This window comes from Apis laboriosa, unplaced genomic scaffold (assembly GCF_014066325.1).
Source record: "Apis laboriosa isolate Shangri-la unplaced genomic scaffold, ASM1406632v1 scaffold35_cov144, whole genome shotgun sequence".
NCBI classification, from domain to species: Eukaryota; Metazoa; Arthropoda; class Insecta; order Hymenoptera; family Apidae; genus Apis; species Apis laboriosa.
The window spans coordinates 1-1,060,628 of record NW_025222966.1 but is presented as its reverse complement, the minus strand read 5'-3'; the positions used below and the strand labels follow the sequence as shown (position 1 = coordinate 1,060,628).

General features: G+C 28.5%; 31 protein-coding genes and 3 long non-coding RNA genes across 61 annotated transcripts in view; 20 read left to right on the top strand and 14 right to left on the bottom strand.

Annotated features, from left to right (window-relative positions):
• The window catches only part of LOC122715433 (troponin T, skeletal muscle), a 17,198-nt gene extending 7,157 nt beyond the window's left edge, over positions 1-10,041 (top strand). For 3 of the 6 annotated variants that reach the window (XM_043937630.1, XM_043937624.1, XM_043937626.1), the window contains 11 exons: positions 2,225-2,242; positions 5,707-5,737; positions 5,814-5,918; positions 6,082-6,178; positions 6,269-6,305; positions 6,402-6,507; positions 6,589-6,807; positions 6,941-7,033; positions 7,121-7,201; positions 8,481-8,559; positions 9,217-10,041. In XM_043937630.1, coding sequence (XP_043793565.1) covers positions 2,225-2,242; positions 5,707-5,737; positions 5,814-5,918; positions 6,082-6,178; positions 6,269-6,305; positions 6,402-6,507; positions 6,589-6,807; positions 6,941-7,033; positions 7,121-7,201; positions 8,481-8,559; positions 9,217-9,500 — 1,150 coding nt within the window. In that variant the 3' untranslated portion in view covers positions 9,501-10,041. Of the gene's footprint in view, positions 1-2,224; positions 2,243-5,706; positions 5,738-5,813; positions 5,919-6,081; positions 6,179-6,268; positions 6,306-6,401; positions 6,508-6,588; positions 6,808-6,940; positions 7,034-7,120; positions 7,202-7,540; positions 7,620-8,480; positions 8,560-9,216 lie in introns of all 6 variants that reach the window. The other 3 variants (XM_043937628.1, XM_043937627.1, XM_043937625.1) reach the window with 2 other exon arrangements.
• A 1,499-nt stretch (positions 10,042-11,540) lies between these two features.
• Positions 11,541-12,332, bottom strand: LOC122715436. The gene is made up of 2 exons (XR_006346837.1): positions 12,254-12,332; positions 11,541-12,156 (listed from the first exon to the last, which is right to left on the bottom strand). It is a non-coding gene; the product is annotated as an uncharacterized LOC122715436 (long non-coding RNA).
• Positions 12,333-18,691: 6,359 nt separating this feature from the next.
• LOC122715435 lies at positions 18,692-58,408 on the top strand. 2 transcript variants are annotated; one of them, XM_043937631.1, is made up of 3 exons: positions 18,692-18,955; positions 34,771-34,830; positions 57,895-58,408. In XM_043937631.1, exons 1-3 carry the CDS (start codon positions 18,903-18,905, stop codon positions 58,082-58,084), a joined length of 303 nt encoding a protein of 100 aa, XP_043793566.1. In that variant the 5' UTR covers positions 18,692-18,902; the 3' UTR covers positions 58,085-58,408. The 2 variants fall into 2 exon arrangements, 1 of the variants encoding a protein (XP_043793566.1); XR_006346836.1 differs by lacking the exon at positions 34,771-34,830 and having other exon boundaries at positions 57,895-58,019.
• A 15,860-nt stretch (positions 58,409-74,268) lies between these two features.
• Positions 74,269-139,210, top strand: LOC122715432 (eye-specific diacylglycerol kinase). 2 transcript variants are annotated; one of them, XM_043937622.1, is made up of 11 exons: positions 74,270-75,927; positions 95,965-96,106; positions 122,542-123,212; positions 126,167-126,561; positions 128,132-128,514; positions 129,890-130,202; positions 130,829-131,003; positions 132,367-132,738; positions 133,372-133,644; positions 134,062-134,225; positions 135,248-139,210. In XM_043937622.1, the coding sequence occupies exons 1-11, from the start codon at positions 74,819-74,821 to the stop codon at positions 135,295-135,297; spliced, it is 4,047 nt and encodes a 1,348-aa protein (XP_043793557.1). In that variant the 5' UTR covers positions 74,270-74,818; the 3' UTR covers positions 135,298-139,210. The 2 variants fall into 2 exon arrangements, with proteins under 2 accessions (XP_043793558.1, XP_043793557.1); XM_043937623.1 differs by lacking the exons at positions 133,372-133,644; positions 134,062-134,225; positions 135,248-139,210 and having other exon boundaries at positions 74,269-75,927; positions 132,341-132,526.
• A 15,926-nt stretch (positions 139,211-155,136) lies between these two features.
• On the bottom strand, positions 155,137-156,681 carry LOC122715454. The gene is made up of 2 exons (XM_043937668.1): positions 156,121-156,681; positions 155,137-155,426 (listed from the first exon to the last, which is right to left on the bottom strand). The coding sequence occupies exons 1-2, from the start codon at positions 156,398-156,400 to the stop codon at positions 155,137-155,139; spliced, it is 570 nt and encodes a 189-aa protein (XP_043793603.1). The 5' UTR covers positions 156,401-156,681.
• Positions 156,682-162,051: 5,370 nt separating this feature from the next.
• On the bottom strand, positions 162,052-199,478 carry LOC122715437 (cytoplasmic dynein 2 heavy chain 1). The gene is made up of 39 exons (XM_043937632.1): positions 199,242-199,478; positions 197,297-197,625; positions 196,933-197,095; positions 196,427-196,608; positions 196,251-196,363; positions 195,842-196,087; positions 195,259-195,479; positions 194,164-194,562; positions 193,470-193,711; positions 192,278-192,601; positions 190,814-190,880; positions 190,385-190,721; positions 187,832-188,568; positions 187,120-187,282; positions 186,741-186,960; positions 186,511-186,637; positions 185,982-186,305; positions 185,453-185,734; positions 184,095-184,338; positions 182,261-182,768; positions 180,743-181,135; positions 179,859-180,038; positions 178,810-179,175; positions 178,514-178,632; positions 177,485-177,795; positions 177,274-177,422; positions 176,715-176,993; positions 175,396-175,625; positions 174,718-174,846; positions 173,983-174,231; positions 171,894-172,327; positions 170,976-171,110; positions 170,153-170,382; positions 169,328-169,537; positions 167,350-167,638; positions 165,751-166,260; positions 164,146-164,405; positions 163,327-163,521; positions 162,052-162,295 (listed from the first exon to the last, which is right to left on the bottom strand). Exons 1-39 carry the CDS (start codon positions 199,476-199,478, stop codon positions 162,052-162,054), a joined length of 10,377 nt encoding a protein of 3,458 aa, XP_043793567.1.
• A 6,611-nt stretch (positions 199,479-206,089) lies between these two features.
• Positions 206,090-217,787, top strand: LOC122715412. The gene is made up of 3 exons (XM_043937583.1): positions 206,090-206,222; positions 213,542-213,717; positions 216,496-217,787. Exons 2-3 carry the CDS (start codon positions 213,559-213,561, stop codon positions 217,048-217,050), a joined length of 714 nt encoding a protein of 237 aa, XP_043793518.1. The 5' UTR covers positions 206,090-206,222; positions 213,542-213,558; the 3' UTR covers positions 217,051-217,787.
• A 7,314-nt stretch (positions 217,788-225,101) lies between these two features.
• On the bottom strand, positions 225,102-249,314 carry LOC122715411 (sodium- and chloride-dependent glycine transporter 1-like). 4 transcript variants are annotated; one of them, XM_043937582.1, is made up of 12 exons: positions 248,705-249,314; positions 245,572-245,854; positions 240,549-240,605; positions 238,019-238,274; positions 234,155-234,313; positions 232,754-232,961; positions 232,315-232,486; positions 231,508-231,864; positions 230,861-231,070; positions 229,773-230,114; positions 228,939-229,173; positions 225,102-227,071 (listed from the first exon to the last, which is right to left on the bottom strand). In XM_043937582.1, exons 3-12 carry the CDS (start codon positions 240,564-240,566, stop codon positions 226,905-226,907), a joined length of 2,124 nt encoding a protein of 707 aa, XP_043793517.1. In that variant the 5' UTR covers positions 240,567-240,605; positions 245,572-245,854; positions 248,705-249,314; the 3' UTR covers positions 225,102-226,904. The 4 variants fall into 4 exon arrangements, with proteins under 4 accessions (XP_043793517.1, XP_043793516.1, XP_043793514.1 ...); XM_043937581.1 differs by lacking the exon at positions 240,549-240,605 and having other exon boundaries at positions 238,019-238,271; XM_043937579.1 differs by lacking the exon at positions 240,549-240,605 and having other exon boundaries at positions 248,705-249,130.
• Positions 249,315-262,289: 12,975 nt separating this feature from the next.
• Positions 262,290-268,994, top strand: LOC122715451 (ubiquitin-protein ligase E3A). 3 transcript variants are annotated; one of them, XM_043937661.1, is made up of 12 exons: positions 262,290-262,863; positions 263,600-263,735; positions 263,819-263,999; positions 264,820-265,185; positions 265,261-265,571; positions 265,669-265,866; positions 265,989-266,288; positions 266,344-266,544; positions 266,644-266,921; positions 267,002-267,218; positions 267,293-267,528; positions 267,643-268,994. In XM_043937661.1, exons 1-12 carry the CDS (start codon positions 262,817-262,819, stop codon positions 267,761-267,763), a joined length of 2,592 nt encoding a protein of 863 aa, XP_043793596.1. In that variant the 5' UTR covers positions 262,290-262,816; the 3' UTR covers positions 267,764-268,994. The 3 variants fall into 3 exon arrangements, with proteins under 3 accessions (XP_043793596.1, XP_043793597.1, XP_043793599.1); XM_043937662.1 differs by having other exon boundaries at positions 263,545-263,735; XM_043937664.1 differs by lacking the exon at positions 262,290-262,863 and adding an exon at positions 263,265-263,395 and having other exon boundaries at positions 263,545-263,735.
• A 291-nt stretch (positions 268,995-269,285) lies between these two features.
• LOC122715452 lies at positions 269,286-271,164 on the top strand. The gene is made up of 4 exons (XM_043937665.1): positions 269,286-269,441; positions 269,643-269,904; positions 269,991-270,244; positions 270,739-271,164. The coding sequence occupies exons 1-4, from the start codon at positions 269,286-269,288 to the stop codon at positions 270,946-270,948; spliced, it is 882 nt and encodes a 293-aa protein (XP_043793600.1). The 3' UTR covers positions 270,949-271,164.
• A 1,139-nt stretch (positions 271,165-272,303) lies between these two features.
• LOC122715478 (chaoptin-like) lies at positions 272,304-282,097 on the bottom strand. Its single transcript, XM_043937704.1, has 16 exons — positions 281,975-282,097; positions 279,822-280,110; positions 279,352-279,522; positions 277,963-278,438; positions 277,579-277,798; positions 277,104-277,414; positions 276,402-276,626; positions 276,085-276,306; positions 275,837-276,005; positions 275,082-275,614; positions 274,274-274,468; positions 273,869-274,153; positions 273,626-273,751; positions 273,406-273,519; positions 272,976-273,211; positions 272,304-272,763 (listed from the first exon to the last, which is right to left on the bottom strand). The coding sequence occupies exons 1-16, from the start codon at positions 281,975-281,977 to the stop codon at positions 272,475-272,477; spliced, it is 3,864 nt and encodes a 1,287-aa protein (XP_043793639.1). The 5' UTR covers positions 281,978-282,097; the 3' UTR covers positions 272,304-272,474.
• On the top strand, positions 275,577-277,097 carry LOC122715482. The gene is made up of 3 exons (XR_006346840.1): positions 275,577-275,665; positions 275,817-275,998; positions 276,572-277,097. It is a non-coding gene; the product is annotated as an uncharacterized LOC122715482 (long non-coding RNA).
• LOC122715479 (lysophospholipid acyltransferase 2) lies at positions 281,439-306,254 on the bottom strand. 2 transcript variants are annotated; one of them, XM_043937705.1, is made up of 11 exons: positions 305,921-306,250; positions 288,132-288,277; positions 287,375-287,452; positions 286,003-286,094; positions 284,938-285,049; positions 284,587-284,722; positions 284,339-284,486; positions 284,056-284,261; positions 283,702-283,899; positions 283,460-283,611; positions 281,439-283,384 (listed from the first exon to the last, which is right to left on the bottom strand). In XM_043937705.1, the coding sequence occupies exons 1-11, from the start codon at positions 306,002-306,004 to the stop codon at positions 283,237-283,239; spliced, it is 1,500 nt and encodes a 499-aa protein (XP_043793640.1). In that variant the 5' UTR covers positions 306,005-306,250; the 3' UTR covers positions 281,439-283,236. The 2 variants fall into 2 exon arrangements, with proteins under 2 accessions (XP_043793640.1, XP_043793641.1); XM_043937706.1 differs by lacking the exon at positions 288,132-288,277 and having other exon boundaries at positions 305,921-306,254.
• LOC122715480 (hymenoptaecin) lies at positions 290,547-291,789 on the top strand. The gene is made up of 2 exons (XM_043937707.1): positions 290,547-290,707; positions 291,432-291,789. The coding sequence occupies exons 1-2, from the start codon at positions 290,621-290,623 to the stop codon at positions 291,741-291,743; spliced, it is 399 nt and encodes a 132-aa protein (XP_043793642.1). The 5' UTR covers positions 290,547-290,620; the 3' UTR covers positions 291,744-291,789.
• A 1,287-nt stretch (positions 306,255-307,541) lies between the features above and the next one.
• On the top strand, positions 307,542-308,230 carry LOC122715481 (mitochondrial import inner membrane translocase subunit Tim8). Its single transcript, XM_043937708.1, has 2 exons — positions 307,542-307,755; positions 307,986-308,230. The coding sequence occupies exons 1-2, from the start codon at positions 307,660-307,662 to the stop codon at positions 308,148-308,150; spliced, it is 261 nt and encodes an 86-aa protein (XP_043793643.1). The 5' UTR covers positions 307,542-307,659; the 3' UTR covers positions 308,151-308,230.
• Positions 308,231-309,493: 1,263 nt separating this feature from the next.
• On the bottom strand, positions 309,494-312,241 carry LOC122715450 (ufm1-specific protease 2). Of its 4 annotated transcripts, XR_006346839.1 has the most exons (11): positions 312,101-312,241; positions 311,808-312,023; positions 311,505-311,732; positions 311,266-311,433; positions 311,095-311,188; positions 310,731-310,991; positions 310,508-310,654; positions 310,283-310,418; positions 310,088-310,208; positions 309,955-310,026; positions 309,744-309,885 (listed from the first exon to the last, which is right to left on the bottom strand). XR_006346839.1 is itself a non-coding variant. In XM_043937658.1 (10 exons), exons 1-10 carry the CDS (start codon positions 312,137-312,139, stop codon positions 309,674-309,676), a joined length of 1,755 nt encoding a protein of 584 aa, XP_043793593.1. In that variant the 5' UTR covers positions 312,140-312,241; the 3' UTR covers positions 309,494-309,673. The 4 variants fall into 4 exon arrangements, 3 of the variants coding, with proteins under 3 accessions (XP_043793593.1, XP_043793595.1, XP_043793594.1); XM_043937658.1 differs by having other exon boundaries at positions 309,494-309,885; positions 309,955-310,208; XM_043937660.1 differs by having other exon boundaries at positions 309,494-309,792; positions 309,955-310,208.
• A 283-nt stretch (positions 312,242-312,524) lies between these two features.
• Positions 312,525-335,834, top strand: LOC122715446 (tyrosine-protein kinase CSK-like). 2 transcript variants are annotated; one of them, XM_043937651.1, is made up of 9 exons: positions 312,525-312,731; positions 315,364-315,406; positions 329,525-329,701; positions 332,811-333,195; positions 333,995-334,648; positions 335,066-335,261; positions 335,367-335,453; positions 335,536-335,628; positions 335,708-335,834. In XM_043937651.1, the coding sequence occupies exons 4-9, from the start codon at positions 332,840-332,842 to the stop codon at positions 335,801-335,803; spliced, it is 1,482 nt and encodes a 493-aa protein (XP_043793586.1). In that variant the 5' UTR covers positions 312,525-312,731; positions 315,364-315,406; positions 329,525-329,701; positions 332,811-332,839; the 3' UTR covers positions 335,804-335,834. The 2 variants fall into 2 exon arrangements, with proteins under 2 accessions (XP_043793586.1, XP_043793585.1); XM_043937650.1 differs by lacking the exon at positions 329,525-329,701 and having other exon boundaries at positions 312,527-312,731.
• Positions 335,817-345,119, bottom strand: LOC122715445 (titin-like). The gene is made up of 3 exons (XM_043937649.1): positions 344,158-345,119; positions 340,222-343,609; positions 335,817-339,987 (listed from the first exon to the last, which is right to left on the bottom strand). The coding sequence occupies exons 1-3, from the start codon at positions 345,028-345,030 to the stop codon at positions 339,032-339,034; spliced, it is 5,217 nt and encodes a 1,738-aa protein (XP_043793584.1). The 5' UTR covers positions 345,031-345,119; the 3' UTR covers positions 335,817-339,031.
• A 6,078-nt stretch (positions 345,120-351,197) lies between these two features.
• On the top strand, positions 351,198-355,736 carry LOC122715443. The gene is made up of 2 exons (XM_043937640.1): positions 351,198-352,512; positions 354,821-355,736. Exons 1-2 carry the CDS (start codon positions 351,830-351,832, stop codon positions 355,305-355,307), a joined length of 1,170 nt encoding a protein of 389 aa, XP_043793575.1. The 5' UTR covers positions 351,198-351,829; the 3' UTR covers positions 355,308-355,736.
• Positions 355,737-364,557: 8,821 nt separating this feature from the next.
• LOC122715406 lies at positions 364,558-395,603 on the top strand. Of its 3 annotated transcripts, none has more exons than XR_006346835.1 (4): positions 364,558-364,687; positions 365,846-366,021; positions 373,308-373,441; positions 394,007-395,603. It is a non-coding gene; the product is annotated as an uncharacterized LOC122715406 (long non-coding RNA). The 3 variants fall into 3 exon arrangements; XR_006346833.1 differs by having other exon boundaries at positions 364,568-364,693; positions 365,849-366,021; XR_006346834.1 differs by having other exon boundaries at positions 364,576-364,693.
• Positions 395,604-401,315: 5,712 nt separating this feature from the next.
• On the bottom strand, positions 401,316-882,107 carry LOC122715420 (lachesin-like). 4 transcript variants are annotated; one of them, XM_043937600.1, is made up of 7 exons: positions 880,887-882,107; positions 874,190-874,316; positions 595,978-596,165; positions 526,669-526,891; positions 418,429-418,556; positions 403,920-404,088; positions 401,316-402,700 (listed from the first exon to the last, which is right to left on the bottom strand). In XM_043937600.1, the coding sequence occupies exons 2-7, from the start codon at positions 874,251-874,253 to the stop codon at positions 402,609-402,611; spliced, it is 864 nt and encodes a 287-aa protein (XP_043793535.1). In that variant the 5' UTR covers positions 874,254-874,316; positions 880,887-882,107; the 3' UTR covers positions 401,316-402,608. The 4 variants fall into 4 exon arrangements, with proteins under 4 accessions (XP_043793535.1, XP_043793536.1, XP_043793537.1 ...); XM_043937601.1 differs by having other exon boundaries at positions 401,316-402,697; XM_043937602.1 differs by having other exon boundaries at positions 526,669-526,879.
• On the top strand, positions 617,893-620,045 carry LOC122715419. The gene has a single exon (XM_043937599.1). It carries the CDS (start codon positions 617,959-617,961, stop codon positions 619,159-619,161), a length of 1,203 nt encoding a protein of 400 aa, XP_043793534.1. The 5' UTR covers positions 617,893-617,958; the 3' UTR covers positions 619,162-620,045.
• A 47,495-nt stretch (positions 882,108-929,602) lies between the features above and the next one.
• On the top strand, positions 929,603-932,255 carry LOC122715408 (eukaryotic translation initiation factor 3 subunit M). 2 transcript variants are annotated; one of them, XM_043937575.1, is made up of 7 exons: positions 929,603-929,691; positions 929,935-930,114; positions 930,228-930,322; positions 930,392-930,610; positions 930,677-930,945; positions 931,481-931,564; positions 931,905-932,255. In XM_043937575.1, the coding sequence occupies exons 1-7, from the start codon at positions 929,647-929,649 to the stop codon at positions 932,126-932,128; spliced, it is 1,116 nt and encodes a 371-aa protein (XP_043793510.1). In that variant the 5' UTR covers positions 929,603-929,646; the 3' UTR covers positions 932,129-932,255. The 2 variants fall into 2 exon arrangements, with proteins under 2 accessions (XP_043793510.1, XP_043793509.1); XM_043937574.1 differs by having other exon boundaries at positions 931,421-931,564.
• Positions 932,256-933,764: 1,509 nt separating this feature from the next.
• LOC122715449 lies at positions 933,765-937,582 on the bottom strand. Its single transcript, XM_043937657.1, has 8 exons — positions 936,736-937,582; positions 936,317-936,490; positions 936,003-936,126; positions 935,655-935,835; positions 935,349-935,556; positions 935,118-935,268; positions 934,854-934,993; positions 933,765-934,677 (listed from the first exon to the last, which is right to left on the bottom strand). The coding sequence occupies exons 1-8, from the start codon at positions 936,856-936,858 to the stop codon at positions 934,555-934,557; spliced, it is 1,224 nt and encodes a 407-aa protein (XP_043793592.1). The 5' UTR covers positions 936,859-937,582; the 3' UTR covers positions 933,765-934,554.
• Positions 937,583-940,633: 3,051 nt separating this feature from the next.
• Positions 940,634-944,358, bottom strand: LOC122715462 (ethanolamine kinase 1). Its single transcript, XM_043937678.1, has 7 exons — positions 944,229-944,358; positions 943,973-944,111; positions 943,080-943,217; positions 942,735-943,000; positions 942,441-942,667; positions 940,808-941,030; positions 940,634-940,700 (listed from the first exon to the last, which is right to left on the bottom strand). The coding sequence occupies exons 2-7, from the start codon at positions 944,096-944,098 to the stop codon at positions 940,634-940,636; spliced, it is 1,047 nt and encodes a 348-aa protein (XP_043793613.1). The 5' UTR covers positions 944,099-944,111; positions 944,229-944,358.
• A 1,330-nt stretch (positions 944,359-945,688) lies between these two features.
• LOC122715427 (Bloom syndrome protein homolog) lies at positions 945,689-951,331 on the top strand. Of its 2 annotated transcripts, none has more exons than XM_043937614.1 (15): positions 945,689-945,916; positions 946,078-946,198; positions 946,259-946,864; positions 946,963-947,791; positions 947,853-947,960; positions 948,047-948,207; positions 948,314-948,535; positions 948,593-948,954; positions 949,033-949,291; positions 949,359-949,742; positions 949,837-949,990; positions 950,058-950,245; positions 950,335-950,656; positions 950,771-950,936; positions 951,025-951,331. In XM_043937614.1, the coding sequence occupies exons 1-15, from the start codon at positions 945,822-945,824 to the stop codon at positions 951,116-951,118; spliced, it is 4,071 nt and encodes a 1,356-aa protein (XP_043793549.1). In that variant the 5' UTR covers positions 945,689-945,821; the 3' UTR covers positions 951,119-951,331. The 2 variants fall into 2 exon arrangements, with proteins under 2 accessions (XP_043793549.1, XP_043793550.1); XM_043937615.1 differs by having other exon boundaries at positions 945,691-945,916; positions 946,264-946,864.
• A 146-nt stretch (positions 951,332-951,477) lies between these two features.
• Positions 951,478-952,301, bottom strand: LOC122715430 (succinate dehydrogenase assembly factor 2, mitochondrial-like). Its single transcript, XM_043937618.1, has 3 exons — positions 952,170-952,301; positions 951,915-952,063; positions 951,478-951,834 (listed from the first exon to the last, which is right to left on the bottom strand). The coding sequence occupies exons 1-3, from the start codon at positions 952,200-952,202 to the stop codon at positions 951,564-951,566; spliced, it is 453 nt and encodes a 150-aa protein (XP_043793553.1). The 5' UTR covers positions 952,203-952,301; the 3' UTR covers positions 951,478-951,563.
• Positions 952,302-953,862: 1,561 nt separating this feature from the next.
• Positions 953,863-958,713, top strand: LOC122715429 (helicase POLQ-like). 2 transcript variants are annotated; one of them, XM_043937616.1, is made up of 16 exons: positions 953,863-954,215; positions 954,319-954,598; positions 954,689-954,867; positions 954,990-955,166; positions 955,237-955,336; positions 955,533-955,729; positions 955,814-955,959; positions 956,047-956,281; positions 956,363-956,503; positions 956,590-957,007; positions 957,091-957,248; positions 957,362-957,457; positions 957,528-957,701; positions 957,792-957,905; positions 957,996-958,130; positions 958,219-958,713. In XM_043937616.1, the coding sequence occupies exons 1-16, from the start codon at positions 953,892-953,894 to the stop codon at positions 958,306-958,308; spliced, it is 2,964 nt and encodes a 987-aa protein (XP_043793551.1). In that variant the 5' UTR covers positions 953,863-953,891; the 3' UTR covers positions 958,309-958,713. The 2 variants fall into 2 exon arrangements, with proteins under 2 accessions (XP_043793551.1, XP_043793552.1); XM_043937617.1 differs by having other exon boundaries at positions 957,996-958,137; positions 958,219-958,391.
• A 48-nt stretch (positions 958,714-958,761) lies between these two features.
• Positions 958,762-960,445, bottom strand: LOC122715465 (ribosomal RNA-processing protein 8). Its single transcript, XM_043937685.1, has 4 exons — positions 960,435-960,445; positions 959,393-959,720; positions 959,068-959,304; positions 958,762-958,986 (listed from the first exon to the last, which is right to left on the bottom strand). The coding sequence occupies exons 1-4, from the start codon at positions 960,439-960,441 to the stop codon at positions 958,776-958,778; spliced, it is 783 nt and encodes a 260-aa protein (XP_043793620.1). The 5' UTR covers positions 960,442-960,445; the 3' UTR covers positions 958,762-958,775.
• Positions 960,446-961,844: 1,399 nt separating this feature from the next.
• On the top strand, positions 961,845-973,816 carry LOC122715477. The gene is made up of 7 exons (XM_043937703.1): positions 961,845-961,956; positions 962,382-962,548; positions 963,009-963,231; positions 964,894-965,276; positions 969,885-969,974; positions 973,209-973,274; positions 973,586-973,816. Exons 1-7 carry the CDS (start codon positions 961,845-961,847, stop codon positions 973,814-973,816), a joined length of 1,272 nt encoding a protein of 423 aa, XP_043793638.1.
• Positions 973,817-976,594: 2,778 nt separating this feature from the next.
• Positions 976,595-1,004,291, top strand: LOC122715438 (beta-1,4-glucuronyltransferase 1). Its single transcript, XM_043937633.1, has 4 exons — positions 976,595-976,758; positions 989,897-990,882; positions 990,996-991,176; positions 1,001,709-1,004,291. The coding sequence occupies exons 1-4, from the start codon at positions 976,648-976,650 to the stop codon at positions 1,001,913-1,001,915; spliced, it is 1,485 nt and encodes a 494-aa protein (XP_043793568.1). The 5' UTR covers positions 976,595-976,647; the 3' UTR covers positions 1,001,916-1,004,291.
• A 31,470-nt stretch (positions 1,004,292-1,035,761) lies between these two features.
• Positions 1,035,762-1,039,913, top strand: LOC122715410 (trypsin alpha-3-like). The gene is made up of 5 exons (XM_043937578.1): positions 1,035,762-1,035,919; positions 1,036,753-1,036,906; positions 1,037,858-1,037,993; positions 1,039,120-1,039,227; positions 1,039,590-1,039,913. The coding sequence occupies exons 1-5, from the start codon at positions 1,035,844-1,035,846 to the stop codon at positions 1,039,884-1,039,886; spliced, it is 771 nt and encodes a 256-aa protein (XP_043793513.1). The 5' UTR covers positions 1,035,762-1,035,843; the 3' UTR covers positions 1,039,887-1,039,913.
• A 1,115-nt stretch (positions 1,039,914-1,041,028) lies between these two features.
• On the top strand, positions 1,041,029-1,051,363 carry LOC122715402 (trypsin-1-like). 3 transcript variants are annotated; one of them, XM_043937562.1, is made up of 8 exons: positions 1,041,029-1,041,343; positions 1,041,539-1,041,666; positions 1,041,757-1,041,809; positions 1,042,596-1,042,684; positions 1,042,777-1,042,915; positions 1,043,841-1,043,957; positions 1,046,288-1,046,434; positions 1,050,674-1,051,363. In XM_043937562.1, the coding sequence occupies exons 2-8, from the start codon at positions 1,041,609-1,041,611 to the stop codon at positions 1,050,827-1,050,829; spliced, it is 759 nt and encodes a 252-aa protein (XP_043793497.1). In that variant the 5' UTR covers positions 1,041,029-1,041,343; positions 1,041,539-1,041,608; the 3' UTR covers positions 1,050,830-1,051,363. The 3 variants fall into 3 exon arrangements, with proteins under 3 accessions (XP_043793497.1, XP_043793496.1, XP_043793495.1); XM_043937561.1 differs by having other exon boundaries at positions 1,041,463-1,041,666; positions 1,050,674-1,051,361; XM_043937560.1 differs by having other exon boundaries at positions 1,041,438-1,041,666; positions 1,050,674-1,051,361.
• A 1,324-nt stretch (positions 1,051,364-1,052,687) lies between these two features.
• Positions 1,052,688-1,056,055, bottom strand: LOC122715486 (trypsin-7-like; the record flags this gene model as incomplete). The annotated part of the gene is made up of 5 exons (XM_043937714.1): positions 1,052,688-1,052,843; positions 1,054,144-1,054,407; positions 1,054,974-1,055,115; positions 1,055,211-1,055,299; positions 1,055,997-1,056,055. Coding segments are annotated over 5 exons (701 nt in total), but the record flags the coding sequence as incomplete, so codon positions are not given.
• Positions 1,056,056-1,060,628: the final 4,573 nt, after the last annotated feature.

The window sequence follows — 1,060,628 nt, the reverse complement described above, 5'->3', positions numbered from 1 at the left end:
AATGAGATAAAACTTTTTTTCGTCGAATTCTTTTTTTTTTTTTCCCGCTTTGTCGTCGATGCAACAACTGACGATCCTTTCTGCAAGAAACAACATATTCTTTTTTCAAGAATATTCGTCGTAATTGTTACCTCTTCTCTTTCTCTTTATACTTTCTCCTTCTTAAACAGAGAATATTTTTTACACGGACGCGATCGATTTTCGAAAATTCTCCGCGAGAAAAAGTTGATTTTTTTTTCCCACCGATAATTGTAACAACGAGTGAGTCTTCCTCGCGAGTGAGGATCAATTTTATTCGATTTTTATCGCCCAATTCTCGACGGTTCTCTTTTTTCTCTTCTTTCTTTTATTTTCTTTTTTTCTCTCCTTTTCGATCGCATAAAATTTCGCGCCTCCGACAATTCTCTTTCTTTTCTTTCTTTCTTTTTTTTTTTTTTTTTAATTCCGCCAGAGAAATGTCACACGAAGAGTTTCCCTGGTCGGATTAGATGGAATTTTCGAGTTAAACGTTGAGAAGTAGAATCGGTTATCGTTGCTCGAATAAAAGCAATCAGTGGAAATGGAAATGATATCGATCCTGCGTTTTTCATTCACTGTTGCATTGAAAATTATTCGTGGATGATAGCCGAAGACGCGAAGATTTTATCCCGAGATAGTCGAAAAATATTTTTTTCGCGCGTTTCGTCTTGCATGTTATTTTATTTCTTCTTTTTTTCCCCCCCTTCCCCCTCATTTTTCTCGTTTTCTTAATTCAATATATAATTTTTTTTTCTCAAGAAGTTATCATGGATATCGTGTCGAATTCGTTATTTTCAAAAAGCTTAGGGGATAGAAGAAAGTACTTGATTTTTTAAAATTTCTTTTTGTATCTTTTCTTTTTTTTTTTTTNNTTTTTTTTTTTTTGTTTGACGTCACTTTTCTCTGTTGTCTTTGATCTTCGTCCTATATTGTCTTTGATGCTGTGTCGCTGTTGTTGTGTCGATGGTTGAACGAGTATGTCTATCTCACCTTGTGTATAATACCATTGTTGCATTATATCTCTCAAATATATATATACAGTAATTTTTTGGTCGTTTTGAATGAAATAAACATTTTTCATACACGCATTTACACAACATACTTGAAATACTTGAAAAGTGAACGATTTCAATCATTTTCTTTTTTAAATTAATAATAATAATATAACAATATAATAATAATAACGATAAAAAAAAAAGAAACGAATGTTTTGAAATATATGCAATGCAATTTCGAAGACAAAGAAACTTTCTATTCTTTCTATTCAATTTCATTTCAAATACATTTTTAAACTAAAAAAATTTTTAGTCTTCATCATAGCCCTCTCGTTAACGCGTTAAAGTTGATCGAAGAGTTTCACTTTTCAAGCATCGAAATCGAAATAAACAAATAAAAAAATTATCCTGAAAATTGTCCTCCACAAACACGGTAACCGTTTCTTATTTCCCCCCACTGCATTATCTCTGTCGCATAATTATCGTTTCGTTCTCGCATTCCTGGTCAATAAAGGTTCAGGTTCTCTCTTTCCCTCGCGAGAAACCAATATTCACGTACGCGCACGTAGTACTTGAACGTAAAAACGTACAGACGCTACCGACAAGACCGTTCGGATGAATAACGACGATGAAAGACGATAAAGAACTGCGCAAACGTGTACTTAAAAACAACAGATATATACACGGGAGGATCGTTCGTATAAAAGAGAGACGGTGGGCTGCCTGTTCTCTTCTCTTTTACGTTCCATATGGAAAGGAAAAAAAAAAAAAAAGAAAAAAAAAAAAAAAAACGAAAAAGAATAAAAATGCTCGTAAAATATTCTCTCATGGATTCATATATCTACCATCTTGTTTAAGCGCGGAACTTTCTTACGATTCGATCGTAAAGGGGGAGGAAAGAAGGGGGTATATAAAAGCGGATGGAATGCGGCAGGCTGTCGTCAATTTTAATGACGTCGTTCTTTTCCTGATCGGGTCTCGGTGTTTAATCGGAGATGGGATAAAAAAAAAAAAAAAAAAATGAAAAAAATGAAAAATGAGAAAAGAGAAAAAGGCTGAAAAGGAAAAAAGAAAAGGAAAAAAAGATAAGAGAAAGAACCGATAAGCCAAGCGAAACGTAGTTTGCGCGGCTTCCCGCTACTCCCACCGTGAATGAAATCCCCGAACAATTGTGATTGTTATTAATCTACCTTTCCTTTCTTTTTTTGTAGGGGTAGGGCGTCCCAAAAGTAAGTTGAATATCTCTCGAAGGTTGTTTATTACACGTCAATAATACTTTCTTTGTTCTTCGGCCGCTCTCACAACACCCCCAAGCCCAATCAAGACCGCGCTTTACTTTCGAATTTTTGGCGGGAACGAGACTCGCGATGAGACGATTTGAATTTCCCTCTATACGATAATTCTGGAAAAATTTAAACATTTTTTTTAGTAAAAATTCTGTTGAATTCGTAATCTAATCTATATTAATAATCTCTGGTCGAAAATTTACAAATGAACGAACGAAGGTGTTGCGTTGAATCTAATAATTTTTCGAGGAAATATAGTACGATTTAATTTAATTCGTTTCGAGATCGTTCGAATCATCGCGTTCGCGCGAATATTTATGAATTTTTAGGTTTGTTTAATCGGAAAATTCTAAGGGTTTTGACCGTGTTATACGGTTACAGTTGCATAAGAAGAGCGCGAAAACTAATATAACTTGTGTCGGCTGGACGATTGCCAAACGTTTCATAAATATGTGTACGATAACGTAATGCGGTTTATTCTTATACCAAAGCTGTGGTATTTCGTTCGAAATGTACCACGTTGCAAAGTGATGTAATTTAATTAACGGACAAACAATTCGGTGGAAAGATCCATTGTCAGTTGTTTATCCAAACGCCAAGTCTTGATTATTAATAATTCTTTCACGCAGATTTTTCTTGTTTCCAAAATATAAACGAAGATAGCAAAGTAAAATTCGAAACTCCTTTCGTTTTTAAACGAATCCTCGTGTCACGCGACTCGATATATATTATGCAACAATTTGTTTGCAATCAAACAAACAATCACGTGGAATTCAATAAATTTATCAATTGTATCTATATATACTTGACAAGTCTCGATCCCGTCAAGAACAGATATGGTCTAATAATTCGTGGTCTAATGCTCGAAGCAAAACACCCCCGCCCCCAAGCTCATGTTTCTCTCTGTCTATCTATCTCTCTGTCTCTGTCTCTCTCTCTCTCTCTCTCTCTCTCTCACCCCTCTCTCGTGTTTTTTTCTTTTTGTCTCTCTCTCTCTCTCTATATATATATTCTTGATTAACGGCATTGTACATAATATCCGTGTGTCAATACATCCGTACAACCTATGTATATGCATATATACGAATATGTGTCCACACGAATCTGCTAAAAATTTTTATCTCCCGTTTATCTCTCTTTCTCTCTCTCTCTCTATATATATATATATACATTATAAAAAATGTCAATATTACTTTTGATGTCGTGTCTCGTTTTTTTTGTCTCCTGCCGTTTTCAAGGAATCATATTTTTTTGATTTCTCTCTCATTTTGGCGAATCCCCCGTCTTCCTCTCTTTTTGTCACATTCTATGTTAATTATGTTCGCAATAATTTTGCGCCATAATCGATCGATTATTGCAGCAATTTTGTCGCAGAAAGATCGGCCAAATTGTTCGGAGGTTCGCTGAATTTTCGTTGGATCGTTTAATTTCCCTTCGATTCGATGGATAGTTTCATTGATTCGTTTAATAACGGTTTTAAAACGATTGTTTATAATAATTGTCAGGTATTCCAGATGTATAAAACTGACCAGATGCAACGTTTGGAAACGTTCCCACTTGGTCATTTTCGTTTTTCAAATTTATCACATTGTGCTCGAATCGTGTTCGTGTTGTCACTGTTTTGATTACTCGCGATTAGAATTTCGATTAATGATACAACTGATTAATTGGATCGTATATTATATCATCTCACGAAGATTCAGCAACCTTTCAAGGATGACACGATCAGTCGAGACTTCATTATTCATGTCAATTGGCCAGCTCCTCGGCTTTCAACTGTGGCTTTTCTTTTTTTCCAAGGCGTTGTGGTTAATAATATAATTGATAATAAGAATGACGACAGCGGTGACGCTGATAACGGCGGCGACTGTGTGTGTTGCTTGCATTCGTGTTGGGAAAGAAGAAGAAAATGTCTGACGAGAAGAAGAGTGAGTGGTAGATTTTTGTGTGCCCCACAATTCTCTCCCCCAATTATCCTAATCATCGTCTACGAAAAATTATTTATATATCATTGTATTGTTCAAATTATTTTAGAAAATTATCTACAATTCTTTTTTATCGTTATTTCATATTCTTCTCTTCTATTCCTCTTTTTGTCAAACAAATTGAAATCATACGAGTTTATTATCGTGTATTATCAGTGAAGATCAGAGAAATTGATTTTCTAAATAATTTTAAATGAAATAATTGTACGCTGTTCAGATCTGTCGAAATTTTCTCTTCGAACCTAAGCTGAATCGCTTTCTGTAAAATTGCTTAATCGCTTCTTCTCGAGCGGCTTTAAATCACTTTTTTTTCCTTTTTTTTTTTTTTTTTTTTTTTTTACCAAAAGCTAAAAGAACTAAACGAACTGTAATATCCCTAATATATCCCGTCCCTCTCCCATTGCCGAGATTCAAAAGTCTAGCCGTTTATTTTCCGTCACGGCGGAATCATCTTTAAAATTAGAGATCTCTTATTTTAAAGTTATCCTGGATTCGATCCACGTGATGTAATTTGATGGATGGTATCGTGTCTTCATATTCGAGAATACTTTGAATTTTGAAATGTCTCCAAATTATTTGATAAAATCCTTTGTATTTCTTATTTCTATTTTTTGATAAGTAAATTCTTAATTTAATCAAATATATATATATATATATATATATCACTTATATATATTTTATAATTTTATCCTAATTTTATTGAAGAGAACGATTTTTAGAGAATATTATCCGACTTTTTGCGAACACATCGTTTCAAAGTCGTGGCAGAATTTCGATTCAAGCACAGTTCTCGGTAATAACCTTCCATCAATTTTCCAATATCCTTGTCCACGAGAGTCTAATGGATTCTCTCCCCCTCGGCCACAAAACCCTTCAGTTTTCCTCAACCTTTGTAAACTCATTAACGCCCTCTTTCTCCCTGAATTCCTCGAGATACACTTCCTCCCTTCTCTTCTCTTCTCCCTCCACACGCTTAATACAAACTTTTCAAATTTCTCTTGTCTGTCCGTCCGTTCGTCCGTCCGTGCGTTCTGTCCGTTTGCGCGTGCGCGTGTGCAAGCGTGCGTGTGTATCTGTGTCTGTTTGTCTGGTTGTTACGTTATGCGTGCGATGAGGGAATAACTAAAAAAAAAAAAAAAGGGAAGGAGGGAGGGGGGAAAGAAAAAGGAAGAAAAGCAAAAAAAGAAAAACGAAAGAAAAAAAAAAGAGAAAAATGAACAAAAATAAAGAAAAAAAAAAAAAAGAAAAACGAAAAGAAAGACAAGAATTATTCGCCACGAGAGAGAATGATGAGGATGAAATGTAATAAATAAATAATGGAACGTGAGAGTGGCGTAAGGAGTTCTGGAAGATCTTACGAGATCTCTCAGAGGGCGAGCGACTAAAGAGAGTTACTTTTGTTTTCGTTCCGGCCTACATCAGGGAGTCTGGGGAGAATATCGAGTTTATGAAGGTGAGGAGACGAATGTGGAATCTCTTAGATACAGTAGATACGGCACGTATTTACATTTCTTCTCCCGTTCGCACAGAGGCAGGAACAGAAGAGGAGCGACCTAGACGAACAGCTCAAGGAATACATTGCAGAATGGCGGAAGCAGAGGGCAAAGGAGGAGGAGGAATTGAAGAGATTGAAGGTTCGTGTTCGTGTAAACCTTTCTCTCGTTGCGTCATTTTCCGTTCTTTTTTTTTTTTCTTTTTCTAATATCTTTTAATATTCTATCGTATCGGCACGGATCCATCCGATTTCGATTTTATTCCAATATTCCCCCGATCTCTCCTTCTCACGTACGTTCGCAGGAGAAGCAAGCGAAGCGCAAGATCACTCGCGCGGACGAGGAGAAAAGATTGGCTCAGAAAAAGAAGGAGGAGGAAGAGCGTCGCCAGCGTGAAATCGGTAAGTTCGTTTCATCTGCTTGCTTCTCTTTTTTTTTTTTATCGATTTTCGAGAGAGGCCGCCTCCTGATGTTTCTCTTTCCGCTTGCAGAGGAGAAGAAGCAACGTGATATGGAGGAAAAGAGAAAGTACGTTTGCCATAGGCAACCTTATCTATCTCGGATATATAAATAAGATAAGCAACATTTGAAATATAAAAAAAAAAAACCGATCTTTTTATCCAGGCGTCTCGAAGAATCAGAAAAGAAACGCCAGGCAATGATGCAGGCGATGAAAGAACAAGCGAGCAAGAAGGGCCCTAACTTTACCATCACTAGGAAAGATTTAGCGGTTCGTATCCATAACACGGATTGAACACGGATCCTGTGCACTGGCCAACCGTTATTAATGCGTTTATCCCGTTGGATATAGGGTAACCTTACGTCGGCGCAACTGGAGCGCAACAAGACGAAAGAGCAGCTCGAGGAGGAGAAGAAAATCTCGCTGAGTATTCGCATCAAACCGTTGGAAATCGATGGTTTCTCAATCGAGAAGCTCCGGTCCAAGGCTAACGAGCTCTGGGACACCATAGTCAAGCTGGAGACCGAGAAGTACGATCTTGAAGAGCGGCAAAAGCGCCAGGACTATGACGTGAGTAAGAGAAAAAAAGAAATAAAAGAAAAAAAAAAGGCGTAGAGACACTCGTAGAGAGATTCGTAGATTTTAGAGTAAGGATATTGTAAGAATTGGGATATTGTAATTGGACACGTTCTCTCAAACGTAGCTTAAAGAATTAAAGGAACGTCAGAAGCAACAATTGAGGCACAAGGCTTTGAAGAAAGGTCTTGATCCCGAAGCTCTCACCGGCAAGTATCCTGTAAGTAAGGATGGATAAATAAAAAAGACGTTGAAGTGGGGAATCTATCTAAAGTTAAGCGATACAATTTTTATTCTCTTTATGCAGCCCAAGATCCAAGTCGCCTCCAAATACGAACGTCGAGTGGATACCAGGTCTTATGACGATAAGAAGAAGCTCTTCGAGGGTGTAAGTATATTTTCCATAGATTCGATAGTCGCTGATTCTTCGAATATATAAATTGCCCCGATTAAATATATATCCGTGAAATGATTCTGATTGGAAATCTCAATGATTGAAAAAAAAGTGGGGACTACTATTAGTATTATTCAAAAAAATGTAAAATTAAACAATTTGCTACGACGAACAATTTTTGTTGATAACAAGATGATTAATCGGAAAGAGGGATATTAAAGAGGACAAAGAAAAAGCGACACGTTTGAGAGAAATAATCGTAGAAATATAATAAACGAAAAAAAAAAAAAAAGAAAAAAAAGTGATCAGTGAAAAATGTCGATTGAATCGCAGGGCTATGACACGCTCCTAGCGGAAATCAACGAGAAACTGTGGAAACAGAAAACAGAACAGTTCATGAAGCGTACCAAAAGTGAGTCCTATCGAGCTCTCTCTCTCTCTCTCTCTCTGTGTAAATCATCCCCTTTTGCTTGCGTTGTTGGTTGAACCCCTTTAGCCCCCCCCCCTGTGCTCTAGGATCGTTTTTCTAATTCATGTTGGAATTTAATAGTAGATAGATAGAGCACAGAGATCGTTGGAAATGTTGTTATTGCTCGTTGTTGTTTCATTTCATAAAGTAAAATGTTCCCATATCCCCCTACATCGATCGTAATTCATCGCATCCCCCCCATAATTTATTGTTGAATCAAGCATGAACACGGTGGTCACGAAGTTTATGTCACAAATTGTAAACGGATTTGTTACGAATTTTAAGACAAGTGTAAATCGATACACAAACTTCATTCGTATGATTTTATGCCCTTATTTTATTACTATATAAGAATTTTTAAACTTATAAACTTTTTTATTCGGGAACAAAGTACACGAGAATTTAACATTTTATTTTATTATTTATTTTTTGTCTCTGCAACATAAAATACATACATAAAAATTGAATATATGCATCAATAATAAGTAAAAAGTACTTCTTACACCGATATATTCTCTATCATAGAGAGAACATATTTTGACATTTCACAGCTAAATGTCTAATCTGATGTGTGCAATGTAAAGGAATGTGTAAGCCGATGGCTGGTTATTATCTTTTAGCATTAGGAACAAATTTGTTTAACCTAGGTAACGTTACTAAAGGTTAATTTGTTCTGCAACTTGTCAAGCCCCGAATTCAAGCTAAGGAGAGACTTATACATCAATATTTTGAAAACTAAGGAGAACAAGTGCCCCCCGTGTGACGATGTATCCTAGCATGCCATTTTGTCCGTTAATGTTTCAGGGTCTGACCGAACAGCAGAAGGAGTTCATAGAGAAGCAATGGGCTCAACAGAAGGAGCAATTCCTTGGTCGCCAGAAGAGTATGTATGGTGGCTTCACTTTCGAGCAAACGTGACACGTTGTTTCTTATAAATATTTCACGTTTTTTTTTTTTTTAAAAAATCTTAAGAATAAAATACAACGAAGGAAAAATTATTGATTCATAATAATTGAAAGAGGAAAAGATATTGCATGTGGTTTTGAAAATGTGTGTAGATCGTTCAAAATATATAAAAAGTATTATGACTTGTATTGAATGCAAGGGATGAAAAATGTAAAAGCATTTTATTTTTTCTCATCCGTTTATTATTTTACGTATCATCGTGTGCATTTGCTCGAACAATAGCTCTTAAAAGCTAATTAGCATTTTGTAAAAACTAGGACAATCTGCAATGGTCACAAAGTGAAGTATGTTTTGTTAAAGTCGAAGAATCTTGTTCGATGAAAAGCGAAAAAAACCTTTTAGAAAATACACGTTTGTATTTAATTTAATTTTCCGTTTATTTATTTATTTTTTTTCGTAAAAATATCTTTATTTTATTGCTTTTCGTTCTTTATCTTACATGTCTTACATGTAATATCTTGATAAATATATTAATTTCTAACGAATTTTCGCTATCATCGTTCGAGATATTTTCATTATACAAATTGAGCATTATCGATTATTTAAAATATATTTCGTTTTTTCCCCTAAATAGCGAAATTGCCGAAGTGGTTCGGCGAGAGGCCAGGCAAGAAGCCAGGAGACCCCGAATCACCCGAAGGCGAAGAAGACGTGAAGGCTGCGGCTGAAGACGAAGAGCTGGAAGAGCCACAATTCGAGGAAGAAGAAGAGGAGGAAGAGGAGGAGGAGGAGGAAGAGGAAGAGGAAGGCGAGAAGAAGGAGGGAGAGGGCGAAGGTGAAGAGGAGGAGGAGGAGGAAGAGGAAGAAGAGGAGGAGGAAGAAGAGGAGGAGGAAGAGGAGGAAGAAGAGGAAGAATAAAAAATCTCTTCTAAAAAATCCTAAAAACCACAAATCGAATCGATCGATCATTGAGAAATATCGAAACATCCTATGAAGAACCATCGAATTCATATATAGTCGTGGCGGCAGTAGAGGCGAACAATGGCGGACCATTTTTCCAGAATCTTGTTATTATAGATGGCTTTTATGAGACAGAGGGAAAAAAGGGACAAGAAGGTGAACGTCTGTAACGTTATATTTTTCCACGAAGAAATCCATTCTATAATGGTGAGAATTCCGGCGAGATAAAACATGCCATTATTATTTCTCAACTGTTCTACCACTTCTACTTCTATTATTATTATTCTACTACTTCTATTGCGCTATTACAATTATTATTATATTGTACAAAAATACACGCACACACATTATTAAAATAAAAAAAAAAAAAGATTTATCGTATAAGACTTCCGTAAGGAATCTTTCCCCTATCCCACGAAGAGATTTGTTACGCATACTTGTAATCAAGATTGTAAATTAAAAAGGCTATGGAAAAAAATATTCCGAATCTAAACTTCAATAATGTTTTTATTATTTAATTCGAAATTAACAAAGCTGATCTTTTTAGTTTTATTGGCATAAATTTTATTATGAGCAATAAATTCGGAAATCACGAGAAAATAGGAGAATATACAATCTGATTAATGGAAGGAAAAGAATTTCCTCTCTAAAGTTCCTACTTTATCGTAAGAGTTATAAAATAGTTATAAAACTTTCGGCAATGCCTTTGTATTATACTAACATCACCTTATCTATCTCGTAATAAAAAGATATGGATGAAATTATTCATGACAATTATTATAGTAACACTTTTCTTTCATCTCGATATTTTTTCAACGTCTATATCTGTCCTTTTCTTCTTTAAATATTTATCTATTACGAGTACAATGCACTTAGTAAACATAAATGATATCTATACACTGCCGATCACGTTATTTCTATATGACAATGCTCCTAACGTATTGTTTTACTAATTAAAAACATATCGATATAGTCAAATTTATTAATAACGAAATAAAAATACTTTAATCGATTTATAATCCTTTCGTAAATATCCGGCGATTGCCATGACATTTCGGATTCGCGCCAAAACTTATGTATAAACAGGTACGAAACGTTGAAGTGTTGCCAACAAACACTCCTCCTTAAAATAAGCAATACGGAATCTGCGTGTAATGATAGTTGTCGTGAGAATTTTAGTACCTCAGAAAGTTTGATTTTCAAAACAAATTTTTTAATATGTGAGAACTTAATTCGATAAAAATACTATATAATTGCTTATATAAAATTATTTATATTTAACAGTGTCGATATAATTATACGTATATAATTTCTTATAATATATAATTGATACAAGATTTAAAAACATTCTAAAAATGGATTGTTTCGGATACTTATTTTAAGGTAATTTCCTGTTTTGTTTTATATAGTTGTATAAAAAATATTTTTATTTGTAAATGAATTTTTCAAAACTAATAATTGTAATAATCCTTTTGATATGATTAAATGAATATAAATTATAGAGTTTAAAAACAATACTTTTATAAATATATATTCATTGAAATATGTTTTTGTTAATATTATTTATAATTAATAAATTTATTGATTTCATTGCATGGATATTATTATGCATGTATTTATTTATTCAAAAAATATTATATACATATAATAGAACAATGCAATTATTAAGCTGTAAAATTAAAAAATTTCATTAATCGAAAAGAAATCATGCAAATTTACATGTTAGGGCTATAGTTCATTAAAATTCAAGGCAGACTTTAGTGACGGAACAATGACGCAAAAATAAGAACGAACGAGAAGCTGTTTTCTGTTTCTGTTCTTCTCACATGCATACTTCCGTTTGTATTTTCTATCTTTCTTTTTCACTCTCATTCATCCTTTTCTGGTTAGCTAAACCGGTAGTGATGGGAATAACATAACTTTATACATTTTCAAACAAATCATTGTTATATTACAAGATTGATACTTTAAATTGTTTATTATATACTCACAATTTTATATATTTTTATATTTATTATAATTTTAAAATCATCATTATATATTAACAAAATCACAATCTTAATAATCTACAACTGTTCCACCTGGTGGACGGGAGAGTATTACTTCTGTCGCTATTGGTCGCAACTATTTATAATGGTAACCGTTGGCTCCAGTCTCATTTCTTCTTTCCTTTACGCTCATTCTTTCTCTGTGTCTGACCGTCGTTTCTCTTTCTCTCTGTCTCTTCTTCTCTGTCTTTTTCAGTCTGCAGAGTGGACGTTCTTAAGCGTCGTTAATAGTGTCTCCAAGCATTCGTCCGAGCCAGACTGCGCTGTCCCTCCTCTCCTACCTGAGAAGACCAAAATAGAGCAACGATACGATCGACACTACCGACGCCGCAACCGTGTTGTGATCGAACAATAAACAATAACACAACGACGCGTGTTACGGGATAGCGACTACCGCGACCTGTTGCCGGCTGCCAAAAAGATCCCGCTGGATGTCGCGCGTGTGTCGGTGAGATCGTGAAATGTTCGTTTCGAAGTCTTCCACGGCGGGAACGAGGAATTGTGTGTCATGGCGGTGATCGTTGTACAGAACGGTCACGTTCGTATACACATGGCTACGATGTTGGCTATCAAGGAGAAAAAGAGAGGAAGAATGAGAAGCTGACTACGAAGCAGCTTGACCACGAGGGAATTACTCTCGATGAGGTAAGAATAAAACAATACTTATTGCGCGAACTCGATTTTTTTCGATGAACAAATGACAGTTATTTGACGTTGAACACAATTTTTATCTTTGTTGTTGTCTGCACCACGTTCGACGAGTGTTTGAAGATTCGTTTCCTAAACTCAGAAACCGACGCCTCGTGCGAGACTCGGAACTCGACGGAAATTGACGATTCCTGTCGAGTAACTACCGAGGCCGGCTTCGTCGTGGTTCGTGTTAATTCGCGATTTCCCGATAACGAGAACACGCGATAAGAACGATTATGAAATCGGGCATACTGAAACGTGAGAATAATTGGTAGCGTGATGTGGATAGTACAAAAGAATAAGTAGTATAAAAGAATAATATATCTAAGATTTTTTTATTTCTATTGTAATATGAACTTTAATTTGAATGTTCAGAGCGTGAAAATTATAATGCACGTTGTTGATTGATGACTTTTTATCATTTTTAAAAATGTAAAGATTTCTTTAATATAATGTTTTTTGATGATAAATATCACAAACAGGTTTAAAACTTAATACATTATAAATATGAAGTAAAGTGAAGTTAGGCATTATGACCCTGACTTTATCTTTACATTCACTTTTCACTTTTATAATGTCAAGCGAACACGTGTATAGAAATAGTTATCATATAAACAATTATTTTTTTTTTTATTCAATATTTTTTAGCATTTGATACATATAAAAAGAAATAATATTATTTCTAAATTTTCTATAACAATATTGTTGATTTAATAATTGAATATCATGGAATTTATTTATGTTATGAATTAATTAGATTAATTAAAATATAGAGATTTGTTTTTTTTCATATATATAATTTTATATATATAATTTATTTTTAATAAATAGAAAATGAATTAATGTTATAAAATAAATTATAAATAGAATCAGTTTTAGATATTTAGATATTTATTGCGTTTTAATTTATTATATAATTTTATAGAAAATTTTTATCGAAATTAATAATTATTACCGAGATTTTAGTTAATTTTAGTTTTAAAATTATCATGATACATATATAATTTTTTTACAAATAACATATTTGTCAAATATATATTACTTCATATATTTATTAAAGAAGTTAACAATAATAACAGAAACCATTATTATTGTCACATTTTTATTTTAAGCAATTATTTTAACTTCAAAATCATTTAAATAAATCAATTTCATTATCAGTAATTAGTATAAATTTTATTATCTGTAATCGGAAGTTAACATCAAAATAAATTATTTTGACTAATAAAATATATGATAATAATATTGATTTTAAAATAGTACGTTAAATAGAAATTTTAATTTTATATCAAAGAAATTATTATTTATATTACATTAAATTAAAAAATTAAATTTTTTTTTTTATTTATGAAAACTTTATTTATGAAATATAATTTTAATTAATTTTTACATATGCTATTCCTAAATAAAATTTTTTTGATATTTCTTTTCTGGATTTCATTTTGTTTCTTCTCTGAACGTTTTTATTCGTATTATATTTTTTTCTTTGCTAAATATTTCTTCTGCGAACTACATGAATTTGTATCAAAGCTTGTGTTATTCTGCCTTTTCAATTGAGGTTGAGATGGAAGCTTTTATCATAGATTATTCTTTACAATACTCTTATATTCTCAATTTTCGTATTCGGTCTCTTTGTACTCTTCGTTCCTTCATATTATTTCATTCTCAAAACTTTTTAATCTCTAAAAAAGCATAATAAAAATTGATAGAGCTTTTTAAATAAAATTTCGCAATCAATTTTTAATATAGTGCATATTTTTGATTTTTCTTGATTTATCTTATTTTTCTTATTAATTATTTCTTATATTTTATAATAAAATTAATTCTTCGATTCCAGTAAAAATTTACATCTGATCATTATATACCTATAAATATATATATTAATTCTATTAGAATATTAAAAGAAATATTATACATAATTCATGTAACTATTTTTTAGATTAAAATATTATAGATAAGATCATATTATAAATATTAAATATTAATATTTTATTAAATTTAGAGAATAAAATTGAAACAAAAAATAAGAGATTAGTATAATCACAGCATAAAGAAATTAAATTTAATAAGAATTTATAAATAACTTATGATGAAACGATTGATTTATCATCATGGTGTGCGGAAATATGTGTGTAACTAGCACTTACGTTGACAAGCGGGGGATTAAACGCTCGTAGTGCGTTGTACCATTACACAATTGCAATAATTCGAGATTACCCACGATGGTCCATATAGGTTGCAGATTGTTGCGTAATAATGCATAAGAGCCGTGAATACGTATTTCCTGTTACTGCGCGTTTGTGCGTTAACAAAGGATGGCTAGTATCTAGAATGCAACTGATCTGTTCCAACAGTGAGCCAGTTAATACATATATCGGGTGTTTCAGAAACGAACGATTCTATGTATAAACAAAATAATTTAATTTTAAAATATATTCATTAATAAAATTAAATAAATAATTTTGAAAGCATTAAATGTTTGTAAATACATTCAAAATAATATTATTAAATAATTCACTTTCTGCTTTCGGGAAGAAAATTTTGTTAGAGATAGATAAATATAAATCAATTAAATTTTGGAACAGGATTATTTTAATGGAATATTTTAATAATTCCTAAATTGGTAAGATTCGGTAGATAATATTTTGCATAATTTTCTTTTATATTTATTTTTAATGAGAATATAAGGCTCTATATATATATATGGAAAATAATATCTGATACTACGATTTACACAATTTTATTATTACTGTATTTCGTTCGAAATCAAAATTACGAACACATACATATAAATAAATAGATATATATTTATTCGTACATATCATTACAATTTACACGAAAATCTGTTCTTATCACAATCAATTAATCGCTGTTAATCCATCGTTCTCGCTCGTTATCTACGGTTAAAATACGATTTTATCTGTCTCATATGAATATCCGGTGAAATACGATACTTTTCACGCTATTGATTATAGAAAATGAGACTGATGGGATTAGATGACTGTTGTTTTCTACGCAGGAAATTAAACAAGAATGCGTCAGTTGAAACATCTGAAGCCGCTTAAGCGATGCTTCGTTACGTCTTTACAATAGCTATGATTCAGACTGTGTCAGAGGAATGTATGAAAGCCAAAGTCAGCGAGGTGAATCCGTGTAAGCAACATATGCGTGTCATATATCATATGCGTTAATAGTAAAATGAATAGCGTTCTTATAATTAGATTTTTATTTCTTTATACACATGTATATGTTCAACACGAAATTAGCTTTTCTTCTAAATAAAAAATAAGAAGAAAAAAGAAAAAAGAATTTGATTTCTATTCTTTTCTTCTTCATTTACGATATTTCATCGATTATCACATAATATTAGCGAAATAAATACAATTATGAGGATTTATAAATTTTTATATAAATTAATTTAAATCAATTTAATGTATTATAAATTCTTTGAAAATCTCATCGATTTGCTTAATTGGATTAACATTTAGATTATAGTTAATATCTTGTATAATCCGTATAAAAAGATCCATATAATTTGTACAAATATTGTATTGATAATCGATTCAATTATCTGTTTATCTATGCCTTATTAATTAAATTGAAAAATTTAAATTTTCATTCTTAATTGAGAGTGTTTAAAATTATTTTATGGAATTATAGAATTATGTTTTATTCATCAATATTTACTATTTAAATGATATTTAAATATTTAGATATAAGAGATTTTTAGATACTATTAGACATACTATTATTATATTAATTATTATTTAGATGTTTAAATTATAAATATTAGATATCATATCATCTATGAATCGTATTATAATTTCATTAAGATTTATTAAAATTACTTTTTAATCGACGAACCATCTAACAAGAAATTATACTAACTTTTCTATTATATAAAATTATTTTAATTTTTTAAAGCTTTTTGTTAACGTCGTTGTCAGTCATATATATATATTGAGAGTGATATATATCAAATCAATCAATACTGTTCGATCGGTCTATTTCTCGTTGCAAATTAACTTTTAAATCCGAAAATTAGCATCTAGGTGAATCTATGGAACTTCAAAGCAAATCAGAATTAATCTTGATTGATTTTACTCAACTTTTAACGAGTTTATGTTGTTTTAATTGAAATTAGTGAAATTATATATTCTATTTCGTTTTATTCCATTTGCTATTTGTTTTTTTATTAATTAAAAGTAATCAGTTTCGAGTAGATTATTAGGGATCATTTTTGATAAATTGGCATCGTTTCAATTTTTTCAAATAACTAAATTAACATATCTTTGAGGAGAAATATAGTTTTAAAAAATTTGACAAATATTGAATTATTTATAATTTTACATAACTCATTTATAGGATTTAAAAATTTGATCGTTAATCTAATTTGATTATCAAAATTATTTTATCATTTTATATTATTTTACTATTTAAAAATATAAATTACAATACAATCCAAAGATTTTATTGAAAGAACATATATTTCATGTTAATTATCATTATTAGATCAATAATACAGGATTTGGTTGAATAATATTCAAAAAGGCATTCTTTATGGGAAGAAAAGAAATAGAATAAAATTTTTTCGTTTTCTAGAAAATCGAGTTTGAATATTTTTTGATTACAAATAAAATTGACTGATTCTTAATTGCACAAATGAATTATCGATAGAAGATATTTTAGACAAACAATAAATGTAGAATTAATTTTATTTCGTTTAAAAATTAATTTTCGAAAATTCGAATTTTTCTACATTTTTTATTTATTTTCACGTAGAATAACCTCTTATCAATAATTCATTCATATCTAATCGAAAATTAGGCAATTTCATTTGTAGACTAAACATTTTTAAAACATTTTTGATTTTTTCAAAAGTCTTTTAAAAACGAACAAATTTTATTCTATTTCTTTTTTAGTTTTTTTTTATAAATAATCATTCTGTGTCCAGTTGTATATTATTTTTGAATTTATTAGGTTCTATTCTACTACTATATTTTCTGAATAAATTTGTACTATTTAGCCATTGATTAATTATGCAAACGATCGATCGAAGATGCAAAAATTCCTTATATATCACGTACATCGGTGAAAGCAATCCAATATTTTTGTTTATTATTATATAATATTAGCCAAATATATAAGTTTCTATATCATTTTCAAACAATTATTCGTTTTTACTAGCAGCAATTTTCAATGTGGTGCATCGTGTGATAAGATAAAGACTCGAGCCTTCTCTATTCGTGGTAGTGAAATGCAATTGCGATAACGATACCGGCTCTTTTATGTATAACGTGCCACTTTTGCAGCTAGACGTAATCATTTAGAAATACACAAGCTTTAACGGTTTACGGACGGAAATGAAAGCGAGATTACGCAGTTGTTGCTGTGCTATTTCTGCAAAATTACCTTTCGTAACTGTGTCCCGTAGTCTTTTGTTATTACTAACTTTTCGTATGTTAAGTGTCGACATTTTCTTCATCAACATTGGTACTGATTTGATATATGAAAGCTGTTAAGGTTCAAGCAGATACGTAAAAAAAGATTTAACTTATATTATTATTCGAATTCGAAATTATGTAGTCTCATTATATTGTATAAGTCTAAAAAAGGAATTTGGAATTCCTTGTTTGTCATACGAAAAAAAAAAAAAAAGAAAAATCGTATCAATTATCGATCTTTTTAAACTATAACACGAGTGAATTATTCGATTTTAATCTTCTTCCATGTAGTAAATGCCTAACATACAGATATCCGTTTAACGTTCCCGTATATGAGCAGGATTAAAATGTCAGTTCGTTTTGAAGGAAGCTCATCTTTCTTAACTAAATCCTCTTCATTTTTCTATTCAATTCTTCTTTTTCTCAATTTCTTCTTTTTCTTGAATCCTCCTCTTGAATCGGTAATCATACCGTATTCTTCTCGAGACGAAAATTTATTGGTAATTAATTTGATAAATTCTTCGATTCGTCATGCTTATTTTATAAATAAAATAACGTGTTGAATTTGAACGATGTTGAAAATACCATATTTTAAATTATCAATAAGAAGATTAACGATTTAAATAAGGAGAAATAATTTCTACGAACACGTGATTCAAACTTCTGTTTCTTTTAAGATTAAAAATGGCGGACGGTTATTCTTATTATATGCTTCATTCGATTCCCGCGCTTTCCCTCAACTCGGTCGCGTTTCGCTTTTTGTTGTTTCGTCGCTTGTTTCCGTTTTTAACACGTTACCAGGCAGAAAATATGGCGATCTAGAATACTCTTAATGGCATTATAGCATTATACAAAATAGAATTGGGTGCTTGAGGGATTTCAGAAGCCGTAACAGTTAACGATGCCTTGGGCTACTTCGAGTGAGCCAGTCGAGCAAAATTTGATGGTGAGTCCGGATTGGCAACAGCATACACGCCCGTTGGATATATTTTTCTCTGTTCTCGTTCCATCATTGTGGTTCACAGTCGGTTCAAGTTATTGCATACGAACGGATTGGTCTTGTCATCGTGATATGTTCGCTTTCTTGTACGAATAATTTCTTCGATCGCTCTCGTTATAGAAGAAGAAGAAGAAGAAGAAGAAGAAGAAGAAAAAAATAAATTAATTAAACGGCGGATATGGCGGACGAGGAGAATAAGGAAGAAACTGATCGAGAGGAGGATAAGGAAGGGTGAGAATAAACGATTTTCTGTTCAACGATCAGAACGCGATTTTGCTTTTTCTTCTTTTCTTTTTTTCTTTCTTCTCAGAGAATTCTCAGAGATTAGCTACTATACGAGAGTATCTTCCCTGTCTCGAGAAAAGAGTTGTCAATCTCTCATCTGGTATATATATATATGGAATATAATACTTCAAATTTTCAAGAGTAAAAAAGTTATTAGAGAATAATTTTTTTTCAGATTTATCGTGTCATATTTGAAAATGAAACGATTCGTATCGAATAGCGCAACAAGTCTTCTTCTGTTTTCTCTCCTCTTTTCTTGATAAGTCACATCTTTTATTCCCTTTTTTTTTTTTCTCTCTCTCTCTCTTTCTTTTTCTTATTTTCCACTTTTCAAGGAAGTCGTTAAAAAGATCAAAGAACAATTGCAACGGTTGAGACGGTCGATTATTGTTGGATGTTGAATATTTAGAGCCGGTAATTAAATTTCACCTGGCCAATGTTTCTGAATTTGAATCGAGGGGCGGAGTTTCAGCGATATTCTATTCTTTCACGCCATTTTTAACTTTCTTTTTTTCCTTTTCTTTTCACCAATTCTTTGTACAGATTTTGTATCAAGATATCAAACGCTATTCGACGATTCCATCGCAATTGCATTCGGCCAAGTTTCACACTGTTCTCTCGCTTCGTTGTTCCTTTTCGTTTACCTCACTTTTTTCTTGAAACCCTTTCATTTATCCTTTTCACATTCTCTTTAACGAACTTCTTCTCCCCAATAGAATTAAAATATGACTCCTTCAAAAGTGTTTAAACGAACTTGAATACGATGCTCCTCGACCGGGGTGCACTGTTGGGGAGCATTACGTATTTATAATTTAATTCGTTGCCGGTGAAGTTCGCTTTCTCGCTCGTTACGTGTTCGCAAAAGGGATCGTTTAAAAACAAAAATAGTTTGTAATACGATTCCGAGAGAAGCTGAAAAGTTTCTTTTCCAAAAGGAGGAAACCTTTCTATGAAAGGTAAATTATTCGATAGGATCTATTGTTTTTAAGGTAATTAGTTTATTACTGTTGATTAACTTTACGATAACTGGGAAAACAAGTTTTAACAAGTCAGGTTTGTTCTCACAGGTTATTCAATCCTTTCACAATAGAGGAAAAGAATTAATGGGATATAATACGGAAAAATATTTATTATTTATTTTTTTTTATATTTATAATATATAAAGTGAAATGAAACTTGGAATATGATATATTGTTTAATATAATTATATACTTTATTTTAAATTTAAAATTATATATATATATATATTTTATACAAATATACAAATATGAATTGAATATATATTTTTATATTAATCTTATTTGTATAATAATTGTTATGTAATTGTAAATAAAATTTTTGCCTACGATATAATGTAATTATGTAATATCAAAAGTTGGAAAAATTTGAAGAAATTTAGAAGAAGAAGAAAGGCAATATATTAAATGGCAATATCTTATAAAAAGATTTTTTCTTTAACGGAATTTTTTTTAGATAAACAATTTATCAAAAAATCGTGAGAAAATTTTTATATCGCGTTATAAATAAATAGATAATTTTACATGAAATAAAATTATTATTTTTGCAAATATCACATCCGACATATATTTTTAATAACACATTTTTTTTTTACATATTAATTGAATATCTGAATTTGCAGTTGCATAAAAATCTGCAGTCTATTTATTGAATTGAATTTTTGAGACACTAAGAAAATGTCATTCGTTTGCATCATAAGAGAAAATAGACGTTCGAAATAATTGCCTGTTTATAACCAGATTATAAATCGTCTGCGAAACAATGCAATGTAAATCAGGATTTATTCAAAATAAATTTATATTGACAGACGAAAAATTTACATTAAAAATTTATATATTTATTTATAAAAATTTATAAAAATATGAAACATATTTTACGATATTTTATCTTAATTCATCACTTTCGATATTCATTTTATCCACATTGATAAAATGCTTTTTCATATTTTATTTCTTGTTGTACAAAAATTTAAATTATGATATATATTTCAAAATAAAAAAATATGTATATAATATGAATATATATTTTTTGGGGGAGTGAGAATTATCGAAATCATGTATTTTAAAAATTTAAAAAATTTTTTAAAAATTTATAAATTAATATTTAACGATTAAAATCGAAAGATTAATATATTTTTATATTCTTTAGTTTTAGTATTATCATTAATTAGTTATATATTAAAATACAGTAGAATTTCCATTATCTTAATACTAATTATAGAATACAAGATTAATAGAATACAAGATTATTGTAAAATAAAATCGCAATTTTCAGATAATGAAACACTTGACTTTTTGAATTGATAAATTATTAAATTTTGAGGAAAATAATATACTTATTTACAATAAAATTGAATCAATGGCATAAAGAATTTTTATCATAAAATTTATCTTTTATCAAAAAGTTTTTAATATATAAAGAAATGTATACTTTGCAATTAATTTCCCATTTTAATCTTCTATTTTTTAATGCCAATGATTTTATTATATATATTTGCCAATTTTCACACAGCTTTCATTTCTTTATTAATTTAATTTAATTTCTGATTTCAACGAGTATGTTATGTGCCCAATGTTTAATTTCAAATTAAATATTATTTTTATTAATATGGAAATACGTATGTTTATATTGTTGTGAGAGATTTGTGTAGAGATAATGTACAATTCGGATAGTAGAATGTTCAGTTAGTAAAATATTCCAGATAATGGAACTTACAATACGGAAATTGTATTACAGCTTACATATAGGATTAAATAAAACAACATGAAATTATAGCATTCTATTATCGATTGGGTCACTGTAATTCTCAATTTTCCATATACAGGAAAATTCCGACTGAATAATATACACAAATGGACAAAAAGTGTTAAAAAAATAGAAAAAAAAGAAATTAGAATTAGAAAAGTTTTTCGTTCAAAATTTCGAGAAAATTAAATTTGAAAACTTTTTAAGCAATAAATGAAATTAACTAATTTTCTATTGGATACGAGAAAACTATCGAGATTATTTTACACGTGAAAAATAAACAAAAAAATAGAATAAAATTTTATTATTCAAATTCTTGTTTTTGATATATTGAATATGCGTTGTCAAGAAATTCGTGAATACGATTTCTAAAAATTCGCATTTTCGAAATTATTTTTTAAATGAAATAAAATTAATTTTGCTCATAATTGGGAATTAACCAATTTCACTTACGGTAGAAAAATCTTCAAACTCGATTTTTTCAAAAACGAAACTTCCAACGAAAATATTTTGGCCTATTTTTTTCCCTTATTTTTTTTTTCATAAGCAATCACTCTCTATGCTCGCTTGTACATGTCATCCTAATCTAAAATTACCTAATATTTACACAAAAATATTAATAAGAAATAATCAATGCTTTTCACTCTCTCATTAGTACTTTTTTTTTTTATAAAAAAATAAAAACCAATATTTACTGCTACTGGACTATCTTTGATCTTTCTAATCAAATATCCTCTTCTTCGATCTATGTTTCTTCCTCGAGAATTAATTCGAATTCCTCGAAGGAGAATTCTTCGAAATAGCCGGTCAAAAGAATCGTTCGATGGGAAGGCCATCGGAACAAACGTCTTTTTCGCGTTTTTATAAGCAGCAGTTTCGATTCTCCCAATCGGCGAATGTGTTCCCTTCATTCGCCCCGTGGTGATATCAGCAAGTCCTTGAACGTGTCAAATCGTGCTGACATTGTAAAATGCAAAAATTTCTGGTAGCTCGGGGCGGTGGTGAAAGGAATACGTGGAAATTTATCGCTTCGCTGTAGAGAGAAACGATCTGCGCTTTTCTATGCACATCCTTTGATCGTCCAACATTTTTTATTCATACGTTAAAGCTTAATCGTTCTTCTTCTCGTTCGTTTCCTCGTGTCCCTTTATCCCCGATTTTTTGTTCGAAGAACGTAGTGTGTGTATACTATGTGTGTGTGTGTATGTGTGTTTACGTGTGTACACTCGACGATTATGTTAACCTCCTTTGCGTTAGATCGCTCGTCGATCTCCTCTTATATATATTATATATATATATGTATTTCGTTTCTCTTATCTGTGAACGCGTGAAGTGCAAAAACAAGGATTAATATAATAGAATTTCTGGTATTGTTTCGTGGTAATAATACCCGTGCATTTACGAATGGTTATGAAGGTGTTTCAGATGGATTACGTTGATTAGTTATTCGTCTAACTACACGTCAAGGTTGTTATAATACGGGAAATTGTGATTAAAAATAGTTTAATAGGGTACGATACCGTGACATTTATTAATCGTCTTGAAATACGTTCGTATTGTTTTCTAATCACAATGTAGAATTGATTTTGCTAAAAATATAATAGTGGTTGTTACACAATTGAAAGTTTTATTAAATTGTAACGATCGTGTGATTATTTTACACATGATTTTTTATTAAAAAAACTTAGTAGGTTGTGTGCAGCGTATTATTCTTGTAAGTGTTATTACGTTAACATTTGTAAATAAAGGAATAATTAATTTTATACCATCTATATCTCTAATGTGATTTATATTATGTTCGTCAAATATAGGATCTCCTGTATCATTAAATTTAGTAAGGGAGGTGATGTTAATAATTGGGTTAATTTTTTGATTAAAATATTTATTTATTATTTTAATGATATATTGTTTATTTAGATTTATTTATTCAGTTTATTTATTTATAGTTATTAATCATGGAAAAAATTATATTAATTTTAAAATTAATAATAGAATAATAATTGATTATTATATTTTATTAATGCATTGAATTCCATTGAATTTAATATTTTTAAAGTTATATTTTATTTATTTAAATAGTTTAATTGAAAATATTGATTTGTGAAATCAATGATATAAATTTATTTATTTTAAATTATTATAAAAATATTAATTTGTAATATATAAATGGATAGAATTTTTTAATCAACTTTTTGAAATTTTTATATATCTATATAGAAAGCAAAAGTTGATCATAACATTTCGTATTGATTCGATTCAGAATATTGGTTATCATGAATATTGGTTTCAGTAATTAAAAAGATATTTTAGCAAATAAATTTTTATTAATTTTCAATGAATCTAACAAAAGAATTAAGTATCAATCTATGTACATATTCATATGCTTGACGATATTCAATATATTCTTTTAACGCCAATTTAAAGTAGTTGATTTATCATTTGAATACCATTTGAAAATGATTAAGATAATAGAAATTCGATGTTGTTATGGAAATTATGTTAATCAATATCTATCTTATTAATTATTTCGATTTATAGGAAATCTTGATAATTTTATTATTTTTTTTTTTAATAATCATTACGTTATATTCATTAAAAATTCTAAACTCTAAATTTTAATTTTCAATCGTTTGATTTAAATGCGAAAAAATTAATGACAACGAAATGGTTTCTTGTTTCCATGAATATAGTTTTACATCATACGTTGTATATACGTTGTGTACACTTATTTAAATATCATATACATAAACAAGATACCATTTTATATATTTTTTAAATCAAGAATTATCTTTCAGAATTTTTCTTCTTATTTTTTTTATTTTTTTTCCTTCTAAAACTCCTTATTTCATGGAATATTTTAAGATTACCTTGTTCTTGGAACAGCCTTGAATAATACTGGTAAGGCAATTAGTGTACACTTATCGGCAAATACTTTCTGAGCATTCTTGGCAATAAGGACTACTACTTCTCTGGTTACGTTATTTAAAAAAGAATTTCATAAGATTTATATGTATTTATATGTTACTTTTTTTTTTTTTTTTTTACAAAATTGAAACGTGTAATCAGAATTGAGCAAAATAAAATAAAATAACAAATTGAATAAATATATTAATTAAATAAAAATTTCATAATTTGTATGATGTATGATGAAAAAAGAAGAATCATTACTTTTTTATAGATACGTAAGTAAAAAAGTGGCCAAAATAAAATAACAAATCGAAAATAAATATTTTTATTTCGACGATAATTTAACTAAATATTTATTCTTTCTTTATACCAATATTTCGTATTCGTTTTTTCGTGAAGATAGAAAATAAAAATTCGTTATGTATTTTAAATATGTTTTTTTATAATAAAAAAGGAGATATTAAAGTTTTCATGAAATATTTTTGAATAACTTTTCTATAATTAGGATCAGGACATGTAGATAAATATGACATTTATATTTGAATAATGATTATGCCTGAAAAGTACTTTATTGCTTTACTAAATTTGTTTTGCACTTCTAACTTAAGATTAGAATTGTAAAACAGTTATACGAATAGAAAAATAGTAATAAAATAAAATTCTTAACGTGTTTTATTGTTCGTATTCCTTTTATTTATGTTTCTCTTTTGAAAATTATAAAATATTACATGTAAAATTATAAAATTTGAAATATAAATTAATGTTTATAGCATATAATTTTGAAAAAAAAAAGATACTTGCAATTTAAATTATTTGTTCGAAAGTCGAACTACGATTATGACAAATCGTCAGCGGGATTCGATCATCAGTTTCTTACTTCAGTTATTATTGTTAGAATTTACATTATGTCTTCCATTATACACTTATTTTTATATATCCCCGATCAAAATAGAATACTTATGGTAAAAATTAATTCACAAAAGATCAAAAAAAAATTTACAATCTTCAACACATAATTTAATTTCATTTTTATAATTTATTTCGTGTTATCTATATTTCTGAGATGTAAACAAATATTGGAAACAGGATGAATCACAATTAAAGACACCTAGAATCTTTCTAACTTGTACAATGTATAAGTAAGTAAATTTTAAATGATAGCAAAATAATAACAATAGATATTAGCATAACAATTAATACACACACACACACACACACACATACATATATATACACATATATAACTTCGCTTTTTATCCATTTTACGTATTCAAACTTGTTTCGTTTTGACGTTTCTTAATGCGTCTTAGATCAAAATAACATTTCGAAGTGCATTAATAATTTGAGTACATAATGTTAATGTATTGTATATTTGATTATTTCTTTTTTCTCTGATATTAAAATGATAATTGATGATTAGTTAAATGAAAAAAAAGATGGAAAATTTCATACATTTTCATATTAATAAAATATATATTTTATACATATATAAATTTCTATACATCCAATTAAATATTCTTTTTTCACGTTAAAATTAAATTATCGATATAGATAACTTTTTATGTATAGATATATCATTAAGATATCGTAACGAATGAAAAAAGTGACTTTTCTTATTAAAAGATATTATTAAGGCACATAATTATTTAGACTTTATTGAGAAACTATGTTTTAATTAACTTCAGCCATTTTCTATTCATATTATTGATATCTTAACGATATTTTAAATATGTCAAAATATCAATTGTTTATAAACAATTACTGCTATTCTTAATATTGTCAACTATTATTATTATTATCAATAATAAATTTAAATAAGAAAAAGTAAGAATTATATTTATTTTCAATTGTTGACAATATTTTAACATTATTTATCCTATAACCAATATCGATAATCAATTCTACTTCACGCAGGATGATCAAAAAATGCCACGATATCCTAAATATTCTACTCTCAAGAATTCTTTTCATACGATGTATATATATATATTTTTTTATCATTATTAATTTTTTTAAAAAAAAAAATTCATTTACACGAACAAGAATTACTAACGATATTTTAAATATATCAAAATATCAATTATTCATAAACATTTACTGCTATTCTTAATATTGTCAACTATTTTTATTATTATCAATAATAAATAAGAAAAAGTAAGAATTATATTTATTTTCAATTGTTAACGGTATTTTAACGATATTATTTATCCTATAATCAATATCGATAATCAATTCTTCACACGAACAATTAGAATTATTAATGTTTAATCAAAATTAAAATTAATTCCACATTGTCTCTCATAATTAAAACTAAATTACTAAACGAATATTAAAATCCCGGATTGATTAATTTTCCTTAGAGATTCATAACAATTGGCGATACATATACGTCCATAACGAATCCCTCTATTCCATACCGGTTTCCACTGTTTATATAGTCTTGTCGAAGGAGAGGGAGAACCAACCGGTGAGAGACGACGACGACGACAAGGGAAAGAAAGACGAAGACACGTCCATTATAGTGTTCCTCCTGAAGGCTCGAGGCGCAGTATGGCTCGCGGTATCGATTCGTGGACCTCCGGTTAATCGATTCTCTATGCCTCCTTCGACTATCGATCGAAACTTGTGATTCCGGCCAGGGGAAACATAAAAAACATTTATTTTCTGAAACGGTGCGCCCGCGCTATGTATTATATATTGGTGATCGGGAGTGAAAAGTATCGGTCGAACGAGTTATCAACGGGTCCTTTGACTCATTGGAATTTGGTATCCGAGGCGGGAATATTAACGTCGAATCGAGCGTTGAAATGTGTATAGATTGGAATTCTCGAGATTCCCCGAATACCCTAGGAAAATATTGATATTGCCATCCTAAACTCGACCGACTTCATCGATCCCCAGATCTCGTTGGAATTCGATTCTTATTCCTGTTACCTGTCAGGTAATTCGAACGCCTCAAAACTCGAATTCTCAATTTGGTGGTCAGAAAATTTTTCAATTAGTTTATTCTAGAAAATTCGAAAGCGTAATATTTATTTGAATATATCGAAAGGGAATGGATATGGATCATTTTCTAATAAGAGATCTTTTTCTAACGAGAGATGTTAAAATAAATTTGTTTTGGTTCTTGTGATCGTAATGATGCGTTGAAACAGTGAAACAATGAAAATCTAGTAGAGTTGTGATTATTGATTATCGATATTTTATTGATAGTTTTCGATATAATGGATATCGATTGAAGTTGTTCTTATTGAAAATTATTATTAAAGTATGTAAAAAATTGCAAAAAATATAAATAAATTAAAAATTATAATTTATTTACTTATTAAGCTATTTCTATTTATTGATATTTTAATGATATTTTGAATAAATAGAAATTTTAGTTATCGATATTATTTATTGGTATATCGAATTTCGATGTTATTTATCGATTCAGTCAATTTTAACTTTTGAGTTATTGGATTATTATATGATAAAAAGTATTTGAAAGAGATCGGGAGATATTGTTTTCTAAACAAATTTCAACGATTCGACGTTAATATTCCCGCCTCGGATACCAAATTCCAATAAATAATACGGTTTCAAGATAGATTTATTTTTCTTTATACTTTGTAATGTAGATTTGATGTATCTCCCGGTTTTGCATTTTATTCTCTTTCTAGATGATATTTCCATAATTTTAACGAAACACAGAGGATTGTGTGATATCTCTTCTTCCGCGGATTTCTAAAATTTAGATGAAATTCTGCGGGGAACTTGTAACTAGTATTTACGGTTGTTAAAATTTAAAAAAAAAAGTTAGAGAAATTAAATTGGAGTAGAAACGAATTCTATCTTTTTCCATTATTTTAATAAGTGAAAAAAGCTTCGTTTTGGAAATAAGTAGAATTAAAATTAATAATCAATCGATTGGATTATAAATTTATATTCATATATAATCAACTGTCAATAATTGTTTTCAGATATCCAGATAGAGATTTGCAATCTAATGTCGAATAAATTAATTTCACGTTAAATAATATGCAATAATACTACTCCAATTATCTCTTAGAAAATCTCTTAGAATTTTCAGAATTTATGCTTAATCGTGTTTTCATCATTTTTTCAATATACATATACGTATACAGAATGCATACACATATATATATATTCGAAAGTCTTTTGTCACATTTTTTGAATATATTTGAAATACAATCCTTGTTGTAATCGAACAATTGTTATCATTTTGTTATCATTTTAACCATATTCACGTAATTTTTTCAATTTTTAAGATAGACGTATTCGTTATTAGAGGGATAATTTATGGAAAGAGATACTTTTTTTTTTTCCTTCGACGCATAAAAAAAATATCCTTTCTGCGATCTCGATCGAATCGTTTTATTCAAATTCATACGCGCCTCGATTTCGAAAAAAATAATCGGAACGAAATTTCGCAAGATTTAACGAGAGATTTCCTAATGGAAGGGCAAATTGACGTTATAGTGTCATATGAATTGTAACGCACTATTACATATATCATTGCACTGTAACTGTCGCATACGTTTAGCGTGCAATCTGTTCAATTCAAGCGTAACGAATACGAGTTTACGAATATACTTGCCTATTTGATAAATACTTATCACGATCGTCAATATTTTTTCACTTCTTTTCATTTTGATGGTAATTTGATCCAATGTTAATAATACAATACAAATGAATGAATTTTTTTATATCTTTATACACGATATTTATTTTCACTTTGATGAAACGTAATAATTTTTTTTCAACGATTAAATTAATCATGCTACAAATTAGTTTATTATTATTATTATTATTATTTTTTATTTAAAGTTATGAATGTTAATTATATTCCAATTTAGACATTGTTTCAAAGAAGTAGAAGTAACTGGAAACTAATAGTGATTGAATATATATATATTTTCAAAAGAAAAATCAATAGCCAATCTCAATTTTAATAAATCGTGTTCAAACTTTCTGCATTCAAGCTGTAGGTGACGAGTGTGTTTGTATAATGGAATTTTCGATAATGGAATGATCGAAATTTTCTGACGTTGAATTTTATATTTAAATATACCGATGGAATAAAAAATATAAAATTTATTTTCAATCGAAATTACGGAACAATAAAAATCATTAGAATTAATTTAATATCCGAGATGTTTCTTACCTATACAATGTATTTGGATTTGGATATAACGCAAATTGTACGTAACAATTCTTTTTATAGCTCGATACTTGTACAATCCAATTTCAATACGAATTTTAAATCCTTAAAATGGCGGTGTCGTAATATCTGTTATGTCCAAAATTTATTATATAACAGAAATGACGAATATATAATTCACATTGTGTGAATTTATTCGAGATGTATATATATATATATAGATACATCTTAAAATAATACAAGAATAATGTAATATAATGCAATAAAGGGATGATTGATTGATATAATATCTCTTTCATGCACATGTAAATTCGGTTAAAATTGTAAATTGTAGAATTTGAGTAGAATATGGCTCACGAAAGTAGTTCGAACACCTTTTTATTTTCTTAATGGAATGAAATTCATGAGAAATCTTTTATCTTTAATGAAAACTAACGATAGCGTCGAGTAGCGAACGGAGCAATTTCTTTTTTACCGTGTTTTTAAAAGAATTATTAAGGAGAAACTTAGAAGGATTTTTTACTTTCAATCAAAAAGTTAAGTTTCAATAACCAAATATACAATAATTTATAGCTTCCTAAGGCTTTCCAGGGCCTCAATTTAAACAGAAATGTTTGAACAACTTCACAAGTCACGCCTTGCGATGGAAGCAAAGCTCATGACTCAAAGCTCCCCACGCGATCCCGCGAAGGCCCATCCTTCGAAACCGCCTCCGAACGCGACGATTGGTCCCTCTAATCTCCTCTCAGTGTGCATTTTCATGAAAAAAGTAAGGATTGGAGGAGGAAAAGCCAAGGCTCGCGATCGCAATCTTTTGATTCGATTAGATTAGAAATACAATATAAATCGGATAGAATTCAAAGACAGAGATACAGTTACAATCATTTCAATTAGCCGCAAAGAAGCTAAATACCACCATTTTGTTCGCTCAAAGTTTACGTAATAATACAAAAACGTTCAGCTTTAACATTTAAATCCAACCGGATATAGAATCCAGAATCGAAGAGTAAATATTCAAAAGTGAACCGAATTCCGGTAACCGGTGATCTCTAGTGATCAAGAATCGATCAAGAATCCTTAAGAAACGATTCACCCCAGTCTTAATCCAACCCAATTCCTGTCCCCACGATTGATTAACAGAGATGGAAGCTCAAATAAGAAACGACGATGCACAAGAGAGCATCGTAAATTTGCAAGAGAACATAGAACGCCCTGTCCCAAATATTCAATCAGGATCATCGAGGGCGGCCGAGGTTGAAAATTTCAACGTGGCGAGACTGGTAAAAACTTTCATAGAAGACGCACTCGCGTATCAAGAGAGGGAAGAGGATGTTTGCTCGTTAGAATCGGCCGAGACACCTCCCTCGCACGTCCAACAACAATATCCGGTAATTTTCTCCAAGGCGAACCTGTCCATTTTTCTGTCTCTGAAGCGGTTCACGAAGAAATCTCTGAAGAATTTCAACGGCGCGAAAGAATATCTATACAAGCTGAACCAATTGGGCGAACTCTCGTCGGACGCCGTGAAGATTCTTACAGAAAAATTAAACGCGATAGCGTTGGACAAATGGCAAGAGCGAGCATTGGATTTAGCTCTCGCCCCAATATTTTCCACGAAAGATTTCCACAAGTTGTTAGAAGAGCGGGCTGATTATCTGAGGAATTTCGCAATAACGTCGGACGATAGCTCTCAGGCAGGGGGCGAGACATCGCTCGATGCATCGAGCATCGACGACGCGTTTCTATTCTCTTTAATAACGTACTCGTGCCTGACTAAACGAATCATAGCGTCCTATAAAGGATTCATCACGGACTCGAAAGGATTGGCGGAACCGGTAACCCTCCGGGCAAAGCTGTTTTTCCAAGATGTGTGCAGGGTCTGTAAAAAGTGGGACGAGCCGATCCCTCCGAAAATGTATCCGAATTGGATGTTGTTTCGATTAGATTTAAAGAACTTGACAGTTTTCAAATTTCCACGCTTCGGGGAAATAACGAACGAGAAGAACATAGAATTGCACGGCTTTTTCGAGATCTCCAAGAAAGCTTACGGGGCGTGTGTCTATTTGCGCTCGCCTATAGAAGAAGAGGATAAATGGGAGGCACGTCTATACTACGCGAAATCCAGAGTGATCCCTTTCAAAATGTTTAATGTCGCTCATAATTCGATTGAAATTCAATTGAAATTTTACGCTGCACAGTTATTGTCTGAAATGATGTTAAAAAGCAAAAGTGAGGTAAAAGTGAATACTCGCAATTGTTATTACTGGTCGAGTTACACCGATGTGCTTGCGCAGATAAAAGACTTGTCCAACAAGGAGAAAGAAATTAAGAAAATACGAAATATATCCCATCCTCAGGCATGGCGTCTGATAAGTTCAACCGATAATCCGGCCAATATTGTATGTCGCGGCGCGAATACCCAATCCCTGGAAACTAATTCCCTCTGGTGGTCGGGGCCCGATTGGTTGGCGCTGAATGCCAATGAGTGGCCTGTTTTAAATGAATCGACTTGCAAGAACGAAGACTAGAGTTGTACTCTAAAAGTCTGCTTCACATTAGTCACATTAGCCACTCCTCAATCGAGATCTTTTTATTAATTGTTTGCGACAGATTCAGAGGATATTTCAAACAATGGAACAAATTTCGGCGACATTCGAAGAGTTATTCACTTTGCTAACGCAAATAGAATCTTGTGTAAACTCCTGATCTATCCAGACGACTTAAATTTTTTTCCGGGTCATTTCCTGATGGCCGATGCATTGACAACGATTCAAAGTGAATTCGGCCGATAATCAGCTAATTCAGCAAATGTTCCAGCAATTTGAAGAATATTTAGAGCAGAGGAAGAAATGGGTCAGCGAATCATCATTGGATCCAAGCAACGATCAAGGAGAAGCGATCAAGGATTAGCATATTTGGATTCATCTGGATGACAGGGAGATGTGGACGTTATAGAAATACATTTTGCAGAGTTAATGTTGGTAATATATTGCAGTGTTGAAGTCGCCGGCGATTTCATGGTGTTAAGGACAGAGCTAGGACTTGTGAAGCGGTTGGAAAGCCTGGCTTTTCAATAGCTAGAGTACGACCGTATTCGTAGAGTGTATTCGTTTACTCAAAGCTTATATAAGTATAATAATATAAATGATTATAGTTCTATGACAGTAGGTGATTCTTTGAACAGTTTAGCATCAGTTTAGGTATCTAAATATTTGTGCAATATCCAAAGTCGTTCAGCTTTCGACTTTAGCGAGGATGGAACTAATAGATAAAGTATTAATAAATTTTCGTTTCTTTTAATTTTATCATAAATATAATTTTATAGTGTCAAATAGAGAAATATTTTAAATTACAAAATGTTCAGAATGTAATGCTCTATTATCTGTGAAAAAATTCAAAAAGATGAAATTGTATTAAAAATTGATAGAAAAATTGATCTAAAATTCGAATTGAATTTTTCTGTAAAATAATGTTCAAATACTTTCATGAGCCACTGCAAGATAAATATTATTTCCTTATATTTAATTTCAATTCACAATTAAGTTTGGATATTATTAAAATAAATTATTTGAAAAATAATCATTAAAATAATATATTATTTTATATAGTTACGTGTTATAAATAATTTTTATTTAAATTTTCAAAAATCTTAAATATTCTTTAATTCTATTATTCCATGCTTCTGAAGTACAGATTTTTTATATAAATTGAGAATATATATATTTATATATGAAGGATATGTATATGTATATATGAAGAAATAATGTCAAATTATTTATTATTTTATTTAAGTTGAATATTTGAAATAAAATATAAAATGATATTTGTAAAATAAAAATAATAAAATACATATCTGAAATAATACATTACGTTTCAAATGATTATTTATTAATTATCTTAAATAAATAAACTATTTAAGATAAGATAATTAATAGATAATTAATGGATAATAAATGACTAATCCTATATACAATTATAAAACAATATTTTATAGTTAAATTTAACTCTGAAGTAAATACAATCTCAAAAATATTGAATTTTTTGATAAAGAATTGTTTTTTTATATTTTATATTTAAAGCATAAACTTTCATAAATTAGCGTATTACCTTTGACATAATAATACAACAATGGATTATAATAATAATGAAAATAGCTTGGAATGAAATGTTTCTTCATTGATGAATCATAATACTTGAGGAATTAGTTTACATTCACTTTATGCTTTTCTTGATAAAGATTTCTTGATTCAGTAACATATATATTTGTTAAAATATGAAAACAGTAATAAATGTGCAATTTAATCAAAATTAATACACATTATGAATAATATCACAATTTCAAAGAAATACAAAATAAAATATAACAATGCATAGAAATTCATAACTTTGAATCTCTTGTATAATAATCTTGCCACCACACAACTGTTTAACATAAAATTAAATTAAATTAATTGAACAACATTAAATGTTGCTTACAATTGCTTTTTTTTCTTTCGCCCTGTAGAATTTCTGCAGAATGCTTATTTTCATCACGATTCGTCGACGTTAATATTCCATCATAATAAATGTTTCTCCATAATATACGTTCCACGTTTTATATGGGAATATAATTATAATTAAGAAAATTTATGGGAAATTAGATTCTCGATTAAATTTCGAAAGTGATTGAACGAATAGTATGTTGTTCGTACGAAATTAAAAGTACACGTAAGTACGTCATCACGGTAACACAATACGTGGATAAGTACACGAATGACGTTGTTACAAGCTTGTAAACAACGGTGAAACAGTGGCTCTGGTGGAGAAAAGAAAGAAAAGTGCATGAGTGCATCTCTGGCCATAATAATCTCATATTGTGTCATCTGACAGTGGTTTATTCTCCTGTATATATCTGGAAAATGTTCATCGATTGTATACCTTGGTTCAGTTGCTTCAAATGCGGTTCAACCTCCCCGGAAACTCCCAAGGTCTATGGATTAAGCTTCAAGTGAGTGTCTCATTTTTGAAAATTATTAAAAGAACAGAAACATATTTATTTTACGATAATTAAATTTTTAATTAATTCCTATGCTTATGTTATTAATTATTATTCAATGTTTTCATTTTCATGTTTGACGGTGGTAATGTATACGTATATGATAATTAATAGATATAATTATCTAATAATCTTCGAAAAAAGTAATTTTTTATTAAAAAGTAATAAATATTCTATATCTTATATATCTTTATACCTTTAATTTAATTTTAATTTTTAATTTTTACATATTTGTTTGGTATTATTAATATTATTAATAAAAAATAAATTTCAAGGAACGAACAAAATTAGAGTGAACTGCTGTTTCGTTGGAGAAAAATATTTTTCGTTTTTATATAATAATTATTTTTTTATAAAAAAAAAAAAATAATGTTTCTTCATTAGAAAGTAATATTAGATTCTATGAGATGTAATGTTTATATATTTGCTTCGAGTTATTAATAAGAAATAATTTTTTGAAAAAGATAGATAGAGATGTTTCATTAGAAAAAAAAAAAAAATTTTCGCTTGTATTTAAAAAATTTCAAAGCATTATAACTTGATAGAATATAATAGAATAATGTTTATCACGTTTAACTGCATCGTTGATTTCATTTAAAAATTTTAAAAATTTACATTGACATTAACAGCTATGCACACTGTGAGTAAACTGAAATAAATTTACATGAATCGTGTAGAGTCAATTTACAAAGTTCGCCGTTTATTTCATTTGAATATCACGAGTATCTTATATGAACTGAAAATTTTACGCAGTTCTCTCTTTCATAAAAATAGAAAAAAATTGAAGTAATGAAAATTAATTTTACGTCTCATATAACAAGGAAAAAAAAAAAAAAAAAAGAATTACATTTTAATTCAAGCATTCAAGTACTTTTTTCTGCATATTTTCTTTATAAAATTTATTCAGACCTTTCTAAATTAAAATTTATTTAAATTCATTCAAAATTATTCTTCCTTTTTTTTTTACTTTTTTAATACATTTTTCTTTATCTCAGTTTACTAAAATATCAATTGTCTCCAAAAGCAGAAAATTGAGAAATGTGCAAAAATACATTTCAATTTACCAAATTATATTGAAATGTATTACAATCAGCGTGGCTAATAATTCATTTTATTTTCTCTTTATATAAATAATGATTAAAATGTGGTATATTCCAATTTATAATCGATAACGTTTCAATCATAATATTTGCAAAAAATCTATATATATAACAGAAGATTTATCTTTTTTTCCTTTTTCTTCTATTGTTGAATTAAACATCTTTTTCTCATCATTTTAATTAACTTTTTGAAGATAAAAATTTATTTATCATTTGATTAAAACACGTTGAGATCAAAGAAATATTGCTCATGGAATTTTGGATCGTTAACATTTTTTTATTTATGAAAATCTTAATTTAGATTTATAGCTTTCTATTTATTTACAATTTATACATACGTATTTATATTAGATATATTTTCACAACAATTTCTTCTTATTCATGAATACTCGAGTACAAAATTTTCTTAAATAAGATCTTCTATAAAATTATTTTCGTATAAGGGAGATTTTTAGAGGCTTATTCCAATTTTATGAGAAAAGAAAATTTTGATTGGTCCTTATTTATATATATATATATATAAGGTTCATGTTTATATTAACAAAAGGTGGATTGCATGTTTAGAGCCTTTTCAATATTGTCCTTTTCGCCATCCGATTGAATGAATATACAATTTATAATCGATTATCGATTATCGTTCGGTTTTCCACGCCGCCGTGCCGATTAATAGAGTGACATTAAAAATACATAGTAAAAATAAAGATTAAATAATAATAAACGACATAATAACGAAATAAAATAATAGAAAACGAGCATTATATCTCGATCGATAATTGACCGACATTCATTTTTTAATCGAAGAATCAAAACAATGTAAAAAACACTTTTATCGACACGTTGTTAAGAATGCATTTTTATAAATAAAATTCTATGTAATAATAATAATCTTATTATTTTTTTACTTAAAAAATATATTTTTCTATATAAAATACTTTTTCTTCCAATATCAGATTTCTATTCTGTGATGTTTCAGTTGATAAAATAAAGATAAAGTTTATCTTACTTTCATCACATCGTAATTAAAGTGATGTCATGAAACTAAGTAGGTATTTGTAATTACATTTTCTATTTCGATATTAATTTTGTCAAAAATATTTTCTATCATTGTAAAACAAAAAATATGAAATTTTGAATTTGTTATTTTTTACGAGTTTCTAAAATGTAATAAATAAGAATATATACATATGTATATATATATATATAGAGAGAGAGAGAGAGAGAGAAAGAGAGAGAGAGAGAGATCATTTATACTTAAAATGGATATTTAAGTATAATTGTTATCTATTGTTAAACAAATCTATCGGTTATCTTCAAAGATTCGGCCATTTGGATAGCGCGTGTACTTATCATAACCGAGCCTGGCTCGTGAGTTATTTTATCTTGCTTATTTTCAGAATGATATAACGATGAAAAGCCTCGTTCAAATTTATGACAAGATGTTCGTTGTGATAGTATATATCTCGTGTGACCAGTATAATATGTCGATAGAACAGCGTTTGAAGTTTGCTTTATTCTCCCTGGTTCGAAAATTATGCACGCTAGAATATAACATGCTCGAATTTATAACTGGAATTATGTAAAACATATGATAATTTGGTGGGAAGCTTGCGGTGTTTGTTGAAACTTTCTCGCGATAAAATTAGGATAAAGTTACTGTTTTCTCTGCCCGAAAATTTAGCAAGTTGCTCCGCAATCGAAATCTGATAGGATGAAAACCAATGTCCGTAAACGATAAAAATCAATTTTGCAAATGTGATTTTTGTAAATATAATGTTACAAATGAATAAAAAAAATGAATGTTACGTATAAAATTTATTTATTAATAAAAATATATATTTGTTTATTTTCCATCAAATCCAAAATATGATTAAGAAGAACATTGATAAATATTTGTCGAAAAGATAAATCAAATATAATTAAGAAGAATATTGATAAATATTTATTAAAGAGATAAATCTTTTGATCTCGATTATTTTTTAATATTTTGTCAAAACCATTACTGAATAGTGAAGATAAATTTATTTGGTAGTTATTCTTAATAAAAATGTATTAATTTAATCTAATTTAACTCAAATCATAAATTAAATAAATTTTTGTTTAACACTAATTAATTTATATTAATTCTAGTTTAAATTTCACCTCAAATCAAAATTAAATAAACTTTAACTTAACTAACTCATTTAAGTTAGGTTAACTTAGGTTAGCTAATTTAATATTTTATGTATTGAATTTGAACTAGTTTTTAATTATCCGTAATAAATCTGAAAAAATTTAAGCTAACTTAATCTAAACTATTTCAAAGAAACAAGTTTTTGTTAATAATTTTTTAAATTATCGCCAAATAAAATTTTCAAAACATAATTAAGTAATGACTTTGACCATTATATTGAAAAATAATTAAGATTGAAAAGTGATATTTTTTTGTAAATAATCATCTTAATTATCTTATTATCATTTGTAATAATGGTAGATATTTTATTTAAAAGATATTTTTTTTCAAAACGATTTGAATTCTTTGTGTTTGATTAAGAATTTTAAATTTTTAAAGAAAATAATAAGATTTATTTTTTAAAGTTATATGAAAATAGATTTTTATTGAAATAGTTTCAAACATTTCATATTAAATTATAGATTTTTATAAATGTTTTAGAATTATTCAAATTTATTCAAGGATCAAATTATAACAATTATTGTACATCTCTTATTTTATCCTTTTGTATAATGTTCCTATTTTATGATTGATTCTATTTTTTCACAATGGAATATAGAACATAGATTTATTTTGACGACGTATTTTCCGCACACATTTATCGTTATGAGTCTTAAAAGTTTAATAATAATTGATTTCCTATATTTTTTTTCTATACAAGTTGTATTCTTATGATTCATGAAAGGATTATTGAATATTAAGTAATATTGACATGAATAAATGATATTTGAAATTGGTTGTATAGTCAGGACATGATTGTAAATTTAGAAAAATTATTGGATTTAGAATATTAACTATTATTAATGGAATTTTTTTTTTTCATAAAAATTGACCCATGAACATAATGGTGGATTATTTGTTCCTGAATTTGATTTTTTATTGAATTTGATCTAAGTTTTGAATAAATTTAAAAAAATTTTTAAATATTTATGTATTCTAAAATTTAATGTATTTAATTTAATATTTATGAAATGCTTGAAACTTTTTTCAACGAAAATAAAATTTTGTTTCAGAAAAATTTAATCAAAATTTTTTCCCCTTGAAATAAAAAATCTCAATCTTAAGATATTTTTTAAATAATATAGAAATAATAAAATATTATCTTTTGCAATAGAAGTGAATTTTATATAAAATATTTTTTTGAAGTAATATATATGTATATAATATAATATAATAAAATATAAAAGATTTAAATATTATTCTAAATTATTCTCATAATAAAAAATTATGGCACAATTATGTCATGTAATTTTTAAATTACATGATTTAAAAAATAGTTAAACATTATGAATAAACTTTGTTTAATTAAATATAAGTATAAAAAAAACATTAATATAAAAAAAATATGAATAAATTAATTTCTGAAATTATTTAAAAGTTAATATGATATAAAAAGTTTTATAAATACCATTATTACCAGCTATTACTCGTTTCATTTTCATTTATAAATATTTATTTTAATATTAATTTTATGTACATTACATAAAATTTAGTGAAGATTGATGTAAAACGATATATCATTTTTTATTGAAATGTTTTTTATAATAAATAATGGTTTATATAATTTTTATATATTTATTTGATCAATTTCATTATAATCACTCGATGTAATTATCGAATAAATATCGTATATTAAAGCGTTATTATGATAATCAACTTTTTATCTACAATACATGTAATTCATTCATTTCATAAACACATAGAAAATTATGATTTAAATCGAACATTTATATCTACTTATATTTGATAAATTATTTATTAATCTTTATTTTAAATTTTTTGAATATATAATAATTTTATCGAAATTTCTTTTTAAAATATATTTCGTCCAGTTTTTTTAAAGAACTTTTTTAAGAAATTTGAAATTAATATAATTAATCTAATGATAAATATTAATTTCAAAATTGGATATGTTATAAAATTACGAAGTTTTATTCAATCATATGCTGTAACCTGGTTTTAGAAGTCTCATATTTTCTCATTTTCCTATCGGAAATTAACATGTATACATATTTAATCTTCGTTCGATACGTTTCGAAACGAACATTAAAACTATTCACGTAATCAACCTTGATTATAATGATCTTGCAAAATACGAACGGAATAAACAAATTAATAACAGTTATGTATAGAATTATTGTAGTTAATAAGAATCTCCTACGCAGATATATAATCATTCGTTTCACAAGCCTCACCTGCATATTACATATATAGGGTGTCTCACGAATCTGGACTAATTTAATGATTCCATTAGAAAAAAAAAATTTCAAGCTTTGTTTTCGAGTAAATCAAATTTAAAAATTTTTCGAGTAATTAATTTTCAATTTGACTACGAATAAAATGAAGATAAATAAATTTTGTTTATTTAAAAAATCGATTATATATCGACTATTTATTTTTCGTTTCGATTTTTTTTAAAAAATAAAAATTTAAACGATAAAATTTTTTCTTATATTTTTTGCTTATTTTCGCGTATAGCTTTCTATGGATATTTTATTTTCGTATCTAATTGGCAAATCAGTCAATTTTATTTGTATTCAAAAAATTTTCGAATTTATTTACTCAAAAAACAAAGCTTCAAAAAAATTCGAAAAAATTTTATCCTTTCATTTTAATTTATTATTATTGAATGTAGAATCAGTGCATTTAGTTGTCCATTCCATCCAGTTCACTAGAGTACTGTATACATATCTATAAATTTTCGTTATCGAGCAACTTTGAGAATTACATCGATACGAGAATAATGGCACTGATTGAGGACCACCTATTTTTCAATTTCATGTTTATCTTATTGCCAGAATTACCTCTCTCGTAAAGTTTTATCGTTACAAATATTCATCAATGTGCGAAATGGAATGGTGTGACTGATACAAATAAAATTTTCGAAATTTCTATACTTATCGAATAAGAGAAATAAATGAATTAAAAATTTGATTTTCAGGATAATTCAGTTCCAAAAAGTGAAATATTATTAATAAGTGAATTGATATTCTACGAAATAAACATAAACTAGACATGCAAATTATACAATTTATATATAAATGTATTTTGATTTCGAAGAAATAAGAATATTAAAGATCATTGAATATGCATGTATAGCAAATTTTGAAAATTCTATTTATTTCTATGTATAGAAAAACGTGATAATTTATTCATTAAACGTGATATGTATACTAATGTAATATAACAATAACAAATAATGAATCTGAATATATTATTTTCATTTAAAGTCATTGAATCATTTAATGATTGATTTGAATCATTATTCTTTAATAAAATTATAGATATTTATTAATAGTTAAACAATAATAATTTCAATATTATTTATTATTATTATACAATAATAATATAATTAATGAAATTTATTATAATAACTTATTAAAATAAAACTTATTAAAATTATTAAAAATCAAAAATTTGATTTTATACATGAAATTTTGTTTGAATAATCAAATTTTGTTGTCAACTTCTTTAGGCAAAGTTAAATTAAAAAATTCCAAAGTTTCAAAAGAATTTCAAAAATTAATAAATATAATAATAAACGTAGGTGTATGAAATTAAAATACTTGTTTTCATGCTTAAAAGTTTTTCAGTTCCATGTAATTTAAAACTTTTTGAAACTATATATAAAATTGATATAAAATTTATTAAACAAAGAAGATTTTTTATTTAAATTGATTGAAAGATTATAATAATTAATTCAAAGAGTAATTATATTATCGAATGGATATTTTTCTCTCAATAAACGGTTTAACTAAATTGAATATTCTATATTAAACTTATTTGTTCTATGAATATAGAATATAAAATATTGAAAAAAGTGATTCATTCTTCAACCATATACGTGATCAAAGGATTAACTGTTTGCAACTTTATAAATATTATCAAGTTTAGTTAACAACAAACTTTTGTTTTGTTGTAAAATATGTGAACATATTATTAACACATTATATAGATTTTTTTCAATCGACATTTTTTTATTTAAGTCCTTTTTTATGAAGAAATTAAAATATGAATATATTCAAACAAGAATTAATCACAGTTAATTCAAAAGAATTGTATTCCATTTTTATCTTATTTTTGCATATAAAATAATTTGATATTTAAATAAAAATTAACCAAGTTCACATGTATTTATCAAATTTTCAAACTTCATTTTCTTAATAACGAGGTTTCAAACGAATAAATAGAATTCATATTTCTAACTTATTTTTGCATTTTTATCAATCTTTTGCATTTTTGTCTTAATCTTTTTTTCTACATAACCAACATACTTGACGCGTATATAACGATTCAACGATCCAAACATTTCAATTAAATATTTATAAATTTATATTTATCTAATTATAACACAAAATTTTCAAAAACTTTATCAAAACTGTTATATCACGTTAATAAATAAAATTATGCGTATTTGGACACGATTTAAGTCGATCAAAGTGAGCATCAATTATTTCGCGACCCATTAAAAAATTATATCGAGTCGTGACCTACAAGTTGAAAAACTACTCTATACACATCTTTCGTCGCAACATTCATTCATTGATTGATCCAAGCTTTTATTTACCAGCAGACACAAAGAATTTTTTTTTTTTTTTTTTCTCTCTCTCCTGATGATGACTTCGCGCCAGCAGGGTTGACTTTGTTTCACAGAGAATCTGTTAACTGAAAGTCCGGCACAAAGACGACGAACCGTATACAAAAGCACTGTTGGGAATTTCTAAATGGGTCGCAGCTTTTCTGATTGAGCTTTCCTTCAACGGCCGGCACACGGTTTGCTCACCTTTCATACCTTCTTTCACGCGTTCTCATTGTGATCACTCCGAGTGAAAATGATTTCTTAGCCGGGACCTTTGCAATACGAGGCGTAAAACGAAGCTTTCCTTATCTCTCTTTCATCATTCGTGCTGTCGTCGCAAAAGATATCGTCGAAGAAATATAACAACTCTAGTCGATTTAATCTTTTCTTTTTTCCAATTGTTTCGCATCTTTTACTTCAATAACGATTTCAAGCTTTGGTTTTTTTATTTGATAGGTTTAAACGGAATGTAGATTTTATAGGTTAGGAATAATTACTTTCAAGTTGATTTTTTTTTTTTAATATAAAAAACCATTAAAATGAAATATATTTTTCCGTGCTAAATTTATGATTCTTAATTGGAATGTTATAATTTATAATACAATAAGAATATGTTATTAGCTCTTTGCATTATAGTACAATATATTGTAACGCATCATAGTTTAATTATAATAAATAAACAATAATATTTGTATTATATTGTATATAAGAAATTATTAAATTTTAAATCTGCTTTTGAATTACTCTGTAAACATCTGTAAAGGATACATTGATTATAAATTAAATATATCATTTTTAAATAACTTTCTAATCAAGTTAATTCAAAAAAAGATTATTTCATGAATTACATTCGAATGATAAAATAATTGGAAGAAAAATCATTTGTTCGTTTAAATAAATTAAAATATAATCATTTGTTTGAAGGTAACATTTAATCAAATAAAATATATCAAAAATGTATCATTCAGATCATCCAATGCTCAAATATTCTACTTAAATAATATTCATGATCTTTGTTCACGTATTTATCTTTAAATGAATATTTCTTATCAGCCAATGTTCTTCACAATTATAATATCTCAATAATCGAACTCAGAAACGAGCAAGGAATACTGCAATCTTTCGTTGCGTTAAAATTTAAAAATGGCAACGAACTGTATACATTTGTTTTCGAAGTAAATTAATTTCTGTGAAAGACAAGAAGAAGGATCCATCAGAATCGTTTCTTTGTGAATATAATATATCATTAGGATATTTCTTTTCCCTAGAAATTGAGTTTAAGAAGGAACGAAGGAAGAGAGTTTTCTTATAATTTCCGGTTGGACACGTCACCCTTCCCATTTTTTGTCTTTCTCCTCTCCTCGTTTGATTTTCTTTTTTTCCACAGAATTAAATTTCATTAATAATAAGTAACTTTTACTTCTATCGCATTGTTTTCCTTTCCTTCTCCTTTTCTTTCTTTTTTTTTTTTTTTTTTCTTTACCAACGAATCTTCCTTGACCTCCTCCATTCATAATGAAATTAATGCAGCTCTTTTCGCGATTCGTGGATACATTTTGCCTCGCGAAAGGTCAAGGATCAAAATACCGAGAATTTTCGTTCTCATGTTAACTCGTTCGTACGGTAATATCTTAATTGCGAATACTTTGCGAATTAATTAGCGGTTAATTGGAGAAAATTATATACCAAGATGTGAAGGTTTTTTTAAATTAGATTTTGGAGGATGTATCGTGAATTCGTATCGTGCCAATTCTTCTGTCCAACATTAGGAAAGCAATTTTGATATCGAATAGTTTTCCAATTAGTTTTCCAATTAATTTTTGTGATTTAAACTTGTAGAAATTAGTCATAATTAGTTCAAACGATGCTGTTTTTTGTTTGATTTTTAAAACGAATCGAATTGGAAAATTTAATTTCATATCTTCGTCGAAAATTCAATTTTTTATATACATATGCAGAGTGTGCCATTTAAATTTCTTTGGTTAGTTTAAATTTTTGGACAGAAATGTTAGAAAGGGTTGATAGATTATTTAGAAATAAGGTATATCCCTGTGTCCAGATTAAATGTATTTTGATCAATTTTTTGATCGATTTTATCATCGATCATTTCTATTAATTAATTCTTATTAATTATTAATTAATTATTATAAAAGTTAAAACCAATTACTAAAAATGAAAAATGAAACAAATAACGTATACGTTTATTAATATTTTCACAACAACAACAAGATGATTTTACACGATGCAACACAAATAATAAAATCAATAAAAATGTTAAATTGTAATTGTCTCTCTAACGGAATACCCTTTGATCATTTTTATCAATGATATAAATTAGCTGTTTCGAGTTTATTGTTACAAATGTTTTCCATACATGATTCAACTATTTTCTCTTATTAATAAATCAAATTGTAAACACACAACAATAATATAATCAAAATAATTATGAATATTTTTCAAGTCACGACAGAATTGCATTAATTTGACCAAATTTTCCTATCGATATTTTCGATACTGTTTTATTAAACAGTGTTCTCGACAACATGCAGATAGTATATATGCAAATTGCATGAATTCGTTTCACTCGGCATACGAGAAAGCATATTTCATTTACATTTCGTATTAAATTATGTTATTTTGAAAAGTAATCTGAAAAATTATTTTAAATCACATTATGCATGTATCTTACAGGATATTCTAAAAGTCAAATAATATAGTTTAACTTAGAATTGGTTATGCAATCTTCTTATATTATATGTTCAACTGGTTTGTCTTTTAATGATGTATATCAGATGTCAATAAATTTTTAAAGCTATTTATCGTAAATTTTATTATATCTTATAAAAATATCTACGAAAATTTTGAATATATTTTTTTACAATTTTATTTTTGGAAATTAAATTATAAAATAAGGAATTGATAAATTTGGACAATTCTCACATAATACGAATGTTTTTATTATATTATTTTCGTTAATATTTCCAACATATTCGCTTGATTTTTATTAATCCTAAATTTTTAAATATCTTAAATCACTTAACACGATTTCGATGCAACATGAAACTGTATTATGAAAGGATTGTTTGCACTCAACTCTTTCATAGAGTAAATGCAATATCATTATCGATTTACACAGGGGAGCAAAGAAACTGATTTTTATCTTGAAATCTTGATGATATCTCTGATTTTCAAGATATTCAAATATGTTTTAAAAAATATGTTTCCAATTCAAATTTTATAATTTTATTTCTATCTTTTCAATATAAATAATAATCGATAAAAAAAAATATGTGTCCATTAATCTTTTCGTATGTGGTTCGTATTATCTTATCATTATCTTATTGTATTAACTGTATCACTTTAGAGAATAAAATCAGTAAATTTTCAATTATCAATAATAATTTAATTCATTTTATGACACTTCTTTTTCTTTTTTTTTTTATAAATTTCACGCTATTTATTCGAAATTATTCTATTCCTCATCTCTTAATTCCTTGTGGACAATCGTGGATTCGAGTCGAAAGTCCATTCGATCGAATAAAGCTTTCGAGAACCCGGAAACCTTTTATCCCAATGAGGGCGTGCATTTTTTTTTTTTTTTTTTTTAGACGTTTATTGAATAACAAAGGAGAGAGAATGGTTGCCGGCCGTGTGAACGTTAATTCGAATGAATATTCACGAGGTGAAATGTAGAGTTAGGGAAGTCGAGGTATTCTGGGGTCGTTCGAATCCCACATCGACCGTTATCGGTTAATGAAACTCCTTCCTGCTGCTTTTTCGACATGGAGATTGCCAGAGGATTTTATTGCATGCACATGAATTCGAATCAATTTCTGGAATGGAACGGTGCGCGAGTGTGTACAATTGATATTCACGATCATCAGCCCTCTTGAATAATAGCATTGGTTTACAAAATTTTTTTTTTTTTGTTAAATAATGTACGACTCAATTTTAATAGCATCTCGTCGTAATTATGTCGAATTCGAATACGTAACGTTGATACAGAATTTTAACTCTTAAATGAATAATTTGGTAAAACGTTTGTTTTATAATTAGATTGCTAAAAAGACTGCTTTTCAATATTTTTTTGTGTTTTTAATGAAATTTTTGAAAGGAATTTGAATTGCAAATTTTAATAATTAATTATATATGATAGATTTATAATTTTAATATCTTTTATTGTAGAACTATGAATGAGTTATGAAATTACTATGCATGATAAACGATTCAAGATCGAATGATATCATAAATAATAAAACATAAAAAATAAAAGAAAATAAAACAAGAAAGAATATGGGCTGTAATTAAAATAAAATAGGAGAAAATTATTAATATGCATGCACGTGTACTTTAATAATTAATAAAAAAGTAAATTAATAAAACATAGTAATTAATAAAAATTATTATTAATAAAAATTATTATTGTTTAAACTATTAGATTTTACTAAAAATATGAAAGATTGCGAATAGTTCGAATTTTTTGAATACCTATGATCATTTTTGGCCATGAATGAACATTAACAAGATTGAATTTTATGTTTGAGATTATTATATTACTAATAATTATACATAATTTAATTAATTTTATATTGAAAAGTCATGAGAATTTGCAGAAAATGTAATTTTTTAAAAAAAAATATTATTGTTAAACGATAAAAACAGTTTTTATTGAATTTTTCAAAATTTTTCTTCGTGGTTTTAAATTAATACTTGCATATTATTTGTTACTTTTATTATTATAATTATCTATTGGAATCACATTAAATATTATGCTCGTGTGTATCTCCAACAGTTTCTATGACTGTTTATACGAAACATCTGATATTTTCTAGTCAATATTATATTATTTTTGTGAAAAATATATCTGGTTTTTCTCTTAATAAACAATTTATTCTTAATTTATTCTAATTTATTATGATGATTAAAGATATTAAAAAGAGAAAATTATTCATAATTGATTTTCATAATGTTTTATAAATTTCTTCATATATGAGAGATATCATATAGTATCATTATAGAGAATAGCATACATTTTTACTCGAATATGTTTAGTCGAAAATATATAGAAAAATTGTCCTTTATATTTTTAATTTTATTTTAAGTTACGCTTGATCAATAAAATATTTTATAGATATTATATTGGAAATATATTATATTATATTTGGAAATATCATACATTTAATCCACTAATCCTGGCAATATCTAAGAAGTATATTAAAAAAAATTTATTTACCATTTCTATAATTATAAATTTTGCATTAGTATAATTTTTTTAATATTATAATCATATTATAATCATTAATAATATTTAATTGACGTAATTAGATATTTTTAGATTTGAGATTATTTTTGCATTCCAGATATAATTTGTAAAATTTTCATGTAAAATTTCATTTGTATTATATTATTAAACTCGTTGCAATAATTATATGATAATTATGTAATCGTGTGGAAATACGTTGATATTTTTAGTTGGAATTTTCGTAATGATATTATCAATGTCATTAGTCAACACAGCCATATATATTTTTCGTCGCTGCCTCATTGTATTTTTTTTAATTATCTTTTATTTTTCGTCTTTTCGTTAAAATTTGTATTGATGTTTTTTTTTTTTTAACGATGTATCCTTAAATAGCTTGATTTTTGTTGCTTTCATAGTATTTCATTTATGACTAAGAACGCTTATTAATTCAACGATGTCGTTTAAACTACTGATCTTTCGTTTCTGAATCATTGCTGGAAATGAAAGAAGCTGAGATTTTTTTTTTCATTTTTTTTTTTTGAATATGAAAAGTCAAAATGTTTACACTCGGTAATTTTGATCGATAATGTAAATTTGGAAGTTATTTTTGTATTTTGTAATTTTTATTAAATTTTTAAATTTTGATAATTTATTTCTTTTTTTTTTTTTTTTTCGTTATATTTTGCAGAATAAACGAAACTTTTAATGAGAGTACGACAAATTATATTTTTTTTCATATGTAAAACACAATTATTATAATTTTTTGCTGAATCAGAAACGAGGGGAACGTTTCAGCATATTTTTCAGACATTCAAGGGAAAACATTTATATGTATTTTTGTATAATGTAATATAGTGAGTAATAAAAATGAAAAATAATTTGAATGGAAAATATGTTAAACATTTACAATAGATTGTGATTTATTAAAACAAATTGCATTTATATATATTTATATATTTATTATATATATTTATTTATATTTATTAAATGTTTTAACAATATAACAATATAAATTGTAAATTAGATTAATGTAATAGATTAATTTAGATTTTTTTTTTATAAAAAATAAAATGTGTCGGCTAATACTTGTGAAGGTATACTCTACGATTTAAGAATATAAATATGGTTTTTTATTTTCAATATTAAAGTTTATAAGTACATTAAGCCACATTATATGAAATTTTTTGATTTTTCTGAAAAACAAATTTTTTTCTATCATTTCAAAGTTAATATCTAACATCTAATATTTATGGCAGATATTTTATATCTTTTTATATAGTAGTATAAATACAATTTATCTCAATAAATCATAATATTTTCATTACTCACATTTGGGAAATACATAAATAAAAAAATAAATGAATAAGTACACAAATGATAATAGAATGAAAATAAATTATATAATAAATAAATATGCATAAATATAAATAAATAAATAAATCTAAAAATAAATGGAAAAATAGATAAATAAATCAATAAAAAAAACTTGAACTAAATAAATATGTAAATAAATAAGTAAATATAATGATAAATAAATATTAATTAAAAAATAAAATAAATAATAATATATAAATAAATAGTAATATAATATATTTAAATATAAATAATATTTATTTATAATATTATTATAATATTATAATATAAAATAAATAATATTACATGATAACAATATTAAATGTTAACTATGGAATAAATTTTATAAATATATGTGATCAAAAATTATTTATAAAGTATTTATTATATTATAAAAATTTAATGAAAATATAATATCGATGTTTTAAAGAGATTAGTTCGATAAGAAATGATTGCTCGATCGCGATTTGCCTCGTATTTAGTATCAATCGTTCGTCGCGAAATTTGAAGAAATTCGTAATTTATCAGTTGTGTCAAAATCGATTTTAGGAATATAGTAATTAATATTTTAACAATTTTTAGATTCTTATTATCAATTTTTAGATTATTGTTTTTATCCTGTTATTGTAATTTATCCTGATAATAATTACTTACGGTAAATATAATAATTAAAATAAATTTTTATTAATTAAAGTAAAATTTATTGTTTCATAGTATTAATTTTTGATTTATAACTATTATGTGAAAATATTTTAATGCAATCTTATGCAAAAAATAAATAATATAAAATATAAAGTAAATAAGATTTATCAGTGATCAATATAATAATTTTTAGATTTTTATTGTTAATTTATGCACATAACAATTTGATAGTAAATATATTAGTATTAATATATATTTTTACAAACTAAAATTAGACTTTATGATATTAATTCTTAATTTAAAATATTTTAAGTATCATTTTATGCGAAAAATAACTATATTTTTTAGCCACAAATATATTTATAATTGCTAGTGATTTAGCAATTTTTGGATTTTTATTTTTAATACATTTTTCTTTTTCTTTTTAATGCATATAATAATTTTTCTTTACAATAATAAAAATTTAATATTATTACATAAAATTTAAATATTATTACATAATTAAATTTGAAATAGATATAATTTTCACGAATAAAAAATGATTTTTATATTATATTTATTTTATTGAATATTAATTTATAATTAATATAATATTACACAGTTCGATAATCATTGCTTTTTAGTCTTTATATTTGATCTTTTTCTAAGACTATCTGTATTTCAATCAATATCTTTATTAAAAATTATAATAAATAAATAAATTTTTAAAACTTGTTTTAAGATTGGAAAAATAAATCTTTTCATATTATAAAATTTTGTATAATATTACAATTTTATAGAATAACAATTATAATAATAGCCTATGTGAATACAGAAATAAATTAATAAATTAAATTGAATAGAAAGTTAAAAATAAAATTTAATTAAAAAATTAAAACAAATTAAAGATTTAAAGTAAATTAAAAGAATAAACAAATGAATGAATAAATGAAGGAAGATTTAAATTAATAAGTAAATTGAAAATAGATGTTTAAAGAAATGAAACAATAAGCAAAATATTATAAATATATAAATATATTAATTATAAATGTATTAATTAAAAAATAAAATTAATAAATAATGTATATAATAATATACTAAATATATATTATATATATAATATATACTAAAATATATTAAATATATAATAATATATAATATTTTTAGTATTTATTTTATTTTTTTAATTAATACATTTTTAATTAATGTTAATATATAAATGTTAATTTCGAATTTTTAATGAACTCTTATGAACAATTAAAAATTTTTGCTATGTTATAAAAATTAGTTGTAAAGTATTATATTTCTATTTTATTTATCAGGTAAAAAGTATATAAGACATTTTGTATTTTTCTTATTTTTCTTTGTCCTTTCTATTTTTTTGTTTTAAAGAATCTTCGAGGAAGGGGGCACACAATCTACGATTGACTATCGAGACATACATATTATAGTATAAAATTACGAAAAGTTATTTTTTTTCACGTCTATCTATATTTTTATTCCTTAAATTCCATCAAATATTTGCATTTAATTAAACAATATCCCTTGATGTAGGATATTCATTTAACTTCTACAAATATATATCTATTTTTTATTTCTCTATTTCGTTTCTACATGTGACGTTTACATTATTTGTATTTCATTTCCTATCATTGGTCGAATATAATATAGTCAACCCTTTTATAACATCTTAAAAGTATAATTTTGATAAAAACATTTTTGCGAAAATTGCGATAATTCTATTTGATATGATATTTTTATAATATAATTTCTATATATATAATCTTTGATAGATAGTATTCGATCACTCTTTCTATAAAATCTATAAATTTTTACATTTTTCGATATCTGTTTCGTTTCTGCATCAACTGAAATAAATATACAAAATATATTCTTTAACTTTTCATTGCGGATTTAGTTGTAAAAACTATTCTAACTTTTTAAAAAAATTTAATATTCCAACTAAAAAACTATTTTAAAAGACAAATATTTTTAATTGTATTATTTAATTCTTTGGTTTATAATAATGTATTGAAGTTATAGATTTTCAATATACAGATGTTTTAAAAATTTTGAAAACTATTAATTATTAATTTTATTATATTTTATAAAAATATCGACGATTTAGATATTTTTTTTATAATTTTATTTTAATATAATGCATATGGAGTTTTGAACAAAATCAAATAATATTTCTTGATTTTTTGATTAAATCGTAAAGCAAAGAATTAATAAACATGGATAATCTTCATATAATATAAATATTTCTATTACATTATTTTTAATATTTCTAATATATTCGCCTATATTTTGTATTTTAAATTTTGTTTAATTTCTCAAGTTTTTTTCTATTTATGATTATTAAAATAATTACATTTAGAAAATGGATAATCTATAATTATAGTGTGGCATTATTTATTTGCTATTTTATTTATTTCTTATACATATTCGTTTAAATATTTCATTTATAAGAATACAAAATATAAATAAAATAAATTTGTTAAAATAAAAATGCAAAAATAAAAAAGAAAGCTGAAAAAAATGAGACAATATTTGTTAAAGCAGATAAAATATAATTTACATTATTTTCTAATATAACATAATTTTACAAAACTACATAATTTTACACTCCTTTATTTTGTATACATTTTAAAAGTATCATGATCAATTATATCATCACATCCAATAAAGTAGGTTTTTTTCTTTCTATATGACGAAATATTTTGTTGTATATCCACTTAAGAAATTACTTAATACGGTTTCGATACAACGTAGAATAAATTAATTTTGCGTTATAAGAGGATTGACTGTATTTCTTTTCATCTCTCTCATCAGCCATTTTTATATAAAATATTTGATGTCGATATATCTGTGTTATATTTTTGTGAAAAGTGTATTTTACGTTTAGTAAAGCCATGTTTGGAATTTGATAATTTTACATTGATAAAATTAATTGAAAACTTTTAGAATTAATTTAATGGTTCGTTTTACGTGACATTTGTTACAGTCACGATATAATCGAATAATAGTGTAATACTGATAATCTCACAATCAGTACTACTTCTAAAATAGTATATTACTTATATTGTAAATCAATCCCAATCATTCGGCTTAACAGTGAACATATATCATTTCATATTAAATAATTAACCTGTTAATTGGAAAAAATAATTTAATTCAAGTACTATAGACAAAATAATTTGTTTATCTAAGAATTTTTTTCATTTTTCAATTGCTTTATATTTAATTCTCTATAATCAGAATTTTTTCCAAATATTAACAAACATTGGCATAAAAGTGATTAAAAAATAACTAGATATTAGTTACGATTTTTATCTGTTATTCTTAAATTTAATTTAATAACAATCAAATAGAATATCAATTGGTTGTGATTATGCCAAACATAATTAAAATAACATAGTAGAATTAATTTTTCAACAATTTTTTCTTTTGTTAATTTTTATTATATTATACAGTAATACTTATTTAAAAATTTGTATACTAATCTCGTTTTCTTTCCAAATTTAATCCCATAATTTTATTTACTTATAATAAGATATAATAAGAAACTTAAAAAAGTTTCAACATCAAAATTAAAATATAAAAAAAAGAAATATTAGATGCATATTAACTATTATTACCTTTATTATTTTTATTATTATTACCTTTATTATTTTATTATTTATATTTATTATTATTTTTAAACCTGAAAAATAAACAACAACATCACAATTATAATTGGTACAAACGATTCAAAGAATGTAATAAAATTAATTTTTCATCAAGAATAATTCAATCAAATCAATAAGATCAAGATTAACTCCTCGAAACGTTAATAATATTTCCTACATTTTTTCTTAATTTCCATGGTATCGTCACAAAATCATTTATTTTAAAAATACTCGATCGTTAAGCAATCGTTAAACAATCCGGTCTTGCAGATTTCGTGACGGGCGTAAAAACAGCCAATTGAAATAACGAATGACTAAGCGTATATATCCTTGCGTTATAATCGGATCGGATTTGCCACGAGCCACGGTTTTCGTGCGGTTTTCCATCGATATAGTGTCCGATTAAATTTTCACCGTATCTTCCTGTTGCTCCAGATCCTCGCATCTATATGGTCGAAATAGATTGCCAGTAACCGACCTCGTCGTTTTATTTTCTCCTCGCATTTTCACTTCGCGTTACCGCGAAAATTCCCGGTTTTTATCGGTTCTATCTTTTTTTATTTTTATTATTACTTTTGTTTTGTTTTTTTTGTTTTTTTGTTTTCTTTTTTTTTTTTTTTTTTAGTTTCGAGAAATAAACTGTGGTACGTTTTGATCGATTATCCGTTTCTTCGATGGATGAAATACGTTTCGAGGATAATTTGAGAGCAGCGAGACGTATTGGAATTCGAGCTTCGGTCACTCTGTGTTGAGATTAAAATGTTATGTTTCGTATATATTTCGAATTTCGTAATTCGAAGATGTAACATGCGATGTGACGATGTATTAGGATATAATCTGCGATTAATTACAGTTTTATGATAAAATTGCGTATATTTATTTAAAATATAAAAATTATTTTATTATATTTTTGTAGTTTTCATTATTGAAAAAAATTTTGATTTCTTATAAATTGTTCAACTTTTTTAGGGATACTATATTTTCAAAACGGTGATTAGCAAATAAAATAAAATATCAGTGCTTTTTTTTTTATTTATTATAAAAGATTCTGTGAAAAAGAAGAGAAAAAGAAAATTCAAAAAATTTTAATTCCCTCTTTTTTTTTTTACTTAGAATAATTTTAATTTAAAAAAAAACTAAATGTATATATATATATTAATATCCTTAAGAAGAAATTTCGGATTTGGAAAAAATTATTATTAAAATTTTTTTTATTAAAAATAAACGAAATAGAAATCTGCAATTTTCGATATTTATTAATATATTTTTTCAATGTATAAAAATCGTATAATTTTTAAATGTATCTAAATAATATGCGTTATATTTCGTAATTTTCTCTGTAAATGATGGGATGTCTAGATTTTTTGGTTTTAAATTTAAATGAAAAAATGAACATATTTTTATTACATTTTCGTGGAGTGAATTTGAAAAAATTTTTTTAAAATTTTCATATTCTTTTTCTGATGCTTTAAATTTAAATTTAAACAACATTTTAATTAAATATTTTAATTAAATATTGCTTAATTGAATAATATTTTTCTTTTTTTTCACTTTCAATTCTATATTTTAAATTAATAAATTTAGACAAATTTAAAATTCATTGCCCGCAAAAAAATATTTTATTTAATTTGAAAATTCACTCAAATTTATAGTTTTAACAGTTATAGTTTTAGATTAATTAGTTTTTGACATATTTATTCTATCAATTTGAAAAATCTATTTCGATTTTAATATAATTAGATTAGTAAAATTTTTAATAATTAGATTAATATAATTAGTAATATAATTAGAGATTTAATATAATTTTGTGAATTTTTAAAATTTCGAAAATTTAAAAAATTTTCTTTAATTACGTATTTTTTAAAAGTAAAAAAAAAAACGAAAATATAAAAAAGAAAAAATCAATCTTTTGAAAGTTCTAGAATGAAATTTTTTTTTAAAAGCATCGTTATCGCGAAAAATTTTCTCTTGCAAAATTTTGATCAAAGGATTTACGTTTTTTACAAAATACGATTTATATCTGATTAATTGTTCTAGTATATTAAAAAATTATATGACTTTCTTTTTCTATTAGTACTTCAGACAGATTAAATTAATAATTGAACAAATATATAGAAAACAAATATACTGTTATAAATATACATTTGAAAATAATGTATTAAATAATAAATATAAAATCTAAATTTATAATATAGATTATTATATTTATAATTCTACAAAGTTCTGAAATGTGAAATTATTAAAAATTACAATTTATTTATGGATAATTTAATATTATTTTTCGATTAAAATGAAAATATATGTTACAATACAAATTTTATATTATTCATTTATTATAAAAAAATAGTACATTTTGTTTGAATTATTTCTAAATAAAAATTTCTATTACAGATACTATTCCAAATTTTCGAGAAAAGCTTTTATTTGAATGAGCTTTATGTCTTAATGATATTAAATGATTTGTATACGATTCATGCTACATTAAAAATCATATGTAATGGGAAAAGAATTTTTCAGAATTTACATTGATCAGATTTATGAGAAACATTATTATTAATTAATCATCAATTATATAATTTATCATTAAATTGATCAATTAATAATTCTTATATCCTCCTGATTTTAATAATTTTCTTTTATCATAAAAATAAAAAATCTGTATAGATTTAAAAATCTTCTAACAAGAGGATAATCTTAAATTGTAAATTTTACCTCGAATAAAAAGACGCGTATTAAGGATTAAACAGGATCGAAGTTATTATTCACACTGTGCATTATTATAACGTCTCATTGGAGAAAATTCTTCACTGAATTCCACCTCGTCTAACAACAATTTCAAGCGATTAAACTTAAGGTGCACTAATTACACTGAGCCTCGAAATTCACTGGAATCACCTATAAGAACGGTCTTTATGCACGAAAGTGTTCAACCCATTAACGACTCCAATCTCTTAGCCACGAAGCCCTCTAAGAACTTGATTCGCACAGAGACACTTCATCCATTTTCAGATTATCCTTATAGCATTAATTCACCACCGAATTTCGCCTCACAGATACCCTTAATCGTCTCTTTATCCTCGTCGATGTGTCAGAAATGTCAATACGATTACATCGAATGATCATCGAATAAATCGAACAAGTTTGAGAGGTTTGATAATAAAATCTGGAAACTCGTAGTGATAAAATTGTTGTGTATTTAATTACTGAATTTCACTTTTTGCGATTATCTTTTTGATATCTTCTTTAAGAATATGTCAATAATTTTGAAAATGGCTTTCTGTAAAATGGTCTTCGAATTTGTCGTCATATATAGTTAATCAAATTGTCTTTTCAAGGAAGTTTTTACTCATCTTTCATCTTTCATCTAGTTCTCCAATAATCTGTTCCCTAAAAGAGCTAAAAGAAATATTGAAAGGAAAGCATTTTCACGACCTTAACTTTATTTTATAATAAATTCTAAAAGTTATATAAAATAAGTTTCATATATTAAATATGTAATTGATAAAATTTATTGGTCATTAACAAGTTGCAGAATTTCCAAAAATTTTGATGATAAAAGAATTATTTTCTAAATGATTATTTTCTCTATTTCTTTCAAAGAATTAATGACAAGAAAGAATAATGTTATATACCTACTTTGAATTCAGCAATGAAATGTACAGCATAAAACCTCCATTATCCAAATTGCATCTTATCTCTACTCACAACGAAACAAACATATTACAGAGAAAATAAAATATTGACGTTGGAAACTTTCATATAATATACTCGTATATTATATGAAACAGGATCGAAAATAATTAACAAATTAAAAAAAAAAAAAAAAAAAAAACGATCAAACACACATCGCCATCAAAGAGCAGAAAAGAAGAGAAACTTTACATTTCATGATGAAAAACTATCCTTTATCCGATTATCTCAATTCCATTACAAATAAGAATATTATTTTTCACGAAATAGATATAGAATAATACATCTAAGAAAATTATCCTCTCCTGTTTACCTGTCAGTTCAAAACAATGGAGGTCCCTTTCTTACATTTAATAATAGCACACGAGTTCACCAACTTTATTATCAGCTTTCGTGTATATATATGTATATATATATATATACGGATCTCCATATATATCGATACAGATTAATCGTGTGGGAAGGGTGTGTGCTCCTTGCCTCGAGGGCAGCCAACGCTTTCAGCGATCGTACAATATCACAGCATCTGTGTGTGTTTCTCGTGTGCATAGGTTACTCGGATTGTCACCGGAACTGGGACAACGGGTGCACTTCGCGGAGGGCACGAACTTACGGTGCCGCGAAGATAAGAAATCGCCGACCAATGATGATGAGGAAAGGTTGGCAACAATGGATGGCTCTCTTCCGCCGATTCTCATCTCTGACGATGATACTCGTGCGGAGGGGTTGCGAATGGTGTGAAAATAACGAATATATTGTATAAAGTGGTGGAAGAAAAATGTTTAGAGAGAGTGGGACGAAAGGGATGAAAGATGCTTGAAAGTAGGAAAAAAATTTGTGTATGAATATTCGTGGTAGTAAATGGTTAGAGATTGGTTAGAAAAAGGATGAAAGATGCTTATGTAGGGTGCTTATCTAGATAATTAAATACAGCTTTCTTCCGAATAATGTGAATGAAAGATAGTTGGATTTTATTTTTAATAATTAAATTAATGTGTATGTTAATATATAAATTATATATATATATATATATATATATTATATTTAGAGTTGAATAATATGAAGTAATATTTATCAGAAAATATATAATCGGTTAAAGAAATATTTTTCATTTTCATATATTGGTTTATTTAAATTATTGGTCAGATTAAATTATATTTTATTTAAATTATATTTTATTTTATTGTATAATTTAATTCAAATTGACTAAGAGAACAACATTTTTGTAGAAAATATTATATTTTTTACATATATTATTTGTAGATTATAATTTGAAAATTTGAAAATCTTTATAAAAGTAAATCTCTTGTAGAGATATGAGAATAATTTTTTTTCAATTTTGTATCGAACGTTAATTTATTGTATAGAAAGTGGTGGAAAAAATAAATTTAAATAAAATTTGAAATAAATTTTGAAACGACATTAGTTTTTTTCAATGCTAATTAAAAATTTGTATTTATAGTACGTATATCAATGATGCAATCTATAAGATATAATAAAAGAGTTTATATCAGTTCCATGTAAGTATCAATAACTCATAGATAATAAGATTTCAAGATAAAAAAAATAATAGAAAGTGAGATAATGTTAACAATAGAAAATATATTATAGCTATTATTCTAAGAAAGTGCTTTCTCTTTCTTTTGATTTTTTTTTTTTTTGAACGCAGATACTTAATGTTTTTAATACTTTTAATACTTTCAAACGTTTTATTAATTTGCGATTAAAGTTTAAAAATATGATTGAGTGATCCATAAAGGTATTAATAAATATAATAAGCAATATTATCATTTGTTTTACTTGTAAATGAAAAATTGCATTGTGTAATGCATTGTATATCAGTTTAAAGCACATAAAAAATGTATTAGAAAATGATTTATATGTTTATCATAATTATGATATAAAATAATTCTTAATTTAGTGTAATTTTTTAGTATTTTTTTTTTACATATTACAAGATTATTTTTGTTTAATTTTATTTATCATTACAATTTTCAATAAATACTTTAATTTTATAACTTTGCCAGAATACGGATAACTTCAATTTGTTTCCTCTACTTTTTAACAATAATTACTCGTCATAAAGGTATAACTCAATCGTATCAAATAATCGCATAAAATTATAAAAAATTTTAATTGCACAATCATCCATTCATCCAATCAATGAAAGGATTAATCATAATTTCTTTCCCTTTTTACCCTTTTTACTCAACATCGAAAAAGAAGGGAATTTAATTATTTTTTTTTCAAACATCCTGTATATCTACGCGCACGCGCGTTGACAATTTTATCCCACGTCACGTAGACCGCAAATAGCGAGCAGAATCGCTTAGATATTCGATTAAGTGCAATTACGAAAGAGGCAGAGGGAAATGATTCACATGGGGTGGAAACGTTTCACGCTTCTGCAATTTCACCGGTTGCAACGTCATCATGATTGGAACGTTCAGATAAATATCGTGATCGTTGTTTTATCGGGGCAAAATGAGAGAAAAAAAAAAAAAAAATCGCATTTGCGAACAAGGGGTTGGAATTATCGATTGGGGACGAGCCGTTGAAAGATTTTCGACCGCGATACAAGCGCGGTCAACGAGTGCAGGTTAATTGCATGGGATTACTAATAGAGATAAAAACGTTTTGAGTTGATCTGAACTGTTTGTACTTAAGTGAATCGTTTTCGTTTATATATGTATCGAATTAGTGGTATGAAAGAAATTGGTTTTGAATGAAAAGATAAATTGAAAATGCAAATTTTTTTATCTTTTTTTTTTAGGAAAAGAATGTTTTTTTTAATACTGGAATTGTCATTTATTGAATTGTATTTAAAAAAAATTTCATGAAATATATATATATGTAATATTAATTTTCAAAAATATTTTCATAATCGTTTTCAATAATCGTAAAACAAAAAAATATGAATGCATCATTTTAATTGTTCAAGGAAAAAATAACTTAATTTCAAAATAAATTAATTTAAGAAATTTCTAATAAATTTCTAATAAATTTATTAATACAGTACATGGACTATATCAAAATATCTATTTAATAAAATATACAATATACAAATATACAACATCTATTTAATAAAATATACAAGATTAAAGTAATATTTAAATTACTGGATATCTATAGAAATCTAGAATTAAAAAAAAATTATATAATGGATTAAAAAATTTCATGTTTATATCAAAGGACCAAATTTAATTTTAACAGGGCAACATAAAATCTGATGTAAAATATTTTTCATATTTAATGAAAATTTCTCTTCTTAAATATATTTTTTTTTTCTTTCATGCAACATTTAAACTAATCATGCATGCATGAAAATATTGTGTACAAACCTTATGTGTAATAGTTTACTATAATGTTTCATGACGATTGAAAATAAAATAAGATATCAGTGATTACAATGATTTAATCATGAAACTATTTGCAACTGTAATAATATTTATGATTAAATTATTCTGAGTATGTTAACAATACTAGTAGGAAAGCTTATGTAGCTTTGCCTTTCTTCTCTTTCAATACAATATATGGATATCGTTCCTTATTCTTCATCTATGTTTAAATAGATATGAATAAAATATACGTAGATGGTCTCAGTGGGCTATCAAGAATTTCTTTGATAAATCTAGCTTCTATTCTTAATGATCCTTGTTCTTTTAAGATCCTCTTATATCTATCGTTCCTTTTAAAACTGCATGAAAAAATAATGAAAACATTCTTCTAACTATACAGGATTATTTATTATAACATTTCTTTTTTCTTTAAAAGAATCTATATTTTTTTTTACATAATAACATGATAATGATAAATATTTTTTGAAATGGTTTTAATTGTGTAGTTATATATATTATTTATATAATAATATAGAATAAATTAAATCTAATAGTTTTTCTAAAGTTTAAATGTCAAATTTTTAATTTTTGTCAAAGATTTTATTAATCAAATTTATCTTGATTAATTAAAAATTATCAACCAATTTTAAATTTCTTGGAAATTTTTAAATTGTACAAAATATTTTCTTATATAATAATAAAAAAATTTCAAACATTCAAGTCTGTTAAAATATCCTACTAATTGTACTAATTAAAAATATTCATAATCATTTTCATGTAATTAATTTTAAAAAATTCTTTATTATTGATCATGATTTTGAAAAAAAAAATTTTTTTCCTATGTTGTCTTTTGACTTGAATTTTTCTCGGATTCAAACGAACTTAGTTAGTTACCTAGTACAATCGAGTTTGTAACATCCACGTTTACAGAACCATCTGAATGAATGATAGAGAATGGTTGAAAACTATAGGTATTTCTCTCTTTTTTTGCAAGAGAATGGAAGATCAAAATTCAATTCTTCAATTTGTTCTCATTTGTATTTATACTACGAGAATCAAATAGAAACAAAGAATTTCCAAAGTCATTAAATTCAGTCAAACATTCAACAAAGAGGCAAAAATTAAATTATTTCGATCGATAAATTTAATATGTAATTATACTCTTAATTTAATTAATCTATTATTGATCAAGTAAATTATTCGAAGTAGAAAAAATTTAAAATATCATTTATCGATTTTACAAGTGTTAAAAATCGTGTTCTTGTTTCGAGTTAATGTAACTGTACATTGAAATGTGTAAAATAAAAATTTTTTAAAATATTATAAATAACTGTAATTATTTTCTATCAGTCTCAATAATAAAGATAATAAAGATTAAAAAGATTGAAAATTTAAAAAAATTTTTAATATAAAATAAGAAATTAATATTATATATTTTTATTAAAAATTTTGTCAATAAATATCTTTGAAAAAAATGAAAATCACTTTCTCAGTTATAAATACTTATTTATATTGAATCTTTGACTAATTTTATTAATTCGAAATTATATTTTAATATTCTTAATATATTTCTTAATAATTTAATTCTTTCTTTATTATTCGAGATATATCGGAATCGAAACTTTAATCGCTTTGAATTAAACACCTATTATCGATTATAGAATTTGATTACTGCGATCGAAAATGGTTGATGATTAACATTTCATTTGATAGGGTAAGAATTGATTCGATTATTCAGGATGACAGAGGATTCGCATTATTGTAAATGCGAGTATTAATTTCTCATTAAATTATGTCAAGACACTCGCTCGAGAATGGAGCTTGTTGAAATTTCAGATTTCAACATTCGAACTGTGCATTTATCACGATACTGTCGAATCGACAATGTCAGATCGGGATTAATTATTAGAACAGACATAATAGAAGTCATCGCGTTCATTACAGATGGTTGGTACGCTTAATTAAATTTTAATCTTAATTATGAATAATTGAATAAATTTTTTATGTTGCTATATATTTTTTATGTTTGCTATACATATTCACGTTTATGTATAACATTTACTAGAATTTATTAATGATTAATGAATAATTAATAATTAAATATATTTTCTCTGTTTATTATATAGTACCTACTTGATATATAAGATGTCCTTGAATTCATGATATAAATGATTGATGGTAATGCAAAAATAATTTTAAAAAAAAATACATTCTTTTAAAGATTTTGTTTTCAAATAAATCAAATTGACAAGTGAAATTGGCTGATTTTTGATTGAATACAAATGAATTATCGATGGATGATTATTCTATATATAGAAATAAGTAAAAAATATAAAATAAAATTTTATCTTATGTCTTTTTTTTTTATGAAAATTGAAATTGAATATTTACTGTCAAAAAATTAAACAATGAATTTTCAAAAAGTAATTGAAAAAAATTTATTCCAATTCTTTTTTTCATGTAAAATTACTTTTTACACTTTGATAATTTATTTATATTTAATTGAAAATTTCATTTGTATTTGAAAAATTTTATAAACTATGAAAGTTTATAAATTGTGAAACTATAAATTATATGAAGCATTGAATAATAAATTTACTTATTATTTGTAATAATAAAAGATGATCAATTTTGAATTTTATTATTATTTAAAAATTTTGGAATTATTTAACACACCTTTATTCTTATTTATGTCGACAATTCTAATTATATAATTCTAATTATATCGTTTACATCATAAATACATTTTCAAATTTATAGATCATGCTCAAGATCAATTGATTATGTTAAAAAATACAAATATTCAATTTTATTTATTTTATTTGCTGGAAAGAAGAATGAGAGATTAGATATTTTTACCTTCAAAATTGATTATAGTGTAATAATCAATCAGAACTTATAATAAATCCTATGAACGAATAAGTTAATACTCAATAATTCTTTTTATCTTAATCTCTTGTCTTAAAACGATATCTGCAAAGTATTTGATTGATTTTCAAAAGCATTGATTTTCAACGCAAGATAGAATAATCCCACTTATCACAAATTTTATTCTGTATAACAAAACTATTAACAATTCTAAATATTTTTACTACTTCATTTTTTATTAAAATTAAATATTATTTCTTGATCTGCACTTAATTAATATCACGGAATAAATCAAAATTTATATATTACTTATTGCCATAAAATTCCATGATTATTCCAATATTCGAATTTGAAGATATATTCAGTTATTACGCAGGATACAATTCAAATAAGAATGTTGATTCTTCAGTCACGCCACCGCAAATGATGCAACATGTTTCGATTTCCGTATAAATTTTATATGCATTAACATATTTTACGCGTAGAATTGATTGCTCGCGTTCCAGGATAACAACAATTGAATTCCATGATTTAAATGGATCCGCGAGTTCACAAAGTTGCTTCGTTAATTTAAATTTATGTTCCGCCATTGGATAAATGAAAATCGAATTATTCTTGCGGTTACTGTTTTTATTCAAAACACTACGCTCTTTATTACCGTAATATGTACCGTGTACGTGATTGTTATTCATTATTTTATCTCGTAAAAATTCGTTGTGTGTATAAGTTACGAAAATATTTTCGAAGTTTTTGCTTCGTTCCACTTGTTATCTCATTTTAATTGAGATATGTTCGCACAATCGACATCGTTGACTGTGGTATAAGGAAATTCTTCGAATACGAGAAAAGAATTTTTTTTGAAATTTTGCTAAATTGCATTTTGCGCATTTATGTGCAGATTTTATATAAGAGATAAAAGAATTTTAAATATTCATTTCTTACTATTTCTTATGAAATATAAATGTTTTAAAATCTGTTTATAAAAGAATATAATAAGAAAAAAATTTTAAGTAAAAATTATAATTTTAATGTAAATGAGTAATGTAAATATAACCGTGTTGAATGACTCTGCATCTTGTATCGATGCTATTGATTTTATGTAAATATCAAATTATAATAGGAATAATAGAATTTCACGTGTATGCATATATTTCAATGGAAAAGAAAAAAGTTAAATTAATTTACATATATTAATTTAAATAAAAATACGAATCTCCATTTCATTTATTATTTAATCAGATATTATTATTAGAAGTAACAGAATCTTTATTACTGGAGCTATATATTTATATAAATTGATCTACATGTATTTTTTATCATATTTTAAATATTATAAATTTAATATAAATATGTCTGGTATTAATTATTTTGTATGGTTCTGTGTTATTGATTTTTAAAATAGATTGTTCATACGTTTTCTAAAACTATATGCTACACAAAATTTTTATCCATTCTTATCAATATTTTCATTATTCAAATTTCCAATTGAAATAATTTAACATTGATTTAATCTACTTGTCAATTGAAAATTTAAACAGATTCTCGAACAGTTGAAATCACTTTCAGAAAATACGTTTTACTTCGATTCCTTCCTTTTATATACATTTTTCCGTAAGAAAATTTAAATTGACAAAAAAAAAAAAAAAATTACGAATCAGAACCAACCACTCCAATCTTATCATATTATCATATTCGATTCGAATTACTTATTCCCTACCTGGAAAATCTAGTAAAGAAATTTTTTCCGATATTAACCCGCGATATTAACTCACCGTGCACGTTTCGATAGAACGAAATTCGCCATCACAGACTTTCCTCTAGACTTTCCTTCTCTATAAGAGTGAGAGAAAGAGAGAGAGAGCAAAATTTCATCCGTTCACTCATCCCCGAAAACGAACTTTTGCAGAAAAATCAAGCGTGATGGACTACCAGGCTATAGGCTTAATTGGAGGCCATCCCTTCAAAGCCATATTGTACAACCTCTCTTCAAAGCTGTTGCACACGAAGGTCTAATTTTGATTAACATTCTCCACGGTGGCACAAGTGACGATATCGATTTCATCTCCCCCCTCGCGTGCCTCTCGCGAAATTCAAACCAAATACCATTTCCCATCCCGCTCCTGTGTAATGTATTATGTATAAATTGCACGTATTTACATCGAAGAGGGTTGCCGAGCGCCCTCTCTCTCTCTCTCTCTCTCTCTCTCTCTCTCTCTCTCTTTCTCTCTTTCTCTCTCTTGTGCGTAATGTAGGAAGGTGCGTGAGACGATTAAAAGTGGGGTGGCGTGTGAAGTGAAGTGGGAAGAGGGGGTGTATTCGCGGGAATAAAGAATCGTGTGAATGTAAGTTTCCACGTATTTACGTATGCGCATAACTTAACGGCCTAAGTAAGGGCCTCGACATTTTTGCAAATATTAAATCCTCGGGAGTGTGATCGCGTGCCGCGTGATTTGTGGATCCGTCATAGTCAAGTGTGACGCGGCAATTGTTGATTCATTCTGCAGGGGGAAATGTTGAAAATGTTAAAAATATCGGGAAGAGAGGATGAGAAAGGACAAGGGATTTGTCAATTGGATAGAATTGAAGATAACCAAGGTTGAAATGGAGAAATTATTCCTTAGTGGATAATAAAGAATAATAGAAATTGATGAAAAATCATGAGAAATCATAAGGGAAATGGTAATAAGGAATAATAAAAATTGAGGAAAAGTTAGGAAAATANGTTGATTCATTCTGCAGGGGGAAATGTTGAAAATGTTAAAAATATCGGGAAGAGAGGATGAGAAAGGACAAGGGATTTGTCAATTGGATAGAATTGAAGATAACCAAGGTTGAAATGGAGAAATTATTCCTTAGTGGATAATAAAGAATAATAGAAATTGATGAAAAATCATGAGAAATCATAAGGGAAATGGTAATAAGGAATAATAAAAATTGAGGAAAAATTAGGAAAATATGGTTTGTTAGAACTGTAATTTTGAATAATAATAATTATAGTTTATATATATATAGTTTAGAAATCATAAGAGTAATTGGATGATGACTTGGAATGTTTCTTTCTTTTTTTTTAAAAATATAATGTTAGAAGTAATTGATTTATCATCAATTAGAAAAAGATAATATAAATAATGAGAGAGAAATTACAAAATGTATATAAAAATTTACAAAAATTATGCACATAAAAATATCATAAAATATTCAAAATATAATATTATGATATTTGATGATATTTGATTGATAAATAATTAGAAATGAAAAAGGATTATAAGCCAATAATGGTTTAGATAGTTTTTTAAAGAATAATTTTTTATTAGCGAGAATATGTTGTACAATTTTTTCGTTTGATTTATCGAACTCTGTCGATGACATTTGAGGTAAGCTTTCAATCGTTTTCACGGAAAATAGAAAAGAACAATTTTTTGGTTATTTCAACGATGGTGTAAAACGTTGACTGATATTATGTCATCCTGTAATTTGTTGTTGCATATTTCTCTTGTGTTCTGTTAGAATATCCTCGTATATAACATATAAATAAAACAATAATAATGAAGCTAAGATTAAAATTAAATTTAATCGGATCTAAATTTGTGATTTTTTTTTTTTTTGACGATAGTGATATTTTTGGAAAAGAAATTACGTTATATATCGAGCAAAATACATATGTATGTTGTATTAAAGCAATTTTCAACATGCGATTCGTTAGTGTCATAAAATTATATTTTGAAAATGATTTAAATATTAAATAGCAGTATATAAATATATATGTATAATATAACGATCTTGACTACTTAATTGCTATAATTGCTACTTTAATTTTTTACGATTGAAAGATCAAACAACTTAGTTTTGAAATATAAAATTTTTCGTATTGCATGTATATGTTTAAAATACATAAGTACCTATTAATTTGTTCAAATTTTATTTTTCTTATTTTATTTGTTTATCCATTTATATTTTCATTTATGGGATAATTAACATTATCTTAAAAAAGGATTATGCTTTATTAAACACAAATATATTTATGTAGTTTTAAATTAATTTTGCAAATATTTTGAAAATCAAAATAATCTATTCATATCTTTTTTGTATAGTATATATATATAAAAAAGTAGTTCAGAACGATAATCTTGACAGTATGTATCAAAGTCATTGAAATCGAAAATGGTTTTTGTTATTCATAATTATCTAAGCTTTTCTCACTTATGTTTAATTTTTATATTTCTTTTAGCAAAAAATTAATTTGTCGTAATTCGAATTAGAATATTAAATTAAATTAGAATATTAAACGTTGTAATTTATCATAATTCTAATACAAACAAACAAAAATGATAAGAAGTCATCAAAAATATTATCAAAAATTAAACGAAATATGAATAGAATTCCAATAATTTTTCCCTCTGAGCAACATATGTGATATCGAACGCAATAATTGCATATTAATCGACGATAACAAAAATTTAAAAGGGAAAATATAAGGACATAGAATTCTCCATTAATCCACATATCACAAATTACATAATATTCAAAATGAATAGAAAATTAGATTAATTTTTTAAATATTATTATTTCATTACCAACATATATAGAATGTTCATGGAATGAGATAATACAAATAAAGTTAGAAATTCTATGGCTCGAAATAAAACGAAAATGAAGAATAACAAAATTGCATGAGAGATTTCGTTTTCGTTTTAAATCAAATTTAAAAAAATTTTCAAATATAAGAGAAATTTTTCAAATATAAGAGAAACTAATTTCATACATATATGTATATGAATGAACTGTTAATAGAAGATTATTTTAAATATAGAATATATTTCTTTTTCTTCATTTAAACATTTTAGTTTTGAAGAAAATCGAATTTGAAAATTCATCGATTATACTTAATTTGTTTTTGATTTTTTCAAAACCAAAAATTTAACTCAATAATAATAAAATTCTACATTTTTTCCTTATTTTTGTGCATCGATTAACCACTTATTTGACAGTTCATTCTTATCATTTTTATCATTATTTGTATTTATGAAACATCTTCAAACGTGATTTCCTCTTATTTCGAACCATAAAATTTTTTTCGCCTCTGTATCATAAATTACTATCTGTATAAAATCAAAAAAATTCTCTTCCAAGAATGATTCTTACGTGTTTACACAGATGTATCATCTTCTCTATCACATTTTTTACAAAAAATCTTTGAATCGAGCAATAAATTTCTGAAAAAAGAAGTAAAACTCGTGTTTTCGATCGCGAATCATCATCATTGAGAAATGGACAAGGATCGTAAATTTTTTGACTATTTTGTAAATTCTGCACAAGGTGACGAGAGAGAAATCCAGTCCAGAAAGGATAAATCGTGTTGTCCTCTTGGAACGTGTAAATTTTCTTCTCTCTCTCTCTCTCTCTCTCTCTCTCTCTCTCTCTCTCTCTCTCTCTCTCCTCCTCTCTCCTACTTTTGAATTTTCATCAAGAGAAAGAAAACACGCCACATCGTTTCGAGACAAGGCGCCAGCTCGTTTTTTCCCCTCCCCTCCCCTCCCGAGTCTACTAAAAATGTCTTTCGCGACGCTAATCTGTCATATCGATTATTCCGCATAGAAATGAGGCTACAATGTACAGCTTTGAATAATGCAAGTGAATGAAAACAAAAAAGAAAAAAAAAAAAAAAAAAAAAAAAGCAAGACTAATCTCTCTTGTAAATGCCACAGTAAATATAAATCGATCGACCGATTATCATTTCAACGTTCGTGAAATAAATTCGCTCGCCCATTTTGCATTCGTAACAATTGATTTCGTGATCCCCCCGTGATGGGAAGGTATTAAATCATATTCGAAAATAATAAAAATTCCGCTTCGTCAATTTCATATTTTTTTTCCATAAAGAAACGTTTCCATTGAAATTTTTTTTTTTTTTTTTTTTTTTATTCGAAAGAATTCGAATTTATCGGGAAATTACAATGACTGGTGGTGTCATAAATGTCATAAACTGATGGAACAATGGCTAAGTAACATCGAAGAATGGAAGAGTTATATTATTACGAGTTTTAATTTTAAATTAAGAGGACGTGTAAGATGATTATTTTTATTTTAAAACTTTTTACAAGAACGCGCAAGCTTACGTAACTTAATGATCAATCGTCTTGTTTCTTTTCAATACATATTAATTCGTTCGAAAAATAAATTTATTCTAATGATGGAATAAAGATATGATAAAAAGTGCATGAAATAATATTATCTTAAATAATTAACTATACATTAAAAAAAAAAATAGACGATTGATAATTTTGTATAAAATATAATATCGTATAAAATATAAACAATTTTTATCTTTTTGTTGTGTAAAATTTTTTAAAACTCGTGAATTTAGGATCTTAAACGGTTTCTTTTCAACCATTTCCATATGAGTCAACGTCGTTAACTATTAACTCGTTATCGACGTCAAGTGACACGTAATCGCGGAAATGTTCATTTAATAAATTAACCAATGTTTTCATACTCGATTTTTATTTTTTTTTTTCTTTTCCCCACGATAGTTTATTTCTAGTACTTGGAATAATTAACAATCCGCGACACGTAAATGCGCCGCCCACGGGGTTGGTTGCAACCCTAACTTCTTCGTGTCGAAAGGTTACACTTAAATAAATCGAGCACGTGCTCGAGGAAGATTCTATGTTTGAAAAGTTCACGTCATGGTGGAATTTACAGGAAGTGGAAGAGTTGTGTTGGATGTTTGTACACGTTTGCCCTTTCTTTTCAATTCTTCCTGCGTTAGATTATACTGCAATGACACATAATCCATCTTAGGATCGATGAAGTATGATTTCCATGGAAAAATAACAAATTTGAAGATACATTTGAACTTTTTCTAATCGTTTCTCCGTCAATAATAATTATATTCGATGGAAGAATAATAAAATTTCAGAAGATTCATGAATATTGAATATTTGATTTTTTTTTTTTTTTCTAATCATTTCTGCGTTAAATGATGCTCGGATAATCCTATAATTCATCGTGCAATGGATCGTATTCGAAGGAAGAACAACAAATTTGAAGATTCACGATGAATATTCATATCCATTTCGATTTTTTTTCTAATCATTTCTGCTCCAACAAATGATGTCACGATGATCTTGTAATCAAATCAATCAAGAAGAAGAATCGTTGAGATTCATTTTGATATTTATATCCGTTTGAATTTTTTCTAATAATTTTACAATCCATGTTGAATCGATAAAATGGGAGAATAATAAATTTGAAGATTCATGGATATCTATTTGTCTTTCTAATCATATTTCTATTATACTTTGCTATATCACCGGTGTAATTCAATGGATATTCGATGGAAAAGTAACAGATTTGAAGATTGAAAGATTTGGTTATGCACCGTGAATCGGAAACTCGAGAAGATTTTATTCAATCTCGATAGAACAAAGAGAGAATAAAGCGAACGATCTTATTGGGACAAAGAATCGTAGAATTAAGGAATCAAGCATGAATTTTAATAGGAATCTTCGAGAAATCGACATGTCTTATTTGATTGCAAGATAATTTTATCGTACATTTAAAAAATTTTGATATCTTATCTAACAAATATCAGTAAATAACGTCGTACAGTAAATAACGTCAGCCAAATATTTGCTGATTCAGGTAAGAAAATAGAACTACAATTACTAATTGTAGAATGAAATCTATAAATTATAAAGTTTCGTATCAAAAGCGATCTTTGTTCAATTTCTATTATATGCGCTTCATAATTTGATTATATGAAAATAAACTACTTGTATTTAGAATTTCTTATATGTTCATATATAATATATAATAAGACGATAAAAAGATTTAAAAAATTAAAGACAATAAAACATCTTTTTGTCTGAAGATTCTTTTTCGTTATGAATCCTTGTATCAATAAATTAGCAAAGTTCAATTACTTTTGAAATATAATAATTATATCGAATATTCATAAATTTTAACAAAATTTTTTAATTGTGCATTTAAATTCATACGCATTTCCATTCTCACTAAATCTAAATATCTCGACTCGAACAATTAGAACGATACTACAAATATAAACAAATCCCACGTTATTTTTAGCAATCAAAAAAAAAAAAAAAAAAAAGCGTCATTCCAATTCGATCTATCCTTTTATCCTTAAATCCCATCCCATTCCATCCCAATCTCATCCATCGTTCAAAAATTATAATTCTCGAAATTCGAAACCGTTCCACGTGACGCTGGAAGCGTGCACATCTCAAAAAATTCATCTCTCTCTCGAGGAGGAGGAGGAGGAGAAGGAGGAAATAAAAAGAAAGAAGAAAGCCTCGAAACGACGAAGAAGACGACTGAATATCTCTGGAGGCTCTACTCTCCTCCAACTCTGGAGGAGAGGAGAGCCGAGCCTCCACACGTGTCTGCCCTTCCTGCGTTCACACACGCTTCCCCGTAGTAGTCGCGGCCACGTAGCCACGATCCCCAATTCGCTCGTTCCATCGGTGCTCCTCACTCGTCCGCGTGTCCGTGTACACGGGCACAGGCGGAATCTGTCGGAGGGCGCATGTCTGACCGACGACGAACGCTTGGAGAACGCGCGAGCAAGAGGGTTGCACGAGGGTTAGAGGGAGACGGGAACCCCCGCCGTTAACCCCCACCCGTTGCCACCCGTCGGCATCCGCCACCGCCGAGCCCTGGTCACTAGTCCGACCAGTCTACCCTGTCACGCCACGTTACGCGTACACGTCGCTCGTCTCGTTCTTCGTTTTTTAAAAATATCCTCCTCCCCTCCTCCCCCTCCCCCTCGCCGTTTCGACCGTTCTCTTCCCCCTTCTCTCGGCCAGAGAGAGAGAAACAGAGAGAGAGAGAGAGAGAGAGATAACTTCGCAACCGGTTCGAAAAAAAAAAACGAACGAAATAATATCGGCTCGACGATATCGGCCTCCTTTTCCTCGAGAGAGAGAGAGAGAGAGAGAGAGAGAGAGAGAGAGCGGAGAGCGAGACACGTTGGAGCCGCGGGCAGCGTGACCGCGTGCACGCTTCTCCTCTCGGCCCGCAACCGGATTCGACATCGTTGGATGAGTTCGAAATATCGAGTTGGAAATACACCGCCTTCTTCTGGATCTTCTTCGATGTTTACGCGGTTGTATACGAAGAGATCGAGCAATTCGAGGAGAGAGATGTTTCGAAACTGTTTATTTTTTATGAACTAATTTATGTGGAAACGGGAGGATCGTTGAACCCCCCCGACGGAGGAGTATTCACCTTTTTTTTTTTTCCTCTCTCTCTCTCTCATTTCTGATACGTTCAGACTACGTATAGAAGAAAAGAGACGCGTCTTTCTCGAATTCGTTGAACGACGCGCGGCGAGATGGCGAAAAAATCTTGGCAGCCGGTGAAACGGAGATAACTGAACATCCAGTGATTGCCAGTAAGAGTAAAATCCAATCGGCAAGATCGCCGCAACGTCACCGAGAAATTAAGTTTTACCGGGGCTGGAAAGCCTACCGATCGATGCTGCCAGTCACTCGAGAGGAGTGTGTCTCGACGAGCGAGGGAGAGAGGCAGTGATAAAGCGAGGCACCCGTTCTCACGAAGCTGTTTGACGACCTCACGTGCGTCGGGGTTCGCCGGGGTCGTCCACGGTTCCTGACGCGGACGGTGACGCGTGACCTTCGACTACGGTTCACGCGTCGGTGGTGATCGTCGGTCCAACAACCCTGGAACGCTCTCTCTCCGCGGGGGAGATCGAGAAGATCGGGCCCGAGATCCCCGTGAAATTTTAATCCGAAGTTTCTCGCGACGAACTCGATCGAGATGTCCGATTTCTTCGCCGTGACGTTGTTACGTCTCTTCGGTATGTGTTTAGTTGAGATGATTTGAGAAAAGGTGGTGAGAAGAGAGGTTTAACAGTGAGAAAATTATTGGCAAGTATCGCTTTGTTACGGGAAAAGTACGAATGGAACGATATTCTTTCACGTCTCTGAGCAAAAAACTGTCTGTTCGAAACGCGGAATGCTTGAAAAGTTTGGTCGAGATTGAATAACGAGACGAGAGTTTGAAACTGTTTAAGTGCGAAACTGGTGGGAAAGAAAGTAAGAAGAGAGGAAACTTTCTTCGCGTTTCCACGTGTTTAAGCTTCTAAGGGCGGGGATGGTTTAGCTTAGGATGACAAAGTGAGCTCGGCGATTAAGGGGAACAACCTTGAATAAAGTTCATTTTACCCTCACGTGGGTGGTTTAATTTGAGATAATATGATCGGCGGAAGCGGTGATGAGGAAATTCCGTTGTCCAGGGAAAGGAGCTTGAATTGCAAATGCTGATGGATCGAGGACACCGTCTATCCACGTGGCGTCGGATCTGTTCCGGATCGGAATGTAATTTTATCAAGTAGATCCATGCCATCGTCGAACGAGGTTCAGGCAAAACATCTTTCGACTGCGTCGAGTTCTCGAATACCATTCGCGCTAATTAATCGAACGTTGAGTGAACATTTAAACGACTTATCATCCAAACAATTTTCTTTTCCTTTTTCTTCTTCTTTTTTTTCTTTTTTTTTTTTTGACGGAACATTTGACGACACTTGGAAGCCAAGCGGAATAATTTGAACGGAACTTTCTGCATCGACGTTTTTAAAAATAGAATCCTTATCGATTATCAAGTCGAGTTACGACGAAAAAAAAAGGGAATCGACACCGTGGATTATTAAAACGAGTCTTTAATTGCCAAAAAAGAAAAACGAGATAGACAATCGTCTCTCCCTTATTAATTGTACATCGCACGATTACACAATTTGTTATTCTCAAGAATCTCCTCGGGAGCAGTAGACAATCAAGAAAACGTATAATCCTTCACACCGGCGGATTCAACATCGAAGTTGAACAATCTCTCGATCGTAGACGTATTAAACTAAAAAAAAAAAAAAGAAAAAACACGAGAAGAATTCAGCCAAGTCGAAGAAGGCGCGAACACAGCCGAGCACGAACACGTCGAGGTGACTTATGATGGGCTGCAGACCGGCAGCTAAGTCGAAGGTGGTGGAAGGGTGCGGTCGCGGGCAGCTCGAGGCGGCTTTCGCGTCGCCGAGGTGTAACGAGGTGACGATCATCGAGCTTCCCACCGAGATCGTTCAGAAGCGAGAGGATCGTTCAGGTCCGAGCGGCGCAGCCGGGGCGGAGGAGGAAGAGGAGGAAGAGGAGGTTGGCAAGGAGCGTGATTATAGCTCAGATTGGGCGAGGTCGAGGCTCGAGTCGAGTTTCAACAGATAGCTGCCTGCCAAGTGAGGATGCAGAGGCTGCGCTCGACCTTCAAGAGGTCGCGCACCCCGACGGGAGCGGAAATGAAGTCGCAGTCGAGCCTCGAGGTGCCGAAGCAGGTGAGGTCTGCCTCCTTCGACGAGATCCAATTGGAGGCTAAGCGGCACGACGACGGGAGGGACGCCAGGTCGACCAGGACCACGTCCTCCTCTTCTTCCTCCTGCTCACCCGCCAGGTCCCAAGACTCGTCCAGGGGTAGGCGATCCGCGACCCTAAGAGTGCCCCAACTGCAGAGCGGCCAACGATCCAAAAGCTTCGACGTGAGCGAGAGAAGTTATGGATCCTCCTCCAGCCAACAATCGTCCCTGGGAAGGGACGTTCGCCGCCCCGAGACGCCCACTATTCAAGTCTCGGGCTGTTACCACTGTGCCTGCGTGGAGGAGTACAAGAGTCTTAACCTGAGCAGGGATGAGGACGATCCTTCGTCGAGGGAGGAGCTCGACGACGAGGTGGACGAGGGCGACGACACCTCGGGCGAGGACGACGAGGACTCCGAGTTGGTGGACAGGAGCGAGGGTAGCCCTGAGATCAGGGTCACTTTGGCCACGTTCACCGATAAGGAGCAGCCCGGTGATCCGGTGATCGAAACGACACCGCCGCCATCGCCCACCGTGGTCCCGGAGATCGTTCCCGAGATGGTGCAAGAGGACACGTCGGATATCAAAGGCGGTCTATTTCCGTCTAGAGAACGAAGAAGGTCGATCTCCTCGCCTAAACTGGCCCGACAAGAGGCTCTTACCTCGTACCCTGTCGAGCTGCCTACCGTGGTCAGCTCGACGGAGGACGAAGAGAGGGCGGAAGAGGAGGAGGATGAGGAGGAGTTGGGCCACGTCGGATCGGGCAAATGCAAGTTCGTCGTCAGAGATATCTTTCTCACCGTTCCTGAGCTGAAAAGGGATAGGGCCGCGTCCGTCGACTCCTGCTTCAACAATAAAAATGGGCACAGCGAGGACACCGACACGTTGACTGTCCCTCAACAAAGTATACGGTCGAAGAGCGTCGATATCGTTCTGCCTACCGAGGCGCAGACGAGATACACGGCATTGCTGCCCGGCACCGAGGCTCGACCTCCAAGAGGGTGGGTACGTCTGGTGAATGGAACAAGATTCCTTGTTCCCAATACTTTCAATTTTCTGAATGTTCCTTCCATTTCAATTCCTGCTCGTATTCTGTATCATGTTCTGTATCCTTTTTATTTCTCTCTCTTTTTTCTTCGTATATATGTTGTTTATTGTTCGTGCTTCTTGTTCCAGCCCTCTTATGTATGTATGTATGTCTGTGTGTTTAATTGTTTTTCGTTGATTCGGTTGGATGATGCTGCAATCATTGAAACTTTAATACGAGAACGATCCAATACGTTTCGTCGAATGGCATCGAATGTATTTGTAACTTTGTAATAGCGATTGTTGTTGTTTTCAAGCTTTGAGGAAAGGAATGACCCTCTCTAACGAGCCTGTATTAATTACTTCGATGAGATGAGATCAATTTGCACGCGTTTGCTTGAACGTGTTGTGATTAATTGTAACCCATCCCGGTGATAAAAATACTTCTTCGTATGATATGATAATCGTTTTCAATTCTAAAAAAAGAAGAAAATAATCACTTTCGCCCGCGCATTATTTTTTATTATGGCCAATTTGCCAACAACTTTCAATCCTTGAACACACTCCACACGATTATTCGCCGGCAAAGTTGGAGAAGAAACGTGGGATTACGAGAACAATTTCCAAGCCACTTTTAAGGGCCGTTTCACTGGGCTCATAGTTACATCATTTAAAGTTTTATTTTCTTTTCGAAAGTTTTATTGAATTTAGCGATAACGGGAGAAATAAATCTTGATAGAACGCCGCGTTTGTGGAAACAAGGCTAGGCTATTTTTATGCTACTTACGAAAATATAGAAATAAAAGGAAGTAATGGAAGCGTGGAACGAAAGAATTGGTTCATAAAATTCTTTCGTTTCCGCAGCTTTCCCTCGTGCAGTTTACGCGCACGGTTCAATCGAAGGCAATTTAATTTTACCGCTGCCACGTTTACGAGTCCGATATCGGCGTCTTTTGTTGCTCTTCGAGCTAGCATTTTCTATTTCGGGAAGATTAAGACGTCAACGATTCGAGGGAGAGAGAAGTTGATTAGAACTCCAACGCGTTTAATTGAACTGTACAGACGTATAGCTCTCATTGTGGCCGCTGTAACTCGATAGATTGTTGAGCTTCTGAGATCGAAGTTGAAGTCTTTTGGAACCCGTTCGAAAATGGATAACGAGATTTTTAGTAGATTATCGTACAAATGCAAGTGGCATATACGTGAAAAAATTAAACGGATCGAATAATTTACATTGAATCGAACGATTTAAATATCGCGAATAATAATATTTTTAGCGAATTATGTTTATATTTGAGTAGCGTTGTCGTGATATTGTTTAATTCACTTTAATCTTTTTTTTTAAAATTGCACACGATATTGTCGATACTAATCGATAATTTTGACGCTGTGTTATTTTCGTTTGTGAATTTAACCGTTCCCGCATTCGATTATTATTTCCAATTAAATTAAGCGTTCTTTGAAATTTCTTTGTCGCTCAAAATTTTCTTATATTCGAAGATAATACGAAAGAATTATTATTAACATTAGATATATCGAGATTATTATATATCTGTTTCTATCAATTGTATATGTGATTAAATCGGGCCATATATGTGTTTCTCGTTAAAAACAAGAAGAAGAATAAAAATTGAAAAATTGATTTTATTGCTATAAATGCAATAATAATAATAATAATAATAATATAGAAGAATATAACAATGAAAAATTTTTGAAACTGGTTATTTCAATAGGAATAATATATTTAGTGTGTTACACACAATTAATATTATGAAAAGAAGAAAAATAAATTGAAAATTGATTTTCTAATATTCAATTAATATTTTATTGGCTTCTTTCATAATTTTTTACATCTTAAATCATATTATATAACTGTTCATCTGATTGTTTCTAGAATTAAACACCGACTTTCACGATAGATCAATTACTTTTTTTAATATTTCAATGACGTCGTTATTATAATAAGCAAGAAAGATGAAATTTTTACCGATTATCTTACCATCTTTTTGTTTCGTTAGCACGCAATGTCCACTCTCTCTTTGCAAAAAGTACATTCAAATTTATTTTTAGGCAGAGTGGTGAGAAACGCGGAAAATCAATCGTATCTCAATGTAAATTCTTTCTTACAGAGATGTATCATAAGATTTTATTTGCAAATTTCAAATATTTGATACTCCAATTTTTTGTGATTCGATTTTCTTCGATTCTTCGATTATTGAAATACGGATATTTATGCGAGTTCATGATTTTTCATGAATATTATTAAAGAAAAGGGATATAAACAGAGATTTGCCTTTATTAGAATATCTATTGTTCTTTGTATAAATTATGACATTTATCGAATATTTTTATTTCCCAATCGAAATTTTTCACATCGAATAGTAAATTATTTATTGCATAATTTTTGACCAAAAAATTAGAATCATTCATAATTTTCAATATTTTTGGTGCTTTTAGTAAAATTTAATAATTCGAACGATATTTAATAACAACTTTATTAACTATAATTTTTAATTGATAATTTATTTTCCCTTTACTTTGATTAACACTGTACTGTTATTTTTTATTTTTGGATGATTTTTCACAAATATTCAGTTTTTTTTTGAATTAATAATTTCCAAATATTTTCAACTGGTATAATACATTTTTAATTGCCTGGTATAATGTATCATAATATACAAACTATTAATATTTGTGAAATATATTAACAGTTAATAAAATTTGCAATTTAAATTTTTTTGATCTCTAAATTTTATTAAAAATGTTGCAAATTAATTTTTTGTTCAAATTATTTAATAAAAATTGTATTAATATTAAGAATTAAAATATCGCATTGTGTCGAGGTTATAAATACATATAAAAAAAAAGAATTTAACTTTTCGAATTTCCAATTTTGCAGTGTTACTTATCTTTTAAATCGATCTAGATATTTAAAGAATAATCGAAACTTAACTTAAAATCGTTGATTTTCTCAAAGAGAATCGAGGATTGTATCTCATAAAACTATTGCTATCGTGTCGAAAAACGCGATATGGAAATTACGTATAGTCGTAATTTGGGCAAAGTGGTGTTGTTTATGGATCGATCACGTTTTTGGGATCACGTTTTTCCCCAATATCCTCCTTTTTTTCCTCTCATTCATCTTTCGCCCTCGTTACTCAATCCGTTTTCGCAACAAGAATATTAATTAAATTTTACGATTCAACAACGATGGATATCGTTGGCCAATTTTACGAACCATTGAATACATCTGACCTATCTCTTTCGCATAAAATGTACGTATTTTTTTTTTTTTTTTTTTTAAATAGAACAACAATTTTATGCGTATTGCAAAACTTTTTGTTCGTAAACGTAAACGTAATAAAAATCATCGAGATAATATTTCACGTCTCGTAAACTCATTTAAAATGAATAATTATACAGTTTAATCTGATTTTTTGAGATTTGAGAATGAAAATAAAGTTGGATAATTATTATCGCTATTCTTATCAAGCATCCATATTCCCTTGGTACATTTACTCACAACTATAAATCCCTTAACCCCTTCATTATGCACGATTTAAATACATAAATAGACGACCTCTTTGCATTGTTGCGAAAAATCATTGTTAGACCTTGTTATTTCAATGCTATAATAGAGATATTAGTGAAAGTATTATGTTTCTTTTTAAAATAGTTCTTTTTGAAACTTTGTTAAATTGCATATAGCGACTCTTTTTTTTTTATGATAAAGCAGTAATAAAAATAGATATATTATAATTTTTTTCTTCTTTAATTTTTAAAATTTATAAATTTTAATCAATTAAATGAAGATAGAAATGTACAGATAATATATAATCACAAAAATTTTCACATTATTTATCTTACAAGGAAATCATATTTTTTATAAGAAAATTCTATTCTATTTCGAATAATCTGATTTCAATGAAAATATATATATATATATGGTGAATAATGGATCATAGATAGAGTAATTTATTTTTTGATGCAAAAAACTTCTTTCAATAGGAGAAATCAATCCTCGAATTTTTATCATTTGTTCATGTTTCACGTGCAATTTAGTTTGGAAATATTTTTTATAATAAAATAATAGAATATTAAAAAACATGAATATTTTATAGTTCAAAATTTTATCCTATTTCATATATATTACAAAGTTATAAAAAATATTTAAAAAAAAATGAAAATAAAAATTGAAATTTTATACATTGATTTCAATTCTTCGAAGTGATGTTTCAATAATGAAAAAATTATTTCGTATAATATAATGTAATCAATTACGATTCGTATTTACAATATTTCATATAAAACAGAATTATTGTTCGTTTTGACAATTTCTTAATTAAATTCAAGATACAAATGAACATATCTCTGATTGGCTATTTATTAATTATTTGTAACAAAAACATATTCTTTTATGATTCTTTTTAAAAAATAATAAAAATAGTCAACAAGATCAAAAATTGCATCCTTTAATCTAATTGCATCAATTTCATAAATAACAATCATTTCTCTCTCGTCACAAGATTTTCCTAATTAGATAATAAATTTTTTCCCACCATTCCTGGAAATTAAATATAACGTACAAATTTATCTTAGTATGCAATTTTATTGATTTTTCTTATCAAACAATTTATTTCCACTCGTTAGATCTATTATTAACAAATTTTCAATGGCTCGATAAGAAGCGGATGATTCTTTCGTAGTTTAATCAATTTAATCAGAGTCAATCGTATCGGAAGTTATCCTCTCATCTTGTTTCTGGAAGCAGAGATTAAATTTCATCGAGCTTCCTTCCACGGAACTTTATCGTTTCACCGATTTTAATTCAAACGAGATAGCCAACTTTTCAAAAGTTGAAGGAACTATCTCTCGGGATCGAAAGTCGTATCGTATTGAGAGAAAAAGAGAGAGAGAGAAAGAGAGAGGGAAAGTGTTTCGTTGTATAGAAATTCGAGTAGATTTTTCACTATCAACTATCGTTGATGGACGAAATCAGCCGCTTCGTTTCGATGAGCTTCGCCGAGTGAATGAATTACGGAACGAATAAATATTTACACGAATGATTTATGTTGTTTAATTTCTAGCGTTTAAACGTTCTCTCGCTCGTTTAACATCGAGTAGAATCTAACTTATACGATACTTTTCTAATATCTCTCAATATTTAAAAGAGGAAAGAATACTCACTTAGAAAGGAAAAAAAAAAAAATGACTAAAAATGGTAATATTTTTAGAAAATCGATTTTCTATTTTTCTAAACAAAAAATTATCTGATGATAGAAGGAATTTTTTTCTCTTATAAAATAATTAATAATTTGTTTGATAATAGTTTTATGAAATCTCTAATAGAATATTATACATGAGAATCATAATGATGTAAATCGCATGGAAATTATTTTGAGAAATTCATATTTAAATCTGTATTCTTTTAAAAAGAAATTCTTTTAAAAAAAGAATAACTTTCTTTTTATATTTTCACATTCTCCGTTTTTAATGTTTGGTTTGTTTTAATTTAATTGTATGTGTATAAAATATAAAATTAATTTAATTTTTTATCAGCATTATATATATATAGTTTTCAACTCTTCGTATATTGCTCAATAAAAAAATTAGAAATGGCTTATTTTTAATCTATCTCTTTTTTTTATTAAACGAGAAATATTAAAATATAATAAAATATAACAAACCATTAAAAAAATGTTGGAGTATAACAAAAAATGGGGATATAAAATTTTATCTCTACTTATACCAAACTTTAACAGCATCATTGACGATTCTTTACAAAAATTGTCACGTTTCCAAAAAGCCATAGCCGTTACAAGTTTTAATCAAGATCTAAAACAACATTCAGTCAATGCTGTTAACGTTACAATCCCACCATTATCACAAAGTACACATCATCATGGTTAAATACATATTTTATCACGTTGGCAAATAAACGTCTATATTTCCCAAATAATCGAACACTGCAAGTAACCAATAACACCGCGGGCATTAATATCTCCCAACTTTTGATTTACGATTTCCTCTTCGTTATTTATCGATCGCGAAAACCTCGTTTTCGACTCTCTTCATTTCGCCCGATCGAGGAACGTACGTTCGATCGATCGAGAAACGAAACAGGCTACGATTGAAACGAAACAGGCTACGATTGAAACGAAATACTTTTCTTCAATGGTCTGAGTGAGGGATATAGAGGGAAAATGCAACGGCAGCTTCACACCCCCGATCCACCTATTTCTGGCTCCTCCTCGGATAACGAACGTTCCCAATCGAATTACGGATGGAGGGAATTAGCCGGATACGCGATACTCCTGCACGAAAAGTGCCGTTCTACCTTGAAAAGACGGTCGTCCTTGTAATTAGAAAGGCGTCCAACCGTTCGAGGAAGTTTAAACCTTGTTCACACAGATAGGGATTCGTTAATCTTAACTCTTTGCATTCTTTAATTTTTTTTTTTTTTTTTTTTACTTAATAACTTCTTGATTCTTTTTTTAAAAAAAGGATCTAAAAAGAAGGTTTCAATATAATATATAAATATTGTGTAAGACAGTGCAGAGTGTGTAACAAATATTTTTTTCATTTATTTATATTAATTAAATAGTATGCTAGTAAATAAATAAACTATATATATATTTAATTAATTTATTTACCTGAATTATTTATATAATTTTATATTATTTTAAAGTATGAAATTTTTTAAAACATTCTTCTTGATGAAGACCGGGCTTCCTATCACAAGTATCACAATAGAATGTTGTTTCTTTCCTTTTTCTTTTGATCTTCCGATTGTACATCGTACAATTCTTGTATTTTTTACAAGGAAAAATAAAATGAGTCTTCCCTAAACGTTGGATAGTTAATCATTTGACAATAGATCGGGTTTTTGTATAGGAGCATAAAAGTCTTTGACTTAGACTTATCAAATAATTTTTCTCTAAATTGTCTTTCAATAAATCCAAGTTCATTGTCTATTCGAGTCATATACTCGTTATTACTTTCATATTCATTGGTTATTGTTTGTTTTCTTTTTATTCGAGGCATCTTTATTTTTATATTATTTAGCATAAAAAAATGTAACGGTTTAATTATTATTACGATAACAATTTTAATTAATAACACTGATACGCTTTTATAAACAAAATCACAAAAAAAACACGTAACAAATTCATTGAAGGCAGCTTTAAAAATAACTATTTTGATTCTATAATAATAATAATAATAACAATTTAAAATTGTGTAAAAATAACGAAATATGATAAATTAGTCTTTATTTAAGTATTACAAAGTATTTGAAAAAAAAAATATTTTAAATTATTTTAGAAACTACCGAATATAGCTTGACATTGGAGTTGATATAAGAAATAAGAGATAAGTGTCCTATGGCTTAACGTTAATCTTAAAAACTGAAAATACGATATTATAGAATGTATGTTTAACTTTATCAGGGATCGTATTGTATATTTCTATTTCTGTCAGATGACTAATGATAGTTAATAAATCAGATATACCATGTAGACTTCTCATTAAGAAGAGAGAAAGATAAAAATTGAAAAGTTGATTAAGCGGATAATATATATGTGAATTATGTGTTATAAAGTTATATGTAGAATAAGAACGAGTGAAGAATTTTGAAAAAAAGTTGTTAAACGAAATCAAACTTTTTTGTTTCTTTAATATTTATTATTTGTGATTATGATATTAAAAATTGAATGAAATCACAATTGTTTTTTACATTACAAAAATATTGATATATATTTTAAAAATGTAAAAAAATTCAATTTACGCTTTGCTATTATTTATCAAGAAATTCGTTTTCTGTATTCGTTTATTCCTTTTAGATTTTTTTTAATCCGAATTTCTGAATGGAAAGATTGAAAACACGTTAAAAATAAGAAGAAACGTATTGATGAATGAGAAAATTGATTTTGAAAGTTTCTCGAAATTTTTCTTGGTAACTGGGGAAAAAGATTGCTTGAATTGTTTTAAAGTTCATGATTTATTCCTGAAGTGGCGATGAAATCACTGACAATCTTCGTAAAATACATCATGTTTAAATTTCTGAAAAATATTGAAAAATCGTGAAATTTTCGCTGATCGATTTTTAAATTATTCATAGAACTGTTCATTAATTACTGAGATAATTAAGTGAAAATGATATCTTATACGAAAAATATCTTAATGATCCTATTATTACTTGAATAATGTTTCAACAGATTAATACGTTTTCGACAAATAAGATTTTAAAAGTTATCAAAATTAAAATTTTCTTTTTAATGCTTTATAATTATTACATCTGTAAGAATTAATATACGTTTATTTAATTTATTATACAAAATGAAAAATAATATTAAAAAATATATAAATTCATTGATAAAAGTTAAGATACAAATTAATTAATTTAATAATAATAAATAAATTGCATTATATTTCTTAGCTTTATTTGTTGTTAATTTGCAAGCATATTTGAAAAGCAAAAATTATTCATTATATAACATTGGACTTATTTTCCTATGTTATTTTTATTTCCAATCTATTCATCTTAGATGAATTGAAATATAACTAAATTTGTATAATTAGTTTGTTTTTTAACTTGTCAGTAAGAGTACTTATAAATTTTATGACTTTCAAATTTTATTTTGATACTTACAGTATTACAATGTTACAATGTTGCTCACAATGTTATTTTGATATTATTTTGCTACTTATATAGTTACTTATTTGTTAGAATTTCTACTGTATTTTATTATCAAAAACAAAAATTATTCATTATATAACGTTGGACTTATCTTCCTATGTTATTTTTATTTCCAACCTATTGATCTTAGAAGATAAGAAATATAAATAAATTTGCATAATTAGTTTGTTTTTTAACAAAGATGTCAGTAAGAATACTTATAAATTTTATGACTTTCAAATTTTATTTTGATACTTACAGTATTACAATGTTACAATGTTACTCACAATGTTATTTTGATATTATTTTGCTACTTATATAGTTTACTTATTTGTTAGAATTGCTACTGTATTTTATTATCATAAATTATATTCATCCTATCGTTAGTTATCATTATTATCGTATCATTAATATATATATATATGTACTATCATATTACAATGATATCAAAAACTTATTGCACTTATTAATTATTATTTATTAAATTAATGAAGGAGATTGCATATCATTTTTTTTACTCTTATAAATAAATAAAATTTTGAAATCGAAACATAAAAGAATCGAGTGAATACTTTTATATTACTTTTTATTTAATTCTCATAATTATCGAAAAAGAAAAAAAAAAGAAAAATTATCGAAAAATCTTGCTTCAATGTAAAATTGTGTCGTATAACGTTGTTACAGCAAAGCTTTTCTCAATTCTCTAATCGAATTAAAGCGAGTATTAAATCGTGTTGCGGAACCATCGTGTTATATTGGCTGTATTTTATCCAATAATTTATCTCATTGATCATTATTTATCATTTTTATTTATTTATTAACAATTGATCTCTTTCAACAGAAGGAATATTCTTTGAATTCGAAAGTCAATTACGAATGCAATTATTAGTTTACAGAAGCTTTTGTAGAATTATCTTTCTCTTTTGCACATGGTTTAATTTACGATTCGTATATGGATTAATTAGCCAGAGGTAATAATTTATTATTCTATTATTTTTATCTACGATGCTGAGTGTAATGAAAAAAATATTTGTCTTCTAAATATCAATTGAAATAGTGTATCAATGATCCAATTATCTTTCACATTCGTCCTACTTTAAACATGTTACGAATTTCTCGTTATTTTACTCGATATTTTTCTGATGTAAATTCTGATAAAAGAAAGATATGAAGTTAAGAATTGTAAACGAATTGAAAATATTGAATTTATCTCGAAATTTTGAAAATTTATTTGTAAAATACGAATGATATTTATCATTCGTAAATATTAAATATTAAATATTAAATGTAAATATTAAATATCAAATTCGAATAAACGTATTTTTCATCGTCGAATAGGATAAAGAAAAATTAATTAAGTGAATACAAGATTAAAGATCATATAATTTTATAGGGAAAGAAGAATTTAAAGTGAAAATTTCCATTTCGACGACACAAATTTTATTACACAATATTCATTAATTTTAATGTTCTACGCGTGCATAGAATCCCATTTAAATCTTTCGACGCAATTATCCCACGAATTATTCGTTATTCCAGTCTCTCAAATAAAATTGATTTTGTCTCGAGAGAATGATTATTCGATAAATTTTTGCATTAATTTAATATTCGCTATATAATTTTTTAATCCATTCTGTGCTCTCGATGTGTATACCAAAACGGAATATATCATCCCTTCACCCGCGCTCTCGAAAAATGGCGGAACGATATTTCGATTCGAAATGATAAATTGCAAAGAAAGATATATCATATTCTTCGTTCGAAATATCTCGAGTAAAACCTGTTGATAAAGATCGATGTTTCGCCTCGATCTGGACGATAGATTTGATAAATGGGAACGGAATTTTTCTTCCAGCCAAGGATCGACTTTTGAATATTGAGAGGTCTCTAAAGGAGACCTGTGTAGGCATGGGCATACAGGGGTCTATTGGTAAATGAAATTTTCAGGCTCGGTATTACGGTCGCGTATCCTCGAGGGGATGCTTGTGAATCTTTAATGACCGCAAAGCGTTCATTATTAAAGGACTAATTCTACACAGCGCATCGTCCCGCAGCCGAGTCTCGTTATATTTAGAATTTATGCCGTACAACTATGCGCTCTTCTTTGTCTTCTTTGTTTTTGGTTTTTCTTTTTTTTTTTTTTTTTTTGGTGGGTTCATCATTCTCGCGCCACAACGAAAATCTAATCAAATTTATCGTGACCGAGAGTGTATTAATTATTGCCATATTTATAAATTTATCTAATTCTGTTTTGTGCTATTTGAAAGAAGAAGAAATATTAGAAGAAAAAATTCCAGCTTTTTAAAAATACGTTTTAACGTTAAGGGGAAAGAAAACTAAGAAAATAATTTATTGTAATAGAAATTCGTTATATCTCTGAAAGTATGATATATAACAAATTAAATAGTTTTCATCTGATGAGCTTATTCGAATGCAAATAAATTTTACTTGACATTTTAGATAATTATTGATTCAATCTCTGCATTGTGCACATATTCATATAATAAAAATGAATTATCAAAAAAGAAATTCCAGATCTGTAAATTTTTTTGATATAACGTTTGTTTAAGTAAATTGAATGATAATGGAAAGAAGATGAATAAAGGTATTTTATAAATAATTACAAAAACTTGGAAAAGAATTGAAATAGAATAATTATATGCAATTGTAATAGATAACTTTTAATTATTATATTTGATATAGCTTGTTATATTGATATCATGTTTGATATAGCTGATAAATTTGATACATGTATTTTGGTATAATAGGTTATATACTGTAGATTCATAACAGATAGATAATAGTTCCTGAACTTAGCGTGTAGAATAGTGATTACTGAATTAATAATTCCTTCTTTGATTGCATAGATGCTTGTAGAATAGATATACGTATACTATACTCTACCTACTTATAATCAATCTTCAATCAAGATTGAGATTATCCTAGAGATTGAGATATCGATTATTAGAAATTAATAATTCCAATTTATTTAATGGTTTCACAAATGAAGCAGAAAAACTGATTTTTCTGTGGAAATCAAATTAAGATTGAACTTATTTGTGATTATTTTATTTTTTGATTTTTATGAGAAAATGAGCAGAAACATATTTCGTAGATAATAATTTTGCATTTTGATAAAATACAAGCGTTTAATTAATACATTGCAGAAACTGAAGTCGATAATAGAGCAATTGTTGAGATGATATTTACTCATATTACCAGTCATAATTTATTTTTAAATTAAATTCTTTATATATGCAAAGGATTTTCTACTATATGTATTATGATATATTATTTTATTGGAAAAAATTTCTAGAATCAACGAAATTTAGCGTTTCAATTTTTTTTTTTTTTTTAATCAATAATATCTCTTTCTGAATATATATTTGTTCCAGCAAAATTTCTATTGCTCGATGCAGTAGTGGAAATCTCGTGAAACTTTCTTTTGTTCGTTTCGTCTGTTTTATGGTTTCAACGTCCAGATGTCTTTTTCATCCATTTGTAAATGGTTGCAACAATTTGTAACAATTCTTTCTTATGAATTTCACAACAAATTTCGTATTAATGGATTAATCTTTAAAAAGATAAAAAAAAATATTTTTAAAAAATGAAAAGTGATCAAAAAAAACTCATCGTAGATTTGCAAAATGTTTATACATGAGACTGTAAACTTCATTCCTCGCAGGATTGGTTCGTCACAACTAAGATGGCGCAAAAAGAATCATTCTACGACCTTTTTGAATAGAATAATAATTCCATTTCGAAACGAAAGCTCTCTTTTGCATAAAAATTACTCGTAACAGCATTTCAAATATTCATAATTGTTAAATATCTTTTCTCTATTGCAATTCATTGAAAATAATTAAATCAATAGACGTTTATTAAGCTAATTATGATAAATTATTTCATAACAATTGTTCTGATTTTCGTATAAAACGTAATAATCATAATATAACAATTTTGAAAATTGTTCGTTTCATTCATAAACAGCTTAATTAAAACTGTTCCCATGTTTTCGTTACTAATTGCTATCGTTCTGATAATAATTATGCCGCACTCCTCAATCATTTTCAAACTCGACCAGTTATAAATTCATCGTGGATTCGATTAACGATCGTATTAATCGAGATTAATATTTAATTGGTTTAAATTCTCGTTGATAAATTTTTTTCAATTTTCTTTAATCCTTTAAATTAGAATGGGCTAAAAATCAATCGTGAAATCGCATAAAATATATCGTGATTTTAATACTTCAAAATTCAAATTGCAAATTATTTTTATCTCTCGATTAATGTGAAGTGGTTTGATTATGGGATTACGAAATGATCTTCTATTGAAATAAATTCACATCTTAATAATAATAATTCTTCAATCTTAATAATTTTACAAGAAAATTTTAATTTTACATTTATTTTGAAAAATATGAAATTTTTTGTATAAAGTAGAATAATTTATTTTTATGGAAAATTTCGTTGAAAGTTAAATAAACTCTTAAATTTTTACCATTTTTTTCATACTCTGTATACAATTTCAATTAGAAATATTTTTTACAACAGGTTAATATTAGACATTAAAATTTGATTATTTTATAATTTAATATTTTCTTCTATCTCTTGTGAATATTATATTTAAGAAACAAAAATAATTTCTAAAAACTTTAAAGATTGATTTTATCTTCTATTAATATTCTATTGATAAAAAGATTATACGATTCATTAAAATTAATTAAGCTGTTTATGAATGAAACGAACAATTTTCAAAATTGTTATATTATGATTATTACGTTTTACACGAAAATCAGAACAATTGATATGAAATAATTTATCATAATTAGCTTAATAAACGTCTATTGATTTAATTTATATTCGATTTTTTATATTATAAAAAGAAATTATCAATCTTCATAACACTTATTAATTATTTTTGTGACTGATTGTAATATATTGTATACATTATATTGATCAAAAATTTAGAATCTAAATATGCTTCGAATTCAAAAATTTAAAAATGAAATCATTTTAATCATTTTTCTAGTATAGAGAATTGCTAGTATAAAAATAAAAAAAATATATTTGTGTAAAATCTGTGAAAATAATTATAATTATTTTCGATATATATGGCATTATTTTTTTTTAAATTAATAGTAAAATTATAAAAATAATAAAATTATAAAAAATAGTAAAATTATAAAAATAATAAAAAATTTAATATAAATTTTTGATACAAAATTTGATTAAATAAAAATTTGATAAAAATTATAATTGGAAAAATGATTCCAAACTTTTGGTTGATAGTGTACATTTAATAATGACGAAATAAATATGAAATAATAATAAATAATAGGATAAGACAATAAATAAACGAATGTTTTTGGTATATTTTCATGAGAAAAACAAATATGAATTATTTATAAAATTTCCATACAGAATGCTTAATAACTGAAGAAAACAGAAAGAACGAAAGAACAATGGATGAACTGTTATTATTGGAACAATTCCCTCAATTTTTCATCGCAAAATCGCCAACATTGGTCACATTTCCAACAATATTTTTATCAAATAAAAAATTCAATATGTATTAAGGAAATACAATTATGAGAAAAAACTATTGTTTTATGAAAATTGTAATTATATATAATTTATATATAATTTTAATCATTTAATCATAACAATTGAATTATTACACAAGCTGAATAATTTAGTAATAATAAAATGTAATATTTTTCCTTTATATTAACAATATACAAAAAATTTAATATGAAAAATTTAATATGAAAAAAAATTTGATATGAATGTTTTACAATTTTACATATATTATTAGAAGTATAAAGAACAAATGATAATGAAAGAATAAAACAATTAATCATTATGTAAAAATAAGATATTTTTAATATATAATTCTATTATATTTTCTTCAATCTTTCAAATTTGAAATGTAAAACTCAATATAAAACTCTACAACAAGCAGAAAAATAAAGTTATCATTTGTTTATGATTATCACAAGTGCATGAAATTATAAATAATGTGAGTCAGATAATAATGGCTAAGATAAGAAAGAAATATGCTTTTGCTTTAGACAAATAATAAACTATTAATTATTTCTAATAGGAATGTACGTAACATTTTGTGATATATTCGTTCAAAAATATTCAAAAACAACGATTTAAGAAATAAAAATAAAAGCTAGTGAATAGATAATTTATTTTTTTTTTAAATATTTGTTCAAAACTATAAAAAACAAACGTGTTCGTTTTGATAAAAATATAAAATTAGGAAAAGATATTAATATTAATATTTATAAAAAATGAATTGTGAATAATTACAACTATGATAATCTGATGAGACAAACATAATTTAAAATTTAAATTAAATGGAAAATTCTCTAGTAGATCTTATTAATAGTAGTAGATCATAAGTAAAACAAATCATGAAATTTGAAGACAGATCATTACATATTAGAATTGTCGTACAAATTAATCATACAAATGTCTTGATACTTCAATAAAAACTGAATAAATTATGTAAAAGGAATAACATTTAGATATCTTAAAAAATAATTTTAAATTACTCATTATATATAATGAAGTTTTAATTTTTCAGCAAGATGGAAACGCAAAACAGTGAAAATAGTAAAAAAATTAGCTTTACAATTAAAATTTTTCGATAATAAAATATAATCCAATATAAAAATATAAAATATAAAAATGTAATATTGGTATTAATTTAGTTGAATATTTATGAATAATAATTAAAAAAAATTATATAAAAATATATAGAAATAATACAATATAGATAACATTTATCGAAAATTTCTCGAGAAATTGTAATGTTTTTTGAAAAATTTAAATCTAGAAAAATTTTTATGATTCTCATTTATTTAGTGTACAATCAATCCATCTATTCAAAACAAAATTTTTCTATAACTAGAGATTTTTAAAAAAGAAAATAAATTAGTCTGATTTTATATTTTAATATTTGTGCCTTTTAAAAAATTTTATATTTTAAAATAAAAAAAATAATGATTTATTTATAGAAGTTTTGTATTACATAAATAAATTTATTATTCAATATCTTTTTTTATATTTAATGTTCTTATTCATTTTAACAAAATTTAAATAAATTAGATACAAATAAGTGTTGAATTAAAGTTTTCTTGCATTCTTAATAAATATTATCAATATTATTTTAAATTAATAAATACAAATCTAAAAATTTTCAAAAATTCTCGAGAAATATAATCTAATTTTTGAAAAAATTAGGAATATCAAATATAGAATAACGAATTATACATAATTTAATACCAAGTATATCTTCTAGAGCTTTATCCTTTATAAGCTTTGAGAAAAAATAAAGAAAAATAAAATAATTATATAATTTATTTTTGAAATATTTTGTAGATTAGCAATATAAATGAAAATAAAACGTTATATTTTATTTATTAAATTAAGCTTGTAATTATAATAATCCAATCTTTATAAAATAATAAAAATTATTACTTATTATCATATTTTTTTTTTAAAGATAAGTGTTGAATGATTTCATTCTAGGTAACATGTGACTAAACTGATATATTCTATTGTTCTTAAAGATGAAAGTACAAAAGAACTCTTCCGTTCCAAGATATAGATACTTTTTCCTTACATCGAAAATTTAACTAAGATAATTATGAGGCGTATAATTCAAGTATTATTGCCATTTCTAGAGAATTTTTATTTTTACATATCTTAAAAATACAATTTATAAAAATTACTGATAGTATGAAAAAACTTGATCTTTAATCACGAAAACTGAATATTTAAATATCAATACAATTTCTTTAAGTTAAGTTTTAAACTTTCCTACAAAATCTCATCGTTATCTATATGAAAAAAAAGAAAAATTTTTAAATCTATGTTTAGCCACCTTGACACTCTATATTCGTATCTTTGTAGATAGACATACGTCTATGTTACGTTTTTCATGGAAGAGCCGTTCCATTTTTTATTAACTTCGTTTAATAAATATTAAATTATAAAGTCGGTTGTCGTTCCTTCTCGAAAGAAGTATCGTTAATATTCATTCTTATTCTATTATAACAAGAAAGAAAGATAAAAGTACACTTTGATCCGTTTCTCGTAGAACAAAAATTCACCACATCTGTGTTCAAGGATTAATCCTTCCATGCGAATCAAACGACAGCAAAACTCTCGACGAAAACGAACAAGAAAAACGTCATTGCACCCTCCTCTCTCTCTTTCTCTCTCTCTTTGATCCCACAAAGAGATGCAAATACCAAAGGATACGGTGGAGTATATCAATCGGACACGATCGAACGAGTAATTTCCTCTCGTGTGACGTATAAACGAGACCTCCACATTTCTCGAAAACATTTCGATTTTTCACATTCAAAAGGATTCGATACGCAGCAGATATCTATACCTACAATTCACGAAAGAGGAGGAGGAGAGGAAGGGAAGGGGGAGAAGGGGGTGAAACTACGTCATTTCGCGCTCCCATCTTTCTGTCCCGTTCTGTTTGACCCAGATATCCGGCAATTTCCGCGGACTAATTATGCAGAAAGCAACTCTGCACGAGAGACGGCTTTGCGCGAACACGGCCTAAAATTTTTACACATAATCGTTTCCAAAAAAAAAAAAAAAAGGAAACGCGGAATCCGAGGGTGACTTTTAATCATTAAAGTTGCACGCTGTGACGCGCATTATGCTAAGGGTCGTGCCTCTGAAACATTAAACTGTCCTTCAATTTTTCACCACTGCCAACGACACGGTATTAACCGCTTCTTTTTTTTTTTTTTTTTTTTTTTTTTTTTTTTGATGTATCGTTTCATGTCGAACATGTCGTACGTCGAAGACGCGTCGTATCGTCGAGCAAGGAAGAGTTAATATCGGTTGATTTCGAAATTCGCTTCTGTTGTTTATAGAACGTTCAATATTCGAACCAACAGAGAGAGAGAGAGAGAGAGAGAGAGAGAGAGAGAGAGAGAGAGAAGATAAGTTAGGTTAGGTTAGGTTATGTCTTGTCGAGCAAGAAAAAATATATAGGTTAATTTCGAAATTCGCTCTTGTTGTTTATACAGTAGACCGTCCATTATCTGAACTAATAAAGAAACAAAATCTTTCGGATAAGGTTAGGTTAAGTTATTTCGGATAATGGGATTCTTGATATAAGAATTCGGATGTGAAGGACAGTTTGTATTATGAAATTAGGTTATTTATTTAACAAATATTTTTAATAATATATATATGCAATGATTTATGATACAAATGAAAGCAGAGAAAGGTTCGAAATTAATAATGGAGGAAAATCAATAATGAAATTGATCGAGAAATTTCGTTTTCGAGTAAATTAAAAAATTTGAAAATTGTATAAATGAAATTAGTTAATTTTTATAGGATAGGAATTTGTTTTTTTTTTTTCTTTAAAAATTGGAAAATTCATCTTTGATTTAATATTTTTTTTAAACCAGGATTTAAACACATGTTCGCATGTAGAATAATCACTTGTTACATTTATATTAAATAGTACATTTATATTAAAAAATTAATTAATTTCACTTGTATTTGAAAAATCTTCAAACTTAGTCGAAATAATAATCTAAAATCGAAAATAAAGCTTATGAAAAAATTATATTCTATATTTTTATGTTATTATTATATCAAAGCATAGAATCTCTCTAATCTCACTTGCATCATTTATTATGGAGCACTTTGTATAAAGGAATGTGCATCTTATGATTAATTTTTTATTTTTCTTTCTTTTAATGCCAATAATTTAATTGATTTTCCAATATTATTTTTATCAATTTTATAAAAGATCCATCGCTTTCTAATTTCTTCAATATTTTCGATTTCCTTCAATAATTTTTCAATAATTTCAATATATTGTTTACAAGTGAATACTATGTGAATATGTCTAACGTCAATTTCAAATTAAATTTTATTTACTGTTACATGTTTGTATTTGTTATGAGTAAAGATAGTGTGCAATTTAAAGTATTCGAATAATGGAAATTCTATCGTACAAACGGATTGTAAATTTAAAAAAAGTGTGTGAAGAAAATGGCGAATCGAATTTGGAATTTTTATTTATTTCCTATCAGGTTTCTATTGTCATATTTATAACATTTATTTATTATAATATAATTACATTATGTTATACATCATATTTGGATGATCATTTGGTTATGTTTTCAAATTTAATCATTTTACCACGAAGAAAAAAAATTTTGTTTACTTTAGATATGAACGATGTAAAGAATGGGCAGTTATTTAAATATTTTATAAAGGTATGGGATAATTGAAAAAATTATGTAAAAATAAATCATAGAATATTTGTTTTTTGAATGTTAAATTAAGTTATTTTAAATATAAGTAGAAATAAAGTTTTCGCTTTTGAAGGATTGGAAATCAATTGATAAATGAGAAAAGAAATAATGAGACTATATAATGTTATTTTATTTTATAAAGGAAGATACGTGATGGATTCGAAAAAATTTCATTCAAATTTATCGTTCTTCATCAAACAAATTTCATGTTAAAATGCTTTTTCACTCGACACATATACAATTAATATTCATATAATTTAATTTCCAACCAGATCTCAAAAAAAGTTAAAAAATAGAAAGTTGCCATTTTTATTAAATATTCGAAAGATATTAAAGTATATCATATAAAATAAAATATTTTATATTCGTTACAAATTTTTAATATTTTATTTCTCTAAGTCTTTAATTCAGAAAGCAAAATGTATATTATACTCATTTATTATATATTAATTAAAAAAAAGCATTTTTACGTGTGATAAGGATCGCTCGCGTGTATTTAATTAATTACAAAAAAGGAAATCGTGTCTCAAAAAAAAAAAAAAAAAAAAAGTTGGAAAAATAAAGCCAAATACACACGTATATATATTTTAATTAGAAAAGCAATATTAATCGCAATCATAAGCCTAATAAGACAGAATCGTCGCTCTGTATGATAAGCATGATGAAATCGATAAAAACCCGCTTACTTCAGTGTCGTCTAACCGTTGTGACTCGAATCGATGTGTTATGACAGGTCAACTGTGCAGTTTGTTACGTTAATTCCTCCGTAGAACGATGAACAAATCTTATCCCAAAATACGATGCAATTCCGCGTATCCGTATCTTTCATCGATGTAAATTCGAGGTTCCTACGAGAATCGCTATTATCTTTTTTTATCCAAATCCATTCTTAACGTACACTCATTGTCCGCGTCATAATGGAATTTCTGTAGAGGAATTAACGTCAACTGCAACAGCACACCGAGGCATATCGAAGTGTCACTTCGTAATCGAGTGTCTTGCACGTTTCAGAGGGAGAGAGGAGGGTGGAACGAGTGGTGGTCACCGTGAACCCCGATCAACGCCCGATTGGGGTACTGGTGCGCTTAATGGAGAACATCTTTGGGTACCGACGTCAGCTTCCGGCGACTTCTGTTACGTCAACGACTGTTCGGTGAGTGTCACGATAGCAAATATAAAATTGTAATTTCGAAGATCTGGGGGTGGGCAGAAAAGATTGGGGTTATGTTCAGAAATGTGGATCGAGAATATTCGGTTAATATTCGGTTTTGAAAAAATAATTTTTTATCGAAAAATCTTCTCTCCGTTTCTTTTCGATTAAGAAGTTTTGAACCTTACGAAGATTTGACTTTTATCGTGCAAAATGTGTAATGATTAAAATTGCCAAGTTTTTTTTCGTTGTTGATAATTCTTTGAATATTGAATCACGTTAATGTTATTTTGTGCATACGATGGAACGTGTGCGTCTTTGATGTGAAATTGAACGTGGTGTTTCCGTATAGTTATCCGAGTTGTAACACGTCAAAAGATTTCAAAGAAGTATGAAATTTCATCTGGGTTCTATGAATATTTAATTCATAACAGTATTTTAATGTAAGTTGTATTAAGAATAATAATTGGTCAGATTATGAAGAATTAAAGTAACTTTAAATTGAAATATATATACATAAAAATTTTTGTATTTTTTGTATAAAAAACAAGTACATATATATATATAGTTTTTTATTAGATACATATATTGAATCTTTTAATTTTTATTTATATCAAACGTTTGTCGAACAATGATTGTTGAAAATATTTTTTAAAAAATCTAGTAAATCGAATCTTCTAATATACGATACATATAACGATGAAAAAATCTGTATTAATTAAATAAAATATTTATAACTCAATTTAAGGATCAATTAGTCGATAAATGAACAAATTGGATTTGAAGTCCTGACAATTTAATCATATTACATATTTCTCTACATGGATATGTTATTTCATTTTTAAATCGTGATATGAATTGTTTTTACTTCGAAATTGAAATTGTGCATATATATATATGTTCATATAAACAAATATAGAATTAAAAATTATTAATATATAAATGACATATAACAAAATTATTAATACAGAAATAAAATTAATCAAACTGTGACAAAACGTTCAATTGCAAACGTTTCTGTTACGAATTATTTCATTAAACGAAAATTATGTGCTGTCGACGAAAATAGGATAGATGGATCATGACCCATTATTGATAAATAGATTCCCTCGTGATATTCATACAGGCGTGTAATAATAATAATAAATAGTATCATCAAACTAAACTGATCAATTCCAGAAGATTAATTATAATAATATTTAATTTGATTAATTCTTCAAAAAATAAAGTTTGATTTTCAAGTGATTCGTTTAGCAAATTCAATACCAATATAATTCCATTTAAGAATCTTTCTTATAATTATATTAATAGAAGAAATTCATACAAAGCAATTTAAAATATAAAATTATAAATGTAATCTATATTTTAAGAACAAGTGTAAAAATATAATTTTTTTTTTGTCTCTTTATATTAAAATATTTAAATATTTAGATAAAAATTAATTTATGAGATTGTAATAATAACGAACGAGAGAAAGAAGATAATAAAGAAAATGAGAGTGTGTTTTATCTGATTATAGACTCGTTAGTAAGACTACCTAGAATGTTCATCGCCGAGGCAATCCTCGATATTATGCGCGAAAATTAGTTTTTAGTGCTTGTAAGGTCTTCTCTTAATCATTCTTAAGTCCCAGAATACCGTGTCTAATTCTGTTTTTAGAAAGTTCAGCAGAGAACTTTACTTCCACTATTTTAACAAAATGAAGTTATTTTTGATGGAAGAAAAACGAATAGTTTCATCAGTTGATATTTAGTTCTTTCCAAGAAGAAAATACATTATTCTAGAAATTTTCTATAATTAAAGAATTTTATTTCATTAATATATAACGATTCGTGTCGAATATATATATTATAATACTAATAGTAATTTCGTATTTGGTGATCCCTAAGATTCTCTAGAGTCCCTAGGATCTTTATCAGAAATATATTTTTTGGTATAACGTTCAATATTTTAATAGAATTGTTTTTTAAAATATTATTATAACAATATTTTCATTAATAATTTAATTAATTTCATTAATAATTTTCATTAATAATTAAATTTTCATTAATAACTAATAATTGGTAGCAAATATAAAAACAATGTAATATAATTCTGGTTAGTAAAAACGAAGAAATAAATCCAATGATCTCTAGGATCACTTTGTCAAAATGGATCCTGTGATCTCGTATTGCTTTAGATTTTCGTTTTTTTTTTTTTTTAATATTGGAACAATTGGATATTAAAGAACGTATTTTTATAAAAATATAAAATTATTGTCACCGTACAAAAAATAGAGAACACGTTAGAGGTTGTACACGCATCCCTTTCGCAATGAGTGTAAGAAAGCGCATAATTAACGTTACATCACGATTATTCGTGACATGGATCTACATAGTTTTCATTTATGCGATGTCTTCCATTTGCGAGTTATTACGATGATATTAAGAGAGAGAGAAAAAAGAGGAGGCTTACGTAACGAGAACCAAGGTCACTTTGTCCACACACCTTCTATTCCGTTCTAAAACGGAATGAATCGTTCGTATTTGAAGAGAAAATTAGCTATCAATGGATGATTAATATGTAATATTCTAATATTGGCAATTCAAGTGACGAATCAACATATTTATTTTTCAACATGAATTAATAATTATTTCGTTTCTTTAAAATAAATATTCATCGAATTAATGTAATATTAATAAGATTAAATTTCGCGATTATAATCATGTAATAATCAAGTTTCTTCTCTCAAAGGATGTGTGTTAAATATCTTTTCCTTCATAAAAAATGATAGGCACTAGCTAATTAAAAGAAAGAATCTTAAGATTGAATTTATTATTATTATTGTTATGTATTATTTATTTATATATATTAATTTATCGTTACATTTCAATCATAAATATTTCAAAAAAGAACTTGTCAAGAATAAATTATATTGAAACGCAACACAATTAAAAAAAACTTATATAATTTAGTAGCTGTCTTTGATTCTTCGTTATTGATTTCCTTCTTTAATTATAATGTGATTAAGATAAAATGCAATAAATTGAAATATCGCAATTTTAATTTTATAATAATAAAGAATCATAAATATTTATGTATGTACAAGAAGAAACATTTTTTTAACTTTCATAATAAATTGTTTTTTTTTTACAAACAAACATCCTTTATGAGATTCGCAAAAACTTTTAGTGATAAATCTTTTTGAAAAAAATTTCTAAAATTTTTGTTAAAACTTTTATACCGTAATCAGAATTGTTACTTCATTCCAGGACTTTTCGAGAAAGTTTTTTATGAATCATTTCATTCTCGTACACAATGTTCTTGACTTGATTCTCAGTTTTTGTTTAGATAATATACACAATGTTATTACGCAATAATTAGGAATAGTAAATTGCAAAAATAATTAAATTAACTTTTAGTTAAATCCTTTTTTTAATATTAATATTAAATTAATATTAATATTTTTTTTAATATTAGTTTATTTAGTGATATTAGAATTTAGTTTAGTGATATTTCCTGAAAAATATCTCCAATTAAAACTGAAAGTAAAAAAGAAAAGTTTATATGCTTAAAAACTGAAATTTTTAAAAATAAAATATGGCATTTCTAACAAAATGAAATTCAAGAAATGCTCACTACTACTTGCTATAATGATATATTTAATGTACATTTAATTCAATTACATTTAATTAAACAAAATTAAAATAAATAAATTATTCATTTTGCAAAACGTAATCAATATTATCCCAATAATAATAATTAAACATTGATTATCAGATTCTCAAATATAATATGGAAATTTTTACAAATCCATTGTCAATAGTTGTCACTATTAAAATCCTGTAGCTAATAAAAGCAAGTTGAAAGTGATAATGAAAAAATAATAATTCTAATATTCAATAATTATTTTCATCCATCCAACGTTTACCTTACAATTGCATCATTAATGCAAATAAATTCTGGACCACGCGCCTTCACCTCGTAAGGGTCAAATCGATAAAAGTCGAATCAAGGATCAAGTCAATAGGGTCGAATCGATAGAAATCGAATCAATAATAATGAGATCGACAGGAATCGAACCAATAGAAATGGAATCGACAAGAAATCGATCATCGTTAAGAAACCATCATAGATCATATAGAAACTCGAGAACTAAGTCGGATGAAACAAATCATCGACAAATTCGAACTTTTTCTATTATTAATGTCCGTTCAACCGAATCCCAACGAGAGTGTATTCCGCCGTGTGTTGCTTAATTTAATTTTAATGATTTCGAAGCAATCATAAATTCCATCCAGTGAAACGAATATCGATATAGAAATGGCGTTGAAACACATGCCCACTAAAAGTCCATTTAGTTTCACGATTTATGCTCCTTTCACGCGAAACACTCTCGCGAAGGTGCACGAGATTTTAATGGGAATCGAAATCGAATGGCGTTCCATCGAAACAGGAAATTAATATGTGAATGGACTTGCGTCGGGATATTCTGTCTGTTTATTTCTTTTTTTTTTTTTTTTTTTTTTTGTAGTAGTTTCTCGATTATTCGGTTTACATTCGTGGATGAGAGTAAAAAAAGGAAACGAAGTGGGTATTTACGTTGATCCTTTGGTTGGCTGTTTAGTTCGCTTAAATGTTTGAATAATTTGTTAATAAAAGAACGTTTAGAACTTCATGCTCGGTATTTAGCTGTTTGTATTTTGTCAAAAGTATATAAAATTGTAGATAATCGATTATACATTTGAATATCTGTTATTGGTAACAGGAAAAAATATGTCTGATTAAATTTTGAAAAATAATTTACGTGTAGAGTTTGTATAAATTTTTTAGAACGTTATCTAGTAAAAATAATTGTTGAATACAATTCAAGATTATCAAAGATCAACTGCAAGGAGGAATAATTTATTTTACATAAAATTCTTAACATTCCATTTAAAAATGAGGTTGACTTTTCGTATGATTTTTATCCATGTCAAAAGAATTATTTATATCAAATTATATGTCACTTGATATTATGCAAGTTTGATATGACATGTAGATTTTTCGAAATTACTCTTCAAAATTGAATTTTCTTATAATTTCCTTTCATATTAAATTGTTAATATTATATTTTGAATGCATTTAGAATGATGTTCTCGTTTGAATATAGAATTTTTGGAACTTGAAATTCTATCGTAGATAACCTAAAAATTAATGAAATGGCTGTTTATTATTGAATTCGATAGAAAAATGAAATTGGAGTAAAGTATATCAGAAAGTAAAAGTAAAATATTCAAAAAATATTATAATAGTTATAATATTATAATAGTTATATAATATTATAATAGTTATAATATAACTATGAATCTATCTATTATATAAATTATATAAAAAGATCGAAGAAAATATATCAAAAGAAGATTGAGTTACGTCAAGTTACGTGCCCTTTCACATCGCACGAAACATTCTTTTCTTTACGTCAAATAATTTATGTACTAATTATTCAAAGTGGCCACGTTGAGAAATCCATCTTGTATTATACTCCATAACATTAAATCATATAGCAATACGAATGATTAAAATTGAAACAAGCGATAGTCTGTTTAATTGAAAAACACGCACGAACGTGTGGTAGAAAATGATTCATCATATCGGTCCATTTATACTATACTGCGCAAGGGTGGGTAGAATAATCTCGTGCAATTGTTATCTCAAATACGATTTCGCGCGTTAAATCATGATGCAAATCGATCAAATGTTGTACTGTAATCGTTTTTGTCGTTATTGCGTTGAATAATCATCGGTTCAATAATGGGTAAATAATTACCGCTTAGCAATTGCCTGATAACATATTCGCTTTTCGTATCTGAACATTTATGATTTCTCGTTGCCATGCTTTCTTCGATCATAATATGTAGAGTGAATCATCAAAATATTTGAATTGTCGCGGTAAATAATATTATGTAACAATGAAAAGTTAGATTTAAAAATATTCTAAAAATATATTCTTGTATTATAAAAGATATTCTTGTATTATAAGATGTAGAGATATTGGAATTATATGGGTGAGTTGAAAATTAATGATATAAGTATAATCAATAGAAAATGAAACTTATAATTTTAGAATATTTGAAGTCATTTGAAGCGTATATTTCAACAAATATGTTTTATAATTTTTAATTATTTAATTGTTTAAATCATTTTCCAATCTAAAATTTATGAATGTATGAGTTGTTCAAAATATTTTGTATTTGATTTATATCATGATTTTCAATTCGTCATAAATGTGAATTTTTTTTTAAATAAATAGTATGAGATAAAATAAATATTCAAAATTTATTCCATTACTTACTTCAAAAAATATTCCCAAATAAATTATATTTTATATTCGAAATTATATTCAAAACATGAAAGAACACTGAAACTTTGAAGATGAATTTTCTTAAAAGAAATAAAATTTTCACTGAAAAAAAAAAATTACTTGATATATATATATATAAAATCATGTATCATTATGCTCTAACACAAACTTTTATCAAAATAAATATTCTCAAGTTAAATAAATTTTCTTATAAAATATTGTTCAAATATTTTTGTAAATTACTATACATACATTTATTTAAAAAGCATTAAAATAAATACAACCACAAAAAGAAAAGGAAAAAGAAAAAAATGTAACGATATTCCCTTTTTAGGTTTTTAATACATTCGTACATCCTATTTTACGGCAATTCGTTCGCAGCTCGGAAACTCGGCCGCGGGAAGAAAAAAGGAAGGCGTTAAAACAGTTTTTAATTACTTTTCCAACGCTCTATTTTTAGCAGACCGAACATTCCTTTATGTACGTGAACGACGCATTTTATCAGAATTTCCAGCCACCCGTTATCTCCCTACGATTCTTTCATATTTGTTCAACTTTTAATTACTGTTTAATTCAGAGGCAAGGGAAATGCAGCTTGAGACCCTGTTGCTAATTACGCTTCCTACTTTACCATCATCCCCCGTCTTTTATCTTCGGTCTTGTTGCACGTGCTATTACACTTCTTCCTGGTCTTCTTTGGCCGTGTGAAATAATCTAACATTATCGCGCTTCGCATCATTTTTCACAAAGATGCGGTTTCTGGGTGCCACAACGTATCTTTCCAACATATCTTTCTTTCCGTATTTCCATCATGTCTATTGTTATATTATGTTTCGTTGGATTGGAAAGCGAATATCTTGGGAAATGATTAAGGTGATTGATGTTATTCTCTTGATTGTAATAAATTGACATGTTTCACGCGAAACTAGGATGATCGCTAGTTAAATCAAAGATAGTGCTGTCAATCATTATTGTGTATAAACGATAATTCTGTGTACACAGGGTGTCTCAGGATAAATGAAATAAATAAAAAAAAGTATTTTTGTACTGCTAATTGTTATTGATATATAAATGATAATATGATATATTAATAATATGATAAATGATATATAAATGATATATAGGGGATTTCAGAAACAAATGCAACAAATAGAAAAGTTATGATTTTTATATTATCATATAGTTATTATATTATTATATATATGATAATCTATGAATATATATTTATAGAGTTTCAAGATGAATGGAATAAGTAGAAAGGATGATCTTTATACTAATTCTAATAATATGAAAATAAATCGAAAAAAGAGAATATTTTTTTATTTGAAATTTCCTTTTCAAGAAAATCAAATTTGAAAAATTTGCCATAAATTTGATTAATAAATGAATGATTAATAAATGAAAAATGTAGAATATTTATTCATTTAAAAATTATTTTTTGAGAAAATTAAAGTTGAAAATGTTCAATTTCCATTTTCTCAAAAATTAAGATTTAAAAAACACACAATTTTTATTGTACATTTTTTATTTGTTTTCATATATAAAAGAAACTTTTATCAATATTTATCCAATTTTAACTAAATTCATTTATAAATACTTAAAAAGTTTCCAGATTGATTTACTCGAAAACAAAATTTCGAGAGAATATAATTCAAATAATAGTAATAATGAAATGATTTTTTGTTTCATTAATAAACAAAGGAAAAAAATTTTTACAAAAGTGAAACGAAAATTCTCAAAATAATTGCTAGCTTTGAATATTTTCATTTCATTTCAATTTAAAATTAAATTTCAAGGATTTCATGAATGTTTTATATATATGCTATTAAAAGATTTTTTGAAAATTTTTTTCTTTAAATTTACTTCATCTAATTTCGATTAATTCTTCGGAATAAATTCTTTACTGTGTTTTAAACAATCTCTCTTTCTTTTTTTACATATATATAAAAAGATATATATATAAAGATTTTTATAAGAATAATTATGAACATAGAAATGAAATAAAAATCTATTTCACTCTTTGAATATCATAATAAATTTTATTAGATACTTTATTTCTTTTTTCTGCATATCATGTGAATGATATATATATATCATATAGATTTTTCTACATTTAAATTGTCCATAAATGCATAAATTTCTACAGTTTACACATAAGTAATAAATAAAAACTATTTACTTGATGTCTAAAATTAAAGGATCACAGAATTTTGATCGAAAAATTGCCGACTTTTTAATTACTGCTGTAATTTTAGAGAAAAATATTATTAAGAAAATTCGATTCGGATAAAAAAGAGTTAAAATAAGCTTAGATTAATTATTAAATATTAGATTTCTTCCAAAGTTACAATAGTGCAAAGATTAATTTTTGCTAAAAATTTGATGATTCTTTATTTGATATATTTCAACAGAATGAAAAATGTTTTGTATAATTTAGAAACATACGATATTGATATTGACACAATATTATTTAATAATGTTCGAACATTAAGAAATGGATTTTTTGTAAATTCTGTAATAGTTGAAATTCAACTAGAAAAAATACTTTTTTGATCCATGATAAATAACGTAAATATGAATAGGGATGTAGTGTGTAGATGAGTGAAAACAAAGTATTTGAAATAAATTCTCAAGCGAAGATAAAGCTTAAGTAAAACAACGTATTAGAGATACATGTAAAATACATAATGTTCTCTAACGTGACTGATTGTAGAACCAAGGAAGTTAGTTTACTGGAAAAGCAGTGTTGGATGTGTACAGTGTTTCCTGAGAACATTGATCAATTAGAACATTAGGATTACTTTTGAAAATAAATGATGTCGAGTAGTTTATGGTTCTGACATGAAATTTATGATTCAACGTGAAATTGAAATTAATATTTCTAGTTTCAAGTTTGAAAATTCATTGTAACATTTTCTTGAAAATGAAACTTTTTATGTACAAATTTTTCATTTCATTCTTTCTACAGATACAATTATTTATTAAATTTTGTAAATCAGAATATTAGAGAGAAACTAAATGATAAATTGTATTAAAGGTAAATTTAGATTTTATGCTTGTGTGATATATAAATAATTCACTTATCGTGAACGGTGTAAACGTTATTTTCATTTACATTTCATTCAAAATGATTGAAATGAAGGAAATAGAATCAATTTCTACTTTTGATCAATCGCATGGATGATTTATTCCTAATGAAGCGAGAATAATATGACTAACCGTATTCAAGAACAATTAAACAGCTGCATTTAACAGATTTAACTCGTCGATATTTTGAAAACTAGTGAAACGAATTTACCATTGAACGAATATAAATATACTCTAGCGTTTATTTTTCACTGTACAGATAGATCATTTATTCAAAACATAAAAGTTTAAATTTGCTTTTAAATAATAATATATATATAAATCCTCAAAATTTTTGAAAGCAATATTCATTAATTGACTCATCAATTTCATAATAAATTTCATAAATTATAAAAAAATATATATTATATATGATAAAAAAGTATAATGATATTACAAATATTTTTTTGAAATGATTATGATTGTTACATAGCTTGCCACAAATTAACTTATTATTAAATTTTTCTTTCTTTCTTGAGAAATTGAACACTAATCACGTATCCAATCATAATAACAAAATTAAAAAATATCAATTTCTGAGAGGCCTAACTATTGACAAAATTTCTCAACTCAGTCACCTATCTTTGTATCTTATTCCTTCTCACCGTCGTAAAATCCGCCAATTCAAGGATGTGGCCACGCATTGTACTCGAATAACCGTAAAAAACAAGAGCGTAAAAAGTGTAGGTAGAAAATGCTCAGTATATATATATATATGTATATATATGCAGGATATCGTAAACCGTGTTTCCCAAAGATACGACTATTCGAGGCACAATATAAAAAAAGCGCGACGTTCCTTCGACATGAAAAATAGCGTGACGACGATACCGATGATGTACAGTTGAAAACAGTTGGACGGATGAATGTGAAAGAAAAGGAAAAGAATACCGGTGTGCTGTGTGAAAATATTTTCGCGAAAAACCTAACCTAACTTAGCTTAACTTAAGCATTCGATGCTGTGCATTTTTTATTCGAGATGAGATTATTCCCAGGCCAGGTTTGTTGCACGGCAATTCGCCACTCGTGTTCCACAGCCGTCCGTTTCCAATTGAACGGTTATTTCGGAAGTTTTGAACGATTCGGTGGAGTGTTTGGGGAAGGAGAGAAGAGCAGCGGGCGAGTGAAACATTGATGGGTACAGGTTTCATTGGGAGGTAGAAGGAGACAGAGGATTATAGCTGCGAGAGAAAGAGAGAGAGATTTCACGTTTATTCGTGAGTTCACGTTTATTTCGTGAGCGCGTTTCCTTCGCTTTTACGAGCACCATTGCTCTTGTTAGTATCTGAAGCGCATGTCGTGTTATCATGTAGAACTTGTTCTCTTTTTTTTTGTTTCTTTTTTTTTTTTTTTAGTTTAAATATAATATATATATGGAGAGAGAAGTTTAATGAAAGAAATAAAATCTTCTTTTTTCTTCGTTATTTATCTTTTTTGCAAGTATATTCGAGAATGAAAGTTAGTTGTGAAGAATATTTTCAAATGAGAAGAGTTTTATTCCCAAAGTTATTCATATTCTTAATCATGATTTATGACGATAAGTAAGATAAAAAAATCATAATTCTTATTCCTCTGATAAAAATTTAATTAAAATGTGATTTAATTTTGATAATTAAGTTTATTAATATATTATAACTAATAATAAGAGTTAAATAGTAAAAATCATCATCTTACTCAATTATTATTGTCAATCAATATGTAATTAATTAATATATTCATGAAATACTTTTAAAACAAATATAAAAATTATTTATTAAATTATGAGCAATTTAAGTTTTTATCAATTTTTACATTTATGATATTCCAAATGTATCTGTTTCTCAAAATTAATTTTCAAAATATTCTATAAATATAAGAATAATATAATATAAGAATAATATAATATATTCTGTACACGTATAAATTTCAAATTTAAAAATTTAAAAACGTAAAAAGAAAGTAAGAAAGATTTTGATTTTTTAAAATCAATCATCGAAATCTACATATAAACATAAATAAAATATTATGCAAATATGTTTTGTGTTCATTGTTCTAATTGTTTTTAATGTATAATATTTATTTTTTATTTTATGGTATTTTAGAAATTGTCAAAGATATAAAAAAAGTATCATGTATCTATCTACTATTATGATATTCGTGATATAAATTAATGTCATTTGGTCGAAACCAATAAATAAATTAAGTCGAAAGTGTCGCAATTAAGAATGTTTAATTAACAATAAATATCGCAGTTTGGTTTCGATGAAATGGAAAATGAATAGATTTAACATGTAAATATATACATGTTTTAATGCGTATATACACGTTTTAATGCAGTACTAATACAGTTTATTTTCAGAATTAGTTAGTAATACAGTTTGTTTTGAAGTGTTTAAGTACAGATAGTGGATATACAGAGTCTTAATGTATTCGTGGATTTTTGAATTTCAAAGATCAAAATAAACACGAAAATTTCACTTGAGATTATTGATAATTTCACATTTTTGTTCTTTAGAATCGAATATATATATTCAAATAAATATATTGACATCTTGTATATTGAAATATGATAACATATAATTAGATGTAAATTTAATTAAAATTACAGTTGATGTTTCTCGTGGATTTAAATATTTTCTTTTCGTTTTTTCTTCTTTTTTTTTCTTTCTTTTATATAATGTAAATTATTATGTATAGAAAATTATTTTAACATTGTAATAATTTTTTATAAAATATTTTATTTACTTATTATAAAAAAGGAATGTTTTTATTTTAAAAAGAAAAGTTTCCAGTCCTATGTTTACACACGATTCTTAATCTTTTTTCTCCTGCATATACTATTCAATCAATATATGATCAAGTTACGTAGCACTAGATAGTGTCTATTTGTACATACTATAAAACAATTTTGAATTAGGAAATGTATTCTATAATGGATGCTATAACAAACTAAGTTTTAAAATAAATTAATTGTATATTTCATTGTATATGATTTTTAATAATGAAAATAATAATAATTTTTGATTGTACACAATTTTTAAACTTGATATAATTTGGCTCAAGTTTAAGAAGAAAGAATATGGTAACAAAATTTTCTGAAATTCATTTTATGGATATAATGCATAATAAAAAATTGAGTACAAATATGCACTTTTTCGATTGAATATGTATTTTTATGATTGTATTTGTATTTTATAGATCTACAGATAATGAATAATCGATAGGATTTAAAGTTTAATAAATTGTATCGTTACGATACAATGGATCGAAACATTTCCGAGTACTTTGACTCTTCGTTTTCATTGAAACGTGTTATCTCATTAACGTAATGCGACTCATTGATTTTACGCCTCTATTAAATCAATTATAAGGTATTAATTGACTTCTGAGAATATACGTAATATCTATTTTAGTATCCATACGATGAACGAAAATAAACATTTGAGCTTTTAAACAGTATGTATCGTTATAAAAATATTATTTTAAGATCTCCATTTTAGATATAATAATAAATAAATGATACAACACACAATTTATGTAATATTTGTTTTTTTAATATTAAATTATACACATCCATGCAACAAACAATCCTCAAATCAAAAGATAAAGCGAATAAAAGTTAATCTTAATGCTCCTTTTGTTTTTATCCTTTATCATATTATTTATTCAAAAATTAAAAGAAAATTAGGTAATCATCAGTAATTGAAATATGTTTTTTGTTTTTCTTTTTATTTTATATCTATCAATGTATCTTATGATTCATTATGTTTATTTTGTAAAAGAATTAAAATTCTGATGATATCTTAACAATCATTCCTCACAACATAATCCTTATTTTAAATATTTTAAATTCATCAGTTAATTTAAGTTAATTTTAATTAATTTTTTTATACTCGACAACAAAGGGATTATTAAGCTTTTTCACTTGAAAAGTTTAAAATATATAACGTTCTAACAGCTACACTAGATGAAAGAGTTACCAGACAAACAAAATTTGTTTTCTCAATTTTCCCACGGTTTCGCAAATAACCCGATAATTCTTATTTTATCCCCCATTTAATACGCTATTTAATAAAAATTACAGATTTTACGCATAAATAAATTTAAATAAATTTAACCAACATTGGAAAGTGAACATTCGAATTATTATGTGCGCGTTGATGTTGCAAGGAGAAACGAGATAGATACCGATTCTGTGTGTATATGTGTGTTAATAACGGAAATTGGCAATTTACGAAAACGTTTTGTCCGGGTATAAAAAGAAAATTATCGGGCGAGCCTCGGTTACAAGGCGGGAACGAGGGAAGAGGGATGATAAGGGTAGTAATTTTCCGCGCGGCGTCTACCATGATAGATATTTTTACAGCTAGTTTGCATGATACGAAATTAGAAATTACATTACAACTGGAAATTTCGCGTGTCACCTGTATTCGACGTACATATTCAATAATTTCCACGTGTACATCGCGCGGAAATGAAATTTTCACGAGGGTTGCGCCTCATTGTAACTCGAAGGACAAAGAAATTTATTAGAATCGCTTGAAAGAAGAGATTAATTTTAATCCCCGATAAATTCTTTCTGTGCGGATTTTTTTTTTTTTTTTTCGTAAATGACGAAAGTAAATGAATGTACAATGTTATCGATCCGGAGGAATAAATTGGATATTGCAAAATTGCGAGATTTTAAAATTGAAATGAAATATTTTGTCGTATGATTCGTGATTTTTTGAACAGGTGAAATTTGAATTTGATCAAAAAATTATTCGAGATGTCACAAATTGTTCAAAAATTATTTTTCAAAATTTTATGAATTTTTTTATTCAAAGTAATTTTCGTTTTCAAAATAATATCTCTCATTTAATTAATAATTTAAATAATTAATAATTTTAATGAAATGGATTTAAAAGTGAATTGATCCAGAATCTATCATTTCACAAGGATTCTTTATGTCTTTATCTCGTTCAAATCGTTTTAAAATCATATTATCAATAATATGAAAAGTTTACTGTATCTGAAAAAATTTGACAGAAATATCTATATGTTTAATCTAAAACCAGAGGCAAGTTTCTTTTAAAATTAAAAAATACTTACAACTTCTTTTTTTTTTCAATGAAAATTCTTTAAAGAAATATTTGAAACAAAAAAATATTGTAACCTAATAAATTAAACGAAAAAATGTGGAAAATGTAATGTTTAAACTTTACCTCAAAAAATTTATTTTGAGAAAATATCTGTACGCTTAATCTAAAACCAGAACCAAACTTTTTTCAAAATTGAAAAATACTCATAATTCCTTTTCTTTATTTTTTTATTTTACTGAAAATTCTTTAAAAAAATATCCGAAACAAACAACGATACAACAAACGAGATAAACAAGAAAATATAGTGTTTCTATAATCACGTTAAAATTCTATAATCATATTAAAATTCAATAATCACGTTAAATATTGGTGCACATAATTTTCGCTAATCGTATTTAGTGGGTTTACTCTGACAAGATAAGTTTCGTAATGGAAAGAAGATCCTGTTCTCTGTCTCTGTCGAGAAAGGAATCGAACGTAAGAACCGCCGTTACGTAACGGAATTTTATAGAGAAAGGCGACGAAATAACGTTTCTTTCTTCGTTTCTTTCGTATCGTGAAATATAACCGCGCAAATAAAATTGTGCTTCGAAACCGTGAATATCTATTGGAAAAAAAGGGGGGTTGAAAAACAAGCGAGACGCTCAGGTGCACTCTTGACCTGAGCGTCGTTTAAATTCAAGTTTGCATAAAATATGAATATCCCGTGTGGCGTAATTTTCGATGCTGCCCGCCGGAAATAAACGCGTATCGATTTATACGCGACAGGAAAGAACCTAGTTCTCGGCACAACAACACCATACGGTGTAAAAATTATTCAGGATCGACGAGAAACGTAGCGTTCGACAAGCAATATGCTTCATTGTCGGATCTAATAATTTAGAATTCGTCTTCGATGAAATTGAATCGTAGAAATCGAGGTTTTTTGAAATTCGAGACAGACGTGTGTACAGAGACTTACACTTGTTTCAGAAAAATTGATATCGATAGAAAAATTTTAACTGGAAAAAATATTTCAGATTTGAATTTTGAAATTCGAACGTTTGCTTGTAATATAGATAATTAATAATTAATTAGGAAAATTGGTATTGATGGAAAATTGTTTGTAAAAAATTGATAATTTGTTCGGATCGTTATAAAATTTTCAGCTGGAAAAGATATATAAGATTATCATTAATATTAATACGAGCGATAAAGTTTTTCGAAAAGATAAGAATTAATTATAAAATTCTTCTTCTTGATTCTTCTTCCTCCACAAATATTTTGTGGACTACGTTATATTACGTTCAACATTCTTTTCAAAAAATTCTCTTTTTCTTACTTCTGTAGTTCCATGTTTACTTATATAATTACGAAAACTTTGGAGAAAAGTTTTATGGAAAAATTTTCAAGGAGTATTTATTAATTTTTGTTATAAGAAACACGGTAAAATAATTCTACTTTTATAATATACTTTTATAATAGGATCGGAAATATCATAAATCAGAATTTCAAAACGTCTTCATAAATATTAAAATATAGAGAGTCAAAATTGGAAGAAAGCGTTCGTGTCTCGAAGAGGGAAGATTTTTCTGATTTGTTGTCGATCTTTCGTGCCAGCGTTATTCTTAAACGCGTTCATAAAATATGTAACTTTCTGATTTATCCCTCGTTATTCTTATTTCCATACTTCGTGTCCTTCTTTCTCGATTTCATCAAGCTTCTAGAAGGCAAATTTTATTGCCTCTTGTCGTTTTTTTTTTTTTTTCATTTTCCATTTATTAAATCGAATACAACAGTGAAATATAATATCTGTCGAAAGTGCATCTCTCGCTTTATCATTATTTTTATAAGAGCCATCGTGATAAGATTAAAGGTTCAGATTTTCAAATACAACACCAATTTATATATATTTTCTTACCAAACCGTTCTCAATGATTTTTTATTGAATTTTTAATAGCTTGTAATAAAAATTGGGATTTAAAACATTGAATTTTACTTTAATTGATTTTAATTTTAATATTATATTTTGATTAAAATTTAATATTCTATAGGTTTTTTAAAAACGTTCATTTTTGATTGAATTTTCATCATTCGAATTTTATCATTTGTTTTATTAATTAACAGATAATTTTTATATGAAATATTTTTGTAAAATTTTATTGTAAAAATTTTTTGAACGATTTTTATGTGTCGCACAGATTGTGATATCGATGTGCATAAAATATGATCCGATTGCTATAACTTGGGAAAAAGTATATCGGAAATTCAATTTCGATTTATGAAGATTCCTTTTGAAATAAATGTTTCTTCCAAGTTATGGTTCGAAGATCGATAATTTTAAATTTATTAAAATTTATTGATTAAAATTTAATGATATTTATAATTTTAACATTGAATATATTTTTCAGCAGAATGAAAAATATTTTATATAATTTTCTTTGATATTGACATAATATTGAATATTATATAGTGTTTGCATTTACAAAAAAAATTAATTTTTTTTTTATAGATTCTGTAATAATAGAATTAAGATTTAGCAAAATTACAAGTGTGTAAATATATTTTTAAGATTCTTAAATTTTTTGAATTATTTTTTATTACATATACTTTATGTTTTTATATATTTTTTATAAATTTTTATAAAAAAGATTGTAAATATTTTTATAATATTTTTGAATAATATTTTTGTAATGTATATTTTTGAATAACGAGGAAAAATGCTCATTAAGTAAAGCTCCACCATTATTATGATATTATGAAAAATATATGATATACATTTACATTTTTTTTAATTTTTAAATGCAGCAAAATTAGAATAATAAATAGATTGTACATGATTCAATAGAATAATCTTTGAATAATCTAATTTTGAAAGTCAAATGTAAAAAATATTCCAGTTTTAAAAGGCAAAATTAATTAAATTAAAATTGTCATTGCAAAAAATATTATTGGAATTTTCATTGTATAATCAAAAAGAGTAATATTTCTCATTTTATTTTTTAACTAAACACATTCTTATCATTGTGCAGATATGTTAGAATAATAATGAAGAGAAAATAAAGCAGAATATTTGAATAAATATTTAATGCAATTTTTAAAATATGATAACATAATAGTACTTGGTTAAAGAAACATAATGGTTAATATTTTTCTTTCTTATACGAAGAATTTGAATATTTACTACAATATTTTTGTTTAAAATTATTTTTAAAAGTCAAAAATTTTTATGTTCTTCTATTTTTCCACAAGAGAAATAAAAAAAATTTTAAATAAATGAGAGAATATTTAATTTAATTTTCATCGTTACATATTTCGATTGGCTCTTTTTATAAAAATTAAAAAAAATTAATAAATAATAAATTACACTTTAAAATCATAAAGATTTTTCAAAAAAGAAGTCGAACAAAATTCTTTTCGCATGTATCTCTCGTTTAAGCATTATTTCTTACATAATAAGAAGAATTTAAAATAATTATTTTATATTCTATTTTGGAACAAAAAAAATTCCTTTTCATATTTTCTTGTAAATTGTAAAAAAAATATTCATTTGTCAGATATACTTTTACCAGAGAAGTTATAATATATTTCTTGTTGTTATAGAATTTTATTAATTGACTTGTATCTATCGTAAAATTAAAAAAAAGAAAAACTTGAAAATCGTCTACATCATCGCATTATTTCGGCGATTCTAAACAACTTGCACGACTCCATGTGCTCATCATGTTGGACAGAATTCAAAATCAATTTATATGGTGAGGATATGCGTAACATGGTGAATAAAAGTTCCTTCCTTAACTACGTAAACAAGCGCTATTTGTATTAAATTAGGTATAAATCGCTCGAAAATACATTTAAACTTGTCGCGAAGCGTATTTGTCGTTGTCATAGATTCCTATGATCGATATATATTATGTGCCAGCAAACTTCCGGCGAGCAAACAGTGATTTTCTTCTTTCTTTTATCGAAATCAATTTTTTAAATGTTCTTCTGTTTTTATTCATAAAGATAAGCGTTATTCATTTTTTTTATCTATCTTTCTAGATTGTAAAATTGTTATTTTAAAATAAAAATTGTAGAAATGTTTTGGATTATAGATTCTTATTCATATTATATATTTGTAAAATATCTGAATATTTATATCAATATTTAAAAAATTTTGGGACCCACTTCTTTTTTGTTATTCCGATTTATTTTAAGAAATTTAAAAAAAGATTTATTTTAAAATTGATTCTTGAAGATTCGATTATTTTGTAATGTACAATTTTTTGTGAAAAAGAAATATGTTTTAGTCGAACAGAGAAAGAAAAAGGAAAGAGGAAAACATTTTAAAGAAAAAGAAATTATTTTTAATAAATAATAAAAATTATTTCTTTTAATTAAATTTGTCAATTACTTAGATAATTGAATAAATTAAAAAGAAATTATAAATGAAAAGGATAATAATTTGTTGTTTCAAATGAAATCTTAATTGATAATTAATTTTAATAAAAACTTCTTAAAGTAAGTGAGTACAATAAAAAAATTTTAACTATAATTATATGAAGCAAAATTTCATACATAAGAAATATGTTCTATGTTAATACAGATTTTAGAATTAAGTAAGAAGTTTTTTAATGTATCAGAAAATAATATGCATTTTATTCTATTTTGAAATAATAAAAATATACATATTAATTAATAATATAAATCCTCTGTTCAACTTATTTTTTAGTAGAAATGTTTAAAGTCATAGTTGAAAAATATATATTTAATATTTCTGACATTAATATTAAAAATAATAAAAAAAAATCGTATTACTTAAATAACTTCAATTAATTAAAAGATTAATATATATATTCTAAAATAGTATAACTAATTTCATATAAAAATAACTCACTTATAAAAATAAATGATACTACAATAAACACTTTAAATTTTTTTATTGCAACAATTAATGCAGAACTATAATCAATTCAATTCATTCATTTTCATATTACAAATGAATTTTTTCAGCAATTTTTTAATCACATTACACAAGGACAAAAATATTTACAATTATTAATTCATATTATAATATTTACTAATTATCGTAGCTTCTTCATTATGTGAACTATTATCTCTATATTCTATTAATCGAACATTCTGTTATTCGAACTGCACATTATTTCTATTCGTAACGATGTAAACAGATTCCTCACCACAATAGTGGAAATAGAGTTTAATTTGAAATTAACATTGGACACATATTCACACAATATATACGAAGAGAGTAAAATTATATCGATACTAACATTTAATCTATTTTTCATATTAATTTTGGAATTGATTTTGTGGAATACTCTTCAGAACTGCAATCATAGAAAAGACTAGGACTAATTGCTTATAGAATAGATTAACCTATTAATCAATATTGCATGTTGTACCTGTACAATATGTTTTATTGTACAAAAACATATACAATAAAAAGAAATGATTTCTAAATATTTTAGAATTAGAATTATTTATTATTTGGAATTATTTAGAATCATTTAGAATTATTTATTATTATTAATTATTTTTCATGCCATGATTGTACATAATTAGTGTTTAATAGAAAGTTATAAGTAAATATATTTTTTTTTTATGATTTTATGTTCGTATAGCGAAAAATGGAGATTGCTCTGTCTTTATTTATCTGTTCTTGATTCATTTTATTTTTGTATATTAACTTTTGTATTTCGTATTTGTTTTAGCCACGAAAAATTATGACCCAATTTCAATCCTCTTTCCACAAATATATTATACTTTATATATATATTCCACTTATTTTAAAAGTCATAATTTTCTGAATTTTTCTAAGTTGAATAGAAAAATATGTATATTAAATTTGAAAGATTATATATTCACCTAGTCTGTTTTCAAGAGGTCTTTCATTTTAGCTCGATAAAGTCCTTCTCTTTCGCGAAATATTTTTTAATTTCTTCAGTTTAATTGCTAATTGTGAGCATTTCGAATTTCCTCTCAAAAAGAATTTTAAATCAAACGTATTCCAAATTTTTGCTAATGAATAAAAATTATTCGATGATAACGGTTTCGATAAACGTTTACGAAATCTATAGTCTGTTTACTTATGCTGTTATTGGAAAATGAACTGTTTAATTCAGTAACGAAGCCGATTCGAATATTATGTGATTAATGGAAACGTATCGTTTTATTATTTACACGATTTTGCCGATATCTGGTTTATTAAATTTATTATTATTGATGATCGTTTAATATAAATAATGAAATGTTCGTAAATTTCTAGAATTTCCCTTTTCTCGATGAAAATTCAGTTTTCTGGATAGAATTCTGGGGGGGATCCAGTGTCACGATATGGAAATTTAAATTCTGAAAGTATACATATGTGAGATTTAATAAATGGAAATTTGGGAAAAAAATAGATCGACTATTGCATCGATAGAATAAAATATTTTATGAATCTCGTTTCGTAATTTCAAAGAGAAAAGCTTGCTTTTTGTATGCATTAAAACGATCGGAATAGTATATACCGAAAAAGAAATTGAGCAGAATATATATTTTTTTTTCGTTTTTATACGCACAGTATTCATACTTTGGTTTCAAAATCGTCACGATAGTTGCAAACGGGGTTTAATTTTCGTTTTAATAGACCTCGAGGGAAATATGTTGCATCGGATCTGGAACATTTTCGAAATTGTCTGAATTTTCAAAAAATACTCGTATAAAGCGATATTCTTTATATGAATTTTCAAAATCGAAATTTCTCCATTTCATATTGATTGGAATTTATATTGAATATAGGGATATATAAAATGCAAGAAAATGTTTATTTTATCTATTTTATACGTTTATTACTTTTAATGCAATTTTTTTAAAATTTAAAATATATAATATTTTAAAATATATAAAAATTATAAAAATATATAAAAATATATAAAAATTTTTCTAATTTATTAATATTAAAATTATTACAAATAAAGATATGATACTGATTAATAAATAATAAAATTAAAAAAACAATTAATAAAAAATAATTGTAACATTTTTGATTGGAGCTGTATTCTTCTTAATCAAACCAGTGAATGACATGAACCATAAAATATTAATAAAAGAAATTAATACAAACATTCTAGATTTACCTAAAAATAAAAACCTAATATATCTCGTTTTCTAGAAGAATAGAGACGCAAGAAGATATTTTTTTTACACATAAATTTCTATTTTACTTGTTTCAATCTCAAAAAAAGAAAAAAAAAAAAAACGATCCTCTAAAAGTGCTCTCACAAATCACATCAACAATATATACAGAACTTGACGGTATTTCAAATCGATACGTAAAATCGACGATAGCGTTCCCTCGTTTAACCGCGATTTTTTCGATCGACCCGTCGCCGTCGCAATTTCCACGCGATAAATAAATCTCACGGGCCGTCAGCGATGGGCTCGTTTTCCACAGGAATTCGAGTATCGGTCCCGAAACGAGCGAAAGAAGATTGATTCCGTCGGCGGACCTGAGACTTTGATGAATCGGCGCCTGTTCATCCGTCGAGTTTTCCATTTAAGTTCATCGTTGATCGCGCCATTCCCCCACTCCCTCGCCTCCTTTTACGCGCGATCTTCGACGCTATTAAGATGATTGATCGCCGCGACGCGGCGCTAGTGTCGAGCAGCGTTTTTCGTTCATTTCGTTCGTTTTCGAACGCGGGTAAATTTGCAAAGTGATTCTCATATTTTTTTCTTTTTCTTTCTTTTTTTTTTTTTTTTCGATGAAGTTACTCGTGTTTCATGGTGATTTTCCTACTTTTATAACACGGGTTTCGTGGATTGGATTGGGTGGAAAAAATGTGTGGAGCGGAGTAAGGAAATTCATAAAGTTGCTCTGTTCGATGCGTAATTCTGGGCTCGCGCAATTAAAGCTTTATTGATTTAGTGATTAGTGGGATTATCGACTGGTATTGTCTTGCTGTGCACCATCTGCATCAAAGGAAATGCATATATCTGGTTGGATTCTGTTAGATTTATGCACGGAATAGTCTAATAATTTTGTCTATCTTGAATATATATCTATTGTTATTTGTGAGAAAATTTTACATGATTTTTTTTTTTTTTTGTTTAACGCAATATGATCAGTAAATATTTTTTGAGGACATTTTCATGATTACATTTTTTTGAGAGCAATTTAACAAGCTATTATTGTTACAAATATTAACAGTATTCAAAATGGACAAAGTTATTGAATCACTCTCACATATTTAGAAAGATTCTTTTTTACATTTTAATAGAGATATGAGGTAATATTTTTTAAAAAGTTAATGGTAGCTTTATATAAAAGTTTATAAAATCTGTGAGAATCGGTGAAAATTTGTGAAAATTGGATATATTGTTTGTGTTCTTTTATTTCATTTTATCAATTTATTTTTTAATTCATGTTATAATATTGCGACATGTTATTTGATCATTCTTTTGAAAATGATATGAAAAAATAATATCCTTTCAATCGTTTCTATTAATTTAAAGTTCGAGTTAAATTGATCGTTTATAAAGATAAATTTTTACTTATTACTATTTAATTTTTTATTATTATTATTTTTTTTGAGTTAAAAATTACACGATTTAAAAGATTTCATGCGTGTTAAGAAATATTATTCAAAAAAAAAAAAAAATTTTACATATTATTCAATATATAAAAAAAAATATTTATTTTCATAATTCATCGATCAAAATTCTCCAATAAACAAATTCGATCTAAATAATACGAACAATAAATTTCCTCTTTACATTTTTACAAATCAATCAAGAAAATGGGAAGATGATCGAGCACAGAGAATAATAAAGTCACGAAAACGATAGATATTCAATATTTACTCTCGATCGATCGATCGATCCAATTTGACCGAATAAAAGTTTCGAAAGAAGAAAAGCTTTCCATCTCTTTCGCGATAAAATTACATCTTTGGAAGAGCGAATTAACCAATTACTTCCCTTAATAAAAAGAAAAAGTACATTCTTCTCCCGCAATCGTCGAGAAGGATCTCGTACATTCTTCTTCATTTTTTATCCTCCCTATCTCGGACAAATTGCTCGATTCGACTGTAATGGATCGAGGCATGTTTCGGGTGACTCATGTAGGCCAATATAAACCGCGGTGACTGGGCAATATCGGAAGAGGAAAAAAAAAAAAAAGAAAAAGCTTTTCTTCTTTGAGAAGTGGAAGCAAGAAACGACCAAGAGGATCTGTCGACCAGCCTTGACCCTCTACAAATCCACCACTCTCTATACTCGACCGCGTTTCTCAATCCGCGAGAATCGTCACAATTTTGCAGAGAGCGCCCTCCCTCTATCATCGTAGTTTATGCAGCTATACGATAAAGCTCGCTTCAGTTTGTTTTGAGCTTGGTGATCATCGTTTGTCGCTTTGATCATCGAGTAGACAATAGGGACCGATGAAGCTTTTAAATCGTTTGATACGTGGCCAACAAGAACAACCAGGTCTACGTTTACACACGCCACTATCAATTTCGAGACTCTTCCTCTCTCTTCTCTCGTGGGGAGTGTGAAATATTTTTCCGTTCTTTTGCGTTTTTTCTTTTCTCTTTTTTTTTTCCTTCTTTTAATTTTTTTTTTCCCCCCTTCTTTTTTAATATCCACGTAAATCAGTAAAATAGCCCGTCAGTGATTTTCCAATAGGGGACAAATTTTTGTACGTAAATACGAAAATAGTTCGATACCCGGCATTCATTACATCGATCTTACGTTTTTTGCAATCAACGGACAAACGTTTTCGTTACGTTCCAAAGGATGGAGATACGCTATGCTGGTAGCGTGTTGCAATCGACGAAAGCGTTTTTGTTACGTTTTTTTAGGAGATGGAGATACGCTAGATAGATAGTTGGAGAAAGAATGGAAGTTTTTACCGGTCTCTGCTTTATGTTTTTACTATTTATCGTAAGTTTTCTCTCGGGGCAGAGATTGAAACGGTTACTTGTAACACATTGTAGCTTGATTTTCAAAATGAAAACAAAAAGAAAAAGAGAGAGAGAGAGAAAAGAAAAAGAGAAAAGTAAATAATATAACGAATAGTTTGGGAATGGTTAGATTACAGTATTCTTGGCCGCAATTTTTATCGATTATGCCATTAAAGAACTGCTAACGAGGCCCCTGCAGTTTTCGAACGTCATTAAACTAATGTCGCATACGTTGCGGTTTCTTTCTTCTCCATTGTGGCTAAAAGCATTCTATAATATTCCCTGAATCTTACTTTTTCTTTTTTTTCTTTTCTTTTTTTCCCAGAAATACTTGATTAATATTTGCTCATTTCGTTTTCATTTTCTTCGTTTTTTTTTTTTAAATTTAATTGTTTCAATTTCCTCTGATGTGTGTGGTATCTAAATAACGTTTAATTAAAATTATTAACGAAAAAAACTTAAGAATCAACAAAATTTTTCGCTTCAAAAATCACTTGTTAATTATCACGAATTATACGGAATTTGAAATTTTATTATCGTAGCAATTTTTTCTTTCAATTCTTGAATTGACAATAATGTATAAAATTAGTTTGTGCGATTAATTTCGCGATTTTATAATATTCAAATAATATTCTATTGTATCGTTTTAGAGATTAGTTTAGAGATTAAAAAATATGGGATTAGAAAATAATAATAACACATTTGTAACATCTAAATCTCTAATTGTAACTGCAAACATTTCCAAATTTTTTCGAATCTCGAATTTGAAAACGAAGTTAAGCCAAGATAATAAGAACATTGTCGTATCTCTAAAATCTAATCTAAGAGTAAGTTCAAGACACGAACAAGTCACGGTCGCAATAATCATAGTTATTTATCAAAAAAAAAAAACAATTAATGCATTAGAAATTAAAAATTGAAGAATGATTGAGTTATTGATTTTCAATAAATACAAAAGAGTTCGAAAGAAAAATTGTCTCTTATTTTTTATTTCTTAGAAAAATTTGTATGCCTCAAACCGACATAGAATAGAAAATTCCCATAAAATCTCAAATATGTTAACGCATTGACTTGCAATTTAATCGAGAGATACTCGAGAAATCGATATTTAATTTTGTTTAAAATTTCATGAATAATTGAAATTTTAAATAGAGATATTATTCAGTAAATTCAGATATATTTTCGTAAAAGTAATGAAATAAAATTTGCGATAAATAACTATCAAAATTGTATGACATTTTCCAATTTCGAAGCTTATGACAAGGTTGTTACAAGACAAAAGATTAAAACAAATGCAACAGCACAAATCAATTTATATTTTTATCCTAAATCTGAATTCAAAGATATTGTAATATATATTGTAATATTATTACAATATATTATTACAAGTAATACAATTATATATTATTAAAGTGTAATATGAACTCGTTCATATAATAAAATAAAAATCCATTACACTTTTCGTTTAAATAATTAAATTCAATCCTATGCTTATAATTAAGATTTTAAATCGCTTGGAAATAAAATTACAAAATTATAAATAAATTAATTCTTTATTTTATACCAAACTATAAATTTTATTATAAACAAATTCAGAAATAAAAATAAGTATAACGATTCAAAATAACAGAAGATTATAAAAATTCAGGAAGAATATTAAAATAGTTAAAACAAGATAATACAATTAAAAATTAATCATTCTCATTTTTTTTCTCTTCCCAAATTTCCTCTTCCATTCATATCTTCCATATCATTTCCATTTTAATGCTATTATCATATTTCATCTTATATATTTATGCTTGATGTCAGAAAAGAGCGATGCGCAACAATACGAGTCGAGGTAATCGGGCTAAAATTTCCTTCCCATAAATCGAACGCTGTACAATACTATATAATATCCTCCAACGATAGATAACGACCTGTGTTATCCCGAATTCGGGAGATTCGTGGGTCGACCCCGAATTACCATTACCGCTTAACCAAAAACCTAATTCGAAATTCCAGAAACATGGGCCCCGGATGAAATGCGCCGCCTGCCGAGTAGTTGCCCACGCGGTGTGTGCGGTGAGCCTAAATTTCGCCTGTAAATCGAGTTTCCGGGACGTTGGGGTCCGCCAATACCGGGAACAGACAAACACTCTACACCACTGGGTACACCGCCGCTCGCAGAAGGGAAAATGCGCGAATTGCGGCAAATCGTTCCAATCGAAGCTTAGCTTCACATCGAAGGAGATCGTCGCTGTGAGTTGCAGCTGGTGCAAACTCGCCTACCACAACAAGGAGGCGTGCTTCAACGTTCAGAAGATCGGCGAGAATTGCGAGTTGGGCGTTCATTCGTCCATCATAGTGCCGCCATCTTGGATCGTGAAGCTGCCCAGGAAGGGCAGTTTCAAGAGCAGTTTGAGAAAGTCGCCTAGGAAGAAGAAGTCTGGGGGTAGCAGTGGCAGCACGTCGAGCAGAAAGAAGTCGAAGGATAAGGACAAGGAGCAAGATAACAAGGATCAGGGGAAGTTGTGGGTGGTGAAACCCATACCCACGCCCACCGTGAAACCCGTGTTGGTCTTCATTAACCCGAAATCGGGCGGGAATCAAGGTGCAAAGTTATTGCAGAAGTTTCAGTGGCTGTTGAATCCTAGGCAGGTGTTCGATCTGACTCAAGGCGGACCCAAAATGGGGTAAGTGAGTTTATATAATAATAAATTTATAGAGAATGTTACTTAACGTTATTTAACGTTTTTTTTTTTTTTTTTAGAGGTCACAGAAATATTTTGTATTAGGAAGGAATTATATTACGTAGAAATTTGAATTTTATTGAAAGTTTGTTGTATGTATAATAGGTTATATATGAAGCAATTTTTTTGTCGATAGGAAATCTCTTTGAGGGAGTTTGAAAAATTTTAGCATTTTTGGAAATATTTTTCACAACATGGTGATTGAATATTAAAAAGTAAATATTTTGCAATTTAAAATTTTACTTTATCTCGTGTCACTACAATGTTATATTTAAAAGAAAAAAAAATGAAACTTTGATTTTAAACGTTAATTTTATCTACTCATATTTTGATATTTTACTAAAAAATTACCATACGTGTAATTTATTATGTTTTATACAAAATTTTAAAATAAATTTAAAAATAAAAAACGATTGATTGTATATTGAAATATTTTAACACATTGCGAACTGAAGTTTGATGAATCACTCTTACACTTATTATATTAAATTATTATTAATTAAAATTTTATATTAATAAATTTTTGATATTATTTAAGTTGTATTTATTATTTTTTCAATATATTAAGTTACATGTCTTTTAAATGAATCATAAGTAAAAATAAATTTTATATGTTTTCTAACATATAATAATAATATAATATAACATATAATAATCAAGTTTGATGTATTTGTTTTAACAAGGATGTTATATTTCAATTTTATATGTCTTAAATTAATAGAATAGAATAGATAGAGTTAGTTTTAATTAAAGAGGAAAGAATAGAAAATTGGAGATGGGGAATGTATTGATTTGATACAGCATTTATTGAAATGGCAAAATGTTATTATTCAAGAATGAAACTGCAAATAATATGTGGAATTGTAATATTACGTAGATAATTGCAAATTGATTTTTTGAATTTTTGTGAAGAAGATAATAAATTAATTAATAAATTAGTTAATAAGTTGATTAACGAAATTTTTATGATTTTCTTTCATAAGTCATATATCACATTTGCATTTTTTTTCTTTATTACTTTAATATTATATTACGATATTTATGACAATTTAATTTTCTTTAACTAATTTATAGAATATTGTCATATGCTAACTTTTACAATTTTACATTTCAAAAACTATTTTGTCAGATATATACACGTTATTAGATATATATTAACAAAAGTTAAGAAACAAATTAATTATTTTGCGAATTTTATTATATTTTTTTACTTGGTCTTTATGAAATTTGAAAGAAACTTATTATTCATTGATATATGAAATGTTATTTTTGTATATTTTTATTAATAACTATAATTTATAGAATGAATGTAATTAATTTCATGTTCTTTAACTAACTCATAGAATACTTTTTCAAGAATCAATATCTCAAAAGAGAGTCAAATCCTTTGCTTTTTCCATCTTTGAATTGATCTGAATTTTGGCAAGAGATTAAGTTGATTGAATGAAAATTGAATTGAGTTCATTAGATTAGTTGAAAAGAGTACGATTTAGTGGAAAATATGATAAATGAATGAGAAATTTAATTAAAGTTTTGTGGACATGGCAGGCAGCCAGGAAATGGTTGAATAAAAGTGAACTTTTCAGTATAGAGCTTCTCGCTATTATCGAAATTTCCTCGAAAACTTTATTCAAAATTTGAAGCATTTCGGTTTGATTGTATTCTAACGATATGTTAAATAATTATCTGTGAATTTTTTATTATTATAATTGAATTGAATATAGTGAATACAGTGATAAAAATTTCTTTAAAATTTACTTGTTAATGAATGTTTTTGTATGTCCTTTTTTTTAAATAAACTTCATCTTTTTGTTAAATGTTTACAATTTTTTAATTATGTGAATTATTAAATGAAAAATTATTTATATTTATTTATTATAAAATTTGTTTAATATTATGATAAAATTTTTATTTTAATCATTAACGATATTTTAATCATAACAATATTTTTGTTAAAAATTCATTTTACGAAATATATACGTTCGTTTCTGATTTTTAAATATGTAAATTCATTAAAACACGAACATCATTTATATTAATGTTATAAGATATTTATTTATAAAATGTTTAATTATAAAACATATAAATGTTTTTGTATTATTTCTGATGCTACAGAAATTAAATAAAGAATATTAAATAAAAATCACATTGTACATTGTAGAAATATTGAACATTTCATTTATATTTATCATATAAATATACAATATATTACATTTAATAACTTCAATATTAAATATTCATAAATAAAAGTAAAAAATTTCAATAATTTAATTTTTCTTTTCTTTATATTAAATATAATTTTACAATTTAGCTCTCATATGATAATATTGAATAATAAATAATTCATAACAGTTTGGTTTACAATTAATTGTATTATTTAATTCTAGAAAATAAAAAAAATAAATTTTAGTCAATGGAGATAACTATTATATTTTTTATTCTAACATTTTTTATTAATTTATTTATTATTATAATATGTAAAATTATACTTTAAAGTAATTTTTCTATCCTAATCTTCATCAAAAATCATTTTTAATCAACTTTTAATTATCTTTTCTCTCATTCTCCAATACTCATTCTCAATTAAACTATTATAATCTTTTCAACTCAATCTAACCTGTATATATATATATATATCTTTTTCCAATACTATCTTCCTAATCGTTCAAAACTTCTTTATAACTCGAACGATAAAAACAAAAACAAAAATCAATTTCTTCTCGTAATCATTATTTCCTAATCTTCGAATTCTCGCGTGAAATTCATTTGATACAGTTTCTCATTTTACCATCAATACCATCTTCAAATACCATCCAAATCTTCTTTACTTATCAACCCAAACAATGACGAAATAAACTAAAAATAAAAATCGGAAATATTTCTTCTTCATTTTTCAGGTTGGAATTATTCAAAAAAGTTCCTAATCTTCGAGTTCTCGCGTGCGGTGGCGACGGTACCGTCGGTTGGGTATTGTCCATCCTTGATCAAATCGGCGCATCCCCACCCCCAGCGGTAGGCGTGCTTCCCCTAGGAACCGGAAACGATCTGGCCAGGGCTCTAGGATGGGGTGGTGGTTACACGGACGAGCCGATCGGGAAAATTTTAACAAACATAGGAGAGAGCGAGACGGTGTTGCTGGACAGGTGGCAGTTGGTCGTCGAGAGGAATCCTGACGCGCAGGGCGACGACGATAACGGAAAGGGCAAAGAGAATCTACCTCTAAACGTCGTTAATAATTATTTCTCCCTCGGTGTGGATGCTCATATCGCTCTTGAATTTCACGAAGCTCGAGGTTAGTCCCTGTCCTCCCCTTAGAAAAGGGGTTTTTACCCCGTAATGGTGCGCAACAGTTTATTTAAATTATTTAGAAACGGTATCGTTTAACGCGTCGAGGAACAAGTATTATGTACTTGCCGAGGGAAGAACCTGTTGCCGAGTTATTCATATCTCATGCAAATGTCTTTTACTGGAGGGTGATATTACGAACGTTAACATTAAGTGCGATGGGTTTTACATGCGAATTTATGTGACTTTAGGTGAATACGTGGGATAAGAATAGTATGAGAAGGGTGAAAGATAGATGTGGATTAATTTTATTGAAGTATATTATTTATTATTTTTTATTATTATATAATAGAAAAATAGCAATATGTTTTATTTGATTGGAAATATTTAAATATCTGGAAAAATGATAGAATATTATGAAAAAATGTTTTAGACAAAAGTTGGTATAAAAGATGTATCATAGAGTTTTAATATTTTTTTTATAAATTGATGGATAAAAATCATAAAATCAATTTTAATTTTTGAATAAAATTATAATTGTAGTTTTTAATAAATAATAATAAATAATTTGATTTTTCTAAAACTTATCATATAAAAGAGAAGAAACACAAGTAGCAATACTCTACTTATATTCTTTTTGTCTTTTATAAGTTTCTAATTAATTTAAATTTTAAATTAAAATATCTTCTGAAATAAAGATTTTTCAACATTTTGTTTTTCGACAAAATTGTTTTCTTGTAGAAAATAACGAGCTGCATTGATTAATACAATAAAAATTATATAATTTCAATTAAAATGATTTTCATACAAATTTTCCAATCTATAGAAAATTATTAATACTACATAATATATCTTTTTATAAATATTTTTTAATATTGTTCATATTTTATCAGATATTTGAACGTTTCTGATTAACAGACATATTGTATATTAAAGAAATTATTATGAAATTTAAAAATGTAAGTTTTTTGCATATTTTTATTATTTCTTTTGATTATAATAGTTTTTTTTTTATTATCTATATACAATCTAAATTTTATTAACTTTGTTTTCATGAATATTCATTTTCATAAATAAATCTTTTTCTACATTTCTCATATTTTTATTATATTAAAAAAAAATTTTATTAGTTACCTAATAATACAGTTTTATAATGAAATATATTAAAATATTGTGAAAAGAATTTTTTGAAAATTCATAACATAATTTATAATATAATTATAAGAAAAATTAATTTTCATATTAAATAATATCGCAATTTTTCTCTTATTTTTATTTTAAATTTTTTTTAAAGAAACCACATTACTTATCAAACAATAATATTTTACTTATGAATTTCAAGATGTAAGAATAAATTCGAGATGTAAGAATAAATTTACCTAATTATTTGTATATAATACTTAATACTAATATCTATTAAATATTTAAATATAAATAAATAATTTACTAACTAAAATTTATTAATTAAAAATAACAGTAGCGAAATATTTATACTATTTTTAATTGCCAATTGTAAACAATAAAATAATTATAACGCAGAGCAAAACTAAGAATAAAAAAATTCGATTGTGTTATAGAGGCGCATCCAGAGAGGTTTAATTCACGGTTACGGAATAAAATGTTTTACGGTCAAATGGGCGGTAAGGATCTCGTGCGACGGAAGTGGAAAGATTTGTCGGAATTTGTGATGTTGGACTGCGACGGTCAAGATTTGACACCGAAACTGAAGGAGCATCGTGTTCACGCCATAGTTTTCTTGAACATCGCCTCGTACGGTGGTGGAACTCATCCTTGGGGCAGCGCGAGCGGAACCAAAGAACCATCGACGGAAGATGGACTGATCGAGGTCGTCGGTTTGACCACGTACCAGCTTCCGCTTCTTCAAGCAGGTGGCCATGGTACGTGCATTGCTCAATGCAGCACAGCTAAGCTAGTTACCACGAGGACCATTCCAATGCAGGTAAATTTCCTTTTATTTTATATGTATCGTACTTTTATTTTATGTATGAATGAATATTTTATATAATTATTTTACTTTTTTTTTGTCTTGATTTTATTAAAAATGTAAACATTATGGAAATTAATTTAAATTTATAGAAATATATTGAATGTGTTACACATGATAATTTTGTTATTATAAAAAAACGTAAATGGATATCACTATCTAATATATAGAATGTAAGTAATATTGAAGAATATTGTATAATAATATAAAATAATATAAAATTTGTGCTACTGAATATGGAATATAATTTTAATGATAAATAAATAATAATATTCAAGAGATCTATTTTGTCTAAATAATAATATTCTATAAAATTGTTCGTGTTTAACAATATACAAGATATTAATATGTATTTATGAAATATCTTTAGAGTTAATTTTAGAGACTAGAAATAAAAACAAAATTTGGCATACAAAAATATCGGTTAAGACTTATATATATTATATTATATATAATAAGTAATATAATTAATATAATAGTTAGATGTATTATATAAATATTAATTATTAAATTAACTATTAGATTAATTAAATAGATTATAGATTTTTTTGCAAAATCAAATTTTTATGGACAATGAAATATAATTTAAATAGAAATTTATTTTATTTCTTAAATATCGTAATCATAGTTCTATTTCATGTTTTTTTGAGTGTTATATATATTTTGTATATTTTTGTACATTCTAATTTTGCATAAATATATAAATATCGGCAATCTAATTATAAACAATGCAAGTTTTCGTCAGATGAAGCGAGATAAAAATAGAATGATTTCACAGAGAGATCTCACTATTTCTGTCTTGTTTCATCTGAATTAATTATAACTTAATAAATAAGTTTTTAACCGATATTTTTATAGTGATTTTTGTATTTGTTTTGATCTTTATATTCTAAAAATATCCCATGTATATATTAACATATATACATAAATTACAACATAGACAGTTTTTAAATAATTACATAGTGTGATACAAAAAAGAATGGCGAAATAAATTAGAAGTAATTATAATTATAATTATAATAATAGATTGAATATTATTATTTATTATTTATTATGTAATTAACTACTTACTTGGGTTATAAAAATTAATAAAAGAAAATAGAAAAAATTAATTATTATTAAGTTAATCTGACTTACAACATAATAAAATATGGTTACAGAAAATACTAATTATTTATTAAAACTATAATTAAAATTATCTCAATAAATACAAGGATATCGCGAGATATTTTATATACGATAATAAAATTGTTTTATAATTTAATGATTCAATTGTATGTTCGATTACGATTTATACAATCAAAGAAAAAAATTATTATTCTTATTTTAGGTCGATGGCGAGGCTTGTCGACTGTTACCATCTATCATAAATCTAAAATTACTAAATAAGGCAACAATGTTAGCGAAACGAAGAAGTTCGAGCAAACCGCAACAAGACGTCAAACTGGAAAGATTAAAATTGCCGGTGATGAAGATCAAGATGTCAGATTACGAGAGATATCATCATGATAAGGATATGTTAAAAAAATCCGCTATCACGTGGATTATGGAACCTCTTGATCTTGACGCTACCACAGACTTAGAATCTTTAAGAAAGATCCTGGCGAAAGACTATAACATGGACACTTGTTGCTTCCTCGATTGTAAGTATCGCTGTACAGAATTTCCGTTCCAGCCATTTACAGGATTCTTTAGCCGCTTGTGACAACTGTTACAAAGAAAGTTTCTTAAAATGATTTATCTGAGTAGTAATAATGTAATTGTTAAATGTTTTTCAACTTCTTTTTAAAATGAACTATCTAAGTAGTAATAATGTAATTGTTAAACGTTTTTCAAGTTCTTTTTCTTTTTTAAATTAAAATATTTTTAAAGCGTAATATATGATATTTTTATATCATAAATAAATGTATCTAAATTATGAATCCAATTGCCAATAGATTCTTATAAAATAAATATTATAGATAGTTGTAATTATAATAATCATTTTTACATATTTATAAATTTTCTTTATATATTCTGTGTTAATCAAATTTATTTTATTTGTTTTCTTAGAACAATTTAGAAAAATTTGATGTCAATTAAAAAATTCATTCATATTTTGTTAGAGAAAACAATTTTAGAATTTATATTTTTTATAACTTTATGTTGCTTACGTAGTCCAAATTCAATTAATAATTATTTAAGGTATAATAACTAACGATTAAAAATTCATATTAGAATGAATATGGCTTGAAATTATATTATCAATATTATTCGAATAATTTTTCAGCATGCACTGCGGAACGATTCTTCAGAATCGATAAAGCTCAAGAACAACTCCATTACGTGACCGATGTAGCTGTCGAAACGGTGTACGTTCTCGAAGAGAACGCAAATCAATCGAACGAATCCGAAGAATCGAAGATATCTGTGACTCAAAAATCGGAAACTAACGTATCATCAAGGTACTTCTTTTTATTTATCGAATTAAACTTTTTTTTCACGTTTACAGTAGATTACTCATTATAATTCTGTTCTCGTAGATAGTCCTTTTCTTAATACTGTATGTTTCATATTTGTTTATAGTAAAGCAATGTATTAATTGTTGATTAAAATTTGTAATCAGCGTCGTATAATTTGAAAGATTTTAATATTTGATTTTTTTTTTTTTGTTATTTTATGACTTTTAAAAGATGAAAGAATTAATCCTTTGCTTTCCAATGGTGACTCTCGGTTTTTACCACTGGATTGTTGCGGCAACTTGAACGGCGATATTTATTTATGTTTGATTTTTTTAGAATATCGCTTCATAAATAGGTTTCTAAGCTCTTTACGTATAATCTTATGAGGTGTAATCTTATCTTATGAGTAATTATCTTATGGTAATCTTATAAGGCCATCGAACGCACCAAACGCGCGGGTCTAAGTCTGGAGTTGCTGGTGGACCAAGCGAAACAGGCCTGGAGTGCAAGGGATTAATTTGCATGTCATAAGTAATGATAGATATAATAAATAATATTATAAGTTACTAAATTTAGTCTTAATATTTTTAAATAAAATATGCAAAACTATCTTCTTTAACATATATTGAACAAAAATTTAAACTTGATAATATTGAATTTTTTTTTTTTTGAAATTTCTGAAATCCTATAATACTGTTCATATAACAAAAGTGGAAACGACGTCAGTTACAAATTAATTTTATTCTTTGTTTAACATAGATTGACTGTTTAGAGCCATTGAACAATATCATAGCATTTCGATAATTTTATTATCTTATTTTTGTTTCTAATCTTTATTTGTATTATTGCTCTTTATATTCTGTTGCATGGAAACATTAATTATTATAATAATTATTATAATAATTATTAATAATTATATATTAATTATTTCATATTCTTAGTACATTTTACATAAATTGGATTGCACTGTGGTTAATATTTGTCTTTGTTAATTAAATTAATAAATAGAATTAAATAAATTCTTATACTCTAATATATGCATGAACATAATTGAAACATTTAAAATAAATAAAATTACAGAAGTGGTTTTAAACGGTCAATTTTCTTTAAACAGAGAACAATATTTAATCTATATAACATAGTAGTTCACCTATTTATTTTTTATGTATATTGTTCACAGAGAAATTATTGAATAGTTCCGTATACAGTGATCTAAACAATGATTCGAAGTTACATAATTATGACTCGTAACTTCAAAATAATACCTTGTTTGAACCTTTTATCGCCACTTCACACTTTCGTCCGTGATATCTGTAATGGTAATGGAATCGTATCATTAGATTAATAGAAAGAACGTGTAATATAGCGAAGAACAAACAAAGAAAAGTGCAGCCATGACAAAAGAGCAGCCCAAAGAAGAGCAAAAAGAGCAGCCCAACGAAGAGCAAAAGGTGCCTAAAGAAGAACCAAAGGCGCAACCTAAAGAAGAACCAAAAGCACAGGCAGATACGGAACCGCAGAATGCACCACCTGAAACATCAACTGAAACAAAGACAGAGGTCGTGACTCCGAAATCTCATGAACCGATGAGTAATAACACGTCTAAGGATGTATCTCCAAATATGAAAAAGGAGGGGAACATATCTGGAGACGCGACCAAACAAAGCAGTTCCTCAAAATCGATCTCTGCGACGGTTGCCTCTCAGTCGCAACATCAAGCACCACCCACCTTCATTAGGTAAAGTATTCTTCTTATTTTTTTATGTTAATTAACTAAATTTTATGTAAGTAATATTGCAACAAATATGTAGTTTTTAAAATTGATGAATGTTGTGATATAAATTGAATCATATAATGAAATATTTATTTTCACTTCAATATATTTTTTATTTTGAGAATTTTTTTTTAAAAGGAGTAAGGAAATGCTTCGTTTAAATCAAATTTGAAATCTCTATTTCATATAATGTTATATTGCTGGCCATTTATTATTCCTTATTTCTTTTAAGAAAGAAATCTATTTTAAAAGGAATGTCTTAATATACTATACTTTAATCTTCTCCACAGAATAATTCGATTTTTAGAATGATTTTTATTATTTATTATAAAGGAATGTTAGTTATGATATCTATTAGTGTACTTTCAAGTTTTTTTCTCTAATTTTTCTATTTAAATATTTGAAGAAACCATTTTTTTTTGAGGAAACATCTATTTCTATCATCTCTTTTATCTCATTTGTTAATTACTACAACAAGTAACTTTTTAAATATCTTTTTCTTTTAGAATATTGTACATTTATAATAATTTTAAATAAAACTCATAGTCATAGAATAACAAGAAAATTATTTCTTTGAGTGGCTAATTTATGTTACAGTCCACGAGATAGACTTTTTGGTTTGAGTTCTGAGGTTCACACCTTTAACACGGGATTATTGGAGAAAACCAGTGATGGTATTTTGAAAGCAGCAAAAATAGGCGATCTACAAGCTTTGAAGGAACTTCACGAGAAAGGATATTCCCTTTTGTCAATTGACTCCACTGGACAAACTGCTCTACACTTAGCCTCGAGATATGGTCATAAAAATATTGTCAGATATCTCATCGCTTGTGCACCACCGACTATTCTGAATATGATCGACAATGACAAGTAAGCCTATGCTAATACACTATACCAACTGTTTGCTCAATTAAAAAAAAAAAAAGGAAAAGAAAAATAGAAAAGATAAGAAGAAATATAAGCATCATAAATGGCTCTCTAACTTACTTTAAAGTTTTAATATTTAACTTGATATTTAATATAAATGACTCAGCTTAAATTAAAAAATTTTCTGTATTTTTCGATAAATCTGTTTAGAACGTGCTATAATGAATTAAAGAGAAAATTTATTTTTGGCGCGTAAAAAGGAAACGAGGGAAAAAAAAAGAAAACTTTGTACCTTCTAATTACAGAGGTCAGACCGCTCTACACAAAGCGGCTCAATATAAGCGTCGTTCCATTTGCTGCATGTTGGTAGCTGGTGGTGCTACTTTAATCATCAAGGATNTTTGTACCTTCTAATTACAGAGGTCAGACCGCTCTGCACAAAGCGGCTCAATATAAGCGTCGTTCCATTTGCTGCATGTTGGTAGCTGGTGGTGCTACTTTAATCATCAAGGATCGACACGGCAACTCACCTCGCGATCTAGCCCTACAAGCAGAGGACCGTGACCTCGCAGCGTATTTAAGCAGTGAGTGTTTTGATCTTTTTCTAGATGCTCGTGTGAAAAAATATACGATGCAGCTAAGCGAAGACTGTAATAGCACAAGAAATGAAGAATACTAAAGGATAAGGATCAATTAGAGAAAATAAGATTCTGAATTAATAATTTAATCAGATAATGCTTAAGCAATTTTTTTTCTATTCCTCTATTCTTTTCTACATAATATTTTATAGAATGAAATATTTTTATTCCAAAGATTGTAATTTATTAATCTTATCTTTATCTTTTTCTTAAGTAAGATATTTTATTTTTTATCTCAAAAAATTATTATTTTAGATTATATATATATATATGTTATATGTATGAATTAAAAAAAAATTTTATACTTTGAGTTTAAAGTTAGTTTCAGATTTATAATGCAAAACTTTTTATTGTTTCTTGATATAACTTTTTGCAAACAAGTAATAAATATATTCTCAAATAATTTTACAAGTATTTTTAAAAGCGGTTTTCAAGGAGTAAAGTATTATATCAATTTCTCGTGGCTGCATATTTCCTTTACAATTTTTTTCCATTAGAAACTCAAATAAATTACTACACCACTTTTCATAAGTATAAGGATATCTCCTTTGATCTCGTAAAGAAAAAACAAGATATTTTCATTAAAATAATGATTCAAAGAGCAAAATAAAAATTTGAAAAAAATTTTTTTAAAAATTAAAAGAGAAGATAATGAATTAAGAATTGAATTTGCACATTAAAATTAAATAATATATCTAACGATCTATATCTCGTGATCTTTTGATACATAAAAAGCTCTCGCTATTTGAACACTTATAATAAGAATACATAAAATTCTTTAAGGACCTATTTGTCATTCGTTCTCCATTCGAGAGAAAGAATTTTTCATCCATAATATTATATACGACTTTCATTAGCCATTCGATCAAACATCCTATCAAACTGAAATCCTTTCCACTGCCCGAACGGTTCCGACGAACGGTTAAATCGGTTTTATTCATATGTATATCGGTTTTATTGATATATAGGTCAAGAGCAGTTCCAGCTGACAACGGAAGAAATGGAGAACTCCCTCTGACCTCCGCCCTTAATTAGTAGGGCTTGAATTGATCCAGTGTGTAGGAACATCAAGAGAAATGATCCAGGTGTGAACGAACAACGATCGTCACCAACAACGGTCATCATATGATACACGTTCGTTTTCTCTGTTTTTTGCGTAAGTCGCATGTGATAACTCGATTATTCCTTTTATCGGCAAATTAGCGATGTCGACGTATATTTATTAAGGTGCTCTCCATTTCCTTTCTCGTCGAAGCTTCGAGATCCCTTTCCACGAGCATGTAAATTAATTACATTCTGTATAGATAAATTAGATATACACATAACACGTATATACGCGTGTCGTGAGATTAGAAATTTTTCGATCGATTAAGAACCTCTATACATATATACATATATATATATTTTTAAATCGTACTCCAATTAGACGAGAAAATTATTTATTATTGTCTTTTGAGTCTCGTCTTACCAACGAAGAAATCACGTAAATGTTTATATTCACCGATTTTTTTTGAATTGAAATTAATTGTAACAATAAGAATGCCGAGAAATAACACGCGTGCAGATGAAACAGGAATTATCGGCAAAAGAATTTTGCTCATTCGGGATATTGCTGTTATAAAAAATCGTATTCGTATCGTATGAATTTTAAAAATATGAAAATTTTCTTAGAGATGACCCAAGAAGAGAAACCGAATTAGTGAGAGATTAGGATTAAAGGAAAATGATTTAATCGGAAATTTAATTATAGTTAAACATCATAAAGACTAATCTTCACTGTATTCTCGTTTATATGATTTTTATTTTATATTTTTCTACGTTTCCATTTCTAAATATTACGACAGATTATAAATATTTGACAGATTATTAAGTAAATTATCTCTATTGTATTGAATTTGTAGCGTTGTTGTTCCATAATAACGTAGACACAGATTTTTACATTTTTCGCGACTAGTGGCGCCATCATCTTCCTTAAATGCAAAGGATGCATAAGTATATAAGGTTAGTGTTCACAGAGTTGGGCAGAATTTTTTCGTTCCAGTTATTTAGATCTATATTGAGACTATTAGAGGATCGTTGATTCACGTAAGAAATTTGTTTTTATGCACGTTGTGCGCATTGTTACGATCGTTGTTCGGATAAGATTTTTTCATTTTCGATTCGAAGAGGTTATTCGTAAGAGGTGTATTCGAAAAATTTTGTTATAATCGCGTGATAATCGGAGGATGAAGATGAAATATATTTATCGGTTATTTGTTGAATTTTATCGAAGAGAAAGAAGTTCTATCCGACTCTGCTGGTATCCCCAAGCGTTCACTTTAATATCTCGTTATATTGTTCTCTCCGCTTGTTCTAGGATACCTCGTTGCATTGGATATACATATCTTTTTCTATAAAAAAAAAAGTCTCGCGTTAATATACATATATATTATACATATACATATATTTTCTACGTACATTAAATACTGATATAATATTTATTGTTCTTAAGATAAAAAGATTTCTTCACGATGCTGTTTTATTCTTGTCCGTGAACATTCGTTGCACTTCTTGCCACTGCTTGGATATACATGGAAAAACGCGTATATACACGTGATTTTATATTGGATATACAAGCTAAAGAAAAATGGAAAATGAAATGGACAGTTATGTAAAAAATTGGATAGTTGGAAAATACTTTCGAATTTTCATATATGGGATCGGTGTGATATAATTTAATGTGTTTGTATAATCTGAAATATAATTGTTAGATATATTGTTTTCGTGAATCATTTATAATATCTAAATAAAATTATAGAATTTTGATAAAAAAAAAAGAATAACGTCGATTTAAAGAAAAAATGTGCCAATCAGTCGATGAATCGGTGGAAACTTAAATCACGTTTGCATTGCTTTTTGATTCAAAATGATATTGCATATTTTTATAATGATATAAATTAATAAAAAAACATATTCAATCTGTAATATTTCAAACCAAGAATCTTGAATTCAAGATACATTTTTACGTAAGTAATTTATTTTCTTTCATTTATATTTGAAAATCATTTATATTTCTATATTTCTATATTTTTCGATTCGAAAGTAATTCATAATAATTTTTAAATCATAAAAAAATGATATTTCCTAAGAATTTTATTTGGGAATTCGTGCATTGTAAACATGTAAACACGACTTAAAGTTTCCATTATCCATTGCTATACACCGATCGCGTTAAAAATTCGAAAGAAACAAAATCTCTGATGTACCAAGCAGTGATGTTCACCTATTTAAGCGATATTAATCGATTGAGAAATGAAAAGAAGCAGAGATCGGATGAAGAATCGGCGATCAATAGTATAAAAAAGGATAAGAGATCGGGAAGAAGAATTATCATAACTCGGTACCAAAATGAAAAAGGGGATCAACGTACGAACACCAATTAGCTCTTAAAAAAAAGACGGTCTATCGTCGCTTATTATTATACTATTACTAGACTATTCTAATTTTATTGTCGAATTATATCGTATAACGTATATATAGTTACTTCTTCGAGCATTATTCGTCCTATGGACATGATGAGATCGTTGAACAAAGTGGAGCCACAATGATATATATATATATATATATGTACATATATATGTACATATGTATATATATACATATATATATGTACATATATATACATGTAGATATATACGAGGTAAGTTATCCATGTTGGACACTCGCGAATCCATGTTCACGAATGTTTAATATCAAATACTCTCGACTAGATTCGCGTTAACGTTCAAGTATTTAAATAACCACCTCGACAAATTTATTATGGAGAATAATAGTTTCTTATTTCATCAAGCGTGTCGCGTATATATATCTCTTTTCTCGCGCTTTTCTCAAGGGATCTTTAATCCCTCGTTTTCAATTATATAACGATCTACATATTTTTATTATAATTAATGAAAGAGGAAAAAAGTTCACACGATCCAAAGGATTCGTGTGAAACGATTCAACGATTTCACGATCTAGTTGTATATATCATTCATAATTCTCGTATGGAGAAAACTTAACTCTTATCAATTAACCGACGTACGATCGATGTTCAACGTATAAAAGAAAAAGAAGAAAAAAAAAAAAAGATTTTCTACGAATCTAAAAAGTTTTCGACTTGAATCCTAGCTTCGAATTTTAGCTAATTTTGAACGTTGAAAGTAATAGGGGGGAGAAAGAAGAAAGGAGGAAGGGGGGAACAAGGAGAGAAAAATAGGAAATCGAATTCGAACGGATCGAGAGATATCGATATTCGCGCGTGTCCACTCCTCGTTGTGTCTCTTATCCTCTGTAATTAAAACTGATATTTTTAAGCGATCGAGTTATAGATCGAGTTTAGAGAAGTTTCGCGGCAAGGAGATCGCGCATGCGCATACCTGCCGTGTATCAAGTAAACTAGATTGTAAGTATACCAGTAGAGAGAATTGAAGGTATCCAATAACGATGGTGAATCGATTCTAGAAATGCCTTCGTGCGTAAGATACTGTTGTTCTGATTATTTTTTATATGTAGTGTAATCACGATGCCTTTGTAATTTTATCCCGAGAAAATGAGCCACGTACATCGAGCGAATGATATCGATATTTCCACTGTATTTAATGTCCCTATTATACTTAACGAGAGCGAGCGTGGTCCTTCGCGCGATGAACGTCGGCCACGTCGATTTAAAAGAAGCATGAGAAAGCGGAAGCTAGAATTAAATCACGCTGAGCAGCTTTAATGTATTAGTTGAAAATTTTTATTTAATTTATATAAAGCCTTAGTCTCGATTGTTTAAGTTAAGCTGAGAGGACGAAATTTTTTTTTCTTAATTAAAGTGAATTTTAAATTTACCAAGTATTAAATTGAAAATCTGTTGACTTTGTTATTTGAATTTTATTAAATTTAAATTAAATTGACGTTTCAAATAAATTATTTTCCTTCTTTGTAATTCTTTATTTTCTGTTTTTATTCCCATGTTTATTTTTTCTTTCTTTCTCTCTCTCTCTCTCTCTCTCTCTCTCTCTCTCTCTCTTTCTCTTCTATCTGCAATTTAATAATCGTAAATTATTTCTTCAAGTTGTTGACTCAAACATTACTGCGAAAACTATCGAATCCATCGCCATCTTTGTTATCGTCCATCGTGATTATATAATCTGATTTAAAAATTTCCATTCAATGACCAAAAATTTTTGGTTTCTTTTTTTAGGAATCGGTCCGCGATGAAAAAAGAGTTCTTGCGATTGTTTCTCGTTTCACGGAGATTTTTCTTCGTTTGCGCGAAATAAAAATCGTTAAATCGAACGAAAAGAGATTAAAATACTTTGAAATCGTGTTGAATCGTCGTGAATACGTATTAACTACAATAATACCGTAATTTCTTATCTTATCTATCATCTCAATAGAATCGAGATGTATTTCGAATCGTTCCAATTGTTCGGAGATTTCGATGCGTGTTTGTGTAACTTCCTTACCGATCGAGTTGCCGATTATAATATACGAATTTTGCACTTTTCAAAATCACAAGTCATATTCGTATCGGCGTGTAAATGTTTCTAAGAAATATTTTACTAGATTTTAAGTAAAAGATCTGAAAATAGAAAATATACATAACGAAATAATAATTTCTCAATAATAATTTTCTCGATATTTCTAAATCGTAATAAATAAATACTCGATATTGAAATGATTGATCAATGAAGGGAAGAAATTAACGAAGAACGAATGAACATAAATGTCATAATTCGATTTCATCGATAACTACAGAAAAGTTCCGCATTTATTTTAAGATAGTTATTGTATAGAACATGTTCCTTAACGTGAAAGTTTTTCAAATTTCTTAAAGATAAATGTTTATTCGAATTGCGAAACAATACGATATTATTCTTAACTATGAAACTATATTAACTTATAAAATAATATTATTCTTAATCAAAATCGAAAGGGATTTTAGATATTGATTTTTAATAATCACGAAATATGAAAACGAAAAATCCAAAATGATGATGATGAACATATTGAACTGATGACAACGTTTATATTGAACACGTATGCCAAAAAAGGATATGAAAGAAAACTTTATCATCTTTCATATTTTTTGGAAAAATTTATAATGCGACTGTACGCGTCAATCGCCATGAAATAGGAAATCTCCATTACGCGCAGTCTCGAATGTGTTAACTATTAACAGATAAAACAGAGATACGTGGGAAAATATTTAAATTATCACTTATATACTATATTGATCGTTATTCTCTATACGATTACTCGTTACGATTTATAATAATTATCTTGATAAAAATTTAATTCTCTTCGAAGATGTTCTTGTTATAATTGAGCGAGAAAAATTCTATTTCACACGTTAATCCAACTATTTTCTCGTTGATTCGTGTACATACCAAAGAATAACATAAAATATTTAAACGTGAATCGATTGAAAAAATAAAAGAAGTAAGAGGAACGAAAACGATCGAAATCTTTGAAAATGATATTTTATTCTGATGAACGCAAATTTGTTCGTATATGCGTTTAATAAATGTATTTTTACCGGTGTAATTAAAAATTAAAATCAAGTATCGATTATAAAGTAAACGTATTTCAATTTTTCAAGAATGAGCTTAAATTTTCTAATCTCTTTTGCGTATGAGATCGTACACGTGACATTTTTAGATATTGCTTCCCTTTTCCGGACGACATCACTTTGAATGGAACGGGGCAATTCAAGATTCCCTTTGAACTTTTTTCAGTTTAATTTTAGCCTTTAATCTTCGTCGACATTCAATAATGCAACTCCTGTTCTTCCTTTTCTTTTTTTTTGTGCTTCTTCTTTTTTCCTTTTTGTTCAAATCAATTGATCAATAAGAAATCGTTCTATCGTAAATTTAACGCGTTACAATGTTTCTTAAAGATTCTAAGGTATTGCAGTAAATTTCAGAACAAGTTAGAACAAGTTACATCGATGATACGATCGCTAACGATGATTAATCTTAAAAATTTTTTAAAAATTAGAAAGAAAATTGTATGGTATTTATGAAAAGTGGAAATTCAATAGATGTCGATGTTTGCATTTCAATGAATTTTGATACGAAAAATTTGAGAATAATAACGTGTTACGCATCAATGTCAATCAACAGTGACTGATAGCAAGTTTTGTATTCAAATTATATTCCATGAATGTGTGATTCACCTAAAGATTTGAATTGTTGATGTTGTAGTAATAGATATATGTACAACATATCGATCGAATACATAAAAATTTAATTTTCTCTTTTAAAAATATAAAAGTATTTATGATAATAAATTATTGTACATTGTATCTTTGAAATTGAAGATAAATTAATGGAGAAATTTTAAGAGGAATTAAATTTTCTAAATTAGAATAGAATAAAGAATTTTAGATTTAATAATTATTACATTATTATGAAAATTAATCATGGAAATATCACGTTTATTTCTCGTAGAATTTATTGATATTCTAAATTCGAGTGAAGTATTAATGATGAGTATTCGTCAGATGAGTCACTGGTGACCCACGATAAAAACCAAAAATAAAACTTTTATCGAACAAATAAAAATATTCTTCTATTAATTTTTTTAGCAAGTTACATATAAAGAAAGATCAAAATGTCAGGATTCAAATATAATTCTGGTTTTTAATTTATGATTTAAGTTTTTTACACTCAAAAATTGTCAAAATTTGTTAATATAAATTTTCTCATATCACAGAACGTATTATATGATTCCAATGATTATAATCTTTGGAAACATTGTAACGTAATGATTAAATAAACTTTATAATTCCTCTAGTATATTCCTACGATGTAAAAATAACAAAAAATTATAATATATCTTATCTCAATATGTACATAATATTATACATGGTTTGTTTCAAAAGTAATGAAACCATTTTCTCTCTAACTCGAATCAATAGTTTTGGCAAGAAAATTATTAAATAAGATTAATTTATTAAATCTTATTATTTAAATCAGTACATCATTAATTTTACACAATGTTTTTTTAAATAAAATATAATTCTTGAAATTTATAAAATATTTTATTGAAATATTTTATATTAAAAAAATTCATTGATATACTTTCACATTGTCGGTTTAAAGCTATAAAATATAATGTTCAAAAAAAGTCAGAAATTTTATATTTGTAATTCTTTTCAACTATAATAGTGAAAATAAATATTCTATTAAAACGAAAAATCATTTGATATAATAATGATATTGAAATAATATCATTGTAAAGTTGGATATAACTTTATTAAATATAAAATTAAAAATTGAAAATAATACAAAGGATTGTTACTTTTTTTTATAACTGAAAATATTCTAAAAGATAAAGATAACCAATATTGTACGAAAAAAAAAAAAAAATAACAATGTTTTCATATATAACTTCTTATAAGAATATTTTTAAAAACTATTACTTTCAAAATATTTCTATAAGAATAATCCACTTACTTTTAAAACAAACTGTGTAAAAGATACATATTTTCAAACCAATTCACAAATAATGCGAGTATTATAAAATTATAATATTGAATATAAATTAAAGAACAAAAAAGATATAGAAAACTTTGTAAATGAATGGAGAACTGTCCGAAAAAATAAAATTTTAAGAAATATAAATAATTAATATTATAAAATAATTTAATTTATATAAAAATATTCATAATAAAAATACTCGAAACAAAAAATACTCGTATTATTTATGAGATGAATCTGATATATTTATCGAATTTTTCGAGTACTTAACGAAAAGAAGAGAAGAAAAGTCAATGTCTTTTCGGGTCTCGTTAATATGTAACGAGCTAACGGAGAACTGAAACCACGAACATGAGAAATATTCCCGAAATTTCAAAAATTTTCTCCGGATCAGATCGATTTATCGACAGTCGATAAATAATTTTCATTTAAATATTTGGTTTCCCTCAAAAAGTAATTTCCTCTTCGTCGTTGATCATAAAATCGTGTGGTTATCGCGTAGTTTTAGTATTAATCGTTAGGAAATAATCAATGATTAGAGTTAAACTTTGAGGGATCGAATGGAGGGCATCCGATTGATCGGTAAAATCTCTCGATTCCAAATATTAGATCCAATGATAATAAGTATTGCGCTAGAAAATATGAAAATTGTAAACGAGAATTATTTGTATGATTAACATTTAAAACGTGATATCAATTTTCCAGGAAAGAAATTTTTTATATTTCTTTTATATTCTTAATTTTCCTATTCCTTGTGAAATTTTAAAAAATATATATTGAGAGTATAAAATCTTACTTTCAACGAAAATTGATTTTTAGATACTATTTAATCTTTTCTATTTAAACTTATAGACGAGACCATGTTATGTGACGTTATATACTGAATAAATATTAAAAATTGAAATTTAATTATTAAATAATATGATATAAATAATTTTATTCTTGAAAAAAAAAAGAATATTAATTCAAGAAACCAATATTTTGAAAAATATCAAAAATATCGTTTTAATAAGTAATAAATTATTGATATTATGACTTGAATATTAATAGTTCAAACTGTTTAGACGGAAGTTTTGCCTGTTTCGATTTCAAAACTAATAATCGAATTATTATTAAATTTAGCTTCTAATTACCTAATGAGATATATCTGCAATTCAATAAATAATTTTTTAAATTTTTCTTAAATATAATTTTATAATCTTAATTCTTCTTGATTTAACATTAATTTTCGAATAATATAAGCAGAGAAAGTTTAAATTTATATTTAAAGTTATAGTTTATTTTAGTTTCAACAGTACAATAGTATGCACGTAATGCGCAATAATGTTACATATTAAATTGAATCATAGGCAAAGCTTTCACATGAAAAGCTCTTTTCACGAGATCGGTCACGTTTGAACGATGTGACATTGAACAATTTAATTCCGGGTAACAAATGAATCGCGAACGAGCACGAATAAAACAACAAGAGGAACAACATAAAATAAACGAAAAGACGAAGAAGAAGAAAAAGAGAAAAGAACAAATACAGAATGTAAGAGGTAACTGGAGAGAGAGAGAGAGAGAGAGAGAGAGAAAGAGAGAGAGAGAAAATGTGTGTGCGAAAGACGATGAGAAAGCGTGTAAAAATGGCGCAGTTTTCCAGAGAGGAAAAGAAACACAGTATTGCCTTTCTCAGGGACGTGGCCTCGGCCCGTGTGTTTTCATCTTAAGTTCTTAGAGCAATAAATCGGCGACAATCACGGCATTTCGGGTCGAGTCCGCGTCGCTGAAACACTTTTCGTCTGTCCGTGTGCGCGTTCCAATATTATTTTCCCCTCTATGCTTAGAACGTCGACGACAAAATCACGCGATTGTTGATGTCAGCAGGGTCCATTTAACTGTCAAGAGATTGAGGAAGTATTTTTTTTGAAGGATTAAGTATTTTTTTTTTTTTAAATTGGCGATTTTTAATGATTTTTATTAAAATAAGAAATCCCTGTTATAAAAAATTTTTAATGAATCTGAGTAGTATTTTTACTTATTAAGTATAATTTTTATTTGTATTTAATTCGTGTAATAAAATATATTCTGTATACTTCGTGTATTCTGTTATTAATCTAATATCTACAGATAAGTCAAAATGCATAAATATGATGGAATATTAAGTGAAAATATTATGTGAAAAAATGAATCAAAAATATGCAATAAAATTAAAAAAAATATATAAAATAAATTTTGTACTTTTGTTTTAGAAATTAGTTTTTGAAAAAATTAAATTTGAAAATTCATTAATTATTATGATTCTTTAATTGTATACATTCAATTTGTTTTTTTTTTAAAAATAAAGATTTTAACGATAAAATTTTATTTTCATTTTTTATTAGAGTAATCAATCAATAATTCATTTGTATTCAATCAAAAATTAATTAATTTCATTTTGAAAAATTCTTAAATTTGATATATTCGAAAACAAAGCTTCAAATAAAAAAATTTTATTTTATATTTTCAATTTATTTTTTCATCAATAAAAATTATTATTCTATTTCTGATGTATTTTCTTCTATATATATATATATATATATATATATATTATTTATTTCGATGCTTAATTAATTACTCGTTTATGATACAATAAAAAATATATTATGATTGTATTATTTTATATTATTATATTCATATTAATATTTATTATTACTTATATTCCATCTCTGATATTATTATAAAACATAGGTAGAATAAGATTTTTGCAGGTTATGCACAGATTCCATCATTCTTATCGAAAACATCTTATTAATTCAATTAAAACAATCCTAAATTTATCAAATATTAAATTATTATTAGTAAGTAGACCGAGTAGTAAAATTTCCAACGTGTATATTATTATTAAAAATAATTTTAATTAAAATACGATTCATGAATGTTTTATCTTTTCGACAGTTAAATATCGCCACTGTACTTTCAATTCATGCTCGTAATGCTTCACGAACGAGCATTAGGATCAATTAAGATAAGCGGATTTTTCGCGTAAGTATTTTTCTCTCGCGTTAAAAATCTTCTTTTTGCTTCGCAACTGCAAAAGCAAAAAGCATGTGATACGAGAGAGCGCAACTCGAGTTAATTTTCACCCGTAGTGAGTTTCTTTCGCGTATCGCTAAAACATTCGCGAGCTTTGTGACATTTAACTGACAGAAATAATAATGGTGAAAAATAACTGTGCGACAAAATCCGCTGCTCCGCATCGAGCCTTAACATTTGCGGTGTTTACTTCTTCGTTACTAACCCTTTCGTTACTAGAGGTGACTATAATGGCCTGATGTTGAGTGCTGTTTATATATTAGTGACAAAGTTGTGCAAATCGATTAAAATTTGCGATTGAATTACGATTAAAAAATTAATCGTTAAAAAAAATTGCGATTGATTTGATCGATTCGTGATTAATCGTCGAAAAAGTCACGATTGATTTTATCAATCGGTTGCCGATTAATGGTTAAGCCGCGATTAAAAAAATTCATCATAATCGTAATCGTTAATCAATTTTGCACGATATTGACTAATGGTGACTCTGGTCACCCATATAAATTTTACATAATAGTTAACAATGGAAATAGTTGACTATAATTAATATTTAATATGTAGTCATAAGTAATATTTAATATTTTATATATATATATAAATAATATATATATATATATATAAGGGTGACTATAGTCACCTATGAAAATTTCTTATTATAATTAACAGCTAGTAGTAGCTAATTATAATTATTAATATTTAATGTATTTATAATTAATATTTAATATATTGATGACGAAAGGTAATTATAGTCACTCATGAAAATTTCATGTTAGTTATTATAGCAACTATGAATACATAAATTTATATCTTTAGGCTAAATAACATTATTTTGTTTCATTATTTTGATATATAATGTAATATCAATTTACAAAACAATTTTTTTATTAAAATTAAAAAAATATAATTTATTAAAATTATAAATATTTCAAAATAACCTAATAAATTTTAATAATTACTACATGTATAATAATATTTAAAATATAACGTTTTTAATGCCATCCTTGTCTCGAATCGTCTTCGAATTAAACTGTGGAAGAGTTAAATTTGTAACTTATATATTTTTTTTATCATAAGTCACTAAAACACTTGTTAAAATAAAGCTCGGAATATGTTACTTATTAAACCAGATTTATAATAAAATTTTTAAAAAACATAATATAATTTAGTTCTTACGACAAATTTATTTAATAAGTATTATTTGTAATTACAATATTCATTTTTATCTCAATCCTAAATATATAAAGTATTCGGTGACCTGGAATATATGGAGACTGTATGAAAATAATAGTATTAAACAATTTATAGAATTTTATTAATTAGATACATGTTTGTTTATGATTCATATGTATATGTATTATACATTGACACGTTAATTGCCGAATTTTATAGTACTGAATGTATTAGAATATTATCCTATATTTTGTCACGATAAAAAGATTGTAATATTCATATGTATAATATACATACTTATATATGTATAATAATATCTATTATTTAAGCAAAATATGGCTGCTTTTTTAATACTTTACATTACTATGACATTAGAGATATCAAAAAATATAAATAATTTATTGAAAAGAAATTTTTAATTAGCATTCAAGTTTATATGTTAATTTGAATAAAAGACTAGCAATTCGTATATTGTTATATTCTAACAAAGTGTAGCGAAAGGGTTAAAGCGTATTATTTGTTAACAATGATATAATATTCTTCGTAATCCCTTAACTAGCGCATTTAAAACGATTATAGCGATAAATTGCGTGAACGAATGTTCTTTTACCGTTGGATATATTAATTTTATTATATTTCATGAAATGAATGCATCTTTTTTTTTTTTGAAAAGAAATTAAACAACTGTAAAATAAAAATTGATGATATTTATTTATTTATCACCTTTCTTGTTTCTTATTGTAGAATTGGTATTATATTATAAATTTTTTTGCAAAGAAAGATTCTCAACTCAAAAAATTTGAAATTTTAGAGATTTAGTATATATATATAGATCCAAATTTATTTCTATAGATAAGTAAAATTGATTTCTGAAAATTCGAATTTTCGATATTTAATTTACAAATTATAAGAGATAGAAAAAAGTCTTTAGATAAAAATTAAATATGTATTCTATGATTGAATTTTAACTTATTTTATAATGCCATTTTCTTAAATAAAACTGTACTTAGAAATAGAAATTTCTATGTTTAATCTAATCTAACCTAAAGTTTTAAAAACCTTTAATTTTATCTTATTAGTTATATTTATAAACATTGTTTGATTTAAAATTCAACAAATTTTTGAATGTATTTTTCCAATAAATATAAATCGTTTTAAAAAATAATTATAAATATATAACCTTATATAATTATATAGCCTTTTTTAAATATTTTCAAAAATTTTTATGGCATTATTTTCAAATTTATTCTAATCAATCATGATAATTAGATTTTGATATTCTTATAAATTTAAATAATATTAAATTTCATTATATAGATTTTAAAAATTTTCATTTCGAAACATGAATTTAAAAAAGTACTTTCTCTATCCTTTCATTTTTATTATATCCAATAAATAACTAAGTATTAAATCAAAATATTCTAATTCTCTACGATCACAATTTTTATTGCATATAAAAAAAAATCATTTAAAATATTTTCATTCAAAATGTAAAAAAAAAAATTAACAATTGTTATAGGAAAAAAAAAAAAAAGAAAAGAAAAAAATATTTTTAGAACGATGTTATATCAATAAAATAAAACGATAAAATATATAATAAAAATATATAATATAATATGATATATAAAAACGATGATCGAATAAAATAAAATCTAAATATATATATGTAGAAGAAGTTAAAACAATTTTAATCAAACTTTTTCTCACTATTTTCTTTGAAACTTCCAACAAAAAAAATCCTCGAAGAAGAATTAATGAAACGAAATCCTACGTTTCTCTTTTGCAATCTCTTCAAGTTTAATAGTAACTTCGATGCGATATTACTTTCTTTGGAATATTTTTATAAATACAGCAAAAATTAATATTTTTTACCTATATTCCCTAAATTAGAAATAATAGATAACTTTTTACAGTCAATAAAATTCTTTTATATTATTAGTTATTTATACTATTATTCTAGTTCACATATTATAAATTTATGAAATTTATAGAAAAAAAATATGCATTATGGATGAACTGCTACAATTTGTGGTTGAACTTAAAGAAGAGATATTTTATGCATGTTTTAATATATATTCGTGGAATATTTTTGAAGAATCGATTCGAAAGTCTAAAATACAAAAATTGATATATAAAATTTTCAGTTAGATTTATTTATTAATTTTATTAAAATTACAAACAATTAAATTTTGTTTTAAATGTAGCAAAATAGAAATAAAATGAAATCTATTTCCATTAATTTGCTTTAATTGCTTCTAACTTAATAAATAATTCTTGTGTATCAATTTTTATATGTATTTTGATCTCTATCAATTTTTCAAATATGTCCATAAACTTATATAACACTCTACACATTGCATTAAACTTCAGAAATATTGAGAATCATAAAATGTATCATTTTGTCCAGGAATACAAAAATGTATAAAATATGCATTTTATTTTTTGATGTAGAAATAATAATAAATAAAAAAATAATAAATAAAATATAATAATAATAATCATAATAATAATAAATAAAGAAAATCAAATGAAAAAGTTTGAGGAATTTTTATGTATAAAAATATTATATAAAAATAATATTATGAACATATAAAATTTTTTTATTTTTCCTAAATGAAATCAAAATCAAACTACTACATACTGGAATAATAATACGAGACATAATATGTTATTTTGAAGAAAAATAAATTATAAACTGTATCTTACTAGAAAGGTTTCAAAGATTTCGATATATATAAGTATAATGTCAAGTATAATTTCAAATATAATAAAATAATCATAATTATATGAACAATTTATTGTTATTATTTTACGATATACAATTTCTGTGTAATAAGCTCATAATTATTATGATAGATAACATATCTTTATAATTTATTTTTAAAATCTTTGAAAAATTTTAATTATATTATTATCGAGAATCTTATATATTTCTACCAATTTATTCTTTCACTTTCTCTTATTATAATAAAAAACACGAATATTTCAAATTTTCATTAATACGCTGAAATGTACGATTACTATAATATAATTTACTTTTCTATTTTTTAAAACTCATAAAATAAATTGAAATAAACACTGGCTTTAATAGACTCGCGTGTAGTAAACTACTTTATTATACGATCGAAATATAAAACGTTCATAAAACAGAAAATAAATTAAATTAAATAAAGAAGTATTTTTTAAACAAAATTATCAATAATATATCAATAAAGACTGTTTCAAGTGTCATAATATTTCAACCTGATATTTCAATCATTGTCAAAATTATCCGTATTATGTATAGATCGAAACCTTGGTGTATCAAGTTTCCATTCTGTCTCGTATTCGTAGCCTTCCCTCCTCCATAGGTTACGGATCATAAACCAATTCGAAATGGAGCCGGAGGGATGTTTAATCGATTCGCATGACGATTTTAGCCGGTAGGGTTAACTGTGCGCCACTAATTTAGACTGCAACTAGGTCTGTTTTGACTGCAGAACGGGAAACAAAGAGGCCACTGTTAAGTACGCCATGCATTGTGAACGTCGACCTAAATACTCCGATTTTCCCCCTCGGTAACGAGCCAAGGCTTAGTCCCGTTCGTATTTCGTTTTCACGAAAGTTAGGTGGTTTGTTCTCTGTGCTCTGTCCTCGTGGGCTGAGTTGCGAAAATTGTTTCTGCTGAATTGATCCGAAAAATTGCGGTGTAAGGCTAAGCTCGAGCCTTAATTAACTCTCCATCGTTGGTCGCAATGGTGGTTAATTGATGGATGAATAATTAAGCGGTTTCTGAGAAATGCATTGAAGACTTGCCCTGTTCCTTGAAGTTTTAAGAGAAATTATTTTAATTTAATGAAAACTTGAAATTTAATTTAATAATTAGTAATTTTAATGAATAATCCCTAAAGTGAATTTTTTTTTTTTTTAGAAGTGAGTACAATATTACGATAATTTAAGAAAAAATAAGTTGTATTCAATTTTCAAACTGATATATGTATTTTTATTCCATAAAAATTATAATTATAACAATCTTATTATAATTGTATAAATGTAAAAATTATTTTGTTTTATTATTAGTATTATATGAAAAATGAAAAAAATCAAAAAAATGACTTATCTTGTTTTCTTGGTATGGTTTTTACATTTTTCTATTACTATGCTTTTTTTAACTTTTTTTAATTAAATAATAATAGAATATTCAATTTCTAATATATATTTTTCTTTATTTCCAATATTCAAATTTCTAATTTATAATTTCGTTTTATGTAGAAATATATATCCTTGGCTTCAAAAAAAAAGTTTATTAATTAACGTTATATCATCTAATATTAATTTAATATTTCTGTGAAAAGAAGTAATTTATTAATAAATTAATAGAAACTAAATTACGCTTAAATTATATAATATATCACGATAATAATAAGAAAATAATAGAAAATTTAAATTTCAGGAATGAACTAATTTACTATGATAATTTATTATGATAGCATTATTGTAGTGCCTCATCTATAAACCAAGATAATCTTTCTGATTTAATCAACGATTCATTAATGATAATGTAAATTCAGTAAACTATCTCATCCTAATACATATTTAATATAAATAGATTTCATGGAGTTGATTAAGCACTTTATTATTATAAACTATTCAGAATCCGAAATTTGATGTTATTTATCATATAAATTGATTATTCATAACTCTAATAATTTGCATTCATTAGTTAATCGAACAGCTTATTACACTTGAAATTTAAGGTAGATAAAAGTCTAAGTTCCGGAATATTTGATTGGTTTAAGCGGATACGGATCCTTTTGGTCCAAGAAGTTGCTAAAGTCATTCGATTTTCTGGGTCAGAGTTTCCAAACTACTTTTCAAAATGAACTTTACATCGTACTTTTAGTTTGACCTATACCATCTCCATGAAGATTTATAGACGAACTTCTCCAACTACAATCAAATCATTGATATTGCTTTCGTGAAGTTCCGTTCAATCTCGTGTACGATTTTCTCTTTTAGCGATGAGATAATATTATTTACTTTTATGAATGGAAATCATTTAAAAAAAAATATTAATTATGTGCAATCATATTTCTCGTTTTTTATAAAAGAGCAAAAATTCAAATATTCAAAATTAAAATTGCATTTTTGGAGATGTTTTTCATAAATTTGATAAATTAAAAAGAAAAATTATTTTCTTTTATTTTATTTTATTTTCTTATTTTATTTTTTTTTTATTATTTTCTTAAATTATAAGATTTAGTTTTATATGAAATGATTAATCGACTTATTAGATTTTTTTATTATTATTATTTTTTTATTATTTCATTTGTAATCGAAAAAAGAGTGTATAATTTTATGAAATTCTTTTTAATAATCATTTTTAATTAGTTTCTAATAATTATTATTATCCATTTTATTTCATTATGTTTAAATAATTGAAACTGAAATTTCCAATTGTTATTAGATAAAGAATATTTATTTTTTAATAATTTTGATTCATTGTTATTTAAAATTTTGTAATAATGAATAACAATTGTTCAATTATTTTGAAAAAAGAAACCCTTTTGTTTATCCTAGTAATAAAGATGATGTTTTATTTATTATTCTCTTTCTCTTATTTAAATTAAATGCAACAAGTTGTATCCGCAGGGAAGACAAGAACATTCTTTAATTAAGCTTTGTTTCTTTTTTCTTCTCTTTTTTAGCAAGCTCCTGTTTTTTTTCATGCAAATAACTTTCGGTTTCGCTATTTTGCTATTATAATGCGAACCAAGCTCCTGAATAGTTAGAATTTATTATCTAGTTAAATAGCTGTATATTTTTATTTTGTAAAAATAAATATTTCCTTATGAAGAATAAAATTTTTAATAGTTAAACGTTTGTTTATTAATTTATTTGTCAATATATCTTCTATCTGTTTCATTTTTGTTATTCATTATATAAAAAATATTTAAATAACGATTACGTATATTAGTATTATTTATATTGCATTATTCGAATATTCTGCTTTCGCGAATTAAATTAATAAAATATAAATTTATTTTCAAATTATTTTTTAAAACTCGATGTGATATGATATAAAGAGTGTTTATAACAATATATCCTATTTATTTTATGTGCACATATTTCTATCTTTCTGATACACACATGCATTGAAAAATTCCTTGTATCATTAATAAAAATAAGTTTACGTTTCTTTTATTGGTTTTAGATTCAGATTTAAAATAGAAAAGAATCTAATATTCTCGAAACTAATAATTTTTAGATCCATGTTTATTAAGATTTTTTTGTCTGAAGTCCAATAATAACTTTTATAAATGCTTTATATAAAATAAATTTAAATCTCTTTCTTAAGTAAATTATATGTATGCATATATGCAATATAATTAATTGTAATAATCAATATTACAAGTAACTAATACAAACCATAATCACAATACACAATTTTTAAAATAATCGATCGAACATCATTCATTTATTATATAGAAAATAGTTGAATTGAAATTTATAAATAATAATATTAAATTATTTAATTTTTCTTTTATTGAAAAAATTTCGAAAAAGTTTAATAACAAAACGGATAAGATTTGAGGATATGACGTAACCGAAAGGATTAAAAATTTATGTTTCGATAAAATTTATTGATAAAATAACAGTTTTCCTGTACGAATTACACATGAATTTCTTAGTTGCGAATTTAATGGAAAAAAAGTCATCGAGAAGCGTGGAACGATCAAGTGACGTATTGTTTCGTAAACTCGTAACTTGTATACATTTTTATGCACAAGGTGTAATGTGTATTTTTCAGAAAACTCGGAGTGAATTATAACTTTATATCGTAAAAGCGCTCGAGAGTTTTAAAGGGAATACGTGTAAGCTTAAAAGAGCAATTGAAAATATTCCGTTGCATAACAAGTATGTATAAATATGTCAACGTAAATTGTGGAAGAAAATAAGAATAAAACTACAAATAGACATGGACTTGTAACTTTTTATAACTAAAGTTTCAAGAATATATATTTACGTTGGATTATTCACGATTTTTTTTATTTTTAACTATGTTTTTCGTTTGGAAATTTTCTTGAAAATTTAAGTGAAAATAGATATTTGTTAGTCTGTACGCGTATTTTATTTAATATTTATTTAATAAAATATATCATAGAATTTAAAGGATGAAAATTGGACAGTTTCTTTATGAATAAATGATGAGTTTATTTTAAAACTACATCAAATAAATCTTTATATCTGTTATAATATTTTGATTTATGTTCTATAAATTATTGATTTGTTCATAAATCAGATATATTCAGAACAAAAGAAATAATAAAGTAATGAAATAATTTACGTTTATATTCTGCATTAAATTATTCCAAAAATTCTTTTTATTTGCATATATAATGATCATGATTTGAGAAATATATTGTCTTCTGAAATCATAATATTAATATAATTAGAAAATTAATAAGTTATATATTGATTAGATTATAGATTCCTATTAAATAGAATAATCAGATAATTTAATGATTCTCCATAAAAAGATTCTTTCAATTAAATTAAAAGCTTTTTCAAATACCTAATTCAAAATTATTTTAAAAAAGAAGAATGGATATTTTAGGGAAATGGAATTCTGATACTAAAATATTTTGAACATAAGATATATAAAATTTTATAAATTTTATAATAAAATATCACAATACGTAAGTGAGATTCGTTATTTTAGAAAAATATATCTATATAGTATAGTATAATAAGAAAGAAAAAATGAAAAAACTTTTAACAACCAAATATTTCTATTGAATTAAATTATAATTATAATATATATACAGTTTCGTTATATTAACAAAGAAATATATATTTTATTTGTAAATAATTATATATTATTTTATATATATTATTTGAATATATATTTTATTTGTAAAAAAAAATTAAAAATAATCAAAGAATATTGTGTTCAATTCGACAAACAAGGCAATAAACAAGATAATCATGTACAAACCAATATATTAATTAGTACAATTTTATACATTAATGCAATACAGTAACAATAATAGTAATATAGAATAAATTATGTTCAGTTATAACACAACTGTAATATACATTTTGCATAAATTCTACTTAATGATCTATTTGCATTGAATACAAGCAAGATTCAGAAACTAAGTCAATTTTAGATGAAAAGCAACACCTCGACGTAACCAATTATCGTGTTCCTCTCTAAGACATCCAACCGGAAGCGAGCAAATTAATGCATCCCTTTGCGAATTCGCGTAAACTGGAATATTAACGATATCTTTTACGTCGTTTCCTAAATGATAATCTATTTTATCTCTTGCTTTATCCTCGGTGTAATTTTCAGGTAAGAAGGCAATTTGGCAAGTCGGCGCAGTTGCAATGGAAGCTGCGTTTGCGTCTAAATCCTTCAAAGTGCCATCTTCTATTACAGCTCCTGAATATAAAATATTTTCTCTTTTATTAAGTAAGTCTCGTATCATTGAATTTATTTTTGCTTAATCTCAATGTCTACACGTAATATTATAAATTATTTAAATATTATATATTATTATAAATTATTTAAATTAATATATATTTTAGAAAATGTATATTTTATTTTTGAATTATACGTATTATTATTGATGGAATATTAACGATAAATAAATATGTTAACAATGAGAATTATAATAGTAAATTGTGTGATATAAGCAAACTTTTTTATTGTAAAAAAAAGGGGAATTCTTTAAAAATATTCAAAAGGACAAAGATGGATATAGAAAAGAAAGAAACAGAATATGGAAAAAAAGAGAAACAGATGTATTGAGAAAATTTGACACAAGCTGGTCAGCAATTAATAATCAGATCAAAGTGAAATTTTACAAGAAATGAAAACAAAATTAGTGAAAATGAATATAAAATAAAAATTATTGAAATAGAGTTAAAGAAAATTCGTGCTTAATTATGAAATATATCCCGAATTACAAGAAATCCTCGAAGATATTTATTAAGAAATATAACGTAATATCAATTCTATAATTCTATAGCCGATATACTATGTATTTGATTATTTAATTTTCCTTTAATTTAATTTGACAGATCTCTCTGGAATATTTAGATTATTTTTTTTTAAATTAATCGAATGAAATTACCAGATATTAAAAGTCCCTCGATGACCAACGATATCTTCCAATCGTTGTTCCTGTCATTTTCGAACCAGTTCACGCAAAGACGAAGATTCTCCATAGGCTGTCGCGTTTCACGTGCAGTGTGTTGTTTAAGAACAGTCAAAAATGCCCGCGGCCTTGCTAATCGCGACATATCGACGACAGGTAAAAATTCGGACAAGAATCCTTCCAAAGCTTGATGCCTAAGTAACAAGCCTTTAACGAAAGGCAAAATCTCGTTTGGACCATACTTCCAGTTTTCCATCCAATGTTTGGGAGTCTGGAAATTGAAGATGCTAACTGGCGCTTGATTCTCTAACTTTAACCCAGTTATAAAGTAAGGGTTACTGTAAACGAGGATAGTTTCAAAGTTGATACTAAGAATGGATTATAAGCGACACACGTTTATATAGTTAACTTACAGCAAAATTAAGTTTTGAATCTACGAACCTGATTTAAAGTAAATTATAATAATAATTAATATAAAATCTAAAAAATAAATGATCAAAGTATTTTTGATTATTTTGTTATTGGATTTATAATAATTTTCAGGTGAAGATAATATATTTATGTATGAAAAAATATTTTAAATAATTGTTAGAAAGGATGATTAAGTTTGTAATTTTACCTTGGTATCCTCGAAACGTGCGGATTCCACGTCAACACGAATAAGATTCAATGTTTTCTTGGTCAAATTCATTTCATCGATAAAAAAATTTTTCAATGGATTTTTATTCTTCTTTTCTTGTTCCACTTTCGATGACCCAAATATCGAACCATTGCGATCAATCAATTCTTTCAAATCTCTTTGAATTTTCATTTCCATTTTCTTGCTATTCTTCTCGTCGTTACCAGACACTTTGATTAAAACACCTATCGATAATTTTATGAAAATTTATCTGAATTCTCTGATCCTTTGATCTTTCATTATAGGGTTTAATACAAAAGAGAGTAATGCTATGATGACAGTGATAATTAAACGATATTAAAGCTTTTATGAAAAATAATGTTTCAAAGAAATTAGAATTAATTAATATAATTAGAATTTTTAAACTTATTACTATAAAGATAATGTATTTCCAAAAAATGTTTTTTTATTTTATTTTCTTTTTTCTTTGTTTAATTTTAAAAATTGAATTAAAAAAGAAGCTTTAATAAAAATTGTTTTTATTGCAAGATATTTCATGTAATTATTTTACTTGACAAAACACACATTTTTTATACATTTTATTACATGTATATTTTATAAATAATTTGAAAATGATAAATTGTAAATTTTATTTATAGTATATATATAATCTACTAATCAAATAAATAATAGATAACATAGAAGTTATATCTTTCAATTTTATCATTGTTCACGAAACGACTGTGTTTATGTGCAGCAATTATTATAATAATATTAGACAAGAATTTCATGATGTAACTCTCTCTTGCACAGAAATTAAAATAAGGAAAAACAATCATTTATATGTGTAATTGTAATAGAATTTTCGCAACGTAGTTATAAATGAAGAAATAACAAGAGATGTTGAGATTAATAAAAATCTTATTTTTTACATTTTGTATCATAATAGCCTTTTTCCTCTTTCAATTATCAATCATATATCTTGCACATGTGTTCGAAACCACATCAAAAATCAAAAGAAGTTCCTGATGGTGGATATTGATTTTCGATAGATGGAAAAAACAATAGCAAAAAGATGAAAAATGTAATAAAATCCAAAACATATTGGTTGAACAATACTTTTATCAAACGCATATGCAAAAGGAAATCTATTTTTCATTTTTCTGGAAAAAATTCATGACGTGAATAAGAAATTCCCATAATATTGCGTCTCGAAGATATGTGTTTTGATTACCGATATTTTATTGACATCTTATTAATAATTTTCGATATATCGATAATATCGTTAAAATATCATTAACGGATAAAAGATTAGAATTTCTACTTTTTTTAATTAAAAATTATTGTTAAGACACGTGAAAATGTTACCTATGTAATAAATTGCAACAAAAATAAATAAATATTTGATTGAAAAAATTATATTATTATATATTATTATATAAATTATATTACAGTAACTTAAATCACTTTTATTAGTGTCATTAATACTTCGAATGTATTCAAAAAATCAATGAACTATTATTCACGCATAAACAATAATAAATTAACAATAACAAATTTATAATATTGTTATAATATTGTTAATAAAATTTATAATATTGTTAATAAGTTAACAATAATAAATTTTAATAAAATAGAAATTATATTTATTTTCATCCATTATCGATTCATTTCAATGATTATTATCAATATTTATCAAATATTAAATTAAACGAACCTTTTAAATGCAGCAATGCCGCCTCAGCCGCGGTCCTCTCCCAAGCTCTGTGCGCATTCGCGGGTAATCCAAAGCGCTCCTTAGGCGAGTCGTTATCCGAAACGTGTTCCAAAGCTTTGACCACGTCCTCGAACGAATCGTTAGCCACTCTGAGAACACCTGCCAACTTCCTACGTCCTTCAAACACCTCGGACGACCAGACATCTCGAACGATCGAGCACAGCGCCCCCATATCGTAATCGTCCTGAAGACGGCCCCCATAAATGGCCACGTCCAACAATCCTCTCCCAGTCTGCCAATTTCCATCCTTGTCTTTCTCACTCCTCTTGCCCTCCATTTTCCTCACAACCAATTCGTAAGCAGCTTCGAGGTCCGACTCGTTCCACTCGTACGATCTGATCCAACCCTGGGGTACGAACTTTCGCCGTTCCTGAAGAGTGGCGTGCAACCAGGACAGCAAAAGGCTGCCAGGTACGTTCATGGCGTTCTCGTGCTTTTGATGGAGTTGGTGGAGGGAACGTTTCACGTTCCTTTTCACACCCTCGGGTGGTTCGTAAGCGAGCTTCAAGCAGAGACCAGCGAGACTTGGGTAGAATCCCATGCATTCCTCGGTGGTTAACCAGATCCTCGTTGCGGGATTCTTGTTGGCCGTGCACATGGGCGATCTAAGGAGACTTTCCAATCGGGGAAGCCAGTTGAGGGCGAGATGCAGATTGCTGAGGAGGATCCAGTTCCCGTTTCTGTTTGGTAAACAATGTTGATTCGTTTTTTATTTTTTTTATTTGATTCATATTTATCGTGAAAAATAATTTTCATTCCGTTTCTTTCCGTTAAATTTTCAAAAAATCTAATCTTAAAATTCAAATAGGGCCTATAAATTTTTTAAATTAATATTGAATAATCTTATATACTTTCCAAATTATCCAACAATTTAATGTTAAATTATTTATTATAAAAAAAAATACTTTTCAAATATTTCATATTTATGAGAAAGAGTCTAAGTAAGAATTCTTCTAATCTTTTTTCTTATACTTTTCTTTGATTATTAAGTGTTTAAATAAGCATGACTATTTTAATATTAATGCAATTCTGTATACAAAATATGAAAATATTAGAAGAGAAATTGTTATAAAACAAAATCAAAATAATATAAAAAACAAGGAAAGAAAATATAAAAAAATATAGTAACAAAGAATATAATAAAGAAATATAATAAATATAATAAATATAATAAAGAAAAAAATTAAATGTAATAGACAAGAAAAATAAACTTGTGAAGCTTGATAATTTTTTCATAATGCATACATCATTAGAGAATTATTCTTCTTATCTAAATATTATTAAAATATATAATAAAACAAAGATTATAATTAATTTAATACGATATGATGCACCATTGAAAAGATCCTTCAAGTCAGGATTCACCTTATACCTCTGGTACGGTATTCGTGAGAATAATGAGACTAGTACTGTACATTTACATAGAAATTTCTTATGCTCTATTAAGACTCAAAGGCATTGTTCCACGTTTGTTGATGAAAATTGGATCCGACGGTTATAAGCTGAGTAGGATCTTCTGACTAGGATTATGACATAAATTTATTATACATAATTATGAATTAAAGTGGAAAATTTGCAGAACTGTTAGAATACTACTATAAACGTTTGATCATAATATTTAAATTAAAAATAAAAGTTTAATCTAATAAGATATAATTAAAATCTTAAGAAAATACAGAAAGTTTGTAAAAAAAAAAACAAAAATAATTTTTTAGACAATTAATTTTTAATTTAGAATGGCCATCAATTTATATTGAGATATATTATTATAAATATATCTACATTATTCTCATATATAAGTAATCATTTAAAAAAGTCTGATTAAAAGATTTATGTTATGTTATTGTTATTTGAATATTTTTAAATATTTAATAGCAATGAATATCAATTTATATCATTAATATTTTGAAATAATAAAATAAATTATATGTTAAGCAATAAAAAGATTGTTAAAAATTTTGTATCTATACAATTTATCTCACGAAAGTGAAATATTAATATTAAAAAAATATCAGTTTATTTATAAATTTTTAATTCATTATCGATTGTTATAAATTATATTAACTTTTCGGCATACTTTCTATATTTATGCACAACAACAAGGCTTTAAATATTAAATAGAAATTTTTATTATAAATATAATTTAAAATATGATTAATCAATCAATATTTTAAACATTTTAAATTATTGATATAAAATAACTACAGAATTGGTGGTTATTAATTATCACTGTTAAACATAGAATTAATTCATAGAAATAAATTTAAATAATATTTCCATAATAATATTTTAAATAATATTTCCAAAATGATATATTACCGACAAGCATTCTCCAATGCAAGTTCAGCTTGGACAACTTGACCCTGTCCCAGGGACACCTCGACAAATCCTGTGGTGGATGCGACACGATTATTCGCTAATGCCCTCAACTCAGAACCAGGATCAGCTCCTGGTGACAGAAGTAGCAACACAGGATATGTGGTTTCGTGTTCGGCTACTTTCCTCAGTGACCAATGTGGTGGCGCTAAATCCTTCACCCCTTAACAAACAATAGTGTAAAAAGAAAACAAAAAAAAATGGGTTAGTATTTTTAACAGCATGAGCAATAATCGACATATACGTTTTATAACAACGAGAAAGGAACAATTGATATTTTTTATCAAAATAAATCGAAATTTGTTTTTTTTTGTTTTTTAAAAAGAATAGTTTAAAATTCAATTTTTATTGATAATTTTGATACTTGTACATGCTTGATCATTTCGATGAATCGATTATATTAATATTAATATTAATCTAAATTAAATTACCTAATACTTCCGCAGCCAATTTCGATAACGCTGTATGCAAATAATCCGGGCGAAGGGTTTTGATAATTAAAATCTTTTGGAACGTGGTTAAATTTCTTTCAGCGTAGATATTACTGACGTCCTTTAACCACGATGGCGTCATTCTCGCCGTTATCTATAAAAGATAAGACGTGAAATTATTCTTTTATAAAAACTGAAAATAATATAAAAGTAAAATATTCATTACGCGAACTATAAATTTTTCGAACATAGATTTTTCTTAGATGAATATGATTTATATTTTTTTTTTTAAAATAATTACATCGAAATTGAGATAACAGTAAAGAACAGTTTTTATTATAAAATTAGCTTCCAAGTTAAAATATTTTTTAATATAAAAGACTGGGATTAATTTTCCATCTTATCCTTTTGTTTTTTTAATATCGATGATTATAAATTTCTCAATATTATATTACTTTAGCCAATTTCATAATTCCATACTTTAACTGTTTCATTATTAATTTTTTAAGTATTTTCTAACTTTAATAATTAATACATTATATATATACGAGTGTACGAACGTATGTGAACGTATGATCAAAGATCAAGTTAAACTTTATTTCCATTGCTAGAGATAATGCATGATTAGAATAACAGAATGTTCGGATATTAGGATATTCGGATAATAGAGGTTCTTACTATACTATAGTTCAAAAGTGGATTCATTAGAAACTTACTTGCGGAAATGCTAAAGCTAAAGTTCGAACCGATAGACGACGTTCCTCGGGTACCCAATCAGGTACTTTGTAATCGGAATCTTCATCGCCGTTTAATGGAATTTCTCCTAACAAGAAATTTCTCTCAACGTCTGGTACGGAATTTAATGAAAGCGCCAATTGTAATGCGACTGGCAATCGATGTTCCCTATACACGGCTTTGGAGCAATAATGAAGGGACAATTGTATTAACCTGTAATGAAAATTCTTATATTATGTAATTAAATAATAATTAAATAATCATTGTATAATTATAATTATTTTATATTTTATATTTTATATTATATTTATTAATTATATATTATATTATTATATATTTTTTATTTTATATTTTATATATATATAATTTTATTAATTTTGTGAAGAATCCATACGTGTATTTAGCTTTTTTTTTTTTAATTAAAAAAGCGCAATGAATATTAATATAAATAAATTAATAATTAGTTACGATAATATTAATGTCACGATAAATATTAATGTAAGTAAATTAATTATTGATCATATAAAATATATGATATGAAACTATTGCGATCAGCAATTCAAAATAACAAATTAAATTTATTTTTTCGTATAAAAAAACGTGAAAAGAAATTAAATTTCGTTTCCTCATCAAAACTTTCATTTAAAAAATAGAGGAAACGATTTTATTAAATTTTTATCTCGTTTCAATATCTCAATTGATTATTAAGAGGAAGCCTATTATGCTTATCAATGAATGTGATTTAGTGACCTGTATATTTTTCTGATTTGATTAATAAGATCATATAAGAATAAAAAGTCGAAGAATAAATGACGAAGATAATAAGTGAATTAAAAATTATTCTTTTTTTACATGATGATATCTAGAAAAAAAAAATAGAAAAAATAATAAATCGATATAAGTAAAAAAGAATTTTTTGTTAAGGGATATAATTTTATATTTTTAATAACTTTTCATTCATTAATCGAATATTACTATTTTTGGAATTGTAGTGATTTAAATTTTCCTTAATTTTATTAAGGTTTGATCAAATTTTAAAATAATTTATGAAATTTTAATATTTAATATCGCTCATAACAATCTTATAGTAATAGTATAGAACTTTAAATTGATTTAAAAATTATTTAAATTAAACATTATTATTTAAATATTTATTTAATCAGTTCAATTGCAAATGAACTTACTTACTTGATCTAAATTTAAAAAAAAATATCATGTAAATAATTTTTTAAACGTTTACTAACCGTTTTTCGACCAATTTTTCTTGTTCTTTTTTATCTTGAGAGAGTATCGTTTTTCTGTAATCCTCCGCTTCCAAATAAATATCAGTGAAAGCTTCTGCAGAGAATACGTACAATGGATTCAATGCAGTTAGGCCTCTCACAGTTTTATACAAGTTTGCTGCGAATTTAGCCAATCTCTCATGCTCGTTGGCTCTTCTGTAAACAAGTTTATAAAACAAAAACTGAAATGAAAATTAAATTCATTACAAGCATCCTCTCGTAAATTTTTTTTTCCAGACCTTGTTTTGCGACCAGTGAACATTTATAAAGAGAAATTACTTCATGAATTCAGAGATTTGAGAATTAAAAAAACTTTCACGTGAAATATGCTATGCATAAAGTATTCCACAATGAAACCAGAAATTTCAAATTATTTGAAAAATGAATTATTTTTAATAAAAACTTACGAATGATAACTTCAAAAATATTTTACGCGAAATTTAATAGCGAAAATATTTAGCCAGAAAAAAAAATAATTTAAATATAAAACATACTTATATATATACGATTAACTAACAAGTGCAACAATTTTTTATCTCAAATTGATATTCAAAAATATTTTATGCTTGTAAATTTTCGTTATAAAATGTTTCATTATAAATAATTGCAAATAATTATTGACTGTAAAACTATTTTGTGACGTCTTTAAGAATCAAGACACAATTTAACGATCATATCGTTTGTTTCATTGAAATTTTTTTTTAATCATTTTACAAATATAATTTTTTCATGACTTTTAAAATATATATTATACATATTTCTTAACGAAGTTCCACCGACCTGGTAACGTCTTCCAAGCTTCGTCGACTTTCCTCAAGGGCCAGAGCTATTTCTTTAGCTTTCGATTGAGTGGCTTCCAAAGACGACAAAAGCCCTCCCTGGGATCCTTCAGACTCCTGAAGGAGGTCTTGACCTCTGGCGGTGGCCAGCTGCGCCAACAGATCCAATCTTGCTGTGTCTCGTTCCCCTGATAATTTTTCCTCGCGTTCCAACGCTTCCCTCCGTTGCGACGCAAGCTTCGGTGTCTCCTTCAACAGAACCTACCCCCTCCCCAAGGTTATAAAGTAATTAATCTTCAATTTCAATATTTTACTTTTCAACGAACTTTGAACGATCACCGTAAAATTTTCCAATCTTAATCTTTTTTCCAAGCATCATTCTCTCTCTCTCTTTCTCTCTCTCTCTCTCTCTCTCTCTCTCTCTCTCTCTCTCTCTCTCTGTTTTGTTATTCTAACTAATTTTTCTTTTATTTTTAATACGATATAAAGAGAAATCCATCACGAGGATGTGGTAAGGGTAGAGAATATTAAATTTGTATATGATTTATAAATGGAAATATTCTATAAATAGAATGATTTTTAGGTTATGTAGTAAAATATATTTTACAAATATAATTATTATTTAGATAATTAAGACATACTTTACAAATATAGTTATTTTTTTTGTTTCGTATAATTTTATACATAATAATACGAAATATATTATTGAGAAAAGAATATAGAAAAAATCTAAAAGAAAATGTAATTTATATTGCCATTTTTAAAATGTTATCAAGAATAATTGAATATGTTAAGAATTCGATTGATGTATGTTTCATAACTATTATTTCCCTTTGAAATATATATTTTTCTTCTTACAATTAATTAATAAATGTCCCTAAAATATATTATTTTTTTTATTCTTCGAGATATATTGAAATATTTAATTGTTTTCTTTGAAATAAAGTTATAACATTCATTTAAATCGATTCTATCAATTTTTCTTTTATTTTTAAAATTGACATTTTATATGCATTAAAGGAAAGAGTACGAATATGAGTTATGAATATGAGACACTTTTATACAGTATTAATAATTTTGATGATGATTGTAGTTAAAACATTATAAACACTATAATATCGTTTTATAATATGATATTATATATTAATATACTAGTTTTAGAATATTAATAAAGATTTGAAATAGAGAAGATAAAATAGAAGATAAAAAATTGATTGATAGGAACATAATTAAAATTTTTCAAAGATTTTAAAACAAATTATAGAAATATATTGTCTAATTATGGATTTATCATGATTCAAATACAATTCCAGAAAGTAAAATTTACATATGCAATTATTGTAAAATAAAATAAATTGTTCATCTAATTGTGATTATTTATTATATTTTATATTTATCTATTATGTTTATACAAAAAAAAACTTTTTATCAATACTTATGTAATACATTCTATATAAAAATTATTTTTATTTATTTATTATTTTTATATGTAATAACATATGTAATAATATATAACATTTATTTATTTTTATATGTAATACATTCTATATAAAAATATTATTAAATGTTTAATATACATTAATCTACAAATTAAAATTTTCCTCACCTTCTCGACGAATCTTTCTGCCAGGCTCTTGCTACCAGCTCCAAGAACGATTTTAAACAAAACTGCATCTACTTCTTTAGGGAAGCCATCCAATTTATCTCGTCTGGTGGCCAAGAAAAGTTTGAAACCCTGAGGGGCTGGCAAAGTTCTTTCCCCGAGTTTCAAAGGACGTCTACGTAGCAACGGCAATAAGATCGATGGAAATTCAACTATTTCCTCGACCAGTAACGGTTTTCCAAATCGTACAGCCAATTCTAACGTTGTTAAGAATTTTCCATCTTCTGGCTTCGTGATCTCGATTCTCGAACCGATGTTATTCTTCAACCACGAAACCGCAACACCTGATGGATCCACGAATATTGGAACGAGGGGGCCTCTGAGTGCGCAGGAAGCGCCAACCAGACTTCCGGTATCGACTGGTAAACCTTGAGCTCGCCACAAGAGTCTTTCTCTCTCGGTGATCAGGAGATCGATGGCTGATTTCTTCCATTTGTCATCTTTTCCAGTATCCTGCATTTGAATATTATTTGCATTAGATATCATGTAAAATTTTACTTACATTATAAAAAAATTATAATTAATAGTATATAAAAATTTACAGTCTAATAATTTGTTATTTTGCAACTGAAAAAAATGATAAGTTATTGCTATTATCTATATGTTATCTATATCCTATATTTCATATAAATTTTGAATAAATTCTTTTTTTAAAAAAGATACTTTTTTAATAGTAATATTTTATACAGCATACTTTATATGTTGTTTATATATAACATAATATAGAATTAGTTTAATAATTTATCTATAGAAATTTATTTGCATTCTGAATGTTAAAATGATGACAATAAAGTGGATTGAAATGAAAAAATGAAATATAATGGAAGAAAGTCAAATTGAATAATGAAGAACAAAATCAAATTGAATAATGATGTTTATTTTTTTCTTCTTTTCTCTTGTATTATTCTTCAACGCTATAAATTTTAAATTTCGCATGGATAATAATTTCATATACTTGTAATTCAGTCAATTAATTCGATGTCAGAAACAAGACTGGAAATGAAGTTTGGCTTTAAACTTCCTGTGATGCGAATCAGTGTGGCATCCGTTTCCCTGATGAAGCTAGCAGTAATGTCGACGAAACGTTGGATTACTTCATCATAATGACTTATACTTGAATGTTTCAAAATAGAAACTCAATTAACCCAAATTTTTAGATCTTTTAGAATTGAATTCAGAATTTTATGAAAATATGTATTTAATGAATAGAAAAATGTGATATGATATAAACACTATGTGCAAAACTAATATTTAATATTAATATTAATATTTAAGATAATAATAATATCTCTTTGCCAATAAATATTCTTTCAATTCTGATTTTCTTCACGTAGATGATATTTTCTATATAAAGGAAGAATATGAATATTAAAAACTTAAATATTAGGGATACAGAAGAATATGCATTGTTTTATGAAAATTTTATTACTAATAACTAGACATCTATACATTTGAACTTATTAATTTAATTTCATGTGATTGTAACTTTGATTAATATTAATATTTTTGTTTTATATTATAGGATAAATTTACTAGATTTACCTCATAAACCAATAAGGATGCAACTTTAGCAGCTTCGACATCCAATCTCTGTTTCCTGCTGTTCAATTCCTCCAATTGTTCCTGCCAATTACGATGCTCCGTATCCAGTTTTTGCAACAGAGCTCTAGCAGTAGCTAATCTCGCTTCCGTTGTCTCGGCACGTAGCTGAAGAGCAGCAGCACCCCTCGAGTGCTCCGCGAGTTCCTCTTGAAGCTGTGCCACGCGACTTTCTACGGTGTTGAGTCCAGCAGCAAGCTTTCCAATCTGAGCTTCAGCCGCTGACAGACGTCTGAAGTGTGATGCATAATTTATATTCATCGTAAAGTCAAGTATTGAAAGTCAAAAAATATTTAGTTGAAATAAAATGATGAAATAACAAAGTAATCTTTTTTTTTTTCAGAAATTGTCAACTGTAAAATAATTTTAAAGTTTTTATAATTTAATGAGGTACGTTAATTTGAATATATTAGTGAATTATCGAATTTGCCTGAAATTAATAATATCTTCATCAAATCTGTGTTAATGACTTTAATTGGTAGGATAATTGATATAGTATGATTGTAAAAAGATAATAATGTAATTTTTTTATGTTAATTGCCACATGATATTATTTTAATCTAATATAAAATGTAATATAATAATATAATAATATATATATAATATATAATAATAATATAAAATGTGGTAAGCATTATGTTTCTTCAACAAAGTAGTTAAGTAGAGTTATTTAATCATTATGAAACAAAATCAAGCATTAAATACATTGTAAACAAGATGTTATATTTTTTAATATAATAAATGTTATTATACATGGTATTATTTATGGTATTTTGAATCAAATGAATCTCCTTCTTGAAAGTATAAATAAGAAAGAAAATTCTTTCATCATTGATTAATTAGATTTTAATTACAATTTTTATAAATATAAAATTTATATTTAAAAAGTTATATTTAATAATTTTTTAAAATTTATACTGTTGCTATATAAATAATAATTCATATAATAAATATTGATAAAAGATATTATTATAAGAATTATCATTCATATAATCCAATTTTATTCTGATTAAATTCTTAATTAACTATAAAGTGTATCTTTTACTTTATAATTTAATAAAAATCATTGGATCAAGAAATATTATTTAATTTCGTTTAAAAGATATATAAATCAGTCAAAATAAAATTGTAAAGAAATGAAAATAAAAGAAAATATTCAGAATCATTGATATTTTCGAAATATACAAATTCGCATAAACAAATTTACGATAAATTGCTTTCAAAATTATATAATATTCCCATTACATTCTTCTAGGATGATTTATAACAAACATCGTTATAAGGAGATTAAATAACCACGAAGGTAATCTAACTTATGATGTTAAAAGAAAACTATTCAATATCTATATAGCACATTATAGGATTACATAATTGAATAAAAAAACCTCAGTAAAATAAAGTAAACATAGATCTCATAATCATTCACTTACTACTGATTTTTACATATCACATGCGATATTTTCCTCAGTATTTACAAATCATTTTCTGAATGTCCTCATTCAATTTCCATGCATATTTCATAAGAGAAGCGTGCCAATTCTCCATCGTTGACTTAACGAATCCAACATATTTGACAAATAATTCGACATAAATCTTTAATTTTCTTTAAAAGAGTTTGTAAAAAAAAAATAATAATAATAAGCATAAAAATAGTAGAAAACATATGAAACATATATAAATTTCAAGAAATCAATATTAATCTTGATGTTAACGTAAAACAAAACGATTACATTCCAAAAATAATTGAGTTTTCGATTAACGTTTAGAGTTCTTTTACTCAGTATGATATCCTCTATGTGCCATATGAATCTCTATATGAATCTTACTTGCAGCTATATGCATTAAAGAAAAAATTGATTATCAATCATCTCCTATTATTATTAAACTTAAAAATTAATATGTTTGAAAATCGATAGCATACTCGGCCAATTGTCGCTGTTCCCTCTCGAGAGGCGCGACTTGCTGAAGAACCTGGCCGTATTGAAGATTAGCGAGGACCCAGGCCGCCAAAGGGGCCGCGGCTACCGAGGCTCGTTTCGCGGTTTTCTCCTCGAAGCTCTCCGGTCGCTCCTTGACCAACTTGGCAACAGCCTCCAGACTCGACGGTGTGCTTCTTCTCGCGTCCCACGTTCTAAATCGAACAAAGAGACTTAATTTTTGGAAACTTGGTTGAATGGTTTCTGATGAAACCATACGTTGAGAGACGAGTTTTATTTAAGAATCGAGTACGATCGAGTTTGATTCTATTTACATGGCCTTGATGAATACTGAGGGAAAGAATGTTGTTTCGAGTGTAAATTTTAAAAATTAATTGGTATTAATACATTTAAAAAAAATAATTTCAAAAGAAAAGAATATTTACAGATGAAAGGAAATAAAGTTCTAGTTTTCATTAAAATAATATGGAACATATTATTTGATTAACTTAACTAAGAATATCTTTAATAAATTAATATTATTGAAATGAATTTCTATTATTAATGGAATATAAGTGATAATAATATAACAAATTAAATTTCCAGAATTAAATTAGTCATGATAGTTTTTAAAAAAGATTATAGAAGAAAATTGTAATAATTTATAATTACAATTTGTAATTTGTCAATTCATTAATATTATTGATTGATAAATTATTGTATTGTAAAAAACTATATGAATTTAATATGATAAATATATCTTGTAAAAAAAATAAAGAAATAAAATGAAACTGTAAAAGAATTAACAATTTTATTGTCAAATTGTTTACCTTATCTCGTCCTTAATACCACGTTTCGCCAAAAAAGTTTTCATGCTATTCCAAGACGTGTCTTTTATGCCCATTAATCGAAGGACACCCTCGAGAACGTCTCTCACAGGTGCTGGAGGTGCTCTCAAAGAACGAACTTCCGCTAATGCGTCAGCGCTGATGCCAGCTACTGCTTGTGCCGCTTGTTCTACTAAGGGCTCAACCTTTCCTAATTCTTCCTCGATATCGGCCTGTATAAGACAAATTCGATTTATTTAATATAGCGAGTATCATAGTGAGGGATAAAAAACATTCTTACATCTAATATGAATTTAATTATAATAAATCTATAATTTTTAACATCTTTCAATGCTTTTGTAATTTTTTTATGCATTAATCGATTTTGATGAAATTTTATGTATGTTTTAAATCTTCGTTATAAATATAGATAAAAAACTTTAGAAAACGTAACTTTTATTTTTATCTTTAAAAAAAATTCCAATCAATAGTAATTTTAAAGAAACATTTCATACATTATCTAGAAAATTAATATTTTAAAAGAATTTGTTTGATTCATTTTCAAAAAATAGATATATGAATATTTTTGTACCTATTATATATGTTATATAATTTGAAATATTTAGATCGAAATATTTAGAAGCAAATATAAATTTCATAATATAAAAATTATTATCACTGAAAAATATTTTATTTTGATTACAAAGAAAATGGAATATTGATATTATTCTTTGAAAAAATGTAAATATGTATGAATAATATATAATGTATATGTATATGATATATATATATATATATATAAATACCAACTGTGTGGTTTATTCACCTTTCTACGAGCTAGTTCCGCACTTTCTAGTTCAGTTTCAGCTTTTAAATTAGCCATTTCTCCCCTTTGTCCCGTAGCACCTCTCATCGTAGCTGTGATTTGTTCCAAAGCTGCATTGGCACGACCTTGTTCTGCCTAAGAAATCGAGAATTATTATTGTATATTTGATACAAGACATTTTAAAACACGATGTTATAATTTAACAAAAGACTACAACAATAAATACTTAAAAACTTTATACAAATCAAATTCAAACATAAATTAATCGATTTAAACAATAAATTTTACATGATAAATAATATTCTTTGAAAAAAAAATTTAGAATTTTGTAAAAATAATGTGCAATTTTATTATATAAAACTTAATTATTTAATTTTCTTTTAATAACTATTTATAAAAATATAAATATTATTCTCTGTTTATAATGATTTTTTAATCTGTATCAAGGTTAATCATCAATTAGTGATCAATTAGTGTTATATTCAATTTAGATCAGGTTAATTTTGAACCATTAAATTGGCTAACAGTTAAACGAATTTTTATTTAATTTTGATTTGTTGAAATTTAGAATTAACAAAAATTTATTCATTTTCTGATTTCATGGTTATATTGGATATTGAATTAAATCAAATTTTTAATAAACAACAATTTAAATTGATCCAATCTAAACTATTTTTAATAATAACTTTTTAATGAAAAGTGATACCTTTTTGTAAATATTTATCAAACATTTAATAAAATTGTTTTTCAAAATATATAACATCTATATTTCTTACACGCCTACAATATTTGAAATTTTAATAAAAATATCCATGAAGAATCTCAATAACTCTAATTGAAAAAAATCAATACTCCAAACATCGTTTATACCCTAAAATAATACTACCACAAAAAATACTTGCAAGCGTTAACATATACCTCCAACTCCTGACGCTGTTTCGAGACTTCATCCTCTAGTTTAGCCACTTGCTCTCCAGCTTCCTTCAATTTCCCTACGCCAGCTTCGAGGCTGTTTAATTTTTGCTCCACTTCCTCGCTCCAAGTCACGTGCAGGTGCTTCCACGTGTATAGAAGGGCGAAGAATCGGGCCGGTGCTCGTTGCTGCCTTGGCGCTTGAAGATGAGCCTTGACCAATTCTTTGATACCGGCCAACGTCTCCTCGGAGTCTTCGATATCGAGACCGTTTTGCTGACAGGCTATTTCGGTTAAAAGACCTTCCCAAGACCACCATTCGCTGCCGAGACCTGGTCCTATCGTCACGCAGTGTCTATGAAGACCTGAACGCGATAACCAAGGTGAACGAAGCTCTCCTGTGTCCACCATTATGGCCACTCGAAGATACTTTCTCAGACCTATGGAATTGTATAGAATCGTTGATAATGGGGAAAAATATTCGAGAGAATAAAATATTATCACATTTAAAGAGGCACAATATGATGGTGAACAAGAAATTTTTGATAAGTCATATTTCTCCATATTTCGAAATTATTATTGATGCTTGTTTAAATGAGATATGTACAATGTGACCCATTTAAATCAAACTATTCAAATATCTTGGAAATTATCGATTGGTACCAAAAGATTTTTCAGATAATGCTTGAATTATTTAAGTAGACACGTAAAGAATATGGAGATCAATTTCGTTTTCTTGAATATATTGTAATAATATTTTGTAATAAAATAATTGGTACATTTGTTATTTTCTATAAAGTAATATGTTACTTATGCTGAAAAATTATTAGTTTAACAATTTTATTTCATAAAGATAATATTTGTACTTTCCTTATTTCTTAAATAATGAATTTTATATATTTAATTATTGAATAAAATAAAATTAAATACTTTCTATGTCCAATCAGGAGAAAAGTTATTTCATAAATATTTGCCTTTTGAAATATTTTCTAATATTATTAATAGTTTCGAAGATATTCGAGATCCAGTATAATTATTATAACTAATGAATTTAATGATATATAATATTTCCATCTGATCTTAATTATTAAAAATTTTTTAATTCAAATTCTACGTAGTATGAGAATGATTGAAATTTTGTTGAAATAAACAAGATTGTTCGATTTGTAGTGATAGAAATTGTATTATGAATCAAAAATAATTCCAAAGATTTATAAAACTGTATTTTCTAGAATATTATAATTACCATGTATCAATTTGAACGAGTCAATGTTTGAACCAGAGTGATAAATATTGACATTTTGAAGGAAGAGTTTCATAATTACCTAAAGTTTTAGATAGAAATAGAAGGAATATTGATGTAGTCCTCAAACATGAATAATGAATGCATAATGTTTAAAGAGTTTCGAATGCAATAACCAAGTTTGAGGTACTTCAATATTCAAATTATAATCATTATAATACATTTGCACATTTATAATCATATTTCTTTTGATATATCAAATATAATTTTCATTATGTCTTCATTGTATTTTTATTATGAATACAATTTTTTGCCATTCGAATTAATATTATAAAAATTCTTTTTACAAATTAATGTTTCCTTGAAATAATAGAAATTATGATATGACAGAACTTTAATTATTTACTATATAATATTTCATATTCATATATATATGATAAATCTTTAAAAATGAATTATAATGATATATATGATAGATATTAAAATTATGATGCGAACAAAAGATGCATGACTATCCAATATTTTATTTGAAAATGAAATATTGATGTAATATTCTGAGACAAGGATAATGGACTCTCGAAATTGAAATATTCATATTGCGCTGCAATAACGAATGGTATAATCAGCAACTCATTTCTTCATGCAGATTTCGCTTCTGCAAATAATTTTATGTTAATTGCCGCAAGGCAATTCCCCTAATTTGTGATCTATTGTTGTGATGATTGAAATCTCGAAACGAAATATGTATGTAAGAATAGCAATAATAATGAAAGAAAATTAATAAGAGTTGATAAAATAGAGATATAATTGTCACTTGTCGTTTTCTCGTTAAAAACTCTGTGTATTACGTACGATAATAGAGGTATTGTTCCAACATGCCAGAAAAATCTTCCTTTCTTGCCACGTCAGCCAATGGCGCTATTAACCCGTCGAGTTCCTCCACTGTAAATAATCCAGGAAGTTCACCTCTCGACACTATTGCACTGGCCAGAACAGCCAATCCAGCTTCCCTCATATGATGTTCTTCCAACAAAAGTAAAGTCGGCTCACCATCGATTCCAGCAGCCTGAACTGCAGTTTTCACCGACATTCGACCACGACCTGAAAGAATCATTTCATGTTCAATTTCGAAGAAATTAAACGTGGTATACGGTATTCTAGTACTATATTCTAGTATTCTAGTTGAACGTGAAAAAATTGCTGAGCACATATTAATATTTGTGAAATAAAATAATTCGAGATATTGTAATAGAATTAATAGATTGATTTATTAAACCCTTAGCAGTCAAATTAGCAATTGAATTCATCTTTAAAACTGATTTAATTCAATTTTAAATGAAAAATTTATTGGATGTTAAATATGTTGTAATATATATATCCCATTTATAGTTTGATATTACTTTTAAATTAATTATTTTATTAATTATTAATTTCATAAAAATGATTATTAATAATGTAACGCATCATATGAATAATATATTAACAATTTAAATATTATATGAATATGCAATACCGCATATAAATTTTAAATCAATTTTATCGCTTAATAGAATTTAATACAGAGATTTCAAAATACATATGCAATACCAGGTCCCGAATCAATCAAACGAAGCGAAGAATACGTGGCAGCGAGTCTCACTGCCGATTTTCTTCCAGCACCGGGCCGTCCAATCAGAATCACACCTCGTAGATTCGTTCCAAAGGTCCAACTTAAACCTTATCAAATATTTAAAAAAATTCACAATTACATATATAAATAATTGTGCATTGCACACAAGGAACAAATATTTTAATAAAAATCATTAAAAAAATTATTTCCTCAATTATTATAAAAAATAATAATCCTTCTAGAAAAATTTACATAAAATAAAATAAAATAATTATTCTAAATTTACAAAAATTTTAGGATTATTAATCTCTTGTCATAAAATAATCATTTGCAATTGAAAGTTACTTATTGTATTATATTCTATTAATAAAACTGTATAATAAGTCTAGAATTATTTTCAACTTATCAATTTATTTTTTATTCGTTTTAATGTTCAGACAAAAATGAATGCCTTTCAAATTAAATTGTAAGATTGAAATCAAATTTAGCAATAATCATAAACCGATAATTATACGATGAAAGATATAGCTAGCAACGATAAATTTCACGAATATAATCGTTAAGCAATGTACAATATAGATCAAGATGAAATAATCAGTAGATTAAACCCCTTTGGAAATAAGGTTAATGTTAAGTTAATTTTGAAAGGTGCTTACTAGCCACCATGTGCAACAGGTGAAACGAAATCGATGCATGCACTGGATCGCCTTCCCTTGCGCATCTCGCTGCAGCGTTAATTATCTCGTTCCGCCATTGATCCTGGTCTAAAGGCAGTAGTCCATTGTTCCCTCGTTTCCATATGTATACGTCGCTTCCGGTCACTATAGAATTTGTAGACTTCGAGAGGATTATGGATTCCCAACGAGACTGATCTTTTGATGTTAGTCTTGTGAGAAATTTAAAAATAATTAATAATTTATATGGAAAATTTTCAATGGAATTAAATTTAATGAATTCTAAATATTTTTTGCTTCATTATTGTTTATTTATTACTTATTGTTTTTTAGATTAAAATCTTTTCTCAATTTTACGATTATGCAATAAAAGAGAATATTTTTAATCTCAATATTGATAATATTTTAGATTAAAGTAGTAAAATTTATTATAATATTAGTAAAAAATCATTTATGTAGAATATTTTGCAATGTTTTCTATAAAGACACTCTTAAATTCTCGTTATTTGAAAAATGCTAAAAATTAATATTATTTTCTTTTTCTTTTATAAAGTCTTCATGTATCAAAAAAAAAAAAAGAAATATAGATTAGTATTGGTTATTCTATAGAATATTAATATATTCTTTGGAATATTTTTGAACGGTTTATTTTTTTTAAAGAATGTTTAATGGAATTATTATTTTAAAGAATGGGAACAAATACAAAATTGATATAAAAAATATTAATTGAGACTTATTTATTTATTAAGTTAATTGAACTTTGAGTTAAATAAAGCGAGATGGAATGTATTTAATGCAAATTTAAACTGCTTGTAACTTAATTGATATTTATATAATAATTTTTTAAATTATTATCCTCTTTCTATTTAATTAATTTGCAACTCTTCTATTATATATATATAATATATAAAAAAAATAAAAAAATTAACATCGACCAATTTTTAGAGAACATAAAACAATTAAAAACTATTTGTTGCATTTAAAAAATTGATATACGATACTTATAAGCGTTAAGCCATTGATATTTATTTGAGTTTTAATATTTAAATAATATAATAATATATAATAATATATAATAAATAAATAATAATAATAAATAATAATAATACTAAATAATAATAAATAAATATTGTATAATAAATAATAAAAATTTATTATAATATTAGGCAATAGAAATTTGAATCTTAAAAATTTGTCTTGTAGATTTATGGAATAAAAAAATATCTAAACTCGTAAGCTTAAAATCGAATATTTTTCACGTTGAAATTTCAAAGCTTTCTCTGTTGAGAAGGAACACCTACCTAGGATGGAACATTCGTCTTCCAGCATCTAATAAATGACGCGTGATATTCGACTCATCTTCTGGAGAAGGATAATACTTCAAGCTGTCCGCCCATAAGATCAAATCTTTAGGAGTCCAATCGACGGACGTGCCGTGAGAAGACTTGATCGAACGAAAAGCGTCCAACATGACGGGTACCATCTGTGTGATCCAAGATTCAATCATAACATGATCCCCTTTCAAAGAGTCTCTTAAGTGTAATTCTAAAATGGCTGCTATGTCTCTCGAATTTGGATATCTATAAAATGAAAAATTCTTTTTCAACATTAGAATATATTTTGGAGAAATTAGTATGTATACATGTGCATCGAATGTAAACAAATATAAAAATAAAAATAATAAAAATTCAAATATAACTGATTGGAAATATTTTCTTGAACGAATAGTTTTACATTTTAAAGTCTCAATTTTAATAATTGTATATCATTAAAAGCATCGAGTTTTTGAAAATTAAATCCAATTGATAAAAATATATGAAACTTGATACAAACTTGATATTAAATTTAATAATTACTTACGGAAGATAATGAGTGGATAGGAGAGCTTCTAATCTGGGATGCAATCTGGTCATTGCATCAGCTGTGCATATAATGGTTAGAGAAACTCTAGCAAATTCTAAATCTTCTTCGTGAAATCCTCCTTCTTGGATCAATTCACGAACTAATTCCTATAAATAGATTTTTTGTTTAATTCTTCTATTAATTTTTACTTATTAATCTCATTTAATACCTGCAGATCCTTGGATGCAAGATGCAGATCTTCCAAAATTAATATAATTCTAGATCCATTTCTAGGTTTATACGTTCTTCCGTGAGAAGATGAATTTAATTGTACGCAATTTCTTTTTAGTTTGGTCACCAAATCTTGGGGGCCATAGAGAGATGAACCTTTTATCAATGTCAATTGCTCGATATTTCGTATCGAGGAAAGTATGACGGATATCAGAGAGCTTTTTCCACAACTCTCCGGTCCCCTTATCATTATCGATTGGTTGCTGTTGATCCATGGCAAAACAGACGACAATGCTCCTTTCATATCACCTGAATTACAGATAGTATAAAACTATGAAGTGAAATAAAAGTTTTTATTCTGTTATATTTATTTTTTTTTTTTATTCAAGTTATCATTGATGATGCATCACTAATTTTATTACATTATATATGTTTTTTTATAATTAAAATTGTTATTTGTAAAATGTTTAATAAATTATTAATAAATAATTTTTTATTCAAGTTATCATTAAATATCATTTTCATTATTTTATTTGATTAAAATATATTAAAATATAAATAAAAATATGATTTTTAAAAAGATTACGTAAAATTATCCAGCTTAAGTTAATTAATGAAAAAACTCTGTATTATAATACATTTTTTAGCATCATTTTTATAAAAGTATTCTGTAAATGATTTTATAAAATATTGTATAAATGAAATTTTAACTCTTAAAAATCTCTCCTTTTTTAACAAAATTAAATATAATGGAAAATTTGCGGATAAAAGTTTCACAAAGGAATTTTACATACCGTAATTCACACCATTTCTAGATTAAAATTTTATCAATAAATAATGTAACAAGTTGAAAATGATAAATTTAATTGAAAAAACAAGTCGAAAATATAAAATGTTAAATTTTTTATGCATATTCATCATGGTTATGTAACAAGTTAAATTATCAATATAAAATTGAATTAAAAATGAATTAAAAAAAATTGTGTAAGATTTTTTCAAAAATAAAAAAAAAATTATTTCAAAATACCCGATAGTGAAACAGGACCGTCATCGGTATCCATAAATTCATCGGCATCCCGGACAGTTTCCAATCTATCCGTATTCTGATTATATAATACAGAACATGGTTTTTGCTGATTTGGACACCTGTAATTCCAAATAATAATAATACTCATTTTCTGAAAATTTCACTTGATTTATATTTTTTTTATATAATTTAATAACTTTTTATTTATTTTATTGATTTAAAAAAAGAATATATACAATAGATTTCGAAGCAAAATTAACAACAAATATCGATTAATTTAATTTAAATTTTCTTACCAACAATCAGTGAGCTGGTAAATTAACCGTGCCAATTCATTTCTAGAGCTTTCGTTCCTTATTTGGCTGCATAAAGACGCGAGTAGAGCGTAAGAAGCGGAAATACTGGTACGAGAATTCTTCAAGTGGCAAAATGCCGAGTCCATTAAGCCAGACGCTGAGGAAACGTCTGCGTTGATCTTCAAACACTCCTCGACGCAGGAACAAAGATGGGAATTCGCGAGTTCCTTCGCCGCCTCCGGAAGTGCATTTAATCGTGAAGTTAGCAGCAAAGAGTTGGAACTCGTTGAACCCAAATGAACTACCCCCAATCGCGATACCGTAGCGGGACTGGCGCTGGCTAATTTATGAGTCTCGAAGATGAATCTGTTTGGAAAATATGATTTCTTTTTTTTTTTCTTTGAATAAATTTTTTCTCTTCAAAATAATAAATAATAAATTGAAAATAAATTTTCTTTTGTTCGTTTTATTATGTTATTAATTGATTCGTCGTTTTATTTAATATATTTTGCCTTTTTTATGTAATATTCTTAATATTTAACGCGGAAAACTACTGGAAAATTGATATAAATAAAATACAAATATAATTTATATTTCGTAATAGAAATAAAAATTTTCTTTTGTTCATAAGTTAAAGTTTTTTAATATTCTACAATATGTAATATTATTCCCGTTTCAAATTGAAGTCAAAAAGTAATTCGTTTGATTTATATTTATTTAAAAGTTTCAGATAAAATTTGAATTTGAATTTTCTTTTTTTAAATATAACTTTGTATTTTGAAATTTTACTATAAATTTTTAATCAAGATATATTTAAATGTTAGAATACGAAAAAAAAAGAATTTTTTTATATTAAAAATTCAATGGATAACTTTGTTTTTCATTTTATAAATCCATAAATCACAAATTTTTACAAAATTAAATATTTCAAATTAACACTTTCAGAAGATGTTCAATCAAGTTGATCGATTAGTTTATTCTATTCTAAAATGCTTGCAATTTATGTGGATAGAATACAAATTGATAATTATGGAAGAAGAGAAGTTTACTTTGTCCCGTATCCAAGTTTCACGCCCACACCATTGGGTAAAGTTAATAATCGATTGTCATCTAAAGCAGAGTTGAGAGCTTCGGCCCAATCTGGTTCCACATCACCATTCAAAATGATCCAAGTTGTTGAATCTCCGGCTGTTGCAACAGCATTGGATAACAAACCTTCCTTCCATTCTCTGATAGAGTGAAAAAAATGCTCAATTTTTTATAAATATATATATTTCATATTTTATTTCATTTTGATGAATTTGATGTTAATAAAAAAGGATAATTAATTTATTTTGAAGAAGATATGAATAATTATAGATAACTTCGATATTTCATGTAACTTTTAAGTAATTCTTAATGATATTAAAACTTTTTGAACGTTAAAATTCAAATCTTAATATCGAGCATAATTATGAACCGTTACATTAAATCTTTTTATTTTTGATTATAATAAAAATTTTCTTGCGTTATTAATTAATTAAAAAAATTCTGCTATTCTTTTATAATAAAAATAATAAAATAAAGAACCATTTATTTATGTTAAATTAGTATTCTATAAGACAATTGCAAATAACTTTTGAAACTCAAAATTGAATATATGATGAATTAAAATTATTATACATTTCTTCAATTGTGAAAATTTTTAAACAATAATCTCTAAAATATATATAGAATGTTAAAAAAGAATAAGTTATTTTCTGAAATCCTTATTTTGATAAATAATTTGATAATTATTTTTCACATTTTTTGCTTCCAAAAAAGACACAAAAAACATTCTTTGGTTAACATATGATTTTATATCAAAAAGATTTCATATCGTAAATTATAAATATTAATTTGAAAGAAACTTCTTAATTACATCTTAAAAAACGTTTTATCATTTTCGAAATACCTTGTTTGTGGATCGACACGGCCCAAAAGTCTAGATTTCGGCATAGCGCCAGGAAACACGTGAAATTGAACAACCGTTTCACCGATTTTCGTCAAGGCTTCGAACAGTAATTTTCTGATGGTCGTTTTACCACATCCTGGCGGGCCGACAATCGCCACACCGGTTCTACTTTTTAATTGATCGTTCAGTTGAATGCATCTGTTCGCCATTTCCTTGTCTAACTCTTGCTCGGCGCAAAGCTCGAATAAAGCATTTTGCAAATCTTTTCTCTCAATGAACGTGGAAGATGATGGATCCGCTGTTGGGAAAACATCCTCTAGAAGTGAGAGGAATCGAGAAGTGTCTTCTTCTGTCAATTTTGGCAACGTTGAAGACCGAATCGCAGCTACTAATCTGCAATAAAAAAATATATTAAAAATATATTAAATTATAATAATATATATTAAATATATTAAAAAAATATATTAAATATTTATATTAAAAAGTTTTGCTTGCTAGATTTTCAATTTTTAACAAAAATTGCATTCTTCAGGTTTCATACTATTGGTTGATTAGTATTTTTAATTGGAATTGACATATTCAGAGCGTTTCATTTTATCCATTTAATTATCTCTTAAATTATATGTTATTCAAAAAAATATTTTTGCATGAAACTTATTGTTTTAAAGGGGATGAGTACCAGATTTGTTTAAATTGAATCATTTTCAAAGTTTGTGAAAATTGTCTTTTTTTTAAATTTTTTAAATTGATTTTATATGTTTTTATTCAATTAGAATTGGATTTTTAGATGATTCCGAAAATCAGAATTTATTAATAATATATTTTAAATGATAATGAGTTTCAATGAATTTTAAAAATTAACATAACATGAAGTCAATTAAATTAACTTATTTTGAATCATTTTAAAAAATTAAGTCAATTAAGTCAATAATTAAGTTAATTCATTAATGATGCGTTTAATTTTAAATGGCAATGAATGATCTTTAAATATCGATATAAATGAACTAATGAATTCGTCTCGAAGTAGACTATCAAAATCAAATTGAAAAACATATTCCAATTAAAAAAACAAAGATTACATTGAAATCTAAAAAATACCTTCATAGGCAATCTGATAATCATCATAAGATATTTCTCTTACAAACATTTTTTCAAATAGCATAATTGCATAATTTAAAAAAATAATTACATAGATTAAAATAAGATATTATAATATCTTCTAACTAACAATATTTTATAAATGATAAATATATGATAAATATAATAATGATAATAAATAATGATAAATATAATAAATAACTATAAATATTTTATAATGATCAAATGTATCACTTGATCTTCACGTGTCATCTAAGATATAAAATTTACAAGATAATTTCCTTAAAAATGATTCAATATCTATCCAAAAAATTATTTGCTACGAATAATAAAAACAACATAAATCTAAATGATAAAATTAGATATTTCACATTATATAATTATTATAATTAATCCTTAAATTATCCAAAGACACCAAACCTGCTAGTTTCATCCAAATCGGTTTTCGTAGAAATGGCGTCGAGCACGGACCTAAGGGCCCTAAGGCCCCAATCGTAATGCGGCTGATTCGAAAGCAGTATCTCCGCAATGTCGAGCGTCTCCACGAGCTGTTTCGCGAGCGTCGATGCATCCAGGAATCCGGCACACTCCAGCAACGCTTTCACGATATCAGATCTGTCCGGATGCGCCATACCGATCGGCCTGAACAACCGCGCCAAAGAATCTGGTAACTTTCGTCGACCTCCATACTCAGAACCAGCAGGGTTCATCGTGATGAACACGCAACAATGTGGATCCAGATTCACTTTTTGATCGCCTAACAGGACTTGGGATGAGCCATCGCGAACCGCTTCTTGCAGAGGCCTGACCAACATGGCCACCGCGCTAAGCGTTTCCTCTTCGAGGCGATTGAACTCGTCGAAGCAACCCCATGCACCGGCCTGGGCAAGGCCGCCGAGTATACGCCGCATACTTCCGGCGTCCATTCCTGATGCGTTCGAATATACGATTATAAATTATTAACATTCTTCCTTCTGTGAAACTTTATGTTTATTGGATGTAATAGGATAAATTTCTGAAACACCTTCGTGACTGATTGATATTGAAATTTGAAAGAAGGATAGTATTTGTTAGTTTTCATGAATATTGATAAAAAATTTTCACTATTATTTTATATATTATATTATTGAATTTTGTATATATAGACATGATTAAATGTAGTAATTATTATTATAAAAATCGTCGTGTTTATATGTCTAAATGGTAAATTTGATATTTATAATCTTATAATTTTATCTTATGTAAAATTTTTAATCGTTTCTATGAAAAATTGTAAATATTGGTTTAAATTCTAACCAATATTTAAGAAATCGAATTCTATTCGAAGCGTGTCTAAAATAACAGCAATTGCATCATCTGTACGCCAAATGTTTTTATTTACAAATTCGTTTTATTCTATTCTCGCTTTGATATTGGTATTTGGTGAATCAAATATGCTACGATAATTTCTATGAAGAGAATAATAAATTTTTAATAACATTTGGATAGACAGTATTTGGTTCATTAATAATATCTATTGGATTTATAACCAATAATTTATAAATAAGATGAAAAAGATCAAGAATATATAATTATTTTTTAATGATAAAAAAATTTTCCAAATTTAATATTTAAAAAATAATTTCTAAAATTATGTAACGAGAGCTTTGAAATTTTAATTTTTTTATTTTTTAAGCATTTTTTAAACATATTTTTTTCTAATTTTTATTTTTATCATAGTTATAATATTTTTTCCTTAAGTTTATTATATTGTAAATTTATTGATATTTTAAAATAAATATATAAAATGGGATTATAAAAATAAGAATATAACAAATTAACGAACAAATTAATTTTTATAATTTTTTTTATCTTAAATCTACTCCGAATTCCTTTATTCAAAATTATTTTCATATGTATGAAACATTATTAATCTGAAAAAATGATTTACAGTGCTTCAAAAAATTTCTTAATCAAATAAGAGATAAAGAAAAAGCTTTAAAATAAAAATCACATTTTTTTAATTCCTTCAAATTAAAAATATTCCTATAATATCAAATATTAATGAAATAAATAATAAAACAATGAGTAATGTAATAAAAATAATTTATATTAAAAATTATATTGAACTGTTAAATTAATATAAAAGCTAATTTTCCAAAAGAAATTTAACGAAAACACGAATTGTGGTAGATAATTTAAAACGCAGTCGTAAAGACGGAAATCGAACCACGCAAAAACAATTTGGAACTCGTAAATGTCGATATATTATTACCTTCATCACAATTGAAAACTAAAACGAGCCTGCCAAGAATAGCGCCAAGTGCCTTCACGCTCTCGGTTTTTCCAGTTCCAGCTGGCCCGGTGGGGCTGCCGCCTAAACCGAGTTTCATTGCCTGAGTAAGAGCCAAGAAACACCTTTCGGTTAATGGTGTTTGAACTAATCCCACCGCCGCTCCTTGATACTCGAAACGGTATAAAAATTCAGCACCAGCGCACCGTATCACCGTTTCTTTGTCCTACAATTAATAGATACGGATAGTATTACGACTAAGGATCCAATCTTCTTAATCAATAATAATAAACAAATTTCATCGGTTAATAGGCTTCGAAAAATCTATTCTAACGTCAAATAAAGAATATCTCTTTTAATTACTTAATTTCTTTATAATATTGTTTTCTTAATTTGTTTTTGGGGCAACATTAATTTATTTTATTATGAAATGATAGTGACGTTAGAGATGATTTTTAAGGAAAAATAAGAAATTCGCCAGAAATTATTTTATATGGGGAAAAGAATTAAAATTTGTAAATTTATTATTTATGTAAGATTAAAAAATTTAAATTTCAACTTATATTAATTATTAATATATATTTAGAAAAATTGATTCTAAAGATAAAAATATAAAAGTTGTATAAATGGTATATAAAAGTATTGATGAGATGCTTATTTATTAGACAATTAATATTATAATGTTAATATTATAATGTATTATTAATATAAATTAAGTTTGAGATGAAGCAAAATAGTGCGAAATTATTTTGTTTTTATCTCTTTCCATCTAATGAAGACTTAAATTATTTATAACTTAATAAATAAAATTCATCTAATATTTTTGAATATAATTATGTATATAATTTTTAAAATTTGGTTTGATTATTAAGATAGACTTTCTATATTTATTTTTAATCTTTAATTGGAAAATAAAAAAGTTAAAAGTTATAATAGTACAAATTATGGAAATTTGAATTAATTATATTTTCCTTTAAAATATCATCTGTTTAATTTTATAATTTAATACAACTCATTTTTTTGCATAGAAACTGCAAAGAAAAGCTTATCAAAATATATTATAACTTCTTTGTTAAAATATATTTCCATGTTTCCGTGATGTGAAAAAAGTTTTTCACAATAACAAATATGAAATACCATTTAACGAAAGAATAAATTTGCAATGAATTAAGTTTAACTATTGCAACTTTCAGTTCTCATTTAACAAACGAATAATATTTGTAAAAACATCAACTTTATAAAATTATTAAAAAGAAATAAGAAAAATGTCAGAAAAATAAAAGTATGGAAAGTAATTAACAATTTTTCGAAATAAAATGATAAAATATATACGAGCTTACTGTTCTGTAACTTCTTAATTGTCTCTGCCAAGTCCAAACAGTGCTTTCTTCCCGTTGTACAACATTTAAAAGATTCCTAGCTATCTCCAAATGGTGTACAGTATCAAGCAAAAGCCCGCGTGCCTTCAATGCTGTTAATTTATCACCAGCATCCTCTAAACCTCTGTATCGAGTTCTTTGCGTTTCCAGATATTCGACGAGCTTCTTTAAAGCTGTACTACCTTCCTTCAAAGCTACCTCACATCTCTCCGTAAAGCGAATCCTCTCCGACAGCAGAAGAATCTTAACAAATATCGAAAATGATTATTAATAACATCGAGAGAGTAATTCAAAACTATTTATCATATTTTTTAATTTACTATATTTTACTATTACAATGTACAGATCTCAAAACTTTTTTGTATTATTCTTCATCTTTTTGAAATTGCATACACACGTATCGATAACATTTTCAATATTGTGGCGAGATTCTTTTATCATTGCAATATAAGAATTTTATTTTGTTTTATTTTATTTTATTTTATTTTACTTGAGTTGGGTAAGATGACGGATCGGGTGTAGAATCAACCAGGCATTTTTCTAAGCTCTGTCGAAGAGAATTTTTCATTCCCTCCTCGAGGTTACTCAACCATTGCGGTAATGGATCTCGAAGATCGACAGGGTTGGATAATCGCAATACTTCGCCTTCTGGGGATACAACAGCCGTCAGTCCATTATCGTTTTTTATTATCGAACCAACACCTTGATATAATTTCGATAAATGAGCTTCCAGGCCTCGTCCGCTGGCTGACACTAATTCGAGAAGGTCCTCGTCGCTTAGGAAATACAGACGTGGATAAGACGATCGTTTTTCCTTTAAATCGTGAGAAATTATGAATCTTAATTTGATTAATATTTTCTATAATATATCATATTACGTAAATTATTCTTTTAAATAAACGATACTGAAATAATTTAAAAAAAAATAATAATAAAAAGAACTATTATTGTGAGTTATAATAATTATTATATTAATCATTAAATTATTTAATTATGAAAAGACAACATTTTTTTAATACCTCCAAATATTCGTCAAGGCTCTTTTGACATCTGTCGAGCAAATCTTTCAGACTCGTAAAAGACGAAAGAGGAAGTCTCCTTAAAGATGACACCCTTGGATCACGAGACACTTCGCCCATAAGATATCTAAATATTGACTTTATATATAAATTCTTAAAAAATATTATTATAATAATTCTTATAATTTTTATATGTATTCATTTTTTAAATTGAATTTGAAATAAATCACCTAAATTCTTTGTTAGCACGTGACCATCGACCAGTATCATTGGGAGCAGCGCCACCTTCGTAAACTGGTTCCAAATAGACCCATTTCCTCTGTATGGTACTCAAGACCTTTATTCGTTCCTCCACTTCGGACAATCCAGCTTCGCATCGTGCAACTCTGGCTGCAAATCTTTCGTATCCTGTCGCCCCTTTCGCACCCTCCAATAAGAGTCTTAATTCACCTTCACGATAACAAATTAATTATATTTATATTTGCACTATTATGCAAACTTTAAAATTATAATTATTTTAAAATTTTACGAGTAAAATTTTTTTATAAAAGTGATATACGTAATTGAGAAGAAAACTCAAATCAATTGTTTTCAACAAACAAAATTCACCTGCTCTTGCTAACAAACTGCCATACTCCTCGACGAGAAGAATACCAGTATTTTTACTGTCCTTCGATTGTTGTAGTTGAAGATGAGCCGACGCTTCCCAAGATTCCAGTTCCATTAACCCTTGTCGAATGCCACTTTCTGCCGCTGCTTTCTTCGTTATTTCCTAAAAAAAAATATTATTATTATATTATTTATTTCAATTATTCTATTATTTTATTCTTCATTTTTTGATTTTTTCTTTTTTTTTTTTTGATTATTCAAAAAGAAATTTTTTCTTTTTTCTGTGTATAAATTATATCATTATTAATTATAATATAATTATAATAATTAAAGAACTCAAAATTTAAAGTTTTTGTTAAATTTTTCAAATAAAAATATATTTTAGTAATCATAATTTAATTCTACAAAAATTGTAAAGTTGTGAAAAATTATATTATTCTTGAAAAGAAAATTTTCTTCTTCTTGTCTTTTTTTTTAAAACACATTGTAAACAAATATTATTTTTTACAAATTAAAAGATATCTCAATTTCAACAAGAAAGGATATATCAAATTTTACCATCTGATAACAGAATGCGAATTCTGAAAATTTTTCCCTTTCCCTTTATTAAATTATAATAACTTTTATTAAATAATTATAAATATATTAATATCTTTAATAATTAGAATAAATAACTGGATATTTATAAAATAAAATATTTTAGACTTATCACCTTTATTTTATCAACATTCTCTTCGATCTTCTTTGCAGAACGAAGCAAATGACCTAACGTAATATCTCTCGCGTTTTTGACATCCCTTAGACCCAAAAGTGGCATCAGTTCACCCCAATGTTCCTCCGCAATCTCGTCGCCCCGAAGAAGCTGCAGCCATTCGATGGTTCCTCTCACCTCGCCTACCTTCTTACCAACGAACGTGTCCACCTCGAAACTATCTTTTCCATCCATCAATTGTTCCTTCAATTGATCTTTCAATTGAACGCGTATTCTATTTTCCCAGGAATCGAGCCAATCGTGGAGTCTAGGTAATCTTCTTCTAGCCACTGTCCATTCCTCGTCCTCCTGATTCTTCAATTCTTCCATAAACTCAACTTGGAAACGGCAATTCGATTCCTCTATCTCGAGCTGCACCTCCAATCTATTTATATTATCCTCGTTGTTCTCCAAAACATCATCTATTTTCAAATCGATCTTTCGACAATCGTTTCTCAGAACGTCCAGTTGCTCCTTCAAATATGTCCATCTCTCCTTCATCGAAATAATCCAATCCAGGATAAGGATCTCCGGTTTCGAGGACCATTTCGCTTGCCATCTTTCGATCTCGTCTCGAAGGGCTATTGCCCTGTGTCGAAGATTCACTTTCGCGTCCTCGAGCTCGCGATCTATCACGGATTTGTAACGTTCCAAGCGGCCGGTTAAGTCTTGCCAAGCTGTATAAGCTGCACTGATACCTGAATTTCATCATCAAATTTTAATTATAATTTAATTATAAAATTAATATATAATTAATAATTTATAATTTAATATATAATTAAATTTTAAAATTTAATTATAATTAATAATGCCTAATTGATTTAAATTTAATTTTAATTTTAATTTTGAATTTTCACGATGAACTATGTTTATTTTTATCAATGTACAAGATGTTCATGCTATTAATTCCCTCTATTTTTCTTGTAATTACATTTTCCAAAAAAAGTGGAAGAGAAAATTTTTAAAATTTACAATAGTAATCATTACAATTTTTTTAAATTGATGTCTATATTTTATTTTATAATTTATAATAAAAATTTATTACATGATAAATTTTAATGGATTAAAAAATCAGCAGTTTATAATTTGTGAAAATTTTTTTTTCACGTTCGATTCGCATCAATTTTACAGAAAATATCTTCGGGTCAAAATCGTTTTTAAAAATTCGCGAAGAATTCTTAGGACATTCATCATTAAAAATTTATAGATGAAAGAATCGCGAAACATGCAATCTTTTAGCTTCCCTTCTGCTATCACTTATTCATTAAATGTTATAGCGTAATAAATCGTTAAATTTTCAAGTAGCTATTATCATAAATCATAAAATAAATTTAGAAAAAATTGTGACATGAATATTATAAATTTTAAAAATTTGTTCTGATCATTTTATTGTATGTATTGTTGTAAAACTAATGTTGTAAGTTTTCTTCCATTTTTTTTTTTTTTTGAAATCACGAACGAAAAGAACATTAGGAAATAATATATAAAAACTTAAATTATAAAAAGTATAATTTGAAGTATGTAATTCAAAAATTTTATAACATCAAAAAAAAGAATTTATGTTCACTAGTAATTTAAATTTTGTGGTAAAAATATTTAACAGAATTCTATCTTGCACATAAAAACACCAAATACTTGCACAAACAAATCGTTTTTAATCTTTTTCAATATCTGTTTTCATGAAGAAAATCGCTCGCTACTACTTTATCTCGGTTTTCTCAGTAAATGGAATATTACATTCTGTAAAATTACGTACATATATGATCAATACTAACACACATGTATGAAATACAATTCGTGGAATGAAAAGCGATAAAACCATTCGGAGAATTCCTATATTTTTAAAATTGTTTCGTATTGTATATGAGTCGTATGTTGATGCTCGATAAGAGATAACCAGAAATAACAAAGAATTATTCTCTGACGTTAAATATTACATTTTGTAACTTTTATTCAAAAGTAATATTTTAACTAAATTTTTAATAAACAAGTTTCAAATAAACATTTCATTTAGTATAAATATAAAAATATCTACTTTTCTTTATTCATCAAAATAGATTTAAAATTCCATGAATATTAAAGAAGAAAGCAATTAAAAATCTTTTAACAATATTATATATTATAATATTTATATTATTTTATTTTACAGTGATTCTAAAGATTTAAAAATAAAATATTTATTATATAATTTTATATTGAGACAATCGATTATTTTTATTAATTTTTTCATGGAAAATATTCAAGTATTTTTTATAAATCATCTTATGTAACATCATTTATAAGTATATTTATAATGTGCGAAATAAATTGAATGCAAGAACAACCTCAGAATATATCCTTTTTGAATTTATAAATTTATAATTTTGATTGTTGCAAAACTGATAAAGTTACAACATATTTTGTAACTCAATATTGCCAAATTCTTATTTTTTTAAAAATATAGAAATTGACGATTGTCTAATGAGGTCCTTCTTTCATTCCAACAATCATTCAACAATTGCACAATTGTTCTACCTTCAAGTTTTTCGCTAGTCCATGCAGCCAGCACTTTGGAAAGACCCGCAATGGCTTCCATCTCTTCGGCCATACCGGAAGATTGCGCTTCGATTCTTGCGTGAGCTTCGTAGGCCAAACCAACTTCCTCTACGTTTCGTGGTCTACGTTCGAGTTCCTTCGAGGCGGATGAAAGGAACTCTACGATGGCGACTAATCTCGAAGAAGCTTCCACCCTTAAGTCGGAACACAAACGTTCCCAGTAACGACGGGAAGCCGATTCCAAGTCGTTTCTGGTTGTCGATGTGTCCACGTTAATGCACCAGATTTTCACCTCGCTGCCACGCAATCTTCCAACCTTGTTTTATTATCGAATTTCATTGTGTAAATTGATCATTAAATTGGAAATGAATTCTATATTTAATTGATAGCAAAGTTACGATGTCTAACCTCTTGAGCCCATTGTTTGGCATCTTTGAAAGCCCTTGTCCATTCTTGCGGCGATTTTCCTTTCAATCTTTTAGATTAAAAACATTTTGAAATATGTGATTATTAAATTTGATGCACAATAAAAAATATAGTTGCTTAACAAAAATATTTAAACGCTATTTTAAAAATCTTTTTATTCGAATGAAAATTTGTGTGTATGAAAAGTATAATAAGTTATATATGGAGTAATTTTCTTATTGATAGAGACGAATTCTTTTTAATCTATTTTCTATTTTATCATTTGGAAATTTTGTTTATAACAGAATGATAAAAAAATTAAAGTTTGAATATTGTATACTCTAAAATCTTATTGCATTAATTATTTTAAATTAAATTAAATTATATAAATGTTTAAAAGAGCGAAATTTTAAGCATTGATTTCTTCTTAAAACAATATTTGATTAGAAAAAATTGTTGAAAAAATATTTCTAAATGAAATTATTAATAAAGGCTGAAAAATTGCTGCAAACTTTGAGATTGATTACACTTTCTTAAAGAATCATCTCATCAACAAAAAATGTAATTATTATGTATATTAAAATCCATGTGTATCCACATATAAAATCCACATATTATATTCTATTATATTCATTCAAATTTTCATTTGAATAAAAATTTTCGAGTTAAATAAATTTTTCTTTAAGATCACGTTCAAGTAATTTCATGCAGCAATTGTATGTGACATAATTTAAGAGAAAAATGTTGACCTTCATATCATCCCCATCCTCATATGCACATTCTTTTTTTGAATAAATAATATTTGGAATCAGACTACATTTATAAAATAATATTGATAATTTCAATAACTCAGTATTTTATTATATTTTACTTTTAAAATATAAGCATTCATAACTTGATGAATGAAACATTTATATCTCTCTTATCATATCAGAATACATGAGCAATATGTCCTCCTTTATTTAAAAAAATCATTTACAGATTTTTTAAAATAACTGGAAATAATTTGGAAACAAATAATTTAGAAAATAATTCTATATAGATTCAAATATTGTGAAAGAAATTATAATATTGTTATGATTTGATGTAGTTTACAAAGAGTATAAAACATAAAAAAGCAACCAAAAGAAAATTAATTATAATATTGATTTTAAATATAAAGAAAAACGATTTTTATTATTACCAAACACATTATGCAGAAGAAAAGCCGAATCAATAGAAAACTCTTTTTCAATTTGTTATATTTCTTAAAAAAATTTAAACTCTATAAAATAGGAAATCTACGATGCACACGTTTGTCATATTACATTAAAAAGAGAACAAAATTCCCTTTATTTTTATTCCTAAGCATAGAAGGAAGAGAATTTCTGAAGCGTTTCGATGCCTTTGAATAATACGACGAGATAATGCAAAAGAATAAATTCTGCAGAAACGGTGCATCACACGGTCATTAAATTTTTAAATTACCGTTCAGCGGCGTCGAATTTGGCAGGGGCAGCTAAGTACAACCATTTTGTTCGAAGAGTTTCCAGAGCGGAAAGCGCGATTTCAGCCTGTTTGTACACACTGCCGAACAAATAACAACTCCTTTGGATCAGTCCACCGAAATGCGCCTCGGCCGCGTCACCAACGCCCCTGAAATTCATGGGGATCGAGAGGGATCGACGAATCGACAAGTACAATTTGGCACGAATCTCCTCGAGGGATGGCCGCCATTGCAACGAGCCGTCTCGAAATGTCAGCTCCACTTTAACTTCCGGCAATTTCTTCAGCAACGATGGCAACGCTCCTCTGACATGGAAAAAAAGAAAATTTTGTTATGAATATGAAAATCGGCCATGTGAAACGATTTGAATCTTTATTTGGTATTCAACAGAGAGAATTTTTTAAAAGGAAGCTCTCTTTTAAAGATATGAGAGAAGTGAAGGATGTGAAGTTTATTCCATTGGAGATCTCTTTGCTCTTGTTTATTTTCCTTTTTTTTTTATTAATGTTGAGTTATTATTTGAATAATAAACATTGACTTCATTTAATATGATATAATTGAGAAATAAATAAAAATTAATTCATTAAAGTATAAGATAATTTTTATTAGATTATGAATATTTGTGCATTTAAGCAAAATTTGAATATAGAGAAATGTATGGAATGTATATGATAAGTAAAAGGACACAATATGTAAAATGTAATATATGTGATAGTTGAGGAATAAAGTAAATATATATTTTTAAACTCCATTTATTATATTATATTCTATTATAGTTATATTATTAAAATCTTTTTAAATTTATAATATTTAATATATTATATTAAATATATATTATTATATATTTTAGAAAGAATATTGCATGAAATCTTTTTATATAAAATGGATGAAAAATCATAGCTAATTGAAGAATTAAATATGAACGTGATTATTTCTTGGCAGATTTATATAAATAAAGTTTCCAGTGTAGTATATATAATTCTAATTCTTTACAAATAGTCATATAAAAATTTCTGATATTCTAATTTTTAAATTTTATCTACAATTAATATTAATTTTTATTAAATATTAATTCGATCATTTCTTTCAATATTATTAAAATAAATATTAATAATAAAATATTATTAAAGTATTACATCCATGATAAAAAAGAATTCAAAAGTTTGTAATTACCTATAAGCCACGCCCAATGCTTTAAGCAATTGTCTGTCCCAATGTAATTTCCAAGCTTTCGTGTTTCCATATTCAACTTCGACAGTATCGACGATCGTTCTCATGTTCATCAATGCATCTTTCCAAGCATTCTGATTCCCAATCATATTTACAGTCTCACCTCTCAATAAACTGGATACCAAATCCCTTAACGAACTGTGTTTTGCAGCTAATTCTGAATTCTGTTGTGCGAACTTCCTTACCTGTTTCAATTTTAATTAAAAATTAAATGTGTATCATTTATAATTCATTCATTATCTGTTTTTTACATTATTATTTCGTAAATAATATCTAACAAGATTTATCAAAACTCTTCATCTAAATTATCTGCATACAACTTTATCTAAATTGAATATATACAGAAATATTAATATTAATTTAATTTGATATTTTAATATTTAATTATATTAATCGATTTATTGAATAAGCATATGCACTTAAATTAAAAATCAAAAATAAAATTGAATTAAATTTAAACTATCTTTCTTTTCCTAAAAATTAAACAAACTATACCACATCTATTATATGATAATTATGTTTCAGGAATGAATTTTCAGGAATCAAATTATATATATATTTAATATATAATTATATATATATTTGCATTCTGTATGTGAAAAATTTTCAATTTTAATATCGATCTCGAAAAAATTACCAATTCTTTCAATCTGGCTGTATAAGCATCGACAGCTTGAGGATCGGACCAAGCAACGCCAGATTGTTCTTGCACAGCTCGAGCCAATTCAAGAGCGGTCGTGAGCATTAATGGTCTTTGAGATGGTACCATACGATCGCCAATCGTGTTATGAAAGGTGGCGACCTGTTGAAGAGCTCTAGCGCGTCCAGCCAGAGTTCCAGCTCTTTCGATCAGATCCCTCACTTCTCGTGGAAGTTCGACCCCTTGACTCGAAAGTGCCCTCGCCTCTCTGATCAGAGTCATCAATCTTGGATCGTACGTGACCCTCATCATACTGGTACCGGTTAATTCAACCACCGCAGAATCGGTGCCTAATGTCAATTCCTTCCTGGTTACAGCGTCTTTTGTTTCTTCAGTCTGACAAATAAATTATGCTTTGCAACATTTCCTTTTTAAAAAACGTTTAAAAGTATTTATTAATGGGAAATTGGTAAGTTTATTTAAAACAAAGATAATTTACAAAATAATTCTTTTTATTCATCGATTTCGATCATCTTATAAATATGTTCAGAAACATGAATATGAATTTTTAAATGTTTTTGCTATAATATGTTTTTGATTTTCCTTTATTGTTCCAAGTTTTAGTTATAAGCAAAAATAGAATACATAATATTTTTAATATTTTTAATATTTGTGATACATTTGTTGTTTGTATAAAGGATATGTATCAATTCTTTTTTATAGACTATAAAAAAGTGAGGTTAGGTTTAAGTTAATTTATTTGATCGTCATGAAACTACTAAGTATTATATTAATATTTAATTAAGGTATATAATTATAGATAGATATTAAAAAATTTATTATAAAACAATAGAATTTGTTTAAATATCTTGATGAGAAACTGTCAAGCTGTTATATGGAAATATTGTTATAATTAGAATGACTTGACAATATATATTTCGAAGTCATTGAAATTAGAAAAGAAGATTCTTTTACTGAAGATATTATTTTAATATTTATTAGAATTCTTTTTGAATTCTACATCTAATTTTATAATGTGATTATGAAATTTGTTATAGGAAAAACGTATTAATTGTAAAATTATAAAATTACCCAAGTATCAACGAAGCTTTGTCTTTTCCTTTCAACATCTTTCAAAGCTGTTATCAATCTCTCTGAAATTTCTCCATATCCAGGAAGATCCGCTAGCAGTTCCTTTCCTAATTTATTTAAACTTTCTAATCTTAATTCTGCCGATCTAGCAGCTTGAACCTCTTGAAGTATTCTTGGACTGTCTAACAAATCACTCGTGTCCGGTCCAACCAAGCAATTTTCTTCAGAGATGCAGAAAGTAAAAGTAATGAATAAAATATTTTATATATAGAAGATTTTTATTATTTTATTACCATTAATTAAAGATTCGAGATTTTCAAGATCCGATATTACAGAATTATTAAAATTTATCTATATTAATCCTCAATTTTATCTAATTTTAATTTAATAAAAGTAAAAATCAATACAAAAGAATTTTTTTCATAAATTTTTCTATCAATCATTATTTTATATACGTATTATAATAAGTTTGCTAATGTTGAAAATATATAAACCTCTTTGCTAATATTTAGTTTTTTTTAAAATTTAATTTTCTTAAATTAAAAATTTTATACTAAGTCGCTTGATTAAATTTTATAATCACCTATAAGATCTCCGTAAGCTGAAAGCAAAGTCTCTCGTTCTCCACGCAAGACCCTTTTCAAGCCGTCTCTTTTTAGCAGCTCGAAGTAGCGCCGAAATTCAGCGAGCAAAAAATTTGGAGTGGTGGCATCGGCAATTTGTGACTTCAATTTTAGCGCGACTCGTTCCTCGGCGGGTGCCAAACCCTCTTCGACCCTTCTCTTGAGTCGATTCCATTCGATGCCCTTGTCATCGTCATCAAACACCACTAATATGATTAATTAAATAAAAAATATAACAAGTATAAAATAATTTCGTTTGGATATATAAAACCAATGATATATTGAAATATTATTTATAGAAACAGATGTAAAATTATTTAATTTAGATAAATAAAAAATATATCGTAATATTAAAAATCCTAGATATACCTCTGATATCGTCAAGGCATTGTATCAAGTTGTCCGTGCCAAGTCCAGATCTCTCATTCGATGTTAGCAATCTGGTTAATTGTCTATATTGAGCACGTAACTCGCCAATTTGCCTAAAACATCACGATGATAGCATTGAATCTTGCTTCGAACAGAAAAAGACACAACGAAGATACCTTAATCGTTTGCCAATCCTTGAACATCTTTCAGGAATATAATTGGTACTCTTCCACGAATGAAGCGAATGATGAGGCCAAAATAGCGTGGTGAATTTTTCCACCATGTCCGTCCATTTCTCACATATTGCGGCACCATTTGATATTGCCTCGATTTTCACTCGATCATCGGTAGTTCGAATCTGTTTGAAGATAAATTATAAATATATTTATAATAAACTAGACTACAAATATTTATGTATTTAAAAAAAAAATCTACAGAACGCACATGATATGTAAAAAAAGTTAAAATATTCAAAATATAATATTGAAATATTGTATTATTTTAAAAAGGATTCTATTAATTTAATTTTATGGTTTATTTATTTATAATTATCTTTTGACAAAAGTAAAAATTAATAACTCATAAAACAAGAAATATTAGAAATATTACAGAAATAGTAGAAATATTACATAGAATTCTGACAAAATTTGATGTTGATATTTATAAATCTCGATCTTTTTACCTCTTCAATTGAATTCTTCACAAGAGACACCACTTCGTCTCCGATAACATCCAAAAAAGATTTCATACGTTCCTCGGTATACACCAGATCCCCTAACTTCCACAAATCGTCGACATAGCCGGATACAACTTCAACAGCGTCGTCCACGCTAATCAATCCATCGCTATGTAAAAATAAATAGAGAAGGGAATATACTTATCGCCATGCTTAAATCTTTCATATTTTATGTACCAATTATAACGAAAAAGTGTTATCCTCGAAACATTTATATTGCACAAACTTGAAGGGGAGGATTAATGTACGGGGATAAAATGTCTCACGGCCCAATTATAAAATTCGAAACGACTTCTTTTTTTTATAGCACCTCGCAACAGCCGCCCGCTCCAACTCGGCCCTGATGCTCCTCAAGATTTTTACACCCTCTCCATAGATCATTTTGTCGTGCGATCGTTTCGCGTTCTCCCATATTTTCCTCCAATAATTCTCCTCCTCGTGCACAGAGCTCGCCGCTGACGAGCCGAGAAGATTCTCCTCCAGTTTTTTCAAGTAGGACGAATCCAGGCCGGAAGATCGAAGCGTTGGCGCCCATACTTGACGGAGAGCCTCGATCAGTGTCGATCCTTTTCCACAACCGGTAGTCATGATGTGAACGAGGTCGTGGAAATTCTTTTCCGTCACTGATGCCTCTGTTAACTGTATTAAATGTGGCCCACTATTTGTTTCGATTTTGTATTAGAATTAAAGATATTTATTTTGAAATTTAATAAAAATGAAAGTGACGATTTATAATTCGATCCATTAGATAGTTAATATCAATATGAGAATAAGTATATATTTATAATTACTTTTTTAACTGTATATATTATCAATGTTACTTTTGCTAAAAATTATCCGCACAGTTTTAATTTTGAGAAATTATTTATTCGAAAAAGAACAATTTCAAATTTACTGAAAATTTTTAAACAAAATTTCAGAATTAAATTTCTATTTTTTTATTTTGTTGTATATTTCAATATATCATTTCAATTATCAAGAATTATTTGTTCATGAAAATTCATATGTTTATAACAAAAATTTGTTATGAAGACATGTATTAATACATTTATTTTACTTTATAACCATTTTTATTACTTTATAAACATTTTTTTATTTTATTTATTACATATATAATAATATTTTAGTTTTTGCATATAATGGTAATTTTCATAATAACGAGATATTATGGATACATAATTTGCATTCAATAATTTTCTGTTTGAAAAAATTGAAACTGAAACTTCCAAACTTCATTATGAATTCAATTTAATTCTCTTCAAATAGAATTTTCTGTAAACTTTATTATAAAATCAAACTATCTTTTGAATTGAATTAAAGCTATAATTCTTGACATGAATATAGCGAAAATTTGATAAAACCAAGATAAGAATATATTAATTTGAACCGTAGCAGAACAAGATATAAAATATTTACATACTTTTACAATTATTTCACATACTTTCAAAAAATAAAATCTAATTATAAGATAATATATTACTTGAATAATAATTTTTCGATTATTTTGCAACATTATTATAAAAGTATTATGAAAGTCTTGAGAAATTCATAAATTTTCACGAAACAAATATTTATATTGTGCAAAACATATGTGACTTAAAATCATATTAATCCTACACACATGAAGTCTGATAGACTTATTATTCTCCTCGATTTAATTATTATTTTATTAATTTTCATTGAGAAAATAATTATTAATTTTTAAAATATTATATTCTTTTTTAGAATATATTTTTTTTAAGAATATATATTTTATAATATAAAATATAATAGCATAGGTCTTTCAGGTCAACATGTGTTCTCAAAGCTAATTCTATAATTAATTTTTCCAAGTTAATTAAATGAATCTATTAAGTTTTATGTAGTTTTTGCACATTTGAACCATGAAGAAAATTGTAAAAAAATTTATTAATATATATATTATACTCGAATATCTACTTTAAAATTATAAAACTAAAAAAAGTAATGATATTTTTATATATTTGCAATTTATATATTTGCAATTTATATTTTCTCAATGAATATATTCGAATATAAAAAATTCCAACGTGTTATTGAAAAATTACATAAATATGGAATAATATTTACATTTTAAGGTTATATTAATAATTGCATTTCTACGAAAATAAGAAACAAATTAATCAACATATAAAATAAAATAAACATCTAAAATAAATATCATAAATTCATCACTTTTAATAAATATCTTTACAATGCGTTACAGAAACAGATTTTATCTCCAATTATTTTCTTACCTTAAAAAAAACCAATGTGTTCTTGCCAATAGGCAATTCATTGCTCAACTTCAATTGCATTTTCTTCTCCTCTTCGTCAGCCGGTTGTGCACATAAAATTCTGCACGAGGCTCTGTCCAAAAAATTGTCCAACACTTCCTCTTCGTCCCTAATTGTATCATTGTCTTTTAGAGGAACGCCGAAAAAATGGCCTGCGGTGGACACTATCAACGATCTCCGTTTGTCAAGCACCACCATTTTTGTAAATAGTGGAAATATTCTTTTAAAACCCGCGGAATTTCGTAAAGCGAACGTTCTCGTTACGCTTCCATTACGAAGTTTCCACGAAACGTCGACCAAATGATCGTCCTTGTCGCGTGGTGATCGTTCAAGTTGTCATGACGACTCTTGGCCAACACAAACTGCTGTCAGCCGGTTCCACGTGCCACGTCCATAAAGGATCGTACCTTTGTGTACTAAGCAGTGGTTGAAAAAATAAGAGTGCCATTTTTTGTGATGAGCAAACTTGTGAATTTGGAATTTTAAAGTGTTGAATTTTGTGAATAATGTACTAAACAGTGACTAAAAAGTATCATTTATATCTTATAAATAATTATAAAATTTAAAATAAAGAGGTAAAAGGATTCTTGTGAATATTACACTAAAAAATAATTAAAAGAAATAAGATTGTTATTTTTGTTATAAATAATTATAAACTTGAAATTTTAAAGTGTTGAATGGATTTTGTGGATAGTGTATTATATAGCAATGATTAAAGCAGAGATGTTATTTTTATTATAAATAATTATAAAGTTGGAATTTTAAAAAATTCAAAAGATTTTTATAATGTATTAAGCAATTAAAGTAATAAAAATGTCATTTTTGTTATAAATAATAAAACTTTAAACAAATCTAAACAAATTGAAAAAACTTTTATGAATAATTTATATAAGTATTTGTTCAATATTTTAGAAATTTTTATTATCTATGATAAAATTATTTCGTGTAATAATGATATTATTATAGTTGTTATATTTGAGCATTGATTAATTAATATTTTTAATTTGATTTATTGAATCTACTGAATTTATTGACTGAATTAATTTGATATAAAAATTCATCAATAAATAATTTTAATATAAATATTTATTGTTACTTGTTGATCATTGATTAAAAATAATCATCGATTAATTGTTTTTTCTTAATAGAAATTTAATTAAAATTATATATAATGTAAATATTGATTATATATTGATATTAGATCTGAAGTTAGATTAAAAAATTAATATTTTGTTAAAGAGAATTCTCAGAAAATAATTAATAAAATTAATTTAATATATAATATTCCTAACAATAATAGAATCATAAAATGAAAGTTTAAAGTAAAAAAATCTTAATTAATTAATAAGGAATTAATTATAATTAATACAAAAAGAAAAAAATTTATCAAGATAATAAAAAAATTTATTGTATAATGATAAATTATAAGATAAATTATACTTACAATAGTTTACGAAAATATATATGTATAATCCATTATGCTCTACATATTCACAGTTTTATTTAAACAAAATACTCGTTTAAAGAATTAAAAAATTAAATTTATATATTTTTAATGAAATTTTATAAATATATAATTTTTTTAATCAACATTCAAAGTTTTATTATTTTTTTCAGAATTCTATAATAGATAAAATGTCAAATTATAAAATGTTCAAAATTTATCTCAAAAATTTTATCATTTTGTTATAAAAAATATTAGATAAAATTGTATTTAAAACTTGATTAAAATTTTAGGGATTTCATTCCAACTTTCAAAAGATATTCCGTCAATTAATTAAAAAAATTGTTTCATGTATAACTTATTAAGCTCTACATACACATAAACTTTTATTAAAATCGGAATTTTTGAGTTACATAAATTGATCAATCTGAATTGATAATCTGTAATATAATGTTTTAATGTATGTATGTATGAGCACATTTTCATACATACATACTGTACATACATATTGTAGATAGAAACTTCGAAAATAACAATATTTGCTTTTCTTTATTGATGTAAATTATCATGTAACGAATTTGACTATTACGTATGTACAAAAGTATGCATCGACAATTTTCAATTAAGCATTGATTAATATCAATTACAAGATATATAATGCAAATAGACAAAATTACGTCAGTAAGAAAATATGTGAGAGAAAAGGGAAGATAGATCATTGCTCGTGATTCGACTCAGATTCTTGCTTTGTATTTCTGACACTGTTGATATTAATTTATAATTATCATCCTAAATCCTATGATAATATGATTATCACAACATCTCTACTTCTTATTTTTATAAATTACACAATAGAATATTACACATGGACAAATTCAAAGTAATAAAAATAAAAGTAAAAAAAAAATAATAAAAATTTATTTGGAACAAGCTATTTAAACTTTCTTCAATATATCAATACTATAATTATTAAACCAATCAAATATATTTGTTTAAGATTATTTGTTTCTGCAATTATTAAAAATTTGCAAAATTAAAAATATACATAAAATATAATAAATATAACATTAATATTATATATCTTATTATAAATATTTTACAAATATCTTTTCCATAAGCCAAATGATCTCATTCTCTAAAGATTAAAATAATACTTTTTTCAAATTATTTCCACAATTTTTCTAAAATAAAATAAATACTTGAAAAAATACAACAAAATTTTCTATACTTAAATAAATACGTATTCATAATTTTCATAAAACACATTCTATTCCTAAACGGCAAATGAATATTTCAAAATGGCAAATGAAAAATCTTTCAATCAATAGCCGTGTACTCCAACGAAAATAAATAAATAAGATTCACGGATGCGCGAAGATCCCGACTATTGTTAACCGCTATTACCGCCTAATATTTGCATAATCAGATTATAACTGGCATCCATGCCTCGAATAAGCAATCAGAATACATTCCGATGAGGTGAATTTATGCGCTTACATGCATACGTATTAACTGTCCATGTATATTTCCGCCCATAGCAAATGGCGTGTGCTATTGAAGAAGAAAGGAGTCGTGGTCGTTACCATTTATCGGAAATATAAGTGATGGAATGACGTGGTCAACGTAGATGTATCTGTTTATACGTCGTTTAATAGAATTTCATGCGTTTCTGATTATAACATTATTGTTCGAAGAATAATTTATTACTGTAATTAATTAAATAAATGATTCGAAATCATTGAATAAAAATAGAGCATAATTGTCATTCGATATTCCATTAACGTTATAATGTAAACATTAAATTGATGATTTTTGTATAAATGATTTTGATGCAGAAGTTTATTAAGAATTTATATAAGAAGAAATATGAAAATTATTAATCGTTATGTTGAAATTATTTATTAATAGAGCATTGAATAGAAAATGACGTAAATTATGTGACGTTTTCGTGTCTTATATATTAATCAATTACGTTTGACATTTAATAATTTTCGATATTAATATGCGTAATTACATGTTGCATATAAATACTTTCATTATCGTTGTACACTTTATATATATTTTTCTGTGTACAGGATCTTGATCGTGCAACATGATTGATTATATCGAATGTTGTCTTTACACGTAATCTTTCTCTTGTTATAATAATAAAATTTTTTTGAAAAGAAATTATCGATACGATACAATTTCAAAAATTGTGATTCTTATATATTATTATCGTAACAATTAAATTCTTCCATAAGAGAAATTGTCGAGTTTTAAAAAATCAGTTTTATTACATAAAACATATTTCGCACTTTGAAAATATTTAAAAGTAATTAAAAATTAAAATCTATAATTTGCATTTTTAATATGAAGAGAAAAAATAAAAAATTTTAATCGAATTAGGATTTACCGATAAATAGATATGATACACGTAGTTAAAATTACATTTTTTTCATATGGGTTCAAATGCCATAGCAATTTTTTTACAATGAGTTAAAATTAAAGATACCTAGAGCATCCAAAAAGAAATCTCATCCAATGGGAAATCACTCGTCGTTGCATGAGAAAGTCGTGTTTCTGTGTATAGCCATTGAATGTCGAGGGACCTTGCTTTTATCTCATTCACAGTTAAATTTATCAAACCAGCAAAAAGAAAAACTTCGTTATGTGGAATAATTGCTCTAACGTTACGATTATACGTAGTTAAACCATATCGTCGTGTAATCGGTAGCCATTCACATTAAAATGCTGTTATAAAGTTTATCACAGTTTTAAAAAAAGATATGAATATAAAATTTATATGAATTACCTAAAATATATTGTATGAGAAATATTTTACAAAAGAAATTATGTATTTCGTAATTGCAATATTTGATATATATTTAAAAAATTATATGATAACATTTATTAACTTGAAAATAATAATAGGTAATACAACTGTACAATTTCAGAAATTAACTTAAATAATATTATACAATATTATAATTATAGAAATTTATTTTTTGTTAGAAATTTATAGTAATGATATCCTAATAAATATTATTTAAATAATATATTTTATTAAATACATATTTGAAAACTAAAGTAATTCAAATATATATTTTTTTAATTTATATCGAAATAAATACTATATATTAATAATGTACAGGGTTAATAAAACATAGATACACTAATCGACAATGAATATATTAAATATATAAAATGTATTAATAATAATAATATATGAATATATTAATTAATGTCTTAATTATTATATTAAATTAATAGTAATATAATAGCAATATAATAATAATAATTAATATTGTATATGAATATATTAATATGAATATATTAAAAAAAAACAACCACAAAAGATATTTGATTATCATCTCTTCTATTTTCAGAAAGAAAAATATTATTAAAAGTGAATTTTTTTATCTTATTTTCAAAACATTAAAAAATTAGAAATTATATATATTATTAATACATTTGAAATTAGCAGATAGATGCGAAAGTAGTTATTTCAAAGATCTTTAGAAAACATATATAATAAATGAATAATGAATAATAAATGATATCCTGAGTAAGTAATAGGTTAATGAGTCGTAAGCTTATGTAAAACTTTTTTATTATAAATAATTTAAATATTTATAATAATGTGTAATTTTATTTAAAACCTGTCGAATCGATCAAAACATATTACAATAAGTATGTTATTTCCAATTTCAATTTTATAGAAATATATATTCATATAAATCATCATATTTAACGAATATAAAATTCGAATATATATTTGAATTATAAATTCAAATATATGATAATAAATCATATATCCAAATATATTTCCTAAGGGAATTATCATCCTAAGGGAATTACAATATACATATACACATACATATACACACACATATACAAAATAAATTTTCTTATATTACGTAATCAATAACATTCTCCGCTTAATCCTAAATCATGTCACTTAGAGTTTATATATCTACGTGTCTACCTTTTTATTTCATTCATTTCATTTTATTTCTTTCTCATCTATTCTATTTTATTATTCTATTTTATTACTATCTTTACTACCATATAACTATATGACTATATATATTATATAATTTCAAAAGGATAAACTAACTTTGAAATCGCTATTTACTATTATTTGCAATTATGTAAAAAATTTTGTAATAAGAATCCTTATTTATTTACTATACCAACATATAAAGAAATAATTTATGATCTATTGTATCCAAACAATGTTATATTCATTCTATAACAATTTTTTGATATCTTTTTTCATTTTTTTATTTCATTTTTTAGACTTTCTATATAATATATTTCTAGAAATAGAATATTATATTTATCTAATTCTAAAATGAATTGAATTGAATTTTAAATTTTTCATTGTGAAAAAAATAGGATAACAAATTATTTGAAACGATATTATAGAAAAAAAATCATATCTCAAAAAAATACTTTAAACTTTATTACTAATTCAAATATTTAAATTATTGATACATATCAGCCTTTAATAAATCCAAAAAATCTAAATAAACAGATCTAAATATAAAAATCTAAATAATCCAAATAAGAGCAACGAATTTATTAGATTTAAAAATAATTATTTCCAATCTTATAGTGAATTTAAGCATAATTGAATGGATTCTTAATACAAAAATAAAATTAAAAACAACTTTTGACAGGAAAAATTATAATGATTGAAATTTGAATTGAAATACAATAGCTATTAAATATGATATTTATATTATTATTACTATAACTTTGGTTATTGTAATTTCAATCATTCAAGGGTTGTTTTAAATTTGCTCATATTCAGCAGATGTAAAAGAACTCTTTAAAGATAAATATTATTAAATAAATCACATTAGTTCACTCGTTACACATTTTAGTTACCAATCACCATAATATGCTTATACAAATAATATATAAATTGTAATTATACATTGACATGTCACATACACTGCCATGGATGTATACATATATACGAAATTAAAATCAATTTAAATTCAACTAATAATAGCAATCATCTTTTGCGAATATCTTGAAAACCAAACACAAGCGGCGATTATATACATACATATATAGAGAAAAATTATTCAAAATCTTGTTTTCCGTATAATATATTTAAAAATCATTGAAATCCATGAAAATTTCATAAAACATGTTTAGAAAAAAGCAGATGCTACTAATACACGATATTGGACCATGAAAAAACGAACAATGAGTCCGTTTCTACGAGTCCGTTTTATATATGAGAGATTAGATGCGGCCAAGGTCACATTTACTCCACAATTTTCCTCGTTGTTCGTAAGGAATTGGCAACGTAGCGATAGATCGTTGCAACCATAGTAGAATGCGCGCCTCAGTCGAAGCGCGGACGCTGTTCCGTGCTCTTCCTTTTTTCGTTTGTTTTCATTCGAATTTATTTCCATTTTTACAGGAAATCGGTTCATATTGAATCCTAGTGAATCCTTTTTCTTCAAACACTCAATTTAACGAGTCTACGATTTTCCGAGGTAAGCCGAATGATATATTTGCATCGTGAAAATGCAATGAGAAAAATGTTTCCTCATTTGTGAATTAAAATTAATGAAAAATATAGATTTTTTATTTTAAGATTTTATTGAGAGATGTTTATAAAATATTTATGAAAAATTATATTTTTATGAGCATACATAAAGCAATGAAATTTATAGATATAGAGGTATCTATATAGGTATGGGGTAAATATTATAATTATAATATTTTGAATATTTTTTTTGTTTTTATGTATATTATTGTATATTTATATATTAAGAATGTTTATATTTTTCAATATTTTTTTGTAAATTCTGAAATATATATATAATTTAATAATTATGTTTTTGGATTTATAATTGAATCAATTTTAAGATTTATAATAAAAATAGTTTATTGTTTTCTTATTATTTGTTTAGAAAAAATTTTTCATTTTTGTGCATTGAAAATAAAATGGAAAATTATTAGAATGAATCTCATTCATGAAATGTACTTAATAGATTTTAAAAAATAATACCGAAAAATCAATTATAAAATAAATTCCAAAAACTTTAACATGTTTAATATTATTTTTCATGTTTCAATCATTTTATTATTGATTATTTGATTTTTCTCGTCATTCATCAAAGTTTTCAAATCTATTTTAAAATTCAATGAAAACTTTTTCATTATATTTCAATATTTCTGTATATCAAAAGATAAAAATCTTTACTATAACTACACAAAATAAAATATGAATTTTTTTAGTTCATGAACATTGTGTTCAAGAAATTATACCGAATTGAATCACTAGCTGATTTAAACATGTTTACTATCTTACAAAAATTAATATTCTTTTTCATATTTTTATTAGTTATTTTTACATCATCGCTTATAATTTTTTCTTATACAAAATTAAGTTTCACAATATGTTCCATTTTTAATATTTTTTATACAAAAATTAAGTTCCACAATATACTCCATTTTTAATACATAAATGTGAGATTCGCGTGATACTCTAATGTATTTCGCATGAATGGAGAAAGTAGAGCATATCTGAAAGAATGCTAATGTGCATCATATACAAAGGGCGTAATGATATTATGATAAATAATCTCGCATAATTAATAGGATATTATTATTCATCAACTTGATATTATTCATCAACTCCCATGTTTTTCATTTCACCATAAATAAATAATGAATCATTAATAAAGGAATCTTCAACTTGCTTGATATGTCATAGTTTTTAACGATTTTTTTTTTCACGTTTCAATCGTTATTTGATTTTTTTCTTAAGTTGTTCTAAATAATTTTTTTAATTTAATTAAAAAATTTTATTTCCTTTTAATTTTTTACTTTTTCTTAAATTCATCGCAAATATGAATTATTAACATAGAAATTGTTAAAATATTTTCGTTCTATGATGGTTTTTTAATAATTTTATTACTTTTATATTTCAATCATTATAACTTTTCTTTTTTTTATTTTTAAACGTTATTGGATTTTTGTACTTTCTATAAGAAAAGAATTTAATATTTTTATTATTAATAATTGTATTAATAATAATTTTTATGTTTTTTTTAATTTTATTATTGATTATATATATATATATATATATATATATATAGATTATATATATATATAAATATGGATTATTAATGCAGGAATTGTTAATTTGTTTGAAACAATTTTTTTTCTTCTTTTTATTTTTTTAATATTATAACATATACTTAAAATTTTATATTTTTATTATTATATTTTATTGTTTTTATACTATATCTCTTTATAATTATCTTAAATAATATAATCTTAAATAATATAATTAAAGGAAAAATATAAATCATTCTGATAATGTTTATTTTGTCTAATTCATTGATCACTTTTTTAGATTTTAGAAATTTTTTTAATTAAATTGATATTAAATGATTTCAATATTTATTCTATTTAAAATACTTCTATAAAATCTATAATATTCAAACAAACGGTTCTATTTTTCTTCTTCTTCTTCTTCTTCTAGAATAAAATTTTTTTTAATTGTTGAAGCTTCATTTTCGAGTAAATCAAATTTAAAAATTTTTCAAATACAAGTATTCTTTATTGATACAAATGATACAAATAAATTATCGATGGATCTCTATACTTAAAAATAAGCGAAAAATGTAAGAATGAACTTTTATTGCTTAAATTCTTATTTTTGTGAAATTCGAGATTGAATATGTATAATCAAAATATAATTGACGAAATTTTCAAATTTAATTTTCTTGAAAATTAATTTTTATATGAAAAAAATTTATTATATATTTTTTGCTTATTTTCACATATATAAATACTCGATTGTATATATTTGCAAAATAGTCATTTTTATTTGTATTTGAAAATTTTTTCAAATCAAAAAATTTTATTTTATATTTTTATATTTTATATTATATTTTATTTTATATTTTTTATATTTTATATTTTCAATTTAATTTTTTGTGTGGAATCATATATATGTAGAATCATGAAACATATAACTATTCAAGCAATTATCATATACTTATATTTTTCTATTCAAATTAATAATTTGTTTTATTTCTTTACTTAATTTCTCTCGATTTTCCTCAAATCAAGTCATCGACATATTTATTCGATTTATTTCTATTTATAATAGAACATTTGTAAATTTAATAAATCGAATTTATAATAGAAAATTTGTAAATTTAATAAAGATAACTTCATTTCATTAAAAATTTATTTTTTTTTGTTTTCTAATTTTTTTCGAAAAACATATACTTAACAAATGTTAAGAAATAACTTAATCATTTGACAATTTATTTATATTTTCTATTTTTACTTAATCTCTATACAATATTCGAAAAGAAAAATTATTGCTTATTAATATATATTATTTTCTTATATTAATTTTAATTCTAACATCTCAGAATAAAAAGAATAAAATTATATTATATTTTTTAATTTTTGTAAATAAATGTATGTTATATTTACTTACAAAAGTATTATTAATATATATCACAATGATATATATTCTACAATAATCAAATTTGCAATTTTTAAAATACGTTCTAATAAATGTTTCTTCAAATAAACTTAATTCTATGAATTATTATTTTTCTCTATTTATTCATATATAAATCTATTCATGTAAATATTCATCAACAATCTTCACAGACGAATTTTATTTTCTTTACATTTATTATTTTTTTTTTCCTTTTTTTTTCGTTCCTAAAAATATATAACGCAAAGAATAAGTTCTTGTATACAGAATATATAAACATATATAAATTTCACATTAGCTAAAAAATGTAAAAGATTTAATTTGTTCAATTATTGATTATAGAAAAAATGGTTATTTTTATATTGTAATTTTTATATATTGTAATTTTTATTAGAATTCTAGTGAATTCTAAGTGAATTTCCAAATCATAAATTTGGAAAATGATTTTAATATGATAATATGTTTTTATAACGATTTGAATTATTCAAAATCAATTTTCTTTAAAATTATAATTTTTAAATTATTATATTTTTCTAAATACAATATGTATTACATAAAATTGAATTATTTGATTAGTTACAAAAAAAGAAAATCTTTTTATTTATAGAAACTGTACATTGTTTTCCCAATATTGAAATATTTGATAAAAATCTCTTTCGATGAATCTGAGCATTTTTTTTCTTTAAAAGACAAGTTTACCTTTATTGATAACTCTATTATCGATAACGGATCTGATATTAATTGTACAGACAAATTTTATTGACATCAATATACAATCTGTGATACGATTGAGTTGAAAAAAATGCAGAAATTAACGAAATTAATATATACGAGTATTTCATTTATTAATATAAAGTTATTAATCTCTAATCACATTACAAGATTATAAAAATCTTTATTTGCAATTTTATTTGCAAATCTTTATTTGTTATTGAAATTCTTATTCATAAAAATAGTATTATTATGATATTTCTATGTAAGATTTATAATACTATTATCTAAATATTATTTATATTTTTTTACAATTTATAGATTTTTTTCTTATTACATTATATAAAAAATAATTAAAGCTTTTAATCAAAGTTGTACAATTTCTTTTAATCTTTAACTCTGAATAAAATTATCATAAATGAATTTTAATATTTATTAATTTATTAATACAGATTTTTATATTAATAATAATTATATTAATAATATTAATAATAATTACTCATACTATTATATCATGATATCGACATCAATTTTGACTTCTTTTTCTCAAAATTAAATAAAATTTATATTTTTTTTTTAATTTTTTTAATTTTCTTACATAAATTTTATATCTTTTTAGAATCTATATATATTTTTATATATTTTTAGAATCTATTTTTAAAATCATTTCAATTCGATTCTCTTATGAAGAAAAGTTTCCTTGAATCTAATTTAATTATTATATGTAATAAGTGTATTTTACAGAAATTTCACAAAAACTTTCATAAGAAAAAAAGAGAGAAAACAATTTGAAAGGTTATTTGGTAAAGTCGAAACGATATTCGACTTGCAATTAAAATCAGTATTTCAATTGAACTTTCTCGATCAATATCCACACACAATTTTCATGGAACAGCGAACTTGCAGTAGACGATTCAGAAAATTTAAATGGGACGTGGGAAAACAAGGAAATTGTGTTCTCTCCAGCAAATCGTTGCCAGCCATCCGAAACCTTACCGAGGGCGGTCGTATGTTCATTCTATTCAAGGAAATGAACACTGAAAATGAACTGAGAATTCGCAGTCTTTAACACTTGACTCTCGTCATTTCTTTGACTTAATTAATATCTATGACGTTATAACGGTATAACGAAGAAAGAAAAAAATAAAAACTCAATTGCCAATGATTTATTATATTAATAATAATAATACAATTAAATAATTAAATAAAAGATAATTATTTTTTTGCATAATGTCGGAATATTTACAATTTGTTAACAATATATTATTGATCGAATATTATTGATAATTTGATAATCGAATATTATTCATAGTTTGATAATTATTGATAATTCAAAAATTCGATAAATATTCTTTTTAGGAAAAAAAATTAGTTTTTTGATTTCTAATCATATTTGCAATCTCTTCTTTCAATGAATTAGATATCAAATTCTTTAATGAGTGTTTTACTGCTAATTCTGAATTCTGTTGAATAAACTTATTGTTTCAATTTAAATGAAAATTAAGTATATAATTCATTTATAATTCATCCGTCTGCTTTTTATTTTATCATTATATTTTCTAAGTAATTTTTTAAAAATGACAAGATCAGTGTTTGAATTCAAATATGAAACCAATCAATTTTCAACCCATCAATTTTACTTTTCAAAGATTTTTACAATTTGAACAGAACCATTATCCAAATGTTTTATTCAGCAATCACATTTTGTTATTCAAACTACACTATCTCTATTCACAATACAAACATATGTTTTTTACTACACAGAGGAAATAAAGTTTAATTTAAAATTTGACAATGAGTATATATTTGCATAATATATATTATATTATTGAAACAAAATTGAAAATACTTAAGAAATTAGAAAGCAATGAGATTATTATAAAATTAATATATGTATAATATGTATAATATATATGTATAATATATGTATAATATATGTATAAAATTAATATATATATAATATATGTATAATGAGAAATCCATCAAATTATTGATATTAAAAAAGAAAGGTCCAAATTCCTTTATAAATTTATTCCGTTGTAAATAAGCATATTATTTTTCTCAAAATATAGAATAATTCATCTCAGAAAAGTCTATGTTCGAATTATTATCTAATTCTTGATTAAGCTTTTGATTAACTAAGTAAGTGATTCAGAATACGATTATTCTTCAAGCAAGAATAAATCGAAAAGGAGGGTATAAAATTTCTATTTAGAAGAGTTTCTATTTAGCTTTCAAAACAAAGTTATATTCATCACAATATTTCTCTTTCAAGAGAAGCTTGAAAACAATGATTTGAATGCAATCGTTGTTCTTTCGTCTTATTTTAAGCCATAGAATCTGCCTGATCCCGTTTGTATTATAAATTAGTTATTATTATGAATTCACTACTATTATTAATATTTTATTATTAAAAAATATTTAATTCAAGATTATATTTTCGAACAAAATTTTCAATAAAAAGTATTATATTAATATTAAATTAAAAATGTATGTAACAAGTTAAATTTTTCATTTTTTTAATAAATAAAATAAAAATTGAGTTAATTTCCATTAACATTCTTTAGAAAATATAATAGCTATTTATACAAAGCTCGATTAATTTGATGTAAAGTTATTTGAATAGCAACATAGTAGAAGTGAAGCAATAAAACTGATTCTTCGATCTTAACCAGTTTGCTTAATCAGTAGTTTTATTTATCGAGCTCGTATTGTTGTAAAAAAAAAAACGATTTTCCGCGTGTTCGACCAAATAGATGCTGAAAGAAACATGGAATTATGTCGCGCAATTAGCAGTGAATCACATGTCGCGCATCTAAACGATCGTAGGAGAAGTTGCGTCAGGAGACCAACTGAGGTCGCATAGAATTTATTGTTTTTCTTGCAAATAGAAGAACAGAAAAATTTGTCTCAGATTTTTAAGAAGGGTTTGCAACGAGTCTAGGAAGTAAATTTTTTTTTGTTGAAATTATAGATCCCAATATTAATATAAAGATCTAAACAAATTTTTCTTAAATTTAGGAAATTTATTCTAGGTTATAAATATGTAAAATTATATATTAAGGTCGATGAAAATTTTATTAAATACTTTCCAATATTAATGCTTTGAAACAACAAACTTTTAATTAAAATTAAATTATATTAAATTAATTGTTATTAGTATATTCAATTATTAGATTATTAAAATTTTTGTAAAACAATATATATTCGTATCTTCAATATTTAGATTTTTAATATTCATAATTTAATTTCATATAGAAAATATCAAAATATCTCAATTTATTGAGAATCAAAGTTGAAAGAGTTAGAGTCAAAATGTTGAAGCTATTTAAACAATTTATCATAAAAAGAAATTTCTCGAAAACAAACTTATTGCAAAATATTTATTTGTTGAATTGTCTGATATTTGTTGAAATCAATCTCTTCTCTTTGTAATGATAATGATTACAAAATTGTTTGAAAAATTCATGAAATTCATATATTTTTTATTAAAAAACCATCAATGTTTAAATCATTTAAGTATATAAAAATAAACTAATTAAAATTGCAAAATATTTGTTATAAGCTCGTAAAATTATTCATGCTTATTCTTTTTCCATTGTTATTGCTACTTAACAATCAATTTTTCAGGTAACACCGTTCTAAAAATGAATGACGAAGTGGCCAAAACACGACCAAGCATCATTATGCTGGCATTCTCAACTATTACACATATCCTCTTATTAGCACCAGTAATATATATAGTGGTTCTGTCCCTTCAACCTTTCATCTTTTTCTCCTGGCATGTTATTTGCTCAACCTTGGGTGTAAGTAGTTATCTTAGCCAATACTAATTGCACAATGGATAATGCACTAATGGAAACAGGTGAATCAGAAATCTAGGTGGTTGACTCCTACATTTGTAATGGTAACCCATTCTTGAAAAGTTTATTGAACGAATAATTAAATACTGGATGAAGCAACGCTTCTTGATTCTTGAGAAAAATCGATAAAACTGCCTTGTTTAAAATTGAAAATGAAAATTCTCAGTAATGATTTTTCTTTTATTACTATCTGAATTTTTCTTTATTACCATCTGAAATATAATAGATCTTTGTTTTATAATAATTTTTCATTTAATCGAAAAATTACGTAAATTGATTTTTTTTTCAATTTCGAATCGAATGTTGAAAAAGAATAATAATATATAACTTTGCAAAAAGGAAATGAGAACGTTTGTTGATATCAACAATGTTTCAATTGAAATTAATCCTCTTTTGATTGATAAATTTCTTTTTTATTTGAAATAGAGTTAATTAAAAAGATGATTCGTGGAAAGTTTCTAATATGAAATATCATCTATTAGAAAATAGAAAAGTTAGAACGCGGAAGATCGTTTATGTGGATAACCACAACTTTTTTCGTTTTTATGAAAGGGTGATCTATGTTTCATACTGGATAAGAAGAACGTAATATTAGATTGATTGGAAGTTGTTAAATTTTTCTTATAAAAGAAATCCAGTATTTTTATAATAATTTATAATTAGAGTTATGAATTTTTATATAAAATATATTTTATGAAAAAATATACAATAAAAGTAACTTTATTAGATAAATTGATAATTTAAATCTCTATAAAATGTTTGATCAGAAAAATATTTGATTAAAGTAATATATTAAATATTGAAAAATATTGAAATAAGATTTTATATATATAATGAAATCACTTTTTTACATATATGTAAATAGTATTAGGTATATTTTCGTAAATTTATTATTATAAATTTATTATATATATATTATTATATATATATTTATTATATATATTATTATTTAAATTTATTATATATAAAATCTTAAAAATAATTCACTAAATCTCTTAAAGTATCTCTAATTATTTTTTTTCTAGTTATTATGTTTGAGTTTAAAAATATCTTGATGGTATGATCTAATACAGTGCATTTAATGCATCCATAAAATATTATGCATTATTACGTTAAATGCATAACAAGATACTAAATATTTCTTTATATTTTTAAGATAACATATAATAAGATTGCAAGATTGATATCAAATTAGAGAACTGAGATTACATTATTATTTGTATCGTTTAAAAAAGATTTTAATATTTTTTAAGAATATTGCATGTAAAAGACTATAAAATGTAGTAATGATTCAAAAACTTCATTTAATCATCTCAACTCTTAGATCATCGTTGTAGTTGGAAGAATGCTGGCTTCTATTTATTGAGAAACGCATTGAATAATGTTCCTTAAATAAATCAAATATAGCAATCAAATATATCAAGAATACACAGTATATAAAATTAAACAAAAAATAAATTTTCAATAAAGCAAAAGAAAATCACTTGGTATAATAATAATATGGAAATTGGCATTAATCATTAAAATATTCCCCTATATTTTCCTTAGAAAATAGAAAAGAATAGGCAATATCATGTCAATTCATTACTTTCTTAAAACATTGTAAGCGTTCATACGTACACACCGAATTAAACGGAGAACGAATTCATCGTTGACCTAGATCGACAAATTGATTGCAACATTCCGTGAGTAAATTAAAACGATCACCATTGTTTCCAATTGCTCTGTCCATCAAAAATCCTCGAATAACAAACAACAAACATTCAAAAAAATGATTAATAATTCTTACGAATTCTAAGCATATTGTTATTGCTTAGAATTTTTATAATTTTATCCCAATATTTCATTAATTTTTAAAGGATCAAACGATTAAATTAAAGTTCATGTATATAGTCAATTCTAATGAATTTATCATTATTCAGAGTTCAGTCATAAACTTTTCCAAAAAATCCTTAAAGAAAACATTCCAACAACATCAATGTGAAATACGCTCCTTTCAATGTTTTAATTGTTTAACATTATGCAATAATGATCAATATTGATCATTGTTAATTCTGATCATTGATTATTAATTCTGTAACACGAATACGATTAATATATGCACAAATAAACAATACAATAAAAATACTGACATTATTAAAATATCATAATATCAATAATCTATCTATCAAATATGCTATCTAATTTCTAATGAAATTAGGCAATGTTATCAATCTAACTAATGTAATTATCTTTTTAAAGAATGAAATGACTAAATTAAAATTTATTTATAACATATAAATTCATTAATCAAGATTCAGCCACCAATTTTCCTAAAAAATCTCAATAATATCAAGAATGAAGAATTCTTCTTAATTTTTTAATAGAAAATTCTTAAAAAAATATCAATATCAAAAGAAATATGGAATTTTTTAATAGAAAATCTCTAGAGAAAATATTCCAATAATATCGACAGAGAATATAAAATTCTTTTTAATTTTTTAATTATGCAATAGTCAACTGATCCAATTAATAATGTAAACATGATTAATATATAAAAACATCAAAATATAAGCCAAAATAAAATTAACTACAATGTTAACGAAACGTTGGGATAAAATTGCTCATACACTAAACAACTGAACAATTTTAAACAATAATAATTTCATAAACAATGAAATGCCATGAAAATCTATTTTTCTTTTTCGAATTTTTACAAATAACAATTTCTCATTGACACAGGTCGGACTTTTGACAATGGAGGGAATGTTCTGCGTTTCTGGCGACGCTTACATGAAATGGAAGGTATCCAGGATGAACAGAGCATTGATTCATTTGATTCTTCATCTAATAGGATTGCTGCTGATATTGATCGGTATGATCATCATCATACTCGGCAAGATAGAATACAAGAAATCTCACTTCGTCTCGTTTCACGGGATTATCAGCTTGATCAGCATCATCTTTGCGATTCTGATAGCCGCGTCTGGCTTCGTCGTTATCTTTGACAAATGTCTGTATCACGGTTGTATCAGACCAATAATTCTGAAAATCATGCATTCGTTCGGTGGTATTTTGGCCACGATACTCCTGTTAGCCGGCCTGATCACAGGGATTTACACAGAATGGTGGTCTGGCACTTGCCTTGGAAGAAGTCTGACGGTCGCGTCATTCCTCATTGCCGCTTGCTATATCTTTTTAAAGCCGATTTTGGGTATCATTTCTAGGTGCAAAGTGCTTTTTGGAGAAGTACCTAATGACATGAACAATGAAGAAGAATTGAACAATGAGTATTGATTGTGATTTTGGAAATGATTGTTTTATTGTTTGATGTTAGTGATGGATTAGATTGAATATTGAAGCTACAATATTTTATATTGTAGCTAATTTTATATTGTATTGCTGATATACGGACTGTCTTATTTAAAATAAGATATTTAATTTTATCCTTTTGTTGTGATAGTTCTGAAAGATATAGTATATATATATTTTTTTCTTTTTTTTTTTTTTTTTTTGTTTTTCATGCAATTTGAATTGTATGAAATGATGAATATATTGTAAAAAATATTTTTGTACCATGTTCTTTTTGTCAGATTTTAAAATCATCGTTATAATGGTATTATGTAATTTGTACGCTTTAATATAATATTGGTATATTATGCTATGTCAATACTATACAGCATAGATAATACTATAGATAATACTAATGCACTATAATAATAATATCGTGTGCTATATTATACAGAATAATATAAGGCTAATAATACAATATATTGTACAATATTACACTGCATAATAGCAGTAATAACATACATCGTGGTATAATTGTATAATTCAGTATATAATAGTAGTATTTTGTACTGTATTATTATATAATTATTCAATATAATACTCTAACATTGTATTATCTAATGCAGTATAGTATGTGGTTATGCTATATTATAAAATCTTTGTATATATGCATAATATTTTTAATTTAATTTAAAACAGAAGGAAAAATTTTTAAATTTTTATATGAAATTAAAAGGCTTAAAGAAGAACATGAAATTCCAATATTTAAATAATAATGTTGTTGAAAATTTATAAAGTACATATAGTTAGTTGCAAAAATATTCATATATTATTTTATTAGGAAATTTTAAAATGTATTTTGAAAAATCTGACTTTGAAAATGAAAATTTTTGTGTATATAGAACATAGATTATGTAACAATTTATTTTTCTTAAAAATTCGAAATTAATCTTCAAATTTTTATTATTTCTTGTTTGTATATAATTTCAATACTAGAAATATTTTTTTTATAACAATGTTGTAGAGCATTAAAGCTTGAAAACTTTATTTGTAATAATAATTTAATATTTTATATTTTACGAAATTATTTTTAAAAAAATAATATTAAAACTTTTCATTTCTTTCAAGTAATATTCTATTTAATAAAAAAATTGCTACATATATATATATATATATGTAGTTTACTGTTATAGTGTACATATTTTAGTTTACAACATTTTGTATTAAACAGAATTATTATTTGTTTTGATGACTTTTCATGATAATTTATTAATTAAATTCATATATAAGGCGTATGAATACTTTTACGATTGGCTATATAAATTTTCACTTATTGACAAAAAGAATTTTATATTTTTTAAATATACATATATATTTACAATATCAAAATTTAAAGTATATATTCAAAAACGTAATTGTATTCAGAATCTATTTAGAATCCGTTCAATGGACGAAATTACAATACTTTTCGATCAGAACTGCGATAATGAAATCGATACGAAATGCCATTTTTATCAGACTATTTCACGTCATTTTGTCATGTAATTAAATAAGATCTGATCGAGTTAATCGAAACATTACTATCACTCATCGAACATGTAATCAAAATTTTTTTAAGAGAATTGAAAATATTTTCACAAAGTTCATACTTTTTAAAAAAAAAAAATTTTAAAAACACATTCCGTCCTTCAATGATTGCACATTTTTTAACGATCATTGACAAATATTGTAATTCCTTAGATAATCATTGTAATACTTAAGAGATATTTAAATAATTCAATTAATTCGTATTAAAATAAAATTCAATTCAAATTTTGATTTATGAAGTTTAAGAATTATGTTGCAAAGAATTATATTGATTGTAAAATTTCATCAAAATACAAAAGAATACAAGTTTAAATTATTCATGACAATTTGAATAAGCGATATTTATTCCTCTTTAGACAAATTGAATCTATTACGTCCAAGTTTAATTTCATTATTATTCTAAGTTTTTCAAAAATAAAAATAAAAAATTTTAAAATTCCTAAAAATAGCATTTATCAAATTTTTAAAAATATTTTAATAAAAAAAGAAATTCAAAAATAAAATTTCACTTAAGTCATGGCGCTCAAGTCAACAAACCAATTTACCTACGACGAATCAATCAATAAATAAGATATTTGAAATTAAATATTGCAATGTTAAATTCGCGATGAAAACGATATTTATTTCACCATTGCTGTGTTCATCGAATTGTTACATCTAAAAAGGAAAAAATGAGATGTCAATACAAATGCACGAAAAAATGCTTGTATACTCGTCGATAAAACAGATACATGTTTAAAATGTATAAATAAGTATTATTAAAGAATGTTTAACTGAAAAAAGAGATGCAGATTTTAATATTAAACTTTAATTCGTTTAAACGTTTAATATAAGTTAGTTTAAATGAACGAACAGAGACAATAGAGCTGGTGGCGTTATCGTCAACCATATATATCAACACTTTATTAATTACACACGCATCATATACATATACATAGAATTTACATAATGTATATATCTTTCGCAATGCAATGTACATGTATATTAATACAATTTCTTATTCTCAATATAATTTCATCGCCTCTTAAATATCTTTTTTCTACCTCCCTCGTCTTGGACATTTTCTTAATTCTTTCTAATCAACGTACGATAAATACTTCGAATCGAATTGATCATTCGTGAAACTTTCCTCTCTCATTTTTTTTTTTTTTTTTTGTTAAAATATGAAACATCATTTTATGCAATATGTTTTACATCGTTACATTTATATTATTTGCTTTGTATACGTATATACACAATTCGACCAAAAATTTGAAATCAATACATAAATGCATAAAACTGGAGAATCAAAAAAAAAAAAAAGGAAATTTATTTTAATATTCTGTCATTTCAAAATTGTATAAACGTAAAAAGGAATTTCAATAAAAAAGAATATTTCAATAAAAATACGATTAAAAAATTGGTATTGGATATTATATATAGGAAAATAATTCTAAATTTTTGGCCTGTAGTGTATATATGTATGTATATTTATATATGCATATGTAAATAAGTACACGTTTTGGTTTAAATTTCTCTTTTTTATGATGCTCTTTTTATAACTTGACCGTCTTAATTAAAATTATATGCACTCTTTTTCTACTTCTGTTTGACATTCGCTACACGCCTATATACGTATCTCATATGTATCTCTCGGTTTTGATTGAAAATCAAATTGAGGCATAAGTTTATTTTTATATATATAACGATTTAACAATTTTAACAAACAATACATTAATTTTTATAAATACTTTATAATTCAATGTAATATATTCAATAATTAATTCTAGAAACAAATTTGTTTATGAACGTTATAACATTAAGAAATCGAGAGACACAATGGTGTACCAAAATTACAACTTTTTAATATAATTTCTCCAATAGATTCCAATTTAATTCTATTTTTCTATAATCCAACAACGATTTTTCATAAAATCATGCTCGCCAACGTACAAAAATCTGTTTTTATTAACGAACAAATATTAACCCTATCGTTTCCACGAAATATAACACATCTTTTATCACCTACGCTATCCTCGCTCTCGAACGCTTTTCTCTTTCTCGATTAGCTCTAGGACACGTTACTTTGTACTGTTCGCTCTACTGGTTGCTCTTGGTGACGTAAAATCCGCAACGTTGTTCGATAACCGTAAATTCCTAATGATAATAATATATCAAACAAATTAAAACAATCTGTTTTGTTTAATTTCCTTTTTATTTTAAATGATTTTTTAAAATAATTTTCATAATAATAACAAATCAAATTATATAAGAAATAATTTATTTAAATATTTTTGAAATTTTTTTAACAAATAATAGCTGAAATTATTAAAATTATTAAAATGCAAATCGATGAAAATGATACAAAAAGCTTTGAATAGACAAATAATCGAACTTATTTACTAAATTTTTAATTGTACATCATGTATAATCGCTATCGGATAAAATCTATTTATTTTACGAAGAGAAGATTAAAATTAATATTTATAAATAACGCTTGAAATAAATATTCGCATCAACAAGATTTAAAAAAAAAAAATTCAACAAAAATCATCAAGTCACGTTTTTAAATAAAATTACATATTTGAAGTACGATCTTCTAATACTTTTTTTTTTCATTTTAATATCGTATTACCGTATTTGTTACTGATAATTCTACGTCACCTAATCTTAACCCTACCTAGGACAGTCGACCACGTGGCCTGACCGGTTTAAACCGGTAGCTAATGCTATTATTAATAATTATTATTTAATTATTATTATTACTCATTATTTTGTATAACATAACTTTTTTTTCATAATAATAAATATTGTTATTGTTGTTGTTAATGACGCGCTAAATCTTTTTTTGCTTAAATTCCTTTTTAAACCTGCATTAGATTTGCCTATCTAGCCTAAGGACATTAAATTTTCTCTCGAATGCTTATCTATCAGTCACCCTTTCCCACCGAATCCCAAGTATTTTTTACTTTTATCTTTATCTTTTGTCTTTTATATATATATATCTATATATTATATAATATATATTTCTCTTAATCGTATTTCTTTTGAACTGACGAAATCTGTTCAAATCGATCGAACGTGTCATTCATCAAGATTTCCTTATCGAAGAATTTCATTTTCCTTGATTATGTCTCGGATATGGCTAGTTGGAATATATTTGTCCCGCATTTTTTCGGTACACAGTTTCGTTTCTCTTTCTAATTTGAATATCAGTAATGCACATGCACATGGTTAATCTAATGTCTCTTTTCGTGTGTGAACAACGAACAACAACAGAAGAATTGAAAGAAATTCCGTCCAAGAAAGATGATACAAACGATAGATCTTTAAAGTGTATAATGCTTGATGATTATATACGTTGGTTTTTGATCGTTTGTTATTTTGTACGTACTCGTATGATTGTAAATGGAGAATCGATTAGGGCACTCGATTAATTGAAACAATTAATTGGAATTATAAATTTTCAAGGTGTTCAATATGGATCGATTCGATAAACTTTCATTGTCTTCAATACGAGGCTAATGGGCCCCGATATTGGATACGAATTCCGATCTTGGGATTCGAATATCGTTCTATTTAGTGTTTTTTGTTTTTGTGTTTTTTTTTTCCTCTTTTTGCCTATTTTTTTTTTCTGAAGCTCTGAGTATTAACAACGACTAGGTTTCTAAAATATTAATTAGGTCAACAAGGATCCACCTCGTACGCGGATAATGAGGATCCTTCTCCACTTATTCGTCCCTTTGAGCAAAGGATCGATGGCAAAGGACGATTAATTACTCTTAACGTCCACTTCAATCTTTTGCATATCGTATGATTACGATAGAAATGATAATATTTTAATGAAAGTATTAAAAATTGCACAAAGTTTTAACTGATCGAAATTTGCAAAACAGTGTAACCATAAAAATCTCTAGAAATTATTTTAAAACGTTGCAATTGAATTACTTAAAATTACTTAAAATTACTTGAAATTACTTAAAATTAAGTATCACTACGCAAAAAAAATTTTTTGAGAAAAAAATTTTCGCGAAAACTATTTTTTTTTTTTTTTATCTAATGCAAACGTAAGGATCGAAAGGAATATAAAACAAATTTCTAATTTTAACTATAAATTGAATCTATATATATACGAATGAAAATTATTTATAAAAAAAATAATGTAGAAAGGGAAAGATATGATTAAGTTAGATGTGTAATGAATATGAATATTAGTGGACTGTTAAGAGGACAGAAAGTGGAGTTAGGCCTTTGTTATTCTAGAAAAATTACACGTACACACGTACTTTTTTCACTTTCTTCTCGCGCTCTTTCACTCACTCATCAATAAAACATATTGCAAAATTCGCACAAAACGTTCACGCATACGGATAAGTTAACATATTTGGTATCTCTCTCTCTCTCTCTCTCTCTCTCTCTCTCTCTCTCTCTCTCTCTCTCTTTTAATTCTTTTAAATTTGAACGCAGCGGGTTTTTCGGTAATGTTTAATTGTTTTTCCGCCTCCCTTGAACTCCTCTTACAATATTATCAAACGACGATCGTGTATCGCATTTTTTTTTTTTTTTTAATTTTCTTATTCTCGTCTTTTGTACACGTAAATATAATAAACTATGCGACGCGTACACCAGTGTACAAGCGTCTATAAATATAATGTAATGTAAATATATATATATATATATATGTATAATATATTATATATGTATATCTATAACATGTGTATATATGTGTATATACATACATATATATATATATATATATATACATATATACGTAAGTATACGATAAACGTTATATGATACAGCTAGCAACACTTTACAAACGGGGTCACATAAAAAATAAAGAATCACGATTTCTCACGTTTATTGACTGTGTACGTACGCGCGAAAATTGTCCACAGTGTTTGCTCACGAGACACTGCTCGGATCACTGACTTATCGTTTATTTTATAATTCCTATTTTTGGGGTCTCAAGCGACCCGAAACGTTCTCCTCGCTGACCCGTGAAACGACACGAACCTTTCCCTTCCTTCCTTCCTCCCCTCTCCTCTCCCCTCCTCTCCTCCGCTCCCTTCGTGAAAAAAATACCCTCCTCGTGTATTATTCAAACTCTCTTTCTTCTTTTGATTCTCCTTCTTCATTCGTCTTCTTTTTTCTTCTTTTCCTTTTTTCCTGCGAGCAAGCAAGCTCGTTTCGCAAAAAAGTATAATACATATACAGCTAATATAGTCTAGGAGAGTCCCTGAAATGTTACGCGGGTGGAAAATAGATATTATTATACGGAGGCGTTGCATTTGGAATAGCTCTACGAGAAAATAGAGATACTTCTTTTTTCTTCTTTTCACGTGTAACGAGGACAGTATATTAAGTGTTCGTCGTCCTCCAATTGCGGATTTGATCTAATTGCGCTTTTAAACGGACGAAATATATTGGGTTTAACGGATTTTTGTTTTCTTTCTTTTCTGGAGTAAAAATAATAATGAAGGAAAATTTGAAAGGATTTGCAATGAACAATAAGAAAATAATAATAATGAATTGGATAAAAATATAAATTTATACTGTTTTTAACCTTATGTCACCTGCAATTTTTTATTTTCTATCAATTTACTTATTGTTATTCAATATTTTTAAAAGGCAAAGTGTGATATACATATATATTTTTATTATTTTATATCATGCATGAGCTTGATAACTTTTTAATTAACTTATTTAGACAGTTCCCCTTCGTAAATATGGTTATCATTTTATATTAATAGAGAAAATGAAAATGGAACCCTTCTATACATCATAGCTTAATTTATATTAAATACCACAGAATTAAACTATTTCAAACCATTTCATCCCCTTGATTCTTGTGCCTAAAATAGCCTCTGCCCACATTAATTGAAAAATAATATACGTTTAATACAATATGTATATTATCAAATATTATTTATTATTATTTTTAGCATAATTAATTCGATATCGATATCTACCTACATTCTACAGAATCTACATTATCGTAGAGTAAAAATTGATCTGTAATATTGTTACTTACAGCGTTGAAATAATATGGAATAATATAATTTGTATCATGTTATTAAGATCTTTGCACATCGTAATTATATTTCGTCCATTTAAATTCGCTCTTTGATCTTCCATAAATTCTTTCGATACTCCATTCTATCGCTGAACATATATATATATATATATTCTTCTGACACTCAACAATTTAATCCTTTAAGCGTTGAAACACATTTTTATTGATTTGTCGTAAAAAGTTTCTCAATCTATATTAGTTTCATTGTTAATAACAACAACTTACGAATTAATAAATAGTTTAAAATTATTAGGAGATCATATTTACACAATATAAATAAAACTAATAACAATAAAATTTCCAAAAAATTTCACTTTATAATGAATTTTAAATTGTTTTTCTGTTATTTTTTACAAAATTAATATTGTACTTTCTTAAGTTAACATAATTAAATAGATACAAATTATAATTCAATAATTTCAATATTAATTAATTACTGGCTGAAAAAAATTAATAAAAAAAATTTCTCTCGCACAAAATTTAAATTTCCAAAGATCGTTTCAATTCCATCCGATCTCCATTTCTCCATATTACTTCGATGTCAACGCTGAAAGGATTAAAAAACGATAAAAATATACTACATCGCTATAATCGTCTTAACAAAAATATTTTTACAATCCCTAAAGATTATTACAACCACTCGTTTGGAGGACATCGACGAGTGAACGCAGAAAGAAGAATAGCGCTAATCATCCCCCATTTTAAGAAGATTCACGCCTGTCTTCAAGATCGCATTTCCACATCCCTCCTCTTCCCACTCTAATTTCCTCCTTTAATTTCCCCTTTCACTCTTTTAGAATCTTTCAATTGCTGGACAATTTTTCCTTATTCACTCGATATACCTAGTATAGAAACATTTCGCGAGTCAACATCGAAAAAAGTACCAAACACTCGCCTTAACTAGAAACGTGCTTTACAAAAGAAACGAAATATGGCGATTAACAACGAGTATATGTACATATTCCATTATGTATATGTATATAATATATATATATATATCTGACGACAAAAATTGTCCAGCGGTTTATATCCAATGAAAAATTCAGCCTGAACGATACGAGAGTTGCATACATGTAAAATCGCGACGAGGAGGAGGGATTCGAACGCGAATCCCACGATTACGATGACCGCTAAATCGAACACGCCTAAATCTCACGGAACGTCTAAATTGATCCGCTATGCAAGTTAACGTTATCTTAGATAAGATTATCTTACACAGAAGCAATGTAATCGTTCGGTGATCGATCGACCCAAATAGTTAAGGGAAAATCGTTCGTTTCGCATCTAATTTATCTTTAATTGAATTGTATATTCGCTTCGGCGTGGATAGCAATAAATAACTTTCTTCGTTAGAATACGATTAAATTAAATTTCCCTCTTAGCTTTACGCTCACTTCACTTTTCTCTGTCTCCTTGTGAGTCTCCCCCTTCCTATCCATTCTATTCTTATGTATACAATCGAAAGCAGTGGAGTAGCGTTTAATTTTTCCTATATGATTTTTATATCGCAGCGCGTTTTCTTATTCTTTTGGAGCGTCTTATTCACGATTTTCTCTTCAATCGATAGTTTTGATTTCTTTTTCTTTTCTTTTTTTTTTTTTTTTTTTTTTTTTTTTTTTTTTTTTTTTTCAATCCATCCATTTACGTTTCACGCGAATCGCTGGCGCCTAATGATCTATCTATCTACTATTTTATAATAACGAAACAATATTATTTTGCTAATATCAAAGAATAACAACAATTTTAATTTATCCTTAAATATTCTTACCAGTCTATGTATCGTAACTACAAAAGAAGAACAAGGATATCAAATATATTTATATAATGAAAGAATATACGCATTTGTAAAAATTTAAATTAACAAATAAAAACGTAACGATACGAGACATTTAAAATTGTTACGTGTAATAACTAATATGGTAAGTTTTGTTGGAATTCAAAATTACAATATAACACGACAGTGAGAGATTCGATTATATCAAAAAATACACTAACTATTCCCATCTTAAAAAAATAAATTCATAGGAATCTTTTTTTTTTTTTCTTCTTCTCCTATATGGAACATTCAATGTCATTCAGTGTCGTTTGACTGCCACTCGATCGATCCATCGATTGTGTTATCCTATCCGCGATATGCAACTACCTGTTATTGGCGTGTTGTGTCTTTGGCAATAGAGGTCTGGGCAGACTCGTCTTTAGAGATAAAATGAACATCGTGTCAGACTTGTTGGGATGTGATCAAGTCGGTTTTACTAGAATTCTTGAGAATCGACGGCCCAGGAAGTTTCTGAGCGGTGCCGGATGTGCTCGAGGGTTGCACCATCATTGGTTGACCGTTCACCAGTACTATGGTGTCTCTGACGGAATTGTATCCTCCTGGTGGACCTGTATTAAATTTAAATTAGCATTTTTTTAATATGTCTAATGAAAATCTATTAATCGATTCTTTTTTGTAATTTAGTTTTAATTCAAAATTTATTGAAAAGGATATTCCAAGAAAATTTTGAGTTCAATTAAAACTTAGAATAATTATTTTAATGTAGATATTTTATATTCGTGTAAAAAAAGGATGAAAGTTTTTAATAATTAAAATATTTAATTAAATATAAATCGATTCTTCATCGATGAAATTGTAACTCGTTGTTTACAATATCGTTAATAAATTTACTTTCTATCTGCATATTTTGCAACAACTTGTTTAACATGAAATGTCATATATTGTTACCGATAATTAAGCAATAAATTTTATTATAGTTAAATATATCAAAATAATATTCAATCGATGCTAAATTATTATAACATATTAGATTATTAAAATAAATCAGAGAAATTTTAGAAATAGAATGAAAATGTTCAAGAATAATTCAATCAATCAACTTCCTATCCAAAAATATTACTGGAACCAAACTTAAGACCTTGACATCTAACAATTCTGTAAATACTCGATTAAGACGTATTTCGCTATCGATTATGCGTAGGAGGTGACCCTTGCATGGAATAATTCTTGATCAACTTAATAATCTTGTTGTTTGATAGACACAGAAATTATTCAAATAGTATTCGAGAGAAATTTATTTAATTGTAATATTCGAAAATTTTAATTTTAATTTTCGAAGTTATAGAATAATAAAGAATATTAAAAAAAACTCTGGATATTTTATATATTTAAAATTTCTATCATTAGAAATTCGAATACATTTTACAAAAGAAAAAAATATTGTAATTTTAATTGTTCATTCATCATCTTTTTAATAAAAAACCTTCGTTAAAAAAAAATCCTCTGATTTGTTAATATATTTGTAAGAATATCTTGAAGAATCTTGAAGAATACAAGCTATTATACAAGCTAAAATAAATACATAAAATCGTATATAAAAATGTTGTTTGAAGTTTGTTTAAATTATAGGTTTAATATTCCTTTAAATGAAACGAGACAGAGATAGAATGGCCTCGTTTACTTTGCTTCATCAAACTTCAATTGCTTATAACTTATAATTAATAAATAAGTCTCAATCAATATTATATATAATATATTTTTATATAGTTATTATATTATAGGTATTATATTTTGATTTCTAGAATCTATCCAAAAGTGCATTACGAATGTATTAACTCTCATATATAATCTCACTACTTATATCTTATAATATCTCTATTATCTGAACGTTTATATTTTGATATTTTACAATTATATTATTTTAATTTACTAATTTTAAATTTTAAATATTTTAAATTCTATACTTTATCCTTTGAAACATTTATAGCATTAGAAAAAGAATTGAGATGATTTGAAAAAGAAATAGAATATAATCAATATATTAAAAAGTTTATGTGATTTAGCAGTAAATAATCTGGATTCATAATTAAAAGAACATTGCATCACATTGCTTTGCAATTATTCCATTAATCTTTTTGAAATATAATATGACAATTATGAAAAAAAGGAAATGTTATATATGAAAATTTCTTTAAACAATTTCATACTACTATGAATTTAAAATCATTTCACACCAAAATACTTTCAAAAAAATTCAAGTATAATATTATTACACTTTATTTTACACTTTTATTTACAATAAATTTCCTAATATTTTTGCAAAATATTATCATTTAGCTTATTATATCCGGATTAATTCGTTACCAGTCTTATTTAAATCCGATTAAAATTATTCTGTTGAAAATCACGATCCCTACACGTATACCGCATATAATAGTTATACACAAGATTAACGCTTAATTAAATCTGGATTACCTGGTGACGGCGTGTGAGTGAGTGTTCTCGACGGAGTGGAAGGATTTCTGTTCGCTGGACCCCAATCGGAAGTAGGCTGTAAAAGCATCTTGGCGCGCCACCACACGTTCTTCCCGTTGCTCTTCTTCGTTTTACCTTTGCCAGGCCTCTGGTACGATGGCCTATTGTCCAGGTCGTCGTCGTCATCGTCGTCGTCGTCGTAGGCGGAACGTCGACGACGATCCCTCAATTGGTTCTGTGATAAATTTATTAATAAATATTGGATACGGAAATTTCCATAAAATATTTTGAGAATATTAACGGGGTGGATGATAAAAGAAATATGCGAAATAGAAAAGTGTACGAGACTGTTCATCCTTCTGAGATATATTTCATTATATTTGACTATTATATTTGATATAGTCTTGTCTGAATTTTTCTTTTATATATACTTTAAAATTTGAATATTATTAGAAAATTTTTTACACATTACAAATATGATGTTTGTTTTGCTTTTAAGATGATATAATTTATTATCAGATTATTAATCGTGATACATTTACTTCATGTTACATTAATAAAACTATTTCCACGTTGCAATTATAGATGACAAAACACTGGATAAGTAAAAGAAATTCTGTTTATGCAATTAAGTACTCTTATAATTGACGTTTCAATAATCGATATTCCAATAATAATCGACATTCCATTGTATACACCAATCCTGTAAACTTCCACTTCAACTTCTTCAATTTCAAGAGAGCAAATACTTTAAAACGTAACGTTGCGATATCATTTTTTTTTAACGATGATCGAAAAATTTTTTTTTTTTTTTAATTTTATTTGAACACTTACGAGGGCCAAGCCAACGATGACCAAAACTGGTATCATACCAACGACCCATCCGACAATGTCCGCCCATTTTGGATAAACGTAGACACCGTATTTGAGAGGCTCGTATTCGACCCAGTTGAAGAAGAGGATAAAGAAAAGAGTGGCTGGTGTAATCACTTTCCACATCCAAGTCCAGAAAAATCTCCAGAGGCGGCTACGAGGTCCGATCATTTGCTGTACATCGTCGAGAAATCGATCCGCGCCGTAAATCCAGGCGACCAAGATGCACTCACCGATGGCTATTAATAAAACCGACCAATTCGCTGCGTATTTGTCCATCAATTGCAACCAATACATGCCAGCCTGAAAGTATGAAAATATGACATATAATATTTATATGATATTTAATCACAATCATCTTTTAATTGATTATTATGTTTTTATAATAGAAAAATATATATATAATAATTAAGATACTCTTATTTTAATCCATAAATGCATTTTTCTAATTTATATTCAAAAAATGTGTCAGAAAGAATTTTGTTTTGAGAGGAAAAGGAATTTAGCTAGGAATGTAGTTAGCTTTTTTAAATGGACGCAATGGAATACAAAGGACACACGAAATATTGGTATTTTTTTATATAAAATCATATAATGCATCTCGATATTTTCTATAAAAAAAAAGTATCTATTTATATTGAGAAAATTTATATCGAATCTTAGTTGGCTTAGAAGATATTTTAACTTGAAATTCATACAATTTATATATGAAAGAAAAACAAGAAAAATGAAACGCGATACTCTATTGTTTTTGCTCTTTTTATTTTAAAGAATATCGGGATTAATTTGAAAATAATTGAAAATAATTCCATGAAAAAAAAATAATTTAAAAATACCTTTATATGTTGTTCCATGCATTTATAAAAATCTAATTAATTTGACACATTTTTTTGAATAACGAATAATTCGAGAAATATATGATAAAAGAAGAAGAGAATCTTTTTATAAAATCTTTTCTACGCTATTCTACAAACAATTGTAAAAAACATATATAATAATACATTGCTCAAGAAAAGAATATAAAGTAGAATTTTTTTTTGTAAACTTACATTAGTAGTAAAAATAATTCCACCAGCATAACCAAACACGGCTGCCGCCAAGACAACCCATAATTTGTAGTTTCTTAATGCTGGAAAGGCATCGAGAATTGCTGTGGTGACGGTTTCCATCAAAGCGAATTGAGAATCAAGACCCAAGGTGAGGAGCATCACGAAAAAGAGCAGCGACCAAACTGGTGCGACTGGTAAACGTGCTACTACCTATTTTTATTATTTTTATATTTATTTTTTTTGTCATCATGCATATATCAATATATATTACAAATATTATTTATTTATAAAGATAAATAAAAAATATTAATAGATGCTAAATACAAAATGTATGTCATTTTTCCAAATTTTCACAAAATATAACAAATAAAAAATTTCTTTAAAAACAGATCTATAAATATATTATCTATATTTATTATAAAAATAATAGAAAATCATTAAAGTTGATAAAATACGTGTATTATCTCAGAAACTTATATCAGAAACAGAAATCATGGAAAGGAAATTTGAAAAATGAGATACAATGAAAATAATTATTGATTAAGATTTGTAAAAGTATTAATATTTATTACAAAAAATTATTATCCAAAAATAATTTTAAGTAAAAAAAAATTTAAAGTAAAAGAAGACATATTAAATTCACGTACCTCGGGATACACTATAAATGCTAATCCAGCACCCTGGTCGACCACAGACGCCACCGGAACCGCAAGCTCGTGAGCGAGGAAACCGATCACAGAGAAAATTACGAAGCCAGCGAAAAAGGACGTGCCGATGTTGCTGACGGCGACGATTAACGAATCCTTGTAGCAATTGTTGGTGAATTTGTTGTAGGAGCTGAGCGTTATCAGACCGCCCCAAGCAGGACTCAAGGCGAAGAATATCTGCACAGCGGCATCGCCCCACACTTTCGCGGACATTAGCCTTTTCCAATCGGGTGTTAAGTAAAAGAGAATGCCCTCGTTGGCGCCAGGAAGCAAAATTCCACGAATGAAAAGAGCGATCTGCGAACAAAACGTCGAATCGAAACGTTCCACCTATTTTAAAATCCTTTTCTTGCTATCCAATGCTTTTGGGATTGATGGAAGAATCTGTATTGAGAGGTTGATTCGAAGGAAGGAAAGAAAAAGTAAGCGTTCCGATTTCTAATAGGATTCTAAAGAAGAAAGAATTTAGTTTTAAAAAAATAATTTAACTGAAGAAAAGATTGATAGAAGAATTAAAAGGAAGTATTATGATAAGTATTTTAATTAATAAGTGATGAAAAATCGTGCTCAGAAATTAAAGAAGATTTTTAGATTGAGAAAAGCGTTAGTAAAAATTAAGAAAATTTGTTTAATCGATGTGATAAAGAGTAGAGAAGTGCAGTAGAAAGTTATATAGCAGGGACAAATACAATATTTTCCCATGAGAAAATAAGAAAAAATATAGAATAGAATTTTTCCAAAGTTTACCAGAACAACGTATGGGAAGAGAGCAGTGAAATAGACAACCTTTCCCGAGCTTTGAACACCTTTGCTCAGGCAAAGGAAGACAATGATCCAAGCTAGTAAAAGATTCACCGCCATCGAGGGTCGAATGGCTCCTGTCTCCTCTATACCGCTACTCATCCCCAACACGTGATTGCTGCACAACACATTTCAATTGATATACCATCAAATTATTTAATTCATAATTAATCGATCGAATTTTCGATTCAACTTTTATTGCTTATTAACATCGATCGATCGAAATAACACGAAACTGATGACATTTTTTTTTTTTTTCAAAATCATAAGACATCGACAAAAGGTTGTTCATCTTTATTTTTTATTGAGGATGCAGATGTTTTAGATTATAAGAGATTATAATAAGAGAAATGTATAAGATAGTATTTATTTATACGATTCTTACTTAAAATATTCCTCAGCCGGTGGTCTTCTAATGGCACTAGTGATATTTTCGAGAGTCAGGCCCATGGAGGCCATCTGGGTGGAATTTAAGCATTTCCTTTTGAAATAACTCATGTTTTGAGACACGCACGCCTCGGCAGCTTCTGGCATGAAGCAGTCTTCGGTACTCCATGCTGGTTCGCACTTGCTCCATGGCAGTTTACCAGCTCCTATATAATTTTATATTATAATATAAAATAATATAAAATTTTATAACAAATGCACAAAAAAATACTTTAACACGTAAAATAGACATTATCTTTATCGATCTTGTTGAAAGAATATATCTAATACAACAAATGTACAAAAACAACATTATATTTATTCATATAATTTTAATTTCTATTTAATCTGATCCTGAATTCATGATATAAATAAAGAAAATTTTATGATTCGAAATAAAACGAAAATTAAGATATAGGAATAATTAGAAATTGCGTAGGAAGCTTTGTTTTATAAATTAAGTAAATAAAATTTAAATATTTTCCAAATATAAATTAATTAATTCTCTAACATATAATAATCTATTCATTCATATCTAACTAAGAATTAACCACTTGTATTTAAAAAGTACTCAAATTTGATTTGAGTTGAATTTTTTTGAAAAAATTTTATTCTGTTTTCTTATATTTTTATTTCGAACTTGAATTTATTTTATACATACAGATGTGTGAATTAAATAGAAATTAAAATTATATGAAAATTCGTATGTTACAGAATATGAATTATAGATTTGTATATATATATTCTGTATATATATAAATTCTTAATCTATTTTATTTTTCTGTGATCACACATTTTCCAATAAAAAAAAAAAAAAAAAAAAGGAACGAAATTCGTAAGAAACCTAGATATTCGTCGACACATTCGAAAAACTAGTAACATAGATTCAGTGAGATCAATAATTCACGCTTCACGTCTTCGCATTCACAAAACATTTCAAACAAAGAATCGTTTTCCTTTTCTAAAAAAAAAAAGAAGAATATATCGAATGATATACAGATGATATAAAATATTAATACATCTTTTCATCACTGTTATTATAAAAAACAATGTTTTACATGGAGTAGAATGATTTCAGGAAGGACACATGATATTAGTTTCTTTTTTTTTCTTTTTTTTGTAGAAGATATGTGAAGATCATTAATGTTTTTTTTTTAATGGGATCATATATTTTACTCGTATAAAAGATAAAGAACATGCAAAACGATCTATCTACTGTTCATGTTCCCCTTGTCTTTCATACTTGATAAATTTTATAAATTTTATCCAACTCTATACGAAACAATTTTTAGTATCAATATATAAATATATAACAATAAACAAGCATTCTGTGCGTACACGTTTAAAAGAGAAAACTCACCGGCCACGGAGACGAATATGTAATAAAGAGTCCAGGCGATGATCAAGTTGTAATAGAGCATCACCACAGAACTGACCAACACCATTCCGTATCCCAAGCCGCGCAGGAGGGGGCAGAAGCGTTTGTAAGCTGCCACTGGGCCAAGGCTCGCGTACTGCCCTGGGGGAGAGAATATTGCAAAAGAGAAAGAAAAAAAGGAAAAAGGGAAGAGAATAGACGAAGAAACCGATCGATAAACCATCTGTGCCAGGCCGGCTACCCAGTGCACACCTGCAATTTACACGGAATATCGAATCGCGAGAGAGAGAGAGAAAGAGAGAGAGAAAGAGAGAGAGAGGTCGATATCACAACGGTTCACCGGTTCGCCTAAAAATAACGTTACGTAAGCTCTGGTAACGAGGAACGATCGTTCATTGATCGTTCTATTTCGGTCGATAAACAAGCGTGGCTTGACCTTGGACAAGCATGACCATAAGAGTAAGGTTTGTATGTTCTTACGACATGTGTATCTTGGTGTCTATTTCCGTGTTATTTCAACCTATTCGCAACCGAGATATCTCGTGACGCAATTTCGTTCATGCGAATATCTATTCAGAGTGTCCTAGTCTGTCACGAAATGGAATAGGACAGAAGGTAAAATTGTGTCGAAAGAAAGAATAACATTGATTAATTAAATACAATGAAACTTTTGTGTTTGTTCCTTTGTTCGATAAATCTAAAATCTTTTTGACAAGAAAATGCTTCGTTATCCGTTCAAAAATTCAATATTCGTCGTCAAAAATTACTGCATGATTCACTTTCTGTCATAATGGCTTTTCGATAAATTATTAAATATTAAATTTTTGGTTGAAATTGTATTTATTTAAACTCTCATTCGAAGGAGAAATTAATTTTTATTATTAATTTTTTCGTTTATTTTTTTGTTACTTTTTATTGAAAAGATTGATTTTATGTTCCTTTATTCTTAAAAAAAACGAATTAATGATGAATGTAGAATTCATTTTATATAATATATACATATATATAAAACTGACTAATTCTCGATTACTTATTCATTATTCTATGAAAATATATATCGTTTGATAAAAATGTAATATAATATTTAAAAAAATAAAAACAAATTCTTCAAAAAATAAATTTTATGTTTTTATAGATAGAAATTAATTTAACTGATTAAAAATTTTGTTTCTTTTATAATTTTGCTAATAATCTTTAAAATTTAAGTATTCTATAAATTGTTATTTCATATATATTTTTCATTATATTATATTTTTTATAATATTCATATTTTGAAATATTTTTTGTATTTCATTTTTATTAGATAAAATAAAATCTACTCCAAAAAATATAATATTTTTACTTTAATAATTTAGAAATAAACTTATAAACTATCTTATAAATATTATAAGATATATGTACTTTGGTAGATATATATTTATTATAGATCACAAAATTGATGATTTGTTAGATATATCAGTTCTTCAAAGTGATAATAAATGGATGAAGATATCGCGCTTGTTAATGGAAGACCACGCAAAGTATTTCTCCCCCATATATCAATCATATTTTATCACGAAACATCTTGTTTATAATAAATGAAGAATTAAATAATTATATTTTTTTCATCTTTCTTTTTTCTTTTTTCTTTTTCTTTATTCTTCCAACATAAATTGAAAACAATTAATTTCTTGCAAAGTTTGATTATAAGTTCTATCAATTTAAAATTAATTAATTATTATTTTAAGAAATAAAATAAATTTTTTAAAAGGCACAATTTATTTGCAAGAATCTCGAATAACTGAATTATACGATATAAATGATTTAAAATAGAACCACTTTGCAAGACCAAAATAACTTTATTCTTGTTCTGAGCACGAAGCATGAAAGATATTGCATGTTCTTGGAAATCGACATTTATTTGTTCTGATCAAATAGAAATAACATCACTTCCTCCCATTTCCCGTTTTGTCAAATTGTTATATTACTGTCATTTATTTGATTTGTTTCCGATCTGATATTCTAATATTTATTCTTTATTCATTTATTCACGTGATGTGATGTGATAATACATTTACGAGTTTAATAATTTTTCGAATTATTTTGATGTCTTATTATGATTAAACATGAACATTGTAAAATTTTTTTATATAAGCATATTGCTTTTAAAACACAATATTTTATACACAATTGAAAATATAAGTTAGTTAATATAATAATATGATATTATGTGTGCAATAGAGATTATTATAGTTATCAATCTTTATTACGTCCATTTTCAATCATCAATATAGTAACGAGAAAAAAGAAGAAGATTGATATAAAAACATTCATTTCGTTCTTTGTTTTTATTTTTCAATTATTTTTCGATGAAAATTTGAAATTTGTATTTATCAATTCTTACTCTTTGTTTTATATTAAATGTTTATTACTACTTTTAATAAAGCTGCTTATAATAGATGCTCTTTAGATTTCCATTAATAAGCCAAACGTGAAGTATAAATCGATAGGAAACATACGTACATATTAAATAATATCTAGTTAAATTCAAAAATATCTTGATAATAAAATGAAAAATTGTGATCTTGATAATAAATGAATACATAACATATATAGATTTAAGTACAAGTTAAATAATTATTATAAAATAAAAATAATTAATCACATTTTATTTCTTTTTTACAACTTTGAATTCAAGTAAATTACTACAAAAATTATTTTAATGCTAATTTGTGTATCAATGAAATAGATTATATTTTTTACTCTAAAACATTATAAAAATAAAATAATTAACACTAGAACTACCAAACAAAAATAATAAATGATAATAAACTTTAGATTTTTTATTTTAAAAATACAGATTTGTTTAGGAAAATTAATATTTCATTTTATTAAAATTGAAATATAATTATACAGAATATTATTATCAATATTCGTTCAAGTATTCTTAGAATACTTTTAAGAGTAAATTAACATAAAATTATAATTGATATAAAAAATTTCTGTTAAAGCTTATTTATTAAATTATAAGTAATAGATGTTTGTGTTAAATGAAACGAAATAAATATACAAGGATTTATAGATAAAAATCTCATAAAATACTTTTTTTTTTGCAATCAAAAACATTGCAGTCTTTTTTTTTTTTATTAAAAAGCCATATGTAATAATATTCTTTATTATCATATTAAATTTTATGATTTACAATTATGCAACAACAACAGTTTTAATAAGTAACTACTTATTTTTAGCTGTTATTATCAATGAAACAAAATGTTTCACAATTTTTTGAAAAAAAAAATTAAATTAATATGAATTGAAATAAATAATTTGAAAATCATTGAAATGCAAAAATATTATCTCAATATTTTCCAGTTTTTTTAATTTGTTATTTTTTCAAAAGATTCTGAAACATTTTATAAATATTTGTTTGACTATAAACAAATATAAACAATTCATTGCAAATTATAAATCATAAAATCTTCAAATTGAAACTGATGATAACTAATGGTAGAGAACACTATAACAGAATCTAATAGAAAAAATAGCTGCAATATGAGAAAATGAAAAATATTCCATGAATTTTTTATCCATAGCATGCAGACTATCCATCTTCATCACACAGCTCTCCTTTTATTTTCACCTCATCTTTATTTTCGCTTCATTTAATACGAACTAAAATTACTTATAGCTTAATAAATTATAATTACTTAATATTTCCATTTTACATATCCACGTACAAAACACACAAAGTTATTAGACAGTTCTAACGTTATTCCTAATTTTTCCTTTTCTATATTAAGCAAATTATTATTAGCATTATTTTTCATACTTTTCGCATCGATGAAACAAATTATGTACTTTGCTTACCTAAGGAAAGCTCCATGAACATTAGAGGCAGTCCCGCGATAATGAGCATCACTGTGAACGGTATTAGAAAAGCGCCCCCTCCATTTGAGTAGCAGAGATACGGGAACCGCCACACATTGCCAAGGCCGACGCTGTATCCCAAAAGAGACAACAGGAAGTCGAATTTCCCTGTCCATGTACCACGTTCCGGATGTTCGTCCTCGCCGGCCTGCAACGGTGCTTGGCTGTTCGCCACCGAGTACTTGTCTTCGTTCTGCTACAAACGGTACATGCTTTTATTTCACTCTGACTCGTTTATTGTTATATAAATCGTCGTTACTTTTTTTTAGTAAGTTCGATCGTTTGAAAAAGGATTAAATAGAATTTACACATTTTTGGATATTTGTGAAGATTCATATCAGTGGTTCTCAACTTTCGAAACTTTTTAAAATTACAATCTTATATTTTTTACTCAATATTTAGGCAATTTTATTACATTTGAATATTGGAAAATAGTTTGTTTTTGAATATTAGAAAAAATGTCTCTATAAATTTTGAATTTATAAAGCAAATAATATAAAAATCTTTGTACAATGTATGAAATAATGAAGTTTAAAAAATTGAGTATTAAATTACAGATATTTATTCTCTAGTTGATATTATTCTTTAAATGATTAAATTTTATGTTACATCAAACCAATTACATTCAAATCAAACCAATTACATCACAAATTTTAATAATAAACCTTACATGCATATTCAATCGAAATTATACCTTCGAAATTATAAATAATTAGGGAAAATTAGGCGTGACAGGATAAACTTACCTTCGTTTATGGCGGATGAGAAATTGTAACATCGTTAAGCATCGAATTAGGTCAGATCGTGAAACGTTCTATATATTTTTCCTTAACTCTCGTATTAACTTTGAAAATCCTCTGTACGGAGCATTCCCATCTCTCTTTCCCAGTTATCTTAATTATATATTCTTGGTTTGACTTTGCTCTTCGCATTATCGATCACTGAATTATTACCCTCGAGATTTAGAATCGAGATAACAAACTTAAAGTCGAAAATGGTTGAGAACCACTGTGCATTACGTGTTAAAATGAAAGATTACGAATTTTCGTTATTTTATTTTTTTTTTCTTTTTTTCCTTTTGGAATTGGTAATTCCCCAATGATCTATGACTCGCCATTGTGCAACTGTGTCACGTAAATGAAGTTGGAAAAACTAAAGTTATAATTTATTTACAAGAGAATCTCAAAAATAGCGAGAATAGTAATAACTATTGGAAAATCACTAACAAATTCCCTCGACGTCTCGATCCTTTGTGTATCTTAATTTTTTGTCATTTTTTGATCCGATACATTCCGCTACATTCCGATACATTCAGCAACTTAATTTAGTTAACATTGTTTTGGGACACGCATGTCAAGTGCAATGTGGGCTTGATTTACGTACATACATTCTGTATGCGTGTAATGCGTGAAAGCATGAACGGTGATGTGACATTAATAATATTTTTTACGAAAACAAAATGTGATTAGCTATTGGCATTTTAATTTATTTTTGTACACTAAATTTTATTCACAGAAAAATATTTCTTATTCGTGAAATATGTCAATAATATGACAATATAATATTTCTTTTTTAAAATTATACTTTTTATATCTTCATTTAATAATAATAATATAATATAATAACAACAACAAAAACATACACGATATTCAAATATTTAAATAAATAATATCTTCTTGCATAAATTTCAAAAAGCAAATTTCAAAATAAAATAACAAATATCTTAACAGATGATACAAAAACTTACCTCGAAATTTTTCATATCGTTAGTTTTAATAGATTTTAATCAGTTTACTTTTTATTTGAAGTGAAATTTTAAAATAATTAAGAGTAATAATTATAAGAATGTTTTTATATTGATATTGTAAATTAATATTTCATAATGTCATTAATGATTTATATAATTTTAAAATAATTATAAAATACCAATCGTATCGTTCGAAAATTATTATTATGAGGAAATTACAATTTGTTGATATGATGTACAAATAATAATTTCTTTTTTATTTAATCACACAAATACCTTTGAAAATCGATATAATGAGCCTGTTCGAAATTGATTTTCCAGAAAAATGACGCGTATTTCTAATCGAGATGATCCGCGTTCCGGAAAAATTACATTAAAAGTTCGATGAGATATTTTAAAATTGTTAGGTTAGGTTATACTAGCTCAAAAATTTGTGACGTTTATATTAAATTTTATACGATATTAAAAACGATTGGATATTTATATTGGAAATACTTAGATATTTTATATAATTTTTTTAATATATCAATATATATCGAAAGAAAAATAACATCATTGAATAAATATTTTCTTTTTTTCCTTTGTATTATTCGACGGTCGTAAAAGAATCGAATTTATTAAATCGAAAAAGACATTGAAAGCGATCGAAAGCAAATGCTTCTACGCATTACTAATACATCAACTAGCAGTGTGTATGCATTTTAATTATTTTCTATCGCATACCTTGCTTTTAAATTCCATTTAACAGGATCTCTTGGACATTCTCTCTTTCCTACGTCTCTGTGTAATTCATTTAATGAATTAGTAGTATACTTCTTACAACTCGCGTTTTTTTAGAAATTATCTATTCTTTTAAAAATATGGAATTTCTTCCTTGATATCAAAAAATTAATACAAGATCATGAATATTTTTTTTTTCAACAATTCATCTTGGTTATAGAAATAGAGAATTTATCTTATGAAACTTTATTTTTTAAATTTTATTCTATTTATTCGTTATTTTATAAATATATAATATGTGTTAACATTAAACAATCCAGATATATTAATTATAAAAAATTAATAAAAAAAAATGAAAAATGTGTTAACATTAAACAATCCAGATATATTAATTATAAAAAATTAATAAAAAAAAATGAAAAATGATATGTAATATGCATTCATCAAGAAGAAAACTGATTCGATATTTTATTATTTGAGAAAACATAAATTCTCTTTATCAGAGGGTAACTTTATCCATAATTTCTTCCAATTAAAAATTTTATCACTTGTAGCACTTTGCTTCTAAATTTTTAAGAATTATATTCCTCAACTTTAGATTAAAATGAAAAATTGTATTCGATTAATTTTCTTTTACACAAGCAAATGAGATTCGGTTTATGGTTATGGTAATAAATAATCTAAACTTTTATACGTTTTATACTTTTATCGAGGCAAATTAATTATTAGATTACTACGCTGGTCTAATTAACGATTAAATATCAAGAATTTCGTAACATAACAATTTTAATTAGTTTCTATTAATTAAGCTAATTAGTTAGCTTTTATTTTATTTTATTTATATTAAAGCAAAGAAATAAATAATTGTGTTATTAAAATTTTCTTTCTTCTTCAAATAATTTTTTTAAGCATTTATGTTTGCTTGTTTTTTGATTCCAATTTTTATTACCATTATTCATGAATAATTGATCCATTATTCATGATTAATTTACTCTACTCCAATATCCTTGCATCGTCACATTAATAACGTGACCACTATCTTGTTTTTCAAACATAAACCGATTTACTTTCAACATTACTCTTATTACATCACATCCAATTTTCCACGAAAAAGAAGCTATTCCATTAAACTTTGCTTTAATGATTACCTATTTAACGAAAAAATAAAAAAAAAAAGAAAAAAAAAGAAGAAAAAAGAAAAGAACAATAGTAATAAATCGCCACTCCAATTTAAACAGATTTTAATCAATTCAAGCGCAAAAGAGAAATTCTCCGCGTTAAGGGACTCTTGCAAAATCTTCTCGTTAATCTTCCTTTTACTTAAGCCCGTTACGAGAAGGAGTTAACAATTTGCAGGGAGGACTATTTTCGAAGAAAGATTTTCATTCAACGACTATTTTCGTTTATCCGTAATTGACGTTCGCATTAAGACCATCTGTATTCCACGTGACATGAAAATGGTGATGGAGAACATTTTTACCTCAAGAACATTTGGTTTTCGCGAATCGATTAAAAGCCGAGGAGCCCATTCAAGGAAATTTCATTTTCGAGATGGATTCCAGACTCCCCTGCCCGACTCTGGCCTATCGATTTATCCTCGAGCACAGTTCCCTCTCGAGAACATCAAACTCGATATTCCACGCGGATTCGAATGAAAATCCTAAATCTGAGGCCTCGACGAAATGTCAAGTATCGGGGATTGGACGTCGCGACCGAATTCCTCGAGTTTCGCGCTTCGATGGTTCAAATCGAATGACTTTCCTTGCAATTTTTCAGAATATTTCTTTTTTATCTTTGGAATGCCATTTCGATGAAAAACTAGTTCTACGAGTATTTATACGTAGGCCTTTATCATGGAATGCGTTACGGTGGAATTAGTTTTGTGAATAGTTTTGCATAATTTTATTGGGAAATTTGTTACGAATTATTTACGAGGAATTTGTTTGGAAATAGTTTCATGAGCTATTCCGTGGGCTTTTACTATCGAATGTATTACGGTGGAATTGGGTTTGCATATATTACATGGATATTGAGTAAGAAGTTTCAGTTTCTTTCTGGTGATAAAATATTTTTTTTTCTCCATATCTTTCTGGTGATAAAATAATGATAAAATATTCTAATAGTCAATATGGAAAAAGGTAATGGTTATAAACAGAAATATATAAATATTGTAATGAAAAATTATAATAAAACTTATTTGAAATATAAAGGAAATTTATTTTTAATTCAGATCGTTATTGTTAGTTTCATTTTGAAAGGAAACTACTAATTTTTGTACATAGTACATAAGCTGAAATAATTTAGAATTTAAAATTTATTACACTATGAATTTTTTATTAATGTTTTTCTAATTCAGTACAAGTTGTTTATATTAATCTCCAATTTGTATTATTATTAAATCGATTTTTAAATAAAATACAATTCTCAAAAATAACAATTATTTTCATCGTTTGTAAAACGAATTTCATCATGTGATGCACTTAATTGCTTCTGATGTATTAGAATAATTTTCGAATTAGGAATACTGTAAAATTTTGCTTTTCTAATTAGAAATCGTATTCGAGAAAATTAACACCTAATAGTTAATGACTCTTGCAATTAGTAAGATATCTAGTAACACAAATTGCCAATTTAATTACAAGCAGTTAATAACAATGCAATAACGAATGCTAAAAGAAATATATATATCGATTCAATGTTAATGCGAGATTGCTGAAAATTTTCCTCTTATATTTTTAATGCAAAAAACAAAATGCAATTGAAGAAAAAATAGGAAATGTTACTACTTAAAAAAATTAAAAAATGATAAAAAATAGAAAACTTATAAAAATGTCAAATTTAATATAAATAAATCCAAAATCGATAGTTTGTTTCATTATAGAAAAAAATATATAATCAAAAATAACTAATTCATTTTATTATTTAAAATATCTCTCATTTTTGATTAAAAAATATTTCAAATAAAAAATCAATATTTTCGAGACATTCATATTCTATATTTAATTAATTTTTTTTACATATCAATGCATATCAGAGATCATATGAAAGTGACTTTTGATTTTTAAATAGAATTATATATTTAATGCACTATTCTATATATATATATATATATATATATATTAAATGCATTATAAGCGATGCATTTCTATTCGATGCAACAATTTATTTTTTATTATGTCGAATAATATTTTAATTTAAATTTCGTAAAAAAAATTGATGTTAATTAAAAAATTGGGAAAACATGAATGAATATGTCTTTTATATAATACAATATAATTCAAGTTAAAACATTTCCTCCACTAATGATTTATTTTTTACGTTTTGATATAAATTATTTAACTTTTTTATAGAAAACAAAACTATCGTTCCATCAGTGCTTTCAAAAATATCAAAAAAATTAATAATATCAAAATATACGCTTCTCGAAATTCACCACTCAATTTTTATTTGAAACATTTTTTGATATTAAATTTTTTTAATTAAAAATAGATAAAAATACTATATAATTGTATAATTTTTTTAATAAAACAACATTCTAATACATTCTCCACCTACTACTCTTCCATGTTATATCCATCATGTTGATAAATCGCGTACGAAACAAATAATTAAAAATTATCCTTTTTTTCTCCTCGAAAAACTATGCATATTTGACGCGTTTTGAACGAAGACGATGCTCACAGATTCACGAGAGGACAAATAGAAGAGCAATCCAACGGTAAACTTTCAGGTGTCTGCAAAACGATGCAAATTCAAAGCGACGAACCGAGAGAACAATGGTTTTTTGCGAGATTGTGTAAGTGTCATGTAGAAGAAGGGTTTAGCCCAAAGCATCCTGAACGATTCGTAGAAAGCTTCGTAGTTTCTCAGTGTGCGCGCGCAATTTCCATAATTCGAGTTTAAATCGGGGAAAAAAGTCTCTACAACTGCATTCCTCGCCGAATATTTGGATCCATCGCTTTTTCTCTCTTTTATTTCTTGGTCGTCATTTAACCTTCACTACTTTTCCTACCTATTTGTCCAAATATGTATTTCGGTTATTTCTATGTAGGGCAGTGATTCTCAACCTGTAGATCAGAGATTATGAAGGAAATTAAAAAATATTTTCCGAGTAAAAGTAGTGATTGGTTATTTTTTGTAAAATCTTTTACTGTTTATTTATTCTTATTTATATTAATTTAATTACTATATTCTATATCAAAATGATATTCTTGATTTTTTTCACTTTAAGTAGGAGATAGAATAAATTATTACAAATTGTTTGAATATTAGAAAGAATAAAAGAAAAATCGCGTTTTTTCCATAGACTAGCTATTATTTTTATAACTTTTTTTAAACGATTTTTAATATTTATTTATTTCAATATAATATATTGTTATATACATTGTTATATTCTATAAAAATATTAAAGTGATATTTTTGATTTTCTTTACATTAAAGAGAGAGAATTGTAAATTATTTGAAAAACGAAGAATTTTATAAAAATTTTATTTATTTTAATATAACTAAATGATCATGTTTTTAAAGGAGGATATAAGAATCTTCGATTTTTTTTTTATTTTATACGAGCAAAGTTATTTATCGTAAGTTATTTAAATATTATACAAAAAAAAAAGAACCTAAGAATGAAAATTATTTAAAGAGTGAAAGTTATTTAAATATTATACAAAAAAAAAGAACCTAAGAGTGAAAATTGAACAATGCGAATTGAATTGGTGATAAGTGCACAAAGATCTTATCTGATAATGAGAATCATCGTGTTTCTGTGTATTCTGGAATAATTTTAATAATTAACAATAATGCAAAAAGTTTATAAATATTGATTTATCCGAAAATGAAGCATGAACATGATATTTGAAATTTATTTTCTGAATGAATTTTTAATGCAGAAGAAAAGAAGAAAAAAAATGATGCGAATGAAGGAAAATAAAAAAAAATTCAAATGATCTTTTTAATCATTCCATTTAATCGCGTGTGATTGTATTAGTTTTTTGAATTAAATAACAATTTAAATAAATTTACTTACGTCCCAGCAATCCAGATAGGGACGAATCCTTGGTGAGGACTCCTCCATTCTCCAAACTGGCACCGAACGTATCTAAGAAGTCAGACGAATCTTCTCCTCTTCATGCTCTGAGAATGTCTGACAATTCGTGTTGGCGCATCTGTTCTCGATATATCGATGTCCATTGTTAATATACGACTTCGTTCGACCGGCAAGCCTTTGTGGCTCCCGTTTCTACCAATTTTCTGCTCGAATTTTTCTCCTCGATGCTCATTCTCCGTATCTTCGTCCCTTTGTCTCTCTTCTAAAACAATAGACAAAGAGACTCGATCAAAATTCGATTTCGATTTAATCGTTCGATCACAGATCACGTGATCGAAACGATTAAAAGAGTGAAAGTCATATACTCAAGTGACAAAATCAATCATCTAAGAAACTGACGCTACATAATTGATAAATATTAATATAAATCCCGAATTAACAATAAATTCTGAAAAGAAATTAATAGAAGTTTATAATAAAATTCTTTGCTTTTTTTCTCATCTCAATAGCGATCTCTCTCAAATCGCGAGTTTATTCTACATTTAAAATAATTTACTAATATTTTTTTTATTTTTTATTACTTTTTATTTTAATTTGTCGCGTTTCTTCGAATGGATTCATCTCCAAAAAAATCGGTACCGGAATCGGAGAGATAGAAAAGTGAACTGAAACTCCTTACGAGGAACGGCCAGGCCGCTAAACAACAACTATTAACGTTCTAATTGCTGTTATCGAGCACACAGATACATTGTCGTGCAATAACGTAGTTACTCCTTCCAACTGGTTCGCCGCTTTGTAGCTGACAGTTCGGGTCACGCCGTATTTCTACACCGCCCACTATTTCCATCATTCCCTTTTCTCCCCGTTAATTGCGGAATTCCGACCAACGATAACTTCAATCTCTCGTGGAAATATCCTTTATATACACATCGATAAATAGCACCTGAATTAACGTCCTTTCCGAACCATTTGCAATTTTCGGAAAAGTGTAGCTAGTTTTCGAGGATGAATTATAGTCGCGAAAATATTTCACTATCTCTCTCCAACTAGAATAGAATATCTTGTTAAAATTAATGCGCATTCCATGACAAACCTTCGTTTCGTTAATCGATATTTATGAAAATAGAAATTATATAATTTATGTTAATATAGATGAAATCATTGTATATCATTGATCATTTGTGTCATTGATACATTGAAATAAATTTAATGTCGGATATTGTAATCGATTAGCTAATAGGAGGAGCGTGTATTATGTAAGGATGAAATTTTCGTTGGAAATTTTATATCGCGATTAAATTAAATTAATATTGTCTGAATATAAGATGATATAATAATTTCACAGGACGTATAAATTGCAGGAAATTGATTGAAACAATCGGATATTCGAATTACTTGATTGATAGAAAATATTCAATCTCTCTTCAATTACCTAAATCTATTAATTATTTCGTAACATTAATTGCTCTATTAATTTGTGTTTACGACTATTATTCTCACTACAAAAGCACCAGTTCGAATCCTCGAGTTACCACCATTAGCATTTTAAATCTAAACAACGACGTTCTCCATCAGTCTTTAAAAAAAAAAAAAATAATCCATCCCACGGATCGATTACCTTAACCAACCTTCATTTCCGTAATCTATTTTATAATAATATCGTTCTGAATGATCGTCACATTTTCAACAAAATGCACAATTTCCGCTGGAAAACAACGGATCCCTCAAAGCAACTTGGAACATTCCACTGGGGTGGTTTCCATCGAAAAACTTGTTCGCGGCGCAGAACAACCCGGAGGGGGGATGAAAACGTGGCGTGAATCACTTATACCGGATGACAACGCAATTAGAATTAACCGAAGGTCCGAGCGAAGGCCTCGATTGGTCGGTTTCGATCTTTCGAAAGAATTATTCGAGAAGAGATTATTCGATAAATCGAATAATGGAAAACGCGGAATAAGAAGATCGCGGTTATGGTATTATACGATTCGAGGAAATCTTTTAACGTCTGCTGTTGACCTTGTCCGTGGCAGACTTTCGTCTTTAACCTCTTCATCGATGGAGAGGTGCGACTCGAGTGCACTCTTGCTGCGCGAAATTTCGTTTCTTCATCGGCATGCCGTGAGACGATCTTCGTAATCGATACACGAATCATTTTTAATTTTGCGAATTCGAGGAAAATTTTCCAATAATTTTGGAAATGCATATAATTCATTTAATTCGAAGATAGAAAATAATTCGTAAGTAAAATAGACTCAATGATTCAATTTGGAAGAATTAACGTCCATTTGATAATATTTATTATAATATTTATGATAATTTTTAGGAGGAAGGGATTATTTTCGAATAATCTCAATAAAATTTAATAATGAAGGGAATGGAAAAGCGGCGTGATAATTTTCGAAGTATTTTCTATTTCAAAAGGGATGAAAATAAAATGTAAGGATGAATTAATGAAAAATTCTTGCATCCCCAAGCGATGGTAACTCGAGCGCGTTTAATGCACGACGTCACCAAAGCCACGCTTAAATGTCACTCGGCTGGTGGCCATGGTGGCAGTTCAGTACGCTACACACGTACCTTGCCTCACGGTCTTACGTAAACTCGACAGTGCATTCTGCCTTCACGAAATCTGTGTCAGTGGAACTTATTCCAAACTTGCACGCGAAACTTCACGTAATCGCACATCATCGCGATCGAACTACTCGATATATCTAACTCGAGATCGAATTTACACGATAAACACGCATACAATATATCATTCCTGTTCCAAATAACGAAGGAAGGAAAGGAACTCGTCGAAAGAAATATCCGCACAAATTCACCGCGTGAACAATTTTTAATAAACCGTAAAATCGGTTTCTTTATACCAATCTTGGATCGAAACAAACACAAACGAGATAGATACCCTACCCCTATATAATTATGCTATCGAACTCGATGCAACTCGTCTGAAATCACGGAACTCTCCCCAATTCTAACCCGCGATCCGAGGTTACGTAACCGAGTGGCGTTCACGTTCACGAGTGTCATGAACGGGTTCGTTTCGATCCCGGACAAGAATCAACCCTCCCCTCCCTCCCCCTCGAAGAGAATCGCAGGTCGCACGCACCTGATTATGCACGGTGACGCAACCCGATTCGTGGACATCTTCCACTGGGGATCCACTTGGCCGGTGGTCGATCAGCTGTCGTCGCGTCTGGCAGCTGTGCTCGCGCTGCCATCGGAGAACTTGGCGGAGCCAAGGTCAGAGACACGCACTGTCACTGGTTCTCAAGGTCACAGCTACGAAGCGTACCAGGCGTACGTCCACGGCACACGAGACAACACACTCGGATCGGTGGATGGATTACCGTTGAGCCGTTTCTTATCCCTCCTTTATCCCTTGTCGCACCAATTATTATTCATCATTTTGCTACATCGTGTTGCGCCGGAACCGGAGACACCGAGACGAGCGGAAAAACCACGGGAAGACGCGAGATACACGAGGAATCATGCGGTGCACGGAGAGTGGAAAAGAAAAGGGAGAGGGGAGGGGGAGGGAGGAGGAGGAGGAGGAGGAGGAGGAGGAAAGAAAAGAAAAAGAAAAAGAAACGAGAGAAGATGTGAAGAGGAAAAGGAATGTATAACGCGAAGAGAGGCGAAAGGTGGATAAGAGACTAGACTAGAGACGCGGCGAGACGTGACGAGGCGAGGCGAAATGAGACGAGACAAGACGGACGGACAGACAGACAGACAGACAGACAGACAGTGGAAACGGTCCGTGCCCGGGCAGCCAGCCAGCCAGCCAGCCTGCCTGCTTATGGGAGAGCTTTTCTACTTGCAGCACCCCCAGTCGACCCTGTCGAGCCACGAACTCGACATCGATCGATATTACTGCTCCTGCGAGCTGCGTCCTACCCTTGCATTTTCTCTTGCCACCTACTCTCTCTCCACCTTCTGTGCCCACCTTCCCCTATCGTAGCTATCGTTTACACCGAAACTCTTTAACTCTTCGGAATACTCGACTACTCGACCTTGCGTCGCCACTGTCTCTCTCTCTCTGTGCGCTTTTTCTTTTCTTTTCTTTTCTTCTCTTTCTTTTCCTTTCTTCTTCCCTCCGCTCTTTCGCTTTCAATTTTTCTCCTCCCCTCCCCTTCGACATTCGTCTCTCCCTCCATACATGGATGGTTCGTTTATTGTGCGTGCACGTGTACCGTTGGTGATCTTGCTGTTGATGATGTAATTAGCGGTGTTTGCTCTTTTGATTTAGATAAGAGGGACTCGTGTCTTCTCCCTGTTTCTTCTCGACTCTTGTCGCGGCGCTCCACTCGTAATTGCCCGATGCTTAAGAGGATCGTTTTCCGTGAAGATTCTTCTTGTTTTTTTTTTTTTTTTTCAAATTTCCTTTGTTCTTTTGTTATGTCTTTCTCTTGTTTTTTTTTTCTTTCTTCCTTTCTTTCTTTAGATACCTTTCTTTATTGACAATACCTTCCAACGTGTGCAACGTGTTTTAACTTTCGATTGTTATGTTCACGTTCCCTTTTGAATGGAATTAATTATGCATGTATACGTTAATATATCGATTTAATATATCGATTTAATAATACGTGATGTTTCGTATTATTAAACCTTATTGGTAAAACGTGATTAAAAAGTGATTTTTGGATGTGAGAATAAATTGGAAATTAAATGGGATTAGATTTTTTCAACGTTCAACGTTTAACGTTTTTTTGAATAAAACGTTAACGTCGAAAATAATGTTTCGTGCGCATGCACTCAACCGCGTGTCGAGTGCACGTAACTCAGTTTTGTGTGTACTTTGCATTTGTTTCGACGGGCGGTTAAGTACATGCGTACCGGACAAACATTCAAAACCAATTTCAGAAATTAAATGTTGAATGAAAAAAATTTGTACTCTTTATTTTGCATGTAGAATTCTCTCCCTCTCTCTCTAAATTTGATTTAACATTAATTTGATTAAACATATATTTATGAACAAAGAAATGATGAAAAGATATATTCAATATAATAAACGCTTAGACGTTGAATATTAGAAAATTTGAATAATTACATTCAACTTTTTCTCGTGTCTCGACGATTTCTTTCGAAATCGTTTCGTATAATTATGAGCGATGATAAAAAACAATTAAAAGTCCTTTTCAATTCAAAACAAGTTTCCGATATCTTTCGTGAAAAGATGAAAACACAACGCATTCAAACAATTGAAAGACGTTTATTAATCGCTTTTCAGACGAAAAGAAAAGAGTTATTGTTCCGTTTCTCCGTTTCCTACGTCACCGTTCATACACACGCAAGCACATTTCCTATGCCCCGCTTCTTACGCTTCCTTTTCATATTTTATGCCGGTGTCTACCCGACCTATCTATCTGCTCATCGATCACGCGCTTCTCTCTCTTTTTTCTTTCTCTTTCTCTCTCTTCATAATCCTATCTTTCTCTTTTTTCCTCACTTTGTCGCGGTGCATGCAAAGTATCACGCGTAATGAAAGTATCACCGTCGACATGACGCAGGGAATGAAATCTTTTGTTCCGTGTGCGCATCCGAAAAAGGAAAAATTGCGGGCAACGCGATTCAAAGCAATAACATCGGCATTGATACGAATCAAACAGTGTGTTACGGTGCCTTGTCATGCCGTATCATTTGAACGTGATGCAAAAAATGAAAAGGAAAAATACTGATAAGTTTGAAAAATATTTCTGAGTGAGAGGAGTTTCAAAATTATCACGTTTCGATTACATTTGATAAACTTGAATTTTAAAATTAGATAGATTTTTATAAATATAATTATTAAAATTCAAATCAAAATGGATGTTGGATGTAAGACAATATTGTATATTATAAAAGAATTGTTACGTTCAAATTGTGGTATTAGATAATTAAAAATAATATTTGCCATTTTCAATGATTAGAGAAACTTCGTACACGTTCTCTTTAAACCGTTCCTCTTCTCTCGCTTTAATTGCAATTACGGAAGAGGCCACTCTGTACACGATACTTCCAACAATATTTTTTAAAATATTCCAGATGGAAAGAAAGATAATTAAAGTTCGATAAAATATACCGCATAATGGAACTCGAAAGGCATCGTTATTCCAGAATTATATTTTACATTTTATTAAATTGCGTATGAACCTTGATACTCGTATTTAACAACTTATATCTTATAACGAGCATCTTTACTGGGTCATGTACCACGATTAAAATTTCAATCTATGAATAGCGGATTTCAAGTTTGATTAGGCGATCGATTCGAAACTCCGTATAGAAAATTATTCGAGCACCGTCGAATTACCGAAAGTAATTTACATGGCCTAGATAACACTCGCTGTTATACGCTCGACATGAATGGAAACAGTCACGCAAGTATTAAATTGGGGGATGAACAGGGGCGGACAAGAGTCCACGTTCTTGCAGTGAGGAGGTTGCATTGTTTCGAGTCGATGTCATTCAATATTATATATCACGTGTTCTCTCTACGAAAAATCTAAAAGTATTTCGTGATAATATTTTAAATATTGTTTGATATTCGTGAAAAAGAAAATAACATAGAAAATATATGTGACATCAACATCGTTGATACATCTTTAAAAATTCAGATCTTCCAAAATCTTTTTTAAAAATTAAATGTTAAAAGAGGTTACATATAATGCATAAAAAATAATATATTTGATATATTTTTATCGACAAATAATATTCTAATAATAGATTAGAAATAATATATTCTAATAATAGACTCCCTCTGGAATTAGCTATATTTGATTTTGACAAGTTTCCAAATTGAACTTTTTTGAAACGATTAACTCCAACGCGATATTTTATTATTTTTATTTTCGTTTTAATTTGAGTCGTTTGGCTTTCTTTGATCTTAATTATAATTTTTCAGGTTTACCTTTTAAAATATAATATATATTGTTAAAATTAACACAAATATCACCATGGAGCTATTTTAAAAATTCTTTTTTCACGTCTCTAAATTGAATTTTTTTTTTGAAAGTCATTTTGTATTAAAAATTGGAAAGAAAAGCAGATTGTTTTTTTTTTTTTGAAAAAGAATTCAAATATTTAAAAAACCTAAAATTATGAAAGATCGATATTTTTTTTAGTTGCTATTATTTTTGGCTATTTCTTTTTATTTTTTACCTCATTTTGAATAAAGAGGTGTCAATATTATTAACAAAATACCTACAATGAATATAACATTTAAAATTAAAAATATTCAAATAGTATAAAATGATTTTCGAAAGAATTCAGCTTAAGTGAAAATAAAGATTTTAAAGTAATTCTATGAAGATTATTGTATATTGACTATATTTGTCAGCAATTCAAAGATTGAGATTTCAAAGTTTTTTTAATGATTTAACTTATGATTGGCAGTGTACGTATATATATTTTAATATAATTGTAGAACTATTTTTAAAATATATTTCTTCAACATAATAGATAAAGTTTGAATTATTATTAAATGACATTGATAATTTAATAATTATCTTCAGTGAAAAATAAAAAATATATCCTCTTCTAATATTTCTTCACTTTTATTTAATTGAAAATTATATAGAAACCGTCATGTTAATTTTCCAGTAATTATCTTCAACGAAAATAGAAAATATTTTCCTGTTTAATTTTCTTTACTTTTAGAAAAAATACAAAGTTTATAAAGTTACAAGAAGGTATATGTACATCAAACTATAAATTTTACATCGATGAAAGGAGGTTGTACAAGAATCTTCTTTGACCATGTCATATTATAGTTTAACGGACATGTACTTTTGCAATTTTATTACACGCGGTTGCTCATCCATGAAAACCGCTTTTGCTGCCTACGCATTTTCCTTAATATAGAAAACTTAAAAAATAGAATACATGATGATACATTGATGATAAAATACACTTTACACGTACAGAAGTCATCAAGAATATACAAGTGTCATATTTTAAAATTCAATTTGATCATTTCCACTTTCCATATTCGTCATTATATTCAATATTAATTAATCAAAATACAAAGATAATTATTTGATAAAATTTAATAGAAAAAATTATCTATCAAAAATTTAATACTTATGATTGGTTAATTTTAATAACGATATCTAATAAAAAATATTAAGACTTAAAACATGTTAAAAAGTTTTTCTTTTTTTTTTTTTTTTTTTTTTTTTAGAAGATTAAAAGCCTATAGAAATTGGACAATCGCTGGAAACAATGTGTTCCAACAGTCGATCGACTGTAGAGACACAATTGTCCGAGTTTTAGAAATCGATTTGAGTTTGCCGACAGTCGCCTATAAAGTTTTGTGTCTATGCGCCACAGTAACACACAATAACACGTTAAAAGTTTTATTCCATTTAAATATATTTTTATAATTGCAACGATCTTGAAAAGTTCTGGTAAGAATATAATTAAATTGTTCAATGGAAACCTGTATTTTGTGTTACAAACTTTTATGATTGACATTGAAATGTTTACAAAGCATCACTTATTTATTATTTTTCTTTTTTTATAGTCTTCTTCTTTAGATACTTATTTCTAAAGTTAAATTTTCAATTAAAACTTAATAATGTAAAATTTGTGAACAATTATAACAATATTGAGTACAACATTACAATAATATATTAAGTTTTTACATTCTTTTCCATTTTTATATAATGAATAATTTGAAATCTTACATGAATGAAAGTATGTTTTAAATATAACAAAATTTAAAAATATTAAGGCTAAATCTTTAAATTCACTAAATCTTATTAATATTATAATATTATAGAAAGTATTATGTATCTCATAGGAGGAATAATAATAATAATCTTCTTTGGATCTATTGATCTTTATAGAAACATGACAAACATGATTTCGAATTCTTTGAACTTATCAATTCTGATGCAGGTGATTCTTAATTCATGAAACTCGTATATTTCCTTTTTGGAATTGATGTTTTTTTTAAAGGTATCATAGCAAAAGAGAAAAATATTTCTCTGTATTTCGAATTCAAAGATTTTTATTGGAAAGTTCATGAAACGTCATTTCTTCGAATCTAAACCAATAAAAATTCTTTGAATAAACAAGTAAAAAAAACTATTTTAAGTAAAATTCTAATATTAAATTAATTAAAAAATTATTTTAAAATTATTATAAAACTATGAAAAATATTAAAATTTTTTACAAGATTCTCTTTCAAAAGTAGAAAAATTCTTAAAAACTCAAATTTCATTGAATTTTTTAATCTCTTAAATAGTCTTTTCAATTTTAAAATTTGTAGTCTCTTCTGAATACATTCTATAAAAAATTCTATAAATTTTCAATTTTTTTAAATTTATAGAATCTTTAAGATCTATAATAAATCTACAATAAATTTCTAATTGAACTTTTAACTCTTAAAGTTGTTTTATGAATTTTAAAAATTTCATAAAATTGTTTAGAGCAAATTCTAAAATTTACAACTAATACTAACTCAATATTTTCCAATTTCTTCAGAAAATCAAAGGAAGATTTATAGCAAAATCTAATTATAAGAATTTTTAACTATCTTTAATCTTGTAATCTCTACTCTAAAGTTATAATTAAATTCTAAAACTTTAACTTCTTTAAACTTACTCTATCAATTCTAAAAATTTCTATCTCTAAAAATTTAATCTTCCAGTATTGAATTATATAATATCAATATTTTTTATTTTTTTTATAAAATGAATGCCATTATTGAATTTTATTGTAAATCAATTATTTGGTCTCAAATAAAACATAAAAATTATAAATTGTAAGAAATATATTTCATAGTTTACATTATATTATCAATAGTATATAATCAAACTATAACTAAGAAATTTTGTAATAATTTCCATTTTATTATTTTCCAATGGGATTGTTAATCATAAATAGATACTAACTGTTATGTCCCGAATCAGAATAGATTTTCCATTATAATTATAACAGTGTATGGAATGGCAAGAATTTACTGTCCATCTATCCAAGATGACGAAAACATTGACGTAATAATTCCGATAATAATGCACCTTGTGGTCGGTTTTATATTTAAAAAATTTTAAAAAATGAAATAAAAATAATCTTATTCGAAGTGTAAATGAGATTCAGAAAATTAAAAGTCGACATACAATTTTTTATTAAAAAAAAAATCAATATAATTTGAATAAAATATTCCATTCGAATCTATGTAAATTTTAAAATAAATTATTGCAGAAGTTTAATAACGATTAAAAATTAACTTATATAATTAAATATTATAGTTTGACTTGGAACTAGCTTATTCATGAAATATTTATTAAATGTTTAATTCAAAGTAATGGTTAAATATTACAAATAATCATATCATTTTGGCGAAAAAGTTTACATGAAAAGATAAAAAAAAAATTGAACAAATGCAATTTTGCAATTGAAATTTCATTCCGCTATAAATTAAATCGAAACATGCAAATTTCTAAGAAAAAGAAAAAATATCGTCAAGAAGAATCTTGAACATTATAAATCCTCCCAAAAACATTTCACCCAATTCACTTTTAACGTTCTTCTCTCCCGACATCCTTAATCCCTTCTTGACCTTCGGGCATTCTCATATCGAGGTCCCTTTAAAGTTGGTCGTTCGAGAAGAGTCACCTGCGGGCGACGAGAAGATTCGGTAACAAGGCTCGGTCCACCGAATACAATATCGATCGCCGATTGGTATCAGTAGTTTAGAATGGGAACGAATTTCAGAAGATCGAATCAGCCCTTTCACGCCAACGGAAGAAATTTTTCTTCCCCCATCATGATTCCTATTAAAGCAGAAAGAGGGTGTCACGGATGAAACGAGATCGTTATAACATCAAATAATAGTTTGTGAATTTCGATTCCGATTTCGATCAACTGTGACGGTTTCAATAATAATAATTTATTAATAAATTTTTAATGGATATAATATCGATATTATTACGTGGAGCAAGAATAAAATTGAAACTTATTGAAATTGAATTTTAAAATATTTTTTTTTAATTTTTTTTGTATATGTTAGAAATTATTTTATTACGAATCTCAAAGTCAATGTAAAATTTTTATATATGAATGTAAATAGGTAGAGAAGAAGAGAAAAGAAGAGAGTATCATGGCTTCATCAATAAAGTTATCTAATAAATGCTTCGATGTTGCAATGCAAGTTAGGTCAAAGGAAGTATTTGTTAGTATGGATAATTAGGCAAGTGCTTGCGAAAATTGGGTTTAGCTTGCGATCCCCTCTGGCGGTAAACACACGAAAGCTACCACATGAACTATCAACTATGCACTCACTAACTGCAGTTAATATTTAGTAAAGATATTATCTAATTTAGAATGAACATATTATATGAACATATTAAAATCCATTATGAAATCTTCAATCCAAAAAAAAGAATATTTTTAATATTTGATAATGATTAATCCTTTGACAATGAGATAACATGTATATAATTAAAGAAAAATTAGTTTTCTTTCATATTTTATATTTTTTGTTTATAAAACCAATAATATTTTATACAATAATATTTAATATAAAGTATTTAACTTGTTCAAAAATTATATACAATATATTTATTCGTAATTCAATACTATGTAGTATACATTGAATAATATTATCTATATAAGATGTTTGTATATTCAAAGAACACTTTTGGATAATTGATTCTAAAAGCAAGAATAAATACAATAGTGATATATCGATTGAGATTTATTAAATTATTTATATATAAGAATTAAAATTTGCGTTAGACGAGATAAGATGGAAATAGAGTGACCAATTTATCTTTGTTATTCTGCTATATATATATTTTTATATATATAGATAACATATCCAAATTAAAACATACTTGACAGATAATATATTCGAATTTAACAATACAAGTAAAGATCAAGGTTTACATTCAAAATTATTTCAATTTAAATTTGAAATTTAAAAATGAAATAATATACAATCAATCACAAAAATCTCTATTTATTTTTTTTATAAAGAAAATTCACCTAATCTGAAAATTATAATTTTAATAAAAGTTTGTGTTTATGTAGAAGAAAAATCTCATTGTGCACACATTGTTATTATGCTAGACAAAATAATGAATACATTAATCTCGTTAATTAAACGTGACAATTTTTTATAAGAATGAAAATAATCAAGCTAACTAATTGTAAAAGAATCATATTTAAATCTTCAAAAGCCATAATGTTTATCTAAGATTTGTTAATAAGTTAATATAATCGGTAATTAAATTTGGTTATAAATTTATTAATAACCTATTGAATATAGTTTATAACATTATATGATAATATATGAATGTGCATTGCGAATAATTCGAAGATTGTACAAAATATCGCATTCAAATGAGATGAACTGTGCATCTTTAAATTAACTGCAACATCTTTAAATTAGTTAGAAATAATATGTTAGTTACAATCAAGAAAATTAAAAAGTTTCTATCATGTATTTATATGTTAAATGGAGACAAGATAATTTTGTCTAAAGCACAATTATCAATATCAAAATTCAAATATTAATTTGAAAGTATCCAAAAAGTATCCATAAATTATATCAATGGAACCATAAATAATCAAACCTCAGCTCAAATTCAAATCTTGAAATTTCAAACTTTACCAAGGAAATCATATGAGTATCATCTATCAAATCTTAACTCTAAGATAATTATGCAAGATCACATGATCATAAACAAAATTTCTCATATTTCAGAAACTTATTTCTCAAATCTAATATCAAAGTTTCGAGATTACAAATTCCCAGACACTCTCAATCCCATAATTTGAGACCTTGGACTCCATATCTTGGGCTCATCCTGATCTTGCAAAAGATTGTATCCTGCAAGGATTCAACTATAAGATTGCTCTTTGAAGATTTCTCGCATTCAAAATCATCATAGATAGTAAATAATTATATTGAACGAATATCTTATTATTATAAAATTTTGAATATTTGAATATTTGATCGAATAACTTAAAAAAAATTTCAATTCACTATCTTGTGCAGTGAAAAATATACTATACTTGTTGACATTGACATGTCCTTGATTCACAATATATTCATAAATAAAAATAATACACATAGATATAAATATAAAAATAATAAAAATGTATTAATATATTCGTGAGAGAGTTTTGAATGATCGATTCTAGTTTTCAAAACAAACACAAACAAAATATTAATTGAAGTTTATTTATTAAGTTACAAACAATTTAAGTTTGTTTCAGATGAAGGAGAGGCAGAGATTAAGCAAAACGATGTGAGAGAGAGACCTGTCTCATTCTATCTCCATCTTATTTCGTTTAATGCAAATTTAAATTGCTTATAATTTCATAAATAAGTCTCATTTGACATTTTTGTATATCAAGTTTTGTATTCCTTTTGATCTCTAGAATCTCGAACTTTCCATAGAATATTAATATTCTATTTCGATTATTATTCATTTCGATAACTTAATACATTTTTTTCATGAAAGAAAAAAATATTTTTACGAGTATTACAATGGAATAAGAACGATTTCGTAGAGATGGAAAAACGAAAGAAGGATAATCAGAATAAACAGAAGCAATGACACTGAGGAAGAATGATGAAAAAAGTGTGAAAAGTATCACAAAAAGAGGTGAATAAAAGATGAGAATAAAAATAGAGCGACAAAGAGAGGTAAATGCAAAGAAACGAAAAGGCAGAGATACATATAGGTACAAGTAGTGAAGGATAACAAACGAATGGCAAAGTTGGCCTTGATCAAAACTCAGCCGCATCCAAGCGGAAGCTTCATCCCCTATCAAGCGATCCCTCGTCTCTCTATAAATCTGTGTACTTTTCTGTTTCTCGATCTCTATCTCGTACCCGTCATTCCAATTCTAGCTTTTCGACCGTGAAAGAAAAAAGGCCTATTTACTTTATTCTCTCGTCCAAGTTTTGCTTTCGTCCATGATAACGACAGCAATTGTCTCATCGAAACTCTATTGGCTTGAAAGAAGAAATAAAAGATCGATAGTGAACACTTTTCATCCAGTTTGATTAAATTCGTACGGACAAATCGATCGCATATTTTCTTCTGTGTCGATGCGTCTTTGATTCGAAGATTGAATAAAGAGTTTAATCATTCCCTCTTGTGATTCCAGTGAAGCGTGGTCTTGCTTCACTGGTCTACACAACTTTCGATATCTGCTGTGCATTTTTAATGTTCGATAAGAACGTTTAAGAATTGTAAAATCGAGAAAAAATTAAATTAGAATGAATATTTGTAACATTATGAATTAGAAAAAGATTAATGATGTATGATTTAAATTAAAAATATTATTTAAAATTTAGAAACTTGAAATCTTTAAAAATTCACTTATAAACAAATTACTAATTGCTAACTTTGATGCAATAGACAATTTTTATAAATAAAATTTTTCGATATAATTCAAAATAATATGATAATGATGGAATGAATAAATGGATAAAATATTTTTGCGTGATTAATGTCTAATAATAATTAAAGTTTCGTAAAAAAAAATTATTATCTTTATTGACTTTATGAATTTCTTTTTCAATAATTCACAATAATTTATTATTGTTATTATTGTAATTTATTATTGTTATTATTTACATTTTTTTCTAACAAATTGTTCTACTTTTTATAATAACTTTTTGAATTTACGTTAAATAATTAACAGAAAAATGTTTATCGATAAAAGAAAAATCGAAGATCAATTTTTTGCTAATTATTAAAAAATTTCGAGGATACATCAAATCAACTGATGTCCTTCTTACTTCGTTTTCAAGTAAAAGACACTGTTACAAAGCTTTGACATATTTTGAAGATGGATATAGATATGTATCATTGAAAAATCTCGAGTAGTTGGCTTGGTATCAAATTACTGATGACACTACTTGTATGAGCACCAATTTTTGTCTAATCAGCGACTCTTGATCATCCAGCAAAATGGTTTCAGTTATCTACCACGAAAGCAATCTCAAAAACTTTAAATTACATTGTCGACTTATAACTTGGTAACTCGTCGTTTGGCACAAATCCTGCTCATTTACTGTGCGCGTAATTAAAAAAATTATGGTATTTAAAAGAATGATTATGGATGTATATACAAATTAATTTTAGGTATGTGTATAATTATTATTTAATAATTTGTTTATTATAGAAATTAATAATTATTTATTATAGAAATATTATTAATTAATTTTACGATTTGTTTTACATTTTTATTAACTTTCTATATTTTTCTGTTCTATCGTAAATTAACAATGTATAATTTATATATTAAATAAAATAAATTGTTTTTACACGATATAATTGATTTGCGAAATTAAAATTATGAAACGTTTAATTTAAATTTGAAATACTGAAAAAATATGCATATATCTTATCTGAGAATAAATATCACAGAAATACTCGCAATTAAAATAAAATAAATTTCAGAACATAATTTATCAAAAAAATGTATATCTTATATATGGAATAATTAAAGTTTTGATAAAATTATTTTCTGAAAATACAGTTCTTCTCTCAAAAATTCGAAATAAATTCAAATATAAGAGTAATTGTATGCGATCATTAAGCAAAAACATCTACTTTCCATCTTTTTTCTTTTTCTCTTCGTTACGTTTTTCAAAAGTTACAAATCGACGTTAAAAATGTGATTCTAGAAAAATTCTCGCTCGACGCGTATGTTTAACGTTGTAATTAACGAGAAAGTGGCGAGAACATGTATTCGAATGAAATATAGCCAGCGTACATATAGGAAGGTGCGACCGTAGGAGCGGCTTTATTCACATGTCTGACTAAATGGCATTGCTTAGCACCGATAATTTCAAATTCTTTTTCCCGTAAATTAATGATTTCGCCTCTGTCTTTCATTTTAAAAATTTAATTTTCCTTTTTATTTATTTCGAACTTGATAGAAATTATCGAAAGATACCGCTAACTTATCACCATTCTTTATTATTTTTAAATTTGTTCCTCGTTTACTCATTATCAGATTCGTAAAAGAATTACACTTAGTGCCATTTGTTATGATAACGCATATTAGATTAAAATCGATATTGATATTTCTATCGAAAAATTGTTATAGAATTTTTTTTAATCTTATTTTTATTTTCCTGTTTGTTAATAATTAGAATTTTAATAATATATCGGTAAATATCAATGCATCAAAAATCAATAGAATTTATAAAATAATTTAAATCCAGCGTTAAATAAAATAATAAAAATAAATATATTTATATATTATTATATATAAATATAAATATATTATATATTATTATATTATAGATAAATTCCATTTTATTTGAAAAATAAATTATTTCATATGATTTACTTGATTAAAAAAATAAATCAATAGAAAGAATATTATCTTTTATTTATTTTTAAAATAAATTTTTTCAAACAAGTAAATATATACATTTAGAACATATGAAAAAAATATTTATATATCCCGCTTTTATGCATATACCAATCAAATAAAATCGAATATTATTAAAAAATATTAAAATTAATATTAATTTTAAAATGAATCATTTAATTAAACAGAATTTTATCAATAATATTAATATGAATTGATTTATAAAAATCAATATTAATTAAAAATTAATATTAAAAATATTAAAAAAACAGTTTTGCTTGGCATACGATCTAGACTAGATATCACCGACTCATCGATAAATCGAAAAATATTACTATGCTCGATTAATCGAAAATCTCGAATCACAGCTGGTCGTGGCCGTGTTGAATAGTAGACAGCAGCTAAAAAAGTGCCACAAAATAATTATTTTTCTTTCTTTCTCAGTGTCTTAAAATTGACTTAAAAATCGTATATCAATAGGATCAACAAATCATACGATTGACGAACATTATATGTTATATTTTCGTGTATACGGTGTTTACCTAACCTCGATCAAGCATTCGTTTCAAATTACAGACAAATATATTTCAAGCACATCATATATTTTCTCTCTTTCTTTTCTTCTACTTCTCTCTTTCTAATACTTTTCTATCTATTCACTCTATCTTTTTTTTCTTATTCTATTTCAAAGTATATACAGTAGTGCGTAATAAGTAATAAAACGTAACACGAATATTGTATTGTGGATCTGTCGATAAAAAAGTCTTACTAAATTTAGTGATAGTGTATAAGTAGTTAACGAAATAGTAGAATAAGTAGAAGCGATCACGGTGAGATTTCTTATTGCGACAAACGAAAAGAAAGACAAAATTTCGAAAATTCACGGTCTATGAACGCCAAGGGCCAAGGGGACCCTGGAGAAGATCACGCTTCCAGGTACATATCGATATTCTGTAGCGCTTATCGTCTAGAACTTTCTCATTATTGTTTCTCACTATTTTCTTTTATTACTAACTTCTTGAGAACAAGGACTTATTTATATATACCGCGAAACATAATATCGAACGAATTTAAGCTTTGAATATTTTTAACTTTTTGTTTTGATATGACTATTCATTCAAATTTACTTCAAAAAACTTTATTTTCTAAACTGTCATTTTTACTTAAACTGACAACATCGCGAATCATTATTAATATGTCACAATCATGTATTCCTAATTGAATAAAATTACAAGTATTGAAAACCACTTCTAATTTAATTAAATTCACTTCTTTTGTTTACTCTTTGACATCGTGATTTAACAGTATCCAAATTAGTATCTATTTTTATAACAAAATTTTTATTTTTTCGTTCTCAATATAAAAGAGAACTTTTGCGCATTTCAAGTGCAAAACATAAAACTTTAATTCTTTTTAAATATATACAAATTATTATAAAAGGATTTCATATCACAAACAAATTTCATAGGTTATGATTGTTCAAATATTAATAAATATTAATTAAAATCTGTAATTACTTTTAATATATTATAATAATTTTTCAATATTATAAAAAATTTCATAATATTTAATATATATTTATTACATAATAATAATTTTTCCTTTATTTTGTTTTAGAATATCTATTACAATACAATATTGTAATCCCTACATTCTGTTATTAAATTATTAGGGGAGGAGCAAAGAGCCCTTGCAGCGACATGAAGCGTGCAGTTGCCAAAAAATTGATTGAACGATATTTTTATCAATTAACTGATGGATGTGGCAATCCTGATTGTGATAATCAAAATTGTGCATCTAGTGGCAAAGTATGTAATTAACAACTATGTGAAAATTTTTTATCCATTGAAAAGTTTTATTATTAATAGACCTTATATTTTAAATATAACAGGTAACAAATCTTACACCAAATCAAGCTGCAGCACAAGCTATTCAATTATTTTCTCAAGAAGCAAGACTTTGTGATGGTACACAACCTAGTAAAGTAGCTCGAACAACTTTAGAACCTGGCCCAGCATCATTAGCTAAGAGTTTACCAGTTAAAAGTGTGAATCCGACATGTTCGGATGAAGGTATTGCATCAAATTCCAACATAAAACTTGTTCCTTCAACTATTGACATTTTAACATTCCCAGTAAAAATGGATATTTCTGTTGATACAAATGATTTGATGCATTATACATCTCAAACTTTAAAAAATAACAGTGTTCAAATTTCTCCCAAAAATGAATTACGAGATATAAAAATTTGTAAAAAATTAACTTTAAACAAAAACTCAAATAATTTATCTTTCAATCAAATGAATAATCACTTATATCAATTTTTCAATACAAATTATACCAATTCTATTTTACATAAATCAGATGAAAAAGCTTTTCTAAATATATTAAATAAATATAAAATTCGCATTCCAAATTATAACAACAATTCAATTACTAAACAAAAAAAACGTAAGAAAGTAAAAAAGTCATTTACACATAGAATGAATAAAAAACGTAAAAATAAATATTCTTCAAAAAAATTATCTTCTAGAAAACAATCTAAATCTTGTACAAAATATTGTTCTCGTTTTGTTACAAAATTATTAATACTCAATTTATATCTCAAATATTTAGAAAAGGAAAGATACACAAAATATATTTCAAAAATTTAAAATATTTTTTAATAGAACTATATTTTACACAAAAAATTTAATAATAGTTGTTTATCAAATTCTTGTGTGGTTGCTATGTATATTTTAATAAATGTATTTAATTCTCATTTCTTGTTATTTATTTCTAATTTAATGTAATAAAAATAATTAAATAAATTTGCATAATGATGTGTACAGTAGTTCTGTATTATTTTTAAATATTTTGATGAAAATATACAACATTGTTCTATTGTCGACAGGAAAACAGGATCCATATCTTACAGAAGCAAAACTATTGGATATAATAGAAAGATGTAAATCAGAGGGATCTTATTCACTATTAATTCGTACATTGGGAGAGGTATTTTCATGTGCAAAGGCTTTGAGTCTTAGTTTCCAAAAAACAGTAAAAAATGACTCTCCCTTGGCTGCACTTCTTGATAGAGCTTCGGATAGTTTATTGAGGCCACCTGGTGACATGGATAAAGAAGCAATCCGATCTATACAAGGAGAAGATAAAGAAGAAGATAGCAGTGAACCATCACCTACAGTTCCTAACAATGATGATACTAGTATTGATTTACCAGCTGTACGAAGAGCTTTTGCTGCTCTTTGGTCCTTACCAGGTAAGAAAATATCTTATCTAATAAAAATATTGAATACTTATTATGAATATGTAATTTCTTTTTTTTTATATTTAGGAGAAGTATTTAAGTCTGCTTTGGTTAATGCACTAGTCACTTTGGCAGACAATATTGAATTAGACTTGAGAGTATTTCGTATTATGCCAGGAGATAATATGGATAGTTTATTAAACGTATTTTTAATTGTATTTGAAATTCCTATGCTTGGAAACAGTGAATATTTAGAACTTGCTCTTCATATGCTTTGTAAAGCACTGAGCTGTTTTCCTATTGTGGCACAAGCTAAATTAGCACGTGTATGGGCTAAACATTGTAAATCTCGACTTCCAAGTATTTTACAAGCTTTACAGGAATTAATAACTGTTAAGGTATTGTTATTTAATATAATTGAAAAGTTTTACACTAAATTATTTTTCGAATTATTAAATTTTACAGTAAAATAAACAAATATTGTTATTTATTTAGGTAATAGGAGGTTCTTTTACACGAGATTATTGCGTTCAAGATGCAGACACTATTACTGCACCCACAAAAGTTATGAAAATTTTATATTATGCAAGTATGTTAGCTGGTGAGCTAGATGAACCTGATTTAAATATAGATGATGATGGTGAATCTACAAGTAATGATAAATCTGGAAGATCTTTATCACAAATTCCTCAGGTAAAATTACAAGTATTATTACAAATTATTAATTAAAATATTATTAAAATTAATTTATATATATAATTATACAATTGTATTTAACAATAATAGTATGTTTTATATTTATATTTTATATACAGGATCCATTAGCTAAAGAATTAGGAATTACTGCACTAGATGCACGGAAACCATTTATACCTTTCACTGATTTTTATAATGAACCACTTAGTGATGCAATAGAAATGGACAAAGACTTTGCATACTATAAAAGTGAAGAACCTATGAAATTTAGTTTTATGAATTATGCTTTTATCCTCACTCCTGCTACAAAAACACTCGGTTTATATTATGATAATCGCATCAGAATGTATAGTGAACGTCGAATGAGTTTTCTACAAACAGTTGTTGGACAACCGACTAATCCTTATTTAAGATTAAAGGTTTGTACATCTTTCTATTTTTATTATAACTTGTATTAACAATTGTCTAAAATAGGTGAGAAGGGATCGTTTAATAGATGATGCATTAGTCGAATTGGAAATGATTGCTGTAGAAAATCCATCTGATCTTAAGAAGCAATTAGTTGTTGAATTTGAAGGTGAACAAGGAGTTGATGAAGGCGGAGTTTCCAAAGAATTCTTTCAATTGATTGTAGAAGAAATATTCAATCCTGACTATGGCATGTTCACAACTCAGGTAATTTTTTAATTTTTAATTTTTATTGATTATAAATTAAGAAAAAATAATTTAAAAATAAAAAAATTATTTTATATAAAATATTGTAAATATTTATAGGAAGATACACAAATGACATGGTTTAATCCAACATCATTTGAAAGTGATGCACATTTTACATTAATAGGCGTTGTTCTTGGTCTTGCAATATATAATAATGTAATATTAGATGTACGTTTCTCTATGGTGGTTTATCGAAAATTGCTTGGTAGAAAAGGATGTTTTGCTGATTTAGAAGATTGGAGTCCTACGCTGTATCGAACATTGAAGGAATTGATGGATTATACCGGAGATGATATGCCAGACACATTTATGCAAACTTTCAGAGTAGCTTACAAGTAACTTATTAACTAGATCAATAATTATTGAATAAACCCTATTTAATTAATATTATAATATATAATATTCTTTTCTATAGAGATGTTTTTGGTTCAATATCTTTTCATGATCTAAAACAAAATGGTGATGAACTATTTGTGACACAAGAAAACAAAAAAGAATTCGTAGATCTCTATGCAGATTTTTTACTTAATAAATCAGTAGAAAGACAATTTAAAGCATTCAGACGTGGATTTCAAATGGTTACAGATGAAAGTCCGCTTGCATTACTTTTCAGACCTGAAGAAATCGAACAAGTATGTTTATATTATTTACAATTTGTGTATTGCATTTTATTAAGAATTATTTTTAATTAATGTTCCACTTACAGCTTGTTTGTGGTAGCAAAGTTTTCGATTTCGCGGAATTAGAAGCCGCTACAGAATATGAAGGTGGTTATACTGTTGATAGCAAAGCAGTACGTAACTTCTGGCGCGTAGCACATTCACTACCACCGGAAAGTCAACGAAGACTTCTTCAATTTACTACTGGAAGTGATAGAGTGCCAGTTGGTGGTTTATCAAGGTTAAAAATGGTTATTGCTAGACATGGTCCAGATTCTGACAGGTAAATTTTTTTAAATAAATTTAAATTCATATTTAATTATGTAATAGCTAAAATTTATAATTTTATATTTATTTTAATTGAATTGTATAACAAATATCACATATTATATTTTAGATTACCAATAGCCCACACATGCTACAATGTATTATTGTTACCAGATTACAGTACAATAGAAAAATTACAAGATCGTCTGTTAAAAGCAATCAATTATTCGAAAGGTTTTGGCATGTTATAAGTGTGTATAAAAGCTTTGATATCTTTCCCCAGTCTTTCAGAGTATATTGAATTCTAATTAAGAGTTCGAAATTCTATCCTTTTGCCCTGCTATAAAGATGTATTTATTCGAAATTTATGCAAACGCGTGGAAATATTCTGCTTTCGTAAAATAATTTGAAAAAAAAAATGAAAAAAATTATTCTCTAATAATACCTCGCAATCATTGTCCTCCAATGTTTATTTTGCAAGTTAAAAAACTAGAATTATTCTACAAAAAAATAATACAAAATTTTTGCGATAATATGCTTTGAAATTTTCTTGCACCTCTGTTATTAAGGCGCCAAAGCAAATTAACGCATTTCAACAAGTCTTGCCAAGTTGTTTCATAACTTGCACTTTTTCTGCACTTTATTATCAATATGAGAAAAGAATATTTCATTTCATTTCCAAATTAGCTTTTACAAATTGGCTGCTACAATTTATCTCATTAATTTTAATCGTAAAAACAGAAAGAGATGCAGCATAATGAAATGCATACAGCTTAAAAATAATAGTGAGATGCGCGACTGTGATGAGTGTGAAAATGGACCGAGAATAATCGGTCAGAATTTGTAGAGATATACGTATCATAGATTTAGTGAATCCTATAGTTGGTACTCGATGCTGCAAGGAAAAGCCGAGAAACACCCCTTTTGACGTTTATCGTCATTGTACACAAGACATTTTATATATTGCAAAAAAAAAAAGCAGAATCAGGATTGCTAAATCTTTTTTCTTTCATGTTTGTATGTAACTCTTTGTTTTTACATCACGTTTTATCTTGATACATAAGTATCAAATATATATGTGTAGTGTATTGAAAGTCGTGGTATAAGTCATAATGAGGTTGTTTATTGTATAAAAGTATATCCAATATGTAGAATAACAATTTCTTATACAACTAAGTTTTCGAAAAAATCAAGTTTATTTAACAAAAGTACTTGACAAGATATTCCAAACTTGATTTTCTCAAAAACGAAGTCTTTAAAAATTTTTTCACATAAAATCATCCTTTTTTGACTTTTATCATGATTTTCGATACACCTTATATATATGAATATATATAGATACGTATACATATAACACTTGGGAATGAATTTGTATAAACGTTTGTAATCAGCGGCTTTCTTAAAAAACTACTCTATGTTGTCGGTTGTCTTATTGTTAGTCACATGACAATATATAAAATAAAGTTCTAACGAGTATGTAAATTTGTGCGCTATTTATTTTAATAATGTGTAGGAACATAAGAAATCTGTATGTACGAAACCAAAAATAATCGAATTTAAATGAATCTCGTATATATACTATGTTGTCAAGTGATATTAGGTGCAATTGATAATTTCATCGTATTTTCATTTTCAAAGCAAACATCTCCTCTCAGGATGAATAGAAATGAAAATTAATTAATATTTACGCCGCTATTACGATCAAGAAGAACAAATTATAACTGGTGTTACATTGTACATGTATTGTGCCGTATTAAAAGAAAAATCAGGATTATGTGTACTGAAAGTGATCAATCTACGATCAATCGTGTATCCTGCTTCTTGAATATGAACGATTCACAGAACCAGAACAATTTCGATTTTGTACCAAAGTCTGATTATAATGAGAAATTGCATCTGGAAAATAAATGTCTTTTTCATAATCAACAAGTAAATGAAAAATAATATAATCCAGATAGATATCCTTTTATTTATATATATATATTTTTTTTATCTTTTTTATCTTTTTTTCAATTGTATTTCTCGTTTATCTTAATTACTTAAAAATAAAAAAAATTATAAATTATATATATATGTATATATATATAATTATATATATATATTTGTTTTTTTTTTTGTACGTTTAAATAGTTTCTTGAAGGAGAAAAATGTGGAATAAGAAAACGATGCACGATAAATTCGTTGACATGTGATCATTGTTCATCTTTTGGGGAAAAATTGAAGTCAAAAACAGATGGAAATTTAGATGAAAAATCAGGCGATTGGAAATATGATGAAAAATTTATAAAAGATTCTATAGAAAATATACAAGAACCTACTGAATGGAAATGGAAAAATCCTTATAGTATTTCCGATTTTGATAGGTCGAAGTATTGTCGACACAACTTTGCAGGTAAATGTTATAAAATTTAATCACAACTTTTATTAAAAAAACAAATATGTCAATGTATTAAATATTAAATTTATTTTTTTTTAAAGAAAATGATTTTACTACGAATTTATTACGTGATTTATGTGACAAAGACAGTCGTTTCAAAGTTCCTTCAAAAATTGATAACAACAAAAATATTTTGTATAATTTTCGTGAATATTTGGTCAATTATCAAGCATCTTGTGGTATTCCACGAACAGAATATTCTTTTCTGGCTCTTATTAGTATGATGGGTCGAGCAACAGGTCGATCTCTTCTTGCATTATTGTACGTCATGTTGAACATTATACCTGTTATGGAGGTATTATCTAATAATTGAATTATTATAAATTTTTTTATATTGAATTTGATTAATTGCACTGCTCAAAATAATTAAAAATATGTTTTCTCAAACATTTTTCCTAGTATTAAATAATATATTGTACTTATATTTTTTTTCATAAACTATTTTATACTTTTATTTTATTTTATCTTAATTATTTTGAGTGGTATATGATAAATCTTAATTCATAATTTATTAATAGTTTTTCATGAATTTTTCATTTCAATAAATGGTTATATCATAACTAATGAGTTATGTACATATGTATATTCTAAATTATAAAATTAAATACTTTTTAATTTCAAAAATAATAAAAAAAAATCCAATATTTAAAAAAAAAAGTATTCAAAAATTTGTAATGCTTTTTTTACAATTATTTGTAAATTTTTAATATATATTTAAATATTTATAAAATATTTAATACTTAAATATATATGTATAAATGATAAAAACGATAAAATCACATTTTCTAGGTATTCCTATATTTATTGCGATTTGTTCTGGACAAAGTTATTAGCATAAACAACTGTAAGGACTTCCGGCAAATGATGACTCAATGTGTAATATTTATAACAGAATTATTCAGTGTTTACATATGTCTATTATTTATATTCGGTTTTATTATCTTACCGATTGTACACATAGTATTTGATATAGTAGCAAAGATTATGTTTTATTATTAAAGGCAAATAATATTTACGTATAATTGAATGATTACAAACTATAATTATTGAGAATTGTTTATACATGTATAATTAAAAAATTTTCATTATATTATCTTTAGATCAAGCTTAGTTTTATTTTCTAACTTATTGTTATCAAAATCTTGTAAAGAATATCATATGTATGTATTCTTTGAAATTTTTATATTCATATATAATTTTCTTTTAATTAAATCATTTTTTTTGCATATTATTATAATATTTTTGAGGATAGAATATTATAAATAATAAAAGCATATATTATAGTATTCGGTGTAATTTTATTAAAAAATGCATCAACAGCATATATTTTAAAGGAAATATTTCTGTTTTTTAAACAGATAATAAAACAATTTCTGCTATCGAATTAATTTTTAAAATTAATAATATTACTTTTTGAAATCTTAATAATCATGCATAGATATTCAGTTTTTTAAACATTCGATATTTTTTGTTTTTAATTATTTATGAAAGATATTAAATATTTTCACTGTCAAACTAAGATTTTTTGGAAAATCATAAAAGAGAAATATAAATAAATAAATAGATATGTTTAAAATTTCGAAAATATTTTTTGTTTAATCTTCACTTTTTTAAAGATATTATAGCCTAATTTTTTTTTCTTTTACAAGTTCTTAGTTTGACAATGATAAAATATGAAAAAAAAATCCTGTTATTACATGATATTTATATATTGTATTAACAATTGTAGTAACAATTGCAACAAATGCGCTAATAATTATAAACAAAGAATAAAACTTCAATTCCTATTAATGCAACGGATTCGTATATATCAAAAGAAAAAACATATCAAATGTTTTTTTAGTACGATCGATCCGTAATCAGTCACTTTGTACGAGTATCTGAACAATTGATCCAACAGTCTCATTGATTTGAAGCGTGCTGCTTTAAACGGAAGGATGTGCAAAAATTTGTATTTCCTCTAATATATTTAATTAAAGTGCAAATTCAATTTAAAACTATTTCATTATGTTAAAAAAATGTTCATAATAAATGTTTGATGTTCAATATAAAATAATTCTATTGAAAGAGAATATATTAAATATAAACAATCGTGAATATAATCATATTAATATTAATCACTAAATCATATACACTTCATCAATAAAAAATTATTATTAACGGTGATAAATAAATAAGGAATTAAAACGATATACTTAACCTATCAGTTAATTAAATATGTCATAAATATTAATATTTACTAATAATATTTCAATAATACTTTAATATATGTAATAATATAACTTCATGATCATTTATATTCACAAAATATAACTGCAATTAATATCTATTGACAAATTTAATTTAATTAAATTTGATCATATTCACGATATATTATTTTTTTCTGGAATAAAATAGAATAGAGGTTAACTTTACATTAATAAATGATAAATCACATATTTGCACTTTAAATTATTATGCATTTCGAGGAAAGGAATGTTGAATGATTGTAATAACATAAAATACAAATACGTAAAAAGTAAGATCTAATAAATAATCATTGCAAAAATAACGAAAAGAAAGACGAGATAATGAGATGTATGAATATAAGTCGCAGTTCCCCATCCACACTCAATATCTGTTTTCAATGCTTCTAATACCGACATATTATTCTTATTTAAGCAAAATGATTCGCGTAAATCATCATCCCAACCATTGTCCCAGCAATCGAATTCATCATCTTCTTCATCTCGTTCAATATTTTTAAATTCACTATAGGTAGTGCAACGATCCTCTTGATATTGTCTATGTTTTCTTTGCCAGGTTTCCATCCATCTATAAAAAATATTTTTTCTCGAAAACTTAAAAGTAGTATTAGAAATATTAAAAATAAGTAATTAGAACGAAGAAAAGTTTATTTTATTAATTGATATTATAATATTGATAATTATGTATATATAATAATTATTAAGAAATAATATATATATATATATTACATACATATACATAATTATATACATAAATTAATAACAGAGTTAATGACTTACCCAATGTCGCAGTCACAAGTAAAGTAGCTTCCTCTCACCGTGAGTTTTAACAGAAATCGTTTTCCTGGCACGCCTGGCTTGTATCCATTAGATGGATTGTGAAGCGTTCGCACGTCATTGTGGCGAAGATGAATTGTCACATTCCTCACCCATTCTGCATTATCAAACATTTGTTTGGGCACGGTGTTCACACTTGTATTGTACATTCCAAAATGCAAGTGTGGATTTCTTATACCCTAGGATAGATATGAAAATCAATTTTTTTAATTAATTGATTATAATTCTTAACTTAATAATTATATTGAGTTAATAATTAATAATTTATTACAGTATTACAATATTTTTAAATTTGTCTTTTGTCTTTTTGTTCAGTAAAGAATATATTTAATAATAAAGAATATATTTAATAAAAAATCAGTTAGATACATACTCGCAATATATCCGAGTCTACATTTTTTAATGCTCGACCTGTCAACGTAATATTAAATAATTTATTAGGAAACTTCCCTTTCATTTCTTTTTCCAAATTCGTGTCATTTTGTACCTATAATAATATATAAAAAATTTTAATCGATGCTAATATTTAATACTTTTTAAAAAGATTTTAAAATAGCAAAAAATAGCTTCTTATTATAATATTTCACACGTACGTCGATGACTAAATGCCTTAAACCGTGATTGTATTCAAGAATGTTGGGAAAATTGAAATTTTTTACACCATTGTAAGCAGTTATATATAACTTACGAAGTTTTGTAGCTTTACAAAGTGCTCCGCTCTGTTTGAAAAAAAAATTTGATTTCAATAGAAAAAAATATAATATATTTTAATTTTATAATTTAACTTTATCATTCTATCATTTTAAATTTAAATTTTTTCGATGTAAAAAACTTACTTCGAATGTCAATAAAGATAATCGTCGTATATCCAATTCCTCAAGGCTATCTGCGATACCTAAGAAACTAGTATTAGTAACAGCTGTGATTGGATTATCGGCCAAATTAAAAGTTTTTAATTCAGGTAGGGTATGCGTGATCAATGGCACCACTGTTAGATCGTTGGCACTCAGATCTAAATAGTGAAGAGATGTTAAGTTCGATGCCATTTCCGGTGGTATCGATGCCAACTCATTGTGTGCCAAGTACAACGTTTGCAATCGTCTTAATGGCAATTCTGGCACCTTTAAAAAATATAGATATTCTTTTCAATTACGATTCTTTTTAAATTCAAATTATTTTCAGTGAATATGAATATAATATATAATAAAGATATAATAAATATATATTTAAATAATACATACACTTAAAAGCGAAATGTTGCTTAAATCAAGATATAAAAGCGAGTCCTCTAAACCATGAAATGTTCTTCCACGTGATTCCAAAAGTAATTGTTTATTATGACTCAAGTCTAGATGAGTTAAATATGATAAATCAGAGAATATCCCATCGTCGAGCCTGACCAATCGATTATAAGACAAATCTAACCATGTCAAACTCTGAAATGAACAGAAATTCGAATTGCTTTTTTATGTTTTGACACGTGAAGAATTAATTTTAAAGAAATGCAAATATCACTTTTATACATTTATAACAATGACTTATTTCTTTTTAAGAAAATATAAAGTTTAACGATTAAATTTTTCTAAGTTATACATATAGAGGATACTAATATATTCATAAGATTCTTCAGAGAATCGACTCTAAGTTCTAGAAGTTAAAACGAATACAAAAGTTGTTACAAAAATATTTATTTATTAAGTTATAAGCAAATTTAAGTTTGCATTGGATGGAAACCAGACAAAGATAAAGCAAAATATCTGTATGACGTAGAGCTATCTCATTCTATTTTCGTTTTCATCTAACTTCAATAGTTAATAAATAAGTCTCTCGTTTGTATCAATTTTTTTGTTTACTTTAACTTTTAGAATCAATTCTTCGAAGATATTCCACAAATATATTAACACTTTATACTTTTCAAGAAAACAAATACAAGATAATAAAATTATTTAAAAGTTAATTTATAGTGAATTTATAAGTATGAAATCGAATTTATTCATTTGACTTTTTGCTCATGAATTAAATTTTATTTCTAGAATATATCAAACTGACTCGTAATCTAAATATGGCGTCAGTAGTATGGATTCCCGAGAGAGTGTTCCAAGACAAATCCAACATAGATAAACTGGCAGCCGCTGAGATAGACATGGTTTTTGTGGGTAATCTCATAAATTGATTATGAGACAGATCCAAACTCTCGATATTAGCTTCGGAAAACATATTATCCGGCAATGTTCTCAGCTTATTATGAGAAAGATCAATAATCCTTAGCTTCTTCAACGGTCTAAATGCCTCTGCTGGAATGTCCATGATATTGTTCCAAGAAAGAAAGAGCACTTGGATATTTTTCGTGTTTCTGAAGCAATCGAAGTCGATCTCCATCAGCTCGTTGTGACTAACGTCGAGCCATTGCAAGTGTGGCATATTTCCGAAGACACCTTGAGTTATGTTGGTCAATTGGTTATGAGCCAAATAGAGATGTGTTAACGAGAATTCCACTGGCTTGAAATAATACTTCATTATATCGGATATATTGTTGTAGCTGAGGTCGAGAACTTTGATGTTCGATTGAATTGTTCCGCCGACTGCAAAGGAAATTAGCTGAATTACGTACTTACTTAAAATTCTAACTGTATGTAAGTCTTGAGTTCTAATCCATGCGTATGTTTGATATTTGCGTGTACTATTGATTCGATGCAAGATTTATAATTAAAAAACAACATTCGTGCCGATTTCTAACATTTATAAAATTTACAAAAAATTCGTTTAAACATGATTTGTTCAAAGAAATTCCACGATAAACTTACTGGTGGTCGGTGGCGTGAATGTGGTACTGTTAATCCATAATTTTGGAATTTCGTTATGGCTGGCGTTCACTTTGAACGACGACAACGTTCCTACTTGATCGAACGAAGCGAAATCGAACTCGGTCAGATCGTTATACGCGAGATCGAGATACTCCAGATCAGGTAAATTCTTCAATTTAAATAATTACAATTTTAATTCGATATTACTGTAAAACGTTACATAAAGTAAGTTCAATGAATAATATTACCTGAAAGGCTTCATCCGTGATATCCTTTATTTTGTTGCCTCGCAAATTAATATATTTCAACAGTTTCATGTTCATAAATGCTCGCCTTTCGATTTTATCTATAGCGTTGTCCTCTAAATTTATCATAGTTAATTTTGGCAGGTCGACGAACGTATGAGTTTGGATCGTTTTAATCATATTAAACGAGAAATTCACTTCTTCCAGATAGGAATGTATATCACCCTGAATTAATTTTTACCAACATTAGTAAACGTAATATTAATAATTTTGATCGAATCGAACAACAAATTAAAAAAAAAAAATCACATAATCTGTACCTGAAAAGTTCCTTTTCTGATACTGTCGATTTCGTTGTCCTGCAATTCCATTCGTTTAATCCTCTTCAGAAAATGAAAAGACGTGTCCGGTAGTGATTTAATTTTATTGTTGCTAAAATCAAAATGTTGTAGATTCGTCAGGAATTTAAATGGCGCTTTCGGTATTTCAGAAACGGAAGGAGATAGAGCGTGAGACATTCTCAATGTTAGAAGCGAATGGCCGACCTGAGGAAATTTGAATCAGATGAAACTGACGAGAAATGAAAGTTTATTCTTTTTTTTTTCTTTTCTACTATAATTTTTCGTTTAAGTGATATATTAAGTGATATAATAATAAACAAAATCTTATTTAATTAATTCGTTATAATAAAAATTCCAATAATATGAAGTTCCACTATATGTATATGTTTATTATATTTTTTTCTATACAATTTTTTATAATAGAAGCCTTTTATTAGAATTATCCATGGATCTTTAACTTGGGAATACGATTCGAATCTAGTTCAATTAAATATTAAGCTAAATTAACTAAACCTTGGATTAAGATTTTGTATGGTTGCTCGGTTAGCAAGTTGGTAGTTTGAGAGCGCAAAAAAAGAATAAACAATTATATATAGTATATATAATACTCAATAATATCATTTTATATACTTGAATTTCAAACCCTTTGGAAAGAAAATATTGCAAAGCAAATGGAATTACCTCGGAGAAAGCTTCGTCTTCTATTGTGGATATCGAATTTTCGGAGAAATCCAGATATTTGATCCCGCGTACATGCATGAAAGCATGACTTTTGATGGTGTTCAGATTACTTTTCACAATACGAAGCTCTTTGATATCCATCCCGTATTCCATAAAATTATCTGGAGATAACGTCGACTCTGGTATTCGTGAGATAGAAAGGAATCGCATGTTCCTCATTTGTCGTAGATCTTGAAGTGACACCACGCTGTTTTCTTTCCCGCTTAGATCCAGATTATACAAAGAATATTGGAAACCATTAAATACCTCGGCTAATAACAAATATAGAATCGACATATATAAATATACAAAGATTAAAATTTATATTAATTTTAAAGATATCAAGCAAATCATCAAACATTTTGAAAATTTTATAATAGAATTGAAAGAAGTAAATTATTTGCAGAATTATATAAATAATTTTAAATTATTTTACCCGGTGAAAAGGTTTGAATCTTGTTTTCACGGAAGATTAAAGTGCGTAGAAAATCGTATTCTTGGAAAATAGGACTTGGAAGTAACGTAATATTATTTCCCGAGAGATCCAACAACTCGAGAGACGATTCCAAACCAACGAAATTAGATGAATCGACCTCCAACAGATCGCAATCACTCAAATAAAGTTCCCGTATTCTCGAATCCCTAAACGTACCCTCCTAAAATATACGATTCAAATTTCTAATAAGATTCGTGTTTTCTAGAATAAGCAAACAAAGACAACAAATTTCTAAAATTTTTAAAATACAAAAATTTAATCAAAAATTTTTTAAAAATTATCTACTCGAACAAACTTAAAATTATAATATTTCGGAAATCCTACCTCGATCATCGTTAAAGGATTACCATCCAAATAAGTCTTGTTGACTTTTAAAAAGTGCTGAAAATCACCAGACATCAGAGTCTCGATTTGATTGTAATCCAGACGCAATATATCGAGAGACATTTGAAGTCCCTTGATTTCTGACTCCAATTGGGGGTTCAACATTTTCGATATCCTGTTATAACTAAGATCTAACACTTTCATACGCTTCAATGACGATAATTGCGCGTAAGGTATGTGTGTCAATTGATTTCCGTTCAGATACAGATGTATCAGATGCGCCATGCCATCTCTGAATACAGAAGGATCGATTTCCTTCAAGTTATTGTCACGTAGATCGAGCATATCCAAGTAAGTGAGACCCGCGAACGCGTCTGCTGGAAGTTTGTCAATTGCATTACGTCCCAATCGCAATTTTTGCAAGGAATTCTCGAGACCACGCCAGTTGTCTGAGGCGATCTTTGATATTTTGTTTCCTATACAAAGGAAATTGAAATCATTCGTGTTTTTTCTCTCCTTTTACATTTTTAATCACTTATTTGCTGCTATATATATGCTGATATATATAATTAAAAAAAAATTGTAATTCTTGTATTTGCAGTCTCTGGTCAAAAAGAGTAGAATTACTCGCAGTTTTCAATATTGCTTCGCTTCAATATTGCTTGGATTATTTTTAAATTGTGAAATAAAATTTTTTAAATAAAATTTAATAGTCTGAACGGAATTTAATTACAAATTTTAATAATTTGTATTATATTAATGTTATCATTTATAATATTTTATCTTTTTTTTTTTATAATGGAGTGTATATTGTATGAACGATAAAATTTCTGTATATGATAAAAATATCACTTATAATTTGTATGATAACTGATTGAACCAATGCAACATTTGGATCTCGAATCTCGAACAATGAATAATTGAATTGGATTAATCTTTCTTGATTTGTTAAGAGATTAAGACAGAATTAAGTGAGAGTGTTTAAAAAAAGAACTAAATTTTAAAATTTAAAATTTTTGCAATAAATTAATATAAATTGGACAATATCAAAAGAGTTATATTGCTACATGATAATTAATTATTATCAAATATCGTTCAGAAATTTAAAAAATTTTAAATTTTACTAAAAATTACAAGAAATGTTGAAAATTGTAAATAGTTCTAATTTTTTGAGCAGTAGACACATATTCATTGATTGAATTTAATAAATGATTCTTTCATTTTGTCATCTAATGATATTTTTATATATTTTTTTCGATATGTACAAAGGTTTCATATTATTCCATTATCGATCAAATAATGTTTCTTATTATTTTCTATCATGAATTTTTCGAAGATTATATATAAAAATATTAAAAAAAAAAAAAAGAAGAAAAGAAAAGAAGATACCTGTTAGATCAAGAAGTTGTAATTTCTGCAAATGTCTGAATGACTTGCTAGGAATTTTCTCCAGCCGATTGTAGGGTAATTCGAGCTCCCATAATGATCTCTCAAGCCCTAGGAAAGCTTCGTCAGGGATGTCAGCCAAGGGATTATGCTTGATTCGTAGTTTGTACAGACCTGAGAGATAGGAGAATGACGTAAACGTAAGAATTGCATCCTACCCTAAGAATACAATAACATAATCGGCGATACACGGTCACTGCTCTTTAATCCCTATACGTATTATTCTTTTCTTTGATCGATGATCTTTTCCAAAATTCTAGTATAAGATAATATAATGAAACGAGATCATGAATAATTTACATTTTGGATTATTTTTAAATTGTGAAAAAAATTAATTAATTTTGATACGAAAAAAAAATTCTTTTAAAATTTTATTTCGCGCGTTGTTAATTAATTTTTCTCGATTTATATACCTGTATTCATGAGAAACTGTGGTTGCAAAAACATCAATCCATTGTTCTCCAATTGTAGCATAAACACTTTGGAAGAATTTATTGGCAGGGGTATTCGCGGCATTGGTACATTGTAACAGGTCACTATACCCAAATCAGGAATGGCTTTCGAGCAAGTGCAAAGGGGGTTGAAGAAACACGGTGGATATTGCACTGGAAGCTCGTGCATCCGAGCCAAGGATGCCCACATCATCAATAATAGAGTAAAAATGACCAGCACGTAACCCATTTTTATTATTATTTTCAAATTCTGTAATGGTATAATAATTAAAATAATAATAAATATTTTTTCTGCTTAAATCTTAATATTTCGAATTTTCAACTCGTTAACTTTTTTTTCTTATAGTAATATTATGTATATAGTAATATTAATATACACTTACTTAAAATTATTCGAATATTCAGTCGTAAATTACAAATAAATTTCAATAATATCTATATATATATTTCTATGTATATAAATGATCATTTTCATTTATAAATATCAAATATTCATTTTTAAATATCAAAATGTTTAAATAAATTATTTAATTGTACAACTATTAATTATTATTGAGTTTAAATAATTTATCTTATAAAAGAAATTTAATTTTATAAAATATATTATCTCATTAAATGTAATAATTTAATTCCACAATGACGTCAATTATTTTTTTTGATTGAAGGAAAACCATATACATTCGTCATATATAATCATTTTTTCACAAACAAGCCAATTATTAGTTATAGTCTAATCTTTTTAATATTATTATAATATTGACGCATGTGGTTTACATATATATATATATATATATATATATATATATATATATATCCATAGTATATTATTAATATGGTAATAAAAAAATTGTTTAGATAATTTATTAGATTTTTTTTATTAATTTTAAAAACGATATTATAACATTTATATCAATAGAAAAATACGCTTGATATTTGTTTCTTATGAGCAAATAAATTTAAAAAAATAATAACACAATCTATGATAATTTTCAGCATTTCTCAAAATTAATGTAAATGTATTCCAATTTTGCATATATATCCATGTAAAGTATTTCCTTCTTAATCAATCATTATGAATTTTTTTTCTAAAAATATAACTAATTTATATGGAAAATAGATAAAGAAAATGATAATATACGTATAAAAAAATCAAAGAAATTGAAGTTGTTTGAAAATTTGAATAGAAAGATTTTTTTATATTTTCGTAAAAATAGCTATTACGTTGAATTTAGAAAATGCAAAAAAAATATTACGATATAATTTAATTAATAAAAAAATCATTTTTTATTTCTATTTTAAGGATAAAAATATTGCTAATTGCTATGTTAGATTCAAAATTATTTTTAATATCTTAAACTTATAATATAGTAGCAAAAAATTTTGGAAAACATTTTTTTTTTATACATTTATACTATTTTTTTATTTCTTTGAAATTTTATTTTTTAATGACACAAAACTAAAACTACAGAACTAAAACTATTTCTAATTAACAAATATTAATAAATTAAAAGGAAACTTATGGATGCTTGTTTACAAATGCTAAAAAAAAAAAAAAAAATAAAATAAAGAAAACTGTGATATTTTTCAGAAATTACTATTTATATAATTATTTATACAATAAAATTTATATCAGATTTTAATAAAGATTTACAAAAATCAACATATCTTAAGAAATTGGATTTGTATCATATTATTGTACTTTCTTTCGAAAACGTCGATTCTGTTGCATTATATATACGCTAAACAAAATTTTTCTTCAACTGACAATTAAAAATTGAATCCAAAAATTTAGTATAAACATACAATTTAGAAATATTTTATATCTTATCATCCAACAAACTAATTATCAACTAAACACTATATTCCTGGTTGTGCAAAGGTCAAATATTTTTTTAGGAAAAAAAAAAAAAAATAAAGAAAAAAAACACTTAACGTGATATCACTATTTCATTCAATTTTTATTTATATTCAATATCTCTTTTATTATGAACACATTAGATTCTTGATGCCACACAAATTTTTTATTTTTCTCTTTTTCATAATTTAAATAATACTCCGTAATGTTTCACTGCCCTTTGCACATCCACGATTTAAACAATAAATAGAAGATTTACCATATTTCCTTGGACCAAGAGAACACTATCAGTTCATCAATCGTAGCTCGCGATGATTGCACTGAAAATTTTACTAGCTAAGTGGCCGCTGCCACCCTATGTACTAGGGCTTCGGGAGTGCCGTCAGTTTCAGTGCTTCTCTTTACCCGATTATAAGGACAATATTCCATTAGGCAGCGAATGAAAATAGTCATGCAAAACTTTAGTAAACGTTCAAATTATGCCTATATATAATTATATAGGAATATAGAGGCACGTGAGGCATAATAATAATTTTATTTATCGAATTTTACTCAGCTATAAATGTATTTTCATATCTTTCGTATAAAAGTTATAGTTAACCGGTGGAATTTTATTATCACATCAATTTGAATATAGATAATAAAAATTATCCTTATAGTTGTATTGCAATTTTAGTCAATTTCATAAAATTTAGAATTTACCTACAGTTGTTGATAATTGTACAATTAATTGGAAGTTATTATAAAAGAATTCAAAGGTTGGATTTATCTTATAACATAGGATACAATTTTAAAGGAAGAAAAGTTTGATAATAACAAAATGATTTGGAAAACTATTTCTAAATTTGATTTCTAAATTTTTACTAAATCACTAATTTGTATTTGATACTTACGTATTCATATCCTAAGGGCCGAGCATCGTATCATTATTTTGTAATTATATTTTAAACGAATATTTGTATTAACATTAATAAAATGCTCGGAATAACGTTTCATGAATAAACATTGCAATTTATTTTGAATTAGTTATGATATTATTAGATATACTAAACGTATAAAACTGCAAAAATTACTTGCAAACGCTTAGAATAAAAATTATGTGACGTTCAACTAGAATGTCATCATCTATTAAATATTCTAATGATAAATGTTATAAAAGTAAAAGAACAAAAAAAAAGCATGACAACATTAAAAAAGACTATCCATTAAATTATAATATTTAGTATATCGTCTCCGTTTGTTCTTTTTTTGTTAGCGATATTGTAAAACAGCTAAGTGTCGATTTCTCAATGTACGCACGAGACACTCATATAAATATACGATCACTCACTTATATAAAACAAATATACTTTTTACACTCTCGACATAGAATTTGTACCAGTAACACGTCGCAACAATAAATATTGTACGTATATATGTGCGTCTATATAATATATATACATAATATTTATATGCATATTAAAACATTCATAAAAAATATTTATCTCTTATGATCACTTTTTGGCCACATCGAAATAGAGTTCACATTGATTTGCGCGCAGTTCCGTTGATTAATTCCTGAGAAGATTTCGATTCCACTTCGATTACTTTCGTGTGTGAGATTTTCGGAAGACGTGGTGCAATAATTAATATAATTAAACCGATTACATGTCCAAATAGATATAAATGCCTATAAAAAAATTATATAATTATATAGTTATATCATAATTATATTTTAAAATTAGAAAATATTATTATTACTCACAGGTACATTCTGACACTTGGCATAAATTCCAAGATTAAAAAGCTCAATGTCAGGTAGGCCATTGTTAATCGCGTTGAAATGAACGTAAGCGCATCATAGAGGAACTTTAATTTCTTGGACCCTAAGAAATATGGTCGTATGTTACGACGAGCCTATTTAAAAAAAAACATAAATAAAACTTTATTAATAATCACTTAATAATTTAAAATATTAAATTTGATATTATTGTAAACTTTAATTACAGTGCGTGCCACGATGGTGAAAAATGCTCCATTGGCGAATGTTATGTAATAACCAGGATAAAAACCGTGCCATAAGGCAGAAAGGGAGTATGTGAACACAAGTTTATTGTATTTTGCCCTTTCGTACACAATCGATCTAAGCCATCTATTGGTTCCTTTATTCCAATGTTCAATACTGTCTCTTAAAGTAAGAGCCATCTAAAAAATAAAATTATTTTATAAACTTATATTCATTTAAATCTGCGAAAATGTTTAACAAAATCAATAATGTCGTCGAACTTTATGGTATTTTTATTTATGATTTATTTCTAAAATATTTATATTTTATATTGTTATGATCTTTGTTAAACTTACCTCGAAACCTCTAACATCAACATTAGAATATAAATCCCATTTAGCTTCACCATTCTTATCATATTCACTAAAACCAAGTCCAGAGTTATTGCAAATCGCATCTGCGAAAATCCATGCATGATAATATTTGAAACGAGCTAGCATAGCAGTTATTAATAAAAACCACATCTTATAAAACAATGTTGTGTTTTCTAAGAAATTTTCCTCTGCAAATAGAACAATGTTTTGTTAGAATAGGCAATATGATGCGATAATAAATATTAAAAAAATATATGAGTTGAACCTTTTAGCTTTTGTATCGAGTATGATGGAATGAAAGTCACAAATAGAGCTGCGAACAATAAGCTTATTATGACCTTTTTTACTACAACCGGTGTTGGAGATGGCTCTAGAACTATTTCGTCATAGTGAGTGGAATTTTTATCATAACCCTTAAAAGAAAAAAAATAAAATTCAATTTGTTTTCTTTTCTTTTTCTTTTTTTTTAAATAGAAAATATACAGATAATAATAATTAAAAAAAAAAACTAACTGTCAGAGCTTTCGTTCCACCTATATTACGTCCATGAATGAAATCGATGTAATCGCGATAAAATATCACTGGTCCAGCCATCAACGCTTGAAAATGGAAAACATAGCTGAAATATTCTAACATCGTTGGAATCTTTCTGAAAAAAAAAAAATCAAGCATATAGCAAGTTGATCCCAAACAATAAGAAAATAAAAAAGATATGAGCAATAGATATGTGTGATCAGATCATCCTTGAATACAAATGAAAATCATGCATGTAGAGATAATGTTTTTTCCCCATAATGTTTGTTTTCTGTATTAAATAATTAATATCATAGAATAAACGACCGGTTAAAAAAGATGTCAACTCACTTCACGGCTTGATGACGTTGCGTTGGCGTAAGTTCCTCTTCACGTCGCGTTAATCCATCGTGTATGCTGAACGCGAGACTGGTTACTTTCTGCGTTATCACCATAAGTGGTCCTGGAATGAACACGATGTAACGAGATCTTTATTTAGAAAAATAATTTTATTATAAGGTTACGTCTTTGTTTTTATGCTGTGCAATATTACAGCATTTTTATACAGTATTTTATACAACATTTTTATTAATATAAATTCTTTTTATATTATATTATATTATATTATATAATATTTTTATATCATATAAAGTATAATATCAGTTAACGTTTCATTACAAATTTAAAAAAATATTCTACTGTAAATATTTAAATAAATTATTTTTTTTCTTTTTATTCATTTTTTTTATATATTTTACCAACAATTATTTATTACAATCGATTACATCAATTAATGAATTACTGTTATTTAAAAATCTAATTCAATTATTTAACAGAATTATTAATCGAAAATGAAAATTTATAGGATTTATGTGTAAGTGTCCCATTTGAATAGATTAGAAAAAATCGTGATATATTTTGAAAATAGTTTTTAGTAAATATTTTTAATAAGTAGTTAATAATTTATAATTTATTTATTCTAATATAATTACAATACTATTTATAGCAATATTAAAATGATTCTTATTCAAAGACAATGACTACTTATTCCGCATGTTAATTTTTTCCTTGTATTATATGGAAATAAATCGAAAATTATTTAAATGAGGATCGCAAATAAGATTAGAAGACACTGGAATATATCATTTTAAATCATTAAGAATTGTCAAAGGAAGAAATTAATTTAAATGAAATATGAAACAAAGAATTAACAAAATCGAATGATAAATACATTGTAAACAACTTTATGCAATTAATGTAACATCCCTTTTAATTACAAATATAAATCATTTTTTAAATTACATGTTGAGAATCTTTGATATTTAAAACGATAAAAAAAAATATATAAATATTATAAAATCTCGTATGATGAAATCGCATATTGATTTTAAAAAATTATACGAGTCGATGACTTACCAGTGATATCAAGAGTGTATGAACCATAATTATAGATTTGTCGATGAAAGTGCACACAAGATAGATAAAGAAGTGCCGCCGTCAGCACTACCCTGAAACGTATTACTAAGATAAATTGTTGAGTTCAAGGAATATTTTATTATTAATAATTTATGTGAAAATAAATGTGAAAAGAATTCAACATTTAACACCTATTGATGTTTAATGGTAAATAATAAAATTTTTTGTCAAAATGACTACAGGAGTGTTTCTTTAGTTTTTATTTATTGCATAAAACGAGAGTAAAAAAAGAAAGAAATTATTTGAAATTCTGTAACAACTATTTATTAACCAATAAAATCATAATTAAATCCATTTAATTTTATTTATTTTAATTATAGAGTGTAATCATTATTACTAAAGTAGAATTTATATAAATAATAATAATAATACTAGTAAAAAATTGAAATACCAAAGATTTTTATTATATAGACAAAAAATATGTTTTTATTATGTAGACAAAAATATGTTTTTTATTATTTAAGAGTATCAAATTATTTAAACACAATCATGTTTACGAATAGTACTGTTAGATATTCCAAAAACTTTAAATATACTTATGCAATTTCAATTATGCAAGTTCATAATTTTAAAATTATGTAATTAAGGGAAAATCTATTATATTTAATATTACTTTGAAATCTTATAGAACAATTTGTTAAATGTTCAGTTTTACATATTATAATAAAATTATAGAATTATAAAAAGAAAAAAAGGAACAAATTTGTAAATTAAATATAAATTGTAAATGATAGAAAAATATATAAATTTTTATATATTTTTAAATGTGTGCATATTTTCAAATATTATTAATTTAAATTGCATAAAGATATAATTTTTTTCATATTTTTATCATATTTGTTTTATATATTAATCTTATTATTTCATTGTATAAAATAATATTTTTCAATAAAAGAATAAAGAATATTATTATCGTTATCTCAAGAAAGAAATACAATATATACAAATATTTACATGTACTGGATTGATAATATGAAAAGCGAGACGCAGTGATCAAGTATAAGATTTGTCAAGCGAATATTTGCAATAATTATAAAACTCTTATATTTTTATTATTTTAATAATTAATTGTGTAATTCGCCTATGTTTATTTATAAAATTTCAGCGATGTAAATAATTACATATTTATAATAAATATTTATAATTATAATATAATTTACATATCTATATAATCTACATATCTATATTAATGAGTTCTTTTTATTAACAGAAGAATATTACAATCTAATTGTAAAAAATTTCTATAGCATGTAAAGTCTATGATAACTAATATAAAAAATAAATCATAATGAATAAATTGTTATAAACTTGCCTCTGCATATTATGAGGATTTTGTGTACGCATTACAACGTAACATATGGCGGGGAGGCCTGCAAGATGTATCGCCTGCCTGAAAATGAATTTTTTTTTAACAAAACAAATTTATTGTAAATTATACATTATTTATTATAAATTAAGTTAACATAAAAACAAATTGAAAAATAAAAACAATTTGAAATTTTATAATATATTTTTTATTTTAATTCTCTACATTGATAAAAATAATTTTAATCGTATATTGTAAATGAATTTTTACAATATTTGCTGAATAATATACAAATAAATCAGATATATTTCTTCAAAATATATGCTTTATATATGCTTTATAGTTAAATATTATGTAAATTAATATACAGTTACAATGTTATATTTAAATAAATAAAATAAATTAAATGAAAACAGTTAATAATATTTTGAATTTTTATATATTTTTTTATAATAATAATCTTTTGTTTTTAAACAATAGAATTTCAATAATTGATGAAATTTTGATTATTTTTAATAATTGTCTGAATTTTTTATTATAAATTTAATATGCAATTATTTAATATATAGTTACACTACAACAAAAATGTTATATTATTTGTATAATATTTATTCTTAAAAATAAAATATTTAATACAATAATAAATCATAAATATTTTGTGCATAACATGAACGTAAAACAATGATTTTGTATCCAATCATTACTTATTAAAGTTTTTTTTGAAGACTAATTGATCTGTTTTTATTCACGTAGGATTGTTTACCTGCCGAAGCAAAAATATCCAAGCATGAGGCCGATGATGAGACCAAATACATGTCTGGTTGTTGCTGTTACGGCAACAGGACTAAGAAACGTTCTTAAAATTCCAGCCAATATCAGTGCTGTGATTTGAGATAATAGAAAATTCACCTGCACACAACGGGAAAAATATATTCATTATCATACTTAATCAATGTAACAATGAATTTGATCAATTGTAATGAAAAATATGAGATTATAAAATATCAAATTTTTATATAATTTTCAAATCGATTTTATTTTTTAATCCATTAATGCATACATTAAGAACTTTAAATATTAAATATTAAATTATATTAAATATTTTTCGCGTAAGGAAAATATTTCATATAATATAAATTTTATAATTTTATTTATAATTAAATTGAATTTTTCTTATTTTCAGATCGATTATTCTAATTTCAATTACAAATTTGTTATTTAATAATAATTAGATTTAAAAAAAAGTTTATTATAATAATTATTTTTTCAAGGAATCGATAATTGAAAAAATATCATTATAGCATATATAATATATATAATATTATTTCTCTCATAGCACGAACATGCAATTCAATAACTTATAAAAATTTATATCTTAAATAAAATATTAATTAAGATGAACATTTCTGAGATTTAATAATTACTTTAGAGTTCAATTTCATAAAACATTATAATTTGAAAAAAGATATTATATAAATATCACATTTTTATTCAATAGATTTATACATACGTGTCTGTGGCAATAGAAAAAATATTTAAATTTTTATTATACAAATCGTTAATGAAATATCAAATATAATATTATATATAATATTATTAATAATTCATTTTAGAAATTTGTAAAAAATAAAATAAAATAATCGATATTAAAAAAATGATTAAATGATTAAATGATTAAAAAATGATAATAATGATTAATGAATTAATAAACTTATTGATAAACAAAAAAAAAACAAAAGTATTTGTTATCTTATCATTTCCTTAATTAGATTTCGCGGGGAAGAACTAAATTAATCTCTTGCAGATGACAAATATACTTTTCGCAAGAATTATGCTCGGTTCAAGACCATTATCACGATATTGTGAACAATTTTTTTACACGCATAGATTAAAGACTGTAATCGGGGAATATGGAAATTCTAAGTAATCATATTTTCCACGGGCTTCCCCAGTTCTCAAAGAACAACAGAATGCGTATTGTATGAATTGTGAAGGCCGTGCATGAAAGAAAACACGCTAGCTTATATTATTTCTATTGTTCCTCGATGCCTATAATGCTTCGTATCCATAAACTAAAGCATGTTTAAAAAACAAAACAAAAAAAAAAAAAATAAATAAAAGAAAAAAATGCCATAAATTGCATTGATAGGAACATTTTACGTAAAAAAACTATGTAATACATATATTATCATAATAAATATTGCTGCAGAAAAAGAGAGGGAAAAGATTTATTTCAATTTTTTAAGAGATGGAATTGAATGAAATATGTTAAAATATGTTAAAAATGTTAAAAATTATTATAAATAATTGAAAAAATTTGTTTTCTATATACAGAAAAGATTTTCATTAGTATTCCATCGCTTAAAAATCAAATCAATAATTGATATCATTTGTAAATAAATAAATAAAGTATTATAAACAATATATAAATAATATATAATCCTGAATAGATAAATTATTTCTTAAAACTATTTTTATTTTAATTTTAAAACAATAAAATATATTAAAATTAAAATATTAGAAGAGATTGAAAAAATTTTTATGTATAAAATTATTCTTGTTTTTTATAAATAAATAAATATATACTATCATAAATATTTGATTAAAATTACATAATAAAAAATTATTGTAACATAAATATCTCCAAATAAATTGATTATCAATTTATATTATTAATTTGTAAAAATATCAAATATAATATTAATACATTAAATATTAAAAATCTTAGAAAGAAAAAAATCTTTGTAATTTTAATAATGCTAAATTTAAAATTAAAATTAATAATTTTATATTATATTATATTATATTATATTATATTATTATATTATATTATAACGTAATCAAACGTAAATGAATAAATAAATAAAAAAAATAAATAAAAGATTGAAAAAATATAAATTATAAGGTCATTTATATTTTATAACAATAATGCGATAAATCTTGAACAAAAATAAAAATTGAATATATAGTTTTATATGTAAGTTCATATTATTGACCCCTAATGACCCGTACAGAGGAATTCCCCGAGTGCAGATATGCAGAGACAAAGATAGAACCGGATAAGAAACCGACGGTAATTTCCCGTTTAAAATATCGCAAAGAAAACAGGGAAAAAGATGTCAACGTGAAATTTGTATATAAATCGAAGCTTTTGTCGAATGTGACATCAGAAATCATTCAGCTCTACAGACAAGATCATTACAAATCTTGTGCTTAAGAATTCGAAGTGAACAAAAAAAAACAATTTCCAAGATGAAATTCATCGTGTTAGTTCTTTTTTGCGCTATTGCATACGTTTCTGCTCAAGAAGAATTGGAACCTGAGGATACAATGGATTATGTGAGTATACATTATTTCATTCTATTGAATTAATTTTGAAATTTTTATGTAAAACATAGTATTTTAAATTTAATAACGAAAATAGTGGAACAATTAGATATATATAATATAATAAGAGATTAAAGAAAAAAAAAAAAATTCTTTAATTTGATAATAAAGTTTTAAAATTTGGAAAAGAATAATAATTTTTTGACTAAAAAAATATATATCTTACATAGAAAAAATTGTTAGAAACAAAAATTTCTTATAAAATATTATAAATATAAATATATTACGCTAATAATATTTCAAAATCTTTTAATTTGAAACATAAAACAATTATATGCATTTATATGCAATTATATGCAAATATTGCATTATTATAAACTATTGATTATATAAATAATTTTTTAAACATAAAGAAAAGGAAAATATATATTATCAAGTTTACTAAATCGAAAAATGTATGGATATCAACAACGATTTTTTCATATTCTTCTCAAGTATAAGAAATATTATTATTATTAAAAAAAATAAAAAATTATTTAAGAATCTTAAAATTTTCATAGCAGCGAATATCCTTTAAATCTTTCTACTTTTAACTATCTTTTGATTTCTTCTTTCTACCAATCCTAAATGATCCTCAACACACCATCTCTTCATTTCAAATTCCTTTTATTAATCCTAAATTTAATCGAGTTTTTTTTTCCTCATTAATCGTTAAAATTTTCCTTTTTTTCCTCAGATTCCAACTCGTTTCCGACGACAGAATGATCCTCACAGAGGATCCATCGTTATTCAAGGAACTAAAGAGGGAAGAAGTCGTCCATCCTTGGATATTGACTACAAACATCGTGTCTACGATAAGAATGGAATGACAGGGGACGCCTATGGTGGAGTAAACATTCGTCCTGGACAGCCTAGTCGACAACATGCCGGATTCGAGTTTGGGAAAGAATATAAGAATGGTTTCATCAGAGGACAAAGTGAAGTTCAACGTGGTCCTGGTGGCAGACTTTCACCATACTTTGGAGTAAATGGTGGATTTAGATTTTAAAATATTTTCAAATAACAATTGACAATAAATTAGCGATTCATAGCGATTTACGTAGCATTTAATAATTATTTATTCCAGTATAATGCATTTATTTCATTTTGATCTTAATAATTTATAAAAATTAATATTGATTGGTATGATATTAAATATTGGCAGATTGTAATTCGGATTGTAATTCAATTATATTAATTGTAATATAAGAGATTTGAATAAACATAATTTTATAATTATAAACTGTGTGGTTTTTTCTATCAAGGATAAATGAACTCGTCGACAAGTGCGAATGAACTTTTGCCGTTCAAGTAGAACTGAGTGCAAGTAATAAGCGTTTCGAATGAAGCTAAATCTTTTGATAACGTGTAATGAAATTACAGTTACTCGAATATGCGTATAATATGCAATAATAGATGTTATGTGATAATAAAGCAGCATTGTTCACTTATTTGGTTATTGTTGAGTACAATTTTAGAACATTTTATGCGAAATATTTTTACAAAAATTATATATTTTATGATCTAACTTAAGTTTAACGAAGTAAAAGATATTACTTATAGAATACATGAAAATATATATGATATATTTAATGTATAGATATATAATAGATAGATATATTTTTATGAGTATAAATAAAAGATAATTCAAAAAAAAAAAATATGATATAAATTTTTATGAAGAAAACGAAAAACGATAAAGAATATTTCTATTATTTTATCTTCACTTATTTTCTTATATTCAAATTTCCAGTTAATAAAATATATGTATAATATATAATAAATCCAATATCAATGCAGTTTAATTTTATGATGCAATTGAAAAGCGAATAAATTTATTAATCAAAATCACACAAATAGAAGAATAATGAAAAATATCACGACGAAATTAATAAAAATAAAATTTGTAAAATTCACAAATCAATTAATTTATAAAAATTTTAAAATAATTTGTTCAAACACATGATATTTTTAAATACAATTCATAAGAATAATACATATATAATTGTCATGTTACAAGAATAATAGAATAATTTTTAGATTCTAAAAATTAAAATATATTTATTTTGTTTAAATTTAACAATTGTTAAAAACACATCGAAATCGTTATTTTTTTTCTTAAATAAACATATTAAGTATAAATATAATTAATTTAGGGAACATAAAAAACAATTTTTTTTTCTTATATATTTTTATTTGTAAAAAATTATAACTGTAATTACAATATTTTAAAAGAAATACATAAAACGCAGATTATTTATTGTAAAAATGTAATATATTATTTATTTTATTATATAATATAATTTTTAAGATATTTATGAGAATATTATAATATTAAATTCTTTTTGTACGTATGATAGCAATTTAGTAGATACATTTACTGATATTAAGACATTCAATTTTTCTTAAATATCTTAAATCTTTTTGTAAAAGTTGCAACTTAACAAGATATAACTTTTTTACAATTGCACATCAAATGGAATCAATTAATTTGATGATTTTCCATAAAAAAATTTGGTTCTTTCAATGAATTAAAAACTATTTTAGATTTTTTCAGATAGCTAACTTAAAACGATTTTAAAAAAGTATAACATTACAAGAAGATGAAACTCTTTATATATTACGTATAAAATTTTATAAATGATAAGATATCATTGAAATATCAAATAAATATAATCCATCTCAATCATTATTCTAAAAAATGAAATCATGAAGATTTTAAAAAAATAGATAAGCAATATACAAAATATAAGCAATCTAGAAGAAAAAGAAAAAGAATATTCGTACTATGAACTTCTAGTGTACATCTGGACTTTGATAATATCTAATAAAACTTAAAATAGTTTATCTAAACAACTTATCTATTTGCTTATGTCAATGTTTTATAACTTATTAATATGAATACATTTGAAAACGTAAAAGAGAAATATAAGAAAGTATACGTCATTATATCATTAGTAACATTATGCTATTTAATTAATAGTTAAAAATAATGTTCTAAAAACAAATTATTATAAAATATTGCTGTAAAACGCTTGAAACTCATCAGCTTGTAAGAGAATAATAAACTGGGTCTCTGATATACCAGGTACGAAGAAAAAAAATTTTCCAAGCCAATAGTTTATATATAAACCTGCTATCATAGTGCTCGTCAAGCAAAGAGTGCCATAACAAAAAGGATTGACCTACACGATCCCTATATATTATCACATAGTATCGTAACATCGTAAACGCCATTTTGTATTCGGGCATCGTTTGATATGAATCGTTCGATGTAGAATGACCAATTGAGAGCATTAATACACACGTGACTGTATTTCATCGCGTCATTGCGATAAACTCTACAACGTATAATTGAAATTCACGATATGTATACATATTTAACATATTAACGTTAATATGTTAACGTATTTTTTGAAGAATAGATTCTAGAGACAAAAATATATAAAAAATATTTATTGGCATTTCTTTGTTATAAGTTATAAGCAATTGAAGTTTACGTTAGATGAAATGGGACGAAAAAAAGAATGAGACCATTCTGTTTCCGTTCTACCTCGCCATTATATTCTATTTTTATCTCATTTCCAATCCTATTACTTCAATTGCTTATAACTTAATAAATAGCCTTAATCAACAATTTAATAACAATTATATCAATTTTGTATATTTGTTTAATTTATACTCTTCAAAATTCTCACAGATTTTATTAATATCCTGTAATATATTAACTCCTTATCTTAATGTTGTTTAGAAATAATTTAATTTTATTAAGTTAATAATGGTAAAATAATATTAATTCAAGATTGATAAATCTCGAATAATCAATACAATTAAAAATTGCTATTTGGATTATTTTATGATAATATATACTGATATATAATATATATGTATACGTATATTAATTACTTATCGTATCATTTTAATAAGAATTATCTAATTGAATAGTTAATTTGGTGATAAAACACGAATGAATGCAAATTATAATAAAAATAAATATAGTATATTTAAAATTTTAAGAAAAAAAAATCTTATGGAATATGGAATTATGGAAATTTGATCGTTTGATCAAAATTCTTGAATAATAATAGAATAAATGAAAATTTAACGTAAAGAGATATTATACAGAAATTAATATATCTTCAATTGTAAAAACTCAAAGAAAAAAAATATTCCGATATTCAATATAAAATGTGTTTTCTCATTCAAAAGTAATTTTTGATTAATTTTTATTTTTTCGCATTCGTATATTTATTCTTTTATATAAAATATTATATTATCATAATACAAATTTCATGTGTCCAGAAATATCTTTCTGGCACTTATTCATTAAACAACATTTGCTCGTTTTATCTATTCAAAATTTATTTTGCACGATCGCGTATAAAATACTCGTAAAAAAAATCACGACAATATTTAGTTTTAAATTTCATTAAAAACAAAAATGACAATATTAAAGAATCGTCTTATGAAATCATAGAAATTCATTCGTTTTTTTAACGAGAAGAACAAAAAATAAATAAACTATGAAACATAATTAACGTTTATATATTAACACAAAAAGTTTCTCCGATATCACGAATAATTTTATTGCCATTTAACGCGATAAAAACATAATATCAAATGAAGTCCGACTTTGCTCAACTTTAAGACCATAGATTAGAAATGATTCGTAATCGTTACGTGAATTATTATCTCATAAACTCTGTATTTCCTTATCTTTATTGAGTGACATTTGATTCTTTTCTAATTTGTCTTTCTCGTTTTTCTCGTATCAAAGACTGTTCAATTTGTAAAATTCTAATTTCCGTCAAAAAAATATTTTGTTTCCTCATTTCTTCCTAATATTTTTTTAATTTATTAGTTTAATAATTGATTTATTAACATTATACTTATATACATAAATGATTGTAAATAAATTTGCACTTTGAAAGAGTTTAATATTAATATTTTTGATTATTAAAGATATTTTTCTACATCTATTTAAAAAAAGATTCAAAAATGTATAATATTTATATATTAGAAACTCAATCAAATATAAAAAATTAATATTTATAGAAAATTTGAATATTTGTTATCAAATCATATGATTTATAAATATTAAATACAATTCATATAATTTAAATAGATATTTCTATATATTTCCTATATGTATCTAGACAAAATATAATTTGTAAAAAATAAAAAATCTAAAAATAATATCTCTTATACAACAAATTATACAACAAATTATATATATTATAAATTGTAAAATTAAAAAATGACACATCAAGTTTTGTCATTTTCATCACAAAAACGTATATTTTATAGTTTTTGATTTACAATGATACGTAAATATAAAATATATAAATATAACTTTATTATAGTAAATATAATTTCCCAAACATAATAATAAAAATATATTGTTTATATAACAAGAAAAATCATAAGATCATATAAATAGTTCTATCCATCTTCAATTGTCCTAATTATTCCTAACGGATCTTTGAACTATCTCTTTAAATCAAAACAAATTAACATTCGTATGATTACACTTCCTCTAAATTCGTAACACTTGGTCGTTTCTCAATCTCTTACGAAGAAAAAGGATATCATTTCTCATTTAATTTGTCATTATATTCCTATGGTTTATATATCAGCAGGAAGCCGGTTCATCAAAGCTAATGACAAATAAGATTTGTCCGACAAAATGCGATAACGGGATCAGCTGAGAGATTACACTACATGATTGATTTTATGATCGCGTGCAAAGTATTTTCGTTAAATTTCATTTTCGCGATTAATCAATTATAAAAATATTAAATAATCAGTTGATCTTTGGTTGATCAGTGATCTTTAATATTTTCTCTAATGATGAAAAAAAGATCATACAATAATGAATATATAAATAAATTCTTATTTTATATCTATTAACTAACTATACTAATGTTAAGAATATATTTTTTTGAATAATTTGAATTTTGATGATAAAGTATTGTTATCTCATCCTTCCTTTTTTATTTAACTTTTTTTTATTTAATAATTTATATTGTCATTTATATTACAATTGATATTATAACATTCAAAATATTAAAAATTTTATGAGTACAATTATTTACTTAATTGAAGTAAATGTTTATAATGTTCATCAATGACAAAAATTGATTTTATGTCAATGAAAGACTTGATTGATATATTGAATATTTTTTTGTTTCTTTTGATGTAAGCTCTTAAAATCTTTTTTTTTTTTATCTTATATAACTTAAACTTTAATCATAATGATACTAAACACAACTCTATTCATATATATAAATTCTTATAGCTTTTGAATTTGGCGGAAATGAACTAACATTATTACAAATATACACATATATGTTATACATTATATCACATAACAAAACATGTTCTATTCTGTTTCGAAAAAATTATTTCACATAATGATATAAATCGAATTTTTTAATGTAATGATAGTAATATTTTTATTTACAAATCCAACTGAGATCTAGTAATGCTAAAATTTAAAATATTTCTGAATCATATTTCTGAAACATATATACATATATATTTCTATACTATACTATTCTTTTAATTAATTTTAATATAAATTAGATAACATTATTTATACATAATATCATTTTTATTGTAAATAATAAAATTTAATAATAAAGTAATAAAATTTAGGTTAGGATAAAATAGGTTAGAATAGAATCAGCGGTCACCGTTACACGACCGTCTGTGCTAGAAAGTTTTTACAAATATCTTCTGGAAACTAAGACTGAGCAATGGTAACAATTACAGAAAAAAGTTATCTAAAGTACGACTTTAGAAATATATTTAAAATGACGAGCAAAATTATTCTGAATAATTATTACTCAAAGAAATTTTGTATAATTATTATAAGAAATTTTTTATATTTCTATATATTTAAATAATTCTCACAAAAATTTATGGATTATTCTAATGCATTATATATTAAATAATTTATTACATTAAAATAATTTATTACATTAAAATAAAAATAATTTAAAATAAATAAAAATAATTTAAAATCTAAAAATAATTTATTACATTACCATAAAATTTCCAATTTATAATTGAAAATTATATTTTTGAAGATAAATGAAATCATAGATACCTGTTAATACGAAACATGGCATGGAACAGTTCATCAGTTTCCCGAATGATTTAATTGATCCTCCAAAACCTAATTAGACTTTAGAGTATACTATTCACAAATGATTAAATTGAAGTATTCTAGAACAAAAGAGCTCGCGAATTTCAACATCTCAGAAATAACTAAGAGGCGCGAATGTAGTTCATGTTCTTAAAAAACAATGACATCCTCTTAAACAATAAAACTAATTTTCTTTTAGTCTTATATAAGAATCTATTTATATACTATTTATATTTTTTTATTTTTTTTTGTTTTTATTATTTCATAGATATTATAATAGATATTCACAGATATTATAATGTATTATAATATATAATTTAACTCTTCAATTATATTTCATATATGCAAATACTCGAATTATGTAACATAAATCTTGTTATAAAAAAATGAACAAGCAAAACATGATTTTTTCTTGTTCTAAAAATATAACAATATCAAAAAAATCAGAATTTCCAAGTAATTGAATGTTTGTTTTTAAAGAAGAAATATGTATGTATATTTTTAAAAAGACTCATAATTAGTCTCTCAATTTAATTTATAATTGTAAAAAAAATCTGGAGTTTCGAATATTAATAATCTTTTCGATAATAATTTACTTTTAATTGTGATTAGAAAATGTTATATATTTCTTTAAAATTACGATTAGAAAATCGTGTCTTCTTTCATATAAGTAAAATATTAATTTTGAAATATGAAAGGAATAAGTAGAATAAAGATATAAATGAAATGCAAACTAATTCTAGCAGTTCATAATTATAAGTGAAAATTAATTTGTTTCTAATTTTACATATGTTAATCTTAATGAAAAAATAAATATTGATTATTCATTGAAATATGATTACAGAAATGTATAATCTTTCCTTATGCAAATCCAAAACATCCAATTTTGCAATATTTTTTATTTTATTTTAAGAAAGACTGCAAAAATGTCTATTTATTCGATTTTAAATTTATATATTCATTTATATTGTATAAATTTTTATTCATTTTATTAAAAAATTTTTTATATGCTCGTTTGATATTTATAAATAAATATTATTAATTTTGATTGTATTATACTATTTATATTATATATATTTTGATTATATTTCACAATGTATATATGTGAATATTTTTGTATGCATTATTATATGTATTATAAATTCTATAATTTTATTAATTCAGATCCAAAATTTTTAATTAAAAATTAAAAATTTTATTCTATTGCTCTTAACACGAAATAATTCTATAGATTTTTCTGAATAAAATGATATAAGTAATTATTAGATTACATATTAAATATATTAAACATTTAAATATATAAAAATCAAAATTAAAAGAATGTCAAAAACATATTCATTTTAACTGATATTTTTCAAAAGCTAAGAAAAAAATATAATCATCAGAAAATCTACAAAATCACTTTTGTAGAAAAGTGAAATAATTTGGCAAAATATACAATAACAGCAGTAGTATTCAATAATAATAAACACTTCTATTTCGGAAAATTAGACAACTGCTATTATTGAGTACCACTGCTATGCGTTTTGCCAAACTATTTCGCTTCTATATTGATAACAGAAATAATTTTATATCTTCTTTTAATGTTTTCATTAGCAGAAAGATCTTTTCAAAAATAGGTTTTTAGAAAAAAAAACAGCAAATTTGTATTATCAACACATTAAAATATATAAAGAATATTGAAAAACATAAAAACAAATATGCATTGAATAATGTAATTTATCTAAAGAAAAAGTATGAAGTTTTATAATATAAAATAAATTTGAAAATATTAATATAATACTTATTTTTCAATGATATATATGAATCATATAGTATATATGAATCAACCAGAGATCAACCAATTAAGATTAATTGAAGTGAAGTGTTAATAAATATATATGAAATAAAAAAAGAAAATAAAGAAATTCTAATTTAAAAAATAGTTGTCCATGAAATTATCAAATCAATAATAATGGAAATAAAAGAAAGTATGAAATTGCGAATTAAATATAAATAATCGAAATTCAGAGTACTGAAGATACTTGGATCTCGAGATTTCATTATTGTAAGATTATATTTTTCTTATTAAAAAAGTTTTTTCTTAAAAAAGAATTATTTATTTATTCAAGATTAATAAATAGTAATTAATCATATATATTAAAAAAAAAACACGATCTTGATTAACTATTTCCGTACACGCGCAACTCCCAAACTAATTTACTTAGTATCAATGGCGATTTATCTCGCCACAAGTGTACAAGATGAACAAATCACGCTGAACATGATACTCGATCCGTCAAAGGCCAATGATCTCTGCATGTTTATTCATAGTTATATGATATGCGTGTAGTATATTTTCACATATATTTGGCAATCTTACGTATCTTTTGGCAAACTTAATTCCTTTTTCCATTTTAAATTATAATTTGATTAAATGAATGCAATTTTTTTCTTTAAATAATTCCATTTAATAATTTTTCTCATTAATATATATACGTATAATGTATATAAATGTGTATTGTGATAATACGATGAAAATAAATATATAAATCTAATAAGATAAAAAATATATTTCTATCAATATCAAAGGTTATATTGCATATTAAAATATTTAAATAAATCTAAAATAAACAAGATTCAGATTCAATTTTTTTTATATTTAAAAAATTAGATATGATAAATTATATATGACGTGTTAATAAATATTTTTCACAAATGAAAAAAACAAAAAATTTATAAATTTTAAATTATATAAAATAATAAATTTACAAATTAATAAAAAAATTAATTATATTTTAATTAATGCATTTAAATTAAAATTAATTAAATAAAAGCAATAAAAAAAAGATATTTAATATTTTAAATTCATAGTCATTAATATTTATTAATAGTCATTTATATTTATATAAAAAAATTTTTTTTAAATTATGAATGTATATGTGTATATATATTCTATTTATAATCGCTATTTAATCCTTTAAATCGATCAAATACGAATCAATAAATTCTTTATTCATATATATAACAAGCATCTTGATAATATTTTCATTAATAATCTTCAATTTAACTATTTTCATATAATTGATAATTAATTTTACTTATTACGTTTTAGGATAAACGAATTATTTTTTTACAATTGTATTATTTTTAAAAATTAAAAATTTCAAACACAAAAACGTTATTTTTATCTTCATGTAACAAAAAAGTCGTGCATTTATCGTTATTTTAAGATCTGACATGTGACAATGAACTATATGAAACTGAAATAAGAATAAATATATTCAAGTACATATTAATGTGATGTTAGTTGACAGAGTTCACACTACATGACATAATCATTATAAAAATTGTGTCAACGAAAAAAAATTAATTAATCAAATTATTAAATATTCTAATTTGTAATTAAATTTTTCGTTTATTATTTTATTGAATATATACAAACGAAATTTTTAATAAAAGTGTAAATATGTTATTAAAAATCTATGTTATATAATAATATTATATAATATTAATTATTAATTTTCAAATAATTATATGATATAATAAATAAAGTTAAGAACACATTAGAATTATAATAAATTATATTATTATATAATTCAACACTAAAACAAAAAAAAATATATTTTAATTTTAGACATTTAGTTTCAATATATAATTTTAAGTAATTATATTTGAATATGATAAAAACAGAGAATATTCTTTTTTTTTTATGTTCTGGATGTTATAAAAAAAAAGCGATGTTAAATGATATGATTCTTGATAATTCATGAATTCATTAAAAACTTTTGATTTAATATATATTTAGATAAAAATTTAGTAGAAAAAGAAAAATTTTAATTTATATTAAATAAAAAATTTTAGATAAAAGACATTAATTAAAATTATAAAATTTGCATTGATTTAATAAAAAAAATTAAAAGAAATTCTATTTAGAAAAATACAATTGATATTCAAAATAATCATCATCAAATGTCATCAAAATCTGAAATCAATATTTTGAATTTGAGGAATTATTCAAAGATCAAATTACGAATGTTTAAAATATCTAATAATTAAATACTTGGTGTTTGATTTATATCTTACACCGAAGAACAATTAACTCTCGCGATCCGATGTCCGAATCATTTTTAATCCAATCGATTTAGTAATGGACGATATGGTTCATTAAATTACAAAAATTATATATACATGTATTAGTATGAGCTATTTTTACCTCAATCATCGAACCGTTTTTATTCGAAAATTATATATGATATTTTTAATACTAAAAAAAGCATTACATTACAACGATATATTGTACATTATACATATATATTTCCTACATTCATAATATTGAATATATAGCTATTAAAATTGAGATTATATTATATATAACAAAAGTAAACATGTTTTTCTGTACATTATTCGTGACTCCGTTCAAAATAACGGAACATTAATGCAATTCCTACTAGTGACTAAAAGTCCTTCGATACAAAACGGTAACTTACTCCCGCCACTTCTCAAAAATAAAAGACAGTCATATTCTGTTACGCATTCTTCAAGCTGCATTACAATTTTAGCCTTCGATGTATTCTTTGCTGAGAATCATTTATAAATCATATACTATACATACTTTATATATAGTATAATCATTTCTCGATTACACCTTGCATAGACGTTCGAGAGTTAAACTTGACTGCTTCCTTGCTATATTGAAAATGAATCAGTAAAATTGATAACTAGGGAATAGAGAATCATGTTGTGCTCAAGCGATACTGAATGAATCATATGCAATTATTATCACATCTTTTCTTTTTTTCTCTATTTTTTTTTCTTTTCTGTTTTTCTGTAATTAATTTTGGCTATATGATTTCTTCTTTATGATATAAAAGTAATTTTTTATCATTAACATTAAAAATAATTCTTATTCTATATATGAGTGTGCATATTATTCATGATTAATAATTAATAGTTAATATTATAAAGTAATATTATAATCGGTGATAATGGAATTAATTGAGAATACAATTGAACGATAGAATTGCGAGCAAAGTGTACAATAAATTCAAACGATCTTGCATCGAATTGCATTCCTTCCAATCGATGACGTTAAAGTATCTTATGCAATTCTAAAATTAAACAACAGACTACGATAGGTTATACGGTTACAAATTTTAATAGTGCATTCAATTTTTTTTTTATTATGAAATTGAATCATTTTATTTGCATACATATAATAATCACTTTTATAGATATTTCTACATAAATATTATTTACATAAATTCAATTTATTGGAGTGCGAATAAACAAATCAATAAACAAATAAAATTTACAAATTCATTCTTTATATTAGATATTAACTATATTTTGTATGAAAAATAGTTATAATAGTTAATAAAAATATAAAATATTTTAAATAAAAATTATTAAATGAAATAAAAAGCGTATACAAATATTATGAAAGTAATATTAATCGAAAGAATAAATTAAAAAAAAATAAAGTATTTAAAAAAATTACAATAATTTTATATTTATGGAATAATACGGATAATTTTGGATTTAATTAACGATATCATCATGATATTGCATATAATAATTAAAAATTCACGTATTATAACTAATTCTTAATATGCACTATAAATGAAAATAATGGAAAAACGAATTCTATTAAAAATAATACCATGTTTGAAACAAGCGAAAACACCCGCTGCTTTGCTGTATTGCACAGCAATTTTCAGGATACAATTACTACCGTCCAATTGGCAAAAAGAGATAACTGGATTAACCCTAAAATATATATAATAAAATACATAATGCATAAGCTGTTTTTTTCGAAATTATTATAGATAAAATTGATTTGAAATTTAGATACTTTAAATAGCTAAAAAGCAAAAAAGCTACCAACATTTTAGAGATTACGATGAAATATATAGAGATGAAATGGATGTAATTTCACATTTTTTTTAAATTATATTATATAAATTTAATTTTTTTTATAATTTTTCATTATTCTTATAACCATTGTTAAGTCTAACAAATTTTATTTGAAATATTTTTTTTATTTTATATAATATTAATTTTATTTTATATTAATATTATATTTTTATCAAATTTATTTTATTTTATTATTTTTATATAATTAAAATGTTATAATTATCTATAATCTTATATATAAAAAATAATTTTTTTAAGAATAAATTTGGAAAATGATTAAAATATTGAAAATATATTGAATTTATGAATATTAATTATATTTTATAAATATATTTTATATGATTGAATTAGTTTATATAGTTTATGAATTGCCAGTATAATATCGCCTTATTCCCGTATCTTAAAAAAATATAATATAAGCCTTATCGATGAAAAGACCAAGTGTTTCTTTATATTTTATATTTTATGAGAATGAGATGATATGATATTCTCAACTTAATAATCAAAAATTAATAAAATAATTCAATTCATTTTTATTAAATTTAAGTAATGTTCATAAATCTAATATTTTTTAATTTTTATCATCTTTGAAACTTAACTTACTTTTAAAAAAATTATTCTTTATTTTAACTATTATTCTATATTTTAACTATTCAGAATAAAAAAAATATATTTCAGATAATAGTTATCAGAATAATGAAAAAATAATTTCTCACGCTTTATGTGCTTTACTTTATGTCTCTGATTTATTTGCATCAATTTTACGAAATACTTCTAAATGAATACAATTAAATCTTAAATTGTTATAAATGATTCAGTATTGGAAAAATATTCAACTTACTAACAACATTTTTTAAATCTTAAATTCAGTACAATATATTCATCAAAATATTATTAAAATTTTGAATGTATTAATATTATTAATAATATCTATTTTATTAATTATTATCTTATTATTATCCTATTTTCTTCATTTAATTTTATTTTTCTTCATTTTAATTTTATAAATATTAATCAATTATATTTTTAAATGAATATTTGTATGTATAATAAATAATAAATAATATTTTTATTAAAATTTTACTTACTTTTCTACTTTTATTTTTTGCTTTTTACTAAAAGAATAATATTTATTTTTTAAATAACTAATTCATGATAAATATTTGTTACAGTCGGCTTTTCCCAACTGTTGCATTTGATGCTCAAACCATCTTCGAATATATATATATTCACCGGTCATTCTATTTACAGAATATACATATTCTTCGCTGTATATCTTTCTTTAATAAATGTGTTACATTTTTCTATCTTTTAATAATAATGATATTATATCAAAAGATTTTTAATATTATCAATATTTGCAATCTGAAATATACATGAATATCCTGATTCTTGATTTATCAAGAAAAACAAAAAACAAGACACATAAAAATCTTATGTTCACATTCTAATTAAATTAAACTTCAAAATAAAATCAAAAAACTTCCACAAATCGTACGTATATTAGTATTTTTAATTTCTCTGTCACACCATAGTTTATATATCTTTCAACAATAAATATATAATATACATATCGCGTATTTGAAACGTTAAAAATTAATTTCTTTTTTATTTTATAATTAAAACTTGATAAATTATATAGAACAGCTAAATAAAGATAAAAACTAACTACTTACTACATCAGAATTATGTATAAACTAATATATTAATGAATTCACAATATTGCGTATCAATTTTGCAAAAGGAACTTCAATGATGATATTTATATTAATCCCTTGTATTTATATCATATGAATTGTAACATAAAGAACTTATTAACAGATACTTCGAATCCTTCGAATTATTGAATCAGAAATTGCAATATTGTTTTTTCTTATATTTTATTGAAACCACTTTATTTATGTGAAAGATAATTAATAACAGTTTATTAATTTCAAACATGACAATTTTTAAACTTAAAAGAAAAAATCTGACAATCTTAATATCAAACGTAACATATCAATCATTTTTTAATAAAAATGACATACATATATCGAACATAATGTAAACTTCGATTGATGCGCCCTCATTTTGAGCGGTAGAAAGATAAATAAGAGAGATAATATCTATGTAAAAAAAATAAAAAGGGATAAATTTCTCACCTGGTCCACTGGTACATCGATAAAATCAGCGAGCCAGGAAAAAGTTCGGAAACCGTCGTAATAGTCCTCTACGGCTGCGGTCATTGTCAATGATTATACAATAAAGTTAATACACGCACATACACCACCGTAACGTTGATATATCTCAAACGATACTAACGTATTTAGAAGACATGATTTCACTCTGTTTGGTTTTTTTTCTTTCAAAAAAGTATTCGTTTCAAAACAACGACTCTACCACGATAATAATGACGCCTCGGCGACAGTTCCTGAAATGCAGCGCCGCTTCGTTCCGCGCCGGCTAACAATCTTACCGGCATTCAGGGCCGTATCCACAAGTGGTGTGATCAATTGCACGTGATGCATATTTGCATATATATATATGCATATATATATATATATATAACAGTACAATATACGAATGAAATCATGAGATAGCATGATTCAAATACAATGATTAATTAAATATTAATGACCATGACGAAATAAAAATTTTAAATTATACAATTTTTATTCACATCACAATTATTAATAATATATTAATAATATATTACGATTATTAATTATAAAATTTTATTATATTTATGATTTTGTAAAATAATTTTATTCAAATAAATCTTTTGATGTTAATCGTGTTTATATGTAAATCATTGTTCACGAGAATCTAGATTTATTTTTTTCATCATCAAAATTATAAAGGTTAGATTTATCTGTTATAATAAATAATAAAATTCAATCAATTAGAGCATTATATCAATAAATTATTATAAAATTATATTGTATAAATATTTATGATAAATTAAATTTGAAAATTTATAAAACAAATAAAATGTAGAAAAATATTTTACCAAATATTTTACCAAAGAAATTAAAGAATAAATATATTTTGAATAAAATCATTGTTAAATAAAATTATTAAGATTTTAGTAAATATAAAATTAATATATTATTTTTTATAATTATTAAATAGAAGTATATTCTCAAATGTTTAATATTATAAGTTATGCCTTAATATTTTAGTAACATCATCAAAATTGTTATATAATTTTTTTAAATATAAAAACATAATTTAAAAATAATAATTCTTTTTTTTTTTAACGAATTTTTTTATACATCATACACACACACACACACACACATGTATGTATATAAATGTGAAAGTAAAATATAACCTTATTAATATAACCTTATTAATAACATATAATACAAATTTATAGAAAAATTATAATATGTATAAAAATATATAATAAATGTTCTTTTATCATTAAAATATACTTCATATTATTTTTTCGTACACCTTATATTTTATACAAAAATTATATTTAGTTATTCAAATAATAAATTTTTTATTTTTTTTTTTAAGTTATATAAAAAGAAATTTTAAATTGATTCTATTGGACATTTATATTATTATTAAAATATATAATATATTATTATTAAAATATATTTTTTTAATATTGTGTTTAATATTTTCTTATAATAAATTAAAATAATAATAGAATAATAATTAAATTTTTTATACAATTCAGTAACTATATAGTAACATTTTGTAAGAACTTATAGAACTAGTTCATAACATACATGAAATATATAAAATACTAGATTATCATTGATAAACAATTTTAGTAATTATCAATTATTAAACCACGTGTGTGCCGGAAATAAAGTAAAATATAAAATTTTGGAAATTTTAAATAAATTATTTAGTAAAAATAAGAGAAATAAGATATATCCAAAAAATGAGTGATGATATTATGGAAGATAATAAGATTGGAAGTGGAGAATTACAAGAATTTGTTATAGCTGAAAAACAGAAAGCGTTAATTCAAGCTCAGGTAATAGTTTTTATAAAATAATTTAAAGCTAAAAGTATTTATAAATATTTTTAAACAATTTGAAATTTGTTCTAAAAACGTCGAAGAGGTTAATTATTCGGCATATATTAGTATTTATACATGTAACATTCAATTTAGATTTCGTAATAAAATATTTGATAAATGCAAATTTTATGTCATTATATAATTTTGTTATTATGTTATTATATAATATATTAATATAATTTTAGATTCATGAGTTCAACGATATTTGTTGGGATAAATGTATTGATAAACCAGGAGTCAAATTGGACAGCCGAACAGAAACATGTTTAACTAATTGCGTTGATAGATTTATAGATGTTTCACTTTTAATTACAAATCGTTTTGCACAACTTTTACAAAAATCTGTATAAAAATATGTAATATTAAATAAATTATGCATATAATAGTTTCGTGTTATAAAGTGTAGGAAATAAAATTATTTTTTATTTCATTTTTAATAAAAAAATTATTTAATATTGAACAAATAACAATTAATTATATATTTTTTTCAACAAAAATTCTTTAAAATATATTTATACAAAAAATTCAATATATATATATAAAATGTACATTTAAATTTACAAAATTATAAAATTCTTCAGTTCTATAGAGAATCATAAAAATATAGCATATAATAACTTTAATATTATAATATTTGTTTCTTTTAAATACTATATAATATTACATTATATATATTATTATATATTAAATAACTTCTAAATATAATAGTTATTTTGAACATAAAGATATTTGATACTATAAAAATTAGATTTATAGAAATCAATTTCTGTTTTTGCAAAAAATATCAACACAAATTCTTTCAATGGCAGGCATAATATTTTTAATATCATTTTAATATTTTTAATTTTAATTATTTTAATTTTTAATATTAATTTATAAATTAATTATATAATTTTCAATATATCAGAGATTTCAAATATCAGAGATATTCTTATTGATAAAAAGTTTTGAAAAAAAATCTCTCTGATAAAAGTTTTTTTGAAAAAAAATCTAATAAAAATTTTTTGTGCTATTTTTTTAAAAGAACTTGTATCTTTTTTTCTTTTTTTTGCTCCAATAACATGTGTATGATTTTTCAAAAAATCGCAAGTTACATTTGTTTTCATAAATAGCTTAGAGAAATTAAAAATATATCTAAATACAAATACTTACATTTATATTTAATAAGTTTTTTTTAGATTTAATAAATTAAAACGATATTTTCATAAAATATAATTTCATCAAAGATAATCATTTAAATGAAAATAAATTACTAGAAAATGTTTAATAATTCATCAACTTAGGAATTTCTTTTAAAATATGTAATAGTAGATATAATAGAATAAATTTGTTTCTAATAAGAAAAGAGTTTATAAAAATTAATCACAAAAGAATATAATTTTGCAACAATATTAATTTCAAGAAATTATATCTCGAAATTTTTACAAGAATAGAATAAAACAATATCAATGTAAGAAATTGGAATGATTACTTGAAGCATTAAATATTGTTATTCATAGAATTAATTTATAGAATTATTTTGAAAATGCATTTAATATACAATTAATTTTAACTATAAAAAATAACTATGAAAAGAAATACAAATAACAATGTTTTTTTTAGTATTATATACTTTTTGATATCAACTGTCAAATGCAAATATTTGTATAATAAAATATAATTTGCATTCTTTTTTACGTATATGTCTATTTTATAATGAAATGTGTATGTAGATATTATATATATAACATATATTATATATATAATATATAACATTATCTATAGCATTCAAACATATACTACATTGTTTATTCACTATTTGATCTTAAATAATTTTGAACACTGTCAATATTATTATTATGTATAACTTTTTTTGAATTTTTAATTTTTATAATCAAATACATACTGGCCTCTGAGGAAGACACATATTATAAAATGCATCTTTTTTCCAAAAATCTTTTGATTTCCATCCACACCATCCTTTATTTATTATAGTTGGCAAATGTTCAGGGCCTACATAATGAGGATCTAAGATTAAAAATTTAACATCTCCAGTAATTTGATCATAACTAATTCCTAAAATTGTATGTGCTAATACTCCTCCACCTACAATTTATTTATATAGGAAACAATGGACAATTATTTTTATTAACAAATATAAAAAAAGTTAATTACCAATCATTATTGGTGTACCCTGTGTTTGAAAATGATGTAGTAGATTTGGAGCTAATGATGATACTTCTTCACCTGTAGACGCACAGAGTACTTTAACACTGATATCCAAAAGACTTTCTAATACAAAACCTACTTCCGTAGAACCAATCCATTGTTTACTATTAATAAAATTTGAAGGTTTGTCGCCTATATCAACTAAACATTTTTGTATTACACGATGTGATGGTATTGGTATTTCAGTATAACCTTGTAATCTGTAATAATTAATTTAGAATTAAATAAAATTAAATAAAATTTATATATTTATTTTATTATATATTAAAATTACCTAAACCATGAAATAATAGTTTGTAGAGATCTATATGCACATCCCCACCCATTATCATCAAAATTATCTTGCATATAATGATAATATATATATAAACCTTGTACAATTTGTACTTTCCAATTGCTGTTTATTATATCTAATAAAGAAATTTATAAAAAATATTTAAAAATAGAAATTGAAATAAAAATAAAAATAGAAATGTACTTATTATTAAATTAAACATACCATCCTTTACCACAATTGCTTCATGAGGATTTATAAGTATACTTTCTGTTTTTGAATCATTACAAAATTTTACAGCATTTCCGCAACGGAAATAAGGTCTTGTCATATCTAATCCCAAAATTTTATGTAAATTTTCACGATATTCTACTGAAATTTAATAATATGTAAATTATATTATATAAATATGACAAAGTTCATATCATAATGAAATAGAAAAATTTACTTGTTTCTTTATCACTATAACCATTTGGATAGACTACTGTGATCAAATGTCCAAAACCTTGAGGTTTAAAATGTATAGGTATTGGAAGTTTTATGGGTGTTTCTGATCTTTGAAGTTGATTTTCAAAACATTTTTCTACCAATTTAATATTTCGACACATAGATTCTACCAATATTCCATATAAATCTGCTGAACTTACATTAATATTGACCAAAGATAATGTATCAATAAATAAATTGCATTCCAAACTATTAAATGATCCTATATTATAAATATTTTCTTTAAATTAATTAATAAAATATTTAAATATTTAAGTATAATATCTAATATTATAAAATATAAATAAAACATATGATATTCTTACGTTTTATATATTGAAGTACTGGTGCATATTTAATATTATCTTCAGAATGTTTATCTCCAGACATTTTTAAAAGTATATAAGCATTTACAGCATTCTGTTAGTTTAGTAAAATTGATATAATTTTTCTAAAAATGTCAGAGAAATAACAAATACAACGATAAAAAAACATACCACTATTCCCATAGGTTTCATAATGTCTTTTTTTATATTTCTAGTTCCTTCATAATTACCAGATATGTTTAGAATCTCTTTTAAAGATATATCTTTTATAATATTTTCATTATTGAAAAGAAAAGCATTTTTTGATGGAAAATGAATTCCTATTTTTCCTGACACAATCTATTAGAAGAAGATTAATTTATATTTAATAATAAATAGAATTTTAATAAAATATAAGATATGAAGCTTACATTTTTTCTTGATTCTTTTAACACTTCCATTATATTATCATCCTGTGCAATTAATGGTAAGCTTCCTCTTAATCGAATGTAAATAAATTCTTGACAAATATCACTTTCATTAATGATTTTTATATCATTAATAGATTCAAGTTTTAAATGAATATAAAAATATGCCTGTATCTTTAAATTATCATGTGTATATTTTAAAAATAATGGATTATCTGTGATATCAATATCCTAAATAAAAATATAAAAAAGATAAAACAAATAAATATATTTTCATATATTTATAACTATATTTAATATTTTTACCTGAAATGCATCAATAAATTTTTCTTCACATTCACCAACATGTAAAATACCACAAAGATATACTTCTGCAGACATATGTAATTGTAACATTGTATGATTTATGTTAACTTCAATATTATTCATTATATTTACGCTAAATGTTAATACTGTTAATGTATTATCATACATTACACCATATAAATGACCTGTTACACCATTTTTTATGTTTTTTAAACGCTAAAAAATTACATTACTCTTAAAATTAATTCATATGACATCAAAAGACATAAAAATTAAAAATATGTACATATTACCTCTATAACATTAGATAAAATTCGCAATTGCGGCGCCATTTCAGAAATCTAATTATAACTAGATCTTTTATATAAATTAATTCGCATTAAATGTACACTATTGCCATATGGCAAAGGTTTCAAAAAACACATTAGAATATAATCATCCAATCAAAATTACATATATATATATATATATATATATAGAAACGCAACTATCATTTAAATATATATATATATATTTATATATATAAATATATATTAATATAATTGACAAAATATGATTAAATATCACTCATAATTTAGTACGAAAAAAGTAAATAATATTATTTAATGATACCAGTTAATTTTTGAACATGTCAGATTTATTTACTAAATCACAAATATTATTGAATAATGTTGGTATCCTGAAAGTTACTAGCATATTGTAGTTGATTAACTTCAAGCTCTTGTCTTTCGTAGATCAAAATGTTCTTCACTCAGATTGTGTGTAGCAAAATGGCCGCCCGACCAAAGTGAGTGTGACGTTTCGTGAGGTGATTGCATCGTTGTTTTAAGTGGTTTTTACGAATATTCGTTCATGTGACATAGTGTTATTGTGTTTCCTGTGATTATCCGCAGGTCTGTGAAGAAAATTCGAATATTCGATAAGGTAAGTAGCATAATTTATACATATTCGCGCGCAGGATAAAATTCTTACGATACTATTATACGTTAAAATTTTGTTAATTTTACGATTTTGTAACGATTTTTTATCAAATATGTAATGAAATAACAATTATTTTTTTTTCTTTTACATAGATATGATAATGTCTCTAATTACATAAATGATTAACGTCGATTGAAAATTGTATTTCGAATTGTTACTCTCTCTTCGAGTTAAAAGTGGGCGTTATTTAAATGACATACGTTCTTGCATTCTAAATGTACCAAATGACAGAGAAATAATGTATTTCGTTATATTTTCTAATATTTCGTATTAATTTGATAACAATATTGCTACTTACTTTTCGATACATTCATCTTCATAAAAAATATCACATGTATGCATAGAACATATCCTTTCAGTATATCATGAATTTTGCGAGGTTATTTAATATCCATAATTATTTCTTAACTTTCTTTTTACAATTTCAACTAATTATAATTTAATAAAAAATTAATATAAAAGAGATTGTTTTTAATATTTTGTTTTAATTTCATTTATGTTCATATATTCATATTTAAATTATCTTTTGTGCGATAACACATTATGTAATGTGTACATACACATTTATCGATACCACAAAAAAAAAATTTATATCTTAAATGTAGTATGAATTAAATCAAATGTATATAGCAATTATTATTATATAGTAAATTATATTAACATATAGTTAATAAAGTTACCAATTAAATTTGAAGTTTAAATATAAATATAAATATATATATATATATTATAAGTAAATATTATATTAGAAACTGTACAAATAAACTGAACTAGTGCAACAAATTATTTACTTTCAATGAAACGGAAACGAATCAATTACTAAGGTGCTTATAAAAACCATGCGCCATAATCGAAAATCGAGAATCATGATTATTATTTCATAAATCGATTTTCAAATCATATAGCAAAAAACATTTATATTATCATTGACTTATTGCTTATTAATTAACAAAAACGGTAGTACATCAATATGTACACATATTCTTTGTTTTCATTCCAATTTTCCCGCCATGATTTTTTTATTCTTGATTTTATATTTTTTACAAAGTTTTTGTTACATTGTTTTTTATATTCTGAGGAATTGAAAAAGAAGAAATATAAAAGTATCGTAATAAGGATTAATACACTTTCAAGGCGAGTGAACAAGCTCATGCGAACTCGGGCAATTAGCAATTGACTAATTACATGATTAACGAACGGTATACGGTATTCTTGTCGAATAATTCAGTCACAATGCTTAATTGTACACTATAAATGGACCGCTCTTCCTCCCGGAATTATTACGTTATATTTTTCCACGTGCGCCGTGTATCCATACATTGAATTCGCATGGATGTTCCTTGCCTACAAGAAAAAATGTGCTTCCCGCTGCGTGAATTCGCAATGGAAACATTACTGATTCTCTCATGCGCGTTTCTTACCTAATTAATTCAACCTTAAACAGAACTCAGAAGCGGAGTGAGAGGAAACGACCGCAACCTTGTGCTGAATGTTACGAGATGCTTGCGCTGAATGATCAAATGTTATCGGTCGAATATTGCTCCCATTACAAAAATTGCTATTGAAATTGATTGTTTCATGAAAGTTGTATCTATTATTAATTTTATGGACAAAATTTTGTTTCCAAAACGATATTGTTTGTTGATATATGATTTAGATTAAGATGACGTTTAATTAATATTTATTATTTCAATTATAGAATTATTCTTATAACATTGTTTAAAGATTATGTTTGATATGCGTTATTGACGTTATTTGACGTATACGTTTTATTATTGTGAAGTAGCAATGAAATTGTTATTATAATTAACAACGTTATTTACTTACGTCGTGTAAATATGTAGATAGTATTCATTATATGTCTTTTTTTACATGTGTATATTTAGTTTTGATGAATATTGAATTTAATTTAAATAGGAATTTAATCCAAATTGATTGCACATTGTAATTGTATTTTTAATTATTTTGCATTTAATTTCATTTTTTCTTTTACGTTATAAATGTGAAAATGTCAATTATCAATTAAATAAGTTATAAACAAATTGTATAATGATTTAATTAAAAAATTCATTTAAATTCAAGTATGAGAATTTTTTACTATCTTACATAAAATTGTTTACAAAGCAATATATATATATATATATATCAATAGTTATGAAATTTGTTTATGTTAAATTTTAAATTTCAAATATTGCATCTTTTAATTCGCACAGATTCAAAAAACTTCTGTTTATTATTTGCTCTAAATTTTTTTCACTCTATTCGCTTTATTCATTTTAATTAACAATTGAGCGTCTTAGTGAAACACAATTAGTTTCATTAAATTTGTTACGACATTCTTATTTTCAATTATCTTCCTTATTATTTAAAATTGTATCTGTGATCGTTTTTTTTTTCTTTGAAAGTTCTAATAAGAAATTTCGCTATATTTAATCCATAGTAAACAAAACATAATAATTTTTTTATGAAGTGTAATAAATTTGTTTTAGATTCTTAAAATTCTTTTTGTAAAATTCTTTTATTATTTGATTATCAATATAATTAAAAATGAAATTTTATTTTATTACTGTTTCAGAGGAGAAAATATCCGAAGGATGGACAATCAATCTGAAATATAGGTAAGATTTCCATATTTTTTATGAATTATAAGATATTAAACCACATCAAATTAAAAATTTTTGTAATAAAAATGTTAAAAATAATGTTAAAATATGTTATATTTGAGTATTTTAATTGATTAACCATTATTTCAATTCAATATTATTTTCGAATAAATTTTGTATTTTTTATATACAATATTAATTAACCAAAAAAAATTATAAGAAGTGATTAAATTATATAAATATTAAATTATATAAGTGATTAAATTTATATAAATACTTTTTCTTACCTAATTATAATGAATATTTCGCGTATAAGTATATTTCAAATATAAGTTTCGCATTCGTTGAAGATCATACATTGCGCATTTCTTTTCTATTTTTATTAAAAAAAAAAAAAAAAATTGCAAATTAACCATATTGAAATGTTACATTACTTTTAAAATGTAGTGAAAATGGCATATGATTTTTTTGATCATTTTATTATTCTATGAAATATTCTATGAATCGATATTTTTTATTTTAATCGATTTTCTTTTAGTTTTAACTTTTTATAAAATATATCTTTAGTTCTAACATATAAATCATATTTCATTTAATACTAAAAATTTTTTTTATATAATATAATTTAATATTATTTTTGTTGTGTTTTAAATTAAAGAAATATATATAATAATATGTATAATATAGAAGAAGAAACTTATAATAAAAGAAATTATAAGTTTTGTATGTCAGATTATTAAAATTTATAATGCTGAGATTTATCGTGTAATATTGTAGAAAAATCAATTAAATTTGGTAACTGTTATAACGCATATAAAATCAAGATCTCGTTACCGTGGAGTTTCTCTGCATATTTTAATATCGAGCCTCTTCTCATTAGTAAGATTTTCAAGGGTGATGCTTGCAATTGTAGCATGAATCATTTCAACCAGGCTTCCTCGTCTTCTGGAAAGAAATCTCAGAATAGCGGTTCTGAATCCTTCGTGATTTCTTATATCCGTGCATTCTTTCACAAAGAAAAGAAGATTCAAATTATAAAAAATCTCAATTATATTAACTTTGTAGAATTTGATAATGATTTATCACGACCAAAATATATTCATCTATCTATTCTATTTATGTATATTACACATACTAACTTTTAATAATAATTTCTTATTATTAATTTTTTCTTTAAATTTCATATTTACATATTTCACTATAAAAATAATAAAAATGATTGAATAATATTTTTCTTTATATAGTAATTATTAATATATTTTTATATTAAATCGTAATAATTTTTGTAACTAATCGATTTAATTACCAAAATAATAAATAATTAATAATAATGATTTTATAATTTTTTTTTTTTTCATAAAATTCACAACAATTTTCTCTTTTTTAAATTTCTGCTTAAGTAATTATATATCAGCGAATGAAAAATTCCTAATGAAAAGATGTATGAGATATCTCGTTCATGTATATGAAGAGATTAGATAATCTCAATATTTTCAAGATCAATCAATGCAGCAATCTGGAAAAGCAATACGTCTTCCCGAAGTGCTAGATTCATATATCAGTGAACGTTTTAAATCGCATTTAGGTCGGATATCATCTACGGTTTTAGTGGTATTTCATCTCCATTCGTAGCAATTCGATTGAACTTAACCACACGTCTACATTTTCCTGAAATGCGTTTTAAAACGTAACTTTTTCATTTTTTACCTCGTTCTACGAGTAATTTAAACGATACCTTGTAGATCATAGATTCTAACAGTATTATAGCAAATTGCAGCAAATTTTTCAATGCAGTGATTAGAAATGTAATTAATTATTTATGTAATTGAAAATTCATAGTATAATTTATATTATTCCCTAAAAATTTAATCACCTTTGTTACAATTTAATCATCATTGTAATTTCTTTTGTTATATATAGTTATAATAAATTTTTTTCACACTTTTTTTTACATTGTGTAAAACATTAAATCTAGATTATAACATGCTATTATGTTTAGATTAAAATTCTTGAATACATATGTTTTTAAAAAAATTGGTTCAGAAAAGAAACACCATATTTTTTGTAAGTCAATTTAATCAATAAATTTGGACATTCCTATAAAAAAGTATTAATTAAAATAATTCATATTGAGAAATTATTAATTTAAGATAGATATTATTTCACTTTGTAAAATAAAAGATTTATTAAGATTTATTGTAAAATTTATTTTGTAAAATATAAAGACAAAAAAATTACGAACAATAGAATATCGTATTCTTATTCCACTAAGTAGAAATGTTTTAAATAGGTTAATGCTCAGATAAATCGATTAATGTATTCAAAATTTTTCAACAATTTTGAAAAAAAATGAAGTTGATATATTCAATCTATAAAAAAAAATTTTTGTGTACATAGTATGATGATCTTTTAAATTAAACAATTTTTATTAAGACTTTTTTTTATTAAAAATTTAACCCCTCATAAAATATTCGACCGTATCCAATTAAACGAAATAACCTATATGTATATGTATATCATATGCCTGCAGCGTTTAATAATTTACTTTATATATTACATACTTATTTATGTATTACTTTATTTTGTGCATATACAATACGATGTAATTAAAACATCTTACAAGATTCATGCTGTATGAAATTATTCGACGGCTATTATTTTTCGAGAAATCAATATTTGCATTCTTATTTAAAGACTCATACGAAAAAAGATTCTCGCATGGTATCTTGTTAAGATATATATGTAAGTTTCTGATAATTTATTTATCAGTAACTGTTATTTATATAATTGATTTCTTTTGTTTCTGAATATCGATAAAATTGTTTACAGTTGGATAATTTGAAGTGGCTGATATATTTTTAATGCAATATCATAATAAATATAGTTTTTATTCAAATGGACAGATAGAAGCAAAATAAAACAAGAAATTTTTTACAAATTTAAAAAAATATTCAATTAGGTATATTTTATAATATTTTTATTATAAACAATGGTGTATTCCATTAATTTTTTGGATGATATTTTTCATTTGCATATTGTTTTGCATATTTTTTTTACATTTTATTTTTTTTAATGTCTTATATGTAAATGCAAAATAATTTTAGAATTTATCGAAAATTTTCAAACATCTTTATGTTATTAATTTTGCGAATCGAGTTTCGATGAAATATAAATAACGTAATAATAATCATTGCATTTAATTTAAATTATAAAGTAAATTATTTCATATATTTGACTATGAATTTTTTTTAATAAACAAATTAGTTTCCGATAAAGAATATTCCATTTCTAATTCTATTCTATAATGTATTCTATTCATTTCTAATTTTTATTTTGTATTCTGATTTTATCACTCACTTCGATTTAGGTTCGTACTTCTTATTCTAATCTTAACTACCTAGGTGGCTATTAGAACGCATCAAGAATTTTTAATTCGATCTTCTGTCAATACAAACCGTTCACGAGGATTAATTATTGCATCCATCGTTAAATTATGCAAGCTTAATCTCGTGCCTAACTGCAATTTTGCTCGATCTCCACGGTTATTAAGAAACATGTTTCGAAATCATTAGGAAATACTTCCCATATTAACGACTTCCTGCGGCAGCTTGTCGACGGATTTCCAGAAAATGCTCTCTTAAAATATAATTACTCCGTGGAACAAGAAGCGCCTTTGTAAAATATGCATCGTGATATCATGTGCCTCAACGAAGCTGTTGATCTTCGTCTTGATCTTCGAACGCCCATAAACATAATATACAAGGTCTTCTTCATCTTTGGATTCTCGAGAGTAGGGGAAAACAGTGCAAGTGTATGTATAAGTATATAAAGAAAAATGATTTCGTTTCATTAATATTATATAGATAATATGCTTATTATAAGATTATTGAAATAAATTTTTAATATAAATGTGAAAAATAATTTTGAATATAATGACATCAGTTTATCTTGTTACAGGTAAATTAGTAAAGTATAAGTAATTACTTATAAACGTATAAGTAATAATTTTATTAGTTTTCATTTTTTTTTTATGCATGTGATTTTGACATTCTAATTCATTCTTCTCTACAATTAAAGTATAAATGAATAAGAAATTCATGTCATTTTGTTTTCTTTTTTATTATTATTATTTATTTATTTTCATTTGAAAGGCTGAAAATTATAATGATGTAAATCCAATCAATAAAAAATGGAATTATGCTATAATATATAATTTTACATTATTTTAAATTAATTAGTATAAATTATTTCAATATTCCACAAATTAAAGTCAATCCAATATTGAAATCAAAGATTATAAAAGATATACAAAGAAAGTTATCTTTTTTTTTCTAAATATTAATTTCTAAATGAAATTCTTAATAATTTCCATGTAATTTATACCACTATAATACTGTTAAAACATATTCAAATATGTATTCACATGCAACAAATTATTAATTATAAATAATTAATTTTAATTATATATAAAAGGAATAAATAAATGTTCAAAATTCTAAAGAAATAGTAGTTTGAAGAGATTCAAAAATAAAGGAAGTAAATCTTTAATTTAAAGTTTTAATGATTAAATACATTGTGAATAGATCTAAATCTTTCTTTGACTTTTTTCCCTTTCTTTTTATCCATTTTGATTAATCTTTAAATTTTTGTTCGTCACATTGCGACAGATTTATATTTTTCTGGGTCATGTCATACTTTCTTCACCTCTGTTTGAACTCTGAGCAAGTTCGATACCTTCCGATTCACTATAAAGTTTCTCTGTCTCGTGTGAATCGTGTTACGTTACAATGGCAGAGATAGTTAGAAAGTTGTAAACGTAGAGCTGATTAGAATCCGTATCTTAACCGGTGTGGAGAACTGTCCTCTTTTTATGTGCTCGTTGTTCGTTGCGCTGTACGCTTCATTATCCTGTTTTGTTTACTTATGTTATGGGAAATTTGATTTCGTGTAAATATAGTTAAGATAAAGAAATTGTATAGTTTGAGTTGTATAAAATGTTATATCGAGATGATTAGCATATGATTTTTTTTACATTTTTGATAGAGATTGTTTTATTGGTATTGAATTTGTTCAAATTATGAACCTCGTTAAAAATTAAATAATGTTATATTGTAATTTCTTGATTCTTTTTAGACATCGCATGAAAAGATTGAAAAAATATACTTTTTTTCAATTTTTTCATCTTTCAAACTCTGGTATTAGTCTATCATTTTAAAACAAATTTGAACTTTCATTTTATTCACACCTAAGTCTAATATTTATTAATTCATTCTGCAGAAATAAAATAATAGAGAAAATCTAAAATTATTAACATATTTGTAGCCAGTAATTTTAAAGATTACTGTTTGAATATTTCAAAAAATTTTATAAAAGTATTAGAGTTAAGGGTTCCAGAATTTTGCTATTTAAATGAATATAAATATACAAAATGATGTAGGATTATATTATAGATTGCAAATATTTTAATAGCTAATATAGATATATTAATATCTAATGTAATTATATTATATAAAATATCCAATTTTTTTCAAACTTTGACAGTGTATTTTATAGATCAAAATAACAAAGAAATGTCTCATACATAGTATTGGAAGCATTAAAAAGTTATAACAATAAAACAAAATGAAATGAAAGATAAATAATATGCAATAATTTACAAAGTATAATTAGACCAGCAATGTCTAGTAATCGTCAGAAAATATCATAATACTTCTACAACTCCAATTTTCTTTCAAAATGTTACTTATTATATAACTTTTCTTTTTCTTTTTGATCTATAAAATATATTCATCCAACTTCATCCAATTCAAATAATTTCATTTACTTGTAACTTAATAAATAAATCTTAATCAATATTTTCATATACTATCTTTTATATTTGTTTTTCTTTACAATCGTCTCTTCAAAAATATTCCAAATATATATATATATATATATAAACATATACTTACACACAACTAAAAGATAAAAGATAATAATTAAGTATTCCCGTTCTAATAAATTCGTTTCTCAAAGGAGTAAATTTTTTCCTCATTTCTTCGTTCGGTTCCCTCGTTTTTCACGCGGTATCGCTACACTTCCTGGGGAAAAAGTGTGACCGTTTCTCAGAGCAAGAAATCGTAAACGTGTGCAGCTTGCCGCGGGGTAATGCAGTAACGCCAGATGGAAAACGGTGGGTCACGGTACAGTAACGTGTACTGTTAAAGAGAAACACACCGAGCAAATCTGTCGAGCGTGCTCTTTGCTCCCTTCTTTTCTCCCCTTTCTTTCTTCTTCTTTCTTCTTCTTCTTCTTCTTCTTCTCTTCTTCTTCTTCTTCTTTCTCTTCTTTTTCTTTCTCTTCTTTTTCTTCGTTTTCTTTCTCCTCCTCTTTCTTTCAAGCTTCTTTTTTTCTCTTCCCGGTTTTGCTTCTGTCCTCGCGTGCCAGGGATATTAATAGTGTTCAGTTACGAGACATCGGTACGAATAAACTTTGCATAAATTACGCGAAAAAAAGGGGAACACGCAAGTTCGACGATCGAATATTCTTCGACTATTTTATTTAGTTATGATCTATCTCTTTCTATTTAATGTTAATCTCATTGTATCATTGAAGATGAATAATTCGTCGCTGAGGTTAACTCTTGCGGAAATCACGCGACTCCTTTGAACCATCTGATTTTCCAATCGGCTACCCCGTTTCTCGCAGAATCGATTTACTTCGCTGTATCGCTTGAAACACGTTACGTGAATAATTATCAAGGGTTGTTCACTGCTCTCTATATTATCGCTTCGATAGTAGCAAGTTTGTTGCGAATATTTAAGGATTTTGAAAATTGAAGCGAGAAATTTAAGAATTAATGAAAATTGAGAAAAGTTTGAGAGATAAGTTTTAAGTTTATGAAAGATGAGATCTTTGAAATATTCTAATTTAAAACTATATAATTAATTAAATAAATAAAGATAAATATTAGATTAAAGCGTTAATCAAAATGTTTGTTATATTTTTATATTTTTATTACAACTTTTTAATATGTAATATTTAATATGTAATTTTAATATGTAATATTCATAAAATATTTTTAAAAAATATATTTAATTAATGAAAAATTAAGATATACAGAATGTTGATATTTTGAACGTTTCTATCTCTGTTGCAAATCATTGATTTATTCTGTTTTTGTCTCGTTTCATCTAATGTAAACTCAAATCATATTATAATTTAATATATTAACTTTAATATATATAATACATTTTTGTATATTAGCTTTTGTTTATTTTAGTTTTTTAATTGGTTCTTCAGAAGATCCTATATCTTATATAATAGCTAATTTCATAGGAATTTGAATTTTCATATATGACTTTTTTTTTGTGTCATTCAGGAAATTTCTTCAATCGATAATTTAAATTTATTTTTAAATCAGGATTAATATTGTTTATCATTTTGATTGCAAAATAATATTTATAACTATTTATTTATTGCATTTTCAAACATAATCAATTTCTAAAATTAAACATTTCAAACATATCAATTTCTAAAATTAAACTTTGATCAGTATTTATAATTATTAATTTAATTACAAGAAAAATAAAAAATAAAACTATTATTCCTAATAAATACAAATATATCATTATCTGTATAAATTTTATATTACATAAATGTCAATAGAATTCCATTTATAGAAACTTTATTAATCGAAACGAAACCTCTTTCATCGAGGATAAGTAAATTCTTATTATATACATAAATTACTTGTCCCTCCATACATTAAAACAAACGAATCAATTTCTATAAATAGAAAATTTCCTTTCAACGACCTAATTCTCTAAAACAAACTAATTTTTCAATAAGAATTCGCTCCATGAAATCGACAGTGACAAATAAAAATTCCATAAATTTACACATTATCCTATAACAAATGATAAACGTAAAAGAAGAGTAGTTTCATTCGCCAAGATTTAGAATTCTCTTTGGCGTATAATAAACTATCTGGCCGGTCACAGTAATCTTGATTACTATAATTAACGCGAGCATCCTCTCGAGAGATCGGTGTACCACCGCCGATATAATAAGTTTTAATTAACTTCGGTTACAAATTGGAAAGAAAGCATCAGTCGCGTTTTACGGTACAACCGTTTCACGCCTTGCGTTTGTCACTTCGTCCTGGTTGCCTGGCTTGGCTGGCTTGGAGCAAAGTCACGAGCATTATACTCTTTTTTTCTGTCGTTCTCGTTAAGCTGATATCTTTAGACGCGTGGAACGGGGCGAGGCACCTTGCGGTTTTCCTTGGCGGGACGGAGAACGAGCGTCGAACCTCTCTTGGGATACGGCCTACGTGTGCAACATTTATTGTTGATGACGAGAACGACACTTGGTTTCTTTGGTGACTAGCTGCTTTTTCGCTCCTCCAATATTAGGTTAATTCTTCTTCGAGGATATTTATCGTCGGAAAATATAGCGTACTAATTGTACTTGTAGTTTTCCATCCAAACTTTTCCATTGATGTAACACTCATGAAATTTGAAATTTGTTCACGAGTTTCACAAATCTAAAAATTAAATTTCGATTTATTTCTAATAGGAATCATTGTAATATTTGTATATATACATAGAATAAAGCTGTGGAATACTCAACTCTCGACAAATAAATATAAGTTTCAATGTAGTAGTAACAATCATTTTTTGCAAATATTTTAAAAATTAAAGTTTACTGCTGATCACGTATATAAAAAATTGTTCAAGATCTTTTTCTTTATAACGTATTTAAAAATTATCTGAGGGTTTCAGATCATCGATTGATAGTTCTTTGATTGTTTTGATGAATTCTTAAAAAATCTAGTTCGTTAAAAAATGCAATTTCTTCTTTTCTGTAATTGCATCTTTAAGTATTCGACATAATCATTTCGATTAATTTTACCGCAATGAAAGTTGTTTCAAATAAAAATTGTATGCAGTTTTGAAAGCAGCACTTTTGAGAAAGTAGGAACAAATGAGAGACATTTAGTGAACATTCACATTCAGATATGTTAACTAAAGAATTAATCTTTTCAGTACATTATTTATTCATTTTACATAATGAAAAAAATCTTCGCCTATTAAAATTTTAATTAGTTAGAATTTTAATTATAGAAATAATTTACTGTCCAAGATTGTCTACGTGATCAAATTTAAACGAAGAACTTTGTCTTATTTATTCTTGTCGTAAGATAGGATAATATGAACAAAACATGAAATAGAATAGATTATACATATATGATATTAAATAAGAAATTTTGTTACATTTATTAATAATTTTGAGAAATTAATTAATTTCAAATATAATAGAGAAATTAATAATCATCTCATGTTTTACAAGAATTGATAAATTTTCTGATATTATTAATATAAGTTTATTAAGATACATAAGATTCCATTAAAAATTGAATTGGATATTCTTTGCCCTTTCTATTGCTTTACATCTTGTCTTTTTTTCATTAATTTATTATAGTTCATGATATTCCAATATTACACTCATTAAATGAAAATTAGCGTTTGTTAAATAAAAAGTTAATTTCGGGTAATAAACGTAATATATCGTATTCCTTTATATATCATTTATACTACAAAAAATCTACAAAAAAATTCTACAAAAAATTATTTACGTTATGTAAATTTTAAATACGTTATTTACGTTACGTAGTTACGTTATGCATCAAGTTACATTCAAATTGTGCCATTCAAATTCTACATTGAAACATTTTTTAACATTAACAATTTCGAAAAATTACATAAAATCGATTTAAATATAATTATATATTCTTTTTGTTATTCAAATTTTATTTGAAACATTTTTCAATATTATTAACAATTTCAAAGATATTCGTGAGAAACGATTTAAATAGAATACCATATACGAACTGTCTTAAATATCGGATTAGCAGTCTATTTCGAATCAACTTTCTCAAAGCATAAACGATGAATTTAGCGAGGCTTCTCAATTAAGCCATTCGATAACACGTTCGATCGTTAACCATTGCTTAACTTTAAAACGAGTTGATTCGCGCCACGAATATCGCGTAGTCGCGTTTGCCTTTGCTATCAAACGATGCTACTCCATGATTTATTGGTCGTAATCAAGGACTACAGGCTACTATTTTGTGTAAACGCGAGTAATATCGTGCTACATCGTCTCTCGAACACGCGATACATGATATCGCGTCATTTTCCTCTCCGATCATGAAAATCTCGTGAGATAAACTCGTTTACCCTCTGTTTTAACTATACTTCCGGTCGATAGTACTCGTTGCTTGTACTTAAGTTTTATGATAGGATAATGGGTTCTTTGAAACTTTATTAAGAGTGATGTGATATCTACTCGATTTTGATATATTCGATTGTCTAGGATTGTATATATTTTTAATAATATTAATAATTAATTTTCTCTATTGAAATAAATATATATTATATAATATATTGAATAAACTTTTGATCAAAAAATTAGAACTATTCGCACTTTGTAATATTTTTTTGTGTTTTTAATAAAGTTTAAATATCTGAATGGAATTTAATTGTCAATTTTAATGATTAATCGTATATTTTATATTAATAATTTGTATATTATGATATATAATATCTTATTTTTTACTATAGAGTGTTTACATATTATGTTAACGATGAAATTCGACGAGCCGAAATTGAGAATCGAATGTTTATGTTAGCATATCAATTACACATCATAAGTAATTGAAAAAAAAATTAAACAATGCATAAGAAGAATGCAGAAAGAATTATAATTAGAAAAATAGAAATAAAATATAATAATTAATAAAAATTATTATCAAGTACTTTTAAATTTTATTAAAAATACGAAAAATGTTGAGAACTGCAATCTTAATTTTTTGAACTCTATATTCATTATTAAAATTAATTCTTGAAAAACAGACGAATATAGAATTAATTTTTTCTAAAAGAATTAATAAAAAATAGTCAATAAATAAATAAAAGTTTGAAAAAAAAATCTTTATTGAGAAACTATGGCAGTAGAAACATTTTCTTGTCGAAAAAATATTGAATAAAAATTCCACTATATCATAAATTATAAAATTATAAAATTTATAATTAATATAATTAAGAAATTAAAATTATAATTAAAAATATTTAATTTTATAGTTAGTGGAACATACAATTTTTTTAAGTCAAATTATATTCGAATTATTAATAAAATGATGGAACAACGATGAAGTACATTTAATCAATACCGAAAATTGTTCATCTTTACCAATAGCTGTACTTCGTGTGCAATTGAATTGCATATTATTCCATCTGGTCACGTTATATCTTTCCTTTGGTCTCGACGTTAGTTGAGTTGCTGATGCGTGCGATCCACGTCGCCGAATTTCCGTTCGCTCCCGCTAATTGCCATGACTAACAAGAAACAAGTTAAGAGGATGGCTTCCCTTACGAACCGTTCGTGAGAAATTCGTCGGGCTTTTGGTAGTTTTGCATAGATAAAACTTGTCTGTTCCCACGAGATGTTTTCAATTGTAAGAATTGGTGAACTTCCAAACAACGCATCAAAACATTCACTTATCGTATACCAAAAGAAAGTTTAAACTTTTAGCTGCTATTCATGGCAGACGTTGACGTGGCCGAAAACAAGAATGTATTATTTCAACAATATGAAATAAAAATACAAATATATGAATTTTTATTATGGGATGAGAAAATAAATTTAAACAATAAATTTCAAAAATATCCAATATTTTGAAAAATAATTTTTTTTCTTCGATTATTTTTTATTTTCTTTGTGAGTATTCTTTGTATACTTCAATTTTATTTACATCATTATTAATAATAAAGTAATCATTTTTTTTTATATAATAAAATTTGTAAAAATTTTTCGAAATTATTTTATATAATAAAATATTTTTATCGACAAAATTTTTGTTATCATTGTGTATAAAGTTAAAAAACTTATGTTATTTTATTAAAATATTTTAATTTATTCATAGATTATAAAGTTTATTTGTCAATCTCTAAGATTGTTTGTCAATTTGTTAATTAATATTCAAATGCTTACAATTAGTTATACTCAAAATAATATTATTGAAAGTTAATTTTACAGCTTCGATTACTGTCAACAAATTGTTAGAATTGTCAATTGACAATAGTTTCAAGTTTAATACATGATTGCATTCCATATTTCAATTGTTTTTGTTTTAGCTTGCATAATGAATGTTAGCTTTATAAGCAGAAGTCGCTGATATATTTCTTCAAATCTATTTATCAATGAGGATTAGTTTATATTTCTTTTTCTTTCCTTTTGCATTATTCAATAATGAAATCATCGCTTATAAAACAAATGTTTTGATCATTAATTGATTCTTTTAAAATTAATGAAGATTTAAAATTTCATAATAAATTAATTAATCGTCAATTTGCTGGAGAAAGATAGATAAATAGATTTTTCTATTTTAATCAAATTTGGTCAAGGTTTTCTGAATCATTGCAATCTATTTTTTCGGTTGGCTGATGATTGAATTATATAAAATGCTTGTTCACTTTATTATATATTAAATGAAACATTGCATTTATATAAATGCAAATAAATATATAATTCGATTAATTTTTGAGTAAATATTTTTTTTTATAAAAAAAAATATATCACAAAAAATTACTAATCGTTTCGTAATTAATAAATCTTGAATTTATAATAATAATGAAAATATGAATACAAAAAATTAAATAAAAAAAAAAAGTATAGATTTAAAACATCAAAGATTGAAATTGCAAAAATATATGGTAATTCGATAATGTAATGTGATGAAGTGATGATTAAAAGTACTTGTTGAATTCAGTTTGAGAGGACACTCACGTGAAAGTTTGATTCAACAATGGACACGTGACACGTTTTATTCGAAATTCGTAAAGCAGACAATAAAACGTTCATACTTATGTAATGACGATTCTCGTATTAGTATGTTCGCCCGGCGCAATATATATTTTCACGTGACAGTGTACTCGTCATAGACACTGCAACCAAGGATAAACTCCAAATGAATTATTCAATGTTTTCTCGTGCAACAAATTTATTTCGATTCTGATTATGCTACAGAAACCGATAGAATTTTGTCGAATGAACTTTTTATAGAAAAATTTCTTTGATGATTTTTTTTCGTGATATACAAATAAAGATATCTATAAATTGAGAAATGCTTACTTCAATTATTATGCAATATAAAATTAAAATACAAAAATGAAAACGGATAAATAATAAATTTAGATTAATTTAGATTATTTCATAAATATATAAATATAAATATATATATATATATATATATATATATATATATATAAATCGATATAATTTAAATTTATTTATAATTAATAATTTATTTTTAAGTTTTACCCTATTTACAAAAGTTCGAAAGTAATTAGTTTATACTACTTATAACATATATAAAATAGATTTTCAATCTCTGTGTCTTGATTTCTATTGTTTTATCCACGAATCCGCAGCATAACCGCTGAACTAACGTTTCAATATTTCTCTGTGTCACGAAGTGTCTCAGTTACAAAACGCTGCAAAGTTTATAGGAAATGGTAATCTAAACCCTGACTTGCTTTGCAAGCATACTGGCGACCACAATGGCTGATATTCGTTATGTTTAAGTGGCATATTTGAACCACGAAATATTTCGATAAAAAATTTTAATTATTTAACTTTTTATTTTTATTATAATATTATGCGATTTTTTCAAATCGAAATTTGTTGAGAAAAATGCTTAATAATGATAATAATTTTTTTAGAAAGAAAATATATATAGATAATGAATCACAATATTTATAATGCAAGCAAAATTTTTTGCAACAGAATCTTCGCAGTTACGTTTTTACATTTTATGTAAAACAAGAATATTTAATAATTATATTTATTCTAATCATTCAAATTTAAATATTTTTTATTTCTTGTTTTATTTTATATAATTATTTAAATTATTATTATTATTTCTTTTTTTAAATTATAATTTTATATTACAAAAAAATAGCATTAATATTAAATTTTTCATAAATTAACTTAATAATTGAAAATTATTTTTTTATATTCGTTTTTTTTATATATCATATACTTTATATATCATATAATATTTTATTAGATATTAATTTTCTGTTATAGGAAATATACATGTATCTATTCATAGAGCTTGAAAACATTGAGATCTCAAATGAAATACGTAGTGGATTTTTTGCGGCGTAAAATGTTTCTCTACAAACCAGATACAATCGTAAACGCATTATAATGGTCGTAAATCACTTTAAATAACCTTGAAAGATCTCGAGAAACCAACATATTGTAAGTAAATGAATTTATTTCGAAATGGAATATTTATTTAAATGAAAATATACAGTTTGGAAAAAAATAAAGATCATTTTATTCTACTCCTTTCGAATTTTTATATTTTAATCTTGTCTTTATTTCAACAAATACAAAGATTTTTAATGTTTTAAGAAAAATTAAATAACAGATTTTATATATTGTTCATAATTTTTTTCAAGTTTAACTTATTAGTTCGTATATAAACTTTTGAAACATAAATATATTATGTAGATTAATCCCTGATTCTCAAAATAATATATCATTTATCATGATATATATACAGATATATATAGAAAAACATGGAATATAGATTATATAATATATAATCATTCACATTTCTTTTTATATTAATAAAATATCAATAAGTAAACAACTTTTATAAAATTATAATTTTATAATAAATAATAAATCAGAGTAATTATCTGTCTATTTTGCAAAATTTGATTTAAAGCATAATGCGTATATTTTGGATACACATATCTTAAGTATATTTTTATATATCATTTATCACAAAATGTTTTCATTTTTATGTCCTTTCTTTTGAGTAAATTGTGTATCTTGATTTTATCGTAAATTATATTTTCATAAATTTTAATAAATTTACAAATTTCTATTGATTCAAAAAATTGAAAAAAATTCAAGAAATATTAAATATTTAATAATCTATTAATTTAAATATTATACAATAATGTTAAAAAAAAATAATGCCCAATGATAAGATTTTTCAAGGATTTATTAGATTTCCATACATTGCATTGGCGGATTAAATGTTATGCTTTATCACTGAAGGGATATTTTACATTGTAGAATCTACAATATCTAAAATTTATATTATTATATTATTTTTTATTTAATATTATTTCATATGATCACGATTTGAATATAAGACAAATAAAAAATTGAAAAAAATGAAAAAAAGAAAAATATATTAATTTAATAAGACATGCAAATTTTTATAATATATATACAGATATAATATGAAAATAATTTATTTACATACATTATTGTAGAATATGAAAATTTAATCTTCAATCTTCAGTTAACGTGTTATGAGGTTAAGGACGTTGCGCGAATCCACGTGAATAGAGGAAACCGGACGAGAGGTTGGCTTGAGTGGCGATGCTTGTAATGGACATGAATGTACATTCGCGTTGGTTTGCCGGCCGTTTCGAAAATACACGCGGAATGATTCACCTCTCACGCATGTCCAATGTCTATCGTTGAGTCTAGCGCATTATAATGCGGACGGAACGAGTGGATAGTGCGCGCGTTGGAACAATGGCCACTTAAACTAACTAGCTGATTAAATGCTCACCTCAGTCACCACGGATGCACGATTAAATATGGTGCGCATTGTATATATCGTGCTCGTTTTTCTCGACCAGTTGCGACAGGATAGCGTTTTTCGTCTTTAATTTCTGACAAAATATTAATGGATTTAACGTAAATGTATAATTAACACGTTGAGAAAAAGAGAATTTCATTAATTTAATTTAATTTAATTTTGTATTTCGAATAACTGTAACAGGTTATCGAGTTTCCATTAAATAATGTTATTCTTATAATGAAAAAAATATAAGATTATTTAAAAAAATTATTAACTTAACTGATTATTACTAATTATTGAAATTTTTTCTTTGTTATTTCTGTAGAAAAATTATTTACATATATAAGAGCTTTTTTTATATTAAATAATTTTTATGAAAATATTCTTATAATAATTTTAATTATTTCTAAATCTATCTTTCAACTAAAAGAATTATTTCTAACCTAAAATAATTTTCTTTTATCGATAATGATTACCAATATTAAAAAAATATTATTATCAATAATAGTTATTCTAATCTAAAATTATTTCGTAATTAAAAAATATTTTCATCATCGATAAATATTATTTCTAATCAAAAACAATTTCGATCAGTTGTTAGTTTCATTATCGATAAATATTGTTTCTAATTTAAAACAATTTCATTCTATTATAATATAATATATTATATATATTATCATATGAACATTATAATATAATGATATAATATAATGGCGTAAACGAAATAAATTTTCATTATTTTCAATGAAAAAAAATGAATTTATTAAAATATTTAATAAAAATTAATATTTTTCAATCATTATTCTTTTTTTTTTAATTTTTTTAACATCTAATGATTATTATTTTTTTTGAATATTAATTTTAATGAATATTAACTTTTTTCAATTTTTTCGTAATAATGTTTAAAGTAATTATTATTTTTGATTTCTATTTATCAAGAAATGTCTTAGCATTCAGTATGTCACATTTACCAGAAAACAAGCTTTAGCTATCTGATTTCTCAAGTAACGATCATAAAGATTTGTCTCATCGTGGGGGATTTGGTTCGAGAACATGTGGTTTAACTGTTGATTTTGTTTTTGAGAGATACACGATAGCCCTGCTCTTTTCTTATCTTTTTCTTTTGCATTCACGTATTGGTTAACGATATATACCGTCCCATGTTAACATACGAAGATCACACGCAAACGCGCCTTATACGACGTACAGTGTCACGTTTGATTAATGTTTGCTGCGAGAGCAAGTGTATTTATGAATGTTTAAGCAAATTATCATACTAATAATATCAAAGAAATTCTGATTTTGCTATGATTTTTCATTGATGACTAAATATTTTGAAGATGATTAATGATTTAAATTTTACAATTTTTATTTTTAAATATATCAACAATTCTATGATTACAATTTTTCTTATTTTATTATTTATATTTCATTTATTAACGCTTCTTCCAAATATTATGATAAATATGAAAATAACATTAAGTTAAATTTTATTTGTCTCATTAAAGTTAAATATCTAATTAAGAAGAAAAAATTGAAATGATGATGTTACGAAGAAAAGAGAAATTAATTGGAAATTATATATCAAACTTTTTTTTCTCATTTGCAATATGCAGTAGTAAATATTGCCTGCAAAATGTTAAAAAGAAATGAAATGCTTGCGAAATACAGTCTATATTTATCATAATCAAGAAATGAAAAAAATGCATACATTTTGGCAATGAAAGTGAGGTTAAAATGATTTTGCGTCGTTTGCAGGATTCGCATAAGCCACTGCGGGAGTTGCGATGCCAACGTATCACAATGCGGGTGGTGGATACCCGAATGTGTCAGCGCCAGCGCGGCAAGCGAAGCTCGATGGCAATCAAAATCACCATACGATCCCCTCAAACGTAACGTCCCATCCCCTTATACAAAATAGCACGCAACACAACGTTCCTTCCAACTTATCTGCAAGTAACATTCCGTCCCATCCAGTATCACCGACGATGACTACGCATTCGAACGTCACCACTCCTAATATAACCAGTCACATGAATACCGGATCAACGCCGGTAATCCTCACTTCGAATGTCACGAATCCTAGCAATCCTGCTGCGTTATCGGTGAATCCGAGGCACGAGGTCAAACTGAACGCTATGCCGTACGTATTTGTTGTTCCTTGCACACGCGAGATGACACCACTGTTTGAGCAAACGATTGGAGAATCAATCAATTCTATATTTTTCTATTTTCTCTAAGAAGATTTATTATAAGATTTATTATATTATTTTATAAATACATACTATATATACTTATAAAAATATCATTGAATTGATAAAATTATGATAAATTATATAATTGATATTAATATAAATTAAGAGAAAATAAAGAGAATTAAAATATAGTATGAAAAATATTTAAACAATAATTTAATTTTTCCAAAATTTATTTTTGAATTTCTTGAAAAAACTCTATTTGAACAAAATTTTTTTTTAATTCAAATATGAAACATGATCCTTTAATCGTTTTGATTAATGTTTTGTTTATTATCTGCTTCTCTACATTTTTCATCGAACTAATTGTAAGAAAAACTGTACAAAATTATATATTTAAAGTCTTACATCTTCATTTCTTTATGTAATTTTATTTACTGATTAGTAATATATCTTTTTAATTAATTAAAAATAACTTTGAAAATAAAACTTCAATATGATGAAGATTAATTGCTAAATGTAACTTGATTTTTTGAATTAGATATATTCTGTTTTATCCTAATACATAATTTTATATGTATAGGTTTTTCTTATTTTAAAAATGAATATAATTAAATCTACGATTTGAAAAAATTTCATCGAAATAATGTTTGATTATATAAATAATGAGTATATAAGTAATGAGTAATAAGTAAGATTATATAAGTAATGATCATCGAATTATATAAGTAATGATCATCGTTTCAGATGGTTCCACGGGAAGATATCAAGGGAAACTGCCGAACGATTGTTGCGGCCGCGCGAGGACGGCCTGTTCCTAGTCCGGGAGTCGACGAATTTCCCCGGCGACTATACGCTGTGCGTGTGTTATCAGGGTCGTGTACAACATTACAGAGTGAAATATAAGAACAATCAATTGACTATCGACGACGAGGAGTTTTTCGAAAATTTGGCCTTGCTGGTCGAGCATTATGAACAGGATGCGGATGGATTGTGTACGCAATTGACAAAATCCTTACCGAAAGAAGGCAAACAGGATTTCTGTGTGGATTTAAAAGCTTTCGTAAAGGCTGGTTGGGTAATACAGACCCACGAGTTAGAATTGAGGGAATGTATCGGGAAAGGAGAGTTCGGTGACGTGTTATTGGGCGTTTATCGAGGCGAAAGGGTCGCCGTGAAAATGCTAAAAGACAACAGTGAGGCGGCACAGAGGTTTCTGGCTGAAGCAAGTTTGATGACTTCGTTGATCCACGATAATCTAGTCAAACTGCTCGGCCTTGTTTTCAATAATCAACACATGTACCTGGTTACGGAATATATGAGCAAAGGATCCCTGGTGGATTACTTGAGATCAAGAGGAAGATTGCATGTTTCTAAGAAAGATCAGATCAACTTCGCGTAGTACGTAGAATTGGATTTATATTTCACTGGAGAAATATGCTAAGTATCATGTGCTGATTTCTATGAAAACTTTGATACAGATGAATGATTAGCATATATAGTTTGCCTGCGTTTCTTATGAAAATAATAATAAAATTTTATTCATTATGAATAATCGTTATGAATAGTAATTTCATAATTTCAAGATAAAAGAATGTATATATGTATAAAGTTTATACTATCTAATATCAATCATTTCATCACACGATTCCTATAACAATCAATTTCAAAAGATAAATTTAACTAAAAAAATTATTGTACACAATTTAATTATTTTCTGTTTATTTGTTTAGTTTCATTAAAATCAGTACATTACATTTTAAATGTTTTGTTAAAAAGAATTGAATGATTTTAAATATATATTTTATTCTTTTTCAGCGACACGTGCGCAGGTATGGCATATTTAGAATCTAGACACGTAGTACATAGAGATCTGGCCGCGAGAAACGTTCTCGTCGCGGAGGATAATTCGGCAAAAGTGTCAGATTTTGGTTTAGCACGGGATGAAAATTTTTCTCTCGAAGGAGGAAAACTTCCCATCAAATGGACTGCACCAGAGGCTTTAAAGCAAAATGTAAATCGTTTTTTAAAAAACGATCGCTCAGTATCAAAATTTTACGATATTTATACAATTTTACAACTTATACTCAATTTGCTATTTCTATTTCTGTGTTTTTAGAAGTTTTCAAATAAGTCTGATATGTGGAGTTTTGGAATACTTTTATGGGAAATTTATTCCTTTGGACGTGTACCATATCCACGAATTGTTAGTATAATTTTTTATCTATTTTCTTGTTATATTTACATTAGTTATTTTAATCGATTTTTTTTTTTTTTTTTGATTTCAGCCATTAGCGGATGTTGTAAAATGTGTAGAAAAGGGATATAAAATGGAGCCACCAGATGGTTGTCCGCATGAAGTTTATGATATTATGAGACAAGTATGTATCAAAATTTTCAAAATGATTTTATAAAAAATTGTTTTACATATTGATATTGCATAAATATTATTTTTATTAGGCATGGGACTTACAACCTGAAAAACGACCTACTTTTTACGATATAAAACTTGTATTGGGTCAACTAAAAGCTGAATACACCAAAGGTGTAAATTAAAAAAAAAAAAAAAAAAAAAAAAAAAAAAAAAGAAAGAAAAAAAAGAAAAAAAATGCTACTTATCATCATAGATTAATGTAGAAAAGATAGAGAAAAAAATGGAATTAGCGTTTTTGGAACTTTTTTTAAATCTGGGGCAAAAGTAGTGGCTCTAAATACTTTTTGCTAGAAAAAACAATTTTCTATTGTACATTTTTATTGTACAAAAGTAGCATCTACATTGCTTGTATTTATTGTTATTATTATTGCTATTATTATTATTATTATTATTATTATTATTATTATTATTATTAATATTATTATCATTAATATTATTTTTAAAGATATATATTTTTAGTTTTTTCTTGTATGAAAATAATTTGCATACATAAATTAACATACATCAATCGTGCCTTTGGCCAAGTTGTAATTCTTGAATAAAAGAAGTTCAACTTGTACATCCGAAATTCAGGTAGTATTTGAAAAGATATTCAGAATTTAAATATTTTATTTTTTTTCTTTTTTTTATCTTTTTTAAATATTTTCTTTTACAGTCACATTATTATAAAGTCGAGAACGGCAGTTTTTATAAAACTGTTTAATCTCGTGATTTTTGAATAATTTTGTCATTTTTATGACTCGAAATATATTTCCAAGTGTAAGAAGCGCCTTACATTGAACTGAATTTAAAGATGAAGAATTATTCACTACAAATATCTATTATAAAATAATCTTTTGGACTTAACTTATATAAGGGTGGATATTCGAATTTTTTCACTTATATGTAACGATAGAAGAGAAAAAGATAACTAGATTTTTATTATCAACTATTTGTCACAGAGATCTTTGTATCGTATTATAGCAAATGTAGATTACAAGTACTTGTTAGTTATATAAGTTTTTTTTAATCAAAGATTTATCATAGGAAGTATTAATTTTTGACTAAATTATTGAAACCATTATATACAATTATTTAAGTTATCTCGTGAGATATTTGAATATATATTAGCGATGTAAATGTATTTGTAAATACTTTTGTACATATCCGATTGTCAGAAAAGGAAAATAAGAATTAATATTTCAAGTACAGATTGATATTGGTTAGAAGATTTAACACGGATTGTGCATATTGTTTGTTTTAAATTTTTAAGGTGGTTATTTTATACGAATGTCCATATTTTAATTGCACCATGCAATGATATAGAAAGATCGGATAATTATATATTTAAAATAATTAAATCATAGACCTTTCGTGTTATTCTATATCTTCCTTTGTAATATAAGAGCCACGACTTATTTAATACTTTTTCCAATGGTTATAACGGACTAATGATATTTATTCGTAGATGATAGAAAGCTTCAAGCGAAATAGAAAAAAATATAACAATATTGAATCATTGAATAAATAATTTGTTAAAAAAACTGTGAACAATTGGTATGCAATGCTTTTTATTTTGAGCAAATAATATTCCTTTTAATAATATTTCGTTTTTTAATATCTAATTATATTTATATACATAATTTCTATCAGGATACAGAAATCAGAAAATCAAAGCTAATATACTCAGTTCCTCGCATTCTTTCATTACTTGCAATATTCGAAATAAAAACTGTCTTAACTAAACGGAGCTTTGTAAGAAATAATTTTATAAGGATATACTAGATCTGTTTCGCAAATGTACGTGTCTAGTTTGAAAGTAGTGAATAGCTGTAATAAATATATAGCGTATTTATAAGCTGTCAGTCCGTTTATAACTTCTATAGTATGTAATATAATGTATATGGCTCTAATCCAGTACCTAAAATTTTTTTAATGGCGTTATATTTTTGACCTGTTTTTTTTTTTTTTTTTTTGCATAACAATATATTTTGCAATTATAAAAACCAACATTTGTGGATATGTCACGACATATATATATATATTTCACATCCAATATAATCCGTATAGAATATCAGTTTTCACTGCTTTGATATTTTTCATATTCTTACGTTGAATACTGAAACTGCAGTTTGTCATATTATATTTTTTAAACAGCATCGTATTTATAGTGTGGTGTGAAAGACATTATTTCATAATTATCCTGTGTAATTTAATATATAAGCGAGACTTTATTACAAAACAGCGTTAAACTTTTATGAATGCGACCAGTGTGTTAGATTCTTTTATTTTTTACTTATTATAAATTTGATGATAAATTTGTTAGCTTATAAGAAATTTAATATGTATATATATGTATGTGTGTATATGTATATACATATTGAATAACAAGTTTACGATACGATATTCATAAATTGAATGAATTCGCTAAAGTTTGTTCAAAATTTATTGATTATTCAATATCATTTTTTTGAGATAAACTAAAGCATATTTTCTTTTTCAAACTTATGAAATGTATCAATTATTTTCATATATATTTACGACAAAGCTTAAGTTTACATTATGTCTTTATATTTATGTTTTTCATTTTCAAAATAAACAATATAGTGGAATAAATATTACGTGCTATAATAAAGGATTTTTTTCTTCAATTTGATTTTGATCAATTAATTGATCTTGGACAAACTATAGCTTATAATACACGAATGTATCTGAATTTGAAAAATTGAATGCCTTTGCATTGATGCGGATGAATATGACAATAGCACATGATATGAATTATATTAAGAGTTTTCATTCTGGCCTCCAAAAAACTGAACTGTACGATATCGTGGGTGTTCATGCGTTCTACCTGTGTGGTCGCATTGTTACTACAGATTCTAAAGATTCTCAATAGACAGCTAACAATAGAAATAAATTGTGGTTCATTAACCAGAAGAACAAGCATCAAATGAAGCATTAACAATTAATAAAAATATGGAAGAAGGTATACTGCATTCGTTCATCGGTTTTAATTATTTCCAACTATGAAATGTATATGTTCATGTTTTCTTTTATCGAGAGGATAAATCATATATTATGTATATACAAATAAAAATTTGCATTTTCATTGATATAGTTGGGTCTTCCAAAGACATCCAGCGATTAGAGAGCCATTCGTATGATGTTTCAGAAAAGTACAACTATTACAACGGGAGGTATAGTTCGAAGAGAATTTTTTATTTCGCACAAAAAGAAAATTTGTAAAAGATTCGTTTGTCTTATATCATTATTTTTTTCTTCTTTATTTAATCTCCAATGTTATACTTTACTGCCAAACGCTAATAAAATCGTGATATTCGTTCAAATTTACATCTCTGTATTTATTTCTACTAAAATTTCTCACTAAAATTCTTCATTACCTCATTTTCAGTTGATGAATAATCATTAGAAACATTAGAGTAGTTAATAGTAGTATCAGAATTACTGTTTCGTTGCATTATTTCGTTTTTAAATATTGCTACAAATTCATCTCTATGTTCACTATTAGATAGAGATTGTATATCTTCCGGTATTCTAGGTAAGACTAACAATTTTTCTCTAGTTTCTAAGTGATGTTCGATGCACGACGATGCCTGAGACATGTCAATTTTATTTTTTTTAATTCGCTTAAATATCGTAAAAGGATGGACATGTTCCTGTTTCGAATTTTTGGAATTTTTCAATCGACTTCTTATCACTATACTTCTACGAGTATAATAAGGTTGTTCGAAACCGTTTTTCAACAATTGTCGAAATTGATTATTAACGGAACCCGTAATAAGCAAATAATTCTTCTTTTCTTCATCCACAATTATAGAATGTTTCACTAAACGCACATTATTACACTGTTCACCGACCGAAATGCGATTTCCGTCGGAAGTGTCGCATTTGTGATCGCTATAAGCATTCGAGGGAAGTAAAATCCAATCATCTTTCTGAGATTTTTTATTTTTATTTCTGGTAATTTGTCGATTCGAATGCTGTATATTTTTATCGTGAGTGTTACTTGACAATTTGTGGAAATGAAAATTCGATAGAATGTCGTAGAAATTTGGTATATTTCTTAACAACGAATTGAATGATGCGAATCGATTCTCAATCCTAGAGAATATCACAGAAATAATATTATTTTCCATTCTTGAAATACTATGATAAGAACTACTTCTATCGCAAACGATCTTGGAGGAATTCGATTCTTTTTCATGGACTGTATTGTCTGAGATATTAGTTTCTGTTGTTTCTGCTATCTTTTGATGTGCATACTTCAATGGTGGAAATTGCTTGAGTCCATTTGCCGTTTTCTCATCTACAAATCGTAATGATTTCTTGTATTTAATAATTTTTTATACTATTTAAAATATAAAAAATGTAATAAAATTAATTCGAATATAAAATTACTATATTTAAAATCAATATAATATAAACTTTTAAATATTTTATATTATTAACTTTTTATATCTATATATTATTTTAACATCCTATTTTAATAAATATAATACGTTCTAGAATGCAGAAGATATTTATCGTAATATTTACTTACCATTTATTCGACAATTCTTTGGAAACATTTTTTCAACAATTGTACATTTTTCAATTTTATTGCTCATTTCGATACTCGAAACTGTTGGGACTATTGATTCACATTTTTGATTACCAGATACAATCGAGCAATTTTCTTTCTTTGAAAGAAAATATACATCATCGTCTTCAGTTTCATTTTCTTTACTAACATTCTTCAATGAATCACATTCAACGTTTTCTTTGCATTGATTTTCAGTCGTTTGAACCGAATAATCTTTAATATCCCATCCGTAAAAATCGCCAAAATTTTTATCATATTTTATGTGGGTCATTGTAGAAACGAACTGTACATTTTTTTTCTTTGCATTTTTCTTTGTTTTTTCGAATTCGTTATGTTCATCTTTTTCAACTTCATCATCTTTTGCAACTTCATCATCTTTTGCAATTTCATCATCTTTTGCAACTTCATCATTTTTTGCGTTTTCTTTGTCTGGAGCGTACGTAGAAAACGAAATTGATTTTTTTAATTTTTCCAGTTTTTTGAAAGGAAAATAAGCAAATTTTATCTTTTCAACTGATTCATCTTTAATTGAAACATCTGTATCATCTTTTCCTAAATTTTCTAATTCTACTTTTGTATGATCTGATGTAAATTCTTTTTTTTTTTTACTTTCTTTTTTTCTTTCCTTGATTACATGAAATATCTTCTTTTTATTATGCTCGTCATTTTCTTCTGGTTCCATAATGTATGTATAATCAAGTACTTTCTTCTTTAACACATCAGTTTTACTGGTTTCTTTGATTGGTTCATCTTTAATTGAAACATCTGTATCATCTTTTTCTATGCTTTCTAATTCTAATTTTGGTTCCGATGTATCTTTTTTCGTTTTTTGACTCTTTTTTGTTCTTTCCTTAATTATATGAAATATCTTCTTTTTATCGTGCTCCTCACTTTCTTCTGGTTCCTTAATAAAAATGTATTTGTAATCAAGCACCATCTTCTTTAACACATCAGTCTCACTGGCTTTACTTGTTTTTTCGATTGATTCATCTTTAATTGAAACATCTGCATCATCTTTTTCTGTACTTTCTAATTCTAATTTTGGTTCCGATGTAACTTTTTTCGTTTTTTGACTCTCTTTTCTTCTTTCCTTGATTACATGAAATATCTTCTTTTTATCGTGCTCCTCACTTTCTTCTGGTTCCTTAATAAAAATGTATTTGTAATCAAGCACCATCTTCTTTAGCACATCAGTTTCACTGGCTTTAGTTGTTTTTTCGACTGATTCATTTTTAATTGAAACATCTGCATCATTTTTTTCTGTGCTTTCTAATTCTAATTTTGGTTCCGATGTAACTTTTTTCGTTTTTTGACTCTCTTTTCTTCTTTCCTTGATTACATGAAATATCTTCTTTTTATCGTGCTCCTCACTTTCTTCTGGTTCTTTAATAGAAATGTATTTACAATCAAGCACTTGCTTCTTTGAAACTTCAATCTCATTCGCTTTACTGGTTTTTTCGATTGGTTCATCCTTAATTGAAATATCTGCATTATTTTTTTCTATGCTTTCTAATTCTAATTTTGGTTCCGATGTAACTTTTTTCGTTTTTTGACTTTCTTTTTTTCTTTCTTTGATTGCATGAAATATCTTCTTTTTATCATGCTCCTCACTTTGTTCTGGTTCCTTAATAGAAATGTATTTACAATCAACTTGTTTCTTTGACATTTCAATCTCATTGGCTTTATTGGTTTTTGCGATTGGTTCATCCTTAATTGAAATATCTGCATTATTTTTTTCTATGCTTTCTAATTCTAATTTTGGTTCCGATGTAACTTTTTTCGTTTTTTGACTTTCTTTTTTTCTTTCTTTGATTAAATGAAATATCTTCTTTTTATCGTGCTCCTCACTTTCTTCTGGTTCCTTAATAGAAATATATTTACAATCAAGCACCTGCTTCTTTGACACTTCAATCTCACTGGCTTTAGTCATTTTTTCGACTGGTTCATTCTTAATTAAAACATCTGTACCATCTTTTTCTATACTTTCTAATTCTAATTTTGGTTCCGATGTAATTTTTTTCGCTTTTTGACTCTTTTTTCTTCTTTCTTTGATTGCATGAAATATCTTTTTTTTATCATGTTCCTCACTTTCTTCTGGTCCCTTAATAAAAATGTATTTATAATCAAGCACCATCTTTTTTAACACATCAGTTTCACTGGCTTTAGTTGTTTTTTCTATTGGTTTATCCTTTATTGAAACATCTTTTTCTATGCTTTCTAATTCTAAATTTGGTTCCGATGTAACTTTTTTCGTTTTTTGGCTCTCTTTTCTTCTTTCCTTGATTACATGAAATATCTTCTTTTTATCATGCTCCTCACTTTCTTCTGGTTCCTTAATAGAAATATATTTACAATCAAACACCTTCTTCTTTGACACATCAGCCTTACTGGTTTTACACGTTCTCACACTTTCCCTACTTTTAATCTTTATCTGAATCGGCCCAATAATTTCAGACTTCTTTTCAATTCTTAACATTTTAACCTCATTCTCAATTTTAGTCGTTTCACTGCTACGAGCAATCTTCGTATCTATCGGTTTTACTTCACAAACCTTCTCGTTTTCATCATCTTTCGCACTCTCATCCGTTTCTTCTCTTTCTTTCCTCATCTTTTTCAACTCTCCAGCCTTGCAAACCTCAACTCTCGTAACGATGTGGGGCGGCAGTTTCAATAACGATGCACATTTCACATTATACGCGTTTCCTTTTTGGTCGATATTTAATTGGAGTTTTTTTTTATCCTCATCAATGCTCTCCTCGGACGAAGTCGTCTCACAGGTGCAGATCTCCACGCTCGACTTCGATTCAACCCCTTTCTCCTTTGTACTCTTCGCACCACTCTCCCCAGTCCCCGTGTCTTTATGCATCGCGGTTCCAGTATCAGACGTATCCCTTATTTTAACATTTCGCCTTATGCATACTGAATCCTGGAAATATTCACGCGGTTGCAGGCAAAGCTTCTTATGGCTGCGTGGGCAGTGTGAAAACGGATCGGGCGACTCGAATATCTTGCCCTGCACGTAAGGCTCGAACAGATGCGCGTCCGCGATACCGAACATGCATCTGGATTCGGAGAATTGTTGGATGGCTCTCGAGGTGAGGGTGGGCAGAGGCAGGGGTATCGCGACACTTCTCCTTCTATCGAATTCCATCTCCACTTGCCGGATTTTCGCTCGGACGGTGATTAAACGGCTCTCGGCGATCACTCTTTGCGAGCTATAAGGCGAGTAGTTCACGTTAAGTTGCTCGTCGGTTTCCTTTTGCCTCAAGACGGCGAGCAGGTGTCGCAACTCCTCGTTCGTCTTGGTGCAGAGCACGGCTGGATCTATGGGGCCGGCGGTTTCCACCTGGAAACATCGATAGACGAGGTGGTGAACGGAATGGGAACGAAGGAAGGGATGCTCGTGAAGAAAGAATATATTTTTATTATTATTCGCAGCTTCTCTTCGTTAAAAATTACGTGAACGGGGATGATTCGGCATATAATTTGATTGAGTTTTGCACGTGTAATTAGATACGATGATATTTTGTGAAACGAATTTGAACGATGTTGATGTCTCATTGGGATTATCAGGAGCGAAGAAAGATAGATGGTAAGGGTGAAGAAGGCATGAATTCTTATTGAAAATGATTTTTACGAGTAAAATGAAATCAAATTAAATGAGAGATGGAGTAAAATATATTTATACAGATATATATGTATATAATTTAATTCTCGAACAGATACAATGCAATAGATAAATACAAAAACACAGGACATTTCTTATATTACAACTTAAACCTAAATTTAATTTTCTTGAACCAGAAGAAATAATTTCTAATTTAATCTGAAGGTCCGTCTTTGTAAAACCCAACAAGGCCCCTTATACAAATCGCTTAACAAAACGAAACCCACCTCATACCCATATCCCTGACACTCCATCACCTTCTTGTTGATCAAACTCTCGACCTGCGCCTTCAGCACGTTCACCTTCACCTGCACCAGCGTGAGCAACGGAATAATATTCGCCGGTGGATTCGTGGTCATATGGAGATTGATCAAAGCGTTCAACTGCTGCGCGCTCCTCGCTTCGGACAGCAACTGTTCCTTGTTAAGGGTATTTAGACACATTTGGGCCTTCTCCATCGTCTCCTCCATGGTGGTCGTTATATTAGAGCCAGGTATTCTCCTCAGGATCAAACGTGTAGCGCAACAAGATATAATCCCTGGAAGTGTCAAAAATTGCGATGCCAATGCTTGAAGACTTATGGAAGCTGGACAGTTCCGTTTCGAGCAAATAGTGTCATCGTCTGTAGGTGTGCAATGATGCTCCTCCTCTACCTTGAGCATGTGGCAGCAGCATCCGTGGGGATAGCCCTTGCCGGTTGCTTGTCTGTTTTGCCAACAATGCGAGCAATGAACGCGAGGTTGTCCAAACGAGTTGTAGATAGGCATAGGGATAGGATAGGGATAGAAGGAGGGTGGATAGGAGATTGGTTGTGATGGATTGACATTCGTCAATTGTGCTGTTGTCTGCTGGTGTATTGGGTTTCCTTGAGCGGTTTGACTGGCTTGTTGGTGACAGGTGGCCGGCAGAATAAATATGGAACTCGCCCCATTCACGCAGTTGCGTATCTGGTCAAGAACATTTTGTGGGAGGATAGTGTAATTTGGTTGTGTTTGTACGTTTGTAGATGTAGGTATATTGGGATATGTTTGTTGAAATATTGGCAGGTAAGAGCTTTTCGGGTTTTGCATGGGGTTTGGTTGGTACTGGTGATTCGCCATGTATACATCCTCTTGATGGAATTGGTAGCATGGTTGCTTGAACGGATCTGTATCGATAATTTGTTGAGATTAGAAAGTTTGGAATATTTATTTGGAATAATTATTTACAGTCGTAATCCTTCTCGTCGATTTCGATGATCTCGAAATAGATGGCATGATTTTGAACTTTTTTTTATACATGTTTATCATTCGATTTTAATCATAAGGAAAAATATTAAAACATATATAGCTAGAATTGTAGAATTTGTCATAAAGGTGTTGATAATATTTTGTGAATATTTTGAAAATTGTTCAGAATGTTGAGCTTGATAATGTATTTTAAGATCAAAATCGAAGAAAAGAATATTTTTGCAAATAATTATATATATTTTAAATATAATATAATAGCTTTGAATTTTTTATCTATTAATTATCTATTATTATATTTGGTATAATCTATATTTTATAATATAAATGATGCAAAGGAATTGTTTCTGAGATCTGAATTATTGATAAAGTAAAAATGTATTAAAAGAGATTAAAATTTTCACAATATTTTGTTTAAAAAATTATTAAGATAACTATATTCTTTTATGAAAACAGAATATTTATACAAAGCGGTTTAAAAATTGTATCGTAATTGTAAATAAAAATTCTTTTGACGTATTAAAAATAACATTCTTTTATAAGGCATTCTTTTAGAAACAATTGATTACGAAAGTAAATAGAATTGTATCTAGAAAAAAACCAAACGTACTTAAAAAAATTCTAATTGATTTTTCTTTAAATTTGAAATTCCGAATACATCTTTTATTGAAATATTTAATTTTCAATCGATATTATACGCATAGATTAAAATTAATTTTTTCAACAAAAGAATTATTCAAAATATAATGTAAAATACAATTTAAATTTACATGATTCAATCAAAATGACACAAAATCTATGTTTACAATATTTTTTGCAAAATTTTTCAAAGTATATTTTTTATATATTTTTATATATTTTATATTAGCAAATTTGTAGAGAGATAATTCTATATAAAAACGAAAATCGAAAATAAAAATAAAAATTTTTTAATTTATAGCTTGTATGAAAAATTATACCGTGTTTAACCATATATTATATTACTCAATTAAATTTTTTAAAGATAAATCCTTTTAATCCAATATTTTTCAAATTAAAAAACAAAAAACTAATTAACTGCTGGTTTCTAACAATGGCAATATGTTAAAAAATTACAAAATTCGTATCAGCGTACCGCAATGAAAAACCTTCATTAGTTTCTCAAAGGATTTCATTAAATCCAATCTGGTCGACCGTGATTTACGGTCTCAAAAGCGATATTTGCCATCGAAATCCCATCTCTTTCGATAATCAGATAGATATCCTATACAAGATGTTAATATATTCGTAGGATATCTTTTGGAATTTGATTCTAAAAGCCAAAAACAAAGCAAAAATCGAATAGAAAATTCTTGAATAGAAAATTTGAAATATTGTTGATAATTTAGAATATCAAAGTTTCTAAAAAACTATTAATGTTATCAAATTTAATATATCGTAATATCGTAAATAATAAAAGCGAATGATGTTTGTGCAAAAATTTGCAATTTTAATATTCCGATTTAATCTGCAGAAGAATAAAATGTGAATTTCCAAAAATTTTTCAGTTTTTAAATATTTGATCGTTGAAATTATAGTTAAAATATAATCAAAATTTTGAAGTAAATTATTTAATTTATTCATTTGTATTTTAATTTTATTTTTCAATTTTATGAATTCTGGAAATATTCCAAGAATATAAAATATGACACGAAATTTTAAATTTTAATATCATGTTGTTAATTTGGAATATTGAAAATGAAGATAATTTGGAATATTATATATTTTAAAGATTATATTTTCATTTACTATTTAGATAATAGTAAATGATGAGAAGATAAGTTATGAATAACTTAAAAAAAAATGATTATAAATTTATACAAATAATTATATTTTACAAAGATTTTGAAAAACAATTGATTATAATATAATAATAAAAAATATGGAGATTAAAATTGAAAAATCAATATTTATTTAAAATTATAGTTTCTATATTTTTACATTTGATTAGATTGCAATATTTTTTTTTATTTTTTAAATTTTAAATAGAAGATAATTTGGAATTTCGTTTTTCCAAATTAATTTGTATCTTAATGAAATCTTTGTTTTACGTCAATTTTTAAGTTAAATCAAAATTTGAGATACTTTATTTTTTTTAAATATTATATCATATTTTTATACTTTAAAATATTTCTAATAATTTATTAATTTCATTTAATTTTATTTATTCTCAATTTCTAGAATAATTTTTTATTTTAAATATACTGCATTATTTATTGATTATTTCAATTAATTTATTAATATTATTAACAACTTAAATTTAATAATAATAATATATATATATATATATATATATATATATATATACTAAATTTTATATTTTATATACCAAATTTTGTATTTGTTTCGATTCCTATAATTGATATCAAGATCAATTATAAAAAATCAAAGATCTCCCACGAATACATCAACACCTTATGTTACACACATGTACGAGCTGTTAATAACTTTTGTTAACACGAATACCTTGCGGATTTGTCGAATAAATACAAGGGGCAGTTTGCATTTGTTGCGTGACCATTCGGGGTTGTTGGAATACCCTGCTTTGTTCAGGCACGTTGGGCACGCCTGTTGACATTTGTATATTGTAAGGTATATTCATCATCGAGGAGGTTATATCAGTTGGATCTGTATTTTTCTGTGGATTTCGCACCACAAACCCGTGCGGTTATTTTGAAGTATTAAATTTAGTGTTGCCTCACGGGTTTCGTGGCGATCCTGTCACATGGAATTTTGAATTACGGAAACCTGAAGGGATTGTTGGATTTGGTGTTGGTTTACGGGTGACGGTTGGGCTATTGATAAATTCCACTTTATCAGTGCATGAAGTTGCGTATAAATATTATTTTATACAATGTGTCTTGAATTTAAGTGTTAATTTTGAGAGGGGATATATAAAATAAAGTTCTAATTTTTTTTTTTTGTTTTTTGCTTCATTCTCAAAAAAATCACAAAAAAAGAAATAAAATAGTTTCCATTTTTCCATTTATTTATCACTTGTGTATTTATGATATTTCTATTTATTTAAGATAAATGGTGACTTGAACATTACATGATAGCATTACATCTATTAATCGTTCTAAGTACAATTAAACATTGATATTATTTGATACATTGCAGCTATAATTGCATCTTTCATTTAATTGCTTTCTTAAACTAATTATTATTAAAAACTTTCTTCTTTAAAGTTCTCTGCAAAAAACTCGAGAAGTATGACGTTTGATTGGAGTTGTCGTAGTTTTTCTCTATTTCCAATTTGTGAATAATTTCTGTTCAATCAGATTCGAATTATTATGAATTTTAAACTGAACAATTGTCCATATTTCAGATCATGTAAGAACAAGATGAAGTATTTGTAAAAAATTACGAAATAGAATCATTCATGTAAATAGAAATACTATGAACGCATAAGTATTGATAAAAAAGTAATTAAGAAAAACAATTTTAAAAAAATATGTTGTATTATTTTATGTTAATAATTATTATTTATTAATTTATATTATTTATGTGTTGTATACTTCTTTGAAGGACTTGATTCTTGTTTATAGAATGTTAAAGCATTTTTCTCGAGATGGTTAATAATTAAAATATTGCAATAATTCACTTATGTAATATCTAGGACATTTGAACATTTGAATAGAAGAAATTAGAGAGATAATTCTATAATTAAATTTTATTAATTTTTTATTATTAAAAATACACATGATCAGAATTATTGTTATATATAAAATTTTACGACCAAATGAAAAGAACTTCAATATTAAATGAAGGAATTTTAATATTTTCAATTATATTTCAACAGAATTGATTTCTACTTAAAACTAAAAAATTATATCCAAATTATTTCAATTTTTAAACTTATTAAAATTTTCACTTTATTTATAATAAGAAAAAGAAGTGAAAGATTAAGAAAGATTATAAAGATACACAATTTTTTAATTAAAATTTTATAAAATTATTGAACTTAATATTCCGTTACATTTAATGTTTGAGAATTAAAATTCTTTTAATGAAAGAACAAGAATAAGAATAATAAAGAAAAAAGAAAGAGAGAGAAGAAAATTAGAAATTAAAATTAAAAATCTTTGATACTTGAAATTAATTTTCAAATATTTTAAATTTTTCATATGAAGTTTTATGCATTTTTCTATATTCTATGAAATGAATTCACTTTAAATTTGCAATAATTTCAATTACCAATAAGAATCAGCACGTGAATCGCAGTAAAGTTCAAATAGTTTCATCTGGTATTAAAATGAGGCAAAGTAAAACTTTTAAAAGACAAAGGACGAGCTCCGTTTAGTTCAGGATTTACCAAAGTAATCACGTTAGAATTAAAATCACTTGTTGGAGCTTTTTCAGATTGCTATGTCGTTGCGCTGCAAAGACCCTATGAAATTCAATGAATCGTCCCCTAGAAAATTTTTTTTATTTTATAATTGTCGTATCCATGATTCTATTTATTCTAATTTTCTTGCTTGCAATTCATTGATATCGATCTCGCCAATCTCTACGAATTAATTAAACATTGAATTAATAAAATGCTATATATTAATTCTCTATTTTGAACTAGCTTTAACAAATGATACATTATATCATTAAAAATATATGCAAAAAACGTGATAATTTATATTCACTATTCATAAATAAACATACATTGAGAAATAAAAAGAATATTCAATTTTTTAAACTTTAATTTGCAATTTTATTACATTGTTAAATATTTGGGAAATATTCTAAATATACATGTGTAAATATTATCAAGGATATATGTATATATAAAAAATATGTTATATTCAAAAATATAATAAAATAAAAGTATAAAATTTGAATTCTAATTTATAATTTTATTAAATAATAAAATCAAACATTCAGATAAAATATTTTTAAAACAAAAATGTATATATATATATATATTATATTATTAAAAAAAATACGTGTATAAAGAATATGCTCTTTATATTTATTATTATAGATAAAAATAAAATATAAAAAATAAAAAAATAACATCAATGTAATATCCTCATTGATTTTAGATATATAATCTATTTTTAAGCATACAATATATATAATATATACATATAATATATGAATAATAGATATAAATAATATATGTATATAAAATTATTTTCTCTATATATAACTATCTTCTTTTTCGAGATATTTGCAAAAAATAATTTCCATTATTACATTGAATTTTCTCTACACGTGGTAACATATATGTGTAAGATGCTTTATTTATTATACATATGGTAGCCAGCACTAAAATATGCAGCACATTTTTGGTATTCAGTATATCATTGTAATTTCGATCGTCCAATTACATTTTATATTTTATTTTATTTTCAAATCCAATAAAAGTTTCAATGTAGTATCATCATTTTTACACATGGTTTGAAAATTAAGACCAATTACACACACACACACACACACACACACACATAGATATATTATTGAATTTTCTAAAGATTATTAAAAACTGAAAATGTTTTTAACAAAATTAATACTGTAATTTATTGAGATAAAATTATATATATTTATTTATAATTACACTATAATTATACTATAATTACACTATAATTATTTATATATAAAATAAATATTTAACTCGATTGTTCTTAAGAATCATTATCATTTATGAGGTAATCACACATTATAAATTCACTCAGTATAGAATTTTTTAACACTATAATTCGTAATAACAATGTTCTGTTAAATAAGTTCTATTATTCAACACAAACACATATTCCGATTATTCACACAATTGAATAACTTATTTCGTATTTTGTAAAAAATTTATTTATTAATAAATTATCAAACAAACTTTTAAACTGATTAAAATCGATCAAAAATATCGTAAGTTCACTCTCGCGTCAGCCATTCGCGAACTGTTCGTCAAGTCGTAAACCGTCTGCGGCCGTGTCGCATCATGGAATAAGCTTGTTTGTGACGTCATTAGAAGATAAGAGCCTTCATTATCTTGGCAGCGAGGGGGGCCGGCACGCGTAACGATTCTCCTACGATATTTCCAGCTGGCCACTTGCGACCAACTCGTCGCGACGCGTACATCGATGTTAACCGATATACGATTTATCACGACCGATTTGACACGTATCCATAACACTACGAGAATCAATCTCGCGTCAATCGGAGTTAACATAGAAAATAAGATCGAAAATAATCGATATCGGTAAGAAAGTATTCGAAAATATCGATCCAGTGTATTTAATTCGCAAGTATTCACCAAAAAGTGAATTATCGATGTGAAACCAAGGAAGTGTATACATGTAAAATATATAGATTTTAGTTTGTACACGTGTTCCAGTTATTTTCGTTATCGTTATCGTTACAAGGAAAGTTATCAAATCGTCCCAATTTCATCGACGCAGTCACCAGATATAGTATAGATACCGGCTTCGATCCTCGAGCTCAGCATTGCGCTCTTTTCCTTACATTAAAAAGCATTATCTCTTACAATTACAAGAAAACGCCGGCGCCATTATTGTTGACTCGCGCAATCAATCAACGCGACGTTTGAACTTTAAACGTCCAATAAAATTTGATACCCTCGTTGTTCTCGTGTTCGGACGTTGTGTTGCATTAATAAGCTTTTCGATAAGCGTAAGGAAAACATTACCGCCATTATTGTTGACTCATGTATAATCATCAGTCACTCGACTCGTGCAGAGATCGTTGTTTTAGAAATCTAGATCTCGAAGAACGTTCCATAACTATGAAGTCTCACGAGATTTGGGAGCGGAGCATCACCTTCATCGAGCACGAATTGCTTCCGGAAATGGTGCACGATCGGTACTTCTGCGAGCCAAATTCCAGGGAATTCGTCGAGTTCGACTCGGCCACGATTCGTCTCGATGAGCTGAGCCGAAGTAGCGAGATTTATCGCGTCACGGTTGTGGTCAAGTTCTCCGGCGAGCCACGTAGCTTCCCACTAGTTTTGAAATTGCTTCCAGAGGAGGGGGCAGAGCACACGGGCCGAACGGCGTTCGACGCGTTCCAGAACGAGGAAATGTTCTACTCGAAGATGGCCCCTAAATACGGGCCTGATTTGGTTCCAAAGTGTTACCTGTCCGATCTGGGTCGTTATGGAAGGACAGTGATCGTGTTGGAGGATCTGGAGAAGGATGATTACAAGCAGGTTGACGGTGAACTGGACGAGAATCATTTGAAATTATGCGTGCAAGTTTTGGCCAAGTTTCACGCGAGAGGGTTGAGGCTGAAGGATACCGAGCCAGGGATCTTCAGGGAGTTCGAGGCGAAACTTCTTGAAATTTCCCTCACCGAGGAGGCTATGCTCCATTATGAGAAGAGATCGACTAGGTAATTGATCCTTTCTTGGAAATGGTTGGAATGCTTGTGCTAATATTGTAAAGCAGAGATTTTGTTGGTATCTGTATATACATGATATTGTTTAAATGTTGGAAGGAGAGTAAGTAATATTTGAGTAGGGTTTGTCTTATCGAATAAAAAGTATATGGCACTTTTAGTAATATAATAGTTTTTAATATAATAGCTAGAATTTTAGAATTAATTCTTGAAGATGTTAGACATTATGTCTATTATATATTCTTCGATAATATATGATGTAATACATAATATATTTATTGATAATATTTTAGACATATTTTTAAATCTATAATAATTTAAATCTATAATAATTTTTATAATCTTGTTTTTTGAAAAGTTTATCTTGATTAAATAATATTTTAAATCACAAACTTTTAAATTAATTAATTCACATTCTAAGAAAAAACAAAAAGCTGTAGAAATATTATGTGATCATTAAATTTATAAATGTATGGTGATTGATAATCTCCAAAGTAGAAATATTTATTTATGCTTGCAAAAGAAATATTTTACTCATCGAATCTTTCTCATGATCAAAAATGTACTTTATCATAAAATGAAAAATATAAATCATGTGTCTAAAAAAATCCAAGAGAAAGATATTGTAACAGTATAATTTTTCTTCTCAATAATATATTGCTATAAACGATGACCAAACATCTTACAGCATCCGTTCTTTTCTTCTAATCATCAATCAAAATCTTTCTTTCATGTAATGAGGAAATTAATAAGGAACATAAATAATTATGAATCTTTGTAATTTTAATTAAGTCTTATTAATATTACTTAATAATTCCAATTAAATAAACAACATTTCATTTTTTCTTGCCGAAGAATATATAGTAACAGAGTAAGAATAGTTACAAGGATTATAAATTTTATTATGAGTTTTAATCAAACAATGTAAATTTAAAATTGTAATTTTAAAAAATCTTATTGTTATCATTGCTATCAATACTTATAATCAATGGGGTTTAATAAATATATTATTAAGATCTTAATATCTTATTAGAATTTTTATATCTTAAATTTTCTTTTAAACTTTATCTTTTAGTTTTTTTAATAAATAATTTTTAATAGATTTATGATAAAAGTTGCAAAAAAAAAATATCGATAAGAATTACGATTTTAAATAAAAAAATATTATAAAATATTATATTGATTTGAAAAGTTATTGGATTATATCAATTGTATATTTTTTCTTTGCATCAATAACTTAAAAATTATAAATTTTAAATTTGCAACTTTATTATTATAGTAAATATCTACATAATATAAAAGAATTTGCATTTCATCTAATAAAAAAGAGAAGATAAATCTGATGTGAAATTTATAAATTTATAAATTGTTCATTATAAATTTTTATTAGATTATAAAATATGTATATACATTTTTTATGTCTCTAATTATTATTAAAAAAATTATATTGTATTGCATACGTTATAATCTCATCGTTGATCGATTTAATATCACAGACTGGTAATATTAACATTATCGATGTCAGTACCAATGGTATAGCAATTTCTGTATTAGTGTAATAATCCAAGCGCAATTGAGCTGGACAGAATCCAAAATTGATCGAATTTGAAATCATCAACAAATTGATGTCAATCAATTAATAATTAATTTATTAGAAAATCTGAAGTTATGTCAAATATCATAATCTCGTGATTTCATTAATAATGATTTTAATTTTTTATATCTTGTAAGAATATTTCTTGAAATTTTAATTCATTTTCTCAATTTCGATTTATTATGAAGAAAAATTAAATAACAATAATAAATCTTAATAAATCTCATAAGACAAATCATTAAAAATATTTTATTTCATTTGAACTTTGATTAAAATTTTTTTATTACTCAGAATTCTCATGTACACTTACATATTGTAGATCAGTATATCTTTCGAACATATATATACATCTTACGTTGTTAGATCATGCAGTTCTTGGAATCGAATAATTAATTATAAATTTAAATTTTAAAATATAATATAATACTGCAAAGATATAATGTATTATATAAATTTTTATTCTTAATTTTATTTTATTTTCGAATTATTCCTTCGAAAATATACAATAAATATTGCAAGATACATACATACAGATTACAATAAATTTTTAATATATTATTATACGCAGAATCTCCTCTCTTCCTAATTATATATCATCAATTGTGAAAATCATGTTTCAAATTTACTTACCTTTCAAACTCTCTTCAAAAAATTATATAATCATTATGTAATAATAATTACGCAACACAACATATTATGTAATTGCAGAATGTTGGACATCCTTGAATCCTTATCGAACTCAGCCTTTGCCGAGAAGATGAAACGGAGATTAAACAAGAATCCAATGGAAATCGTGAAAGGTATCGTGACGGAGGTGAACGACGTTTCCACAATATGTCACGGCCATTTTTCACACGATAATCTGCTGTTCAAATATCAGAACGGGAAACCGATCGGCGCGAAGGTGATCGACTGGCAAACAATGAGATATTGTTCGCCGGCTGTCGATCTTGGGCCCATTCTACTGTATAACGTGACGCATGAGGATGGCTCGTCGAAGGTGCAGGAAATTTTGACGCTGTACATCGACACCGTCAGATCTGAATATCCTGAAGTGGACGGTCAACGACTCAGGGAAGATATCGTGGACAAATTCTTCTTTGCCGGCGTCGTTCTATCATTCCTAGATCACATTACTGACGAAGAACTTAATCGCGTTTTGTTACTTTTGGAACAATTAGACGATTTTAACTGAACTGTTTAATTTATTCCGATTTTAATCAATGATTTATATATTTCAGTGTTTTGTCTCTTTTTTTCTTTTTTTTTTTTTATTACTAGTTAATGGATTATTTTTGCAAAAGAAATAAAATATTTTAATGATATTTTAGATTACGAGTACGGTTGGTAAAAGTAATTTTCTTTTTGTTTTGTATGTCAATGAATTTAAAGTCATCAATGAAATTGATTCATAAAATATGATAATGATGTGTAAAATACGTGCAATGACTAATATTTTTAAAATTTATGAATTATAATGTTCGTTATAATGTTTGCAACGATCTTTGATAACGATTTTTTTAATCCATTAATTTTCATTGATCTCATAATTTATGATGATTTAATAGAATTAATTACGTTTTTTGTATGAAGATAAAAATGTGAAAAATATAATCTTAAATATAAGTCGTCTCCCTCATTATTATTGATTTCATAGGAAAATATTATAATATATTTTCTAATCTAAATAACTTTTCTAGAATCTTTTTATATTCTTTTCTTATATTCGATCGATCAATTATAAATTTATATTTTTATTTTCCAAATGTATTCGCTTTATTCTAAACACTGTAATAACAATTATAATAATAATATATATTTATTACATTTGTTTACATTTGCACGACAAAAGATTACCAGACTATATATATATATATAAATTTTATAAAAGATTTGATACTAATAAAATTATTATATCATTTTTTCCCTCCTCCCTTTCGTGAGCAACACTCATAAAGTAGCAGAACCATGAATTTTACTCGCGCAAGAATCAAGGCCAAGCGTTGGTTATGGCGATAGCGTTTACCTTTTGTACAAACGCATTCGAACCATTGAATTTGATTTTTCAGCGCGTATACGATACGCTTTGATCGGTGCGGAAAAATCGAAATATGGATCACAGGATCTCGCCTCTTTCTGCTACTCTCATCCCTCCTCTCTATGCGCACTCCATATGTCCGCAGCTGTTACGATACACAGAATACGTATCGGCGTTGTTCCGTGAAATGTAATATTACTTTCGCCCCGAATAATGTTGCAGATGAAAAATGTACTTCAACCTCGCTCTGTTTCGGACACGGATTTATGTACACGCAAGTTATATACACAACGCATCATACTTCTCACATTCATTATCCAGGATCAAACGATTCCCCTCTTCTTTTTTCTTTCAAATTTATACGCATGCGTCCAAATTTTGCGACTCGTCCTTCGATCGTTCACGTAAATCCACGTGGAATTTGTATTTATTCTGATGAAGATATTAAATTGATCGAATTAATTAATGATTTCAAAGAATATCAAATGTGCATTCGAAATAAAAAAAAAGTAAAAGTATTGTTAAAATATTTACCTGTTAAAATATTTACCTAGAATAGTATAGTATAGAATAACCTCTTCTCTTAGAAATCTTGTTCCATAAAGTATTTAAAATATTGATTCTTGTTCTTATTTATGTTAATCGTCCTTATCGGGATATAAACTTTAAAATACTTTCGATACTTTATAAAACTGTATTGTTCGAATATGATAACGAGATAAAATATATATATTACAATACAAATTTCGTTTATGTGATACTATTGACGAAATATCTTCCATCTAAACATCCATTTTCTAATATTTACCATTGAATGTTGTTTTATATAAAATAAAATAATAAGAATTATTTACGAACATATCGGAATTATCGATATTCCTAACCTCTTCGTATATATATCGAAATGTCATGAACCGATCTCTACTTAAATCTATAAACAAGAGAGAAATTTCGAATTTTAATAAAAAGAAAGATTCACGATTCAAATGACATTTCGTCGCAAAATATTTCGTCTAAAATGTCATTCTCATTCTCATAGATAATAAAAATAAAATACTCACATTTATTTTAATTCTAATACGTTTCTTCGAATTCTTCAGAATTCTCTGTTAGTCTTTTGATATTTTTTAACTCAATCCCTTATATCTACGTCTAATTCTGGCTCTGGTGGAGGTGGCGCTGGCTCTGGCGCTGGCTCTGGCGCTGGCTCTGGCTCTGGCTCTGGCTCTGACCTTCCCTCTGACTCTGGCTCTGGCTCCGATCTAGGAATCTCTATTGTTCGAAATTGTAATATTCTAGGTAGCGGTTCGTGAATTCGAGCTTGAATTTGGCTTCTTAAATTTCTACCGATATTTTGTATGTGTTGTCCAGAGATTGTCAAACAATATATAATAGCCAGGATTATGATTATTATGAGAGTAGAAATTATCATGCGACGAAAAGTGCATCTTGTCTTCATTGTGGCCTTTATGAGTGGTTTGCATGATGGTAGGAGATCCTTCGTTGCGATGTAACATTTTAAGGTCTGAGACGATGTGCTGCTTTCATTGCAATCGCACACCGCCTCCACTATAGAGAGACCCATTCACGTTTTTGGAATTTTGACGATTCGGGTGCCAAACGTTTAATTGTACACGCTGGATTTCGATTGCGGAAGTCGATAGTCTGATTTTATGCGCTCGTTGGTTTCTGTTCTGTGTGTGTGGCTTAACGGGTGTTCCTCGAGTAATCACGAATTATGCGAATATATATGTTCTATTGATTAAACGAAAGGCGAAATTTCTTTTTTTATTGTTATTTATGATTTTTAAAATATAAGAATAAAAGTTATCTTTTATAGTAACTTAATATTTAATCTTATTCATGACAAGTAGTAATTGCTTTCTAATATATTTAAACTGATGAACAAATTTTGTAACAAAATTTGTCTTGCAGATTATTATTTTCGTTGATTTTTGATTCGATAATTTACAACTTAAAAAATTTAATTGATTAAATAATTTAATAATTTTTCATTAATTGTAATTTTCATTTTTATGATTAAAAGCTTTTTCGCATAATTGGATTGTTAATATTAAATATGATAAATTTTCAAGAAATATAAAGTACTTTTATAATAAATAAATCAATTATGTGGCTGTTTTAAATCTACAATAAATTAAATAAAGTAAAATATATGATGGATGGTAGAAAAGCGTAGGTATAGTTCATTAATTATTTCATGAAAATATTTTAAGCCAGTCTTCCTTGAACTGATCAAAATATAATTAATGATATAATTTCCAGATATCATTAAAGTAACTGTATTCTACGTTACAATTCTACTAATTAATTATTTTATTTCTATTTTCACATCCCATATTCTTTTATTTTTACATAAATTCAATTTGGAAATTTCAATTAAACGTTTAACAAGACATAGAAATGATGTATCTATTTCAGTTATTACATTATAAAACAATATACTTAAGATATATGATATATCTATATTAATGTCACTGAAAGTGATACAAAAAGTGACAGTTACCAATTAATAATAGATATATTCAATGTAAATAAAAATAGTTTTTTAAATATACGATGAAAATATTTTAAAAATTCTATTTTGTAGTAACTTAACGTTAAATATAAAGTGTACAATTATATTTTTATCTTTTATTCATATATTTATCTTATCATTAAAAATTTGAATTTATGTATTCATTTTAGGTTACGAATTTTTACTATTAACATTTTTTTTCTCTTTTATATCGATGTATGTCTTCTTTGTTTTTGTATTGTATTTTATGTTGATTCAATCAGTATAAAAAATTTTTAATAAAATTACACATAATAATTACACATATATATGTTTATCTTAATAAATAATTTTTGTACAAAATCTATTTACAATACACAAACATAATTTATATTAAATTATTTATAAATTATAAAAATTATGTATTATTTATAAAAGTTCTTTTTGAGGTTTTGGTGATTTAAAATTTTTTTCATAAATCTTATTTAATATTACATGTACATTGTAAAAATTGCATAATGATTTGAATTTGAATTAGTGAAGCGAATGGAATAACGCAATATTTGTTCTTTTATTATATTCTTCACATTATACTTTCAAAATGAATTTATTAAATATTAAATTCTATAAATTCATAAAAAGAACAAATTAATTAAAAATTATGATATTTATGCTACATGTATAATTAAAAATATATAATTAAATAAATTTATTATATTAATTCTGTTTTAGGTCACAGATTCTAAAAAGAGCATACGATATATAACTGACAAATATTAATTTTAATTTATTTTATTTAAATAAAATTAGTTAAACATTGTATAATAATAATGTACTTCGTAATAAAGTAAAAATTATATTTATTATAACAATATCTTTTTTAAAAAACCTATGAGAAATACAATATTACATTATTGAATTTGAAATATTGTAACATTATACTACTAAACAGGCAAATAAAACGAAGAGAAAAAAAGTTAATTCATTAATTCATTTTTCAAAAAAATACTTACATGTAGGATAATTTTAGAATACTCCATATTTCAAAAAACATCTAAAATTTAAATATTTAAAAACTATTAAATTAGAAATTATTTATTCTAAAAAACATATAATAATCAATAGAAATATAAAATTTATTTTATGAGAATATTAATAAATATGAAACAATAAAATAATAATTTTTACAAATGATACTGTATTCTTAATACATTATGATATAACTACAATTTTAAATTGGATCAATATCGATTTTAGTTAAGATTTTATGGAAATAAATATAAAATTCATAAAATATAAATATAAATTCATGTTCAATTGCAAACATATATATGGAATTATTTAGATTTGATATATCATTTCTTATATGCCAGAGACACGAATGTGTAAATTGTCTGTTTAAACGTAAGACATAAAATAAACATTGTTTTTTTACATTTAATATTAGTTGACAATGATAGAACAATGTTTTATATTCAGTTTTGATTCTGAACTAAAATACTAATATCAAAAATAGTAATTATCTTCTTACATTTTACATTTAAAATATAAGCTTCCATTCTATATTTAAATTCAAAATCTAATTCTAAAATGATAATGTAATTAATAATTACTTTTATAGATTGATACAAACTAAAAAAAAAAAAAAAAATCATTATCATAAAACATTAACATACAATATGTCATATTTAATTAGTTTAATGAATACATATTTATCAAAAATTCTGAAAATCATTATATTAAACTTTTATTATTTATTTTAAAACAATTTACTTGTTTTGATGATAGTAGCAGTGTAGTTGTGTTAAACGATTAAATTTACGAAATGCAATCATCACATGGAACAGTTTCTTCCATTCAATATGGCGCAAATCTACTTATTATTAAGACATTTGCGATAGAATTTGGTAACGTCTTGACATTAATTAATTGTTTACGATACTTTATAAATTAATTATAATTTTGATATAGCTTTTCTCTTTATTGGAACTTTAAGCAAAATTTAATAATCTTGAAATTTACATCAACTGGTCATATGGATAATGACTTTATAAATAAAACGTAAATATTCTATAATTATGTTATATTATTTATAAGTGTAATGATAAATTATGGCTATTAAGAAATTTTATCGAATATTTTATTATATTTTTATGAGCATAATAATGAATTTCGCGAATATTAAGAAAGCAAATTATTTCAGGTTGAATTCAACAAGAAATATTATCTTTACGAGATGAAGTTTCATAGAATAAATATTAATTTAGTATTGGTATTTCAAATGTAGTAGATATCTATTTGTATATAATCTGATTATTTTAAAATATCAACTGAATCCTGATTTAAATATCTGATATTTCTATTCGAGACTTTGTTTAAAATCTTTAAACATATTTAGAAATGAATTAAGATTGATTTGACATTTTTCAATTGAGAGCAGAGAAATTTTTAAAAAAAACGAGAAGAATGTTGATAATGAATTTAAGACATTTATAATTAAAAATATAATACTAAAATATCCTATAGCTTGTCACAATAATATTTGAAACAAGATACATTAAAAGTTTAATGCGATTATCTGTATCACCTCGTTTCAGTACTTTTTCTAGATTAAGACTTTCTAGAAAAGACTTTTTCTAGAAAAAGACTTAGTTCATATGAAGTCAATAAAGGAAGAAATAGAAAAAGACATAAGAAATAGAAAAGAAAGAATAAAAATGACATACATACGTACTAAAAAATATTTTCCTTAATCTCAGAAAATACATTAATTATATATTTGTTCAATTTGTTTTTTAAAATTTTATTTTCTATTATTATTCATATAAAATATATTCATATAAAAATTCATTTTATATAATTTATATAAAATTGTGAAAAAAAATATTATAATTAATTAAAAACAAGAGAAAAAAAATAGTGAGGAAACAAACAGAAAGAAAAAAAAGATGGAGGAAATTAACTGAACAGAAAGAGGAAAAAACTGTGACAGAGCGAATGGCTAGGACATTCCATATGAAAAAAAGTACGAATGTTATTAACACTATGCATCATGTACCTATACTAGATAGAAATATAAAAACTTTTTATAGTTTTAAAGATAAATCAACAGAATACTGAAACTTAATTTTTCATCATAACTTTTGATCTTTCTTAAATTTTGTGCAACAATCTTATGAATAATAATATTGATGACAATTCTTATATTGAAAATCGCAAAAATTGCTTTTTTTTTTCACATTAATAATTATCGATATCTTTAAATTTTGGAAATATTTTAGTTAATTAAAATAATTTTATAATATAAAAAGACATATAATGATTTTTTAATTAAAAGAAACAAATCTCATTAGACAAATAATATAGATATATATTATAGGTATATATTACATAGGTAAATGTATCATAGATAGATAAATAATAGACAAATTATGATATTTAAATACAAGTGTAGTAAATGAAATTGAACTTCAATCTAATGTAATTTCTAATATATATTTTTGTACTTTTAAATATATTTTATATTTGTGTATATATTTAATCATTAATATTTTTATCTTCTTTTTTCCATTTCTTTCCAAGAAATTTCTTTTTTATGGACTTCTTAACTAACATTTTCATTTTGTAAATTTCACATTTCGAACGATTTATATTAAAGATATTTTCAAAATCTATACGATATTTTCTAACAGTAAGATTGCTATTATATGTTCTTTTAAACTATTGACGATTGTACAATTTATCGATAAATTAGATAATAATAAATTCAACAAATTTTTGGAATCAACGCCATGCGTGAAAATTCTAACTCGTTAATAGAAACACGGAATGTGCAAGAAGATATTTGTAACATCACAAACAAAGAAAGCAACATCAAGAAAGTAATATTGAAAATTAATTGACTAAAAATGTTTTACTAAAAATTTTATAGTTGCATTTCGACATTTGAAAATATTTAAATCAAAGATGATTATTAATAACTCTAACTCTAGATCCAATGATGATCAGCACATCATTTAGAATATATTTTTCAAAAAGATCTCCAAATCACTTGAAATAAAAAAATGTAAGAAAAATTGTTTGCCTGAGCCTCAAAGAGGTTTGTTAAACACATAAAAAAAATCATATTTAGAAAGGATGATTTTTTGAAATATTCAATTAATTACTTGAATTTAGATAACAATTTAGTTTCACATACCTCTCATTAATTTGTCTGAGTATTTATCTTGAAATACACTAAGTTAATCATTAAAAAATCATAGTAACTTGAGCAAAGTATCCAAGAGAATTCAGTAACAAAAAAAAAAAAAAACAGAGAACACAAAAGATGAAATATAAAACACATAATACATCATATAATATATATACATCAAAAAATTTACAGTTCAAAAAATAAATAAATTTAATTGAATATCTATGAAACTAATGGTTTTTTGCTACAAGTGGTCCCATACATTTTTATAGACAATGCCAAGGTGCATGGATTGGTGTATTAAAATATATACGAAGCAGTTTAAAAAAATATAGTTGAGCCTGATAATTTTTTTATGCGTTCATCTACAAAAAAATTGAGAACAGCATGGTACAGCCCTTTCGAAACCATACAACTTTTATTCGAAGAATTTTTTGATATTATGAAGAATAAACGTGGTATTTAATAAAAAAGATCGCGATCGAAATTCCCCCAGCGATTGAAAAATTTTTGTCCAGAAATTCGATTTTGTATCAGGAGAACATGATATGAGAGGAGGTCGATCGAAAAATTTTTCCAAGAAATGACGTCAAATTCTCGGAATCTCTAAAATTCGTAGAAATGACGTCAAGTTCTGGGAATTTCTAAAATTCTTGGAACTGATGTCAAATTCTTGGAAATTTCCAAATGTTCGAACAATGAAACGAAACTTTTGGCCGAAAATTCGATTTTGTATTAGGAGAATATAATTTAAAAGGAGTTTTTACGCATTTATCACACACTCACCGTTCTGATACTTACTTTTTTACCATTTCTCAGATTATTGCCATTTTTTTAGAGCTTCAAACTTTTTTCTTTTCACAATTTATAGAAATTTAGATATTTACTCCTGGCTTACTAATCTGATACAATGAATGCTGTAATTTTTAGTGTGTTTTTTAACATTTTTAAAGTTTTTAAAGCTCTCTATTTTTATTCTTTGAGATATCTCGGTTCTTTTTGATAACCGATTACATAATAAATTATACCGGGTGTCCGAATAGAATTCTCTGACGTATCTCGCTTGTTTTTGGAAATATTAAAAAATATTTCAAATAAAAGTTACTTGATTTGTAGGGACGCACATCCTGTAATAATTCATTTTTTTATACATAGAAACGTAAACGGTATATATTTATATATATATTTATAGAAAGACACTTTTTTCTTTTGAATAGAATTATATATTTTTTAATAGCTCAATTGATGTATCTTAACATTCTCTGTAAAAAGGAATGAATCTGTATATATATTCTTTGTTTTATATTAAATAATTATTAAATAAGTTTTAACTTATTTATGTTTAGGAGAACTAGAATAGAAAACAGAGAGAGAATATGTAACTGTATTAATCTACTATAATACTAATCTACTGTAATTCTTATCTAAAGTAGATTAAGACAAGCACGATTGGAAAAAATAAAACCTTTAATATAAGTAGACTTGATTAATATTATTTTTTTTATTATATTTTAATTATTTTTAGTTGTATCTATTTATTTTCAATAAGTTATATCTATGTTTATGAATTTTATTATCTTTATATAATCTATATCTGCCTAACGTATAAGTGTCATCAATGATTATATAGATATAACGTTGCTATTGCAGTTAGTTATATTTTACTCCCGATTCAATAATATAGCGTGTTAATACATTTTATTAGTACCTTTTTATCTATATATACAGTTCTAGTATCTATTTATACAGTTTTTCGGATTTCGTTTTTAATAATAGCTAACATTCTCTAATTTATATTTGAAATAAAACGAATATAAGGACTTAATGGTAGTGGTAATGTATAAATTTTCTAAACTCAAAATGGAATGTTCGAGTTCATCGAAGAAAATATAATTGAACCGAATGACACGAGAAAGATTTCAAGTTTAAGCACTTTGCACTTGGAGGAGAAATTCGATTCATGACAAATTCAAATCTTTCGTATCTTCTCATGTGTAATTCATAGCGCGTTCCTGAATTATAAACTTCTGTTACGAATTCTCGCGATCTAGTTGAAAATGTATTTAATTCTATTTTTGAGGGAAGACATTAATTGTTAGCACGCGAGCTGAAATATTAATTTGATTTAAAACGAAAATTGCTTTTTTATCTTATTTCAGATGCATCCACTTATTTTATATTTTAAGAAAGATTAAAATAAACGATGCATCTAAAAGCATTTTTTTATATTATAGTTTTCATCGTCCGATTGAAAATGAACGATCAATCTATGATCGATCGGTGTAATGTTTCGTTTCTCATGCTGCTAAGTAATTTAGTATTATTAAAAAAAAATTTATAGTAAAAAAAAAAATTTTGTTTATAAAACTAAGAATATTATCATCAATTTTTATTAATTATTATGTTACGTTACATTACAGCATGAAATTTAATCTGAAAATATGTTTATCTTATTTTAATATGTAATTTTATTAGATATAATATTTTTTATTAATTAAATTTATTGTTTATATCCAATATATAATGTCTTTTAAGATGATCTGATCTATTAATAAGATTGCTAAGATAAAGGATTAATTGCTTATTGAATTTTGAAATTTTTCCTTTGATATATTTTTAAATCTTTATGTATTATCGTTTCATTGATTATATATCAAGAAATTCGATAAAGCCTTAATGCTTTAGACTGAACTGGTTATAAAATTTCAATGTTAGAATTCTTGGCTATATCTCACAATTGAATCCATATTGGTTTTATGATAATATTATATAAAAAATAATTAAGTAAAAAAATAAAATAATATGACGTATAAATAAAGTAAGCATTATACCGATCGATAATTGATTGATATTCGTTTTCAATCTGATAACGAGAATCGGACAATGTAAAAAAAAAAATATTAATAAGTTATAACATTAATAAGTTATAAATATTTATTGTACTTTTTAATTTCTGATTGAAAAATTTTAATCATTATTATTTAGCAGAGAAATAAATATTATAAAGAAGAAAGAAAATTGGAAAAAATGATGATTTGAAATAATGAAAAATGATGCACTTGTACGTCAGTTTGAATTAGTTAAGATGCTGGTTGATAGGAATTATCTGGAACATCGTTGACAAGCTGGGACAGATGATCTTCCATTGGTTTCTCTACGAGGTAAATGTAAATTTAGATAAGTCACTTTGGAAGTTGGTATACGGGGTGTACGTGGGGTATGGCAGCTTACGCGACCGCAGTAGTGCAACGTAGAACAAAACGGCTCAGTTCTGATATCTAGCTCTCGACTGTGTTGCGCTATCCACTTCGAAAGTTAGCTAATTTCGCTTTAGACCGTGTTCCATGTTTGTGTCTACCCGGTCACGCTAAAAGTTTCTTACTTAGTTCTTTAAAGGTCAATGTAGTCGTGTATCTATCTGAATGTAGATTGATAAGTACATATTAATATACTGTGATATTTACTCGTATGTTTCATATTTATTTGTATCATGAATATAAAAATCACTTATAAAATGTATAAAAAAAAAAAAATTTATTATACTTTTATGAAAAATATAATTTTTTGAATTTTAAGTGTTAATAAATAAAATGAATTGAAAAAGATTCATTCATTTATGCGTGAAGTATTTGTTCATCTTTTTAATGATTTTAATACAAAGAAAAGAAGATTTTGATTTCAAATATGATTCAAAAGATTCTGAAAATGCTATATAGTAGAATTTTACTTATATAAATCTATCAAAGCAGGAATAGAACTCTATCTAATTCCACTTATGATTTTTCAATTGATAGTTTATACTGATATAAAAAGATTTGAATGAGATAATTTTATATCTGTTTATAAATATAATATATATATTTTTAATTATATTTCATTATAAAGGGATTTATACAAGTGATGATGCTTAGCACTTTAAATAATAGGAGCTCAGTTTATGCAATTAGGCATTATGTAAAATTTTATTCATATTAAATAAAGTTTTATTGTATCTTAAAATTTCATTGTATTCTTAATCTTTAAATAATTATAAAATTTAATTCTCGATTATTTATCTCTTTAAAAATTTTATGCTTATACGTTCACTACCAAATATTACAGGGATATATTTTAATTCATCCTCTACTTTAGATAACAAGCACGTACTTACTGAACAAGTTATTTCGACTTTGGTAATACTTAAAACTTTCTTATCTTATCATTTTCATTACTGATAGTACCAGTATGAATTCCTTGTAAGATAATGTTTGGTTATTTTTTAATTAATATCTAATTTTAATGAAATATACATATTTATATTCATATATTATTTTATAAGTGTTTTAATTTAAATTCATTTTCTATCTTCAAAGTCATTTCAAGGTTATAGTTTCATAAGTTGAACTTATCTTGACATTGACTAAAACGTCGTAATAAAATGGTAGACAGAGAAGGCGATAAATAATCTTAAATAATTTTTACAATGATCTCGAAACAAACTTTTTTTATTGAAAATATATATTTTTCTCTGTTATTTTTTTTATTTGCAATGTAATGAAAAAAATACGTAAATAATATTTATACATGTACGTTTTGCAAATTAATCAAATGTCTTAATTGAAAAATGTCATCAAGAAAATTCTTAACTTTCATAATATTATATGTCAATTCTATGTAACTTATCATAAATATATGATGAAGTTTTTTCAAAATTTATATTTAAACTTTATGTTAATTAATTTTACATGTATAAAATCCTGATATTAGCACCACATAGATAATAATACCGTGAACCAGTGAAACAGAGTAATCTCCTCGATATCTCCAGTTAATACCGAATCGCCCACATTGAGTTAGCTAATTTTGCCTTAGGTATTGCAATATTTACAGCATTGGTCCAAATTATTTCAATTCTCTAAGGTATTATGAATATATTGTATATTGTATATTGTACCAATAAACGAGATAAAATATTAATATAATACGAATATATTCCTTTTATGAATTTTTAATTAATTAATATCTCTACTTACATAAAATATTTTGTATTGTTAAAAGAGTTAATGAACTCTACATTCTTGGATGATTTCTACAAAATCATCATAATTTTTGTAAATTTTGAAATCGATAAATTTTGATTTGACTCAAAAGACAATAATATTGCATTTCATCACTGACATAATTAAAAAAATATATAACGTGTAATATAATTAATTAAATTTGAAGCTAATCAAAAACAATTTTATCTATATTTCTTTTCTATTTGAAATAATATATCACATTCATGTTATATTATTTCAAAACTTGTATTAATTGATTATTGCGATAAATGTCGAAGATTAATCCCTTTTCACTTAAATTAAATCCACGTATTTAGATGTTACAAAATAAAATATTGGATATCTTATTATTTTTTAACCAAATTATTGCTTACGATTACTTAAAAATTACAATTCGTAAATTAACAACTGACTTGATACTGCAATCAATAAATTTAAAAGAAACATCAAAAAATCTTTGAAAGAAAAAATGTTTCGAAAATCTTATTTTAAAAAATAACTCAAGAAAAATTAACATATGGATGATTTAATATCTCGAACAAGATCGAACAAAATTTCGTGTTCATCGTTGAAAGCAGACTATAAAACGTTAAACCAGTTAAACTCGTAAAATTCTAGACTTAACACGGATTACCCATACGGCGTATCTATTATATCCGTATTTGTACCACGATAAATGACGTCGATAATGGTGAAAGCTTGTCCAGGCTTTGATATTTATTACACGCCGTGATGTTAGTTGTCTTGCTGCAAATCCTGAGAACCGATGGGCAAATATATACGTATATTTTAGTTGGCTTTTTGCTCTCGGACGATCGTCCTGGGACGCATGTTGTCAAATATTCCGGGTAGCGCCCCTCGAGGCCTGTTTCTCTTCGAGACTTGACTTTGGATTCATCTCTCGACCGCCTTGTTTTCTTCCATCCCCGAAGAACAACTTTCGCGACAGCCATCCTCAAATATGGCGACAGCTCTTTTGACCAGGCGAGACTGGATATTTGAAATATAAACCGTGCTATGTCGAATAATTCGCTATAAGATTCAACGTGTTAAATAACACGGTAAGTATTGTTCATGGGATAAATGGACTTGATGGAGAGGTCGGATGGTGTTTAATATGCATAGGATAGATAATTAGATGCGATATGATTTCATCCGTGAAGGTATGAAAGGAAATTGTTACAAAAGAGAAAATGGAAAAAGAATAGTGATTTTTTTTCTTTTTATTAATTTATTAATTTTATTTGGAATTGGGGGAAAAAGATTTGCGAGAAGAAAGATAGAAAGATGATTATTTACAAGAATAAAACCCTCTTTCAATCGATTTTAATGATTTTTTTCATATGGAATTTTTTTTCAATTATCAAAGTTTGTGTAATGTTGTGAAGATTTTATTTGACAATCATTTCTTATTAAAAAGTTATTAGCTTATTTTTATAATCAATCTCGAAAAATATAAAAATATCTAGAAATTAAATAAATTTTTGTTTGGCATCAATTAATTTATGTTGATTTTAAATTTAATTTCATCTCAAGTGGTATTTTTTTTAAAAATATTTATCAAAAAATATAATATATTGCGCAAATTGCGATGGAAATTAGTTTTAATTTGTGTCGACGTATTTTTGATAGTTTAAATATTCATATAATTTAAATGTATTAAGTTAAATCAATTTTTTTAAATATTATGACTCAAAATTATTACGTAATTTTTTTTTGGATAAGAAATATGGATTATTTTTTGATTTTGATCACATTAAAAAAGTTAATTAAAATAGTTGAAATTTATAATGAAATATTTTAAATATCAACTTCATCAATTTTATATGTTTCTTTTTCTTCCTCTTTCAGAATTTCCTCTTTCATTAACTATAATATTTTTTATTATCACTTTTTTATTATCTTAATTATATAAAATATTATATTTTGTATGCAATATTACATCAAATTTAAGATTACATTAAATTAAAGATATCAAAATTTGAAAGATGAATTTATGAAGATTTTAAAGTATCGTTTTATTTTCTCAATTGACATTTTTTTTTTAATAGATATATATTTATTATATTATATATTATATTATATATATATTATATTATACTATATATATTATAAAATATATTATATTATATTATATATTATATATATATTTATTATATTTATTATTATAAAATTATTCGTTTTTCTTGAGTCTGAAATGAAAGCTGAAAATTAAAAATAGTGACAAAAAACCTAATAAAATACCAATCAAATTATTAAAAAATTATAAATAATGTAATTTGTTTTTCACCAATATGATCAAACGTGTAACAAAACAGTTTAAATATCTTTATAACAAAGGCTATAATTTCATGTTTTACGAAATAAATTTGTTATTAAATTGATTTCTCCACAACAAAGGACAATAATGATAATTCATTGTCCTTTATTGCATATAATCAACTTCATTGTCATTAATTTGTCACTGAAGATGTGACTATGTAACGTTACGAACACAAAGATCCATCGTATACGTGTATTTAATTGAATTCAACCAAGTCACAAAGATCCATCGTATACGTGTATTTAATTGAATTCAACCAAGTCAATTTTCACTTGTGTCAACTGTACAGACATGTTTAGTCAAGATGCCAATAAGTCGTTTTGTCTTTGTGGTTTCATCCGTCACGTATCGTGCAACTGGTAAACGACCGGAACATCGGCTTTGTGATCATTGAACACAAAACTGATAGATCTTTCTCACAATGTATGAAATGATCAAATGTGCCGTAGTTTTTTTAAACTAATATATTTTTAAGCTCTGAATTCGATAGAATTTGAATAAATATTGATAAAATGATATAATCTTTCGATCACGATGATTTTTTTTTTATATTATTAAGATGATATATATTAAATGAAATGTTGTGAAGGTTTTACTTAATGATCGTTTATTAAGAAGTTATTAATTTGTATCTAATATAATCTAAATTTATATCAAGATTTTGTAAATAATTATATCATATTTTGATTTGTAATATAGTGTTTGTTTTTTTCGACAACTTTTCTTTTTATTTTCGAATAAGAGGAATTATTGAATGAAAGTTGAAATTATAAGAACTATTCATGATGTGAGATTCATGTTATGTTGTTTTAAGTTTTATGATTTTCAAAAATAAGATCGAAAATAAATAAATAAAAAACAAATTAAAAAAATTGTTTAAATGAAATTTTTATTTTATTTTATTTTTTTGTTTCTTTTTTCGTTTTAAACGATACTGTTTGAATAATAATGTATTTGTAAAATAAATTAAATTTTAATATTTATTATTTTATTTCGTATCTATTATTTATTTCCCTTTATTGATTATTTGAAATAAAGCATTTGATAAATTAATCACTTGAAAATAATTTATTTGTTAAATAATATTTTACAATTTATTTGGGATAAATTTATTATTTTCAAATTTTTATTCCAAATAAAACGATTTTATCAAAAAATCTTTTAATAAAGATAGAAATGTCACAAAATTTTTTTATTATCATAATACTTGAATATTTCTTCTTGATTTTCAAATAGTTGATTATCGCGATCTTATAAATATTTAATCACAATTGCTATAGGATTGGTAATTTTCATAGTTTTAATAATGGTGAAAAGACTTTTCGAACTCGAAAATTGAAGTTATATGGCATAAGACGTAGCGAAGTTTGAAATTTAAATCGGCTTGAAATTACAAGAGCTACTTATGGTAAAGATAAAATAAAAATAATCCTTTGGCAAGAGTTTAGAATTTGTAAATGTAGATGTAAATGTAAATGTAGATTTTGTGCTGGAATCTATATGGTTGGAAAAGATGAATGTCATAACGAATAATATTAATAAAGTTTGAAATAGAAGAGAATTATATTATACAATGTATACATCATATAATTACATAAGACGAACGATATATTATATTTAGGATTAATAGAAACTTCATCCTTATATATTTTTATATTTTCTTGAAAAATAACAGAAGAATAATTAAACGAGCCAATTTTGTAAAAATATTTGTCAAATACGTGCTCATAACGAATAAGGATCGTGATAATAAATGAAAGATATAAGAATTATGTAAGTTAATCGACTACAAATGGTTTTAAAAATACAGGGATACAGAGAAGTATCTCGATGTGAAAATTAAGTTCACGTTTTGTTACATTATAAGTTTGTAAAATATATCATCATCTACAACGTGCTGAAACATAATTTTCCATGGTTTAAGACCATGGATAATCTTCGTCGAAAGCACAAAGAAGAAAAAGTTGGGGAAGGGGATGAAGCTAACAGCTTAATGCAAAATATCGCGGATAGAGACTATAGAAATATTTTCATAAAAGATTTTCTTCAACATTCCCTTTATTATTCCCCCTTTTTTTTTATTTTGACCCTTTTGCATGCACAAGAATATAAAAGCTTTTAACGTGCTGCATTTCACGTAGGTGTTCTTAATTCTCCAGGAGAGAATGTTTTCTTGAAACGTTGAATTTTCATGGCGACATGTTTTTGCATACATATACGAGGCTCCCCCCCCTCTTCCCGGGGAAGAGGAGTTTAAGATATGTTTATCATCGTATCATTTTTATTATTATACTTTCGTGTTTCTTTTTTTCGTCAGCTGCGTTCCTCCACATTGACCACGTTTGGTTCCGTTACATTGCCTTCACATTTTATTACAGTTCCTCCACTTTTCGCCATTCCATTTTATGCTAGTCATACATTACAGTAATGTTGCAAACGCAGGGGCGCAATATGCGAATTGGATGTATCTCAACTCGATATAAACGTCATTCCATATCATTTGAATCGAGCCTTCCACTCATGATTGACATCTCTTCATCAAATATTTCAGATCATTCGTCGTTAATCACATCAAATAGTGATGAAATATTGATTTATGATTAATCAGCTTACATCATAATTAATTCATATTCCCATATATATGTATGTTTCCATTAACTGTCATATATAAAAATCAAAGCTCTATTTAAAAATATGAATATTTGTTAAAATCATAATATTTATTTTATCTTTATTTTATTTATTTTTTTCATGCTTTTATATTATTTGTAATATCGATGACATTAATGTAATCATGAAATTTTTTTTTATTACATACAAAATGTGAATATATTCATGAGACATTTTTGGAAAGTCAATTCTAGAGGCCAAAAGAAAATTAATATACAAAAATGTTGATTTTTTATTGAAGATTTGTGTTAGATAAAGAGAGATGATGAACGAGATTGCTCTATTTTCCACCATCATACACTGTTCCCTCTTCATCTAATGTAAACTTAAATTGTTCATAATTTAATAAATAAATCTCAAGTTATATTTTAGTATATCATACTACATAATAGATATTTTATATCATTTTTTACAGAGTTGTTATCATATATACGTTATGATGATCATTTTCGTGAAGGGTCAATTCGTATGAGGATAGGATGATCTTTGGAACGTGTTGAGGCGAGAATCGAGCTGCTAGTAAAGCTGCAAACGAAGACGATAGAATAGGTAAATGATAAATATTTTAAGATATACTCGGCGAAATGAACTCGTAAGTTAGATATAAGTCAGGTTTCAGGTTACTCAATGATCGCTAAAACTAATCACGTAAAATATACAATATTACTTAATTATTAAAAACTTGTTATTTAAAATATACAAAATTCAACTTTCTCTACTCTTTCCTCTCTTTCGTTGTTTAAGGATTTATTTTGAGATCTCTGAGATCTGTATGGAGCAGGAATTTCGCGATTATTTACATGTTTGTAGTAATTATATTAATATTAATAATATTAATATTATATTATAATTATATTAATATTAATAACAATAGTAGTAATTATATTAATATTAATAACAATGATACTTGTAATTTTTCAAATGTGTATATATATATATATATAATAGATAATATAAGTTCGATAAAAAAATAATGGTTTCTACAATGGAATGGAATAAAAATGTCGAATAAATTATATTTGGAATTTTTTTTAAATAGAATATACAAAGAATTCCTATGAAAGCAGAAAAATAAATCTGAATTCGAATAAAATTTGGACCTATAATTATTTTTGAAAAGACATAAAATGTTTTTTTTATCAATCACAAATCTATTCTGTGTAAGTAATTATAATTATTTTGATTTTTTAAAGGATAAATTGAGTATAATAAAAATTAGAATGCTAAAAGCTTTTTAGAGAAAAATTCATTTTCTCGGTTAAAATAGGTATATTATTTTTAGATTTGTGAAACTATCATTCGACATGCAAACAAAGTATAAAGTTTTTTAAAATGTGTTGAAATATTTTAATCATGGATAATACGGATAAATATTTCATATAAAATATAATTTGTTTTTGTCACTTATTTTTTAATTTACAGTTTCAATAAAAAATATTAAATATAATAATAGATATATTTGTAATTATCATTATTATTTAATTATTAATCATAAAACATGTAATTTTGATTGCATTCGTAGAAATTTTAATTAAATAAATTTTTTATGTGAAATAATATTTTCTTTTTGATTTGTATCTGAAAATTTTTTAGATAAAATAAAGTAAAATAAACGAAATAATAATAATAATAAAAAATAATAATTTCAATAGATAAAAATATGATAGAAAGTTAAAGTTGAAAATTTTAAAGTTAAAAATTGAGAAAATTTTGAACAAAAACATAAATTTATTATTTACAAGAATTTCAAATGTAAATTACAAAAAGACAATAGATAAAAATGAAATTTAAACTGTGTTATTTTCAATTACTTATTTATAAAATTATTTATTAGCATTTTCAAAATTTTGCTATATACTTTAGTGCAAATAAAATATTTACATATACAAAAAATACAATAAAAAATAAAACATTTTTCCAGATATACTATCTTTATATTAGTAAATTTTATTATTTAAAAATTGCATTTTTAATTATGCAATTTTTATTGAAACACTATTTTTCATAAAAGTCTTTAATATCATAATACCATCCTGTGGCTCCCTCTTGCATTAAATCCTTAAATTATTACAGAGAAAGAGAGAGAGAGAGAGAGAAAGAGAGAGAGAGAGAAAGAGAGAGAGAGAGATAAAATGATTCAAAAGTTCAAACGAGAAATTGATTAAAAAGCACGATTTAAAAGCTCGATTCATATTTCATACAACAAGAGAATTTGTTAAAATATATTCTTGTTGTGCTTTTCATTCACTTGCCATCAACAAACATGCTTTTATGATCACGCGATTTTAGATGTAATTTTTTTCAAGAGGAGGCGTCCGGTATCTGCGTGACTTGGTTTCAACTATGTTATTCCAATAAAAATTGCAATCACGTACCTTCACTTGTATGGGCTTTCGTGACTTTTTATTTTTGAAGAAGCGAGATCGTAGATACAGTTAAATTGTTGCTTCATTAAATATAGTGATGAATTTAATAATATTAATTCAACACTGTAAGAACTAACACAACTGTAGAAAAATAATTTTTCAGAAGATAAAAAAAGCTTATTTTTTTATGATTCAATTATTATATTGGAAGAATTTAAATATTTCTAAAATTAATAAAAATTTTAATTAAAAAATTAATCATTTTGTATTTATGTCGTTTGTTTTAAACCATAAATATTTTTTTTAATAATAATGATCTAATAATTAATTAAATCTTATTAATGAAATCTTTTTATTTAAATTTCTTGTGATCTATATTTATAATTAATTTAATGAAAATAAAAAGATAGAATAATTCAAAATATAATGTTATTTTTCAAATGTTCTTTTGCATTTTAATTTTATTATTTAAATTTTCTCTTGTATCAACTTTTTGTATTTAGATTGAATTAGCATCAAATAATTGAATAATAAACGCATTTTAAAATATACATTTTATATATTATTTATATATATATGTAAAAGATAAAACGAGAAAAGAATAGAATGAGATGGCAGTGTGATGAAGACAGAACGGTCTCACTCTCTTTTCATTTCACTTTATCTAATTACTTTTAACTTTCTATCTCTCAAGTATTTTATAAATATATTAAGATCATAGTTGTAAAGGTAAGCAAATTTTTCAAGATCGACTTTCACTAAAAATCGAAAATATTCATCGCTTTTGATTTATTTTCACACAGGAGAAATCATTTTTCTCCCTGGTTTATATTATCCATTCCCCGGCATCCTGTAAATTCGAAATCTTTTTTAGCAAGCAATTTCCATGTTCATTCAATCGTAAAGCAAAACCTTCCCCTCGAATACCGATTCCACTCTTTTCCCATCAAATATCGTGCGGCGAAAAATCTCACGAAATTCGCGACGCACCGAACGAATAAGGAATATATGTATAGATATTCGTGATGAAAACGTGAAAGTACACGCAAGTTCTCGGTATGTAATTTGTGGATGAAAGCAAGAATATATCCCGTCTGCGACTATACATTACCATATCTATATCATTTTCTGACGCGACGCCCAACTATTCTGTTTCACTTATTTTCCTCTTTCTTTTTTTTTTTTTGTTTTTCTTTCTTTCTTTTTTTTTTTTTTTCGTTATAATTTGACGAGGAGAATTCTGGTTCGTTCGACATGGATTCCTATTGTGCCCCCGGCTGCACCGTTATTTTTTCTCCCGTCCTTTTTTTATCTCGAGCTCTTAATTTATCGAGGGCATTGACGTGGGAGTCGGAGGAGTGTAAAATCACTCAACGTGATGCGATGCTATTACCTGAGGGGCCGCCGCCTTTCCAAGAGTGGAAGCGGAAAAGTAGTGATGCATACACAACGGTGTTATATCCATGGCATGTATATGTATATAGGATGCAGCCTTCGTCGTGGTCGATTTCTTGGTCGATGCCGAAAGACAAGGGATTCCACCCTCGTGTAATCTTAGACGATGAGAAACTGAATAATTAACGTTGTCGAGCCGTGATGAGGGAAAGTGGCGATGGATAGTTTAATGGTTTATAGTTTGTCGAGTATAGAAAACGTTGGTTAAATTTCTTTTAGATAAAAGAAAAATATTGATATATGCATATATTTTTACTTATATATTTTCTTTTGGAATTATTATTAATTGATTAATTAATGATAATGAAAAGAATTATTTAATATTATAATAAAATTATTGTATATTTATTTATATTGTTAAATTGTACATATTATATAAATTATAATAATTATCTTGTTATTATAAATTGAAAATCTCAATTCTGTCTCACATTTAATTTTTTCTTCTTCTTCTTTTTTTTTCTTCTTTTTTTAAATATATCAAGTAATAATTAATTTTTTTATTATTATAATATAGTCTTAGTAATAATTTTTATTGTTTGCATCGTTTATTTTGCCATTTCAAGTAATATTGTCTTTTAAATGATTGATATTTATAGTGTCATATTCTAAGGAAAATTTTATGGCTTTATAGAATAACAATAAACGTTGATTTTTCTCCTTTTCTTATTTTTTTCTTGTCTTGCAACGGCAAGAAAATTCTCAAAATTCATAGGAAGAGAAAGCAAAGGATTCGTTTGCACGTACACCGTGTGTAATTAAACTCTCTTGTGTCTCTACAGTCTGAAACTTCACTGAAAAGGTACATGTTTCTGAAAGTTTCATTTCATCTCCAAGTTGTTTCATATCTGATCTTTTCTTTTTAACGAAACAGACTTATCTTATGCTTTTGCATATTTCTTTTCCTGATTTGATTTTTTCTTGGGTTAAATTTCGAATTAAATAATACATCCGGAAAAATGATAATACAATTGTAATTTTTTAAAGAAAATCAAGAATAAAAAATTGATCATACATATAATTATATATTAACGCACAAAATTATCTATTAAATTTTTTTATTAACATAAGAAATTGTATTTACAACGCTTGATCAAAAAATAGAAGTCATTTAGAAGACATTTAACATTTTTCTTATTTTTACTGAAATTTAATATTAATGAATTGAACTATATATTATAATTATATAACGATATGTAATTTGTATTTTAATTATATTTTTGGATTGATATATTCTGATTTTTCCAAATATTCAGAATTTTTTTTCTAAATCAGCAAATGTCATAATTTATATTAGAAGAGTTACTTGCCTGATATATAATAAAAAATAATAAAACAATAAGTTATTAATATATTATATAATTATACATATAATAAAATACATTAATAATTAATAAAATTTTAAATTAAATTTTGTTCAAATGAAAATTTAAATTTTATTAAAAATACAAAAAAATAACGAAATCAATTATAAAGAATTCATATCACAAAGTGATAACTATCACGTAAGAAACGAATGTATAAACATAATATAGACATAATAATGGAGGAATTGGATGTATCTAGGATTACTTGATTGCCAGATCCCTTTAATCCCAAGAATTTCAGAGTCTAAATGGTCTCAGATGATCGTTTGACGTCAATGATATTACAATCTCTAAGATGCAGATCAAATTCCTCCCTTGTTTCTAAATCTTTGAATAACTATAGTGCCTACGTGATCACATGTCCCAGGAAATAGCATTATCTTCGGGATTGCAGGATACAAATATCTTTAGGGACTTGGTGTCTTTGGACCCCAGAGAATCCTGATATTTCTGGATCATAACTGATTTTATCTTCTAATTGAACTTGGACCATTATACCATTGACCAAGGGATATTAGTAAATATAGCATGAAACATGTTTGTTATATCCTATTCTTTTTTCTTATCGCATTTCAATGATCCATGTACGATTGTATCATGAAACTATGATTTTTTGAAACTCATAGATATCTGCATCGTTTTTCAGTGTGATGTTTGATTTTCATTAAATCCTATCCAATGTAGAATTTTCGATTCTATATTATTTACAATATAAATAATTTAATTTAATATCTCTAATAGAGATCGCTTGAGTTTCTGTAACAAAAATGAGATTTATTTTATGAAAGACACATAAATTACTATTTGATTTTATTTTATCCTAGTGCAATTGTACGTAAAATGATAAAACACAATTTATGAAAAAAGATATACATATATTTTCATTTAAAGATTTTACGTTGTTATAATATAACGCGTGAAAAAAAATATGGGTATGGAAATGTACTATGACTTTGATTTATTAATTTTTATTCTTTGGAATTTTTCTCTAATTATAATTACAAAGTTTACATACACGAGTTTTTCCGCAACATGACTCATCTCATAAATATCAAACGCGATAAACAAATTTCCTTTTCATTATTTCAACACGTTCCACGTGCACTCGATATTTCATTTTGACATTTAACAAGCAATTCACCATTAAATCCAAACGTTACATCCTAATAAAAATTCTAAACGTGTTTTTTTTGCGCACTTATTATATATCATTTACGATGCTTAAAAATGGTAAGGTGCTCACGTTTCACGAGCATCTTAACCATGCCTTATCTCCAATAGGGATTTCCGTAATGCGGAAAATAGAACCCAAGAGGCCCGTAACCGTTCCCCTTTCGAAAATGATTTTATTGATCATTTGCGATCCGTTTTTATTTACATCTTGAACACGTTTCTTCACGCTTTTATCAATGAATTGAATAAAATACCTCATCTTTTCGATATACGTACTTTTTCAATCTTAAAAAATTACAATTACAAAATTTACACAAATTACCGATAATTTACACATATATTTAATCCTATTTCGTAATAATTGTACTCGCTTCAACTCTATTCTCATTGTCTTTTATCAAAATAAAATTTCTACATAATTTCTACACTATTTTTATTCGAAAAATTTGTGTTTCAAAGAGTTAAACCGCTTTTCATGCATTATCCTTTGCCCCACATGTGTTAAATCGCGGCCGCCGGCGCATAAATTGATTTGCACCACTTGCGGCAAATAATAGCTGCGCGAACGAGGCAAGAAGGCGAGCTATATTCGTCGAATTGTAAAAAGAAATTATGCCACGGCGTATTAATGGCGATGATCTATGAAAGAACGGCACGAATTTGCCCAAGGCACGAAAGTCTCGAGTTCAAAATTGTAATACGGACATCGATATTGGGCGTGCTTCGCAGCACAATGTTATTATCGATTATCTGTATGTTTATAATACGCGAACACGATTTGTAATATTACCTACATTTCGTTATTACGTATATGGTTATGGTATACGATTTGATGTAAGCTCTTTATTGGTTGTTAACGCGCTTTGTTTGTTTAATTTCTACGAAATAATACTATTCGCTATTGATTTATGATAAATGATTTATTTCAAATGTTGAAATGTAAATAACTTGTATTTGCTTGTTCGAATCAGATTAATCATTTTTTTTTTTAAATTGTTTGTCAAATATGTAACGTGTGCTGCTTATGTAAATAATTAAAGTGATCAAACGTGTTGTTTATACAGTAATTGAACATGCATCTTTACGAATTTTATATATCAACAAAGTTTTAAAAAGAATAAAATTTTGGAAAACTAATACTTCTTTATATACATAATTCTTCGTGAATAGAAACGAAAATTTATTCGATTTGGTATAAAAAGTTATTATTACCAAGTATTTCATTTTTCCATTGTGTTAATCCATCAGAGGGATGGGACACGATTTGTCAGTGGTTTCTCTCGTTTCAATTGTACGAGGTAGTCCGATGTGTCAAGTCGAAGGCGCTGATCGATTCCATGGGGATTCAAGTGAATTCGCAAATGGAACGAGGACGAATCGATTGACTCGACCTTGTCTGTTCGCCTGACTAACGGCTTCGAAAACGAGTCAACCGATGGACCGGATGCACATGTATCTTCGTTCGTCTCCCCCTACAAGAATTTATTCGGATAAAAATAACCACGATATACCTGCAATTAGAAAACTGGACTAGAATTTTCTCTCTCCCCCCCTCTTCTCTTTTAAAATATTTTCCCTATTTTTCATTCCCTCCTTTTCCCCACTTTCTCGATTTATCTCGTTCGATCACAATAAACAGAATCACGCTCTTAAAGCGACGATCCGTCTTATTAAAGCAGTTGTCGCTGGTGAAAAAAAAAAAAAAAAAAAGAAAAGAAGAAAGAACTCTCCAAATAATTCGAACGAGCCGCAACTTCTTCCCTTCCAAAACTACGTTTCTCGTTTCACTGGCGGAATCACGAGGAACGATATGTTAATGTGATTGTTCCCCAGTTATTCTGCTTGGCTCACAGGTGAGCCAGCTTGCGGGGAAAGAAATATGCCAGCAGGAAGTGACGGTGATGGGGGGAGTGGGGAGAGAAGCGAAACGGGGCAGAAGGGTGGAAAGGAGAAAAAAAATAGGAGGGTAGAAATGAGATAGAGGGTGGAAGCGGGGAGGGGATCGTTGGATGGGAAAGAGGAGATGGGAAAGGGAGGAAGGAGGGTGGAGGCGGGGAGAGGGGTAGATTTGACCCTGCTTGTGCACCTGGATAGGAGGCTGTAATCAATACCACAGAAAGCGCGCGCTGCGCCAGGCTCACCCCTTATCCGTCCTCCTACCGATACCTGAATAACAGCCAGTGTACAGGTTCTTTGACGAGCACCCCTCTCTCTCTCTCTCTCTCTCTCTCGAAATCTCTTTCTCACCCCTTTTCAAACGATAGATGCCACCAACTTAACCTCGGCGAGAATTATATGTTGAGCGCCTTGACAAATTCTTATGAAAATATCTGCGTAGAGAGTTATGTAAAGCTCGTCACATTCGTTACATTACACAGACACTTTAACATTTTTTTTTTTGTATTTGGAATTTCATCGTTCTGTTTTATTTGTAAGAGCGATCTTACTTTTCCTTTCTCTTGGCGAAGAAAGATTCGAAAGGGATTTTGTTGTTTGGTATACGGATTCTGAAAATCTTTCCGTGCAATAATACCTCGTCCATGGGGCGTTGGTCTCTAAGCTGTGATTATTTATAATATTTTCACCCTCGTTGACTTATCTTTTGTTCCGTTTTACGCGTGTGGATTTTGTCGTAATTTGCGAAGAAGAAGAAGGATTGTTATCTATTTGAAAGGTTATTTTGGAATAATCTAAGAGTGGGATATAAATCAAATAATGATTAAAAATGATTAATATTCTGATTGAATGTGATCATGTGCTATTATTTATTTTGTCACTGATCAGTCGTTAATCATAATAAATAATTAATCATTCGTCTATCCTGGATTTACGTCGAACTTTTACATGTAAATTGGAATAATAATTCATCCTTTACTTTATTCGATGTGATATTGTGAAATTTCGAATACTTATTTTAATTTATACAGTCATTTTTAGTCATCGTATTTAAATTTCCGATTACGTATTTAATCATTAGTTATGATTACCGGTAGTCATTAATCATATCATTACAACTAATCATTAGTCAGTATTCATTATTCATCCTTAATAAAAATTTCAATTATTAGTCATTAATCATGGTCACGCTATTTATTTATAATCATTAATCATTAGTTAATTTTATATATAATTTATAAAGTCATTAATCACTAATCACAATTATTGATTACAATTTGTCCAACTCTATCGCCGATGACTAATGTTTAATAATTTTGCTAATGACACGTTTTGACTGACAATTCATTTTGTCCATGTAAATAGTTATTATTGTATCGTATAAATTGAATAGCAATAATCTTAATAATCATGAATATGATTATTTCTTCTATAATTATTCGTATGAATGTCATCCTCGAATGCCTTATCCTTAACTGTTTTCTAGGAAATTCGAGCAAGATAAACGAGGTGATAACAAATTTTCCACAGAGATTCGTCGCAGAAGTTTCCGTTCTATGACGCAGCTCTTCTTTCGCCTGCGGCTCAGAGACAACTGCCGTTTCTTCATTGTCTTCCAAGATTTCTCTACGTTTCTTTGAGTCCCTTTGTTCTATCAACGAAGAAAACTGGACAAATGATTTTTTTTTCTTCCCATTTTGCAAATTTAGAAGGTTCTTAAAACACTTGTGGTATTATTTCTTCAAGAATACATGAGCCTGAGAAATACAATTTTTATGTAATTTACGTAATCACGCCAATGTTTTTCGAATATGAATAGCAATACTAAAAATTTTGTAGAAAATTTTTAATCGTTGCAATTCCAATTTTATTCATGAAATGTTAATAAGATGTGTAATAAAAAAATATCAGAATCTAATTACTTTAACGAATAATTAAAATATTCATCACGAAATTTTGTCACATATGATAATAATAACAATTTAATTATTAGTTTATATGTTAATACTCCTTTTTATGTTAACTCCTTTATATGTTAATTACATTTTATTTACTAGATCACATAAATTGATAATATAATATTATTTTTTTATTATTCAATGATAATAACTTGATAATTTGATAATATTAAAAAATTAAATTATTATTTTATGAATTCACATATACCTGGAATGTTTTAAGATTTTCGATAATTATTGAACAATATAACTAAGATTATAACAATGTATAGTGTAAAAAAACATACATATTGTTATAAATATAACATTTATATATATGTAATAAATTTAAAGTATTTCTATACCATCTCTATTATAAACAAAATATATATTTTACATATTGAAATTAAAACATTCCTAACAAACTTAATTTAAACAAACTTGAAACATTTCTATAATGCTCTAATAATGATAAATAAATTAATATAATACTCTACATAAAACGAACCCGAAGAAAAAATATTTGATTGATCAAAAGTTTGGCCATTTATTTCTGAACCACGCTCCGTACTTCCAACATGAACCTATTCTCATGATTTCTTCGCAATAACATATACTTACTTTATGCCTTGCACCATGTTACGAATGAACTCGAAATCACCACTTGAAGACAAATTGAAAGTTTTAGGGGTGCTCGATGGGGTAGAGGAGATAATCGCGAAGATCAGCTGAGGCCAAACCGCAGGTGGTCTAATTGCGACCAGGCTTGGCTTCGGTAATCGAGGGGTGGGAATGTCGCGTTACACGTGTAGATAATGCATCGTCCATGCAAATTCGTATGTCGCGTGTTTAACGTTTATCCTTCAACCGGCCAGAACCGTTCTGACCGTTTGCCCACCTATCAAGCTTTGTAGTTCTGTCAACTTTAATTAGGCCTATAGCCTTTAGAACATTCCGTTTTTCCATAATTTACGTATACATCCTGCGTAACGAAACATTAAATGATTTAAAACTTTTTGGGTAATTTTCATTACAGATATTTGTGTACTTGAAGATATTAGCATATGGAGGAGAGTATTCAACAATAGAATTATGTGTCATTTATAGAAATGTTGGAATATATTGGAAAAAGTTGAGTTTCTTTGTTTTTAAACATTTTAAGAGTGTTTTTATTTTTTTTATATCTGTGAATGTTTTTCGTTTCAATGGAAACTTTTAAATAAAAAAAAAAGAGTTTCCGAAGAATAAAATCAATTGTAGAAATTTCACCGGTTGGATATTTTCAATATTGTGTACAACAATGGAATTCAAAATAGTTCTATAGATGGATAAAAATATAAAGAGGTGTATTCAAATACTATGTGATGGCACAAAACAGATAGATTTTTTTCTATCCTTTTATTTTTTATATCCTTTCATTCGATTCAAGTAAAAATATACAAAATTTTTCAGCAAGTATTATTTAATTTTCTATATCTAATATATCTTTTTTTCAATTTTAACGTTCGAAATTTTTCATTTCTATTCATATTACACTGATTTAATAGTACAGTAGAGTAAGAGTAGATAAATTTAATTTATTCTTTAACATATCAATATTTGCATATAGATCTAAGAGATATGAATCTTCAAATCTTTAAAAAAAATTTCGATTTTATTATATAACACTATGCCTGTATCGCAATTTTTATGATAGAAAAATATTTATATCGCAGAGAAATAGTTTAATTTACCTTTAAACTTTCTCCTGTAATAGACACTTACCTACTACAATTTATTAAAGTCAACATTGTTTCGATATTCACCTTCTTACCTTTGTCTCGTGAATAATGACATTTTATCCCGTACAAGCTCGAGGAAGGGATCGCTGAAAATTTCAATATCGCTTAACATGCTGTCGCGTGAAAATTTATTAAATCCGACGAAACATCGAGAATGCGATGCAACTTTACGATCGATAATTTATTTCTGATTATAGATACAATATACATCGTAGGCTAGACGAAACACTTAATAAGTATATTTTTAGCCTATCTATGAGTGGTACGGCGCGTTTGAAAACGCAAAAGGAGTTTTTTTTTTTCCCCGTTAGATGTAAAACAGATTCGTCCTTTTTTTCTTTTTTCTTTTCTTTTCTTCTTTTTTTTTTTCCCCCTCCCATGTTAATCGCCATATTCCTAGGTTGGCAGTCAAAATGGTGTCAACTTAAAAATATAAATGTAGATATACAAATGAATCGATCATCTTTTATATCCTCTTTCTTTCTCTCTCTCCCTTTCTCTATCTCTTTAAATATAATAACTCGCACTCGTTTTCTCTTTCGTTACAATTTCAAGCGAACGCTCGTTTCGATCGAATAAATTGAACTTGATTCGACGGTATTTACATTCTCGCATTCGCACATGCTCTCTTTCTCTCTTCGTCCTCCGCTTTCACCACTCTCTCTCTCTCTCTCTCTGTCTCTCTCATACACGCTCGAATACGAATCACATGGAATGAACTGGCGCAGCCGGACGAAATTCATACACACGCGGTCGCTCTTTATTCGATTTATTGGTTTATTCAAGGTATACATATACACGGGTCGAACAGTCGGTGTTGTCGCACCGCTGAACGAAACTTCGAATGCACGGTTTCAAAGGCGGTACGTGTTTCGATATTCCACCGATATCGAGTTGTATTGCGCTTCGTAAATCCCTGCTTTGCTAATCAAAATGATTTTCGAAAGGAGGAGGGGCGCCGATTTGGGCTGACGAGCGTACAAAGGAGCGTAGCACCGCACACACCGAACGTCAGGTCAATGAAATGTGATGATAAAGGGGACGCGAGAAAGGATTGTGACAAACGATACGCGAAAATCGGTATTACGGTGAATTTAAAGCGAACAGTGAACGAGATCGATATCTCTCTCTCTCTCTCTGGTATCTACGAATGAACAATGTTTTTCCCTATGGCCAGGCGAAAGCGTTTCAATGTCGAGACACGCGACGTCGAGGATGGATAATTGCGAGTGAAATTGATGTTAATATCGTTGGTCGTTGGAGAACAGAATTATACGAATCGTTTCGATGAATGTATCGTCTGATTCTTATTATTATAATAGATCGAGTAATCGAGTTAAATTTTATTTTTATTATAAATCAACGTAAAAATTAATGTAATGATCATACATCGATGAAAATTATATTAATCACTTGCGATTCGTATTATGTTTATTTGTACGACTTTTATTGAACTCTGAATTTTTTATAACAAAAAATTTTAAAACAAGATTCTATTATAAAAAAGAACAAAAGAATATATATAGATTCCTACAAAAATAAATACAAATATTTACTTAATGCTATTTTAAAATTTAAAACTCGAACGAAATTATTTCTCGATTTAACGAAATAATTTCACGTTCACTTATTGTTTCAAATAACGATAATTTGGACAATCAAAACTTATTTTTTTCGATTGCAAGAAAACGCAGCGATCTTGAGAAATCTTGAGCATAACGCTAAATTAAAAGGAATCATTAAAAAAGTTTTTGCAAAGCCAATTTCGCACGAATCATATCGAAGTGCAAAATACATGTTTTCCTTTCTATCTTTTGCTCCCCCTCTTATTCCATTCGTTTCTTTACTCTTTCCTATTATCTCCTTCCTCAATTTCTCTCCCATTTTTCCTATTTAACGAATCAAGCCACGATTTTCTTTATCTTTATAATCTAGCCCAATCAAGCCCCTTAATTTCTCGAATAAACTTCACTTTTATCCAATCAGCTTTCCTCCACTTGGATATTCACAATTATAAATCCATTCTAAGGAGGGGAGCATCGCGGAGAAAACTTTACGATTTAATTCCCGTTTTCATCGCGCGATTATTCATCGTCATTCCCACGAAAACCGAGGAAACTTTTTCCCTCCCCCCTCTCGATCTTGGACGCAATCCTTTCCCTCCTTCGATACAAACGTTCCCGCTCCCGCGTCACATTTTATCTTTCCTTCGTGTCGCTCGTCTCGACGAGAAAAAAAAAAGAAAAAAAAAGAAAAAAACGTCAGCTCTAACGACTATTTACACGCGACCGTTCTCGCTCGAAGCGCGCGTCGTTCTCTCGTCCTCTTCTATCTCGCTCGACGCGCTCGTTTGTTTTCCCTCGTAGAAAAAAAAGAAAGAGAGAGAGAGAGAAAAAAAGAAGAAAGCAGAAAACGTCGCGACACCAATCTCTGGTAATCCAGAAATTGTACAACAATTTAATGGAGAGCATGGGAAGCGTTCGACGGCGAGAAACATTCGAATTTAATTTTCCTCTAAACAGAATGAAATGCTTCCGTTCCGTTTTAAATTAGAGGGAAAACAATTTTTTTTCTTTTTCTTTTTTCGTGCATCGACGCGAGAAAATGATGTATACGCGCGCTTGGAAGCGCGTGGAACGAAAGGAAACGAGTGAGAGAATCGTGAACATTTTTCTTTCGTATACGTGAGTGGGAAACACAAGCGAGGATATTTTTGGTTTTGGATATTTTTGGTTTTACGCTCCTCTCTACTCCTCTTTGATACAAAGCTTAGCGAAGGATTTACGAAATCCACGATCACAGATATTCGCCTTCCTCAACATCATTTTTTGTCCTCTCTGTTTCCTTCGTTTCCCCTCGGAGGAGAATGAATTATGCACATACTCACACGCACGCATACACACACATGTACATACACGCGTGATATAAAAAAGATATCACTTCCCGATGTCGATGACTTTTTAATATGCTGTAAAATCATCACATTGAATAGTATTGCGAAGGTTTTACTTGGCAGTCATTTTTTTTTATTCAAAATATTATTAACAAAAACGGAGAAGTTAGGTTAGGTTGGGTTAGATCATTGTTTGTTAAAAGGTTATTAATCCAATCTAAATCTATATTATATTAAACAATGAAATAAATATTTGTTCGATATCAATTAATTTATGTTAATTTCATTGATTGTTTGATTTCATTTCAAATCAAAATTAAATAAAAATTCGTTTAATCGTTAAGCAATTTAATGATTTGCTAAACTTTACCTGATATAACCTTCGAAGAAATTTTTTGTTTATAACTTTTTAACGAACAACGATAGTTAAAATCGTGAGAACACGGCTCAGAGTGATGATCTTGACAATACAAAAAATCATCAAGATTTGAGGGTGGTACCTTTTTGTAAAATAATTATCGAAACGATATTGATATACAGGTAAATATACATATTTTTATATGTATATATATCTTATATATGTATATATATACATTCACAATTCTCCCTCACTTCTCGACACGATTTCCAATTAAATGTTTTTCACTTTTTTGTTTTCCTTTTTTCCCCGTTTTGATTTTTTTTTACACTGACTAGGCGATAACGTTACAACGACAGTAATGTTATGTTTTATAATTAATTTACGGGTGTACAGTTTTACGCATATCGATATAATACGTGTAGATTCTTTTACACTCGATTTATCAAACTACCAGAGCTCTTATGTTACATGTGTATCGTGATTATATTACGAGATGACGCAACCATTAATCTTTTTTCGACGTTGATAGGCGTTTTCTTTCATTTTTACTTTTTTTTTTTTTTTTTTTTTTTTTTTTTTTTTTTTTTTTTTTTTTTTTTTTTTTTTTTTTTTAAGCTTTACGCCGGATTCTCTTATATATTATCCTTCCGTTCGATTAGTACAATAACAACTGTCGTCGGTTGGTCAAAATATACATTGTACAGTGTATCATACAAAACGAATTGTAATTGCCATGCAGCATGTTGTCCTCGTTAGAATATTGTCCAAGCCAACTAAACGATTAAACGGTATTTTCATACATATTTACATATTCGAGGTACATTGATCGTTAATTATCGTCGAATTAGTAAGACTAGTTTGAAAACTCGTCGATATAAATCGGCCAAAATTGGCGAATTGTCTTGTCACGAAACAAAGTTTTCTTAATTACAATATTTCTCGTTTAAGAGACGCATTTCTATATATTTTCCATTCTGATGATGATGATATTTTATTTACAAAATAAATCATCAGAATGCAAAAAATAAAATTTATATTTTATTCTTATTGGATTATCAATCTTAAATAAATTTTAATTATAGTAATGCTATGGTGTCCGCTTTTCATTCAAAAATTTATGGGATGATTCTTCGAATCAAAATATGAAATCGAAAAAAATAATAATTGTATTTTTATATTTGTTTCTTAATTATTGACGATTAATGAATGATACACGATTAAATCAGTAAGATTAGCAATATTTATCATTATATTTTATTTTAAAACTAGAATTAAATTGTTATTAAAATTAGAAAAAATTCAAATTGCTATAACCTTAAAACTGATAATTTTCAATTATTGAATAAAAGCACGAAATCTTGGTTTTTAAAATTCTTTTTATTCCGATATTTCTAATTTTTAAGACATCGTTGTATAAAAGAAATCACTGTTATAATTTTCAATTATCTTTGTCTCTTATGTATCTTCTTGTTCGTGCTTTGTCTCGCTGATCTATCACAAATTCCAGATAAGAGACAAACGTAATTTCTGGAAAAAAGCGTAGCAGTATTTACAGGAAAAAATAGATTAGCGACTTAGGTTACTGGGTCGCAGTCCATTCATAATTTCTGCATTGTGTTAACACTATAGACATTTTAAATTTTCTTTCTTTCTGAGAAAAAAAAACTTTAACGACATGGTTTTCTTTATTTTCTGAAAATTGTTAGTTTCTTCTTATTATTCTATACATAATTTCGAAGCTTCACTTTGCGTGATTGTAAATATTTTGCATAATTTAGCATGTTTTACGTAACATGTCATTGCGAATATGGTAAGTATCTTATACAATTTAACACACGTTTTGCATAATATATCATATATTAATTGAATATTCGAGCACGTGTTTTAACAGTATAATCTGTTATAAATATAAGAGCTCGTTCTTCTATTTTCCAAAAATTGATAGAAATAATAAAACCAGATGTACAATATCACTGAATTAAGAAAACAATTAAGAAAAAAAAATATCAATCTTTCTATTTTATTGATATCCAATATTTCTTCTATTTACTCGTTCCCCATTATTATACACATTTAAAAAAATAATTTTTAATTATCTTCTAGAATGAAATCTTCCACGAAATATGCATCTATTAAACGAAGAATATTATATACCTAACATATACAAAAAAAATTCCTTTCATCTTTAATATCATTTTCCCAAATAACGGATTTCACATAAATTTATCAAAATCTCTGTATACGTTTTTATCTTCGATAGCCTGATTTCATTCCCTGATGCACTTGTTTTTTCAAACCAGTGGAAAAGTTCATACTTCGATGCACAGCATACCCACAACGATTAGCGAAATTATGAAAAGAATTACATCGGCCGTTGATACATTACGTACATCATCTCTCTCACTATTCAATTTTCGCGCAACGTAAATTGTTTCGAATTATTATTTTTTTTCTCTTTTTCGTGTACAGTCGTTCGCTGCGTTACCGCTGCGTCAGAAACGCTTTCTTGACTCTCGTTTCGTGAACGTTTATTCTCGCCACGATCGCTTCATCGATTTACACATTATTAAATATAGGATACAAGTTTTCGTACAAAAATGTTAATAACGAGCCAGTAAAAACATATAGTAGAATAGGATATCATTCACGAAACACGAGGAAATTGGACGTTTGAATCATCACGTGAGAATATATTCGATTTGGAGAACGGGTCTCAAAACGCCAAACGCCATTGTAAATTCACGAAATGAAAAGGCTAATCGCTCTCGACGCTCGGCTCGGTAAACTCGATACGACGATGTTTGACGAATCTCCACGATTGTTTTCTCTATTCGATCCACGATATGCCAACCTTATAAAACGGCATGTAGATTTCTCTTGGTCGGTCGCGTGTCGCGGTGAATATCTAATTCAGCTTGCAACGACACATTTGGCACACTGCTCCCTCTTATTTATTCTTATTGGAATTGCAAAACCAAAATGTATGTATAGGAAAAATACATCCACCATCTACATTATAAGGATGATAAATGCGTTTCTGAGTATAATTTATTTCTTTTCAAACAAGATTCGATTGTCTTTGGTGTCTTTCTTTTGTTAAGAGGATTTATATAAAACTTTTTTTGATTCATGTATTTGCGAGATGATTATAGGGATTATTATAGGGATGGTGTAGTATTACATGTAAGAAAGAAGAAGTATTGTAATGATAAAATTTTTGAAGTTGAAACGATCGAGAGTAGTTAAAGACGTTTATGATCAGACATTTAAAATACTTCTGTTGTTGGAGTATATTTTGTGGTATTTCTTTACGTAGATTTTTAATAAATAATAAAAGTATTTCATTCGAAAAACGGTAAATTAAAAATGATAAATAATTCGAAAATATTTTACGGTGTTAAATAATCATGATGTATCAAAGTATTTTTTTTTGAATCCTTAAGAATATTCTCCGCAATATTTTTCGTAAATTTCGGAGAAAATTCATCGTGTATTATACTATGCAAATGACAGCTCCAATTTAATTACTTTTGTTACGAAAATCGAAGCTACAAATTATAATCAAGTCAGTTCATAAATAGCCATCCATTTCAAACAAATATATGCATCAAAAATATGAAAATTAGATTGCTATATGCTTTACAGAAAATTTTCATATCGAATTTTCTTTCTTAATTGCTCTCATTTTATTTACGGTTCTTTTCATAATGACTTTTTTTCCATGTATTTCATAAAATAAATTATCATTTCATTAAATAAAATGTGTTTAAAATAGAAATGTGTAAAGGAATAGGAAATGCATTTTTCGTATTAATCTATCGATTGAAGTTTTTATTTGGAAGAGAAAAATCAATAATCACGATAAATAGAGCTATTTGCAATGATATAAAATATAATAACCATATTATTTAAAAGAAAATTAATATTGTTTAATCATCTATCTAAAATTCATATTTTTTAGAGATTCATAGTTGAAAATTGTATTTTAATTGATTTAACGAGTAATAGGAATTTTTGTCGAATAAAAAAAAAAATTCATCGATTTTATACACATATTCTATTATGGAACAGATCTTCGAATTATTCGAAATTACAAATTTGAAATTAATTGCCAATTAATACGCAATGAAATTGCATACATCCATCGGAATTAAGGCATTATCGATATGAAGCGTGGCATCATCTGATACATATCGTTCTTTATGTCAGATACGTGTAACAAGATTAAATCTGTAATTATTAGTTACCGCTTATAATGAAAGTGACAATTTAATACCCGTTTTACGATGATGGTATACTGTTACGCTGTCATTTATGATTTCATCATGGAATATGATCTTTTTATTGGAATTATATTTCGTAACAGCGTGTCTCATTGTTTATAACATTTCTTTGTTACATTTTGTATATTAATCTTTATGGAAACTTGATATAAAATTAACGATTGAAAAACATTTAACGATCTGAGGCATATATAAATCATGATTTGCTTAACATAAATAATTTCTTCAAAAACAATAGAATATTATAAAATAATAGACAATCATGGTTAATGTAACTTTCTTATAGATCTCTGTGATTCGTCAACAATTATTCGTGATTATTTTCCAGATTTTAACAAAAGATAAATATGTAGTATATACTATATATTATATGCATACTTTTCTTTAATGGTGACTTCATTTCTCGACGAATAAATGAATATGATGTAGATATGATCGTTAAGCAAGACGAATGATATATTTCTTTGGACCAGACGTCTTCTCATTTTCCTATATATTTCTTTTTTCTTCATCTTTATCTACGCTTTCTTTGTACGTTGTAAAACATTTTCGAATCTTTTTGATTTTCAGTTCACTTTTAATCTGGGTCGCTTACTCTTCGTTTTAATTTTCTAAAAAATTAAAAAAAAATAAAAAATAAAAATACAAGGAAGAAGAAAGAAAATAAATAAAAAAATGGAAAAGTAAACGATAAAAAACGAAATATTTCAATATGGAATGAAATATTTTATACGTGGTTCGAATCATCAAAAAAATTGTTCTTTTTAGTGATCGATATTTTTGTTTCAATTTACGCGAAATGAATTCTAATGCGTGAAAAATTAAAATAATATTCGTATTTTAATATTTTATCTTTTATATTTATTTTATAATGTAACTTGATTTTTTTAATCATCTTTTTCGAGAAGTTATCTCAGAAGAATTGGTTTTTACATTATGATCAATTTAAAAATTTTGATTTCTTTTTTTCGAGCAAAAAATAGAAACAAAAAATCGAAACACATTTGATTACAGAATAATCTAATTTTTAATTTATCATAAAACATTAACTTTTCATCATTAATAACAATATACCAATTTATGTGATTTTATATCTACATATCTGCAATTTTTATTTCCTGCTCTGTTCTTTTTTTTTTTTTTTAGTTTTTAAGAGATCTGAAAAAATTCTTATAATCTTATTATAATCTTATTATAATCTAATCTCTTCAATTTATTATACAAGTATTACTTTAATCAAATGCTTAAAATTTTATGAGGGTTAAATCAATAAATATTATATTTCCTCCATTTCATGAACTATAATTATTCAATAATTATTATTAAATGTATATTGAAGAGACAAAAAAGAAAAAACAAAAGATCATCAACTACTAACACAAGAGATAAAAATGGTGTCGTTCTTTTATCTTCAACCCTCGTAAGTAATGTATCCAGTTAATATCACGTTAATGAGAGACGGTCAATAAAGTCGGTCTCACATTATCTTATTTATCCAGCTGTCCTTTCGTATTTTTTTTCCTTTTTTCCCTTTCTCCAGTTTTCCATTTAGGTTTTTTCCTCGGTATTTATTCGTTGGTAGGAATAAATGTTATTTTTTAGTGTTACAGGCACGACCATGGAAACAACAATACCCGCTGCTTTCAATATAATCTACACCTGCTGCTGCATCCCGTGCAACCTAGAGATTACACGAGCACGAAACTTTAAATGCGTTCGTGTGATACACAGATTTATCGTGATCGTGGTGTGATACTATTTTCTTTTTTTTTTTTTTTTGGTATCCAGGAAGCGGGGATGATTAAAACGTTGGTATTCATAATTCAAACTCGGGAGAAAATTCTATGAATTTTTATTACGACGCTCGTGAATCGAGGCGAATATCGCGTACTGACCGTTGTTAAATGAAGAAAGCAGAAATGTATCGCTCTTTGGACGTCTTGAATGTCTTTTCATGGTCACACGCTTGTCCCCGATTTTTCATTTTTTTTTTCACAGTTTCTTTTTTTCTGTACGCGTTACATGTACAGGGTGTCTCAAAAATGCGTTGTGAAAAAATTTTCGTTTTTAAATTATTAACAAGAAACAGTGGCTCGACATATTCAACGTTATCGACACGTTCGATAAATTTATGTGATTATGTTTTTTTTATTAATAACTTGTCAAGAAAGTTGAAACGAAAGTTTCTGAAAGGAAAATGTTGCTTAAAATTATCTCAGAGGTCTCCAATTAATCAATGTTACGACATTTTTGAAACATTCTATCTATACGTAAACATTCTATCTTACATTCGTTAGGGAATCGAATACCAAATATTTTTCATTGTATTTTTGGCTAAAATAAATCTAATTCTAAATATATTAGAGCGAGTTTTGAAACAACGAAGAAGTGAGGAATGACGGGATGAACGTTTATGATAGATATTCGCGATATAAAAAGAAAAAGAAAATGATATATATTTCTTCTGTTTCGCATGTTTCGAATCGTTTTATTTCTCTGTCATTCTGTTATTCATTTATTTCTTTCTATTTTGCCGTGTTACAAACAGAAAGAATTCTTATAGTTATTTTGTTCTTCTAATTGATATAAAATATGAAAGTTATTTTTTATTTTTTACAACATTTTTCAGGATATCTTTATTGGAAAAATATTACTGAATAATATTGTGATAATGATAATTGTTTATTAATTTATGCCAAGTTGATGCAAAATTATATTTAGCGCAATGAGACGAAAATAATGCTTCCTTATCGTAACGTAATATTTTATAATGGCTTTTGTATATTGTAGCACGTTGCACTTTATCGCGTCGTCCTTTTAACCATCGTAACAAAGATATAATTTTGTGGGACATAAATTTTCATAGTCATAAATTATCTCTAAACGCGGTTAACAAGTACCAAGAGGTAACGAGTTTATCCGAAAGTGAAGTACGACTGCATCGGGTGGAATGGAATAGCGGTATTAGTGAATTATGGTCATTTAACATTTAGTAATTTCATAAATCTTATCCTGTAGTTGGATATTAATTAGCAATGGAATTAATTCGAGATAGAATAAACCGCGATATCAATTTAAAGTATCGTTAACGTGTAATGTATGAAAACATATTAAATTTTAATTTTACAGTCCTTTTGCATTTATCAAGATTCATCTTTAATTTATGTATTTTCAACTTTATTATATATATGTTTCACTTTTTATTTTTAACAATCTTCCAAGAAATCGAAGAAATTTTTTTATCTTACGATTCGTTTAATGATATTGCAACTTACATGATTTGTCAATAATTATAAAATCTTCAATTTTTAAAATTATAATAACTTAGAATTATGATAAAATGATCAATATAATGTCGTAGATTTAAAAAAATAATGACATAATTATAAAAAGGAAATTTTTAAAAAGATTATTGCAATTGAAAAAATACCATAAAAATATTTAAGATATCAAGATATAAAAAACACTATATCAAAGCACTAATCTAATCTAACTTTGCCATTTTTATTAACACAATTATAATTCAGTATCAAAAAAATAAAAATTCGTTTTCTATTCTACGCTTCAAATTAAGAAAAAGAAAACCAAAGTCTAAGATAAATTCAAGATTAATTTAAGCCTAAGATATAAAGAATATTCACGTTGCATGCATCTAAACAAATCCTATTTAACTTTGCTATACTATAATATGCTATACTATAATATAATGATAGATTAATTTCAAATATAAAAATTCAAAAAAATTAATTCATTTTCCGTTCTAATTCCATATCAAATTAAGAAAAAGAAAATCGAAAAATTTAAACTTAATATACGACCAAGATATAAAGTACATTCATGTTAGCATGCGTCGAAGCACTAACCTAACCTCGTTATATTAACGCAACGATGAACGATCGATATTTTTCAAAATAAAAATTTAAAAAATCATTCATTTTCCATACTACATCAGTCAGATAAAGAAAGAGAAAACCAACCAAATTTAATTCAAGATATAAAGTACATTCACGTTGCATGCATCATCAACCACACTTAATTTTACATTTCTTAAATCCTTAAATCCTCGAATTTTTGAAAACGCAAAAATTCCAAAAATTTCATCCATTCTACATGTCAAATAAAAAAAATGAGAATCAACAAATTTCGCATGCATCTAAACACACTAAACCCCACTTAACTTCTCTATACGACGATCGGATGACCGATCGCGAAAGGAGAGAGGAAGCGATTCGGTCAGCGTTTAATTCGTCCGTAATTCGAGAATTTCTCAGAGAACATGCTCGCACGTTCACGCGTGTAAGCGCGAATTTCTGTGGCAATACACGGACACAGTATGCAATGCAGACGCCTCCACTCAAGGGCCGAGGGTGGAGAACCTCGGCGTGAACATTATGCGGCGCACCTCGCGTTTAGCTTGATAAATGGCGGCGGAGCAGGGGTGAATACCGGCGTTGTTGCACTCGCCGTCACGTCTTTGCTCTTCTTTTCTCTATTTTTTTCTCTTCTCTCCTCTCTTTCTCTCTCTTTCTCTTTGTCACGTTATTTTTTTTCATCTGCCTCATTTTTCTCTTCTACCTTCCCTTTCGAGAAAGGGAAATCGTCTTGATTTCTTCCAGGATGGAAAGAATCCAATTTTTGAAAGAATCGTTTTAACCAATTGGTATTACTTGGTACGAAAGAATAAATGAAAATCGAAAACTGGAAACAGTTTAATTATAATTTTTCTCGAGATCGAGTCATGGCTATGGAAAACGAGATTATACTCACACGACTAGGGAGGAAGTGTTTTTACGTGTAATCGGGGTTGTTGCAGCCCGGGAAAAGTTTTTTAATCACGTTTGCCCGATAGTAGATATTACTCCGGTTACTGTTAGCCAGGATTAAAGCATTTGCTTCCTGTTCATTTGTTATTCATAGCTTTCTTGATCCCTCCCTCTTTCGTTTTCATATCTCGTTTTTCTTAAATTTTTTATTAATCATATATCTATTTATTAGATATACGATTAATAATACTAAGAATACTAATATCAAGAATATTGGATATTATATAGATACAATTTAAATTCATTCTTGACCAAACTTCAAATAATAAGTAATCTCGAAGTGTTCATATTAATTTGATCATTAATTTTGTTTCGAGATTATAATCTCTCTTAATCTTTACTTAAATTTGTATTAAAAAGATTGTATCAAAAAAATTTAAGTTTTCGTAACGCATACTTTGGTAGAAAACCGACTAAACGTTCCCCTCAATTTTGACGGTAAAAAGAATCGATCGTTTTATTGAGGCTTCTTCACCTATTAAACCGTCATTAAATTTAATGTATTCGTTTAAAGAGATATTTGCATCCAATTTATTATTCCACGCTCATGTTACAAACGATCTCCACGAGCGTACTAAAGGAACGTTATCCCAATTTATTTTGCATTTTTATGAAATTTACGGTTAATCGTTCGTTTCTGCCATTGCAATAAGAAAGTGCTTACTAAATATTAATACAAAGCCCGCAGTGTATAAATGTAAAAGTATTCGAGATTTATTATCGGCTCGGATTCTATATATGAGATTGTTGTTACACATTATTGCTTATTTTCTGTAACAATAATAATATTAATACAAAAATTAAAATGTGTAAAATATATTTAAACGTGTTTTCAATCTTTATAGGAATGCAACTGAAAACTCAATTTTAAAAATTTTCATATGGTAAAAGTGTACTAGTACAAAATTAAACAAAACAAATTAAACAAAAAAAAATTTTCCATATTAATAATCAAAATATTATAATTGTATTGTATTGTAAATTTTTAATTTATTGTTGCAATAAATAAGCGATATTTATATTTGATTGTTTATCATTGATGATGATGATAATCAAATTTTAATATCTATGTATATCTTTAAAAATCAATTAAAATTATTGATTTAACCGAAGAAATCTCTTCAATTTCTCAAATATTTAATGTTATTCCATATTATTATTGATATGTATGGATAAGGAATCTTACAATCTTTGTAAAAATGATGATATTATAGAAATATGATTGCAACAATAGTTATATTGTATATTCTATATACAGATAAATATATTTTATTTCAAATATTGTTTATTATTGTTGGCAGTGAATTTGATTGAATTTATGAGTATATTGTAGAATATATTGTAGTTACAAAAATTTAATCTTTTTGAATTTTTATTTTTAAAAAAATTGTTTTTATTATATTTATTTAATATAATTTTATGATAAAGCAAAATTTTAAATTATAAAAAGATTTTAATACTCAATCTATCTATTGTAAAAAATAGAAATTGTTTTCAAAATTAAAAAAAATATTAAAACTTTTGGAAATTAATTTCATTTTCTCAAAAAAATTTTCTGTTCCACAAACAGATGCTTCATATATAATCTATTTATACTTTCTATATACACACAATTTTTAAAATCAAAATTTTCGATAAAACGAATTTCCTTGTAATATAGAATACGAATATTTCTGTCATCGATTGTGAATTTATTAGGATTTAAAAATTATTAAAACAGATTTTTATGATCGTATTTATTTTTATTTACACGAAAAAATGATCAATCGTTTAAAGCGTTACACATTTTAGAAACCCCAAAAAATTGTTTTAATTCGATATCGATATTTAATTTGAAACAAATTTTGTTTTCAATTTTTAACAAAAATTTAATTTTTACATAAAATTTTAAAATAAAATTCTAAATTTTTCACTTTTATTTCAACCAAATTGTCGTTTTCGAAAATGAATTCCATTTAAAAATTGAATAAAAATCCATGGTTAGTTAAACATTTCATCAGTTGACAAAATCGATAAAATTTTTTGATATAAATTTTACTATGTGAAGATTTAAACAAATTTTTTATTATTAGAAATTACATCCCATGAATGGCGTGAATTATGACGGATGCTATTATACCGAATTCTATTTCGAAGTAGAACTTTTGCCAGGCGATGATGAATAGCCTCGTGAAAAGAGCAAATTACGAAAGTTAATTCGACCGCGTTGCATCCTGTTCGTTTTGCCAATCGATTAGACAAATAGTTCACAGTAGTTTTTAAATGCCTCTTATATCTTCCATCGATTCCATTTCATTTTCTTTCCACCTTTTATCTCCTTGATTGCTTTATTTTCTTTTTTTCCTTTTTCAATTTTTAAAAAATATTATTTTTCATTTCATGCGATGATAAGCGACTTTTGCGACACAATCAACGATTTTTCTTTTTTTAAAATAGGAACGAGGAAAATTCGCTTTTTCATTTTCGATTAGTTTGTAATTCGTTATTTCTAGATGCGCGTTGCAATCGAATTTTAAAATAGATTATTTGGAAACCATCGTTGGGGTTGATTATGAAAAATAAAAAAAATGAAAAAACAAAAAAAGAAAAAGATAGGGGAAAAAAGTAATCGTGATATCGATCTGCGTTTTATATATTCACGAGGAGAATAAAATTCGTACTCTCGTTTAAAGTTTCATGAATATTCCACATTATATTTGATATTCTACACAATACCTCAAATTTATTCTGGTGAAATTATTACGACATAAATTATAACATTTCGTAGAGAACTTCCAGTAAATGACAGTATTAAAACAAGAAAAATAAAAAAAAAAAAAGGGAAATTCAAATCAATTCAATAAATTTACAAAATTATACATTCTCTTTCATGAATACCGGTTAAAATAATTCATCCATCATGTGCATTTAATTAACGAGGTAAAATTTCGATATATATTTAAAGATATATGGCAAAACCATAATATAAAAATAAAATTATATCTATATAATTTTATCTAAATATCAAAGTAATAAAAAAAAAAATCAAGTATGCAATAAAATTACTCCATATATGAAAATAAAAGAAAAAAATTTCAAAAACACAATTATAGAATAATCGATATGAAATAAATTATCACTTAACAATTATTAAATAACTTGTTATTTATTTCGGGAGCATGGCAGCCACGTTTCGTAATAAGAAAACGAAAAACATTTCATTTACACGTGTTTAATTCCATCCTATATACACCATTCATTGATTTGTGTGAAACAACAGTTCGCTATATCGTGGAACTTTGCTCGTATCGGTAATCAAAGTAAATACTATGATCGGAGTGGTGATAAGTGACAAATTAATTGTTCGGCCGCAGTCGAGTTTCGTTTAGCTTGCGTTCAGCCCATGAAATTTATTCATTACGATTAACCCCTTGAGCAATTATATATATATATCGTATATATTTGTACATATGATAGAAATTATTGCACAGGAATGATGAATATATTATTTTATTCAACGCATATAAAATACATTGTCTAAAATATCTTAATATAAATAATATTAATAACAATATAAATATATGCCTTTCTATGAACAATGAAAATAAGATTTAATTTGAAATTGACATTAGGCACGTAATATACTCCTATATAACTATTGAAACGAAATATTTAAAAAATTACAAAAGCGATGAGAATGTTATAATTGATAAAAGTATATAATATTGAAAAATTCGCAATAGTATTAAAAAATAGAAGCAGTGAAATGGAAAATTAATCACAAAGTGTATATATCTTTATATATTAGAAAAATTCTGCTTCAAATTAAAATAATTAATTTTATAATAATTATATATTCTATATATTTTTTATATTATTTCAATAATTTATAATTATTTTTCTCAAAACATAGAATAATTCGTTAACGAAAAATCTGTGTTCCAAAAAATCCCTTTGAATGATTATCTTTCTTAATTAATTCGGATAATGGAGATTCTACTATAATATAATATAATAAAGAGTTAAAATAATATAATGTAATAGGATGATAACATTGATAACATAATAATTATATGATATAATAACAGTAATGAAATATTCGTGGAATGCGATCTTCGATCTCGTAATGTTCGAGGGGTCAATCGTATACTGATTTCCGTTCTGTATGTACACGTGAATCATGCTCCTGTTTCGTAATTTAGTACCTCTTTCGTGTGACTAGATGGCGTTGAAAGCAACCGAGCGAGAAAGAGGATGTAAATAGATGAAGGAAAAACGATCATGTTGGCAAAACGAATGAAAAAGCGGAATAGATTTATCCGTTAGAAAAAATGTTGTGTGTGAGAAATCGATTCTTACATGACTAGAATTCTTATCTCGAGAGAGATCCTTTCATCTTTTTTTTTTTCTAATTTTTTTTATTATTCGAGAGATATGTCATGGAACTTATATCGTCTTCATCGAAAAGCAGTGCATCGTGTACATCGATGTGACGAGGATTAGAGTTCCGAAAGTAAGAGTGTGGTCCGCGAATTCGGCATGGAGGCCTGATTTCGCGAGCGCTGCGTATCGAAACGCTCGTTCTTTTCCATTATTAAATCTTTAACAATCGCCAATTGGCCAACGAGAATATTACACATCGACGATAATACACGATAAAAATTACAATTTTTACCCTATCGATCCTTTCCTCATTAGTTTTCTCTTTCTCGCTCGTTTTTGCTCTCTGTCTTTCTTCTTTCGTACACATCCTGTCAGCGTGGGTGAATAATTGCGGAGGAAAGGCGATCCTTTGTACTCTGATCTTGGCCTTTGTCCCGATGCTTGTTCCGTTCTCCGTCTTCTTTCTTCCATTTCATTTCTCGTTCTTCTCTTCGTCTCGATTTCCCGCAACCGCATCGAGCTCAATCGTTTTTCTATTCGCTGTTATTCTCGCATCGAATGTGTCGCGTATTCATTCGCGATTACTATCAGTCATTTTGTTTTACATATATCGAAACGTGTTGTCGCATCGTCTCTTTCTCATTGCAGTCCCTTTCACGCGTTTGCGACATTGCGTTTCTAAATAATCGTGTAGCATTTTCACAGAGATGTTACACGATGTGATTTTCATTAGTTCGTTTCGAGCATTCGAAACTTCGATCGTCGTGGCCGCGTATCGACCACTCGAACGACACATACACTATTTTTTTTTTTATTCGTCCACGCTATTATTATCGATTTATACCGGCATTGTGGTCTGATGTGTTCGCTATGAGTCACTGCACCACCATACCCGGTTGCACGTATACACTCTACGTCAAAGGCGTATCCCCGAACGGCCGGATTTCGAACGATGAAAGTCTCTCGTTCACCGTTTCTCCACACGAGGGGGAAGGAAGAGCAGCGTTTTCACGAAACGGTTAGTAAAGTAGCAGACACAGGCAGAGGAGGAGAGAGTAGAGCCTTGGTTGCTTAGCTTGACCGCCATGCTGCATTGCCGCGGGATACTCTCCTGAAACAGAGGACAACACTTAAATTTTCTGAAAGTACCGGTTGTGTTTGCAAAGGTAACAAGTCATGACTATTAGAGATGCGCGGGATCTTAACATGCCTCGAGATTTTAAACTTTGAGATAGGTTGGAAAATATTTTGAAACAAAGATATTGATAATTATTGAAGAATGGCGATTATTTATTTTAAATTATTATGTTTTTTTGCTTCTTTTTAAAAAATATCTATCAAAATTCAATATTATGTAGTAAATTCGTAGATTAAAGATTTTTTCGTAAAAATATAAAAATAATACGTAAAAACTATGGATATCAATTTTTTTTTGATTTTGATAGTCATTCATAACTTTTCTAATTAAAATTAAAAAAAAGATTTCTTCTGTCGTTTAAAATTGATAACATCTTATTTTTATCAAAATTTTTCTAAAACTTTGATAAAATAATTTGAACTCTATAAATATTACTGTAGTCATTAAATAGTGCAAAATAGAAAATAAATTTTTTTATTGTAATGCAATCGATTTTTATGTAATCGATTTTTATGTAATCGATATATCAATAATTGATATAATTGATCAAAAAATTTAAAATTTAATTTGAAATTAATTTGGTATTATCTTGATCGCGAGAAATGATACGATTAAAATAATTTTTAAAAAATAAAATAATATAAAAAAGACATCTTGCTTATTTCTTATCTAAAATATAAAAACATACATATCGTTCAAATCACTTGAATTACAAAACATGAGAATATATTTCAATTTTATCTAAAGCTAATATCTTTTATGTATATACACGAATCTATATATAGAATCATTTCAATGCGTCACATCGAAATATATAAACATTGACTTTGAATCGTATTTACATGGAAATTCCGACACATCGAAAAGGAATCCATTAATTAAACGCGTGTGTCGAAAGCAGATCTTTCTCCTTTTCTCTCTTTAGCTTTCTTTTCCTGGTTTGACGTTCGTCTATTTAAAATTAATATTCAAGAGTCTCGTCTGGTCCACGTTCCTTTCTTATTAATTCCCTTGATATAGAAGAAGAAAGAAGAAGAAGAAAAAAAGATTCCATTCCTTTCGAGCAAACAGGAACGTTTATTAATTTCCTTCCACTTCGAGAAATCGATCCGCTAATGAAACAGCCTTCCCTGGCCACCGCCACCATTTAATAACGAAGCGGAAACTATTTAATTAAGTCGAAGTCACTCACCATTCAATACGTGAACGGTGATTGATTTTGGTTGAGCGTTGCTTGGATTACAAGTGTATCGGCCAGAATCCGATGGTTTCGCCTCCTGCACGAGCAGGAAACTCCTGGTGATGTCTCCTTTCTCCGTGACCACGGATACACCGCCTCTGGTCGGGTCGTAGGTGATTATCTGCGACAAAGATCGGAAAGGAAGCTTTGAGTCGAGATCAACACGAACGGTTGAATCGTATCCTGGAACGAAGATACGGACGAGAAAACGAAGGAAAGAGAGAGAGAGAGAGAGAGAGAGAGAGAGAGAGAGAGAGAGAGAGAGAGAGAGAGAGAGGAGGAGGGCAACCTACGTGGCAACTTCCTCCCTTTTATTCGATGGTTGAAAGTTGGAATTGTTAGTCGAGGAACGTGGGAGATAAGCTTTCTGGGAATGTATCGAGACATCGTGAGCTATTGAAAGAACGTTTACGGAGGAGGGAGATGGGGGAAAATTTTTTCCCTGTCTCTCCTGTGCGATTTATTTCTACATGCTATTTCGAAACTTCTTAATCGAGAAGGGATAAGTAAAGTTTAAACAGGGATCTGTCGCTATTTTCCAACGGTGAAACTTGAGGCTTTATGAGAATAGCGTTGAATTTATATTTGTTCAGTTTCTTTTTTTGTCTGTTTGCTTTTTGCATGAAAAATAGGATTATTTTTCAATGATTTATGATATACGTACTTTTTTGAATATTTTGATTTATTTCTTAGATAAATAGAGAGAAGTAAATTGTAACGAATGAAACATTCTTGTTTACTGATCAATCTGTTATATATCAATTTCAGGATTTCAATAAAATTTCAATTATATAGTATCATTGAATTTCATTTACATTTCACTGTAAAATAAAAATTATAAAATATACATGTTTATTTGCATGTATATTTATATGCCAAAATCGTGATTGAGATTGAGGTTTTTCTTCATAATATAGTTAGTAATTTTGGATAAAATTCTAAAAAGTTTGATCGAATTTTAACAGAAATATTAATGAAAAATTTTCAGTTCTATACATTGAATTCTATTTATGAAGACATAATTAAATCGTCTTCATTATAAAAATCGTCAAATGATTAATAATCGATCTTCTCTATTTAAATTATTTAAAATCTTTTATTATTCTCATAATAAATCGCAAATATTGGCAACCTCTTTATATTAATGTTTTTAAATTCTAATTTAATTAAATCCATTAAAATATTTTTATTCGAAACGTGCCCAAAATACAGCGAATATTTTTACCCGCAAATTAATTAATTTGATATTGTAGTTGGAATTTGATAAGATTTAATTTCTTAAGAACTAACTAATCTAATTCTTACTAGGTTATAAATGGGATATCTTATAAATATGAGGTTGAAATAGACGTCGTAAACATTGGCCATTCGACATTATGACTATTATAATGAAGCTATTGTTTAATAATATCTGGATAGATACATTATTATTAATTATTATTAATAATGTTTGTACATATAGCTTTCAATAGAATCGAAATTTTTTTATTAATATCTCAGAAACTAATAATTTAAAATTTTAAATCCACTTTCTTATCTAAATTTCATATCGAAGACCAAAATCGTGATTTCCTTTAATAATCTCGACTCATGGTCATTTTTTAAATTTCTATTATAGCAGTTTTATTTCGATCGTTATGATTTCGCTTAGATTTCTACGTTTTTCTGCGCACATAGATTCAGAAAGACAAACACAAATGCTCAAACGTGCTCTGGTAGTGTTGGGACTCTGTAAATGTTCTGTTTATCCTGCGCCTGTTCCATTTGGCGTTCCTCGCTAGTGTCTCTTTAACAGAAGTCGCGAGAGTCGACAAGTTGACGAGTCGACGTTCGCTACTGAGAGAGCCGAAAGCGATGTCATCAGATCCAAGACGAATTTCTAAATTAATGATCTACTGCAGCTTCGATGCACCTTTCTTAAGGGTCATCTTAAAGACAATCTTAAGAAAGAACATCTTTTCGTGAAATTCTTTTCTCAGATTTCTTTTTTCCTTGAGAATAAATATGAAAGCATGTATTTGTCACAATCCGTGACAAAAAGATTGATTTTTCAATCTTCTTCGAGAGAATGTATGTTTTCATACTAATGTGTTTCTATAAAGTACTATTTATTCTTTTTTTAATGATATAGAAATATTTTGTATTTTTATTCTTGTATTTTGTATTTTATTCTTCTTCTAATAGGATGAAAATGTTTACGTATAATATTTTTCAATTATTGATATTTTTTTAATCTTTTAATCTTTATTTGTGTATTTTAAAAATGAAATAATTTCAAAAAAATAGTGTAGAAAGGAATTCTGGAAAGGATAATAAATCAAATCTAATTTTACAGGAGAATAATATTAAATTATACATTTGAAAAAAAATATTTTCTCTGAAAAAAGATCGAATAAATGTAAAAAAAAATTTGATATTTATTATCCATTTATCTTTTAAATCTAACGTGATAGACAATTTTTATCAGGATTCAAATTCACATTCAGCACACCATTCCATTCTCAAACAATAAAATTTCGATGATATATTTTATCGGATCTATTTTATAGTTTTATCATGATAATTTTTCACACGAGCAATTCAAATTTGCAGAAAAAAAATGTATACCTGCGATTGATTTTCTTTTATTTTAATAAAGAAAAAAGAGTTTGTATAAGTATAAAGTGTATTTAAAGATATTGTAATCGTTCGAGAAATACTAAAAATCATAATCTTGTAATTTTGTCACAAAGTATACGAATGCGTTAATGCATAGAGTATGAAAATGAATGTAGAAAATTATTGAAGTTTTAAAACAGAATGAGAAATGTTCATTATTAAATATTAAAGGCTCATGATGCTTTCGTTTGAAGATTAAATTAATTTTAAATTTATTAAAATGTATTAAAGTTGTTAAAAGAAATTAAAAATTGAGAAATTTGAATAGAGATATGAAATTTGATTAAACGTTTTAATTTAAAATGCTTTTAACTCGCTTTTCTCCTATATTCTTTAACATTATTGCTACACTATACTAATAAATAAAAATTTCAAATATTATTTTTTATTAGAAAATATTTTTTTTGACAATTCTAATTTATTTTATTTTATTATTATTAAAAATAAGAATATTTAAAATATTAATTATAAAAAAAAAATTAATTATAAATCTAAGAATTACAATAGTGTGAATGATAGAAAATAGAGCTATTCTATAATATCATATTATTTTAAATTAATTGATACAAGTTATTTGAACATACTAGTTACAAATCAAAATAAATCCAATAGAAATAGAAGAATTTATTTTTTTGTAAAATATTAATTTACAAGTATAAATTTCTCAAAATAATTTCCTTGATGTGACTTACCACTATGATTCTCAATCTTCCATACAATAATCAATATATTTATCAATATATTTATAATAACCAAAATTATTTATAGTTTAAATCAAATTTAAACAATTTCAAATAATATTTTATTTCTTAATAATTTAATTTCTTTCGAGAAATATATCAAAAATAAATTACAAGCATAACTGAATCCTAACTTTTTCCTATTTCGAATTTGAGAACAGGGTGCTACCTGGATTGTTCAAAATATGATTAATCGGACGCGAAAGTTGTAATCCACGAGCTCGATAAGCCGCGCTCTCTTCCTGCCATTCTGTTATCTAGTCCACGATATAACGCAGAATAATATGAGAAACTTTCACTGGAAAGTGCATGGTTAATCCGAATCTCGTGCACGAAGGGTTAATAACGGACGCACATCTCTTCGTTCCTGTTCAACTATGACCCAGCACATACACGTGACAGAACTTTTGAAATTTCGACTCAGATTAATATTGACGCCGCGCGAAAATTCTTCGTTACAACGCATCGATTATTTTCAATTGCATTATTATTATGTCAATCGTTTGATGTTATATTTTCATTGAACGATTTAATTTTTTTGACAATATATAATTGCATATAGTTGCGTGTAATATAAATATAATATATATAAAATATAGATTCGAATATGAATATCTATATTAAATATAATAAATTATTATCTTTATAAAATTTTTAGTCCTTTAGATAGAGGGCTAAAATATATACTAGTACCCTTTTAAAAATGTTTAATAATCCTCTTAGCGACAATATAAGCTACGTGTATTAACGACACGGACGTTAAGCAGTTAATTAGAAGGGTCCCCTTTCGTGGTGGGTTAAAATATAGCTATAAAATTCACTTACTAATTTTTTACACAATGGGAGATCCTATACTCCAATTACATCCCTTAAAATAAAAAGCTCTCGCCTTTCGTGTTTTCCTTCGTTTTCTTTATTTTCTTTAGAGGTTATTTTGTAGTTATTTCAGTAATCTTAAATTTTATTTTACTCTCTACAAATTACTACAAATTACTTCATTGTTTTCTTGGTTCAGTTTCTATAAGAATATATGCGAATAATATAAACATTTTCATATATTTTACGAGAGTTATTAATAAATTATATTATAAAAATCATATAAATGGAATATCATTTCAAAAGAATGAAATCAATCTTTTCAATATTATTTAAATATAATTTCATAATAATACAAGATAGAACAAAATTTTAGAAAATATTCATTAGATTATTATATTAGATTTTAATGCTTTACTATCTTGTTATAAAAAATATTTTTAAGTGAAATTGTATACAAAATGATAAAAGAATTATTTTATCGAAAAATAATTTTTCTCTACAAATTTTCATTAAAATCAGATTTTTCTTAAATAAATTTCCTTGTAAGATAGCGTATGAAGATTTTTTCATTGTATAAAAATACAAAATCATAAAATTATCATTCTAGTATCTGAAAATACTTTTTCTATTAGTTTAAATATAAGATCTCTATAATTTTTGAAATATATAAAAAAATGGATATAAGTTATTTTTTGATGTAGCCTTAAAATAATAATAAATAAAAAAGTTTAACAAATTACAAGTTTAACAAATAATATAAATAATGTAATAATATAAGACACTGTTAGTTATTTTTGAGAGAAATAAATTATGAAACTATGTGAAAGTATTAGTAAAAAGATTTTATTAATGTATAATAAACATAATAAATAATGTCAAATATAAAATGATCACAAATAACCAAATAATTTATTTTATTTTGTAATAATCACATGTATAAATTATGCTTTCTAGATCCAAACAATCAATAATAAATATGTATACTATATAATGTATCTCTATAATTTGCCTTTAAAATCTTTGAATATTTTTAATTATATATTAAATTTTTAATAACTATCAGACAAGTATCTCTAATCAAAAATACGAATACTGAAATTACTATAATATAATTAATCTTTTTTTAGTTTTTTAAAAATCATAAAATCAACAATTGCTACGTTTTAATTATAATAATAATAATATTTAAAGTACTATTATTTATCAAAATTTATCAAAATAATTTATCAAAATTATCAATACTTTGATAATTTTATTTTATTTTTATATATATTTATATATATATCCTTTATATATATATATATATATATATATCCTTTATATATATATATATATATAAATCTCAAGAATTCAAACAATGTCTCTTTTCTCAACAACGCGTGGAATGTTCCTTACTTTTTGCCGCGAAATATCTATATCAACATTTTCTCTTCCAACCATCAAGAAATAAACGATTCTAATTCGGTTTTATCAAAAATAGAACGAATAATAAAATAAAATAGATAGAAATTAAAAAAAAAAATTCTTCGTAAAAAAAAATTTTTTCTCGAAACGAAAAATAAAAATAATGCCGAAAGTTGAAGAGAAAAAACGAACGAATCACGATTTTTTTACTTTTTTTACCAAAATCGTCGGATGATCAAGATTTTTGAGATCTTTACTCGATGTCGGGGAACAGAACGAATGCAGTTCAACGAACTAGATAATTTCACTGCATCGTGGAGCTCGTAATTTGAAGAAGTTTTAAGCGTGAGCCGAGAAGAGACTGTTGCCCTCGGAAAAGAGGAAATGGAAATGGTAGGAAACGAGGGGAGAGAATTTCGTCAGCCTCATTACGCGTTCATAGAGAGAAATCGGTGTCCCATGGGAATCTTCAGGGTGAAACTCGATGGAACATCTTGGACTCGATGGTCCATCGGAATCGTTTCTATCCAGCACGTTACTACTTTTGTCTTATCAGTCTTTTCGCGTCTCGATAACGACTCCCTTGTCCCTCCACGATTGCCCCTCTTTGTCCCACCTATATATATTCTTTCCTCGAATTTTACGTTCCCTTCCTCGATCCCCCTTCCTTTTTCTCCCCTTCTCCCCGATCCGATCTTAATTCATCTACTTCATTTAAATCGATAGCCTTTTAGCTTTGATTGAATCCTTCGAACGATTCACTTTATTACGTGAAATCGCTTTAGACTAGTTGGAGATTGTATCATCCCAGTTACGGTTTATTGTGATCGATATTATCCATGGAATTAAAATTATTCTGAACAGTTTCTATATTTCTTTTCTTACGTTTTTTTTTATCTTATTTCGTGGTATTATAATTAGATAAAGTATTTGTATTAAATTTATTTAAATTTCTATTTATATATATGTATGTATTCGATTGTTAAAGTTTATTTTATTGTAACATCTTTTTTCATGTTTGCTTTTTAATGCTAATTTTTGTAGTTAATTATTTGCTAATACTTTTTTGAACTTTATTAATATTTATTATATTCTTGTACATTACTTTTGCATTATTTTAATAAAATATATATAATGTATAAATATATAATTTAGTAAAATATATAATGTATTACTTTGTAATATATTTTAATTATATACAGATATAGATAGGAATCTATTAAAATTTTATAGAATTACAAATTATAAATTATACGTATATTTAAACTATATAAAAATAAATTAAAAAAAAAATCATCAAGAAAGAAAAATTTATGGTAATCCATGCTTTTGTTTTCATAAATAGTATAATTGGATGAAATATATTACGAGGATGCAAAAACATTCGAGTAAGAGTCTAAATATATCACTAGATGTCATAAACAGAAGAATTATCTATCTACCACGAGTAGCTTTTAGATTCACCACAGAAAGCTTGTGATATATTCGCTGTAAACGTATAAATGACAAAAACAAACTGGTCACGTCACGGCCAGTATTCCCCATAAACTCGTCTCATTTTCTACAAAATATATTTTTCAATTCGAGATATTCTTGTTTCGCCGTCCAATTATTTTCTTATTTGTTGAATTCGAACACAGATAGCTAGCCATTCGCCATTGTTGTCGCAATATTGTTTTTTATTTTCCGATTGCTCGCCTTTGATCAATTCATTTGAAGGAATACAATGAACGAAAATACAATTTTTCTGAAAATATTGTATTTTTATAATCTTGTTTATAAACTTATTATTGTTAGATTGCGAATTTTTATATAAATATATATTTTAGATGTTACAATATACAGTTACAGGAATTTATATAAGTTTAAGGAGTAATTTTCTTATTAAGACATATTTTTGAGATTTTTTTTAAACTATTGTAAATTAAAAATCGATTAAACTTTACTAAAATATTCTTTTTAACTTTATTAATACCTAGTAGTGTAATAATAATAAACATATTAAAAATCATATTAAAAGAGGAAATTATTAAAAATCGCTATACATAAAAAACAGTGATTTCCAACGTTAATGAATAAATCATTAGAATTATAGAATTTTATCTTTAACCTTTAAAATATCTTTAACTTTTAAACGCTTTGGATTTATCCTAATACGATTTCTGATTTCCATGTAAAAAAAGAAGTAATTTTTAACTATTTATTGTCTTCATTTTTATCACTTATTTAGTCTTCTCACTTACACTTAATCTATGATTTATCCTATACTAAGATCCAAGTAAATGATAGACCGGATCCCTTGAGAAATATACGCATTTCCAGAAAAGAATTTAGGTCACTGGTGAATGTAGGTCAATGGGCTCATCGCAACTCCATTTAAAATATTATTCATAATCTCTGCACTTAAGCATTTTGAATCTTTATATCTGGGTAATCAATTGAGATATGAAATAGAAAGAAACTTCAATGATATGATTTTTCCTATTTTCTGAGTTTTAATAATATGTACATATTAATGTATTTTCTAGTAGTATTAGTAGTTGAATATTTTGAATGTTTTACTATATTATATTATTATTATACTGGTATTCTAAAATATTTTAAAAATAAAAATCATATCATTTAAAAATATGTTAAAATCAAATATTGCATAAGTAATAATGGAATTAAATTCAATATGTATTCAAGAAAAATCAAATAAAATATAAATGACATTGTGTTGTGATATTTTATGCTTTAGAAAAAACATTATTTAACATCTCTTTTTTTAATATTTATAACTTTTTATATTATTTCATGAAATTATTTTTCTTATCTCTGATCAACTATTATTTCTTAGTTTCATTATACAGAGTGATTTAATAACTTTATTCATTTTCAATATTTTTTACTTGTAATAATATAAAAAAAAAATTTATATACTCAATTTTATTTGATAAGAAGAGAAGTGTAATATGACATTTTTTATATAAATGGACGCGTTGATAACATTTCAAAATTCTCCATATTTTTTTATCGAAATTTTTTTTTTTTACATCTATGTAACAGACTATGTTTGAGACCGTCTCTGTTATAAAACCACAATCAATTTTCTGTTTCAATATTAATTTACAACTCGATATCGTTTGAATTTTTTGTGATTTTTCGAGTGAAGTAGCCATTGTCGTGCTATTTGGCGGGAACATGTGTATGTATCATGATTTGTCGCAGTATTTTTTTCAAGAGTGAAGTTCGCATTACATCGTGAGCGAGAACAAAGGCGATGAAATGTGTCCACCTTTATTTGTCACGGTCGATGGCGGGAAACAGTGCGTTTTTTCGTGTCAAGTCACGCATGAAGGTAACGCGAACATTCGACCTCCTCCCCCTCGAGGACTGAGTTTCGAGCTTTTTGTAGATATCCGAGCCTGAAATTGTATCCGACAGGTAAACAGTTGTAAATAAAACGAGACCGTGGTATGTTCCGCAGGGGAGACTATTTTCGTTCGTGTTGGCGCGTGTGAGGTGCAAATAACGTTGCTTTGAAAGTGTATGCTGTCGCAGAACAAACATTTCCCTTTCTTTCTCTTTCTTTTTACTTTTTTTTTTCATTCTCTAGTGTTGTGTAAATAAGTGTTGACGTTGAGTAGAGAAGGAAGAGCGGGAGGAAGCAAGATAAGTTGCTACACTTGTCGACGCTTCTTTCTACGCATGCTCGAACAGAACTTCACATCACGGCGTATCGTGTGCTCATCCGCAAAAAATAAAAATGGGTAAAGGGTTTTTGTTAAAATTTTGTAGCGGGTGTTACATATGTATAATGGCGCTTATAAATATTTACATCGTTCGAATAATTTTTTGAAACAAGTGTTGGTATATTTTTAAATGCAAATAAGGCTTGTTTTAAAAAGATCCGAAAAAGTTTCGAACAAAAAAGAACCGATAAAAGTTACAAGTCGAAATCGAAGGGAGTATAGAACTTCTATCGATATAAGTTTTTCAAAGTTTTGCATTGCAAGAAATGGAACTTAAAACGATTAATAAAAATCGATTACAATGAGCGGAAAGTTTGTATATTGTTATATGAATCGTTTATACTTGTGATTGGCGAAATTTTTTGGTGTTTGTTAAAACGATCTTGTTTGTGGAACACCTTTCACGATTTTACAAGATACAAAGGAACAAGTTGATTCTGATGAAATTTAAATCAAATTTATATGGGAAATAATTCTTGAAAGAATGTATATTTTTTTTTATCAGCAATTATTCATAACAAAAATATGAAAACAATTCTCAAATAGGAATAATAATTGAAATGTAAGAATAATAATATAATAAATTTTTCTTTAATTGAAATTTTTATGGAATTCAAAGATGCTAAAGATTAAATTAAGTTTATATCCATTATTATGAGGATTACAAATCCATGGGATGCGTTTTTATTTCATTGTAACTATAAGAATCGATTTGGCAACCTTTAAGGTCTTTACCTTTTTGGCAATCTTCCATTATCACCACGTAAAGAAGATTTTGATATTATATCTCGTAACCATTCCTTAATAGGATTTCTTTCAGATAAATCAATTGGAACGATCAAATTAATCACATCTAAATAATAAAAGTTAAAAATAATAAAATAATAAAAGTTAACACGAATGCTCAAACTATAAATTTTATTTTATTATTGATTATATCGTTATATTTATTTAAAAATGAAATAACGAATTAAAAATTGTATAATGTTCCTCGATCAATTTTCTTCTTTTTTTTTTATAAAATAAAATTATATGTACAAGAAACTTAACTTTAAAAGATATAGAGAAATATTTCGAATATTTGAAGTTATTTTCCTTATGATCAAAATGAAAGTTCAATAATAATTTTCTGTTATTCTTTTTGATATTTGCAGAAAGAAAATTGACATAGAAAGTCAGTTAATGAAATGTAATCAGATAAATAAATATCGTTCCATTTATATAGAATATTTGCAAACGTGAGATTCAAAATGAAATATTTGACTTTGTTTGATCATTAAAATTTTCTTTAATTTCATCATTGATTGTAGAAATAAATTTTGAATTAAAAATAAACAAAATTATATATACTATTGATTTTATAGTAATGCAATTTCGTTGGAAATACAAAAAATGTAAAAATCTTTGATCTTTTTGATTTTGATCTTTTTTTTTTTTGTTATCATTTGTTATAATTTTATTTGAAACACGAATTAATGAAAATACGATTTATTTTAATTATTTTTTATTATAATTTTTGCGAAATATATTTGTGTGTGTACAGATGATGCATAAAATGCATAAAATTCAAATATATTTATTATTATTTTCAATATAACGATATTTATCATTATTTTCAATGTATCTGAGAAAAGATACATGTAACAATTAATAAATAACAATAAGTTAACTAAATTAATTACAATTTAATTACAATTAAATAAAATAAAAATAAACAGAAGATGTATTTGTTTATGTTTTCACTTTGAATATTTCTAACATATTGTCGACACCTACATATTAATTAGATAAATTATATATCAACAAAAAAAATTATATCAACAAAACTTTATTGCTAAAAAAAATTTTAATTTATGACAAGATAATCAATCAATCATAAAAACTTTATTTTCTTTACTACTATAATACAATTTACTTAATTTATCACCGATCTATAACTCTTTTCCTCACTGTTATCAATCCAATTCCATTTCATAATTTCTTTTCAAACTGACGAAAACATAATACTTATTCAAATTAATGAATACATAGCGTTCGTTAGGGGAAAAAAAGCAGAAAAAAAAAAAGAAACTACTCACCGACAATACCATAGATACCGATCGGTGGCTAGAGAGAAAATAAACGTTAGAATTAGACCTACACTCGAAAGATACATGAGACACGTCTGCTCTCGTGCTCGAGTGAAAAGGCAACTGACAAATTGTTAAGTCAATTTAATTGCAACCAGCTCGGTCTTCTCTATTTACAAACGCAGATGTTCACACACAGAGAAATCGAATAAGAGAGGGCAATACAGGAAGAGAGAGAGAGAAAGAGAGAGAGAGAGAGAGAAATGAATACATCGGCGTACGTGTATACCGGATCCTCGATGTAAAGAGGACAAATCCGCAAGTACACGGTACAACCCAGTAGAAAACACACCGTGACACGTGGATGAAACAGGGAGACGGTATCTCGAAATTCAATCGAAATCAAAGAGAGAACCGTAGAGAGAACATTTATTGAACTGTAAGGGGAAACTGCCAGCGAGTTTGGATGATTTGGAAAATGTTTCGCGGCATGAATCGATCGATCCCGTTGACTTTATTATCCATGAATTGCATTTTAGCCAGCCTCACCTCTAGGGACATTTCGTGTTCTTCTCTTTATCGGTTTGCACCCCTTCCAACGACGCGTGTTACGAAACATTTCTCGAAACGTTTCCCCACGCGAAACTCTTTTTCATAGAATGCCATTACAGTCGAGGTATAAGCCGCGACTTTGACGTGTATCGTTTTCCTTTTTTTCCAGTTTTGTCACAGCCTTGGTAAGATTTATGGTCTCTGTATCGAAGGATCGAGAGCTCTATTGAAGGTGATTCGAAAAAGTTGAGGTAATTTTCTCGATTTATACAGAATGTCTGTCGTCATTCATGATATAATCGAGCAGGAGGTGATTTTTCGTGGAAAAGTAAATCGAAAAGGAAGAATAAAATTTTTTTATTTGAGCCTTCGTTTTTAAATAAATCAAAATCGAACATTTTTCAAATACGACTGAAATTGGTCAATTCCCAATTGAAAACTCTCGATAGATGGTTACTCTACTTGTGATAATAAGCCAAAAATATAAAATAAAATTTTTTTGATTAAATTCTTGTTTTTGAGATTGAACATTTACTTAAGGAATAATCAGGGAATTTTGAAATTTTTTGAAAACTAATTTTTCTAAATGAAAGAAATTTATTCTATATTTTTTTATTTATTTTTACATATAGAATTTATTGTTAGAGATTTGAACTGATTTATAAATAATATAGAGATATTAGAGATATAATGAATTCCATATAATGAAAAGTTTTTATAATATTTTACATATAATTTGGGTTTTTTTAGTTTTGAAAATACTGTGGCTAAATTTATAATAATTGACATGAGCAGCAAATGTTTGTATTTCTGTGCTTTTTATTCTATAATAAAGAATTGAAATATTTTTAAAAGATATAGTTGCAATAAATAGTATAATCTTAGAAATAAACCAAAAGATTCTAGATATTATTAGTTAGTAGTTAAAGTTATCTTAATCTAATTCTTCATTTTTTTAAAATTAAAAAAAAACATAAAATAAAAGAAATAAGAACAAATTAAAACATACAAATTAAAATAAATTTATACATTATTTAAATTATTTAAAATTTATTTATTAAGTATCTGAGAGTATAGATCAGCGACATTTTGGAACTAGCATGAAGTTTCGCAAATTACTTTAGTCCCGGTTGTCTCGTGAAAAGTTTCAGACTGCTACGACGATAAGCTTAGCAGAATAGAATTCATCTTGAGGCTTGCTAAATATGTTCATAGTCGCGCTAGGGAATTCCAAGGCTGTTGGTCAGACTTAATGTTTCTAATGGTGTCTCGCATGCGCTATATTATTAGTCGCATCGCTAGTGACAATTTACTAGATACTAACGTCACGAGTATCAAAATTTATAGATGTTTCGTTCGCTGAGGTGTTGCAGTTTATAGGTATAGTCTGTACTCTTTCGTATGAGGATAGTTGAATAAAAAAACGATAATTCTTGCAAGCACTGAAAGTTTAAGTAAAATCTTAATTGTGATCAATGTTTATGGAAGCAGGATATGATTTACGATAATTGTTTTGTCGGGAAAAAAGCATCTGCAAAAATTTTCACCTTGCTGAAGATTATGATGAAGGAAAAGTGTGAAAGTGCAAAGAATACTTTGGTGAAATTTGCGTAAGTATATTTAGATTCTGAGGACATGGATGGAAGTTGAATATGTGCACTTTAAAATATATAAAATAAATAAATATATAAAATATATAAATATATAAAATAAATATATAAAATGGTTCAAGAATTCATTATCTTGATAAATGTAAAATTTAATAGTTAGAAAAAAAGAATTAGAATATTTAGAATATTTAGAATATTTAGAATATTTAAAAATGTAGTAAATTTATCAATTAATGAAGTTGTATGTTTAAGTTTTTTTATTTTTAATTTTATAATTACAAATCAAATAAGAGAATAATCAGAAGATTTGTAAATTTTATTAGTAAATATTAATCTATTTATATATAAGAAGGAACGAGGATATAATATTAAATTTAAAATATTCTTTTAAAAATTATTATAACTTAAATTATAAGTTAATAAAGTAGTAAATAAATAAAATTTTTTTGCTTCTCGAAACTTCTGAAACTATCAATTGTTCATTTTTTGCATTCTATGTAAGTCAATAGGAATTAACAGAAGCGGAAAAAATCGTTCGAAATTAAAATGAGGGATGGATGATTTCGAAGTAACTCTATTCAAGCGGAAATTGAATATTCACTTAATGTTTTTAAAAAGCGGCGAATGTAAATTTCGAGATTTTAGATAGCAGTGATAATTTTAACAAATATTTTTATCAATTATCATATAAAGTTAATATGATATATTGATATAAATTGATATCTATATAGAAAGTCTCCGTTACTTTCTATTTTTACTTCACTATCATTTGTATCTATTTATGCTTATATAAATATTTTAATATTAAATATATTTTCTTTATCGTAACGAATAAAACGCATATTTATTTTTTTAAATATATCATCCATACTTACGGCATCGTTATGATTCCAAAATATAAAGGCTGGTGGTTCTGGACTTAGAAGAACTACACAAGTCAAATTGATCGTGCTGCCTCGATTGATGTATAAATCTGGTGCACCCAAAATTTCAGTTTTTGGTTCTGAAAAATATGAAGGAATAGATTGTTTGTTACTTAATATTACAAAATTCGTTCGACATTCGTTGTTTAACTATTATTACATAATTTTTATATGTTTTTTTACGAATGTAATTCATTCTTTAATTTTATTTGTTGTTTCATGAATCTCTTCAAAATGAGGTAAGTGGGATACGAAATAAGTAGAATATATTACAAATTTGACTATTAGAAGATAAAAAATATTGTATATAATATTGGAGAATAAGTTAAACAAAAAGTAATCAATTAATTATAGAAAATAAGTTGTTATATGTATATATATATCATAAAATAAATTAATTTAAATAATAAAATAATCATGTAAATAGTATATTAGTTTTAAGTAAAATAAATGTATGATTGTCGAAATTATTAAGATTTGATCATAATTTTTGTCCAACCTCCCCTTATTGAAATTGAACTAATAGATAATAGTAATAAACTGAGTTCAATCTTCTACTACTAAATAAAAACGAGCCTTGTGTCCATATTATAAAATTATGCTTATAAATGTCATATAAAATTAATAAAATCAATATTCTTCTCAATTCTTAGTAAATCTAACAAATAAATTTTTAAAAAATCTTTTGTTTTATATCCGCACTTATTTTTCTCATTCCTATTGTGAAATTTCATAATACTATTATGAAAATAGAATACAAGACACAAGGATCATGAAAGACAAAAGAATAAAGAGTAAAAAAGTTCTAATATAAAAAGCATACAATGATTCTTTTAGAAAAATAAAAAATTAAATTGATAAATAAAAATTAAATATCCTTTCGTAATGAAAGAATATTTTCTCATTATATCTATTGAAAATAAATGAAATAAATCACCCATTGTTTCAGCGATTTTTCTATTTTAAAACAAAGTATTCCTTTGACAAATAAAATAAAAGATTTTTAATAAAATAAATACTTAAGCTTTTGTCTATCAAAATTAGTGTTTTACACTCCAATTAGAGAACATTTGGTATGAAATAACACAATATAAAAATAATTTTTCTGATTGCAAAAATTGTATTCTTATCTTTTTCGGAAAAATATTTTTGGAAAAAATTCATTTTATACTTCTTTATAAATATCTATATTCCATTTGTATCATACTATAGTTATAATTAATTCTGTTTGCCGATATATTTTGTATTCCTTTTGCTTATCGATTACCATTGATTTGGTTCTTATGCACGATTTGAAAGAGCACTTTGAACCGATTTATACAAAATATTCGTTTTTGACTGTGCTTTGAAAGAGAAAAGGAGATATGGAAGGAATTGTCTCGTGTGATTGAAGGAAGCGTGACGACGATAATACAGGATAGAGAATGTATAGGGTAAGAGAAAGATTGAGGAAAAAGAGAAAGAAAGCTAAACCGATGAAAGGTTGGATATTAGAGAAAAAAGGAGAGAAGAAAGAGAGAGAGCAGGGTCAACAAAGATGTAGGATGGAGAAAGAATTTTGGCCGAAGTGAATCTGTACGGTTATGTAAAAGGCAACATGCGTGTATACATACGCTACAGTATGTTGTAGGAGAAAGAGATAGGAAGCTAAAGAGAGGTCACTGAGTATAGATCGATGTGAATATTTTCCGGACGGCCTCTTCGTCGAGGATTGACCGAAATAACCGAGCACCGTACTTTACGGCTTTGTGCAGCAGATGATACCAAAGACGACGGTTATATCCCTAACGATAACCTTTCGCTCTGCTTTCTTTTCTCGATCGTTTGATATCATGTTCCAGCAATTCTTTTTTGAATAATTCGTTCTTCACCTTTGTTTTTCATCTTTTTATTCCTTTGATGATGAAAATTTCATCATGATTTTAAATTATTATATATTTTATTGTTGAATAGAATTTTATTATGATCATCTATAAAATATTTTTTTTGAAAAAATTAAGTATCTTGTTTATTCTTTAAAATTTATTGATTTTATGAAATAATGTTCAGAGTTGTTGTGTTATTCTTGATATCATTAATATTATTAATATGTCTTCCTTTAGAAAGAAGTTTTATAGATAATAAAGAACTAATTGTTTTAGAATATTCTTATTATTAACTTAATTTTTAATGACGTCTTTCTGTTTTTAGAAATATTGAAAGGAAGAAGAAAGATGGGTAATAATGATAATGATTCAATGGAAATTTTTGTGCAATACTTATCTTATATGTTTTTCTGAAATGTTTTAAAAATGTCCTTTTTGAAACACATCTGACATTTTTGGTCCATTATTTTTGCTATTCTGAAGAGATTCTGGCATCGTTCTTCAAACATGTCTCCTAGGTCTCGTGTACGTGACTTGGTAATTTCCTCTTTCTTAAATAGACCCTCCATCCGGATGTGCTGCTTCGTTGAATTATCCTCCAGGGCAAAGGATCGCTTGGGATTCAGTAGTAATTGCAATCGCTTTGTTTGTCGGAACATTTTCATATTAAATGTTAGACCTTTTGAATATTGTTTTGTTATGTTATTTTCTTAAAAAAATAAGCGAAGTACAACAAAATTTCATTTATTGTGATTACAATTGTGACATATATTGCCCGTCTCTAATAATTGAATATGAACAATTGAATCCTGTTTTTTTACAAAAAAAAAAAAAAAAATTAGAAATCGAAACCATTGAATAAGAATTTCACAATTTTTTTTAATTTCTGTCCTCGTTTTCCAATCTTCTTTAACTATTATCTGATCGATTCCTTTTAATATTTTTATATTTCACCAAACATATTTTTTATTTAAATTTTAAAACCGTTTATATGAATACATTTATTATGAATACTGTATTTTAAAATAAATTGTTTTTTTGCTCTTTGTGTATAAAAATTTTTTTTTCCTTTTATTCTATGACTTCATATTTTAAGCAGAAATGTTCAAACTTTTGTTCGATGTATGTGATCGAATAAAATCTGGGTTATAGCAAAGGTTGAACAAATTCATCGTGATTTAAGGGTATGCTTTTGAATTGAACATTGTTCGGAATTGCACGTCGTTTTTATTATCAAGAGATTCGTTCGTTTCTCCAATCTGCTTTGTCATCATTTAAACTCTCGTATTGTAAAAGGGAATCGAGAATACCCGCTTAGATCGAAACGCATGGAAGTTATTCGTATTTCGAAATGGAACGAGTGAAAATATGGAATATTATATTTTTGCTATAATGGTCTGTTGTTTCATTAAAATGATTTAATAATTACTTACTTGGCTCGATATTTATACGAATTATATCAAAATCAGGAAATTTCATTTAAAATATGCTTAAATACGATGGTAAATTAATCTTTATAACACATTATTATTAAAACGTTTAATTTTACTTTGTTATAAACAATTATTTATAATAAAAATAAAGTATTTATGCTGTTATAGCAATAATCAATAATCATCTAAAAACTTTAAATTTTTAATATATAAATTTAAAAATGGTTTTTTAGATCTACATAATTAATTTTAATTCTTTTTATAAAAGATTTAATTACAAAGATACTCATCATTTATTCAATGTTATGATATTATATAATAGTATTCCATCAATCCTAACATTGATATTTATTTGACAACGAGAAGAAGATTGCCGAAGGAGGGCCAAAAATTAATTTAAACAAATATAAAAAAAAAAAAACACGAACAATCTTAGTTATTTAGCTCGATTCCCAGAAAATCGATTCCGCCCTTCTCCAAAATCCTCTCGACCGTGTACAATTATTATTCCATTCCATCCTCGTAGAATTTCTCAATTATTCTTCATTATCGAGCCTCGAGTTTGGATTCGAGAAAGAATAAAAAAATTAAAAAAAAAGAGGAAAGCAAAAAGGAAAAAATTAAAAAAAGCAAAAAGAAAGGTTTTTTTCTAACTCGTTCTTGCCCTCCACCTATTTCTCCCTGGATTCTCTCACTCTCTCGTCCGGCCCGCTTGATTCGCGTCCCATTTCGGTTACAGATTCCCCCCCTCTTTCTCATTTTTGCCGGGCATTTCCTCTACGAGATCGCTCATCGAGGGCATAGCGGAAGCCGGCCACAGGCGCCTATGGCTCGATCGATATCAGGAATATACGCGAACCGCTTTAACCTGGGTTAACCGCAGATGAAAGCTGAACCGGGGTGGACGGCGACGCCGTGCCGGGCCGTCCGCGTGGACTGAAATCACGTATTGGCTCTCGAATACGGTTCGAGCCTCGTACTTTCCCCAAAAGGTGTACTCATCCCCTTCAGATTCTAATTAGTGGTCCCGAGTGCTTTTAGCGGAGGGGCGAACTTCACGACTATAAATGACTCTGATCTGTCCCTTAACTCGTTAGAGAAAACAGAAACGTGGAGGAGCTTATTAGATACCGGCGAGTTTCCGATATCAAAGGATTTTTGGCAAGGAGTTATTATTTGTCTCTCTCTCTTTCTCTCTCTTTTAATTAATATGTTAATATGTCCTTGTTTTTTCTTAACAAACATGACGAAGAGTATAGAAAGATATTTAATGATTTTAATAACAATTTCAATGACGTTTGTCGATATTTATTTATAAATTTAAATTTTGAAGAGTATAGTGTGCGGTTGAATTGAATTATTGTTTGTGCTTCATCGATGCGTTTCTCGATGATATATTAATCTTTTTCGCGAATAACTGAATAATCTGGTATAATATAGTGGCGTTGAATTGTATGTCGATATTGGCACGAACGAAATATGGAATTGCTCCTTTCGTGAAGGATTGTGGTTACAAAATTTTCAATGATGGTTTCAGGCCACTGTGTGTGTGTAAATTTTCAAATTTGAAATGGTATTTGATATAATGATAATATGGAGGAAATGTATTCAAATGATTTCAGTAATTATAGATTGGGAAATGTTTAACGAAACAGGTTAATATTTTCGGTATATTCTGCAACAAAAACACTGATGACTATAATGATACGTTCATTAAAAACGAAATTTTGATCTATAAAGAAGACGTGTAACCTCTAATACCTCAATTGTGACGATCATACAATTATGTCTTTCGAATATTATATTTAAAAGTGTCAAATTAAAGATCGAATTAAACATTTATTTTTAAAATTTCAATAGCCTCGAATTTTAATCGGATAATCTTGCATAATTGGCATAATAACCGTATAATATCAATCACACTATGATATATATTAACGACATTAACATTACACATTAAAGATAATTAAAATCCATTCGATATAAAAATTAAAGATCTTACGATATCTCTCTCTCTCTCTCTCTCTCTCACTCTCTCTCTTTTTTTTAACGAATCTTTTAAATATCAATTAAACTTAACAAGCGACAAAATGAATAAAATTTTAATCACAACATCGTATCTCTAAAACGAGAATATAATTGTTACCTACGCGCAAACAGCAATTGCCCGTTAATGGATCGGTCGTTTCCGGATTAATTTCGTCGAGTAAACGGAATTAAAGGAGAGATGGTCGATCATAGAATTCGATGCTCGGCCGATCTCCCTCGTCCGCTCTGTATCGGCTCGTCCCCGAGTATCGCACGCTTTTGTACTTACGGATGCTATTTGTCGAGGAGTCCACAAAGCGTACTTGCACGCTTCGTTGTTGACACTCGACCTAAATAAAGCACCGTCCACAACCGACGCGAAACCTATACCTGTATCCCCCGTTCCGTGTGAACACGCTTTCTACGGGATAGTCCACGTAGATGGGTATGGAGAGGGATAGGGCGATAAGCGTGGAAGAAGGGGGAAAGAGGGATGGCATCGAATCGTAGCAATTGACGATTGTCCCATGGAACCGGACGGTAAATTGCGTTAGACGATTCTCCAACGATGTACATGCCCGCCTCGAATACGGCCATTCGTTCAGAATAGTAGGTAATTTCGAACGAAATAGAAACTCGAGGTGGATGTGTGTATATAGGTGTATATATATATATATATCGTAGATAGGGTAGATAGGAAATATGGCGTTCATCCGCCAAATAAGGGATGCAATCATTGGCGAAAGAAGGTTTTTGGTGGGATCCAATCGTCGTGGGATACTTGCGTCGAGTATTTGTAAACCTGATCGGTCAATCTTTTTTGAGATGTCGTTGTTTTCATATGGTTGGAATAATCGAAACGAAATATTTTTTTATCGTCGAATTAATGGTTCACAATTCTCGATTTTTATTTCTTATTTTTGTCATGGGTAAAGTCTTTGAATGTATCACAATCCGATCAAGGTTTTAATTGGCGATTAAAATGTTATTAATAATAACGATTTAAGTAGTATTATAAAAAGTTATTAATTTAACTTAACCTAAATTCGATATAAATCACGAAACTGGAAATTAAATAAATCTTTGTTCGAATTAATTTTAAATTTAATTACATCTCAAATCAAAATTAAATAAAAATTCATCTAATTGTTAATGGTTTGGCCATCAATTGTCTGTTGTAAAAAACTTGATTAAAATTAATATAAACTGTTTCGAAGAAATGTTTTGTCAATAACTTTTTAACAAATGATTGCTAAATAAAATGTTTACGATTTATTGGCTGATGACTTTGATATCGTATTAAAAAAAAATCAAGTTTGAAAGGAGAAATTTTCTAAGTAATTATCAATTTTTGTTCGATAAATTTTTCATCATTTTTGTTCTTAATGATAAATGTTTGCAACGATCTTGAAATTTTTTCTTTTTATTTTAGCTTTTTGTTTTAATTAATAATTATTGTGTGATACGTTAATAATTCATATTTTTTTCTCATGATTTAATTATACCATACAAAAGAGATGTACAGTAAAATATTAAATTTAAATATTAATTTTGTACAAAGGCACACGGTGTCTTCGTTTAATCGTTAACATTAAATTAATTTCATATGATAAATTAATATCGAATCCATCCGAATCGAGCATGTTACATTTGTAAATAATCATGTAAATAATTTACCATATAATTAATTGAACTAATTAATTTCGCAATATCCTACTTTTATCTTGTTTTCCGCATGTTTTCGTTGACTATCTGTTTAGCGCAATTATTTTGATTTATTATTTCGAATTATCTTATTATTAACGTTATTATAATGAAGGCGATCTCCCTCGGTCAATTTATTTTTCCAAAAGTGTTTCAACTGCTGATATTACACCGCGATAAACTTTATTTCGCAACAAAAATGGCAAAATAATATTGAATCAAAATAATATCAATACACAATAAATATTCCCAGATATTAATTCCTGTACTTTATCGCGACATCCATTTATTAAACTGAATTGCTTCATTTTCGCTCTTATTTTATAATTGTTTTCGTATCGAAAAATACTCCAATCGTCCAATCATCAATTTAAATCTATTTAAATTACCTATCTATTTAAAATCTATTTAAATAAATCTATCCCCCTTCTCTCCCCCCATCTATCCCAAAAATTCTTGTAAAACGAAAAAANAAAAAAAAAAAAAGAAGAAGAAAGATATCTACAGCGAAACTCTAACAATTGGAAGGAGAAATTTACAGTACGAGTCACGAGTTCCCGAAACAAGATTCGAAACCCTATCGAACTCGATTGTTAGAAGAACAAGGGGGTGGTGCTCGTTCGGCTACGTCTAACACGAAAACTTCCCTCACGACTCGATTCATTGGGAGAAATCACTTTAAAATACTTTCCACGGCGGTGTAGTATCCACGGGAGAAGGAACGCAAAGGAAGAAACACTCACGACGACTCGAATAAAATTTATTACACTCGGGGAAGAATATATATTCGGCGCATGACTGTGGAGGATCTTATCTCCTCCCGTGCACAACTCAGCTTCGATAAAAGTGGGTCAGTGAGATTTCCCTTCTACCTCTGCTCCTTCCATCTTCCAGCCAGAGATCGCGGGGTGGAAAAACGGGACAAAAAACGGGCGGATGCAAATCGCTCCTACTCCTCCTCCTCCTCCTCTTCCTCTTCCTCCGCTTCCGTTCGAGTGGCATCGCTAAACTGACAAATCAGTTCACGTAGCCGTCAGTTTACATTCGAGAATTGTGGGAGCACGGTTGGTAGGGCGCGTTGCGCGTGAGTGGGCGGAAACAGCATCGAAAAGAATGATTTCTCGTCGGTTGGCCGGCCTGTCGCGCGAACCGAATGTAAACCGGATGGCTTCCGGTTTCTCTCTTCCACTTCGTTTACATTTGCGGCCTCGTGGGCGAAAAATTCCCGCTAGTTTCCCACCGGCTGAACCTTTTCTCTGCCATTTATCTCTCTTGCTGTGGATAATATATAGACTTTAAATTTATCGATCAATTGATTTTGATCAATGGCTCCACGCAAATTTTTATCGTAGATTTTAGAATTTCTTCGTATATCTGATTCAATGCAATGATCATATTGTCGATTTAGAATTTATTCGATTATAAATTCACGATTATATTAAATTATTATTGAACATTTCGAAATTTTTAATTATTTGAAGATTGGTCAAGAATGGTAAAAATTATTATTTATATGATAACGGTATAAATATTAAGAAATTATTACATTTAAAATAGAATATATTTTACTTGAAAAAGGATAATCTCAATATTTAAAATTTAATGTTTGACGATGGAGAAATTACATTATTATATGTTATTATCATTTTTACAATTAATTTATTATAAAAATTTACTTTAAATTTTAAAATATTGAATTGGTCCTTGATTAATTCATTATTATATGGCAAATATTGACATATATTTTCCTGTATTGTAAAAACTTTATAATCATTGTGATTTGTTCATAATAAAATGGAAAAAAATATCATTTAGAATACATATTTATATACATATATTCCATTCTTGATTAAAATTTAAATAAATAGTAATTTCGAAGTATTCATAGTAATTCGATTATCCATTGTGCATATTAAATATTAGTAAGTTTTATCAATGTGGATAAAATTGAGATTATTTATTGTAACAAGAAGTCAAATGATAATAACAGAAAAAATCAAATGTCATCATCATAAAAACTTTGTGAAATAAAATTTGCGACAAATGAAAATATTTCAACCGATCCAGTAATAATGAAAACATTTGAGATAGTCTTATATCATAATAAGATTCCGTTTATACGTAAACATCATATTTTCATCAGATATATATATATTTCATGAAAAAATCATAGAATCACGATAAAAATACGTTTTAATGAAAAATGTATAATTATTTTCGAATTGCTTATCATATTATTCCTCTTTCATTTTCAAGATATCGCGTTCTATGATTCAATAGTTTCAATTTTTCATACGCGCTTTGCCATCCAAGGCTATAACACGAAGGTTTCACGGGAAAACATTGAATTTCATTTGGCGAAAAGTATTTCGAAGCCAAAGATGTTTGACTCCGATAAATATTATGATTGCAAACTCGACAAACTTTCCAGCTCGCTTTGGATCGGATAAGACCCCTTAAAAGAAGAATACTACAGAAACAGATTTCGTACTGGTATTGGTTCTTTTGCGAATCGAATATGAGAAGGGGAGGGTTTCATCGGGAGAGGGGGAAAGCGGTTAAAGAACTTTCCTAACTTTTTTATACGCCAGCTTTTTCCGTTTATGCGTGTCATTTGCACCGGTCCGCTCTTCTTTTTTTTTTTTTTTTTTTTTTTTTTTGTTCCCTTCCCCGTTCGTTATCAAAAACAGCGACTGCAGCGACGACAAAGAAAACAAATTTCGTTTTTTCGTAGAAAAATCGAGGCCAGAGATGGAATGGCTCGATACGGGTTCCCGATCAACCGCTGGAAAGTATCGATTTTACGATTGGACATTGGTCGATACCTCGAATGTGTAAACGTGAATTAGTTCTATAAAGTTTGATTTACATCGTAATTCTTCGGCGGTAAACTTTTTTTTTTTTCCTCTATATACTATCTTTTCTTCGGTGATATTGGAAAATTTTTAATTAAACTAATTCGTATTAAAGTTTCGAACGAAGAAGCTTGGTTTTCATTTTTTTTATTTTTTTGTTCTAGAGAAAGGTGCAGTAAGATGTACAGGTCGTTTCAAAATGTGAGGTGAATCAATACATAAGGATTTAAATATACAATAGTGAGAAATAAGATGTCGTTATTGTAAATTGCTTTTAATATTTACTTTTTAAAAATTTATAATAAATTTTTTTTATTTCCTGTTTCTTGATAAATAAAATGTATTTGTGAAGTTTTTTTGATTTAAATAAGATCAAACATACTATTTGAATTATATTTATTTAACGGATAAAAGAAAATCTTATTATTAAATACACAAATGTTTTATAATTGTCTCATTATAATTAGAGAAATTTTTAATTTTTAATTAAAGAAATAAGTGAATAAAAATTTCATAAAAAAAAAAAATAAAAAATACAAAAATTTTATTACTACATTTTCTGTACTACAAATTTACTATAAATTTAATCATATTAATAAATTAATTCTTATAATTAATAATAATTAATAAATTATTTCTTATATTTTAAATCGTTTGTACCAAATTTCGTACCACCATTCTGAACAATGAAAAGATTTTAAAAATATAAAATCACGAACGAAAATAAATGCTAATCATTTTTTCCCCGAAGAGCAAGATAACAACTATTCATCATCCATTAAGAGTTTTTTTTTAAGGGTGCGTGTCTTGTCATTTTGGAGTACATTTGGTAACCAGATCCACGAGAGCTTGTTATTTCCACGTTTATTCCTATTTTTTTTAACTTTATCTTCATTTCCCTTCAATATATCTTTACAAAGTTGAAGTTCGTCGAATACTTTCGTTTTTTAATAATTTTTTTTTTCTCTCTTTCCCTATCATTATCCCTTTCGATGTTTTTAAAAAGATTTATATTTTTTGAAAGAAGAAGAATTCGAAGATTCGATTTCAATCTGTTAAGACAAAACGGATTATTTTCATCTTCCGTTTTAAAATACTAATTACATCCCCATCACACCAATAAAAATTCTAAAGTCTTCAGAAAATGCAATCAATCAGATTAGCTTTCCAATAATAATTTACATCACCTCTACCGATCCAGCTGACCTATTAATAGACAAGATATATTTAATTAATTTTCTTCTGTCTTAAAGTATTTACTAATCACATCTCTGTTTATACCGCGAAAATTCTAAAAAGTTCTTCGAGAAAGTGAAGTTAACCAGATTGGCTTCCGAGTGAGGCTGCTCGGATGTCCCAAGCTCGATCTAAGTCGTTGTGCAAGTTGGGGCGCACGCGGTTTTTATCACGAGGAGGCCGACCCTTCACGATTTATCCCACATTGCTGCGCGCCCATTTATATCTCGTCCAACTTCTTATTAGTTTCCCGATGAAATTTATCACGTCGGTGTTCCTCCTCGGGCTACCAACAATCTCCTTCCCCCTTCCTCCTCTTGTTCGATTTTCGAAAACACGAAAACAAGAGGAAGAAATTCCGACACCAACTTTTGATCTTTGATATTAACTTTATTCATATATATATCGTAAAAACGTTTCTCGCCCGAGAAAATATTTGCTCGAGCTTTTTTTCGACTTTTGCCGCAGGACAAAAAAGGGAGAGGAGGGGAAGGCCTCCCTTTTCTCGACGTCGTTGGAACACGCCGCATGTAAAATTTACACGTGGCCGACGCTTTGCGCGTGCAACGTGGTCCAACGTTCCACTTCCTTCAAAACTATGATTTTTAAGTTGAAAAGTACACGGGGTACATGAATAATTGACACATTGTGTCGAGAAAATGTTGTGTGTCGTATACGATATGATATTAGTTCGTCGTTTCTTTCGTCGATTAATCAGGTGTTAAGTGATTATTTGGATCGGTGGATATCGATGTACGAGAATCTGATATCGGTTTTCAAGTGTTATTTTCTTTGGTTGTTCGGTTGGATGTGAAATTATTATTTCGATTGGTGGAACATCAATGGTGAATTTTATATATTAGAGGTATTATAGCAATTGTTCGTACGTTGTGTTAAAAGGAAATTTATTTAAATTGATGATTTTGATTTGAATGAAAATTTATGTGAAAGAGTATAAATTATAAATTTAATTGTAAATTTTTTTTAATTAATGAGAAATGTTTTAATTAATGAGAAAAAACTTTGAAATCAATCTTCAAAATTCCAGCATTTTTTCTTATTTTGAACGCAATTTTTTCTGAGAATTATTTTTACAATGGAGTGATAGAATGTATAAAAATTAAAATTATTTGTTATATAAGAAACATTCGGATATATTTATATTTTTAAGTGATATGGTTTGATAATTGTATATCATTGCTATAACAAAAACAATAATATATTATGGGAAAACTTCAAACCTTCTATTGTTTGTATTTGTGTAAATGAAAACAAGAAATATTTCATATTTATATTATTACATCGTGAATCTATTGTTGAAAAGTTTGGTGAATAAATATACAATAATTTCCAAATATACAATGAAATGTTGATTATTATATATGTATGTTTCGATAACTGACTTTTCGAATAATGGATTTGAAAGAACTAAATTTGCGAAAACATCAGAGAACGTCAAATCTCGATGTTTATTACGTGAAAATGCATTCATGAAAGTATTTTTACATATTGTCAAATTTCTGAATTTAAAATTTTTGAATTTGAAGCAAATATTTTTATCGTATTTATTTCTCTTGAATAGAATAAATTGTAACAATTTCAATTTAAGAATTCTAGTTCCAGTAATCGTAAATTTTCTAATTTTATTTTGTAATATAAAATTTGATGATTATTTTTTATTAACAATATACTAAAAAAGCAGTATTTGGAATATAATTATCTTACAGTTAGATGAAAAATAGTTAAATATGAAATGCTATTTTATTTTTATAATACTATTCCTACAAATCAATCGCAATAAATAAAAAATTTTTATGGATATTGAATAACAATATTTTCAATTTAGAACAGTTTTAAATTTCTAATAAATATTTGAATTGAATAATTTTCAATATTAAAATAACATTAAAAAGAGATAAATTGCATCAAATATAGAATATTGATAATAGCTAGAATATTTGTATAAAAAAGAAACAATAAATTGTTTTACTTTATTTATTGCAATACTTTGATTATATCACATTTGATATAAAATTAAATTAAAAAATATTTGCAATAGTCACATATCTATATATCAAAACTTTGCACCAACATTCACTGTGTTCAGAATTTACATGTTTCTTTGAGTTATTTTTATGACTTCAGCCATTTTTTCTTCATCATATTGAAAGAAGATTCTAATAATAAATAAACTATAAGGAAAAAGTCTAAGTGGTTCACTATTGATTGTCTATATTTCACAAAGTTAGAAATACAATATCTTCTTTTTAAAATAAACATAAGTATTAACAAATATTACAGGTAATAATAAAAATGAAACAAATAAAGCATAATAAAATGACAGATTGCCATTTATTCGATTGACACAATTTATTACTGAATTTATAATCGTCCTATCAATACTACAAATTTCCTCTAATAACAAATATACAATTCGAGACAAGCCATATAATAATAAATCCCTCTGATCAACATTTTCATTCTATCAACATAGCATCTTACATCCTATTTGTCCGTATCTATCACCATAAAATTCAATTTTTCTGATAGATTCTTGAGCCTCCTTTCTCACAACTGTCGTACTTTATTATAAAATTCTTCCCATGAAAAGTTTTCAAATAAGAGGTGCGAATCTCTTTCGACGCCATTAGAAAAAGAGGTTTCGCTTAGAAACACATACACACTCGCGCTATCCGGTCGTTTCACGTTCGAAAGACGATTTGCTTCTCACCGTTTCGAGGTTGAATACGAGCATCCAACGCGCTTTCAAGGCGATGTATCCCCACGGTCGACAGTTTTTCGCTCGGATGACCAGAATTTTCAGCGCAGAGGGACACATCCCAGACGCTCCGCGGAGCGCGAACGATCGCGATGAAACGAAATTATACTATATGGTCGATATTCTCGACCGTGTACCATCGAAGCGCGAGACCTCATGAGTAAAAATAAAAATTTTTTCCTCCTACCTTTCCCGTTCAATGCCTATAATTGTGCCAAAAATAATGATTAAAGTTTATTTTGCTAAAAACAAAATTTGAAACCAATTTCGTGATAGATTATTTATATTGGTGTATATGGTATACTTTTGAAATCACTTTTGAAGTATGTTTTTATTAAAAAATATATTTATTCATTTTTCTTTCCATTTTCTTTTGCTTTACATATTCAAATTATGATTTAATGTTTTTTTATTAGGAGAAATTTTTGCAAATGAAATATTTATAAAATCTTGGTTTGAAAAGTTTAGATTGTGAAATATTAATTCGTATTTTATATTTTTATGTGTTAATATAATAGTTAATTATAATTATAATTGTAATCCTTTTATTATTCTGATCTTTATCTTTTATTATCTTGTCAAAAATGAAAAAAGTATTCCAGTATTTATTTTTCTGTGTAAATAAAAATTCTTTTCTAAAATAAGATTTTTGCTTATATTACTTCTGCTAATTGCATCATAAAATTATAAAAAGAGAAAGTACGTGAAATAACTTGTTATTGATCTCTTATAAATCCATTTATAAGAAAAGAATATTTAACAAATTTTCTATCACATTTTCTAAAATAAACGTATTATAATCAATTTTGAAGTGGTAAAACTTATCGACATTTGAATTCGTGAAATATACTTTTTCAAGAATGTATACAATTTTTTCACTTTTTAAAGATTTACAATAGTGAATACTAAGAACTATGTTAAATTTTTTCAAAGCGTGTTGATTATCCAGGAAGTCAAATTCGAATGAACGATTTTAAAAATTAATTTTCATCGGCCGTCATTTGAGAAATATTTCAAAATGCGATTGTTCTAAATAGTAATGTTTTTTTTTTGGAAATAAAACATGCATCCATTTGTTAAAAGCATCATCATTTTTTTCTGTCTCATCTCTTCAACTCTTTCTTTTCACACGTTTTCTGCATTCGTTCTCTTATGCTTATGCTTCCTTCTTCAACGCCCTCTGGTGGTCTAACATTGTATATTTTGCCTCTCGAAGGAAGGTATGACGCAAAGTTTATCGTAAAAGTTTTCCGTAAGTTTCTCGTCGAATGAACCCTCGTTCACCAAGCTTCGAAACCCAAAGCATCTTTTGATCTCCGACCAGTGTTGAGCGTTTTAGACACTATAATATACTGAACCGATTTTTTGCAAGTTGCCAAGTTTAGTCGCTACGATTTTTATGGCAAGATTGTTCCAAAAATTCCAATAAATCATCAGTTCTCTAACCTTTCATAAGAATTTTCGGGGAAAATATTCTTTGGGAAGAGTGGAAGAAAATATAGTTGGTAAAGGAACGATGTCATGATTTATTTTGTCAGCCAAATGAAAATAGGGAAAGTTGTTCTATTAATCTAATTTAATGTACTTTTTTCCAATCATTTTACACAAAGAATTTTTTTCTCTGCTTTTTGTATACATTTTATGAATGAATTATGGAGTTAAATTTTTATAATATAAAAATTTTATTTCATTTAATTATATTAATATAGCAAAATAATGAATTCATAACTGAATATTTTCATTATATCAATGGATATATAAGAATTAAAATTTCTGCAAATTGGATTTGATTGAATTCGGTCTAAAGAATTATTTTGAAGTTAAATATCAAGGAATCTTATTTTGCAATTTTATTTTCCAATCTTATTTTCCATGATGATCAAATAAAATGAGAATATGTAATAAGATATATTGTATTTTATTTTATTTTTTTTAATTAATATTTTAGTTAAGAAATTTAATTTAAAATTTCCTTAACAAGAATAAAAAATTTGAAGCAACTTGTTTCTTTACCATATTGCAGTAGTGGAAAAGTTTAGTAGTGGTATTTTTCTTTTAATTTTCACAATTTCATTTTTAATTATCTACTTTCCTAATTTAATATATGTAAATACTATATATATGTAAATACTATGTATATACTATTTTCCATTTTATTAAGATTTTATTTTCTTTTTTTTACATTTCTATTATTTAAACACTTTGGATGTTTTATTTTTATACAGTAAAATAAAGTAGGAAGGCAATAATATTTTAATAATAATTTTAGTTATATGTTATAATAGTACTTTATTATATTGATAACAGCATCGTTTCTTTGTGAGATTTATTATTACTACAATTTAAAACTATTTAATTAAATGCAAAAAGTTTTTTTTTTACACCATAAAATATTTTATTCATTATTAAAAAAAAATTAATTAAAAAGAATATTTATGCTTTAACTAACATAAGAATCATATATCTTACTACTTGATACTACGATCGATATTATTATCAATTATCGAGCAGCAAGACTCATTCTTACAAACAAAAAAATTTAAAAAACAAAAAAAAGAGAGAGAAATAAATATGAAAGAAAACTCAATCTTCGATAAAATTCGACGAAAATTCGACAAAAACAATCCATTTCAATGGAACCGTAATAAGGAAGAAATATATCCACTTCCAAGTGTCCGATATTTTCCCTAAAATCGTATCGTAAGAGGCCACGATAAAAAGTAACAGAGGATCACGTTCCAGAGATAGGCTTTCTCTTGAGTCAAAAGCCCTCGGCGTCGCATATGGAAATAGAAGGATCCCCTATATACCGAGGGCAGTTATATTTCAGGAAATTGAAATTTGCTCGTCCTGCTTTTATCGAATCAGGAGATTGAACGTAGCCTCGATTTTGAACGGGCAGATATGTAATCTTTGCAGAAAAATATACTTGAAGACTTGGTGTTAGAAATTCCCTTTGTAAAATGATAAATATTTTTTATACAAACAATTTTCACGATTTCCTTTTTTCCATCCAAGTATCTGAGTATCTGTATTCGTTTGTTAGGATATCAGCAAAATGGATATATTCTTTGACTACGATATGTTGAGAACTGGATTTAATCAAGTCAATAAAGTACGATTCAACTTGAATTTTTCATCTTGTTGAAAGTTTTACAAGTCCCAAATTATTCGATCAACACGAAGAACAAATATTTTATCTATTTTTCTTCAATTTTTTTTCTCTATCGAGAAATCGGATGATGATTTTATCGATCTTCAATCTCTTCTTTGAGATAATATCGAGATGGCAATCTCAGTTTGAGATTGGAACCAATTAGAAGCGATTTATTAAAATTATTGTGATCTTGGATAAAGTTCTACGAGTGGCTACAAACGGCGTGTTTACTTTAAGCAGTTTTTATAATAATAACTTTTATTGGAATTTTCTTCTCTTGAAAATCATGAATATAATATAAGCTAATTCGCGTAATTTCCATATCTTAAATAAGTTTTAGGTTATGAATTTAAAATTGTTGCATGAAAAATTTATTAAATAGAAATATTGTATGATTTCAAGGAATCAAATAGTGTATTAGTTTTATATATAAATAGGTTTAAATAGAATCATATATTTTTCTCATCATAAATTAAAAGAATATTTTTTAAGTAAAAAAGTTTTAAAATAATGATTATTATTTAATGAAATATTTTATGATAAATTGTCTCAAAAATATGATTGAATAGTATCATAAAAAAATACTAATTAGTAAATAATAACTAAATAATAAAATATCATGTTAAATTTAGGATATAAATTCAAAATACACTTACTGACAAAAATTAAGAAACTTACTGACAAAAATCATTTGTTCAAATTTATATTTCCTGTTTAACAGGCATCCCTTTATGCAGGCATATTGGAGAAGAAAAATTATTTACGCTTAATTAAAAATTATTATTTTCTTACATTAATTCCAACATATTCATCTGATATCAAAAAAATTCACAAACGTTAGTAAGTTTATTTCCTAATTTTTGCCAATAAATATAGATCAATGTTTATTTCGCTTGAAATTTAATAACAATTTGTTTTTCTATAATGAAAAAGAAGAGGAAGAAAACAAGTAAAGAAAGTTTTGAAATTTCTCTACATACAAGAAAAGATAATATATTTCATTTGTCCTTTTGAAACTATATGTTGCCCTTTTCTATTTAACAATTTTTCATTAGACATAGCATAATTTAAAAGCTATTTGAACACGAGTCACGTGAATCATCCTACGTACAGAATTATTTATCTATATTAGAGAGAGAGAGAGAGAGAGACGAGAGGCACATCTTTTCGCCAATTTCTCTCTCGAACAATGTTGTCCCGATGCATAAAGCAAACAAAAGGATAAATAGAAAGATGGAGAGGGAAAGAGAAAAGGAAAGAATTAGACATTTACCTTTTCCTCTGCAATACAAACAGAAGTTCAATCAAAAGTAAACGAAAAGGAAAAGGGTATATTGTTGGCTTGCTCTGCACAGCCTTTTTCCAGTTTTAAAACGACGTACTCTTTGAGCCTCGTATACGACACGTATAGAGAGACGTTCCTGTCGTAAAATCCCCGAAGGGCAGTTACGTGGGTGCATACCTAATCAGAGAGACGTCCTGCGGAATACTTGAAAGCATGGAACCACGTGATTCTTCCCATCTCGTGCCAAGATATTCGCGTACTTTTGTTAGGAACGCTCCTAAAGGACAGCGCAAACTGTCATTCCATGCTGCGGACTCCCCCCGCAATTCGCTACGAGAGGAAATGGGAAAGCTCTCTTCTGTTGCTCCAAAGTATTAATTTTCCATGCACAAGAGCATTCGTCTGTATCGATTCAAAGCTTGCGCTTTGTTTGTTTGAAAACGGCTTATTTCTCGATGGAAAATTAATTCTCGCAAAGGAAACGATCGTATACACTTGGTTCAGTGTGGATAGATGGCGTGATCGATCGACAGTTCGTTGAACTTTTGATACAGATTTTAATTATTCCAAGATGTTGGAAGTGTTAATATCAAAGCACGAGTTAGGTTTCGTGCGTGAAACGTATATATTGTGAAAAGGAATTGTTACAAAGAATTTTTATAGTTTATTCAATTAATATTGATGTATAGAGTTTTATCTATCGTTCAAAAAAATAAAATATTTTGTATTTTCAAAATTTTATAGTTGGCAAATTTTTTACTAAATATTTAGTTATTCATGGATATTGATGCCATATATTTCACACTTCGTATTTTTTTTTATAGTTTTCATATAAATAAACTAATATTTGAACTTGTGATATTTTGGATTTTGATTTTTTAAAATACAAAATGTTTCATTTATCTTGCTTTTTTTAACCCTTTAACCGGAAAGAGCGAATATATCCGCTTTTGATAATTCAATCGTTGGTCTAGCGGATATATTTGCTGCTACGGATTGATAGCATATGTATTTTAAAAGTGATAAAATTTAAAAAAATATATATTTTCTTTAATGAAAAATAAAAAATTGTTTCAGTTTATGAATGAATTATTGAAAAATAAAGAATATTTAATGAAGAGATGATGATAAAAAAATTTTTCTTAGCTTATATTTTATTAATTTTTATTAATTAAATTTTTATTAATTAAATTTTTGAAGGAGAAAGTTATTTAATTTTGTATTTTATTTGAAAAACTTTTTGATGTCTTATAATATAAAGAAATTATGATATAAGTAGCTGAATAATGCTTCTACATATAAAAAATAAACCAAAAAAAAGTATAACATTTTTAAAACTTTGTTTTCAAGTAAATTAAAGTTTGATAATTTTTTAAATATATTCTACGTATATCGAATTAAAATTTTGAATAAAATTTTTTCAATCATACAAAATCTTTTATCTAGATTAATTTTTATTCTACCTTAAGTTTAAAAGAAGTATTATATTTAATCATCAATTTATGCTTTGCTAAATTTGATTAAAAACCAAGTTTATTAAAAAGACAAAATTATTTATTGTTAACAATTTATTGTTAAATCACATTTTTCACGAGTACAATATATGGGGTAGAAAGAATATAAGATCCTGAATTTACTTGGATCATAAGGAGACAGAGGTAAAAGGAGCTAGCAGGTTACAGAAGAATGCCTAACGACTAGAAGATGAGCATGCCCGCTGATAAGACAAGCCTTTATAAACTCAGCTGGCTAAAAGACGCTGACAACAAAGCTGACGAGAAAGAGAAAAGCAACATTTCACCGTTATGGAAAACGAACCATCCCTTTATCAGTCATTTGTGATTCTCACTTAGACTTTCTTCCTCCTCTCGAACTAATAAACTAGTCGTCTATTATTCCTCGTTTTAGAAACGTTTTACGTCATTCTAATTTCTCCGCAATTGTCAAATAGAAACAAATTTTGTAAAGTTTCTAGCTGATGTTCTTAATTATATTTATTAGCTAATTAAATACTTCCTCTAATGAAGAAACTTTCTTAATCACAACGACAGACATTAAATTCATTTTATATTAACAAATATAAGAGAATATACTATTAAGAATTATAAGAAGATGGTTTTAATAATTAACTAGATATATTTTTTCGAAATTATGGAAAAGATTTTAAGGAAAAATCTAAATTCTGAGATAAGAGAACATAGAGAAAAATCATATGCATCACGAAAATATAATTATTATTAAAATATTACGAAAAATATAACTTGTTATTGAAATTTTTAATATAAGAGTTTTGACATTTATTTAGTTTTATTGAAAATAATATTAATTAAATTCAATAAATCTTGATCATCGAAAAACATTAAATATTATTACAATTGATTTCATTGTTATTGATAATTGCTTCATTCATTTTTTATAATTATATTTAATCATAAATTTTTATATGAATGGAAAATTATTTGTTTTGAAGTGCAATTTTCGAAAGTCCTATTAATGTTATCAGTAATTCTTGTTTTATTATTTTGAATTTTATACAAGAAAAGAATCGTATATTGATATTGAAGTACAATTCATTGCAATTTATTTTTTCATAATATGATAGTTGATAAAATAATAAATTGTATTTATCTAGATCTAAGTTTTAAATTGACGTGCAATAAATATTTATCAACGGCATATTTAATCATTTATGTTTGAAAAATATTATTATTAATGAAATTGGCCATTTTAACAATCATTTAATATATTTCTTTTTTATAAATGTGCATCATTCTGTTTATTTTAATCGTTTATGAGTAATACATTTTACAATGAAAATTGATAAGTACGTTATATCATTAATTGATTGTGCACACAATTTTGCATGCAATTTTTAATGCTCTAAATAATTTATTTCTTTAAATTACGTTGGAAAATAAGTATACAATCATACAAACAATCAATAAGCATAAAATCAATAAATTGCATTTTTATTCCTATTTTAATTTAAATAATTTTTTATATATTAAACTTTTCAATCAATCTATGTATATTAAGATTTTTATTAGATATTTTTTGAATCTATGTTTCGAAATTACTAAAGATATATCGTATTTTTCTTTCATAACAAGTCTTCCATAACATTATCGAACGATAAATTGACTTTCAAATAGCAGAAAATAATTTAATATTTTCTTCAATAATGAACAACAATAAAGTTTTAATATTCCCAGTTTTAATATATTCTTGAATAATTTAACTCGCACCATTAATTCGTAACAACAGAGTAATTACGCGCCAATGGATCTTATAATATAAACAAATTTTCAAACGGAAAAATGACTGAATAATTCCTTAAAAATTATATTTATATCACTATAACCATTTGAACAATATCATAATTTAAAAAAAAATGAAGAACGAAGCATAAAAATCTGTCAAATGTCCTCCCAATGCAAATCCCAAACATCCCCTTATAAACAAAATCTCTCCCAAACATCTTTCCTTATTTCATATATATATATATATATATATACACAGAATATATCAGAGAAAAGGATCTTTTAAGTTCAATCACCGCACGATTTCGAGCCACTTCTCGCGGTCTTTCGAACACTTTGAGAACCGATGTTTCCGCGTTATTGTTCGTTCATGGAACTTGGATATGGTTCGGTGATAAAATATGGCTTCACGCTTCACGGTGGAAATTCTGAGTTAAGTTCGAATAAAAATCCGGCCGGATGAAAGGGAGGCAAGGGGGAGAAAGAATCCGATCTATGAGTACATTGCACCAATCTCTGAGAAAGTTTCAAAGACAATGATTGCTCTGTCACCGGAAACAGGTGGGAAGGATACGCGGCGCCGCGCTAATTGGAGGTGAATTGGTGGGCGTGAGTTCGATTAATCGTGCGAAGATGGAGATGTTTTACAAGCTCTTCAACCATTTTTGTGCGATTCTTGCGTTCCTTTGCGAAATCGGCCGATCTAACTAGAGTTCCTTCTTGTTTTCTGCTCGGCCAGCTTTGCTATAGATTTAATTACAGAACAATGGTCCCGACATTCATTCGAGAAAATTGAACTGCCACTTTGAAAGTTACGACGATTCGATCGCTTCTATCTTTGTAACTTTTCTGCGTTCTTTTTTTTTTTTTTGGAAGGAAAGGTAATTATAATTTTTAAAGACAAAGACATTTTGAAAATGTATTTTAAAGTATTGTCGAATAGATTTAAATTTGATCTATATAATAGAGATTTTATGAAAAACAAGTTGTATAACATATATATATTTACAATTATTAATAAAAAATATATGATCATCAGTGTGTCACAAGGCACAATTTTTTTTCAGTTTATTAATAAAAATAGATATATTTTAGAATAGTGATATTTTATTAAAGTTTTTAAAAATGTTATTTAAGAATTCGATTTCATTATTTAATTATTGAACAAGCATCTTTTTCTAATGATAATTTTAAAATGCTTAAGTTGTTAATTTTTATAAAGTTAAATTTTATTCTAATCTTAGTATGTTATACTAAAGTTCAAAAATGATATTTTGAACATAAATATTTTAAAAATTTAGATTAAAATAGAAATACATTATATCTTAGATTGGAATATTAAATTAGAATATCTTAGATTAGATTAGATTGGAATAAATACACAGATAAAATATATCTTGGAGTGATATAGTTTTGTAAATATGTTGAATATAATTTTATATAGCGAAAATAACATTATATTGAATAGGAATAACACCGTTTGAAATGAATATCCGCTTTAACGTAACTTAACGAAACATGGTTGCAATTTAACTGTCGTTCAACAATCGTGATTCCCAAATTGTTTTGGTAAAAGCATTAAACAACTACAATTCCAAGTTTTCGTTTGCACGAAATTCACTGTTTAACTGTCTTTTATCCATCCCAGCAAACTTCACCTGTCACTCGAAAGTAGAACAAGTTGTCATTCGTCACAGGAAATCTAATTACAAAGTCGTGCAACGAATGCCAACAGAATAGATTGACAATTCGGTATAATAGAAACTAGTTCCCTCGCAATTCTTTTTTCCCATTCAATATCTATGTGATCGGTAGCGAAGCTATTAAAACTGACAGAATTTCATATCCATGATCGCTTTGTAAAAATTTTCGTTTCAAGTGACTCGATATGCTTGACACAAAACATAACAAATAAACATGTTATATAAAAATATATATATACTTTCTTTAAAAAAAATTAATTTAATTAAGATTTCTCAATCGTGCATTATGAATTCAGAATTTGTGATGTAACATGTTTCATTTAAAAGATTTACGTGTAAAATCTCTATTATCTCAAATAAAAAGCATTTACAAAATTTGAATTGTTATCAATTTCAAAAAATATCCACAATATAAAAGAATTATAAAATTTCTCTTAATCCTTTCGAGATTAGTATATTAGTATATAATATTACGTTTCAAAGTAGTTTTTAACATTATATTAATGTAATTATACTCAATTTGAATAACAAATCGAATTGAAAGATAGGCATTGATTCTAAATTCTTCTTGTGAATTGTATTTATCAATGGTTTATCTTTGACTATATGTTAACATGTTGTGAATTGTGTTATCTGATCATAAACTATCCGAATTTTAAATGAATTCCATCCGTCCAAAAAAGCACATTTTATGTATTTTTAGTCCTTAAAATCGGGAAACAGCCAAGATCGATCATCGATCGAATGTTTTATGACGACATTATTTATGAAAATTGCGGGAAAGCACCAAAGTGTTGAAAAAATCGAGCTCTAATCCATCAATAATATATTATAATAACGTATGCAATCATATTTTGAAAGCCTTGATCAAGAGCATCGACGTGATGGCGTGCATCTTTTACGTGATGCTCGCGATGCATAATTCGTATAAAAATATTCTTTATACTTAAAATACAAGATAGGATCGTCGAACAATAGGCGAGTATAATTCATTTCATTTGAAAATTAAAACGTTCGTTAGAATATTCACAAAAGTAAGAATTTCTTTTCCTGATCTATTGTATCAATTGTGTGCGACTATATTGTATATGTTTCCTCACATGGAAAATGACTTGTCGAGACACGAAACATTGCAAGGTTGTAATTGGTTATTCTGAATCAAGCACGCGAACTATGACGAAATTGATTCGTCGGTGATTATCTTCATGTTTATTGCATCTGACAGCTATCGTCTCGTTGAAATACGCAGGTAAAACCAGCAGTCTAATTGCGTCCCTCGATACACTCCAAGTTCGATAAGACAAGGCAGTACGTTCCTAATTGTGGATCTTGTCATACACAATTATCTTTATCTCGATTGAACAGAAACTCATTGCAATATACATATATTGTATCAGAGGAATATTTCAGGATATTAGTGTGATTCTAGTTGAATAGATTTTATAGATAGATAGTTTGAAGATCGTGAAATGACTTTTAAAGTACTGAAAATACGTGCTGATTGTGAATTTCTTTTTTTATATTTTTTTGTGATGGTATAACTTTTAATATTAATGATATAAATTTATTATTTATTTACTCATGTAGTATAAATTAATACTTATTTAATAAATTCGTTCATGTTTCTTTATAAAAATATTAAATATTGATAATTTTATATAGAATTTGTATGTAATAAATGATGTGTATGATATTGTCTTTTTTGTCATTTTTTTGGACAAATAAAATATCATATTTCTTTAAAATTTTTATCAAATTTCTATCAAATTTTTGAATTGTAATTAAAAATATGTAGATTTCAATAATTCTAAGTTATCCATATGTAATGCAAATAATTTCTTTTTGTTTGAATAATTAAAATGTAAAACTATCTTTGAATTGATGACAATTTAAATTTTTTCAAATTAAAATTTAGGTATTTAAAATTAGGTAAATTTTGTACAATACAAAATTCCATAAACTTTGAAAGATGATTATTTTCGTTAAAATATAATAGTGAAAAAAATTATATGAAAATTGATAATTGAAAAAAAAAGAATCGAATTTTGGATTTTATGAGAATTTATTCAGCTTAAAAAAAATATAGTTCGAAAGAACGAAAAAAATCAATTGAAAGAACAAAAATTTAAATTACAAAATTGAAACTACTTTTTTAGTTGCGTTAGATTGTATGCATCGAATTTCAATTGTATTGTTCGAATTTTAGTTTATTTAAAATATTTTTTCAAAATATATTGTACAAAATATATTTGTACTTATTGTACAATAATTATTTAAAGAAAATTATAATATTCTTTCTAAAAAATGTCTCTCTTATTTTTGCTTTAAAGTTATTCCTATTGTAATATTATTTTCTTTGATCTTTGAAATTGCAAAATGATTTTTCAAAAAAAGTGGACGTGAAAACAATTTTAGAAAAATTGGATTTTTAAATGGACCGATCTAATTTAAAGAAAATTAAAAATATACAAAAATCTATGTATATATTAAATAAAAAAGCATATTAAAATCCCATTTAATTTATAGAGCCGATTATATAGTAAATAATAAACAATTTTGTATAAGTCCAAAAATTCAATTCAGAATTGCACAAAATCCAATACAAAGTTCTTATTCTTATTTTTTTACTTATTGTAATTTTAGCGTTCTTTTATAAATATTTTAATATCAAATCAATCGAATCAAAACTTTTACTGTTAATCAAGTGGAGAGAGAATTATATTCAATCATGAGAATTAAAAATTTCGAGGACGTATTTATTTCTTCAATCCATGACAGTATGGTCTGTGGCTTGTTATGTAAAAATTCCACTTTATTAATCAATTTTATTATTTTATATTTATTGTGCTTATTATTATATTTATATTCTTTAATCATAAAATAAGATATGTCTATTATTCTATATTATTCTACACTTTATACTTTTGAACTATTATTATGTTTACATTTTGCGATAATCCTAAAAGTGAAGATATATCTATCGCATTTTATTAAGCAAAAATTGGCAATTAATTACAAGTATTAAAATAATCTAAGAAAATATAATAAAATATAATAAAATAATCTTAAAAAAATAAATCTCAAAAAGAATTTTTATCGTAACATAAAGTGAGATAGAATATGTGACAATAATCGAGTTGAAATGATTTTTTTAGAAACATATATTCATTATTTGTTGTTATTAATTCGTAATAATTTATAGTTATACGATGGGATAAAGTTGGCGCAAACTTTGATGGATTCATCGACGTTGCAAATATTAGCGTAGTTTGTGAAGATACGACGCACATAAGTGGCGTGCTAATGAGAGAAACAAACCGTATTGTTCACGACACAGTTGTCGACGAAATTGCTAATTAGCAGAGACGTGGAAACTCGGGGTTTCGTTCATTCATTCGACGAATTAATTTATCATTTCGGTGTTCAAGATTGTGAATTAATCACGACGAAAAATTCGCGATCTCTTCTGAAAATTCTGAAAATTCTACTGAAAAAACAGAATGAATTTTTCGCTTCTTCATCTTCCAAATGGCAAGACGACTCTTGGAGATTGACAATCGATAGTTTCTACTTCGTGGACAATATTCTGTACAGATTTCTGTAGAATTTATTCTTCCTTGTTTTAACTCCTAAGAGAAAAGAAATGAAAATACGTCCTAAAATTCCTTTTCATTCGCTTCTATTTTCTTTTCTCGTACAATTGGAAAGCTTTTTGAACTTGGAAATAATGCTTCTTTTTCAAAAAACATCTATGATCTTGAATCTTCATTGAATTTAGAAGGAAAATTATTTTAATAAAATATAAACATCTTTAATAACTTTAGTAATATATTTATAATTTTTTATTGATACGCATAACATTTCAAATTATTATTTATTAAACTTTATTAATATAATTCTAAATTTAACGTTTTCTTATGTTAAAATAATATATTTATTCAATTTCATTGATATGCATATTATATTCTTTTGTTATTAGGAGAAATCGTAGCAAAATTTAAAATAAATATATATAAATAACATACATTTAAATAAAATATTCTATAATTTTAAATCCAAATACAAAATGTCTGATTTAACTTAAACATCTCGAATATCTTATTAATTTTTTTGAAAAGTTCAATATCATGATAATTTTTTCCATATCTTAGACATTTCAAGAATTGATGTGATTTTATATTTAGTTCAATTCAATAATGTATCTTCAATCTATGGATCTTTGAGCATTCGATCTTTATTAAATCAGTGATCCATAAGACTTTCGAATTGAATTTGTTTACTTATATTATTACATAATCTTCAATTCAATTATTGTACTCGTGTTTCCATATAAAACAAAATCATTATAACTCAATTTGTTAATAATAAAAACACGTAGTCTTTAAAAATTGATTATATTTAAAAAAAAACACTATATATATATTCTTCGTTATACAATTATAACGTTATTTCACGGTAAAGCAAACAGTGTATCGACCATTTACATCAGAAACACGTTCTCTTCCGTTTCTCCCTTTCTCGTCTCGAAATATAATTTTATCAGTGTTAAAGGAAGTTGTAATGAACAACCTTATTATATACGCGAGAAATGGAAACGAATGGAAAAGCTGGTTACCTAGAAAGATATGAGTATGGAGGAATAAAAGAGAGAGAGAGAGAGAGAGAGAGAGAGAGAGAGAGAGAGAGAGAGAGAGAAAGAGAGAGAGGGGGGGGAATATAACGTCGTAAGCACTCGGTGCAGTGTAAATTTGATAACAGTCGGACCGTTACGTGCCGTCTCTCATCGTTTCGTTTAAAGTCGCTTTAATTCCACCGAGAATTTAATTGTAATATTAGTGGCATTTCAACGGCTGGTTGAGAACAAGAAGTTCGCGCGCGTTTGAATTTCCAAAACGTACAATTCTCAAACTAACGGATCTGAAGGAAGGCGGCGAGGATCTACGGCGAATGATTTATGATAATGGAACAATGTCTGGCCTCGAATCACGGCTTCGTGCACCTTTCCACGCGATTCAAGCTTAACGTAATGTAACTCACAACTTTACAGCGAATTTGGGCTTCGATTATTTTGAATACGCATTCGCGGATAAAAACGTGGGGATAAAAACATTATTTTCATCATTTATTCAAAACGAATATATAAATGTCTATGTAAGTGATAAGTGATCGATCATTATGTGGATTAGGTCTTTGTTAAATTTTAAACAATTATCTTGTATCTCTCGTTGATATGTACTTTCTATTCTTTTTTGTTATCGATTGTAGGAGAAATTCATTGCGAAACTTAAAATATGTTTAAGTTTTTATGTAAATGTGTGAAGGAATGATATTAACGAACAATTTACATAAAAATTATAAAGCTAGTTTTTAGTTTTAATTATTAGCATAGATGATTCATTCTAGTGAAGAATCGATAAATATATTAAAGATTTTTATAATATATAAATACATATTATTGATATTTTCTAATTTCCTAAAATGAATTTTATTTTTATGATAATTATAATATAATAATGTTATAAATAAAATTAATCATATTTTAAATAAAACTTCTGGTTATAATATGATTTTGAAAGTCTTGATCTTCTAATAAGATATAATATTGGAACAATGTATGTTTTGTAAAACAATTTTATTCTCAGTTCAATTTTTCAAAAAAATAATAGATAATTCAAAAAATCGTGAGAAAATTTTTATATAATAATTTCATAACTTCACTATAAATAAATCTATGTAATAAAGTTACTAATACTTTGGAAATACTACGTAGTTTTATATATTTGAATACAATATGTTTTTTTACATATCAATTGAACATTTGATTTTATTTTAACTGTATAAAAATGTATTTTATATAAGTATAAAAATATATAGTTCAGTAATAAATCGAAATGTATTAAAAAACAAACGATCAAAATCAAACACTAACTACTTTCAATATTATTGAATCGGAATATAAATAAATAATTTTCATTCCATTGAAAATTTACTTTCAAATCTAATTAAAAAAAAGAAAAAAAATAAACATGATATCTAATTTCCTCGTTTACCTGTATTATCAAATACAATTATTTTTTCCACACAAAAGATAATTGGTATCTATACAAATCTCTTTTTGAAAAATAATTATATTATTTTATACTCCATGAAAATATTTTTCCTCGGCATTTTAAGTTGAACAACACTTGGATATAAAAACGGGAACGGATATGAAACATATTCCATTGATTTCGCACATAGTAGAAGAGCCGTTGGAATTTCAGCGGTGGTAGGTTTGTCGTAAAGCCTCGACGTCACGTACATCGACGTTTATGCCCTCATGTACGGTTTGTTTCGCGTGGCACGAACACGCTCGACGAACACGCTATACGGTCAAACTATAAAAAAATAAATAAAAGCGAAACAAATACAAGATGTAAAAAGGAAGCTATATACACGTGATTCGAGCTACTTGTTCCTCGGTTTAAAAAAAAGAAAAAAAAAAAATATATATTTTCCATTTCGTTTCTAATATTAGAATAAAATTTTGCATCTCGATATGAAAAGATTACGATAATAATATACGTGAGATGAAGATAATTTTTTGTATTAAATAAAAGAAACTCGGATATTGTATTTAAAAAAATATTTTAAAATATTTATAATAATAAAGTGTATCTGTTTATATTCTAAAATACAGAATGTTAATATATTTATGAGATATGGAATCCATTTGTTGGAATCCATTGTAGAGGTTAAATTAAATATAAGAATTGGTGTACAAAAATATCAATTAAACGTTTATTGAATTATAAGTATATTTGATTTAAATGAAACGAGATGAAGATACAGCGAAATAGAATTATTTCACTTAATTTAATAAATCAATCGATATTATGTATATCTTTTATGCTTGTTTTGGTTTATAAAATAGATACCTTAAAATTATTCCAATATTAATACCATGTATTTACAAATTTATAAAAATTTAAGCAAAATTATATTTAAAATCAGATTTAACCATAAAATTATTTGGAAAATCAATTATTAAGTAAAATAATTTTTCAAATTTGATAGGAATGCATTTTGGCGAATAATTATAACACCTTTATTAATATTTTTAATATTTTCGAAATAAAAATAATTTAAAGAAATCCATACACAATGAAGGAAAAACCATTGTAAATTTCAAGTGTTATTATCTTTATTATATTTAAATACATAATAAAAATTTTATATAATTCTAATAATTATTATATAATTCAACATTATAATATCACATTATAATTTTCTATTATTATATTTCAAAAAATTTTGTTCGTGACACACGTAATTCATAAAAGTTAACTATTTCTTCATATACCGAGAATCATTTCTTTGTGCGATAAACTATCCTTTGATACAACATATTTCTCATTGTACTTTTCATTGTACACATCGTCAAGCTAAACGCGTGTCACGTCTCTGTTCAAACGACTTTGACTCGCAAACATACTTGGCTTATGTTTTATACCGTAACTTTACAAATACGTTCCCCGGCTGTTTACCAGGAAATAGAGCAACGAATATCATTACGGCGTCTTTCATCGTTGTCGAGCAAGTTCAGAAAAATGGGACGAGGCATCGGATAAATCGTACGACCTACATATTTCAGTAGCACCGTTTCTTTGCCTCTTCTATATCACCGAATGTTAGTCGCCCTATTTACAAGCATAAATAGAGACTAGAGTGGAGAATTTTTTTGTACACTCGTAATATTTTGTACATAAGCGTTGATTATCAAGCTCTTTTTAACCTTGGCACTTCTTGAATTCAAGTTTCAAGTTTTCTTTGGCAATGTTGGCAAAGAAAAAGAAGAAATGATTTTCTAATAACGAAAAAGACAAATAATAAATGAATAAAATTATACACGAATATGAATAAAATTTCATTCTTTTAATCAGATGGACTTTTGATTATATTGATCGATATGTAGAAAATTATAATATTTTAAAAATATATTTTATATTTTGATCCGAGTAAGAGAAAAGTGACTACCTTTTAAATAGGTAGTTAAAATAAGTGTAATAAATATAATATGTAAAATCACAATTTGCATTTTATAATTTAAAAAAGCATTTTAAGTTAAAAAATTGATTTTATCCAACTGATATGATAAAGTTAAAAGCATAATATCGAGTATAAATTTAATTATATCGTTTTTTAAAGTACCATAATGAATCAATTCATCATGCACTTTCAGAGAAGTTTTTCCAATAATGATTTCAATTCGTCATCTCCGATTAAAAGATTAAAGAATAATGTTAATGGTGATCTTCATATTATACTAATATTAAGACTTTATGAAGAAGAGGAAGAAGTATTTTGTCTATAAAGTTTGTGAAAGAGAAAGTGTTTAACACTTCGTAAAACATAAACAAATTTTTAATATCAATTTAAACTTAGATCGCTGAATTTACTTATTCTTCTCTTTTCCAGTGACTTTTCCATTGAATTAACAGGGGGGACACAGAGTTTCGTTTTCTTTTTTTTATATATATTCAAAATAACCACTATTTCCCTTCTCAGACTGTGCCACTGTTATTTACAAAGAAACTTTACCACGTTGTAAATTTCATTCCCGTAAATTTCGTCGAAATTTTCCTGCATACGAATGGTTTGCTTCCTCCATTTTCTTAAAAGGTTGCATCAAGAAATCGGAGAAAGGCGATCTCGCTACGAAGCCATGGCCTCGTATCAAACTGATATTGTCAACGGTAAAAATCTTCGTGATGATCTCCGATCTAAAGCATCAACAATCATCCTTCTACTTTATGTTTCACAATTGCGAGATATCGAATATATCCGTGGAATGCTTCGTCGCGCTCAAAATTGCTTTGCTATATCGTTTCAAGCGATTCTCAGCCATGGCTGACGCTCCGTTTAACACGTTTAATCAAAATGAAAATCAAAATTCCTGACCGAGAGAGAGAGAGAGAGAGAGAGAGAGAGAGAGAAAGAGAGAGATAAAGAATANNNNGAGAGAGAGAGAGAGAGAGAGAGAGAGAGAGAGAGAGAGAGATAAAGAATATACAATAGCTGAAGGGTTATGAAATTTCCACAGAGACGATTATATGGATATTTCACGAACGAGTGTGATCCTATCTTTTTAAACTTCTAGAGTAAATATTCGAGCTCGACGATTGGTCTAAAAAGTATAATAAAATATAATAAAATTTTATTTAATTCTCTTGAAATGAAATTTCCTTTTAACGTATTCACTGCAATGAAGAGGTGTCACGTATGACGTGCCTTTGTGCTATACACGTGAATCGTTTTTAGAGTACACTACAATCAAAGGATTAAAGACGAATGTATAATGGTATAATATACAGTTGGTGAATGCAATTTGTTTCGTAGAATTTCCTCAGAGGACTAAGTATTTAAGATCACACCAGAACAATGCGATATAAGTTCCTTGAATGCTTGGATTCATTCATTCATTCTCTACGAATATCTTCGTTTAAATCTTCACAAAATCTCGAACTAAGTTTCATCATCTCGTGAACTGACGAATCTCTAATCGAAACGAATTAATTTTCACAGAAATCCTTTGGCTAATTGTAAGACGGACGTGGATAAAGATAAGAAAAATTCCACAGAACGAAAGTTTATAATAAGATTATTGTTCAAATATTTGAATTCTCATTTCTTTCTGTAGAATCTATTATCTCGTAAAGCCACAGATCTCTAATTAAAAAAAAAGAAAAAATTAATCTTCAAAGAAACGAAATTTTCTAGTTCATTTTTAATTATTCTTTAATCTCAGATTATTATTCAAACACTTGAATTCTCATTCTTATTCCCTATTTAGCCAAATTTTCACGTCTCATGCAAAAACTTTATTGTCTCGTAAATCCACAAAGCTTTACTTAAAACAAAAAAAAAAAATTAATTTTCGAAACAAAATTCTTTAAGAGCAGTAAGATTTTCATTAATAACAAATAAAGAAAATTCCATACAACAATAAAACTAATATAATTAAATTTAAATATAATTGGACTCTCATTCTTTACGAATCTCCTTCATATTTTCATGTCTCGCGAATCCAGATTTTTCGAGTCGAAATAAATTAATTTTCTATTTATTAATTCAAAAGAACGGAAACAATAACGGTTACAATAAGATTACCGTTCGATACTTCTCTTCATAATCTTCTCACGAACGATCTTCTGGCCTTTCAGGATCAGCGTATGCGCGTTCCACGATTTCCCCCGCTTACACGGATCCGCGCATCTAACGTTCTAGATGCGGCTGTAACTCGGAAGTGAGACACGGTTGACCGAGTGGAACGAGACAGGATTTAGTCAGACAATTTCTCATCGTGAGCTTCTTAGCGCTGAAGGTTCGCGCCACGCCGCTCGTGAAAACGGAACCGCTCGTGAGACAAGGAGCGTGGGACGAGAATGGCAAGAGGAATCGAGAGAGAGAGAGAGAGAGGAGGAACGCTGGCAATGTAATAGCGACCTCTCAGTCCAGTGATGATAAAACACTTTAAACCGACCTTTCCAAGAGCTTCTTGGAGTAATATAAAGCACGATTACCTATATTCCGCGTCGAAAAGATAAAAGATGAAGGACAGTTACGTGTACGAGCGAACGCTCTTTCAGCTCGTTTTTGGTAGATATTTGCCTCTTTTGTTGTTCACTCTCGAAAGTGAGAGAATTTTTTAACATGATTTGTAAATTTTTTTTTTTACTATGGCTTTGATTATTGAATTTTTTGTATGAAAAAATATGGTCAATTAAACTAATGTGAGAATATTTTTTTCTCTGTGTGAATGCTATGTATTTTGTTATTTGTTATATGAAAAAATAAATAAATGAAGATAGAAATATGTAGTAGAATATTTTCGAAGAATTGATTTTCGAAACGAAAGCAAAGAAAAATTGATGTAAATGTCGGTTAAGGCTTATTGATTAAGTTACAATTAATTTAAGTTTGATGTGATGGAATGAGTTATATTACATTTCATGCAAATTTAAATTATTTTCTATTTTAATAAATAATTCTAAATCAGCATTTTTGTATATCTTTATTATAATTTGTTTTGATCTCGAGGGATCTAAAACTTCTAAAGTTTCATTTTTCATATTGAAAAATTACACAATAAACTATATTCGTTTAATCATCAATAATATGATCAAATAAAGAAAATTCAAATATATAATATATATTATATATAATATATAAAGAAAAAGAAAATTAAAGAAAATATTTCTTCTGTGTATTACAATAATTTTTATAATTGAATACATAATTCAGGCATCACAATTTAATAAAATAATAAATTCAATAATCTCTACGAATGATTTCATATCTATGAACAATCAACTAATGGATGACAGGAAGATAATGATCAAACCATATACCTACATTTGAATATATACATTTTATAATTAGCCTTTCAATATTTAAATTCTTAGCAATTATTCTTTCTCACGCGATAACCAATTGCAACTTAATCAAATATTCCGTTCATCACGCGAAATAAATGTAAATCATCGGTTTCATCGAAGAAAGTGCATCTTGATAGAGACAGCCCAGCTTATCGATCGTTGGAAAATGCTTCATTAGAAATATTGGTACCCATATGGGTTTAACAACTATCATAAATTTTATTCACGTTTATGTTTTTTCGATACATTTTTATATTTTCATTTCAAAGAAATGTATTTACATCTTCGACGACTATAAAAACTGGAACGTTCATATTCGAAGGAAGGAAAGTTTATTCGATTTATTAAAAGCAAGATATTTTTTATATTTTTTCAAAAATAGGTATTTTTCATCGATTCTGAAAGAATCGAAGAATTTTTTTTTTAAAGTGGACCACAGAATTTCGAAGAACAATAACATCGATAAAAATTGAACAAATATCAACGAGAGAATTTTCTTTCGAAAGAAAAGCTATTCGCCAATTATCACAAATTCCACACGCTTTATCCACGCTTCATTAATCGATTCTTTATGAACGTTCGATATTTCCAATTTCCTCGAATGCAATGGTTGGAAATGATGGCTACGAAAAGCGTTGAAAGCAAATATATTTTTCGTCGGGATTTAGCTACGATGAGCGCGCAATTGGTTCGAAAAAATATTCTCTAAAATGGAATAGTTATTTTATAGAATCTTCTCGAATGCAGATTTTCTTGTAAGTAGACGGCAATTTAGATGACATTACTGACAATCTATATGGCATATGTTTTACTGCTTCAGCAGATACCAAGAAGAATATTTTCAAATATTCTTCAAGATTGTACTATTATTTTTCTTTATATTCGTTGATTTTCTTCCCCTAGAACATTTAGAAAGAGATTTTTTTTATGATAATATTATAGGAAAAATATATGAATATTATATTATAAATATATAACATTATACATAAATTATTTTTTAAAATATTCAAGAAAATAACTTTTTGAATCTTAAATATATATATTTGAAAAATATATAATAGTTTCTTTTCATAATTTTTTGTTTTCATATATTATAATATAATAATAACTTAATTATGATTACTTAGAATAATATTATTATTATTACATATTATTATTATAATTGTAGAATTTTCTTTTTTTTCTAGTCTAATAATATGAAACATTTTCAGGCAAATTATTTTTATTTATAATTTCATCTCTATTTTTTATCATATAAATTCATTTCAATTCATTTTTTGTTTTATATATTATTCTAGAAAACTTTATACTGAAATTTCATAATTTTTACTTTAATATTTTAGTTCTCACTATTTAATTATTATTTTTATCAATAACAATTTTTCATTCTCATATAACCATCATATATATAAGCTAAAATTTGTATTAAATATTCTTATTTGGTACGTTTTTATTTTTCATTATCAAAATTAATCTTAAAAGTAATTTTTCAATTCAAAAACTTTACGAGCATTTTTTAATATTTCAAGATTTATTCCTAAAAAAATTTGCAGAAAACAGTTGCGTCTTCATACGAAAGTAATTTCGAACGAGACAATTTTTTTTTCCCGGAACGCTACATCTTTTCCAGCATATGTACAAACACGCTAGTATGAAACATGGAAGAGATACAGTATTTTTACGAAAATTCAGTGGATCTTAGTTATAAGAAAAAAATTCAGAATATTAATCTGCTAGATGCGGTCATATTTGTAGAAGAAAAAAATTTTTAAATCGCATCACCTTCGTCTCTCTTCTAATTTCTTTTCTAAATATAAAATATTTACATGTGTACCATCATCCCTTTCCATGTTTATATTTAATTAAGTCAAAATATAAAATGTAATTAAATTAACATTCTATGCCACAAATTTTACACAAATTAGAATATTGTATAAAGTTTCATTGAGATAAATTATAAACAAATTTTTTTATATTTTATATTTTGTGAATATATTACTGTTTCTTCAAAAACAGTTTGGTAATTATGAATGTATCTGATATTGACATGTTTATTATGGCCTTTGTTTGACAAATTTTCCTCATTTTAATGTTTTTTTTCAACAAAACAAGATGCAATTAACGATTGTTATCAATTGTTAACAAAGTGTCATAGAGCTATTACATAATCAATAAAGTACAGTTGTTCTCTTATAAATAGAAAAGAAATTTTAGAGTAATTGAAAGCTGAATATAAATGAATTTGTACGTGTCATATTCTGTATGATAGATTTTTATCTTTTTTTAATAATATAAAATTCTCCATTTTATTCATTAATTATACAGAGACAAAATATTCTTGATTTATCTAATATAAATTAATGAGTTAAAATATAATAAAAGTTTTGAATATATAGAGTATTCACTCATCCATAGAGGTTTGGTTCTAAGATCTTCTATGAATATTGAAATCTGCGGATGATAAGCGTATTATGTATATATTATATATATTAATATTATATTCATGTACATACATTATATACATATATGTATATTCATGTTATATGTATTATACTATCTATAACAATATTTTATTCAATAAATAAAATATAAACTTTTAAATAGACTTTCAATTAATTTGATTATTAATTTCATTATAACTTGTATCAAATTTGTGAGAATTGTGTAGAATTATTATTAAACTGTGAATCTTTATGCTTCAATAAAATTTAAATGTACAAAAATCAAATAATAAAATAGAAAAAAACATAAATTATTTAAAATATAGTATGCATTATGATATTTGAAAAATGAGATAAAATCCTTACTTAAATTCCATTTCTTCAGCCACATTCAACAAAATTTTATTATATATATTCATCTGTAGATTATTTATTCAATTGCGGACAAGTGAAATTGCAGATATTAAATCCGCGAATTCATACACGTATGTTTATCACAGAAAAAATATTTCTTTTACATTTTTATAATTTACATTATTTTATTAATATTGAAATGATATGAAACACCTTCTAAATACTAACATAAGTTTCACTTTAAAAAAAAATTCCAATCTCCTGATACTATGATCAATTATTCAAAAATTAATGAAGAAAACGCTCCAGATAATTAGCAGAATAATTTTTTCGTGGAATATTGCATCGAAGAAAATTTTAAAACTGGACGAAACACAGTTATTTTGTAATTATATAATGGACACCAGTTAATTAAATTTTATTGATTTTGATGTTGGAGAATATTACATTTTCTTTCTGTTTCTCCATGCCATTTTTATTAATAAATTATAATAAATTTATGTTCTGATACTAGTACAAAAAAACTATTTATTTTGAATTTGAAATTTCTATTTAAATTTGGCTAAAGAAGAATCATTATGTATAAAAAAAAAAAAATTATATTTAAAGGAAACAAAAAAACGATCATATGTGGAAAATAAATAAAAAAGAAAATATACATTTTTCGTTAAAAAAAGATAAAATTTTGACAAATACATGGTTGTCGCATTATTTTTCTCTTATATAAGTTATTAATGTTATCGTCATAACTGTTTTTCTTTCCAAATTTTGAAAACATTTTTTGAAAAATAATCGTTTGGATTAAAAAAACTTTCATAACGGAGAAACACGTTAAATCCTTCTTTCTTTATTGCACTGCAGGATAAAAATTTTGTATCGTGCGAAACGATAACGCGTATGCAAAATAATTAAAATATGAAAATTATTAATATATTCCAAATCACGCATAATAGTAATATTAATATTAATTATTGCGAGTAATTAATATTACTGTTCATTGCGATGCGCATATAAATCATGCACAATATGAAGTAGTGCTTGTAATCCAAATTTCAAGCAGATCCATTTATCGAATCAATCAGTCAAAATCTTCCCACGAACATCTCTCTCGCAGTTAGAAATTCCATTGTCCAATGCATACAGAGTTCCATTACTTTGACCCTCGGCTTTGTATCCCGCAGCGATTCAACGGCTTTGTTTGTTTAGCTGTTTCGTCGAATTAGCCTTTCCCTCGTTCGAACGGATTATCATGCAATCGCAATGCACTACCGCATACCAAATAATTGCAACTATCCCTCTAAAACTTCACGATTATTACGCGAGATTTGCTGTCGTTGCATTCTTCTTCTTCCGCTGATTCGGAACGAGGTTACAATTTTCTTTAACGTTGTCGTGTGTGGATAAAAGAGATATACAGGCGAAATAACGACCGAGCCGTAAAAGGAACAAACCTCTCTCACCATCGTTTTCTTCCGTCGTTGCTCCCCCCCTATAACTGCATAAAACGTGCCACGCTCGAATCTCAACAAAGTAATAATTAATCTTAGTTAGTTCAACACGCTTGGCTCGTTCTTGGATTTGCAAAGACGTTCACTGGGCATAAAAGGGGAAGAGGATTATGGATATACGTAACCACCAGCGAAACTTGCGTTATTAAATCCAACTACGCGCGCACAAAATGGAGTCGAGAACATAACCTCGATACTATGATGACGCGGTAAAGTTGACTTGGCGGTAGGCGGGAATGCGAAGATATCGTCTCGCCTGCTTAGGACTTGACTTTCCCTGTACCTTCTCTATCTGTCTTTCGTGTTCTCGGTGATTCTTGGTTTGTCCTGATTCTCTTGGAACAAATATTACACTCGTACATCTTACACTTGGACATTGAGGACAAGCATATTTTAAAATATCGTATGTTGATTAATAAGATTGTTATTAACAATATATATATTAACGATACATATATAATTATATAACAATTATTAACAATATATTTTTTCCAGAAATTAATATAATTAATTTATCAAAAAAATTTCGTCACAATTTTGATTTTTGATTAATCGAACGAAGATGATTAGTTAGACTTTTAAAATATTTTTTAATTGATTTTGATATGATTGTCGAAATATATTTTCGTGTAAAGAAAGAAATAATTTTTAATCATTTACTATTCTATTTTTGTCGCTTATTTGAACCTATTAACTCGCAGCTTGTATTACCGACCAACTCTAGATAGAAGTGACAAACGTGATTTCTGAAAGATATACACATTTCCATGAAAGATGTAGGTCACTAGGTCGTAGTATATTACAATTTCTGCACTGCTTGCGCGCAATAAAATGACCAATTGAAACATTGGAACGAAACAAAAGTGATTTCTTTTTGTTCTGAATGAATTTTGATAATAAAATTATTTTTTTTTTCACGAAAATTCGTTTAGAGTATTTAAGTATACTTTAATTGTAATTTAGTTCTATATCATATTTTCTATATATTAATTAAATATTAAATATCTATAATCTATCATCATTTTTTTATTCATCTTCTACAATCTTTTGAGAGTTTGAACTTTAAAAATTATCAAGTATTTATAAAAAAAAAACTTATTGAAACTTATTGAATATAAAATGCAAAAGCTAAATTGAAATGCCAATAATTAATGAGATCGCGATAGAGTTAACGAATATCAAATATATCCGGGATCAACAAATATTTAGCTCATTAGCAACTAGCATCATATTGTTCAATCAATTCCAAAAGCCATTAACCATGAAACCGTGAATGCAATATACAAATTACCAAATCCGTTGAAATTGACCAAATTCTAACCAATAATGCACAAATTTCCAATGATTCGAATGCGAATATCCTTCAAGCGCATTTCGAAGTCGCTAGAAATTTAACCTCCTCCCCTGCCTGTCCCACAATTTAGTTTCAACATTTCAACCAGATGTAAATTCGAATAAGTAGCCTAACGTTGCATCCGAATTGATCTGCCCGATAGAGATTCGAAACTGGAACAAGATTTTCATCTAAAGACCGAACAATTTAACCTTAAATTACATGGCTTACATTGAACACGTTCCATTTTACGTGCTAACAACAATGTATACTTTGTTGAACATCAATGGAGACAAATAATGACAGAGAGAGAGAGAGAGAAAGAGAGAGAATATCTAACGTCATTGATCGCGCGCGATGGAAACGTTTTTATCCATCGGTTCACTAAACAAAGAGGAAGCAATCGGTGTGTCATGAACAAAGCGGTGCACGTTCCGCAATTTTTCGTGCTACCGATTGCGAAAGGTGATGTTGTATTGAAAAAAAAAACAAAAAGAGAGAGAGAGAGAGAGAGAGAGAGAAGGAACGAGAAACAGAAAAGGGGAAAAAATAAAAACCATGTAACTGTTTGAAACATCCATACTCGCTTTGCCTCCAATGAAGTACTATTTAGTCTGACTGCACGTTCCATTATAAGCCCTTGTTCACTTTTATATATAAATGCAACGATATTTTCTGAACGTTGCCCGCCAAATGAACGCCGATTGTTCCTGCAATCCACATTTTCAGATTCCTTTTGTCTCTTTTTCGTTCCTTTTTTCCTTGTTGTTTCCCCCCTCTCCTCTATTCTTTCACGTATTTTCCTTTCGAACGTGATTATTGGATCGCGTATACATGCACGACGCCAAGACCAAGGAGTGGCGGCTATAAGACGATTAAGGTTCGTGTCGGTAATGATTCGACGATGTAGTCACGCGATACTTCTAAGGTGCATACACACACGTCCTTAATTATTTTTACCAGGCCTTTCGTCCAGGCCAATCGCTACAAATCCTAAGATAATTTCCCACTTGGCGAATTAGCTTGTTCGCGGCTCGTGCTTAACGTCCATTGAGAATCGTTTCTCGTTAAATAGCAATCCAATTGCGTTATTATCCGTAAAATGGGATTGCCTTTCGAAAGATCGCCGAGGCTTTTCATCGATCGTTTTTTCGTTCACTTGAGATCGTTCAGTTGTGGAAAGTGAGGTTAGTCAAAATGATGAATTATTTAAGTTAAGTTAAGAGTGATTATTTATCATTCTATTAATAATGTAAATAGTATTTACACAATTATATTTTGTTTAAGAGCAAAGTAGCGATCTGAATGATCGAACAGAACAAATTTATCTATTATTTATGTTGCACAGATTAATCTTTCATATAAGTATTTATAATTCTTTTGAACTTGAAATAATTAAATATATAATATTTCGATTTGATCGTTCTTCGAAAAGCATAAGAAGAAAGTTATTGGATGTGTATTTATTTAAAGAAAGTTAATTTTATTGAAATTTGAATGAATGTAATGCAAGAGTAAATGATTTAACAATTGTATGTATTTAATATCGCAATATCAGATTAAATAGTTTTATTAAAATGAAGTTTTTCTTCGTACAAAATGATCATTCGACTTTTATTTCCAAATTCACGCGCATCGATGTTTTTAAATTTTAATATTAATTTGCAATCTCAATCATATATATGCATTAATTAATTTCTTATTTGTTTTTTAATACTTATAATTTTAATGATGTTTTATATAATATATATAAATTAAAATAAAACAAATTATTGTATAAAATAAATTATCTACCTTTTTCACTTCAAATTAAATACTAAGTAAATAGTTCATTATCAAGAGAAAATGTATCAATGTAGAAATATCCAATATATTATTCTCCCATTATTTTGTTTTCTTTTAATATTCAATATTTGATTTTGTAATTTTTGAAAGAATCTTAATTTTTCATTAAAATTATTAAAGTATCTAAATATGCCAGTAATTCTTCAATAAACATTTCTAAATAAAAATTTTATACAAAGTTTATATCTTCAAGTTTAGAATTTATTCTTTTTACAAATACAAATAATATTTCTTTAGTAAATAAAAGATTAATTAAACATTAATAAAAAATTCTTTAAATTTAAAACATAAATAATCTTAAGTCAACCATGCGCTCTGCTTTACGTTTCTGTTATAAATAAATTCAACCAAAAGCCTACTCTTACCTCGCGTGATTATCTTGTTAAAATCTTGTTGTTTCGATCGGTTAAAGAAACGATGTACATTTATCAGGATCGATGAATGCAAATTTGTGCAGTATCGCTTAATTAATGCTGGGGAAACGTTCAATTGGTCATAAGAAATGGTTAAAGTTGATGGCGCACGCCATTTTCCCATCTTTTGGGACTCGTAAATAGAATTCATGAATTCGTTGTGAAGTTTTGCTTCACACCGTTAGTTTACCTCCCTTGTTGAAATGTTTCCACTACATATGCGGAAGTCTGTACCAAGTTTGCTGTGAAACGACCAATGTTTGTATCGTATACAATATGTACAGTTTGAATATTTGAATCTTATGAGAGGATGAAGAAATTGCACAAGAAAGGGTCGCGTCGTTGTGAACTTAAAAATTTTTTTCGAAGTTTATAAGTTTAGTTCTATCTATATTCACCATTATAAAAATATAGGGAATACGTTTGTCATGTAATCGATTGATAGAAATTTGATTTTGTGTGCAATACAAATCACGAAATCGAATGAAATATCAATATGTTTACTGTAATATGATATAAATTCGTTTGTTTCATTTCAATTTTGATTAATTTGCATGTTGCAATCAGTATCATCCAATTTAATAAATTGGTAACACTTATACCCTATTCAATTTCAAAAGGAAGAAGTATCGATTGGATTGCCGGACTAGATTCGAACTTTGATCTGTCCTTTGCTGAGCAACTGCTGTAATCAATTGAAGTATGTAGGTCATCCACGAATTCATTCTTTTTAAGTTCGATCTCTTGAAATGGATGCAATCTGCACTCTACCAGAACTCGTAAGTTCTTTTTCACGTTATATGATTCTTTTCTTCTCTTCTTCTGAATCTATTGTGAATATTATTAGATTGTAGTTATTGTTAAACAGAGATATAGAGGACTCTATTGTAAATATATTATATAATATATTGAATCATAGAATGTTATATTCATGAAATATGGAGTTGATTCCAAGCACCAAAACAAAGTTTTATACAAAAATGTCAATCGAGACTTATTTATTAAATTATAAATAATTAAATTGAACGAAAAGAGATTCTATCTCTATCTCTTTTTATCTAAAATTGTAAAATAATTATCTAAAATTATAATTATAATAAATAAGTCTTAACTAATATTTTTAGATATTTTTTTTATATTTTTCAGATTGTTTTAATCTCTAGAATCGATTTTCCAAAAATATCTCATAAATATATTAATATTATTAATATTGTATATCGTAAATATATATAATTTGACTGAAAAATGGAAAAGAATGAATAAAGATTAAATAAAATAAGATTGTTTAATTTAATAATCGTTAATCATGCAATGATTCAACTTTTCCATTATTTTTATTATAATAAAAATAATATAATATTACAATAAACACGTTTGTAGAAGAAAGTTTATACTTTAAATACTTTAAACAAACAAAACTGCCCGTATATCGATAAAACAAACAACTAGAATTTAACTTTCGAGGTTAATAAACGAGAATTCCGAATTAAACGCGTGACATTTCACGTGTACAATCATGTAAATCATTTCAAAATCTGTTTCGCTGTTAGATTATCATCGAAATCGATCGATTATCCATACAGTGGTGCTGCTTGATTATAATCTAGTTCCTCGACGTTACTACCCGAGATATTATGGGAATTTAACTGGAGACCCGGCTACGTTCGAGATAGGGTTATGACAGCATGACAGAGATCACTCTAGTTGGATTGCTAATTGCTAATACAATTACGAATGAATAATGAAGCAAAGACATTGTCCTATATGTTATGACATTGTATATTCTTATTATGATATATATACAATATTGATTTAAATAAATTAATAATAAAATTTTTCAAGTTTCTATTTTAAAAATATTATTAGATATATAATCAGAAAAGTTTCGTACATATTATGTAAATTCAATTAATAAATTCTATTATCAAAAACACGATTTTGATTAATTCTGTTTTATACACATTGTGAATATAGATCATAATGAATTATATATGAAATGAAGTATCATTTTAAAGAACTGAAAAAAAAAACTCTTAAAGTTTTATTAAGTACTAGTTTTTTTTTTTTAAATATAACTTTGGAATGGTATGGAATAGAGAAAAATTTTAAACTGTAAAATATTTAGATTTTAGTGCTTTGTTATTGTGAAAAAAATTCCAGAAATATTTTTTCCATACAAAATTTTTCATCGAAAAATAAATAAATTTTAAAGATCTAAACGATATTTAATTACAAATTTTATTAATCAATTATATATTTCATATATGCAGTTTGTATATTATGATACATAATCGAATTTATGTTAAGATTTTAGTTACAATTATACAATAAATGATTGAATAAATATAATCTTTCAATTTTGAACGATTGAATTGGATTATATTGGATTAAGGAATAAAAGCAAGGAGAGTGTTTAAAAAGAGAAATAAGCCTAAATTTTGTAATAAAAGAACTAATATTGCTAATTTAAATAGTTAATAAAAACTATTATCAAATATCATTCGTACTTTTAACTTTTACTAAAAAAAACAATTAAAAAATTGTTTAGACAATATGCACAAATTTTCATTAAAATCAAATTTTCCACAATAAGTAAATCTCCTTATAAAATAGTATATAATATACATTTTTGTAATTGACTGTACCTTGTATTTTATACAAAATAATACAATTAACGGACACTGTTTAGAACTTAATTGTGAAAAAGTGATTTGAATCTCGTATCATCGTGCTCTGAATAGAATCCAACACCTTTATATAGATACAAAAATCATTGGCGCATGATGATCCCTCTATCGTAAAAATTGTTAAATAAGTTAAACAGGGTCTGTGTTTCCCGCCACGTTAAACTCGCGCACGGCACGAAGATCAAAGAACGGTCTGGTGTGCAATTTACAAGCATCATAATTTCCCTTTACCAACGGCTCGTATCCTGCCTCATATTCAGACTCAACGTGTCAAAGACTCTAATCCATTGCCGGGGCTCGGAGTAAGCTCGTGCGTATACAATATCTCGTTACACGGAATAAATCGAGCAAAAGGAATGCCAAAGATGTCTAGGGCGTGGGGTGTGGTGCACGGTTAATTAGCCACGACGAACGTCGTTCTGACGTCATGTGGCACGCCACGTAACCCAATTTACTTTGGCGAAAATATAGAAAAAAAAAAAAAAAAAAAAAAAGAAAGAAAGAAAGAAGAGAAAAGAGCGCTTCGGGACAGGCTTGGCCGCGCGACAATGAGAACGATGGGCAGAGAGGAAGAGGGGAAAAGGAAGAAAAATGAAAAATAAATGCGCCCAGGGCAACACGCTGCACCACCGAGCTTGCAATGCTTTTAACTTTCCCCATAAATTTATTTGCCCTTCCTCTCTCTTTCTCTCTCTTTCTCTCTCTCTCTCTTTCTCTTTCGCGTTTTTCTCCCCTTTCACTCCTTCTCAGACAGGATGCAGACAAACTTTCGTCAAGAAACACTGTTTCTTACCCTTTCAACTATCCCCTTCATTCTGTTTATCTCTTGGCCATCTGTCTCAACCCTTACGTCCCTCGTATCCCACAGTTTGTAACACTTTCTATCGACTTTCTTCTTTCGCCTTTTTTCTTCTGGAATTCGAATTAACCTGTGATTCCTCGAGTTGTTAGACACTTGATTAAAAAGTTTTAAGCGCGATTGTAAAGATAAATATTGAGGATTGGGTAATAATTGGCGAGAACATTGAATTCTCTTTATGTTGATCCAGTTAAAATATTTTCCAACGGCTTATTATAGTATTTAGTACAGTTTTGCGAGGAAAGAGATAATTTATTAAAAAAGAATAATATCGTTTTATATAGAAGAGATAAATTAATTTTAAATTTGATTTTGATAGTATATTTGAAAACAGAAAAGAATTGAGTGATTTTATATGATACTGGATGTATAATTATACACTTATGTCTTAACAATTTGATTAAAAATATCATTGAAATTTCTATCTATGATAAGTGATAAGTTAAAATTCGTTATGGTTACGAAATAATACAAGAACTTGAGATTATTGGGTTAAAAGGTTTGCGTAGAATTCGGTTAGGTGTTGAAAATTCGTCGGTTCAGGAAATCTCATAGGATTTATTGAATTTTTATCGCATTGCGGATTTCCTAGAATTCGATCATATTCATCAGAGTTTGATAGTAGAATTTCCATATACTTCATCACATGTGTATTAGAATACCATTGAGATTTGGCCATTTTCTAAGAGAAGAGGATACACTTGCGCGCAAAAATCGTTTCATCCATAATTAAAAATTTTTAAACGATGTTGTATATTTGATTGATGGGATTAATGTAGCTTTTAGTTTTCCCGTTAATCTTTCTACGAAATTTTACAAAAAAAAATTTTGTTAGCGATTTCTCGCACCGGCAGTGAGGTCCCTTGGTTTTGCTGAGTCCAATGGATTTTCACGGCATCTTGTAGAATCCGGTCAATTTGCTATCGAATCGAGAATCCGGCATGGTCTGCTGAATTTGTGGCTACCTTTGGAGAATCTGCAGAGTGTGGATGAGTTCCTGTGAATTCGACGAGCTTCGAAACTGCTTTAATGTGATTGGGTTCCGCGGACTTTCTGCCTCATTTAGCAGATTTCACCTGCTTCCCTGAATGGTGCCACGCTTTTTCGCAATTGTCTCCTCATGCATTCGTTTACAGACTAAGTTACTGTAACTACTTCCAGGTTCGAATAAATCTAATTCGCCTTTCTTTTCTTTTAAATGAATTGAGAATAAATTTAAAAAAAAACTGACTTTTTCTAACTTTGTGATTTGTGTGAAACTTTTGATATTATTTTTTCTGATAATAATAATTAAACTTAAATTAATCATTTTGTGATAAGAATATTATGATATTTGTTTATTTTTATTATTTTTACAAATACGTATAATAGAAGTTGATAAAATTTTAATATCCACTATAAGATTGATAAAACTGTAATTTATTCGTACAATAATTTTTCATTTTTCTAAATTTGAAAAATTCTGATGTTCGAGTATGTATTCGCAATGATGTTCGCCAGAATCTTCAACATCTTGCGTCGGATTATAAAAAGAAATTTTTCCCTTGTGGCCCATGCAGAGTGATAAAAGTCAACTAAATGGTTCATTCTAACCAAAGTGTTCATCTTGTATGTTTTATGACTTGCGAACACGTGAGATTGTCATCGTTACTTAGGATATACAGGATACTGTGCTGGACATATATATAAAATTAAAAATAAAAGTTTGCGCACAAAATATTTATCTTTTAAGAAAAAACTTAATATTTTTCACATGTTAAAAAAGAAAAAAGTAAAAAAAAATTAATGTTATTTTGTTGAAATGAATTTCAAAATATCTCAGCAACTTTTTTATTTTTAAGTATAAAACTATAATTTTATCTAATTTATAAATTAAATATTAATAAATCTTTTATATTTATTATTATAAAATCAATTTTAAAAGAATTTCAATTTTGCAGAAAAATGGAAAAAAGTGATACAAATAGATTACAATTATCATATTGTATTATTGCACAAAGTAATTATTAATTTATAATTCATGATATGAATGGAATTAGAAAGATTTTCGAAAATAAAATGAAACAAAACAAGAATAACGAAATTACGCTTCATTAATAAAAGATTAAATAATTAAATATGAAAATAAGCAAAAAATATAGAATACATTTTTTTCATTTCAAAATTAGTTTTCAAGAAAATTAAAATTTGAAAATCCATCGATTATAATCATGTATAAATTATTTGAACTTGAAATATTTTCAAACTCGATATTTTACCCAAAAACGAATTAAAAAATTACTTTATAGAATAAAATAAAATATAAAATTTAACGAAATAAATAATTTAATTAAAAATAATTTTATTCTATTCTCTATATTTTTATTTTGAATTTTAATATATATTTCATTTATGAATTATTATGAATTATCATTCTGCACATTCATCCATACAATATTTTCTATCACAATGCATCAACCCTTCTCAACTATAACATATCATTTTTATACTCGCGCAACATCACACATCTTCATTTTCTTCATTCCAACTTCGTTCAACGAACCACTCACATTCGAACAGAGAAAATATGGTTACATCAGGATTGAAAAGTTCGAAGTATCCGCACTATCCCTCTTTACACTCTTCCGCGTAATTTCTAACACGAATCTTGCCGCGGTACTTCTTACACGACTTTTCACTTAGTCCGAAAACTGGCCGAGTTTAAAAAGGGTAGCGAGGTTCTTTCAAGTCGTTTCCTGCATTCCCCCTCATTTTTTTCTTTGCATTTCCGGCGAGTAAAACGGTGAGCATACACGAGGACAGAGGTAAACCCTCGCTGGATTACCTGAGATCCCGTCCCGTTTCCGGTTGCGCCCTCCGTGACTCGAGAGCGATCGCATCGCCCTCTGCCTCCTTTTCAACCAGGTCACGTGCTTCCCCTTCGACGCTTGTACGTACCTCTAAAGGAATAAATGTGCGTTTCCACGTGACGATAGAAGTCACGACTTTCGTCGTCGTGATATTTCTTTTTTCTCGGATGTGCTTTGATGTCTAGTTTGATATCGTGATATCTTATAACTTCTAGGTATATCTCATAAATGCAATTCTATAACAATGCGTTTTCACGTGATATTAAAAATCGTGACTTTTGCCGTCGTCATATTGCGATATCTTTTCTAATCTCTTGAGCTTGAGAAAGATTTTTCTCTGTTTACGTTGAAATAACGTGATACGTTGCATTTGGAATGGATAGTTCTATTATTATGATGAAATATATCATCACACTCATAATGTATGCTTAATGTGTTATTATTTACTTGCTACTATTTACTTATACTATTTGCTTCTTATATATTATTCGTGCATTCCATTTATAAATAAAATAAAAATAAAATAAATTTGTGTATGCTGTTCTCAAAAATAATATAATTTTACATTAGTTATGCAATTTTCGTTTACCTTGTACTTTTTAATACAAAATATGGTTTAAAAGTATTATGAATTGTGTTCTTATATCCAATAGAGTTGGTTTGTTTATAAGATAGAAATATATCCACTTAAAGGATTAAATGTTTTATGCAGTTTAATATTGTATATGTAATACTATTTATAGATAAAAATAACTTTATATCTATAGTTTTATAAGAATAAAGATATTTTCACATTAAAGATTATGATTTTTGTTTTTATTATACTATAAATTTTTAATTTTATTATTTATAGCGTATTTAAGTGTACTCTATAATATAGATCTATAAGTATTTATTTTCTAGGAATAAAAGTTACATATAAGATAGGATTAAATCAATTTTAATCATTTTAAACATTTTGGAATACATTTAAAATCAACCAATTAAAAAAAAAATCCAATCTTCTTTGTAATATCTTAAAACAATCGATAAAAAGAGACTCATTATATATATTATTCAACCTTACTGTTTCAAATTCACTTTCATAAATCGTTCTCACGCATCACACAAAATGCAAACAAGGAAATAAATATTGTAAAAGCGTTGATAGTTTAACAAGGCGATAAAAACAACGATGAAAATCATTGTAACTTGGCGTGAAATACGAACAGGCGTAAATAAATAACGACAACAGGTTTGAATACAACGACGAAACACAGGATTTAACACGTGATTTTTTCATACGGCTGATGCACCGGATACATGCTGTTCGGATACACGATAGCTATGCGCAGTAATTCCAGTGGTGCAAATGCGACTGTTCGCGCCAGGATGTATCATCCCTCGTAAATAATAAAGTGGCTGGCAACTTTTAAAAAGCTTAAACGTAAGTACCAAACGAGGGATTAAACGTACTCTCTCGGCCGTCAATATAGGAACTTTTTCGATCTTTCCCCGTAAAACGTACGTACTTCAAAGGCGTGTTGAACTGAAAGAAGAATTGAAAATGTTTCGGATTATATAGTACGCGAGAGTCGAACAAAGTCGAACAACTTGCAACAATTAATCGATAAACTCGGTTAAGACGTGACAGAATAATTATAATCGACATCTGTCCTAGCGAGTATGCTTTCGAGGTGTTATAGTTGTCTACACGTAGTTAGATTAACGTAGTTAAACGTAATATGTGTTATATACGTGACGTAAACTAATATCGCTCGTCGACAGACACTTTCACAAGATTCTGCTTATAGGAAAGCGATAATTGTAATAGATTGAAGTGCCTTTTGCATACCGAACTAACTCGTTGATAGGATACGATATATATATGTGTGTATATCGATAGTAGATTAGATTTTAACTTTAAAGTTTCAAACTCGCCAGGAAAATGAAAAATGGCCGAATAAAGCCATTTATCTTGATCAATTTTTCGATTGCGAATTAATTAATAATTATGGTAATTAAAAGTCTTGAAATTTTTTCAGGTACAACAATTGTTTTGATTAACTTTAGATCAAAACACTGTTCAAATGTTTACCAATTATTTAAATTGTTTGTATTTATAACAATATATATCTTGTATTTTTGCGAGGTGTAGCAATTCTATCTCCCATCAATTTTAATATACTACCCTGTCACTGATTGCACAGTGCAAGTGTAATGAGCACGTTGTTGCGCTAATTAAAGGTTTCATATATCTAATCGCATGAAACAGGGGTTGATCTAAAGAGTGAACGAGTCACGAAAGCCTCGACACATCAAAAATCACTTTATTTTCCAACAATAAAGATTTTTTTAAAATTATATTTCGTTTCGTTTAATCTTTTTAATAAATAATAATTTATTATTTATAATGAAATCAATTACTTTGTTCAACTGTGAAGATTTTATTTAATGAAAATTTTTGAAACAGATTTGATTGGATCAAATTAATTTTGATCAAATTTATTGCTACAGACAATTGATGGACAAGAAAATTAACTTAAATCTAATGTAAACCATTAAACGGTTAAATGAGTTTTTGTTTAATTTTAATTTGAGATGAAATTAAATTCAGAATTGACATTAATTGATATCAAACAAAAATTTATTTAATTTCTGATCTTTCATGATTTATACTGAATCTAGGTTAAGATTATATCTTTAAATTTGTTGAAAGTAAATGATAATACAAATATTTTTCTAATTATTTATTAACTTCATTACTAGTTATTTAATTTTTCTCAATATTTGAAGAAAGAAATTTACTTAATTAAATTTATTTTTTATAATAATTAATCAAGGCATAAGCGTTTTTAATGTATCATATTTGAGAATATCTATTTTATATTAAATAAACATAATTATTATTTGATTGTTGCAAATGGAACTGAATTCTTAATAAGATTATTGAAATTATTTATAGCTTTATTGAAAACAATATTAATCAAAGTTTGATTATAATAAATTCAATTTATCTTGTCATCAATAAGCAAAGTTAAAATTATTATAATTAATTTGATTAATTTAATTGATTCTATTCAATAATTCTTTCGTTCATTATTTATACCAATTATCAATTTTTTCCAATTATCAATTTTTTACATTAATAAAAGATTATTTTTTTCTTTAATGCAATCTTTATTTTATTAATGTTAACAGCAATTTTTTACATATTATATTGAATTTTAAATTTATATAAAAAAAATTATAATTTAATGTTGAAGTATAATTCATTTTAATACACTTCTTTACATAACACAGTTGATAAAATAATATCTTAAATTGTTCATTTAATCAACTTGAAACTTTAAATTAATATATAACAAATATTCAACTATTTCCATCTATTTATGAAATCGGCCATTTCATTTGCAACCTAACACAAGTTATACTATTCTATACCAGTATAAAATTTCTAGAAAAAAAAAAAAAGAAAATAATCCCCTTTCGTTTACATTTCCATTTTATCTCATTCGTTTCTCCACCAACGAATTAAGAAACCTGCGAAATTTTTCCAACTCTAATAACAATGCTATCCCCTTACGCTGGTTATACCATCGCCATTGTTTCCATCCATCCCTTCCTCCCTCCCTAAGAGCAAGAAAATGCGGTGAAATTAACTCAGCCTCCATTACACGCGAAACTTGCGCCGATAATGGCGATCCAGTTTCACCCGTGGCCAATTCTGTTCGATGAGCTAATTAAATGCCATCGTTTAATTTTAATTGTTCATCGTTCCTTCGCTTCTAGATAGGCATGCTAATGACGAACGTTTTGCTTATTGAACATTGACTCGGGCAACCGGCCAATTATATTGTATCGAACGTTCGTTTCTACGTTACGTTGATTGGCCCGTATTACGATCGGTCGAAATCGAAGGGAGCAACAGTAATCGAAATCGGTTGCACGCACGCGTTCAAAGGAAATGTACCACGTATACACCATTTGCATTCCAAAACAATGCGCGTGGATTGGGCTTGTTCGAAGAATCTTCTTTTTTTGGGGGGAAAAGGGAATGGATTCTGAGAATGGTCAACGGTTAGTCCGGATGTTATTAATAGATAGATGGTGCACGGTGTAACGCGATCAAGCGACCCAATTTCCGGCGAAAAATCAATAACGCCAATTCGGCTCAGTTTCGGCGTTGTCATTCGGGAAATTTATCGCATACGCGATTACGTTTATGCTCAATAATTTTATCGTCTCAGTCTTCGTCTCTCTCTCTCTCTCTCTCTCTTTTTCTTTTTCTTTCTCTCTCCCTCTTGAGCGGCTGCTAACGAGGGATTTAATTGGTTTTACGGTTGTAAGGTAGAAGAATCGTTTTTCCTTTTCCTTTCCTTTCCTTTTTTTTTATTCCATTTTTTTTTTCACTTCCCCTTCCGGCGGACGTTTTTGTTGTTTTGTTGTTCGGTTTTTTGTTGGTTTTTTTTTAATCCCGCCGCGAATTAAATTCCTCTGAAAATTTATTCCACCGCTTCCTTTGATACGTTGTTCAACGCGACGAGCGTGTAATTTTCGCGAAGCACATATTTCGTCGGCGCGGATATTAGCGGCGGTTTCGCACGCCAGTCATCGTACTGTATCTCGTAACGGGTTTTTGTTTTTTCGAGGAGGGCGGGGAGACGTGAAATCCTGCTCTCGTGATATTCGATGAATTTTTTTTTTTTTTCATAAATTTTTGATTCCCCCAAATATTGAAGTTTCGACGTACGAGGGATTAATTGTGGTTAAACAATATTTCGTTCGTTTCGTGATTATTTTTCGTCGAAAAATTTCATTATTACACGAGCATATTGAAATTTTGTTGTTTTTGTTGTTTTAATTAGTGATATTTGTTATATATATGTTTATATATGTTTAATTAACGAGAATTCATAATTTCATTTGTGACATTATATTTGTATATTATGCAGGAGTTGAAGAAGAGGAAAGAGGAATTATGGCATTCCATTTAAAAAATTAAAAGTTCACTTTCATTTCTCTTGCAAATATAAATATATATCATTAAAATTCTTTTCAGAAGCTTGTCATTTCCGAAAAGAAATAGCGTTAGTCCAATGTATATTGCTAATATATCCTGTATACACATTTATTAGATTTATATTAATATCTATTATTGTATTCAGATATTTACAGTAACAGGCCGTGTTAATATTGCTCTCTATTACTTACCTCATTCTACCCTACTCGTTTCCCATTCTCATTTCCATTTCCGTTCTACAACGGATATAAAACAACAGGTTCTATATTCCTTTGAAATATAGAACAAGAGGGCAAAAACAAAATAAAGCCAGTACAAGGGAATGTAGTAAAGACAATGACCGAGGCGAGGCATGCGTTCTAATGGTACCACGTGAGTAATGTCGCTCGGTGGCCTTATTACGAGGCAGTCGTGAGCGAAAGTAGGCGGTTAAATAAATTACGTTCGCCAAGTTGGCAAACCCGCGACGTGGTTAACGTGGAACGAGATTACAGGGGACAGTGATATTGGCCGAGGAATTAGATTCGCTGTTGGATTCGAAGATTTTACGTTCTTGCAAAAAAAAAAAAAAAAAAAGAAAAAAAAAGCGAATCTGCTGAATGGCTACTACGTGATAGAAATTTTCGATATCCACGCATTTATAAATTTCCTTGTCACTATTCGAATGAAACTTTGCGAATGTTTCTATCGAATGTTGAATTGTTTATCTGAAACGAAATAAAGCGTTCACGTGGAAAACAATGGTTAATGTATGTATGTTTAATACAAAAACTTGACTGTTATGTAAATTTTGGTATTTATATTTAAGTGTTAATATTCAAAGAAGAATTTCAGTTAAGTCATTCTGAAATCTTTGTTCTAATTTTGTGTCCAATGTAATTTCCATTAATTATATAATTTGTCATTTCTTTTTTTAAATCGTTTGAGGACATTACAATAATATTTTTAACAACAATATTTTATAAAGGAAAAATAATTCAAAGAAACGTAATGGCCTTGATGGCCATTTTATAAATACGCAAAATATATGTTAAGAATCTGTTTAATATCGAGACACGAGACAAATTTGTGAACATCCTATATACATAATTGTATAAATTCAAATGTTATCGAATTCTTACGTAAAATTGTATTTTCCAATTTTGTATTATTTTCTCAAACAGATCTTCAATCAGGAGAGTAACATTGAAATTTCTACCTCACGGAAATACATTTAGCTTTAGAGTTTATTCAAGTGTGAGCTACGTTACATAGTTTGTTTGTTGAGTTGGAAAATGTAGATGTCAGGTAGAATGGGTCAGCATGTTAAACGAAACAAAAACACCTAACCAGAAGTTGTAAAACAGAAAACGCGTACAAATACAAATTTATTCGTGTAGCATGCTCGTGACGCTTGACTGATTTCTCGTATAATTTATAATTTAAACTCAACTTCAACCACACATCGAATCACATTTCCTTCACATATGTAACAATTATTCGTTGAAAGTTTTAAACATATTTTTCGCTATATTCACTGTTTCCTTATTTGAATTGTGTTTTTTATTATTTCTTTGTATTGATAAATGAAAACTATTACACATGAAACTGATATATAATAGATGATAAAATATTTTTCTTAAAATTTCGTTCAAAATTCTCTACGTATAAATAAAAGTTAAAGTTTTTGAAAAGAGAATAATGCATATAATGAATTATTTTCTAAATTTCAAGATCATTTTCATTTCAATTTTTCTCAAGTACATGATATAATCATATCTAACATAAATGGATCATTATTTTTGTGATATAATAAAAATTATAAATATATAAAATATATAATAAAAGAAAAACTATTACGTTAAATTATTTATCATTATTTATTACCATTATGCTATATAATTATTACATTTATTACTCAAAACTATACTACTATCTAAAATATTTCTCATTAAAAATTTTTTTTACAATCAGAATAATATTAATTATATTCTCCATCCTGTACAATCTCTCTATATATTTTATACATTTTCCAAGGAAGAAAATACGTACATCGTTCCCTTTTTTCGCTTTCATTAACTCTAAATCGAATTCCACTCAAGATATCCGAAGTGAAAGAAGATAAGACGTTATACCCAAGAGGAAACGAACTTTTTTCCCGGAATGCTCGAGAAGGAAATGCTCTTTTTTTCCTTCCCCTCCCCCCTCCCCCCATTATACAATCGTTCATCTTCTGTAACTCCGTATCGTCGAAATTAATTCGGTATTTGAATTTAGTTACAAAGCGTGATAGGCAGGTGAAGCCGGCATCAAATATCATTTCGTTGTTCAAACGAAGTGCTCCGCCGATCCAATAAAAATAACTTGGTCGCGCATGGAAAAGCTTTTAGCTCGAAGAGCTTTTTGCTTCCACAATGTGATATAGATTTCTTTGTGCAGTGGTCAGCCGCTGTGATTCGTCTCGAAGCCAGGGCATAAAGCTTTTCACGTTCAACTTGGTTGAAACTTCGCGCTATATCGCCTTTGCACACCTTTTTTCCTTTTTTTTTTTTTTTATTCGAACCGCCACCTTTCGCACCCGGAAACAATCTTTTTTTTTTTTTTTTTCTATTCCTTTTTCCAAAAAAAGATCGATCAAATTTTTCGAAGAAGAGATTAAAAATATCGAACGATTCGATGGAATGAATCTCTCGCTCTGATCGAAATGTCGAATATTTTTTGAGATTTTCAACACAGAAATTTTAAATGATATTATTTATCGCGGTGTCTAAACGTCGTGAAGCGAGGATTCATTAATTTATGGCTGGATTAACGTCTTCAAGAGGCTCCAATGAGAAATGCTTTTATAAGCTATGCAAGTCCTGTGGGATCCATACGTTCTCGAGGAAGTAATTGGTGGAAAGTTAGTATGTCATAAACTGTTATAACATGCATATAGATGTATTGCAAGTTCTATTCAATTTTTACGTAATTTACGGCTCTCAAATATTATGAAGTTTAAATTTTGTTGAATGAAATGTACGAACAATAAATAAAATTATGTAGTTTTTGATTCTTCGTGTTTTATAGTGATTTCATTTGTCTATATTGCAAAATTTTATGCATATAGAGTCGAAACTTTTTATTTTTTTTGTGTTATATATATTTCATAATAGAGAAAATTGTGTACGAAATATGTGAATATTTTTCACAAGATTCAGTTATCTGACAATATTCTAATATAATATAATATCGAACACTTGCTAGAAAAATGACGTAACTCAAAATTTATATTTGAATTATTGGTATAGAAAAAAATCATTGCTGTATTTTTTATTTATATAACCGTAAATTTTCAATTTGGCAGTTTGATATAATATTTTTATACTTTTTTATAGCGATTGATTTAAAATTATTTTATTTAAAATCATAATTTTTTGTTACTTTTTGTGTAGCAAATTTGTTTGTATATGTAATTGTTTAATAAAGTATTTTTTGCAATGGTACAATTATAATGTATTAAAGTGAAAATGATTATATGATATTTCTTCGAATTTATTATATTTATAAAATTTTGATTGTAATAGCATATTTTTTGAAACAATGATTGTTACATAAAATATAGAAAATTTAAAAAATTCTAGATTTTTTTTTCCAATTTTAATTTCTAATATAAAACTATTATTCAAACTTCTTTTGAAGTCGATAAAAATCTTATTCAAAGCATTTTTCAGGCAGTTAATCGATAAACGATTATATCAAAATACTTTTATTGCGATGTTTAATCAATTTTTAAATAAAAAACAAATAAACTTTCCATTAATTCTATACATTATAACAACATTCTATATTAAGAATTTCAGATCTATTAAAAGATATAATTTTCATTGCTCATTGCATTCAATTCTTCTGTAATCAAAAGGAATAAACGTCATATTATGAAGTTTTAATTGGATATCACGTATAATAACATTATATTGCGGAAACTGCTGTAATTTGTTCAGGAAGATTTCTTCCATTGTCGCAACCTTTTTTAATTGCACTTTTTTTCTACGCCACTATATAATACTCAGGATAGCTTTGGACGAAAGAACATTTTGATGAAAAAGTAGAAAACCGGTAGTACAAAAACTATCGTTTATTCTCCCAATTTACATATAGTTTCAATTGTTGCAGATATTGTATTTTGGTATAAATTTCATCGTTCCTCAGCTTTTTGTTTACAATTGTTTTTCGATATCGAATTAAAAATACTTTTTTTTTTCATTCCAACAAAGAAGCATCGAATGATTTATTTGATTTACAAAATTTTGACCTCGAAATCTTAAAACAACTTTGATATTCATATTTTTAATATTCTTTTGTTCAAACCTAAATATGTAATATTTCCAAAGTTAGAATATAATTTGAAGTTTAAATAATAATCTTAAAGTAAAAAAATTTGAAATATTCTACTAATATATAAAAACAATTAAACAATTATTGATCTTATTAAATAAAATCTTTAACTACATCGACTCACGAGTTAACTTATTGAATTTGATCGTATTATATTGAAATTCACATATTTTTAATATTCTTTTCTACAAAATTCAAACGTGCAGATCAATAATCTTAAAACTCAAATTTAGAAATCAAATAATGTCTAATCCTACATCGAGTTAATAAATTCTCTACCATACACTAAATGAAAATTGACTACATCTTCTTACACACAAAATATTGTACCTTGTATATGAAACCAATTCATAACCACCTTGGATAATCTTCAACTCGATTACCATTGATTTATTAAATCAATTTATTAATATAATTAATATAATTAATAAATAAAATATAATTAAAAAATTTGGCCGTGACTTTGGCCGATTGATTTATTCTTTTCGAGTCAACATGATGCGTCACAATCGACATAATTTCATTGGATCGGAGAATACTGTGGAAACACTCGACGACGAGACGAGAATAGACGAAGCGGAAAGGGAAAGAGAGGGACTTGGAACCCGGTTATACGAGGAGGTTTTCACTTAGTAGATTGAACTCAGGAAAGTTGTCGTCTCTAAAACCGCTATCCCAGAACTGGGAAGACTGTTTTGTAAGGGCAATAGGATACATTTCGCATTCGGACACACCCATACAAACAGGTATGCGCATAATCAGACCGACACAAACGCGGGATCTTTGGAGAAAAGAATGGAGGGGGAGGGGAGAGGGCAGGGGAGGAGGCGAGTTTCACGAGAATGTCCAAATTATTTTATATCCGGGGGAGGTGGAACCGGTTGGTGATGCGTGTCTTTGAATCCCGGATCAAAAGTATTTCGTTACGAGATGGAGCTGCATAATTCATTGTCTGAATGTTTCATCAACCGGGATTACTCTTATCTTTCACCACAATGCGGCCGTGTGTACGCTTGCTACGTCCCGGCAAATCATTAATTATTCATTTAACTGCAAGAATTTTTGATCGACCCGCCCTCTTGCCTCATTTTTACGTTACTTACTCGTTACTTTTATCTCGTAATTCGAGATTGTTAACTTGTATTTTATAATATCGAATCATATTACATCATGATTAATTAAGAAACGATGTTAATCACATTGTAATTATGTAACAAACTTCTTTGTTCTTTTCTTTAGTTTTTTAGAGTTTAATGTGCTGAATTTGCAAACGCTTTTTGCTTGAATCTGTAATTTTTGAAAAAATCAATTTAAAAAGAAACCTAAAATTTTGCTTTAAATTTTGGAAGCGTTTCTTAGTTTGAAAAATGTTAAAAGTTTTGGCATATTTTTAAATTTGATTATCATTATTTAAACATGTTTTATGCTCTATGTATATCATTTTATTTGAAAGAATGTATAGAATCGTTTCATACCAAGAATAATTGAATAATTATTTTTACTGTTGTAAAAACAAAAAATTTTATTGCATTTTTTAAAAATTGATTTTTTAAAAATTGTGAGTTTTACAGATTCATATTCAGCAAGTTAAAATTTATGAAAAGCATCTATTAAAAATTATAAAATCGAAAGAAATATATAATAATAGTTTTATATTCAAAAGGGAATTTTATTTTAAATTCAAATTTTGTCTCAATTCAATCCATTTCAAAATAAATTTGAGGGCACAAAATATATGAATTTGAAACATAACATTCCTATGTATTATATTTTCCTATATCATGTTATAAATTATATAACCCTATTTTATTTTAAGCTAGAGAAAAATAAATTATTATTTATAATGTAAAATTTTATTAGTATAGTTATTCTTAAAAGCCATTCTGAAAGTTATATTCTAAAAGTAATATTTATATTTTTCAGATATCCGAGAATCAAATATATATTCATCAAAGAATTCGTAAGAATTTTAATTAAAATTAATCGTATTAACATTTAAACAAAATTTGCTATGAATTGTTATAAATATATTCATTATATATTTTTTCAAATAAACGTAAAATCCTATTTTTAAGTTATGATAAAAAGAATAACATTGCGACATTTTCTTTAAATTTTTCTTTAAATTTAGACATAAATGGATCAAAGGAAGACGCATCACTAAATCGTCTCCCGTATGTTCAATTCACACGATTTATTTCTTCACAGTAGAAACAAACGACAATTTATAACACCCGTCACTGAATGATACGGTTCATTGATAGCAGCAGGTGTACCGTAAACTTTTCAAAAGAACATGAATGATGCGCATCAGTTTTTTGGGACAGTCTTTGTACACTCGTTTGTGTACAAAAATCTGCTTGCACGACATTGTTATTTTGAAAATAAAATTTAATAGGAATTGTTGAATCCTAATGTGAACATTTTACCAACAGGCTAGATACAAGAGAAACAAAATAATTTATTTTGATCCATTAATGAACGAATCATTAATTGCTTGTAATCATTGATTCGAATAAATTAAAAATTTAATGATTTTAGAAGCTAAAATAAAAAATCGGTATGCAAAAATATCAGAACTTATTTTACGTCAAAAGCAATTTTATTTCGCACTAAATAAAGTAAGAGAATAGTTCCATTTTGTTTCATTAAGTACAAAACTTAATTACTTCCAACTTGGACAACAAAAATAAGTTTAAAAAATAATGGACGTTTTTGCATATTTTTTATTTTAAAATCATTATCACCTTTAAAATCATCTCTTAAATTCATTCGAACATGCCATATAAAATATAAACACGAAGATACAAATATCTATGTTAATCTAAAAAATCTTATTCTTTCATTTTAACAATTATCAATATTTAGAGGAAAAAGAATATTATTTAATCTATTGTTCACTTTTCTTAATCTCTCATTTCGACTAAAATTCATTTTATTTAAACCAGAAGTTTATGAAGGATTTTTAAAATTTAGACGAAGAGATTCTCATACGTTGCTTTGATATTTTGCCGTTAGATATCGCTAGCTATCGACGATTAATTAAGATCCAAAAATGAATAATTTTCGTAGCAATAATATATGATTTAAAAATGGCGGTTATCAATATGCACTTTCTCGAAATCTTTGCGGGGCGATTGATCGTCATTGCTCTGAAAGAAGAACACTTGGATTTATCTCGAGTGAATTTATCCGTGTCTCCTGACTTTTAATCATGTCGATGAATTTCTACCGACTTCTAACCGGAACTTCCGTTTCGTTGTGGAATGAATAGTTCGTGCAATTTAAACTCTTTTTTCTTTTTAATTAACTTCTCTCTTTTTTTCATTTGGAAATGGCACGAAATAAACTAAAAGTTTTAAACTAAATAACTGTATCAATATAATTCAATTGTCTGTCTTGTCTATTAGAATTATTTGTTATATTTTCGAGAAAAATTCAGATCGCGTTATTTTCCTTCAACTTCTTCAATTTGTTATTTAGATTTAGCGTGTTTAAAACTTAATAAGCTTTAAAATGAAATTGAAGTTGAAGTTCAAATATATTTATATTGTAAAAGTTGTAAATTTTTATACAATTTTCAATAAAGTTGAAATTTTCTACTTTTGAAATAATTTTAAATCGCCATTTTATGCGATCAAAATTATTCGATGGAAAATATTTGTTTGAAATAATTATTTATATGATATCTAGAATATAAATTAGAATATAATAGAATAAAAATAGAATATAATATTATAAAAATTTTCAGATACAATTTTTATTATCAAATCCGATCGAAAATATTTGTTTGAAATAATTATTTATATGATCTAGAATATATTATAAAAATTTTCAGATACAATTTTTATTATCAAATCCAATTTCAAATATATTCCCAATTTTATTTTATTTTAAATTTATTAAGTAGAATCTATTTTGTTTCAAGATATTTTCAAAGAAGAATTGTTTCTTTTAAATCCACCACATCCTCCTTTGCACTTTAAAAAATTTCTATAAAATAGAAATTACTTTTTGAAATTGTGTTTCTCTTAAATAAAATTACTATATATTATCATTAAGATAAACGTGTAATTTAATCATCCATTTGATCATAATAATATCATATCATCGACAAAAAGATCATGATAATATATTTTGCTCAGGATCAGGGTAATTCCAAAGATAATAACTATGAGAAGCATTGGTGCGTGAAGGTAGAAGCCGCGATGCATTTATCTCAAAATTGGATTGATTATAAGTTCGTCGTGCAAGCAGCCTTCGGTTCACCCTCTACAGGAGTCCAATACGGCCAGAAACTGGTTATTTCGAGGCTCATAGAGCACGAGCACCTAGAAGGAGGGAATATGTTACGAGGCCAACTTTATCGTCGACGTGTACCACTGTGTGCTATGATGTTACGTAGCTGCTCGAAAACGGCTCATAACCGAGCTACCAATGTTTTTATGGACATCGACTTTTTCCACTCTTTCATTACTTTCTTCTATTTTCTCCTCTTCATTTCATTTTTTTTTTTACTTTTTTTACTTCCTCCTTTTTTTCGTATCGAATTCTTTTTTTTTTTTTTATCAAATCTAGTTTCAACTTCGTTTCATTAATTACTTTACGTATGAATTAGTTTGTCGATGAATCTCTATTAATTCGCTGCACAGAGAAATTGAAATATCGATTGAATCTTCCATTGCATTTTAAATGAATCACGAAAAATGTGACTGTGCAAATTGATTAAATATATATATATATAATAAAATTTATATTGAAATAAATAAGTAAATAATTTATATGTATCCTATTTTCGTTTTGGTTGAGGAATTAATTAGTATATCTATATTTTATATTCTAAACTTATACTATTATATTGACAAATCCTTATTAATTTATAATTCGATATAATTTTTGTTATTCAATATTAGAATATTTATTTTATAATTTGTATCATAACTGAATAACATATGTATATCAAAATATACAATATATGTATATACATATATATTGAGAAACTCTTTGGAATATAGAAATAAAACTTTAACAAAACACTGTTAATAATTTACAATAAAATAACAATAAAAGGAATTATTTCGTCTTAATTAAAAAATTATATTTAAATTAGACTATATTAAAAAGATGAAAAAAAAAATATTTCGAATAATATTGAATAAACTTACAAATAAATATTAAATTAAATATTATAAATACAATATTGTTATAAATATATCTTCAAAGAAATTCATTGATTAAATCTTAGAAAAAAAATTCTTAACAAACAAATCACTGAAAAGAACTTATTGAATTCGTTCAAAGAAAATATTTCAATTTTCCGTTTTATCTATATGACGATCCATGGATACAAAGAGATAGTGCAAGAGCTGAAAAAAAAAAGAGAGAAACGAGAAAGAGGGGCACAGTTGTACTGCACCAATGATTCTGACAGCCGTCAAACGAAATTCCGCTTTACTCACCTGTCGCCGCATACGAATACTTCCGGTTTCAACCTGAGGGAGAGAGAGAGAGAGAGAGAGAGAGAGGAAAAGAAAGAAAGAAAAAAAAACAAAGAGAAACTTTATCGCCATCCATCCAATTCTCGAACTTTCTTTTCGAAACATGTAGGTCCGGTTGTATCGCATTTAACAAATTGAAGCTCGAAGATATTTCACCTGAGAATCCGTTCTGCGCGTAATTTATCATGAATACGAAACGAAGTTCACTTACACAAGAAGGATCGAAAGAATCGAAGATCCACGACTTTCGAATTTTCCGACTTTTATCGATATCTCCTCTTCCAAGAATTGTAAACAAGTATTAGATAGTAATAGATAGTTTCAAAGTATTAGATTCTAAGTTTTCGAAATAAAAATCTTAATTTTTGACTCTCAAACTGTGCAAATCTGTGTAAATAGTTGAACAAAATTATCAGAAAATTCTTCATAAACTTTTCTAACAAGAAAGATTCCTCAAGTTTTGATGAAAACTGATTTTGATAAAATTTATAGAGAATATAGTTTTAAAAAAAAATATTTTTTTTTTTATCAGCAATCAATTATATTTAGACGATGAAAACAATACTCGAAATTAAGGATAAAAATTTTTATTTTTCTAAATATTTTAAAAATTCTTCGTGGAATAAAATTTATTTATTCATTAATGACAAAGTTGATAAGTGTAAATTGTTTTTTAAAATATCTATTTATATAAAAATTATAATAAGTGTACTTAAAATAATATTTAAAATTAACAATAAGATCAATTAAACAGGTACTTTTTTATATTATTATATTTTTATATTATTATTACATTTTATATATAATTTAAGGTACTTTTTATTACTTTACAATTTTTAACATTAAGACAATTAAACAATATTTAAACTCAATATGATAAAAATTTTTTAAGAAATTGTATATAAAAACATTCAATTATAAACATTTTAAGTAAGCTTGAGATATATTAAAATTAATCGTATTAATATTAATTAACCACTGATTAAATCAATTTCTTTCTTTTTTTTCTTTTTAATGAAAAGGAATCAATAGTTTCGATCAAACAAGTAATTACATGTGGACAACGCAACCACAAGAATACAACGAAAGATTACGATTAACTGAATACCAAATCGATATAATTCCATTCTCGGCTCATTTACATGAACCGTGTCTCGCACAAATCTTGCATCTCGCAAGCAATAGTCGGCCAGATGGATCTTATTGTATCCAACATTCAATTAGCAACTGTCAATACGCAATTTATCTGAGACGCAAACTGACAATCCCACTGATCGTCACTTCTTCAAGCTAAATTGGTGTAACCATAGACGAGGAAAACGGAGATAACTAATCGAGTACATTGGATACCCTGTCAGCTCGATAATTAAACGACGACTACGTTGTTTATGAAGCTGACCATCGTGATGCATCGTTCAGCCACGTCCATCGACATGATGATTATCGACGACGAAGAAAAATCGAATCGATCCGTTCCTCCTTCCTATCCCCTTTCTGTTTTTATTTTTCCATATTCTTTTTTTCCCTTTGTAGTTTCCAGCTTGATGGATGAGATCGAGTCTGGGGGATGAATGGGTTCGGGACACGGTTAAGAGATATCGTGATGTATCGAGGCGATAACCAACCTGTCGTAATCTTGTCAGTTTTCAGTTCGAAGCGGGATTATGTTCTGCTGTAGATATTAGGAGGCAAGAGATTAGACAATTTGTCTCCTTTTTTTTCTTTTCACGTGGATGTCAAAAGATTTTGTCTATGTGTAACGTTCCTATTTTTGTATCAATCAATGTTACTTTTTTACACTGTAAAAGATATCTGTTATCTGTTCTGCATGATAGACAATTGTTTTTTGATTTATGAATCGTCTTTTCGTATTATGTGTATTTGTGTTTTTATCGTTTTAGGTGCAAAGAAGACGAGCAACTTTTGTAATTGTGATCTTGCAATTGTATCGTGCATAGTTTCAAGGCTACTCTATTGATGGGTTATTTTTTTCAAAATATTTTATTTTCTTTTTTAAGTTTTCGTCGAATATTCCCTTGACTGATTCCGATAAGAGAAGATGTAATGGATTTAGCAATTCTTATTTTTTTTATATTAACTTGAAGAGAAATATCTGTTAACGAAGAAATGATTTCTTAGAATTGATTTTTAATCTTTTATCTAAAGTCGAAATCAAAAAAGCTGAAAATAGATCGTTGCTGTAATTTATAAGCAATTTGATCAAATTTTCCATCCAGTATTTCGTGAATGATTTACATGTGTCATGTTGATTAAGAAGTCGTTCAATGCTTATTGAATTTATAATATGCACGAGTGAAATCGTTGATGGTTTATGGCAAATTGAAATTTGCATACAACGATTGCGCACGATGTGACGATATGATGAATTTATATAATCGTGTATCGAGTTTAAATTCGAGTTTATTTTCAATGATATTCAATTTGGAACTAAAAAGCGTATTTATTTTCTGATATTATTATATTTATTTATTTTCAGAAATGAAAGCTATCGTGTAAAAGTTGATTGATTTAAATTATTTTGGTGTTTAGAAAATTGTAATTTAAGAAATATGTATATTCTTCATAAATGTGATATAAAGATCTTTAAAGATGGATTTTAGAATAACAGAATATATTGGATAATAAAATAATTCAAATTTCTACTTTATTAAATGAAACCATTATTATTGTTTTACTCTTATACAATTTGCAATATCAATAAAATGTATTACATATTATATTCAATTATATTCAAAATTATAAATAAAATATAATATAAAATTATAAATAAAAATTCTTTTAATCATTTTTTTTTTGTAATCAAATATTCTATGCGCAATAAATATTTTTAAAATCATTGTTGGAGCAGATAATGTAGATTTTAAATTCTTATATACAAAGTATCTTCTCACTTACTAGCAATTAATCATGATTTAAAATATTTTATTACAATTATTTATTCAATAAATTCTTCTACGAAAATCGAAAATTTTTTAAACGAACTATCACTATCTAAAAATATCCGTTTATCCATAATAAATTTAAAGAGAGAGAAAAAAAAGAAAAAAGAAAAAGAAAGACACGATAATCTATTCATGTAATCGATAACGTGTTGCTTCGTTGATTTTCAGAAACATGAACAAACGCTGCCGAGCGTCGAGGAATTAATTTGACGGATAGAGGGAAGCAAATCACTCTGGACTCACGGTAATGCATATAGGACGTCGACTGGTCATCGTTAATCGCGATGGAGGATCGACATTGGCCGTTAATCATCTGTTCGAGCGACGACCTTTGCTTAACCACGTGGCTACTCTTCCCTAACCAAAGCTATTCGTCTCTTTATTCATTAGTATCCACGCATGTTTGTGGTGGTGATTTGATATAGTTTTCCTTGTCTCGCTTACGAATGTCGATTTCTGATAACAGTTTACTATTTATCCTTGTATTTTTTTTTTTTTTTTGATAATTGTGTTTTTAGTTGATAATTATATAAAACTGCTATCATATAATCATTTTCTAGAGAATTTTCTATTTCTATTTCAATAGTTTTTTTTGTTCTATATTAATTTTCTTCAAGTTTGTCTTTATTTTTTGTTAAAAAAATTTTTATTTGCGTCTAGTTATTAAGCAGATATAAGTGAATTTTTTTCTCTCTTCCTTTTTACATTAGTCTTCCAACTTTTCCTACATGTTTTTCCTTTTCTTTTTATATTTTTTCTATTTGAGAATTAGTTTTTGTTTTTTTAGTCATTTTTTGAAGATATTTTTCATCATAGTCTATTGATTTCCATGTGATTAATTATAATCTTCATTTTTTTATTTAATATTATTATTGTTAATGTCTTGGTTGGTGTAAATATATTTATTTAATTATATTATTTATTTAATTTATATCAAAGTACTTTTAATACTTCTTATCTGCTTCTCACATATTAATTTTCCATGTCATTTTAATCTTTATTCGAGAATATAAAAAAGAGAATATAAAAAATTTTTGACTTTAAACAATTTTTAAATTTAGAAATTTTTTGATAATAAAGAAATGAAATCATCGAGTAAAGAGTAAATATCAAATATAAAAAATATCAAATCAAATTAAATTTTTTGATGAAGAAAGATAAGAAATATAACTTTTATAGCTAACATAAGTTTAATTTATTAACACGAAGGTTAACTTAGTCTCTTTGCCTATGAAACGAAGAGGGATGGAACGAATTGATGAGTGCATCAAAATGAGAATCCAGTGGAAGGGGATGATGTTGGTGATTAATTTCTCTTTGACATCGAGCACTTTGGAAAAGTGCTTTGATCACATTGGTCTGGTGATAATGTAAGCAAAAAATTTATTTATGGTTACTTTGTGGTAAATTTGTGTTAATTAGATTGTGAATTTTAAAAAATGTTAAATTTAATTATAAATTTGACAAATTTGACAATTTGCTTTAATTAATTCTCCATTTCTTTTTTTGGAAAAAGACATAGATATCAATTTTTTTCAATAAGAATTAAAGAATAAAAAGAAAGAATAATCGAATAATTTCTTAATCTCGAATCTGGACTCAAATGAATAAAATTTTAAGCAGAAATTTAATTTTTATTGAAAAAAAAATCATGTGATAACTTTTAGCGATATTGGATTTTTAGGTGAATATCAAAGCATTTTCTTGTTAAAAAAAAATATGAGAAATATGGATATGAGGAGATTTGACAGAATAAATATAAAAATATAATAAAGGTCTTACTACATTTAGATTTTTTCATTTCAAATTATTCATAATCCAATAATCTATCAAGAACAAAACAATGTCATATTAAAAAACTCAAATTTTTCACCAAGAATTAAACGAATAATTTAGAACAAAGACTCGACAAAGACTTTCAAAACAATTTTAAACCACCATCTTAGATAGAATAACGAACTATCTAAAAATTCTCTCATTAACTTAACTCCTAATTTTTTATTTTCGATACGTAACAATCCAAGAATTTCTGAAACGTCTGTAAAAAGATATGTAAAATTTATTTCCATACCAATCTGAAACGGTCACGTTTAAATAGAGACGAAATACGCTCGCAATGTGGCAAATTATTCGACGCGGGAAGAAAAGAAAGAGAAACAAGGATTCCCTTCGTCGAGATAAAGAAAATCTATGGCTGTGTTTACACAGTTCTCCGAGAGATTGCTACTCGTTCGACCATCTCTCTTCACTTTTAAATAAAACTTCATCCTCCCCTCCCCTTCCTCAGTTCATCGTCCCAATTCTATGCCACGTTCTTTCGTCTGGCGTATCTTTTTCGTTCTCGAAAATGATCTTGTACAAAATCTCATTGAGCTTGCATGAAAACATTCGTGAAATTGCGCCAAGTTCGGAGGAGAGGAGGGTGTCAGGCCGCAAAGACAGAAATTTCGAGCGTAAATCACGAAAAAGGGGGGGGGGGGGAGGAAAGAAGAAGATTCGATTCGAAAGGGAGGGGAGAAATCTAAATCGCAATTTTTTGATCGTCACGGGAGAGTTTGGAATCTCGCGAGTTATCTTGCGCGGTTTAGATCAGAACTTTTTTCTATTTGGTTATTTTTAACCTGTCTGTCGAAATAAACTGTACAATGATATATTGTTTGAAACAGTTTCCCAGTGCGAATTACGAACGTGTATTTGTTCATTCGTTTTTTCATTCCCATTGTTCGTTAGATTTTTGGTATTGTGTAGATTTTCGAATATACGGTGAGCTTATCGTGAATGTATTCGAATACTATTTTTCAGGGAAATTTCATCTGACCCAAAAAATTCTAAATTTGAATGGATTATATTTGGAATAATTCTTTTTCGATAATATCTTTCGGTAATATCTTTGAAAATATCTTTCCTAAAAATTTTTGTTGTTTTCGATACAATTTTGCTTGGGAATATTTTTTTTTTACAACAAGATAATAAAGCGTTAAAATTTGAATGTTATACATTATAAATTTTTTGGAATATTTATATTTTAAATATCTTAGAAATTATTAAAGAATATCAATAAAAGTATAATAAATCGTGTAATTGAAATTCTTGATAAATAGAACAAGATTACAATATGTAACGAAAATATAAGAAAATATTTTAGTTTTATGGAATATAATCAAAAAGTTAAATAATACAAATAAATTTTCCTATTCTGCTATGTAACATTCTTGACAATTTTGAAAAAAGTGTAAATAAATATTAGTAACAGAATGTTGATCTATGATGTAATATAAAAAAGAGCGAAAACACACGGCGAAACAATTCACAGAGGGATAAAATATTTTTCGACAATCGACACGAAAGAGTCGACGTCTATCTTTTTCAAAACATTTTTGAACGACCCAGTTTTGTACATATATACAACCGTGCCGAATAATAATTTCGATATGACAATCAATTTCTGATTAATCAATTTTCGTATCCTTTTCTAATTAAAAGATTACAGAATCCAAAATTTGAATTAATATGTTTAATTGTTAGAATGTAATTTGGTATCTTTTAATTTCTAATAAGAATTAAAACTATTATTCTAATATTATTCGTTCATGGAAATTATAAATATTCTGCTATTTTATATTTTTTGATTAAATTAAAATAATTATTTTTGAAAATATAGGAAAGCCATATTATTCATTAAAGAAAATCGTCCATAAATATTATTAAAAAAAATTAATATTTCATATAATTCAAACTTATCGAAATCCATTTCATTTCTTTTAATTTTCAATAATAATTTATAATAATTTCTTATATTCTTATACTTTACATTATTTCTTATACTTTTCGATTAACTTATGATACTTTTGAAAAAAAAGGCAAATTTAGCCTCTTCATATATAGGACACTATAAATCACCAAAAGCACCGTTTCATTACTTTCAAGTAAAATAAAATATCATCAGTGCTTCGTATTTCTTGTTTTTATCATTAAAAAAAAATTCTATAGTGAAGAGATTTTCCTTCCACAGATTTTAATTCCCTCTTCTTTTACTTGAAATAATTTTAATTTCGAAAAGAAAAAATAAAATTATACGTACAATATTCTTGAATAGTTTAATTAAATAATTAAATATCGTTAAAGAAAAAAATCAATATTTCATACAACTAAAAATTCTAATAACTAATTACGAATACATCGACGAGCATCTCCCAGTTTCCAGAGATTTTTCAAATGAAAAATTCCGAAAGTTTCAGCCGACGTCCAACCGAGCGGAAAAACGAGGGAATCGTATCTGATAGAAGGCTTGTTAGCCTAATTGTACCTCCTTCCATCCGCGTTATCCTTCACACGGATGAAGAGCAAGTGGAGAGTTTTAATTGTGATCCACCGGCTCGATACTTTTCCTGGACGTGTTCGTGCCCCGTTCCAAACAGTTTTAGGCGAGGAGCCGTATTCACGAAAAGTAAATTAACTAATGGAAATACAATCCTGGTTTTCGCCATCGCCTCTCCCTTTTCCTCTTAACGATATATCTCTTGAGCGAGGCGGTTCGCCTTGCTTGCCTTACTGCCTTCGTTAGGAGGAGAGAATAACTAATTATACGACGCTGTTGTAGTATGATATATGATGTTTCATGCTTACCAATTTATGCACGATGGAACGATCGTTGATTCGAATCAATGAAAATTAATTAATTATCGTATTCTTCTATTCGTTAATAATAATGAATTTTATAATGAGAATGTTCGTGAAAGGATATATTTATATTTTTCAAGGGACGAGGAAAATAAAATTTAATCAAATAAATATAACGCTTCTTATTACTTTTCAGTTATTTTCAAGTTGCATTATTGCATTAAACAGATATATATTTATTAATAGATATTATTATCAAATTAATAAGGAACAAGTATTGTGGATATATAAATATATATTATTATTATTATATTATTATATTTTTTATTATTTTTATTATTATATTATTATTATATTATTATATTATTATTATATTATATTATATTAGATATTTATACATTAAATATATAAAAATTTGCAAAATGCACATTATATTATGAAACATTATATTCACTTTCCATCATTAATTAATTCACTTTCTGAAGATTCACTTCCATTCCTGTTTACAAATTTTCCTTTGTACAAAGTTTCCTGACATTATTTAATTGAAAATTTATAACTTTGCACTTGCATTACATTTTTTCCAAATCAAGAAATATCACTTTTCTTCTATCTTCCTTACTATTCTTATTAAATCCGATAAAAACAATCTACAATAAATATTAAAAAAAAAAAAAAAGGAAACAGAAATTTTGTCGTAATTTCCTCTCGCACAAGCGATCGATTCGAAAGTAATTGTTGGCTTCAAGATAATCTCGTAAAAGTGATTAAGAATGGTCCCGTATCGGAAATTGAATTAAACCGGCACATTGAAATCGTGGACGGCTCTATTCGTAGTTTTATGGTCCCCTCCGTTTTCTCCTTTTGTCCTTCCTTGTCTTGTTTCTTTCTTTTCCTCCTCCTCCTTCTTCTTTTTTTTTTTTCGTCACCATCCGAGAAAGAATTCCTTTATTCGCCGCCTTTTATTATATCGAAACCACGCTCGAAGAAACGCACGTTCACGCCAACGAGACCAATGAAACGAGCAACGGTGTTAGAGAGAAAAATATACGCGCGACAGGGATTGAAATCTAGACCAGTTTCTCCACCAACTCTCAGAAATCTAATTTCCCGAAAGGCAACGCGACCGAAATTCATTGCCTCTAATTATTTCGCTCGCTCCTCTTCCTTTCGCGACTCCTCGTTAATTGAAGGCTATTCACAGGAAAAAAAAAAAACAGTGGCACGCTGCGCTCGGTTCCCGTTGACGTCGCCACTTGCGAGCTCATTACTCTGATGAATGTCGAGTGTGAACATAGTGTATAAAACTCGAGCCACGATTTAAGACCATACTACGTGCTCTCTATCCTCGTATGCCCGTATCGGCAGTTTATAAATTTTAGGTTATATATTTCTCGAAACGAGAGGCGAGGCGTTTTCGCGCGCTTCCATTTTCTTCCTCGTGATAGAATTTTTTGATTTATCCCTCCTCTGTAAATACAGTATTTTGGATAATTCGAAGATTAAACGAAAAACGAGAGAATAAATGAATTTATAATATTTAAAATTCCATTATCGATGTAATCGATATGGATGAAAAAATTGTAAAGTAAGGTAAAATGAAATTTAATATTGATTAAATTTGTTATATTATGGCGTATTATTTAAATGTATATTCTTTTTATATTTTGAACTTTTTCATTCAATGGAAGATTCAGTAGAATTTTCTGATTTATTTCTTTCTTTGAGTATTTTGGTATATCTGAAATTCAAGTTTAAATAAAAGAAGAATTAATTTATATTTTTTATTGATGAAATCAATACGAACGAAAGAGTTTTTGTAAATAAAGAGAAGTAAAATGAAATTTAAAATTCAAGTATGTTATTGTTAAATTGTATGAGTTTTGAAATTTTCAAAATTGAATATCTTAGATTCTTTCGTAAAATTAATCAATTAATAAATATTAGAGAATGAATAACTTACGGATGGACTAAATCATCGCAAAATACAATTAAATAGAATAGACAATGATTTTCCATAAGAAAATCAAAAACAACTTTGAATATTTTGTAAATTTTATAAAATCAAAATAATATTAGGAAATAATTTAATGGAAGTTCCAAAGAAGATAGAAGTTTAATATTAAAACATTCTAAGAATATAAGATATAATAATAAGGAGGAAAGAATTATATATTTAATATTATATAGGATATTAAAACTTTTCTATTCATCTTCCTGTTATAAATATTATTTGCTACTTTTTTTTAAAGCGTTATTAAAAACATTTCATGTAAATATATTTCATAAAACATTAATAGTCGGTGAAAAAATATTAAGATAAAAATCGCGTAACATGTACCGTAATATCGTAAAGTATAGATTTTCATCTGGCAAACGGTGTGCAGGAAATTTCTTTCCTCGTTTCACGGATTAATAACACACGATGAGGTATATTACAGCAACAAATACTCGTTTGTGTTAACATTGTTCACGTTCTGCAACTTTATCAGGAGTTCAGATACGTGCTGGACCACGAAGGACGTATAATATGTCTGAGAATGAAACGTATAGAAATGATCTTGACTGGTCAAAGAGTATATACCCTCCATTCGAAAATCATGACCGCTCCATTATAAACCGATTGACCCTTGAACCTTCGCGTCGTCGAATCGATTATAAATCCAAAATATTATCGAGTATATTCGTTTCGAGCATTATATTTTATCAGATATCATTTTTAAAAGTCTTTTTTATATTACTTTCAAGTTATTCGTACATCAAAGTCTTTATCTTATCTCTGGATCACTTTGCATTTTTACTTTCAGATAAAATTCTCCTACGATGCCATTCGACTTTGAAAGTTCCTTACGAGTCCATATCCATTTTATGGTGGTGCAAAGGTCGATAGGATCGAAGTAACAAGGAAAAGAGCCGGAACAATCCTCTAACTTTCTAGCTACATTACCAGTTCAGACATTGATATCATTTTGGTAAAAGTAGATTTTCAATACTTGATTTTTAATCATTCCAATATATTTAAAGTTAAACAGTGATTTGTAAAACACTGTCGTGATTAGACAAGTAAATCATTATTTCACTAGATTAGATTAAATTTTATCTCGTCATAATTATCTTATTTAATTTTTCAAATCATAATTGTCTTATTCCACTTATCCATCTGTCCACGAATATATTGTTCTATAAAACTTGTCTAACCATGATTGTTTTAATCTACTTATTTAATCATGGATGCCTTATTCCACTTATCTGTAACTTATTCTGGACATGTTTGATCACGACTGTTTTAATTTATTTGTTTGCTCGTATCTACTTTAATCTACTTGTACGTGTAATCATGACTATTATTTATCATGGTGAAACAAACTATCATTCATAATACATATATTGTTTGATGAAACTTTACGATGACGTTTTATCGTCGTTTCGCTATATTTCCGATCAAGCAACGAGGCATTTCCTAGGCATGATTTACGAAGGGCACTTTTCCCCTCCATAAAATTTGTAGCACCGAGGACTAAAAAACGAATTCGCATTCGAGATGGGTGTTAGGGTGTGAGGCTATTATTTATCTACGCTCGTGTGCGCTATTAGTTCGGAAAATATCCGGGAACAATGATCTCTCTTCCTGATCCATCCACCTCTGGAATTTTTTTTTTTTTTTTTTTTTCAATGCTACGTTCACTGTGGCACGAAATCGAAAGAGGGAGAAAGAAGAGAGAGACAGAGAGAGAGAGAAAAAGAAAAATGTCAATGGCGATAAACGGCGGCTCATTGTTGCATCGATCGGTGTGCTCGTCCCGTCGTGAAATCGCTTCGACGTTTGTTCTGTTAGTAACGAGCGATGTAAACGCGATTTTAATCTCCGTGGCGTTGCCTTGAAACGATTGATGGCAATTGTAATGATCATTGTCACAGGATCCAATCGCGATTTGTGCGCGAGAAGCGAGGAAAAATAAAAAAAAAAAGAGTGGAAAATGTTGAAAGTAATTTTCAAATGTTGATACGAATTAGGGGGAGGCAATAATTCGATTAATTATTGTTGACCTGTGAATGTAACATTTGATTATCGCGGTCGATAAATTTCCGCTATATACGCGTATATAGCGATTTATGAGCTGTACATTGCGATCTATGAGGCGTGATAATTTATAGGATGTTAGTTGTTAGATAAGTGATTAAACTTGTAATGAAATTTTTATTGTATATTGTGATTTGATAAAAAAATATTCTAAAATGGATATATTTTGATTTATCTATGTTTCTCTTAATTATTATTAGGCTATAAGTAATTTTAAAATATAATATTACATGATTATATTTTCAATAGAATTAATTTTTTATTTGTGAAAAATCGTTTCTTATTGAGACAATTGTTCAATTCAAACAAATTTCTTGTCTTTTCGATTAAAAAATTTGTTTAATGTTTGTTGTTTGCTATCCAAAAAATTTTGTAGCAAAAGTAATAAATAATACTTTAACATTGATTTAGAAGAATATGTTGTATGTAGTGTATTAATTTTAGTTCAATTTTTGCTATTATTGCTTTTTCTATGCATGTTCAAACATTCATAATAGAATTTCTAATAATTTTCACTTTTTTAAAAATTATAATTGTGTTTTTATTTTATTTTTAAAACTTATTATAAATTGTTCTTTTTCAATTATACTTTAAAACATTATTTATGAGATGACTTAATACTTAAAGTAACATAAACATATTAAAAATAACATAAAAATATTGAAAGCAGAATTACAAATTTTTGTCCATTTTATTTATAAAGAATATAACTATAAAATTATTGTAAAATACGACGATGTTGTTATGAAAATTATTCGAGATATAAGATATTTAATTCGATTAAACATTTTGGTTGTTTCTTTCGTGTCCATTAATGTTTTAATTACACGTGTTTTACATTTATTACATTACGTACTCGAACAAAATTTGTCCAAATTCTGTCAATTCTTTTTTTTTTTTTTTTGTTTCCCTATGAAAGAACGTTAACAAAACAATCCAATGGATTTCGTATTTAAATTCTGATTTTTATCCGATGCACAGAAAGCTTTTACCGAAATGATATTTACAAAGTCGAGTGAAATTGACAGTTGCCAGTTGCTCTGTTTGCACTTGTCGTTTATAAATACGCATTACAGTCGATATTTCCAATAACTAAATAGGATCGGAATATTTATCGCGATTATGCGTCGAAACCTGTTTAAATTGCAATCAAATTTCGAGCTGAAATGGAATGAAAAATGCGACTTGCAACAGGAAATCGATTAATATAAATTTGATCCTTAAAAGCGATTACTCAAGAGATTAATTTTAAATTATTAAATTATTAATAATTATATATATCTGTTAAGAAATTTTGTATATAATTACTGATTTATCTCTGTCATTTGCTCTATTAATGATTATATTTAATAATGAATTACAGAAAATTATTATAAAATGCTCGATTCCAATTTTAATTTTAATATATCGGCAGCGAGTAAAAAAATCCAATATGGCAGTACTAGTCCTGTATTGCCACCTATATTTAATCGCGAGAACTTATCTATATCTAACATTTTTAATTTTTTTTTTATAGATCTTCGAAACAAAAATAATAATTATATATTTATAATATATATAATATAATTTTTATAATTATATAATTATAATGCTTAAATAATTGTTTTAATATTTATTTTATTGTTTTAATATTGTTTTAATATTTAATGATACCTTTTTATCGTCGAATTTATTTATTCATTGACTGATATAGAGAAATAAAAGAAGGAAAGAAGAAAATTTTAATTTAAGATATTTTAACATTTTCCTATGTTTTTCCATTATAAATATTGATTATTAATTTTCGTGAAATTTTGTCGTATCCAATAAATATAATTCTGCATGTTACAAAGAGTGATTAATTAAGAAGCATTATATTATGCCAAAAAACTAAAAACTAAAATTATAATTCCACAAATTAATAAAACTAACTTTGCCACTTTGTTAAAGAATAAAAACAACTAACAAATAACATTATTCTCTAACGAGAATAAATAAGAAATGGTGAACGAACGAAATCTCATTTCTTACTTTTCACATTCAACAAAAATTTATCCAAATATCCTAATCCACGGAATAGAATAATCCTCGTTCCTTTTTATACCTGCGCAATTCCACCGTATAATAAACTTCCATTATCGTAATCTTCATTGTGGTAAACGACTAATTGGACTCGTAACTTGGTGTTCCATTAAAACGCGAGTTAAACAAAGAAAATATCGCAGTTCAAAAAGAAATCACGGTGTAACGAATCGCTTGTTCTCGTTCCTATTTTCCGGCCGAACTGTTTCTCCCCCTCCCCTCCTGTATTCCCTTTCATTACACACACCGAGTTTGCGTAGCCGACGACAGTAAAAAAGTCGCAGCTATTTCATTCCTTCTGACGCGATACTTTTTATGCATCCATTTACCACACACACACACACACACACACACACACACACACACACACGCGAATAGAAACGACAACGAAGATTCCGTGCTCATTTCCCTCCCTCAAGATCTGACCCGTATAATCGAAATTTAGTCGGTTGGATTCGTTTTAATCCGTGCCGTATTCAGACTTTCAGTACTGGCCAAGAGGATGAATAATTATTACGGATCAAACGAAATAGTGTTTCAAACGTGAAAGAAGAAACAGTCGCGGGTTATAACGGGAGATGGTTGTGCGACAGGATGCTTTGTGCAAGTAGGCCGTAGCTATAAATGCGAATTCATAATTCAATGTGAACTTGCAAATTCGTTTTTGAGAGATTCCATTCCATAAAACTATTTATCATCATTAACAATTTATCGATCGATTATTTATTTCGAGTTACAGTTACGATAATTAGAATTAGAGAGAATAGTAATAAAATTTCCAAACCCAATTTATTTTAAACGAAATTCAATATAATTCGATATATACGAATACGCAATAATTAATCAACATTTTACATTAATAAATAATTTAATTGTATCTGAAAATCGCAAGAATAAAAAAAAAAATAAAAATAAAGAAAGAACAAAATTTACAAAGAAAATCCACCACTGAGAATCCACACCAAAGGCGAAATCCACACCACTATGCACGATAGAACCCATTTCTCAACTCACTGCCTCAAAACGCTCACAACTGACCGTGTCGCGGATCCAACCATCCGTGCTCCATAATAGCATTCCCTTCTGTGCCGTTCCTTCGCCCAAGCGGGACGAAGATTACTTTGCTACACGGTTAGAACAGAGATACGCCGTTTGAATGGATTTACCAGCGGTAAAGCGATTTACCGGGCGTGATTCGATGAACGTGCGTATACACAGGTGGACCCGTGGACGCGCGCAACGGGTGAATATGTAACGAAAATGTGAATCACGGGGGAAGGAAGGAGAAGGAAGGAAAGGTGGCGAGAGGGTCAGAGCGTTTTTCAACCGCGAATAATGCGACAAAAATTAATTGTATCGTGGATGTTATATATATATATATAGTTTGTCGTACCATTTATCACCGGGTGTAATGGATACGCCCGGTTTATCATGGCACGGATAAAAAACGATCTTGAAAGTGTCGCGCGTATCTGACCCCCAACTCCACGCTTTTCATTCACGGCCGAACATATTCGCCGCCATTTAATTGTGATATATCGTTATCGGCCGCTTTTATATGCGCAAATTGCGCGCTGGGATACGTAATACGCCCTCCAACCACCGATTTCACGCTGTTTTTCCTCGCTTTCTCCCTTCCCCCGCTTCTTTTTCTCGTCCCTTCACTCGGTCGATGTTAATCCTCGATGAAATTGATGATAAATTCGCAGATGTGATTCGAGAGTTGTATTATCACGTTTCATTCATTATTCATTTTTGTATTATATTGTTGTTTGCATTTTACTCTCAATCTTTTTTTTGTTTTAATTGTATTAAAAAGAAACGAAAAGATCCGTCTAGTTTTTCTTATGGAACAGTCAATTTCCTCTATTCCAAAATACAAAGTTATTTCCAAATACAAAGTTCTCTTCTATGTCGAACAACAATTTTACTTGTTATGATATAGGGTATGCTATAATATCTCGTTATAGTCGAACTTCAGTTAACTAACTTTCGGTATTTTCTTGTGTCAATCAATATTTATCCCAACTGGTTAAACTTTGTGTTAATTCTAGAATATAACGATATTATTCGATATTCTTTAAAATACACGGTGAAATGTATAAATAGATATGAAATAATTATTAAAACAATTGAAATACACGATTATAAATATATTTTATTTTTCATATTAAATTTCTAAATTCATTATTAAATATCTTTATTTTTAAAACTGATGTTCTTTTTTTGCATGCATACCATTTACAAAGCAATCAAATATAAAATCTGTATTTAAACCAATGCAAAAAAACAATTTAAAATATAAAAACACGCAACAAAGACATTTTCTTTAATGAACAAACAAAAGAAAAACAAACATGAAAAAGATATGAAAAAAAATACCATTTTAAAATCTGAAATATGTTGGTAACAGTAACAAATAAAACCGTGTGCAAATAATACCATGCAAATAAGTAAATAAAAATCGCAAACAAGATCAAGTAAAAAAATCATGTAACTATCGTATAAAAAAAAAAAAAAAACTAGAAACAAGAAACTAATCATTCAAACATTCTAAATTCCACATTTTCGTTCGTTCTTCAAAGTCTGTTCAATCCAATCCGATATATACGGAAAAACAACAGGAAACACAAAACATTCCCACGTTCTAATAATCGCGCCGGATCGAGAATGGAGATTAAACGAATATAAATAAATATAATCGCGGGGGAAATTGGACTGCGGGTAATCATTCTGGAACAACGCCTGTCCAAATGTGATTTTCAGTGCATTGCCCGGAATTAACCCGTTTTATCGAAGGGAAAGGGAGAAGGGGGTCGATTCGATAGATGAACTTGAACAGATGAGAAAACCGGTCGAACGACGATCGAAAGGATAAAATATACACGATCGTGGTGGCGAAGGATAGACGACGCTCGCGACCGCAAATAACGTGAAATATTTGAAATAATTGTCGGCGGATATTAATTAAAATACCGCAGTACCCGAAACGCATTAATCGTTTTCCACGAAACAAAAGCGGCATATACCTCCATATCCCGCCCCACTTCCCGCCCCCGTTTTGTGACAGTTTGCATCTTTCCGTTCGCCAAGTGGAATTAAAAAGTGCGGTTGACAACGAAGCAGGCAGGAGGGAGGGGGGAGGTTGGTTTATAAATATCGCGTTTCTCGGTCGGGCGATATTGAAATACGTTATTGCGGATAAAGGATTGGGACGGTTGGTATACACTGTGCCGGGAATAATGAGAGATATTTCAGGTGCATTGTTTTTTAATCGGATTGAGATGTGTTATGAGGGTAGTCAGTGATATTAATATCGGGGATTTTTTATATGAGAGAATTGTACGTAGATATGTTTGCTGGTCTTAAATATAAAATTTGTTCTTTTAACGTTGTATGAATTTTTATATTAAAAATCTTGTTTTTTATTTTCATTTAATAATTATCAATTTTATAAAATTTTGAAGAGATACAAGTTTTTATATTAATATGATAAATTACATTCTTCTGTTATTAAATTATAATATGTTCAAAACATCACATTCTGAAACAAAAATTACCTTAAATATACAGGATGAGTTAAAGTTTCGTCTATGGATGTAAATGAGCAAGAAATGTCATATAAATATGAAACTATAAAAAAGTTGTAAATAAAAATAATTCGAAAAGAATATATAACAGATATGGTTATTGTAATAATATATAATGGTGAAATATTTAGTGTTAAAGTTAGTGTCGGTATTTAATATTAAATAAAAATTAGTATTATTTTCATGATTGCAGGTAATAAACACAGCTCGCAAGATTTTAATAAAATTTTTAATTGGAAATTAATTTTATAATCGTTATTAATTATCGTTATTGTCAAACTCGTCAAATATCATTTCTATCGAATGAATCCAAATATACATTTAAATGAGTCTAAAATTATCAGATACAAATCCAAAGTCTGCACGAAAATTCTTCATATTTTCAATTTATCCCGGCAACGCTTGTTAATTATCGCTCGAATAAATCATCTCTGTCGGATTTTATCCCTCGATATGGAACAAGGCCGCGCGATTGATGCGATTATTGATATCGCTCGACCATGATCGAAAAGATCAGAAAAAAAATAAAATAAATGAATCGTGAACAAAATTGATTTCAGGTAGAATCACAGATACGTCGAATAATAATAATAATAATTCTAAGGATTATGGAAAATAGCAATTATAAAATCACGATGTTCGTTTATTCCCTTGAATAAAATATATAAATAAAATATATTGAAACTATACTATGATATATCAGTTTACAATGCTATTATATTTTGAGATATCTTTATTTAATACTATTTAATATATAATTAATATATATTAGAATTGTCAAAAATTTTTATAAATTTAATTTCAAAAAATATAAATAAAAGAAATTATATATTTGTTCTGGTTTCTAAAATTCCACTAATATATTGACATTCTCTAATGTAATTTCTGGTTCATAAATTATAGTCATCCTTAAAAGTAACTGAAATATAACTTCATTTATATAAATCTTTAATAGAATCTGATTATCCTAACTCTAATTGAATTTCCATTATCTGAACTACAGATGAGAATTACAGACAATAATTCCATTTATATGAACGTCTTTATCATATTAAATTAAAAATATATCCGCGAAATAAATAAAAAATTAATTTATTAAGCATCAGATATTTATTGTGCTTGAAAAATTATTTCCAAATTTATAATAATTGATATATTTAGGAGAAAATGTTTCCTGAACTCCTATAAATTGTATGAAAAATAGCTAATATGAATAGCTAATTATGCGTTTGCTCACATGAATGAATTCTATTATATCCGTATTTCCTCCAAATTTATTAACGAAAGGATCATCCTGCGAACATCGTTATATAGACAATGTTTACATCGATATTTTAAATTCGAGTGACTTGGTTTGTCCACTTTTATTCAGAGAGCGTACACGAATCTTCTATTCTCGAAAACGATTTAACGATTTTTCGATCGATCGAAACTCATTGTATATGGAGAGAGAGGAGCGAGAATGGCGGGGACGAAAATTTCGTTCCGCTGTGACGATTGTAAATTAACCGATTGCGATGAAAGTTAATCAACGCCGGATGCTTCCGGGTTGATCGTGGATTCCGGGACAGATCGGCAGAAAGTGGGAAGAGGGAGGGGGAGAAGGGAGGCGTGGGTATCTGGATCGCAAACAATTCGACTGCAATTAATCGAAAATACCGCGAGATTACATATGAAGCCGGGGCCCATCGAGCGTATTCTACTGTAAAGATTTTACGGTCGATCGGGATGTGTGCCCGCGCGAATTCATTACGCGTTCATTACGAGTATTTATGCAAATTTGGAAATGCCTCTAATTGAGTTCCATCGATCGGTTACTGACAAAGCTCCAATTCGAAATACATTCCATGCTAAGGGCGTAAAGGGACGGGAGGATACTCAGGAGGATAGGGTATTGTACGGAAATGGCAAATGGTTTACTTAGAATATAGTATCTTTGTATTCAAAAATTACCTTAAATATACAGGATGAGTTAAAGTTTCGTCTATGGATGTAAATGAGCAAGAAATGTCATATAAATATGAAACTATAAAAAAGTTGTAAATAAAAATAATTCGAAAAGAATATATAACAGATATGGTTATTGTAATAATATATAATGGTGAAATATTTAGTGTTAAAGTTAGTGTCAGTATTTAATATTAAATAAAAATTAGTATTATTTTCATGATTGCAGGTAATAAACACAGCTCGAAATAAAATTCTAAATATTGCTTTTTATAGTTCTTTTCAAATTTTATATTTTTGTTTACAACTTTTTAATAAAGCATTAAGCAATCTGTATTTATAATAAATATTATATAATTATATTTATATAAAATTTTTTCTATTTAAATAAATAGAATATATTGATAAAATTTAACATTTTAAATAACGAATGCTTGAGATACTCTGTATATTCATATATCTTTATCAGAATTCTTTTATTTCTTGATGTATTTTTAGTAATCAATCAGAACTATATATTTATATATATATATATAAAAAGTTAGAAAATATCTAAAATAAATAGTATGTATATTATAATATTTGAAGAATGAAACAAATATATTATATTTAAACTCCATTTCTATAACAGATTCATAAAAATTTACACAAACATCTATATTCTAATAATAAGAAACGATATTACAGATTAAGAAAATTTATCTGTGCAAAATATTTTCGGTTTTTTTTGTTTCATTTTTTAATCTCAATTAAATTCGCAATCTATTAATTCATCATTTCAAAAAAAAAAATAGTTCAAAAAATACCTATCCTTTTTTTTCTCTATCAGATGATTAGAGAATTCTAATTAAAAAAAAGAAAAAAAAGAAAAATTCGAAATTTTGGTAATTTAAATTTTCCCTGAAATTCCTTGTTTCTAGAATTCATATCCATTTCCTCGTATTCAAAATTACGAAACAGATTGAAACAAAATCTTCCTGTTCAAGCTGAAAGGCATCCATTTCCTACCCCAAACTTGAGGCTTCCCTTGTCCATGAAGCCTTCGGCATCCAACGTTGCGGAATCCTTAGGGCTGCATTGTCGAGCCGAGGAGAGTAACCTTTGCTCTTTTGTCGAACCTTTTGTAGGGCTGCAGGGAAGGCGCATTTATTGTTATCAAGTCTCAAGGTGAAATGAATTCAGATTGTTTTCGTCATTTAAGAATCCACGATTTTTATACAGCCACAATTTTGAATATTGTGTCAATATGTTGTACATTAATAATGTATTTTTAGCATTTTATCGTGATTTTGTATTCATATTCATCGATGGATGATTGATCATGATTTTATCATAATATATGGCTTTACGAATTTAATTGATATTTGATAAATTAATGATTTTTAAATATATGGATTAATATCTTTTTTTATAGTAAATATCGAGTTGCATGGATTTATGTATTAAAAAATATATAATTTCATTTAAGAAAAAACCGAGTCAAGTTTCATATTTACTCACAAAAGAATAAATTTAATAAATTTTTATCTGAAGCATTCTTTGATAGAAGTAATAATATTGATAAAACCAAAATGTCAAAATGAGACTCTTAATAATTATCAATCAAAGCTGATTATATTAAATATTTATGATGTTATATATGAAATAATTATAACCATAAAATATAAAAATAAAAAATTAAGCAACATACTTAATCTATTTTCCAGGAAAATAAACGATTATTCAGAATTGAATTGACAGCAATTATAGGTTTTCGATTGTGAATTTTATTGTTCTTTTCAAGAATAAAATAATCTAAAGTGCTGATATTTATGTAAACAAAATATAAAAAAAAAATTCACGGAATAGAATAGGCTATAATTCATAACGATAGGGTAAAAATAGTTTCATTGAACAAAGGATCAAAAGTCATTCACAAGCTTTCAATACGATATCGTTTAAAACTATTCCAACAGGATACAAGTGATATTCTGAAACAAACAATCAACAAGCATGATTGTTTCCTTCCAAAACACGAACGCGTTTCACTCTTACCCAAATTTCGCATACATACATGCGAATGATATAAAATATCCGGAGAATAAATTGAAAGCCCGATTGAAAAATCGAAAAAGCTCTCCGCAATATCATTCAGTTTAGAATTTGAAAACAATGGATCGAATGTTTCTTTCTACCATCAATCAAAGTGAAATACAGGAATGTTAAAACAACACGGGCTCACGTGTCAAGAAATAAATGATGTCTAGTCGACGAAATATTTTTTCAATCGAAATAATCATTATCCTCTAATAATACGAAACATATATATATATATATACATGCACAATAATATAAAAAATAATATAGACTCAATTGAAACTCGTATATAGTTCGATTCAAACAATATCGTCGTTGGAAAGTGAATAGAAGCTAGTTACTTTTCATTTGGAAACGCTATTATAATTCATTCCCTTTTCGAAGTTTCGTCGGTTTATTCCGTTCCAACGGACGATCGACGCGCTCTCGAAACTTTTCCACTCTGCTGCTTGCTTCCTTTCCGACTTACATCCGTTTTGAATGTTCGTTTTCTTCGAGGCCGCACCAAGTTCTATTAAGGACGTGCAAAAATCGTGTTGGAACGCCTCTATTTTTGCGTAAGATTTTTCTTTCCTTGTGTTTGAGATACCTGATAATTGAAGCAATTAAAAAGAAATCAAAACTCTGCTTCGTTTAACTTTATTTTAAATTTTGGATTAAAATGTATGATTAATACTTGAGCTTTTGGAGGAATAATTAAATTCGATAAAATTGATCGATTTGACTTCTAAATAGTTGAATTAACGTAGTGATTTAGATTTTAGAAAAGTATTCTATATAAGAATTAAATGGTATAAAATGAATATAAAAATCGATTAGGAAATATTTTGATTTAAATATTGCTAAACGAGATATTATACATCAACAATTTGAATCTTGGTAGCAATTAACAAAGTTGAGTATCATAGAGAAAGAATGTAAATGAAAAATTAAGCAAAGCAAGTCAAATCGTTAAAATATCATTCAATACGAATAACCATAATTGTATAGTTAATTACAAATGCTGTGCAATTATTTTAAATCATCTTTCTGGAAATAATTTAATGATCTTGTTATTTGTAAGATTCATTGATTTCTATTATTATGGACTAAAGTTAAATTGCATCGAACATATTTAGCATTATTTCGTGTACTGTTTATTAACAACAAAATTTCTAAAAAAAATATGGATCTGATTTATTGATTTTTACAAATTCACAAAAATAAATATATTAATCGAAAACTGAAAGAAGGAAATATCTATATGAGACTTTTTTCATATTGTACGTACTGTGTAAGTGATTTTTAAATACTTTACAATTAATTAATTATCTTACAATTTAATTTTTTAATTAATAATTAACAATAATTATTAATAATGATAAACAATAATTATTAACTTAATAAAATTAATGTATACGTATATGTATAGTTACACAAAAGATCACAAGCGGCAGCACTGTCTCTATTTCTATAATTATCGTTAGTTGCACTATCTATTCATCCATAATATAACTTTTTTCTCTGTTGATCATTCATTATATATCAAATGTTCGTAAATATATCTCAAGTACAATATAAAATCAATATTTTGAAATTATTATACTTTGTTCATCTCTCAATCAAACACCGAAATATGAAATAATATAGAACTTTAATAATTTATATTTTAATAGTTTTAATAATTTATATTTTAATAATTAATATTTCATCGTTATTAAATTGTTCTGTCGACGTAGATTATCCGTTTGCTATCCAAAAAGCCAATTTTTCTACTAAACTATGCTAACTTCTGCTCAGGTTATTATGCAGTTTCTTCGGATTAAACTGGCGCCACGTTTTTTCTTCCATCATTCATACACCGCCATCCAGAATTTTCCACCCTCTGGACAACTTAGTTGAAACGTTTCGTTATTCAATTCAGGGATTCGAGTGGATGAAACTGTTCCACCGTATGGAAAGTATTTTATCTCGCACGATAAAGCCGTGGCCGCGAGTCGAGAATAAAAAAAAGAAAAAAAAAAAAAAAAAAAAAGAAAGAAGGGAAGAATGAATTATCGTTGTGTCTCCTCCGTTTCTTTTTCTTTCCTTTTTTCCCTTCTTTTTTACGCAAATACGCGAGATTTCCACGGATTTTATGATAATATTTGTTAAGCCGGTTTTATCGCTGAAGGAGTGTGTGTGCGTTATCGATTCAAATGGTTACCATCATCAACGATATCTTTGTCTTTGTGCCTGTTCCCTTTCCCTTTTTTTATTCGTTTGTTTTATAGCATTGGCGAGGCACGCTTCGAGGACTGAGAGTGAAAAGGATGAATCGCTATGGGATCGAAATGTAAATTTGGACACACCTTTATCATCGAGTTATTGTCTCTCATGATGAAATTGTGATGAAGTGAAATAGATCATGTTAATATTGGATTAAAAAATAATCAAATTGATATTTAATCGAAATGTAATTGGAATATGTTAAGATTAGTAATATAATTTTTTTAATGAACAGTTTTTTAGAAAAGTTTCGCGCAGAATCGAACGAAATCCATGATATTAAGAATTTTATGTTAATTTCTTAGTGCTTTGAGAACACGTTTCAAGAAACAATAGACGATAATATAAATAGAGAAGTTTCCAATGCATAGTTTTGTAATAAAAAATGTTTTTCGAGTTACAAGTTGTTCTATTTTCAGAAATATACTTTAAATTATGCATTAAAAAGAAGGAATATCAAACAGAGATATCTTGTTACTTACGTTTTAATTAGAGTTTCTGCAAATATAAAATATCAACAATAAAAAACATTATCATAATACATTTTTGTAAAATGACATGTAAAATGATATGAAGAATAAAATTTGCTTCATTGTTCTTACAAAGATATACTATACATATATACATTAAAAAATAACAATATAAATAAATTAAAATGGAAATTTTTTTTAAAATAGATCTTTTCAAATATAAATTCAATATTCTATTCTTAGATTTCAATATTTCATATCTTCATAAAAAACATGTATATTTATAAATCCTTGTGAGAATAATATTATTTACAATCTTTCTCAAATAAAATTTTATTTGAGATATTATTTAAGATAATTATTTACATAATTCTCAAATAAGATAATTTAAACAAATACACAGAAACAGAAAGAATAAATTTTGAAATCATCATTCGAATGAAACTTGTACATTATATTCTGATACAGAAATTCATCTCTCCTAATAGAACACGAATTTCGATTTCCTTCCATCGAATCGGTTTTACTTTCGAGCCTAGCTGAGTGAAACTAACGGACAATAGAATCACCGGTAATGGCATTAGTGTACAATTATGACGACCAATCCATGAGTCATCAAGTTTCGAAGTGCAAGAGTGAATTAACCGCATGGTTTGCCCTTGCTGGCACGCTTCCGAACTTGCCTGCACACATCGTTCCCCGAAACTCCGATAATTTCTGATCAGCTCATTGATAACAATACACTATCAGCCATTATTTAATCTATAATCGATATAATCAGTTATTATGTTGTATGGCTAATTTTCATTTTCAAACTATTAACGAGATTGTTGGAGAATCGAAATCAAAGATACTTGTACAAGATCACTTTGAATGCAAACAATTATACTGAAATTAATTTCTGCTCTTTATCATATCATAGTGGTTATTTGAACGAGAAAGAAAATTAGACAGTATTGATTGTGCAATATTTAAAATTCGTTGATATTAATAGAAATTATTTTTTTGCTCTTCTTGAAAATTAAGGAATAAATAGACTGTTTTGTTTGGTGATAAGCTATGACATTTCCTCGTTTATTGAAAACAAAAAGCTTTATTAAAAAGAAAGTGAATTTTAATAATGAACTAATAAAATAATCCAAATTTCCTATTCTTTAAATATCTATAATAATTGCACAAAAGCGACACTATGGAGTTGAAATTTAATTCTGTGTGATTCATTCAGAGTATAGAATTTCCTTTAGTTTCCATTTTTTTTAGTTTGTCAAACAGAAAAGAATAAGCCAAAAGAAGAATCGTAAACAGTAAAAATAATATTCATTTTGTTCACATATTAAAAAGAATCCCTCCTCATTGTTGGATCAGCACTGATTGATTTTCTGAAAATAATTACCATTAAAGATGATCACTTATGCCAAAGATCACATAATTATCCATCTTCTCCTATAGTGTCTCACCAATGCCTCAATTTACATCCACAATTCCTCAAATGCTTATCCAAAAATAAATAAAACGAAAGAAACAAGTTCGAGTAAGAAAAAAGAATTGTTATCGATCATTTTTTTTTTTTCTTCCAAAACTTCATCTCAGCACACTTGAACAACATCCCAAAATCTCATTTCCAAGTATTAATGAGATGCTAAAACGAATAAGAGACACTGTAAAGGTACGCGCAATTAAATCGGGCGCTGTCGTATTACGATACCCATACGTAAGCCATAAATTATTACACATTTCATGCATTCACGCACAATGCTTCGCTGTTGGGAAATCTGTCTATACGAATAAATATTCGACTTGATCGATAAGCTTTATTTCGCGTGGAACGAGCAGGTTTTTACGATCAAAGCAGGTCACACGCGACGTGTTCTACGCGCGTGGGACGAGCATTATATCAAGTTGAATAGCGTTTTCGTCAGTGGCTCGATAGGGCAGCGTGAAAAGCAGTGTCAACGACAATCGAGCGAAAGCGCGTTTTCGATTGACCGGAAATAACGGGCGAAGAATCGCTGACTCTCTCTCTTTCTCTCTCCTACCTTCCCACGCAAATCCTTTTCCCCTCCCCTATATCTCTCCATCCTTTTTGCGCCACTATTCACTGTTCCATTCTGAAAATTCCACGGTCACTGGGTCTGGCATCCCGGTTTTGTAGTTCGTAGCACCAAGCGCTGAATTGTCGAGCTGTATGATTCTTAGGGTAAAAACCACGAAGATGAAATCTGCTGACAATGGTGGATCGTATGATGGATTTATAGTGGAAGGATTTTATTGGGAGGTTTGAAAATTTTATGGATGGATCTACAGATTCGCGAGAGAAGTGTCGAGGTATTAAAATTTGAGAATTTCTAGCAAAAAAAAAAAAAAAAAAAAAAGGAAAAAAAAAATAAGAGAAACAAACATTTTCGGAATTTCTACTTGTGTGGATTTTATATAATTTTTTCTCCAAATTTAATTTCTCAAATCAAGGATTTTTTGAAACAGAAATATAATTATATTTTTTAGAAATTTTAAAGTTGTATGGTCTTGAAATATCACAATTGAGAGAAAATTTTGTTTATATCCTTTTAGTTTTGAAACTTTGTGGCTTATTATTATTGCTTAATTGCAGAAGGCAAGTTCTGTTTTTTTTTTTTAATAAATTCATTATTGATAGAAATTCTATATGATATCCTAAATTTTTTTTTTCTTTTTTTTTAACATGGATCATTTTGTTTTAATTTTTTTTCTCAGATGAATGAAGTGACAAGATCATGGATTGATATCTTCTCCATTTTCATCCAAAGCCACTTATCCATCCTTTTGTTGTCCATGTAATCCTTGTTGACGATGTAATCCTTGACGAGTTGTATAGAATATTATTATTATTATATATTTGCCACTGTTATTAACCACTGTTTACATTCTGTGTAATTCTCTTGGTATATATAATTTCTTAATTTATTTTTATTTGCTGAAATTCTTAGCGTTGATTGCATTAGAATCCATATATAGTAGATTACTATAAATTATATAATATTTCTTATTTATCTTGAAAACTTATTCTTTGAATTATTACATTGCTAATACAAGTCTTATCCAAATTTTATAGAGTTAATTGCATTCATAGAATCCATATGTAATAGATTACTATTATTATATAGTAATATATTATAATTATAATATTATTATATAGTAATAGATTACTATTATATAATATATAATATATAAGTTAGTTTTATATATAGTTTTATATATATATTATAGTTTTCTTATTTATCTTAAAAATTTATTTTTTGGGAATTATTAAATTATTATAAGCCAGTGTAAGGCTTATTCAAATAGAGAGAGAGAGAGAGAGAGAGAGAGAGAGAGAGAGAGAAAGAGAGAAAGCAGAGACAAATGCCTCTAATTAGAAAAGTGGACGGAGAGTTGACGTTTCATACGAAGAGTTGTAAAAACCAAGTTTGCTTATTAGCAATCGAAACGGTCATGAGAATATAAAGTACGAGCCGAGTTCTCGAGTTACGCAGTAAATTAATTATATACCCCCGTGAAGTTTATTATTCTTTCTAGTGATATCTCTTATCGCGTTCAACTTTACGAAACGAATAAACAAGGATCGTTTTCCATATCGGACTTCTCTCTTCTCGGTACTTTTACATTTCATGTGTTTGAATGTTATCGCGGGAAACAATGTTAATTCGATACTCGTCGTTGTAATTTATGCATCTCGTTGAAAACTACTTTCAACGAATTGTTATTAATTTACGTGACATCGTTCACTAACAATTACAATTTCATTAGCAAGCGCTTTAATTACGATTGCATTTTACTAATAATAAATTGCAGTTTCTTAAATGGTACTTTGCTATTGCATTTTTGTACAGGCAATATTTTTAATAATAAGCAATCTAATTTTGTTAATTTATGTAATTAGGGATATTTGTCGTTGTGTACAAATATTATTGTTATAATTCATATATATTAAAATTAATTAAGCGTATCGATGATGCGTTTAATTAATATATTTTACCAATAATAAATTTACCATGCGTTAAATGTAATAATAATTGCATGTATCATGTATTCAATTTTGTACAAATGATCTTGTTTATATATCAATTACGCTAATAATTCAGAAAAAGATTCACACAATATGTAAATCTAAAAGAATAAACTAAAAGAATTTATATATCATTGTATTTATTATAGAATTAACATTGATCCAATTTTTCGTATAATTTAATAGTATCTTTACATAATTATAAAAACGTAAAATATAAAATAAAAGAAAAAAGAAATATTGATCGATAATAAAAATATATATTTATGAATATTTTATAATTATAGTTCATTAGATTTTCAAAACTAACTAGGTTTTTAATAAATTTAGAAACCTAACCATGAATTCTTTAACACATATCTCTAACAGAAAATAATCGATCATTCTTTAAAATTATCTATCGAATCTAACCTAACCTAAATTCAAGTTATTCAATTCAATTTTTAAAAAGTCATCCTGATTTAAAGAACAGTTGACTATTTTTTTACCAAACTTTTGCTACTTGACAAACATAAATCAAACGAAGAATGAAGATTTTAATTAATTCCAACAAAATCGTCATAGCGTCATGTAGAAAATATGGCCGCTTGATTAGAATTTACATCGAGCGATCGATCGTGATTCCTTTGAGACGAACGAAACAGTAATACATCGTGACCAATTCCGCAATTGCGGTTACGGTGAATCGAGGTTCTAGAACAGAGTTAAAATTTCAATTCGCACATCGATCGCTACGCGTTGCGGTAATTTCAACGTACTCGAACAAAGGACACCGGAAACGATACTGGATCGCTCCAGTTTCGATTCATGCGTTATATATTTTTCATGTTGAAAACTTGAATTGGCTATAGCACGTTCATTTATTGAAAAATAAATTTCGAACGAATATAAAATTTTTACAAATCAGATCACTTCTATAACATATGTTAGATTATGAATATTTAAGCATTTATAGAAAATTTAAATGTACAAAAAATGCATATGATATGCAAAAAAAAAAAAAGGTTAAAATATTCAAAGTGTTTTCAAAGACTAATATCAGCTCATATCTATGAATCAAAGTCTATGTAATAATTTATTAGAAATCGATCTAATTTCCTTTTAACGTATCGACACAGAGATAAAAATCCTCTATTTCTATTCACATAAGACCTATATTCATTATCCATGCATTTTAACATTGCCACACTCGAAACCATATTTAAACCGGATTACTCGAGTATCATAAAAAAATCTTCCTATCCCCGTTTAATCCTAATTCTAAGCTCTCAAGAAAATTCTGAAGCTGAAATTTCATCCAACAGATTTAAATATGTAACTCCTGAGTTCAAAGAAGCGGAAACCCCCTTCCTTAATTAGCCTGGCCTTGCGTCACCACTCGGGGAAGAAGGTTGCAAAAATCGTTTCTTTTTTTTCCAGAATCACTCCAGAAAGAAGAATTTGTACCGGGGGAAAGACAACGGTAAATTTCATTGGTTGGATCTATTCCCCAGGATTTAAATCTCCTCGGTAGGAAACAATTTTAGGGATTTTCATTAGATCGCGCGCCGGGCACAATCTGCTCTAAAACTGGAAGAAGCATCCCACGGCTTTTAAGGCTCGCTATCCATTATATAATCCTGCTGGTAGCGGTATTACTTCCGTGCTTTTAATATCGTTGTCCCCCTCCCCCGCCTGACCTCGAGCCGATTCGAGTATTTTCACCGGCGTGCTTTTGGTTAAAATTAAAATCCGCTTTGTGCGAGTAATTTCGCGTGTACGGTTTCCTGGGGGGGGGGGATCTTGGGGATAGCTTGACTTCGCGGATAATAGGGTGGAAAACTTTGAAGAAATTCATTCCTTTTCCCTCCCCTCCCCTTCCCCATCGTTTCACTATAGCCTCGTCTCTTGATCGAATCATCTCACTTGGTTAAATCGGCTTTTAGGTTCTTCCACGTATTATCGAATGAAGCTCTGATTGACCCTCAAGATATCAAGTTTTGAAAATTTGTATAATGATTCAAAGGATTTTTCACAGAATTTTTTGTATTCATATTCAAGGTATTATCGAACGATTAACTTGAAATCTCAAGTTTTCAGGAATTTATATAATGATTTTCTTAGTATTTAGATTTTCTAAGATTGAATATTTCTATGTTCAAAGCATTTGTTGAGAATTATATCATGAGTTTTGCTGGATCAAATTTATAACTTTTGATACAGTTTTATTTTTTCAGAGTTCCTTATGATAATTTCTGATAATTAATTTCATTAAGCTGACAAATCATGTATTTTTGCAAATCACTTTTCTAAACTAAGATTGTAATATAGATTTGGCAAAACGTGTTGTTAGTAATTCAACAGGGCTTATACGTGCCAAAAATATCATTCTGAGAAAATTTCAGGGAAAGATATGCTCAAACTGTCAACTCTCACGTACCTCTGTTCTTTTTTTGTAAACTCAGCACACTAAGAATAGGACGAATAGAAGGTAAAAGATTATTTTCTTTTTTTTAAAAAATATATATACAATCACAAATCTCTGCATTCAGAGATCTGTGATTGTCACACTTATTCTAGATTTTAAATAAATAAATAGTCACCAAAAACTAGAAGATATCAGAATAGTTATTATGCATATTCAATCAAGAATACCAACAAAATTCAGTATTTTAATGCTACATTAAAAAATTAATATTAAATTAAATAATATTCAACAATAAATTAATATAATATTAAATAATATTCAACATTTTGAAAATTAATTTTGAAGCTTCAAACAGCACCATAGGATTTTTTTTTAAAACTTTATTAAAAAACTTTATTAAAAAATATTGAACAATTTTGATTTTTAGAATTCCAATTATCAAATTTATGTCTACTAAATTCATTAAATCTCTTATAGATTACTAAAATTGTAAATGTAAATAAAATGTTTAAAGATACATTAAAATCGATATTGGAAAATTTTGGATATCAAGATATAAATAATAAATTTATGAAAATTTTTTCACACAGAGTATAATCTATCTTTGTCTCTTACAGAGAAAGATAATTTTGATGTAGATGGCAGAATTTAGATACCAGAGGACTATGAAATTTGTATGCTCTCACATATTGGTTATATAATTTTCCTTTGATCACCCGTTGCATAATTTCAGATGCATAGAATCGTGAAAGAGACGTTTCCTCGTGATACGCGGTTACTGTGGTTTTGGAGTAGATTGGATTCGTATAGATAGTTTCAAATCGATTATAATTATAGTAAAATTGGATCGATAATAATCTCATCATTTTTGAATGATTGAATTAAGAATTATTTTTTAACATATATATTTCATTTCTAGAAATCTTATTAATTAATAAATAAACTAGTAATTTTACATTGTAAAAAAAAAATATGAGAATATATGATACAGTTTATGATTACATTTACAATATTTCTATGATTTTTAAATCAAAGAAATTTTAATTATATTTAAAAATTAAACATGTATTCATATACATCCTGATTAGTGATAAGTTTTACAAGATTAGAATCTTTTAGAATATTATCAAACACTTTTATGATATGATTGTTGATAATGTCAATTTTGAAAATGGATTTCTCAAAGAAATGGATTCTTGGAAGAAATTCCTCAATTGCATGCAAAGCTTTTGTGTGAGTGAGTGAACCGTGAAAAAGGACTGCATCAATCATAAAAAGTCCTACTTTAGAACTGATTGCGAATATTCAGAGTAAGAGTCGGCGCGGTTAGGTGCTCACCAATAGTTCTAGACTGGAAAATTTTAATATTTCAAGTTTCCTACTGGAAGAATACTGTTAGAATACGGGGGGAGAATATCGTAGAAAGAAAAAAAAAATAGTATTTCAGTAACTATTTCTCACATTAAATCGAAAATAAAATCGAAAATAAAAGTTTTCAAAGAAACAATTTGCTTAAAAGAAATATGGATTTAAAATATCTATATTATTTAAATTCAAACATCGAATTTTAAAGGATTTTCAAAAATAATACAAATCAATTGATCTTGATATTAATCCTTTTACGTTCATTGAATCAACTTCAAGTTTTTCTTAAGTTGATTAAATGATACAAAAGAATTGCACTTAATACATTCCAGCAAAGTTCTTGTTGGAACATTAGAAGTTTGTTTATCAATATGAAATAAAAAATCAGATATAAAAATTTGAAAATCGCGAGAGGATTAATAAAAAGATCAAATGAATTCTTGTGAAATAATACCAGGATGTAATATATACTTTATCGTTAAAAAATTCGAAAGATTATGAAAAAAATTAAAGTCATCGACGAGAATCAAAGAGCAGAAATCATTTTTCGAAACGAAGGAAAATTATATCGTTACGTTAGTGGAAAAAGAGGGATTCTTAATTTAGCAACCTCGCCACGAAAATCCGCAGAAATAGAACGACGTGACATAGAATGCTTAATCTCCATCGAGAATAGCAAAGACTTAGGGAACTGTTTTCATTGTAAACTTTTCGGGGATTGAACGTCTCACACTTGCCAGATTTTACTTTCAAACTGATTCTATGTTAATATCTTGAATATAAAGATAGAAATATCTCGAATAATTATCTCGAAAGGCGAATAACTTGGAATGGAAATGATTTTTTTAGAGAGAGATTCGAATTGAACAATTTTTGATAAAAATATAAATTTGCAAATACTTGAAATACTTACACAATGGAAAATACGATAGTAATTCATCATGATCATCAATGATGAGTTAGAAAATTAGATAAAATTTTAATATAAAATATGTTATATATGTCATTCCATTTGAAATTTTGGATTGTAAGGAATAATATATAATGAAATAATATAATGATAAAAATACTCTTTTAATTAAATTTATTAAATTAATATAATTTATATAAAGATTGTTAATTTATTCGTAGAATAAAATCAAAATTTTAGAAGTTATATAAAATTCGATATAACCAAAATGATTGATTAAAGCTTGAAACAAATCTCGTCTCGTTTCTCTCTCTAACTCAATTTGTTTATAAGTTAATAGTTAAATTTCATTATATATTTTTATATACTTTTATATTTGTTTTGATTCTTAGAAATACTCCATGAATGCATAAATAATAATTCATAAATTACAATGTATTCAAACAAACAAATTAATTTATAAAAATATAAATTCAATTAAAAATTTGCAATCTACTTAACAATTCAATTTCTAAAAAGAAAAGATTAAAATATATATAAACAAGTAACAAATCAATTAATAATTAACGTGACCAACAACCTTAAAAATAATCAACAATTATTTATAATAAACAAAATTATCAAAAATCAACAACTTCATCAATCTCCTCCTCCGTTTCATCGTTTTACAAATCCTCAATCCAATCTCAATACCCTGCACAATACCCTGCGAACAAATCAGCAAATCTATCGTGGCGAGCATTCAGTTCGTCGAAATTCGTCTCTAAACAAGTCGCGAGTAACCAAGTTGCATCGGCTCTCATCAGCTCAGCTTCCCCGTTTATCAAAGCATTTCATTAATCTTCGATGCTCCTTCGAAACGTGCAACGGATATATATTGTACGACCAGAGCTCGATTACGCGATGTCCCTTCGAAAGGGCGGGCATAAATAGAATCCAAAGGAGCCTTTAACAATTCACGGGCGGGCTTTATCGAAGGCATGGCGATGCCCGTGCCTTAGAAATCGGTGATAGGTAACAGTGCAGTGATAATTACCGTTGCACCGTGACACAAAAGCGAAGGCGTTCTACGAAACCCAGTCACGAGGAAAGCTGGAGGAGGGGAGAGGGAGAGGAGGAGGAGGAGGAGAAGGAGGAGGAGGAGGATCGAGTTAGGAAGGTGCATCTTGCTAATTCATTTACGTAACGGGTTTGGAAATCAAACTCAACGATGTTGCAACAAGAGAAATTCGATAAGGATTCCACGACGTTGGCGAAACCTTTGATAACCGAGTTGGATCGCATGCTTGCACGGTGCTTGTGCGATTATTAATTTCCCGGTGAAACTTTTCGATCTTATCTTATGGAATAACGAGAGCGTGTTGTAGATAATTGTGTTGAATTTTTTTTTAAGAAGAGAAAACTATTGATTTTGAATGTAACGTGTAAAATAATAATACATGTTGAATGTACGTTAAGATTGTTCTTTTCTTTTTTAAATTATATTGTTGTTATAAATTAGATTATCAATAATTTAATTATATTAGGTGATTTATATGAATGATTTATTATCGATTGTATGACAATATATATATAAAATAAATTTTTTTATAGATTGAATCATAATTATTTATTAATTATAGATAGATTAGTAGAAGAAAATAGAAATAAAAATTATCTATTTTATTTTTAAATTTACAAAATTGTTGATTTATAAAAAAAATATATAGAATTCAAAAAAAAGTTTTTTATAAAATAGTAAATTGTTCAAAATAATCTGAATCTTCTAAAAATTACGAAATTTTCGAAATTAATAATGAATATTATTATTTGATGTATATATTTCAAAGAAAAATGACTTTTGCAACTTTTACAATAATCATTACGATTATTATTACAGATAAAATATAAAACTGAAAAGAAAATCTTTTATTATGATTCATTAAAAATATATATATTATAATTAATATTTAAATTATAAAAATTGTTAATTTTTCAAATTAAAAGTTATGTATTTCAAACTGTCAAAAACATAATAACATTATTTCGATAATATACGAAATGTTGATCCAATTTTAAACAAATTCCTTTCATCTTATAGTTCGACTCGGTTCGTTCATAACACAATAGACGTTATCGACTTTCGTAGAAGAGGATTTCTCTGTTCGCATTCGTCTCGTACAGGTTTCGAGAACAAAACAGAGAATATAGAAGTGAGAAGCAAGTTTCGACGAAGTGTGGCGCAAGTAGATCAAGTCAACTAACAACGCGCCGGTGTAGAAACTAGTCAGTGGAACAAGTCGACCTAATGTCCGACCATGAAGGCGTCTTGTCCTCGCGCAGATGTTGCACTTTGTCACCATCTCGTAGATACCTGGTATTTACAAGTTGTTAACGACCGACGATCAAACAAAATTTGTCTGTTACTCAGGATCGAGACGATACGAAGTTGTAGAAGTGGTGAGGAAGGTGAATACCCAACTGAGAATTGAGGAAGATTGAAAATACGTAGGTTTGATAAATAACGGGTATCGAAACGAACTTGACGAGCGAATCTTTGTTAAAGAAGAAAATCTTGGGAATAACTTGATTGAAATTGGAATTGTAATTGAATTACAATCTATTTACTGTTGCGTTCTTATTTTATTTTATTTAATTTTTTTATGAAAATTTATTTTATATACATAAAATAAATTCGAATCTTTATAATTTTTTTGTAATTTTATATTGAAGGATTTAGAAACTGATTAATAAATATTGATAAATATTTTTATTATTTAAAAGTTTCAGTTAATAAATTATTTAAGTATTTATTTCACTAGCAATGTTTATTTGTCATTTGAATAATAAATAAATTCTTGAGTTATAAATTATCTTTAAAGAATATGAATTTTATTAATTGACTTTTGAATTTTCCATACTTATTTAAAAAAAAAAACTTTATCTATAAAACTGTATTTATAATAAATCTTAATTTTTTAGTTAAGATATTTTTTAGGTATAAAATATTATAATTAATATATCTTTTTGAAAGAATTTAATTCCAATCAAAAACATTTTCTCATATAAATCTTCGTTAGATTTTAGATTCCAATTTTATTATTAGATTCACAATTATCTTTATATAATCAACATCAGCTCATAAGAAGGCACGACATAGCGTAAAAGTAGATTCATTCTCGTTCAGACTCTTGAGGATTATAAAGTCAATGGTGGAATGACAGAGATGAAGTTGGTTCAGAAAAGGAAGGAATTACTGAAAATTTGCAGAGCATGCAGGAGAGGTTGAAGCATTTATAGGTTTCAGGATGTGAAAGATGAAATTATATTATTAAAAACTATATTATTACTATTTTTTATCAGATTTTATTTTCATTTTGATAGAAATAAAGTTTTGCATAACTAGTAATAAAATAGTTTGAAAGTATTATTTTAAATGAAAAATAATATATTGTATTTTTTATAGTATCTTCTAGTCATGTGAAAGTATGTCTACATTACAATTGAATCTTGATAACTCGAATCTCTATAATTCGAAAACTTCTAGAAGATAATAACTTTGTCCATTATTTTCCGCGAAAATCTCTATAAATTGAAATAAAACTTTAACTGAAATTATTTACCACGTATCTAGATGCATTATTTTACCTCTGTAACTCGAGTTTAGAATAGTTACACTTTGCAAAAAGTTGTCAAAGTTTAACTCTACAAGTAGAACTTTTATCGCTGCGCCATCTGCAATTCGAAGTTCATAATTATGTGGTCATCGGATATCAGAAACCAATCATTCGATATTATCTTATTTATTTCAATGAATACATTTAAGAATATTCTTGAGAATTATTTTTGCTATAACATTTTGTTGAGAATGACATTTAATTAATTAAACCAATCGCTTTTCATTAATCTCATGATTATACGTTATATTTATACAATAAATAATTTACATTTAAAAATTGAATTTTTCTTTAAAACGTTATAACTGGAAAATTATTAAATTTTGTAGAAGGTTTCGAATTTTGATTTCGAATCTCTTTTACTTAAAAATTTCGATAAATTGAAATCTATAATTAAATCTATAATTAAATATTATATATTTTTAGTTCTTCTTTTAGTTCTTGAAATTTAAGTCATGGAGTTTCAAATGTATTAATCGATACAGAACTTAATATACTTATTTAGTATTTTACATTATTTGTGATCATTGTTTTATCTTTTTGTGAGAAATCATTTTTTCATAAGATTTATAGCATCCTATATAAAGTACTTAAAATATAATATGTTTCACACTAAACTAGTGTGAAACAAGGTTATAAAACAACGATAAGTCAGCTGTATCTTGACCTTATTTGGTATTAACCACGAGATGTATTTAATGGAGCGTTCAAACGATCTCATTTTATAAATATTCAATATATATATCGATTTCTATTACGTATGATAAAATTGACAACTTTGAAATATAATATAGATTAAATAATAACATGTACATGATAAATAAAAAGTAAGAAAAAAGAAAAAGATAGATAAAACTTTTTCGTTTGAACCTTTTAAGGAAATCAAATTTGAAAATGTTTTAAATAGAAGTGAAATTTTCTTAAAAAACAAGAACTTAAACAATACAATTTTATTCTACATTTTTTGCTTATTTTCATATAATAATCTTCTATCGATATTTTATTTATACTCAATCAAAAATTAACCAATTGCATCTCATAAAAAATTTTATTTAATTTTTTTTTCTTACTTTTTCATAAAGAATCATCTATGCTTATTTGTTATTCGGAGCTTGTATATTTATCGTCTGAATGCTTCTTAAGAAGTTGTTCGACGAGTTGCATTTAAGATTATTAAAAATAGTTGAAATTAGGTCACAGGTAATAAGTTCGATTGATTGAAAAATCTCAGTGGTTAAATATGCATCTTAGACATTGTATATACCTAATTAAATTGAACTTTTAATTAAAGTATTAAACGTTTTCCTTAAAAATAGCTAGTAATTATAGGAAAAGCACAAACTCTGATTACCTTGACTATGATTAATTTTTCTTATAATAACTTGTAATTTCATGTCTTACAGTTAATCGAGATAACAATGGCCAAAAGATAAATTTAAGCATTTAACTGATATTTTATCATTTCGATTATTCTAATCAAATTATTTATTTTCCAAGGAAAGCCAACCTATTAATTTTTATTCATTTTAAATATCAATACAAATAATTGATAAGTAACAATCTCTTTTTGCAAATATCAGTATGACTATCATCATAAGAAAGAAATACTCAAAAATGATACATTTTAACAACACATATCAAAATCAAAGACTTTATAGATTCTCCTATAACCGAATATCATTATACGATATATCCATATCAAAAAAATCTCTATCTCTGTATTTTCCATCTCTTTGTTTCTTTCTCCTCCTTAAAGTTGCATTACCAAATCTAGAGAACGGCTCGTCCCCGGCGATGCTAAAAGAAACTCGTTATAAGAAAAATCGAAGAAGCGTTCAAGAATATCGTCGGATTGAGCCGATAAAGGCAGCGAGCGAGGGAGGGCGAGGAAAATTAAAATCACAAAGGAAACAATTAGAGGGGGAGGGGGAGAGGTGTATCCGGGACAACACTGGATGGAAACAATTTCAGGAAACGGGAATAAAGTGGGATGCGGGAAATCGGTTGTGCTTGAGTGCCAATCGGAATTATCTTTTTCCTATTCGAACTCGCAAAACCACTTGGCTCGGAAGGGGAGGAGGGGGGAAGTGGTTGGAGAAGGTTTTCGAGGTTTCGAACGGTCGTTAAGTTCGAGAAGATAATTACAACGGTTGAATCGACGATATTGGTTTAAAGAAGACAATTTGGTACGGATTGAAACGGGATATTTGGTGAAACTTTGTGGCATTCGAAAATACTTTGACGAATTATGTTATTATCCGTTCCTTGAAAAATATGCTTTTGAAGATTGACGATTTCGAAGAGGCTTATCGACACTGTGTTTCTTCTTTTCTTTTAATTTTATATTTTTTTTATATTAGTATATTTCTTTTACTATCGAAAGGAAACGATTATTGTTCAAGTATGAAAAGTACAAGTCATTTTGTTTACAAGTGTTGCAACAATTTTAAAATATGGTTTGTGTTAGAAAGAGTTTACTAAAAGCGAGATTATTAATCTTATTTTAAAATTTTGGACTCGATCTATTCTTAATTAATTTATTTTATGCTATTATAATATATTCTATTCAATTCGAAGAAAAATTTATTTTAAGAGTAAATATATTCAATCACAATTATTATATAAAAAATGCTCGTATATGAAAATGGAATATAAAATTCCTTATATAAAAATTGTATATGGATACGAATGTTTCTTAATTGATTATATTAAACAAATAAATATTGCAAATTTATAATAATCACGTTTCAATAAATAAAAAATTGAATCACATTGATAAATGCCCCGCCTGATTTGTAACAGTTTATACTACTTACGTATCCTTTCTTGATACACATATGAAATTTGTGTATATATTTTATAAATGATATCTTGAAATGTTTAAATAAAAAGAGTTTTTAAATGATATTTCACGTGTCTCTTCTTTGTTTAAACAAACTTTATCGATACAATAACATTATAAGAATTTTTCTTTAAAGTACATCATAGAAATTATTTTCTATCGAAGAACTCGCATTCCTTAAATTTCAATATTTTCACGTTTCCACGAAATATTCGTCAGAAGAAAATCGTCGTGCTTTAAAGTTTAAAACCGCGAAGACACCGCGAAGATGGCGAGGCGCAGCAATAATAGTGTGCAAACGGGAGCCCGATTTCCTGTATAAGCATCGAACTCGGGGCGAGGAAGTGGCAATATTTGCGAACTGCCTTCGCTACCGAAAGTTTGGAATCCATCTACTTGAAGATAGTACCGAGCAATATTTACCCACCTGCAATCAATTTACTGATTTCCTTGCGAATTAGACCCAAATCTCGCGGGCAAACCTGAGCCAATAAAATAGTTTTCGTTCTCGTCGCAATCGTCGATTTTATGTAATCTCTCATTTTGATGGGGGAAGGGGTGAGGGGCATCAATGTTCGCAAGTAACATGATACAACTCAAGCAATTGCTTTTCTATTTATAATATTTGATTAGACAGATGAACGATATTTTTAATGATTTTTAATGCGCATGATTGTCCGATTACATATAAGAATAGTGACTATTTTGAAAAAATATTTATCTTCTCTTTTTGGAAATTTGTTGCAAAGATTCTCTTAAATAATAAGAAGTATAACTTTCGTTCAAACCATTTTTTTGATATCTTTGCGTTTCTTATGATTTATAAGGAATTAAACAAGTTTTCGGATAAAAAAGGCGATTACTTTCTTAAAGTTAAAAAAAAATAAATTTGAGATCACTGATTTTCTTTTGTTGTAATATTAATAACATATCTGACATATTAAAAATTGAAAAAATGGCGGATATTAATTTTTGATAAATATGAAAAATTAATAAGTAAAATGGCGAAAAATGTAACGAACAAATATGCAAAAGAAAATATATAGAAAATAATTATGTTTCGTCGTATTTAAATTTCATTCAAAAAAATTATGATAATTGATATTGTCAATCAAATGTTCTTATTTCATGATTTTTATTGAATTTGAATTAAATTAGATTAGGTTAATAATTTTTTGACAAACAATGATCTAACGTAACCTAATCTAATCTAAATTATTTTTATTAACAAATTTTTAACGAACAACCATCAAAATCTTTACAATTTCATGATCTTGATGAATTTTTAATACATTGTCATTTACAATTATCAAAATTGTAATGTATCGAATATTTTAATTGTAACATAAAAAATAACAATCAACACAAAATTTTATTTTATCAAGCTTCTTCGCTTTCCTCCAACATGCAATAATTTTACAACGTGAACATAACACCGGGTTACAAGTTATTCTTTTGTTCATATTTTTACCTTAATACGGTCACGTAAGGGGAGAACGTCGGCTCGTAACCTTGCCGCCTCTATAATAATAAAGGTTAATGAAAACACTAATAAGGATCTTAGACATTATTTTTCATTAACGCGACGTTTCATCGTCGTTACTCTATCCATTTCTGTCCAGCTTCTTATCGGCTAGAATTCATCGTATTTCCTTCCGTTTTCTCGAGTAAATTTGCCGGTCTTAGAGGTGACAGAAACGATGTTATTAAAGGTTGCCAGAGAGCTACTTGCCCTTCGTCTTGGGGCAAAATGGTTATAAAGGTGCAATACAAGAAAGAGAAATGAGAATAGACGTTGAAGATCTTAACGCGACTGTTTCGTTTTCATCGTGGCTGTTTACATCGAGACTGAACAACCTTTGACGCGCGAAACAAATGCACAAATTGGAGTGTAAATTCCCTTGGAATAATTGTCGTATCGCGAAACTTATTAGCAATACCCTTTCATTGGCTGACGATGAGATTATTTTGATTGCATTAGCATGGAGAAAAACAGCAAATGAAATATAAAATGTGATTAATTTTAATTAATTTCCATTATGTTCTGTAAATAGTTGTATTACATTTTGTATTTTGTTTAACAATAAAATATAACATTTAGATGGAAATTAATAAAATATGGACCGTCTTTAGACAAACAGTAATAGTATTGTTTCTTAAAATATTAATGATTGAAGCCATTAAAGTTTCAATCTTATTACAGCTAATTCTTTCCTCCATTGGACGATGTAAGAAAATTGTATGAATTTAAAAAATTTTTTATTTTTTATATTTTTTTCTCAGGTCATTTTCTAATTAAAAGTATTTCAATATCTCAAAATTGAATAAAATAAGAAACTCGAGAGATTTTTAAATGTAATTATTTTAATCATAGAAAGTTGAAAATATCTTGATTAATAATAATTTCTATATTTTAATGATCTCTTGCAATTGCATGTTTCACAAAAATAAGATGATTGTTGCAGATTCAATTGAATATAAAGCTTTCTTTTAATGTAAAAAATTTGAATTTTTATTTCTTGAACAAATTGTGAATGTATGAATTTCCTTAAAAATTTTTCACAAAAATTATATAAATAAAAATTTTTATTCCAATTTGCTGTAATTTCGTAACAGATAACGTAATACTACGTACTTTGCACAGAATGTAAGTTGTTTCGTAAGTAGGGGCTAAAAGTTTTTGACACAGTATCACGTTCCTTGCTATAAGTAATACTTAGAAAGGTAAAACCAGGAGAACAAAGAACGTTTAACGTGTGAATGGCTAAACAACGTCGCCATTCTTTTCCTGTTCTTTCTCTTTCGTTCGTTCTTTTTTTCTTTTTTTTTTTTCGAGCACTCAGGTTCTAGTTGCATAAATGCTGGCTAAACGGACTCGTTTCTAAAAAAATTGTTTCCCTTCAAAACGCAAGCAATTTTTTATATTATATTTAATATGCTATTATCTTTTTCTGATTTATAGATTTTATAATTGGATTAGTTTTTATATGGAAATAGTTTCCTTCTATACAAATAAAGAATGGTAATTGAAACTAGAATTTTAGGTTAAAGAAAATGGTAGATATCAAATTTCACGTAAGACATTCGTTGGGTAAGCACTAACACTTTCTCTTGTAGATTGTAGAACATAAATTCTATAACGGGATAAGTTTGCAAGCTTTATGGGGTTGGTGGAATGGTCAGAGAATAGTGAAATCGAAAGATCATAAACATAAAGTTCGCTAATTTTTTAGAAAATTGAAAATCAAATTCATTTTCGTGTATAAATATTATTTAATAAAAATATATACTTTAATTCGATTAATTATATTAAAAAAAAACTCAAAATGTTTATAAATTCTAAAATTTTTAAGAAGAAACGTTTACAAAATTGAGATTTAATAAATGTACAAGTCGTTTTTGTCGATTTATAACGAGTTACATTATTCACATCGTTTTTTTCACATTTTCTAAATTAAACTGTAAAATCTTTCAAATTTTCCGGAACAAACTTTCAAAATACATTATACTACTTACACTAACCTTATCTTTCTACATCACGCATGAAACATTACATTTTCTCATAACACTGTCATTTCTAATAAAATAACGAAACAACGCTCGTTACTTTTTAACGCAAAATATAAACGAAATAAAATAGAAAATAGGACCTGAATTTATTTTTCGTTTCACATATATTCCTGTAACATATAGCATTTTTAGAATCGCGAAAATGTAAAACGTTCCAACCAATAATGGACGCGCATCCAATGAGCGAGTACTCGGAAGTGATTAACATTTGGCAGAGAAATTAATTGTAGCAGGTAATCCATTGTAACGACCTATAAAGGATCGTCCCACGAGTATAAATACCGATTAAGAAGATAGTGGGAGTAACGATTGCCGTGTTTCGTGTGCACTCGTATCAGTTTCGCGAGGAATAGAAAACAGAGCTTAACCAGTCGGAATTCAAGTTGGGGAAGTAATCTCGCGTAATCAAACCCTTGTTCGATGTCGTGGCTTAGCTCGAAATCGGTATCAACCAATTCCAGGTGTTCAATTGGCACTGTGCCAGGATTTAAGCTTGGCTTAAATTTCGCGCAATGGCCAAGTAACTGGGGCAGATTCAGATTAGAATTAACTAATTGTTGCGTATGCGATCAGCCCACCTTGCTAACGTTTAATTAAAAATCATACGGTGACGATGATGGGCTGCTTTCAATCACTCCTCTGACCAAGTTATGCAAAAATCTTGCCTTACTTTTAGATGTCACAGATACAAAATTCATCTCGTTAGACGAAATATATGCTCGAGAAACTTGGAGTTTTCGATCAGTGATCAAGTACGTATCATAGTTTTGAATTAAACTTTGAGTTGGAAATTTTCGAGTTGGACCTCTTAACCTTATCTTCGAGATTTTCTAATGTCATTGATATACAATTAAATTTCGGAAATATATAGGATATACACATAAAAAAAAATTTTTTAACTTTGTTATGAAGAGTGTTATGAAATGATGATTGAAATAATTATTTTTAACACAAATTGTTTGATTTAAGAATTTTTAGAATAATTTCATTTTTTTAAATGAAACTATAATAATTTTGAATATATATTATGAGAAAAATGTAATGTGATGTTAGTATCATGCTCTCCTTGTCTTTCATATGGTAAACTTTAAGTATCAAATTAAACTATCTCTTATATAATTTCATTAAAAAGAATAAAATTTTAAAATCTCTTCCATTATTCAAAAAATCATTTTTGATAACTTTTTCATCCTTCCTGAAGTATCCAGTCAACTGTGTAATAAATAAATTTTTTATGATACATGCCTATCGAAATCCATTATACAAAAATGTTATTATTCGATTCTTGTTACACTATTGTTTCTCACAATTTATATTTATAACTACGATAAGTTTTTTTTTCAAAATTCATTCCTTAATAAAAATATGTAACATTTACATCAACACAAACTCTGCATTAAATGAAAAATCTCGTTTCGAACGATCTTTCGAATCTACTAAATGCCACGAGAAAATGTTACTCTTTAAGAAAAACTCACCGATCACATCCAGATATACGATATGACTCATGTGCGGCGTCGTGGATACTTGACACTCGTAATAACCGCTGTCCCGAAGCTGCGGATATTTGATTTCTAATGTCCAGTCGTCCGTCTGCGCATTGTGGATCGGCCTGAATCGTTGGTCGTTCGTGTACGTGTAACGGCCGATGGTGAGCAGATGGACGTCCCTGTGCCGGACCCAGGAAACCTGCAACGTCATCTGTAAAGTAGAAAAACGTGTCTTCAGTCGGTTGATCGAATAATTTGTAGCTGTCTCTTTGGCAATTATTCGTGAATTTATCATTAGATAGATACGTTTCTTTTTTTTTTTTTTCGATTCGAAAAATTCGAAAATGTTTAATTAAACCATATAATCGATTAATTTTACGAATTTACATGCGATACGATCTTTATTTAGATCGTGGATATGTAAGTTATGTGTTGTAATGTTTAATTCGGTTGCTACAAATTATACGTAGAGCCTCGTTAATTGAACACGTCCCATGGCTGGTGTCGAATTAAGGAGATCTCAATAAATTTTTCTTTCGAAAATCGCTCGAATCAATTTCAATAATTGATAAAATGAGTTTTGTTTAATATAATTTTCGTGATGAATTTTATGAAAGAATAGATGAATATATATTATTTTTCAAATGTTAAATTATACAAAATTAAAGAATAAACACTTTCTAAATTAATTATTTTTTAATAGAATATGTGAAGAAGTATATATGAAGAAAAATTAACTTTGGTATGATTCCTTAACGTTTTTAGATATATAATAAGATATTAAATGCAATTATACTTATGGAAATCAAGTAATTACAGTTTGATAATATTCACTATTCAATTTGCAAATAGTAAATTCAATAAAAGAATTAAATAAATATAGTTTGTTTCATATAAAATTTTTGTTGTTCAAATCGAACATTTAAATGTATTTAAAATATTATTTTCTACAATTATTTGTATTTATATATCTCATAAGTAAATAGATGTAAACAAATAGATAAATAATGATAAACTTTATTGTTAATTCTTACATGCAGTTTTATAATTTATATTCTATCCAGAGTTTTATTTATTTCAGTAAGTTAATAATAATAATGCTTATAACATCTGTTATAATAAAAACTAATTTCAAAAATAACTAGGCAAATAGATTAATAGAATGCTACGAATAATTCTTGAAAATAGCATGTTCTTTTTTCCACATGTATAAAAAACTTGGAAAATTTTAAGATTAATCAAAACTGTTAAACGAACATTCGACTCTCTGCTCTTATATTTCCTAAAAAAAAAAAAAAAAGAAAAAATCGTAAAGGTTCGATTCGAATGGAAAATAAACAGAAATAAGAGTAACGCGATAACACGGGTGAATTTACATGGTTTTACGGTCGGAGAAAACCGCGTATAGTCAGCGAAATTTGCACGTCGAATCTTTTGTCGCTCGTTAAGAGTTTCCTATTAAACGGAACCACGTAATTAGAAGTAGCTCGTGTGTTGCGCTGGTAATTAACGAATCACCAGGGACGACGTTTAACTGGATATTCGCGATATCGTTTCGAGCAAAGTTTCGAATTTCGCGCCATTTTCTCTCGTTTCTTTTTTACCATCGGTCGAGAACGATGCATTATTTTTATTATTACTATTTTATTTATTTTTCTATTTGAATTTAAATTTTTTCGAAAAGCGTGTGATTCTTCTGAAAGAATCTCTCGTTTGTTGACTGAGCTCGTCGAGATTAACGGAATGTTTGGATGGTTGAACCACCAACGTACCAACGATGCTGTTTCTCGAGCTCTTAATTATTAGAACCGAGATAATTTGAATCGTGTCAACAAATTTACGGATCGTCGCGTCTTGTGGATTGCTTTTTGTTACAAAATCGTTGCACAAATGTTATGAAGGAAATAGCGCATAATAATTGTGTATAGCAATGATGTTTCATTGACACAATGAGTAATTGTTACGGTAAAATTTGTGAAAATGATTTTCTGCAATAATGATTCTTATAATAATGCATATTAATAATAATAACATTTTATAATATTATAATAGTATTATAATATTAATTATAAAATTAATAATAATAACAATTCTTCCTAATCGACAGATTAAGAAACTTTCAAAAATAAATTTTGTTAATTTCTATTCACAATAAATGAATAAAAGTATGCTTTATTAGTATATATTATTATAGTTTATATCATTATAGTATATATTATTATAGTTTATAGTGATGGATATAAAATTCCAAATTACCAATCACAAGTTCTACTTTAAAAAAAAAGAAAAATACGTTTTCTCTCACTTCTTTCAACAACGATAACAGCAAAAATCAGTGAAATTTTCTTATACAGTATGCTACAGCAGTTTAATTTAGACAATTTCAAAATTATACCAGAAATATAAATCCGCGCAAAAAAATCCTCTTATATACCTCACGATGCATTGTTTTAACCCGCGGAGCAACGATCCAACCATCCGGATAAAAGTTAATATAACCCCCGTCTGTTTATGCTAACAGCGAAGGCACGAATTTCAAAGCGAATACGCTCCCTTCTCCCCTCCCTTCCCGCCCCCTTTGGCAGATGTCGGCTCGCCTCTTGTAGCCCCCTCCCCTCCCCCCTCCCATTAAAAATTAATAGAGACGCGTTCCATAATGCAAGAGATTTGAATTTTCATCCGGGTAGGCCGAGGCCTCGTTGCAAATTTCAAGGATACACGGAGATACAGACAGTTCTCCCCGTGTATTTGTTGCCTCGCGTTTCCCCGACGCGGTGGTGGAAAATTAATAGAGCCGCTTTGCATATCGTTGGGAAAGTTAGCGCGGCAAGGATAAAACGCCCCGGGACGCGATAATTGGACATCCCGGAGTCGGCGACGTGTAAATATTTGCTTTCCTTTGTAACAGCTGACACGCATATCCTGGTGGAAAATATCTCACCACTTGCGGCTGTCTATTCTATGGAATATAACCGAGAGAATTGCAAGGAACAGGTAATCCTCCTCGGCTTTACCTCCGCTTTTTCTTCGTCCCTTTGCCGCCCCCCTCTTCCTCCCCCTCGCCACCTCCTTTTCGAGTGAGAGAGGGAGAGAAAGAGAGAATGACTTTCTTAGTAGAGAGAGAGAGAGAGAGAGAGAGAGAGAGATTTACAAATCCTATCAGATTAATCGAAGAGCTGATAAACTAGGGAGGGTTGTGAGAGTCCATTCGACACCTGTGACAACCTGGAAACGAGTAACCAGATTAAAGTTAGCAGGATATTCTGTATTTTCTCTATCTGCTTTTCTTTCTTTCTTCTTCTTTTGGAAAGGTTGGCGTTGAATTTGTTAGAATGGCGATTTTTAAGATAGTTGGAAGTTTAGATTATTGAAAAGCAATAATTAGAATAAAAAAAGAATAGTTAGATGGTGAAAATTTTCGAGATTCTATATTAGGAATGGATGTCATTGGAAATGTTAGATGTACAAGGAGTAGAATCGTTTTTTAAATTTTGAAATTTGGTTTTTTAAATTTACTTATTTTCTTCTTTTTATTTCTTTAAAGGATTTAATAATATAATAATAAGTTAAACATAATCTTTTTTCTGAATATAAGTAATAAATGTATATGATTTACAAATCATATATATATATATCAATCTTATCATATTAAGAAATAAAATAAATATTATTTTTAACAGTTAAAATTACAAAATAAATATTCAAATTCAATTTTAATTATATATTCAGTTTAATTTTAATAATTATGAATATTTGTCCAGAAGATTAAATTTTATATATTTACAATTTTAAAAATGATATGATTATTATTGATTAATATTGATTCAAGATGAAAATATTTAATTATAAGGCTAATATAATTATAAGGTTAATATAATTTCCATAATAAAATAAATATTATAATAACATAATCGTAATAAAATAATTCAATTATTTACAGTGATTTATTTGAAATTATTATATACATTATTATTATATATATTAACAAAGTTTTATCAAAAAAATAAATAAATAAAGAAATTAAAACATGCAGATAAATTTTCATAAAAATCAAAATTATCAGATTAAATAATATCTTTATAACACTGATCAATTTAATCGTTATACGTCATTTTGTACATTGTATAATTTTGTTGAATTTCTTTCTTGTATTTTCAGCGATTCATTAAAAATTTTTACATACCATTATTAAACCAACAATTGCGAGAATGTTAAAACGCAACCCTTAAAAAATACAGAGAATCATAGAATGAGAATCATAATTTGATAAAATTCAATTTTTCGTCTTCAATATATATTTTTATTCCTTTCATTTTTTTCTCTCTTGCCTTTTTCCTCTTTTTTTCCTTTTTTTTTTTTTTTTTTTTTTTTTTTTTTTTTTTTTTTTTTTTAATACTGTCCGCAGTGGTGGTTGTAAATCAAATGAATATTCACGAATAAAAAAATGAAGAAACAAGCGTTCAATGGCCTTCGGAAAAATGGCTGCACTGTGGGACACGAGAGAATATAGAATTTCGTTAATTCCACGTATCCATTACAATTTTATTATCACCGCAGGCGAAATAGAGATAGCAGGATTGGTTAGTGTAACATGCATGTCACCCTTTACGATCATCGATATTCATTTCATTCTGCACTTAATAACATTCATACAAATATCTATAAAAAAAAAAAAAGAACAAAAGAAAATGTTGACAAAAGTCGAATTGCACTGTATCGATTAACGATATTAATAAAAATTGAAAGAATAGAAACGTTCATGCGAAATTGCGGGTTAATTTTCGGATTGCTCGTTTTCCACGTTTTATTCGTGTATTGAATAAATGTTTACTTGTTTTTTTTTTTTTTATTCGTATTTCGATATGTAATCCGCTGTAACTCGATTAATTGCATAGATTCCACAATGGGAGCGTAAATTCGATGTAAAAATTGGCTATTTCCAGGGATGGTAATGTTTTATTTTATCGAAAGTATGCAAATTAATAAAACTTGTAAACATATGTATATAGGAATTGTGAATTTATACCAATATACATTTTCGAGCAATGAAATTGAATTAATTATAAGAAGGTACATATTATCGAATAAATGCTGCGTTATAAATTAATATTACGTGCATGGAAGCAATCGACATATTTTTTTTTAAAAAATAATCATCGGTTATCGAGAAATGTAAATAAATAAATAATTATTTAAATTTTTCATGGAATCGATAAAAGATATATCAAACAATGAGTTAATAGATTTGAAATATACGTAATATATATTTGATTTTTATTTTATTTATTATCTTTTCTTCTTTATTTTCAGCAACATTAAAATATCCATCAAAATCCTTTGCAATAAGAATCTTTTATAATAATCTTTTTTAAAATTATATTTAAAAATTATATTTTATAATAAATATTATATAGTATAATTTTTTAATAATCGAATAAAATATAATATCAAAATAATGTACAATGTATCAACGTGAGAATTAACTAAAACTTAAAACGTTCATCGACGTTCCTCTCGTCTCTAAACTTTCGCTTTACGTCTCGAAACTCATCCCAAAACCTGTCTCTCGAAGCTGGCAACGTGACAACGACTCACTCCAGTCGAAAAGTAACCGATCTTCCATTTTTCCTGCGCCATCGTCTCAAAGCAGCCACCAGAACCAGAATCAGATCATCTTCAAGAGAAATCGTTAGAGAGAGAGAGAGAGAAAGAGAGAGAGAGTCTCGTTTATCTGCCTACGTGTCAGCGATCCTTATCGTGCTCTCTTCGAAATTTTTCGGGGTAACTTTCTCCTTCAAACGCGAATTGTCGGAATTCGACCCATTCCTTGAAGAAGACGTTTGCCAAGGAGACGAGATATTCGAGAAGATAAAGTTACGAGGGAATGGTCAACAGAGGGTTGCATAAAAGGCATCCCCTTCGAGAAGGAAGTAAATGGAGGCGATGGAGATTAACGATAGATCCTGAGGTACTAAAGTTTCATTGTCTTTTTCTTTATTATTATTATTATTATTATTACTTTCTTTTTTTAATAATTGTTGTTGAAATACAATATGACGAGGAGCGACCAAAATTCAACTTTTTTTTAATCGATAATATTTCTTTGAATTTTCTTTTGAATCATCGAATTGTCAATATTTTTATAACTTTTTGTTTATTAATTAAAGTTATTTTTTAAATTCTTTTTTTTTTATTTTCATATAATCATCGTAACGAGACAAGCAAGCAAAGCTTATCTTTTTAAAATTGATATTATTTTTCTGAATTTTTCAATTGAAACGTTAAATCATCAATATTTTCGTTATGTTTCGTTTGATTATTTGTTCTACATATCGTCTCTTTTATGGAAAATAAATATACAATGCGATAATGTTATGTTTTAAATGTAAAATATAAGAAAACAATTATTAAAATCAACAATTATAAAATGCCAATATTTACTTTCAGGTTCAATCTGAATAAATAAAATATTGCTTCATTATTATCAACTTATGTTAAATATAAAAAAAAAGAAACAATAAAGAATTTATACATTAACATAAAGAATTATACATTAACATAAAGATATAATTAATAATAAACATTAAAATAAATAATATAATATAATATATAAATTTAATGTAATAGATTGTTAACAAATTTCTTGTAAATGGTTATTTTGTTATTCAGATATTATTGATCTATTTAGATATTGTTTTATCTATTTGAAACATCTATGTATAAAACACGTTTGAAATATTTCTGGCTACTCTTATATTTCAAAATCGATATATATATATATATAAAAAATGTGTAAAACAATACGATTAAAGTATGCGATATATAATATCATAAGAGATACTAAAATTCTAAGCAAGTGTGAACTATGAAGAACGATATACAACATTTTTTCGCGAAACTTTTCTCCTCGTGAAACGCTCTCTTTGCTTGCGAGAGATTAAAAAAGGTTGCTTGATGCAGCTCCAAGAAGAGCTTTCTACTTCATACTTTTGGTATGCACACTATTTTTGTAAACACATTTGCACACAAGAAATTTAAAATAAAATAGAATTTGCTCCTTAAGTTTATTCTATAACTCAATAAACAATTCTTCCACATCTATCTTCCGATAATTCTTCATTAATCATGCTTGATAATTTTTTTTCTTTTCATCTTTTTCTTTATTTTATTCCATTGTTCATTTTCTTTCTTGGATATTTGCAAACACGGAAAAGAAACAAATCGGTATTCAAAGAAAAGTCAACAAAATATTATATCGTTCAGGATTGTCAAGGATCTCTCTCCACTGAAGGAAAGCATTTCAAGAAGCTTGCACGTGAAATCTTTCAACCTGTACTCACACACCCGTACCATCCTTCACCTTAGAGGAATTAAATTTTTTTCTAGTTCCCAGAGATGCACGAAGAATGATTTTGCACACGTTTCGTTCCTTTTATGCCCCTCCTATGCATTTGCACATATCCGAGCGAATGCACTATTGCTCGTACATTACTGCGTACTAATGGTGTCTCGGAACGGTGTCACAAGTCGCAGACAATTTTCCCTTTTCTCTTCGACCGCCTCTCTTTATTCCACGCTACTTCCTTTTTCACTCTCTCTCTCTCTCTCCTTCATCCATCATTCCATCTCCGTCTCACTTTCTACAATGTTGCCAAGGTATTTTTACCTGTTTCAACTCGCTCCTTTTCTCACGCCGATCTTTCTCTCTGGGGGTGTTTCTTTTCCTTTTTACTTCCACTACTTCTTACTCTCTCTATCTGATTTTCTTCCTTCTCTCCGGCGCGAAAGAAATTCCACCCTTAATGGTAATGGTGTTATTTCTAGAATTACGCTGCCTTCTGTAATTACACCGACGTTTCTACGTTAAGTATCGGTCGTTATTCATGTGTATATTATTATATTTATATCGCGATATTAAATATTTTCGTAGTTATTCAAATTCTTATGGGTTTTTTTTTAAGAATGTATTAAAAAAGTTAAAAATGTATTACAATTTTTATTTTGATACGTGAAAATTAGCAATTTCCATAACAAAGAAAATAATTAACATATTGGTATTTTATGAAGAAAAAATAAGCATTGAATATAGAATCAATTTTTTGTACAAGAATTGAGGAAAAAATTGACGAAAGAAAGAAGAATAATTGATTTTTAATTTCGAATTGATGAGATAAATAAAATTTTAAATAGAAATTTAATTTTTTTAAATTTAACTAACTATTAGATTTTTTGGGACGAATATCAATTTCTTTTTTGAAAAAAATATGATGAATATTGAATTTGCACGAATACATAATTAAATTCTTTAATCAAAATTCTAATACAAAAATATCAAAGTACGTATTTTTCTTTTCTAAATTTACCAATAAAATAAGATTAAAGTTTAAATTTCGAAACAATAATCAACGATGAATTCTTTCCTCGAAAATCCGTACAGCTGACACAATGTATTCCAATACACATACATCTCTTTACACGTTCCATTGTGTGTGCACATGTCGTATAATTTATGATACATAGTCAACGTAAGCCTCCATAGTTGACCATCTATGGGGTTCCGGTGTTGTGGAACACCTCGTATCCGCCAACATCACCAACACCCTTGGTTTGTGACGCCACTCTACGCCATTCTAGAGTTGCTCTTTGCATACCAATATTGTTGTCATATGCAAACGATTTACGCATGAGCGTTAAGCCCATGGTCGTTTTGTCTGTGAACGAAACACGATTGAACTTGATATCGCAGATAACATTTCATCCTTTCACGTGTTGAACGAATTTTGCAGAATCCAGAACTGTATTAATGGAACATTCTATATTGAATTTATATTTAATTTTTGATTTAATATAATAAATGGAACGAAAATGGCGAATTAAGTAAATGTTAGAAGTTTTAGTTTTATTATTTTTTTTTTTTTTTTGAATATATTGCTATGCTTCAATTGTTGATCACTTGCGGCTTTTAAAAAATATCAATAAAATATTCATAAAATAGATATTCATAAATTTACTTATTTATGTATTATTAAAAATAATACTATTTTGAAAATGAATTAATTTAACTTAACAATCGTATGAGTCTTTCTTCCATGAATTGAGGAAGAATAAATAATTCAACATGCTAAAATAATTCAAGTATGCTAAATATATGTTAAAATATGTACGAAAGAAATATATTTGTACTACGTATTTACATGAAACGAAAATTTTATGGTAATCGAACAAATTCATTAGAAGAAGAAAAATTGAATAGATTTCATTATTATTTCGACACAGACAAACAAAGTACTTATTTTTTTTTCAATTTTGTTAAAACAAACAAAATTCATATAATTTTTTAAAAAATAATGTGTAATAATTTTTGTAAATATGTATACAAAAATCGATATAACAAAATCTTTTGATTTTTTTGAAAAAATTCTAAAAAAGATCAAAAAAATAATTTTAAAAAAGCCATTCTAAAGAACCATTTTATTACTTGGAAAAAATAAATTAAGAAATTGCTGCAAGAATTCGTGATCATATAAAAATTTTGATTTATATGAATTTTTATACAGTTTTACAAATTTTTATTTTTATATTAATATAAAAATAATACATTGAATTATGTGCATTGAATTTTAAACGAATTCATAGACGATTTGTGAAATACAGCATTTAAGAAATTTCTAGTGGATTATTGTATGCGATTTATTCAATTTATTCGAATAGAACTTTCTCTGATATAGAGAAGGAATCAGAGATTTTTGCAAATCGATAGGAGGAAGAGAATTTAGTTTTAGTAGAAATTGAACGATCAATTTTCCCTACAAATCCCGAGCGATTCTATTTCGTGGTTTTTATTTTTATTGTATGCCCGATGGGATCGTTGGAAATTTTAAACGTGTGTACTTGCTGCTCCAATCTCGAGTTTAGAATTTTATTTTTTACTACATGTTTTTTTTTTGTTGCACTTACGTTTCAATTAATAATTTTTATTTATTTTTGCATGTATCCTCCAAAAAATTGTGTTTTTAGTAAAATTTAATAATATTTAATAATAATACTATTATTATTAATTATTAATATACTATATTAATAATTTGTGTCTTTCCTGATTTTTTTTTAATTATAGTATGCAATCTTTTTGCCATCGTATCATATTCTTTATTTTTAGATGATTTCGATAAATATACAGAATTATTTTAAATTAATTAATATGATAACATTATAAGTATTTTAAAATTTCAAATACTTTCAATTGAATTTTTATCAGGAGATTTGCTTGATCATGAGATCATACTAAAAAATAATAAAATATCAAGTAATATATATATATATGAAATGCATTAACAATAAAATTTATGATAAAATTTTGTTTCAGATTTTAAATTTTATTACAAACACAAAAAATATTGAAAATTATGAATAGTTTTAATTTTTTGATCAAAGAATTTAGAACTGAAATTAAAGTTATTAAAAAATTAAAGTAATTTAAAAAATGTCTATACATTTTTCTTTTATCTAAATTATATAAATAGTATAAATTATATATTAAATATTTTATTTAAATTGGAGATAATTATTATATATTTAGGTGAATATTATATACTTAGAAAATTATATAAATGGAATTAAAAATGTATAAAAAGAATAAAAAATAAGCATAAAAGAAAAAAGATAATTTCTAAATAAAGTATTACATTCAACAATTATATTCGAAGAAATCGATTTAAATTATTATATCGATTATATTCCATATGTTCTAAGATATATTATATCATAATTACATATTTTAAATAATTTCGAAATTAGAAATGAATTTTCTGAAGAAATAATTGATTAAATGCAAAAAAGGTTTAATTATGTTTCACTGTTTAAATGCAACAGGGATAATAGTAGTTTAATTGGGTTCTCATCACTACGATAATTGAAAAAGAAAAGAAGAAAAAATTAAATTCTTGCAAACTGGTTTAACACGTAATAAGCAACTGACCTAATTCTTTTATTAAGTTTGTGTATTAGGAAAATACTGAAATTGATGTCTTAATTTACATTTTAATTATATATAGTACAATCTTTTAAATTTTCAAACAAAAATTCTGCACGAATATCGAGCAAATTCAAAACCACGATAAATAGTAAATTATTGCACAATTATGGATATAAACAAGATACCAGATAAAGAGAATTTAATATAATTTTGAATTCGAAATGAATTTAACAAAATAATAAATAAAATTATTTTATGGAAATAAGATAAACTAAAAATCTGGTTGCATAAGAAAAAGAGAAAAATAAAAGAAAAAATAAAACATTTTTTGTATTTTGAAAAAAAATAGATATTCACTATTTATAAAGTTTTTTACATTAATTACTTTTCAAATTCAAATAGTATTTACCACATTATAATATATATTCTTATATAAATAACTTTTGTAAAAACATTTTTTTTATAACATTATTTTCTTAAAAAATATTTCGCCATATTTAGATGAAATAGATATTATATACATTTCCAAATAATATTCCATATTAATCCAATCTCAATCTTTAAAATGTCTCCATCAAAATTCGACAGATTATTTATCTTCGATTCAATTAGTGTCATTTTGATATCTTCGTAGCGAATTAAAAATTAATACGAGACGAAGTATGTCGAAAACACTTTGCTTCTGCGACATGAAACATTCCGACAAAACTGTAATCAAAAGTTTATGATTAAACTCGTGGCGCCCCCTTACGCGAAACGAAATAATTACCAGCCGAGACAAGGTTATAAACCTCCGCAACGTTTCTCACCCTCCCCCTATATTACGATTGTAAATTCTAAAGCGCGCGATTAAACACGTCGTGTCCATTATTTTCATTTCGATGCGCCCGCAATCTGTCGCTGTGAATTTAATCTTGCCGCGTGAAAGAACCGAAAACGATCGTGGAAATGAATCGTGTCTGCAATCGTTCCGCTGCAATACGACACGGTTGAAATTATTTCGCGCCATCACGATCAGTGGATCGTTCAATTAGAATCGTTCATTACTCAAACGTCTCCTCTTTTTCGCGACAACTGGCTTGCTATTTTTCAAATTGCTTCCTATGATATTGTCATTAGAAAATGCATGCTCGCTACGATGCACGCACAAAAAAGAAACGAATGGGAGGAGGGGGAGGAAGGAGGGAGTTATCAATCTTTGCCGTGGAAATTTCGCAAAGAGGCGGAAGGTGGAGAGTGAAATAATTTAGAACAATGGCGAAATGATGGACAAGTTTTTGCAATTCAACGATAAAACGTTAAAAACGAATTTCCTTCGAAAGATATCCAACGTTTCGCATCGTTCGTCGATTTTCAGTCGATTTATCTCGCTAGGTCGTAACTACGCCGAAAGATCAGCGGGTGTAGCGTGTCTATTTATCCCATGGGATTGTGCCTTTTCCCCCGTGCAATTTCGTTCTCGCAATCTCCATCCACCTACGCTGGAATCGTCCACCGATGTACCTTTTTCTCGCTGCTCCTACGCCGGTTTTCGCGTTGTTCGAACATGTATATACGTTTCTCCGATGAAATTGGATACCCCGTTGTCTCGTTCCAATGATGTTCGATTAATCTTGGTTGAATCTCTGACGAAATGTTATTGGAATAAAAATCTGGTTACGAGAAATTTTATTAATTTCAAGCATTTGTATGATTTGGATCAAACTAGTTGTTTTAAAGAATCTTTAAATATTATTTTTAAATTATTTTTTAAAATTATATTTCACAAAAATTTGCAATTGAGATGTTTATTTAATATTTCACGAAATTAATTATTTTGTCATTTGATTTCAATAAAAATAATATGTAAAATAATAATTTTAATATATATATATAGTATTAAATGTTTATATTATTGCTTTTGACTAATATTATTACATGCTTACTATGAGTATTACATTTATTGTTTAATATATGTTCTCAAAGCTATTTCAGAAATTAATTTTTCAATAGAAAATTAATTTGAGTTACCTCTCAATCAAAATAAAAAATTAATAAATATATTCATTAACAATGATACAATGAATTCATAGTTTTCGATAAATTAAAATAAAATTCAAAAGTTAATATAGATGCAATCATGAATATAATCAATCATGGTTAACTTGCATTACATTTTAGCCAGAAAATATCAAATCAAAAACATTATTTAACTTAAACTTTTGTATCAATTAAAATAAAATTCTAAAAAAGTTAAAAATATTTAAACTTTACGATACAAAGTTTTAAAATTTTATGTCATCTCAATTATATACTATAACCTATAACATTATTATAAGGCAATGGATTAAGTAGAAATTTTATTGAAAAAAAGCAAATTTTTTATTTTTTCAAACAACTTTATCGTAAAATTTTTCTTTCTCGATAATAACAATCGATTCAACATCGAAATATATCAATACATATTAAACGCATGAATTACAGGTAGACAAAACAATTCAACGTATTTCAAAAAATGTTTTATATTCTAAATCGAAATGTTTGTCGAGTATCCACAGTGTCAACAGCGGAATTAGCGTTCTTTTTTCCTTTTTTTTTTTTTAAATGTGCTTCAGTCGACTAGTGTGTTGCACTAGACGTGTTAAGTGCGTTTGTTATCTCACTTTAGAACGATGACGCGTTGCGTCGACGAGAATGTGCGTAGAGGACGCAAGTGTGGTCGTTGCAGCGTGTTGTCCTGTCCGATAAGCTTCTTATGAGGATTACAATGTTCGTAAACACATTGTATTAGGGCTCTTTTTCACTTGTATTGTTTTTTTACTTACTCGTACATTAATGATGAATTTACTTACCATGATGAATGTATTTTTTATTCTTATTTATTTTTATTGCTTATAAAAATTAAGTTTTTTTAGTAGTAGTATGTAGTTTTTGTTATGTAGTATTTTTAGTTATTTACTACTATTTTTGAGAATTTTTATCGTAACTGTAATTATTATTATAATTAATTTTAATAAATTGTAATTATTATTTTACATTTTTATTATTGTTTCAATTAGAAATTAATTAGAAATTAATTCAATTAGAAATTAAGATCAGATGAGATAGCTTAACATTCGTTTTTGAAAATTTAATAATAATAGTATTTTATAAATAAATTATAAATACGATATAAATATTATTGATTATATAAGATTACACTTTAATCATATAATTTTTATTTTAACGATTTCTGGTATTTATTTTATTTATGAATTTTATTCTTATTGAATATTCTATTGAATATTCTCTGTGTTTCTAATATTCCAATATCCGCAATATTTCGATATTATAAGATAATTTCCAATATATGCTCTTTATACATAGTAATCTCCCAATATAGTTACATTAAAATTTCACTAGTTTGATTATCATTTATGCCTTGAAAATGGCTAATATATCAGCTAATGTCAAGTTAATTCTACGTTATAATATTATATTATTAAATTAATTCTTCTATTATTATATTTTTTCTACATCAAATGTATCTTTTAATCAAAAACAATTGTATTTGTCATTTTCTCTGAACTTCTCCTATCATAGAAATCTTACTATCTAAATTTCTAGATGCAATTTCCTCTTTGCTTCAATAAATTTTGGGAATTATATATAAAATCAATTAATATGCTTTATTGGTATAATATAGTAGACGATAGAGAATTTTCGATGAGGATTCTTAAGTATATTTCCGTTTTCCGTTTAAATATATAAGGCTACATTCAGTGCTTCTTTTAATTAGATTCATGGGATTAAGTTTAGAATCAATCATTAACCGTGATTCGCTTAATTCTTCAACAAAGAAATCATCTTGGTTTATACCTGATCGAGAATAAGTTTAATTTAAATTTATAATAAACTTTTGGGATTCAAACAATTCGGGATTATATATACACTCATACTCAAGACATTCTCTTGTTTATTACTTATCACTTTATTTTTAGATCATTTATAAATCTTATTCTAAACGATTTACTTGGTCATTTGATAACAATTATATATCCCTTCCACACAATTAACGAGAAGAAACAATTTATTGATTGATTCATTTTATTAACCAATCCATCATGTATTATTAATAATTGTTGTTCTTATAATGAAACATTTGTGATTAACACATCCAATTTGCTTGTAGCAATCAATAAATACAATGCACAAAACAATATACTTTGCTAATAAATATTACAACCTGATTATTTCCTTTATTACAATTTTTTCTTTTTACTAAATACTTATACATTTTTCCTTATATATTCATAAAAATAACTGTCCAAAAGCATTGTATTGATTAAAAGTATCACGTCTATTACCTCACTATTGATATTTGTCTTCAATTTGTGCAGATCTTTTAAGGGTTCTTAAACGAAACTCGAGTTCATGATCGCGTCCGGTTGCCTAGCGCAGGGGTTGCACGCGAAATCATGGCGGTGCTCAACGTAAACGTGTAAACGTCCCGAACGAGATTACGTTAATTTCGTCTCACGCGCATTCGAACAAACAATCGGAGGCAATCGACGAAATCCCAACGCGTGGATCAAAAAAAAAAAAAACACAAAAAAACCGCTCTCGATTTTACGGTTGAACGAAGAGAGAAAAGGGAGGATAGGAGAGATCGTGAAATTGTTAAAAGCAAGATAATTAATTGCTTGCCAGAATTTCGCTGATTAATTCCCGCGGTGAAATATTCTCGTGCGCGGACGATACGTGATACGAGGAGGGGAAAATAAAGAAGAAAAAAATAAAAAAGAGAGAGAGAGAAAGAGGGATGAAAAAGTGAACACGCATGCAGCGTTTCAACGGTTGATTTTTCCACGATCCACGGAAAATAAACGGAAAGCACAAGGGATTCACAAGTGAATATTCGATGTTTCGCCACTTGAAAAATCTGTGTCCGCGGATCATACTGGATCATCGAGGGGAGGAAGGGATGAAGGATGAGATATTGGGGCGAAGCCAAAGTGCTATTAAAATATAATGAACGTTGCTATAAATTATAATTTACAGCCCTACGTGTGCGTGTCTCGCACAACGAGATTCCGCCCGAATATATTCCGTGCGAGTTTTAATATACGAGTATTAATAAAGAGACGCCTGTGACGTAACACTCAGCCGACACGTTAAGGACAGACTTATTAGGTTTTGTCCCCCTCCCTGTATTAGGAGGACGTTTTAGGAGGATTACCGGTGCAAACTTAATTGGTTGGTAAAGCTCGTGAAGATGGATGGGGAAAAGGTCTTCTTAAATCTTTCTTAATGCGTATTCGATAATGATTTATGCAAGAAACGTGAAATATTGCGTGGATATTTCTTATATAGGAAGGTAGTAGTTTATAGAAGAAATATAGTTTGAGTTTATCCAGTAAGCGAAAATTGAATTTTTGATCATTTGCTTAGAATGCTTTCAACTTACGAATTTGTTTCTTTTTAGGTATTATTTATTCAAATCGAATTAATTCACAAGAAATATATGTATTATTTATGGCAGTTCGTTTTATATACTTTTGCTTTAAATTAATTACCATTCTCACACAAAAATGTTTCTCACATAAATATAATACAAAATATAAACTTTGAATATTTATATTACAAAATGGTAATTATACTAAAAAATAATCTTACTTTTTAAAATTAGAATATAAATGTTGATTGAATGAAATAATAATACGTTTAAAAACTTTTATCATATAGATCATTTTCTTATCATGAAATTATTAAAATTATTAAAATTTCAATATTTTTTTGTAAAAATATCTATTTTTAATTTAGAATATAATATTTTTACAAATATCCAAAGCATTTTATGTTTTATATTATAAAAGTAACCCGTTCAAGTATTCAAAGTAACCTTGTCATTCGTTTTTCACGGATGCTACAACGAATTTGGAAACCCGGAGGAATTGATTTCATCAAAAAAAAAAAAAAAGAAAAAAAAATGAAAGGTTTCGAGTTGTTAATCCATGTCAATGAAAAATGTCACAATGCAAAAAAGAAAATCATATCGTTGCAATTCGACGAGTTTGTCTCGATACAATGCAACGCTTGATTGTTGTTCAAGTGTCATAGAGAAACAGTTAAACATGATAGACTTATTAATAATTTTTTTACTTATTATTTTCAATATATAATATTTATAACATGACGTATAAATGGTAAAAGAATTCTATTCTTCTTAACATGTCAAAAATAATTCTTGAAATTAATTATTTAAAAATAGATTTATATATCTCGTATCGTACGTTTATTAATTATATCCAAAATAAAATTTTAAACAATTTTAATCTTTTCACTGCAATTATTAAAATTAATAAAACATTGAAAGCATATAGATTTAGTATTCACATTAAAACTTTACAAAATTTTTGATAAAAGAATAATTATTTTGGTGCAAATGAATTGCTTGCAGATTTATTACACATGTCAAAGGATTAACAATAGGGTGTTAATATATTCGTGAGGGCTGCTTTAGAGGGTGATTTCTAGGAGCCAAAAGTTGGTATACAAAACTGTCAGTTGAGATTTATTTATTAAGTTATAAGCAATTGAAGTTAGACAAAGCAAGATGGAGATAGAGCTTTGATATATCGTGGCAAAGTTTTGGAAACTCGATTTTAGAGGCCAAAACAAACACAAAAGTTCAAGCTTATTTATAATTAATTTACAAGCATGTAAAATTTGCGTGAGACGAAGCAAGATAGAGATAGAGCGAGACAGTAATGTGACGGAGATAGACACATTTTTTATCAACTTCTGTATCTCAAAAATCGATCGAAGATAAGTTTATTGAACATATTAATATAGATCGTTATAAGTTGTCACTCAAGGATGTAAATGCGAGTTGAAAATAAAAAACGGATAAAATTAAGAGCGTTAAGCACAGGCGTAAAATTCTAAATTTCACAATTTTTAACCGCGATAATATTACGTCATAATTGCAAGCCAGATGAACTTTATACTTTTTAGTTAGAGAATAATTTCCACCACTTCGTGAAATTGTTTGAAACTGGAAAATGAAAGTTGAAAGAAGGTAAAGGGCGAGATAAAAAATTTCATATGTTCGCCAGTATAAAAAGAGAAAGGAACGAGATTAAGACAAAATGAAATTCATAAAAGGATACAGAGAAATTAAATTCCGTATGCGCAAAAAACGAGCAGAGCTATTGTATGTAAAGCACGATTAAAGTCTGTAGTTGAATTGCAATTTAATTCCAAGTCACTTACATTTCACGTTTATATTACGAATACATACACGTATCAACATAAATAATCTGTTTTACCAATTCTCATTTTCAATGTATATATATATATACACATATATCAATTCTCGTTTGTTTGTTTGTTTCGAAACAAAGTATTTTCGATCCTATCCACGTTAAAAACATATTATTTAACAATACTCTTGAACGCTCGAATCGTGAAACATTCACCTCTTGGATCCATTTTGGCCCCATGACGATAATCTCTGGTTAATCGTGATGCTTAATTAATTACACGATTCGTGGAACAGGATACACGCCGAGTTAGATCGATATGGATCGTATATCGATGATGATCGAGATTTATTTAATAATCGTACAGATAAATCGATCAATTAAAATCATCCGATTTCAACAATAATAGTTCATCAAAATTTTGTTAAAACCGAGATAAAATTTTTAATTCTATTCCTTTTTCATTTTATTTATTTTTTATTATTGCTCTTATTAAATTCTCTCTTTTTATAAAAATCGTCGATGAAATTCAAATGGGTATCATCAAATGTGCGGAATCGTTGATTATACGGAGAATTTATGATCGTAGTAGCAAGATTAACGTGGATATTTGAATTGTTAATAGATAATGTGATAATCGAATTGACTTTCGGCAAATTAGTTATATATAGGTTTAGCGTCGCTTTTGTTCATCGTATAATGATGGACTTAATTGCGTTTCGATTAATTTACGACGCTTGGTATTTTTCATAATTTATATTTGAATTCTATTTATATTCAGATGGAAATGTTATATCGAATGTTCGCAATAAACGCGAGATATTTTACACGCATTTTACATGTCTCGTAATATTATAAATTTTATTAACAGGAAAATTTCTAAATTTTGAATAATAAAAGAATAATTAAGAAAAGATAATTTTGAAAATTTTCTTAATTTTTATTTTTTTTTATTATCTCGTTATCTCTTCAATTCCTGTTTATTCCGCCTGTAAATGGTTTAAATAATTTACGGAGCAAATATCTCATATATCCAAGCAACCATTGCATTCAATTAAAATGTAATGATGTTATGCTCTGCGTATATCACGCTCGTTACAAGACAAATTACAAATTGTTAAATCATTAAATCGGGATTGTTAAAACGGCCACTCGAAAGCGTGCACGTCACGATCGTTCCATGTTTCAACACACAAATGCATGGTAATTAACCACCGAAATCAACCGTTAATTTCATAATCAGAAACGTGACATTAGAATTATACACCGTTTCGTTATTTAATAACGTTCCACGTGAATCGTTTATCGGTTATCCCAGCTTTTAACGGAATTAATGACGAAATATTCTCTTTCACCTTATCCATGAAACATTCCCCTTTCCCCCATATCCCGTATGTCGTTAAAAAGCTGTTCGTTATTCTTTCATAAGCCCCGGATAATTGTCCCTTGCCCGCGCTCGATTAAACTTCTATGTCTTTTCACAGGTTTATTTTACACGGGATACGAGAAAATCGATATTTAACCGATTTCGTCCTCACAAAGGGATACACACAATCGTGGGCCAAACTCGTTCCCCCTCCTCGTCCCCCCCACACAGGTGGATGGAAAGCGTGGAGAGAGAGTTGAATCGATGAGCACGAGTGCTCGAAACGATTTTGTCTTTCGTGTAGTAGCTCGCGAGTCGAGTGACGTTAATTTCGCCCAAGTAACAATTAATTATCGGCTGAAATTTAATTAAGTATTCACACAGCGAACACGGATGATGGAGCATCGCATCGTGTTTCCACGCGCACTCCATTCAATACAATGTCGCGTCTGGACGAACACTTCCATTATCAGTAATTGTCGAACTGATAAGCTGTAAGCAGTTTACAGTTGGTTGCTTTTAGAATTCACCGAGCGTGATATCGATTACGTTTTACCAATCGTTTATAAAGCGAGCACCGCCTGTTGGCTTCTTTCAAACCCCTTTCTTCGATTCTATATCCTCTTCGTAATTGTTTTCTGAATTTCTTCGCATTCGCAAAGAAATAAAAAAATAAATTTGCATTCATATACTCGGCGACAAAGTGATAGGCACATATTTATAATTCTCAGTATTTTTTAGAGATTAATGCAATATAACAATATAAACAAATTTTATATAAAATATCCTTCTTCTTAATAATATAAAAGAAAAACAATTGGAGTTTATACTTTTTTATCTACGAATTTAATTTGTTTATGTGAAAAATGGATATAGTATTGAGATATTGTTTCTTTAAATATATTTTTGTATGTTTCGAATCTGTAAGAATTATTTGTTAAATTTAGAAAATAAATGGATATAAAATATCGATTTTTGCGAATTTTGAGTATATTTATGGAATGTAGCTAAAGAAAGTAATTTTTTTCCCAATATTTTTATCTGTTCTTTATCGTACTATAATACTATTCCTTATAAAATCGAATTTGATTTATCATCATAGGATATTTTTTCTTTCTTTTGCTAAGATAAATCGTTTTGATATTCTTTTATATTTTTTAACATGAATAAAATCTTGCTATCATATCACTGTGCTATCATTTCGTTACATTTATTTCTTATACAAAGAAATAAAATTTAGTAGATAAAAATATATAGACTGCAATTTTTCTATATTATTTAAAAAAAAACGCATTTTATATATTTATATTGCATTGATTTCGAGAAAATTATAGATGTTATTTATTTTATTGTGGAATATAAATTATTTTCATTTTCAAGGAATTATCTCGTTATATTTGACGAGAATTTTGAAATGTAAGACATGCTTTAACATGATTATAATTGATAATCGTGATTCCATCAAGAAATGTGATAATGGTGTCGATTAATATTGTCTGGAAGTTGTAAGACACGTTTATAGCGATTCTCTGGTTGTTAAACACGAGAATTGACCTCGTGAAACAATTAAATGGCGATGGAGCAACAATCGCATCGTCTAACAGTTAAATTCTCAAACTAATGGAGAACAATATAGATAATATTATGCTGAATCAAATTAATATAGTTTCCAATTATAAATAAGATATCATAACAAATGGAGATAGTTCAGCATTGATATAATTATAAATACAAAGTATACATTAGAAATATCGAATCTCAAAATATCAATAGTATACTCTTATTGAAAAAAGACAAATTTGAATTCGTTTCATTTATATTTATCAAAAAATTATAGAAAAAGTTATTGTTCGAATATTTTTGTATCTATATTTTGAATAAGAGAAAAAGATAGAAATAATGAGAATCGAGATTCAAACCATCTTTGTGGCGCCAACTTATAAATATCACCAACGATATCCGATATTTTTTTATATGGATCCAATGATATAAATTATTAATGGAATAAATATATATATATATAGACGAGTGATCTCTGGCTTTTAATCGTCGACACGCGTTGTTTGATTTAAGAGTCATTAGTATCGACGTCTAGGACTAGAGGATCATTATTGTCAACAACCCGATTCCGAGGATCGCCAATATGAGCGTGCGTAAATTTGAGATAGTCAACGTCATGTCGTATAAACCGCATCACGTCAACATGATACCCTGAGGCCCTGATACGTCGATATTGATTTGTTTGATTTGCGGGATATTAGCGGTCATTTCTACTAGGAAGGTTTGCATTGTTAACTCTCATAACTGGGATATTATTGGCTTAGATTTGTACGGATCCCGCGTCGTAAATATTGCATTGATTACAAATGGTTAATATAATCTCACGTTGTTTGATGTTGTTAACACCTTGCAAATTTTGATACGTCGAAAATCTCCCTCTACTCGTCGATTCGACCGTATAATAATATTGATTTCAATCTCATTTTATTGAAATATTTTAATAAATTTCGTTCGAGATATTTTTATTTTTAACCATCAATTTTTATCTAATTTAATCAGCACAGATGTGTGTTATAATTTAAATAATATCTTGCAATTCATTTTATGTGTATCATCAATAATTCCGATCCCGATATTGATTGAAGAATTTTTTGCTTGATTTAATCGTGTATATTTTACCATTTAATTTTTTTCTTTATGAACACAATTTTCACTGATTATAATTCCAAGTTTTTAAATTGAAGCTTCAATATCACTGGTTATTATTCCTGCTATGTAAATATAAAAACCATGAAATTAAATAAATTTGAATTTCTATATATTTCACGTTATTACAATTATGCTAAGATAAAATTTTGTTTCTTCTTTTTTTTTATGTAAAAATTAGAAATTCATTAAAGAATTAGATACAATTATATATACAAAAAAATCATTTGTTTCATATTGTTCATTCCAATATTCCAAATATTCATAAACTGAAAATATATTTAAAAATAAAATTCTCAGAAGTTGTTTTTCGTTCGAGTGCTGCATTAAGAATATAATAATTATTATTTTTAACGTAGTAAAAGACAAACTTCCGCTTTTAATGATTCATCGTTTGAAAGTTAAAATCAGTTTAAAATTTGATTTTAATAAAATATAATCGAGCTTTAAGATAATGAAAATATCTTTATTTCTGGAAAGATATTGCTCACGATTTTACAAATAATCTAAAGTAATTTACAATTTATCTTAAATTTTTCACTTGAAAAAGAAATTGAATTTGAAAAAAAGAAATCTTTCTTCATTTATTTCACGTTTCATATCTTTTCGATTTTTTCTACGATTTTTAAAAATTTCTCGACTTTTATTTTTCAGATTTATATCAATTCTCACTTCTAATAACGTAATTATACGCTATCGAATTAGATTAATTTTCAGAAATGGGAGAAAATCAAAGCGAAAATAGCATTGGTTGCTCTCAAGGACGAGAGATTCCCCATTTTGAATACTGCATGACGTACAGAAACAACCGAAGTATCCTTCGGGGATTTTAAAAGTGGTCGAAGAAAAAGAGGAGAGGGAAGGACAAAGGAGAAAAGTTCGAAAGAGGGAAAGCTTGCGTGTCGCGGTCTATTTTGTCTACACACGTACTATCGGTTAACCATTCGTCTTGTCTGCTCGCAGTCCACTGTAGCCCCACTGTAATACGTTGTCTTACCCTCGAAGAAATTCTCTTCGCTTGTTTCCTATGGAGAATACTAGTATTCCCATATCTCCTTCACGATATATAGTTCTATCTTATCCCAAAATTTGGAAATTCGATTTTCAACAAATATTTCCATGTTAAATGTCTCCTATCTTGTTACGAATTTTTGGATATTGTACTAATCTGTGAGAATCTGTGATTGCAAGGTGTTACATAGTATGACGAGCAGTTGATTTTTAATTATTATTTGATTCTTGTGACTGGAAATGTTTATGCAAAATAAAATTTTTATGAACAAGAAAAAATATAGAGTTATTAGAGGTATTAGAAAATTTAAATAGAATTTTATTTTACTTTTCAAATATTACAATGCTATTTTGAACTTTTCGTATTCTGTAGATTTTTATTATTTTGCGTAAATGTTAATATATTGTTAATATTGTTAATATTGTTAATATTGTTAATATTTACGTATACTTATGATATTGTAGTGATAAAATTAGTGATAAAATTTACTTGATATTTGGTATATTTATTATATTATATTGATATCAAAGGAGGAAGCAATAAACTCTATTTTGAATAAATATTAATTATTTTATTGTTATCTTCTCGGTTATATTTTTAGAGATGTAGTATATGTTAAATCATATATTATATTATTAATTTTATTTTAAGTGCAGCTTTATTCGGATTCAATTAATATTTCATTTCTCGCACGTTAAAAAGCATCAATCATATTCAATATATGATAACTTCAGTAATAATAAATGTGATTGTAAACCAATCAGAATTAAAATCATGTATATTCTTTAGATAATCAGAGATATTATCTTATCTCAGTTAATCTGAAATATGATTAATTTCAAAACAAATTTTCCAAAATGATTCGTACATTCATTTCAAACAATTCCTTTTTGGTAAATGGTATTCATGATTATGTTATATCTTTAATCTCTTTGCATTAAATTAACAACAGAATATATGTTTATCTTTAGAAATGTTACAAACCATTAATTTTTAATCATTATTTAAATTAATTATCCAAGTATTTAGTAATATTCCATCAATGGAATATTATCTTAGGAAATTAAGATAAATTATATATTTATGTATTTATAATTATTTTTAACATTATTTTTAATTCATTTCCTTTAATTTCACTGTCATTGATATTTAAATTTTCTTTATTAAATAGCGTTGAAAAATATATAATAATATTTAATAAATAAATATATTAATACATTACATTAAATTACAAGTCATACAATCTTGTATAAATTTTTATCTTAATTAATTAATTATTTAGTAATATTTATAAATCAATAACTATAAAAGATAATTATATTTACGTAGTACCGATTATTTAACTTTTGATCAATTAATTAAGTGAATATAAGATAATTATATTTACTTAATAATAACTATTAATTTTCACTTAACTCGTGTATTAAGGATGAGTCATTACGACCTATTATGTTTTCCATTATACACGAAATTTAATTCTTCTTAATTTTTGTTATCTAATAATGTTTACAACGTAACAGAGAAATAGAGAATATATTAGAAAAAAGTGCAAATATTTTGTAAGTATACTATTTATGTACAATTTTATTTATAGTATAATGATCTTTCATTTCTTTTTCCAAGTGATATACATATTATCAAGAGAGCAACATATAACTTCAACTTAAAATGAATTTTAAAAATGTCATAATACAAATAATTATCATGATAAATTCGAAAACATCTTAAAAGTGACAATATAACGATAATTAAATTTAAATAACACGTAATAGACTTTTATTTAATCCCATTAAAATATACCAAGAATATTAATAATTCCATTTTTTAAAAACATACAATTTTCATTTATTTCATTAAACCGTTAATTATTGTTATTAAACCACAACAGGTATATATAATTATTCTTATCTTTATCAACGTTTATAAAATATTAAAAAAAAAAAAAAAAGAAATCATTGCAGAAACTTCGAAATCACAACGAAAAACCCACTCTAATCTCATATTCATCTTTGTCACATGTAATTAATTAAGAAAATAGCGTGAACGCGATTAACGACAAAGGTGTAAAACTAATTGACCACGTTTGTTATAAACGTTTCAAAGGTGGGATGGGTTCACGATTAAAACCGTGGCCGCGGTTTATGTCGCGCAGTGACCGTGAAAGGAGAGCTGCGAATACTTTGCGGTAGCACAGGGGCTATCGATCAATCCGCGTTTCTATTCGGGCTTAACGCAGGAGAACGAACAGCTGAATACGAGGGGTCGAAAAGGCGCTGCACTGTGAATACCAAATAGGTTTTTGGTTACACTTGGCGGCCTGGTATACTGACCTTTTCTCTTTCCTTTTCGATAGACCCGTTCTCTATCACGGAACGCCCGTTCCGCTGCAGATTTTGTCCAACAAAAAACGTGATGTATGAACCACGGCTGCTTTGTGCCGGGCGAAATTTGAAAATTTTTATTCTTTTCTTTTATACGTTCGACGTAATATAACGGAACGCAATTTTTCTTTAACATTTTGTTTAAAATTTAATTCCGTGTCTCTGGCAATTTTTCTTGAAAACTTGTTCGATATGATTTTCTTTTTTTTTTTTTTTTTTTTTTTCTATTTCAATTTAATGTCAACGATGTGGCCTTTGTGCGTGAAAGATGAAACTACAAAGGGATTTTGTTTGATAATTTCGATACAAAGTATATTCACTGAAAATGATAAATGGAATTTCAATTATTTTTTTTATAAAAATACTCTTAGTCCAAGGAGAAAACGTAAGCAAAAAGATTAAGATATGCATTTTATATATTTATTTACAAAAAGACACTATAATTGGTAACGTTAAAAAATATCGTTGAAGAGAAAAGTTAATTAATTTCTTCATTTCAAAATTTCACGCTTATAATAAAAAATATTAATATTATTATTTATTTTAATTCTATTAAAAATTTTGACAGCGTCCATTTCAAAATTTATTCATCGTTTTTATCCTAAAACTAAAATGCTGTTAATTTATACGCAAAATAAGGATGTCATATAAATTCTCTTTTCGTCTCTCGTTAGTCCAGAAAATAAATTAAACTTTTAACAAACTTCTTATCCTTTGGTTATAGCCGAGCACTCTTCTCTTTTGCCTCCAAAATTCTAAAAAAGCTCCATTTTAAATAACTATAAATATACCGGATGTTCAAAAAAAAACATTCAAAATTCATATAAAGCAAATCATACTGAATAAAAAAGTTACTTACAATAGATAAACATAAGACAACAACTCATCCAATTTCCATTTTTTATAAAAAATATACCAATTCTTTAATATCGATAAATGATATGACAAAATTGAATATAACATGCTTATTAAAAAAAAAAGATCTGGAATTTTTAAAAAAATGGGGCATGAGAAATATCTTCTAATATGGACAAGGCAGTCATGCTAACATAAAACAAAAAATAATTGTAAATGAGAATTTGAAATCTTAAATTCATATTTATTAAATCTTTATTTTATTCTTTATTTAATATATATGTATGTGCCATACATGAATCTTAAATCTTTTCTTTTTTTTTTTCTTTCCTTGAACATCCAATATATACGAGAACCAGAAAAGTATATACGTCGAACGTATTCGTACGATAATAGTGACACGAAAAATATAGTCGTAAATGGTGGGAGGGTTATGGCGCCACATGCAAGAAGCATCGACGTCCCTAAAATGTCTATCGTCCTTCGTAAATCTTGGCTGCTTTGTCGGTCGCGTGGTTATCACCGTCCCTATCACTTTCTTTCGCAAATTTTAATACATAAAGCACCGTGACGATGCCGCATGAAAAATGTGCATTGTTGGGCGCTTTACGGTGCTTCCCCTTATGCGCTACATATCGATCACGATTTTAAAGGAAACAGGAACAAATGACGGTGTACGAGGATAATAAATGAATATTGAATAAAATATCAGATGTAAGGTGAATTATCAGATCGATGTAAATGGAAATACGAATTTAATAATTTATTTCAAGAAATAACAATTACGATTTTATTATTTCTTTGGCAATTATTAAAATATAAATAATAATATTTAGATAAACAAGTAATTTCTTTTACGTATTGTTATTATTGTGATGAAAATTACTTTTATCTTCGTTGTTTGTAATGTTTTCAAATCATAATATTTACCATTTGCTTTATTGTTACATTAATGGAAAGTGAAAATCTTGTTCAATTGTAATGTTGTGTGAGAGTTATAGTGGTTATACTTTAACAGGCCACGCCTGTGCGTCATAATTTTTATCATCAAGGGTTTCGTGCGTCTTGCAATTTGGAAGCACATTTGATGATTAGATCAATATCTTTCTATTTCTTATTTCTATTTCGATAGTTTTTTGTTCCATTGCTATTTCTTTCAACTTTCAACTTGTCTTCATTTTTTATCTGTTTTAAAGTTTCTTTTGAATCTGGTTGACAATTACTATTAGACCACAAATTCGTTTTCCCTTTTTTATGATCTTTTTTTACTGAATCCAATTTTCCTCACTATCAGATTGTTATAAACAAATCTATGTTATAGTTTGCTATAATATTATTATAAATAATAGTATTAGTATAAAGTAAATTATATTAAAGTGTTATTAAGGTATTAAAGTATTATTAAAGTAATATTAGTATTAAAACATTATTATAAATTTACACGTGAAATTACTATTAATAGTATTTTTATTGTTAATAATTTTCTTATTAATAGTTTATTTATTAATAGTTTTTTTTATATTAAATATTAATTTAATTGATAGAATAGATTGGATTACCTTATCACAATCTAGCACTAATTTGAGCGAATGAATTTTTAAAAATTTTCTTTCTATTCGATTTTCCAAAAATCCTAAATTATTTTACGTCTTTTCCTCGTAAATTATTTCATCAATTTATCATTTACAATTTTCAAAAAAAAAAAACATCGACGCAACACTTTTATTTCTATCTCTAGAAAATTATCGATCACTCTCTGCAAACGATATTCGAAACGCTACAAAAACAGCACAACACATGATACAAGCGAGCGTAAAGGAAAGAAGCACGAGGGGAAATTGGTCCGTCAGGATTCGTTTCTTCCGGAAAATTTCTTCCATCCAAGTGTATCCTGGTTGCTTCGAAGGGAGCAACACACAGCCAAAGAAATCTCGACAGTTTTGAAAATCTACTTTTTCAAACGTTACGAGCTTTACTACTTATCCTCGTGGCGAGGATCCTCCCTTTAACGGGGGTTTAAAATCGAATCTCCAAGGTGGGACGAGGCTCGAGCCAGCTGGCTGAGAAATAAGATCTCCGCGTGAAATAAGCTCTCGCCCATTCCTTGATTATGCGAGCGACATAGTTGCAACGGCCAAATTAAAACCGACACCGGTGCATAGTTTAACAATGGAACGAGCTTTAATCGACCGACAAAAGAAGTCACTGGCCGAGATTAACACGATTTGCACGGATGTGTGTTAACGCGCATCCTCTCCTTTGTGCTCTCGCTTTTCCCTCATCTCTCCACTCTGTTACGCCACTTTTCACTTCCTTATGCACCTTTTCCTCTTGCTTTCGTGTTTTTCATTATTCATGCAGTCCATGCGATTTCGCGTTAAATTAGTCAGTCTTTCATTCTTGTTTACTCCATTTTGCATCCACTATCTATCGAGTGGATTCTTTGACACGATTGTTTCGCCAATTAATTGGCGAATCGATTAGTTGTAGATTTTTTTTTATAATTTTACGATTTTGTTTTTTTCAGGATGTATGAAATAAGATATAATCAGAGGAATTTATAATTTTGAAATTTTAATACGTAGCTCGTTATTATATCGTGAAAGAGAATTTATTCGTACTGTGGTTTCATGTTTCAAGTTTTGAATTGTGAATGATACGTTAATGATATTAATTTAATTATACAGAAGAATATTAACGTTTATTAAAATTTTCTTACACAATTTGATTTAGCAGCTTTAATCATGATAAAAGTAATAGTTAAATTTAATCTGCTATGATTAATCCTTACACTTCGATGGTTAGATTATTTTTGAGTCAATTTAGTAACCAATTTGAAAATTATTATAGAATGTTGGAATATTCATGAGACGCTTTTGGAAGATCGATAGACCGAAACTTAACGTACAAAAATAGTTTATTTATTAAATTATAAGCATATGAAGTTTGCATTAGAAGAAGCAAGATGGAGACGGTTCTATCTTCATCTCGCTTCATTCGATTAAATTTCAAATCTTTATAATTTATCGTATAATAACATCGTGTATAATTAAAATCGAATTATTTTTTATTTACTAGCATAAATTCTTTTACCTAAATCATCTTACTTGAAGAGTTAACAGTTTCTTAAACTAAAAGAATCTAATAAAAAAGTGTTAAGTTTTAAAACTTCGAGAAAATTTAAGAATAAAGATCGTGGAAATCTTTACAAAAAGTTTTCAAGATTTTAAGAGTATATAAAATGAAAATCTATTTGATTTTTAATTCAGGATGTAGCAATATTCTCACACACATCGCAATTAGAGAACAAGAAAACGCAAAGTAAATCAAATTTTCAAAATTCGTTTCACCACTGTGGTGAAACCGCTGACCGGAATTAAAAGCGCCGGATATCAGCCTTCAACGGATGAAAGCGCGCGATATAATCTTCTTATTGCCGCGAAATTGTTCACCTCTGTTGTTCCACGCGTATAAACCGATGAATCGTGAAACGCACGATTCATCAAGCGAAGCGAAATTTATTCTTTGTGTACATATATCTCCTTGGTAAATTCTTGGTAAGGAAATATGAAGTACAGTTGTTTGGGTGTTGAACAGCGTTACTTGTCTCACTCGATATCGAGGAAATCAAGGGTTGGACAATGATAGAATCACATAGAGGAATTTGCTTCACGAGATGGCGCGCCTGATGCATTTGAAATGGAGCTGCAAGCTGATGGTTTTCGAGAAAAAATATATTCTTTGCGATATTAGTAAGGAAGATAGTCTGGTGCATTAATAATTTACGTCCAAGAATCGAGAATAAAGATTTAGAAACATTCTGATTTGATCAAAGTAATTTGATCGAAATATTTCTGCCAAAATTGGAAATCATGTTAGAATTTCATGCTTTAAAGATTAGAAAGATTAGATTCTCGCTAGAATCTCTCATAAGTTTAATATTCTATAATCGAGAAGGTTTATTAACCACTTTTCAATATTAAAACAATTTGATTTAATTCGATGGAAGAAGAAAAAATGCAAATTGAATTATATATAGGGAATTAAATTATCTTCCCTTATGTTTCTAAAGATTAATGAATATATCGTACAGATTTTAGTAGTTCTACAAATAAATTTTAATAAAAAATAAATTTAATATCTTATAAATTTAATATTTTAAATATATCTAATAAATTTAATATTTTATAAATTTATATTGATTTAAATTTAATAATAAATTTAGATCAAATCAATCATTTCTACGAACCAACATCTCTCATGATATTTTGTTAATCTCTAAAGATAAATGAAAAAGAAAATGGGATAATTTCTGCATTATTGGCAATATCGGCTGATATTTTGATCGCGATCCATTTCCATAAACTCAGAACCGGTTGTTTGAAACAGCAGCTTCCGTTCAATAAATCGGCACCGGTTGTAGACGCGATGCTTCCTGTGTTCTATGAGCAATGATTAATGCACGCGGAGGTTTACCAATAAATACACGATCGTATTTAACGCGGTATTCATCGAATCGTATTGTCTGCCATCCGGAAGCGTTAGAGATATTATCACAAATTTCGAATAGCATTAACGCTATTCTCAAGCTAAAGATTCTTGTCCATATCTAATTTATATGGATTTATCACTCGTCAATATAATATTTGGATGTATGTTCGAATCTTTCTACGTAATCACTGCTTTTTTTTGCAAAAAAAAAAAAAATGAAACTTATTTTATTTTAAAGATATAATTGAGTGCAAGTGGTTTCTTTTTTTTTTTTTTTTTTTTAATTGGTGAAAGTATAAACGATGTAGGAAGATTGATTATTTTAATTAATTCCTGAGCGAATATTTTGAAAGATAGTTGCGCTCGAATAGAATATCTTATGTGTGTATCTGATCTAATTTTCCATTTAATAACGTGATTAATTAAATTAATAATCGACAGAAATTTTCTATATTAATAGTAGATATCAATAAAGTTGTACAAATCATTTTCTTCCAAACCACTGACGCGATTCAATTATATTCCATTGAATGAGCATGATTTATATATAAAATAATAATAAATCAATCGAATATATATGGCCTTTCGATATAATTTTTTTAAAAGAAAATTAGAACAATAATGAATTATTCAATTGTGATAAATGACCATTTATATTCGCGGAACGGGAATATTATTTTCTAAATTATTTTATTCAAGATGTTCAGCAATTTTTTAGAAAGCCTTATAAAAACTTTGATTGAATTTTTTAAGAGAAAGAGTAGAGAGTTAAAATGGATGAAAATGGTAATTTTATGCATCATAATTTGATTCATTTCAATGATAATTTCTTTATTAACTAATTGATATAAAGATATCTTCATTTGAATAAAGAATTCAGAAACAGCGGTAAAAAAAATTAATATAACTGTTTAATTGTAAAAATATACAAATAATTATTCTTTTTTAACGATTTAATAATTTCAAGCTTTATCAATTTAATCACGATATCATATCAATTTAATGAATAATATTTAAAACTTTCTAAAAAATAAATTGCTTTGTTTACTATTCATATTTCATTCATCCATTATTTATATAAATAAATTTTATCTCCTGCAAAATATTCCAACTGTTTTATAACTGTTTTATATAATTATTTTTCCAAACTGTTTACATACATTTCTCAAAACACATGACAATATTGCCTTTATTAACTCGTCGCCATTCTTCAATCAAACTACCATTGATCTATACTGAATTATTCAATTTCCTGTTTGAAGAAGAATCGTTTCCAATGTTTTCAATTTGAGATTTAATCATTCGTTTAATCGACGTTATCTGACGAGATTCTCGTGAAAAATTTTTAAGGATTGAAAGGCTTCGTATAAAAATTGCAGGGGCATGCATCTATAAATCATCAACGCCGAAATTTGTTAGAATATTGACTTTTGCATTATTGGTTTTTACAAGAAGAATACTCGACCAACGTTTGCATCCATACTCTATCATCTTCATCCTTTCCACCCTTGCGAATTCTTTTACGTACCAACTACTCTCTCTCTCTCTCTCTCTTTCTGTTTTCATATCGTTACTGTTCGCCTCGTTCAATTTCTTTTTACACTTTGTTTCTCTTCCATCCGTTTTTCAACATTCATGTTTTGCCTCCTCTTTTTATCTTCTTTCTCCCGTTTCATGTAGAGTTATATTTTTTTTAGATTTTTTTTCCTCTTCCTCTTTCATCTCATGATAAATGAAACTTTAATAAATACCGCTGATGTCATTTGCTATTTCACGAGATGGTCTATTAAAAGTACATTAGGAATTCGTTTTTAATGTCGAAATTACGGATTCAACTCTCCTGAAATACCTCATTTCTTTTTTTTTATATAATTTAATATCAATTTTGGCCCTATTCAATTTTCTTTTAAATTTTTTCAGATTTTCAAAAAATTTTTTGGAACAATTCAAGATTACTTTATTAATATTTTATCATTCAATTTGTTCTTAAATCAATTAATAATATTTTCCTTGAATATTAATCAATTTCCTTGAAGTAAGAAATCAAGATATTCAATAGTAAAATCAAATAGATTCGAGGATATCAAGACAGATGAAAATTAATGGAAATTACAATTAAAAAGAGTTGACATTAAGCTTTTGATGCATCATTTCATACGTTTGTAACGCTATCCATTCTCTAATCGTCAATAAATGGAGTATACAATTGATCATATCATTGCAAATAAGATTTATAGCCTGCAAGATCAATCGACGTGTTTGAGAGATAGATCAAGGATTCTCGTGTCACAGACAATAGCAATGTACTTGAGTATGTGTGAGTTGCACGCAAACGAGGGTACATGCTCTTATGACTTAATAATGTGTGACATACACTTTGAAATATCGAAGGGGTGAATGTGTACAGAGAGACTATAAACAGAGCAATCAAGATAAGGAAGAAAGAATATCATTTGTAACATTTTCTCAGTTGTGATTAATTGAAGAGAAATAAAAACATCAAATTATAATGTAGTTTAATCATTGAATCATAGTTTAATCACAAAGATGGTACAGAAAAGAATTAATATTTGATTTATTTTTTATTTCCAGTTATTTTATTATTTTTTATTATTGATTATTATATTAATAATGTAATAATAGGATTGTAATATGGATTGCAAGTGGTTAAAATTATTAAATTTTAATGTAGATTCATGAATAAAATATAAGGTATAAGAGTATCTTATAATTTCATATAATTCTTTTTTCTTAATATCTAATATTTTTTTTGATTAAAATATCAATCAAAGATAAACTAAAAAACATTCTATCATAAAAATGTGGAAATGAAATTATATGACATAAAATATTTATAAATTATTAAATAGAAATATTTGACATATACATTCATCACATTTTGACATTCACTCATAATTTTTGAAATTGAAAGAAATATTTCACATATTCTATAAAATTTATAATAAGTTTATAATAAAATATCAAAGAATTTGTAAATTAATACACATTGAAGTAATACAAATTTCTTTTATTTTTCAACAATTCTATATATTGACTCTGCTCACATATGTATCATAAAGATTTCCTATTCTATGCAAATTGAAATTATGTCATAAATTTTTCCAAAAAAGATGAAAAAACGTTTTCCATATAATCGGTTTTTCTTTTCCTATGCATATACGTTCAATACAAATATTGTTATTACTTTGCATAATCATTTTCGTTGCATTCTCCTCCACTTCATATTATTTCTATTTTTATTTTCATTCTCTTTTGTACTTATATGAAAATCAATATCCATTATCATGAACTCGCTTCGATTTTTGCTGTGATCAATAAATATTATTAATCGCATTACACAAAATCCTACATCTCTTCAGAAATAATTTCCCGAATTTATTTTCTTCTATGTGACTGTGTATAACGCAGTCATACAGAAAAAAATAAGAAAAAAAAAAAAAAAGAAGAAATGGCGAGAAACATTAAAACGCTCAATTCTAAGCATCGCGTCACGATTACGTGGATCGACATTCAAGGCGAAAACGCGCCTTTTACTATCCAGCAATTAAGTGTGGTGAAACTAACGAGAGTCGAAGGCCGGATTTCAGCCGCATTAAGTCGAGTGTCACTAATAATTCCAACGGTGTGGCCGTTAACTCGTTAAAGGCCGTTAACTCGTAAAGAAAAAGAGAGAAAGAGAGAGAGAGAAAAAAAAGAGAGAAAAAAGTTGCAGACGCTTTTTGCTAGGTAGATTTAAAACGCGGCCAAAGCGTAATGCGATCCACCGCATCTTGTGGATGTCTCCTGTCGGCGCGCATCGATCGACTTCCGCCCGAGACACATTTCCGTCTCTTTCCATCGAACCGTTAATTAATGACCGCGATAAATTGTAGGTATCGGGTGGAAAAGCCGTGCACCGCAAGAAAAACTAATTAAACGGGCCACTTGCATTACGACCAAGTGGTTGCGACCGACGGCATTAGCGGAAAGGAAAAAATCTCTTCTCGAATCGTTTTTTTCTTTTTTTTCTTTTTTTTTTTTTTTTTTTTTTTGCTCTTTTCAATAAGACGGTGAAGTTTATGTCTCTGCGTATTGTGGAAGTGAGATATTCGATTGCACGTCGACAATTATGAAACGTTGTAAATCCATGAAGATTCCATGAAGATTCGAAACGAGCTTTCAATAATAGATTGTTTGTGAATGTTTGAGAAAAACAATTGTTGAAGAATTGTAATTTCTGGCCTCTTAAGCTTGGAAAATTTATAGAGAAGATATATCATTAATATTTTCCATGGATTTTTCTAAAATTTACCATACCATTTGTATTTAAAATAATCAATTATGACAAAAATTGAAGAGAGTTCCTCGTGGTAGATATTGATTTTCGATAAGAGAGAGAAAGAAAAAAAACAATTGTAAAAAGGACGAAAAATATAACGAAATCCAAAATGGTTGTACATACTGAGAATAACATTTGTACTTGAATGTGTATGCAAGAGAAAATTCGCATATGTAGAAGACTTTTTTTTACATTTTTCAGAAAAATTTAATGCAACTGTACTCGTCAACCCTCGTAATCCCTACGCGTATGTTGAATGTATTAAAACTGCACTAATGTAAGATCAATATTGAACAGTTTCAATCCTTGGAACTTGGGAAATCTATGTAATGATTCAAAATTAGTAAAAATTCACGGATTTTTTTTCCAAAATTTGGAATTACACAAAATATTTAAAATTAATATATTGATCAATTTCAAAATAACCATAATTAAACAATTTTAACGTGAAAAAAACTAATTCACAGAGAAAAAGAAGTAATAGTGACATATTTAATAAAATAAAAAATTATTAAATTCCCGGATTTTCCGAGAAAAATTCTTATTACATAGCATTAAATATTTCTCAAAATCTATTAAGAAAAAATTACATAAAAAAAAACCAAAACTTATCAAAAGAATATCTAGAATAACTAACTATAACTAATAGAACTAAATATTTCAAATCAAGCGAAATCGAATCACGATGCACGACGCTTAAAATTATATTAAGAAAAAAAAAAAATTGATCGACAACTAATCGATGATCGATTTTAAAATTTTCAATAAATTCTATAAAATTCATTTCGAGGACGATGTTCTCCCTTTTAACGCGCGAATCGTTCAACCGTTCCGCAAAGTGATTTTTCATCGAAACGAGCCAGCTCGTGCGCGTAACTCGATTCATCGGCTCGTGTTTTCCTCCGGTATACATAAACATGGCAGTTTTATCATAAGTTATGTTGCGCTGCGCATGCGCATCAAATATCGCGTTTTCCAGTGGAACGAATCAATAATATCGCGTACGATTCGCGCACAAATCGTACTCGGGCCCGATTATCCGCCGTTTTTACACCTTCATGAGTCGCGAGGACCATCCACGGAAATGGAATATAGAAAAACGTCCCACCGACGATCGTATAAATTCTTCATGAAGGGAGTAGTACATCATCCCCGTGGATTACGTGGAAAATTCGTGTAAAGCCGGTGGAAAAGCAACTCGGTGAAAGGTAAAGGTGAGTTTTTAGTCTCGAGCATTGGTGTAACAGTGGATTTATTACGTGGAATTTTCGATAAGGGAAAGTTGGAGAGGTTTGGTTGATTTCGAGAACAGAGAATAGCGAGTTGGAGCGCGCTAGTCGAGTTGCCGCGGAACTTGGGAACTGGGGGATTCGGAATATGAAATTGGGGAAGACAATAGGAAGTAATTTATGATTTAGAGACAAATGAATATTTTAGAATTTGAAAAGACTGGGCTTTCGAAGGATGAGAAATTGATTATTAGATTTAATTTGTTAATTTTTAGGATTCCAATGGGAGAAGAAATTGCAATGAAAAGGGTGGATTTATTCTTTTTAAAATCACGTGGATTTGAATAATTGATTATTGGAAAACTAGGAAAAAATTACGAGTTATAATTATTATATTTATCAACTATTCAGATTTCAAAAAATTAAAACGGAAAATAAAAAGTTGCATTAGATTTTAGGATCTCATTAAAAAATTAAAAAATGTCGAGAAGTTGAGTAATTATAAATTTTAAGATTGAATTATAAAATATTCAAGATAATTCAAACGCGTTATTTTTATTATTTGCGAATATTAAAATTTGAAAATTGAAACAATTGAGACTTGTATGAATTGCTATATATACTATAAATAAAAAAATCTCCTAAAATCTTCTTATTTTGCAAAATACAACTAATTTAATCTCGAGATTAATAAAGATTTATCCTTTATCACAGTATAATGAGTTATATATAAAGCAATTTTTCAATATCATTTAAAAAAAAAGAAAATCAACGCTACAAGTTTCAATACTTTTTTCATTTTATAAGATATAACGTTATAATAATACAAAAAAAGCAAAACCTCTTTGTATAAAAAAATATTTTAGAATTTGAAAAGACTGGGCTTTGAAAGGATGAGAAATTGATTATTGTTTAATCTTTAATACCATACCAAATTGCATTGAAAATATAAACAGATGCAGAAACATTAAAAATTATTTTCATCTCAAAGAAATTTCACAAGAAATTCCTCTATGTGTGAAAACATTACACTCTGTTTAAAGACATAAAAACACTATCATTAAAATCAAAATATTCTTGTGAGATAGATACGAGGAAATTTTTTCAACCGACTGTACGTATCTTGAATCTTGTTAAAGTCGGCACACGTACGATTCAATTCATTTCTCGCAGGATAGACGTGACTTCTAATAAATCATGGCTTCCAGAAGATCCGGTTAATCGCGGTCTTCACGCTCCAGCTGTGACGATGCACGCAGCTGTTTACCCATTCAAAGATACCGTTCGTCGGACTACTACTCTTCAAACGCGTTCCAAAGGTTCACTGATCTCTGCATCGCGTGAATCTCCTCTTTATACGAGACACGCGACCGTTTCACGAAAGTGTTTAATGCTCACAGTTGTAAGACACATTTGAGCCTCGTTGAAATTTGCATGTATAATATGCCGACTAATAAGGGGGACCATTACGTTGGAATGTCCTATCTCGTTATAAAAATGGGAATTATGATTGTAGGATTGATTCTGATCTTTTTCTTCGATTGCTCTATATATATATATCTATATTCTAGAATTGCTATATATTTGTTTATTATTTTCAGTTTGATTACATATGCATCCTTTATTTTTGAATTTTTTAATTTTATCATTAAATATTCAGAATTTTTTTAAATCAGTTAATATACTAATTTTATGTAAATATTTTATGTAAATTTTTGACACTTTAGATTAAATTCATATCGGAAAAATCATAGGAATAAATAAAAATATGGAACATATAATATGGGCCAGCAAGTGTTAAAGATAAGCAAACGATGATTTTCATTATCGTAATTTTATCGATGCAAACGTAAGAAGTTGTATATTTGAACAGATCATATGATTGGTTGCACACAAATTTCAATATTTGCACGCATTTTCAACGTCGTTTCCCGCAGTAATTAAAAAAATAAAAATGGAATTCCTGGTTGAAAATTCGGATTGTTCAGCAATTTTCAATATTTTTAGTACAGTAGTTAATAATAACGTATATTAATTAATATTTTTATTAAAATATATACGTATACATATTAATAATTTGTTTATTATTTTCAGTTTGATTACATATGCATCCTTTATTTTTGAATTTTTTAATTTTATCATTAAATATTCAGAATTTTTTTAAATCAGTTAATATACTAATTTTATGTAAATATTTTATGTAAATTTTTGACACTTTAGATTAAATTCATATCGGAAAAATCATAGGAATAAATAAAAAATAATAAATATGTATCATTATATACCATTATATAATGATTAATAAAATTTAAATTTCACTAGAAACACTAAAAAAAATATTGAAAATTATAAGCAATCTTAAGTTCTTGATCAAAGATTGCAACTGCTTCATAAACAAGAAATGCTAAACCGAGAGATAAAGCAGAGACGTCGTGAAATTTTAGAAATTTGTCATCAAGAAACAAACAGTGAAGAGATAAAAAAAAAGCATACAGAGAGAAACTTCTACTTTCAGCAAGCTCCATTTTAAGTAATTCGAACGATTCGATGCCGGTGACCCCGCTACCGATCTGGAAAAGCTGATTACCTTTCATTCCGCTTCGAACCTGGTCATTTGCCAGACGAAAGTTTTTCGAGCTTAGCGTCATCCTATATTCTCACCAGTAATCGGTCCTTCTCCCCTTCTCTTTTCTCTCTCTCTCTCTCTCTTCTTATTTTCTCTTCTGCTCCATAAACTTAATTTCGAATAGTGGCAAATCGGATTCGTTCGATTAAAATCTGGATGAACTGGCTCTTGATATGAGCGGAATAAAGATTCTCTCTTATTCTTTATCTATTTTTAATAATTTGTCGAAGAGAAAGATGAATAGAATCAAATGTAAATGTAATGGAAACTCGAGTAATATTTGAAAAATGAGCAATTTTTTTGATCGATTTGATAGAATAAGCAATAAGCAATAATTAATTATACAGCAATAATTAAAAATTACAAGTTGTTCTTAATATAGAAAAAGAAGATTGCAGTTTCACAAATATGCTTTGTGTCGAATTGTTGTTGTGAAAATATTGGAAAAAGAAATTTTTATAATAATATATTTTTAGAACTATTTATACGATGATTTTGAACGATGAATTATCAATTCCAAGAATGATAATCATTTCAATATTTCTCTTCTTTTTCTTATTACTCATATTGCATCGCGTGACCACAAGGAAACCAGTAATGTACTCCTCTTACATTGCCAGAGGATTTCTTCCAGTAACTAGCATACTAGGTGCGGTTAGATCAATCAATGTCTTTACTTAACGTTTTAATTTACGATCTCGTTATATCTCTTCCACCAACTATGCCCATCGTATCCCCATACCCATAAAATCCTCTTCTGCAAATCTTCCAACGATTTTACAGCCAATTCATCTTTCAATTCTCTCAAATCAAATTAGAGCAGGACGCAAATCAATTAAATTAATACAAATTAGTAAAAAATTATTAATAGATTTATTGAATGTTAATCGTTGTTATTCTTTGATTAAAAATTTTTATAATTATTTAGTCATTATTTATTCAAATTAATTCAAATATTCAAATTAATCGATGACAATCATTTACAAGTGTAAACTAAAAATATAACCATTATCAAACATTCTGAATAAATAAATAAAATAAGTATTTTACTTTATCTGATCCGAATTATTAAGTATTGGCATCATTTTAATTTATAACCATTTTTAATCATCAATTATATCATTACACTTAATCATTGGTTATCATTCATTATTCATGCTTAATAGTCATTAATCAATTTTTATGTAGTTCAAATATTAATTATTACAATTGATCAAATTTCTGAATCTAATATTCCTTCAACAACTCTTCTCCTTTCCTATCCGATTCTTTTTCAAAGACATAAAATCAGTTCGAGAAATTACACTTAATGGTATTAATTGTCGATGAAGAATTCCATGTTTTCTCTGTTTTCGAACGTTCTTTATGAACGTTTCGTTTCAACTCGCGGTTTCCTTACTTTCCTCCACGGGAGGAGGAGGGAGCGGCTGTTGGGGATGTTTTTTCTTCTTTCCATCCATGCCCCTTTCGCCCCATGCGACGATTCTCGATGCAGCCATTAAGAAGTACACACGGCCACCCCGTTTTTTCCGCCTCTTTTTCAAAGCTCTTTAAATGCCACCTTCGAGCGGCTACCGTGCCACGCTTTAGTGCATTTCCCGAGCTTTTAACGAGGTCCTCGTAAAAGTGCTGCTATACGGCCCCTTATTCTTGCTATTTAACGGTGGCTAACATTCCCCGTGACACGAGCCAACGAATCAATGCGAGCACACAACCTCGTGCACAGTTGATCAACTATTTTGGATGATTCTCATAATGATTGAGTCGTCGAATATGTATATATGGAAAAGGTGTCTTCGTGAAATCATCAGAATAACGATTCTACGAAAATAAAAAAAGGAAAAAAAGAAAAAAGAATTTTAACGTTCCACTTTTAAAGAAATCAAGTTTGAAAATTTTTGTCAAATGAAAGTAATATTGATTAATTGATTGGATACAAATGAATTATCGATAAATGGATTTTAAGGTTTATTCTAAAAAATTTTAAAATTGTCTCGCTTACTTTTAAGAAAATTGAAAAGATTGAAATGAGTCAAGAAGTTGCAAACGATAAATTTTTAAATTCAATTTTCAGTTTTTAGTTTTTAAATTAATCATTAACAGTTTATTTCATATCTAATTAACAAATTTCTCTTGTACTTGGAAGTTTTTCAAATTTGATTTATTTAAAAACGAAGCTGTCAATAAAGATGTCATTCCTTTTTTTAATTTTTTATTTTTGCATTAAAATTATCATCAAATCAAACACTATTGTGTCATGATTTTAAGAATCTTGTAAGTATATTTTTTTCAATTTTTTCAAATGTTTTTTTTATTGGATTATTGGAATTTAAATATTTGTTATTTTCAATTTCATTTAATTATTCATTTAATTTTAATTTATATATGAAGATATAATATTATTTAGAATTAAATAATTTATTTTAAATTGTTTTATTTGTGTAATGTTTTGCAATGTTATTTGTAAACATTTTTAAAACGTTCATAAAATGTTCGTAAAAATTTTGGATTGTTACGCAAGAAAAAAATATATGGCTCTACTCATTCGAACGGTTTTCTACTTGTCAGCTCAAGCACCGACATGTTCTACTTGTCTGACTAGCACTATCGTATTTATTCGTCTACCTAGACACGTTTTTATTCTACTTTTAAAGGCATTGATATTCGCTTTTTGAAATTCCTATTGTTTCCTATTTTTTACCACAAATAATAAATATATTTAATAAATAATATATATATATAAAATTCTAAATTTTTATCAAGGATACAAACCAAATTTATAATAAATTTTTCGTTTATCCTAACTCTAAATACTGTTCACATTTAGTTAATATATTTTAAATATTTATCTTAGATCTCTTTTCTTTTCATTATTTTGTCAAATCAAAAGTTTTGATAAATATTATCAATTATCAAAGAAAAATGAATAATAATTAAGAAATATAAATTATCAAGTACCTCTACCTTTTTTGAAAAATCATTCGATAAAAAACTAAAAGAACATAAAACTACAATAAAAAAAAACTGTACCAAAAACTAGAAAGATGAAAGTGCTTAATTGCCATTGAAAAAACCTTCTGAATTCTCACACGTATCATACTTTTTTCCTGTCTTTTATCCCATTTGTCTCGATGACACTCTTTCTTTCTTCTCTTCGATCGATTCAATCATTTATTCCCGCAATTTCCTAATAAATTCTAATTTTTTCCTTTTTTCTTTCCCAGTTCCTTATACAAATGAAAAGTAAAAATGTTAAGTAATTTAGATAATTTGCTATATTTAATTTTAATTAAAAATGGAAAAAAATCATAATACTTTGAGAGAAGTTGCAACAAAAAACATTTTTATAATTTTAAAAGATAGATTAGATTTTAGAAGATAAATTGATATGTTTTATAAAAAACGATGAATATTTTTTTTTTTTTTTTTATTTTAAAATATCTCTCGATACTCGAGAAATATGTGAAAAAAGAGGTTGTCAAACATTCTCACGAAGACTAAAAATGAATTGATAATTCATTTTTCAATTCAATTTGATAATTCATTTATCAAGATATACATTAAAACATTGAGCTCAATTTGATTCTCATAAATTCTCGTCAATTTAAACAAAAATACACTTAACTTTAAATTTTCCTATTTCTTATCCACTTAAACGATGTACACTATAAAATGTTCACTTAGACATGCAAGAAAAATTTATTAATAAATTCTCTGATCAAAAAAATTATAAATTTCAGATTTTATTGCAAATTCTAATTTCATTCGCAAACACGTAAATTTTCACAATCAACGAACTTAATATATATTTCTCCGAGCAAAAAATCTTTCAATTACGCGCAACGATTCACCAACAATGGCCACCATAACGGGATATACCATCGATCATACCGAGAAAGAAACAATCATCCTTCTCGATCCACGCTTCCATTCCCTACTTCGAAACCACGATAAAACGAAACCCAGCCAAGGATTAACAGCCAACTAATTGCCAACCGCAAAACCTCTCCGAAAAGGAGCTTATCCTTTCTGTTCTCACTTTCCTCGCTTCGTTCCATCATCCCTCCGCCCTCTTTTCACCTTTTCGAACCGGAATCGACGCTTTTTTCCTCTCACAATCGTGTCCGTCCCATTCACCCGATCGTCTCATCCTGTGATACCCCGAGTTCTTCACCGCGAGTTCTTCCATCTTTTCTATACGAAACCTGGCGAACATCGAGGATCTTCCAGATATCTTGAATCTGATTCCAAAGTGGCGCCGCGAGCCGGAAGCCAGCCTGAGAGATTATCCGAAGATCCTCCTCGGTTACAAGACACTGTTCCCAAGATCCAATTTCTGGCAAAGTGTGCAACGTAGCTAAGTACTAAGGGCGGCAGCCACTTCGCTTTGACGGAATCGGAAACGCTCGTGGAATCCTTTGCCGGATGAACACTGAGACTGCGAGTGGAGTTCGGTTGCCGGTTTACGTCTTCGCGTATCCGTGTGTTCCACGTACGTCCTGTGTGTCGACAGCGTGTTTGCAAATAGCTTAGGATCGAAACGCATCTGAATCTCGATTAACGGAACAGGTAAATGGAAAGGTCGTAAAGGTTTGTTTGGTTTATTTAAGTAAAAATATTAGTTGAAATTTTCTAATCCTGTTTTTCAGTTATGGAATACATATAGTGTATATTTATGTTTGATATATATTGAAATTTACGATTCGATATATTCGTAATGTAAACATTGCGAAGATAAAATATTGTATTTATTTGTAAGATGACATTTATGCATGATATTTGAGTTTACGTTTTATCTTCGATTGTTTTATTAAATTTTAGTTACTTAAGTTATAGTTTTGAATATCGAAGAGTATATATGGATTATTGAAACTAATATTATATGTATAAAATTTCGTTGAATTAATTATACAAAATAATATGAATAATTAAAAATTTAGAAAGTTAGAAGATAAATTCATTATATCAAATATGATGATTCCTTTGTTACTATCTATTTTTTTCTTATTAAAAAGAAAAAAAACAAAATCGACAATAAAAAGCGTATTGACTTACTTAGATTTTCTTATTATCACAACAGAAATAAACAAAATCCAATAATCAAAAAAGGAAAAAACTCGAGATGAAACATTATTAAAAAGAAAAAAAACAAAATCGACAAAAATAAAAAGCGTATTGACTTACTTAGATTTTCTTATTATCACAACAGAAATAGACAAAATCCAATAATCAAAAAAGGAAAAAACTCGAGATGAAATATTCCGTTAACTTCCGGTTTTAAGGTAAAATAAAATAACTTCGAGTGAATGGAGCTATTAAATTACCCTAATAACGAAAACAAAATTTACCGCGCCACCACCATCGACAGAGAATACTCTTGAATCGATCTCGCTCTTATTACGCTCTGATCCTTCGTTCCGCCGTTTCGAGACGTGACGTCTTCCAGTAATCGCGTCGATTCAAACGAGATCTCGATATCTAACGTTCGAGAGGGTTAGAGGTCTAACGAAATTTGCCGGATTCCAATCCAACACTTTCAGGAACGCAGGAACCACGAGCAGCTTTCACCAGTCGATTGCACTTCCCTCGAACGCCTTTATTTTTCTCCAACATCGGTGCTACTTTCGTTACCAAGGACTTTCGATCGTCTCTTTTTTTCGACACTACTTCTTTTTCTCCCTTTCTCTCGTTAAATCCCTACCTTATCGACGCCATCGTTCTCGCGCACATCTTTCGATATTAGCCGAACCGATTTCCTTCACGGCTTCAGAGACATCCTGTCTCGCCAATTTCCGCGATGAATTTTCAAACGCCTCGGATATTGCTATTCCTTCTTCGGTGTTCCTCCACTTTTGAAGAAGATTCTTTTTTGATAGTAATGCTGTCAGGGGGGGCGGGTGCGATGATCGATTTTCTAAATATATTTTAAAGTATCGATAATACATCAATATGTCAATATTAAATTCAAGCGTTCATATTTAAATAGGTATTTTGATTTCTTTGATTTTTTTTTTTTTAGATTCGAAATATATTTTTTGGAAAGAAAAAAGGATAATTGTTAAAATTAAATGAACAGAAATTGTACGAATAAATAATATATTAAAATAAAAGTTTGGTTATGAAAAATCATTTATTGTAAGCTTTTGAAATGAACAAAATGAATCATCATTATAGTTTATAATGAAAAATTAAATACATAATACATAGCTTTAATTATTATTGGAATTATTATGCATTAATTATTGTTGGAAAATGTTAAATAGTTTTTTTAAAAGTAATAAAAGCAAAAATTAAAGAATGCATTAATATACTAAATTTATAATATTCATTTAAATCAACACCAAAGAATTATCATCTATTATTTTTATTACAAAATTTTTTAAATTTAATTTAATAAATTATATAAAAATAACATTAAACAAGTTCGGAAAAACAAGAAATTTGCTTGGAATTAATTAATTAATTGTCTTAATCACAAGAAATGTATGATTTAAATTACAATTAATAAATTAAGAGTAGATAAGATAAATTTGTGATGATATTGATGTTATCATACTTCAAATAACATCATTTTAAAAATGATTAGTTCTTTCTCTGATTTATGATCTATTTTATCAGTTTTGCATTTATTCTTGCTAGATGGCGTTGAATTTATTCTAAGATAAAACACTCTCTTTCTTTGTTTTCTTTCTTTTACATACGTAATGTTTTACTACAAAACTATAAAAGATATTTGAACAATCGATTTTAGAGGCCAAAACGAATACGAAAAATTGATATACAAAAATATCTGTTGAAGCTTATTTATTAAATTATTTATATCGAATAAAGCGAGAATAACTTTATCTCGTTCCATTAAACGCAAACTAAAATTATTTATAACTCAATAAATAAATCTCGATACTTTTATATACCAAATTTTTGTGTTTATTATTTCATCATCTAAAATCGATCCTTCAAATAAAAAAAAAATCTATTCTACAAATACAGAAAGTATATCGTGTAAAAGTTTTTCGTGAACGGAAGCAGAAAAGAATTTCGAACGATCGTTAGAAGAACAAAAAAACGAAAGGCGACCGTTGCCGGAACGTGAAGTGAAATTCGCCTCGTTAGTCCCAATGGATCGAAAATGTGTATCTCTATGTGGATCGACACAAAAATCAAACGGACGATCGTTTCTGTTCCGAGTCGAGGAGATCGGCCGACATTTTCAGAGGACGTAGCTGGATTTATCGGCCCCTCCTGCCAACGGAATTTTCAATCTCCCAGCAATTATACGTCCTTTCTATTCCCGCCCGCTTTTTTCAACGTTCCTCCTTCGCACGAAGATGGGGATGGGGAAGGGATACGACGGCCATTCCTTCTCGATGGATCCGTTAAGGAGGACTGGTGAAATGCCGCGCCGCAAAAAAAAAAAAAAAAAGAAAAAAAATACTGGCGAAATTCCTTCGATGCCATCCCTGTCTGCGGATTTATGGGAAGTCATTAAAATTCTTCGCCGATATCACGCAGTCGGCACGCACGGATATGCGAGGAAAGGGTGGAAAATCGTTTTTTGAAATTCACCGGATGATTGGATGGGATGAAGATGAAGGGGACAATTGAAGTTGGCGATGCTTGGGGGAGAATCGTGATGGTAGTCCTTATTGATAGTTTGATTCCAGATTTCGTGGAAGTATCGTAGTGATATCGTGGAATATGTAGTTTTTTTTTTTATGATTTTTGATAAATTTATGTAAGAATAGAAATATAATGTGGATATCTCGTATTCAATAAAAACAAATTTATTGAATTATTAAATTTTTTTAGTTTGTTATATCTTATGTATATAAATTATTCTATTATTAATTAGAAAATTATGTTATGTTATGTTATTTATATTGACAAAATATAAAGCATATAATGTATAATGATAATATAAAAATTATGTGAACTAAAGTATTTTAAGAAATAATTTTTTGACTATGAAAATATTATTTGTGTACTTTCTGGTTTCTTATATCTTATGTACATTAATTATTGTATTATTAATTAGGAAATTATGTTATGTTACTTATATTGACAAGATATAACGCATATATTTATAATGTAAAAATTATGTGAACTAAAATATTTTAAAAAATAATTTTTTGACTATGGAAATATTATTTGTGTATTTGTGAATATATATTTTTATAATAACGATATAAATTTATAAAATATAGTGTTTTCGAAATTAATGCAATTTAAAAGAAGGTAATTTGTGTTAAAAACTGATTTTTTACAATTATTTTTATAATAGTTCTTTTCGATATATAATGACCAATAAAAAAATCTGCTGATAAAAGTTAGAAAGCGACGAAATTTAGCACTTTCGAGATAAGCAGCAGTAAAAAATTTGTAGAGTCAACGGAAAGTGATCTATGAAAGAGAAGTTCTAAAACAAACTCGTCGATCCACCGACGCTTAAAGATAAGAATTCCAAGTAATATTTCTCCGCATGATCCATAACTCGCGGGTTCAACACTCCTCGTTTGCCTCACTTCGAAACGTGCAATTGATATTCTCCACAGTAACGATCCCCTAAAATTTATGTTAGCATCGTTATCATTGTTTGCGCTGTTAAAACGAAAAGTGTGTTCCCGGCTGGCAGTTCTCCAGTAGACACCTATTTCCCTATATGAACACTTATAAATCAACTTATTTGCGACAATTTCGATGAATGACTTATCGTCGATCACATTTTACGAAAAATTTCGTCGCGAAAATTAATTGAACGTTACTTTAAAATTGAAATGAGATTGAATCCTGTTAATCTAATATTTCCAACTGTTTGAACATAAATATTTGTCTTCTAATAGATTTAGATAAATAAAGTATTTTTTTTTTTTTGTAATTTCTTCTTTTTCATATCATATATGAGAATATGTGTGAATATATGAAAAAGATAGAATAGATTTTGTTCTAAGAGAGCGAAGAATTTCTTTTTTTTTTTATATTGTATTTTTATGCAGACTTTTATGCACATTTTTATCATTAATATTATTTTTTTGAATAAGTCATTTTCTTTATTGCATTGCAGATTTCTTTGGTGCGTTTCTAAAATCTATTCTAAAATATTAAATAAACAGAATTAAAAATATACTTTTTCTGTTTAATAAATATATTTAAATAAAATTCTATTTAATAAATTTCCATATATAAAAAATTTTTTTATAAAATGATTTTAATGAAAACAAAAATGAAATTTTTACAAGAGAACAGAAAGAATAATTATTCTTGGTAATATCATTTTGCACTAATCTAATTTACATAATTTTTTATTCCATGACTTGACTTTTTATTGTTTTGAACTTTGAAAAATGTTGAAAAAAATTCTCACGTATTTACCATAGTATTCTTAATTTACTATACAAATAATATTTTAATAAATATTTAAATAAAAGTAAATAAAATGCAATAGAAATAAAAATTCTTTGATGCAAAATCGAAGATAACGAAAATTATCGCCTGAAATTCGAAACGAAGAAAGATTAAATCTTATTTAATATTTTCCATACAATTCAGTTTAATATACTTTTAAAAGTTTACACGATCTCTTTTTTTTTAGCGGAAACAATCGAAAAATTTGCCTAAAGTTCGTGAATCGATCGTAATCCGATGAATCACGGACAAACATAAATTTCGTGGAAATAATCGAATATCGGGGTCTGTTTGGGCGAAATTACCGTGAACTGTACGTGGTGTCTGAAGCGCAATGTCTCATAGTTTAGAGGCCTTTTCGACCGGAGCCAATTTCAAAGTTTCACCTTGTCTATATTCGCCGGGTTCGGCCTGCGCATGTTGGAAAATAAACAAGATTATCGAGAAAGCTCGACGTGCTGCAAGTTGCTCGCGCGTCCACCTGACGGATATATACCAATCCTGCGGCCTGTGACCACACATATCACAAATATATGTGTGTGTGAGCGCGCGCGCGATTATGTGTTGATGTAAACACATCGCGCAAGTACACATATTTGCACTTATGGTTAACCGTGTAGATACATCGTGGGATGGAAGTGTCCAAGTGTGAAACTCGAATTTCAGTTAAAAGTCCATCAAAATTTCATTGATATTGATCAGATTAATTTTTTCCGTAATATAGTTACTTTTGCGTACGTATGAATATTTTATCTAAGGAAATTTAATTTTAAATAAATTGAAAAAAGAAAAAGTGAAAATTTTTATATATAAGTTTATTATTAAAAATTTTTTATCAAACGTTAGTATGCATATATGCATTAAATTGATATGATATAACGTAATAAAATTTTTAATCGATATGATATAATGATCGTTTCTAATTTAAATTTTCATATTTATGGCAGTTTGATTAAAAAAATTAATGAAACGTTATTTGTAAAGTATAAGTAATTCATTATTGAAAAAAATTATATAATAGATTCATTAAAATACAATTGAATTTATATTAACATATATACATTCGTTATATCTATATGAACTCGAAGAAGAACTCAACAACAACTATTAAACAACATTCATCGCTAAGATTAGAAGAACATCGAATGAATTGATGTGAACAGATTGATTATATCAGATGAAATATAATATAGTGGGGGTTAAATCGGGGTTATAGTATATTGTACGAAACATTTGACAGTATTGGATGGTAATGGATCGATAACCGAAGATGATAAGGAAAGTTTCGTTTTGTTTGTCGAGTGAAAAGAAAACGGAGGGTCGAACGAAGTTCAGACTGGATGAAGGAAGAGAAATTACGTTGGCAATATCGAATCTGATAATATCGGGAGTGTTCTTTAATAAAGGAAGATGGAATTGAATTTTTCGTAGTATTAAGATAAACCGTTTTAATTAGATTCTTAGAGGAAATATCTGGAAAAGATCTTAATTGTTTGTATAATTAATATCGAGGCAGGTTTGCCTTTTTTTATCTTCTTTCTTTCCTTTTATTCCTTCGCATTGAGCATCCCTTTCTTTTTTTTTCCTCCCCACTCTTCTCCCCTTCTCGCTTTAATTTATCTCGGAATTTCTTTCGTTCAACTTCCCCGCGAGTTCCTTTCTCATCCTGTCTTCCATCTCTTTCCTCGTAAAAATTGTTCGATGCTACAAACGGCTACTGTGATCAGAAAGACTCAACTTTGAAATCCAATTCTATTGTTCTGGTACTAAAGTTTCATTATTTTCTTTTTTCTCTCTTGTTTCCAGATGTTTTCCTTTTCATTAATGGGTTCTCTTTCTCCCTTATTGATTTTTTTCAACGGTAAAAATTTTCGCCCAACGTCAATTATTAGAAATTAATCGGTTCTTTTCTATCTGAAAAATTAAATTAACAATAGACAAAGCATATTTATTTGTTAATAATTCAACGAAATCGTAAATAGCTTGAATTCTTCGCGTAAATAACGTAAGGAGAAACTAAAAATTGTATCATTAAGACATAAATCATCAGAAAATAAAAGGAATCATACATCTTTTTGTTTTAGCCGAATATCATAATCGATTGCTGTCCAGTTTAAAAATGTAGAAATTATAAATAAATTTGCGACCCAATGACCTATATCTTTTTCTAGAAATAGCAAATAAGACTTCGAAGCGTCTTCATCACTTATCTGAAGTTTGAGCTTAGTCCAGTGAAATAAAGTATAAATGAAAATCTGAGTAAGCAACAAAAATGGAAATAGTAAATCATTAAATATTACTCCTTATTTCATTCATTTCTATTGAAAGTTATTATCTTTGTTAATTTAGAATTTAATCAAGTTTTAAGATAAATTATATAATATGTATAATTGCTAATAACCATTTTACTTACATATTTACTAATGGCAGTAAGTATCCATAACTTATAGTATATAATTTAGTATATAACTTAGTATATAACTTAAGAAGTGCTATTTCAATTAAATTCTATAGCAAATTCTTCAATGCTTAATTAATCTACTCATTGCCAATTTATATCTAAATATCACTTGAACCATCCATAAAAAATATAGAAAATTTTAATTTTAATAGATAAATGATATGTATAATTGCTAATAACTATTTTACTAATAGCAGTAAGTGTTCATAACTTAAAAAGTGATATTTCAGTCAAATTCTATGGCAAATTCTTCAATGTCTAATTATCTATTTATTGCCAATTTATATCTAGATATCACTAGAACCATCCATAGAAAATATAGAAAATTTTAATTTTAATAGCTTAAGAAATGCTACTTTACTCAAATTCTGTAGCAAATTCTTCTAATTCTTCTAATGCTCAATTATCTATTCATTATCAATTTATATCTAGATATCACTTGAACCATCCTTAGAAAATATAAAAAATTTTTAGTTTTAATAGAAAAATGATTTGTATAATTGCTAATTACTAATAACCATTTTACTATGGCAGTAAGTGTTCATAGCTTAAGAAGTGTTACTTCAATCAAATTTTATTAATTCTTCAATGCCCAATTATCTATTCCATCCATAGAAAATATAAAAAACAACAATAACATAGAAAATAAATAATAATAGAAAAACTAACAGAGATCTAAATACATACACGAGTGAATTGGTAATGCGGTATCTACAATTCGCGCCTAACTTCATAACACGTCTGTACTGGGGTAGTCGTTTGAACGTAGGGGGGTGCAACCGGTTGGACGATAGTTGGAAAAGCTGGCTTCCGAAGGATGTGCACCCAGAATTAATGAAGCCACGAGCATTCGGCTGTGTGACTGGTAATCCTCTTTTGGTATTTCCTGAAGCACCGGTCTGGATTGCACGTACGATAAATAGAGATAATCCAAGTGGATGTGTGTACGGCCCGCCACGAAATATGAGAGCACGTATTCGGTAATCGTTGCGGAATCATCCGTAGACGCCGGGCCGAATGAGCTACGCCATTCGTGCAATTGTCCCGTTGCAAGAATACGTTGGATCGTTTCGCGGATTAATGCGCTTTTGGTATTCGGCTGTGGTATAACTTGCGGGAATGGAAACAGGTAATTGAAAAAGGATAAAGTATAATTTCGTGAGAAAATTGAAATTTTAAGTTGCTAGTGTTGTTAAAAGCGATTGGATTTCCAATGTTTTTTCTTGTTTGTTGTTTCTTGGTGTAATTGAAATTGTAGAACGTGACGAGTGTGGATATTTATGGAAATTTAAATATAACACAAAAATATAGAAAATGCATGTGATATGTAAAAAAGGCATAAAATAAAATACATAAAATGACAGTTAGAGGATGAGATTGATTTAAGTTCTATTTGTTCTATGCGTTCATACTATTTAAACTCATTTAAATTTAACATAAAATCAATTATATCGTACGATTGCAAAAATCAATTCACGAGAATTTAATTAATAATCATGCATACAATAATAATATATATTGTGTTATCAAAATCAATAATAATTTTATTTGTGGATGTATATATGATATGCATTGAGCATTTTTTTATTAATGAAATATTATTTCAAAAAAGCAAAATACTTTAACTTTCAATATTATTTTCATTTTTCAAATATATCTTTATATGATGCAAGATAAAACAAAATACTTAAACTGTAAAATATTAATATATAATAATATATTAATATAATAAGTTTTAATGCTCTATCATCCTGCTATAAAAAATATTTTCAAATTTGTGTAAAAGCATGAAAAAATTACCATTAAAAGATACATGCTCTACAAAAGACAAAAATTTGTATTAAAATTTTCGAATATAATTAAATTTCATTACAAGAAAATATAATATTTTTATTTATATATATTATAATTTATATTTTATTTATATTTTAATAACATAACATATGTAATTTAATATTTTCCTTCTCGGCTGTGTTAAATTCATATTTAATATAATTAAGTGTCTAAAATTAAGTTTCACATTACACATATTAAAAAATAAAAAAAAAAAAATTACACCTTTCACCTGTAATTAATTCATCGTGAGAATATCATCCTGACTGACACGATTTTAAAAAAGTTTCCGTAAACCGTTTACGCATCGCGACATCATCCATCTTTCAAAATCGATCGCGAAATTTACTGCCAAGCGATGATAAGCGTGTTCATCGACCAGTGAAGCTTGTTAAAAAAAAAAAAAAAAAAAAAAAAGAGAGAGAGAAAGAAGGAGAAAAGAGAAGAAAAAAAAAAGAAGCAGAAAAAGTAGAGATTCATGCGGATCGACAAAACGTGCGAGGACGTCCGTGACGCGTTGTTCTCGCGCGAGGCCGGCCTTAATTGAAAAAGCGTTGTCATTGCGGTCATTGTTCTCGTCACCGTCATCGCGCTCACGCGATGGATCGGCGTCGTATAACACTGGCTTCCTCAGCCTGTCGCCACACACATTGTTTGCGCGCGCGCGCATACGCTTCATTCTCCTCTGTTTCAGGGTCTATTTAGACCGCAGCTTGTTACGAAGGCATATTTTTTCCCCTATTTTGTGTGTGTGTGTGTGTGTGTGTGTGTGTGTGTGTGTGTGTGTGTGTGTGATCAAGACGAGGTTTGTGGCCCAAGGACATTTGATGAAAAGGAAGAAATGTAGATTGATGAAAAGCATGTTTCAATAAAAATTTAAGTGTGTGTGTGTGTGTGTGTATAGTATACTTGTGTAATATACGAAGAGGTTATAGGTACTTATGGAAGCTTTTTTTTTTGTGATTGAGATGAAGTTTGTGGTCCAAGGACATTTGATAAAAAGGAAGAAATGTAGATTGATGAAAGGCATGTTTCAATAAAAATTTGAGTATCTGCATCATAAGTGAAGGTATATTATATATGTATATAGATGATTATAGAAGTAAACTGGTATACGTACTGTTCTATTATGGATGGAATAGTATTTTTGTTATTCAAATAAAAATCAAATAAAAAGTAGAATTGGTATATTAATATTGTTACAGTCTTTATAATGATGTTTATAATTCGTTTATTGCAAGAAAAATCAAGATAAAAAGAAAATTAATAATAATGTTATTTTATTGTTATTAAAATTATTGTTATTTAACTTTTGAATAAAATTATCTATCTACAATTCAATATTCTTATTAATTCAGTTTGTTTAAAGATGGAACAATTAATTAATATTTCATATGATACGATATAATCATTTTTCTATGCCAATATATCTCTTGTAAAATCAAAAATCTTGTATTTATCAATCAACAATTATCACATAACTTTCGTAATTTTATCTGTAAAAAAAATTATCATATATTATACAAAATTAAAAAGTTTATCATTATGCTTTGCAAGATTATAAAAACTTTCAAAAGTTTTAGTCATCAATGTAATATAATAATTTAAATAAGAATCAAAATAACATCATATTTTTTTGTACAATTATGAGAACACTATTATAAATCTCATTCATGTCCTTTTCTTTTCTAATTCTTGAAATTTTCTCTCTATAATTTACATTAATTTATGTGATGATATATGTATAGTTAACTATAATACGGTTAATTCGATCGAAATCGAAGAAAGAAAACCTAAAATAAGAGTGTAGATCAAAAGAATGTCAATAAAAATAATGTGATAAAAATATTCATACTAAATGAGAATTATCTAAGTTTATTAAATCGTGTTATATGAATTATCACAATCTTTCTTGTACCATGTTCTATCGAAACTGAATTTTCACTGTATCGGAGGATAAAAGAATTGAGTATGCTACATTTAACAAAAACAATGGAAACGATTTCTAGTTTAGAGAACAATCTCGTGATCAAGAAGCGAAAAACGAAATATTGTGTATAAAAAAATAATCAGGCAATTGGAGCGAAAAATTAACCCATCAATCTTATTAAAATAACCGAATTGTGTGAATTTTCGAAAAAAAAAGAGGACACAGGAAATTGGAGGGCCGCCATTACATCGATTTTCCCTTTTGTGCAAGATCTTTTTTCGAGATACATTACAAGGTTATTAGAGCGCCAACTAATCTTTCCAAGGGAAAATTGTTCACGAAGCCCTCGTTCTCTTGCCAGGATCGCTTAATAAACTTTCCCGTGCACTTTGCAGTAATTTCTTTAAGGCGTTGCCCATTACGCGTTGACGAGTCCCTTCCTTTCTTTCGTTTTTCTCTCTTTTTTGCTCTCTCTCTTCTTAAATCAGTCGGTACTTGTTCCTACGTGTCTAACGATCACCGTTGATACCGCGGGAAATCCGTCCGATCGATCCGACTCGGATCGTAAAGGCGAAGAAATTTGATGGAGGATCCGTGAGACCACAGAGATCTCCTGACCGGAAATGCTCGTGGGACGATAACGATGCGCGGAACGATTGTTTCTCTCGTTTCGTGGATAGATGTTTGCCTGAGAAACGTGTATTATGATTCACGTTAGATTTCATTTTCCCAGAATTTGTGTTATGTTATGTAAATGCATGATAAACGATCGATGATGATATAGAAAGATGGATGACTGCATGTGATTAATAGTTATGCAATTGTTATTATTTATTAAGTATTGTCAGATGTTAATTTAAGTGTTTAATGTTAAATGTTAAATATTCCATGTAATTATTTATTTATGTAATCTACAAGTTGTCTAATTTATTAGAAGTTATTTTTGTTAATCTCGTAGATTATATAACTATGTAGTATTGTTTTAATTATATGAATAATTATTTAGTAATTATTTTATTATAATATAATTATATTATTTTAATTTGAATTTATTAAGAACTATTTATTTATTATTTAAATTATTTAGATTTTTGTATGTTATATATAATTATATAAATTATTATTTACTTAATATACATATAGGAATATATTTGATAAAAATTGAATATTCCATTTCGACTATAAAAGGGATGAAACGAGGAAATTCATAAGAGAGTTTATATAATTGACAAAAGTTGCTGAATAAATGTTCTCTTTTTAGAAAAACATAATATCATTTGTTATTACATGTTTTATTTTTTTTTGTTTAATTAATTTCATAATTATTAAAATTGTAAGACTCCTATAATCCTTGCAATTCTTGATACATTAATTTCAGAAAGGTTAAAAAGACGAAAATATAATATAAATTACCATTATACATCACAAATTATCTGAGATTTTTGTAAGTACGGTGTAATTAGTACAAATTATAGAACCACAAATTATCTAGGATTTTTGCATGGTGTCGTAAACTTTACAATTTTAACTGATCCGATTAAACCGGCTAATTAACACAGGCCGTTTGCATTAAAGGGAACGTGACGAACAACCGATCGATAAACACGATGAGAGAATGTTGAATAATCTGGAGATAAATACACGCAAGATAGATCGCCCTCCACGACTGTTATAACAGTTATTAAGACAGCATCTGATAAGACATCACATGCGAAAACATGCGATCATAGAATAGCTAATTACGATAAATTGCTTGATCGTTCATTTATCATTGGCTGATATTAAAAGTAGATGCAAACTTGATGCAATTGTTCCAGCAATTGCAAATCAAATTATGAAAATACGTTGGAATTAATCATTTTTCGAGTGATAAATATTTTCATCGCGTTATCGAATTTCAGTACAGCTATTTATTAAAATACAGATTTTTTTTATTAATTTTATTTTGTTTTATATTTATAAAAATTATTAATACTGTAATAATTTTTTTCTAAAAAATATTAACATTTGATCGGTTCCTTGAAATATTTTAATTTTTATAGAAAATTATCCAATTCGTTGGAAATTTTGATCGATATATAATCAATTATTAATTGTATAATAAAATATAATACAATTTTTGTATTTTATTTTCATTCTGCTTCTAAAATTCACTCTTCAAATATTTCTTATCGAATATATTAATTCTTTATCGATAGTTTAGAAAAATAATAACACAAATGCAAATTTTTATTATAGTTAAATTTATTATTGATCTCAGATATATTGAATTAATTTTAGAAATTTAAAACTTAAATCCAATGATACAATTTGGAAAATTTTATAATCTGAAAATTGTGTATGTAAAATTTTTGTTGTTTGAAATTTAAACTAAATCGTATTCCAAACAATCCAGAAAGCAAAACAAAAGGGGAATACAGAATGGTCTCGAGATCTAGTTGTGTTATCGAGAATCAAAGATAAAGGAAGAAGGAAAATGGGAAATCTCGGGAACTTACGACAACTTTATACGTAATAGTGCCGAGTTTCTGTGGTACATCGGACTATTTCACGAGAACCAACGTCACAAACGTTCACTTCTGTCTGTCTCTCTCTCTCTCTCTCTCTCTTTCTCTTTCACTCTCTGCGTAAACCAACCCCTTGGAAATGTCTTTTCAACATTCCGACTAACTCGACCCAATTTACCCGGACGCAGTGAATTACCAGTTGTCCATACCATGTTAAATGGAAAGAACAATAACACGAAGAGGAGAAAATTTACGCGACACATTCTTAACAAGAATCGTTAGCATTAATAAATAATCAATTGTTGAAAAATGGAAAATGATTTATTATTAGAGTAGTGTATATGATGATTATAATTTATGAACGAGACGGTGATTAAAATTTAAAAGTTTAAAATTGAATACGTTGAATTTTTAATTAGTTTTGTGTTTCAATCGAAGGATCGTTAGAAATTTTTTTGATAGATATTGGTGATAAAATGCATTTGAAACGAATGTATAATTTGGTAGAATAAGTTGTCGTGTGATTGGATAATATTACAATTGTGTCATACGAGGAATTTTGCAATGTTTTATTTTGAAAGATATTTTGAATTTAATTAAAAAAAAAAGAAATAAAGCACAATTTGTCGTTATGTACATTATAAATTCTAAAAAAGTTTGTGCATTTTTTAATGAAATAAATATAACATGATTATAAGATGATGAATTAACAATAAGAATAATTAAAAAGAAAAATAATAACAGAAAAATATATCATACAGATATAATATTAACGTTAACATAATAATTGTTAAATAATATTCATATTCAATAAATTGAAATTAACAAAATAAAAATAATAACATGATAAATAATAATACAAATATACTACATAATTATTTAAGAATTAATGTTATCAATATCAAGTGTAGAATTGGTATTACCATAATTCATAATTAAGAATAACGAACCCAGAATTATTTCATAATGATAAATGATTTATAACTCACATTTATCAAAATAATTTCTGTGTTTGATTTAAAGAATTCGCTTTTAATAATAATAAAACGATATTCTTTCCCATATTGACTTTTAAAAATCTATTAAAGGATCAGGTTAATAAGATTAAAACGATCGTAGCGCCACCATATTTAACTATTCGAGTGCCACAGTTAATAGAGAGAACTTTCGTGTCTAGAGCATATTTAAAACGTTCTCCACAGAATAAAAGCGAGTCAATAAGTGAATAGAGTTAGTTAAGAGAGTATTATCAAAGAGAACAGTTGAAAGCTTTTTGCGAACAAAAGAATATCAACGTTGCTATCAATGAATTTATTTCAAACGAGTCGCAATTGGCCAACCTTTATAACCGGGAATTAAATTGGAATCGTTTGTTCGGTTTATTTTCCTCGCGTTATGACGCAACAATTGAAATTTGCGTAATTCACTATCTTATGTTTGGGTCTCGTAATAATTTATGTCGAGAATTGCAAAAGGGACACAGGGCTTTGAAGACTTTTTTAAACTAATATTCCAGTAGCAACAATGAATGCAATATTCCCGACAATCAACAAATCATTATGCAGATAATTTCACTCGTTTCATAATAACTTCGTGTAAGTTGACATATATTTTTGCGCACTATATATTATATTTTGTCTCTAATTTCCATCAAAATATATTGTATATCTCTGCACGAATTGCAATACACGTTCAACGTGAATTAATAACATTGTAGCGTATTTAGTTCTAACAAGAGGTTGTGCGGAATCCAATAACCATCCAACCTTGAAAATAATAATCTCTCGCATATTGCAAGGAAAAATACAGGAAGATAACAAAATATTGTCTTGTGATAAAAGAATCAACTGTCTTGTGATAAAAGAATCAACTGACGCAAAGGAATTTTATCTCGAGTTTCTGTAGAATTATAATAAAGACATGATAGACACTATGTAAATAGATACGTAGTTTACAATTTTTAGCTACAATAAGATATTGGAGAAAGAAGAAAATATTTAAATTATTACAAAATCACAACTTGTTCAATATTCAAGATTTTTAGAACAGTACTCTTGAACAATTACCGATAATAAATCAATTGTTTGATCTTTGAAAATTATAATTCAATACGAAAAAAATAGTTTTATGATAGATTATTATATTTCAATTTGATTAATTATAAATATTATGTTTTAATGAAAAAATTCTTTTATGTACTATATTCACTTTTATATACGTATTTTTCTCACAAATTGGAAGTTAGACAATTCTCATACACATAGTAACCAAGTTTTGCTAGCTATTTCTTTATTCCGTTTCAGTTTCTTTCAACTTCTCCTACTCTTAATCTTTTTTCCAGCTCTTAATCTTTCTTTCAAGATTTCGCTTGAGCCTGGTTAATCCACGCTGACCTGATCTTCGCTTTCATTTTCACTTTTCGTTACTTTCCACCTTACGGATTTTCTCCTCTATTTTCTTTCTGTCTGATTTCTTCTTTCCTATGCTCTTTCCTTTTTCATTTTCTTTGTTAAAATGTTACATATCTATCATTAGCCTTGTGAACAACTTTACCTTAAAAATAGCAAAAGAATTAAACTAAAATAATACAAGTTAAATTATATTCTAATCATTATTGAAACAGATTAAATTCCATATTTCAATTTTTTCGTCCCTTGATTTTTCTTCAACTTCAGAATCTTATTTATTTTCTATTCTTTATTTACCAATTTGTCTCATCTCGTAAAATTTCCTTAAAGCTGCTCAATTTTAAAAACGTTTACTTAAACTGTGTATCATAAAAATGAAGATATATAACGAGATATATATTCGTCTCAAAGCACAAAAAATTTCTTCATGAACGAATATACATACAATACCCGTTACATACAAGGTGATAGTGCAATTTTTAATTCCCTTTATATACCCTTTATATACTTCGTCTATTCCGCTGTACTTTAATAATCATAATAATCCTTCACCAAACCGATCAAAATTCAGCTCTCACCTAACCTCCATTTCGCCACAATTTACCCACAATTTAGGGCACACCGACAGACACGAAGCTACATCCAGATCCAGACCACGATCGGGTCGACGTTAATATCAACCAGGAGAATCGAGTTGTCTGCGTGAGGAAGCCCTCCGCGACGTTAAGAAGGGCAACGCTGAGAATGCAATAGACTCTCTCTCTCTCTCTCTCTCTCTCTCTCTCTTTCTCCGAGCATTCAGGCAAAGCTCGCTTTCCCTCTTTCGCCTGATCGAGCGCCCGTTCCGGGAATCAGCTTTCGCATCACGTTGACGTCGAAGTCGCGTGTTTCGCCTGACAATGCCGCGAAAGCATCGTCAGGGAGAGACATCGTTCGACCGTGTGGATAAATAGAAACGTTGGCCCGATCGAATACAATGGAAAATTAATAGCGGATCGGCCGGAATACCGATGACCGGAAGAGAGGAGAGAAGAGGAGGGGAGGGGGAATGACTCGAGCACTTTTGTTTTTTCACATCGCTTTCGCCTCGAGTGGCTCCGCGCGGATCCGCGAAACTGATACCGAAGGTGTCCGATTACACGGCCGTTGCTAAGAGGAGAATTGTTTTTCGGGTGAAATTGTAGATCTGTGAAATTGTAGGCATAGAATTGCGATGTTGGATCGATTCGAGTGTCGCAAAACGTGGAGGAAAATGGTTGGTTGGTTGGTATTGTGAAAGGGTGAAATGGAACGGTCGAGTGATGTGTTTATTTTGGTGCAGAATTTGGAATGGAAGTTGGAAATGAATATATTTATTATGATGTTGAGATTATATTGAGTTATTTCTCTTCATGAAGAAAATAAATAAATAAAATTACTACCTATGTAATTTTTTTTAAATAGTTTTGCTTCTTATTAAGTTTAAGGTTTAATGTATATGCACACAATTGTGTATAATTTTCGCTTTTTCATTAAAATCGTGTCGTCGATTCGAGCAATTGTATCGATTGGAATATATCGAAAGAACAATATGGAGTCAAAGATGAATTGGAGAAAGTGAAACGTGAAAAGTCGAGGAAAATCAGAGCTACTTCGATCCTCGCAAGTGGTTTGTTGTCATCTATATTTGAAGAAATTCTTAAGATCTTCTTGAAGCGAAATTCACGAATTTTTTAAAAATCAATTTCTTTGTTCTAGAATCTAGAATAATAGAGATGTCTCATTATACTGAATATATTCATGAGAGATGGATTCTAGAGACTAAAATAAATAGAAAAATTGATATACAATAACAATTAAGATTTATTTATTAAAGTTAAGCAATTGAAGAATTAGAGAAAGTGAGATAGAAGTAAAGTGAGTCTGCTCTATCTTTATTATCTTTTCATTTGATACAAAAATAAGTAGAAATTTAAAGATTTTCATTTAAGAATGTATTTTAAATTCTTTTTAAATTCAATTGTTTCGATATGTATATAATTTTCTAAAAAATTAATTTTTAAATGAAAAGAAACTTATTCTATATTTCTTGATTATTTTCTCTTAATTTAAAATTATTTTTTATCCATAATCTCATTCGTAGTTTATCGGAAATTTCACATATAAAAATTTTTCGATTTACTCGAAAACAAAATCTTAAATAAAAGAATTATATTCATTCCCTTTTCAATTTATTTTTTTCACACTCTATTTCATTACACCACAAATAATAAAATAGTTAACCTAATCCATAATATTTCCAACTGAATATATCCCTAATCTCATTCCAATCATTCCAATAAATTAAAATTATACATATATGTGTACAGATAAACATTTAATTTATCACTCAAACTATTTCTTCTCAATTTATCGCATGATATCATAATTTTCAATATCACATAATAATCATTTTAACTTTCTTTGAAATTAATCCATTGTACAATCATTCGATATATATTATATACATATGCATATATAGATAATCTATCACCATTTCCTCGCCATTCCTTTATTGTCCAACTCGATATTTTCAGGACCAATTCCGATTAATAACAGAGAGAAATAGATTCGTCGCGGCCATTATTATGGCGTGTAACGTTCTAACGATTCAAAATCCATTCGGATCGTTGCGCAATTCAGCTGTTCATATTGTGAAATCAAAGGGACAAACGGTTGATTTTCAAACAGCTGGAGGACCCTCTTCGCATGCACCGATTCTCCCTTGATGCAATTGCGGCTTCGAAAATCACGTTAACGGAAATTTGCCGGATTAACGAAGATGGAAGAGGTGGCGCTGTTACCAATACTCGTGGATGACCGCTGTAAATCGCAAACCGATGAAATTTCATTCGAAACCCTTGTAACTCTCCCGTGTTCATTAAGGGTTTCCATAGCGTTACAAAGGATTTCACCTTCTTATGTAACGCCATTTTCTAACAACTGAAACTATTATCCTCTCTGTTCGTGCTGAATTATCTCTCTTACTCGTAGTATTCCTGTAGAAGATGTTTTGCTCGTCGAAAGCTTTGATGTTGATTAATGTGAGTCCATTTAACGTTCGTATCTTGGATTGATGATCGATTGTTAGAGATTGTTAGAGATTGATTTTTGATTTTATATTTGTACAAAGAAAATACGTAAACGAGAAGATTCTTTTGATAAATCGAGGTAGAAAGTTTCTCTGAAAGTTATTCGACATAATTTATGGAACGATTTAGATTTATTTATGGACGTATAAGAAATTATTTTATATGACAAATAATTAATATGAAAGAATAAATTTTTGAGAAGAAGATATTGACTCTAGCTTAAAAATTACTCTATAAGATTTTATCAAATATATTTTTCTAACAATATGTATCAGTATAAGTATAATTTTTAAAATAGTTAATATAGAAAAATTTATTTCAAACATTTTGTTATGAAACTATACACTACAATGATTTATTTTTTATTTTTAATTAAATATTTTCGCTAAATAAATAAGCAGTATACTGTATTATAAATATAAAGAAATATAACAATTTAGATTAGAAATTGGAACATATTATTATTAAATAAATATATACAATGTATAAATAAATTATTATTTATGTATATGAATATTATCAATAATAAAATATAATCAATAATATGAAAAATATGCAAATTGTAAGATAAATGAAAAATCTTTCCAAAATTAGAATTATATATTTTCAAATTCCCAATAAATTTTTATTTTTTAACTGTACTTCCGGTTAATTCGTCCGACATATATAGGATCAAATTTCAACTCTTTTAAAGTTTTAATGGATGATCGTGTAAACATAATCTCGAAATCAAATATCTACTCGAACTCAGTTGTAATTACTGGAGTGTACTTTACGAAATAAACTTGGTTGCGCTGTTGGTGAGCATCGATGAACTCTAGTTGGGACCGCAGAAATTTTACACTGAGAGTCAAGTTTACGGCTAATTTCGTCTCGAACAAAATTGTTTTCTCGTTTCGTTATCGATTTCGAAAGCTGAAATACTAGTTAACATTATCATCAAAATCTTTATTGCAAAAGACATGTATAGTAATTCTAATAATTAATTAATATATCAAATTATTCTTATACAAATTCTTATACAAATTTGATAAATTTAATTTATCAATAGCGATAATAAATACTATTGTTAATACTATTGTATGTAATATATATTATTTGAGTCAATCCAGAATATCTTAGAATATCCATAATTAATTACATGTTATGAGTTTATCAAATTGTTCATCTAATTCCTACTTTTACCATGTTAATATTCACCAGAATTTTAATATTTTATTTCATCTCTCAAGCACTAGATCGAAATCCAAAAAGTTAATAAATAACATATATCAATAATAAATAAGATATATTATAATTCTTATGTTCAAAATTTATCATATTTTTTAATCTTTTTTAAATTATGACAATATTCACATAATATGATCTTTCTAAAAATTAAACTATTATTTAATTAATTTTAATGATTTTTTATTCATTTTTCAATTAATGAGCATGCAACATAAAATATAACAACATAACTAGAATAAATTAATTTACTACTAAAATAAATAAACACTAAAAAATTATCCATTAAACCAGCTATACTCAATTAGTTACAACTTACAACATTTACATTTAAAATATATCCTGTTACCAATTTACGAAACGAAAAGTATTATTAACAAGAATTGACCAATTCTCGTTCGACATTACCAACTATCTCATTCAAAAAAGTTTGTCACGCTCGCTTCCAAATACTCTCTATCATTATACACATTCACGAAGCTTTTAGTTGGTCGTTAATCATAGAATGAAAGAAAAGTTAGAAACGATGCTTCGACTGTTAGTGGCGCGTGTCGAGTTGCAAGAGGGCGCTCACGCGCGTATAATTACTCGAGTCAATTTCCAAGCTTGGCACCGTGTTGGCTGATCGTACACGGCATAGTTAAAATTTCGGGAATAACCCATCGTGGTTGAGAACTTGTTGTATCTCTGATGCGAATTTCAGGGAAGCACGTGTCTCTCGCAGAACGCGAATCGAAACTAGGTTATGTTATATGTATGTACATATGAATAACAAACTATTTTTTTCTTATAACAATCTTTGCTTTGTTTCTTTTTTTATAGTACGTGAAGTAGTTGAAATTATTATCATCAATGCGTTCGTTTTCTCTTGCAATTGTACGCATTTCGTTATTAGAAGCATTTGATTGTATTTAATATTACGAAGAATGTATATGTGTGTGTATTTTTTATTATTATGAGTTTAAAATCGCATCTTAGGATATTGGCGATATTATTCTATGAAATATTGTGAAATTTTTTTTAAATTAGACATGGAATGTAAATCAATGATTGTTGGTATTAAATGTTTTCTATCACTGAGGATTTGTTTTTATTCTGATGGAATTTAGAATTTTTGCAATTCAACATTGGAGGATATGATTTCTTGTTAAAACCATATTGCAATCATAAAAACATGCAATCATGATTTATTTAGAATTTCGTCGATTAAAATGTTAAGAAATTATTGCCAATTTATTATTTAATCTTTCATAAGAAAAGATGTGTTAGAATCGTTTATAATTTATAATTTATCCTTATTTATTCCTTTTAAATATTTTGTATCTAGTTCAAAGTTAATTATTTTTTTTTTTGCTTTTTGTTTAATGAAAGTTGAATTATTAATCTTCGATATTTTTAATATTTATGAATCGCGCGCAATGGATCGTGAATAATTCAGATAATGTAATCTTTTCCGAAACACTCGCAAAAAAAATCTCATAAAATACGGCTACCTGACGATCGTGGTTTTTTCCTGTGCTTTTACGACACGTATAAATTTGTTTCAAAATATACGAATTTAAATAAAACGAATTATTCATTGAATTATTCATCTTTATGTTGACATTTCTTCCTCGAAGAAAATTAAAAAAGCCTTTATTTTTTTTGATAAATCTCTCTTCAATAATAACCTAGGTTTTATCTCATAAGCTTTTTCAAATAAGCTTCTCGGTATCATTCTCGATCATTTTATTCTCAATAAAAATATATTTAAATAAAATCCCATTATCTTTTAAAAAATTAGAATAGAAATTTAACTTTTCGTATCGTAACAATTTGACAAATCTTCATAACAAGGAAGAACGAATATTAATCCAAAAAGTATTCACTGACGTCATACAACTTCCAATAAACTTTATCAGTGAATTCATTTTAATTGAAATGCTCAATATATTTCTTATATTTCGAGCGTATAAACATTGAATATATATATAGATCGGGTAAAGCAGTTGCACTTCGTACAATGGCAGTGTGCAAAGATCGCCGGCGGCCAAGTGCACTTCCGATGCATCCTTTGCAGTTTGCTACAGACAGGTGACGATCCATTGTGCCGGTAAAATATTGACACTCGATATTTTCCTGCACTCAACATTGGGGAAGGAAAAACGTTTACACGTAAGCCCATCTTCGTGATGGGGATCCATGCTTTTTGCTTAACCGCCTCCTACGCTTTCTCGTCGATTTAATTTCTCCTCTTATCAATTTAAACGCTGAACGTTTACGGTAATTATTTTCATTTTCGCACACTCTTTTCACTTTTCATTTCATCCAGTGTTCTTAAACTCTTATTTATCGGCAAAATGTCATTCAAATTTTTTTTAAATTTTCTTGATAATTACACGTTAAATGAATTTTTAATTTGATTCAAAGTGGAAGAATATAAAATTGAAGTTTGATATATGCATTTTTTATTAAAGTTTAATTACGCGAATAATTTTAGCTATTATATTTATTGTAAGTTTATTTAAGTTTTATTTTTATTTATTGTTTAAAATTTCATCACGTTATCTTTATAGTCATAGTGTCTGGTAAGCGCTTGTATAATGTCAACATAACCTAAATTTATTATGGTACTGATTAACTCTTTAATGTGTGTTCCAAAGAATATTGAATATTAAATATTCATATAATAAGGATAGTTTTGAATACGGAATAACAAAATTTACCGTAGTAAAATTTATAGTAGTCAAAGTTGCAATTTAATCTGTGATAAAAGTTTTGTAATCTTCTTGTTAGTGAAAATAATTAAAGTTACGGTTAAGTGCCATAATAAACTGTATTGTAGTGAACTACTTTCATCTTATATTTAAGTTTATCAATATAGTGTAGCTAATCAAAATAGAAGTTTAGATTAAAACAAGAAGAAGATTTTTACAAAGATTAGAATATAATATATATTAAAAAATATATATAAAATAAAGTTTAACTTATAAGTATTACTTCAATCGAAAAATTATTTTCCTAAAAATAATTTTAATCCTAATTCAATTATCGCAAAGGAAAGGGAACGAAAAGGAAAACGTTTGATTTCACTTTTAAATATTCTTATAGAGAAAATAAAAAAAGTCTCATAAAAATTTCTAAATAAATATAAAATTTTATGGATCACTTGTAGCTACAAGTTTATTTATAAATTTTTATACCATCCAGATCTCACTTATGCTTATTGCCGTCAATAGAGATTTTATGTTCGAAAATCGATGCAAAAGTAAAAAGATTAATATCGTTTTATACCATCGACGTTCTAAAACCTGACTTCCCTTTCAGAAAGAATTTACAGTATCGATCACTCTATTCAAGTTATACTATCTATACGTATACAAACCAATGTCAATTATATTGAAATTGCAAATGGAATTCGTTCTACTTTTTATTCGAATATTGAACACGAAATTGATATCGCGTTATCCTTGACTCAACTTTTTCGCTTTTTTTTCTTCGATATGACGAGTAAATAGAGAACGTTGCAGGGAGGATGGCCTTTTTCGAACGGTCTGGCTGGTTATCAGGGTAATGCCGTAAATGTCGAGCATAGAGGGTTAACTCTGAATAATTAATACAAGGCGTAGCAAGTTTCATTGGATTGTGAATCAAGGGTCCTTAATCTTTTCCAACGTTGACCCAGATTAAACTCAAAGCGTCTCGTGATCCTGTCGTTTCGCTCGAGCTCTAGATATATATATTTACAAATATTTAATGCTTGGCGATAATTTTTCTCGCGAGAAACATCGCACGTGATGCTTTCGTGATCTCCTCGTTTCAATAAAGCTTTAAATATACATGTTTACGAGTATTTAATTTCTTATTGTAATTTTTCTCGCGAGCGAACGTTGTACGTGATGTTTTAAGAATAAAAAATTTAGAATTAGAATTACAATGTTTGAATAATTTGTAACAAATGATTAAATAATATTATTCATTTCAAAATATGGAAATAAATTGTTTTAAATTTTTAAAATGATATAAAATATTATTATTTTTCGAAGAAATTGATTAGAATCATGATGAAAATATGTTGTAAGGAAATTGTAGTATAATATGCGAAAAATTTTATATCGTTTTCGAGAAAGTGCTAAGATATGTTCTGTCGATATTGGTATAAATATGTTCCAATAGTATTGTCGGGATAAATTTAATAAAATAAAATAATAAAGTAAATAAATTATAAAATAAATTATATGCAAGTGATACATACTTATTCAATTTAAGAAGATAGTGATAGTAGCAAAGTATAAAACAATTAAAATATAAATTTAGTGACGATTTTAGTGATCAATATGAATAAAAATATTAAACAAGAAATAATGGAAAAATACTTTAAAACAACATGTATCGCATAAAAGATTTTTGGATCAAAATTTTATGGAACATATACATATGAAGCATTGAAAGGATTAAACTAATAGTTTTTTACATATTATTAAATGTATATCTTTTTTTAAAAAAGAAACTAATATTTAATATTTGATTAATTTTAATTCCAATAATGCATCAGCATTACATCCTTTTTGGTATCAAATTAATATATATAGTCGATCATCTAATCTTTTTCTCATTTTCAAGCAAATATTTTATAATTATTAATAAGGATATTAATATTAATAAATATTAATATTATAATTAAATATTAATATTTTATAATTATTAATATAAATAAAGCAGATATTTTATAATTAAATGAACATATAAATAGAGAAACATAATTTGATATCCTTTTCTGACAAATGGATATACAAAGATCAACTTTTTCTTTTTAAATGGAATCACATAATTTTAAAATAATAATAGATCCTCCATCCTCCTTGAAATAAATTAATATTCGCGCAATTTTTCATTTTTCTCATTTTCAAGTAAATAGATATTTTATAATTAAATGAACATATAAATAGAGAAACATAATTTGATATCCTTTTCTGATAAATGGATATACAAAGATCAACTTTTTCTTTTTAAATGACATCATATAATTTTGAAATATAATAATAGATCCTTCATCCTCCTTTGAATAAATTAATATTCACACAATCTTTCATATCTTTCTTATAAAACGTTATTTCGTAAAAATCTTTCGTTCCTCGAAAATTTTAAAATCGATCTCTATCATCCTTCGGGTTTCAAGATTGGAAGAAACACGAATTCACGCGACATATATCCCGAGTCGTATTCGATCGTTCACTTACCGTCTTGTTCCCTAAGTTCTTCACGCGGCAATTCAAGTACGTAGTTTTGCCCAGGATGGTGGTCACGTTCTTCGAATTCGACATGTCGAAGTACGGACCGTATTGCGTACTGCTGTCATCCAGACTGTTCTGATGAACGTTGTTATTCTTTCCGCCGCTTCCGTGCAGCATGCTGTAGCACTGCGCCCCTGTAAATCAATGCAACGACCGATTAAATCTCATTCAAACTGCCAACTTGCTCGTTATCGCTTTTCTGGCTAACTGCAAGGGAACACTGGACTCTCTGTTCGTTAACATTTGAGAACAATGGAGAGATTCATCTTCGTTGTTTCTATACGTGGAAACGAGGCTGCAGTGTGATGAAAACGGATTTTAATTCGTCAATTATAATTTCGTGTATATGTCTAATTTATTAAGAAAATAAATTGAAACAATCGCTTAAAAATTAAAATCGTACATGCTAATTTGTAAAGTTGGTAAAAATTGAACATAAAATAATGATTCGTCATTTATATTTATATTTTAATTGGCTAGATTTTCTATAGATCATGATCCATAAGAAATTGTTATTAAATAAATAACTAATAAAATATTAAATATTATTAATTATTAAATATTAATATTATTAAATAAATAACTATTCTTTTGCGTATATGCAAATATTACATTATACAATTCTTTGATTATTGATTTAATAAAAGAAAATATTCGATGTATTTGTTTAGTTATAAATTTAAGTTCAGAGGATGCAAGATTGAATTTATTCGATATAAATACGGAGTATTAATATATTTGTGGAATATCTTTAAAGGGTTGATTTTAAAGATCAAAGAAACGTAAAAGTAAGCATAAATTTATTATTGATATACAGAAAAAATGTTTGTCGAGGATTATTTATTAAATTATAAGCAATTTAAGTTTGCGTTAGATGAAACGAGGCGTAGACAGATTGAAATGGCAACGGAGAGAGAGATGTCTTACTTTATTTATTTCGTTTCATGTTGTACAAACTTAAATTAAATTGCTTATAACTTCAATCGATACTTTTACAACTTACGCTCTTTAAAAATCGATCTTCTAAAGACGTTCTACGATTTTATTAATATCCTACATACAGCCAAAGTTAATTCGAATATCGATCTTTAAGATTAAATCATTTCATAAATAATATCATTCTAAAAATTTAATTTTTATTTTTTATTTTTATTTTTTATTTCTCTTTTCAAAAGATATTGCACTTCTTCTCAATTAAAAATATTATTTTAAATGTTTATTTCATAACCTCCATTTTCAAAAACTTTGTCATATAAATAAATGATAATTCAATGTTTGAATGGAAGAATACAATTTACTTTTGTTTATCATTGTTTTTAATATATAATAAAACATTGTATCAAAAAATTCTTACGTATTTTTCTAATCATTATTAATTTCATAATTATATAATAATTCTTTTTCATACTCAAATTGGATTTATAAAACATTATTCAATAATAACAGAATAACTTAATATATATTTGAGATTAGAATTGACAACTTTCAAAAATAGTTTATAATTTTTAACATTTTAATCATTATTAATTTCATAATTATATAATAATTCTTTTTCATACTCAAATTGGATTTATAAAACATTATTCACAGAATAACCTAATATATACTTGGGATTAGAATTGACAACTTTCAAAAATAGTTCATAATTTTTAACATTTCGTCTAGAAAAATTTCGATTCTTTCTCTAATAATAAATTACGTTTTTTTTACATATCATCTCTTTACAGAATAATAACAATCAAAATTTAATATAAAAAAATCCAAGCGATATCGTGTGTTTCGTAAGTACATGAGAACGATCTTGTCTCGCGTATACGTTTTTAAACGTCAGTCAAGCACCCGCGGCAATTCAGGTGATAAATGTCCATGTTTTTATCTGTGTATCGCTCCATAGTTACGGCGTTTGAACTTTCCGAGTGAATCTGTTCAACTGGTCGTTTGTGCAGGGCTGACAAAGCCATTTGCACGCTTGATACTTGGCCACAATCGGTTGCATCCCCTATTGTTTCGTCACTGGGGTGGAACTATCGCGGTGCGCGCACTCGATTCGACCGTCCTCTTTATCGAACGAGTTCGTCGTCGATGAAATTTCTTAATATACACCGATGTAAAGATAAATTGTACAGATAACGGGACGGGGCTGGCGCGTTATTGAATCGCGAACGTCACCGTAAATTTCATTCCGGTTGATATCGGTGTATAGCCGCTTTGCAATCGGTTGCACGATTCTCTGTTCAGACGTCCCGACAAGTGGTTGACAGCGTCATAAAAGGAGGGAATGTTCGTTTTGAAAATTTATATGGAAGCCGTTGACGAATCCCGCATTTGCCCCAATCCAAGATATCCTTTCTTGGCGTATTTTTATCCGAATTAAAGAATGAAAGTAGAAAGTTCGAATTTTGACGCAATTGATTTGCCTGTAAACAATAGACAACTCTATTTTTGGATGACTTGAGCAATGAATAGAAAATTAATATTTAATAAATTTCTGTATTGTAAACATATCTTTTTTTATTATCTCCTTTTTGTTCAAAAAAAAAATATAAATATCCTATATTAAATAAATGAAGTGGAAGAATACAATTTATTCTATCATTATAATTTTCTATCATTATAATTCTATCATTATAATTTTTTCTATCATTTTTAGTATGTAATAGAAAAATTCTGTACTTTGCTAAATAATTTTACATTAAGATTTCATAATTAATAATTTCGTAAATAATAAAACGAAAAATAAAAATATCCATTTTGAAAAAAGATTTCAAAGAAAGCAAGTATTATTAATATTTTAACGATAAAATTATATTTATAGAATGAAATAGTCTTCATCAATTGTAATATAATGTTTTATAATTTATTAAGTATATTGAAACTACAATTAATACTATTAATTCCGACATTCAAATAATCGATCATTTATTTAAAAATTTCTTAATTACAATCGTGTTCTATATATATATTTCTTTTATCTATCGCGTGAGATAGAAACGAGCGATTGATCGTTTCTTTGCTTTTACGATTTTTAATCTCGAAACGTTAGAGAAAGATTCGGGGTAAAACGGTCCGTAAGTGTTTCCGAGTTCGTCCAGGGGGGATACAGTTTCAAACTGTTCGCCACTTTTGGCGAGTTGCAGAGCAAACTTGCGGAGAATGAACTTTAATGCAGTATACCGAACTTTTTCGATGGAAGAAGGAGGAGCCGTTGATTTCACCGCTGCCTCGAACAATTATCGAACTTGTTTATTATTTTAACGCGAGAAATCCTTACCTCCGTTTTTCGATCATTTAGAGAATCGAATCGAACGATAACGAAATTTTATCGAGGATGGAATATATATCCTTTCGCGCGGAAGGAGAGATATTCCTTTGATTATTCGAATGCTTGAATATTAAATTTATACGACGTTGATGTTTGATCTTGATTGCTTCGATCCATTTGTTAAGTTTTAATTAGGACATATTTTATTTATATTTTGTTTATTGCATGTTCGAGAGACGAATAGTTTATCTTCATTCGTTCAACATTTTTTTTTATATCATGCTTTTATATGTTGCATTGAATTTATTAATTCCATCAAAAGATTATTTATCTCGATTTATCAATGATCAATCGAGAGAGAATATTTTTGGAGAAATTTTATTTCGCGATAAAAATGAAAGAATAAAATTCATTATTCCCGTCTCATATCACGTTACTTTTGTATTTTATTAAGTGTAAACAAGTATTAAATATTGTTCAAATAAATTTGTGCTTGCGTGCGACAACAGATAAAAAGAATTGCGCACAAAATTCGGAATAAAATTAGACTATCATCCAACATTAATTAAACATTCTTAACAAGACAATAAGATAAAAAGAATTAAATGATAATTAAAATTCCAGAAGCAATGAAGAAACGTAAACTTTCTGGTCGTAAATATTGATAAAAATCGTGGAATTTTACAACAGTATAATTTAAAAACCATAAAAACCAATTCATCATCTGCCTAATTGCTTACATAAACATAGATATTTTTAGTAAATTGATATAAGTAACTTTCTATTTTGCACACGATGTGAATGTTGCAAGAAAAAAAAACAATTTTCAAGTGTTACTCCCTTTTGCAAATTGTCTTCACCGGTGCAAATAGCACACAAAATCGTCAAAAAGGGGGAAACACAAGAGTAATTGGCTTGTTATCACTTTGGCAGACGTTCTAACCGCAACGATTCGTTTTCTACGGATTTCGACGGTAATTAGAGCGTACTGTCGAGAACTGGCGAGTACATAATCGAATTTTGTTGCTCTTAATTGCGACACGATTACACGCGCGGCCGACTCGCGTAAATATTGAATTTAACCGTGTGCTCGTCTAATCCTATTCACCTCGATTTCTTCTTCGGATAATATCTTAATAAATCAAAGATAAAATTATCAATTAAAAGGGATTCTTATACGAATGAAATATTAATTAACAGCTTCGAAGTCGCAAAGGAATGTTTTCCTATTTCGTAATAAAATATTTAATGATAAATTCAAAAATATTAGATTTATTCATACATAATTTCTTCTAATCTATCAATGTATTTATTAATTTAATAATATCTTTAAGTACATTCTGTTATAGAGGAAATTTACTAGTTTTCACCTTTTTTATTGGATATTAACAATTTTTCTTTTAATATAATAATATTACATTTGTTATATTCATTTGTTATAAAAAGAAAGTATTAATATCCGATGAAAGAAAATCAATATTGATCGATATTGTAAGTCGATACTGGACAATTCTCCGTTAAAGATACAGAATCTTGTTTTAATCCTCGGACAACCAACTGACTTATGGCGACACGAATGGCCAACTGTGAGTTATACGAAGGGGAGACTGGAAAGGCCTGATACAGCTTTATATTTCCTATCTAATAGAGAATCGTATACCACAATTTAAGTTATAATATATAAATTATGATTGTTACAAATTTATTGATCAAAAATTTTTTCATCAAAAAAGAAAGAAAATTTTTTTGTCATAAAGTATCAATTATTTTACATGAATGAAACGTTTAATTGATTATGTATATGGTTTATTTTGATGCTTTTTAGTTTAAAGTTAGCTGTTTTGTTAGAATTATTGTTTTAAAATTTTATCTTTGGAGAGGTTTTGAGACATTTAAGGAAGACAATTTTTATTATATTTTTTTAAAATGATTTAATCCTTTGTAATCTATAATAATAAAATTATGATGAAAATTTATATCTAGTAGATAAGAAGGGAGACATTTTACATATTTTTTTAACATGTTAACTGTTTAAAATTTTAATTTTGTTTCTGTTCAAGAATGCTATAATACTAAATTTAAATATGCAAAAAAATTATTAAAATATTATTTAGTAATATTATGTATCTTCTTAGTCTTCCCTTCTATACGTAATCCATATTACAAATATATTTTAAAAATAATTTTTCCAGCAAAATTATGCATTAAAAATATTTGCACAACATAAAAATAAATTGGAAAATATAATTAATTGAAACTAATGAATTATCCAAAATTCATAATAAAATTATCATTAATAAAATTCTATTCATCATTAATAAAATTCTAAATAGAAATTGAATCTTATATAATAAGTTTTCTCCTTTCTAAAAGATTATGTTATATTCTATTACATAACAAAGTCTAATAATTCCTACAACATTTTCATCTTTCATCAGTATCAATAATCAAATATGTGATTACATTCTATATAAATATATAAAAAGTATAAGCTATATATCATTAAAAAAGTTATTAAAGAGAAAAGAAAATTAAAAAGATTATATTATATTACATAACAAAGTCTAATTCCTAACATTTTCATTTTTCATCACTGTTAATAATCAAATATATGGTTACATTCTATATAAATATATGAAAAGTATAAGCTATATATCATTAAAAGTTATTAAAAAGAAAAGGAAAGAAAAAAATGATAGAACAATGAGAAGAATTTTCAATATGTGCCATTGTATTTAAACTAACAGAGCAATCAAAGTCGTAAATCATCCCTTTTGCTAGAAGAGAATATCGATTCTTTAAAAGAGCATGTAGTTTTCGTTCCTTTATACAACTGTGTCTTCATATATCGCAAAAGTTTTTTGAGAGAAATTGTTTTGAGAGAAACGCGTTCACGTCTTTTTAATGATGCTCCATTCTTGACGATTTCTCGCATTTCGATATCCTGAAAATAATACGATTTCGATTTTTGTGTTCGATATGAATTGCACACAAAAGGACAATCACAAAGATTTGATCTTTCTGAACGAAAAAAATAAATAAATGTACGATGAAATTTTTAAAATAAAATCTTCAATGCATATATAAAAGTTGATGATATTTTCTTTTCGTCATATGTCAGATTTGCAGAATTTTTATTTCCCATTAACGTGAATTTTTTTAATGTCATCTTTGAATTTTGTTCAGGTAATTAAAAAAAATTGTAAATCTTACAATAGTGAAAAATAAATAATTATAATAATTTATATTATCTTATTAATGTTAAAAATTACAATATAGCGTGGCATGATACCATATTAATAAGAAAAATTGAATATTTATTTAAATATTTCATTGATTTTAATACTTGAAATTAATTAAAAATAATTGAATTAATTGTTAAATTCCTCCTACATAATTTATTTATCAAAATACCATGATTTTATTCACTCACTTCCAGCTGTGCTATTTCGAAAAGTTCCATGCATTAATTGCAAATCTTGGCCATTGAAACTTTGGTGGTCGTAAGAGATAGGGCACATAAAATAATTCTTCCAAAACAATTGTCTTCTCTGCCATTAAAGATACCAACTAACATTGAGGAGAAAAGTTGAATTGTTTCATAGACGAATGAGGTGTAAGGATCTTTTCGCAAACAATCAAATTTTTTTTCATATCTTTCAGATAAATTTAGAAATCTTCAAGCAATAAAATATACATTTTTGCTATTTGTATTTCAAGAATTCATTATAACAAAATATATTAACACATATTAACATTTTATTTTGTCATAATCGTATTATAATCATTTTAAAACAAGAACACAAACCCAATGTGTGAGAAAATAAATTAACAAATAAATATACAATCGTAGCAATTATTATATTGATATTCATGTTCCATAAATTCCTTCGAAAATTCTTTAAAAGAAAAAATAAAAATTTATATTAAATATATACTCGAATAATCACAATAAATTAAAATATCATAAAATATCAATTAAAATAAATTGATAAATTGACAAATTATTATTTTGATTTTACTTTTTCATTTCTTTTTGTACATATTTCGAAAATAAACTCAAACTTTATTTCTTTAATTTTTGAAATCATCGATATCACATTTTTAACACATTTCCAAATATCTAATATGCCCCAAATGTCTAATACAATTAGAAACGAAATGGAAACGAAATGAAAGGTAATCCTATATCAATTCATTTCCACATTAAATTCCGTCAAATCGTTATTTGGTACCAAAGAATTCGCGGTGATCGGTCAAACGATTGAAGTCAAAATGGCCGACCAGACCGGTTGATGGACAGTCGCAACGGGCTTGGATTAATTTAATTATGGATTAACCCTATTGAATACGTTCCATTCCTATGCAACCAGCCTTTTATCCGTGGAAAGCTTTCCCGACCTTTTCCCATTGAACGTCGTTCAGAATGCTTTGTTCTTCGTCATACGATGTTTCCTTTGACAGACATAGCCGCGGAGAAACGAAATTATAATTCAAAGATCCGGGGACAAAAGAGAATAAATGAACCACGTTCGAACGGGGCTCGTGAAAACACGATTTCTCGTGGATTCGATATGGATTCGAAATATTTTCGAATGGAATATGGAACATTCGAAATATGTCGTGTATTATACACAAGGACGTTAAAAATCGTTGTTTGAATAATGATCCTCCTCGCTTTCTGAGGATTATCGATGAAACGAGTTTTTTTTTTTTTTTTAATCTTACACAGCGAAATGAAAGTATAAAGGGATAAGAATTTGTAACTAAGAGGGATAATGGTAAACCTTTTAATTTAAAGAAATGATAAACCAACTTTCACGACATAGAAATTTTCGTATACTATCTTAAAGATCAAGAATCAAAGATCATCAAAGAAATTTATTTATTTTACTTTTATAAAAATTTGATTTTAACGAAAACTCGTGTATATAGATTATAACTTGTATTTAAAGCAATTTTTGAAAAATCTCTTTACGTGAAATCAATCTTCATACTTTTATCTTTTATCTTCATATTTCGTGTATAATTTTGAAACTATTTTTCACAACAAAGCTATCCGCATTTACATAGTTTTAATCAATTTTAATTAAATTATTAACTATTCGTAAATAAAATATCAATTTTACATAAAACGTCACAGAATTTTTTTTCTTACATAAAATTTATAACCGTTACAAATATCTCTCCGTCACCATGTCAACCATGAGAAAGAAAAAAATGATCATTAAATGATGGAAACGATTTGCCAAACACTGGAGGCCGCTTCAACGATTTCGCCACGAGCGAACAAATTGACAATACGCTCGAGCAGGAAAAGTACACAGATTGAATTCCCAAGGAACCGAAAAGTCGCAACCAAAGTTGACTTCGTTGGACGTTCGCTCGAAATGTAAAACTCGTTTCTTCCTCCCACACTTTCTCGCCTCGAGACGGGATTTCCTTGCGAGGAACGACGTCCGTTACTCATCTCGAATCGCGAGTTTTTACGCGCGTATTGGAACGAAACACTGGAGGGGGAGGGCGATATGCAGGATCCGTTCGGTGCATCCCATCTTCTGAACGTGAGTGCAATACGAGTTTAATCGCGATACTAGGGCCACGTTTATCTACGTCAACGGTCCATTAAACCCGACTAAGCGCGGATAATGTCGTTTCATAACGGATCAGCCCCGAATTGGGTCTGTCAGCGATTTTTACGAAATTTCGAATCCCTTCTTCTTGCGACCCGAATACCTTTCTTTCATCTTTGCATTATTACATTTGACAAATTATTTTTATTGATCGCTAAAAATTTTCCAAATCCAACGTTTAAAAAAATAAAACATTGAAATTATTTTTCGATTATATCTGAATCGGTTGAGACGTAGAGAAATGAAATACGTGTTCCAGGAATCTGTTGTTTGTTTGGAGTTTGGGATTTTTGAGAGGAAAGCTCTGAGAAAAGGATATAGGGAAGATGGAGAATTGTTAAAAATTATCGTTTTTCTTTTACACGACGATATCGAAGGTGAATGAAAAAGAGTTTTAAAGGGTAAACTTCCGCGCTTCTGTGATCCTATATTTATTAACCGGAAATTGCTATCTTCGGAGTTGAAGCGGTTTAAACTTTTCCTAATTTTAATATAGTTTAATCGAGTTTTAAAATATATTACGTGATAGGTGTGTTTATTTCTGGAAAAAAAATATAATATATATATATATACATATATTGTTACTAATAGTATGTTGAAAACTCTAAATCGATTTTAAAGCTACTTCGAGTTCATTGTTTAAAGTAAATTGGATTTTTATAGGGAAAAAAAAGTATTACGCGAATATTAATCAACTTTTACGTAAATTGTTCTTTTATACGAATAAACTAAAAATAACAAGTAATCAAAAACCTCCAAACTACTAAATGAAGATTAATAAAAACAACATAGGAAGAAAAAAATTAACAATAATTAATCTTTCTTTCTTTGCTTGCATTGCAAAGACAAAGATACAAAGATATAAATATAAATTCGCAAACGTTTATCAATTCCTTTCCTAACTTTTCACCAATAAATGCATCAAAATCTCGACTTGTACAAACAGATACACGGATCAACACCGTACTTTCGCTGATAGATAAAAAAATTCCAGTGTTATCACGCGCTCGAACGCAACAGATTCCCCTCCCTTAATTGTCTTATTTCACGGGTCGAAGACGGCCCGTAAAAAAACGTCCAAGAACTGGCGAGAAGCGTGAAGGGACGGATGAACTCTGGCAAGAGGATCTTTCAATCTACGGCGGTCGTAGAAAGAGGCAAGAGTAGGAAGTCGAGTTGCCCCTCGGTCCGCTTTAAAATTCAAATTTACAACTTCTGCTTAAACGTCTCTTAGATAACCGAGATGGCTTCGTCGTCTTCCCTTGAAACTCGCCGGTTTCCTCCCCCTAAGGATGAATCTCGTCCGACGCGTAGAAAAACGATCCTCGAGTTTCTGTGGAGGGTTGGGGCGGCGAGGAAGAGTTCGAGGAAGAATACCATGAATCCATATACGTAGACCCGAGTGTAGAAGTTCGAATCGTGACGTACGATAAATAAGCGAATTAAGTAAAGGGGGATTATTAGGGGATTCTGAATGCGAGGCAATTTTCGACGTTCGAAATTGCGTTACGATCGAGATTCAACTTTATTGGTGGACTCAAGATTGCTAGACTAACGAGGAGCATCGATTACCGGCAAGAAATTGAGCGTATGTCGAGCTGGAGAACTCGCGGTGAGAAGGTTCAAGGGTTAATTCGTGCGCTCGAGTGTGAAAACGATCGCCTAGAATACCGATCGATTCTAATTATATCGTCGACTATTCCAAATCGATTCCACTTCTCAGGAGTTAAACTTTCATCTCTTAAATTGAAGGAAATATTTCGTCGTGTCTATTGGATATATAAAGGTGTGCTGAAAGATACAAGGGAAAGGGATACAGGATTTTGTGAAATTATTTGTTTTGAGAATATATAAATTATATTATTTGTGTACGTTATTTTTTACTTGCTATTATATATTCGTAGATTTTTCAGTAGTATAATTTAAATTTTGATAACATCAAGATTTGTTTATTACTATTTCTATAATGGATTTATTATCAGTATATAATTTGACGCAATAATATTGTATAACGGAGATCAATGTATAACATTTTATGAAAAATTCCTTTTCTTTCCTATTTTCGATGCTTACAATCTTATAGTCAATACAAGAGAGAGGGATCTACTACTACTTTTTCAGTACTTTTACAGTAGTATAATTAAATCTTGAGAATATCTAGGATTTATTATTATTTCTATAATGGATTTTTTGTATAATTTGATGCAATAATATTGTATAACGGAGATTAATGTATAACATTTTATGAAAAATTCCCACATTTCTTATTTTCAATGCTTACAATCTTATAGTCAATACAAGAGAGAGGGATCTACTATTACTTTTTCAATAGTATAATTTAAATCTTGACAACATCTAGGATTTATTTATTTTATATATTACTATTTCTATAATGGATTTTTTATTAGTATATAATTTGACGCAATAATATTACAATTTTATAATCAATACAAGAGAGAGAGATCTACTACTACTTTTTCAGTAGTATTTAAATCTTTCAGTAGTAATTTAAATCTTGACAACATATAAGATTTATTTATTTATTACTATTCTATAATGAATTTTTTATTAGTATATAACTTGATATATACTAATTTGATGCAATAATATTGTATAACGGAGATTAATGTATAACATTTTATGAAAAATTCCCACATTTCTTATTTTCAATGCTTACAATCTTATAGTCAATACAAGAGAGAGGGATCTACTACTACTTTTTCAGTAGTATAATTTAAATCTTGACAACATCTAAGATTTATTTATTTATTATTATTTCTATAATGGATTTTTTATATAATTTGACACAATAATATTGTATAACAAGAGATCAATGTATAACATTTTATGAAAAACTTTTACATCTTTCCTATTTTCCTTATAATCTTATAATCAATACATATATATAATCAATACAAGAGAAAAGAATACAGAAGAACTTTGTGAAATTATTTGTTTCGAGAACACAAATATTTATATTTATATATGTTATTTTTTACTCGTTATTATGTAATTGTAAATTTTTCAAGAGTATAATTTAATCTTGATAACATCTAAGATTTATTTATTTATTACTATTTCTATAATGAATTTTTTATATAACTTGACAATAATATTGTATAACGGATATCAATGAAAAATTCCTACATCTTTCCTATTTTCGATGCTTATAATCTTTGCCATAAAAAAACAAAATATCTATTTACAAACAACAATAAACCGCATCAAACTTACCACGACGCAACAACAAGTAGCCTATAAAATATCATCGAACAAAATCGTGGGACGAAAGACAAAGGCGAAATCCTCGAGTGCGGGGCGAATCTGCATATCGAGCCCATAACCTTTATCCCGCCGGTCAATAAATTATCAGGAGCGAACAGGAGGCGAGGAGTACGAGAGGAGCGATTCAACAGGCAGCCTTGTTGCCTGAAACGAAAGAAGCGAGGAGAAAGGAAGCGACGAAGCTTGGACCGGTAGAGAAAATTAATCCAATCGGGGAGGGGGCGTGGAAAAATCAATTCCTATGATAAATCTTGCATCGAATCGTAAATAACGGGGTGGGCCTTTTGCAACTGGTCCAGGCGACAAAGAAATATGACGGTTAACCTGGTGCTTATTTATCGAGAGGGACGGTTGGTTTCCTTGCCCATCGTTCCCTGGAAATTCATCGACTCCTTTTTACATTTCCACCCGCTCAACCGTCCACCCCTTTCCCCTGTTCATCCATCTATCTCGAGCGGAACCGGTAGGAGTACGAATCGGCTCCGCTTCCGCCCGTTTTCACGTCGTCCGCTCGTAAACTTTTTACTGCGATTCGCCGGGATATAATATGCCCGGAACAATCTGGAGACGAGACACTCCACTCTTCCTTTTTATATCTCGATCGTTTGTTTCCCTTTTCTCCGCCCAACGACGACGACGACGACGACGACGACGACGGCTTCTTTATTCCTCTCCTCCTCCTCGCCGAAATTTCGAATTACGAGACATCCGCGGATCGCACTACGACGACCGTGTGTATGGAAAGTGTGGTTGGAGTATTGATTTCGGGGAACGTCCAGGTGCGTGGGAGGGGCAACGAGGCGAACCACCGATAGCGTTATTTATGATTCCGTGGCGGCGCTGTATTTATCACTTTTCAACGGGCCATCGATCCTTCGATTTTTCGTACGTACCCGCGATTCTATTCACGCCCGGATTCGCGCACTCAATCTTGTGTTTCTGACATTCTGCTTTCTCCCGTTTACCAGGGGATCGGCTGTTCCGACTGTTTCTCGTATAGACTGAGAACTCTGAAGAAATTTTACTGGTAAGCAGCAGTAAAGCAGGTCGGGGGGAAATCTGGATAGAATCCTAGGTTTGGGTTGGGACGTGTTTCTCGATCAGTTTCTATTTTCGATTCCGGGAACGTATCGAAGGAGAGGTAAAGGAGACGGGTGGTGGAAATGAAGTAATCGATGAAGTTTTATCTTTTATTTTCATCCTATATATATATATTTGTAATGTATAGATCGTGGACGAAAAGTGAGTGAGATGATTCAAAATTTTATTACAATTACTGTCTCTTTTGTTTTTTATTAAGCTTTATGTGTATCCTCTTTTTGGAGATTTTTAAATGCTCATATTAAATTGTAAAAAATGCTTTATTTTTTTCGTAAAATCTAGTGAAAATTTGGTATTCAAATTCTAAAAAAAGAAATTTTAAAAAAAGATTCAAATGCGAGACTTTTTAGTCTTGTTAAATAATTCAGAATTAATTAATTTAATTTACAAATAATTTATATACGATAAAGATACATAAAAAATAAAATTTAAATGATAATGATATGACTTTAATTAAATTTAATCGATAATTATTATTTACTGCTAATAATAATAACATGCTAGTAGTAATAATTATAATTAGTAAATGTTTAATCTTCAGTTATACATGTGATATTTAATACAAAATAAAATGCTATAAAATGATATGAATATATAAAAATAATATTATTCATTCTTTTATATAATTAAACAAAAATTTAATGAAAATCAAATTTATGAATTATAATATTTAATATTTTATGACATAATATATTCTGTAATATTAATTTCTTTTAAATTATACAAAACAGGTAATAGTTCAATTTACAGCAAACAAAAAAAGAAATAATGAAAATTTCTATTCAATTCAATAGAACTCCATTCACTTGAATTTATTGTAAGAGACTTTTAGTTGCAGCTAGATCAACTGAACTCCTCTCAATTGAATTTTCTAAACGTGAATTTCTGTTATTTAAATGAGAATTGTAAGTAATATGGAGAATAAGTGAAGTTTTATTGCATGAACTCCAATTACATGAACTGTTTGTTCCCGGATAGATTCAAATAAACGAAGTTCTATGGTATTCCGGAATTACAAGAGTTTGTGCCACAACGTAACTGAAGTTTGAATATGGTCCGCTTAAAACAGATAAAGAGAAGTGATAAAACAGAAATGAAACTATTTATGAAAATCTTAAAAATCAACAATAATATATAACAATTATAATGATATAAAATTTCTAAAATATAAATGATAATCAGAGTGAATGAGATTAAATATTTTGAACAGATGCACATTAAAAAATATTCGAGATAAAAAAATATGTACGTAAAGTTTGCAGTACAGCAAAATTAAATAAAATCCAGACCAAAGATTCATAAAAAAAAAGAAAGAAAAACAGTCGATAATAAAGTCGAGTTAAAATATTTACAATTCATCTGTTATTAAACTTATCAAAATTCGATATATATTTCTGTCTATTCTTTTGTGTATATTGTCTCGTAAAGAATGATTTATTAACTCGAAGCAAACATATGGAAAATCACAATAATATAAGTTCAATCGATGAAAAATAGATATAATATAATTTTACGTTGTTTTAATCTATTTAACTCATATTCATCGATTTATTATTATTATTATTATTACCCATTTTAAATAAAATAATGTATAAAAAGAGTGAAAATGAAAAAAATAAAAAAAAGAGCACGATGTAAGTTATAAAAATATATATTTAATGAATTTTCATAAAGAAATCTTAACAAAAATTCATAAAAATCTAATAAATTTTATTCGTTGTCTAAACTGTATTATATATACAATATATATCTTCTTCTATTAGTTTCAACTTTTACCAACTACGGCGCAACAATCAATTTTAGAATGCACTAATGAAAAGTGTATCCGAATAAGTGCAAATTCTTGGTACTTTACCGAGGTTATTTATTTTCAATCGTCAATAATGGAAAAAAGAAACAAGAACGTGTAAATTGAGAGCATGAAAAATTTACATAATCGTCAATACATTAAACTAGAGAATATCAATTTATAAAATTTTCAAAATACTTATATATATATATATATATCCTCGATCCTTAGTTTCTTAAAATTTTTTAAATCTTTATTATTATTTTCACTCGATCCTTATTTATATTTCAAATTAAAAATGAAGGCAGAATGAAGGCTTCTTAATTAAAATATAGAAAATGTATGTTTCATCGGTTTAAGCTGATGTAATATTGACATTCGAATAATCGTATTCCGCGATGTTTCAAACAGAAGCAAGAAGTGTTTTAGGATGCTCGTTACCTTAATGAGTGTCGAGCTCTGAACAAGTAACGCTAATCGGTAACGGAGTTTCTCGTTATCGTTCGTTTTCCGGGGAACTAGATCGTTATGGCGGCTAACTAATTTAACTCGTTCACTAGGTCACTTGTTCGCAAGAAAAACTGGGAAGGGAGCGGGCGCATGGATTTTTCCCCACGATTTTTCCTTTTGTTTCCGCTTTTTTAAAAGTCCGCTTTCTATCGATACAAAACGGAACAGCGAGTGTAATTGAAAGCTTAAAAGCGGTACGAAATTAAACGGTGCAACTAAATGTGAATTTATTGTGTTCGAATTTTTGCTCCCGATAGACGATTATATACTTGTAATCCAAAGGTTCAAAGCAATTTGATCATTTTCTGCTTTGTGTTGCGATTTAAAATTATATTTAATTCAACACAAAGGGTTATTCTCGTTTGGAAATTCTAAAAATTGTTAAATTTGCATGATTTGATGCTTCACGAGAAATAATGGAGTGTTGAAAATGTAGAATGAAAATTTTATTATATTAAAAGTCCTTAATGTGGGTAAAGTAGCCTTTTTCCCTGTGGTATTATGGTAGAGAAAATTCATATTATTTTTTAAATTTATTCACTTTTAAACACTAGGGATGGATAATATGTACTATTCGAAATTTTGTATAAAATTACAAGGAATATGTATGTAAACGATTATTATTTTATCTTAATTTATTTTAATCATTTTTCTTTTGCAAAACATAATTTCTTCATTATAAAATAATATATATTTTCGATATTAGATAGATTACACTCATCTATATACGATAATACGAAAATAATATTTTATTATTGAATTATTTGTTGTATAGAAAGCAAATTCTTTATATTTATATTTATCAAATATATTCATATTTTCTTCAAATCGTTGAACAGTTAAATGCAATTGTGAACATCTGTGGAAATATAAAGTAAGTCAATCTGCATATATTGTGCGCGTATTCCAAACACGTATCACGATAACATCTCTGCAACGACCTTTGTGTAGCAACGTCTTCATCATAATTCAGTTCTGTTGCTTTACCTCTCAATGCGCAAATTAATTATTGTGCAGTGTTGATATTTACATGCAACGACAAGAGAATTATAACATCGTAAATATGTTATTCAGAAATGTTCAAATGAATTATTTTCAAGCGCAATTTAACTTTTAAAAAAAATTCTCTTTTAAAGACATTTTTGCTCGTATTTTAATAATAATAAAAATATGATAATATACATATTCAGTTTAATTAGAATAACACAATACATTATTAACATGTTACAATACAAACAATAACGTTATAAAGAACGTTGAATATAAATTTCATCAATTAAATTTGGTGAAATATACTTTCACATTATATATCAATGTGACTTTTATCTGTTCTCAGAAATCAAAAGCCATCTTAAGACTCGTACAATGGGCAATGTGCAAAAGGTTGTAAACGACCAACTGAAAGCAGTTTCAGTTAGAAGCATTTTAGCACTGTCACTAGAAACAATATCACCCCTAATGTACAGTTTCTCAAAAGATTTCAAAGAAGCTTTATATATATAATTTTCAAAAGGAAGATATTTTTATAACAATCTCTAAAAATTACTTTTTAAATACATCATTATAGAATTACAATAATATCCATGCGATTGCAAAAAATATAAAGGATTTCATTTAACATTTAGCTTTCTAAATACATCCAAATATTATTAAAATCACAAAATAACTTAAAAAAAATGTTCAAGTAATTTAACCATGAGAAAGAAACTCTATCAAAAAGACAGATATTAAACACAAGTTTTCTTCGATTTCGATGAATAAAATTGTACAACCCTGTTATCCTTCACGAAAAAACGATCGATAACCAGTTTAACGAAGATATTATCTTTGACAACGCGGCTTCATCGACCGTTGCATAAATGGAAGACGAGTCGAAGGGGGGTTCGTCGAGGCGAATCGTCACGTAACTGAAGAACCATATCGAATGAAATTTGCAATGGAAATTTAATCTGCCTCGGTTTGTACCGAAGAGTACCGGGCTGCTGTTCCTTCTTAACGTCCCGCGAAATTTTCGAAACGGAAAATAACACCGAAGGTTTCGAATAGAAATTATCCTTGCTCGAACACACCTATTTACGATCCCTGTGAACGCATGCAGAGGTAAACCTCGAGTGGTTCACAAGAATATTTTATTTAAACCGCGAAAAAGATCGATTTTTATCCATATATAATGTGTCTCAGATTTATCTCGAAATAATGTAAATAAGAAAAATTATACGAAAAAAAAAAAGCGTTGTCCTTATTTCTCCATGTGATTTATTATTTGTATTCAAATTAAACTTGTATTTCTTTATATCGAATAATAACTTGTCTGAAATATTTTTTTTTCGTATCATTCATATTTTAGTCATGATAAACCGGACACACTGTACGTGTACGGGAAACGAGAAAACTTTCACGCATATTGTGATCCAGAAAGGTAATCAATTTCATCGAAACAAGAAGTGATACAACCTGTGCACAGATTTTGACAAATGAAGAGGATCCTGCCGGTGAAGTTTTTCGAAATCGAACGATGGATCCAATATCCGGAAGCATAATTTATTCGAATATCAAATTAATCCTATGGCTGGTGCAACTCGTTCGATGAAAAATTCATAAGAGTTTCTCGCAATTAAGGGCACCCGTTCCCCCTAAATTTTCTAAATTTCATTCTTCTCCAAAGAAGTTGGAGAAGAAGAGGAGGGGAGGGGAGAAAGGAAAAAGGAAACAAGTCTGATCGAATTTGCATCGCGTTAGGAATATCAAGCACGGTTGCACGACGTCAGATGGCAACACGGGGGTCGAGTGGCCTGGCATGTAAACCATTTAATAGAGCAATGCGTCATTCGCTGTGATTATGCAAAATTGGCCATCTCGGAATTGAAAAAAGTCAGGGGGGAAAAAAATACATCGTGAGGATGAAAGATGAACTTTTATTTTCACGCGCAGCGAGCTTCCTTTGCTTTATCTTTTTTTCGTTCTCTTATTTTTATAAATCTCGATGTTCCTCCGACTAAGTCAAATCCGTTTTGTACGAGCAGGGAAATGAAATAAAAGTTACGACCGAGTACGACTCTTTGAGTCAAACGTTCTCTTTACAGTTTTATTCCACGCATCCCCCTCCTCATCCCTTCTACACCAGAAGAGGATTGTTCTTTGGCAGAAAAGATTTACGAAGAAACACAATTTCTTGATAGATTCATTCGATGGAATTGATTCGATTCCGTGTGCACGCTCGTGGAAATAATATTTTTGTTTATGAAAATGTTCTTGTACAATTTCTGCTGAGAGCAGTATTCATTATCTAACGACTTATAAATGTAATTTTCAATTTTGAAAAAATAATATATATATATAGTTAATTATTTTGAGGCGATCGAATATCGTTGTTTAGATCTAAGATTTAGAATAAATCTATGGCACATATAAGATATTTTAATCGTTGAGTTAAAATTTGAAGGATTTTAAAAAAATAATGTTTAAGAGAGTTGTAGAAAGAAGATAATGGAAGGATATTTATTACAAATAAACGAAATTAAATTAAATATTCTCAAATTAACAATTTCAATTCTTCAATCGTACGAAATTTATAAATATAACGATGTATATTTGCAGATGTAATATCTCTCGATATACACCAAACTTAATTCAATTACTCCAGCTTCTCTGTTGCCTATTTTCTCGTCATTAAAAAAAAAAAAAGAAAAAAGCGAAGGAAAAGAAGAAGAAAAAAAATGATTCCATCGCTTAAACGTCTGAACTTTCATCAGTGAACAAAATAATAATAACGGTATTATTTGCATTTTATATTGGCTAAAGTGGGAACGAAAATATCTCCACTCTCCAAACGCTCTCTAAACGTTTCCTCTCGAGGCGATTTCCGTGGCATCCGGTTTCATTTCGCGGTTTCGTTTTGCCTTGAACGTCATAAGGGCCCACTCGTGCGCAGCCAATTCAGTTAATTTCATTTCCAAAAAAAAAGAAAAAAAAAAGACGATTTTGCGCCGCTTGCCTTTCTGCTTCGTGACTTCCTGCCTGCTCGACTTATTCGTCTCTTCTATATCATCCTTTTACCAACCCATTTCTTTCCCCTCCATTGTCGCCTAGGTATTGTTCGGAGAAATTCCTCTCGAGGTATCTTTTCGTCGAGATGATCGCGCTTCCGCGAGGTGGACAAACGTTTGGTGAAAGAAAGAGCCCGCAAAATGGAATGAAATTCCCTAGAGTAATTTCTTTTCTTTTCTTTTTTTTTTTTTTTTTTTGATACGATTTCTTTTTACAATACCCAAACTCTCCTCTCTTTTCATAATTATATAAAAATATATTTTTAGTAAGGTTAAAGTAAAGTTTGGTAAAGTAAAAAGAACGTTATATATTTAAAGTCAGATGAAAATGAAGAAAGGCAAGAGACAATAAAAATTTCCTGGAGTAAATATAATAAATCTTCAATATCTTTTCAATATCTGTTATTATAAATTCTCTAATAAAAAATGTGATAAAGAAATAAATATATAGATATACTCAAATATATAAATGTTAAAAATCTTTACAGAATTATATAAATAATTATTATAATTATTTACATCAGAAATGTATATAATAACTGTACGTATATATATAATTCATAATGTAAAATCGTGGTTCGTAGAATCATTGAGAATTCGCGTTATAGACTCTATGCAAATCGAAAAACCGGTTTTAGAATTGAATGAGAGTGACTAGTCCGTTGGATGTCGTAATTCTGTCCTGGACTCGAGAAATTTTAGGGAAGGGAGAATTCTGTCTTGAATGTCATTCACTTGCAAGGAAGTTAGGAAAGTTATCGAAGTACGTTACTGCTTAGAAATTAGGGATTGGTTGAGTTAAGAGAAGATGGATGTACTTTTCTCTAATAGTGATTATAAAGGAAATGGATGCACAAACTTTACATTAGTTCATAGATTTTAACGTATTCTATTCAATGAAATTAAAATGATCTCAAATGGAAACTGGTATCTCTAACTAATGAAACTCGATTACTTTTCCTTTATACATTTAAATAATATTATTATTTGTATAACTTTTTTCATTATTAAATTATTATTTTTTATTAATTCATAAAATCAAAAGAATTTCAAATTGGAGATGTTCAATAACTGATACATCATTGCGTAGCCTTGTGTGTGTATTTATCTTATTATACTTTTTATTTGAAATATATTCATGCAAACTGATATATTCTCTGAAACAAATGAGTATAACTTCATTTTTTTTTATACATAATTAAATGGTTTTCTTTTTGAGAGAAGTTCGCTTTTTTGGTATCCAAGAAATTTTCTTCAGACAATTTTTAAATAAGCTATTAAAAGCTATTAATTTTTACAGCTCTTATCGAATTGAATAAAAAATTTATTTAATAATATTTGTTTAGCATTTATCATTTAAATAGGAAGAGAAATGAGATAAGAGATAAGAACTTCATTTTAAAACTCGATGATAAAATGTACTAGGAAGACTAATGGAAAACTTTGGATTTAAACATCAAATAATTACTTTGTAAGATGACTTAAAGTAATTGCGTAATAACACATTATTAAAAAAAATAATACGAATATATTAGATATTCTGCTAAATATTATAAATATCTAAAATTCTACGTATACATTCAATTTATCCTCCATTATATAATCCATCCTGAATCATTGATATTAATTGAGTATTTCATCATTTTTATCTGTCTTATTGTGATATTTAGGTGCATACACATCGGTTTAAAACTTTATATAGATTAACATTTCTACAACATTACATTAAACACATTTATATCCATACAAATAATACATTAATTACATCGATTAAATCTTCTCTTCTTTTGTCCATCTTTTACTAATCACCTTTTCCCAAATATCTAAACTAATAGAAACATTTTAATTATTCTCGATTGCACAACTCGTTTAACAATGATTAAATAATTCAATTTATATTCATGTAGAATATAATATCAAATCTTCTCTCCTTTTGTTCTTTTCCTAATCACCTTTTCCCAAATATCTAAACATAGTAATAAAAATAACGAGTCAAACTAATAGAAACATTTTAATTATTCTCGATTGCACAACTCCTTTAACAATGATATAACTCAATTTATATTCATGTAGAATAATAATACGTTCCATCTCATGCTGCTACATTATGAATGGATCTTTAGGTCGGCCATGTTAGTGATTTGTCGTATCGAGGTTTCTCACTCCGTCTGTCTCCTTTCCCCACGAGCTCAGTTTTATCGGTGTGTACAAGCCAGCTTATAATACCATTTTCAACAGCGTTCTCCGCCAGTCCGCTGCAACGACGATCCAAAGCAACAACTCCCCGCGTAATTGCAAGCGATGTGCGAGCGATCGGAGAAAGACTTGTTGGATCCTTTGATCAACAAAATAGTGGCGAATCTTGGCAAAGATTTCGATGACGTGCGCTACGAGATATCCGTGCCAAAAGATTCCTTCTTCATCTCGAATCTGTACTACCTCAACATAAACTCGAATGCCAAGGACACGGATAAAAGGAGAACGGTGAACGTTGTCTTGAAGAAACCATCCGTTATATCCGACGTGCGTGACGTAATGAGAATGAACGAGCAATTCCACAACGAGATACTGTTCTACCAAAGATACGCGAAACACCACGAAGAATTTCCTCGATGCGTGCTCGCCGAGGAGAAACCGCCGTCCGACTCGGCGATCGTTCTCGAGAACGTGGTCGCCCAGCGTGGATACGATATCTGCAAATGGAAATACGACGTGCCTCTCGAATACACGATGGCCGCGTTTCGAGAGATCGCGAGATTCCACGCCAAAGCTTACGTGGCGAAGGAGAGGCGCCGCGAACAATTCTTCGATTTCGTGAACGATCTCCAAGAGGTCAGGTATTACGAGGGATCGATCTTGAAAGTTGTTTACGACGGAACGGCGAGCAGATCGGTGGAATATCTTCGCGGGAGGGGATACGATCCGCGATTCTGTGACAAACTCGAGGATAAATTGAGGAGCACGTACGATAATCTGATTATGAAATACGTCGAACCCGAGGAACCTCTCGCCACCCTTTGCCACGGTGACTTCACTATGAACAATACGTTGTTCAAGAACGAAAACGGTGAAATTAAATGTATGTTCATCGATTTCGCGTTGACTAGGTACGGATCGCCGGTCTTGGATTTGTCCACGTTTCTCTGTCTCCATTGTGCGAGGGAGGTGGACAAGGGCATGCTTGATAAAGTTTTGAAGGTGTATCACGATTCCTTGACTCGTTGTCTCGAGGAAAACGGCGTGGACAGTGAGAAATATTCGTACGAGGCTTTGCGAGAGGATTACAGGAGGAAGGGTCTGTTTGGATTTTTCATCGCCACGTTTTTCTTGGCCACAGTGATGGGTCTGAGTGACGGTGGTCCGGAAAAATTGTTCGAGATGGATATACAGGATTGGGGACCGGCATTGCGTGAACAAGGTGGTGACGAATGTTCGGAAATTATGGCGAATATGTTGTTGAGATTGAAAGAATTTGGATGTTTGGACCATTTGCTTGACGATTGATTTTTAATGCTCCTTCGTTGATTTTTAAAGTATTCTTGTTATTGTTTTTTTCTTTAAAGTATTTTATACATTTTCTTTTAAAGTTCTTTTCAATCTCAATATTTTCCAAGTCCATATTTTAAATTAACGATAATAAATAAAAAAAAGAATTTGCGTTTTATTATTTGAAAATGAAAATGCGAAATTTTAAAATGATAATGAAAAGAGAAACGTGGAAGTAAATCAAAAAAGTCGATACAAATAAACGAATCTTTGTACGTATTTGAGCGTGATCGTTTCGTTATCTTTCTTATCATTTGTTTAAAGACACACTGTTTTAAAGATATATCTTTGTAACCTAATTGGAAACACTGGCGTGTAATTAACGTATTAATTACATACATGCACATACAAGCATCTGACAATCATCGTTTTTATTACTTCTATTACGTAGTGTGACGTGTTTTTTTTATTTCTCATCAAAAACATAGAAATAATAAATACGCGTAAAAGATTTTATAAAGAATTTTTCTAAACGTTCTTCTATTGATTAAAGACGTATGCTCATCGATTTCTATTCAATATCGATCATGAAAGCCAAAGACCAAATATTGTCTGAATGTGATAATATAATCTTACAAATACTTATAATACTTAAAATTAGTAAACATATAAGTAATACATTAAGACAGAAACGATGCGTAGTTGAAAATATTTTTCTATTCTCATAAGCTATACAATATCTCATATTTAAGCACTATTTTATAAGAATTAATATTATTTATTTACAATTTTTAAATTTAATTAAAAAATCGTGATTTTAATGATAGTTTATATTTATGTAAAACTTAATGAATTATAGTGCAATTTTGTTGTCAATAAAAAATTTCTTTGTCGAAATTAAATCCCGAAATTTTTTCACTTAAATATAATATTGTCTAACAATTTTTATTATATTATATTATTATTATATTATTATATTATATTATTATATTATTTTATTATATTATTTTATAATATCAATGCACTTACGAATAATCCATCGAAACTTAAATGCTAAATGTTTTAATAATAATTAAATATATTCAATGATTCAGAATTTTTTCAAAAATTTTTACTTATTGAAAAGCTCGAACATGAATAACCACTATCCATAATTTGAGTAATACCAAAATAAAAAAATGAAAACTTACAGAGCAAAAAATAAACAAATTAAAAATATATACATTAATTTGTCAAAAAATTAATTTTATAAATATAATTCGATCAGATGACTCTCCATCTTCTCGTAAAATATTACACGTACATTTCCACAAAATGGTAATCCTTTCCTTTATTGGTCGAATGATTTGCGTAAAATCTCGAAAATCTTGTTGGAGAGGGAAGAGAAGAAATGGATCAATTGTTACAACATTTCCATAACGAAACCGTATCGAGAAATTTGTCGTAGATATCTCTTGTTTTCGTAAGGACACAAGAAGAAGTAACAAGCCACGTAAAAGGATGACTCGAAACACGCGTGTGTACATATATACAATATATACCGCCGTCATCGTACATATCCAACGAAATAAAGCTCACCGGGCACTGGGACGATGCGCAAAATTATTCTTTCACCTATATATATATATATATATATATATATATATATGCTATCTGCATATCTGCCTTTCAAATAGAGGCACTCCGCGACGCGCGGAAAAACTTTGTCATTTCCATATATTTCGCCCACCACTGACATCCCCCGTCTCCCGGGAAATTCACTTACGTTCTAACCTGAATTTTAAGCCTGTTAAATTCTGCTGCTGGTTTCGCGTGTCTTCGCGGCCGGAACAGGAAGCGAAGGGGGGAGGGGGGAAGATGGAGGAACTCAAGGGAAGACTTGGACGAGTTTGTATGCTTTCATCCGATGGGGGATGGCAGAGGAGGAGAAGGGTGTGTATAGAGTGGATCAACTGATTAGGGCGTTGTAAATTGGAAATTTGAACTTTTGTGAAAAGAATTCAGGATGGCGGAGGAATTCGATTCGGAGAGTTGTGAAGAGAGAATTTGATAGAGGGGATTGTGGGTAGGTTGGAATTTGGGCACACTTTTGTGAAGAAAAGAATATTAGAATTGAATTGTAAAAGAGTTTGGATTGGGAATTGAGAGATTTGGGGTCAGGAGTTTAGTGATATTTTTTTTTTTTTTTTAATGTCTTCATTGTGCTTGAAAATTATGGATTCTTCTTTCTACAAAATTATAAGATTAATTACTAATTATTTTTTGGAAGATTTGGAAGTTTTTGAAGATCGAAGATAATACAGCACTTCTATTTTTGAGAAATTATTAATTATTTATATTAATTATTTAATTTATTTGCAATATAGAATTTGAAAGGCAAATTATATATATATATAAGTATAACTTATTTATATTTAGGTGGTTTTAAATACCTATTTTTGTGTGTGTCTAAAATAAAATTTGATTGATTAGTAATGATCACTGGATATGAATTTAATCTGTATCTATATTAAAATAGCGATAAATATTCAAATATTTACCTAACACCTGTATTTTCATTTATTTTATCTATTATTTATTTTTCTTGTCCAAATTAATATGAGTAAATAAAAATAAATATATTACATTTTATCAATATTTAATAATCAGTTAAAGAATATTAATATTAAAATGAAAAATATATATTATATCATTAAATAAAAATATATACAAGTTAATCTAATTAAATATAGTATAGAAAAAATAATTTGATATTCTGATCTAAAATCTAAATCATTAATTAAAAATTAAAAGATTGCATTATAAAAGATTATTAAAATTAATTAATAATTATTTTATATTATTAAAGTCTTTCAAAAACCTTTCATAAATTCTTAGTAATGAAATCATAAATATATATACATTATTAATTATACATTAACATTAACATATTAACATTAACATATTATATATTAACAAAACATTTTTTAAAAATATTTTGCAATATTTTTAGTTTTGTTTTGCATATTTAATCTTGATATTTCATGGATTTGAATAAAGTAAAATAAAAATTCATTAGAAAAAAAAAATATTACATCAAATAATATATTAATTATTAAATATTACTTAATGATTATAGTATTGTATTTAATTTTTCATATGATAAGGAATGCTAAATGTATGATAAAAATGCTTTATTATTTCAGATAAAACTTTGAAAAAATTATTTTTTTGCATTGCGTAATATGTTTATATATTCAATTTATTTCAAAATCTTACATAAGTATAATCTTTTATAGTATAAATATCTTACATAAATATCTGGATTTATATTCTTTTGATTTAAGCTATGTTTCCTATTTTTATTAACAATATTATAAATTTTTTTTTTATTAGATTTGAATCTACGTATTATATTTTATTATATAAAATAACTTTTATTAATTAAACTGCCACCAGGTCTGTGCCATAATTTTTCGTGATTCATGCTTTTAAGCTTCTTTCCAAATTTCTATTTTTTCATTCCTATTTTGTTTTATTATTTCTCTAGTTTTATTTATATTTTGTCTGCAAAATTCCACTTAGATCTGGTCGTTAGTTAACCAGACCCAGGTAAATCTCTTCGTTTTTTCTTTTTTATGACCCCTTTTCGCTAACTCCAACTTACTCTATATGTCTGTTTTTTCCTCTTCTCTGGATTTTCTTTTTCTCTCTTTTATATCTCTTATCTTTATCTTTATCTTGTTTGATATTTTTAAAAACACTTGTTTTTCTGTCGCGTTACAATCTTCATTGTTATTATTGCTATAAGTGCATTTGTTTATTTGATGAATAAAATATACATTTTAATTACAGAATACAATACAGGATATTAATGTATTCGTGCAATATCTTTGAATGATTAATTCTAGAAGAAACAAATAAATATTGAATTGACAAAATGAAATCTAGATGATAAAATGAGATATCTTCAGTCATCTAGTTTTGTCTCTACTTTACTTCATTTAACACAAACTTATTCATAAATTACTCATAATTCAATAAATAAGTTTATGATATATAAAAATACCATACAAATATTTAATTTTTATTATATTATATTTTGATTTATCTATTGTAGTATGAAAATTTCTTTATTCTACATAACATGTAAGACTGAATTCTAAATATTGAACTCCATTCTTTTATTTTTATATTCAGCTACATTTTATATTAAAATTCTAATATTTAAATATATAATTTCATCTTTCTCTCTCTCTCTGTTCAAATAAGATGTTCCACAATATAAGATGTCATATTTGAAATGTAAATTATTATAAACTTTAAAATTTCGAAAATCTATTTCATTCTATTTCTTAGAATATAACTAATCGAGTTTTTTTCAAAGTAGTTTTATTGTTTTATTATACATCTGTCACTCATGATAAGATGAAATCGAGTCATAGAAATATGTGTATAATACTTGAGTGTTTGTTTAAATTACAAAACACGATAACAACAATTTTTTATTGTTTTTTTTTAAATTTAGATAGTTTTATATCAAAAAGAATTTAATCAAAATTAAAAGAGATTTATATTGCACAATGTATCGATGACTAATATAATTTAAAATTATAAAATCGTTTAACAATATATTTATTCCAACTTTAATGTAACTAACTATGTTAACTCAGTTAACAATATAGAAAATTATCTGTAATAATCTGTAATAATTATGAATATATGCACCTTCAATTATTAATTTCGAATAATTCGATTAATTTCAAAATTACGAACTGTTACGATAATTGCCATACTTTTTATAAATATATTCCTATATAATAATATGTATAATTTTGGAAAAATATCAGTAATATTTATAATCAAAACAGTTTATGATATAAATTTGTAAAGAAAAAAAATTCCTTTTCAAGAATCGCTGTCATATTTAAAAGTATATGAAAACTTCTTAAAAAATTATTTCTAAAGAAGATGAATATACTTAAAGATTTCGAAAGTCGAAGTATAATATCAATGATAAAATTTCAGAATCAAATTTTTAGGAGAAGATTATTGGAAAAGTTATATGGACAAAATTCTATTTTAATTATTAAAATCAAAATGTTAATAGAAAAATTATAATGATTTCATAATACACTAAAATTTAATATTTATTGTTATCGAAAATAAATACATTTTGTTGTTTAATATGCAATATCAAATACTAAAAATTATGAAAAATTACGAAAATTACGAATATGATATATGTAATTATTATTGCAAAATTGATCGATAAAATAATGTATAATATTATATGAAGAATTAAAAAGCCAATCAATACATATTCTCTGAAAATGACATATAATTCAAAAATCTTTTTATTGTTCAAATTTTCAGTTAACAGCAAATAAAATCAATCAACTAACCACTTCATTAATTCATTGATTCGTTCATATTGACTTAATTGATTCGTCAATTGAAATTTAAACGGTAAAAAATATTTATATAAGATGTTATATAAGAGAATATAACTGAAGCTTTCACATCTCTCTACTTTTATCGTAACAAATCTATCGAAACTAATCGATTAAATCTAATCGATTGCAATAATCTCTTTCGAATATTGATTTATCAACTTTAAGACAAATTTCCAGATTTAGATATCCAGATTTAGTTTGCGCTTCTTTCTCTTCTTCTCAACTCTGCGGTAAAGCATGTACAAAATGTATCTACAAGAATGGAACTTGGGGGAGGGAACCGCAACATCGATACCACCATCGTATTCATAGTAGGAGGAGGTTGATACAAATTAGCAGTCGTAGCCAGAAACATGATCCAACTAATCCGTAACCCAGGCTGTGCGGCTTGTTGTTGCGGCATTGCAAACCTTAACAAGAACGTAGCTACGTTACATCCGATTGTAAACGAATCGTTGAACAAACAAACAAAGCCTAATACGCGGAGAAGAACCGTTCTCCAACCTAACCATGAATATCGATTGGCCACAGTCACCCTAACTGCGCATCCCCCGTGCATAACCAATGGCGAACTTGTCGCTTACACATTTATCAGGTGTACAGAAAGTTCGCCCGTTAAGATCGAATAATGCTCGTGCACGATGCACACGTCGGACTTTTCCAACAATCGAGACGACTTTGAGCATCGTCTGGACAGTGGGAAGCATCTGTGACATTGAATCGTTTAATTAAGTCTATGAGGTAAAATAGCAAGAAGCAGTTAGAAGAGGATATATGATGTAATCTTAAGTGATGGTGATGATAGCATAATTTGAGACTTTATTGGTCGGTGATTCATATATTAGTATGTTTGGATATTTTTAAAAATATGTCAATTAATCATCAAATTAAATTTTCGAAAAAAAAAAGATAGAATTATCAACTTGTGAAATATTTAGATATATTTAGTATAAGATATCCTTATTTAAATACATGAATAACATCTTTAACGCTATTTTTATTTGGGCATCGTTCAATATAGAATATTTCATTTCAATAAATTCTGTTTTGTATAATTAAAATTCATGTATATATATATATAAAAATATTAATATTTGTAAGATACTTTTGGAGGATCTAGATTTTAGAGGCCAAAAGAAATACAAAGTTACATAAGAATGTCGATTATTAGGTTTAAATTATTTGTTAAATAAAAGATTCGTTTATTAAATTATAAACAATTGAAGTTTGTGTTAGAGGGAGCGAGAAATAGAGAGATCATTTTATTTTTGTCTTACTACTACTTTGCTCTATTCTCATTTTTAATTTCAATTGCTTATAACTTAAATAATAAAAAAATAAATAAATAAATAAGCATCGACTGATATTTTTATATATTAATTTTTACATTTATCTCGACTTTTAAAATTGACTCTCAAAAAGATTATGAATTTATTAATTAATAACTCTATTTTTCAATAATACTTTAATAAAGATTTATAGTTATATAGTTATGGTTTGCATAAATATATTTTTCAATTATATATAATAGGATGACATAAAAGATTTTTTATTTTTCTTCTTTACGATGAAGATACGCGATAATTTCAACGCGATAACATCTTTCGAGAATGCTCCTGTTATAAATATAAAACGGTCCTTGTAAACAACTGCCTCGACCGCCTGGACTCCTCTAGGGAGTCCAAGTTCTAACGAAATTAAGAATTCGATAATAAGATTTCGAGATTGCTGATGAAGATAGAGAGGTAGAAAATAAGATTCGACGTGATTCGATGAAATTGATGAGAATATTAAGGAGGGACGTGAAGGATAAGAAGCGGAGAATTGAATTTTATTCTACGGGGACCATCGAAGATCGATTATGGTTGTTTAGATCTTTTTCTCGAGCTGTTCGAACCCTTTAACACGATATTTTCTTAAAATACAAAAAAAAAAAAAAAATTTCACAGTTTTATTCCTTTGAAAAAAATTTCAAGTTTGACTTAATTTTATACATATATATTATAATCAATATTTATAAAGAAAAAGTTTATAATTTATATTTTATTCGTTCTAATCTTTAAGAATTATTTTAATACATATTTAGATATTATCAATTAAATTTATAATATCATTTATTTATCAAAATGATTATATCTATCATTAAACATTTAAAATGTTGTAACACTATCCATTATAAATCACAACTTACAAACTAAAAGGCAGTTAACGTAATGCGCCATATGTATTATATACACTGCTATCACGTAGAATATAATTAATTATTTCCACGTTATGGAACATCAGCCAAGTTACTATCTACCAATTACTTCTTGTTTACAGGTATGTTTGAGAATTTCTGGACGGATGTACAACACATGTAGAGTAGCAATAAAAACACGGAATCTCATTTCGTTTCGGTGTTTTCATGGGAATGACGCATCGTCGAGATAGAAAATGGTGTCAAACAAACGATGAATGTCATCCCTTTGTCTTTATTTAAAGAGAAAACAACCGTTGAAAACTCCAATTCGCCCGTTTTTATGAAATCCTGCGAATCTACGTTTATATCCACGCCATCTTATTTTCAATTTTCCTATTGCATCCTCGCTAAAATATTCATCGACGTGCAAGCGCGACAAAGATGGCTGACTCTCTCCGAGTCTCATTCGATTCGTTTCGATAATGAATGTCGTGGATCGATTGGACAAATAAACCTATCCACCATTCCGAAAAGGAATGTCTTGCGAGACTGATTTAAAGAGATTCGTGCATTTATCTCTTGGAAAGTGTGTATCCGAGTTATTCGCGCTGTTTGATTTACTCGATCGCCGAAGATTGACGATCGATGGTGTTAGAAATATATTTTCACCAAATGTCGACAACATTTGTATAGTGAACAGGAATTTTCTAGGATCGATGGTGTTAAAAATATATTTTATCAAGTGTCGATGACTTGTATAAATGCATGCACGAAAATTTTTGGCGGAGCGGAGATATGAAGAGGAGAATGATTGTATACGAAAAAAATAAATGGAAAATGCGGAGTGAATTGAAATGGATTTTTCATATATCTATATTTTTCGAAAAAAAATTTGAATTAGAATTCACGCGACATTCACGTCTATTAATCGTGAAACGTACAGTGATTGAAAGTCTTTCTATAAATTTTTATTTCCCGTGTATATTATATATTTCATTGCATATTAAACTTGTAATATATATGTATATATGTAGTATATATATGCTCATAATATGTGTATGTGGAAGAAGTTAATTAATTTATATATAAATTATATAAAATTATTAATTATGTTAATTAAATTATATAAAATATAATATATTTGAGCCTGATAAATTAATTAATATGTAAATTTAATGATAAATGCAATGATGTGCAAATCATTATATTGCATTATATTTAAATTGTATTATAATATTATATTAAAAATTATTAAACTATATATATATTATATTTAAATTTCAATTTTAAAATTTTATAAAAAATATTATTTTAAAAGGGATTATATTTGATATTTTTTATATATTTACATTCATTTATTTTAAGAATTTCCAATTAGAAGAAAGATGCATAAAAATAAAACAAATATTTCGATATTAGTCAAGCGAAAAATTTAAATTTTAGAGGTAACAATTTTCGTTTGAGAATTATTCTATTTTTATTTTTCGAAAGTAAACGATTTAGATTTCAATCTAAATAAAGCTGTCAACACTGCTGAAATTGATACATGCACTGTGTAAGCAGATATTGCAAATCATTCAACTGGAGAGAGAGCTGTTGTAAGCGTAAATGTAGTATTCGAGTTTATTCCTTCATGTTCTATTGAAGTATTGAATATTTATTTCTTGTATACATTTAAATAAACGATGATATCTAAAATATATACTTAAAATTTAAATTAAATTAAAAATTATATTTTTTAAAACATTGCTTGGAAATGATTAAAATAATATTTATAAAAGAAAGTGATTATATTATTCAAAGAATAATATTGTCCATTATTGACCAATATTATAAGATGTTCTATGAGATATAACAATATTAGATCATCTCTTTAGGCGATCAAAAAAATAATATAACTCAATTTAAAACTGTGTGAATGATAATATTTTCTAAATCAAATATTTTGTGTTATTCCTTAATAAAAAGTGATTAAATTTGTTGGTGTAAAAATTAAAATGTAACATTGCTCGATTGAAATAAATAGTAACAGAACAAGAAATAATAAAATAGAAATAAAACTTGTTTAAATATATTTCCAAATTCCAATACACATCTTTTTGGAATCTTAAAAAAATAATTATATTGAATAATATTCATTGTAACATTGTATCATTTTAGTAAAAATTATTTTTTAAGATTAACATTCATTTTTCATAATTTTTCAATATTTTTATTTCCTCTTTCGAGAAACTTCAAGTATTTTTTTTTATTATTGCAAATTTTATCGTATATTCTTCTAAACTACACAATAAAAGTTGGATCATAGAAGTATTATATTTCACGACATGTGACGTTAAATTGACGATATAATAGTTGCTTTATTCTCTGAACACAATTCACACACAATTCATTGTTCATTCTAAAGTGTTCATTATTTTGAGACAAAGAACAGTTTGAATATTTAAATATATCTTTCTTATTTAATCTATTATGCATAATTAATAATAAACAGAAATATTTATACTAATTTTTATATTATAAAAATTTAATTCTTTTATCTTCTCGTATTACAAAACTTTTTTCGTATCTAACTCTGAAATAAAATAAAACTTAACAACTTAACATCGTTCTAAACAAATTTGTAACATTTGTAACATCACAAATAAACAATCGTATAATAAACATTAATCGACATCGCAGCGACGACTTGCAAACGAATAAAAAGATTTCCCAAGCTATCTCGATCCGCAGTTGTCAAAGTTTACACTATCTATCATAACTCCATACTAATTCCCCATAAGTTCGTCCAATTTCTCCAAAATAAAGAGACCTATATAGTCCCCGAACTATGCTCATAATTAAACACGCATACACTGACAATATTTAACAATCTAACAAGCGACCAAGGAAACAGGTTATTCGGTGTACACAAGCTTACATTTAAGTACCACCCAACGAACACAAACAGATGTAATTCCAAGGCACAAGGTGAATTTATCTTCGCGGTACACCGCGATACCCCGATACAAGAAAAGCGACCTCTGCTTGCCGAAACACGGCCACGACTCAAGGGGGAGGGGGAGATGGAGGGGGGAGGGGCATATGCGGGCTTGTTTCCTATGAATCTCTAATAACCAATGCGGTCACCGTGGTCTCCGTCGATTTCTCGAAAACAGAAAACTCTGGGATTTTGAATGATCGCGAACGACACACACACACACACACGCACACGCATACACCGCGATAAATAATTCCACGGCGAATCGTGGAAAGTAACGTCCCAAGAGTCTTTCAGGTTCGCCTCCGGTGCGCATTTGAACGAACGCTTCCTGCATCCGTTTCGTTAGTTGCTATTTCGTTTCGCGTGGCGTCGAGCGATCTGACGTATTGGAAGATGACGCAACAAGATTGATCGGGGATTTAAGATTCGATCGAGAATTTGATGAGTTAAAGGGCGAACTCTTTGTGGGGATAATAATGGTAAGTTAGTCTTACAAGGATGTTTTGATCGATTGTTAATTATTTTGTTGGTATTATTAAAGTGAAGTTTATTATTGGGAAAATTGGATAGTTCATGTTTGTGTTTAATATTATTGTAAAAGAAAATTTGTTAGAGAAAAATAGATAAATAGATAAGATAAAATTTAGTCTAATATGATAATAATTTTATATTGATATCGAAATTTTTATTTATACATATTTCATTATATGAATTTTTATTAAATTTTAATGAAATTTCAATTGTAAAAAAATATTATAGTTCATATCTCAATAAATTTAAAATAATATAGCGGCAGAGATTTAAATAGAGATTTTTAAATTTTAAAACATTTTATTTATTGACTAATGTTTCTTGCATTAATGTTTCTGAATAAATTGATTATCATATCATGTTATTTATTAAATAATATAAATTTTATCACATGTAGAAACTGTTAATTAAATATTTCTTTGAAAGAAATAAAGTTAATTCTATGATTAAAATTTTCAATGAAAATTTATTATTCTATTTAAATTTTACAATCATTGGAATATATATCGATATTTATGAATAATTTCCATCGGTAATGACAACAAATAACAATGTATTCGTTGTTTATAAGTAATTTTTTTCAATGAGGCTTCATGAATTATGCAATGTGGCATGTTACGCAACACATAATGTAAATATATAACGTTGGTTGAGAATAATTACATTGCTCTATATTTTTGAAATAAAAGTATTTCAAGGATTGATAAATTTAATATTTATATTTAAATTATTAGATATAATTTTTATTAATTGCGCGATCAAAATTAATTATTGTTGATTATTTTTACTGTAATTATTTTTTACATGAATAAATAATTATAATAATATATATATCTTCTTCTTTTGAATTAATTCACAAGATTTTAAACAATCAATACATTAGAATTTAATGAATAAAGAAAATTCTTTCTGACATTTTTCGTCAATAAATATATCAATAATCAAATAATCGTTTTTTTTCTCTTCGAAGCACAAAATTTTAATAAAAAATTGCAATTATTAAATGTACAAAATGATACCAAAATCATCAAAACTAAGAAATAAATTAAATAGATATTTAATTCATCGACATATTACCAGTTCTATTATGCAATCCATTATTATACTTATAATTATCTCAATTTTTTAAAACAAGTAAAAAAATATCCCACCCTGTTGTATCAACTTATTAAGAAAGCTGTTACATTTTACTCAATTACACCCCCAAAAGAAGTTAAACACAAAAAGAAAAAAATAGATCACACCCGCACACATCCATCAATCACGTCACTCGACCTTGATCAACGGAACCGATCCAAAGAACAAGCACCCTTCCAAAATAACACACTGCGCCACCTGGAAACCCTCCAAAATCCTTAAAACATCCCTTCCATCCCAAAGATCGTATCCCGAGGATTTACCGAGCAGCTGACTTGCAAGGCGTCTCGAACGTCCCCTCGTTGCAGATGTTTGCGCGAGAATTTCCTCAAACAAGGAGCAACGGACGGATGGACGATTCCCTCCCCCTCCATCTCGAGTGGGGGAGCGCGGATATAGAATCTGAAAAGGAGGGAACACCGGGATAGGATATGGAGGCCGGAGAGGTAACTATGCAAATGCAAGAGTACATTTATCTCGGCACCACGCCCATGTATTTCCTGGGAGCTTCCGGACGCATTGTCGGTAGAATCGAATCCCCACACCTCTCCTCCCCACCTCGCCGCGGTCCTCTTTCATCTTTCTCGCGCGGGATATCCAACCCTTCCTTTCTCTCTCTCTCTTTCTCTCTCTCTCCCTCTCCCTTTTTACGCTATCCTCTCTCTCACTCCCACCTCCTCGCGTGTATGCACGAGAGTGCCACCCCGGACCGATACTCGGGAGATTTACGAGCAAACTAGCCCCGGTCCCCAGGGCTAATAGACCGGCAAGTTATGGGCCAATTCAATTTAATTTCGAAAATAAACAACCGCCAACGGCGACGTTGGTCAATTTATTCGGAAATACCGCGATATTCGGATCGCGATTCGGACCTCGAGAGAGGAGAGAAGGGAGGGGGGAGAGGAGGAGCAGCGTCGTCGGGAGACGAGATCTATATATCCGGAAGTGAGTGGCAAGTATTTTAGATTTTTAGGTAACAGAGAGGGTGATTTCGAGAGGGGAAATCGGTGAAATTAAACGTTAAATCAAGCATTTAATTCGTGTGTATGTATATATATATGTATAAGTATATATATATTTACGCGCGAATTGTGCAGTCTTGGCAACTGGCCAGCAGCCATTTTTTACGCTCAACGTCCAAATATTTTCCACGACGAATTTACGCTCCCATTACACTTGTATTTTTGTCCTTTTATCGTCTCTTATTCCTTTTCTCCTGTTGTGGTCGGTTCTGGCATTACCATGCGTTTAGGTGAAGGAGTGAGAAATGGAGAAGCTTGCGCGGGGTAGTGGTTTTGGGGAGTGGGCTCGTTTGGAGGGGTGACCTGGAAAACTATCGCACGAATTTCTTCGTAGATGTTGCCATCTCGAGTTTCCAAGCTATTCCAAAGTTCGCAAGAATGCTAAATTCATTAATTATTTTTCGCCTTCGTCGTTTTAGCAAATGAAATATAAAATAGTAAGGTTATATAAGGTTTTAGATTCGGATGAAATTGAAAATATTTAATAAATCCTTCGGATCTGAATGCTTGATCCATGTATTTTTAGTCAATTAAATTTCTTTTCGAGTATAAAATATATTAGAAAAATAGTAGTTTAAACATTCAGAAGTAAATATCAAGATTTGGTTAAAATTACGTCTTTCCCTTAATGACAATGCAATATCGATAACTTTACAACTTCGAGACAATTATTATCTTTATCTTTCCAAATATTTTGTATCGAAAAGTTATTCTCACACTTAAGAAGATACAATTATACACCATAAAATTTTCTTCGTGACTTTTCAATAAGTGGCCATTTCCGCAAAATATAATTCGTGGAAAATAATTTTACACGAAGTAAAGGATTATGTACCTTCGTGTTGATTGAGCGATGGTTGCTGGTCGATCCTCGTTGGATATGTCTTCGTCGACCTAGATTTACGACACGTTATGCAATGCAAAATTTTCCCATAACTCTTCATTTCTACACATCATAAATCTGATCGAATCTGCTTACGAGCCTTAAATATTTTGTCTCGCCCTTGGATGAAATATTTCGCGAACATCTGAAGATCCAAGACAATTGTCTGAGACATCTTACTTATTTTCTTTCAGAAACAACACTTTCTTTTCGCTGAAAAATATCTTAAAGATTTATATACACTTCTTTCGTTCAATGATTAAATATCGACCTATTAAAAATTAAAAAGTTTAAATATACATATATTAGACATTTCGTATATTTAAGTGCATTTTTTGCCATAGTTTGAAAACATATTTGTTTATCTTATAATATCTTTTTTGCATATATATTGTTCACGAATATCATTACAACAGATTACAACAAATTTTTAAACAAAAAATTGTAAACGATTTAATCCAAGGCCAACGAATTAAATTCTAATATTCAAGGAACGAGTCGTTTCCAAACTACATCTCAAAACAAAATGTCGATGTCGTTTAATTTCACGAAGAGATGGCGTCCATAAAATCCACCATGCATTTGCGATACAGACCAACTCGAACTTGTCGTTGGCGAAATCATTCAACACGTATAATGCATATACATGCTTCTTGGTTGGATATCGCAATGGTTGGGTATCTAAATTCGCTTTTAAATTCCTTCCCCTCGAGAATATACGGGTAGGAAGAACCTGGAAAGCTCGTGAGATCGTGTCATTACAACGACATCTTGTCGCGAGTGTCTGGCATACGGTGCGTCTTCTACTCGAACTTTCTCGACAATCGCTGCCATTTTTGTCCGCACGAGCGAAATTGCTTTCCTATAATTCTGAAAACGAAGTCGAGATACTGCATTCTCACGAGAAAATGGAACGCAAACGTGGAAGCTATACGAGCGTTTGTTGATGACGATGAAACGCATATGCGCTTGGACAACGATCCACTTGCACGAATACGAAGGGATCGTTTCATTTTCAATTTCTTTGCCACGTGCAGCTTTGAAATAAGGGAGGAGGGGGGAGGGGGAGAGGGAAGTTGCGGAGTTCGTGAGTGAACTTGTTAATAAAGCGATCTCTAGTAGGTCATGAGTTGCATATGTTAGATTCGAAGATGATATTTTTGCAGATTGAAAAGTCATAGTATATAAAAATAATAGCTAGAGAGTTGTTTTTATTAAATTTGAATAATTTAATTGCTGACTTTATTTTTATAGATTATCAACTTTCTAATATATCGAATGAACAACTTGTATATCTTCTTGATCTTCTATTACAACGACGATGAATTTTGATCTAATACTGATGATGATATATTTTCATAATATTTTTAAATAATATCAATGAGAGATAAAAATATCGATAAATTAATTTTGCAATTGAAATATAGAATGAAAATCGAAATTTAGAAAATGTAACATACATCTCTTTATTATAAGAAAATTATATGGAAAAATTTAATCTCATCAATTTTTCTCCTCGCTGTTTCGAATAGTTCGTTCAACAATATTTGAAAAACAAAACTCGACGGAAATTAAATTCAATCTCGCCGTGAAAATGATTCGAGTTCAACTTCGAATCGACAACTCGCATGCATCGAGAAATATCTTTTCCTTTATCACTTAAACCAGGGACAAAGGCCGGCCTATTATTGGACGCCGATATTCATACCGGTCAAGCTGTCGATAAGCGGGCTTCGCCCTGCTCTCTCCCTTCCCCATATCCCCCTAATCATAGCGTTATAACGTCGTGTTGATCATCACACGTGTAATTGGCTCGGTAAAACCCCTTGTATCCGTGTACCCACGCTCGATCCCGCCATGTCGCTCCTTCGATTGCATCGAATTTGCATTTCTATCAACGTCCATCGCTTCCTCCAGTTCAATGTCAAGTATTCATCGATATCATTTTTTTCATGTCGTTTATCTCTCTTTTATTAATTGGTGGAATTATTAAATTATGATTACACGTTCATGAAAAATCATATTTTTATAATCATGGATAAAAAAGTTGTGTAAGTGATTTGTTTCGTTTACTGTTTCATTCTTCTTCTTCTTTTTTTTATATTGTGTATTTTTGTGTAATGTAATGTATAAAAGATATATATTCTGTGTAACTTTAAAAAATTATTAAATTTGTCATAAATATATTTAATATTCATTAGCCATATTTTTTCTAATGAAATTAAGGATTTTTAATATAACAAATGTGACAGATTTTCTTCCCTGACTAATCGAATTTTGAAGAATGTGAATAATATGATTTTTTCTTTATATTGAAATCTGCGGTATAATTCATTAAGAAAAATTAAAATTGCTTTTAATAAAATTTAATATTGATCTGTTACAATATTGAAAATCGAAAAAAAAGATATTTGTTTGCAGTGGGATGCTTTGCTTCTGTGACTTCTTTTATAATAAACAAAAGCCAATTTAATTACAATTTACAATAACCTTTTCGTTAATTAAATATTTCTAAAATTCGAAATTTTAACAAAAAAAACTCGTTACAAAACCATTCCAATCATAGATAATTATACAAACAAAGATATTCAAGATGATTCAAGAAATGGATTTCCAGAAATCATTGCATCATTGAACGAAATACTTTGAGGAAATTTTTACAAATTACGATTTGCAGATTGGAAATTTTAATAAAAGCAACGTGGAAAATAGAAAGTTAAACAAAAACCTGTTTCACTCTTTAAATATTTTAACGCGCGTTTCGTACACTTCTTGCAGGTTTAAATTTTCGATAAATGGATAAACATTCGCAATCTAGCGATCTGATCTGTTTCAATTACAATACAATTCAATTCAATACATTGATTGACAATTTCGTTTCATTCGGAGACAATCGATGTATCATCTGTTCTCGTTTCCTTTTTTTTTTTTTTTTTTTTTTTCGACTGAATATACCCGATGTCTCGTAAATTGCGGTCCCTCCCCCCACCACAGATTTCCGGATTTCGCGATACATATCGACGATTATCCCGATTAATCAGTCCCGCATCGAACTCAAGAGATTGTCGAAGTTGAACGAGATTCGTCAGAGATTAAATGATCAATTAAGTCGTTGGAGTGTGGATAAAGGGGATACGTTTGTGGAGTTCGATAACAATGAGGTTTGAACGAATTGTCGTTGGATAAATGGAACGAGTAAGAATAAAGCTTGTTTTGATTAATCGTTGGCGAATTGCTGACGGAATTTAAATTATGAGCACCGAGATTTGCGGTAGTATTTATCCTCCGAAAGAAATGGTTCGTTAATTCCCTTGTTACATTTCACCCCTCCCATTTTATTGATTTTCTTTCTCAACCATCCCTTGAATATCTCGATATTATTATTATAATAATTGTAATGATATTACGATTATAACGTAATATTATTATAATATAGTGTAACATGATATAAGAAGGGAATTATCGGCGTATATAAATAATCAAAATGAAGCTTCTTCAACGAAACTTTTGTCTTCTCATTTCGAATATATTAAAACTTATTTTAAAAATTTTCAATTTGATGATACTTATTATTTATTGTATATAGTCAATTCAAATACTATATATTGTCGTACTTTCTACGAAACAAAGTTACTTTTATCTTCTAATTTATAGCCTGGGGAATTATGCAAGATAGATTTTTCCAAACTATATTTTACAAGATTATATATCGAGTGGTGAGTATAGAGCAGTCGAGAATAGATAAAATCCAATCCAATTGTCCACGAATCTCTACGTTATGGTCATTCCCTTTATTCGTTGCGAGACACGTTAGCCGCAAAATGGCATCGCGAAAGATCGATAGTTGACGACGCGAGAATCTACAAGTTTCTGGTTTCTGTTTCGAGGTCGAATGTTACACTTACACGAGATAAAACCACCGCGACGATATTTCAACTAAGACTAAGAAACAGCTTTGTATGAGGGCAGGGAAGAAAAACAAAGAGATATGGAACGAGAAGAAAGAAATGGAAGAAAAAATAAAAATATGGGGAAGAAGTTGAAACAAATGTTGCGTGTAAATATATAGAAGCATAAATTATTCTTAGTTTCAACTTGCTCATCTGAAAGGAGAAAAAAGTATAAAGAAATTTGTTTTAATTTGTTTCCTAATATTTGCCAATAAGTGTATAATAAGTTTTACAATAAAAGTATTAAAAGAAGACCACAAAAGAAAATTTAACAATTAGAAGTATTACATTGAATTTCTACTATTTCAGCTACTTCAATTCAAAATTACAAATTAATTTTTGAATAATTTTTAAATTTTATTCAAGAAAAAGCAAACTTTCCAATAAAATACGTAATAACAAAGGAAGAAAAAATAATTAATCAGTTTTTATCAAAACAATATGAAATTGAAAACGAATGTAAATACTTTAGAGGGAGGCAAGACAGGAAAAAGAAGTAGAGAGAAATGGAAAAATATTATTGGGGAAAAAATGAAAAAGTGTAAAACACGAAAAATGTTTTAAGGGGAAAAAACTTGGAAGATAAAAGAATAATCGTATTGGCATTCTTCGAATTCTCTTTCACATCTTACTTCGCCCAGTTATTCGCGTGTAATCTAACAATATTAAACTAAAATCGAAAATGTTTGCACGGCCGATATAGTATGCACGCCGAGCAGAATGGCGATTAATTAACTTCCACGATGAATTTCTAGACGAACATTTTGAACGTATACCTTTAGATCAAATACTCCTCTGTTTGCTCGTCGTCTGTGCACGATTATTAATTGTGACAGGATAGGTGTAACGACTCGAAGTGGAGCACGAACGGAAAGGGGACACTCGAAATTTTCTGATATACCAGGCCACGTCCAAGTTACAGATCGATGAATCTTTGTTGGCTTTACGCTACATTTTTTTTTAATCGAATATTGGCATCCTTTAACGCCCAAGTTGTTACGATTCGTTCGATTATTTATTGATCACGTGAAGGAGGAGAAGAAAATATTTTCAAATGTTAAATTGGATTTTAAGATATGCTTGAAACATAAAAGTTGTATGTTAATTGTGCAAACAATATCTCGAATAATACATTTTAGGATTAATTTTATTTTTTTGTAAATGAAACTATATAATTTTTTAATGCATTAATCGACTTATCTGAGCATTTCCTATAAAATAATATTAATTGTTATTACTTATTGGTTAGATTAAATTATAAGAAAAGCATGAATAATAATCATATTGTATATTCCTTATCCTTCACATAGTATAAATTTCTATAAATTTCCAGTGACATTAATAAATAAATAAATTAATATATTTAAAAAGACAAAGTTGGAATTTGCATAATGTTTTTCTTGAGCCAAACAACAATTTTCGTTAAACATTTTTTTAATAATTTTAATTCCTCGTAATTAGATATTCTATACCACGTCAAACGAATCACTCTATAAAACAAAACTAAACAAAACTAATTTCTATCAATTAATATAACATCAATCCATGCACTGAATCACACAATTTATTACTATAAACTTTTAAAATATAAACAGTATATGCTGTTAGAAAATATTGTCCTAATATAAATACGATCATCAATTATGTATAATTACAATGATCCAACAATATTATACATATATACAATTATATATATTATACATATATATAATTACAATGATTCAAACATTGTTCGAAAACATATAACTCTTGCGAAGAAACAAGTTACAAAAGAAAAAAACATTCTCCCCGACAAACTTTTTTCCCTTATCAACACGTCCGTTATCCCTTCCCTCCGATTAAAGAGCTCGAAATGAACTCGATAAACCGAAGTGATCTCGAGGGAAAAATCTTCAAGGAGGGGGAGGCGGAGGGAGGAATAACACAGTTAAGCTTTCACGTTCGTTCATGGCTAATTAATCTCAGATTTCCCTTTACAAAAGAATCCTCTCCTGTTGGAGGAGCGCATCATAACCTTAAAAGAACGTATCTCGAAATTGATTCGACCGATCAGAAAGTCTCGTTCGTGCTTTCGATTGGTGAACACGTTAACGATTACTCGATTAAGAACCGGCAATACAACAATATGAAGCCGTACAGGCAAGACCTATCCTCGTGTACTACACGTCGAAAGGGTTTGTAACCGGATATAGGCTAATCTCGCCTCACACGGGTTTCCTTCTATGGAGAGGCTGTTCTGCGCTTTTCGACGGCCACGTGTCGCGCACGGGGAAGAAATTAAGCGGACGGAATAATGATGTAAGCCAACCGATGTAAGCTTTCGCGCGGTTCAGAACCGGAGAAACGTGGCGGAAGGGTTAATCCGACCTCGGGATGCCTCAGGGTCGCCGTGAAGTCCTTTGAAGACAGAGGAGGGAGATTGAAGTTAGTCTGGAAACGAACGGAACGAGTCCAGTGATTGAAGGGAAAGGAAAAAAGCTGAAGTGAGTGGAAAGTGTGAGAAAATGGGGAAAAAGTGATGGAAATGTTTCTTTTTTTTTTTGGAAGTTCTGCTATGTTAATCTTCGAAGAGAAACTGTTTTGGAATTTTTCTTTATATTAATTAGGAAGGAAAGAATTGTGTTTGCACAAAAGAATTATTCAAACTTATAATTATAATTGTTTAATAGAATTTTTAAGCTTTTTGTTGAATGAAGAATGTATCATAGTTAGTGAGAAAGTAAAGAAATATATATAATGAATATTATTATTCTAATTTAGTATTATTCCGCCAGATGGAGTTAAAATACAAATGCACCTGTCACATATTCAATAACGAGAAACGTTCGTACATTTTCTTAAAAGTTCTATTGAGAGAAACTTTTCAAGACGAGGATAAAGATTTGATAATTGTAACAAGTATAAAAAATTATATTTAACGTGTTGAAGATTGATGTAGAAACTGTGTTAAGTCATTAATCAACTCTTGGATCTGAGTTGGTATCGGTAATCTCTTAATTGAATATTTAAGAGGAATTATTCATTTTAGAGAATCCAAATGAAGACTGGTATTTAAAGAGAAGTGATATGAGCGAAGTAAGAAAACCGTGACTGATGATTTCCTTCAGGGGCATTCACTTGAGGAAGATTTATCACGAGTCGAATACTCGAAGAACGTTCTGATCTTCCAGAAACTGTTTCATAACTTTCAGTTGAATCTAAAATTACAGAACGAAAATAGCTTTATATCAACAATTTCCTTTATTTCTTCCCATATAACAGAAAATAGTTAAATTATTAAACGAGAATCAAGCTTGAGATAACTTCTCCGAACAATATTACTGAACGATTCAACGTCTATTCAACCCGAATTGAAGATGTTAATATTATCGAAGTAATCAAGAATTTCAAGAAATCCAAAGGGGAAGAGATTAAAATAGAAAGTCTCGGCAAATTGCCTTTCTCCTTCATTAATTTACGTTCACTGAATATTTAAGCGACTCTTAAACAATCAAATGTGTTACGAACTCCGAGAGAATCTTGAAATTTTGTTACCGAAAAGTAGATCACTTCTAGGAAATTTTAAAACACCGTATCGTGGAAATTAAATCTAGACAGATTAGTATTGTTTTTTTTTTTTTTTTTAGCTGGAATTAAAGTGGACACAGCTATTTCAACTGTTTGTTATTCATTGCTTGTTCTGAGACGAATGGACAAAGGAAAAATGTCAAATTATTTTAATCTTTTTACAATTTATTTTCTTTGAAAATTTTATTTTTATCCTTTGCCCTTTCCTAGAATTCACTGTTTCAAATAGAAAAATGATGGAAATTTTTTTCACTGACACTTTTAGCATCGGTTAAAATTATTTCTAATCCCTCTTATTTCAATCGTTTAAATTTTAATTCTATTCGAACGCTTAAAAGATTTCTATGCATTCTTTGATGTATAATAGTAAATCCTTTTTTTTTTTAATTATATGAAGAATGCAAAATCATATATTTCATTGACAGAGCTAGTGAAAAAATTCTTTCTGAGTGAAAAAAATAAGTGAAAATAGTAAGTTAAATGTGATAGAGATGAAAAACCATATTTTTAAAAATAATTGAAAATTAGATATTTTAGAAAAATAAAGCATTATTTTTATGAATTTACGTAAAGAATTCCTTTCTAAAGAATATAGGATTTCAATGTAATTTTTATAAACTAATACGATAAGACAAAAAAAAATAAAAATAAACTATTTTTCTATTATTAATACGATCATTCATAAAATTAATTTTTATTTTCTTCTATTTTAAATGAATCGTAAAAATATATATTCTTTATAATATTAATGTAATCAAATATTTCATTAACAAACATTATCTTTAACATCTTTAATATATTTTAAATCATGTCTCCAATCACATAAAACTATCTTATCCTATTTTAATTAATTAATCAAAGATTTTCGACAAAATTTAATATAATTATAATAAATTTAATATAAATATAATAGAATATATCTCGTATCTTCTTCGAACAATTTCGAAATTACAATTCTTCTTTATTCCCCAACTTTTCTTTGAATTTTTACTAATCATATTACTTTCTTCCACAAAACTATGTAACTTCCTCTTCCCAGAAGGGATTTCTTCTTTTCAGAAAATTTTTCAGGCAACAAATTTTTCAGGTGATTGGGAAGCATTGCCACGAACTTCAACGAAGGCGGAAATCATCGAGCCGATCTCGAAGTACGATATCCGCGCATTATGCGCAATATTCGAGGCCCATAGTAATGGATGGCCGCGCGAATGCAATATTAGCAATCGATCAAAGAAACTTTACATCCATATGGATTTCGCGTGCTCAGCGAAAAACCTTCCTGGCCTTAATACCAGCTGTGTATTATTCGACCAGCCCTCGCGATTCCACCTCCCCATTCCTCCTCCCCTCCATCATCACCCCCTTCTTCGCTAAAAAATTACAGACTTATGAGAGCCGAGGAACGTTATTCCGTTTTTTTATTCTGCAATCATTTTCGGGACTATTTTCGAACGCGGCTGTTTCGTCGCTTCTATTTTTCTATTCTATTTTTATTATTCTATTTATTATTCTATTTTTCTAGGCGCACGAAACAAAAGGCGTCCCGTTTTATTTTATTTTATTTTATTCCTCCGTGAAGGAGGAGCACGTCCCACGGTTATGAAACGCCCACGCAATTATTCCCTCCGCCGAAAAACAGAAGGGACGAATGCGGGGTGAGGGGGAAGGAGAGAGAGAAAGGGTTCGTAATAACAGGAGAATTCGTAATAATTTTTATTTCTCGCCTGTATATTCGAACCATTCGGTTTCAATGAATGATTCCACGATCGGAAGTATCATTCTTTAGAGAAGAGATTAAACTTTTCAGACGACTAGGCGATAATTTCATTATTTATCATTTTTCATTGTGTCATCTCATTTGATGACTTCAGTTACAGTATTCAAGAGAAGTGTATGTGTTTAAGAAACTAAATAGTAATGATTTTATCGAGGAATCTTTTTTTAAGTAAAAAATGTTATAAATATAAATATAAATATAGATTGTTGATTTCTCGAATTCTTTATTTCATGTTAATAATATAAGAATTGTATTATATAAAAATTCATAAATTTAATTCATTATGAACAATGAAAATATTCTATTATTGCGAAAATATTGTTATTATAATATTCTTGTAACAATTTAAAAATATATTTTTCTTATACTCAATTTGCTTTTTGAAATAATAATATTTTTAGTGATAGGTTAAAATCGGATGGAGAACGATTGCAGCCATTTTGGAAATTAATTTTTCCAGAAAAAATATATATGAACAAATTAAATCAGCATTTCCTATTAATCCAAAACTAGTACTTTCTAATCTCAATCTTATATTTCATTTTTATTTCCTTTTGTACATGCTTATTACTACATTTATCGCTATATGTGAACAAACGAAACGTATTTAATATTCGTCCATTATAGTTTTCACAGTTGACCCGATTAAAACGAAACTTGTAATCGATGGAAGTGTGTGTATTGTTTCTAAAGAGACTTCGTATTTATCATTGAAACCACTGGGTAAAGAACTGTCGTCGACAGATCGCATAATTTAAAACTTCCTTCCACTCACGCTATTTTGCAAGCTGTCTCGTCCAAACAACGGGCACCGTACCTTTCACAACGACCACCGAGTCTTTTCTTTTCTCGTGATTGGTATTGACAGTTTATGACTATGATATTGAGGAGTCTGTCTGTATCGAACGTACAATAATATAAGTTTAATATTCATTCTTTTGCATCACGATTTTTATTCATTTTGACGAATAAATTCGATTATTATTCACACGAATAATAATTAATTAATTAGTTTATTCATACATATATAATTTTGGTCAATCAATATTGAAATATATTTGATTTGATATGTGATGTTTGGATTTGTTTGTTCGAGCTTGATCGATACCCAATGCTTTAAGCATTCTGTAATTGGTTAGTGATTTTTTTATTAATTCAGCTCGTTAACAAAGTTGAAACAAAAATTTTTCCAAAGAAAAAGAATATAAGGAATCTCCAGTTATGTTCTAATTTTATTTTATTTTTGAGACACATTGTATATTCTAATAGAATGTCAAGCAAATAGCTGATCAAATTTTTTATCATATCTATTTTTAAGGATGAAAAAGTATTATAAATGTATATAAATATAAGAATTTCATAGGAATATTTAAAATTTACTTAAAGAAATTGTTGAAAATGATTTTTTTATACAACAAATGCTTCAACGTTTTAAAAATTGTAGAGGGTTTTTTCGAAAATTCAAAATTTCTATTTCTCTATTTTTTTATATTTAATGATATCTCATTTTATAAATGTTTTAATTAATGTTTTAATTAATAATTCTAAAAATCCAAAACATTTAATTCAAAAGAACACAGAAATAATAATATTGTCTGAAATTTTATGCCTGATAGTTATTCTAAATTTTTGATATGAACAAAATAGAGATGTAAGCAAAAAATATGATATTATGAAATTTAACCACTTTGACGCTCTAATATATTATTAATAATAATTATTTAATCTATATTTCATAAAAAATTTATATTATTTATACATGATACATCAATTATTATTGAAAATTCATCATATTAATTATACGACCAATAAATCAAATTGATTATATTATTATCTGTTTACAAACGGTTTAGTTAATGTCAAATTAACTGAATTTTAGCTAAATTTCTGTATGACTGTCAAATTATAGTTATTCTAATTATAATATGGGAATATTATAATTATAGATAATACATTAGACTTATTCACATGAAATTTTTATTTATTTAAAATTAAAAAAAATTATGGAACATTGATTATTTATCGAACACTTGAATTAGTTTGCAAATAAGTATGAAACGTTAGGCGAACAATAATTAATAATTTATAAACAATCGATAATTATTTAAATTATGAAATAATTAGTTTTTAACTTTCTAAGAAATTGACAAGCAAATATTTATCAAATTTTTAGAGTAGATGTAACTAATTATTTTCATTGATAAACTGATTAAAATATGCCTCATCATAAATGATATGCTTTCGAAGCATCACTTTTATATAAAAAATAATCCTATGGAAAACTGAACTTGAACTTTCTTTTTAATTATCTCTCCCTTAAAGAAAGATTGAAACTCCATGTTTCACAATTTTTGATAAACTGAATCGAATTGAACATCGTACCATCGGATAAATTCAATCCAAAAATACTTTCGAGACATTTTCATTGAATTTGACAACTTGTAATTTGTAATTTATATAATTTGTAACTTGCGACTCGTAAAATTTCGAATTTCCAACTTCGCTAACAATATTAACTTAATTGCGCAGGACCTCTGATACGCAGCGATAAAAATCCAGGAAAAAAAAAAAAACCATGTTTCGTAGTATAATATACTTTTGCAGTTATAGCTCGTAACGAAGTTACAAAACTCCCTTCCACCACTGCACGCTGCGGAATAGCTGATTGCACGAATAGCGGAGTAACGAACGAATAAAATATCGGCGTCGATTCAGAGCGTGAGAACTAGTTCGCGATATCGCGTAAATTGTTAGAATATTCTAAAACAAACGGTATCAAGAATCCCCCCGCGATCCCCCTTTGTATATTACAATTTCTCACGACGCTATGCAAATTACGTGTTTTCACGTAATTTCAACGGCATATTACGCGCGAAAAGCGAATCCCCATAGTCTCGTTAATGGAAACCTCCGAAGTGATGTGCTTTCAGACGAAAAATATTTCAAGATATTTCAAGATTTTTCAATTCTTTTGTGTGTATGTGTGTGTGTGTGTGTATGTGTGAAAATTGATAAGCAATCGAAGAAATGTGAAAATTATTAAAATTCTTTTAACAGGAGAATAAATATTTAAAAATTTTCGATTTTTCTTGAATAAATTTAATTCTTAATTGGGATAGTGCAATGAGTATTATATTATAGAGGGTGTTCTATGAAGGATGATAATTAGAGTCGAAATTTTTTTTATTTCAGGCTTTGTTTTTCAGGAAATTAAATTTGAAAATTTCTCAAATACAAGTGAAATTGCATATGGATAAATTAATAGTGAAAGTAAGAAAAATATATAGAATAAAAAATTGAAATTCGAGATTGATCTTATTATATAAATCAAATAGAATACAGTCAAGTGTTGTGTAATTTTAAATTTTTTCGAAAACTAACTTTTATATAAAAAAAAAATATTTTTTATTTTATATATAGATTTATCTTCTATCGATAGTTCATTTAATTGAAAAATAATTAACTTGCACTCGAAATTTTTTTGAATTTGATTCATTCGAAAAGATAGAATAGTACCAATAGTCTGTAAAAATATGATATGATATGAAGTGAAACTGTATCTTTCGAAATGTATTTATAAAAATTCGAAACGATCGAATAAATTTTTATAGTTCATTTATAGTTCGATTCCTTTTGATAACCAAAGAATCATACGTTCTTGCGATACTGTTATCACTTTATCACTATAACAATAAAAATCAATATTGCTTTTCATAAAAAAAAATATTGCCAGTTTTTATTTGCATTTTGCTATAACAGAAAAAAATTGAAAATTCAGATTAAATTTAAATAGAATTGTTATTTATTTTTTAGCTTTATAATTGTTGATTGCTTAATTTTTCTTTATAATCTAATTTATTCTTATATTTAGAAGAAAAATTATATAATCTTGAAACAAATTTTGATGAATAAATAGATACTTTAACGTGAGAAATAGAAACTACGAATCATCATTATAAACAAATGATTCATTATAAAAATAACATATCAATTTAAATTTTAGCAAAAAATCAAATAATACATATATAATTTCGAAAATATATATATAATACATATATAATTTCGAAATTATATATAATATGATTATAAAATTAATACAAATTTTAAAAGTTTTGCCTGTAATTACATTGCACAAAAACTATATCATATATATACCCGATCAAATCATAAATATGAAACTGATATTTCCCGAGTAAAATTGATTGTTTTTGTTTTAAAATCTTCGATTCGTCTACAAAAAGATAGGTATGATTTTTCATAGTCAACGATTGTTTTGTCGTTGACTATGAAAAAAAAAAAAAAAAAAAAAAAGAAAAAAAAAGAAAGGAAGGATATTCATTTTAAAACAAACGTCAGAATGATCCGTTCCATATTTCGCATATCTCGACCCCCGACATTTCGACAAAATTCGTTATAGAGTTAGAGAACAGGGGTAGTTTGGTACGTAGTTCGATCTCGAGAGTTTGAAACGCGACCGAAATAAAAAGAACAGGACCAAAGCTCTGTGATTAAGTTCTGATTCCTCTTTCGGACATTGTTTGAGGTTTGTAAGCGGAAACAGTGGCATGGAAATTAGTTTTAGAGAGGGAGCACTTTTTGAAATATTTTTCTTTTTTCGAATCGCCACCGAACTCGTTAGAACGACGAGCTTCAAGCTCTTTCGAAATCGGTGAGAAAGTGATGGTTATTTTGACAAAATTTTCATTTTTATTAATATAAAGTAAAATGATATAATAGAGAATAGAAAATAAAATAAGGCGACAAGAATAAAAATGAAACGAATTTTTTTCAGATATGATAATCGTAGATACTTATGATAACAAATTGATCCTATATTTATCATCTGGGACAAGATAAAAATGATGCTTCTACGATTATTAAAATGCTAAATGAAGCATTTATGTCATCAGAAAAAAAGACTGAGAATTCAATACATTAATCTTCAGATTTATCAATAAATAAAATAGGAAATTCATAAATAATTAAAAGAATATTTCATTTATATCACATCTCGTTCTTTACAATTAGTATTGCATTAATCTTTTTGAAATATACAATACGATAATCATGAGAAAAGATTAGTGCTCTTCCATGTACAAAAATTCTTTTAATCGAACAATCATGTTTCCTTGTTGTTTCGAATATCAAAGATTTCGTTGTAGTATAATAATTTATCCATTTCATACAATGTAACAATATATACATCGTATTCACCCGATGTAATCTGCACGAAATCGCGTATCTTTCGACCGAAATCATGCTGTGGAATCTGCTTCAACTTATTTTACACATAAATCCAAGAGAAATCGCGCTCGAAATTCTAGATTAACCCGAATAGGAGCGATAGAACCGGGGGGGGGGGGGGGGCTGGTTTCATAAATATTCACGTGGTTACGCGTAATTGTAGCAGTTACCGAGAATTTATGCGTGGGGATAAAATATTCACCCGTCCCGATAATTAAGTGGTCGAATCGAGCAACGCGGCTCGAACAGGTAATTAATTTTATATCGGTAAATAAAGATGGCGTTTTTCCACCGAATCGTCGAAATTAACCCAATTCGATGGAATTCTGTTTCCGTTATCGAGCGTAACGGGGGTAACCAATGAGCGAGATATATTTGTTCGAATAAGTTTAAACGTCTCCGGGGATATTAAAAATTAGCCTTGTCGAGAAAATTTCGAGTTCGATCCACTCTAACGAGCCGCACATATGATCGAAACATATTGCATAAAATAACGAGGCTAATTTTTTTTTATTTTCAATTTTCAAATTTCAGTCTTTTCGTCCATCTCGAATTTTTTATCTTTTTTTTTTTTTTTTTTTTCCTTTACTATTTTAGTTGGATATTTCAACCGAATTATATTTCATAGGTCGATAAACTGTGAGCTCGGCTAGAACTGCGCGAGACTGAAATAATAAGAGCTCGTTGAAACGGAAGCATCGCTAAGTAAGATAAATGTAGCGTTATAAGTGTAATGCGATTCGAAATGTGCGCGAGATGAAACGAATAAGAGATTTTCTATTGTTATTGTCGAATATTTGAGCATTGCCGGTCGATTGGATTAAAGTAATAAATGTATTTTGACGAAACGAAGAAAAGAAATTAAATTGTATGGAGATTTTTTTTTTAAATAATTATGAAAGCGTATTACAATAGATTTTAACTTTAATTTTATTAAACGAATCTTTTCCAATTATTTTTCTTCCTTTTTGAACTTATTATATATAATATATATATATTTTGAAATTATTATATAATTTATTATATGTAAATGTATTATTCTGTTTAAAAAATTAAATAAAATAATAACAAATTGAACGAAACACAGTTTTTCCGTTTATTAATTAATTTCTATTTCGTTTCTTTCAAAGTAATTTTCCATTATTTACAATACATTTTTATCAAAGTTCTTTCCATGCTTAATAATATTTCTGAAAACTCGATTTCTGTGATTGCGTTAATTTTATCTGTGAATTTCATCACCTCAATGTGAAAAAAATCATGGCGTGAATATTTATGCAAATACAAAAAACACAACGACAAATGAGATTTGTTTTGGACAAAAAATTCTGAATAAATATTGAGCTGTGAATTGCATTAATTAAATTTAAAACAAATCCATTAAATAATATCTTTAAAGTTATTGAATTGTTAAGATTTTTTCTTTAATTCTTCATAGAGTGACACTACTATAAATGATTTAAATTATTATTTCGTAAATTATCTTTATTCAAATAATGAAGTGTTGGATCAATCAGAAAAACAAAACGTATATCATTCAGTCAATCATACCATGACGTTTTATTTTGTGTATATTTTTACTAATTCAGATGTGGAAATGTATATATTTGCTTGTCAAAGTTTACATTTGATTGATCGTGAATACATTTACTTTACAAATCGGTATATATATATACACCGATTCGTAAGTGTAGAAATTTATTGAATTCACGCTTCTACTGCAGCGTATACAATTTCCTTTTTTATCAAATTTTACATCGATAATTATTTCCTTTCTTCAACAAAACATGTTTGTAAAAGTACTTTTCTCTTACAAGAAAAATAGCATAGTAAAAAAAATAAACAATCATTATGCTCGTAAAACGCAAAACTCGAATTAACAACCCCTTCACGATCTGATTTAACTTATCAAGAATCTCGCTTTAAAAACTCGAACCGATCAATTGAACCGTTAAATTAAAGAATATCAGAGGTACAAAAAAAAAACTTGTTGGTTTAATTATTTTGCGAACTCATTAATTAATATATATAATCTATAAGAAATATTAAATAGACCTTTTTTCTATATCTCTTAACCTCGTTCAAACTCTTGTAATCAATATACTCAAACGATTCATAGATAAAAAGTTGTAATATCGAAACTTTCGAAATATACGAAAGATTCAGAAGTCGGTCATTAACCGCTTCAATATTGACTTGATTGATTCCATCAATGGAAAGTTTAAACGATAAAAAAAATTCTTGCAAAATTAAGACATTCTTCGGAATAACATAATCACAATGATCGATTTTCGAATTCTCTCTATATATATCCCATCGTGTACATTGAACCGATCAGAACGATGTCTTCGCCTGATTCAACAAAATAAGTCCATCACAAGTTTGGCAAAACTTAATACGTCAATTAACCTAGATCACGCGTTACGATAGGAAGCAGTCGTTCGAAAACCACCTACTAACTGTCCCCATGACAATCAAATTCATCCAATAGCTCTGCCTAACTCCCACAATCCCAGCTCAATTCGTCTCCGTCATCTCGTCGCGGTCTCGTCAAACGTCACCTCTTCGTTCTACACGTTTCCTCCGCATACATCTATCTCTCTCGCCCTCTGTCCGTTCGTTACACTATTTGCGGTGGGGAAACGGTCGCGTGCGTCGTAAACGTTCGAGGTAGTTTTTAACGTTTATCGCGTGCGATCCACGTCATACACATCATATATATATACAGGGTGGTCTGTAATTTATGATACAAAATCCTATAACTCTCGAGTAACTCTTTACACTCGCCTTGATTCGTGATTAATTTATCTCAATTGAAATTAGATTGATAACTGTCTTGATTTGATATCGAAAAATATTTGAGTATATTCTTTTGAATAAAAAATAATTTTTCAAAATATATAATTGAATATAACTAAACTATTTTTCAAACATTGTTAACAAAAATATTTATTTATAAAATGAGAAGGGAAATAAAAGTAAAAAAAGAAAGATATTTAAAATAATAATGCAACTATGAATATATTTTATTCAATTGCATGATTAATTTATATATTTGTGCTCTCTACTACAGAGACTTGGCAACATGTTTCGATGCAAGCCTCATTTGCGAAATACTTCACGATCATTCGATTATTGGTATGCGGTGTTGCCAGCAATTGTCTCCCAATCTACGCGCACCATTAATGCGTAATACCAAATAAGGATCGTGCACTCCCAATGGATGCATGCACACATTGAATAGAAATTTCAGATTGTGATCGATATGAATTCGTCGAATATCGGCGACAGGTTGAACGTGGAGAGGGATTGACCCAAGTATCGAGTCGTGATCACGGTATTTCTTGTCTGCGTGCAACATGTCGTCCAAAGTCGACAAATTACTTGGACCACAGCGGCGAATTCTCCGACGAATTTCGTGAAAATATCCGGAATAGTCGACGACGATCGATATATCCTCCTCAACGGATGAGGGAAGAAGGAGGAGAAAGAGAGAGAAAATTACGAAACTCTGAAGCTTTGATTAAAATCGTCGGAAATCTCGAATGAGATGTATTAATTGGACGAAATGGCAATGGTAAGTAAACTGAGTGATGGTATCGTGCAATAATTTTCGTAGTTAGAAGAGAGTTGCGCGTTTTATACGTGGAATGATATATCTGCTTTACGAGTAAGAATTGCGAGAGGAAATTGCGTGAAATATTAATCTTTGTTCCAATTCAGAGATGGAGATTTTTTTTCGCCTTATTTTAGGAAAATAAGAAAATAATTTAAAGTTATTATTAATAAGGAAAGTGCTAATACGGAATGGAAAAGTTTTATGAAACGAAAGAGAGGAAATTTGCATTGGTAATGGTAAATAAGGTTGTCAGATGAATATAAAAATATACGATTAAAAATTAGAAAACAGGATGACGAAAACACAAAACTTTTTCGTTAGTCAGATAATTAATAGTTGAATAATTTTATTGAGTTTTGTCGATTATTCTTTTTTTTTCTTTCATAACAATAAAATGTTGCATCATTCTTATTAAAATCTACAATTCTTCATCCCTGTGCTGTTCATTGTTCCATAAAATCATTTGTATGTAAAATATAAATTAATTTTAACGCCTATCGACATCTGTCTGAAGCTAATTCCAAATCTATTAATTTATGTATTAAAAAAGTCATCTGTTGTTATCAACATATTCATCTAATTTCAGCAACAAGATTGCAATATATCAATTTCTATTCAATAGTTATATTAAAATCTCAAATTTTAAATTTTTCAATGTTTCTTTCAATAGTAAAAATTGAAATAATTTCTTCGAAACTAATAGATGTATCAATTATTTATTGCGAAATTAAGTGAAATTAACAATTTGGAAACAAGTTCTCCTATTTTTGTGTAGATCTGTAGTAAATCTGTAGTAAATAGAACTCATTTAATTTTAATATGCACTAACACTGTATTAACGAGCAATAATAAATATTGGATAACTGTCCAAAAGCCAAACTTATGAAATATTAGAAATTGAAGCTCGAAAATTCCTCTGCAATTTTACAGAAATTTACAAAATAAATGATTAAATAATAGTTTTTTTTAATTCTATTTATTTGTTTATCAATATTAAAGCACGAACTATAATCTATTCCCCACGAAAAAAAAGTTTGATGTCTCTAACCTATAATAAACTTATTTTAAAATAGCTAAACAATGGTATTTCCACGAAAAAAAGGGATAAATTTTCCTCAAAATGTGGGAAAAAAAGATAAAGGATAAGAATGTACGTAATTTCACCGAAACACGGACTTCGTTGACCATTTTCAAGACCACCATCTTCTACCATTGTCAATATATAACTCTTGCGTGCACAGTCGAACAGCATGCATTCACCATCCACCATTGGCACGCGGGTGTTCGTGTTCTCAATCGAGCTTATTGTTAGCCCCAACACGAAAACCATTCCGATAAAACGCGCAATAAATAAACCTAACGAACATTATTATCCGCGACAAAGAACACTGAATCGATGGCGGGCGATGCTTGGCTAAATTGCGCAATTTTACGAATCTGTGAATTATTTGTATATTATTCGATGACGGGTTGCTCGTATATCCTTCAGCGTCATTTCGTTTTCTTTTTTTTAAAAGCTATTTGTAAGAGAAGAATTTAAATACCAAAAGCTTTTTGATATAGAAAATAAGAATTCTTGATAAAAATAATTTTAATAGATAAATTAGACAGTAAATGAAAGATTTTTTTAATATGTGTAAAATATAGAATCCTTAAAAGTATTTAAAATGACTATTTCCTTGTATTCTTTCCCTTGAATTTCTTTATATTTTAATTTTTGTATTGAAATTATTGATCATTTTTACGACAAAAGTGATTAATAACTAGTTGTTGGGTAATGGTACATAGTTTTTTGTAACTTTTAATAACAATGAATATACGGTTTTTCATAAAAAATATATTTTTTCGAAAATTTTTTCGAATATTTAAACATTAATAAATGTTTAAATATTCATATGTTAAATATTAATCGTATTATTATTTAAGATTTATTCTTCATTTCTGGACGGATTAAATTATTTCAATATAAGAATTTAACAGACATATGTGATATAAATATCGATAATTATATAAAGATTGAAATATTTTAGAGTAATTATTTCATCTTTTATAACGAATACTAATCAACTAATATTTTTCATTATTCGTGTTTCTAGATTAGTAAAATAAAAAGATAGTTTTAAGAACTATATTATGTACTTCGTGCACATAACTATGCGCCAGCTATAGTTTCCATAATACGGCAAAAGAAATATAACGAGGCAAGTTTCTTTTTAGAGCAAACTCTGAATGAACCCAATTTAAATCTGAGATCTTTAGTCCAAACATCTTCTTAAAGTATGAAAATAGAAAAATTGAGAGATCGAGATAGTTATACAATTAAATATTCAATTCTCTTATTCATCGACTTTGTGATTATCGATCTATTGAAAAAACAATGAATAATATGTCTTCATTTAATTATCATAATTAAACTCGAACCGATCGATTAAGTAAAGATCGCAACTTATTTCAAAGAAAGGATTAAAGATAATTAATTAAGAATTTTTAACATACTATTAGTAAAATCCTTGCTTCTTTAGAAATAAATAGTCCTTACTAAACTCATTCAAACTCTATTAAAATTAGACAAATTTTAAACCGCTATAATTCCGAGAATAATAATTTTCAATCGATGAGTGAGGAATCGTTAGAAGCGCGGAAGTTTTCCCTTTAAAACGCTTTTTCATTTATCTCGATACGACTTTCGATTCCAGAGATATCGTCGTATAAGTAAACAGATAATTTTCAATCTTTTATTAGCTCCCTCCTTGTCGCTCACTCGGACCTCTCGCTCGCACCTCGTCCCACCGAACCATCCCAAATTCCAGACAAGTGAGAGACGAGATTCCTCGAATATGTATACATTTCTGTAAAAATGTAGGCCACTGGGTCGAGGACCGATTCATAACCTGTGTACTCTCTTAAGCTATGAATACTTTAAATCTTTATATCTCGACAACCGATTGAGATATCAGGATGAAACAAAAATTCAATTGAATGGCACCATTTCCTCTATTCTCTGAGTTGATTTTAATAAAAAAAAATTTTCTTTTCGTGTTTTACGCGTAAAAATTCGAAGCTTTATCTATTCGCAATGGTCTATTGTTATATAATCGATGTATAGAGACTTTAATTTTATACTTTTTTTTTTATATTCAACATGAACAATAATAAATAATACGCAAAGTGATTCGTAGAAATTATATTTTAATATTAAATATTGTGCTAATAGAAAAAAATATTAAAAACTAACTTTAAATAAAGATTAATTTTTGAAATAAAAAAACCAATTAAAACAATTTTTTAAAAAAATTACATCTTCGCTTTCGTATCTTATATAATTTATGTTTTACATGATATCATAATATTTTCTATATATTTATTGAATAATCCGAACAAACTCAAGTTTTAGCTGTACAAATTTATTCTCCTATTATAATTCTCCTAGAATAATTAAACGTGGAAATCATCAAGCTTGCATATGTTTCTGCAAATAAACGTTATATATATATATATATAAAACCAGGAGACTATAACGATATTGTTTACATAGTACAGATATGAAGGATTATGGATTAGTTGTGTACGCGTGTTTGTTAAGCAGCTTGTTGTACGTGTAAACATCATAGAAGGAGCACGATGCTTACGTGTGTTCGATGAAACATAAAGATGATCGAATCAATCAGCGAGCAACGTAAACAAGTAAAGTGCGATTTTTATTGGACAGGGAAAAATAAGATAACGATAAAAGCGTACGGTATTAATCGGGAAAGTTGTTGGAAAAAGAGGGGACGAGTAATTCGAGCTTTAATTCCATACCCTCGCTTTCGTAAACGGTGAAATAAAGCTCGAGTTTCAAGATTACAAGTTTAAATCTATAGGAAAAAAAAAAAGAGGAGAGGGGAGAGAAGAGACAGGAATAAAATTTATTTCCTTTTTTTTTTTTACAACTGCGAGAGTTCGAGGGCAACTATCCAAACTTTACTTATCGTCGAATGTAGCACAGTGACAAAAGGTCCCTCAAGTGTGTGTAAATTTAAAATAAGTGTCTAGAATAAATTTGAAACTTTTTTCTGGATTATTAATAAAATCGAATCATTAATTTTTTCTGAATCTAGGAACAATTTAACTCGATTCTTAAGTGTTTTTCTTAACTATTCTTTTCAGAATTTTTTTTATTGTTATTCATACTCATTCAGGATCAATATGTGATTAGATATATTTAAAATGCTTCAATTTTCAAATTTAGATAGATAAATACATATATTTCTATTAAATATTTCTATTGGATCAAAATAATAATTATAATTATAATTATACACCATTATATTTATATTAATATTAAATACTAATATTAAATACTTGTTAGGTACAATTCGTACAGCATTAAATATTACTTTTATTATTTTCTTTCAATCACATTATATAAAAATTATCAATGACAAGGATAGAATAAAAGAAAATGAATAGGTTTTGGATTTCTTGAGGATAATTTATCAAATTATATTTTTAAACTATTTATATTTTCTTTAAAATTGAATAATTTCAAGAATACTACAATTTGACATTATTACATATATATATGTAATAAATTTTACAATTTCAAATTAAAATATCTCTATTAAAGCAATGAAAAAATTTTTGAACAGAAAAGAAATTTTTTTATTGTTATTCATAGTCATTCAGGATCTAAATATGTGATTAGATATATTTAAAATGCTTCAATTTTCAAATTTAGATAGATAAATACATATATTTCTATTAAATATTTTTATTAGATCAAAGTAATAATTATAATTAAAATAATATCACCATTATATTTATATTAATGTTTAATATTTGTTAAGTACAATTCGTACAGCATTAAATATTACTTTTATTATTTTCTCTTAATCACTTTATATAAAAATTATCAATGACAAGGATAGAATAAAAAAAAATGAAAAAGTTTTGGATTTCTTGAGGATAATTTATCAAACTATTATATTTTTAAATTATTTATATTTTCTTTAAAATTGAATAATTTCAAGAATACCACAATTTGACATTATTATATATATATATATATATATGTAATAAATTTTACAATTTCAAATTAAAATATCTTTATTAAAGCAATGAAAAAATTTTTGAACAGAAAAGAAATTTTTTTATTGTTATTCATAGTCATTCAGGATCTAAATATGTGATTAGATATATTTAAAATGCTTCAATTTTCAAATTTAGATAGATAAATACATATATTTCTTTTAAATATTTTTATTAGATCAAAGTAAAAAAATATATAATTCCATTTCAAACAACATTAAACACTTTTGCTACGCTTTTGAATAACAATAATAACAATAGTAATTCCATATTATATTTAATTTATTCCAGATATATTTAATTAGATATATCATTTCAATACGTGATTCTCCCTTGCCCCATTATTATTCCATAGAGGGCATCTTCTCCATGCCAAGAAAGTTTTCCGAACAATCGTGCTCCAAAGATCGCACACTATCTTCACATAAATAGAAACATAGGCACGCATGCATGACGATAAACACGCGTGCTCGTATTTAGAACAACCGATAGCACGAAAGACGGATAGTACGCGCACGTGAGATCTTGTCGCCGATATCGAGCAGCTTCCGGTTTACAGGTCTCATTATTTTCGCGTTAGACCCGCTGTCAGCCCGGTTCTGGGTCACTTCTCCGCCCTCCGCGCCCAACTCGAGAGAGCCCTTTGAACCGTAAAGTCCTATCTGTTCGATATCGCCGTGGAAATTCGACTATCATTCCCGCCATCATTCTGACGTATTCGCGCGTCCGCACGTTCCTTCGTCGCCCCATTCGGAATCATTTCATCTGATAATTCCGCCCTGTGGCCTTATCGAGAGGGATTCGTGGCGCAACACGGATTTGTAACAACGTTTCTTGCGTTAATGCCTGTACCAAGTCTCTGGAAAATTGGACCTCGTCATCGTTCTCTCGTGCATCGAGCACGGAAAATCCGTATAACTGAGAGATATTGGATTTTCTTTTTTTTTTTTTTTTTTTAACTATGCGTTAGTGATCATAACACGTTTCAAGTTTCGTGTAGATAGGTAAGGTAAATAATGGCGTACGTGTTTCTGCTGGACAGTTCATAGTATGTATCAGTGAAAAGAATTTCTTCATTGTTTTGAACTAATTAAAGTAGGAAGACAAAATAGTTTGGATAAAGGGAATGGGTTTTTCTAAAATGTAGTTATTCTATGTTTAGAGGGAAATGGTATGTTTATTATGAAATTGGGATAAGGGATTTATAAATTATTCTCAAATGCTTCAAAGTAAGAAGCTATATCCTTGATTAATTTTAATTGTATCGCTTTATTTATTTTAGTATTAGAATTTGAAATATAAGTTAACAATATTGTCGTAGCTTTTATCGAATTGAAACTATTGTGACGTCAATGCTATCGTATTCTCTATATCCGATTTTTCTATTTTTTTTTTTTNTTTTTTTTTTTTTTCTTTTTTATTTTTCTATCATCTAGAAATGTTTTGTTCATTGATTTCTTCAATTTCATGAAATGAAAGCTTCCTTTGTGCCAGTGTAGAGATAGTGTACTGTTCGAATAATAGAATATGCAATTGGTAGAACGTTTGAATATTGGAATATTCGGATAATGAAAGTTTTGTATTAGCAATGATTAATTTTTAAGTTTAATTCTAGATTCTTTATTCAAATTTTATCTCAAATGCTTGGAGAAAAATTCAAACATTATTAATTACATAATAAATATTATTTACAATGAATTTTTAATTTAATCTTTTAAATATTTCATACAAAGAAAAGAGAAAGTAATAGTTGATGTGTGAAAAATTTAGAAATTTAACAATGAAATAAATAGTTATATTAGAAATAGATAGTTAAATAGATAAATAGCTCTGAAGAGTTATTTATTTGAGATATTATAATATATATAATAATTTCAAATAATAAACCAAACATAAATAAACATTAATTATTGAAATACAATGTTTTTCGACAAAGCTGAATAATTATATTTATTTTTACAATGAAATGAATTTATTCCTTTGCAAATTACATTATTTTCCAATGAACTTTTCGAACGAACACAGATATAAGAAATTATATTTAACATTTTCTCTTCTAAACATTATCTTTGTTTTCTCTGATATTTATATCTCCTTGCTTTTATTAGTGAATTATTTTAAGTAAATTCGCAATTGCAGATCCTTTATGATCTTATAATAAATGCTAATTGGTACAGTTTTGTATTTACAGAATTGAGGAAAACTTTACAAAGCAATATTGGATATCGTTATTCCACTTCTTCTTATTGATATTCCTGATAGTTGGACAAATTAATTGCCTCTCCCTTCTTTAAACAATATTTCAACAAGAGAAGCAAATTTCTCGAAAGACTTTCATATTTCATTGAACATACAACTATTTTTCTAACAACAAAATATAAAAATTCTAATTACAACTGAATTAATCATTGATATCCTCCCACCGAATTCAATTTCCTTCATAACAAGAATTACCAATCCAATAAACAATAGTTCAAGCATATTCCACCACAGTTCAAAACATAATCTAATCTCCATTTCCTCCCAAACTTCAACATTTCTGCCTTCATGCCACCATCTTCGTCATCGTCCTCCATCAAGATAAATTCCAATCATGATGGTCAAACAACGAATCAAGAAAGATGGATTCCCGGTTATATTCAACGAGATCTTGGAGAAAGCCGAACCGATAAGAGGGGAAAACTCGACGGATCGTTGGATGAAAATTAAATTAGAGGATCGGGGTCCGAGCGATATCAGGCCGCCGAACCGACATAGTCAACGAGCGAGAAAAGTTTTCAGATCGACAGTGAGAGAAGGGTTCTCATGGTCGAAGACGTTCGGTCAGAGAGTCAAGATATCCTCCAGGAAAGAAAAGAGGAAGCGGAAACAAGAATGGAGAGGGAGGGGGGCGTTGAAGATGGAATGTCCTCGCAAACGTGGGGAAGGGAACAATTGAATCAGTGAAATCAAGAAGCCTTCACGGCTTCAAACAATCACCGACCGACCGACCGCGAATTTAAATGTGGATTCCAAGACAATCACGAAACGTGACGGCGGAAAACATGGCTGGATCGAGAGATTTAACAACTGCAATTGAAATATACAAGATGTTTGAGAAAAAGAAGTTTATGTGGGTATGAACAAATAATGAGAATAGAAATATCATAATCATTTTTCAAAATTCCTTTTCTAATTATTCGACGAGCATGCGATGATGATTCGGTTTTATTGAGTCATTTATCGATGAAAATTGAACGAGAACATATTCAGATAGCGATTCATAAACATCGAATGTCACGTGCTACAAGTTAATGTATAACAAATAAATCAATCAAATTGTTTATTAAAGCTTTTTAACGAAAGCTTTTCTTTTTTCTTTTTTTTTTTTTTTTGAGCATCATGTAGACATCGAAAGTTGATGATGGTCGAAAAAGGTTGATGGGTCATATCATACATTTTCAAGAGGATAATCGAACCAGTGAACGAGAAATTTCACCCCTTTAGCCGTCCCGTTGGCTCCCGTTGGCAGCTGACGCGATCAATATCGATTTTTCGACACGGAATCGCGTGCTTAGCGATGCGAAACGCATGGTGGTGTAACGATTAACCCTTTGCCCCCGAACTACGTGCCTTAGCGATGTAATCGGCTCGCCGCTTCCTCTTCCGTAACGCAGCTACGCGTGTAAAGTGTGTTTGTAACTGTGCGCGTTCCATGCTGATTGTTTTATTTTGAATGTGTGTGTCACGTCGAAGAAGATTTAAGATGAAATGAGTATCTTTCTTATCGCGATGTGGTGAGTAAAAGAAGATGATTGAAATTTAAATAAATTATATATGTATTCGAAACATATATATATTTTTTAAAGAGGATCGATTATATAGGATAAAGTGAATATAAAAGTTTGTATACAATAATGTCGATCGAGGTTTGTTTAAGTTGTGATGAAGACAGAAATATCTCTCGTTTTATTTCATTTCTGATGAGAGAAATTAAATTGTTTATAATTTATATTAAATAAATTTCAACCGATATTTTTATACATCGACTTTTGTATTTGTTGATCTTTGAAATTGGATCTTTGAGGCTGAAATGAGGCTAACTAAATGCGTATAATAATATTCGTATATAATATGCAAATGAAAGATTTTTTCTTATCTAATTATCGAAACTGTTTTAAAAATCAATTAAATATCTATCTTTATCGTTATATATTATAAGGAAGAAAAAAAGGGATTCGTTCATATTTGTTCATTTCTATTACATATATCTAATTGCTAATTATAAAATAAATTTGTAAATTTTAAAAACGCAAAAATAGGAACGTTGCAAAAATTTGAGGAAGAGTTTTACACATGTTCATAAATCACGAAGAACTTGGTAATAAGTTATGATGCGTTGAAACTGTACAAATTGATGCTATAAGTATTTCATTGCACTTTATTCCGGTTTTTATGGAAAATTTCGTAATAAGTGGGCGTAACGGAGGGCGTATTAAAATTTTAACTTTTTCCGCCTGCACAGTGATTATTTTAAAACTGCATCGTGTTGGGAAATTTTACGAATTCTGCACGAAAAAAGTTCATTAAATATACAATTAAATGTTCATTAAATATATTCAAAATTTGTAAATAAAATAATAATAATAAAAAATAATAATACAAAAATTTCATTATATAATATATAATTAAATAAGAAACGAAGAAGAGAATTATCAATTTATATATGATATTTGTAATATTAAAAATGATAGAAATTTATTTGTGATAAAAAATTCCGTGTATATTGTATAATTATAAGAAATTTGTACAAAAATATTTGATTAAATCGTTTAAGAGGAAAAATATCTCGATTATTTGTGTAAAATAAAAAATTTTAAAACAATGTTACAATTTTTAAAATACTCAATGGTAGAAAAATTTTTTAATAAAAGTTTTTGCGATATGATATTTCAAATTTAAAAGAATTTATAATTAAACATAATCACGAATAATTACAGCATATTTTATATATTAACGATCAGCAAATTGTTTATATATACTTTTAAGGCAAACTTAAATTATTTAAAACTTGAAAAACACGTATGTACACGTAATATTTTTTATACTATAAATTGAAATCAAATTTTTTATTTCAATGTATAGATCCGATTTTCCAGATATCCCAGATATACATACACGAATGCTGTATATTTCAAGTTGTAAAATAAAAAAATTTTTGAAAAAAACATCGTAAAATGAAAATATGAATATCGAATGTATGAAGCTTAAATCGTTATATTTTAAAATTTATAAGAATTTAATTTAAACGAAAGGATTAATTAAAAGCATATAATATCAAAATAACAACAATGATACAAATATTCTTCTTATCCTTCAAAAAATAAAATGTAGAATAAAATTAATTTAAAAAATTTTCAAGTACTTCTCAACGATATCTCGATTACATGAATTATCTATATCATATATATATATATATATACATATAAAAATAAGCAAAAAAATATATAATGTAATTTTTTTTCATAATAAAAATTAATTTTCGAGAAAATTTATCTTTGAAAATTTTCTATATATATATATTCAATCTTCTACTTAAAAATAAGAACTTAAACAATACATTTTTATTTTATATATATATATATTTTTTTTTTGTTTATTTCCATACGTAAAATAACCACTTTTTGATATTTCATTCGTATTTGGTCAGCAATAACCAATTTCAGGACGTAGTTAAAAATTTTTCAGATTTGCTTTATTTCAAAAATGAAGCCTCGAATGAAAAAGTTTTGTTTTATACTTTCGAATTATTTTTCCATGTAGAATTATTCTCTGCTCAGGTATGTATCACCAATTATGGATACACTACGAACAAAATAAACGCGAACTACCGCACGAGCGCGAAATATGAAAAACATCCCTTCTGTTCTTTTGTCTAGTTTCTGACACATGAAAATACCGAATGAACGCAGGAATCTAGATGCAACCACGTTTCTTCCGTTTTCAATTCATTCACGTTGACTATGCGTTTCTGTTTTTCAACATGACACTTCTTCTCTCCCTATGCTTTCGATATCATCACCTGTAAGGGTTGTTTATTTTGGAAACAGTTTTGAAAACTGTTACGTTTGAGAATCAGACTGATGAATCGATATTCACATGTAGTTTATTAGAAAATTTTCTTTGCAATTGTTTGTAGGATAATGAATATCTAAGTGGATTAATTTTTCTTTTTAAAGTTGAAGAAAGTTTTGAAGATTAAAATTTTCTTCTTGTTTAAATATTCATGAAAGAATTATTATTCATAAATATTTATAGAATTTAAACAAAATTTATTTGATAAAAGTTTAAATTAAGAACATTTTTTATGATAAATAAAATTTAAAATGTTACAGTTGATAAAATATGATATTAATTTTTATATATTTTCAGAAGAACTATTTATATAATATTATAAATAATATTTGTAATTCTAATGTGAAAGAAAACTATGTTTAAATAAATTAGTTGAAGAAGAGTGTTTGGATCTTGTAATTGAAATTAGGCAAGAGTTTTAGTTATAAACATTTATAATACATAAGATCTGAACAAATTAACTATTTAAATTTCATTTTTAAAAAAAAAAGAATTATATTACTATCCTGAAAAATTTTAAATTTTCACTGAAGTATAAGTGAAATCTAAAGTGTAGAATACGTATTTCAGTTAAGTTGATGTTGACTTGTAGATTTATGATGTTTCATGTTTATTTAGATAATGGGAGAAGGTAAGTACGTGCATTAACGAAATTCATTATCATAAATAATATGTAACCTGTTGAACTATACGTACTATACGTCTGCGCAGAATATAGGTTACGAAAAAGTTCAACGGCTTAACAAGTATTAGTTACAACGGAGATAAACCGCATCACATTAATTACTGTTGAACACGCAAACAAACAGTTTAGCAGTTGTTAACACATTATATATTATGCATGAAGAAATTACATAGTTATCATTACTCGATTATGTGCTCTTAATCACCGATACAAATATATACATGCGTGAAACATACGTTTATTACGAAAATGACAGAGAAATCAATATAAACACTTTTCTTAGAAATGTTAAATGTTTTCAAAGCTATATCACTCATTTTTTATAAATACTTTGTGGATATAAACAAATTCTTCATTATACGAAGAACGATTCATTCTTATCGTCATTTCATTTCGAAAATTAATTTACAATAATCACAAAATCAGAGAATCATTATTCCATGCTTATTTCTCATTTTCAAAATGCCAAAAAATAAAATAAAATACCATTATAATTAGATATTCTGAAAAATTAAAAATTATAACAATAAACAAAAAAATTATAAAAATTATAAGTCAAAGCGAAGGAAATTAATTCGATTCGTGTTATTTCATTTGGAAGAATTGTATTGATTTCCTATTTTAATTCTTCTAGCAGATGCTTCGATTCAAACCTTGTTCCAACAAACGGCACACGGATAAACAGCCTTTGTTTTCGCATTCTTTCGCTAGCCTTTGTCACCGTCTAGAAGGAACCAATACTATTTCCTCATCGAATCAGTCGAGTTAGAGTCCCTCGGATCTACGGAGGATCTTGTATGTGCCGTGAGCAAAGGAAACAGCGCAATATCTTTCTACTGATTCTCCTTCTTCATCTGAGAAGTTGTTTTGTCGAAAAGTTTCGATTCGTTGAACTCTGCCTTTTAACCGTCAACGAATAACGAATTGTTTTGATATCATAAACTTAAATTCAATTTTTCTAAAGAAAAATTGACAATTTTCGCAGTATTAAACTTGTAAAGCTTGCAATTTGAGATTCATTTTTAACAGAGATTGCAGATTTTTCGTTGTTTCTCGATATTTTTCTTGGATATTTTCGATAAAGAGGTGATAATAACAAAAAAAAAAAAAATGTAGAGAACGATAAAGAAGAGAGATCAAATTGATCACGAAGATATGTGCAATACGATGAATCGATTGTAAGATATTTATGTAATATTCAAATATTTTACTTTGTACGTTTGCTATATATATGTCTAATGTGTATCATAGTTAATGATAATACATTTGGCTAATTCTTCTTTTGTTATTATCGATTACAAATATTTAATACATATCGTTGTGATGTTTCTACATATTTTGATATAGAATCATTTTAATAAATTCAAGAAAATTTATAATACAAAAAATACAATAATTTTCATAAAAATCATTAAATGTGTACAAAATTTCTATTCACAAAAATTATTTCTAATTACTTTAAGAATATCATTGAATTGTTATAATTCTGTGTTACTAGATGAAGCTTTCTAAATGTGAATAATGTAAATAAAATGAAAATATTAGTCATTTTATGATTTTAAAATGAAATTAGAAATAAGAAATATATAGAATTAAGATACTTCGCTAAAAAAAANATTCTGTGTTACTAGATGAAGCTTTCTAAATGTGAATAATGTAAATAAAATGAAAATATTAGTCATTTTATGATTTTAAAATGAAATTAGAAATAAGAAATATATATAGAATTAAGATACTTTACTAAAAAAAAATCGAAAGATTAATTAATTAATAATCTTTTAATTAAAGCTTCATTAAAATATGTAAACAAAAATTCAAGGTTATATCGTTGTAACATTACAATGCTTCTGGCCAATTTCCTTTCATTTTATATGCATTGGTCTGCATTATGCCAAAAGTGTTTCAAAATAATTACCATTTATTATTAATGTTTAATCTGTGCAACATTGGTCTTTGCCTCCACAATTTTCTATGTGTATCATATTCGTGTTAATTCTAAACTCACTAATAAACCTACAATTTCAAACATGCAACAACCCAACACAAAATAACACTATTTATAGTTTTATTTATCAAAGTTATATATATATATATATAAAACACATGTACAAATTAAACATTATCATTGTTGCTAAAATCTGTTAACATTTACTCATTCAAAACACGGGTGTATATATGTTCACATTTTGTCGAAAATTCTCCATTTGTTCAAACATAACCTATATTATGTAATAACGAACCATCGGTTCCATTTACGCGGGCATTAAGATTTAATAGGGAAACTTCGGTGCTGAACACAGTCAGAATTAGCAGGAAACGCGAGAATATCGCCGTTTTAAGCATCGTTTTCAGGGTATTGCCTCCAGTGCGAAATTACCATGTCGAACAACAACGGAGTACGCATACAGAATGAAGTGGATCTGAAGGGTTGATGGCGTGGTTAGGCTTCCTAGTGTGTTGGTGGGTACATGGCCGGTTTGTCAGCAGTTTTCGCATTAAACGCGATTAGATTCATCGAACTGTGATTTTAATTCCTGGTTAATTAAAGAAAGTGGAATCTGAATGAAATTGAAATACTCTAATGCTTTAGATCTGCTAAAATATCAATCGAATAATATAATTTGAATTCTGTTCTCTGATTTGATATTAAGTGGGGTATTTTATAATTTTATATTGATAAAATTAATATTAATGTATTAATATTGGGAAATATTTAATAAAATTGTTTGTGTTTACTTTCTTTAGAAGAGATATAATTTTTATAACGTATTTATAAATAATATAAATTTCAGAATACAATAAATTTAAGAATTGTAATCTAATATATAAATCTAATAAAAGAATGAAGGAATTTCTACATATTTGATAACATGAATTTAATAACATAGAAATGTGAATGAATATGGTGAATATTTTGAAGCTTTTGAAACATTAATTTAATATCTATTTAAAAGAGAGACTAACATTTATGAAAAAAGAATAATAGAATTTAGTTTAATTTCATATTTTTAAAATCTCTTCTGAAATATAAAAATATTCAGAAATCATAGAATTCTGAATATACGAATGAATCAAATATTTCATAAAAAAAGAAGAAAAGAATCTCATAAACTATCTTTCTAATGAATTTACAAAATTTTTTTTCAAATTTAAATTTATCCTGAATTCAGTCCTTTAAATTTTACTTTCTCTTGATCCTTTAAACCTTCAGTAATCAAAATTAATTGAAGATTCGTTAATTATTACAGTAATTAATTATTGTAACAATTTACAAATCATTAATTTGTTAATAAATACGAAGTTTACGTAATATTAACTATCATTGTCGTCCCCGATTCTGAGGAAGTTAGTTACAATACTGGCGGAACGTTAGTTTGCAAACAATGGACATGGCTTACGAACAGAATCCACGGCAAATTTAGGAGAAGCCATCCTTCATGGACGTGTAAGCTACCTTATCGTTTACATATTGTCATGCAAATCTTCTTTGAGATTAAATTGGAGATTAAATTTTTGAACACGAGTCATAAATATCGTTTAATACGATTGATATTAAAATTGATATTAAAAAAAAAAAAAAAAAAAAAAAGAAAGAAAAAAAACGAAAGAAAGAAATTAATAATCTTTTATTCAATCGTTCAAATATTAAATTTATTTATCGTAAATCTAAAATCCATTTAAAATAATTGCAAAGAATATTTGTTTGTTACGTGTCAATAATTTATTAATTTCGATGGATTCTATTTTAAACATAATTATAGATGATGCACAATCATAATGCGAATGTATAATAAATGTAAATTGATGCATCATTGAATTTACGAATATACATATGTATGATATATAAGTCATTGTTATCATCGACATTGTATTACATTTATAAATATTGGTGATAATTATTTTCCTTTCTCTCTCTCTCTCTCTCTTTTTCTTCCACTTTATATAATAGGAAAAATAAAACGATATTACATAATAAATTGTTACATATGCTTGTTATGTTTTAAAATTGATTTCCATCGTTAACTAAAAGTATTTACATCAAACAATTATTAGCGGTTGCATATCGCGTAAATAATAATTATTCATGCATATGTAATACGATACACATGAAACAAATAAATATCCCCTGCGAAAGTCGCAAAATCTTCAATAATAACTCTTTGCCATTTCAATAGAGAATTAATTTCAATAAATTAACTAGCATTAAATCCCTGCATTATTTTTAATAAAATTAATTTCAATCCTTAGTATGAAATTAAACAATATTTCAATATTGTTTAAAAATTGAGTTCAATTTCAATGTAAAATTATTTTCCTGGACAATTCTATCATTTGCATATAATGAAATTATATAAAAATCTATATATGTTCAAGATTATATCAATATAAATTTTAAATAGATTTTGAAATTATTCTAACTAACAAACAAATTTCTCGACTAAATAATAATATTAATTAATGAAAATAAGACGATGATTTCAAAATTATTATGTAGGAGATATTTTAACTTGAGTCTTGTAAAACTTGATGAAAGTATGAGGAAATAAATATCATTTTCATTTTGCATATTCCTGTTTTTAAAAATCAATTATATCTTTAGAAACTTTTTAAACATTTATAAAAACATTTAAGATTTTATTCAAATTTCTATTGAATTTTTAATTGAACCGGATTTAAATGAAAAATTAAATCAATAGATTTTTATATTTCCAAATTTCTAAAATTTTAAAATCTTTTGAAATAAATTTTTATATTTAATAAATGAAATTGATACAATAAAATTCAACAAAATTCAAATTCAAAATATCGCTGGAAATTATAATTTTTCGAATCATATGAATTAATAAAAATCATTTTTTAGAACCGTGTCCCCACTATTCAATTATTTTATTTGAAAAATCTTGTAATACTATTACAATAAAAAATAAATAAAATATCTCAAAAATCTGTGCATAACATCAACACACATCAACTTCATCGATGTGGACGAAATAAAAATGGACGAAAATCACAAATTGCAAAAAGTATTCATAACCGTAATCGAATAAATTTTGGAAAAAGAATCAAGAAATTTACCACTCTTCTCGATTTCTTTTCCCTTTTTCGTTCACACGCGGTCAGTCGAGGGGAAACTGCTCCTCGACAAAGCTGAAGACACTCGAGCAGTTGTGTGTCGTTACTGACGAGGGTTGGACGTCGTTTTACGACCGAGGGGGAGAATTTCTAAGCAGCTTTAAAGGTACGCTCGTGGAATATATCAGTTTTTCATTGTCGTACGTTAGCAACCACGTGAGGCTCATGGTGTGCAGTAATTTTTTTTTCATTGCCATAGTCGAGGAGATATATGTATATCGGCGAAATTATATGTAGGTCGAGCAACCCACACTTTTCCTTTCGCAACAACCACGACAACCAATATCTCGTCTAAGTGAAAGAACGAATTGGTTTCAATGAGAAATATTATTTTTTATTAAAATGTATTATGATTTTGAATTAATAAGTGATGAATGTTTAATTTAAAATCCTTTAATTAAAATCCTTATTAGAGGATGATTATTGTTATATATTTTATGGAAGTAAATAATTTATTAGATAATAATTTTCTTTTAGTTGAAAAATGTTAAATAACAATTAATGTATAGTTATGCATTAAAAATTAAAGTGAAGAATGTTTTTATTTTTATCAAGTATTTTCCCACGATATTTCTTCGTTTATTTCATTAATAATCCAGATTAAGATGCCCTTTTGAAAAAAGTTGATTACGTAAATATTTTTCATAGGGGATTTAAAAATTCGTAAAAGCCAGAAATTTGAAGAACCAAAGGAGAAATTTAAGAATCCAAGGAAAACTAAGTATTCAACTGTAAAACCGTGCAAGAAGCTTTATATTAATTTTTACGAGACACAAGAGGGGGAGTAAGAGGAGAAAATATATGAGTTTCGAGGAATACGATTTCTTCGTGCCGTTGAGCCGCTTTTTTCAAAGAGACGTACACGAATCAGTGGTGTTGTGGTAATTTTTGCAAAAATTGAATTTCGTATTTCGCCACCGATGTAATCGTTTCGAATCCTCATAACTTCTCCGCACAAGTCGAGGAAAGGGATATGCCTCTTCGTGAAATTATAACACGGTCTCCTTATTATTAAAAACTCCCAACTTTTACGCACGAAACGAGTACGATTTCTATTCGCGTATATCTAAAGTTTGATACTTTAAATCCAGTCGTAAGATCCGATTGTTTCTGAATAATCTTCATAACTTTCGATAAAAGTGAAAGAAAAAAAAAAAAAACTGTTAAGGGAGAAATGTAAGGAGTATAAGATTTCAGTCACAACAAAAGTCTTCAGAGGAAGATATATGTTAAACGCGATATAGTGAGTAGAAGAAAGTGTTGAAGAGCCATTTCTGCTATTCAGATTATTTCTGCTATAACTTATAATGATAAAAATGAATTCTCTAGTAGATATAGTATCGTAATATTTCGAATATTAAATATAAAGATTAATGTAATTTTTCTTCTCGACTATGATTCTTTGTAATTTTCTTGTAACAAGAAATATTTAGAAATATTTAATTATGGAATTTGAAATAGAAATATTTGAATGAAGAGAATAAAAATTATTTTGTCAAGAAGTTTTGTATTTATATCTGATGTTTATTAATCGATGAAGATTATTCTGTGATTAAATTGCCCATTACAATTTATTAAAACTTATAATTTTAATTATGTAATATAATTTCATATATAATTATCTTATAATTATCTTATAATTATTTCACTAAAATGTATATATCACGATTATGCATTATATCACGTGAAATAACGAGAGAACTATTACGAAAAAACATAATTTGTAAATTTCATTTTATAATATATATATATATATATTCATAAAGATTATATTTCATTTTAGAATATTGTATTTAACATTAATTTCACGGAAAATTTTATTCAAGTTTTTACTTTTAACTCCAATTATATAACAATAAGTTTGATATAAAATAGAACACTATAAAACGAAACGAAATAAAAATGGAAACAAACTCGTCGGCATTTAAAAAGAAAAAAAAAAAAAAAAAAAGAAAAAGAAGAAAAAAAGAACGAAATTGAAAAAGACATTTACACGCGGAATTCAACGATCCCAGTTCGAGAAACCATGGATTGGTCGGAAAGGGTGGTGCAATTTTCGCGAGTGCTTCGTTGGAATTTCTTTCTCGTATTGACTGCCACAACATTCACGTGTTTCGCACGACAGCAGTTAAATCTATATTTTGTTTCCTGTTAAGTCGCTCGATCGTATTTCTATCTCGTTTTTCTCTTCCATTTCAGCATCCCTATCTTACATATTTTATTTTCTTTATTATCTTTTACTCTCTCTTTTTTATCTGACTCTCTTTTCTTTTCGAATTTCTTTTATTTATTTAATACTCTTTCTTTACGACCTACGAAGAATGAAAAATTATTGAGTTATCCTTAACTAATACGATTTCCGTTTTTAAAATTGTTAAAAAAATTTTTAATTCAAACTTCGTTAAAATTTATTTCCAAAAAAGGAATGAATTAAAATTTGAAAATTCTATTTTCTCACTTTTTTTATTTGATTTTATTTAAATCAGTGTTTAAGAGAAATTTTCTGTTTGAACGCAAGTTATGAAATTTTAAAAATTTCTTGTTTGATAAATATTGCATGCCATAAATAATAATTTTCACAATTTTGACATATAATGTCAACTAGTTTGTTTTCTTTTAGCTTCAAAATAAATTAAATCCAAAAACAATATTTTCCATAATAAAATTACGAAAATTAAAGATCTACGATAAATGCAATATGCATTTTATAGAAAACTACAAAATATAATTTAATTTATATATAAATATGTATGTAAATATGTATATGACTATATAGAAAAATTAATAATTTAATTCTCAGACAACAATAATTAATATTCGAAATCATATTTAAATGAAGAAAATATATCGTAATTTTACATATTGTATTTATTCTTTTATTATCCATATTTACGTACGTATATCTTCTATAATTATATAGGAAAATAAATAATAGATATCTACGTGAATAATCACTTATTTAATCGTAGCATCACGTGAATACCCATTATATCGTTTTTGCTATTTATTTACATGGACAAATAAATATATTCCACAATACGCGTTCTTGTTCGTGGCAACAGTACGAAAACAACGAATTCTTAAGGGAAACATCCAATTCAGCACGTACCGTATAAAATGGGAGAGATTGTACGTGTTTCGAGATTCTACAGCTCCCTAATGACAGAAAGATATTATTTTACGAACAACACAAATGTCGGCCATACGATTATTTATGGTTAAAGTGTTACAGTGTTCTTCAATCTTTTTTGAATTACAACTTTTTTTTATAATATTCAAATAACTTATTATCTTCTACTCTAATAATAAGAGGATTACATTGATATTTTTGTAGAATATGCAAGTGTAATTATAATTAAGATAAATAAGTATTAAAAAAGTATTACTTAATATATTGATTGGATAAAATTATAGTTAAGATTTGTTATTGTTAGATGAGTTAAATTTTGAATATATAATCTATTGAAATGAAATTTCTAATAAAATTTAAAAAGATTAGTTGTTGTGGATTATTTAATTTCGTTCATTTTCTTGAAGAATATTCAATAGAATAAACGAAAAAAATAATCATAAAAATATCATAGAGTTTGATTTATAAAAAAAACAAAATCAAAGCCTGCTACTTAGGCTGAATATTTTACTCGCTATCATATCTTAAAAACTATTAAATTTCTAATAAATTTATCTACTCATTTTTCAATGAATAACAATGTTTATTTTCTTTTTTTATTTTATTTTTTGAATAAATCAAAAATGTTTACATTATTTCTAATTTTAAATATTCATTACATAATTATAGTTAAACTCTTGTATTAATATTTTATTGTTATCATATTATCAATGTTTTTTCAAATTTTAATAAACAGCTGACATTCTTTGATAAAATTTTGAGATTTATACAAGACTTTTCAATATTTTGCCCAAATAATGATGAATGAATATTATTATAATATTTTTCAAATTAATATTGCAAAACTATATCTAAGTATATTGATAAAAAGATTTTTTTCTCAAAGTTTATAATAAATAACGTTAATCGAGAAACGATTAAAAATTCTGAGATTTTAACAATCGAGTATACGTGCACAAGTTGCTATAAATTTAGAACGAAAGAGACGATATCTCTGATACGAGCTGTCAAGTTAAAATCTACACTTGCATGCTTCGTGCCTACCTTTCTTTTCAAATTTTCATGTTCACCTCATTTTGGAGAAAACTAGGCTCTGCTTTGGGAGTACGTCACGTAGACTCATCAATTCTTTCAAGCACTCACGAATCACGAAATCGTGATTTTCATTTCAACTTCCACTAACTTGAATTTTTCATATACTTTTCTCTCATCCCTCTTTTTATCTTTTTTCTTTTTTTTCTTAAGGTAAATTTTGTAGATGAATGTAGAGTCTCATCTCAATTTTTATTAGTTCATATCTACTATTTTTGAATGAATTCAAAGTCAAAGGATACTTAGAAATAGTAGAAACAATAATGTTATCAAAGTGGATTATATACATAAAAGAATAATGTATCGAATTTTCTTTTGCAACATCGAATTTTTAATATTTCCATAATCATTTTATTCTTGCTTTAAATAAAACAAGCATTTGCTACAGAATAGTATCCAATTGCGAATCTTATATCACTTGCAATTCATTCATGACTATCTTAAAATTTCTTTCCAACTTTGGGAAATCTGGGATAGGTTTCAGAAGATAGCACGAAAGATATCTGTAATTCATTCAAGATCTTCTTAAAGTCTCTTCGGGATTTTGAAAATCTGGAATGAATTTCAGATGATAGTACGCAAGTTCTACGACCTCAATTCATTCTACGTATTCCTGAAATCTATCTAGAGTTTGGAAAATCTAAATCGGATTTTATTTATATCGCTTTCGAATTTTGTGTTAAATTAATTTTCACGTTCAAAACACTCTTTATGATATATTATATATTATGGTGTACCATGCATAAGTATATTAACTATCTAAATGATCTATGATTTATCATTAGTTTTCTTCATAAAATTTTTCTATCATGTAAAATAAAAAAATATTCTCTAATAATCATAGACAAAACACAATTTCTCATATAAATACTTACTCTAAAGACAAAGTACATGGACTTAAAATATTACTACTGTTATTTCCTTACAATGAAATATTGAAATGATTTAATCTTTTAATTTTTGTTTTTCAGTATCCAAAAATTTTTCCAATTTCTTCAGAAGAAAAATTCGATAAATTAACATAATAGAATAACAATATTTCTTTCAATATACAAGAGAAGAACAAAATAAATATTCCAATTTTTTATTATTCCAATTTTTCGAATTGATTTTCAGATCAGCAGCAATCAATAATATCACAATCGAACAATTCTCTCTCTCTCTTTTTCTACTTTATTTATTATTCCATAAACAAACAAATCCACTAATAAAAAAAAAAAAAAAATCGCAAATCGTGCTCAACTCAAGAGTTCTTCCATTCCATTCTTCATAACGAACTGCTTAACTCGATTGAATCTTGCAATTCAAATCTAAAAATTCGTCAATGGCGTATTAGCGGACAATCGAATGAAGAATTATTCGCTTGAAACCCGTCAATCATTATATCTTATGGCAGTTGGGCTGCAAAGCACGTTTTACTATGCGCGTGGCGTAAATCGGAAACAGGTTGCAGGGGTTTGAACTCGCCTCTGGCACCGGCCTGTTTTCAGCATTTCGGTCAGTTGCCAGTGGCGTGCAAACGGTCTGCAATTAGCCCGCTTTCTAATTTGGTTCTGGCTGCCTACCACCGATCTGACGATCAAATCACGTGACCCCCCCTGGTTACGAGTCGAAGTTTAAACCAAGTAACTCGATAGCTCGAAGCGTGCTGTTGCAAAAATGTTTTGCGATTTCGTTCAGGCTCGTGTATGCACGCTCGAGTCCCGTTTCTCTTCATTTTTCTTCATTCTCTCTATCTTTTTTTTTTTCTTCTTCTACTCTAACTTAATTTTCTGGTAATGGGTGTAGAACGTTTTGTAGAATTGCAATAAGTACAGTGTGGCGGATAATAATATTTTAGAAAAAAAATAATAATCCTTTGAAACTTTCTTAAAATTGGATCGTTTGATTTTTTTTTTTTTTTGAGATGTTAAAAAGTTTATTAAAGTAATGCGAAAAATGAAAATTGTTTAAAATTGTTGTTGGAATTGCGAAGAAGAAAGTAAAGATCGGGATTTTTAATTCTTTTCTGAGCCTATAATGAAAATTTTCAATGTTTTGTAGATCTAATTAAAGAATATACATTGATAATGTTTCATTGAAATTGATTGGAAAAAAGATATTGAAAGATATAAAAATTTTTATTACGATTATAAATCACGAATGATTTTTACTATTTTTAATAATTTATAGCTCGTACATGTAATATCTCGAAAAAAGTTTTTTAAAAAGTTATTTTATTTTAAAGGATGTGCGAATATTTTTGTCCAATTGTAGAATCAAATTTGATCATTTCATGGTTTTCGAATAAAACAAGTTCAACAAAAATTTTCAAATTACATTAAAATTGGTCATTTCCGGATTAAACACAAGTGAACTATCGATATAGGTGATATTACGTGGAAATAGAAAATGTAAAATAAATTTGTTTCATATGAGAACTAGTCTTCGAAAAAATTAAATTTAAAAATTCACCTATTACTCCACTGATTGTATGTGTTCAATCTCGATTTTTGTTACCTCAATCAAAAAACTAATCAAAACTTAAACGATAAAATTTTATTCTACATTTTTTTTCTTATTTTTACATATAGAATATCAAATTCATTTGTATCTAATCGATAATAATTTCAATTCTAGTTGAAATTTTTTCGAATTTATCTTACTCGAAAACGAAAGTTTTAGATAAAAAAAAATTTTTATTTTATTTTTGAATATTTTCGACTTATTTTTTCACATAAAATCACATTCTGGTTATACCACTAGTTATATATTATCTTGTACATGTATATAATAGTATTCAAAGATAATTATAGTTCTGTTCAAGCAGAATCTGTTCATCAGATCTCAAACTGTCTAGCAACGATAGATATAACCTAAAATAATATACCATTTCTAGACAATATACCATGTCTAGACAAATTTAACTTAGCCTAACCTAACATAATCAACAATTATTTCTTCATTTATACAATATCAAGATATATCTTTTATCCAGTATTATTTTTATATAATCTATTTTATCTAGACAAATATTAATCTGATTTAGACATTGTTTAAAATCATTACACTTTAAATTTCTGAATAAAATACGATTGAATAGAATACAATTTTTTCTTCATTTAATATTTAAATAAAATTATTCATCTGAAATATGCTTCTAAATATATATACATATATATCATGAATGACGAAAATAATTAATTTTTATACATATTATCTTACTAAAATCAAGAATAAAATATTTAAAGTTGATTTAGGACACTCAACGATTAATAATTCAGTGAAATAAGAATTTTTTAAACTTCGTGTTATTAATATGATTTAATATTAGAATTAAATTAAAACAAAATTCAGATATTAAAGATTTATTTTTGCATATATTAAAAATATACAAATGCTTTTAATAAAATTAGTCTTTAACCACAATACTTTAAAAAATAGCATCAAAATCTTCACAATCTGTTTCAATTAGAAAAGCAATATTAACAAAGAAAATTCAATTCTATGATTATTTTTCTCTCCATTATTTATTAAACATTATAATGATATTAGAATGATATATCAGATTTGATGCATCTTTCACGAGTTTACATCATGCAAAAAAATCCTTACAATTCTTACTTGACGTATAAATATCTTTAAACAATAATATTAATTCGATTTAAAAAGAAGTTCTTAAAATATTCATACATACATATTCGCATACATACGATAACGAAAATGAATATCCTACTAGATCAATACCATTTATGATTAATCCTTGCCTCGATCAATTTAAAAACGAACTCCGAACTCAAAACGAGAACGAGGAGAGCCGTTCCCTCTAATCGAAGTAATTTAAAATTCTTTAATCCAGACTCAGAGGAATGGAAGGTTTATTTCGAAGGGAGGAAGGGAGGTAAACTCCATTCCCAAGGACCGTTTGTTTCTGGAGGACAACAGGCTCGCGCTGCTCGATCGTGATTTCTTACCTGAACATTGAAGTTTTACGGAGCGTGAACGAAATACATAGGAGAATCTAAATGGAACGGCGTGGATCTCACCGTGAGAGCCGATATTACGGATTCTCTTACGGATTCTTGAATCACTGGCTGCCGCGAGAGCCACTGAATGAAGCTCGCCCAAGAGGATTTCCATCCGCGTGGCGAGGGATTATCGAGAGACGACGAAGAAAGCGAAAGAGGAAGTGTTGCACTCGATCATAGAAAAAAAAAAAAAAAAAAAGAGATTTTTGCTTTAAACTTTCGAGTTATTCGAAAATTCGAGTATTATGATTTTGTTGAATTGGCATGTTACAATGTTTCGAAAATAGGAAGGATAAGCTATATACTGTGAGGAGAAAAAAAGTAAAAGTAGTTCTTATTCTGTAATGGAAGCTCTGATTAGGAGAAAATTAATTTCTTTTATTGTTAGGCAAAACAATTAATTAGAAAATACTTTACTTCTTCTTAATTGTTTAGATTGTTAACTAATATTTCATTATGGTATAACATTTATTTCGAAAGTGTGTCAAATTCAATCCTGAATTAAATAAAAAAAATTTTGTTTTTACAAAAATTAATTGTACGCAGCTTTATCCTATTATAATTCCAATATATATATTTTTCTCAATAAAGATTAATAATAATAATCTCTTTATATTGTGCACAAGATAGATTTATATTAGACGAATTATATTGCGAGTCAAATTGCTCGATTTCAACCGATTTATTTTATTTAATTAAAATTTTTCAAGAATAATTGATAATAATGGATGATAATTTATAAGAATAATATCGAAAGATCCATTAATTTGTATTGAAAATAAACAATATGATTTAAAACGGTAATAATAATTTATAGATTAATGTCCATAACTTTGGCTTCAATATAACAAAATATAATATACATATGTATATATCAGTTTCACAATTTTTAGATAACGATATAAATAATTTAAATTTTAATGGGTAATAAAATATTTTTAAAATAAAAATTCTTCTAAATTGTAAAAATGCAACCTAGATAACGGTCCAAATATCAATAAATAATAGGATTTTTTCCGAATATGCTTATATATATATAGAAATCAAATAAAGATAAAAATAAAGGATATAAAAAATTCACGAATTATTATTTTATTTTTTAATTTTTATCATTTCGTACAATTGAAATATAAAACATTTATTCCCTTAATCAATATATAATCTTACATTAAAATCGTCCATGTCGTTATTATTAAAAACTCATTGACTCACTTTCCTCACTTTTAATCATCAAACCAAATTCAACATGAAACAATACGAACCTTAATAATATCCACGTCAAAGAGAATATTTTTATGAAAGTCTCACGCGAATTTGCTATAACGTTTATGACACAAACGATCGTGATCCTGGAAACGTAAAACAACCCTAGGTAGTATTTACTAGGTGTTTTTATCTCTCCTATGAATTTCGTGGAATTAAATTAAAGTGCGAACTCTTTCAGCATAACGACCATAGAGTGAAACGAGGTCTATGCGTTATTACTCCCATGGGTAGGTGGATATGAAATATTTCTTTTTCTTTTTCTTTTTTTTTTTTTTTTTTTTTACGATCAGCTGGCAACGTCATGACGCCACGTTTCGTCAAAGATTTTTCACATCTCGAAAGAACGGTCGATTACCATAAACTCAAGCAATCGTGAAAATTCGTGCTTAGCTTTGGGCCAGGGGAATATAAATAGCGGTAGCTTCTTTGAGTGAAAATACTGAGACGAAATTTATTCATGAAGTAATATTTTCGAGAATGATGATTTCACGTACACACGTGTATTCAAAAGAATATATTTAAATCGTTGTTTTTAAGGTCATTGTTGAGGATGGTTGGATTGTAAATCATTTTTCATAATTTTCCTTCGATATTTTAACGATTGTAATTATAAAATATCGAATATTCTTCTTCTTATCAATTTTTATCAATCGATCAAGGGATGAACACACACTGATGAATTCTTGGACTTTAAGATTAATTATTTCGATTTTTGGAAAATTAAATGCTAATCTGAGTGAGAATGCATTTCGATAAGAAGTGAGATTGCAATAATAAAAATCTTTCCTCAAATTCAGTAACCTTTTTTCATTAACTAAATATCCCTTCGTTTTTCCAATAATCTTATTCCGTCACACGAGAGAATTCCTTTCTTTTTTCCTTCCCTTGAGTATCGCTTCTGAGATTTTTTAAAAGTTATCGAAGAAACAAAGAAGAGAAATGAATAGAACGATCGATTGTAATCGATTCAGGGATCAATTTCACCGTCTTACACTTCGAGGAGTCCACTCTCACGAGGGTCGAAGATTAACGAGGTTCAGGGGTGATTCTCAGAGGGGATCGAACTAGATTCGAGGCTTGGGATGCAACGCGGATGTCACATGCTAATCGAACATCATCCAAGCAACCGCGATTGCGGTTTCCGGCGCGAGGTAGAGACGATTTCGCACGGTTAGATAAATAATTGCGGCAACGAGCTCAAGCTGACGCTCATACCGTTCGCCGTATCTGAATATTAATTATTTCTCAGTTGTTATTGCTGTTCCTATATATATTTTAAGACGAATTAAAATAAAAAGAAAAATCGAACATTGGAATCTCGGATAAAAAGGTTCCATTAAAAGATTAAAATTTTGAAAGGGATGATAATATGGTAATTGTGATATTCGTTCGAATGGGGAAAGAGAGGAGGGATGAATATTTTATTAAGTGGATTTTCTTTTTTTTTTTTTCGTGTTATGTAAATTTTATCAAATTTTCTCTTAATTTACAGTAAAATGTAGATTAAATGCGCAATATATTTTCAAGAATAAATCTTTTAAATATCAGTGGAAGAAATGTCATTGTATATTTGTAATTCGAATATCGGTGTATCCCTCATCAAAATAATTCTTAGGTTTATGGAGATTCATTGTTCTCCTCGATAAATCAGAAAGTCGTAATTAACTATGAATTTAAATATCGTAGGCTAATATAGCTTCTGCGATAAAATAATCGTAATATGTTAATGCAAGATAAAAGAATATAATATAAATAGAAAAATAATGTATGGAAAACAGATAATATAAAAATACATATAAATAACAAATGAACGAAAAGTATTAATTATTATTATCTATCTTCATTAAAATAGGAATAATTAATAAGATTAAATAATTCATTAAAATAGAAATAATTAATAAGATTAAATAATTCATATTTTCAAGCTTTTTATCACAATCGATGGTATTAATATAAAAATATAACTTCGAAAAAATATTGACATAACATTCAACAATCGATTTTAGTAAAATTTTCAGAATACAATATAATCGTCATAAATCTTCGGAATATTTTTTAAGTTTTTATTACACTGACTCTGATAAAAAATTTAACCTTCGGTATTTTTTTCGTTTTTTCCCCGACAAGTTGCAATTTTTTTCAAAACTTTTTTTACAACTCGAATTACTTTAAGTCTAATTTTAACCAAGTTATCGTGTTTTTTCGATTTGCCAATATTGTTTTATGTGCGCACAGTCGAACATGCGTCCGTATGCAGAAGGATGCCAAAATAATAGAGCCTAGAAAATAAATGAGAATTTGAATAAGCGAACCGTAAAACTTTAAGCGAGTAACCCGAGACTCTTGGAATCGCATTTATCAGAGATTATCGTTTAACTTCTGAATACGTTTATCATGATCTTCTATTTGCTCTCAAACCATTCATAATGTTCCCGTGATTTCATTTTTCCCTCCCATTCCCAAATTTAACAATTCAACTTGGACTCTCGACTCGTCCATACGATCGAATCGTCATAAAAAAAAAAGGATCAATCAGGAATGAATTACAATCCCGAAATTGGCATGATCGGCACGAACGGATCGGGTCGATTAACGAAATTCATGCTGCTTCGTTCGCTGGTGCAAAAACTTTATAACAGGGATTATTCACAGTGTATATCGAATCTCTTCAAAACGATTTATGGCCACCGGTAAATTATGGCCTCACTAAATCCTGCTTTGTCAATACACATACACGCGGAGACACAGACAGATCGGAGCCATTGTCGTTCTTGCGACCTCACGGTCGTGTAATATCTATTGTTACAGAGATAGTTTCATTCGATATTCATCGATATGTAAACAGTTAAACGTGGTGACGGGCCTGCGTCGATGAATTCAGTGTATTTCTTTTTTATCAAGAGGAAAGTAAAAATTTATATATTATAAATATGAAGGAATCTTTTTCAGTGATATCTATTTTATCAGAGATTATATAATATAAACTGATAAAATTTTTTAGAATTTTTATTTATTTTTCTTAATAGTTTTGTAAATAATGATTTTAACTTTTAAGAAAAGTTTTATGCATATTTTTATAAAGAAGATTTTCATGAAATTTCGATTCTAATATGATTTGCTGTATAGCATTTGCTATAATCCGCAGAGAATACCTATCCCTTGCTGATATAAGGTTTCACTTTATACAATAACATTAAATCAAAATATCGTAAATATTACAGTATACAAACAGTTTTCATCAATTTTACTTGTTTTCTCTATTATCATTTCTATTAATATCTTAATAATGGATGCATATTTGGATCTTGTTAGATTTAGAAATAGAATGATTTTACATTTTATTGAGACAAAAATATATGTATATAAAAAGAAAACCATGAGATGACCAATTAAGAATCCCAAAATTTTTAATCATTTAAAATCAAACCTAAGTCGTCCTCTTATATTCCTTATCGTTTTATTTTTACACTGCCTCTAATTCAATCCTAACCTAACATTTGAAAATGAATATTCACTTCTCTAGTAAGGAAAATCAAATGAGCAAATTGACCAAAATAGAATGAGCAAGGAAACATCAATGTTTCTCTAAACACAAAAAATGAAAATGTTTCTTTCAAAATATTCATCTATTCATCTCAGGATTTTTCATATTAGATTTTTATTATTCGTATTTATAACTATTTTACATAAATTTAAAACAATTTTTATCGAATATTTCTCTTAAACAAAAAATGAAAATATTTCTTTCAAAATATTCATCTATTCATCTCAAGATTTTTTAATCTTCTAATATTTTTCATATTAGATTTTTATTATTCATATTTATAGCTATTTTATATAACACTATTTTATATAACAACATTTGAAAATGAATATTCACTTCTCTAGTAAGGAAAATCAAATAACCAAATTGACCAAAATAGAATGAGCAAGGAAACATCAATGTTTCTCTAAAACAAAAAATGAAAATGTTTCTTTCAAAATATTCATCTATTCATCTCAAGATTTTTTAATCTTCTAATATTTTTCATATTAAATTTTTATTATTCATATTTATAACTATTTTATATAAATTTCAAACAATTTTTATCTAACAAATTTATCTTCAACATTTTAGCCAATTATTCCCTACAAATCTCAAATACACAAATATTCCACATGTAATTCTACTTCAGAATTCCAACAAGAAAATGATCGAACGTAATAATCATTCGAAATCCACGAAGCCAAGTAATACTACAATCTCCATTATCCGCGAGAATCCTAAGCTCGCCACAAGCTCGTGAAACGCCGCTTACCGCCGATTCCTCCCCTCCAAAAAAAGGAAAAAAGAAATTCATCCGAATGACAAACGCGCCAGGTGGCGCGGGGGTGGGGGATTGGGATCGAGAGCGATTTACCGCTGCCGCGTCGGATTTACAGCGCTTTAAATCGCATTGGGCCGATTCAGACGAGGATCGGGCCGGCCAACCGGTGGAAAATAATAGTTTCAGATAATTTTATCCCGGCGTGGCCCCCTAACTCCGCGAAATATCATTGCGGCCCAGGGACGCATCGCGTAACGCGTGGTTGCCGAGTCGTGCAGACTCCGGCTTAACTGCATCTGCTACCGCGAAACAAACTGAATACTAATAACCCATCCTACCTACTCCCATCATATTACAACATTGAGTGCCAACTGCGTTCGCTCGCGGCGTGTGCGCTCCTTTCGCCTATACAAGGTGTTTTGCAAAGTATGGATTAAGAAAATGGCGGAGAAAAATTTGAATAAAAGTCGAGTTTTTTAATTTATCTATCAATTTCGATGCAATGTAATTTAATCTAACTTTACGCTTTTGGTTTACGTAGAAATATAAGATATTTAAGATTATAATAAGATTACTATACTATATTACTATAGTAAGACTACTATTTACTATATATTTATATATCTTGTAAAGTTCGAGAAAGTATGGATTAAGAAAATGGCGGAGAAAAATTTGAATAAAAGTCGAGTTTTTTAATTTATCTATCAATTTCGATGTAATTTAATTTAACTTTATGCTTTTGGTTTACATAGAAATATAAAATATTTAAGATTATAATAAGATTACTATACTACACTACTATAGTAAGACTACTATTTACTATATGTTTATATATCTTGTAAAATTCGAGAAAGTATGGATTAAGAAAATGGCGGAGAAAAATTTGAATAAAAGTTTTTTAATTTATCTATCAATTTCGATGCAATGTAATTTAATCTAACTTTACGCTTTTGGTTTACGTAGAGATATAAGATATTTGTTTAAGATTATAATAAGACTACTATACTATACTACTACTATAGTAATATAGTAATATAGTAAGACTACTATTTACTATATATTTATATACTTGTAAAGTTCGAGATACATTTAAGGCTCAATCAAAATGGATTCATTAAAGGATAATATTAAAAGGAGATATTATTAAATCCAATTTTTCTATCAAAATTATAAAGCAAAGAATTGAATGTTATCAAGACTATAAAATTTAATAAGATCAACAATTTAATAAGATTTTTGTACATTGATTATTCGATATAATCTTAAGCATTATCCCCCGTAGTATACACCCCGTATATCGTTATAAATGCTCAAGTATTATACACTATGTTCCGTCGAATTCAATATCGAGCCAGGTTGCACCAGCCACTCGTGCGCCGTGACACGTCGATGCTCGCTGCCGAATTAATTTCATACGTAACTACGCAACATTGCGGCCGCTTAGCGAATACGTGATTGGAACGGTGTCTTCTGTTCGCAGCCCGCCTCTCGAAATTGGCCGATTATCGATAGAAATTTCGATCACCTGTTCGCGATTTCAACCGCGACATTTCGGGCGGAAGTCGTATTGCCAAGTCGTTTGGATTACGCGGAAACTGGCGCGTTTGATCCCGGAACGTTTGAACGCGTTTTTGGAAGTTTATTCGGGGACAGAGGTCTCTCGTGAACGGGAACAGCTTGAAAGCACGAGCAAATAGGTTGGCGGTGTTATTTCGTGCGGGGGAAAGTAGAGGAGGAGAGGGTAATGCGATTATTGATTGGGATAATTATACGATATTTGTATTTCTGCCTGTATTTTCGTTTCCCCTCTGAAATGTTTCTCTTGCGTGATTTATTCGATTGAAATTTAGTTTGATTGAATTTGTGTTGCGACGCGTTACGAGAATCCATTTCTACTCGTTTTCTCTTCTTACGATTGAAATAGATAATAAGTTCTTGTATAATTTTTCTTTTAAATAATTTTATAATAAAAAAAATTTTTTCGATGATTTTTATTTTATACGATTTTTCTTTTATTTAGAAAAATATAAGTTTTTCGTTTTATCTAAAATTTTGAATATTCGTATACAATATATGTATAATGTAATTGTATTAAATTAAGATTAAGTGTAGTGATTACTAACATATAACGTTTCTTATGATCCACAAAAATACAATAATCTTCAGATTTTTCTTAAAAAATAATAATAATCTGTATCTTCTCGAATCAGAAAATTACAAATTCTTTTTATCGCGCGTAAAAAGACTCATCATTGATAAAAACAAAAAGTTACTTGTAATCGTGCATTGATTTTAATATATATATATATATCGAAGAATTAACTCTAACTTTGAGAAATTGATCGTCAATCGATCGAAGTTTGCAACTGTTATACTCTTGATTTCTCGCGGTCTCTCGTGAAGGCGCGGGGTAATTTTGTTTAACTATTCCGTGACGACGAGGTTAATGGGATATCGTTTAAATTATCATTTATGCGGCTCGTCTCTCAATTATGCGGTGGTTAACCGCTCGATGGGATTAGAAACGAATCGTTCTTCATTGATCGAATAAATGTTACTACATATACTTGTTTAATTTAATCACGTCGCATCGTGTAAAATCGTATCGCGATACTCGTCGTTTAAATTATATCGTTCGTGTCGCTTTCATTTTGCAATTAATCTCAGCCAAATAAACCAAGTGGCTGATTAAGTACCGTCGGTGATTTATTGGCCTTATATATTGCACCTCTTGCCTCTTTATTTACAATGATTTAGTTTAAACCGTGTTATAGATCAAGCAATTTAAAGTAAGAGTAATTTCTTTTTTTCTTTAAATTTAGGGAGTATCGTTAATATTATTTTAATGAAAAATGAGGATTGAATTTTTTCAATCAATTTAATCAACCTAGGATTTTTAAATTTTAAAAAGTAACATCGAAAAGTTAGATATATGAATCATTATCTTTATTTAATTTAAACTATATTATAGATCTGCAATTTAAAGTAAGAATAATTTCTTTTTTTCTTCTATTGTTAACATTATTTTAATGAAAAATGAGGATTGAATTTTTTCAATCAATTTAATCAACCTAGGATTTTTAAATTTTAAAAATTAACATTGAAAAGTTAGATATATGAATCATTATCTCTATTAGTGAGAAATAATATTTAATTTAAACCATATTATAGATCTGAAATTTATAATAAAAGTAATTTTTTTTTAAATTTAGACAGTATTGTTAATATTATTTTAATGAAAAATGAGGATTGAATTTTATTCAATCAATTCAATCAACCTAAAATTTTTAAATTTTAGAAAGTAACATCAAAAAGTTAGAATCACTATCTCTATTAGTGAAAAATAATATTTAATTTAAACCATATTATAGATCAAGCAATTTAAAGTAAGAGTAATTTCTTTCTTTTTTAAATTTAGCAAGTATTGTTAATATTATCTTAATGATCAACTCGATCAACCTAGATTTTTAAATTTTAAAGAGTAACAGTTAAGTCGAAAAGTTAGATATATGAATCACTATCTCTATTAGTAAATAAAAATAATTTAGCAAGAAAGATATTTATAAAATGAATTTCATTTCATTCTTTTTCAACATATAAAATTACCAACATCTTATAAATTGTTATATAATACAGTTTTTCATTGTTGCTTATCAAAAGAAAGGGTCTCTATTTCAAACGACAAATAAATCGTTTATACAAAATCGAGAAACAACTCGATCTTACAATAACCATTGTTTCATAATTTTTTTCATTGTTCTCACTTACCATGTTACGAGCCGAGATAGAAAATAATTTGTTCGAACTTTGCCTCCCATTCCCCAGGTGGTCACGATGAAATCGCTTACCTGGAACAGAAAACGCGAAATTTTCCATTAACGTCTTTTCTCTGATATCTGGGCTTGAATTTACGATTACACGTCCCGCAATTTCAATTCACGGTGATCGCTATCGGGGACTTTTGCAAATTTATAGCGGTTTAATCGTTGTAACGCAAACGAGATATCGAGGGTAAACAGATCGACAACGTTTACAGTATGGCCTCCCTTTCGCGTTACCGCCTCAAATAGACTATTTATATTCCCTTTCCGTTCGTTTTTACGGTTTCCTTTGTGCGGAGAGCGTGCAAACATTTTACATTTAGCGATAATAATTTTATTTCGTACTTGAAACTTTTCTTTTTTGTTCGAATTCCTTATCGAGTCAAAGAATAAATTAGATTTGCCAGATCGGAAAAATTGAAAGAATCTTATTTTAATTTTAGTATTTTTTAGAAGGAATAATTTATTTTTTTAAACGACACAAATATTTCAATGTTAGATTATTATTGTTAAATTGTTTTTAAATTATTACATTTGAAATAAATTTTGTTCAGGTCTGATATACTGGCTATATAAAGAACATGTATATTTTTTACAAAATCATTATTTCATCATTCTATTATTATAAAATATACGATTTTTAAAACTATATGTATAAAATATCATTAAATGTTATAAAATACAATATATTTTGATCTAATTAATTGTATGTAAAAATCATTATATAATGAGGAAAATATTTCTGATTTAGAAGAATAACATTGATTACAGGAATATATAATTCTTATAATAAATATCATGCTATTAATTATTAATAATTATTCATCTCAAGGATATTTCTTATTTTTTTTAGCAATATTTCATAATATTTTAATTATATTATTACAGTAACGATTTATTCTGATTAATAAAAATATAAAAACTCGTTATTCGATAATAACATTAACCAAAAGCTAGAAATTTCACTTGGAAAACATTGTTGCTGCATAATCTTTCCCAAGATATAGTAATCTCGATTTCAAGCGGTATAATCATTCGAGTCGATTGACGGATGAGATGCATGGAGCTTCCTGAGAGGAGAAATTTTCCTTCCGCACACGAATCTATCCTATCGCGAATTTCTGGGTTCGTTGAATTTCGAATTTATCGTCTGGCGAATCAACGTGATCGATTCTCGATAGTTTTTGATTTATCTCATATAATATATAACTCCATTATGATAAAACATTGGTTAATAATTAATAATTAATCTTCAAAAATATCTTCGAATATATAAAAAATCTTAAAGCAAATTTAATTTAAACTTAAAATCAAAATGTATCGACATATATCAATTTTAAATTAAGTATCAATTTTAAATTAATTTCCTCTAATTAATACCACTATGAAATAGAATAAAAATTCATTTTATATTCTTCTTTAAATTCGAAAAATCTTTTTCAAATATTCATAACTGAATTTAAGTAATATAATTAAATCGATTCCTTTAAATATTATTATAGAGGATAACTAAAATTCTACATCAAGGATAATGGATATTCAAATAGAATTTTAAGAATCTAAAGATATGCATTACACAAAGTGAATATTATATTATGAACCGAACATTATAGGTTTTTGTAGGTGTGCCTGATTACAAAACATCTCATCTCCAAACAATACACCTTCTCATAGAATCCTATTATCCCATCTTCTCCATCATCTCGAAATGGAAACGTTAACGAAACCACGGAACGAATCGTCGCGTTGTGTCATTCACAAATTGTTCCAGTTGTAAGTGTCATGTCACCGAATGTAGGGAATATTAGGATCGGTATGGCGGGCTGAATCGTAATTACAACGAGGTCCATGATGGAGAGCGGGCCACTCGAGGCGTGGAGTAGCTGGGATTAAATTGAGTGGCGCGACGCGAGGGCCGCATAATGCCGCGTGACCTGGCGGGACCTCGCGTGCGAAAGCCATAACTAACCTACAAATATCCCTTGAAAACTTCTGTCGTGACCCCCGGCATCTGGTGGACCGCAGCGCCATTAATATGGCGGAGGAAAGTCTGGCGATAAACATTCGAATTTTCCACCTTTCTTGCTTTGCCAGTTTCGATACGTGGCATTTCTAACGTCGTTGAACAAATAACGAAACATTACTTAATAAAATGAATTAGTAAAATAGATTAAATAATATTTATCGGATGCTTTTATGACGAATAAAAGATAAATAAATAAAAGGAAAGTTAAAAAATTCTATTTTAGTATTTAAAATAACGATAAAATAAAATGAAACTTTTTTTTCGAATTTTAAGAATAGTATATACTATATTGTCTCTAATTTAGATTAACTTCTTCTCTAAGAATATAAAATAATCAATTGAATAGTCTTTATAAAACCTATAAAATTAGAAAAATATAATAATCGTAATGTAGATATACTTTTCTTGATGAATGTAATTTTAAATCTTTCCCAAATATCCGTCACGTGTATAAAATTATGTTCCAATTATATGTACATGTATATATATTCGATAGTGCAATGCTTCGATATTTTCAATTTACATAACCTCTATTTCCAGCATTATCCAACTCCTAAAATTTATATCGAAACATGTCGAACCGCTACACGATAACCACGATTATTTATTAAAACCGTGGCCATTTAATAAATAGTGCATTGTAACTAAATAGCTGTATTATTCGCCAAACGATCTACAGGTATAATGCGTGCCCTAATCGAGTGCCATATTGTTCGATTTAATCGGTTGAGCGACAATTTACCGGTTCCCAGGTCGATGTACACGTATTCGTCCGAATATTTATTTTGTAAATTACTGGTACCATTAATACGGAATATGCTTTTATCGTGGCAATGAACGACAAGAGAATAGCATGGTTGCTAGTAAGTGCAGATATCGCGAGAATTAGAGTTAATAAACGTCCATCGACGCTTATTCTTAGAGCGAATAAAGATGGCTGAAGTTGGGTTCTCAGCCATCGATAAAAATTCCACGATTCGCGATCGACATTTTGAATTGATGCTTTCTGGTATTCGATTTGTCCTCGAGCCAATGAGATTGTCGATCGACATTGACGGACACCAGCCCCAATCGTTCCATGAATTCCAGATATACCGAATAATTGGACAAGTTCATGAATTTGAAATAAATCTTTTTTAACGATATGATATCGAAAGAATAAAATATAGTTTCTCGGATGACTTAATATTGACTTTTATTATGTCAGTTCGAAATGATTGAATGTCATCTCTCGATCTGTATATATATTTTTGTTCGATTCATTTTCCATAACTCTGTAAGATGTTCAATGAAATGAGATAAATAATTGAGAAACAAAGTTATCGAGCCAAGAAATATGACCATCAGATCGAAATTCATGAATGTAGAATATGTATTTTTATGAGTATTTTCGTTCTTTGAAATTGTGATCATAACTCTCTTTTGCATACTTAAATAAAACATTACATAAAATAAAAAATAAAAATATTTATGTATACATTCTTTTCGAATTTTTATTGTAAACTATTGGATCAACGTTAATTCGATTTTCAAAAACGTAATTGACATTTTTATTATATTCGATCGATCTCTCCAGTGATACGATATTTCGAAGTTAAAATGTCAATTTTATTTCATATCTGTCAATTCAATATGTCAATATCTTTTCCAGTTATTTAAATTCGTACATTTATATTACATTAAACGTATTAAAATTTGTTTAAAAATATTTAAAATCATTTTTCAAATAATATATATAAAACAAAAAATATATACTCTATTCACGAACTTATTTCTTATATAATAATTTGAAAATAATAAATTATAATTTTTAATTAATTGAAGAAATTCGAGATAAGGATTCTAATGGAAAACTTGCTGAAATAACTGAGAATAAACAATAAATATAATAATAAACATGTCAGTATACTTTATATATTGAGAAACTATTTTCACTGAAATAGTAACAAATAATTTAATAAATTATTTAAAAAAATAATTTCAAAGTGATTTCTCAAAAACAGCCAGATTTCATTTATAACCATTCGAGTTGATTGCACAATTTTTATCGATTATGCGTATGCTCTGATAATAATTCCCGTACGCAATGCTTCGTATCTTTTTCGAATGTATCTTTTTCGCGGAAGAAGTTCAATAAGGTAATACAAAATTACACGTAAGTTGGCACCGAACAGCCTCGCAACTTTTATTGGAATTCATTCGAAGTTTCGCGATTATCGCGAAGTTGAATTGCACTTCAACATCGTATTCAGGCGTAAAAGTTTCCCGATCCTGTGCACCGTACAATCTAGAGGGAAATGAAGAGGAATCGGTGAAAGTTGTACGACGAGATATACAAAATCTTTCAAAGAAAAAAAATACAACGTTTTTCTAAGCAATTCGTTTAAAATTCTTCCTGTCGTATCATATTCATTCTCCATTTCAATTTCTAAAGTTTCCAAATTCTAATGATGATGACGTTACTTTCGACGAATTATATACGTAGATCGTAATTGGTCATACAAAATGAGGTCAGCGAGATTCTATGGCTCGAAATAATACGAAAGTGAGGAATAATGAAATTGCATAGGAAATTTCATTTTCGGGTAAATCAAGTTTGAAAATACAAGTGATATTAGCTATGATATATGGATTTTCTATAATATACTGAATGATAGAAGCTTATTTCAAATGTGCGAATAAGCGAAAAGTGTAAAATACTTTTTTTTTTCATTTAAAAATTTGTTTTCAAAAAAATCAAATTAGAAAATTCGATTATACAATTCTTTAATTCTATATAATATCCAATCTTGATTTTTCAAAAAAACAAGCACTTGAGCTATACAATTTTATTCTATATTTTTTTGCTTATTTTCACATGTAAAGTAATCATCTATTGTCACTTGATCCATATCTAATTCAAAAATTAATTAATTTCGCTTATATTTTTAAAAAATTTTTAAACACAATTTAAAACTCGAAAACGAAGCTTATATAAAAAAATTTTGTTCTATTCGTTTTGTTTTAACTTGTCTTCCCAATCTCATTTATACCATGAATTATACCAACAATTATCCCAATGAAAATCTTAAATGTTTCCTTTATGAAACATACGTGTGTTTTTACTTTTATTTTTAAGGAAAAGAAAGAAAAAAGATAATAATATTCATACCGAAATAACCTTTTTCGCCAACAAATTTAATATAAATTTCGTCGTTATTCGCGTTACATTTACATTATTCTGTCGTTAAATTTCCATTTAAAGAATGAAATTTCTTTTTCTTCGCGAGACAAGTAATAAAAACGAAAACGTTTCACGAATAACAACTGCGAAGAACAATTTTTCATAGTCCATTACCGTTGCAAACATTGCCATGCCACAGAATAATCATTTCAAGCTCATTTTTTAATAAGCCAAACGAATTATAACGTAAATTGTAACGTAAAACGAATTTTTCTTTAATTTCACATATGTCCGTGTTAAAATTAACAACATAATATCGTTATAACAACATAATATCGTTTCATGATTCAGATATTAATTTTGTGGCCAACCGAACCATATTATAATTTCATAAAAATTCTTTTTCCAAACATTCGTATTCTCGATTGATCAGATTATGATCTAATGATTTTCATTATAATATTATAATATTCACGATAATTACATTACGTAATACTGTAATACAGTTAGTCGACACGCTATATTACATACGTTAACGAAAACGAATTCTCCACAGTAATTGTGGAAAATTAGACTGGCGTTTGACGTGCGTTATTGGCATGTATGCAATATTTGAGTTCAAATTTCACCGAATGCACGCGTTATACTCTAGTCATGCAAGATTAATTTAACATTTGGCATGGAGATTATTACAATACAGGCAACGTTCCAATTTGGTTTCTCGCAATGCGTGCATCTTCCATTCCACAAATGCGAAATTAATTTATGTTATGAATGTAAAAATTTCTATTTTTTTCCCTCCCTATGTTTTATTATTGTCAGGACATGTTGTGATATGTTTATCATCAAGTTTATTATACACTGCTGTAAAATATAATTCTGATGTATTCGTAAATCATTCTGGATGTATATAATCATCTGTTTTTAAGTTTTTATGAATTTTATATTATATTCTCTTAAAAATAATTTTTTAATAAAAAGATATTGGAACAATTTTTCTCTTAAGACCCAAACAAATCTCTACAAGATAGTAATACTAAATGACAATATAATATTAAAAAATATCTAATATAATTTTTCAATATTGATCTTATTATAAATTGAATGTACCTATAGTATTAAATTATCTGGATCCTTACATCCATTTCCAAAATTCGAGACACTAAGAATTAAATTTAAGAGTGTTCCACTTGAACAAAACTTTCGAGTATCATACATGTTCATTGGCTATATTATTCACAAAATTCTTGAAAATTTTACTCTCAAATGGACTATATATAATATCCCCCATTATATTACAATGATACCAATGTAAATCCCTTGACCAAACTTTTGTCATCAAACCGAAAATTTCTCAAAGATTCAATAAACATGATATCGTAGATCTGACCGATTCTCCGTTAAAATCCTCATAAATTCGCGATATAATTGCGAAGAAATCTTCCAATCTTCGAAAATTGTTTCAACTGAAACTGCGGACAGAAGCGGGCACGCTCTTCCCCTCGCTTCGTGTAATTTATGACCGCGAGATTGCAGCACCGTAATACAAGGTAATGGTAAAATGGCAAAGGCCGCCAGTTCGGAGGCATCATTAACGTCGAGTGGAATATTCGGGTAGTTTCCCAGTTTCGCTGTTGCTTCGATTTCATCCTGGGTAATTCTCCATTGTACAGTTACACCGAACGCACCGTGACGGGGAAACTCGCACGCGGATTCGAGCTTTCTATTCGAGTTTTCTAAGATTTTTCTCGAGGAAAGTAAGTAAGAGAGAATATTCTTCGCGATAAAAACTGATTTTAGAACTGATTCGAACGATTAAACATTTACAGATAAATGAGAGAGAAAATTTTTAATGTTGATCAAAATGTTTAATTTTGATCAAAGTGAATTTTTAAATTTATTAAACGCGGCACGTGATATGATTCTAAAAACCAAAATAAATTACAAGTTGTAATATAAATATGAACTGTACAATATTTTTTAATAATAAATGGAAGATGACGAAATTGAAAACAAAATAATTTAACAATTTCTAATGTAATTTCCAAACAATTGATGAAAAATTTTACAATCAATATTTTTATAAATAGTTAATAATGACTTTTTTTTTAAATATTCGCAACTTGTATTGTAATATTTTTATATTTCTTTTTGACCAATGAATTTTAATACATTTTTTTTTCATTTTAACGTTAAAGAAATTTGTAACTAGAATCTTATACCATGCACGTGGTTGTTTAATCATGAATTAATTTGCTTTCAAAACGCTTCGTTTTCGAGTAAAAATTAAAATATGCTGTATAACTTGATTTGAAATATCTTTTCAAAATTAAATTTTTCAATTTTTTTCATTTGAAATAATAAATTATATATTAACTTAGAAATTATACATATACAGCAATGTATTAATCGAAAATAAAAATGAAATAGAAGAGCAATAAAAATTTTTAAAAATCTGGGAAGGATAAATAAATAATGTAAATAGAATAATAAAAAAAAATCGAAAAATCTATTTTATCTATTTATCCATCAATGAAAAATAAAGCTCAAATCGAGTTTTGAAATTAATATAAAAATCAAATACATTCTCATAAAAATATTCATGATCATTTTAACTCAAATTTGTTGATTTTATTAGTTAATATTGCTCTCATAAATGCATATTAAATTAAGTTAATTATGATTTGTGGTCATGTCGAAAATTCTCTATTCTTGGAGAGTTGCCATCTAATCACTTTTAAAAGACTATCTTTCTCAGAGAAAATTTTGATCAAAGTGAATTTTAAAATTTATTAAACGCGGCACGTGATATGATTCTAAAAGCCAAAATAAATTACAAGTTGTAATATAAATATGAACTGTACAACACTTTTTAATAATAAATGGAAGATGACGAAATTGAAAACAAAATAATTTAACAATTTCTAATGTAATTTCCAAATAATTGATAAAAAATTTTACAATCAATATTTTTATAAATAGTTATTGAGATATTTTTTCTATTTCACCAAGATTTATTAATACAGATTATATCATAAAATTTTATCAAATATTTCTTCTCTTTCTTTTACATCTCTTCAAAAATTTAATATTAAAATAGAAAAATACTTTTATATTTTTATATCACAACAATAAAGTAATATTAAAATTTAATATTATAATTTTTTTTATTATAGATAATTATTTATCTATCATTATTTAATGATATTTATATCAGATATCATGCGTTCTTCACACTTGAACATCTCGTTTTTCATAATAACAAAAAAATATTTCAAATAAAAGTTGAATGATTTCACTGCTATATTTCTTGATTATTTTATATTATTAATTTTTTCATAGATGGATAAAAAACTTATTGGGGGTAAAAAATTAATTTTATTTCTTTTTAATCGATTCATATTTTTTTAATACAATAGTCTATCTATATGAATATCTCTCAAATTACTAATTTTTGGATTAATTCTTTATTTATTTTCGTATTAAAAAATATATAAATTAATTTGTGAGAAATATAAGATCCTCTATGTGATTCTAAGTCCTTTGAATATTTCCAAAAATAAACAAGATATTCCAGATGATAAATTTACATAGAAATCCAGTTATTATAATGCCAAATTTCTAAAAAAAATTCTAAACTTCTAAGTCCTTTCATATAATATCTTTACGAAAATATTATCAATAAATATTATCAATAATAAAATATTTCACGAAACTGATTAGACAATTACCATTTTTCGTGAGATTTTACGCATTAAGTTGATTGCTTGGGGCTATAATAAAGATAAGCAAATTTAACATTTGTCCAATTCTGTTCCCTAGTTAGGGGACGTACCTTTCAACTTCTTATCGTTCAATCCTAAGAACTTTAGACACGAAAGAAAGCTTTATTCGAGAAAATAGAAATTCAGACAAAAATATAAACACTAAAAATACTTTTTTTTCTCCATAAATTACCATAAATTATATATAGAAAATAGATATATAGAGAAGGCTACAATGTGATCAGCTCTGCAGTAATACAAGCATTTGTAGAAGTCGAGGCAGCTAAACCGATTTATCTATCGATCTGATTAATTTCGAAAATCAATGTGACGAAATTCCAGCCTCAGATTATCATTTCAACCTAATAGAGAACAATTTACAACAATAAAGTATATTTGATAGCAATGTGGACCCTTTTGCAAATAAATAACAACGTGCTATGAATTGATCAGTAAATATTACGAATATTACTGTTCGTGAATATTTGTTGGTAAATAAACGTCTATGGAATAAATCCACAGTATCTAAAAACGAATTCTAAAAGAAGTGTACTATATTCGTGAGTTATCATCGTGGAATGTCGATATCAAAATAAAAGATTAGATAAAGTGAGACAGAAATAATACAATGACGCTATCTGAGTTAACACTTTTGTATTCATTTTAGCCTTCGTATATAATCTTTGTCAATACAAAGAATGTTCAGAGATCTATTCTTTTGCAGCATATATTTAATATATTAAATATATAATATATATTATAATAAATAATATATATTATTATATATTATTATAATATATTATAATTATTTATTATTATATTATATTTTATTTTATTATATTATATTTATTATTATATTATTATAATATAAAAAATTATAATAATATATATTATATTAAATATATAATATATATATAATATATTTAATAATAAATTTTCAATGTAGTTATGAATCAGAAAGTTTTATTCATATTTTTAAAATCATTTGATATTCGGTATCAGAAAGGTAATTTTCTATTCGGTTTCATTATCAATAAAATATTTAATGGCCCATTAAACTGAAATGGAAATATAGCAATCGGGGATCATTAAATATAAGAAGTCGATTCATCGATTCAAATAGCGAGACAAACAGTGACGTCGATGAATGAAATGTAATTAAGAGTGGGTCGAATTAATCTTTTGTTAAAGCTCTCGCTATTAAGAGTGATTTTAATCATTTGATACTTAGAAAGAATGATTACGGATCGATTATCTCGAGGAAATAATAAAAACTGACTCTTGAATCGAATTATCTTTGTAAATGGAAAACGTATAATGATTCCAATTGAAAATTGTTTCGATGACAAAAATATATATATATTTTTATAAACAAAATTATTTAATAAAATAAGAAGACAAGAATAGAATAAATACAAAAAAATAATAATAAAATTAGAGAAATCCTTTTTGGAAAAGGAAAAGTAATAGTCCTTTGATCTTTCGTTCAAACAGAAGGAGATATAGATAAGATATTCATGGAAGAGTGACTAATTCTAGAGGCCAAACAAATATCAAAATACATTTGATACATGAAAAGTCTGGCTTATTTATTAAATTAGAAGAAATTTAAATTTCTAAATGAAACGAGACATTTTATCTAATAATGCAAATTTGAATTCATAACTTAATAAAATAACGAAATCACGAATTTTTACAATAATTTTAACAACTTTTTAGACTCTTTTGTCTTTCTTTTTAGAATCGACTTTTAATCAGAAGATATAACATAACAATGATTTTTAAAAAATTATTTCGAATAATTCGATCAATTATAAATTTCAATCCTATATTTTATATTTCATGATGTATATTTAAAATTTGAAAAGAATCTGATAGAATATGTTTAAAATACGTGGCGGTGAGCTAGTCAATCCTGTTTCCCGTTAAAGTCCTTCGACACGTAGACTGGACTCGATGTACACTCCCACCCACAATTCGATTCGCTATTAAGATATCCAAGCAAGATAACAGGAATCCCGATTTGTGTACAATCGATACGAAGGAGGCGAAATTAGCGAAATAATTTAGATCGGCGATCAAGATAGCTTGGAACTCTCTGCCAAGGGAGATCTGGATATCTTCAAACGAAGGAAGAAAAAAATATTTCCAACTGGAAGAAGCACGAACCTGTCAAAAATAATAATATGGAATAATTAATAATAATAACGACAATAATGTTTATAAGTCGATAGAAAAAGAAATGTTAAAATTTTTAATTATGCACGTGAGAATTATTCGTTCGAATGAAAAAAGAGGAATAAGAGTTTTCAATCGATGAAATTTCGATCGAGAAAAATTAATATTAATAAAAAATTGATATGTCTGTTGAGAAATATGTGATCAACCAATCAAGAGTTCAAACGAAAGAAAAAATACGAGTTTAATCGAGGAATCGAGGATGTCTTCTTGAATTGAAGTTTAAGTAAATTGATCATACTTTTAACGAAAGAAGTTAAATTTTTGGGAGGCTAATTAATTGGATGGATTTCGTGTTAGAGGATTGAGGGAAGCGGTGGCACCTTGACCCAATTCCAACCTCTCGTTCTCGCGTGCACATCCACTTGCCGATCGTTCGCGAAACGTTAATGTACTGTGACGATTTTTCATACGCTCGATAACGCCGAAACGAACAACGGAATTTCGCGCTTACGATTCCTGACCGCCCGTTTTTACGAGGCCGATCGGTTAAATAGATAACAGCGTGGTCGAACTGGCACGAACTTTAACAGTTTTATCGCGATATTAAAAAACCTTGCGGGAATAAGAAACTTTTAAGTACGTATAGTTGTTCAAAAAAAAATCTCCATAATTATTAAAATCTAGAAAATCTGCCTTGAGCATGAGGAGATAAAACACGATTTTAAATGATAAACAGTAAATAATCTTATTTATTTTTTTTAGGCGTGTGTAGATCCTTAAAAATGAGATATACTTTATTTGATGTAATTAATATTTAAAATAGTAAATATTTAAAAATAATGTTTTACTTGAAGAATATCGAAAATTTTGATAATATTGAAATTATTGGAAACGATGCAATGAATATTCAATACAATTGTTCATTACAATAAATAATTTCCTAATCCTCTTTTATATATCATTTATCAAATAATTTTTCTATGAAAATAAAACAAGAAAAATATACAATTATACAGTAAGAATGAATGAAAAACTTGTATTGTGAAATGATTCAATATTTTAATCAAGATTTAATTTATTTCAATCGAACAGAATCTTATTAATCTAAGATGATATTTGAAATATTTATTTCGTCAAATATTCCATTTAATATTAATATTATTTGGATAAATTGATTTTATCTATAAAATTTTGATGAAAATTTGTATATGAAAAACATAATCATAATTATACATGAAGATTATATATTTTTTTTCATAAAAAAAATTGATAAGATTGAAACCAATGTAATGAATTTAAATTAGTTTATTTTCTTGATATATTATATACTTATGATTAATTTTCTGTGCGTGTTTTCTGTGTTACTCATGCACTCGAGAATTGTGCTTGTGAAAATATATTTCCGTGCATTATTGTTAATGCGATAATCACGATGATGTTCGAAATAAATTATTATGAAATTTTTATGAAATACACAAGATCATTATTATATTCGACAATTATATAACAAAAAGAGAAATCTGCATGATTGTATAATTAAGGACGAAACGAATGATTGGTTCTTGTTAAAATTGAATAGAAAATTTAATTCTTGAAGGAAGAACGAGATCAATAAATCTCGTTTTCTTGATTTGAAATTGAACAAAAGATGTGATTGTTAATTAACAAAAGAGAACCAGGACGAATATCTTTTGTTAAACTTTCAAAGATTATTCTTTACATCGAATTCGAACGATAAATCAAAAATTTAAAAATATGATTTTCTAAGAGATTAAGCACTGAAAAATCTTTTTTTAAAAATTCTAGCTTCCTTTTTCGTTTCGTTATAATATTAATAATAACGAGTACGATAACGGTACGATTGTTTTCATAACAGAATTTCATTTTCATACTCGAAAAGTACACACGATAAAAATTCAATTTCGCTTAATACAATCGCGTGATTCGTTCAAAAGATTACTCCGCATCACTCGACAGTGAAATTATAAACTTTCAATTGGCTCATGTTAGTCCGGAATTCTTAATTACTTAAATTGCTTTATATCGCGAATGAAATCTATTTCATATTTTTAAAATTATGAAATACGATATTTCCAAAATTATTCTCTATTATTAAATTCTTTGAAATCGATTTGGATCCAAAAAGATATTTTAGGACACATCAATATCCACTAGAATGTGAGAAGAAGAATAGTAAAAATAGAATTAGAAATCTTGTGTTTTTTATAGAAAGTGACAATTTTTTATTCTCAATTTTCAATTTTTGAGAAATATAGAATTAAAAATTATCATTACAAATTTTTGAAATAGTAGATATATTTTGATTATCATGGATTAATTTAAAAATATTCTTTAAGCTTATTAACATTCATTAAAAAATCAAGATGAAAAAATAAAAGAGCGTTGTTTTTGATGAAAAAATCGATTTTCTGGTGAAGATAGATACACATTGCAAGTAATTTGCATAAAACTAGCCATGTTGCTACCACATGGCGCATCTTACAAATATTTTCTCTTGTCAAGAATATTTTAATGAAAGAAATGATAACTTAACTGTTTTCCTTAGAAATATGATTTAGCGTATCTGATATTATTTTCTTGTTAGCAATAGTAACTATAACCAATAATTAGAGAAATCTTTCCTATTTATTAATTAATTTATTTTAATACTGGAAATAATATACACAATTTAAATATATTTACAGTTTTATCATAAAAGTAACACACATTACTTTATAGTTACTTTATAGTAACAAATTTAATAATGATATTAACACTATTCTATTCTAATAAACTATCTTTATATTAGTAAATATTTCTGATTTTTTTATTTATAAATACTTTTATAGTCTTTCTGAATATATGTATACTATTATCATTGATTCATTCAAATTATAAATTATAGGTTATTAAGCACAATATAAAAGTAATGAGATGTATGTAATGAGTATGTAATGTGAATAATGAATATATATTATAAAAATGTAAATCTTTCTCTTTGTGAAAATATATGTTATCTTCTTTGAAATAATTCTAATTTGAGGAAATTAGAAAACAATAGCAGAGGAATTATTCTCATTGATCTGATGTCACATAGTGCTAAAACTGTTTTATATATAGTCGGGTATAACATTTTAAACATTTAATATGATTTTTGACATGGTTTTTTAATATAAAAGAAAATTTTTTTGAGAAAAAATAAAATAAAAATCACATAGATTCAAATTAAAAGAGTATAGAAATTGTGAAATCACAAGAATTTAATTTATGAAATTTACATAACATTGTTCTATTGTTGTTATCATTATTTCATTTCCATAACATATTAATAATTACATACTCTTAACTCAAAACTTGTTGCCAAATCATTTATATTATTCCAATTAAATTAAAATTAATACTGGAAATAATAATGAAATAACCAAGAAAATCAGGATCAGACTCATTACTTTCCTTTTTCATTTAATCTTCCTAAAAGAAAAAGGGATAAAAATAAATAGAAAAAATCAAATAATTTATATCTCAAAATATAAATATAAAAAAACAATTATCTTTTTATACCAAAACCCCTCCTCCCTCAAAAAGAATGTATTAACCAACTTTAATCAAATTTACCAATTTAAAAAAAGAAATCGACAAAGAAATATCTCTTCCCCTATTCAAATTAAATTATCTATTCACCACAATCTCACCACAATCTCTGATACATTTTTTCAAGAGTGAACGCAATTCTCACGCCTCTTTCTCCTCCGCGCAGCTTCTTGAATTAATCCCCTCACCCATTTACCATGTTTCCTATCGACTTACCTACTCAATTTCCTTTGATGCACCCCCTTTCCACAATCGTGTCTCGGTTTAATATAAACTTTCCCCCATTCCCACCCCACGTGCCCATTGTATACGCGCCTTATCGTGGCTCGCGGCAATTCATTTATCGCGGCCAAAATCTCATTGTCATTCCCTCCCCCTCTCGTTACGAAAAGATGCAAATGAGAGGGCAATCCAGCGGCAAACACGGATACTCGTTCACGGTATTTGTATAATTTATTCGTATATTTGAGCGGAGCATACACAACCGATACCGGACATGTCGCCATAATGGACGCAGGCGAAAGGGACGTCGAACGGATACATTTAATTAAACGGACAATCGAGTAGCGTCGATCGGCTACGAAATTGCCGGCAACAGCTGCCAGCTCTGCATCCAGATGAATTTTTCCGAATTGATGAACTCGCGCAGAGTCATGGATACGTTATGATGTCACTCGATTGCTTTCAATTCCGATGGATTATTGCGACGTGTAATTCTTTTCTCTCTCTCTCTCTCTCTTTTTCTCTTTTTCTCTCTCCTCTTTATTTACTTCGGTTACTTTTTGACGGTTTTATGGGAAGAAATAAATGTCATTCGTCGTGTATCTCGAATTTGATGTACTGTTGTGAGTTAGAAAATTGATCGTTGTCATTATTACTTTGCATACATCCTTTTTGTTTTCTTATGTCATTTTGGATTGGATATTTGGTATTTCAAAAACATTAATTGTGAAATTTTTTTAGTAAATCTTAAAAGGGTAAGCAGTTAAAGAATAGTTAATGTTAGTGACAAAAGTTAAGAAATTAATCATTTGTAAATTTTTTTCCTTTTTTTTTTATTTTCATCTTCTTTAAATTTTTATATATTCGAAATTTAATCTTAAGTTTATTTCTTTTGTGTGTATTTTCCAGTATCTCAGTAGTCTTTTTAAAAAAAATTATTTCAAATTAAATAATAATATAACATGACTCTCTCTCTTTCTCTACCTAAAAAACCTCTCTTGAGCAAACATTTAGAAAAGTAAAAAAAAAAGGAAAAAAAGGGAAATATACACTTGGAAACTGGTTTCTCTATCAATCGTCAAAAAATTCGCAGTTACGAAGACAAACGGTGAATCTGGCAACACAAAGTGCGTCAGATATGTACATCAAACGAATATTCGGCATCGAACTCGAATTTGCATCGGTGTATTTTCACGGGGTTTTCGAGGGAAACGTATCGTGGTTCGTTTGCACGTGAACAGGATGCAACGTCACGTCCAAATATGATCGAAGACGCGAGGCAAAAGGGTAAAAAGGAAAAAAAAAAAAAAAAATGCAAATGCACGTACCAGAACGTGTTACGCGTTGTTCACCCGCGTTCTACATATGCGTTTTGCGTCGAACATCGGCTGTATAACCGAACGATTTCGTGCGTGGCATGGTCGTAAAATGTCAGGCCACTCGTTGCTCTAGTATTTCACCGGCCTAACACCGGTTTCGCGTGTGCTTTGACAAATATTCGTTGATCATACCGAACGCTTTAAACGATCCTTTCGTGATTATTCGATGATGAAATGTTGGTTTTATTTCTCGATTATTCACTATTCGTGATTTTATTCACGGCTTGTCGAAATTTATCGAATACGAAAAATGATAAAATTGAAAATGAAATTACATTTTTTTTTTTTGAAAATGAAGATTGTTAATACTACTTTCAATACTAACGAAAAAAAATGTGGAAAAAATTGCTTAACGATAACAGACACGCAATAATTTTCGATCTAATTTCGTCGATTTAGAAGAAAATAATCAAAAACAATGTGTTGCAATAATATTTGTCCATTAATATGTGTATATACGTTTCTTATTAAAATAAATAAGATTTTAAAAGACTGGAAATATCTGGTAAATATATGTTTTCGTATATGTTTGTGTCATATATACATACGTATCATACTACGACGATGAGACTTGGAAATGGTATAATAAAAGAATCACTCAAAATTATATTATTTAATTAATTATCATTAATTTTAATTGTGATTCTTCTGAGCTATGGAAAGATCAAAATATATATCTAAAAGTAAACCTTTCAAATCATCATTGTATTTTAAATTTTTTAATATACACTTGAAGAATACACATTTTCATTTAATCTTTGATGAATAGTCAAAGATTATAATTTTAGATCACATTGATTTCCTCTTTCTTTCGATTACTGTTATTGTTTCTTGGCAATTTCTATAACTCTTCAACTAACGAATATCTAATAATGAAAATATCTAATAATGAAAATATTAAACGTTCTTGTGATTGTGATTAACAGAAATTGAAATCAGCTACATATAGCGTCACGTTTTCAAAACAAAACACGTAATTCATTTCGAAATACCATAGTTAAAAGGTAAACAATCTACACGGCCCTGATCGAATCAGTTTTTCCTTCCATATATCGAGCAATATCACGCGTATCGAAGTTTTCTATTTTCGAGATTCTGCTTTTTCAAACGTATCGTTGATTTAGGAACACGTTAGCGCAATGTCTCGTTGATTGTGATACATAACAACGAAAAAAAAGTTATATCTAATCCAGTAATCCTGATTATTACTTTTCCATCACCTTTTTTTTTTGATAAGTGGCCATATTCTGAAGAATTGATTCACCAAATGATCGTCATTGATTGATCACTATATATTTGATACTGAAAATGAGTAAATTTATGAAAATCATTTTGTATCTTGTATTATTGTAGAGAATTATTCTAAAAGAATAATTCTTTAGATAGAAATTTAAAATCCAATTAGAATCTTCACTAAATTCATTTTAAAGATGAAATCATTCTAATTCTATCACAATTTATCAACACTACACATTTATCCAGAAAATTACTGTATATATTTGTGTATTTAATATATATGTATACACCGATTATTTATTTGTAAAAATATAATTTAAAGACACTGATAGAGATTGTCATAAAGTTTAAGAATATCACAATTTATCAACACTAAACATTTATCTAGAAAATTACTGTATATATTTGTGAGATATATAATATATACATATACACCAATTATTCATTTGTAAAAATATAATTTAAAGACACTGATAAAGATTCTCATAAAGCTTGAGAATATCACAATTTATCAACACTAAACATTTATCTAGAAAATTACTGTATATATTTGTGAACTATGTATTTAATATATACGTATATACTTATTCATTTATACAAATATAATTTAAAAACACTGATAGAGATTGTCATAAAGCTTAAGAATATCACAATTTATCAACACTGCACATTTATCCAAAAAATTATTGTATATCTAATATCTAATATATATCTATATATTCATTTATAAAAATATAATTTAAAAACATTAATAGAGATTGTCATAAAGCTTAAGAATAACACAATTTATCAACTACATATTTATCTAGAAAATTACTATATATATTTGTGAGGTGTGTATCTAATATATACGTATATACTTATTCATTTGTAAAAATATAATTTAAAGACACTGATAGAGACTATCATAAAGCTTAAGAATTTTCTATAATTTTCTAATATTACAATATTGAATACAGTGAATAATTTCATCTCTTCAGAATATTCTACATTTGTTTTCTACAGACACGAGTATCTTTTAATCTTTCATTCACCTTCCATCCTCTCAAAATTCTATCAATAAATGCAATGATCAATGAGATCAATTATTTTTCCTCGTGACAACGAGAATTATTCGTGATTAACGAACGAAATCTGAACGGGTTCGATCCTCATTTTCAGCTATTCAACAGGAATTCCTGCACACTGGTAATTACACGCGGCCAGCGCAACAGGGAACAAATATTTTCGTCCGCAAACGAGATCGCCAACAATCCAAGCGAATCTGAACGCGTGCAACGAGGGAGGTATCATGTGCGTGCGCGTACGCAATCACGATCTTTCCTTGTTTGACCTCGTTCCAAGCCCTATCGATTCACCGATAATCCGATATCCGTGTTCCACGATTCTCAATGATTGTTAAGGATGCGTTAAACGGAATTTATGAAAATAAGTTACAAACATAATTATATAGAATAGAATAATATTCCAAGTTAAATTATACGTATATATCTTAAAATTGATTTCCTTTTTGAAATTTTAGAAAAAAATTTATTTCAATATTATATCGATACTCGAATTGTTTAAATATTGCATTTTATTAGTTATTTGGATTATATGGTATTATTTATCAAAATTATTATTGAAATGGAAAGTTTTGAATATAAGTAAAATTAGAATGGAAAAATTCTTCAAATTCTTTTTATATTTAATGAAAAATTATTAAATATAGGATAATTAAATATAGAAATTATTAAATTGAGAGTGATACAATTCTTGGATCATATGAAAGAATAGTGTATAATGTACGATATTATTTTTTATATAATTTATATTATTTTTTTATGAATTTTCCTGATTATATAGCATATCGTTCGAACTAGAATAAAAGTTGAAAAAAGAAAATCTATTTCTTGGCTATTTAAATCTATGAAAATTACGTGGATTTGTAATATGAAGCATTACAGAAAACTAACATTGAAGAATGGCAAGCTCATTAAGGTCAATGATTCTGTGTATAATATTGTGTATGGACTTACAACACATGAACAAGCCTATGGAAATGTTAGTTTTGCTGTAATAAATCAACTTGTGAGAAATTTAATTTTGAAATAGGAAGAATACTTAGGATCCTTGATTGAAGAAAAATTTTTCAATCCAACAGATTTACTACAGATAAAAATCCCCATATAAATAAATAAATAAAAATAAAAAATATATTTGCATCGTTTCAATTATGCTATATTTATTCTGTATATTTGGATTTCAATTTATTTACATTTTCATAGATAGGAATAGAAGTCTAAATGTATTTCATAAATATTAGGTGAAATCAAATTCTCGACACCGTTAATCAAACGGCCGAACACGATCTTCCGTTTCACGATCGAGACATTTCAACGTGTTCCATTTCGAGGACTTCCGCTGACCCGCTACACCGTCATTTTCGTTAATAGCGCTTCGAGGCGCTTCGTATTGCGACCGTAATTAATATAATTCCAAACAAGGCGCATTTTGCAGTTTGCCTCTTAACAAAAACGGCTGCGTTGGTTTTATTAATTTTGCAATATAATGTAACGTGTGCACGTTGGCAATTTAATGAGAAAAGTATGTTCTTTTTCCGTGACACATAATATCGTTGCGATAATTACCTGCACTCTGTGTTTTAATTCTCTGAATTTATTATCATCATGTGGATATTAAAAAATTTTGATGAAAGAAATTACGATATGTAAATAGATTGTGATTAATATGAAAATAGAATTGTGACTATTTTATTGATATATCGTTAAATATTTCGTTTATATAAAAGTTTTTACTTTTTCTTGCTCAAAGATATTATGTATAATAAAAATAAAGTGGCTTTATTGAAAAACTATATTGGAATTTATTTAAACAGCTTTTATTCGATTTTTGAGATCTAATCTAATTAAGAATATAATAATTTTGAACAGGAATAAATTAATACCTTAACGAAAATGAAGAGACAAAATTGTAATCTTGCAGAGATTTTCGAATTGCCACTCAATTTCCATAAAATTAGCATTTAATTATTATATGTTTTCTATTTTGTCATTTATTTTATTCTGATAAAGAAAATCGTTTAAAAAGTGTATCAATACTATAATTATTATCTAATATACTAATGGTTCTTATTTTCTAAGGAACAATATTTAAAATTTAATCATTCTGAACTCGATATTTAATAAACATTAATATTCGTCATTTTTTTTAATAATCGCTCGCCCAAACTGCTTAATTTTTTTCTTTATTAACCCAATAAAAGTACAATTTAACAAGGATTATAAAATAATAAACCACCACATCAGATGCAATTTCATAATAAATTCTATAAAAATTAAACACTTCTTGCTTATAATATTCGACCATTGATCAAATACATACCTGAGAACAATGAAGTCTTATAAAAATGTAATATTTTACATTTTATAACAATGATAATTACGTATAATTACGAAGAGAAGTATAATTTTATTAGAATGAAATTACTTCAATGTTGATCAAGCGGTTGAAATGAGATATACCATTTATTTGCATCATTATTAATACACATTTATTACATAATGCCATCCTCTCGTCGTTGTTTCGTCTTCTTTACATCCCGTGGGACTGAATTTCATCAAATCTAATTCCGCGGATCAAGCGATTTCATTTCGAATCGAAATCCCGAGGAAATCATTTCACCCCCTCCCCCCAGCATCCTTCCTCCCCCTTCACAACTACAATATTCATGAATTTCATTCTCTCTCTCAAATTTCTTCCCCATCCCGGCCAAAAGCGGATATGGCACCAAATCCTAGCCACATAAACGCTCCTTTCGTACGCGGCACCGGCCCTATTCGCGCGGAATAATGGCCCAGTTGTGTAAAAATGCAAAAAGTCGCCCAACGTGGGTACCCTGGTAAGATTTTTCCGCGTGCCGCACTGCGTCACGGTAATGCGGACAATTAAAAGTGATGAAGTTAAGGCCGATTTATTCTTCTCAAATACGAAATTTGATTCAAAGCGAATCGAAAGAAAATAAAGATTGATTGATCGAAAGCCACCAATTCAAGTGTAATATACAGAGAAGTTAATCAAGTTTTGTAAAAGTTAATCAAGTTTTGTAAAAATAAATCAATCTTTATAATGTATTCATATAAAGCATCGATTATATTGATTATTCGAATTAATTTGTTGCATTATTTTTGACAATTATTATAGTATAGTGGTATTTGATCGATATAACGATTATTTAATACATAAATTACATATTTTACGTAATATACATTTCAAATTAGAAGGTGGTGATAAGTAATTTTAGATGTAATTTCTGTAATTATAAATTCAGTAAATATAATAATGCATGTTTAATTATTGGAACAATTCGATTATTCGAATCATCTCGCAGTTGGTTCGGATAATTGACATTCCACTTAATGTTTAGCTTTGGAATCATGTAAATATAAAATTATATTCTATTAGTAATTTTATTTCCACGTGTCAATTATTTTATCATTTTATTATTTAACCATATGATGATCTGTCACGTCTAGATTTATATCTTGTAGTTTTAACAAATATTTATCAAATATATATCAAAATTTTAACAAATATTTTTCGTAACTATAATTACGTTTATATTTTTTTTAAAAATAGGCTAAATTAATATTCACAGTATAAGTGATTGAAAATAAAAATATTTCATATCCAATTGTTGCAACTATTATTTTATAATCTCTATCACATCGATTACATCGATTTTTGTAAATAAATGTAAATAAAATTAATTCAAAAATTTGGATCAATCGTAATGGATCAAACTTAAAGATTCATTATGTTAATGTCAATTATGATTCGGTCAATCGTCATGGAAACGCACCTAAATGAACGTATCGTCTTTGTTTCAACCCCATTTCGACGGAGCTCCGTTATTGATGGATATGCACAATCGGATGTTACAACCGTCTCTCCTTATCTGATGCCCTTTGCTGGCAACCACGTATGCAACTGTCCGATAAAGTTGTTTATTACAGATTTAGATAGGATTCAGAGACGCCTACAGTAATCTCAAACTTGTCGGATATATGACATTCGTTCAGATTAATGCGTTCCAGAAATTAATCTTTCTGACAAATAGACTTCTGCCGAATGTCTTATGCTACTTACTTTGAAAAATAAAATTATGCGATAAATAATTTCGAATAATTTACAATTAACATTTTTCCCATTTTCTTTACAATTTTATATTCATAAATTTACGTTTTATAATACAAAACACAATGATCCATCCATCGATACAATTACAAAAATATTTAAGCTTCTATTTTGGCTTGCCCTCTAATATTAGATAATTCACGAAAGAGCATATATCAACGACTTTATGAACAACGTTTATCTTAAAACGCAACGTTGAAGCAAATGTTTGTAATACAAATGATAAAAGGAAAATTGAATACTCTTTCGATAATGTATATCCCTCATATCTGATAATGTATCATTAAAACCCATATGTCCACTTTACGGAAAAAACGTTCACGGAATAATCCGAAGAGGACGAAGAAACCGCAATCGTCCTCTATGCAAAATATCCAATAGCATTACCATACGTTCGTTGTACACAATCGGGAAAAGTTACGAATTCAGGCCGCGTATCGCTCGGCACGAATTCAATAATCTTGAGCATAATCTGACTGTTGTAACGCGGATATATTAATACAAGAGGCAGTGACGTGCGCCACTCGAGCGGGGAATAGCAACAATTCTAATATCACGAAACGTGGTGTTCCTGGGCGCCAGTTCCTAGAAAATTTACTAATCCATAAATCCTGTTATAGTTCGTACTGCATCCATCATAATATCGTATTTAGACTTTAACTGCAAGATTTAACTGTAACGCGGTCGTAAAAAATTCTGAGTAAATCCACTGAAAATGTGATCGATCGAGTTTTGGAAAGAATCGAAAGATGTCTCGATTTTGTATTGTTTGGAAATTCATTAGACGTGAAACGTCAAATTCAAAATTCTTTATTTTAAAATTTAACATAATTTATTAGGGAGTATGGATTATGCAGTTCATAATAGAGGAGAGAAAAAAGTGGATTCGTAAATTAATCTCTTTAAGTTGATCATAAAATAATAAAACAACATTCTGATTCATGAAAACTTTCTAAAAAGATATCGATCTCGAGGCGAGCTATAGGATGAACCACAGCTATAGGTTGTCCAGTTTGCTTTTTTTCTTTCAATTAAAACTCCATGTCTCTTGGTTAATTGCTCGACTCGTGCCATTTTCGTGATCGATCGGAAACAAGTAACTACGTTAACGAAGCAACTTAGAAATCGTATTTTTCTAATAACGATAATCCAGTCGAGGAAAAGGACATTTTTTCGAAGATGCTATTAATAATTTTTTAAAAATCAAATTTTGATGAAAATTTTTTGAACACGTGGAGAAAATATAATACCTAATTTGAGATTGAAATTGTAATTGCCATCTTACTCTATCTAATGCATTATTAAAATAATTCATCATCATTAATTAAATCTTAACGAATATATATACTATAACGAATATATACACTTTTTTTTTACTGTTTTAATATCTAAAATTCCAATGATATAATATTTTTATAAATATCTCGTATATAATACGTAAAGTCTGTCCAAACATTACTTTGATATTCGATATTTACTATTTTATAAATATTACAATCTATAAGTCTATATGATACTTGAATATTCCATATACTTTTGATGAAACATGAATATCGAAATTAATTCGAATTTACGATCTGAAAATTCATATAATACATATTTAACTATGACCCTATTACTATAGATTGATGGGTAATGAGAAAAGTATGATTCGAAGTGCTGTTAGATTCATGGTTCACGTTTCATAAAATTTTTAAAATTACCGTGAACTATCAATGTAAACGATATCAAATGGTCGACTTGCACATGTAAACTGGTGGGCCAAGTCGATTATTTACGATCGATTTGCTTTTACGCAACGCACTCGTAAAAGGAAACGTTTTTTCCAGAGTGGTGTGAAAATGGCCACGGTTTATTTCATCACAGTCGACGGGCTTAAAAGGTACACCTGCGACGTTCGAACGATAAATATCAGTTATTGGAATACCTGTTGTTGGAAATCAATTGTTCGAAAATTTAAATACACGCGAGTGGTAAATTTGTAAAATTTAATAAAAATAAATAAATATCTTTTATGCAAAACCGATAGAAAGGGATCTTATCAACAATAAAACAAATTATCCACATATATATACATTTCAATAGAATCGAATTTCTTTGTAAAGATTATTTTACATCAAGATTACACAAGAACAATAAATCATGAAAATAATAAAATATTTGTTTTCATTTTAAAATACATCGAATGAATCATATCAAATTTAATCAAAATAAATGAATTACCAATTTATGATATTTCCTATCATATGTTACAGATCCACTTAACTTAATTTAACACTCTCTTTACACTCCTAAAATCCCATCCTTCGTTCCTCCAACACGCATCCATTTCCCCGTTCGATCACAATATCCCTTATACAGCTGATGAGGGGATCGATTCTTCAGAAACATTGCCCCCCTAAAGCTATTTGTCACCATTACCGTCCCAAAATTTCCCTATGCTTTCATCGATCAGCCGAACGGGTCAAGTGCTGTTCAAAAATACACACCAGATTTCCAAACCATCCCTCAAGGGTTTAATCTTTTTAACAAGCGTTAAGAATCGGCATTCACGAAAGGGATGAAAAAAAAAGAGAGAAAGAAAAAAAAAATAAACGTCAAACCGAGTTGGCACGGGACAAAAGACATAGGCACGAGCGGATCGTGTGGAACGTTTAATTTACTAAATGCAGCCGCGTGACATTGGACGGATTCAATTAAACGAAATGGGATTAGAGGGGGTCTCGACGGCGATTATGCTCGTCCCTTTTCGTCCTTTGGCAGACGATCCATTTCCCCCCCCTTTCATCCAGGATAGCCGGTAGTGTGCCCTAAAGTTTTAATGCCCGAATCAGTGAGTGCAAGTTTAATAGACGGTTGAGCTACTCAGCCGGCCGTTGCGCTTTATGTCGTAACCAAGGGTCTTTGAGAACGTTGCACGTGTTTATACACGTTCACCAGGCGTCCCATAAATGATTTATCGACTAGAAACAAAGGGCATTAACGAATTGATCTCCAAAACGCTCAATTCGCAGTTTTTCTTATCAAACTCGAGATAAAAATAAATTTTTGCAAACTCGAGATTATATTTTAGGTTGATGATTATTCTTTTTTTTCGATTAATTTCTTTTGCAATTCATTCGAAAGTAAGAAAGAAACTTTTCTTATCTTATTTATATTTATTTATACTCGAATAAAATTATCTCGATAAAAAAATATTGTTCTTGATGAAACTACCGTTTCAAATTACTTTTTCGAGTCTGAATTATTTTCTTCGAGTTGTTCAAGGTTGTAAAAAAAAAAAAAAAAGACAGAAGGTCGTAAAAATGAATACGCATTCGGGGAATCATTTGCCTGGGAAATAGTTAAAGAATATTTTAAAGAATATTCCCGAGCGGCGCATAACGCGTGAAATATTAAAGAAATATCGAAGAATTAATGTGAAGAGGTTATTAGTCTTATTACATAAATGAAAGGAGATAAATGACATGAAGAATATTTTCTAATTTTCACGCATGTTTATTACAAACCGTTTGGGAATACCTTTTAAGCTTCTTTACATGTTATTGCCATGGTCTATTTGATAATCAATTTTTATAAAGTTATTAGTGAGATATCTTTAAAAAATATATAAAAATGGTTGAAGCTTATTTATTAAGTTATAAACAATTTATATGTATTACAGAGACAGGTTCTATTTCCATCTCGCTTCATCAATATCGCTTTAATAAATAAACTTTGAAAGAAAATTTTTGTGTACCGACTTTTAACTCCCTAAAATCGATTCTCCTTAGTTATTCCAAACAAATGAATATTCTGTATATTGTGATATACTTTTAATACATATAAGAATGGAAATTAATTATAAAGAGAAATAAAATAATTTTTTTTTTCTTCTAAATGATATTTCTATAGATTTACATTTAATCTAATCATTTTTAATGTGATATCGAAAGATGTTTTAAACAAATGTTATCAAAAAAAATTATCGTGCAATCAAAACATTGGTATGCTGTTTCATTTCGAAAAGTGAACAGGACCATACCTTCCACCCTCGAAGAGAGATTGCCGCGTCATTTGTTTCAAAAGGGATCCCAACGAACCCTAAAATACCAGATGCTATGGTTCATGGGCAACACGGATTGCCAAAGTTTTAGGTACAACTGAGGGTTGAAGGATTAGAATTCTTCAAATGTTTTCACGGCAATTTCGACCATACTGTGTGCTCTGTGCTTTATGGAAAATAATCGAGCTGAATAAAGTGATATTCAATTACACGAACGGATGATGTTATTTTAATAATTAAAATGATAAATAAAAACTTGAACAAAAATGATTTTTTAAATCATGTATTTCTAAGTATATATTATTTATCACAACTATTTGTAAAAATAAGTAAAAATAAGTCATTTATTAAACTAATAATATTTTTCATTGCTTTCGAAATATTTTCTAATATATTGAAAATATATTTACTGTTTCAACAATTTATTCTATAATTTTGTCTTTCAATAAATATACATACATTTCTTAGAGAAATAATAATTTCAAGATTCGTTTCTGGAATTGTTAATACATATGCATTTTTCTTCTAAATGATATTTCTATAGATTTACATTTAATCTAATCATTTTTAATGTGATATCGAAAGATGTTTTAAACAAATGTTATCAAAAAAAATTATCGTGCAATCAAAATAAATAATTAATAAATAATTATATGAATAAGTGAATAAATAAATAATTTTCGTCCCACTATCCGTTGATTACCCATCTGAAAATCGATGTCACGATAAAAAAATGCTTACTCACCGCCCCTAACACCACCCCTAAACACGACCCAACACCCAAGGAAAAGAGAGCCGAGCTCGTATCGTGAGAACGTCGTTTTAAAATAACCAAGCTGAGGCAAGATGGCTCTCGACCGCGTTTCAAGGCTAACGATCAAAGGAAAAACGCCAAGATAATTTCAACGAGCTTGCAAAACGCGCGTCTTATCGTTTCAGAATTATCCGGTTGATAATCACCGTGATTCATATAATATCTGGCAAAATCCGTGTTTAACAGGATTCACAAAGAGGGTTACGAAGCTTCTTATGACCCGTATTTCTGTCACAATGGAATAATACATCGAGTCGCGATTTAATTATAAAGCAACAAATTGAAGTACAAAGTTGTTGGAAACAGTATTCGATGATGGCACTATATCGTCGAGTTGCCTTTCAGTAGATTTCGAAATCAACCAATTCTCTAAAAATACAATTATGTTTCTACTGTTATTATATTTCTAGACGACAAAAATTTAATAATAATACGGGACGAAGTATAAAGTTATTCTTATTATGATCGAGAAGATATCCCTTAACGTGTTTATCTTAATTTTCACCATTGTTTTCTTTCATCGATCCTTCTTTTCTATGTTTAACAAAATACGAAGAAAACTAGTCGAACAATATCGAGATTAAATTTCCCTATAATTATTAAATTTCCTAAATTTCCCTATACTTTGTGTAACAAATGATAAAAAATACGGGATAAATAAAATGGAAAATCGAATCGATCGCTTTCGAATGCGCCAAACAAAGAGATAGCCACACTGTATCGCCCAAGGTATTATTATACGTCTGCTCCTTGCGTTCAATACGCATCCATAGCGATTAGCTCGTTCAATTTCTGAGACGGTAATACGTATCACCCGTCAACCGACTCATCCCTTTGGCGACGTAATAATCCCAGAGCTCGGCCAGTGCGCGTTTACCAAGGGGTGCTGTTAATTGCGACTACAGGTATTAGTTGTTAACCGATGACACGATGATGTGTAATGATCGAGCGAGCTGTTGAAAGAAATCAATTTTTTTCGACTCGATGTAATACGTTTTATTCATGGAAAATATTGGTATATTGGTTTAGATTTGTTATTTCACTATTCATCATTATATTTTTGTAACTTGTTTCAATTTTACACCATATTTATCGCGTCTTTTATCATTACAGAAATCTACAAGATGGATGAAGTAAGATTTAAGGAAGTAGGATGCTAAAGTTAAAACGAAGACAGAAGTTGTTATGCAAAAGTTTCTGTTGAAATTTATTTTTCAACTTGTAATTTTTATTACAATTTAATTTTGCACTAAGTGAAAGATGAAACATTTTATATCTCACTCGTTTCATCTAGTGCAAAATTAAATTGTATTTCGTTAAATTTAAATAATTACATAAATAATAACTTTTAGTTTGTTTTTTTTAAACACAATTCAAAACGCAATTTTCTATCTAACTCATTCACGAATGAAAAAAGTTAAAAGTGTAAAAAATCCATAAAATATTCCAATAATAAAATTATATTAAATATATATTACAAGAAAATCGTTCGTATTATTAATATATTAACATTGAACTTTCTCACACAGAAAGTTATTGTTTATATTGAAATTAGCTGATATTGGTTTTGTAAAGCTAATTAGAAATAAGTGGTTCAAATATATATATATATATATATCCAAGCGACATAATACTTTAACAGAAATCGCTAATAATCATTGCATTATCGATACAATAAACCTCGATTGTAATAAGCTGACGCTTGCAAAATCGATAACTTAATAACTCAATGCCCTGACGCGATCCTTTCAGACTATCTTACGTTATCAAGAGTATCTGTTTCAATCAAATAACTGCAACTTCCTCCTCGTTTCACATGATTATTTGTTAATTGCTCGCAATATTAAATCCTTTCCCAATAATTTGAAGTTTCACGACTATTCTTCATTAATTTCGATATACACAAATATATATACGAAAAATTTGAAAGAAATTACGTCGAATTACTTCTTTAAATCGATTAATGCAATTAATCATTCTCTTTAAAAAAAAAATCGTTGAACCAATTAAAACGAAAAATTACACAAAAATCGTTAATTTTTGAGATATTTTAATCTCTCAAGAAAGACTAATATTCTTATAAAAATAATCATCAAATTCGTCTCTCAATGAGAATACATTCCATTAATTTTCTCAAATTCTCGATAACCAACATGATACCTTTCCAAGAAACAGCATAGGGAGAATTTTCTCATTTCGAAATTCACGTATCGTCCAACGTTTCAACGAAATGAGCAGCGTCAACTTGAAGGAAGTTGGTGTCAGTTTCCGTTGGCAGATTGTCTGCCACGTTTGCCATACGACATATCGGGCCGGCAACAAACAATTTTCAATAACATTACGTAACACGTGCATCGTAATGTGGATATATACGTATATAGATATATAACCGAGCATACGCGCGCGTTATGAAATGCCTGTGCACCCTCTACGGCTACATCGTTATATTATGCATTCGCGATATATAGAGCAACGCACTGTATTCACATGTATTCACATGTATTGCGCGCGGCGAGTAGTTGTAGGCACACACCAATACACCCGGTTGCACGCGATCCGTGTAATGGGATACGACATGTACGGAACGAGCGTTTATACGTACTTCTCCACCGTGGTTGAAGACAAAATGATTCTTCCGATTTTCTTTGTCGCTGGATTGCGTAATTTATCGAGTTGTAGGTGAAGAATATGTGTTCGTTTTGTTTTTTATAATTTGAATAAAATATATATAGCTCGATCTATATTGTTGGTGTAACAAAATAAAAGTAAATAATATAAGATATTACATCATATATGTAAATTACAATATGCAAAATAAAACGATCCTTTTCATGTTTATCATAGATAATACAATTCTTTTGGAAAATCCATCATCCTATCGCATCATCTGATCAATTATTGTTAATCGTGAAAGTTCATTAACAGATATCAGTGTATTCCAAATACTTGTTATAATAATTAAATAATTTTTTCCTAATAGTAAACATTTAGTTCAATATGCATTATCTAAAATCAATATAATATAATATATATATGAGAGATGTTGCACGAAATATATATAAATGTTAAAAGTTTTGTTCGAATCTTTTGTCAAAAAGTAATTGAGGTTAAGATCAAGTTAATAAAACTATATATCTCCATATCGCGTCGAGTGATGGATCCTGGCCATCATCTTCATCCGATTATCGATGAAAATTCTACGTTGCACGTTCGCTCAATTCCTTCCAAGGAACGTTCTCTTTCACCCGATAAATATTTCTCGGGGCCACGTTAACCAGCGAATGAAGCGAGCGATGATTGATGAGAATTGCAACGTCACGCGTGTACGTTCATCGAGCTAACGTCATTCGAGATCCCTATCTCCTCGACACGAAACTATATATTACGTGAAAGTTGTTTCCCGAAAACTGAGAACGCTAACTTGCAACAAAGTTAGAGCTCTGATATTTTACTTTCTTTTCGAGATTTTTTCTTTCTTTTCTGTTGTTTCGTAAATGTTTGTTGCACACTTTGCGTGCCTACCATCGAGATCGCGAATGTAACGAATGATGACTGATGGAGGTGTGTGTAATGAGTTACGGAGAGGAGTTTTTATTTATTTATTTTTTTTTTTTTTCCTTACAGAGTTTTTCATACAGTCGCGAGATCTGTGATATTCGATGTCCTTTGATGTTGGAACTTTTCAATTGAAAATTCACTCGATAGAGATTCGCAAATAAATGAATGAGGTGGGAGAAGAAATTTCTTTTTATATGTATTGCTGTATTTCATATATGTTAATACATTCGTGTGATATTTTTGAAAGAAGTTGTTTATTACGATAGTTATAAGTTATATAAGTTATAAGTTATATAAGATAGATTATAAGTTATAAGTTATAAGAGATAGTTATTTATTAAGTAATTTGTATTTGCTTTGGATTAAAATTGTTCAAATTCACAATAGATATTTAATCAATGAAAAGAGAGAAGAAATTATGATTTTTGTGAGATATTTTTGGAAGATGTCTAAATTTTAAAAGTTGAAAATTGCTATAAGTTCAAGTTTGAGACAGTTCTATATATCTTTTATAGTATTCTATATATCGTCTTCTATCTCTGCTTTACTTCACAAACTTAAATATTTTATAACTTAATAAGTAATAATCGACATTTTCGTATATTAACTATTGCGTTTATTATTATTTCAGAATCAAGCCACAAATTTAAACTAAGTAAAATAATTTTGTATTACACCTTTTACAGATATTTATATATCATAATTTCTCAATACCTAATTCTTAACGTTTTCTAAAAAATCTAAAACTTCTTAAACATGTATTTCATTTCCATTTCTTTATCCATACATGAATTAAACTTTGCATATTAACACAATATTTTCACTTACTTCCATCTTAATCAATTTAAAAATTCCAATAGACCTTAGATTGAACGAATTGAAAAATTGAAAATATTCATAAAACTTGAGAATAATTTTAATTTGTCAAAGTCAAGAATAAATAAACATTAATAACAATCGAACAACTAATTTCATAAATTTAAAAAAAAAATATCTCGAGATTAAAGAATCTGCAATGACAATTATATAAATGACTCATTCGGTAGCAGCTGAGCTCGATTAGCTATCTATCCAACGACACACTTTAGATTCGTAGATCTCGAGCGTGGAAGGTTTTCCGGTCGACACGTAATCGGTTGGTTCCAGAAGTGCGGGGGTGGGAAGTAAATTGCAACGAGTTTCGTTCCGCGCGTTTCGATCTCGTGGGATCTTAGCCACCCTCGAGCTCATGGCCGACGACGAGCTCATGGAAAAACGATTAGAACCCTTGGTGGTGTGAGCTTTATCGCGGTCTCCGCGATTTACTGCCGACCGTTGTATAGATAGGGGATACACTTCCAGCTGCCAGCCATGGGATACGACACTCTCTCCCTTCGAGAGAACCTTCGACTATGACCTGAACTATCTTGACGCTATGACTGGAGGGGAGTGAAAAGGAAGAATTGGAAAGAATATCGTTTTGAATATTGTTTCGTGTGAGAAACTGAATATTTGGGAATTGAGTATTAAGTATATCGATCTTATTGATCTCGAGATATTTGTATTTGAAGAAATATAATTTCTTATATTAATAATTTGTTTTAATTAAGATATTATAGTATATTATAGTAATAATTTATATTACTAATAATATATATTATATATATTATAGTAATAATTTGATTTAATTAAGATATTGGAATGCAACGATGATGTTGATTGATAGAAAGTAATAAATGAAAAAAAGAATGGATATTTCGAGTCGTTCGATACGTTTGCACGATATAAATATTCGAAGGAATTGAAAATGCTTGAACATTTTCTTATAATCGGGGAAAGCGTCCCCGGATAAGTCGGACGAATTTCTTTTTACACGAATCTTCGATGTTGGTTAAACCGAGGACACGTTGCACATTCGCGGGAACGAAGCCCGATGAGATCTGTGGGAAAAGTGGAATTTGAAAATTCCAAAGGATCAATGCGAATAGCATTGAAAACGTTGCGGATGAAACTTTATTTACCTTCGAAAAATCCTCGCTGCCGTAAAAATACATCGACTTTATGTCACGAAATGTAAGTATCGTTTTCACGTGATTCACCTGACTACTCGTTTTCTCTTTTATTTATTTTTTTTTTTCGAGATGTAATGTGAAAATGTAAAAAGAATACACGTGGAATATGCGTTTTCGGCTAAAATAAGAGAGATTATATCCCTGTCTCTCTTTCTCTCTCGCTCTAAGAACATAATGGAAGTAGAAAATAATGTTTGTTTGAGAGAGAGAGAAAGATTTACGGATTCATTTCGATGGAAATGTAAAAAAGCTTCGCATCTACTAATGTATTATGACGTTTTAATTAAAATGAATTATGACGTAGATATATATATATATATATCTATTCAACGAACGTTTTAATCTTTGTAATCGTAATTCTCCGTAATTTCTTCCATTCAAAATACGGAATTTTATTATTTTTAATCGAAAGAATTAAAAATTGTTGACAGATTAAACTAATGATAATAGATGATAGCTGTAAAAAAAAGTACGATACGAAATCTGTTACTTGATTCTCATTTATAAACTTTTAACACGTTGTAAAAATATATACGTCGCGAAAAAGTTGATCACAAACTAGAAACTCCTTTTTTTAAACACATATCGCCTATAAAAATTACCAGACAGCCTTCGTCGACCGTGAAATTCATAAAACATAGAAGCGTCGGATAACCCTGCCGTCCGTTTGAAAGTTTAAGGGTGACGATAAAGTCCGCCAGTTTGAAAGTTGTGTATTCGCTATACATAGACGCAACGTGAGACCAACCAGGCGGGTGGATAATGGAGGGTGATGGGAAAATTGAGTGAAGGATTTTACGGTCGCGCTTAACAGCGAGTTACACGCGAGATTATAGCGTGTTAATAGTTCAAATAACTGCAGAAGGGGTTGTAATACGTAGATAGAATAAAAAAGTTATCCGATATCATAATTCCGGTATACGGTATATAAAATCCTTCCTTTCGTATTAAAACAACGAAAAATATTAATTCTTAATTCGTTAAAGTCGGTTACAATTTTTCTTTCCAATTGCACGAAGAAAAATCGAGTAAAATATTCTGCCAAGTGATACGAATTCGTTCGAGAGAGTTTGGACATCTTGTAAACGGAGGAAAGAGAAAGAAGAGATGGAATTTATACTGAATTTACACCAAATAATTAGAGTATAATTATCATGAACACTAATATATATATATGTATTCAAACAAATAGCATAAAATAGCATATGTATTCAAACAAAGCATAAACTTATTGTAGTAAAAACAAAAATAAAATTATAGAACTAAATTATATATTAATTACAATTTGGATGCATGAAACAAATATATTTATATTCAAAAAAGAAGTCTAAGCTCACTATTATAATCAAGAGACTATGTTACAAAATCCAATGTTGTGACTGTGGAAACAAGACTGTGGGATAAATTATGCATAAAAAAAAAGAAAACAAACAAAGATTTAATAAAACATCTTTCAAATCCATCCTCAAACCGTCTCTTTTTTTCCACTTCCCAATCTCCAGCTAATTTCTCATTTACCCGTCTCCTCCACAAACTTTCAACATCGTAATCCTCTTCCCGCGGACAAATGACGTAGCAAAGTAACGATCGCGCTCCTCTACGAGAAGGTGGATGAATATTGGCCGGATTTCTCCTCGCGAGCGTCGTCTATCGTCCCTCCCTGTTGCAACACGCGTGAATGACGATTACGTACAACGTGCTCGACACGAGAATATAACCGAGTATACATGTACTCTAACCAGGTATCAACCTGTGTAACTTGGCCAATATGTGCAAGGATTCCATCTCGTACGGACACTCGGCCTCCTCTAGCTAGGGGGCGTTTTCGTAGAATCCAATTTTCCAAGATTCTCGTCGCCTTAACAGGGGAGAATCCCTCCCTCTCTCTCTCTCTCTCTCCCTTCTTGCCATTATCTCTTAAGCGTGCTTGTCCCCTAATGGTCTCCCTGGCCCTGGTTAGAACACGGTCGCTTAGTAAACACGCCCATTTCGTAGTCGTAAATCGTTGAAGCGTTTGGGCGATTGGGAAGGGGATGGTCCGGGAAATTCGAGTCGAAATTTCGCGGATATTATGTTCTGTGGGGGAGGGGGAGAAGTTGTACGTCGCGAAATGCGTGAAATTTCTTTCTTTCTTTCTTTCTTTTTTTATATTTCTACGAGTTTTCTACGAGGGGTGGTGGAAGGAGAGGATTGTGATGGATCGCGATGGAGGGAGTGGAGAATTCGTAAGTTTCGTAACAACTGGATTTCGATTTCGAAAGGGTTTGAAAGGGCGCGGCGGATTGGCGGAAAAGTTGAAACGCTTGTTCTTTGAAACGCCGCGGCCGAAGTTGGAACGGCGAGAACAACGATTCTCAACGGTCCTTGGAAAGTTTCGAGTTCGCCGCGATATTATGCTGCTCCTCGAGAGGGGGTTGTATAGGCAGGGCAAGGTATTAATTCCTTCATTACGAAAAATAAGGAAGAAGGTATTGGTTTGTGGTACAAAAATATAAATTGATAAATGAATTGAAGTGAAAGGAACAATTTAAAGTGATCTAGATGAAACTGGAAAAAAGCTGCCAAACATTCTTCAGAAATTAAAAATTAATTTTCCACTTGCGAAGTTTTGACAAAACATACAATGTTATTTATTATTTTTAGTAATATTCGTTATGATGTTTTAAAGAAAAATAGCAAAACGACGGAATGAAAGGAAATAAATGTAAGAAAATAAAATCCTTTTCTTTTATTATATGTATATAACTTATAGAATGATCTAACGATTCGATTCATTGTATAATCTTGATTTTAAGGTAAGTAAAGTTTTACTGTTTATTAGAAAGTTAAATCGTTATTTATTAAAAAGTTATTAAAAAGAAGCTAAATAAATTTTTGTTTAAAATTAATTTATCTTAGTTCTAAATTAAATAAAAACTTATTTAATTATCAGCTGATTTGGAGGTTTGCATTTATTTTAGATTAATCTTCTTAATCTATCAATCTAACAATCTAAACTGTTTTGAGGGAACATTTTTGTTAATAACCTTTCAATAATCAACAATAATCTCCAAGTAAAATCTTTATATTTTTTCTTTTTACTTAAGATGTTAAAAAAATTATCAAGAACTAAAAGATTCGAGTTACAACAAAACTCTATACATAAACACTTTCCTTCGACATAAAATCCATACTTATTTATATAAAATTAACGAAACTAGGTCAAGTGATCCATGTTTAATCGTTTATCGCATTTAATCCTGTCCAACTTGCAAGTTTAAACTTTCTCCAGTGCATAACGTGTGTCAGTAGCAAAAGGAAAACGCAATTTTCCGTCCGGTTGATAGTTCAGATGTCCCGTGGTCAGCTTTCACGAGCGAATATCCAATGCGCGCGAACTCTCCAGCTCGACAGGAAGTCAAAAGTTAACGAACGTCTCGTTAAAAGATCCATCCGATCCTCTTCCTTTGACTCTCTCTCTCTCTCTCTCTCTCTCTTTCTGTTTTCGTTATCTCTCTATTTTCCAACAACCGCATCCCCTTCCCCACTATCATCCATTCTCGGCCACGAGTAATTCGAGTTATTCGTGAAATCCGTATGAAAAGTTTTATCCCGAGTCAGCGCGTGTTACCCCGTATTACGTCGTCGTTTAATTTGCACGCGAGCACGGACGAACGATCGATAATTTCGTTTTCCACCCGGTTTGCGGGCATTACATTCGTTCAATGTTTGTCGATGAGTATTGATTACAAGAGTGGACAGTGAGGGGACAATTATAAGTTGCTTTTTTTTTTATCCCTTGGGTAAATAGTAACCAGTTCGACCAGTTGCAACGAAAAGATGCGTAAGAGGAACGAGTCTTGTTATTTTTCTTGTTTTTTCTTTTTTTTTTTTTTTTTGGAGAGAAAAATGTTTGCTTTTAAATTTACTATGCTCGTTAAAAATATTTCCTGGCACAAAGAAGATATAAAGGGATTATTATATTATATACTTGATTTCTCGTTTCGATTTTCTGCGAAAGTTTTTCTGCATTGCAAATTTTTTTTTTTTTTGTAAGTTTAAAACAAGATAGTTAGATAAATAAAGTATTCGATCGTTTATATATAATTTATTCTTCCTTTGAATCTGTATTTTGAGTTATCTTGAACCATGAGTCTTTGTTTGGTATGTGAAAAAAGTAAATCATTCCGTTTAAAAAAACAAAATTAATGATCTCTATATATATCCATCTATCAAAAAATTATTTGATATAATGCAAATTTAAGCTATAATATAATTTTTGTATTATTAATAACAATCGAGATATTCAAATAGAGTCTGTTTTAAATGCTGTATAATTCCATTGAAGGGAATAATTGTATTTAATTTATTCATAAAATTGTGAAAATTTAAAAATCGATAAAATTTAATTCCCAATATTTTATATCGTTGCTTGTTATTAATTAAATTCCAAAAAAGATCTTAAATTGATAAAATTTTGATTTTCGATATCCTCAGATTATATAACTTTCACAATACTAAGTTGAAAAATTAGAAATATAATCTGAATATGAATCCATAATGAATCCATAAATCATTCCATTTCAATACAAAGCTTTTTATAATTTTTATTCAAGGCGAATCGCGCCCATTTTTATGAATATGTTCATCGGAACAAAACAGGTATAAAATATATTCTCTCGTCAAGCATTCGTGTACGTATATAAAGAAATCTTGGAATAATGCTTGAAACGAATAACTTGTCATGAATAATTAATGAATCTTAGTCTTTGATCATTTAAATTACCAAAGAATCCTCGTAACGGAATTCCACTTTCAAAAGCGTTTCACCCTCTTCCCTTTTCTCAAGATTATTTCACTTCCGTTTAACTTTTACTTACACCCTCTAAAAAAAGGAAAGATTCTTTCGTAACTAGAACGATGCTTGGTAAACTAAAATTCTAAGAAAAATTCACGTGTATCGATGTAAAGCCAATGTGAAATTTGCAAAATCTTTTCCTCTAATTACTTCATCTCGAGACTATTCTGTTAGAAACTAACTTCTCTATGTTTTTGTCTTATTGTTCAAATTTAATTTTACCTCGTGTTCCATTGAAAAAAATGTTTATTAGGCTCATACGAAGTGCTGATTCTGATTTTAAGAAATATTATGAGCGAAATAACTCGTCACGAATTAAAAAGATATGAGGAATATTTCATCCATGGTATTTTACAAGCATCGAGAGATATCTCGTTTTTGGTAAGGAATTGAACGAATGAATATCAATCAATTTCATTTTCCACAAAATAATGAAATAAAACATTTTTATTCGGATAAATTATATATTATTTGGATATATAAATTATTGAATTAATTATTTCGATATTTATTTATTAATTTCTTTTTATATTCATTATTTAAAATTTTAATCGAATATCGAATCGATTCGTTCTAGAATTTTTCTTAATTAATGCCACTTCGATTTTTAAGAGTGGCAAATATTTTCGAATAAATATTATGAACGCAATAAATGATTATTAAATACTCGTATGTATATCATACACGATAATCAAAGACGTAATACATTCATAGCTCTGTTCATTAAATCATTCGTACCGCCATGTTTGCTAGGGATAATCACTTTCTGGAATCGAAATTGTTAGTTCAGATATCTTCATTGATTGGAAATTTCGATGGTTAAACAGATTGATGATAAACTACAGTTTTATATACGGTGGATTGTGATTCAAATCTATTATTGTTACACGATATCTATTATAGTACAATGACTCCAAAAAATAGTGGTTTTTTAAAATTGAATTTAACGTGTTTTGAAAATGAAAAATAAAAAATCAAAAGAATTTATTAGATTGGACATATTAAAAAAAATCTTGAGAAAAGAAAGATATTATATTAATGAAAATTTATAAAATATATTTCGAACAGATATATGAAAAATCTGCATATATGCATAGATATTAATTTCTCGAAACAATTTAAAATAATAATTAATTAATTCTAATTTCAAACTTATCGTGTTTTAAAAGGTGTTTCGATATTTTATGGAGCAACGTCGTCCTGCAAAATCGTAAGTTATCGCTGATTGAAATTCCAATTAACATGGTGTATTAAAGTATTGACTACAGACAACAATTAATTTCGTTTCTTAATGGCATTGCACAAATGATCTCCATCTTATTTTCTAATTCCATAATCGATAAAACATTGCGGTTTGCGTATACAGGTGCAACTGTGCACATATCGAAACGATAACACCCATAAAGCTCGGATTATTTCGTGGGTTAGATAACTCCTCGGTTGGATATCTGCAAAAGTTGCATCGATTAAAAGATTAATAGAGGAAAAAGGAGATTAAATTGAACGTATTCATTCATCTCCACACGATGAAAACGAAGCTTTGAAAGTCGAATATTATCCAATCTTTTTCATCCCTTTGTTAAGAAGATGTATTAATTTTCAACTTCATTTCCATTCTGCCTGCCTTCCAAAGAAATATCGAAATTGCTTGATTAAACAGGGGGGATATAATATCGTTGACGCGAAAATGAAAATGTTAAAATGTTAACGTGGAGGAAAATTGTCTTTACGTCGAGAAATTTTCTAAGCGATGTGCAAAAGAAAAATGTCCCCTTTTTCCTCGTTTTTTTTTTTTTTTTTCTTCTTTTACGTTACTTTGAAACGACGTAAGATAAGATGAAGAAGAGAATGAAATCTTAATCGTACTCTTTCATATGCAAAGACAGAGTATCGAATTTCAAAAGGAAATAAATTATCTTAGAGAGAATGATAAAAAAAGAACTGTTAACATTTGCGTTTTTTAGTTAACTATTTCTCCATTTAAATCTTTATGCTGTACAATAAATAAAATTAATGGAAAATATAACCTGAAGTATTTTTTTATTCACATCATATATTCCCTATCATGTATATAAATTAAATTTCTCCTTTCAAAATAACAAAATAAATAAAATTCAGATATAATAATAATATAGAAATTTTTAAAAAACGCACATACATATGTATTGCATTTAACGAATAAAATAGTTACATTAATTTTAATTTATAATTAAATTGTTGCTATTTTATAACATTGTATCATGTTCAAAATACAATTTTCATATAAACCAATTAAAATAAAACGTACTAGAGGTGAAAAGAAAATATTCCATCAATCTACTTATATAATCGATCTTACGTTTAAAGAGAGAGAGAGAGAGAGAGAGAGAGAGAATAAAATCCAATATCACGGAAACCCGAAGAGAGGAAGAGTGACAAGAGGAGGAAAAGGTCCCTCAGTGACATTCCTCGATGATTAACACCCGGAAGACCGTCGAACGAAGAAGATTTCGAGAGCTTTATTAGGGATTAATGGTCTCGAGAGGACGATGTCGTCTCGAGAACGATGCTGCCCCCATTCCAGATCAATAGATACTACTTTCAGCTTTCGTCCACCCAATTTGACGATATTATCGCGCATTGTTCTCTCCGATACGCGGATACAGTGAAATCGTCGTTAAACCACCTAAAGGCCTGTTTCCACGGGCCACAGAAGCGTTAACTCGGCGGATTATGGCTTCGAGACTCGGCTGACATTTCGCCATTTCCCACATGGCGGCGCATGCATCGGCGAGCCAAATGGATGGCCATGATTTTTATCGATCCATCCATGATCGAGGAAATTGCCTCGTCTTTCGGATTTTCGCCATTTCGACCATCCTCGAAAAGAAAACAATTTCGTGGGATGAAAAGCAAAGAGATTCTCTTCCCTCGTTATTATCGATCGAATTTCGAGTTTTAAACAGCGATATAGATGATCTATGACATATTTGGTGTCATTATCGTGTACCAATATTCGTGTCGAGATTTATTACACTTTGTTGAAACGAACAAGTGTGAGATAGCCGTGCAACTATAATTATTAATGATAAATTCTGCTTGAATAATTATATTTTGGTGAAGATGTAATTAATTGAGAAATATTATTAAAGTGTTGTTATCTGTTGTGAATGACGATATGTAATGAAAGATGAATAATTGAGGTTAATTTGTAAATACATCGATTAATGTATTCGTGGGACAATTCTAAAGATCGAAATAAATACAAAAGTTGATATATAATTAAGTCTCATTTAATACTGCGTTACATTGCTTATAAATAAATAAATGAAATTTATATACACTAATCTTTTATTTCTAAAAAATGAATATATTAAATTTGTGCATATACGATTCGATCAATTGTTTGTTTGATATTTTAATCTCGATTTATCATTTCATCAAATCAATTCAATGCGCGAGATACGTGTATATTAAAAATTGAAGCGGGCACGAATTATAATAGAATTAGAACATTTCGAGTCGAGTCAATTGTGATCGATCATAGCATAGAATCACGTGCAATAGTCCTTCCATAACGGTCGGTCAACAATGACATAATATTATCCATCGATCGATACTGGCACAACATCATCCGCTATAACGCATCTCTACATTTGAATCAGTTGGCCAAGATTAATTCGACAGGCAACCAGTCACGAAAGAATGGTGCACCAGTTGCTATCTTGAAGATTTACGATCCCAAATAGGAAATAATCCATGAGATTCGATCGTGATACGACACCGTTCCAATAGAAATCCATCTCTATTAATATCCATTAAGATCCGGCCAATTTCAAGAGTGAACAAATGTTAAGATACATTTAAATACGTAATATAAAAAGAATGTGTTTAGAATTAAACTTGAAAAGCATTTCTAGGCAAAGCTGTATGACGATAAGAAATAAATAAACTGTGTTGTCTTTATAAAAAGTAATAAAGACAATTACTTATTACTTTTTATAACTTCTATTAATATGGAGCATTAAAATAATAAAATTAAAAATATACAAATCATTTATATATTTATTATAGTTTCTATATATAAAAAGATTAAATAAATTTTCTAATTCACTTAATCAGGAGAATCATGCAAAATCATAAACAAAACTTGGAAAGTAACTTGAGGAGAAATTAAAAATTTTGTAATTTCAATTGTATTTTGAAAAGTATTGAAGATATAGTTTCAGAATCAAAATATTTATAATAGATAATACAAAGATCACTCAATATTTATTTCCTGAAATCGTATCTCTTATGTACAATCCATTTATCAGGAGTTAACGAGACAAAGACGAAGATAATGAACGATTAAAAATTATTCTTTCCTTAACACAATGATAGCTTAGGATAATAGCATACTTACACACTTCTAATGATCCTTCATTCGTCGACTGAAATTCATTATCCTCCAAGTTACAACGATTTAAATTTTAATAAAGTTTCTATTTTTAAATTAATTTTAATTTTAATCGAAAGTAACGATAATAATCTTATACCAATAACTGTATCGAAGACTCTAAACTAATTTAAATCTCAACTCCCTCGTTCTAAGCAATTAAGAAATTCACATTCGTTCGTGAAAGTTTGCTTGAAAGCAAAAAACCAATAAGAGAAAGAAATTTTATGCAATTTTATTTTTTCCTGTATATTCTTTACTTTATCCTTATCCAAAAAAATCGAATTATCAAATCCTCACCATTCCTATTCGATTAAAGCACGCACAACCGCGAATTTGATCGACAACCGGTTGATCCATCGCGAAGTAAATCGCGAATGGCCGAAATTTTTGACAAGATTGCGATTTATTCGGAGAACGTTAACTCGTAACACGGTTTTGCTCTAAAACGAACAACAAGAGGGACGGTGATGCGGAACAGTGCGCATGACAATCGGTCCCGTTCTTGTGGTTACGCGTACGTGCACCCCCAATTACTTGCATCCCTCTACGAGCACAATCGTCGGAACAATGAGCCGTGTTCCCCGCCAGAAATCGCAAAAACTCATTGAACATCGCGAACCGCTCGCCTCTATTTTGCTTCAAGATTCGCGTTTTGCTGATGGAACATCAGCTTCCCCGATTTGATAAATCAAGGTGCAGATGTAGAAATAATAGGAGGATGGGATATAGGAAAGATTCGTATCGCATGTTTGTTAGAAAAATGAGTTGTGATGTATTTTTATTGATACTATCGATATATCAAATTGTCAATAACATATAAATATTATCTATTGTTATAAAAATATATACAAAAATATCGTATTAAAGTGTGTTGTAAATTGAACATTTAGAGACAGAAAATAGACTTGCAAGAGTTTATTGTAAAAAGTAGAAGCAACAATGGAATTTCTGAACAATATAATATTTGCAAAGTTTTTTTTAATTATTCCACTTTTCTAAGACAAGACACGATACAAATCTTATTATTTTGCAATTTAACGTAGGATAAATAATTGGAGGAAATCGAAATCGAAAAATAGAGTTTGATAAAAATATTCTTTTTTTCCCCTTCCTTCTCTCTTTCTTTTTAATTCCACGAGATACCATTAATGGAATCAATTCTTTCCAAGAATAACGAGCGCATAAATCCAAGTTCGAGAGATAAGCTAGGAAATCCTGCTTCAACTCGTTCAAGTACCATAAACGCGTAAATCGTGGTTTTGTGGCCGAATTCGGTAACAAATCCTCGGACGTTGCAACATTGCGGCGAAGTGGTCGAAAATCAATAGCATGGACGAAACACGGAAACGACTCTGTAACTACGAATTCGGCTAATTTTTGGGATTGCGGCCAATAATTTTGGCGACTCGTCGCCTGATAATAACCAACTGATTAACGGTGCATATTTCTCAATAAAAACGCGACCGTATCGAGGATTGTACCGCTTTATCAATTTTCCATTTCGCGGCCCATGATCGTGGATAAATTTCACCCAAAAGGGGAAACACAATTATTGTGAATTTATACGCGTGGACAAATATTCTTTATATCGAGTATCGTAATCGCGATTCACTACTCTCCCAGTCTGTTATACTCGAATATATATGTTCGAAAATTGGAGAACGATAATTGAATCGTCGTACGTCTTTAAACATTTAATTTTTCTCATAAGCGATATAATTTTTCGTGATAGAAATGCGTAAACAAAAATTCACAATATCGTTTTTGATAAGAGAAAAAAAAGTTAATAACTAAAAAAGTGGAACTTTTGCATAAAAATCTTAGAGTGATATATATTTGTAATTTATTATAATATTCTTACATATTCTTCTATGATTTTTTAAATAATAACAAACTTAAAAAATTAATTAGAATAAATATTAATTATAAATTTATATGAACGCTTTTCTGAATTTCGAAAATGATAAAAATAATTAAATAAAAAAATAATTAATAACTAAAAAAGTGAAACTTTTGCATAAAAAATCTTACAGTGATATATATTTGATATTTTTTTAATTTATTGCAATACAATATTCTTACATATTGTTCTATGATTTTTTAAACAAATTTTATTATTAAAAAATTTTATTATATTATTATTATTAACAATATTATTATTTATTATTATATTATTATATAATATTATATAATATTATATTTATATTTATTATTATATTATTATTAACAAATTTTATTATATTAAAAAATTAATTAGAATAAATATCAATGAAATTATAAAATCCATCACGTTCGTTGTGTCTTAAATTTATATGAACGCGTTTCTGAATTTCGAAAATAATAAAAATAATTAAATAAAAAAATAATTAATAACTAAAAAAGTGAAACTTTTGCATAAAAAATCTTACAGTGATATATATTTGATATTTTTTTAATTTATTGCAATACAATATTCTTACATATTGTTCTATGATTTTTTAAACAAATTTTATTATTAAAAAATTTTATTATATTATTATTATTAACAATATTATTATTTATTATTATATTATTATATAATATTATATAATATTATATTATATTTATTATTATATTATTATTAACAAATTTTATTATATTAAAAAATTAATTAGAATAAATATCAATGAAATTATAAAATCTATCACGTTCGTTGTGTCTTAAATTTATATAAACGCGTTTCTGAATTTCGAAAATGATAAAAATAATTAAAGAAGCAAGATAATTACGAATTCACAGTATTATCTACGTACGTACACACTTTTGTGTTCACATGCTGAATGCAAGAAACGCAACCACTTCACAGGAATACTCGACAACTATAACGTTCCGTCTTGTGCAATTTTGAGTTATATCTTTATTTATGTCGGTGTACGTTCTCGAGCGATATGCTTTACTGCTTTCGTTTATGTTATCACATTCGATTTAAGAACGATTATTTTGTATTCCGTTGTTGTATACCGTTATGCGTAAAGCATTATGAAACCATTTGCTTTTACATTTGTCTTTAGAATAAAACATATTATCTCTCTTACGCCAAATTGACAAGTTGTAAAATATTTAATAAAATACTATGTAATACAAAATGAAAAGAGATTTATGGACTATTTTTAGAAGAATATCTCGAAAGAGATATTTTTAAAATTATTTGAAAAATAATAAAACAATTGCGGACGAATCGTTTTAAGGAGAATCAAGAAAAATAATTATTAATTGAACTTGTATTTAATAAAACATAAAAACATCTCTCTCCACATAAACATATCTTTTAAGATAAATTTAAAAATAATTTAAAAGGATGTTGAAACAAATGAAAAGGAAACGCTCGAAACGTCCAACACCAAAGAAATTGGAACAAGAACGGAAGATAAAAAGATATCAATTTTTAAAATACAATTTTACGACCATCATTTCTCAGATCATCGTAGCATACCTTCCAACGCTCCTCCTTTCCCACACACGTGCACACGCACACCGAGAACAAAGAGGGATATCGTGACACGAGGGTAGAAAAGGAAGAAACGAATCACGCGATGGCATCGGTTAGCCGCGAGCAATGAGCGAACGAACGAAGCCACTAAGCTCGATGCAAGGACTAAAAAGAAAAAGGATCTTCGGGCATGCAAATGGCGACGAGGAAGAAAAACTAGTAGAAAAGAGAGAGAGGGGGAGAGGCGGCAAAGATGGAAAGAATAAAGAGGGAACGAAACGGTTTCGAGCTATTTCGCGACCGATGAATATGCACGAGGGCCGATTTAGAAGATTAACCGTTCGTGAAAAGATAAAAATAGAACAATGACGATCGAACGATCAAGCGATAAAATCGAAAGCGAGAGAATAAGGAGAAATGGAATTTGGCAGATAACGGTTTGTCCTCGGTTCATTGATGAAAACTGGCCATAGAGAAAATCAAAGGAAGGGGAAAAAAAAAAAAAAAAAAAAGAAAAGAAAACAATGAAAGTGGAACGCAGAGTCTTCTTTTTTTTTTCGTATAGTCATCCTGAAAGGCAACTTTAACACCTTTAGTTTTTTTCAAGGCGGGATCGCTCCCGGCTTCCATTAGCCTTGCCACGTTGCTTGCCAGATTGCGAACACCTTCAATTTCGCGCATCATTTGCATAGCCGCGTTTCGCCTCTTCTTTCACGTCGTCCCCTCCGCTCCAACGAGACCTTAATACTGTTTGTGAATGTACCATGTGCAGAGATTGAAAGAGAGATTTAACGGCGATCGAAGGATGAGCGCGATGATCTTATATGATTGGCGGGGATTGAATTTTATTTAAAAAATCCGACCTCTCTGAAAAGTCATGAATTGAGGAGATTTAGCTTCCAAGCACTTTTTTTCTTTTTTTTTTTTTTAAAATGTATCGATAATATCCGAGATTATACCAATTGTAAAACCTACACTGTGATATTAAACAAATTTTATCAAGTATTATCTAAATCAAAACACAATAATTTGATACAGAAAAGAAATTTTTAGAAAAATGATATATAATATAAATCCAATGGAGCTAATGGTTGAATTAAATTTTTCTTAAATAAATAACGTATTAGAGTAAATATAACAAATAATATAATTTGTCCATCTTCAAGACTTTCATAAATATTGCATAAATATTGTTATCTATTATAGCAGCAAATAGTTGAATAGTTTATTTAAATAGCTATTAACGAAATCATCAAATGTGTTATCATTGTACAAGGAGTTAATTGTCAGAACATATCTCATAATTCTATATCTCTGTGAAAATAATTATTTGTATACCAATTTCGTTTAATATTTACCACGTTTCAAATTTTTGTCTATCTTCGAAACAACGCGAAATATTAGAACAATTTTCCCTCCCCCTTCGTGTAATTTAAACATGCTTAATTTAGCTGAAAATTTAAATTAAATGTAAGCTGCAACTTAACTAATCGTACCTTTAAAATTAAATTTAGCGAATAATAAAAGAAAGAGAGATAGAAAAAAAAAGATCTCATAGAAACATTCGCGTTATCTGACCTCGTTTCCTAGTTGCATCCATTTTTAACGTTTCAATAACTCATGTTTCCCGTATAACTGATTCTAACTAAAAATATTTACGATCACCGGTTATATATACGGTATATGTGATGCTTTCGATTGCAAACTCGTTCTGTAAATAATTCCAATTTAAAAATATAGGTCATTTCTAATAAAAACTTTCCAAAAGATAAATGGGAAAAACAGGGAAACGTTTCGAACCTAACGTTTGAATGAATCGAAATGTTTGTGTCGAGCTCTTTCATCTCTGTACACGCGAATATTTACGATCCGATGATCTTTATCGTTTTAGATCGATATTGCATATCCCATCAAACGATTCATAGGTTTTTTTAGAAATTTTATCGTGACACGAAAATGATGATCAAACATCAACCCTTTTAATGAATCCATGCAAAATTTCGATGTTTTATACCATCAACAAAGACAAATAACATCAAATGATTACTCTGATATATATATATATATGTATATCGGAGGGAGGATTTGAATATCGAAATCGCAACATCGGATCAATAATCTGACAGATATTGGTCAATTGAAACAGGAAAATCATCTCGTTATATGATGAAATCGCATCACGAGAAATGTATTTTCAAACAATTAGCATATTCGGGACACGGATTCAGAGATAGCTATTGATCCAGAAAATTGATTGTAATTTTGTCACAGCTTACATCTAATTAATCACAATCGAATAGAATGGTTCATTTGATTTAACATAACGGGCATTTAATAATTATAGTCAATGAAATTGATACGTTTCTATGTTTATTTAATTATTGAACGTTTTATTTATATTATTTTAGATATATGGAAATATATAAATCTGTGTCGATACTGAATTTTAATGAATAAAATATTTATTCTTTCTGTATTTATATCTCTTCGTATTTATATATTTTTTTTTATTTAAGATTTCCATATTTAATAGATTATTTAGAAAATATTTTTTGGATAAAAAGTGATATAAAAATATATCACATATACAGTATTCCGGAATGAATCAATAAATCAAGGAAAATAAGATAATTAAAATTTTTAATGAAGAAAGAAAAAGAAATGTTACATGAAAGTAATGATATAATTGCTTTTTCAAAAAAAAATTATCTTATACAGATTACTCTTTTGAATTCTTCGAATATTTCTCATAAACTTGTATCGATTTATATTTAAAATTATACCACCCTCATCGAAAATAAATTTATTTAAAATATGATATTTCAATTACTAAATTCTTAAAACTATAATATTATAAATACTCTTTATACTTTTATTCGTAAACTTACTTTACTCACCTGTACTATTAATACTACAATTAATAACTAAAATTAAAACTATATTTATAATTTACAAATCCGAGTTTCAATCTTTACAAAACTAATAACTTGATTTAAAATTGGAAAAATCGAAAATTCAAAGAATCCAACATCAAGTCAACCCATGGCGAAATCGATTCTTCCATTCATTTGCTTGGTTCGATAGTTATATCTAATAGCGTGAATAATACTAGCGGTAACACTGAGGCCGCCTAGTGGCGATGAACGGTACTACAGATCGGCGTGTAAATCGACCACGGCGATTTAATCATAATCGTGGCCACCTAGCGGCAGTGGCGGGTACTAAGCGTCGATATAGGCAGCTTGCAACGATGATATAATATTACATTACATTATATCTAATATTTAACATCATAACATCGTAATCATTCTTAATGATTTAAAATCAAAAGAAAGTTTTTGCCAGTTCATCAGACAATTCACATTTATACATTTCACTTATCTGAAAATTCATGTTATTCCTTCGATGTGACATTTCAAAAATACCGTATCAATATAATATTTCAAAGCGTTCATCCCGACGAATCTAATTGAATCTCATTCCCTCCGCTATCTCGACACCCACTGATCACGATATAATAATGTTTATCCACAGCAAACTGATGAAATTTCGATCGGAAGTTAGCCGAAACGCGGAAGCGTTTAATCAGCGAGCTTTGCCCCTCGTTGAAATTACGTATTACGCATCGAGAAAAGGAAGGCAAATATCGAGACAGATTATTTTGATCGAATAAGTTTCAAAGAGCAACGAGGACGAACGTCGAGAATGTTGGAGGAAAATTCTTCCATTGTTCCAAGGGTGGTTGAACTTTTCTCAACCGAATGAATCGATTTGTGTGGCGAATCATCGCATGACTCTACTTTAAAGGAACTGGCCTGCCTGCAGCAGGGATCAAACTTTCGATAGAGTGCATAGGAGTGGGGGTGTGGGATCGCGCGCAACCGAGGAAACACGTGACGATTTCGTTCTCGACACGAGATTTATCGCTTCGTAAGAGTTTATTTATGAAGGGAAAATTTATGGGATCACGGTGGAGCACGGTGCTCGTGCGTTCCTCGAACTTGGCGTGTGTAAAAAGAAGGGCGTGTGATTCTTGGGTGAAATAATTTAGAGATAAATTAGAATTCGGATGGTACGAGTGATTGATTGTGCTTTTGAGAATAAAACCAGGGGATTTATTAAATGTAAACAATTGAATTTAATATTTATATGGCCACGAACAAAATTACCGGGAAAGGAAACGATCGATCATTGACAATGTTTGGAAATTATATTGTGTTTATATAAGGGGGGTCAAATAAATTCTATCGATCAAAATGTTCAAAATCTTACGTATACTGTCAATATAATTTTTTTTCTTTTAGATATACACAGGATGAATCGTTTCTCTGTCGCTTGAATTTATCTATAAACTATTTGTATAAAAAAATTTTTTAAACGTACAATATAATTTTTATAGCTTGAAAGAGCGAACGTTGAATGTATAAAAATGTTAAATGTAGAATTTCCTTTTTTCCATAATTAATTCATCGATTACAGAATGATCTTAGCCTTTAAGATAATTGGTAAATCATTTTTAATATTAATCTTCATCGATCTAATACATAGAGGGCAGCATCGAAACATATATATTCCCATTATACATAGTTTTGTGAAAAGAATCTTGAAGAGAACGTTCGAAAGGGGATATATGTACAACGACCAGACTAATTCCTTTTTAATGATACTTCGAGATAATAAAATAGTACACGTACAGTATTCTTTACAAAAAACTACGAATCCGCTTAAAAGAATTATATCCTTTTGAATTTTGAAACTTACATATCCTTTTTTTTAAAGAATACAATATCCCCCGTACAAACGTTACCTCGCCTTTTTCCTTATCATCTCTCGTTCATTAAATTTTACAAATTGTTCAAGATATCTCTTTCGCTTAATCATCAAAACCGAAACAAAAAAAAAAAGAAAACATCCCCCTTCGGGGGAGAGAAGCTTTTATCTACACGAATCCATTCGAAAATCTTCACGAGCCATCAACCGTCAATCGAGATAAACCTGGAATAAAATCGGACCATCGAGGCTCGAAATACCTTTCGAATACTTAAACGCCGCCACCTTCATAATCTTCCACTCCTCTCTCCCCCTCCCCCTATATTTCTCCACCATTCTTCAACCATTCTTCGCAGCCTTTTTTTTTTTTTTCTTCCTTTACACGGTTCATAAAGACGAAGTGGAGATGCGAGGACGCCGAAGGAGGCAAGAATCCGCGCAGGAGGGAAGACAAAAGCGAGACGAACGAACCCTTCGACGAACCCTTCACGTTCCCTTCTTTGCTGACAAATCGCGAAGATAGCTCGGCCACCGTGGGGAATAGAGAGAAGGGGGCAAAGCTCTCGAAAGAATTACGGGATACGGAACGATGTCGTAGACACAGGCACCGATAGGTTCCGATATCTCTCTCCCTGACCAGAGATAAGGATGGACTTTGCCCGTTTCGAGGGGTAGGGGGGGAAAAAAATGATCGAGCTTTCGTATTGGAAGTATTTTTAAGATTCCCTGGCTGGTTCGAGGAGGAATTTTGAATTTTTAAAATCGTTTTAAAGGAATATTTCTTTTAAGATTCCTTGTCTTTTAATAAGTGATGGCAAATCTTACATTTCATACAATAAAATTTCAGTATCACTTTCATGATAAATAAATGGCATCAATTTTTAGAAATCTATAGTTTAAAGGCACGGAAAATTATAAATTTTTGTTAAGTCGGTTAAATCAGAGTGAAGGACAGAGATAAATTGAGATTATTTTCGAGTATGGAGTAGAAAGTATTTTTAAGATTTCGTTTAAAAGGAGTTTTTTGTTCAGAGAAATGCCAAGTCTTTAAAATTGTTTCGAAGAAATGTTTGCTTTGTGGATAGATCATTGTCCTTCGAATAATTTAATTTAAGATGAGAAGATGATACTTACTTGACATGATGACAATATTATAAATAATAAATATCTATTGTGTTATATATAGAAATATCATTTGGGAGGAAATATTAAGATTTGGATAATTACAAAAGATTTTCATTCAAAGGAATTTTTAAAGTTGTTTTTTAAATGGTTAAAATAGAAACAAGATACATAATAAATTTCTATTTAATCAATAGGAAATTTAAAAATAAGTATTTGAAAGTAATAAGATATATATATATAATCCAAATTGTTATGAAATAAAATTTATTGCCTTTATTTTTCAATAAAATGTTTCTATTATTACATAAATATTATAATAAATGCAATAATACTTTTTTATTTATCTTTCTATTTATTTATATAATATTCATCATTGCTGATTTTTCAATATAATTAGAGGGAATAGATAAAGATAAAATATTTCAAGATAAATTAACAAATATATCTTGATTTAAAAAAGAAATAAATATAAAAATTCACAATATTCGCCATAAAGAAGAATCGAATGGAATCTTTATATTTGTTATTTCGTCGAAATACTCGATTCCGTATTTATTCTGTAGAGAATCATAGAATTTCTTGTTTAATACCAAACGAGGACGTGTAAGATACTCCGAGGAACAATTCTCTTACGATTCGAAACGATTGTGTTTATATATAAAAGGCAAATCTTTTGGTTACATTTCATACAATAAAATTTCAGTATCACTTTCATGATAAATAAATGGCATCGATTTTTAGAAATCTATAGTTTTATATTCACTCGATAAAAAACTAATAAATTTCCCAAAATATCATCAAATATATACAAATCTTCGATCAATATTTGACATTTTTCGAAACGATTGTGTTTATATATAAAATCTTTTGGTTACATTTCATACAATAAAATTTCAGTATCACTTTCATGATAAATAAATGGCATCAATTTTTAGAAATCTATAGTTTTATATTCACTCGATAAAAAACTAATAAATTTCCCAAAATATCATCAAATATATATAAATCTTCGATCAATATTTGACATTGTTTGCACAACAATTTCTAAAATGAACGTTCACTATTTTTTTTTATTTTTAATTCTCTTACTTCAAAATTTACAAATTTAATAAAACCATTCATAGTTGATTCAATATTTATATATATATATATACTACATTCACAATCTTACCAATTTTTTTAATTGCACTATGAAATAATTGAATATCTAGTTCAGAAAAATAAATATGCATTAACTAAAATTATCAATATATTTTATACATGATCATGAAAATCAATGCAAATGTTAAAAGTTAAAGAAAATCCTTGAAATGATTCAGTTTCTATATACCACCTAAAAAATTATTACAACCCCTTCGTATCAAGATGAATTCTCTCCATACACATATAATTATTTTTAATACAAAAATATTATATTTACCTGAACCTCGAGAACGAACCTCCTTCTTCTTCGAATAAGAAGATATCCAATTTTAACTTCACCCCTATCTCCGTTAATATCCAAAAAGAAATCAAAAGAATATTCCCTCATAATTATTTCACTTACATCCACTCGCGAAAAATTGCTTCGCGAGCAAAAATATTATTTCGTCTTCCCTGTTCTCGAGGGAAAAAAAATTGCCAAAAACCATCAACTGGGAACAAATTCTCTTCCGCGATAGGAAAACACTCGAGTGACAGTAGTCGGAGCGTTAAAGTGGTCAGACACGTCCACCGTGTCGCGCCGTTCGATATTTTCCCACGCGCCCACGCCACCTTCTCGAGAATTACGATTGGTACGGGGAGGAGGAGGGAGATTCTCGTCGACAGAAACGAAAAACTTCTCTCTCTCTCTCTCTCTATATATATATATATATATATATATATATATATATATATACTTCCTCGAGACGTCAACGAAGAGACAGTTCACGGTTGCCGGTCGAGCATTGTCAGGCGTTAGAAAACGGGACAAGGAAGCGTAGCAGAAAGAAAAAGAGGAGAAGGAGATTGAATTGTCTAAGAGGCAAGTGACTGGTCGTTACGCGGCTCGCTCATTTGCGCGATGAGAAACCTCGGATGTCGAAACATCCTCGCACATCCTCCACGTACAAAGTCGGGAATCGGTTCTAATGATCCGGAAAAGAAGAGTTGCCCTCGTCGAGCCGCGAAATCGTTTTATTGCCGATCTCGAGATGGACAGGGGGTAATAGTGGGTGAACAGGTGGCGCTCGATACGGCGATCGAGGGAAGGAGCACACCTTCGAACGTGCGTGTTTGCCTTTGATTGATGTGCAATGGCGTGATGGTACATTGGCGGATACGATATACACAGATTGTTTGCGGACGGAATATTTGGCAACGTGGACTGATCTTTATTCGCGTATACAGCAATGGATCAGGAATTATTGCTAATCGAAATTGAAAGTGATCGTTGAAACAGGGATCTCTATCTCAAGGAATGAGATGGATAAGGAAGGGAGAAAGGGAGATGGATTTACTCTACTCGGATGATGTCTCTAAGAAATGGTGGAAAAAGAGTGATTTCTGCCTTTTAAGGAAGAAAGATGGTCGAATTCTAGACGTTGTGAGTAAAGATTGGTATATATTGACGAATATTGTTCACAAACGATCTGCCAATACGACAATATCGTGCATGCAGTCTATTTATAGATGTTAAATCCACAAACGGATATTTTGCCTTCCATTATCTATAAACAGTGCACACCAACTATAGCAAACTATCTATTGTTTTAAGATAAAATAAAAATGTAACGAAATTTAATAACACCTAAATATTTATCTTATATCCTTGCCTAGACTTTCCTTTCCTTTCGAGAATTGAAACGATCGATCAAAAGAAAATGGGAAACAATCCAGATCGATCTAGATAAATCCAGAAAGCATATTGATACGCCCCCTTATAGAAATAAGAAGGAGACAAGAGGATTCCGAGGAGAACAATTCGCCAATCATAACATCTCTCTCTCTCTCTCTCTCTCTCTCTCCCTAACTCTTGCAATTTCGTCCCCAGACACTTTACCCCAGCTACACAACCCAAAGGAAACACATCCTGACCGATAGCCATTCCTTTTCCCCATTCGAACCACGCTCGTTCATCAACTCAGAAGCACGAACACAGCCTGTCGAGATCTTATCTTCGTTACGCAAAATGCGAAAGAAACAGAAAGAGGGAGAGAGAAGGGTGAAAAGACACGGAAGAAAATCCTCGTCGTCGATTCGCAAGAGAAATACAGAGAACGCACACAAGAAGAATATTGGAACGAAGAAGAAGGAGGAGGATGAGAGCATCGGAGACGTTGAGACGCCAGTAGCGAAGCAATTTTTTGATAGGATCAACGCTCGAACGTGTGTCGTGCTCTCTCTGTTTCTTTCCTTCTTCGCACACCGAGCCAGATATGGAGCATCGCAAATGGACCGCAATCTTTCCTTTCAACGCTGCACGACGGCGTATCGGGAATTTTCCTGCAATGCAGCGCTCGTGCAAGATGGTTTAAACTTAACCACCCCCTCCACCCTTCAGGCGAACCGACCCTTCTCAGACTTCTCGTGTTTCGCATTATACGGGAACGAATGGGTAAAGTGGTTTTTATTGTGGAACGATGGCCGGTTTCGTGTTTGAAGGGAATGTAATGGTTATTGCGCAGGATTAATGATCGTTCTCGTGTCTTTTATTTTCCTGGAGAGTTCTGAGTGGCGAAAGTTTACAACGGAATTGGCGCTAGGTGGATTCCTTTCGTTTCGCGCGAGTTTAGGTGTTAAATATATTTTTACGGTTGATGAAAATCGTGAAAGTATCATTGCTTGGATTGTTCTTCGTATGACTTGCGAATATCGGGAATATGATTTTATGACAATGAAAATTGTTGATTTCGAATTGTTGTTTCGTGAGGAATAAGTAAAGAAATAATAATTGACGGTTTTACAAGTTTAATTTGCAGGGTTTTATTAAGGTCCGCTCGTAAAACTATATATACGGATATATTGCGGATTATATATATCCGATATATACGGAATATTTGATATCCGTGTCCTTAAAATATTTATCTATTATATACACCACGGTTGTTATTTCCATCCTTCATCTACGCGCTTTCAATGTCGAAATGGTTTATGAGTTTACGACTTGCAAGAACGTTCGTAAGAAGCGAAGAAATTTCGCGCCAAGTGTAAGAAGTCGACGTGTATCCGAAGGAAAATTCCGTAAATGCGAGCAATTTAATATGTTTTTTGAATGTGTCGTTTGAAAATTTATTATTACGCTATCTACAATAAATTGAGAGAAAGTAATTCGTTTCGTTATTTTATATATAGCGTATAATCTTATCTAAATTGGTGAATTCTAAAGGAAAGAGTTTATGAAACGTGACAGGTTTCTCGATTTTAAAGAAAAAAAAGATTCCTGCTTTAATATCGTTTGATAAATACATTGGAAAAAAATAGCAATGACTTTGTTTACATTTCTTTGAAATCATTTAAATTTACACGAACATTTTTACGAATACTTAATAACAAAATACTATATTTCTAACTCTTAATTAAATTTCTAATGCTTTATATGGAAAGCTAAGAATAATGCAATAGAAAATAGTATCATATTTTAATTTTATATTTTAGCTGATATATAAGTAATCTTAACATATTAAAAATTAAAACCAATACGATGCTGAGAAAAAAAAAAGTTATTCTTTTCTCAAACATTAAATTATAAATATAAATTTCTCAAATTAATTCTATATCACTAAAAATCCCATTAATCCTCCTTCTCGTAATCGTGATTCTCCATTTATAATTAAAATTAAACAACAACTTATTATTTTAAAAAAGGTATTAACAAATTAACGTCTAAAAAATAATTACCAGATGAATATTTTCTTAGCTCTCGAATTCAATCCACACATTCAAAGAAAACGAAGTGATTTTTATTATCAAGCTAATACCAGTCGTTGTTGTTGGCAGTGTGTTTCGAAGATGAATCGGAAACACGCGAGCCAACACACGCCACGTTCGCATTTTCCCTTCCGCGAGCCGTGTTTCCTCGTGGAATCTCGTGCACGAGCCGATTTCACTTGGCTTAGCGATTTATTAAAACCCGGTGCGGGGATCTTAACGACCCCCTCCTCCCCTCCCCTCTCGTTTCCATCCGTTTCGCAACAGTGGCATACACTGAGTGCGCGCCAATGCTAATTTCGAGGGGGTGAAGAATGCGTAGGTATATTTCAAGGGGTTGTTAAGTGCGTGCATTCCATAAGGGCCATCGATTTGTCTTGCTGAACGGTGACTTCCTTGAAATGAGATATTGCGTTCAGACTGGGTGCTGGGAGGAGTTAGCATTATGGATCATTAGTTCTCAACTGCGATGTTTCTAAAGGATTTTGAGAGGGGGAGGGAAAGTGGCGTTGTCCTGGGATTATCGATTGCGCGCGAGATGATGCGTAAGAATGAAGATTTTGATCATTTCAGATGGTAAATTTGGTATTTGGATTATATATTCGAAGGTAATTTTGAATGTAATATTTTATTTACTTTAATTTTCGAAATTTACTTAACAAAGATGCGGATGAGATTTATTAATATTTTTTGTATTTTTTGTTTAAAATTTAGCGTTCAAAGTTATACTGTAAATATTCAAAATTAATATCAATATTTTAAATTTGATTATTTATTAAATTTCATTTCAAATGTTTCAATATTAAAACAATTTGATAGACAAATATTTAATCCAGAAACATTATGGGAAATATTTGAAACTCAAATATAATTTAGTAATATAACCTCTCGTATTTTTCCAAGCTACATGTATGTCCTCCATTACCATATTATTCTTGATTTCTTGATTTCTGTTATAATCATATAGACTTGTCTCTATGAATAAAGGAATAAATATTATTTCGAAATTATCTCGAAAAAAGATTATTTAATTAGAGAAAATACGATACGTATGAAAATAAATCTTCACTTTTAAACAACAATTTAAATTAAACAATTTAATTAATTAAATTTGAATACGTATTATGAATATAAATCAAATTACTTTTCCTTTATCTTCATCCTTATTACTTTATACATTTTATGCAAGAATTTAAAGCAAATTTGTCCAAGTTAAGAGAAACATATTATCATCCTTTCCTCCATCTTATCGAGAATCGGCTTATTATACCCGTTAGAACGTGTCGTAATAAAATAGTGACAGGATAAGAGCGATAAAAAATTATCAAGAATCCATAATGATTCGTATCGCAGGGACATTTTACATTCATAGAAATCGAGACTCGAGGTGCATCGAACTTTCCGAACACGGTAAACCCATTGCTACGCCGTATTTTCAAACGAATTTTCGCTGTCGTTTTATGATGGAATAAAATCAAACGCTCGTCCGTGAGATCAAACCTCAATCAATATTCTCCATGATCGCGGCCCGTGAGAAAATGCTCGCTCGAACGCGATTATTCAAACGATCCTGATCTTTTAGCCATGGCGGCAACGCCTCGTATTTGACATTCGCCGCGCTCGATCGATCCGAAAACCTTGATCTATAATGTCATCCGCGCTCGATCGTTCCCTCCTCGAGAAATGTTCTCCCCGCCCAAGTGAATTGAATAAACCGAAGCGATTTCTCTCCGAACGAGCAACGAACGATCGAGCTCAACCAGACCGAATTTATTTTCTGTTTAGCCATGATCCTATCGAATTTGCGAATTCCCTTCCCTCCTCTCGGTGAACAAAGAAGTCGTAAAGATCTGTGTCGCTCTATTATCGCGAATTTTGAATTTTATCTCGAGTGAAGAGTAAAATCGATTTAATCGTCTATCGTTTCTTCGTTTATTATCGACGAGATTTATTCCAATTTCTGGACGTGTTATTAGTTTGAAATCTAATAATGAATAATGCTATATTATAAGATAACAAAATCATGATAATCTTGGAATTGGCTTAAAAATCTTTATATGTATTTTGAATATTTGCGAGTTTTATTTTGGAGCAGACATATTGAAAATTTTATATTGACAATTTAATCATTTAAATATTTCCAACACAATACTTATTTTCCAAATTTTCTTTGATCACATTACACAGAAACAATAATCTTTAACTCGCTTATAAAAGTACTGCATTGTCTTACTACATTATCCGTAATATACATAATTATTAAAATTAATTTTAAATAATTTTTCATTATCAAAAATCTGAACATCGAATAAAATAGACAAGAAAATTTTAATTACCAAATTTTAAATATTTGCACAAATGAATACATTCTCCGTCATAATATTCCATCGATGTAACATCTAATTCAACCTAACCTCAAAAAAAGGGTTAAACAAACCGGGAACGAATTCTCTTACCGATCGATCATTCAATCCAGCACGAGACGTTCCAATTTCACAAGTGTTATATCTCTTGGAGAATTCTTTTCCCTCGTCGTGTTCGCAAAACCCGAACTCACGGGGGGCAGAGGTTACTCGAGGATCGAAGTGCGGTTAAGCTCGCAGCCGGGCGGTCGGTTCAATTACATCTAACCGAAATCCAGAATAGAAGTCTAATCGGCGGCAATCAGTGTTCGATTCGACCGGGTGATTAATAACAGGCAATTAGCCGTTTCCATATCTAATTATTCACCGTGAACGTCCATTAGCGAGCCGTGCTAATCGGCGCGAGCCGGGAACAAAGACGACGAAGGAAGACACGGTTGATAGTGGATGTCCTGCGCCCTCTATCGAGCTTCGCCATTACGCCAAGATCGATGGTTGGTCGTTTTTTTTTTTTTTTTTTTTTTTTGGAAAGCTCCACGACACTTTCTTTCGCCCGGATATCGGTTGACACATCATTAATTACTCTCATGACGTCCAACGAGGAATTTGTAGATCTCGAAGCAGGATTCTCTTTATACGATCGAGAAGTTATTTAATCCTTCCACAATTAACAATTAATATTATTGGTATTGTGTATTTGCATATTGTAAATATTTTAATATCATTGGGAGAGTATTTATATTCCAATGTATGAAAATATTGGAATCATAGGTTGTTGATAAAAATAGGCTAATAAATTTATTATTTATCCTACATTGACATTTTAAGTAGTTATTAAACAGAACGTAATATTGTTTGTTGTTTTTCAGCTATATTATTTATAAATAAAAATTTCATTTTCTGTATTAATTTATTTCTTTGTTCAATAAAACTGTGTTTTCTTATTTTGTTGAAGATATAATTGGAATATATGTTATATCATCTGATATAAAAAGAGGGGAAAGGATTTGTACAATATCTTTTAATCTTTCACTTTACATCGTGAATAAAAGAGTAAAAATTAATCACTTGTATAAGAAAAAGTAGCTGTGTTAAAGAGTTAATGCTCGATTCGTTCTTGTTATCTCCATTGTGTCTGCTCCCTGTAAGAGAGAGTGTGCGAATCTCTATATGGTATAATTTGAATTTCATCAGGATTAGTGGTGTTTTTTGTTGGGAGGAAGGATTATGGTAAGTAACAATTAACCGACTTTCGAGAGAATTTTCTCAAAGATGCGTTGAAGACAATAGAGCAAATAGGATATTTTAGAGATTATTGTAACGAAATTAAATATTTTATTATGTGGGAAGAGATTTAAGTAAGTTTAAGCAATTTTTTCAGTCAAGTTTTTTCGTTTTATTTGATTATATTATACTTTGCAAACAAGAGAAATGAGAATTAAATTATTCATTGGAAAGAATCTTTCGAATGAATGGAGAGGGAATTTTGAAATTTCGGCATTATTAAATTGAGCGTATTTTGAAAATTATTGAATAATTATATGAAAAAATGAAAATATTTCACTTTCTCACTTTCGTTAAGAATTTTCATTGAAAGATATTTTTGTTGTTATTATTGAAGGAAAAAATTTTCAATTTGTTAAAACTTTATTATTTATTAAACTAATTGTTTCGTATTTATAGAAATAGAATTTTTTTTAAATTTTGATATTGCCTAAGAATTCGAGTTGTTAACCTTGAGCGGATAAAATAGATCAAATATTATTGATCTATGAATCACAGAGAACACCATTCTTACTTTTACGAGTTTGCCACGTGCATGGTTAACGTGTTAAATATACATCATCGATGCACGAGTAATACAGCTTTTCTGTTTCCTCTGCTATTTGCTATTACTTTTTCATTTTTGCGCTTCTATTTCGATAGATTCCTGTTGACAAACATTTACCTTGCTACCAAAAGCAATAAAGAAAAAACATCGATAAAAACTATGATTTTTATCGAATACAAAAGTCTGCCTCGATAAATCTTTCATAGTCTCTGATGACTTTCATTTAAATGGTCTCCACTGGTTCAAAGTATACGCGTGTAAATTGTAATAAGCAATAACTCCAATAATTTTTTTAATTAAAAGATGCAAAATTCGTATCCAGAAAATTTAATCATGGAAGAAAAATAAATTTAATTTTTATAAATTTTTGAAATTAAACGTGACAAGTTTTTCGCTCTCCCTTAACTATTTAGACATCAGAGACTCGTCCAGAAAAAACTATAAGTTATTAAAGCGCTTTTTTAACTACTAAAAATTAATCAAAATTATACAGTGTGTCTCTAAAATAATAAGCAATTTCTATAATTTCATTTTGTGTATCAACTTATTTTTCCAATTAACACAAAATCAAGACAAATGTTTATAATCAAGAATTAATAAATCCAAAATAAACGAATTCTAACAGACAACAGTGATTTCAAAGAAACGATTCCACTTCCACTCGAGATTCAAAAATGAAAAACAGAGTTCTTACCCTCGAAATCTTGGTCGAGATCTTGGTTGGCAATCGTACTACCTTCCATCCGCATTATCAAGCCATTCGACCCCATAAATGGGATAACTGTTAAACCTGCGACCATCCGGCTCTTTATTCACGATTCAAGATATTTGTGGAATCTGAAATTTTGCATTTCGTTGCGCAAAACAATCGTGGAAAATCAACATCGTTTCTTAACAGGCATCGTTTATTTTATCGAAATACACGAGTTGGTCAAAGAGCATATGGGTTTCTTGAATGTTTTACGGTGTTTTTTTCATTTTCACGAACGTATTCGCTGTTGAAATGAAGGAAAAGAAGAGGAGTGTCGTAAAATGTTTATCAGGCTTGCTAAACGATGTTATTCGTTCTTGCTTGATGGTTTCTTGGAAATCTTTGTAGGTGCTGTTAAAGAGTAACCGCTACTGTTATCGATATCGGTTTGAAGATGTTTGGAGCGAATTAATAAGATTGTCTAGTAAGTAAGTGGAAACATTCTAAAATAAATTACGTTCCATATTTTTTTGATTTAAACACGGATCCTTTAAGAAAATTTCCAATTTACATTTTATTTTGAGATTTTATAATTATTTATGCAAAAATTTCATATGAAAAATAAATGAATTTACAATTAAACGATTCGTTTAAGAAATTTTTAAGAAATTAATTATTTATTGTTTCTTTATTACTGTTTGTTATTCTTAATATATCATGTCAAATGTTTATATCATTATTCTGACTAACATTATTATATATTTATTATTATTATTAAATTTATTGTTCGTTTATTATGAAAATTATTTCAAAATACATTTCTTAACAATTAACAAATATCATTACTTAAAATCATTATCCACTTTTTAATCTATTTTAAAATAAATTTCGTCCAGGAAGGATCCAGATTCAAATAAATATTCTTTTCTGCAAATATCCAAAATAAAAAATCTAAAATAAATAAAAATGCGAAACAAAGAAAGAAAGAGTAAATTTTAGAAATATACTGTAAGATATAATTTTCTGAAAAGACTGGAACGATCCCAAGGAAGAAGTAGGATGAATCGCATTCCATCAAAGAGCGACGACATCCGTAGCAAAATTTGAAGGCCGATAATGCGACGGATTGCACGGTCGTTGGGTTATCGTGGGCATTAACTTACCTATGACTCGTCGAAGGGGAGGGGGACGATAGGGCGGCAAATCGATAAACTGTGGTCGAACTTTTATAGGTGGCCGTATTTTTGGGGGGGCAAAAATATTTTTGCCTCGCCCAGAGGCGGCAAGCCCAGAGGCGGATCGGTCCATGTGAGAATTTATAGCGCCATAAAAAAATCTGCATCGGTCTGCACCGATACACCGACGCAACTTATAAATCCACGTCTGCAGAAATTCGTTAATCCAGGCCATCGTTTTTCATCCAATTTCGATTCTGATAGAGATAAGTCCCGCTCGTTCGTGGTTGAAGCGAACGGTTAATTAAGTCTTAACAGATGGAACGAAACGATCGATTTAATAGTCAATTAGCATTACATTCGGTTATTCTTGCAAACGTGTTTAAAATTCTCGTATATTCCGTGTAAAAATTTTTGCAAATTTTTATCTTTTGCTTTGTTCTCCGTCACGAATTTTTTTCCACCATCTTTAATACGGATTAAAATGAAAATTTAAAACTATATATAACACTGAAATTTACATATTTTTTTCACAGCTTCGTAAATATTCATGATTTATACTTTTTGTTAGAAATACTTTTCACTCCTCTAAATTATTTCTTTGTCAAATTGTTCTAAAAATTGTATAAGTTAATTGATAGATTTGAAACAAAATTCTAATGATTGAATATATGTATATATGTATTAATTAATTTATATCTTAATATTTCTCTCTATATATATAATTTATTCATTTCCTTTTTTTTTATACAAGTACATTTAGATAATCACACAAGTTTCAAGTGGTACGCTAGAAACTTACGCGTTAAAAAAAAACTGAAATCAGTCCGCAGTTACCGCTAAATTTCTAAATTACGGATCCTCAATCTGGAATATGAAGTCCGTAATTAAAGACACGCTCTACTTAACCTTCACCTTAAAACGATTCGGATCTGAAAAAGCCGGGCAATTCATCAGCGAAACGCTCGAACCCTCTTCTGCCGCTCGATTTCAAATAAAACGCGTTCAAATTTAATTAAAAAACCGGCGATCGTCTCTCACAATCGAGCACCAGTCAAATCGTCCTTCATGCGCGAAAAATCGCATCGGGAAATAAATTTTTTTCGAACGCAAATTTAATTGGGGCAAGATCCCACTTCCACGTCCGAGTTTTTCTTTTTTTACCTAATTCCGCGGGATCGCGAGAAAACACGTTCTCTAAACCTCTTCTATCCCGAAGGAGATGGTAACGTCGCCCACAACTTTAATTGGACGGATTCTTCTGGAAGATAAAAAACCGCGAGCAAAGAAAGGATCGACCAGGTTTTCTTCCCTTGAAAACGCCAAACGATGGAAAGGAAGTCTGATCGTGTATCGTATAAAACGAGGAAACGGTAAAAATGGCGGATCCACGAGCGAAGAAGAAACGTGAAAAAAAGAAATTGAACGAGACATTATAAGCCAACCCATTTTGACACCCAATCCGTTGAGAAATTTTGCGATTTCTCTGGATCGTGAAAAAAAAAATCGAAACAATGATCGAGAGGGGAAAGATACGAGAGGATCGAAATGATATGCGCGAATGGCGGGATGTGAGAAGAATAACGGGGGCAGCAAGCACCCCCTCAACCCAGTGCCCCGTGCCAAAACGGAACAATCGTCCTAGATCCATCGGTGCTAACAATGGTGGAGAGGACGATTTATCGAAGCCACCTCGGATACTCAGCCGTGGCTCCTCCCGTGTCAAAACCTGCCGCGGATCGATTTATCGCGCACTTTATGCGGTTGATGTACAACGAAGCCTGCCCTCGTGCGACCGATGGAACGAGATCCGGTGATTCAGCGCCACGAAGACGAGGATCGGCCGCTAGCTGACAACCGGAAGTGTCGTTACAGTGGTACGCGCTTCAAGGGGGAGAAAGGGGAGAATGAAGGGTTTGTAAAGTGAGAGTGTGCAAAAGGGAGAAACGAGGATTGGAGGGGTTAATTTACAGCAATGGAGAAGTTGGTACACGTTTTAGCTTTAAGAAGGAAAGTTTAAGAAATTGGTGAATCGTGTTATACAAGTTAAGGGTTAAAGTTTATCAAGACCTATAAAAATATATAACAGGGTAGATCAATCTTTTTTCCTGTCATATGGTACTGCGAATAATATTAATTTTTTTTTTAAATTTAATTTTCTTTAATAATAAACAACAAAATTCTCACTTATAGTTTATTAATAAACAACAAGGCGGTACAAATTGATCGAATTAATTGAAATTCTCGAAGATCTATAAAAGATATAACAAGGTAGATTGATCAATCTTTTTTCTGTAATAAATGATATGATTATGAACAACATTAAATTTAATTTTCTTTAATAATAAACAACAAAATTCTCACTCATAGTTTATTAATAAACAACAAGGCGATACAAATTGAATCGAATTAATTAAAAGTTCTGGTATTTTTATATTCCATTTAAATCTGAAATATGTTCGTCTCTCTTTTTTTTTTTTTTTTTTTTACATGGCCAACAAATGACAATAGAGAAATGGAACAGTTGAAAAATCTACGGATGAAGAGGAATCCCTTTAATTGCTTCGTTCGCGCGTTGCAACAAATAAATGGGTCTGTTGGCCGCCATTATTTAGTATTCAAAAGATATGGCGCGACACACACACATACAGCTACGATGCGTGACGACATTAAAGTCGTAAAAGTTGCAAGGAGAACGTAGCTCGAAAACTGTGGCGCACTAAGTAACATGAATTACCAAGTTGAAGAATGGAGACTTCAAGTCAACGACCAAGTGTCACTCGTAAGTGAAGTGTTATGTATTTTGTATGCATCTCGCTAAGCAAGTTTAATAATCAATAGCAGTGTCGAAAGCGCGAAATTTGCATGATCGCAAGTTTAAGATAATTAATTATCAAGATGATTAAACCATTCATGATATTATTCATTCCTCTTTGTGTTATCTTTTATCCCAAGAATAAAATAATTTTATTTTCTTATTATCAAAGATTTCGATAAAAATATTTTTCGAAAGATGTCTTTTAATATTTCTCAAATAAATCAAACTAAGTTTAACATAAAATGTGATGGAATAGATTACACAATTTCCAGGAGACAGGTAATTGGGTTATCAAAAACTACGTACATTTATCTTATTGAATTCTTATTGAATTGATAAAAAATCTAAAGGTGCAATGATGATCTATTTAAAAATTTAATTAATCATTCGTTTAATTATCATTATCAATTTGCTGCAAGTGGATTTATCATTTGCCTAAAATCGTAAATACTGCAAATACTACTGAACAAAAGCAACATTTATTTTCATTCACCATAAATGCAGAATTAGAGTGAATTCTAAGCTTGAGATATATTCAGAGAATTACCAGAAATGCGATATTGTGTCACCTGACTATCTGAATAATTTGTTGTATTTCTTCTAAGATAGATACTTCTTTCTGCAATCATGATGAGAATCAATTATATATTTCTCAAATGGAATGTTCCAAATCTTTATCTGTAATTTTGTAAATTTCACCCGCAAGATGACATGCAAGGAAAACTTTAAATTGATCATATGACAATAAAACCATCAATAATTCATCGTTTGAATTCAATACACAAAATTAATCTTGAATATAAATTCCACTTCAATTCATTGTTAAATAATTACTTAAACATTGTCAAGAAATATCAGATTTCAAGAGTTCCATGTATCATATTATAATTTTCAATAAATAAATATATTAAATAATATAATATAATATAATAAATATAATAAATATATTCAATAAATATTATATTACAATTTTCATTGTTTATCAATTTAAGATTTAATAGATTTTCTATTCTCTGTCCCAAATTCCCAATTATTTTCTTCCCTTTTCCCTTTTCTATTTCGTATTCTGTTCAACACTCACCTGTTCAACACTGAAAACATCCATATTTCTACAAATTTCACTAATCATTAACCATATTGGCAAAGATAAAAACTTTTGTTTTGAGACATGTGTATATATAGAGGAATGTTTAATCGCACAAAAAAAAAAAAGCAAATATCTCTGATCCACGATTTTGTGATGCTAAGGTTAACGATGCGTATACACGAGACAAAGAAACGAAAATCTCAATAACGGGAGAACTGTCGTCACATAATTGGCATAGACCGAGTGTTTCTCTTCAATTTATCGCCTCGTCTCGTCGGCTAATCGGCACGTTTAATCAAAGTGACTTTTCAGACACGTAGTCACGTAGACAAACAAACCCTTATTTCTCTAGTGGTAATTCGATGAGAATGAAAAAGGGAAGATCGAACGAGACTCGCCTGCCACGAATGATACTTACAGGTGCTCGAGATATCCATCGTCGAACATTGGAATCGATTTTATGTTGCTATTTTCACGATTCCCCAATTTTATATATTGTATTTTATTTTATTATTGAATATATGTGGATATTGTGCTTTGTATTATTTTATTTTTATTTTATACATTATTATCGATAAAATATTCGATGAAATAATGAAGAAAGAATAAAAAATGAAATATTATAAAATCGGTATTGTAATAATTACAATATAATCGAGTACGAATTGGAACATGTTTGAAATATAATCTATAGATATTAATATTTATTACAAGTGTTTAATTTAATGATAATGTTGAAATCGCGAGATCGATATACGATATATAAATTGCAATTTAATTTATGCTTTTTACATTAGAATAAAAGAAATGCTTCGTTAAATTCTATTAATACTATTCACAATCTTTTGCATTTCAATGATTCTCTTCACAATATCGCGTAAACAATAAAGTATTGATAATTACGTTAGAAGAAACTATTCATTTTATTACGGAAGAAAGAAAATTTATATCGGTAATAACAATTTATAATATTTTATTTACAGGACGAATTGCAATTCCCTATTATTAAATAATAATATTAAATAAAAAGAAGAAACGAATAATTTTAAAAGAGGGATAATCTAATGTAATTAATTTTTTATTTTATAGACAAAAAAAATATATTTTCGTTTAATAAATAATAAATAAAAATTAAACACTTTGTACTTGTAATGAAACATTTTATTATAAATATCATGCTAACATCATAATCAATCTATATACAGAGAACAGCATCGAATGTATCATCCTCCAGATACACGAACAATACCGTTTCAAAAAATTTATCCCCGTAACTATTAAATTATTCAATTCTGACGTTAAACCAGAAAACAACATTTCCCAGGTGTTTCTCTGATAAAAAAAAAAAAAAAAAAAAAAATACAATACATACAACAGTCATCGATTCGCCTTTCGAAACGAAGTGTAAGCTGTTTCAAAAACAAACTCGCGCGCTTTTGATCGATATGCCCAACTAGACTTTTCGAAAAAGGTTGGATTATTTATTACCACGCGTCGAAAAATACACGAAATGTCTATAAACATCAGTCACGAGTGTCGAAGATTTACGTATATCATTGTACGTGGATTTGTCCAATGTCGGAGGAATCGCAAACGAGGAATTGCTGACCCAATCGGGGTTAAATCGACAAACTTTCCACGTTTTGAAATCGTCGCTATATATTATATACTGTGTACTCATGTTTGCTCGTATTCGATTTGACGCGGAAAAAAATTCTGGTTTCTACTTGCAAAATATGTAACTTGTCTGAAAATGATACGACAATGATAATTTTCAGCTTGAAAGTTTGGTAAATATTTATGCAAAAGAATATATAAATAATATTCTGTGATATGAAAGAAATAAATAAATGGAGATTTGTTTGATTTTGTTATTAATTTAATATTTTGAAGATAAAGAAAAGTGTATTATAAGAAATAATGAAAATGTAACAAGTTTACAATTTGGAAAATTTATTCTTCGATAATGTATATTTGATTACTTTAAAAGTGAAATTTCCAAAGTGAAATTTCAACTCAATTCCTTGTATTGATTTTGAATAAAAAAATATTCAATTATGTATAACTAGAAACTAGATAGTATCTTGTATTTTTAGTCAATGAAAAAATGGAAGAAGAGGAAGAATGGTTAAAGAAAGAGAGATAGAATAAATTTTCGAGCCGATAAACTTTTACGTCTTGGAGAACAGCTGTCTTATTTAATTAAAGTCACAACGTAGCTACTGTCAATGCTTCACTTATTCGTCGCGAATCACAAGACGATATTATAAATTAAATTCTGAGCCTGAATTTATACGGGCTCACTGAATTTCTGGCTCGTTTCATCAGCTAATTGAATAATATTTTTGGTTTTCCGCTTCTTTTCCTCCTTTTTCACGTTCACTCCTCGGTTATTCTACATTGACGTATGCATTGAACAAATGCTATGGTTTAGTCGGTTTTCGCTTTCATGTCGATAAAATTGTTTTCAATCGTGGATTATGTAAAAACAATACGTAAAGTTCGATACTAAACTCGATAGCGGGATTTGCAATATAGTTTTTTTTTCTCTTTGCTTTTTCGAAAAGCTTACAATGTGAATAGAATGAATACAATGGAAAAGAACGTGTTTTCATTTTCTTTCTTCATGTTTATTAACGACACATAAATGATAGCAATTCTTTCATTTTAATTGAATATTGCATTCGAATGGAAAACATTTTTCACATAAAAAAATTTAAAAAAAAAACTAATACAAGATTCGATATTTTTCTTGCATAAGCATATATATATATTTATTCTTTAATGAAAATAATCTATTATGACATTAACATTAAATCGTTGAAAATGAAATAAATACTGTAAAAAAATTAAAATAATAATAGTTATAAATTTATTTCAAAAAATAATAATTTAATATAAACACTATTTATTCAATTATAAAAAAGAATTACCGAGTTTATTGTTAAATTGACTAAATCTAGGATTTGGTTATGGATGGTAGTAAAAATTATAACTAACATCATAATTTCAAGAAACGTATTTTTATTTCTCTTAAAATTAATTATTCTATACACTAGCTTAATTATTTATTATTTAAATTAATTTACTCTAATATATATTTATTCATACATATATAAATATGGAAAAAAAAACAAAACAATCACTTATTATAATTAGATAATATAGATCTTACCTTATTATTATATAATGTCGAATCTCGGTTTTCACACAAAGTAAATCCGATTACAATTCAATAATAGATGACTTTTATATATAACATATATTATTATTATGTTACCTCTGTCGTCGAATTTAGAAGAATCACAAACACAAAACACACTTAAATCTTGGTATTCTTGAAAAAAAACATTTGACATTCGTTTTTTTGATCTACTACTTATACCTGACAATATAAATAATTCTAACGAGATTCGCGATGGCGCTTAAAGCCACCTAGCGACGGTGATCGGTATTACACGCGATCGCTAGTTGATTTGCTCATAATTACAGCCATCTAGTGGTAATAACAGGTATTAATACTCGATCAGTAGTATAACATCATATTAATATATACGTAAATATAATCGTATAAGAGATCTCTGGATTCATTTCAACAGTCATTATACAAAGTATACAATTAAAAATGTAAGTATTAATTTTAAAAAAGAGTCATGATACGTTACTCCATTATTGTAAATTTAAAAGATTTGTTTTAATTATCGTTTTACGTACAAAAAAAATAGTAAAATTTTTATCTTTTCCATTTTTTTTCTAAAATCTTTCACTCGTGAAGAAAATATTGAGAATTAATAATAGCTTGTATGCTGTGCTACAGTGATACCGATTAGATATCACTAAATTTTTAATATCGACACCTTTGGCAAACCTTCTTATCGCGGAGAACCACGAGACCAGCTTCGAAAGCGGCCGATAATACAATGAAGATTATGGCACACTTTCAGCCTAGGCCGGAATCGAGTAAGAATGTTGGCAAGGATCCCATTGAAATTATTTTCCAGCACAGTTAACGGGATGCGACGTCGGTGGAATCTGATGCACCGTGCTGTGTATACGCTGCTCCTGATAATGAAACAATTTTCTAGCGGTCGTAAAAACCATGGTAAATTGCACCCAGCCTTAGAGTAGCTGTAAAACGTGCTGCAGTCCATCGGTTTCTTACTTGAATTAATAAATGAATTAAATGATTGATATTTGTTATCTACACAATTTAGACAACTGATCAACATCTACGTATAAACAAGATATATTGTATATAATATTTCATAATAAAATATTATTACACGAGCGGCAAGTGTCTTCATCGACAAAATATTTAAATTATACGATCATTTTTCATGAAAATTGTCAATTTGACAATGATATTGTAAATTATCTATTATATTTATTACATAAAAATGGATTCTATTTAAATAAAAGAATTAGAAAACATTGCTCTAGAAGTATAGATTCCATTCCTCAAAAGCGATTATCATGAGATATCCTCGCTCTTTTGTTTTCTTTCTTTCTTTTTTCGTCATTCAAAGAATTCAGGAAACGAGGAACATATATACTTCATTCTCCTTCATACTGTGCCCACTGTGTTCAATTTGTGATCACGTTGCAATCATCCCTTTCTTTCCATTTCATTGTCTTTTATTCTCGAACCAAGCCAGATTGTCACGAATCGCCATCTTCGTTTCTTTCTTTATCACCAATTCTTTTCTAAACTAAAGGTTTCTTTTACCTCGTTCTTCTTGTTAACAAGTGCAGATTAATATTTCGAGAGAAAATATCGAAATCGTCGAAATCACTAGCTATAGATAAAAGCTTCGAGTATCTTTTAAAATATCATTTCTCGATAAGGAATATTATAACTTTATAGAGATTCATAAAATTCATAAATAACCTATAAAATTAATAGGGAGAAGTTTTATAAATATTTAACAAAGTAATAATAGTTTCAAATTAGATTTCTTGAAATAAAAAGCATATTTTGAGTGATAAAATTGAATACTTTTATCATTTTTTTTAAATTCTTTTCTAAATCATTTTTAATTGATAAGTTTTTATAATATATTAATAAAACGACAGATGGTTATACCTTGTTCATATTTTTTTTTTTTTTTTGGTACAAGAACTATATCACTAATCTAATAATATAAAACTCTATATTTTTCTGACTTTGAATATTATTAATATTTTCAAAATGGATGCTGATGATAAAAAAGCTAATCAAAAATAGCCTGTAATATAAATAATCAGAAAACTATTATATGCCCATCATCAATTTATAATTTTAAAACTTATGACAGAATATCAGCCATTGAATATACTTAAAGAAATTAAAATACTTACAAATTGTATAAATAAATATAAATGATGTATAAAAATATATAACAACTAGATATTAACACACAGATGATAAGTATTAGAATTTTTCAAAAATAATCCATTTTCATCGTAAAAACCTCTCTCTTAACAAATACTTATGCAATATTTTCGTTATACATTTCGATTATTTCTGTTAAAGAAAAAAAGTCAATGAAATAAAGGGAAGAAGAGGGGTATGAATGGAACGAGCATCTATCGAAACGAAGGCTCCCTTCACGATTGCAATCATAGCATTTCAATTATTCCTGTAATGGCTGACAGAGTTGGTTTGTAATTCGCGATATTATTTCATTAGCGATATTATGAGTGGTCGTTTCTAAATGTTGCGCGGAAGTGACTCTCGGGAATCAATGTGCCGGTTCGTTCGCTTTAAGCGCAACGATTTCGTAACTTGTTCGTTTCATCGACGGTTTTGCTGGAGAATATACATCGCATATGCGACTTCGAAACGGCAGTTGAGAATAATTTAACGAGTTTTCCCTCGTTAGTGGAGCGATATAAATCATCGTACCCCATCGCACGGTTTCTAGAAATAACATTGTGAATCCCCGTTTTATAGATTATGTAATTTATTTCGGAATGGCCAATTTTCCAAAGAGTGAACGATAAAGTTATTTTAAAATTATTTCTTTCTCTGCTGAGATATTCTTTACGTCAGTGTATCTGAAATATTTTAGGTAAAAATGTTTCATTTTGAAAATTCATCCGAAAAATTGAATATTCAAGTTAAAAATAATGTGATACCATTAATGGAGAGATTTTTTTCTGCTTATATATATGTTGAGATAGCTGCATTCAGAATGGATAATCGTCTCTGTAATTGTAATCGTCATATACAATTTTATCTAACGCACATTCCTTCGTATATTCCGTTTATACATAAAAATAAAAAATTGCGTAATCAAAAATAAGAAACAAACTTGAAAGAAAAAGAAACAAGGCAATATTAGTTAAAGCAGAGAAAATAATAATAATTCATACAATTCTCGAAAATAGCATAATTTCACAAAGCCGTGCAATTTTGTATTCCTTTATCTTCTATCTTTCGGTGCAGAAATATAACAACAATTTTAAAATGTTACAATTTTAACCCAGTTAATTACTTTACTTTCGTGTATATATTATAATATACAGAATTAAATAAAATTTCAACTATCCAATAAAACATCCCCCTTTACACTTTTAAACAATTCCAACTAATAATAAGAAAACCCTTCGATGCTTATTACAAATTACACGGATGATATATAATTTTAATTAATAAATATCCTTTCCCGCTTCTAAAAATAATCAAAACTCCCCGCTAAATTTCATTTAATTCCGCACAATAGTTTCCTTTTCGACGCTTTTCGCGTTCCCTCCGCTATTTCTTCAACGAGGGGTTGTATCTCGCTTCCGTTGCAGAAACTATCAACGGAAGGAATCGCTTTGTCCACAGGGCGAAAGAGGGAAAAGAGGTTTTTCGAGGAAAAATAGAATCCTCGAGAGAAGTTTCACCCGACCCCCGACTCTATTAAATTAATAGTATTAATCCTTTACACTGGAAATATCGAGCTGGTCGTGCGGGTTCATCCCTCTCCTCCTCCTCCTCTCTCTCTCTCTCTCTCTCTCTCTCTCTCTCTCTCTCTCTCGCAGTCGGTTGGCCCGCCTGCATTCGTGCATTGTTTGCGCTCACGCTTGTTCCCGGCCTTATCTGTATGTTGATTGCGTAAATTAATTTCCCTGGTAAAACGGCCGGGCGAAATAAGGGGTTACGAAACGAGGTAATTTCTGGGTGACGTCCACCTCGCTCTCCTCCTCGGTGGAACGCCGCATTTGCCCGACGCGTTCCGTTGCCCCGACGATCGAGCATTTCGTGATTTTCCACGTCACGGGTTCAGATGGCCAAGGGATATTGAATTAAACCGGGCTTGCGACACAGGTAGACTGAATACCGCTACTCTCACACCGTCCCTATTCTCGAGAAATATCGTGAAAGATCGGGTTCTTAGGGAGGGGGGAATGAGCTAGTTTTTGAGCGGTTGGAAGTAGATTGGATTTGTTTCGATTAATATTTTATTTGAAAAAATGAGAAAATAGGAAAATGTATTTATGTATTTACGTGAGGGAATCTTAATTGGTAAAATTGAAAAATCGTGTTATGATAAAACATAATGCTTCGTTTAATTGGTGATTAACTGTTGGAGATTATTTTTAAATAGTGGGTAATTGTAGTTTGGATAATTTGTGTTTTTTTTTTTGCATATCGTGTGTATTCTCTGTTCAAAACATTCGTGATGTGTTAGGTAATTAATTAATTTAGTTTATTTTGGTTATTATTTTGGTTGGAAAAAGAAAATATGGGTAAACGAAAATGTTTGTCAAATTTATTTGTCGATTCGATGAATTCCAATATTTAAAATTAATATTTTTAAATTCTGTGTTTCTTGTAAAATTTGATATATTTTTGTTATTGACAATCGTTATAAATAATCGAAATAATAAATAAATAAAATTCGAATATACGTTTTATTACATTTAAAATTTTATGTTCATTTCAATTTCTCAAAATCTGAGATCACAAATGATACGAACATACGAGATATCATTTCAAATTGAAATATGAATATGAAACATGTACAATTTCGAAAAAATATTCTCTTTTCACGTCCATTTCAGTTAAAAACTGTTCGAAAAATTATAACCTGTCTCGTTTATTGAATTAATACAAAAGAAATTTCAAATTGTAATTCTCGTGCATTATCTCCGATAATTATTCTTTCAGTTCATCAAATGATACATTAATTTCTAGAAAAATTCCTTCGTACATTTTCAATCTATTTCTATTGTATAATCACATTATTCTAAAGAAAATTTTCACCAGCGATATCCAAACTGTTATTCCATTCTACTCCAATAAAATAAAAATTGACCACTCGAGCAGTGAAAATTTCAAATATTATCCTCGAAATAACGATTTAAACCATATTTAACTTTCTCTCGTTTAATTCATCGCTGCTTACCCGCCAAAGAACCAAATATTTTCTATCCAAACTCGAAAACGCGAGAATAGAAGTCGATCGTCTCGAGCAAAGTTTTCGAGAAAATCCACATATCCTACGTCTTATTTGCCCCCCTTAAAAATTTTCTAGAAACCGGATGTTCCTCGTTCTTCGTCACACGCGTGCCAATGCTTCATCCTTCTAATCCTGGATACACACAGGCATACAAATAAAAAAAATTTTTGGTATTAGAATTTTCCCAGGACTATATATTTTATTATTTTATTATTTTACTATATATTTTTGGAAAAGTTACAAGCATGCTGCTCCCTCGTTCGAGCATTCTGGATTTAAGCAGACAGGGGTGGTCCTCGAGGCCGGGCCAGCCTCTCCCTTGCGACGTGTCTCCCGTCTAAACTGTGCCGAGAGAATATAAATAGGGAATTTAACGAAACATTTTCGCGGAAAATACCAGTTAGCATAATGGCCGCAGGCAGTGAGATGTAACGTGAACCGCGCCGGAAACCACGTTTCTCTTCTCTGTTTTCCCATCGAGTCGAATCATCGAGTATCACGATACGAGACGGATGAGACGGCGGTTTGATTTTACGTGGATAAATTGAAGAACACTCGAAGGAAGTAGCCCTTTCTTGGAAAAAATATGCATACAGTGTTTCTCAAACACTATGGAAGCAATGAGTTGAATATTAAAAGTAAAGCTTCGTTTATACGAATAGAATTTTAGTTGATTTTATGAATTTGAGATTCTGAAGCATTATCATTTTAGTTGTGCGAACATTTTTATGCAATAATTAGAAATTGGGATTTAAAATTGTGGATTAAGTATAACTTGCAAAAATGTGAATTATTTTGTGAATTAATAATATTTGATATATTATTATGCATTTTATAAGAGAATTGTTCCTTTTATATGAATGTAAATTCTTATTAATTGAGGAAAAAAATTATAGCCGGTGGAGAAATTGGCTGAATTCCTGTTATGAATAGAGTTTCATTGTATTGGATTTTACTGCATTAAGTTTTTATCATATCGTGAAGATAAATTTCCGAGTCTTTCAATTATTCCATAAGTTGTTTAAAATGTATCCTGAGCTGTAAACTTATATTTGATAACTTAACTTACCTGTTTATTTGATTTTTTAAAAAATTTTATATTACAAATATTTAGATCGTGATATTCAGATCATTACAAAAGAATTAAAAATAAATTAATGTTAGTTAATTAAACATATGTATAAATTAAAAAACTCTTTCTTTTTTCTCAGACATAAACATTCTTTGTCTAATCGATTTCTCTTTCGAGAACTTTTATGAATTTTATTCTTCTAACATTATAAATTATCGTGAAAATTCATTATAATTAAATAAATATTCGATTTATACTTACATAACAAGGCGTGTAACTAATGAACCAAGTATCCATTGAAAACTTACCTGAAAGCAAATAAAAAAAAAAAAAGAAGAAAAATATTATTGCAAATAAAGTACATAAAAGATGAAATAAAATTAAAATCAAAATAACTCCTATACACAAAAATCGAACTATCCAATTATAAACAATATAAAATCCCCTCTACTCTTCCAATATCTGCTATAATTTTTCCACAATCTGAAAATTTCACGAATAACAGATTGAATAAAAAGTTCGCGACAAATGCAGTCCCTAATTGAATCGACTTAATCGAAAGATCCTTCTTAACAGTTCGCCCCAGTTTTTTCTTTGATTTAGTCCACGGGTCGCGCATTTTTATCTCTCTTCATCTCTTCAAACCTCTGAAAAACCCTCTCTTCATTCAATCCATCGTTATTTATCGCCAACAAAATATCCGCCGACCTTTATTACAAAAAAAAAAAAAAAAAAAAAAAATAATCTCGTTGAAAAATAACTTCGCATTCGCGGTCGGCCAACGCCATTTCCTGCGAAAGAATTAAACGAGAGGGAAGTTTTTTCCCTATCTTCGCATCTACTACGTATCGATGCCGGGTTTAAGGTAATTAGAGTGCGGGGGCCACTTACTTCTTGCTTTCCATCGCGAGCGGATAATAATTTCTTGTTCGCATGCCGAAACCACTTCGACAACTCCTTTTGTTGTCCGATTCACGGCGAGATCCACAATGCGAGACCCGCAGCGAAAGAAATGACATTTCTAACCCCCGTGGAATCGCGCGATAAAAGGGTAACCCATTGTTCCCGCGCACGTATACCACCGATACGAAAGAAATCCTGGGCTTGCTTCTGCGGGATTCGAATGGGGAAATTAACATTGCCGAGATTGTTTCGATCGAGAGAATGGAGAATTTCTCTTTTTTCCTTTTCTCTACGATTGGGGATATAAATAAACTTGGGGAAGTTGAATCAAGAGGAGAGAAATAGTTATAGAGATATATTGTGTAGTAATAGAATATTTTAGAAAATTTAAGAATTTAAAGTTTTAAGCGAGAAATAGTAGCGATTAAAAGAATGGTAGAAGGAGAATTGAACGATCTTTAAAAATTTAGATTATAGTAAAAGATAAAGCAAAATGAAATATTCTTTCTTATAAATAATAGCATAAAAGATATTAGCACATTGTCGAATAAAATAAAATGATACGAGATATCAGATAATTGATAGAAATAAATTACAGTTTTCAGCATATTTAAAGCTTTATAGCATGATATAAATTGGTATTTATCAGACAATATGTCATTTTAAAATGTACAATTGTTGTGTATATTGAATAATATTTATTTCAATTAAATGATTAACGATCGTAATTAACGATTAAATAACTAATATATATCTCGAAGTTATAATTATAGTAAATACTTAATCACCAACTTATTAATTAACAATTAAATTATTCAATCAATCGTTGAAATTCTATCGTATCGAGATCAACTTAAAGATAGAATTTTATTATACAGCTGTGTTAACAAGTCCCGTAAATTATTGCAAATTCCGGTCAAATCATCTTAAACTGCACGATACCGAAAGAAGGGGTATACGAGATCTGGAGAAAAATGGAGTACTAAAACGGAATAATGGCGCGCCAGTGAAATATCGCAAAAGCGGTTTAATGTATCATCCTCGCCGCGTATCAGTTCCGTTTTAACGTAGCCGGATCAGCGCTGGCAATAATAAATTTTATTTCCATTATTCCTCAGGTTACCGTGTCAAGATCTTAAAACTTTGATTCCAACCCTTCTTTTGTTTTACACTTTTTACCCACGTCATTACACACGTACACCATTCCGATCGCTCTCGCCATGATGTGTCCATACGTGTGTATCCACTATTCCTGAAAATTTCGCGGAATATTTGGCGAGGCGAACAGATTTAAAGAAAAGAAAAATGTGATTCGGGATCAAAATTTTCCATTAAACGTTCCGAATGAGTTATTTCATTCATTGGATTAATCGATGCGAAATTTTTCCTTCCCCGTCCGTGAATAATTTTCATGTATTAGAATTATGAAACGACGGTACAAGTTTGGAACGCATTGTATTAAATAACATCATAACAACGCGGGAAATGTAAATTCCACGATGAAATATCGATAAACGCGGCTCGTTGGAAATATAACGTTGGATTAACTATTGGCAGACTTGTCAATGTCCAATGCGAATTTATACGCAACTGTGCCAGCAACCGTGTAACAACAATGAACGTTATTCCGTGAATTCTTGAAATTCGCGTAATTCTACCGTTGACAAATTAATTTATTCGAATCATTTATCAAGTGTCTCGTGTTTAATTAAATTTATTATCAAGAGAAATTCTCGTTGAAGAGAAATTAATTTAAATTTTTGAAAATTCAATAGTTCTTCGTATATCAACATGTATTCTCTGCAAATATTCCAAATTTTTTTAATTCATTGATTTAACATCTTTTTGAAATTTTGAATTTAAAATAAAGGAAATGTACAAAGTCTCAAAGAGAGATTCTTTGTTCGTCAAATCTCTAACAAAATAACGTGGCATCATAATCAGTTATAAGAGTCATAAAAATTAAAATAATATAATTTGACAAATGTAAGAAACATTCTGACTATATCATTTTACAATCTTAGAAAAATTATATTATTTATTTTCGATATTTCGTGTCAAATTTTTTCTTACGTCACTTTATTGAACTCTTCTACGAAGAGGAATTAAGCGATAAATAAAATTGTCAACGCGTCGAGTTAATGATCTCTTCACGTTTACGACAAAAGAAAACATGGAAATCCTATTATCGATACCCCAATAGTTTCTCGCACGAACGGCCGACAGTTCACAGCAGATATTCTTTGACTGGAAATAAGGGCATCTCGAACCACGCATATTGATGTTCGTAAGTACAATGTATCTCACTCCCTCATCCCTTGCGATATGAATAATGCATTGGCGTGTGACTCTTATAACGTCAAAGTGGCGCGAACGAACTTCGAACAGTCTTGTCCGCCACAAGGTTTCCATTTCAGATATTTCAACTGGACAAGTGCATCAGCTGTGTGTATTGCAACGTTTGATATACTTTGTATGGGAGGGGGAAAAAATCATATATCACGAAAATAAAATATTTTGAAGGAAATGAAAAAGTTTTGTTTAATGAAAAAAACTTTTTTTTGAAGCAAGTGATAATTTTAAACTTTTATATGATAATTTAATGAATTTAAAAATAATTTTAATGTTTCTTCCAATTTTTCTTTATTTAATTTTATTTTTATTTTTTTTAATTTTAGTTAAATAATATTGTTTTAAACTATGTTTTGTCTTATTCTTCTTGAGGAATAAAACTACTACAGATTTTTCTTTTTTTGTGAAAGAAAATCCTATTTGCTAATGGAATAAAAATAAGAGGAAAATATATGGATAAGATAATCGGAAAATAATTTAAGAAACAACTTCTTTCTATTAAAATTATTAAAATACAAAATATTGTTAGTAGTTTTATAAGAAAATGTATAAAAAGTGCTAGATTTATATTTAGATTTAAAAGCAGATTTAAAATTATACTGTTGAAAAAGATTTTCATTACATATCACTAATAAATAAAATTAATTTTTATAAATTAGGAGTATAGAAGTTATTCTGTTTAAAAATTTCATTAGTCATTATTTATTTCTTTTTCTTCTTGTAATAATATTTAAATATTAATTAATTAGAATATTACAACAACAAGTTCTCAAATTAATATTATAACAACTTATTTTTAAATATAATTATTCAACAATTATTGCTTTAAAATCTTTAATAAAATTGGTAAAATTTAAAAGTAATTAAACTATGATAAAAAATGCTTTGTCCCAGTATCATTAATCCTTTTTTCCCCATTATTTAATTAAAATTATACTTAAGTGAAATTAAGGGTCCTCAATTCCTTAATTATTATTATTACTTTTTTTTTTTTATAAAAACAAGACAATTTATATACTGAAACAGCAATATCTTCACTCTTTCTCCCCTTTCTATCGTCATCCTTTTATATCCCTTTTCGTATATACACAAAAATCATGTAAAATCGCATTTTTATAACTCGAAAGTCAAAGCCACACTTCGCGATATTAGAAAGCATAAATTGACGACGAGAGAACAAGAATGAGAGAGGGTGCGATCATGAAGAGGAGGAAATATATACCCTCTCACCCTTTGAGACGACTTTGCTCGAATGGTAAATAGCGGGAACGTGTGTATACTTTTTCTTGGCATCGTGTAAAAATGGAGAAACTGGCTAAGATACAAGGGGTGTGTCCAATGTGGGTGACAATTTTCTTTCTTCTCCTTTCCTTTCCTTTCTTTCTCTCTACATATCTTATGCCCGCGTTTAATAATACGACAGTGGATACCTAGCTTTCTTATCCATTCCCCTTCACAGACTATCTCGAAAATGACTCATCCAGTCAGATTTTCAAAGATTTTATTCGATATTGTCAAACCAGATGCTCGTAACAAAAATTTGTGGATATTTTAAAAAAAAAGTTATGAAGCAAAAATTTTTAAAGATGCAACTTTCATGTATCAATATTACAATTTATAACAATAAAAATATAATCAAATTAGAATTGAAATTGTAGAAATTTCTTATTGATAATTTATCATCCAAGCTCATAAGTTACATCCATAAGTTATATTTTATTATTTTATTATTTTCTCAAGCAATTTCGAGTGTATATGAAAATCACAACTAACGATAGATCAAAAATAAATTTATGCTTTTCTTTAATCAGCTGAATAAAAAATGATTTTTGTTATTTCAATTTATTAAATAACTTTTATTCATGCCTTGAATTATTCCGATTTATAATTACAATCGTACACGAAATAAAAAAAAACAAAACTATACAATTTTATATCGTATTACTTTTTCTCTTCGATAACAATCGGAGAAGATTGAGACCAAAAATTAAGACGCGTATTCTCTCGGATATATAGGAGACAGTAAAAATTCTATTTACATATTTATTAGGCAACTTCTACCCCACGCTATGAATTTGAAATTCCTCAAGCGCTGATAAGGTACGGCTCGAAGTAAAATCAATGGTGCCGTCGTCGGCACAGAAGGCACTCAATTCCTGTCTGCTAAAAATAAACCGTATAATTACAGATTACACGCGAACTTAATGTGCTGTTTCGTATGAAAGTGCTCCTTGAAAAATTACCCTACGATTCTAATAATTCTTTGATCTCTTGAAACAATTATAATCCGTATTTATAATATTTAAATTAATCATTATCCTTAAAAAAAAAAAAATGAAAGAATAATATTATAATTATTATAATTATAATATATAATATAAATATAATATAATAATATTATATAATAAATATAATAATAAATATAAATATAATAATATTATAATTATTTTAACAATATTTAAAATTCATGGGAAAAAAATTACACCAAGAATATATTCGTCACAAAATTAGAAAATTATATTATTCCCAAAATTCCAACTTGATAAATAAAACACAATAAATTGCAAAGCTCCTCTCCTTTAAATTTAAACGCCTACGTCTCATCAAACATTAATTCTCGAATCAACTACAAAGCAAATATCCCTCTAATATCCCATTCCCCCGATTCACCAGTAGAGTATCTCACCTTACAACACGTACACGATATTAGCAAACACGATGGCTTCCCTCGAGCCCTGGTCGTCGTCCGTTTCAGACAAATCCACCACTTGCAAAGAGACAAAACCTCATAAACGCCTCCAATCGCGGATACGGCTAACATAGGCGTAGGATAAACCCTTGCTCTCCCATGGGCGCTTTTGTCGTCGATTCCAAACGACGACCACTCCTGAAGATCGAGATCTTTTCCGCGAATCTTCCCTCTCTCTTTCTCTCTCTCTCTCTCGTGGAACACAGAAAAAGAACAAGAAGAAGCAAAGAAAAGTGGAGTGGAGAGGGGAAAAAATGGGCAAAAAGGAGAGGAAAAGAAAAAGAAGAAGAGCGTTGTTCGCAACAGCAGCTCCGAGGGTGGCATCGGTGGCCAGGGAATCTAAATAAGAGCTGCAACGTCCTGCAGCCACGCCACAAAGGAACAAGGAAAAAGGGCTTTCCAACCTCTTTAATCTTTCTGGCTGGTTAATTACGGAACCCGGCATGTTTTCCACCCGCGCCTCGTATTTTTCGACCAAGGTCTTTCGCTCCAAGGAGCGGAAACACGCCGCAAACGCGGCGCGGCGTTAAATACATCAGCTTGGATTCGTGAATTTAATGAAATTGGCGGAGATAGGAAACCGCCAGTTCTCGGGAATTAGTAGTTTAACGAAACTGGCAGCTTAGTTGTTTTCGCCATGGAGCTCGTTTCATCGATCAATGCCTCGATTCTCTTCGATTGATCAAATCGAGGTTGTTACAGAATGATTGCTACAATTTTTCTTTTCGAAAAGAAATAGAAATCGTTTTGCACAGCTTTATTATATTATCGAATTATTATTTTGGGAGGATTATTTTCTGGTTTAAAAAGAATCGTTTATAGAAAAAATGGAATGGAATATTAATTGTAGAGATAGGGGTTGGAAAAGGGGAGAGGATTAATGCGAATGGATTATAAGTTTCTTTTTAGCTTGTATAATTAATTAAATCTTGTTCATAGTTTCTTTAGAATTGAATCTTCGTTCGTTAAACTTCTCTCACTCGAAGAATTCTTCACGTTTCGAAGATTTGCACTTTTCTCCTTGAGAGTTAAGGAGATTATTTGTGAAATCAGTGTGCTTGTAAAATGGTATTAAATGATAGAATTTTTTAAATATTTTTTTTTTTTTTTAATAATAATTTAATAATTCTAAAGGTTTTCAAAATGGACTATTGTAACGCAAATGCTTTTTAATATTTCATCTCTTGTTCAATTTTTCAGTTTAATCGACAAATCCAATTTTTATATACGATTCTTTTTTTCAAAAATATCTTATAAGTATTTATTTTCAATGCGCCTAAAATATTGAAATACGAACGAATATTGAAATCATATTTATTTCACAATGTCATTTTTAGTCATAATGTATAACATGTGATTGAAATTTATTATTAAAAAAAAAAAAAAAAAAAAAAAAAAGAGAGAAAAAAGAGAGAAAAAGGGGGAAAAAATATTATATTCGAAAAATATAACACGCTTTTCATATGCACTTTCATAAACACACAAGTATCTCTGCCATCAGAAATTTCGTTGAAAGTTAACATTTACCCTTTCTTCCAACGAGATATCTTTTTCCAGACCTTGCCTTCATTATTTCCAGATCATTCACCAATTTCTAAATATAAACGATTCAATGGCTTGGCTCGTCAATTATTCGTATCACATTCTATAAATAATTCTACAATTATTTGATTAAATAATTTGAATCAATAACCATAAATCGATCGATAATTCACGATGAATTATCTCGCAAACTATGTAATTAGAAAATACGTTTGTACGTATATAATCAGACATCTGATAATTTAAACGATAAATAAAATTTCTATTCAACGAATTCGCAATTCGACTCGTTTTACACCTTCGTCGATCGAGAGATTGAAAGCTTTTTAAATTAAACGGATTAAAGGAGTTTACCACATATACCATAAATAGCCGAATATACTGAAATATTGAATGCCTCTGGAGAAACTTGTTAAAGATAACCTGTTAATGAGGCACGCTGTGAAAAGACCAATAGACTCTCGCGTTACACGGGCATAATTACTCATTCGTGTCACCACAGGCACAGCAAGAGATACGTGTCGGCCGATGTGGGACACAATTTTAACCTGGGACGACCCCCACACGTTATCGTTAAAACGTTCTACATCCCTTGGTAAAGCGTATGGGAACGTGATTTTAACCGAAAACGGCCCACTTACCTTCGTCAAACATTCTGACGTTACGCATTACACGCGTGAGAACACGGTCCTGGACCGAAACGACCCGCACACCAACTGTTCCCCATGTTACACTCCCAATATACACGCGAGAACGTGTTTATATTATTGCAATCCAAACAATTCCCCAAGAATCATATAAATCTCTAATCATCATTGCGTTAATATTTATGAGGATTTTATTTTAAAATTCGTTACTTACATAATAATATTTACACGTGATTATACAATATATATATATATATATATATATTTTAAAATTCGTTACTTACATAATAATATTTACACATGATTATACACAATATATATATATATATATTTGATTCTAGAGTTTATTATTTATTATTTGAAATAAACAAACAAAGATTGATATATAAAAATATCAGTTATTTATTGTAATTAATTGAATCTCGAGTCAGATGAAGCGAGATGCTTAGTATAACAAAAGATAATTATAAGTTAATTAACCAATTTGTAATATATTGAATTTGAAAATCTGTAATATTGAATTTTTCATTTATATTAAATTCTTATCTTGAGAAAAAATTTACAGAGATTTTAACAAAATGCAATCCAAATTTATATTCTAAATAATATCCCTCATTATTGCTAGACTGTTAACCAAAAATATAAATCTGAAGATAATTATAAATTACGTATACGTTAAATATATCGAGTATAATATTTATTAGTAGAGTGAAAGGATCTGGATCAAAGAAATTTCAAAAAAGAAAAAAGAATCTATTGAACAATCTCTATATATTATATAAGGACAACTTAGCTTGCAAAAAGCTTGAGGAAAAATAAATTCCGATCCTGTGTTCTCTCTATCCAACTTTTCCCCTGCAGAAAACAGCAATGGCGATAACATTGGATGGAATTCAACCAGAGGGTATTTAGCAGTTCGAGAAACGAGCGACATCGGGCCAGAGCAAAGAAGAAAAAAGAAAATGGAGGGGAGAAGGAAAGGGGGGAAGTCCTAGACAGAAAAGAAAAGACACTTCATTCCCTTTTCGCTTTTGATGAAAAATATCCCGAAGGTATCTTAACTCGCGTAATACAGGATTAATTGCAGCTTTCATTATCGGCGTTCCGCTGGAACAAAACCAGGTGCTACGGTTTCACGTTTGCATACGCACACGCACTCGCACCGCGTGCGTATATATTTTGCAGTGTTAAAATAAGCCGTGTGTTTCGAGTCAAAGGTTCGCGGTTTGCGGTTTCTATCCAAAGGAAACGAACGTCGGTTAAATGCTACCTACGCCGGTAACTGAAACTCGCAAAAATTTCGCTAATTTCGTTTCGACATTTTTGAACCCGTGCCCCGTTCTCGCTCTCCCGTTATTTGCATTTATTCCCGTATTTTTCCACCCTCCTCCTCTCACCCTTCCAACGTTTCCCGCATTTAAATCGAATTCCAAGTTTCGAAAAATATTTGAAACCGGTTTTTGTGAAACGGTGTGGATACCATTCGCGACGTGTTTAAAAATAGACCGCCATCGAGAGGAATAACAAACCGGTATTGTTGCGGAGAGAAGAGGATCTCTGCAATCACGAGTGGAAATTTTGCGTTATCTAATGGCGTTATTTTATGAAGGATATGAAGGACGGGTCAATTGAACGTGACTGATTCGATTATTCTCGTTATATCGATGTTATAAAAGATATTAATGCTTTTTACTATTTTTAACTTTAAAAAAGCTTTCGACTCGTTCGTGTTTAATTTTATGCTTCTTTATGTCTATAAATCAAGTTCCTTTTTTTACAAATAAAAGGAGAAAATTGAAGATAAAAATATCACGAATTAGCGGAATATTGCAAAATGAAAGTATAAATTGGATTGATAAATTTTAAAATAACATCGACGAAATCTGACACGTGTAAACCGTGCAATCAAATTTATTCCATTCCTTGTCCTTGTAAATTCATTTCGGTTAATTGTTACATAAATCAGTTTGATGCTTTTATGACACGATTATTCGTCGATTTTCATTTCCAATTTGATAAATAAATTTGTTCTCGTTATTACATTATATTATTCATACATTGAATACAATATTATTTTACATCGAAATACAATTTAAACTTTTTCCCTCGTGAATAGAAATTTCACTATTTACACAAAAATACTCCTACCCCTAAAACTCATCCATATTTTCCCCACCATCGATCAAATGCTATCATGACGAAACATCAAAAATGAATCAAAAAAAAAATAAAATCAAATACATCGATACGCGTTGATACAAATATTATATGAGAGGTATATAATAAAATGAGAGGTAAATAATATCAACAGAGAGGTATTAACCGATTTTTCATTCAGAAGGAAAAATTCATCCTGAATATCCCTCTCTTTCTCTTTCTCTCTCTCTCTCTCCCTCCCCCTTTTCGAAGTTTAACGAGCGCCTCGTTCACGAACGATTCCCCACGACAGCCATGGGATTCCCCCAGGATCAAACTCGCCCGACGATTTCCTTCCTGAGGCCGCTGTCAGCGATGGTAAATTTAATTCCCGGGAAATCAGCCGGGCGCCGCGCTTTTTGCATCGCGATCACGGAGCCACGGATGTGTGTCACGTTCGAGTACCACGTCTTCCGGTGGATTGAAAAGGGGGAACGAGCGTACATCCCCGCTTCTTAAACCCCTTCTCGAAGGAGCCCTCTCGGCTTTCTCGCGGCATTTCACGCGGAAGAAGGAGCGACAGATGTGGATGTATGGGTAGTACTTCCTTCTTCTTTACACCCCCCTAGATGATTCGAGGGATTTGGGCAATGGTGGTGGTGGAGCAGAGATCGAAGGTGTAATAATTTGTGAACGAGAATAAAAGTTTCGGGGGAGGTAGTGTTTTAATAGGGGATTTTAAGTTGAATTTTATTTTTTTTTAATGTAATCAAGATATATCAATTCATTAATATTCATTTAATTATGAATTCAATAACGTTTTGATATCATTTTCAATACATGTTAAATTTTAAATTTAATATTTAATTTTTCGTAGAAATGACACGTATTTCATTTAAATAAAATATTTCAAATATGTATATCGTAAGAAATATTTTATATTAAATTCGTTTTTCTGGTTATTAAATATAAATATACTGAAGCTAAAATTTTTCGATAATTCGACAAATTTTCAAAAGATGTGAAAATGTGAAAATATTATACAAAGTTTTTAAAATTTAACAAATTTTCCCTTTCCAACCTTCGAATAAAATATATTCTGAGTTAAGAGATAAGTATTTCATTGCACAAAGAACTCGCGTTATTTTCATCCTTTGCCTTCTGTTTCGCTACCTATTAAAGCATCAGCACGCCGAATGGCATGTCACAGGGACTCTTTGTTTCGCGGGATTGGGGCTGCTCATGATATAATACTTTATCAAGGCGAATTTTCTCGTCAACCAGCGGCCGAATTTTATCCATATATATATATTAAAAAAAAAAAAAGTTACCCCGTTAAAAATGTCCCGCCACATCAGAGAATTTTTTCGCGGGTCGATCCTTTGAACGCTGCGGTCGAAACACAGCTTGCGCGGACTTTTTTGTCCATTTTAAGTTTTTTCTCTGTTATTTCTAACACGATGGAAAATACACAGGAAAATTACTTTCTCGTGTTCTTAAACGGTTACAAAAATATTATTTTTCATTTAATGAACATTGTATAAAAAAACGTTCAAAGGGCTGGAAGAATTAAGCATAAAGTGAGGCATTTAAACTCGCTTATTTTTTTTTTTTTTTTTTTTTTTTACGATAAAAAGAAAATATCGAATTAAATTTTCTTGCTTTCGAGAGACACATAATCTGATGTCTTAATATTCTTTTTATAGATAAATAAAAGTAGTAAAAGAAACGTATAAATCTTTTTTTTTAATAATATATAATGATATGGTTTTTTTTATTTATATTCTGATGTATATTATATATAAAAGATGTTAAAATATTCCAACACCTTTGGAAGAGATCTATATATATATAAAAAATCTATATATAAAAAAATCTATATATATATAATATAAAAGTTAGTATAGAAAAAAATATATTAATTAGTATTTTTGTATATTTTTTCTATTTCTTTTATTTTCTTAAAATCGATTCCTTAGAGATAAAAATCACACGAATATATTAATATATTATTCTATATACATATATAGGATCAAGGTAACGAGAAATAAGCAAGATGGCGCCATGAGCGTATAGGTCAAATATAGATCTAAAACAAATGACGGATTATTAATCCCGGATCTTAATTAATATTTTTGTATACTTTTTCTATTTCTTTTATTTTCTTAAAATTGATTCCCTAGAGATAAATGTCACACGAATATATTAATATATTACTCTGTATACATATATAGGATCAAGGTAACGAGAAATAAGCAAGATGGCGCCATGAGCGTATAGGTCAAGTATAGATCTAAAACAAATGACGGATTATTAATCCGTCATTAATTAATCCGGATTAACTCATACTTTTCCTTATTACTGTTGTTCGAAAATGAAATTTAATGCACACAATAAAATATTTATGTGAAATTTTTATGATTTATACTTTCGAAGTAACAGATGTTAGGAACTAATAATGTAAATAATATACGAGTAAAGCGATGAATGAATGATAATAAATATGTCATTCTATATATTAATTCAAAATAGAGAGAATAATTGCACTTAAATTTTAATCCATTGTATTACCGTGCATATTTTCACTGATACTTATTTAAGAAATGATTATTTACGATGATGATAAAAATGGCGATGAATATCCAAAAATATTAATACAACGATTAACTTTCAAATCCTCGAATTTTTATAAAACTAACTAAAAAAACAGGACACGAGTTCCGCTTAAAAAAAAAATTCGAAGATAAATAAAATAACTGGGAGTTATTCACTGTATTCTTTCTTTCGACGTTTTTATTTCTTCTCATGGAAAAAAAAATAACAGGAATTTTTTTTTTCGAGACAATCCACTACCACGTTCCACCCATGAGGGTCGCAGGAATATGATTGATCACCCAGCTACGAATTTCACGTTGGCGATCGACTGTTAATTGACAAGTAACCACGATTGACGGAGTGCCACCAAGTGATCGAAGTTTGACGTTGTCCCCATGCATAATAAAAGAATTTGGTTGAACACATAGCCTCGGTTACGCGTTTGTCAGCTGTCACTATTGGTAACAGTTTACTCGCGATTCGAGAGAAAAATATTCGTGCATTTCTGATCGATCGCTGATTTCAAAGGAAATCATATATTTCGATCATACTGTTGACTTTAAACCGAATAACAAATCGCAGAAATGAGAAATTTGATTGAAATGGCGAATATTTTAAAAGAATATTTTAGCGAAGTATGAAATATCTTTGTTAAAGAAATTTTTGAAGTGAATTGTCTAATGTAAAAATATAGAATGAAATAGTGAAAAGTAAAAATAGGATTTTATGTTTCTATAATCCTTTCATCTGTCATAAAGCTTTATATATAATGATAATGATAATGAAAATCATTTTTCCTGAACTGAAAGCTTTTTACATTGAAAGAATTTTTTTAAATTAACTTTTTTACATTGGAAATACAACAAATGAATGAAAAATATACTTATAAATAGAATAATCCCTTTCACATGAATGAAGAATAATCGTAATGAATTTTGAGAAAGAAGAAGAAAGAAAAAAAAAATATATAAGACATATATAAGACAAACCGACTATAATATTCTGAACAATTTCGCTCGAGATACTAAAAGAACCATATTTTTTTATCTTTTTTTAATTCCTTCTGAAATTATCAATCTCGGTAAAAAAAAAAAAAGAAAAGAAAAGAAAAGTCGTAGAAACTGAAACTTTTCTAAAATATAATTTTCCTGTGCTTAAACGCGCAACTTTGTTCAATTTTCTCCTCCCTTCCCGTTCCTTCATCTTTCGTTCCATCGTGGTGATGGCACATTATGCACTACGTTCCTTAAGCCGGTGTATTAAAAATTTTACGACGAAAAATGACGAGGAAAACGAGCCACCACTGTCCTTACTTAATCCATCCTTTTCATTCGTACTCTCTGTCGGAAAAACACTTCGAGCTTTTTTGCCGAGGCTCTCTCAGAAATTCTCATCTTTATTGCAGAAAACGAACAACTCGGCTGAGTCATCGAGAAATCGGATATTCCAAACGAACGACCTTTAAGATTTCGTTCGAATGAAATTTCATTGCGAATCGAATTTTAACAGTCTAATATGAATCGCAAATTTCAAAGTATTTTTATATCAAATTAAATGTCAATTTTAAATGAAACAATGAAAAAATATATTGATATATATATACATATTCACGCCTGTAAGTAGGCAACCTTTAAAAAAAATCACTTAAAACTTTAAATTCAACCAATTTTTTAAACTCTTTAACTACTTTTAAGTGTTAATTTTAAACAATTTGGCATCGAAACGCCTAAAAGATAGCTAATTGAATAATAAATAATATCGTTCCAGATGAATTATGAATTATTTAAAAACTATTTTTACACTTTTTACATACGTATATTCAGATCGTTATAATTTTTAAAATAATAAAAGAAAAGAAGAGAGAAAAGAAAGAGGCGAGTCAATATACACCTCTTGAGGGATGTGTGCTTAGTTCTAAAGTACCATTCTCTACCGACACACTGCTCGATCATCGAACTTGGAGGACCAACGAGCGCGGCAAATCGTCCGGTTCGCACGATGACAAACGGCGATCAGGACGTCGGAGCTGTGATGGTGCAACGTTGACCGATCGTTTTATTAACCTGATCTTCCACGGAGTCGTAACAGTCATTTTTCCGTGGTCGAGAGTTGGTCCGACAATCCCCTTCCTCCCCCCGACGACCCCAATCCATTATCCCTCGGTTGACAGCGCAAACAGCTTCCTCTTGGCCGTCTCGGTAACGGCCAATGCATTTCAAATAAAGGCGTTTACGTATATCTGTATACACTGTATCATCCCATTGGACGAAAAGGGGAAGGGGGAGAGGGGGGGGGGGGGGAGATTCGCTTCCTTCTCAGGAATAGGATGTCTTATAGGATGCTTCGTCGCATTGTAAATTTGACCATTTTTATCCGATTCGATTTACAACGTACGATTTCTGGAATTGGATATTTTTAAAAAGGTTCGCAGTTTCTCGAGTATTCGATAGTTTTTTTTTATTTTTGTTAAAGTGTCGAGATTTATTTAGCAAAGGGGTTATTATTAGATATGAAAGTTGAAATTTTGAATTGCTACGAGAAATTTATTTTTAAGATTATTAGAAAATAATCTTGTTTGTGAGCCACTTTGAATAGTGTAGGATAAATTAAAAGGAAATGAGGTTACCAGTGATGAGAATTGCTTCTCGAGTATCGACTCTATCTGTCAAAAGGAATTGGATATTTAATATAATATTTTTATTCTATTTTTTTTTTTTTTTTACAATAAATTTAATATAATCTTGAGGTTCAATTCTTTCCAATTCTGTCTATTTTTTTTTAATCCTATATTATTTTTCAATCCTATTCAAATATTTGGAATAGTTTTAATAGATTTTGATGGATTCATAGTGTATATTAAATCTTACTTTGTAAAATCCTTTTTTTTTTTTTATTTGAACACAGAATTGCTTAAAAATCAGACTATATCGTATGCATTATTACTTATTCATCTCCAGAATCAACGTTTAATGTTATCACATGATATAGAATAATGGAAATGGAATAATCAATTCTTCAATAACCAAAGAATTTTCAAAAGAAATACAATATATGTGTCATTAACAGAGTTTCATCTGTCAGTAAAATAAGCTATTTTATATTTCTTTTCAACAGAATGATTCCTCAAAAATTTTATAATTGATGTACAACACATTGATTAAAGAAAATTCCAGAAAAATCCAAAACGATTTTTAGATCATTCAAATACAAGGCTATTAACGCAAAGAGAAGATGAAACGAAAGAAATTTTTAGGAGTTTAGACGTGATGTGATGAATATTTCACCGTCGAGATTCATCATAGACATACCCTTGAAAAAAGACGACGAGATATTCGACCCTTGGAATGTAATATCTCTGTTTCTCCTTATTAAAGGCGATCCTGATCAAGCGGTATTTCTTTCGTTCATTGTAGTTTGTTCGTGGTTTTCATGATTTCTTACGAAAGATTCGTAAGAAATATTGATTTCAACGGAATTTTGTTATATTGGAAATGAAAGAATTGAATCTCCACGTTACACGATGCTGATAAATTAGATATTTAATACTCGTGCCAAATTTTATCGATATAAAAATCTGATACATTACGCAAATTAGTTTCATCAATTTGGGAACTGTTAATTAAAATGACGTTCATTAGCGTTAATATCTTGCCACGGCAGAAAACGATTAATTTCAATCAATAAATTAATTTGTCTACCGTGTTTCTGTGAGCTGAAAGAGCAAGCGTTTGTTCCAAATCATATTTTTTAATTAATAATATCATTACAAATATCATTCAATTGCTTTATTATTTAAATTGAATAAATTGTTGAATAGTAGGAAGAGTTAGATGTTCGGATGGAAATAAAAATTATTTGAGTAAAAATTTGCAAATGCAAATCTTTATAATTGCATTATTTTCTTCGATACGTGAAATGAAAAATAAATTAATAATGAATAATCTAGAAAAATTTCCGTAAACAACTTTTCAAAAGAGTATTCGCGGATTTATTACGTTCATTACTGTGCATTTGCTTTTATTTATCGATCCTCATTGAACGTATTACATTCAAGTGGATTGGAAACGAAACACGAGTATCCTGAACGTACATAAATAATAGTTGATCGCATTTCCATATACGAATACAAATACAAATTATACGAAGTTTATATTCATTCTATCAAAATTAATAACGGATTTATCAACCGGCTTTGATTCTGCAAACCATTTATATCGAAGAATACGTACGTAAAATATACATAGGTAATTATTATAATTTAAACATACATAAAAAAAGGGAAAACAAATTAAATTATTTAAAATTTAATTCTACAAAAATAATCTCTTGTTAACAGATTCAATTAATAAAAATCAAACTATGTATTATTTTTTAAAAATTAAAAAGAAGATTTATAAAATTATGATATTATATAAAATTTTTCTAATGATTGTTTAATAAATTGTTATTGTTTATTTGAAAATATATTGAACTGAAAAATGAATTTTCCCTAAAACTTTATGTAAATACCTATGTTATCATATTATGTTATCAATATCATATTAAGTATTCCTCTAATGTTAGAGATAAATTATTCAAAATATGATTAAGTTTAAAATTTAATTCTACAAAAATAATCTCTTGTTAACAGATATATTCAATTAATAAAAATCAAACTATGTACTATTTTTGAAAAATTAAAAAAAAGATTTATAAAATTATGATATTATATAAAATTTTTCTAATGATTGTTTAATAAATTGTTATTGTTTATTTGAAAATATATTGAACTGAAAAATGAATTTTCCCTAAAACTTTATGTAAATACCTATGTTATCATATTATGTTATCAATATCATATTAAGTATTCCTCTAATGTTAGAGATAAATTATTCAAAATATGATTAAGTTTAAAATTTAATTCTACAAAAATAATCTCTTGTTAACAGATATATTCAATTAATAAAAATCAAACTACGTATTATTTTTAAAAAATTATATAGAAGATTTATAAAATTATGATATTATATAAAATTTTTCTAATGAATCTTGTTTAATAAATTGTCATTGTAAGTTTGCTCACAATATTCAATTAATATCACAAAAAAATATATAATACATTCATTTTTGAAATTTATGTAAAAACATATATAAAAATATATGTATATTTGTATCCACAGTCTACTAATAAGACATTTCAATAGACATTTCTCTTCAGCATCAGAAAAATTGTATTTTAAACTACATGAAAAATATAAGTATCATACTACACATTCCCTTGAAAATATATATTTGCACAAAAATCCCCAGTCCACTCGTTAACAATGGAACCGATTCGAAGCAATCTAATTGCAAAACGATTCGTACACCTTACCTCTACCTCGAGCAATATCGTTTACTCGAACGATAAAATATCAGTTTTTGTAAAAATAGAATTCTCGTCGGGCAATCACATTTTCTTTGATGCACGCCGTGAATCTTAAAGAGATTACCAACAGTCGTAGGGCGCTGGCGATATTGAAAATTCGAGGGAAATTCAAAGAGGGAAGAGAAATTCGATACGTCCAACTTGTACACCCACCTTTTTCCTTCTCTCGTCTCCGCCATCTTTCTCCCGTTCTCCTTCCTTCTCTTCCTTCTCTTCCTTCGAACAGAAGCGAATTCTGTGGATTAGATGGGTAGTAAGGTGGCGATGTGAGTGACAGCGGAAGATTAACCCTTAGCTGGTCTTTATTTTCTCTCTTCGACGCTAAGTTCCAAGGCTGTTCTTTAGAAGTAAGCCTTCGGTGATCTGTCGGAACGTTGGCACACGTGACTCGAATGCACCATTTAGGAGGAGATGTTGGAACATTTTTCCCCGGTATTCCGTCGAACGTTTGCCGTTTTCGAGGTTTGAATAGGCTTGGGAATAATTCAAGTGATATCAAGGGGAAGAAATATGAAGAGTACATTAGATACATTATGCACGGAATGTGTTTCCGTACAGGATATAGTTTTTCCATATACTTCTATACACGTGAATTTAAATAGGATTCATCTGTAAAGATTGCTTGATATATCTCTTTCAACGTGTACTTTATACTTTACAACGTGCACGCAAACTTTCAAGAAAATAAAGAAATCGTTATTGGTATTATTTAAAATCTATTTTGCCATTTTGCCATTTTGAAGATTTTGAAGATTTTGAGAGAATTTCTCCTATCTTGAATATCTTTTTAAGCCAATTTTTTGTAACAATGAATGTAATATTGTAATGCAGTATGAAAATAAAAAAAAAAGAAAAATAAAAAGAATGATTTCATTTTCAATGAATAGATGATAAAACAACATACAAATATTCAATTAATATATCTGGAAAATATATCTTGTTATTCAAAATATGTGTAAAATATAATATTGCAAAATATAATATAATAAAATAATATAATAAAATATAATTTATTATTAGAAAAAATTTCAAATTTCTTCCAACTTTTAATATTATATCCTAACATAAATGACCTAACATAAATGTGTGATAAAATTTGTTTATAATATTCATACAAATAAAATTAATATTAAAAATATAACGTATTCATCGTTTATATAAAACTATGCAACACAAAAAATATATATTTGCATAAAGATCTTCTTAATCCCAAAAATCCAAATAAAATTACAATAATTGAATATAAAAAATAAAAATCTCCTCTCGAATATTTCTACCAATAACAGTAACGAAACTAACCAAGATATTCGATTTAAGGGAACATCCCTTATTTCTCAACCGGTATCATCGTTACTCTTCCCCCAATCTCTCAAAATAAAAGCGAATCACGCTGCAATATCTCCTTTCATCCATCCATCCATCCAGTTGAAGTGAATTATTCGAAATAGCTTTACTGCGTACATTTCCATTCTATACGAATGATAATTATATATAGCAGAGGTATCCAATGGAACAACGCATCGATTTCAAACGAAAAATATAAAATACACTATATATATATATCATGCGAATAAGAAAATAAATCGTTTCGTGTAAATTGAAATGGATTCATTCTCGATAACGAGTTTCAACCGTTTCAACGTTCGATATTTTTTTTTTTTTTTTTTTTACACACATTCGTGACTTTCGTGAAAATCAATTTAATTCGCGGCCAAACACACTCGTATCGAGTAATTGCGCTCGAAACATTATTATTTATAGATGGAGCAACGAATTCGATTGTTTCTATCGAACGAATTACCGATTGAATCGTAAAGCTCGATGCACCAATCTGCTCGTGGACCACGATTTTATATATATGTGTCGTTATAACTAGCTCGTTAAATCTTCGGGATCTTTGATAAGGGGTCTCGGAATTTCGAAACAATCGCGAGAATAAACAATGAAATTGAATGGGAATCGAGAAATCGAAATCGATTTATTAATCGGGTATATTAATAGGAGCGTTAATATTCGATTTTAAATCTGTGAAAGCGTTTGAATATGCTTTGTATATTAACGTATAGATGATTGCAATTAACTCGTGATATTGTAATTTATAATAAAGCAATTGAAACTTATAGCTCAAGTTGTATTCGGTCAGGTTTAAAATTTAAATTGTAAAACAAATATTATTATTCAAATTTGGTACATTTAAATTACATTCAATTCGTACGTTAAATTCTTTGAATGCCTTATAAAGTTACGAATGTTGGGGAACAAACATATTGTTCACAAAACATTTTCTCTAAAATAACAAAAAAAATTATCATAATAAACACAATGATACATCAAATGGCAGACTTTATAGCTATCTAGTTTCAGTATACTTGAATCCATTTTCTTATCAAAAATATTATTCAATAACAAACAATTTTCCACACTAATTATATCTAACAAATTTATTATATATATATATATTATATTTATTATATTTATTACATTTATTATATCTATTATATTTATTATATTTATTACATTTATTACATTTATTATATTTATTATATTTATTACATTTATTATATTTATTATATTTATAACATATCATAGAATATAGAATGCACATCATTCATGCATTATAGTTTAGATAACAAGAGTCCAACTGGAAGATAATCAGGCACTATATAAAATTTCATTCATATATATATATAAACGAGTTTCATTACATATAACGAACATAATAAATGGAATTCTATTAGATACGAAAACATATTTTAGCGTATTTGCGACAACGTGGACAATGGCAATGGCAAATAATAGGGGTCACGGTGTGTACAGTCGCACAATGGAAATTAACGCATAAACCAAAATTACGGGGTATAATGAATCCGTTGCTCGACTATCCTCGCACTTAGTAGTAACACTGAATAAATGGATTACAGGTCATCGGATGTGACGTAATACGAGGTTGGACGGTGATCAGGCACGCGGCATTAGTCGCGAAGTGATTAGCCACGGTTATCCAACCTCGAACAAACCACCGCTCGCTGTTCGAACGTTGCTTGAACTTGAGCCAAGACGTTCGGATATACGTGGTTCGATATGATTTGATAAATGTAATTTTGAAATCATAGAAATTCGATTGAAACGAACGAGTTTCGAACATATTTAATTATTTTTTACGATAATTATTATTTGTAAATGATCTGAAGAATCTTTAATATTCAAGTATATTTTAATATTATTAATATAATTAATATTCAATATTCTTGAGTCTGTACGATTATAGCACGATTGTGCATAGTTCTGTTTGCTATTCCAAATGTGAAATCTCTAATGATGAAACTTTTTATTTGATCCTTTTTTATTAAAAATTAACTTAATCCTCTCTAAAAAAGATTGAGAAAAAAGGAATATTCGTATATTTAATTTCTAAATTAACAATGAATGGCAGTAATTTTTTCATTCCTTATGAACTAATCATCCTGTTCAAACACACGTTCTGTGCTATCCAACGCCATTCATCATCGACTCCATTTATCTAATATCGTAGAGAGACGTTGGCGATAATTAACAAATTGGTTGTAAATCGTGCATGACAACGATCTCGCGAATTGCCCGTTGACCCGTATCATTCTCAAGAAGCAATCGTTTAATGAACGTATTTCCGACGTATTGAAACCTATCACGTCGAACGTTCGAGCATATTCGAAATTCAACGACGATCGTTATATACTTCCGATTAGAAGACGTATGTACGCGTGTTTGTCGAGGAAATATCTCTGACGGATATCTCTTCGACGATTGATGGCCCGAGACGTTGTTCTGAGACACGAGATTTAATGAGAGACGACAAATTGTAAATCTTGGCTGCGTTAACCAGGCAACGATCCGCGAACAAGTGGAATAAATCAATGTTGTCTGATTCTGATTGAATTGAATTGACAAGTGACGAAGTACCGTTTTGAATAATAATTGTACTGTTGGATGGAAGAAGGATGGATTACTTTTTTTTTGAATAAAGTGTCTTGTAAAAAATTTTCATTGTCGTATTTTCTCAAAAATTGATGTTTTCTTCACTTTTGTAAATTAAATGAAAGGCCAATGAAAGATGTGGAAATTGATGATTAGTTAGTGAGTTGTATTATATGAAATTCTAAACGAATAATGACAATAGATTGTTATTAAATCGATTGTAACGTTTTTCTTATACATTTCGACATTTCTCTTCTGTGTTTCTTTCATTTATTTAAATTGATATAATATCTGAAATGTCTTAATTGATAAAGTGAAAGTGGTTTTCTTTTGAATTCCTCGTGTACAATGAATATTTTAATTATTAAAATTACTTAAATAATTTAACAAATTTTCTTTTATACATTTGATTTAAAAATTATTCGTATTAACTCGAATTTATAGATTTCAAATTTTATTAAGTTTTATAAAATTTAGAAAATTAAAATTTTTTTAAAGTTCTTTTTCTATAAAAATTTGTCTATAAAATTACATAATAAATTATGTAATTATGAATATCATTGTGACAATTCCACTGTTTTGATTTAACAAATGAATATATTTGACAACGCGATTCGAATTAATTAAATAATTATTCTGTCAAATATCAATATTGCCAGATTCATCGGATTCATGAATGTAAATGTTATGTGCTTTACTGCTCATATTTCCATTTCGAATCTATAACCTACATAGATTTTAATCAATTTGATGCGTTGTGTTTGACTAATTATTTGTCTAACAAACTTTCCTCAAACATACTGTACAGATATTTCTTCTATTCATTATCATAATATTCGAATTATATTAATATTCAAATGTATTTTTCTCGCTTATACTTGTAAAGACATCTACCTTTTCGTATTTTCATGATAATATTTTTAACACAAATTTTACAAATTTTATTACATGCAAAAATATTACTTATAGATATTCTTTATATTTATATTTATGACGTATATTTTTTAAACATTTCTTGTATTCCATCATCTTTTCGCCATCAATAAAAAATATTCTTTCACAATTCATTATCAATTCTTGGACAAAAATCGTTCAATGTTATCCTTGATGTAAAAGTAATAACTTAAATGTAAAATAAGCTATTATTACTAGCAAATAAGCAATAATGTTTTTACTTATCTCGAGCAATTAATTTCCCCGTTTATATTTGAGTTCCAATATATTCCCAAGTATGTCAAACTTCGACACTTTAGTCCATAAATCAACCCGTCCAAGCACGTGTTAACCATTACTTCTTGCAGAGGTTATTTCTTTTTATAAAATGATAATTCATCCCTGGTATAAAATATTTGATCAGATTTAATAATATTACAACGATTATAACGTAAATATGAAAATATTAAAAGTAATTTATGATCAATTGATTTGATGATCAATTGAATCTCAAAGACTTAAAGGCCAATTGTAATCGTTTCATTGGCGATCAAGGTTATTGGAAAGTTGTATATTATTGGTTAATAATTCGAAATTATTCGAGAGTCACAAGAAATTGTGTATATCATTAGGAATTATAAATGTTCAAAGATCAAAGGAATTGTTGGTAATAGTACTATAAAGGTATCAAAGATATCGAATTTCAACGTGATTAACAATACTCATAGGCCACAACTTTCAGAATCCAGTGTTCAAATTATTCGAAGATATAAGGAAATTAAAAAATAAAAAACAATTTTTATGAAACTTTGTTTTTAGAAGCTATACTTGAGAAAACTTGAGATATAATTTAATTGACCTTTTAGTTAACAAACCTCTTCAATTGTACGTTATTAATTTTCTCACCATTTAAACAAAGATATATATATATATATATTTGTAGAAAACAAGATTCGAGAAGGAAATGGTAAAACTTGGGAGATAGTATGCGTGGTAGAAGATTGAGTGGTAACTATTAGAAAGTATATGTATGCACTTGTAAGGGGTTAAGTCCTCTTAGAGACAGACAGTGCGTGGTGAATGAGAGTTGAGAAAGAGTTTAGAACGAGAGTGCAGGCGAAGAATTCTTAACGAGGATTCAAAGGGGACGTTGAAAACTAGAGTTCAGTGAACCTAGTTCATTTAATTTTCTGTTTCTTACCTTTGAACTTTGTCTCACATTACAATGAGGAACTAAATTACGATGTTAGAGGAAGAAAATAAAAAGATGGGACAAAAGATGATTATTATTTGACGAGTAACAGATAAAATTATATATTATATTTTCTCGAGGAATATCTTCTTTATAGCAATATTATATTTCCAATAAATCATCACGATCTTTTCGTGTACTTATTATTTTTCCTTCACGAATTCTCTGAAAGTTTATTTTCACTTCAATGTTAATATTACAGTTATTTACGTTATACATCATTTCATTATTCAAATTGAATTTTTTCCTACTATATTTTTATTCACATCAAAGCAGTACCAATGCAATCCCTCAAGTTTTTATTCCTGCATTAATTTCACTAATTAACATGTTCATACCTGTATCAATATTTTTCATTTAAAATTCTAATTAATTATTTCAATACATCTACTCTCGAAGTATAAATGTGTGCGTACATAAATCAATCTCACGTGAATTTGAAATAATTCTAATCTCTCTTAAAGAAACTTAAAGGAAAACTCTTTAATTGAAAAAAAGAAAAAAATCGAGATTGTAAAACTTGGATCGCGTAAAGGTCAATGCATTCGATGCAGTTGAGGTCGAGGAATTGAAAAAAGTCGCGGAAGACTTTGAAACACGGATATTACCTGTAAAAGGAGGGGAAGAGTGAGAAAAAGAGCGGCTGAGGGGGAAGAGGGCGCAAACTCGGCCAAACTAAAATTGCTGTGCTTGTCGTTCGAGCATTTAGCGAATTGCAAGCATGGCCAGCTTATCCTATCCGTATTAAAACTTTGAGACTTAAAACCATAAAGTGGAAGAGGTGAGAAAAAACGAATGAAATCCATGCTGACTGTACCTGACTGAATAAAATCACAGCCAACCTCCTCCAATCAAATTTCCCACCCTTTCGCCTCCTTTCTCCCCTAACTTTTCCTTTTTTTTTTCTTTCTTTTTTCTTTTTTCCTTTTATTTTTCTTGAATCCAAAGAAACTCGCAATCGCGTGGATTAAGCTTTCCTTCGGGGAAAGTCTGGATGAAAGATTCGTCTTAATCGGTAATGGTTCTTTAAACGATCCCTCAGATCTCTGATCTTCCTCGAGAGCGAATTCGTAGCTCGAAAGAGGTGGGACGATATTTTAAGTGGAAGAATAAGTTAATTTGTTTAATGGATAAACTGGTAAATTGGCAAGTTTATAATAATGCTCGCTTATTTACATATATCTGGTATTCGTTTATTAATTAGTTAATTTATTCGTCTCTTCTTTTAATTTAATTGAAAATCTCATTTTAATTTCTCATAATTTCGATAATAATTGATCATACCTCTTTCTTCTTAATTCGAAAGAACAAGTAAAATTCCTTTCCAACATTTCATATATCCTTTATTTTCTTTTTTTCTCTCTTATTCAACTAAATGCAAATATTTCACTTACAATTCCTCGTCTCATAAACATCCATAATTCGATAATAATTGATCATACCTCTTTATTTTTAATTCGATAGAGAACAAGTAAAATTCCTTTCTAACATTTGGTTTATTTTTTTCTCTTTTATTCAACTAATCATGCAAATATTTCACTTACACCAACAATTCCTCGTCTCATAAACATCCATTAATTCGATAATAATTGATCATACCTTTTTATTCTTAATTCGAAAGAACAAGTAAAATTCCTTTCCAACATTTCATTTATCCTTTATTTTCTTTTTTTCTCTCTTATTCAACTAAATGCAAATATTTCACTTACACCAACAATTCCTCGTCTCATAAACATCCATAATTCGATAATAATTGATCATACCTCTTTATTTTTAATTCGATAGAGAACAAGTAAAATTCCTTTCTAACATTTGGTTTATTTTTTTTTTCTTTTATCCAACTAATCATGCAAATATTTCACTTACACTAACAATTCCTCGTCTCATAAATATCCATTAATTCGATAATAATTGATCATACCTTTTTATTCTTAATTCGATAGAACAAGTAAAATTCCTTTCCAACATTTGATTTATTTTTTTTTTTTCTTTTATCCAACTAATCATCAAATATTTCATATACATCAATAATGTCTTGTCTCGTGAACATCCATTAATTCGATACGATGAAATCCAGCGTGAAATAAAAAAAAAAGGACAGGATACAAGAAAAGATGTAACAGGAAGGGATGGATAGAGAAAAAAGTCGATGTCATCTCATCGATGCTTAATATCGTCCCACTCCCCCAAAAATCGTTTTTTTCGTGGCTCGTTATAGGAGTCCTTTCCTCGCGCGAACGACTGTCTATCCTGGATCACGAGGATACGACATCCGTAACGGACGTAACATGTGATCGATCATTATTGGACCCTTTCATCCTTCCACCATTAACCCCCTCCTTCTCCCCCTCCCTCCTCTCGCACGCCCGTCAATCCCTTTATAAACACGACCCGCTTCTATTCCTGCTCCCTTGTTTCGCACGTCATCAGCAAAGACTATCGTTGCGTCGCTCCACTCCGCTTTCCATAACGCTTGTTTCGCTGCACACGTCCCTCCTCCTTTCTTTTTCCCATATAAGTGAACAAGAAATGAAAATATACGGTAGGAGATATGCAAATTCGATCATCACGTGCTAGATTTACAGAGGTTTGTCGATTTTTCCGAAGCGACAAATAAAGAAAGATATAATTAAATATAGTTAAATGGTTATTTAATTATTTACTCGCTTTATTAAATTATTTACTCATTTTTTTTGTTTATTAGTTTGTAATTTTAAGTTGTTTCGAAATGTTTCGAATTTGAGATGAGATAGATTGATGTGTCGAGATTGAGTAAGAATTCTTCAATTCTTGATTAGAATTAAATTGCTGCTCAAAAGAAATTGATCAGGTGACACAAAAGGAAAAAGAACAATTTCTCTGGCACTAATTTTAGTAGTATGATAGTAGTAGTAGATCTGGAGATATTCTTGTGAAGGATATTTTTTTTTTTTTTTGGATCTTCAGAACTTTGGATCAGTGATTCTTGTTTATTAGTTTGTAATTATAAGTTGTTTCCAAATGTTTCGAATTTGAGATGAGATAGATTGATGTGTCGAGATTGAGTAAGAATTCTTCAATTCTTGGTTAGAATTAAATTGCTGCTCAAAATTACAAGAAATTGATCGGGTGACACAAAAGGAAAAAGAACAATTTCTCTGGCACTAATTTTAGTAGTATGAGAGATATTCTTGTGAAGGATATTTTTTTTTTGGATCTTCAGAACTTTGGATCAGTGATTCTTGGCTCGAATATTTCTCAGTGTATTTCTTAATCGTATTTTACTTTAAGTAGTGAATTTTTAAATTTTCTATGCTTATAACTAATTATTTATATCTTTTATCTACGAATGTAATAATAAATGTAACTCATTGTTATAAATACTTTGATAATTAAATTATCACAAAGAATCGATATTACTGTGTTATCTTTCTTCGAATCATCGATAGTTTCTTGAACTTCCACCGTCGAATCATCAATATTCTTTCCTAACTTTCGATGAATTATACGTTACAACGTGGATAATCGAAGTCCTCAACCGATTGAAGGACTTTCGATCATTTTTCATTCCTCTCGCCGCGAATTCTCTATTGTTCCCAGTAAGTGGAACATAATTCGACATAGTTCTATAAGTTATGTCTATAATAGTATGTTTAATGGTCAATTAACGTTCAAACGGTGAAAAATGAACATTAAATCGGTTGGTATTAAGGATTTTAAATCAATAATCACGAAACTATAATACTTGTATGAATAAAAATTGATTTGTCAAGATAAGATATTTAAAAATATATAAAAAAATATTAAAGATATTAAATATAATAATATAATAATATAATAATTTTAATATAATAATATAATTATATAATTAATTCATTATAATTATTAATAATAATTAATTAATAATAATATAATAATATAATTAATTTTTAATATAATAATATTAAAGATATATAAAAAAATAATCTTTTCGTGAATAAAAGCTTAGAAATATTTTATATATTACATCTCTACTATAAAATTTAAAATATTCTCGAATCGTAATGAATTGAATTTAATGAATTGAAATCGAATATCTTTTATTCGATAAGTCAAAAGTTAATCAAGAATTAAATTATTATTATTATTGAATGACTTATTACGTTGAAGAATTCTTGCGAAGATTGAAAAAAATTTTGCTTCTCATTTCTTGTTAGATTACAAGTGATTCTATAGCAGTAAAATTGATATAGAGCTGGTTGTAGTATGCGTTACCTTCTTCTCGCTTCGGTGGATCTAATCCCCTTGGCACTCTTCGCTCATTCTGCAGTTACGCCCCTATTCTTAGTGCTTCAATTCCCCCTTGTCATTCTCGAGTACCTAATCCGTTTCTTTTACTGTGACTGGGGAAGTTCCTCCTGATGATGATGATGATGACGATGGATAATTATCAGAATCGTTCGTTCGACAAAAAAATATTTGTTTATGAATTTTGAAACGTTCAACAAGTGGTGAATTTATTAGATATTTATATTTGAAATATTATTATTATTAAAAGTATTTATTAAATTTAAAATTGTTTCTTTAGATAATAGATTGCAAAAAATGTTGATGTTTACGATGATTATTTATTCTCGTTTCATTTATTCATTTATTATGTACATGATATTCATCTTATGATGAAGACGTTTTATAATATTCGTATTTTTTTTTTTTTTTTATTATTCATATTTCTTATTGTATTCGCATTTTTAACGTGGAATGAATGAAATATGAACATGATAAAAGGAATCTAAATGGCGGTATAGATATAGTGCGACACAATATCAGAAAAAGTGTAACGTAATATCTCATACACGATGATACGTGCACTCGTTATTAGATACTTTCATCCAGTGTCCCACTATTTATCACCAACTATCACAATGAGTTGACGCTTTCTGCGCGGTCAATCTCACGATATAGTCGATAGTACGAACACTTAATCATAGGAATATTAACAGGAGGGAACAATTTTCGATGCCTTGAATTCCACAGAAGAAGAGTTTGAACTTTCATTCAACTTTTGAATTTATCTTCGAAAGAAAAATATTCAAACTAACGATACTGATAAGTTCAATCAATCGAAACGATTCTTTTAGAGAAATCACTTGATATTCAAAAAGTTTCATTCTGTTATGATATATAAGATTCAAAATTTGCAATTTTGTGTGCAATTTTCTCCATCATTGAAAATTTAAAAAAAAACTGTAATGCTTGTATCAAATATTATCAATCTGATTAATGATTTATTCAATGAATCTTCAATTTTAAAACAGATTTTAATTATAATTATTAAAAATCATTGAAAATTTTAAAAAAATTGTAATGCTTGTATCAAATATTATCAATCTGATTAATGATTTATTCAATGAGTGTTCAATTTTAAAATAGATTTTAATTATAATTATTGAAAATCACTGAAAATTTAAAAAAAAACTGTAATGCTTGTATCAAATATTATACTAAATGTTGTATTTATTATTCAATCTGATTAATGATTTATTCAATGAGTGTTCAATTTTAAAACAGATTTTAATTATAATTATTGAAAATCATTGAAAATTTAAAAAAAAAACTGTAATGCTTGTATCAAATATTATACTAAATGTTGTATTTATTATTCAATCTGATTAATGATTTATTCAATGAGTCTTCAATTTTAAAACAGATTTTAATTATAATTATTGAAAATCATTCGAAATTGGAGAAAATTTAATTAGATCCATTATAGAATATTTATTCTTATCATCGTGTGAATATTTTCACGAAATGGAGGATATATGTATAATGATTGTAAAGTATCGGCCAATGATTGAAGATAGTAATTCGTAGTATCGTTGAAGGTATCCGTTGATGTGAAGCAAAGCGAACATCAAATTGGTATTGGAATTCCATTGTATCCGTGCTCATCGGTATATACAGGCCCGTTCTAATTCGATCAAAATGATCTTTAAACGGAGTTTATAGCTGCCTTAGAATTTCCACGAATGGAAGCCGGTGTGGAATGTAGAGAGTGGAAGAGGCCTGAATTCCGAAATCTAACAACCTTATTTGCAAAAGTATGCGTCGTGTCCAATAATAATATCCATATTCCTTTCGATTCTCGGCATGTGAAACTTGCAAGATAGCTCAATTATCACAGATTCGTTAAAATGTTGAAGCAAAACGAAATAATACGAAAGTTTTATAAGAGAAAGTTATATATACACTAAAAAATTGGAAAATTTGAGAAGATACATCGAATGTAGTAGATCTTGAGATCTATTGCTAATTTATTCGTGGAGCATCTTTGGAGATTTCAAAGGCCAAAAAAGAAAAAGAACACGAAAATTCAAATTTATTTACTTATAGTTAATAAATAAGCAATTCGTATAAATCTTTTTGTTTTCTGTTTCGTCGTCTAAAATCAATTCCACGAATATATTAAATATCTTTTATATTTTTCAGTATTATCTTTCTTTTATCGATAAAATATATAATCATACACGTATTGAGAAAAGATTCAAATTTGGAACGAACAGATCTAAATCCAATATATCGATTAATATATAATTATTGCAATTCCTTTTGCTCTAGTGACAAATGACAAGGAAAGGATTTTACATTATTACACTGGTTCTCATTATCAGATACGATATTAACATCGTTATAAAGTGTTTGACAATGGGCCGGTGAATCGTTGGATTTCGAATTCCATTCCATGATTCCAATGTCGCAATGCACGTCACGGATCATCATTAGACTATAGAACCGTGAAATGAGACATGCCTGAAGCTACTATCAGCGTGGATCACAGCACCCTAAATTCCACGACTCATTATACGCCCCATATCGAATATTAAAACTATGAATTCATCGAATTGCGTTACGTGTTCGCAGATTATTTGGGCCGTAAGGCATTGAATATCTTATAGATATATCTTATGGCTTTATGGCAAGGCTCATTTGAAATCTCGATTACACTTACACCGTTGCGAAATCGTAAGAGATTTCAGAACTTCGAACCTCAGATCAAGATCAAAGATATTACGACTTTGATTCGTAGTCGATGGAAATGGAACTCGAAATTTCAATCAGCGTATGGCTCGTGCATTTTAATCTCTAACTTTCAGACTTCATCGTGTCTAATCATGGACCATCCCTTTCAAACATTTGGAACTATGATACAAAACTTATATCATATGTTAACGAGGACAAATAAATTTACGAAAAATTAATTAATTTGAAGAGTTATAAGCATTTAAAGTGCATTTATTATTATTTTTACAAGAATAGAAATATTCTAAAAATCTTATCTTATCTATCTTAAATATAAATACTCAATAATGAAAATGTTACAAATCTCAGAATTAGATTAAATTTTTATCATCATCTTCCATTACTTTATTTTCGTAGAAGACAATTATTCCAAACCCATGCTCCCTCTTACACCATTCATTCTAACCTAACCTCCAACAAAATACACCTTTCTCTGATCCCATATACGGACAAATAAATTTACGAAAAATTAATTAATTTGAAGAGTTATAAGCATTTAAAGTGCATTTATTATTATTTTTACAAGAATAGAAATATTCTAAAAATCTTATCTTATCTATCTTAAATATAAATACTCAATAATGAAAATGTTACAAATCTCAGAATTAGATTAAATTTTTATCATCATCTTCCATTACTTTATTTTCGTAGAAGACAATTATTCCAAACCCATGCTCCCTCTTACACCATTCATTCTAACCTAACCTCCAACAAAATACACCTTTTTCTAATCCCATATACGGACAAATAAATTTACGAAAAATTAATTAAATTGAAAAATTATAAGCATATTATTATTATTTTTACAAGAATAGAAATATTTTAAAGAGTTTGGGAATCATTAATGTGAAAACAATTAATAAAAATCTTTTAACACTTATTCCATTAAAAAATTTATCTTAAATATAAATACTCAGTAATTAAAATATTACAAATCTCAGAATTAGATTAAATTTTTATCATCATCTTCCATTACTTTATTTTCGTAGAAGACAATTATTCCAAATTTATGCTCCCTCTTACACGATTCATTTTAACCTAACCTCCAACAAAGTAATTTTTCTAATCCCATATACGGACAAATAAATTTACGAAAAATTAATTAAATTGAAAAATTATAAGCATTATTTATTATTATTTATTAATTTGAAAACAATTATTTATTATTTATTACATTATTTATTATTATTTTTACAAGAATAGAAATATTCTAAAGAATTTGAAAATCATTAATGTGAAAACAATTAATAAAAATCTTTTAACATTTACAACTCCATTAAAAAATTTATCTTAAATATAAATACTCAGTAATTAAAATGTTACAAATCTCAGAATTAGATTAAATTTTTATCATTATCTTCCATTACTTTATTTTCGTAGAAGAAAATTATTCCAAACCCATGCTCCCTCTTACACAATTCATTCTAACCTAACCTCCAACAAAATACACTTTTCTCTGATCCCATATACGGACAAATAAATTTACGAAAAATTAATTAAATTGAAAAATTATAAGCATATTATTATTATTTTTAGAAGAATAGAAATATTTTAAAGAGTTTGAGAATCATTAATGTGAAAACAATTAATAAAAATCTTTTAACACTTACAACTCCATTAAAAAATTTATCTTAAATATAAATACTCAGTAATGTTACAATGTTATATTAATGAAAATGTTACAAATCTCAGAATTAATTTAAATTTTTATCTTCCATTACTTTATTTTCGTAAAAAACAATTATTCAGAATCCATGCTCCCTTAAACATTTCTCTCTCACAAGATTCATTCTAACCTAACCTCCAACAAAGTACACGATATACATTTTCCCTGATATACATTTTAACAACACGTGCTCACAGAACAATTCTCCCTTTACCGTTCCAAAAGACCGACTCGCCTAAAATGGACACGCGTGTTGAAATCGTAATCGGCGTCTTAAAGATTCAAGCAAGAGATTACGGGCCGTAATTATTACACAATTATTATCCTCGCGCCGAGGGCAGTTTAATTACAAGCACCCGCGGGCTTACGTTAGGGAAACCGAGTTATGTTAAGATGCTCGCGGGAATACTTAGCCGCCTCTCCAAGACGAGGCAGGCTGAAAGGGTTGGCAGGGCACGAAGCAAACAGGACCTGAACGTAACCTCGAGCCGCTGCCTCTTGTTAATTAGAGAACGCGTTTGGTTACTCGCGCCAACCTTCTGATCGCGCTGGACCAAACCGTGCCCTCCTCGCGCCCTTCCTCCCTCCTCACCACTGTGTACACGTGCTTGAACGTCAGGACAAACATCCTGGCCGCGGTACTCGTCTTGTTAGATAAGGGATGAAGGGGAAGAGAGAGAAACGTCTTGATGGAATTACGGTAAACCCAGCCGATTTTACCGGCGTTACGAGCGTTAATGCATTAATTATCAGAACCGACATCGAGGCCATTTTACGCGGTTCAGCTATTACACGAGTATCTGACGGGGCAAAGGGTTTCGTGGTACAGGTAAAAGGCGGTTGTTCCTGAAGGATAATTAAATGTACAGAGAATCTGGATATTTTAATGGATCGCTCGTTTTAGAGGGAGAGGGAGGGGAGTGGAAAAAACGTTTTCACAGGTAAGTAGAGAGAGGATTTCCACGAAGGGGGAGTGGAGTATCTTTGTTCGGTGTTAATGAGTTTCTACCCGTTTATATGGGTCCAGGTTTCACGTGTAATTTTCGTGTATGTTTTATGGTGGATGAGAGGTGGATGAGAGAGGAGTTTGTCGTATAAATATAGCAACCGGAATGTTACGTTAAAAAGTTTGGAGAGTGTGAGAATGGGTAAATGGGATGTTTAATTCGAAAGTTGGTATACGCGGATCCGCAAATTCCGTGAAATTCATTGTGGAACAACGATGAATGATTTTATTGTAATTTCGTTGAGAATCTTTTTATATTTATTTGTTCTCGTATCCACTTATTCGAATCGCTAATTGCGAGAGTTTTGAAAGTATTTGAAGATTCTAATTTCTTGGAATATAGAAATATCTTTAATAGGTATCGTTGATATAATTATATTTCAATTTTATCGTAGAATTATTATCAAAAGAAATCAATTTTCACTCCTTTGTATATCATCTTTGTTATAAAATTAATAATTTCTAACAATAATATATTTATAGGTTCATACGAGATTTTCATTCTATTTTGATAAGATAGAATATATCATCAAAATGCATGGGAAAACATGGGTAATCAAGACGATCTATTATTATATTCGTCGTAGAAGAAAATCGATTTTTTATTAATTTCCTTCTTTTTTTTTAAAAAAGATTTTCTATCTATACTTTGTTTCTCTTTAAAATTCGCAGTCAGATGTATTATCAATGTGCAATGTACGATATAACAATATTATAACACGCTATTGAAACAAGTTGAAGACCAGGTTTCCTTGACCTACATTTACGAACGAACGAACACGAACTTTGTGAAGTAAATGAAATATTAAAATGGATTAATATGAAGGATTTCCAACAGTGATGCTTGGTTTCATTTAAATTGACCATAAACGTCAAAAGTTCAAAGATGTGAAAATCTCAGAGGATTATATAATATTCAGAATCTGTATTGCAAAATTTGCTTTCGGTACCATGCAAACTTATTTTTCTTTTTTTCTCTTTTTCTTTTTTTTTTTTTTTTTTAGTATATATATAATGCTGTGCAAATACATACATCGCGACTGCACAAAGTTTAGAATAAAATATCAGAGAAATAAAAGATTTTTATCTCGTGTCAAGTACTGTTAGATTATTTTTTATTTAACGTTAATAATTGTCAAAAAATAAATTCGCAAAAAATATAATTCCTTTGAATTAAGATTCTATTTCTCTCTCTCTCTCTCTCTCTCTCTCTCTCTCTCTCTCTTATATAATTTTTTATAAGAATTCAAAAATAAATATTCAAAGCATGAAAGAATTTTTAAAATTTATACTTTTTAATTAGAAAATGAATAGACATCGAAATGAATGAAGCTAAGCAGAACAGAAGCAAATCTCTTTCATTTTAACTCCTAAGCACCAATTAGCCTTCCATCAATAGCATATACGATCAAGTGACACATTTACTGAAACAAGAACCAAGAACGGTACGAAAGCTTGATCCAATTCATCTTGTTAACGAACAATTCGTGTACGCGCACATATACGAACGAATTCTAATCGTTCGATTCGCGTGTGTGTATTTTACAGAGGCGAATACATTTTCGTAGAACACTATTCCGGCGCGAGACGACAAAAGGATACGAATAACACTTCACACGATGTAAGTTTGCAAATTATATCCTACAAGCAATCCTTATAAGGCTTAACATAATTGGAATTAAAATAAGAAGAAATTGAAACAAAGCAATTGATCATGATAAATCAGTTAATCAATAAAAATTAATATTTAAAATTATATAAGAAATTAGGAATTCATTGAATTAAAAAGTAAATTATTTAAAAATTTATTACGTATTTCTAATTTTAATGATGTCTGTCGATAATAAATGAACATTTTTAAATTTTTTTCAAAAAGATTATTTATAAAATTGTAAATAAGAAGCATAAAGGCGGTGTAAATATTTATTTTATGTAGAATGAATCTTTTTAAGGAGAGAATGTTATGAAAAAAAGTTCTTATAAAAGTTGTTTGATATAAAGAGATACATTATGGAATATTAATAAAGTTATTAATAAGTTTAACTTTTTTAAGTTCAATTTATTAATAAAGTTATTAAAGTTATTAATAAGTTTTCCGTATATTGCAGGTTATATAAAAGTCAACTTTTTTAAACGAAGTCATACAATTTTTATCTTATTAATAAATAATTCGATGGTATAAATATTTTCTATCAAGCTATTTATATCGAAATATCATCAATTTAGATGATATTATAATTCGATAAAGACATATGAAACCACATTGTTTATATTTTCCTTGTCTTTCATACGATACGAGTCTTTTACAAACTTCGATGATTCATTAACGAAAGTCATCTTGGTGAAATAAGAATTGTATGACTTCATTTAAAGAAAAACTTAAATTTTTAAAAACTATTAATCCTAGATAATTATACTTTTGTAAGAACATTTTTTTCTTTCTTCTCCCTTAAAAGATATTGTATTTTGTATTTAAATGAAACAGATATTTTATACAATCTTGGAAACAAAATAAAGAAAATGCAATTGCTTATAAATTTTCACAAATTTTCAAGCGATCGAAATAATTTTAAAAATACAATTTAAAATAATTCCACGATTATCGCGAGACGTTTATTCTCGAATTTGAAAACCTCGATTTTACGATTTTACTATTTTTACGATTCGACGAACGATTCGTTCGTTGAGAACAAATGCATCAGGCACAGTGTTAACGTTTATTATTCCGTTTTACGTTCCTATAAGCACAAAAGTGTATTTATCCGGATATCGAACTGAACGAACGTTTTTCACGTTTTCCATTGAAAGTTAAACATTGTAACGCCGTTTTAATAGCTTGATCGTAACGAACAATTCGTGTCGGTCATACAAAAATTTGCGAATGGTTTATTCGAAAAAAAAAAAAAATGTTTATTGTAACAGGTAAATATCGGGTCGAGCGAATTTAATGAAATTACTTTATCTATTTTTCTCGATAAACATCGTTCGAAAAAAAAAATACTTAGCTGAAATGCGTTATACAAGCATTACTTGCAGATAGATTTATTGAAACACACTATAGCATTTAAATATTTTCGTTTGTCATTGTCCATTTAATGGAAACCTGTTGAATTGAATGAAGTTAAGATGAATATTTCGTCGATTTAATTCTTAATTGTAATATTGATTTAATATAGAATATAATCGTTTTCTTTAATTTAAAATGTTCTATCTAGCATATGAAGTTTCTTCTTTGTGATCTCTTTATTAAAGAAGAATAAATTAAGGCTCGATTTATGGCTCAAGCACTAAAGAAAAAAGAGAAATATATCTAATTGCCGATTTTTGGAAACCTGAAATTATATAAATAATTTTCTGAACAGTTCAAAAGTTCTTAATCTTCCTAGAATTAATCCTAAATTCTAAAATTTTTTAATAAAATATATAACTCTCTAACTTTCTTATAAAATTTAAAAAAAAGGAAATTATGCATAAAATTAGAAATATTATACCTCATCATATCTTGAAAAATAAAAATTAAAAATTAAATGAGATATTTTAAACAAAGAAAAATTGATCATAATATGTATACAATATATAATAATTTCAAAATTTCCAATAACTATTCTTAATAACTATACTTTCAAATATCACTTCTTAATTTGCACAATATTATAATTAATATTCTCTCCATATTCTCTATATCTCCCTCCATCACTGAAATTATATAAATAATTTTTTGAACAGTTCAAAAGTTCTTAATCTTCCTAGAATTAATCCTAAATTCTAAAATTTTTTAATAAAATATATAAGATCCTGTAACTTTTTTATAAAATTTAAAAAAAAGAAAATTATGCATAAAATTAGAAATATTATACCTCATCACATCTTGAAAAATAAAAATAAAAAATTAGATGAGATATTTTAAACAAAGAAAAATTGATCATAATATGTATACAATATATAATAATTTCAAAATTTCCAATAACTATTCTTAATAACTATATTTTCAAATATCACTTCTTAATTTGCACAATATTATAATTAATATTCTCTCCATATTCTCTATATCTCCCTCCATCACATAATATCAAAATTACCAAACAAAATAAATAACCCTTTCCCCCGATCCACACTGATGATACCAACAATCGCTTCGTAACAATCGAATCGATAATAATTTTCCTGGATCGAAAAGTTTCCAACAAAAGTCTCGAAACAAGAAGCTCGAGGTAACATAATCCCCCGAGGTAAAATAACCACGGCCCGTTAACCACTCGTTATCAATTCGCGCCCTGATATCATAAACTCTCTTGTAAACCAGCAGAAGAATCTACCTTTCGGTCGGAAAGGGTAGAATTTTACCGTCAATTTCTTCGCCGCCCCTATCGAGAAGAATGTGCACGAAGAGAGGGGAGGGAGGGAGATACACGTGCACAGGTGCGCTCAGACAACGTTAGTCATCCCCTTCCCCCCCTCCCTCGCCGCACACACAACGAGCCGCCTTCACCGGTGCTCTTTCGTTAACGATCGCACTCCAAATTACACCAAATCTAGGGCAGAGCCGCAATACGGCTTTTCGGCCGGAATATAAGACAGGTTAAAGAGTCTTTCGTTATAGAATATTCGGGTGTTGTAGGAGGAATACCTGGCCCTCCCATTCCTCAAGTTACGAGGATAATTAACTGTGAAAGGACCTCGACTCGGTTCCACTCGGTTCTATGAATAATAGACCGTGGAAATTTTCCACTGTTCTCCTATATGTGTGTGTATATGTATATATAGGGTGCCGATACGCGATGTTCGAAAGTACAGTTTCCCCTTACGTGGAGGGAGGGAAGGTTTGGCCCCTTTTACTTGGCACGAGAAATTTCGATTCGTTCCTGTATACTTAGGATGGAACTTGAACACGAGGTGAAGGTAAGATACTCGGCCTAGTGTTATTCGAGGGTGTGTTCGTTGGATGTTGTGCGCGGCAAATAGAATTGAAGTTCAATTCAAGAATTAATTACCGTGGGAGCGGTATAGTTTCATTTAATTAATCGTCGTCGTGAAGCTGTTGTTGATGATGGCATAGGAGAGATTCGTTATTGCGTGTATACGTACTTTGTCAAATTATCTGCTAAATTTCGCTGTTGCAGGGAAGGTGAGCTTGCAGAAGCATATATATGTATGTGTGATTCGTTATGCCAGTGAATTGATTGATGTAGGTGAAAATTTTAGTAGTTTTTCATTCTTTGCCAAGATCTCGAAATATTCGGATATTTTATCATTTATTATATAATTTTGATTTTTAATAAATTATTTTTGTATGAGTATTCAAATATTCAATGAAGCAATGAGGATATTGGAATGTTTAAAATTTCTGTTATCATTTAATAATTCAGAAAGAATAATTTTATATATTTAAATTTCAAAATAATTATTATTGATTAACTTTTCATATATTGTACAATCAATTGTATATGAGAACATGGTATAATAAATTGTAATTTCTATGTAATATGATTTAAACAATTCTTATATATGAATGTTTCTTTCATCACATATTTGTTGACATTCCTCTGATTTCTATTACTTCTAAATTTTGCCTTTAACACGATTTCAATACAATACAAAAATAAATTAACCGTGTTATTGGGAGAATTGACTGTAATATTTCATCGTGTATATTTCACGATAGAAAAAGTTTTAAAAACAAACTTCTTATAAGAAAATCCTACTATATATGAAATCGAACGAAAACATTATCTTAAGGTGAACAAAAATAAATATTAACCATTCTACACTCGTGTGTGTAAATCGTGAACAATTATAATCATCAACTTATAACTTCAATAAATATAATAGAACATTGTTAAATCCCCATGACAATTCGTTACAACTCCAATTTCCTTGACCATAACATCCCTCCAACAAACAAAAATAAAGAAACGGCTCATTAACTGCAATTCTAAACTAAAACCAACTAAAACCACCCACTAAAACTACCGACCAAAATTGCATCCATTTAATCACCGATACGATGCACCTGGTAAATTAGTGGCAAGGAATCGTGCCAGAAAACGGATCTTCGACAATATTCGCCTAAATATTCGCCTCACGAGCAATGGTAGAAACCCAATGGTAGAAAATTGATAATTGCTCGATGGCTCGTAACGTTCGACGTCACAATGTTGCCATAGATACAGGAATGGGTGGAAAGAGAAACGTTCAGAAATCGTTGGGTCGATTGTGAGGTAGAACGGATGGAATTATGGCACCTTTGCCACCTATAGATTTCGAGTTAAAGGTCGAGATGGGGAGAAGAGTTTCCCCCTTCCCTCTAGCCAGCTCCACGATCTGGATCGCGGAATGCTGAGGTTGCAGAATCCTGGGATAGCATCGTACTTTCAATGAACGTCGATAAAACTCCGATTGATAACAAAGTGAGGCGCGTCGAGTGCGATTCACCCTCTCTCCTCCCCCTCTCTCCTGTAAAATTAGGTCAGGTGCTTACCTCCAAACAGTCGGATCCCGCTATTAAACGTTGCAAAATGGGTGGAAAGGCGTGCAAAGGCGGAAAAATACGAGGCCGATCCCATATATCGGCTCGTGTTGTTCTTGATATTAGTTATTTTGGATGGGATCGAACGCTTTTTCCTATCTTTTTCCTTTTTCTTTCTTCTAAAAATTTTTTTCTCATAGTTATAAGTTTAAGTTTTATATAATATAGTATGTAATACAGTTTAAGTTTTATATTATACAGTTATAGTTATAAGTTTTTTCTCATAGATCGATGGAAATTGAAAACTCGAAATGGAAATTGTATCATTTTTATCTCAGTTGGTTTCACTGTTGAAATTATAGTATGGTAGGATATTTACTATGTTATTCTTGTTGATGAATAGAAAAAAATTAAAATGTAGGCATGTAAATCTTAATATCTCTCAATCATGGTAATAATCTCTTGAACAATCTATGAAATAAATTATATTTCTAAATGGTTATTTTTAAAAGAATTGTACTATCGAGTTTGAAAATTTTTTTAAATAGTTTAACGCGAAGATAAAAATTAAACTTATGCAGTTAAAAATTTATCAAATTACTCGTGCACTTTGAATTCAATTTTAACGATAATTAATTTTCTCTTTTTTCACATTTAAAACTATTAATTCATTCACATCGAATTAAGATCAAAATTTAACTAATTTCCACTAAAAAACTTTTCAAACTTTAAATTAAAAAATTTATTCCTTCTTTTATCTTGCACCCTCAAAATCAAATCCTCATATCAATCCTCAATAATCCTCTTCTTTCCACACATCACAATCTGAAAAATATCTATTTTTCTACGGGATCGATTAACAAAACGAAAATTGGAAGATATTCATCAGGAAATGGCGGAACAATGATGGCGGGCCAACGATATTGGACAACAAAAGCGTAGCAAAGAGGGGGGCGTAAGAATTTGATTTCTTGGGGAAACAAAAGGACAAAGCACCGATTTCGCTAATTTACGGATTCGCCTCTTCCTCCTCTCGAGAGAAAGAGAAAAGAGAGGGAAGTGAGTGAAACAAAGGTTGGCACGAGTCGCCAAGTTCTTTAACCGTAACTTACTGACCACATTCAGCCACCCCAACAGAGAGAGAGAGAGAGAGAGAGAGAGAGTTTAAGTTGGAAAGCTTCGAACTTGGCGTAATTAAGGATTGCACGGCTCGTGGACGTAACTGGTACGTAGCCTGGAGCCGAAACGAGATCGGAGATGGCCCTAACATAATTGAACCGGCTCTATCCGGGCTGCTCGATAATTCTGTCGTCAATTCGAAACTCGTGAAATTGGACACGGTGTTGCGAACTTTCAATGTAAATCGACATACGCCTGGATCAACGATTGTTTCGAATAGCGAACGTTGATTTGATAATTGATATGGTTCTCCGATAGTAGACCGGATTACGAGGATGGATCCTATCGTGAACCGTATCTAGGGCGGTTAGAATAATAAGTATAGTATGTTTAGGTGTGTTAATCGAAATTTTCGCATTGTACGGGGAAAAAGATTGAGCAACATTGACAATTTTTGATTAAATTATCGATCTCGAAGATGTTTGATGTTTATTTTATATCATTAATGCGATAGTTTGAGTTCCTCCTTTCAATTGTTTTTATTTATAAACCAGCAATGGTAAAAGGGAATTTAAAGTAGTTCTTTTTTCCTTTGAATTTAAATTAGATCATGGTAGAATATAAATATTTCTTAATATTAATTTAACTTTTATTCGTTTAACTTAAATATTCCATTAATGTAACTTGTCATCTATAGATATACATATATATATATGTACTTGTATATGTAAGTACTTGGAATTATCAATGTATGTATCATGGATAATATCATATATATATATATGATATTACCAATATACAAAATATACAAACTCCTTTTCCATCTATCTTCTTTAAATTCAAAAACATGCATTTGCATAAATATCAATAGTCTAGTAATAACGCTTTATATTTTAACCCAATAAAGTACAATAAAAAAAATAATAATCATAGGAGCAAGTATATACGATAAATTCACTATTATAATAAACTTTCATCTCATAGAATATGACCAATACGAAAGAAAAATAAAACATAACTCGTAACTTGTAATAATAATTCTATAAATCACGAGTTTCTTTCATCATCTTCGATAAGTTCTTATAGTTAAAAAAAAAAAAAAAAGGAATCGATACCTTCACAAAACTTTAACGCTCGTCCCTTTGAAATCTGGAAAGAAATTCTCCATTTGTAAAAGTAGTTTCACAAAACTTTCATCGAAAGTAAATTTTAAACAGGAGGAAAAAAAAAAAAGGAAACCGTACATTCAAATGATACGCGACTTTTCGCCGTTGAATGAGAAACCTCAGAATTTCCATAATCTACGACTATGGATGATCCAGATACACTGTATTGGACGCTGGCAATGCCAGAAAGGAATTCTCATCGAACGTGACTAATTACAGATACGCGGGCTTGTCCGCTCGAGAACTCATCGATAGAGCCGATCTAGGACGAAGGACCGGAGGAACAGAGAGAAAGGTGAAAAGAAGTGGAGCGAAAAGGGGTTGAAATACACAAGGAGATTAGGAGCGGAGACACAACTGATAAGGGGATTAAACGAGGTCAAGTGGCTTCCTTCGAATCCGAGCGGATCGAATATTGAGATAAAATCGTCCGTCGCCATTTTTCGATCGTGATCCACAAGAGATGCTTAATCCATCGACGATCGAGGAATCAAACACACATCTCCAGTATTAAAATTATTCGAAAACTTTCGATGAAGCTTTTTTTTGAAAACTAACATCCTTTTTCATCCTTTTTCATTATCGTTTATGTTTCATTAATCATTTAGTAGACATTTCGTTTCGACCCTCTATTTGTGCGAATCGTGGAAAAATTGTTGAGAATTTGGGGATATTTATTTGGTTTTAGAACGACGAGGGGGGATAAATTTGTAATTGCAATTACGTTTGGAGATTAGAGTCATATTTCTGAATATTATTAATTAATGTACTAATTAATAATATTAATAATAATAGCTAATAGTATTAATAACAGAACCAACGAATCTGTCGAAATAACAAAGTTTTGGGAATGAGAGGGATTTTAAAATGATAATTTACTAAATTTACTAATTGTATTGTAATATTATAAAATTATCAATAAAAATGGTAATATATCACATTTCTTGTTCTACAACTAAAATATCAAAATTTCCTTACAAAATTAACATTATATCTTATTAAGACAAGAATTTAATTACATGTACCTATTTCAGGATATTACTTAATTACAATCATTTTTAAATACATATCTAAAATATTTATATAAATTTCATAATTCTAATCATGAATTGATATTATAATTTAAAATTTACAAGTTAAATTAATTTAACTTGTAATTAATTATAACAAATTATAGAATTATTTATAATTTATATAAATATAATTTTTCTTAATTTGTTATAGCTTTGATAGTCACAGTGTGAAAAATATGGATTTGCACGCAGCCATGTGTCGAATATGAAGGAGGAATAAGATGAAAAATATAAAATAAAAGATCGAAGTGTCACTGTCTATTCAGAATACGAATATTTTTCAAACGATTGACAAATTCGTGGACATTTGGAGAAGCCCCATGCTAATAAACGAATATTTTAAGGATTCTCAAATCGATAAGCCGTGTTCGATACGAAAACAGGGTTTCGAACTTTGACACGAAGAGAAGAGATGGAACTGGGCACATGGAAACGCAATGAAGGAAAAAAAGAGCGGAAATACGATTCAAGAGATATCGACGTGTGCTCTCGAGCTTTGCTATCGAGAATAAGAGCCTCACAAATATTTCAGACATTGAACATGAAACGAAGCAGTAAAGTTGTAGAACGAATGCAATCACGAAAGGGATTGTAAAATATCGCAAAATTTATCAATCGATTGAAACGCTTCGAGATCGAAACCCTAGATGGTACTCACATTGTTATATTTTATGAAAAATTCACATTTATTACATCGAATAATTTCATTATTCGCTCATATTTAAATATACTACTTTGAATACTTTTTAATTTTTTTGTATCATCTATCGAAATAAAAGATTCTGGATATATAATTATTTTTTAAAAAAAACTCTAAAAATATAAAATAAAAGATCGAAGTGTCACTGTCTATTCAGAATACGAATATTTTTCAAACGATTGACAAATTCGTGGACATTTGGAGACACGTGGAAAAAAACATTATGACTATTTTCATTATGTGAAAATAATAATCTCGGCCTCATTTCTCCATGTAGATTACTCGTTTAACATTTTTTTTTAGAGTATTAATAAAAAATCCATTTCGTTTTAAAGAAATTCCTCTCGTGTTAATGTATATTTATCTTTATCCATTAATTACAAAATATATATTTTAATAAACCATCCATCATATCATTTATTAAAGTCAACATAATAAGTCAACAAGAATACAACAAATCACTCTGCCTCAATAATATTCCAAATTGCTTGCCCCGAATAGATGAAATAGATAGAAATAACAATAAAAAATGAAGAAATATCATAAATAATATAAAAAAAAAATCAAAAAAAATCTACGATTCCGCAAATGAAAAATTGCACCATATTCCCATCCCCGATCAAATATTAATTAATTTCCATCTATCAATTTCGAACAATCGTATCACGTTTCCATTTCTCCCCGCCGATAAATTCACCATTAACAAATTGCGCTCCGTCGATCTCTATTCCCCCGATTCAACCCCCGACGAACGGCCCATAAAACCGGGAGAAGCGTAGGCTTATGGCCACGCTCATCAACCACTTCGAATATGCTCGTTCTACTACATATGGTGTTCCGCATGGCGACGAGGGAGGGGGCTGAGACTCGTATTTAATTTCGAGATATTCACCGATTCGCAGCAATAAAATTTGCCCCGGAATTCGGTATAAATGAAACGAGCCCTCATCTTCTCCCTCCCCCATATTGCTTTACCATATCCGGCTCGCCGCCGGAAAAATTCACGAGGGTGCTTCGATATCAATCCCCCTCCTATGCGACATTTATAACTAGATTGACTCGATCCCCGAACACGCTTGTCCTCTTGTTTCTACCTACCCTCCCTCTCTTCGTTTCTCCCTTCTCGATAGAAAATCGTGAGGGAGGTTCTAAGTTCTGCTTGGAAAATGATAGGATATATACTGGAGAGATATTGGAAAATTGGAGAAACAATAATAATAATAATAATAATAATAATAATAATAATAATAATAATAATAATAATAATAATAATAATAATAATTGGAAATAGAAAGGAGAAATGTGATATTTGTATGATGTGTATGTACGTATGAATAATGGAATAATTAGGATTAGCAAAAAGGAATAGCAAAAATAAATTTAGAAAAATTTAGAATATAGAACATGAATTAAAAAATTGATGAACTTTTAATAAGAAGATTGATTCGAGTGATTTTAAAATAAAATGTTGTTAAAATTATGAATAATTTTTTTTCTAAAATGTTAATGCCAGAAAATATTCCGATATTTTAAAAATAAATTTAGAAAAATTTAGAATATAGAACATGAATTAAAAAATTGATGAACTTTTAATAAGAAGATTGATTCGAGTGATTTTAAAATAAAATGTTGTTAAAATTATGAATAATTTTTTTTCTAAAATGTTAATGCCAAAAAATATTCCGATATTTTATATGCAAAGCAAAAGTTCGAGAAAAGAAGTTGGCAAATATATATTATTTAATAATATGGAACGTTGTGGCTAACATGAGCTGCGACACAGGAAGTGATAACGTCGAAATTGATTTAATGGAGTCGCGTTCCAGTTACGAAATAGTGTTGCTTTACTGCAAAAATATTTTATTATTTAAGTAAATTAATCAGTTTTCTATGAATAGTTATACAAATTAATTATATATATAGAAAATTCACGTGAGAATAGAAATGCATAAATGTGTCCAACTTTAAGTCTGTTTAGACGCCATATAGAATCGAGAAGCGTGTGTGTTTATGCTGATGAACGAGGGTAGAACCGCGTCACGACGTTTAAAACACTGGCGCGATGGTAAAAATAAAAAGAAAAAAGGGAGAGAGAGAGAGAGAGAGAGAGAGAGAGAGAGAGAGAGAGAAGAACGCGTTGCTGTTTGTAAAACATTGCTGCTTCCTGCCTAACCTCAACGTCACTGAATTTAAAAGCACGCTTTTGTCCGCTTTTTCTGCGGAAATTTTCACCACGTAAAACCACGTTTCGAGACAAGCTTTTGTTCCAGCAAACTTATAATCGATGGAACAAACTATGCCCATGCTTGTTGATGAGTTCTTAATAAGTAAAGCGAGCCCAAATTATGCGAAAATTCAAGTTAAGCTATTGAACAAATTTCTTCCATGAAAATTTATGGACAACAATTTCTTGTTGTTTTTGATTTTGATTTTGAGTTTTTGAATCTAGTAAAATTGAATTTGGTTAGATTATTATTTTTTTTTTCTTAAATATAAGATGATGCGTTTTAAAAAATAGATGTATTTCTTTTTAAATATTTTATATTTTGAGTAAAAAAGTATCATGCTATGATTTTAGAAAAAAAAAAATCAATATTTCGTGACATAATTCGTTGTAAAAAACTTTTAAAAGAAAAAAACTTGTATATTTGTGAAATTAACTTATATTTAATTATAACAATTAACAATAATTTAATTATTTCCATATTTAATATATTTACTTTTAGACAGATTTTAGATCAAGTATCCATTCGAAATGAATTATTATTCAATATTTTTTGCATCATAAAAGTCATGAATTAGTATTACAAATTTCACCTGTCGTTCCATAAGTGTAATCAATATAGGTATAATAATTTCTTATCGACAACATGGAAATATTAGGTATCGAGTGAAATTGATACATAGAGGCAAAAGTTTCATCGGGATTATAAATTTATATGTATCGAAGGACAAAAGAGAGTGGAGACGAGCAGAGAGGAGAGCGATGTCTGTACAAATAAAGAAGAACTCGAACGAAATTAGGTCAATTGCGAAACGAGTTAAATTTCACGGGAATACAGGCTACACGCTGGCGTATCCGCGATACGATGACCGAGCGCCCTAATTTCTATGCAATATTTTATGTTGATTTTATCCAACAGTGCAACAGTGAAACAGAGAGAAGGACACTTTCGTTTCCAGAGAGAAATGGACATTAAACGCTTCGTTCCATTTCGAATGTCCAATTATTTACAATTGTTATTTCTTTTTTTCTCTTTCTTTCTTTTTTTTTTTTTTCTTTTTGCACTTTTACCCAAGTAAGTCTCGAGTGTAAGTCTCGTCTTTGTGCTCAAGTTAAAACTTTCGAATAGAAATAAGTGCATAAGAGATGGGGGGGAAACGTCGATGCAATGAATACAATTTATCTTCCACTATATACTACATTCAACCAATTGATGAATTCGAAACGATTCGTAATCCATTATCGAGTGACCTGGCTGCTTTTACCTCTTCTGGTTTTATTTACCAGAAACGAAAGCATCGAAAGCAACTTTTTACAGAATGATTTAAAAGGTGAGGGCGATCTTTTATTAAAAAAAGAAAGAAAAAAACTGGAACAAACGTATAACTTGAAATAAACATCCTTCTTTATCTTGATCCTTCTCGCTCGAAGATTAATCCGCCAGTTTAGGTTGATTGAACATCCCTTCCTTGTTGTAATGGGTATTGCAAACTGCTGAATTACTTTTTAAGAAAGAGTCAAGGAAAAACGAGGGATTTTACAGGATATTAATATATTCCAATATGTTTAAAAAGTTTAGAGAAAACGCAAAAGTTTATGTATAATAATTTCGATTGACAGTGGTGAAGATTTTGATCTTTATCAAGATATTCCACAGTAAGAGAAATTCTAGTTGATATGAATTCAATGTTATTAAAATTATAAAGTTTCATTAAATTAAATTGCAGACAGGCAGTGAATTTTAGAAAATTTCTTATTTGTAAAAATATGAAGAAGAACTTGAATATTGAATCGACTATGAGAATAAGAAAAGAAGAATATTTAAGGATTCATGTCACAAAATCAAAAACTAAATTTTTTAATTTCATTATTATGCAGTTACAATTGAAAACCTTAAAAATAACACAAGCTATTATTCTTCATTCGATATCAATTAAAATCCAGAAATTTCATGGAAAAAATTAACGAAATATCAATATTTTTTCTTTATCTCAATTCTAATTTCTAATTCTACCCGTAAAAATTTTAATTTGCATCCACAAATCCGAATAAATTTAATTCTATGAATACATACATATTATTCAATTATATCCATCAATTATATCCCTCGAATCGTTGTTTATTAACCAAATCAAATAAATTACAACAAATCATTAATTAATATAATTATACCTTCTATTAACACGCTAACAAATCGATATCATCAAAAAACATTCTTCCCCTCAACAATTAACAATTTATCATCCCAAGTTAACGCAAAATCATCAACGGCCGTTGCTCCATTTTGCGAGAAGCCGCGTAGAAAAGTTCGTGAAACTGTGCACAAACACGTGTTCTAAGAGTGATACACGAGAAGAAATTGATAGCATCAGTCCCTAACTCGTTTAATCATCGCCAGACTCGTTTAATCTTCGAGAGAGCGACGACGTTTCGTGTAACGGAACGCGTCCACTCTTCCTTTCCGTCTAAGCCTCCTCAAAGGATTAAAGAAACTTCCGGTCGGGGGATGGCTGTTCGAACGACAGTCGTAACGATGAGTTCGCGTGCTCGATCGATCTGAGTGCGAATGAGAAAGCAATTTCTTCGGGGAGAGTGAGTTGCAAAGTATTAATAAAGTAGTTGGTTATCGTAACGAGTACAGTTTATCGCCAAACTTTGTTCGATTAATAAACGATGACGAATGAATGAGTAACGTAGGAAAGAAAGAATTCTAGGATTTTTTGCTTCGAAATTTGTGAAAAAAATTTTCTGATACAATAAAATAATCTTTTATCGTCAAATTTTGTTCAATAAATAATAACTACGTGTAAATATAACGAGATTGAAAATTTTTGATGACGTTATTCGAAACTTCTTGTTGGTTCGAGGTTTTAAAATATGTTTATAATTCTTATAGGAATTACAAATTTATTATGAATTTTTAAATTGCTCATACATTTTAATTGCGTACACTTCTCTTTTAATAAAGTCATTAATACCTTAATAGATCTAGCAACTATATGCTCAGATCTTCAAAATGGTTAAAAATTCATCAAATTCAACGTGTATCTTTAAAATCATATAAAAATCCACTGGAAAGAAATTTTCGTTTCGTGGAAATTCCATTTATACAAGGTATACACACTTGTAAAGTATTTGGATCATACGAGATTAAATTTTTAAAATTCCAAGTACTTAAACCTATCATCAATAACAGTTATTTTTTTTTTTTTTTTTATATATCTTTTTCAATTTCACGAATTTCCATCCCACAAAAGAAAAGAACAAAAATAACATCTTGCATCTCTTTGGCATCCCTATATGCTTCTTATCTTAAACAATTAAAAGAAAAAAGAAGGAAGAAGAAATCTCTCTCTCTCTCTCTTTCTCTCTCTCTCTCTCTCTATCTCTGTACGCTTCTTTTCAAAAGAATCTTCCAAGCAATTAAAAAAATCGAGATAAAGAAGAAAGAGGGAGGAGGAGGAGGAGGGATTCACGACTGCATCGAAAAATCGAAACAAACATAAGGGAGGGGGAGGAAAGGTACAAGGTTTTATCGTCGGGTATAACGAACGATGGAAACGTATCCGATTGAAACAAAAAGGGGAACTGTCGCGCGGCGAACAATTAGGGGGGGGGGATGGTGAAAAGGGGGAGGAAAATATTTAAAATGCAAGAGGCGGAAAACGAGGAAAAGGGGGGGTAGAATAGAAAATAACGCGAAACGATAATGGTTACGCAACTGGCACACGCACGTTTTCCAGTTGGATCGATGGTGAACAATGGCAAGGTACAGCCCGTTTCCCACAGAACGGCACAGATACGGACGGTTTACGACGTCGTGTAAAATAATTGCCCGGATTTAATTAACAGCAGTCAACACAGTGGCTCGTCAACGTGCACGTTTCGTGCTAATAAATAGCAGAGGTTGAACAACAACTTGGCCAAGGGGCGCGTATTTCACCGAGATATATGCGTTCTGAAGTCGCAACCTTCAACCCTGTGCTCACATTTACGATGCAATTAATGGATTTTCTTTGCTCGCTTTGCGTATCGGTGGAAATTTTGATTAACGTGCCATGGTGATTTTATGACGCTTCTTCTTCCCCACCACGCGAACTGTATCGTTTATAGTTTAACAGTTTAACAGTTTATTAGTTATAATTAGACTGTTTTGGATACTTTGTATTAAACGATATATTATATATATATATAAAAGTAAATACGTTGTACATGTATTTTATATCTTGATAAATTAATTTTCATTCGTACGATGAGTGAATATTAATTTAATCATATTCTGAGCAAAACTTTTGGTTGTGACATCGTATTAAAAGTTGGAAAAATTCTGAATAATTTGTTCGTAGAAAGAGCTTAATTTCCCCTGTATCATTACTCGTGAAAATATTTCGAATGAAAAAGTTGAATGGTATCGAGGCGAGCGATATTACGGTATCATTAATTCTTTCGTGAGTGGATGCGTAAAAATCATGTTAAGGTCAATTTTGTTTTTTTAAATCGTATATTTTTTCAATAATAAAATTATTAATTTAAAGGATATTTGATTCGATTTGAATTTTGTAAAAAAGGCAAAGAATACAAGAAACGATACGTTCGTGTTTTTCTATTGCATTCCCTGTGCATTCTTCTATATTAAATAGATAAGAAGTTACATGACGTTTTCGTAGAACAATTATTTTTTGTAAACAATTAATTAAAAAATCGTCAGAAATATTTTTATATTTTTAAATTTTATAACAAATGTATATAAATATATTTGCATAATAAAAATTACCAATATTTTGCAATAGTATTGAATAACAGGAATTATTTTTAAAAATAAATTATTTAATTTTTATTGTAAATTTAAGTTATATTTTTAAAGAGATTATCGTTCCTTTCGCATAAAACACGTAATACGATTTAAGGTGAGCATATTATGCTATTCATCCTGTAAATATAGGAATAAAATAAATAAATATACCACCAAACATTTTATTTCATAGAAATAGAAATAGAAGAAGAAGAAAGTCATGATCATAAATTGGATTTTATTTCGTCCATTTAAAAGAATTTATTTTTTTTTTTTCAATATAATATCGATTCAATATAAAACATGGAAAAAAACATGGGTTAAAAATTTTAAAACAAATCAAACAAATGCCAATTTCCGTGGCGAATTATTTCAAAATAAAACGTCCATTATGTCAAAATAACGATATTACGAATCTATTCCGCGTGACTCGCATTGGAATCCAATCTATCGTTCAAAAAATCCTTCTACCGTTCCCATACCGTAGCCATACTGATCCAATATAATTTCCATTGCAAAAACCTAAAACTGATGTATGTCTGTGAAATAAATGGCGTGTTACGCCGATCGTTTAAAAAATTAATCGAAATGTGTCCAAAAAGGGGAAATTATTAAAAAAAAAAAAAAAGAAGGGGGAAAAGCAAAAAGAAAGATGGAAATTAATATTCCTCCATTGTACGGTCAACCGAACATTGTAACAACGTATTTACGAGAACGTGCATGCATATGCAAAACGATACCTGCGTCGAATCGTTGATAGATAGGTCCAATAGAAAAAAATACGAGCAATAACAAAGAGAGAGAAAGAGAGGAACGGAGAGATGAAGTCGTCGAAAAAAAAAAAAGAAAAATGAAGGGAGAGAAGGAATGGAAATCAGGCATCGTGGATATTTTAATTGGTGGCTCACTATAAATATATACTCGTGGTTTTTTTGATGATTTATTATCGAAAAACCATCGGTAAATGAGAGATCTTCTTTCTTTTTTCTTCTTCTGATTTTCTTCCTTTCTTTCTTCTTTTTTTTTTTTTTTTTTTTTGTTAGGGAGAAGTATAAATTTTCAAAGCTTAAGTAGCCTACGGCCACCCCTTTTCCGCACTGGTAACTCTTGCAATATTGAATGCAACGTGGCGTTAGCGAGCGAAAGCACAATATGGATACCAATATCCTGCCACTTCTTAATATCCGCTTGAAAAGCACGTACGATGCATGGAAAATTTCCGACCGAATTGACAGCGAAATGACGCCCTGAGATTTCTCATTATCGGCTTGAAATTATTACCTTCGTTTACTTTATAAGCCTCGTGTTTTCTTCAGATTTTCGAATTCATAATATAACAATTATGATACTTTTGAGATAAATTTTTCGTTTGAAGTTTATGTTTATTATTTATTAACGTCTATATATATTTACACGAATATTCATGTAACTAAGTAATCGTGAAGATATAGAATTAATTATTAATAGAAAAACTTTTTATTTTTTTTATATTTTATATTTGCTTTTCCGACTTTTTAACGACACATTAGCATATCACGTTATATACTTAGAACTTGCTTGATTATCTTTTGATTATTCTTGGAAATAATTGATCGGTTTATCTAGGTAAAATATATTTTTCTAAAATATTAGGATAACAATATTTTATTCTTGAAAAAATTTTATTCTTGAATTCAATTTTTCATAATTTCTTAAAATTCTATCTTATGTAGAATATATAATAATTATATACCCATTATTAAACAATCGTGCTGCTACAAAAACGTATAAAGAAATAAGGAATATCATTTCTACATTTCGTTTTATATCCTGTTTTTTCAATGACGAACGAGCGAAGGATATATCGATACATCGTACAACCTCATGTTCAATTCTACGATTTGATATGAATCAAAAAAAAAGAAAGAAGAAACCTTATATCTATCCATCATTGTACTCGAAATGATACAGCCTGGGGAAAACGAAATTTATATCAAATGATATTATGCGGACGACCGACTGACGCGTAACATCTTTTTCGCAGAATTATATTTCCTAGTTTCTCACTCGCTCCCGGGATATTTCCGATGTTTTGTGACAGGAGAAAGACGTTTCGATAAAATGTTATATTTATTATTTATATAAATAGCTCTTCTCCAAATTGGATTCCCTATTAATATCGAAATAATTCATCTTCGAGTTAGATATCTAGAAAACTTTCTGCTCTAATTCTTTAATTAAAGAAGTAAATAAAAGGGAAGAACTTTTCTGACAATTCCTCAAGACATATTTTAATTCATATTCGTGGTTTTTTTGATTATTTATTATCGAAAAATTATCGGTAAATGAGAGATCTTCTTTCTTTTTTCTTCTTCTGATTTTCTTCCTTTCTTTCTTTTTTTTTTTTTTTTAATTAGGGAGAAGTATAAATTTTCAAAGCTTAAGTAGCCTACGGCCACCCCTTTTCCGCACTTTAATTCGAATAATTTTTAATAACTATTTGAGAATAATAATAAAATTCGCAATATATTTATACATCGTAATATACTTTTCATCAGAGATTTCGAATCTTCTTAAACAAATCTATCTATTACTTTTCCAAGATGCACGTTCCATACTTAAAAATTTGTATTTCTATCTATACTATATTTTTATCTATTCTATTCTATATATGTTATATCTATTTCTATATTCTATATATATATATCTATATAATACATATAGAATACATACCTACATCCACTATAAATAGATAATTAAAACGAATGATCTTGATCTTCTCGAAAAGGTTTTTCTATATCCAAGAGAATGATGCATCGATGAAAATTTCTCGAGCATCTTTCGAGACAAGACAAATTGCCGCGATATCTCTGGTTGACAAACGGCTGATTATTATCCACGATCTTTTACACAGGGGTTTGTTTGAAAATAGGAAGCGAGTCGCGATGAATAACCGGTTGTATCACTGGCCCCGATATATTCGAACAACATATTCGAGGTCGTCGTATTCGAGGGTAGGTGCGTATGCGGCATACATAATTCAGGAGCGCAGGTGACAAGTGAGGATGAGAAAACAGACATTTCCTTTTCCGTCGTGAAATGAAGATAAGTTACATACGGAGAACACACGTCAGATGTGTATACACACACAGGGGGATGTATACACGTCTCGAAAGAGTCTTGTGACTCTGCGCTCCGCCTCCGGCTGCTTTCCCCCTTATCGATATGATAAATAAGTGGTGAGACGATTCCCATGGCTCGTTCCACGAATCGATGAAATTTCGTCTCTTCCTCGAATTTCTCTGAACACCACGTATCAACCATGTGATTTTATTTGTTCTCGCGTAGCTTTTCATCAAGTCGAGTTTTCACAAAGTTTGTGAAAACGGAAAGATGGGATAAATGAGGATTTTTTCCGATCTTCCAAGCGAATACAGATTTGAATTGATTTAATATATCGTGGAAGTATAATTTTTAATTAATCTAGAAGCGCTTTGGAATTTCGTTCGTGGTGCTCGATTATCCAAAGTTTAATTGAGCTCCAATTATTTCAATGCTGAGCATCGCTCCATTTATATAAAAACGTTTTTAGAATAGAATTAAGAATGTACATCTTAATGTAATCATGATTGAAATTGAGAAAATAATTAATTCATTGGACAGTTATTATACTTTGCAATTTTGTTTTTCAATTTTACGATGTTCCATTATTATGGATTTCAAGATACATAAACTTGTCTCCAAATTAATATATATATAAAATAATTATGCAGAACAATAATTGTATTTGATATTTCACAAAAGAAACGAGTATAAATAATTTTATCAAAATTATTTTCTAATATATATATGCATCATCTCGATGTTAATAGATAATGTAGATGGTTGATCAAACGATACGAAACCGTTCCGATGATATAACCGTAAGGAGCAACAGGCAATGGCCAATTAAGCGGAGCAATTTGCGGCATCTTCACCGCGTCCCATGTGCTCCGCTCGCGATTTCCGAGCATGGAAAACGATAATCGAAGATTAAATATCAGGCATCACGGTGTCGATGCTCGTTTCACCAAAGTTAGCAGAGCAAACATCCAGCCAGATTGGAATATCCTGATAGCGAAACAAACTTCCACGGTAAGCTAGTTAGGATTATTAAGTTGGATGGAGAATGTACAGATGATTGGAGAATATCGAAGTTCACTTACACGTGATTATGATAACAATTAATTTTGGATAATTTCTTTTTTATAATTTTACGAATGAAATTAAATCTTGCGTTAACACTTTTGTGTCTTGGTAATTATTTATGTTGGTATAAATATATTGTAGTTGTGAGAAAATTGTATGAAAATTGTAAAAATTGTGTGAAATGAGACGCAGTTATTCTAGCTTGGTTTAATTTAAATGGGTTGAAAAGGGTAAATAATGGAACGAAGAATGATAATAGAATAAAGAAGAACGCAACACCATATACTTCTAATAATTAAAAAACTATTGTTGATAAAGTCGGTGGAAAAATTACGATTTCCCATTGCAATTAAGTCTTATGATAATGTCATTACCGTAGCGTATAAATTATTGAACGTTCCAGATACGCGTAGAAATTTTTCATCCTGGCAACCCTCCAAAATGCACTTTTGCATTGTTGTGATTTAGCAGTCGAGCAATTAAATTTATTATAACCCTTCCTTCGTTGTTTTTCGTAAATTATAATTTTTATATTGCAAATAATATCGGTTAAATTAAATAAAATTGAGTCAAAATGAGATGAAATTATGATTTGAAAATTTCAGTTGTTGATTAAAATACTTGTTAACCGAATAAAATAAATAATATTAAAAAAAAAATATTAGAGACAATTGAGATTACACATCTCTAATTTTTCTTTTCTTCTTAGAGACTTTTAAAGATATAATAAAACGAGAAATAATCTTCTTCAATAATGATTCTTATTTATCTTTTGATTTTTAAACTTTAGAATATTGAAATATTCTTTGAAAATGGATTTGAATTGAAAAATGAATCAAAAAATATTTGTAAAATCCTTCAATCTTGTACTTGTATAATTTATTATTTACAAATTGTTGTGAGATGTTTATTTCCTGATTCAATTGATTCAAATAAACTAAAATAAATATATTAATATTTAATAAGAAATTGTGTACATTATTTCTGAAGTAATCGAATAGAAATAATAAATTCTCTGTCTCATTAATGAGCAAAATAATAATATAGTTTATACGTATAATTAAAAATAATTTTACAATACCTTTTAAAATATATCTTTACTTATAAATTGATTGGAAGATAATAGAAAACAGATTGCAAGAGATTAATAACAGATCTTATAAATTATTTACAACACTATTGATTCACAAAATCAATACTTTTCTTATTATCTGATAATATTCTATTCAAAATCATATTTCATTGCAAAACATAACAGTATCTTATGAATCCCTAAATTTCATTTTAATGATAGAATAATAAAAAAAAATCAAATATTTATCCTATCTAATATAATAATTTAATAAGATAAAATTTAGATTTTTATATTTATCAGTGATCTATATCTACACATATATTATCTACTAAATTAACTTATAACGCACAAAGGAATATACTTTATACATTAAAATTAAAATACACGTCGGATCCAGGCACAAAAGCCAATAAATATTATTAATTACTCAAACCATGATAAAATACAAAAAATACAAATAAACTATTCTACATTTAACAATAAGAATTGCGTATCTGCGATACAATGGTGTGCACAGAAAAAGGAAAAACAGCTTGTATTGGTGGCACGTCACAAGGAGAGGGCCACGAACATATCTGGCCGCCATATATTCTTCAAATCGAAACGTATGCCAAAGCATAATATCGACTGTCCGTCAAAGGAAACAGGCAATAGAAAGCATCCATCGAATGCAATTTATATAACCTATCTTTTTACAAGCAAAATGATAAAATGGTTGCGCGATCAGCTTTGCCTTCGATGCACTCTCGAAGAAATTCTGAAAGAAAGCGTTACTTGGAACTCCTAGTTTCATTCAGAATGCCAAGAATGCATCAAACTCACTTCGTTGAGTCTCGCAACAACATGAACGACATCAACATATTATCACAATTGATAATATGCAGATACACATAATAAATAACAATGTGGCATTTCTCCACATGATATGTTTTAATGATCACACATCACGAATGTGCCATCACAATTAATAAGGATCAATGAATTACCATTGCGCAATTAGGAAAGAAATATTGACACGTGATCACAATGTGTACGTTTTTTGATGATATTATTATTGGTGTGAGTGTATCATTATATGCATTACAGTTTATCTATCTAAACTAGGTTATCTATCTAAACTAGGAATAGAATGGCAGTGAATTGTTATTATTATTGTTATAAGAGCACATTATTATGCTTTTCTTTTGCATATAGAAAATTTTTGTCATCGATGCACAATTTTAAATTTAATTGCATTCTACGATTTTTTTATGAAATAATTTAAATGATATTTTGATAACGTGTGGAGATGTTGATTAAAGATGGAAAATTCGGTATTGATATTTCTAAAATTGCGTTCACCAATTAAGAAGATATAATCACGGGGTCGGAAGAAAAGTTAGCAATTAATAGATTCATTACGTCGGTTACCAGTAATCAGTCATCAGGGAAACGTCAAGTACTTTGGAAGCAATCAAGATTCTAGCCTTAGTCAACTCATTAGTCAGCAAATCAGTTGGTCTTAGAAGCAATTAAGTTTCCAATAGTCGATCAATGTTCGAATGCATTTAGGCTTACGTCAGATTTATCAGCAATTAAATTCAAATTTCAATTTTAACGATTGTTAATTCATTCCACGAAATAAGGACAACCAAAGCAATTTATTTGTTTCAGGCATCTAATTCCTAATATTTCGATCTTCAAATATATCAATATCAATTTCTAATTCTTATTCCTCGATCAAATTTCTCGATCCCTATTCCGTTTATTATTTATTATCAAAGATTCCTAATCTTGCTTACAATTAAATCCATATACAGAGAGAGAGACTTTAGAAACTTTTAAATTTTATTCATTATCAAAAAAAACTTTAATTAATTAGTTCGAATCTATCGAATCTATCGAGACAGAAATGTTATAACCGATTTATCCCAAAACCTTAGATCGGCGAAATATTTAAGAAATAACAATTGAATTGAAATACCTGCATGCGAAGATAATATTCGATATCAATTTAATATCAAAAACTTCCCCCGTGACCCAGATCCACCTGTACCAGTTCCACGTTCGAACAACAGAAATCTGTTGTAACAAAACTGAGGGAGCCGAGCGATTGTTCGAGTGGAGGCGAGTGGAGCGGCCCATTAAATAATGCATAAACGTAGAGCGGACAGAACATTAATAAGAGAAGCATCGCTAATGGACGGTGTTCGAATCTACGTCATCCTCTTCTGCCCTTGCGCGGATGAACAGAAATCCAGAAGCACGTAGCACCCGTTGCGAATAAGCAAATATGGACGTGCGTTAATGAGAAGCAAGTTCCCAGGTTGAAGCTAGTTTGCCAATCGTCCCCAAGTCGTGCAAAGAGGAGGTGCACGGGTGCTCAATCTACGCAAAGTTGTCTCTGCGAAATGACGGTCCCGGAGATGGTGCATTATTAAGTCGTCGAGGTTCAAGTGCCTCGGGCTGGATAACTCCGGAACTCTCTTTCTCTCTCTCTCTCTCTCTCTCTCTCTCTCTTCTCCTTGACGGGAGAAGGAAGGGAGGGGAAGGGAGGGAGCGAAAGAAGGAAAGAAAGAAAGAAAAAAAAAAAAAAGGAGAAAATGGAAAGCTTCCTAAGCCTGACCGGTCTTATCCCCTTCCAGACGTGGTCCTGTCTTTTCTTCTGTCGATACGATTCTTTCTGGATTATCCTGCACTCGAATCATCGGTTTTACATTTCGAACAACGGTTCTTCGTTTCTTTTTTTTTTTTCTTTTTTTCTCGTTCGACCAATCGTCTCTTTTTCAATTGGAATAAGTCTTACTATGTTGCAGCGATAATTAGTCGAATTTTTGTTGGAATGGCGAGTAATGATGAATAATTGTATCAAATGCTGTTTTAAAATTTTTAAGAGATTCAATTTTTTTTAATTATTGAATATTTTATGTTTATCAAATATGTATACAATAGTATCTCTATAACGCTTTGATATTCTAAAATATCGTAACCAATATTTTTTGATTGCAGAATATTAATTCACTCTCTATTTTTAAGATAAAAATTTTGTTTAAATTTTTTTAAATGATCCAATTAAAACTGAAAACCAACTATTTTTTAACTTTTTCGTTAATTCTTATAGAAAAAAATTAATTCTATATTTGTCCAATTCGATATTCGTTCATTCTTCACGAATGAATGATAAATCACAAACTTAATAGAATTCATCATTAAAAAGATGCTTAATAAGATCTCTAAAAAATAAGTAAGTAACTTTAATTACTTATCATTGGTTTTCATTTTCAAATGTATCTATCATATCAAAAGTCTAATATAATTCAAGAATAAAAAGAAGGTAACTTTTTTAATTAATTTCGAACAAGTATCTCCATTCTCAGGAATAGAGTCCATTACTAAATCACCCTCGATTTCTTGCCCTTGTGCACCAAGACTTCCATCCTATAATAATATGCATCAGAGGTTTTACATCGACGACTCGTATTTCTCGGATTATAGAGATTCCACAGACAAATCCTCAAGGAATTTTGACCTTCGCACGATCTTTCACCGTGACGTAAGATATATTACGAAACCATGAGGGATCTTGGCACCAGAGCCTCAATTATAACCCCAATTTATTCTTTATCTCTTTCTTTTTTTTTTTTTAACATTCAAAACAATTCACAATATAGACCTTACAAATTATTTATTCCAATGACTATATATATCTATTTTTTATCACCAGATTTCTCTGGTGATAACGTTAGCGGTTACCAGGATGTGACGACAATTAAAAGTCTGCCCTAACGATGGCTTAAGCGAGAACAATCTTAACTCCTCTCTTTTCTCAAATTTCAAGATATAAGGCGACAAAGCTTTCGCGTCTTAATTGTCCGTTGTTTGACCATTTGAATGCTGTCACAGCGCTGAATAAAGAGAAAAGGCACCCCTTTTCCATGGAACCGTAGCTGGCCATGAAAGAGATGCCCCTCTTTGTGCCTCCACAGTGTCTCCTCCGCTACTCTGAAAAGATAGTGTCTCCCCTTCTCCTCTCTCCTCCTTCTTTCCATCTCCGCTCGCGTTACCGTAATACTTTTGACACTATTTAGGAAGTCCTTATTTCCACGCTATTCTATTATACGAGACAATGTTCGCCCAGAGATTTCAAAACTGCTACACTTAATCCCACACAGAAAGATGCATCGTTCCCCCCGCTTTTAATGCTTGTGCTTCTCTTAATCCTACAGAAGCATCACGATGGAGGAATGGAGACGTCTCTAACGTTTTTGCTCGCTTAATGATTAAAAGATGGAAGGCGCTCGCTCAATAGCGATTCCCCAGTTTCATCCGCCTTAAACGATTAATTAAAATAGGACAATTATGAGGAATTAAAATTTTAATAGAAATATTGGTAAATGAAGATAATATTAAATAGTAATAAACATATATATATATTATATTATATTTTATAATTAAATATATTGAAGTATTTGTTCAAACATTTAAAATTTAATCAATAGCGTTTAATGAATAACTAAAGTTCAGTGATTCAAGAATTTTTGAAAAAATTTGACTAATTAACAACCTTTACTAGACAACATGGATAAATGGTAAGGAATGAATAAATTCCTTTATCAAAACTCATCTATCGATAAGACCTAGAATCAATGGTAACTAATAAAAGAAACTTATTTCCTATAGCGTTTTCGTTCACTCTACCGTTTCCTTGTAGTCCGTTTATGGCAATGTATTACGAGTCTTATCGATTATCGGAACCAATCGACGAAATTCTTCTCGAACGATTTGTGCAAGCCTTGGAGCCCATGATTTTATCGATCTATATGTGTGTATATACCCGCATACGATTCCACGTGTGCACACGTATAATACATACATAAAGAACGGAATAAATATTTTATTTTAGTTTAGATTCTCTTTTAAATAGAAGAGAAACCAAATATTCGTCGTTAATCGCAAAAATGAAGGATATATGATGGTACAGCTGGTGCGAAATTTATTCAATCGGCTGATACGAGTATGCTTAAGGTAAGATTTGTAATAAGCGTTCGTGCCGCTGTGTATACATCTCGATGATCGTGGCAGGTGCGATATTGCGTGGCGCTGCAAGCGCGAAGTAATATGGAGGCTGTTAAGTGCCATAAATTGGCTTTAATTGAATCCTTAATGCGATCAAATTTTCGCGATAATGTGCAAAATTTGCGGATGAAAATAAAAATAGGATTCATTGAAAATATATATAGAATATATTTTTGAAATTCATTAATAAATAAAGAGATTGAGATTACGAATTCTCGATGAAATGGATATATTTTCATAGTATCATTAATTATAGATGAGATTCTGAATTTTGGATTCTGAAATATTTATAAAATGATCTTTTAAGATATTAATTTAACTCTCTACATGTGAACGAATGAAATTTTCATCATTCGTTATATCGTATTTTATAATATTTTAATACTCTTCGTTCGTTGTTATAGCATCCAATATAGTATCAATATATAACAAGCGTTCCAAGGATATCCTGTGATGTTAACTATCAACAAAGTTGCAAAGCACAAAAACGATCCATGCTAGTAAACAATAATCTAAAATAGAAGATTAAAAAAGAAAAACGTGTCACGTTAATCGATCACCTTTACACACTTCTGTCGATCACTTGTCACGATCGAGTAGACTCTACTGGAAAATTTCCCTGGATAGAGCTTTAGAATTCGTTCTCCTTTTGTTGTATACGCACAATTTCAATAGATTAATGTCACACGTCTCGCGCATTTATCTATGGAAAGGAATATAAGTGGAAGTAACAATAGTGCAACAGAATACTATATTTATAAACTAATATTAAAGTCGTTACAACTGTATGATGATTGATTGAAAATCTAATCTGTCAAGTCGACGTATAGAAGGAAGAACAATTTCTCGCTGGTGGAAAATACAAAATGTAATAGAGATGTACAGATAATTTTGATTGACTTTTAAACTTGTTAATGATAACAACTGAAGAATTATAATATATTATCATTCTAATATTAATATAAATGAATAGGCGTTAAATTGCATATCAAAATATCAAACGTTTATATCTCATTCAGTGATATGCACTGAATGAACAATGATTATTCAAAAATTTGGCAAGGCATTTCTATTAAGAAGATTTATTTACAGTTAAAATATTTAACTTTGTGCCTTATATTTTAAAACTGTCATTGTGCCAGCAACAAATCAGAAACGCCCTCTACATCAGGAGGGAAATACACTTTCCTTCCTGTACCTTACTTTCTTTGAATGGGGCCATTGATCGGCTCAGGCATGATTGTACCTGCGATATAACTGTTCGATGGAAAAAAAGTTGGCATACATTCGAAAGATGCGAACGAAACGAGAAATAGAAACACGGAATACTATAAAAAATCTCTAAGGAATACTATTAGAAAAGTGAAAGATTGAAGATAGTTACGAGAAACATGAAATATTAAATTATCAGAATCTGTAGAATTGCAGCGATAACAGATTTTCAAAGAAATTCATTTCTCCTTGTCCGTTCACTGTTAAAGATTCTATTTTACTTTGAGAAGGTAATCGATGATGAATAAATAACAGGTAATAAACAGTGTGTTAATATATTGCCTTTGAAAGATAGATAAAGTTCAAAACAAATGTTGATTGAGGTTTATTTATTAAGTTACAAATAATCTATATTTAATGAAACAAAATGGATATAGAATGAGACAATAGTGCAATGAAGACAGAGCAATTCTTTAATTGTAACTCAACATTTTTGTGTATATATATACATAAGAATAAAGAAATGATAAGAAATAGACAAGATGGCGCCTTGAATAAGGTTAGAATCACAAAAGGTGATGGAAAAATTAGCAAATCCAGATTCGAATCTCAAAGTCATATTTTTCCTTGTTATTATAGCTCAGAAATGAGATTGGATGCATGATTTATATTTTCAAAGTGATATTCGAGAACAAATATTAGGTTAGAGTGATGGAACTGTAGATTAAATAGGAGTAAAGTGATGAATGAGTGATGAAGAAGAAGAATTTCGGATGTGAGCGTAGAATTTCAAATTGCTGCTTAGAAATTCTGAATCCAGAGATTAATTGACAAGTAATTGAAAGAAAGTTATAGGATTATAACTGTAAAAAAACTTTGAATAATAATACTTAACAAAACGTGAAAAAGAAAAGAGAGTTTAAATTCAATTTAAAAACGATTTTCCAAAACTTCCACTTCATGAATATTTTGTTCTCTGTGGTTCTTTACGCTAGATATATATATATATATATACATACAGAGAATTTCAATGTGAATATTTGATAGCGTGAAGCTGGATATTTTGATTTGTTTTCCGTGTCTATTTAAATATTTAGCTTCGCTAATGTGTATCGAATTTAAGCATTTAAGCATCAAATCTATGCACATGTCTGTTAATATTCTACATCGGATTAATATTAAATACAAACTGTCCCACAATATCAATATTAAACACAAATTGTCCCAAAATAAATTCCACAATCGGAAATTTATTCAATTTACTCAAAAATATTACACATGAAATGAAAGAAATAGATTACACAAGCTCCAATTTTTTCTAATATTCTTTCAAAAATTTAAAAATTCTTTAAATATCCCTTAACGTGCGATTTTATCAATGAAAATATTTATTAATAGAATATACAATTTGAAATGAGTTATTACGTAAATTATATTTATGTATTCCAATAGATGTCACGATAAAAAATTGTAGATTAAATTTTTCCATTCCACATTTACACAATACAATACAATTATTCCACTTTCGATCGTCGATCGCTCTAAATGTATCGTTGAAAATGAACGAATTGAAAGTATCTTTTCACATACACACGCGTATACACACAACGAATACGGTATCGAATTAATTGAATGGTGGAAAAAGAGGAAGAAAGGGAGAACGAAACGAATTCGACGGTCAATCTTTCACTGGAAAGATACGAGATCAAGCTTACCTCGATGATACGTTCACCGTTAACAATGCTCGTCCTCACCCTCGCTTGATATAACGGTTACCGAGAATCTGAGTGCACGAGTCGAGAAGATATAGAAAGTCGTATCAGTTTCGATTTCCTACGTTCTAGAAAACTTTTTCTCCCCTCTGACCCGCCAATATCCACCGTGGGAACTACTACTTTCTTCGCATTAATATCTGTAACGGAGTCGAGAGAGAGAGAGAGAGAGAGCTCTCACATCCCTGAAAGAAAAACACACGGATGTCTCTCCCTCCTCCCCCATCTTTGTTTTCTTTTTTAACAATCGTAAATCCGTCGAGATGAATTTGTCGCGGGTAAAAGGGAGGAAATAACGTTATTGAACCGAGGAGTTGGAAACTTCGAAACGTATCCTTATTCGAGATATCGTGATATTAAAGACTGGAAGAAAATAACGTTGGAGTATACTTGGCGGCAGATAGATAAAACAGAGGGACAACACACAGGGTGTTGGAGAAATAAGGATTTGAGGTAAAAGACGAACTTGAGATTGGGATTTATTAGAAATTTCTTTGCTCGAAGATCACGAAGGAAAAGGATCTTCCTTTCTCTGTGGAGAATTGTAATTTTAAAGTAATTCTCTAATAGTGTTTTACAAAAACGTGTTTTACAAAAACTCGCTTCCCTTCGAAGAAAACAAACTTATCTCTTTTTCTAAGAAATCATCTCAGAGATTTCAAGCTCTTACCTTGGCATCGCAGAGTTGCTGCTCAGATTATCGTTGATGTCTTTTGGAACAAGAATTTCGATTAATGTATCTTTTGATCTCTGATGAAACGAGATATCCGCAATTCATAAAACGCGACTTTGAACGTATACATCTAATCAATAACTACTATCCAACTTTGCCGAATACTTTCAACAATTCTCTGTTCAAATTCTATTTCAAAGAGCGTCTTTCGAGATGTTCAACAAATTTTCATCCCGTTTGATAAAAGACAATGAAAGATTCATCAAAATTTTGCCCTATATAAATTCGCACTGGATTAAAAAATTAAATATTGCCTGCCGGTCAACGTTTCCAATGTTTCACACCGGGTGAATTAATTTGCATGAGAAACAGGATGGGGAAACCCGGTGCTCTTTGCTTGCGGAACAGTGTCAACACGCGCCCAATGTTAACAACGTGTAACTCTCGCGCACGCGTGCACTTTACTCGTTCTCTAAAAAAATAACATTACGTACATATATATATATATATATATATATATATAAGTGGCACGTAATTATTCCGTCGTCGAAAAAAAAGGGAAAAAAGAAAAATGGAAAAGGCAGCCGCGGAGGGAAAGGAAGCATTGGAGTGGCATGCGAGCGGATTCTTTTTTTCGAGAATTACGAGGGGCACGAGGCCGTGACGAAAAAGCGAAGCGTTCGCCTCGGTTCTTTACCGCCTGGCCAACCACCCGAGGGGATTCCATGCATAATTTATGGGTCGAACGCAAGAATGTTCCGGGCGTTTTACGGGCGGCCTAGCCTAGGGTAATTAATGAGTCGAATATTAAAGTCGTTATCTCCCCCCTTGCCGCCCCTCGATATCCGCACGAAAACTGTTCCGCATCGGGGTGGCGATGGGCCTCTCTACACACGCTCCTCTCGATCGCCTCTACGCGACCTTATCGCGCGACTCGTGGATCCTCTGAAGGCCTCTCTTTGTTCGTTTGAGTGGCGGTATAATGAAAGGAGGAAAAAAAGGGGGAGGAGAAATAGAAGGAAAGAACAGTTTTCTTCGAAACTGGTGGTGGTTCGAAATTCGATGCGACGGTTAATCGACTACCGTGAAGAGGGAACGACGAATCGATTTTATTTCTTCTTTTTTCTTTTTCCTTTTTTTAGGGAGAATTTATTCGAAAGATAATTCGCGCGCGCTTTTATCGATCGTGGTGTTTCGCCGATGGGAAACGCAATCGTGATCGTCGACGAATAGCGCGTCGATGGAAGAAATATTAGAAAATCTGGCGCGAGAATCCGTGCGTCTGTCCATCGGCGACGAGCGTTCTCGATGGATCGAATGACGAAGCTTTCGGGGGTGTTGGTGAGGATTTGACCCGAATTCCGTCCTCGAGTTTGTCTCGGCTTGGGATGTTAATCTTTCGCTTGATTCCCTCATCGACACTGCATTTCGTAGTTCTTTGTTTCCCCAACGTGGGAGCCGATTTCTCGACGATCGATGGATTATACCGCTGCGAAAATATTTCAGTTTTATCGAACAGCTCTGCCTGTCTTTTTTTTTTTCTTTTTTTTTTTTTTAGATATGGGTAAAGGTAAATCTTTAAATTTTGTACGAAATGTTGAGGGTTATTGTAAAACGGGGATATTTTTTTATTTTTAATATCGTTTTTCATGAGAGATTCGGACAAATTTATTATTAGAAGGGATTAATTAATCGATTTCTTTAATCTGCATTTGCACGCGAAACTCGAATGGAGTAGAATCGAAGAGGAGATAATCCATCAAAAAACAAACGACAGGTTTTATGAAATATTCAAAAGTGAAGGAGAAGCGAGATAACCACGGATTAATGTGATTAATTCGAGTACAGGAATCTAAAAGAATCCTCTCTTCCAAAAATATTCTTCCAAAAAAAATCCTCACACAAAAGAAACTCGTATACCTTTCTAAGAAAGAAAAAAAAAAATATCATCGTTTGAAAGGAAGCACAAATCGAATACTACTCATCGCCTAGCATAAATTGCTTAATTGCTTATCAATATCGATCAGGAATTAATGGCGACAGACTATTAACGTCAACGGGGGTGTCAACGACCCGGGCATGGGAACAAGCACGCAGCATCCTGCGTATAAATTGCATAAATGTGTCACCCGCAGTGTGCACGACGCACACTTTCCAATTAATCATCGAAGTGACGTGGATCGTACGAGACGAAAATCAAAAATTCCCTCCCCCTCCTCCCGCCCTTTAAGAGGTGAAGAGCTCGGCAAACAACGAGTAGCACCTCGAATTCTTGATTGGGCGATAGAAAACGATGGCTCGGACAAAACAAGAGGAGGAGAACAGGCTCGAGAAGAGGACAGTGGGCCGTGCCAGTGGGCCAACTCTGGCAATTCGGCTGCCATCTTCCTCCTCGGTTGCCAAGTAAGCTTCAACGAGGAAATTAAATAACTTCTCGTGCCCGTGCTAGCCCGAGCTCCTACCTTGAAACCGCAGCTTCCTGGACGAGATGGTTCACTTAGCCGACACTTGATATTCCCCTCTCGTCCTTTCCAGGATCCGCCTCTATTTTCCTAATCCTTTTATCGGGGTAAAAGCGGGGTAAACGTAGTTTCGTCGATCTTAGTATTATTCGTGCGGTCGTTTTAGGTATGTAAACTCGTCGATCCTCTATTCTTCTTAACCTTTCCCGGATGAATGGTGGTACTTTTTTTTTTTTTTGTAAATAAACTGGATGTCTCGACAAGGCAATTACCTCAAATTTTTTAGAAATGAGACGACAATTATATAATCTTTAATATAAATATATAAATATACTTGAGATTCATTATTTTAAGAATAAGGTTCGTGTGGCCGAGGGGGGAAAAAAACGTTTAAATCTTTCTTAGTCATGATGTTTTAGAAACATGCAAAGTTATCAGTGTAATAATTATAAAACAAAAGTGATTTATAGATACACTTTATATTTTTCAACTTTAATTATACCGATGCGATCACGTTATACACGGGATTATAGTATTTAGACTATTCGTCGAGGATAAGAGTCAAGATAAATTTATCGAACTAAAAAATTATTTTCCGTTCGAATTCTGTGATTATATATTATCTATATATAAACCATAAATGAATGAGTAATCAAATATTAAAAACGGGATTGATTGATATTGCTAAATATCTCCCATATAAGACTGGATATTTCTATACCAGCTTAGAAAAAAAAAAAAAGGATTATTCTCGATCGAATTACACTGTCGCCCACCCCGTAATGAATCGTTCGAGAAACGAAGCGTTTCATCGTGTACCGAATACCACATAACAGAAATAGCACGTTTGTCGTGACAGGGACGGTAACGAAAGCACGATATAACCCAGAAACGGGTTATATCTCTATCCCCTTAATACCAGCCGGCAAAGGAGAGCAACGTCTTCCAAGTTTCGACAAAGTAGGGGCCATTCATCGACGGACAAGTCTGAGCACAGCTGAGGCTAACTGGCCAAGATTTTGCTGCTCGATCTACCGCCGCCTAGTCGAGACGACAACGCGCAGAGATCCACTCCCCCCTTTCTACGTTCATCCTGTCTACGCGAGCCGTATCCTATACATATCCGCCGGTATGTTAGGGAACTGCTGTACGCGTGCATTTCACGTGTACACACTTAGGTACAAAGATATGTGCATATATACCTATATAAATATATATACCTCTATCCAAACCTCCCGTTTGACACCGTCTGGACACCAGCCAAGACCTCTATTACATCCCGTCTAATGTCCAATGGGGAGACCGGTACTCCTATATCACCGTGTACCGGTTCGACCGAATTTACAAATGCTTTTCGCTCGCGTATATACATCCGCCGCCGTTGTTTTATCGTCCAGCGATCGCCCTCCCCCCTCTCTGCTCACGTGATTCGTCACGTGCCGGCCAGACCTGCACTCTACACCGAGTCCCTGTCCACTTTACGATAAGTTAGTCGGCTCTTTCGGACAAGAGATTGAGATGAAGAGAATATCAATTGTTTCTGTAGGGGGTGGGTGTTCGTAAGAGGGATAAGATTTGCGATGAGATTTTTTTTTTTTTTTTGCTATTAAATTGAAGCTTTTAATATTTCGATAACGTCAGAGAGGGCGTTGGATAGAGTCTGAAGGCAATAACTTACTAATGGCATCGGATGCCAAGCTTTAAAGTTGGAGGAAATCTTTTTCGAGGATTTCTTCTCAATTCAAGCAGAGATAAAATTTTAATATTTAAAGATAAAGTTCGATAAATAATCCAAGATTACACGAAGAGCTGTAACAGAGTTGAATGTTATTCTGAGGAGAAAGTCAATTGTCTAAACTGTCTTTTTTTTTTCTTGACAATATCCAATCGACTCGCTTTCGAAAAAAAAAGAAAAACAAGGAGCAACGGCTCGCACTCGAGAGAAGATAGTCAATTCATCAGAAACGAACAAGATCACTCGAGACGAAGTGTCTACTTTTCAATCTTTCGCTTCAATTTGCTACATAAATTGAAGATGTTATAGTTGAACGGTTCGACTATATCACGATAGAGGATCGATCTATATATAACTTTTATTCTCTGATATCGATGAGAAGAGAGTTTTTAAAATTTTATAGAACGATCGTCTTCTTTTTTTTTCTTTCTTTTGTCATTATTTAATTCTAGCAAAGTCGTTGGCCCGATCCATTCTTGTCTCTGTTCCGATCTAAATCGTGAATTTAATGCTTATCCATAACGCACGCACACGAATATTAAGCCAAGTTTCGCGACGATTTTTAACGATATGCTCACACGCACAATGTTTGAGGGGAGGAAATGAAAAGAAAAGAAAAAAACCCGTAATATTAAGAGCGTAATTCTGGGAAATGGTTAATGAGAATGGGAAAATTAAGCCTTTCAACCTTAGAATGCGATATCCAGCCCCGATAATGGTTTGAATAAATGCACGCTCTAGATGGAAATCAGTAATACTGTTTCATTCCATCGGTTATATACTTTTTCTTCTTTTTTAAATACCTTCGTTCTACTTAATACGTTCCTTAATCTGGCATTAAAGCTTTTGCATTAAGAAAAGCTCGCTCGTTTTTCTGAAATCAAAATCTTTATTAGAAGAAAATTAAATTTTAAACATTTAAACTTAACAATCTCTTCGAGATATAGATAATAATCACGCATTTCAAATATACATTGTTCCTTTTTAAGTTACACCTTATTACGTTATCATATTAGATACACTTATTAAACTTATTCACGCATTTCCAATATCATCGAGAATCACATTTTCATCATCTTCATTCGCAACGGTCGAATAAAAAAAAGAAAAGAAAGAAAATGAAAGTTGAACGACCGAAGCAGAGGTATAATTGAAGATATTGCGGTGTAGCATGGCCCTAAATTTGAATTGCAGACACCCTACTTTTATCGATCGCTCTTATCTCGCGAGAGGCGATACGCTCGATTCCTCGAACAGAGCTGATTCAGTTTTTTAATTCCACGGAAGGAAATCTGGAGGGAGCGAATCGATTACGTTTCTCGATTGTACAAGCATTCCTGAAAAAAGTATATCGATGTTGGCTTTCGTGAGAACGATCTCTCTCTCTCTCTCTCTCTCTCTCCCTCTCTCCCTCGATTTTTCTTATCGTGCTCGCTGGAAATTCCTTCTTAATATTCAACGCGATTTACTGGAGGTCAACACACGCGGAAGTATTCATTATCCCCCATCAACTTATGCAGATTTTCACGTGCAAAATCCCTGGGATACTATTCGTGTTACACGTTACAAAAGGTAGCATGTGTGATTTCGTTGATGATTTTTAAGTGTTTCTTCCGCAACGATTACCTGAATTATTGGTTTACTTTAGATGACGATGGACGTGAACGATTTTTCTTTTTTCTTCAGGTGACGTTAAACGTTAGTTACGTTAGTTTAATATTTATGTCATGTGCGTAAGGTTTTATCGTTAAGGAGAACTTGCAAATAACAGTTATTTTTTAATATGTATAGCGTCTTCAAAATCGTGATACAAGAGTTTGAATTTCAAAGATTAGATACGAATGAATTATGGTTAAAAGGTAATTCAGTATATGAAAATAAAAATGATATATGATTTCAGAGATACTTTGTATTTTCTCAACTACTTGCAACTAGTTTTCGTGTTGGATTCTTCCTGTTAGAACGATTCTGGATCTTTTTCTTTGTTCCAGAAGACGTGTGGATGATAAGAATAATTTTTTATGATCAGTTTACAATATTAACAATAATTGTGCGTCCATTTAGTGGTAATTAAATACCACTATAATAATATATATAACTATAATACTTTCGAAAGAAAAATTAATAAAAGAAACTTATCCAACGACATTTATTGAAACTTGAATCGTATATTCGATATATTTTTGATAATTTATTGAAATTGGAATTTCGAGTTTCCCATTTAAAACATTATTGGCGGATATCAACCGATTAACTCATTTTCAACGATTTTATTCGTTTATAATCATTACACAAATTAGGATAAGGTTGAAATCTAATTTTACAGAGCACAAGATTTAATCCAATTAACGGAATCCGTGAATATAACAAGATTCCATTATTTGATCGTGAAGGAAATTTCGCTAATTCATTTGCACTGATATAATTCTTAACGACTATTAATCATCATTCCCTTTAATCCGTCTAAAATTAAATATCTCATCTCGATGATTCGAGAATTAAATAAAAAAATATATATATATAATTCTCTATCAACGTTAATAGCAGAATAAATATATAATTTAAATAAGTGCGCCACTGCAGAAATCACATTCTCGCAGTCGAGAAGCCCACGCTTCTCCCTAAATAAAATAACACCAGGCTAGAATCCCTATTAGAAGATTCAAGCTGGCATACGATAGTAGGCTTAGCGAACTGGCATAAATTTACGAAGTACACAGCTTAAAGTATTACGAGGCGCATGCCAAACCCTCGTCCTTTTACGCTGTATTCACTGCTATCTCGAGTTCTTACCGATACTACCCGCCCGAACAAACTCCTACTTTAAAGTGATGTAATTAATATTACGTTATCACGCGGCTTTGCGGCTCTTAGAAAACCGTTTCAAATTTCATCGTTCCGGAGAACGATCGTCGAAACTCGGAAAATTCATTCCTCCCCCGTTAATTTTTCGTTGATCGATCGATCGAATTTTCATATGCTATTCTCAATATCGATTATTCAGAATCGACGAAAAAATTATTGCTTAATATAACTGTTTATATATTTATACGTTATTAGCCATTAATATATTAATTTGTTATTATGTTTCTAGTCGTGCTAATTCTAACGAATTCAAAACGTTCAAAGTTATAATTTATGAGATAGATATAAAGATCTATAAGACAGATTTTTTTCATTCTTATTTAAAGAAAAACAATTCTCGATTGTGAACGAAATTGCTTTAAGAGATTTCTAATGCATAATTAGATTATTATATTATTATAATATAATATATCGCTTATATAATATAAAATTATCGCTTTGTAATTCGACGTATTATATTATATTATTATATATATTAGGTTATATTTATTATAATTAATTCTAATGCTAATTAATAAATAATATGCCACTGAATACACGAATTAACGTACCTAATGAAAATGTGAAAAATTAAATCCGTTCCTCGGTTCCAACAAGTTTCCAAACTTGGATACTCAAACCAAAATCTCGAATAAATGAGCTAATATCGCTTTAATATTAATCTGATCGTTACTCACTTACTTGGACCCGTCGGGGAAACTTTGTCAAGTCGCGACTTGTTCACCGACTTACCTGGAACAAAAAGTGGAGGAGAGAAATTGAATGATGTAAAAACCGGTTTGGAAATCAAAATCGTGTCTTTCGTGTTTCGTGTGACGCGTGGATAAAAGGACGATGACGAATGGAAAAGGAAACGAGCGAAGATGTCCAGTAAACAAGGGAAAGCAAGAAGAGCGTTCTTGGCTGCCTCTTCGAAGATCAAAGCGCGTCGAAAAATAGCAGAGCTTTAGTCAAGAAAGCTCTCTGATCTTGCTTTTTCACAATCTGCCGCCATTATAAACTCGTTCGCTTTGTAATTCGACGTTTTCGTCTTTGGCCACCCAAATGCACGCACACACAAATTCGTCACGAATTCTTATATCGATATTCTAAAATGCAAAAGATTGAACTCTTATGGAATTGTATGTCAATTTCTGACAATTATAATTGAATGCAAGAAGATAACAATCTGTATCTTTATCAACCTTTGAAGATGCAACAATGAAATTCACACAGCATTTAAGTAAAAATGAATTAATCTAATTTTTTAGAATTTGATTAAATATTTCATACAAAAAAGATCTTGAAGTTCTTGCATTCAACGATACATTTGGAAATTTAATTTAATCATATGTGATGATTATATTGAAGAAAATATATGATTGTCAAATATTTTCTTTATCAATTTATATAATAGTAAATTAAGTTTACTAAAATTGGATGTCTGTAGGAATAAAAGATCCAGATTTCTATTTCAGATTGATTGATTATCGTTTCGTGTATTTTTTCTGCATTATATGTAGAATTGCGTGGATTCAAATATTTACAAGATTTTATAATATTCGTGTATTAATAAATGGTAATAAAGGGCAATCGTTTGATATTTTCATTAACGTAATATCAAGTGGTTGGAATGGAGATTCGCGACAATCTCAATGTATTATGTATTTCCGGCATTTATCTGTTGGGTGTATTTAGAATCTGTGATAAGTATCTTTCGCGTCGCATTATTATTCATAGGTTTTCAACTTCGTTTTACGCTACGTCGACTATTTTCCTCGACAATTTTTCTTTCCTTCCTTTTATTCCCGAGTTAAGATATCATCACGAGATTCGCCTCGTCTCCAACTACTTGTTTCCTCGCGCGATGTGCGAATTTTGGTTAACGATTTGCATCGAAGAGTTTATGCCTTTAAACTTTTAATGGAATGGAGAGAAGTTGGAAGGAGGTGAAACGATAATGAAGTTTCACGTCTTAGCAATACGATTCCAGATCTTACGTTTTCGGATCTAGGATCTTGAATTTTGTGTTTTAGATTTATGATTCCCAGATCTTTGCTTCTTTCCTGAATTTTGAATTATAGAATTTTGATTTATTATAGAATTTTTATTTATTATTTTTTAAGTTTTAAATTTTAAGACTTCTAAAGGTTTCGGTTTCGACATTTTCTATATTTTAAAATTTGAATCACAGTACAATGATTTTACAATATAATGATCAAAGTAGATCTATTGATTTATTATAGACTTTAGGTTTTAAGACTTATAAAGATTTTGGTTTCGAATTTGCGTTCGTCGTCGAAATTTGCTATTAAATTCTATAATTCAATAATTCAATAATTCTGACATTTTCTCTATTCTAAAATTCGAATCAATGATTCTCCAATATAATAATCAAAGTAGATCTATCGATTTATTATAGACTTTTTAAGTTTTAAGACTTATAAAGATTTTGGTTTCGAATTTTTTCGTCGTCCAAATCTTTAGGGCTGTTAATTTTATAATTAAACAACATCTGAGATTTTCTATATTTTAAAATTTGAATCACAGTACAATGATTTTACAATATAATGATCAAAGTAGATCTATTGATTTATTATAGACTTTAAGTTTTAAGACTTATAAAGATTTTGGTTTCGAATTTGCGTTCGTCGTCGAAATTTGTAGGGCTATTAAATTCTATAATTCAATAATTCAATAATTCTGACATTTTCTCTATTCTAAAATTCGAATCAATGATTCTCCAATATAATAATCAAAGTAGATCTATCGATTTATTATAGACTTTTTAAGTTTTAAGACTTATAAAGATTTTGGTTTCGAATTTGCGTTCGTCGTCCAAATCTTTAGGGCTGTTAATTTTATAATTAAACAACATCTGACATTTTCTATATTTTAAAATTTGAATCACAATACAATGATTTTCCAATATAATGATCAAAGTAGATCTATTGATTTATTATAGACTTTAAGTTTTAAGACTTATAAAGATTTTGGTTTCGAATTTGCGTTCCTCGTCGAAATTTGTAGGGCTATTAAATTTTATAATTCAATAATTCAATAATTCTGACATTTTCTCTATTCTAAAATTCGAATCAATGATTCTCCAATATAATAATCAAAGTAGATCTATCGATTCCAAGATCCTGAACTATACTATTCATAATATTAATAAATTCTTTCCTTTACGAGATATTTTGTTTTCCAAACCTAATAATGATTCGTAATTCCATAAAATTCTATTTAAAAAAAACGATTCGTACAATTTTTGTTAATACAGGAAAAAAATTCTCCAATATCATAATTTATCAAAGTTCCATAATTCATCACGATACTCTAAGTAAATCTATCGATTCCACGTTCCTGAATTTTGTACTGTTAATAATATTAATAAATTCTTCCCTTTACAAGATATTTTATTTTTCAATAATGATTCGTAATTCCATAAAATTCTATTTAAAAAAAACGATTCGTATAATTTTTGTTAATACAGGAAAAAATTCTCCAATATCATAATTTATCAAAGTTCCATAACTCATCACGACATAAATAGATCTCTAAATAGATCTATCGATTCCATCCTGAACATTGTACTGTTCATAATATTAATAAATTTTTCCTTTTACTGATATTTTATTTTTCAAATCTAATAATGATTCGTAATTCCATAAAATTCTATTTAAAAAAAACGATTCGTACAACTTTTGTTGATACAGGAAAAAGATCTCGCGAATGGATGGGATATTTGGAAAGGCAAGAGACTGTGGGCTCGTGGTATCGCGCTCCATTTAATTAGCGAGCTCGAAAGCCTCATCTTGACCTCCTACGAGATTTCAGAATGCGCGCTATAAATAAAGAGCAACGAGTCTAGGGTGAAAAAGGGAGAATTGCCGTTACTTTCACGTGTCCCTCATCCCGCTGATAAACTTATTAAACGAGAATTAGTTCCGGAAACGACGTAACACAACTGTGACTGCCACTTCTGGGTGCAGGAAGAAGAAGGGGAGAATTTCAGGAGGGGAAGAAAGAACGACGAGGTGAGGGATGGACGAGATACCTCTTTTATCAGCAGTAATGGAATTTACCAACACGTTGGATGGACGATCACGAGTCCACTCTTTTACATTTTTCAAGTTTAAATTATGCAAAAAAAAAAAAGAAAGAAAGAAAAGAAAAGAAAAGAAAAGGAAAGGAAAGGAAATAATTTGAGACAATTCGTTGCAAACTTGTCGCAAAGTTAAATCATGGTTTCCAGGATGTGGAAATGTGTTAAGGCGGATTATGAAGTGGGATTATATTCTTTTATTTCTTTATAAAAAAAGAAAGAAATTTTGAACTTAATCAACGTTTTCTTGCTCGTACTTTTTAATTTTTTTTTTTTTTTTTTTTATAAAGAATGCAGTAAAATATACGATAAAAGACGTATTATTCTAATTTATATGTCTCTAAATGTATATAAAGAGAAGTGAATATTATCAAAATACTTTTTATTATAATAAGAAAATTAACAAAGCTTGGAATAACTAATAAAATAGGTATTACTTATAAATAATATGAAAATTTAACAGTCAAAAGATCAATATCCAATCTTTTTCTTTTTTTTTAATTCGTTCAAAAACGAAATTATTATAATAATATTAATAATTAAAACATGATCCAATTGTAAGTTCCTGCCTTCTCTTCAAAATACTTCAAAATAGATAAAATATATGAAATATTTCTATGCATACTTTAAGAATAATATCCAACCAGAAATACCAGATGGAGCATTTAAGAAGAATCAAATAATACGGAATTATTATTTGCTACATATACGTCGCTCTCCGGAAGGTAAACTTCGTAAAATCTAATGGCGCGTTACGCCTCATGCTTAAACAAGTTGAACTGCCGTTGTCCAAAGAACAATTTTCCCCTCGTTCAAACAAGCAATTACAAACTGCCGTTATATAGAAACAGGGAAGAAAATGCAAAGCGTTATACGCGCTATAACTACTCACTTTTGTCTCCCTTTGTGAGAACCTACGGTGCCTAAACTTAACCGCCTCTTCTTAACGATATAAAATATTTATCTCGAACGGTTTCCGCGAAACAATCGGTTTGCACATAGGCTGCTCGAAACGAAATGAATATCGGGCAATCTCGAAGACACCATCTAAAATTTACCTACCGTGCCCCGTTTATGGAAGGACTACTATGCTATAATGCGCTTTTCCAAGAATTGAACGATCGATATTAAACAAGATTGCGCAGTAAATAATAAGGATATAAGGAACGATCAATCATGCGTACTGTGTAACGTCCATTTCTCATTTTCCATCCATTGAGATCCCTTTTCTCGCGTGTTAGGTAATTGTTAAACTCTTTTAGAATGGCGAGAAAAATATATATTTTTTTAACATACATATATTATGTTGCTATCGATGTGCACCTCTTCTTGGAGTCTCGATATGTTAATAGTAATAATTAGTAATTATTTTAAATTTTATCGGATTTATTGAAACTGTTGTTACGATATCATTGTCTTATTTGTCTCGATAAGAGAATATAAGAAAGATAGATATATAAACACAGAATAAATCGGTAAACTTTTAACAAGTAAATCAATGTCGATAAAATGATCTATACAACTACGAATCTATATTTTTCGATTAAATACATTGTTATTATTCTTGAAAGAAGAAATTTACGTATATGTCGCGTATCAAAGGCGAACGTTTGCCATTGCAAAAGTGTGGAACTAGGGGAGGCTATAAATGTCTGTAAGTGCTTATAGCTCCTTCCAAGCATCATACAATTTTCAACGTGTGTGCATGTTTCTTGATTCTTGTCCAGTTACATATCAGATGAGAACTGGCATTATCCGTCTCATTATAGACGTATTGATGAAAAAATTATTCATCGAGATTGATGCCTTTACGTTCGTTTATCAAACTGGTTTCTTTTCTTGGAATTCTTTTATTGTAAAAAAACTACAATTATCGTATACAAAATTAATTTTGTCACGGTTCTAGAATTCGTTTAAAAATAATGTCTAATCCTCGAAATTAAGATAAAAAGTGAAACAATAAATATTGGTTTCTTTTTTTTTACTTCGGATTCCTTTGTATTTCCTTTGTATTGATAAAAAAAAATATTTTAATTTGTTTAAATTAGCAAGTAATATCTTTTAACAATTATTTTTAATATTTTAAAAGAATGGAAAAGGGATTATTTGATAGATAAATAACGAACGATCGAAAATATCGAATTTTATAGGATAAATGAAAATTTCTATCATCTACTTCGAAGAGACCATTCATCATTTTCGCGTTTAATTAATTTGATATATCTATATAGCGTATAAATGTTATTATGGATGTATACTTCATAAACACCGCGATATTTACCATGTTAAATTTATCCCGTAAAGATGAAAATATTGTGAAGCTTTTAGAACGCTTCTACGAAGAACGAGTCGATGAATATTTGAAAAGGTGAAATATAAATGATGAATTATGCTACATCATGTGTAAAAAGTAAAATGAAGATTAAAATGGGCGTATTCAAAAAAAACAACGTACATAATATCGATTAATATGCTTTATGTAGATATTGATGATACATAGAGTATCACCAAAAAATGATTTCAAACAATTTTCGTTTCAATTTCGTTAATTTGTGAATATGTGAAATGTAACAAAACCGTGGAAATTTCTGCTCCATTGAAAACTCTTCTTATACTTTTCGAAATTTTCGAAATTTTATTCGAAAATTATCAATTATAGAAACCATTAGTTATTTGAAATAATTAAATCTTACTTATTTTCTGATATCGAGATTGAAGAATATAAAATATATAAAATCCCTATAAAACTATAAATATCCTTAATTTATTGGAACAAATTTTTGTTTAAAATTAAATTCAACTTGATCCTGCAATTAAAAAGTATCGCTTGTATCTCAAAGTGTCTACATACACGAGTGTTTACAATATTTACAAGAGGAGGAAGGAGAGGGTTAATTTAAAAAAAAATCATAGCCAGAAAATTGAAATATCCTCAGCGTCAGTTTCAACAAAAGATTTTGTTCAAGCGTTTTTCAAGCGTGCACACGCTTGTGAAAAAAAAAATTGGGTCGCAAAATGTGCATTTGTAGAAAAGGCCAATTGTGCGAGAGGCCATACGACAGAGGATTCAAAAGACGCGCATTAAGAGGATTTAAAAGCATATAATACCGCGCAATTTCGTTATTTCGCTTCCTTTGCTCTTCAACTGGGACACGTTTAATCAAACGTTGTTTCGCGATACATCGATAAACTGTACAAGGAACATTGTTTGACGAGAAAAAGGGCGGAACGCTTGAAATGGGTGTAGAGGAACAATTAATAGACCGGACAAAACAGAACGAATGATAGTACGGACAATAAAATGGCGGACAAAAGGTAAAATGTATTTCTCTATCAACCATGTTCTCCATTGAACATATATATATATATACATATTGATTGTACTCTTTCGATAAACTATTCTCTTCAAAAGATAAAAGTTCAAAAGTTTTGAAAAATCTAATACAAAAGTAAAAATTCCTTTGTATAATTTCGTAATAATATCTCGTTTTACTATCTCTGTAATATCTTCGTCCGTATCCATTTTATAATGAAAACATCTGATGCCGCGTTAAGGAATCAATAAGGTGAAAAAGGAAAAAAAGGAAGCGAGCATGAAAGATTAAAAATCAAGCGGAATAAGAAGCGCATCGTATCTCACGGAAAAAAGATGGATGGATCTTTGTGTTCACGCGGAAACGGGAAGGAGCGGCAAAGGAAACTTATCAAAAACTTTTCCCTCCCCTTCGAGGCGTGGTTCACGCGGAACAAACGACGCTTGCCTTGTCTAAAATTCCTCCAAACCTCTTCCCCGGCTCGGTGTCCCTTCTTTGATCGACTCATCCTTCGAACAATCGAACAAGAGAAGCCCTCCCCTCCCCTCCCCTCCTCGAGTAGCGATAATAACTTTCCGCGCTAATTAACGAGCGATCAAATAAAAATTATCAAAAGATCCGATGGCTGTGAAATAAAGTTCGAAGAACGAGGCGAGGGGGAGGGAAGATAGCTCGACTCCCTCGTTGAAATGCAAATTCATTGAAATGAATTCCAACCGTGGTGTAGAAGACGGTGTCGTAAAATGCGGGGAATGGAACGGAAAAGGCTTCGACATCGACATCATCGCCATTCCGTCCTCTTCCAATTCCTCTTCTTACTTTTTACACTCAGAGAAATTTTACTACGCTAAGAGTTAATTCTCTCTCACATCGATCAGATGTATTTACATTTTTATTCTGTCTTCGTTTTTTTATTTCCTTTTTTTTTTTTTCTTTTCGACACCACGATTCGGTGGAAATCGGAGAAATGGCCGCCAGAAATGCCTGAGAGGATCTGTGTAACAGCGAGAAGCGTGGTTACGTATCGTGGCGGACGCCGCAAGAATACGTAATTGCAACGCATCGAGAGATATTTGCGTTATGCAACCAGCTGGTTTGGGTCAACGTTTTGTTGCGTAACAAATAGGGGAATAGCGTTGAACGTGTACTCGCGTGAAAAACACGTCGTTACTGGTAACGTTGTAAATCAGATGCTGGTGGACAACATCGTGTTGGAAGATAATAATAAAACGAAAGTTTAATTAGAGTTGAATGAATATCTTCGTCGAAAATAGATTGTACGTGAATAATTATATTTTTACAAAATATAAATCTATTTATATAAATCTTGTATTTTAATTTATTACGAATGTTTTTGTGAATCTTATTCGCGAAATTGAAAGTGTATTCAATATTCGTATATATTTTTAAATTTTAAGAAAAGAGCTACATTTAAGTTCCATGAAAACAATATAAATTTGATGTTTTATAAAAACAAACTTATATATTATTTGAAAATAGAAATAAAAATTTGCAATTGAAATTGATAATATCACGATTGGATTAATAATTTATGTATAAAATTTAAAGTAAGAAGTAAAATTATAGAAATAAATTCATGATTTGGAAAAAAGAATCCTCTCGGTGAAAGAATTTTTCATAAGTATTTGATAAATTTGACGGAAAGAAAGTTAACTACTAATACTATGATATTAATAACTACAGCCTTCTTATAAAATTACAATAATGGAAAGCTAAAAAAAGAGGAGCTAAATAACGAATATAAATATAAATAACAATATAAATAACATATAAATATAATAAATAATGAATGAATAATGAATATAAATAACGAATCAAAACGTGTATAATAATAAGTAGTACAAGCAATAAACTGGGCAGACTGAGCCGATATTCCTCTTAATATTCCTCATCGCGCCGATTTCCATTATAACAGAGAAGATGGCCATCCGTTCAAATCGGAACAAGTGAGGCCAGTCGACCCCCTCGTTGTTCATCGACACCAATCCGAGCCGAGTCGAATTAGCGATGTTTATAACGGCTCGATATCTCGACCCTGTTTGCTCCTGGGGACAAAGGTCTCTGCGAAGGGCTGTGAGCGCCTTTATGCAAATCATATTTCACGGAGTGCAGCCACGATCCTGTTCTTCGACGGCCAGGCCTAGAAATCCTTCGTTTAATATACGACCCATGCCTCCTCCTCCTCCTTGGGCAACATCTCTCTCTCTCTCTCTCTCTCTCTCTGAGTTAAGACAATTTATCCATCATCCCTCAACGAGGATTTTCCTCCTCGTCGGGATTGGTCCTTAATTCGTGGATTACATTTCCTAACGGGAAACGCCGTATCTGGGGATACCCTCCTCCCCCCCAATTCCTGCCGCAACACTCGAAATCCCCGCGATTCGAATTTTAATTTTCCATCCACCACCGCGCCAAATGAATAATTATTTAAATTCGCATTTGTCCCGTTCACCCATCTGACGCGCGCGGACTCTTCCCCTCCCCTCCTCCCTTAAAAATTCATCGTCCACAATTTTCCTGGCGCGAAACTGTCGCTTTAAATATATTAAACGGTTGATTAGAATTTTAGATGGAAGGGTGATGATGATGTTCGGGGAATAACTTGGCTCCGCGACAATTATATTCTCGGCAATTATTAGGGATCGCAGTTGCAAACGTGCTCCGCAAGAAGATAAAATTGCAAACAAACAAGGGAAAAATCGAATATGTGCAATCTTTTCAAACGTTTCAAACGAAATTTTAAGAAATTTGTAATTGGTATTTATTTATTGGTAAATTTGTAACGATTGGAATATACGGGATTATTATTAATTTTCAGTTTTCCAATTTTCGGTTTGTCCGATCTGTGTGGCTTACTGTTTTATTTATTATTGTGGGCGAGAAATAAATTAAGATAATTTGTTATCGAGATTAAACTCGAGTATTTTTTTTTTCTTTTTTTTTTTTTTTTTTGCGTGAAATTATATCGTTGCAACGTTTAGAAAAACTGGAAATTCGCGTGATAGTGACAATATAAATTCCGTCTAACTATCGTTTTATCAATCACAAACGCAAAACACAGAGAATTCCCTCGATTCCCCAATTTTCACGGCATGCCCTAGCGAAAACGAATAAAAATTCGACCGGAAATCAATATTGTGTGTTGAGATAGAAGTACCAGAGACGAATAAAAGAAAAATAGGCGGAATGAACCTATCTAGGAGGAGGGAGAAAAAAAAATAAAATAGAATAAAATGGAATACACGTTAAAAAGAAAGGGAAATAAAAAAATTCTCGAACCAATGACTATTATCGAATGATTATTCAAAATTAAACGATATTTTCAACCAGGTTTAAAAGCTACGTTCGTCGTTTAAATTGTTTCTCTCTCTCTCGTGCTTGAAAATTTCAGTTAATCTCAATAACCAAGTTTCATTTCATAGATTTCGATTATCAAAAGCAATAAAGTTTCAAAGAGTATCGCAATGTAATCATATTCGTAAATTTCGAATTCCAAAAAATATTTTTAAATTCGAGAACGTAAGTATGATATGATTTCGATATTGGAGAAAGTGATATTCAAATATTGAATTGAATTTTCGTTTTTCTTTTTTATAAAATAGTGATTTGTTAATTGCAAACATACACTTGGCAAAATTGTAAGTAATTTATCACACTGATATTAATTGATAATACCTCGAAAAATGATGCCATAAATTCCATAAAACGCATCGAAAATATAAAAAGTGTTACCAGTTCCTTGTTAAATAAAGATTAATAGTCGTAAGATCATTTCATACAAACATAAAACATATCTTTTTTATTGATAATTTAATCATCGCCCATTGTATCTTATCCGAATTCTCTACTTGAAAATACTGTTCTTCTTTTTTCGAAAAACATTATCCAGACAAATTCACACTCACTTGCAGTACACTTTATTCCATCTCTAATCAGATCATTATTTTTAATACGCAAAGTTCAAGACTCATTAACCACATGTTAAACGTTCGAATCGCAGAGCACATATACCGTAATACCGATATCGATCTTCAAATAATTTCGAAGAGAATTTTTAAAATCATAACTAAAATTACTGAAGAAACGTTTAAGATGACTATTCTAAAAAAAAAACATGGTCTGATACGTTTGATCTCGTGATCGTGATCTCGTCGATCGCGAGGAAAAAAAGATCGGATGTTCTCGTCCCGCCGATTTATTGAATAAAACGAACCACGGACAGCGGAATTCCTTGCTCGACTCGTGGCCATAACTCGGCCAACCCTTGGCAAAAGCACGCTTACGTCGATGCCCTCGAATTCTTCTCCCCTTCCTCTTTTATCCAAAAGTCGAAACTTTTTCTCAACCCGATAGAAAGAAAGAAAAAGGAAATTATTCATCCTGATCTGAGAATAATGTATATCGTGACGTTGTGCGTATAATTTTACGTTAAATATTCATCGCTTCGTTAATTTTTCCTTTCTTTTTTTTTTTTTTCACCGGCTCATTATATCTCTACTCTTCCGCCTCTTTGTCCCCCGGGGCAAAAAGAAGGGAGGAGGAATTATTAGGCCTTATTAGCATTGAAATTCAACGAAAATTGCGCGTTAAAAGATATTACTGTCTGGCTATTGAAACGTGAAAATTTCCCCGCTGATTCAAATTTTCCCGCCAAAGTTTCAGAGAGGGCGCCATTAACTTTTGCCATCGACATTTTCGCGATAAAGTTTCGTGGTCACGGGCCATCGAAGTGGCACGAACAATGAAAGATATATAATGGAAGAATAACGATAAGCTTGCGCCTCGTAACTTTTATCCCGTCCGTTCTCAAGTAGGGAGAAATAGGGAGAAATTCGAGAGACGGTGGGTCGATGGTTCTCGCGAGGATGCAACCGCGGCCTATAAGAGGTCCTGTAAAATTAATGACACGGCTGACGTGTTTTGTAGGGAACGTGCGGGCCAGATATGAAGTATTCACGCGGTATGATAGACGTGCATCCCCGGCGAGAGTGGATACGAGAGAGGAACCCTTAAAAGCTGTACGTTGAGAGAGGAGCAACGTACGTATCGAGGGCAGAAAGCAACCCCGTTAAGGATCAGGTGCGCTATATTAGTTTATCGAGAAATTCCAACGATGAGACGTGTATGTGTGTGTGTATGTTTTGCACGAGCAAATGATGTTTCATTTAGGCGAGTGGCGGTCGTTCGAAGCGAAAGACCATTATCAATCTATGGGCGGCGCTCATTATTCATTGCGGGCAATTCCTTGCATTCTTGAGAGGTGGCGATAAAGAGGAGCTTTATTGTGTTGGGCTCACGGCTCGGCCGGAGTTGAGATAAATTTTTATCGATAGGGACAACGTAAACTGGGGAACCCTAGTGGATTATAGAGAGGGTTGTGCGTGGTAAAATTTGTTTGGAGTGGGATGTTGGTCGATGTTGATCTTGAAAAGATTAAAGATATTTGAACGGATGTTATACGATAGATGAATCACGTGGATTAATCGTGTAATAAAATTTTATATTTTAACGTCAGTTTGTAATGGATTCGATGTGAGAGTGTCATCTCTTTAAAATTTGAATATTTGAATATGATGGACTAATATCATACGAGATTTATCGGTTTTGTTGATTATTGATGAGTGAAAAGATTTTCGCGTAAAATTAAATGATTTTTTTTATATCAGTTGCAATTCTTTGTTGTAAAAAAAAAAAAGTATTAACCTATTTATGTTGAAAAATGTTTAGTTTAAGAGATATTTTAGTATTATTCATATTCCCTTTAATCTTCAAATTATCTTAATCTTTTAAACTAATGGACATAGGTTAATATAATTTTTTTAGAGAATATTAAGTAATATCAATTGTGTTAAAAAATATATGAGATCTCGTCTAGAAAAGAAAACTCTTTCTGAAACTATTCAACTCCATATTATAACGATGACGAAAATCGAGATAATAAAATCTGATGAACCACTTTTTAAATTTAAATTTCTTTATGAATTGAAAAATGTATGAAGATAAAAATGTCATCAAAATTTCTAATTAATGTATTAAAATCTCATTCACAGAATTATTAATAAGAAAACGTTCGTGTAATTCTTCTAGTATATTAAAATTATATAAACGTGAAATTTTATTGCAAATATTTAACTTTTTTACCTCGAATCACACTAGTTATATTAAAAAAAAAAAAAAAAAAAAAAAAAAAACACTCTCATTAAATAAAGAGAAACATTACCTCTTACATTATTAAATTAGAGAAGGTGTAAAAGAAAAACCGAGTACCGGAAATTTAACGCAAATATTATTTTTCTTTAATTAAATATTCTAATATAACATTTCACTCGGATTTAAAGTACTGGCGGAACATTTACCTTTTCCTCCGGTACAAGAGACGTTAACTACGTTGCTCTGTATATCAGTATACTTTTAAATATGCTCTGTAAAGCAGTGCGCGGCCAACTAACAGCGGCACATTTAATTTCAAAACTTCTGTAATAAAAAATGTTGCTTTTACTCTTTAACCCCCGGATCTTTACTCCTACCCTTTCCCTTTGACTTTGACTACCATGAAATGCGCCAAATATCGCTAAAAAAAATAAAGAAACGTTTAATTTAAATAAATAAGTATCATCGACCTCTTCGTCCCCATTATATTTCCTTTCCTCACTATATTTCAAACATCCACTTTAACCTCTTTCCATCTCGATCCAACGAGAACAATAATCTCGAAAACAGGCCATTTATAGATTAATACAAATCAAACGGAATATACGGAATGATCGATACTCGACGAACGATATACGATAATATATATTCATAAATTCACCGATTAGATTATCCATAATATACTCGCGTGCAATTGGGCCGAAACTCCAACAGTTAAATCGCCTGCAGTGCAGCGTTACGTATCGGTGGTAACAAACAGATTATCGATTGATCCGCTTATATTCTCGATATAATCGTTTAATATAGCGGAGAAGAATTAAACAAATAGGAGGGGGGGAAATAGTTAAAAGACGGTGTCTCCACCGTTGGAATCCTGTTACGAACCATGTGGTGATAAAACAGTATCTTGGAAATATATAGAGCAGGATATCCAGCTCGAGAAGCCCATAGTTGACTTGGGCATGTCCTACATAATAGTATACCTGCAAGCTTCTTTCTACTTTCTGACCTATAAACCTTTTAATGGTCTCTGGTTACTCGGCAAACAGCGTCCACGGAGTACACGGAGGCTTGATATTTCGATCACGTGACGGACATTTTTCTTTTTTTTAACCGGGGTTAAATTCGACCCTACAAATTATCCTGGACACACCCCTGCGTGAATTTTCAAATAATCGCTCTAGTCTGGGAATACTAGGTGTTCGAATATTGAAAAAGGTGCCTTTCATCTTAAAAAAATTAAATTTCTACGTCGTATTAAAACTTTCTATTTCAAGAAAATTTATTTACTTTTTTAATATTTGGATATTTTTCACCTCCACTTTAAATCTAAGAAGAATTATTAAATTAATATAAGTATGAGTATAAAGATTAGTCTGATCTTCCAATTAAAATTACTGCACGCTATTCCTACTGCAGCATCCGTGATAAAAATTATTCCACGAGAATCCAATCACCAACTCGTTCCATCCCTTTCGCAATATGCTGTAGAAACAGTTGCACCTTTCGAGAGACAAGAGGGAATTTTTCAGTGCAGCCAATCCATGCTCATCTTGCAATATCGAGTTCCCTCAGTCATACCACTTCAATGCCCCTTTCACCGCCTTCATCGTAATTGGATAAACCTGAAAATAACACGAAAGGGCGATCGCCCTGTGGCCAACACAGGGAAACAGCCCGACGTTCCATCGTATCGAGTAATGAGGCTGGATTTAACTTTTGCCAGATCTCTGTATCGAGTCCTCTATAACGTCGGGCCAAATACGTCGACCACGTCTCTATTCACGAATGAATGTCGATTTCTCTCGAACGGAAGATTTTTCTGCATTTGATTTATTTGGAATTTAGAGATGTAACTTGTTCCATGTTGCATCTATGTGCTTGTGCTGAACTCGTATGGAGGATGAATTTCAATAAAATTGATTTTTTTTTTTTTTAAATGTAAAATTATTCCCTCCTCGACTCTTGATCTTTTTAATTTGAGAAAACATTGTGATTAATGTTAAATTTTAATTAAGGAGAATTTAACGTACGGTTTGAAATATTACGTGTATCTTTGTAAAGGAGAAACAATTTCTTTTTTTCTTTGGATGAAAATCATAAGCAGCTTATAAAAACAATGCTAAGGGGATTAAAAACATTTAAACATCCGAAAGAAAATTTACGAGAATAAAATAAAACAAAACTGTATTATAAGATCAATAATAACTTTTTTAGAGTACATAACATTAAAAAATGATAATTTTTGTTCGTTTTTATATACCTAATATTTTTATTAATTTTGTATAAAATTTGGTATAAAAATATTTATATATTATATTTTATTATATGTTTATATAAGTTTGTTTAATCGTTCGAAAACGAAAAGAATTTAAAAGCTTAATTCTCCGATATAATCAATTACAAAAATATTCGTATCCTGTTATTCAAGAAATTTCGTTTTATTCGAAAATTTTGATTTTATTGAAAATTCGTGTAAAGATGAGTACATATATGGTAGTAATTTTTCATCGATGGAAAGTGAAATCAATCCTCAAAAGATTTATTATTATTCCAAGTTTGGATACAATTTCATTCGAGGATATTTCTCATAGCAGAATGATAAAATTAAAATAATATTTTATCTCGCACAATTACAATATTATATTTAAAAGAACGAAAAATTATGGAATGATTTCGTCTTGGTAAAATGATATTCTGTTAAAAATAAATATCCGTTATTTATAATTTATAAAGTTTCGTTAAAAGAGAAAAAAAAATTGTTGAAATATATAAAAAGTCAAAAAGATTAAATTTTTTATAACGTAAGAATACGAATATTTTTGTCACCAGTTGTAAATTCGTTGAAATATAGAGAACATATACGAAACGACTGCTATAAACTACGAAACATCAAACCATTTCTCTATTCGAGGGTATAGTGTACATGTTCTCGATTTTTCTATCTTGTTCACCGTCGAGCGGATCATCTTCTTTTGCACGTATAAAAGATGAAAGGCAAGCTGATACCGAAATATAGAACAGAGACAGAGAAATAACGAAGTCCATAGGAGGGGAGGGGACAATTCGATACAACTATACAAAACTCGAGGATCTTGTAACCACGTATCTCGTCGATATATAAAATATCCTATTACCATCTCTCTCTTTCTCTCTCGTGTTTTATTAGGATGAATCTGATCGCAATGGCGGTCGTTTCGTTGAAAATATTAGTTCCTGTTCGACTTAAAATTTTTGAAGAAACGCGCCGATATTATTTCCTTTCGCCATTTGGCTTAATAATTTTGACAAATTAAAAAGAAGAATATAAAACTGAAAGGAGAAATCATAAATGTTTCGATTAAAAATAATGACATTAATTTTTACTAAAGGTGCACGTAAATATATATTGAACAAAATAATAAATATATCACGTTATACGACGACCATAAATTTAAAAGTTATATAAACTTGAAGTATTTTTAGAATGTTTTGTATGCACATATCGATCACATTGTGCGCAAGTCTTCCAATCTTTATTTCATACCGTATTCAAGTTCTCCGTTTATTTAATAAGAAAAACATCTATCAAATCTTTTATATCCTCAAGAATCAAGAATGAATATATATAATTGATAATAAAAAACAAAAATATATTTTCAAAATTGTAACGAAAAGATATAATCTAGGCTACAGAGATTACAAGATTAATAGGTAATTATCAAATATCGTAAATTTTTCTTTAATAAATCCATTTCTATATATAACACGAAATATATATATTCTCATGGAAATATTCAAGAAAATCAATTTTTATTTAACTTTTATAATAATTAACCGGTAAGAATTCGGTACATAATTCACGTTGAATTATTTCATAAACGAAACGTTTTTGGGGCATCAACCTTATTCCTTTCGGCACATTGCCAAAACTGCACAAACCAAAGTTTCCCTCGTGTTTCGTTATTCATAAAGTCGGGGCTGAACCATAGGATTCTTTTATTAAACAAATAATTATTCAAAAGAATCGAAAGTTTAACGAAATATCCGAAATACCAAAAGAATAAATTATATAACTAAAGATTCTAACAACGAGTTAAAAAGCAAAAACAATAATTTAATCATAAACTTGCGAATAAAAAGATCTGCAATGATTTCTTTATTTTTCATTATAATTCCATCTACGTATATTAAAATACTCTGACACGATAAAATTAATATTTTTTATATCCAAAGTTTCTTTATTAAATTCATAAAATTATCGAGAAAATTAAATCTACATAATTTGTAGATTGCTTGATTTATTGATAAACATTTCACCAAGATCATTTGATATTGTTACGTTGAATTGATAAAAAAAAGAAAGATCCTCTGATCTTCGATAAACGAAAATGCAAAACGTATTTTCATAAAAAAAAAAAAAAAAAAAATTCTCCATATCTAAGAAATTTCTTTTTACTGTCATTTTATTTACCAAAGTTGGTGGGATTACGCACGCAGGATTTTCGCGGGACAAGGGGGCGAGAAAAAGTTACATTCCCGCCAGTTCCTCCATTTGTAACTCCTGATGCCTGCGGTGAAAGCAAAGTAAAACAAATAACCGGAAGTTTGGCGGGCAGGAAGAATTTTCTCGCGGGGAATATATATGTCGGTAGCAAAGTTTCGGATGAACTTTGTTTGACTTGCGCCGTGAAGAATCGAAGTATCGAATCATATCGCTTAAGTTAAATAACTTTCGTCCCTTAAGTGAAGATATGTACGCCGATGGAAAGGTAAAAGAAATCCGGAAGCCAACTTTTGCTCGAGCAAACAAGATGGGCCAAGTTTTTGATAATAAACTTGGATTATCCGTCATCGTGCACGAAGCAAAAGAAAAAAAAAAAAAATATGAAGTTATTAACAACAAGTGTAACGATTATTTGCGTTTTGCTTTTGAAAATTGAACTTCGAAAAAGTGATTATTTATAGAAGAAATTCGCTTTCGTTTCCGCTCGCAAAACGTTTCGATAGAAAATACGTTTAAGTAGTTTTTGATTTTAATAATGTTACTTCTCGTGGTTAAAAACTGGAACGCCAAGTTTTCATTGAAAACAATATAGTTTCCCAGGAATCCATTAAAAATTCTGTTCCATCGTGTTCAAATGGGACACGAGTAGAATGCTTTTATGAGATAACAAGTAACGATAACCGTTCTCGTGTATATATTCGTGATTTTTTTAAAAAAAAAAGGAAATATTTATTATTATTAAAATAAATATGGGAATTAATGCAATTGAAATCTAGAGAAATACGATGATAATACGGAAAAATGGAAAATTTTATTTTCATATTTTTCACGTTTATTTTCATATTAATTAATCATATGAAAGGAGAATTTTATATATATATATATATATATATATATATATATATATATATATATGTATATCAACTATTGAAATTTCGATCTAAATAAAAATATTATTTTTATAATTCTTCTGCAATAAATATTTCTCAAAATATCTAACTAATAGTAATCTCTATATATCCCGAGTAATAAAATGTAAACGAAAATTAAAAATTAATACAAATCCATAATTCTTAGAACAATGTGAAATCTCTCTAGTAAAAAATTTCATTTACTGATAATTTTTAGAGAAGGTATAGAGTTCATTAACTTGTCACATATTTGCATATAGAACGACGCTCTCATCAGATACGGTTACGGGAGGCAAACTTTCATTTTATAATAGCAAATGTCTCTTGTAAACTGTATAATTTATGTATCTTGTTTAGGCTTATGTATATCCTCGCCGATAGAATCTTTGTTTGATACGAGACACCAGGGATCAATATAACAGGCAAACAAGTTTGGAAGATGTCATTAATTTTTATGAGAAGGAAAGCATCGGTGGATCGTGCCATCTTTGCTCCTGTTTATTAACGCCGTTACATCGAGAATCTTATGGCCATCTTTCGTGGTTTTTGGTGGAATACAATGAAGTAGGATTAAAACGTGCATTTGAAATCATATTTAGATATTAAACATTTTCTCGTATGCAAATTGGAAGAGGCAAAAGAATTTGATTATTTGATACAGAAAAATATTTAGAGGAATATTCTCTTTTTGTTTAGATTAAAGAAATGCAAGTGTATTTCTGTTTTCCTTGCAAAATTCTATAGAATTAAAGTTATTTAATATCTTTTAATATCTCTTTGTTGTGACTTGTAATAAGTAATTTAATACTCAAACAGAATTAAATCTATTGAATTATTAAGAATTTTAGAAAAATTGGCAACAATTTTAATCTAAATCTCCTCGTTAATCGATCATTGAATATTCATACGTTTATGCAAAATTTGAATGTACAAGAATTTACAAAATGACACAAAAAAAAAATCCCAAAATATCCAATTCACACAATTTATAATATTTATAAACGCATTATAATATTTTGAAAAACAAAATCCCCATTTAAATTTCATTTCTTCTTAATCATTAAAATCTCGTGATTTTACTATCTACAATGATCATATAAACAATAGTACATTTCAATCTAACCATACAACAACCAAAAAGATAATAAATTTCATCCCAATCGAAAGAAAAAACTGGGCACGAATTCCTGAAAAACTGGATCAAAAACATGTGAGACACGTTCGAATCCAATGGAAACCAGAGAGAGAGAGAGAGAGGGATGTTTCGTTAAAAGCCCGAACTAAGATGTATCTCACGACACACGTCATCGGTTCCGTTTTCAATTCCTTCGATCCGTGCCAGGCTATCCGTAAAAGAGGATAAAAGTGGATCGAGCGAGGTGCATCCGTGACACCCGTTCCATTTCCCGTATCCGAAACAATCCGACAATTATTTTAAAACGTTTTTTCCAAAGGTGCGTACATGCAGGCGCGAAAGAAAGAAAGAAGAAAGGAGGAAAAAACAAGGATATCATCCCAAAAGGGGGTGCGCGCCCTTGGATAGGGAAGCAATACGAATTTCGTGGCCCACATACCCGGACCTTGTATCGTGGATTCCGTATTCCGTGATCCCATTGAACAAAGCCGCGAGCTTTGTCAACCATCGCTGGGTCATATGCAAATCCATAATCGGCCGCGATATTATCGCGCGCGCCTTCGTGCAATTTTAAAGGCGTCGCCTCGATTGGAACCTCGATGCGGAGGTATTATAATTCAATTATTCTATATTCGAGGAATGTAGGTTTGGAGTATCGAAATTTTGTCGATATTAAATTTTTAAAAATTGTTATATCGTAAATATAGGTTTTGATAAATGTGAAAGCGAAGAAATTCGAAGTATCATTTGGTTAAATGATTTTTTTTTTTTTTTTTTTTTTTGGAAACATGGATAGGATCAATAACTCGCGAGATGGTTTGATTTTTAATCTGTGAGGAAGTTTAAAGGAAAATACTTATGGGTCGAGGATAAATTCGATACGAAGAATTAGTGATTAGCCATTTTGAATCGTTGTCACGCAAAATGGCCGCAAAATATTAATTGCGACTACGTATTTAATATTAATCTATGACAGATTTATAACTTTTCGATAAAGTATTAAATTTTAATTAATTATTTATGTACAAAATTTTCTATTCTTTTAAATTCATAAATTATATTGACAAAGTTTTTATGCAATGAATAAAAGAATAAAAGAATGAAATAATGATTTATAGGCTGAGTGCAATAAAAATTGTAACAATTCTTCTTTCTTTAATTACCACTACGAATTATTTTTAGACAACTATTACTAGTCGCGAAAGATATTGTATTTTTTGATTTTAATACAGATATATTTCTGACACATATTCGAACGTTTGTAAAATGTATTGTGAAACGTGCAACGTTTGTTATCGGATATGTTCCATTTCTTGCAACGAAAACATAACTAAAAATACGTAGCTTCAGAGTTATTGATAGAGAAAAAGAAGAAACTGTGATGAAACAACTGCATATCTCGTAAATAAATCCGAATAAGATATATATATATACCTTTCTCATCAACTTATAGATATTAAATCAATTTTGAAATATTTCTTAACCGTCACAGAGATACCTCAACGCATATTTCGTCGCGAGACACCTCGCAATTAATTTTTTTTCCCCCCGAGCGCAATACGTTGCGGGCAAGATCAAAATGCAAATTATCCCTGGGAAGAAGAAGGTTATCTATGCAGCGTATCTGTGCTAAAGAGATAAAAGGGGGGACGGAATTAGCATTTATCTCGAGGAGTTCGTTCCGGAGAACGGGGAAGTTAATATCGCTAATTGTAAAAGAAAGCAAAGAAAAATGAAGGAGGAAGGGAGAGTCGATCGAGAGAGAGAGAGAGAGAGAATGGGATTCGTATAATTAAAACGATTGAAAATTAAGAAGAAAGAGGAGTTCGAGATATTATAATTCAAACAATTTTCAACGACTGTAATTTTTAAAAACCCTCCACCACTCGAACTTGGTAGCTTGGCCAAAGTAACCTTTCCAGAATGTGTTTCACTTATGAAAACACATGCTGCTAGCATTACCATTTTGCTGCTTAAAATGTTAGTGGTACACTTACGTGGTACCCTGTTTCTCGACCGAATGCCGAGATACCGCTCGTTACTCATTTTAATGCATTTAAAACGTTTAATCTAGGATGCCTGTATCCCGTGTAATTTAGATAAATGACTCCCAGTTTTCGTGAGAAATCGTCTCTTTAAACGGGTAACCGGACTTTTAAAATACGATTCGCAAGATGTTTAATGCATACGCCGTTCCGCATTAATCCACGTCAAGAGATCCACGTATCTGGTGAAGATTACAGCGAGTAATCAGGGAAAAAAAAATTTATATAATTTTATTTCATAATAGAAAAAAAGAGAACGCAAATTTCTGAAACGTTCGTGAAAACACGAGAGCAAGTTTGGTAAATAAATCAAGCTGATTGCTCCAGATGAGGTCGTGGAAAAAATTTATCTTCTTCTGTTCAATCATTTTTATCCACGATGCAATTTTAAAAAAGATTCGTCAACGCGATTGTGAAATAAAATATCGTCTTTAAAATCGATTCGCGATCTATTTTAAAAACATCTTTGCTAAAATCGACAAACAATATTAATTATCGATATATTTTGAAGATCGAATAATGTTATTTGTAGAAGCTTTTATCATTACCCAAATATAAAAAAAAAAAAAAAAGAAATCAATGCAAAGCATCTAAAATTAATAGACCCTCCTCCTCGATCATTTCACGTTGTTTGAAAATCGCGTCTTACAGGTGTTTCATTAATCGAGTCCTTGGGCCGAATATAGACCGGCCTTTATCCCGGGCTATCGATTAATTAAAACGCGGATATCCAACAAACAGGACGAGTCCTTTGCGCCTTCTCTTGCGCCTCATCGGCTCGGAGGAGGGGCGAACAAAAAGCGGAACAGCAGCTTCAGGAATGGTAGTTTACTTAATTAAGCCCGGAACAAGCCCGTCCCCTGGCTTTAATTTCACCCTCCCCCTCCTCCCAAGAGCGAAGCACTTGCAAGGAGGCAGGGAATTCCTCCCTTCTTGGAAACCTTCCTTTCTTGGAACGGCGCGGTCAAGCGAATCGCGCTTGCCAAGCTTATCCCCGAGTAAACGTCATTGGAAATGGTCCGCGAATCAAACGGCGCACGGTTAACGGAGGCAATGCTCCGTTGATAAATATTTCTTTTCACTTTGGAGAAGGTTTGTCTAATGTTCAATATTCGCTTGGAGAGAAGTTAAATTGATTCATTGATCAAATGAAACGAAGAATGGTGTTGCAACACTGGTTTGCGATTTTCCATTTTATTTAATTTCAAGGAAAAGAGGTTTAGCATATTATAAAGCATCAAACGTTGCATGAACCAACGAAAAACTTAAATATATCCCATATGATGCTGCCTATGAACTTCTAGTACCTTCTTTCTTGCAATGAAAATGTGTCCAAAAAAGATTAGACACGTTCAAAATTTGTCATAAACATTTGTCATAAAGGCGTGACTTATATTAAAATTGAAAATCTAAAAATTCATTTACTGGATTCTATCAGTAAAAAGTATGAACAACGATGGTTTCTTTACCGTATCAACATTTTGAAAAACAAGAAATTATAATAGATATATGATTATTATATAAGTATATAATCAAAGAAAATTATCATATTTTCAATCGAAAATATTTTCTTCCTAATAACACGAATATAAAAATAATTCATGAAATTAAATTTCATTAGAATTCATCGTATCTAAAAATCTGAAGAGAATAAAATGAAGAATTATATATTCATATCATCAAGATTTGTCTAATAATAATATGAATATTATAATAAAAACAAATGAAGCTAATGAAATAAAGTTTCATTAAATTTCATGGGATCTAAAAATCCGAATATAGTGATAAAAATCTAATCATCCAAAAAATCAATGATTATGTCACGTATCAACCTTCTCTCTACTTCATCCATCAATTTCTTCCTCTTGTTCATAACAGCCAAACAATATTATCCGCGAAAAGTAAGGGATAACAAAGTCTAGAATCTATCTATTAAACTCATTGGAGTTCAACCGCCACTTAACAATCTCGAAAGAGCGTAACGCGATTACACGAGAAGAATTTTGATCGAGGTTGATTCAAACTCAACGGCCAGAAATATCGTGAAAGCGAGGGGAAAAATGGCGCGATTTGAAAAGAAGGAGAAAGAGGAGGAGGAGGAGGAGGAGGAGGGAAAGGTTGTAGCGAGAGAGAAGAAATCCTTACAGCGCGCAAAGTAATTCAACCATTACGGCTCGACGATTTCGCGAGCGCAAATGAGAAAAGTTTCCACAGAATTTTTCATCGTAAATATATATATATATATATTTGTGTGTGTGTGTGTTGCATGACAGTATTAAGATATGTCATACGGAATATTTATCGTGAAAGACGAGAAAAATTGGTATTGTTCAAGGAAAGGAAATACATTGTAATGTAAAGTGTGCGATTCCTGTATGTTAATATGTTTTTTTTAATCTAATTTGAGAGATTAAGAAACAATTGGGAGATCAGTATTGGAAATATTTTCTGTAATTGTAGAAATTAAAAAGTGTATTTCGAGGAATGTTTAGATAAGACAATGAAAAGATAAATATTCTGCATTAAATATATATGTACAGAAACATGTGCACATACTAGGCATGATTATACAATATGATTAAATCATTCAAAGTATGGTAAAAGCGAAGAAAGATCGTAAATTAATTTAATTTTAAAGATCGAAGTGCTTGTTGTAAAATTCGTAAAATTTTAAAAGAAAAATTCCAAGTTGTTCACTTAGAACTAGAAAAAAAGACTTTCGAAAAAATAAAGTACAAGATTGTAACAACAAATATTTTACAAATATTTTACGCTTTGGAATAAGTTCACTTCACAATAAGTTAAATTTTGTAACATTTTTTCTTTTCGACAAAGTAAATTTTCGTCCAAAATTTAGTGATCCTTCAATTTTCTAAAATAATACGCCTTGTGTCAAACTTGTTTCCAATTAATTTCAGTTTATGACGGGACGATACAATATTTAACATGCAACAAGCTTAAAAATAGAGGAGGAAAAAATAGAATAAAATAAGGGGAAAGACAAGAGAAAGAATTACTTCCGAGGCAGCAGTTATAGATTAAATGCAACTAAGCATCCCTTAAACAACCTGGTCATAAATCCATCCGCAAGATTAAGACACCCCCTTTCTCTGAATATTCCCTTTCCCTTTACCTCCATCCTTCTGATTTCCCTCTTTCCTCCTCCCACGACCTTCCTTCCTTCCACCCTTTTTTACCCCCATTACCCCTTTCTTCCAGGAACACACACCCCTTATCTATTCGTCCCCTCTGCTTGCCCCTGAGTGACGATATAACTCACCTCCCTCCCTCTCTCCCTCTCTTTCTACTTAGAAAAAAGTGCTCGAGTAGGTAACGCTGCCCAACTAACGACGTCTGATTATTGCGGGCCGAAGATAAATTCACTTAATTTCACCCCCAGGCCTAGTTACATCTCGCGTGGATACACCCTGGAAGCTAGGGCAATCCACGAGTCCATTCCATTTTGCCATCGACATCTCCGGCTAACGAAACCTCCGTCTCGAATTTATTTATGAGAAAGGATAAGAACGAGATAGAGATGGGGAAATGAAGAAGAACACACCCCTCGTGAAATTGCGTGCGAACAGATCGTTCGCACAGATTGCGTTCGAGAATAATTATCGTTAGTTCAAAAGCTAGAGTTGTTCGATTAATTTTTCTCTCCGTGTTATATCATCAGGTGGAGAAAAAGAAAAAAGGATAAAAGTTGAATGGTATCAGAGCACACGTGTATATATATATATATATATATATTTTTTAATCGATCGATACATTCTCTGTCTAAATATCGATCCATATAAAAATTGTTAGTTCAACAGATATTTTGAATTTCGTAAAACTTATTGTTATCAAAGAATATATGAAACAGAGAGATATGTATAATAAATTCAAATTGAAATACATTTTCTTTATACGTCCACAAAAGAATCGATATTCTTTCTTCAATGCTTTCATTTATTGAGAAAATTAAGATGTCAAAATCGAGGGAGACACTTCGTAATAAATACACGATATAGTAGGGATCGTTTCGATATCTCGACATGTTATTTTATCATATTGAACAGAGCTAATTGATATTCGAAGCTTTCCAAGTTATCGAGAAATAAGTAAACGAATCGAGGATATACATTACATCCCCCTGATTGCCTCTGAATACTGCTCCATTGTTTCCACTTTGTAATGGGACATCGATATTCTCCCCTCCCCCCCAGTTCAACCGATTCTTCAATCGATTATTTCGGTGTGTTGTCTCGAAGAGAAAATGTAGAGTGGCTGTTGAATTCACTAAGGAAAATGACGGAGGGTGAGGAGAAAAGGGTTTGGACGAGGAAGAGAAGCTTGCGGGCCTCTTTTCACCCGTCCATCGTGCATCGATTTTCCTTCAAAGCGCATTATTCGAATATACTTTCCACGCGGATGAGTAAGCCAGGGCTAGGTGATGAGCTATTGAAAGCAAAGTGTGGCGAGGCATTGGACGGATCAATGGGGGTAAACTCGTCCGCGACGTTTAATTAAAATCTTTGGCGAGATCTGAATCGGCCGAAATTATTCCCCCGTTGATCTTTCCGATCGGTTTCGTTTGTTGCCCGTTCAATCGAGAAATTAAAATCGCGCCGATGATATGAAAATTTATCGAAAACCTGTTAAAACCGGTTGATCTCGGCGATGCGCCGATTAATCAAAGTGAAACGTTCCGGCGAAATCGAACGAGAGAGTATTACGTGGGGGTTGGGATGGAAATAAAGAAGGACAGGGAAGAAATCGAGGGAAACAATAAGGAATTTCTTTTTTTACCGTTTTCGTAACGAAAACTCGTTGTGCTTATAAATAATTTACGTGTACGTGAGCGAATCGATAATCTCGATACTTCAAACCTTTTTTAACTTGGTAAAAGAGTCGTGTAACGATTCGTAATCCCCTTAATTCCCTTTTTTAAAGATGATTTTATATCGATATTTTTATAACGAATAGAAAAATAGAGAAAAATAAGTATTTTTGTTTCAATCTTTTCTATTATGAAACATCGTGGATACATATTATATTCGAGACCATCTTTTTTTCAAAAGAATATGATTTTAAGAAGATTAACGCTAAAAGGAAAAGAAACATTTCTTAAGAAATGTTTAATTTTTGATACTCCATCTCCCAATTCTTTTTGAAAAAAATTCTCGAAAAAATCAGAATTATCGGTTTAAATGAACTTGCTTGTGTAGATAACAATTTCATAAATTACTGTATCAGATGTTTCAGAAGCAGAACTATAGATTATATAAAAAATAACTCGTCCATTGATCGATCCAAATTGTCAGGAATACGAGCGTTATCCACCATGCTGGCGGAAGAAGCGGCTGATAATCAAAGATCGATCGCGAAGAGAGAATTGGGGAAAGACACCTGGGCTGCACGAGACTTGGAGTGCCAATAATCTGTCATCGAAACAAGCGTCTCCGTTTCCTGTTTTCGACATAGTTTCAAATGGCGCGTCACGCTCGCATCGCTTAACCCGACGCACGTTCGAATACCTGTGACAAATATTTAACGTTCCCGCCATCCGTTCATTTCGACCAATTGTCCACTGATTTCACGTCCAAATGAAAACTTCTCTTCGCAGGCAGTTCGATCTAACGAGTTTGGGAAATTGCGATAATTGATTTTCAACGAATACGTTGAAGAAACGGATGATAAAACGAAAAACTAGGGAAAATTTTTTTAAGTGAAATTATAAAGATATGCAGAAGATTTTAATATATATAATCTCTGATCAAAGTTCAAAGATTATTTATTACAAAGATATTTTATAAAAATTGTATTTGTGATTTGGATATTTGTATAACTAAAGTCTTCTGCGGATATATTGGTGTAAATAATTTAAAAAAAAAATTACAAGAACCTAATACTATTTCGAACCCTTAAGATCATTAAAGATGTAATAACAAATGATTATTATTATTATATTCTATTATTGTTATATTATTATATATTTCTGATTAAGAAATATATTTTCAATTCTTTTTCGTATTTCTAATATGATATTTAATAATAATTTTTATCAATTATTAATATACACATATTAATAATTTTCTTCTTTTTACTTTAATTATAGCATGTATCTTTTTATGCACCATTTTAATTTTTTAGAGATATAATTAATCTCTTAGAGATATAAAAGAATATAATAATATATATAATAATAACTAATCTCTTTTAGAGATATAATTAATAATATAATATAATTAATCAAATTTAATATATTTTTAATATAATTAAGCAAATTAAATTTTAAAAAATGTATTAAAAATTATAAGTAATCTTAATATTTTGATCAAGAATAATATCCTAAAATACATGTATCTATATATATATAAATACACATACACATATTTTATATACCAATACAAATATATACAACCTAAAGATCGGTTTCACCGATAAAGAAACATGATTTTAATTTGCATATCGCCTCTAGTTTTTCGCCAATATTTATTTTTTTTATAATTGACAAAAAACGTACAAAAATCGGGGAAAGTGGCCCAATTCAAAAGCAGTTAAAAATAAAGTTTCCTCCAACACCGGTTAAAAACTATTTCCCTTATATCCAGCAACAATCTCTACGAACTGGGTCAAGAACGTTAATCGCCATCGTGACCCCATCGAAATGCGAAACATCAACGCGGTTGAATCGTGATCTTCAATAAGGTGAGCATCCAAGAAAAGAGGGATATCTCACCGCCTCTAAAGCACGGTCGCATCCGTCGTGCAAGTATTAACCCTGTGATTTCGTCTCTTTCTTTCTTTCTTTCTTTTCCGTCGCCCTTATTTTTCCTCCTCGCGTCTCACTTTCTCCCCTGACGTCCACCCCTCCCTCGCCTCTCTCGACAAGTTTTTTTTCACCGACGAATCTCGCGCGAAATCCCATTTATATGATAAATCTCTTATATTTTTTTCACGCAAAAAAAAGTTAGCTGAATTCTAGCTAAAGCTATACGTGTTCGAAATAATATATATAGCTGGGATAATTGATAATTCAAATAATTACAAAGGATATTAAAAAATAATATTAATATTATTTATTATATATATTATATATTATTATTATATTAATATTATATATTAACATTATAAAAATAATATATATAAGAGTATTTTTTGAAAATGCTAGTGGCATGGAAACAATATATTTATATTTTGCTCGTTCAAGCAAATTTTTCAACGTAACAGATGAGATTTCGTAGACTATCCGCAAGGCAAAAATAAATATTCTCATTTTTTAAATGAAATAACTCATAAACTTTCGTTGCCGTTTTTAGATAAAGGAACAACCTTTATATATATATATATCATTTTTTCATAACCGAGACAACGAAAACGGGGGAAAAATAACGCTCCGTTAGGGGGGAAGAAGAGGGGGAGGCTTCTTTACGGGAGAAACTTTATCCCTTTACATCATTCCAGTTTCTTTGCCTTGAAAATGTGGAAAAAATACGACAAAGGTATGGAGGAGGAAGAATCTCGTAATATCGAAAATTTACATGACGACGCCTGGCAAGGAAAGGATACTTTCTCGGAATTTCAAATAATAAAATTCATTCGGGTTAAATTTCACGCGAACGCAATTTGTACAAAAAAAAAAAAAAAAAGAATGAAAAAGGAAAGAGAGAAGCTATTAAAATCAACCAAAATATCATGCGTATTACGATATACGATTCTTCGTGATCTTGGTCTCCAAAACTTGGAAAACTTTCTTCTCAAACTGATCGTATCTCAATGTTAAAACTCCAACGTAAAACCGTCCATCGATTTTTCGCCCTTCCCTCCGTGCAACATCAAACCGATACTCTCCGTGAATCTACAACTTCCAACAAAACATACCTGTGCAACCCCGTTTTAAACGCCGCGTTCACAAAGAGTACGAAGAAAATGTTACGCTCGAAGCGATCGAAGAGATTTCGTTTTCGTTACGATTCGAACAAAGTGGGCTCTCTCGTTTCCTAAATCTTCGTTCCTTTTACTTTTATCGCGGAAAAAATTGGCACACGTGTTACTTGATTCCTTTTATTTTCTTTTTTTAAATAACCATTCCTTATCCTTAAGAATCTTTGCGCTTCACCCCCTTTACGTTTCGAAGCAAAGCAGCGAAGCGAAGCTTTACACGTTCCAGCGCGCGCGTTGATCCAAGGATTTCGTGGAATGGCTCAAACGTGTAGCGCCATCCCTTGCGCTATTAAATTCTCGATAAACATTCGCGAAATCCGCGAACATCTTCCGACTCGATCCGGTTTTCCCTTCGAAGGAATGTAAAATTTTGTGGAATTTATTGATTTTCTTTTTTTTTTTTTTTTTTTTTTAATATGATTTTGGTTCAAGTTTACATTTGTGAGTGTCTGTTAACCGATCTTTGAAACGGACGAATGTATCAAATTGTCGATAAAAATTATTTTTGTTGTGAGAATCAGAAAGAGAGATTAATTGATTCTCAATCGGATTAATAAATAGATAAAAATTGAAATGTTTTTATTTATATCGAAAAAATATGGTGAATATTGGATTTGACGAAGCGGATCAAGGTTTCAGTGTATATATTGTAATCCATTTAGAAAGAGGCTTCATAGATTTCAAAATATTTTCTTCTCGTATAGAATCGTAACACGTGCCATTTTTATAGAATCGAGTTTTTAAAAAAATTTTTAAAAAAATAATATCTTAATGTAATTGATAATTACAAAATATGCATATTCTTATAGGAAATATTTTTAATGATTATACGTAAAAGAAAACGGAAAAATTGTACTTTTCTTATTTCGATGACATTTTTTAATTAGCATTTTTTAAAAGAAGAAAGGGGGAAAGAAAAAAGAAATTAATCTTAAGGGAATAAGTTCTGAAAAATATGGTGTTTTTTTAAATATTTTTTCCCACTTTTAATCGTAAATGAAAAACAACTTATCATCGAAGGATGATCAACAAAGTTAAAATGGAACATGCTGTTTGCGGGGAAAGTTTAATTTAATTTCTCGAGCTTACTTCTCTCGAAAAGTTCAATTTCAAATCGTACTACTTTTCTTTCCGGACTCCAATATGATCTATATCACTTTCAACGCAATAAATCTACCATAAAGCTTCGACACATTTTCTTGGACATTCGTACATCGCCATAGATATATCTACAAGTCTGACCAATTCCTAAAGAATGATACCTTTTTTTCTCAAAATAATGTATAGTGGGAATAAAATTCGATTCGTAACATTGCAAAATATAAAGCATCGCATATACGAATTAAAATAAGAAAAATTTATGAAATTATCATTATTATACGTTCGATACGACAGAAAACACTCGAATATCATTTTTCTTCGATTTCGTTTTCGATTTTCATCGATCCTTTCGTTTCGATAATAATTATTACGAAATACTAGATTCATTAACCTATTTTAAACTGCGCAAGAAGCAGCTCGTTAGCTTTCATAGGACATATAAGGATGCCCCGCATTCCCCGCGTCTATTATATGCACATTCCTGCTTTGTCCGATCAAGCTTCATCAGATCGTAATGAAATTCTAATCAATATTGAATATCAAAGCCGTATATCGATTTAAACGTTCTACCAAATCTCCAAAGAACGTTGATTAATCTTCCTCTTCTCCTAAGAGAAAAATCTCACAAATCCAATTAATTTAAGTGGTCTCTCAAATTGATGCCTCTTAAATTAAGAATTCAGAATCAAATGAAAAAATTCTTCAAAAATCTAGAAAATCAGGATTCTATTATTGTGCAAGGAAGTAATATATCTTGATTACAATCCCAGAAGAGTTTTCTCTGCAGAAAGAATGAACGAAATAATTTCGTTTCATGAAAAGTTGTAGAAGGGAAAATGTATATTTTATTTTGAATCATGTACTATATACATTTTTTTAATAAATCAATTATTAAAATATACTTATTAAAATATACTTTAAGAAAAAATATCTCAACTTGAATTTTATAAAACTTGTCATACGAGTAAGTAATTATTTTATTATATATATTTTTTTCATAAAACGAGAATAATTTACGAGTTATTCGAAATCGTATTACGCGAGTTAACGTAGTTGATGAAGTTGTTATAACTAGCACTGTGGTTAAACGGAGATGGAAAACCAATAACTAACTATGCTTCGCTAATCTAATTTTTCCCGTGCTTGCCACAAAGGGAATTTTTCTGACGATCGTCGCGATCGTTTCTTCCTCGAAATAAATCTCTTCGATCTCGTCAACACGGGCCAACGAATTCTCCCTCGAAGGGATCATCCCAGGAACCGATAAGAAGCGAAACACGATAAAACGAACTGGAATTTTTGCGTTTGTTAAGGAAAATCGAGTTCGTTCGGAGACGCGACAAAGACCAAGGTTTTCTTCGACGTTGCGTCGATTTTATTTTTTTTTTTTTCCATCGTGCACAATAACCGTCTAGTTAGCCATCTCCACGGCCGAGGAGACAATAGGAAAGGCGGCAATTTATGCATCGACGACACTTTTATTCTTTTCGTTCCGCGCGGAGTGGATTTGTATCAGAACGATGAACGAGGTTCATTGTGCCTCGAGAAACCAAGACGTGACCTTAGAAAGAGAGTTGCGCTTAAAGAGGGATCTAGATGAACTGAAACGCCCCCAGGTATTCCGCTAAGTTACGTATGTATTATCGCTCTCGAATACATTGCACACACAGCCATGTTATATCGTGATCGATTACATTCCAAAAGGAATTTTTGGTTATTATCTCTTTCTCAAGGTGAAATTTCTTAGAAATTTCACTTCTTGAGAAAATCAACGTGATGATATGATTACTTTTTGTTGAGTGAAAATATTGGAAATCTTTCTCTCAAACCGATTTTTAAATTCTTATTTTTTTCAAATAAAAGAGAACAAAAAGTTTGAAGTTTCGACAAATATATCTCGATTCGAACTTTGTACAATTTATTCTACAGAAAGTAAGGAATGAGACATAAAACGATATTCCTTGTCTTTCGATTCTTTGCCTTGCAATTCAAGGTTTCTGCGCGAAAGAAATTCAAAATTGAAATATCTGCCGAAAAACAAACCAAGACTTTACATTCCTTTAACCCTATTAAATGAATTTTGCCACGAATCAATAATCGTAAAAATCACAAGCACACCTTCGAAACGCTCGTCATGCAAATGATGCCGATTCTCCCTTCATCTTACGAAATCCGGATCCCAGTGAAACTAGAAACCCAGATCCCCACTAATCACATACCGGGCACGAGCTCGGTGTTTTCAGTAACGTGAACGACCGCGGAGAAGAAGAAGGGAAAAAAGGAGGGAGCAAGAGAGAGAGAAAGAGAGAGAGAAACGCGGCAGTCACAATTGGAGCAAACTCGGCCCGGGACGCGATAAGAACCGACAGAAACAGAGCGGAGTCGAAACGGGGCGATCCTAACGAATCTAGGTAAAAACGTCCAAACCCCTTTCGAACTCGTTGCAAACTGGCTAAGAATTGACAATTAGGGTCGATCTGTTTTTTCCAGATAACGACTCTCGCTTCCTCCACCCCTGCAACTCCGTGGAAACGAAGTTCCATAAACCATAAGAGAGAGAGAGAGAGAGAGAGAGAGAGAGAGAGAGAGAGAGAGAGAGAAGGGGAGGGGGGGCTTTGGGTTGATTTAAGCCCCGCAGGAGGTGGTAGAAATCTTTGATAAGGCACGGCCAGCGCGAACGCTGATTGGTCGCCCGAGGCCTCGCGTCACCGTTCAAACAATGCGCTCCCTGCTAACAATGCAATCCCCGACCGAGATAAAGATATATAGAGAGACCGGCAACCTATATCTGGCGGGCCCGGCTAAACCGGCTACGCCATGATCTTCTTACATCATAGCCGGATATACCCTCGTGGCTCTCAAAGGCTCGAAGCGGGGGAAACGGGTCGCGAACAACACACACACACACACACACACACAGCTTCCGCGTTATCACTTATCCTCGCGACTTTTTCACCTTCCTATTCCACTCTGAAACTTTGCCCCACCATTGTTCATTGTCAGAGAACGTCGCGAGAATCGAGACATCGCGCGGGCTTTCGAACCGTTCGATCGTGAGGACCGTGAACTACGAAGAGAGAGAGAGAGAGAGAGAGAGAGAGGCGAAACCCCTCGCGCGCGAGAGAGATGGATGGATGGATGGAGAGAAATGGAGTGTGAAATTACAAACGGATATAAAGTTTCTGGGATGTGGAGAAAGAGGGGGAGAAAAAAAGAAAGCTGAGCTTCCTAGGGGAAGGAATTCGTTTGAGGGAGGATTGATTTAAAGAAAGAATTCTGCGTTAATTTAACATCCATCCGAAATTTAATTACAATTATGCAGTGATCTAGTTTTCTAACAAAGGGGAGGGAGGTTGATAGGGGTAGGATATACGCAATTTCTAACGCAAACTAATTAATTGTTTCGTCGATATTTTAGGCGCATCGTAGGCTATGCATCATAATTCGAGAAAAAGATGTACTAATAAACTTTATATTATTCGCATATGTATATATATGTATATATGTATGACTTGGCTTATTCGATTCAAGATTCAAGTGAATATTTCTGTCGAATAACTGCAATACTCGTAAACGAATGTAATCCACGCTTAAGTCTCGCTATTTCGTCTTTAATATCGAGTCCAATAATGAATGTTTGGCGAATTGATAACGCAATTGCGACCCTCAACGAGTTTACTTGACCGTTTGGAATTGCTCTTAATGAACGTATATCCAATCGATCTATCGATATATATACAGTTTCCGATATATAGATATACATTATCGCTCAAAATTGTCCGGAAACATATTTACCTTTCGCAAGATTTTGTATTTTGAAATTAGAAGAATGATTATTTTATTCTCTTGAAATAAACCTTCTATCTCTAACTAATCCTTAATTCTCATCATACTTTAATAAAAATTTAAATATCGTTGTTCAAATACTTGATATAAGAATAAAGATAAAAGTCAAAAAATATCCAATAAGAGCGTAACGAATTCACGAATTCGATATATTTCCTCGCATAAAAATACTGACAACAACAACATTACAATTTCACGCGTATACATTCAACCTCGATGAACGATGCAACGCCGATATATATTTTCCCGCGCATAGAAATAATGGAATGGAGGGAGGAAGGAAGGCGACACGGAGAGGGAATAGAAGGATGGAGATGAGTTTGAATTTGGCCCACGCCTCGTTAATTTTTCGCCCCGTGTCACTGCATTGTTTGCCCGGGGAAAAGAGAGTGTTTATTGCCCGCAGCTCGAGACGAAAGTCGACGGGTTGTCTTTACGTGTTCTTCTTTTTTTTTTTTTTTATTTTTCTTTTCGAGTGCACGCGATTCGTACAATCATGGATCTCCTCGAGCATTCTCGTTTTAATGATTCTGATCTAACAAGTTGCGCGTCCGTATATATATATGCAAGGATGCTCGATATGATGCTCGAAATGATCGTGAATCAACGCTGTTCGACGAGCGAGATTTTTTATTCGATGGGGGGGTGATGGAAGGAGATGGAAGATAATCGATCGATCGGAAGCGTTTATATGCAAATTTAACTGATAAACATCAAAATTAATAATAATTCTATTTTATAGGAAGCAATGTGAGTATATCTATTTATACATAGAAAAAAAAATGATGTGTTATTAGAAAATAATATAAATATATATTAAATAATAATTAGAAAATAATATATCAAATCAATGATTATTTTCGTAATGATATGGGATAGAGCAGGGTTTTAAACTGTAAAATATATTATATTATAGAGTTATAATGCTTTGTTATCTTTTTATAAAAAATACTTTCAGGAATATGAAAAAGAAAAATTTGAAAATTTATTTCGTAATGTATATATAGATTTTTTCGTCGAAAAAATAAATTCCTCTGAGTAATCTGTTGTCCTCCACATACGAATTTTCATCAAAATCAAATTTTTCTAGACGATAGATGAATTTCCTTTTAAGATAACGTAGAAGATTTTATGAATGATCGTATATATAGGATTTCAGCAATTTTCGAGGTTCCATTAAGTATGGCTGAGACATTAAGTATACATAAAATATATTCGATTATTCGTTGAAGGAATTGATGACTATTTCTGTCAATTATCGGATCCATTATTGATCGATGCGTATTAAGGTATTTGCTTTCGTAGAATGAATTTTAATGGAAAATTTCTCATCTCATCAATTTCCTAAATGAATCTCGAATATATCGTGATCTTAATTATCGAAGAATTAATGTGTTTTTCTCGATGTTTATACGTGTTATATTTAATGTCTCATATACGAGAGGCAAACTATAAATAGAAAATAGAATATTATCTGTACGTATATTCTGCAAACATCGTTCAAATGTTTGAGAAAAAATATATTTGAGATAATCCATTGAATAATCCATTATCTTTTGAAATACTATAAATTAATTGCATCGAGAAAAATTTTAATTTTAAAAAACATCGAAAAATTTTTGTCTGGAATTTTTATTTATTCGTATTTATCCAGATATTTGAGCGTTTCCAATTATACTATGTATATATATATATGAATATATTAAATATCGATTGACATAGTTTCGTGGGAAAATTATTACGGAAAAGAAATTAATATATCTCAAAGATTGCCGATAAATACGCCCAGCTGGTAAAAATAAAATTTTTATACTTTTCCCAGGATTAAAATATCCTGAATACTTCTCACGAAAATTAATTAATATCAAAGTAATTAGCAATTAATAAAGTTTCGAGATAAGGCAAATAATATTTTACATCGTAACCCGGTAATCCTGAAAATATATCTTGCCAACAAGATGAATGAAACTTTGAGCATCGACTGGAAGAGGAGGAATGTCGATATTGTCCTCGATGAATCCATTTATAGAATAAAATAGGACAGTCTGTGTACGTATAAGCGACTATACTATATTTACAAGCCAAACAAGATATCCTGTTCAATCAATGTTTCGACCCGCGTATAATAAAAATAAATTACGAAATAGAAATAAAATTCTCGAAACGGAATTCCTCTTTAAAATTTATTCCCTCCATGAAAACGTTTAACAAAATAAATTACAATTTACAAAACGGTCATTAATTATCGCGATATTCGGTCGACTTTCGAGCTTATATATCCCGCCATATAACTCTGCCACGATACGTTCGCATTTCCCTCCTCGTCGAGGATCGAACTCGTTCGCACTCGAACACGTGCGGACGCGTGTCGCCGAACAAACGAGCCAACTTTGATTCGCATCACACACGAGGACGCTACGCAACGTGCACGAAATTCCAGCATCGAAACCTCCTCCTCGATGAAACATCCCTCGAAAAGGAGGGATTCCATTTCCATCAAGGAAATTATTCTTCTGTATCGAGAAGACGGAGTGTCTCCTCGAAAGGAGATGGCCGTTCGTTTGTTCTGGGTCAAACATCACGAGCGCGTGTGGAACTTCCTTTGTGGTTGTTCGACATGGGGATGAAAAAAAATGATAAGAGGGAAGGGAGGCGCGTCATTTTCCGGATGTAATCGTGACCTAATATCTATCGAGTGCTCGGAGAGAAAATTAAATTAGACGTCGACCGATCGATCCTCCCCCCGCCGATGGAAAATGTTTAATTGCGTATTGCTCACGGGGAAAATGGTAAAACTAGGTGGTCGATTGGTGTAACTCGCTCGTCGTTAAGTCATAGACGTGAATTAATGCCGTGTAGCCCGCGGTATACGCGAAATGGAATTCTCGTTGCGCCTCGCTCGAAAATCACTTTGCAAACTGTAACAATATTATCGTTAATTGCCACCTTGCGCTCGTAATGTCCCTCCGACAACCGGCCGCGGCAAGAAAGTGGAAAAGAAAAGTGGAAAGTTCGAATTAACGAAACAGCTATTCCCGAATCTAAGTTGAATGAAGAAAACTTTGAAAACTCTTCGAGCAGACACTTTACACCCTATTTTAATTATGCTTTTCACCAAGGAACAACAGATCGACGAGCAACCCCTTCGAGCATTTCATCGAAACGCGTGAAACGAAAATGGTCGTTGGAAGAATTTCCTTGCCCGAGTTTCGATATTATACAGGTTTTCTTTTTCTTTTTTTTTTTTTTTTGTCGATAAGGGCTCCCCCCCTAGCCTGCACAATTTCACCGTCTAATTGCGATTTTAAATGTTTGCGGCGAAATGTATCGTTCGCATGCTCGTTCCCAATTAAAATCGAACAATTTTCAAACAAGTGGCAGAGGAAATAGAAGTGCATATAACGAGTAAAGGAACCAACCGCGTAATAAATCAAACGAATTGGAGAACTCCAATTATCGTAAACCTCCATCGCGGAAAATTTTAACTGCAACTTCTTTATGTACGGGCAAATGTATTTCGCGTTTATCCAATAATATATTCCAACAATTCTCTTTATCTAAATAGAATTTCTGTTACTTGGAATTATACCACGATGATACCACATTTAATCCGAATCAATATATTCGATTGATAACAAGATAAAAGTTAAAGAGCATCCACTTTATAAATATTCGAAGAAGGGAGAAAAGTTTGATGAAATATGGCAGAAAGGAGCATAGCATAAAAACTAACTGGAAATGGGACAATTTTCAACAATCGCGAGAACGATTAAATTGCAATAAAATTTTCTCATTATTTAATTACCCACTTGAATCGACGAAAAATTTAATTCCCTCCATAATGGAAAATTCTATTACTCGTTATTTCTGTTAATTTAAATTCTAAGAAAAAAAGTTTTGGCCGAGAATTAAACAGAATACTTTCGAAAATTTACTCTCTATAGTTTTCAAAAAAATTTCGACTCTTATCCCAAACTCTTACGTAAAACGCTCGTTGAGCGTTCGGCTCAAAGAAAGAAGGGAGAAACAATAGTTTCGCGCAAACTCGCCAAGTTCGACCAAACGGGGTTGACCCGAGTAGGAGCTTCGCTCTCCTACCTACTTGTAATTATTAATTCACACGATAAGCGTTTTATAATGCAACTCACCGTTATTAATCGCGGCGAAAGCGACGGCGCTGAGCAGCCATGCAGCCACGCTGATGGCGGACATCTTCGTTTCCCTCGTTGCAAGTTTCACCTCACATAATACGTGCCCGTTGGACGTTGGGACGAGCTGGAAAGGAGAACGGACACATTGTATTAAAACCGTGTACGTGCGCCCCTAAGATATTGCACGTTCGCCTCTCGTGCGTTCGTAATCTTCGCAGAAGAGGCGACCGTTTCCCTAATATCAAGTTGGATACACTTGACGTGACGTATGCGCGTTCCCACGGGGCTAGTAATAAACTAATTTTTCACTTAACGCTAGATTTATATCCGCCACGTTAAAATGTAACGTGGAAATGTATTGTTGGCAGATTTCCTTTATTCGTCTTTCTTGCGTTTTAAAAATACATTTACCGGGGAAAATTAAGAGGCGAATATATATTTGTAAATTTCTAGTTTTCATTCTATGAAAGTAATATGAGAAGGGATAAGTTTCTTCTTCGAATAAATGCTTGGTAAAAAAAACGTAAGGAAATTTGTTTCTTTATATAAATTCAGTAGTAATAAATACTCGTTTCACTTCTCTCTTCATTTCGTTGCGTTTTTAATATTTTTGAGATCGAATAGATAAAGAAAAATTATTTATAAATGTAATGGAAAATTATAAGAAAGGAGATTTTGTTTTTTGAATTTTTATAACTTTATTTCTTACATCAAAGATATCAATTATTTTGCGCGAGTCGGAAAATAGACAAATAGATAAAAATGAATAATAATGAAAAAGCCCAAGCTATTCCATCAAATTTTTCTATCTGCTTGAAAAATAGCATGAACCAACCAATTTTAACGAACACTCGGAAACGAAAATCGCTCGATAACGAAGTAGGTCACAAGTTTACGCAAACTTTATTACTCCCAAGTTTTATATTCACCTTGGGAGCGCGCCATACGCATAATATTAAGGTATATTAATATACGGAGCAACAAAATATCCTCGTCACAAAGGTTGTCTCGAAGCTCGATCGATAAAACGATACCCATTCTTCAAAGATAGCAACAACCCATCGAGCAACGTAATCGCTCAACAAACATCCCCTTGAAAAGTTCTACGACATCCTCCTCCCTCTCTCATTCCTCGAATCTCATTACCCTTCCTCCAAACTAATTCCAGAAGCGGCTCATCATTTTTTTATATAAAACTTATACCAAAAATAGCGAACGTTCTTCTTCAACCCTTGCAAAATGGTTGGCCAGGGTTCTCTCTGACTCCTGCCCTGACCCTCTTCGCGACGAGGTCCATTTATTCGAATCGCAAGCGACGAGACAAGATCCCTTTGACAGGGTGCAACGGGGCCAGAGAGGAGGAGTTAGAAACAGCATGGGGGAGGCGCGACAATGGAGGAGAGGAGAGAGATGTTAGAGAAGAAGAAAAAATAGAAACATGGAATTAGGAAAAGGGAAACGAATAAAGGGAGAAGTGAGAGAAAGGAAGAAGTAGATGGAGACAGACTTGAGAGAGAGAGAGAGAGAAAGGGGAGGAAAAAAGAGAAGAGGGAAGAAGGGAAAAAGCTATCACTCTATCCGTCCCGTCTACTTTCCTACAAACCTGCACACAACTCAACCAACCCTTCAGATGCACGTTTCCCGCTAGTTCTCGGCTCCTTTCAACCGGCTTCGCTTTTACTTTATGCGCTAGTTGTACATGGACTTTATACGTATATCGTCGCGCACCGTGTGCCACGAAAACCCGAAAATTCCGCTTCGCCATCCCCGTTTCGCGCATTCGTTTACTCAAAATTACGCCGAACCACATTTCTTTGTCAACGAACATCCTTGCGAGCTTTTTCTTTCTTTTTGATTTGATCATTGAATACCTCCTTGTTTAAGGAGAAACGATATTGTCCACGTTAGAAAAGTGAAATTAAAATCGAAAAGATGCGTTAAGATGTGTACAGTATTAGTGGATTAAAAGTTTTTATCTTTCGCAGAAAAGATTGTATATGTTTATAATACTGTTTTTTTTTTAAGAATTAGAAAGGCAAAAGAATATTTATTAAAGAATCTATTTAAAGAAACAACGGGAAGGATTAAGGTTGTAACAATATTAATCTCGACAACCTTGGCAACTCCAAGGATTTCGATAGCAATCTTGCTCGGTATTAACTTAAATCTTGTTTCGAAGCTGTCTGTATCCAGCTTCAGCTAGCGAGACTTATTGTTAACTAAGTTTACTTTCGTAAACAATTGAATTGTACAAGAAACATACAAACTTTACTAATGTCTACGTGACGTGTACATACTTAAATATTCTGCAAATAGATATTAACTCGATTTACATATATAATATGTAACAATGTGAATCAAGTTAATTATAAAATAGCAATTTGAACGAGGATATAAATGACTATTGATATTTTAAAAAGTGTTCGTTTGTATAAGCTTTTTTAATTTATGAAAGAATTTAAATCAAGAAAAAAAAAACAATTCTCTCGTTTTATAAAATTAATGTATATTTGAGAAGAAAAATATTATAATTCATTCAATTTAAGAACAAAAGAGAATCTCTCTCAAGTGAAAAATCTTTAAACTCTATCATTAATTATTACTTCCCAACTTCAATGAGAAGAAAGAAGTATTAAACGATGTACAAAAACTGAATGAGATTGCATAAAGAAAAGCCATATGTCTGAAAGTAACGCAGACGAATTCACTTTCTCAAACGTTTACTTATTAAATTCCTTCCATCGAGTCAAATATTAAAGATTAAAGAAGAAAACACGTTTAATTCTTTACACCATGTAAATAATGATAAATGAATAAACCTTTCTTTCATAAACGAGGAGAATCACCTGTGTACAATTCATTCTATTTATTTATTTCGGCGAAAAATTGTCAAAAAAAAATACAATATCCATAGAAATCTTTTATTTGTCGCGATTGATTTCTAAGAACAAGATTCGAAAAACGAAACGTATCATTTAACTCTACTTTCCTCTATTCTACGCATCCCATATTATAAATAAACCGCCATAAATTCACAGAGAAATAAAACACATGTGTGTGTGTGTGTGTGTATATATATGCGCGCGCGTAAATGCATTTTTCACTTTGAAAACAAACTTACACCTGACATAGTTTCCACAAAACGTGATCTATGATCTCGCACGTGTTCCTGCGCGTATTTATCACGTGGCAATGTTAAAGTGGAGAATTGAGGAAAAGCCTAGCCCCTCTGAATAGCTTCATATTTTAGTCAGTCGCGGAAACAACGATAGAGATCTCGCGATTTTTTAACGAATTCGTCGCTTTCGCGCGCGAAAAGCAGAAAATGGCGAGAAGAAGCGAGCGGGTGAAGATAGAAGGAGGGCCACGTTCCCTTTGCCAAAAAAGCGGAAATAAAATAGGAGAAATATCTATCCGCTCTTACTCGGATAAACTCCGAGTACACATAGCGGGTTTCGCTTCCTGCGTTCGTAATAAATCAAGAAAACTCTATTTAAAGGGGAGGAAATGGAAGAGAAGGGTCGGAACGTGTACGCAATCGTGTAATAGTATTATTTTATTTCCCTTTTTCGACTATCGATATGCCCGCCGAGCGAAATAATTGAATTGTAGCGCTAATTGCGCTTACGCAATCGAATTTCGCGAAAAAACATCGATTAACGCAATTTTATAGGGACATTTTATCGATGCAGAATAAAAAGGTGTAATTAATTAAATGGAAGACCGATTGAAAACGCTTCACATTTCGAGGCTCATATTTAAACATTTCGTTAGAAATAAAATTCGTCATTTCGTTAATTTTTAAGATCAATGAAAATATTGTTGAAAATATTCTCGATTTTCTTTGACATCCTTCTAATTATTCCAATTTTATTTATTATTTTTAAATCAAGTCGAAGTAAAATGCGCGAAAACACGTATGCGAAAGGGGGTGTCTTCCTTTATTTTTTTTTTTTTTTGATGCAAGTGGACAAAAAAAAAATTGGAGAAAGAAACAGAATTAAATTATTAAAGGAAAATTTTAATTCGAGAAAGATGCTTGATTTCAAGTTGCAAAGAAAATAATGTTCGTCACGATGACAAAAGATGCAGTTTCGCCCCGGTGTATTTTTGTGATAATGATATCAACCATAATTTAACCAGTATGCACGGTGAGCATGAAGTAACATCAGCAAAAATAATAACGGTGTTCCCTACTGCTAGAATATGAAACCATTTCCCTGCGTAATTTTTACTTTCTCTACCCGTGCAAAATATTCCATGCCATCTCCGACTCTTTTCATCTTTTTTTTTTTTTTCATCCTTCCATATCGCGGGGAAACTTTTTGATCCTGCGTTTTAAAATTCATTAGCGTCGGTCGGTCAAAAAGTAAACGTGTAATTTTTGTAATTTCATTCATTGTATGAAAAAGCGTGTAAAAGAGAGAGAGAGAGAGAGAGAGCAATACAATGCAAAAACGTATTATATTAATTTCTCGATGGATAGGGCGAGGTCAAAAATGGACGGCGCATGTTCTTTCAAACAGTCGTAATTCATTGGCTGAAGCGGCCGTTTATTTAAAACTTTCCGTTCTCTGTCTTTGATCTGTCGATGAGATTCGACTGAAAACTAAGGAATAAAATTATTAAAAGTAACGGGTGAAATTGATCATTTCTGTGAAAATTTTTTAATCTCGAATCTGCGAAATTGCTTGAAACGGACTATTACTCTTTTTCATCGTTTAATTTCATCGAAATAAATATTCGCGTCTCTTTGATTATAAACCTTTTAAATTAACTTTGTAATCACGTTTCTTTTACGCTTCATTAACTTCTATAAAAGAACTCTGTTTCTCTCTTTCATTGTTTACTTGAAAATTACATGGATACAGAAATTTATATTAATTTTTGTTCCATGGATAACAACTACTGCAAAATAGATTATTTTAATAAGAAAAAAATACTGTGTATTTTTATTCCAAGCCCTCTTATAAATCTACAGAAAAATATTACACAAGTTAAAAATCCAATTAAGAAACTTCAAATTTATTACGTTTCTTCAATAAGTATTCATTGAATCCATCGAAAGAAAAATCACGCCAAAGAATAATTCACAACACGTGTTACCTCAAACTAGTACGTCGACAAATTATTTGTCGATAGATATAATTTCAATATCAAGAAAACCGCGATTATAAAACACATTCGGGGATAAAAAGAAAAGAAAAAAAAGAATTTCGCGAAATTGCCCGTCTGCGTGAAACGTATGCAACTTTTTCAGAACATTTCCATAATTTAAAACGGAAAGTTAAATTACCTTAGCACAGACTGAGCAAACAGCCGGCATAATTTAGCCATTCGTTACCTTTCTAAGCAAAAAACAGACGCGATATTCGTAATTACCGTGCAGTAATTTAGCGCTTTTCGCGAAGAATGCAAGATCATCTGGCTCATTTTTGGTTTTCAGATGCGTGAACAAACAATAGGAACGCGAGTAATACTCTAAACGGGCGATTTGCCACCACGAATCGACAGTTTGCGAGCTAATCTGTCGAATAAATGCCAGCGCGCGTAATGCGCTTGTCCGGGTAACCATCGTGCGAAAGATAACGCGTACACGCTAAAACAGGATCGTTTTAATTTTATCAAACGAGCGATAACCGCAAATTCCACCGCGAAATCGCGTAAAAACAAATTTTCGTGTCGCGCCCCCTCGTCCCACGCATTTATTGCTAATCCCACCGAATTGGCAATTCATCATTCCTTCCTTTATATGGATAAAAACATTCTCTCTCTTCTTCACGCTGATTTTCACCGTAAATCATCCGTGCGTTATTGAATCTCGTGTATTTAGCGTTTATTAGATACCATAATTCTGTAAATTTATCGTCAATTATGTGTGCGAAACGTCATTCAATCGAAGCTTCGATTTATCGTATTTTAATTTATGGCGATACAATTCGAAATTTGCGATTTAATCAAGACTGATTCAACCCTAAAGTAAACTTAATAAATCATGACGTACGGTATTTTAATGTGTAGGAGAATGAAATATAGAACTAAGTATAATTGATCGTGTATGCATTATCGTACGCCGTGTTTGACAGAAAACGAACGACCATTATCCAAGCCAATCATTATACTAATCGATCATTTGTAATAACTCGTGTAACATTAAAGCACCGATGCCAATCTAGTCGCAAATAAAGAGACAACGGTTGTTTACCTCGATCGCGCATGCAAAATTCCAAAGTGAAACGTTTCGATGAGGAGAACGTCATTTGTATGATTGAACGCACTACATATTGTCGAGAAGTACCCGCGCGATATGTAGGTTGATCTGTTAATAGTATTAATCAGATATACGAGTTCACGTTCAGTAAAAGCGGCACGACACGAGCAATCAATTTTAACAATGCCGTGTTAAATAATATATTGCAAAAATTACGTATAGTATCGATAGCATGCCATGGAAAATGGGGTTGATTCGCCATCCAAGTTGCTATGCAAAGAAACTTTCAATAAAGTTCACGAGCAGTTTGCATTTTTATCCTTTATCTTTATTTTAAATTTGGAATATCAGCCGGAAAACATTGAAAAACTCGATCGAATCGTCGATGCAATCGAAGCGAAAAGAAATTGGCAATGAATGTTTCCCCATCGATTCACTGGCATGGAACTTTATTGAAGAGAAAAATGCGGTAGTTCGTCTTACCTATTGCCGTTGCTATGCCGTTTTCATCTCTCCGTCGTAGGTACGTCACAGGTTGAAAAGGCTGCTCACTTTTTTCCCATTTTTTTTCTCACTTATCCTTCTACGATTATGTCCTCTTTCCGCACGCAACACAATTTCTCACTCGCGAAAAAACGTTTAACGAAAATCTGATCGAACTCTCTTGTTAAGCCGCCGCACACGCGAATTCAACCACAGAAAACACATCGATACTGTTTTTTCTTCTATCCTTTCCACGATCGATATATCGAATCGTTCGAACGGAAAACACTCCCGTCAATTCTATTGTCGCACGATGCCCATTGATTTTTTATAGGTTATATTATTACCTTCTTCGCACTTTGGCCGTGTCACAATCTTGCTCGTACACCTTCTCCTGCCGTTGTCTTTACCCGTCGTTAATTAATTTTAGACACAAGCACGACAATGAAGAATCTCAGGGGTATTTTAATTAAAACTGAAAACTGAACAGCGCACTTGACCTTTCTCACGAGAAATTTAATTGAAACTCTTTCGATAACGACCCATGACGGTTACGCGTACATGCGTCGATTAACTGTACACTCGTGTTTCGCATATTCGACGTTCTTTCACGAACATTTCAACTTTCGATCCTATCGATAGATCGATTGCAGCGCACCTTCGATTCTCGATCGCACACAACGCTACGGTGGATATAACGCGAAACAAAAATTCAAATCTTTCTCCTCGATCAAATATTGCTAGTGAATATGCGTTCTAATAATTATTTCCACATAATAACATTTTCCAACAGTGTTATAGATATCAACAAACGTATCACTTAACCTTCCAAGTTTCAATATAAGATTTATTTTTAACACTGTGCTCTTTCTTGTGACACTCGAGAGGATACGTCCTTCAATCGTATATATTTTATTTTTATGAAGACACGAAACTTAATTCGACCTCATGTACACAGAATCTAAGCGAGATAACGAACACTTGCACATGAAATTCAACGAACGTGTCAATCGCGAACAAAAAACGTTCGAAACTAAAGATTAAACGATCCTTTCCCACTACGTATCGCGAATCACCGATCACGTGATTAGTGTCATTTCACGTTAAATACGCGTTTACTATCGATTATTTATCACGAGAAAACCATTACGATTTCGAAACAAGTGATTCTTACGAATAATTCTTACGCGCGTGTATACGTGTACGTACGTGTACGTGATGATTACGAAATAAGATCCGACCGTGTCGCGGTACGACAGCAAACTGACGTCCTGACGGGTTGCAGCGCCCCAACGACGGTCGTCCGGTGAACCATCCACCACCGTTTCACCGCAGGAGACCCGCCACCCCCTCACCTTACTATCCCTTCCATCCATGCCCCACTACCTGAAGCTTCTAATCGCAGGCTGTTGTACCGTGCACGTGAGAGTTTCGAAGCTTCTTTTTTTTTTTNATCACATTCTTCGTAAGATTTAAATCAAAAGCGTGCAAAGACGAAGGATACAGTAAGTACTATTAATTTTCTGTCTTTTTCTTTCTCTTGATAGTATTTCTAAGATTAATAATATTAAGAAAATTTATTTGAAATTTTGCGTTTCTATGAATCTATTATTTGAATTATAAAATGTTTATGAATAATAAATAAATGCAAAATAAATGCAAAATAAATACGTTTGATACTCGATATTAGCAATATTGTTAAGATCAAATATGATATTTTTATAAATACTGATTTTATACATGATATTTAAATTGTTTGATTTTATATTTTTATAGGTTATAATATTTAAATTAGTTGAACGATTAAGAAAACCTTATTCGAATGCTATATTTTATCATATATTTTTTTTTTATTCTCTTAATTGATTTAAAATTTATAAATTTATAAAATTTCTCTCTTTCTTTTCTGATTTATCAATGAAATCAAAATAAAATTACATTCTTATATTTTTGTTGTATATATTAATCTACTTGAGAATAAAAATTTCAACAAATTACATGGAAACTATGCTTTATATATGAAAATAAATTATTGATTGCACATAATATAATATAAAAAAACAAATTTATTTTCTCATTTTATATCGAAATATCAAAACCAATTTACGAAAAATTTTTATAACATCACCGTGTCATATGCACCTCGATATATCTTCCTAAAATATTTTTAGTTATTGAACCTGGTTATTTGCGGAATTATCGTATTGATTCTATAATATATATATAACTAAAACAAAATTACACTATTTTGATCTATTTTAAATTACGGATTTACATATTCAGAATTTAAATTATAACTATCATTGTAATTTTGTTATTCAGAATGGTGAGAATTAAAGATAAAAAAGTTAATTCAAAATGAAAAAGATAATATATACAATTTTTTAATCAATGCAATTTAAATCATTCTTTATAATTATAATAGAATAAAATAAAATTCAGAATAAAACGTCATATTTTCATTCATACTTACAATCATTCTTATGATTTCTTTGAAACAAGCGTTATCACCTTACTTTTAAATTCACTTTAAATTACATTTATTAATCTCAAAATGATATAAATAGATTATTTACAAGTTTTTAGACTTTCTAACATTTATTGATCAATAAATTTTACTGTTTTTGTTTTTTTTCTTTGAAAGAAATTTATCTAATTGTATATAAATAATTTTCAACACTTGGTTTTCTCAAAAAATATATTTCTACGTGCACTGTAATTTAATGGTATTAAAGTAATATTGCGTTACGTGAATGAATTAATTGCATAAATTAAAATCTGTACGATACAGGATGTAACCTCGCGAAAAGCAAGACTGAACACCTGTGTCATGGTCTAATTTCCAATTAAGACGTTATTAATACCGAGGTCGGAACAAAACGATCGTTATATCTCTTGAATTATATTATAATTTACGTTTGAATCTATTCCCGTGTAGAAAGTTTGTTATAAACAGAGCATACATTCCAAGCAATGAAAAAAAATAAGTACATATTTTATAATAGGTGTTATTGGCAAATATCCCAGTAATATGTTTAAAAATCCCCATAAATATGTTTAAAAAAGAATTCCTTTCATTTGATTAGAAATTTTATACGAATGATTTTGGCAAGAAACTAACATTTAAAAAATTTTAAAAAATAAGCACATTATTATATAACAACAAACGCAAAATCTCTAAAATTTTTAATTTGTTCTAAGAACTTGTATATTTACGTTGATCATAATTTTAATGAAAATGGAACCAAAACTATTCTCAATAAGAAATATTATTTGTTAAAAAAAAAAGAATAAAAAGTGAATTATTTTAAAAAAAAATTTCAAAAAATTCGTAAAATCATCGAGAATAATTTTTTAATTGATTAAATTAACAAAAATAATAAGCAAACATTATTAATGATCTGAGAATAACTCTTTTCACATACTAAAAATAAATAATAATAAACTAAAATGTTATATTTTGTTCTCATCTATGAAATAATCTCTATAATCAATATTAATAATAATTTTACGTTGATAACTTTAAACTAATGTATTCTTGAATTTCAAAATTCAATATTTACATTCAATATATGAAAAAACTCGCACATTCATATCGAATGTGTTTCTAAAAATGATAAAAATCGATTTTACGTCGAAAAGATTGATTGTAGGATTTGGCATTTTTTTGTTCCCCTTGGTACTATAAGCTCCTAAAGTCTTGGGCTTTTTTTTTTTTTTTTTTTTGATATCCTGTACGTACACAACGATAAATCACGAATAACGGCCATTTTATCATTGAATATGAAGCAATTCGATCGCAGTATCCGATATTTGAGCGGTCGGTTGGAACCAAGGAGCGATGCACTACTTTCTAAAATTACTCATCACCAACTTGTTTCATCAAGTTTCCATGAAAAACTTGAGGAAAGAGAAAAAAAAAAAAAAAAAAAAGTTATCGATGGACGATGTTTACTTAACAAGCGCGAAATTCATGGACACGAATGGTTTATTCCGTTACCCTTGGGAGGGTTGAAAGGTGGATGGAACAGAGGGTAGGTCGTTTCACACAGCAGCGCCTCGCTTAATTACTAGTTACTAGTAACAGGAGTTAGGAACGTTTAGCTCACAGTTCACGCTATCCAACAAAAGCTTATATCGTTATACGACGAACTATTCCCATTGCTAGCTTAGATTCAACAGCGAGGCTTCACCGTACCGAGATTCCTATTACTTCGAAATCATATCACCTGGTGAAACCACCTTCGAGTTAGTAGTTTCCGAACTGTAGCTAGCTTAGTTTACAACATAATTATCCCCGGCGCTAACTTTCAGGTACGAATTAACAAAATATATTGATGCAGGTACATTATTATGTAGAACCCGTCGCTACGCGTCTCGAGCATGCGAGCATGGCAATGAAACATTGCTCCCAAATATCGTCGCGATATCGTGTTAACTAAAGAGAAACAGATGGCTAATATTAATTTGAAAACTTGCGTCTTCTCATTCCTTATCATTTTTTCCAAACGATCTTAATAAAACTTTTGTTATAGAATTTAAAGTTCACTGAAATTTTATATGTAATTTCATTATTGAATTCATAGTTGCTAGGTATTTGTTTCTCTTCGATATCCAAATGTTTTGTAATCAGATACGCGCAATCACGTATAATCAAATATATTCGTTTAGCTAAACTCGTATATTTTATTTATTGTTTTCCATTGCCCAACAACTTTTTCTCGTACAATGATCGTTATCCTAAGCAATAAGGATACAGAAAAAGATTTCTTTCTTCCAAAATGCGACCTCGATTTACCAAAATACCCAATATTCCCTATATTCGAACGAGTTTGCTCCTAGTTGCACGCGAGATATCGATCTCGTTTCCCGTTGACCGTAAATCCAAACAACGAGAAAAATCACGCTATCGACACCGCGTACACTGTCGAAGTCGATCGTACGTATCTTCTATCCGATTTTCCTCGAATCAGCGCTCGATAAATACAAATACAAATACAAATAAGTTTAAATTCAAGTTTTTCGAAGCTCATCTAGGAGAAGCTTTTCTATATGGGTTTAAACCCGATGTCGTCTCGGATCGAAGGGATGTGGGATAGGTTCCAACAGCTGTTGAGAGATAGGTGAAAAAAATGAGATATTCGGCAAGTAACAGCGGCAATTTAGCCCGAGTACATCCCTTGTCGCCTTTAGCAAGGCTTCCAGGACCCGTGCTACTGTAATACTGAACACAGTTTCCTCGGTAGGGCTGTATCCACACGCCTACGCGGCCCATGTAGATCGACCAGGGAATGACGATACTGACCTACACCGGGCCGGTTAGAGTTGGCCGGCATCCGTTAGCCGTGGACTATACACACGTAGATTGGATCGGACATTGCACACCGTCAGCTCAGTTTCTGAACAAGGAAACTGCGTCCACTGTGCTGTCCAATAGGATACGGACTAACGCGACCACCCGAACATTCGGGTTATCGAGTTGTAATGTACAGTACGAAAGGCAATCTAGATTTCTCACTGACAAGATCGGCCCTGGAATTTCTGTCAATTTCGACGCCTCGGGCCGATTAATTGGGAATAAACGATAAAATTTCAGAACAGATTTTAATATTATAACAATTTAATATTTTAGAATTTAATATTTTAACGATTTTATTAAAATATTTATTTATTTTTTATTTATTTGTTTGATTGATTTATTTATTTTATATTTATTTATTTTTGACTTGCAGAGGGATTTAAAAATAGGGGAGAAGGGGGTAGAAGAAGATGACAATTTGATGTGATCATCTTTTGAAAATCTATAACTATTTATTACGTTCAATATAGGAATTAATGTTAGTTAAATGTAGGAATTCGTGTTCGTTTGCAATTAAATTACGCGATCCATTAACAGATAAGTGCGAAGAAATCGATTTTGATCTAGATTGGCCAAATAAATGTATCATTTGCGAATTTCTTTATGTTTGAAAAAATAAAGTTTCGTGCATTGCTTTCGAAATTATTAATCTTCTCTTCCTTTTTGCTTAATATTGCAATTTAAAAGAAATATAAAGAAATGTATAACATATAGATTTGAAACAACAGGTTTATATCGCGCGATAATTAATTTTTATTGAGAATCAGTAGAATTATTTGCATTCCATTTACGTTCAAAAGTATAATTTTAAGGATAAGATGGTTGAAGCATAATTTCAGTTCCATGGAATATTTGTAATTTAACCGGTATCGTTAATCTCGTCGGAGAATCTGACAAAGTTTTTACCCCATCAAAGTTCCTGATACATTTACTTGGCCAATCTAGATCAAAATCGATTTCTTCGCGCTTATCTGTTAATGGATCGCGTAATTTAATTGCAAACGAACACGAATTTCTACGTTTAAGTACGATATGGTATTTCATCCATTGATTTGACTATAATTTGTACACATAACTTTTGGATATAACGTACAAAAGTTTTCATAATATTGAACGAAACATTGTGAGCTATAATGAATCATATATGGAACAAATTTTTTACCAGTGGAATATCATTTCGAGGGGAAGAAATCAATTCTCACAAATTTCAATATTATTTTGACTTTTTTTAAATATATCTTCGTGATATAGAGTAAAATTTTAAATTAAAATATTTAAATTTTTAATACTATAATACTGTCTCCTTGTTGTAAAGAACATTTTCAAGTGAATTTGTACATGAAACGTAAAAAAGAATGATTTCTCGAATTCAGAGATTTTCGAAAAATAAATTACTCTGCATGCATGCATTTTCATTGAAATCAGATTTTCCAAGATAAACGAATTAAAATACGAGATAGTATATAAAGACTTTTGTGACTGTGTACGTATGGCGAGGAAAATAAAAAAATATTACCAAAATATGCAGATATTTTTTTTATTTTTATAAACTAGCATAAACCAAGGATAATCATTTAAATGATAACAAGACCTCGTTTGCATTTATCTTTACTCAAGAACTGCTTAAATATTTGCTGTCGAAGGGGAAAACAGAGATTAGCGATTGATTTGAACGTTCCTTGGAGGAAAATCTCCGCAAGAAGCTTGGATTAATTGAAAATATTTTCGACGAATTGATATAATCTTTCAGACGCGAACCACTTTGAACTCGTATCTTTCTTGGATTAAGTAATCGCGAAATTTAAAAATTTCTTATCGAACTAATCTCTTAATAAATAATCTTAATTTTGGAAAAGGGGAATAAATACGGATTACACTTTTTCGTGATTATTCCACGAAAGCGCATATACGCGTGATTCAACATTTATACGAGAAATAACGAAACGTGTATATACATTTCTTAGACAGCTTCATGCGATGAAAAATTCTTAAAATTTTCAATTCATTCTATTTTCAATTCATACCATCGTACCTTCGTACCATCTTTTCATCATTTTGCACACGAGTAGTCATCTTTCAATGAGCGAACAGGATTCCGCGGCGACTCATTAGTTCCCACTAATTTTACGAAAGAATCACAATCTTTTTATAAGGAAAAAAAGAAAAGATCGTAAACCGCATCGCATTCTTTCGACGTGGATTTTAATGAAAGCGTCGTCCCATCGTGAAAAAAATAAAATGATTCCACGATACTCCACGGAATTGGGACTACGTATGATATTGAATCTGAATTCATGAAGGTCGTTTAACCGAAAAAGATCGACGCGATCTTCAGAGATTTCAACTTCTTGAATTTCTCCTGCTCTTCTCCGCGAGGAGAAGCGTGGAAGTTTCTAACGGCGTTAAAGAAATGGATTCGTAAATGAAACGACTAGTTGCTTCTCTTTCACCGTTATCTTTCACCTTCGATTTCCGTTTAAGTGCCAATTGTGCGCGCCCCATTGCCCCCCATATCACTTAAGGAGAGAAACCAATGTTTTAACGCGACATTTTTAGGAAAATGTCTTTCTACGAATTTTACGAATCGAAATGGAAAGTCTGAAACGGTTTAGACGGTTCGTTGAGCTTTGATGCTCGACAATGGTGATGCGGTCGTTGATCTTTCTATTTTCCTATTCGAAAACTTCTTAACTCTCGATCCCATAATTCACAAAGTTCTTTTCTTCTAAACAACATTCGATTTCTCGCCATTTTCTTTTGCCTTTGCAAGGTAAAGAATATTGAAAATAATCTAGAAATTAAACTATACCTTTGGAAGATAAAGAATATTGAAAATAATCTAGAAATTAAACTATATTTAAACTAAATTAAACAACATTCGATTTCTCGCCATTTTCTTTTGCCTTTGGAAAGTAAAGAATGTTGAAAATAATTCTATCCAGAAATTAAACTATACGTTAAATAATTATATTAATCCTCTCCCTTCCTATTCGAAAACTTAACCCTCAATCCCATAATCCACAAAGTTCTTTTTTTCTAAACAACATTTGATTTCTCGCCATTTTTTTTTTTTGCCTTTGGAAGGTAAAGAATGTTGAAAATAATTCTATCCAGAAATTAAATTATACGTTAAATAATTATATTAATCCTCTCCCTTTCTATTCTTAACCCTCAATCCCATAATTCACAAAGTTCTTTTTTTCTAAACAACATTCGATTTCTCGCCATTTTCTTTTGCCTTTGGAAGATAAAGAATATTGAAAATAATCCAGAAATTAAACTATACTAGTTAAATAATTATATTAATCCTCTCCCTATTATATTATAATTAGTTCTTCGAATATTTTTATCTTTTGGAAAATCGTACTAGACTCAAACAACTTACACACATACAAATAATTATGAAACAGATAGATTCATATAACACGATTCTTCATTTCACTACAAACTCAAATATTATATTATAATTAGTTCTTCGAATGTTCTTATCTTCTAATTCTTATCTTTTGGAAAATCGTACTAGACTCAAACAACTTACACACATACAAATAATTATGAAACAGATAGATTCATATAACACGATTCTTCATTTCACTACAAACTCAAATATTATATTATAATTAATTCTTCGAATATTCTTATCTTTTGTATTAAAGTATTAAACTTACACACGTACAAATAATTCGATTATCGAACAGATAGATTCATGATACTCATTATAGGATATCGATGAATGAATTCATTCATCAAACGTTAAGAGGAGAGAAAGCTCGAATGGCAAAACAACCCCCCTTAAAAACGATGCCTGGACGTTAATTCGCGAATCAGATTCGAAATTAGCGAGCGGGCTGGTTGTGACGGATGACGCCATAAATTTCGTCATGTGCGCGAAGGGATAGGTGGATTTCGTCGACGGCGGGACCCGCGATGACTGCTTGTCACCCGCTCACCACGGCAATTGTCAGCTTATGCGGAACGAGCAGATATTCTCTCGTACACGGGGCGTGGAACATCCCCTCGGTTAACTCTAATAAACACGTCGTAAACCGGTATTATTATACAAGCACCGACAAAGGTTTCCAGCAGAGGAAATTAACAACAAGTGCACTCGCACGGTGTTTCGCCACTTTGCGCGCCACCGCTCGATTGGCCATCCAACAACCGAATTCCTTATCGTTAATTTCGGCAGGGAATTTACCGAGCCTCTCCTCTATCTCCGCGATCTAATGAAATTTTAACGTTCACTGCTCCGCATTTGTTTCCATACTGCTGATTCAATTCGAAAGTATTTTCCTTCTGTTTCTGTTTTTTCTAACTTAAAGAAACTTGATCAAAGGTATTCTAATTTTATAGTTTTGTTTATACAGGATATTTAACAATATTAAAAGTAGTAAAATTCATTTTTCTCGATCGACGAAGCAGAATATCGAGGAATCGGGGAAATTTATGTAGCAGAATCTACGTAAATTCGATAGTAGGATTAACGAGATGGCCAATGACATTTGATAAATTACGGTAATCGATTATTACTTTCCTAATAAAGTAATATCCGCAGGATAATAATAATCCATAAATTAAATATCCCGTAAAATTCGGTCAAACTCTGAACAAAAACGTCGTCGTTTCATCACGAGCTCCCCAACGAGGATAAATCTCGAGGCGATCCTCCCGGCTAATGCGATTCCCACGAATTTACCCCGCTTTCTCCGATAAACCGCAACCATGTATACATATATATATACACACACACACACATATAATACATACCCATCCCAATTTATGGAACGAAATTCAACACGAAACCGCGAAAATCTAATTTACGTAATTTTTAAACCCCCTCCCTCCCTTGCCTCGTCGATCCATTATCATCTCTTATTTGCCCGAAAACGATGAAGCTTCGAACGAATAAAGGTAAAATCCATTATCCCTGACAAAATACCCAGTGGTGCAGGGGACTCTATCAAGCGTCTTGCCCAGTGAATAAAACATCCTTATATTACGCGGTGGTGTGCTATCCGGCCACCACTTGCAATCTAGCGGGTCGGCAATAATCATTAGCCATTAGCGCGGAACGGTTGGAATACTAAAGGAGGATGAAGGAAGGAAGGAAGGAAGAGAGAGAGAGAGAGAGAGAGGGAGTGTAAGACGGAAGGGGAGGGGCTGGCGGAGATACGAGAGTTTAAATAACTCGGTGGAGGGATAGATAAGGGAGCCTATGCCAAATCGTGCCGAGGAAGTTGCGCTTTGGCGCGAAGTTGGCGTGCTCGTAAGCACTATTGTTTCCCTCGTCGCGTCGATTGCTTCGACATAAGCCCACCACGCGTCCCCCTGTTATCGGTACCCGCCCTCTTGCTCGCTCCCCTTCTCCTCTTCCTTCTGCCTCTCAAAGGGGGAGGGAGGAGATCCAGCGAGTGGAAACTGCATTTAACGCGGCACTATCCACTTCTGTTGTGGTTGCATTGGGATTCTGATTTAGGGGGAAAGTTCGAAGAAGAAGCCGGCTAAGTGGTTCTCCGAAGCGTGGCCGCGTTCGAGCGCGGATAAAGATGAATAAATCATGCGGGTTAAGTATACAAGGATATCGGGCCGCGTGTGTGCATTGGCGGCCTCGATGAGATAGACGTGGATTGACCCGCCGCGGAATGGAATATCAAAGACGGCGCGATGATGGCTCTGTGTTAGCTCTTCGACCTTTGGGAACGCCACGCTTCGAATTTACGTTTCTCTCCTTTTTCTCTCCCCCTCTGCTCCTCGATTCAATATTTATCGCGCACTTACCGCGCTGATTAACGCTACGCGTCCCGTTTCGAAGGGACGTTGGTTCTTCGTCGAGGTGGCGTCTCTAGGAGAAATTCATTATTCCCGTGCAATTCTTTTGTTCTATAAAGATAAAGGGGAAGAAAAGTTACGATAGTTGCATGTTCTTCTTCTCTTTTTTTTTTTTTTTTTTGGAGTTTTCGTACTCTCGTTAAGAGTGGGAAGACTCTTGGAGTTTGATCGAAACATAATTTTCGCGTGAATACCGTGTCTCCAGTATGTGGAAGAAGAATTGATAAACTGTTCTTCTTAGTAGAGGGGCAGCAAAGTGTCGATGAAACGTTTGCTTCGACGATTCGTATTTTTCACGAGCAAAAGAAGCTAGGTTCAGTGACATCGATATTAAGTGGTTGACGAAGTGAAGGAATTCGTGTGTTTTGTGATAAATATTCTATATGATTTAAAAGTTTCATCAACTGTTTAATTCCAATATAACTGATTCAACATTAAATATACTATGCCTGATCAAATAAGTTTTAAGAATTATAATAATTATTAACGATTTTTATCCTTCTTCTTCTTATCGTAGAATGCCTACTTTATTAATTAACTTTAACTTTTTTTCAATTGTTCATAAATCATTAACATCCAATTAAAGATAATCGGAATTCTATTGCAGTGGATAATTAGCAACAGATTGTTTACTCCGCGTAACAAATTTATAGACGATTTAACGTTCGATATCCGATACACAAATGGATACACCTGCATTACAACAATATTCCAGTAACGTTGCATCGATTTCTTTGAAACCCACTTCTACAATTTCTTTGTTCGAAAGCATGGTAAACAGCGTTACACGACATAAGGAAAAGGAGAACTTGCGTTTGATTCGAGCAACCTTTGAAAGGAACACGGCTTTGTAGCACGAAATGATGCGTGTCTTCGTATCGATAATTACCAAGTCACGCTAGCAATGACGAAGCGGAAAATTAAGCGGAATAAATGCGTTCCCATCTGAATTTTCACGAAAGTAGGACGGTAATTAGATCAGAAAGAGAATTTTTTTTTTTTAAAAAAACGAAGATGGAAACATCTTCCTTTCGCTTTCGAATTTTGATCGACAAATATGATATGATCTCGATTCTAAGCCGATTCGAAATGGACGAGAAACGGTAAACAAATCTCTGCCTAGAGTACTCGAAACCGATTTTCCGGGTGGACGATGCTCGGTGCATGCAACAACGAGAGGGTTGTTGAAAGAAACCTATCTGCGACGGACAGTTGAAAGTGATGCCGAAAGTTGGAGCAACGGGGTCAGAAAACAGTCGTTAAACCGAAGAACCTGTTCTTGCCCACCAGCGATGGAGGAGCCGAGAAGAGAAAAGAACCCGTCAACTTCACCCTTTTGCTTCCCTCTCCAACGTGCGTTTCTCTCAGAGCTGCTATGACAAATCACTCTCGCGCGAGTTGACATTTCTCTCCTAATCTGATTTACAAGTCAAAGCTAATGCTTACTTATAATTTAAAAAAAAAGTAACAAATCTACAATCGTGCAATCGTGTTTCTCATCAGCAAAATGCGATGGGCAACAAGAGAATGCACTAATTCGATTGATGGAATAATATCTTAAGTTTCTAAGTCGATACACATTTAGTTATTACGTAAAAAACCATTCTACTAAAGTAGATCTTGATCAAATCCACACACGTGAAAAATTTAGGAAAGTAGAGCATGGTTAAATTAGATCTCCACTCGGTCCATTGGAAAGATAAGATAGGAACTGCTGCCAAATAAAATCAAGCGCATGTTGAGCTACATATTCTACAAGCAGGAGATCATGGGCTAGAAAAATAAAAAAAATAGAATTAGAATGAGTCACGTGAGTCACGTAGTTTAAACTACCCTAAAAAGACAAAGAATGGGAATCGCATCGGCAAGAAACACTGGAATAAAATCAGATATGATTTTATTTATACGATAACTAACTAGACGCCAGAGACCCAGAAGAAACGAGATCCAAGATCAAAATTCAAAGATGACACATTCGTGTCAGTCGTGTCACTATAACTCATACAAAAATAAGTTCGTAAAAGTTATGACGTCATATCTAGAAATCTATTTAAAGGTTGGATCTAATCCTAATCTGTTTGTCCATCTGGGGATTCTCACTCGACTTACCTTACCAATCTTCACACTTTCTATGATTTAAAAGTTTCATCAACTGTTTGATTCCAATATAACTGATTTAACACTAAATATACTATCAAATAAGAAATCTATCCACCTATATCTGACTATATCTATCTAGAAATCTCACTTTATCGAATAGGTTGATTACGCAACTGGAGATCTCTACTTGCTCGAGAGTCTATCCGATAGAAATGTTCTCGCACATGGGTGTACATTCTGTTGCCCTAGGAAATTCGTTAGCAGAACGGTATAAAGATAAGAGGAGCGTCCGCACCTTTAATGTCTTGCAGTAATTAGAGATTGGAACTGCTAATGACTTCGAGACAAGTCATTATTCCTTTTGTATTCCTTCCGCCAACTAACTTTACAGTGGTATCTTCACAACAGTGTCTCCCCCCCGGATGTTCAAACTCACATGGCGAGAAAGATCGGATATTATCAAGTTTGATACTATCCTTGCTTGTTTATGTTCCCAAATTGCCATTTTCTACGTTGTATGCGCAATATTGTACGAAATCTGAATTTATTTACGATCTATTTTACTTTCCTTTCGTATTATTTATATATTTATGTCGTTCGAAGTGGATATTGAAAAGTTTTTTCTTACCATCTTTGGGCAGACAAAAACAAAACATGATTGTTTATATAAGATTGGTATATTTATAGGTTTGAATCTTGATTTTTTTCTTGTGCAGGAATTTTCAAATATGGCTTTTGTTAATTATTTTCTATATAACGTTATTTTACATTCTCGTTACATAATTAATTAATTTTTCTGTATTTATTTACAATTAGAACACATTTCTCCCAATTTGCAACAATTAAATTTGATTAAATTGAATCAGATATTTAAACATTTTTAAGAAATTTATCAAACTTTTTATTTTTATTTAATAATCTATAAATTATTTCCTTTTATATTTATAGAAATATTTGTATATAAATTATTTTTTACACATTTTTCTTTTAACTTGAATTACTCAAATGTTCTTGCAATTCAATAAAAGCAACAAAAGCAATCAAGATATATATAATCCCTAATGTTAATAACGCACGTATAATCGCTTTGAAAAATAAATTAAAGTTTGTAAATAAGTTAATGTTGGAAAACGATTAAAGTTCGCATATGGACAGTTTAAATAAATCGATGAGACTTTTGGAGAACATTATATGGAGTAATGAGTCAAAATTTGAAATATTATAATAATAGGCGACATTATGCGTACAGCAAAATACGGAAAAGCTTTTAAAGATGAAAAACAATCTAAAAGTGATCGGTGATATCATAATCTACAAATATTCCAATATTCGAGAAGCAATTTACTAGATATAAAGATATTGAAGAAAACTTTATAAATTTTTTCAAAAAAATAATAAATCTCTCTAAATAAACTTGAATTCAATGAACTTATGGGATCACTTAAAAAGAAATTTACTTCTTCAAAACTTCATATAAAAAATAAAAATATAATATTTTAAATATATTTTAATAGTCTGAATAGAACAATATAATTATTCTATAATATAATTATATAATACAAAAGAAATACATATTTGTCACCAATTCAAATAAAATACATAATCCTTATATATCGACTTTGAAGCATTAACTTACGAACAATGCGTTTCTTTTTTATTTTCTTTATTTGCTAAAATCAAGCTATATAGTTCCATTTTTATATTTCCACTTTTTCCCACATTCCATATTCCTTTCTTGCTCTCCAAAAAAAAAAAAAAAAAAAAAAAAATAGAAAACAAATTATCAAGCAATGATTTTCGGGAAGCGATGAAACTCGTACCGTCATTAAACTCGTAACGTCATTAATTTCCACCTAGGTTTCAGCCCGAACTATTGGATCACAATCAGTGGCTTATCGCGCTATCCATTTCCGGTATCCTCTGTCGTACCTGACCCACTCTAACCCTTCCCCTCCCCATCCCTCGCCAATGTTCCATCACCAACGCCGCGCTTTTGTGTTCCCACGGGCCAGTTCTAGCTAGGAATTTCGCTAGTGTAAATCCGCGACTAGCACGCAGGTTCCAATCGTTGCACACCTAGACGGATACAATGGACAATTTGTCAACGAGCCTAACCAGAGAATCGGCCCCTCCGGTCTTTACAGCCTCCATGCTAACGATTTAAGCACAATTCTAACTCGTGAATTAATTAATGTCACGCTAACCAGGGATATTTCATGCCGAATCGGCAATACTATTCCTCTGATTAGAATCGATCGATTATTGCCCTCGTCGAGTTGCACGCGTTTCTCGGATATTCTCGAAGATCGGATTTGCGTATTTTTCGTAGGTTGATTTGGCTTGGATTTTGTTTTTCCATTGAATGTGTGTGTGTGTGTTAACATCTTGATCGGATAAGCGTGAAGTGACGTGAAATGAAGCGTTGTGATTTTATTAATTTGAATTTTTAATGGAATTACTTTTTTTAATACACCCTATATATTTAAAAATTATTTGTGTAACAACAGAGAAAGAAAGCAATATTATTTTGTGTGTTTCTAAAATTAATATAATGTACTTTCTTTATTCGATTTTAATAATAATATTTGTATTGAAAATCAAGATCACAAAGTGAGTCACAAGGAATCAAGAATTCGTAATTGAATCTTACAAAATTTTACACGTGTATACAAAGATAAATATTGAATTACAAAGTATTTGTAATTCACGTATATTTTTCTTAAAAAACTTATTAAATAATTCGAAATTGGTTCGAAAATATCCTTTCATCGCGAGAAACGATTTTCAGATTTGAGTTCGTTCCTTTGCTTTGGCGCGTCGATGAATGGCTAATTAAAGTGAAACAAAACGGAACAGAAATCGTTATAAAGCTGTTTTCGTTTCGCGAAACTCGTTACCCGAGGAAGGATGTCGGCAAAAGGATTAACCCGAGCACACCTTCGGAATTAGACGTCTCCTTTTTCTTTTCTTTCTTTCCTTTTCCTTTTCCTTTTTTTTTTTTTTTTTTTTAATTACACCGTTGGAACACGAAGGGGAGAAAGAAAAAGGGGTGTTCCAGGAAAAATTAATCGGTACGAATCAGCGTCGTCGCAATTAAAGGGAAGGGCGAGTCTGTCAGGCCGTGAAATTCGTAGTAACGAATTTACGACGACAAATACGCGTGGATATAATGAGAACGATGATGCATAGGCGTGAAATGGTGAACGAAAATGGTGAAAAAGACTGGGCGAAAGATAGATGGAACGAGAGAGAGATTTCGATGACGTCCTCTAATCTCGTTGCTTAATGACCCATCATCGATTTCCTTCCTCCCGAATTTCTGTCTAATTATCGATTATTGATTTGTTGATTTTTCTTCCATAATTGAAGAAAGAATCAATTGCCGTTTAATGTTAAAATCGATATAATTCTTTTTTTTTAAATTTATCGTTGACAAATATTGTGTTTTTTAATATTTATCAGAGGTAATATACGTATATATTGTATCTAATCTTAGGAAATAAGCAAGAACTGCAATTTGAATTTTAGCCAAATAAGCATTATTATTGCAAAAGAGCTATACTATAATTTAATGCTCATAAAATAATGATATATAATTTTCAAGATTGATAATTGATGGATGGAATTGACTCATAGAAAGAATGAAAAATTATCCTTTTATTTTTTCAGATCAAATAAGTAACAATTTTGAAACAAATTCTTTCCTCTAACATTTAATATTTCGCCTTGAAATAGCTGACGTCCCATACTCGTCAATCACAGGATCCTAGCAAACACACACCATCAACGGAACCCTTTTGCATTAAGGAAATAGAATACAGAATGCAATTTAGACACCGAAGCTATCGGTGAACATCCCAAATACAGCCTCTTATCTCAATGCGTCAAATGTCTTCACTCACAAGACACGAGTCTGATAGATAGCTCTATACATCAATCCGTCAACAGACTCGAACCAACCACGCTTTTCCTTTCGTTATTTTCTTCTTCGCTCCCACGCTTCGTCAACACCTCCGTGTTGAACACGAAATAACCATCGTGATTTATTCTCGGCAAACGAAAAACAAAAATACTTAACCATGATAAAACTTCCAATTAAAAAATAATCCTTTACGAAATTTTAAAAATTAATCATCACAATTATTACAAACATTCGATGGTTCAACAAGAAGATTCAATTCGCAAGGAAAAAAAAAAAAAATAGAGCTAATACCGTATCAAAAATAACGTCGCAAATGGAAAGTTTGCTCGTTAAAAACAAGCAAAACTAAATGAAAATGGCGTTGAATGAAATCACGATCGAGTTTGCTCCGCGACAATAATTACCCGCTAATCTTCTTCTCGCGCGGAATTAAATCGGTAGGGGCCGATTTATCACGTGCCATAAATCCTGGTGCATTGGTCGGTGTTAACGAAACGTCGTCGTCTGGTGGAAAAATATCGACACCGAGTGACAATCCGAGGTTTTCGTCGAGGACTCGTTTAACGGGGAACGCGATATCGGCGGCGATATCGGGGTCCCCCATCTAAATAACGTAATCGACAGCCTCGGAAACTATTTCGATAGCGGCGACAGCTACATATCTGGCCGTGTATCGGCATTTCATGATGTATATCGCGCCGGTGGCGGCGCTGCGGTCGGTCATAGGCATCGGCGCAGCTACGCCTATACGCAATCGAAACAATGGCCCAATTGCGATTCCCGCCCCTTCCCCCCAACAATTTCCATTTAACGCAGTTGTCCGTAAGCTCGAATGTGATTCGGCGGACGCGCGTGATTAGGTTTTAGCTGTACCAGCGAGATCCAAAACGGATTTCGTCGTACGCCACGGGGGCCGTTCGTTAATATCTAATCTATCTTCCCCGCGTAATTATGCCCTCCCCTCCTCCTCAGCGTAAAAAGGTGGAACTGAAAAACGGGTTCATTCACCAGTTAGCGTGGAGTTTTTCGAGTTTTTTTCTTTTTTTTAGGCCGATACATCTTCCATCCGTCTGTTTCGAAACTGACCAATCCTTTAATGGATGAAAGTTTAACGTATCAGCCCGGCCCGTTTCCCGATCGAAAGCTTCTTTTAAAGGGTGGAATTAAAGTGCATTAACGGTGCATTAAAAATGATAAAAATACAGTTTTATTCCCGTTGTTCCCATCGAGAGCTTCTTTCTTCGTGCTCGCGATTAAAGATTAATTCTTTAACACTGTGTTAGAAAAAATTGGTGAAATATGGTTTTTTTTTAAATGTTGCCAATCTTCTTTTTTTTTTTTTCTTATAGAGTTGGCAATATCGTTACTCCTTTTTATATTACGCCTTTCGTTAATCGAATAAAAAGTTGTAAGGATTATTTTATCGTATCTTAAGCTAGAGATATCAAGAAGAAAGGGAGAAAAAAATAATTCTGAAACAACTTTAGACTTTTTCCTATTTTTATCGAATTATTCCAAAGCGCATAATCCTCCGTTCGATCGATTTACGAATCTAAAGCTTTCTTTCTTTCGTGTTCTGCACAATCTCCGCCTTCTGTTTAATCAACTTATGGTTTTTGTGAAGTATTCGAGAAATATGAACGATCAACGCCGGAGCTAAATGAAAACCGTATAAAGATTCGCCCTGTTCTTTTCATTCACAAAAGAACAAAACGTTTATTGCACAGGGCAGAAAGTTATCGACGGTGAAACAAGTATTTCTAGCGGAAAATTCGATTATAGAAGGGCATACGTTGTATCGGATTTACCGTTCCCTCTCTCTCTCTCTCTCTCTGTCTTTCTCTCTGTCTTTCTCTCTCTCTCGTTGAATACTCGTTACACACCGATACTCGGTTACGTGAAAATTCGGCTTAAAGCGTCGGCATCTACGCAAACCAGACCACGGATCTCGATCGTTCGCGTATTGAAAATGAGCTCTGTCCACCACAAATATTCGCTTTTGATTTCCATCTACGTAAAACGTAGCTTATGCCAGATCGAGTTAAACTTTCAACTATTATCGCCGAATGGAATATTTTCGAAGATAAAAGTCTTATTGTCTTTTATTGAAATTCAGAAGAGTTCTAGCTATTCCTTTTCTTCGCATATGTTGAAGAAAAATTATTCATCATTTAAAACACGATAATATTTCTTGAGTTGTTTGGAGCTGTTAATTATCAACTTCTCAGATTCGTTGATAATGTAAAAAAAAAAATTGCAATTAATTTTTTAAAATTATGAAGGAAATAATAACGATTATTTTTTACCTGAAGCTTTAATGAAAATTTAAAAAATACATTTTATTGATTTATGTCAATTATATAGAAATTTAACGAATAAATAAAGTTACTTATGCATTTTCTCATCAACGTACATAAAAAATTAATTTATCGCAATAGTATGAATATTTCGTTTTAAAACTTACAAAATTATAGGATGAAAGATGAAAATTGAGAAAAAGAATAATAAATATTGCATTATTGGGATAATACTCATTCAAATTTGTCGAGTAACTTCATATTTGCGTTTATACAAGACGGATTGCTTTGATATCATTTGAAGTTAATTAAATGATCCTTCAAATGAAAGTTAATTTACTTAATGGAAAATGAATATTTTAAATCGTGTCGAAGGAAATGATTATTGGAATATCTGTAATAAGAGAAAAATTCAATGAATTGTTAAAAGTTTTAATATTAATATTAAGAAAAGATGATCAATTTGGATCAGAAGTGAGATCAAGAAAGTGGATCATTCAGTCGCCGCGAATATATCTGGGATCTGTCAAAAGAATTACTTTGAAAATGAAGGAGAAATATTATTTCAGAATAGAAAACTTTAATAATTTGTTCAATATAATTTAAAAAAAAGAATCGAATCATGATTTAATTGAAAAATCTCAAATTGACTCGAAATTCAAAGAAATATTTCGCGAGAGAAATAGCGATTTTTTTAAATTATTTGAATTCAACTGTATCAATTCAAGTGCATTAAACTCAAGTAGCTCGGCTAATCGGAATAAATGTGCAAAACTTGCAATAACATTTCAAAATAAAACAACAATAACTCTACATTAGTAAGAAAATATCTAGCTGCTTGAATTCAACTTTAAAGAAACTTTAGAAATGATTTTACGAGAACAGAATAAACAACAGCATGGAAATGTGTAATACAGAATCAAAGGCAAATTCAGTTTGTGGAACTCTCGTGTCTCGATCAACATCAACATTTTTCTCTCAATTTCCTTCTTTCTTTTTTTCCCCCCTCTCTCTCTCTCTCTCTCTCTCTCTCTCTTTTTTCTCTTTAAAAGAAAAAAGATCGACTTCGAGTTAAAATCACGTCGCGTTATTAAGTAAGGGACGACAGTTTCGACGACGGAATATGACATTTGAGGCAACATCGAGGCGAAGTTCTCGAATGAAAATGCAAGAGAGCTATTTTGTCCGCGCAACAGAAACATTCATTACGACCGTCTTTCGAGACGTGGAACGACGAAGCTGCACCATCGGGCGAAAGTTTCGAGGACGGACTCGTTAATTAATACGTTTAGATATTCATGCCAGAAGATATCGACGAAGTTCGTCGAACTTGCGGCTTACAACGGGACGTTTCGAGACAGAGTTGCGCATTAAAGCGGCGAAAGCTAACATAGGGAAACGTGGAGAGGGAGCCGATTGGCTCTGTGCCTGCAAATTTACCAGATCGTGTCGGCGAAAAAAGTTACCTCGCGAGGTGAGTGGAATTTTTTATACGTCTATCAGAGAGAAAATTCGCTCGTGATTTGTTTCAATCCTTTGTTAAAATGTTCGCGAGATCTTTAAGGAGTTTGATAGAATTGAATTTGGACGAAGAGAAATGTAATAAAATACATGGGGTAAATATGGAACTTATTCTTTCAACTTGGATTTAATTTTACGTCACAAACAAAAAAGTAGGCATTTTGTCATTGAACTGACGAGTACATACATAATAATAACGTTCATTTGAACATTTTTGGGATGACATATAGGCTTTAGATAATCTCTGATCAATTAAAAATTTAACAAATATTAATAATTTTTATCATACGAAGAAAGAATGTCTCTGTAATTTGTTGATCGTGTTAACAATTATTGATCTAGTGTTAGCTTTTGTAGTTAAAAATTATTGGATTAAAATTTATTTGTTTTTTTTTACTCTCCGTTAAAAGATTCTCAAATCACATCCAAGCATAAAATTCTATGGTTAGAAAATTTCTAAATATTTCTCTTTTCACAAATCTGGCAAAAGTTCGCGGTGCATCCACTTCGTATCGAAACGAATCTCACGGTACCACGCCTGCATCAAATTAGCAGCAATCTCAAACGCGTATTTCCAACCGCATTTTCCCTAGAAAATCTTTTTTTTTTTTTTTTTCCTCCCCTCGAGCTGTCGCGTGTTTCACCAGCAACGCTTAAAACGTCGCATTCAACCGACCTGTGGAAGCTCACGTTTCGAGCTAGTGCACCACGGGTGATATAATTTACATTTCTGGCTGGCATCCGTGCAAATTGAAGTCGTTTGTTTAAATCATCAGAAATGGGCATGATTTGAATGCTATAACCACGGAGGATGGAAGGGCAGGGGGGAGTCGGTCGAGGACCGAGTCCAGGATTGGATCCATCCGGTACGACATCGACATCTCTGCACATGGATTTTTCCACGTTAGGAAAGAAGGGATGAGTTAAGGGTGAGAAAAGAGTTGGAAATGGAGCGAATCGAAGCAGAGCTCGGCTGTCGTGCACGGTTCGTCCGTAAAGAATCCTACATCGTTTTAAAAGTTTTTAAGTCTTTTCGTCGATAATTATTAATAGTAAAAATTGAATTACATCGTTGCATGAAAATTTGTTGGATCAAGTTAATGAATATGTAATCATGAATATATCGAAATGATATTTGAATATATTTTTGTGATCTGAATAATTAAAACCTCTTATTCTTCCTTCCATTCCTTTAATTGCATCGTTCGAAGAAGAATAAAACCCTTTTCTAATAGGAAATGTTATTGAGGCGCGAAAAATTCTAAATAAATCAAAAATGAATCTAAATGTTTGATCATACCATAAATTTTGTCTAACCTAGTTTAAACTACGATTCTAATCTCGATATAAATCAAGTCATTTTCGAGGTAAAGTTTCATTGATTTTTTAACAAATTTTGTAAAATTTACAGAACGATGATGCTATATAATTCAAAACGGGACAATGATGATGTTTCACCATTGTTCGTGGGAAACTATTAATTTTAAATTAATCCTCCGCGGGGATGTCATTTCGTCGTAGGAAGATTCGAAAATTCCTTCCCGTTAGGTATCCCCTGTTTGTGAGCATAGTTGCATACTGCAACTATAGCGACCCAGAACGTATAAGCTCGGCACGGCAACGTGAACGTGCAGCATACTCTATGCTAGCCATATATTAAACGCTGGATAACATAGCAGGGCATAAGCTCCGGTTCATAGCTGTAGACATAAACCCGGTTGAACGGCCTAAACACCCACGTCTCTCTGACAACCGACGACACGCGTGAGTTGCAGTAACCTTCGTTTCATTCATAAATGCTTCTCTCTCTCTCTCTCTTACTCTTCGTGCTCTGCGTTTTTTACGATACGATACTTTTTTTTATTATTCTGTTCATTTGATCGAAGTTTTTATCGTTAAATAATTGTTTAAACACGAAGAGAAAGAAAAATTTTTTAAAAAAGATTTTATCGAAACGCGTAATTAAAAACAATTTAAATTTCCTCCGTCCCTAAAAATTTATCTCGTCGTCGTTTCATTTGTTAAAACGAGATTGGAATATACATTGGAATATACAGTGTGATCTCGCTTGATTTTGATTATTATTATTATTATTTGCGATGAAAAGTTTCGAACGCTGTCAAGATTTCGTTTCTTTAAGTGGAATTTTATATATATTTTTTATTAATACATCAATCGATGCATTTTCTATAAAAATTCTAAAAATTCTTTTTGTTTAACAGATATTTCAATTTTTTTTTAAATTTTCTAAAACTTATTGTTTGAGGAAAGAATCCTTCGATACCATTCAATACTATACACCCAAAATAACAATAGCAAGAAAATCAAAAGAAGATATAAAACATACAAATTCAAATCTCCTAATAGAAATGAACAAATAGGATAATAAAATATCACGATCGAAGCAATTATCGCGCAAGCTTCTTAAAAAAAAGTATTCTAATCCCTCTCCAACTAACAAGTCAAAGAATATCTCTTAATGAAAATTTCATCGATCGAACCCTACTATGAATCGTATTAATTCCAACCCCCTATTCCACCTAATCAGAATCGTATTACCAGACACGAAAACCTTACACACTCTCCTTCCCCCTCCCTTGTCGACGCACAATCGTTCCATCCCTCGATTTCTTTTCCCTCCCCCAACCCCTATCCCCGTACCAAGCGCGCGTCTTCCTCTCCTCGCTCAATTCCCCGATTTGTCGGCCCGGGATAATTCCTCGCACGCAAAACCCTCTCGTTTCCAGCGGGTCGGTTTTCATTTGCCAGGCCACGCACGCGTGCTCCGCGCTCATTGTTTCCCCGCTCGCCGTGTGCTCTTTTGTGAACAGCCCACCCCTCTTCACCCACCCCCTTCTCGCGCTGCATTCATCGTCCACCACGCATCTTCCCGGCGCGCGTCCCACCACGACCCCTCGACGACCGCGCGTAATCAGTCCTTCATCAACGCCGTCGTAACCAGGCCGCGGCCGATCAAAGAGCATCATCGATACAATGGCTACACCTTGGAAAAAGCCTTCCACTAGGCGAACTCTCCTCTCTCGCTTTTGCAAAAGATATGTCTTCTTTTCTCTTTTTTCGTTTTCGTTTTTGGTGATGGTGATGGTATCCTTGGCTGGCCCCGGTGATATCACTTTTTGGGGTGTATTGGGGTGTTGGAGGTTGGGAAAAGAAGTATAGGTTAAGGGGATAGAGAAATCTGTTTTTTTTAATTTTAATATGTTGAAATGTATTGTTGTTGTTGTTATTAGTGTTTTTTGTGGAGTAGACGGTCAGCATATTTTAATTAGTATTGGTTTTCTTTTTTTTGGAATATATTTAAAATAACGAATGAAATTTTGCGGAAATAATAATGTGTTGATATAATATTGCACTTTTAACGATCTCTTTCTGTAAACGAAGCAATTAAAAAGCTTTTCCCGATGTTATTCCATGTTATACATATTAACACGGATCTTCTAATTTTCGTAGAAAGGTACTATGTACGTGTATATACATATGTACTTATTATATATGAACTGAACCTTCCTTTAATCCTCTTTCTAGAACGTAAAAAAGGTGTAAAAAGCATAAAGGGCATAATGAGATATTCAAACATGTTTAAATATGCAAAAATTCATTTGGTTTCTCTCTGGTTCGTTGTACACGCGATTGTACTTTGAAGATGGTTTTTTGCAAATCCCCTTTCCACATATTTCACACTCTATTACCATTATCTTTGTGTATAGAAGTAGCTTTTTCACAACATATCGCGCTTCGTATCCTTTCCAATAAACGAAATTTAATCTTCTTCGCCTCGAATTATCTAATAATATTCACTAATATTCTATTATAAAATTAAATTATACATTGGAAACTTACAATTAGTTAAATGAAATCTTATAATATATTCCACAATCGTAAGATCTTTATTTCACGAAGAAAAGAAAAGGAAAAAAAATTACGAAATAATCAACAATATCTGAAAAGAATTTCTTTGTTCTCGTCACTTTTGTTTCGAGCTATTCCTTGTTTTTAAAAATCTGCTGCCTACTTTTACTCTTCTTTCCATCATCCAGTAAATCTCTATTCTTTACAAAAGAAAACCACCTGAAATCAGTGTTTATTAAAGTGTTATTACATTAATATTAAAAATAAGAGAAAATAAGATAGACAAAAATTGTCGACTAATAAAAGAGATCTCGATAAAAGATGCAACACTTGAAAAACGAATTAATGTCGAAATTAATCTTATATATGTGAGCCAAAATTAAATATAATCGCTTTCAAGTACTTCAAATTCGTTTCACTTTCGTTTCAAATTTTCCTCGTTTGTTATTTATCAGGGAAAAGATAATGGGTTTTTTTAATCTTCTAATCAAACAAGTGAAAATATTAATTATTATTAAATGATTCTACTAAAGATAATAAAATAATTAAACTGATAATCTGTAACACGAAATAAAAGTTTCACAACAAATTCAAGTTCATATATTACACCTTTAACAATTCTTTATAAATATTATTCCTTTCATTCGTAACGTCACATAATAAACACGAATTCAAAATACAAGATTATCAAAATTCTTAATTAATCCTCCGTGTGCTCTATTTTAAATTTTCCCTTTCTCCATCAATCACATCAATGCGACTAACTCATTACTTCCCAGAGTTTTTTACTTCGACAGAGTTTTAGATCGTAAATACAGATCTTCCTCTCATACGAATATTTCGTCGTTAATTTCCCGTGAAAACACGTTTCACACCGCTCGTTCAATTATACGTATATATATATATATATACAACATTCCTTTCGTATCGTATCCAAATACAGATCGTTTAACGTCAACCGTTGATTCTTTCACAGGTGACGCCTAATTAATCCACCTTCGTTACACCTCCTCCCCCTCTTTTCCTTTCTTTTCCCTCCGTTATCGAGCCGTATCCTCCCTCTCTCTCCACACGGGGACAAGGAACAGCGAAAGAAAGAGGGATCCATAAATTACGAAAACCCCGTTTCACGCGGATACGGGGCCAACTTGTCGTCCTGTTTACAGCAATAATATACGTTTAATTGCGACGCGAACGTCACAGCCAACCGTTTCACGGCTCTTGGAATAATAATTACGCGAGCAACCGTTTGCGTCTCCCTCTTTCTCTCTCTCTCTCTCTCTCTCTTTCTCTTTCTCTCTCTTTCTCTCCGTTTCGTCTAGCGTGCACGCCACACAATGTGGGGGAAACGGGGTAAAGAAAGAAGCGAACGACACGTTCAACGGACGGAGCGTATCGTCGTGCGGAATTATTTCAGAGGAGCTAGGTTGGTTGGATGTTTCCAACGGGGGATGAACGTGCTAGAACACTTTGGTCCAATTAAGGAAGCCGCGTGTCTATTTAAGCGAGACATTCAGTTCGCGCGTCTTTTTGAAAAGATTCTGAAAAAAAAAGAAAAAAAGGAAAAGAAAAAGAGAAAGGAAAAATATCGCTTTCAGAGCATCGAGCAAAATGTATTTGGTATAGAGAGTGGGATGGTTGGCGGTTGGGTAGTGGTAGCACTGCATGGAAGAGGTGGATTATGATTCACGGCGAATCAAGTCTTTTCAACCGAGTTATTTTCTGTAGTTCGTTTGGTAATTAGCTTGCAAATGTAACGTATGGATTTTGTATTTGTGCGCCGTTTTAAATACAATTGGTTAATTGGAAGATTATATATTGAAATAAAGTTAGATGAAACTTGAAAATGTGTTTATTCTAAAATTATTTTTATAAATCTTTTATTGGGTGTATAAAGTAATTCGAGCTCGTTTTAATCTAAAAAATATTCTTTTCTTATTTGTTCATTTTATTGTTCATTTTACTGCTATTAAAGTTAAAAAAGAATAATTAGGTGTCAGACAAAATGAAGAAAGGCAATTTAATGCATATTAATTTCAAATATGAAAGGAAATTTAATTAGAAATTATTTTTTTTTTTTAATAAAACAAAACATCTTTTTAATTAAAATTACTTTATTGTTCAGTAAATCCCTGTTCCTTTGTGAAAATGTGAAATATGAAAAACAGTCAGTTATTACAAATACCATGCTATATTAAAATAAAAATATTAATTCTTCTACTTGATAAATTCTTAAATTCTTCAATATTTGAAATGCCTATTATATCATAAAAAAATATCACATTATAAATTCGTCCAATCTCTAATGAAAACAAAACAAAATTTTAACAAAATTCTATCCTATTATTTCCCCATTACGAGATGTTGGTCTTTCATTAGCTTTTAATATTCCAACGTATGAACAGAGGGCTTATAACCATCGTTTCCCATATCCTGAAAAGGGCAACCTTGGAGAAATCTTTTTTCCACAGATCTGCGACTCAAGATAGATATTATTCTCTATTAATTGCATTTATTCAATCGTTTCAATAATACAACTCGTATCTGAGCAAAAATTTAAAAAAAAGAAACACTCGTAACACTTTTTCGAGAATTCCATTTTAAAAATTCACAAACACAAATGAAATAAACAAATAACAATTTCCTTTAAAACTATAACTCCTAAATTGATTAACTTTCTAAATAATAATCAACGCAATCATAGAATTCTATCTATTTCGGCCGGAAAATTAATCCAAAAAACATAAATCAAATATCGATATTTAGACGGCTATTTACTCGGCCCATTTCGAAACGGTGCAATTACAAGCAAACAAACCCTTCCCCCTCCCCTTTTCTGCACACGCAGGATACGAAATCGAAGTTGAACGTATATTATCTCTGATAAATTGCTGGATATTATGCGCCACGACTCAATGACGATTGTTACATACGCGGTAATATTACATTGCAGTATTAATAATTCGCCAGAGAGGAGGATATTCGGAGTCTTTATGCCCCGGCATACCACTGGGAAATTCGACCTGCTGATTAACTGCATCCCGTTGTTTCGAAATCACCAACCAACGCGAATCCCCCATCGTTACTTGTTTGGAAAGGAGGAAGAGGAATAGAGAGATCGCTTCGAGCCAAGGGGTTGCGGACTTGTAAACAGGGGCTCCTTTTGAGAATTGGATCGATCCTTTCCTCCCGGAAAGATCCTTTTCAGCTACGCCTCGCCTTTAGCTCGCTGCTGCTATTGATTGTAATTGGTAACACAGGCGACACGTTTTCGATCTTTTTCCTTTTCTCCACTCCACAATCCGGGGATAACGAATCCTGCGAGATTAAATACATCTGGTTCTGTGGAATAGGATAGGAAGGGATAGAGATTGAATCTACGAAAATTGGAATGTGTCTTTTGCGCGAATGATAAAAATAATCGTAAATAATCTCGTTCAATTTTAAAGGAAATTATTTCGGCATTTTAGTTCTTGAAGTATTTTCGATTGTTTTATAATTTCTTTATTTTTTTTTTATTACATTTTTTTTAATAGAAGTTTCGAAAATATATTAAACGATCGTTTCTCAGATATTGTTAAAATGTTCAATTTTTATTTCCTCTATCAAGAAAGAAAGGATTATAAACACTTTCTTAAATCCTACAATTTAAAGCTAGTTATTTTATGATCCATTAAAGTAACATTGCCCCCCATTGTTCATCAATATCTCTCTTTAATAATTAAATATATCTAATGCAATTAAAAAATTTAAAATTTCTACAAAGAATAATAAATTCAATCATATGAATTAATAATTAAATATCCTTGAATCGAATAAGAAAAAAAGAAACAGAAAATCTTTCACGATCCTGAAAGATTGCAACCAACCCAGGTGCTCGAAACAGATCGTTTGAACGGTAAATTTTTCTTTTTCCAAAAAAAAAAAAAGAGAGAGAGAGAGAGAGAAGAAAGAAAGAAAGAAACAAATATAAAAGTAAGAAAGAGGTAGTGAGGAAAGGAATCTGAAGGATTGTTGAGTTAGGAAGGGAGGGAAAAAAGTAGCGCGAAAGTTGGTCCGTTGGTTGGAAGATGGAGCACGGCCTGTTGATCGGGTGAAAGGGAAAGAGTTTGGTCGCATTGGGGGATGATGGAGCGCGAGGCAAGGCAAAGGATTAAAGTCTCGATATCACTGGAGAGTATGTTTTAAGACGAAGTGAAATACACCGACACAAGTCCGACTGGAAGTGGAAAAGTTGTTGTTGCAACGCGGAGCTTGGATTACCGAAACGAAATCGAACGATGCAACACTCCCTGGAGATGGCGGTAATGGCGGCGGTGGTGGCGATGGTGAACTTGATTACGCGGCTCGGAATGAAAAAGGGAGGGGGAAAAAGAAGAGAGAAAGAGACACGACGGTTTCGCCCTGATTAAATGACAACTCCTGAGTACTCGTGTTCGAAACGATTAATCGCGTTAAACGTTGTGCAACGCGTTAATTAAATGCGTCCATTAACACCCCGGGCCTCGTTACACGATGGGAAGTCGCATGTTGCCACGAACATCGAGCGCAAATCGGGAAATTTGTTGTTCGAAAGAAGTAATTAACGCGAAAAAGAAAAACATTAATTGGAATGGCTTGTAGATCGACAAGCTAATTAAACAAGCACGACGACCGTGTTGTTCGTTATCGCGATTATCGATATAGCGATCGATACGAAATCTGGTCAATTAAAATTATTTAACGCGAAAGGAATGCAAAAATAATCAAATGCTTCTTTTCTAAAAATCCAATTACAATTGTTTTCGCTTACAATTTTTAAAATGTACACGAGGTGGTACGGATTGGGTGGTGAATAAAAGTCGTTTTAATTGAAAAGAAAGGCGAGAGGGAGCGCAATGATTAACGCGAGTCTTCAGCAAGTTCAGACACCTGGTGAAATTTCCTCTCTCGCCACTAATAACTCGTAATTACAGGCTGACGAGTGTAAAAATGATTGGCCAGGAAATCTTGTTTGGCGGCATCGATCGTCCAAGAAGAACGACCGTCCCTACTCCTTTATTAATCCACCATCGCTGCAACCCCTTAACTCCGTGCCATCCGTTACCCTCTGCGAGGTTCATGAGGAACCAGCTGCTCGTTATAATACGTTTTTCGTTTCCAAAAACTTTCCAGTCGCTGATCCTTCCTTGATTTCGATGATCGACCCTCCTGGACGGATGCTTTGCTTAAACAGAGAGAAACTTTGCGATTCTCCCTCCTTTTCTCGCCGATTAATTGCGAGAGCTTGTCGAGGGTTTTTTCACAGGTCCACAGTTTTTTATTTATCAATTAATTCCTGGTATTTCCAGGCCCGCTATGGAACGACACGACGATAGCGGTTCGTTGTTTTTTATATTTAAAATTTTTCAAATTTATTCGTCGTATAAATTGCTTATATAAATTTATTTTGTTTCAAAAATATATTAAAAATATTTCACTATCCTACATTTTCGTAAAATAATTTTTACAGATTAATAAACATTATTCTTTCGCGCGTTTTTTGTTAAACGTATTAAATATTTCAACAGATCTCTAAAAAAAAAAAAGATATTGAAACGAGATATTTTCACCGCGTGTGCATTCAGATATAATATATTGAAATTTATTTATTATCGCTTTAAAATAACTTTGCAGAGTTAAATTTTAATATTACGAAATCCATTGTGTCCACTTCTAGAAATAAATTCATAGCATAAAAAAATTTACTATCATATTACAAATTACCAAAAACAATATATTCCTTGATCCAATCTGAAGATCGCACGTTTGAATTCCTCTATTATTCAAGGAATTAAAGATTTACAAAAATCGTATCTCCTTGTGATTTGATCGCCCACACGAGCAAGAGCACACAAGCTTTGCAAAAATATAGGAATCGCCATTATTCTCCACGCTGGTCGTGACGATTCGCGTTCACCTTTTATTGGATCGTTACTCGCGTGGAATGACAATGCAAGCATTCGCCTATGCTGGGCCCCCAGGCCACGACGGATGTCACCATTTGTTCGAACCGTCATTTTTCACAACGTACCCAACGTAGACTAGAATTTATTCTCCATCGATGACGAGCTATAGCCCTCTTCGCGCTGTTCTCATTATTTCCATCCACTCGCGAGGCAAGCAACACGCAGATTCGTCGATCTTCTCGATCCTCTTATTTATTTATACTTTCAATCCCTCCCCTTCCTTTCTGTTCACGTAAAATTCATAATATAATGTATCGAGTGAACTTGGTGTGGATAATTTGTCAGATGTAGTAGTCAGAATGTGAAACTGGCAAGATTAGACATCGATATTATTTAAGGTTTTATTAAGACTTGTCAGTTGTAAATTCAATTAAATTATCGTTAATAATAATTTTTCAGGTAATTAGTTTTATTTTATCTTTTAATCCAGTATTCTGTGATATTTTCATTGCAATATTTATAGATATCTATCCTAGATATCTGTAAGATAGCCTTATGTAGCATGACGTTGTGATACATTTCTAAATGTCCCTTATTGATGACCTGTTACGATATAATACTATAAATAGATTCACATTAGAAAGAATAGTTAAGTGCGCTAAGAATTTTTCACATGGAAAATGAGAAGTAATTACAAGAAATATCGCATTCAAATTTTTCGTATATATTGAATATTGAAAATACTTTTATTATTCACAGAAATAAGTTCACTTACATAGAACATACATATTCACACAATGGAAACTTTTGTGCGAAAAATTTTCAAAAAACGAAAATTTCACGTGTGAGGTATTTACATGTTTACGAATACAATTTTTAATTTTAAAGAATTTAATTATTCATTTTTGAAATATCTTGTATACGATATATTCATTGAAAAATATATAAACGTGAAAATTTTTTGCGAAAAGAATTACTTGGAAAATGTCCACATGAAAAATTTATTGGATAGAAATATTAACGTATTATAATTCAGCGTAGAGGAACGGATTTACAATGTTCGTGCAATGAAATCATTGCGTCAAAGTTAACAACGTGTTATTAAATAACGAAATCGCATAAAGGATTCCATCCATAGACAATATTGGTGCAAATAGGCAAGAACGTTTTACTGGTGAGTGTTTAACGTTAGACATATTCACCGTATGTTTGCAATATAGCGTGGAATGAATGAACGAAGTAGATGGTACGAAGTAGAATGCGAAATGAGCGAGAATTCAAGATGGAAACACGTATTCAATGTATTCGATGCAATCTGTTTTAAGATTTGTTAGTCTAACGATCTTGGATTATTAAATTCTCTTTACACTTTATCTCAATATTGACGTTCTAAAAATATATTCACAATAGATTCTAATTTAATTTCGTCTTGTGCGATTGATTTTTTAATTCATACATCTTTATTGATATTTGATAAGAAAAGAATCGAGCGATGTGTATATTTTTATTTAAGATTCAAAATTCGATAATTCTACAAATTGCAATAATATTCAGACAAAATGAAATTTACTTAGGGAGATGTGTTGAATAAAAATTTATAAACAATTTAGAAACGTAAAAATAGTTGAATTATCAATGGAATAATTTAATGAAAAATAAATACATTTCGAGATGGTATAATATTAATTCATAAATTGGAAAAGTTTTTCTTTAATGGTGTGTTGAATAAAAATTTATAAACAATTTAGAAATATAAAAATAGATTTCCTTAATAATTGAAAAGTATCAGTGGAATAATTTAATGAAAAATAAATACATTTCGGTATAATATTAATTCATAAATTGGAAAAGTTTTTCTTTAATCCCTGTTAAGTTAAATCGGTTACGTGTCAATCTATTAGAATAACTTTGAAGGATCGATCATCGGAGCTTAGACGAATCGCAAAATCTTCGACCCTCTGTTAAAGTGATTCGAGTTTCGAAAAGAGGGTTGCTCCTCGATTTGACACGATCAAGGATATCCTAACAATGAAGGAAATATTCAAGCCAAGTTGGAGCAGAAACTATTCGGGTTCCGTTTCTCGAGGGTGAGAATAATTTGGGTCACGAGACAAGTAACCGATCATAAATAGATAATAAAATTCAAAAAAACTTTTAACTTTTGAGTCTCTGTGCTCCCAGATAGAAACGCGACACATTGAAATTAATATAATTTGTTCGTTCACCATTCCTTCTAAACTGCCATTATACAAATAAAGAATTATTACTTATTCATAAATATAATTGAAACGACGTTTTGATGTAAAAAAAAAGAAAAAAAAGGAAAACGTCAAATATACCTTTGTGCCTATAACTTTCCTTCCTGCATTTCGAGGAAACTAACAAAATTTATCGATATATCCATGTTTATTCGCTCGAACGGTCACAAAACGATATCAAAACGCGCTTGAAACGGATTTCTCGTTGTTTATCGTCCTCCTATATTTCCATAGATAAAAAAACAAAATATATATATATATATAGCATGAAATAAAAAAAATGAAACGAGTTTCCCGCGAAATAGGCGCGAGATTAATTTTACACCACCCCTAAACGAACAACTAATAAACGATCCCGTATCCGATTAATCTTTAATCGCGTATACATAGATAACGATCACTCTAATATGCACATGTAAATAAGTCACGAATGACCCACTTAAAAATCGATGTATATATGTATATATATTTATTCGAAAGCGGGGGTTCATTCGCTGTCAAAATGATCGATATGAAATACGGATTCATACGGGATGTGTATAAAGCTTAAATCGTGCGTGGAGCGATCAGAGAAGATATGAAAACTGCTTCGAATTTATACGTGGCCACGCATGATAATTGTACCGGTGGAGAATTGCGAGCCATCACCTCAGAATCAAAATTATCTCCCTGGGAATGAATGGACAATCGGGTTATTCCTGTGCTACAGAATTTCCGCTGTGCTAATTTTATTAGTTAATGCTTTACTCGTTTGTATACAAATTCATATTTGATATTGATCCTCGATGGAAGCAAACATCGAGGCAAATTACGAGTTTGCTTCAGAATTTTGATGATTATAGCGTGGCCTAGTAATAATAAGCTAATTCATAGGCTTATATGTTGGATAGATTGTGCAAGAATTCACAATAAATATTCGTAAGATAAATTTCAAAACGAAGAATTGTTCGAAATGATGAGTTTGAACATCGTTTCGAGGAGAGAAATTAACTTTCAAAAAATTGCCAGAATTTTTTCTTCTCTAACAAAATAATTGATTCGCTATTAGATAATACTGCATAACAATTTATTAACCATGAATTAAACTCTAGCTATATCATTTTCTTTCTTTCTAAACAAACTTCTCATTGATTCTCATTAAACACTATCGAAAGTTCTTAATTTCACTTGGGAAACACGTGAAGGAAGAAAGTAATCGTTAAAAATATTTTCACGATAAAACTAGAGGAAATTTATCCGGATAAGCTTCCACTTTCGTTCATTCGATCTTATCAGAGCATGTGCGCCATAGTAAACTGGGGAAACGACGATTCCTCGTACGGCCTAACACGTCTACTTTCTCCTTAAACGTTCCGCCATCCTAAAAATTCGTTCCTCCTTCCTTATCCGACTGACGATGAAGGAGAAAAATTGTATCTTCTGACGGGGAACAATGGGCGCGACTTAATCTTGGGGAAAGAGGCGAACGTGTAGCCGAAAATGACAATCGACCTGGCTGCTTTGCATCCCATTGTGCCAAGGATTGTGCCAAGGATGTGAAGCAACTAAAGTTTCTTGGTCTTTATTTACATTATCAGAGAAATACGTGGCTTATTACTTGGTTCTAGGTGGAATAAATTCAATGAGAGAGATAAATCTTTAATTTATATTAAATATATGTTTTTTTAAGATTATTAAAAATTTTTCTTTTAATAATAATAGTAGCATAAATGATATTTAGATTTAAATTGATAAAGATCTATTGTTCTATCTCATTATCTTATTGTTCACATAAATATAGCACTTGTATGATTGATTTATATATATATCTCATTACGTATTTACCTTCGTCGTTATTACAAGACTATATCATCATTATCGTGTTTAATAACATACTTGTAGTTTTGTATTTCTTGTTGCCTATTGACAAAGAGATGCTGCTAACTTTCTCGCGTGTAGGAATGACAAAGAGTCCATTCTTAACAGGATTTATATCATCAGCTTATATCGAATTAAGATTCACAACTTATAAAAGGAATAAAAGGATAATAAAATTTTCAAGATTATAATAAGATATTCAAGATTAATTTTTCAAAAAACGTGGAAATATCATGAAGCACATTTTAAAATATTTTCAAGTGAATTTTCTTTTGAAGAATAGTTTTCATTTGAAAAAATGTTTGATTTTGAATTTGTTGTTCCATCTGAAACAAAAAGTTACAGTTAATTAGCTTTTGAAAGGACATAACTTTCAATATAGTTTAACGTATGTTTATGGCAAATAGATATTGAACTTCAAATGAATTAATAGCTGGCAAGAAGCACTTATATTGATAAAGCAATTAGTTTCAATGCAGACAAAGAAACGATGCACGTTATTTCTTGTTTAATAAATTGTCAATGCCACGTATTACTGTGGCAAAAAAATATATATATATATATAGAAATTTATTTCTTTATTGATTGTAAATAAGAACTAACTCTGAAACTCCAAATAAATTAAAATTTCAAATGAAATCACGCAACTGGTTAAACTACACTTCCAAAACTGTTTAAAAGTTAAAAAAAGTTTTCATTTTAATGATATTTACTTATAAAGAGGCAATGTATGAACAAAACTATAAAAAAAAATTATCATTCTGACGAACAATACACATAATTAATGTTCAGGTTTATAATCCGTTTCAATAATTTATTATCAAATCGAGCAACGAATACAATTCTCAAACATAATATCACAAATTTTAATAATTAATTTTCAAATTTCCTTCTCTCCCTTACAGCTGTTTTTCAACTTTAAGATAATTATAATTATATAAATATTTATAAAAGCATTGCAATTAGAGATTGATTTCATAACGATAACGTTAAAACCCATTCTCATTAATTAAAATTGTGAAAATTTTAATTTCTCCCCTCGGTTTTTCTCCCAAATTTCCATTCTTTAAATTATTCATTCCTCGAGAATATTATATATCATAACTTTTCTTAATTGGTGGAATAGGTAAAAATAAAATGAAGACGTTCGGAAGAGTGGCGGGAACGAAATTTCCGGGCAGAAAGTTGGAGATAACGCCGCAAGCGAATTAACTTTTCACCGTCGATCGATTATACGCGGCGGAAGTTTAGGTGCACCGCATCCGGAACAAAATAATTCAAATTGACGAGTCAATTTTTAATCCCCTCCTAGATTCGATCGAAATCGGGCCATTAGATCAACCTTTCTTGCGTTTTCCTTTCCAAACCGCAAATTGGACCGTTCCCTCCTCTAATTAATTAATTAATTAAACCCTTGGCAACGATCAACCGTTTACGATGGCTGATGGAATTTTTTACACCCTCATTTAAAATAATGTTGTCCAAAAGGGGGCTAAAAGAGGTATAGGATATATTGTGGGTATATTGTGTGCAAGAGAATGGATGTTAAAATTAAGAAAAGTGGTGGAAGATAGAAGGGGATGGGAAAATCTACTTTTTTATCCTGGATGATTACTTCGTTACAGAGGAACAATATAATATAACGTACGCGAGAATCTAACAATGTAAACGGTTTAATGAACATATTCTCATCTAGTATACCTATTACATCTATTATTCTTAAAATTTTCACAGAATGAACATTTTATTTCTGTATATATATATTTTTATAAATTTAATTTGAAACTATAATGTCAACTTTACAACAATTTTTACAACAAGATGTAATTCTATTTTATTATTTTATTATAATTTTTATATAATGAAGATCTATATTATTCTTCATAGGGGATGCAAGAATTGTAATGAAGTTTTAATTATCTCTCTGATAATTAATATATCTAAATAACATAATATAACCGCAATACTAATTGTATACTTCATTGACACGGTATGCTCATTATTACATGATTGTTATTACCTCCAGCTATTTAATTATTATTGAAAAATACGATATCATCACACAGTTGTTGGTTAACTATGAATGAATAATTGAATAACAGGTTCTAACGAATGTAAACGAAAATTTGCACGAATATGGATGATCGATAGCTCATAATAGATTCCGGTTACAATATCGAGGATCGTCTATTTTAACAATTATACTAAACCGACCGCGGCATCGGCCACAAACGCGTATAAAATTTCATCGGTCCGATCAATATGTTCCACATGCGTGGAAGCAAACGCTGGAAATCTATCTTGTATACTATTTCATCGTATTAATATCTAACGCGAAATCGTAGAGATTTTCAATGACAATTCTTTCAATAGTTAAAATTAATTTCGAAGATATTGATTTTATAATTTCAATCTTTGACATGATGAAGAAGAAGATATCTTTTTTTCGTAAGATATTTAGAATAATTTAATTTCTCGATGAATCGAAGATATTTTCTATATCGAAACGAGATTATGAATGAAATATTTAAATATTACGAATAAACAAAGATATATATTATTTTATGAAAATTTTATTATTAAACTTAATTTATTTAATTTCGATGCTATCTATACATGTTGATACGCAAAATTTATTTAATATATTTATCATGATTCATTTCTTTGCGTTAAATTAATTTTACAATATATATTTCCAGTTATATTTTCTATAAATGTGTATAACAATCCTCCTCGTATTGAGAAGATTAAGTAATTCATATCTTTTCAAATAAACGCTAATCTTTGAGAATTTAAATTTAACTATTTTGTTTACACGAAAGATATTTATATTCCAAAAATTAATGGAAAGACAAATAATAAATTTGAATAAATCTGAAAACTTAGAATCATAATTTTAAAGTTTTCCATCGGATCGGGTATCATACAGACTTTGAAGTTACAAATATCGTACAGACGATTTCGAATTCATAGAATCCTGCGCAGACGTTTCAGGACTTGAACCGAGGGAAAACAACTAGCTGAACTTGCGAGATTCGATGCCAACAACCACGAATTCGTGGGATCCGATACTGACGACCACAGACTCGTGGGATTCGATACGAATGCCATTGGGATTCATGGAATTTAGCCCCGACGATCCAGTACTGGTTATCTTCGTGACTCGCTATTAAGATCGCTAAAGACTTCGAAATCGACCCGATCTCGCAATCAACTTTGATCTCACGATCGATAGATTTTTTTTTTTTTAATTTTTATTTCTCGAATTTCTCCAAATTCTAATTAAATCTAAATCGATGCACCTTAATTTCTTAAATTTAGATTATAAGCAAAATGTAAAATTTATTATCTCAGTAATTTTCAATATATCTATAATTTTGCATCATTTACGATTAAAAAAATAAAACAAATCTTTATTATTAAGCTCCGTTTCTAAGCTCAGCTCAGTGTTTATAAAAATTTGATTTTACATAAAAAATCCGCTGTCTATTTATTAACTGATGATAGTTATTTATTTAAAATTTTTAATTGCATTATCTCGAAATAATTATCCAATTAATCATTTACCAGTTTGTAACACTTTCTTTGAACGATAAATTGAGGATATAAAAAGGGGAATTAAATACCTTCCTCTATAATTAGTGTAATATCTGATGTGTAATACAGTTTCATGTTTCCATTTAATTTTATAGATGCAGGTAAAGTTAAGAAATTTATACGGGGGGAAAATTTCGAGGAAAAAAAGGAAGGGAGAGCGATTGATTGACGGTTGGTGAGGCAAGAAAAAGAGGCACGATAAAAAGGCACATCCCCTTTAATGGAAGGATAAAGGGGTGGAAGGCTGAAACGGAAATAAGACAAATTCCGATTGATCATTCAGGAGGACAGTCAGAGAAGGGAAGAAAGTCGGGTAATTGAATTATGGTCGAGCAATTGTCGAATTCTCGTAATAAAATGTGATAATCGATTAAATCGAAGGAAAAAAAAAAAAAAAATTGGGACACCGACGAAAAATAACGATAACTATTCTCTGTGAGAGATAAAATCAATAGAACGTAATTATTTTTATTAATTGTTTCCTCGACTTGGTTAATTGAATATAATAAAAATTTACGAGCGCTCTGTCGATAAAAATGGATACAACCGATAGCGCCATATTTCATCTCAAATAAATAGCAGCACAAATTAAAAACTTTCATTTCGAAAGTTGCTGAAAATAACTGTCCTATTGCTAGTTACTTTAAACGTTGTTAAAATGATAAATAGAGGAATCGATACTTTTTTTTTATCACAGATTTTCATATTTTATCATGAAATTATATCATTATTTTATCAAAAAAATTCTTCTTTTATTAATTAATGAAACTTTAACTTAAATTATTAAAATATTATAGAAATATCATGATACAATTTAGATTAATCAGAAAATTGTTTTCTTAAAAATCCTATTTCTTGTATATCTATGCACCTTTTCCAGTTTGGAAACAATTACAATTTATCAATTATAATTTAATCTCATTCAGTTTACCAACATATATTATAAATTTTTAAAGTCTTTGAGTATGCAACTTCTTGTCTCTAACGTCTAATCTTTAATTGTTTAATATACTTCGTCTTAATTGCTTCATCGAACGATATCATCTGATAACATCTGACATTCCGTTATCAACGAAGAAATTCCTAAACGTTCAATACCCTCGGACGAACTATGTAATAAAGACATTCCGTTGAATAGCTAGAACGCGATTAGATTGTCGTTTTCATCTTTTCAAATTAGTCCTGTTTCTTTCTTAACGTGCTTATAAGTGATAACATTATGATAGTAATTAAACTTGTATCTCGTTTATTAAAGACAAATTGTTGCTTCCTTCAACTTATTTGCTAACATCAATTTAAAAGTTTGAAAAGAAAAGAAAAATTTTAAACAACTATTGGTTTTTAAAAAATATTTTAAAGAAATAGTTAAAAAAGTATCGATTTTAATCTTTAAACGGGGAATTCCAAGATTCCAAGACTTTAACTGTTGTAATTAAATTACCTTCTTTTCGAATAATTTTATTTCAATTTTATTTCATAATGCAAAATAAATAAATTCTCTGTGTAATTCAAGATACTTTTATACAAGAATATAATATTTTTTTTCATAAAAAAATTATAGCAATATCAAATAATCAAGTTGATTGTAAAGTAAAGTAAACGAATCGCAATTTTGCAATAATCGATAAGTTATAATAATGCGTTAATTAGAAAAGATCCATCACAACGTCGTGCAACCTTCAAATGCAAATATTCTCGGTGCATACGATCATCAGTGTCTCAAAGTAAGTAATCTTGATAAATAATAAAACAAGAGGAGAAATCGAGAGACGAGGAAGGCGGGCGAGCGGACATTTTCTTTAATTAATGAAAGGGAATAATTAAAGAAATGCGAATGTGCGGTGTATCGCTTCATTATTTAATTTTCCCTTTCATTAATCAACGAGCTAATTGTGCGCGAAGCAATTTAATATTCGATCAGCCGAATTGGCACGAAACGCCATCAGTTGTAAACACAAGGATACCTACCAACATTTATTCGATGATAGATTTTTAAACAGATATTTATGGAATGTTTAGAGAATTTAAAAAAAAATAGATATAAAATGACGAAAATAAGATTAATCGATAAACATATACGAATTATGAGAAAAGAAAAATAATTTTATCAATACACTTGACTGTACTTCATTTCGAACGAAAAATGTTCTATAATTGATCTGAAAAATAATTAAAAAATGCTTAATTAAATGGGCAATCATTATTCAAATTTTTCCAATAAATAATGAATGAAAAAAGTGAATGCTGAATATAACTAAATCATTTTTATTTTCTCTTTTATTTTATCAATTAATATATAAATTTACTAATATCAATGAATGTAGTAGCTATTGACCTATAATAATTAATTATACAGCAAATAATATAATTGACTGCGATTATAAGTGTTCTTATATAGCTCGAGGATTTATTAAATTGATAGAAAATAAATGATTTATATAAATATAAATTACCTACATTTAATTTATCACAATTTGTAAAAAGAAAAATCCCCTGATTCATCTGAAAATTTTATTTGACACAGAAAAAACTAACATGAAAAACAACTTTTCTTTATTATCAGAAAACAAATGACACCATTCTATATTTTTCAATTCATAATATACACAAATAAAATTCGTTGTCGCACATGCAAACACAATTGACACTATCAATAATTTCAATTATCATCTCGCATATAGAAAGAGGGGGAAAAAAAGAGTGGGCGCGAATCAAAATGCAATTTCATCGTTACGTGATATCGTCGATGAGTGTTTGCAAAGAGGGTGAGCTCGGGTGGTGGAAAAAAAATTGGGCAGAGAATGATGCGCGCGAGATCGATCGACGTTCTGTGACACGTGCCAAGAATAATTGACTGTTAACACATCAATTGACGAGCGGAGTGACTGGCGGCAGTCTGTTGTTTCGAAACACACCGAAACTGGTGGCCAATGGTGATCGACTCGTTACACAGAAATTGATACACTATTTCGTGAGAAAAAGAGATGAACGAATTACATAGGTGAGTTTCGATAAAATATTTCGAATGATTCAATCGTGAATTAAATCGCATATATTTATTTCTTTTTTCTTTTTTGTTCTTAATTAAATTAATTTCTTTCTAACCAGAATTTTGTTTAATTATTAAATATATATTCGTTTAAATTGTTATATACACTCGTTATTCGTAATTACGAGTGTCGAGAAATACTTGTCTGATTATACGCGTAATATATACGCGTTGCATAGTTGTATTTTATTGGTATATTTATTTTTAGAGTTTCATTAAAAGTTTTACACATGTACATAACTAAATCTTGTAATATAAGGTAGAATACAAGAGAATATATTTCAAACGAGAAAGGTAAAATTAAACTTACGTTTATGAGACACAGTGGCACGAAAATAAACGTACCCTACCATTCTCTTAGAAACCTTTTGGATCTCCGCCAAAAATTCGAAATTTCTTTACACTACAAAATAAAATAAAGTGAATTTATATTAATATAAAATAAGTAAAATATTTAATAATTACATATGATGCGTGAAATAAATTCAAAAAAAATCATATATATTTCAAAAATATAATATGTATTAAAATTTTTAAAACAATTTTCCCATTATCCATATTTTTCATTTCTTTTTTTATAACTCGAAATACATTTTATCGTAACGCTTCAACAAATCCTTTTCCGTGTCCAATCATTATTTAAGTAATTCCAAAGAATTGAACTGAAAATAAAAAGAATAAATTAGCTATGAAAGGTAATAACAGATTCGAAATGATTGATAATGCATAAACGAATTGGGCCACTGAATACCCTACTTACCCTACGAATCGGATAAACACGATTCTTTCCCAGGATTTCAATCCTCCGATATTCCATCACGCGTTAAAACGCAAAAGCAAACGCGCTTTTTGCATTGTCCACGGCCCCAACCTGATTTTTATGTATTCTATCGTCGCAGCGCCGTCGCGTCGCCGGCAATCGGTGAATTACGCGAATTGAAAAACCGCCCGGGGGGTTTCATGAATCTCTCGATAATTTATCGATTAAGCCCTGCGCGGAATACGAAAGCCGGTTTCAGCGCGATTCCCTGTGGTGCTATAGCCGATTAAAATTCGCCTCACACTTGTCAGATTTCGTGTGGCTCCCCTCTCCACCCCAAAGCAAAGCAAACCGTGGGCTTTCGAAATTTCGTAATCGCCTTTTAATTTTGCGCATCCTTTTATCTTTCATTCCTTTCCGCCGAATCTTGCTTTTCCCGCTATTGGCGGAACGATGAAAAAAATTCCCAAAAAAGGAATTACATCCCTTTTTTCACTCGTTAATTTCACTCGTTAAAAATCGAAGATCGAAAATCGTGAAAATTTATTCGATGATACGGGCGCACAATTTTTGAAATCTGAAAAATTTTCATATCGTTTAGAAAGTATAAAGTTGTATATGTTAAATATTTCAAATGAGACTCGTGAAGATCGAGTATGATATTAATGAAAATACGAATCTTATTGAAAATATTAAATGAGATTTTCTTTTTTAAGTTATTCGCAACTACTAAAAATACTAAATATTATTATGCGTTACTAAATGTTACTAGATGTTACTATTACTTGTTTCTTTTTTTGAAAAACACATTGCACCATTGTTCCTTCGAGATCTTGATTTATCTTCAAGAAATAAAAATTTAGGAGATGAATTAGAAAAATTTCGACGGCAATCTGTCGTTTTTTAAGTTATTCGCAACTAGTAAAAATACTAAATATTATTATGCGTTACTAAATGTTACTAGATGTTACTATTATTTGTTTCTTTTTTTGAAAAACACTTTGCACCATTGTTCCTTCGAGATCTTGATTTATCTTCAAGAAATAAAAATTTAGGAGATGAATTAGAAAAATTTCGACGGCAATCTGTCGTTTTTTAAGAAACACGTTTCACCTCCAATTCTTCCTAAGACTTTTCGACGAGCCATCGTCGTCCCTTTGTTATCACGACGAAACACGTCCGCTTCATCGTGTAAACCGAAGTTAAGCCGTTCACAAAGCGTATCCTCCGGTACGAGAGCGGCGCCCACAAGGGATTCCAACCACTGGGAGAACGAAATTTCATTTCTCGCCGGTGGAAGAATTCTTCCCAGCTGTGACATCGCGAAATCGAAAGCCGTTTGCCTCAAATTTCTTACCATAAGAGAATCTGGATACTGGTAAATCAAGTAGGAAAAACAAGTTGCTCGATTTTATTTCTAAAATCGTTTGCGTATTCTTTTATCCACAAGTCTTCTAATCCACAATTGTTGTTCACTTCACGTATATTTTCTTATATATTAAAAGCAACATACATTTAGGATGATTTATCAGTTATTTCGTTTTATTATTTATATTATTGATGGCAACAAATTTTTTCAAAAAGAATATATTTTGATATTATTACTTTTAATTTTAAATGAACGCTTGGATTAATGTTTTTTTTTTAAATAGTATCATATACTTTTTATTCTAACATCATTTAACTCCATATGAAATATTTTTTGCTATAGATACAATAATAATAATGAAAATCGAGTTAGTGATATACGTAAATATATTAAAAATTTGATCAAACTTGGAAAATTTGAACAATTTAATATATTTACAATAACGATTATTGCAAAAAAATATATAATAACATTAGATAGATATTCTGTCAGATTGAAAGAGACGATAAAAAACTATCCTTTTCCGCCTGTCGCCTATCGCAAGAAGTAATACGGAGTTGCATTATTCCACGAACAATAAGGGACGCGGAAAATATACTCTGGGTAATCTAAGATAAGAGGATAGTGAAAAAGAATCTTGACTAGAAGGAGATTAATCGTAAGGATTACCGGTGACTATAATCACGTAAAAATTATGAATATGAATAGCAAGACTATGCGAGAATAAAAGAGTACAGAAAATACGATTAGATATTTTAAAATTGATAAAAATATACGAAAAGTGATTTATATTCGTGCTCCTTAAAGACAATGAAATATCACTTCGTGTAAATTTCCAATTTATAATACTTTATTGCGGAAGATATTAATCAAATATATTTTTTAGTTATTGTTAAATGAGTAAGAATTACATAAATATTGCAAAGACTAGACTATTCGTTTCATTGACTTGGAATAGCAGTTTTCTAATTGCTAAGATCCAGATGTTCATTGATGAAACATTTGGATTGAATATGGGGATACTATGGTAGATATAAACTCTTCAGAAAATATATATTTTTTTTTAATTGAATAAGTTGATTTGAATAGTAATTTGAAAGACAACTTAGCAATTTATTCATTATAATATTTTAAGACTTATGAGAAAAATGGATTGCATTCAAGATTTAAGGTGGTCTAATTCTATCCAATAATCATAATTTGTCCTTCAAAATTTATATATTCTTGGTTATAATATAAAGTTTTGATTTATCGGATAGTTGAATTCCAGTGTGTTTCTCCAGAATTTATAATGTGTATGGATATCTTGATCTACTTTACTGGCTTGATCTCTCCAAGATATTTACTGTACTTGGAGTTCTAATTTTCTCCCGTAGATGAAATCTACTTTGCGGTTATTGTTCATATAAAAGATGATAGTACTTTAACCGAAAGATTTAATATAATTGAATATTTTTATTTTTAAAATGATACATATTATAATTCCTCACTTTTATAAATTATAAATTGTAACTCTTTTATACATATCTTATTCACTGTTGTATCTACGTTTATATTTCTCATCCACTTAAAATAAACTTCATCTATATTTATCCATATTTTTTATTTACCCAAAATTCACATTAAATAACAATTCCACGTATAATAATTTTACTAATTTTACCAGAATACGCATCTAGTACATCTAATGGGCAAGAGGGAAACATAATGATCAATTTGACCACTCACGTACAAACGAACAGAAAAGTTAACAGAGCAATATGACGTTCACGTGGCGCTAGTATCGCCTAAGATAATATAATTCCGCATACAGATGAGCTTATTAAACGAAAATCCGCAGATGGAGCTGCAGTATAAAGTACTGTCCATGCTCCTTGTCTGATCAGACACGCGATGGCGGGTCTTTGAACGGTTGGTTCTTACAGCTTTTACAGCGACACGAAAAGCGTAAATTTCGTAAAACGTTAAAATTTCGATTTTATCATAGCACACGTTGAAATCGTTTAAAAGCATTTACATAAGATAAGGTAATGATAATTTAACGGACGACAAATTTAATTTTTCAAGAAAATATTTCACTTGGACGATATGCAACCGTGATGATAATGCGCACTACTGAAGTAGAATTTATTCATTGGTTAAACATTGGTGGTAATAAAACTTAAAAATGGATTTACGATATCTGTGAACTAAATGTTTAAAAAAAATAAATAAATAAAATGAAGAACATTGAACTGTATGAATTTTTCTCGTGCAATGATTTTATGGATATTTGAAAAAAATTATTTAATGTTACACTCTATATATAGATTCGAAATGGCCTCCGTGGAATGGAATGTTCAACATTCACCGGAGAAAAACCTCAGACAATGCGCATTGTTAGCATACATGTGGGAAATTTAACAGTTGAGTAAGAAGCGCGCGAAATTTTATAAATGTTTCGATTATATTTCTTTCCAAAAAATGTTTAATGATAGTTTTTCTATTTGTACATTCAAAAATATTTGAAGCAAAGAAAATAATCAAGTATAAAGTATATTTCGATTAAAATATAAAATGGATTAATCTAAATATTTCTTATTTTAACAAATAAAACACTCTTAATCTTTCAACAAAGTAATTATAATATATATATAAAATTAAAATTAAAATGAATTCGATCTTTTTTTTAATTTTAAACTAAGAAATATATTAATAAGAACTTAATAAAGCTAATTGGAATATTTATTTTTTTATTAAACAATGAATAATACACTGTATACGATTTTTAATGGATTAAATTTCTGTGCACGAAAATGGTTAAAATGAAAAACAATTTAACGTTCAAATTAAGATAATATTATGAAATTTTAAAAGATTAATAGTAATAACAATTTTTCGGAAACCAATTTATTTTTAAATGTAAGATTCGATATTTCTCTCTTGAAGATTCTTTTTCGCAACCTGGAGGAGCTATATCTTTAGAGAAGGATATAAAATATTCAGTAAAGAAGTTTTTGAACGTTTCTTGGAAACGTATTTGGAAGAATCCATGTTGTACAGCATATATAAGTATGCTTTTTCGAGGTATTATACAAATCCTTAATTCGAAGGAACTGTTTCATAAATTTCAAGCTTTACCACTCGCCTCTTCTAATATAATAATTTACAACAGTCTCGAAAGAAATATATTAAAATATTTTTTTCAGTTTATTCATAACATTTTATAATTTTATGCATATGCAATCTTCATCCATCCATTTACAAGAAAAAACTTATATCCTTCTTGAATTTATACAATTATTCTCTAATCATTTATCCATCTAACAAGTATTTTACAAATAGTTTTTAAATTTATAATATTTATATATAATTTTATAATATTTTAAAAATTTATAATATTAATAAAATAATAATAATTTAAATAATAATAATAAAAATAATAATTTAATATATATAATTTTATAATATTTTAAAAATTTATAATATTAAAATAATAATAATATTAAAATATAATTATAATATTAATATTATAAAAATATTAGTGTAAAACTTACACTATTATTATATACAAAAATAAAATTAGGACCATTTATCTTTATAAATAATTACCAACATTTCTATCTGATTGCGACGTCTCGTTCAATAATTAGCCAACATTCCACTCTCGTCTTTTCAAAAGTACTTTCAGAGTACATGTTTATCTCTAGTGATTTCTGTTTTTCGTGAAACTTTGTGCCGGAAGAACGAAGAAAAAGAAGCATCTAACTTGTTCGGTGGTCCAGATACCTAACGTCACTGTCGTTAAACAAGCTACCGGTCTACCGAAATTATTTTCACTGCTTTCCCAAAGAACTTCAAACCAATAGAGTTATAAAAATAGTTGAGCGCACAGGAAACAGTTGGTAGTCATCCGTAAAATGTTTTTCATGTTTTATTGATAATGCACGCTAAACAGATCGCGCACAAATAAAACTGAACTATAAATATATCAATCAAATATGGCAAAATTCTGTTCAAATAACATTATATATTTTAGTAACTGGTAAGACGGTTTGAAAAAAAAAAGAAAAGATTTGTACGAAGTAGATTTGGAACTTTTGAAATAATAATGAGTGATATTTTTTATTTGTATTAGTTAATTAAAATTAATTAATTTGATATCACGTTGTTATATATTTTACGAGAATATAGTAAATTATGCAAAAGTAATTTTCATTCTCTATTTATTCTAAATACTTTAGGAATAAAAGTATTTGAATTTTCAAATAGATGTAGATAGCTGATAGATCGATATATTAATTTAAATCAATAAATTAAACAATAAAAATTTATTAAATATTAAAATTGTCTCTTGAGTGCAAATGTTGAAGATCACATATAAACAAGATAAATAGTAGATGACAGTAGAATTAGGATATTGGCGCCATCTATATAATATTGTAGAACATAAAAAAAAGGGATAAAAAAAGATAAAGATTGATCATCAGCGCCATCTCTTGAATATCTTTCAAAATATCTTTCTAAAATGACTCAAAAGATAACGTTTCTCAATTTTATCCTATTTTACTACAATTTTACCTACTTATCCTATTTTACCTTTACCTATTTTTGAAGAAATGTTTTTAATAATCAATAGATGGCGCTGATGACCAATTCTTACTAAATTTGTCTCCTACTATTTCCTTTCTTTATTTTATAAATTTTCATTTTCAACATTCTAAAGATGGCGTTGATTTCATGATTTCTAATTCTTAGATTTTAGATAATACTACCAAGAAGTTATACCAAATATTTAATCTCTTTTTAAATATAATATATTTCTAATCTAATTAAATATAATATTATAGATAAAATATAATAATTAAATTATAAATTCGACACTAATGCCAAATTCATTCTACTATAATTTGTATTTAAAATAAACCATATTTTCTACTAACAATCATAGAAATTTCTTTCTTTACCATTGGTAATCATGAGAAAAATAAGAAATTTTAACTAGTTACTAGTAAACTTATTCTTTCTTAAATTGTGACTGAGAAAACGTGGTAAAAATCATCAAAATGCAAGTACCTCCGATTTTTATGGAATTACCCTTAGAAGATCAGGTAATTAATAATGAAGTTATATTACATATTTAAAACTCTATAAAATTATATATATTCAAAATACAATTAGATACCGCAAATATTTTATTACATTCTTTAAATGAAAATTATAGGTTATATTAAATTTTCTATTATTATTTTATTTATATATTTAAAAAAATGATAAAGATATATACACAAAATATGATTGCAAAAAAATTATATATATATATATATAATTTTGAATTAATGATTTATTTTTAGGCACAAGAATTAAGGATATATTTTAAAAATTTGGGTGCTGAAATAAGTGAAGAAAAATCTCCTAAAGGTATAGAAGATGATTTACATAAAATAATAGGTGTTTGTGAAGCTTGTTTTAAGGAAGGAAATGAAAGTGAAATAGAAACAGTCTTAAATGATATTGTATCTATTATGATAGTGGTAAATATTTTATATTGTTAAATATTTCACATTATTTATGTTTCTCATATTATTAAATAATTTAATAAATTTCTTCTAATAATATCAAATTAATTTTATATATTTCATTTTAGATTCCCACTGAACGAGCAGAAAATTTAATATTAGCATTTTGTGAGAAATTGACAAAAGCTCCTGGTTATAAACTTGGTTTAGTATGCCTAAAAGCGTAAGTTATGTGAAAAATATTAATATCATTAATTTTTTGGTATCAAAATAGAACTTTAAATATTTTCAGATTATGGTTATTATTTCAATCTCTTCCTGATGATTCTCCAATGAGATATCATGTTTATTATCATTTAGTTCAAATTGCTCGCAATGTTGATCAAGTAAAAGCTGTATATGGTGGAATAGATCAATTAAAACAGCAGTTTGCATCACTTCCACCATCAAATGAACAAATGCAAAAATTACTTCGTTTACTTCATGAAGTACTTTTAAGTTGTAAACAAGGGTAAATAAAATTTTACTATAAAATATATTGTTATTATGTAATATGAAATGAATATTCTTGTTATAGGGAACAAGCTGCTGCAGTAATGGTAGAACTCTTAGGTACTTATACAGCAGAAAATGCTTCTGCAGCTAGAGAAGATGCACAACGTTGTATTTTAGCTGCATTAGCAGATCCAAATACATTCTTATTAGATCCACTTTTAGCATTAAAGCCTGTAAGATTTTTAGAAGGAGAACTTATTCATGATTTACTTCTTGTCTTTGTACAAGATAAATTACCTGCATATTTGGATTTTTATCAACATCATAAAGAATTTGTAGAACATCAACTTGGTATGTACATATGTTACATATATGTATTTGTTACCTATTACTTAATATAATGTAATTTTGTATAGACAATATATAAAATAATATATTGTTTTAAATTATGTTTATTATTATTATGATTGATAATTATAATCTGATAAAACTATTTGATAGAATTGATAACTAGACTTTGTCCATAAAATAGACGTTAATAGACAATGGATAATAGAAGAAATTTGATTTTAGAAATTAAAAAAAGGCATAAAATTTGGTATATGAAAATGTCTATTTGAAGTTTATTTATTAAGTTATAAACAATTTCAAGTTTGCGTTAAATAAAGCCAAGTGCAGGCAAGAATGATGATATGATGAAAATATAAGTATCTCACTTCATTTAACGTTTTAATTGTTTATTTAATGAATAAACCTTAACAGACATATATATTTCTAATATATGTATAATACAAATTCAAAATATAAATTATATATTTATTATTAGGATTAAATCATGAACAAAATATGAAAAAGATGAGATTATTAACATTTATGCAATTGGCAGAAACAAATCCTGAAATGTCATTTGATACAATTCAAGAAGAATTACAAATTAATGAAGACGAAGTAGAAAGTTTTATTATTGATGGTAAGTTATATAAGTTATATATATGCTTATAAATTTTATAACAATGCAATTAGAATATATATTAAATAATAAAAAAATAATTTTAAACAAATATATTTATAAAAAATATGTATATAAAAATATGTATTTAAAAAATATGTCATAAGGAAATATGCCCTATATAAATAAAAACAATCTCTAAATTTTATTATGAAAATAGAGACAATATATACAGGGTATATCAATGAATTAGTACTGGCTTGGTAAAACTAAATTTACTAAGTTATCGAAATATTCAACATTTATATAAATTCTTTTTATGTAAATAAAAAAAAAATAAAATCAATTTTTTATATTTCAGTCTTGAAAACAAAACTTGTTAGGGCTCGTATGGATCAAGCTGGTCGTAAAGTTCTCATTTCAAGTACTATGCATAGAACATTTGGCAAACCACAATGGATGCAATTACGCGATTTACTTGCAGCATGGAAAGCAAATTTAACTGCTGTACAAGAAGGTATGAAATCTGTAGCTGCTGCACAAATGGAACTTGCTGGAAAAAATAAAACTTCTATCAATTATTGATGATGTTTAACTTACATATATTTCATTCAAATTTTTATATATAAATATTAATTGGAAATCAAAATTAATTAATCCTTTAATTTATAATTTTATCCGAATAAATATATACATCGTATATTATACAGTATTATGTTTACAATTAAATTAATTACATAATTAAAAAACTAATGGTAAAAGATTATTTATAAAATTTATAATTCTATTATTTGGTAATTTATTTAAAACTTTATAATATACCATTTTCATATTTTTATTAAAAATTGTGAGAACATTAATAAGTTTCATAAATCTTAATAAAAAAACTTATAGATTATTTATAATAAAACAATTAATAATATTCATAAATTCATTTAATAAACTCTTTTAATGTGCTTTTTTGTACATTTTTGTATATAAAATGTTTTAAAATTGAAATTTACCAATTTAATGTAAATAATCCTAAAATATAAATTTATTGATAATAATTTAATTATCCATTTTTATTTTTTTTTATTTCTTTCATACAGTAACATTTTATTTTTATTAATTTTTATATATGATTTCTGACATCTCTGGAGTATTTCTTATATTTTACAATTTGATCAATAGAACATTCATATATAATTTTATAACTGTGCATTACATGATTAAAAAAGCCACATAGGTTTTTGTACTAATTCACTTCATTGTTTCTAATCTATAATGTTGTTTATCACACGATATTATTAATTGGTACAAAAATTACAAAGTCATAAAACTAATAATATAATTTTATAAAAAAAAAATAACATAATAAATGATTTTGATAATAAATTCAAAATATAAAAGTAAAATAACATTTCTATTGAAATATTTATCATTTCGTTTTTATACAAAAACGTACGTAAACAAAGTTTTATAAAAGTTTGTATAAAAAGTTCAAGTTTTAAACGAAGTTTTGTATGTTTTACATACATTTTTGCACATGCATTAATATCATTTGAATCAATTTGAATATTTCCATTATTTTTAAAGATATCGAAAAATTCTGTTTACAAACTGTATGTTATATATATACAAGAGAAAATATAATATTACAATAATAATCTATTTATATTTATAGATAAAGAATTAATAGAATTAATAGAAACTTCAAAATCACCATTAATTTTTTTTAATTTATGCTTGTTATATTTTTTTTATTCCTAGTAAATACAAGCTTATTAAATAATAAAATACATTGAATCATTATAGCTTTGATAAATAAATAAATCATTTAAAAAGATATTTATGGATTTCAAAATCTTTGACAATCTTACAAAAAAATTATCATTATTATAATATTATAATCTCCTTTGTATCATATAAATTTAAATTAAAAATAAGAAATATTCAAGATGATTATAGTTATTGTTTCACTTTGTATACACATATAAATAAAAATGTTTCTTAGAAACATATACTATTTTATTATATAAATTTTTTGTTCATAATTAAATTGAATTGTTAATTAATCAAAAAATAAACATATTAATAGATATATCATAACATAATAAGTATAGAAATCTAAAAAAATTTTTTTATGCAAACATTTCTAATTAGTATATTTATTTTTGATGAAGTAATTTATATATCACTATAGGAAAATATTGTTTCTTTGCCACAGTTAGTTTAACAAAGTTAGTTTATATTATAAAAAAAAAAATTGTATAAAGAAATGACTTAATATAATAAATCATTACATATGATATCGATATAATTTCCAATAGTATTTTGCTATTGAACTTAATAATCATACTAAACAATTCTTATAATAAATTGTTTTTCTACATCTAATGATAACATATTGTAGAAATAATAATCATCATAATAATAAAATCATTCCATTATCTCAATTACTAATTAATATGTAAGAAATTTTCTTTGCTCTTTCGCGAAACTGTTCTAATAATTGATATTGTTCTGCTGTGAAAGTACGAATTTTATTCTCTATTTCAACAGATTGTCTTTGAACAGCTTCTTTTTTATAATTTTATTTTAGATATGGCATCATAAACTTCACATTGTTTTAATTTTTGAAATCTAAATTTTTTTTACATTCTACATTATGATCTGTAACAAATATATAGCACATTTATATCTTTATAATATAGCCTCAAATTTATGCAGGTATGAAATTTTTTTTCTTTTTTCTTCTCTTTTCTTTTTTTTTTTTTTTTTTTTTTATTTTTTGTATAAACTCAACAAACTAACAAAGCTAAGATTTGAAATAATATTTTACCCTAAAATATTCAAAATATGCGAAATATTAATATTTCCATACATTTCTATGTTTATTCTGTCTATATCTTTGCTTACATTAACCTCTCGTAGCATTCATTGAAAGACAGTTATCAATAATAGGTACTTTATATGAATATTAAATTTTTAACTTAATTTTATTCTCTTTTTTTGAGACTATTGTAAAGTCAGATTTGAGTAGAGAAACGAGGACGTGGCAAATCTCCAAATACTGTATCACCATGAACGCTTTTTGCTAAAGCTTTAATTGAAGCTCGAATATTATGTGGATCATGTGGATCTCTTGAAAGCTAAAACAACATAAATACTTACATACATATATATGAACATATAAACAAATATTAATTAACAAATATTATGGAATTACTATAATATTATAAAATTATGTTATAAAATTATACTAGTTACATAATAATTAAAAAAATATTTAGATTGTAAAAAAAAAATATATATTGCATACATATACCTGATCATCATCTTGATCTTGAACTGTTCTACGAACAAAGGATGGAAAAGATGGAACACTAACAGGTAATGATTTAGCTAATGTAGGATGTCCACCTCTTTGTCCTCTAGGCATATGAATACCTTCATCTTGACCTGAATCTAAGTATAATGTAATTAACATTATCTACATTTATATATAAATTTATTAAATATATATATGTAATATATATATATTAATTATGTATATATTTATATAAATTATTTATATAAATTAAATGCTAACCATCTGTATCAGATCCCTCTTCTGAAGATTGAACTTGATCAGCATTTAAAGTATCTTCCATTCCTTCCAAAGGAAATAAAGCTTCTGTGTCAAAACTAGTTGGTTCCTTAGTATATATATATATTCGATCTTTCTTATCTATACTACCATTCTACAAAATATTAAAAAATTATATGCTATATAATAAATATTATTTTAAAAATATAATTTAAAATAATTAATAAGACATACAATAAGAGGATTAGAAGAATATTTAGCACCAATTTCATGTTTAACATTAGAATTTGCAATGATTTTTGTCTCATTTGATACTATCTGTGATGTATTTACTGTATTTGTTGCAGAGGTAGTTAAACTGGTTGTAAAACTGTCTGGGGTTACAGGAGGAGTTTCTATATTATTTGTTAATCTAGTTATTTCTTCTCCTTTACAAATTAATCTGAAGTATATATAAATATATATTATTTAAAAAATAAGTATAAAATCTAAAAATATAATATTAAATAAAAAAATAAGATTGTAATTATCAGATAAAACCTTGTCAATATTCTATGTTCATTATGAGCTCTTTCGCGAAACTGTTCTAATAATTGATATTGTTCTGCTGTGAAAGTACGAATTTTATTCTCTATTTCAACAGATTGTCTTTGAACAGCTTCTTCAAGCTGTTGTTGGAGACCACCCAAAGCTACTTGTATATTATTAGGTAACTGCGACACTGAAGAAATGCAATAAAATATTTATTGTATATAAAAAAAATGAAATATATTATTTAGTATCTATTATTTTTTATTATATTTTTAATTTAATCAATTTAATTATAGATATAATATGTATATAATCATTACTAAATTAATCCATGCTAAATAATCAATGTTAATTTACCAGAAAATTTATTAGGTTGTTGAAGATAATCCAATTCATCTAATGTATTATGAGCAATTACTATTCTAAATACTGAGCTATAATCTGGATTAGATTTTAATTTACTTATTTCTTCAGGTAAACTCTATAATAAAAAAAATATGATGTATTAAAATTCAAATAAAATATACATAAAAATAAAATAAATTATTTAAAATAATTATATTTTTTATAAAAAGTTTTTTAAAATTCTATAATAATTATACAATAATTCTATAATCTATAAATTTTATATTCTATAAATCTATAATAATTCTAAAATAACTTTAACTCACAAGAATATCAGTATTAATAAGAACTAAAGCAGCACCATAATCTCTATGCACAGCATGGGTATATATTGAACAATTATAACAACGATGAATAATCCATGATCCAATATTTCTTATTTCTACTAAACTTGGTTGTTCTTTAGTAATACCTTCAAGCTCTGATACTGTTGCAAGATTCTATTAAGAATAGAGAAATATTTTTAATAAAAAATCTACATTACTTTAGAATAATATATTATTTTTAATATTTATTATCTAAAGTTATTATTAGCTAAAATATTATAAATTTTTAATAAAATCTTATTTTTCTATTTATATAAAAAAATGTTAAATATTCTGTAATGATTACTCTTGAAATATAAATTTTTTAAAATTGAATGTTTTATAAAAATGTATAGCAATTGTTTTAAAAAAATTTTTACCTGATGAAAAAAACTATCGTTTTGTTCTTCAAGTGTCAATTCAATATCGTTAATGTTGAACTTCTGTAGTTCAGTGCCCCTGGATTTTATGGACACGTTTAAACATTTACATGCGATGTGCATCTTATACAATCAGTATATAACGTTTTCTAAAAGAAACTTTAAAAACCAATACACCGTTTCACAATGCCGGGATTCATATATACATATATAGTTCATTCAATATTTTTCGTAACGTTTGAAATAAATTTCCAGAATTTTCTCTTGATTACTTTTGATTTTTAAAGTTAAAGTTAATCAAGACTTTCATAAATAATTAGAACAAAGCAATAAAAAACATAAAACAATAGTTTGACTTAAGAAGTAAATAGTTATAAAGCCATAAATTTCGCGCTATTATTAAATTTCAAATATGTTGTTTTTGTTTAATTAAAGATTTTAAAGAGATATTTAATTACAAAAAAATAAGCACATAATGTACACATTTAGATGCGTTGAATTCGTTTATTATTTGATTTATTTCGTAAATTAATTTATTGCTGTGACAGATTCACACACATAAAGCCAAGTAAACGAATTACTAAGCTCGTGGTCTGTTGAGTATATGTATTTGCGTCTGAGAGTTCTTTTTCACCATATAAAGAGATAGTTTTAAATATAAATATATTCGAAATTTTTGTATAAATATTATAAAGTGATTCTTTATATTCGAATTAAGTAATAATTTTCTACATTTCTTGTTTATAACACATGTATTTACAAATATTTTTCAAAATGTTCGAAATCTCTACTAAAAATAAACACTGATTTATAGGTATGTGCAGATGCGTACGTGATCACTCCAGACAAAAACATACTTGCTAGTCAATTGACCGACTTTGCCATATGATATAGGAATATAGAATTTAATAATGTAATATGAGTACAATCACAGACAAAATACAAAATAGATCTACTATCTTATAAAAGTTTGTCCTATGTTGTTCTAAATTACGGATTATATAATAAATCAGTGACTAATAAACTAAATACAATATAATTCATTTTATTAAATTTTATATTCTATAATGTTTTAAATTACTGCTTATTAGGAAAAAAATATTACTAGATATTCTTTAATCAGAGTTACAAAATATTCTCTCTCAAATATTCTTAATTTTGATTGGTGTTAGCATTTTTCAAAAATAATAAATAGTACTATTGTCAACTTCTATGCTTATTGTGTATGATTAATAAAAATAAAATTAATAAAAATATATACTATATTTTTTGTTAATAAAACTTTTTATGTTTATATAAATAAAGAATATAAGAATATAAAATATCTCGTTATTGATATAACTGAAAAGGATATTTTTCACGAAAAAGTAAGTAAAAAAAAATTTTTCATTTAAGATTTTTGAATAAATTAAATTCGACAAATTTTTAAATCAAAATGAAATCAGTTAATTTTCAATTAAATATAAATGAACCATTGATACGTGATTATTCAACATATGGGAATAAACAAAAAATATATTTTATTAGTTGAGGTCTTGTTTTTGAAATTGAATATTTATGTTTAATTATAATAAGCCAATTTTCAAATTCAATTTTTTCAAAAATTAATTTTTAAGTGAAAAAAATTTATACTATATTTTTTTTGCTTATTTTTATATATAGAATTATTTTCTATCGATAATCCATTTGAGAATTAATCAATTTTTTTTTTTTGTTTAACTTAATTTATTCGGAAATAAAACTTCAAATGAAAAAATTTTATTCTTTTTTATTTCTTCCTTTTTATTATTGATTTATTTTTTCTTAATTTAAAGAATAACTTTCTATCAGTTATATTAATTATATTAATAATTAGAGATATTCCATATATTCTTTATTTGTATAAATATATCACTTTATTAACAAAAAATATATTTGTAACAATATATTTTTATTAATTAAATATATCATCAATAACTTAGAGATATCTTATATATATTGTCAATATTTACAATAAATTTCAAAAAATAAAAATGTAAATGATAATATAATAATATAAAGATGAAGAAATATATATATATATATATTACAATATAATTTTATTTCGAATTACTATGATTTAAGTTAATTTTTAAAATGTTCGAATTATTTTGATATATAATTATTTATATATTAGTTATTGATTAGTTATTGATATTAATTATTTTACTTATATAATTGTTTAAAAAAAAATTTAACAAACAGCAATTATCAACTACTTTAGTTGATAAATTTAATTTAATAAAAGAGAAATAAAGAAACCTTACTATATTTTATATATTTTTATATCTATATCATTTATAACTATATTTGATTTATTTTATTATATTTATTCTATTATTGATATTATTTATTGATATTTTTTAACAGTAAATTTTATCTCGAAACAGTAAATTGTTATTTTTTTTTTGTGCTTTTGTAATATTTTTTGAATTCATTAAGGAATTTATTAATTCAAAAGTCACATATAAATTTAATATTTTTTAAGCATATATAATTTATATTTTTTAAATATTTTTTTATAAGTTATTAGAATATTACATAATAATATACATGTGTTATTGATTTATATCCATAGTTTGTTCAATGTGTGGAATTGTCTATATATAGAAATGTCCATTTAGATTCATCAAATAATATCTTCAAAATATCGAATTAATAGGATAGACTTTTTCTTGATCGCCATAGATGAGAAACAATGATAGTAATAATTGTTTTAATAAATTATTTTTGTTTCAACTTTAAACTTTATTAAAAAAATTTTATTAATCAAATAAATAATTATTACAATTGTATTGTTATACAAATTGATACAGATTAATTAGAAATAATATAGCAATATATTTGTATAATTGAATTTATTTATCACATCTAAATAATCGTCTTATGCAGATATTGATTTCATTGGACGAATTGTGAATATAAACCAATATGGCATCCTAATAACTTATCAAATTTATACATTTAGTACATTTATTAATATATTTAAAAAAACACTAATTTTAAATAATTTTTAATTTCTAAGCATTAAAATTTAACTTTTTACTTGCCATAGTTAAGAAAACGCACAATCAATATAATATAATAATTATCTTCATCAAACTCATTTATTATTTCGTTTTATTTAGTACAAAATTAAATTATTCGAAAAATAAGCTTTAATTGATATTTTTGCATATCATTTTTTATATTTGTTTAGTTCCAGAATTTTTCTACTTATTTTATCTGAATATTATATGTGTACATAATAAAAATACGAGATTATTTGAAATTACTTACATGAAATATAAATTTTATTTTCCATTTACATAATTTCTATTTTATTTTATAATTACGAATAATATTAATGAATTAAATTTATTTATTTAATATTATAAAATACTAACAAGGTAGGTTTTGATTAAAATAAATAATGAATCTTAATAGATAATAATTATATTTGATATTTGAAATAATTTTAAAATTTATTTTAAATATTTTATTTCCAATTTTATTTCTAAGTATATAAAAAAAAAATCTAATATACAATGTAAACTAATAACAATATTAATCATTATAAAAATATTATTTTATTTATAAGTGGATTATAATCAATGATGTTTTTATTTGAAATTATATTTTATTTATTATATTTATTATTATATTTTAAAAATAATATTTACAAAAACATTTATATATTATTTTTTTACTCTATACAATAATACTCATTGATAAATTTATAATACAATATAAATCTTATTACAACAATAAAATTTTTAATTTATATAAAAGAAATTATATAAATAAGAAAATTTATAATGGAATGTTATTTACATAATATAACAAATATAAATATTGGAATGTTTAGTTTCACATAACAATAAAAATATAAAAAATTTTTTTACATTTTTATATTAAAATATTTTTCTTTCCATTTAAAATATTCATTAAATCGTATCGCGGCATATCTATAAAATACCATAAAAAAAACATTAAAATAATTTTTAAAGAATATATTTATGATCATATTTTACATATGTACATATATATATATATATATATTTTGTATACTTACTGTAAAAAGTCAAAGTCAATTGTTGAATGTTCACTTTGTATAAGAGCCCAACAACCCCAAAAAAAGTGTGATAAAAGAACAAATTTATTTACTTGAAAATACAATAAATTAATCTCATTTTCAAGTACATAATTTATATTATTGTATTCTTGAAGATATATATTTAACCATGCTTTTTGTAATTGTTCATTAGGATATAAAGAATAATCAGGATTATCAATACCTAAAATTAAATACAATAATCAGTAAATGTTATTTATATCATATAACATTTATAAATATTATAACATAACATATTTTAAAATATTATAACATTATAACATTTTTAAATATTAAAAAATAGAAATATACATTTACAAATAAGAGTTAAGAAAAAATTAATCATTTGCAAATTTATTTATATTTTTTATCTTTACTTGACTTTTATGCAAGTATATTTAAAAAAACTTATTGTTTATTGATATATAAGTTATTATTTATTTATATTAATGCCAACTTATTTATTTTAGAAGAATATAAATAAATTTGTAAATGATTAATTTGTTTCTTAATTTTTATTAGTATATTTTGTAATATATTGTATTTTTTGTAGTATTTTGTAGTATATTTTGTAATATAATTTTTAAATATGTAATTTTTTTAACTATTTAATTTTTTTAACTTTCGCATTAAAATATTTCAACTCGCGTTGAAATATCTCGCGAAAGATTGAATCTATCAAAAAAAAAGTTCTTATAAAAATTATTTAATATAAAAAAATAAATTATAATATTATATTTAATCTTCTAATATTATCAATTTATCAAATAACATATTGAAATTTATCATATTTAGCATTTGAATCATGAGAAAAATTCTGAAAAAATTTATTATTATTTAAATATTTCTAAATATCTATTTTTATATTAAATAATTAAATGTTTAAAACAAAATTATTTTATATATTAATAATTATATATATATAATTTTACAATAATTTTGCAAAACAAAAAATTTAATAAAAGTGAATATTTTATTAGAATAATGAAGGAAATATAAATTAGATTAATAATTGTTTTGTATATAATATATACATAATTATATACATAAAGATCATACAAAGAAGATATAAATTTTTTAAAATAGACATATATAATTTTCACTGTATTAATTGATGCAGATTGTTCATTTTTGTCAGAAATAAATTTAATTATTTATTCTAAAAATTAATTTAGAAAATATAATTTAAAATTTGTATAAAAATATAAGGATATAATGTCAAAATAATAATTATTAGTATTTTTTTTAATTTTTATATATCAAATTTTAAAAATTTCAAATTAAAATATTTTCTAAACTATTAATTTTTAATCCATCTAAAAATTATATTGATTCTAAAAAAAACATATATCATTTTTATATGATCTCTATATGTCCAAAAAATCTATTATCAGTATTAATGTACGTATAATGTACAATATATATATTATATAATGTACATATAATATATATATAATTTATGTATAATTTAAATAATTTTTATAAGAGCATTTTTTTATAATTTTATTCATTTTCATAGGAGGTATTTTAATATTATGAGTTAAAGAAAATATTCTATATATATATTTATATATTTTATTTATATATATATTACCAGCAAATTCAGCAAAATGATTAGCTATGTCAAAAGCTTGATAGTTATATGCAGTATATTCAAAATCAATAAATGTAACTGTATTTTCTTTTTGATTGTAAAGTATATTTCCTAGAAGTAAATCATTATGAGCAAATACAATATCATTATTCAAACTTATAAGTTCCATTTTTAATACTTGATAATTTTGTTTTAATATTACAAATGGCTTTATGAGTTTCTCAAATCTAAAAATGATAATAATAATTAATCTACATACAATACATAACTAAAATATTTTAAACTTTAAAATACCTTGCTTGTTTAATATCATCTAAAAATTTTTTTGGCATAATTTCCATAAATTTTTCTAATTTGTTCCAAATGCAAGCTTCTTTGGATATCTCAACATCTTCAGGTTTAAGTTTATGCATTTGAGCCATTCTTTTAGCAATTAATATATATATTTTAGGATCTCTGACTGTTTCTAATGTAAGTATGTTACCTTCAATGAATTGATAAGCTAAACCATTATTAAATGTAGCATAAATGGAATGTGTAAAACCTGCTTTATTTAATATCTATTTAAAAAATCAATTTATTGATAATTATTTTAATCATATATATTTTTACTTTTTTTTTTCTAAATATTATACTTACTCGAATATTTCTTGTTTCATCTTTTCGATTAATAAGCAAATCTGTTTTATGTCCATAAACTCTAATTAAAACCATTTCATTGTAATGTTCAGCATACCATACTCCTATAAGTTTATTTGTTATTCCATCTGTAAATATCTAAAAATACAATATTATTTAAATAAATTTTTATTTTACTTTAATAAAATATAATAAATTAATAGATTATTAAATAAAGATTAATAAATTAGTATTTATAAAATTTATTAGATTAAATATAAAAATATAATTCTTAATGACTAATGTAAAATGATTATATATTTAATAGGAAAGACATTAAATATTTTAAATTTAACAATGAGAAAAAAATAAATATATTATCAATATATTTAAATATAATATATATAATATAATATATATATTTAAATATAATATATATAATATAATATAAGATAAAAAAAAGATTCCTGAAAAGAAATAAAAACATTTGATAATCATAATGTATAATAATGATAATATAATGTAAATAACAAATTTAAATAAGTCAAATATGAAATAGAATTATTATATAACATAATAGATACAATTAGCTTAATTTTTTTTTTTATTATTCATTATTGTCATTATTTATATTATTATAATATCAATCTAAATAATTTTGAATTAAAAGTTATATAATCAATATTAATATTTTTAAGTATAACTTTTAATTAATTAATAATATATACTTTAAAAAAAACATATATTTTTAAAAACTATAATTTTTAAAAATTACTTATCATTTAAAAATTGATAAGTAACATTAAATTTTTGTAAATACATGTAATACATAAATCTTTGTAAATACATGTATATCCATATAAAATGTAAAAAATCACTATATAATATTATATTATATCTTATAAATATTTTACCTTAAAATGTAAATTATTTAAAGGCCATGTTGGTCTAATTTTCTTAATTATCTTTTTAGCACCATCAACAATTTCATTTTCTTCAACTACTATATCAAGATGAGGTTCTTTGCATAGTTGATCCATAATAATATTTTATCTATAGTAAAAAATTTATATATTTATATATAACAATTGTAATATGTAGCAATATGTGTCACTTATAAATCAAGTAATTCTATAGGATCATTACTAATATAATCATGAGAATATTTACACTATTTCATATATATATATTGATCATAATGATATGGTTGGCAAAGATAAACTAGAATATAATAGAAATCTTGAATTTTCTATTTTAATAATTTCATTATGAATTTACATTTATGGAACTTATTCATTAGTTATTTATTCAATATATTAAAAAGTTTTATATTTCATATATCTTTATATAAAAATAACAATGGTAAAAATATTTTATTATTAAATTATTATTAAACATTATTTATTATAATAAAAATTACGTTAAATAAATAAAATTATCATAAAATTTTTTATTATTAAAATTGTTTATTTTTTTTTTTTAAATAGAAAAATATAATTTTATATTCTCTTAAATACATTTTTAAAAATTTTTTAAATTATTCTTATATTATCCTTTATATTATCCTAAAATTTATAATATGCAAAAGAGTAATAACATCTTATTTATCTGAAATTATCAACCAACAAAAAAAATATTTATAATTTTATTTTATTTGATATTTTATATATAAGTTAGAGATATTTTATATATAAGTTATTCGTAAAATGTACATAAATTGTTTATATATATATTTTATATATTATAAGTTTATTTATATATACGAAATTTAAATTATTTTTATACAATATGGTGATAAAGTTTATGCAATATTACACCAATCTTGCAATGCAATGATATATCTAGGGATTATTACTAAAAGAGATTATTACTAAAGAATTGTAGAATTGTAGAATTGTGAAGGAATTAATAGCAATAGTTAATTTATTTTATTATACAAAATATTTACTAATGTAAAAAAATATTGAAAAGATTGAATAAAACAAAATATCCTTTAACATATTAAAAAAAAATAATACATGTTGTAAAACATTAGAAATAATATTTTTTAAATGAAAAAAAAATTTAAATTTAAAATTTTTTGCTTCAAATATTTGTGATTGATGGTGTCTAAAATATACAAAAGAAAAATCAAATTTAATTACTTTCTCGGATAATCCGAAATGAAATTTACCTTTATACGAATACATATATAATAAATTTATATAATACAATATTATTTATTTATATAAATAATTTTAATTATATATACCCTATAAAATATATACCCTATAAAATATCACGCTTTTGTTCATCAGAGAGTAATAATAATTCAGAATACGAATGTGCAGTGTAAGTGAAGAGAATAGCTGAATTAAAATAAAATTATTTCACAAATACTATTTTATAAAATTTTTGCAAATGAAGTTGAGAGATTTATATAAAACATATTTTTCAATATTTAATTCAATATTTAGTTTAATATTTTAAATTTGTGCGTAACCTATATGTATTTGTATATAACTATAAATTTAATAATGACACTGCTGCATTTTGCTTATATTAAAAAAATATGAAGTTGAAAAAGATTTTTAAAGACAATTCATTCATCATTTGTATTTATTACTTGCTATTTCCTCAACATCACGTTTTATATCTTTTATATTTATATATAAATAATATAATAATCAAACGTGATCTATTTCATCTTTTGTACAACTTTCATACTTCTACATTGTACTTTCAAAATTCTATAGCATTTGAATAATATTATTATTACAAAAAATGTCAAAAAAAATTCCACTTAGTCAAAATGAAATACAACCTTCATTTAAAGGATTTCTTGAACATATAAATAATAAACGTATTATACAATCAAGGTATGACAAATTTTTTCTTAAAATCACTTATAATATAATATATATATAATTTAAGTTTAAACTTCTATTTTTATATTATTTGTATCTTAAATGTTTTAATTATATTTAGAATATAAATATATAATAAAAATGTAATAAAAAAGTATAATGATGATTTATAGCACTCCTAAGTTATCAAATACAAATTTACTAAATGAAAGTTTAAATTGTATATCTAAAGACTGTAAGTCTTCTAATACAGAAAAATTAAAAGAAAATGTTAAAACATCCATTATATCTATTGTAAGTATATCTTTAATATATGTAAAAGATATTATTTTATAATGTAATTATACATTTTAGAATAGTTCTGATGATTCAACATTCATTGATGTTATTAAAAGTAATATAGAAGAAAAAGATTGTAGTTTAGAGGAAAATTATCATATAGATTCTAAAGAAGAAAATTCACAGATAAATGAAAAACGACAACTTATTAAATTTGGGTATACACAAAAATCAAAGATTAAATTTATTCATTCATCAGATAGTGAAGATGATAATAAAATAAAACGAACTTTAAATTTAAACCGAAAAAAATTTCTTAATAGTAGTAGTGATGAAGAACAAATATCAAATATATCATTTGAAAAAAATAAATCATCACTTGATGATGTATCTTTACAATCATCTAAGAATAATGAAGTAGACATACAAGAAAAAATTTTAATTGAAAATGATAGTCCAAGAACTCCCAAAAAATGCTTAAAAGCCAAAAGAAAAGAAAATATTATAATATCAGATTCAGATAGCAACAGTCCTACTTTTAAACATAGTCCTAAAAAAAATCCAATAAAAAGATGGATAGGACCAGATTACAAATTAAATTTGAAGTCTTTAGGTTTAGGAAAAGAGTTAAATTCATGGATACAACTTGCAAAAGAGAAACCAATAATGTCTTCAGTACCAGTAAATATTAATATGATTTTATTTTTTATTGATAATATTATTTTTAATAAATATTAATCATTATTATTATTAAATATTATTATTAATTTTATTTTTAGATTACAAAAGATAAATTGGAAGATAGATATAAACATTTAAAAAATTTTCAAATAGAAATTCTTGAAAAATTTTATACTGCATTAGATCAAATACCATTACCAGTATTAGAAAAATTTCCACAATTTAATACACATACATTTCAAGATTTAAAAATTTTATATCAACATGTTAAAGCAAAGATACGTCTGGTTGAAACAAAGTTAACACATATTGAATATGATAAAAATCAAAAACATGTTCAGGAATTATCTGAAATTACAAATAGATACATAAATGATTCACCATTATCTAAAACATCACAATTTTCAAATCAACAGTTAGTAATTTCTGATAATGATAATTTCAATGCATCTAATACTAATTGTTCAGATATAGGATCAAGTTATACCAATATTATAAAAATGAAAACTACAATTTCACCAACAATAGAAGATTTTGCTCAATCATTACAAAAAAATAATGAATCTTACATAAAGAAAAAAGAGGATATAGATTCACATATTTCTCTTCAAGATGAATCAAATGATTCTCTAGTTCAAACGAAAAAGAGTATATTTCAATTGAAAAAACCTATTAAGGCATCTGTGACTTCTGAAATTTCTAAACAAATAGGAGAAATATGGAAAAAAGAAGAACAATCCAAAGTAGCTAATACTAAAACAATCATTTCTAATTTCAATATTAGTTCTGATAAATTAGAAAAAATTGAAAGTAATGAAAAAAATATATATTCTGAAGAGAGAAAAAAAACTGTTCAAATTCCTCAAAAATTAAAATATGAAAATAATCAAAATAATTTGAATATAAAGAATGCATCATATATAAATGGTAAATTTATACTTTTATTATATGTATATTATACATATATATAATTATTTATTTGTTATAGATAATACTTCATATTCATATTCACAAGATATAGTTGATTGTTTGACTCAAGAACTTGAGCAATTTCCTGCATTAAGTACAGATTGTAATATAAAATCAAGTTTTAAAGGTAAATTATAATAATTAAGAACTTATTTTTTTGTTCTTTTTATTATTGTAAGTTTTCTATTGTTTTTTATTTTTATTTTTTTAAAGAAACTGCTACACAAAGTACTAATAATACTATAAATGAAAAAAAACAAGAGAAGGATAAATTAAATATCCAAATGGGTATTTTTACTGGAAGTTATAAAAATGATGGTGTCAGTGGTGAATTTGATGGATTAACATATCCTCATTCACGAGAAATGTTAAAAGTAGGATATTTTATTTTTCAATATTATTTTAAAAATTTATATCTATATTTCTATGAAATATTTAACATAACGTTTAAATTTTTTTGTATCAAATATATTTTTTAAGATTTTCCGACAAAAATTTGGATTATATTCATTTAGACCAAATCAGTTACAAGCAATTAATGCTGCAATTTTGGGATTTGATTGTTTTATTTTAATGCCAACCGGAGGAGGAAAATCATTATGCTATCAACTTCCAGCACTTTTATTGCCTGGAGTAACAATTGTAATTTCACCATTAAAAAGTCTTATTCTTGATCAAGTTCAAAAACTCACTTCTCTTGATGTAAGTTTTTTAAATATCATATTTTATCTATATATATATTCATTAATAATATTGTAGATTCCAGCTACACATATGTCTGGAGGAATAACAGATAGTCAAGCATTAGGAATATATAGAGAACTTTCAAAAAAAGATCCAGCTCTTAAATTATTATATGTAACACCCGAAAAAATTTCTGCATCTCCAAAATTTTGCAATATTTTATCTTCATTATATAATAGAAGATTATTAGCAAGATTCGTTATTGATGAAGCACATTGTGTTAGTCAATGGGGACATGATTTTCGACCTGATTATAAAAGATTGAATTGTCTCAGAGAAAATTATCCTAAAGTGCCAGTCATTGTTTTAACTGCAACAGCTACACCAAGAGTTAGAAGCGATATATTACATCAATTACGTATTACTACACCTAAATGGTATGTAATTTGATTTGAAATATATTTAACATACGAAATTTTACCATTTATATAATAAAATATTTTTATTTTGATTAGGTTCATGTCAAGCTTTAATAGACCTAATTTAAGATATAGCATTATCGCAAAAAAAGGTAAAAATTGTTCAGATGAAGTAATAGGTATGATAAAAACAAAATACAAGAATGACTGTGGTATTGTTTATTGTTTATCTCGTAAAGATTGTGATGATTATGCAATGCACATGCGAAAGAATAGCATTAAAGCATTAAGTTATCATGCTGGCCTTACAGATAATAATAGAAGCGATATTCAAGGTCGATGGATTTCAGAAGAAGTATGAAAATAAGTAATAAAAATATTTTTTTGTAACTACATAATTTTTTAATTATAAAAAATTTTAGATCAAAGTTGTTTGTGCAACAATAGCATTTGGAATGGGTATCGATAAACCAAATGTACGATTTGTAATACATGCAGCTTTACCAAAATCTATCGAAGGTTATTATCAAGAAAGTGGACGCGCTGGTCGTGATGGAGAAAATGCAGATTGTATTTTATTTTATAATTATACTGATATGCATAGGATTAGAAAAATGATTGAACTAGATAACTCAAATCCTACTATAATAAAAACTCATATCGACAATTTATTTAAAATGGTATCATTTTGTGAAAATAAAACAGATTGTCGCAGAACACAACAATTAAATTATTTTGGTGAAATATTTGATCGAGAACAATGCATTGCTAACAAAGTTACATCATGCGATAATTGTAGAAGTAAAGTAAGTTTTTTTTTTATTTAAAAAAATAAAGTTTGTATTAATTAAATTATTTAAATATCTTATATATATAAATATTTTGTATATAATTTTTTAGGATACTATTACTATGTTAGATGCAACAGATGATGCAAAACAGATTATGAAAGCTGTACGCGATTTAAATAATCAAACAAGAAATTGTAATCTTACATTAGTACTTCTCACAGATATATTTAAAGGAAGTGATATCAAAAAAATAAGAGAATTGGGTATAAAAATTAAATTTCAATATATTATATATATATTATCTCCTTGTGTAATATTAAATATTTATAGGTCTTAATAAATCCCCTTTATATGGTCGAGGAAAATCGTGGAATAGAGCTGATATTGACCGTTTATTACATCATATGGTGCTTAAGGAATATTTACAAGAACAAATGTACATAAACAATGAAATTGCTTGTGCTTATGTAAAAATTGGACCAAATGCCGCGGAATTCATGACAAAAAAAGATATAAAAGTAGAATAATATATTCAATTTATTTTATTATTTAGTTTAAAAGTGAATTATAAGAATAAATTATTAAAATATAATATTTTTTAAAATAGATAATGCTTCCTATAAAGTCTAGTAATAGTACTACTGCTGTAGCAACAGTATCTACAATTACGAAAAAAATTGATAAAATACTTGTGGAATTACAAGATCGATGTTACAAAGAATTAATGGAGATAATAAGAGGAATTGCTGGAGCACTTGATGTTTCAGCATCATCGGTTATGAACATGATTGCAATTAGGGCAATGAGTCAAATACTTCCAGATAGTGAAGAAGCTATGCTACAAATCCCACATGTAACTAAAGCAAACTTTGAAAAATATGGAAAAGCTTTATTAGATATTACACAAAAATATGCTGCAGAAAAATATGGTAAATAAAATGTTATATTTAAGTTATATAAATTATATTTAATTATACATAATATGATATATTTTAATAATATATATTAATTTAATAATATATTTATACTATGATTTTTAACAGTATTATTGAGTGAAGAAAAGGAAGAGAGTAGTGATGATGATAATGACGATATGTGGTATAATGATACTCCTACATTTTCCGGTAAAATTAACTCATTTCGTGGTAAAAAACGTAAAGGCAAAACTACTTATCGTAATACAAATAAAAAGTTTAAACGAACATCAGGGTATATATTTATTTATTTTGTTTAATATCATATTAAATATAATGATATATTATATATTATTTTTTGATAATTCTTATTTTATTTTTAGTACACAAAAAAGAAAAACAACAACAAAAGCAAAATGTACGACTACAAATTTAAACAAAGGACCGGGATTAGTAAGCTTAAATTCAAAGAAATAATATAAATAAACATACATAGATAAGATTGATATTTAATATGTAATATATATGTATTTATAACAGCATGGTATTCCATGTAACTTAGATAATGTATTTATATTAATTTGAAATTGGCATTTCATCACAAAATAATGCAATAGTATTATGTTTTTATAAGATAAATAAAATATGTATATATACACAATTTTATAATAAAAAATATTTTTAATAATATTGATTAATATATAATATATAAATAAAAGATAACATTATAATTATATATTTTTATAAATTCTATAATTGTAAATATTATATTTATAATATAAATACTATTATATTTTTATGTTTATAAACAAAAAATATCCTAAAAACTCAAATAATTTTTTATATTATCATAATTTTATTTTTTAAGATTAAATTGAAAATTGAAGCTATTAAGTACAGTTACTAAGTTATACTTATATACTTATAACTCAGGTTGCATTATTCTTGCTTGACGGTCTTCATTTTTGATATGTTTTTTTAACAAATCCATAACTTCATTATCAAATTCAGGTGGAGTTGGTTTTGCGCCTGTAGCCCAATAAAATATATCCCAATCGTTGGTTGGCAAATTGATAAGATGATCATATAATTGAAGTTGTTTATCATCAAAATCACATAAATATTTTTTAGCAAATGTACTTAAAAGAAGACCATTTTCTAACATGCCACGTTTGCGAGATTGATACAATAATCTATATTATATAAAAATAAAATATAAAAAAACAATATTAAATTTTAATTTTAATAACATTTTATTTATTTTATATATTACCGAGCTTTTTTTATATCTTTACTTTCTTCATTACGTTTTACATATAATGGTATATTTGGTTCTTGGCTTTCTGGATGAATTACATCTTGAAAATCATCTTTACAATATATACAAGTTATTGAAATACGTCGTAGAGGTACTGGTTTAACCTTGAATTACGTGTTACGAATACTTTAAATGTTTAATAAGATTTTTAAAAATTTAATAAGAACATAACTATTGTTTTAATAATAACATATTATTATTTATGCTTACTATTGATATCAGAGATTTTACAAGAACATTCATGTTTATTTTTTTTACCTTTTGCTATTACAAAATTATTATTTTTGATAAGGTTAAGTAACTATATTTTCACAATAGATCACCTGATAGATTAAACATAATTTTATATTACTTATATATATGTATATAAATAATTATTAATATTCATTTATTTGGTTATTTTCATTTATTTAACAGTTTTAAATAAAATATAATTCATTTTGAATCATTAATATTATTAAAATTAAAATGATAAGGAATTTCGAATTTTTGTTTTTGTTTTTTTAATAACTAATTGAGATATTTATTTTTATACTCATAATTTAGTTATTTTATTCGAATTTAGTTCAAATGAAAATGCATTCACATATATTAATTTTTAGGTTATAATATATTATATAAATATTTTCTTATTTATTGAAAATATATTTTTCCATAAATTACATATTTATTCCATACTTATTTATTTCATCATTTTCGAATTTATAAAAAAATTAATAATTAAATAAAATAAAATTAATATTTATTTAAATTATTAAATTATATTTTATATAATTATGATCTATGAAGAAAATTATTAATTTAGCAAAAATTATTATTTGCTTTGTCAAATTTTCTAAATTCTAAGCTGAAAGAATATAATTAACATTACAGATTTATAAGGATTTAGAAGATTGAGAACGTAAATTGATTTTAGGTTTTTGATCTGTCTCTCAAAATTAGGAGGAGATAATTCCAAATAAAATTTTGAATTTTTGCTATTCGATATTTTTATTTATTTATTTATTTAAAATGCTCCAATTTACAAAAGATTTCACACCTGTGATTCTCAATATCAATTATTTATTAAGTTTCTTTTGCTTTAGAATTTCTTTATTGCAAATTTTTTTTTATATTGCAATTTTTTTTCAATGTTCCGTCAAGTATGTGAAGATAGAAGAAAAATTGTCATATAGGATTAATATGATGTACATGTGCGAAAATATACCGGAAATTAATTCCTAAAAAAATGTATGATCTTAGAATGCAAAGAGATAAAATATATTTAAAATAAAAATATATGAGAAATTTTTTTTTCAAATCATACGTACCTTAACCGAAAATTTTAAATTGATCTGATTTAATAATTTGTAATAAATTAATTTTAAAAATTCTTTGAGAGAATTATCGGATTTTGATTTTCTCTTTGATTGATTGTAGTATAGCAAACACTTAAATATTAAATTTAAACTTAACTTAAAATTTAAATACAAAATAATTTATTCGCTCAATAAATTTTAAAAAGTTTGTTTATAATTTTATTTATTGATAGTGATTGAAGCTAAATTCAAGGAATTGATTTATAATATTAACAAAGCTGAATTCACGTGATAGCATAATATTGAAATAAGTTTTTAATTGAAACTTTGAAATTTTGAAAATATATTTATATTATATTATATATAAACAGAAAATGAATTAGAATTATGTAGGTTAGCAATACTGCTTTTAATTAACTAAGCGATACTTTGTATTCTTATTATTCTTTTTTTTTTATGATAATTAAAGTATGTGATTGACGATAAATTTTTTATATTTATTTATGAATATTTATTTAAATGCAAATTGTTTATTATAATTGTTAAATAATAATTATATAAATATAAATATGAATTTAAGAAAATAAATGAAATAGTTTCTAAACTATTACAAATAATTGATTATATTTTGTCAATGGATAATAAAGTATTAAAAAACATTAAAAATGACAATGAAAATGAGATAAATGTTAATGTAGATCAAAAAAATTTAAATAGTTTTATAGATGAATGGAGTGTTTGTGATGTATTTAATACAGATGAAAATAATGGGAAAACACAATATTTTGATGATAATGAAGAGAAAAAAGAAAAGAAATCATCAGAAATTACACAAAATATTTTAAATTTTTCTCAGAATGAAATAAATACTCATTGGCAGGATAATACATTTTTGGATAAAATGTTTTCACAATTTGATTCATATAATGAAAAAAATGTTTTAGAATGTTCTACTCAGGTAGTTGGATAATTTAATATTTCTATATTTGTAAATATATTTAATGTAAGATTCATAGATATAATGTTAAGATTTATGTGTATATTGTATTTTTTTAAAATAGGTTATTCATACATCAAAAAATTGTTCTGAAGAAACATATGTTACAGAAGGAATGAATTCAATACATTTATTAAAGAATAAGCAACAGGATGTTAAATTTCTTAAAAGATATTCAGTTAATTATAGTAATATTATTCCAAATAAAATATGTTGTTTAGATAATGAATTAAAAGAACAAAATATAAATATTAATACAAGTTTAAACAATGATACATTTTATGGTTTATCAAATAAGATAAAAGAACTTTTCTTAAAAATTAGAGGCATTAATACATTATATCGTAAGTATTTAATTTATGATAAAATAAAGTTTATTATTAATAAATTTATTTTATTCATTATAATTATATCAATTATTTATCTTGTTTTAGAATGGCAAGATGATTGTTTAAATTTAGATGCAATAAAGAATAGAAAAAATTTAATTTATGCCCTTCCTACTAGTGGAGGTAAAACATTGGTTGCAGAAATATTAATGTTGCAAGAACTTATATGTAATAAAAAAAATGCAATATTTATATTACCATTTGTTGCAATAGTACAAGAAAAAGTAAGTATTAATACCAGTAAGTATTAATGCAATGTAATAGAATTTATTTATTAATCATTATTTATAATAATTATTATAATAATTAATCAAAAGGAATATAGAAATATTTTTAAAATTTTTAGATTCAAGCAATGACACCATTTGCACTTGAGTTAGGTTTTTTAGTTGAAGAATATGCAGCAACAAAAGGAACTTTTCCTCCCAAAAAGCGTCGTAAAAAAAATAGCATATATATATGTACTATAGAGAAAGCATTAGGTTTAATAAATAGTTTAATAGAAGAAAAACGTCTTCATGAAGTGAGTAAAAATTAGGAAATCTGTTACTAAAATTTTAGTTCAAATATTAAGTTATATCAATATATTTTAGATTGGTATTATAGTTGTTGATGAATTACATCTTCTTGGAGAAAATGGAGGAAGGGGTGCTACATTAGAAGTTCTTTTAACAAAAGTACTTTATGTTAATGGTAAAGAAATCATATTTATAGAAATTAATATTATAATATTATTGTATATTATTATATTATATTATATATTATTGTATATATTGTATATTATTGTATATTATTATTATTGTATATTATTATTATATATATTATAATATTATTATAATATTTATATTTAATATATGTATTATTAATTATAATACATTCTTTATTTTAGATAATATTCACATTATTGGAATGAGTGCAACAATAGGTAATTTAGAAGAAATAGCAACATTTTTAAATGCAGATTTATATACTGGAAATTTTCGACCTATTGAAATTAAAGAATATGTGAAATGTGATGAAAATATTTGGTTAGTTGATTTAAAAACAGAAGAATTGTTAACAGATGTAAAAAAAATTAATTATCGTGTAAGTTAATGTTTTTCCATTTTTTTTGTATTTATAATTATTAATAATTATTAATATTTAATAATTATTCATTTGTTTTAAAAGTATTCAAAAGATGCAGCAATTATAGATCCTGATCGAATAGCAGGTCTAGTAATGGATATAATTCCAGAACATTCATGTCTTATATTTTGTTCTTCTCGTAAAAATTGTGAAAATGTTGCTCTATTATTAACTAAAGTTTTACCTAAGTAAAAATTTTTTTTATGTTTTTTATGTTTTGTATATGTTCTTATATATTATTATAAATCATATCAATTATATATGATTATTTATAGATCATTACAAGATTACAAAAGGGATAAAAAACAAAATTTATTAAATGCACTTAAAAATGAAGAAGGTCTTTGTCCTATCTTACATAAAACCATAAATTTTGGTGTAGTCTATCATCATTCTGGTCTTACATCTGAGGAAAGACGATTATTAGAAGATGCTTTTAAAATAGGAACACTTTGTGTAATATGTTGTACATCAACATTAGCAACTGGAATAAATTTACCAGCAAGAAGGGTATATTTTATTATTCGTTTTAAATAGTAATAATTATTGTTTATTTTTATAAAAAATATATTTACAATAAATACATAATAGGTAATATTAAGAAGTCCGTATATTGGCAATCAGTTTTTAAATTTAAGTAGATATAAACAAATGGTAGGAAGAGCTGGTCGTGCGGGTATGGGAAATATAGGAGAAAGTATACTTATATGTAAAAATAATGAATTACAAAAGGTATATATAATAATATCTATTTATTATAATTAGAATATATATATAAATAGAAAGTATATTTATTATTAATAATATTTATTATATAGATAACAGAACTTTTAAAATCTAAAATGGATGATTCTTTAAGTACATTACATATAGATAGAGATAGAGGTATAAATAATTTAATTTTAAGTGCTATATTATTTTCTATGGCAACAACTAGATATGAATTACACAAAATAGCAAAAAGGACATTACTTAATATTCAACAAAAACGTTTAAATATAAATATTAAGCAAATTGTAGATGAATCGATAACTGAATTTTTAAAAAGTGGTGTAATAAAAATAAAAGAAAAAGAAAGAAATGTTAATATATTAAAACCAAATGTAAGTGTTATGTTTCCATCACAGGATATATCTTCTTGTCCTACAACTATAGAAACAAAAAAAAAACGAATAATAAAACTTACCAATAATTCTAAATTAGAATTATGTAGTCTTGGACGTGCAGCTATGAAAGGTAAGAATAATTTTATTATTAAATAATTAATAAAATATTTCTTTATATAAAATTATTTTAAATATATGTATTTTATGTTGAAGGTTGTATTGATATGGAATGTGCATATATATTATATCAGGATTTAAAAAAAGCACAAGAACATTTAATTCTTCTTGATTATTTACATTTATTATATCTTGTTACGCCATATAATATAATATCTCAAATAAAACCAATAGGATTTATTTATTACGATATGGTAATTTTTGATTTATAATTATTTATAATTTAATTTAATATATTTTATAATTTGATTAATATTTAATCATTTAATCATTAATAAAAATATTGTAATATTCTTATAAAATTTAGATAATTAAATTATCAGAAACACAAATGAAAACAGCTAGACTTTTAGGAATTAATGAAGTAAACATAAGTAAAATACGTGATGGATTAATGCCTAAAGTATGTATATAAAATTTAAATTATATATATTAAATCTATTTTTATATTTAAGTTATTTTATACATAATAGAATGTAGAACCAAGAGTGATTCATAGATTTTATGTAACATTAATACTGTATGATTTGTGGAATCAACATGCAGTGTATAAGATAGCAGAAAAATATGATATAAGCAGAGGTATTGTACAAAATCTTTTAACTGCTGTATCATCATTTGCATTTTCTGTAATTCGATTTTGTCAGGTTAGTAAATACATTATTAAAATATTGATTTATAAAATATATATGATTTATAAAATCAATATATAAAATTTAATTAGATTATTATTTCAGGAATTAGATGAATTTTGGGCATTTAAAGATTTATTAAATGTATTCAGTAAAAAATTATCTTACTGTTGTCCCTTAGAATTAGAAGCATTAATGGATTTACCTTTAGTTAAAATTGTAAGAATATTTTTCATTTATAGAATAAAATAAAATAAAATAAAAAAATAAGTTTGAAACAAATTATAATTGTAATATTTCATTTTATAGAGTAGAGCACGACAATTATATAATGCTGGATTTAAAACAATACAAACTATAGCTAAAACTCAACCAATACAGTTACAAGAAAAAATTCCATATTTAAGTAAAAAGGTTGCAATACAAATTATTGAGGGTGCTAAAGTAAATCGTTTAGTAGATTATATTTATTAATGATGTATCATATTATTAATATTAATTTTATTACATTTAATTTAATTATATTTTACAGTTACTAATAGTGGAGAAAATAGAAAATCTACAGGATGAAACTGAAGATATTTTAGATGGAATACACATGAATACTTTAAAAGGATTTTAAATTATTAAATTAAAATTAAAAAAAAAATAATTAAATTTAAATTACTCAATTTATATAATACAAATATTTCATATATATCAATATTTATATAATACAAATAACATATATTTTTTTACATAATTTAATTATAAAATTTTGTTAATTATGTATAAAATAAAATAAATTATTATTTTTAAATTTTTATATATTGTGTCAAACAGATCAATGTGTTCTAAGAATAACACATTGTTTAAGCAGGCACATATATTAAATGTCCAAAATGTAATTGATTTCATTTGAAAAAAGTATGATATCAAAACATCATGGCACAATTTCTATAATATATTATTATATAACAAAATATAATAAATACAACATAGTATATATTATATATTGTATTACAATATAATATATAATAACAAATTATTTATTAAAATGCATTGTTTTATAAAATATAAAAATTACAATGTTAAATTATTACTTAATTTCTAACGTTTTTTATATAAACATGGTTTTAAAGTTATAAGAGGTAACTTATTTTTATTACTAATGTCTCTTTCTTTTTTAAAATCTAAAAAATAAAATAAGTTATGAGACAAATCTTTCCAAGTATTTTTGAAACCATAACTATTTATTACTTTTATAAAATCTTCTATATGTTCAAATCGACTTTCAACTTCAGCTATTTTTAAAATGCCACTGAAAATCATTTTTTTTTTATATATTTCCTTTATATTAAATATTAATATATTATTATTTTTTGTTTTTACTTATACTTACTCTTTTTTAAGAACTCTATTTGCTTCTATAATATAGTCTTTAAGATTGGTTCCCATCAGAGATAGGCAAAACACAACAACATTTACTCCACTTGTTAATAATGGGGTATGTGCTATATCACAAGCAGTTACATTTTTATTGAGAGAAATAAAATCAAAAGAATGTACTTTATGAGGAACTGTAGCAGCAAGTCTTGCTTCTCCACATCCAAAATCAGCAATTATATATTGCTTTGGTCTATAACATCATTAATATATATTTATGGATTAATATAACAATTAAAAATTAATTTATAATTATAACAATATGTACTGTATATACTAACATTTTTTTTATCGAAGATATTATAACATCAAGGGGATTTAAAGGCCATTGTTCGATTTGCTGTTTATATCCTTCATGATATGCCTTAAATGCATCAGGATCATTTTTGAAATATTTTTTAGATTCTGAACTTTCATTATTATAAAGTGTTTCATTCAAATATCTGAATCTAGAAGCTCTTAATTTAGCCATCATTCTATCTCTTAAAGATTGTGGTTTTTCATTCACTTTTCTTTTTTTTCGTTCTTCTTGTTCATTATCTTTAGAAAATAATTTTTCTAAATTATGTTGCTTAGGAGATATTTCAGAATTATTTTTTTTTGAAGAATCTGAAAATTTATTCTTATTTTGTTTTACTTTCTTTTTTAATATTGAACTTAAGTTTATTATTTTATTATTTAGTTTTTGTTTTCTTTTTTGTTTTTTTCTTAATATCAAATTCAGTTTTGTTAATTTGTTATTTAGTTGTTTTTTTTGTAACATTGAATTTAATTTTGCTGGTTTGTTATTTCGCTGTTTCATTTCAGATTCTGTATGTTTAGATTTTGTCTTTTTTATAAATTTATTATTATTATTAATCTTATTTTCAATTTGGTCAGAAATTTTATTTTTTTCCTCAAGATTTTTTTGATTTTGTTTTTTATCATTAACTTGCTGTTTTTTTTTAACTTTTTTGATTAATTTACTTTTTCTTTTATTTTTAGTATCTATTACTTTTATTATGTCAGAACTTAAAAAATTAATAGAATTATGATTTTCATTATTCTTATATATTTGTTTGACTTTTTTAGACAATTTATTTTTTGTAGATTTATTTTTAAATTTTAAATTTTTATTTTTAACAATTGTGAGTTTATGTTTATCTTCATCATCTGTTAATTTTTTTTTCTATAATATATATATATATATATATTTATATATAATGAATATAATTTGATAAATTGGACAAATTTTATATATATATGATAAATAGTTTTGTTTAGTACAAAGCTTATTAAAATAACTTTACATATATGTATATCATATAACCTATTATTACTTACCTGACATTTCTTTTTTTCACTAATACTTTTATCGGTTTTCTTTACATTAGATATATTTTTTTTCATTTTTTAAATTATTTTATATAATCTTTTTTTATATCTAATTATAAATATTAAAAAGAATATTCTCTATTTTTCACTTTTTGTGGTGTGTGCATTCATATATATGACTGTCATTATTAAATTTTAAACAAATGAATGTTTTATATTAATTTTATATATGGAAGCAGTTTTTTTTATACAATTTTATACTACTATTATTATACAACAAAAAATTTAGATATATAAATTTATAAATATGATATAATTCCTCTCTTTTCTAGTATTATTAAAACAAATTAAAGAAATTAAAAGAAATTTGATTAGATAAATAGATAATTAATATAATAAATACTAAAATTTATATATATTAGATATGGTTATATAAGCATATGATTATTTACATATATACTTATATATACGATATGAGACAATAAATGAAACAAAATCTCAAAATTTGAATATGTATGTAATGCATGCATTAAATGTTCAATAGATTCATAATAGATGGCGTTTATTATAGTAATTGATAAGTGCTGCCACATAGTATAAATAAAAAATATGAAATTAACTTATTATTTTATTTCATTTTATTTTATATATAATAATTATATATAATATTATTTTATAATAAAATTTAATATATAAGATATATATATTATGTATAAATTATTATTGCATATAAATCATTAATAATTAATATATTATTTACTTACTTCTAAAATTCTTTCTAATCAAGATCGTTTTTACATTATTATTTATATTAATATTTATATTCTATTATTTTAAATATTATATTTATTCTTTAATCATTTATGAAAATATTTTCAATTTTTTTATTATCTTTTTTATTGTCTTTTTTATGAAATAATATATATATATATATATATTATTTCATACGCTTTTTATAAATAAATATTATAATTAATATTAGAATATTAGAATAATAATAATAAAATTAAAATTTATTAAATTTATAATAACACAAATATAAAAATATAAAATTTTATGAATTTTAAAATATATAGGATATAAATTTTAAAACATAGGTTATAATTTAAAAAATTGTAAATTATTTATTACACTAAATATTCTTTTTTTGCTATTTTTATATTTAATTATATATTTTATTTATTTTTATTTAATTAGATATTTTTGAATTTTTTTGTAATTTAATTTTTTCTAACAATTTTTCCCTTATAAAAAATTTGTTAGAGATATAATGCAGTTTGAATTGAGTCACACAACAAAACGTATGAAATAATTTATATTTATCCGTTTGACGCGTACTGCAAAGTAATATAATTAACTATAATAATATCTCATGAAGCTTCTCGCATGCTTTTCAAATAAATTGAAATTGTCCCAAAAATGTCAGTATATTCTACGGATTCGCTAGAGAATATTAACGAAATTTCACCAAGGAATAAGAATATTTTACATAAAAACATTATTGGATCTAACCTAGTGCCAACCAAAACATTGATTTTTGATTTATTCCTTAAGCCGTCACTTTCACCAAAATCTATTGCTCCATCATTATCTCAGAAAGAAGACAAGAGTAATAAAATATATATATCTATAATACTTCAACATTATATTAAATAATCAATTCAATTTAAATTTCTAACGTTTTATTAATTTCATCATTTGATTTATCTTATCTATCACTTAAGAATTAATCAATCATGATAAAATTATTGATCAATGTTAATATAAAATTTTGATGTTATAAATAGATTACATATTATTGTATTCAGATGTTTAAAGATGATAATAATAATTCCTTTTTATATTTTTTTTATAAATTCACGAAGAAACATTTATGAAAAGTTGAGACGGTGAATCATCGATCCATTCGAGGAGACTGACATTTGTCCTGTTTCTTTCTTACTGAAAACGTTTCAGATACCGGATCTAATGAAACCACGCCGAGTACCGACAAAGACACGAGGACAGTCGGCAGCAAGAATGCGATAATTGTGAACAGAAGACCCGTCGACGCGTCCAAGCGACGACATCCGACGTCTTTGGAGAACGGAAAACGAGACGTCGTGGATCGTCTTAAGAGAAACGTAAGATCACGAGCATGATGAGAAACGTTTCGATTCAGGAGTTTCAAAAGAGATATTAAAGTGACATTTTAATTATTTTCTAAATTGTGAATAATGCAAACATGAATTTAATTCTATATTATTTTATTATTTTTGATTTGATTTATTATTGGATTAATTCAATTTTTTAATCATAATCAGTTCAATTACACATCAAAAAAGTTTAATTTCAAATTTTCAATCGTTGGAATATATATTATAAATATTATAATCTGTTAAAAATAAATAATTCTATATTCCAATTTAAATTTCTTACATTTTATTGAGAATTTCGATAACAAATTCGTATTAAAATTATTATTAAATTATTTTCTACAATGCTGCATAATTTAACATTTCAAATTATAAATTATTATTATTACATTAAAATTATTACGAATTATTATGAATATTTTAAATCAAACTTATTTTTATTTTTTAGGATAAAAATGGTTCAAATCGAGAGGAGAATGACGTCGTTAAGAAAATCGATACAAAATGTTCAAAACAGTTTTCAAAGGCCTCCCAAATGAAACAAAACTATAGTTCTAAAGATAGTTCGATATCTATGAAACCGAATAAAAAGCTTGGAAATGTGCTCGCCCCGGTGGTTCAGCAGGCGAGGAAATCATGCTCCTATTTGGAGCTCTATCGTCGGAAATTCAGTTAGTTCGAAACGAGATAATGTTCTTCGTTCGTGACCAACGCGAGGGTTTGAAAGGGTGCGTTTACGCAAGGGTCACTCTAAATGCTACTGGAACCATGCAATTTTCCTCCGGAGGACGTTTACTTTGATCGTGATTAGATGTCTTTTCGACACTGGTGATATGTATATATATATATATATATATATATATCTGTAGAATTAGAACGTACGATGGACGTCTCAGTCCTTTCTTGTTTGTTGGTTTTGCCACAGTTCTGCTTTATTGTTATTTGGACATGCTGAATCTCTATTTAACTCGAAGCGATAAGACCGTGCGTTCCTGTTTTTCCTTAGAAAGAGAAATTGTATTTGGAAAGACGACTATTTTTAAAAGGTTAGGTACCGAGATATATGTATACAACACCCTGGAGATTAGGATTCGATATAATTTGATATCGATTTCGAAGTTTTCTTAACTCGAAGGTTTTTAAATACTTAGAAGTTCAAAAAGTTTGCTGATATTAACGATATTATATTTTCCAAATTGTAAGTTTACTTGCAACCTATTAAAGGTTTATTGTTATTAATGTAGAGATCATTAAATGTAAAAGTAATTAACGTGACAAGATTTTTTTTGTACGTATAGAATATTTAAATTCAATTCCCTAAAATTTATATAAAAATATTATTATTGGATATATTATAGATATATAAATATCAGGCGATAGCAAATAAAAAAGTTATTAACGAAGAAAGGAAAAAATAAAATAGATAAAAAAATACTGAGAAAGAAACAATTTAGATTAATTCTCACAAATGGAATTTTCAAATATAAATTTATTTTTTCGATCGAACTTTTTTATCCTTTTCTTTTTCGAAAAATATAACGATCCATCGAATCAATGTTGATTGAATGGCATTTTTTCTCCAATTTTAATTTTATTTTCTTCGAAATTTAAATATAGATTTAAATTCATTAATATCAGCTTTAAATTGCAGCTTTATCACTCACGTTTTAATTAAAGATTCTATTTTCAACATATATAATAAAATATTAAATATTTTCTTTAAAAGTTTTTCCTTCTTCTTTTACTGAAATTGTTTTTTTTTAGATTATTTTTAATTATTTTTTAAACAATAGTTAAATTCTGCTTTACTCCTTTAATATAATCAATTCTCTTTAAAAATTAACTCGCTTTCATTCGAATGTGTTATTTTCTACATATAAATTTTACATTTAAATACTATTTCTTCGTTGTTTTTAAATATGGTTTTAAAAATGTAGTTATAGAATAAAGATTTCACAGATTTCCGTTTAAATTAATCAATCTAATTTTCATTATTATTTATATTATTTCTTTATTTCGCTTTAGATAATTAAATTTTAATTTTATAAATACATATATCAAATTTTCATGCATTCAAATATTTTTGAATATATTTAAATCATGTATTTACATTTCTATTCTACAGTGAAGTTAATTTGACTGATGTATTGCGTATAATAAGTATCAAAGTAATTAAAGTTTTATTATAATATACTTAAAAATTGAAAATTCTTCTTGCCACAAAGAATATCTTTCTTTCAAATCTTCCTTCAATCTTCCTTGCTTTAATTTCAAAGCGACACATTAAAGAACGATCCGGCTAAGATGCATCTTCAGTTTCTCGTTGTTCGCAGGTGGACCACAATACAGCGTTCGATCCCCGGAGGGTTCCACCTTGTCGGTTTGCGGGGACAGCGAACGAGAGGAGCTCAGTGACAACGATATACGTACGTTGTCTACCCCAAGGGACGATCAAAGCGAGTTGAGTTTTTATAGGCGTATAATCGAGGGATCTATCAATCCTCTGGCCTCTGAAAACCGATCGTCTAAAATTGTGGATCAATCAACGTTTCAAGATATCTCCCCCGATTCGAACACAGTTAAGCAGAACACGCCTGACGATAAATCGAAGAAGAATCTTGGTTACAAGCCATATACCATAGAAGAATACAGGGCTTTGTCGATACCGAAACTCGATCGATCTCTTGGGCCCGATAAAGTTGAGATGCAAGCCAAGGTAAGTGTGTTTCGTTTGTTCCCTTCCGGTACATTTCTTTGACCGTACTTAATTGAGCTGGGATTTATTTGTTTCGAGATCGGAGATAAAACAAGCTTGGCGTTAGATTGCCGTTAACATCGTTCGAATTTGTGATTTTTATTATATATATATATGGTTTTTTATGATTTTCTAAATCTGCATCAGACTTTTTAATTGAGAATAGGATATTCAATACTTTTTATTTAAAAAGATGTTGGATTTTCATTATACATATTAAAGGTGCGATAAATACAGAATTTTTGAAATAATTAAACATGTAATAGAAGATTACAGATTATTCTGCGATTTCTCAACTTGATTGAATTAATTTATAATTTTTCTTTTATATCTCAACATTAGAAGATATAACATTCATAGCATAGAGTATTTTGAGAATTTCGAAGTATATAATTACGTTTTTTAAATAAATTTTATTTTCGATCGATTGTACATGATATTTTCTGCAAACGTTTTTTTTTAATGTGTATTTTAATATTCATAAATCGCATTTTTTATGATTCATGGATGAGCGCGGCTATTCGGGTTAAAGTCGAGTTAGCAGAAGTTCGAACATAGACATCTCGCAATCTCGTTTCCTTGTCCCATCGGAAGTTAACCTGCCAGAGTCGAGAAAGCGAAGTAGAAGAAACTTCGCTTCCGCCGACCCATCACAGTTTACAATTTCATGGAAGACCTAAAGCGAGTTAGCTTGTCGCCCGTCTTCGTAACTTCAATCTAATAAACATGCGTCCGTTTTCTCGCAGCTATCTTATCATTTGATACCTTCTATTTTCTTCGTACGAGTCCTATCAAATTTGTACATCGAACGATACGCGAAGAATTTCAAGGATTCTCTACTCAATGTGATCAAGCGTAAAGTTGAATTTATTATTGATAATATAATTTAATATAAACAAAAGAAAATAGGATAAATTCTATAAATTGATATACTGTTTCATAATTCATACTCATACAAAGTCAATAAATATTTACGAAAAGATATCAATGATTTTTTAATATATTGTAATAAAATTATCACATTAAACTGTGAAGATTTTATTTGGTGATCGTTGTTTATTATTTAACTAAATCATAAAATCAGAAATTAAATAAATTTTTGTTTGACGTCAATTAATTTATGTTAATTCTAAGTTTTCTTTCATTTCAAATCAAAATTAAATAAAAACTTATTTAACTATTAGTTGATTTAATAATTTGTATTATTTGGATATAGTTTTCTTAATCCAGATGAGAAAACCAATCATCAATTATTTGCAGCAATAATCTGATTAAAACTAATCTAACCTAATTTAAAGTTTTTATTAATAAAACTTTCTAATGAACAATGATTACCAAGTAAAATCTTCACAACATTATTCAGATTAATGACAATATATTAAAAAATCATCAAGATCAGAGAATAATATTTTTTTATAAATAATTATCTTAAAGCCAAATAAATTAACATCATTTTAAAAAAAAATTCCGTTTACCAACTCATGATTAGAATTGCACGTTCTAATATTTTTTGTATTATATTTTTTACATTAATTCAATATCGTATTAGTGGAATAAAAATTTTATTTTCAAACTCAACGAAGATAGATATTTCAGTACTTATACGTGACACATAAGATGGCGTCGCAATAGCGGATGCTTTGAAAAAATCGAGAGCAATGCTGTTCCTTCGAGACAGCATTCTGGTAGACGTGCCAGTGTAACTTCGACAGTCGCGCGACGCCAGGCGCACAACGAGGAAATAGTTGTCGCCGTTGGTACTCGAAGACACAGTAAATTCCAGAAGTCTTTGAGCTAAATACCTGTTCCAGAGCTGGCGGGCCGGCCTGTAAATTTTTCAGAATTCCTAATATTACGAGTTGGACCTTGGAAGAAGAAAGAGAGGGGAGGAAGAAATTAGTATGATTGTCCACGGATTCACACGGATAGTCTTCTAGATATGTATTCACATTACTTTTCGCTTTTAAGGAGAAAGAATTCTATTTATTTTGAGCAAAAATCATTATTACTTTAACAGATTGAAAATTAAAATTTTATATTATGTTTTAGCAACAATTTTTTACCAATTTTTATTTTGATATCTCTCAATTGAAAACAAATGATGAGACTGCAAATTAAATAGAAAATATTTGTACACTATTTTAAAAGAAAATTCACTTACTAAAATTTTTATTCAAATGAAAGTTTGTATGTAGAATATTCATATGAGCTTTCTTTTTCTAGCTGAATATTATTTAAAAAATCAATGCTTAAAGTTTCAATATGTTTTCGTTTTAATATACTTACTCTATAATGTAAATAAGATATAATATTTAGAAAATTTTAAATCGCAAAATGTTCAAATTTTAATTTAATATGAAAGAAAATTTATATATATTTATTTATATTCTTTTGAATCAAATTTATTATATTGTATTTTCTTCTTTGCGCATAGAGGTATGATAATATTAGTTCTTAAAATTATATCATTAGTGACGATAAATAAGATTTCATTAATAATTATGTATAGCAAATATAGAATGAAACATAGTTTAAAAGCTATATAACATCGAATCGATAAAATTATAATACGTATCAGTAAAGTATTACATCTGTGCAATTCCGTTTAAACTGGAATACAATTTTGGGAGATATATCTTGGAATATTTAGTGGGTCGAGGATGATTTTAGTCTAAAGTTGTACGAAGTGATTCGAACTTAGTACAATTTCAAGCGAACAAACTGATGAATAATACTCTGAAAGAGAACAGTTGAAGAGAACTTCCCTCCTATTGATTTAGAAGATTGATCATCCAATACATCTACTACGTCAAATTCAATCTTTGATGTTCCTTTCATATATATATATATATATATTATCTACCAATATTTTAAATGAAAAACAATGAAAGATTCAAACGAGAAGAATTCGTAATTGCATCAAATATTTCAATTAATTTTTCATTTAATTTGATTTAATTTGATTTCATTTAATATTTACTGAAGAGTTACTCACATTAAATCATGTGAATGATACGTAACGTAATATGGGAAGAAGGTGCACTGTACCGTGATAGTGCAGAGAAAGAACTTTCAAGCCGCAACTTGTTCCCGAGGAAAAATATGGACTTTATCCAAGACTTTTTCTTACAACCGCACATTTGTCGTACATTCTTTTGCTATTATCCAGGATTACCGAGTAAGTTGGATACCAGTGTAGATAAGTACACCGATATACGGGAATAAATTTGTTACCGTTGGACGCGCCGTCAAGGACAGTTTAAATGAAACGCCAGAGGAGGGCAGCGGAGTGGAACAAGGGGACAGCAGAGGTACACCATAATGCCTATAATTACACAGACTCCGGAGAGATTGTATTAATATTGCCCGCGGTTTAACTTAACGTGATATGAATTACACCGATGTGCATTAACGTTGTGGTTTCACGATTAAATGACGTGACGCGTCAAACAAGAAAACGAAAAAAAAAAAAAAAATAAATAAAGAGAAAGAGACAATAATACAATAGAATAGCGTGAAGTAATCAAAGGATGAATAAAAAAGATAGAAAAATTTGATTTTGCATCTTCTAATGAATTTCATCACTGAAATTATCGTTAAATTAAATCTCTTGTTAAATTATTATAAATAAAATATCTAATATCTCTAATATCTCTAATATCTAATATAATAAATTAAATATCTTGTTAAATATATGCGTCTCTCTTAAAATGAACACGAGACAGTTTTGTTCTTCTGACAAGATAAGAAGTACAAGTTAACCATTGACGCTACGGGATAAGTAGTATAAGTCAACTATTGGGATAAGTAGTATAAGTCAACTATTGGGATAAAATATCCAATATGAATAATACGTTTAATAAAAGTTTATTAGATTTTAATCGTTACTACTTAAACTGTTCGAATTTTGTGACACAAACGCTTGAAATATTTATACATTTTCAAGTTTAAAAAACAAATAACAATTTGTTGACTGATTTTACTATTCAAAACATAGACCAGTATACATCTATTCTGAATCTTCTGTCAGATACAATTTCCTTTCTTCCTTTTCCCGTCCTTTTGTTCTTTCTTTCTATTACCACCTTCCCCCTCACCCATCCTCGCTATCCTTTCCCTTTGCACCGTCCTCCTCTTTCGACAAGCATTTGCATAATCTACTTTACTCGCTGGATTCGGTCGGGGGTGAGTCGGCACTCGACGATTTTCGGTGTAGCTCGATCGATCGATCTTACTGCACTTTTAACGGGCAAACCCACACCGAATATCCTCACCGTTGGTTGTCGGTAAAAAGGGACAGGCAGATGGAAAAGGGAGGAAGAGGGAGAGAAATAAGGGGTCTCGATATAGTAGTGGATAGGTGCTGTGTTGTCACACGTGTTTCAGACGGATGTGTAGGTTGTACATATACGTGCTCGCGTTACCGGAAACTTGGAGAGGGATGGCGAGGGAGGTCGTAGGGCTTTCGTAAAAAGTAAATAAAGCCCCCGGCGCCCGAACCTCCCGGTCTGTTTAGTTTGAAAGTTTCATCGAAGCGATGGCAGCTTCAGGGATTGTTTGTTGTTGCAGAGAGAGTGGCTGATGCGGCGAAGGTCATATGGGAACTCAGTTAGCGCGCGTAATCGCCAACGGATATTGCTGCAAACGCACAGGCTTAAGGTATGTGTCATCCGCACGCGTTTAATAAACTTTTTGTCCGAGGTTTGTTTATTGGAAAAGAAATAATTTGTAAGGAAATAATAATGATAGTTTTCTTTTTTAAATAATTTGGATACGTATATAATTTGGAAAAAGATATTTTTGGATCAATAAAAAAAAAAAATTATCAATACAGCGTATTGAAGAAATCTGTCATTAAATGTGCTTTTGATAATTGAATTTATTTCTTAGTTTTTTTAATATTATATTTAGATATTAGTTATATTGAAGAGTAGGAAGATATAAAAGATAATATGATAATTATTTAAAAAAGTGATTTTGAGTTAGTTTTAATCCTATACATATAATTCAGTTTTAACTTTTGATATATCCGCAAAAATATATTTAATGCCATGTGCAATTTTCAATTTTTTTTTATATTAATTGATTAGAATTAGAGTTAAGAATATGGAGAGTACAAGAGGAAGATACTTCCCTAATTATATATTATATTCATAATATAGAAATTATTTAAAAAATTATTTATAATTCAATGATTTTGAAATAAAAAAATTTAACTAACTCTTGCCTATACATACAATTGTTGCTCTTAATTTTTAAAATATTTGCAAAAATGAACTATATTGAATTTCATCTTTACATATGCAGTGGATATATTTGTATATTTTAACTTATTTCTTCATGAATTTTGATGGGCTTGAAATATCTCAACTCTAATCCATATTAAATATCAGAATTTCACGAAATTCACTCAATTCATACTCAATATCCGTCTAAAGAAAAGTTAGACATTCCATGGATTTTTCCAATCAACTAAATAAAATATAAAATGATTAAAGAACCGAAATTACGATGATTGAAGTTAAAATAATGATAGCAATATTAGGTTCGTATTTAATATTTATTGTTGCGACATCGTTTATTCTAATTTCAATCGTACAAGTAAATATATTTCATTTTCCGCGGATTCGAAAAATTATCTTTTAATTAGACAAATATCGCATTACAAGAAACATAATTTTCGTTTCATTAATTTTTATATTTGCTAACAATAGAAATAACAAGTTACGACAGAAATAATTTTACACGAAAATTTAAAAAAATTGTTGTAAATAGCGTTTTTATTTTTTACAATAACGTTTTATATTTCATTCGAAATTATTTAATTTGCAATAAATATAATATCCATTAAAAGGCGTGACAATTTTGCATTTCGGAACATTCACAAATAATCGTGAACAATAACTAATTTCATCGAAAAAGTTTCTCATTTGTATTTTACATGAAAATACATGAAAATGTTATCGGATCGTTAAAAACTCCCGGCAAAAATTTTAAAATTTTCGATGTCCATGCATTTACCAATTTGTAACAATTTCGCGAGATAGGGCAATTTTTCTCGAATTATACAATATTATATTTTCTTATACAAAAACTTATACAAAAAAAATTATCTCCGTTTTCAGGCACCGTTTTGATGCTTTAGTTATAAATCGAATCGGGAGGCGCGCTAGATTCTCGAATCAAAATCAAATATCCAAATATTGGAAAACCGTAATAACGCGAAAAAAAGGATAGTCGAAGCGTGGCAGGATGACGAATTAACATCGTCCACCATTTGCTCGCGTTACGCTCGATAGTTAATTGCCAATTAGAGGACGCAAAGAGGCATCGCGACGAAAACTGATTCGTTTTACTCTCGTTTAGCACGGAGGAAAGTCAAGTCTCGTAATGGTCCTCTGGAAGATTTATAAGCGAAATTAATTACGTACGTATCACTTTTGTGTTAACAATGGCCAGTGCCTCCTCTTTTTTTCTTTTTTTTTTTTCCCCTATTCCCCGTTTCATCTTCCCTCCCGGTTACGCGTTTCGTTTCCTATGTTCGTTACAGGATCGTTAACGTCGCGCAACTCATCGGGCTTTTAGATTTATTTTCGCCGCCAGGGGAGGGGGGTTGCGTTCCTCTTTGGAATACCACCAAATTGTGGCATCGACGTATCGTGACCGTTTAATATATCGTTCCTTATTGCTCATTTAATCGATCAATTAATAAAAAAATTAATAATTACAATTTAATAAATTAATAATTACAAAGATATTGCACAAATCCAGAATATATGTATATACATATATCATCGTCATTCTCGTCGAAGGAGATTAAATTTTCCTTAATGATAACCGAGAGAAACTATAATCTATATATATATATATATATATATATATATCTATAAACTATAATCACACATATGTGCAAACGTGTTTTGTTAATTACACATATACTGTTTTGTCTTTTGTTTATCTGTTTGGTATTGTTTATCTGCGATACGGTATGTAAAATTGGTAATTAGATCCGATCGTAAGACGATAGATAGATAGTGGGAAGAAGAAGAAAGGGAAGGGAAAAGGGCGAAGGGTTGGGATGCTGGCGGGCAAAGTGGAGAGGGGAAGATCCAAAGCTAAATCCAATTATATGCACAAAGCGAGGGCTGCAGGCCGCAGCTACCACAAGGACAGGGCGGGAATTGAGGATACGAAGGCGAGAGAAGGTAGAGAAATTCTCTACACGTGGATAAACCTACGTTACGTTTCTCTGGGAAGGGGAGCGGAGCCCCCGTGACTCGCCTACCGCTACCGGAATTAGATTTTGCTTACTTTCGCCCTTGCAGGAGTGGCCCCTGCACCCTTGCACCCTTCCCCTGCTTTTATCCACGCCTCTCTCGCTATTGATAATCGCGGCCTGAATTTCAACGAGTTACGCTCTTTATGCATGTTTGCTCGGAACATTCTTTCGTTCGTTTATGGGGAACCGGTCAGCGCGAAACAATTTGCAAAGGAATTTGGAAATGGTTTGCGACATTTCGCGACACTGATCCCCCTCGTTGCGATACTTCGAGGGAAACTATTTCAAAATAATTTCATGCTAAACTCCGTTCGTAAACGAGGAACGATGGAATTTTTAAGGAAATAATGGAGTATAATTCGGTATCGAAATAGTTTTGGAAACTGAAGTTTGTTATTTAATTTAGTCTTTCTATTCTCTAAGATTCTACGAGATATAATTATGATATATTTTATTGACGATGATCGATCGTTTAATTTGTAATCTAATTTTTAGTTCAATTATTAATTTTTTACTGCGTGCAAGAAAGTTTGTATTGAAGGTAGAAGAGTTCGATCAATTTTTAAATATCTTTTTTTGAACTTATTTTAAGTATTTTCGTTTTGTATCCACAGTTGAAGGATACTGTCGCTGAAAAATGCTTCCTGCCTCCTTTGAAGAATCGGGAGATCGATAAAAAGGTAAATCAAGAGACTTTATTCTTTTACGAACACTCAACAATGATCTTTTTTCTGATATCTCTTTGCATTGATTGCTCGAAAAAGAGATTCTTCCTTAGATACTTTCGACTGTCTTACTATTTTTTATTAGTATGATCTGCAAGATCGATAAAATCGTTGTATCTCAAACTAAAATCATCACAAACATTTAAAAGAAAATAAAAAATCTCGATGATTTCATGTTTGTAAAAATTTCAAATATTACTTGTACAATTTACTTCTTTATAATATGTTATCGATTCTTTTATTTACAATAGTTTTTGTTATTATAGATTCAAGATTATTCGATACCTTTAACGATATTTGAGGATGAGGAAATTAACCTGAAGAATAGCGATACGAATAGCGATAGATATTCAAAGAAAAGTCGCGATGCTTGCAAAGTATCATTGTCAAGAAAATCTAAGAAATTCGAACGAATACCGAGTTTCTGTTCCTCGTTAAATTCTCACGACATCGTTGAAGATTCATATTTGGAATCTTTGAGGCAATGTCGTTTTTAGGAAGGAAGATAGAGGGACAAGGTAGACCATGTCATAAATCAAACATTGTGCCTTTAAATATATAGCATCATGCATAATTTAATTTTTTGTTCAGAAAAATTGTGAGATATATTTATAATTGATTCTTAAATAAAGATTAAGGATTCGATGATTAAATAGACGTATGAAATAAAAGAATTCCATTATAAAAATTTCGTATTCTTTTTTACGTACTTTGAACAATTTGATGATATAAAAATAACTGCAATTAACTAAAATAATATTCTTCAAATTTTTCTTTTTTCGTATAAAAAATTTAGCAGCCATTCAAGTTTTTTTTTCAAATAAATAAACTCGTATTATTTCTACTTTTGTTTACGAAAATCAAAGAACCTATCTGTTATTAATTATTTCAATCAAGAATACATTTTCATCGACAAATATTTCGCAAAAAAAAAAAAAAAAAAGAGGTATTTAAAGGGATTGTCGAAGAATTAATATAAATCAATTTCCATTAACGCGTGCACTCGTTTCTTCATTCCTTTTCCACGTATTTCCGATTCTCTTCAATTTCTTATGTCTAAAGTCTTAAATTTCAATCATTTTCTCCTCCTTCTCTATCTTCTATTTCCAGCAAGTTCGAGACATTCCTAAATAAATTATAAACCCTAGAGATTAGCCGATCGATGAAATATTTAAACTTTAATTTCATCTAGGCGTCTTATTAATTATAAATGTTATTTCAGGGTCATAGTGGATTCTAACCACCAAGGCGACATTTATACATTCAGTCACGCATAACTATGTATACTTTTTCATTCATACCAGCAACTAGACTAGTATGATACACCAGGGAATGCGCGAACCAGTAAGCGAATTCAGAAATTATTCAACGGTTTTTGACGTCTCGAGTACATGGCGGTGCCAGAAATTCTGAGCCATATTAAGACTTCAAACCAACCAGACCATTTTTATCCGCAATCATCCACTGAATTATCCGGGTGAAAAGAATTTAGTGGTTATAGAGATCAAAGAACTACTATTCCTGTTTAATTCATTTATTTATTGAGACGGTTTCATGAATATATAATCTCGGATTTGCATGAAGTTAAGTTTGTGAAAAGTTTAAAAAAAAAAAAATTTATGAAAACTTTTGATTCATTTTTTTAAAAAAATTTTTTAATAATTTAAGATTAAATTGTTTGTTAATTGTTTCTGTCGAGAAATTCGTGAAATTTTTGACAAACCTGAACATGCAACGTCTGGCAGCAACAGTCTGGAAAGTTTGATTCTGACGCGGCTATTTAATTTCCGCGAGGCAGACTGTTATTATCAAGTTCGAGTTTTAACGTGTTTTCTTAGGGATAGGAGAAATGCAAATACGATAACACCTGTCCAGGCTTTCCTAAGGCTTTAAACGTTGAACGGAAGTTAAATTGAATGCGGACCGACATTTATTTAAAGGATATCGGAAGGATTCCCTTTAAAACGTACGAAATTCGTGCGTGAAAGTATTAAAGTAGTGAAATTGAATTTTATCTACATTAATTAAATTGAAATCGAATTCATTTCGTGATATGAATCGTGGTATAATTATGGCATAAATTTAATAAAAATAGAAGAAAGTGAGATTTAATAAAAAATATGCGATAAATGAATCTTTTATTTCATTTATAACATTTCAAATGATAAAAGTATCTCTATATCGAAATTTAAATCTCTATATTATATTCATAATATCATCATGATATGATATATGCATATATATAATTTTTCGAAAGAGAAAAAGAGAAACTAATTTTTATATGCAGACTATATATATAATACATACAAGGTATTAATATATACAAAGATCAAAACAAATACAAAAATGCTAATTGAGATTGATTTATTAAAGTTAACAATTTAATTTCGCATTAGAATGAGATGAAGATAGAATGATAATCTAGTTTCATCTAATATAATTGCTTATAACTTAATAAATAAGTCTTAATTGATATTTTTGCATTAACTATATATATATTTGTTATCTCTAGAATTGAAAGTATTCCATGAATATATTAATATATATATATATATATGTATGTAATAAATATATAGATTTATATATAATTTTGAAATAGAAATTACCATGACTTGCGAATTGATCAAAGTATAATTTGTAAATAGAAAAATTTTAAATAATTTCTTTGTATTAATAAAAAAAAATAATGTTTTATATTTATATCTATCAAACCCATTCAAATATTGGTTATTGTTCATTACTATCGATATAACTTATTCGATATTCATTTCTAACTTCTAACTTAACTATTCCTATCTTAACCTCGGTATCATTTTTGACCCTTATTTAAAAAACGAGATAATTTTTACAAAAGTATATTTTCCAAAGTAATCTAAGTGAAATTGTACAAATTATGTTCGAAATACGTAAATTGTATCCGCTTTTGATTCTCCTAGTAAACGTAGAAATCTATCGAGGAGTAAATTTATTCATATAGTGAAATTCTCGACGATCCGCAAGGGGTGACTAGTAATCGCGGCGCCACGAGTTCCCTGTACAGAAGCCGTTGCGCGTGAATTAGCGATGCATCCCGAATAGATTTATCACGTCCAGATTAAGATTGACCCTAGAAAGAAGAAAGCGTCAAAATAATCGATTTTAACTGGTTGCGCCCGCGCGGCCGTCGATTCGCGACCAGCACCTCTGGTGGTAGTTAACGATACTACGTGAGCTGTCTACGTGGACAAGGGAAACTCGGTGGCGCGTGGGCGTGGTCGTGGTAGTGACGTGAACAGTACTCACGTGCGTGCGTGCGTGCAAAGTTGTGTTGTGCGCGACCTGATGCTGAATGCACGGGGTGCAAGGCCAACGACAGGGGTTGGCACGGACTGATTTCACCATCAGACTGCCGCCAAGCGGGGAGGTCTGTCTCGCGTGCCAACACACATCAATGGTTCAGGTGAGTAGTCTGTTCTGATGATTTATCTGCTTATTTTTGAGACGACTGTAGGTTAAGGTATTCGCTGGTCTTAATCGCGAAATCCTTTGCGCGAAGGAAGATTTATCATTGTGCGTTGCTTTAGGAATAAATTCACGAATATCGCGTCCGAGATGTCGCCACTGTGTCGGACGCGAGATGGGCGATACCACTGCGCTCACGTGGCTTCAACCCCACTGATTTCATATCATTGCAATTTGCTTATGTAGCTATATTCATTGTGTTTTGAAATTTTTTTTTTGTATGATTATTTTTATTATTACATCGTACAATATCTTTTCATTGCCATCTATATTTTATTTGTAAAAATGTTATGTTGATTTTATTTAATGTTAGTTATTATTTATTATTGATTTTTAATCAAGTGTTTTAGTTTCCATTTCATAAATTGGAAAAATCTGTTTTAAATATCGATGTAAGTTTCTTCGATCAATTTGCTTGCGTTTAAATGTTTTAATAAATTAAATTGTTTTCGATATTATTAAATCGAATAAATTAGATTGATTCAGTTAATATATTTTATATTAAGATAATTTTATTAAATATATATAATACGATATACTAAGAATTTATTTTTAATATAATTAATTACAAGTTTATTCCTATTTTACATTAATATTATCTAATATTTATGGTTTTTTAGGATATAATCATTTTTAATCATATTTTGTAATTTATTAGTTTTTGAACACATTACAATATTGAAAAATTATCTAGTAATACTTAGAAATCTATATATTATCAGTTAACATTTTGAAATAGAAGTTAAATTTCAACTTTTCATTAACTTTATCAATCTAATTATTCAAATAATTGATCAATATGCCTATTCTTTATTTTTATTATAATATCAAATATCTAAATATCATCAATTGCAATATCATTTCACGCTATTGTTAACAAACAGTATAATTATTAGCAAATAACACTCCTGGAGGATTAATAAATAAATACTTAAATATATAATTTATATTAAACGGCAATTCTCTAAAGGAATATTTCAGTTGAAACTGTTTAATCGAGTTTATATTCCATTCTAGTGATAATAGTTGCGTTATATCGACGCAGTCTATGAAATCGACTAATAACAATTGCGATTTTATGGTATGCGTTTGCGCACGCAATACCGATATCGTTATTTAAAACAAAGAATGGAAGAATCGTTATCGCTATAATTAACACGAATATCAACGATATCGTGTTGATCGTGCACATGTCGATCGTAAATATCGTTACATACAACGAGCTGTTCAAAACTGATCGAAAAATTGCGTGTCGTGGCCCTATCTGGCCCAACTATTAATCCTGCGACGGTTTCCGGAAATTCTTGGGGGTTAAGGGAGCAGTGTAAATCCTTAGCTGGCTCGTTGTGGTCCTTTATGTAAATGGATAATGGGTCTTCCTGGTACTTGGCCAGGTTCCTAGACGACTAGTACTACCACCAACGTGCATTGCAACGCCGAAGGGCAGTTCATTAACTGCCGGACTCTGGTTCGATGAGAGTTACGGGGAACCGAATGGCTTTGAAGTGGTAGACGCCTCGAGGGCGTCCACTGCTGAACAATGAGAATTATCTTTCTCCCTCTCTTCCCCGCCTTCCTATTTCCTTCTTTATCTTCGAAACCTTTGCATCTCCATATTCATCCCTCTCTGTGTGCATGTGCATGCCTGTATATGCAAGCGTTTGTGCGAGCAGACTGACGCCTATAATTGAGCCGCTTCAGGCTAGGAAACAATCATCGTGGGAATCGGCATGTATGAAAGCAATCTTAATGAATTGACGGATGAGAAGTATCGAAGTGTGTCCTCTCGTGACCACTGCCAATTATTGTGGTCAGTGAGCCAAATAGAATAGGTCGTATATCGTTGAGGCAACGATTATAATTACTGGTAAAATGTTAGTTTGAGTTGGTACAATTATATACGAGATTTATTCAATCAAGAGAATTAATTGAACATTTTTTTTTAGGTTAGAGCAGTTAGAGAAATTTATTTAGAAACTTTCTGTTTTGTAACAGTAATTTATAACATTTTTTTTCAGTTAATAATATTAAAAAATTGTTGATAGAATGATAAAGATATAGATAATCTTTATTGAAGTTTTGCAATTTTATGTTAAATAGGCAAATCAATTGATTTATAATTTGTAGAATTTTCTTATAAAATATCTCTTATTTTATAATCAAATTTACTCCAATGTAAAAGAAAGTAAAAATTATTATTATTTCTGTAAAATTATACTTAAAATTTTATATTTTTTAATTTTTTACAGAAACATATTTCAATGAATAGAAATTTGATGAAGTCTTTTATAAAAAATAATTATTTGTTTTATTATTTAATCTTCCTGAATAAGAGTCATTGCATTAATATTAATAATTTTGAAAATAACAATTTATTCAGAATACAATTACAGAATACAATATAATAAAAAAAAATTAGGATAGTATAATAAATTATATTCAGATTTACCATAAAAATCAATATTTCATAATCATTTATGTTATAAATATACAAAAATGATTAAATCAAGAAATATAAATATCTATATATACTTTGTTTCTGATAATCTGTTTGATCTATATCTTATTTATAATAAAATCAAGTTTTAATTCCAACCACTATTAACGCTACACTCGTTTTCTATACTGAACCGGTAAAATCGCATAAAAATGGTAAAGAAGTTCCCAAATTTTTAAGACATGTACCTCATATCCTACCATGTATATTTTTTTAAAAATATTTTACAATATAATATAATTGGAATAAGACAAACATAACTTTATGAAATAATATATATATAATATATGATATAATATAATCTAAAAAAAAATAAATAAACAAAAATTGAATGTAAACCACAAATAGTTAAAATTGAATTTTGTATTTGCATTTTCTTTTTTCGTTTTCTATATTTTATTATACATATATATATATATATTTTCAAGCATCATACATTTATATTTGAAGTTTAAATTTTTCAAAATTTTATTTTTGAAATATATCACATTATGTTTCGATTTAATCAGATTATTTTCATTTTTTGGTATTATACGTACATGGTAGTTGATTCGCTGCTAATTGTTACATAGGTACTAAAGCTTCGAGGAAAGGTGGCAACTCTATGCGTGACTCTTACTACTTGCAGCGGTTCTGTATCAGATTATGGCAACTTATTTAATGATTCTTTATCAAAATAATTGTTGACAACGTAATAATCTCTTGCCTTGCATAAGTAGACCTGTTTATACGTTGAATTAGACACGATGATTTTATTTGATTTTATGTTTTTGATGGTTAATTAATAGCTATTTAATTACTTATTAGTATATTTTATATCTATTAAGTAACAATTTTATAAATATCGTTTTATAAATCATTTGTTTTATTAATTTTGTCTCAAATATTTTATGTATTATTTGAATTATAATTATCTCCAAATATTGTTTATATTTTTTAAATAAATATTGTTTATATCCCTCAATTAAAAAGATAAAAATTAGAAATATTATTTTATACGTTTTATATGTAACAAGTGCTTCGTTATTAATAACTTTTGCGTTTGTTGAGGATATCGATTCTAGTTTGATAGCGGTATCCTCTTTTATAAATCACGAATAGCCAATATATTGGACGTGTCACACGTGATCATAGAAGAAAGAATATCATATCTCTAATAGATGTTGTACATCTTTTGCGTCTATATCTTCTACTACATTTAGATAAAGCTGTTTACTTGCTATTGCACTCTTTACACCATATTTCGATTTGCAAATTAAATATCCATACCAACTTTCAAAATCCAAATTCTTAAATCGCCCCATACTTTTTCTCATACCATTTCCAATATATTTCGAACTCCAAAATGCGATAATTCATCGTAACGAACTGCGATAATTCATCGTAACAAAATCCGTACATTCGAGATGTAATATTTTTCTTTATATAGAAAACATCCCTTTCTCAAAAAAAAGCAAATAGTTGTCGAAATTCAGAGTTCGCGATTTATCGACATGGATCGGTCGCCTCGCGTATATAGAATACTTTCGAATTCGTTGGACGAATCCCGGATCAAATTCGGTGCGTGAAATCCATCCGTCTCACAGATGGTATCTCTCGTCAACCGGGGGGAGGGTATTTGAAATGATTCATTCGATCAGATACCGAGGAGCAGAGCGCGCGGACACGATGAGCGCGAGATAGATAGATTTCTCTTGTTCACCTGGTAACTTGTTTGATTTCAATCATTTTCGAGTGTTTTCAATACATTTTCGAAGTGTTTTCAACGGGAAACCGGCAGCGCGGCCGTGGTATATTGTTTTATCGTTTCCGACCGTTTTCAATGGGGTCGACGTGCCGGATATACAAATCGAAAACGTCGAATTACATCCAGCCCCGTTGGTCCCATGCTACATATATACCGACGTCGTCTGATGCGTCTAACGCACCATCACTGAATCATTTTCTCGGCGTTCGCGCGCGCCTCTGTCACGTTTTCATTCGATTATTTTTACCGTGAGATGTTCACCGTTCGTTCGATCCTCGATACAATGTTTTTAATCAAATGAAAACCGTAGATTTCGCATGAATCTACATTCAATATCTTTCATTCTCTCACTCGTTTAACGAAATAACGTTCGATTTCATACGATTTGTTTGGATTTCATGCTTCTCGTTTCACCAAGGAACATGCGCAAAGTGTTCGATTGATATACGTAAAATTTCGTTTCTTTCGAATTTTTGATAAATTGTTGTTCGGTAAATTTTCATCTATCGTTTGTTTGTATATGTTGCAAAGGAATCGAATTTCATATCAATTTTCATGTTTGTATACATTTAAATGTGGATGAACGTTATTTGGAGAGTAATTCTTCTCGAAGAATGTGTATGTTTGATAATTCGTGTTACAATAGCAGAATCTTTTCTGTGTATAAATGCCTTTCTTAAATTGGCAACATTTCACTTACTTCTATATGCATTAGGTACTTGTTAATTATGTTTGTTTTTCGTTAGCCAAGTCCCACCAGCTATTTATTTTTGCATAACTGGTAGGGAATGTATTTTTTCAACTATTTAGTCGTCAAATTATGATATGCATATGTAAACACCTTGCATACGCTTTGCGAGAAGGTTGGTACATATTTTTATCTTGGACATTTCGTACAGTCAAGGGAATTATTTGTACTTGGTACTCTCTCTGGTGTTTTATAAAATTGTTTGGTTTTTGAATTGATTTAAAAATAATTTAAAAATATACAATAAATTTTTGATATGTTAGAATAAAAAATTAATTCTAGGATTATATATTTTATATTTTCCTTATGTAATATTTAAGAAAAAGTCTGCACATTTCATACGATAAAAAAGAAATTAAAATAACAATTATGGACAGATCGTAGAAAATTAAATATTTTCCATAATATTTTGATAATTGTTACATGATAAAAAAAAAAGAATAGTAGAGATAAAAGGAAAGTAAAAAGAAATGTTCCTTTCTAAGCTCCATGTAATAAGGCCAAATACTTTAGCCACTCGTCTCAAGACCACTATAATTGCGAATCACGTCTACTTTTTATTTTATCCATATTCGCCATTGTTTCTTTCTCTCCTTCTCTTTTTCAATTTCTATTTTTAAATACTTGATAAATTATATTCTAAAAAATTTCATATAATTAAATTATTTGATTTAATTAATACAATAAATATTAAATTATATACTACCAGAGGAAAACTTTCTCATTCTTGATCATCTATAAAGTATCTTTCTCACATCTTCTATCTTTATTTTTTGATGATGACTTACGACGAGTATCGAAGCAAGATGCAGTTGGACAACTGTTTCTTCCGCATTCTTCCGCAGAATACTAGTCCACTTAGTTTCCGCGCACGACAAAGCTCGCTAATTACTCGGCCAGGAAGCACGCACCGGGTCTCTTGACACGATTTACACTTCCAGATAGCAAAAAGGTCGGAGACCAGGGAACAGAGATTCGTACGGCTGCATATTTTCACGACGACAGTCGCCCGTAACCCCTTCCTTTTTTTTCCCCCTCCGTTTCTTCCTATTCTCAGCGTCGTCGGTCTGTTTGTGGCAGATCTGAGAATCGCAGCTTGTTTAATTATCTCGGTAGTTATGCAAAGCAAATACGTGCACTAGGGGGAAAATTGAAGACCTGCTAATTATCGCGTAAAGATGTAAAAAAAAAAAAAAAAAAGAGAGAAAGAGAGAAAGAGAAAGAAAAGGGGGAACAGGAAGTGGAGATAAGAAGAAGAAGCGGAGGAAGAAGTGGTGGGAGGAGGAACTAGGGTAAAAGGAACATGAACGGATGGGGGAGGGGAAAGAAGGGCAGTCGTTTAATTGCAGCGGTTCACCACTCGACAAAAGTGGCTTTCGTGCTTTCCGGACTACGACAGTTATGCCTGACCTCTAGCTATGAAAAGAAATTCCTCTTTGAGATTCCATCGAGGCCGGCTAACTATTTTTCCTTTTCTCTCTCTCTCTCTCTCTCTCTCTCTCTCTCTCTCTCTCTCTCTNCTTTCTCTCTCCCACGATTCTTTTTGTACATCCGGAATTGAGCGTTTGCAATTAGCCTGGAAGCCTAGTGGTAGTTTTCAGCTACGAATTGAAATATCCCCATTTATAAAATTCGTTTATAATCGATAGTTATACGGATGGTTCACGTATGATGAAAATATATGAAAGTTTCCAAATATATCGAATTTTCTTTGCGTGTTTCGAGTTTGAAATTAATTGGTCAATCGAGAAGATGAATTTTTTCTTATATTCAATATATTATAATTAATATAATTAATCGATCATATTCATATCCTAAAAAATTTAATCTTTTCAATTTTTTATTGAAATTTTTTGAGTATATTGAGTTCGAATTAAGTATACACAAGTACAAAAAGTGAAGTATTTTAGAATAGTTTAAAATTCATATTTTGTGAAATCATTATATATATTGTTACACTTTTCGTCTATTATATTATAAATCTATTAATTTATTATATCTTATATTGAATATCTTATTCTTTCACCGGGATAATCGACGAACGATAGATTGTACCACGAAAACGTTTCACAAACTTTTTAAATAGATGTCTCCTTCTCACCGCAAAATCCCCCGTCAGATTATCTTGAGCAGCCCGAGGTATTTTTCGCAAGTTCGATAATACGCACGTTTGCTTATCTCCACCGCGAAAAGTGGTGTGGAATGGGGAGGAGGGGTGAAGATGGGCGCAATTCGTTTATTATCGCAAACCGCATCTCTTTCCAATACCTACCCCTTTCACCGGCTGTATCCGAATAGAGAGAGACCTATAGAGGTGGTTTCAATCGTTTCAGCCGAAGGAAAGAGCGAGAAGGGGCGAGACGAGAGAAAGAGAGAGAGAGAGACGAGGAAGAGTTGGAAGAGGGAAGTTTCAAAGAATTTCCAATTCTCAGCTTTTCAGTATCGCCACCGCCTTCGACGCTTCGTTTGTGCGGCAGAGAGGCAGAAGGATGAGGATAGAAGGGTGATAAAACAGGAAAAGACGAAGGGTATGGGGAGAGGGATTGGGGATGATGGTGGTCGAAGGGAGAGCCGTAATGAATGGTATTCAGTTTATTCTGGACTAAGTTACGTTGTACGCGCGCAGCCGACGTCGGTACAGGCATCCAGGCACTGAGCAAGAAGTAAAATGGGACTGTGGCAAAATTGAAAGCCGGAATTTACCCTTTATTCCTGCCTCTCCCGATCTTCGTACCTGTTTCCTCCTTTTCCAGCCTACGGTCGTTCTTTAACTTTTCCCCTTCTATCTTTTTCTTCCCTCCTTCGCGTCTTCTTCTTTCTCCTGCGCTTACAGCCTGTCTCGTCTCTGCTTGCGAGCGCATCCTAACGAGAAAATCGAAAACGAGGAGCAAAAACTCGACGCGTTTTCCATTCACCACCTTTGAGAACAGTTTTCAAAGGGTAACTTTTCATAAATATGTTCCAAGAAATTAAGGAAATCATTTCTTCCTTTGTGCTATCCTCGTCTATATGTCGTGATAGGCATGATAAAACTTGATTCGATTGCAAATTTCACTTCTAGTTGTCTGTATATAATGTATACGATATGTGAAGGATAAAATATGTATAGAATAGGTTGGATTTTGATTTTTGGAAAATTACGTATTTTCAGGAGAAAATATAGATCATATAATATATAATTATGAACTCATTTACATTCTCTGCGTTGTAAGTAAGCATTAACAATCTTTAGCAATTTGGCAATTGGTTGAGATATTAGGATAAAAAATAACTTCAATGGCATAGTTTTTTCTATTTTCTGAAATAGAATATATTTTAAAATATTGATTTTAATATCTATTATTATCCAAATATTTGAAATTTTTAACATTTAATTACCAATCCTCTGTAATATAGTGATCAAATATAATCAAAATGCACACATACATGTATATTTTTTAACGATAGAAATGGAAACATGACGTTTTATCATATATTTATCGTCGTATATCAAAAGTTTAGTTTCGATAATGCGTGATATCGCACTTGGTGTCATTGGTTGCATTTCCTGTATCGTTGTTACACACTGGAATTGTGATTACAGAAAGGATAGAGTTTCGCACGAAAACATAAAACGGGACCGGTATAGCGAATTGTGCTTTCAAGCTTTCGTCGTGCATCGTATACACATTCAGTGCCGGCAAAGCCTGCACTGTGGTTCGTGTGCGACCTAACGAAAGCCCAAGTACACAATTTGATAATGGGTTAGCTGTGTAACGTGCACACATTTGCCAACCGTGGTACACGCGGTATCCAGGACACACTGAATCAGTAATAACAATGTGTTTGCATAATCAATCATGCCCTTTCTCCCATTTCTTCCTCTCTTTGTCTTGTTACCATGCCATGTTTTTCAGATGCGAAAAATTGAGTAAGATGGATAATATTATCATTCTCGAAAAATATATGCTTACTTTACTTGTTTACCTTGCTAATAGTTGCTAATATTTTGAATATATATATATATATATATATATATTTTTTGAAAAATTATTTATGTACGTAATTATTCATTAAAAAAGAAGTTTTATCTATATTCTATTATTACATTACTCTTATTTTAAACATACATTATTTTTCTTTTATTTCTTCAATTTTTCTTCTATTTTCTTCTTAAATATCTATTTGCAGTTTTAATAACGAATCAAAATTGAACAACAAAAGCGATTCGATGATAAGATAATTATTAGACAAATGTTAATCATAATAGTCGTAATGGAATCCAATATATTCGTGAGAAGTAATAAAATTTCCATACATACATATTCCCATCTCCATAAATATTAATTATTCGATATTCTTTTTTTTAAACCTCATGATGCGATGCGTGTACATTGTCAACCCCTCGACGAGCCACATTCGTCACGGGCTAATAGTATGCAAACGAACATTTCGCGAAACGTAGTATGCAAATAAATATACCATAGTCTAAATATGGAGACATCTTCCTTTCTTTCTTTCTTTTTTTTTTTTTTTCCGCATCGCGTCAGAATAAGTTAATACGTCTGCGTATAAACGCAGATGAAAACGCCTCTCGAGGTTCAGGTAGCGCGGCAGAAATTTTTCTCGCGCGCTTTTACAGTACGGTGCACAGTTATACGGGAGGTTAGTTTCGGCTTGTAAAAATCTTGGCTGCAGCGGACGCAATCGGGTTCCCCATTTTTCCCTTAGGATCGCGTACAAGTAGACGGAACCACAACTGCACCAAGGTAATACCGCCATTTCTGCGGACACTTTACACATACACCGATTCACATTCATCCGTAATTTCGTTTCTTTCCTTTTTCCCTCGACCCTTCAGTTAGCGTTTATGTCCGTCGGTTTATCCAATTATAATCACGATTATTCGTCTAAGTGTTATTCCCAAGATGTTGATAATTGATAAATTTTTAAAATTTATCTCCTTATTTTCCAAAAAAAAAATACTATTATTCATTCTCGCGAAAATACTTATAATTGAATTTGATAAAATTATATATGAGAAAAAGTACGGGTTGTTTTCCATTCCTATTCTATTTGTATGCCGAGGTGTGTATTTTTTTTATAATTTTACTATTTAATTTTTAACGAAGCGTGAAACCGGAGAGAAGTCGAGTAAATAAATGTTTTAATTAAATTATATATTTAATTAATGGAAGAATTTTTTATTCGAATGATTATTCGATGATTTTTCTATATTTAAAAGTGTCTTCTATAATTTTTAATAAGCCAAGAGCTGTTAAATTAAAATCTATTATTCCATTATAAAAGTGGCCAAAAGATCAATACAATGTTTATATTTAATAATATTCTTAATAAAACGATTTAATTATCAATTAAATATCGATAATGAATTATATCTAATACAAAAGAAACCGTTCAATTGATAAAAGAAAAATAATTCTCAAAATCACGGATTTAATCAAATAACTTAATCTTCTAATGATCACACGAGAGAATAATACGTTTATATAGATAAACTACTTAAATCTTGTTCGTAAATAGAATCATTAGGATTGGTACAAGAGTTATACAGGACACTTTGCGTATCGAAGATAGCATCGGACATAGAGATTATATTGCCAAAGGTGCGAACTATGAATTTTGTTCATTAAATACTTGACCTGTTCTGGTACTGTGGCTTATATATGATCGTGATTTTAATGTACCCAGGGAAGTCGTACGATCCATTATCACTCTAGCCGCTGTTTCCAAGCAAAATTTCACTGGATCCCCTAGGGAATTCTGCCGCGTACATTTTGGTCGCTGTCTCACAATACCTACAATCTGTTTTCTTCCGTTTACCACTGTAATTGCGCTATTATTATGAATGCTACGATCCATCCTCTTACTACTCCTATTTCTCAGGCACGATTGCGAATTCTTTCCAGAAAATCATTGGATGCGTGTATCTGTTGGTAAATTTTCTTCTTGCAGAATGGAGTAATTTTGTTGTTAATATCGATGTACGTACATATATATTGAGGTTATAAATGTAGAACATTATTTTGTAGATAAGGAAACGAGCTAATTCGAAGGGAAAATAGCTGTTTAATTTGTGTTAATCTCTAAATTTGATCGGTTTTATGTCTATGCATATCGTTAATTGTTGTAAAAATTACATTAACAAAAATTAGGAATGTTTAAATTTTTATTAAAAAAATGATTATTTATTTATGAAATAAATTGAAAGATATTAATGTAAGGTATTATTTATTTATTTATAAAATTATATTTTTAACTATTTTAAAACTGGTTTAAATTGATTATAATAATATGACACGTTAAAGATTTATTTATATTTAATTTTTTAAATAATCACTCTTTTTCTTCTCTTTTTATGTCTTTACATGAGATGATTATATAAGTTGCTTTTTATGTATTTTATTCACGATTATAAAAATAGAATCTTTAGAGACAAGATATTAAACAAAATCCTATCATGGAAAGAAATAATAATTATTTATATTATACAGTAGAACTTAATTAAACTTTGCAATTCTGAGGAATATGTATACATTTTGTTTTATTTTTATTCATCTTTGAAATGTAATGTCAGTTTTTCAAATTTTTTTACTATTATATTTTTATTATATTTAAATTAAGAATTTTAATTATTCGATTCGACAAATGAAATGATTTTGTATTACTAAGAAATTAGTATTAAGTAACGACTCATCTTCCATCAGAAAGTGTTTTGATTTCTTTCACTTTTTCAAAGAAAATAAAATCTTTTTTAACAGAAATATTGAAATACAATATTGTTAGTTCAAAATTATTTTTAATGAAGATCATATTGAATTTTTCTTAAAATCGATCTATAAAAAAATCAAGGTGATCTTAACTTTTCATTGAAATTAAACTTTTTTCAAATTCCTAATGATGTTGATTAACTTTTATTGGAAATATTTTTTTATTAGACTATCAGAAGTGCATAAAAATCATTAAATTTTAAACCAATCTTCTAAATCAGATTACATTTAAGAAAAATTTCTAAAAAGATATCTACATGATTGAATCATTCATACAGATAGTATATTTGAGTCGGTCATAGCTTCTCAGATATACGTATTTGAATCTTGTGTTATGTACACAATATTATCAAAACAAAAAATAAATGGACATATATGTGTCAATAAGATAAAGATTAAAAAAAAAAGTTATCAAATATACGTAACATTTAATTTAATTTAATGTTGCGAGATATAATTTTCATTATCAATATGAATCACTATATTATTTTAAGTATTTGATGTAATACTTGGATTATCTTTAAGAATTATTGCCTTTTGATTTTCATATTTATTTAGATTCATAATTCTCTTTTGAAAGAAAGAAAAATTCATTTAATTTTAAGAGTTTTAAATATCGCGATACGTCAAAACGATCTAGTAATATTTCTTAATAATTTATCAAAGTATGATATTTTATTTTTCTTGTTACTACCGGCAACAAGAAACCGAGGACGTGGTAATTAGAACGATAAAACAAGCAACCCGATTCTGTTTTAGACAGACCCAATATACCCTGTTGCCAAAGACTTCGTTCCTTATCGAGACATCGAAAACTTGTTTACCCCATGTTTTGCAGTGAAATAGCTGTGGCATGATTTTTTTCTCGGCGAACTTTGGCGAACAAAGTTTCAAACTTATAATCGTAGCCATATTTCGCTCGACGTTTTAGTTTCGTATGATATAAACGATGCACTTACTTCCTTTTCTTCTTATAACTGCTATTTCAAACTATGTTCTCACTTCTGTTTCTCCGTGTCAATAATCTCGTATTTCGAGAAATCTATACACTATAAACTTGATTTTCTTGATATATATATATATCAAGAAAAAATAACATCGATTCAAAATTTCAGACTCGATTTCTTTCACATATCTAACCTTTAATTCGTCCGTTTGACAAATTATATAAATAAAAGTTTATCGTCTACGAATTGAATTTTCCACATTTAATCGTTTCACCATTATCGCTTTCTTTCTTTTTCTTGATCATCCCATAAAAAAAAAAAAAGCCAGATTTATTAAAACGACAAACTCTTTGATTTTCATATGCAGTTGGGATGTCGGCCATCGAACTTAAGTCTGACCTGCCTGGTTATTCTGGTTCTCATGAATATCGCGTTGACTTTCCTGTTGCTGCAGTCGGAGACTTGCCTCCCGATCATAATGCCGAGGGATTTGGGATCGAACGCTATAACCGAGTGGAACCTCGGCACTTTAATCAAAGAGCCGCAGCAAGAGCAGCAGCAACAATCGGACTGCGTCACACAAGATTACCAATCGTTGCCAGTTGACGCGACCGAGTTAAAATTGAACATAAATCTCGGCAGATGGGATGCTCGTAGATTGTTCCGTACCTTCGACCACATCCTCGTTGGATCGAGTTTCGTTAAATTGTCACGGGCGTATCGGGTTTGCCTGGCTACGCAGAGCTCCGTCGAGAAGCTGCACTCGATCGTCCAGGCGGCGCACCACTGGACGGGGCCTATGTCGGTGGCCTTGTACGTGGCAGGCGACGAGGAGTTCGAGGTTCTTCAGAAGTATCTGATTTACCTGAGAAAGTGTTACGAGCCGATACGGGAAAGGGTGGCGTTCTCGTTGGCCGTGCCTAGGGTTAGACCGGTGAAGAGGCAGCCGCGTGAATTTGACCCGCCCGACATGGTGGATTGTGCCAAACCCGAGGGGACGTTGAACGAGTTGATGAATGGAATATCGAACGAGCAGGCCAACTGGCGGATACGGAACGCGTACCCCCAGAATCACATGAGGAACCTGGCCAGGAAGAATTGCCAGTCCGATTACGTGTTCCTGACCGATGTAGATATCGTGCCGAGTTTCAATTTGACCGGCGCCCTCGATGAATTTCTTAGAGCCGATACCTGTGATAAGTGCGCCTACGTAATACCGACGTACGAGCTGGACTCACGCGTCAGATTTCCGCAGAATAAGACGGAATTGGTGAGGCTGGCGAGGAAGGGGTTGGCCAGACCCTTCCATCAGAAAGTCTTTATCCACAATCAGTTCGCCACCAATTTCACCAGGTGAGGACGTTTCTTATATTCGTTCGTTATTTATTTATTTATTTATTTATTCCTTTTTTCTTTATCGTTTGTTTAATGAATAAAATTACGTGCGTACGTTGTTGTTCGTTTAGATGGATACTGGATACCTCTCCTAATCATAAAAGGTATGGAAATATGAAGAGTGGGAAGGTGTACGTCAGTCATGACGTGACGAACTTTGAATTCCTTTACGAACCGTTCTACGTGGCAAAGGATATCGTTCCGGCTCACGACGAAAGATTTATGGGTTACGGATATACCAGAAACACTCAGGTATGAATTTCTCACACGGATATTATTTTTTGAAGGAAATATAAAGTAGAATGGGTAAACAATTGGTAAAACAATTGGTAAACAGGTAATAATGTTAAATGCAAGAACTTATAATAGTATCATTTCTTTTGATGAAATTTCAAGGCTAGATATCGTGCTGTTAATCAAGCAACGTATATCTAATTACTTTATTCATTATTCGTAAATAATTCAGCATATTTGTTGTTTCGATTTGTTTGTTCGAGCTCGACGATTCGTTGACGGCACATACCCAACACTACCATCGCATAAGTGCAACACGAGCTCCTACGATTTGTTTTTCCTCCAATAACAAAATAATCGTTAAGAAACTCGAAACGAAAATTCTCGCAAAGGGTAAAGTAGTTTGAAAATCGCCTTAAGAATCGCCGATTAAACCTTATTGGTCAACTTTCTGGAAACGTTATTGTATAATTTAATTTAACGTAGATTCGACTCAATTAGACATTTGCCGTTAATTTCAAAACTTCTTCCCCGGACGGAACTAATTTGAACGATTATTTTTAACCGGAAACGAAATGAGCGCGAATCGAATTAAAGCACAGGGAGCGAATTAAACAATTATACTCGTATCGTTTTTCACATTGTCGAGAACATTCGAGCAAATGTGAATTCGTGAATTGAACGGCGGCCGATATTAAAACGTGGCAAAAATGAGGGGGAAAAAAAAAAAAAAATTAATGTATATTCACGCGATACAGGTCGACGATAGGGGAATGGTGATCAGCCAGGAAATACCGAGAGGAAATACCTCGAGAGTGAGAATTCGAGGGGAACACATGGTAGTTTGATAGTACGAACTCGGGCAAATCCCACGCGCCAAGGATATTAATTGAATTACATATTATCGTTGCAGGCGTTATCGCACGATGGAGGCTCATTTTGCTGAACAAGCATTATTCAATTTAAACTTGATACGTTTCCTACCGTCTAATCGAAACCATTGTATATCAGAAACGTACGCTTGCATTCTGATATCCGTATGTGGATTAATTCTCCTCTCAAACCGTATTTTTCATATCTATTAATACTATTTCAGAGTGTCAAGTTATTGGATTATCCAAAGATTCTTTCGAATTTCATCGAGCTGCTTAAAAATATTAAATTTGATTTTAATTTTCTAATTAAATAATAGAGATGTTATATTATTGGCACTTACATAAAAAAAAAAATATGATTAATATTGATTGGTATTTAATTTTCTGCAATATTTGTAAGTGGTTTTTTCTGTTGTTGAGATAAAAAATACGTAAAATATACGATATTTACTATTTGCTTATCTTTTATGAATATTCAAATAACGTGTTTTTATTGGTACATTGCGATAACATTTATTTTATAATATATCGCACGAAGTATACAATAACTATCGATGCAATATTTACTTACATCGAGTTGTAAATTTCATGATACAGTATCTCTACGTTTCGTTCGATTTTTTATAAAAAAAATTTCGAATTATAAATAAAATTATATATTCTATACTCGAAAATTGAGAATCGTGGCCTACATATATCACCAAACTTTCCCCCCACTTTCATATTTATATCTTCGTATACGTATCTGTAACCCAATTACGAGGAGGAATTGAATATAATGGAATAACAATAATCGCAATGAGATAAAAGAAATTCACAACAATTCTTCATAAAAAAAAATTCTTAAATTAACCCCAATAAGTTGTAAAGTTTCCATCTCCTTTATATACACTGATACAATTCATTTCTATCACGAATATTTAAAACAGAATATAACCGCGATTGATTGAAAAACGATTCCGAGGAACATGAATTTTGAACGAGTTCCATTTATCAGAATTATCCAATTGTTCGTCGATTTGATCGTGAAAGTTTTATCAATTCAAGGAGAACAACGAATTCAATAAATCTTCCTCTTTTCAAAACCGATCAAATCTTCGGATCCATAAAGGATCCACATGAGAAAATAATTCCCTACGCTCATCTTACATCACGTATCCTCGAGTGACGCGCGATCTATCGATCTATGCCAGGAATGCGACGCGGGGAAAAACGCGTGCAGACACGCGTGACGCATTTCGTTCGGTTTTTTTTCACCCAATGGCGGTGTCGGGGGTTTCGAGGGAAGGGAAAGCCGTTCAGGATTCCCTGGGATGGAAATAACGAAATTCCATCGTGCGGCGAAAATCCGGGCGCAGCGTGGCCCGCCGTATTCGCAAAAGCAAGTATGCCGCGGCAATAAAACGGGTGTAAATCTACACGGCCGCGTAGTAGCGCGTTGGTACAACAACGGGCGCGAAACAGGCGTACACAGGCGCGAACCTAACACGCTCTCTCTCCAGCATCGTGTGCCATCGGTATTCGCATCTTCTCTGCGGTTCGTTCGCGCAACATCCACTCCCCACGGAGGAATGAGAATGGATATCGTTCGCCTCTCCCACCCTCTTGTATTTCGTTCTACTGCAACCCCTTCACGGTCCGTCCCTCACGATCCAATGCAATCCTGTCGCGCCGTTCTTTCGTCGTCGAGCAACCATCCAGTTTCCCTCCACTTCTTCCTCCCTCACGTTCCATTCCACCCTGTCTTGGAGAACATCCCGTAAAGGTGGCCTTTCCCACCTTTTTTGCCCCTTGTTTTCGCCGGCCGAGAGCAACACGTTTCCTCCCACGGAGGAGACAAATTCGAAACGGGGTTTTCGCACCACTACGAAGGGAATTTTTACGTTTCGTACGTTCGTTTATTTAAGTTGAAGTTTTTAGATGAGGTCGGTTTGGACGAGTTTATTAAAATGTTTATTAAAATGAGATTTTTTTTTTTATAAAATTTTAGGAAGATTAGTAGGCTGTTAATTTTGTTGCTCGCTTTGATCTTTCTTTCTGGAGAACGTTAGAGAGAGTATACACTTTTCTCTTCTTCTCTTTTTTTTTAAAGACGAAACGTTTCTCGATGTTTATTTTTATTTTATCGGAATAAATCAAGAATTGCCATAGTATTTCTAATTTTAAACATTCCTTATGCTATTATTCTTACAAACTTTATAATTAATATTCTTTGATGAAATGAAATTCTAAGCTACACGTATTTTGTATAGAGCAACTGCTAGCCGATAACACGTTCAATTTTCGCACGAGAATGTGAAAATATCTTAATGCAGTTTAAATATTCGAAAAAAACCAGCAATCATCTCGAGCAATTTCTTAGAAAATTTTTACAAGGATTGAAATCACTTGATCCCGCGAATTCCACGACAAGTTGCATCTTGTATGCAATCAAAAACGTATTCTTCGTGCGAGGGCATTGTGCCACGATTCTTCAAAACGCGCTCTTCAACCCGAACCCATCGATACGAAAAATTCAACAACAACAACAACAACAATTCACAAAATTCACAAACGACAGAAAAATATTTTTATCGTGTAATTCGATGCACGCACGAAGGAACGGCGGCTGTCTGCAGTGTAGGCGTTCTTCGAAATATTACCCCCTCCTCCCCCTGCTCAAGCGTTCCAACAAGCGTCCTCTGTGCACCGTCTCGATAAATTTCGAAGCGACTCGTTTCAATATTGACCTTTCGACGTTCATTTCGAAGATTGACTTTCGATCGGGTATGAAATTGATTCGACAGCACCACCGGGATGCCGTAGCCGTGAGTGACGAGACACGCGAGCGGGCTGTCCGTAGGGGAGGAGGGCAGGGGGGCGGGCAAGCTGCGTGCAGATGGCTTCGATTCAAAGGGAAAGAAGATAGCTGCTGCCTGCCCGCCTCACCTGTCTGTGCTCGCCGATTGAGCGATTACCTCGGCGCGAGTCGTCAATCAGGAAGCGGACCGGGTTGAATGGCGCGATTCGACTTCATTGAAAGCACGAAGTTATTTCCACGGATCGGGAAACGCCGTTTCTTCCTCCCCTCTGTGTCTGGCCGGCGAATGGAATTTTGTTGAAAAAAAAAAAAAAAAAAAAAGAAAAAAAGATTAACCTAGGGATCTATTAAAAGTTTATCCGGGATGATTTCGTTGCTTTCAGATATTTTTTCTTTTTCTTCTTTTTTCCATTCGTACTCGCTATCTCCGCCGATATAATTTCTTCTTTCCTTCCTCGCCTCGCTTCCGCCTCTTATTAGCCCGGATAAAATTGTCCGGTGAATGCTGGCTGGCTATCGATACGTAATTAACTCGATTCCGATAAAGACTTTACGGCGAGAGTAGCGAGTGCTGCAAGGGGAGGGGAGGAGGGAGGGGGATGGAAGCAGTCTCGAAGAAAAGGAAGGAAGGGAGGAAAAAAAAAGGAAGATGAAGATGCTTGGGAAAATGAAAGATTAATGGAAATTGAATCGTTTGTGAGTTGTTCTCTCAGCGTTAATTTTCCAAGTTCCAATATATGTAACAAAAGATTTATCGTCATTAATAATTGATTCTTGTATTGTAAACGGTTATAATAGCACTCTGCTTCTCTCTCTCTCTCTCTCTCTCTCTCTTTTCTACAATGGTTCTTATTATGGGCGAAATTTCGTTAGCTAAGAGATTAATTTGAATGCAATCTTTTCATGCATCTACATTATTATCACGGAAGGCAACAAATTTGGATGGATATTCCATTATGTTTAATCAGTAAATGTAGTGGATGGTTTAATTATCGCATTTAGTAGATGCTGAATGCCTCCGCTCGCAATTAGTTTCGTCATAGAAAGCTTGTTATATCATCGTCATCGTCCGATGTGTACATTAACATTAATGCGCCATTGTTTATAAATAATTGCTCCTATATTGGAATTCTGACCCCATCATTGTCGTATTTTCAACATGTTATACAATATGATCCCCAATTATACACGTCCATACTAATGACAAGCAATAAATTCACGTATCGGCGACGATCGCTCGTTGATATTATCGTTGATCGTTTCGTTATCTTCGTTTCGTTCCTCCACGACCTAACTCAACACGGACCTATTCAGATCACATTTTCCATCATCCACGTGATTCTCCATCGAATAATTCCATATTTTATACAAAACAAAATTTATTCGCCGTAATAGATGTATCCTCCCCCCTCCCCCCCCCTCCTCTCTTTCGTTTATCCGCTTTCATCACAGGATAATATCATCACTTAACGGGGAAGCAATTTAAGCAATCGTTATCTCTCCTTAAGAGAGTTTACCTACGAGAAATCTCCGGGTTAAAATCACACGAGGAGGAATCCCTGGTTTATCTCGTCGAACCGATCAGAATTGAAAGGCAATTCGTTGATGGTGTTTTATCCTTTCCAGATTTCCCGATATGCCGGTGATAAATGTAAGATAAATGCAGACAGAAATCGTTACATAGAATCCGTTACTTATTCGCTAGGATTTATACGGACGTGCGATCGCATAAAACTCAATTATCAGATTTACTCGGTTGTTTCACTCGCGGAGATCCCACTTCCACTTCGGTTATCCGCTGAAAAATTATGCGCCAAACTGTTTACCAAACTTAAGGGGGTCCCGTGAATGCATCGTCACGTATGGCCCTAATGCGTTACCAAGGTATTCATCAGAGAATCACCACGGGCGGAGGTGGCAAGGCCGCCATTTTGATAAAGGGAACCGCCATTTTGTATTCCTGGTTGAGAGCTAGGATCAACCGAATGGAACGATAGTTTGATTCGACGAGTGAATTTTTCGGCCATTCGTTATTCTCTCATTAATTCCGTGGTTGGATTTCGCGCTATTACGTGGGCTTACGCGGGGGCTTGTTTTTCGGTGGAAACGGATTATGGGCTTATTTTGTGCCATTTCCGGAGGGGAATATTGAATTTTGATTTTTTGTGATTTGATTGGAGTTACGTAGATTCTAGAGATAGAATTCGATCGATGAAATTGAAAGATAAATATAATTTGAATTATTAATTTCATAAATTTCATAAATGTAATATATGCTCATTTTGTATTTGACCAAACATTTGTCCCTTTCATAATTCCCAACGTGAAATGGTAATCGTGTCTTTATTTTCATTTAAACGAACTTGTAAATCAACGGAACCGTAATCCTCTAAAAGGGGATAATATCTTTATCCCCTCGTTAAATTTAATCACCCAAATTCTAGAAACACGGGGATCGAATAAAGTGTGTTAGGCGGTGGCGTGGCGTGTCATGATCGTAATGGTCCGCGGTGGCAATGGTGGCCTCCGTCGATGCTGAACCGTGAAATTAATCCGAGCACATTTCCCCAAGGTACACGCGATGTAAAACAAAACCCACGCCCATTTTTTTCATTTCCCTTATACTTTGCCAACAACAGATACGAGTGCCATAAAATTGCCATTTCTTCATAACTATTTACGGGCATAAATTTCCTATCGTTTCTTATATAATTCATACGATATCTTTACTTTACTTTATTGATAATTCAATAGTGATACCATTATCCTTGTATTACACACATTTTCTTCGAAACAGTTGCAGATACAAGACTTGATAAAAACGTACGAAATTGCAAGTTAATTGAAATTGCAAGTCAATGATTGAATTATTTCCACGTTCACTATTTAGTGTATAAAAATAATAAAAACGAGATAGAATATAGTAAAAAGAAAAAAAGAGGTAAACCTTTTATTTTCATCTTTTCGTAATTTTCCTTCCTTCGAAAGTTGATTCTTTTTCGTATCATCAGAGCCATCTGTCGGCAAATTTCTAATTCTTGGAAGAAGAGGGCGCAAAAGCGCAACAACCGGGAATTTCCTTCCTTTCGTCACATCCTTTCCTTGGTCCAGAAATAATTCTACGTTTGATAACGTTGTGTGCACACACAGTCGTGTAAATACTTATAAATAAACAAGATGTTCGGTGTTCCACGGTGCAAGTGTGTCCATGTACGAAGGTTAATGATTAGTGTGAACGCAAAGGTTTCAGCATTTCGTATTCCTCTTGGCGGCATCCGGAGGGGAGAGACCTGCAAAAGGAATATGCTGTCAGTGCAGGCCAAACGAAAGAACGATCGTTAGCTGGATCTACCAAAATTGCGTAAATTTACAGTTTACAACGGTTGGATATCGTTTGAATAGACTGGGGCTAAACGGAGTCTGGAATATGTTAAATACCTTGGATCATTCCGTTTGCTTTTGAAAAGTTTTAGCGGTTATTCTAACCGCAATTTCGGATATTCAAAGCTTTGTTGTTCTACGTTGAAACGAATTGTTCGAAACAAAGAACAATTCTTTCGTATATCGTAATTTAAAATATCTTGATACAGATATTTGTATTTTAAACGGAGATTGTTTATGAAATTATATAATTAATTGAAACAGATTTATTAGGATGTTGATATATTCACACTTTTTGAGGATCGAATTTCTAGAAAAGTCAAAATTGGTTTACAAAATATATACGTATAAAATAAAATGAGACGTATCTGAAAACGTGGAATAGCTTTGAATGATGAATTTTATACATTAAAACGATGAAAAAAGTTCAGACACGCATATATCTATTAAAATTATTATAACTTAGTTAGAAAATTTAAATTAGTAGTAGGATAAAGCGAATCGAGAGCGAACAAAATAAGGAAGATGGAGCGATCTCATTCTATTTCCATCTCGCTTTATCTAACGTGAACTTGTAATTAATTAAAACACACGCTCGTATAAACTTTTGTCATCGTTTTGATATCAAGAAGAATAATATATTAACAATGCGTATACTTTCGTAATTAGCCCCCAATCTTATTTTGCATTCAAATCTTGTATATCTCTGTTTTTACTCGTTTCGTTATTCATCTCGTTGACCAATAAAAATTAACTCGAAACTTTCTTTCTTTGTCGTCTGTCTGTCTGTCTGTGATTATTTTAGATGCAGAAATGGAATTCTTCGGCCAAAGCAAAGTGTCCGGGCCGGGTAATTAGGAAGATACGTCAACTCGTTACGTTGTTTAATGCAATCTGTGTTCCCTCGAAATTCAGGACAAACAGGTGCCCCATGAGTGGCTCGTGCTCCAAGAGCCAGAAATGTTTTACACCACGGCCGCAAGAATGTGACCCACGGGAAATGCTGTAAAGGGAATTAATTCCCGTCCACTGACTAATTAAGATGTATAATCGTGTGCAATGCGCGTTACACAGGCAATTCAGTTTTACTAATCAACGAGGCAAGTGTTTACATTAAGGATGGCGTTCGACCATTGCACGCAATTAATATTTCCAGTCTCGGCACCAGATTTCTCTCTAATCAAAGGTGTATGTATAATAATTTTAACGATGATTTAATAATATATCTCATCAGATTGATCGAATCAGTCTAATCTAAAAATAAAACTTGGATTTTAAATTTATCCTTCTTTAATGAATGATTTGATGAGAATCAACGATCAAATTAATAATACTTCTTATTAGCATTAAGTCCATTAAATTCAAAGATTAAAAGAGTACAATTATCGCTATAAATTATTGTAAAATTATTATTTTCATACGTAAAATAAAATCGTGCGTTGAGGATTTATATTTTCTTCAAGATCGTATTTTAATATTCAAGTTGTCATCGTCGAAATGAAATTCATTCAAGTGTACACAGTTGCATAAACGAGATTATGTTTGAATGATTGGACGACAATAGATGGAGGTACGTTCTTACGATAGAATTCGCGTGATTAACAATACCGGTCCTGGAAACTGTAGCACTATGTCATTCTGCCTCTGCGTACATATAATTATTCACTGGTCGTCTCTGAAACGGTGAACTGAAGATTACACGTCGTCTATCAATTTTGGACGTCGTGGGAGGCGTTATTGGCGCATTTCCGCATTGTAGATCCTCCACGTTCCTCTACGTTAATTACGGGCGATACCCGTGTCTCTCTTATCTTCTCTCTCCGAGCCCTTAAAACATTATTCTTCTTTAGGAAGATTCGTGAAACTTTGCGTTTTAAAAAAACATTATTCACACACGATGATGTTAATTACAATTCCTTTCCTCTTTTTCGGATTCGGGAATATTATTATTATCTTTGAAAAAAAAATTTGACGATTGAAAACAATGTTCGATATTAATTTTCAACAAACGATTGCAATTTTTGTCACGATAATAATGAAAAGTCAAGACACGTCTATCAACAAATTTTTCCAAATCATTGAAAATTATCGAACGTTAATCGCATTAACGTGACTCGATGCACTTTACTCGTCGTAAGTTTGGCGCAATTACGAAACGTCGAAACAGGAATACTATTATTTCTTGATAATCACAACCTGTCTACCGGGTTTACGCGCGACTGTCACGTATGAGTTGCCATTGTTACGTATGATTATTCACGAAGACGCATCCATACCGGAGAACAGCAATGTCTGTTAGGCGTGTCTGACCTGTCTCAGTTGGCGAACGTAGGACGAGATTGCCAGGCGTCCTCCTCCTTCCACTATTCTAATGTAGGAAACACAGTGTTTCGTGTGGTAATATCACTACGTTCGCGTGTGATATCTACGAAAAATTTTCTGAAACTTTATTCGATGATTTTCCGCATAAGGAAGAAGAAGAAGAAGAAGAAGGAGGAGGAGGAGGAGGAGGAGAAAAGAACTTAGAGAAAGCGGAAGAAACAGCGAAACTGTTGTAATTTTACGTGTCGTTTCATTGTATCCATCCATGTTTTCCATTTTGGACTTTCTCTGCGTGTAGAGCATGCAACAGACGTAAGAATACTTTTTCAATTTCGCGAACAAGTTGTGAAACGTGGAAAATTTGGGCAACGTTTGTTTCACGTTTTGATTTGAAAACACGGGAAAAAATGTGTAACAGCCATTGTCAGGGATTTTACATGCTATACCATAGTATTTGAGGTTTTCATTTATAGAAATCCTTGAAACAGAGAAACAGAGAATAAATTTTTTATTTTTTCCCCTCTTCCTCTTGTTGATTAAAGCAACTTTAATCAGGTTTAATTGAACAAATTATATTCTTGTGTCGTTCAAAATATTAAACTTCACGCGAATCTACGCTAGCTTCAGTTAATCCAATTGCTAGGAAAAGTCGCGTTGAAAAATGTAAATTAGAATTTCAATCAAAAAATCAATTGGATTTTTTTTGCTTGTTCATATTTGTTTTAAGATATAGCATACTAAAATTGGATGGATGTCAAGTAAATTCTAAATCAGTCGTGCAATTTTCAGGTGTATAAAATTTAAATTCATATTTTGATATCTTATTCTTAGAACTGTGTAAAACTTTCAATGTAAAAAACTTTAAATATTCAAATTCCTTTATCGAAATTGGATATTATTATCGAATATTATTTGTCGAGAAAAAGTCTTGAAAGCAAAGTCGAAGCGAAATGCTTATTTGAAATACGAAATGATTTCTTATTTCCTTCTTTCTTATAAATCAATATTTTTCAACGTGAGATATAATAAAAGACACGTTGCTAGAAAAGAGTTAGAAACATTGTCTTCTTCTTCATCTTCTCATCAACACACACCTGTAATTTAATTATTTTATTTAGAAAACGCGCATACATCGACAAACTAAAAGAATGATTTCTCTGTTTTGTGCATAGGTGTACGAAATGTTCGTGGCTGGTTACCAATTCAAGGTCCTTTCCCCTGTTTTCACGGGTCACTGGGGTCTGCAGACCAGGAAGACGAGGCCGGCTTGGCGCGAACGGCAGAACAGTGCCAACAGGAAACACTTCGAGACGTTCAAGAAAGAGGTTTTCGCCCGTTACATGCGCGACCCCTTAAAGATGATGAAGAACGCCCACTGACGAAAAGTTCGTCGAAGATTTCGTTGACTTTTCACGAGATCTTGATCGCCGTCCTTCTTCACACTCGTCGCGCGAGCCACTCATCGAACGTGATGCCGATCCAACGTGATCGTCCCAAAAATGGTGGTGTGGCCTCTGATTTCTTCTACCTGACACGTTTGTGCCATAACGTTTTTTTAAAAAAAAAAAAAAAAAAAACGTTTGTAAACGGGCGATACGAACATTCGAACGTATCGTCGACGGTCTAATCGATTGACTGTTCTATTTTTCACACCGTCGAATCGAAGACCGGATCGTTTTCTATAATATATATTTTGTATTTCGTGTCGCGAACGATCTACATATGTCAGATTACAGCATTAAATATTTGAAGTTGAACAACGGTTTCAAGGGTTTTCGCGTTTATTTATAAATTCAAACAGATCACGTAGCGATTTTCGCATCGTTTATTTCATACCTGAAAATCGATCCATCCATTGTTGCGTTTGATCCCGCTTTACCGATCTTTCGCAACGTTTGAAAAATGTTTCACCCGCTTTAAAGTGAAGAAAATGATGGTTAATGTGCCGGCTAATGATCGTTACTCAAACCGACTTTATCAGCTGCTATATCTTTTCCACGTCGCAAGATCCCCTTCATAGCCCGGCGATAATGACATTTATCTTACATTAATCGATAAAATAATCAATTACTTCGTGACCACCCTCTATCCACGCCTGTCCAAGAGTTTCGATGCTCGGCTCACGATTTCGCTCCTTAAATTTAACATTTATGAATTTATTAAATAACGGTGATTAAATGATAAGCAACCAAGATGGCCGATTTACCCAAAACCAAAGTTCGATATGCAAATCGTTCGCACGTTACATTACACACGTAAAGAGGAAACTTCTTGCATGGATGGATGCCGAGGTCCATAGCCCTCAAGCCCTCGATCGGTATTTTCCTGCTTCAACTCCGCTAATATCCGTCCCGGTCAATCGGTGACATATCACGTGTATGTAGATCGTCTCAATATCTCACATATCTTTTACCTTAGTCGAGGAGGAGAAACACTTCGATGTAACAGAGGACACTGTAAACACGAAACGTCAAGTTTATGGATCGACCGTTAACTTCTATATCCATGTGCACACTCATCGTACAAACTTGGTTTCAGGTAAGAATGAAATAATTTTGGATCAAACTCAAACGTTTGGTTTATTCGATTCATATATCAAAACCAGAGACCGTTGAAACGATAGTCCATAATAGGCCTATAAAGGTGTCTTAAATCGGCGCCATTTTGAGATTTTATATAATAACTCGATGGATATTGAGAAATTTCGCGATGTGAGAATTGTAATTTATTATATATCAACATTGAAACACGTTAATTTTATTCAAGTCTCGAGTAATTAATACGTTAGTTGCGTTAATGCTGCATAGGTGTTTTCGATAATGTCAATTTTCTATCGTCAATAGAATAATATTATTAGCAGTGAAAGTATTTATCAATTCTTATCAACCAGAGAACCAAATCCACCCATTTCCATAATCCCATAAACACGAAGGGAGGGGAAAAAAAATATTCGGACGGAGAATTATTTTTCGAGCCATCATTCGAATTATTCGAAACGCGTTGTATCATATACAATATTTACCGAAAAGTATCAATTAACGTATCGAAAATCATATTCACGGTAGCATTGAACGATCGATATTTGCAAAACGAGTCGACGAGAGGAAATTTATATGAAAGGAATGAAAGGGAGGAAGAAGAATGAAAACGGGAGAGAGGAGTTGTTGGCAGTGTGGAGGAGAGAGGCAGCAAAAGATCACGGCAATCAAGTGGCCGGTTTACTCGTAGTTCCGCTTCATTCCGTTCACCTTAAACGAAACTAATAAGCCCGTTTACCGCTTCCACTCACGGATCACCAAAGTCATCAGGGACTTGCCATGCGGGGATAGAGGAATAAATATATCTGCCGGTGAGTTTCTGCGGCACGTACACGAAAACAGGGAAACGAGGTCGGTGGAACTTAAACTGAACCATGGTATACCTCGTTAACTGTCTGTAATTTAAGAGTCTCTTTTTTTTTTTTTTTAAATCTGGGATCGATTTTTGCCGCTCTGGAAACCACGATGTTTCCCGTTTTCTTTCCTTTCGAAGATTTAGATTGAAGATTGTACAAGAAGCAAGATTATGGAGAACGTCTCTCTCGTTGTATTCATGGAACAATGGGGAGAAAAGAGGAATGGAATTGGCTTGTGTCGAGTGCAATTAAACCGACGAGAATCGATATTTTGTATTGTTGGATTCTTAGAACGTAGCCAGTGACGTGCGAAGTTTAGAGCGTTTTGATAGAATCGGTAAGATGGATCGGTTGAAAAGTACTTGCATGTTTTTTATATTATTTCGTTTTTTTTTCATGCAAATTTTATCAGATTTCGAGGTTTAATTTATTTATTTATTTTTTTTGGAATATGCGAATATTTTATATTTATCTAAGGGAAATTGTGTTTCGTGCAAATATTTGAATTGACGATGATTCGTAGAACGTAGCTTTTACATATTTCGATCACATGATATATTATATTGAACATAAATTTTACATTGATCGATTTTAAAAAAAAAAATTTCTCGATAAAAATTCGACACGTCGTCATATAAAAATTCCGATACGTTCTTCGTTATTTTTGTAAAATCTTTTGTGTTTTTATCATTTCATTGGTAAAAAGTGATTTATCATTGTTTCACTTCACTTTTTTTCACTTGTCGATACTATTACTCGTTTTTTCTATCATTGATCCCCGTCCTTATACGATTGAAAATTAAATCTGCTTTGTTATAATAAGCTGTGAATTAATAGAAATCACAGGCATCGATCTTATTCTTTAATTATTTGCACAGGTTCGAGTATCGTCGGATGTACATCCCTGATCAAAAAGAAATTTTGAAAACTGAAATTGACGAACGAGGTTCCCTTCCCCTATTCGATAACACGACGAACGAGAAAACACGATGAAAAATCTTTTTTATCCGTTTTCAATGATACTACATTATTTATTACTATTACATCATCGATATTATTATCGTTTATTCGAAGAAGGAAGAAGAGAAAAAGAAAGAAGCGTCTCTACACAACTTTTCGATTCGTATCTTCTCCACTCTAGTTAATTCCATTGGATTGCTCAACTATTCGTCACTGGTAATCGTTCTATATAATCTATGAAACATTTTATGACACAGAGTTATCGTCCATTTGACACCACCTGATCGACAATTAAATCGGTATATTCGTATCTATTGTTTATTTAATTAAAAAATAATATGAATAAACATTCGTGATTGTAATTGATTCAAATTGTTAGATGTTATTTCTATTGAAATACACGTGATTAATACGAGTATACGATGACGATTACTTGTCGATTGCAGCGCTGTCAAATGGCGGCGATCTTTATTGTAGATTATAATATTTTTACGGATATGTGTAAATCGCCAAAGAGATTGTAACACGAGAAGATTAGTGTTAAACGGTTTATTACACAATAAATCAGTACCAAATATGAACGAAATATTTTTTTCTCAATCCATTATTTGAATAAAAAAAGATTCAACGTAATTTTAAGCAATTTATAAATATTATAATTGTTAAACTTCGTGTTTAAAGATTTTGAAATAGTATTCACGATATATAAATCATATAACATTCTTTTTTTTCTTTTTTTCGTCTACTCGTAACGTTTATTCGTAGTGAATCTACATTTTTTCAGGTCGCTTGTGTACACGTGTAAACAGCGCATAATACAATAAAATTGCGGAACCAAGAAACGAGCCATTAATAATCATAACCCCCTTTTATGTATTTTAGCAAGTCAAGGATATGAATTATATATTCGCGTTTATCACAATTTCAAAGTACACCCGTGACTGTATAAGTGAGAGTATTGTCTGAATGTTCAACAAATTTATAACCATCGAGAAAATAAAAAGCTGGTTTCTCTCGTGAAAATTTTTTTTTTCTTTTTTCATAATACGTTTTATGAACGAATCGTAACGTAAGAATTTTTTCTTTTTTATCCTCGAACGAACAAAAATTGAAACTACTAGAGAGAGAAAGAGAGAGAGAGAGAGAAGAAACAAGTTGCAAGTTAATTTCATCGCTAATACTCGTAAAATTTAATTCGAGTTCAGCAATCCGTGAATAATTTTTCCGTCCAGTTGAGAAATTAGAACGGCTGAGAAAGAACAAGCAATTAAATACACGACGTCGGGCTCATGGTACGCGGATTATTTTCCGATGGTAACTGGCGAACTTTAATGGCGATGCGACGTAACTTCGAGGCGGAAACTTTGTAATCCCTCGGTATATTGGTTTCAGAGCAAGTGTTTTCAGTCAAAGCGGTATGTAAACTTTCCAAAGAATCCGCTTTATTACATTTTTTTTTTTTTTCCTCCCTCCTCGCTTCTTTTCTTTTCTCGTAACGATAGCTCAAGTAAGACTGCACGTTTTATCTGGAGATATCGATACGATATCGCGATTCTTTGTGCATCGATGATGATGAACAGTCGAGAAATAAAGACTTCTCTTCGTCGTTTTTTTTTTCTTTTTTTTTAAAGAAAAGAAAATCTTGCGATGATTAATTTCAATTTTTCGATAACGGACAATTAATCGGATTCGTTAATTAATTTTCTTTCTACAATATGTGCAATCTTTCGTTTTCCATTCCAACGACGAGATATTTTTATCGGATTTGTTTCTTCTTTTATTTCTTCTTCCGTTAAAAACAATTGCTTCCTTCTCGATTCTTTCTATTTTATTTTTCTCCTCTTTTAATAAATTTCTCCTTTAAAACATCGAATTAATATAATCGCATAATCGATGCGTATATATATAAATGTATCAGAGACATTTCGATTTCAATTCTTGCTGCGAGACAAATACGAACACGTTGATGATATCAGACTATTCTCGAGGAAATTGTCATAATGCTGGATAATCCGATTTTGTTCCACACCAATATTGGAACGACACGAACGTGGGATGACAGTAGTTTGCTGTAACTAAACTCCGCATTAAACGTATCTCGCAGAGCGGTCGGACTGATATAATCGATTCCGTTGCGATTATTAAGCACTATTACGTGCGTTTCAAATATGTGCAGAATAATACGCGCGCATTTTATGCTCGCACACACACACACACACACACACACACACACACACACACACACACACACACACACAAATTCACACACGAGTAGAAGAATTTAAAAAACCTTCCTATTTATAAAAGAATCTTTCTCAAATCCTATCGATGTCGTTACTTTTCACAATTCTCAATTTTTTTCCAGCGATCTCTTTATGCTCGTTTTAATTTCAACGCGCTAGATTGATCCTTCTATTCATTACACACACATATATATATATATATATAAATTCACACACGAGTAGAAGAATTTAAAAAACCTTCCTATTTATAAAAGAATTTTTCTCAAATCCTATCGATGTCGTTACTTTTCACAATTCTCAATTTTTTTCCAGCGATCATTGAACGCGATCGACCGATTAAGATTCACCAAACCGAATCGCTGCAGGATTCTCGGGGAACAATCCGCAACATTCATTGAATCGACACGGCCAAGCTTCAATAACGCTTCAAAATCGACTGGAACGAAACCGCCGGATCATGCCCGCCATCCTTCCCCCGTTTCCCACGGTTTTCACTTGTGCTTTGTGCCCGATGCCTCGGCTCGCTTCGCCGCCCTTTCAACCACGCCACGCCACGCGAAACGCTCCTCTTCCTCGTTTCACAGATTCGACGACACGATTCCCCTATATTTCCGGGTGATGGAAGCGAGGAGGTGGCGTCCTCGTCCCCTGCTGCACGGTATCAGGACTAATTCTTGGGTCTAATCTTGAATAATCTTCGCTAATCTCGTGCCATCTAACGACAGCTTCCCAGGACCATGTAACCGGAATAGGTTCGTTTTCAATTAGAGGAGAACATTTCGTTGATGGCGTCTACGGGGAGGAGGGGGGGACGAGTTGAAACTTGGCGAATTCGCGGCGAATCTGCCGACAGAACAAATTGCACGGATAATTCGCTCCCTGCCGCGATAAATCGCGCCCCATTAGAACTTAAACCATAGGAGACGTGTCCATACACGGAGGGGGGAGGGAGGGAAGGGGGGCTTGTACGGCATAACGATAATGTAACGTGGGACGATTATTCGAGATCGTGGATAATTTTGGAGAAACTGATGTTCGATTTGTTTGTATAAATCGTGTTTCTGTCTTCAATTTTGATGATGGAATATTTGCAACGTTGTTTCCATTTAAATGTATTTTGTAACGAAATATGTAAATTATTTTCTAGATTTGCAATTTGTTATATAATGATGTGGATAATTAATAGTTCGTGGAACACGAGTTATAAACGATTGAACTTTTGTGTTTCTTTTGGCTTCTAAAAATATTCCATAGATATATCAATATGACAGAGTGTTTCGTTTAAATCCATTCCAGTATTTCGGTAAATATCGATGATATTTCGAATAAAATTTGAATGCGTTACTTGTTGTAGATAGACTCTTTTAGAAAATGAAAATAATAATAATAATGATTAAGAACCAATTTCATTACACTCTTTCTTATAATATAAAATTAACAATTTCCAATATACGAAATATACAACGTATATATATGCTACGGCACACGTATATACGAGCATTCAACAAGTACTACAATCACACCAGACCCGGTGCATACACGATGCATAATCTTAACGTTAAGGTATGCAAGCAAGCACATCGAGGAGAGCTCAAATCACAGGAAAGTTCTCCCCCTCCCTCCTCCCGGCACAATGGAACCGAGACAGGTTCCAGGTTGGATGGCAGAATTTCAGGTAGGAGACGAGCGTTGCCAAGGGTGCAACAATTGACCGTCATAATCATAGCTTTCTATTTTATAGCAATACATCTTTTTATACATCAATCTGGAAAGTGCTCTTTTGAACCGTATAATAATAGGCTTTGTTCCTGTAAAAGGACGGCATTCATTCCGATTCTCGAGAATACGCTTCTGTATTCTCAATTTCCAGAATTTTTCCTCCCCTCAAAGGGGATGCCGCTTCTACGAATCGTTTTGGTCGATCGATTCGTCGCCTGAGTTCCAGCTTTCAAACGGTCGATCTTCCGTCCCCGACGACGAAAATTGCACGAGATGCTTTCCAATGCTCTCTCTCTCTCTCTCTCTCTCTCTCCTTTCTGTGACGGTATTTCTCGTTGACAAATGGAACTGATCTATTTAATCGTCGCTAAACGCCGTGTCTTTGAGCGTGGCGGTGAATCCAATGTCGAAACTTTGTTGGAACGTGTGGAATTTTACAAAAGATGCAATTCGGAACCAGCCAAGATGCTAAAAGAGAAATAAGAGAAATTAGAATGGGTATTGAAAAATAAATATCTAAATCAATATTAATCGAAAGATTATTATAATATAATAATCGTCCAAAGATTATTACGCACTGCAAAAAAGAAATTTAAAGATATTAATAGTCCTGAAAGATATTTTAATGTATTTTTCAAAGGAAAATATAACTATTATTTATACTTGCATTGTTAAACATTGTTAATTTTAATTTTACTTAGTTACTTAGTTACTTTACTGCTTAGTAGATGTAACGTAAAGGATTAATTGACTAGATAATCCATTTATATTGGATAGTTATTCTCTATATTTAGTGTATACAAGGTGCTAAAACAAAAATAAGAGAAATTAGAATGGGTGTTGAAAAATAAATATCTAAATCAGTATTAATCGATCGATCGTTGAAAGATTATTAGACACTGCAAAAAAGAAATTTTAAGATATTAAGAGTCCTGAAAGATATTTTAATGTATTTTTCAAAGGAAAATATAACTATTATTTATACTTGCATTGTTAAACATTATTAATTTTAATTTTAGTAGATGTAATGTAAAAAAAGGATTAATTGACTGGATAATCTATTCATACTGGATAATCATTCTCTATATTTGGCGTATACCAAACGGTACCAAGCAAGGTGCTAAAACAAAAATAAGAGAAATTAGAATGGGTATTGAAAAATAAATATCTAAATCAATATTAATCGATCGATCGTCGAAAGATTATTATACACTGCAAAAAAGAAATTTTAAGATATTAATAAGAAAGATATTTTAATGTATTTTTCAAAGGAAAATACAAGTATTATTTATACTTGCATTGTTAAACATTGTTAATTTTACAAACATCGTTAATTTTAATTTTACGCTTAGTAGATGTAATCTATTCATACTGGATAGTCATTCTCTATATTTGGCGTATACCAAAATAAGTAAGAAATTTAGAATACGTATTCATATAAGTATATATATGTTCATTGTCGAGAAAGATTCCTCCGTGATATTAGTCGCGCGAGAGAAAAGGGCGACAAGAATGGGATAAAGCTTAAAACGAGCGCAACCCGCGAAACAAAAGCGATCGATTTTCTATGACAAGCGTCCGTTTCAATCTATTTGGGTCGGTATTTCCGTGAGACTTGGTGGAATTCGTTATTTCATCGGGGGAGGCACGCGAAATTCGTCGAAAAGTTGCCACGATGGAAGAAAAACATGATCTGCGTGCACAAACAATTCTGTCAACGAATTTAATTTCACCGCGATGTAAATTTGTATCCGTTCGGTTCGAGCGAAGAGAAAAGGATCCAATTAAAACGGAATACTGCTGCCAGCGACGCGTGGAATGTTTTTTCGAAAGGGCTGAAAAATACGAACTTGATGACTATTCGCTTCGAGGTCTTCGTGATGGTGGACGTGATGGGGGGGAGGTTAAAAAAAAAAAAAAAAAAAAAAAAAACTTTCGATTTTTACTCTCTTTTATTGCCGCAAAAGTAATAGACGGACTAGCGAAATATTTTCAAATTCGATGAAACAATATTTCGATACTTAAGCAAACGTTTGTACGATCGAAATAAATAAACGAGCAGCGCAAGTATGTCGATTCGTTTTCGGAGATTTAATTTGTATCGATTGTTTCAATGCGATACGTATGTTTGTAAATTCGCGCTATATATATTCCATTTATTTAGAAAATTGTACGATAAAAATGTTAAATAAGAATTAAAAATAATCAAGAATGAAAATGTTGTTACAAAATTATGATTTTGGGGGAAAAAACGATATTCTATACGATAAGTCATACAACATTTAAATTAAAATAAAATAATAATTTTTTGTGAAGAATAATAATCCGCATTGATTAATTTACTAAAAAATAAACGATTCCATTTAAAAAAAATAATTTTTCGAAAAAATTAATAATACCATTTCCTTCCCTTTCAATCTCCTTCTACGTAACTTAAACGTACGAAACGTTTACTTATAATTTACGAGTTATATAATTTTATACTCGCCTTGTATAAGAAATTAAAAATTCACGACTTGGAAACTCACTTGGCAGGATTCTACCAATAAAATGTACAATAATTTTCACTTTAATAATCCTACAGGGAACTTCATTCTTCAAATCAATCAAAACCAATCCTGAAACTGTTTTCAGAATTATGAAAAATATTAAGAGAGAAAGTTTTTCCAATCACCAAATTTTACTATCACATTTTTTTATCGTGAAACAATATGGTCGATATTTACAGGCATCGTTTACTGAAATTTCAAGATTTCCTTTGAAATACGAATCAAAGTCCCGGCACGACAATTACGAACGACAGTCTCTTATCCCCCTGTTCCAGAATTTGAATTTGACGAGCCCAATGCCGGCGATCCCTCTTCAGGAATGAAGATAAAATAGCAAAGAGACAATACAACGTATTCTTGCACTCCGTTTCGTCGGCCTCGACGCTTCGAACGCCATTCCCGAGGAATCTCGGCAACTATCCCGACGCCAGCTTGACGAACGTCTTTCGAGAAATTGGCAAGACGAATCCCGCCGACACGGAACTTCCCACTTTACCCACGACCTCGAACTTTGAATTAAGCTTCTAATCCGAGTTTCACGAACCGCCGCGAGACTATCGGTCGCGTGATCGGGATAACACTCCTTTCCCCTCCCTCAGTGTTTGATGCAGGAGTCCATTAACCGTGAACTTTGCTGGGGGAGGCGAGAGAGGCGTCAAAAGCGGTGTTTAATGATCCACGGAAGAACGGGTGTCGTTGGTTTTATGGAACGAAGAGAAAATTGGCGAGGGGGATGGTAGGGGGGGCGACTTGTTGCCCGCATAATGGAATTTCTTTCATCCGATGCACTCCAGATTTGATGGTAACAACTGAGAGGTGAAAATGTATTCTTTGAACTGGTGTTTTTACGATCGGTGATTATGCATCATTTTTGTAGGATTGGTTTCTTCAATACTTTCAACATGACTGGATATATTTATATTTGAACACAAATTCAATGGAATTAATGGAAGAAATAGTTTATATTCTCGAAGATTATTTTTAAGTTTGATTTTATCACAAATTTTAAATGATACTGTCTTCGAACAATACTATGCTTATATGTTGCTCTGTGTAAGACACGTTTCACCTGTAAATGAAACAATATATCTTCTGAATTGATTCACATTTCGATATAAATGTATTTTTTTCTTTCTTGTTCAAATATAGTTGAAATAAAAAATAACTGTAATACCTTATTGAGATAAAAATAACTGTAAAATATTATTTGGATATACGTGATAAAAAAAGAAAAAACATTTACACATTTTTTAATTCCACTTTATCATCATAATAATCGTCAAAAAGTAAAAATCGTGTAAGGAATAAAATATAAAACAAATTAATCGTATGAAAAATACAATGCCGAAAGGATTAATTTTATGAATAAAACGTAAGTATCTTTCCTTTTAAATTTTAAATTAAAATTGCATTCGTTTTTTTTTTTTTTTTTTTTACCCATCTACCTCCGAATATCAATCGATCGATTTTTGTGTCGCTATCGTATTTACAAATAACGCCGCTACTTTCGTTATTTTTTTAACATTAAACTCTGCCACCACAATAAAATATTTCACGAAAAAAAAAAATATGATCCTCGTGCTCGGGTTATGGAGGTTCATCGTCAAGCGTCGAGTAAATAATCTCCGAGAACTCCCCTCCTTCCTATAACTTTGAAATAAATCTCTTATCCTACTTTCTTGCTCGCATTAAAATTTCACCAAGAGCTTCGAAACGAGGAACCCATACATACAACCCTCCTGAACCGAGCGTACCTCGAAACCACGATCGGTCGATCGCCGATGCGGTTTAAAGCGCGATTGAGGCTTCCGGCGGTGGTCTCCCCCTTGCCTAATAATTTAAGGGATCATCGCTCCTTAACCAGCTACGTTTCGCTCCACTATTTGTCTTTCAGTCGATTTCGGAGAAATTAGTCTCCAACGAACCTCCAACCTCCGCCACCCCCTGTTCTTGCCTCCCCCGCCGCGTCTCCTCCTACTTCTCCCCCCTCCTCTCGGCCCCACCGATTCACGATTGTATTCATCGTCTTTTTGTCCCCCGATTTCCGTTTCCATCCACGGCTGCTCGTCATCCCACTCGGTCTCGTTCGAAAGACCGCGTCCTTTTCTTTCCTTTCCAAGCCTTCGAGTGTCAAATATTTGCGAAGCCCGGGGCTCGGCACGATCGTTCTCGAGATTACACGGGGAATGCGGGTGATCAAAAGTTCGTCGTCGACGTGTAGAAAGAGGGGGAGGAAGAGGCTGGTTGCGCGATAGATTGGCGAGATGGAGGAAGGGCGGGGTGGATAAGGGTAGGGAAGAAGCGCGTGGAATCGGCGTGGTTGGAGGAGCCTCGAGCGGGAGAATCGTTTTGTAATTGATAGAAGTGTTTGTTCGCGTTTGTAAATACCATTCCATTAGTGATGCCGCGAGCATGAACTACATGAACTTCTGGGGCCAAGTTTCCGGAGCTCTTTCGGCTAGCGACGGTGCAGCAACCGGAAGTGAGAGAAATTGAGAGCCTCGATTGTTCTCCCGCCACTCCTTGTCGCTTCACTTCTCCAGTTCCTCCTTTATTCCCCCATTTTTTCAATTTCTTTTTCTCCCTCTCGTCTTCTACGCCTTTGTTGAATTTTTAACTCCTTTCCTTTCTTAATTTTATATCGTCAAAGTAGTATACATATTTTTCCATCGTATTTTCTTTTTACACTTTCCTCCCTTTCTCTCTCTCTCTCTCTTCTTTTCATCCTCATTGAATAATTTCACTACAAGATCTCTAGCTCCTATTTTTAATTCATCCTCAACGACCAGTTTTACCCCCTTTCGTACCTCGTTAATTTTTCCATTCTTATCCCCGTTTCCCCACATTTCTCTCGATTTTATTTCTTCCCTCTAACCCTATCTATCCTTTAATTCGCATTTCAGCTCCCTCCTCGTTTCTCCGCTGTCCCATTTCTCTCCCCAACTCCTCTTATCCAATTTTATTTATTCCTTTTTCTCTCACCCGAATGTTCTTCTTCCTCCTATCTTGCTCACCCCTTGCTCCACACTCTTGCATTGCCTTCAGCACGGTTTCGCAAACACGATTGCAGGCACGGGTTGGTGTGCACCACGTGGAATTGCACGTGCCGTGATTTCCTTTTTGGGGACGCGCCCACACACACGCATAAATCGTACACGGTCGAGATGCTCGAGGTAACAGACACACACACATATATATACAGGCACACACACACGAGGCTCCACGGTAAGGTAGATAGGTAACTCGATGGATTATGCGGCTAATTTCTAAAGTGGTCCGCAACCTCATCCTGAACTATGCGCCGTTGGCCTTAGCGGCAGTCGGCCGATCGATTAATATCGGTCGTAAGGTTACTACTACCTCTGTCCTCGCCACGAGGCGGCCACCCGTGCACGACCTTATCATCCATGTCCTACGATTTGTCACAATGACGCATACGTTTGCGCATTATACCGGAAATTCTCGAGAAACGAGCTCCCTTCTGGTTAATTCCGGTTTAAGGAGGCCGCCCGGATTCCTGATTTGCATAATAGCGTCGATTTGACGAGGAGAGCACGAACGTGATTTGTGGAATGGATATAAAGGAGATATAATTCTTCGATCCTCTTATGATATCTTCTGATCGAGTGTCTCTATTTAATTTATTATTCTTTCGAGTTTACAATTTTTTGTTACTATTTATTTGTAAAACGTTTTATGAAACTTTGATAGATTTGGATAAGTACTGTGACGTTATTATATAATACATTGTGAATCACGTTTATATAAATAATTGATAAGAGATAATCAGGCATGATAATAAGTTATCACTATGTATAAATATACGTATACGTAATAGTAACAACTATTTTTATTTATTTAGATATATTTATATAATATATTTAAACAATTACATTAATAATAATTTTTAATAATATATTTTTAATAATATATTTTTTATAATAATATTTTTAATTATATATATAATATATATAATATAATATAATAATAATAATATTTTTTAATTTTTAATAAAATTTTTACATTAATATTAATTTTTTTGACAAGATTACTGAATTCACAATTCAGTAACAGAATTTTAAACAAGATATTTCAAACAAATACGTTTCGTCAAATAAATTTATATTCAGTTCTCAGTTTCTTATTTTCGAAATATTTTCTATCGTTCAGGAATAATGAGACGATCAAAGGGAGGAAGAATAGTCGACAAATGGTTGAACGGAACCGAGACAGTTTTATTCTGGCGAGATGTTTCGCACTCCGGAAACGAAAGTGCGATTTTATTTGCGCAATTTCGGGCCAGCCCAAGCGGAAACGTCATCTTGTCTCGAATTTTACGGCTGATCACTCAGCGAGATTCTTCAATCGTCGTCTTGGTCGCATTCCATCGTGGCCTCTCGCAAAAAAGAGAAGCGGAATTCCTCTTTTGGGGCGTGTTCCTTCGGGTCCACGATCGAGAGATAGGGATTTTATTATATAGCGCCACCCACGATCTCACTGTAAAAATCCATGTTTCGTATGAAGCTGTGCAGCATGCAAAAAAGCATGGCTTGACGGATAATCGAGTCAGCGAAAATCGTAGCGGAACGAACGACCTGCTTTCAACTCGGTAAACGTGCGACGAAATTCTCGAAACGAGAAACGATATCGATTCGCTTTTCAAAAAATTTCCCTTATGCTTTTCTCCTCCTATGATAATATACATTTGGTAATTGAAACTTTTGCTCTTTTGAACTTTTGGATTTTCGTCTCATAAAAATAATGAAATTTTGTTTATTATAAATGTAATATTAATTATATATTATTTAAAATTTAAAATTATATATTTATTATTTAAAAAGAATTATATATTTAAAATTATTAATTAAAATTAATTAAAATTATATATTTATTATTTAAAATTATATATTATATAAAATTTTATTATTAGTTAAAATTTTATTTATCAATAATTTATTATAAATGTAATATTATAATATACAAATATATAATATAATATCATTAAGATCTTTAGTGTTTTTGAATAAAGTATGAAAAAGTATTAGAAATAAATTAAGAATAAGCTTGATGAAATCGAATTTTTGGGGAGGATCTCTGAGATACTATAACGTTTATGTACCAAAAATGGGATGATGCTGGCTATGGAATAATGATTAATTTTTATTTGTATAAAAATAATAATAATAATAAATATAACTGAACGTTCTTAATACTGCAAAGCTTTTATTAAAAGCTATTTACATAAAGCTATTTTATATAAAAATTATGATGAGATTAGTTTTATTAATTATTAAATACATTTTTAAATGATTTTGCATGAAAAATTTAAATTTGTTGTTCTTTTGAAATATAAAATTCTTTTTTAAATCATTATTATATAAAAACTAATTTAATCAATGATTCGGATTTGATATTTCAATTTTAGAGGAGATTATTGATTATTCGTCAATTTAACCAGAATTATCAAAATTATTATATATATCAATTATTAATTCTGTTAACTGGATTACTTTTTAATTATTTACTTTAGAATTATCAATAATCGTAGAGATAAGATCAATTTCGATCAGATATTATACGACATGTAAAGAAATAAAAAATTCATAAGTACATTATTAAGTGCAAAAAATTGTTAAAATTTTATTTATCAATAATAAACATCTCTTATTGAAACATAATTATCCGCTTCTGTTGTTTTCCTTTTAAAATAAACTAACATCTAAACATCTAAAAAAAAGAACGAAAAAGAAAATAAAATGTTGCTCAAAAATCATTTCAATCAATTCACTTTAACACGTTCAATAAGTGCGTAAAAAGTGGATTTTCCAAAGTGTGGCGAATATCGATTTTTTAACAAGTACGAAAAATAGTTGAAAAACGAAAAATGCATGAAATCAAAAACAGCTGTGCACACTGATGCGGCGGTAACACTTGTATCGAAAATAAATACAAAAGAAAAACAAAAGAAAAGGGGAGCTGGAACAGATATCTGGAATATTTTATCATTTTATTTAAAATCTTTTTCTTCTCTGAGCAAAGAAAAATCTTCTTCCACGTTTAAAAAAAAAAAAAAAAGAAAAAAAATCTGACACGTTCGAAATATCGCACAGGGTGCGTGCCTTTCAGAGAAACGTCGAAAATCGAGCGGATTCTATGGGGTAAAATTGTTGTTTCCGTGGGTTGGCCGCGAGCGGATATGACGCGGTCCGAGTGAAACCTACACTCCGCCACATAACGAACCCCGCAATATTTGAGCTGGCAATGAGTAATTAAAATGCAAATTACGAGTCACGGGTAAATATGTTTGCACAAGTTGTGCCAAATGCAGCCGCGATCGCTAGGATTATCCTTTCAACAGGGCCCAATAACACGCCCTTTTTTGACGTTTACCGCTTTCTGTACACTTTCGAAATTTCGAAAGGGTGTTTGCCAGAAACGATTGAAACGAAAGATTTACACACGTTCCCTTTTTTTTCATTAACGTTTCGATAGATACTTTTCCAAAGTATCGAAGTTAATACGATTTGTCGAGGGTCATTGCGAAATTTCACGTTTATACAGTCGAGAATAATATTCAATATTTATCCATAGTTTTAATTTATTCGTATAAAGTAAATAACTGTGTACGATTTATCGATCAGTAGATTTAAAAATAAAAGTTTTGATTGAAGCGGTTTATGGAAAATACAGGATATTTCGGAAATGGCGATGCAATTTAAATGGAGTTTATTCTTAGAGATAAGTGAAGAATAAATATAAGTTAGATATAGATTTATAATGCGCTTCATTTTCATCGACTTTGAAAGTGTCTAATATAATTATTTAGTTATTTAAATTATTTAAATTATTTATATTATTATTTAATAAATTATTATTATATATATAAATGCTTAAATGATTTAAATTATTTAAATCATTTAAGCATTTCTCATAATTTTACTTAAAAAGTAATAAACAGTAATTTTAAATGATTTACTTATAAATTATAAATGATAAGATAACAGTTAAAATATTTGTATTGATGATTATATAAATAGATATTTATATATCTACAACAATCATCGAAAAGTACGAATGAAAATATAATTATATAGATGATTAAATTTGTCCCATGAAAAATATCGAGAAACCGAAACGTTGCAAATTCTTGAAATATACGCGTATCATTCAATGGAATGGAACATCTGAAAATAAGCATTCGAACAATGCGAATCGTACACGAATTCTCGTTCCACTGTTTACATTGAATCCGCCCTTTCTATTTCCGCGTGGCCGCGCCTCTTCCAACACGTTCTGCCTCCGTGTCTTCGCCCTTTCACTGCCTCCCTGCTTGTCTTCGCGCGAGCCAACCCATTTTACGGTCCCCGACCTCCGACTCGCAACTCGCGCCACTACTGAGCCTGGTAATTACCGCGGTTCTGATTACCTCGCCAACCGAAGGGAGATAATTGCACGCGATGCATCCGAGGGGGCGACATTCCGCGCGAAAATACCATTGCGCGGCCGTTCTTTCTTGTCGAATCGTTCTCGATATTCGGCCATTTTTCCCCCAATCACAGCGATTGGATTTGGTCCAAGTCGAGATATCCATTTCGAATGAAAATCGAATTATAATTTTAACGATTTTAAAGGTAAAACTTTCTTCTTTTATTTGAGATAATCACGTTCGAATATTTGCTCCTAGTTTTTCAGTTTTTAGTTTCTTTGGGGCGGTAAAATTTATAGTAATTTTTATTTAAAAATTGTTTTGTTTAAGAAATAATTTTGAGAAAATTTCTGGATCGAAATTCTTCTAAATCGATTTCGAATGAAATAATGATAATTAATCGAGCATGTATATTAGGTTATACTATTCTAAACGAATGAATTTGATTTTGGGCCAGAGTGATAGATTTTATCGAGCAGATATATCTGTCATTAGGTCATAGCGAGTGTCACAATGAATTTGAGCGGGTAATCTATGATCTACAATTTTCAATGTGACGTATATGATAATATTCGTAATATTAATTGTTAGTAATTTAATTATTCGTTACTTAATTCGTTCGTTAATCCGGATGAATTTACAATTTGCCATCGATAGACGCAAATGAATATTTATGCATATTATGGTAGAATCTTCTCTAAAATGTTCTCTTACCCAAATATATTTTATAGCAATATTTATATACAATCCTATGTATATTTTATATATACTTTTAGTTAAATGAATTTTAAGAAGCTAATAATCTGTAAGTGTATATTAAAATACATGAATTATAATAATTTTAAATATACTAGTAAGATTATTATTCCTATAAAAAGTTACCAATTCACTTATAAAGAATGATAAATTATTATTTAAAAGATATTTTTAATTTGAATTTTGTAAAACTCATGTGCATGTTCTTTGTGTATTGCAATATATTATTTTTTCTATATAAATTGCTACGTAACAAAAGAAATGTTATATCGCATTGTATTTTTGCTTTTTATTCTTTTAAAAAATTGTTTAACCTACTTATGTAATAAAATGTTTTATTACATAATATGGATCCAGTTTTAAAGCAATGTGATAAAAATTTGCTATTTGGAAATTTATTGTAGACTAAAATGAATGTATGTAAAATTTAAATTTATTTTCACATATATATATAAATGTGAAATTACATTAGCATGTAACTTGCACTTTAAAATTAAATAATATAATGTTTATGGGTGTTTAATAATTATGTATACATATAATTATGTATAAATAATTATGAAATCCATTTATAAATAATGTAATTTTCTCACCAAATATCAATCAAATAATTTCTAGCATATTATCATTAAGTATAACTATTCTATATATATATATTATCAAAAATTGATTTTTGATGAATTATATAAAAAATTATTGAAATTCTTACCAATGTATGATAAATTGATATATTGAAGAATAGCGAATATAGTTAATAAATCAATGTATAATGCTACTATATTTAAATAAATTTTATAAATAGATGATATTCAATTGCGATTAAAATTGATTATATTTCTTTTTCAAAATTCCACTGGAAGGAATTTGGAGTGAAAATAATAATTTGCGATTAAATGTTTTATATAAAATTTCATTTTAAATCGATACTTTGTTAATTATCGTTCGATGCTTGTATCCATTAATTTACATAATTGTTGACGCTAGTTATTTTCTTTCTCCATTTTATATTCGATTGGATGTTAACTGAACTGCGACTTATCATAAAAAATGTTCGTGCTTTTCAACTTTATTACTGAATTTTATTAAAAATTATTATTAAAAATAATATCGTTAATTTAATTTTATCAAAACATTATATAATTATGATATGAACTTTTCTATAATCACATATGACACATCATAGTAGGGTATGGATCAAATAATTTTTCATTAAAAATTTTTGGTCACAATTTCAATTAATCGTTTACTGATTATTAATTATGATTAATCATAATTTTAAATAATGAAGTGAAATATATTTATATCCTGTTATATCCTGAGTAATAAGATATTTTATCAGATTTAACACGTTATTAAAATTTCCTAACTACTAATATTAAAATATTAGGATTTTTTAACCATCATTAGCCTCATTTTATCTCAATCATTTTTAACCGTATTTAAATTCTGATTACACATTTAATCATTAATTACAATTACTTTTAATTATCGATCATATCATTACAACTAATCATAATCAATATATTCATTATTCATTCTTAATAAAAATTTACTTACCAATCACTAATCAATTCATAATCATTATCCATTTCATATAATTCACTCAATTGTAATTACACGCTTTGTCCAACTTTGTATAATATTTATCTAATGGTAAAAAGTTAAAAAAAAAGAGACAGAGCGACCGAATTTTTCACTGAATCGACCGAATCGGAAACGGTGAAAAAAAAAAAAAAAAAAAGAAAAAAATCAATAAAAAAACAAATTAAAGCGTAGCAAAATATCGAAATCGGATGAAGCACAAGCACTGCAAGCCATCGACGATTCGAGTGTTTGTGTACGTGATGGGTGGTGTAATTACAGGTGTACCGTGCTGGTCACGGTCGGTTGAAATTCATTTGGCAGCTAGTAATAGAAAAGCGGAGCGTGTAAGTTGAGAAACTCGAACCTTATCGAGAGGAGTCTGGTTGGCCGGATGCGGGCACTGGCTCGCGGCTAGCCATCCGGTTCCGTGAGCTCCGGGTCAACCTGCTGGTTACCTCCCAGAGGACTTGTACTCGGAAATGGAGTACGGTATATACAGTGGATGCAGTAATTCCGCCGAGAATTGCCCGGCTACTATTGATAACACCTTACAACCCTCTTGCATTTTAACAATAACCTTGTCGTTCAGGTCTGTTCAGTTCAGTTCGTTCCTCTTCGGTATCTGTGCGCTTCTGTTATTATTGTTAATCGTTCGCCTCAACTTTTGCCTCGAGTGGGATGATGAGGATTATTTTGGAAGCATTCTCGTAAAAATCTAAAAGAAGAGGATACGTTGAATTACGTGGAAATTATCTTTCGAACAATAACAAGGATGGTCATTAAATGATTAAATGTTTGATACGTGTATTTGATTTGTATTAAAATTAAGGGATGTTAATGTTTTTAATGATCGTTAAACGATGTTAAAGAATTTTCTAATTTCTAAGAAGAATTCTTAATTTACAGCTCCTTCATTTTGCTCATTTCATCTTTAAATGTTTTGATAAAATATACGCGTGTTTTAACTACTGTGTAACGTGAAATCCGTTAATTTCTGAGGATATTTAGACAAGTTTGGAGAGGTAGATGGATTGCATATTTACCTCTGAGAATTTCTGCGTTCACACATTTACACATCTGGTTAAATCCGAGTTAAAGAGGCATAAATGTATCAAAATCTCAATTGTCAATTACACAAAGTAAATTATGAATAACATGTACCATTGGATTTGTATAATTGTGCATGTACTTGCGATCTTCATTAATTCTATAATGCGAATTTTATAAATTTTATAAATAAATTTTTATCTATTAAAAAAAAATTAAATTTTTATGATACAACGGAAAATAATATAGAGAAATGATTAAAAACATATTTTGTAACGATAAAATAAAGTATTATAAATTTTTTTATGAAAAATCAATGAAAATATTGTTTTTATTTTTTTCTGTGTTTACACAGAAAATAATACACAGAGATTTATTATTTAATGGTCAACAAATATTTATAAAAAAAATATCATCCGATTTCAATGGTTTTTTAATATGTTGTCAACATCATCGTATATTGAATATTGAAATATTGTAAAAAAGATTTATTTGGTATTCGTTGTTTATTAAAATTATTAAAAAGTTATTAATTTTACTTAAACCTAAAACCTTCTACAAGCTATGAAACCAGAAGTCATCGATTAATTCTAAGATTAAACTTAACCTGATGTAATCTAATTTAAATCATTTAGAAGAGATATTTTTGTTAATAACTTTTTAATAAGCAACAAATATCAAGTAAACATATTAAAGAATCATCAAAATCGAAGAGTGATATTTTTTTTTGGAAATAGTTATCTTTTTTTAAAATAACTATTAGAAGAAATTCTCTAAATTTTTTAAATGAAAAATAATATTTATTTAAATCAGTCATGATGAAAAATATTTTTTGAAGAGAAATTTCATCGAAGCAAAAAGAAATTGGATAATGAAAGATATCGAGTCGTGTTATTAAATCTTAAAAAACGATGTTTGATTAATCGAGGCTACTATAGAATGCAAATGCAATTCTCGATAGAATGTCTACACTATGAATTATATACGAATGCAATTTAGTTTCTCTTTCGCTTGTATAATATAAAATGGAATCTTGGCAAAGCTCAACGTCTGAAAACAACATTCCCGGCTTAAATTTGGATAATGCGGCGGTAATAAATAATGATTATATGCACGAATATTATGCGACACGATAATAAATATGATATCTGTCTTCGTACGAATCAGTTTCTAAATAGGATTTCAACGAATACGCCAAAAAGTAGCGGTTAGCTCATATACCAAAATGGCCATAAAAGTCTAAATTCCGTAGTACGCAAAGTTTAAACGCGGAAATTATTCAGGTCTCTGAGAATATATTTGGTTAACGACCAGTTCTGTTGACTATCTCAAGGCATTAAAAACTTAACTTAAAACATTAACTCTTTATACGACGCGAAGAGAGAATTTACTTGATATTGTTTAAAGAAAGTGTATTTTCTGTCTCCAATAATCATATAAGGTAATCAATACTTATGTCAAAGGAGTCAAAGTGTTAGAAATTGGAGGAGTCAAAATAGTATCAAAGTTATTATTAAATTTTTGATTATATTAATAAGTTACGTCAAATTTTATAATTATTTGTTTCTGTAATTTGTATTAGATAAATTAATTTGAATAATAACAAATCTAATACAAATTAATTTGAATAAATAATTGAACCTTTTGATATTTCAATAATAATATAAATCTTGAATATAGATCTTGAAAAAATATTTAAAAATATTTGCATATCATTATATTCATTCTATTATATATTATTTTAGCTAATTTTAACAAACAATAATATACTACATAGTAGTATACTACATAATATATACTATATTTTGTTATACCTATAATATTTATTATACCTATATATTAATTAATTAAATCCTAATATATAAATGATAATAACATTTCTTATTATTTAAGTTTAAAATGAATCAATTTAATGGTATCATCCCATTCAATTGATAGAATGAAAATTAAATAAGTAGAATAAAATAAAAAAGATATAAAATAAAATGCAATAGCTTTTTTGTATTTCAATAAAGTACATCTCTTGCCTCTTAGATCTTCGTTTCGTTACAAACCTCTCTACGCATTTAACCATAAGCAATCCTTTCTCCTACATCCCCTATTTTTCAATTCTTCAATTCGCATATATAAAGCGGTTCTAATCCGTTTTAAGAAGAGACACATTGGGGGATGGTCGGCCATTTTAATTACTATGTTGGTCCAAGTTTAAGCCAAGTTAATTCCCTGTCCATTTGCGTTGAACAAGAGCATATCAGCGCAGTGGCGCCTCCGCGTGAGGAATTCCGTATTAAAAGTTTACCTGGTCGTTACGACGCGTCGCGACATCCCGGTTGCGGGAAAGAGCAGAAATTCCGTTATGCGACCAAGCTACCAGGAATTCCGTAGTTATACGTGTCGTTCGTCGTTCCAATGCCCTCTCGTGGTATAAAGTGGACTATAGGGCTTGCACCCGATGAAAGCTCCTTTGTCATCGTGCCTCTCCCAATTACGGAGCTTCTTATTAATAAAGGTACGTGATTAACCGAAATTTTGAAAATTTTAAAAACTCTTTCGTTTTTGCTTTTTTTTTTTATTATTATTGATCGTTATATTTTTTAAAAGTATTAGGTGAAGTATTTACAAAAAGTTACCATACACGATGATTTTTTTTTCAACATCAAGTTGTTCCAAGATCATCGCATTGTTTGTCAATGAAACTAGAAATTAAAATTTTGTTTCGCGTGTTAATTCTAAGTTTAATTCCATTTGAAATCAAAATTAAGTAAAAACTCGTTTAACTGATTTAATGGTTTGCATTAGGCTTTGAACTAGTTTTCTTAATCTGACCACCATGAGACTATCAATTGTCCGTAGCAAAATCTAATTAAAACTTATTTAATCTAAACTAACTTTTGAAGAAACATTTTTGTTAATAACATTTTAATGAACAACGATTGCCAAGTTAAATGGTATTCGATATAATCTTGACAAAATCATCAAGATCGAAAGGTGCTCTTTGTAAATAATTATTCAATATTATTATATTTTATTTTATTTTCTTTGTATTCGTCATTTTTATATTTCTTTCAAAAAAAATTTTAATATTCAAATTCAAATTTATAATATAGACAAAAATATTGTTATTTTTCATAAGATATTGAGAAATTTATGGGAAAAATATGAGAAATTCCGTATCTACTTAATAATATAGGTTAATAATTGTTTGTGAATAGATTTTGCACGAATTGGATTATTTTCTTCGAGTGAAAAACAATTCTTCGAGAAAAAATTATACGAGGAGAGCATATTAAATTGTTAACGTTAAATCAGGTAAATCAACGCTCCCGAAGAAACTGTGTCTTCGTTATTTATGTATAATTTCATCGATTTTTCTACCTACTTTCTTTGTTTCAAACGCTATGTGCGTGAGAATCTTTACAAGTTGCGAAGAGGGAAATTGTCGAGAAACGTTCTTTCCAGATGGAAAGAAGGATCGTTATTTGAAGCTTTAATAATTAATATAATACATAGAGTACCGCTTTTGCAACATTTGCATATTAGACATCGGTTTAAATATCTTTTTCTTTAAAATTTTCTTCGAGATGAAAAATTTGTTTTAAACGATTTTAATAAAATTGCAATATACTAGTCGAGTATTTTTATCTATTTATAAAGGAATCGAAATCAATGTTACTATCTTATTGATAGAATGATACAAACATAATCGATACAAAAAAATATTAATAAAAGATTCGATTAATTTTGAACTAATATAACTGACAATTTAATAACAAAATGAAGAAAGTCTCGTACGAAAAATCACACGATTGTTCTCCAAAACGGTGTATCAGAAAATTACACACACGAGTTAATTAATTAAAGATATAAAATTTTAAAAAAATATAAAGTTTTACTGAACTGAACGCCGAAAGAGACAATCCAATTCTATAATTTACTCTTTGCTTTGATTTCACTTTCCCTATTATCCTGCTCCACTGTAAAAAAATTCGTGTAGACAGTAATAGAGAGAGAAAGTAGCGCTTGTTGCGTGCATTTAAAAAAAAATTCCGACATTTCCATAAATATGTGTGACGTACAATGGACAATACGAGAAACAGAAATGTAAAAACTGATTGCCCGGGGGCGAGATGTAACGAAGGCCGTTGTACTTACAATAACGTATTGTTTTAACGTACCAGAGCCAGAAGCTGTATTGTGAACTACTCGCTTTAATCATTCGCGGTGTAAATAAGCTAACAACCGTGTTGAGACGTCACGAGATCGATAAGATCGATATCCTCTTATCCTTGAATCGAATATTCAAATCGTGCATATCGTATTGATCATATCGATTGTGAAATTAATTTATCTAATTTCGTTATTTTTTTTTTTCTAATTAATATATAGAGTGCTTAAAACAGGCTGATGATGAAAAAAAAATTTACATTTGTGTCGAGAGTGCAAGATAATTTAATGCAATTAATTTTTTGATTGATAAACACGATCATCAATAATATGATAAAGGTCAATTATAATATTTATTTTTTTAAAAGAATGATATATTTTTATTACGCAATGATTGAAGGATTCAAGATAGGATTCAATTGCAAAATAATTTATTTTATGAACGATCAAATATTTTATTCATTCTTTATTGGATTGGAAGGATTTAGCACGTTCAGAAAATCTTTCTGCATTTCACAAATGCTTCTCTCATATTTTGGCAACATTCGATACAAATGTAAACCATATCTACTTCTTCTTTGAATAACACAGTTTGGAAATTACGAGTTGTTAAATAGATAAAGTATAATATAAACTGCCCTCGATACCATGAATCAGACATATTTTTTCCTAATCAATAATAGCCGAGATATTCAGATGATCCGTTTCAAGTGAAAAAGATTCACGAGAGAAAGAGAGGGAGAGAGAGAGGGAGGGAAAAAGATAAACTTTTTAATCGAATTTGAATTCATCAACACTTGCAATATTCCCGTCTCTAATTATAACTGACAGCTTTATTTACATATTCTATACTCGCGAAAGCTTTTGGATTCTGAAGCTTCTATATCCCAAAACGGGATATAGAATAGACTTTATCGAATCTCGATAATATCTCTCACGTATCCTTCGACTTAATCCGTTCGAGCGCTAATCAAATTGAAGAAAATTCAAACGGACGACAACAAAGGGACGAAGCATTTAGCATTTATCCGTTTGACAGTTTGACAGGGAGCACGGAACGCCGAGCACGCTTTCCCGTCACGGAAACTGAATTTGAAGGGGTATTTTCAGTTACGAATTACCCCCAAAACTTGACTTCAGATCTTTTCAACCGTTCTATTCTATCGTGTACCGTCGTTGAATTTTACTTACAATTTCTATACCTGCTCCTCCCCACTCTGCCAACATTCCAGAGGAGGGGAGGGGAGGGAGAGGTTGTACGGTGCATAAAAGCGGGACACGTTGGAGAAGAGAGGGGAGGGATGGAAGAAACGCCCAAGGCTCTCTCCTCGCGCAACGTGGGTACATACGTTACGCCGTTTTATTTTGTCATTGTTTTCCCGCAACTTTTCGTCCGCCTCTGCGAGCACACCGCCCGTAAACTTACTATTTCCCTTGACGCAACTCCTTTCACCTACAGGCGACACGTTCCACGCTTCCTTTTTTCATCCTCCCCCGCATCCCTCTCCGCGCCATCAACCATTCTCCATTCCGCCGTTTCTCTTGCCTTTGATTTATTATTTCGTCGTGTAATTTTCGTATCGCGCCTCGAACGCCAAGTTTGCCGCAAAGTTTCTCCGGGCTTCTGAAACGATATATTCACGACGAGTGTTCACCCACCCCCCCCCCTCCCCTTTTCTTCCGCTTTTAATAATCGGCGACATTTTCGGATACTTTCGTTACTTTCCTTGGATTACGTTTCCTTCTCTTTTGTTTCTGTGTAATAACACGATATTGACGTTTCAGTAATTCAGTCTTTTTTTATTATTCTTTAAGGATATTGATTATATATTAGATTCTAAAGAGAATTGTGATTTAATTTATACGAAATATAAATTATCAAACGAATGTTATAAAATTGTTTTAACAAAATTTTTTTAAAAGAGAATTAAATGAATAAATTAAGGAAAAATAAATGAATTGGATCAATGAATTGATTTTTCAATTAATATATTAGGGGAGAGGCGACTTGGCATAGGATCAATTTTTTTTAAGTCGCTTTATTATTCACAAGTCTCTCTTTCTTTTCTTTTTTTACTTTTTTAAAAACGAAAGACGCCGGTATCTTGTTTCTTTTTCTTCTTTTTATTACTTTACCGCTACGCTTTTTATGACGTTCACGTATTAGGGCTTGTACGTGTTGGAGGGAAAATAGTATGCATCTCGCACAGAGAGTCGAGTTTGCGAATGTAATAAATTCCCTCTGTCTTTTGTGGAACAGATGCACCGCAAAATAAGAGTTTGAATCTTAAACTCTGTTTAAACTTTAGCAACAAGCTGCGCCACGCGTGCAGCTGTACGTGTGTTTATTTGGTCTTGATCATTTGGCGCCAGAATTTAATGAATAATGTGCTCGAATGAATAATTTATTTAGCGAGGGAGGAATTTTTAAAAAAAGATTGTCGTAAAATTTTTAGAATTTAAAATTATCCATCTTTCAATCGATACAATCACACAATTTTGAAGCAAATAATAATAACAATAATAATACTTTATTTAAAGAAATTTATACTTTATTAAAAGATGATGGACGATACTCTGAAAGTGTTATAATATCAAGAGTATTCGGTTTAGATAGCGTTTTGGAATCAAAGATATCCATATCACTGGTGCCAAATTGATCCCAATGCAGAGAAGATCCTGAGATACTAGACATCTAAGTGATCTTGATTTCAATCAAATCTACGAACTAAGAGGATTGTTACGTTAAATGGATCCTGCAAGTGTTAGGGATCCTGAGATGGAGGATCTCTTGTCAAGTATATTCTAGAAATAACAAAGCAACGTGGAATAATTCATAACAAGATCAATGATATTAATTTAACAACAAATGAAATAAAGTAATAATATTAATAAATCCCTTTTTTTTTAAAGTCAAATTATTGATATTTCATCCTTTATCCGTCAATCCAAAAAAGATTGAAATTAAGATTGAGATCTCATGATTTTCCTGTTTCATTTTATTCAATTTATTGGACAGTTTAATAAGGAAGGAAGTTCACTCTGTACGAAGCTCCGGAAGTATTGCACGGTCTCATCGAGGCAGGAAGCGGAAGTGGGTGGAGTGGAAAATCCAAATTGCGGCACAAAGCTCGAGCGCAATCAGGTTCACGATAATCCTCGCGCCTTCGAAGACTTTGGTACAATCGCAGAGGCTAATTACGTATCCGCGATGCTGCTTCAAATCCAATATTATATATACGCGATTATTATAGGAATTTGAAAGTTTTTATATAAATCACGTGTTTTTCAGATGGCATAATTTACATTTCCGTTTTAACTGACTTGTATTTAATTATCCTTTCGAAACGATGCTCGCAAAATTAACGAAGATGATTTGCAACGTGTTGATTTTCAACAGCTCTCTTCAACACGGTTGTTCAAAAAGTGTCGCGAAAATATTTGCTCGTGAAAGTTTGAATGAAATTACCGTTTCAAACTCTTTGAGCGGTGATTACAGTCAATGGGTCACTTCCAGGAAGAATAATGTATAATACTTCAAGTTTTTGATAGACACGAATTTTGTGAGTAATATATTCCGTATTACACGAAGTAAGCTTGCTTCCTTAAGTATTGAAACATTTATCCAAGTAAATCTAGTAAATATTATTATACAAAGTTATTACAGATCTTAGAAGAATTCAAATATCAATTTTTATGTAAGAAAAATATAAATAAATATCATCTTTTCTAGTCGATAAGTCTTGAAATGAAATTATATGATGGCAGCTGTTCCATAGCAATCACGTTGAAATCTTCAATATTGACAATCAGTAGACGAAGTTGCTCGACGAGTGAAAACGGTCAAAGATGAGTAAATGGAACGGAGAGGAGACAGACTTCGGGGTGGAGAAGAAACAGGAAGTGGTAGTAGGAAGCAGCAAGGGGAAAAAGCGGTGGCGGTTAGACGAAGAAGTCTTTCAGGATTGCACTCGTTAGCCCTTTCACGATGGACTTACGGCTTGGTCACACATCTTGCCTGGAAAAAGAAACGAACCGTGGTGCATCCTTTTCCTTCCGTTCGAATTGCACTGCCAATTTTTTTGTCGATTCTCGTTTCGAGCTATCGGGAAATTCTCACAGCTTCGATATCAATACCTTTAACCCTTTCGCCCAATATTGACAATTTCGTTTTAAATCTCTTTGTTTTCATTTTAACATCTTGAATCATCGTTTGACGATATGTAATATATTTCAATAGTGTCTCTTCGAATGTTATTTTTCAATTTCTCTTTTTCATCATTATAATATAGCTATGCTCATTCCAGTTAAAAATCTTTTACTCAGATCTTTTTATTTTAAATAGTCACGAGCACGAGTGAAACTTAGAAACATTAAAATACCTGCTTAATCCAAATTCACATACATATATATATATATATACAAATAAATTACAAATTCCATTCTTTTTTCCAAATTGTTCATATCTTTGAAAATGATTCGCTCACGCATCGACTCAATTAAATAAAAAAAAAAAGAGAGAGAGAGAGAGAAACTGAATTATACTTCTTTTACAATCGCTCGACACAAGATAAGTCGCTCGAAAGAAGTTTCGCGCGAAAATCGCTTCGATTCCTTGACAGACAGTTGGTTTCCTCCCCGTGACATATTCAATCAGGGCAACGAGAATCTCAGAGAAGTTTTGGGGAGGTTGGTGTATCGGGACTAGTCTCGGGTTCTCAACGAGTGGAACGAAAGTTGCACGCGATTCCCAAGGATGAGCACAGGCTGGCGGGGACACGTATCTTACGCAGGATCAGCAAAATCCGGCAGAGGGAGGGGAGGGGTGGGGTGGGCAGGATGGTTGGTCGGGCACGAGGGCGGTTGGAAGGGTGGATTCCCTGCACTGGCGGAGATTTGATTTATATGTTAATCGACGATGGCGGCCGATGTCGGCGAGTGCACAGCCTGTCGTGCTACTCTTTCACCCCGTCGTAACAATCCTCGAAATATGGCGTATAAGTAGACAACGCTGCCTGCTGTCGTGCAGTCGTGGTATTACATTTGATCCGGCACGGTTTGCTAAATCTTAAAGATATTGCTATGCGAGCAAGCCAAATCCATTTCCTTTATGGAGAATATATTTAGTGGGATTTTGACGCGTTCAGCTTCGTTGAAATCAAAATTAAAAAAAATTCCAATATCACTTTACAGTCATTCCTTAAAATCTTTTTTTTTTTCTAATCTAATCTAACGTTCCTTTTAACTTTTTATAAAATATTAAAAGGTTGCCTTTATAATTTAGATTGAAAAAAGAAGAAAATAAATCTATAAATAGCTTCATTGAGTTTTTGAGTTACTTTAATAATTATATATTCGTATTACTCCAAATTGGAGCAAGATATTTTTATGTTAAAAATAAGTTTTTGGATAGAAAAGTTTTATCAAGTGATATGCATTTAATATCGTACGTATTATTTTGTTTTCAAGTATATCTGATCTTACTTTATCCGTTTTATTTTATTTTTGAAACTTTCTGATTTTTTCTTACTACAATTTTAAAAACGATTAATCTATTTATAGAAACATACAATGAAATAAATATTCGTACAAGAAATACATTTTCACGTAACTTCATCGATCACGAAAATCAAGCAAATATGAACAATTACCGATTAAATACGAATATTTAAAAAGTGTATGCACCATTCCAATCACGATTACGATTAAATTAGATATTATCTTAAGTAAAGCGATCGATAAACAAGCAAGTATCAAAATACCCAAAAGTAGGAAGTCTCTAAGCCCACCACTCAATAGTTCTCAACCGCCTGGTGAAACGCGCTCTAAAAACAAACGTAGCAAAAGCAACTAAGAACCATCTCAACCAGCTACTTCTGCTTTCAACGCAAACTTTCGAAAGTGTTTCCTTAAAGGCCGAACATCCCTCGTCTCTTCGTTCCGTTTCCGGTAGACGCGCGACCCGTTCCGCTCGACCGTAAGTCTGGCTTTTAACTCGTTCCATCGGCGAAATAATCGCAGCAAGAATTTCTATTAGGGAAGTTCCACCGTGGATTAAGAGGGGTTATCAGTGAAGGAGAGAGGGGGAAAAAAGGAAAGAAAAAAGAAAAGAAGAGAGAAACCGGATCATTCATTCGAAAGTCGGTCTGATCGAAAACTAATTAATTAGCAATGAACCAGACGATGTCGATGGAATCTTTGCTGGTAAAGCTATGAGAGATTCGCGCGATTCCTTTCTCTTTACGGATTAAAAGTTTTCACGATCGAAACGTCAATGGGGGAAGTGATCGAGCTTCCGGGCAGAATTCGAAAATTGCTCGGTCGCCATTGTTGAAAACTAATTTTCCTAATTTTCCTTTTCCTTTTCACTTGTTGGGTGGTTAATGAGATGAGGCGAGAACAATCAAAGAAATCAAACGAATTTAATTTATTATTATATTTTCCAATCTCATTAACAGAAGAAAATATTTGTTTCTCTTAGAATCTGTTGATCTTGTTGTTCTTAGAAACTTGTTCTTCTTAGAAAATGTTTCTGCTTAATAGATTTTTTGAACAAAATATTCATCGTATAAAATGGATCTTTATTTATACAATCTTATCTTTAATTATACAAGAAGAATATATTTTATCTAATCGTAAAATTGTAAAAATCTCTTGATTGAACCAGGATTATCAACTTGATGTATTTAAAAAATTTTTAATTTAATTTTAATTTTTTGTACATCTATTTGATCAAACTAATGTAGTTTTGTGTAATTTCTAAATTTCTATTTGTATTACAACTTTTTCTAAAGAAAAAAAGGAAAGATTTCCTTTTTCTTTAATATATATATATTATTATTTTCTTTAATATATATATATGATCATATAATATACGATGATCAATTATTGTGATAACATTAGAAATCTTATTATTGCTCATTATTGTAATGAAAAAATTTGGATATCGTTAACGAAAGATTAAAAAAATACATAATTAAATAATTAAAGGATTAAGAGAGATACAATCGTTCGATATTAATTGTTCTCGCTTGCAAAACATATTATTATATCACGCGTGTTATAAATAAAATCTTTATGAGTAATATATCTTTGATTGATTGATAAACGAAAAATCTGTTTCTTCTCGAAAATAAGGATAAGGATAAGCTCTTAAGAGAAATATAGATCCGTTCGTTTTGCTCCTTCTCTTGGATACCATTATGATAATTAAATCTGGTGGACTAGACACGGAACACCTGTGGAAATGTAATGAACGATAATTACGTTCGGTGTTTCAGTAGTAGATAAGAAGAAAAGATGGTGTAAAAGATGTTAGAGAGATAGAAAGCTAAAATTAACTCTTAAGAATCCTGAGATAGAGTTGATATAATCTAGTCGAAACTTTGAAACATTGTAAAAACAATTGGTTAAAATATTCCGAAACAAAGACTATGTATTTTTATTGCAATCCATCCAGACTTTTATCCGTGAAAATGTTGAAATCAATGTTTTTTTTCTTTTTTTTTTTTTATCGAAACGAAATAAAATATAACGAGTGAGATCGATATACCAGCCAATATTGGTGAATCAATGCGATTTTTATCTGTAAGAAATGTTGAAATCGATGTAATTGATGTTTCATCGAGGAAAAAAAAATGTAACGATCGATACACGAGATGATTAATGAAAAAACATAAGTAATTTCGCTCGAGTTCGCAATTCGGGATTTAACGACAAAGTGAGAAACAAAGTTCCCCCTGTGGACAAATTATACAATTGACTTTTAGAATTGTTACGAACTAATACCCACCGGTGTGACACGGTTCCCCTTTATTCCATTTGAATCCTGATACGGAAATTCTCGATGTTTAATCGCGGGACAAGCGATCCATATATTTGCTGACAAAATGTGTAAATCAACGTGTGCAATTAGCCTTCAAATTCTAACGATCGGTCGCAAACGGGCGATCGGTCCCTGGTTGCTAATAATATGCAATGAGAACAGTTACGATTGTAAATTTAGACGAATTAGACTGATGTTTGAAGAAGATTTAGAATAATTAATCGTTCTAATAAATTATCGAGGGGTTAATTCTGCGAAATTTTTTTAAAATCATCGCAAAAAATTTTCGAAATATCCAAAGTAAAATTAACATGTATTTATTTTGATTCTCATGCATTCTCTTGCAATTAGTTATATTCATAAAGATAGAATGGATCTTTTTGAATGTAATACCTGGAATAATTATCGTGTATAATTATTCTATTGTATTTTTTTAATACATTAATGATATTATTATAGAGCAGAGTTTTAAAAAAAGTCTTTCCAACATGAAATTATAGATTTTTAAGAATTTTAATCATCGATATTACTAATAATATAGCTTTCTTTTTAATTAAAATATAACTTGGTTTTTTGATTACGAGCGATTTATTCGTTATTTTATCGATGCATATTCGACGTAGATTACTAAAAAGAAATAATTATAAAGGAAACAAAGGGAAAAGATGTACACGATATATATCTACATCAAAGTCAAAACTCGTTTTAAATTAAAGTTGCACTTCAGTTTGTTGAAGTAGGATCACTTTAATCTGTTTCGAGAGCATGAAACCGTTTGATGTTCACACGTTCTCTTTGACATACAAGTAAGAGATTCGTAACGAAAGTTCATCGTGAAGTGTTAAAAAGAAAATTTAATATTGAATTTTGCGTTAATTCAGATGGAATAAACTCTTTCTATAATATATGAATATACGTAGATTATATTAACAAAGACATTTGTATAAATCTATTAATATTTCTTTATTTGATTTCACATAATTTTTACCTAATATTTATAGTTTTCTTTCTCTTCTTATTTTACTAAAATATATTTTTATCACATATTCATATTCAATTCAATTCACATTAAAAGTATAATTCTAAAAGAATCTAATATAATATAAGATTCTAATATAAGATAATGGAAAATATTTCAAATAAACATATTAGAAACTTCAAAACTTGAAATTTTTAAAAAATTTTTTGAAATTTATTAAAAATAACAAAAGATAAAAATAAAATCTCTTTTTTATATCTCTTTTTGTTCGTTAGACAATTAATTTTTAACTTATAACTTATAAAAAAAAAAGGAAAGATAAAAAAAGAAGACAAATTTTCTATCAATTTTAATATTACTTAATTTTCTTTCAATTTTAATTTTAATTTTTTCAGCAAAAAAAAGCTCGTAAGAAAACGCATATAAGCGTACGTTCTAGCGAAATCATTAAAAATTTCTTATCGAGAGATACATTAAAAAAAATCCTATCATATTTTTGCGTCAGATACCTTTTATCAAACATTTTTTATTTAGCGATATCATTTGCTATAAAATATCTGCGCTCTTTATTCTTTGCATTTATTATTTTCTGTCATGTGTGAAAAGAAAATAATGTGAGAAAAGAATTTGTATCAGTATCTGAAAATCAGAAATTTCAAGTATGTTTTTGAAAGATTTTTCTTCTTTCAATCTTTTTTTAATCTTCAATCTTAGTGTTTTCATTACTAGCTGTCTCGGTGAGTAAAAGTAAAAGGAATTCTTTATTTCTTCTATACGATCGTCGAAAAATATTACTTAAAAGTAAAGAACATTAACTAAAAATTTTACGTTTTCTTAAATTTTCGTTGTTCAATTCTAATATTCAAAGTTCAGTAAAAACTTGGGGAAAAGAATCGTACGTTTTGAAAGATCATTACAAAGAAAAGATCTAAGATTTAAATTTTCTTGTAAATTCAGTCATGAAAATAATATATAATTTTTGAATGTTTTTCAAATTTTTATAAAGAAAAATATCTTTTCTATTTATTACATGATATAAAAATATCTTTGAAAAAATCGAATTCAGACTTGCGAAGATAAAAATTTCACAATTTAAAATATGACTGATTCGATATTTTATTTAAAATAAGATCGTACGATATTTTTTTGTAATAGTTTAAAATATCGATAATTCTTTATAGAATATTAATTCACTGTATAAATTCTACAATTCTATTCCGATTTTTATTATATATAACTTGTGATTTTAAAAGAAATACTATACAACGCGAGCATGATTAAAATTAAACATTGAATTGAAATTTTAGAAATGTTTTGAAAAAATATCACATGTTTTCTTTATTTTATATGTATTAATTTAATATCATAAACTTTATAACGAAAGTACACTCTTTTTAATATATGGAAATACATATAATTGTTGTGTGAAACAAAGGGTTGAAATAGAAAAGAATAAATTGATAAATTTCGAAATTTTAAGACCTTTTTCCTGAAACATTTTTTTTTGGCGATTTTGAAACGATCGATCAATACTAGAAGTCTCATGTATCTTATTGTATTAATTTAATAGGATTCCATTTACTTCCGAATCCTCAAATCGTCGGAGGTACTGAGGCTGAGATAAGTCAGTATGCTCACCAACTGAGTTTGCAAACTACGGGACACATTTGCGGTGCTTCAGTGATCAGTTCTCAATGGGTCATCACTGCAGCCCATTGTGTGACGTAATAACAAATATGAAAAGTTAACAGTTTGTGCTAAGCAACTTATGAATATTTATCATTTTACTTTATTTTACTGTATAAATCTTTTAATCGAAATTTAGTGACCTCAACTTTAAGCTTTTTTATTATGTTTAACGAACTTTTTGATGAAATTTAACATTTCCTGTGTTAATCTCTTGTCATTAAATCGATACTTCGTACTAAAATTCATTCATCATTAAATTCAAAAGTCAAAGTTTATTTGAGAAGCAACGAGATCTTGTTTAATATTACAGTTTTATGAAATTCTATTTATAAATAATAAATTTTACTTTCGTTACTTTGTAAGATCGGAATATTTATAAAAAAGAGAAAATTGATTCGGTGAAAAATAGAATTTTATAAAAGAATAACACAACATTGTTATTGGAAAAATTAAAATAATTCAGAATTCAAAATTCTCTTATGAGCAATTATTTGCATTCTGTACAAGGAAAATACTTTTGACAGTGTTAACTCTTATTCGGCCATTTTTGTTTCTGACGATACAAATGACATCTATAATATCAAATACGAATCAAAAATGATCTTTGGTCGACGATTCGAAAATTAATTTTCGATGATTATATTGTTTCAAAATTTTATTATAATTATGACATGTAAACTTTTATAATCATTTTTCAAATTGAAACTCTTTTTCGAATCTCATATAGTTAGATATCATATACATTATCATCTACTGATCGGAATGTTCATTGATTCACGATTATAATTATGAAAATTATCGCGATATTAAATTGGCTTTGCGGCTCGCATTCCATCCCGATTTCCATTATGTAATAATAATAAGATCGTTAAACACGATGCGCATATTTATTATTAAAACAAATAATATGCATTCCCGTGTATGCAGAAAACGTGTACAGAAAATACTTGGAATCATTGGCATTTTTGATGTTTCATCAATTACAGATCATCAGCCAGTCGATATAGTCTACGAGCAGGTAGTAACTATAAAGATCAAGGCACTCGTTACACCGTAAGAAGAGTCATAGTGCATCCTAATTACAATTCTAAAACTATTGATTACGATGTAGCTCTTCTGCAGGTATGTGAAAAAAATTACAATAAAGACATATGATAATAATATAATAAGATTAATATGTCTTTAATATTTATAATACATTTATATATACAATATAATATTTTTAAAATCTAATGTAATAATATAACTTTTCTTTTAATTTTTGATTTTAGAATTTATTATTACAATAGATTTATATTTATATAATCAGATCATTGATATTTTTAAAAAATATTTTAAGATTTTACTGTTTGAGAATTCTCAGATTTCTTTATTATTTATCAAATTTAAACAATATATTTTAAATATTTTCTATGTTTAATTTTAAGAAGTGAGGATCGCCGCATAATTCAGTGTTAATATTTAAATTTTAAATTTTATAATGTGATTATATTCGAAATTAATTTAATATTATCCTTTTTATGTGTAAATCTCACTATATGTAGGTGATGATGTATAATATTCTACATTAATATCGCTTATTAAAAATAATAAAAAAAGAAAAATAGAAAAAGAGAAATAATAATCAAAAATCAAAAATGATTATTACAAGTAGAGAAATTTAATTTAATTTAATTTAATTTTAAATATTAATTTAATTATTTTCTTTTATTATTAGAAAAGATGATACCGTACAATATTGTGGTTAATAATATAAAAGGAAAAAAACAAATTACAATGAATGAGATATCAATAATAAATAATTATAATTCTTAAAATTTTAAATGAACATATTTTATATTAATTAAATAACAATATATATATATATATATTTTCAAACATATCATAATTAAAAGTAGTTATTCGTGATTAAATTATGAAGACGCGGAATGAAATTAGTTTAATAATGCACGCATTACTTATTTTAATATTTTTGTATTTATCATTCGTCTAGAGAAAAAATGAAAAATGTCAATCACTCGGTATTAGTAATGATGATGATTAATACGATAATTTATGATGATTAATACGATAATTTATGATCACCTTATCTTTGCATCAGTATGATGTCAGTAATAATATAATTTTTTAACTTTGAAAATATTTTTTCAATCATATGCCATATATCGCTTTAATTATATGAAAGAATGACAGAGAAGTTTTAGTTGAAATTAATAGAAATTCTAAAATTACGAAAATTCTGATCCAGATTGATGGCACTATACAATTGAATTCGAATGTTCAACCTATAAAACTCGCAACCTCGGAACCAAAAGCTGGAACAGTAGTGACTGTAACTGGCTGGGGCGCACTTAAGGTAAATCAAGGATTTATTTTATCTTTAATTTATTTTATCTCGAACGTATCGATAAAAACAAATAAAATACATTTTTAGCTGAAAAATTATTATTTACGATTTATCAATCAGTTGAAAAATTTAATCGTTTTTAATTCCAAATTCCTTATTCTAGCTTTTAATTTACTTTCATATAACTTTATTACTCAATATTTAATTAAAATGAAATATTGGTGAATTATATTGGAATTACAATCCAAATAAGAAAAAAATATATAAGATACTATTTTTAATATAAATTTTTAATGAATGGATATCGTATTTTTTATTTTAAAATTCAATAAAATTTATTTTTCAAAACTCGTATATGATATCTATTACAGCAAGGTGGACCAACTTCAACACATTTGATGAAAGTATCGCTTCCTATAGTGAGCAGATCTGAATGTCAAAATGCTTATAAGAATTACAACACAATCACAAACAGAATGATATGCGCCGGTTACACCCAAGGCGGAAAGGATTCTTGTCAAGGTGATTCTGGTGGTCCTATGGTGGCTGGAGGAATTCTCTATGGCATCGTGTCATGGGGTTATAAATGTGCTCAGCCAAAGTACCCTGGCGTTTATACGAACGTGGCTAATTTACGATCTTGGATTAAGAGTAATAGCGGAATATAAAAAATATAATCATATATAATCATATAATCAAGTCATATATATATATATATTTTTTATATAAAATATAATATATTATAATATATCATATAATATATATATTAATTTATATATATAATAATAATATATATAATAATTTATATATATTATATAATATATTATAAATATAATATATTTTATATAAAATATATAAAATAACTATTAAAAATATTATAAAAATATTATAAAAGAATTATAAAAATATTATAAAAATACTATAAAAATACTACTAAATATATTATGAAATATTATTATAAATATTATAATATATAATTATTATATTATATTATTATATATTATAATATTAATTATAATAAAAAAATTATAACTGCAAAGAAATAATGAATGTTTTACATTCAATATAGCATTTTATTTGTAATCCTTTGCTACATCATCAAAAATATATATGAAAAATATTATGAATGAATATTATCCATGAAATTTTTATCAATTGTCAATATTCAGTTATTGACAATTATATAGAAAAATAATTTGTTATGATTACAGAGCAAAGAAACAACGATGATCTCGTAAAAGATAAATTCGATATTGACATTTGACGACAGATTGACGATACGATATTTCTTTAATAGCAAAATGATTTTTACATCTGGCTACATTTGATCTCGAGAATACCCAAAACTTTCTTCAACAATTTATCCAGATGGATAACTTAGATCGAAGTCACTATTACTTTGATTTGTTTTCACATTGGAATTCTTTGAAATATCGTTCTATCTTCTTACTCTATTAGCTTTCAATTTCTAATATCATTTGTTAGAAAAGTATATCACGAATATTATTATAATAAAAAATGGAAAACTTGTAAAATTTGAGAAGTAATCTCGAAGATTCTTCGATATAATATCGTGAATAGAACAAAAAAAAAAAATTTTTTTAATCAATATTTAATCGATATATCTTTAATCTTCTATAATTTTCTATAATCTTCTTTAATCTAAATCTTTTTTATCTTCTAAATCTTTAAATTTAATTTGAACAAAATAAAAATAATAAAGATAATTAATCTTTGATAAAGAAATTAAACAACTATAAATAAATATCACATCATTTTAAAACTCTGCAATTTATTTTTTCTTCTAATCTTCTTTTGTCTTTAATCAATTAAGAAACAATGCAATAATCAATAATTAAAATCAAATAATTAAAATCAAATGACACAAAGATACACTATTTTTATAATATCTAATAATCTTTAATCTTTAATTGTAGTCTAACTTGACGACAAGAAAACTTGAAAAGTTATATCGAGAATAATCGAAGGCAGATACGAATTACGTATACAAGAAATACGTTTTATCAAATACCCCGGATCGATTAGTTACGAATTGCTTCAAATTGGACTATATGACTAATCTTGACACGATTGTTCCATTATCTCGGTCTCGATATCGCTAATGGTAATCTCGTTTGAACTCGATGAAAGTTTTTTTTTTAATCCGAAACTCCTGAAAATTCCCTTCTTTTTTTTTTTTTTCCATCGAATTTATCGAGATACGTGAAATGGATTCCTTTGAAGTTCACGCGATGACACACCTTCGACAGTGGATAATGATCGATAGTGGTTATCAACGAAATATTTGGGCTCTGCATAGATATCGACAACTTTTGACCTGGTTCCACCTTCAATAATTCAACCAGTTAGTTATTGGTTCTCGTCGATCGATGTTGGAAATGGAAATTAAGAAAATATTACCCTTATTTTCCATCTTTTTCGCGGATGGTAAGTTTTTTTGTTGGTAATATTTGAAAAATGATTTTAAAATTGTATTATAATATAGTTTTACGAAAAAAAAATTATTTTAATTTGCAGTTCTCGCGTCTGAAAATTTGAAATACGTGAATATCACGGATTATCCTTATCACGTAAGTTATGCAGAAATTTAGTTTTAATCGTTAGAATAGAATAAACCAAGAAATAAGAAATTAAACTTGAAATATCTCTGTTAAACTATTATATTATATTAAATATAAAAAAATTGAACTAAATTTCATTATAGCGAACCTATGAAAAAAGAATCATTCATTAGAGCATCATTCATAGAGAAATCTAAATATATTAATAGTTTTATTATGAAATAACAGAAATAAAAGATTAGAGAACAGATTTTCTTTATTATATTGTTGCAGAATATTGTTCTTTGGCTCGTAAATAAATCTATTCTAAAATAATTGAATTAATTCTATCTAGAAATTAGTATCTATCAATAATTTTTTAATCATTAAGAAAACTTATTCTTAAAAACATTTGCATTTCTAAATTTCTATTTAGCATTTTTCCAGCAATTCTTAATTGCATCGGTTTTAATAAACAAAATTATCGAATGAGCATTAAGTGAGCATTTCTCCCATTCACCTAATCTAACTCGAAATTTCCGCAGAAAAACATTTATATCAATGGATTCTCCTTTAAAAAAAAATAAAAAAATAAAAACATAAAAAAAATAAAAAAATAAAAACATCAAAAAAATAACAACAAAAAGATCTATCATCTTTGCACAAAATGAAAAGAAGCTAATAATTGAAATTACATTTTTATGTATAATATAATTTTATGAAAATTGTTAATCGTTCAATTTTCTAAATATATATTTTTACATATATTAAATCGAACACGCTATTTTTCTCGCGATTGTTCATCATACGATACAGGTATCCATCGAGAAATATGGGATACACACGTGCAGCGGAGCATTGGTGCACGAATTGTGGGTAATAACCGCGGCATCCTGCGTTTTTCAGTGAGTATCGGCTGCGAAATTCCGTGCAACTTCGTACAAATTGCGTATCCACGCGAACGACACGAATAACGAAACGTTGTAATTGCTTACAGGGCAGACCCGTCCATGGTAACCGTGCGAGTGCGCTCGTCCACGCTTTCAACCGATGGAGATCAATTGGAAGTGGACAATATCGTTGTGCATCAGGATTTTGATAAATACGTTCTGCTCAATGATATCGCGCTAATCAAGGTACGAGATAGTTTTAGAATTTTTTTTTTTTTTAATAGAAGCAGAGACGAGAGACGTTTTAAATTCAGGCGATAGATAAGATTTACAAGTTTAATTCGAGGTATATAAAATAATTTTTTCTTGTAAAATTTTCTTTATTTTCTTTAGTTGTATTGAAAATATTGAAAATATTTAATTAAAAATTATTGATCTGACTTTGAGAAATTTTGGAAAGAAATTCGTGGGAGATGTATCCTAAGATTTCTAAATTTTTCAGAATTCTAAATATTATTTTTCAATTTATTTCTAATAATCCTATTTCAATGCATTTTAATACATATTCGTAGCAATCAAAAGTGTAATCAACCGAAAAATGTATAAACGCTTTCGCATAATAAAAAAAAAAAAAGAGAGAAAAAAAAGAGAGAGAGAAAAGATATCAGCGAGATAGAAAAATTGAAAAAGGTGTTATTGAACAAATTGCTATTATTGATCGATAAATATCCCCGCTCTGATGAAACTTTCATGAAATATATCTCTCGTCAAAAATACATTTACAGAAGACTATTCCGGAAACTTTCTTATATTTCCATTTTTTTTTTTATTCCATCTAATGTTCTTGGCAATTTTCAATTGAATAATTCTTTTACAAACAGATTGTATCGGTATCAGATGTATTAATAACTTGTTACAAAGAGAAATTCACAAAAATGAAAGCTTTGAACACGTGAAAAATTCAATAAACGTTCCGCCGATGATGTATCATTGGAAAGTTGAACTCGACGCGTATCGATAGCGTGCACGACGTTAATTCCCGAGATTATCGTTGAAATGTAAAAGATAAATTTTGCGGAAGAATTTATGTTTGTGAAAAAAAAAAAAAAAAGAAATATCATTTTGAACAAAATATTTGAAAGATATATTAAAATGTACCTACTATGTTCAGTTCAAGCTACCTGTACAATTTGGGGCCAAATTATTACCGATATCCCTTCCGGAAAAGGAAGACAAGAAGCTTAATGATGGAACTATGTGTTTCGTGACAGGCTGGAGAAACACTCTGGTGAGTTGAGATGTTTGTTAATAAAGTGAAATATTTATCTTAGCAGAAAGTTAATTACTCGAAGATTTCTAATTTTTTCGAATTTTATCATAATGACATGTATATAATTTAATGGAATTAATGATCGAAGAATTGTTGTAACAATTAGATCGAATCATTTGATAATTAATTCAATCGAATGTTTATACTATCGATTTATATTACCGCAAATGATTAAAATAGATATTTAATTTTCAATTAAATGGGATAATTTACGATCATTATTTTTATTATTATTTCGAATTATTAATTTCTTTGAATCAAAAATGATCAATCGATCGATTAAGAATTTTAATCACTGGACGATCATTATTATTAAATATACGTATTCTTATATTGAACAAACGAAAATAAATGTTCGTACAAATGCGATTAAAACGTGCTGCGTTTTCAACATTGTATCGCGATGGAAAATCGTAGGGAATGATCATTCGTTTTATTCGATGCTGATTATCTTTTCGTGTTATTGTACGATCATTAAAACGAAAACTCGTCCACTAAATATTCACTTTCATCTCGATATCTGATTCCACTTTGATACAATATCAATTGACGAAAAATATACGTGTACACCTTTTCTGACGATCAATTTTCAATCATCGAATAAAGAAACGAGAACAAACGTGAATTTCAATTTCGTTTACGCCCAGGTGATATTGAACGAATGATATTTCGTGATTTTTTTCAAAAACAATAGATCAAACAATATTTATTCCGTAATAATAAAAATGTATAAAAATTCTTTGGTTCGTTTGAAAAATCAAAAATCAACGATAGAAAAAATTTTTTAAATAGTACACGAATATCTGCATCACATATATATGTAGCGTGTAATAGCTATTGTTATTGTTAACCTCTTGTTATTGTTATTCAATAGCTATTATTTTGTAAGTGAAATACTTACATGTATGTGAATACATGCATTTATAACATACAATAATCAGCTTATTAATATTTTCACGTTTAAATCATCATAATTTATATATATTTTATTTTTAATTCTAAATATATGTTTCCATTAATCATTTATTTATATATCATGTTATGATATTTTATAATAATCTTAATATTTTATTTGAAATTTATAATTATATTTTAACTATTTATTATATTATGTTAAAATACTATGGTATTTTATTTATGAAAATAAATTTAGAATTTTAAAATTTCTTTTGTCGATATATTTATACAAAAAGATATTCACATTATTTATAAAATATTTAATTCATATTTTATAGATCCTAGTTTTTTTTTATAAGAACAACAAAATTCTTTCTTTTTTCAATGTTTATTCACTTTTCTAAATTACCTATCTGTCAGAAAATATCTTCTGAAATTATACAAATATCGTTTTGAAACAGCTTGTGTCTTGTAATAATTAACTTTCTGATCGATATGTAATACATAAATAATTAATCTTATCACGTCTTATAATCAGTTATATGCTCATACATACCAATATATTACACCAGTAAAAATATTAGATATAGTTGAAAATTACGGATATACGAGCACAAAACTGAAAAAATTGCGAAGAATAAATTAAAAATTAGAGAATACAATTTTTTATTAGATTCGTTGAATTATAGGAATAAAATTCTTTGTGCTATTTATCACTTTTAATAACAAAAAAAATTAGTTTTTTATAATGATGTCTAATCTGTTAATCCTTCATATGTAAATCTATTTTTTTTTATTCTACAATGAAACTGAATCGTTCATTCCAAACTAATTTGATTACTGTTATAGATTTTAAAAAAATACAAAAATATTCTAGGATAATAGATACATATCAATGTATCTACTACAATATACAAAATTTTTTCCAATAAAAATAAAAATTCGAATGGAAGAAATACAAATATAAAATTTCTCTGACCATCAAACGAATCAGTTTGGCTACTATTTCAAGAGGGTTGATATATAAATTTGATCGATATATTTTTCGAGAGATCGTTGCTCAAACACGATTATTTTTCTAACGAAATACATATACATATACAAAAGATTTTCGATAATATAACACACAGAGACGAAGTTTCTTTTATACTTTTCGCTTATTTTGCTTTCAATATGTAACAGAGCCTTTCCACAGTAATATCTAAAATATTAAAATTTGAATTTGAAATTATTTTTCACGCAATAGATCTATTATTAAAAAATAAATCACAAAATTTTTCCTATCCTATTTTATTACACCCCTATTCATTTCTACGAGAGATCATTTGTCTTCAATCAATTTCCAATCAACTTACGAATTTTCAATGATCAATTTGGGCAACGACTTCCAGGTCGGTCCAGTGGAATCTCGACTCACAGTGACAGCAGTGCCCCTCGTGAACCAGAGTACCTGCAGCTCGGCGATTCCCTGCTACGAGCCCGTGTTCCAGACGATGCTCTGCGCCGGCAACATGACCCAGGGGGTAGAGACGTGTCAGGTAAGATTAAGAGAGTCGAGAATACGTGGCCTAGAACTATGTAGGTCCAAAGGAAGAGACGTCTAGAGGATGGGGTAGTTGCGTGGATTCGCGAGCCGCGACAACCCTGCTATACTTAAGCATCTTGAAGCGTCTGTTGAGAAGATCCCTCCTCGTCGACTTTCTCGTGCGCGACGCCACTCGACATCTGCGTCTGTGTGTCGATGACGTGCTTCTACCTATGTGTCTGTGTAAGCGTATATGTGTATATATATATATATATATATATATATATATATATGCATGAATGCTTGGAAAGCATCGCAGTGTCAGGCACAACCGTTTCAGGGAACAATACCCGGACTCGAGTCCCCAAAAACGCGGCGCCAAACGCTGTGCGTATGGCATGTAAATGAGAAGTTGCGCGAGTTGAAGGCTGGTTTGGCAGATCGGCCGGTAAGGAAGACGGATGACTCTGTTTTGGCGATCATTGTTTGCTGTGCAATTAGGGGATCGAACAGGGCGGCATGACTGCGTGGCATGGATGATCGAGTGGATGCTTTAGGGAAACTTGGGCTAATTGTTCGGTGAATGGGATATTTTTTGTTTTTCCTTTTTTCTGTTAAGCGAGTCGTGCAAGTTTATTTACTTATCGACGATGTATGTGTGTCGATAAAATGGGGAATTATATATTTGAAGGTTTTCAAGTTCTGACGATGAGTTAAAAAGTTTGGATAGTTTCGTAGTTTTAGAACGAAAGAAGAGTTTGGGATTGTTGAAATGCAAATTATGCTTCGTTGCTGCTAAATTGCTGTTCCTTTTTTAATATATTGTAATATGTATGTTGGAATTCAGTTGGAACTTATATCATAAGTCATAGGTTTTGAGACAGATCGTGTCATCAAGATCGCGTTTATTTCACGATTAAAAATGATGGAAATAAAATCTGATGTTTAACGTTTAACGTTATTTGTTAAATCTTTTTTAAAAGATCACTTATATCGTTATATTCGTATATCGTATATTCATATTAGATTATATATTCATGAAGTTATCATGAATATAAGTTTAACGTTTATTTGTTAAATTTTCTTTTTTTTAATGATCACTTTACTTATAATATACTTATCGTATATTCATATTAGAGAGTTTGCATTCATTTCATCAAATTATCATAAAAATGAAACTGTACGAATAATGTTCACGAATACAGGCGGCACAACAAAGCTTAATTTATTCTCCAATTTATATTTCATACATATTCGTTCAATATCAAAACATTGAAATTTCTTGGACATTTCCATTGGGATTATTTATCGCTCATTAACACGTATTTGTTCGAGGTGTTCGATCCTTCGATTCGATTTCGTTTTGCCAAAAATTTCCCTCTTCATTTTCAACACTTTTCGACGATGCATCGGATAATATAAATTTCAATTGCCACACACTGTACGCAGAAACGCACAAAAGTAAATTGATGTCTCATTATTGCGATTCTGATTGCCTTTTGCCGCGCTTCTACGCTCGTATAATTAAGCGGCAATTCGACGTCTGTCAAGGCGTATACGGGACTAATTTAAGCGTCGATTGAATCAAGCCGTTGATTAATGAAACGCACTCGATTTTAACGAGGTTTGAACCGAGCTTAAAGATAATGTTGGACAGATAAATCCTAGGGATCGCTTTTCAACGATTCGGATAGAATTCGAAAAGGTTGGATAATCCGGATGATCGAGATTGGAAATTTATAGAATTGCTAATTAGCGGGTGAAATGGCAAATACACTGTACGCATAAGCTGTAAGATAAATAATTTTAGGGATTAGTTTGGGATTCGTGGGCTTTGCAAATTTTTGAAGAGCGTGGTTAATATAGATGCCATATTCTGTTGATATTTCATCATATTAGTTCGTTTTTTTTCAATTATGATAATCAAGCAAAAATAAATTATTCTTATTATTATGTTATTTCACAAATATTTGTGAAATAACATAATATAATTTAATAACATAATTTATGTTATTTCACAAATATTTCATATAAATTTATATCTCGTTTATTTAATATAAAAAAAAACGTTTCTAATAAAATATTTAATAATTTGGATGTTTTGCATAATATGATGTAATTATTTTTATCTTTGGAGAATATGGAGATCATTTGAAGGCCAGCAATTATTTTTTTTCAATGTAAAAAATGTAGTATATTAATGTAGTATTATACTTCATAAAAAATTATCAAACAACTTACAATCAAAAATTATTAGATTTAATTATTTCTTATTTTTTCTCGACATATTCTATAAAAAAAAAAAATATTGGACGAAAATATGAGTCGAAGAATTATTAATTTGAAATAAATAAATAAATAAATATAATTAAATATTTCCTAAACAAAAAATTTTCATTTAATTAATTCTTATAAGCATTTACTCTTATATATTAAAAAATACATAAGTTTATTTGATTTTATTTGATTTCCAAAATCAAAAGAGATATTTTCCAGGTGATGAAGTTACGTGGAATATACCTATGTACTTTTTCATCATGTAAGTAATATATTATAAGGAATTTGTGGAATATTTCTTTGTCGAAATAGATTATTCTTGACACAGTATACAGAAACAAGAAATTTATTTCGAACGTTTTGGATAGATGCCGCAATATTTTACAGATGGTAAATCAACAGAAACGATATCTTGAATGTTTAACATAAAAAAGATATGTTCTGAAATAGATATGATGTGAACAATTTTTCTAAATCCATCCGTTTCTGAAACATTTCATAAAATATGCTTTCAATCTTTTTCCTTGAGAATTATTTTCACCCTTTAGACGAGGATGAACGATTTTCGACAAAAAAGATACGTAAAAGATAAGTAAAATATTTTTTCAAATTTCCAATTTCTAAGATACATTACCTCAAGATACATTCTAAAAATTCTATTTCTAATTTTTAAAGATTCCAATCGAAAATATTGAAAAATAAAAATTCTTTTCCATTCCTTTCCTTTCCCTCGTAATTCCCTCGAAATTCTAAAGAAAATTGGCAAAGATTTTCGAGGATATCCAATTAATCGATAAATATAATCGACAACACAATAAACACGACCATCAATGCCGATATCTGAAATTCATCCCATTTTTTGACAGAATCGTCACGCTAAGCACAAAAGATGCGTTCGCGTATATAAGCAACGTTTGAATACGGTCGGTTGAATGGAAACTGAACATTATTCACCGAGTATAATAGAAAATTGTCATAAAGTACGAAGATTTCTACACGCTCCATCGTTATAACAATAATAATAAAATTCGTTGGGATCGTACAAAGAGCGATATCTTTCGTTCTCTACCGCCAATCGATTCCATATCCTTTTCTTCTTTCTTTTTCTTTTTTCCTTTTTTCATTTCTCTCTTTCCCTCTCCCTTTCTCTCGTTTCTCTCTTTCTTCCTACGATAACACTTCACTAAACGTACAATTTGATCAAGATTGTATAATTTGTCTTGATAGATAGACACGGGGCAATTTTTGAAACATTTGATTTTTTTTGAACGCGAACACGGTTTAAACGGAGCAAACTAATTGGACTTTTTGATTCGTTTTTCGATGACTGTTTTTTCGTTCGTTTCGTGTTTCAGGTTATTGACGAATGCTGTACGTATAGACGGATGGTAATGACAGATTTTCCAATTCCAAACGATTCAGTATCACTTTATAAGAGTTAAAGAGCAATTGTTTTATTTTCATTTTTTGCCAATTTTTTGTCGTATACTATAAACTATTCTTGTGTTTATCTTCAATTTTATCACTATATATTTAACATTTGTCCATCGATAGAATAATTACCGATTAATTGAATTCTACAAATATATATATGCACATAATATAAAATTCTATTATTCCAGTATTATAATTTCCAGTATTATATTATCAACATTTTTTATCTTATGATATTTTTATCATTCTCCATAAAAGAATCTTTCCTCTATAAAAAACAAAAATCTCAATAATCCGATAAACATTTCCGCTAAATGATAATACATACAAGTTTCATTTTAATTCACGCAGAATGTTTCCTCATAATATATCCAATCCAATAATTAGTTCGTGCTCTATGAATATTTGAATCGTCGATCGTATCAACGAAACTCAGAGGTGGATAAAATCATGAAAGTGTACGGATGGAAGCGTAGAATGAGAAAGAGATAGGGCAGAGTACAAGTAATCACTGAAACTGTCAACCCTTGTCTGCTTGCAGGGTGATCCAGGTGCTCCGCTGATGGAAGGGCAGACTCTGATTGGCGTTCTATCCTATGGATTAGGGTGTAAAACTATGATACATCCGGGCGTATACACTCGTGTCAGCAGTTACCTAGCGTGGATCTCGGCAAATTCCGGTATCCACTATATATAAGATGATATTCGCGAAACTAGCAATGTCAACATTGCTTTATCAGAAACACGTGGCATGATCAAAGCCCCTTATAGTTTTAAAGGTATGCCGGGTGAGGGGTGTGAGATGAAATTTTTCCATCTCGTCATTGTAAATCTGTAAAATTGAGATTGACTACACTCTTTTTCCTTAACTGCAATATCATCACCATACATTTGCATTATGGAGTCAGAAAATATCTGAGGAAAATAGTGATTAAATATAATATATTTTTTTTAATAATAATTTTAATATTAAAAATGAAGAAATAAAAATTATTCTATTTGCATTGTATCATCAGTGTGAGACAAGAATTTATTAAATATTTTTTATTATTCAAATAATGTGGATATAATTGAATTCCCATTATTATCCCTCAAAATTCCAATGGTCAAACTTTTTCTGGCACTATTGTATTAGATTTAAAAATTCATTCATTCATATTTTTTGCTATTTGCAATGAAAAAGTGAATTTTTTTTCAATCATTCTGATAAAATAAACAAGAAAAAATGACAATTGAATTTTGGAATAAAAATTAACTTTACTTTTGATCTCAGATACACAAATGTCAAAGCGTTGTCATTTTATAAATGTTACAAAAGAATTTCGTGAAAATATATAACTACATTTGTAACTACATTTCGTTTCCTCTTTCTTCATGAACGATTCTTTTCCTATCCCCATTTTATACAAATGTACGGTTTCATTTTATTGAACGGAAGTTTTCGAAGTTGCCAAGTTGTAAAAGGGGAAATTTTGAGAAATTTCTGCATCTTTCATGCATTTTCGTTTCATTGAGCCCGTGAATATATTTGCACGCTTGTTGCAATAGAAGAGGAATAATTTCGTTCGAATTTTAAGGGAAATGTGGTATCTACTTTTTTTTTTTTTTTTTTTTTTTCGAAAGCGCGATAAATTCCCGACATCTGTTACACGAGCTATTTATAAATCGCGAATTAAAGCTGGGAAATATCTATCGATCGTCGAGCAAACTAATTAGCGGTTTTCATCGAATACTTTGTAACGAACACCAAAGTTCCATAAAACGGAGAAATGGTCCAGCTGTTCGTTGTTTTCACGTTCTAACAACTCGTTCATTAACAAACTGATAGTATTTTCATGCTGAAAGCATGATCAAAATAAGGGATACTTTCAATGAGAGACAACCGATTCAATTATAGATCAATATATATGTTCTTCAGATTATTTTAAATAAAAATAAAAAAATTTAAAAGTTATTTTTTGCAGACATTACTTTGATTTTTACTCTAACTGTAACGTTAATGTTAACGATGAAAATAAGTTGCTCTTGAAAGTCTTATTTTCAAATATACGAGATAAATATAAAAGAATCATTATTGATATGTATTTTATTCTCTGTCTCGAGTTTAAAATTCTTCTCAAGATCTTTCTTTCTCGAAACAGAATTTCAAACGAAAATTTCGAAGATTATAACAGGATTATTTTCTCGAAAAACTCATACAAATCAAGTCGTATTGACGATTATATATTATAAAAAATTAAAGGGAGAGTTTAAATAATTGATACTTACGATTCGTGCTTGGCAATTGACCGAGTGAAAAGACAATTTACCGTCGAGTAATTTGTGATATAATTACGGTGGAAAAATATAATATAATATTTCAATGTGTCGAGGTCACATCCCGCCATAGCGAAAAACCAACCACGATCCCGGGGGGTTTTTCGTGAAACCCGAGCAACTCTCTTCGCAAACAAAGAAGATGACGAGAGTAAAGTAACGAGGCGAAATGTTTGCAGGAAAAATTTCCGAGTTCGTAGCTGGTTCAATAACGTTTCGTGCTCGCGCATAGGATAAACACAAAACGCTCACAGACCAGTTTTCTCAGTAATCCAACTTCGGAGAACTGTCACACGCGTGTAAACGCCTGGATAAGATGGCCGCGCGCAACCGAACCCCCACGAAACAATTCCGATCAGTTTGTCGTGTTGCACCAATGGGCCGCCGCTATCCCCCTGTGGAAATAATACGATTTTATTCGAGAAGCAAACGATAATTATTTAATTATATATTTTTTAAGCGGAGGAAAAAGTGATATCCAGTTTTATCTTTCTGTTTAAAATCGTAATTTACACTGATGATTTACAAGAAGATATCTCTGATCTTGATGATTCATTAATATAATATCGATATTATCAGTTTGAGTTGTAAAAATTTTATTATCGTTGTTATTAATAAAAATTCATTTCTTATCATTCAATTATTAACAGTTTAAATTAGATTAAGTCAGATAATGATTAGTTTTAATCAGATTTATTGCTATTAAAAATTGATAGTTTCATGGATTAAGAAAAAATTAGTCCAAATTTAATGTATATTTAAATCAGATAATAGTTAAATGAGTTTTTATTTAATTTCGATTTTAGATGAAATTAAACTTAATGAATTAACATAAATTAATTATGGAACAAAAGTTTATTTAATTTATTTAGTTTCATGGTTTGTATTATCTAATTTAATCTATCTAAATTGTTTTTGTTAATAACTTTTTAATAAACAACGAGCTAATAAAATCTTCACAATATCATTCAATATGTTGATTTTGACAACATATTAAAAAATCATCGAAATTGGTGATATCTTTTTGTAAATATTTATATCTTTATATTAATTATTTTCTGATTTTAAGATTATTATAGAATTTTTTATTATTTCTAAAATTTTATACAAGTGGAATATTCAAATGATAAAATATCAAGATTGACGTTAATCTAATTGCTCTCATTTTAATGATCTCTTCGTTATTTCAGTTCGTTCAATTATCTTTATCAAGGTCGATTAAAATAGAACGACCAAGCATCTATATGAGATTCTACATGCTTAATCATACACTCCTTGAGTTTCTAATAAAATCTTGCTTCTTCTTATTTTTATATTAAAAAATATAAATTCGAATTAAAATTAAATGTTAAATTAAGCTGTAAAATTTAAAATTAAATTTATACATTATATAAAAAATTAATCGAAAAAAATTTACTGAATAATAAGAAGTTCGATATATAATAATTAATAAGGATAATATTATTACATATCAAACTTTAATTTTATAATTATCATTTACCTTTTTGTATTGATTTTTTCTTTATCTATTTATTTATTTACCTTTATTATCTATTTACCTCATTTTGAATCGATCGACCAAATTTCTTATCTAATTTTATCGAAAATCCAGAAACAAAACATTATCAATCTAATGGTAATATTAAAAAGAAATTAACGTCCCACGTGTCGAGAGATGATTAACGACACGGTTACCTGACACGCATCCTTGCCACCGACATTCACGTAACCGGCGCAAATCATTCTCGATGTGATCCTTCTGTTCATGTACAATCGAGAACATTGGACGTTAGAAACGAGTGGTACTTGGACTTTGCGTAATTTCGTCGACAGTGGACCGTTGCTTCTCAAAGCTCCCCAACCTGTAACCATCGCCTTGCTACCAGCCATGTAATGATCGGCTAACGGCGCCAATAGAATTGGTTCCACTCGCGAATTGTACACCAATGGCTTTCTTAACTGAAATTGTAGTTGGTTGGTTTATTAAGTGTCGAAAGAGAGATCGATGGAAGCCTAATTTTGTCATATCTTTTAATCACTTTAAATTTATTTCGTTGATAAAATTATTTTTCACAATTAATTGATATTCTCAGTGTTGCTACTTCACCTAAAGTAGTAGTGATACACTGTGTATTTTTTGATTTTTGATAAAGTAGCTATAAAAATTATTTTTTTTATATCAAATTCTATACTTTATTTTTATATCATTTTTGTAATCATATAAAAATATTCTTAAGTGACACGAATAATTCAATCAAATTGAATGTGTTATGATAAATTTTACGATGTACAAATACTTTTTGTAACCATTATATCTTAATTATATAAAAAAGAAGATGAGAACATTTTAAAAATGATATAAGTATTGAAAAATTATTAAAAGAAAATAAAAGATACCAAAAAATAGAAATTACAAAAACAACATTTTAAAAAATGCAATTTCAAGATCTATCTTTCCATCAAAATCGATGAAATAAACGCGAAAATAAAAAAATGAAAGATACATTCAGACAAATAATACTCACTTTAATCAAAGCAATGTCAAAATCCGCGCTTCTTCTCTCATACCTCTCATGAATGATAATTTCTGCCGCGTTGATCACTGTGGCATTGGTGTCGGTGAGGTCGGAAGTACCTACCTTGATCGAAATGGATCGAACAAAGAAGCTGAAATCATCGAAGGAATGCTCATTAACGAGTGCGAGTACTATGACGAGATCGATAGTGCTTGTTAACGAAATTGAGAACAAAAGAGTGCATACCTCTGGACACAGTGTGCAGCTGTGACGACCCATAGCTCGCTAATGATAGAGCCACCGCATACGTGACGATTGTGAAATCGAAGAGATACCTATAAATTTTAGCAAGCGTGTATCAATTTTGCGGATGATCGATCTGGAAATGGCTGTGAAATTCACGATGGAGAAATATATACGAAGAACTCTGATAATATTAATATTTTTCCAATCCTCGACCCTGACCAGAAAATCATATCTGTATTTACATTTACATTTACAAACTTTGAAAATTCATCACATATGTATACTTATATTTTTATTCTTTTGTATAAATATTTATAAATATGCGCGATCATATTTCCTGTTAATATTGTCTTCTTTACTATAGATTACCATTATTAGATTAATATAATGACTGCACATGTGTAGATAAGGATCGTTTAATTTGATGTATTAAAATTTATTCTTTATTTTCACCATCCTAACTGGGATACTCTGTATATAAAATTTAATTTCTCAAGTAATGTGATTAGAAAAAGGAAAAAATGTGCAGAAAATGTGTTGAAGAGAGAAATTTAAGATGGATTTGGGATAATGCGAAAAAGAAACGAGAGAAAGAGATTGATAGATCTTTTTCTTTGGCCAAGGAACGTAAACTGAACGGAAACTTTGGTCGATCGTTGTACACGAGAGTACATCGGTTTTTAATGACTTGTTTTGGCGCAAGCCGCGAAAGAAACTGTTTCTGCTCGACAGATTTTCACCAATTAATCTTGGCCAATTGTGAAAACGATCATTTAGAATACTTACCTGGTACGGATGTTCATCGATACTCGCTGGCTGCCCTCCAACAATACGACCCTCATCAACTGGAAGAAAATCAATAGGTGAATTTGCGTTTCCACCTGTATGCTCGTTGAAAAAATTATTAATTAAAGTGTGACTTCGTTCGATGAATTTCGACGGAATTTAAGAACCTTTGTTTTAAATCGAGAACTTATCGAACAATCGAGGAAGAGAAAATTGCACTCTGATGAAAATATCCAATACTTGGCTTTAACGAGTCAAAAATTGAGCGAACGAGAATTCAAAAAGCAATATTTTAGCGGAAAAATATTAACAGAGTAAAATTATTTTATTTATCATATGTTATCACAAAATACGATTTAAAAAAAAAAGAATAAATAAAAAGAGTTTTTTAAAGATAAATATTAATATATTATCACGTTGCAATATTTAAAATAATTTATTAATTTTTTCATTCAAAATATTATTTTACTTAAAAATGTATTTATATTAAAAATATATTATTTGCTTAGAAGAAAACTATATATAATTCATATTATCATCAACAAATTTACAAATTATTTAAAATATCGAAAAAATTACGGATATACTTCTGTTGTACCTCTTTTCACTCTAACTTGTTTTCTAAGTACGAGCAAAAAGAGCATGAACACGCGACAAGTTAAAATTTAATAATATTTTCCGCCTCAAATATTTCAAGCGTTCAAAGTGTTCTCGTTGAATTATTTCGCTGTACGGAGACCAATGAGCGAGTACGTACGATCCGTGGTGAAAAAAATTTGCGAGAACGCGAGTGGAACGAGCTGCAACAACAGTAACGGCGTATACATGGCGGGAACTTGGCTAAAGAACTACCTGGCCGCCATCAGGCTCGCCCTTCTTTTATTTCGATATTTGGGTTAATTGTCGTTCGTATCAATTTAACCGAACACGAGAAAAATTTCCGAAAGTCTCGGATTGTCGACCTAGATTCCCCATCGATTACACAAAAGCGGCAAGACTAAAATAAAAATTCAACGCCATTAACATCATTCGTTTCGATACCAATTAAGCGAAATTTCTTAATGGTTCCTTCGAGATCTTTGCAAGAAACGTATGTCCCATCGAGAAAAAATGAAAAGGTTTCACGATATTTTAACAGATTAATTGATTATATTGTAAAATTAATAATTTTTATGACGAAGTATAGTGATTTTGTTTCACTTTACCGTGGCCTCTTTGTTAATCGAAAAAGACGTAAGCTGAGATTAATCTATTTTTTTTATAAAACGATATTAATATCGAAACATTATCGTTCAATATATTTGGAAAATAAAGATTGGTATTAAGACTAATTTTTAAAATATAATTTTAAATAATTCTCGAAACAAATCTTTTAACCATGAGTTGATAATTGATAATAAACATACTAATTTATCGAGATACGTTTCTAAATCTTAAACATTTTAAAATTAGATTACAAAGTTTTAAGAAATATTTAATTGTACATGCTATTATCATGCTAAAAAAAAATACTTCTTTACCCAAGATATTGAATTAGTTTCGATAGATTTTATTTTCTGAAATTTGATCATTATTTATAAAACGAAATTGCACTTACTTCATTTCTTCTTTACTACATCCTCGATATAGTTTATGCCTTTTCCAAACAGTTAACATAAATAAATATATCCATCAGGTCCAACTGATTCTCATGTCACAAGTAACAACAGCAATTCAACTCTCGTTTAAGGATCTTACCTTCTAGAAACTGGTCCGCAGGATTGAAAAGAAAATTCAAAATACAAATAACGTATCGAATAATCATTAGGCAAGTTTGACGTGCACACGATACAGAAACTGGTGAACCGACAGGCAACGACAGACTGCCTGCTTGAGAGGATATCGATTGTTCAAGGAGCATAATGCTCATTGCATACCAGATTTAACATGATTCTTACGAATGCGTAACTATAATCGGGGGTAAACTCTCCCTCTGTTGAATCATGGCCTCTCCACTTCTCTTCACGAGATGAAGACGCCGATCAACGTTGGCACGTACAATGGCGACGCTCGTTTCCTTTACGAGTCACCCACCTGTGCAAAGCTACAAAACCGTTTATACAATGACAAAAGTGCCGAAGCACGTCCAACTCGGCCGTAAAATTAATAATTTTCGATAAGAAACGATCACGTATACTCGAGAAAAAGTGAGAATTTGTACAGATTGGTCGCTTGAGAGCCACGTTTTTGATTGGATTCCTTGTCTTAGGTTCAAATAATCTTGTAATTCGTGGAACGGATTATTTGAACCTAATAAGAGGCTTATTATCGAGGTTTTTGGATGTAAATTGTTATAAGATATTTCCAAGAAAAATTTTTGTAATTAAAGAAAGAAATATTGCACAATGGATATATATTAACTCTAGGAAAATTAATCTATAATTATGTATAATAAATTTTATTGCAGTTCACGATAGTATCATTTATGTTTATTTTTTAAAAAATATATTGGGGAAAATTATTTTGTTCATGCTTTCGATATTTTTATATATATATATATATATATATATATATATATATATTTCATGTTTAATTAAATGCTTCAGAATATTGAACATTTTCATTTATTATATTATATTAATAATTATGCAAATTAAATTTCAGAATTTTTATTTAAATTCAACTTGAAACGTCTTCATAATTCACAATGTGTATATTTTAAATTGAATAAATGTATTGTTTTTAATTTACAAATAATTAATTTTTAAATTATAAAATAGTCGCTGAAAATAATTAATGTTACACGATAACGAAGCTTCATATGCATTTATAATTGTTAATGAAAAAGCGCGTTCAATCTGAAAGAATAAATCGTGCAATATGTATTGTATTTTTACATGCATAAACACGTAATGGACGAAATTTGTAAATGTATGTTCGATTTAAACGACATTATTTTCAAAGAGTATCGTTGAAATTTAATAAAAGTCGACATATTTTAAATCGTAATGTGTTTTCCATGTAATTATAAATATATTCTATGCTTTAAAGGTAAAAGTTTTTTTAAAAAATTTATTGAATGTTTACATCTTCGAAATAATAACTATTTTCGTTTGTATTGTATAAACTTAACGATTTATGTAGATATACACTGTCTTCCACATTGTCTATCACCACATACACACAAACACGCTGTATTTAAATTTCATCTCAATTTGTAATCGATTTCTTTACACATACCATCTGAAAATTAATTTATATTATATTTGCGGAACTCATACGAAAAAATCTCGACAATTTTATTCTCAGATTTATTTGCACTCTTAGTCAATCTCAAACCAAAATTCACATTAACACATTAAACAATCACTCTTAACACAGCGTGAAGCAATCCGAGAGTTTTACTCTCAAAATGGCTTACACCTGACAACAATACAGTTTCACAAAAATATTTATAGTGAATTGATTGTTGTGGCGAGTGGTTTTTATTACTATTTCCGATTCGACCGCTATTAAAGTAACGTCGTAAGCGCTCATCGATACGGTTCGATGGCGTGGAACTTAAAATTACGTACCACTTCCAAGAAAATGAACAATATCGCAGTTACGTCGATCGGATGGAAAGTAAACTGCTTAATCATAGTATTCCGTGATGCAAGAAACATTAATTGTCCCAAGACGTTCGCGAAATAGTTTCTTCGATAATTGATTACCGCTGTGGATGCCTTGATATAATTCATTGATTGATTAATGTTCGTCCGAGAAAGTCTATCAAATTATTAAAATAAAAAAATAAATATATAAATAACTAGGTAAATAAAGAAGTAAACAAATAAATAAATTTGCAAGTAAATAAATAAATTTGCAAGTAAATAAAGAAAAGAAAGAAATTTTAGTATTTAAAGGAATCTACAAGTGAATTACAAAACAAAATATTTAAATAAATATATATGTGAAAATAAATAAGTCAAGAAATAAAAAAACAAATTCAAAATAAAAATAAATAAAATAAAAAGATCATTTAAGAAATCTAGATAAATCATTAACGAAATGAAAAAATAAATATATAATTTGATGCATATATAAATGAACAAAACTAAGAAATAAATAAATCACTACCAAATGAATGAACATATATATATAACAAAACCAATAAAGTAATAAATAAATAAATAAATAAATTTATGAAATACATAAATGAACAAAACATAAAAATCTAAAAATTAATCATTAGATAAATGAATGAATAAATATATTAGCAATTAAATAATTAAAAGAATAAATAAATTTATGTAATGTGTAAATAAGTGACCAAAAAGTTAACAAATACATTATACACACATACATACACATACACATATATATATAAATAAAATAAGTTATAAACCAAGAAAAGGATTATAGAAAAATAAACAAAATCATATTGATGAAATATATCAATAATGGGAGTTATGAAAAAAAACTATTACATGATACATCCTAATCTTTGAAAAATCAAAATAAAAATATCATTTTGATAATATGCACAATAAGTAAAAAAAAAAAAAAAAAAAAAAAATTGGAATCGCGAACGCAGCCAATTAGCTCATATTATTTACTATAAAATTTATATTTGTATCGAAGATACAAAAATAAATTATGTAGTAAATAATA

Bases quoted from the DNA above. Each gene is read 5' to 3' on its own strand.
- LOC122715435 (XM_043937631.1), top strand. From the start codon at position 18,903: ATGGCGGACGAGGAGAATAAGGAAGAAACTGATCGAGAGGAGGATAAG. The intron at 18,956-34,770 runs GTGAGAATAAAC...ACCTTGGTTCAG, and splicing joins CGAGAGGAGGATAAGGAAGG to TTGCTTCAAATGCGGTTCAA. The intron at 34,831-57,894 runs GTGAGTGTCTCA...TCGTGTGCATAG, and splicing joins GTCTATGGATTAAGCTTCAA to GTTACTCGGATTGTCACCGG.
- LOC122715432 (XM_043937622.1), top strand. From the start codon at position 74,819: ATGCAGAGGCTGCGCTCGACCTTCAAGAGGTCGCGCACCCCGACGGGA. The intron at 123,213-126,166 runs GTAAGTGAGTTT...TTCATTTTTCAG, and splicing joins CAAGGCGGACCCAAAATGGG to GTTGGAATTATTCAAAAAAG. The intron at 133,645-134,061 runs GTAAGCCTATGC...TTCTAATTACAG, and splicing joins AATATGATCGACAATGACAA to AGGTCAGACCGCTCTGCACA.
- LOC122715454 (XM_043937668.1), bottom strand. From the start codon at position 156,400: ATGGAAAACTGGAAGTATGGTCCAAACGAGATTTTGCCTTTCGTTAAA. The intron at 155,427-156,120 runs GTAATTTCATTC...TTTTATATTCAG, and splicing joins CGAGGGACTTTTAATATCTG to GAGCTGTAATAGAAGATGGC.
- LOC122715437 (XM_043937632.1), bottom strand. From the start codon at position 199,478: ATGGTGGTGCTTGACAAACGGAGATCGTTGATAGTGTCCACCGCAGGC. The intron at 185,735-185,981 runs GTAAAATAAAAT...ATATTTGTTAAG, and splicing joins CGTCATCTTACCCAACTCAA to ATTCTTCTGCTGTCGGAGAG. The intron at 172,328-173,982 runs GTACGTAATACA...ACAATTCCATAG, and splicing joins GGAACAATACCTCTATTATC to GTCTGAGAAAGTATCTTCGA.
- LOC122715412 (XM_043937583.1), top strand. From the start codon at position 213,559: ATGAATGACGAAGTGGCCAAAACACGACCAAGCATCATTATGCTGGCA. The intron at 213,718-216,495 runs GTAAGTAGTTAT...TCATTGACACAG, and splicing joins TTATTTGCTCAACCTTGGGT to GTCGGACTTTTGACAATGGA.
- LOC122715411 (XM_043937579.1), bottom strand. From the start codon at position 245,619: ATGGAGGAGTCCTCACCAAGGATTCGTCCCTATCTGGATTGCTGGGAC. The intron at 232,487-232,753 runs GTAAGAATCGTA...TGTGTTGTGCAG, and splicing joins CCGGCTGAGGAATATTTTAA to CAATCACGTGTTGGGGATGA. The intron at 229,174-229,772 runs GTAAGTGTTCAA...AATTTATCACAG, and splicing joins TCATCGTTGGCTTGGCCCTC to AACCAATTGAGGGATCGTCG.
- LOC122715451 (XM_043937661.1), top strand. From the start codon at position 262,817: ATGAACGCCAAGGGCCAAGGGGACCCTGGAGAAGATCACGCTTCCAG. The intron at 265,186-265,260 runs GTAAGAAAATAT...TTTTATATTTAG, and splicing joins TGCTCTTTGGTCCTTACCAG to GAGAAGTATTTAAGTCTGCT. The intron at 265,572-265,668 runs GTATTGTTATTT...TTATTTATTTAG, and splicing joins AGGAATTAATAACTGTTAAG to GTAATAGGAGGTTCTTTTAC.
- LOC122715452 (XM_043937665.1), top strand. From the start codon at position 269,286: ATGTGTACTGAAAGTGATCAATCTACGATCAATCGTGTATCCTGCTTC. The intron at 269,442-269,642 runs GTAAATGAAAAA...ACGTTTAAATAG, and splicing joins GTCTTTTTCATAATCAACAA to TTTCTTGAAGGAGAAAAATG. The intron at 269,905-269,990 runs GTAAATGTTATA...TTTTTTTTAAAG, and splicing joins TTGTCGACACAACTTTGCAG to AAAATGATTTTACTACGAAT.
- LOC122715478 (XM_043937704.1), bottom strand. The intron at 278,439-279,351 runs GTATCTTCTTTT...TCCTTTGTATAG, and splicing joins ACAACTTCTTGATCTAACAG to GAAACAAAATATCAAAGATC. The intron at 277,415-277,578 runs GTAAAATAATTT...ATTTGTTATTAG, and splicing joins GATTCAAACCTTTTCACCGG to CCGAGGTATTTAATGGTTTC.
- LOC122715480 (XM_043937707.1), top strand. From the start codon at position 290,621: ATGAAATTCATCGTGTTAGTTCTTTTTTGCGCTATTGCATACGTTTCT. The intron at 290,708-291,431 runs GTGAGTATACAT...TTTTTTCCTCAG, and splicing joins CTGAGGATACAATGGATTAT to ATTCCAACTCGTTTCCGACG.
- LOC122715479 (XM_043937705.1), bottom strand. From the start codon at position 306,004: ATGACCGCAGCCGTAGAGGACTATTACGACGGTTTCCGAACTTTTTCC. The intron at 285,050-286,002 runs GTAAGTCATCGA...TGTTCATTCCAG, and splicing joins ATACACTCTTGATATCACTG to GACCACTTATGGTGATAACG. The intron at 284,262-284,338 runs GTTCAACTCATA...TTCTATTTGCAG, and splicing joins CTCGATACAAAAGCTAAAAG to AGGAAAATTTCTTAGAAAAC.
- LOC122715481 (XM_043937708.1), top strand. From the start codon at position 307,660: ATGAGTGATGATATTATGGAAGATAATAAGATTGGAAGTGGAGAATTA. The intron at 307,756-307,985 runs GTAATAGTTTTT...ATATAATTTTAG, and splicing joins AAGCGTTAATTCAAGCTCAG to ATTCATGAGTTCAACGATAT.
- LOC122715450 (XM_043937658.1), bottom strand. From the start codon at position 312,139: ATGGCGCCGCAATTGCGAATTTTATCTAATGTTATAGAG. The intron at 312,024-312,100 runs GTAATATGTACA...GTAATTTTTTAG, and splicing joins TTTTATCTAATGTTATAGAG to CGTTTAAAAAACATAAAAAA. The intron at 310,209-310,282 runs GTAATTTTAATA...TAATTATTACAG, and splicing joins ACTATTATTTCATGGTTTAG to ATTACAAGGTTATACTGAAA.
- LOC122715446 (XM_043937651.1), top strand. From the start codon at position 332,840: ATGCCAACGTATCACAATGCGGGTGGTGGATACCCGAATGTGTCAGCG. The intron at 334,649-335,065 runs GTACGTAGAATT...ATTCTTTTTCAG, and splicing joins GATCAGATCAACTTCGCGTA to CGACACGTGCGCAGGTATGG. The intron at 335,262-335,366 runs GTAAATCGTTTT...CTGTGTTTTTAG, and splicing joins CAGAGGCTTTAAAGCAAAAT to AAGTTTTCAAATAAGTCTGA.
- LOC122715445 (XM_043937649.1), bottom strand. From the start codon at position 345,030: ATGGCGAATCACCAGTACCAACCAAACCCCATGCAAAACCCGAAAAGC. The intron at 343,610-344,157 runs GTGGGTTTCGTT...CGATGTTTCCAG, and splicing joins GTCAGGGATATGGGTATGAG to GTGGAAACCGCCGGCCCCAT. The intron at 339,988-340,221 runs GTAAGTAAATAT...TACGATTTGTAG, and splicing joins AAAGAATTGTCGAATAAATG to ATGAGAAAACGGCAAATGGA.
- LOC122715443 (XM_043937640.1), top strand. From the start codon at position 351,830: ATGTATAATCATCAGTCACTCGACTCGTGCAGAGATCGTTGTTTTAGA. The intron at 352,513-354,820 runs GTAATTGATCCT...ATGTAATTGCAG, and splicing joins TATGAGAAGAGATCGACTAG to AATGTTGGACATCCTTGAAT.
- LOC122715419 (XM_043937599.1), top strand. From the start codon at position 617,959: ATGTGCGAGCGATCGGAGAAAGACTTGTTGGATCCTTTGATCAACAAA.
- LOC122715420 (XM_043937600.1), bottom strand. From the start codon at position 874,253: ATGTCCGCCATCAGCGTGGCTGCATGGCTGCTCAGCGCCGTCGCTTTC. The intron at 404,089-418,428 runs GTAAGTATGGAT...TCTTTGTCGCAG, and splicing joins TTTGGAATCATAACGATGCC to ATAATCACCTACGACCCGAC. The intron at 402,701-403,919 runs GTGAGTGACTTC...CCTCTGTTTCAG, and splicing joins CACCGTTCACGTATTGAATG to GAGAGTATCCCGCGGCAATG.
- LOC122715408 (XM_043937574.1), top strand. From the start codon at position 929,647: ATGCAAGTACCTCCGATTTTTATGGAATTACCCTTAGAAGATCAG. The intron at 929,692-929,934 runs GTAATTAATAAT...ATTTATTTTTAG, and splicing joins AATTACCCTTAGAAGATCAG to GCACAAGAATTAAGGATATA. The intron at 930,323-930,391 runs GTAAGTTATGTG...AAATATTTTCAG, and splicing joins GGTTTAGTATGCCTAAAAGC to ATTATGGTTATTATTTCAAT.
- LOC122715449 (XM_043937657.1), bottom strand. From the start codon at position 936,858: ATGCACATCGCATGTAAATGTTTAAACGTGTCCATAAAATCCAGGGGC. The intron at 935,557-935,654 runs GTTTTATCTGAT...TATATACTTCAG, and splicing joins GAACATAGAATATTGACAAG to ATTAATTTGTAAAGGAGAAG. The intron at 934,678-934,853 runs GTATATGTATGC...ATGTTGTTTTAG, and splicing joins AAGATCAAGATGATGATCAG to CTTTCAAGAGATCCACATGA.
- LOC122715462 (XM_043937678.1), bottom strand. From the start codon at position 944,098: ATGGATCAACTATGCAAAGAACCTCATCTTGATATAGTAGTTGAAGAA. The intron at 941,031-942,440 runs GTAATATATATA...ATTTAATTTTAG, and splicing joins TCATTTTGCTGAATTTGCTG to GTATTGATAATCCTGATTAT. The intron at 940,701-940,807 runs GTAAGTATACAA...GGTATTTTATAG, and splicing joins ATTGACTTTGACTTTTTACA to ATATGCCGCGATACGATTTA.
- LOC122715427 (XM_043937614.1), top strand. From the start codon at position 945,822: ATGTCAAAAAAAATTCCACTTAGTCAAAATGAAATACAACCTTCATTT. The intron at 947,961-948,046 runs GTAAATTATAAT...ATTTTTTTAAAG, and splicing joins TATAAAATCAAGTTTTAAAG to AAACTGCTACACAAAGTACT. The intron at 950,657-950,770 runs GTAAATAAAATG...GATTTTTAACAG, and splicing joins ATATGCTGCAGAAAAATATG to TATTATTGAGTGAAGAAAAG.
- LOC122715430 (XM_043937618.1), bottom strand. From the start codon at position 952,202: ATGAATGTTCTTGTAAAATCTCTGATATCAATA. The intron at 952,064-952,169 runs GTAAGCATAAAT...ACGTAATTCAAG, and splicing joins TAAAATCTCTGATATCAATA to GTTAAACCAGTACCTCTACG. The intron at 951,835-951,914 runs GTAATATATAAA...TATATAATATAG, and splicing joins AAAGATATAAAAAAAGCTCG to ATTATTGTATCAATCTCGCA.
- LOC122715429 (XM_043937616.1), top strand. From the start codon at position 953,892: ATGGATAATAAAGTATTAAAAAACATTAAAAATGACAATGAAAATGAG. The intron at 954,868-954,989 runs GTAAGTATTAAT...TAAAATTTTTAG, and splicing joins TTGCAATAGTACAAGAAAAA to ATTCAAGCAATGACACCATT. The intron at 957,702-957,791 runs GTTAGTAAATAC...TTATTATTTCAG, and splicing joins CTGTAATTCGATTTTGTCAG to GAATTAGATGAATTTTGGGC.
- LOC122715465 (XM_043937685.1), bottom strand. The intron at 959,305-959,392 runs GTTAGTATATAC...ATGATGTTATAG, and splicing joins ATATCTTCGATAAAAAAAAT to ACCAAAGCAATATATAATTG. The intron at 958,987-959,067 runs GTAAGTATAAGT...AATGATTTTCAG, and splicing joins AATAGAGTTCTTAAAAAAGA to TGGCATTTTAAAAATAGCTG.
- LOC122715477 (XM_043937703.1), top strand. From the start codon at position 961,845: ATGTCAGTATATTCTACGGATTCGCTAGAGAATATTAACGAAATTTCA. The intron at 961,957-962,381 runs TGATTTTTGATT...AAAACGTTTCAG, and splicing joins CCTAGTGCCAACCAAAACAT to ATACCGGATCTAATGAAACC. The intron at 962,549-963,008 runs GTAAGATCACGA...TTTATTTTTTAG, and splicing joins TGGATCGTCTTAAGAGAAAC to GATAAAAATGGTTCAAATCG.
- LOC122715438 (XM_043937633.1), top strand. From the start codon at position 976,648: ATGCACGGGGTGCAAGGCCAACGACAGGGGTTGGCACGGACTGATTTC. The intron at 990,883-990,995 runs GTGAGGACGTTT...TTGTTCGTTTAG, and splicing joins TTCGCCACCAATTTCACCAG to ATGGATACTGGATACCTCTC. The intron at 991,177-1,001,708 runs GTATGAATTTCT...TTTTGTGCATAG, and splicing joins GATATACCAGAAACACTCAG to GTGTACGAAATGTTCGTGGC.
- LOC122715410 (XM_043937578.1), top strand. From the start codon at position 1,035,844: ATGTTTTTGAAAGATTTTTCTTCTTTCAATCTTTTTTTAATCTTCAAT. The intron at 1,036,907-1,037,857 runs GTAATAACAAAT...CATCAATTACAG, and splicing joins ACTGCAGCCCATTGTGTGAC to ATCATCAGCCAGTCGATATA. The intron at 1,037,994-1,039,119 runs GTATGTGAAAAA...ATTCTGATCCAG, and splicing joins ACGATGTAGCTCTTCTGCAG to ATTGATGGCACTATACAATT.
- LOC122715402 (XM_043937562.1), top strand. From the start codon at position 1,041,609: ATGTTGGAAATGGAAATTAAGAAAATATTACCCTTATTTTCCATCTTT. The intron at 1,041,810-1,042,595 runs GTAAGTTATGCA...CATACGATACAG, and splicing joins TCACGGATTATCCTTATCAC to GTATCCATCGAGAAATATGG. The intron at 1,042,685-1,042,776 runs GTGAGTATCGGC...AATTGCTTACAG, and splicing joins GCGGCATCCTGCGTTTTTCA to GGCAGACCCGTCCATGGTAA.